This window comes from Balaenoptera physalus (genome assembly GCF_965194825.1).
Source record: "Balaenoptera physalus genome assembly, chromosome: 3".
Classification (NCBI taxonomy): domain Eukaryota; kingdom Metazoa; phylum Chordata; class Mammalia; order Artiodactyla; family Balaenopteridae; genus Balaenoptera; species Balaenoptera physalus.
Genome location: NC_138890.1, coordinates 74,427,802 through 75,558,185, shown reverse-complemented (window position 1 = coordinate 75,558,185; position 1,130,384 = coordinate 74,427,802). Strand labels below are relative to the sequence as shown.

Genomic DNA, 1,130,384 nt, shown 5'->3' with positions numbered 1-1,130,384 from the left:
GTCAAGGTGACTTCCAATCTAGGGTCTGATCTCATTAAACTTGGTCATTAATTTCTGTGCCTTTAATGCCTTAAAGAAGGACCACTAACATCTATGGCAGTGGAGACAACGGAGCCCCATAGTAAAGAGTCATACATACCTGCATTCCAAGTTTCTCAACCTATCAGCCTTGTGGATTAAGCAAAATTACTTTGCCCTGAACCTGTTTTCCCATCAGTTAAACAGGGTTAGTCGTCCTCACCTCACATGGTTTTTGTGAGCATTAAATGGCATTGCCTCTTTTAAGGGCCTAGGATGTGACGAAATCTCTGAATATGGTAGCTATTTTTATTGTGAATGTGGAGGGATAATTTATTCTGCTATTATTTTGTGATTTGTTCCTTTTCTGGTTCTTCAGAAATAACCAGATCCTCTATATCCCCCCACCTATGCCTATATTTATGTTCTAGGGGTAATATCCCCCCATACAGCCCCTCTCCTTGCCTTTTGTGAAAGACCACAGCACAACCTTCCAAAGTCAGATACTCCTCACGTCAGGCAGGTGCTGTTAACTAGTGCAGTGGGCTGGGCCTGGCCTGAGCAGAAGCAAGGACAGCCCTTCTCTGCCCCAGCTGGCTATTGTCACGCAGTAAAAGTCAGGTTTTCCAAATTTCCATAAGAAGCTAGCATTATAGATATTTACGTGAACCGATTCAATTTTTAAATGCTGGTGACTAATTTCAGTTTAAAGAAAAAAAAAAAGACCAACCCACTGCAGGAGCCAAACCAAAACTTCTGCCAGCCACAGGTTAGTTACCAACACCACACTTCATCCCCCACTCCCAACCTAAATTCATGAAGGTGGTTCTAATAGCTGTCCCTGACCGGCAGCGGAAAGAGAGTGGTAAGGAAAGGAGAAGAGGTTGCCTTCGGCTGGGAAGGAGAGGAGTGAAGGGGAACGTGGTGGGGACCCACATTCCGCTTCTTGGCAAACCCCTCAGGAGGGGACGGAAATGGGGAGGGAAGTGAGGAGTTAGGCCCCAATTTATCATCCTTGGCACAGGTTCTTATGCCCCTAATTTCACATAGAATCAGCAAATTCACTAGACTTCAAGGGCTTGGATGAGAGACAGCTGAGCAGTGACCAGCAAGGGCAAAAATTTTCAAGGCCTCCTCAATATTTACTCGGTGTAAGAACCTTAGCACCTTTGCACAACATTTTGTGCGTGGATGAGGGGAGCTCCAATGATGACTGAAATGGAATTTCTGCTGTTGGAAGGAGCTTCGGATTGAAGTTAAGAGTCTAAAGAAAAGCAACATTTCTGGCACTCTCTCCTATGTGGAGTAAGCTTCATGGGGTTACTTTAGGCTGAGATGAGCTTTGAGCCACCCTGTCATGGTATGTTGTCACAGTGGCTCTCTCTAAGGCAAGGTATAGAGCAGAGGGTGGGAGAATGCCCCCTACTCGAGACAGAAGAGCTGGAGACACTCCTGGAACTGTGGAAAGGGCTGCAGGCCAATAGAAAATGCTGCTGTTTTGCTTTGCAAAGACTATGCCAGCAGTAGAGTGCCCACATACTAGGGGCAGCAGACTTTCAGGGGTCCGTTTAAGTGGTAGAGGATAGAACACATGGTAAGCGCTGGGATGAAAGACCCGCCACAGTAACATTGACATTGAGAAACATTATGTGACATTGTGGGACTTTGCTTCACCTATTATGTAATGTCTGATGTGCTTTTTTGGTTTGTTATTGTTTGTTTGTTTTTCTCTAAAAAGCTCTCTTTTGAAAAACTGAAACCAATACTGGTGGAAGAGCTGGTGCCAGCCTACTCAGCTGTCTGGTGGAGAAATTCCCCAGGCTTCTGGGTGAGTGTTCGGCCCATAGAAGTCTGACCCCACTAAATGGTAACAGAGTCTTCTGTGCTAAAAGATATCCCTGACACAAGAGTTCTATTTAATGCTGATGTTACAAGTACACCTGAAGCATATAACACTATTCCCTACCTCACTGTGTTAGCGTGAACCAACCACAGCAAGTTGCATAAAAATAATTACGGCCCCCCCCCTTAAATTAAGAGAAAGGCTCTAAACATGTGGCCTGGATTCAGAGAAGACAGAAGCCTCCCTTAACTTCTCACCCACATCCCTAAGCCGTAGCACAAACAGCTCCCCTAGTCAGCAGCTAGCAAGCTGCATCACACCATTTCATGAGTGGTACAACAAAACTGTTATCCCATGCGATTTTGCATAAATCACAATACTATACTTCCGGAATTTTTGCATGTGTTCCTACTGCCAACATAATACTTTTTATTTGCATAAATGTGTACTTTTCCAAGCAGGTTCTAGTGAGCATAACAAGAACTCACACATGTGTCCCAGGAGAAACTCAGCATTGAGCCGGGAGCCACTCAGAGGGCATCAGGGATGGATGGATCTTGAACCAAGAAAGAGCAACAGACAAGGGAGGACCACACCTGTATCTGCTGAGTTAGGGATACTTGCAGTCTTTCTGCATCTTTGATCCCAATTCTTTGGAGAAAGAAAAGAGAGGAAGAAAGAGAGGAAAGGGAATAGAACAGTTGATCCCATTCCTTTCCCAAACTAAATTACTTAAATGGAAACTTCACTGAAACAGGAAGGGCGGGAGGAGATGAGATTTCAAACAGATGTGAGGTAAAATTTTCAATTGGAAATAAATTGGACTGAACTGATATTTTAATAGCTGAAAGTGATCAGAAAGCTGTGGGGTCTGACTAAGCTGTCATAAAGGGATGGGAGAAGGAAACTCTATGCTGCATAGTTGAAAGCAGTAACTGGAGAAGAATGGAACCATTTCATATTTGTACCCTGACCTAAGTTCTGATTGTTGAACAAACCAGTCATTTGATGATGATGATGATAATAATAATAATAATAATAATATTCTACTGACTCTTCTGATCTTTCCAGCAACATTATGGAGAATAAAGCAGGGTTTTTACCACTTTTCAACAGATAGGAAAATCTGAAGTTGGATAACTTGAACAATTTGATAACAATCAGAGGTCAGGTCCTCTGAGTGCTTCTGTTAAGCTACCCTAGTGATTCTCTGAGAACATGGAACTGTGCCAGAACTCTGGAGTAGAAATTTCTATATCACATTGTGGGGCAACAATGTTAATCAGTGGTGAGAAATGAAAACATGTTTTTTATATTAAAACAAGCATGAAAGTATATGGATACAATAAACATTTTGCATGATTTTTAAAGATAGAACAAAACATTTCAAAGAAGTTTGTTTTGGACTACACGGTCGGCCTTCACCCCACCCAGACTCTGTCCATGTTAACCCTCCTCTCCAGTTAGTGGGTAATTTAGTGGACCCTTTGAAAAGCCCCTCACTTACATTCTTGAGCTAGATTCACCTTTAAAGCTGTTTGCAATAGTGAAAGGAGGAAATACAATGTCCAAGGGGAAGTAATATCCTACTTCCACATGACACTCCATGGGGTTAGAGAAGATTAAAGTCATCCTAATTATATGTTGAAATCGTTGTTATTTCAATGCAGTGAATGAAGTTCTTAGGAAGGTTGACTTTGATATTCTAGTTACGCCAGATTTAAATGGTTGGACATTTTCAGCTGAGAGGTACTCTTAGGATAGTTGAGTGTGATAATGGAATATTAGTGCACTTTGTTAATTTTCACAATTGTGAATTGTTTTTTTATCGTAAAAATAATTAATGTCCCAGATGAGAGCTGACTACAAAGTAAAAAGCAGTGATTTAAAAAAAAATTTTTTTGGCTAAAAACTGCAACATTAACGTTGAGTGGCTTATCCTAATGGTAACCAGAAATATACCATCTTCCAAATATCAGTTAATGTAAATTCCAGTAAGTTAGAAAACATGTCTATTTTGTTCATTGTCCTATTGCTAGTGCCTGGAAGAGTGCTGAGTAAATTTGTAGTAGAGGCTCAATAGACTCTTATTAAGTAAACAAGCCAAATTTACAACAATCATAGAATTATATCTGCATCAGTGATAGAGAGTAATAGAGATGTAATTCGTACATGTGCAGAGGACAGAGGTGAATACATGTAGCTGTGAATGTAGCTGTGAAATTTTCTTGATCAGATTGTACCAACCATTCTGATACATTAAAAACACTGTGTAATCCATTTAGTTTCAGCAACTTTTTAACAATATGAAAAGAAATGATTTACTGGACTACAGGAGAGAAGAAAAACCTACAGTGGTGCTTTGGGAAAGGCTCAAAGGCTAAGATGACAATAAAGAGATGATTTTGCCAGGACGTCAGGGATGAGAGTCAGTGAGTTACCCTTGAAAAAGTGATTATTCTACACGTGTTAAGAGGAGAAAGAGGAAAAATAGAAGAAAAGGGAAAAAAGATATAATATTAAATTCTATGTTTCATTAGTGTTCTCAAGAAGCCTGACAAGGGGGCTTCCCGGGGCTTCCCTGGGGGCGCAGTGGTTGAGAATCTGCCTGCCAATGCAGGGGACACGGGTTCGAGCCGTGGTCTGGGAAGATCCCACATGCCGCAGAGCAACTAGGCCCGTGAGCCACAACTACTGAGCCTGCGCCTCTGGAGCCTGTGCTCCGCAACAGGAGAGGCCGCGATGGTGAGAGGCCCGCGCATCGCGATGAAGAGTGGCGCCCGCTTGCCACAACTAGAGAAAGCCCTCGCACAGAAACGAAGACTCAACACAGCCAAAAATAAATATAAAAATAAATAAATAAATAAAATATTAAATATCCTGTGTCAGTAAGTTTACCATTTAAAAAAAAAAAAAAAAGGTCAGTATTTCTATAGTGATTCATTTAAAAAAAAAAAAAAAAAAAGAAGCCTGACAAGGAAAGAGGATTACTCCATTAAGGAGTGAGAAGGATACTTAAAATAAGAAAAAAGAACTATTTTAAAATCTAGACTTCTGCAGAATTTAAACCAATAGTTATACACACAATGAGACGTATTTTCGAAATACATTTTAAAAAGTATGTGTTTATCAACCAGTTCTAATAATTCTTAGTTAAACAACATTTGCATTGTATCAAGATATGGAATATTATAGTTTTGGCCACCATCCAGCAGTGTTTATTAACAAACTGGTTTCTGTCATCTCTATCAAGGAATATGTACATGCCAAAATGATGTCTATTCAGCAGGGAGAAGTTAAAAAGATATTTTACTACTTGTTTGCTATTATTTTCTTGTCGGGAATGTTAACACTGTTTTGATACAGCACATCCCAAATCCTTGTTTAAATTAACAAGTCATTATATTAGTAGAACACATGCCAATGAAGTACAATCTATTAATTAAGTTCCATGAGACAGGATCTCGTTTGTTCCACTTTCTATCCCCAGGGTCTAGAATAGCGCTTGGCACACAGTAGGCATTTAATAAATATTTGTTGAATGAATGGACAAAACTACAACGGATTTTAGCCAGTAGATGGACTCTAAACCTAACGTGACATGACCTATTTGACTAATATCCTCTATTATAAAGTAAATTTATCGAAATGTTAAACATTTTCTTGGAATATTCATTTCTTCCAAATAAAATGCTATAATATTATTTTGTTATATTTAGCTAGTAGCTTACTTTTGTCAAACTTTTATACTTCAATTTTTTTAATGTAGCAATCAGAAGTTTTCAAGGACTTTCTCCTGTTTCTTACCTTGACCAAAATAGAACCCTAAGATTCCCAGGAGTTTCTTCAAATTTCAAATACCCAAATTCACATTGCCGTCTATCTTGGAAAATTTACCTCTGAACTTAATCAGAGGAATTGAATAAATTTATCATATATCTATGTTCAGTCAAGTTCACTGGTGATTTTTTTTTTTTTTTTTGAATTAAAGTAAGCTTCTAAGTTTTAGGAAAACGGAGCAGAGATTCCAGGGCTTGAATTTGCTTCCATTTAAAAAGTATTAAATGGTATAACAAATGCATTGCAATGGACCCAATTATCAGCCCATCCAAATAGTTAACTTACCACTTCTCAGAGTAGAGCTCAGGGAGTGCCCATCTTACACAGGTGGCCAGGTTTCTTTTCTTCTTGTCCTTTCCCCTGAAGGGTTTCTGCCTAGATCAGTTAGCTTTCTCCCTACCCAGCCTGGTTCTCATGAGTACGGGTGCCTAATGTTACCATTTTGATAAGAAAAGGTAGAACTTCATAGCAGTTCCTTGTATTCATTACCTTCACATCCATTTAAATCAAACAATTTAATCTGATACCCGGTAATGAGGCAATTATTCCATACATTTTTTTCTCTCCCTCCCCTCAAATCAACCATGGTTATATTCGAAGATAATAACATCCAGATATGTTATTTACTTTGGTCAAAATTTCACTCATTGGGACATTTTGTTTACAAGTCCTCCCCCCAAAACAAAATCTCATTGGATTAAAATGTTACAGGTTTTTGGAAACAGAACCTACGAACCTGCTTATATTAGTTGTTTGTACCTTATCAGATACTGCTTTCCATTCTAAAATCTCATACATGAAACACCAAACACAAAAAAAGAAGAGAGTTAATTTAATACATTTCCCTTAATTTGAGAACTTTCTCTTTTGATGAAGCTCTATCTTTTTTCTACTTTCTTATATCAGCAAAATGGAAATCAATTTAAATCTAGATGATCAGTATTTAGCTAGCTTGAATACTTTATTTCCTCTGTGGCCACATGCTAATATGTAGGAATTATGAATCCAACAGATTAAGTATAGGTAAATAATGGAGGATGGATGCCAAAGAGCCTATGGATGTGTAGTCTGCAGAATAAATACTGCTGAGTTTAATGGAGAGAACATAGAAACCCCCAAATAAGCATCTCTGAAGGGCAGAAGATTTTCTATCAAAATATAACACAAGTTTTCCACAATTATTTTGGCACCTAAGTAATCTTCAAAAGCATATACTTTCAATGCAGTTACCTTTCTGCTAGAAAACAATCATGTGGATTACCTTGCATCTGTTTTTATCACCTCCCCCTCTCCTCATACCCTTAAAGTTACTGATTTCCTAGACATCCGAGCTATGGAACAAAACATGAAATTTCACCAAAGAAGGAAAAAGTTAAGTTCATTTCTAAAGGTTACTTGCTTCTATTTTTGTATTTTTGATGTTATTTTTAAATATTTCAATAAAGTTAAAGGAATGAATGAATGATCTGAAAAGGGACCACTTTTTAAAAACATAAGGATTACTTTTGCAATACTATAAATAGTTATTGAACTCCCTCTTCAATGTAATTCTTCAATTTGATGATGTGGTACATACATTATTCAGGAAGAGATGTATCTTAATCACTTCTTATCAGCATTGATGTTTTAAGATTAGATCTCAAGGACATTACAGGTAAAACATAGTTTAAGCACAAATCCTATTACTGAGATTTGCTTTAAGATCTTTGGCATTTTGTGATTGCTAAAAGCCCTCGTCTCTTATAACCAGCCATATTATTATGCTGTATTTAATGGAAACTTTTAGAATTAATATTTCAGATGCTATTTAAAGTGATTAACTTAAATCGATAATTACAGAGACTCAAGCAGCTTCTCTTTCCCTGTTATTCCAGCCTATGAAGTGAAACAGTTCACACTAAAATTATGGAACAATATGTTGAGGAATTCTTCAATATTCCATATGTTGTATAAGTATCAGTATGCTTTCAGCTTCAAGAAGTGGAAAACGTGACCCCAACTGGTTTATAGCATAAGGAAATGTTTGTACTTGGTACTTTAGAAGTAGGGAGAGCTTCAGGGTTCGTGCAATCCCTACAATTCCATCACTTGTGCTCTTCATTTTGAGTTATTTCATCCTCAGGTCAGTATCCCTCACTGGGGAGAGACTGTAACAACACAGAATGATTTCCAGAGAGACAGCATCTTTTTGGGGGGCCTTTCTCCTAACAGTAAGGACATTCCTTTTTAAGCAGCTGGAATCTCACAGGCTCACACTGTCCCTCGGGCTCATTTCTGAACAATCCTATGGCCAGGGGAATGCCACAGCTGACTTGTCTATACCCTATTCCTAAACCAGACCCTGCTGCAAGAGTTTGAGATTAGCTTTAAACAAGCCAGGCCTAGCCCGGAGGCTGGAGATGAAGTCACCTTTCGCTGAAGCACATGGTTCGCAGAGACAGGACAGCAAGATAGGATGCAGTTAGGAAGGGAGAATGGAGACTGGAGTAGCACTAACAATGTTTAGCAGAATAAAGCTTTTTGTTTAATAGGTAATTGCCTGTGATGTTGAACTAAATATTCAGTTAAAGGCAACAAAACAATATAAAGCAGTCATCATCCAAGTAGGGGGATATTAGAAGCATCTAAAACAATTTTTATTGAAGTTAAATTCCCCTCCCTATTCTGATTTGCACCTGTATGAGGCTCTCTTCCTTGTCCCATTGAAAATTAGTTACTGTTGGGAGCCTTGTTGGATCTGATGGATGAAGACATTAAAATTATTGAGAACCATGGCTGTAGAAAAATCTTTTTAATGTGAGGGGCCAAAATAAATGGTTGTAAAGGAATAAAATAATGTAGCTGGTTATTCGTATTTCATCCTGATGTCAGCCTCTTTTCACTTGCTGTTTTGGTTTCACAAATCCTGTGATAAAGGCTATTACTGGGTTTTTAAAAAAAAATCTCTTCAAAAAAAAAAAAAAAGGCAAAAAACCAGATTTCACCTAACCTAGTGATAAGGAAAGCAGCCTAACTTGTTTTGTTTTGTTGACCCTGTATCTCACCTAAGACTGTGTCTCTTTGGTAGAGGATGGTTCAGGAGTAACTGTAGCATTGCCATCCCTTTCTCAAAAAAAGGGCAAAAATAATTTCTCAAAAAGCCCTGACCAGCAGTGGTCACCTTTTTACATTATATAGACTTCATCTTGGAAACATTTGAATAGGGGAATTTTTTTTACGTGAGCTAATTTAAAATTTAATGATTTCTTTTTCAAATTTTAAACAAAATAAAAATTCAATACAGAAAATTGAGAACATATAAACTTCAAAGACTGTTGGTAGGGATGGAAATTGGTGCAGCCACTGTGGAAAACAGTATGGAGGTTTCTCAAAAAACTAAAAATAGAACTACCATATGACCCAGCAATCCCACTCCTGGGTATATATCTGAAAAAATTGAAAACACAAATTTGAAAAGATACGTGTACCCCAATGTTTATAGCAGCATTATTTACAGTTGCCAACTGTCCATCAACAGATGAATCGATAAAGAATATGAGATATATACCTACATCTCTATATAAATATATAGATATAGGTATAGATATACACACACACACACACACACACACACACACACACACACACACACACTATGGAATACTACTCAGCCATAAAAAAGAATGAAATTTTGCTATTTGCTACAACAAGGATGGACTTGGAGGGTATTAAGCTAAGTGAAATAAGTCAGACAGAGAAAGACAAATACTGTATGATGTTACTTAGATGTGGAATCCAAAAAATAAAACCAGTGAATATAAAAAAAAAGAAACAGACTCACAGATTCAGAGAACAAACTAGCGGTTACTAGTGGGGAGAGGGAAGAAGGGAGGGGCAAGAGAGGGGTAGGGTATTAAGAGGTACAAACTACTAAGTATAAAATAAATAAGCTACAGGGATATATTGTATAACATGGGGAACATAGCTGATATTTTATAATAACTATAAATGGAGTATAACCTTTAAAAATTGTGAATCACTATGTTATACACCTAAAACTTGCATAATATTGTACATCAACTATTCCTCAATTTTAAAAATTGCAAAAAAAAAGTATAGTCCAAAAAAAAAAAACTAAGAACATACAGAAACATAAAGAACATAATTTTAAATCTTCATAATCCCTCTAGCTAAAGAACCATTGATAACATTATGGCATAGTCTTCCAATTATAGATGAATAAATTGTAATATGTACATATAATGCTTTTAAAAAGTAGTACTTTACCAGAAATGTTGTTTTTGTAACCTGCTTTCTTTGTTTATCATACCATGAACACTTCCCCCATGTATTAATAATTCTTCTAAAGCCATCATATAGTTACACGATAGATCATTTGGGCAGTCTCTAGTGGGCAGATAGTTTACTCTTGCAAATAAAACATTTTACAAATGTTTACAAAGCTAGAATGTCCAACACAAACATAAGCCTAGCCTCCTCTATGAACTACCTGAGTCTTAAAGTTAGTATTAAACCAGAAATCCAGATGGAAAGCTAGGAATGAAACTCCAAATTGTAAAACAAAAGTGTGACGGAGGAAACAAGCATGGGAAAGAATTATGAATCAGATATGTACTGGAATTTCCTGGAAGTTTTCAGATCCAAGTCAAAAATACTTTGTCTACATGTGTCTGCACTAAACTTCTGTTATTAGCTGCTTGTTAATTGAGATGATGGCTTTACATCAAGTTTGGAACTAAAGTGAAAGGGAAAGGATCCAGAGAGTGAACCTCGGTCCTGTGGGTAGAGATTGATTAGATGCTAGATATGGAGGAGTTTCTAGGAGACAAAAAGAGGTAGGTAGCTCTGTCCCACCCTGTCTCCTCTTGGGTTCTGGTGGAGAAGTCATGTCACTTTGGAAAGTGGACCAGTCCCCTGGCAGCAAGAGTTGACCATAATACTGGCAGTGGAGGCTCAGGGTGGAGCTAGAAGTACCATTTTTCTAAGGAGTGTCCCTTAGTGAACAACTCAAGAGTCGGTGAGACCAGTATCTCTGCTTATCTTACATGTTAGAGTCGCATTTCTAAGACTTCAGTTCTCTTGTAGACCACCTTCATGGTTTTTTCATATCTGCCTACCACCTGTGCTATCATTAATGTTTTTCTTTGAACTGACTCACTTTTTTTTAACTTAAATACTTTATGTTAAATAAAACACATATCACGATGTTAAATGGAAAACAGAATCACTTGCCACAAATGCAATGGTGGGTGACCTCATGAATTCACTGAAAACAAATACCCAACAAAAACAGTATTTAGTTAGGGCTAGAATGCTGGTGCTTGCCAAAGGCTCTTGAGCCTGAGGCCTGATTTCTGTTTGTGGACGGAAAAGAAGGCGGGGAGTGGGTAGGGAGGAATCAACAAGTGTTAAAAACATGACCAACAAACCCAGACTGCCCATGGACTTCTTCAGAAGAACTGCAAGGGAATGAAATCACTTTCACAAAGTGATTCAATGTTATTTATACCACCTAGCTTCCTGTCCAGCAGTGTACACACCTCTCTAGCAAGCACTGCGCTAGGGGAAGCTGCCCTCTGTAGAGGGGTAGGGAGAGGATCCCAGTGTCGCTCTTAGGCCATATTTAGGAGCTATTAGGAGTTGAGGAGTTACCGTAAACCCCTGTACTCAGTAAGTGAATGGTAGACTGGACTGGGTTCACTCTCATTTCTTGTAAACTCTCCTGTTATGGGCTCTCTTGTGCCCCCCTCTCCCTCCAGGTTCACATGTTGAAGTCCTAACTCCCAGTACCTCAGAATGTGACTATATTTGGAGACAGGGCCTTTAAAGAGGTAATTAAGTCAACATGAGGTCACTAGGGGTGGGCCCTAATCCAACATAACTGCTGTCTTTATAAGAAGAGAAAATTGGGACACATACACACGCACACACAGAAAACCAGGTGAAGACACAGAGGCATGACAGCCAGCAACAAGCCAGGAAAGAGGCCTCAGAAGAAACGAACTGTACTGACACCTTGATCTCGGATTTCTAGCCACCAGAACTGTAAGGAAACAAACTTCTGTCATACCCAGTCTGTGCTACTTTGCTAGGACTGCCTTAGCAAATTAATACACCTTCCTAGTGGTACAAAATTCAAGAGATGAATTGTGTACAACTGCTTTGACTTGTTTCCTGAAATATCACAAAGGTACTAAGGTCTAGAGCCCATGTGGAAACCATTTGGATTTGCTTCCTTGGGTGGTAATGGGTATTTTTAAGGCTACTAATGAAACTTATGTATAAGGAGACTTCCAGTAATACATATATAAGGGACCCGTTCAAGTCAAGTGATTAAAAGCAATCCTGTGTATTGGTATGTCATGAGGTGTGTACTGCAAGTGAGGAAAGAGTCTCAGGTAAAAACGGAGACATGAGTCTGACTGACAGTGTTCTTAGAAGTGCCACAAGATGCAACTGGAACTGATTCCAAAATGAGGCCTCCATAAAATCATAAAATAAGCCACAAATGGGATAGTAATTGGGTTGTCTCCATCGAGTGATAGCCATCTGTCCTGGTGTACAACTTAAAAAGTCTGACCCAGTCTACCAGGTGGATCTGAGACCCACTCTGGCCACTTTGAGGGGTGGCGTGACTCCTGAGGCTGGCAGCAAACTTCTGATATAAAATGTGGGTCATCCATCCAGACATATAGTCCTCTAATTTCCCTTATGATTGGAGAGATAGTGCCACTGATAGACTTGTGCGTAATACACATTAAAGACTCTTCTGTACTCTGTTACTTCAACCTCCTTGAGAATGGAGACAGTGCAGGACAGCAGAATATCAAAGAGTTGCTACTGCATAAACTAGATGTCCCAGTTATGTTAGGGAGAACCATCTAACTCAGCAATGCCTCATTCCCAGGAGATATATGCCTGTGCAACAGCACTTCACACAAATGTAATTATTTTAGTCATTCGTCTTTTAAATTTTTTGTTGTTTGTCTCTCCTGCTAAACCCCATTGAGATCAGGAATTTTCTAGTTGACTACTTTATCCTCAGTATATGGTAGAGTGCCTGACACATAGTATATGCCCAAGAAGTATTTTCTGAAGTAATAAATAAGAGCTAAGGGCAGAGGCTATGAAGCTAGAGCAGCTAGATTTGAATCTCAGGTGTCCCATTCACCAGCTCTGTGACCTTGGGCAAGTTATTTAACCTTCCTAAGCTTCGGTTTCTTCACCTGTAAGGTAGTTATAGTAATACCTACTTTGTAGTGTTATTCTAAGGATTCAATGAGCTAGCATAGCACCTGGCACATAAGTGCCTAGTAAAAACTAATATCATTATAATTATTCTAAGATAACAGAAACACGGAATCTGTTTGTTTAATTGACAGAGAATGGACTGTTTGGGCAAAAGCAGATCATACAAATCATTGATTATTACTACCTCTTTTTTTTTCTGTGTGTCTTGTAGATTCCCATTAAAAAAAAAATCCTGACCACCAAAACTTATGTTTGGAAATGCTCATATTATACTGTACTAGTTATAAGAATCATAGTCTATTATTTTTATTTTAGAATGTTGGTGTTCAAATCTAGTTGACATATTTTATGCAAAATTGACTCATAATTCATTATGTAGGCTAATGAAGACATTTATTGAAAATAGTTATTACAGCATAAAAATGTATTAAAATATTTTAAAAATTATTATGTATTTAACAGAGCATTCCACATCTTTACCCATTATTAATTGTCCATATAGGATCCTGACATTAATGCAAATAATTATGAAAACTTCAGATTATGACTGATTTATATAAGCATCTAAATGAAACAATTCTGTTTGAAAAACGCATGCAGTAAAATGTCATTTAATCACCTGTTATCTAGAAGCGAGTGTAGGTGTGTGGGTGTGTATTTCAGGAACATAAATGCTCTTGGGTCCTCTGAATATAAAGGGTTGTAGTTAAAGAGAGAGGCTAATGAAACTTGAAATTCCAGTTTGGCTTTAGAGATATATCTAATGGCAGCCTTTTATAGAAGAACAAATAGCTGATGGTCAGTTTTCTATTTGATTGCTATTTTTGCAGGAAAAATAAAGGTTTTCAATAATGTATTTTTACCTAGGAATCAAACTTATATAATGCTGTGTTTCTATCCTTAATTATTTATCATGTCTGGGATTAAAATTGATTTTACACCATGGTAGGGAATGCATGCAGACACACACATACACAAAGAATGTATAACGGCCTCTTTTCAGTGGAGATTCACTATAGTCTGCGAAAACTATTAAATATGTCTTTCTAAATTATTTTGAGATACACCCTGTCTTGCAGAATTCTTTAATAGAGTTTATAATATCTTCTTCAAGATACTATTTTATTATGAATAAATTCTGTCACATAACTGTAGACATGTTTAGCTCATTTCCCCAAAGCCTTGTAAAGCAATCTATAAGCAAATACTCATTGTATATGCTGTGAGAGAATACAAGAAAATGATGAGATAAAGTCGCTGCCCAAGAGGAGTTTGCAATCTAACTGGGAAATAAGATATTCTCATAAAACCAATAGTGAACATATGAATAAGACAGGCTTTTACACAAACACAAAAATCACTTCTTTTTTCTGATTTTATTCAAACGTTTGACACCTCCTCCACACATCCTTTCTCTAAAAGACAATTAAAGAAAGAAGAAATTCACAGTTTCATTTTTCATTTTGTATTACTTGTGGCTTGACCAGGATGAATGATCCTATGCTTTTCAAGAGCAGGATGATCCTATGCATACGCACTGAGTAAAGAGCTCAGCTTTTCTACTGGAAAGGGATGAAAAACAGAGCCGGATTAAATAAGATGCTTCCTGTCTCCATGAGGTGTGTTCCTTTACAGTTAATGAAGGCTAAGAAATTTTGTTGTAGATCTGTTTCTTGATAACGGAGAATATAAGCCTAAATCTCTACTCAATATTTCTATACAGACAGGAAATCTGCATATATTGTAGTACATCCTTGATAGGTTGAAAAACTAACCAAAAAATCCATCCAGTGGCAACAAACCCACATATGATATACTTCTGCTCTCTATTTTTTGACTCTTCTCTAGAGACCTCAGAGGATGGCACCTACTTATTTTCTAGGCTCAGAGAGAATAAGAAAAGCTTTCATCTGCCTGTACATCACATTTTTTAGGGCCTCTGGAATAATGTGGAACCTGGAGACTTAGTTGAGTAGATGTCTGCATTTACCATGTTCCTCAGGAAACAACGTAGAAGCATTAATTTAGGGTGGATTGCTCTCCCAGGGGGTGATGTGGAGTACCTAATTAAGCATGACTGGGGACACAGGTGGCTCTATGATTTTCACAAAGGGAGCATGCTCTCGTGCTAATTTACTTCTTGAGTTCCAGTTCTTTTCTGTAAGTGATACAGAGAGTAGCCATTACATGCTATCATTTTAGAGTGCAAAAAAGAATTCAGAGGGACCATACACTGAAAGTGGTGTATATACATACATAAATTAGTTTTGTGTTCTTTGGTTTGCCTTGATTTTCACCGCTAGTGAATAACTGAATTTGTCAGAAAGTGACTATTAGAAATTATTTTTTTTACAACTGTCATCTGAACTCTCTTTTGAGAGTAGAAAAGAAAGCCTTTTGAATCATTTTGTCCTAGCAATATGCATTTTTTAAAGCAGAATTTTAGTAATTTGCCTGTACAGTTAGGGATAAAATATAAAATTTGAGGCTTCCAAACTGAAATGTAAGAAAAGCAGCTCCTTTAAAAATTCAATAAACTCATTTTGCTTAGTTTAATATAGAGTGAGATCTTCATTCAATTAGAAAAACATTATCTAATAGAAATATGGGCAAAGGAGAAAATTAAAACAAATGGTCAACAGGCAAATGAAAATATGCTTCACTTCAAATTTAAATAAATGTAAGTAGGCATATCGTTGAAATATAATTTTTCACCTATAAGTACTTTTTTAACCTATCAAATGCCCACGGTTGGTGAGTTGTTGAGAAAATGCCAACTCTTTCATGTTGGTAAGAGTTAGGCTGGTACAAATCTTTTGGAGGGCAGTATGGCAAAATATGGCAACCTCAATACACTATACAAGTTTAACTTGATAATTACACTGCTAGTAATTTATCTGAAGAAGATAATAAAATAAATCCTAAAAAAATATTTTATAGGTATATAACATTTGCATACAAAACTAAGAAATTAGAATAAGCTAATTGTTAATCAATAAGAGATTTATAAAATAAATATAATATAAACATTCGATGGAATACTATGCAACCATAAAAAATGATGATGATTAATTACATCTGTATTTACCATGGAAAGAAGTATAGAACATAACACAGATTTTAAAAAACAGATTACTGAACAACTTATATAATATTATCCTTACTTTATAAGCCTATATGTTGAAAGACACCTGGAAGTATGTTACCCAAAATATTAATAGTGATTATTTCTAGGTGTTGAAATCTGGGGTGGTTTTTCTCACATTCTTAATATTTTTCCACATTCTTCAAATTATTAGACTCAACATGCTTTACTTTTATAGTTTGAAGAAAAAGCAGTTGCTCTCTCCTCAGTTTTGAAGTAAAATCTTCTTTTATTGATGACAATGGTACTTTAAAATAAAACTAGAAAACACCTCAGTTCCTTTACACTTTGTAGAGGAACATGCATATTATAATTATGCAGTATTTTTAGTAAATCGGCGTGAGTCTTTTGTGTTGGAAGCTTTGTCTAAGAGTAACCAGTAAAACAGATGTGCTGGGTGGGGTAGACCATCTGTTTCTCTTTTTTTTTTTTCAATAGATCTTTATTGGAGTATAATCGCTTCACAATACTGTGTTAGTTTCTGTTGCACATCAAGCAGAATCAGCCATATGCATACATACGTCCCCACATCCCCTCCCTCTTGAGCCTCCCTCCCAGCCTCCCTATCCCACCGCTCTAGGTCATCGCAAAGCACCGAGCATCTCCCTGTGCTATGCTGCTGCTTCCCACCAGCCAACTGTTTTACATTCGGTAGTGTATATATGTTGATGCTACTCTCACTTCGCCCCAGCTTCCCCCTCCTACCCCGTGTCCTCAAGTCCATTCTCTATGTCTACATCTTTAGTCCTGCTCTGCAACTAGGTTCATCAGTACCATTTTTTTTTTTTTTTAGATTCCGTAGATATGTGTTAGCATACGGTATTTGTTTTTCTCTTTCTGACTTCCTTCACTCTGTGTGACAGACTCTAGATCCATCCACCTCACTACAAATAACTCAATTTCGTTTCCTTTTATGGCCAACTAATATTCCATTGTATATGTGTGCCACATCTTCTTTATACATTCATCTGTCAATGGACATTTAGGTTGCTTCCATGTCCTGGCTATTGTAAATAGTGCTGCAATGAACATTGTGGTACATGTCTCTTTTTGAATTATGGTTTTCTCAGGGTATATGCCCAGTAGTGGGATTGCTGGGTCACATGGTAGTTCTATTTTTAGTTTTTTAAGGAACCTCCATACTGTTCTCCATAGTGGCTGTATCAATTTACATTTCCACCAACAGTACAGGAGGGTTCCCTTTTCACCACACCCTTTCCAGCATTTATTGTTTCTAGATTTTTTGATAATGGCCAATCTGACTGGCGTGAGGTGATACCTCACTGTAGTTTTGATTTTTATTTTTCTAATAATTCGTGATGTTGAGCATCTTTTCATGTGCCTTTTGGCCAACTGTATGTCTTCCTTGACATACAGTGAAATGTCTATTTAGGTCTTCTGCCCGTTTTTTAACTGGATTGTTTGTTTTTTTGATATTGAGCTCCATGAGCTGTTTGTATATTTTGGAGATTAATCCTTTGTCTATTGTTTCATTTACAAATATTTTCTCCCATTCTGAGGGTTGAGTTTTTGTCTTGTTTATGGTTTCCTTTGCTGTGCAAAAGCTTTTAAGTTTAATTAAGTCCCATGTGTTTATTTTTTTTTAAATTTCCATTACTCTAGGAAGTGGGTCAAAAAAGATCTTGCTGTGGTTTATGTCAAAGAGTGTTTTTCCTATGTTTTCCTCTAAGAGATTTATAGTGTCTGGTCTTATATTTAGGTCTTTAATCCATTTGGAGTTTATTTTTGTGTATGGTGTTAGGGAGTGTTCTAATTTCATTCTTTTACATATAGCTGACCAGTTTTCCCAGCACCACTTATTGAAGAGGCTGTCTTTTCGGCATTGTACGTTCTTGCCTCCTTTGTCATAATTTAGGTGCCCATATGTGCATGGGTTTATCTCTGGGTATTCTACCTTGTACCATTGATCTACATTTCTGTTTTTGTACCATACTGTCTTGATTACGGTAGCTTTGTACTATAGTTTGAAGTCGGAGAGCCTGATTCCTCCAACTCCGTTTTTCTTTCTCAAGATTGCTTTGTTTATTCAGGGTCTTTTGTGTTTCATACGAATTGAAAAATTTTTTGTTCTAATTCTGTGAAGAATGCCATTGGTAGTTTGATAGAGATTGCACTGAATCTGTAGATTGTTTTGTATAGTATCGTCATTTTCACAATACTCATTCTTCCAATCCAAGAACATGGTATATTTCTCCATCTGCTTATGTCATCTTTGATTTCTTTCATCAGTGTTTTATAGTTTTCTGAGTCTTTTGCCTCCTTAGGCAGGTTTATTCCTAGGTATTTTATTCTTTTTGTTGCCATTGTAAATGGGAGTGTTTCCTTAATTTCTCTTTTTGATTTTTCGTTGTTGGTGTATAGGAATGCCAGAGATTTCTGTGCATTAATTTTGTATCCTGCAACCTTACCAAATTCATTGATTAGTTCTAGTAGTTTTCTGGTGGCATCTTTAGGATTCTCTATGTATAGTATCATGTCATCGGCAAACAGTGACAGTTTTACTTCTTCCTTTCCAATCTGTACTCCATTTATTTTTTTTTTCTTCTCTGATTGCTGTGGCTAGGACTTCCAAAACTATGTTGAATAAGAGTGGTGAGAGTGGACATCCTTGTCTTGTTCCTGATCTTAGTGGATATGCTTTCAGTTTTTCACCATTGAGTATGATGCTTGCTGTGGGTTTGTCATATATGACCTTTATTATGTTGAAGTAGGTTCTCTCTATGCCCATTTTCTGGAGAGTTTTTATCATAAATGGGTGTTGAATTTGGTTAAAAACGTGTCCTGCATCTATTGAGATGATCATATGGTTTTTATTCCTTAATTTGTTAATGTGGTGTATCACATTGATTGATTTGCGTATATTGAAGAATTCTTTCATCCCTGGGATAAATCCCACTTGATCATGGTGTATGATCCTTTTCACATGCTGTTGGATTCTGTTTGCTAGTATTTTGTTGAGGATTTTTGCATCTATGTTCATCAGTGATATTGGTCTATAATTTTCTTTTTTTGTGATATCTTTTTCTGGTTTTTGTATCAGGGTTATGGTGCCTTCATAGAATGAATTTGAGAGTTTTTCTCCCTCTGCAATTTTTTGGAAGAGTTTGACAAGCATCGGGGTTAGCTCTTCTCTAAATGTTTGATAGAATTCGCCTGTGAAGCCATCTGGTCCTGGACTTTTGTTTGTTGGAAGACTTTTAATTATGGTTTCAATTTCCTTACTTGTGATAGGTCTGTTTATATTTTCTAATTCTTCCTGGTTCAGTCTTGGAAAATTGTACCTTTCCAAGAATTTGTCCATTTCTTCATGGTTGTCCATTTTATTGGCATATAGTTGCTTGTAGTAGTCTCTTATAATCCTTTGTATTTCTGCACTGTCAGTTGTGATTTCCCCTTTTTCATTTCTAATTTTATAGAGTTGAGTCTTCTCACTTTTTCTTGATGAGTCTGGCTAAGGGTTTATCCATTTTGTTTATCTTCTCAAAGAAGCAGCTTTTAGTTTTATTCATCTTTGCTACTGTTTTCTTTGTTTTATTTCATTTATTTCTGCTCATTTATTTATTTATGATTTCTTTCCTTCTACAGACTTTGGGTTTTCTTTGTTCTTCTTTCTCTAGTTGTTTTAAGTATACAGTTAGATTGTTTATTTGAGATTTTTCTTGTTTCTTGAGGTAGGATTGTATTGCTATAAACTTCACTCTCAGAACTGCTTTTGCTGCATCCCATAGGTTTTGGGTCATCATGTTTTCATTGTCATTTGTTTCTATGTACTTTTTGATTTCTTCTTTGATTTCGTCAGTGATCTCTTGGTTATTTAGTAGCGCACTGTTTAGCCTCCATGTATTTGTGTTTCTTACAGTTTTTTCCTGTAATTGATTTCCAATCTTACAGCTTTGTTTTCGGAAAAGACGCTTGATACAATTTCAATTTTCTTAAATTTTCCGAGGCTTGATTTGTGACCCAAGATGTGATCTATCCTGGAGGATGTTCCATGTGCACTTGAGAAGAAAGTGTAGTCTGCCACTTTTGGGTGGAATGTTCTATAAATATCAATTAGGTCTATCTGGTCTATGGTGTCATTTAAAGCTTGTGTTTCCTTATTTATTTTCTGTTTGGATGATCCGTCCATTGGTGTAAGTGGAATGTCAAAGTCCCCTACTATTATTGTGTTGCTGTCAATTTCTCCTTTCACAGTTGTTAGCATTTGCCTTATGTATTGAGTTGCTCCTATGTTGGGTGCATAAACATTTATAATTGTTATATCTTCTTCTTGGATTGATCTTTTGATCATTATGTAGTGTCCCTCCTTATCTCTTGTAACAGTCTTTATTTTAAAGTCTATTTTATCTGATATGAGTATTGTTACTCCAGCTTTCTTTTGATTTCCATTTGCATGGAATATCTTTTTCCATCCCTTCACTTTCAGTCTGTATGTGTCCCTAGGTCTGAAGTGGGTCTCTTGTAGACAGCATATATATGAGTCTTGTTTTTGTATCCATTCAGTCAGTCTGTGTCTTTCAGTTGGGGCATTTAACCCATTTACATTCAAGGTTATTATCGATATGTATGTTCCTATTACCATTTTCTTAATTGTTTTGGGTTTGTTTTTGTGGGTCTTTTTCTTCTCTTGTGTTTCCCACTTAGAGAAGTTTCTTTAGCATTTGTTGTAAAGCTGGTTTGGTGGTGCTGAATTCTGTTAGCTTTTGCTTGCCTGAAAAGCTTTTGACTTCATTGAATCTGAATGAGATCCTTGCTGGGTAGAGTAATCTTGGTTGTAGGTTTTTCTCTTTCGTCAGTTTAAGTATATCCTGCCACTCCCTTCTGACCTGCAGAGTTTCTGTTGAAAAATCAGCTGATAACCTTATGGGGATTCCTTTGTATGTTACTTTTTGTTTTTCCCTTGCTGCTTTTAATATGTTTTCTTTAAATTTAATTTTTGTTAGTTTGATTAATATGTGTCTTGGTGTGTTTTTCCTAGGGTTTACCCCGTATGGGACTCTCTGTGCTTCCTGGACTTGGGTGAATATTTCCTTTCCCATGTTAGGGAAGTTTTCAACCATAGTCTCTTCAAATATTTTCTCAGACCCTTTCTTTTTCTCTTCTTCTGGAACCCCTATGATTCGAATGTTGGTGCGTTCAGTGTTGTCCCAGAGGTCTCTGAGATTGTCTTCAATTCTTTTCATTCTTTTTTCGTTATTCCGCTCCTTGGCAGTTATTTCCACCATTCTGTCTTCTAGCTCACTTATTCGTTCTTCTGCCTCAGTTATTCTGTTATTGATTCCTTGTAGTGTATTTTCCATTTCAGTTATTGTGTTGTTCATCTCTGTTTGTTTGTTCTTTAGTTCTTCTAGATCTTTGTTAAATATTTCTTGTATTTTCCCAGTCCGTGCCTCCATTCTATTTCTGAGATTCTGGATCATCTTTACTATCATTACTCTGAATTCTTGTTCAGGTAGATTGCCTACTTCCTCTTCATTTATTTGGTCTTGTAAGTTTTTACCTTGTTCCTTCATCTGTGACATATTTTTTTGCCGTCTCATTTTTTTTTTTAATGAGTGGGATTGTGTTCCTGTCTTACTGGTTGTTTGGCCTGAGGCTTCCAACACTGGGGTTTGTAGGCTATTGGTAGAGCTGCGTCTTGGTGCTGAGATGAGGAACTCCGTGAGACCTCACTCTTATGGATATTCCCTGGGGTCTGAGGTTCTCTGTTAGTCCAGTGGTTTGGACTCAGAGCTCCCACCGCAGGAGCTTCAGCCCAACCCCAGGCTTGTGAACCAAGATCCCGCAAGCTGCCAGTTCACTTTGGGGTTCCTCCCATCTCCTTGGGTGTCAGAGTCCCCCACCAGTGGCCAGCAAGCGCCTAGTTGTGGGGAGACGCTAACTCCGTGTCTTCACACACCGCCATCTTGACTCCACCTCCATCTGTTTCTCTTTGTAGAGATTATTTTTAAGAGGATGGAAAAGGATTTAAAATCCATCCTCACTGACTGAAAAGCTAGGAGAAGAAAATTAATACCTTTCCTACAATGCAGCATTACCATCTGCTGTTCTTTTCTGTGAATATATATTTAGAAACTACCAACAATACTGTTCACACAGTTTTGGAAATACAAGATTTGCCTCAGGTCAGAGTCTCAAAGTTTACTTGCCAGTAGGGTGTTAATTAATAGCTGAGGTTAAGACGAAAACAGACATAAACACTAAGTTCTTTTCAGAAATTCCCACTTATGATTAAATCTTTGTTTTGTGCTAGAAAGGTTTGGGGGTGTCTTGAGCAGAGAACACCTCTACCTGTCCTCCCTGCTGTATTATTTCCTTCTACTACCTGAAGAGAAAATCAGATCTGCATCCCTAATAGGGAAGTTGGTAAGATTTCACAAAGGTATTATTTTGCTTTTTAAAGAGGCCACACAATAATCTCTCCTATAAAGAAGTCATTAATGTGGTACAGCCACTTTGAAAGACAGTTTGGTAGTTTCATACAAAACTAAACATACTCTTACTGTATGACTCAGCAACCACACTCCTTGGTATTTATCCAAATGAGTTAAAAACTTAAACTGAATGGTATTTGCCCAAATGAGTTAAAAAGTGTCACATGAATATTTATAGTAGCTTTTTTCATAATCACCAAAACTTGGAAGCAACCAGATGTCCTTCAATTCTTCAATCATAAAAGGATTACATTGGGTGCATACATACAAGCTATTATATTAATTATCACATGATACATTAGAACATTCTGGTCTCAAACCATATTTTCAAAAATCTTAGTACTAAATTCCTTTAAAAATGTCTTAGCTGCCATTTATTGTATTCATTTCAACAATTTCCAAGTATGAGAAAGATGATTTGGAAGATCTGAAGTATGACACCACTATGTCTTGATAACTGTGTAGTTTGAACAGAGTATATAGTATTTTCATAATTATGCCTTTATGTTTTTGAAATCACTTGAAAACCCCAATAGCTATGAAAATGCACCACTCAGATCTCCTGCTACAGGGTACATAGTTGATGGACAGCCCAGCCCTCTGGATTCACCTCAGGGTTTGGGCTGAGGACACACTTCCCCTGGGCTGCTCCCAGCCAGTGACTAAGCACAGAGAACTTGCTAGTGCAGGCCTACTGCTGCCAGCAGAAGGGCACATCTACAAGGCAAATTTTGCTCAAGGACTCCCTTTGGAATGCAAAGCTTGCTTAGGTCCCTACAGTCTGAGACTTCTTTCCAAACCTCTCTGCTTTCCCCTCACCTTTCACAGGTGTTAGACCTACACTATGGTCTGATGGCTCTCCCAGCCTACTCCTACTTCCTCTCCTTTATCTTTCATAAGCATTTCCCCTGTACATTTCTTGCATGTCTAATCCTACTGTGGCATCTGCTTCTGAGAGGATCTGAACTAATACAAAGACCGATCCCTAACGCATGGTCATTCTTATCCTTAGAAGCATGATCATGTCAATGAAAATCTATGAAGCTCACACATCTACTTTTATGAATTAAACTCTAATAGCCACAAAACTCTTTTTGTTAATATAATCACGTATCCTATGTAATTTTCAATTTTGAAGAATATCAATTTAATTGTTTATGGTTTGTCATGTAGTTCCCAAGTAGACATTGTATCTTTGGAACTCATGTGTTTCTCTCTCTCTCGCTGGTATGAAGAACAAAAGTAAGAGAGATTTCAATATAACACAGGCTGCTTAGTAAGCATGATTGTTTCCTCATATAAGTGCCACCAGAACATCTTATCTTTTCCATGTAAACACAACTCACAAAACTAGTCCTTTTTTTATCTGTAAATGTGTGACAGAGAAGATGTGGAAACCATGAAGTCTGGCCAAGGTACAAAGGTCATACCTTCAATGAGATTAAATTACTAAAAAGTGATTGTGACACAGAGGTGAAATCTAATTGGTTGAATTGTAATCTGTAGAAAGAAAAAAGCTATTCACAGAGAAGGAGTAGTCTATATAGACTCTGGAAAGGGAAATCTTTCAAGGTAAAATTTGTAGTTATTTGGCACTATCCAGAAGAGAGAACAATGTGACTAACTGGTATGAATATTCAACAACCTAAAGTGGCCATGCATGTATCAGACTTGATGACACTAACCATTGAGAACACTTAATTAACCCTTAGATTATTACAACTGACTTGCTTATGGGAGAGAGATGCATTTACCTTTCTTTTCTGACAAACTTCTGATCTGCTTTGAAATTTTTTTTTTTAATATAAATAAACAAACCACCACTATGGACTATATCTCAGTCTCATATAAGTTTTGTTAGTCCTCTGAGCTGTATCAACTCTAAGGACCCAGACAATATAGAATTTCTGGATCAGCAAGTACTGGTACCCTTAAGGGCTTATGAATTGGTCAGTCAGATTCTATACACACATCCATATCTCTATAGTACACATCCTGAAAAATAATTTTAAATACATGAAGTTTTTTCACTACTTACCAAAACTCCAGAGAAGAGACCACTATGTTTCCAAAGTAATTACCAATGTAAGTATTGTCAAGAACTGTGAAGGTTCTGAGATTTTTTTACCCTACCTGCTAGCTCACAAGTTAGCCTGCCAGCAGTATCATGGATGTTGGCAGAAAACACAAGATCCCCAGATGAGAGATGAAGTACAACAATAGCAGTAGCTAAAGTGCCAGCATTTTTGTGCTGGTTCCCTGACCCCTATCTCCACAGGACAACACGAAGAGGGCCAGAGGACGGCAGTAACCCACAGTTGGTGTGTTAAAGTAAAGGAACCCTGAGCCTAGAGAGCCAGAATCTTTTATAACGGGCAGTGATTATGCCTGTGCTTTGCTCTGGAGGGCGATGTTATCTTTGCTATACAAAATATTAAGCATGCCTGTCCATTGCTCTGGAGGCTGATACTGTCCCTATCTTTCAAGGCTGTAAGTAAACCTGCCCTTTGCTCCAAAGGGCAACACTTTCTCCATTTTGCAAGTGTGTTCATTTTATAAACATCCTTGAGATTGTCCAGAACAAAGGGCAATCGGTGCCTCACTTACAATATGTGCAGAAATATGAAAGACTCCAAAGAATTGTCTCCCAACTAGTATATATTGCAAAACTTCTCAGTTCTGAAAACATTAATGAATAGGCTAATGGTTTACTTCTAGAAATCTTGTCCTTCCATAATCTTCTTCATATAAATTAGAGATAAAATTTATTAGCCAGCCTAGTCTACTTTGAGATAAAGGCAAATTTGTTATAATAAAGAATAAAAATGGCATATATATATATATATATATATATATATATATATATATATATATATATATATACATAAAATGCCATGTCCTTTCAAATACTGACTCTTTTCCCCCTTGATATTTCCAATTATTTCCATCACTGTAAGTTTTCATAATGATTATATGGTTTCTGTTCTTTTCACCTTTAGAATTGTTAGAAAATGTTCAGATTCTGATTTTATCCTGCAAAACAACTCACTAGTTTAGAGTCACTCCCCAATCCTGGGTATTTTGAAAGGTTACCAAACTGTTACGTTGTTTCATTATTACTATGGTGGTTACAGTTTTCTTCTCCCTTCTGCTTTCAGAGCTTTTGTTTATGTCATGCTACAAAATACTTCTAACCCTTCCTTGATAATTTGTGCCAGACATAATGTCTCCTATCAGAGATCTGAGACTGCAGTAGAAAAGAAAATCTCTATTGTCTGTTTATGCTAATTGGAACATACTGTCTTGTTCTCTTTTTCTCAATGAGATTTAGAAAATGATCATTTTATCTCGTTTGATTTTTTAAAAAAGCATTTAGCATTTTACACAGAATAAGAGAGTGGTTGTCTTTATAATACAGTGGGTAACCTTGAAGATGTTCCCTGTCATAAATGGTTAAACTCTAAGGGACAATCATTTCTAATTTTGCAATGATAATTGTCTATGGCAGATTCATTTGATGTAGATATTAGATTTGTAGGCAGTGGAACACTCTTAACTTGGAGTCTGCTTTCCCTTTATTATAAGCAGGCTGCTCACTGAAAGAACAAAAACAGTTTTGGCCTCTTCAAAAGCTCATTATTTGGAGGGGCAGGCTTTGGCTTGATAACAGAACCAACTCTGGCTCTTGGCCAGCTTTGTCTCCTTCCACACACTCATCCAGCAACTGACTAGAATCACAGACCTGTGGTTTGGAAGATGCATCAGGAATTATCTGGTTCCATTGGTCCTCCACACTCTATGTGGGATAAATCTACAAGCTCTATGGTCCCACCGTAACAGGAAAAACAAAAGCAAAAACCAAAGCCCAAAATACAAAACTTTCTCTGAAAAGTTTTGTACTTTCTACCATTATGATAACATCTTAGAATATGTTCAGAAGATTCAGGTGTGCCATCTATGCTACCTGTATGCTTTTCTTAGTTGAGAGCCACTGATCATTTCAAGATGAAGGAACAGGCCTTGATCTGCCAAGCTCACACAGCCAGCTGGTGGCAGAGTCAGGATTGGGGCCCACATCTCTTCCCTCTGGGACGTGTTTTTCAATATCCTGCCTCCTGGGGCACTGGGCAGGTGCTCACTTGCCCCTGCAGCCGCCTAACCCTGTTTCTCTTTATGCTCTGTTCTCTGGGCAGGGCTTCACTTGATGAGTGAGTTACCCTCAGGCATAAATCAGGCAGTTTTCATTAATGCTTAAAGGTCATTAGGGTACCATTAGCAAATGAGAGTTTTAGTTTAACTAAAAGGCACCCTGGTAGCCTGAAAGAATTTTTGTATCCCTAAATACATTAAGCCAGAGTTGAGGACATTTAATTTAGTAATTTAACAAATAATCCAAAACTTCGTCTTCTCAAAACTTATTTAAGAATCTACACTTTTCACTTGATGAAAATTCTATCATATTTCCTTCACATGTTCACCTTGGTGACTATTAATGAATCACTGATTGGTTGCATCTTCATTCATCTGCATCACATATTTTATTGAGTGACATGAACTTCAGAATAAAGACAAATCCAATACTCCCTGAACTCAAGTCACTGAAAAAAAAAGAATAGGAAAGAATAAAAAGTATATAAAGCAAACGTCATTTGGCTTGAATAAGAGTACAGAGTGTTGTGTTGTAAGACCTTTACTTTCTACAATACATTGTAAAATCCCTGATTTTGCTACTAATATAGAACCCTATTATATTAAGATAATCAAGACTATTAATGAAAAATGATGGCAAGTAAATATAAAATCATACATTTCAATAACTGCTTACTAAAAACAAGATCTTCACAGTTTTCTAAGAATTCACATACACATCATCTTATTTAATTATCAAAAATCTCTGTAAGTAGAATATATAATAATAATACAATATAGTAAGTAGCATATATAATGCTATTGTCATTTTATAGGTGAGACAACAAGACTCAGAAGTTTGGCACCTCACATATGGTAACCGATCAATACACTCGAGTCATTGGGATTTATCCCCCTTCTGATCTCCACCCTTGTCTAAGGTCCTGTGAGCTGGCGCTCAAGCTTAAGGCAGCTTTTAGACCTGGGCAATGTTATGGGGCCCTGAATCCCTTCCTTTTTGTCTATCATGGGAAGCCAGAAAGAAAAGTAAATTCACTTTTGCGTCTGTTTCTTAAGCCTAGAATAAAATTTAAACAGAATGCAGCCCATTGTGTGTTCTTGGAACCCTTGTCAAGGATCGGTTGACCATATATATGTAGGTTTATTTCTGGGCTCTCTCGTGTGTTCTGTTGGTCTATATGTCTGTTTTTAAGCCGGTAGCATACGTTTTCCTGACAGATAAATGGATAAAGAAAATGTGATATATACATACAATGGAATATGATTTCGCCTTTAGAAAAAAGGAGGGAATCCTGCCATTTGTGACAATGTGGACGAACCTGGAGGACATTAAGTGAAATATAAGGCAGTCACAGAAGGACAAATACTGCCTGATTCCACTTACATGAGTTACCTAAAGGAGTCAAACTCATGGGAGCAGAAACTATAATAGTGGTTGCTAGAGGCTGGAGGGTTGGGGAAATGAGGAGCCATTATTCAACGGGTATAAAGTTTCATTTATACTAGATAAATAAATTCTAGAGATCGGCTGTACAACATAGTCCTTACGGTTTACAATATGGTATTGTGCACCTCAAAATTTGTTAAGAGAATGGATCTCATGTTAAGTGTTCTTACCACACACATACACACAGAAGTGGCCCAGATAAGACTGAATAAAAAAAGTCTTAACCCCTAGTCTAAATTCTCAAAATGAGAACTTAAAGAAAATAAAATACGACATCCAAAAAACATCTCTAGCACTTTTAATGATCAGGCAGAAATTTCTCTCATCAGATGCAGATACCATCGTCAAGTTGTAACGCATCTACTTTCCGAAGGTAGAATAACTAAATGAGAGGAAGGCTGCCCTTCCTATTTCCCAGAGTTTGGTATTATTCTACTTTCTCACCATCATTCCTTAACTAGCTTACTACTATGAAATAGTGTTTGCATGTTTCTGATTTTCGTTTTTTTTAAAATTTTTATGAGTATAGTTGATTTACAATATTGTGTTAGTTTCAGGTGTACAGCAAAGTGAATCAGTTATACATATACATATATCCACTCTTTTTTAGATTCTTTTCTCATATAGGCCATTACAGAGTACTGAGTTCCTGTGCTATAAATTGACATTTCTGGAGGTTTTTGAAGCTCTTTCCTTTCTTGTCGTCTACCAGAACCTCTCACATAGGAAATTCAAATGATTAAGGTAAAAAGTGTGGCCAAAGGTACCAACATGGAACTTGTTTTTTCTCCCTTCTTGTCCATTCCATACATCAAGTTACCTCAACTGACCTCTCTATATTTTTAATTTTGCTTCACTTATTTGATAGTTATTCATGAGTATTTAGCTAGAGGGCTCAAATTAAGAAATAAACAATTCCAGCTTTTTATGTACTGATTAGCCACCCCTAAGTTAAAGAGCCATTTATCTTTCAAATCAAACTATACTTAGAAATCTTTCAATATTAACTCATTTATAGTAATATAAGCAGTCTCTAATTTTTACTTAGATTTACAAGGGCTAGATGATGTTCCTAAAATAAAATAGAACATCACATATGTAAGCTGATTGTTGTTAGACCCGTGGGATGACCTATGACAAGACAGTGTAATACAGGGGTAAAGAGTGGGCTCTGGAGTCAGACTGCCTAGGTGGGTCTGATTTGGGGCTCTACCATTAATTAACCATGTGATCTTAGGCAAATTACTTAATTTCTTTGTGCCTCAGTTTTCTCATGTTAAAAAAAATGGGGGTAGTAATAGATTGATGATTTTGGACATGTAGGCTGCTGAAAAGAAATCTTATTTATGGTCATTATTACACACGAGCTAATATTCATGGGAGAACACTGGTTCATTCCTCTGCCTATTATTGCAGGAATTCAGCCTCTATTTAAAGTTTCACCAATTTAATTCTAGAATTTTCCAATTATGGTTCTCGTGAGTTCACAAAAAACTCATATTCTTCTGTCTTGGCCTAAGCCACCCAAGGGCATCTTTTGACTCCCCTGCTTCTGGCCTGTAACAAGGCTAATGTCCTACCATACCAAAGATGCCATCTCTAGTTGCTTTCAGATTCCCACTGCACCAAAGCCAAAGTCTGTTCCACCTGGAAGGGAAAGGAATATATCTCCTCCTATCTCCTGATGTCTGGTTTTACCCTTTGTGTGCCTCAGGAAATTGACTTCTGTCCCTCATGCCCTTCTGCCTTCCATTTTCCCATAAGCTCCACACTTGAAGCCCTGGGTGGGGTAACAGTGATATCTGAGGACAAAAACCCCTTGTCCTTGCTACTCCCTTTCTACTCTTCCATGAGTAATTCTCCTGAAAATTGGCTCAGGAAAGTCCTGCCCAGCAGCTCCTCAGACATGCTTGGGTGGGCTCGAATCTTACCCCAGCTTCAACCCAGGACTCTGATTCTCCGTACTTGGTTAAGCAAAGATGCTAGTGAAATCCTGACACCTTCTTTGAGCAACCAGTGGAGAGAGACTCTTTTCAGTGCTCCCTTTTGGGCAATTGTACATTCCTGTACTATTTCCAGTAAATATATTTTCTAAGCAAAGTAAAGCTTTCCATATGCTTTTGTGATTTTCAGCATGCCCCTATGTGAGTACCATAAGAGCCTGAACTATTTGCTGCTGGTAAGATAGTGCCACATCTGTCTACTTCCTTAAACAACTTTCCATCAGGAGTACGAAATTTCTCCATAATATCAACTATTAACAATGTTCTCAGTTCAATGTTATATCAGTTGAGGTAATCAACTGATTTAATGTTACCTACAAGGCATTTTCTTTGAGGTTCAGAATGGCAGATAGAGAAGGAAATTAATGTGCATTAAGCTCTGGGGAAAACATGAAGTTTTTCATGGTAATGGAGAGTGGCAAACTATATCTTTCTGCAGGGTTTTCCTGATGGATAATGTTTATATGCACAAGTATATATACCCACTGTTTCTATAAGCTTAGCAGAAGTACAGTTGGTTACAGGTTGTACACAAGAATCTAAAGGCTACCTGTAAGCCCCACTCCTCATTTCCCACTAATCTGCCACACACTCGTGATTAGGAATCCCTGGTTCCACCATTAATCCTTTCTACTATGAACATACTGCCATACAATTTGTGATTGCAGTTGCTAATGTATCTTGAAGTATATCTAACCTCCAGGTGATTTCCCATCTGGCGGTGTTTCCAGTTTTGTGAGTTTTATTTCTGAAGCAACTTTAATAGAAAATGCCAGTGTCTGGAAGCATTTCTAATAACTTGGTTCTGGAACCCTATTTACCTCTGTATTTCAAGAATGTACAGTTTTATTTGACTCCAGTGACCTTGGAATATTGAAAGAATGCCTTACATAGAGATTGTCTAAAATATGCATTATAGCAGCCTTTTGGTGCCATTCAACTGTACTATAAGACAAGAGGTTGGATTAGTCTGCTATGGAGCAATTGAAGACTAGGCAGCTTCCATGAAGCAAAGGCTAAGGAAAGATATTAAGAGTAGACACTGCTGCGTACCATGAAGACCAGGCTCTACAGGTAGCAGTGGAAGCCTGAAATATTGATATGTACAACTGCAAAGGACCACTGTTCATGTACAAACTTTTCAAAACCACTATGACTGCGCTATCATCATTGTCACTAATATCACCTTACAAACATTTATGTTTAAAAAGTAATCTGCATAGAAAAATCAGGATGCTTGTTTTAATGTAAAACTAGATTTTATAATGTAGTAAAGTATATATTATTTATAAATTTTAAAAGAAAGGATAAAGCCCATAAAGGAACTACCTCAGTCATTCAGAGAATGCAAATGTTTCTGTTTTGGTCATCTATCCTTTCTAATCCAGCTCACAGGGAGTACTGAAAGATTCAAGTAGCCTTTCTATTGCTACAGACTAGAGCACATAAACCAACATTCGCTTAGCCTCTTCAGAACGACAGAGCTAACAAACAGCTGGAAGTTTCATAGTTTTAGAAGAGACAGTCATCACTCTAGAATACCATACTGCATCGGAATATAGGCAAAGGATGCAGATTATAATCATTTTTCAGTCTTGTGCAGTTAGAAGAGAGATGCTGGACCAGACCTGCAAACTTCGTTAAGGTGCCACTAGGCTGTCCACCACTGTTAAATTCCTATTGGCATTTCCATTAAAGAGAGAGAAGTGGGAGGGGAGGGAAAGGGAAATTAAAGGAGGACACAAACTTAGCCCTTAAAAGTAGGCTCACTTACTTGCTCTTAATATTATCAATGCTTTGATGATTTGGCAGGTGCAGTGGAAGAGACAAATGCCCAACTTTGTTCGGCATTTCTCTCAGCTTATCATTTGTCCCCAGACACAAACTCAACTGGAAGCACCGTGCAAATCACGCCATGATGTAAGCACCTTAAATCAAAGACTATTTTGTATATGAAGATGTCCCACCAAATGAATAATTTATTATTTATTGAGGGGTTTTTTTCCCTCTAAAGGAATAATAGACTTTCACCTAACCATTTATATACACTCATTCAGTTCCTGCTGGTGACAAAGTCCAATCTTTTACCAGGTGATTACCTGGAGCATGGAGTACAATGTATGATCACATGGACACAGATTATTCCCCATGGAGTGGGAGGAGACCCACATAGAGACTGAACCCTTGACCTAGGACTCATAAATACAATGCACTGCCAACTGAACTCACTGGCCAAAGAAAAAGAAAGCATTTCCAATTAGGAAACAAACCTGGTTGCCCAGTACTTTCTTTTGAATATTAAGTCATCCTCAGCACTTTTGTTCCAGGTTAAATAATTCTATCACTTTTATTCTTCACTGAAAAAGCTCTCATTTTCAGAGACCTAACAATCAATGACATCTGTGAAACCTGATTGGATCCTGATTTGAAAAAATATATATAAAAGACATTTTTGGATAATTGGAGAAATTTGAAAATGACTATATTAGAGAATTAATATTAATTTTCTTAGGGGCAATAATGCTATCATAGTTTTACATGAAACTATCCTTATTCTTAGAAGTTGCAGCTGAAATACTTCAGGGTGAGGTGTGATGTCTGTAACTTTAAAATGACATACACATGTATAAATACAGGAAATAGTGCAAATAATTAACAAGGTGGTGGGTATTTGGTTATTTATTGCAATATTCTTTCAACTTTTCTATATTTTTGCAAATTGTCATAATAAAAATTTGAGAAAATAACTTCTCTTTCACAGTTAGGACAGTTTGATGAAAACAAACACTCCAGGCAGCACCAACGTTAAAAATGGTGGGAAAAGCCTGTTTTCCAGACCTGAAGGAGCCAAATAAAACGTAATAAGCAGAGACAAATATGTGGGAGAAAAAAATTCGATATAAGAAACAGAGGTGAAAACTCCTCTCCCAAGTTAGGTTGAAAAGGAAAATAAATTTGGTTGAATTTGTTTCATTCATTCATTTATTCTGCAGATATTTATTGAGTATTTACTCTGTGCTACCTAATGTGGGATCAAACAATAATCAGAAATTCCTCTAGGAATTTGTAATTTGAGAAAAATCAGCGCTAAATATTGTCAATTCTGCCTCCACCAACTTTCCATCCCCTTCAACAACTCCATTTACCCATCATCTGATACAACTACAACTACTTCTCAAGCTCGTCGTCATCCTGTGCTGGATCACTGCAATTGCTCCAGACTTGATCATGCCATTCCCCTGCTTAACTTCTCCTGCCTGTCCATTGGCCTTAGACCTCTATGATTAATTAGATCTCTGCTTATCTCTCCAGGCTTACCTATCACCACTTCATACCTCAAAAATACCTCAAAATCTACACTCAGTATAGAAGAAATTGCTTTCCGTTTTCCAGATTGCCATGCTCCCTCTCTTTTCAGATTTGCACGTGATAATCCCTCTGTTTGAATCACGTTCTCCATCTCACTCCTCCTCTATCTTTGCCTGTCTGAGTTCTTTAGGTCTCATAATATAGGTCACTTTCTTCGGGAAACTTTCCCTGTCTTCCAAAGTCACCACCTTGAAAATACCACCGTCTACTTTCCCTATCATTCCACTTAACACACCATATTGTAATTGCACTTTAATCACCTAGTCAGTGCTTAAAGATTATGATGGTGCACTTTTCACAATGAACTCTGGCACCACTGGTAAGACAATAACATTGACTGGAAACATCAAATGGATATTAGAAGAGTTTTCAGTTCTTCATATATAGGTGACCTGAAAGTCATGGTTATTATCACACATCACCATAGGGAAATTGTCTAGCTAAGAATTTCCAGCAGAGACTAGATAGCAATATATTAGCTCTTTTTTCGTGTGGAATTATTATATCCTTCAGACCAGGTAGGAAGTTGAAACTCAATACCACTACGCCTACCTGGTATAGTGCCATGTGCCCTTAAAAGGCACACACACACATACACACAGAGTTAAAATGAAATGAAATAAGTGAAAAACTCATATTCTGACAAAATGGTTATCAACCCCCCTAATTATTTGTTGAACTATTTACTAGAAAGACTTTCCTGGGTCCTGCAGCAATATAAATTATTCTAATTATAGGACAGTATGCTTTACTTGTTACTGAGCCCTCTCTCCTACCTTTCTCTCCTCCTTTCTTTCTCTTTTCCCTTCTGTCATGGATTACTAATGATGATTGGCTGTGATTTATTAGCCTTCTTGCACAGTGTTTCTTAAGTGCGTCATTGACATTATCTAATTGCCAATGCCATCACCCTGCCATAGTCCCTGTCACACTGTTTTCCACTTAAACACTTGCCGTTTTGCCCAGCCTTCACTGATCACTGATATCCTTCTAAAGATCAAATAAATACAATTCTATTATGCTCTATTTATAGTAGTGCCTTAATTCAGCATATTTAAAGTTTGAAGTTTGGCTTAAAGGAAGCTCAAAATGTAACATCATATATGCATGTATCTTTAAATATTCCCTTTTTAGTTTTTAAAACCAACTAGTTCACATAAAATAACAGTTACCAAGCTAAAGTGATAATTTACTCTTATTTGAAAAATGAGGAGTCACCCTGATTTATAGTTTGTACCATACATTTATAGTGTAAGTATCACAAAAGCATGTCTACCCAGCATTCTATCCTCTGGCACTTCCAAATATCTACAGTAAATGATGTCTATAATGATGAACTCAAAGAGCTTACAAGATCCCAAATATTATATTATAGCCAGTGTATTTTTAGCATTGAGTGCATGTAATTGCTAATCCCTTTTGAAAGGTAATGCATGTGTTTATAGATGTTCTAACCTAGTCTGTATTTTTAACTGTTAATTGTCATTAGTCTCTTCTTAGAGTGCCTGCCCTGCATGCACAAAGTTGTCATTACCCACTCTAGGTATCTGCTCTGTTCTCATTTCAATTTTATTTTTTTTGTCTGAGAACGTTAGGTAAGTTATTTCGGAATCCAGATAAAAACGTTATAGTACATAGTTGTGAAAGTTATTTCTCTCCAATTATCACCAGAGACCATTTGATACTGAATTTTCTACCAACTACCCTTTAGTTGTGTCGTTTGATGGCAAGAAATGTGATCATAGATTGCAGAGCCTTTAAATAAGATTCCCAACCTACTCACACGCTCTGGTGGTCAGTCTCAGTCTCTGCTTTCTTCCTTTGGAAGAACTGAGGCACAAACTATTCATGATTCTATGTAAGCAGAGCATGAAACTTGGCCTTGCATCTTTGGGTTTCTTAATTAGTGCTTATTTTGCTAGATTTACCACAAATCTATTCTTTAATCCAAATGCTATTAGGATTGGATAAAAGTCAACTCTAGCTGAGTAATCCAGGAAAAGAACATGTAATGTGTCTTAGTTTACATTTTAGTGTGTTTTAAAATAAGCTTTAAATTTCTGAAGTTGTTGATTACAATTGCAAGAGAAGATGCAGAGCCAAAATTGCCTTGCTTGATGTTTTCACCCAATGAACATTATGTCTTTTCTAGTAATAAATGTTTTATTCTAAACAGAAAGAATGGAAAATAAAAAAGAACAAGGGAAAAAACATAAAATCCCTTGCAATCTTTTTGATTTTCAGAAATAACATCTACTAACATTTTGGGCTCATTTTGGGCTGTCTTTCCAGTCCCATATTACACATGCCCATAGCACCAGGTATTTTTCCCTTTATATTAGTCCTCATAATTATAATATTAGTTTAATGTTTGCTTTTTTCTAAAGACTGCAATCTTCTGGAAGCAGCACTGTCTCTGCCTTCCTTAGGCAATGTCATAACCAGAGATCCTAGTGCAGTATGTGACTCATAGCAGGCATTCAACAAATATTGGCAATGGAAAGATAACTGTTTTCTATGCATTTTATAGATATAGTTTTTGCTTCCAAAAAATAGTACTATACAGTGCATATAGCATGTGTTTTCAAATAAAAATCCTTATTACACACAATTTGAAATATTATCTCAGGTAATAAATGATTGACACCTTGCTCCGCTTCTAGTTTGAAAAAATGCATGTATTTCATAAATCTTCAAGTAAATATTTCACAACATAGTACATATTCCAAGCCAGATCACACTCACACAGCAAAAAAAATCAATAGAGTGAAGTGTAGATATCCAGCAAAAGACATCTGTCTAAATATTGATAATGCTGTAGTGGATTTTCCAAATTTATAGTACCCTATCTTTTAAATTTGAGACTATTTCTCAATGGGAAAGCAGTTGAATTGCAATGCTCCCATAAGAATAACCTAAGCTTTAAAAAAGGGGGAACAGAGACTAGGACAGAACAAATCAGTAGCCTATACAGAGGAGATGGAGTCTTCTAAGAAATTTTAAAACCAATGCATAATTATAAGGATGACAGGTGCTTTAATGTGAAAAAAAAGACCTCTCTTCCAATGCCAAATAACTGAGTATTTCTCAGAAGATCTGAAAGAAGGGTAAAATTTAAATATTGGATTTGATGCCTTATATTTACACTACAACTACCAATAAGCAGGAAGGACGTGTTGATCCCCAATTATAATCATCTCTTTTAAACCCTCTTATTCACTGACCTCCTTTTTATTCAGTTTCAATATATGCAAGGCTCTGTTCTAGGCACACTCCAATTGCTGTCACTTTCTTTATTTTCAATACGTTACAGTGGTTTCCCTCTTCCCTATCTGGTCATGATTTCCCATCCTTTTAATGTACCTGGTGTTCTTTCCTTGCTCTGTAAATATTGGTGACCTTTCATTTTCTTGTGCTCTGAGCTCTCCTTTGGGCAATCCTACATACTTTCATAGTTTCAACTACTGCAACTTCCAAAACCATATTTCCTACATCCTGGTTATTTCCCCTCCCATTCTCTGAAATGTTTGGCACCTTGCTCACTCATCCTCTCCACCCCAAGCTAGGCTTTCATTCTGGGTGATTCAATATCCTGGTGGTTCAACACTTGCCTCACACATCTTCCAAGACCTCTGCCATCCCATTTCGGACACACACCCCCATGGCCGCTCCATGGAACTTATAATCAACTGAAAATACTCCACTGTCAGAATGACTAATTCAAGTATTCTATGCTCTGACAAAGCTTCTCTTTTTCCAGTTTCTTCTTGAACTATTTTCTCACTACAGTTTTTCAAAAGCCACGGTAGATCTCCAGTTCTTTGACCCTTTATCTTTCTCTTCAATCTCTTCAATCAACACTTCAACTTTCTTTCTTACACACTTTAGCTACTATAATCCAACACTTCAATATTTTCTTCCCAATATCCTAAACTCCTTGGCCCAGTTGTTCTTCCATCCTACCTCATCACCAAGCTCACTCAGGTTCCAACACGCTGCTGGAGAAAATTCTACACTAGGCAGGTTAATATGGCCATATATTCATGACTATTAGCCTTAATCCTCACAGTGCCAAAACATATATTTGTTTTACTTAGCCAAGTCTCCAATTCTTCACCATAATTATTAAAAAACGTTTCTAATTATCCTCAAAACTCTGATACTCTCTCTTCCACCTTCAAATTCTTAGTCATGCCCAGATTTTCTCATCTCCTACTTTACTGAGAAGAGGATAACCACAAGTGAGAATTTCCGCAATTTGTCATTTTAAGACCTACAAGCTTACCTACACCCTCATCCACTCTTTCCTTCTTCCATCTTAACAAATATTTACTGAGTATCTGCTGTGTGCCAGGCACTGTGCTGGGTGCTGGGAATACAAAGAAGCATATGACAGATACAGTCTCTTACCTCGTGGAGCTCATAGTTTGGTGGAGAAGAGATCCATTAAAGAACTATACTAAAAATTAATTATATTTGTGATAAGCGCTATCATGAAAACAGGATGCTACAAGATCATAGGACAGGGGTACCTGACCTATATTTAAAGTAAGACTTAAAGCCAAGTAGGAGTTGTTCAGGCAAAGGTGTATATATATAGAAGGAGTTTCAGCCAAGAACATGGATAAGAGCACATCATGTCCAAGGAAGTGAGAAATGGTGGATGAGTCAGGAGCTCAGAGAAACAAGTATGCGATGAGATTGAAGGCTAAGGATTTCAGCATTTTTCTAACAACAGAGGGACATTTAAGCAGGGGAGTATGATTGATTTGTTTCTGCTTTGTTTTATTTTTTTTAAAAAAAACCCTAAATCTGACATTGAAAAAAGATTGTTCAAAATTGGGTGGGGGGCAGTTGAAGTAGGTAGAGCAGAAGCCGGATTGAATTGTACTGAGGAGTGAGTGTGAGAACAAGGAAATGGATTAGCAAGAGCATATTTATCTTTCTAATTTGGTTACAAAGGAAGAGGTGGTTACTGCAGAAGGATGTGAAATCCTAGGGGGGTTTGCTTTCATTTGTGACACATTTGAGTACAGATATTACAGAGAGGGCAAGAGTGAAGGTGTTGCATTTGCAAAGATTCAGAGGAACCTAAAAAACTGGACTTCTGCGGGGAGTTTATACTATAATTAGGTATATGCACGTTTGAAAAGATCCCTCCTTATACTGGGAAGAACACTTCACAATATGGCACAATATAATAAGTTATCTAGTTTAGTGTGAGAGAGATTGGGTGGGGGAATTAGGGAGGATGTGGTATATACACTGAGCCTTGAAAAATGGGTAGAATAAAGATGTCCTGAACTATAGTGATGGCGAGTTAGATGCAAGAGGCATTTGAAGAAAAGAGTCTGTTTCACTTTGTGATTAGGCCAATACTGTATAGACAATTAAAACTAAAGGAAACCTAGATGTGTGTGAGTTGGTGGTATTAATTTTGAAAATGAAAGAGCTCGTGCTCTGCTTCAGTCTCATCATCAGTCTCTGCTTCAGTCTCATCAGAGATGATCTTCTTCCTCCCTCTAATGAAGCAGGGAATGAGAATCAGGAAATGTAGAGCAAGGGGTGAAAGGGAGAAATTGGCCAACATCCAGAAGCTACCAAACTCAGTCTCCATTTTGTGGCTTATTTTCTCTTAAAATTTCCCCAAATGGCAAATCTACACACGTTCAAACATAGGTTCAAATTATTATCCGTTTTTGTCTGCGAGTTGGCAGAAAGAAAGGAGAATAACAAGGCCTCATAACGAGGAGGGTGTGGGAAAATCAGCCCTCTCGTATTTTTGTAGTCAGAGAGTGAATCAGAACAAACTTTGTACAGTCTGGCAATAAGTAATTAAATTATTTCCTTGGGATAAATTCCATTTCTAGAAATTTATTCCAAGGAAAGAACTGCAAAAAGTATAGGTATGAGGATGTTCATGACAGAGTTATTTATAAAGGTGAACAATTTGGAAACAAGCCGTGTGTCAATTTTTTGAGTAAGAATTAAAATATGATATATCTGTACAAGGAAATACCATGGAGATTTTTTTTAAAAAAACAAACCCAGAGATACCAATCTATATGCATCAACATGGAAAGATGTTCACAATATGGCAAAATATAACGAGTTATTGAATATATTTGGTATATATGATCACGTTTATGAAAAACTATTTACTTATACATAATAGAAGACTTAAAAGAGACACAACCACAGGCAAACAAATTATTTTGGAAAACTTTGGGATTATGGTTGTTGTCAAGTTTACTTTTGCTTGCTTATATTCTCTGGTGTTTTTTAATTATTTGATAATTGATAAAGATTGTTATAAAGAAAATGGGTTTTAGCTTAAAAATCTAAATACACATAATTTGGGATAATACATACTTATCAACATTCCAATCCATCAGCGTGTTTAATGGCCTATCCACAATAAAAGGGAAAATAAATAGAAAATTTGGAGCTGGAATAAGTAAATGAAAAGCCATTTCATGCTTATGACACCACAGACTTTTTTTTTCTTAATGTGATACTATGCTAAAAGGTTCTCTAGAGACTTTAAAGCATTAACGCACCTCTCTAATTACCCAACAAAAAGTAAGATGCAGCAAATAAAAATGGTCTTTCAAAACTGGTTGGATGCCCTAGTAAAATCCAATTAGTGACAGCCTTCTCCAGAGTTGAGACTAAGAACCCATTTCCATTAGGTCCTTGGTCCAGATTAGGGATCATTCTTTTAGAAATTTCAGTATCTCCATGATGAACACAGCTTAGTTTAGGATTCTTGAGATCTTAATGCATAATGCACCTATGAAAATGCCTTTCACTTAGAAGCTTCTCTGAAATGAATGAATTAATGAAAGAATAATTAAATATATAGTTACATGGCCAACAGGACAGTCTGTGCATCAGAAATTTTGAGAAGCTGAATGTGACAAAATAATAATATAAATAATAACAATAATAGTAGTAAAAAAATAATAGTTGCTATAAGGGAAGGCAAATTCATCACTGCTAAAAGGGACACCAATGAGTTATATCAGAAAATGCTGTCTCCGTCAGTTTCGGCTGTTATAACAAATACCATAGACGTGTGGCTTAAATGACAAACGCTTATTTCTCACAGTTCTGGAGGCCAGAAATCTGAAATCAGGGTGCTAGTATGGTCAGGTTCTTGGTGAGGGCCCTCTTTTTGGTTATGTCCTCCCATGGCCTTTCCTTGGTACATGCATGCAGAAAGAGGGAGATCTTGTGTCTCCCTCTTTATGTTAAGGGCATTAATCACATCATGGGAGCTCCACCCTCATGATCTCATCTAGACCTAATTACCTCCCAAAGGCCCCACCTCCAAACACCATTACAATGGAGACTAGAACTACAACATATAAATTTGGGGGCGGGGGCGGGGGGGGGGACACACAAACATTCAGTCCATGGCAAATGCCAACACATCTTATGGAGGCAGAATGTCTCCTTAATCATATTATTATTGGTTACATATTAATCATTGCCATTATTTTTATAAAGAAAAAACAATGAAAGTTGGGTAGTCAGTATGACTGCTTAGAAAAAAGGAGACGCCAGAGAGAAAACTTCACAATACCAACTCAGTGTCTCCAGTGGAGGGTGGATGCTCTAGTCTACAACCCCTCTACCTTGTCCCTGGGGTAGGTGACCCTAGTTTAGAGGCCGATAAATCAGGTCATTACAGGGTCATGCCACTAGGCATTTAAATATTACAATTGTCCTTGCTCCCCTCTCAACCACCGCCACTCTCTCTGATTCCATGTTCACTAAATAGCTTCTGACTGTAATGTGCTTTCCCACACAGATTTCCTACAGGGAGGGAATGTGCTGCTCTTGCAGACTCCAAAAGTCCATGGGATAGCTACATTTCTCTTCTCAGCTGGCTGTCATTCTCATTTACACAAGCCATCTTCTATGAGCGTATCCGGTCTACGCTGGAGAGTTCGAGATGAAATACAGTCTAGGGATGCTGATCAAACACGATGAAATCTCCTAACTCTTTTACTCATTCATAGAATTTGACCCCTTGCTCACAGTTCTCCTCTTTATCCCAGACTCTGCCATCCCCTCGGGTGATGTCAACATCCGTACGGAGGTCCCACCTAACATTCTGGCCTCCTCGCCCTTTCACATGCACATTTTCTACTAACTTTTCCTTTGCTCCACCTCAGCCCACTGCTCCCATGGCCATATCCTAGATCTTGTCACCACCACCTGAAATTGTTTTATGTTCCAAATCATTAACTCATATTTCTTGTTCTCTGACTACAACCTTTCCCTTCCTAGCTCACCAGTGCCCTCCTCTCATGTCAATTGCTTCTTTTTTAAAAATTAATTAATTAATTAATTAATTAGGCTGCGCCGGGTTTTAGTTGCAGCATGTGGGATCTTTTTTAGTTGTGGCATGTGGGATCTAGTTTTGACCAGGGATCTAACCCGACCCCCTGAATTGGGAGCGTGGAGTCTTAACCACTGGATCACCAGGGAAGTACCTCAACTGCTCCTTAAGTGCCTTAAAGGAATCAGAGCAATTCAGAATTTTCTCACAGACTTTTGTAGTCATTTCCTAAAGATTTTTAGTTATTTGTCTTCCTTTTTTATGCTGTATAACATAAAACTGACCGTCTTCATCACTTTGACGTGTACAATTCAGTGGCATTACGTATACTACATTACTGTGCAACCATGCATCTCCAGAACTCTTTTCATCTTGCAAAACTGAAACTCTGTACTCATTAAACACTAACTCCCTGTTCCCTCCACCTCCCCCACCTCCAGCCCCTGGCAACCACCATTCTACTTTCTGTCTCTGTGAATTTGATTATTCCAGATACTTCATATAAGTGGAATCATACAGTAGTCGTCTTTTTGTGACTGACATTTCACTTAGCATAATGTCCTCAAGGTTCATCCATGTTGTGGGATGTGTCAGAATTTCCTTCCTTTATAAGGCTGAATAATATCCCATTGTATGTATAGACCACATCTTGTTTGTCCATTCACCTGCTGATAGCACTTGGGTTGCTTCCACCTTTTAGCTACTGTGAATGATGCTGCTATAAACATGGGTGTACTTACTCACATTTCTTGTTGCTGCCAGCCTCTGAAAGGCTTTATAACTTACTCCTTTACAAACCAAACTAGCACTAAAATAATTCCTCAAATATTTGCCATTTATCTTCTGTCTTTGCTTTTTCTAAAAATGGTAATGATAACTCAGATCCACCTTTGTGATGGTGCTTCTTGACTAAGCTGTTTTATGCTTGTAAAATGCTATTCATCGACTCTGCTGTCCGTGGATATGAGTACTCTATAAATTCTAGCTAGCTAACATATGCTTATTAAATATGCAAAAGTATGTGGAGGACTTCCCTAAGGGGGTTCAGACTAATAATATGGCTTTCAAATAAGGTTTTTTGAAGGATTTCTAATTAATTACAAGGCCAGCTCTCCTATCCTTCAGGCACGTGGGACAATTTTTACTTCCCTACTATCCTTGCAGTTAGGAGAGGCCACAGGACTAGTTCTGATGAATGGTTGCAAGTTGAATGTGTGTCTCTTTCAGGCTGAAGCAATGTAGGTTTACTTCTGGGCAAAAGCTCTCTCTTCTTCTGCTGCATCAACTAAGGAGGCCACTTGTTCCAGATGGTACAGCTTTAGGATGGTGGAACTGTTAACTAATGATCACTGAGTAGCCATATGGAAGGCATTTGCCCTGGACAGCTGCCCAGACATTTTGTAAGTAAGAAATAAACCACTGAGATTTGTGGGTTTATTTGTTTCTGTAACATAACCTGGTCTATCCTGACTAATACAGTAGGGAACTATTTAATCAAATTCTGAGTGGTGATACATCCATTAATCACGCAGCTATTTTAAAAAATGAGGCTAATATGTGTTGATATAGAAAGATCCTCCAAATATATTAATGTTAAAAAGCAAGATACCGAATGCAGTGTATAGTATGTTATCATTTGTATAAAATACTAATAAACACTTACATAGGCATTGAATATCTGTCCAGATACAAAAAATTGGTGAGAGTGGTTGCCTCTGAGAAAAGGAAGGGAGGACAAACAGGTGTGGGAGAGAGACATTTTTCACTGTTTGAATATTTTTAAGTATTTAGTATTTAATTATATTTAAAAATAATAAATGTGCATGGATTAACTGGTTACAAGTAAATAAGCATTAAAAGCAGTAATGAAAGTCTAAATTAGCACAGTGGTTAAGGGATCTGAAAGAAAACAATAAATTTGAGAAATCATGAAGAAATTAGATTGACAAGATTTGATAGCTTGTAAATATTAAGCATATGGGGAAGGAAGATGTCAGAGATGTCCATAATATAAGTTCCATAATATAAGAGGGCAAGAATTTTTGCATCTTTATTTTCATTGATAGAAGGTATGGACTGACTGACTATATAAGATATCAGTTATGGTTATGTTGAAAAAAATATTTTTGTCCTTTGCAATTTATATTACGTTTGGAAGTAGGTGATGTCTTTCATTTTGTATGTAATGAAATTTCAGTAAATGATTCCTTTATTTTTATTTTGGCCTACTTGTTACCTTCAACTCCACGTAACTATGTAACAAGAATATGTCAGCAAAAGATAAAAATCAGACCATGGAAATATGGAATCAAACATAATATTTTCAAATTTATCAAATATTAAATGGTTGAGACTCAAAGGTCTAGAAGAATACAAGCTGTTTGAGAATTCAGCAATCACTTTATAGAAAATAACTTGGCTTTAAGGTATGATAGCATTTATATAAATCTATTTCTGCATTTTGTTTAAATTCTTTTGTTTAGAAGCTTCCAAACAATAACACTCAATTGTTTCAAGTTATTATATATTTGCTTAACAGATCTAAGGTTTGGTTCCTTTTTCTTCTCTTCTGATTTGTTGGAATTTTGCACTGATACACTGTAAACAGCATTGCTCACAAGAACTATTACCCTTCTTTTTCTTGAGATTTTTGAAGATATTGCAACCATGTAAAGCCGATGGTAGTCTATCATGGGTCATAGAGCAATTTCTAATCTCTCAAACATGGAAGAGGACGACAAATTGCTTGGTTTTTGAGGAACCCCTTTGCATGTAAGCAGCCCAGTTCTTGCTCCAAATAAAAGTGGAAGAGGTGCAGAGAATCCTCTCGTAACTCGATGAGGCAGAGGGGATCACCTTTCTTTTTCACAGGCAAAGGTAGCCCAGTGACCCAGAAAGAGAAATGGGAGGCATCCCCCAGTTGCAGAGCTCTGCCTGCCAGCAACTATGCTATGAGCATAGGTGCAGGCGAAAGCCTGCCTGATTATACGGATGACTAGGTTTGATAATCAGTGACTCCTGGGCAGAAATCAAGAGGTTTTCACATGCTAAGCAGCTACCTGTGACTCAGCCTCCTTCCTCTGACCCAGACGATTTCTGACTGGTGCCTGGTCCTGCATGGCCTCAACATTTTCTGGGCTGTTCACATACCACACAGCTGGTACTTTGGCATCTTGTGGGAACTCTACACAGAAAGCTTTTCCCCTCACCCTTCCACTTTCAGATTTATTCCTGCTTTCTCAACGTCTGACCTCATTCATAACTTTTTCTTTGTTGTTGGCATCCCTCCTCCATCATGATTTATACTCACCTCCTTGATGCTGCTGCTTCCGGCTGCTTAGGGAAACACTTCACCTTGACCTGCTTGGCCTTTACCTCCTTTCAGGCTTCTGCAGGCAACACCTTGCAGTGTACCCTTCCTGATCCTTCCAATGGAGCCTAGACAAGTAAACAGGAGATTTCAGGAGGCTGCATCCAAGAAATTATATCATTAGTCACTTCCAGTATCTCAAGGAAATGTGACAAACTGTCACTGTCATTTGTCAGCATCATAGGATATTCTGTCCCCAAAAGTTAAATACCATTTCACTAAATTGTAAGGGGTTGTCAAAATTCTTTTGCAATATTGGAATTGTGTTGTCTTGAAACAAGGCTTTCAAAGAATTGTTTCAAACAATTGCATTCGTAGAATCATAGATTTTTTAAAAAGATCTTCCTGTTTATTTTACTTGTAGATTGACTTATTTTTATAAATATACCACATAGTAATTGCAGTGATATAAGATAGTTGACTTTTTTATTGCCTTTTTGTGGCAGTCGGGGAGGCGTTCTAGCATCTCAGTCTCCTTTTTATTTGTGCAGAATCCCCAGTTTGCAATATCACCTGTTACAGAAGCCATGGTAGTCAAATATTACATCTTCATGCTCCTGGAGGCTTACACTCAGGCATGTGGCCAAGACTCTGTTCATCAGAAATTTTTCTTGAGAAATGTGGGGACATCTGAAAATCATTTATGGCGATTTATCTGAGGGGTTTATCTTAAAGGAGGAAGGCAATTTTCCTCCTGTGCCATCCTCTTTAAACTTATTTCTCCAGACTTGTGAAGAGATTCAAGTTTTAGAATGCTTTGGAGAGATTATAAGGGTGTACACAGAAGGAAAAGTCCAATAAAACAAAAGATTTGCATGACTAGAAAGCATCCCAGCTATCTCCTGTGTGCATCTAAACATCTCTTTACCCTCCTGCATGGTAGCAACTACATTTGTTTTTGATAGATTCAATTTGCCTACACATCACTGTAACCTGGGACTTCTATAGGCTATGTGGTGCCTTTGTGGAAATTAGGAAAAGACACTCCTTCTTCAAGACACTTCACTGACATCTATCAGAAAACTGTTACAATTTACTGATTTTATTAGAACAAGACACTTTAATACCTTAAGCCCCCCAAATTGACATAATTTATATACAAGATCCCGTAATGTAAACAGCATATCTTTTATGTCACAGACATGACTGTACTCCTCTCTTAGCTTGTTTCCCAGTGGCATGAGGACCCCCAAATGACTAGATCAAGGTTGTTGCTTCCAGTTCACTGAAACCATAATTGTTAATCTGGTGAAAGAAATCTTTGCGTACTAAGAATGCTAAATCAGCAGAGCCCCAACAAGGAAGGACAAGTAGGTCATTAGGTTTAATAGTGAGAGGTGCCACTCCCAATGCCACCCACTGGTTCTTGGACCCATATATTATTGTTGTAGTGGAAAAGCACCAAATATTTGTCTTTGGTTCAGAGTACATACTGCATCTACAGAATAGCACCCCAGACAGGTTCCCTAAGCTACAAAACTGAATATTTAATCGACAAATTCAATAGGCTACTCTATAAGGCAAACTACTTTCAAGTGATGGCACATATGAGACCTGCGATCCCAAGGGCATCAGGCTATTGCCTTATTTCACTAAAAAGTAGACTTATTAAAAGTAACATTTGAAAGAGAAGTTGCTAATGAATAAAGCGTTCATTAAATCCATAGATTGTGCTGCTTGCAGATGTATATTTGTCAGGAAAGGCAAATTCAAATCCAAAATAAATATCCATTCCAATGAAGACAAAAGCTGCCCCTTCATGAAGAAATGTACTCTGCCTGACACCAACTGCCTGTCTGGTCTGCCTGGAGTTGGGGACCGCATTGGAGGCTCATGTCTAGTTACTACAAATGTCAAGTTGGACTTTCAGTGGTGGCAATAGTCAGGCCAGCTTTGGTGAGGGCAAGTCCATGCATAGGTTCTATTTGTCTCAGTGTGACCACTTTGTTTACGTGCTCATCAAGAAAGAACAGAGTGTCTCAGGGAATGTCCAGTTTTATTGCAAATATCTTATTTATGAGGGTAAGTTTGTGAATGGAGTCCTAAAGACAGGTGTTCAATCTCTACTAGGACCCAATAGCTAGTCAAAGCTAGCTAGAAGAATTATTACTTGGCCAAGAGAATGTGCTCATGCTCAAACACCCTACAGGCCTATGCTGTGATTGTACATTAAAGTTTTCATAGAGTTTAGAGAGAATTCTAATCCGCTACAGAAATTTTGAGCCCTGTGGGATTCACTAGGTCATAAATGCCAAGTAGCAGAGCTGCCTGCAGTGAAGCTTGAACTCTCTAGCCTTCACAGGTCCCAAGTCCCACTCAAAGCTTGGAGCTTTGAATCAAAGAAGCACACCTCTTCTCTACGTTGCTTCCAAAATCCAGTGAGGCCTATCAAGTGTTATGCCTCTCTCTGTAGAGGTATCAGATGCAAAGTGTATTAACTTGTCCTTCATATTGACAAGGATATTCCTATGTGCTTCAAACAAGTGGGAGGCCCATCTAAAGTCACCACTACCATCTATTCTGGGTATTTTCAGCATGAAGCAATCCTGTATTAGACTAGCATGAGGCCCTACAAAATGGTGAGACAATCAGGTACGCTATGGTCCAAACTGTGACACAGAGTTCAAGAGCTGTTGCAATCCTGAGACAAGATAAGTATACTACTGCTCCTGCCAAGTGAAAATAAATTTCTGAGATTCTCTGTTTATTGAAAAAACATTTGCCACATCAATAGATGCAAACCAAAACCTGCTTTTATTTGCTCCAGTAAAGAAACTAAGTCTGGACTGGCCACTGTGATTTGAAAAACAGATTAGCTTTATGATAATCAACTGGATGAGAATGTTTATGAAATATTTTGGTGTCCTAGGTGATTTCTGCATAGGCCAAACAAGCTACTCCTGAATCTTTTAAGTCTTTGAAGGTAGCATTTAACTTTGTATCTCCGCTCCCACCTCTCCCAGCCTCCTCCCAAGGATATGGTATGGCTTTTGATTTACATTCTGACAGGGATGGGGAGTTCTAAGAGTTTTCTCTGATCCTCCCTACTATGATAGCTAGAGTGACCATATAATTGATCATCTTTTGATAGCGAAAAGGAGTATTACTAATAATTATTCCAGAAAAACAGATACAAACTGATACTTCAGGGACCAGGAATCCAGTGTGGGGATTTGGCCATTTGCTGAGGTTATCTATACTGATACTGCATTTAAAAACCAGAAAAATGACCACCACATAGATTCAGGAATGCACTGGGCCTCCACGATCTAGATTTTTTCACAACTATATTCATTACCTGAACTCTTTTGGTCTTCATTCCAAATAGTGAACCACATTGAGAGTCAACGCCATTTCTTGGAATTAGTGTTAGCTCAGAGCCAATGTCCAAATATCCCTGAAAGGTCTGGGTAGTTCCCTTTTCCCAGGGCAGAGTTACACTGGTAAGTGAATAATTTCCTTTGTGGAAAGCCAGGAAGGAAAATCACAGAATATATTTACGAAGTATTACAAGGTCCTTTCTTAAATGCATCCTGCATCATCTCAAAGATCTAGGGATGTCTGTGTAGGGACTCAGGTCTGAGAATTAGGTGAAAAGCTGTGACTCTGTTGTGATAGCTGAGGGCAGGCCTCTCCAAGTCTAGAGAGGTCTTGTTGTTGTTCTAAAAATCAAACAGGACCTCTGGTGGCTCTTCTCTAGGGACTCTAATTATAGGCCTGGAGGCAGTTGGGGTCAGTGGAGGTCAGACACATGGACTCGGATTTCCTTTGTTTGATAACTTCCTCAGGTAAGATTATTACAGGGTCTTCAAGCAAGGCAGTTATAGCCCTATCCCCAAAGGGAGAAGAGACTACCCTTTGAGACATTCTATTCCTTCCAAATATCCCTATTCCTATTCTTACAGATCAACTCTTTTTCAATAACTGCTCTAATTTTCATACACGAGACTGGGAAATGCTGTGGATTTTATTGACAGTATTCAACAACAATTTGGGTCAAATTGTGAGGTTTCTTTTTTTTTTTTTTTTTTTTTGCCATTTTAGCTCAGTAACTTCAAGGATAACAGGTTTTGTATGTTTATTTGCTTGTTTTTTTTAAAGCACTGCTATAGAAGTCTGTTATCATTTATAAACTTCAACTGTCTGGAACCAACCAAAGCAACTACTCCATCCAGCTTTCCTTGATCTTTTCATTTTAGGGTGAACATAGGGTTTATCATCCACACCAGGACAGTTTGGAGAGTGAAAGGGGATGGTATGCTAATGAAAATTATTCTAGGACTAATAGCCAAGACATGGAAACAACCTAAATGTCCATGATGAATGGATGAATGGATAAAGAAGATGTGGTACATATATACAATGGAATATAACTCAGCCATAAAAAAGAACAAAATAATGCCATTGCAGCAACATGGATGGACCGAGAGATTATCATACTAAGTGAAATAAGTCAGAAAGAGAAAGACAAATACCATGTGACATCACTTATATGTGGAATCTAAAATATGACACAAATGAACTTATCTACAAAACAGACTCACAGACATAGAGAACAGACTTGTGGTTGCCAAGGGGGATGGGTGGTGAAGGAGGGATGGATAGGGAGTTTGGGATTAGCAGATGCAAACAATTATATATAGAGTGTATAAACAGCAAGGTCCTACTGTATAGCACAGTGAACTATATTTAATATCCTGAGATAAATCATAATGGAAAAGAATGTGTATGTATGTACAACTGAATCACTTTGCTGTACAGCAGAAATTAATACAATGTTGTAAATTAACTGTACTTCAACAAAATAAATTTTAAAAAAAGAAAAGAAAACTGTGCTGGGACAATAGACATCAAATATCCAGGAGAAACTGGACATATAATCACTCTAGTCATGCTCTTTAGATTGTCTTATGGCATTAGCCGTGAGGTTGCTCAAAGTCCCTTCTTCAATAGATATTTCATTCTAGATGATAATTTGATTAAATCTGAATGAATAGGCTGACAGAGTAGCGTGCCTTAATATTAACTTAATTTTATTGTCTTTAAGTCCAAGCATACCAGATAACCAATCCCAGATTCTTTGCATTTCCATCAGGGGCTGTTCTCAAAGTTTCCCTATACTCACTCATCTTACCAATTTCTCATCAGTCAGGGTTCTTAGTATCAATCGATACCTAACAGAGAGTGTTGGGCCATCTGGATGCCCACTAGGTAACTGTTTGCTTCCTAGGATGGCATGTTCTGGAGCATCTGGAAGATCTGATGTATGCTCAGTAGAATCTGATACCAACATCAGATCACCACAAAGACAGCATAACAGCTCTCCTCCAGTTATATTTTGGACATCTAATTAATCATGTGTTCTAATGGGCTATATAGCCTATTCAAAAAAATTTACACTAAGCATTTGCTTTCTACATTAATGAGCACATACTACTCAGTCCTTTAAATGGGTGTTTTAGTCAAGGCAGCGTATTTGTGTATTTTGCAGAGCTAATACACGTCTTTCATCACCCAGAATAAATGAGTGATTCCAGTGTGTGAAACAAGAGAATAAAGAACAATCCCAATGGAATGGCAACTGTGGCAAAAAGTGATCATTTTCATGATTTGGAGAGGGGAATTAGGACGAATCCTCTGGCACTAGGACAGAATTTTGTCTCATCAATAAATCGAGAGTTGGATTGGGTGAACCATATAGGAGTTCCCAGTTCCATTCTATAAGTTTATAGAATGCCAGCTTGGAAAAACACCTGAATAATTATATATCACTCAGTGATAGAAAAGGATAGGTATAGGAATTCATGAAAATGTGTATGCTTACAAAGTTTAGGATTTTTTTTTCTGTTTTTTTTCTTCCTGCTCGCAAGAGTGGTGAGCTGAAGGGAGAAGAGCTGCTCCATGCTTATTCCAAGCTTCAGCAGAAGGAAATCAGTGTAGGCGTAGTTCAGGAAATCACTCGGCCACCAGTCTGGAAGATCCTGAGAAGAGGCGCTTGACAAGAGTGTGAGCATGCTGGGATAAAGAGAACCACCCACACGGACACTGCAGATTTCAGTTTGGCTGTGGTGCTGTTGACTCTCTCCTTTTAGACACAGATTACACCCCTTACATGCCAAGTTGGATTTCACGCCTTTCCCACTGTGGGACTCTCTACAATTTGCAACGAGGTATACATTTCCTATGTGGCTACAAGAAGTTTTGCTTTGTGAAAATAAACGTGACTCATGTCCCAAATATTGCAATCCTGAAAATTAAATGATCCTTCATATTACTATTTTGAAAAGTCTTTTGACAGTTATTCATATGACCTGTCTTTCTACCTTTGATGCCAAATAATTGTTACCTTCTTTTGGATGTAAGTTTTGTTAGATAGTAAATATTCCCCAAAAATATAATTTAGAAAAGAAGCTGAAGAAAAAAAATATTTAGAAGAAGGTGTCTTACAACTACTCTTGTGATTTAGAGGCAGGCACAGTTCATCTTGTACCATGTTTGTTTGTTTTGTGTGTGTGACTCTTAGATTTGATTAGTGATGATGAAAAAACAATACTGTAAGATCAGGAAAGCATAGATTTGTTCTTTGAGAGTCATTTTTATCGAATCCTCAAAACTACTGGAATTATACTTATCAAGTAAAACTCTGTGATTTGATGTTCCTTTATTTTGGATCCAGTTTTCCCAGTTAAAACTTTGGGCTTTGATCTTTATCTGTAGATTACTCAACATCGGCCTCAACATGTTCAATTTTGTAAGAAATTATTGTGCTCCACTTCTGGAATGAATTTCCCCAGGGCTTCGTTAATGGTTTGTGCTTTAATGCACGATAATTTAAAATTTTCTCCAATTTGATCAATTCCTTTTAAATTTAAATGAGATTCTGCTTCTCCTCGTGTACTCAGATAATGCTATTGACCGGCAGTCAGTAGGGCATACACTTTGAATAGATTTTGTAGCTGTGGGGATGTGAATCCATCCAGACTTGGAGACTCTCAGCCACTTCTCCTCTGACTGAAGATTCTGACTGGCTATGATACTGGTGTAGCCTCTAGCTGTGGAACAGAGTGAAATCTGAAAGTCCACACCGGGCCCACTCTCAGCCTGGGGCACCTTGGCACCATCTTCTAACCAGTAGAATTAACTGTCAGCCAACAGTTACTTTCATCTCTGACGTGTATCTAGGCTTTTGCTGTCTTGTTTTCTCTTTCCATTTCCTTAGGTTGGAACTGCTTTATTTGCTACTACTTCCTAGCTTAGGTTGAGCTTCAAGCCAAGGACATTACTGCAAGAGTTGCAAGAATAGAAAATCAATACCATATTGATTGCCAGTGAAAATGATTATGAATAACTTCAATTACCTCTTCGTATTTAAGCCTCATTGTTCTATCTTCCCCATTTATGGCTTTATGAGTTTTTATAATGAAAATGTTGGGATTGAAACAAAGACTTAGAAAAGAAAGTATCATATCTATACAAGTTTGTAAATTCTTAAATGGTGTGCTTTCCTTTTTTAATCTTTCCTCATGGACATAAAAAAGAGGATTTTTTTTCTTCTTAGGGTTTTTAATTAGAAAAGTGTCATTTTCTTGGTCACATTTATAATAAAATGGTCATGTTTAGCCTGATATAGTTTAAGGTAAAGACATTGACCTGTCCAAAATAATTTTGACTCAGTTTCAGTACACTGAAAAATATTATCATTTGTATGATGATGTATTTATTTTAGATCAAACATTTCTTTCAAACTTTGAGCATGACAGAAAAAATTTAGCAAACCTATTAACTTAGAAATGTTTTACATTTTAGGGAAATCACAGAGAACTAGGTCAAGGTTTAAGCATTTGGGGGCTTAGGAAAATGTATTCACTAGCTGACAGAAAATGGGGTGGGAGGAAGTTAAGATGGAGGAGTCTGCGTGGCTTGGTAGGCTCCTGGAGAAACCTGACTCTGCAGATAGAGGGCAGCTCTTTGGGGCTCTCCAAACTGCAGACTCAGGGACATTGATCCTGACTTTACCTTTGGGAAGGTTGATTCAGAAAAGAGCCCGGAATCTTGCTGTCACCTTCCACACTGAATCACTTAATGATACTTTGGTTGTAGGCAACAGAAATGACCTTAGTTATTGAAATGAAAAAAATAATTCACTAGAGGGATACTGGTATTTCCAAGATGCAGGAAATACTGAAGACACAGACTTCAGAAAGGATCGGAACCAGAACAGCTTTGGTGATCTAAGTGTCCATTGAAGTCCAGACTGACAAATGAAATAGCATCAGTTATTTTCAATCTCTTCATTTCTTGTTTTGAGATTCAAATTCTGGGTTAGAGAGAGGACAATTTACCTAGCCTGGGTCCTGAGCCTAGGGTGGGCAAGACTCTTTGATGGACATACTGCTATGCCTTTATTCTTGGAGGATGGGGAGGGATCTCAAAAGCAAACTAGGAAGCTATTACCAGAAGAAAGGCAGGAAAAACCAACAGATAAAACTTACAGGCAGTATTTTTCTCACCCTAACATTTTTGGACTTGTCATAATCATTGTCCCAATACCCTCTTCTTCATAGCCCTACACTCTTGACACTATCTTCACCCTTTCCATTATGGGCTTATCTCTGAGAAAGAATTGTAAAACTCCAGTTCAGCTTTGAGAGGTCTGTGCATTGAGGAGCTCTTAGTTTGGCTCTAGAATAGGCTCTGCCTTGTTCCTGAGGTCCATTCTCCTTGTTTCTGAGATTCCAGTTCTAGGGACTAGGACCTTGTCTTATTTCCCGGATCTGAGTTGGTCTAGGACTGTGCTTTGCTTCTTGCTAGTCTCTCATTCCCACCATAGGGTTGGGTGCTTTCCTTCACTTCCATTGGGTGCCGGTGCCCTACTATCAAACTCCCCTGAGGCTCTCTGTCTGATTGCTTCTGGATTTCCCAGCACCATGCTTCTTCCATCAGAACACTTCTGATATTCCTGGTGGGATCCTAAGGATGCCAGCTGACTGTCTGCCAAAATTTCTCTCTTCTCTTCAATTTAGAAACACCTCTTTATGCAGTTCTGGCTCATTCAGTATTCCCTTTTAATTCTACCTTTTAAGTTTATTTTAGTAAATATTGAATAGATCCCAAATCCTAATGATAATATATGTAAGGTTTAAAGAAATACCAAATAGTTTCCAATGTACCCACCACCCAGTTTAAGAAACAGGATGCAATGTCGTTCTCTCTTAAGGGAACTCTGCTCAACTGGTTAGAATGGGTCCATTTCACTCTGAAGTCAGGGAAACTGTGTTAGAACTTCAGCTCTAATATTGCCTGTGTGATCTTAGGTTCTGAGCCTTAATTTAAACCTTATAGGTTTAAATTAGATGAAAACATAGTTAGCACTCCATAGATAGAAATGTACGTCCTTTATCCAAATGCTCTCAGTGATTATCTAGCACTCTGGCCCCCCTCTTATGCCTGCTCCCCATAGCTGTAACCAAGCTGCTTAAGTCCACTTTGTCCCGAGGTAGGATGCTCACCGACAGTTGAATCAGAGATTCTTAAATCCTTTTCAATTGAATACAAGATGGGCCTTAGAGCAGAGCCCAACAGAGACCTAGGGCTCTATGATCATGGGAAAGAAGGCTACACAGAGGTCCACACTTTTTGAAGATTTATTACCAACACCCCTAAGTTACAAGGTTACATAAGGAACTAAAGGTATCAAAACAGGAAATTATTCATCCCTAACCTGACCACTTAAACATCCAGCCCATTTAAATATCTCTCCTGTCTTAACACCAGTGTTTATTCCAGCCTACTAAGTCATCTTCTTTGTGGGTCAGCCTTTCCTGAAATACATGTCTCAGCTATAGAATTTTTTATGTTAGATGGTTATTATGTGTTTAAATGTCTCCCTTCGCACTAGACAGAGCTCCTTAAACGTAGCAATCTTCCTTACTTTTCTTATGTTTTGTCTCCCTGTACTCAGTACCATGACTGACTCTTAGTAGGTGCTCAATAAATGTTTGTTTCGTGAAAGGTGTAAAGGCAGAGTTCAGCCTTGCCAACATTTCTTAACATAACTTTGATGTAAAAATAGCATTTAAGATTTACACCTGCAAAGAAACTAGATCTAAGATTGCTGCTTTGATTGCTGCTTTGATACTTAAAAAGAACCAATAAATCGAATTTGCACACACAATACATGGAAACATACAATGGTGCCCAATTGTCTTTTTGTATAAACTTTAAAGCCCTTAGCCTGTATTCCAAACTTCTATTTTATTATTCTAACATTAACTACTCCCCAATTCAGAGTCTCTGTTTCAGGCTGGCCTTGTCTGTTTTTGAGTGGGCAGGGAGAACACTTTATATTCAGTCTGAAGCAGGGAGCAGGAGCTCTTAATGGGAACACTGAATCTTCACCACAACTCATACCCCACATTCCCCACCCCCAGGGTGCTAAGTATCACATTATGAGTGTAGGGAATACTCTATAAATGTTGGCAGACAGAATCACACCCATAACTTAGTTAATTTCAGCTTATATGGATGTCCAAGTGAATTGCCACCCACATCTGAAATTCCCTGGTTTTTACAGTACAAGTTCTTTCTTTTTTCCTTAAAAGAAACCCCATTCTGCTAGCAATAGAAATTATTCAAAATTTCAACAATTGTGACATTGTCTTGCAAAGATCATCAAGAATCTTTTAAAATTCAACTTAGGAAAAAGTCTATAAATATGTAAAATGTAGCATTTGATTAGGAAAAACAACAGAATTTAACATATCAGATTCTCAGGAGGACATAATAAGTACTTTAACAGTTACTGTGTGTGGGTTGATTCTGCAGTGGCTGAACAGCTCAGAATATTGAAAGAGCAGTATTTCTATGCGTGGGTAGTGGGAGGGAAGGGATGTCCTATATGCAGGCAGCTAAGCAGCAAATGTTTGTGATTGCAACTCAGGGGAAAACATTGGTAAAGCTTATGACCGTAAAACAATTACACAGAGACTTCCTTGTCAGCCCACATGCATTAAAGCAAGGGGTCAGTAACCTAGAACACATGGTCTAATTCAGGCTCACTATGAGTTTTAAAAATCCTTGGTCGAGCTCTCACCAGCTCAAACCAGATCTGACCAGACATATGTTGGCAGTTTGAGGTGATGTAACTTTCCTTTTTCCTAACCAACACTGTACCACTCAACTCCATTCCAGTTTCCTGAATTTAGAATTCAACTGGGGTTGGCTTTATATGACTATGAAGTAGCTAACTGACATTTTGATGAATAAATTCCAAAATCCATCATTCTTAAAAATATGAACTTCTAGGTTTTTTTAAGGCATAATGTGTTTTTTTCTATTATCAGTTCTTGGGAGTTTAAAGGCCTTAAGAAAGTGAAACTTACTTGTTTTGGGGGGTGGGAAAGATAAAATTGCCTTCAAAAGCAACTTGAAACCTGGAAGTCATTTTTAAATGAGGATAATAATTAGTAAGTTAAGTGCAGTAGACAAAAGAACAGTCTGAAAATGAAACAGCCACCACATAAGAAACATCAGTCAAATAACAACTTTTAAATATAAAAAGGGCCTGAAAATGTATGGGGGCGGGGGTGGGAAAGAAGAGCATTTGCCAGTTGGAATACTCTGGGCAAAAGACGATACAGTTGACCCTTGAACGAAGCAGACGGGGTGGTTCAGGGCACTGACCCTGAGTGCAGTTACATGCAGTAGAAAATCCTCATGTAATTTATATTCAGCCCTCCACATATTTGATTTCTCCATGTCCAAGTTTCCATATCCGTGGATTCAACCAACTTTGGTTCCTGTAGTACTATAGTATTTACTGTTGAAAAAAATCCACGTATAAGTGGACCTGAGCAGTTCAAATTTGTGTTGTTCAAGGGTCAACTGTACTCTTAGGAAAAAGACAATTTGGCATGCCAGTAAACTCATTCATGAAAGCGACGGGAACCAACACTTTCAGTGTTTGAACTCAGGAGTTCTGGAAAGGTTTGTCTGCAACAAGATTCTCGCCCACGTTTTGGTATCTCCTTCCCTTAAAATTCCTTTTGGAGAGATCCTGGGGGCAAGAGTGTGGGGTTTTGTCCAAAAGTATCATGATATAAATTGCAAATATTCCTGAAGTGGTAAAGCAATACGTTATTATTAATGCTGAGTTGTTTTATCGAAAACCTAAAGGAATGGAAATTCAGTGAGAATAAAGAGGAGGATAATTTTGGATTAGGTACCACTGACCTGGGACTCAGAGCACAAGGTTGGGGTTGAAATGATGGGAAGGATTCTGAACGTGGAATGTGGAATGTGGAAGTAAGGATGGTGGGAGTTGGAGGAAGAGTAGGAGAAGACATTTTATTTAAATAACATTTTTTCCTAGGATAAGACTATTTTAGTTTTAGTTTTCTAAAGTTAGGACAAGGATGATGTTTTACAGTATCTGGCAGTTTCTTTGAACACCTGATAAAATTTAAAGTGGAAAGAACACAAGCTTTAGAGTTATAATCTAGTTTTAAACCGCCCTCTACTTCAGGCGTGTTACTTAAACTCTCTGAAGCTAACTGGGGCTAATGATATGTCCAGTGGACATATGTTGATTGCCTATCTGGCATTCAGTTCTCTTGTCCCCTCTCCTAAGAAAAGCCCCTATTTCCCAGCCAGTGGCATTTTGGGAAGCATTGAATCCAACCCTAACTCTAATAGTTGACTTTGATGCGTACAGGCTAATCATTTCATCCAATTTAGGCTAGAGCTGCATGGAGAGACTTTTGGGAGGCAGTGGTGGGCGGGGGCTTCTGGGATACATGCTAACTCTTCTAAGACGTCTGCTATAAGAGACACCCTCTATTCCTATGTATGGTGTGATGTGCTGACGTGAGTTGTGGAATGACTGCAGCTATTTTGCTACCATGAAGGAAGCCAGCTGAAATTGAATTTGATACACAAGAGAGGGCAAAGCTGAGAGAACTACAGAGAAATTCAGCCAGAGCAATGTTGAAATTGTACCTGAAGACTCACTTACTGTTGAACTTTTTAGTTATACAAGCCAATAAATTCCCTTTATTCCTTAAACTAGGTTTTGATGTACATTTTCTATTATTTGCCACCAGAAGATTGCTAACCAATACATGGATCTGATAGGGTTTTTGTGAGGATTATGGCCTAGCATAGTGCTTGGTGTATAAATATTAGTTCAACTAACACTTCTCTATTAGTTTCTTTTTAAAATTAATTTAACAAATATATGGTGAACATCCAGAATGCCATTATGTATTACGCATGGCTCCCAGTTCTAGGACCATGAAGATAAATGACTGAATCCCTGCTCTCAAGGAGTTCATGAACTACTAAGTGGTATATACTAGTCTTTCAATAATATTTTGGATATCACTAGAAAAGTATAAGCAAGCAGAGACTGGGTCCTTTCATCTAGAATAGAAAGTTAGGTTACCTAGAACTGAAAGTTAATTTGTGAATATAGAAATATTGACTATAATGTTAGGTTATCTGAATATATTAATATTGACTATAATAAATAAGGCAATCTAATCCTCTCTTTAGAAACTGATAGATAGCATATAATCAATGTTAAATAGGTTTTAGTTGTGTTTTCACTTCTTTACAAACATCAGTAACTGTTAGGGTTCGTTTTGATACCATTTAAAAATATAAACATTCTTCTGTGATTCAAAAAGTAATCTAGTAAGTACATTACAATTTCAAATATGTCCTATTTAAGTAAATTTATTATAGCTCAGAACTTGCAGATCTTCATAACACAGAAGTATTTTTTCCAGGACTTCCAGCTGGACTTCTGGTGCTGCTTCTGCTACTGCTGCTAGTATTTTCTGAGTGGAAGAGTGCTATTTTTAGAGTCAGAATACACTTGCTATTAAAAGCTTTCTTTTTTTTTTTTAATAACAAGTTTATTTGTTTAATCTTAGTTACTTTTTTTTTTTAAACTCATCTTTTTATTTATTTATTTATTTTTGGCTGTGTTGGGTCTTCGTTTCTGTGCGAGGGCTTTCTCTAGTTGTGGTGAGCGGGGGCCACTCTTCATTGCGGCGCGCAGGCCTCTCACTACCGCGGCCTCTCTTGTTGCGGAGCACAGGCTCCAGAAGCGCAGGCTCAGTGGTTGTGGCTCACGGGCCTAGTTGCTCCGCGGCATGTGGGATCTTCCCAGACCAGGGCTCGAACCCGTGTCCCCTGCATTGGCAGGCAGATTCTCATCCACTGCGCCACCAGGGAAGCCCCTATAAGCTTTCTTAAGAGTAGTATAATACTCACCAGTGACTATTACTTAAAATTCGGTTGGCTTTTGAAATGATTTAGATTTGCTTCTTGATAGTCTTGGGAGTAATACCTGGTATATGGTTATGATTCTACCTTGAGCACTTCTTACACTAGCATCACATTGAATTGGGTATTATAACAATTATCTGTGCAGTATAACTTTGCAAAGTTTATCATAGTCATTTCCCTCTGTTATGTCATTCTTTGCAAAGGGGAGCACCTACCCTGAAGTGGGTGGATCATTCTCAAAAGTGAGTTAAAATATACTGATAAAAAGTTTAAAAATTATTAATGATATAGTAATTGGACTGGTTTCAAAAATAATAACCACTGGACACAAGCTATGTCTAAAATCATTTTCCCTATTATTTCAAAGCAATCCACTTCAGCCAAAGGATGTACTGCTCTCTTTAACAACATCAAATGTTGGCCTATTTAATGAAATTTCAATAAGGAGTTTCAAAGAACAGTATCTGATTTCACTTTCACAGGCAGAAGTTGATCAATAATGAGTGTATGGAATCAAAATAGTTTCTCTTCAAGGTAGGAGATAAATTCATGTAATGATTCCTAAGGAAGCAACATGTATTTTCTACAAATGATTAAAAAGAAAAGAAGGAAGATAAGGTAGCAAGATAAGAAACAAATATGGTATTGCTAATTACCACCTTGATGTCTCATTCAATCTGTGACTGATGAATGATAAACTGTTCTTTGCTTGTCCAATAGTTTGAGCTAAACTTCCTTTTGACTCTGTTTGATTGACTGACAGTACAGTTGCTCTCCAAGTTTCACAAAATGTTCACAATCCATATAATTAAATGTTAGATATAAAAAACTTTGCTTTACATTAAAAATATGAAGCAGAGAGATAAATACCAAAAAAAGACAAGCTGGCCAGCACCTATTACAAAGGAAAGACCTTTGTTCCCTGTTTCATTGTTGGTTTTTGTCTCTTTGCTCATTTGTGCTGTATCAGCTTGAGGTCAATTCCAATGATGAATGGTTCTGTCTCCTCTTCTTCCTCATCTTCATATTAAATCCTTGTCTGCTTATGTAGAATTCAAGTAATTCAAGACCTTCTGGGACTGAGTCAGTCCTTGTGCATCTATGATTAAAAGTGAAGGTTACTTCCAAACAGGGAAGGATGGTGCAGACCTGTTTTTCTCGCTCCTCCCTGCTAAGTACAAATATAAACCCTGGGAATGGTGCAAGAGACAACCAAAGGAGAAACGTGAAATGTGTTTAGAAGAATGCAAGGTGGTTTGTGACCCTAAGATTGTCGGAACAATATAATTGTAGGAATAATAGAATCCCCCTACCCAACAAAGGAAGGCCACCCAGACCCAGAGTTCCTTGACTTTCAACCTAGCAATAGAAGACAGCCCAGGTAGGCTCATTCCTTCCCCAGACTCCCTCTGACAATACCACATGAACCTGACATCACCAGCAAGTGAGACGTATTGGGAACATTGACAGAAATAAATGACCAGAGGAGTTACTCTCCTTCTCTGCCGGGCCTGAGACTCCCATTTTCCATTGAGAGATACCAAGGTAGGCAGGCAGAGCTAGCAAGAGAGACCTAGCACAGTAGCATGCATGGTCTGGGAAGCCTCTTTGTTCTCACAGGCCTGAGACTCTCCTCCCTCACCCAGAAACACCAAGGCAGCAGGTGGAGGTGGGGGTGGGAAAGGGCAGTAGTGGTACTTCTTTTAAAGATGAATTAACACCAATTTTACACACTCTCTTCCAGATAATGGAAGAGATAAGGACACTTCCCAACATATTTTATGAGGCCAGTATTACCCAGATGCTAAAACCAGACAAAGGCAGCACCAAAAAACAAACAACAAATGTTTAGACCCATATTTCTCATGAACATAGATTCTCAACAAAAATCCTCAACAAAGTATTAGCAAACCAACTTCAACAATGTGTTAAAAAATAATACCATGACCAGTGGCATTTATTCCAGGTATGCAAGCTTAGTTAAATACTCACAAATCAATCAATGCAATCTACTGTATCAACAACAAAATTCATAATGTGATTTCAAATGATGAAGAAATGCTTTTGGCAGCAAAATTCAATACCTGTTTATGATTAAAACTCTCAGCAAATTAGGAGTAGAAGATAAATAACACAACTTGGTAAAGAGCACCTATAAAAAGCCTGCAACTAATATCATACTTAATGGTAGAAGACAGAGATTAAGGTAAGGAGGTCTACTCTCACCATTTTAATCAACAGATTACTGGAAAAGGGGAAATCGACAGTAACACCATCATAGTAGGGGACTTTAACACCCCGCTTTCACCAATGGACAGATCATCCAAAATGAAAATAAATAAGGAAACACAAGCTTTAAATGATACATTAAACAAGATGGACTTAATTGATATTTATAGGACATTCCACCCACAAACAACAGAATACACATTTTTCTCAAGTGCTCGTGGAACATTCTCCAGAATAGATCATATCTTGGGTCACAAATCAAGCCTTGGTAAATTTAAGAAAATTGAAATCGTATCAAGTATCTTTTCCGACCACAACACTATGAGACTAGATATCAATTACAGGAAAAGATCTGTAAAAAATACAAACACATGGAGGCTACACAATACACTACTTAATAACGAAGTGATCACTGAAGAAATCAAAGGGGAATCAAAAAATACCTAGAAACAAATGACAATGGAGACACAACGACCCAAAACCTATGGGATGCAGCAAAAGCAGTGCTAAGAGGGAAGTTTATAGCAATACAAGCCTACATCAAGAAACAGGAAACATCTCGAATAAACAACCTAACCTTGCACCTAAAGCAATTAGAGAAAGAAGAGCAAAAAAACCCCAAAGCTAGCAGAAGGAAAGAAATCATAAAGATCAGATCAGAAATAAATGAAAAAGAAATGAAGGAAACAATAGCAAAAATCAATGAAACTAAAAGCTGGTTCTTCGAGAAGATAAACAAAATTGATAAACCATTAGCCAGACTCATCAAGAGAAAAAGGGAGAAGACTCAAATCAATAGAATTAGAAATGAAAAAGGAGAAGTAACCACTGACACTGCAGAAATACAAAAGATCATGAGAGATTACTACAAGCAACTCTATGCCAATAAAATGGACAACCTGGAAGAAATGGACAGATTCTTAGAAATGCACAACCTACCGAGACTGAACCAGGAAGAAATAGAAAATATGAACAGACCAATCACAAGCACTGAAATTGAAACTGTGATTAAAAATCTTCCAACAAACAAAAGCCCAGGACCAGATGGCTTCACAGGCGAATTCTATCAAACATTTAGAGAAGAGCTAACACCTATCTTTCTCAAACTCTTCCAAAATATTGCAGAGGGAGGAACACTCCCCAACTCATGCTACAAGGCCACCATCACCCTAATACCAAAACCAGACAAAGATGTCACAAAGAAAGAAAACTACAGGCCAATATCACTGATGAACATAGATGCAAAAATCCTCAACAAAATACTAGCAAACAAAATCCAACAGCACATTAAAAGGATCATGCACCATGATCAAGTGGGGTTTATCCCAGGAATGCAAGGATTCTTCAATATACGCAAATCAATCAACGTGATACATCATATTAACAAATTGAAGGAGAAAAACCATATGATCATCTCAATAGATGCAGAGAAAGCTTTCGACAAAATTCAACACCAATTTATGATAAAAGCCCTGCAGAAAGTAGGCATAGAGGGAACTTTCCTCAACATGATAAAGGCCATATATGACAAACCCACAGACAACATCATCCTCAATGGTGAAAAACTGTAACCATTTCCACTTAGATCAGGAACAAGACAAGGTTGCCCACTCTCACCACTATTATTCAACATAGTTTTGGAAGTGTTAGCCACAGCAATCGGAGAAAAAAAGAAATAAAAGGAATCCAAATCGGAAAAGAAGAAGTAAAGCTGTCACTGTTTGCAGATGACATGATACTATACATAGAGATTCCTAAAACTGCTACCAGAAAACTACTAGAGCTAATCAATGAATTTGGTAAAGTAGCAGGATACAAAATTAATGCACAGAAATCTCTTGCATTCCTATACACTAATGACGAAAAATCTGAAAGTGAAATTAAGAAAACACTCCCATTTACCAACGCAACAAAAAGAATAAAATATCTAGGAATAAACCTACCTAAGGAGACAAAAGACCTGTATGCAGAAAATTATAGGACACTTATGAAAGAAATTAAAGATGATACAAATAGATGGAGAGATATACCATGTTCCTGGATTGGAAGAATCAACATTGTGAAAATGACTCTACTACCCAAAGCAATCTACAGATTCAATGCAATCCCTATCAAACTACCACTGGCATTTTTCACAGAACTAGAACAAAAAATTTCACAATTTGTATGGAGACACAAAAGACCCCGAATAGCCAAAGCAATCTTGACAATGAAAAATGGAGCTGGAGGAATCAGGCTCCCTGACTTCAGACTATATTACAAAGCTACAGTAATCAAGACAGTTTGGTACTGGCACAAAAACAGAAATATAGATCAATGGAACAGGATAGAAAGCCCAGAGATAAACCCATGCACATATGGTCACCTTATCTCTGATAAAGGAGGCAAGCATATACAGTGGAGAAAAGACAGCCTCTTCAATAAGTGGTGCTGGGAAAATTGGACAGGTACATGTAAAAGTATGAAATTAGAACACTCCCTGACACCATACACAAAAATAAACTCAAAATGGATTAAAGACCTAAGTGTAAAGCCAGACACTATCAAACTCTTAGAGGAAAACATAGGCAGAACACTCTATGACATACATCACAGCAAGATCCTTTTTGACCCACCTCCTAGAGAAATGGAAATAAAAACACAAATAAACAAATGGGACCTAATGAAACTTAAAAGCTTTTGAACAACAAAGGAAACCATAAACAAGACCAAAAGACAACCCTCAGAATGGGAGAAAATATTTGCAAATGAAGCAACTGACAAAGGATTAATCTCCAAGATTTACAAGCAGCTCATGCAGCTCAATAACAAAAAAACAAACAACCCAATCCAAAAATGGGCAGAAGACCTAAATAGACATTTCTCCAAAGAATATATACAGATGGCAAACAGACACATGCTCAACATCATTAATCATTAGAGAAATGCAAATCAAAACTACAATGAGGTATCATCTCACACCGGTCAGAATGGCCATCATCAAAAAATCTACAAACAATAAATGCTGGAGAGGGTGTGGAGAAAAGGGAACACTCTTGCACTGTTGGTGGGAATGTAAATTGATACAGCCACTATGGAGAACAGTATGGAGGTTCCTTAAAAAACTAAAAATAGAACTACCATACCACCCAGCAATCCCACTACTGGGCATATACCCTGAGAAAACCATAATTCAAAAAGAGTCATGTACCAAAACGTTCATTGCAGCTCTATTTACAATAGAGCTCTATTTACTATTTACAATAGTCAGGACATGGAAGCAACCTAAGTGTCCATCATCGGATGAATGGAAAAAGAAGATGTGGTACATATATACAGTGGAATATTACTCAGCCATAAAAAGAAATGAAATGGAGGTATTTGTAATGAGGTGGATGGAGTTAGAGTCTGTCATACAGAGTGAAGTAAGTCAGAAAGAGAAAAACAAATACAGTATGCTAACACATACATATGGAATCTAAGGGGAAAAAAAAAGGGTTATGAATAACCTAGTGGCAAGATGGGAATAAAGACACAGACCTACTAAAGAATGGACTTGAGGATATGGGGAGGGGGAGAGGTGAGATGTGACAGGGTGAGAGAGTGTCATGGACATATATACACTACCAAATTAAAATAGATAGCTAGTGGGAAGCAGCCACATAGCACAGGGAGATCAGCTCGGTGTTTTGTGACTGCCTGGGGGGGGTGGGATGGGGAGGGTGGGAGGGAGGGAGATGCAGGAGGGAGGAGATATGGGAACGTGTGTATATGTGTAGCTGATTCACTTTGTTATAAAGCAGAAACTAACACACCATTGTGAAGCAATTATACTTCAATAAAGATGTTTAAAAAAAAAAAAGAAAGAAAAAAGGGAGAAGACTCAAATCAATAGAATTAGAAATGAAAAAGGAGAAGTAACCATTGACACTGCAGAAATCCAAATGATCATGAGAGATTACTACAAGCAACTCTATGCCAATAAAATGGACAACCTGGAAGAAATGGACACATTCTTAGAAAAGCACAACGTTCCGAGACAGAACCAGGAAGAAATAGAAAATATGAACAGACCAATCACAAGCACTGAAATTGAAACTGTGATTCAAAATCTTCCAACAAACAAAAGCCCAGGACCAGATGGCTTCACAGGCGAATTCTATCAAACATTTAGAGAAGAGCTAACACCTATCTTTCTCAAACTCTTCCAAAATATTGCAGAGGGAGGAACACTCCCCAACTCATTCTACGAGGTCACCATCACCCTGATACCAAAACCAGACAAAGATGTCACAAAGAAAGAAAACTACAGGCCAATATCACTGATGAACATAGATGCAAAAATCCTCAACAAAATACTAGCAAACAGAATCGAACAGCACATTAAAAGGATCATACACCATGATCAAGTGGGGTTTATTCCAGGAATTCAAGGATTCTTCAATATATGCAAATCAATCAACGTGATACACCATATTAACAAATTGAAGGAGAAACACCATATGATCATCTCAATAGATGCAGAGAAAGCTTTCAACAAAATTCAACACCCATTTATGATAAAAGCCCTGCAGAAAGTAGGCATAGACGGAACTTTCCTCAACATAATAAAGGCCATATATGACAAACCCACAGCCAACATCATCCTCAATGGTGAAAAACTGAAACCATTTCCACTTAGATCAGGAACAAGACAAGGTTGCCCACTCTCACCACTATTATTCAACATAGTTTTGGAAGTTTTAGCCACAGCAATCAAAGAAGAAAAAGAAATAAAAGGAATCCAAATCGGAAAAGAAGAAGTAAAGCTGTCACTGTTTGCAGATGACATGATACTATACATAGAGAATCCTAAAGATGCTACCAGAAAAGTACTAGAGCTAATCAGTGAATTTGGTAAAGTAGCAGGATACAAAATTAATGCACAGAAATCTCTTGCATTCCTATACACTAATGATGAATAATCTGAAAGTGAAATTAAGAAAACACTTCCATTTACCATTGCAACAAAAAGAATAAAATATCTAGGAATAAACTTACCTAAGGAGACAAAAGACCTGTATGCAGAAAATTTTAAGACACTGATGAAAGAAATTAAAGATGATACAAATAGATGGAGAGATATACCATGTTCTTGGATTGGAAGAATCAACATTGTGAAAATGACTCTACTACCCCAAACAATCTACAGATTCAATGCAATCCCTATCAAACTACCACTGGCATTTTTCACAGAACTAGAACAAAAACTTCACAATTTGTATGGAAACATAAAAGACCCCGAATAGCCAAAGCAATCTTGACAATGAAAAATGGAGCTAGAGGAATCAGGCTCCCTGACTTCAGACTGTACTACAAAGCTACGGTAATCAAGACAGTTTGGTACTGGCACAAAAACAGAAATACAGATCAATGGAACAGGATAGAAAGCCCAGAGATAAACCCACGCACATATGGTCACCTTATCTTTGATAAAGGAGGCAAGCATATACAGTGGAGAAAAGACAGCCTCTTCAATAAGTGGTGCTGGGAAAACTGGACAGGTACAAGTAAAAGTATGAAATTAGAACACTCCCTGACACCATACACAAAAATAAACTCAAAATGGATGAAAGACCTAAATGTAAGACCAGACACTATCATACTCTTAGAGGAAAACATAGGCAGAACACTCTATGACATACATCACAGCAAGATCCTTTTTGACCCAGGTCCTAGAGAAATGGAAATAAAAACAAAAATATACAAATGGGACCTAATGAAACTTAAAAGCTTTTGCACAGCAAAGGAAACCATAAACAAGACCAAAAGACAACACACAGAATGGGAGAAAATATTTGCAAATGAAGCAACTGACAAAGGATTAATCTCCAGAATTTACAAGCAGCTCATGCAGCTCAGTAACAAAAAAGCAAACAACCCAATCCAAAAATGGGCAGAAGACCTAAATAGACATTTCTCCAAAGAAGATATACAGATGGCAAACAGACACATGAAAGAATGCTCAACATCATTAATCATTAGAGAAATGCAAATCAAAACTACAATGAGATATCATCTCACACCAGTCAGAATGGCCATCATCAAAAAATCTAGAAACAATAAATGCTGGAGAGGGTGTGGAGAAAAGGGAACCCTCTTGCACTGTTGGTGGGAATGTAAATTGATACAGCCACTATGGAGAACAGTATGGAGGTTCCTTAAAAAACTAAAAATAGAACTACCATACCACCCAGCAATCCCACTACTGGGCATATACCCTGAGAAAACCATAATTCAAAAAGAGTCATGTACCAAAACGTTCATTGCAGCTCTATTTACAATAGAGCTCTATTTACTATTTACAATAGTCAGGACATGGAAGCAACCTAAGTGTCCATCATCGGATGAATGGATAAAGAAGATGTGGCACATATATACAATGGAATATTACTCAGCCATAAAAAGAAACGAAATTGAGTTATTTGCAGTGAGGTGGATGGAGTTAGAGTCTGTCATACAGAGTGAAGTAAGTCAGAAAGAGAAAAACAAATACAGTATGCTAACACATATATATGGAATCTAAGGGAAAAAAAAAAAAGGTCATGAAGAACCTAGTTGCAAGACGGGAATAAAGACACAGACCTACTAGAGAATGGACTTGAGGATATGGGGAGGGGGAAGGGTAAGATGTGACAAAGTAAGAGAGTGGCATGGACATATATACACTACCGAACGTAAAATAGATAGCTAGTGGGAAGCAACCGCATAGCACAGGGAGATCAGCTCTGTGTTTTGTGACCACCTAGAGGGGTGGGATAGGGAGGGTGGGAGGGAGGGAAATGCAAGGGGGAAGAGATATGGGAACATATGTATATGTATAACTGATTCATTTTGTTATAAAGCAGAAACTAACACATCATTGTAAAGCAATTATACTCCAATAAAGATGTAAAAAAAAAAAAAACTGTATTACTAGAAGTTCTAACCACTGTGATAAGGCAAAAAAATAAAAAATGAAAATAAATAAATAGAAGTCATATGGTTTGGAAAGGAAGAAATAAAACAATCTCTAATGTCAGATGACATGACTGTCTACACTGAAAATACCAAGAAATCTACAAAATAAAAACCACAAATTCCTAGCACTAGTAAAGGAGTTCAACAACATGGTTCAAGAGCAATACACAAAAACCAATCACATTTCTATATACAAAAATGAACATGCTGAAATCACAATTTAAAACACAATACGATTTCTAATTTGTCTGAAGAAAATTAAATACTTAGATTTACACTTAAAAAGTATGTACAGAATCTGTATGCTGAAAATTATAAAACACCGATGAAGGAAATCAAAGAAAACCTAACTGAATGGAGGGAAATACCATATTCATAGATCAGAAGGCTCATTTGAGTATACGTGTCAATTTTCCTCAAATTCATCTGTAGGCTAAATACAATTTGTACCAAAATTCCAGCAAGAATTTTTGTAGTCATAGACGAGCTTATTTAAAAATTTATATGGAAAATCATAGACCCTAGAATAGCTTTAAAAATCATTACAAAAAATAACAAAGTGGGAAGAATTACTCTACCTGGTATTAAGACTTATTATATAGCTGCAGTAATCAAGAACGTGGTATTGGCAGAGGGATACACAATAAGTCAATGGAACAGAAGAAAAAACCCAGAAATACACCTGCACAAATATGCTCAACTGGTTTTTGACAAAGGGGCAAAAATAATTCAAAGGAGGAACGGTAGACTTTGACAGATAGTGCTGGAACAGTTGAATAAGCAATTGAATAAGTAAAACAAAACAAAACAAAAACACTCAAACTTAATACCTATACAAAAATTAACTCAAAATGAATCATGGCTTAAATGTAAAATGTGAAACTGTAAATCTTTTTTTAAAAATAAGTTATTTATTTATTTATTTTTGGCCATGCCTCACAGTTTGTGGGATCTTAGTTCCCTGACCAGGGGTTGAACCCGGGCCACAGCAGTGAAAGCACTGAGTCCTAACCACTGGACTGCCAGGGAACCCCCCAAAACTTTTAGAAGAAAATAACAAAAAATCTTTAGGATCTCAAGCTAGGCAAAGAGTTCTTAGACATGACACCAAAGCATTTTCCATACAAGGAAAATTTGATAAATTGGACTTCACATCAAAATCTAAAAATTTGTTCAGAGAAAGACCTGGTTAAGAAAATGAGAAGACAGTGTGGAGACTGGGAGGAAATGTTTGCAAACCACTTATCTGACGAATGACTGATATCTACAATATATAAAGAACCCTCAAAACTCAATAGTAAAAAACCAAACAGTCCAGTTAGAAAGTAGACAAAAGACATGAACAGATATTTCACCAAAGAAAGTATACGGATGGCAAGTAATCACATGAAAAGATGTTTAACATCATTAGTTTTTAGGGAAATGCACTTAAAAACAATAATGAGATATCACTACACACCTCTCAGAAGCGCTAAAATAAAAAATAGTAACAACACCAAATGTGGGTGAGGATGTGAAGAAACTGAATCACTCATACATTGCTGATGGAAATGTAAAATATTTCAGCCACTCTGGAAAATAGTTTGGCAGTTTCTTTAAAAATTAAACATCTAACTACCATACGACCTAGCAATTGCATTCCTGAGTGTTTCTACCAGAAAAATGAAAACTCAATCGCACAAAAACCTGTACTTAATGTTCACAGCAGCTTTATTCGTAATAGCTACAAACTGGAATCAGCTCAGATATCTTTCAATAGATGAGTGGTTAAATAAACTCTGGTAAATATATAGCATGCAATACTACTTAGCAATAAAAAGAAATGGACTATTAGGTTAAAATTAAAGTTGAAGAAGAAGAAGTAGGAGAAGAAGAAGGAGTACAAGTGGTGGAAAACCAGGAGATACCTGTGAGGAAGGAGAAGGAGGTGGAGGAAGAGGAGGGGGAGGGGGAGGAGGAGGAGAAGGAGGAGGAGAAGAAGAAACACATTAAGGAAGAACCGCTTTCTGAGGAAGAACATGCACCAGCACAGCCATTGCTAGTCCAGAGAAAAAGTAGAAAAAGAAAAAAAGAGTTAATGAGTACTAATGGAAGGAACTATTCTTTCAAAGATTTCATAATTGAATTACCTGGATACATCATGCTTAAGATTCAGTCAGAAATATACCAGAGATGCTCTCTAAAATAATCAATGGGAGGTTGGATGAAACAAAATGATTAATCATCAATAGCATTTCATACCTTGTTGTGTCTTGACATCACTTCAACTCTGTTCATTTTATTATGTCATCATTTCTTAGAATATTTGTTACACAAATAAAAATATTTTCTTTGTATTTAAAAAAAAGAAGAAATGGACTACTGATAGATGCAACAACTTAGATGAAGCACCAAGAAATTATGCTGAGCAAAAAAAAAAGCCCATCCCAGTGGACCGTGAGTAGAGAACACAGCCGCTCCCTTTCCTGAGATCTCAAAAGTGACCAGTGATGGGGAAGTCCAGTAATGGTCGGCCTATGGGCCTGTAAAGAGAAGAGAACGGACCCGGAACCAACTGTCCTGACCAAACAATAGCAGACAGCAGCAAGATGGACTGGACCGGCCTGCTGAAAATAAACTTCAAAAATGCAGAGGTTGTGCTGCTCAGATTCGTTTTTTCCTAGTATGACATGTATCAGAAGGGCCAGCAAGTTACCTTAGAAGTTACTCAAGTATCTCCTTGGAAACCACACATCTTTAATCCTGCTGTGGAGCAAGAGGCAGCTCAGGAATCCAGGCTTTTCCTTGCTGGGAGCGACGTTCTGCTCTGATCAACCCAGACTCCTTACGTGGAGGCTGAAGTGGCTCAGCACACGCACCTGTGAGGACTTGCCAGGACGTGAACCCAGTGCAGGCCAGAGGGTGCCTGTTAACTGGCAATGCTAGAAAGGTCTCCACTCTTTCCTTTTCTATATAAATCACTTCTTTTTGTGTGGTGATTAACGTATCAAAATTCAGGTGAAGGCATTTGATAATTTGAAAGAGGAGGAGAAGAGTGTTAAAGAGAAATATGCACTATTCTAAAATGTTCTCAAAGAGACTTCTAATCTTTAGTCTCAATAGATAACTCTGGTTCCTCTACTTTTCTAATGGGACACTTTTCAATCAGAAGCTGGCATCACAGAACCTGAAGTTTACCCACCCAAGTTCAAATGACACTTTTTTAAAAAAATTAGAAACTATAGCGCCTAGCCTTTTCCCAAGCACACTGACATTCCATACTCTTTGGGTTTATCCCTGCAATGGGTTAAATTACTTTAAATCCTCGGAAGATGGGGGTCATTGTTAATTTCTCATCCAGTGAAAAACTGAAACCTATAATATTTAGAAACAGTTTTATCCTAACCCATGTTCCTTTACCAAGGGACGAGATGGTGACCAAGCCTGGCTCATTTACTAATCAAAACGGCTGTGAACCTTAAGGATAACTGTGGTACCTCCGCCCCCTTCCACACACGTGCTCCCGCTACCCATGACAGTGGTCTTGAGTCTCCTTATTGGAGGGGGCTGTGGGGAAGGCCTCAGCGAATTATTTAATGGGTAATTGTGCTGAGTATTGGTATTTTAGGAAGCAGTCACAAGGTAGAGCATTCCAAAAGGGTGTTTTTCTAGTTAGGACCCTTGAGCAAAGAGAAGGGGACACTATTCAGTGTATCAGATGGTTCCTGACGCCTTGGTGCTTTCCCAGGTGTTCATTCCTAGGCCTGTCAATTAACCTCCTGAAGCATCTATTCGATGAATGTTTTATCTCTAGTGGGAATGGTAATGTGCTGTAAATTCTTGGTGTGAAGTTTTCCATATCAAACTCATGTTTGCCTTAAAAAAAAAAAGCCCATCCTGAAATTTACATACTGTATGATTCCATTTATATAACACTTTTGAAATAACAAACTTTTAGAAGTGGGGGAAAGATTACTGGTTGCCAGGGATTAGAGTGAGGAGGGTAGTTTTGAGGAGAAGGTGGGAGAGAGATGAATGTTTTAAAACGGTTATTAGTTATTGGTCTAATTTCAGATGCTGAAAAACATGGACAGAATAAAATAATTTGAGATAATATTACATAGATGATCTATCCATAAGGGATTCCTCTAGGTAATTAGGATATTCATCACTACCCCTAAGCTTTAGGGGAATTCATGCTCTTCTGAAAATGTCCTTTGATGCCTCTGAAATTTAATATAGTATTTGGAAATTGGTTGATATCATTTCTAATGTCAGTGACTGCCAGTTTTTTGAGGTGTTTTTGAAGGGAAAATTCCTATATAAATTAAGTTCCTCCAAATATTTTTAATTTACAAGGAGTAATCTCTCATTATATTCAAGTTTTGTGTTCTTTTCCAGAAAATATAATTTTTAATTAAAGTATAAATTATAAGGAGAACATAGCCTATACTTCAGCTATATTCCATTTTTGTCCTGAACCAAGTCATGATGTAATCCCCTGGGACATTAAGTTCTCTACACTGCCAATTTTATCCTTTTATAATAATTAAGGTCATTGTAAGGAATGCATAATATAAATCATTCCAAGATATACAAAATATCACCTGTCCAAAGCTCTTTTTAGCACATTTTCAAGAGTCTTCCTATAAGCGACTTTCAAACATGAATTTTTAGTGTGATGCTTTATAAGATACTTTATCTTCTGTTGTCCCCTTTAGTTTGGGTTGGAAGAGAGCTGAAAGGGAATAGATTAAAATATCAATTTGTGCTAACATTCTTTTTTTTCTCCAGAAGATGAATATACAGAACTGCTCAGACCACAAATAGATAAGCTTATGCTTGACAGTATGCCAAATAAATGGCTTTGTATGTCAGTATGGTTTTCACCACGATGTGGTAACAATTTTCACTTGGGCTTAGTCCTGAGGTGCTGGTCTCATTCATCTCTAGCCTATAGAAACTTACTTAAGGGTTTAAGTCTAATCTGGGGTAGGTCTATGGTGGCAATAAGGATCCTAAAACCACCGTTAACAACAAGATTAAATTAATGTGTAAGAATGCAGTGGAGTTAATTCAAACCCATAAGCAGGCCAGAAATTACACGCCTAAAAGCCTTTCAATTTGGACATGGTCTGAGTCAGCAAGAATTCCCTGGGCACTCCCACCTCCAAGAGTCAGTGGAAACCAGATCAATTCTCTGAAGCATGTACGTAACTGGAGTGGTGGGCATGTTGCCAATACAATCTCTCCATGGTGATCATCTTGTTATGACATCAACCATAGAGAATTGTCAGCCCGTGAAAGACAAAGCAAATGCTAAGGGATGTTTTAATACACAAAATGCAGAGACCTTGGTTAATATTTTAAAAATATATATTAATATTAGATATTTTGTAGTTGTATTAATTTTATAGGTTTTATAAATTCTATTACTATTTGGACTTTTAACAGTCATTGTGTTACCTCTTAATCTTTCCTAAATATACTCCATAGTCTTTAAACTCTTGAGAGTTAATTAAATTACAATTAAATGGTATCCTCAGCAGCAGAGAACAATTTCACTGATTAGAAAAGTAAAAGTAGGGCTTTATTTTCAGGATTTTTGTCATAAAAGGATATTATTAAAGGAAGGATGGGGCTTCCCTGGTGGCGCAGTGGTTGGGAGTCTGCCTGCCAATGCGGGGGATACGGGTTCGAGCCCTGGTCTGGGAGGATCCCGCGTGCCGCGGAGCAGCTAGGCCCGTGAACCACAATTACTGAGCCTGCGCGTCTGGAGCCTGTGCTCCGCAACGAGAGGCCGTGATGGTGAGAGGCCCGCGCACCGCGATGAAGAATGGCCCCCACTTGCCACAAGTAGAGAAAGCCCTCGCACAGAAACGAAGACCCAACACAGCCATAAATAAATAAATAAATAAATTAAAACAAAACAAAACAAAACAAAACAAAAAACTTCTCACCCTCTGGAAGGGTGGGGGGCACAGTTTAAAAAAAAAAAAAAAAAGAAGGATGATTTTGTGATCCCTAACTGATAAAGAGTAAAGGAAAAAAACTAACCTTGGCCAACATCAATATCCAGAATTTTTTTCTATAACCTATATTAACACCAAGAAATACTCTTATTATGGTAATGAGGCAAACTGAAACAGTGGTGTTGTGGACAGCCAATTGTTAAATAATGAGGAATTTTTGTAAGATGGCTGATGTCGCATTGGTAGCTTGAAATTGGCCATGGTGGAAATATTTACTTTATGGAAATTAGCAAATTCTACAAACGATAACTCTCCTCCCCAGAGAGCCAGTTGTTAAACATTTACTAGCATACCACTGGAGTTAACTCATACTGGTGGAGAAAGTGGCTTCTTCATTTGTGATTTTGAGGAGGAACTGAGGAAAGTCCTAGCCATCTTATAGTAACTTCTTAACTAGTTTACCACAGTAATCATTAGGCCACTGTTAGATGGAGAATTATATCCAGAAAGTCTGTCTGATAGTGAGTTATGACCTAGAAAAGTATAATAAAATTCTTGCATATAGTCTTGTACAGTCTACAGAGCTCTCAACACAGTTGGTGTCATTTGAACTTTACAACAATCCTAGAAAGTGGGTTTCATTATTATTCTCATTTTATAGGTGTGGTAACTGAGGTGCAAATGGATTTAGTATCTTTTTTCAAGGTTACACACCAGTTATGGAACTGATAAACTTATACCCTCTATCTCTAACTTTAGAACACCTTCCACTACATCATGTTTCAGAAGGAAAAGTGCACTAAGTTTGGCACACAGGCTGGTTGGTCTGGAAGGGGAAATCTAGGTTTAAGAAGGGTGGAGAGCATGAACTGCTGCACCAATAATGGGTGAAGTTGTCCCAAGCACCCGGGGAACAATAAGATGGTACCAGGTACCTAAGTAGTGAATTTCCCATAGGGAGAAACTACAGTAACAAAAGGAGGACTAGGAACTGTGACAAAGACAAAGCCTCCAATTAATAAGACGGAGGAAGGGAGACAGAGAGAGGGAGGGAGAGAGAGAGAGAGAGACAGAGAGAGAGAGAGCCAATTTTGAATGTCAGTTTAGCCCCAGGGGTTTGCTTTCATCTCAAGTGCTGCTTTAGAACTCTGTCAGTACACAGTCAGGGAATGAGAAACCACTCTGGGTATTTCAAACATAGGTGATTTAATTAAGGCATCCTTTTAAAAACTGAAAATATTATAAGATCTGGAAGATAAAATAAGGAAGGTGATATCTAGGAATCAATAATTGCAGGAAGTTGCTCTCACTCCTGACCTTGAAGATATTTGGAGAGCTAGCTTTATTCAAGAGTCACCTTAGCAATTCATATTTTTCTAGTTAATTGGGGGGTTTGTGTGTATGTTGAGGTGGGTCTGGTTGGAGAATAGGAAAGGTACTAAAAGAGGCCAGGGAGAAATTATCCTAGAAACTTTGTTCTAATGTAGGTAAAAAGACCCACAATGAAGATTATTAGAACCAAAGAATGATTTTGGAATTAGCTCAGTGTCTAGAAGTGGGATTAAAATGGAATTAGCTTCAGCACACTTAGATCTGTTTTAGCTTTCAACGACAGAGGTACCCTTTGCTTCCTGTGCTTTACTCCCAGTAACTTTACCAAGCCAGTCTTCATAATCCAGTCTGAGAGCACATGAGACTCTTCAGGATCTGCTTCAAAGTGATCTGGGAGTCTACGGTTTCAAAAAAGAGATAGAATTCAAGGTGAAAAAGAGCCATTTATTTCACCAGAGATCAACAAAACTTTACTCTGAAAAGGATGTGGGTCCAGAAGTTTTTTGGAGTTCAATGTGGTTGAAATTGTTTGCTCATATGAGGTGATACAGAGCCAATGTCACTAAAAGTGTCTGTGAGCTATAATAGTAGGGGTGGATGGATAACATACAAAACAACTACTTATCTTTCTGTTGTATATCATGTACATAAACATATTTACATATTATATACACTACTTAACACATGTTATGTCGATTATATATTATCCAAAGGCATATTATCAATATATTATACACATATGCACACATTTATAATGTAGATAGCTACAAACTCACAGTGACACCCTTTATGACTGCCCATCCCACCCTGGATCTTGTCCAGGCTTGCCCAATGGTGTGGCGGCAGTCTCATGCCACATTAGAGAATCCATAAAACATACAATCTACTTGCAGACAGTAGAGAGACATATGGGAAACTCACATTAGTGAGACCACAATGAAGATATCATAAAAGGAGAAAATATGTTTGAGGCAAAAAGAGGGTAAGAATTAGCTCTTTGGTGGAACTGGAATGTCTACATTATCATGCTAGGTTATTTGAAACACATTTGGTTTTTCAGGAGCTGAAAATTTGGTAACTCACAATAGATTCATTTTAGTCACGTTTCCTAGGCTTGAGACCTGACAAAGATTTAAGCTGTTCTCACATTTTTACTTGAGACTTTCCAGGTTATTAGAATCCCTGCTGCTTTATTTACTTTACATGTGGAAAATCTGTACTAAGTAGGGGAAGGCATATAGAAGGGGAAAGTCAAGAAATCACTAAGATGTTTTGAGGTCTTAATTTACTTCTAAGTTTTTGGCTCCCTAACACCTGTTCCCTCTTGTTTCTCAACACAGAGGGTTTGACATCTGCTCAAAGGAGAACTGACTGTGGCATTCACTAAAAGGGAACACAAAGAAAAAGGTGGCAGTTTTCTCCAGCTCTCCTCACAATGAGATCACACCCCTTTGTTGGAAGGCAGCCTCCCAGCATCAAATCACCAAACAAAAGTCTCTGGCCATGGACTGGAAAGACAGGGTAACGTTAAATTCTGATCATTTGCCATTTGATAACCTTCATTTAGCCTACTGAAAGCTACTGTCTTTGAAAAAGAAGAGTTGTGTACCATAACACACACACACCTGTATTAATTAACCTATATGCTGAATCTCACACCTCTCTGCACCTCCATTACTACTTCTCTGCTCCTAGTCATCATGTTGTGTGTGCACTGTTAAAATTGCTTCCTTAATGGTTGCCCTTTCAGCCTAACCTCTTCATAGCAGGCAGAGAGACCTTCCTCAGATGTAAATCAAATAATGCCAAGCTCCTTGTTAAATCCCCCAGTGGCTTTCCTTTACATTTCTCATTTGTAAAATGGACTTAATGAAAATGCCTATTTCCTGGGGTTCTGAAAATTAAATGAGATAAGTATATGGTATATAGTAAGCATTCAATAAATGTTCAGTAGTATCATTGCTAATATTATTATATTTGTTCAATGTGTAATGAGTTGACAGCTATTTGTTACTTAAAACATTTTTTGAATTACTAGTGATGGTTCAGTTGACAATTAATTGGGAGAATCATTAACTGTCACTAAATAAATAAGTCCCTGTTACTACACATTTTGGAATAATATATATATAGAATACACATGTGGAAAGCAGCTTCATATGCAAATGATTGCCTGCTCTTGCTTCTTTGTTTGGGCTTATATTTTAAGATACCATTTTTTCTTTGAGTAAAATACCTTAATTTAATAACACTTTACTCCTAATTTACAGTCATTTCAGTCTTGTTGTACCTCAGTTTTTTTTTTTGTTTTGTTTTTTTAAAAATTTATTTATTTTATTTATTTATTTTTGGCTGTGTTGGGTCTTCTTTGCTGCGTGCGGGCTTTCCCTAGTTGTGGTAAGCGGGGGCTACTCTTCGTTGCGGTGCACGGGCTTCTCATTGCAGTGGCTTCTCTTGTTGCAGAGCACGGGCTCTAGGCACGGGGGCTTCAGTAGTTGTGGCGCACGGGCTTAGTTGCTCCGTGGCATGTGGGATCTTCCCGGACCAGGGCTCAAACCCATGTCCCCTGCACTGGCAGGCGGATTCTTAACCACTGCGCCACCAGGGAAGCCCATATCTCAGTTTTGTCTGCTCCAGAAGAGGAATACATTTCTCTTCAAGTTGCCCCTCAGGAACCCCTGGTATGAAATTCAGGAGTGCCACATTTAGGTCACAATAACCCAAATATACTCTCCAAATTTGGAAAAAAACTAACAATGTTCATGCAATATGCTAAATAAATAGACAAGCAGAATCTTAATTTTTTCACATATTTTCTGTATTCTGTTTCATTATTAAAGGAACCAAGGCAGTTTACAAAAATACTTACAGTATAACAATATAAAAGTAAAAGGGGGAAAATAATGTATGAAATAAGATTATGCCAGAGTTGGTTCCCAACATGCATGTCAAAAGGTATGTGGACTACCTAGAAATAGGCTAAAAAGTTGGCTCTAGGCTTCCTAGAAATCAGCGCTGGAAGTAAATAGGAGTTAATTGATTGATGACATCTGTAAGGTGAAAACAAACCAGCTGTTTAAAAGAACCATATCTCTTCCTGGTATTGTAACATAAAAGGAATTTGTTTCTTGAATCCTCATGTAAAAGATATGATATGATATAGTAAATATCATCATTAAAGTATTCCTACAGTAATTACTATAATGAGTTTCATAGGGCTGTTTCTTATAATGTCCCTCAATGAAAGCAGTATCACAACAGAAAGGAAGAGTTTGGTAAAGCAAGTCTATGAAGGTGTGTTTTGGGGGGGCAGTAGAAGAGACACAAAAGAATGCGGGCCAGATACACCTGACTAAATCCAGTGATAAATTTGAGAGTATCTGTTGAAATTGGACTGCATATTTTTTAGCAAATCCTCCAAAAATATTTTTTAAGATGAATTTTCAGTATCACACAACAAGCAGCTTAAAGTTATACTCTCAAACACATGTCTCTCTTGCTAATTATTGGCAGACCTATTAATTAGATGGACATCCTCTTATCAAAGCTAAGCCTAATCTGGACATGTTAGAACAGACACTACCTAATTTCAAAAAATGTAACTTCCTATAGAGTCCTCAAGGATAAACTAGTTGAAAAGAATGCCTGGGATATAGAGTTGTTAGCAGTTAACAGTTGGAGAATGTTTACTAAAAATAATTATTAATAACTATTTGTGTACTTACATGGCTGAAAAGACCTATATATATAACGAAGCCAGTTGTATGAAGGTAAATGTTGGCTCTTTGGTTTAATGATCCTCTCACTCATTGGGACTTGACATTTGGAATAAGAGTTGATTAAGATGTATTTGACTACAGACCATAGTAATTCTCTGACTGGTGCTGTTTTCTGTGAGTGCTAAAATCCTTGAAGCTGTGCTTAGAAAGAGGTCTTGGTTTTCCTTCAGCCTGTCCTTTTTCAGCCCTCTTTCATATGCATACTTGGAGTTGCTCTAGTTCAGCTGGGTATAAATCACTAATTTCGGATCCTCCTTTCCCCCCCTTTCTTTCTCCCTTCCTCTTTCCCTTCTTCCTTCCCTCCTCCTTCTTTCTTTCTTTGCCTAAACGGGTTCAATCTAGAGGAGAAGCAGTGTAGCAAGTAACCCCTCCGTCTGACAGTATGTGCCAGGGTCTCCTTATTTACCTCTCCTGTTACATCATGAAAAGCAGCATAAATACATGGACTTTGGAGTCAGACATATCTGTATTGAAATTTTAGCTCTGCCATTCACTAGCTGAGTGATCAGAACGTTGCTTAAACCCTCTCTTGAGTCTTAATTTCTCAACTATGAAAAGGAGAAAAGGATACTTACCTACAACAAAAGGATGGTTTTTAGAAAGTGCCTGACACTCTTTATTCAGGCACTCAGTAGTTGTTAGTTTCACTCTATCCTATTTATTATTATGTAAGGCTTGTAGGCAATACTGATAAAATTATACTAACAGTGGCATTTGTAAGTGGGTCCTTATCTTGGCAACTGGGGTTAGGCTCTACCTCCTTAAAAAGAACTCAGATCCTTCTCTTTGACTTGGTGCCTGTGGTAGGCAGAATAATTGTCCTCCCAAAGATGTCCACACCCTAATTCCCCAAACCTATGAGTATATTATCTCACATAGCAAAAGGGGCTTTGCATTAAGATTAAGTTAAGGATTTTGAGACGGGGAGATTATCCTGGTTTATGCCGGAGAACTCAATGCAATCACTGGAATTCTTATAAGTGAGAGAGGAAGGCAGGAGAGAATCAGAGGAGATGTGATGATGGAAGCAGAATTTAGTGTCATGTGATGATGGATTTGAAGGTGGAAAGTGGCCATGAGACAGGGAATGCAGGAAGTTTCTGGAATCTGGAAAACACGAGGAAATGAATTCGCCCCTAAAGCTTCCAGAAGGAGCACAGCCCTGCCAACAACAAGATTTCAGCTTAGTGAGAACCCTTTTGGACTTCTGATGCCCAGACCTGTAAGATAATAAATTTGTTTGTTTTAAACCACTAAGTTTGTGGTAATTTGTTACACAGCAATAGGAAGCTAATATTGTGCCCTTTTCTGCTTGTCTCTCTCCCAAAGGTTCTGTTATTTGTAAAGTGTGGGGACTAAAGGTACTCATTGCAACTGTATTGGGCTTGTTTCTGCAACTTTTCAATGGACGGAGCTAAGAAACATCTATATAAAATTCCTGTGAGTTCATGAGGATATTTCCCATCCAAATTCAGGATTATTGGCTGTTTAGTTGGTCTCTTCTTTCACCTGTATCAACATCAGGGATGGTAGAATAAGATACCATAATTATTTATTTTGCTTTATCCCACATTACACATATAACACTCTCAGAAAAACAACAAGACTACCACCAACAATATGATGACTGAAAGGTTAAAAAAAAAAAGAAAACTTTTTGTGTTTTTTTTTTGTGTCCTTAGGATATAACTTATGAGGGATATATAGTCAATTTACTGTATTTTAAAGTCACTTGGAATTACAATCTTTTAAAAAATCATTTTAGGGGGCTTCCCTGGTGGCGCAGTGGTTGAGAATCTGCCTGCCAATGCAGGGGACACAGGTTCGAGCCCTGATCTGGGAAGATCCCACATGCCGCGGAGCAACTAGGCCCGTGAGCCACAACTACTGAGCCTGCGCATCTAGAGCTTGTGCTCCGCAACAAGAGAGGCCGCGATAGTGAGAGGCCCGCGCACCATGATGAAGAGTGGCCCCCGCTCGCCTCAACTAGAGAAAGCCCTCGCACAGAAACGAAGACCCAACACAGCCAAAAATAAATAAATAAATAAATAAATAAATAAAAATTAAAAAAAAATCATTTTACATGTACAGGATAAAATCATCATTCTTTTCCTCTATTTACCAGTCATCATTCCAATATCTGCCAGATAATTATTTCTGTTTCTTTGGACAATGTTTTAGCCTATTGAGTTCAGTAATAATTAACATTTATTATAACAATCACATACAATTGGGTTTTTCTGATATCTGGAAATGAATCCTAAAGCCAGATTCTATTTTCTTTTTTGAAACCTTGATCATGACTCTGTTTCTTTTCGACACCACTTATAAATTTCAAGTGAGATATCAATGTCTGGTTTAAAGGCATGCAGGAGGAAGCTGAAGACTGTAGCTTTGGTTTGGAGTCCAAACACTCCACAACTAGATTCTCTTTAGTATTCCAAAACCAGGATTAAGTTGATTAGATAGCTTGTAAAAACAAGGGGTACCCCATCACTAAGTACTCAAGTAGCTATAGTAATTTTAGACTACAGAATTTATTCCACTGTAAAGAGACCAGGTTGATATCTCCTTGCTGATACGAGTCCAGATCAGAAGAGCAGACGTAATATATGGAAAGGCAATGAGATACAGGATGACATTGGCTTTGTCATGAATATAAATTGACAAATACATACTACTATGTAACAGAGTAACAGTTCTAGAGAGCAGCAAGTACTGGCATTTGGTTGAAGTTTGTTCTTAGTTACTATCAAGTCACCCAAGCTGGGAGAAAACAAAGCATTAAGTCACAGTCCAGAGGGTTAGGTCTGCAATTGGCAGGGTTTCAGCCAGAAGCTTAGGTAGAGGTGCCTGGTGACTGGAGGCAGCTGCACTGAAATACAAAGCTTCGGCAGGGTGTGGCCAGCTTTGTCAATTAGGAGAATACAAACCTGAAGCCAGGCAGCCTCACAACAACAGTAAGATAGTCAGAGATTATACTAGGGCGAAGCCAAAGACGTGAAGCAGGACTGAACTACAGTTTGGAATTCAAGTGTTCACGTGGACACAGAGCCAGGCCACAAAAGAAAGAATACATATAGGAGAGACAGTGGTGAGCTGAACCAAAAGCCAGGAATGAAAGCTTAGTGGTCCGGATTCTTCAGTTGCAAATGATAGAAACTTGCTCTGGTAATACAAGCAAAACAGAATTGAGTGAAAGGCATTGTGTGTGTGTGTGTGTGTGTGTTGGGGGGGCTGGTGATAAGGGTGGTCTAACAGAGTTAACAGGAAGCTGGAGGTCCAGGTTTGGGCAGAATCCAAAATGCTCCAAAGGCTAGGAAGTAAGATCATAGCCACTGTCCTAGAGCAGAAACTGTATGGTCAGAATGCTGCTCTTGGATGGAATGCAATTCCAACTGTTTTCAGATTCCATGTCCCTCTACTCAAGATTCAAATTTAGGGGCAGGGCATCCATTCGGCATTGTTTGGGCAATGTGTCCCCTATTACTCTTCCCCACCTCATACCACACCTACAGGAAGCCAGAGCCCCAGGTCAAGGAATACAGTGAGATGGAGAAAATTTATCAAAAGGAAATCTGGGTGCCCTTAAGAAAGGGTAGACAGATGCTGGACAGCCAGGCTACCATGAGTGTCCAAGTATACATGGTAAAATCAAGAAAAATAGGGCCTGGAGCAAATTAAAATACTGATTTGCTCTGAACCACTAATCCAGTTCCATAATTCCTGGGCTTTTAAAGCTATGGAACAGCTTGGGACCTGATATTTTCAACTATTGATTGTCATTCATGTTGAATTAGAAAATGAAGGTTCTTAGGGGTCACATGGTAGCTAACAATGAACATACATTTAGTGCTTTCTATATGTTAGACACTGTGGTAAGTGGATAGATCATTGCATTTAATCTTCCTGATATCTATATGATGTAGGTATTACCAGTTCATTTTACATATGAGCCAACTGAGGTTCTGACTACTTAAATTGTCCAAGGAAGGAAAATAGAAGGAAACTGAAAAATGGTATAATTCTAATTATAGAAGAAGTAGAAGGAGAACTAAACGGAAGTGAGATTCTAACTAAGGTATCCTCTCACATCAGTTTTAACTTTTGTTGACCTTGTGATCTTGTCCAGTCAGATATGGCATCGGTAGCACAATAGGAACAGGTGGGAGGATGACAATATGTCAGGAATTGAGCAGTACTGCTTGGTGAGGAGAGTGATGAAGTTAAGACCAAGAATGATCAAACATGACAGAGACTAAAGAAACGTAATTAAACACAGATTCTGACCCCAATCAAGGTAGTCCTTTGTTCACTGCCCAAAGGGCACAGGAAGTTCAGGCATGGCTGAGATGAGCTTTGGCAACAATGTGGTACTATCTGGAAGAAGGATATAGTAATCCAGTAAGCCTAGTCAGTGGGTGATATCTGAAGAAGTTTAGTAGTTTGAGCCTCAGAGCAGGACCTTAGCCAGTGACCTAGGATCTAGTCAGAACTTGGAGTAGTGAATAATTTTCCAAACCAAATTTATACCTTCTCTATATTGGATGGGGTTCTGGGAAAGGCTACAGTTTCAATTAGAAAAGGAAACCAAAGGAGAAGTCCAGTGCTATAGACTGGGAAACCATTATAAGGAATAACAGATAGGGGAGTGGCACAGTTGGAAGGCTACACTCTAATCCAGAGCTCCTACTTGGCACTCTGCTTCTTCAGCCAGAGGACTGTATGATTCCTGTGGGTGGGGCTGATGAGACACTCAGTCTTGGTCAGATGTAGCACATGAGCTAGGATGGGCTCTTGAGGAAGATATTGGGAAATATAATTATGGAAAGCAAAAGGAGACCAGGGGAAGGAAAATGGAACAGGGACCAATGATTATGGCCATCTCTAAACCTTAGATTCATATACGATCCAGAATTCAAACTGTTCTTGAAAACATTACCAAAAAAAAAAATCACAGCTTTAGCTAACTCTTCCATTTATCACAAAACAGCATCTTTCAAACAGCCAAACTTGCATAAAAGCAGCCAAACTTCAGGTCTGTTAATGGAAAAAAACCAAAAATTAAATTGCCTACTTAGAGATTTAACCACTTTTTTTGGCAAGACACTTTTACACTTTTTCATGGTGTTTGTAGCTTTTCTCTAGACAGTTTTCTTTATTGAAGTTCTTTCTCTTAAGGATGTATTCTTTTCCTCTACGAGGTTTTAATGTTATGTTATTTACAATTGTCTTTCCTTATTTTTATCCTGTCTAACCTTTAGCTTCTCTTTCATTTATAGATGACATACTCTCTACATAGAAAGTATTCCTTTGAGGAATGCTATGGACTGAATTGTGTCCCCCCAAAATTCATATGTTATCACCCTAGCCCCTAATGTGATAGCATTTTGAGATGAGGCCTTTTGGAGATAATTAGGTTGAGATGAGCTCATGAGGGTGGGGCTCTCGTGATGGGATTGCTGCCCTTTTAGAAAGAGGAAGAGAGAGAGAGATCATATACATTGAGGAAAGGTCAAATGAGTACACAATGAGAAGGCAGCTGGCCATCAGAAAGCCAGGAAGAGAGCTCACACCAGAATCTGACCATGCTAGCACCCTGATCTCAGACTTCTAGCCTCCAAAACTGTGAGTAAATAAATTTCTGTTGTTTGAGCCACCCAGTCTATGATATTTTATGTCAGCCTGAGCTAAGACAAGGAGTCTTAAAGATGCGATTATAAAATACAGTACTGGAGATTATGATAATAAAATACGATAAATCCTCTCAGAAAAGTTCTGTGATTCTTCTACTTTCATTTTTGCCAACTACAGAATACTTAAAATCATCCTTCCTGGGATGTATAAAACAGTGTCTTGACCCTTTCTGGCTTTACTCATGTAACAATCTGAAGGAAAGCTTGCTAAGTGACAGCTTTCCCCAAACCTGACCTAGCTGCTGTCTGTGACTGGCTTTCTCCCAGAATCCTTCCTTTGCCTCTCTTGACTGCAGGCTTGACTGGGGAAGAGGTTATTTTCCTAGTCTGAGTAAAATATGCTGCTTTGCTCCCAGGCTCTGGCTACTGTTACAGTGTCTCATTTTGCATTCTTCCTGTTTCTACTTGACTATCTACTTCTTCTTTTCCTCTTATTATTATTATTTTTTTAATGTTTAAAAAAATAAAATTTTTTGAGGGCACATACCTTAAAATTTTTTTCTCTTCCAGTTTTATTGACATATAATTGACACAGGGCACTGTATAACATTGTGTACAGCATAATAATCTGACTTACATATACATCATGAAATGATTACCACAATAAGATTAGTGAATATCCATCATCTCATATAGACACAAAATAAAAAGAAAAAAATTTTTTTCCATGAGATGAGAACTCTTAGGGTTTACTCTCTTAACTTTCATATATAACATACAGCAGTGTTAATTGTATTAATCATGTTGTACATTACCTCCCTAGCAGTTATTTATCCTATAACTTCCAGTTGTAAGACCATTTACTTTTTCCTAATTACATCTGTCCTCCAGGTGAATGAACGTTTCCTCTGTTTTTATTTTGAAAAGTTTTGGTAAAGATTTTAATCACATAATTTTGTATTTTACATTTAACAGGTTATCACTTATATCATCTTGGGCAAGTCAATTCATCACTTTGAGACCATCCTTCCTCTTTCCTAACAGGGAAAAAATAATAATGGCTGCTATATTACTTCATAGGTTGTTGTCAGAATCAGACAGAATCATATAAATCAGAGTTTGTGCAAATGTTGGTTGTTACACTGTTAGTTGGGAAATATCTGCCTGTATTTAACTCAGCCAGATTGGCCACATAGTTGAGTGTAGATTAGTCTTTGGTGCTTATTTGTATTTTTAGGGTATTTCTTGACCAATCTGTGCAAAGCAAGTTTGGCTTAGGAGAGTATTTTAATGGTATGAATGAGGGGTGGAGGGGAAAATGATTATAACACAAATCTATGTGTTAGTGCTCATAATCTTTAATGGTACCCTGGAAACTTATATTTATCAAATTTCTCTTTTGACAAATGCTTTCTTTTCATGTCCTACAGGTGCTTTGCTTGAGAGAGAGATTGGTAGGTATATTTTGCGGAAAGTAAAGCTGGTCTTTTTTTCTTTTTTGGTAAGCAGTAAGATTTCAAGGGCTTCCCTGGTGGCGCAGTGGTTAAGAATCCATCTGCCAATGCAGGGGACACGGGTTTGAGCCCTGGTTCGGGAAGAGCCCACATGCCGCGGAGCAACTAAACCTGCGCACCACAACTACTGAGCCTGCGCTCTAGAGCCCGTGAGCCACAACTACTGAAGCCTGTACACCTAAAGCCTGTGCTCTGCAACAAGAGAAGCCACCACAATGAGAAGCCCGCGCACTGCAACTAGAGAAAGCCCGCACGAAGCAACGAAGACCCAGTGCAGCCAAAAATAAATAAATAAAATAAATAAATTTATTTAAAAAAAAAGATTTCAACTGGGAGAAAGAAAGAAATGGAATAGTTTTCCTGCTCTAATTGAAGGTCTTATTCCTACAGTCTCTCCACTCTGTTTGTATGGGTGTGTCTATGTGTGTACGTTGGCATGGCTGGGCAACCACAGTGAGTGTGCAGAAGGGTGAGAAGAAGAGAAATAGTAACGGAAGTAAAGAATCAAAAGATGTAAGGCAGATATTGGAACACTTACACTATCTCAGATATGAAATTAAAGGCATCCAGAAATTTTACTTTCTTTTTCTTCCCTTTTCAAATTCCCACTTGATAAATTGTTTTTTCCTAAGGAATTCATGATAGTTTTAGACTGAAGTTATTTTGAAGTAACTCTCCCACCCCCGCTTGTTTTAATAGAAATATATTAGTAAAGCTTCTTTTGCTTTTATCCTGTTTTTCATAGTAATCATAACAGTTGTTGCATGCCCAAATGTTGGGACAAATATTTACTTATATCTACAGAGATATAAATTCAACAGAATAAAGTTCTGGGTAATAAAAAATATGACACTGCTTTGGGAAACATGAAAACATATTAATAGTACATAAACACTTGAAGAGTAGCAAATGCTAGGAAACATGGGGTGACAAAAAATTAACTATATCTGATGTACAATATAGCAGATGGAAATTATGATCTGTCTGCTTATGTTGAGACATCACGCTACAGAACAAAGAGTTTTGATTGAGATGCAAGTAATTTGGTCTTTCCCTCTTTAACACAGGCTGTTTTCATATTGCCAGTTTTTTCCTTACAAGTTAATAGAATGACATGAAAATTTTTTGGCTTCCTACCTAGGCTACCTGCGAATTTTAATCTATAGGAGCTTCTAGGTCAAATTTTAACAAAAAGCAGTCTTTACTGAGGTGTTTAAAAACATAAATATTTATTCCTATCCATATATAATTTAAAAATGTGATTTGATGATCTATTTATATGCTTGTATTTCTTAAACATTTATCAGAACTTTGAGGGGTCAGTAGAGGTGTTCTTCATCTAAACTGAGGTTTTTGAGGTGTAGAGTATAAAATGGTTTGTTGGTCATTGAAGACAATATTTAGAGTTCCCAGTATTGCAGACATTTCTTCTCCATTTAGTGAGATAGGGTTAACTTTGTTTCTTGTCTAGTATCGGGTCCTGGGATATATCAGAAAAGTGGAGATGTTTTATTTATTAGGCAAATTATTCTCAAGCCTGAGCATGCACAAATCTTAGTTGCTTTTGAGTCTCTAACAGAAAGATGGTAGTGTGGTAAACACAGAAGCAGTCCTTACTATCACTTTCCTCTAAGATGGGTGATACCAGTCACTTCATAACCTCCAGTTTGAGAAAGCATGAGAGTAGAGAGTTAAAAAAAGGCACTGTTGTACTACAAAAACAAAAACGGCATCTTTCCATACTAACTACCCCCTGCAGATTACACATCGACCCTATCATCAGTCTGCTAAAGTAGAAATGGAGAATGAGATAAATCCTCAATTATTTTAAAGTGCATTTGTTTCACTGGAGCCTTTCAAATTTTTCGTGTGTGTGTGTGTGTGTGAGAGAGAGAGAGAGAGAGAGAGGGAAAGAGAAAGAGGGAGAGAGAAGAGACTGAAGACTTCCTTGATGCAGCAAGTGTATTGAAAATATAAAAATATGTTTGATAAATATTTAAACATAGCACCAGACTATGATTTTTCTTCATGCCCACCTTTATGTCTGACTTTTGAAAAGTCTTTAGACACAATTTTTAAAAAATGATAGTTTCAGAGTCTTCTACAATGCCTTCATGGTGGATCGATTTCCATACAGGTCTTCCATAGTAACATATCTTCATCCCAGTTAACCAACCATAAGAGAAGAATGTAATCTTCTGCCTCCCCTCTGTGGGCAGACTGGACTGGAGAGTAGTCAGAAAACATCGGTTCCAATTTGTGTCTACAATTTGATGACTTGAGTGATGTTTGGCCTCTAGGAACTTTAGGAGGTTCACTAGAAAAACCGAGATAATAGCTACCACATTATATAGTCGAGAGGGTTACCTGAACTCACAAACGAAGTTCTCTATAGACAGCAAACGGAATGCAAACGTGAGCCACAGTTTACATTTCTAAGCAGCTGAATCGCTGATACAGCCCTGGATTTACAAGAAAGTGGGGGAAAACGTCAACCCAGTGAGGTCACTCCCTCTGGCCGGGCCCTAAAATTCTTTGGCACCTGAAGGGCTGTGCTCCGCACACCCGGAAAAGCCTCGGCACCCTGACTTGGCACAATGGCGCCCTTAGGCTCTCTGCTCATTCAAGCAGCGGGGAACTTTTCGTAGCTCCTCTAAACCATGGGAGCGTTTTCTCCCAGCTGTCTCCACAGACCTCGCCAAACGTCTCCTCCCAAGGCCTCACCCAGGGAGACATCGCGCATCCACAATTACTCCACGCTCCCTACGCTCACCGCCGGTGCGGAGGTGGGGAGGGAGGCGTGGCTTCGCCTTTATAAGCCTCGCCAGCCAATGAGCGTGCTGCCTTTCTTCCGGTCGGCGAGCCAACCAATCCGAGCAAGTCGGTGTAACCTTCGGCTCTACTCGGCTCTTTTCGCTGATGCGGGCAGCTCGAGTGGCCGCCGCCGCTAGAAAGACGCTTTCCTTTTTAATTTTTTTTCCAAGCGTTCACTTCCGGGTCCGGCGCCGATCCGGATGCCCGAGGCAGAAGGATGTTTGACCTCCGGATAAGCGAGGCGCCGCTGTGCATTCATTCCCGGCTGCATTGGTGGCGACAGCCGCGGCCCGGGCGGCGACTCTCCGGCCAGAGGCGGCGGTAGGACGCACCGGCAGTAGTGCGGGGACCGAGTCCGAGCTGCGTTATCTCCCTCGCTCGTTCCTTCCCCCCTACCTCGCTCGCTCCCTCCCTGCGTGCCTCGCTTTCCTCCTCCGGCCGCCGGCGGGTGCGATGTGCCGCCGCCGCTGCCCCAGCCGCCGCTGACTGACGGACCGGGGGGCGCCGCCCGCGCCCGGGACCGACCCGCCACTTGCGGCCGCGCCTTTGAGGTAAAGCCCCGTTCGCGTTGGCGCCTGGCCGGGAGGCCCCGGCCCGCCGGCTGCCTCGGCGCGGCCGCGGCGCCCTCCTGCCCGGGTGGGGCTGGGCGGGCTGGGGTCCCGGGCTGGGTGGGGTGGGGTGCGGCGGGGGCGGCGCCGCCGGCGCGGGCCCCGGAGGGGGGTGGGCGAGGACCCGGGCGGGCGGCGCGGAGGCGCGGGCTGGAGACGGCCGCGGCCGGGGGGCGAGGGCGCCTCGGGCTCGCTGGGCAGGGAGGGGTCCGCGGGCGGCGGGCCGGGCTGGCAGTAGAAGTTGCCCGAGTGGTGCGGAGCGAGTGGGGACGGCGGGGAGGTGGGCGAGCTGGGAAAAGGCAGAGGGTTTTGGGGGGAGGGTTGAGAGGTCGGGAGTGCAGCCCCCAGCGCCCCGCGATTGTGTCCAGACAATTCCCTTCGGAGCGGGGATTTTAGGCAGGCCCTTCAGAGTGGGGATTTTAGGCAGGAGGGAGGGAGCCGTCGGTCGGCTGGAGGAGGTGTCAGGGGCCAGCATTCATTTCTGGGAGAAACTTCCCGATGGGGTGTTTGTTTTAAGGGGGGGGGGTAGGGATTTACCTGTTCGATAGAGCTTTTGACTTAGCTCAGAACTTATCCAAGGCATTAGTCGGGGGCTCAAAATTACTCTGATGGTTACTGTTAGGGTGTTGCTTTGTTTCTCCCACTTGCAGAGGGGAAGTGACCCACAGGAGCGTCGGCTCTCTTGGTCCACAGCCCCCGCGTTTCTTTTCTGCGGGGTGGTGATGGAGATGTGTGTTTGCTCCTGGGGTGGGTAGTTAGGCCTGTGTTAACGATCATTCCAGTTCTCCCAGGGAAGGAGGAAAAGTTAATGGGTGGGAGTGTGTGTGGGAGATGGCTACTGTTGCTACACTGTGCGAATTAGTTTTAACTCTGTTGTAATGAGTACCAAGGCTGGTCAGCAAGTGACCCTTTTTTAACCTTTGGTTTTAGAACATCGACTTTAATTGGACAATTAAAAACCTACTGATTTTTAATAAGTTAAGGAAAGAAGTTAGTACTTATTTCTTTTACGTTTGCAATTACTTCTTGTGATAGGAATGACATTTGCCCACAGATAGTAAAAGAGGTTAGACTATATCTGAGTTGGAATACTTTTTAAAATTAAAAATATCTAATTAGTAAAGCCATGTATATATTTTTGAAGAATATTTGCTTTTCCTGTAAATAAGCAGATTGTGAAAGAAAAATATCACAAAAGTTATAAGATGTGAGGCCAATTTAAGAAAACATTTCCCACCAAAAATCAGATCTGGTTTGTGACATTCTTAATAACTTTTTTGGCAGAGGAGAGTGGAGAGTTGTGTTTAGTGTATTTTGTAATTATTCCCAAACTTTGCTCCAACTGTATTCTGAGCTAAGATCAATTATTTTCTTATTTTATATACATTAGCCTTTATAGTTGCACAAAAGATGAAAATCATATTTATGGGAATTGGAAGAAAGGTGTAATAAAATAAATTGCATGGCTTTGGTATAGATTTGTAGCAGAGTGTATAGACACTTTTGCATTCAGGGTGCTTGCATTTCTGGATATGCCTCAGGTATAAGGAGTAAGTAGTTCTTATTAGAATGGGGGACAGAAAGTTTAATTTTAATGTTGATATGTATGAGACTTTTGGGGGAATCTTGGAAAATGATTATCTTTTCTGATGGTTTATTGTGCTCACTGACCTCTTCTAACATTCATCAACTTAAAAACTAATGCATTATATAATTATTGACATTTTCATTGTTAGATTTGCAAGCATTAACTATTAACAAAATCTTCAGCACACAGAAATCACTTATTCCTTCAAATAAAAGAACTAGGATTAGAACAAAGGAATAGTTTAGATCAACCTGAACCTTTACTTTGTGCAGGCGACTTTTACTGTGTGGTGAGGATGGAGGAGTGGTAGAAACATGAGGAGGACTAAGACCCAGTAGCTACCTTTAAGGGAGAAGCAGACACGCACAGAAGTAATTGCAACACAGGACTCCTGTGGGGTTTATTAGAAATGTATCGAAGCATGCGTGTGTGTGTGTGTGTGTGTGTGTGTGTGTGTGTGTGTGTCTGTGAGATACCAATTTTGACTGGGGAATTATAAACGAGTTTAGAGCTAGTAATACCCCATTTGGGGCTTAAGATATTTTAATGGTCAAAATGGGTCTGTGTGTGTGTGGGGTGGTGTGGGTAGTTTTGTAGGTGAAGGGAGCAGTTGAGAATCGGCATGCTGGTTTGGTATCATGGGGCCTGTTGAGCTGGACCTAAGGCTGCTGTGCCAGGAGGTCTCTGTGGGAATTGAAGCTGTAAAATTAGGTGGAGATCAGTCCATGGACATCTAGAATGCTTTGTATTTAAAAGTGAGTCAGTTTAAAGTATGAAGGTCCAAGTGTATAGATTCTATGCTGATAGCAAGTAGGTAGGCAAATAAGGCTAGTAAGTTTAAAGGAAACAAATTAGAATAGTCAGTTTGTTATCATTCATGCTAATGGAGGAAAGCAGAAGAGTATATAATCTAAAACAGTTCCTGCATGGCTTTGTCATATTTCTTTGCTTGCATTTGGATATGAGCGTGTGGTAACCTGGTAATTGGTTTTATATGAAATAAATCTAGATTTTAAACATATGACTTGGGAAGAAATGGGAATCTTTCCATTTTCTTCTCTGGGTCCCCTCTGTAATCCCCTTCATGCTGGGAATAGACCATCATTCTGGTGTGGTTTATTGGTTCAGATTTTTTCAGAATGGAACAAGTAGTTGTTTAGTTTCAAAGGGCTTCCCAAAAGGATGTATCAAACTAAATAGTGGGAATGCTGAAACAATAAATAACAAAATACAGGTCATTGGATAGTTATATTATTGTTAATACACTTTAAGGTGAGATTTGCTCTGGATAAAGTGAAATGTGAAGAATCTACATAGGAAGAGAATTGACTATACCAGTAAGATGACAACATGAGAAACTTCCACAGTTATGGATAAATATATACAGGGATTTTAGTCATCTTAAATATTGACGACTCTAAAAAATTTAATCCCAAACTTAATCATTATCAAAGGAGTGCATAGAAAAATATCACCCTTATGACACCATTGTTTAATCATCCAGTCATGTAACAGGGGAGATTGTTTGATAGTTTTTTACTGACTATTCCCCTCTTAGTGTTCAATAAGGATTTACATTATAACTGAATTTGTATCTTGAACCTCCCGATAATAACAATACCTATTACAATTTATTAAGTGCCCACTTTGTCTAAGGACCATAAATGATAAGTGTTAAGACGAGTCTGTGAGTTAGGTGGTGTACGCCTTGCTTTTGACAGTAGGAGGCAGAGTTTTCTAGAATTTAAGCAACCTGTTTAAGATATATCTTGGAAGTAGCAGAGTGCATATTTAAATCTTTTTCTTTTTTTTTCTGACTTCACAGTCTTAGACCAATGATGTCCTCTCTAATCTTCCATCTTCTTCCTTTTTGTCTTTTCTCATGCAGTTGGCACTTAGTGGTATTGATTGGTGTTGTTAGTATGTGTTTGGGTGCTTGTTCTTTAAGATATAATTTCTTTGGAAATGGCGGTTTTGGGATATCTGTAGTTCTCTACTAGTAGTGAGTCTCTAGGAGCAGAAGATATGGTTCTAGTAATGTAAGCTACCTCAGAGTATCATTTTTGTGCTGATCTGTAGGAAAGAACCATACATGAGATTGTTAATGTATGGAAATCAAGTGTGTATTGTCTATTAATGTGAAGTGACTTTGGAGAGCCTCTGAACTAGTCAGAAAACATGGAATGGGACAGATAAGCGGGGATGGGTAAGTTTTAGAGACACAGTGGAGACTGCTGTTAGCCATGTTTTTTCTAGCTCCCTTCTCAAAGCTGAGATTTAGGAACTATAAATGTTTGGGTTTCCTTCTATAATGGGACCTATGGAAGGTGCATAGTGATTTGTTCTTAAACTCTATTATATTATGTTCTCTCCTTCTACTCCCTGCCAATCATCCTAGTTCTGAGGAAGAATTCTTAACAGTGAACTTGAAGTGCTTGTGTATTTGGTAGATAAGACACACGTTTTGATCATTTTCTTTACTAATGATATATCATATAGTTATAATTTAATTAAATGAAAATCTATAGCTAAAATCTATGTCCACATGACTATATCACGTCCACATTTTTTATAGCTTTTACTGTAATTAGTAAAATCTCATGATGTATATAATCTTTTTCTTAAACACAAATTTCTAATGCTTTCTTCTTCAGTGAGGTAATGCAGATTTTAACTGTATTCAAATTTATTACATATATTTAGTTGATTTTGTGTTGAACTACTTTCCTTAGCTGATAGCTACGTTAGAAGAACAAGGGGGCGGGGGAGAGGGTTTCTCTGCCATTATATTCTTCATCATGATTGAGAAAATTTATATAAAGTGCCGTGATGTGATGCCTGGCACATAGCAGGCACTATGCAAATCTTCTCTTAAATTTAGGAGTTGCTGATCTATATGAGTTGTCAGAGTGTTGATTGGTGCGTAGAATGAGCAAAGACTTTTGGGGATAGCCTATTACAGGAGAATCTCTGAGCTCACCTCTCTTTAACCCACTCAAAAGATTAAGTTATTACTCTTCATTCATTTACTACTTGATGTCCATGCTACATTAAATGGCAGTAGACTATCCTCTAGTTTGTTCTTGAACTTTTATTCCCACCGGTTATTGTATACCGTGTATACCTACCAAGAATCATTTGTTTGTGTACCCAACAAATTGTTAATGGCAGTTGTACTTGTTGTAATTACATAGTTTAATGAGATGTTATTCAGTGAACTATGAAGGCGAAAAGGTGTTTGTATGAGAGCCAGTGGCTGCTTTGGAAACAGGTGAGTAGCTGAAGTCACTTACAGTTAAAATCGGTGTAGGTGAAATTAAAAGACTAGGGAAAAAACCCTAAAAGTTGTAGATTTTGCAATAAGATTCTGCAATAAAATTGCTTATAAGTGTTTGTGAGATGTCTTTCCATGTTTAAGAAACAAACTGGAAATCACAGGTGATGTACTATGGGTGTGGTTTTTGCAAGAAAGATAAAGTAGAACTATAATCCGTGGACTCATGCTTGAAGGAAAGGCCTTGGCCCTGCATTAAAAGACTGTTTTGTGATTGTATATTTTTGTGTTTTAGTTGCATTAAAATGTTTAAGGTAGATTCTTTTATGATTCCCCTTTTTAACTAAGTTATGGACTTTTGGTTAATAATAATATATTAAAGGGGTATCTACTTCTAAAGTAACACCTAGTTTATACTCTCTCATAGAGATTTGTTTAACAGCATCCTCTTTTAAAAAAGAGAAATACTGGTATTCCTGAACATATAGTCATTCATACGTTAGGGTGAATTGTTTAATTATCAGGTCACATGGTTCCCACATGTTTCCTGATAGGATCCCTCGTCTGATTTTGTATGTTACCTTTCAGCTTTTATTACAGCATCAGGGTTGGAGAGAGCCTTCTTGTAATTCCACCATCTCCTCAACCTGAGTAGGAACTGCAGGAGTGAATTGGTAGAGGAAATTGTCCTTTGGAAGAGGAAATGCCATACCCAGGAGCAGTTGAGCTTGGTGCAAAGGGTGCTGGTCTAACAGCTTACAGTAACTACTTGCCTTTCTTGTCTAGCTCAGCCCAAAGGCAAAGGAAAGCTTATAGGTGTTGAAAAAGGAGGTCGAAGTTGGAGAAGGAAAGGTAGATGGGGTATACTATTTATCTTGGTGTCACCACATTACAACGCCTGAAATGCAGTAGCTCCTGAAATGGAATGCTTAAGTATGAAGGCAGGGTTCGTTTTTCAGAGCTTTGGTTAGCCTCTGTGAAATTTACTTGGCTCTGCTTTCCCATGTGTGTTGGATTCATCCTCAGACTGGTAGCAAGATCCTGGTGCACTGGCCAGGACATCTTTTGCGCAAGCCTACCAGCATATTTTCCCCTTCATGTTTTATTGACCAGAATTAGGTCACGTACACTTCCAAACCAGTTATGACAAGGGGGACAGGGTTATCATAGTGAGTTTCTACCAATCAGGATATATACCCTTGCAATTGGCGATGGGGTCACATTTCCCTGAGTTACATGGTGGAGGGAGGATATTTTTAAAAATTGTGGGAAGGAGGAATATGGGGGAAACGGATGTTAGAGAGGCAATCAATAGTGACCACCACATCTACACAGCTACTTGTTTTAAGGATGAAAATAAATAATGCATCTAAATGCACTTTGAACTTTAAAGTGTTGTACAATGTAATGGATGAAAGATTAGAAAGCTGCTTCTATGTGACTCTCTTAAATATGCTCAGGTATGAATATTTTAGGAACTGAAATCACTGCTGGTTTTCTTATTGACTAACTTTGAGTCAGTAAAATCAGTTAAAGATTATACTTTTTTTCATGGAACTCATAAAGCTATTTTACCTTTAAATTAAACATTTGTACTTGTAAACTTATTTAATTTTTTTCTGTGTTGCTACCCTCCTTCTTGGACAAAACTTGTCCACATCTTTGATCTCATCAGATTTCTTTGTCATACCTGGAGGAGAATAGATGCCTTGAGGAAATGGGAATTTATCAGTCAGAGAAATGGTTTATTTTGCATCAAGGAATCTGATTGAGGTAGGAGGGAAAGATAGGTGTTACATATCTTGAATACAGCAAAAAAATAAAAAAATAAATAAAAATTGTGGGGGAATAGGGGCAGGGGAGAATCACAGACTTTTAGAATTGAAATGAATTGTGGGACGGTTGAGTGAAATGCTTAAGTCACACACCTGGTTGGTAGAACTCTCCTATCCTCATTGATAGTGTAGTGCTCTTTCTGACCAAAAGGTGGGAGGCCATGAAAAGTTTTGTCTACTTTGCAGTTTTGCTCAGGACCATGGGCTAGTTACGTAAAGCAGTCAGCCAAGTACCTTTAATACAGATATCTGGGTTCTCAGGGTTTGGAAAATTGTAGCCAGTGTTGGTGTGTGTGTGTGTGTCTGTGTGTGTGCGTGTTTAAGTAAAACAAGCAAAAGGACAAATCTTTTAATCTTCTCTCAAGCAGTCGACAAAAACAGTGTGCGTACACACACACACACACACACACACACAGACACACACACACAAAGTAACCTCAAACCTGGACTGCTGAAACGAAAATGCAGAAGCAGAATGAGTGCTTGGAACAATTCATATATTTTTATTTTCAAGAAAGTTGTTATCTTAAAGATTTCTTTGTTTTCAGTATATGTAAAAGAAAATTGTGTGTGTGTGTGTGTGTGTGTATGGGGACATACATGGAGATACATGTATGTATAAATACATAATTAATATACAGAATTAATTGTTGTAATTCTAATTGTTGCAGTGTTGCTATAAATATACAGAGTAAATCCATCCATGCCCTGGAAGGATATTTACGTTAATGACAGATATTTATAGATTTGGAATGATTTTTATTTTTATACTTTTTATACTTCTCTGTAGTGTTTGGATTTTCAGGTATGATTGTGCATTATTTTTACCATTGGAAAAAAGTATTACTTTTTTTTTTTGAGGGAAGAAAATAAAATTCTGGGGTGGGATGTTTTCTACCAACCTAGAATTTAACATATAATTCTGCTTTCATTGTATATTACCTTGAATAGAGTGTGCCTTGAATGCACTGATACTTTGTAATAGTATTTATTTTAAAAATTGGACTTACTACAAATTATATATCTTAAAATTTTAAGTTGAAATTGGTCGTATGATACCATTTGATACAAGTATATTTTATAAAAGTAGTGGACTTCTGAATTTTTCTAATTATTAATTGTGTTATCTATTTTTTTAACTTGTTTGGTTTTGACTTCAAGTGGTACACTTGGCAAGGTATCAGTATGATATATTGGAGTCAAAGTTATAGTCAGAGTTTCCTATAGTAAAAAGGGAAGTGAAAATGTTATTTTTCCCTTACACCCAGTCTGTGTTATGTTTATTTTCTATTTCTGTGAAATACTTATTATATATTCTAGCAATGAATACTTTAAAATGGCAGGCAAATATAGTAGGTAATGTTATAGGGAGAGAAAATTCCCGTAAGACTATTCCACTAGTCTTACAGTGTGTGTACACATGGCTATAAGGCCTTTTCATAAAATCCTAATTTGGTGTGCAAAAATAACCTAGCATTGTTTTGGAGGTGAAACTAGTAGGTATCAGTTGTTGGTGACATTTGAAAAAGAAACTGGTATTTGTAGATGCATATTTTTGTAAAACATTATTTTATTTTCTCCTTTTGTTCCAAGGATCTGAAAACAACATGAACACTGCCCCCCCCCCCCAAAAAAGTGTAAATCTTAAAGATGTGGAATCTTGTAATGCCAGTTTTTATTTTAAAAAGTGGTAGATCATTTACTGAGTTCTTTTTCTATCATATGAGAGTCAGGGCATATTATGGCTAATATTTCTTTATATATTTGAGATTCTGAAAATATTTGTAGTTAAAATATCAAAATGTAATCAGCTCTTTAAACTCATTCCCTTGAGTATTTTCTGATAGTCTGTTGAAAGTTGATAACTGGAATGTGTATTGTGTGTTTATTGTATACTGTTAATCTAAATACTCTACTAATGAAGGTTGTTTTTTGAAGGCTGATTGAAAAATAAAATCCTGACCACTGGGAATGAGAATTTCAAATAAGTTAAAATACATTTTACCGTACCCACTTTAAAAAAAATCTTCCAACTGAAAATTAGTAAATTTTTTTCTGTGACAGAGTAAACGAGAGAACAAAATAGGGCAATTTTAAAGACAGTGCTTTCAGTCCTTGCTGTAGGGCTGGGAGTGCTAACTTACTAGTGGATGAGAGAAAAGGATTTGTGGAGAAGGCAGCTTGGACCAGTGGTTCTCAGCCCTGACTTCACATTAACATTTTCTGGGGAGCTTGAAAAAATTACAGATATTGGGATTCTACCCATGCTACTTTATATTTGAATCTGGGGATGGGGCCAAGGCATTGATCTATTTTAGGATTTCTACAGGTGATTCCAGTGTGCTTCAGGGTTGAAAATGACTGATTTCTCCTTCTTTTTATACACATCTATTAGCTTTTTTTGAAAAAATGTCTTCCTTATACTTTCAAATTCTCTTTTTAATCGGAGATGGAGGTGTGAAGATGAGATAGAAATGCATAGAAAATATATGCAAGAGGACCAGGTTAATGAAATGACTTCTCTTCAGGGTTTCATACTCAGAATGCTTAGTGAAGCTACTATATTCCTTGTTCATTAGCAGCTTTTGAATAGTATAGCACCAAAATTAGAGGAGTTTTGAAGTTTTGAAAATTTGTTAAAGGGAAATTTATCTAGAATAAATTAAGGTACCAATTCAGATGCTCCTAGGAATCTTAAGAAACCTAAGTGATGAAAGCAATCCTATCTTTAAAGTTAGTATAAGAATGTTGCTCATCAAAATTTGATTAGTTTTAGTTATCATATTTTATTAGTTATATTTATCATATTTGCAGTATCATTGAGTTGTATTTTTCATGGAACGTAAGGATGGAAGGGGCCTTAATGGTTATTTAGTATAACTGTACTTCTACCGCTTTACTCTCTTTTATACCGTTGTTGATGAGGTACTGTCTCTGTTTTTCCCCTCGGTAGAAATAGTTTAGTACTTCAGTTATAGTATATTGTGTGTGTAGTATATTGTTTATATTGTATGTAGTCAGTAAATGTATACATATAAATGCACTATGATGATAGGGTTTTATGATTATTGTGTCTTGTCATTTATGGCAAATCAGGGTCCATGGTAACTCATTTGCTACTGCTTCCTAGGTCGGGAACACTCTTACCAGTTTTAGCATTTTTCTTGTGACAACATAAGAGCAAGCCATTTTATGAGTTCAATACATTAAATTCCATTCAATGAACATTTTTTGCATGGTGGCAAAATTGGATTTGCATTTCTTCTATAAATTTCAAGGGTTAGATTTCTGTAAACTGCCCTGATAGGAGAATTTGTGTTAGAGAAATTTAAGGGTAGATAGAGTGTAGAGGGCATATTATGTGTGAACCATTGGGAGACTTTTAGAATTATTTTGCGTTCATCAAAATACTACAGTGAAAGCACATGATAAAGAGGTTACCAGTTACATTTTGCACATATAATTAGTCATAGAGTAATGGGTACTGTTCTGTAGGACCACAATTCCTTATCAACAATTCTGACATCTAAAATGCTCTGAAAACCAAAATTCTTTTTTTGTATGTTTGGCACAAATTGGTTTTCTTCACAAAACCTGTTGTGAACTGTTTGTCTTTATTTCATGTATTTGTAGGTTTCACTGCAAAAATAGTAAATGTTTAATCATAGTGTGCTGTCCCAGACTTCTCTGTGCCATTACAGCTTTCTCTATGGGTGTTCAAAAGTATATGGTGTTTACACACTGTATCACCTGTCAAAAATGCCCTGAAATTCTGAATTCCAAAATGTTTAACTGTAGGAACTTTGGAAAAGGAACTGTGGAACTGCATTAATTTGCTTCTACCATTTATTTCTTGATAGAAACTACTCAGCATCTTAGTCCTGTGAGATGGAGTTTGAGTAAGATCCTGGTAAATTTCTTTTGCTTTTTACTCTTGTAAATATGTATATACCAAGAGGCACTTTATTTTAATCTGTGTTTATTTCTTTAGCAGTTGAAAGTTTTTCTGGTTTTTTGACACTATGTCTTGTGTGGCCCACTGTGGTCCCAGAAGCATTGTGTAATTAGGATTCTTGAGATGGAAGATGTTTCGGGTAACTTTGGAATAGCTGAGTATTCATCACACTCTCTTTAGTCCTTGGGGTTATGTAATTTTACCTCTGTACATGGTAACTTCATGCCACAACACCTGCAGGCAGCCCTCTTTTTACGTATCTTGGCTTCCTTTTTCATAACAGAAAGAAGGGGTGTGGTTGCAGTGCCTCTATTTTAGTTTCCTTAAACTTCCTTAATTTGTTTTTAAGAGTTCACTGCAAAAATCTTTATACCTACTCTGGCTTCTTTTTTTTTTCCCCATCCTGTCTGTTTCTTTTTCTCTTTTTCTTTTCTTTATTACTTCCCTGCCCCCACCCCCTTTAAAATAATATTCCTCAGCCAGAGAAGTTCATACTTATGGTATTCTGTATCAGAAAAATACAGAAAAATGTTTGCTGGAAAGGTGACAGAAGTAAATCTGCATATTCTGGTATTTCCGTAAAGAGGACCTTTTGTAGGGGAGTGATTATTGTACTGCTTGTGATAGTGTTCTGTGTATATGGTTTTCGCCTTCTTTCCATCTTTAAATACTGAAGGGTAATGGGTCGTGAGCACTGTGGTACATGTATTTTTGTGTTTACCAAGATTCCAGGCACTTTAAGGTATAGATCCTGATGGGAAATTTAGACTTTATATGGTTAGGTTATGTGCACTTGCTATGTGCTCTGAAAGCACTATAATTCTCTTGTAGGACAAATTATACCTTGTATTATTGTTTGTTTAAGCTATGTGATGTCAGGGATTACAATGGTCTTATTTGCCATTTGTATTTCCTGTGTTTGGTACATAATAGGCCTCTAATGATTACTAATTTGTTGAATGAATAGATTAATCATTTCATCTCTATTAGGGAGAATTTTAACATGGAAGAACCTTGATTAAATGCCTCCTGAGGCACCATGCTCATCCCAAACCAATTTAGTTGGCATCATCACAGCTGTATGAGACAAATTTCAAACAAATAAATTGGGCCTAATTTAAATAAAAGGATAAACACAAGCCTGTGACTTATTTACTCAGGCTTAAAAGTAGAGAAACACATTATAGAAAGATTTCTGAAATGAAATGAATTCATGGGCTATCCAGAAAATTTAGTTAGAGGAAATATTCTGTTTTTTTGAGCGTTTCAGTTAACTGTGATTGTGTTGTAAGATATTTTTTATATTAAAGTTTTTCTCTTTTTTCTGTTTTTCACACAGGAAAATTCATTCCCCCTCACAATCAAATTAGAAAACAATTTCATCACCTTAAAATATTCCCTCATGCTGCTCCTTTGTAGCCAACCCCTTTTCCCACTCTAGCCCCTAACAACCACTACTCTATTCTTATAATTTTGCCAGATATCATATAACTTATAGGAATAATGAATCATGAATATAATATAAAATTATAGGAATCATGTGGTATGTAGCCTTTTGAATCTGTCTTCTTCCACCGTGCAGGATGCATTTGAGATTCATCCATGCTGTAGTGTGTGTCAGTACTTTCTTTTTGCTGCTGAGCAGTATTCCATTATATGGATGTACTTCAGCATGTTTATCCATTCACCAGTTGAAGTATTTGTTTCTAGTTTTTGTGATAATGAATAAAGCTGCCACAAACCTTTGTGTGCAGTTTTTGTTTTGTGTGTGAATCTAAGTTTTCATTTCTCTTGGGTAAGTTTCTAGGGGAATTGTTAGGTCATATGGCAAGTGTATGTTTAACTTTATAACAAACTGTCAAACTGTTTTCTAAAGCAGGTATACCATTTTGCATTCCCACCACTAATGTGGGAGAGTTCTAGTAATAAGCAGTTCGTAAAATTTAAATTGGCTATATTGAATTACTTTTTAGTAATTCGTTGGTTTGATTGCACACCAGAATATCTTGACAATAATATTAGTTCTGAACATGATATTTTTATAGCTGTAGATCTGTCAGACAGAGATGTAATTTAGGGGAGCCTCACTTTTCAGTGAATACAGTCTTCCATATGCTTTGGAACTGTTCTTTCTTGCTGAGATCATGCAGCCCTGATCTTTGTAAGAAAAACTAGGCCTTAACTAACCCTGGTTCATATTGGGGATTAAGGTGCCTTTGGATCAATTCTGTGTTATCTGTCTTCAGCTTTACAGCACTTACTTTGGATTCTTGTCATTTGGACTGGGCAGAAGGAAATCCTTCCTGTGGAGAAGTGGTTGTACTTTCAGCTTATTTTTGTCACCTGTTGCATGTTTCATTCCACAGTTTTGTAGAAGTCAACTTGCTTATTCATGGTTTACTGTCAGTCATACTATTCAGTCCTTTCTGTGTTGCGAGTTGACAATATTAGCTTCATAACTGAAATTTCCAAATGCTAATACCCTTGAATGACTGTTTTAAGTCTGTGGCCTTTGCCTATACTAGACTGTTGTTTGTAATTATATATTTTTATAAATTAAGAAATAAGCATTGTAGTTAAGAAGAAAGGATATAACTTTGTTATGAGAACCATGCATGAAACAGCTACTGAGGTTCCTGAAGTATTTTCTCATTTATCTGGCATTATTAGGGAACAACCTGTTAGATAAATTAGGAGCTTGGATTTATACTTAAATATTTTCTTATTTAAATTTTTTTAAATGGTAAACTTTACACGGTAGTACTGTTTTCTCAGTATTTTCTAAACATATCAGATCTTGCTGATGCAGGGCTCTCACGCTGAACATCACTTATAAAGTATGCTATTATGCATAGATGTCTATGAATTTATTGAGGTCTATAAGGTTGTTTTCTTCCTGTTCTCTCATGTTTTTACTATTCACCTCATATTTTCTCTTTTAAGTTTGATTTCCAATGTAAACTTGTTAGAATTATATTAAAATTAAAATGGAGTTTAGGGGCTCTTATTTAATGAACAGAATATGCCTTTTGTGACCTCCTGTAGTGAATTTTTTTTCTTCTGATTCATAGCTCTTGGAGAGTTGAAATTACAGTATAAATGACCTTTGATTTGTGAGGTGGTATTCCACTTGCTTGTAGTATCTCTCAGACCTATATAAATTGCTGCCTGCCTGCCCATACCTTTTTCTTTCCTTCTTTATTTGGAAAAGAGATGATCATATAAATTAACATTCTTAAACTTCTAAGACAGTTCATTTGTTCATTCATTCATTTACTTGTTTCTTCAACAAAGTTTTAACCAATGTCTGCTGTGTGTTATGTATTATAACAGATAATGGGGAGACAGAGTCGAATAAATTATGATCCCTGTCCTTGAGGACATCAGATTAAAAAATGGGCTATCTTAAAATTAAAGAGTAAAAACATTGTCCCCTGTCTTCCCTGTAAATTGGTTGTGAGATGTAGAGATTTGATCAGATTCAGTTTCAATTTTTTTCTTCCATCAGGAAGATCAAAGGTTGTTTTTTCTTTTTGTGATGTTAGTGGCAATTGATGATCCTTGCCTAGTTCCATTAATTCATTAGGAGTTGCATAATGATGAGATTTGAATTCTATCATTTCTTACTTTATTAGACTGGAATACATTTAAAGAAAAAAATTCCCTTCATCAATTAGCATTGATTGGTATTATTCCCAGATTCCATATTTGCACATTTGTCTACTTGCTAAAATTTATTTGTAACCCCCAAATCAGTATCCCTTGTGCTTTGCCATTCATTAATGGACATGAGCTTGGGTAGAGTGGCAAAAACTTTGAGTCACTGGAGGGGCATGTTCCCAGCTGAAGTCAAACTAGGTGCTCTGCTGTCTTGTTTTGTTTTTTAAGGCCTATTTAGTGCTTTTTGGGTGATTTTACTGTTTAAATTGGCCCCCAAGTGTAGTGCTGCACTGCTGTCTAGTGTTCCTAAACCCAAAAAGGCTGTGATATGCCTTATGGAGAAAATACATTAGATGAGCTTAGTTCAGGCATGAGTTACAGTGCCGTTGGCTGTGAGTTCAGTGTTAATGACTCAACAATATGCAGTTGACCCTTGAACAACAGGGATATGAACCATGTGGGTCCACTTATATACTGGGATTATTTTCAGTATTAGTACTACAGTACTATACGATGTCCAGTTGGTTGAATCTGCAGGTGCGGAACCACGGATCGGGTGAGGGAGGGACTGTGTATATGGAGGGCCACCCACGAGTTATATGTGAATTTTCAACTGCGTGAAGGGTAGATGCCCCAACTCCTGTGTTGTTCAAGGGTCAGCTGTATATTAAATAAGGTGTCTTTAAACAGAATCACACATAAAACAAGGATATGTATTGATCAGTTGATGAAAATGTTGTGACCAGAGGATTGTAGGAACCTAACCCTGTATTTTTCGTAGGAGCAATGGTTCAGTGTTTGCAACCTTTATAAAACGTTAACAACTATGAATCAACTGTTTTTGGTTTTGCTGAGGTACAGAAGAATATCTTTTTTTAACTGATGTAAAAAATATACTACAGAAAGTTGGAAGTCATGGAAGTAGAGAGTCATTAAGAGGCTTGGTGAGACCTTTTCTGGGGAAGTTCATTGCTTCTTGGGTCATTTCTGTGCCTGGTACAGGGTAAATACTCAATAAATATTTGTTGGATGTAAGTAAGTGCGGCCAAATAGAACATGATTTTCTTTGACAGCTTGGAGTTTAAAGTTAATATCATTCCTGTGATTGGGATTTGCAGTCAAGTTTGTGCTTAGAGGTAGTGAGATACCTACTCTTAGAGATTGATATTGGGAGTATTTCAGTAATGTAAATTTAGTATGATGTCTACTTGATATTTGATTTCCATCACGTAGGAGATGAGGGTGATCTGTGCTTCTCTCGTATTTATAATAAGTGCTTAAGGGGCTGGACATTTTCAAATTAAACATTCCCTTCTCTTCCAAATATTGAGACTCATTAGCTATGATAAGGGATATTACCAGTGGGAGTATAAATTCACCTGGAAATTGAAAAGAGGAGGCACAAAAAGACATTTTGAGGACCAATGGAACAGTCATATCCTAGTTACTAGAGAATAGTCAGACCTGGATAATTAGAAAATTTACTTAATTAGACTTTCAGTAATATTTATGTATGTTAAGAAAGTTTAGCTTTTAATACAATTTCCTATTTAAAATTGACTTAGTTATAACTGATTATAATATAGTATGTTTTGCTATTCCTTTGCTATTATGTATTATACAGTAGCTTTCAAACTTAGAAATATTTTTGACGACAACTCATCAAAATATATTTACCACAACTTACAGAAATATATTTTACATTGTGACCTAGTGATACTTACGTATTCATATAAAGAACCAAAACACAATCTCACTAAACAAAACTATTCTTACTACATTTATGCACTCCATTTTCTTTTTTTGATACTATTTTATTTAAAAAACTGTTGCTTAAGACCCATTAAGTTGGTTTAAAGACCCAATAATGGATCATAGTCCACAGTTTGGAGAACACTGCTCTCTTAGTAGGAATATACAAGGGACATCACTGAAATCAGGTTTCAAAAATGTAAAGTGTTGTAGATGATAGTTACTAAACATTTCCGAGACAAAATAAGTTTCCCTAGTATGTAATTAGAAAAATTGATCTCCATTTTTGACATTACAGTTAATGATTTAGCTTTTAAAAATAAGTGTTTAGTCTTTTCTTAGACAACCACAGTTGAGCTCATGCCAGAAACCAGTAACTGGGACACTTGCTGCTAATAGAAGCATGTGATGTAACGGCTAGCCGTCACATCACAAATATCCTTACTCATTTAAATTTTGGAGAAGCCTGTAGACATGTATTGTAGTGTCATTTTTATAGAGACTGCATAAGGCATTTGAAACACTGAGTGGCTCCTTTCGTGTATTAAAAATGGATTTTTTTAATTTAAGATAACAAAGCAGTGAGAAATCAATGCTGTGACAAGTAACTTGTGAAAAAAATTAATTTAAAAATTTCCATTCCTTGTGATTTTCTATTTACAAAGGACACTGAATAGCATGCTGAACATGAAAAGATACCTATAGAAACTTTTAATATTTAATATCACAGGTACATGAAACAATGCTATACTGATTGCAATAATATTTTGGAAGATAGGTAGAGTACTAATAATTATTTTTAAAAATTTAGAACTGCTCATTAATGTTTACTTGAAAGCTTTAGCTAGCTGTGGTGGAAGTAGAACATACATACTAATATGTTCTCAGACTACTTTGATTTATCTAGTTGCAACTTCAAGGAGGTCAGTTGGCTCTGTAATGTCCTAAATTATTGGGCCATGCAGATTAAAGAATCTGATTTTCTGTTTTCTGTTTTGAAGATTCATCAGTGATCATCAAATTAGAAGTATGCCTGTGGCCTACATTTCTACTCATATAATCAGATTATATCTAATGTTTTCTGTATTTAGCAGCTCATTTTTATCTTTATTAGTGGATGATACTTCATCAAAATTGTAATTGTTTATGAAAGCAAAGTAATTGATTATTCATCTATTCTCGAGGATAATTTGAAAATTCATCCTTTTGATCAATTCCATCTTTTTAATATAGATATTTAAGTAAGTCAGTGTGCTGAGAATTATGATAGAATCAAACATAATTTTAAATATTTTGTTACCATTTGTGTGCATTCATGTCAATTTAATCACATTAAATACATGTTTATTCTTTTTGGTTGTATAATGTTTAAGGTTTCAGTTAAAGAGGTAATATCTCTTATAAAAATTAAAATATCCTTAAGCCCTGTAAATCACTACTTTATGTCATCAGAAATTGTAAGCCAGGCATATTTCTATGAAACTGTCTTTTCTCAATAGTTTTTATTTCTATGGTTGTCTAATTTTTAAGTTTTCAAGCTGTATTTTTCTATTCTCTTCCTTGTAATTTTTGAATTTAAAGCTTCTGAGAGAAATTTTCAGTTATTACTATTGACTGAATCTATAGATATAATACAATACTAAGATTAATTGTGGGCTTTTTATCAACTGGTATAATTTTAATGGACACTCTGAATCTTACCTACTCATATTTCTGTTTTTGCTTGTCTACTAGAAAGTGGAAAAATTAAGTATGGGTGCTGAACTGCATGTTATCCATTTCCTGTTAGTATTACATAGTTTTATTTCTAATATTATTTTACTTCCCTCCTGATTTCTTTACTTAAAACTGTTCTCAGTCTTTTGGTAGTGTGTGTGTATTGTGAACTGCCCTATATACTTTTCTATAACAAGGTTGGCTTTTAAATTAAGTACAAGTGTTATTTAATTTTAGGATAAATTGTTTCTAAGAATATATTTATAAAGTAATACAGTGAGAAAATAACAGTGTACTTTTCAGTGGTTCTTAACTTTTTTAGTGTCATACAATCTGTTGAAAGCTATGGATTCTCTATTGAGAAAATGCTTAGGGAGGTCCATGGATTTCAGGTTAAGAACTCTGCACCTGTCTTTAGTATTGGTGGACTCTATTATCATGCAAAGCAAAAGCAGGGCAAACCAAATCAAAACAAAAACTATAATTTATAGAAGGGTTTAATACTTTACTATTCAGTTATTTGAAATATTCTTATCAAGTTCTGACAGTATGTTTTAGTTATTTATTTTAGGATGAAAGTTACTTGTTCATAGTAGAGTTAATCTTTTTATTAAGTTAATGCCTATATATGGTAGAATATTAAAATAATACAGAAAGATGTATAATTAATAGTCTCTTGCCTCATGTCTTTGAATTTTTCAGTAGATGAAACCACTTTTTTTTTTCTTGAGGAAATATTAAAAGCCTGTCATTAGATGATAAAAGAAGAAAAGAACACTACTTTGAATAGGACCATTTAATCAGGATCCTAGACAGAAGAAAATTTGATGTTTAAAGGATGGGTCATTTTGATATTTTTCAGAGTACTCTAAAGTGAAAAGGAATTTATTGTTTTCACAAACTTTAATATTTAAGTATATAGATTGTAAACTCTCCCGTGTCTTGTTCTAGATTCCTTCCTGTCTCCCAAACTCCATATCTAAACTGTCTCTAAGACTGAGCATGTTTGAAACCACTTTTTTTTTTTTTTTTTTAAAGATTTTTTTGATGTGGACCATTTTAAAATTTATTTATTTATTTATTTATGGCTGTGTTGGGTCTTCGTTTCCGTGCGAGGGCTTTCTCTAGTTGTGGCAAGCGGGGGCCACTCTTCATCGCGGTGCACGGGCCTCTCACTGTCGCGGCCTCTCTTGTTGTGGAGCACAGGCTCCAGACACGCAGGCTCAGTAATTGTGGCTCACGGGCGCAGTTGCTCCGCGGCATGTGGGATCTTCCCAGACCAGGGCTCGAACCCGTGTCCCCTGCATTGGCAGGCAGATTCTCAACCACTGCGCCACCAGGGAAGCCCTGAAACCACTTTTAATTACTTCACTTTTAAATGCTTCAGGTGGTTACTGACATAACTTAAAATAATGTGCATACAGTTTTCTCTTTGATTCTGTGTCAAGTTTTGCATTCTTTTTTTTAAACTAATTTTAACTTTATTTTTCCAGCTTTTTTGAGGCAAATAAAATTGCATCTATTTAAAGTGTACACTGTGATGTTTTGGTGTATGTATGCATTGTGAAATCATTATCAATATCAAGTTAATTAACACATCCATTATGTCACATGGTTACCTTTTTTTTTCCCCCCATGGTTAGAACAGTTAAGATCTACTCTGTTAGCAAGTTTAAAGTATACAATACAGTATTATTTACTATAGTCATCAGGCCGAACATTAGATCCTCAGAACTTATTGTTTTTATAACTGAATGTTTGTATCCTTTGATCAGCATCTTCCATTTCTCCAAGCCCCTGGCAACCACCCTTCTACTCTCTGTTACTATGAGTTTGACTTTTTTTTTTTTTTTTAAGATTCCACAAACAAGTGATACCATACAGTATCTGTCTTTCTCTGGCTTATTTCACTTAGCATAATGCCTTCCAGGTTCATCCATGTTGTTACAGTGGCAGGACTTCCTTCTTTTTTATGACTGAATAATATTCTGTTGAATAGACCATATTGTCTTTATTCATTCATCCTTTTTCATCATTGCTTTGGCTATTTGGGGTCTTTTGTGTTTCTATCTGAATTTTTTTGATTTTTTTCTATTTCTGTGAAAAAAAGCCATTGGAGTTTTAAGGATTTCATTGAATCTGTTGATCACTTCTTGTAGTATAGACATTTTAACAATATTAGTTCGTTGAGTCCAAGAACATGGGATATCTTTTGATGTAGTTGTGCCTTTTTCAGTTTCTTTCATTAATGTCTTACAGTTTTCAATGTAAAGGTCTTTCACCCGTTGATTAAATTTATTCCTAAGCATTTTATTCTTTTTGATATGATTGTAAATGGGATTGCTTTCATAATTTCTCTTTCAGAGAATTCATTGTTAGTGTATGGAAATGCGACTGAGTTTTGTATGTTGATTGTGTATCCTATAACCTTTACTGAATTTGTGTATTATATCTAATAGTTTTTTGGTAGAGTCTTTGGAAACATATTGTACCAAAACTTATGGGATGAAGCAAAAGCAGTTCCAAGAGGGACATTTATAGCGATATATGCCTACATTAAGAAAAAAACAAAGGCCTCAAATAAAACAAACCTAACTTTACACCTCAAGGAACAAGAAAAAGAAGAACAAACTAAGCCAAAAGTTAGAAGGAAGGAAGGAAATAACAAAGATCAGAGCAAAAATAAATGAAATAGAGCCTAGAAAAACAATAGAAAAGTTGAATGAAACTGAGTTTTTTTTAAAAGATAAAATTGTCAAACTCTTAGCTAGACTAAGGAAAAAGAGAGAAGACTCAAATAAAATCAGAAATAAAAGAGGAGATATTACACCTGATGCCGCAGAAATACAAAGAATCCTAAGAGACTACTGTGAGTAATTAGATGCCAACAAATTGGATAATCTGGAAGAAATAGATAAAGTCCTAGAAACTTACAACCTACCAAGACTGAATCAGGAAGAAACAAAATCTGAATAGACCTGTAATTGCTAAGGAGATTGAAACAGTAATCAAAAATCTTCTAGCTAACAAAAGCCCAGGACCAGGTGGTTTTACTGGTGAATTCTACCAAACATTTAAAGAAGAAGTAACATCAGTTTTACTCAGACTCTTCCAAAAAATTTAAGAGGAGGGAACACTTTCAGACTTACTTCTGGAGGCCAGTATTACCCTGATACCATAGCCAGATAAGGGCATTACAAGAAGAGAATATTACAGGCCAATATCCCTGATGAATATATATGCAGAAATTCTCAATAAAGTATAAACAAAGTGAATTTAGCAGAACATCTGAAAGATGATACACCATGATCAAGTGGGATTTATCCCTGGGATGCAAGGATGATTCAACATACACAAATCAATAAATGTTATACATGACATTAACATAATAAAGGATAAAAATTGTGTGATCATCTTAATAGGTGCATAAAAAGCATTTGACAAAATTCAGCATCCCTTTATGATAGAACTCTTAACAAATTAGGTATAGAAGGAATGTATCTCAACATAATAAAGGCCACATGTGACAAGTCTACAGCTAACATCTTACTTAATGGTGACAGGTTGAAAGCTTTTCCTCTAAGATCAGGAACATACAAGGATTTCCACTCTCACCACTTCTGTTGAACATAATACGGGGGGTCCTAGCTAGTGCAATTTGGCAAGAAAAAGAAAGGTACCCAAATCGGAAAGGAAAAAGTAAAATTGTCTGTGTTTGCAGATGCATTATCTTTTGTCTACTGAGTGATGAGATTTTAGCTCACATACTACCTCTTCCCCTTCTGTGTTTAAATGTTTGGATAGTTATTATGTTTATTTCATCTTTTGCTCACCTTTTTTTGTTGTTGTTGTTCTAGCAAATTTTACATTATCTCTTTAATCTGAATTTAGTAAGGTGCAGATGTTCATATCCCTGTCTTTCCCTCTACCTCTTCTACTCCCCCTTAACAGCTGAGCATCTGGCAGTTGTAGTGTTATTTTAACACTGTTAAGGTTGGAAAAATTTATATTTTCTTCAATAACATTTATCTTGCTTTTTGGGGGGATAAGATTGATTCTAAAAGCTGAAAATCAATTAAGCTTGCTTACACTTTTAGGACTTACAGTAGAATGCCAGGGTTAGTTTTCTTTCTTGATTAGCCCTCTGGGCCGTTTTTGCTATAGCTCAGGAAAAATTTCTTTTTCTTAACTTCCTCTGTCCTTCATATTAATTTCTCTTATTATTTGGAAGTTGGAGGTATTGGATTGCTTCTTTCTGTCTCTTTTCCTTCATTTCTTGTTTCTTTATATTTTTGTTTCACATAATAGGATCGTTCTCCCACCTTGTCTTTGATTATTCCATATAATATAGCATGATTTTCTTATTCTGTGTATATATTGTTGTCCTTCTCAAAAGTGTCTGAGGATTTTTTTTTTTTTTAGTTTTCATATTTTTTAAAATTTGCTTTTTTGGGGGTATTTTTCTTTTTCATATTGTTACCTTTCTTCATAAATCTAGTGATTCTTGATTGTCAGTTCATATTTGTGAAGGAGTGATAGGTTAATATTTCTGTGTAAATGGCTTGGGTTTTCTTTGTCGTTCTGTTTGCTGCTTTTTTCTTTATCAGTCTCTTGGATCTTGTTTACACAGATGGGGCTTACTGATTGGCACATTCCACATCAGGTATGCACTCAGGGAATTAGTCTTTAGACAAAGAGTTCTTTAAAATGCCAGATGGGGGTGGAGAAGAAGATGGCAGAAGAGTAAGACGCAGAGATCACCTTCCTTCCCACAGATACATTAAAATGCCAGATGGGGACAGGTTTTATTCTGTGATGCCAGCAAATACTCCCCCCTCCCCACTTCTTTGGAACTTCCTTTGATTTCTTTAGAGATTTATTTTTCTTTTTGTTTTGTGTTGTTCTTTTACATAGGAGACAGTAACAATAGTTAGTAGCAATTATCCACCTCCCCCCATTTTGTCCCTGCCTCCCTTCCCTTTTTCACTCCTGCTTATTACCTTTTCACCTAACTTCCTTTAGGAAGCCTTTTGGAAGTCTGTCTGGCAGATCACCTCCTTACTCTGCTGTGGTCTTCTCCAGTACTTAGTTTGGGCATTAGCTTCCTTCATTGCTTCATCTGCCAGTATATGCTTCTGGGCTTCCCTGGTGGTCCAGTGGTTAAGAATCCGCCTGCTAATGCAGGGGACACAGGTTCGAGCCCTGGTCCGGGAAGATCCCACATGCTGCGGAGCAACTAAGCCCGTGCCCCACAACTACCGAGCCTGTGCTCTAGAGCCCGCGAGCCACAACTACTGAGCCTGCGTGCCACAACTACTGAAGCCCGCGCTCCTAGAGCCCATGCTCAGCAACAAGAGAAGCCACTGCAGTGAGAAGCCCGTGCACCGCAGCAAAGAGTAGCTCCCGCTCCCCGCAACTAGAGAAAGCCTGTGTGCAGCAACGAAGACCCAGTGCGACCAAAAAAATAAATAAATTAATTAATATATTAAAAAAAATATATATATATGCTTCTTTTCTTCCCATCTTCCAAAAGTTTTTTAATATTTCTTGTCTCCCTTTAAGCCTTCTTATTGATAGGGAAATACAAAGTTGCAGTTGTTAACTCAAAAAAATCTAATATCACCACAGGAGGGTGTATCGTAGTAAGGAAACACATTGCAGTTTTGTGGGTTAACGTTTCATTTGCTGTTGTGTATATATATTGTCTTTTTGTTCATAAATGTCTCAGAGCCCTGTGCACATGCACGGGGCTTATTGACTGGTGAGTACCCCCTCCCATCTCCTATGTTGGCTCAAATTAGGATCTGGCGACGTTGAGGTATTGTAGGGAGAGACAATATAGGCTGGCAAGAAGGGACAGAGCGGCGGTGCTGATCCAGAGAGAAAGGCACAGTTCAGACTTCGGGAGGTCAGAGAATTAGCAAAAACATCACCAGAGGTAAAGTGGGTAAGAATATGAACTCAGGAGTCTGACTCTTTGTAGTCATATTCTCACTATACCATTTACTGACTTTATGATGCTGGTCAAGTTGTGTAACTTCTCTAAATTTTAGTTTCCTTATTGGTAAAAATAGGGATTGAAATAGTATCTTATAACTGTGAGAACTGATGAGTTAATCTATTTAAAATACTTAGCACAGTAAGTGCTCAGCAAATAGCAACTAGAGAGATTTTATGTAAAATCCAGGTTTCTGGATTTTCTTCAAAAATTTGAACATCTGATGTTCCTGAATGGCAGCAATTGTTTACAGCTGAGTAGTAGGTGCCTTTTTTAATCGGGGTATTTGCTTTCCAGTTTGCCATACCCTTAGTACTCCTTATTGTCTCATACTCAGTTTGATTCACTCTCTTTATGTTACCTTCCTCGTCTCTGGGCATTTGGATTTGTGACTTCTGATGTACTGGTATTAGCTGTAGCTGAAAGAATATCTGCAGTTTTCAGAGCTGATTTTTCTTTGGTGTTGGGATGAATCAGTACCGAAGGCACAAACATAGACCGTATTAGAAGAGTAATTCAGGCAAGGGAATGCTGTCACATACAGGAAATTCTTGGGAGTACTTGGGAGTATTACACTGGTTGGTGAAGTTCAGCGATGTGCTTCAGGTGAATGAAGAGACTGATGTTAGGGGGTGTGGTGATATGTAACTGAGAGAGCTCTAGGTGGGAATCACACAACTAAAACCTAGAAATGTTTAGAGATAGAAAAAACTCATTTCTTAATGTATAATATCTATTGACTGTCCTAGGTGCCTGGCAGTGTGCTAGGTTCAGAGATCACCAAGTTACATATAACAAGAGTCCTTGTCATCAAATGCAACAGGCAGTTATAATATTGTGTATAATACAAAAATATCCTCAGAAATCTCCTAGTCTAATCCTTGTATTTTATAATTATTAAAATAAGCTTAGACAGATTAAGCCTTGCCTAAGGCTTCACAAGTAGTTGGGACTCTTAAGACTTCTTTTTTCTAATCCAGTGCTCTTTCTAGTACATAGACAGGCAGGCAGCATCAAAGAGGTTTGGAGGCAGATGGCAGGGATTCCAAGACCTGGGAGAACTGGTGTATTGGAGCAGGGTACAAAGATTGGGATTTAGCTGTGAGAGAAGGTTATGTTGCCTTATTTAAGACTTACTCTTAAAAGATTGGAGCTAGAGATTTTTCTTAGGGGCATGAAGAAGTAAGTGGCCATGTTGGAGAAGTCCATGTGGCAAGGAACTGTAGGCAGCTTCTAGGAACTGTAGATACCATGTAGGACTTGAGGGTGGCCTGTGAGAGCCAGCAAAAAGCTGACGCCCTCAGTTATACACTGCAAGGATATGAATTCTGCCCGCAATCTGAAGGAGCTTGGAAGAAGATTCTTTCCCACTTTCGCCTCCAGATAAGAATGTAGTCTAGCTGATACTTTGAATGAAGCCTGTGAAACCCTGAGCAAATGACTCAGCTGAGCCGTGCCCAGACTTCTGATCCGCGGAAACTGTGAACTAATAAATGTACTGCTATAAGCTGCTAAGTTTTGGGTAATTTGTTACACAGCAATAGAAAACTAATACTTTTGGTCATGTCCAAGTATATTATATTCTTTAGTGTAGTTTCATTACATAATAAACACAGTGTTTTGCCATCTATTATAATTGGAAATACATAATCCAGACTTCACTGTGCCTTAAAAGCATGAACATCACTGCAGTTTGTGATGCTCTGGGCAGCACTGTGAAATGATAAGAGTGCCACATATGGTCTCAAAACTACTTTTCTCTGGTAGTATGAAGCAGCTGTAACAATGCATAAATGAGTTAGCATGGATTCATTCTTATGAAAGTTTATTTATGAACACCAAAATTTGAATTTCATATAATTTTTATGAGTCACAAAATATTATTTTAATTTTTTCCCCAAATATGTAAAAATATAAAGACGATTCTTAGTTTGCAGACTGTACATAATAGACAATAGGCTGAATTTAGCCTGCAGGCTGGAGTTTGCTGACCATGGCTATAGACAAACTTGTCGATACTAATACTGTTTGATAGGTGCAACAACAGGGAAAGTACTAGCACTCTTTGAGATCCTTAATAAAAAATATTTTAATAAAAAATCCAATTTGTTAAATATATTTTAAAAACTAAAAAAATCTAGTATGACAAGTTTTTGAACAGTTTCTTGAATGTGGTAAAAAGGATGGAGTAAAATACGAAACAGCCTCATTTCTCACTAACCACTACTTCTATACTTCGATTATTCTTTTTTCCCCACTCATAAATGATATCCTGGTCAGTTTCCATTGATTCTTGCCACATATTTATAGGAATAAGTTCAGTTTTGGCAAGACTTATTTTGGGGTGTTAAAAATACTTGGGCCATGTTTTTTTTTTTGGCATTAAAAAAAATTTTTTTTAACATCTTTATTGGAGTATAATTGCTTTACAATGGTGTGTTAGTTTCTGCTGTATAACAAAGTGAATCAGCTATACATATACATACATTCCCATATCTCCTCCCTCTTGCATCTCCCTCCCACCCTCCCTATCCCACCCCTCTAGGTGGTCACAAAGCACCAAGCTGATCTCCCTGTGCTATGCGGCTGCTTCCCACTAGCTATCTAGTTTACATTTGGTAGTGTATATATGTCAATGTCACTCTCTCACTTCGTCACAGCTTACCCTTCCCCCTCCCCGTGTCCTCAAGTGCATATTCTACGTCTGCACCTTTATTCCTGTCCTGCCCCAAGTTTCTTCAGAACCTTTTGTTTTTTTTTAAAGATTCCATATATATGTGTTAGCGTACGGTATTTGTTTTTCTCTGTCTGACTTACTTCACTCTGTATGACAGACTCTAGGTCCATCCACCTCACTACAGATAACTCAATTTCTTTTCTTTTTAGGGCTGAGTAATAGTCCATTGTATATATGTGCCACGTCTTTTTTATCCATTCATCTGTCAATGGACAATTAGGTTGCTTCCATGTCCACAATGAACATTGTGGTACATGACTCTTTTTGAATTATGGTTTTCTCAGGGTATATGCCCAGTAGTGGGATTGCTGGGTCATATGGTAGTTCTATTTTTAGTTTTTTAAGGAACCTCCATACTGTTCTCCATAGTGCCTGTATCAATTAACATTCCCACCAACAGTGCAAGAGTGTTCCCTTTTCTCCACACCCTCTCCAGCATTAACTGTTTGTAGATTTTTTGATAATGGCCATTCTGACCGGTGTGAGGTGATACCTCATTGTAGTCTTGATTTGCATTTCTCTAATGATTAGTGATGTTGAGCATCCTTTCATGTGTTTGTTGGCAATCTGTATATCTTCTTTGGAGAAATGTCTATTTAGGTCTTCTGCCCATTTTTGGATTGGGTTGTTTTTTTGATACTGAGCTGCATGAGCTGCTTGTATATTTTGGAGATTAATCCTTTGTCAGTTGCTTCATTTGCAAATATTTTCTCCCATTCTGAGGGTTGTCTCTTCGTCTTGTCTGATATGAGAATTGCTACTCCAGCTCTCTTTTGATTTCCATTTGCATGGAATATCTTTTTCCATTCCTTCACTTTCAGTCTGTATGTGTCCCTGGGTCTGAAGTGGGTCTCTTGTAGACAGCATATGTATGGGTCTTGTTTTGGTATCCCTTCAGCCAGTCTTTGTCTTTTGGTTAGAGCATCTAATCCACTTACATTTAAGGTAGTTATTGATATGTATGTTCCTGTTACCATTTTCTTAATTGTTTTGGGTTTGTTATTGTAAGTCTTTTCCTTCTCTTGTGTTTCTTGCCTAGAGAAGTTCCTTTAGCATTTGTTGTAGAGCTGGTTTGGTGGTGCTGAATTCTCTTAGCTTTTGTTTGTCTGTAAAGGTTTTAATTTCTCTGTCAAATCTGAATGAGATCCTTGCTGGGTAGAGTAATCTTGGTTGTAGGTTTTTCCCTTTCATTACTTTAAATATGTCCTGCCACGTGCTGCTGTCTTGCAGATTTCTGCTGAAAGATCAGCTATTAACCTTATAGGGTTTCCCTTGTATGTTAATTGTTGCTTTTCCCTTGCTGCTTTTAATATTTTTTCTTTGTATTTAATTTTTGATAGTTTCATTAATGTGTGTCTTGGCGTGTTTCTCCTTGGATTTATTTGGATGGGACTCTCTGCGCTTCCTGCACTTGATTGACTATTTCCTTACCCATATTGAGGAAGTTTTCAACTATAATCTCTTCAAATATTTTTCTCAGTCCCTTTCTTTTTCTCTTCTTCTTTTGGGACCCCTATAATTCGAATGTTGGTGTGTTTAATGTTGTACCAGAGGTCTCTGAGATTGTCCTCAATTCTTTCCATTCTTTTTTCTTTATTCTGCTCTGTGGTAGTTATTTCCACTATTTTATCTTCCAGGTCACTTATCTGTTCTTCTGCCTCAGTTATTCTGCTATTGATTCCTTCTAGAGAATTTTTAATTTCATTTATTGTGTTGTTCATCATTGTTTGCTCTTCAGTTCTTCTAGGTCCTTGTTAAATGTTTCTTGTATTTTCTTCATTCTATTTCCACGATTTTGGATCATCTTTACTATCATTACTCTGCCTCTTTTTCATGTAGACTACCTATTTCCTCTTCATTTGTTTGGTCTGGTGGGTTTTTACCTTGCTCCTTCATCTGCTCTCTGTTTCTCTGTCTTCTCATTTTGTTTAACTTACTGTGTTTGGGGTGTCCGTTTCGCAGGCCGCAGGTTCGTAGTTCCCATTGTTTTTGGTGTCTGCTCCCAGTGGGTAAGGTTGGTTCACTGGGTTGTGTAGGCTTCCTGGTGGAGGGGACTGGTGCCTGTGTTCTGGTGGATGAGGCTGGAGCTTGTCGTTCTGGTGGGCAGGACCACGTCCGGTGGTGTGTATTGGGGTGTCAGTGAACTTATTAAAATTTTAGGTAGCCTCTCTGCTAATGGGTGGGTTTGTGTTCCTGTCTTGCTAGTTGTCTGGCATAGAGTGTCCAGCACTGTAGCTTGCTGGTCGTTGAGTGAAGCTGGGTCTTAGCGTTGAGATGGAGATCTCTGGAAGAGCTTTTGCCATTTGATATTACTTGGGGTTGGGAGGTCTCTGGTGGACCAATGTCCTGAACTTGGCTCTCCCACCTCAGAGGCTCAGGCCTGACACCTGGCCAGAGCACCAAGAGCCTGTTATCCACACGGCTCAGAAGAAAAGGGAGAAAAAGGAAGGAAGGAAAGAAGGAAGGAAGGATGGAAGGAAGGAAGAAAATAAAGTTATTAAAATAGAAAAAATTATTAAGAACCTGAGGCGCAGTGTGTTCTCCAGGGGAAATTGTCCCTGGATCACGGGACCCTGGCAGTGGCGGGCTGCACAGGCTTCCGGGAGGGGAGGTGTGGATGGTGACCTGTGCTTGCACACAGGCTTCTTGGTGGCTGCAGCAGCAGCCTTAGTGTTTCATGCCCGTCTCTGGTGTCCGCGCTGATAGCCGTCACTCGCGTCTGTCTCTGGAGCTCGTTTAGACGATGCTCTTAATCACCGCTCCTCGCGCACCCCGGAACAATGGTCTCTTAACTCTTAGGCAGTTTCGGAGTTTTTCCCGGATTCCCTCCCGGCTAGCTGTGGTGCACTAGCCCCTTCAGGCTGTGTTCACGCAGCCAACCCCAGTCCTCTCCCTGGGGTCTGACCTCCGAAGCCCAAGCCTCAGCTCCCAGCCCGTGCCCGCCCCGGTGGGTGAGCAGACAAGCCTCCCGGGCTGGTGAGTGCTGGTCAGCACCTATCCTCTGTGCGGGAATCTCTCCGCTTTGCCCTCCGCACCCCTGTTGCTGTGCTCTTCTCCAAGGCTCTGAAGCTCCCCGCCTCCGCCACCCTCAGTCTCTGCCCACGAAGTGGCTTCCTAGTGTGTGGAAACCTTTCCTCCTTCACAGCTCCCTCCCAGAGGTGCAGGTCCCATCTCTATTCTTTTGTCTCTGTTTTTTCTTTTTTCTTTTGCCCTACCCAGGTACATGGGGAGTTTCTTGCCTTTTGGGAGGTCTGAGGTCTTCTGCCAGCATTCAGTAGGTGTTCTGTAGGAGTTGTTCCACCTGTAGATGTATTTCTGATGCATTTGTGTGGAGGAAGGTGATCTCCACGTCTTACTCCTCCACCATCTTGAAGGCATGCCCCACTTGTGCCATATTTGAAGTTCAATTTTAAGCTAATTGATCACTTCTTCCTGCTTCTGTTTTCCCACCTCCTAGTTTCAGGCTTGGCCACTGGTTCTGGATTTCTCTTGGGGAAGGAATTTGGCATTGTCTCTTGACTTTTCTTCCTGCCTCCTCAGCCATTCATTATGCTGGCCCTTGCCCCTCCAGGGTTCATGTGGAGTGGTGGGTTATGAAAGGGAAAAGGCAAAAGTTTTTCAATGATGTGCTTTCAAATGCTGTTTCTTTTGTGAGGAAGTTTTGGTTCTTCAGAGGCTTTACACTGACCTCTTCTGTAAAACAAACAAGCAGACTTACAAATACTGCTGTACATAAATATATTACAAAAAAGGTCTGGACCATACAAAACAAATGGAAAATAATGTTTACCTCTGCGTAGAGCAAGCGGAATGAGGGACAAGGGGTATGGGCATCTCAAGGGTGTTTTTACTTTGTATTATTTGAATTCTTATAACATGTAGAATGTATTTTGGATATTTGGTAAACAAAAAGCTATGTATTGAAAATAACATGAAACATTGCAAATGGGAAATTACTTCTAAATAGAAAAAGTGTAGAAGGGCCATTTTAAAGAAAACAGTCTAAAATAAAATATGTGTATGTTCATTAACTTTAAAAAACTGTAGTGTTTTCAGGTGAGTTTTATGATAAAGTTATAATAGGGAAAAAACATGAACTTAGAGATATAGCTTTGATTTATTTTTGGTGTGGGTTATTTCTAAAAATCATGTTTTAAAGCATCATCTACATATAATATAACACATAGATTTTTAGTGTAGTTTGAAGAGTTTAGACAAATGTATACACCTGTGTAATCCCCTCCCAATCAAGATATAGAACATTCCTTTCCCACCATAAAGTTCCCTTATACCACTTTCCAAACTTCCCACCACCCTAGGCAACACCTGATCTGATTTCTGTCACCACAGCTTATTTTTGCTGATTCTGGAACTTCATATAACAAGAGTCATATAATATGTACTCATTTGTGCCTGACTTACCTCAATCTCATATCTGAGAGATTCATCCATGTTGTTACATGTATCAGCAGTTCTTTCCTTTTTATTTACTGAGTAGTATTCCATTGAATGAATATATCAGTTTATATATCTATTCTCCTGTTAATAGACATTAGGATTGTTTCAAGTTTTTGGCTGTTACGAATAAGCTGCTATAAATACTGGTGTACAAGTCTTTCTCTAAACATATGTTTTCAGTTCTCTTGAGTAAATACCTAAGAGTGGTATTGTTAGGTATAGGATAGGTATATATTTTAATTACAATAAACTATCAAACTTTTCCCCAAAGTTGTACTATTTTATGTTTCCATCAGGAATTGTGAATTCTATTTATTCCTCAGTCTTGCCTGGAGTTTTCTTTGTTGGGAGGTTTTTGACTACTGATTCAATATCCTTACTTGCTATTGTTCTGTTGAGATTTTTCTTTTTTTTTTTCTTTAATGATTCCCACAGATTCCCTCAGTAATCCTGATGAGGCGAGATCTGAGTGGGCCTCCCAGGAAGCATCCAGCCATACCTGGGGAGCTGGATGTCCGTCTTGGACTCTTGTTTTCCTGCTGGAGAAACCATAGGCTTGGGGGGCCCTGTAGGTGTGGTGCTGTGCCAGACTTGGGGGAGGGACAGTGTGGTCAGAGTGTAGCCACTCCTCTTACCCTTCTCTGTCTCTCTGGTCCAGGAGGGTGCTTTAGCCTTACCCCCAGGTTCTGGGATTTTTTTTTTAGTGTTGTCGGTGGATAGTTGCTAGTTGGTCTTCTTGTGAGGGGGACTGAAGTTTGGAATGACCTGTGTTGCTTTCTTGATGACGTCACCCTTTAAGGTTTTCTGCACACACAATCATGATGTCTTTGAATAACAACAGTTTTGCCTTTTCCTCTCCAGTTTTCATGCCTTTTGCATCTTTTCTTGCCTTATTGTACAGGCTAGTTCTTCTGTACAATGTTGAATAGAAGATCTGAGAGCAAACATTCTTGTGTTTTCTCCTAGTCTTGGTGAAGAGTTCAGTGTTTCACCATTTAAGTGTGATATTGGCTGTAGTTTTTTTGGTAGGAAAAACCCTTTTATTAGGTTGAAGTTTGATTCTCTTTCTGGATTACTGAGAGGTTTTAATCATTAACGGGTTGAATTTTGTCAAATGTATTTTCTTGTCGAGATATTTTCTTTTCCTACTAATTTGGTGAATATTTCAAATATTAAGTCTTACATTTCTAGTATTAAACCCTGTTTGATTATTATTTATTAAACTTTTTATATATTTGCTTATATTTTGTGAAGAACTTTTTGTATCTATTCTTATGAGAAACACTGGTCTAATTTTCTTTGCTTCGAGTGTTAGCCAGGCTTTTTATCAGAGTTCTGCTGATCTCACAAAGTAAATTGACAGGTATTCCTTATTCTTGTTTTTTCTGAAAGTTTTTGTAAGAATAGTCTTATTTTTTTCCTTAAATATTTGATAGATTCACCGGTGATACTGTCTTTATGGGAAGATTTTTTTTTAAAGAAATTCAATTTAGATTCAGAACTATTGATATTTTCTGTTTCATCTTGTATCCCTATGTTGGATTTTTCAAAGAATTTTTTCATTTCATCTAAGTTATCAAATTTATTGTCATAAAGTTGCTCATAATAGTTCTTTATTCTTATAATATTTATAAGATCTTTAGTAATATCCCTCCTTTCATTCTTGTTATTGGTTATTTGTATATTTTCTCTTTTTATTCTTGATCATTTTTACTAGGCAGTACCAATTTTATTGACTGTGTTCAGAGAGTAAACTTTGGCTTTATTTTCTCTGTTGTATTGATTTTGCTCCCTGGATAATTTCTTTAGATCTCCTTTCAGGTCTGTTGATACCTTCTGCTTTATCCAGTCTACTTTTGAGTGTATCCAATGATGTTTTTCATTTCAGATATGATCCTTTTTATTCTAGCGTTTCTGTTATTTGTTTGTTTTGTTTTGTTTCTTTGATATTCTCCTATTTATCTGCCGAGAATTCCAATGTTTTCACTTGTTAAGACTATGTTTTCATGTAAGCCTATGGAATATTAACAATAGCGCTATTAAAGTACTTCCTCAAGTTATGTCTAATTTTTCTGACTTTGTAAGGAGAAAATCTAGATCATTGATTAAAAACTTCTTTTCTAATGTAGGCATTTAAAGCTTCTAATTTTGTTCTGAGCATTGCTTTAGTTGCAACCTACAAAATTTAATGTGTTATATTTCCTTATTATTCTGTGAAAAATTTTTTCTAGTTTCCCATCTGACTTATTTTTCAACTCATGAGTTACTTAAAAGTGTGTTTAAATTTCAAATATTTGGGGATTTTCTAGATATCATATAATTATTGTTTCCTCATCTAATTCTGTTTTGATCAGAGAGTATACTCTAATGTTTGAGTTATTTGAGACTTAAATAATGACAGCATATGATCTTTCTTGATGAACATTGAAAGGGAATATTATTCTTCAGTTTTGGATATTGTATTTTATAAATGTCAGTTAGTTCAGGGTAATCAATGGTATTATTTAGATCTCCTGTGTCAGTATACATACTGATATTTTTGTCTTCTACTTTATCAGTTATTGAAACAACAGTGTTAACATTTCAACTATGATTGTCTTTTTCAAACAATCATTTCAAACAAATCATTGTTTTTTAAAGTCTTTGCTTCATTTTGCTCATTTTTATGTCATTTTAATGATTTTTATGTCTTTCTGTTGAATTGATATTTTTGTTATTATGAAGTGGACCTCTGTATCTTTGGAGATACTCCCTTGTTTTGGTGTTTACTTTGCATGATAATATAGGCTCTCAAGCTTATTATACTTGCTGTTTGCATAGTATCTCTTTTTCTATTCTTTCTTTTTTTAAAAAATAAATTTATTTTATTTATTTTATTTTTGGCTGCCTTGGGTCTTCATTGCTGTGTGCGGGTTTTCTTTAGTTGTGGTGAGCGGGGGCTATTCTTTGTTGCATTGCGCGGACTTCTCATTGTGGTGGCTTCTCGTTGCAGAGCACAGGCTCTAGGTATGTGGGCTTCATTTGTTGTGGTGCACAGGCTCAGTAGTTGTGGCTCGCAGGCTCCAGAGCACAGGCTCAGTAGTTGTGGCGCAGGGGCTTAGTTGCTCTGTGGCATGTGGGATCTTCCCAGACCAGGCCTCGAACCCATGTCCTCTGCATTGGCAGGAGGATTCCTAACTGCTGCGCCACCAAGAAAGCCCTCTTTTTCTATTCTTTCACTTTCAGTCTATCTGTGTCTTTGTATTTAAAGTTGTTTCTTAGAGACAGCATATAGTTGGATCTTGATTTTTTAATATAGCCTTTTGCCTTTTATTAGGAAAATATGGTCCATTTTCATTATATGTGTGTGTTTTTTTGTTTGTTTGTTTTTTAAAATTAATTAATTAATTTATTTTTGGCTGTGTTGGGTATTGGTTTCTATGCGAGGGCTTTCTCCAGTTGCGGCGAGCGGGGGCCACTCCTCATCGCGGTGCGCGGGCCTCTCACTGTCGCGGCCTCTCCCGTTGCAGAGCACAGGCTCCAGACGCGCAGGCTCAGTTGGTGTGGCTCATGGGCTTAGTTGCTCCGTGGCATGTGGGATCTTCCCAGACCAGGGCACGAACCTGTGTCCCCTGCATTGGCAGGCAGATTCTTAACCACTGCGCCACCAGGGAAGCCCTATATGTGTGTTTTAAAGTCTATTCTCTTGCTGTTTTCCTTTTTGTCTCATATCTCTTATTTCTCTTCTTTTGTTTTAATCAAATGTTTGTCATTCCACTTTATTTCTTGTGTTAACTTTTTAGATATTTCTGTTGTAATTAATTTTTAGTATTTGGTCTAGGTATCACAATATGCATTTTTAACTTGTCATGGGCTACTTAAAATTAATACTGAACCACTTCATTCTTAACAAATATAAGACTCTTAAAATAATATAATTCCATTTACTACCTGTCCCTGCCATTTCTGTTGTTATACATATATTTTATTTCCACATATGTTATAAGTGACACTAAGAAATTATTTGTGCTTTAAAGAGTAATATATCTTTTAAGGAAATGAATACACATGCATTTCCCATTTCTAGTGTTCCTCATTTCTTCTTAAAGTTTCAGATTTCTATCTGTTATCATGTGATTTAATTAAGCCTAATGCACTATTTAAAAAGTATTTCTTGTTGTGCAAGTGTGCTGGTGACTAATTCTTAGCTTCCTTCATCTGAAAATGGCTTTCTTTCACTTTCAGTTTTAAAGACTAATTTTTATTGGATGTCATGTTCTGGGTTGAGAGTTCTTTTCCTCCTTTCATTGCTTTGAACGTATTCTCCCATTTTCTTTTGGGTCTCCATTGTTTCTGATAAGAAGTTAGAAGTTCACCTGTATGTCGTGTAGTCTTTCTCTGTCTGCTTTCAAGATTTTCCCTTTATTTTGGGGTTTTTGCACTTTGATGTACCTATGTTTAATTTTCTTTGTACCTATCTTTTATGGGATTGCTGAGTTTCCTCATTTTGTAGGTTAATGTTTTTCAGTAAATTTGGGAAATTTTCAACCACTATTTCTTCAAATATTTTTTTCTGCTTCAGTCTCTTTCTTTAATGTAATAGGACTTTAATAGCTATTTAGTAATTTTTAAGTCCTGTCTTCTAATTTCAATATCAGGGTAATTTTGGAGTCTATTTCCTTTGATGGCTTTGTTTCCTGGCTGCATGTCACATTTACTGCTCATTTTCATGTCTGGACATTATGAATTCAACATTGTTGGAAGTCTGATTTTGGGGTTTTTTTTCCTCTGTTTTTTTAAGCATGTCAAGTTTCATTCTGGAATGTAGTTAGTGTAATTGGAGGTATTCTTAATCCTATCTAGGCTTGGTTTTAGGCTTTAGTTGGGCCAGTGTATAGTAGTCCTTACTCTAGGGTATGGTCCTTATTCTAAAGACTTGGTCTTTCTGGTATTTCAGCTGAATTCTGGGATATTAATGAGGTTCCTCCACCATGACTAGATAGGAACTTTAAGATATTCTAGCACTGCACAGCCTTTAGTATCTCCATTCTTTATTTAACCCCATAGTAGCCTTTGTCTGCTAGCCTAGCTTCTGCCCTGTCACCTCCTATCCCTAAAACTGTACAACTGCCTCACCTTCAGTACTGTGAGTTCCTGCAAATTCCACTAGCTTCAACAGTCCCAAACTCTGATCTATGATCACTGTGCACTGCCTGAGCCTCCATTTCCCTGTGCTGTAGTCAGAAAATTGTCCCTAGCTGGAGATCTTGGGTGATGGTGGAAATCACCTTCTGTGTTTCTGTTTTCTCTTATACTGCCTATTATCCAGTCCCTGAAAACAGGTGCTTCATATGTTTTGTCCAGTTTCATAATTATTTATAGCAAGAGGGGAAGTTCAGTATTAGTTACTCTATTATAGCTGGAAAGAGAACAAACAGTATATGTAAAAATGATTCGATTTTACTTATACCAAACAGATGCTTATAGTTTCATCTGCAATACTGAGTATAGCAAATATAATAAGAAACTTTATAAATAGATTAGGTGTTAGGAATAATTGCATATTTGGTGGGTTGCTAAAAGCTGATCAGAAAATGCTATTTATTTCAACCCTTGTTATGATTGCTCCATTCCCATATATAGTTATGGATAATATATACTTAATGTGTAATAAATATTTGAATAAATGAAAACCAAATTAGAATGTATGTTTGAAAAGCCTTTGAAAATTATTAAGTGTATGAATATGTGGAAGATATTTTTATTAAGATCTTTTACTAATTTGTGAAATGTATTCTCTTTTTTTGCTTTAATTTAAATTGAAAATCTTATATTGACTTACTGGAATTCTTTGAGTATTTTTTTTTTAATTGAAATGATTTTAAGTTGGAAGGACTTGGTTAGTGAATGTATATTGGCTTATGAAACACTCAATACATTTTTTTTTAAACAGTGATTTTATTTATTTTTCTTTTTTCTTTTTTTTTGACCATGTTGGGTCTTAGTTGTGGCATGCGAGATCTTTCGTTGTGACACGGGCTCTTCGTTGTGGTGCGCAGGCTTCTCTCTAGTTGCGGCGTGTGGGTTTTCTCTCTCTAGTTGTGGTGCACCGGCTCCAGAGCGCATGGGCTCTGTAGTTTGCGGCATGCGGGCTCTCTTGTTGAGGCGTGTGAGCTGAGTAGTTGTGGCACGCGGGCTTAGTTGCCCCATGGCATGCAGGATCTTAGTTCCCCAACCAGGGATTGAACCTGCGTCCCCTGCGTTGGAGGGTGGATTCTTTACCACTGGACCGCCAGGGAAGTCCCTCTCAATACATTTTTGTTACTTTTATTTATTTTTAAGAAGTAACCAAATCCCTGATTTCTTTGTTTGGTTTTAAAACGTTTTTGTGATCCCTTTGGTATTAAAGTATAGGAATAAAGGGTAATGATTAAGAGTCTACTGAGGTTTGATTTCAGTGGGCATCAACAAATAGTAATAGTCCATTGCCTAAACTTTGGTTATGTTATTAATTTCCCGAACATATGTTTTTTAATTCTCTAAGTTGACTGATTTTCTTTTCTTACTATTCTAGGTCACTATCAATATTAGCTCACATCATCGAAAAGATAATTTTGAAGACATGTTTTGCTGAAAAGAAAACTGAGAAAAATTTTACGAATGGGATGAACACGCACCAGTTAATTGACTACCTACTGCAATTTGAATGTTAACATTACCCACCTGGTACAGTTACTTAGTGATGTACCTATTCTCACGATACCCTATTTCAGTGTGCTCGTCTTGATTAAAGAATTCAAAGTGGAGTACCGCAAACTTGATATGGATAATAAAAAGAAAGACAAGGACAAATCAGATGATAGAATGGCACGACCCAGTGGTCGGTCAGGACACAACACTCGAGGAACTGGTTCTTCATCCTCTGGAGTTTTAATGGTTGGACCTAACTTTAGAGTCGGAAAAAAAATTGGATGTGGGAATTTTGGAGAATTACGATTAGGTAAGACTATTTTGTTTATTCCATAAAGTTGGGAGCATTTTTTAAAATGAAAGATACTTTTTAATGAAATGATTTAGTTACTTAATTGTTTAGTTGTTTGATTGTGGTAATTTTAAAGAATATAGATATTAGGAATTTCTAATATACTTCTGTTTTCATTTGTCAGTAATTCCCTAGTATAACAATGTCTGTTTACTTGAGATAAACCATCCAGAATATGAGAAAAAAGAAAGTAAGTTTAAAAGCCCCAGCAGGCTGAAATAGATACCAGGAAAGCCTTTGCAATGTATTTTTTAGGAATGATATTTAGGCTACCTTTTCTGATTTGAAAACATTTAGTAACTGGTTACTTTAGGAGGATATGTATGGCTTAAAGTCAAGGTAATATGCTGAAACTGCATCAAAAATCAGTGAAATTTACAGTGTTGTAATCTATTCTCCCATTCCCCCAAGTATATCCAGGGTAGTTTAGGAATCTATATTCTTAATAAGGGACACAAAGTACTGACTCAGTTTATTCTTATAATCAGGTAAGTTTGGGAAACACTGGTCTAATTTAAACCTCCTAACTCTACATTTAAGGCATTTGAAACTCAGTGAGGGAAGGTTTCTTGCCAAATGTCACACAGTAATTTAAGATGGACTCGTGATCCAAATCTACATTTTTAACTCCTAGTGCAATAAAGATGTGGCTATCTTCACTGAAGAGAAACAAGAAGGAGGGTAGCACAGTTTTATGGGAGTCAGTATTGAGGTACCCTGAGGGCTTTTTGGTCAATGCAAGAGTGTAAACTTCGGAAATAAAAAGAAAAAACTTGGCTTCACAATTTTCATTAGATTCAACCCTGGTGTTAGAAATATACACAATTGTATGTTCATCTACTCGACTTCTTCTCCTTTTTCATCTCGTAAAACACTAATTTGTAGTTATTCCTTCATTTTATTACTGTTTTATGTAGCTAATGTACATTAAATCTTTGAATGAAGCAAGGCAATAAAAGGCAATGACATATTTTGTACATTGCTGTTAAATGATGTGTCTGACAGACTCTTCTGCATTTTAGAAGGGACGCAAATATTTGTAAGGGTGAATGTTTTACATTTTATTCTTGAAGGATATTGAATTAGATATTTTGAAATTCTTAAATTGTTTCTCATTTTGGCATTAGAAAAATAACCGGGTTTACTTATCCAACCTTGAACTATTATACATCCATCTATCCACTCAAAATTTATTGCATGTCTACAGTATTATGTATGAGGCATGATTAGGCACTGATGATACACTAGAAAAATATAAAATTTGTCTCTGCCATTATGGAATACATAAGTCACTTAACTATGTGGGGCTTCAGATTTCTCAACTTTAAAATGGGATTATTTCCACTTCCTAAATTATTGTGAAGATTAAATTTAGATAATAGTGTAAAAGGACCAGCACTGTACTTGCCTGTTTTAGGAAAACAATGATTGTTCTGCTCCATTAAAAGATATCAAGATATTTGTTTTTAATTAAAATTATAGCATGTTATATGTATATTTATTTAAATTTATTTATATAAATTTGTTTTATAGCTATATATTTTGTCTTATATAAATATTTGTACTTCACCTGTCACTCTCTCTCTCTTTGTGTATATGACTATAGTACCGTAGTACTTCGGCCTTTTTTTATTCAAAATTGGTTTCATGTAATTTATTTCAAAATAACTATGTATATATACATCTGTGTGTGTGCATGTATGTATATATGTGTGTGTGTATGTGTGTGTGTATACACACAAAACAATCTACTGGAGCATTTTAACTAGGGCAATATGAGAAACTATGTGTACCCATATATAATGAAACTATATATGCTATGTACTGAAAAAACAGCAAAATAACCCTTTCTTTTGCAGTCTGTGAATGAGCAGGAATAGGCATAAGATGACTTACTAGTCCATCCATCCATCCATCCATCCATCATCTATTTATCTATCTCTCTGTACCTAATCTATCTATGGGTTTTTATTATATATTTGTGTACATCTATTTATTTAAATGTATTATATATACATGTAACTGTGTTTTATATGTACTTATGATACATGTAACATATACACTTGCAGAACTAATTTAATCATATTTTTCTTTCTTGATAGACTACTAAATAAAGGGACGTTTTATTCCCTTTTCTAAAGGTCCCAAGTGATTTCTCTGTACAGAAAAAGTTGTGATAAGTATCATTCTTTCTGTACCTGGATAAGCATGCTAATGTTAAAAGCTGGTTTGAATTCTTAAGGTGCTTTCTTTAAAACCATGTTAATAGACATTTGATTTTTGGCACTGAAATTTTTGTGCTTAGTATTGGGTAAGAAAGAATATAAGGTATATATGTTACAGGTAAGTGATTTTCAACAAAGATGCTATTAGCACCTTGGGCTGGACAGTTTTTTGTTGTTGTTGTTTTTTGTAGAGGACTGTCCAATGCACTGCATGGTGTTTAGAACTTCAGACTTCTTGGGCACTAAATAGGAGTTGCATCTCCACATACAACCCCAAATGCCCTTCCCCCAACCTCCACTGCCATTTCTAAATGCCCCAAGGAGAGACACTATTACCCTCTGTTGAAAGTACAGGAAAAAAAAAGAAAGTTGGACATAAAAATTGGCCTTGAGATTAAAAAAAAATTGTTGAACTTTTGAAGTAATCTAAAATTAAATTTAAGTAAATGTATTTACTATCATTTTTATCTGTATTTTTAATTGTTAAATGATGAATTGATATATTTTTGGTTTTATTTTATCTTTGTATTGTGGTAAGGCTTGCATCCTGCTGCATGTTAGATGTATTTCTAGCTTAGACAGTCAACCAAAACCCCTAGAAATGCTTTTAACAGGCACTGAATGAGACAAAACAAAGCTAGCTAAAATGTGGGGTTATACTGTATATATTTTTTATCTTCCCATGATGCTTTAACATCTTAAAAAAACCTTTCTGGTCAACCATATTTCAATTTAAAAAAAAAAAAAAAATCCTGAGGTGAGACCTCTTACTGCAGATGTATTCCAGAATATATGGAATACCTTTCTGCTTTACAATTCAGCCAACATAACATTGCTTTAATAATAAAAACAAAAAAACCTCAAAACCTTTTTAGCTGTGGAGAGACTGCTCCTCTACAGGCTAGCCAGTTCTTAAAGATAGCAAAGGACTCAACTGGGAGCATGCCTTGATCTGCAAACTAACCAATCCGGAGCCATACGTCCTCTCTGGCCCATACACTCCAGGAGGCAATTTTCCTCTTCCTTAACTCATCCCATGACCAAGTACAAGACAACTAGAGCCTGCCCACCAAAGGCTAACAGAATTATTCAAATTACCCAGTCCTAAGCTGTTTACCCTGCCCTGCCTTGCCTTTCCTGCAGAAACACCAATAAAGGCCTTGGCCTAAGCTCTTCCCTTGCTCTTGTCTTCTACCACCTGACCAAAACATGATGCTTCTTCTGTGACCCCCTTTCTAGGAACTGGAGTATAGTAAACTTTGTTTTCCTGAACTTCTTCTGTGTCCCCTCTTGTGGCTACACCTGACTGACCATGACGCAAAGGAACACAGAACAAGGGTGTTATATATTTGTCTATGAATTCCCATTATCTGAAATAAGATATTGTAAATTTTGATATAATTAAGTAGACCACAGGAGTTTTTATAACTTCTTTTATTTTTGTTTTTTCTCCTCTTGTTCCTGTATAGCTTATAACTCTTCATAATTTATTGTTTATATTTAAGAATTGTTTTGTTGAAAATTCTGCAGGCCTTACAGTATATGTCACGTAAATATACAGATTTGAGTGGATTCATCATTTTTATGAATGTTTATTGATTTTCTACTTTTACTAACTGAAGCTTAAAACTTATCCGAAAAATGTAATAATAAGGAATAGACTATGATGCTATGACAAAGAGAACCTAGAATATAGTGGTGTTAGGCAAAATCGTTTCTTTCTTTTTCACATAACACAGACCAGAAGGACAGCACCCAGAGCTGTCAGGGTATCTCTGCATCCTCAGTATGTGGCTTCAGTCTCTCTTCCAGCCAGCCAGGCAGCAAGAAGAAGAAAAAGGGCCAGAAGAGCACATGTTCATTCTTGGAAGTGGGGAGCGACATACCTTAACATCGACTCATATCCAGAACTTGATCACATGGCCGCACCAAGCTGAGAAAGAGGCTAGAAATTTAGTCTAGCTGGACAACCATTTTAAAACTTGGGCATTCTATTATTAGGGAAGGGGCACAGGTATATTTTGGTTAATTAGTAATCCCTGATATAAACGTATATGTAGTTTCTGTAGAACATAGTTTTATAATAATGACCACCCAAATGCCACAGAATTGGTAAAACCATCTTTTCAAGTTCAGTGTGGCACAAAGCTCTATTGGAAATGTCTTTTGAAATTGGATTTAAAACATCAGTTAACTGGAACCAGTCTACTTGGAGCCTTCTCTTAACTGCATTCCCTCTATACATACACTCCCTCTCCTTCGCTCGTATTTTACCCACAAACACATATTCTGTGCAGTGTTAGTTCATATATATAACAAATATCGATTGAAAGCCAATTATTTAAGGTTGTGCCTATGCAAGGTGACAAAAATGCATTGGTAATGTTGTTCAGTCTATGTTCATCTTTATAAATATAACCCTCAAAGTTCAGCAAAATCTCTTATGTTCAAAAAAGGTGATGCTTTTAGGATTTTGTACTTTCTGCTGCAACTTAAAAGTAGACATTTGACCATGTAAATGCCAACAAAAACAGTACTTTTAGAAGTATATGGTTTATTTTGATTCTGTGGAATTTGTGTTTAACCTAACTTCTTGTCCTATGAATATTTTTCCCTGTGCGCTTGCAAATAAATATCATATACAGGATAATTATGAAAAGATGATAATGTCTTGAGGAAATATAAATTCCATATTTAGACTCAAAACACAATTGTTCCTTTGTTAGACACCAGTTCCTCAAGATTAAGTTTTTCATTGTACCATTAAATTATTCACCTCAAGCTTACTAGAGGAAGACTACAATTTTATATATAACGCATTCTTGAAATTATATATGAAGGCACATCTAAATGCTGAACTTACTGGCTAAAAATATGGTATGTTTTCTAAAATTTTTTTATATTTATGGGCTCAGTGAGTACCTCACTATAGCTTAGCATTCACCACTTTGGGTACTCCTATTGAGCTCCATCTTTATGATAAGGGTGACGGATTTATGAGACTCATGCTGTTTAGCATTAGAATGAATGCTTTTTTTTTCACTAATTTTTATAAAATAAGGACAAAACTCAGAAAAGCATTATAATATTTATACGAACAAACACTGCTGTACAGTGGTGGCAACGGTTCTAGGTATTTTCGCCATAAGTCTTTGCTGCAAGCAGTTTTACTGTTTGGCCATACAACTCATTGGCCATAAGGCAGTTTTGCTGTAAAGGGTGAAATAAATGATTGACAATTTGGTTTCAGTGCTGTAAAAGATAAAATAACTGGTTGACATTTTGGTTTGACAGTTTGGTTTCGACTGGTTGACAGTTTGGTTTCACTTCTCCACTGATGCAGTGCTTTCATTTTTTTAAAAAAATTTTTATATTGGAGTATACTTGATTTACAGTGTTATGTTTCAGGTGTACAGCAATGTGATTTAGTTATATGTATATCTATTCTTTTTCAGATTCTTTTCCCATATAGGTTATTACAGAGTATTGAGTAGAGTTCCCTGTGCTATATAGTAGGTCCTTGTTGATTATCTATTTTATATATAGTAGTGTGTCTATCCCAACCTCCTAACCTCCTTATATTTTTATTTTATATAAATCTTAGGCCTCATAATGGTCTAAATAGCAACGAGTAGCGTGGTGGTCTTAAAATAGTGAATAAAACAACTACATATATTGACTTGATAGAAAATAAAATGATAAGAAAACTTACTAGAGGTATGACATAAGAGAGTGAAAAGCCAGATTGCATACAATACTAGAAAATGAGAACATCACTTTGCAGATCCTTCAGGGAATGCAGTCATCCCTGCCACACCTCAAACCAAAAGCTTACCAAGCTATAGCAAATATAAAGAAGCAGCTAGTAACTCACAACAGTCATCCAGAGCATTGTCAATTCTTTGGCTAATTTAGATACAACAGCTTGCGCTCTAATGCTGTCTTTATCAGATTTATCATGCAATATTAGAAGTTGGAGGCAAAAGAAGAATCAAGCTCTTCCTATCCCCCGTAAAGAAATGGTTACGTGATTCCTGATGAGTGTAAGTTTCTTGAAAATGGTGAAAATTTTTGCTCTTTGATAGTGGAGAACATTATGGAGACAGAATTTTTGTATTTGGTACAGAATCTGGCTTAGATGATTTGATAAAACATAAAGACTGGTCATGTGATGGAACATTTAAAATTTAAATGTAGTCTAGAGATTTACTACCAGTTATATAGGTTACATATATTGATAATAAATAGGAGCATCCCTCGATTGTTCATTTTATTTCCAGGGATATCTGTGGAGACTTAGAGTTAGTTTTTTTTTTTTTTTTAATTTATTTTTATATTTATTTTTGGCTGTGTTGGGTCTTTGTTTCTGTGCGAGGGCTTTCTCTAGTTGCGGCAAGCGGGGGCCACTGTTCATCGCGGTGCGCAGGCCTCTCTCTTTCGCGGCCTTTCTTGTTGCGGAGCACAGGCTCCAGACGCGCAGGCTGAGTAGTTGTGGCTCACGGGCCCAGTTGCTCCGTGGCATGTGGAATCTTCCCAGACCAGGGCTCGAACCCGTGTCCCCTGCATTGGCAGGCAGATTCTCAACCACTGCGCCACCAGGGAAGCCTGAGTTAGTTTTTTTATGTTGTAGGGAACTTAGGTCCAACATGAGATTCTGAATCCTTAATGATTGACTTTGACAAAGGAAGTGTCACCTTTTCTCAGATATACCATAATACAACTATAATCATGAATCTATACACGTTTTAAATGTATTCAGATATTTTTTGTATTTTCATTTTGCACAGTAGAATATTTAAAATATTTTGTTACTAGTCTTTCATGTGTCATTGTGTCCTTTTTAATGTTCATTTTTAATTTTATTTTCATTGTTTTATCTTTTCCAGCAAAATTGCCTCATGGGCAATTAGCTGTGCTGCGATACTGCTTGTGGCAAAGATTCTTATGGTGAAAATACTGCTCACTGTGGCAGCATATCCAAGACTGAAATTTTGTCTAGAAGTTTTACTGCCATTTATTAGCTGTTGTATAAAATGAAGTTAGGAGTATTATGTTGGAAAAATCACATGTGTGAAAGTTGATGATTACCTATTTTGTGTTAAGTAGCCAGTGTGACCAGGGCCAGTTACTATCACAGTTAAAGACAATGATCAGTGTTCTGTTTTTCTTACTATAAAAATAGTACATGCTTATTGAAAGAATACTGGAAATCCAGAAATCAAATATTGTTCTGTTTTTTATTCTTTGAACTGTACTTGTAAAGAAGCACATTAATTTCTGTATCAGATTTTCTTCGTATACTTAATTCTCCATAGTATTTTACTTGAACTACAGATGTTGACCCCTTGGAATTTTCTAGATTATTTTCAACTTGCTGGTGCCAATGATTACTGTAATTCATTTGAATTCTTTACGTATTAATTACATTAAATCTTTATTCTGATTTGTCTTTCACCTGTTCTTTGTATATAATAGTTCTTTTCAACTTACAAAAGTTTAAAATATTTTAAGCTATCAAATCTGTATAAAATCTTCTGATCTTTTAATCTTTTCCCATTTATTTTTAATGCTCAAAAAGGCTTCTATATACTGGCCTGATAAATATTTTTTCTTGTTTTATGGCTTATATTTAACTCTTAAAATATCTGGAATTTAATTTGGTTATAAGGCAAGTTATTAATAACCCTTCTTCCCCTCAGAGTAATTAACTAGTTTGTCAAAGCCAATTATTGACTAATACTTTTAAAATTTTATTTTATTTTAATGATATTCCAGATTTTTTTCTATATATTTGATCTATTTACTAGATTGCATATGAGCCCTATTAAGATCACATCCCATAATAATGAAGGATTTAAAATGAGGTGGTGATCGAGAAAGGAATTTTGTACTCCTGTTTCTATATAGGGTTCTAGTTTTGAAATTTAGTTTAGCATGTGTTTGCCTACTGATTACTTTGTAAATTGTATGCAGTATTCCAACAAAACAAGAATTTTTCTTTTTTTTTTAATAAATGGACTAAAGTATTTATTAGTATTACTTTCTACTCTGAATCCAGGTGAAATACTAAATATGTTATGGAGTTGATCATAAATTTAAATATTTCCTTGTTATTGAGACTTCTGCTAAACAGTTGGAAGCAAAAACCTATGTTTCATTTAAATGTGTTATGTGCTTCCCCCGACCCCCCCAGAGTACAGTTTTACATAAGGTATCTTTAAAAATTCATTGCTGGTAGAATCTGACATTTTTCTTTTTTTTTTCAAGGGAAAAATTTATACACAAATGAATATGTGGCAATTAAACTGGTAAGTTCATGTTTCTTATTTTTCTTTAATTATTTTCTTGTTATTTCTTTAATGATTAAGTTGCATTTTCACTACTTTTTTTTCATATCATTTTAACTTGAGTGTTTATTGGGAAAGTGGTAGGTGTAACTGATCTTTTGTTATTAAGCTCCTAGCATCATCATGCCCCTCAAGTGTATGATAATGTATATATAAGATATCTGTGTCTTTGTGTGTTACAAAAACTTAATCCCTTTACTTTGGCAGCATTATAGAACTGAATTTTAAAAATTTTGAATTTAAGGAAGCTGGCGTATTGGCATTTTTAATTAGATAAAAGTTAGAATGCAAGATTTTTCTTCCTGATTCAAGCATTTGGACAAAGGTGTCCTTAGTATTAAGGATTACATTATTTGAAAATGTATTTGAGGTACCTTCCAAAATCTCATTTTCTGTTGATGTTTTTATATTTGGTAAAACTTGGCTATTGCTTGACCTTCTAGATTCAGAAATTCTTGATGTGGGTGGATACCCAGGCAAGCAAACTCCCCTGGGACTGTTTTGAAGTCCCAAATGTGCCTGGTATGACAGCAATAAGGCAGCTTTTTTTTTGAGTAGTTGGGATCTGGGAATTTTCATAAGATATAACTTTGTCCTGGCACATCTGTTCTATCTGGTTTGCCAGCCATGTTTCCCTGAGGTTGAGCATGTCTTGGTTTTCCCAGCCTGCTTGCTAGTCTCAATCTTGTCTCTGCCAATATAACCACTGTTATTAGGGTAATGTGCTTTAATATAGAAGGAGAGACTACTTGAGGAAGAGGCAAGTGGGAGAAATTTAAAAAATTAAAAAAAAAACTTTTGGGATGAGATAGAAAACTGTGCTACTTAATTTCAAGTGTCCTGTGAGTGTAAACCAAGTTTCACTGCAACAAATGCTGTTTACTTTTACTGGGAAATAAAAATGTACAGAAGGGTTGTGGTGCCACCAGGAGAGACTAGCTGGCTGACATGTGAGTTGGGACTGGCATTTACCTGGCATGAGTTCACCTAGGTTTAAGTTCTGGTCCTTGACTTTATGACAGAAAATCTGGTTAGGTTGTCTCATTAAGATTGTCACTGTTAATCAGAAGTGGATTCACAGTATTAATTCATGCAATCAGTCAAGCTCTCAGAGGTGTAAATATTTAGGAAGAGTTAATTTCTAACTTACAGTGAGGTATTTTACTATTATGGGTCCAGAATGCCGACATCAGTATAAATAATATGCTTTCTTTCTGTAGGCTGATATACATAGAATGCTAAGTTAAAATTACAAGGTTCCCTCATGAGTGTGAAATCAGGACGAGGGGAGTTAGTTTGTGTGAATCACAGTAGGGAGGCCCAGGATGCAGGGAATGGGCACTGCTGACTTTTTCTTTGGATTTCTTTCTTTTCCCATGTTCTAGGCCAGTGGTCTGGGATCTAGATGTTGTACGGTGTTGGGAGTTGGGGGGGCACACCAGAATGGAAGTGTGGCAACACCCATATTCTGTGTTACTGATGGCCCGTAGTGAGTAGCTTCAGATATTTAACCGATATGTTAGGGCAAATAAACCGTTGTGTCAAAATAGGAGTCCCTCTAGGCTGACCTTTACTTGTCCATTTCAGTCATTAACTGGTGACCCTTAGGTCCTGTTATTTTCAGATTTGGAACTTGTTTACCCTGTTGACATCTTTGATGCCTTAGTAAACATGTATTATGTCATCTTTTAGCCTTCTTATGTATACACACATAAGTCACTTTTTTTAGTTTACCTTCATGCCATATCACTATCCCCTTATTTTTCTTCTTTTTTTTGGCGGGCGGACATTCTTTTTCTGCTCTGATTTATCCCTTTTTAAAGCACAGTGATCAGGACTACATATAATAATTGTGGTTATTCGGTATTCTTTGGGAGAACTGGGAATATTTTTGGATCTCTTTGTGGTACTTTGAGGTTGAAGTATGGTATAGAGTCATGCTTGCCTCAGACTCATCCAAAAAATATATTGGCAGGGCAGAAAATTTTTCACATAAACTGTTGGACCAGGGTTTGGTACTTAGTTTACTAAATATTTGTGTGTGTGTGTGCGTGTGTGTATGGGTATGTATTATATATATATAAAGTGTCCTTATATATTTTTTTGTATCTTATGTTATCTGTTTGTATCTATTGTCTCTGTTTATTGAAGATAATATAATTTTGTTCAGAACCTCCCTAAAAAGTAACCACTTGAAAATGTTATGTCTGTATACCTTCAGTGCTATCTTATTTTTGTACGTTGGTACAAATAAAGGCATTATTTGTTGACAGTGGTGTTCAGAGAGCAGACTTCAGTGACTACTTTTAACTCTGTTATCTCCTATAAAGGTTTTCACATTTATTTAATGTTACCCTAGTTCGTATTGATAGTATGTTTCAAGGTAATTTGTTAAATTTGACCTCAGCCACCACCCTCATATCTTGTTGTTTGTAGTTATATAGTAACCCGTCGTTCATGAATAATGAAAAATTCATCCTGTGGTGAGGTGACTTTTGTTATATGGTGGCACAATAAAATTTTACTGCTAGTAAAGTATTGGAATCAAGTTGAACTGACTCAACTAAGTTAGATCTGAGTTTCTGTTTTTACCTACGGAATATTAGTGATTGAATAAGTTATGTATTTTTTTTTTATTATTTTATTTATTTATTTATTTTTGGTTGTGTTGGGTCTTCGTTTCTGCGCGTGGGCTTTCTCTAGTTGCGGCAAGCGGGGGCCACTCTTCATCGCGGTGCGCGGGCCTCTCACTATCGCGGCCTCTCTTGTTGTGGAGCACAGGCTCCAGACGCGCAGGCTCAGTAGTTGTGGCTCACGGGCCTAGTTGCTCCGCAGCATGTGGGATCCTCCCAGACCAGGGCTCGAACCCGCGCCCCCCCACACTAGCAGGCAGACTCTCAACCACTGCGCCACCAGGGAAGCCCAGTTATGTATTTAATTTTACTTGTGATTTCCTGAGTGGGCATCTTTTATTATATCTTATGGTTATATACTTTTATATAGTTAACTGAAGAATTCCACTATGTGGAAGGTGCTATTTTAAGTCATATATATGTGTATATAAACAAAATGAGAAAGAATATTCTATCCCTCTTTCGTAGATGAGGGAACTGAAAAGTACAAAAAGATTAAGTAACTTGCCAGAGTCTCTACAACAGCTAGTAAGTAGTGAATTTAGAATTCAAACCCAATACAATTTAGTTTCAGTGCCTGTGCTTTTAACTAGAGTTGTACCCTACCATTCTGCCTCTCAAGAACTAAGTTGATTGTTTTCTCTTATAATAATCTTTATGATTATAATTGTTCCACTGGGATTTTACAGGTTCTTTATCTGAAGTCTTTGTCGTTGGTTCTTTCACTACGATATATCTTAGTATAAATGTTTTAGGTATTCTGTTTGGGATTCACATTCCTCTTGAATCTCTGGTTTATCTTTCATCAGTTCTTGCATTTATTTCTTCAGTTATTCCCTCTGCTCACTTTTCTCTCGAGACACTTATCAAATGCATATTAGACCTTCTCATTATATTGTCCAGAACTCTAATCTTTTTCCTATATTTTCTATTTTTCTTCCTTCATAATGTATTTTGTATACTTTATATAGATGCAGTCTACAAAATTTTCTCATTCTTTAGACATTTTTCTATCTCCCAGTTTCCAAATTCTCTTTTCTGTTGTGTTAATGTGCTGGTAGATTAGTTTTAAATTTTGTTATTGTAGTTTTTTTGTACTTCTTGAAGTTTTGTTGGTTTTGTTTAAATTTTGTTAGCTTGCTGTACTTTCCTGTTGAATCTTGTTCAATTTTCCTGTGTTATTACTTGATTATAGTTTTGTTACCTGCAAATATTTTCACACATTTATTATTTCTTACATGTTAAATCTATTTTGCTTCTGTTTATGTTCTGTGTGTGTGTGTGTGTGTGTGTGTGTGTGTGTGTAAAAATCTCAAAAACATTATGTTGAATGAAAAAAGCCAGACACATACATATAAAACATATATTGTATAATGTCATTTGTATGAAATCCAACAACGGACAAAACAAACCCAAAGGTGATAGAAGTCCAAAAGTGATCATCTCTGAGAGAAGGGTGATTGAAATGCTCTAAACTTTAGAGGCTAAAGGTTTTTTGAGATGGTGGTTTCAGGGATATATACAATTTACAAAGCTCATGGGCCTAATACTTAGGAACTGTGTGTTTTATTGTAAGCTGTACTCCAGCTAAAAATTAAAAAAATATATATTGTTGCTACTATCAGAATTTTCCTATCTCCGTCTTTGTTCTTTCTTACTTTTTTGTAATTTCTTACTTCTCTTTACATTAGAAATATATAGTTTAGAGGTGAATTCCTGGGAACAGGAGAAGTAGAATCAGGGCCACCATTCTAGTCATGAATGTTCACAGTATACTCTTCTTCAGGGTCAAAGAGTCAAACACAGATTTCCCTAATGCTTGATCTAATAGCCACTTAACCTTGTGTACATTTATGGCATTAATTTATTTTACACTGCGCTTAAAGTTGACTATCTGGATTTAACCTTAGGGAGACAAAGATGACTGATAGAGTATTACATTACATAAGAGTTGAGAGTCCCTCCCATCATGAAAACCGCACAAGCCTCTTAGATAGCCTCATCCACCAGAGGACAGAGAGCAGAAGCAAGAAAAACTACAATCCTGCAGCCTGTGGAACAAAAACCATATTCACAGAAAGATAGACAAGATGAAAAGGCAGAGGGCTATGTACCAGATGAAGGAACAAGATAAAACCCCAGAAAAACAACTCAATGAAGTGGAGGTAGGCAACCTTCCAGAAAAAGAATTCAGAATAATGATAGTGAAGATGATCCAGGACCTCGGAAAAAGAAGGGAGGCAAAGATTGAGAAGATGCAAGAAATGTTTAACAAAGACCTAGAAGAATTAAAGAACAAACAAACAGAGATGAACAATACAATAACGGAAATGAAAACTACACTAGAAGGAATCAATAGCAGAATAACTGAGGCAGAAGAACGGATAAGTGACCTGGAAGACAGAATGGTGGAATTCACTGCTGTGGAACAGACTAAAGAAAAAAGAATGAAAAGAAATGAAGACAGCCTAAGAGACCTCTGGGACAACGTTAAACGCAACAACATTAGCATTATAGGGGTCCCAGAAGGAGAAGAGAGAGAGAGAGGACCCGAGAAAATATTTGAGGAGATTATAGTCGAAAACTTCCCTAACATGGGAAAGGAAATAGCCACCCAAGTCCAGGAAGCACAGCGAGTCCCATACAGGATAAACCCAAGGAGAAACATGCCGAGGCACATAGTATTCAAATTGCAAAAATTAAAGACAAAGAAAAATTATTGAAAGCAGCAAGGGAAAAACGACAAATAACATAGAAGGGAACTCCCATAAGGTTAACAGCTGATTTCTCAGCAGAAACTCTACAAGCCAGAAGGGAGTGGCATGATATACTTAAAGTGATGAAAGGGAAGAACCTACAACCAAGACTACTCTACCCGGCAAGGACCTCATTCAGATTCGATGGAGAAATCAAAAGCTTTACAGACAAACAAAAGCTAAAAGAATTCAGCACCACCAAACCAGCTCTACAACAAATGGTAAAGAAACTTCTATAAGTGGGAAACACAAGGGAAGAAAAGGACCTACAAAAACAAACCCAAAACAATTAAGAAAATGGTCATAGGAACATACATATCGATAATTACCTTAAACGTGAATGGATTAAATGCTCCAACCAAAAGACACAGGCTTGCTGAATGGATACATAAACAAGACCCATATATATGCTGCCTTCAAGAGACCCACTTCAGACCTAGGGACACATACAGACTGAAAGTGAGGGGATGGAAAAAGATATTCCATGCAAATGGAAATCAAAAGAAAGCTGGAGTGGCAATACTCATATCAGATAAAATAGACTTTAAAATAAAGAATGTCACAAGAGACAAGGAAGGACACTACATAATGATCTAGGGATCAATCCAAGAAGAAGATATAACAATTATAAATATATATGCACCCAACATAGGAGCACCTCAATACATAAGGCAACTGCTAACAGCTGTAAAAGAGGAAATCGACAGTAACACAATAATAGTGGGGGACTTTAACACCTCACTTACACCAATGGACAGATCATCCAAAATGAAAGTAAATAAGGAAACAGAAGCTTTAAATGACACAATACACCAGATAGATCTAATTGATATTCATAGGACATTCCATCCGAAAACAGCAGATTACACTTTCTTCTCAAGTGCGCACGGAACATTCTCCAGGATAGATCGCATCTTGGGTCACAAATCAAGCCTCAGTAAATTTAAGAAAATTGAAATCATATCAAGCATCTTTTCTGACCACAATGCTATGAGATTAGAAATGAATTACAGGGGAAAAAACGTAAAAAACACAAATACATGGAGGCTAAACACTACGATACTAAATAACCAAGAGATCACTGAAGAAATCAAAGAGGAAATCAAAAAATACCTAGAGACAAATGACAATGAAAACATGACAATCCAAAACCTATGGGATGAGCAAAAGCAGTTCTAAGAGGGAAGTTTATAGCTATACAAGCCTACCTGAAGAAACAAGAAAAATCTCAAATAAATAATCTAACCTTACACCTAAAGGAACTAGAGAAAGAAGAACAAACAAAACCCAAAGTTAGCAGAAGGAAAGAAATCATAAAGATCAGAGCAGAAATAAATGAAATAGAAACAAAGAAAAAAATAGCAAAGATCAATAAAATTAAAAGCTGGGTCTTTGAGAAGATAAACAAAATTGATAAACCACTAGCCAGACTCATCAAGAAAAAGAAGGAGAGGACTCAAATCAATAAAATTAGAAACGAAAAAGGAGAAGTGACAACAAACACCACAGAAATACAAAACATCCTAAGAGACTACTGCAAGCAACTCTATGCCAATAAAATGGACAACATGGAAGAAATGGACAAACTCTTAGAAAGGTATAACCTTCCAAGACTGAACCAGGAAGAAATAGAGAATATGAACAGACCAATCACAAGTAATGAAATTGAAACTGTGATTAAAAATCTTTAAACAAACAAAAGTCCAGGACCAGATGGCTTCACAGGTGAATTCTATAGAACATTTAGAGAAGAGCTAACACCCATCCTTCTCAAACTCTTCCAAAAAATTGCAGAGGAAGGAACACTCCCAAACTCATTCTATGAGGCCACCACCACCCTGATACCAAAATCAGACAAAGATACTACAAAAAAGAAAATTACAGACCAATATCACTGATGAATATAGACGCACAAATCCTCAGCAAAATACTAGCAAACAGAATCCAACAGCACGTGAAAAGGATCATACACAATGATCAAGTGGGATTTATCCCAGGGATGCAAGGATTCTTCAATATACGCAAATCAATCAATGTGATACACCATCTTAACAAATTGAAGAAGAAAAACCATATGATCATCTCAATAGAAGCAGAAAAGGCTTTTGACAAAATTCAACACCCATTTATGATAAAAACTCTCCAGAAAATGGGCATAGAGGGAACCTACCTCAACATAATAAAGACCATATACGACAGACCCACAACAAACCTCATTCTCGATGGTGAAGAACTGAAAGCATTTCCTCTAAGATCAGGAACAAGACAAGGATGTCCACTCTCACCGCTATTATTCAACATAGTTTTGGAAGTCCTAGCCTCGGCAGTCAGAGAAGAAAAAGGAATAAAAGGAGTCCAAATTGGAAAAGAAGTAAAACTGTCACTGTTTGCAGATGACATGATACTATACATCAAGAATCCTAAAGATGCCACCAGAAAACTACTAGAGCTAATCAATGAATTTGGTAAAGTTGCAGGATACAAAATTAATGCACAGAAATCTCTTGCATTCCTATACACTAATGATGAAAAATCTGAAAGTGAAATTAAGAAAACACTCCCATTTAGCATTGCAACAAAAAGAATAAAATACCTAGGAATAAACCTACCTAGGGAGACAAAAGACCTGTATGCAGAAAACTATAAGACACTGATGAAAGAAATTAAAGATGATACCAACAGGTGGAGAGATATACCATGTTCTTGGACTGGAAGAATCAATATTGTGAAAATGACTATACTACCCAAAGCAATCTACAGATTCAATGCAATCCCTATCAGATTATGGATGGCATGTTTTACGGAGCTAGAACAAAAAATCTTAAAATTTGTATGGAGACACAGAAGACCCCGAATAGCCAAAGCAGTCTTGAGGGGGAAAAACGGAGCTGGAGGAATCAGACTCCCTGTCTTCAGACTATACTACAAAGCTACAGTAATCAAGACAATATGGTACTGGCACAAAAACAGAAACATAGATCAATGGAACAAGATAGAAAGCCCAGAGGTAAACCCACGCACCTATGGTCAACTAATCTATGACAAAGGAGGCAAGGATATACAATGGAGAGAAAATAGTGTCTTGAATAAGTGGTGCTGGGAAAACTGAACAGCTACATGTAAAAGAAAGAAATTAGAACACTCCCTAACACCATACACCAAAATCAACTCAAAATGGATTTGAGAACTGAATGTAAGACCGGACACTATAAAAGTCTTAGAGGAAAACATAGGAAAAACACTCTTTGACATAGATCACAGCAAGATCTTTTTTGATCTACCTCCTAGAGTAATGGAAATAAAAACAAAAATAAACAAATTGGACCTAATGAAACTTAAAAGCTTTTGCACAACAAAGGAAACCATAAACAAGACGAAAAGACAACCCTCAGAATTTGAGAAAATATTTGCAAACGAATCAACGGACAAAGGATTAATCTCCAAAATATATAAACAGCTCATGCAGCTTGATATTAAAAAAGCAAACAACCCAATCCAAAAATGGCAGAAGACCTAAATAGACATTTCTCCAAAGAAGACATACAGATGGCCAAGAAGCACATATATGCAAAGCTGCTCAACATCACTAATTGTTAGAAAAATGCAAATTAAAACTACAATGAGGTATCACCTCACACCAGTTAGAATGGGCTTCATCAGAATATCTACAAACAACAAATGCTGGAGAGGGTGTGGAGAAAAGGGAACCCTCTTGCACTGTTGGTGGGAATGTAAATTGATACAGCCACTATGGAGAACAGTATGGAGGTTCCTTAAAAACTAAAAATAGAGCTACTATACTACCCAGCAATCCCACTACTGGGCATATACCCTGAGAAAACCATAATTCAAAAAGAGTCATGTACCACAATGTTCATTGCAGCTCTATTTACCAGGACATGTAAGCAACCCAAGTGTCCATCAACAGATGAATGGATAAAGAAGATGTGGCACATATATATGATGGAATATTACTTAGCCATAAAAGGGAACGAAACTGAGTTATTTGTAGTGAGATGGATGGACCTAGAGACTGTCATATAGAGTGAAGTAAGTCAGACAGAGAAAAACAAATACCGTATGCTAACACATATGTATGGAATCTAAAAGAAAAAAGAAAAAAAAAATGGTCAGAAGAACCTAGGGGCAAGACGGGAATAAAGATGCAGACCTACTAGAGAATGGACTTGAGGATACGGGGAGGGGGAAGGGTAAGCTGGGACAAAGTGAGAGCGTGGCATGGACATATATACACTACCAAACGTAAAATAGATAGCTAGTGGGAAGCAGCCGCATAGCACAGGGAGATCAGCTTGGTGCTTTGTGGCCACCTAGAGGGGTGGGATAGGGAGGGTGGGAGGGCGGGAGATGCAAGAGGGAAGAGATATGGGGACATATGTATATGTATAACTGATTCACTTTGTTATAAAGCAGAAACTGACACACCATTGTAAAGCAGTTATACCCTAATAAAGATGTTAAAAAAAAAAGTGAAAAAAAAAAAAAGGCACATGCACCCCAATGTTCATTGCAGCACTATTTACAATAGCCAGGTCATGGAAGCAACATAAATGCCCATCAACAGATGAATGGATAAAGAGGATGTGGTACATATATACAATGGAATATTACTCAGCCATAAAAAGGAACGAAATTGGGTCATTTGTTGAGACGTGGATGGATGTAGAGACTGTCATACAGAGTGAAGTAAGTCAGAAAGAGAAAAACAAATATCGTATATTAACGCGTATATGTGGAACCTAGAAAAATGGTACAGATGAACCGGTTTTCAGGGCAGAAATTGAGACACAGATATAGAGAACAAACATATGGGCACCAAGGGGGGAAAGCAGCGGGGGGGTGGTGGTGGTGGTGTGATGAATTGGGTGATTGGGATTGACATGTATACACTGATGTGTACAAAATGGTTGACTAATGAGAACCTGCTGTATAAAAAAAATATGATCAAATGTATTCTATTGGAAAGAAGCAAAAACAGACCATATGTACTGTCTAAAAAAAATATATATATATATATATAGTTGATCTTTAAAAAAAAATCAACAGAAATTAAAACTTCACCTTTGACCTTACTCAAACCTAGATCCCTCTCCTGAGTTAACTACTGGTTTATTATGTAGCTTTTAAAGACCTTTTCTAATGCATTCATATGCTTCTGAATGTTTGAAATATTAAATATTATTTTGCTTTATTGAGGTGGGTCTTTTCATATGTATGGATAGTATATGTATTTCTGGAAATTGTTGAACACCATTTTACTCTGTCTCAGATTGTATTTTAATCAAGGCAAGAAGTTGAAATATTATAAGGAACAATGCTTGGAATACCAAAAAAAAAAAAAAAGAAAGAGTTGACACCAAGATTTATAAATTCGGAATTAGGGCCTAGTGATATTTTAATAACTTAAATATTTTTTGTTGTTGCTTTTTTTTTTTTAAATTAGGAGCCCATGAAATCCAGAGCACCACAGCTACATTTGGAATACAGATTCTACAAGCAGTTAGGATCTGGAGGTAAAGTCTTATATTAATTTTTAAATTTGTAATAAAATGGATTGTCATGATAATAACTCAATAGTTTCAAAGAATAGTATGTTAAATTTAGGTAATATTAATCACTTCTTAAGGCAATGCTTAGTAGATATTTTCTTACTAGAGTCTTCCCTTTTTATTCTAAATATGACATTTTTGGAGCTTTTTGTGTTGGTACTAATACAAGTAGAGAACATTGTAAAAAAATTTAATTTGAGAATATAAGGTGCATATTGTTTCCAGATGCTTAGCCTTTTTGGTGGTATTATAGTTATTGAAATGACTTACGACATGGTGGTAGGCTGAAAAATGGCTGCATAAAAAATATCCATATCATAATCCCTGGAATCTGTAAATGTTACCTTATAGAAAGACTTCACAGGTATGATTAAGTTAAGGATATTGAAATCAGGAGGTTATTCTGGGTTATCTGGGTGGCCCCTAAATGCAGTCACAAATGTCTTTGTAAAAGAGAGTCAGAGGAACCATTTACATACACAGAAGAGGAGAAGGCAAAGTGCCTACAGAGGCCAAGATTGGAGTGATATAGCCATAAGCCAAGGAATGCTGGCAGCCATGGAAACCTGGTATAGGATTGTCCTATAGAACCTCCTTGATTCAGCCTGTTGAAACTGATTTCAAATGTTTGGCCTCCAGAACTGTGAGAAAATAAATTTTTGTTATTTTAAGCCACAGGTGTGTAGTAATTACAGTGGCTGTAGGAAATTAATACAGATATATTTTTACATAAACTCTAAATGAGAATGGATATTTTGTGCCATTGGAAAAAACTAATGAGAAAATTTCCCAGTTTACATTGCATTTACTTTATGTTAACGTTTCTCTCAGCTCCACTTTTTCTGTTCACTACTATTCTAACTGTAATGATTTTATACACACAGTTTCTTATTAAGTAGGGATATTTTGTTTCCCCAGATTTAATAAAATGGAATTTTTTCATGTGTTTTTTTTGTAAGCACATGTTTACATTCTACTTGTTAGAGTTGTACATTTTTTAATACATTATCAGTTTTGCATTCTTTTTTTTTCTAAGAGCATACTTTCCGAATGAGTAGTCATTGTGGAGACAATAAGTTGACATTTTGTAATAATGTTTTTATCATTATAAACGTTCTATAGTGCATGTTTAAGTCTGATACAGACAGGCCTCCAGGACTTATCAAAATTATCACTGACAACTGAGATGTAAATGATAAGGGGACACAACTAATTATATGTGAAACCATACATATTAGTTAGGACTGGCAAGTGACAGAAAGCCCTGAGAAGCTAAGTGGAAAAAAAAAAAAAAAGGAGTTTATTGACTCATGTACTGTAAATTCAGGGAAAGGACTTATCTATAAGACATTGCAATACTGTCATCAGGGACATTCTTGAGTTTGTCTTTATGCTCTGCCTTTTTGTGTGTGTGTAAGCTTTGTTCTCTGATTGGCCCTTCTTATGAGACGGCAGAGGTGCTTACCAACAGCCCAGCTTAGCAGTTCTAAAAGTATCTGTTAACTAAAAATTTCAGCAAAAAGTTCTAGGACTGAATCTTACTGTCTTATTTTGTGTCTAATGATTTAATCACTGAATCTGATTGCCCAGACTTACTCATCTCAGGCACTACCTGTGAAGTTCAGGGACTGAGAATGGGGAGAGGTGTTGTCTAATGGGAAATTGGGGTGTTACCAGAAGAGGGAAGATTGGATGCTGGGGAGATGAAAATAAGAGGTCTATCTACTTAAGTAGTAAAACTATCATTTGGAAAAATAGGATTGAATACTTTAATTGGATAAGAATGAATAAGTTAATTTAGAGTTTAGGGAGTCATTGAATTGAATACCAGGGTGCACTTTTATTATTATATTCTTTACTTTTTTTAACTTTAAAATTTATGTCAGGGATAGCAATAATAAAGTGGAACATACATCTCTTAGCACTCGAATGCCAAAGGGCTGTTGTGCCCCACGACTGCAGGGACCGCCATTTATACGTAAGGGTGCTCCCCTGTGCCCCAGGGCATAGCACTTACATAAATGGAAATATGAGTGCTATTGCTTGAAGGTGTGTGTTATGGTGGCTCTGAAGCTCTGACAGGTGTGTGTAGTTTTGAGTGTTTCATGTGAATCATGTGAATTTTAGTTACTTGTTAGTGTTTTTATCAGTCATGAATTTTAAAAACATTTTTGAGTACTCGTATGAGCTTTATAGAAAAACAAGAGTGTTTGATTGTTATTGAGGAGAGACTGATGACTTAAAAATGATTTGCTTTTGGAGTTGCTACTTGAAAGGATTGTATTTTCAGACTGCTCTTAATCATAAGTGGGGCATTCATAGTAACTTAATCTATAATTCTTTTATGATATTGTAAGTTTCATTTAAGTCGCAACTTGCCTGTTAGTGTTCTCTCTAAAAATAGATATACTGGGCTTCCCTGGTGGCACAGTGGTTAAGAATCCACCTGCCAGTGCAGGAGACATGGGTTTGAGCCCTGGTCCGGGAAGATGCCACATGCTGCGGAGCAACTAAGCCCGTGCGCCACAACTAAGGAGCCTGCGCTCTAGAGCCCGTGCTCCGCAACAAGAGAAGCGACCGCAATGAGAAGCCCGCGCAGCACAACAAAGACTAGCCCCCGCTCTCCGCAACTAAAGAGAGCCTGCGCACAGCAATGAAGACCCAGTGCAACCAAAAATAAATAAATTTTTAAAAATAGATATATTTTATCAATATTCAGAATATATAAAGAAGTCCTAAAACTCAACAACAAAAATACAAACAATCCAGCTTTAAAGTGGGCACAGAACTTGAATAGACATTTTTCTAAAGAAGATAGATATACAGATGGCCAATAAGCACATGAAAGGATGCTGAATATCACTAATCATTAGGAAAATGTAAGTCAAAACCACAAAGACATACCACTTCACACCCATTAGGGTGGCTGTTATTAACTGAATAAAGGAAAAGCAAACCAAAAACCAGTAAACAACTAGTGTTGGTGTGAATGTGGAGAAATTGGAATCTTTGTGCATTACTGGTGGGGATGTGGATTGCTGCAGCTGCTGTGGAAAACAGTACGACTGTTCCTCAAAAATTAAACATAGAATTACCATTTGATCCAGCAATTCCACTTCTAATTATACGCATAAAAGAACTGAAAGCAGGGACTTAAACAGATAGTTGTACACCCATGTTCATAGTGTGATTTGCAATAGCCAAAAGGTGGAAACAACTTTGAATGGATATACAAAGTGTGGTTATATACATAGAAGGGAATATTATTCAGCCCTAAAAAGGAAGGAAATTCTGACACGTGCTACAATATAGATGAACCTTGAGAACATTATGCTAAATGAAGTAAGCTAGTCACAAAGGGACAAATGCTGTGCGATTTCCACTTTTTGAGGTACCCAGAGTAGTCAGATTCATAGAGACGGAATGCAGAATGGTGGTTGCCAGGGGCTGAGAGGAGAGGGGAGTGGGAAAATATTGTTTAATGGTTATAGAGTTTCAGTCTGGGATGATGAAAAAGTTCTGGAGGTGGATAGTGGTGGTGGTTGCACAACAATGTGACTATACCTGATGCCACTGAACTGTACATTTAAAAATGGTTAAAATGATAAATTTTCTATTTATATTTTGCCACAGCAAAAACAAATTAAAACAGATTTATTTAGAATTATTTACTGAGATATCTGTGGCAATAATATACAGTTTATCTAATTCTACTCTCTAGGTTTTGATTCTCCTGTAAGTCTTTCTCCTTATCTAACCTCCCTGGCAGTATCTCACTTTTCTCTCTTATTTGTTCACTGAATCTGTTACATATATACAGTAGGACTGTACAGCTTTACTGCAGTGTGCATATGAGGGTTGACTCTTTATATTATTTATAGCTTTCCATAGGATTAGAATATTGTTTTATACCATTATCACTTTCCCTGATAGCAAAAATTTAATGTTTCAGATGGTCTTGTTTTGTAATATCCACTCAGCATTTATTGAGTAAAATGAAGATCTAGATTTGGGAGTCATCAACACATAGGTGGTTTTTAAAGGTAAGGGAATGGATGAGGTCTCCCATAGGAGAGTGTAGAGAGTGTCAAGAGAAGAGGAACACAGGCAAAACCATGATGACCACTGGATTGGGTAGGAATAAATTTGACTGTCAGTATCAAAAATCATGCCAGTAGTAACTTAAACAAGTAAAGCAATGTTATGTGAGGAAAAATAAACAAGGAGTCCTGAAGTAGACAATTGTAGGATTGATATGGCTACACAGAAGTAAGCAATCAGGCTCACTCTAAGCTTCTTCCTTCTGTTTTTAGTATGTGGCTTTCATTTTTATGATCCTGGATTTTTTTGTAACAGGAGGGAGGAAGGAAAGGATGTAATTACTATCTATATAAGGATAATTTCCCATTCTTTATGCTAGCCTTCATTCTTAAAATCTAGTCATACATGTATGTCCCTACTAGAATCAGCAATTCTATATACCCAGAATTTCTCTCCCTATCTTCTTTCCCCTTACTTTTCCAATGATTTCTCTCTCTTCCAAAAGACCTGTTTGTTTTTCTGGATTATCTTGTTCCATTAGTGGCTCACCCATTCAAGCTGAAAGTGTTAGTTGCCTTTAATTTTGACTTTTTGGGATAATCATCAAAAAGGTCCGTCAGTTATGTCTCTTAAGAGATCTCTTGACTTCATTCTCTTCTCCCAGTCTTCATTGTCACCTTTTTTTTGAATTGGGCTTCTTTTTGTGCATCTCACTTCCTTCTTCCCTCCATTCCTCTTAGAGACTTGTCATTTAGTATAAAGTCCACATTTCTTTCTCTTTCTACTTGACCCACTTTTTAGTTGCACTAAACTTAGTGTTCTCTGAATAGATCTTATTATTTTCATATATCTGTATTCTTCTTTCTGGACTGTCTTTCTTTCTCAATGATTTCTTCTTTCTTCAGTCCCCAGCTAAAGTGTCTCCTCTTTTGCAATGCATTTTCTGGTATCTGTTTCATTCCAGAAAAAGCTTCTTCTTTGACCTGAAATTATTTTGAATATATCTTCATTTTTCTTTCATCATACCATATTATATTTCTATTTGCTTGTGTCTCTCTCCTCCATTAAAATTTGAACTCTTTGAGGGCAGTGAGAATCATATTTTTATCCTTGAAACTGAGCAGAATGATTGACAATTGTAGGCCCTTGGTAAATGGTTGAAATGGTAAATTCTTTAATGAGAATAGTAGACTGTTTTCTATCATCAGATGTGAAGTTGCAGTACATAATCTCCAATATTTCTTATAGCTTGTTAACTTTTGTGATCGTATGTTTAAAGTTTGATATATTAATATTATGTAAAATCATATTATTACATTTTGAGTTTATTCCACTTTTGACAAATAGACATAACCATGTAATTTCAAAAACTTATTTATTTTAATTAATATCATTTGTATCACCCTATGATTAGGTAAATTTAATTTTAGAGGTCCAGAAATAGAAGGAAAAAAAGTCAGTGATGAGTAATTTTTAAATGATCAGAAACGATAAACCAAGGACATATGCAGGTAGTTATTTAATTAACTGACTGTACAATTCAGCTGCCTAAAGATAATCACTTTCTAGAGAAGCATAGGTTTTAATTATTAGAATTAATTCAGTTTTTTTTTTATTTATTTGAAAAAAAGTTTAGTTGAATTGTTGATATGACACTTCATGAAAATGCATGGGACAGATTTTGCAATTTATGGGGAAAATTTTTTTGAAGATCTGTGATTCTGAATAATGCTTCTGTGTCTTAAATTATTTCCTTGACATCAGATGGTTTATGTAGGCCATATTGACCTAATTTGCAATCATTTATTCCTTGGAATTTCTTTATCAGCTGATACTTCATCACAGAAAGTCAAATAACCTTTTTTTTTTTCCTGTCATAAATTACTATTCTTGGAAGGTCTCTAACTATGGAAATGATATTAAATATACTATTTGAGACCATGCATATGTTAAATTGTTAAATAATTGTTTCTCAAGTGAGTGGCTTGACTTTTTTTTTTAATTTATTTTTAACATCTTTATTGAAGTATAATAGCTTTACAATGGTGTGTTAGTTTCTGCTTTATAACAAAGTGAATCAGTTATACATATACATATGTCCCCATATCTCTTCCCTCTTGCATCTCCCGCCCTCCCACCCTCCCTATCCCACCCCTCTAGGTGGCCACAAAGCACCAAGCTGATCTCCCTGTGCTATGCGGCTGCTTCCCACTAGCTATCTGTTTTACGTTTGGTAGTGTATATATGTCCATGCCACGCTCTCACTTTGTCCCAGCTTACCCTTCCCCCTCCCCGTATCCTCAAGTCCATTCTCTCATAGGTCTGCATCTTTATTCCCGTCTTGCCCCTAGGTTCTTCTGACCATTTTTTTTTCTTTTTTGTTTTAGATTCCATATATATGTGTTAGCATACGGTATTTGTTTTTCTCTTTCTGACTTAACTTCACTCTGTATGACAGTCTCTAGGTCCATCCACCTCACTACAAATAACTCAGTTTCGTTCCTTTTTATGGCTGAGTAATATTCCATCATATATATGTGCCACATCTTCTTTATCCATTCATCTGTTGATGGACACTTAGGTTGCTTCCATGTCCTGGCTATTGTAAATAGAGCTGCAATGAACATTGTGGTACATGACTCTTTTTGAATTATGGTTTTCTCAGGGTATATGCCCAGTAGTGGGATTGCTGGGTCGTATGGTAGCTCTATTTTTCGTTTTTTAAGGAACCTCCATACTGTTCTCCATAGTGGCTGTATCAATTTACATTCCCACCAGCAGTTCAAGAGGGTTCCCTTTTCTCCACACCCTCTCCAGCATTTATTGTCTGTAGATTTTTTGATGATGGACATTCTGACCGGTGTGAGGCGATACCTCATTGTAGTTTTGATTTGCATTTCTCTAACGATTAATGATGTTGAGCATTCTTTCATGTGTTTGTTGGCAATCTGTATATCTTCTTTGGAGAAATGTCTGTTTAGGTCTTCTGCCCATTTTTGGATTGGTTTGTTTGTTTTTTTGATAGCGAGCTGCATGAGTTGCTTGTATGTTTTGGAGATTAATCCTTTGTCAGTTGCTTCATTTGCAAATATTTTTTCAAATTCTGAGGGTTGTCTTTTGGTCTTGTTTATGGTTTCCTTTGCTGTGCAAAACCTTTTAAATTTCATTAGGTCTCATTTGTTTATTTTTGTTTTTATTTCCATTTCTCTAGGAGCTGGGTCAAAAAGGATCTTGCTGTGATTTATGTCATAGAGTGTTCTGCCTGTGTTTTCCTCTAAGAGTTTGATAGTGTCTGGCCTTACATTTAGGTCTTTAATCCATTTTGAGTTTATTTTTGTGTATAAAAATATGGAACGCTTCATGAATTTGCGTGTCATCCTTGCACAGGGGCCATGCTAATCTTCTCTGTATCGTTCCAATTTTAGTATATGTGCTGTCGAAGTGAGCACGGCTTGACTTTTTGATGTTGCCTGAACTATGTAGTTCTAAAGAATAATTTTGTACTTTTAAAGAATAATTTGATAATAGCAGCAGTGGCTGTTTCTAAAATTAACACTCGTCATAGTAATGTCTTCGAAGAATTAGAAAAACTTCTCTTCATTCTTTATACTGACCCTTCTGGCTTCTTGGTTTATGTCTTGTTTATTGGTTTATTTAGCCCTGTCTCCTAGCTAAGTGGGCTTTGTTGATTCCATATTGTATGAACACTTTATCATACTGTTTGGAGAAAGGTTGTAGGTAATAGTATAAGCCTTTTAAACGTGGGTATATGCATTAAATAATTTCTAAAATTTCTTTTATTCATTAAGTTGCCAGATTAGAGTTTCTCTGACCATGTTTTAAGAATTTAAGAAATTCTACTCTTTCTGTATATCTTATAAGTGTCTTTTTGAGAAAAAAGAAAGAAAATATTGTCAAAACCATGAAAGTTAAGTGAATAAAATAATTAGAACATTACCTATTATATTTTGGTATTAACAAAAATAATGAAGAATACTATACAGGTGAGGTGGTGGTTAGTGTAGACTTATTTCAGCCTAAATAACCAACAGTTTATGTAGCAGCTTCTTAGACTTCCTTTTTCTGTATTAGCTTAATTGCATTTAGAAGACATCTTAAGTATATGTAATATTTCTGTCTCTTTATAGAGGCCTTTCTGTATGGGAATTTCTATAAGTTATGCATTGCTAAACTTTTACTAATTTATATGTGAATATGTATATTGGTACTGTTGGATAGAAGTGTACAAAGTTTTTCTGTTAAATTTGTAGTTTATGGAGAATGTGTGTGTTTAAAGAATGCTATGCATTATCAATATAAGAAGGAAAGGTTAACAGATAGTGGTTTCAATTTGGTTTATATGGTCCAGGTATTAGGATAGTTTATGTTGTGTGGTAATTATACTATTAATATTTTCAGTGATTAATTAATCACACAATAATCTTACATAAAAAACAGACCTTATTTTTGAATAGGGTATAACTAAATGGTGATGAAGGACTTAATTTTCTGAAATACAGCATCATTTTTGTAATTCCTTATGTAATCATAAGAAGTATAAAGCCTTGAAAAATAATATGATTTCATGTTTTATTTTTATTTTTGATTTAAATATAAAGAAGCATATTGTGAGAAGAACAGATTTGTAAGCTTGCAGATTGAGGGTAAAAGTGGTAAGAGAGAATCCATTTTTTCTTAACTGTTTATGCCTAAAGAGGATAGTAACTGAATAGTATATAATATATAATATTTATTCAATATTCCATATATTGTAATAAACATTACTTGTTTGTAGGTGATATTATTTTTAATGTTCTTTGAAATTAAGACTAATTTTTAAATGTGTACATATAGAATTATCACTGAAAGGACTCTTTTCTTCTGTTTTACAGTGGGGTGGCTTTTCCTTTTATTTGGGGTTAATTGCTAGAATATTACTACTAAATGTGGGTGATATGGTGTTTTAATGGAATGACTGTTACCAAGTCTGGAACTCATTGCACCTATTTGTTCATATTAGGGCTTCCTAATCAGACAGAACAGTAATTCTCAAACTTTTGGGTCTCATGATCCTTTTAGACTCCTAAAACTTTTTGAGGATCCCAGAGGGCTTTTGTTATTGTGGGTTATAGCTATTGATATTTACCATATGAGAAATTAAAACAAATATAAAAATATTGCTATATTAATTCATTTTAAAATAACAACAATAGTATTTTAAAATCACAACTGATGCTATTTTCCAAATTTAAAAAAATGTGAGAAAAGTGGCCTTGTTTTACATGTTTTGCACATCTCTTTAATATATGGCTTAATAAAAAACAATGGATTCTGCCTTCAATCCATTGCCATGTCACATTCACATAGCCTCTGGAAAACTTGACTTTCACTTGTGAGAGAATGAGAGTGAAAAAGGTAAATAACATCTTGGTGTTATTATAAAAATAATTTTGATGTCACTGCCCTCCTGAGAGAGTCTCATGGACCACCTACCCCTGTCCCTAAGTGTCTCCAGACCATGTGTTGAGAACTGCTGAGCTAGAAGTATAAACATTTGTTCTAAAGGTTAAGAATGCCTGAAAGCAAAACTTCCTTGGAAAAGAACATAGCCTATGTGATAATTCTGTACTTAGTTATTTCTAATCAGATTTTAGTTTTTCTTTCTTTCTTTTTTTAATGGTCTTAGTTGCTGCAGCACATGGGGTCTTTCGTTGCGGTGTGCAGGCTTCTCTCTAGTTGTGGCACATGGGCTCCGGAGCACATGGGCTCTGTAGTGTGGAACTTGGGCTCTCTATTTGTGGCGTACAGGCTTAGTTGCCCCGCAGCATGTGGGATCTTCGTTCCCCGACCAGGGATCGAACCAGCGTCCCCTACATTGCAAGATGGATTCTTAACCACTGGACCACCAGGGAAGTCCCAGATTTTAGTTTTTCTTGACCAAATCTGTAGAGTTTAAATTTCCTGTTAAGAATGTTAATACTGTTGTTCTAATCCTTCCTACATGAACAATACTGGACCTGAAAATGGAAAGAAACATCATGATAATATTTCTTTTAATAACATGCTTAACTGTTGCCCACCTATAAGGAACTGAAGTACCAAGCAGTATTGAGAGTATTAGACCTCCAAGTGTTATTTTGTGACTTTAATTAATTAATGTTGTTTTGCTACTTAAGTGGAATGCTGAAATATAAAATGAAGTGTTCAATTAAATTAATTTTGGGAGAGTGATGGTGAGATTGTATTTTCATACAATATGTGAATTTTGTATTCTTGCCAATTCTTGAGCTTTTCTTGGGAAAAAATATACTTGACTTGAATATTGGGGATGCTGATAAGCATCACTGAAAATTAGTGGTGTAGCCATCTTGGGTAAGGTAGAGATAAATATTTTTGAGACACTTTGAAACCATTAAAGAAAGGAAGTTTTGGAGAAAATTGAAGCAGTTCTCATTTGTCCCTTTATTGATCTTTTTCTTGGTGTTATTTTAGAAACCCAAAGTTATATTATGTGTATAGCTTGATTGAATATACATGTTAGGTACACAGTAATTCTCTCAACAATGAGTTGGCTTATATGAAATACAGCAGAGCAGATTTACTTATGCTTATATCTCTTCAACTCTGAGAAATTCTGTGTGAATAATTATGAATTTTGAGTCATGCTTAATCGACAAGTTTGAGAAGAGGAGACTTGAAGGTTGGGTAAAAGGAAAAGTTGGCAATTTGGATAGCAGAACTGTGGTAGAAAAATTTGAAATGCAGCCTTAGAAAAGCTCAAACAGTAAGGCAGAGTAAATCTGAGCCCTAGGATTGATCCATTTCTTCTGTTAAGGAGGTATGGTAGGAAGGGAGAGGAAACCAAAATTATTTTATAGGGCGACAGGGTCTGAATAGTACACAGTTGACCTTTGAACAATGTGGGTTTGAACAGTGTGGGTCCACTTATACATGGATTTTTTTCAATAGTAAATACTACAGTACTATACAATATAAGGTTGGTTGAATCTGAGGATCTGGAACCACAGACACAGATGAACTGAAATATGTATATGGAGGGCCGACTATAGGTTATACATGGATTTTTGACTGCATGGAGGGTCAGTGCCCCTAACTCCTGTGTTTTTCAAGGGTCAACTCTACTTTGCTTAATTCTGAGTAGCTCCAAAATGAAGTTAATAGTTAAGAGTAGAAGTAAGGCTCTGTAACTTTAAATATTAGGGAGAGTGTTTGAGAAATACTTGCTCAGTTATAGTTAATACTTGGATTAAATAAATGTGGTCTAAATCTTTTTCCAATTCAAGTTTTTCTTTGTAGTCCCAGAATAATATTTTTAAGTTATGTAAGTTTCAGGTGTGCAGCATTATAATTTGACATCTCTACAGGCATACCTTGTTTCATTGTGCTTTGCTTTATTGTGCTTCACACATGTTTTTTTTTTTTTTTTTTTTTACAAATTGAAAGTTTGTGGCAACCCTACAATGAGCAAGTCTTCGATGTTATTTTTCCAACAGAATCTGCTCACACCTTGTCTCTGTGTCACATTTTGGTAATCTTCACAGTATTTCAAACTTTTCCATCATTATTATATTTGTTATGGTGATCTGTGATCAGTGATCTTTGATGTTACTACTATGACTCACTGAAGGGTCAGATGATGGTTAGCATTTTTATCCATAAAGTGTTTTTAAGGTATTAAGGTATGTACATGGTATTTTTAGACAATGCTACTGTACACTTAATAGACTACAGTATAGTGTAAACATAACTTTTGTATGCACCAGGAAACCAAAAAATTTGTGTGACTTTATTTCGGTATTCTCTTTATTGTGGTGGTCTGGAACTGAACCCAAAATATCCCCTAAATATGCCTGTACACACTACAACGTGATCATCAGCACATTTCTAATTACCATCCATCACCATACAGCTGACGCCCTTTACCCATTTCACCCATTCCCCCCAACTCCCTTTCCCTTTGGTAAACACTAATCTGATCTCTGTATCTATGAGTTTGTTTTTGTTTTATTTTGTTTGTTCATTTGTTTTTTTACGTTCCACACATGAGTGAAATTTTACGGTATTTGTCTTTCTTTGCTTAACTTAGGTCACTTAACAGAAAACTTTCAGGGTCCATCCATATTGTCGCAAACGGCAGGATTGGATTTAATTCTTTTTTGTGGCGGGGTAATTTTCCTTTGTGTATATGTACCTCATTTTCTTTATCCATTCATGCACCCATGGACACTTAGGTTATTTCCATATCTTGGCCATTGTAAATAATGCTGCAATAAACGTAGGGGTTCATATATCTTTTCAAATTGTTTTTGTGTTCTTCAGATAATACCTAGAAGTAGAATAGCTGGGTCACATGGTAGTTCTATTCTTAATTTTTTGAGGAATCTCTATACTGTTTTCCATGGTGGCTGCACCAATTTTCAGTCCCACCAACAGTGTACAAGGGTTTCCTTTTCTCCACATCTTCTCCAATATTTATAATTTTTTTCTTTTTGCTAATAGCCATTCTGACAGGTGTGAGGTGATCTCTCATTGTGGTTTTGATTTGCATTTCCCTCATAATTAGTGATGTTGAACATCTTTTCATGTACCTTTTGGCCATCTGATGCCATCTGTAGCATCAGTTGTGATTTTAAAATACTATTGTTGTTATTTTAAAATGAATTAATATAGCAATTCTAGGCTTTAGAAAAATGTCTATTCATTAAAAAATGTCCATTTTTTAATCACCTTGTTTGTTTTTGAGTTGTATGGGTTCTTTATATATTTTGGATAATAATCTCTTATTGGATTTACAAATATCTTCTCCCATTCAGTAGGTTGCCTTTTCGTTTTGATGATGGTTTCCTTCACTGTGCAGAAACTTTTTAGTTTGATGTAGTCCCATTTGTTCATTTTTGCTTTTGTTTCCCTTGCTTTTGGAATTAGATCCACAAAAATATCTCTAAGACTCATATAAATGAAGTTACCTCCTACGTTTTCTTCTGGGTGTTTTATGGTTTCAGGTCTTACATTCAGGTCTTTAATCCATTTTGAGTTAATTTTTGTGTGTGGTGTGAGATAGTGGTCTAGTTTGATTCTTTTGGCTGTAGCTGTCCAGTCTTCCCAGCACCATTTATTGAAGAGACTATTCTTTCTCCACGTATGTTCTTTGCTCCTATGTTGTCAATTAATTGCCCATATATTTGTGGTTTTATTTCTGGACTCTCAGTTCTGTTCCATTGATCTGTGTGTCTGTTTTTGTGTGAGTTCCATACTGTTTAGATTACTGTATCTTTGTAGTGTACAGTTGACCCTTGAACATTATGGAGGTTAGGGTTGCCACTCTCTATGCAGTTGCAAATTCATGTATAACTTATAGTTGGCCCTTGTATACACAGTTCCTCCATATCCATGGTTCTGCATCCTTGGATTAAACCAACCTCAGATTGTGTAGTACTCTATCTAGTATTTATTATTGAAAAAAATCCGTGGGTAAGTGCAGTTCAAACATGTGCTTTTTAAAGGTTTGCTGTAGTTTGAAATCAGGGAGCATGATAACCTCCAGTTTTGTTCTTCTTTCTCAAGATTGTTTTGGCTATTTGGTGTCTTTTGTGGTTCCATACAAATTTTAAGATTGTTTGTTTTAGTCATGTGAAATATGCCATTGGAATTTTGATAGGGATTGCATTGAATCTATAGATTGCTTTGGGTAGTATAGACATTCTAACAGTATAAATTCTTTCAGTCCATAAGCATGAAATATCTTTCCATTCATTTGTGTCTTCTTCGATTTCTTTCGTCAGTGTCTTGAAGTTTTCAGTGTGTAGGTCTTTCACCTCCTTGGTTAAATTTATTGCTAGGTATTTTATTCTTTTTTATGTAGTGGTAAATGGGATTTTCTTAATTTCTCTTTCTGATAGTTCATTCTTAGTGTATAGAAAAACCACAGACTTAAGTATATTGATTTTGTATCCTGTGACTTTACTGAATTCATTTATTGGTTTGAACAGGTTTTATTTGTGGCATCATTAGAACTTTGTATGTATAGTATCATGTCATCTGCATATAGTGACAGTTTTACTTCATTCTTTCTGATTTGGATCACTTTTATTAATTTTTCTTGCCTAATTGCTACGGCTAGGATTTCCAGTAGTGTGTTGAATAGAAGTGGTGAGAGTGGGTATCCTCTTATTCCTGATCATCATTGAGTATGATGTTAGCTGTGGCTTTGTCATATATGGCCTTTATTAGGTTGAGGTATGTTCACTCCATACCCACTTGGTTGAGAATTTTTATGATAAATGGATGTTGAATTTTGTCAAATGCTTTTTCTGCATCTATTGAGATGATCATGTGATTTTTATCCTTCATTTTGTTAATATATGGTATCATGTTGATTGATTTGCAGATGTTGAACATTCTTGCATCCTTGGAATAAATCCCACTTGATCATGGTGTATGATTCTTTTAATGTATTGCTTGATTTGGTTTGCTCATATTTTGTTGAGGGTTTTTACATCTTTGTTCATCAAGGATGTTGGCCTGTAATTTCCTTTTATGGTGTCCTTGTCTGGTTTTGGTATCAGGGTAATGCTGGCTTCATAAGATGTGTTTGGAAGGTTTTCTTCCTCTTTAATTTTTTGGAAGAGTTTGAGAAGGAGTTTGACAAGGATTGGTATTCTTTGAATGTTTTATATAATTTGCCAGTGAAGCCATCTGATCCTAGACTTCTGTTTGTTGGGAGCTTTTGATTACAGTTTCAGTCTCCTTACTAGTAATTGTTCTACTCAAATTTTCTATTTCTTCATGATTCAGTCTTGGAAGCTTGGATGTTTCTAGGAATTTTCCATTTTTTCTAGGTTGTCTAATTTGTTGGCGTATAATTGTTCATAGTAATCCCTTATGATATTTTGTATTTCTGTGGTATCAGTTGTAATTTCTCCTCTTTCATTCTGATTTTATTTGTTTGAGTCCCCTCTTTTTCTTTTTTTTGGGGGGTTAGTCTAGCTAAAGATTTGTCAATTTTGGTTATCTTTTCAAAGAACTAGCTCTTAGTTTCATTGATCTTTTCTGTTGTTTTTTAAATGTCCATTTCATTTATTTCTGCTCAGATCTTTATTATATCCTTTCTTCGAATGTGGAGCTTCATTTATTCTTTTTATGTTTCCTTTATGTGTAAATTTAGATTATTTATTTTGGATTTGTCTCGTTTCTTGAGGTAGGCCTATATTGCTATGGTCTTTCTTCTTTGAACCGCTTTTGCTGCATCTCATGGATTTTGGTACGTTGTATCTCTGCTTTCATTTGTGTCTAGGTATTTTTTTGATTTCTTTAGTGACCTATTGGTTGTTTGGTAGCATGTTGTTTGATTTCCACGTTTCTGTGGTTTTTACTGTTTTCTTTTTGTGATTGATATTTAGTTTCATAGTATTGTGGCCAGAGAATATGCTTGATATGATTTCAGCCTTTCTGAATTTATATTGAGACTTTTTTTGTGACCTAATATATGATCTATCCTGGAGAATGTTTCATGTGCACTTGAGAAGAATGTATATTTTGGTGCTTTTGGATGGAATGTTCTATATGTTAAGTCCACGTGATCTAATATGTGATTTAAGTTTGATGTTTTCTTTTTAATTTTTTTTCTGGATGATCTATCCATTGATGTAAGTAGGGTGTTAAAGTCCTCTGTTATTATTGTTTTGCTTTCAATTTCTCCCTTTAAGTCTGTTAATATTTATGTTGTATCTTAGTGCTCCTCTACTGGATGCATATACATTTATAAATGTTATATCTTCTTGCTGGATTGACACCTTCATCATTATGTTTGCCCTTCTTTGTCTTTTAATATAGTCTTTGTTTTAAAGTCTGTTCTGTCTGATATGAGTATAGCTACTCCAGCTTTCTTTTTATTTACATTTGCATTGAAATTTTTTCCATTCCTTCACTTTCAGTCTGTGTGAGTCCTTTCTCCTGAAGTAAGTCTTGTGTAGGCAGCATACAGATGGATCTGGTTTTTTTTTTTTTTTTTTTTTTAATTCAAACAGTCCCTCACTGTCTTTTTCTTGGCTATTTTAGTCCATTTGAAGTAGTTATTGATAAGTATGTACTTGTCATTTTGTTAATTGTTTTCTGGTTGTTTTTGTAGTTCCTCTCTGTTCCTTTCTTCTCTTTCCCTCTTCCTTTGTGTTTTGGTGGTTTTCTTCAGTGTTATATTTAAAATTCTTTCCATTTTCTTTTGTGTATTTACTGTAAGTTTTTTTCCCTGTGGTTACTGTGAGGTTCATATATAACATCCTATGTAAGTAGTAGCCTGTTTTAAGCTGGTAGCAAATTAAATTTGAACACATTCCAAAGCTTTATCTTTTTACTACTCCAGCCCCCTGCCCCAATGTTTTATACTTTAGATGACACATTTTACTTCTTTATTTTATGCATCCCTTAACTAACAATTGGAATTTAATTTAAATTTACTACTTCTTGTCTTTAAACCATCATGTTTGCTTTATAAGTGATTGATCCACTACCTTTATTATATATTTACCTTTTCCAGAAAGATGTTTTACTTGCATATGTTTTCTTATTATTAATTAGTACTTTTTCTTTTCAGCTTGAGAAATCTCTTAAATATTTCTTGTAGGGCCAGTTTTGTGGTGATGAACTCTTAAAAGCTTTTGTTTATCTGGGAAATTCTTGATCCCTTCTTCAATTCTGAATGATAAATTTGCTAGGTGGAGAATTCTTTGTTGGGAGTTTTTTTCCTTTTAGCACTTTGAATAGGTTATGCCACTCACTCCCGGCCTGTAAAGTTTCTGCTGAAAAATCTGTTGAGAGTCTTACGGAGTTTACTTTGTATGTAACAAGTTGGTTTTCTCTCACTGCTTTTAGGATCCCCTCTTTATCCTTAACTTATACCATTTTAATTATAATGTGTCTTGGTGTATGTCTATTTGGGTTAATCTTTTTTGGAACTCTCTGGGATTCCTGGACCTGGATATTTGTTTCCTTCCCCAGATTAGAGAAATTTTTGGCCATATTTCTTCAGATAGTTTTTCTGGCCCCTTTTCTCTCTCTTCTTCTTCTGAGATCCATATAATGCAAATGTTATTTTGCTTGATGCTGTCTCAATGGTTTCTTAAATTAATTTCACTTTTTAAAATTCTCCTTTTCATTTTGCTTCTCTGTCTGGATGAGTTCAGTTGTTTTGTCTTGCAGCTCACTGATTCATTACTTCACCCAGTCTACTGTTGAACTCCTCTAGTATATTTTTCAATTGAAATATTTCAATTGAAATATTTACCAACCTCTTTGGTACTTTCCTATATTTCAATCCCTGTTGAAGCTCTCACTGTGTTCATCCATTCTCCTCCTGAGTTCGGTGAACATCTTTATGACCAAGAAGCAACAAACTAAAGAGTGGAAATGGGTTATTAAGAGATTGCTAAATTAAGAGCATAAAAGTTAGCACTTTCAGTGGAATAGAGGGGGGAAAGAGCATTGTAGAAATATTTTTTAAAACTTAGTAGCTGAGAGCTGTTGGTAAGTCTTAATTGCATCTCTAGGCTCTTGATGTATATAGCATACTAAAATCAGTATTTCAGAGTTGAATAAATGTTAAGAGTCTCTCATCCACTATTTCTAAGCCTTTTATCTGTTTTTACTCATAATGGGGGTAGATATGACTCAAATATGATATGAGTGGCTCTAGTAAGAGTGGCTTATGCTAAGATAATGATTCTCAGTGGCAGGGGGAAGTGTGTGTGTGTGTGTGTGTGTGTGTGTGTGTGTGTGTGTGGTGTGGTACTGGGTGGTGATGTGTACACATGGGGGTGTATGAGAATCTATATTTTGGGGGAGGGGACCATGTACACAATTTGAACTTGTCTCCTTCCCCTACCCCTATCATGATTATATTATCTTACCTTCCTATCTTCAGCTGTTCTGCTGCCTTTCTCATACTCACATTTTAGAAAAACTGGTCTTATCTAAACTACTAATATAGGTAAACTGAAGTCTGTTTGAGAGGTTGAATAGTTAGTATTAAGCCAAACTAAGAACCTAGTTATCCTGGCTTCTAGTTCAATGTTTTGTTTTGCCCATGCAATAATTATTATGCAAAATGATAAAATAAACAACAGAGTGAAATTATGTTTTCCATACTCTTTATTTTAAAAAGGATGGGAAGGTTTTAGTATATTTTAGAAAGTTTTTTTCCTTTCTAAAATCATTACACAAAACAAAACAAAAAATACTTGTAAGTAAAACTGAGACATTTAAGATGGAAGTTGTTCATTTCCTCATAACAAATAAATAGATACAATGTTAAGATAAAATGACCCCCTATTATATGTTAGTTTATTGGGAGTCTGTTAGTTTTAAAAATGAAATACAGGTGATTTCTGTGTATTTAGACTTTATATTTGGAGTTTGTATTATTTTGTGTTGTTGCATAATGACTTATTTAGTAATTAGTGACATAGAATAAGAGAATTTATTATCTCCCAATTTCTATTGGTCGTGAGTCCAGGCATAGCTTAGCTTTGTCCTTTGTTGAGGGTCTTTCCAGGCTTAAATCAAGGTGTAAGCTTGGACTGCAATCTTTTCTGAGCCTCTGAGTCCTTTTCCAAGCTCACTGGTTATTTCTAGAATTCAGTTCCTCATGGCTGTGTGATGAGGCTCTCAGTTCCTAGGGCCTGCCCACCATTCCCTGGCATGTGGCCCTCTTCCACAACATAGTAGTTTGTGTCTTTAAGGTCAACAGGAGAACTACTCTGCTGCTTTGATTATCTCTGACTTCTAGACTTGCTTTTTAAACATCTTACCTGATAAAGTCATGCCCAACAGAATAATCTCCCTTTTGATTAATTTAACCTCCACTAACAGGGATCTTAATTTTGTTACCTTTACCGTATAACATAATCTAATGACAAGAGTGAAGTCTGGGAATCTTGCCCACACTTGGGGGAAAGGATTATACGGGTTGTGTACACCAGAGGATGGCAGTCTTGGGGGTTGAACTTAGCATTATGTCTACCACAGGGTTAAGAAAGAGTGCAGTAACTCCTTTGTTCAATAAAAATAAGATCTTTCCTATGTGCCAAGCATTTCTGTAGGCCATGGAAATACAAGGCTCAAGGGCACAGTTCCTTTCTATAGTGAGGTTGGTGGAGACCAACAATGAAGCACTGTTTATAATGTACTTCAGTAATGCAGGTTCAGTAGAAGTGTAACCAGGCTACTCTGTGAACATGAAGGAGAAGGTATAGGGAGGGAGGAGGCTGGGTCAGGAGAAGTTTATTGTTTGTATGGAAAAAATAAAAATACTGCTGCAGTTCTTGAAGCTACAAAATTATTAAAATATTGTTTATTGTTACTCTTTTCCTCCAGATGGTATACCTCAAGTTTACTATTTTGGCCCTTGTGGGAAATACAACGCTATGGTGCTGGAACTGCTGGGACCTAGTTTGGAAGATTTGTTTGATTTGTGTGACAGAACATTTTCTCTTAAAACGGTTCTCATGATAGCTATCCAACTGGTAAGTAAAGCAGGATGTTTTGAAGCTGTTTGAACAATTGTGTGGTTCGTTTGGTCACTAATTTACACTGAAAGTTTAAAGTTTTGTGACATTATCTTCCACAGCATTTGACCTAATAAAAATGTCTGCTTTTCATATCATTGTCCTTTTAGGATGACTGTAACTTAAAGTAACTGAATCAGGTGTATTTTATTTGTATGAAAAAATTAATATCTTACTACTTTAAGGTCAGAATGCTCAGTTTGAGAATTAAGTTGTTTCCAGCACTCTTTTCATGTCGAAAATGAATACTTAGAGAAGAGAACCCTCAGAAACATGGGTTTTTAATCTTGGTAATAAATTAAAATGGCCTAGAAAAAGAAGAAACAAACTAATGAGAAAGTCGTATAAATCATTTAAATTTCAGGGAGCCTATGGGGAAATAACTTAGAGGATAATTTTAAGACAGTTTTGAAATAAATGCCAATAAGTGTATGCTGCAGAAGTCTTAAAATTGTTTTTATCTATTGACTCATTACTTCTACTTCTATAGATTTATCCAATGGAAGTATTCAGATGTACTTAAAGCTTTTTGTGCAAAGACGTCTATAATAAAGTGGGAAACAACCCGAATGCACAGAAATAACAGTGTTAGTTGGATAAATTATTAATAGCCGTAAAATAATATGCAGCCACTAAAAAGTATACATTAAAAGAATGTTTCATGACCTGGAAAATGCGCATAATATATTGTTAATGAGAAGTATAGGTCATAGAATAGTATATGTTATATGATCCAAAATTTGTTAACAAACTAAAATGGCTTGAGTGACTGTGTTCACTTACATTGCATTGTCAACCATGAATATCATTAAATGAAGCACTTTTATTTTTTGTAATGTTCTATTTTCTGACAGTTTATACAATGGACATTATTTGAGAATGTGTAAAGCAATGAATAAAAATGTATTATATTATTATTAGAGTTGTATTCCAAAGTTTTCTAGTCTCAATATCTTTTTAAATGTTTAATACCTAAGGAAAAAAGTAAACAAGTTATAAAAAAGATAACAAAGCGCTCTGTTAATTCTTTTTATTTAACAGTTTAGATTCTTTAAGTTTCTTTAGTGTAATTGTAAAACTTTCTCCATTATTGAACTGATAAGGAAGAATAAATTGCAACTTTGTGAATATATCTGTTTATATTTTTGAGTTCAAGATTTTGTACTAGTAAAGCTTTTTAATTCTATAAGGTAGCATCATCTGAAAGTGTTGATTGAATCAGGCTTCCTGATAAGAAAGGAATTCATAAAATTCAAGCACTTTCCTTTATAAGTGACCAAAATAGTAAAAAGCAAAGATATTTAATCATAATTGGACATATATTTAAGAAACTATAGAGTGATATCATGTTGCTTTTAAAGGGTTGAAACAATTTCTGATTTTTTCTTCTTAATGTTGTTTTCATTGTAAAAATTGTCTTGCCTCTATCATACTATTTTATGCTAGTCAAAGCCTAAAATAAAATGTATCTTTTTTTTTTTTGAATCAAGATTTCTCGCATGGAGTATGTCCATTCAAAGAACTTGATATACAGAGATGTAAAGCCTGAGAACTTCTTAATAGGACGACCAGGAAACAAAACCCAGCAAGTTATTCATATTATAGATTTTGGTTTGGCAAAGGAATATATTGATCCAGAGACAAAGAAACACATACCATACAGAGAACATAAGAGCCTTACAGGAACAGCTAGATACATGAGCATAAACACACATTTAGGAAAAGGTATGTGTACCTTTTGTAAGTATGGAAGTTTGAACTCAGTACGCTAATAGTGTGGGTTTTTATTCGTTATTATGGTTCAGTTTTTGCAGGTTACAATCGCTTGTATTGTAATTCTTATTTTACACATCTAACTAGAGTTTACTTTCATTTACATTTAATAAGTCTTTTAAAGTAAGTGGCTTTAAAATAAATGAATGACAGATATCCTTATATTCACTATATCTTTTTTATTTTACTTGAAATGTTCAACTTTGATACACTTAAGGTGATCCATTTGATTATTTCTATTAAAGAATGTGATAGAGTACTTAATTTTAACTGAATTTAATGTATGTAAAGATTTTTGATTGAGACTATAACTCTTTGATACAGCTGGCCAGGGTGGTAGCCACCTGCCTAATACATTGAATACTGAGAATACGTATCTTACAGGTACTGTTTACTTTGTACTAGCTATTATTCAACCTTTTTAAGAGGGTTCCTTATTTGTAAAAAGGGTAAAATATCAACTGCACAGGGTTTCTTATAGATTTTTTTTTTTCCTGGTCCAGGATCCCATCCAGGATCACATATTTCACCTAATCATCCTATCTCTTTAGTTTCCTTTCATCTGGGACAGTTCCTTGCCTTCTTTATGGTTAATGAACTTAATATTTTTGTAGAGTACGGGTTGTTTTGTAGCATGTCCTGTGTTTGAAGCTGTCTGATATTTCATAATGATTATATTTGGGTATCCAGTTTTAGCACAAGTATCATAGAAGTGATGTGTTCTCAGTGCATCATGTCAGAAGGCACATGTCACTTGGTTCCAAGTAGCTTTGATCACTTGCTTAGGGTAGTGACTGCTAAGTTTCTCCACTTAAAAATTTCTTATTTTCCCTTTGTAGTTAGAAAATATTTTCTAAGTCAGTTTTTGAGATTATGTAAATATGTTGTTTCTCATCAAATTTTTACCAACTAGATTTAATATCAATTGATGATTTTCTGACTCCATCGTTCCTTATGAATTTACTAGTTTCATTCTAGTGTAGGCAAAAGCTTTCCCTTATTTATTAACTTACACCAGTATGGACTCATGGACTCATGGATTCTTAATTGGGTGTATTATAGTCCATTACTATCATTATTTATTTTGATGCTCAGATTGTCCCAGATTTGGCTACTGGTTGCTCCGTCAAGCTGGTTCGGCTGTTCCTTTGGCATGTTCTCATGATTCTTTGAAAACTTCTCTCTTTTCTTGTGCAACAAGTTGTTCCAGGCTCATCTTATAGTTTCTTGGCTCTAGCCCAGATACAACATTTTTCTAAGAAGCCCTGGTTCCTTTTATTGGATAATGGTATGTAGAAACCAAGATTTTGGAACACTAGGTGTATTTATTGCTCCTAGTATGTTATTGTTTCTAAGGCCTTTCTGTAGCAGAACTAGGAAATGTGTATATGTCTGTGTGTGTGAATATACACATATATACTCATTTGTGTGTATATACAACACACATTTATGTACACGTACAAATATGCCTACACATGTGTATGCACTTCTATGCATATGTTAATATCTATCTATTAAAAACTATGAGTTTATACGGACACTTCTAATTTCAGTCTAACAGCACAAAGTAGGGTCCCCTCCTTTTCATACTTGTAATTCCCTTCCCTTTTCTATATTTATATCTTCCTTTGCCAACATTGAGAAATCTGGCTACCACTACTCTAGTATATTTACTCATTTTTAGAAGCCTAGGATACTCAGAATGTAGTTTCAGAATTGGTAGCTGATAACACTGTGTTAATGCAAGCTTACTAGAATTACGATGTTTGTAATTCTTATTTTATTGAAGAGTCCTTTTTAAAATTGACTCAGGTAGGACTTCCATGGTGTTACAGTGGTTAGGGATCCGCCTGCCAGTGCAGGGGACAGAGGTTCGAGCCCTGGTCTGGGAAGATCCCACGTGCCGCGGAGCAACTAAGCCCGTGCGCCACAGCTACTGAGCCTGCTCTCTAGAGCCCACAAGCCACAACTACTGAGCCTGCGTGCCACAACTACTGAAGCCCACGCACCTAGAGCCCGTGCTCCACAACAAGAGAAGCCACTGCAATGAGAAGCCCGTGCACCTCAATGAAGAGTAGCCCTCGCTTGCCGCAACTAGAGAAAGCCTGCGTACAGCAATGAAGACCCAATACAGCCAAAAATATAAATAAAGAAATAAAATTGACTCAAGTAAAATATACATTGAGTAAAGTACACAACGTTTGAGTGTATAACTTATGAGTATTAATAAATGTATACACCTATATAACCCACAAGTCTACCAAGATTTAGAACACTATTCATCACTCCTTAGACTTCCCTCTTGCTGTTCCTCGGTCAGTCTACAAAAGCAACTGTTGATCTGATTTCTATCACCATAGGTTAGTTTTGCTGACTCTAATTCTCATAAATGAAATCATATGACTTCTTTTGTTCAGTCTAATATGTATGAGATTCATCTAAGTTGATTAGGGTTTGTTCCTATGCAACGGAGTAGTATTCCATTACATAAATATGAATATACCACAAATTGTTTATCCATCCTAACGTTGATGAGCATTTTGATTATTAACAGTATTTTGCTATTATGAATAAAACTGCTGTGGCATCCTTGCAAATCTTCCAGCACACATATGTTTTCAGTTCTTTTGGGTAAATACCTAAGATTGGAATTGTTGGGTCATATTGTAGGTATTAACTTTATAGGAACCTGTCAATCAGTTCCCCAAAACATTCATACCATTTTCTGTTTCTACCAGCAGTGAATGAGAGTTCTGTTTGTTTCACATTCTTGACAACATTTGGTGTTGTCAGTCTTTTTCATTCTAGCCATTCTGGTGAATTTGTGTAGTGGTATTGTATTTTACTGTGACTAATGATTGTGAGCGCTTTTCGTGTGCTTATTGACCACTTGTATGTCTTCTTTTGTGTTGTGCACATTGTTTTATTGTTGATTTGTAGGAATTCTTTATATATTCTGGGTATAAGTCCTTTGGCAAATACATGCTCTGTGGACATTGTCTTCTAGTCTGTGGCTTGTCTAGTCATTTTCCTAGTGTTGACAATTGATGAGCAGAAGTTGTAAATATTTACGAAGTCTAATTTATCAAATTTTTCTTTTATGATTACTACTTTTTAAATCCTAAGAAATCTTTACCCCTTGTAATGAGAACATTTTGTGTTTTCTTCTGCCATCTAGAATTCATTTTTTTGTATGGTGTGAGATAGGGATTGAGATATTCTTTTTATGATATCATATTCTTTCCCATCAAATTACTTTTGTGTGTTCCTAAAAAAATCAGTTCTAGGTTGTGTTTACAATAGGTTATTCCTAAGTCTTAAGCCATGGTCGGTTTTTATATCACAGGAAGTCTAATAACTTAATTTTCTGCTTTTAGATTCTATATCTAACATCTCACTTACAAGGGAGAATAGACAGGAATGTAAACTGATCAGTACTTATCCACTGTCACTGCTCAGATGTACCTTACAGTACAATCACAATTTGTCCAGAACCTTAGAAGTCATCTAATCCAACCTCTAACTCCTAGTCTTAGCTTCTTCTCTAACCATTCTCCCCAGACCTATCTGCTGCCCACTGTGTTTCCCTGCTTCTGCATCTCAATCAGAACTGAACAGCACTTGGCATCTTCCCCTGATGGCTTACCTGATAGTAGGCTCATGGTATTTTTTCAGGTGTTTGAAATACCTGAAAATGTAGGTTTGCCTTTCTTTAAGAAAAGTCAGTAGTATTTACATTTCAGGTGGCATTTGGGCAAGTGCGTTTCAATAGCAAACTTTCCTGATAGATTTAAAATATGATTGGGTAGATATACAACTTTCAGGATTGTCTCTTCTATTAAAAGCAGGCATATCTGTGTTTATATGAACAGTGTCTGTGAGAAATTTTCATTTCATGGTAGTTGTCAAGACTGTTTTATAACAACTAACAAAGGTTCACCACCATTTTATTGTGAGCCATGAAGTCACGACTTCCTTCTGGCCTGGTGTTCTTTATCTGAACAATGGTAAATGTAACAGCATTCTATTTGTAGAAAGGGCAAAATAAGTCTGATATGTTTGTCCTTGTTAGGAAAAGCCTTCAGAGCTTGGGAAATGGCATTTAACTATTTTAATAATCTCTTTTTACTCTTCTTTCAGGAAGAAAACAAAAAATTATTTCTTTGGCAAGTACTGCAAAGAACAAAAGCTTTAATCCTTACTTTCTCTCATTTGTAAAAGCCCTGCTTCTCAGTTTTGATGTAGAACTTGGGAGTAGATGGGTAAAAATAGAAAATTTGACAGATTACATGATTTCCCTTTTTCTAAAATTAAGAGTAAACTAATGTACAGTGAGTTTGAGTGCTAAAGAGTTAAAGTATTCTGTAAGTTTGAGATGGCTGTGAACATGAAATATTTAGTGGTGTTTTGAGCTTAGAGCACTTGGCTTTGTGAGGAATCAGGAAGAGATTAAGAAAAAAGAACAGTGAAAACGTGACCTTTTAGTGCTGATTTTAATTTGTGTATATATAATTTCTTCCTTTCCTGCTTCACCTGAACTTTGGTTGTTACTTTTAAAGCCTTCTTATTCATTCATTCACTCTTTGTGCATTCAAGGACTTCTGACTCACATGAACTTTTCAAAATAGAGAATTTGGTCAGAGGAACATTTGTGCAGGTTTATATGTATTTTTCCTTTGTGGAGATGGACACTGTATCAGATTCGAAAAGGAAAGAGTTGTCCCTTAACATAATAATAAGGAGGAATAGTGTAAAATCACATTGTAGAATTTAGCATCTTTATTCCTGTGGTGTGTGTCTATTGATCTTAATTAGGTGATTTCTGTTCAGAAGGCAGATGTAGTGATTCATTTGTACACCTTTCATATATACCTCCTGAAGTCACTGATCAAGATGAAATCTCAATAAAGCTGCGTGTGACAGATGTGGATTTCCTTGGTCTGCTTTAATGGAAGCATTCTTTAGTACTGTCAGGTTGAATTGTTATTTTTAAGTGTGTCTCATCAAGTATCTTCTTTTTAATATCTTTTTAAAGGCTTTTTTTTTTTGTCAAGTGCTTTCAACCTCATTTTATAATCTTCCTTTGGATTACTTTTTTTTCTTTTATGTCTTAATTGAAGTGATTTGAAATTAAGTAAATAAGAGAAATGTATTTCTCTTTAGTGTCTTGAAGTAAAATGGTCTTTTATTTTTAAATATTATTGAGTATTCATGAATAAAAAGACTAGGATTTGAGGAATAAGTTGCCAGTTGCTTTGTAAGTGTCAAGAAAAATCTGTGTTCCATAGAAGAATGACATTTCAAGCCCCTAAGTGGTAAGCTTTCAGAGTGGGAGAGAAGTAGTCACAGAATTAATGGTGTTACAAAAATGCCTTCTTTCTGTGCTATCATTCTGTGATGTGTTTCATATAATTTCCAGCTAATTGCTCCAATCCTGAGGCCTACTCTTTAAGCCTCCCAAACAGCTTTTTAACAGTTTAAAACCATGTATTTACATTTTATGATTACATTTTAACAGTTTAAAAATGTATTACACAATTCCTTGCTTTTTGAAATAAAGTATGATAATCCTAATTGATGTTTTCTTGGTATTTCAGTGTTATAGTTTTTGTATGATTACTATTATATAGTGATACCTTCAAGGTCATTTGGAGAGTGTTAGTATGTATATTTTAAAAAGTTTAGAGAAAAATGCATTTGAATAGTAGTGTATTTTTAAAAATAACATTATTTTTAGAGCTGTTTTAAATTCACAGCAAAATTAAGCAGAAGGTACAGAGGTTTCTCTTTTACCCCTGTCCCCACACGTGCTCACTATCATACTGTCACGCCAGAGTGGTACATTTGTTATAATTGATGAACCTACACTTGACACATCATTATTGCCTAGAGTCCATAGTTTAAGGTTCACTCTTGGTGTTGTATATTATCTGGGTTTGGACAAATTTATAATGACATGTATTTACCATTATAGTGTTCTACAGAGTAGTTTCACTTTCTAAGCGTCCTCTATGCTTTACCTAATCCCTCCCTCTCTCCAGCCCCTGACAACCACTGGTCTTTTTCCTGTCTCCATAGTTCTGCCTTTTCCAGATGCCATATAGTTGGAATCATACAGTATGTAGCCTTTTCAGATTGGCTTCTTTCACTTAGTAATATGCAGTTAAGTTTCCTCCATGTTTTTTAATTGCTTGATAGCTCATTTCTTTTAGTGCTGAGTAATATTCCATTGTCTGGAGATAACACAGATTGTTTATCCATTCACCTACTGAAGGACCTCTTCATTGCTTCCAAGTTTTGGCAATTATGACTAAAGCTACTATAAACAACCTTGTGTAGTTTTTGTATAAACATAAGTTTTCAACTCTGTGTAAATACCAAGGAGCTCTGTTGCTGGATCATGTGGTATGAGTGTGTTTAGTTTTGTAAGAAGCCCCCAAATTGTCTTCCAAAATGCTATACCATTTTGCATTCCCACTACCAATGAATGAGAATTCTTGTTGCTCAACATTCTCACCAACATTTGGTATTGTTAGTGTTCTGGATTTATACCATTCTAATAGGTGTGTAGTGTTACCTCGTTTTAATTTGAATTTCCTGATGACATATGATAATGGAGCATCTTTTCATATGCTTATTTGTCATCTGCATATCTTCTTTGGTGAGGTGTCTACTAAGGTCTTTGGCCCATTTTAATCAATTTGTTTGTTTTCTTATTGTTGTATTTTAAGAGTTCTTTGTCTATTTTGGATAACAGTTTTTTATGAGATGTGTCTTTTGCAAATATATTCTCCCAGCCTGTGGCTTATCTTTTTATTCTCTCGATGGTGTCTTTTGCAGAGTGGAAGTTTTAATGAAGTCCAACTCATCAATTATTTCTTTCACGTATTGTGCTTATGATATTATATCTAAAAAGTCATTGCCAAACCCAGGATCATCTAGATTTTCTCCTATGTTATCTTCTAGGAACTTTGTAATTTTGTGTTTTACGTTCAGGTGTCTTATCCATTTTGGTTAATTTTTGAACAGTGAATGGTGTAAGTTCTGTGTCTAGATTAACTTTTTTACATGTGGATGTTCAGTTGTTTTAGCACCATTTGTTAAAAAGACTTATCTTTGCTCCCTTGTATTGCCTTTGCTTCTTTGTCAGAGATCAGCTGACTATATTTATGTGGGTCTATTTCTGGGCTCTCTATTCTTCTGTTCATTGATCTATTTGTCTGTTCCTTAGCCAGTACCATACTATCTTGAGTGCTGTAGCTTTTCAGTAAGTCTTGAGTAGTGTATTTTTTAACAGATTTTTTTCCATTCAACTGTATTTTTGCTTACTTTTTGTTATTACTGCTGGCAGCACTTTCTCATCTTTTGATTTGCTTCTTCTGACCTGATAGACAAACTTACCAGAATTATATCTAAATTAAGAGAACTAGATTTCAAGAGAACTTCTTGAGGAATCAGATGAATGCATGTTCTGAGTTCCATTGCTCAGAAATGTATTTTTTCTTTCTGAGTTCTTGATATTGCTAGATTAGGTATCTGGATTATTGGGTTATTGCTGTGAATTGTCTTCCATAATAGTGCTTTTTTCTTTTGGGTTTGTGTTCTCACTTCTAAAAACTCAAATTATGTCATTTTGAAAAATGTAAATGAGCTTGGTGAATCTTGTGGAAAAATTTTTTTTTTTCTTTTGTGAGGTGCCAAGGAAATGTACCTTTTAACATTTTAGAAGGAAATATAAAGTGAAACTTCTATTTGCTTATAGTAATTTTTGTTTTTATTGTTTTGGTTACATATAAGTAATGATTTAAACCTTCTTCAGTGAGAATTTTTGTTGTTCAACTCTCTTGTCATGCCTGTATTTAGTTAACTAACATGTCTTTTGGCCTCATTTTTTATTTTTGCAGGGAAATGCAGTAGTAAATTTATTTTTGCTAGTATACACTTGTATATTAGAAAGTTTCCCACTTTTAAGTGAGGCTTTTGATCTTTTGGGGGGCGGAGAGGTAAATTTTAGCTCATTTAAAACAATATTTTTCTGTTGTTGAAAATTGAATAGAAATTCAGTTGAAATGGAAACAGTGCTAGGTAAATGAGGTATAAAATCAGTTTTAAAAAGAGAAAAATAGGGCTTCCCTGGTGGTGCAGTGGTTGAGAGTCTGCCTGCCGATGCAGGGGACACGGGTTCGAGCCCTGGTCCGGGAGGATCCCACATGCCGCGGAGCAACTAAGCCCATGCGCCACAACTACTGAGCCTGCGCATCTGGAGTCTGTGCTCCGCAACGAGAGGCTGCCACAGTGAGAGGCCCGCGCACCGCGATGAAGAGTGGCCCCCGCTCGCCGCAACTGGAGAAAGCCCTCGCACAGAAGCGAAGAACCAACACAGCCAAAAATAAATTAATAAATAAATAAATAAATTTATTTTTAAAAAAAAGAGAAAAATAATGTTGAGAAGCAAGAGTAGAATTTCTAAATAGAAAAGGATTGCAGAGGTTTGTAATAAACATTTGATTAATTGATTGGTTCTACCTTGTTTTCCGAAATGGAAAAAATTCCAGATACGTGGTCTGAAATCCTGCATAGTTTTGAGCTAGTCACAGCCATTCTGAGCCTTAGTTTCTTTATTGGGTTATTACTGACACTTTGAGTATAGCTACAGTGGTTTTTTTTTTTTTTTTTTTTTTTGATCCTCAGCCCCAGTCAAGCCTTCAGATGACTGGAGCTCCATCTTTTTTTAAAAAAATTTTTTATTATTATTATTTTTTTTACAATGGTGTGTTAGTTTCTACTTTATAACAAAATGAATCAGCTATACATATACATATATCCTCATATCCCCTCCCTCTTGCATCTCACTCCCACCGTCCCTATCCCACCCCTCTAGGTGGTCACAAAGCACCGAGCTGATCGCCCTGTGCTATGCGGCTGCTTCCCACTAGCTAGCAGTTTTACATTTGGTAGTATACACATGTCCATGCCACTCTCTCACTTTGTCCCAGCTTACCCTTCCCCCTCCCTGTGTCCTCAAGTCCATTCTCTAGTAGGTCTGCGTCTTTATTCCCGTCCTGCCCCTAGGTTCTTTATGACCATTTTTTTTTTTTTTTTTAGATTCCATATATATTTGTTAGCATACGGAATTTGTTTTTCTCTTTCGACTTACTTCACTCTGTATGACAAAGTCTAGGTGCATCCACCTCACTACAAATAACTCAATTTCATTTCTTTTTATGGCTCAGTAATATTCCATTGTATATATGTGCCACATCTTCTTTATCCATTCATCTGTCCATGGACACTTAGGTTGCTTCCATGTTCTGGCTATTGTAAATAGAGCTGCAGTGAACATTGTGGTACATGACTTTTTGAATTATGGTTTTCTCAGGGTATATGTTCAGTAGTGGGATTGCTGGGTCGTATGGTAGTTCTATTTTTAGTTTTTTAAGGAACCTCCATACTGTTCTCCATAGTGGCTGTATCCATTCACATTCCCACTAACAGTGCAAGAGGGTTCCCTTTTCTCCACACCCGCTCCAGCATTTATTGTTTGTAGATTTTTTGATGATGGCCATTCTGACTGGTGTGAGGTGACATCTCATTGTAGTTTTGATTTGCATTTCTCTAACGATTAATGATGTTGAGCATTCTTTCATGTGTTTGTTGGCAATCTGTATATCTTCTTTGGAGAAATGTCTATTTAGGTCTTCTGCCTATTTTTGGATTGGGTTGTTTGTTTTTTGATATTGCGCTCCATGAGCTGCTTGTAAATTTTGAAGATTAATTCTTTGTCAGTTGCTTCATTTGCAAATATTTTCTCCCATTCTGAGGGTTGTCTTTTGGTCTTCTTTATGGTTTCCTTTGCTGTGCAAAAGCTTTTAAGTTTCATTAGGTCCCATTTTTTAATTTTTGTTTTTATTTCCATTTCTCTAGGAGGTGGGTCAAAAAGGATCTTACTGTGATTTATGTCATAGGGTGTTCTGCCTATGTTTTCCTCTAAGAGTTTGATAGTGTCTGGCCTTACATTTAGGTCTTTAATCCATTTTGAGTTTATTTTTGTGTATGGTGTTAGGGAGTGTTATAATTTCATTGTTTTACATGTAGCTGTCCAGTTTTCCCAGCACCACTTATTGAAGAGGCTGTCTTTTCTCCATTGTACATCCTTGCCTCCTTTATCAAAAATAAGGTGACCATATGTGTGTGGGTTTATCGCTGGGCTTTCTATCCTGTTCCATTGATCTATATTTCTGTTTTTGTGCCAGTACCATACTTTCTTGATTACTGTAGCTTTGTAGTATAGTCTGAAGTCATGGAATAGCTACAGTTTTAAAAGATCATCTGTATGAAGCACTGACACATACTAGGCTAATAATATGTGTTGGTTGTATATTTTATGTGATACATATATTCCTGAGGAGCAAAATTTTAATTGACTCTTTACATAACTTTAAAATTTATTGGAGAACCTATTTAAAATAGTCTTTAATGGTACCTGTTGTAAAGAAAATTGTCACTTTTTAATGTTTTAGTTGCTTAAAGCAAGGGTTCCTATGATAAGGATTTTTGCCTTTGGGAAAAACATCCATTTTCAAACAGGCCTTTGTAGTTAAGTGCTTTAAAAATGTGAACAGGGTTTACTAAGGGCCAAATTACCTTTGGGAGAATGTTTTTCATCTAACACAACTGTTAAAAACCAGAAGGATGTATTCTTTAGTTACTGTGTTTCAAAGAGAAAGCCTTCCTCGTGACTTCTATTTCTTGGCAAAATTTACTTCCAAATTTGTCAGTTGGTGATAGAACACAAAGAAGGGAATTATGAGGGTAAGGAGCATTAGCAGACTGAGTTTCAGTAGTACATTTATTTCACTAGCTCATAGTTGTGGCTTGAATTTTTATGTTCTGTGTAGGTTATGAGACTAATACTGTTCTCTGAGACGAGCATGTAGGCAAGATCACCTTATGATCATGGCTTATTGTCACTGTGGTAACTAAAGCCCCCCCTTGGATTGAATTCAAAGAATTGCCTTTATGGTGAATTCTTTTCCTTAATAAAGAATCCTACTGTAGGGCTCAGTACACTTGTCCCTCGGTATCCAGGAATTGGTTCCAGGACCCCCTGAGGATACCAAAATCCGGGGGTGCTCGAGCCCTTAATATAAAATCGCATAGTATTTGCATATAACCTACACACATTCTCCCGTATACTTTAAATCATCTCTCGATTATTTATAATAACTAATACAATGTAAACGCTTTGTAAATAGCTGCCAGCCCATGGCAAGTTCAAGTTTTGCTTTTTGGAGCTTTCTGGAATTATTTTTTCATGGATATTTTCAGTCTGTGGTTGGTTGAATCCACAGATGTAAAACCCATAGATATGGTGGGCTCACTATATTTATATATCACTTAGCATTTAGCTTTAAAACCATATGCTATAATATACAGATCTTCCTTGTGATTGATAAATCTGTCCCCACATGTTTCATGTTTTTTGATGCTGTTGTAAATTTTATTGCTGTTCAAATTCATTTTCCAATTGTTCATTGCTAGTATAGAAATACAATTAATTTTTATATGTTGACCTTGTATCCTATATTCTTGCTAAAACTCATTTACTAGCTCTAATAGTTTTTTTTTTTTAGGATTTTTTTACATAAAAGATCATGTTGTCTGCAAAGAAGGATAGGTTCATTTCTTCATTTACAATCTGAATATCTTTTAATTTTTTTTCTTGTTTTTTTTGTACTGACAAGAACTTCCAGTACAACATTGAATAGAAAATGTGAGAGTGAACACCCTTGCTTTGTTTCTGATCTTAGGGGTGCCTTTCCTCATGTAAGAATTATATCGGTTGAAGGGTTTTCATAGAAGGCCTTTGTCAGAATGAAGAAGTTTACTTCTTTTCCTCATTTGATGAGAGTTTTTATCATAAATGCATGTTAGATTTTCTCAAGTACTTTTTCTATGTTTTTTGAGATGATCTTATGATTTATATATTTTCTTCTTTAATTATGGAGAATTACGTTGATTGCTTTTTGAACGTTAAACCAACCTTAAAGTCATAGGATGAACCCCACTTAGTCATGGTGTACTATCTTTTTAAGTATTTTGCATCTGTGTTGATGAGAGATATTTCCTGTAGTTTTCTTTGCTTATAATGCCTTTGTCTGGCTTTGGTAACGGTGTAATGAATTAACTTGGGAAGGGTTTCCTTCTCTTCTATTTCCTGAAAGAGTTTGTGTAGAAATAGTATTGTTCCTTAAATGTTTAATAGAATTCACCAGTGATGGCATCTGGGCTTAGGGTTATATTATGGGGAGATCAGAAATTAGAAATTAAATTTTGTTTAATTGGTATAGAGCTATTCACATTTTCTTCTTGAGGCAGTTTTGGTAATTTGTAGCTTTCAAGATATTTGTCCATTTCATCTAAGTTGTTGAATGTATTGGCATAATGTTAGTTTGTAATACTCCTTTATTATCCTTTTAATGTCTGTAGGCTCTGTCCTGATGTCCCCTTGTTGCCCCTGATATTAGTAATTTGTGTTTTCTTTCCTGTATCCTAATGAGAGGATTAATTTTATTGAACTTTTCAAATAACCAGCATTTGATTTCAAAATTTTTTCTGCTGGTTGTCCATTTTCTCATTATTGGTTTTCTGATTTGTCATTATTTTCTCCTTCTACTTATTTTGGATGGTCTTAGCATCAACATAGATAAGTGAATCATAATACAGTCTTGAAATAGACCCACACATAGATGCTCAATTGATTTTTGAGGATGGTGCGAAAGTTATTCAAGGGGAAAAGATAGCCTTGTCAAGAAACTGTGTGAGAAAACTAGGCATCAATATGGAAAAAAAGGAATCTAAACCCTTACCCCACAACAAAAGCAAACAAAAAAAAAAATACTTCAAATGATTCATAGATTTAAATGTTAGAACCAAAACTATAGGATTTCTTGAAGGAAAAATAGGAGAAAATATTTGTGACCTTAGGGTAGTCAAAGATTTTCTGGTTAAGACATAAAAAAGCATAAACAATAAAACAACAACGGAAAAACCCAAAAAATGGGTTTCATCTAAGTGTAAACTTCTGTTCTTTGAAAGATACTGTTAAGAAAATGAAAAAAGCAAGCTACAGTGTGAGAGAAAGTATTTGCAAAACTTATATCTTAAAATGACTTATATCCAAAATATACAAACAGCTCTTACAGATTTATTATAAGACAAATAGTACAATTTTTAAAAAAATGGGTAAAATGTTTGGATATGTGACAAAAAGAAATATGAATGACCAGTAACGCACATGAAACAACATTCAAAAAAGGTCACCAGTGAAATTCAAATTAAATCACACTGAGCTAACACTTCATGGCCATTAGCATGGCTAAATTTGAAAGAGTGACCATACTAAATGTTTGACAGGCTCTAGAGCAACTGGAAGTCTCATGTATTGCTGGTGGAAATATAAAATGGCACAACCCCTTTGGAAAACAGTATAGAAGTTTCTTTTCTTTCTATTTTTTAAAAATAAATTTATTTATTTATTTTTGGCTGCATTGGGTCTTTGTTGCTGTGCATGGGTTTTCTATAGTTGTGGCGAGCGGGGGCTACTCTTCATTGTGGTGCGCGGGCTTCTTATTGCTTGGCTTCTCTTGTCGCAGAGCATGGGCTCTAGGCGCATGGGCTTCAGTAGTTGTGGCATGTGGACTCAGTAGTTGTGGCTCGCGGGCTCTAGAGTGCAGGCTCAGTAGGTGTGGTGCAGGGGCTTAGCTGCTGCTCTGCAGCATGTGGGATCTTCCTGTACCAGGGCTCGAACCCGTGTCCCCTGCATTGGCAGGCAGATTCCTAACCACTGTGCCACCAGAGAAGTCCCTAGAAGTTTCTTATAAAGTTAAACCTACACTTTCCATATGACGCAGTAATCCCACTCCTGGATATTTACCCAGAGAAATGAAAACATATGTCCACACAAAGACTTGTACAAGAACGTTCCTAACAGCCTTATTCACATTAAGTCAAAACTGGAAGTTACTCAAAGGTCCATCAATAAGCGAATGGATAAATAATTGTGGCAGTTAAAAGTAATGAGGTACTAATGCATACAACAACAGGAATGAAGCAAAAGAATCCGGACACTAGGGTCCATACTGTATGATCCTATTCATGTGAAACTCTGTAAAAAATCAAATTTGCTATAGAGTGACAGAAAACAGGTGAGTGGTTGAGACCAGAGGAGGGGGAGAATAACAGGCAAGGGGTAAAAGGGAATCTTTTGGAGTGTTGGAAATAATTCTTGATTGTGGCAGTACTTAGTTGTGTGTATTGTCAAAATTTATCAAACTGTACCCTTTAATAAGTGTATTTTATTATATGTAAAATTATACTAAAGTAAAAGAAGTTTCTTGTTTAGTGATTATCAAATCTGGTTGTATTTCAGAATCATCTGCTAAGCTTTTTAAAGTGTACATTTTTCTACCCTATGTCATACCCAAAGAATCAATGTTCAGCATTAGGCCTGCTCATTTGAGGTTCTTAAGAGTTTCAGAGGTGATTCTGATTCTCAGCGGGACTTCAAAAATAATTTTTTTTCTTTCCATGACTTTTCATTCTTAAGACTCCTAGGACCTAATAAAGTGAAATTTTAGTTATAAAAGGCATTACTGATTTTTTTCATGTTTTTCACATCCTGCTTTCAGTAATGGCTTTTAGAAGAACTTTATATTACTTATTTTGAAAGTTTGCTATTTTTAATAGCATATGCTTACATTGTTAAAATATGAAATATAAGAAAAATTCCCATTATATCACATTTTTGAGTATATGAAATGAGCTATTGAAATGTCCTGTCTAATCCTCCAGTCTCATACCCCTAATTACTAATGATTTGATGCATATTTTTCTAGATATTTCCCTATGCTTATAGAAAAGAGATATATTCTAATCTAGTTTTATATGTTTTTAAATAGTCATTTATATATTTAAGTAGTATGCGTTGAGTGCCTGCTCTGTGGGAGCCGTTACACTAGGCCCTGAGGCTATTGAGCCAAAGAGATACCTGCTCTCCTGTGATGTTGTCAGATGGGAGGATAGATGTTGATTAAATAAAAACACAAACATATATATTAAAACTGTAGCAAGTGTTACAGAAGACAATTATAGAATGTTGTAAGATTACATAGTAAAAATTAAAACCTTTTTTGACCCTTTTATCCTAGTTCGGTTCCATCCTTTGAAAAGTGTGCTTTTTCTAAAGTATTTAGTACTGCTTGTGTAGTATGAGTATTCATTTGGATGAAACAACTTGCACATGAACATCCCCATATTAAAGTATTATTTTCTCCTCTTATTGTTAGCATTTTTGTATTATTTTAAAATACTAAGAAAACTTAAATATTTAACTTAAGTGACAAAAAATTGAAAAAAGATTCACTCAGCAAATATTTATAAGTACCTCCCTGAGTCTTGGTCTGTGATTATCATTCAGTTATATGCTATACAACATTTTGTTACTAGAACAACAATAGCAACTAGAAAATGGCAGTTTGTTCTGGCAGCGTATTTTTGGTGCTGTCAGAGGAGTTATTAACTGTTGGAGTGTGTCAAACACAGCGCTTTTAAAAATATGTTACACAATATACTAATTGTATTTGATATTAATAGAGAGTATGTGGGGTGGAATTTTTGTGCTCATACAAGTTTAGGAAATGGAGAGCTAAAGTTAAACATTTTTAGCTCTAGGTATTTTCAAAACTTTTAATATGTTACATTCTGAATCTTTTTAAGATGGAGCTGTAGTACACAGTGACTCTCTTTTTGATCATGGAACCCTTTCCTCCTTGCCTTATAGTTCTATGAGTAGATATTTAAAGAAAGAAAGAAATCTCCAGTAGTATCTAAAAAAATCATAGTGGCATGTTTTAAAGATGCATGATAAATTTAATGTAAAACATTATTGTTTAAACATGATTTTTCTCTCTCGTAAGCACCAGATCTGTATTTTATATTTATATGCTGAGCTTTGGGGAATTAATTTACATATAAGGAAAGAATCATTTCTCCATTCTTGCATCCTAAACTGGGAAAGGAAAATGAAATTTATGTTTCTCTTATATTTCAGAACAAAGTAGAAGAGATGACTTAGAAGCTTTAGGTCATATGTTCATGTATTTTCTGAGAGGCAGTCTTCCTTGGCAAGGTTTAAAGGTAATTGTTTTTGTGTTTCCTTATTGAATTTCATAAATTGTTAATATATTAAGATACTCGCTTCCACATATTTAATTTTAAAATTATGTCTCAAGATTCTTTTTCTTTCTGTTTTAGGCTGACACATTAAAAGAGAGGTATCAGAAAATTGGAGATACAAAACGAGCCACACCAATAGAAGTGTTATGTGAAAATTTTCCAGGTAATGAATAATGCTGCTTGATACATGTGCTTATTATACACAGAAAACCAGAACTGTTCATTTTCATTGCTTAAGTTGATAAGTACCTTTTTCATGCTTAAAAAATATGATTCAAAAGATGTCAGCAGGACTTCCCTGGTGGCACAGTGGTTGGGAGTCCGCCTGCCAATGCAGGGGACATGGGTTTGATCCCTGGTCCAGGAAGATCCCACATACCGTGGAGCAGCTAGGCCCATGCACCACAACTACTGAGCCTGAGCTCTGGAGCCTGTGAGCCACAACTGCTGAGCCTATGTGCCACAACTGCTTAAGCCTGTGTGCCTAGAGCCCATGCTCCACAGCAAGAGGCCGCTGCAATGAGAAGCCCGTGCACCACAACAAGTGGCCCCTGCTCGCCACGGAGAGGGCCTGCGTGAAGCAACGAAGACCCAACGCAGCCAAAAATAAATAAATTAATTAATTAATTAAAAAAAGAAAAAAAAAAGATGTCAGCATTTGATACACAGACCACAGGGCAATGTGTATATTTGCTTTTGTAAAATGGTATTAATGGAAGAAAATTCATCTTTTAATAGTGTTGACCAGTACCAGCTAAATTAATATTTTCTTCAATAGAATACTTTTAATAAGTTGAAATATTTGCTTAGAAATACTAACTAAAGTTTTGGTATCCAATATTAGTCATTTGAGTCTCAATGTCAAGCTCAAAGGAGGTATGTGATGTATGATTTAGTCTAGTTTTCCAAGTACAGTAAAATCTTACTAACCTTACTACTTTTAGGCTAATTTTGTATTGGGGAGCTTTATGAAGATAGCTTTGCTCTCATGTAGATTTTTGGCAACTCACGTGAAATCAACAAAAATTTACTTAAGATTCCTAAATCAATTAAGGGATAAGAATAATGTGTCCCTAATGTGTTAAAATACCTGTTGTGATTTATGCAATAACATTAAATGAGAACCAAACTTGAAGATAGAAGATGGAGCTTATATCTCACTTCAGTATTTACAGGTTCTCCTGTACAGTGCTGGCATTATTATTGTATTGTATTGTATTGTAGTATCAGCAGCATAATCTCAGGTAGCCCTTTTTTAAGTTTGCTTTTATTATTCATTGACAGTAAACTTTAATTATGTATTTTGCTTTCTTGCTATAACATCTAGAACTGGAAGATTAAAAGAAAAAATCGGTTGATAGTACTAACAGTTTAGGTGTAGGCAGATTGGCTATACCTTATTAAGAAGCTTATACAAATTTCTACAGGAAAAATAAGGGTGCCGAAGTAAATTAGCCAGGTGATTAGCTAGAAGGTGGAATAGTGGGAGAGTCACCATGTGACTGGGTCACTGGATGCTACTTTCACGCCTGTTAGGCCATGGGTGATCCTTTTCTTATTAGCTGCCATGAGTAAATGGGATCAAAAAAGCAGCTAGGTGTAACCTACCATCTCTTATGATAGTGCTTTTATGCTCTCTGACGGTTAAACACTGTTTTACTAATTGCTGACCATTTTGCTTATTGATTTTTATGGCTTTTTCTTTCTTTTACTTCTGGAAAATATGACCTTTAAAAAAATAAATATCTCTAATATATTTGGGAATTATAATAGCATGCAAAGGTTTACGTATTACGAAATAATTGTTACATTTATGACCAGAAATTAAGAGAAAAATTAAACCGTCCTCCTGAATCTGTTTTAGCTTTATGTTGCTAGGTCAGTTGATTAGAATACCATAGCCAAGGTTAAGAATTTGAATCTTCTATTGGTCAGTTAGTGTTACTGATTCTAAAGGAAATCCAGCAAGGTAGTGCAAATGCTTTCATGTATAAATCAATTCCTATGAGTATTTAAAATAATTTTTTAAAAATATGAGCTTAGTATGGTGTTTTGTGATTAAATAATTATGCATTATTAAGTTTCTATTTCAACCTTGAATACTGTTCAAGGTTTCTATTAAAAATAATGTAAAATAAAAATTTTAGCCTTTCCTAATGAATTGAAGCAAAAATAATGTTTGTTAAATCTCTGATTTATCTTTTGTCCCTATTTCCTTTCTTCCCTTCTTTCCCGCTTTTAATTTCATTGTTATTAAGTTCATAATATTTTAAATTTTAGTAGAATTTTGTTACTTTTTCATGTTTTTATAATATCCTGTGCTTTTAGATATTTATAATTTTATTATTAATGAGTATTAGAAAAGTTTAATGAGAGAAAATTTTTATTTCCTTTCTAGAAGAAATGGCAACATATCTTCGTTATGTAAGAAGGCTAGATTTTTTTGAAAAACCAGACTATGACTACCTAAGAAAACTTTTTACTGACTTGTTTGATCGAAAAGGGTATATGTTTGATTATGAATATGACTGGATTGGTAAGCAGTTGGTGAGTACTCTAGGCTTATATATAATAAAAATAAAAGATTATTTGTAGTACTTAACCTTCTTTTTCATAGTACAGATCCTTTATTTGAAAAGAGTTGAGAACAAATAATTTTTTATTTTGAAGTATAGTTGATTTACAATATTATATTAGTTTTAGGTGTACAACATAGTGATTCAATATTTTTATAGATTATACTCCATTTAAAGTTATTACAAAATAAGAGCTATATTTTTCTGCGCTGTACAGTATATCCTTATTGCTGATTTATTTCATACATAGTAGTTTGTCTCTTAATCCCATACTCCTGTCTTGCCCCTCCCCCCTTCTTTCTCTTCACTGGTAACCACTAGTTTGTTCTCTATATGTGTAAGTCTGTTCCTATTTTGTTATGTACATTTGGTGGTTTTATTTTTTAGATTCTACATATCAGTGATAACAGAGTATTTGTCTTTCTCTGTCTGACTTATTTCACTAAGCATAGTACTCTAGGTCCATCGACATTGTTGCAGATAGCAGAATTTCATTCTTTTTTTTATGGCTGAGTAATATTCATATATGTGTGTTGGGGGTGTGTGTGTGTATATCTATATCTATACCTATATCTGTATCATCTCCATATCTTCTTTATCCATTCATCTGTTGGGCACTTAGGTTGCTTCCATATCTTCAATATTTTGGCTATTGTGAATAATGCTGTTATGAACATTGGGATGCATTACTGTTTTCATTTTCTTTGGATATATACCCAGCAGTGGAATTGCTGGATCATATGGTAGTTCTGCTTTTAGTTTTTTGAGGAATCTCCATACTGTTTACCATAGTGGCTGCACCAATTTAAATTCCAACCAATAATGCACAAGGGTTCCATTTTTTCCATATCCTCACCAACACTTGTTATGTCTTGTCTTTTTTATAATGGCCATTCTGACAAGTGTGAGGTGATATCTCATTATGGTTTTGATTTGCATTTCCCTGATGATTCGCAGTGTTGAGCATTTTTTAATGTACCTGTTAGCCATCTGTATGTTTTCTTTGGAAAAATATTTATCCAGGTCATCTGCCCATTTTTTAAGTGGGTCCTTTGTTTTTCTTGGTATTGTATGAGCTGTTTATAAATTTTGGATATTAACCTCTTGTAGGTTATATCATTTGCAAATATTTTTTCCCATTCAGTAGGTTGTCTTTTCATTTTGTTGATGGTTTTCTTTGCTGTGCAAAAGCTTTTAAGTTTAATTAGGTCCCATTTGTTTATTTTTGCTTTTGTTTCTCTGCCTTAAGAGACAGATCTAAAAAATATTGCTACAATTTATGTCAAAGAGTGTTCTGCTTATGTTCTCTTCTAGGAATTTTATGGTTTCATAGATAAAGGTCTTTAATCCATTTTGAGTTTATTTTTGTATATAGTGTTAGGAAATGTTCTAATCTCATTCATTTACATGTAGCTGTCCAGTTTTCCTATCACCACTTATTGAAGAGACTGTCTTTTCTTCACTGTATATTCTTGCTTCCTCTTTCATAGATTAATTGACCATAAGTGTGTGGGTTTATTTCTGGGCTGTCTGTTCTACTCCATTGATGTATGTGTCTGTTGTTGTGCCAGTACCATGCTGATTTGATTACTGTAGCTTTGTAGTATAGTCTGAAATCAGGGAGTGTGATACCTCCAGCTTTGTTCTTTTTTCTCAAGATTGCCTTGGCATTTCAGGGTCTTTTGTGGTTCCATATACATTTTAGGATTGAGAATAAATAATTTTTAAAGGGTTCATTTTATTTCTTTTTTATGGATGTTTCAAGTAGCATAATATAAAAATTATTCTTTGAATTTTGTAAAAACCTTACATTTGGAGTCTATTCTTTAGAGTGATGAGTTATTTTGAACTTTTTACTTCTGATTTAGTTCTTAATGTCAAATATACTTTTTAAAAATATAATATTCTAGTGATTACTTTTAAAAGATCAGCTAGTTTTTTTCCTTTAGTCATCTTTCAAAACATTTGTAATTTTAAGATATGTTTTAATTATTCTAGCAGTTTTAGGTTATCTTGGAATAGACTGATACTTATATACTGGAGCATGTTTAGGTTTTTAAAACTGTACCAAGTTTTCATAGTTAAAAAAAAAATTGTCTTGATCATAACTGTGGGATGGGTGTCATTACTTAAATGAAATTATCATTAAATTCTTTCTTTGAAGAGACGACTTCCAGAAAATCAAATATGTATTCTCACTAGTCTTTTTTTTTTAAATAAGTAAGAATGCCTTACAAAATTTTCTATAATTATGGCTCACTGTTAGCAAATTTTTTTCCAAATTTGGAACTGCGGAACTCTCAGATTCAAGTATTTTTGAACAACTGACTTACTTAAGCGTTTAATCTGTATTTTTCTTAACTCCAAAGTGATTTGAATATATGTGGTATCTAAAATGCAAATCTGAATATACTTTGATTAAAGTATTTATATGAAGTTTTGAATTATACTTGAAAATTTAAATTTTATATAAGCCTCTTCTGAGTTAAAATATTGACAGTAAACAATTTTATTAGCTTATTTAAAAAATTATTCCCTTAATTTTCTTAAAATAATTTTTTCTGTTTATATATTGGCTTTGGAAATGAGAAACATAAACAAATACACTTTCGTTTTTTGATATGAAAAAGTAACCTAAAAGTAATGACAGTATTAGAGGGTCGTTTGTTGATATAAAAATAAATACTTGATAAAGTATTTAAATATTTTGAAAATACTTTAAAAAGTAGCTATAATCTCTTTGTTGTATTTAACAACATATTTTAGGAAAGATATCTTTTCTTAAGGCCTCACTTTATTTAACAGTGTCTTTTATTTTTTTTCCTTGATTATGTTAAGTAGCTAAATAATTTTAAATAAGAGTTCTGAAATAGAATGCATTGATTTTAATTGTTATTGTATTGTAGCCTACTCCAGTGGGTGCAGTTCAGCAAGATCCTGCTCTGGCATCAAACAGAGAAGCACATCAACACAGAGATAAGATACAACAATCCAAAAATCAGGTTTGCTGCCCTTTTAGATATGAAATGTCTTAATTTGCTTCTGTATTACCTTCTCACAGTTTATAAATATATTTGGTGTTTTATCATGCACAGGTGACAGCTTTATATGTGTATGTATTTGTGTGTGCATGTGTGTCTATACATACTTGTATATACGTATTGAAGGATTGAAACACATGTTTTTTATTTTATAAAGCAGACTATATACACACATATTAAGGATAGAAAATGCATATATTTTCAATAGCTAGACTGTTTCCCCTAATGTTCACATTAAAAATGTTTAATCATAAATCCAAATTAGTGGTGTAAGTTAGTATAATAAACTTTGAGCAATGTTTGATATTCTGTTAGAATGGAAGTATGTGGATACCCTGTTGGAATGAATTGTAATAGCGGTTGGTCTTTCTAACTATAGTGTAGTTTAGTGTACTAAATTATTTACTGAGTTCCTGTTATTTGAAAGCTACTATTCTCCACATTGCAGAAATTCAGAAGTAAGGAAAACATATAACCTGTAAGAAATGATTTTGTAATCAGTGGCTAAGACCTCTCTCAGCCTCTGGAATCAGTCATACCTGGATATGGCTTGACCCTGGGTGGTTTACTCATTCACTCAAAGCCTCAGTTCTCATCTATAAAATAGAAATAATGCATTTAATTCCTAGCATATAGTAAGCTTTCATTAAGTCTCAACTCTTGTGGCTGGTATTACTGTTATCATTATTACAATAAATTCACAAATAACTACATTACAATGCAGAATAAACTCTACCATAGGAAATACATTAATAAAGTGCCAAGGAGGATCATTGGAATATGTAGGATCTATAAAGATTTTATGGCAAAGGTGGCTTTTGAGATGAGCCTGAAGAATGAATGGAATTTTTAAAGGCAGGTGAAGGAATAAGAGCATTTTGGGGAGAGTGAACAGTAAAAAATATAAAGCAGAAGTTTAAAAATGTAGAATATGTTTGAGGAGAAATAAGCAGTTGGCTTGGAGCAGAGAGTAGGTTCAAGACAAGGCATAGAAGATTCATTGAAGAGTTTGTATTTCCTGGGTAAGGTATATTGGAAGCTGTTGAAACTTTTGAGCAACGTTTTCACTCTTCTCATTTTTGTATAAAGAAGCTTTATTGAATCCTTTTGACATAAAAAGTTTTGCTGTCACCCTGAGTTAAACAGGGCCTTTAGAATTTTTGGTTATAACCCTTTTTGGAGAAGGATAGTGTGTTATCCTTTTTGTATCCCATCAGGGTTCAGGTGAGGGTTAAATAAGAAATGAAATCAAAGAAAAAGCACAACTTATTAAAAATAATAGCCAAATAAAATGCTGCATTTAAGAAATATTTAACAACATTATGCTTTAAAGTATAGAGAATTTAAAAAGATTAGTTTTATAATTTCACCTTAGAAAAATTGGGACAGTAAAGGGTCTTATATATAAATTACTTCCAATATAAATTACAACTTGTTGATAGCTTGAGTACTCTGATAAGATGCTGTATATAGAAAGAAATGGGAGAAATCAAAACTTGGGAGTTTGTGTTTTATAAATAAGTTAATTTCTCAAATGTATGTGGAAGAAGATCAGTAATTCATGTTCTGTGAAGATCTCCACTTGAGCTGTTAGGTATTGTAATAAGTGAAACTCTTCTTTTATTGTTGAATTAAATTTTTGTTGAAATAGATTTAAATGTTTTAAAGTTTAACTTTCTACATGTTTCAGATATATCTTGCTAGCTCGATTGCCAGCTCACTGAGGGTGGGAACCATATTTTGTTGATGTAGTCCTTGTTGCACTAAATGTAGGGAGTCAGTTTTTTTCTCAGGAAATCCTTTAGGATAGCTTATATATTGAATTTGAAACCAGGACATGCAGATTCTTACCATGATAGAAATATTGTATATCTAGAAAAAATTTCTTAACTATCTGTGATGCAGTAAACAGCTTAAGTTGTGTGATAAACCCATAGTTCACAATCCCAAAAGAAGAAAGGTTAATTCTTTAAATGTCTGAAACCTTCATAATGTCCCTAGATAAACAATTGTAACTTAGAGTCAATGGTTGAAGTACAATGGTTTATCCCCAGATAAACAATTGTAACTTAGAGTCAGTGGTTGAAGTTCAGGGAATCTGGAAATTTTACAGAAAATGTTGGGTGCGTGCAAATGTTTATCCTGAGGCGAGGTTGCAAAGCTCTTACTGTCTTCTTAAAAGGTCCATGGTTCCCAAATGTTGCCTGCTGTCCTAGGCAACATTTAGATCTTTGTCTCTCTTTTAGTATGATTTTCATTCTTTCATCTTGTTAAGATTTGGCCTTGTCTAATTTATTTCACTTTAACCTACAAATCTGCTCAATTCTGGTGATAAATTTGGAGGATTTAATGAAAAGATATTATAGAACTGTCATAATTGTTTTGATGACGTATTTCATGCCACAGAATGTAGTTTTTCGTTGTACAGTTTAATTTAGGAAGTTTAGTGCTAGAACATTTATTCTTTGTGTCTACTTGATTTCAACATCTCTTCCCCTAAAGGGTTACTCTGGCTCCTGATATGCTTAGGCTCCGAATAGCCCAGTGTACTTGGCACTTTGTGGCAACATTTTCCTTACTTTGGTTGAAAAAGAAAGAAAAGAGCCCTGAAGTCTTTAGAACATAATGTAATTGTGATAAGGAGCTAGGTAGTAATATTGGAAGAGCAGTAGGCTCTCAGTTTGAATCCTTTGTGTACTCTTTGCTACCTCTATGACCTTAGAGAAGTATTTAATGTTTCAGTGTCTTCATCACTAAAATGAGGGTGATACTATCTATCTCAAAAATGAGATAACACATATAAAGCAGCTAATGCAGAACCAAACATGTAATAGAAACTTAAATATTGTATACCTTCCCCCTCTTCTTATTAGTGCTGTCCACATTTTCCTGAAACATAGAAATTGACCCCTATTAAGCAGTTAACTCCTAATTCTGTTAGTAGATTATTATTAGTTCGTGGTTATTGCCATACAAGTTTGCCAAGTCATCTAAAAGCTTCAAGAATTATCAGCCTATTTCATGGAAATGGGTTTCTTAATTTGAACCAGATAAAAAGATCAAGGAGGCAAAGAGATTCGTATATGTAAGATTGTCACTTAAAAAAATTGTTTACCATATCCTCTTGGTATTCTATATAGCACTTCTCGCTTTCTGAAGAATTTTTCTGTTTTCTTGTATTATCCTCACAATCAGAAACAGGGTACTAAGCAAGAAGAGAAAAGTTTTCTGGGACCTAAGTATGGCTATTTGAGTACTATCTTTTTTTTCACCTTGCTAGAAGTAGTTCCTCATCAGAAAACTAATGGGGACCTCTACTGTAAGAAAATATAGTGGATGGCTTTTTAAAACATTTCATGGTTTATTTGGAGTACTTTCTTGACCACGTCATTTTTACCTCTCTAGTTTTTGTTAACTTTATAAAGTTAGCGAGTGGAGTCTATGATATCTAAAGTCCTTTCTCTTCTAAAATTCTGTGATTCTATTTTATTTTTGTGGTTGATCATTACATTATTGTAGCATTTTAACTGAAATCTCTCCATGTTCAGTATGCAAAGATAACTGCATCTGTGACTCAGAATAGTAAGGGTATTTTAAATTTCCTTTTATACGTTTGTTTTCTATATTATAAGGATGAGATGTTTAACATTTTGGGTTTCTCTTCTTCCATGCATGCCACATGCATTAAATAAATGGCAGTCGGCAGACCACAGGGCAGCTTGGGACTCCCAGCAGGCAAATCCCCATCATTTGAGAGCTCACCTTGCAGCAGACAGACATGGTGGCTCGGTACAGGTATTTTCTGATTTTTGCATGAGTGATTATTTCCCAAATTTATACAACTAACCCTTTTTGGAACTCATGGCATGATTTCATATCCTAATGAAAAACTTGTTGCTGAACCTCCATAATTCTATTCCTTTGTATTTAACCAAAAAACAGAATTAACATGGTCTAGCAAGACCACCAGGGATACTAAGATTTTGCCTTTGTTCATTTTTGCAAGCATATGCAACAGTATTTAAGTTAAGTTATACTCACAATAGGTTAGAAAAACAAAATGTATTACTTGAAATATGTGTTAAACTTGATTTTCCAATAATAAGCTCAGTCTTTTTTCATGCTTTAAGTAATAGAACATTTTTTATATCTTTTCCCTTTCATTGATTTTGCCTCCTTCAAACTTAGTTAAGTAGATATCTAACTTTTTCATCCTCAGTCCTTAGAATGTACTTTCTGATTAATTGGTCAAATAAACATGACCCTAATTTTATCATGATATATTTTGTTTGTACTTGGAGAAAATAGCACATGGAGAAAATAATTTCAAGGACAAGTATTTATTAAATATTTCCCTGGGCTTCCCTGGTGGCGCAGTGGTTGAGAATCTGCCTGCCAGTGCAGGGGACACAGGTTCGAGCCCTGGTCTGGGAAGATCCCACGTGCTGCGGAGCGGCTGGGCCCATGGGCCACAGTTACTGAGCCTGCGCGTCTGGAGCCTGTGCTCCGCAACAAGAGAGGCCGCAATGGTGAGAGGCCCGCGCACCGCAATGAAGAGTGGCCCCCGCTTGCCACAACTAGAGAAAGCCCTCACACAGAAATGAAGACCCAACACAGCCATAAATAAACAAATAAAAACAAATACTTTAAAAAAAAAAAAGATCCACACATAATCCTCAAGGTGAAATAAGAATTTCCATTAAAAAAAAAAATATTTCCCTCAATTTTCTGGATATTTACAAAAATTTAATGCTGTCCCTTATTCTTTTTGATGTGTTCCTTTTTTCCCCCTTTTCTATATATTTAGAGATAGCTACTATATTCTGCCCTCACATGCCCCCCTAAATCTTAACCTTTTGTATGTATTATAAAAATAGAAAAAGATTACTGAGTTTCTTATTTCTTTTAAAAATGTCAGTTTAAGGTAATCTGAATGCTGGTTTAAAGTAATTGAGATGATAAATGTTATCTCAATCCATTTCAATCTAGAACCTAGATTTGATTTTTTTTCCTCCACATATTTCCACTTGAACAATTTTCTGTTATGTTTTACCAAATCTGCATTTTTCTTAGTATGTATATATACATATACATACATATATATATATACACACACACATACACACACACACACATATACATAATCTGAATCTATGCTTGGGTTTTATTCTTTCTTGATTTGAATTCTAAAAGATCAGTTCTTACTAGTTATCATGTTTTTCCCATCTTTAACTTTTAGAGGTAATTTAAATTGGGAAACCAAATATTTTTAAAGAACTTCATAGTCTATGGAACTTTCAGTCGTGTGTAACAGAAATATTTGAATAGCACTGTCAAAGTCTAGAGTGAGGGATTCAGAGGCAAGGGTGCCTAAATTGTAAAATTTTTTGTGACCCAAATTCATATCACTGGAAAGTTAATTGAGAAAATTATGTTTAATTCCCATAAACACAAACTGGATTGTGTATGTATCTGTATACGTTTACATGTTTCTAAGTGTTGTATGTTTTTATATCAGATGTCTTGCTCAGTGTTCCGGGAAATCTGTAACAATTAAGGCACTATTAGAAAGCTTTCCTACCACTTCTGTACCATTACCACAAATTTACCTTTAGTTTTTTCTTAAGTTTTGGAATTCCCAAAGATGGCTCATGGGATCTCTTTGGACTATCAAAGGGTGAATGAGTTTGATTATTGGCTCATCACTCAAAAACTTTGTTCTATTTTTTCACATGTTCTCAAAGATATATTTCAACTCTGCTTATCTCTCATCATCTCTTTAAAACTTTTCTGCTTTGTAGAGATTACATCTGGCTTCATTATAATATTCTGTAAGTGATCAGTTTACTTACTAGAATTCTGGTAATACATAAGTAAGACAAAAAATTTTACACTATTTTTCATTTACTTCCTGAATTAACTAACTTGATGTGATGAACATTAAGGTAGTTTTACTGTCATGAAGAATTTGCTAGCAGCCTAAGTAAGATCATGCCTGAATCTTGCCCCACTCCAAAATGTTGAATTTATTTATAATTTTTATCCTACCCACTTTCAAAATTTGAAAAGTTATAATATGACACTGGTATAATTGGACTAATGAAATTGTAATTTAAAAATTAATAATAGAGGAAATAAAAGTGCCTTAAATCTGAGCTAATATTATTACGATAATTGAATACTATATTTGACTTTGAATGAAGGAAGAAAGGAAAACAATGTGTTCTTTCTTTCTCATTATCTGATAAAGAGAAAAATCTTATTCCTAATACAAAAGTATGAGTAGAATTTGCCTTGAGGTTCTTTGTTCTATGGTTCTTAATCCACCTGTTGGACGAAGTTTCAAGTATTAGCTTTGCAAGAAATATAAAGACTTTAAATGGCAATTGAAAAAAATTATCCTCAACAAATACTAAGGGCATATCATCAAATAGTTTCTCAGGAAAGACATTTCCAAAATAAGTAGGTTGGTATCTGTTAATAAAATGTATACCAGCACCTCTTGCCTTTTTGACTGGACCTACAGAAAAATCCTCAGATACTCATTATTTCACATGTTCTTTTAATAGGAACTGCACGTTAGAGTCTACGTTTGAACTCCTTATCTTTTCACAATTATTATGTGTATTATTACAGATCAGACATATAGGTTACCAAGTTGATTTAATTGTGGAGCAGCATAAATTCAAATTCTGTACCTTAGATTATTCATCAGTGACATGGAGATAATAATAGCTCTACCTCATGGTTTTGTTGTGAGAATTTTTTAAAGTATTTAGCATAGAGGCTGAGGCTTAGGAAGTACTAAATAGTAGAATCTATTGCTTTTGCGAATTAAGAAACTTGACTAGTATTTTTATCCATCTCTGAGAAGTGAAGTATAGAGATACAGCCAAACGAATGCATTGTGAAATGGGATTTATCTAATTTTATTCTGTCTCTTTAGTGAAATCATGTTAATTTACTAACCAGAAGGATAATGCTATACATTTGATAAACTTTTCCCACTTAAGAGACTACGAATAATATTCAAATACCTTAAAGAGTTTATTTTGAATCTGTTCTTGGCTTTTATGTGTTTTGGAAAAGCTCTTCAGGGAACAAGTATGCCCCCTCCTGCTCCCCTTAGAATCACTGGTAATAAATATGGCTGAGAAGCTTAGACCTACCACTTTCAGTTTCTTGGCTATTCATTGTTCAGCAAATATATATAAATGTCTACTAGGTGCTCAGCAGTGTGCTAGGTTCTTTGAATAAAAGGGAGAATAACAAATATGGTGCCTGTCCCCGTGGAGCTTTCAGTTAATGGGAAAGGCTAATAAACAGACAGTGTGATAAGTGGAGAAAGTACAAGGTGCTGTGAGAATGTATAGTAGAAGCACCTAACTTGGGTTTAGTAGGTTAAGTTTTCCTGGAAAAAATGGTATTATTTATATTCTATTTTTTCATACATTTTCAATGAAGAATCAGTAGGGCTTAGCAGTCGAAGAAGGTAGAAGGGGTTAAGAAAGGAGTGTACCAGGCAGAGAAAACAACATACCTAAGACTGTGGAGGAGAGATTGACAGATTGAGAAATTAAATGCAATTTGGTCAAGCTGGTACGTATTGAGAAATGAGACTGACAGGTAGGCAGGAGGCAAATCGTGAAGGACCTAAAAGGTCTTGTTATTAAATTTGGACTTTGGTCTGAGGGTGTTGGGTAGCCATAAAGAAAATTAGATAGAGAACTAACTTGATTAGGTTAGTATTTACAAAGCTTACTTTTGCTGGAGACTAGATTGAAGGGAGACAAGTCTGAGGCAAGGACACAACTCTCAAAAGTCCACAGCTGAGGAGAGATGATGGGTAGTGGAGATGAAGAGAAATAAAAGGACTTGAAAGATAATTAGAAGATAGAATTTAGGTGGGTATGGGGGTTGAGGGAAAGGGAGGGGTCAGTACCTGGCAAATCAGGATTTCCAAAATTAGGTTTTAAAATGTACCGCTGGCAGCAGATAGTACTAGTCTCTAATTCCACTGTGTTGAGCCTTTCACTGTAACACAGTCCATGGAGCTCGATGCTAACTAAAAATCTGATCCAAAAAAAGCTGAGAGGGCATGGCAAGCAGAGGGAAGAAGACAGCTGTTAAGGGCAATACTATTTTACATGGTATGGGATACCTTCTGATTGTTTGGAAAACTCCTCTGCTTTGCATTTAAGGAACAATGTGACACTGGGGGAAAAAAGGACAGAATCACAAGTGGTGCAGATGTGTTATGCAGCCAGAATAACATTATGAAATGTAAGAATAACATTAATTGTTGTAATAAGCAGTCTGATATTTTAGTCGGTGTCACTTCAGAAATACAGATACAGGTGATGATAACAGAAAAAGAATTAGACAAATGTATCCTGAAACGGTAAGAAAACATATGTGATTAAAAGTCAGAGGAGTAATAGATGTCATATCTGAGTCAGTTCTCCATCATGCTAATTGTTAATGCAGACCTTTCTAAAATGTTTCAGATAACCAGTTTCAGTTTTCTTTATCAAATCTTTGAAAATACTGAGGTACTAACAAGAAAAAGAATTGAGTGACTAGAACAGTCATATCTTTCTATTCATTGTTTTCAGGGGTACTGAAGTCTGAATAAGAGAGGGAGGTTGTGGAAGGGGAGTAGTTACTGCCTTTATTACATAAATAATTTCCAGTTCATCTTTTTTATTTAGTTTAGGGAATTCCTTGTCTAGTTATAATTGGGATAAATCAGCATTACGCATTTGTTTCGATGTTTTTTTTTTTCTGGCAGTAAAGAAAGATTTTAATAACTACTATAGTAGGGAAGAGAATATAGTGTAAACTGAGCTTGCTTTTCCCAAAACAAAAGGCAGGAGACTTTAAATGCTGGGGTTTTGTCGACTAAAAATATATATTCACAACCTAAAAGTTGAGAGTTATGTTTAATTCGGCAGGAAGTTTTAGGATGTTAGGCCCAGAAGGCAGCATGTCAAGTAACCCTTAGAGAACTGCTCCAAGGAGGTGATGGGGGGAGCTAGGATAAATAGGAGTTTTGCAACAAAGGGCAGGTAGTGTTAACATCAAAAGATTATTGTTAATTAAAGAAAACCAGATATCTCAAGTTAAGGAATTTAGCACTTTGCCTGTAACATTTACAGTAACATCTCTAAAGACTGAAATACTCAAAGAATAGAGTGCTCTGCTTAATACTTCTGTAAGTGAACATTAGATTGAGAATCCGTTTTGGTTTCTGTTTGTTGAAAGTCAGTGAGTGTGTCACTGGGCCTTTGGATTATCAGTTGGAATATCAAGAATATTAATTGTAACTCTATAGCTTTTAGAATATGTTGGAAAGTTGGTTTCATATAGTTATGTGAAGCCTAGCACAGGTCCAATAAACTCTTTGGAAGTTACTCTCTTAACTATATCTTATTTACTAGTGTGCTTTCTTATAGATGACTTTTAGAAAAAGCTGAGTGGGTAAGTAAAATAGATAATCTTTTAATGTTTCTAATATATTTATTGGATAGATGAAGATCTGGTTAATTAATATATTGTGCCTCTACTGAGCGCTTGGTAACATGCTTACAAGACTCCAAATTAGGAAGATAGTAGTATAACTAATTTGAATTCATTATATTTGGAAACTGTATTAATTGGCCGTTTGACATGGTTGATCACAAAGATACCATGTGTTATCTTTGTACTCAAGTCCTTGAGAATGACTTCTTTTGGAATTAGATTGGGCAGGCAGCCATTAAATGGACCACTGTTTTTCTCCCACGCTTAGCTGCACGCTGTTTCCCCACCGCCTCCCCTTCAACTCTGATACAGTGATAGTAAAACTGGCCTAGTTGCCTTTTTTATAAACCTCTTAAAACAAGAATTGCACTAAGTTTCTTATCAAGTGGGAATAACAGAAATTTTCTTTAAGAACAAGAACAGCAGCAACAAAACCCCTGAATTTTCTTTTGAAATGTCAAACCTCAAGGCATCTGTGATTTTTAGATATACTTTCGTTAAGGAGCCTGATAAACACTAATATTTCAGAGACTCTTATGTTCTAGTGTGAGTTATAATTCTAGAAATGTCACCTAAATGGAATCATTCTTCAAAATTTGGCTTACAAAAATAAGCCAAATTTTGGTTTCCAGGAAGATATTGACACATTATTTATAATATTATGTCTTTGTTTCTTCCTCTAAAATCTGTTTGCAAAAAGACCACTAGTTTTAAGTGGAAACAATTTTAATGCTGTGATACATTCTCACATCACTACTTTTAAGTGGGTCAGCTTCACAGAACTCCGTCACCACATTGCTTCTCTTCTGACCCTGGGATATTGGCCTTTACTCAGAGGGTTAGGGAATCTGGGAAGCCCAGGGAAAATTACATTAAAAAAATTCATAAAGTCAGATGTTACTTCCTTTTGATCTGGTTCTGATCAGCCAGGAAGAATGAAACTTGAAACATTTCACTAAAATAAAGACTATTAAAGTCACTTATTACTGTGTGTGAAGTGACATAAATCAGATTTTATAATTATAATGCATATATAGTTACTGTTGCTGGAAATTTAGAGTACTTGAGTTTCAAATTTTCATTTGTGCTGCTTAAGTAGGGGAAGACACTTTTGGGGAGCTGCCTGTAAGTCTCCCTCCACCTGTTTAGGGCCATTGAACAAAAGTGGGAAAAGAAACCCATTGAATAATTATGTTAAGGAAAGAACAATGGAAATTGTTCAGTGAACTGTTTCGATTATCCACTACATGCGAGGCACTCTGCTAGTTAAAGGTGGTGGAGAATACAAAAGTATAGGATAAGAATTCTGCTTTCTAATTCCTTTCCAGTTCATTGCAGAGGCTCTGACATTTTAAAAATTAGGAATAAAGAGCCCAATTATATTCAGTAATTAGAACAAATAAGTATTTTTTAATGTGTTCAGAAAGAGGGAGAATTTTAAGAGAAAAAATTGACACAGAGCCACAGAGATCAATAGAATGACAGAAAGGAGGAAGCAGGTGCCACAGAAGTAGAGAGGGCGACTTAGACATAGGAGTATTCCTCCCATTGGATTGCCTCTAAAGATGATCAAGGCAGTTTTATGTTTTCAGCTGTAGGCACAAATGCATTTCTAAGTACTTGTTCCATATAGGATATATATAAATCATGACTTAATCTAGATACATTGATTAATTTCTGGTTATTTTTCTTGAGTTGGTGGGGAGAGAGCATATTTCTCCAAACTAGACTATTAAGTCCACAAGGGCAGGGATGTTTGTCTCTCTTGTTTACTATGGTATTCCAAGTTCCTAGAGCAGTGCCTGACGTGTTGTAGCCTCTTAGAACTTAAGTTTTAGAAATATGGGCTTCTGTAAATGGAACTCTTAAGTCTAGTAGTCACCTGTCAACTCTGATGCTTAGGCCCTTGTTACATTATAAAGAGATCAGGTAGAGAAAGCATCAAAAATGATTCTTAGATTTTGAACTTGGAGGTCTGGAAAGAGGCTAGGGCTTTAATAGAAATAGGAACTATAGGGAAAGTAACAGATTTAAAAGGGAGTATGATAAATTTGGTTTTAGAAATACTGAGTGAGGTGCCAAACTTGGTCTAGCTAACTGGCCATGTGGGTGAGTGGTTAGGCTCAGGGAATCCTTTACATAGAGATGACAGTTGAAGCCACACTTTAGGTCAGACTGACAGTAATAATGATGGCCACCATTTGTTGAACTCTTACTATATGCCAGTCACTGCACTTTATATACTCATTTCATCCTGATATCAACCTTATTAAATGGATACTTCTGTTTCCAATTTCATAGTTGAGAACACTGAGATTTAGCAAGGTAAGATGTCTTTCCAGGGTCACATAGCTGGTAAGTGGTAGAACTAGGTTTTGAATCTAGATTCGTCTTACTCCAAAGTTATTAGCTGGTGCCAAGTCATAGGGAGATGTACAGGCAAATGAAGACTGAACAAAGACTATTAACATATTTTCTAGGAATCATTGGCAACCTTCAAATAAACTCTTATTTGAGTTCTGATATAGGGACAGAGTGTAGATTGGGAGGAGTTAAGGAATAAATGGAGAATTTTATAAAAATGGAAGTGGTAAATTAAGACAATAGTTTTTAAGAAGTTTGGAGGAAAACAAGAGATAAGACAGTAAGGTGACTTTGTAGGACCAAGAGAATTTGGGAGTTTTGTTATGGTTTTTATCTTGCTTTAAGATTTCATACATGCATGCATGTAATTCATTTATCTCAACAAATATTTATTGAGTGCCTATTCTATGCCAGATAGAGTGGGGAGATCTCTTGGGGAACAACACAAGGCTCTTGCTGTTACGGAGCTTAATTTTAATGGAGATGGGGGTGGGTATCAAGAAACACATCAATCAGTCAATCAGAAAAACATCAACATGGATAAATGCTATACAAAGAGTTAAAAGTGAAGTATAACATGTAAGAGTGTGTCTGCATGGAAGTTCTAGATTGTATGTTGGAAACGTCCTGTTTTAGAGATGTTCTCTGAGAATCTGAAAGGTAAGAAGACAGACAATAATCAAGAAGAGAATTCCAGGGAGTGAGAATAGATAGTGCCAAGTTCTTAAGGTGGAAATAACCTTGACATTGGAAGGAGGCTAGTGAGTAAATGGAAAGTGCTATGAGATCAGAGAGGTAGGCAGGATTCAGATCTTGTGGGGCTTTGTAAATTGGAGTAAAGACTATGGATGTTTATTTTAAATGAAACCAGGAAGTTGACATTAGAAGAACTTTAAGCAGAGAATTACGTGTTATCTAATTTACATCTTAAAAGGAGCACCTTGGTTGTTGTGTAGACAATCCATTAATGGGAGGTGGACACGGGTAAAAGCAGACCAGTTAATAGGTTTTTGCTCTTCTTCACTCAAGAGATAATGGTGGTCTGGACTGCAGATCTGGTAGTCATAGAGTGGGGAGGACCAATTAGGTTTGGGGTGTGTGTCAGGGGAGGATTTAACAGGATCTGCTGATGGTTTAAGTCAGAGTGGAATCACAGTAACTTCTGGATTTGGAGCTTGAACAACTGGGTGAATGAATGGGCAACATGAGAGTGAGACCTGAGCATGATTACAGATTGAAATGAAGGATCCATTGGAAGGAACAATATTGAAGTTTCCAAAGGAAGTAATTCATGATGTAGCAAGGTACCAAAAGATATTGGCACACAAGAGGGAACTGATTGCATTAGCCTTAAAAACCAAAGGACAGATTTCAAGATGAAAAAGAAGCAAGTTGCAAAGCAAATAATGAGTGACCTTATCATTAATAAAATGTAGACCTATTAGTATATTCAGTTATGAACAACTGCATACTAATTGTTTTGTGTTCCTCATATTAACTTTCTAATTTAAATACTTTATCATTGTATAACCTGTTACTTCGTGTGTGTGTATGTGTATTTTTTCTTTTTTGCAGGTTGTAAGTTCTACAAATGGAGAATTAAACACAGATGACCCTACTGCAGGACGTTCAAATGCACCTATCACAGCCCCTACGGAAGTAGAAGTGATGGATGAAACCAAGTATGTATTGGTTTTGCCTGGTTTAGTAACTTTTTTTTCTTAAACTGTGCATGTTTGAGATTTATAGTCATTACAGTTATTTAAGGAAATTTTTTTCAAGGAATAGATGCATGCAAAACAAGTGGTATGTTTAATTATTTTAATCACTAAGTTTAAAATAGCGCTATTTCAGTAGATGTTTTAATAATACAAAAATAAGAACTATGCTCAAATTCTTATTTAGAGTTAACAGCATATTTTTAGCTTTTTATTTTTAGGAATGTTGATGCATGAAAGTTATTGCTACACTATAGATGCTCATTTTTTTCTGTAAACATAAGAATAAATAACTATTAATTTTGTAGTATGCTGTATGTATTAGTATTAGTTTTAAGTTACTTTTTTTGTTGTTAAAGTAAATTATAATAATTCTGCTTGGAAAAAAATTAAGCGTGAAAAACAATGTGATAATTTCAATGTGGGCAGTTTCTGATGATCTCTCTCTCTCTCTCTTTTTCCTTGTATTTTTTTTGTGTTTAGCTGCCAGAAAGTGTTGAACATGTGGTGAGTTCTCAAGTGTAGGCAGGCAGAAATAGCTCCGTTGACTGTTATTTCAAAGATTTAGCACCATTTTGTGTTTTTTAAAAACAAACTTTTCAACATAGAAATTATAATTGGTAAAAGTTGTCCAAAAGTATTTGATGTCATTTACATTAGCTCTGAAAAGCAAGAAATAATTGAGGAGCTCTTTTGCCTGCTGCAACTTTTTTGCTTCAAGTGACATAGATTTGGGGGCACTTTTTTATTGAGTAGATGATACACCAACCTTGCTTGCGCTTATGCATTTGTTTTGTAACACAAGGCTTTATTTGCTATTTTAAATAGAAAGGCAAGTTTTTGAGTTAAGCTTTCTTTTTTTCCTGTTTGTAATTGTTAAATACACATAGCAATAGTATCACTAAACCAGTATTTCACTTACTAATTATATTGCCATTGAATACACATGGTATACATTGATAAATTTCATGATAAACTATAGTGAGAGAGTGTTATGAAAAATCCTCATCTAAATAGTTCCTGCTAAGATATTATGAAAAATAATATTCTTATCTGTTGCAATAATGTTGAATTTAAACTATTTTCCTGCCCTTGCCTTTAGTTATAATGCTGTGTTTAAAATGCTTCTCTTAATTTCAGGACAAATTTTGAGTCAGCCTTGGAGTGAATAAAGAAAGTTGTTTAAATTAGTAAATTTTGGAACATTTACTCATCTACTCATATCCAAAGGGAACCTTACATAAATGCTCATTTGCTGGCTGCAAGATGAGGAAACTTTTGTGGATATTTCTTTTTAAAGAGTAATGATCAAATGTCCATTTTAACCAGTTTGACTGTGGAATTAATTCATAGTCAGTATGACTTAGTTTGGTGGATTTCAGGATATAATTAGTCAGCTACATACTTTTGTATTTTTACGTCAAAAATATAAGCAACAGTATATATGTGCTTGTGCAATCCTAAGCACGGTTATAAAGGTGGGTGGCATGTGGCAGATAAGAATGCACATGGCCTTTGCAATTAAACATAGGTTGTAGAATCCTACTTCTGCCACTGTTTGTTTCCTTCAAGCTTGTTCCTTTTCCTGTAAAATGAGGCTAATAATATCTGCCTCATAGGTTGTTGAGAATATTAAATGTGATAAAGCACAGGTATTTTGTCTGGCACATGGCAGGTGCTCAGTTGCCATTATCACCCCTATCTGTTTCTCCGCTTCCGGCTGCCAGTGACCTCTCATCTGTGCTCTTCCCAGGCTTGTGCCTCTTCCGTCAGTATTCTGTGTTTTTACCTCCACACCACTCTTCACAGAAACTGGCTCTTCTGTGTTCGCATCCTCCGAGAGACCTGCTTTCCACCAAATCTGTTACATTTTTCCATGTATTCATTCAACAGTTACACTGCTTGGATTTCAGAAATATCTGATAGTATCCTTGCCCTTAAGTAGATCATACTCCAGTGGGGGTGATTGCAGTTGTATTAGCATTTATCAATGTATGATAAATACTATGAAAAAGGTATGAAAAATCCGTTAGAGCTTGTAAAGAAAAAGAGTGTTTACTGACAAGATGATCAGAGAATGCTTTTTGGAGGGGGCTTTGAAGAATGAGTAGTAATTTATTTAGCTGAGATGGGCGTGAGTGTGTATATTTATGGTTTGGGTTTTTATCTGTAGGTGTTGGAAGATGAGAAAAAGGAAAATGGTGGGAAGACTCTTCCTGAAGTGAGGTTCTCTTTTGCATAGAGTGTCAAGTCTAGATCACTTGGCAAGGCACCCTTCATGCCTTTCATGGTCTGGCTCCTGCCTGTCTTTCCCAGCCTCATTTTCCATTCTGAAGTCTATGTTCCGTCAGTTCCTTAAGTCTGCCATTGATATATGTTATTCTCTTTATCTATCTCCCACTTCTTGAAACTTCTTGGATTTCTTACAAGGTCTTTTTTATCTTAAGATCCCCAAGACCTCAACAAATTATTACTAAATAATTGACTACATAATGTAGTCTATCCATACAATGGACTATCAGTTAACAATATAAAAAATGAAATTGAAAACACGATGCTAAGTGACACAAGCCAGACATAAAAGGCCATTTACATTTACATTACATTATATGATCCATTTACATTAAATATCCAGAATAAGCAAATATATAGCGACAGAAAATAGACAGTGATTGCCTAGGGCAGCTTTGAGGAAGATGGGAGTGACTGCTGATAGGTTATATGGTTTCTTTATGGAGTGAAGAAAATGTTTTGAAGTTAAGTAGCGGTGAGGGCTGCAAAACTCTTTGAATACATTAAAAACCACTGAATTATACACTTTAAAGAGGTGAATTTAATGATGTGTGAATTATATCTGAAAAAAGCAGTTATTTGGAAAAATGGATAGCAGTCCATGATTTCAGGGAAGCTTTATTCCAGATGCGCTACAGAGATCCTCACATCTTCCCCAACTCTTTGCTAGTTAAAAACTCCTTTAAAACACACAGCATTTTGTCTTGTCTTTAATCAGGGTTATTCTGACATTCCTACAGGCTTATTATTGCATTCCTTGTATCCTCTTCGTCTGTGATTAAGAAATGTGAGCGTGATTTCTTTTTCTAAATTGCGTCTAATGCTTCTCTTCTCTCTTCCACCATTTTATGGGTAGCTAGAGACCTGCTTAGAATTCTTTTTCAGAATTTGTTTCCTACTTCCTTCTTTTCTTCTTACCTCTGATTGGCCGAGATCCCTCTCACCCCATCTCATTACTAGAATGTATTCTACAACGGATATTTTAGAGTCTCTTGTTTCCTAGAATAGTACCTCATGGGGTAAATGTATGATTTCCAAGTGATGGAAAATAGTCTCTTCCCCCAAGATAAAGTGGCTCCTTCATTAGTAATGAGATTTTGCCTTACCTTTTTTTACTGTAGCGGAGAATTTTTTTTTTTTAAGGCAGGTGATACAAATGATAGCACCCTCATCATTTCTTCCAGGAATTTAGGAGAACAAGGCTTCTTTTAAGTTTAGTTATTGAGTTTTTAAGTACTGTGAAGTCATCTTTTTTCCTGTTTCTCTGTTTCTCTTTTTTTCCCGCTTTCCATCATTTACTGAACAGTTATTGTGTGTTTGGTAATATGATGATTATGAAGATAAGTCAGGGCCCTTTTGTTCCATTAGAGGAGATAGTACGTACACCAGTGAATTTTACATAGTGGTTCTCATCCTGGCTTCATATCACAATCATCTGGGGAGTTTTAAAAATATGCCAGTACTTAAGCTGTACTTTCTGAGTTGTAGGGTCTGGTTACCAGTATTTTTTAAATGCCTTTAAGCCGATTCTAAGGAGCAACCAGGATTGAGAATCACTGGTCCAAAGCAAGGTATTATAGGATTAGCAGTATGGAGTTCAGAGACTGGAGTATGCACTGCTAGCTGAAGATCAGGAAGTCTTTGTGGGTAAGGATACATTTGCACTAGTTCTCAAAGATGAGTATGATTTGGCAAGGGAATGGGGGTCAGAGAGAAGAAGAGGTTGAGCAACAATGTGGAGCAAGGAAAGAATGGGTTAGTTTGAGTAGTAACCTGTGCACATAGAGAGTGTGAATATATTGGGAACTGAGATAGGCTAAGTGCCCAATCTTCAAGGGCCTTTAGTAGCAAGGTAAAATATAAATAAATTGGACATTATCTTTCTTAGCACAAGAAAGCATGCTGTGGGTTTTAAGCCAAGAAATGGTATAATCAGATTGAATCTTAAGAAAATTAATTCAGCAGCAGTTTGAGACTTATGTTGCTTCCTGGGGTTCCTCAGATTGCAGAAAATCTCCATTCCCTCTTTCCCTCCCTCCCTTCCTCCCTCCTTTCCTTCCTTCCTCCTAAAGTACAGGCTGCCTGGTAAGGAAGGCTGATGGAGGATGAGACTGAGAGGAGAATAGAAATAGGTTGGAACCAAATTTTAAAAGCTGTGTGGACTTAATGCCTCAGACAGTGAAGAACCATTGCTGAGATTTAAGAGGAAAAGGGCATGGCCATATTATGATGGGGGAAGTTTGGATGGCAGATTGGAGAGAGGAGGGTCTTAGGCTAGAAGTTAGTTAAAAGGCTCTTAGTGGTGGAGGCAAGAAGTTATGAACTAAGCCAGCATGAGAGGGTGGGGAGATTTTAAAAGTCATTTCAGACTTGAGGAACTAATTGCACGTGGATGGAGAGGAAGAAATTGAAGGTGAGGATGGGTCTGCAGGTTCTTAGTTAGAGTAGTTATGTGGTCTTGCTCTCTGATCTAAACTTACTTGCCTAACCAGACAGTTTCTCATTTTTATAATCGAGAGACCTAGAGAAATGAAATTACATTTCAAGTATAAGTTTTCAGGGGAAAAGTCCTTTGTCAATGAACTAAAGTTTAGATGTCATGAAAGATATTTTCTGTATACTCATCAACCAGACGAGGAGAGGCTAGGTTCTGGAGTCCTAAGTGGGTGGGGTCTGGCAGGTACCAACAGTCCCTCAACCGGCAGATGAGCCAGTGAGTCATTGTAGGGACAGATAACAACTTCAGATCCAATAAACCCACACACATATGGTCACCTTATTTTTGATAAAGGAGGCAAGGATGTACAATGGAGAAAAAGACAGCCTCTTCAATAAGTGGTGCTGGGAAAACTGGACAGCTACATGTAAAACAATGAAATTAGAACATTCCCTAACACCATACACAAAAATAAACTCAAAATGGATTAAAAGACCTAAATGTAAGGCCAGACACTATCAAACTCTTAGAGGAAAACATAGGCAGAAAACCCTATGACATAAATCACAGCAAGATCCTTTTTGACCCACCTCCTAGAGAAATGGAAATAAAAACAAAAATTAAAAAATGGGACCTAATGAAACTTAAAAGCTTTTGCACAGCAAAGGAAACCATAAACAAGACGAAAAGACAACCCTCAGAATGGGAGAAAATATTTGCAAATGAAGCAACTGACAAAGGATTAATCTCCAAAATTTACAAGCAGCTCATGCAGCTCAACATCAAAATAACAAACAACCCAATCCAAAAACGGGCAGAAAATCTAAATAGACATTTCTCCGAAGAAGATATATCAATTGCCAACAAACACATGAAACGATGCTCAACATCACTAATCATTAGAGAAATGCAAATTAAAACTACAATGAGGTATCGCCTCACACCGGTAAGAATGGCCATCATCAAAAAATCTACAAACAATAAATGCTGGAGAGGGTGTGGAGAAAAGGGAACCCTCTTGCACTGTTAGTGGGAATGTGAATGGATACAGCCACTATGGAGAACAGTATGGAGGTTCCTTAAAAAACTAAAAATAGAACTACCATACAACCCAGCAATCCCACTACTGGGCATATACCCTGAGAAAACCATAATTCAAAAACAGTCATGTACCACAATGTTCATTGCAGCTCTATTTACAATAGCCAGGACATGGAAGCAACCTAAGTGTCCATCGACAGATGCATGGATAAAGAAGATGTGGCACATATATACAATGGAATATTACTCAGCCATAAAAAGGAACGAAACTGAGTTATTTGTAGTGAGGTGGAGGGACCTAGAGACTGTCATACAGAGTGAAGTAAGTCAGAAAGAGAAAAACGAATACCATATGCTAACACATATATATGGAATCTTAAAAAAAGAAAATGGTTCTGAAGAATCTAGGGGCAGGGCAGGAATAAAGACGCAGACGTAGAGAATGGGAGAATGAACTTGAGGACACGGGGAGGGGGAAGGGTAAGCTGGGACAAAGTGAGAGAGTGGCATGGACTTATATATACTACCAAATGTAAAATAGATAGCTAGTGGGAAGCAGGGAGATCAGCTTGGTGCTTTGTGACCACCTAGAGGAGTGGGATAGGGAGGGTGGGAGGGAGACGTAAGAGGAAGGAGATATGGGGATATATGTATATGTATAGTTGATTCACTTTGTTATAAAGCAGAAACTAACACATCATTGGAAAGCAATTATACTGCAGTAAAAATGTTAAAAAAAAAATGTAAAATCAAGAAAAAACTTTATTTTAAATTAAAAAAAAAAAAAAGAACTTCAGATCCAGACAGAGGAACATGCTTCAGTTTCTGGGCAGACTTTTGAGAAGAAAGTATATGACATAAATCCAGGAAGACAAGCCATATTCTCCAAGAAGAAAAGGGCAATCAATAACGGGAAATGGTGGTGTGATGTCAATAGGAAAACCTTGGCTATTATCATCTATGTTTTCTACAGAATTTAGGACATTGACCCATTATGATTTCTTGTTTCCTACCTAAACAGTATTTCAAGCAACAGCCTTAATGTTCATCAGAAGCAGAACTTAACATTTATTCCCAAAGGATTTAAGACTAGAGATGTGGCTTCAAAGCTTCTAGGCTAGCCACCAAATGATCAGGTCAGAAGCATGAACCTGGCTTGTGAGGGCCTACTGGCTCACTGGAACCACACAAGGAATAATCAAGAAAGAACCAAGAAAAGGAGAATCAATGACAAGAACATGATTTAAATGTCTGGTCAGCTTATTCTTTCCCCAAGGTAGTTGTCAATAGCCTAGATCTGAGGAGACCCCACATGAGGTATGAACTAGTGGATAAGAAAATGTAGCCACTGAGCAGCAAGGAGAGAAAATATCCTTGAAAATTGTAAAGGTGTGAGTTATTTTCTAAGACCAGATAATTGAATTTATTGATAAAATAACCTGCTCACGTCATCTGTGAAAACTTCTGTATGTGCTGATTCCCGGAATCTGTGCTGTTATTTGCAGTTATTGTTTCCAATACCACCCGCCCCCCAACTGTACCAAGTTAAAATTACATGGTTTCTTTTTATGCATTTGCCTGCTCTCGTGTGAACTGATGACATGGTGTCCACTCAGTATCTCCAGGGGTCAGCTTATTGCATCCAGGACGAGGCCTCATTGAAATAGAGACGCAGAAGGGTGACCTGGCAGTTGGATATAGAAAGCAGTGCTCCTTGCAATTCAGAGTCCTTTAATAATTTGGTGCAAATCATCTCTCTCCAGAAAAGCTTCCACGGGCGCTAAAATCTGTATTTTGTAAGGTTTCACTAGGGTCTGTGGCCCAAGGGTAAGAACTTTAGCTTTAGAACATGCTTTAGAGTTTTGACCAGGTTCTTACTCTAGAAGTTAGTTGCATTTATGAGGCAAATCATTCATTAATTCAATAGGTATTAAATGAGTACCAACTTTGTGCCCATTTGTGGGATGTATCTGTGAGCAAGACCTTAGGAAACTTACATTCTATGTGGAGATAGATCGTAAGTAAATAAATAAAATAAATTCAGATTAGTACTATGTACTGAGGAAAATAACACAGTCGTGTGTCAGAGTGGCCATATGTGAGAAACAGTGTTTTAGACTCAGTGCTCAGGGCAATTGAGATGAGACCTAATTCATTAATCACTAAGACTATAAATCAGCTGTTTTGATAATGACTTTTAAGAAGTCAGCCGCAAGGTTAATGTCAATTTCCTTCTTAACTGCTGTGAGTATATCATATTTTGAGAGCATCTCTGTTCTCTGTACTTGGATGCATTCATATCGCATAAAGTAATGCTGTCCTCTAGTGGTAGTCAGTTTAATAGCATGCCAGCTCTACTTAGGCAAATGGCAAATCTATTTCAAGGGTGTACTCTATTCAGTGGGATTTATTTCTAAAAAATAGATGTCTTTTTTAGATTGCTTTTGATTTTAAAAGGTCTCTACAATTATAATGCATTTGAAGATCTTATTTAATCTTAAATAAATGCTTGGAGTAGTTTTCTGTGTTCAACAATACTTACACAATAGAAGGAAGGATTACCTAGGAAATAGGAAACACTCAACTCTCAGAACTGAAAGCAGATTAATGGTAAAAAATAAATCAGACAAGGTGAAGTACTAATTCAAGTGTGGTAAAGCTGAGACTTGAACTTGTTCATCAAAACATCTATTATATTCAATTCCCCATTCCAAAAGGCTTATGTATACCTTACAACACTTTTTTAGTAGAAAACTTTTTAAAAGAATATACTGAGGAATTTGAAAAGACAAATGACATTATTTAGGAACAGTGAATATTGTTAATAAAACTTTATATTAAACAATAAATTTCCATTGATATATGACCATATTCTTAAATTTAATATTCTAATTATTTGGTCTTTCTTTTAAATACCAATTTTTTAATTTTTTTTTTTACAATATGGACATTTTCTAACTCTTTTCTAAGTTTTTAATTGAAAGGTTCTTTTTAGAATAATGATTTTTATCTCCTAGTAGTTTTTTGTTTTGCTTTTTTATTTTAGAAAATATATATAACAGATTTGAGAAAGTATTAGGTACCTAACAGTTAGAAAAATTTGACTTACTTCTCTAAGTCTAGGAAAAATGTATTGTGCCTAGAGTCTTCTTTTACAGTGGTGTCTCTTTTTAAGGCCCTTGATTGGGTAATTTATTTCCATTCTTTCTGGTAGTTACCTCAGTAAGAGTAAAACCCATCAGGATTGATAATGGCACATATTTCTAGTTGAATCTTTATCAGCTGATATATACAATTTTGAATTATTCACATTCTAGTCATTATGTACTACTTGAATGCAATTTAAAAATGCAATTGTGTAATTTGGTTTTGAATGCCCCATAGTGATTTCATAATTATGGCATAAATCACAATAAATGGTCTGAAATTATTTTTGACTAAAGATAATGTGAGTGGAGAGAGTATGTAATTTAACTGGACAGTGTGGATTTTTGTTTACATTTATTTCACAGAAATAACGATATCTAGCCTTTATTTCATCTTCCATGATCTTTTGCTGGATAGGACACCTGAAGCTACATGGTCTCTTTTATTTTACGCTTAGCTTGAAAATGTTGAGTTAATATTGTTTTATGAAGGTGGGCTGGTAAGAATTAAAGGAACATCTTTGTAAGGACTTCAGTGGGAAAAAAAAAGGAGCCTCTCTATATGTGGTACCTGTCATCTTGATATTCTGATAGATTGACTTTCTTTTAGGTATGGAAGGGGAAAATGGCCAGACCTTTATTTGAAGGAATGCTGGACTTTTAGAATATATATACATGTGTGTGTATTTGTTTTGTTAGTTGCTGATCAGTGATTCTCATTTAACTTTCAGTTCCTACCAACCTCAGCATTGCTCTACATGTGTTGCATTTTCTCATGACTAGGAGAATTTACTGTGAGAAAAACTAGTTCTCTCAGGGATCATGTCTACGTTTTTTTGGCCTAGGAGTAAAAACCAGATATTTCTTAAATAGACTACAAAAACTGAATCAGTTTTCAATTGCAAAACTGAATCATCTTGATTATGCTATTTTAAATGTTAAGCATATTTTTACCTTAATTAAAATAACTTATGATCAGCTTGACCTTCTTTAACCTCTAAAGAATTAAAAGTGCCAATCTTAGCATTCTTATTCTCTTTAATGTATTTTCTCTCTTCCACTTCGTAAATATGATGGAAAATGTTTGTTGAAGAGTGTTTTGGGGATTTATCTTTTTAGTTTTGGAATCTAAACGAATTCTTAGTGAAAATAAAATCCCCAGATTAGGCTCATTATTGCTTTTCTAACAATGGCTTCAACAATCATATATGAATACCAGGAAAAAAGGGAAAGAATACATAAGATGTACTTTATATAACAGCATGCCATTGCCAGAAATTAGTATCTAAAATAGAATGTGATGGGTCAGTTGGGGTTCAGAACTTTATGGCTTTTTAGTTAGTCTTCGTGCAGAGCCTTTTCAGTTTAGTGGCTCCTTTTAATGTTGCATAGAATGTCTTGCTATTCTAAAAAGGCACACTGATGAAATGATAGTAACAACTCTGCCATCATTTCACTAATATATATGCTTCATTAGTATGTTCACTGTTTATGTTGCACTAGCCCGTGGCTTTCTATGACATTTAAGTTAATATGATAGATTCAACCTTACTTTGAAACATTTTAGTATTTTTATAATAAAAGGAGTATTTCCCTCCATCTGCAGGTGCTGCTGTTTTTTCAAACGAAGGAAAAGGAAAACCATACAGCGCCACAAATGACTCTGGACACAGACAGATCATGGGGAGTTACTTACGTGTTCATCTGCTGTCTTGTGATTAAAATCATCTCTGTAGTGACCACATATATTTTCAAGGACTCACTGTTAGAAACAAAAATGTCATACTTTCATACTTCATTTTGTGGTTGTCTTACATTCGTATTTTTTTCTAATTTAACTTTTATGGAAGCTTTAAAGTTTTGTCAAAACATGAGTGCTTTGCCCATCATTGAATGGAATGGACCAATGAGGTGGTATTGATGAATTACAGTTCTGTAGAACATTTTTCAGAAGCTCTCCTCCTGTTGTAGAAAGCAGTACAGTATCTTAAATGTCAACCAGTTATATACCTAATCTGGTTTTTATAACTTCTGTAAGAGAATAATCAAAGAGGAATTTTCTCCCCAGTGGATAATGCAACAGAGAAAACAGAGTTGCCCAAATATTTAAAAGAAGTTATCCCTTGAGAAGATCATTATCTGTGTGACATCTGCATTGATTTCACTGTTACTGACGGTACTGCTATTCATGAGTCATATTAACATTCTCTCTGTGAAATCATGGTACAGTTACTGCCCAGAGGTACTGAGGAAAAAGCTCTATGGGTTTGGTAGATGGTAGTGGTAAAATGAATCACAAGTAGTGTGGTAAATATGAGCTCTGCTTTTGTTGCACCACTATGTGAAGTACAGTGTTGCCGAAGTGGCAAAAGCGCTTATTTTTTAAAAATGCAAAATATTTGTATAATGTAACTTTATGCTTCCAGTTAATAATGTATGTTAGACAGCAAGAAATGAATACTTTGAGAAATGAGATATGTTGGAGTTTTTTGAAAAATACACTAAGGAGAAGGAATAAATGTGAATCTCACCGCATCATATGAGGCTGAAGTCTAAGGAGATCCCACTGAAACCTGCTGCTGAACGATTACATTCTCCTTAAGCAGAAAACTTTGGATGTGCCACACAATGGTGTCTGTTTATTAATTATTTGCCCTTTGATTTTAAAAAAAGACCCTCAGCAATAAAAATGGGTCACTCTATTGCCCTCTGCGCACATTAGTCTCTTGTATTCAACTTTGCTGGTTCTCTGGAATTTTCCTACTTTTTAGCATAATTTTGATGATTGAAAACTATTTTGGAGAGGATGGGTCAGGTGCTTTGTCCCCATAGTCTTTTGAAGTGCCTGCATATGAACAAAGTAATGGTTCTGTAAAAAAAGGAAACCCATTCCACTTTTCAAGTATGCTTTGTTTTAAGCCATGGAGACACAGGTATACTTTTGTCACATTCTACTAGCCAGAATTTGCAAGGAGAGTTAAGACAAAAACACTGGCTAGAAAGATAATTATGTTGTTCAAATCTCACATTCACCTTTCATTTATGAACTTGTTGCTTACTCCTTCCACTCAGCCCCTTCTTTTTGTCTTTAAGTGTGTGCCTCCGGGCATGCTTATTTATTTTTATTGTCTCAAGGTAACATTTAAAATATGTAATTAAAGTAAATAAATCTACATTTTTGACTTCATTATTGCATTTACAGGAATTTAACTGTACTTTGTAATTTATTTTTCTTGTTAGCCAAAAGTTCAGTGCATTGTTTTTGATGAATTAGGCACCCATATGAATACCGCAAATCAGGACATTATCATTGTTGCTCTGAAGCCTATGAATGATCTTTATAAGTTCTTGATTTTAAAGACCTACACTCAGCCTAGAAAACACTTGTTGTATAATTTGGTCAACAGTTTCCATTTTATCTATTTGTATACTGTCATGATGTCTTAAAACTACAGGAGTTACATACTGAGTTTTTATTTTTGTTTGCTTTGAGCAAGGTAGATGGATGTTTTGGCCATTATAATGTGAAACCACTTCTTTCTTTACAGTATTTGACCAAATTTGTGTGTCGATGATATTTGTAAATACATGCGATATCTGTATTTCTTATCATAAGCCTGTTTAGTTTTATTCTCAGTAGGGTTTTTGGACTGTACAGTGTTTATATGATCTGAACTCCTTATACATAAGAAGGTGTGTATATTAATCCAATTATGGACTTAAAATATTTTAAAACTATAAATACCCTTATTTGCTGCAAAGACCAGTGTGTAGACATTTGCTTTTTAGCAATATTTTTAAGTGCTCCATTTTAATGCCAAGGAATAAGTCTTTTGGCAACACAAACTGGTCAATAATAGGTAATGCAGGTATGTTCAGGTTAAGCCAACAATGTTTTGCATTTTTATGCTTCTTTTCTGTCAACACTAATGAAGTCAACATTGCCTGAATGTCTGAATAATGAAACACATCCCTGTTTAAAAGTATGTAACTGAAAAAGAAATAAAAAATAAAGGTAGTTTTTTTAAACTTGCTCTTTCCCCTTTCCTCTAATATGGGTAAAATAATGCCACTCACTAATTGAAGATAGGAATTTTAAAAATTCAGTTTATTTAATTTACTAAATGTGAAAAGCAGAGCTAAAGGAATATTCTTTTGTGTTTTTGATTTTGTTTTGCTTTGTTGGAACCCTACTGTAAAGAGTACATACCTGGAAGTATCTAAGCTTTCTTTAATGAAAGTTAAAAAAATTTTTTTTATACTTCTCTGAACTCCTTAATAGAGCAATTAATTAGAACTAATGCCACTAATAAACCGAGGGAAACAAGCTGAATCATTTCATCCCTTTTCAAAAATGAAGTCATATTATGATGTTCACAGAAATGAAATATTATTAAATCCAATTTTAAGTGAATGACTTTAATATCATTCCAGATGAAGAGCGTATATCTGTGAGAGTATCTCACAGTTCATCATTGTGCTAGGTGCTTTAACGGGTTTTACAAAATGGTGCTCTGTTTACTGAAAGATGCCAAAGGTAAGATAAGTCAAAGCAGCACACACTAAGCCCATGTGTGTCCATTAAGCACCACCATTCCGAAACAATAAGATCTAGAGATGAAACATAACAGGTTAAGCATGGGTTAAAAGGCCCTGTCTAGAAATATCTGACATAAGATTAGAGTTCAATCTGAATGACTATAGTTGCATTAGCACCCTTTGCTTTTGCAAGTGACAGAAACTTAACATGGCTTCAGCAATAGGCATGCACATTATTACATTTAACTGAAAAGTCCAGTGATAGGAGTAGCTTCAGGCATGCTTGATCCTGGTGCAAAGTTCAGGAGTCTGTTTTTCTCTTTATCTCTGTTTTGCTTCCTACCCTGCTGTTTTCATTGTCAGGGAGATTCTTCATGTGTGATGGTAAAGTGACCACCCAGCAGCTTCAGACTTCTGCCATAATCTCAGCCAAAACAAAGGACAGTTTTCTCTCAACAGTTGCAACAAAATCCTAAGACTGACATTTACTCCTTCATTGGTTCACATGCCCACCCTCGAGCCAACTACTGTGACCCAGGGAATGTTGTTCTCCCATCTTCAGAGGACACACTGAACTGAGAAATAAGGTAGAAGGGGTGTTCCCCAAAAGGAAATGAGGATATTGTTATCAGAAGGAGAGTGAATGGATTCTGCGCAGGCAATCTAGATATCGGCAGTCATGGTGAGAAAAACAAAATAGAGTATAAAGGCAAACTTAATTGTTTTAAATTAGAAAACATTGTTATTACTGAGACTTTTATTAATGTGAATATATTATTGGAAATCACTAATATAGTGAATGAATACATTTGAAAAATATTTTGGACTCAGGTAAAAACAGAGGTCGTAAGTACCCTATTTGATGTGCTTTTGTTTAAAGGTTTTTGTGATAGAATTGGATTAGTAGAGTTAAAAGCTAACCTTTCTTCTAGAAGAGAAATAAATGGAATTATAAAGCTTTGCTGATGTTTGGGATAACTGGTTTCTTCTCTGACCATCTCTAATACAGACCCACATATTATTTTCTTAGGAAATGTACTTCATAAGAATGCATGGATCGTAACCAAGGAAAGAACTACATATAGAAGTATTCTCAGGTAATACTGCTGGGATATGAAAATGGTTTTAGAAGGAACAGTTGTTCACAGCAGTGTTTACCATACTGTGATTTTATTCAAATTGAAGAACACTCCTGCACTGCTCTAGACTACGGGTTGGCAAACTTTTTTGTAAAGTTTAGGATTTATGGGCCAAAAGGCAAAATTGAGGCTTTTATATACTTGTGTAATGAGAAAGAAAACAAATTTCCACTACTTTTTTATTGATGAAATTAAAAATATATATGAACACTTGAGTACAAATTTTTTGTAATACAGGTCTAATGGTAAAAATTAAGTTATTTTGAGAGGATACTATTTCACTTAATTGGGGTTTGAAATCGATTGCAAATGTTCATCTGTTATGCTGATCTGTAATGTGATTTTACGTATTTCATCTTTGAAAATGTCTTCATACAGGTAGATACTACCAAATACTGTTGTCAGTCCACAAGTGTGTGGATGTTAATTGAGCATACTCACCATTTGGAAGGTGCTTATAGAATTCCATTAGATTCTGCTCTTGATATTTGCCTTTGACATATCATTACGCCGCAGATTAATTACTTCCTTTTAAAGGTTAGATGGATGCTCCTTATTTATACAGTTAAGTGGATTTTGAAATATGGAAATTTCCTGTGCACTTGGATTGAGATCCAAAAATGTAGCTGGAACTGCAGTTGAGTTTGGAAAACACATCCATTGCAAATTTGTGTGGGAATGGATATCTTGCTGCTCGTTTTAACTAGACAGCATGGGAAGTATATAAAGCAGCTTGACATAACTTGCGATTTAAACAGCATTAGTTGTCATCATAATGACTTTGTTGCAGTATAAATTTCACATATAAGTGCTGTTTTGCCTTGTAATTTTTAAGTTGAAGTTATTAAGAAACATTATCAAATCTGCAGCAAAAGCTAATTTTCAAATCCATTCAGTGTTCGTTAATAATAGGTGAGGGTGATACTCATTCAGAAAAAATTCACTTTTGGTCCTGAGCTCAAAAAATTGCAATAGAACTTTATTACTGCTATCAAACTGCTGTGTAGTTGGGCAAGTCAGGATATTCAGTTTCTGTTTCTAATAAAAATGGAAGTAATGATAGTTAAGACTGCGAGAGTGAATGAAATTCACCATTGACTTTACTAGTTCATTAACATGACATTCAAATAGTTCCCACAAAATACCTGCTGATGAATAATATAAAGCATAAACATTGACTTTAAACATTTTACATTTTCACAAGCTTTGTAAATTTGCCCAGTAAACCTTTTTCTGCTCCACATGTCTTTACCACCATTAAGTTACTTCACATCTTAGCAGATTCTACTTTAATTAGCACTGATGTTTTCTCAAGTTGTTTAAAAATATTCTTTCTTGTAGTTGTTCCATGGAGACTGTTCACAGAGGGTACTTCTTGAGGCACTTCAAACTCAGTATTGACTTCCCTAGTAATCAATAGCTGGCAGTATTGGTAACATCTATTGACTCATCAAAAGCCAAATCATTTTGCCTTGTCTTTTAGCTGGCAATTGAAGTCTTCAAGCAACTGTCCTTGCTAAAAAGCTAGTGGTCTTCAACATGTTTTTCTCCTCTGGACACACTTTTTAGCTGCTGCAGTCAAACACAATTAACTTGAACTCACCATCAATAAAGAACATTCTTTGCTTGGCTAACAAATGAGCCACTTGGAAAGTAAGTGGCTTGCACTCTCATTCTCATTTTTTTGTGTGTTTGAATAAATTCTATTGTGATGAGATATTCTGTTTTAAAGTTTTCTAATTGTTCTTACTGTTGCTTTTCTGTGAGTTGGGGATATTGTGATGAGTGCTTAGTCTGGTAATGTGAAAATAAATTGTATTCTTTTAACACAGCTGAAGTGTCATTGCATAATAAACATGATGCTTTGCCATGTAATTGTATAACAAAATAATCCACATTCAACTGTGCCTTAAAAGCGTAACACTCAAAGCTCACTTTACTTTTTTTTTACATGATTAATATTCATTAGTAATAAAAATAATAAAATGTCTGTATGACAGTATGTGTGGCACTTGAGATGCTGTCAAATTATAACTGCATCACTGAGATTTGTAGTGTGTTGAACAGCAGTGTAAAGCAGTGAGAGCACCACATATGGTCTCTGTCACAACTATTCAACTCTGCCTTTGTAGCATGAAAGCAGCCATAGACAATATGTAAATGAATGAGTATGGCTGTGTTCCAATAAAATTTTATTTATGGACACTGAAATTTGAATTTCATATAGTTTTTATGTGTCACAAAGTATTCTTTTGATTTTTTTTTAACCCATTTAAAAATGTAAGTACCATTCTTAGCTCGTGGGCCAAATAATAACAGGAAGGAGGTGGGCTGGATTTGACTTGTAGACTGTATTTTGCCAACCTCTGTTCTAGACCACGTTGGAAATATTTGGATGTTGGAGGTTAATTTTTTTTAACCTAATTGAGTGACACAACTTATCAAAAGATAACTTTTCTTCACTTTATAAAAGGAAGGGTCATTTTGAAGTAACATCAAGAATTATGATAATGTTAAAGAAAATGCGTCATAGCACATTTGGGAGTTAGAAATAAATGAGATAATTCCAGCTCCCGTATGAACTTAGATGTTGAAGCAGTGCATGGTCTTGGAAAGAGCACGAATTTGGGGACCAAACAAATTTAATTTGATTCTCAGCTTCTTCACTTTCCTTGTGAGAACGGTGGCAAGTTATTTGACCTCTTAGCATCAGTTTCCTCACCTCGGATTGGAGTAATGCCTTCTTTGCAGCATGTCTCTGAAGTTTAGCAATGATATTTATAATAGCTCTCCATGCAAGCTGCCATTTACCGTTACTTTCGTGATAAACTATCATTGAAAACTGAGCAGCACCTTTATTTCTCACACAGAGTGTATGCTTCTGCTCCTTGAGACAAGAATAAGGTCTGGTATTTATTAAACTGTGTCTTAGATTGAAGCTGTCATTCCTATCTGTTTAAAAATATTTGCACCCTAATTCTGTCGTGTTGCACAATTGACTATTTTGACTCAATTAATGGCATTGATAAATTCAAAATCATTAATTCTATACCTTTTTTGATAAAAATAACAAACAGCAGAGGGCAAGGGCAAAACCCTATATCAAGTCATTCTAATCCTGCCCTAAGGTGAATATCAATCCACTGAACGCATAACACGATACCTAAGTGGTCTCTCTAATCCTTCTCCACCACTTGACTACCATTAACTATTTATGTTTTTCTGAAATCTAGGTGAACCATTTAGTCCATTTCTTTGCCCTCCCATTCTCATTATCCCATCTGAAAAAGGAACTGGATTTAGTCTGCAATGTCTTTTCCTAGTGAATCCATGTTTACTTCTAAAGATCACCATTTCTAATATTACAAATTGCCTTTTAACTAATTCAGTCTAATCTTACTTGGAATCAACATTATTTACCAACCTGTAGCTGTATAATCTACCCTTTTCTTTTTTTAAAATAGGAATTTCATTTCCAGTCTAGTCTTTTTGCCTTGCTGCATTTACCACCTGCCAAGTCTCTCAGGATGGCTTTTGTCCAGGTCTGGAGACTTAGTTGTTCTTTGAAAATATTTGTACCTGTGATGGGCTTCATTTCCTTCTTGCTTTTCCCCCTCATCCCCCACTTAACTTTCTAGACTGAAGATTATTCTTGATTAAAAAAAAGATGGTAAAAGAAAATTTTTAAAGAAGCTAAGTCTTACATTCTTTTTGTCATTCCTCAACCCTTTCCTTACATTTGGCTCTACACGTAGTTTATAAAACCCTTTTTTATTGACTTTAGCTTTTTTTTTTTTCCTTTTAAGAAATCATCAGCTAATTGGGGGGGGGGGTGCTTAAAGATTTTACCATTTCTTATATTCATTTGCTATGCACACTCTATTTATTTCCAGTCTTTTAAGAGTCAAACTTGTCAGAAGAGACATTTTTTGCAGGCTTGCTCCTTTTTTCCCCCCTTATCAGAGCCGTTTTTAATTGCAGAACTGGAATCACAGTCTTGAGTTCCCTTCACTAGGTATCACCAGTCTTAAGATGAGATGATCACATTCTCTCAAGATTCCTGACCCTACCACTTTATCAATCACTTCCTTCTTGCTGGTCATTTTGGTGGTCCAGAGTAGTAACTTCAATTTTTGCTACCTCTGTTTTCTGGAAGACTAGTTTTTTGGGCATATAAAGAATTGTCAGATGCTCTGGTTATGTTAAAATAAGAGTTAGAGCTGTTGTTTGGACAATTGGAGCTCTCTATAATGACTAAATTTTGTTTCCCAATTCTGGGCTTTTTAAATTAAGGTTTATGTATTCAACTACTTTTTTTTTTAACACCTTGTTTTAGGCAATGGGCTGTGTGCTTAAATCTGATTTTCTTTTTCTGGCCTGGCATTCTGTAATGTATTTTCATAATTGTATCCTGATGTTTTCCTCTCTTCTTTTCCCACATATTTTCCACAGTGCATTTTACCTTGGGTGTCCAAGTTTCAGTGTTATAAGTCCAGGATACTTCCCTATACCTCTCTTCTCATTTGTGTGTATTCCAATCAGGAATCTCGCCATACCCAGTATCAGTAACTCCTGTGTCATATCTACCATGCCCTGTTTTTATCTAAGTCTTGTTGTTTATAGCTCTTGTCTGTACATTAGTGTGAAGACTGCTGGGTGTTGTTTTCAAACTTCCCACTTAAGTTCTCTTCTTGAGTGAATCACTTGGCCATCTCTAACCTGATGGTGTATATAACAGCCATTTTCTTGTTTTTTATCTATCTTTTCACCCGCCTCCTCATTCAGTTAAAAAAATCTCTTTAACAAGTCAAATATACTCATACCAATATCTCATGAGATGACATTCTACCCATTTTAAATTGTGCCTTGGAAATTAAAGTCTCATTTAAAAATATCATATGGGCAAGAAAATCACTTACTTCCTTCTTGTACTTTGTATTTTGTCCTGAATCCCATACTGACTTTGTCAGGATGCCCTAAATATTCTATAGTCAGCTTTTTTTGGAATTTAATATTATAAATTGTGTATAAATATGTATATATATAAAATGAATTATAAAAATTTGGCAATTAGAGCTATTTTTCCTCCACAGTAATTGGTGCTTAAGTTACTTAAATGGCAACAATAGCTGAAAATAGTACGTTGACAAATTAACATCCAGACAATACCGTATGGTCTCTTCTACAGGTTTGGCTGGTAGAAGACCAAAAGAGAGGACTAAGAATTGAAAGTACTTATTTTTCATATTCAAGAAAGGTTTAAGACTATTCTTTAGTCAAAGTCCCAAGTTGCGAACAAGCAACCACTGTTAATCAAGATAACTTCCAATCAATTCACAAGCGCTGACAGTGAATCAGTGACAGTATCACTGCAGTGGCCCTGCTTCTGAAAATGAGCAAGTCGACAGCAACCTGACTCCAGCCTTCTGAAGCGGAGCAAATCAGTGACAGCCCCACGTTTGCGGACAACAGCTGAGCAGAAGTGCCTCACTCCAGGGGCCACACTGCTGAAAGGCAGCTGGCCAGCAGCAGCCTTCCTCCCGTGACACACCCCAGGGGTTTTAGCAGCCTTTTTGGTTTCCCTAAACCCTGCTGCACCATTGTAAATAGTTCATTTTTTACATTTTTCTCTATTACTCTGTGTTCTCTCTCTCCTTCTGTGAAGCTGACTGATACATTGAGGTACTAGGAAAAAAATTTTTTTGAGTAATGGATTTTAATGTAAAAAAATATTTGAAAAGTACTGCCCTAAATCATCGGGGAATATTATATTCATTCCTTATGTGGTACTTAAGAAAACAGAAAACTATATATTCTATATATTAATAGTATATAGGAAGATTTCTATCCTAATGTATTAAATAAGATCTGACACCTGGATCAACAAAGCTTTCATGGTCAAGACTATCTACTTGTGCCGACTCATTTCTCAAGAAGGCCTGCTTGGCAAAGTAGATTAAGCCTCCTTTGTGTACATCTTAAGAGAAACAGCTCTGAGTTTTAGGTCTCTCACAGAAGGATCAACTATTATTAGTGGTGTTGGGCAGCTAGAGTCTCAGCTACTGGGGGGATATGGGGCCCTGAAGGAAAGGTAGCAGTGAGAAACTGGGCACCGTTAGGGCATAGGGTGCTGTGGTTGAAGGTTTGGACTTTATAGTTGGATAAACCTGTGTTTAAGTCATGGTTCTGACACTTGATGGCTCTATGACCTTGGGTAAACTGCTTAACCTCTCTATGCCTCAGTTGCCTCATTTCAAGAAGGAAATTAATAACACTGATTTTACTAAGTTTTGGTGAGGAAGATGTGATATGTTAATTGTAGCCAAGTTTGACTCATAGTGGGTGCTCAATGAATAGTAGCTGTTATTGGCTATTATTTAAGCAGTACAAGGCAGAAAATTACCAAGGAAAAGATGATGTGATGGAAACCTCGATTGTACACTTAGCATGAAACTGAGGCATATGTTTGTAGGAATTCAAATATTTGTGAATGATGCATTTGTGGCAAGGAACAAATCAATGGGGAAATTAAATTTGGTTTGGAGATAACAGAAACAAAGACTTCTGAGAGAGATGGTAGTGATTCCAGTGACTGAGTGTCATATGTTCCCTCGCTCTCTTCTCTTCCACCTCAGCAGGGACACATTGGCTTCAGAGAAAGAGGACTGGAATAGGAAATTAGAAATGTGTTCTGTTCAGGAATTAACCCCTAACTAGCTTTGTCAATCTTTCTGGGTATCCATTTCATCTCTAAGGGTACTGTTAGGGACTGAAAGTTTGTATCCCCTCAAAATTCATATGTTGAAACCGTAACACCCAGTGTGATGGTTTTAGGAGGTGAGGCCTTTGAGAGGTAATTAGATGAAGTCAGGAGGGTAGGGCCCCCACTATGGGGTTAGTGTCCTTATAAGAAGAGGAAGAGAGACCTGAGTTCTCTTTCTCTCTCTCTCTCTCTGCCACGTGAGGGCACAGCGAGAAGGTAGCCCTCTGCAAGCAAGGAAGAGGACTCTCACCAGGTACCAAATCTGCCATTCCAGCACCTTGATCCTGGACTTCCCAGCCTCCAGAACTGTTGTTTAAGAAACCCAGTCTATGGTATTTTGTTTTGCCAGCTTAAGCAGACTAACACAGATTTTGATACCAAAAAGTGGAATGCTCTTGTAACAAATACCTAAAACCGTAAAAGTGGCTTTGGAATTGGGCAAGGGGTAGAAGTTGGAAAAACGTTGAGGTACGTGCTAGATAAAACTGCGATTGCCGTGATGGGACTATTAAAGGTGAATCTAGTGAGGACTCAGGAAAGAGGAGAGCCGTAGAGAAAGCCTCCATCTCCTTGGAGAGTAAGAATTCATAAATTATGCCAGCAAAAAATGTTGGTAGAAAAATTGATAGTAAAGGCTGTTCTAGTGAGGTCTCAGACAGATATGAGGAAAAGGCTATTGGACAGTGGAAAATAGGTGATTCGTGTTACAAAGTGGCAGTGAACTTGGCTGAACTGTCTTATAGTGTTTTGTGGAAGGTAGGACTTGTAAGTGATGAAATTGGATATTTAGTTGAGCAGATTTCTAAGCAAAGTGTTGAAGGAGGAGCTTGGTTCCTCCTGACTGCTTAGAGTAAAATGTGAGAGGTCAGAGATGAATTGAAGAAGGAATTGCTAAGCAAAATGGAACCAGAACTTAAAGATTTGGAAAATTCTCAGCCTATCCATATTGCAAAAACTGGAACAGCTTGTTCTGAGAAGAACATTAAGAGTGTGGCTGAACAACCATTTGATAAGGAGATTAATATGGGTGTGAACCACAGACTAAATCAACTACCCCAGGAGAAACACTGCCACTTTGAACTGAAGGGAACAGAGTTGGGATGAAGTGAAAGAAGGCTGTCAGATTTCTTAGATCCTACAGGACTGGATCATACAGCTATCCAGCTGTGAACATGTGCTATTCTTTTTTTTTTTTAATTTATTTTATGGAAGTATAGTTGATTTACAATGTTGTGTTAATTTCTACTGTACAGCAAAGTGATTCAGTTATACAGATATATACATTCTTTTTCATATTCTTTTCCATTACGGTTTATCACAGGATACTGAATATAGTTCCCTGTGCTATACAGGGACCTTGTTTTTTTATCCACTCTATATATAATTGTTTGCATCTGCTAATCCCAAACGCCCTATCCATCACTCCTTCACCCCCCAACCCCCTTGGCAATCACAAGTCTGTTCTCTATGTCTGTGAGTCTGTTTCGTGGATAAGTTCATTTGTGTCATATTTTAGACTCCACATATAAGTCATAATCATATGGTATTTGTCTCTCTCTTTCTGACTTTCTTCACTTAGTATGATAATCTCTAGGTCCATTCATGTTGCTGCAAATGGAATTATTTCATTCTTTTTTAGAACATATGCTATTCTTCAAGACAAGGAAAGAATGATCCAGAAGGCAATTCAGAGATCATAAGAGCTGCCTGCATATTTTCTAAGGTTGGGGCCATCACCTCAGTTTCAACAGGTCAGACAGTGGCTGCCTGGAGCCTTGCGGGTGGGGCTGCCCAGAGCCTAAGGATTGTGACCCATCAGGCAGAGCTACAGGTGAGATTGCAGTGCCAGTGGCCTTAAGGCAGAGCATTGAACCAAAGGGGATTATTCCTGAGCTTTAAGATCTAATCATATTTGCCTTGCTAGGTTTTGGACTTGCTTGGGACCCGTCACCCCTTTTTTCTTTCCAGTTTGCCTTTTGTAATGGGCATGTCTATCCTATGCCTGGCCCACCATTGTGTTTTGAAAGCACATAACTTATCTGGTTTCACAGGTTCATAGCTGGAGAGGAATTTTGCCTCAGGATGAATCATACCTCAAGTCTCTTATCTGATTTATATGATATTTTGATGAGACTCTGGATTTTGGACTTTAGAATTCATGCTGGAACAAGTTAAGACTTGTGGGGCTGTTAGGATGGAATGAATATATTTTGCCTATAAGAGTGACATGAGTTCTGGGGATGAAATGTTATGGACTGAATGTTTGTGTCCCCCTAGAATTCGTATGTCGAAGCCTCTAACCCCCAATGTGATGGTATTTGGAAGTGGGGCCTTTGGGAGGTATTTAGATTTAGATGAAGTCATGGCTGGGGGAGGGGGGGGCGCTATGATGAGATTAGTGTCCTTATAAGAAGAGGAAGAGAAACTGGAGCTCTCTCTCTGCCCCCCACCACTGAGGACGCAGTGAGAAGGCAGCTATTTGCAAGCCAGAAAGAGAGCTCTTACCAGGAACTGAATTTGCTGGTACCTTGATCTTGAACTTCCCAGCTTCTAAAACTGTGAGAAATAAATGTCTATTGTTTAAGCCACCCAATCCACGGTATTTTGTTATAGCAGCCTGAGATGACTAATACAGAAACTGGTTGAGAAAACTAACAAAGTTTCCATGAAGATGATTCTATTAGCCTTTGACATCTTCACAAGAATGTGATAATCAAATGAAATAATACATTTGGAAGACACTGTGATCTCTAAAGTGGGGATTTCCACACCTAGCTGGAAGTCAGAGTCACTTATAGATAGTACTTTTTTCTTGTTTTTTTTTTTCAAAGAAGATTCTTGGGCCCTACTCCTAGGCATTGTGATGGAGGAAAAGAGAAACTATTCTTAAAGAACTCCTCTAAAAATTCTCAGGTAGCACCAGTTTTGGGATGCATTACTCTGAAACAGCCTTCCTAAATTGTCCTTGAAGGTGGTGACTTAAATAAGGTAAACTTCTGAGAGTTGGCTACTGAGATGTCTCTTTAAAATACCCTCTTCCCTGTTATGGTGCTCTTAGTGCTGTTCGGCAAGTATTTCTGGTTCTCCCCTTGTCCAGTCACATGATAGTGCTATACTTCCTGCTCGCTTGTGGTTGGGTAAGGCCCTGTGACTGACAGCCTAGACCATTGTTTTCTGACTCCACTCAGTGTTTTAGCTCCTGACTGGCCTTCCTCCACAGACCTGGGCCAACACTTGCCCAGTCTCCTGTTAGATTCTTCCCTCAGTAAACACAGTCAAGCCCCTCCAACCCCAAAGACACAAACAAAACACTCTCCGTTGATCATGCTCCCCCATCCAGTTATTCTTCTATTTTTCTTCTTTTCGCTCAGCCAAGCGTCTTGAAAGAAGAGTTACAATAGTGTCCTATAATATTCCAGTGCCTGAATCAATGTGTAACATTACCACTGTGTGACCCTCCCAGGCCCAGCCTCTATGTGGTCTGCTTTGAGGTCCAGGACTGTAATGGTAAAAGCTATAGTATTTACTTCATTTGAAATACTTTTTTTTTTTTTTTGGTTTTGTGAGCATCCATAGCTTAGTATGTACAGATGTAAGGAAAAATTTAAAAACTGTTAGAAGTCAGGTGGTGTGACATTTAGGGGGATTTTTGGCTAAAACCCTTCTCCTGACCAGGTCCCAGGTTAATTAATAGGTTCTTTTCGTAAGACAGTGAGTGAAAGGTCCAGAACACCAAGGGACAGATTCTGTCTCTTCAGCAAAGACCCTTTTATTTTCCACTTAATATAAAGTGGTTATTAGATATTGTCCTCACCAGTTTCTCAGTTCTCTCCTGATGTAGCTTCTTTCCTTGAATTATTCAAAAAGCCTAAAGAATGAAAACAGCCAAATGAGAGGTGTGTCTGTGGTTAAGCTCCATGATGTAATCTGGTCATTCCTCCCTTTTTAACACACCAAAGAACATCAACAATAATGATATTCAAGCCCAATTTAACCTTTCACAAGACAATGAGAAGTAGATTTCCTCTCTTCTCAAATAGAAATATTCAAAAATGAAAATATTCAAAAGTTCTCGTGCCACAGAGAAAGATAAAATGATTAAAAATGATTGCTTGGGGTTGTTTCCTCCCCTGGTTAAAAGCTATATAAATTACTCCTGGGGAACAAAAGAGCATGTTTTGTGTTACACTGATATCCAGGAGATGGCTCATTTTTATCCCAGAGGAAGGAAGAATGGCCATTTGGCCAGAGGCCAAGAAACCTTGGCCGAGTTTTCTAGAAGCCCCCTGACAAAGATAAGCCTAGATGAAGAGGGGAAACTTTCATTTATTAACTTAAATAATTTTTCTTTAAAAGTGGTGAGATTGTGAGTGAATTTAATGTTTTAGATTTTTTTTCCAGTGTTTTGCAAATGAAAATTTAAAACCAATGAAATGAGTGGAAAGATGAGGAAACAGAAACTTTGGATACAGGCTCTTCTTTCAGGAAGCTTGGCTGAGAGAAAAGGAGAGGGGAATAACTGGATGTTTTGCTTGTGTTTTTATGATTGGAGCAGCTTGAATGTGTTTGTTTACTGGGGGAAGAATCTATCAGTGAAGATGAGGTAAAAGCTGCTGGAGAGAATGATGTGGAGGAAAGGAAATCCCTGGGGGAATGAGCTAGGATTCCAAAGAAAGGGGAAAGTGGAAAAGAGAAAGGGCTAGTTGGGCTTTGTAGAGATGATATGTGTGAGGGAAGTGAGAAAGTCATTCAAGTGATTGGCTATAGCATCTTTGTTGACTTGAGATATACGTGAGCCTGAGAGGAGGCTGCCTGCCCGTGGGTTGCTGTTTATCTGGAAGAAAATGGAACCATTAAGACACTGGGGGTGGTTCTGAAAAAAGTCAGAGAGCAAGCACAATTATTTCAAACTTAATTTTGTTATAATATTTGCTACCCATGACCTTCAGTTTTTCTTTAGGCAATGTATAGTTAATGACATAAAAATTATTGAATAATAATATAGTAGTTAAAAATGAAAGAAAGCCTTCACCTGCTGCTATGATAATAATCTACTTTTAAAAAGACCTTTTCATATAAGAAGTGTTTCATAAGCAAGTTGCTCTTTTAAGGAGTCCTTGGTAATATCAGTTGTATTATGCATTTAGTTGACATTTCATGAATGTTTCATATTAATCAGACTACATTGTTCTTGGTATAGATATAGAAATCTAGTTAGCTCAAGATCTAAAAATTCAGTATTAATGCAACTCAACGTTTTACTTTCAGATATGTATAGACCATAAATTATAATCTTTATATATTTACATGGGGTATGATATACAAAGGATAAAGTTTTCCCAAGTCAGATTGGTTAAAAATATACATTTAAATTCTATTTCAGAACAAAATAAAGTTTTAACCAGCTAAGGTCTGAGTCTTTATGATGATTTAGACATAAATATGTAAGTTCTATTTGCAGTTATGTCTATATATCAATTCACCTAAGACATTTCTTCCTCTAACAGGAAAAATTAGATTTTACTTATCTCTTTCCATCCTTTGTGCTTTCACAATATAGGTACAGTGAATAAATTGTGTGTGTTGCTAAATAAAGATTAGGGGCCAAAAAGAATATGAATGCAGATCAGCAACATTCTCAACTGCTAGTCTAAAAGTGTTCTTTCCTAGTAGGCATGTTATCATTGAAAAGATATTATTCTCTAATTAAAAAAAATAAAAACCCTCAAAATAAGCAAACTCTTGTGTGTTTTCACTACATGTAAGCACAGATGGAGAATTCTTTCTATCTAACTTCTATCTAACATTGAGATCAAGTTCCCATAAAAATTCACTATTTTAACTATGTACAATTCAGTGGCATTAAGTACATCATGCAACCAATACCACTATCTAATTCTAGAACATTTTCATCACTCTCAAAAGAAACCCTGTACCCATTAAGCAGGCACTTCCCATTCCCCCTCAACACCCCAGCCTCTGGCAGCCTCTAATCTACTTTCAGTCTCTATTGATTTGCCTATACTGAACATTTCATCTAAATCCAATTACACAGTATATGGCCTTTTGAAACTGGCTTCTCTCATTTAACCTAAAGTTTTCAAGGTTTATCCAACTATATCATGTAAGAGTACTTCCTTCCTTTTTTTGGCTGAATAATATTCTGTTGTATGTATGTACCATTTTTGTTTATCCATGTGTGTACCATTTTTGTTTATCCATTCATCAGTTAAGGGACATTTGGATTGTTTCTGCCTTTTGTCTATTATGAATAGTGATGCTATTAATATTGGTGTACAAGTTTTTGTGTAGACTTAGGCTCTCAAATTTCTAAGATAGAATTTCGGGGCCACGTGGTAACTCTATGTTTAACATTTTGTGGAACTGTCAAACTTTTCCACAGCGATCGTACTTTTCTCATTCCCACCAGCAGCAATATATGAAGATTCCAGTTTCTCCACATCCTTGTCAACACTTGTTACTTTTCATTTTTCAGAATAATTTTTTAAAGTAGAGCCATCCTAGTGGGTATGAAGTGGTATCTCATTGTGGTTTTGGTTTGAATTTCTCTAATGACTAATGGTCTTGAGCGTCTTTTCATGTGTTTATTGACCATTTGTATGTATATTGGAGAAATGTATGTTTGAGTCCTTTGCTCATTTTTTATTGAGTCATTTCTCTTTTTGTTGTTGAGTTGTAAGAGTTTTTTATATATTCTGGATACTAGACCCTTATCAGTTATATATTTTTGAATATTTTCTCTCATTCTAGGTTCTATTTTATTTTATTTATAATGTTTTTGATGCACAAAAGTTTTAAATTTTGATGTTCAATTTATCTATTTTTTCTTTTGTTCCTTGTGCTTTTGCTAAACCATTGTCTAACTCAAGGTGAAGAAGATTTTCACCTGTGTATCTGTCTGAAAGTTTTACAGTAGTACCTCTTACATTTAGGTCTTTGATCCATTTTGATTTAATTTTTGTATGTGGTGTGAGGGTCCAAATTAATTTTACATGTGGATCTCTAATTGTCGAAACCTATTTTTGTCTTGTGGCTGCCTAGCCTTCTTTTTAGGGTGGCCAGGCAGGAGGCCATTTTTTCTCTAGGTGTTGACCTAGAACAAATAGACTACCAGTTATTTCTCCAGCAAAAATGGATTTATTTAGGATCAGCAGAGAATTGCAGTTCTGGGTCTGCTGTCATGGTGAACCACATGGAAATTCCCACTCAGCAAGGGAAAGAGAGCACTTTTATAGAAGGGAGAAGGAAGTTGTGTGACTATAATAAACAAAGAGTCCATGGCTTTTCATTGGTTGAGTTCTTGCCAGGAAAGAAGAGGAGTCTTTCTTTTTCCTGTTGGGCTCTGCTATTGTTGCAGGGCATGAGAGCTTCCCCTGCTGGTCTCCTAACTCTATTTGAATTAGGTTTCTGTTTATTAATTTCTTTACATTTCCCCCTTTTGATCAAGATCTTTCCCTAAAAGCATCATGAGTAAGAGTCAGGTTTTCCAGTGTTAGAGGCTTCTGAGTATTGAGGGACACCTCAACACCAGGAAGGACCTTTCCTGGGTGTAGTGTCTCATATGGATGGGTAAGTGGTCAGATTGGAAACCTAATGAGGTCACATTCAAGTAACAAGGAGGGTTAAGAGGGAAAACTCTCAGACACTTTTATCTAAAGTCCACATGTTGTCAAGATTGTAGACATTGGAGGTCATCTGAAGTGTTATGTCATCATCAGAGTTTTGGCAATAATCTTCCAGCGGCCCTGGTCTGGATATTTTGAGAAAGCCATTTCATCAATTATTGTCTGCTTTGATTCCAGGAAATCTCTATTTTCAGGTCACCAGATGATGTGCAGTTCCAGTCTAGTTTGGTGCTTACTTTAGGTGTGTTACATGAATCCAAGAGTCTGTTCCCTGGAGTTTGGTAGTACCAGGGTTGGTTAGCAATACCTGATAAGGGCCGTTCTGATAAGGTTGAAAGGAGTCTCTCTGGAGGTGTCTTTTCCAATAAAGGAAATCTCCAGGTTGCAAGGTGTGATGCTTAAGTCTCCCAAGAGTGCACTGTGAAAAGATTGCTCTACCAAAACTTGGTGTGTTTTTTTTTTGGCCACACTACACACCATACAGGATCTTAGTTCCCTAACCAGGGATCAAGTCTCTACCCCCTGCAGTGGAAGCACAGAGTCTTAACCACTGGAGTGCCAGGGAAGTCCCAAAACATGGTTATTTTTAATAGAAGCAGTTAGGCCTTTGCTATATTGGATTATCTCTTTTTTTGTCAATTGTGGGTCAAAAGAGGCAAGAGTCAAGTGCATTGGGCATCCTGTGACTATTAGAAAGGGTTGAGAGTTTATTGTTTCAAAAGGGGTGGATCTAAGATTTAGAAGCAATGCTTTTGGTCAAAGTATTTAGAGGGCCTCTACAAATTTTACCAAATGAGTCTTAATAATGCCATTAGTGTGTTCTACTAAACCAGAAGATTGAGGGTGGTAAATGAAGTGAAAGTGTTGTAAAACCAGCCAAACAGCACAGACTTGTACCTAGCCAGTAAAATGGGTTCCTCAATCACTAGGAAGTTTGAGAGGAGTTACCCAGGTAGTGATAATATTTTTTCAAAAGGACGTTAGCCACAGAAGAGGCAGTAACCTGTCTGCAAGGGAAGGCTTCAGTCCAATGTGGAAATATACAGACCATGACTAAAATATATTTATATCCATTAGGGGAGGAGTTTGTATGACATCTATGTGCCAGGCCCTAAATTGTCCATTAGGCAGTTTAAAATGTCCAGGAACTGTACGAACAGGCTTCCCTGGGTTGTAATTCAAACAAGTGGGACAAGTGAGGTAGGGACTTTTTGTTAATGTTTTCCCAACCAATACTGATTCATGACTGCAATCATTTTTTCAGTAGACCAATGGTTTAATGCATGTACAGTGGTGAGGAGTGGTAAGAGTCTCTGGTAGGACTGAGTTGTTGTTTGGCCTAAACCAGAGCTTTTTCTTTTTATCAAACCAGCAATTGTTGAATTTTCAGTCTTATTTTTCCTTTTCTAGGGCCAATTATTGGGTTCTCTAACCAGTTTTTCTAAGTTATCATTTGGGGAAATATCCCTTTGGACCATGACAGAGACATGGTGCCTGTTGGTTCCTTTAAAGGCATCATTCCTTGCAGAAATGGTAGCAAGGTGAATTCCTGTAACTTCCAGAGAGTCAAATTTAGAATGCCCCAGAATCTTAGCAATAGCTAAAGTTAAAGGTAAACGTATTGTATCCAGTAATTCCTGAACATAAGGGCCATTTAAAATTTTATTTCTGCTAGAAATAAGAAAGCCACATTGCCTCCGCAACATTCCAAAATCATGAGCTAGTCCAAAAGCATATATGTTTTCAGTATAAATATTGGCAGTTTTGCCCTTGGCTAAAGTGCAAGCGCAAGTAAGAGCATATATTTCAGCCTGTTGGACCAAAGTAATCATAGGTCCTCAACAACATCAAAAGGAGTTACAATAGCATACTTAGCACGGTATTTGCCATTGTCACCTTTTAAATAAGAACCATCAGTGAACCATGAGAAGTCAGTGTTACTCAAAGGATTTCCTGCAGATCATCCCGAGGAGTCAGAAGGTTATCCATCAGTGTTAAGCAGTCGTGAGGGACTTCGTTAATGATGGGGGAGAAGAATAGCAGGGTTAAGGTTATTACACTGTAAAAGAGTTATGTGAGGAGCATTTAACAGAAGGACTTCATAGGAGGTGAGGTGGCTGACTGAGAAATGTTGAGTATGATGAGAGTTCAGGAGGGCTTCTACTTGCATGAGGTACAAAAATGGTTAAAGGGGATCCCACAATGATTTTCCTGATGGCCTTAACCAAAAGGGCAGTGTCAGTAATGGCTCTAATGCTAGGGGAATATCCCCATGCCACGGGGTCCAGTTGCTGGCTATACTACCCTATGGGTTGATGGTGATCCCGCTGTGTTTCAGTGAGCACAACAGGAGCATTCCTTTCCTTTTCATAAAGGAAAAGGTAAAACAGAGTCTGATAATTGGGATGTCCAAGGGAAGTTGTATACATCAAACTCTCCTTCAAGGCCTGAAAGTCTATGTCATCCAGTTCGTACCATAAGATTGAGTTGAGGTTGTTTTTCTTTAGTAAAACATACAGAGCTTTGGCCATAAGAGAGAAATGTGGAATCCATTTTTCAATATTAACCAGCTAGCTCAAGAAAACCTTGCAGTTGGCGCTTAGTTTTGGATTTGGGGAAACCTAGGGCACCTGAAGCCTATCTGGATCTAGGTGTTGCCCTTGTTCTGATATCAGAGGCCATAAATATCAAACCTGAGTTTGGTCAAACTGCAATTTTTCTTTGGTGACTTTATGTCCCTTTAAGGCTAAAAGTTACAGCAAGTGGATACTCTCTTCCTATGAAGAGGTTTGAAATGGAAAGCAAAGAAGGAATCATCCACATCCTGCAACAAGTAGAACCCCTAGGGGATTTTATATCACCCATATCAGCCTTCAGGTTTTGTGAGAAATACGAAGGACTCTCAGTAAAACCCTGAGACATTACTGTGGAGGTGAATTGTTTTTCCTCCCAAGTGAAGGCAAAAGGGTGTTTGCTAGATTCATCAACTGGAACACTAAAAAATGCATGTAATAAATCAATTACAGTAGAGAATTTGCTTCTGGGTGAATGGATGTTAGTAAAGTATGAGGGTTAGAAATGATAGGGTGTTGAAGGATAACAGTGTTGTTTATTGCTTGGAAGTCCTGGACCAACCTCCAGGCTTGGCTCTTAGGTTTTCTCACTGGTAAAATAGGATTATTACAGGGACTAGTACAAGGGATAATAAGGCCTTGAGCCTTGTAATATACTTTGAGCTTTATGTCTTGAAGGGCTTCTTTACTTATAGAATATTGGTTAATTCTGGGAAGAGTTTTTAAAGGATCTGTTTGAATCTTGATCTGAAAAATCTTGCTTTGAATTTTGCCAAAAATAGTTGGAGATTTTGCCTATAAGGAGGATGGTGGCTGATGCAATAGGGACAAATGACCAGTGTTTGCAGCTTCAGCTCTAGTACCATCAGGGATGGAACAAATAAAAGATGTTAAATTGTCACATGATTCACCTGGTTGGTTACTTGATGACTACTGTCAAATTCTAGAGTTATTTCTCCCTTTTGGGAGAAAGAATTTTGACATGATACTTTTAACAAGTCTTAGCCTAATAAATGGATGGGGTGGAGGAAGAAAGGAGGAAAGGGTGGGTATCTACAAAGGACCTAAACAAAAGGGAATAGGTTCAGAGACAGGAACCTCGAGGCTCATCAGAGATCTCCACTATTTGAAATGTTTTAGTATTCCGAGGCAGGGGCTGTTTTATAGTAGTGGGGCTGAGCACCAAGACTGCGGCTCTGGTGTCGAGACTGGAAGATATTCGTCCCCAGTTTGCAGAGATACTTCTTCAAGCTGACTAAGAGGGAGGATTGGGAAAAACCCCTGTTGTTCCTTGGAGACCTGTCATTAAGAATTGGGAGGACGTTGGAAAGGCTGGTTAGAGGGGTGAAGGCACCTGAAGTGCTTGAATTTGTAACACTCTTTTCCAGTGTCCTGGCTCTTTGTAATAGTAGCAGAAACTAGGAGGGTTTTGGTTTTTGTTTAGGAGCCTTCATTTGCTGGAGTTAAAGATTAAGAATTTTCACGGCCTTCCTTGGAGGTGGCTCATCTAGAGTATGAGAGAGCTGGTTTGCCAGATGAACTAAATCTGGAGTGGACATAGTTTCCCATTCCATCCTGGCCCTTTTTACTAGAAGAGAAAGGTTTCGTTCAGCCCAGTGATAAACAGAGTTAAAAGCTACCCGGGTGGAATCAACATCTGAAGGGAGACCAGACTTTCTTTTTTTTTAATTAATTAATTAATTTATTTATTTATTTATTTATGGTTGTGTTGGGTCTTCGTTGCTGTGAGTGGGCTTTCTCTAGTTGTGGCGAGCGTGGGCTACTCTTCGTTGCGGTGCGTGGGCTTCTCATTGTGGTGGCTTCTCTTGTTGTGGACCACGGGCTCTAGGCACATGGGCTTCAGTAGTTGTGGCCCAGCGGGCTCTAGAGCTCAGGCTCAGTAGTTGTGACTCGCGGGCTTTGTTGCTCCACAGCATGTGGGATCTTCCCAGACCAGGGCTCGAACCCATGTCCCCTGCTTTGGCAGGCAGATTCTTAACCAATGTGCCGCCAGGGAAGTGCCCGGAATTTTCTTTAAAAGCAATCTGAAGTCAATTGTGATAATAGTCATGAACAAGCTCATCAGAGTTTTGTATGCAAGCCTGATTTTGGTTCCAATCAACAGGCTTTGGAAAAGCCATAGGGATTGCCCTGTGAAGTGGCCTAGTGATTGCCCAAGCCTGATCATGTAATAAGTTAGCAGGCTGTTCTCCCTGTTGTAATTTTAGAGACCTTTCCCAGTTAGTGGTTTTCACCCAATTCTGGACCAGGCCTTCACCAACAAGCATATGAACTAGTTGATGTAAGTCAGAGAAACCACGTTGATACATTTGAATGGCTGGATTAAATTCCTCAGCACATCTGTGAGGGTCTTCCGTTACTTTGGGAAAAATCTTTGACTATGGCTGGCAGTTCATCTCTAGTCCAGAGAATATTAGAATTTAATAAGAGTTTAGCCTCTGGACCCTCAGAAGGCTTAATTTTGAAGGGACAGTTCTGCTAAGTTCAGAGGAAAAGGGAGTGGGGAGAGTTTCACAGAGAAGGGGAGGCTGGGTGGGAGAATTAGTATGGGGCCACTGAGGGCACAGAGGAGGTGCAGGTGGCATAGAAGGGAAGCAGGAAGATGGTGCCAGAGGTGGACGGAGCCTGAACCTGAGAAGCTGAGGGAGGCAGACAAGAAGGTGCTGGAAGCAGAGCCTGAGACAGAGGCCAGGGAAGAAGAGCCTGAGGCTTTGGGAGCCATTTTATCTTTCTTTATTTGCCTCAGTTAACCTTAAAATCTTATTTTGCAGAGAGGCAATTTTAGGCTCCTGATAACATGTGGAAGTCTCAAAATACCAGTCAAGATGGGCATTCCATTCCGTTTTAGAAAGTTTGGAGCTATCATAGTTCAATTTGATTTTAAGAAAATTGTTTGGGGATTTCAAAAGTTCCCCGTAATGGCCATTGATATTCTAAATTGCCTTTGGTCAGGCCAATCCATTTGGTTAGACATGCGCATGAGGAAGGACCACAGTTTTTAAATATGACATCAGCTGCAGTCCCTGTAGGGCAGGCGGGGCACCCTCAAAATATTTAGATAACTGGGATCTCCTTTCTCAGAGATTTTTCTCTAGAGTAAAAGAATACTTTTTAAACAGCTCAAACAGCTTGAAATTCAAACAGCTTAAACAGCTCCAACAGCTCAACTTGCAAACTTTTCTAAGGGAACAGCTTGGTCCCGGAGGAGCCAGGCTGAAGGCTTCTCTTTCAGTTCCCATAGAACAGCCCCTATTCCAAAGGAATGGGCTGAAGGCTGAAAACCAGTGCAGTTATATCAAAACACCCCCTGTTCCTGAAGGAATGGCCTGAAGGTTTCTTGGCCAGTTTCAGCTGAAACAGTCTGATCCCAAATCAGACTGAAGTGCCCAATGAATACTCGTATACAGAACTAGACCTTAATGAGAAAGGACAAAACCTTAAAATAGATCCTGAATATAGCCTGGAGAGCTTCAAATGCAAAGAGGGCAGAAGCTCGGATCCCAGAGAAAGATGTACCTTCAAACTCCAGGGTTGGCAAGAAAAGCCTTTTAAGTGAGTGACAAGTGGGCTCAATTGTGGACATCTCACCTGTTTGCTCACTAGCCCCAGAGCCATCAGGAGTCTTCCCTGGTCCCCCTAAAGGCCACCAAAATATTGACCTAAAACAAATAGACTGCCAGTTCTTTGAGATTAGCAGAGAATTGCAAGTTGGGGTTGGTTACCATAGTGAGCCACCTGCAAGTCCCAACAGAGCAAAGGGAAGGAGAGTGCCCTTATTGAGAGGAAAAGGAAGTTGGGAGGACTAGAGTAAACAAAGAGTCCATGGCTTTTCATTGACTGAGCTCTTGCTGGGAAAGAAGAGGAGTCTTTCTTCCTTTGGGCTCTGCTATTGTTGCTGGGCATGAGAGCTCCCTCTTCTGGTCTCCTGACTCTATTTAATTGAGGTTTCTGTTTATTAGTTTTTTGTTTGTTTTGTTTTGTTTGTTTTTACATAGGGAATTCTTTCTTATTGGCATGTGAATGTCTTCTATCTGAGATTGTTTAATATCTATTGAGAAGATTTCATCTCTCCCACTGAAGTGTACTTGCCTAGCTCCTAGTGTTGTATGTTTGGTGGTGAGAGAGGTGACATCTCTTCCTTACATTAACTTATAAACCATTTCCCTGTTTTTAGTTCATGTCTCACCCATAAGTCCTCTTTTCCTGGTGTCTCCAAGACACCAGCCTCTTAAGGGTTTTGCAGGATAAAACGGTTCTCATATTGTCTATATCTCTTTATTTGGTTACTTGAGGCTAAGGACCACTCTGATAAATTTAATTTTAAGTAACATTATATAGTAGACTTAGTACTATTTAGTGAAATGCTTTTTAATTTCTGTTAATTTTATAGCATCTAACCCCTAGAATCTCTATACTAAATGCATTTCTGAAGCTATTGACCTCTCTCTCCATTTTGTAAGGATAGTAAATGAAACCTGTAGTTCAGTTAGGAAATGACAGGTTGTTAACTTGTGACAGGTTTTCAGGAGCCTTCTTGATGGATTAACTACATCTAAATTGCAATGATACCCTGAAGTCCTCTTTACTTACCTTTCACAGAGTTGAATGTACCATCATCACATACCTTAAAAATGTACTCTTCAACTGTAAAATGTTTTCAGAACAAAATGGCATGAGTAAATGAGTATGTCATTCTCATGTGAGCTACTCTGTGGGCTTTTCTTTCTTTCTGGCTCAAATAAATTTCATGTGAAATTATGGGCATAAGTCCACTTTTGGAATGCTGAAACTGAAGGAGTTATTACCAAGAATTTGACAAAGCTCTGCCTTTTAACTTAGATCTTTTTCCATGCAGCATCTGTAAACTGATTAGAAAAATATAGATAAAATTTCCATATTAAACTGGCTCACAAAAGAATTATTTTGACTGTGACCCTCAGATCTGTGGTCCTCAAACATCACCAGATATTTTTTATAGTTTTTTCTAGTGATGCCTTGAAATCCAAGTATCTGCCCTCAAGTAAAGGAGACCAGATTTGATATTAATTTCCATAATTTCTTAAACCATATTTAGTTTTTCTAGAATATATGTAATGAATATAACTTTTCTATCTTCACAACCGAGTATTAAGATATTAGGCCAGTGATTCTAGAATTAACTCTTTGAATAAATGATATACTACAGCTGTATAATATTGATTCTGACTCCATTCATCTTTTATAATTAATCAAGTATTTTATAACTTGCAGCAGTATTGCCTGTAACTTGTGCAGTAAGTCCATTGTTACTGGGATACCTGGGTCCTGGGAAGTACAGTTCCGTGCAGAGCTTCTCTGACTACTTCTGCTACCTGGAGCTTTAAAATATCTTTTTATTCATCCAAAGAGCAATATATGCCAATGATAGAAATCCAAATGATATAGATGGTTATGCAAGGAAAGGAAAGTCTCCTCCTGATGCCAGATATGCAATTCACCAATCCCTCCTCCCCAAAGGCAACTGTTAAGTTTCTTGAATATATTGTCTAGAAATGTTCTGTGCATGTGTAAACTTCACATATATAAAATATATATATTTATATATAAATGTTAAATTTTAAAATATACATGTATACACATGTACACAATGTTAAATGTTAAATATACACATATATATATCATACAGTGTAATGCTGTGTAAGTACAAACATACTGGACATGCTGTTTTATAACTTGCTTCTTTGTTTAAAAATAGATCTTAGAAATTATTCCATATTAACACTAGTATTACTTATTAGCAAATATAAAAATTGGATATATCCCTAGAATTGGAATTGCTTGTTCAAAGAACATGTGTATTTACAACTTTTAAAAACTTTTGGTCTGCTTGGAATTTATTTTGATAGGAGTAAGGTAGGGATCTAGCTTGATCCATTTCCAGATGGCTGCTAGCTTTCCCCAACATTCTTTGCTGACCAATCAATCTCTCTCTACTACTCCAACATACATAGTTTTTATCATATACTAAATTCCATATATATGGAATTCCATATATATATATATATTCCATATGTATATATATATTTAGACTTTATTCTCTATTCTGTCAGTCAACTAATCTATTCATCTTTTTAATTACCATAGCTTTTATATTAATATCAGAATAGGCTGGTCACCTACATTTGTATGTTTGCTTTTTGATCTAATCCTTAAAATTCGTTTTTTTTTAAGTTTAAAAAGAAATCCTCAAACAGTTTGGATTGATTTATGGAGATTTAAAATCATTAAGTGTCTCCTTATGTAATAAAAGGGCATGCATATTATTTTAGTTTACATAGTTTTACTATTATTTGTATATCTTTAAGTGTTTCCATTTATATTCTAAAATAAGATTATCTCCATTGCTTGATTTATCAGCTCTAAACAATATCTAGTGATAATCTGCCTTGCAAAATTAGAAAAATCAGTGTGCTTATATTCTTTATACCATATTCTTTCCTTTGTTCTTCCTCTCAATATTTATTAATTAGATTGTTTTTCAACATATTTATTATTTACAGCATTTATATTCTATTCTTTCACCAAATTCTACTCTTAAATAATTTCCATGGCTTTTTTATTCAAGTAGAATCAATTTACTCCATTAGTCCTTTATTATTTTTGCAATTATTCTTGAGTTCCCTCATGTTTGAGATGTTATTTTCCTTTATTTGTGAAGAATATCTGGCTGGGAATGAAATTTCTACATCACCCTTTTACCACCTGGATCCTCTAGACCTGCTTTACTGTTACCTGCAATGAAAGTTCTCATGGAAAGTGAACTCAGGTTCTTATGCACCACACACCAATGGTGACTTGATTGATTTTTTGGCTTGGGTGCTCATAATATCTTTTAAGTCCATCTTTGAAATTTTGGGGTTGATTGTTTTATATCAATTTTGGAGGGGAAAATTTATCTTTCAATCTTTTATTTCAGGAAAGTTTTCTTCTATTATATCTTTTAGCAAACTTCTGTCTCATTTGTTTTGTTTCCTTTTTCAGCAATGTCAGTTATGCCTATTTTGGAACTCTTTTGTCTGTCATATTCTTTCATTTTCTGTCTACTATTTGTGAAGTATTTTCTCTTTTTCATTTTATTTTGCTCAGTTTTATCAGTGTTGTTCTCCATATTCATGGCCTTGCTTTCAGTAGTATCAGTGCCCCTTTTTTGATGCTTCTAATGTTTCATTCATTTAAATCATGATTTTATTTTTCTGTTTATTTTATTTCATTAGTTTTATGTAAAAGCTCCTTATGACCTTCATCTGCTTTCTTTATATGTTTTGTGATATAGTTTTCCTTGTGTAATTTTTGGCTGTCTTCATTTTTTTCTTCAAGTATTTCTTTATATATTTTGGTGGGTTTTTTCCTTTGGTGTATCTTTTTACATATTTCATGATGGTTCATTTATAGTTATTACTCATTTTAGAATTAAGGCTTTTAAAAAAGGGGGAGGGAAAGCTGAGTCATTTGTCGAAATAACAGAAGATATGATCCTTTGAAATAAGAGCACTGAGAAGAGATGAAAAAGCACAAAAGACAAAGGACAAAGGATAAGACAGCAGAAAGAAATGAATAGTGAACTGTGGAGCTCAAAAAGAAATGGGAGGGAAAAACAAAATTGTAACAGAAATGATGACAACATTAGATGCTGCAAAAGATAAAATAGACAGCATGAAAACATAGTCAATGATGAGTAGCATAGGCTTGGAAAGCCATTTTTTAGTGGACCAGCTTTTTTTTTTTTTTTTTGAAGATAAAGTATAGCGGAAGAGCTTCAAGAGTGAACTGGATTAATTAATTGTCTTTGTAGGCTTTATAAATTAAGAGAAAACCTCATCTGTGGGTTGGATTCTGCTGTTACCTAGTAGAACTTCTTATTGGGTCATGTTGAAAATTCCTGTGTTTCAGGATTTCTTGTGTACTGATTTAGTGTTTAGCTCTTACCTTGCCAAGAACTGGTGACTGTCCTCCATCTCTCTTCTCACCTCTCACCCAACAGGTGAATTTTTCTTTCAGTATGTCAGTTTTCCCTTTCTTGGCTTCATTGCTCTCAAGTGCTCTGCCATGCACCCAGATCTTACCTTTGCAAGTAAGGAGTTGTGGATTTCACTCCTTATCTGGTGCCCTCTAGTAATCCAGAGATATGCATAATCCACTCTCAGCTTTCTTTCTTAATGAGGTCTAATACTCACCATGCTTGGCAAACTTCTTTTTTTTAAATACATATTTTTTAATTGAGGTAGAGTTGATTTACAATGCTGTGCCAATCTCTGCTGTACAGCAAAGTGACTCAGTTATCCACATGCAGACATTCTTTGACAAACTTCTTAAAGTATGGTTCCTCATTGTGGCTGCATACACATACACATTTATATTTCATATTTCTAGTTCTATTTCATATTTCCCATTTTTCTTCACATTGTAGTTTTGTCTGTTTCAAAGAAGAGAGCCTAGGCTTTGCCATATTAACTAGACTTCTTGAAATGGTCATATGAGAAAGCCATTCCTCTGGACTAAGCATTGCTCTCTCACTGTCAATCACCTTCTAGAATGAAGACACTGAGTTAATGACATGGTGACACTTTAAGTCAGAAACACTGGAGTCTAAATTTATTTTTATCATGTTTTGAAGGGCATGGGAAAGTGCTGGAGAAGCATGAGTGGCAGCTGCCTAAAGGGTGAAGAAATTGATGAGGGAAGAAGTGTTGCCTTGTTGCTCCAGGCACTGACTTTCACAGTGACAGCCACTGGCATTCTCCTAATGACTCTGTACTTCCTTGGTTCCTGAGACAGTTGTGAACAAGGCAAGATGTTAACAGTCCCAGATTCATTGGTTGGTAAGACCTGGAATAAGCAGTGCTGTCCACAGATCAAGGGTAAGCCCAAGGTGTTCAATATTTCCAAATTGCTCCCAGCTTATATTTTATGATTGGACTATACCCATCAAATTCTGGCCCTCCATAAAATAACTGCTGAATGAATGAATGCTTTGATTCCCTTCTAGGACTGGAGTCAGGCTTCAAATCTGGCTATTCATCTGGGGCCCTGTTGCAGTTCCTCTGTATTCACATGGCCTTCTACTCTATGCCTTTGTCTTCTCCTTTTCTATCTGAAACAAAGACTCTGTCATTGGATTTAGAGCCCATCTGGTTAATCAGGATGATCTCATCTTGAGATCCTTAATTACATCTGCAAAGACCCCCCCCCTTTTTTTTTTTCAATAAAGTCATATTCACAGGTTCTGGGTGGATATATATTTTGGGAGCAGTCATTCAACCCTCTACACTTACAAAACATGTATTGGAGAACATTCTCATGTATGACAGACATAGTCCATCAGTAATAAATTGATATATAGGAAAATTGTAAGCTGTGATTTATGTGAGATTCTCAAGGAGGTAGCTACAACCCCACCTCCTTCCTGCCTGCTCACCTCTAACATAACAGTGAACTATTGCAGTGGTAGTTGAAAATCAGTGGATGATTATAAGGCCACTTAAATGCCTGTCTTTGTGTATAGCCAGGATTTTACTTTTTGCTATGCCTCACGCACAAGGTTGAACTCCCCTGACATTGACACGTGTCCCAACCTCATCTACACTTGCTCTGTTCTTTTTGCGTTTTATTTTGCTGACCCTATGTGGGCCCACACTTTGACACACTGCCTGGTTCTGTAGAACTTCCCCTCCCACCCTCAGCCATATTGTGAGGGTCCTGGCATGATTTCAGTGCATACTGCATTTTCAAAGAAGAAAGTGCTTGCAAATACTGCCATTGTACTTAAGCTCATTTTGCTGTAGTTCTGTAAGCAAGGAGTAGTAATAATAGAACAGTGGGCACCCAATTTGTTGAATGCAAAACAAAGGAAGTTAGGCAACCTACCTAGGTTCACACAGCAGGTAGTATACTGGTAGAACTAAGTTTCACATCCAGGTCTTTCTAACTCCAGAGTCCAAGCTTGTAGCCACTATGCTGTAAGGTTCCATTGGAAAGCAGCCACTTGAACCAGGGATGGGCTTATGTCACCACTGTGGGCAAGTTTAACAGAACCCCACAACAGGCAATCTCTATGAGATCATCTGACTCCTCAAAATACTGTAGAGAATGAAATACATTACTTTATCCAGAGGATTAATTACTTGATTAAAGAATATAATATAAGCATATATAAGAATATAAGCAAGAATATAATTCTTCTTGCTCTCTGGTAACAAAGGCTGCTTTTAAGTTAAATTTTCAATGCTGTGCATGATACACAATTCCTATAGGTGGTAGAATGTTAGAAATAACCTTGCTCATTTAAAACGGCATGAGAGAGAGGGCAGGGTATAACAATGGTGATCACAGTAAAATGAGGAACAGTCGAAGGCTCTACCATAAACAGCAAGAAAAGCATTGAAATTATACAGCCTAAAGACACAAAACATTTCATTTCCCTTTGCATGAAACTGGTCTGACCTTCACCGTCCTGAAATAACAGGAAATATTATTTCTCTGGTAACCGTACTGCATTTTAGGCAAGTAGTTAAGCAGAATGCTCAGCATGAATAAATACAATTAGAAATTGTTAGGGCAGATCTCTATGAAGAGTGCATGTTAAGCAGTAATAGAAATGTAAGAGCTTACAACAAAATGAAATTCGTATTGTAAAGGTCAGACTTGCCTAAGAGAGACTTTTAGGTAAACTATTGGGTTGAAAACCCGATTCCTATTTTGTTTTAATAGTTAGTAACATATGGTGGCTGAGGTGATGTGTTTCAGTTGAGTGAATCTTGTTGCTTTATCCTGTGCTTGATTCAGCAGAGCTGTGGATGATTTTTGCAGGACTATGAAAAATGGCTGAATTCTCTCTTCCTCCAATCTGAAATTAATGACTAGAAACATTACCAACACGGTAGGTTTTCAAAAAAATAGTGTAAGTACTTTATCTAGAAATGGTGTGTTTTCCCTTAGATAAACATGCAAGATATTATGGGATAGTTTAGGAAGACAAATTTATGTAATTTTGAACTCAGCAACATTAGCTAAAAACAACTAATTTTAACAATATTAGCTAAAAACAACTGGAGGTAAGAATCAGAGATATATATATATCTATATTAATCTCTGCCTGATTCCTGGATTTGAGGTATACTGCCTAGGCTCATTCCCTAGTGAGAAGACTGGAGGGGGCCGTAAGAACTTGTAGGAGGACCAGAAGATCCCTAATATCACACCTGAACTGATGGATGAGCCATCAACGTTGCCTCAGCCCTTGGGGAATTTCATACTTACTTAATCTTTAAATTTATCAGACATTAATTGAACCCCAACTATATACCAGCTGCTCTCCTAGAGATGTCAATGAAGCATAGTTACTGCCTTCAACACTGTTTCGAGAGGCTGGGCATGGTGATCAAGCATGTACGCTAGTTACGGTTCAGAGTGCTAAAGAAATGCTGAAGTTGAGAGAGAGCCCAGCTGATACCACTCCGTCTGATTAGAGGACGGGCAGGAATTCAGGAAAAACTTCTTGAAAGAGGTGTGGTTTGACGGGAATGCAGAAGTTATTTCATCTCTGGGCCTGTTTCTTCTTCTGTAAAATATTGAGAAATGATAGGACCACCTATCTTTCTGGGTTGTCGTGAGGATTACATGAGAGAGTGTGTGAGAAGCCTGGCACTTGTAGGTACTGTAAGTAAGTATTCATTATGATCACTTTTGGCCACTTTCCTTAGGATTTAAAAACAAAAGCTTCTTAACTCTTTCCTGAGGTCAGGGAAGTCCTGAAACCTATGAACGTGAAATCCAGCTAGCCTTCTCATTTTTGTGTGATGAGCTGCATGAAATTAAGGTATAGGTAATTTCTCAAACAGGTGATTCTACTAAGAGAGTTAATGGCTTAAGAGTGAATGGTTGGTGGGACTTCCCTAGTCGTCCAGTGGTAAAGAATCTGCCTTGCATTGCAGGGGACGAGGGTTCGATCCCTGGTCAGGGAACTAAGATCCCACATGCCATGGGGCAACTAAGTCTGCATGCCACAACTACTGAGCTCACATGCCTCAACAGAGTCTGCATGCTGCAAACTACAGAGCCCAAATGCTCTGGAAACCGCACGCTACAACTACAGAGGCCATGTGCCCTGGAGCCTGCGTGCCACGACTAGAGAAGAGAAAACCCGCACGCCACAACTAGAGAAAAACCCGCGCACCACCACAAAGAGCCTGCACGCTGCAATGAAAGATCCCACATGCCTCAGTAAAGATCCTACATGCCGCAACTAAGACCCGCCGCAGCTGAAAAAAAAAAAAGTGAATTGTTGGCCCCATGCACATCTAGACTATAAGGAAAAGTAAAGTGTTAATCCAGTGTTGAGCTTTTTGTTCTTTCCTGTCTCTGCCTTACTCGCTCTGCAGCCACCTTCCTCCGTAAGTACACTGCTTATGTCAGTTGTTCCAGAGACAAGGGCCGCCAGGTTTCCAGCTAATCTCATACATGATAACACCCAAGATGTGCATTTTAAAAGTTTGTTTAGATATGATTGATCACCTCAGGAAAGTCGTGTGATTACTAGGTAATAATCTTATTAGAAGAACCTAAGAAAGCAGCTTTCTTGGTGATTTACCCTTGTTTCATTGGCTCAAGCACTGATCTCAAACCTGGTTGATCCATTTTAGTGAAAAGGTTAAAGTGAATCCACTTTCAAATGTTATAGCTTAACTAGAAATAATTTTAAGAGCTCACAATCAGGTATCTGTAAACTTTAATATTTATTTACCTATTGATTTAAATCAACTGAGGTTATGTACTCCTCTCTTTGGGCACGTATGGTGCATATTGGTATTTGGTATTCTCTGCTAAGGATTCCTTTCTTCACTAGTATGTCCAGCCCTGTGATAGTTACAGTGTCTTTTAAACTTGCCACCTCCCTGTGAAAATTTCCTTGCTCATATCTTAGTGGCTTCCTCTTTTGGCTCTAAGTTATGACCTAGATTGTCATCTCTATTTCTCACCTCCTCTGTTGGTGGAGAATGAGATCGCTGTCTCTGATTGTCCTGTGATTCTCTTAGTGTCAGGAACAGCTAATAGTTTCCATGAGTGTTACAGTTCTTCTAAGCTGCTTGGAATAAAATGGGGGTATCATTTCCTAGAGGACGACGACACAGCTTTCTGGGGCTGTCAAACCACTTTAATTCATTGAGAAGAAGCATTTGACGCATATTGTGAGAGTTATGCATACATGAAGAGAAGACTATCGAACTCAATGGGTTAACATCATCTTTCAGATAAACTTCATTTTTCTCTCCTCTCTTTTGGCCCTTGTGCCAGTGAAATGAAAGATATTTTTTAAAAAAACACAACATGAAAAGAGGGAAGTATTGTTTTTGTAAAAGCAACCCTAAAACACAGCTATTGAAAGAAGCAATGTTTAAAAAATTTAGAATAGACCCATCTAAATTCTCAGTTTAAAATGACTTACTAATACAAATACCTAAAAGCCTTTTAAAAATTGTTAATGCTGTTGAATAAATATTGAATGAGATAAGTGAGGTGTCTTGAAATGGGGCTATGATTTATTATAATTATTTGTGGAATTTTGGTTTCCCATTTTAAATGGTATACCTCCTGCAGGCAGGAATGGGCTTCATTGTCCTCGTCATGGATGAGGGAAGAGTAAAATCCCCTGTCTTTACAAGGAAACTTGTTGGATTTCCGGCTCCTCCTTGACCAGCAGTTTCAGGTCTGTTTGTTTATTGGTTTATCTTTGCCTTTTCTTTTTCTTCAGGCCTTTCGGAATCACCCTTTTATATAGCAGACGGTTTTTTTTTTTTAATATAATCTGAAGGTTTTAGATATAGAACTATAGGGGATTTTTTTGCTCATTTGTATTTAGTTTGTTGGCAACCATTTTTGTTTTAAACCTGTCACTCTTTATGATATACTTTTAGTTTTTAATCATTTTTATTTACTATATGATCTGAGATATTCATATTTTTCCAAGTGTTTATATAATTAAGTCATGATTTAATGAGTTATCCCTTTAAGATTCAATATCTATTTGACTCCTCTTCTAGGAGATACAGATATGAGTATGCTTTCTCTTTAACCTACTTCCCCTTCTCTTCTATCACCAGAGGCAGATTATATTATTATTTCTAAATTACTGTGGTCTATAACATTTACATTCTGTTCTACTTATAACTCTCACAGTTGAGTAGTGTCTTTACAGTGATTTCTCCACTTAACCTCTAAGTTTATAGGATACCGTACTATAATAGTTGTTTTAAAGAAGAGCTCAAAGGTGGTGTGTTCCTGATTTCTTGCATGTTTCGTATGATCTGTCAATTACTTTTATACTTGAAATGATAACTGGTTTAGATTTAACATTTTTGGTTTATATTTCCCTTTCCCAAAGATGTGGTAGATATTGCTCTATTGCCTTCTACAGTAATTTCTTTTTTTTTTAAATTAATTAATTAATTTATTTATTTTTGGCTGTGTTGGGTCCTCGTTTCTGTGAGAGGGCTTTCTCCAGCTGCGGCGAGTGGGGGCCACTCTTCATCATGGTGCGTGGGCCTCTCACTGTCGTGGCCTCTCTTGTTGCGGAGCACAGGCTCCAGACGCGCAGGCTCAGTAGTTGTGGCTCACGGGCTCAGCCGCTCCGCGGCATGTGGGATCCTCCCAGACCAGGGCTCGAACCCGTGTCCCCTGCATCGGCAGGCAGATTCCCAACCACTGCGCCACCAAGGAAGCCCTCTACAGTAATTTTTAAGTCTGAGGTCAACCAAATTTTTTTCTTTCTTATGGGAGAATAGATTCTTTCTTGCCCCCCCACAGAATGCTCTATCATTAAACTCCAGAAAGTTTCTCAGGTTATGTGCTGATCATTCTATAGCAACTTTTCCTGGTATACAATGTACTCATTTTACCTATATGCTTGATTTTTCCTTTATTTCAAAGAAATGTTCTTTTATTATATCTTTGGATATTTTTTATATTTCTTCTTTAGAAATGTCAACTATATACACATTGGATCTCCTTTGGCTCTATAACAGTAATGTTCTTTCAAATACTTAAGTCTTTGTTCTTCTATATTTATGTGTTTTTAGAAATGGCTTGTTTTTTCCTTCTGATACCTTTAATGTGACCTTTAATAATGTAATAGTTTCATTTTCTCTTCTATTTTTTGACTCTGACACAGCGTTTTTCATTACATTTATTTTCTGTTCTTTTTCCTTGAGTCCTACTATGTCTTATCTGGATTCTTGTTTCAGAGGGGTTGTGATTTTTAAAATAATTTTTAATTTAAGGAATACTATATTTTTCATAATTTTTGGCCTGATTTCTGTTATAGTCTTATGAATTTTTTATCTGCCTTCTGCTTGCTATATTCTTTTCCTTAGACTTTTAGTACTATTTTTACATACGTCCCAGCTGATTTTTTCTATTTTTCATCTATAATACATACCTGAATCAGCTATTCAGTGATGGATAATATAGAGGAGAGTTAGGTAGAATGCAGCAGGAAGTTTGAATTTTAGACCATGGCTTTTGAACACATTCCCATGAATATTCTACCCGAGGTATATAGTAAACCAATTCTGTGTTACCTAGAAGTCTTTCTGGCACCTAGTGAAGCCACAGTTTCTTTCTTTCTTTCTCTTTCTTTCTTTCTTTCTTTCTTTCTTTCTTTCTTTCTTTCTTTCTTCCTTCCTTCCTTCCTTCCTTCCTCTTTCTCTTTCTCTCTTTTTCTCTTTCTTTCTTTTCTTTCTTTCTTTCTTTCCCTCTCCTCTCTCTTCCCCTCCCCTCCCCTCCCCTTTCCTTTCTCTCTCCCTCTCTCTCTCCCCCCCTCCCTCCCTCCCTCCCTTTTTCCCTCCTCCCCACTTCCTTTCTTCCTTTTATTCCTGGTTGTCTGCAGGACCATTTCCACTGATAATTTCTCTACCACCATGTTTCACCCACAGCAACTCTTTTGGGAAGATGACATGTCTGTATGCTTTCATATTCAGCTTGGCAATATCTGCCACTCTGTGGTACAAAGTAAGATTTACTGAGGTTTCCACAGCTCCTGCATGAAACCCAGTTGGCCATTCAAGTGAAGAGAGATTCTTTTTTGTCTTGGTATATCCCACCTACTGTGGTGAATGCCTCACTGTGCTCAGGGCCTGTAGTGGCTTCTGTCTCTTGTGGAGCCCTCCTCTGTCTTTGTATTATTTTCACTGTACCTGGCAGCCATTGTGCTTTAGCATTGTGGTTGTTTCTTCATATGTTACGGTTTGTGGTTATGGTTGTTTCTTAGTGTATTAGTTATCTATTATTATGTAACAAAGCACCTCAAAACTTAGTGACTTCAGTCAACTGCAATGTATTACTTCTCCCAATTCTGTTGGTGATTGGGCAGTTCTGCCAATCTTATCTGGGTTCATTTACCTGGCTTCAGTCAGCTGGTGGCTCATCTGCAATGGCTGAGACAGCTGGGATGTCTGGGCCTTTCTCTCCACATGGTTTCATCCTGGCTACCTTCATGGCATGATGATTTCAGGGTTCCAGGAGGGTAGGAAGCTTCAAAACCTCTCATGGCAGAGACTAGAAAGTCTCAAAGCAACACTTCTGCTGCATTCCATTAATCGAAGTAAGTCAGAAGACCAATCCAATTTCAAGAGGTGGCAAAGTCACATTGTAATTGTCATCCAGTTATAGAAGGAATTTAGCTCTTTGAACAAACAATCTAAAACATTGTGGTTCGTTTTTTGATTTATGTTTCTTGACCATGTTTTCATTTGGTTTAATGGTAAAGGAAGGAACAGAGACAGTTTTACACTGTTGCCTTTATAGGAAGTCAGCTATTATTAGTTTTAATGGTAATTAATAATAATATACCTTCTTTATAATAATATAGCACCTTTTATTTTGTACTTATTAAAGACCATAGGCTGTAACTTAAGAAGTGACTCTCCTGTATGTAGTTAATAGCTCCCAATCATAGTGCAAGGATTTTGAGACCTGAAATGGGAAAGCTTTTTCCAGTTTATATAGTAAAGGATAATGAATTTTAGACTGGAGGGCAGGAAAACAGTCTTCTATTTCTGCTTCTAATCCTAGTTTTGTGATCTTAAGAAGATGAGTTTACTTTTGTCTCTCATTTACTAAAATGAAGAGGTTCTTAAACTTTAAGGTCATAGAAGTTACCTATGAGATGTGAAACATTCAAATCCTGTCTCTTTCTCCCTTGAAATTCTGACTCAGTAGGTCCAAGATCTAAGAACCTGATTTTTTAATAAGTATCTTATATGATTCTGTTGCGGGTGGTCTCTTGACCATGCTTTGAGAAATACTTAACACCATAGGTTTTGTATTAGAACTTTGAAAACCTCAGAACCAGCTCCCATTTGCAAAATTCTATTGATTATGAAATGTATATTTAAAATGTGTTTGTTATTTGAGCAATGATAAACTATTTAATTACCTGCATCACTTAGAATGTCTTTGAGAATAAACATCCTAACTTGGGCTCAGTGCTTTCACATCTGCCATTATGGAAATGAAAGAAAAAATCAGCTTCTCATGTGCATCATTAAAATCTGTTGATTAAAAAAATTGTATGTTTAAAAAGTTCTCATCTTTATATCATACTTTTCTTCCCTGCCATGGAAAATGGAAATAAGTTAACATTGTAATTATTCATACAGATGTGGGGGCCAATCTTTGATAAGTTAAAAACCTGTACCTCCCACTGCCCAATATGTGAAAGTATCATGCTGTGTTCTAGGGAAGCCATTTCTCATTTCTCAGACATACCCTATGTACTTCAAAGTTAATTCTAAGCAATGAACAGTAGAAATTATTAAAATAAAGTTTGCATGTATTAAGGTCCTAAGATTATTAGATAAAATATATTTTTTTAAATGTGAGAAAATAGAGTTCAATGACTTTTAACATTAAATAGTTCAAGTTCAATGTCACTAACATATAAATCATCATAGATAGGCTTTGGGGTAAGGAAATATGATTTAGTAACAAGCTACCCAAACTAAAGAATATTCACTTGCAGAGCATTGTAATTTTTTTTCAGACTTTGTGGGCCACAGTTTTATCTTGAGGGCTGTACAGAAATATACCATGGGCACATCTGGCCCACGGTAGTAGTTTTAAAACCCCTCTTTATGATAAAAATGCTTGTCAAACTCTAAGTAAGATTGATTCCAGGTTTTAAACCTTGTGTTAGTAATTTAGTTGACAGCTTTATTTTTTGTTAGAGCAACTCTTTATTGAGCCACTTGATGGCAGCATTTACTATGTGTTAACATTGAACTTTTTTTTTTCTCTCTAGGTTGTTCAGCCTCGTTTAACATTGGTAGTGGAAAAGATTGATAGCAATGCAAATGTATTTATAACCAAGAGAGATAGTCACCTTCCACCCCAATTAGCCTTTGCATTGATTTACTGAGGAAAAACATCTATTACTGAAAAAAGTCTTACAGATTAGTGTTGCATTATTTTGTTACAGTTGAAATATGTAGGGAAAGTGATCTCAGAGAAGATATACTTTAATCTAACCAAAAATATACTTTCCCAATAATTTTTTTTAAAAAAGATACATCATTGAGAATGCAGCTCTGGTTCAGAATACTGTACCACAATTTTTCCCCCTTATATCTATATACTTAGTTATTTGGATATTTTCTAATAATGAGCTTGTGTCACATCTTAGATCTTTAAAAAGAGATTTATTCATGAGCTGTTGCTTGGATAAAGCCATTGATCTACCAAAAAAGAAAATCCCATTTCTCAATTTCTTTGTGAGAATATAATTATGGTTGGAACTAAAGTCTTTTTTTTTTTTTAATGAAAAGGCTTACTGCCTCCTGAAATATGTTTTTGTACCCCCTAAAGATTGGAACTGCAGCCGTGACTTTTTTCCTGCAGAGAAAAACCTACCAGTAATGATTGTATAAACATCCCGGCAGGTACTTTCTAGGGGAGGGTTCACTAAGAGAACTCCCATTTGAGATTTACATGGAACACAAATTGGTAGAGATTTACAAGGCAGTTACGATTTAGTGCTTTTGGCTTGAAAGAAAGGAATAGTATTTTTGTTTTTTGTTTTTGTTTTTTTTAACCATCCCCTGTTTTCCCCTGGTCCCTTATTTCTCTTAAAAAAAAAACCATGGCATGTGGAAAAGTTTGGTGGGCTTTTGTTTTTTGAGCTTTTACCAGAGAAGATTCCCCATATTATAATTCCCTGCCAGTTGAATTTATATGTCAGAGTAAGGTTAAGGTACTCAATATAGGGTTGTAAAGAGGCTCTGCTGGACCATCAGGGCTGCATAAATGGCAAGAAAGTAACGTGGGAAGTCTTGGACTGATGGCGAGTTTATATAAATATCTTTGTGGGTGTATATAAATATTCTGGGGAGGCGATTCCAGCTTTGCTGTTTTCACAAGCTCAACTCTATTTTCCTGAGCTCTATGTATGTTTACTTACATACAATTGTACATTTCCTTTTGTTTATATATGCTTGGGTATTCTGAGTCTATAAAAGGAGACTTATGTTCCGTATACATTCTTCTTGTAACTAATCTTATGCTAGTTTAAAATTTAAAAAAAGATTCTATAATAAAAGTAATGCAAGATTACTGTAATGCAAGATTACTTATAAAATATAGGTACGTGAAAAGTAAATAAAAACATATAATATCTTACCATGCCATTATTTGAGTGTTATAGTCATATATATATGTATATATATATATATATATATATATATATATATATATTGCAAATAAATACGAAAATATTATAGGAATTGGGTCACACATTAGTCTTGTACAGGTTTTCACAACCGAGCCAGACACAATTTCTATTGCTACACAATTCACTTCTTTCCTTTTCTTTTTAACATAAGCACATAATCCTCATTTTTATATTTATCATTATGAGACATGCTACCTGGTTTGGACCCCTGGAAAAAGAACATTTAAGTGATACCACTCTAGTCAGACCCACCAGGTCTGATTGCATACATATGGAAATTCATAAAGAAGACCCAACTCCAGATGGCCTGATGTCAACAGGGACACTTTCAAAATTGTATAGGAAGTTACGGTCTAGATCTGACAGGCATAATTGCTGTGATCTTCAGTCTCAGATGAAATCAATGCAGAAAAGAAAAAGAAAATAATAACCCTGACAGCTTTCCCAATCTGCAGGCTTTGCTGTATGTAAAGTGCTGTTCAGTTCTAGCCAGCGGTTTAGAAAGGAAGGAAGCGCTTAAGTGGCTGCACTAGAAAGGGGCTGGTTGTCTTTCAGGAGAGCCTTGTTTTCACTTTGCCAGTGCTCTGAACTGCTGAGTGCCCCAGCACAGTGCTGTCTCCCTCATTGGTGATGGAAGGTGCTCTGAACTGCCTGCCCAGAAATACCAACCGGAAGTCAGAGCAGTCTCAACTGCAGCCCTCTCACCAATTACTATGTGTGTGTGTGTGTGTGTGTGTATGTTCTTGCACGCATGAATGTGTGTTCAAACTTGCATGCTGAGTTTTCTAGTTAGCATAGTTCAGTCAAAGCCTGGCCACAGGAACCTGGGTCAGTGTTTGAGGGGTAACCCATCTCAAACAGTGTGAGGTCTCTGAATACAGGTACCCAGCTTGACTACAGTGAGGGCAGCTCCATTATGCTCAGCTGTGTCTCAGTTAAAGCAGAACAAAAGGGTTTCAGAAAAGAGAAGGAAGCGGACTGTGCTGGTTTAGTCTGAGGGTAAGAGTGGAGAAATGGCTGAAGTGATTGAGGGGCTCCTACCTGCCATAACCTTGTAGGAATCTCCCTGAACTATGAAGCAAACTTAGATCTTGCAAGTTTGCTTAAAGGGCTTGGTAAGCCCTGTAGCCAAATACCATTTCTGGGTTTAGAACAATTGAGTTCTGTGTCAAATTTGTTTATTTGTTGTCTTGCTGTTTGCAAATGTTTGGCCCCTGTGAAATTTTTGTATGTTCAGTAAAAAATTACCCAGAAGTTGAAATTGGCATTGATTTTTAATTTATACAGAAGTTATTACAAATATATTTGTATTACAAATATATTTGTCAGTGTCAAAACAGTTTCATTGCTTACAACATATAGGAAATCAAATTTCATAATTGCATTTACCATGTGGGCAGTGACACTGGTTTCAGAGTTTAAAGGTCATTGATGACTAGGCTCTGAGTTTAAATTAAATTGCAATATGTTTTTTCCTCTTCCTCCTAGATTACAAATGTGACAGGAAATACTGGCACAGCTTAGCATTTTCTACTAAAAGAAACACTGATGTCTGCTTTCTGTTTGCCGTCTTTCTTGTTGCCCCATCCTTCATAACTGCAAAGATAACTTACAGGTAAATATTCAGTCATTGTTTGAACAGTGAGAACACTAATACCAATTTGAGTAACAAAACACAAATGGGACCTTTGGCTTTGATTTACAGAAGTGACATGAATAAAAAGGTCAATTCTCATTTATTAACAAATGGTAACTTAATTAGTGTTCTCAAATTCATCTGTCCTCATTAAAGTTGCTTTGTAGGACTCTTCCCTAAGTTCTTTTTCCCCTCTTGCACTTCCCATTCTCCATCCTCCCTTCATCATGATCAAGTTTGTAGTTCCTGGGAATTTCGCTCCTTTTCTAGCATATTGCAGTAAGGGGAAAAAATTCATTTCATTATCAGGTTGTAGTCATTGATCTGACTGAGTTCTGGTTTTCACATGTCATCTAGTATATGTCAATTCTCCAGGCCAAGACTTCTTCACCTGCAAAATGAGGATGATAAACGGTTTGACTGCTATGGTCACGTTTAATTTTAAAATCCTGTGGTTCTTAGTTTCGGTTCCCCTATGGAAAAACTCAGAAAGAGTTCACTTTGCTTTCTACCTTTTTTAAAAAAGTAATCGCAGGGCCTTCTCCCACAGCATGCATTTTTATCAATGTAAGTGGAGATGACTTTTTTGTTTTCTTAGGAAGCAGGATTTATATTATGGAAGATGCAATTTGTCATGATGTGGTAACTGCTGGAGTAAAGCTGTTGCCTGAGCAACTCAGGTGCTTTGAGTGTTCTAGTGATTTGTTCATCATGACAGTGGGTGTTACGGATGATAAGATTCAGGTGATAAGTGCAGGAGGGCTAGACAAGTGAAAATACTGGTCATAATAGGAAAAAAAACATTGATTTTGAGCAGTATCTAGATGTAAATAAATTCTTGATTTGCTGTATGATATTTTGAATTTATAGCTGTAGAAAACATCTTTATAGCCAAAATGCCTGGAGGATATTAATTTTATTATTTTGTGTCTAAAGTTCTTCAGTACAGAACAAAATCAAGAGCTGGTTTGAAAGCTTTATGACAGACAAACCTCTACCAAGACTGATCTAGACTAGACAAGAAGAGAGAACACAAAAATAAAGAAAAAACTTCCTATCATTACTGGTAGCAAAGGATTTAAAATAATAAAAATATTATGAAGCAGTATATGCATACAGTTGAAAGCATAGATGAAATGGGTGAATTCTGAAAATGCCAAAATTCATATGAGGAAAAGGGAGAACATGAGTGGACCAATAATCACTAAAAATAACCCAGCAATGGCGATCAAAGACCTCTTGCCAGTAAAGTCTCAGACCCAGAATATTTTATAGGAGAATTTTACCAAACTTTTAAGTAATAGAATCTCTCTATATTATACAGATTGTTCTAGAAATTAGAAAAATATTAAAGCCACCCAACTCATTTAGAAGCTGCTATAACCTTGGTTACAAAGCCAAATAAAAAGTGTAAGAAATAAAATTATAAACCCATTTCACTTATAAGCCTATGTGATAAATTCTAAGTAAAATATTAATGAAAATAATTTACCTGACATTATGTCTGTCTAAATAGAATTAAAACCTTCATACTACAAAATATCCTGAAATGTTGGAAAAAGTATAACGAATCACCTTAAATGTATAACTGAACTCTAAGAAAGTAAAGGAAATCAGTAGTGATCCAAAATGGGGGGGTGGGGGGGTGGGGTAGGAATGTTGAACACCAAAAAAATAAAGATGAGTTGATATTGTGGTTGTCTTAGAGATTGGATACTAGTTTCACTAACCAACGGACTTGGTCTTGGTGGTCAAACAAAACAGGCTATAGGAGGTAGGAAATTTGAACTCAGAGATGCTGAAATTAAACCCTCAAAGAACTATACACTGTGTGCAAAATCAACCAGAAAAATTCTGGCATTTTCCCAGTCTTTTTAAATCTCATCAGCGTAGAAGGAAAAAAATTCTTTTTTCATAGTAGAAAAAATTCTTCTCAAATAACTTTTAATTGTGGGTATGCCCTAATGCATCTATACGTTTTTAGTTGACATAAAAATCAGTCCTAAGATAATACTATCCCTTGAGTGCTTGAGAAGAAAATGTAAAATCACACAAACAGCATAAATCAGGTTATGTTGAGTTCCTGCTAATAATGTATCACTAAAGAGATCATAACCTCCAAAATATAAAACACACATGGAAATAATCAAGCATGTGTAAGAATCAGTGGCCAGTAAAATTTGACCCTCAAGAAGTTCAGATATAATTCATGTGAAATTTATACTATAAAAGTAGCATATTTTAGATTCTTAAGGACTTAAATGTCAAGAAAATGAGAAAAAGAATGAGATTAAACAAATATAACGTGAGAATACCTAATAACTAAGTTCAACAATGTTGCAGGATACAAGATAAACATATAAAAATCAATTCTATGTATATATACTAGTAATGAACACATGGACACTGAAATTAAAATATCATTTACAATCGCTCAAAAAATGAAATACTTCAGTGTAGATCTAGCAAAACTTGTACAGGACTTGTATGCTGAAAAGTATACAATACTGATGAAAGAAATTAAATATCTATGTAAATAGAAATATCTGATTATATATTGGAAGACTCAACATCTCAATTCTCCCAAATTGATGAACAGGCTTAATACATATCCAAGCAATATTTTTTATGGATACAGACAAGATTATTCTAAAATTTACATGGAAAGAAAAAGGAACTAGAGTAGCTAGAACTATTTTGAAAAAGATGAATAAAGTGGGAGGGAATCCATCTTTCCAACTTCAAGAGTTATTATAGCTAAAATAATCATAACTACGTGGTAATGGTGGTGGGATAGACATATAGACATTGGAACAGAATAGAGAACCCAGAAATACACACAAACATGCCTGATTTTTGACAGATGTGAAAAAGCAATTTAATAGAGTTAAGATAGAATTTTAAACAAATGGTGCTGGAACAATTGGACATCCATATGTTAAAAAAATATACCTTAAACCTAATCCTCACACTTTATACAAAAGTTAAAACGAATCACAGGCTTAAATGTAAAACATAAGACCATAAACTTTTAGAAGAAAACAGAAGAGAAAAATGTCAGGATCTAGGACTTGGCAAATGTTCCTAGATTTGACACCAAAGAACAACATACAAAAGGAAAAATTGCTAAATTGGACTTTATTAAAATTTTAAAAATTGCTCTGTGAAAGACCCTGTTAATAAGATAAAAAGACAAGCTCCAGAATGGGAAGGAACACATGTTTCTGACAAAGGAGTAGCAAGCCACACATTAAACAAAAGACTAGTATCTAGGATATATAAAGAACTCTGGAAATTCAACAGTAAAAAGCAAACAATCCAATTAGCACATGGGCAAAAGGCATAGACATTTCACTGAAGATATACAGATGGCAAATTAAACACTTGAGAAGATGTTCAACATCAGTAGACAACAGGGGAATTCAAACTAACACCACCATGATAATATCACTATACACCTATCAGAATGGATAAAATAAAAAATAGTGACAACACCAAATCCTGGAGAGAATACAGAGAAACTGGATCAATCATACATTGCTGACAGGAATGAAAGATGGTACAGCCAGTCTGGAAAATAGTTTGGCAGTTTCTTTAAAAAACTAAACATGCAACTACCATATGACATAACAATTATACTCCTGGAGACTTAAACCACATAAATGAAGACTTATGTTCACATGAAAACCTGTACACAAATGTTTATAGTAGTTTTATTCATAATAGCCCTAAACTAGAAATAACAGGTGAATGGCTAAACAAACTGTGGAATATCAATACCAAGGAATGCTACTCTACAGTAAAAAGGAAAAACTACTAATACACTATAACCTGGATGCATCTCTAGAGAATTGTCCCGATCTGAAAAAGCCAATCCCAATAGGTTACATACTGTATGATTCCACTTATATATAACATTCTTAAAATGAAAAAATTATGAAAATGAAGAACAGATTAGTGGTTGCCAGGCATTGGGACAGGAGGGAAGTAGACATGTTTATTAAAAGTCAGCATAAGGAATCCTTGTGATGGAAATGTTCTGTACCTTGACTGTATCAATGTCAATATCCTGGTTGTGATATTGCTATAGTTTTACAAAGCGTTACCAATGGGGGAAACTGGGTAAAGAGTACATGGGATATTGCTGTATTATTTCTTACAGTTGCATGTTAATCCAAAATTACATCAAAACAAAAAGCTTAATTAAAAAACATAAACAACAAATCACAGAGTGGGTCAAATAAAAAGAAAAATGTGGTTACCCTGGGTTGGATTGTAGATATGGGTGCCCAGTGGATAAGAGTCAGTAGTGGCAGGGATACCTTTTAGTATGTGCCTTTTTCTTGACATAGGAAAATTCACAAATCATAAATTTATATCTTGATGACTTATCACAAAATGTACCCACCCACATAACTACCACTCAGATTAAGAAGTAGGATATGACCCGACCCCAGAAACTCCCTTTGTGCCCCTTCCTTTCACTACTCCCTGTCACTCTTCCAAAGATAACCTTGAGTTTAAGTACCATAGATTAGTTTTGCCTGTTTTCAAATTTTATAAAAATGGAATCATACAGAAATCATTCTTTTGTGTCTGGCTATTGTAAATCAACATTACATTAATGAGGTTCATCCATGATGGTGCATGTAGCAATAATTTGTTTAGTTTTGTTGCTGTGTAATATCCTATCATATAAACTGTAATTTATCCATTCTATTCTTTATGGACATTTGATTTTTTTCCCCAAATTTTATGAATAATGTTGCCATGAAAATTCTTTTTTTCCTGTGTGATTTTTTTTTTTTTTTTTTTTGGTGCACGTAGGTACAAATTTTCCTTGGATGACTAAATGAAAATGAAATTGCATTTCTTGTAAGGCAAGTCTGGTGATGATGAATTCTCTCAGCTTTGTTTCTCCTCCATTTTTGAAGCACAATTTTGCTGGATGTAGTATTCTTGGTTGACAGTTTTCTTTCAGCACTCAGTCAGAATTTTGGAAACATGTTCCACTCCTCTCCTTCCCCTGAGGGAGAGGTGTGGAGCTATATCAGCCTCCCTCTGTATGCTGTTCCGCAGGCCCTCTGGGGCAGCAGCGAGCTGCCAAGCTCTTTTCTGTTGTTCAGCAACCCCCCGACATCTAGAGTGTACCACGTCCCATCAGTGCTCTGAGACAGAAGACAGATACCCATCCTCAGGCAGCCCACAGAAAAGACGGAATGCTGGATATATGTTCCAACTCTTTTCCTCCCCAGGGAGAAGTAGAGAATTGGGGGTTTTCTCCTACTTGATCCACTGAGCTGGGGAAGGGTCTATGGCGAGTGAGTGCTCCAAAATGTTGCTTTTGTTCTCAGTGGCTTCCAATCTGGTGCTCTTTCTTGTCAGTGCTTAGATTAAGGCAAGACAGAGACCAGTCCTTCAGGCAGCCACCCCTGCCCCCCTGCCACCCAAAGTCTAAATGTTAGACATATGTTTCAATCTTCTCTTTCTCTCACTAGGGAGAAGCTAAGATCTGGGAATTTTCTCCTGATTGTGCCACGTTGAGTAGGGGGAGGAATTATGGTGAGTGCTGTGAGTTTTCCTACCCACTATGATATGGCTGATTTTGTGCTCGTCTGGGGTACAGGGGTTTCTAGGTTTCTCACAAAGGGAATTGGTTCCTGTATTGTTGTGTCAGTATGTCATGGGGGGAAAGATGGTATGGGGCTTCCTGTTCTGCCACCTTGCTCTCTATTCTCTATTGTTATCTTGGCTTTGTCTGTTTTTGTACCAATGCATCACTGTCTTAATTAAAGTAGTTTTATATCCAGTAGTGGAAGTTTTCCAATTTGTTTTTTTTCAAGAGGTCACAGCTATTGACCTTTTAAATTTCCATATAGCTTTTAAGTTAACCAGTTTTCCTGCAAACACACACACACACACACACACACACACAACCCTGCTGGAATTTTGTTTGGAATTTCATTGGATCTATAAGATGAACCATGAAAACTAACATCTTTACAATTTTAACTCACAGTATGTGAACATTACTACATCTCACTGTTTATTTAGTTCTTATTTAATTTCTCTTAGTAATATTTTATAGAGTTTTTACATAGTTTTTATTAGATTTATTCTAAGCTATTAGGTGTTTTTAAAATCTTATTATAAATGTTCCTTAAATTTAAATTTTTAAAATTTAAATTCTATTTGTTAGTTACTAGTATTTAGACATAAAAGAGATTTTAAATATTGTGATTGTTCTGAATTCATGTATTAATTCTAATAGTTAATCTGTAGAATTTTTTGGATTTTTTAAATACTTATTATACTATCGGGAAAAATGACAGTTTTGTTTTTTTCTTCCAGTCTTTTTCTTATGTTTTTCTTGCCTTGCCTTATTGCAATAGCTAGGACAGTGGTGATTAGAATTGGTAACAGCAGACATTCACATCTTGTCCTTATTCTTGGGGTTAAAGCTTTCATTATTCTACCATTCAGTATGATTTTTTTCAGTGGGATTCACAGATACGTTTTTCTGCAGTAAGCTGGTCCCATGTGTTTCTACTATAGTAGCAATTTTTATCATGAATAGATGCTTAATTTAATAAAATCATTTTCCTGCATCTACTGAGATGATCATGTGATTTTTCTAATTTAATCTTTTGATGTAGTGAATTACATTGATTTTCAGATCTTAAATCAGCCTTGTATTACTAGAATAAACCAAATTTGATCTTGATATATTGTCCTTTTCAAATATCTTTGTACTTTGCTAATATTTTATATAGTATTTTTACATCTTGAATCCTTATCTTACTGTTTGCTTCTGGGAAAACCTAGTATCAGACAGAGAATGTATAATACAGGATAAATATAGCATCAAGTCATAAAAAATCTTGGCTGTGCTTAAACAAATAGTGATTTACTTTTCTCACACAACAAAAATTATAGTGCTTAAATTTGATAGAATTAATTCACTTGCTTAGTGATGCCAGCAGAAACCTAGCTTTTTTCTAACTTCTCTTCCATCTTTAGTATTGCCTTTTTATCTTCATGGTTGTTACCTCATGCTATAACTTAGAGCGTCACAATCTCAAGATTTGCAAGGAAAGGAAGAGGATTGGGCAAGGCTTTCCCTAAGTGAGTCTATTTATATATGGGGAAGGAGAGCTCCCAAGCATGTGTCCTATGATGTTTCTTTGGCCAGAAGTGTGTCACACACAGATACAGAGAGAAATCACTGGTAGAGGAGAGCAAAATTCCTATGTCTGGATTAAATCAATCATGATTCATCTTCTAGGTCAGAGAGAGACCTGTTTTTCCTTGAAATCAGAGATCTATGTGTGCTACAGTATCTATGTTCTTTTAGCCAGGAAAAAATAGGGAAATCATATCTGCTACAAATAGTTCAAGAAAGAATAATTTTATGTGACTCTTAGAATTATAGGTACCAAAATTCTTACCCAAATGTAAGTTGAATCCAGCAAGTAAAAAAACGTCATGAAGTAGTTGAGTTATTTCAGAAAAATGTAAGTAAATCCTGAAACAGAAGATTACTACAAAGCCATAGAAATGAGACAATATGGTGCAGAAACATAAATAGATCAGTGGAACAGAATCGAGTTCTCAAAAACAAGTCCATGTTTACGTGGGAACCTGATAGATGTAGAAATGGACCTAATAGAAAAGGATGGTTTCTTCATTAGATGGCAGTGGAAAAACAAGCCGCTATATAGGGAAAAATAAAGTTAGTTCTCAAAAACACAATTTAGATTAATCACAGGCTTAAGAATGAAAAGTAAAACTACAAAGTGAATAAAAATACATCAGAAAAATATCTCTGTGTTTCTGAGTTGCAGAAAAATTATTAAATAAGACCCCAAAAGTACAAGGCATAAGATAAAAAGTGATGAATTTGACTACATAAAAAACTGTGAATTTCTATTCAATGAAGGGAACCATCAGTAAAGTCAACTGACAGGGAATAGGCTGAGAGAAGTTATCTGAGAGCTCAAAAACTGACAAGGGGGGGCTTCCCTGGTGGCGCAGTGGTTGAGAATCTGCCTGCCAATGCAGGGGACATGGGTTCGAGCCCTGGTCTGGGAAGATCCCACATGCCGCAGAGCAACTGGGCCCGTGAGCCACAACTACTGAGCCTGCGCGTCTGGAGCCTGTGCTCCACAACAAGAGAGGCCGCGACAGTGAGAGGCCCACGCACCGCGATGAAGAGTGGCCCCTGCTCGCCGCAACTAGAGAAAGCCCTCGCACAGAAACGAAGACCCAACACAGCCAAAAAATAAATTAATTAATTAATTATTAAAAAAAAAAACTGACAAGGGATAATATCTAGAATATTTAAGAAACACTTATTAAAAAAAGAGGAAACAGATCAATGGGTAAAGCAGAATCTATAGACTCCAACAGCTAATCTGGAAAACAGTCTGGAGATACTTAGTTTAATTTCATATACATAGGTCCCAGGACCCATCCAGTCCACTCCAGGGGAACTTGTGGTTTCTAAGGGGGCATGTGTAAGAACGCTTGATTACACATCATTTGTAGAGCAGGACATTGTAGACAACATAGGTATCTAACTCTAGGGGAGCAGATGGGTGAAATGTTGTGGATATTCACAGAGGTAACAAATTAAAGATAGAGTTATGTGGAGAAGTCTTTCAAACATAGTGTTGAGAGGAAAAAGTAAGATAACAAAAGACCTGTAACATGATTTACCTGGCAAATTTAAAACATAAACACACAACAAAACAATACCTCTTTTCAAATATACCTGCATGTTCGGGAAAGGTGCTAAACATATTAGAGTAATTTCCTACAGGTGGAGGAGTGGATTGGGAGTGGAGATTGAGGATAAGAAGAAAAATAAAGCAATGAAGCCTTGCATGGACAGTCGATGACTGTGTCATGAACTTGGAGTACAACCAACTCAGTTCTCTGCATTCTAGATTATATGTTTACTTTCTAAGTCCTATGAAGATTCTAGCTTGCATGCTAGCTCCTAGTTAAGCATACCCACTATTTTAAATATTGGTTGTTAAGAAATAAATTTTACATAGAGACTTTGCAGTAATTATTTAATTTGTAGAAGCCACTGTATACCAATATAAGTCCTCACTGTAAACAAATGAGTATCTTTTTCCAAAATCACACTTTTAAATTATTGATGAGGATATGTTGTCTTTTCCATTCTGTCTCAAAGGCTTTAGTTTCTAAAAAACCACAGACAACTTCATCTGTAATTTTACTCAATGTAAGTTCCATTTTGCTCTCTACTTCCTTACTCCTTTTTTTTTTTAACATCTTTATTGGAGTATAATTGCTTTACAATGGCGTGTTAGTTTAAAAATATGGAACGCGTCACGAATTTGCATGTCATCCTTGTGCAGGGGCCATGCTAATCTTCTCTGTATCGTTCCAATTTTAGTATATGTGCTGCCGAAGTGAGTACTTACTCCTTTTTAAAATCAACAACAATGTTAAAATTTTAAAACTCCTCTGTAATAGTGATCAGGTTTTCACTGTTTTTCCATTTCTCATGAGAATGAAGTTCATGAAGAAATTTGGAAAAATTATACCTTGATCTGAAGACATTTTATAACTGAAGATTTGGCTGGTGAATTTAAGCCATGGTTCAAAGCTGACCACACTATATTCACTTGGTAGAAAGTTCTGAAATTCATTCTGAGATATGGGAATGAGAAGATTTTTCATGTAACTCTTTTCTTTAGTTACTAGGTAAATTTAGGTAAATTACCTAAAATTTACTAGGTAAATTTTCTTTCTGATGAAATTATGATTTGATTTTTTTAAATTGATTGCTTATTGTGTGCCAAGACATATATGTTATTTTATCAACCATGGATAAGTTTGCCTGACCCATGAAGTTTACTGAGATTCTAATGACGGTAAGACCAATTAGTTGATGCTGATTAGGAAACTGCTACTCAAAATGTGGTCTAAGCCAAAGGAATTACCTGGGAGATTTTCAGACATGTGGAAACTCAGGCTCAATCACATACCTAGTGAATCAAAACTTGTATTATAACAAGATCCCCAGGTGATTCTTAAGTTCTTAAAGTTGAGACATACTGGGAATCATCCCTTGGCATCTAGACAATGATGTCAGGTTGAAGAATAGCTGTTTTAAAATTTAACCTATTTTTACATGGTTATCCTTGCTTTTCTGATTATTTCTATCATTCATTCATTCATTCAATAAGCATTTAGTGAGTACTTTACTGTATTTCAGGCTCTATATTGAGAGTATACAAAAGCAAATAAGACATCCTAAAGAATTCCTGTGGGTTTTTTTGAATGCAGAAATAAATGTAGGAGCTTCCGTGGTGGCACAGTGGTTAAAAATCCGCCTGCCAATGCGGGGAACACGGGTTCGAGCCCTGGTCTGGGAAGATCCCACATGCCTCAGAGCAACTAAGCCCATGCACCACAACTACTGAGCCTGTGCTCCAGAGCCCACGAACCACAACTACTGAGCCCACGTGCCACAAATACTGAAGCCCACGTGCCTAGAGCCCCTACTCCACAGCAAGAGAAGCCACTGCAGTGAGAAGCCGGCACACGGCAACAAAGAGTAGCCCCCACTCGTCACAACTAGAGAAAACCCATGTGCAGCAACAAAGACCCAACACAACCAAAAATAAACAAAATAAATAAATTTTAAAAAAAGAAGAAGAAGAAGAAAGAAATGTAGAAGTAGCTGGAATGAAATCTGCTTTTGGCTGTCTGGGAAAAAGTTCCCAGCTCATCCGTCTGACAATGGCTATACAAGTTATGGAGACAACCATGCAGAATTTGTTCAGTGGTACTGTCTGTGCCCTGGAAACTCTCAGCAAAGCAATCAGCCTGAAATTAGGCACTGCTTGGCTGGGGGGACCTTGGTTTCTGGGCTCCCAGTTGAGCCTGGGCCAACTCTAGCTCTCCAACTCACAGCTGATGGCTGGCACCCAGACCTGCCTCCTCAGCTTCAGGGATGGCTTGTTGGTCAAAGAACCAGAGAATGAAATTTCCATGACAGGGTGGGGCAGGGTTTGTCCAGCATAGGGTATCTTCTGTAATCCTGTGTGGTCTGATTCAGGTGCTATGAGCAAAAGTTTTTCAGAACTGTGAAGGAGTAGAAATGATTGAGTGGATTCTAAAGGAGAACATTGAAAATCAATGAATCTAGGCCTAGTCCCAAGGGATGGCAGGCAAATGAAGTTCTTTTATATTAAGTTTTATGGCACACCCAAATCACATTGCATTAGAATTTTTAAAGTAATGTGTATATTGATTTCATAATTCTTGCTTCAGAACTAAGAGTTGAAGAATATCTGATAGCCACTCCTTTTTATGTGAATTAGGCACATAGTGAATTAGTCTGGGAAGGAGACATGAGAAATGTCTAATTTATAGAAACTACCATCTAGTCCAGGTTCGCACACATAGATTTTTTCTTTTTCTTCCTTCCTTTTTTTTTTTTCCTATTCAGTGTCTCTTGCCACAAAGTTGGAAATTTTGTTAAGAAAAAGGCAAGGAAAGCAAACGCTAGTTATGGGAAGAAAATCTCAGCTTTGGTGAGATGAATTTTCTTCTTTCCTTCCCACCCATAGTGCAAAGAGCAACCCTTAGTATCTCTCTATGTGGTATCTGACTGCCAAATGGGTGAGGAAGGAAGAAAACACTTGAAGTAACTGATTATTCATTGGTGATAATTTGTGAACTGCTACTTGGCTCTAGATATGGCTTTATCATATTTGTGAGATTCAGTTGCCTTACCTGTAAAATGAAGATAATTAGACTACACCAAGATTAAATGAAATAATGTTTATTTTGCTTAATTAGGGCAGGTTTTTAAAAATTGAAGTATAGTTGATTTACAATGTTGTGTTAATTCCTGCTGTGCAGCAAAGTGATTCAGTTATACATATATATAATTCTTTTTTTTAATATTCTTTTCCATTATGGTTTATCATAGGATATTGAATATGTTCTCTGTGCTATATGGTAGGACCTTGTTGTTTATCCATTCTATATATAAAAGCTTACATTTGCTAAACCCAACCTCCCACTCCATCCTTCCCCCAACCCCGTCACCCTTGGCAACCACCAGTCTGTTCTCTATGTCCGTGATTCTGTTTCTCTTTTATAGGTAGGTTCATTTGTGTCATATTTTAGATTCCACATATAAGTGATATCATATGATATTTGTCTTTCTCCTTCTGACTTACTTCACTTTGTATGATAATCTCTAGTTGTATGCATGTTGCTGCAAATGGCATTATTTCATTCTTTTTATGGCTGAGTAGTATTCCATTGTATATATGTACGTCTTCTTTATCCATTCATCTGTTGATGGACATTTAGGTTGTTTCCATGTCTTGGCTATTGTGAATAGCGCTGCTATGAACATTGGGGTACATGTATCTTTTTGAATTATAGTGTTGTTAATCAGGGCAGTTTTTGATACATGGCAAGCATTCAATAAATTCTAGCTATTACAGTAGGGTCAAAATTTACACCTAGGTACTAAAGTGAGATAATGGCATGGGAAAACCCTGAACTCACCTCTTCCCATAAACATAACAGATATACAACTACATATGAAACAGTTCCCTCTGAAAGGAACCTGAATACTAGCTGAATACCTGCCCTACAATAAAAGATAAAAGGGTCGCATTGAAATGGATAGAAGGAGCAGGGACAGGCTATTACCAGAAAAAACCTCACCCCCAGCATGGTGACTGACAATTGATATGGATCTCAGAATAATAATAATAGTAATAATAATAAAAAGACATTCTCCCTGAAGAACAAGGGGTTTGCACTCCAGTTTGTGTCTAGTTACCAGGTCACAATACAAAGTTAATACCATATTGTTATATACAGCTCTCCTCTGTCAGGGAAGAGTCAGCCAGGTTCTTTTGGGCTATTCACATAAGAATAAGCCGCCTTGTTTTCTAGCATTTAGGAAAAGCATCTTTTTTTCCTTGAAAGCCTGATCTTGTAATGCATTTACCCCACAGCACAGACTCTCTTTGAGGAGGAAAGACCTTATTTGGTTCGCTGAATGAAGTGTCTTGGCTGCTCTTTGCATCTTGGTGTGCAGAGGCAAATATTCTAGTATTGAATTATCCAACCTCCTGAAATGCAGCCATTGTGCTTTCTTGGACCTATTTGATCCCGCTCATGTCTGTTCCCATATGATTTTCTTACATTTAGTGTATTCATCATTGCAATGTGGGAAGAGGAGCTGGGTAATGGTGCTGTTCAGTGAAAGAAGAACCAAAGACTATGCAGAAAAGAGTTGCAAGTACATTTGTTCTAAAAAAATGTGGGAACACCTTTTTAGAAATACAATACATGTTTTTCAATGGGCAGTTCTTCCATCCTATGGTTGAGGCCCCCTCTCTATGTAAATGGATACCCTTCAGAGTCTGCTTTCCTACAACAAAGAGGTGCTTTATCTACTCCAGAAGCTAGGGTTCCAAAATTGTTAAATACAAGACTTTTTTTTTAGAAACATAGTACAATACTAAAGAGATGAAAATAACAAAATACATTTGTCAAACTTCAGATTTATCAGGCCTAAGAACTTGCACAACTTAATGACATAGATGATGCCTGATGCTTTCTTGCCTGTTACAGGATTTAGCAATCTGGTTCTATCCTCTTGATTTGTCATGTGGGTTATTTTGATGTGTGGAAATCACCTAGAGAAAAAAGTTCTACCATATAGAGGGGATTCTCTGGTTTAATTCATGTCCTACAAATCCTGGGAATGGATAACAAGGGTTTTTTGGTTTTGTTTCATTTTGTTTGCTCCTTTTTGCTTGTTACTTGTGATGCTGCTTTTCTGATGCTTGAATTTCATGTTAGGTCTCTTTACTGTGTTTGACATCAATACCATGCAATCTGAGACCAAATCTGACAAAGTAAAAACAAGTGAAGAACTGGAGTTATGATCTTGGCCACTCAGGCAAAGGAAAAATTGCTTTAACCTTTGAAAGTAAAGACTCAGTTTCAAGGATACATGATTATTTCTGGCTAGTTGTATGCATTACTTTTTGTCCCTTTTGCTTAAATCTCCATTTTAAGGTTGACCTGCACTCATTCTGGCTTTCTGACATTGTACTCATGTCTGAGGAACTCTTGATGGAATAAAATTCCAAGGCATAGAGTGAAATGAGAGATTGTGGGTTAGACTAGCGGACTAAGTAATATGTAATCAGAATTTAGAGTATCTATTAACCTCCAAATCAAAACAGATCTGTTTAGCATACAATGAAATTTAGTTTTCAGTACCTTAATGGACTTAATGTCATCTGGATAAAACATTTCTGCTTGGAGCCTTGGTTTTTCTACTCAAATACTGATAGACTCTGGGCTGTTACACAGATATTTGAGGATTAGTCCTTAAGTGATATTTTACCTACCCAGCACTTATGTATTGGCATTACACCTGAAAGCTAGATATAACCAAGTGTTTGATAAATAACCAAATTAAGGAATAACACCTTGCACTTTTTCCTTTATTATATATAGGTGTACAATGTAGTGATTCACAATTCTTTCTTTTTTTTTTTAACATCTTTATTGGAGTATAATTGCTTTAAAATGGTGTGTTAGTTTCTGCTTTATAACAAAGTGAACCAGCTATACATATATCCCCATATCTCCTCCTTCTTGCCTCCCCCTCCCACCCTCCCTATTCCACCCCTCTAGGTGGTCACAAAGCACCGAGCTGATCTCCCTGTGCTGTGCAGCTGCTTCCCACTAGCTATCTATTTTACATTTGGTAGTGTATATATGTCCATGCCACTCTCTCACTTCGTCCCAACTTACCCTTCCCCTCCCCATGTCCTCAAGTCCATTCTCTATGTCTGCATCTTTATTCCTGTCCTGCCCCTAGGTTCTTCAGAACCTTTTTATTTTTATTTTTTTTAGATTCCATATATATGTGTTAGCATATGGTATTTGTTTTTCTCTTTCTGACTTACTTCACTCTGTATGACAGACCCTAGGTCCATCCACCTCACTACAAATAACTCAATTTCATTAATTTTTATGGCTGAGTAATATTCCATTTTATATATGTGCCACATCTGCTTTATCCATTCATCTGTGAATGGGCACTTAGGTTACTTCCATTTCCTGGCTATTGTAAATAGAGCTGCAATGAACATTATGGTACATGACTCTTTCTGAATTATGGTTTTCTCAGGGTATATGCTCAGTAGTGGGATTGCTGGGTCGTATGGTAGTTCTATTTTTAGTTTTTTAAGGAACCTCCATACTGTTCTCCATAGTGGCTGTATCAATTTACATTCCCACCAACAGTGCAAGAGGGTTCCCTTTTCTCCACACCCTCTCCAGCATTGATTGTGTGTAGATTTTTTGATGATGGCCATTGTGACTGGTGTGAGGTGATATCTCATTGTAGTTTTGATTTGCATTTCTCTAATGATTAGTTGAGGATTCTTTCATGTGTGTGTTGGCAATTGGTATATCATCTTTGGAGAAATGTCTATTTAGGTCTTCTGCCCATTTGTGGACTGGGTTTTTGTTTCTTTGATATTGAGCTGCATGAGCTGCTTGTATTTTTTGGAGATTAATCCTTTGTCACTTGCTTCGTTTGCAAATATTTTCTCCCGTTCTGAGAGTTGTCTTTTCATCTTGTTTATGTTTTCCTTTGCTGTGCAAAAGCTTTTAAATTTCATTAGGTCCCATTTGTTTATTTTTGTTTTTATTTCCATTTCTCTAGGAGGTGGGTCAAAAAGGATCTTGCTGTGATTTATGTCATAGAGTGTTCTGCCTATGTTTTCCTCTAAGAGTTTGATAGTGTCTGGCCTTACATTTAGGTCTTTAATCCATTTTGAGTTTATTTTTGTGTATGGTGTTAGGGAGTGTTCTAATTTCATTCTTTTATGTGTAGCTGTCCAGTTTTCCCAGCACCACTTATTGAAGAGGCTGTCTTTTTTCCATTGAATATTCTTGCCTCTTTTATCAAAGATAAGGTGACCATACATACATGGATTTTTCTCTGGGCTTTCTATCCTGTTCCATTGATCTATATTTCTGTTTTAGTGCCAGTACCATACTGTCTTGATTATTGTAGGTTTGTAGTCTAGTCTTAAGTCCAGGAGCCTGATTCCTCCAGCTCTGTTTTTTTACTCAAGCTTGCTTTGGGTCTTTGGGTTTCCATAAAAATTGTGAAATTTTATGTTCTATTTCTGTGAAAAATGCCATTGTTACTTTGATAGGGATTGCACTGAATCTGTAGATTGCTTTGGATAATATAGTCATTTTCAAAATGTTGATTCTTTCACTCCAAGAACATGGTATATCTCTCCATCTGCTTGTATCATCTTTAATTTCTTTCATCAGTGTCTTATAGTTTTCTGCATACAGAACTTTTGTCTCCTTAGGTAGGTTTATTCCTAGGTATTTTATTCTTTTTGTTGCAGTGGTAAATGGGAGTGTTTCCTTAATTTCTCATTCAGATTTTTTGTCGTTAGTGTATAGGAATGCAAGAGATTTCTGTGCATTAATTTTGTATCCTGCTACTTTACCAGATTCATTGATTAGCTCTAGTAGTTTTCTGGTAACATCTTTAGGATTCTCTATGTATAATATCATGTCATCTGCAAACAGTGACAGTTTTACCTCTTCTTTTCCGATTTGGATTACTTTTATTTCTTTTTCTTCTTTGATTGCTGTGACTAAAACTTTCAAAACTATGTGGAATAATAGTGGTGAGAGTGGGCAACCTTTTCTTGTTCCTGATCTTAGTGGAAATGGTTTCAGTTTTTCACCATTGAGAATGATATTTGCTGTCGGTTTGTCATATATGGCCTTTATTATGTTGAGGTAAGTTCCCTCTATGCCTACTTTCTGGAGGGTTTTTATCATAAATGGGTGTTGAATTTTGTCGAAAGCTTTTTCTGCCTCGATTGAGATGATCGTATGGTTTTTCTCCTTCAATTTGCTAATACGGTTTATCACATTGATTGATTTGTGTATATTGAAGAATCCTTGCATTCCTGGGATAAACTCCACTTGATCATGATGTATGATCCTTTTAATGTGCTGTTGGATTCTGTTTGCTAGTATTTTGTTGAGGATTTTTGCATCTATGTTCATCAGTGATATTGGCCTGTAGTTTTCTTTCTTTGTGACCTCTTTGTCTGGTTTTGGTATCAGGGTGATGGTGGACTTGTAGAATGAGTTTGGGAGTGCTCCTCCCTCTGCTATATTTTGGAAGTGTTTGAGAAGGGTAGGTGTTAACTCTTCTCTAAATGTTTGATAGAATTCGGCTGGGAAGCCATCTGGTCCTGGGCTTTTGTTTGTTGGAAGATTTTTTATCACTGGCTCAATTTCAGTGCTTGTGATTGGTCTGTTTATATTTTCTATTTATTCCTGGTTCAGTCTCGGAAGGTTGTGCTTTTCTAAGAATTTATCCATTTCTTCCAGGTTGTCCATTTTATTGGCATATAGTTGCTTGTAGTAATCTCTCATGATCCTTTGTATTTCTATAGTGTCAGTTGTTACTTCTCCTTTTTCATTTCTAATTGTATTGATTTGAGTCTTCTTCCTTTTTTCCTTGTTGAGTCTGGCTAATGGTTTATCAAATTTGTTTATCTTCTCAAAGAACAAGCTTTTAGTTTTATTGATCTATGCTATTGTTTCCTTCATGTCTTTTTCATTTATTTCTGATCTGATCTTTATGATTTCTTTCCTTCTGCTAACTTTGGGGTTTTTTTTTGTTCTTCTTTCTCTAATTGCTTTAGGTGTAAGGTTAGCTTGTTTATTTGAGATGTTTCTTGTTTCTTGAAGTAGGATTGTATTGCTATAAACTTCCCTCTTAGAACTTCTTTTGCTGCGTCCCATAGGTTTTGGGTCGTCGTATTTTCATTGTCTTTTGTTTCTAGGTATTTTTTGATTTCCTCTTTGATTTCTTCAGTGATCTCTTGGTTATTTAGTAGCATATTGTTTAGCCTCCGTGTGTTTGTATTTTTTAGTTTTTTCCCTGTAATTGATATCTAGTCTTATAGTGTTGGGTTTGGAAAAGATACTTGATATGATTTCAATTTTCTTAAATTTACCAAGGCTTGATTTGTAACCCAAGATATGATCTATCCTTAAGAATGTTCCTTGAGCAGTTGAGAAGAAAGTGTATTCTGTTGTTTTTGGAAAGGAATGTCCTATAAATATCAATTAAGTCCATCCTGTTTAATGTGTCATTTAAAGCTTGTGTTTCCTTATTTATTTTCATTTTGGATGATCTGTCCATTGGTGAAAGTGGGGTGTTAAAGTCTCCTACTATGATTGTGTTACTGTCAATTTCCCCTTTTATGGCTGTTAGCATTTGCCTTATGTATTCAGGTGCTCCTATGCTGGGTGCATAAATATTTATAATTATTATATCTTCTTCTTAGATTGATCCCTTGATCATTATGTTGTGTCCTTTGTCTCTTGCAGTAGTCTTTATTTTAAAGTCTATTTCGTCTGATATGAGAATTGCTACTCCAGCTTTCTTTTGATTTCCATTTGCACTGGATATCTTTTTCCATCCCCTCACTTTCATTCTGTATGTGTCGGTAGGTCTGAAGTAGGTCTCTTGTAGACAGCATATATACGGGTCTTGTTTTTGTATCCATTCAACCAGTCTATGTCTTTTAGTTGGAGTATTTAATCCATTTACATTTAAGGTACTTATGGATATGTATGTTCCTATTACCATTTTCTTAATTGTTTTGGGTTTGTTTTTGTAGGTCTTTTCCTTCTCTTGTGCTTCCTGCCTAGGGAAGTTCCTTTAACATTTGTTTTAAAGCTGGTTTGGTGGTGCTGAATTCTCTTAACTTTTGCTTGTCTGTAAAGGTTTTAATTTCTCCATTGAATCTGAATCCTTGCTGGGTAGAGTAATCTTGGTTGTAGTTTTTCCCTTTCATAACTTTAAACATGTCCTGCCACTCCATTCTGGCCTTCAGAGTTTCTGCTGAAAGATCAGCTGTTAACCTTATGGGTATTCCCTTGTATGTTATTTGTTGCTTTTCCCTTGCTGCTTTTAATATTTTTTCTTTGTATTTAATTTTTGATAGGTTTATTAATATGTATCTTGGCGTGTTTCTCCTTTGATTTATCCTGTATGGGACTCTCTGCGCCTCCTGGACTTGATTGACTATTTCCTTCCCCATATTAGGGAAGTTTTCAACTATAATCTCTTCAAATATTTTCTCAGTCCCTTTCTTTTTCTCTTCTTCTTCTGAGACCCCTATAATGCGAATGTTGGTGTGTTTAATGTTGTCCCAGTGGTCTCTGAGACTGTCCTCAATTCTTTTCATCTTCTTCCTTTATTCTGCTCTGTGGTAGTTATTTTCAGTATTTTATCTTCCAGGTCACTTATCCATTCTTCTGCCTCAGTTATTCTGCTATTGATTCCTTCTAGAGAATTTTTAATTTCATATTGCATTTTTCATCATTGTCTGTTTGCTCTTTAGTTGTTCTAGGTCCTTGTTAAATTTTTCTTGTATTTTCTCCATTCTATTTCCAAGATTTTGGATCATCTTTACTGTCATTACTCTGAACTCTTTTTCAGGTAGACTGCCTATTTCCTCTTCATTTGTTTGGTCTGGTGGGTTTTCACCTTGCTCCTTCATCTGCTGTGTGTTTCTCTGTCTTCTCATTTTGCTTAACTTACTGTGTTTGGGATCTCCTTTTCACAGGCTACAGGTTCGTAGTTCCCCTTGTTTTTGGTGTCTGCCCCAAGTGGCTAAGGTTTATTCAGTGGGTTCTGTAGGCTTCCTGGTGGAGGGGATTGGTGCCTGTGTTCTGGTGGATGAGGCTGCATCTTGTCTTTCTGGTGGGCAGAACCGCTTCCAGTGGTGTGGTTTGGGGTGTCTGTGACCTTATTATGATTTTAAGCAGCCTCTCTGCTATGGGTGTGGTTGTTTTCCTGTTTTGCTAGTTGTTTGGCATAGGGTGTCCAGCACTGTAGTTTGCTGGTCGTTGAGTGGAGCTGGGTCTTAGTGTTGAGATGGAGATCTCTGGGAGAGCTTTCGCCGTTTGATATTACGTGGAGCCAAGAAGTCTCTGGTGGACCCATGTCTTGAACTCGGCTCTCCCACCTCAGAGGCACAGGCCTGACACCTGGCTGGAGCACCAATAAATACCCTGTCATCCACACGGCCAGGTACATGGGGAGGTTCTTGCCTTTTGAGAAGTCTAAGGTCTTCTGCCAGCGTTCAGTAGGTGTTCTGTGGGAGTTTTTCCACATGTAGATGTATTTCTGATGTATTCGTGGGAAGGAAGGTGATCTCCATGTCTTACTCCTCCACCATCTTGAAGGTCTCTCCCACATTTCTTAAAGGTTATACTTCATCTACAGTTATTATAGAATATTGGCTGTATTCCCTGTGTCATATAATACATCCTAGTAACTTATTTTATACCCCGTAGTTTGTAGGTCTTAATCCCCTACCTGTATATTGTTATTCCCCCTTCCCTCTCACCACTGGTAACCACTAGTTTGTTCTCTACATCTGTGAGTCTGCTTCTTTTTTGTTATATTCACTAATTTCTTGTATTTTTTAGATTCCATATATAAGTGATATCATGTGGTATTTGTCTTTCTGTGTCTAACTTATTTCACTTAGCATAATGCCCTCCACTTCCATCCCTTCTCCTGCAAATGGCAAAATTTCTTTCTTTTTTTATGGCTGAGTAGTGTTCCATTGTACCTTGCACTTTTCATATGAACATCTTTAAGCTTCTCCTGTGAGACCTCTACATTACCACTTAGAATAAGATGGCTTCTGTTTTCTAAGCTCTGGTCAATTAGGAAGGTGCAGATTTCTGGTTGATAGAAGAGCTCCTGCAGTCAGATACATTGGCTACAGGGAGTTTCATAACAAGAGAAGCCTTCAGTGTGAGAGCTGTAGGGGAGGAAAGAGACAAGAACAATATAGAAAGTAAATATGAACTCAAAAAGAACATGTGTCTGGGGTGAGTACATAAATTGATATTCATCCTGATTGTCCTGAATTTACCAAGAAGATGTCCAACTTTGATTGCTATCTTTTGATTAAGAACATGAAATCAATTTTGGAAAGTTTGTCAACCAAATAAGTAAATAAAATTTAAAACCTTTTGATATACGAAGCTTTATATTCTCCTTTATCTGCAAAACTTAGCTTCCTGAGCAGCTTTTTCTTCTTAAGGAGGAGATTGGAAACTGTAACTCATGGGCCATATTTGATCTACAGATGTGTGGATTCATTGGAATGGAAGCTTTGAGTTTGTCACTCTCTCCAACTCCAGCCCAGACCTGTGCCAGTGGGGCAAGAAGACAGCTTTAGGATCACACATGAAAAGAGGAATGGAAGTTTTCTATATATTCACAAACAAATAGCTAGATAAAAACCCAAACCACCCCAGTTTCTTTCCTCATTCAGTTAGCTAGAATTTCATTTTCTGTAAAAGCTAAGAAAAATTATTGGGTTTTACTTTCAGTTTTATTTAAGACATTTACTCAACACTAAAGTAGCTATACCTTCAAGAGAAAATGGGTGGCAGGTAACTAAAACAGTTGCAAGAGTATAGATTTGAAATGATCCAAAGATTTTTTTAAAAAAAGGATTGCTTCTAATAATTAGGATTAGAAGCATGGAAAATTCCAGAATTAAAAAAATTCCAGGTCCTCAATTCAACTAGAATGAAAGAAGCATCATACTCAGAAGTTCTTTACCAAAAAACCTCTTCCTTCATCTGGGGCCTGCTCTCTTTGACCAGGCGTGCAGTGTGAGGAGAATGTGAGTGGTGAGGGTGGGAGATGGCTGGTCACGCCAGCCAGCTGCACAGATCCTGCCACGCAGATTGATGGGGTGGAAGACAGTGTGGCTTGTTGCTTATCTGTCTGGAATAAGAAAGTGGGCTGTTTGTTAAACATTTCATTTAAATACAAAATTTGTAAGAACTGAAGAATATTCCAGTTTTATTAAGTATGTGCAGTGAATTCTTTCTGAGTAAATGGCTTCATGTCACTTAGAGGGACGTTTGCTATCTGAGCCTCTGTGACTTCTGGCCCTCCCCTCTGCCTTCCATATTGATCAGTTTCCCCCTGAGTTAGCTGCTGCCTTCATGCTCTCTCTCCACTTTCTGTAATTAAATGTGTCCTCAGGAAGGGACCTGGAAGCTATTTATGCTAAAGGCTAAAACTAAAGAAATGAGTAAACATTCAGTCATCCGCCAGGAGGTAGAGGAAGGATGTGGGACTTTCTAACCACCTCGTCCTCACTTTATATGATATAGACTCATACAGACCATTTGTTTCCAAAGTGAGGGAGGTGGGTGAGCATTTCAGGAGGTACTCAAGGTAATCTATATTAGAACATGCATACACATGCACACACACACACTCAAACTCATATTTTAAATTCACATTTCTGTGTATGGTTTTATAATACACATAATATGCTAGCACTTATTACATGTATATAATATACAAATAAACATATAGGGATTTTTGATGGATGTATGTGTCAACTAGACTGGGCTAAGGGATGCCCAGATAACTGGCAAAGTATTATTTTGGGGTGTGTCTGTGAGAGTGTTTCCAGAAGAGGTTAACATTTGTGTTGTTAGATTGAGTAAAGAAGATGCTGTCACCAGTGTGGGTGGGCATCTTCAAGCCTCTGAGGGCCTGAATAGAATACAGAGGCAGAAAAAGGATCAATTTGCTCTCTGCTGGAGCTGGAACATCCGTGCTATCCTGCCATTGGACATTGGTGCTCCTAGTTCTTGGGACTTCAGACTTGGACCAGGACTGGGAGACCATTGGCCCCCCAGTTCTCAGGCCTTAGGGTTTGGGCTGGAGTTACACTCCTGGTTTTCCTGGGCCTCCAGCTTGTAGATGGCAGGTTGTATCATTTCTCAGCCTCCATAGTTGCATAAGCCAATCCCTCATAATAAATCTCTTTCTATATATCTGTATATATCCTATTTGTTCTGTTTCCTTGGAGAACCCTGACAAACACAGATATCATGATCAACAGTTGTTTTTTTTCCTGATCAAACTATAATGGCAAATATTTTGGAGATTACTTATTTAGATGATCATCTGTACACTTGCCCATAAAGCTGTCCTTGTTTTTCAAATGTTTGGTATAGTACTTACGTAATGAAATTATTTGTCTTTATAATTCCTCTTTTTGCTGTCTCTTTTCTCAAACTTTATCATAGTCAAGTGTGTTCTGCTATGTCAGACGGGGGGTAGTTGGCAAATGATTCTTAGTTCAAGTGGGGTTTTGACCTCTGGAGACTTCCCTTACTTTTTTCACATCTCAACTATCCCTGCAAAAGAATGTTAGTTATATTTAATCCAGTATTTCCAGGAGGTTTTGAAAAAATGTATCATATATACTATAATTCCAGAAATGGAGTTATTACATTTCAATCAGGGAAAATGCTTTCTTATTACCTTCCTATTTTGGTTTACTATGCAGCTGAATAAATTCCTCCTTATTACTCATTTTTTCTTAATTCTTAACTGTTACTGTCTGTTCATTCTTTCAAGGAAATTTACTATTAATTTTGTCAAGTTCAAAAGAAAGTGCCACTGAGAATTTCATTATGTGTGGATTAGTACTATGATTGCTACACACTTTAAGGAGATGTCTTCCAGCCATTTCCCCTACAGAGCTACTCTTTCTAACATAAATAAAAATTTCAAAGCCATCATTTCCTCCAGGTCTGGCATATATATTTATAAGATGGGACTACTATAAACATTTTCTATTTTACAGAAAATTTACAGAAAAGTTGAAAAATATTTGAGGATGACCGCCATGTGTCACCCTCCTCACCTCAAACATTCTATTATACTTGCTTTATCATGTATCTATTAATCCTTCTGCAATCCATATCTTATATTTTGCATTTCAAAGTAAATTTCAGATATCAGCATTCTTCCTTAAGAAAACTTAAGCATGCATATCAATCATTAACTAGAGTTCAATATTTGTTCTTTTATTCTTTTAGTTAAAATTTAGATATAATTAAATGCACAAACAAATGTGTACATTTACTGAGTTTTGAAGAATGCTTGCTTGAACCTCTACCAAGATACTGAACATTACCACTCCTATCAAGATATTAAATATTACCACCACCCTATAAATTTTCCCTATATGAGAGGGGGCTCTTTTTGTATGTCTGATTTACAAAGTCATAGTGCACAAAGCAACTCTATAGGTAAGTACTGCTTTCGGCTGCAAATAACAGAAAACCTGACACACAGTAAATATCAAGTAGAGTTAAATTTTGTCACATAATGTGTCTGGAGGGAGGAAGCTGTTGGTATTAATTCAGTGACACAATGATATCAAGGATGATGTCTCTGGAATTCTCCTGATTTTACCTTTAAGTTTCAAGTGGCTGTTGTAACTCCTGGCATCATTCAACAATATTTATTTATTCAATAAATATTTATGTATATTGCAGGTACTGTTCTTTTTTTGTTTTTTAATTTTTTACTTATTTATTTTTACTTTATTTTTTTATTGAAATATAGTTGATTTAAAATGTCATGTTAATTTTTGCTCTACAGCAGAGTGACTCAGTTATACATACATGTATACATACACATACATATATATATATATTCTTTTTATATTCTTTTCCATTATGGTTTATCCCAGGACATTGAATATAGCTCCCTGTGCTATAGAGTAGGACCTTGTTGTCCATCCATTCTATGTGTAATAGTTTGCATCTACTAACCCCAAACTCAACAGTCCATTCCTCACCAGCCCCCCACCCCCACCCTCTGGCAACCACCAGTTTGTTCTCTATGTCTGTGAGTCTGTTTCTGTTTTGTAGATAGGTTCATTTGTGTCATATTTTAGATTCCACATATAGGTGATATCGTATGGTATTTGTCTGTGTCTGACTTACTTCACTCAGTATGACAATCTCCAAGTCCATCCACGTTGCTGCAAATGGCATTATTTCATTCTTTTGTATGGCTGAGTAATATACCATTGTATATAGGTACCACATCTTCTTTTTCCATTCATCTGTTGATGGACATTTAGGTTGTTTCCATGTCTTGGCTATTGTGAGTAGTGCTGCTGTGAACATAGGGGTGCATGTATCTTTTTGAATTATAATTTTGTCCAGATATATGCCCAGGAGTGGGATTGCTGGATCTTATGGTAACTCTATTTTTAGTTTTCTGAGGAAACTCCATACTGTTTTCCATAGTGCCTGAAACAAATTACATTCCCACCAACAGTATAGGAGGGTTCCCTTTTCTCCACACCCCCTCCAGCATTTGTTATTTGTAGACTTTTTAATTATAGCCATTCTGACCAGTGTGTGGTGGTAACTCATGGTAGTTTTGATTTGCATTTCTCTAATAATTAGCGATTTTGAGCATCTTTTCATGTGCCTACTGGCCATCTGTACATCTTCTTTGAAGAAATGTCTATTTAGGTCTTCTGCCCATTTTTCGATTGGGTTGTTTGTTTTTTTGTTGTTGCGTTGTATTAGCTGTTTGTATATTTTGGAAATTAAGCCCTTGTCAGTCACATCATTTGCAAGTATTTTTTCCCTTCTGTAAGTTGTCTTTTCATTTTGTTTAAGGTTTCCTTTGCTGTGCAAAAGCTTGTAAGTTTGATGTCCCATTTGTTTATTTTTGTTTTTATTTCTGTTGCCTTGGGAAACTGACCTAAAAGACATTGGTATGACTTATGTCAGAGAATGTTTGGCCTCTGCTCTCTTCTAGGAGTTTTATGGTGTCTTGTCTTATATTTAAGTCTTTAAGCCATTTTGAGTTTATTCTTGTATATGGTGTGAGGGAGTGTTCTAACTTCATTGATTTACATGTGGCTGTCCACCTTTCCCAGCACCACTTGCTGAAGAGACTGTCTTTTTCCCATATTATATTCTTGTCTCCTTTGCTGAAGATTAATTGACCATAGGTGTGTGGGTTTATTTCTGGGCTTTCTATTCTGTTCCATTGATTTATATGTCTGTTTTTGTGCCAATACCATGCTGTTTTGATTACTGTAGCTTTGTAATATAGTCTGAAGTCAGGGAGGGTTCTGCCTCCTGCTTTGTTCTTTTTCCTCAGGATTGCTTTGGCAATTCTGGGTCTTTTATGGTTCCATATAAATTTTAGATTATTTGTTCTAGTTCTGTGAAAACAGGCACTGTTCTTATTGAGATAGAGCAGCAAACAAAAAAGTTCTTGTTCCCCAGGTAGGAATAAAAAGGAAGATACAACCTAGGTCTTACTGTCCACTTATCATGAAGGCAAAATCTTTCTCAGAAAACCTTTTGTCTCTTTGGCAGAGTTCTTGTTTCTCATTGGATGCTAGGGGGGAAAAATGAATATTTATATGTTTTAATCTCACTCTTGTGAGAAGATTTGAAATAACTGTGGAGTCAGCCAATCACTGTTGCCTGCCAGAGGAACATTGGGAGCTAAGTTATGGTCCACTTGGTCTCCTTGCAGCAATAAATTGTATCTGCACTTACACTAGCATTCAGATGGTAGTGTGATGGGTTTTCATCACCAGAGAGATTGGGTTCATTTTCATTTCCTAGAGTGATGAGTTCTACAATTAACTTCTCCCTAATGCTGACAATAAGAAAGTTATCAAGGACCTTCAGTCACTGGTATGTAGCCTGTGTAGGAAAAGAGTCGTGAATTGGGAGTCAAGTGACCTGGTTTCTAAGTCTGTCTTTGGTTTGCCTACTGTGAAAATGTAGGTGAATTATATCACCTCTTTGGACCTCAGTTTTTAAACTGTGAAATGAGTGGCTTTCATGCTTCAACTTTGGGCTTCAACCACACATACACAGGATAGAGGGATTGATCATTATAAATTATGTATTTTAGTTTTAGAATGACAATGTGCCAGTGCTTTTTTTGAGAACAAGTGGACTTGTAAAAATGTTTTGCATACTCTTTGACCTTTCTCTGTTACTCCCTCCTCTTCTGCAGTAGGCAGAATAATGGCTCTCCCAAAATGTGCATGTCTTAATCCCTGATATTTGGGAATATGTTATGTCACATAGCAAGGGGGGATTAAGGTGCAGATAGAATTAAGGCTGCTGACCAAATGACTCTGAGATGGGGAGATTATCTTGGTTTATCCTGATGGGGCCAGTGTAATCACAGGGGTCCTTATATGTGAGACAGGGAGCCAAGGGAATCATTGTTAGAGAGATATGAGGTGAGAAAGACTTGACTGGTCTTTGATGGCTTTGAAGAGGGAGGATCCAAATAATGCAGACACCCTCTAGAAGCTGGAAAAATAAGGAACAATTCTCCCTTAGAGCATCCAGAAAGAATTCAGCCATGCTGACACCTCAGTCTTAGCCCAGTGAGACCAATTCAGACTTCTGATGTCCAGAACTGTAAGACAATGAACTTGTATTGTTTAAGTCACTAAATTTGTGGTAGTTTGTTACAGCAACAGTAGGAAACTAATATACCTTCCCACATTACTAGGTCAGATAAACTAAGCTTAACAAAGCTAAGCAGAAGGGGGCACAAGTGGGATCAAATAAGCCAAGGCAAGCATAATACTGCATTTCAGCAGGATAGATAATGCAATATTAGAATGTATGTTTTTATATATCAAGATGCAAAGGAAAGTCAAACCATCACCTCTAGAGAATCAAATATGTTTTTTCCTCCTCAAAGAGATACTATGTTGTGGAGTAAATTCATTAACAGACTAGGGTTTTAGGAAGAAAAAGAATGCTTTTCCTAAGTGCTAGAAAACAGGTGATTTAGACATATGTGAACAGCCCAGAAGAACTTGGCTGACTCTTGACAGAGAAGGAGAGCCACAAAAAAGGTGATAAGATCCCAAATTTATGGAGTCAGAATGGAAATGTGTGCCTTTCCATCATGGGTTATTGTGGGGATGACTTCAAACTGAGTTCCCACACCACTAAAAGGACACGTAATGGAGACTTGGAATCATAGTATTTTCATTTTCTAATCTTTCAATCTCATGTGTGCTGTTATATTCCTGCTCTTTGCTTTGGGTATTTCCCTCCCCACCCCACTTCAATCTTGAGAAATACTCCCTTACAATAAGTTTTCTTTTAGGCTGTTGAATATTTGTTTTGATAAGAATAATTGAAGGCAGGAGAAACCCTTCATTACATTGCAGAGTGCCTTAAATAGAGTACACACTCCATAAATATTTGTTGAATCGAACAATGTTTAATCAACATCTGTTTAAGGCATATCAATGGGAAAATTATTCATTGGTGTCCAAGCCACTTCTTTTGTTTGTCTTTGAATGAGAGAGACTCATGCTGTAGCCCAAAAGAGAAATTATGTTCAGGAATAATATCGTCTTATAAGTCTTACCTTAACAGAAAAGAAAATCTCTAAAAACAGGTAATTATTCAAATAAATTCAACATTTTCAAATACTAAAACAAATGCTAAATTATGACATGTATTGGAGTTTTTAAAGTCATTCTTTCCTTTCTGTTGAGTTTGAAGGTGTAAAGGGTAGGGTTTGGGCTGCATGATTCCTGGAGTGTGCTGGGGCTGGCTTACACCAGCTGGTGAGAGTCAATCGAGCACATCTCTTTACGGATCTGTGTTCAGTGATATCACACTGGTAGCTTGAAATTGGCCATGGTGGGAGTAAGTTCACAATGTAAACAAGCAAATGCTATAAATCAGGACTTGGAGAGCCAGCTGTGAAACATTTACCTGCACACAATTGTTAATAGACCATGGGCTAAAAAATGGACCAAAGAGGGTTAATATTCTTGGCAGAGAGATGAGTATAGCAAATCATTTTGATCTTAGAAATGGCTATTTGTTAGGGCTCAAGTTTTTTCCCTTAATCCTAAGGTTAGTCCTTAGACCTTGAGTGCAGTTCTCCAAATACGCAGAAATTCCAGCCCTTCTCACTTGGCTAGGACCTTGAACTCCAACCCCTGTCTCCCTAGCACCAGCAGGCTGCTCACTTCTATGCTTAGCTTTCTAGCCTCCTAGCTGCTGTCTTTGTTTGTGGGTTTGTTTTTGTGTGTGTACTACAATCCTGTGCACATAGAGCCTTGCTGTCAGCTGACTACCAAAAAGGAATTTGTTGGCAAATCTTTTAGAAGAACTGTGGTTCCTTGCTCTCTGAGACTTTGCCCCTTACATTTTAGCCTCTTTGGCTGCCCAGACTTGGACCTCTGCCTTGCCAGCCCAGCAGGACCACTGTTTTTGTTTAGGTTTGCTTCATTCCTGAGCTCTGTAAATTGGGAAATATTCTTAGGGAAAAAAAGCCAAGGTGATTGTAAAGTTCATTTCCTCTGTTTCCCTTTTCTGAAGAAACACAAAGCCTCTTATATACTGCTTGCATTGGCTTCTCTATATGCCTTCAACTATTTGTAAAGTATGTTGTCCAGCTTTCATAACAATGTTAAGCAGGAGGTTTAGTCCGGTACCATCTACATTGTCATGGCCAGAGCTAGAAATCTGAAGGAAAGCTTTTAAGTCTAGAAACATTATTGAGTCTTCAGCAAAACTAATTTCAAAAGCCATTCAGTGTTGGATAATCATAGTTGAAGGCAATTCTTCTCATTCAGAAAAATTTCAATCTTGGCCTTGAGCTCAAAAAATAGCAATAAAACTTTATCTTGCTAAGCCATGGAACTGCTGTATGATATGACAAGTGAGTATATTCAGCTTCTATTCTGACAAAATGCAAAGAACTGAAAATAATTTCATATAGTTCATGTGTTATGAAATATTCTTCTTCAAATTTTTATAAGATTTAAAAATTTAAGAATCATTCTCAACTCATAGGTCATACAAAAACAGGCCATGGGCTGATATTTCCCAAGTCCTGGTATATACCATGAAGTTTAAATATTCATTTTGAAACTCAGTAGCCAAGAATTGAGTCCTTTCTCTGACTTCAGCCTATCTCTGGATGCCAGACTTTAAAGTTTCATTCCCATCTCTCAGTTATAAGTTCTGCGACCTTGGGCAAATTACCTAACTTCCCTGTGATTTAGTTCCGTAACTCATTAATTGGAACTAATAATAGTACTTATAGCTTAGGGTTGTTGTGATAATGAAATGATTTCATAAGGATAAGGTGATGAATTCAGAATGGCCTGGTTACCTTGAGGAATGGGTGGTGGGAAACCCAAGGAGAAAGTAAAAACTAAGAACAATCCAAGGATTAATATTTCATAAATATTAACGTAGTTATTTTTCTTCAACATAGGAATTTACAGTTATAAATTTACCTCTAAGAACTGTTTTGCCTATATCCTATAAGTTTTTGTATATTATAGTTTTGTTTTAAGTCATCTCAAAATATTTTCTAATTTCTATTGTGATTTCTTCTTTAATACATTGGTTATTTAGGAGTATGTTGTTTCAATATATTTGTGAATTCTCCCAATTTTCTTCTGCTGTTGATTTATATTTAATTCCATTTTGATCAGGGAATCTACTTTGTATAATTTCAATCCTTTTAAATTTATTTAAACTTGTTTTATGACCTAGCACATGATCTATGTTAGAGAATGTTCCACAGGTACTTGAGAAGAATGTGTATTCTGCTGTTTTTGGGTGAAGTGGTCTAGAGATGTCTGTTAGGTCTAATTGGCTTATAGTGTTTTTCAACTATTTAATAGCCTTATTGATATTCTGATCAGTTGTTCTATCTATTATTGAAAGTGGGGTATGAAGTCTTCAACTATTATTCTTGAACTCTGTTTGTCCTTTCAATTCTGTCGGTTTTGCTTCATATAGTTTGAGTTTCTTTTGTAAGGTGCATGTGTATTTATTATTGTTACATTTTACCATTGGATGGTAAATGGATTGACCATTTTATCATTATAAATGTTGTTCTTTGTTAACAATTTTTGTCTTAAAGTATATTTTGTCTGATATTAGTATAGCCACTCTAGTTCTCTTTTGGTTCCTGTTTGCATGGTATTATTTCCCACCACTTTACTTTCAACTTTTTGTGTCTTTTAAGTCTAAAGTGTGTTGCATATAGAGACTATTTTTAAAATCCATTCTACAATTTCTGACCTTGCTATTTCTTTTAATATATTTTTTGCATTTTTAAGTGGTTGTCCTAGGATTAAAATTAATATCCTAACTGAAAACAATCTAGTTTACCTTAGTACCAACTTAATTTTAGTAGAACACAAAACTTTGCTCTAGCATAATTTCATTCTCTCCCCACTCCTTTGTGTGATTACTGGTAAACAAACTACATCTTCAGCATATTGTAAGTGCTTCAACATGGTTTCATAATTATTACTTTATGAGGTTTTCTTATAAATCAGATAAGCGAAGTGTTACAAAAAAATACAGTTGTACTTCTTGTATTTATCTATATAATTATCTTTATCAGTGTTTCTTTATTTCTTCACCTGGATTCAAGTACTCTCCTGTGTTTTTTCATTTAACTTGAATGAATCCCTTTACTATTTCTTATAGGGCAGGTCTGTTAGTGATGAATTCTTTCAGTTTTTTGTTTATTTGGGAATGTCTTATTTCTCCTTCATTTTTGAAGGATAGTTTTTCAGGATATAGAATTCTTGGTTAAAATCTTTTTATTAGCATGTTATTTATGTCAACCCAGTGTCTTGAGGTCTCCCTGATTTCTGGTAGAAATCAGCTGTTGATCGCAATTGGAATGTTCATTTTCTCATTGTTGAGTTTTAAATGTTCTTTGTATATTTTGGATATATTCTTTTATCAGATATATATTTCCTTTATCAGATATGTCTTTTGTAAATATTTTCTCCTAGTCTTTGGTTTGTATTCTCTTGATCATTCTTTATACAGGGATTAAAATTTTTTGAACTACTTATAATAATTAATAATAATAATAATAAAAGGTTTCATAAAATAAGTCCAACATTTGGTGCCCTTCAGATAAATTTCTGATGACTGCTATTTTTCTTGTGTACAGGCCATACTTTTCTGCTTCGCTGCAAGCCTTACTATTTTTGCTGTTGTCCTTGTTGTTAAAAACTGGATATTTTAGATAATATAATGTGGTAACTCTGGAAATCAGATCCCCATTCCCACCCACTGCCACCCCAAGGGTTTTTCTTGCTGTTTGTTTGGGGTTTTTTGAATTTTATTTTATTTATTTTTTTATACAGCAGGTTCTTAATAGTTATCCATTTTATACATATTACTGTATATATGTCAATCCCAATCTCCCAATTCATCACAGCACCACCACCACCCCCTGTCGATTTCCCCCCTTGGTGTCCATACGTTTGTTCTCTACATCTGTGTCTCAATTTCTGCCCTGCAAACCAGTTCATCTGTACCATTTTTCTAGGTTCCACATATATGTGTTAATGTACGATACTTGTTTTTCTCTTTCTGACTTACTTCACTCTGTATGACAGTCTCTAGATTCATCCACATCTCTACAAATGACCCAATTTTGTTCCTTTTTATGGCTGAGTAATATTCCATTGTATACATGTACCACATCTTCTTTATCCATTCATCTGTCGATGGCAATTTAGGTTGCTTCCATGACCTGGCTATTCTAAATGATTCTGCAGTGAACATTGGGGTGCATGTGTCTTTTTGAATTATGGTTTTCTCTGGGTATATGTCGAGTAGTGGGATTGCTGGGTCATATGGTAACTCTATTTTTAGTTTTTTAAGGAACCGCCATACTGTTCTCCATAGTGACTATCAATTTACATTCCCACCAATAGTGCAAGAGGGTTCCTTTTCTCCACACCCTCTCCAGCATTTGTTGTTTGTAGATTTTCTGATGAGGCACATTCTAACTGGTGTGAGGTGATACCTCATTGTAGTATTGGTTTGCATTTCTCTAATAATTAGTGATGCTGAGCAGCTTTTCATGTGCTTCTTGGCCATCTGTATGTCTTCTTTGGAGAAATGTCTATTTAGGTCTTCTGCCCATTTTTGGATTGGGTTCTTTGTTTTTTTAATATTGAGCTGCATGAGCTGTTTATATATTTTGGAGATTAATCCTTTCTATGTTGATTTGTTTGCAAATATTTTCTCCCATTCTGAGGGTTGTCTTTTCGTCTTGTTTGTAGTTTCCTTTGCTTTGCAAAAGCTTTTAAGTTTCATTAGGTCCCATTTGTTTATTTTTGTTTTTATTTCCATTACTCTAGGAGGTGGATCAAAAAAGATCTTGCTGGGCTTTATGTCAAAGAGTATTCTTCCTAAGTTTTCCTCTAAGAGTTTTATACTGTCCGGTCTCACATTGAGGTCTCTAATCCATTTTGACTTTATTTTTGTGTATGGTGTTAGGAAGTGTTCTAATTTCATTCTTTTAAATGTACTTGTCCAATTTTCCCAGCACCACTTATTGAAGAGATTGTCTTTTATCCACTGTATATCCTTGCTTCCTTTGTCATAGATTAGTTGACCATAGGTGCATGGGTTTATTTCTGGGATTTCTATCCTGTTCCATTAATCTATATCTCTCTTTTTGTGCCAGTACCATATTGTCTTGATTACTGTAGCTTTGTAGTATAGTCTGAAGTCAGGGAGTCTGATTCCTCCAGCTCCGTTTTATTCCCTAAGACTGCTTTGGCTATTCAGGGTCTTTTGTGTCTCCATAAAAATTTTAAGATTTTTTTGTTCTAGTTCTGTAAAAAATGCCATTGGTAATTTGATAGGGATTGCATTCAATCTGTAGATTGCTTTGGGTAGTATAGTCATTTTCACAATATTGATTCTTCCAATCCAAGAACATGGTATATCTTTCCATCTGTTGGTATCACCTTTAATTTCTTTCATCAGTGTCTTATAGTTTTCTGCATACAGGTCTTTTGTCTCCCTAGATAGGTTTATTCCTAGGTATTTTATTCTTTGTGTTTCAATGGTAAATGGGAGTGTTTCCTTAAATTCTCTTTCTGATTTTTCATCATTAGTGTATAGGAATGCAAGAGATTTCTGTGCATTAATTTTTTATCCTGCAACTTTACCAAATTCATTGATTAGCTCTAGTAGTTTTCTGGTGGCATCTTTAGGATTCTCTATGTATAGTATCATGTCATTTGCAAACAGTGACAGTTTTACTTCTTCTTTTCCGATTTGGATTCCTTTTATTTCTTTGTCTTCTCTGATTGACGTAGCTAGGACTTCCAAAACTATGTTGAATAATAGTGGTGAGAGTGGACATCCTTGTCTCGTTCCTGATCTTAGAGGAAATGCTTTCAGTTTTTCACCATTGAGAATGATGTTTGCTGTGAGTTTGTTGTATATGGCCTTTATTATGTTGCGGTAGGTTCCCTCTATGCCCACTTTCTGGAGAGATTTTTTTATCATAAATGGGTGTTGAATTTTGCCAAAAGCTTTTTCTGCATCTATTGAGATGATCATATGGTTTTTATTCTTCAGTTTGTTAATATGGTGTATCACATTGATTGATTTGCATATATTGAAGAATCCTTGCATCCCTGGGATAAATCCCACTTGATCATGGTGTATGATCCTTTTAATATGTTGCTGGATTCTGTTTGCTAGTATTTTGTTGAGGATTTTTGCATCTATATTCATCAGTGATATTGGTCTGTAATTTTCTTTTTTTGTAGTATCTTTGTCTGGTTTTGGTATCAGGGTGATGGTGGCCTCATAGAATGAGTTTGGGAGTGTTCCTTCTTCTGCAATTTTTTGGACGAGTTTAAGAAGGATGAGTGTTAGCTCGTCTCTAAATGTTTGATAGAATTCACCTGTGAAGCCATCTGGTCCTGGACTTCTGTTTGTTGGAAGATTTTTAATCACAGTTTCAATTTCATTACTTGTGATTGGTCTGTTCATATATTCTATTTCTTCCTGGTTCAGTCTTGGAACGTTATACCTTTCTAAGAATTTGTCCATTTCTTCCAGGTTGTCCATTTTATTGGCATAGAGTTGCTTGTAGTAGTCTCTTATGATGCTTTGTATTTCTGCAGTGTCTGTTGTAATTTTTCCTTTTTCATTTCTAATTTTATTGATTTGAGTCTTCTGCCTCTTTTTCTTGATGAGTCTGGTTAAGGTTTATCAAGTTTGTTTACCTTCTCAAGGAACCAGCCTTTAGTTTTATTGATCTTTGCTATTGTTTTCTTTGTTTCTATTTCATTTATTTATGCTCTGATCTTTATGATTTCTTTCCTTCTACTAACTCTGGGTTTTGTTTGTTCTTCTTTCTCTAGTTCCTTTAGGTTTGCAGTTATATTGTTTATTTGAGATTTTTCTTGTTTCTTGGGGTAGGCTTGTATTGCTGTAAATTTCCCTCTTAGAACTGCTTTTACTGCATCCCATTGGTACTGGATTGTCGTGTTTTCATTGTAATTTTTCTCTAGGTATTTTTTGATTTCCTTTTTGATTTCTTCAGTGATCTCTTGGTTATTTAGTAACATATTGTTTAGCCTCCATGTGTTTGTGTTTTTTACGGTTTTTTCCCTGTAATTGATTTCTAATCTCATAACATTGTGGTCAGAAAAGATGCTTGATATGATTTCAATTTTCTTAAATTTACTGAGGCTTGATTTGTGACCCAAGATGTGATCTATCCTGGAGAATGTTCCGTGCGCACTTGAGAAGAAAGTGTAATCTGCTGTTTTTGGATGGAATGTCCTATAAATATCAATTAAATCTGTCTGGTCTGTTGTGTCATTTAAAGCTTGTGTTTCCTTGGTAATTTTCTGTTTGGATGATCTGTCCATTGGTGTAAGTGAGGTGTTAAAGTCCCCCACTATTATGTGTTACTGTCGATTTCCTCTTTTACAGCTCTTAACAGTTGCCTTATGTATTGAGGTGCTCGTATGTTGGGAGCATATATATTTATAATTGTTATATCTTCTTCTCAGATTGATCCTTTGATCATTATGTAGTGTCCTTCTTTGTCTCTTGTAACATTCTTTATTTAAAGTCTATTTTATCTGATATGAGTATTGCTACTCCAGCTTTCTTTTGATTTCCATTTGCATGGAATATCTTTTTCCATCCCCTCACTTTCAGTCTGTATGTGTTCCTAGGTCTGAAGTAGGTCTCTTGTAGACAGCATATATATGGGTCTTGTTTTTGTATCCATTCAGCGAACCTGTGTCTTTTGGTTGGAGCGTTTAATCCATTCACGTTTAAGGTAATTATCAATATGTATGTTCCTATTACTCTTTTCTTATTTGTTTTGGGTTTGTTTTTGTAGGTCCTTTTCTTCTCTTGTGTTTCCCACTTAGAGAAGTTCCTTTAGCATTTGTTGTAGAGCTGGTTTGGTGGTGCTGAATTCTCTTAGCTTTTGCTTGTCTGTAAAGCTTGTAATTTCTCCATCGAATCTGAATGAGATACTTGAGGGGTAGAGTAATCTTGGTTGTAGGTTCTTCCCTTTCATCACTTTAAATATGTCATGCCACTCCCTTCTAACTTGTAGAGTTTCTGCTGAGAAATCAGCTGTTATCCTTATGGGAGTTCCCGTGTATGTTATTTGTTGTTTTTCCCTTGCTGTTTTTAATAATTTTTCTTTGTCTAATTTTTGCCAATTTGATTACTATGTGTCTCGGAGTGTTTCTCCTTGGGTTTATCCTGTATGGGACTCTGGGCTTCCTGCACTTGGGTGGCTATTTCCTTTCCCATGTTAGGGAAGTTTTCAACTATAATCTCTTCAAATGTTTTCTCGGGTCCTTTCTCTCTCTCTTCTCCTTCTGGGACCCCTATAATGTGAATGTTGTTATGTTTAATGTTGTCTCAGAGGTCTCTTAGGCTGTCTTCATTTCTTTTCATTCTTTTTTCTTTATTCTGTTCCTCAGCAGTGAATTCCACCATTCTGTCTTCCAGGTCACTTATGCGTTCTTCTGCCTCAGTTATTCTGCTATTGATTCCTTCTAGTGTAGTTTTCATTTCAGTTATTGTATTGTTCATCTCTGTTTGTTTGTTCTTTGATTCTTCTAGGTCTTTGTTAAACATTTCTTGCATCTTCTCGATCTTTGCCTCCATTCTTTTTCCGAGGTCCTGGATCATCTTCACTATCATTATTCTGAATTCTTTTTCTGGAAGGTTGCCTATCTCCACTTCATTTAGTTGTTTTTCTGGGGTTTTATCTTGTTCCTTCATCTGGTACATAGCCCTCTGCCTTTTCATCTTGTCTGTCTTTCTGTGAATTTGTTTTTTGTTCCACAGGCTGCAGGATTGTAGTTCTTCTTGCTTCTGCTGTCTGCCCTCTGGTCCTTGCTGTTTGTTTTTTGTTGTTGCTTATATATTTGTTCAGTGACTTTCTTAGACTAATTCTGTAAAGTATGTACTCCCTATTTTATTCAAGTGCTGAAGTCTTTGCTTGGTTAACTTAGTAATCAGGTAATGATTGGTTAGAGATTTCCTTAAATGGCTTAGAGCAGTAAGTCTTCCACCCTTTGCTGAGGTGTTCTATGTGTGTTGGACCACACCATCAGCCTTATTCAACTTACAACTCTCAGCCTAGCCTTCATTTTCTGCTTACAGAGGCCTCAAGGTCAACCAGAGGCAAGAGATAGGTGCATGAACAGGTCTTTCCTGGGCTTGTGCATAGTCCTGCACATGACTTGGTTCTTCTAAATCCTCAGAAATATATCAGAGCCTTTTTGTGCCTCCCCTCTGGACATCTCATTCCCAAGATCTTCTTTTTAAAATTTTGGCCAGGCTCTTGGTTGCCCAAAGTGGTATCAGAGCCTCAGGAAGCTGTGATAGTAAACAGTCGTCACTGATTGTTCTTGACAGACACTATCAGGATAGACCTTTTTCTTTGGAATGAACTCCTAATTAGGTCAAATAATTTAAAAATACTGCAACTTGGCACTTTTTCAACTTGCTGTGCAATAGGTCAAATAGTGTCAATGCTCTGGGGCTGTAGCTTTTTGAGGTTCTTCAAACCTAGTGTTCCTTCTCTTGTTTTTGTAAGGCTATTGTTGGCTCTTGGTGGTTGAAAGACTGCTGGTCTTCAAGGCTCCTATGGAGCTGGGGAAGGGGGTTGGGAGTAGGTCAAGTTAAAATGCCAAAAGTTCTTACTGAGATTCTGCATTATTTCTTTAATGAAGATTCCCAAGATTGTTGAGAACCTTTGGTTAAATTTTAGAGTTCTGAATTTATTATTATTATTTTCTAATTCTTGAATTAATTCAACTAAATTTTGCTAGGTGGTTACTGCATTTATGTAGGAACAGATTTATAGAGGTCCTCACTCCATCATTCCCTCCACCTGTTTCTGAGCCTCAGTAGGAGCTGGTTCTGTGATTGGAATTTTAAATATTTGATTATGATTATGATAATAATGAAATAAAAACAATAGATCTATTATCTATTTTAAGAAGTAGAACATTCAAGAACTTTAAATGTATGTGTATTCATTTCCCCAAGAAGTAGAAGTAAACTGAATTTTGTTTTATTCCTCTTTTGTTTGTTTCTCATGAGCTATCTATATCCATACCTATCTATATATATAGATAGATATATATGTATAGATATATGTATATATATACACATATCCCTCAAACAACATATTATTTACTTTTGCTTGTTTTTACAGAAATAGTATTATAGTGAAGGTATTATTTTATAAAATGCCTTCCTCTCCCTCAATCTTGTTTCTAAGATTCATTGATATGGACAAATTTAGCCATAGTTCTTTCATTTTCATTGTTGTAAAGTATTCCATTGTATAAATGTCAGTTACATCAAGTTGGTTGATAGTGTTCAAGTCATTGTATCCTTACTATTTTTCTATCTAGTTCTACCAGTTATTGAAAGTGGGGTATTAAAATCTCCAACTATAACTGATGAAATAAGTAGGTATTGAGAATAAAGGAGATGATCCAATTTAAGGAAAATAAAAATTCTTGATAAATAAATATAAGAATATAGGGCAATGATGAAGAAAATTTTTTTTCACAAGCTTGGAAAACTTCTTAATTTCCAATTAAAAGTGCTTACTTTTTTTTTTTTAACCAAATTAAATATAAATACAAATACATCTAGACTTTTTCTTGGCAAAAGTTTGAACTTATGTGATATTGAAAATCTCTTGCAAACTTCCTGGCATGAAAAAAATTGTTGCTGTATTTCAAGGGGCTGAAATAAGGTGAAACTCAATATTCCCTGAAATGAGAAGTGTTGGAAGATAGTAGAGCATCTAGCAAAGAGATTTGTGAGAAATGTCTGTGTTTCAAGTATTCTCTTCCTAGTGAAGATGTTATTCACATGTATAGACAATAGAAAAACATTCTCAAATATGCTAAGACACAGAAAAAGTACTACTCATACAACATTGAAAAATTTTCTTGAGCTCTTTGCTAATCAAAGGTAGTGCATCAGCATCACCTGGGAGCTTGTTAGTAATGCAGAGTCTCAAGCCCCTCCCCAGAACTACAGAAGTTAGAACCTGCATTTTAACAAGATCCCTAGGTGATTGATATGCACATTAAAGTTTGGAAAGCACAGCTCTTACTGATCAAAATTCAAAAACAAGAAGTAAAAAAATGAGGAAGTCTGACTATAAAAAGACTATATTATCCATTTATACAATTTAAACATATAGAGCTGTCTAGATAATCCTTAAGCATTAAAAATCATCTTTGAAATATATGATCTATAATGTAAAAGTGTAATAAAACAATTTATGTTTAAACCCTTAGGTTATATTGGCTAAGATCAGTATAATGTGGGAAATAAGGTTGTGCTAAATTCTTTGCCTCTGTGAGGATGGGGTCATTTCACAAAGGAAGCAGTGTGAAGTGCCTAAAACAAGATGACAGATGAATTTATTAGCTATGGAAATTACAAGTGAATAAATTAAACCATTGTTTTAAGAAAACCTTTAAGATAGGGTTTTAAAACATCCCTGAGAGGAAGAAGTTGGGGGAATAATAATTTAATATTATTACTTTGTGTTTCTATTCTATGGCCTGCCAAAATTAGTGATGTCTATTCTCTCTGGAAAAAATCACACTTTGATTCTTTTTTTTTTTTAATTGCAAAAAGGTGGAAATTAAAAAAGATACCAAAAGGTGGAAATTGATCAATGAATTTTGTCAGTTTATTCCCTATTGATTGCAAGGCTGAGTATTTCCTGTCCTGCTTCCAGACTCTTCCTGGAGGTGGGCTTCTCCACAGCTTCAAATAATCCTAGGGTGTGACTTACGGGGGCAATGGCAAAGGGATTTTGCATACAATTGGCAGCCAGCAGCCAACCACTGCAGGGACAGCTAGGTCCCTTTGTCACTTTGGAGGGGGGGAAGGGGGAAGCGGAAGATGGCAGGAGCATGGCCCCATTCTTTAAATTCTTTTTTTTTCAGAGAAGATAGTGTGAGCCCATGGTCTCAAATCCTTTTTGCCTGAATTAGGTACAAAGGAACAAATTTCATCTAATTTTATTTTATTTTTTTCTCTTATTTAAAAATCAACAGTTATTATGAAATATTTTACATTTGTAGATAATTGTAGAGGTTAATGTTGTGAACACTTACATGTCTATCCATCACATTTATTTATTTTATTTTTTTTAACATCTTTATTGAAGTATAATTGCCTTACAATGGTGTGTTAGCTTCTGCTTTATAACAAAGTGAATCAGTTATATATATACAATATGTTCCCATTTCTCTTCCCTCTTGCATCTCCCTCCCTCCCACCCTCCCCATCCCATCCCTCTAGGTGGTCACAAAGCACCGAGCTGATCTCCCTGTGCTATGCGGCTGCTTCCCACTAGTTATCTATTTTACATTTGGTAGTGTATATATGTCCATGACACTCTCTTACCCTGTCACATCTCACCCCACCCCCTCCCCATATCCTCAAGTCCATTCTCTAGTAGGTCTGTGTCTTTATTCCCGTCTTGCCACTAGGTTCTTCATGGCCTTTTTTTTTTTTTTTTCCCCTAGATTCCGTATATATGTGTTAGCATACTGTATTTATTTTTCTCTTTCTGACTTACTTCACTCTGTATGACAGACTCTAACTCCATCCACCTCATTACAAATACCTCCATTTCATTTCTTTTTATGGCTGAGTAATATTCCATTGTATATATGTGCCACATCTTCTTTATCCATTCATCTGTCGAAGGACGTTTAGATTGCTTCCATGTCCTGGCTATTGTAAATAGAGCTGCAATGAACATTTTGGTACATGACTCTTTTTGACCTATGGTTTTCTCAGGGTATATGCCCAGTAGTGGGATTGCTGGGTCGTATGGTAGTTCTATTTGTAGTTTTTTAAGGAACCTCCATACTGTTCTCCATAGTGGCTGTATCAATTTACATTCCCACCAACAGTGCAAGAGTGTTCCCTTTCCTCCACACCCTCTCCAGCATTTATTGTTTCTAGATTTTTTGATGATGGCCATTCTGACCGGTGTGAGATGATATCTCATTGTAGTTTTGATTTGCATTTCTCTAATGATTAATGATGTTGAGCATTCTTTCATGTGTCTGTAGGCCATCTGTATATCTTCTTTGGAGAAATGTCTATTTAGGTCTTTGGCCCATTTTTGGATTGGGTTGTTCGTTTTTTTGTTATTGAGCTGCATGAGCTGCTTGTAAATCTTGGAGATTAATCCTTTGTCAGTTGCTTCATTTGCAAATATTTTCTCCCATTCTGATGGTTGTCTTTTGGTCTTGTTTATGGTTTCCTTTGCTGTGCAAAAGCTTTTAAGTTTCATTAGGTCCCATTTGTTTATTTGTGTTCTTATTTCCATTTCTCTGGGAGCTGGGTCAAAAAGTATCTTGCTGTGCTGTATGTCATAGAGTGTTCTGCCTATGTTTTCCTCTAAGAGTTTGATAGTGTCTGCCCTTACACTTAGGTCTTTAATCCATTTTGAGTTTATTTTTGTGCATGGTGTCAGGGAGTGTTCTAATTTCATACTTTTACATGTACCTGTCCAATTTTCCCAGCACCACTTATTGAAGAGGCTGTCTTTTCTCCACTGTATATGCTTGCCTCCTTTATCAAAAATAAGGTGCCCATATGCGTGTGGGTTTATCTCTGGGCTTTCTATCTTGTTCCATTGATCTATATTTCTGTTTTTGTGCCAGTACCAAACTGTCTTGATTACTGAAGCTTTGTAATATAGTCTGAAGTCAGGGAGCCTGATTCCCCCAGCTCTGTTTTTCTTTCTCAAGGTTGCTTTGGCTCTTCGGGGTCTTTTGTGTTTCCATACAAATTGTGAAATTTTTTGTTCTAGTTCTGTGAAAAATGCCAGTGGTAGTTTGATAGGGATTGCATTGAATCTGTAGATTGCTTTGGGTAGTAGAGTCATTTTCACAATGTTGATTCTTCCAATCCAGGAACATGGTATATCTCTCCATCTATTTGTATCATCTTTAATTTCTTTCATCAGTGTCTTATAATTTTCTGCATACAGGTCTTTTGTCTCCTTAGGTAGGTTTATTCCTAGATATTTTATTCTTTTTGTTGCAATGGTAAATGGGAGTGTTTTCTTAATTTCACTTTCAGATTTTTCGTCATTAGTGTATAGAAATGCAAGAGATTTCTGTGCATTAATTTTGTATCCTGCTACTTTACCAAATTCATTGATTAGCTCTAGGAGTTTTCTGGTAGCATCTTTAGGATTCTCTATGTATAGTATCATGTCATCTGCAAATAGTGACAGCTTTACTTCTTCTTTTCCGATTTGGATTCCTTTTATTTCTTTGTCTTCTCTGATTGCTGTGGCTAACACTTCCAAAACTATGTTGAATAATAGTGGTGAGAGTGGGCAACCTTGTCTTGTTCCTGATCTTAGTGGAAATGGTTTCAGTTTTTCACCATTGAGGACAATGTTGGCTGTGGGTTTGTCATATATGGCCTTTATTATGTTGAGGAAAGTTCCCTCTATGCCTACTTTCTGCAGGGCTTTTATCATAAATGGGTGTTGAATTTTGTCGAAAGCTTTCTCTGCATCTATTGAGATGATCATATGGTTTTTCTCCTTCAGTTTGTTAATATGATGTATCACATTGATTGATTTGCGTATATTGAAGAATCCTTGCATTCCTGGGATAAACCCCACTTGATCATGGTGTATGATCCTTTTAATGTGCTGTTGGATTCTGTTTGCTAGTATTTTGTTGAGGATTTTTGCATCTATGTTCATCAGTGATATTGGCCTGTAGTTTTCTTTCTTCGTGACATCTTTGTCTGGTTTTGGTATCAGGGTGATGGTGGCCTCGTAGAATGAGTTTGGGAGTGTTCCTCCCTCTGCAATATTTTGGAAGAGTTTGAGAAGGATAGGTGTTAGCTCTTCTCTAAATGTTTGATAGAATTCACCTGTGAAGCCATCTGGTCCTGGGCTTTTGTTTGTTGGAAGGTTTTTAATCACAGTTTCAATTTCAGTGCTTGTGATTGGTCTGTTCATATTTTCTATTTCTTCCTGGTTCAGTCTCGGCAGTTTGTGCATTTCTAAGAATCTGTCCATTTCTTCCAGGTTGTCCATTTTATTGGCATAGAGTTGCTTGTAGTAATCTCTCATGATCGTTTGTATTTCTGCAGTGTCAGTGGTTACTTCTCCTTTTTCATTTCTAATTCTATTGATCTGAGTCTTCTCCCTTTTTCTCTTGATGAGTCTGGCTAATGGTTTATCAATTTTGTTTATCTTCTCAAAGAACCAGCTTTTAGTTTCATTGATTTTTGCTATTGTTTCCTTCATTTCTTTTTCATTTATTTCTGACCTGATCTTTATAATTTCTTTCCTTCTGCTGGCTTTGGGGTTTTTTTGTTCTTCTTTCTCTAATTGCTTTAGGTGCAAGGTTAGGTTGTTTATTCGAGATGTTTCCTGTTTCTTGAGGTAGGCTTGTATTGCTATAAACTTCCCTCTTAGCACTGCTTTTGCTGCATCCCATAGGTTTTGGGTCGTTGTATCTCCATTGTCATTTGTTTTAGGTATTTTTTGATTTACCCTTTGATTTCTTCAGTGATCACTTCGTTATTAAGTAATGTATTGTGTAGCCTCCATGTGTTTGTATTTTTTACAGATCTTTTCCTGTAATTGATATCTAGTCTCATAGCGTTGTGGTCGGAAAAGATACTTGATACAATTTCAATTTTCTTAAATTTACCAAGGCTTGATTTGTGACCCAAGATATGATCTATCCTGGAGAATGTTCCATGAGCACTTGAGAAAAATGTGTATTTTGTTGTTTTTGGGTGGAATGTCCTATAAATATCAATTAAGTCCATCTTGTTTAATGTATCATTTAAAGCTTGTGTTTCCTTATTTATTTTCATTTTGGATGATCTGTCCATTGGTGAGAGTGGGGTGTTAAAGTCCCCTACTATGATTGTGTTGCTGTCGATTTCCCCTTTTATGGCTGTTAGTATTTGCCTTATGTATTGAGGTTCTCCTATGTTGGGTGCATAAATATTTACAATTGTTATACCTTCCTCTTGGATCGATCCCTTGATCATTATATAGTGTCCTTCTTTGTCTCTTGTAGTAGTCTTTATTTTAAAGTCTATTTTGTCTGATATGAGAATTGCTACTCCAGCTTTCTTTTGATTTCCATTTGCATGGAATATCTTTTTCCATCCCCTCACTTTCAGTCTATATGTGTCTCTAGGTCTGAAGTGGGTCTCTTGTAGACAGCATATATATGGGTCTTGTTTTTGTATCCATTCAGCCAGCCTATGTCTTTTGGTGGGAGCATTTAATCCATTTACATTCAAGGTAATTATCGATATGTATGTTCCTATTCCCATTTTCTTAAATGTTTTGGGTTTGTTATTGTAGGTCTTTTCCTTCTCTTGTGTTTCTTGCCCAGAGAAGTTCCTTTAGCATTTGTTGTAAAGCTGGTTTGGTGGTGCTGAACTCTCTCAGCTTTTGCTTGTTTGTAAATGTTTTAATTTCTCCATCAAATCTGAATGAGATCCTTGCTGGGTAGTGTAATCTTGGTTGTAGGTTTTTCTCCTTCATCACTTTAAGTATATCCTGCCACTCCCTTCTGGCTTGCAGAGTTTCTGCTGAAAGATCAGATGTTAACCTTATGGGGATTCCCTTGTGTGTTATTTGTTTTTTTTCCCTTGCTGCCTTTAATATGTTTTCCTTATATTTAATTTTTGACAGTTTGATTAATATGTGTCTTGGTGTGTTTCTCCTTGGGTTTATCCTGTATGGGACTCTCTGTGCTTCCAGGACTTGATTAACTATTTCCTTTCCCATATTAGGGAAGTTTTCAACTATAATCTCTTCAAATATCTTCTCAGTCCCTTTCTTTTTCTCTTCTTCTTCTGGGACCCCTATAATTCGAATGTTGGTGCGTTTAATGTTGTCCCAGAGGTCTCTGAGACTGTCCTCAGTTCTTTTCATTCTTTTTTCTTTATCCTGCTCTGCAGTAGTTATTTCCACCATTTTATCTTCCAGGTCACTTATCCTTTCTTCTGCCTCAGTTATTCTGCTATTGATCCCATCTAGAGTATTTTTAATTTCATTTATTGTGGTTTTCATCATTGCTTGGTTCCTCTTTAGTTCTTCTACGTCCTTGTTAAATGTTTCTTGCATTTTGTCTATTCTATTTCCAAGATTTTGGATCATCCTTACTATCATTATTTTGAATTCTTTTTCAGGTAGACTACCTATTTCCTCTTCATTTGTTAAGTCTGGTATGTTCTGACCCTGCTCCTTCATCTGCTGTGTGTTTTTCTGTCGTCTCATTTTGCTTATCTTACTGTGTTTGGGGTCCCCTTTTTCACAGGCTTCAGGTTCGTAGTTCCTGTTGTTTTTGGTATCTGTCCCCAGTGGCTAAGGTTGGTTCAGTGGGTTGTGTAGGCTTCCTGGTGGAGGGAACTAGTGCCTGAGCTCTGGTGGATGAGGTTGGATCTTGTCTTTCTGGTGGGCACGTCCACGTCTGGTGGTGTATTTTGGGGTGTCTGTGGCCTTATTATGATTTTAGGCAGCCTCTCTGCTAATGGATGGGGCTGTGTTCCTGTCTTGCTAGTTGTTTGGCATAGGGTGTCCAGCACTGTAGCTTGCTGGTCGTTGAGTGAAGCTGGGTCTTGATGTTGAGATGGAGATCTCTGAGAGATTTTTGCCGTTTGGTATTACGTGGAGCTGGGAGGTCTCTTGTGGACCAGTGTCCTGAAGTTGGCTCTCCCACCTCAGAGGAACGGCCCTGATGCCTGGCTGGAGCACCAAGAGCCTTTCATCCACACGGCTCAGAGTAAAAGGGAGAAAAAATAGAAAGAAAGAAAGAAAGAAAGAGGCTATAATATAGTGAAGTAAAATAAAGCTATTGTAAAGCAAAGCTATACAGACAAAATCGCACCCAGAAGCATATACATATACACTCACAAATAAAAGGAAAAGGGGAAAAATTAATATATCCTGCTCCCAAAGTCCACCTCCTGAATTTGGGATGATTCGTTGTCTATTCAGGTGTTCAACAGATGCAGGCACATCAAGTTGTTTGTGGAGTTTTAATCCGCTGCTTCTAAGGCTGCTGGGAGAGATTTCCCCTTATCTTCCCTGTTCGCACAGCTCCTGGGGTTCAGCTTTGGATTTGGACCCGCCTCTGCATGTAGGTCGCCTGAGGGTGTCTATTCCCCGCCCAGACAGGACGGGGTTAAAGGAGCAGCTGCTTCGGGGGCTCTGGCTCACTCAGGCCGCGGGGAGGGAGGTGTACAGAGGAGGCGGGGCGAGCCTGCGGCGGCCGAGGCCGGCGTGACGTTGCACCAGCCTGAGGCGGGCAGTGCGTTCTCCCGGGGAACTTGTCCCCGGATCACGGGACCCTGGCAGTGGCGGGCTGCACAGGCTCCCGGGAGGGGCGATGTGGAGAGTGACCTGTGCTCACACACAGGCTTTTTGGAGGCGGCAGCAGCAGCCCCAGCGTCTCACGCCCGTCTCTGGGGTCCGTGCTGATCGCCGCGGCTCGCGCCTTTCTCTGGAGTTCGTTTAGGCAGCACTCCGAATCCCCTCTCCTTGCGCTCAGCGAAACAAAGAGGCAAGAAAAAGTCTCTTGCCTCTTCGGCAGCTGCAGACCTTTTTCTCGGTCTCCCTCCCAGCCAGCTGTGGTGCACTAACCCCTTCAGGCTGTGTTCATGCCGCCAGCCTCAGTCCTCTCCCTGCGATCCGACCGAAGCCCGAGCCTCAGCTCCCAGCCCCGCCCGCCCCGGCGGGGGAGCAGACAAGCCTCTCGGGTTGCTGAGTGCTGCTCGGCGCCGATCCTCTGTGCGGGAATTTCTCCGTTTTTCCCTCTGCGCCCCTGTTGCTGTGGGATCCGCGCTGGTAGCTGCGGATCGCGCCCATCTCTGAAGTTCGTTTAGGCGGCACTCTGAATCCCCTCTCCTCGCGCACCAGGAAACAAAGAGGGAAGAAAAAGTCTCTTGCCTCTTCGGCAGCTGCAGACTTTTTCCCGGACTCCCTCTCGGCTAGCTGTGGTGCACTAACCCCTTCAGGCTGTTTTCACACCGCCAACCCCAGTCCTCTCCCTGCGATCCAACTGAAGCCCGAGCCTCAGCTCCCAGCCCCGCCCGCCCCGGCGGGTGAGCAGACAAGCCTCTCGGGCTGGAGAGTGCTGGTCGGCACTGCTCCTCCGTGCGGGAACCTCTCCGCTTTGCCCTCCGCACCCCTGTGGCTGCGCTCTCCTCCGTGGCTCCGAAGCTTCCCCCCTCTGCCACCCGCAGTCTCTGCCCGCGAAGGGGCTTCCTAGTACGTGGAAATCTTTCCTCCTTCACGGCTCCCTCCCACTGGTGCAGGTGCCGTCCCTATTCTTTTGTCTCTGTTATTTCTCTTTTCTTTTACCCTACCCAAGTACGGGGGGAGTTTCTTGCCTTTTTGGAGGTCGGACGTTTTCTGCCAGCGTTCAGTGGGTGTTCTGTAGGAGCAGTTCCACGTGTAGATGTATTTCTACTGTATCTGTGGGAAGGAAGGTGATCTCCGCGTCTTACTCTTCCGCCATCTTCCCGAGGCCCCCCCATCACATTTATTAAATCATAAGATTTTTGCCATCTTCACTGGACATATTAAAAAAATTAGAGTTGAGGGTACAGTATCCACCTCCCTAACTCTATTCCCCTGCCCCTGCTCCAAAAATAACTACCATCATGAATTTAATGTCTTTCATGTTGATGGTTTTTAAAATACTTTCTGTACAAATCTAAACCTCCATAAACGTTTAACAAATACTTGTGGATTTTGAAACTATGTATTATTATACTGTGTGTTTCCTTCTGCAACTCATTTTTTTCTTTCAACGTTCTTTCTGAAGACTCTCTATGTTAATTATATGTGGCCCCAGTGCATTCATTTTAATAGCTGCAGTTTTCCATTGTTGAATATGCTGCAATCTATCTAGTCCCCTGTAATGGGCCATGGAATTTGTTTCTGAACTTTTGCTCTTGCACATGGTAGTATGAGGAACATTCTCATGCAGGTCTCCTTGTGCAAGCATGCAGGCTAAGTTTCCTAGGTATTACCAAGTTGCTCTATAATGCATGAGTACCAAACTCCTCTCTCCTCAGCAGTGAATGAGAAGTCCTAGTGCTACACTACTTCATCAACACCTGGTATTGTTTGACTTTAAAATATTTGCTACTTTAATGGGCATAAAATTGTATCTCATTGATATTTTAATTTGCATTTTCCTTGTAACTTTAGGGGTTGAACACCTTTCATTAGTTTATTGGCTATCCAGATTTTCCCTTCTATGAATTGCTGGTCATATTCTTCACCCATTTTTAAAACTAGGCTTTCAATCTTTGTTTCCCATCAATTTGTTGGAATGCTCTGTGAATCCTGGGTACAAATTCTTTCCTGGTTGTGTGCCTTCTCCCAAACTGTGGCTTCATTTTTGTTGTTTGCAGAAGCTTTTACTTATTATATAACCAAATATAACAAAATGGATTTTACTTTGTGTCCTGTTTATGAAATTGTTTTCTGCTTTAAGTTCCTACTGATGTTTTTTTGTATTTTATTCTAAATATTTCTATTATTGATTTTCATGTCCAGTGTGAGCTAGAGATCTAGTTTTATTTTATTCCAAATGGATGCACAATGGTCCCAACACTACTGACAGGTTTATCCATTCTTCTCTTTGTAATGCCACTTTTATCCTAAACCCAGTATCACTCTGCTAGAATGTAAGATCTATGATGGCAAAGATCTTGGTCATTTTTGTTCACTGATGTATCCTAAACATCTAGGACAGTGCCTGGCACATAGTAGCTATTTAAATTTATTGGTAAATGAATGAATATTCAAATGGCATTTCTGGTGTAGAACATAAGCAAGCATGATTTCTCAACAAAGGGACTTTAATTAGGGGATTTAAGAGTGTTTTAGTGTTTTCCTCTCTTCTTTCTGAGAGGCAGCCCAGCCCATGTCTCTGAACGGTCTCAGATACTTTATAATACCTCATTTGAAAACAATAACCTTATGAATCTTTTCTAGTCAAAAGAAAAAATTGTTCCACTTCAGTAATAGATACCAGAGGAACTATTACATAGACCATTAAATATAAGTATTATGTGATAACATTCAAGTGTGAATGGGAGAGGAGAAAGAAAGGATGAAATTTGATTGGTTGAGTATGTCATGTGACTTTTACTCCCACCTCCTGTTTCATTTTTTTAAGGAATGTAATTGATCATAATACTACAGGGGTTGTCTTGGAAGGGAGTGATTGGCAGGTGGGGAGGGAAGTGTAGGGTGATGAGTGTGCTCCATGGCAGCGGTCACAATCCTATAGGTCACGGACATTGTCCTTCGGGATTTCATTCAGGTCTAGAACTGAAGGTTTTTTTGAGTTACACTCTGCTGCTCATGATTTGATAAGGGCTTCTTTGACTGGTGTAAAATCATAGGGAGGAACGGAAAGTAATGATGGGTTCAGATAATGCCATTCATCGAGGAGAGTCAAAAAGAAAGTTTTGGCATAAATAACTTAAACAATAACTTCAGTTGGAAGGAGTTGCTTTCATTGAACATCTCTACCCTGTGAGATTACTGCTGTGATGTCTGAGAAATCAGCATCTCATGAGGAGTCTAATGCCTGCAGCATCATAGTCTCAGTGGCATTTTGGGTTGGCCAATAGAACCCTCCATTTCCCTGAGTTCACATAGACGTACATCCTCCATGTACACTGTGGCATAAAAGGAGGCACCTTATTACAAGGTGACCACACATGGTGATGCACCTGTTTGAGGGGCCACCTAGTAGGAAGAGCACAGATTAGGATGGATTATCCTGTTCCCAGGCAATCTGATCATGTTATAGTGTTAAAGTGTTCACAAGTTTTAAGTCAACAATGAGCGATTTATCTATCTGTTGTAACAAATGACATCATTTGATCCCCTTATCAATTTTCTGAGGCCAGAACCTTCACTTATCACATGACTGAGAAGTGTAAGTTCCTCTGTGCTTGAGACTTCTTTAAATCTTCATAACATTCCAGGGTCATCTGGAGGAAGAGTCAGGTTTCTTGCCTCTCTCCATCCCTATCTACTCAGATGCTTCTTTCTTAGTATCCTTATTATGAATTATGTAAAGGTTTGTGTTTTATCTCCTCTGTTAGTAAATGGAGAGGTCTTTGAGAATAAGGAGTTTGTGTTATTCACTCTTGTAGCTGTGGGCCTAGGACAATGTCTGGAGCTTCAAGAGAGCAGAGAGTGTGGGGTGAAATGAGATAGAATAGAAGCTTGCCTCGATCTACTGAATCAGCTGGGCTACACCAACTTTCTCATGATCCAGACTAGTGTTCTATGATTCATCAACTTCCTTTCACTTCAATTTGTATGTGTAGGGTTTTTTTATTTTTTTAAAAAATTAGGATATAGTTGATTTACAATGTTATGTTAGTTTCAGGTGTACAGCAAAGTGATTCAGTTGTATATATATTATATATATATATATAATATATATTCTTTTTCAGATTCTTTTCCATTATAGGTTATTACAAGAAAATGAAGTTAGTTCCCTGTGCTATACAATAGTCCTTGTTCTTTATCTATTTTATATATAGTAGTGTGTTTCTGTTAATCCCAAATTCCTAATTTATCACCCCCCCCCCACCTTTTCCCCTTTGGTAACCATAAGTTTGTTTTTTATATCTGTGGGTTTATTTCTGGTTTGTAAATAATTTAATTTGTATCCTTTTTTCAGACTCCACATATAAGTGATATCATATGATATTTGTCTTTGGTTTACCTCACTTTGTGTGTGTAATTTTTCATTTTTGTTTATCTGCTTCAGAATTTTGAACTTTTATAGAAATTGGTAGATTTAGGTATATATGTCAGTTTTAAAGAGTGACAATTTATTTAAGGCTCTTTCTAGCTCTGGCCTGGTCTGAGTCATTGGCTAAGAGTAACAGGACAATTTATAACATTAAAACAAGTGTTAAATTATTAGTGATAATATCAAATGACATGGTGAAAACTGTAAATTTACCAATATATCAGAATTTGTGACCAGAGCTAAAACCCACCTTAACAACTTGAATTTTTATGTCCATCTCTCTTAGTGCATTTTTCTTTGATCAGTTTTCTAAAAGCAAAATGTCCAGGGATGAACTCTGTTGTGAAGCTGGTCATCAGAATTGGTAGAATTTGAGACCCTGACTCAGCAACATTTTACTGAGTCATTCACTGGGATGAGCACGAATAGTTTGGCTGAGTAATAATTTTTCTGACAGGCTGCTGGATATTAGACATATATTTGTGTATAGGATGCTGTAAAAGAAACAGTAAATAAGAAGACATCTAATTCTTTTTTTTTTTTTGCTTATGTCATATTTTTGTTGATGGATAATATTTCTGGGAGAAAGGAGGTTTCTAGACAAGTAGTACCATTCTTTCAAACTGAAAAATATGAAATGTGTTAAGAGTTCCTAGGGACTTGACTGAATAATCAGTTCTAGGAGCTTTGTCTGTCTCTAAGATCCAAATTTGCTTCCTTGCAAGAGTGTATCAGTCCTTGGGGCCTACGGGAAGCACATGTTGACAGCAGCTCTTAAATCAGTGTGCTGTTCTTTACTGCAGGCATTTTCACCTTGTAGAGACATCATAGTCATGCTGTTGTATACTTTTTCCCCTCATTGTAGATTACCTTTTCCAGGTGAATACAACCTGAAGCCCTCAGATGATATAGCATCCCTGTGAGAAATTATGTAGCTAGTATAGAGACCTATTCCCAAACAATTACCAAATAAAGCAGCCTTCAGAGGCTGCCATTATACTACTGTTACAGTCAGTCAGGTACTGCCATCCATATCATTTCCTAGGCAGGAAGCACATCATTTTAAGTGGCATACTGTCGCCCCTCATGTCAGATAGACTTTGGGTGTTGAGCCGAAAAGGTCTTATTTGCTATTTTAGCAGCAACTCATCTTTTCTATGCCAAACTGCTTTTAATGAGGGGACTGTGGTTAATATGCGCTTTCCCTCCTTTCTTTAGTATTTATAAAGCCAAGAACCCTGTAAAAGTTTGCTTTTGTGAGCACACATTGGGATACATATTTTGGTAAGTGCTGACACCTTTTTTTCTTCCAGAGGAATCAGCTGTCTCTTTTTTGCTTACCATGCTACACTTTCATTTTTACTAGTCTGGTCACTCTTTCAAATGCCTCAGGGAAGTAAGTTGATGGTTCGGTGTGAATGGGAAGAGGAAGAAATATACAGAAATGTTTTCTGGGTTGTATTATTTATACATTTGTTGGTGGTATTTATTATCTTCCTAATATATGAAGAGTTTCAATATTTTAACTGTCATTCTGATATTTCATTCTAAGCACCAGGTTTAAGTCAGTCAGAGTTTTGTGAAGAAGGAACACTTGAAAAAAACTCCCCAAAATAGAACGTTAAGGAGCCTAGCACTAATTCACTGACATGTATATTTCTGTATAAATCATAAAGTAAAAATCATAAAAGCTTAGCTCATTTGATCCAAATTATATTTGTTTAATAGCAATTTCTTTTCTTTCAACGTTCCCAGACAATTTACCCAATTAGTTACTTAAAAGACATAAATATTAATTTGGTCTCAAAGACTTCAGTCCTCACTAAATGAATGATTTTGTTCATCTCTTTGGTAATTCAGAGTTATAATTCATTAATGTAGTAATCTGAGATGCTGCTTAGTACCTGTGAAACTTTCCCAGTATGGCAGACACTGCTGGTGCCCTTGTTTTGAAGAAAGTATGCCACATTGTGGAAAGACACAATCATACAAAAGGAAAACAATAGGAAGAAGTAGGCCTTCTGAGCAACCTCATGTACAGGGTCAATGTGTTATGTGCTTTACTGTGTAGACATCTCATTTGAGCCTCAAATGTCCTAAGCAAAGTGTTATTGTCCCCATTTTACAGATGAGGAAATTGAGGCTCAAGAAAGGTAAATCATTGGCTGAAGAATAGGAAGATAAAAAGAAAAGAATTATGTTTTTCTGATGCCATCATGCTTCCAGAACAAATTCCATAAGTGGAGGGGGAGAACTGCTGTTCAAGAAACACACTATTTTGCATTTAGAATTCATTTCTGGTGATGTGATGGATGTCGCTCCTTACTCCTCTGGATTTAAGTTGAGGGTTCCGTAGGAAAGGAGGGAGGAAGAAGTTTTCACAAATATTTTCTAGGCTGTATTATTTATAAATCTGTTTATTGGCTTCATTATCTTCCCAATGTGTGGAGAGCTTCAATATCTCAGTTGTTAGTTTAAATTTTCTAGGGAAAAAGACACTTGAAATGATCCTCAATCTTAAACTAGGACTCTAGCCTTAATTAAATAATTTAATATTCTCCTATAAAACAGAATTCATCCAAAACATGTCCTTTCAGCCTTTGTGTTTGATGATATGAGTTTCTTCAGTTTGTTAATTAATATGGCACTTATTTTTGGTATGATTCCTCTGTCTTTCCAGCCTGATTATGCACTGAATCTTATTAAAATGAATCAGCATTTCTCTGAGCTGACATTAGGTCTGAAGGGTCCCAAGTAGAACTGGGCCTGGGTGATTAAATAGTACGTTAGATGCTATCTGGTCTCTTTATGCTTTTAATGCGTGTATTGACTTATCATCTGTACTGTCAATGACCTTCAGGAAAAGAATGTAAAATGCACCAAGAAATTATGGTTATTTGAGAAATAGTAAGTGAAGTAGTGACAGATGGATAATGAATAAATGGTAAGTGCCAAGGGATCACTTTTCTTTTTTAAAAGAAGACTTTGAAGCATCCTTATTTTGTTGTAAACCAGAAAACTGTGACTGTGTCTTTTGTCTCCTAGGTATCTGTTAATCTTAACATGTTTGCAGTTACATCACATTTATTTTTAATAGGAACACTAAATAAAGATGATTAGTTTTAGCTGGAAGTTAAGAAGAGCTTTTAAAATTTATAACTATCAGATGTCAGATTCCCAAACCTCCTTCACATCCATTTACTTTTTCTAAATATGCTCCTCCTCCTCCCCCTCCTCCAATCCAAATTTTAGAATCCAAATAGTTTTGAAATCTGTAGATAAGAAAACTAGGCTCTAAGTCTGCATGCAAGCATGAGAACAGTGAAATTTTAAATGCAAGTGATCTCTAAATTCAGTGCAGTGTCAGCAGGTAATATTATAGTAAGACTGACATATTGAATCTCTCTGCATTCAGAGATTTAAACTCATGTCAGGACCTACTCTATTCATTTCAGGCTGTACACAAACTTAAGTCAACTTTGAATATGTTGTAATGTAATCCAATATAGGTAGAAGCTGCAGGAAATTTACAAAGAGAAAAGTAATGGTGAACCTCCATGGACTTGGTTCTTTGCAGGTCATTTGGTAATTTTGTCTTCTCCAAATCTTCACAGTCATGCTTATTGGTGTCAACTTACCCACTCCCCGTGGGAATTCCAGGATCCCAAGGAACATGTCAAATGATCTCCAGAGTCAGGAATTAGAAGAAGAAAGATTAAATCTTTGTATAAGACCCCTCACTAAAAATCTGTCATTGGTTATTGTTGTCTCTTTAATCTGACTCAGTACATTTTGGAACATTTTATAAGTAATAGAGATTGTTTGACAACCTGTTTGATTGAATGTTGTGTCAGAGGCATTTCTCTTAAAGCTTGGCATTAAGTTGGTATCCTATGATAGTGTATTAGTTTTAGCATAAGTATAATAGTATTGGTGCATAGAAACTTCTGTAGGAAGGTAACCTTCAGAATGTCTAAGTATGGCTTGTTAACTGTTTTTTATAACTTTGGTTCACCTGTGTATTCATTGTAGTTTCTTGAATGTATATAAAAGGAAATCCCATAGTAGTAGATTTGTATGCCATATACAAATACAATGAGTAAGACCCACATGGCCTCACATTTTTGAGGTAGTCAGATACAACTCTGGATAGAATACTATTGAGCTGTATTATTGGAAAGGCATCAGAAACAGAAGTATCAGCTCATCCTCAAAGGAGTTTTCAATCTGGTGGGTGAGGTAGAATATAAGTAGATGTGAGTTACTGGAACTTTATGGTTCACCCTGCAAACAAGTGGAGACCCAGTGCGCCAGGCTAAGGAAGCTCACTGAAAAGTGGTATTCAATAGTATACTACTCCATTAAGGAAGGTTTCCTAGAGGTGGTAAACCTTTTTGAAAACATTTTTAAAAAGCTTAAAAAACTAATACATGATTGCAAGTGCTCTGAAAGTTTAAATAATTCAGAATTACATACAGTGCTGGATATAAATTTTCCTTCATAGCCTTCCTCCAACACACAAGTCCACTAACTTATCTAAAGATAACTTCTGTTAGCATTTACTATGTAATGCCCTATTTATCTCTTCAGATATCTCTTTATCTATCATCTATGTTTGTATGATATACCATATACGTTATTTTGAATCTTGCTTTTAACTTGTCAATATGTATTAGAGATCTTTTCATGTTAGCATATATATATGTGTGTCTTATCCTTTTGAAAATTTTTACATAGCAAGGATATATCATAATTTAAACTTTCATTTACTGATACATTTTTTTCCTGTCACAAACAGAACTGCAATGAAAATCCTTATAGATAATTCATTCATTTATTTACCCGATATTTATTATGATTACTACATGTCAGATATTGCCTTAGGTGTGGCAAAAATGAACACAAAACACAAAATAAACAATAATAAAAATATATAGTTCCTGCCAGATTTGGAACCAGGATGAGGTGAGTGAGCCACTTACTTTAGGCACAAAATTTAAGACAATACCAAAAAGCTCAGTAATCAGGATAAACAATATTTTAATATAATTTTTAAAAAATAAAAATTAATTTTAAAATTCCATGATGAATAAAATATGAACATTTTAAGCAAAAGCAGACATAACTAAGACTGTGCTTAGCTTACAGTCTAGTTATGGAGATAGTAATAATCACAAAATTATTATTATTACTGTTATTTACAAATTGTGATAAAAAATAGAGTATTACAAGAGATGATTTTGTGCTAATTTATATTTAGGTTTCAGAGACTGTCACAGATTGGGTTGCTTGAGAAGCCATTTCAAAGATTAGCATTTAGGGGATTTATTAAGGCATGTTCTTGGGATGAACACCCAAGAAGGAAGGAAAAGAAGTGGGGTTTGGCAGAGTGAGAGGTTGCAATGCTGTCTCAGTGGAAACCTCAGGTTATCCTTTGGGGAATTCTGAAGATGGGATGACTCCTCAAAGCTCCACTAAGTTTGGTTGCGGGGTCTGGGCTTTTAAGTCCCCACGTCAACAAGTCACTTGATGTAGACTGCTCTGGGAGGGGGGTGTGTTCTTGGACCAGGTGGCTCTCTTCATTTAAGGCAGTTTCCAAGGGGGTTGACAGTGGAGTGCTGGCTGCTGGCAGCACTCCCAATGCTGGAGTAATAAGTCCTTCATTCTTGAAGGGGGGCCTGAGAGACACATCACAGAGATGACAGGGTCCATCACAGACATTTCCCAGAGGAAATGAGGCCTGCTGGCGAAATCATAATGTGAAATTCATTCAACAAGTATTTTATGAAGCTCCTATGATATAATGGGCACTGTCTTAAGTTCTGGGAAATACAGCAGAGAATGAAGAAAAGTTTTTTAATTGGAAGCTTATATGGTGCCATGCCATGTGTTAAGCCCTTCACATGAATTATTTGATTCTTTCTTTCCAAGGAACTTGTAAACTAGATCCTATTATTATTTCTATTTTGTAGATGAGAAAATAGAGGTTCAGAGATTTTGCATCTTGCTCAGAGTCCCACAGCTAACAAGAGTTGGAAGTAGGATTTGAACCTAAAATTTTCATACTGCAGGTCCTTGGGTATAATTGACCTCAATTTAATAATCCCTCCTTATTGTGTACATGTTAAACTGTCAATATTTCTGTATTATTGATTCCTGGAAGTATAATAGTTGGCTCAAAGTGCATTTTAAAATGTTTGTAGACACTACCAAACTAATCTTTTTTTTTAATATATTTTTAAAATTTTATTTTATGTTATTTAATTTATTTTTTTGGCTGAGTTGGGTCTTAGGTGCGGTATGTGGGATCTTTCGTTGCAGCACTTGGGATCTTTTGTTGCAGCATGCAGCCTCCAGAGAGTGTGGGCTCTGTAGTTGCAGCATGTGGGCTCTCTAGTTGTGGTGTGCGAGCTCAACAGTTGTGGTGCATGGGCTTAGTTGCCCTGCGGCATGTGGGATCTTAATTCCCTGACCAGGGATCAAACTCACGTCCCCTGCATTGGAAGGAGGCTTCTTTACCACTGGACCACCAGAGAAGTCCCCCAGATTAATCTTTAAACAGTACCAATTTATGTCTTCACTCAGGGTCTATGGAAATGCCCATTTGCTCACACCCTTATTAGATAAATTTTTAAAAAGTTAAGTAGTCAAAGCTCTCTCTTTCCTTTAAATTTTCTAGATTTTATGTGTTGCTTACAAAAACTTTTACTACCACAAGAATATTAAAACACTTTGTATTTTCATATATTAAATTACTTATAAATAATATATTCATTATAATTATAATATATAAAATATCACATATTTTATAAATAATATATATTTAGATAATATTTATATATAATTCAATATATAATATATGTGAATTCATTATATTATTTTCATATGTATGTATATAATTCATTGTTAAGTGATCTATTTGTAATTTATTTTTGTGAATAATGTGAGATAGAAATTTAATGTAATTCTTTTTCAAGTGGATAACTCAAACTCTATTGAGTTTTTCTGACATTTTAAATGTTTTTATGTACCATTAATACTAGCTCTGTTTCTACACTCTAGTTTTATTATTTTATTTTTCCATTCCTGAGCCAATTTCATGCTGTTTTCATTACTACAATATTGTCATAATTACAGTATCTGGTAGGGCAAGTTTCTTTTCATTCCTCCTCTTGATGAACTTTAGGATCGATGTATCAAGTCCTATAAAATATTCTTGTGGGATTATGATTGGGCTTGCACTGAGCTGTAGAAATTTGGATGAAAACTAGCAGTTTTGGAAGGCTGAGATTTGAAGTCTAAAATATAGTTACCAATTTAATCAGTTTTTACTTCATGAACTTCCATAAATTGTTACAGTTTTCCTTATATATTTTATAATTTTCTTCACATATTTCTAGCATTTAGGGTTAAATCATGATACAGTATTTGTTGGCATTGTAGAGTGTAGCTTTCTTCATAATATCTTTGAATTGTTGATTCCTTGGGCTAACACTCAGAAGAAAATAGCTAACACTCAGATAGACTTCACCATATGCCAGGCATAGTTCTTAACACATATTAAAACATTTAATCCTCAAACCAACTCTGAGGTGGGTGCCATTATTAATCCCATTTTATAGATGAAGATACTGAGGCATAGAGAAGGTAAATAACTATACCACAGCTATAATAGATCCAGGAAGAAGTGGAACCAGTTTAAACCAAGGCCAAGACTTTCTCCACGGTCTGTGCTCTTGAACCACTATACTATTAAGCTGTGCAATGGTCATGTCCCTGGGCATCTTCCTAAATCCTTTTAGAACTTCTAATCATTTTTTTAAAGTTGTTTGTCTTGGGTTAACCAGGTAGAAACCACATAATATGCTAATCACAGCAATATTTATTCTTCCGTTGAAAATCTTTATTCTGCTGTGTCTTTGGTTTTCATATTGCTTCAGGGCATTGTGCTTGCTGTTCCGTCCTAGAACACTTTCCGCCAGCCTCTTCCAGAAGTCTCGTCTCATCCTTTAGATCTCACTTCAGGTTTCACTTTCTCAGAGACTGTCTTCTGGGTTACTCAGGCAGTAGCACTGCCCTTCTTCCTCACTCTCATCCTGTTCATCTCTTACACTCCATTCTACTTCCTTCAGGGTGCTATCACTTAACATGATTATTCCGTATTTCATTCATGCGATTATTGGGAGATTACTTAGAATTTTCTATATAGATAACATATTATTTGCTAAGAAAGATAATTTTACTTGTTTCCTTTCCTATCCATGCATATTATTTCTTTTTTCTGGCCTTATTATCTTGTTGAGACCTCTAATAAAATATGGACACCTTTCCTTTTAGGGGCAAATAGTTCAATATTTCACCATCATGTGTGATGTTCACTCTAGATTTTCAGTAGTTACTCTTTATCAGGTTGAAAAAGTTCCCATCTATTCCTAATTTTTGGAGGGTTTTTATCCTGAATGAATTTTGAATTTTGTCAAATGCTTTTCATGCATTTAGATTATCACATAATTTTTGTTTTGATTTGTTAATATGGTGAGCCACATTGATTAATTTTATTTCGTTAAACCAACTCTACATTCCCATGATAAATCTCATTTGGTTATGATTTATTATTTTTATATACTGTTGAATTCAACTTACAAAGTTTTTGTTAAGAATAATTGTTTCTATGTTCATGAGGGTTATTGCTCAGTAACTGTCCTTTCTTTTAATATTGTTGTCTGGTTTTAGTAATAAAGTATTGCTGGACTCACACAATGAGTTGGAAAGTGTTACCTCCTCTTATTTTTCTAAGAGTTTACAAAGAATTGGATTATTTCTTCCTTAAAAGTTTGGTAGACTGCATCAGTGAAGCCACCTAAGCCTGGGATTTTCTTTGTAAGATGTTCTTAACTACAAATTGATTTTAAAAAATACATATAGGACTATTTGACTTATCTATTCTTTTTTAAATGAGCTTTCATAGTTTTTGTTTTCAATGAATTTGTACGTTTTATGTAGATTGTCAAATTTAGTGACATAAAGTTCTTTATAGTATTCCTTTATTACCTTTTTAATGTCAGTAGGTATGTCCCCTCTCTCTTCCTGCTATAGATAGTTTTTGCTTTCTCTCTTTTTTTTTTTCCTGATCAGCCTGGCTAAAGGTTTATTAATTCTATTGATTTTCTCAAAGAAACAGCTCTTTGTTTCATTCATTTTTCTCTATTATGTTTTTCTGTTTTCTAATTCATTCATTTTTGCTTTTATCTTTGTAATTTCCATTTTCCTGCTTACATTGTATTGGATTTATTCCTCTTTATTTTCTTAAAGTAGTTTATTTCTTATAAAAGAATTTATGTCTATAAGTTACTTTTTAAAAAAATATTTATTTATTTGGTTGTGCTGGGTCTTAGTTGCGGCAGGAGGGCTCCTTAGTTGTGGCTCACAGTCTCCTTAGTTGCGGCTCACCTGCTCCTTAATTGCGGCACATGTGCTCCTTAGTTGCTGCTGGCAGGCTCCTTAGTTGTGGCTCATGGGCTCCTTAGTTGTGGCTCACAGGCTCCTTAGTTGTGGCTCGTGGGCTCCTTAGTTGCAGCTCACTGGCTACTTAGTTGTGGCAGGCGGGCTCCTTAGTTGTGGCTCACAGGCTCCTTAGTTGCAGCTCACCAGCTCCTTAGCTATGGCATGCAAACTCTTAGTTGCAGCACGCATGTGGGATCTAGTTTCCTGACCAGGGGTGGAACCTGGGCCCCCTGCATTGGGAGCATGGAGTCTGTGCCACCCAAGAAGTCCCTATAAACTACTTTTTAAGCACTGCTGTAGTTGCAGTATACAAATTTTGATATGTTGTGTTTTCATTTTCATTCAGTTAAAGATACTTTTCAATTTCCCTTGTGATTTCTTTTTTGACACATGGATTATTTAGCAATGTGTCATTACATTTCCAAATATTTTGGAATTTCTTCTTATCAATTTCTAATATAATTCCATGTTGCCAGAAAACATACTTTGTATGACTTGAATCCTTTTAAATTTTTGAGACTCATTTTGTGGTCTAGAATATGGTCTATCTTAATAAATATCCTGTGTGCAATTGGTTACTATGTATATTCTGCTGCTATTAGGTGAAAGGTTCCTTAAATATCAGTTAGTTTGAGTTTATTGATAGTCGTATTCAGGTCTCCTATATCCTTCCTGATTTTCTGTCTACTTATTCTAGCAGTCATTGAGAAAAAGGTGTTGAGATCTCTGTCTATAGTTTTGAATTTTTCTATTTCTCCTTTCATTTCTATGTATGTTTGCTCATATATTTTGAGTCTCTGTTATCAGGGACATGAAAATTTAGGATTGTTATTCCTCTTGATTTTTGTCTACTTTATCTTTTGAAATGATGTTTTTTATCCCTGGTAATACCCTTTGCTCTGAAATTTATTTTGTCTAATATTACTACTCTAGCTTTTTTTTTAGTAAAGTTTGATGTATTTATTTCCATTGTTTTATTTTTAATCATTCTATAACTTTATTTAATGTCATCTTTTCAAATAGACTGTATATAATTGGCTATGACTTCTCATCTGTGCTTCAGTTTGGATAATTAGCAATGCCATGTTTTCAAGTTTCCTGATCTTTTCTTTTGTAGTGTCTAAATTGCTGCTAATTTTATCTACTAAAGTTTTTATTTCAGGTATCATCCTTTTTACTTGTACTAGCTTCATTTAGTCATTTTATTTTATAGTTTCTATTTTCTCTTCATATATTCTTATATTCCTTTAAATCCTTGAACATATTTATTCTAGCTGTTTTAAAGTCCTTGTCTGATAATTCTGTAATGTCTGCCACTTTGGTCCTATTTTTATTGAACATCTTTTCCCCTGGTTATTTGTCACATGTTTCTTCTTCATATGTACAGTAATTTTTTGTTGGATATTAGAAATTTTGTTGAGGTTGTTGGTTTTCTTGTTTTCCTTTAAAAAGTATGGAATTTTGTTTTCATCCTGATCTTTTCCAGGCTTATTTTATGCTTTGTTATTATGGGCCTGCAGTAGTCTTTATTTAGCTGATTTGGCTCTGCTATTCAAGCACAACCCTTCTGAGATCTTTCTTCAATATCTTGGGCTCTCAATGAGGTCTCTTTACTATAACTTTTCAGAACATGTGTATCTTTCAGCTCTGTGTGAACTTGGGGACTGTTTAAATTAGAATTCACCTACAGTACTTTGCCGCCTGGCTTTGTAGAGGTTCCAGTTACTCATTAACTGTGATTTGCTTGGATTCCCACTCTCTGAACTATGACTCAAAAAAAATACCTTCAGGTAGAAAGACAGTATGACCATAGGGCTTGCTTCAGTTGTTTCCCTCTCTTCAGCGATCACATGCTGCCTGGTACCCAATGTCTGAAAACAGTTGCTTCTTGTAATATATCCAGTTTTCTATTTATTTATGGTGGTGAGAACAGGTCTGGTACCATTTATTCCTTCATTGCAGAAGTGGAAATTCTCTTCGTAGTTTTTAATTCTGTTGATGTATTGAATTTCATTACTCATAGTTACATTGATATTATTTTTTTGAATTTTTGAATTTTATTTTATTTATTTATTTTATACAGCAGGTTCTTATTAGTTATTCATTTTATACATATTAGTGTATATACGTCAGTCCCAATCTCCCATTTCATCAAACATTGATATTTAAAACCCTATATTATATTACTCATTTAATACATTTTTGGATAATTTTTACTAATATTTTAATTAGGAATTTTGTATTTGTACTCAAGTGAGGTTGGCTTATAATGTTTTAATCTTTTTTTTTTTACCTTTATCAACATCTTGTCTTTTTTTTTTAATAGGTCTTTATTGGAGTATGATTGCTTCACAATACCATGTTAGTTTCAGTTGCACAACAAAGTGAATCAGCCATATGCATACATGTGTCCCCTATCTATTCCCTCTTGAGCCTCCCTCCCATCCTCCTTATCCCACCCCTCTAGGTCATCGCAAAGCACCGAGCCAATCTCCCTGTGCTATGCTGCTGCTTCCCACCAGCCAACTATTTTAAATTTGGTAGTGTATATATGTCGATGCTACTCTCACTTTGCCCCAGCTTCACCCTCCCACCCCATGTCATCAAGTCCATTCTCTATGTCTACCTCTTTATTCCTGCCCTGCAACTACATTCATCAGTACCTTTTTTTTTTTTTTAGATTCCATATATATGCGTTAGCATACGGTATTTGTTTTTCTCTTTCTGACTTACTTCACTCATGTATGACAGACTCTAGGTCCATCACCTCACAAAATAACTCACTTTCATTTCTTTTTATGGCTGAGTAATATTCCATTGTATATATGTGCCACATCTTCTTTATCCATTCATCTGTCAATGGACATTTAGATTGGTTCCATGTCCTGGCTATTCTAAATAGTGCTGCAATGAACATTGTGGTGCATGTCTCTTTTTGAATTATGGTTTTCTCAGGGCATATGCCCAGTAGTGGGATTGCTGGGTCATATGGTAATTCTATTTTTAGTTTTTTAAGGAACCTCCATACTGTTTTCCATAGTGGTTGTGTCAATTTACATTCCCACCAACGGTGCAGGAGGGTTCCCTTTTCAAAACACCCTTTCCAGCATTTATTGTTTCTAGCTTTTTTGATAATGGCCATTCTGACTGGCATGAGGTGATACCTCATTGTAGTTTTGATTTGCATTTCTCTAATAATTAGTGATGTTGAGCATGTTTGCATGTGCCTCTTGGCCATCTGTATGTCTTCTTTGGTGAAATGTCTATTTAGGTCTTCTGCCCAATTTTAACAGGATTGTTTGTTTGTTTGATATTGAGCTCTATGAGCTGTTTGTATATTTTGGAGATTAATCCTTTGTCAGTTGCTTTGTTTGCAAATATTTTCTCCCATTCTGAGGGTTGTCTTTTCATCTTGTTAATGGTTTCCTTTGCTGTGCAAAAGCTTTTAAGTTTAATTAAGTCCATTTGTTTAGTTTTGCTTTTATTTCTGTTACTCTAGGAGGTGGGTCAAAAAAGATCTTGCTGTGGTTAATGTCAAAGAGTGTTTTTCCTATGTTTTTCTCTAAGAATTTTGTAGTATCTGGTCTTACATTTAAGTCTTTAATCCATTTTGAGTTTATTTTTGTGTATGGTGTTAGGTAGTGTTCTAATTTCATTTTTTTTACATGTAGCTGTCCAGTTTTCCCAGCACCACTTATTGAAGAGGCTGTCTTTTCTCCATTGTATGTTCTTGCCTCCTTCATCATAAATTAGGTGCACATATGTGCATGGGTTTATCTCTGGGCATTCTATCCTGTGCCATTGATCTATATTTCTGTTTTTGTGCCAGTACCATACTATCTTTTTTTTTTTCCTCTAGATTTTACTTTTTTCCAGTGGAGGGAAGTTTATGAAAAAGACCTTGATTGGCGAAGCCTGTATCTGGCTAGACAAAGTGGATCTCAAAAAAGAATAGTCAACTGGCACAAACTTTCGGTCAGTCCTACTCAAACCCACTGAAGAAATGTGTCTGCTCAGGGTATAGAAAGTGCTTTAAACAGTCTTAAATCAAGACTATAGTCGAATACTACGGTTCTAAGCTATGTTTTCAGGGGTAACCATGATAAGAGGAACAAAAGGCAAAAACATACTCAAAGGCTTGCAAATGTATTGTTGTGGAACATAGAAAAAAAAACTCAAATGAAAAAGTTCATAGGCCAAGGGGCAAGATGGCGGAAGAGTAAGACGCAGAGATCACCTTCCTTCCCACAGATACAGTAGAAATACATCTACACGTGGAACTGCTCCTACAGAACACCCACTGAACGCTGGCAGAAGACGTCAGACCTCCCAAAAGGCAAGAAACTCCCCACGTACTTGGGTAGGGCAAAAGAAAAAAGAAATAACAGAGACAAAAGAATAGGGACGGGACCTGCACCAGTGGGAGAGAGCTGTGAAGGAGGAAAGGTTTCCACACACTAGGAAGCCCCTTCGTGGGCAGACACTGTGGGTGGCAGAGGGGGGAGCTTCGGAGCCACGGAGGAGAGCGCAGCCACAGGGGTGCGGAGGGCAAAGCGGAAAGATTCCCGCACAGAGGCTCGGCGCCGAGCAGCACTCACCAGCCCAAGAGGCTTGTCTGCTCCCCCGCCGGGGCGGGCGGGGCTGGGAGCTGAGGCTCAGGATTCCGTGTTAGCCGGGAGGGAGTCCGGGAAAAAGTCTGCAGCTGCCGAAGAGGCAGGAGACTTTTTCTTGCCTCTTTGTTTCGCGGCGCGCAAGGAGAGGGGATTCAGAGCGCTGCCTAAACGAACTCCAGAGATGGGCACGAGCCGCGGCTATCAGCGCGGATCCCACAGCAACAGGGGCGCAGAGGGAAAAACGGAGAGATTCCCGCACGGAGGCTCGGCACTGAGCCCACTCACCAACCCGAGAGACTTGTCTGCTCAGCCTCCGGGGCGGGCGGGGGCTGGGAGCTGAGGCTCCGGCTTCGGTGCTAGCCAGGAGGGAGTCCGGGAAAAAGTCTGCAGCTGCCGAAGAGGCAAGAGACTTTTTCTTGCCTCTTTGTTTCGCGGCGCGCAAGGAGAGGGGATTCAGAGCGCCGCCTAAAAGAACTCCAGAGACGGGCACGAGCCGTGGCTATCAGCGCGGACCCCAGAGGCGGGTGCGAGCCGCAGCTAACAGCGCGGACCCCAGAGACGGGCGCGAGCCGCGGCGATCAGCGCGGACCCCAGAGACGGGCAGGAGACACTAAGGCTGCTGCTGCCGCCACCAAGAAGCCTGTGTGTGAGCACAGGTCACTTTCCACACCGCCCCTCCCGGGAGCCTGTGCAGTTCGCCACTGCCAGAGTCCCGTGATCCAGGGACAACTTCCCCGGGAGAACGCACGGCGCACCTCAGGCTGGTGCAACGTCACGACGCCTCTGCCGCCGCAGGCTCGCCCCGCCTCCTCTGTACCGCTCCCTTCCCCCGGCCTGAGTGAGCCAGAGCCCCTGAAGCAGCTGCTTCTTTAACCCCGTTCTGTCTGGGCGGGGAACAGACGCCCTCAGGCGACCTACACGCAGAGGCGGGTCCAAATCCAAACCTGAACCCTGGGAGCTGTATGAACAAAGAAGAGAAAGGGAAATCTCTCCCAACAGCCTCAGAAGCAGTGGATTAAAGCCCCACAAACAACTTGATGTGCCTGCATCTGTTGAATACCTGAATAGACAACGAATCATCCCAAATTCAAGAGGTGGACTTTGGGAGCAGGATATATTAATTTTTCCCCTTTTCCTTTTTTTGTGAGTGTATATGTGTATGCTTCTGGGTGAGATTTTGTCTGTATAGCTTTGCTTTCACCATTAGTCCTAGGGTTAGGTACGTCAGTGTTTTTTGTTTTTTTTTTTTTACTTAAAAAAAATTTTTTTTCCTAATAAATGTTTTCTTAATAATTTTTCCTTATTTTCTATTTTTAGAAATTAAAAAAATTTTTAATAAGTTTTTTCATATTTTTTATTTTAAAAAATTAAAATTTTTTTTCTTAAATTTTTTCTTAACAATTTTTTTATTTTTTACTATAAAAAATTAATAAATCTATTTTTAAAAATTAAAAAAATAATTTTTTTCTGAATACATTTACTCTTAAAAATTTTTTTCTTATTTTTTATTATAATAGCTTTATTTTATTTTATTTTATCCTCTTTTTTTCTTTCTTTCTATTTTTTTCTCCCTTTTATTCTGAGCCGTGTGGATGAAAGGCTCTTGGTGCTCCAGCCAGACATCAGGGCTGTGCCTCTGAGGTGGGAGAGCCAACTTCAGGACACTGGTCCACAAGAGACCTCTCAGCTCCACGTAATACCAAACGGCGAAAATCTCTCAGAGATCTCCATCTCAACATAAAGACCCAGCTTCACTCAACGACCAGCAAGCTACAGTGCTGGACACCCTATGCCAAACAACTAGCAAGACAGGAACACAGCCCCATCCATTAGCAGAGAGGCTGCCTAAAAACATAATAAGGCCACAGACACCCCAAAACACACCACCAGACGTGAACGTGCCCACCAGAAAGAAAAGATCCAACCTCATCCACCAGAACACAGGCACTAGTCCCCTCCACCAGGAAGCCTACACAACCCACTGAACCAACCTTAGCCACTGGGTACAGATACCAAAAACAACGGGAACTACGAACCTGCAGCCTGTGAAAAGGAGACCCCAAGCACAGTAAGATAAGCAAAATGAGAAGACAAAAAACCACACAGCAGGTGAAAGAGCAGGGTCAAAACACACCAGACCTAACAAATGAAGAGGAAATAGGCAGTCTACCTGAAAAAGAATTCAGACTAATGATAGTAAAGATGATCCAAAATCTTGGAAATAGAATAGACAAAATGCAAGAAACATTTAACAAGGATGTAGAAGAACTAAAGAGGAACCAAGCAATGATGAAAAACACAATAAATGAAATTAAAAATACTCTAGATGGGATCAATAGCAGAATAACGGAGGCAGAAGAACGGATAAGTGACCTGGAAGACAGAATGGTGGAATTCACTGCTGCGGAACAGAATAAAGAAAAAAGAATGAAAAGAACTGAGGACAGTCTCAGAGACCTCTGGGACAACATTAAACGCACCAACATTCGAATTATAGGGGTCCCAGAAGAAGAAGAGAAAAAGAAAGGGACTGAGAAAATATTTGAAGAGATTATAGTTGAAAACTTCCCTAATACGGGAAAGGAAATAGTTAATCAAGTCCTGGAAGCACAGAGAGTCCCATACAGGATAAATCCAAGGAGAAACATGCCAAGACACATATTAATCAAACTATCAAAAATTAAATATAAAGAAAACATATTAAAAGCAGCAAGGGAAAAACAACAAATAACACACAAGGGAATCCCCATAAGGTTAACAGCTGATCTTTCAGCAGAAACTCTGCAAGCCAGAAGGGAGTGGCAGGATATACTTAAAGTCATGAAGGAGAAAAACCTACAACCAAGGTTACTCTACCCAGCAAGGATCTCATTCAGATTTGATGGAGAAATTAAAACCTTTACAGACAAGCAAAAGCTGAGAGAGTTCAGCACCACCAAACCAGCTTTACAACAAATGCTAAAGGAACTTCTCTAGGCAAGAAACACAAGAGAAGGAAAAGACCTACAATAACAAACCCAAAATATTTAAGAAAATGGGAATAGGAACATACATATCGATAATTACCTTAAATGTAAATGGATTAAATGCTCCCACCAAAAGACAGACTGGCTGAATGGATACAAAAACAAGACCCATATATATGCTGTCTACAAGAGACCCACTTCAGACCTAGAGACACTTACAGACTGAAAGTGAGGGGATGGAAAAAGATATTCCATGCAAATGGAAATCAAAAGAAAGCTGCAGTAGAAATTCTCATATCAGACAAAATAGACTTTAAAATAAAGACTATTACAAGAGACAAAGAAGGACACTATATAATGATCAAGGGATCGATCCAAGAGGAAGATATAACAATTGTAAATATTTATGCACCCAACATAGGAGCACCTCAGTACATAAGGCAAATACTAACAGCCATAAAAGGGGAAATTGACAGTAACACAATCATAGTAGGGGACTTTAACACCCCACTTTCACCAATGGACAGATCATCCAAAATGAAAATAAATAAAGAAACACAAGCTTTAAATGATACATTAAACAAGATGGACTTAATTGATATTTATAGGACATTCCACCCAAAAACAACAGAATACACATTTTTCTCAAGTGCTCATGGAACATTCTCCAGGATAGATCATATCTTGGGTCACAAATCAAGCCTTGGTAAATTTAAGAAAATTGAAATCGTATCGAGTATCTTTTCCGACCACAATGCTATGAGACTAGATATCAATTACAGGAAAAGATCTGTAAAAAATACAAACACATGGAGGATACACAATACACTACTTAATAATGAAGTGATCACTGAAGAAATCAAAGGGGAAATCAAAAAATACCTAGAAACAAATGACAATGGAGACACGACGTCCCAAAACCTATGGGATGCAGCAAAAGCAGTGCTAAGAGGGAAGTTTATAGCAATACAAGCCTACCTCAAGAAACAGGAAACATCTCGAATAAACAACCTAACCTTGCACCTAAAGCAATTAGAGAAAGAAGAGCAAAAAAACCCCAAAGCTAGCAGAAGGAAAGAAATCATAAAGATCAGATCAGAAATAAATGAAAAAGAAATGAAGGAAACAATAGCAAAAATCAATGAAACTAAAAGCTGGTTCTTCGAGAAGATAAACAAAATTGATAAACCATTATCCAGACTCATCAAGAGAAAAAGGGAGAAGACTCAAATCAATAGAATTAGAAATGAAAAAGGAGAAGTAACCACTGACACTGCAGAAATACAAATGATCATGAGAGATTACTACAAGCAACTCTATGCCAATAAAATGGACAACGTGGAAGAAATGGACAGATTCTTAGAAATGCACAACCTACCGAGACTGAACCAGGAAGAAATAGAAAATATGAACAGACCAATCACAATTAATGAAATTGAAACTGTGATTAAAAATCTTCCAACAAACAAAAGCCCAGGACCAGATGGCTTCACAGGCGAAATCTATCAAACATTTAGAGAAGAGCTAACACCTATCCTTCTCAAACTCTTCCAAAATATTGCAGAGGGAGGAACACTCCCAAACTCATTCTACGAGGCCACCATCACCCTGATACCAAAACCAGACAAAGATGTCACAAAGAAAGAAAACTACAGGCCAATATCACTGATGAACATAGATGCAAAAATCCTCAACAAAATACTAGCAAACAGAATCCAACAGCACATTAAAAGGATCATACACCATGATCAAGTGGGGTTTATCCCAGGAATGCAAGGATTCTTCAATATACGCAAATCAATCAACGTGATACATCATATTAACAAATTGAAGGAGAAAAACCATATGATCATCTCAATAGATGCAGAGAAAGCTTTCGACAAAATTCAACACCCATTTATGATAAAAGCCCTGCAGAAAGTAGGCATAGAGGGATCTTTCCTCAACATAATAAAGGCCATATATGACAAACCCACAGCCAACATTGTCCTCAATGGTGAAAAACTGAAACCATTTCCACTAAGATCAGGAACAAGACAAGGTTGCCCACTCTCACCACTATTATTCAACATAGTTTTGGAAGTGTTAGCCACAGCAATCAGAGAAGAAAAAGAAATAAAAGGAATCCAAATCGGAAAAGAAGAAGTAAAGCTGTCATTGTTTGCAGATGACATTATACTATACATAGAGAACCCTAAAGATGCTACCAGAAAACTCCTAGAGCTAATCAATGAATTTGGTAAAGTAGCAGGATACAAAATTAATGCACAGAAATCTCTTGCATTCCTATATACTAATGATGAAAAATCTGAAAGTGAAATTAAGAAAACACTCCCATTTACCATTGCAACAAAAAGAATAAAATATCTAGGAATAAACCTACCTAAGGAGACAAAAGACCTGTATGCAGAAAATTATAGGACACTGATGAAAGAAATTAAAGATGATACAAATAGATGGAGAGATATACCATGTTCTTGGATTGGAAGAATCAACATTGTGAAAATGACTCTACTACCCAAAGCAATCTACAGATTCAATGCAATCCCTATCAAACTACCACTGGCATTTTTCACAGAACTAGAACAAAAAATTTCACAGTTTGTATGGAGACACAAAAGACCCCGAATAGCCAAAGCAATCTTGAGAACGAAAAATGGAGCTGGAGGAATCAGGCTCCCTGACTTCAGACTATATTACAAAGCTACAGTAATCAAGACAGTTTGGTACTGGCACAAAAACAGAAATATAGATCAATGGAACAGGATAGAAAGCCCAGAGATAAACCCACATACATATGGTCACCTTATCTTTGATAAAGGAGGCAAGCATATACAGTGGAGAAAAGACAGCCTCTTCGATAAGTGGTGCTGGGAAAACTGGACAGCTACATGTAAAAGTATGAAATTAGAACACTCCCTGACACCATACACAAAAATAAACTCAAAATGGATTAAAGACCTAAGTGTGAAGCCAGACACTATCAAACTCTTAGAGGAAAACATAGGCAGAACACTCTATGACATACATCACAGCAAGATCCTTTTTGACCCACCTCCTAGAGAAATGGAAATAAAAACACAAATAAACAAATGGGACCTAATGAAACTTAAAAGCTTTTGCACAGCAAAGGAAACCATAAACAAGACAAAAAGACAACCCTCAGAATGGGAGAAAATATTTGCAAATGAAGCAACTGACAAAGGATTAATCTCCAAGATTTACAAGCAGCTCATGCAGCTCAATAACAAAAAAACAACCCAATCCAAAAATGGGCAGAAACCTAAACAGACATTTCTCCAAAGAAGATATACAGATGGCCAACAGACACATTAAAGAATGCTCAACATCATTAATCATTAGAGAAATGCAAATCAAAACTACAATGAGGTATCATCTCACACCGGTCAGAATGGCCATCATCAAAAAATCTACAAACAATAAATGCTGGAGAGGGTGTGGAGAAAAGGGAACACTCTTGCACTGTTGGTGGGAATGTAAATTGATACAGCCACTATGGAGAACAGTATGGAGGTTCCTTAAAAAACTAAAAATAGAACTACCATACGACCCAGCAATCCCACTACTGGGCATACACCCTGAGAAAACCATAGTTCAAAAAGAGTCATGTATCAAAATGTTCATTGCAGCTCTATTTACAATAGCCAGGACATGGAAGCAACCTAAGTGTCCATCATCGGATGAATGGATAAAGAAGATGTGGCACATATATACAATGGAATATTACTCAGCCATAAAAAGAAATGAAATGGAGGTATTTGTAATGAGGTGGATGGAGTTAGAGTCTGTCATACAGAGTGAAGTAAGTCAGAAAGAGAAAAACAAATACAGTATGCTAACACATATATATGGAATCTAAGGAAAAAAAAAAAAAAGGTCATGAAGAACCTAGTGGCAAGATGGGAATAAAAACACAGACCTACTAAAGAATGGACTTGAGGATATGGGGAGGGGGAGAGTTGAGATGTGACAGGGTGAGAGAGTGGCATGGACATATATACACTACCAAATGTAAAACAGATAGCTAGTGGGAAGCAGCCACATAGCACAGGGAGATCAGCTCGGTGCTTTGTGACCGCCTGGGGGGGTGGGATGGGGAGGGTGGGAGGGAGGGAGATGCGGGAGGGAGGAGATATGGGGATATATGTATATTTATAGCTGATTCACTTTGTTATGGAGCAGAAACTGACACACCATTGTGAAGCAATTATACTTCAATAAAGATGTTTAAAAAAAAAAAAAAAAAAGTTCATATATTGAAGACAAGAAAAAAAGTCCTGAAACCTTGGATTTCTTGTGGCTGTCAAGAAAAACAGTACCATACTATCTTGATTACTGTAGCTTTGTAGTATATTTTGAAGTCAGGGAACCTGATTCCTCCAACTCTGTTTTTCTTTCTCAAGATTGCTTTGGCTATTTGTGGCCTTTTGTGTTTCCATACAAATTGTAAGATTTTTTGTTCTAATTCTGTAAAGAATGCCATTGGTAGTTTGATAGGCATTGAATTGAATCTGTAGATTGCTTTGGGTAGTATAGTCATTTTCACAATATTGATTCTTCCAATCCAAGAACATGGTCTATTTCTCCATCTGTTTATGTCATCTTTGATTTCTTTCATCAGTGTTTTATATTTTTCTGAGTACAAGTTTTTCTCCTCCTTAGGCAGGTTTATTCCTAGGTATTTTATTCTTTTTTTTGCAATGGTAAATGGGAGTTTTTCCTTAATTTCTCTTTCTGAATTTTTGTTGTTGGTGTATAGGAATGCCAGATATTTCTGTGCATTAATTTGTATCCTGCAACCTTACCAAATTCATTGATTAGTTCTAGTAGTTTTCTGGTGGCATCTTTAGGATTTTCTATGTATAGTATCATGTCATCGGCAAATAGTGACAGCTTTACTTCTTCCTTTCCAATTCCTTTTCCTTTTCTTTCTTTTTCTTCTCTGATTGCTGTGGCTAGGACTTCCAAAACTATGTTGAATAAGAGTGGCAAGAGTGGACATCCTTGTCTTGTTCCTGATCCTGGTGGAAATGCTTTCATTCTTTCACCATTGAATATGATGCTCGCTGTGGATTTGTCATATATGGCCTTTATTATGTTGAGTTAGGGTCCCTCTATGCTCAATTTCTGGAGACTTTTTATCATAAATGGGTGTTGAGTTTTGTCAAAGGCTTTTTCTGCATCTATTGAGATGATCATATGGTTTTTATCTTCAGTTTGTTAATATGGTGTGTCACATTGATTGATTTGTGTATATTAAAGAATCCTTGCATCCCTGGGATAAATCCCACTTGGTCATGGTATCTGATCCTTTTAATGTGCTGTTGGATTCTGTTTGCTAGTATTTTGTTCAGGATTTTTGCATCTATGTTTATCAGTGATATTGGTCTATAATTTTCTTTTTTTGTTATATCTTTGTCTGGTTTTGGTATCAGGGTGATGGTGGCTTTGTAGAATGAATTTGGGAATGTTTCTCCCTCTGCAATATTTTGGAAGAGTTTGAGAAGGATTGGTGTTAGCTCTTCTCTAAATGTTTCATAGAATTTGCCTGTGAAGCCATCTGGTCCTGGACTTTTGTTTTTTGGAAGATTTTAAATAATGGTTTCAATTTCATTTCTTGTGATAGGTCTGTTTATATTTTCTAATTCTTCCTGGTTCAGTCTTGGAAAATTCTACCTTTCCAAGAATTTGTCCATTTCTTCATGGTTGTCCATTTTATTGGCATATAGTTGTTTGTACTAGTCTCTTATTTATTTATTTATTTTTGGTTGTGTTGGGTCTTCATTTCTGTGCAAGGGCTTTCTCTAGTTGCGGCAAGTGGGGGCCACTCTTCATTGCAGTGCGTGGGCCTCTCACTATCGCGGCCTCACTTCTTGTGGAGCACAGGCTCCAGACACGCAGGCTCAGTAATTGTGGCTCATGGGCCCAGTTGCTCCGCGCCATGTGGGATCTTCCCAGACCAGGGCTTGAACCCGTGTCCCCTGCATTGGCAGGCAGATTCTCAACCACGGTGCCACCAGGGAAGCCCTGTACTAGTCTCTTATAATCCTTTGTATTTCTGCAGTGTCAGTTGTGAGCTCTCCTTGTTCATTTCTAATTTTATTGATTTGCGTCCTCTCCCTTTTTTTCTTGATGAGTCTGGCCAAGGGTTGATCAGTTTTGTTTATCTTCTCAAAAAACCAGCTTTTAGTTTTATTGATCTTTGCTATTGTTTTCTTTGTTTCTATATCATTTATTTCTGTACTGATCTTTATGATTTCTTTCCTTCTACTGACTTTGGGTTTTCTTTGTTCTTTCTTCTCTTGTTCTTTTAAGTGTAGGGTTAAATTGTTTATTTGAGATTTTTCCTGTTTCTTGAGGTGAGATTTAATTGCTGTAAACTTTCCTCTTAGAACTGCTTTTGTGAGTCCCATAGGTTTTGGGTCGTTGTGTTTTCATTGTCATTTGTTTCTATGTATTTTTTTACTTGTTCTTTGATTTCTTCAGTGATCTCTTGGTTATTTAGTAGCACACTGTTTAGCCTCCATGTATTTGTGTTTTTTACAGTTTTTTTTCTGTAATTGATTTCCAATCTCATAGTGCTGTGGTCAGAAAAGATGCTTGATATGATTTCAATTTTTAAAAATTTTCCGAGGCTTGATTTGTGACCCGAGATGTGATCTATCCTGGAGAATGTTCCATGTGCACTTGAGAAGAAAGTGTATTCTGCCACTTTCAGGTGGAATGTTCTATAAATATCAATTAGATCTATCTGGCCTATGGTGTCATTTAAAGCTTGTGTTTCCTTATTTATTTTCTTTTTGGATGATCTGTCCATTGGTGTAAGTGGGGTGTTAGCCTTATGTATTGAGGTGCTCCTCTGTTTGGTGCATAAACATTTATAATTGTTTTATCTTCTTCTTGGATTGATTCTTTGATCATTATGCAGTGTCCCTCCTTATTTCTTGTAACAGTCTTTATTATAAAGTTTATTTTATCTGATATGAGTATTGCTACTCCACCTTTCTTTTGATTTCCATTTGCATGGAATATCTTTTTCCATCCCCTCACTTTCAGTCTGTATGTGTCCCTAGGTCTGAAGTGGGTCTCCTGTAGACAGCATATATATTGGTCTTGTTTTTGTATCCATTCCGCCAGTCTGTGTCTTTTGGTGGGGGCGTTTAATCCGTTTATATTCAAGGTTCTTATCAATATGTATGTTCCTATTAACCATTTTCTTAATTTCTTTGGGTTTGTCTTTGTGGGTCTTTTTCTTCTCTTGTGTTTCCCGCTTAGAGAAGTTTCTTTAGCATTTGTTGTAAAGCTCGTTTGGTGGTGCTGAATTCTCTTAGCTTTTACTTGCCTGAAAATCTTTTGACCTCTCCATCAAATCTGAATGAGATCCTTGCTGGGTAGAGTGATCTTGGTTGTAGGTTTTTCTCTTTCATTACTTTAAGTATATTGTCACTCCCTTCTGGTCTCCCGAGTTTCCACTGAGAAATCAGCTGATAACCTTATGGGGAGTTCTTTGTATGTTATTTTTTGTTTTTCCCTTGCTGCTTTAATATTTTTTCTTTGAATTTAGTTTTTGTTAGTTTGATTAATATGTGTCTTTGTGTGTTTTTCCTACAGTTTATCCTGTATAGGACTCTGTGTGCTTCATGGACTAGGCTGACTATTTCCTTTCCCATGTTAGGGAAGTTTTCCACTATAAGCTCATCAAATATTTTCTCAGACCCTTTCTTTTTCTCTTCTTCTTTTGGGACCCCTATAATTCGAATGTTGGTGCGTTTAGTGTTGTCCCAGAAGTCTCTGAGATTGTCTTCAATCTTTTCATTCTTTTTTCTTTATTCTGCTCCTCGGCAGTTATTGCCACCATTTTGTCTTCCTGCTTATTTATTCGTTCTTCTGCCTCAGTTATTCTGTTATTGATTCCTTCTATTTTTCAATTCAGTTATTGTGTTGTTCATCTCTGTTTGTTTGTTCTTTATTTCTTCTAGATCTTTGTGAAATATTTCTTGTATTTTCTCAATCTGTGCTTCCATTCTATTTCTTAGATTCTGGATCACCTTTACTATCATTTCTCTGAATTCTTTTACAGGAAGATTGCCTATTTCCTCTTCATTTATTTGGTTTTGTAGGTTTTTACCTTGCTCCTTCATCTGTGACATATTTTTTTGATGTCTCATTTTTTTTTTGTTATGAGTGGGATTGTGTTCCTGTTTTACTGGTTCTTTGTCCTGAGGGTTCCAACACTGGAGTTTGTAGGCTATTGGGTAGAGCTGGGTCTTGGTGCTGAGATGAGAAACTCTGTGAGTCCTCACTGTGATGAATATTCCTGGGGGTCTGAGGTTCTCTGTTAGTCCAGTGGTTCGGACTTGGAGCTCCCACCACAGGAGCTTCCATCCGACCCTGGGCTTGCGAATCAAGATCCTGCAAGCTGTTCACGCTGGGGTTCCTCCTGTCTCCTTGGGGGTCAGAGTCCCCCAACAGTGGCCGGGAGGCGCCCTAGTTGTGGGGAGATGCTAACTCCACGTGTTCCCACACTGCCATCTTGAATCCTCCTTTAATCCTTTTTTACTTTGACTTTAGTATCAGTTCTGGTAATTTGCAAATGTATTTAGGACGTATAATTTTTTTTTCCATGCTCTTGAGTAGTTTTAAAAACATTGAATTTATAATTATATCTTAAGTTCCCAAGAAAATATCTGTACCAGATGCTGTTTGTAGGAGGTAGAGAGAGGGGGTTTGATATTTTGGATTGACTTAAAAAAATTTTTTTTTAATTTGAAGTATAGTTAATTTACAATGTTTTGTTAGTTTCTGGTATACAGCAAAGTGATTCTATTATATATATATTCTTTTTCATATTGAACTACTTTTTAAATATATTATTTTATTATTATGATATTTGGATTTTCTAGCTTCTTTTTAAGTTTTATTTTACTAAATATTTTCCATTTCATCTATATTTTAAAGCATACTCATTATGTATTTATATCTATAATTCCCTCTCATTTGGAAAATTTCCCCACTTCTCGTTTATGATCCTTTCTCATTTCTAATGTTTTAAAATTTAACTTTTTTTGTTACATTTGCTGAATTTTTGCCTATTTTGTCTTTATATAATACATTTTGATATTTTCAAAGTAGGTGAGTATTTTTAGTGAAAGTTAGGAAAATGAGAGGGCTGAGGGAAGAAGATGGCATTATATGCAGAGAGGGACAACACATGCAAAAACATGCTGGCAAGAATAGGAAGTTGTGTGGGATAATGAGATAGAAAGGGGTGAGGTGAAGAATTTTGAGAAACATCCTAAAGATTAGGCAAGAAACTTCTGAGTTGAAACAGTATATGATGAGAAACAGTGCAATGATTATAAGCTTCAGAGCGTATAGAATAACTAGACTCTGAAGAAAAATTTTTTTATCAACTTTGTGTATATTGACATGTGCAGATATTGGAGACAGAGACGTCTTCTTGGAGTGTTGCTGCAGAACGTCTGGTGAGACATTGTCTGCTGCGTTGTTTTGAAAATGGAATAACAGACCCAAAATGATTATTGAGAGGCATATGGTGCATATATGTGTGAATATATGTGTGTGGTTTTAGTGGTGGGGAAGAGAAATTTTAAAAAAGAGAATATTACAAAGTGGTAAGACTTTGAGAACTGGAAAGTGGTATAATTAATAGTGATAATGAAATTGGGTAGAGGTGCCTAATGGATGTTGTGAGGGGCTGGATGGAACCAGCTCAGGATGCATAGTCAGTGTGACATATTTAAGTGTAGAAGTTCTACAGATGTTCTAGAGACATGGATAAAATATTGGACCATGATCAGGGTCACCAATGACCTCAGGAGTCTGACTACCCTAGGCTTCAGAAAGCACTTTCAGGTGATAGCTTTCTCGGCTTCTTTCAACCCTGAAATTAGAGTGAGTCCTGTTGTTTACAGGAGATTCTTACCATGTGAGTGGGAGAAAGGTCAGGTAAATAAAAATTTTTTAATATGCTGGGAGATTAATATGCTTTACTTAGGGGTATCTGAGAATAAAGGACATCTTTATGAGGGAAAACTCTGGGGCAAGAGAATAATGATATAGCTCTTGAATTCCTTTTGTTTTTTGATAATCAACAGTAACATTCAATTTTGAAGGGAGGGCACCATGCTATGATGGTCCTTTCTTGTATTCCCTGCCCTTGGTCTACGAAGGCCAGAGACTATCACTGTGTAGCAGCTGTAAATGTAAACATTAAGGTCCAGTCCGAGGCTGTGCCATTATAACACTCTGACCTCCCTGTTTTAAGCCTAGTAAGAGCTTTTGTTTTAAAACAGCATTTAACAGCAGTTGTTTTCCAAATAATGTAACATGTTTTCCCTTACTCTAATAGCTTATTTAAAGAGCTATTTTCCCAAGTTACCCAGGGATGTTGGAAATAATTTCTGCATTTCCCCTGGCTTATATTCTAGTTGTCAAAAAGTCAAAACACAAACACTAACTGAACAGACTCAGTTACATCTCAACATGGTAATTGTTAAATCACTCAGTAGGAAGAAAAAAAAAAAAAGTCACACAAGGAGTTATTGTTATGCATATGCATTTTTAATGTCTGTTTCTCTGTATAACCTTAAATTACAATGCAGGTTAAATTTCCCTGGCTGATTTATAAGCATAATGTAAACTCTAGACACAGTTAATGATATTGCCATGTAAAACTGTTCTGTTGCAAACTAAAGACCTTGCTTAGCACTGCAAAGCTCTGGGCTCATTTCAATGTGATCATTGAGGCACTATGCAGAGATTATGCATTTATTGTATTTTTTTCATGAATTCATGAATGAATAATAAGTTCAACAAACAAGAGTTTCCTACTGGGAATGTCAAACAAATCATTCTGCAAAGTGCTCTGAATTTCAATCAGTCACTCTCCATAACACTTATCCCGCTGAGGTCTTCAGTTTCAGCAGAGTCAGCACTTGGAAACACTACAAACAGTCATGGTAGGAGACACAGGGTCCAAGAGTGCAAAAGACAGCACACCATCAGGCTGTCCTGTTGTTTTTACCCCGGCTGGGCCTCCTTGCTGAGGTCCCTACTGGTTACCTCTGTATTGGTAGAGACCTAGAACATTGGTGAATCATATTCCTATAATCTTGCTTCCACCATACCCCCGCTGTTACCCAGAAGCTGGAATCTAGAAGCTTTAATGGATAGCTTAGTGGAGGAGAAGTGTCCACTTGAGGTGAATGGACAAGACAGAGCAACATTACTTACATGTGGAATCTAAAATATGATACAAATTAACTTATTTACAAAACAGAAACAGACTTACAGACATAGAAAACAAACTTATGATTACCAAAGGGGAAAGGGGAGGGGCAGGGATAAATTAGCATTTTGGGATTAGCAGACACAAACTGCTATACATAAAATAGATGAACAACAAGGACCTATAGCACAGGGAACTATATTCAATATCTTATAATGGAAAAGAATATAAAAAATAATATATATATATATATATATGAATCACTTTGCTATACACCAGAAACTAATGCAACATTGTAAATCAAGTATACTTCATTTTTTTTTTAAAGTGAAAAAAAAAAAAGAGAGAAATGGTATTGCAACATTGTGACACTTTTAAGACCCAGATGAAGATGAGTGGTGAGATTGGGTTATTGAGTGTGAAGACACCACAAAAGATTTGTTCAGAGAGCATGGCGTCTTTATTTTAGGACGTATCACTTGAAGTTCTGAAGTTGGATTTTGGTGCCTCTGTCTTGTGGAATCCTTATTTTTATTTTAAAGGGTTCACCACTACTCTTCTGGGGTCTTGATTTATATTGACGTGGGGGAAGGAGAGGCTTAAAGAAGAGGACAATCCTTTATTTGGAATTGTTTGTCCAAGGGTAGTTTTAGGACAGATAACTCTTTATATGGAGCTGTTTCCTCTTTCTGTCCTTTTGCCTACATTGAGACCTGAGGCAAATTCTCCTGCTGAAGTTGAGAACCTCCTGGGTGGGGCATGCCAGTCTGAGGTAGGGTTCCTATAGCTTGAGGTAGGATGCTCAGTCTGAAGAAACTTGCCCATATACCAAGGAAGCTTGCTCTTCATCACTACCAGATCAATTAATACCAACAAATTCTGAGTGAATTCCAAAGGCTGTGGTAGTCAGAGTTCTACTTCAACATCAAGGTTCATCTTAGCTCCCTCTTGCCCATTGAATGTTGCTAAACAGTACAATTGCTTATGTTTTATTTATAGCTTCTAAAATAAGAATCTTATTCTTACTAACTATTATTATTCTGGCCATAGGGCCCATCCTGTATCTGTGTGGATCAGATGTTGCTTGTCAATTTTCATAGTGTGTGGAGTGCCAAGCATAGTGATTACTTAATAAAAGTTGGTTCTGTTCTTCTCTTCCCTATTCTTTTACATTCATCGTACAAACAAATACCACCAGTTGCAAATTTATCAAGTTTTGTTACAAAGATGCCTTCCCCACTAGGAATCTGATATGAATAAATAACATGATTCATTGCATTTTCTGTAGAGGAAGGTGACTGGATGAAATATGATCAGCATTTCAACCTTCAGAGAAGGCTCTGGATTATTCATTTGGGGTTGGAGAGTGTTGCCCATTGAAACAGGCTCTCAGATTCCTATAATGGGCTGATTGCCTGACTGGCTGTATAGTATAAAATAGGTGACATCACCTTTGTAAGCCTCAGTTTTCTCATCTGTAAAATGCAAAGGTTGAACAGATTTGTTCCAAGGACACTTTGATAATATAGCATAGTTTTTAGAGCAAAGATTCTGCTTGATGTTCAAATTCTTGGAACCGTTACTTACCCACTCTGTGGCTCAGAGTTCTCATCTGTGATAAGGTCATTCTAAGGATCAAAAGCGCTGGTCTGTGCAGTATACAGTACTCTGCCAGGATGAATTCTGTAAATGTAAACTATTATTATTCTGATTCTGCCTTCTGTGGCTTGAATAATAATTAACAATATTTAACAATAATATCTATTGATGTTTGAGTAGTTAAAATGGGCTGAATATTATTTACATTATCTTGTGAAAATAACACAATAAATCTACAACGAACATACCATAATCATGTCCATTTTACAAGTGAGGAAATGAGGCTGAGGGCTGAGCTAGTTCCCTATGGTCTGGCAGTTAGTTAGGAGCTGGACAGGACCCCAGGCCAGCTCTGCATGCCCACCGTCCTTCCACTGTTGATTCTCACCCCACCCTCTCTCTCAGGGCTCTGCTGGAAGCAGACCAGCCTGCAAGGTTTGCTGGAAAACAAAGGCAGACGAAGTGAGGAGGGAGGCTCCTTTGCTTAGCTTGATGTCAGACTCTGAGAAATACTCTGTTGAATTGATTTCCACCAGTTTCATTGCTGACTTTGGCATTTGTTTCACGTTTAGTCAGTGTTTATCTAAACGGGTTCCAGTTCCTTTCTTCTTCTACATTAACACATGTTGACCTTGCTTCTGAATTAATTACAGTTCAGGTTGCCAGTATTGCTGCATTCCTTCTTTTCTCACACGCGTTCACGGCACTGTTTGTTACCTTCTCAACCTGCTTTTCTTCTCTTATCTCTCTTCACTGTCTCTGCTCCTTCTCAGGAATAAAAGGTGAAAGCAGCTAACTCTGGCTTACGTTGTACCCTCAGAATTTCCCGTGGTTCCCCTCTTTATTTTGTGTGTGTGTGTGTAAGAGAGAGAGAGACTGGGGGGAGGGGGAGAGATAGAGATATAGAGAGAGAAAGAGAGAGAGAGAGAGAGACTGGGGGGAGGGGGAGAGATATAGAGAGAGAAAGAGAGAGAGAGAGAGAGACTGGGGGGAGGGGGAGAGATAGAGAGAGAGAAAGAGAGAGACAGAGAGAGAGGAACTGCACTGTCCTTTCTTTAGATTACCCACCAGAAATATACTCAGTGCTTCTGTGGTGAGTGACAACATATCCATTTCTTACTTGGGAATCCAAGCAGGCCCTGAATGATGGTAAGCAAGAGATAAAATCATGGCATAGTTCTCAAAGTCCACTTAAGCCATTTATTTCTAACAAGTCTTTGAAGTCAGGATTTGATGTCTAAGGAGAGTGCATTACACTCTCTGAGGAGCGGGGAGTCCAGTGCTGCTTCAACCAGAGGCAAGCATATTTAGATAGTTGATTTATAAAGGCAAACACACTCTCGATTACTGATTACAGTGCTAGTTTTAAATTAAAATGTACATTTAATGCTTTATCAGCTCTAGTCCTCTGCCATACTTTTAATTATTCACCATAAGATTGTGACTAAAGAGGCAATTAGCAGCTAGAAAGAACATCAGGTTTATCTAAAGTGGGTTTACCTTTGAATCTCCAAATCCAATAGGTAAATTATTCTAATATTCTGCTCTCCTATCATAGCTACATAGTGAGGGAGAAGTTCATGTCTGGACCAGAGATGGAAGGGATTCCTATCTCACTTCACTTTGCAGTTCTCTCCCATTTCTCCTTCAGTAATTGATATGCACTGAGGTCCATGTGTGTTTAATATTCATAGGGACATATGGCCATCAATATAGTGAGAGCTAACGAACAGGGCACTTTATTGGGGAACAAGAGTTTGAGGTGTTCTGAACATGTTTTATCACTTATAAAAACATGTAAGGGTAAGACACATTGCAATTATTACCACTTAAGTCTAGAAATTACAAAACCACAGATCTCTATCAAACTGATTATAGATATATGAAAACCTCTCTATAAACCCCTCTTTATATCCAATGAAACATTTTTTTGTTCTATTACGGTTTGTTGAGTAGTTACTTGCTGCCGCTGCAATTGTCCCTATACTTCCGATTTTGTCTCCTCTGTCTCCCCTGTTTTAATGATCCATAGTTTTTTGTTTTTAGAATTAAAATAATCCATGCTGATTGCACCTCTAAATGTTCTTTCTGAAGTGTCTGCGCACATACGCTATCATCAGAAGTCTCTCCTTGGATGTGTATGTCCTTCAAAATGTCAGCACATTCCATTTTGATACTAGGGGTTTACTAGTTTGCCCTTAATCTGTCATCTTGTCCAAAGAACAGATTCTCATTCCTTCCTGTCAGTTGGTGTCACCACTTAGATATCCTCAGACCTCTCAAGCCCAATAAACTCAAAGTAAACCTCATGATCTCTTTCCTTTCCTTGTTCCAAACTCACTCCTCCCACTATGTTGCCTCTCTCAGTTAAAAGCCTCATCGCTTTTAACAACTGTCCTACTAGACACTTTGGGTTTGGTCACACTTCTGTCTATTTCTCCCCCGCCCCCACCCCCAGGCACACTCACGCTTCCCTTAGTTTTGAAGTCGTACCAGTTCTGTCTGTGCTCTCTTCTACCATTTCAGGTTCTTATCATCTCTTCACTGGATAACCTCAGTATTCTCCTAACAGGAGCCTCTGTGTTCAGCCCCTTCTCTCTTAAATCCATCCTTCCAATCGATGGCAGGGAAGTAGTTCTGAAATTCATTGCTCATGTCATTCCCATTCCCAACCCTTGCGATGGCTCCCCTTTGCTTCAGTCCAAACTCTAAAACAAAGCATATAGCTCTTCTCATGTCATGTTCTATTCCCAGCATATCCACATGTCCGCCCCTACACTGAACAAACTGCTCACTCTCACTGTTCTTTAAAATTAGCTTGAAATTTTATATGTCTGTGTTACTTTTTGACTAAAATGCTCTTCCACTTATCCATAGGAAACTGAAGTAAAGAGACCATGTCTGTTTTGTCCAGTGTTGACTCCCAAGAACCCACCACAGTGTTGAGTGTAGAATGAATACAGAGATGTAAACTCATTTACCGAAGGACACACAAACACAGGCAAGAAAGACCTAGTGTTTGGATCTGTTGACTCCCATCCTTCTATTTTTTTGTTCCAAAATATTTGATGATTGAAAGATTTGAGAACTCATGTTTCCCAAGTGGGGTCAAGGAGATTCATTGGCCTTTACTTGTTTAGCCCTGGGACTTTATACAGTATATATCAAATGCAAGTTGACATTTTCCGTGGGCTACAGGGAAGACATATAGGGAATACATTGGGTTTGATTCTTCTCTATGGTTCTAATATCATAAACATAACTATATTAGTGCTTCTCAGAATTTAATGTCCATCTAAATCCCCTGAGGATCTTGTTAAAATATGGATTCTGCTCTAAGAGGTCCAGTGACATCTGAGGGTCTGCATTTCTAACATATTCCCAGTGATGGCCACAGTGCTGATCCCTGGACACACACTTCAAGTAGCAAGGAGCTAGATAATTATATACAGCCCACCCGGGTTAACTAGTATTTTTCTCTTTTGCTAAGAAATTTGTTGAATTAAAAAAAATTCTCTTCTCTATATCCCATGATAGTCTACAGAAATAAAAGTTTGATTATTATAACGATATGCAGGATGAATTATCTCGAGGCAATATGATGTCAATCAAACCATAGTAGAGATTGATGATAAACATGATGGGTGGGAATCAATGTTCATCTACAACAGCTCTCTTCTTGGATCTTATTTCAGAGGAGTTTTCTAAACTGCCAATTCTCCACGCCGAGGCAGTAATCATTGGTCAATACTTCTTCAAGGAAATCCTTAGTATCGTTAATCTGAAGGAGCATCAAAACTAATCTGGAGAATGCACTGTGAAGATATCTGTAACCACATTTTAATGAAAGCATGGTTCTTTCCCATTCCTCAGGTGTCTGACTCCAAGAAGTAACTCCATCAGGGATGATGTCATCTACACTGCTTGACCTGCTCTACTCAGAGTGGCTAAATGCAGACCTTTAATTGCACTGTTACCTTATGGACTTTGATTCTAAAGAATCCAGAGTGTGACTAACCATATACAAAATCAAAAATAGATGTAACAGCTATCAGTAGTCAGTGAAACCTTTGGACCTAGACTGCAGTGCCTTTTGGCAGTGCCACTGTCGTGTAAGCTGATCTCTCATTACTGATGAGTAATGTTAAATTTGTTTTGTGTAGCTATTACACTGTATTAGTGAGTAAGGTGGGTACATATTTTAGTCATATAATCGCTACACCTCCAGGTTTTTGTTTTTTTTTAAGGAAACTGATGATAAAAGACAACATGTATAGTAAATAGTTTGGTTCATAAAGGTATTTCCATGTACTGCATTTACTCTATTTAAAAATAAGTTTTATGGAAAGTTAAAATAACACACAGTAATTTCTACTATAATTGGATTGATGCAAGGGTGAGGGTTTATTGAGCCTGGGAAGGAAGTAGTGTGATTAATTTGGGAGGAGAGTTCTATCATGTCTGGTTAATGACAGTGCTCAGAACCTTATGAACAATGTTGGATATTGAATTATTAAATTTGATGGTTGGGGAAAGATTTTAAAACTTAACAAGTCTTCTTAAGTCTTATAAGGGATCCCCAATTTCTGCAACCCATAAAAGACCAAGTACTTCCGTGACTGACATAAAAATGGTCTGTTTTGGTAATGTCTTAAAAATTAACTCCCCCCCCCCCCATATATACACTGGAGGTTTTCTGGCATGATTGTTCAAGTGTGTTGTGTTGGAACTCACTGAATTCCTGTTATAATCCTGGTTTTGAGGGAATGGTCTAGGCTGGAGCTGTGTTTGCCTGGAAGTGAAAAAGATGATGTTCAGGAAGAAACAGTTATTGCACTGTTTTTTGTTTGTTTGTTTGTTTTTTGTTTTTTTGCACTGTTTTAATTTACTAAGAATCTGTCTGGATGTTTGATATTTTGGTGTTAAGACATTTCCCAAGGTTCTGTTGGGGAAAATAGTGGATGCTGAGTGATTGACCACATCTCCTTACAGCTGGTATTTTATATCTAGATATACTTCTGGAAGTTCACTTGAGTGATTTGGTTGAACACTTTTCCTGGGTGGTGAGGTCTGGGGGAGGCTATTCTCTGCTGTGCCTGAAGGAGATAGGCTGTAGAGGGAGGTGGGGTGGAAAGCTATGTAATGCTGAAGTGTGCAGTTGGGGGCCACATATTCTGCTTTAATTTTCAGGCTTTTTCTCTGCCTTCCAGTTCTGGCTGATGGCAGTGGGGGAGGAAGTTTGACACACGTTTGGTGTGCTTCCTAAAGCATTCTGGAGGAAGAGTAAAACATCCCCTTGAAGGCATTCTCTGCAGAGCGCATTTCAGAATTAAACAATTTGAGGCTCTGTTATGACTTTCATGGAGCTATGTCTGTTTTTCTACTGAGGTCAGCATCTCCTTCTGTTCCCCAGCGAATCCAAGGGAAGTATGAGTCATCGTCAATGAAATCACTCTGGGAATAGAACAGTGTTGCCCTGTCAGACCCCAGAGTTGGGTGTTCCTGCAGATGATGTGCTGGACAACCAGATGAGCCTATGCAGATTTACAAATATATATGTGTTTTGAGTAAATATGAACGAATTAGGGTAGCTTTCATTTGGGGCCAGGCGTGAGAGCCAGGAGACCTGGAACTCTGCCATTAGTGGACTTTGTAATCTTGGGTGAGCAACTTAACGTTTTGAGGTTTCAAGTTTTCCATTTAAAAATAAGATTACGTGATCTCTAAGGTCGCTTTTGGCAAACTGGTTCTATAATTCTCCTTTAATTTACCACAAAGAGTGCTCGGCCGGAATATTCTGTGAAAACTTGTTTTTAACTTAAGATCAATCTGATGAATATCACCAATGTGCAAAATAAATCATTAACAGGTGCATATGGTATTTGTAGTGTTATTTGTTTCTTAAAGGCTAATCTTCAGTAAATTGCTTGATCATTTGGTATGCAGCATGCTCTCAGTGTATTACATACTGTATTTGTATTTTATATTTGGAAGTGCCATTGAGCATTGCATATGGTTGTTCTGAATTTGTCAATAATGTTCTGTGTGCATTCCATATGCGAACAGCCATGCGATCCTTATATGGTACAATCAATGCACACATATTTCCTAGTCTTGCACCTTCCCAAATTATACTTTTAAGATGGAAATGATGATTAGAAGAGTTCTGTATAGTAAAAAGGCTAACTTTATTTATTTATTTACTTATGTAGTTAATTGACTCTAAGGAGTATTTTTCAGCAGAAAATCTGTAATAATGTTATTAACTTTTAAGAATGTTTTTGGCTAGCAAAATGTTTAGCAAAATCATATGTATTTAACTTGTATATTATTAAATCTTATTTAAATATGACTCTTCAAATCTTATTTCAATTCTTCAAATCTCATATTTTCACAAGGGCAAATTGTTCTAATTGTGAACACAGTTATTTACACATTTTGCATATTAATACCATTTTCATTATGAAGGCTCAAAAAAGATTAAAGATAAATAATAATTCATATTCTTTTGACTTAAATGTATATGTTTTAATTTTTGTGGCATATACTAGGAAGAGCTCTATGTTGTGTGAGAAAGCATCAAGTTTTATTGTTATGAATTAGCTATGAAGTGGCCTCATTTTCAAAGAGATATTTGGGACATATGCTGGCACATTCTGTTACCAGCTAGTGATCCAAATGGAGAAAAAATTTCCATGAGAAAGGCAAGTTGTATAATGAAAAGGACCCTAATAATCCAGAGGAGACCACTAAAAACATCCCAGATCATCCAGGTTGATGATATGCATTTTGAAATGTTTTAAATCAGAAGTCTTCTCTTTGCTGTTGATCGCTGTGTTCAGTTAATGACCTCACGATTTCATTTTCTTTAGTAAAATCCTCCCTGTTCTGAAAAGCATGTTTATTTAACACAGAGAGGTCCTTCTCCCTTGCTGTCGGTTAAAGCGCATATCCTGTGTGTTCTGCTGTTAACACTCGTTTTCCTGACTCATCTTCAGGTTCAAAAAATTACGTATTTGTTTGGTAGTTTGAAAAAACGTTCCAGTATTTTTTTTCTCGTGTCTGAAATGGTTCATATTAAAGCTTTCATAATACCCTTCAGTTTCTGTGTTAAATTGATGTTTAAATTGGAAAGAAAGTGGGAGCTTTGGCAGTTGAGATAATTCACTTCATCTGGTGGCCAGCTCTGTTAACAATCACATCATATGCCAGCACTTAGACCAGATGAAAGGAGCCCTCGGGGCACTAAAACTACGTGTTAGGAGCGGAGGGAAAATACAGTTAGAGTTCTTTGTTTCATCATTTTATTCTCTAAAATGGGAAATTATTTTGACCGGAAATTTAAAGTGTTCAAAGAACAATTTAAAGGTTATGTGGTGGCTTCGCCTTGGAAGCTGAATGCAGATTTTTTGATCAGTATGCTGGACAGAAAGTGTTGCACCCCATGTCAGCAAATGACGTCTTTTATTCCCTGTGTATTGAGTGCCGTGAGGAAATGGTGATATTGTTAGCATATGAATAGTATCAAAGCCCTCCACTGGAAGATAAACCTCCATCTTCTGAAATAGATGCACGGCCTCCCCTCCTGCATTGAAGTGCCTCTCTTTCCAACAGTGTGCTCCCTGTAACCCCAGAGCGGTTTCTTCCAGAACAGGCACGTTGATATTCAGCACCCAGTTGAGCTGCTGGTGCATGACTGTACATTCCATCACTTAGGAGAAAACATTTTCACACCATATTGCCTTTCTACAGAAAGGGGAAGAAGGCTATTAGTTAAAAAAATTTTTGCTTCAGTTTATGGCGGGGTGGAATTGACATTTTCTTTACGATTTTTCTTATTATTTGTCCTAAAAATGAGAGACTGATCTAAGCCGTTGACAAGAAATAAGAGTGGATAACTGGCTCTTCGTGTCTGAAGGCAGACATGACTCTTTTCACTGTTGCTGGATTCTTCAATCAGTCCTGACATGCTGGCCAGACACAATTTAAAGATAATGCATCCATCCCGTCGTTCTCTTGCGTGCATATTATTAGAGGGTGATAAGTCCTCCTCATCAAGCCCCTTCTCTTTCCACCTGTCCTGTTGATCAACAAATCCTGCGACTACTCAAAATGGAATTTTAGTTCTGCAGCAGAATTACTGGGGCTTTTAAGAACACCAGCCAGTCAAATAGGCCCTGAGATGATAAACTGTATGACAGCCCATAACAGGGCAAGTAATTCCAGATGCCTTGGATGTTTAGTCTGTTAGCTTATGGGGACATGTAAGGAATAGTCAGTTTCCATTAATGTTCAATTTATTATTGGCCAAGATGCTTAGGGTATGATGCTGCTAGTCATTTTCTATAACAACTTTATTTATAGAGGAAGTCTTTTCTGAAACGTACATGGCTGGAACTTCATTTCTGAGCTCATATGTTATGCTGACCAAAAACGTCTGTCAAAACTTAGATCAATGTCATGGGCTATATTTTCATTTTCATTACTCTTGGAGTCCTTTTTTAAGAAAGCATGTTGCCAGCTGTTATATTAACATTCAGTGAAGTTTAGGTTAGCTCAATTCCAGCCTATGGTTTAGAAATAAGCAGAGCATAATGTTGACAAGATTGATTTCCAGTTCCTCATTCTGTGTGGTTTCTCTTGCGTGTTTAAAGACATAACTGTGTACAAAAGCAAAGAAACAACACATTTGTTTTATAAAGAGCTAAATGTACTCTTGATGGAGAGCTGTTTTGTATGTCATTGTAATAGAAGACCTTTTCTTACTTTTTGTCTCTCACTCATACACCAAGTAATTGTTCCCATAGTCTCCCTGACTGATATACATTGAGAAAGTGAATCTTGGTGAGTCAAGCTTGTCTTATTGTTAGATTCTGGATTGCTTCCAAATGGGTGGTTGGAATCGAAAGAATGAACACAAAGCCTTCTGGGACATGTTAGGAATACCAAGTACTATCTCCAGATTTTCTAATTAGTTTTCAAGACAAATGCTCAGGAAATTACAACAATGTACCTGATTCAGCTCAAATTTTAAACATAGTGGATTTTAATACGAATTAGTATTCCTACTTTTAGGTGATTCCATTTCAGGCTTCAGCTTATTTAGTTATATTTGAAGGTTCAGGTGCTTTCTTTCTTTTTTTTTTTTTAAGCCACATATTGATGAGCAAATGTCATTGTCTAAAATAGATTTTCCTCTCTGAAGAAGAGGCTGCTTCATATAAAGCTAATCCAAGAAGGTGACAAGACTCAATACTTAATTCAAAAATGGGGGGCTTCCCTGGTGGCGCAGTGGTTGAGAATCTGCCTGCTAATGCAGGGAACACGGGTTCGAGCCCTGGTCTGGGAGGATCCCACATGCCGCGGAGCGGCTGGGCCCGTGAGCCACAATTACTGAGCCTGCGTGTCTGGAGCCTGTGCTCCGCAACAAGAGAGGCCGCGATAGTGAGAGGCCCGCGCACAGCGATGAAGAGTGACCCCCACTTGCCACAACTAGTGAAAGCCCTCGCACAGAAACGAAGACCCAACATAGCCATAAATTAAAAATAAATAAATAAATAAAAATTTAAAAAAAAAAAAAAAAAAAAAAAAAATGGGTAAGTCATGGCATGGCAGAGCATAAGAGTCTGCTTGTTCTTCTAATTATTTGTTCGTAATATTCCATGGTAATAATTTATACATTTTAAATAATACTTTATGCAGAACTTGGGAGGGCAGAGATTGGAAAGAACCAAGTGATTTCACTGATAAAAAGAATAATCTTAATGATGTCAGAGTTGGATGAACTGATGGTTTTACAAGTCAGAGATTTCAAGGCATCTAAATTACCCTGAAGTTATTGTCAGCTATCCTGATTGTTTGGGATAATTGTTTGGGATTAATCCCCAGGCTGGCAAAAAAGATGATTAGAGTGGCCTGTAAAAATAAGAACTATCACACTAGCAGATTTTAAAAGATCAGTTGGCCAAGTATTGTTTTGAGACTAAATAGAGTACAGGAAAACTTCCCACCAGTGCAATTTAGAGCATCTGCCCCTCCCTTTTCTGTGAATAATGATTGAATAAGGTCATATTTGTGTACTGGAATCAGGACTTTAGTGATTTCATAATTTGCCAGCAAGTCTAGTGACTAACTTTGCAGCCTGATTAAGATCTGAAAGCATCTCTATATGTTTCATCCTGTAATATTATTAATGATCTCAACTCCCCAAATCCACCCTTCTCCTTGGTTAGGCAAGAATTCTTTTTCAAGGTCACAGAGAAATTTCAGTTTTCAAATTATGAACCTTAAAAAGTTACAGAGAGAGCGAGAGTGAGAGAGAGAGAGAGATTTTCTATGTGATGTATGTGCCTGTGGGGAGGAGCAGGATATAGTTTAATAATTTTGAAGCCACCTTCAAAGTAAATTTTTATTCAGAAGTCTACTGAGTTATTTCTAGTTCTATTATAAAGTATTTCCTTTCTATTCTTGTAAAGCATTACTATTTAACAAAGACTTAAGGATAATTTTATTTCAAAACAAGATAGCAGCCTATATATACTACCTACAATTCTTCAGGAGCAGCTGTTTTATTTATCACAACATTTAAAAAATCAGATCAATATATTTTTTGCTTTATTAAAATTGTATATTCATTGGTCAAATGAATTATTTGGGGAAATTAATGATTAGGAAAAGGGTGCAGAAACATCTATGTACTTAAGTAAATATTTTAATGTAACATATATGGCTCAAAAATATGCTATCATGATTTAAAATATACATCTTATCAATTAAGTAGAAGTTTCCCTTTGTAAAAGGGAACATTTCAAGTACTGAAGAAATGCTTTATAACAAAAATTATTTTTCTTTATTAAATAACTAGGAGGGTAGCGAGCATGGAGGATGCCAACTAGATTTCAGTGACTCAAAATCAGGCATTCATCCATTTATTCATTCACTGTAATAAACATTCATCGAGGGTAGCAGGTAAAGAGCTGAGGACAAGGTATGAAATGGCAAAAGCCCATTGATTAAGGTGAGAAATGATAAAGGATTGGATGATGATAAGGGCAAAGGAGAGGAGAAGTAAGGGGCTTCAAGAGTTGTCTAGGAGGAAGAGTGTAAGTGTAAGTCAAACTACAGAAGCCCCAACTCGGATCAGCTTGAATGTTAGAAACACTTATCTGAGATTTGTCCCATAGCTATTTATGAGGCTAGGATATTACATTATATGTGCTCAAGCAGAGGCTCCGTGGGGCTTAGCTTGGGCCTGCTCATCACGCTATTTCATTGCCCCCTGCGACTGACATTCCACTAAACACAGAGGTTGTTTGCCAGTCTCTACTGCTATCACCGTCTTTCTGTTATGAGCGAGGTGACACTGTTGGGCAAAGAGATATTCCTTCCCAAAGTACGGGCAAAAGTATTTTCGTAATTCCCCATGGTACAAAAGTCTTAATTAAAATCCTAAAATAATGCATATTATGAGACACAGGAAAAATTCCAACTGTCTAGCTCCCCATTCCTTCCTACTCCCACAGCCATGCTCCCAGAGGTAGCCATTAAAGCTCAAGAAAGTATGTTAGATTCTCAAGAGAGTAGGTTAATGCAGGAGAGTATATTAAAAGATATTAATATTCCCTCTTCTTTTGCTGTTCTGTGTACATGGACTTTTCTCTGGTTAACTTGAAGCATCACTTTGCTTTAAGGAGTAGGGTTAGAATTTTTACAGTAGCAATGCAAAGAGTCTATATTCAGCTTCTGATACTTACAAGGGATGCTTGAGTTCAAAGCAAAGTGATGGACTTGGAATCTAGCGATCTCTGAGAGAGACAGAAACTTCCCAAATTCTTTTACTTACCTCTCTAACATATCAAAAGGCAGGCTTAGTGGATAAGACCATAGAAAATTATATACCTAAAGTAGTGCAAAGGACGACCAGAGCAGAGAGAGCAAATGTTCCAAACATGCTCCTCTTCTTCCTGTGGGGTGGTTGCTGGATACAGGAGACCAAAGTGGCAGATGTGACTTGATCTGTACTCTCTGGGCTTTTCACTGCAGTGCGGAGATCATGCTGAATAGGTTAAGGGGAGTGCTTGTTCCTTGACTGGGGCAGTAGAAGAAGGTGTTTGTAAGCCTCATGAACCAATTTGGGTTATGGTGACACCAAGATAAATTCAGTGGCCCAGCCTGTTTAGGAAGAAGAAGTCAAAGTTTATTTTCCAAGCACTCCTGAGTTCCCAGAAGAGATACGGAAGCTGGTTGAGCTGAAAGGCAGTGGGCTCTGGCCTATTGTGGCAAGTGGTCAGGTGCCCCAGCAGCAGAAGCCATGGTGTTCAGAAGCTATGATGGCCAGGACCCAAGTGGGGCACAAAGAAGAGGATCGGAGAGTTCCTCATGCCATTTAACAACTGGGGTAAGGCCACACTAGTCAGGAGCACCAGCAGGGCTGGCCCTCATCCAGCCAAAAGATACCAGGCACAGACAATGGGAGCAGATTCTAGAGCACCTGGAGACAGAAAGAGGTGATCTACTGCAACTAGCAGTCCCAGGCTCTCCCAACCCTGGTACTCAGTAGTTGAGATGAACAAGAGGAGAATGCTGGTGGATCCAAGGACTCTATTTTGCCCTCCATCACATTGCCTTGAAGTACAGATGACACACTTTTCTTTTCCCTAACTGCCTGCCATCTTGGAGAAGCAGAGGAAAGGAGAGGAAATCAAAAGGGTGAAGTTTTACTAAAGGAGCTTTAAAATTATTGCACTGGGTTGAATTTACTGTTTTGGACTAATATACAGGTTCTGCCGCTGACCAGGTGGGGATGCAGGAGGATCATGGGATTACCTATCTATAAGAAATAAAGAAGCTGCTTTGAGCATCTGAATGCACTTTGAGTAAACTAACTGGATGTTGGATTGAATCCTGAATTGATTCTGTGTCTTCTAAATGCTTTTTCTCATATATCCCATTTTTGCCTTTTTATTCTACACCCTGGGACATTTACTTAAATTTTTCTTCTATAATTTCTGTCAATTTTTTATTTTGAAGCTAATATTTTTGATTTTGAGGACTATTTTCTTGTTCTCTGATATTTCCTATCATAGCAGCTTCTGCTTTTATTTTATTTCATTTGTAATGGATATAATGTTCTCTCAAATCCCTGCTGTTCCCAATGAGAGTTTTTAAACAATTCTCTTTTGTACTGTGAACTGTCTTTGGTTCTTCTGAGGTCACTTGTTCTCTTTGTTCATCCTGGCCCTTCTCTCTTCTAATGTTTACAGATCCAGGTAGAAGACATCAAAAAACCTAGATTTAGCTTCTGAACCTCCAGTTGGGCCCCTTTAATTAATTTCTCATCAAGTGTTAGAGCTCTCAGCCCAGCTGTTTGATCAGTCCATGGCTATGTTCTTACAGTTTGATGTGAAGGAGGTAAATACAGGAGAGGACGGGCTCAATGATCAAACTCATGTCTCCAATTGTTTTCTATACTCTCATGATTTCCAAAATTATATTTCAGTCCAAATCTCTCTGCTGAGATTCTGATGTATATATCAATTGTGTACTGGACATTTCCACTTGGGTGGAGAGACCTTAAATTTAACCTGCCCAGACTTAATTAATCATCAGCCCACCTCTCCCAGTCTCCTTCTCTTCTTCCTCCCATATATGTTATCTCAGTGCATGGCCTGACCATCCACTTGGTGTTCCAAGCTAAAAACCTGGGTGTCATTCTCAACTCTTTTCTCTTCATTCAATCAGCCATCCAGTTCTATCAATTCAGCTTCCTGAATACCTCTTGAATCTGTCCACTTCTTTTATCTCCATTTCCCATAAGACATGTGTACATCCTGACCACTATAATTACCCATTTGAATGATCACAGCATCTCTTTACCTGGTCTTCCTCCTCCCAGTCTTTATATACTCAGTTCTTTCTCCAGAGTGACCTTCTAAGATGAAAAATCTCATTTATCATTCCAAACTTATCATCACCCATTTCAATGACTGTCTATTGATCTGAGGGTAAAACTTGAGCATCTTACTCTGGCTTGTAAAACCCTTGATGATCTGACCCCTCGTCACCTAGCCGGTTGATCTTTCACTATACCCTACCTCACCTTCTGTAATCTAGTCATACTGAGCCTCTTGCAGGACTCAGAATGCATTTTGCTCTCTCTTACTCTGATACCATTATTCAAGAGCTGTACAGTGGAAGTGGGGCTTATGAAATTGAAAAGAAAAGCCTAAAGTTACAAGAGGAAGTTGAAGAGAGAGTTTCAAAATAGGGTAGAGGGATCATGAGCGCCAAATGAAGCAGAGAGGGCAAGTAAGGTAAGGATGAAAAAGTGCCAGTTAGTTTTTACAAGAAGAAACCCACTGTGAAATAAGAAATTGTCTTTACTTGTTAAACTGGAACCACTGATCAGTAACTCTTTCATTTTCAAATTAATTGTTAGAGTCTCTGTTTGAAATAGAAAATTACTAAATGGTATTCACTAACTGTAGTGAATATCATTTAGTAATTGTCTTTATTTGAAAATAGACAATTACTAAATGGTATTCACTAACTGTAAAATTAAAAGATGGTCATTTTGTGAACTTATTGAAATCAATTTTGTGAAAGCAATGATAATGGAAGCAGATTGGTATGGATTAAAAAGAGGATGTAAGGTGAGGAGGTGGAGATAGCTTTTGTAGACAACTCTTCTAATGTATAGGACTCTGGTGAGAAGGAATGAAACAAGATGGTGATTAAAGTCCAGATAGAGTGTTTATTGTGTATGTGTATCTGTGTGTGTGTGTTAAGGCGGTATAGATGTGTTTATATGCTGGCAAGAAGTCAAAGGCATGCTAGATCCTCAGATTGACTCCTTTATGCCTGTATTCCCAGTTTTCCAGACACACCCAGAGACTTCTCAACTCCAGGGAGAGGCATAGTGTAGGTTTTTGTTGGGACCTTCTTCTCCCCTAACATCGCTTACATTTCTGCTGACTTAATGGACCTCAGCTCTGGATGGCAGGATGTAGCCTCCTCCTCCTCTTCATGCACTCCCTGCAGGAGTCAAATTCCTGTTGTCCATGTGGGAAGTGAGGGACTGTCTTCCATCTGGTCATCACTTGCTTTACTCCGTTACCTTTCCCACTCTCCTGGATTCATCACTTGGGTCTCAGCTTGCTTTGCCAGTGTCCCTACTTAAAATAGATTTTAGCTAAAGGTTTGGGGATAGTAGAGAGTCCATACCACATGGATAGCAAACATCTATTAACAGTATTCTTGGAAATGTATCTACAGTTCCTGCAAGACCATGCCCTGCTGTGTAATCTGGCTCTGCCATGTTGTTGGGTTCCCTCTTTTTTGACACTTCTTCCAGTTTCCCTTTCAGGGTCCCAGTTCCTTTCCTAAAGCACTGGTGGATACCTCCAAATGCTCTACTACATCACACAGAGTAACTTAAGTCTTCCTTTTCTAAACTTCTTCCATCTGCATAGCAGGCCCATACTTCAGATGCTAATAGTCTATTAAGGTAGTTTCCTAAAGAAAAGTACTTGTCTCTCTTAGAGGAATACCGTAGTCTTTCTCAGCCAATTGATTCAGAAAAGTAGTTGTCTCTCTTAGAGGAATACCATAGTCTTTCTCAGCCAATTGATTCAAATGACAGCCATAGTTAATAATAACATTTTTGTATCTATACATATATTTCTTTCTATCTATCTATCCATCCATCTATCGATCTTGGAAATATTAGGTAAGGATACCAAAGAAGAAAGTCATCCTTGTTGTGTACTTACTATTAAAATTTACTTTAATTAATACAGATCAGCTGGGACAACATTATAATTAGAATCTTTAAAAGCACGTGCATATAATTTCACTATTTAGTTTTAGAATTATTACATAATTACCTGACTTCCTCAAATCAAAAAAAATTCCAGATGTGGCTATTCATTATTTTCTCATATATATTTTCAAAATAAAATGGTAAGTTAACCCTTCTCCCATCCCTAATAACGCCACATTAAACTTAAAGAAATAAGAGACTTTATACAATCAAAGTCTGAAATTTCATTTCAGAGGAAAGGCATGTTGAAAGTTCTCTAAACTAGAAAACTCCCTATTGTCACAAAGTGTCCAAAAACAATTTGGAAACTGGAGGATTATTTTAGGAAATTTGAATATAGGAATTACCTGTAGAAGAAAGGGGTGTTAAAGTGGGAAAAGTTGTTATAACTCAAGTCAGGACACAGTGAATGTTGTTATATGGCAAAGTGATACTGGCCCTCTGGCAGAGTTTTCCAATAACAGAAGAGGGTTAGAATTCCAGCTTCTCTGACCTTTAGTCTTCTCACTGCTCCATACCTTCTGCTTGACAAAGCAGATGAGAAATAAGTGCAGGGTAATTTGTTCAAATACCTGACCATTTTTATGGGAGGAAAGTTCCATTTGATTATACTCTTGTTTGAATGATGTTTTTAAACAAAACAAAGACACAATCTTATAAACAACGAAAATAACTGTGTATAAGTTAACAATCTTTATGTTTTACAGATTCGACCAAGAAGAAACTTAAACTGTTCTGTGCATCTCTTATTTATTCAAAAATGAAGGCTTCCATTTCAATCCAATTGCTTGGTATTTGGAATTGAATGAGCCATGAGAAATTTCAGTGAAGCAGACTGATTTTGACTAAATAATAAAAACGATTTTGTTGAAAGAATATCAGAGTATGCTCTGGCATTGGACCCATCATTTTAAAACAACTTCATATTGATATCTATTTTTATTTTTTTAATTAAATAAATTAATTGAAGTATAGTTGATTTACAATGTTGTGTTAGTTTCAGGTGTATAGCAAAGTGATTCAGTTATACACATATATGTATCTATTCTTTTTCAGATTCTTTTCCCTTATAGGTTAATTTAAAATATTGAGTATAGTTCCCTGTGCTATACAGTAGGTTCTTGTTGGTTATCTATTTTATATACAGTAGTGTGTATATGCTAATGCCAAACTCCTAATTTATCTCTCCCCTATATCTATTTTTAAAGGGACATGTTTTTGGTATGTTCTTGGATTATAACAAAATTGTTCACATGAGTAGAAGTTACATAGATATGTTGATTAAACCAGGTGGGTTCTAAGGTTCCCTGAACTGTTACTGGCTAAGTTTTAAATTTTTTGATAATGTGTTGCCATTTTCTTCTTGACATAGTTCTAACACTGTTTTATTTCTTAGCTTTGACTCATTTTGTTATCAGAGCCTGGGAACGTAGAGAGGAAAGCAAAGGAGTTAATGCATTATAAGCTGTGAGTTTATTCATACACTGCCTGACTCACCCTCCAACTATTCCTCTCCCAAGAGGGATTTATTGCTATTACAGTCAGTACTAAAACAAGCTGGGGTTTCAGATGCTTTGGTATCCACATATCTAAATAATAGTAATTATTTTGCTTCTAGCTTTCTCTAATGTTATTTGGTTTTGAGAGCTAATGGTATTTCTATTTTATTCCACAGTAAACATCAGTTTCACCAAATCGTTAGGGTTGTGTCCTAGAGTTATAAAAGTATTGATTTTTATGTAAACCAGCAGAAAATGCTAACAAATCATATAAAATGTTTGATAGTTTATTGGGGCTTTTCTGATAGCCACTTTACTTTCTGGCAGGCAGCATAAAGATTGGAGATATCGGGTTAGGGGTGGGTTGAAAGAGCAACTGGGAGGGAAGGAGTGATGATAAATGCCTTGACATTCTTTCACACTAAATAAGAAGTTATGTCATATTCACAATGCTAAAGGGTGACAGAAATATTGTGCAGCTTAAATGATTAGTCAGGGGCTTGTGTTCCTAGATTATATGATTTAGTAGCCATGCATTGGGTTTTACTACAGACAATGTACTTTGAAAAGTCAACCAATAAAAAGAAAACGTAGAATAACTGACACTTTTGGCTATAGCTTCTATTTCATTATGCCTAGTAACTTTAAAAATACAGAAGCACAAGTGTTAAAGTGAAGAAGTTAATATATATGGGGAACCCTGAAATAGTCCTACTATTTTAGAAAATTAAGTTCGGAGTATCTACTGTGGGAATTCAATAAAACTTTTGGCCTTCAATATAAGAAAGACCATAAATCAATGAAGTTTAAATAGTTCTGCTCTCTTGAACACCTGCTTATCTGTCTTGAGAAAATTCTGTAGTGTTTTAACCATCATTTTATGACATTAAAAAGTAATGCTCACTATTGCAGTACTTGGAAAGGCTATTAAAGTTAAGGGTATGTCAGCCATTCCATTATAAACCCTGATTTCCAGGAGTTTAATATAACCCAGACATCGCATGTAATAAACCTTAATGCAGGAATCTGAAACTTGGATCATTATTTTCTCTGTTTAAAGGCCAATTGCCCCACAAAGACTGTCTCTAGCCATGGCAAATATCTTTAAGATAAGTTATAATTTTAAAAATTCACCAAATGCTATTTTTTTCCTTCCTGTGATAGTTTACCTCTAATTTAAGATAAGCACTCAGAAAGGAAGGCTGTGTGTAAAATAGCTTTTGAATGAAGTTAATGTACGTGCTTGCAGAGGAGCCCCGCCCCCTACCCCCAACAGAATTTTGTGCTTCTTCCCACAGAGAAGAACATTTTGGTCCATAAATATGGTACATTTTCTACAGTTGCTGTAACAAATTACCACAAACTTAGTTGCTTACAACACGATAAATTTGTTCTCTTGAGGTTCTGGAAGTCGGAAGTCTGAAATCAGTTTCACTGGGCTAATGTCAAAAGTGTCAGCAGGGCTGGTTCCTTCTGGAGGCTCTGAGGGGAGAATAGGTTTCCTTGCCTTTTTCAGCTCCTAGTAGCTGCCTCTGTTCCTTGGCTTAAGGTCCCTTCCTCCATCTCCAAAGCACATCAATCCAATCTCTGCTTCCATTAGAGGATAATGGAGTAATAAGCATTTCATAGGGAGATAGTATGAAAAATATCTTTAATTGACGAGGGTATGAACTCTTACGGATCCTGAGTGATAATGCTGGAGGAGAATGAAAGGGAAACTTCAGAAGTTGGCATGCCTCAAAAGCTGGACATGGACTTCAGTTTTCTTCAGCATTGTGAATTAGTTGCAAGAAAAACCCTCAGAGGGAATGTATATGTACTATATAAATATTTAAATTGGAGTATAGTTGATTTACAATGTTGTGTTAGTTTCAGGTGTACAGCAAAGTGATTCAGTTATACATATACATATATTCATTGTTTTTCAGATTCTTTTCCCATATAGGTTATTACAGAATATTGAGGAGAATTCCCTGTGCTATACAGTAGGTCCTTGTTGGTTATCTATTTTATATATAGTAATGTGTGTATGTTAATCCCAAGCTCCTAATTTATCTCTCCCCCCCATGTTTCCCCTTTGGTAACCGTAAGTTTGTTTTTGAAGTCTGTGAATCTGTTTTATAAATAAGTACATTTGTATCATTTTTAAAAATTAGATTCCACATATGAGTGATATCATATGATATTTATCTTTCTCTGTTTGACTTACTTCACTTAGTATGATAATCTCTAGGTCTATCTATGTTGCTGCCAATGGCATTATTTCGTTCTTTTTTATGGCTGAATAATATTCCATTGTATATATATTTTTAAAATTTTTTTATTAATTTTTATTGGAGTATGGTTGCTTTGTAATGCTGTGTTAGCCTCCACTGCACAACAAAATAAATCAGCCATACACATACAGATATCCCCTCCCTTTTGGACTTCCCTCCCATTTAGGTTACCACAGTGCATCAGGTAGAGTTCCCTGTGCTATACAGTATGTTCCCATCAGTTGTCTATTTTATACATAGTATCAATTATGTATATGTGTCAATCCCAGTCTCCCAATTCCTCCCTCCCCCTCCCCTTTCCCCCTTGGTATCCATGCATTTGTTCTCTATGTCTATGTCTCTATTTCTGCTTTGCAAATAAGATCATCTATATCATTTTTCTAGATTCCACATATATGTGTTATTATACGATATTTGCTTTTCTCTTTCTGACTTCCTTCACTCTCTATGACACTCTCTAGGTCCATCCATGTCTCTACAAATGACCCAATTTTGTTCCTTTTTATGGCTGAGTAATATTCCATTGTATATATGTACTACATCTTCTTTATCCATTCCTCTGTTGCTGGACATTTAGGTTGCTTCCATGTCCTGGCTATTGTAAATAGTGCTGCTATGAACACTGGGGTGCATGTGTTTTTTTGAATATGGTTTTCTCTGGGTGTATGCCCAGTAGTGGGATTGTTGGGTCATATGGTAATTCTATTTTTAGTTTTTTAAGGAACCTCCATACTGTTTTCCATAGTGGCTGTATCAATTTACATTCCCACCAACAGCATATGAGGGTTCCCTTTTCTCCACACCCTCTCCAGCATTTAGTGCTTGTAGATTTTTTGATGATGGCCATTCTGACCAGTGTGAGGTGATACCTCGTTGTAGTTTTGATTTGCATTTCTCTAATAATTAGTGATGTTGAGCATCTTTTCATGTGTTTGTTGGCCATCTGTATGTCTTCTTTGGAGAAATGTCTATTTAGGTCTTCTGCCCATTATTTGATTATGTTGTTTGTTTTTTTGATATTGAGCTGTATGAGCTGCTTGTATATTTTGAAGATTAATCCTTTGTCCGTCGCCTCATTTGCAAATATTTTCTCCCATTCTGAGGATTGTCTTTTTGTCTTGTTTATGGTTTCCTTTGCTGTGCATTGTATATATATTTTGAAATTAAGTTTAGCTTGACATGCATTTCAAAGTAAATCTGAGTTTCACATATCTGACCTACACATAGAAATGACTGACCTAGGCCCACCTGGAACTGGGAAGCAAGGAGTATGTTTTGGAGGCATGAAGAAGAAGAAGGATGTAGAGAAACAGTTCTGTTTCTTGCTGGCTGATCATCTGTGATGTTGGGCAGGCTAATATGTGGTGGTCAGCAGCCTTAATGGGTGGCATCAGAGTCCTCCTCCAAAAGTGAGAGAGTTATTTTTTGATGGATGCTGGGTGGCTAATAGTTACTAGATTTGTAATGGGAGGAGGTGCGTGGAGATAAGTGTTCTTTGACCTGTTGTATTCCTTTCTCCCTCTCTGTTACAGGATGTATTTTCCCAAAGAAATCATGTTGTAAAGAAGATTAAAAAAAGGAGCTTAGGACCCCAGACCAGCTTGCCAACATTGCATTGTTAATCCCTGGGGTAGCCAAAACATATTTTTTTTTAGGAAACAAAGTGTAAGAAGTGTAAGAACATAAGTGGTAAAAGGCAAGTGGATCAGTTCAAAAAATAAGTGTGTACTAAATTAATTTCTACTTCATGATGATTTAAATGTTTTTCTTTTTCTACTGAAAAATCAACCACTCTGTATTGTTGTTTCTTTGAGTAAAGTATTTTCTAAAGAATGAGTAACCAATTAAAGAACAAACTTTTGGAGGGCTATAGACCTCCAAAAGTTTGTAGTCTCAGGACCAGCCTCATGCTCGATAACTCACTAGGACTCACAGGACTCAGAAAGGCTGTTATACTCATAGTTGTGATGTATTACAGAGAAAAGATACAGATCAAAATCAGCAAAGGGGAAAAGCACATGGATGATGTCCAGGAGAAACCAGGCACAAGCTTCCAGGTGTCTGCTCCTAGTGGAGTTGCATAGGGACATGATTGATTCTCCCAGCAATGATGTGTGACAACATGTGTGAAGTGTTGCTAATTGGGGAAGCTCACCTAAGCCTTGGTGTCCAGGTATTTTATTGGGGGTCAGTCACATAGGCATGTAGCACCTGTGTGACTTACCTTAGCTACTTAGTCCTCCTGCCCCCATTCCTCCCTCCCACACCCCCAGGTCAAACTGATATAGCATGGCCTAGGGCCTCAAGCCCAGAGAAAGAGGCATTCACATTTTAGTATAAACTATCTGGTTAACTGATACAGTGGGGTCCAAGACCTCAGGCACACTTCTTTTAGATAAGCTATGTTTGGTGTCATTTTTCTTTTGGAAGCATCTGTATACCAGTCAAGTAAGGCATTCCATTGTGTCCGAGGGGTTTAAGATCTTCTCTTTTCATGGGTGCTCCTTAAGGTAGGTTTATCTAAGTCAAAGTTTCCCCAAAGTGGCTGCTGCAATTCCAAATGATCCAAAAGCTTACCCATTTTCCAAGAAAACACAACATCCTGGTCCTTAGTGGCTATACCTATAGGAAGCAGGAGCTTTTGAGGGAGGTGGAGAAAGAGTTTTTGACCAGGTGGAACCCATTTTGCCTTTAGAATTCCCTAAGACGTCTTAACTATAAGGGGCCCTGTTTTCCAACAGCTGTTCCCAACCACAGGGAATCACATGTTTTCTCCTCTTTTGAACAGAATAGGATGACTTACCAAGAAGTATCACCAAACAAAATATGGGAATTTACAATAAAGTCAGAGAGCTCAAAACACAAAGACAGAGAGGACCTTCGAGATGGCAGAGGAGTAAGATGTGGAGATCACTTCCTCCCCACAAGTACATCAAATATACATCTACATGTGGAACAACTCCCACACAACACCTACTGAATGCTGGCAGAAGACCTCAGACTTCTGAAAAGGAAAGAAACTCCCCACGTACCTGGGTAGGGCAAAAGAAAAAAGAAAAAACAGAGACAAAAGAATAGGAATGGGACCTGCATCTCTGGGAGGGAGCTGTGAAGGAGGAAAAGTTTCCACACACTAGGAAGCCCCTTCACTGGTGGAGATGGGGGATGGGCGGTGGGGGGGAAGCTTCAGAGCCATGGAGGAGAGCGTAGCAACAGGGGTGTAGAGGGCAAAGCGGAGAGATTCCCACACAGAGGATCGGTGCCAACCAGCACTCACCAGCCCAAGAGGCTTGTCTGATCACCTGCCGGGACGGATGGAGGCTGGGAGTTGAGGCTTCAGCTTCAGAGGTAGGATCCCAGGGAGAGGACTGGGGTTGGCTGTGTGAACACAGCTTGAAGGGGGCTAGTGTGCCACAGCTAGCCAGGAGGGAGTCTGGGAAAAAGCCTGGAACTGCCTAAGAGTCAAGAGACCATTGTTTTGGGGTGTGTGAGGAGAGGGGATTCAGAGCACCGCATAACGAGCTACAGAGACAGTCGTGAGCCATGGCTATCAGCGCAGACACCAGAGACGGTCATGAAATGCTAACGCTGCTGCTGTAGCCACCAAGAATCTTGTGTGCAAGCACAGGTCACAGTCCACACCACCCCTCCCGGGGGTCTGTGCAGCCTGCCACGGCCAGCGTCCCATGATCCAGGGACAACTTCCCTGGGAGAACACACGGCATGCCTCAGGCTATTGCAACATCATGCTGACCTCTGCCGCCTCAGGCTCGCCCCGCATTCTGTACCCCTTCCTCCCACCTTGCATGAGTGAACCAGAGCCCCCAAATCAGCCACTCCTTTAACCCCCTCCTGTTTGGGTGAAGAACAGACGCCAGAGGTGACCTACATGCAGAGACGGGGCCAAATCCAAAGCTGAACCCCAGGAGCTGTGTGAACAAAGAAGAGAAAGGAAAATTTCTCTGTGAGCCTCAGGAGCAGCGGATTAAATCTCCACAATCAACTTGATGTACCCTGCATCTGTGGAATACCTGAATAGACAATGAATCATCCCAAAATTGAGGCGGTGGACTTTGGGGGCAACTGTAGACTAGGGGTTTGCTTTCTGCATCTAATTTGTTTCTAGTTTTATGTTTATCTCAGTTTAGTATTTAGAGCTTATTATCATTGGTAGATTTGTTTATTGATTTGGATGCTTTCTTCCTTTATATATATATATATTTATATATATTTTTTCCTTTTGCCTTTTTGTGAGTGTGTATGTGTATGCTTCTTTGTGTGAGTTTGTCTGTATTGGTTTGTTTTTTACCATTTGTCGTAAGGTTCTTTCTCTCTGTATTTTTAGTACAGTTTTTAGTGCTTGTTATCATTGGTGGATTTCTTTATTGGTTTTGTTGCTCCCTCTCTTTTTTTTTAAGTTACTGTTTAATTTTTTTATTTTAATAATATTTTTTTATTTTTTATTTTAATAACATTATTTTATTATTTTTTTCATTCTTTCATTTTCTTTCTTTTTACCCTTTTCTTCTGAGCCATGTGGCTGACAGGGTCTTGGTGCTCTGGCCAGGTGTCAGGCCTAAGTCTCTGAAGTGGGAGAGCCGAGTTCAGGACATTGGTCCACCAGAGAGCTCTGATCCCCTTGTAATATCAGTCGGTGAGAGCTCTCCCAGAGATCTCCCTCTCAACACTAAGACACAGCTCCACTCAACAACCAGGAAGCTACAGTGCTGGATACCCCATGCCAAACAACTAGCAAGACAGGAACATAACCCCACCCATTAGCAGAGAGGCTGCCTAAAATCATAATAAGGTCACAGACACGCCAAAACACACCACTGGACGTGGTCCTATCCACCAAAAAGAAAAGATCCAACCCAATCCACCAGAACACAGGCACCAGAACCCTCCACCAGGAAGCCTAAACAAGACACTGAACCAACCTTACCCACTGGGGGCAGACACCAAAAGCAGCGGGAACTACGAACCTGCAGCCGGAGAAGAGGAGATCCCAAACACAGTAAGTAAAGCAAAATAAGACAGGGAAATATGCAGCAGATGAAGGAGCAAGGTAAAAACCCACCAGACCAAACAAATGAAGAGGAAATAGGCAGTCTACCTGAAAAATAATTCAGAGTAATGACAGTAAAGATGATCCAAAATCTTGGAAAGAGAATGGAGAAAATAAAAGAAACATTTAACAAGGACCTAGAAGAACTAAAGAGCAACAAACAATGATGAACAACACAATAAATGAAATTCAAAATTCTCTAGAAGGAATTAATAGAATAACTGAGGCAGAAGAACGGATAAGTGACCCGGAAGATAAAATAGTGGAAATAACTGCCGCAGAGCAAAATAAAGAAAAAAGAATGAAAAGAATTGAGAACAGTCTCAGAGACCTCTGGGACAACATTAAACGCACCAACATTCGAATTATAGGGGTCCCAGAAGAAGAAGAGAAAAAGAAAGGGACTGAGAAAATATTTGAAGAGATTATAGTTGAAAACTTCTCTAATATGGAAACGAAATAGTCAGTCACGTCCAGGAATTACAGGGAGTCCCATACAGGATAAATCCAAAGAGAAATACACCAAGACACATATTAATCAAACTATCAAAAATTAAATACAAAGGAAAAATATTAAAAGCAGCAAGGGAAAAGCAACAAATAACATACAAGGGAATCCCCATAAGGTTAACAGCTGATTTTTCAGCAGAAACTCTGCAAGCCAGAAGGGAGCGGCAGGACATATTTAAAGTGATGAAAGAGAAAAACCTACAACCAAGATTACTCTACCCAGCAAGGATCTCATTCATATTCGATGGAGAAATTACAAACTTTACAGACAAGCAAAAGCTAACAGAATTCAGCACCACCAAACCACCGTTACAACAAATGCTAAAGGAACTTCTCTAGGCAGGAAACACAAGAGAAAGAAAAGACCTACAAAAACAAACCCAAAACAATTAAGAAAATGGTAATAGGAACATACATATCGATAATTACCTTAAATGTAAATGGATTAAATGCTCCAACCAAAAGACATAGACTGGCTGAATGGATACAGAAACAAGACCCATATATATGCTGTCTACAAGAGACCCACTTCAGACTTAGGGAGACATTCAGACGGAAAGTGAGAGGATGGAAAAAGATATTGCATGCAAATGGAAATCAAAAGAAAGCTGCAGTAGAAATTCTCAGACAAAATAGACTTTAAAAGAAAGACTATTACAGGAGACAAAGAAGGACACTACATAATGATCAAGGGATCAATCCAAGAAGAAGACATAACAATTTTAAATATTTATGCACCCAACATAGGAGCACCTCAATACATACGGCAAATGCTAACAGCCATAAAAGGGGAAATCAACAGTAGCACAATCATAGTAGGGGACTTTAACACCCCACTTTCACCAATGGACAGATCATCCAAAATGAAAATATATAAGGAAACACAAGCTTTAAATGACACATTAAACAAGATGGACTTAATTGATATTATAGGACATTCCATCCAAAACCAACAGAATACACTTTCTTCTCAAGTGCTCATGGAACATTCTCCAGGATAGATCGCATCTTGGGTCACAAATCAAGCCTTGGTAAATTTAAGAAAGTTGAAATCTTATCAAGTATCTTTTCCAACCACAGCGCTATAAGACTAGATATCCATTACAGGAAAAAAAACTGTAAAAAATACAAACACATGGAGGCTAAACAATACAATACTACATAACCAAGAGATCACTGAAGAAATCCAAGAGGAAATCAAAAAATACATAGAAACAAATGACAATGAAAACATGATGACCCAAAACCTATGGGGATGCAGCAAAAGCAGTTCTAAGAGGGCAGTTTATAGCAAAAAAAAAATCCTACCTGAAGAAACAAGAAAAATCTCAAATAAACAACCTAACCTTACACCTAAAGCAATTAGAGAAAGAAGAACAAAAACCCCCCAAAGTTAGCAGAAGGAAAGAAATCATAAAGATCGGATCAGAAATAAATGAAAAAGAAATGAAGGAAACAATAGCAAAGATCAATAAAAGTAAAAGCTGGTTCTTTGAGAAGATAAACAAGATTGATAAACCATTAGCCAGACTCATCAAGAAAAAAAGCGAGAAGACTCAAATCAACAGAATTAGAAATGAAAAAGGAGAAGTAACAACTGACACTGCAGAAATACAAAGGATCATGAGAGATTACTACAGGCAACTGTATGCCAATAAAATGGAAAACCTGGAAGAAATGGACAAATTCTTAGAAAAGCACAACCTTCTGAGACTGAACCAGAAAGAAATGGAAAGTATAAACAGACCAATCACAAGCACTGAAATTGAAACTGATTAAAAATCTTCCAACAAACAAAAGCCCAGGACCAGATGGCTTCCCAGGCGAATTCTATCAAACATTTAGAGAAGAGCTAACACCTCTCCTTCTCAAACTCTTCCAAAATATAGCAGAGGGAGGATCACTCCCAAACACAATCTACGAAGCCACCATCACCCTGATACCAAAACCAGACACAGATGTCACAGAAAAAGAAAGTTACAGGTCAATATCACTGATGAACATAGATGCAAAAATACTCAACAAAATACTAGCAAACAGAATCCAACAACATATTAAGAGGATGATACACCATGATCAAGTGGGGTTTATCCCAGGAATGCAAGGATTCTTCAATAGATGCAAATCAATCAATGTGATACACCATATTAACAAATTGAAGGAGAAAAACCATATGATGATCTCAATAGATGCAGAAAAAGCTCTTGACAAAATTCAACACCCATTTAAAAAAAACTCTCCAGAAAGTAGGCATAGAGGGATCTCACTTCAACATAATAAAGGCCATGTATGACAAACCCACAGCCAACATCATTGTCAAAGGTGAAAAACTGAAACCATTTCCTCTAAGATCAGGAACAAGACAAGGTTGCCCACTCTCACCAATATTATTCAACATAGTTTTGGAAGTTTTAGCCACAGCAATCAGAGAAGAGAAATAAATAAAAGGAGTTCAAATTGGAAAAGAAGAGGTAAAACTGTCAATGTTTGCAGATAACATGGTACAATACACAGAGAATCCTAACGATGCTACCAGAAAACTACTAGAGCTAATCAATGAATTTGGTAAAGTAGCAGGATACAAAATTAATGCACAGAAATCCCTTGCATTCCTATACACTAATGATGAAAAATCTGAAAGAGAAATTAAGGAAACACTCCCATTTACCATTGCAACAAAAAGAATAAAATACCTAGGAATAAACCTACATAAGGAGACAAAAGACCTGTATGCAGAAAACTATAAGATGCTGATGAAAGAAATTAAAGATGATACAAACAGATGGAGAGATACACCATATTCTTGGATTGGCGGAATCAACATTGTGAAAAAGGGTATACTTCCCAAAGCAATCTACAGATTCAATGCAATCCCTATGAAACTACCAATGTTATTTTTCACAGAACTAGAACATAAAATTTCACAATTTGTATGGAAACACAAAAGACCCTGAATAACCAAAGCACTCTTGAGAAAAAAAACAGAGCTGGAGGAATCAGGCCCCAGACTTCAGACTATACTACAAAGCTACAATAATCAAGACAGTATGGTACTGGCACAAAAACAGAAATATAGATCAATGGAACAGGATAGAAAGCCTAGAGATAAACCCACTCACGTATGGCCACCTTATCTTTCATAAAAGAGGCAAGAATATTCAATGGAGAAAAGATAGCCTCTTCAATAAGTGGTGCTGGGAAATGGACAGCTACATGTAAAAGAATGAAATTAGAACACTCCCTAACACCATACACAAAAATAAACTCAAAATGGATTAAAGACCTAAATGTAAGGCCAGACACTATAAATCTCTCAGAGGAAAACATAGGCAGGACACTCTATGATATAAATTATAGCAAGATCCTTTTTGACCCACCTCCTAGAGAAATGGAAATAAAAACAAAAATAAGCAAATGGGACCTAATGAAACTTAAAAGCTTTTGCACAGCAAAGGAAACCATAAACAAGACCAAAAGACAACCCTCAGAATGGGAGAAAATATTTGCAAATGAAGCAACTGACAAAGGATTAATCTCCAAGATTTACAAGCAGCTCATGAAGCTCAATATCAAGAATACAAACAACCCAATCCAAAAATGGGCAGAAGATCTAAATAGACATTTCTCCAAAGAAGATATACCAATTGCCAACAAATACATGAAAGGATGGTCAATATCACTAATCATTAGATAAATGCAAATCAAAACTACAATGAGGTATCACCTCACACCAGTCAGAATGGCCATCATCAAAAAATCTACAAACAATAAATGCTGGAGAGGGTGTGGAGAGAAAAGGGAACCCTCTTGCACTGTTGGTGGGAATGTAAATTGATACAGCCACTAGGGAGAACAGTATGGAGGTTCCTTAAAAAACTAAAATAGAACTACCATACAACCCAGCTATCCCACTACTTGGCATATACCCTGAGAAAACCATAATTCAAAAAGAGTCATGTACCACAATGTTCATTGCAGCTCTATTTACAATAGCCAGGACATGGAAGCAACCTAAGTGTCCATTGACAGATGAATGGATAAAGAAGATGTGGCACATGTATAAAATGGAATATTACTCAGCCATAAAAAGAAATGAAATTGAGTTATTTGTAGTGAAGGTGGGTGGACCTAGAGTCTGTCATACAGAGTGAAATAAGTCAGAAAGAGAAAAACAAATACCATATGCTAACACATATATATGGAATCTATATTAAAAAATTGGTTTTGAAGAACCTAGGGGCAGGATACAATAAAGACACAGACATAGAGAATGGACTTGAGGATACGGGGATGGGGAAGGGTAAGCTGGGATGAAGTGAGAGAGTGGCATTGACATATATACAGTACGAAATGTAAAATAGATACCTAGTGGGAAGCAGCTGCATAGCACAGGAAGATCAGCTCAGTGTTTTGTGACCGCCTAGAGGGGTGGGATAGGGAGGGTGGGAGGGAGACTCAAAAGGGAGGGGAAATGGGGATATATGTATATGTATAGCTGACTCATTTTGTTATAAAGCAGAAACTAACACACCATTGTAAAGCAATTATACTCCAACAAAGATGTTAAATAAATAAATAAATAAAAATGCAGTACAATACCCCTCCACCCCCCCAAAAAAAAACCCACAAAGACAGTGGAGCTCAGATCCAAGAGAGCCTCTAACTCCTGGGTCTGTGAGAAAGCAGTGAGTCAATGGGCTCTTTGGGTACTGACACCTGGTTGCTGACTGGCCTCAGAATCGTTGGGAGTTTCCTTCAGGTCCTCCTTCTGATGCCAGAAACTGTAAAAATACAGGAATAGCAAAATTAAACCCACCAAATCAATAAATAGTATTTAGTAAGAATTTATTGTCCATATAAGAAAATTTTGTAAACTGGGAGCCTTCAAATTCAAAGACTGATATGAAGCTCAGGGGCTTGAAGTAACAGGATGGTTTATAAAGTGAAAATGAGGAAGCTGTTTACCCTTTCCAATGATTGGTTATTATGACGAGGGTTTCCAGACAGCAGGGGATAGGTTAAAAGTGATTACCTCGAATCATTTTTAGGAAGATGACTTAAATTTCTTTGATGATTGTCAGAGACATTTATAAAAATAACCTAAGTTTCACTTATGTTCATGCAATAAGATAGGTTTAGTTTTGTTTACATGGGTTAAATGGTTTTGTCTGCTCCGGGAATTTTCAAGTCCGATCTCCATTTTGTATTTAATTGTAACATAGGGTATCTGGTCCCTGTTATTCCACGTTGGCCCAGAGCAGAAATGTCTGATAATGTTTTAAAGCATGTAAATGCTTCCATTTAAAAGAGTATTACATACAATTCAATGGCTTATTTAGCAATTATCCCAATTTATTTCTTTTTAAAATTTACATTCTCTTAACTAATCTAATAATTCCATCTGAGAAAACATTATGTAGAAAGATTTTCTTTCCCTTTACATCAGGAAAAGAAAGAATGCCCCCAAAGATTCAAGGCAGACATAGAATAACTAAACATTCTACCGTGGTTTAAAAAAAAAAAAAAAAAAAGATTAAGGAAGACAATTTAGGTGATACAAAAATGTTTTATTTAACACTTCATGAAGTGGACAATCTTTTTTCAGAGAACTGCAAAATGGAGAGGAAAGCAGGAAACTTTTACAGGATAAGGAATTTAAAACAAGGAAGAGACAGATAGAAAATATCTGATTGGCTGGGACCACGTAGTCAACCTTGTTTGAGGTGAGAACGCCCAGAGTTGGCTTGGTGTTTGGGGATTGGCTGAAGGCATACACTGCGTTTCCGGTCGCGTGAAGCGTTTACAAGCACAGGGAAGTGTTTGCTGACGCGGCACCACGGGCAGAAGCCGCTCCATCTTGGGCCTAGAAAGTTATTTCAACAACAGAAAAAGATTTGCTTGTGCTGCCCTTCATGCTTCCTCCCTTCTCCTTTCTCCTCATCTCACCTGGTGCTTTATTGACTTGGAAAACAATGCTAGAAAGAGCCAGTTGAGCCCTTTCTGTGTGAAAGGTGGAAGGACCAGCCTCCGCTCTCTCATGGAAAAAAGTAGGTGAAATGATAAGAATATATTTATCAGGCATGTGAATTGTAATGTCTCGGTTTGGTAAGGAAGTAAGTGGATTAAACTTTGTTGCTCCTAAGGTAGGCTCTCGGATGGAAGACCCTCTGCTCTTAACTTGAAATTGGCTTGGTTTGGCGGGTAATTCAACCCCTCTGGCTTATGCTATTATTACAGGATTGGGTTAGTGTGTTACAGTGTAAGCCTAAGGGGTTATGTCTGTGATTGTACCCTAATGTCATGAATTTAGAGTTGTTTGAAGTTCACGGCTTATTTTATTAGAAAAATACCTGGGCTTTGGGAGAGAGCCAGCATTTCTCAAGTTTCATGTATTGTTGTAATGGACGCATTTTCTCCCTTGTAAATATCAGCGGCATAGATTTTATTGGTATTCACCAACTTTTCAATCCAGAGAGCCCTGGATTCAGCACAGATGTCTGGTTCTTATGACTGTCACGGGAGTGTACCAAGTGACACGGCATCATCCAGTTACCATGAGCCTTTAATACCTCACCCCAAAAGGAAACTTAGTACTGCAGTCTAAAAGTCTCCCAACTACTGCATCTGGCACTCCTTAAGTCCTGTGGGCTTTTCCTTCTCGTCTCGAGGGAATTTGGCACTGAAATAGCTTCCATTCCATGCCAGACAGGAAAACACATCATTTTGGATCAGAATAACTTGCTTTCTTTTGTCAAGGATTATTATATATTTTTTAAATCACAAACATCTGTCAGCAATATGAAACCCGCAGAATTTATAAAAGGCATTTCCTTAAGGGCTGTTGTGTGTGATGACTCCTTATTGGTCTGACATACTTTAACCGAGGCATCTTTCTGCGTTTATTTACTTTTAAGTTTCAATATATTGTGCATAGGCTATTTTTGGAGCCACTGTGAGGAAACTACTCATATGGAATGCATTTCTCAGGAAGACCATGTGTTTTCAGTGTTGAATTAAACAAAGCCTTGCCCCTTATGCTAATGGGGAAGGAGCCATCTCCCTCTGTCTCTCCAGACTCTCTCTCCACTCCTTGTATCCTGAGCCAGGGAGACAGCTGTTTTCTCCCGAACATGGGAGGAGAGGATGAATACTAAACTGTGGTATCTGGCTGCCTGTCAGAACAATAGGAAACTGCACACCTGTCAGCTCTTGGCAAGCAGGGCTGGTAAAATGACTAACGTTGTTTTCCTAGCTCTCTCTTCTTGACAAGCACACCACTGGCTACATTTCTCTCTCCTTCAGTTCACAAAGGCTTAGATTTCTCCCTTGAGGCACTGGGAGGAATTAAGCAGTTTTACTACTGCTTCTAATAAACAGCTTCCTTTAGACAAGGTGGATTTTCTTGCAGGATGTGGTTTATGGCCACCTCTCCACCCCCTTTCCCACACTGGTCCCCTCACCCTCCCAGGAGCACTGATAACAAGGGTTCTTTCTCCCTTTGTAATTACTGCTTTGCATCTGTAAGCTTTTTTCTTCTGCAGCCTCACTTGGCTTCCTAGAGGCAATCCGAAAGCCCCTTCAGCTAATGGCTCATTTAGCAATCAATTTGTCAAATAATGTTCCCAGATGTTTTTCTGATGGAGCAGCATGCAGTGCAGGTAATGACTGAGTGAGTGATCATTTATGATAGGTGACGGGATCAAGGCATTGCCTTGCCAGGCTGCTCAGGAGTTGGGGGGTTACTGGTCACCCAGAGAGAGAACATGCTCCTTTTTGTTTTTAAAACATTAAACCAGCCCTGTGATTCCATTGCCTCTGAGTCATGGGCTTGCAGCTTAAGTAGTTCCTTATATCCACAGCTGGAAGAGTCACACAGGTATGAGACCTAGAGGAATGTAAAAATAGTGTTTCCCTTAACTCGGTGCTTCTTGATTTTTGAGCTTTGACCATAACTCTGGAGCTGGGAACATAAAAAGAGCAGAAAAACGTAACACATGTAATAATATCATAGTGGTTTGCAACTGTCTTCATACCTGTGGACATTTTCCAGAGTCAAACACAATTCAGAATCAGTCAAAAGAAACACTTATTTTATCAGAAATGTGGAAAACTTTGTAGCTATTAATGCGGAATGATCTGTCAAAGATCCAGAAGAATGGAATCCAACTGAACTTTAACTACCAAAGCCAAGACAGGACTGCTGAGCTGAGCAGTCTGAGATTCCCGCAGCTGCACTAGCTATGCTTTCTTTCATGGTCCTGAATTGTTTCCATTACCCTGAAAAGGGTTATAAAACCTACAATCAATTTAGTTTCTGGGGCATTGTGTTTTGAATACCATTTAATAGGGTGTGACAAAAACACATAATTTCTCCACATGTTCTTACATTGCAAGCAGATCTTAGGTGGTGCTCGGCAGTGCACCAGATCATACAAGCAGTACCGGGAGCTTTGGAATTGGAAATAAAGGAAGAGCAACAGACAGCCAGAACGTTCAGCGCATGAGAATTTTAAATTTACTAGTTGACCACAATCACCAAAATCTTTATTCTCTGCTTTCAGCTCAGTTTGGCGTTAGCCAGAGGTAAACAAATTTAATTATTTCATACCTGAAAAGGAAAATCATGTTTCAGAATGGAAAAGATGAGCTTGAACACAGGGGGACAAGAATACATTTAATAAGAACGTTAAGGAGAGATGGGTTGAATCTGATCTGCAGCTGTGGATGTTGGAGGATAAGGATTTCTGTTCCTTTTGATGAGCAGGAATTGAACTGCTCTTCCAACTCGATGCCCCAAACCTTTTCTTTTTCCTTCTCAAGTGAGCAGGCTCATTTATTTTAATGAGAGTTTTTGACTAAAGAGAGAGACCAGTGTGGCTCTGCCACTGCTCCTAATCCATTTAGGCACTGCCTGAATGTCTCTCTTTTATGGTTGTGTTGTCTTCTCCCACTGCATCAGGTTACTGAGGAATAGGATCTGCTGGTGCTTGTTAAAATTGCTAAATTTGCATACTCTGGAAATTTCATTATTTGGCATACTCGTGATGTGGGTATTTTAGGTGACTTACAGCATACAGGAACGCTCATTGCTCAGCTGTAATAGACAACCTATGGGAGCAGGTGAGCCAAATACTTGTCAGAGTTGTTCCTCAGTGGCAGCAGCTCTGTTTCAGAGCAGGTGTAATGTACCCTTCCTTTTGTATATTTTGATCTGCATGTGGAGATCTTACTCCTACTGGGCAAGAAATAGCTGAGCCAGTATCTCCTTTACTTGACCTTTGTGTCTGTGATTCTAGGATGCTGGAAGTTTTTATAAACCTAGCTAGCTGTTCAAGTTTTATTTGGAAATTTGACTAGGATGTGTGAAAAGCTTTTCCAGGCAAATTGGTTTACTATTTACTAAACACTGTATTAGCACTTTATATAGATAGCTAATTTATTCCTCAAAAGAGGAATATGTGTTAGGTGTTACTATCTCTATTTTATAAATGAAGAATCTGAAGGTTAGAGAGATTTTTAAAAATTGGCAACACAAGCTGTGATGTGAACTTTTCCAAATTTCATGCTGTTACAGGCTTTCATTAAAAATATGTTGTAGGCCTTCCCTGGTGGCGCAGTGGTTGAGAATCTGCCTGCCAATGCAGGGGACACGGGTTCGAGCCCTGGTCTGGGAAGATCCCACATGCCGCGGAGCGACTGGGCCCGTGAGCCACAATTACTGAGCCTGCGCGTCTGGAGCCTGTGCTCCGCAACAAGAGAGGCCACGGTAATGAGAGGCCCGCGCACCGTGATGAAGAGTGGCCCCCACTTGCTGCAACTAGAGAAAGCCCTCGCACAGAAACGAAGACCCAACACAGCCAAAAATAAATAAATAAATAAATAATCCCAAAAGTTAAAAAAAAAAAAAAAATGTTGTAAAAATTTCAAACAATTCAAAAATGTCAAAGAGAGTTAATCTCCTATATTTATGCTAATGAAATTTTAGTGACTATGTTTTCAATTACCTAACCATGCATATATACACCTTATACTATTGGTCTGAAATTTCATATAAATGAGATCATAATAAACTTTGTAACTTGTTTTTTTAAGAAATAATATGTTATGGATATATTTTTCAGTAAATATCTATGCCATCATTTAAAAAGCTGTGTAGGGACTTCCCTGGTGGCACAGTGGTTAAGAATCCACCTGCCAAGGCGGGTTCGAGCCGTGGTCCCGGAAGATCCCACGTGCCGCGGAGCAACTAAGCCCATGCGCCACAACTACTGAGCCTGCGCTCTAGAGCCTGCGAGCCACAACTACTGAGCCCACGTGCCACAACTACTGAAGCCCGTGGGCCTAAAGCCCATGCTCCGCAACAAGAGAAGCCACTGCAGTGAGAAGCCTGCACACTGCAACGAAGAGTAGCTCCTGCTCGCCACAACTAGAGAAAGCCCACACGCAGCAACGAAGACCCAACGTAGCCAAAAATAAATAAATTTAAAAAAAGAAAAAAAAAGCTGTGTAATATTACAATGTATATATCAACCGAATTTATGTAACCAATTCTAGGCTGATGGACATATAAGTTGTTTTCAAAGTTTCACTATTATATATAATGTTTAAATCAATATCTTTGTGCATACCTCTTCCCTTTTTCAGTTATGTTTTAACATCTCTCTCTCTCCTTTTTTTTTTTAGAATTTCTGTCACTGGGTTGAAGACTGCATGCATTCAAATGTTGAGGTAGGTTATAAATATATAATTAATGAAGATCATAGGCTCTGGAATCAGTCTGCCTGGGTTTGAACGTCAATTCTTTCACTTAATCGGCGTTAATTTAGTAAAATCCTTAATTCTCCATCTCAGTTTTGTCATTTTTAAAATAGGGAGGATAATAAACCAGTATTTTAAGTTTGTTGTGAGAATGAAATGACATGGATGCAGAGCAGGTAATGTAGTGCCCAGTGTCTGATGCATCATATAGAGTAAGTGGTTCATTACTGATCACTCTTTTGTTGTTGTTGTTGGATATATTTTGTAAAACTATTTCCTAGAAAAGATTTACCAATTTATATTCCCACCAACAGTCTGAGACTGCCCATTTTCACATACTGTGTCTGTCACTGGGCTTATTTAACCTTTCAGATCTTTACTATGGTAATATCACCTCTTTCCTCCTCCCCACAAAAAAACAAAAAAAACAAAAACAAAACCCGGCAAATTGCATTCCTGGGATAAACTTGACTAGTTCATGGTTTATTATCCTTTTTATATGGTGCTGAATCGAATTTGCTAATATTAAGGATTTTTGTCTTTGTTCGTGAGGTAGTTTGGTCTGTAGTTTCCTTTCCCTACAAAATCAAATGCCTTTGATTTTGGTATCAAACTAGTACTGGCATATTCTTGCTGTGATTTTTTGAAAGATTGTGTGTATTATTGGTATTGTTTCTTCTTTAAAATGTTTGATAGAACTCACCAGTGAAACCATCTTAGTGAATTTTCTTTGTGGGAAGATACAAATTTAATAGATATAGAAATACTCGTATTTTCAGTTCCTTCTGGATTAGTTTTGGTAAGTTGCTTTTACAAGGAACTAGTCCATCTCATAAATTAGCACTTACTATAATTTTTTCCTTTTAATATATGCTGGATCTTATGAGGTATCTTTATCAATCTAAACATTGGTATTCTGTGTTTTCCCTTTTTTTTAATCAGTCTTTCTAGAGGACTATCATTTTATTAGTCATTTCAAAGAACCAATTTTGGCTTTGTTAATTTTTTTCTGTTTATTTCATTGATTTCTGCTCCACTTTATTTTTGTTCTTCTGCTTACATTAGCTTTAATTTGCTATTCTTTTTCTTTCTTAAGGTAGGTCATTATTTCAAATTTTTCTTCTTTTTAAAACTATAAATTTTATTCAAAGCTCTATTTCAGCTGCATACCACAAATTGATATATAATATTTTCATTATCCACTTCAAAATATATTCTAATTTTTCTTGTGATTTCTTCATTGACCCATTGGTTATTTAGAAATGTGTATCTTAATTTCCAAATATTTGGGACTTTTCTAGAAATCATATTGCTACTGTTATTTTCTAATATACTTCCACGTTGTTGATCATATGCTACAAGATTTCAAATGATGTTTATTGGACTTTTTATGCCCAGCATGTGGTTTAACCTAGTGAATCTATCATGTGCACTTGAAAAGATGTTGTTGGGTGTCGTGTTATATCAATGTCAATTAAGTTAAATTAGTTGATAGTGTTGTTCATATCTTTTATATCTTCTACACACTTTCTGATTATTTTTCTCATCATTACTTGATAGAATGGTTTTAAATCTCCAGCTATAGTTGTGAAATTTTTGTGTTTCTTTTTAGTTCTTTCATTCTTTGCTTCATGTAGTTTGAATCTCTCTTATTAGGTGCATATGTCTTTGGATTTATTATGTTTTTTTGATATATTGATATTCCTATATCGGTGAAATATTATTACTCACATATTAATATGTGAAATGCTCCTCTTTATCTCTAATAATACTCTGTTTTGAAGTCTACTTAATCAATGCTAAAATAGTCACACTAGCTTTCTTATGTTTCCTATTTGCATGGAATATGTTTTTCATAATTTTATTTAATAACTGTCTCTGTCTTTATATTTAAAGAATATTTCTTATGAATAGAATATAGGGGGTCTTGTTGACTTTTTATCCATTTTGATAACCTCTGTATTTAAATAGAATGTTTAGTTCAGTTACATTTAATGTAATTAATGTTTGGTTTTTTTCAATTTAGTTTTAATTTTATATTATAGTTGATTTACAGTGTTGTGTTTCAGGTATACATAAAAGTGATTCAGTTATACATGTACATATATCCATTCTTTTTTGGATTCTTTTCCCATATAGGTTATTACAGAATATTGAGTAGAGTTCCCTGTGCTATATAGTAGGTCCTTGTTGATTACCTATTTTATATATAGTAGTGTGTATATGTTAATCCCAAATTCCTAATTTATCCCTACCCCACCTTTTCTCTTTGGTAACCGTAAGTTTGTTTTCAGAGTCTGTGAGTCTGTTTCTGTTTTGTAAATAAGTTCACTTGTATCTCATTTTTTTTAGATTCCACACATAAGTGATATCATATGATATTTGTCTTTGACTTACTTCACTTAGTATGATAATCTGTAGGTCCATCCATGTTGTTGTAGATGGCATTATTTCCTTCTTTTTTATGGCTGAGTAATATTCCATTGTATATATGTACCACATCTTCTTGATACATTTGATTTTAAATCTGTCATCTTGCTATTTGGTTATTTGTTACATCTGTATTTTCTTTTTTAAAATTCTTCTGTCTCTCCTTTTCTGTTGTCTTATTAGTTAATTGACCACATTTCATTTCCTCTATTAACTTTTTAGCCATACTTCTAAGTTTTTATTGGTTGCTTTCAGGATTAACATATGCATAATTATTATAATCTACTTACAATTAATATTATACTCTTTTACTTAAAAAAGTAAGAAGCTTACAATTGCATAATGGTGTTTACATCCATCCATTGTGCAAACGATGACATATATTTTAATTCTAAATCAGTTATGACCTCTCACAGTACAACATTATTATTTGTTTCAAACAGTTGCCTTTAATACAATTCGAAGAGGAAAAAAGAGACTATCTTTTATATTTTCCTATATAGTTACCATTTCCAGTGCTCTTCATTCCTTCCCTTGGATCTGAATATCAACCTGGCATCATTTCTCTTCAGCCTGAAGAGGTTCCTTTAACTTTTCTTATAGTTTAGGTCTACCCATGAGAAACTCCCTCAGCTTTCATTTTAAAGTTGCCTTTGTTTTACCTTTATTTTTGAAGGTTATTTTTGCTATATGTACATTTCTGAGTTGACATATTTTCTTTTTTTCAGCACTTCAGTGTAACTACACTGTCTTCTGACCTCTGTTTTGATGACAAATAGCATTCATTTGTGTATTATATTGCAAGTAATGTGTCTTATCTTTTTGGATTTTAATATTTTATCTTAAAAGTTAAAAAATTATGATGTGCCTATGTCTCATTTTGTTTTTTATTCTTTTTATAGCTTGATGAGATTCTTAAATTTGAAGGTTGATGTTTTTCATCACACTTTGCATATTCTCAATCATAGTTTTCTCAGAGTCAAAGTTTATTGACTCTTCAATATGTGGTCTCTAATCTTCGGTTAAACCCATTTAGTTAATTTCACATCCATTTATTTCTTTTTTTATAGTTTCCATTTTCTGCTGATATTTCCCATCTATTCACTTAATATGTCTATCTTTTACTTTTAACTCTTTGACAATAATAGCTGTTAAGCCCCTTTCTACTAATTCCAACCTCTAGGCCTTCTTGGCATCTGTTTCTATTGACTTTTCCCTCCTTTAATATAGAATTCATTTTTTAGAGAGGTTTTAGAAACAGCAAAAGTGAGCGGAAAGTACAAAGATTTTCCATGAAGCCCATGCCCCACACATTAACAGCCTCCCCAACTATGAATATTTCACATAAAAGTAGGACATTTGTTGCAGCTGATAAACCTACATTGGCACATCACTATCACCCAAAGTTCATAGTTTACATCAGGGTTAGTTTCTGGTGTCATACATTCTTTGGGTTTGGATAAATGTATAATGACATGTATCCACCATTATAGTATTATGCAGAATAGTTTCACTGCCTTAAAAACCCTCTGTGCTCTACCTATTCAGCTTTCCCCCAGCAACCACTGAACATTTTACTGTCCCCACAGTTTTGCCTTTTCCAGAATGTCACATAGTTGGAATCCTGCTGTATGTAGCCTTTTCGAATTGGCTTTTTTTACTTAGTAATATTCATTTAAGATTCTTCCATGTGTTTTCATGGCTTGTTAGTTCATTTCTTTTTAGAGATGAATAATATTCCATTGTCTGGATGTACCACAGTTTATTTATCCATTCACCTACTGAAGAGCATCTTGATTGCTTCCAAGTTTAGGAAATGATAAATAAAGCTGCTATAAACATTCATGGGTAGGCTTTGGTATGGACATAAGTTTTTATCTCATTTGCATAAATATCAAGGAGCACAGTTGCTGGATCATATGGTAAGAGTATATTTAACTTTGTAAGAAACCACCAAACTGCCTTCCAAAGTATCTGTACCATTTTGCATTTATACCGGCAATGAATGAAAGTTCTGTTGCTCCACATACTTGCCAGCATTTGGTGGTATCAGTGTTCTGGATTTTGGCCATTCTAATAGGCAGGAAGTGATATCTCATTTTAATATCTGTTTCCCTCATGGCATATGATGTGGAACATCGTTTCATATGCTTGTTTGCCACCTGTATATCTTCAGATGTCTGTTAAGGTTTTGGTCAATTTAAAAAAAGTTTTTTTTTTCTTAGTGTTGAGTTTTAAGGATTTTTTTGTATATTTTGGATGACAGCCCTGTATCAGTTGTGTCCTTTACAAATACTTTCTTCTAGTATGTGGTTTCTTTTCTCATTCTCTTGACATTGTCTTTTTTCTTAATTTTTTTTTTTTTTTTTTTTTTTTTTGCTGTGCTGCACAGATTGTGGGATTTTAGTTCCCTGATCAGGAATTGAACCCGGGCCCTTGCAGAGAGTGCAGAATCCTCTCCACTGGCCCGCCAGGGAATTTCCTTGACATTGTCTTTTGCAAAGCTTATTAACTGTCTCTTTCATGGATCATGTTTTTGGTGTTGTATATAAAATGTCATAGCCATACCCAAGGTAATCTAGATTTTCTCCCATGTTTTCTTCCAGAAATTTTGTAGATTTGCTTTTTACATTTAGGTCTCTCATCCATTTTCAGTTCATTTTTGTGGTATGTTTAAGGTCTGTGTCTACATTGATTTTTTTTTTTTGGCACGTGTATGTTCAGTTGGTCCAGCATCATTTGTTGAGAAGACTATCTTTGCTCCATTATAGTGCCTTTGCTCCTTGGGTCTATTTCTGGGCTCTCTATTCTGTTCCATTGGTCTATTTGTCTTTTCTTTTGCCAGTACTACATTACAAAGTTACAGTCTTGAATACTGTAACTTTATAGTAAGTGTTGGATATTGCAGATCTTTTGCCTCTCCATGTAAACATTAGAAATAATTTGTTGATATCCACAAAATAACTTGATAGAATTTTGATTTAGATTGCATTGAATCTATAGATCATGTTATGAAGAACTGACATCTTGACAATTTTCCTACCCTTGGAATCCATGGTATTCCATTTCATAAAATGGAATATCTCACCATTTATTCAGTTCTTTGATTTCTCTCATGAGGGTTTTGTAGTTTTCTTCATATAGATTTTGTACATATATTGTTAGATTTATACCTGAAGATTTCATTTTTGGCAGTGCTAATATAAACAGTATTGCATTTTTAATTTTAAATTTTACGTGGTCATTGCTTGTATAGGAAAATGAATGACTTTTGTATATTAACTTTTTATCCCAAAACTTTACTATAATCACTTATTAGCTCCAAAAGGGTTTTTTGTTGTTGTTTTGTTTTTTGGTCAATTATTTGAGATTTTCTACATTTATGATTATGTCATCTGTAAATAGAAACGGTTTTATTTCTTCCTTCTTTATATATATATATGCTTTTTATTTCCTTCTCTTGTCTTATTTCATTAGATAGGACTTCTAGTACAATGTTGAAGTCGAGTAATAAGATGGATATCCTTGCCTTGGTCCTGATATAAGTAGGAACTTCTAGTTTCTTAACATTAAGTATGATATTAGCTGTAGGTTTTTCGTAGATGCTCTTGATCAAGTTGAGGAAGTCCTCTCCTATTCCTAGCTTGCTGAGGGTTTTTATAATGAATGAGTATTGGATTTTTGAAATGCTTTTTCTGCATCTATTGATTTTGAACCAGGCTTGCATACATGGGATAAAACTCACTTGGTTGTGGTATGTAGTTCTTTTTGTACATTGTTGGATTCAATTTGGTAATTTTTTTTGAGGATTTTTACATGTATGTTCACGAGCAATACTGGTCTGTAGTTTTCTTTTTTTTTAATATCTTTGTCTGGTCTGGTATGAGGGTAATTTTGGCCTCATAGACTAAGTTAGGAAGTATTCTCTCTGCCAATCTTCTGAAAGAGATTGTAGAGAATTGATATAATTTCTTCCTTAAATATTTGGTAGAATTCATCTAGGCCTCATGCTTTCTCTTTCGGGAATAATAACCTTTTGGAAGGTTATTAATTATCTATTCAATATCTTTAACAGATATAGGCCTATTCGTATTATCTGTTTATTCTTGTGTCCATTTGGGAAGGTCGTATCTTTCAAGGAATAAGTCCGTTTCATCTAGCTTATAAAATTTGTGGACATAGAGTTGTTCATAGTATTCCTTTATTGTCTTTTTTATGTCATTGAGATCTGTAGTGATGTCCCATCTTTGATTTCTGATATTAGAATTTGTGTCATCTCTCTTTCTTCTTAGTGAACCTAGGTGAAGGCTTATCAATTTCATTGATCTTTTCAAAGAAACAGATTTTATTTCTTCTGCTTACTTTGAATTTAATTTGCTCTTCTTTTGCTAGTTGCCTAAGATGAGAGCTTAGATTATTGATTTTAGATCTTTCTTCTTTTCAAATATATGCACTCAATGTTATAAAATTTCTGCTAAGCACTACTTTCACTGAATTCCACAAATTTTGATAAATTTTATTTTTATTTTCATGTTTAGTGTTTTTAAATTTGAGATTTCATCTTCAACCCATTGTGTTATTTAGAGGTGTGTTGTTTAATCTCCAAGTATTTGGGGATTTTCCTGCTATCTTTCTATTATTGATTTATAGTTTAATTCCATTGTGCTCTGAGAACAGAGATAGTATAATTTTTTTTTTAAAGCTGTTATGATGTGTTTTATGGCCCACAATGTGGTCTCTCTTGGTGAACATTCCATGTGAGCTTGAGAAAAAGGTGTATTATGCTGATTCAGGAAGGAGTGGTGTACAAATGTCAGTTATATCCAGTTGATTGATCATCCTCTTAAGTTCAACTATGTCCTTAGTGATTTTCTGCCTACTATATCCATTTCTGATAGAGTGGTGTTGAAGTCCCCAACTGTCATAGTGAACTAATTTATTTCTCCTTGCAGGTCTGTCAGTTTTTGCCTCATGTATTTTGACACTCAATTGCTAGACACATACACGTTAAGCATTATATCTTCTTGGAGAATTGACCATTTTATCATTATGTAGTGCCCTCTTTACCCTGATAACTTTCTTTACTCTGAAATCTGCTATGTCTGAAATTAATATAGCTACTCCCACTTTCTCCCACATATATATATATATATGTTCATTTCATCCCTTTACTTTTAATCTATATATGTACTTTTAAGTGGGTTCTTGTAGACAGCATGTGATTGGGTCTTATTTTTTAATCCACTCTGATAATCCCAATACAATTCTAATACCAATACAATTAATTGGTTTTTGTATCATTGATATTTTAAGTGATTATGAATACTGTTCCATGATGTGCAAACTGAAGGCTTTTAGTAATGTGGTGGTAAGGTGTGGAGGTAGGGAAGCATTCGTTTGTCCTAAGATTATATCTCAGGTTTTTAGTGAGCCAGTAGCCTTGGGCTGTGAACTTCGTAAGTGCCTATCAGTTTTTTCCCAGCCTTAGGTGGCAGCAAATGACTGAGGGTACTGAAATCTGGTATTTCCCTTCCCCCGTGTGAAAAGCAAGAGCTGGCTGGAGTTGAGTATTTCCTTCCCCCAGGTTAGTTAGGCTCTGATAAAACCCCAGTGGGTTAGGCTCTGGTAAGATAGTTTATCTTGAGGAGGACAGGGGTGGTTAAAAATTACAGAATGCTCTGGCATATTATTTCAAAATGGCTACTTGCTCCCTCCCCATGCCAGAAGCCCAAGAGGATTTTTCTTCGATATTTACTGTAAAAACCTGGTAGGTCTACAGGAAGTAAAACTCAAAAAAGTGTGGGAGTCCCCACCCTAGAGTTTTTAGTCCTCAGACGTGTTTACACTGAGCCTCTGGCAATTCATCAATTACAGTTCAGTTTTTCCTATCCCAGCACTGGTTCTCATGGAGGTTTCTCTTCGTGAGTTTATGCTCTAGTAAGTTATGATTCTCTGTAACCACCTGTTTGTCTCTCCAATTTTGGGGACAGCAGTTTGCCCCGTGACTTGACTTCCAAGATGGATCTAAGAAGAATTGTTTTTTCAGTTTGTTCAGTTTTTAACTTGTTAGGATGCAGTAGAGACTTGTAAGTTACTTACATGCTAGCCTAGAAACTGGAAGTCCTCTATTGACTATTTTATTTCTCAATTTTTGGTCATATTTTCTTTTCTCTTCATGTCTAGTTGTTTTTTTATTATATGGTGGAAATTATAATCATACAATGTAGGGGGAATGTTGAATTTTGTTCATGAAGGCAATGAAATCCTAGCATATCCTCTTGATCTTGTCAGGGTTTGTTTTTTGATTTGCTTGTATGGGTATGTTTTGGTTTCTCTCTTAATCCTAAATCATGGTCCTACTCTAGACTGTGGTCATTATTACTAATGTATGATCTTTTGTGGTCTCTTATGAATGCCTGAAGTGGTCAAGAAGATCATTCTCTTCTGGCATGGCCAGAATTTAAACATGTTCTAACTTTGCAGAATCTCAGACTACTTTGCTTGGGTTCCACTTCTTGTTCCGTGGTCCAGAGAAGGATCCAAAACAGAAAAGCAAGGTAACAAAGGGCTCACCTCACATATTTTTCTTTTGTCCATAGTCACAATTTAGTGTTGCCTGTTGTTGAGTACCGAAAAACAGTGACCTCATGAATTTTGTCTGATTCTACAGTGTGCGAGCATGGCTAATACCTTTCATTCTGTCTTAACTGGATGAAGTCCAACACCTTCTTTTATTTATGTTAGCTTTACTGTGTTTTAATATGTGTAATGAAGACACCTCTATCTCTTCTCCCAAAACATTATCATTGCTTTAATTGTTTGTAGATATTCTCTCATAAGTATTACTCTAGGTAACATTGCCAAGTTTGGAAACATTCTATTGGGATTTTGATTGGGATTGTATTAAATTTTGGCTTAATTTAGGGAGAATTCACATTTTTTTCAATATACTTTTTCTTAAATAGCAAGAGTTTATATCCTTACATTAAATCAAGTTTCCTTTAATATTCCTCAATCACTTTTAATAATTGTGCAAACATAGCTTCTACACATTTAAGTTTATTATAAGAAAAATATATTGTTTTTGTTGCTATTGTGGATATTCTTTATTCTGTTTTATATTCTAAATCTCCATCATTTATATGAAATAAGTAGTTTTTTAAAAATTTTAACTTTAACCAATCTTTGAACTCTCATTCTTTTCTAGTTTTCTAGCAGATCATTCTGTGTTTTCTACATATGCCATCTAGGTACAAACAATATTTTTTGCTCTACCTTATTTATATCTTATTTATATTGTCTAATTATAGAAGATAGTACTTCCAGAATATTGTAATCTAAAAGCATTCTTATTATCACCAAAAATTTAATGGTATTTCAAAATTTAGCATCATGTCCCAGAAATAAACCCATTCACCTATGGTCAATTAACCTATGACAAAGGAGGCAAGAATATACAATGGAGAAAAGACAGTCTCTTCAACAAGTGGTGCTGGAAAAACTGGACAGCTACATGTAAAAGAATGAGATTAGAATATTTCCTCATACCATATACAAAAAGTCAAAATGGATTAAAGACCTAAATGTAAGACCTAAAACCACAAAACTTCTAGAAGAGTACATAAAGAGCCCACTCTTTGACATAAATTGTAGCAATAGTTTTTTGAATCTTTCTCCTAAGGCAAAAGAAATAAAAGCAAAAATAAACAAATGGTACCTAATTAAACTTAAAAGCTTTTGCACAGCAAAGGAAACCACTGACGAAATGAACTGAATGGGAGAAAATATTTGCAAATGATATAAGGTAATGGGTTAATATCCAAAATATATAAAGAGTCATATAACTCAATATCAAAAAACCTACAAACAGTCTTTTCAAAAAATGGGCACAAGACATGAATAGACATTTTTCCAGAGAAGACATTCAGATGGCCAACAGGTACATGAAAAGATGCTCAACATCACTAAGCATCAGAGAAACGCAAATCAAAACCACAATGAGATATCACCTCACACCTCTCAGAATGGCTATCATCATAAAGTTCACTAATAACAAGTGTTGGTGAGGGTGTGGAGGAATGGGAACCCTTGTACATTGTTTGTGGGAATGTAAATTGGTGCATACCGTGGAAAACAGTATGGAGAGTTCTCAGAAAGCTAAAAATAGGATTACCATATGATCCAGCAGTTCCACTCCTTGGGTATATATCTGAAGAAAACAAAAACACTAATTCAAAAACATACATGCACCCCAACGTTCCTAGTAGCATTATTTACAATAGGCAAGATATAGAAGCAACCCAAGTGTCCATCAACAGATGAAGGGATATAGAAGATATGGTATATGGTATGTATATATATGTATATATATATATATATATATATATATATATATACACACACACACACACACACACACACACACACACACAATGGAATATTATTCAGCCATTAAGAAGAACAAAATCCTGCCATTTGCAACAGTGCGGATGGACCTAGGGAGTATTATGTTTTGTGAAATAAGTCAGACACAGAAAGACAAAGTTAGCACTTTTATGTAAGTTATCACTTACATGTGGAATCTAAAAAACAAAACGAAAACTGACTCACAGATAAAGAAAACAAACTAGTGGTTACCAGTGGTGAGAGGGAAGGGAGAGGGACAAGATACAGGTATGGGATTAAGAGATACAAACTACTATGTATAAAATAGATAAGTAACAGGGATATATTACAAAGCACAGGGAAATATAGTCATTATCTTGTAATAACTGTAAATGGAGTATCATCTGTAAAAATATTGAATCACTGTGCTGTACACCTGAAACTAAAAAAATATTATAGATCAACTATACTCCAGTAAATAAAACAACTTGAATTTAAGAAAAAAAATTTAAGCATCATGATGTCTTAACTTAGGAACCTAATTATACCCTTTTTATTAATTTTTAAAATTAAATTTTGACAAATATTTAATATCTAATACCTCTTCGGCCTCCATAAATATTGCCCTATAGTTTTGCTTCATTGGATTACTAATTTGGTGATTAATATGATTAGACATTTCAAATATTTAATCTCCTTGCATTTTCAGTGAACCTCACTAGATTATGCTGGCTTATAAAAAGTATTTTGCTGGCCCTATTTGCTAAGTATTTTTTCCTAAGTAAATTTTTGGCCAACAATATACAAGTAAGTTTAATTTATTTTATTTTTGTTTGCTAACATTTTCAGATCTGTGTTATGCTGATTTATTGTCTGAAAAAGTTAAAATGGAATGGGCAGTTTTTCTGTTTTTGATATATTGACAGAAATCAACTCCAAAGTCATTTGCGCCTGATATTTATTGTTGATCGTGGTGATAGTAAGGAGTGGGGTAAATAACTCTTAGACAACTCACAATTTCTTCCTTGTTAATACTTTCAGCTTTCTAACCCTTTGTAAATCAGTTTCATAAAATATAGTTTCCTAAAAGTCATCCATTTCATCCAAGTTTTGAATACATTAGCATATGATTGTGCAATATATTATCTTGTGCTATGTTTAATAACTTTTTTTTAAAAAGAAATGATGCTCATTGTAGGAAAAGAAGCAGCAAATACAGAGTATACAGAGTCATGTAGATACAACTTCTTAATTTCATGACCCAGGAGTAACCTCTGTTACTATTTTAGGCATATTTCCTTCCAACATTTGTTCTTTAAAACCTGTACTATTTACCTCCATAGTTTGTGCCACCTCTAGGAAAGGGGTGATGACTTGGTTGGACAGAGAACATTAGATTTCCTCCCTTGTGGGGTTTTGAGAGCTGGAGGTGGATGTGAGAGTGTGCTGATCTAGCCCACACTGGGACAAACACAGGAAAAAGGAGAACATGCTCTGTACAAAGACTAGAGAAATGGATGGACAGTGGGAAGTTTGACATCTAATGCAGTGAGCTTAGAAATAAGTTCTTGTGCAGAGTAAAGGCTCTGTAGTACAGTGTAGGAAAAAATATGGCAAATGAATTTGAGTGGCAGAACCACTGTGTTACACAGAGGGAGAGGCACTTTTGAATGATTTATGAATTCTGATAAAGAGGTGGTAAGTGTTCAGAGTTGATTCACATGGAAAAGTCAGATTCTTTGGCTTCCTCTAATGGTTTTTAGGGTTTCATACATTTAGATGCTCTTCCAAGCAATGAGAGAAGCTGTTCTTAGTCAGGTATTCCAAGTAAATACATTTAAGTGAACTTGGAGATTGAGGCAGATTTGGGACATTGAGTCAGTTGTCTGTTTTTAGCTCTGTGATTTATAGTGTCTTTATATCTCTAAGTGTAGAGTCAAGTGCCTTCATATAATGCCATTTGCTGGTTTAATGACTTCAGTTGGATTTCCACTTCCTGAGTTGATATATTTTCTTTCTTTAACATACTGAGAGATAGTGAGATGGAATACTGAGGGCAGACAAGCAAATGCATGTTCCTTTCCAATAAGTAACTATACTAGCCAAAGCTAAGAGAAAATAAGATTGGAAAAAATGTTTTTCAGAGTATGTGAAAAAGGAGAAGTAGAGAGTTAGCTGTACTGAAATGAATGAAGCACAGGCTTTTGGAGTATAGAGAACTTCACAAATAGAAAACTTAGGTTGGTGTTTCTATTCTGATATGAACTAGCTGTGTGCTCTTACAATCCCTTAATTTCTGAGCCCTGATTCTTCCTCAGTAATTGAAGATAATAGTCAATCATTTGCCAGAGAACTTGAGTTTCAACTTAGATAAAGAATATGAACTAAATTTATATACTGTAACTATTATTTATTGAGTGAGTACCTTCTGTATTCGGGCCACACCTCTGCTAGCAGTTGGTGCTAGAACAATAAATGAGACAGAAATCCCTGTGCTTAAGGGGAAGTATAAGAGTCCCTTGGGGGAGCTTATGGTTCACAAGTTACTAATACTTCAGGACAGGGAAAGACAGTCTTCCATTTCAGCAAATATCAAAACAATATATGTTCTTTAGAAGAAAAGGAAGTATAGAAAAGTATAAAGGAGAAAGGGGGAAAAAAACTAAAAATCTACCACTGAAATTAGTATTTTTATCATGATGTAATCATCATTCCATGAATCTCTGTGAATACACAAAATTGAAAGTTGGATAGACAGATACAGGCAAAAAGATAATAGATCCCACTAATTATGTGAAAATACAATCTTATATATTTAAAAATGAAATTATTCAATTTTATTTGAATCTAAATGAAAAATGCAAAACTAAAATGATAGCAAACAAATTGATGAAACTCCAAACATTTTTTTTTTCCATTGCAAATGACAAAGAATTCTCCAAGATCTTGCTAGGGTTAAGGTGCAAGATTATGTACATTCAGAAATTCAAGTCATTTTTTTCAAACTTTATGTTTCAAATTTAGTAATAGATTTTTTAATTATGAAGGTTGAGAAAGTAAGCACCTTCTCAACTTTGTTATGCCTTTTCTCCCCCTGTTCCCAAATTTTGCTTTATTTTATAGTTATACTGCTAATACTCTTGTCTACAATCATAATTTCTACAATTGTTTAGTCATAGTTCTATATTGAATGCTCATTGAATTCTATATTGATGCTCATCTATATAGGGTGCTATATTGATGCTCGTTATCAGTCCTTTAATAATTTCCAATTTCTTTGTTTTGATTGATCTCTTGGCTGAATGGATACCACAGAAAATCCAGTTGAAGGCATCAGAGAGCTACTTAGGAATCACAGAGCTCCTAGGCAGCCAAGACGTGCAGGGCCAAGAGCCTGGAGAGAATGAGGGGCAGGAAAAGGAGACCTACACTCAGCAGTTTTTCTAATGAGGTATTTGCTAAGTTTTTAAGCTGCAAAGGTGCAAGGCTAAGATGAATGGAATTTTTGGCATTCTCAGTGTGCCAAGGGAAACAAGAAACTGGAGATTATGACCTGACAGGAGGAGGGACCCTAGTAAACACTCCAGATCATCTGTTGAGATCCCCGAAGAGCCAAATGCTAGAAATGAAGGCAGACCAGAGGCCAAAACCTTGTGAAGACTGTGATGCAGCCTGGGGTAGGTCAGTCCATGATTATATTAAAATAAAATTCTCCATTTCACCTGCTCACTAGAGGTTAGGGTGAGCTCAGTCTGGAGGAAGATAGTATTTTCCAGAGCTTCTATTACTTTTCATTTTAATTTCATGTATCTTTCATATATAATGTTACTCTCTTAAAAAAAAAACTGCCACATGCACCAAAAAACAAGACCTAGAAAACAAATGATAAAAATAGACTCAGAGAAGTCCCAGCACATTATCAAGCACAGACATTATCATAACTGTGATTAATATGTTCAGAAAAATATATGGCAAGATGGAGAATTTCACCGGAGAAGAGAATCTATTTAAAAAATCAAATGGAAAAACTTGAACACTAGAAATGTCTCAAAGGAATAATCTATAATCTCCATTAGAGTTTGAGATCTGAATCAATTCTTCCCTGTCTTTAATGGAAATCCCCTTTGTTCCCTTTTAACCTATTTTCTATTTATTTTTTCAGAGTGGTCATTCCTGTCATTCTCTATGAAAAAGAGTATAAATATCCTTCAGTATGTTTCAAGACAGTCACAGTTCAGTACCAAGCATATTAGACTTGTGATACTTCATTCTGTTATGGAAGAAAATTTAAAATCTCACATTGTATGACTGAACATATGGTAGAGAGATATTTTCTTGAAGAATCATTTTTAACTTTCCGGAAGCACATGCTAACATTTGGAAGTCCTTGCTTCTCAAAAGCCATTTTTCAATTATGGAATTATATATTTTATTTTTTAAAGCCTAATTTTTAATATAAACATTACTAAGGTGACATAGTAGATAATTTAGAAATCTTGCAAAGAAGTAGTAATTACAAATTCTAAATTTATTCATAATCGTATATACTTTCTTCTGGTGCCTGATAGATTTCTGTGTAAAGCCTAGAAAAAAAAAAATAATAGCAGGGGTAACACTGTAGCATCTGACTGTTGATAATGTTGATATCTATAGTCATCATCCAAAAGTATCTTTGACTAATTATTTGTAATTCATTCATCCAGCCAACATCTGCTGAGTATCTGTTATTAGACTGTCTTTGCTTTTGAGAAATTTGAAACCTAGTGGTAGAGGCAGACATTTTTAATTTTAAAAAGTACCACAAAGGTGGTAAGTGTGAGTTTGAGCAGGAATGCTTCATCTTATTGAGGCTGAGTGTGGATGCGGGGAAGGAATTTTCAGAGAAGTCTTCACAGTAGAGGGAGTGTTGAAGGTGTCTAGGTTAATAGGAGTCCAGCAAGCAGAAAAGGGGAAAGAGCATGTGCAAAGAACAGAGTGGGGTTCTTTGTACTTGGTGGGGTTTTGTTTGTTTGTTTTAGTGTTTGTAAAGAATACTAGACACAGTCACTCTTGCCTTCCAGGAAATGATAATTTAATGGCCTCACAGAGTCTCCAGAAAAACACCCCCCCTTAGCTTGGCCAGCGCTTGTTTTATAAAGACGGAGCTCAGGTTTCCATCTATGGACCAGCTGTGTTCTGTTCTTTCCAGCTCCTCCTTCCATCATCTGGTCCCAGGATCTGTGCAAAGATCTCATTATTCCCAGAAGCCGCTTCCTCATAAAGCTCAATTCAGGGATGAAGAAGTCTGGAGGGCAGACTCTTTCCTCCCAACCCCAAGGCTTCCAGCGCTGAATCAGGCATTCCTAGTACAAGTTAGGAAGACACAGTGAAAAACTGCCAGAGGAAAAAAGAGTGGGTAGAACAAACATGTGAATGGACATCTTACAAGCTCAGTGTACATCAAAACACCTGAAAGGCCTATTAAAACGCAGATTTCTAGGCCTCAGAGTTTCCTGTATGGTAGGTGTGGAGTGAGACCAGGGATGAGTTCCCAGATGCTGCTCATTGCTGCTGGTCCAGTAAGCACACTCTGAGAACTGCTGCCTTACAGAAGGTAAACTTTCCTTGTCTGTGGGGGGTGGGTGGGAAAGGACTGAATTAAACAACAATAACACAACAGTACTTTGATATTTCACCTAGGCTAATGTTCACAGATTTGGTAATTCTTCAAAATTATGTGATATCATTATAGTTTACTTTGGAAAAGTAAGGTGTTAGAGAATGGTAAGGCTTGAGCAGTCTTGACAGATGCGATATAGAATGGCTCCAAATTTAGAAGCTTGAAAATTATGAACCTGAAAATAAGAGGGAAGGATAATACAGATTACCTTATGAAGGAAAAAAACCCAAATAGTCTTTAAAACTTAACATTTTCCTGTTTAGTTTTCCTCGTTGGATCAGTCTGTTCTTAATAAACAGAAATTTAGAAACAGAAACTCTAATAATGTGAGCAGTAGCTATCATCATTTTTGGATGTCTAACCTCCCTAAGTTCATATTAAACAAAAAATTGTGCATTTCTGTATTGGATAGGGCTGTGGTTCTCAGCTCTGTCTGAACACTAGAAATACCTGAGAGAATCTGGGTTTAATGAATCTGTGGTCCAGGTGTTGACATTCTGTTTAAAACTCAGCAGGTACTTCTAATTTGTGTCAGGGGTTGAGGGTCACTGGTGTACTTATTGAGCTGGGGTAACCTATATTTCATGGGTTGAGATTTTACTAATTACTTTCCTGCTAAAGCCCACATCAACTAATACCTGTATGAGGGTTTTTTATTTTACGTATGCCTTAATGAACCCAAATTCCCCAACTTTGGTAAATAACACTTTGAAATAACGCTATGTTCCATTCATTGCCAGTTGGTAGGAAATTATATTTTTTCTTTCTAATGAGTTTCATTATACATGCAGATTAGGAATAAATTTTTAAAACTGTAAGTCATGGCAATGGAGAAACCAGGCAGAGTATGTTCCAGCAACATGACAAAAGTGATGGAAGTTTTCAGAAACTAGCTGGCAGCAATTTCACTGCCAAAGAGCCACAGATCATGTTAACGCCTTGTTGGTTGTCATCCTGTTAGTTAAATTGAAGGGAGTTTTTGATTAAGGGCACAGTCCAACCTAGATCAAAGTGGAAATGACTATTGACACTTGGGTTCTTTTTAAGAAAGGAGAGTTTGATTAGTCACTCATAAACTTGACTGACCACATAGAAGCATATAAATTACTTGGTGAAACAGCTTCTCATTTAGAATCAGAGGGATTACAAGAGAAACCTCACCAATTAATGGTTTGTGCTAGTTGCTAAATTCAGGATTTATTTTCCTCAGGTCCCCAGATTTAATAAACACAAGTAAAGGATGTCCAATTAAATATGAGCTTCATATAAACAACATGTAATTTTAATATAATTAAATCTTAAATATTGCATGGGGCATACATATTCTAAAAATTACTCATTTTTTTATTTGAAATTCACATTTACCTGGGCATCTTGTATTTTACCTAGCAAGTGTAAATCTTACTCTGTCTTCCAAAGGGGTTTTGGCAGGATTGTGTAACAAAAAAGGTCTGTCTTGAGACTACTGTCTTAGAAAAATTAGATCTGACCCTCACTTCCCTCTTCTTCCCCTTGTAAATTATCATAACAGCAAAGTACACTCCTCTGTTTTATTATTGTGAAGCTAGGAAAGCAAAGTGTAGGAAAGATACACCCAATACACCCAATGAACAGAGGTAAGTAAAACTCTCTTCCTATTTTTCCATTGTTTGTCCTTCATGTTTATCAAAATCTCCCCAAACTTGACCTTCCCCTTGTCTCTGAGTTTATCACCCTTTATGATTTCATTGTCTCCTTTCTTTCTCAGCCTGGATTCCATGATTCTTCTTTGATACCTCATTCTTAACAACAATCTCAAATTGTTCTTTCTTGTGGTCCATCTACTCATAGACCCTCACTGCTGGAGGGAACGAGTTATAATATCAGAATGACCTGGGGAACTTTTTCTAGCTAGACAACCCTGCTCTCCTGATAGAAAAGCCTCCCTGATAGAAAAGCCTGGTCTAGTGCCAATGGGTGGGAGAAAACCAGGCTATTCCTCTCAAGTCTTCATAGGGTGAAAAACCTGATGGTCTATGTCTAGTTTGCCTTTTTGGAAAGTGTTTCCAAGAAGAAGGCACAAACAGCCCTCCCAGCAAATATGTAGTTCTTTAGTTGTTCCTCTTTAGCTCTATTCTATTAAAAGGAATCAAAAGGTAGTGTAGACCTGAAATGAATATACTCTTATATGTCGATGATATCCCAATTTAAAAAGGGGGAGTTAATTTTTTCTTCTGTTATCTCAGTGGCCACACTTGCCTGCATTCAGAGCACTTGCCACAAATCACGTGATGCTTCCAGTCACCATGGCGCGGCTGAGTGCATTCCCTAGCTAGGGGTTGCCGGTGCCCATGCACGTGATCACTGCAGACCAAGAAGTGATAGGAAACAGCTTTAAAGTATCTTTAGTGCCTGCTAACCAGTTCAAAATCATGGTCACAAAATAAAAGTTGGAGACTCTCCAACCTCACACCCGCACTCTAGAACAAACCCAAATTATTATGGGTTTAGATTTGGACACATATTTACAATGAAAAAATACATTGCAAATTGCTTATTTTTAATATTAGGATTTCTTTATTTACCCTTTGAACAGTGGGAATTTTTTGTAAATACTGAAATGGTAAAACGTTGTTTAAGAAAAGTTAACCTTTAAAATCATGTATTTTCTTGGATACTTTATTTACTTGTGTGTATTGCATGTAACTGTTCCTGTCTTCATGACGTGTGAAAACTCATTTACTCTCAGTTGAGCTAAAGCAATTTGAAGCTCAAGAGAATGACATTTGGCTGTGCTTGTCAGACAAGCTAGTTGACTATGTAAAAACACTTAGTTTGAATGCAGAGTTTTCTCCGGGGAGGAGCAAAAACAATGATTGAAATCACTGTCATGTTTCAGTCATGGAGTTGGTCATTTGGAGGCAGATAAACTTATCAGGGATTCCTGAGCGGCAGTTAGCAAAGGCCCAGCTGACTCGTCCTTGGAAATGGGAAAGGTGAGAGGAGTGGTTCAGCAAGTGCCCCTAGCACCTGGGACTTTCCCTCTTTGGAAAGTGGGCTTCCGTCTTGTGGTGGAGTTGACACCACACCAAAAACACCTCATTACTGTGGTGTGATTAAGGTCATGCCCTCGAGTCACTTCATTCCAGTCTCCAGTTTTCACTGAAAAGTAAAACACCCTCAGTGAGTCTTCGTGAGGAGGAAAAACCTGGCTTCAGCTTTCCTTCCCACAGAGCCCGTGACTGCCAGGCCTGAGCGCCAAGGTAATTGTCTGTCTGTCTGAGGCTGCTTGCAGCTGCCTGGGTGGTGATAAATGCTGACACCTCGAGGTCAGAACTTCCCCTCGAGGTGTGTTGCAGAATCCCTGACAGAAAGAAACAGCAGCTCAGTACAAGAGGGAGGGGTCCTTGCAGGTGGGTCTGGCTGAGGGGCCTCCGGGCATTTCTCAGCCTGTACAGGAGGTTGAGTGGTAAGCTTGCTGGAAGAGACGTGGAGAAAGTTACATGAAATCTGGGCTTTGCGGCTCCCAGAGCAGCTTTGCAGCGCTGTAGGAAGGAAAGAAAGTGCTGTGCTAGCTGAGGGGTCCTTGTGCCCAACAGGATACAAATGAGCGCTCCTAAATGGCCCAAGAGTATTTGTCATTGGTGCTAGGGGTTGTGAGGATGGCAAAGGACACACGGGGCTGCTGGGACCACAAACAAAGGCTAAGCTAGAGAGTTGCATGTGTGTGTGTATCTGTGTTTCAAAAATGAGGGATAAATTAGGTGTTTGGGATTAACAGATACACACTATATATAAAATAGACAAACAACAAGGACCTACTGTATAGCACAGGGAATTATAGTCAATATCCTGTAATAACCAGTAATGGAACAGAATCTGAAAAAGAATAGATATTTATTATATATTAAATATATAACTGAATCACTTTGCTGACCACCTGAAACTAACACAACATTGTAAATCAACTATACCTCAAGGAAAGATAAATTTAAAAAATGAATCTTTGAAAACCAATCTTAATCTTAAAAAAAATTCTAACGTGGGAAGGCATTTGAGTCTAGTTTGCTTTAGTTGTTTGAGGTTGGTAAGGTCAGTAATAATACAGGGAAAGTTAATGGAAGGAAGTGTCACTTAAATACCTATTAATTAGGGAGTGGTTCCAAAATCTGAAATCTAGTGATTTTTGGGGGGTATGAGTATAAATTGGGACCACAAGATTCTTTATCTCCTGGGAGAGAGTTCTCTCTTTATTTCTAATGTATATATATTGATATGTGTATTTATCTATACACACACACACATATGATAAATGTATATATTTACCATTATCCATATAAACAACATTGGAAACTAAGGGATTGAGAAGGAATTCGTGTTGCTGATGTAAAATAAGTCTTGTAAGAAAATGATTTGATGAGAGCCAAGTGTGTCAGTTTGCCATAAGAAGCCAAGAGGTCAAACTATGTAATTTATGGTTTAGCACAGCATTCTTTAATATGTATTATATGGTCTTCTGTCTGTCAGTGAAGTTTTACAATGTACAATCACAAATTTGTGTCCTAAAATATATAGACGAGTGTATATATGCACACACACACACACACACACACACACACAAAAGGCAATGTTTATGGTGGAGTCGTGGCTTATGTTGGGATCATGTTCTGAGGTCAACAAGTAAAACAGAAATCATGAATTATAAACTTAGCCCTGGAAAGCTTTGAAGTTGCTCATAAAAACAGTAGGTACAATTTTGTTTTTACAGTAACACTTGTACATGCTGAAGTGTAAGTGTGCATAGAATAAGCTGACTGAAGAAAGGAAAAATATGAAATTTTCATGCTGATATTTGGGTATTCAAACTATTCCACTTGGCATAGACAGCAGGCAGCAAAAACAGCTTTCAAGTCCCTCCTGGGATGAGGGGGTACATGATTTTAAGGGATTTTTGCTTTCTGGCCTTTTATCTTAATAGTAGTCTTCTGTACTCCTAATAAATACGTTTTCCTGTAATGATGAGGATTAGAAAAGATACAGGGATCTCAACTCATGGGGGTTGAGTTCCAGAGTCTGTGCAGAAGGTAGAGTATATGATGCAATTCCACTTTATTTTGAGAAAATAAACTTCAAGTTGAGTTGATTTCATGTTATAAGTCGTTTTCATTACATTGTGTCTACCTGCACTTATTCTTTTTGTCTTGGTAAGTGGAAAGAAGATGGGTTTCATCTCCTTAAGTCAATACCAGTTAATTGGTTTACTGTATCTGGTAAATTCTATTTACCGTAAAACTGATTTTTATAGAAAGTGATATCAGTCTCTTTTACAATTCAGTTTGCTTATGTGGTATGTGTTGGGATGTTTGTGTGCGTGTGTGCGTGTGTGTGTGGTGAGAGTCTGAGTGTATCAAGACATCTTGTACAAACCTCTGTCAATGCTTGAGTGTGAGGGAGATACAGACACGTCTGGAATTTCTTACACCCTGTGGGAGTGGGTCCAGCAGAAACCTCATAATAGGAAGACAAAGGAACTTTGTGTGAAAATTCAACCTGCAGGAGGAAGGCGTGTGGCACGGGGCACTTGGCCCAGTAAGAAAGGCTTAGTTGTGGTAGTAGTGGGGACAGATCTGAGGACAGCATGGCATTTTTCACTCAGGTTTGTCTCAGCCCAACCCTTCATGGACTTTTTTCTGACTCCCAGGAAGTGGACTGTTTTACTAGAAACTCTGTAAGAGATGTGGCTCAAACAGCACTGCCTTGGTAGCCCTTTAAGAGGGGCAACTCAAAAGGCAGAATGGGGCAGAAGCTGTGACCATTTGTGCCATGACGCCCGACACAACCAGCGGGATCAGAATTGTTAATGAGCACATGTCTGTATCTGGGGACTTCCAGAAATTGGTGAGTGTACAAAGCAGAGAAATTTGAATTATTACTGTTAATGTGACCACATCTGTACGCACAGACAAGTTGAGGCTGAGAGAAGATTTCTTTTTACCTCTATTATTAAACATCCCACTGTTAATTATTTATTTACATAACCACTCCCCTACTAAGGCTCTGCAGGCCAGGCCTATGTTTTATTCATCTTTGTTTTTCTAGAGTCTAGCCTTTGCCCCTGGTACACAGTAGGGGCTCACCAAGTGGTGGTGCTATTTTGTTTTAAGATGAAGGAGTGATTTCTTTGTTTGTATTTGTTGATTATGAAAATAACTATCTGAGATATAAAATTATTGGGTGAGGAGGAAGAGGAAGAGGAGAAGGATGGGTTCTGACTTTGTTTCCACCTTTGAGCATCTTCCTTTACAGGCTCTTGCCCTGGGCACGAATAAAGTAGCAGATAGAGATTCCTGCCTGAGAGGAGAATGCCAAATTAGAAATTGGGGAGGAACCTCAAAATATCCCATTAGATCAGAGCAGTCGTGTTTTCATACAGAGGTTGGATAAAGGAGAAAAGAGTATTTCAGCTAGAGGCTTTGAAGGGCTGACAATGAGTGCAGCACAATATAAAGCTCAGTTTATTGTGTCTGAATGAATGCACTGGCATTTCTAGACTGTAACCTATACATCTGTTTTACGGGGGGAGGGGATGAGTGAGGGAGAGAGAGAGGAGAGAGGAGAGAAGAGAGAGGAGAGAGGAGAGAGGAGGGATTAGGGTTGTAAAAATAGAACCAGTGTGAGGGGCTGAAGAAAGGGATGTTAGCAATGACCTGGCTCAGCCACTTAGGCAGCTCTGCCACATTCCTCAGAACAAACAGCTATTAAAATCCAAGTGCACAAAGCCTGTAGCAGGCTTGGTAATGACAAGCTCTGTCAGCACACTGTAATTAACACGGGGTGGTATAATTTATAAGGAATGCACTGTACAGTTTAACGCCAACATAGAGGGGGGAATATCTCTTGTTAGCCTGCAGAATCAAAAGTAGCCTCATCCCTTGATGCCAGCGTCTTTCTTTCCAAATGGGCTTTAATTTATTTATTTTTTTAACTCACAAAAGCCTTTGTCACACCAAGTTAGTTTTGCGCAAGGCACAAGCGAGCCTTGGAGGTGACCCTTCACCTCCCCTCCCCCTCCCATATTAATCAAGAAGGACAGTCTCAGCAGACTGTCTTTACTGTACATAATTAAGCAGTTCTGAATGCTCAGGGAAACTCAAATGGGATGGCACGGAGCCTGGTAATATGACAGTTAATGGGATGAGACTAGCACTTATTCTGCCTCTATAATAAGCAAAGGCTTTTTGCTTTCCAACTGAGGATGGGAAGAGAAGGAAGCAGTCACAAAAGATAATAACAGTGACAACGTGGGGCTGTTAGGCTCCTCTCTGTACCTTTTATGATTGTCGCCAAAAAGGAAAGTGCACCCGAACTGGAAGGGATTACCTCTTAATTATCCTTGCTCGGTGGCTGCAATAAGCAAAGGCTTTTACTTCTGTATAGCTGTGGTGTGAGAAGCATTCCCAGAAAATAACTCTAATGGGAAGGTTTATACCTCTTTACTCTTCTTCCTGCCTCCTGCAAGCCTTTAAGCTAGTTGAAATATTGCCTTAATCCTACTTCTTTGGTGATGCAGATGTTTAAGAAAATGATGTGTTATTTTCCTTTTGGAGGATGGTCAACATAAGTGTGTGTCATAAAGGACCATTTGCTAGGTCTGTGGCTTTCCTCTGCTGACCTGCACACACACACAAATAGCATCTTTCCTTCCCCTAAAGAAAGAAACTGGGTAAAATTACCTTCAAGCAAGAAAAAATATGGTGACTGAAACCACCCAAAATGGTTATTTTTAGCTGTGTAAGCTTGGTACCACAAATTAAAAAGGCTCGTTGGCTTTGTCCATTGAACAACTTGGTAAAAAAAAAAAAATCTCTTTGTGCTGTATGAGCTGTGGGAATAACTGGCATAATGCAGTCATTAAATGATCCCGCCAAAGAGAAAACATATCAAACATTCATCTGAGAGGCAGCCGTGCAGCGCCAGGATTCTGTACTCTTGTGTTAGGAGACATCCCTGGGATGCAGAAATCTAAAGGAACAAAAACCGGCCCTGTATTCAGGAATGAGTCCAAGTGACTACTCGGAATCACTTAGGATGTAATTGTCTATAGAAAGATACTGAAAAGGGATCGCTTAGTATTACGGTTTCCAGGGAGGAAGGGGGTGGGGTGGCCCGACAGTCTAGGATTTGTAAAAAGCTGAGATTTGGAGTTTGGGCTTGTATTTTAGGCTCTGCTGCTGACCTTCTGCGTTTCCTTTAGAAAGTGCCTTGATTTCCTGAAGGATAAAGGAGAAAAACCTCATTCAGTGATTTGAGGCTTTCAAATGAGAGGGAGTCATCAGTAGCCTGCCTAATCAGCATTCCAAATTCTCTTTCTTTAGGGATTGTGTTATGAGATTAGAGATGGCATTTGGCTCCTGAGAGTGTTTTCTCTGGGTTTAGCGGAGAATGCAGGTGTTTTGCTCTAGAAGCTGCGTCTGGAAACAGTGAGAAACACTCTGTTTTGGAAAGGTAACAATTTGGAGAACTGAAAACCTTCACTTCCTTTCCATAAGGATGAACAGAAGTCCTTTCATTCACATCCATCAGATTTTATTTCAGACTCAGAAACCTTTTCAGTTCAGCAGAAATCTCAGCATATGTTATCCTGCTCCAAAACAGCAAACGGTGGCTTAAAATACATTCATGCATTTCAAATGCTTGCTCTCAAAACAATATATATATATATATGTACACACACACACACACACACACACACACACATTTCTACTCACATGGCTCCCATTTCAGCAATTTTGTAGGGTTTTTTTTTTTCCCTTCTTCTTCTTCCCTTTGCTCTAAACTGTGCAAACATGAAGCACATGTAAAGAGAATTCAAGAGCATTTTGTAATTCTTGAAAGGTTAATTGCACTATTTATAGACCAAACTGTAAAGCAACAACCCTCCGCATGACCCTTCGGGGTCACCGTAGTAATAGCAACCTCAGTGGAGCCCTGACCAGTCATGAATTACTGTCTGTGATACTGAGAATGCTGACAGTTCAATCACAGCACTGTTTCAATAGAGAACTCCGTATATTTAAAGCGCTGATACTGTTTTCCCTCTAAATGACAGCCTTGACAGATGGGCCAAAAGCACCGCAGACGTTTGAACAAGGAAATAGAGAGGGAGCCCGCTGGAAGCTTGGCTTCACGCAGCCAGCCGAGAATGATGAATAAAGTGTGATTGTGTCTGACAGGTAGTAATATAACTATTCATTCACCATAGCACACCTGGAGCACACTGTATTAAATGGTACAAGTTGGAGAGATTCTGGGACCAGAAGAGGAAGTGTGAATCCCAGGCTGAGTTTAGGTACAGCAAGACAAGAGGTCAGGGGTCAAGCAATATCAACCACCTCAGAGAAGGCTGGAATTAAATTATTTGCTTACTAAAGCGTTTTCGCTGACACGTTGCCAGGATCATTACTTCAGCACGTCTGAACACTTCAAATAAAAGCAGCCTTTCCTCTCTCTCCCTCCCTCCCTGACAACTCCAGTTATTTCTTCTCTCATCTGAAGTCTCTTTCTCTGTTGCTGCTGGTGTTGCCGCTGCTGCAAACCCTCGTCGGAGAACAGTCGAGAGAAAGGTTGACCGGTCAAAGGGTCATCGCCCCTGGTACAAGCAGCCCCTCCTGACCCCAGCGCGGTTCTGCTTGGACCAGGGCGTGGAGGCCAGTCATTGAGAGTCACATAACCGGTGGACGTTCGCCCAGGTGCGAAGCAGGAGCTGAGGACCTGACAGGGGGAGAGGGTTGTGTCTGCAGACATTTGCCTTTTGCCCGGAAAGTCAGCAAAAACCCTGAGAGGCTGCTGACTATTCAAAGAATTATTTGCAAAGCAAAGCGCGGGACGGGGGCGCAGGGTTCCCAGAGAGTAGGGCTTTTTTCCAGAACTTGCGACCTCTTCTCCAACCTTCCACTGCACACATGGCTAAATATTTCTCCACTTGCCTTAGCCTTCATTTCTAATTACCATGTCTGACTGTCATGTTCTGAAAGCTTTATTCCCAGGAAGTATTGTCTCATCGTAAAACAAGATTGAGCACGCTCTCAAATCTGCCATGACTTTACTTACGTGCGTCTTATATAATAACACCTACAGGAGGAACGTAAAACGTCAGAGCTTAGGTAGTGCTCTATTTTATAATGTGTGTGTGTGTGAGAAAGAGAGAGAGAGAGAGAGAATATACACACAAATTGTGTGATTAGAGGCTCCCTAATAAACAAGGAGCCTGTATTGGACCCTAGCTTGTTTCTAAGATCCTTGGGAAAGGAAACACTTGGTGGTGGCTTTTACATGAGCGAATGTTCATCAACTGCCACCTCAGATTAGTTGTGCTTGTCACTTTCTTTATTCACAGGACCCCGTGAAGGCCAGGAAGGTTACACTGCTGCCATGGCTGTGCTATTTGGAGGGTCCCTCTGGGAGCCGAGATGCTGGTCACTTTTGTCTCCCCGCATTCCATTTTCTCTTCTTGTCTTTGTGGCTGATTTGGCTGGTCTGAAGCTGATTCCCTGACAGCAGGGTCACTGCCTAGGCAGAAAGCTCTGTGTACCCGACTTCACCATTTAAGCTTTTCCTTTCTCATGAAAATCCCATTTTTAATAGGTGGAGTTTTCTTTTCCCAGCCTACTGCAGGGTGAAACTGTGGGCTTGACACTTGGAAAGGATTTTGCATGTGACCTCTCTGATTAGCTATGAAAAACAACGTCCAGTTAGAAGTGCCCCCGCCCCCAGCCCTGACAAGCCAGGTTTTTTGTTTCCTTCACACCCTTCTTCTTCTCCAACTGGTATTCCTCAGCTCTTTTGAAATCCTGTTGGTTACTGGGTTATGGACATACCTTTTTCTGTGTCTTCATCTGTATCTACAAATCCATATATATTTTATCTGTGTCATCTCAAGAAAGAATATTTAACAGCTGTTGGCTCTAATCTGGCCTCAAAAGAATGCATTTTTGGGAACTGGGCAAAGTGCAGAATCCTATCTGGCAGGTCTCTTAAGAGAACTCAATTGAAAACTTACAATAAAACTTCACTTTTTTTTTTTTTTTAACCTCTCAGTAAGATTTCTCCTCCCCATTAGTCTTCCTTGTGGGCATTTAGTATATATACTTTTAAAAGCATAAACCAAATGTTTCTCTAAATGCCTCTCTGCCTTCTTTTTAAATGGACTCTAGTGTATGTAGTGAATTGAGCACAGTCATTGTGTGGCCTTGTATCTAATGCATATCCTTTTAAACTCTAGTTGAGAGGCTGCACAATGCTTAGTGCTGCCAATAAGGGGAAAGGGACTGTTTTGCAAAATAAGCAAATTGGATTATCCAGTGTATAAATAGGCACTCAGTCTTTTTTTCCCATGTAAATCAGGAAAAGCAATTTGCTTGTGTGGAAAAAGCCAGCACCACTACTCACACCTCCCCCATCCTGGCTGGCATTGGGAGTTCATTATAGGTGAGGAAAAGGAATTTGTTAGCACCCATATGGGCTGGAGACAGTAATTAACTAATTTGTTTCCATTTTTCTGCAGTTTAAACATAGGTATTATGAAAAAATATTCTTTTGAATAACCCAAAATCTTTTGTGTTACATTCATATGAAGACAATATAATGAACAACTGGGTTTCTAGATTCTTCAGACTCCATTAAAGAAAAAAAACTACATGCAAATTTGCCCAATAACTTATAACTTGTGATTAGTGAGAGTCAGACTTGGGCATCACGAAGATGAATTAAACTTGGTTTCTTTTAGGAAACAGTGGGTCAGGGTTGCCATGGTGTAAATTGGGCATTATTTGAAATGAGATGCCCTATCACTTCATCTGTGCATTGAAGAAAATTGCTGATTTTTTTTTTTGCATTTTTTTTTTTTAATATTTATTTATGGCTGTGTTGGGTCTTCGTTTCTGCGCGAGGGCTTTCTCTAGTTGCGACAAGTGGGGGCCACTCTTCATCGCGGTGCGCGGGCCTCTCACTATCGCGGCCTCTCTTGTTGCGGAGCACAGGCTCCAGACGCGCAGGCTCAGCAATTGTGGCTCACGGGCCTAGCTGCTCCGAGGCATGTGGGATCTTCCCAGACCAGGGCTCGAACCCGTGTCCCCTGCATTGGCAGGCAGATTCTCAACCATTGCGCCACCAGGGAAGCCCGAAAATTGCTGATTTTTAAGAACTGTTTTCATCTTTTTAGAGTAAACCTGAAATGTAGTCAAAATTAGTATTAGCAACTGAATGGTCTTGGACACCATGCTGGTTAGGGCTCCTTTAATTATGGCTAAAAAGGTGAAATTACAGCATAGTAGAGCTAAGAGAAACTTAGCAGTCATTTTGTCCTCTTCTTGTTCTAAGCGTGAAGTGGCAAAGCTCAAAGTTATAATGCTGCATGGTGGTTGGAACAAGCCAGCAGCCACGTCTGCGACGTCTCTGTGGACCGTAGCGATGAAGAGATGAGCCACAAATTACCAACCTATCCAGAGAAATGTTACACACAATGGCTGTAGAAAACAGTTTAAAATGTTTAGTTAGGAGTTTGCTTAAAATGTATAATGAGCCTACGTTGTGATCCACACTTATTCTCACCTGCTTTCTCTCTTAACCATGTCACAGTTAGGCATTTGATTTTTAATTCTTTCTTTTTTTAAAAAAATTTTCATTGAAATATAGTTGATTTACAATGTCATATTAGTTTCAGGTGTACAGAAAAGTGATTGAGCTATACGTGTGTGTGTGTGTGTGTGTATATATATATATATATATATATATATATAAAATATATAAATTCTTTTTTTTACATTCTTTTCCATCATAGGTTATTACAAGATATTGAGTATAGTTCCCTGTGCTATACAGTAGGCCCTTGTTGGTTATCTATTTTATATAGAGTAGTGTGTGTATGTTTATCCCAACCTCCTAATTTATCCCTCCCCCCACCCCCATTTTTTATTCTTTCTATTCTTCCATCCCATTAGTCTGGTTGTCAGTCCTGGGTAGCTAAGCACAAAAAAATGAGGAAAGAAAACCACTGAAGTTTCTAAACAGGTGATCTTCAAAAAAAAAAAAAAGAGAGAGAAGAAGAAAAGAAGGTGAGTATGGGGTGTAGGGCAGATGTATAAATTATTAATCTTTGTATTCTTATTTACGGTACGTGGCTAGCTTGGGTAGGTTTTCTAATTTCCATTGCAGAATTTTACATAGGTGCAGCCCATGGCCGCTGCATCTAAGCATTCTGTATGTGAACGCCAATTAGGGATGCTTCCTGGCCGCCTCTCTCAGTGTGCTGCTCCTCATGTTTGATGTCTTGAGCAGTATTTGTAATCAAAGATTATGATTGGTGCACACAGTTCTGAGGAAGTGGTGTTTATAGCACTCCCCACATCAAGGGCAGCGGCCTCTGAAGCAAACCACGGTGTCCCCAGGCAGAATGAAGTCAGGACTGTAAAAACAAACTGAGCAGACAGCCAATAAAAAGGCAAAATCACATCTCTCCATAGTTTTAATTTACGGGGGCAAATTATAGGGGATAAACTGGAAAAAAAACCAAACAGATTTAATGAGGCATTTTGCTTAATATTGTATTTTAAAGTGCAAATGGCATGCTTGTAATGGGGGAGAGAGAAGGGGGGAAAAACTGGTAAAAGAGCATTGTGCTAAAGCCTGCAGGTAAATATTAGGCTTCAAGATGAAAAGCTGCGTTTTGGAAAAGTGTTATTGATTGGAATTTTCTCTGCAAGTACCATTTTAGGACACATCTATAGGATTTATTCCATACAATAGAGGCTTGCAGTCACCGTGTCAGGATCCGCCTTGCTTGGGCATCAGACTTCAATTAGATAATGACCATGGCAGGGAGTGAATAGCCAGAGAGTCATTCATCTTCCTCTGTACATGACACAGTGTAACGGGTGTTTCTGACAATCAGTGCACATTGAATTAGGTCATTGCTGAGTTTGTCGGGCTTTGAAAGAGTCTGTGCATTTACATGTGATGATTTCACCAGCCCTTTTCTCTTCCCTCTCCCTCTTTGCAAACAGCATCTATTGTTCGGGAGCCCGTATTGTAGTGGGGATCTGAATTTATGTCCACGGATTATAAGCAAGCGTTGCCACCACAGTCCATAATCAGCTCATGAGCATTCTGCTCATGTGAGCCTGTGTGAATACAATTTTCAATGGCCTAATGTGACAGGTAATCATAAATTAGTATTTGCTTTAAAACAACAGCAGAGTACACAGCCTGCATGCTTAAGGAGAATGACTCAGTAAGTAGTCCAGCTCTGTAATGAAGTGGGAGCTCATTAAACAGATGCTATCTATTTCACTGAGCTGTACAAGCAACAAACAAACCAAATGGAAATGTTTCAACAGAACACTGCAGTCAACCAGGACAAGTTCAGGTTCATTAGCTGTGGCACCATCTATAGGAATTAGTCACAGTAATAATTAAATAGTTGCTTGCTAATTTATCATTTTACATTTGCTACTACATTTGCATAATGTGTTGTGTCCCCTCCCTCATCTCTGGTTACATTAAAATGCCCTCATCTGCATGTAAAAACTGAAAACTGTGTGATTAAAAGAAAAAAAAAAAGGCATCAGAAGCACCCATATTTGGCAGTTGGCTGGTGATGACCTTGTTGTTTGCTTCAAATATTTAAGCTGTGTCTCTAATATTGGAATCGTGTCGCTTTAACAGGCTGCACTTAGGAGGCCATCCTGGGAGGAGAGAAAGACCCAGACCTGTCTTTAAGCAACTAGGTGGTGAGTTGGGTGAAGTAGGAACTCAGCAGCCAGTATTGCTAAATTAACCTGCTGTTAGAAAGAGCTTGGCATGCAACTCTGTAATTTCAATGTCCAAAAATAACAAAGCCATGGAGTGAGACTTAATGCCCTACAGAGATCAGGAATGGTTGCTCTGTGGGTTCCCTGGGGCCGTGTTGAGATGATCTGTCCTAATTGAGAAACAAAGTCATATGGTCTCTTTCATGTGAAGCACAGTCACTTAAAGCTGATGGAAAGTACCAAATTTCACTAGTTACAGAAGGATTTAGGTTTTTAGAGGGAGCTACTCAAAACCGTAGTGATCAGCACTAAAATGTCCATGAAGCCACAGGATTCAGGGGGCGAGGGACGGGGAGATTGTCAGGGGTGGGGGGGGGTGGCGGGTCGGGATGGGGCAGGGAGAGCCAAATTAGAACTAGAGAGAGATGCTGCTTCTTATATATTGTGTCTGGGTTTGGGTTGGTTGATGAGGTGGTGATAAATTATTCAGTGGAACAACACAGAACAAAGACAATTTTTCAGGGTTTTCATTAATTATCCCTCATTGTTATTGATATGAGGTCCCTTTATAATGTAAAATAAATTACTGAATACTTTCTTTGTGTTCTTAATTCTCTTTCTCAGGGAACTCGGGTTTCACTAGAAGCCTAGAAATTGTGTTTTGGATTGGAATAGGGATCTGCAAAGCTAGGGATTCCTGAGAGATAGAAACCAAGAGTGAGGCAGACCCCAAAAGCAAATTTTACTTCTTGTTTCTGTTTGATCAAAGTTGGAGCACAGACAGAGAACATAGTCTTTTTCTCCCCTCTTCATCTTTGTTGTGACCATTTGGAAACCCCATCTTTTTAGCAGTGTAAACTGATTAGGTATTCTGAGATTTTAAAATCCTTGTGAGTGTGTGTGTGTCTAAAATCTACCTTCTTGGTGTGCTGTGAGAGAAGGTGAAGACATTTGGAGAACATTAGTGGCCAATTAAAAATGAAGATGTGTAAACTGAGGAGAGACGAGAAGCGCATTATGTTTATGATAGAACAAACAGGCAGTGGAAACTGCCATTCAGTTTGTTGGCAAGGGCCATTAGAGCTTTCTCAGGAAATCAAAACATACGCCTCGTTGTAAAGAGTCTCAGAATATGCATATTGCCTCTGTTTTGTCAGTAAATTTAGGGTAGTAGAACATGAATTTTTTAAAAATGGTAAAAAATTCATAGAGCGGTCATTCAAACATTTTATCTGTTCATCAGCATCTTTTCCTTTCAGGAATCATCACTCCTTTGCACAGAGAGGCTAAAAAGCGCATGGTCTCATATCCCAATCCCCAGGGGTAGGCACACTACCTGGGCTGGTCACCAGAGTACTCCATTCCCTGGCCCCAGTGATTGGCTCAGGGATGGTCACGTGACCCAACAGGCCAATTAGAACCTTTCCTGAGAGTTTTGCTGGAGCTTTTGGAAAGTCCATTTCCTTGGGGACCGCTACCTATAAAGTTTTGAGCTGCCATGAGCTATTCTTAACCCTGTGTGGAAAGGCCTTTTCTGAAAATGCATCCAATGTGGAGAAAAACCAAAAGGAGAGACAGAGAAATATTTTTTTCTTCTTTCTTAAGCCATTTTGTGACTGTTTGCTAGGACTTGTAACTGGAAGAGTCCTGAATAACATAACATACTTACCCAAACCTTCATTTTATGATGGAAACTGAGGCACAGTTGGTATAAAGGCATCATCTATTAACTTGTAGCCCAGTCCCTTTTTCTCTTGTGCTGAAATCAGCATATTTTAGATTAGTTCTGTGGTCTGAATGAGTCCTTGTAAGTAATTTAGTGACTACTTATAATATGAAATAGTATTATCTCATATTATAGTAATCAGTAAAAATATCTATAATACTACTAAACAAAGATGTAGTATTTGAAGCAACATATTCTTGGGGTCATTTTCAGAAAACCAAATCTTCCCTGTCCTTAGCTCAGACTCATCTTCAACATCTCCAAACTGGCTTCTGCCCTTTTCATGCCATCTTTATCTCCTTAACTTCTCAGCCTGACTCAGAGCTGTCTTCCTCCAGAAGACTTCTCCATTTCCACAGCCTTGGGGAGCCAATCCACCTATTGTGTGGTTCATCATTTCCTTCTAAGTCTTTTCACGCTTGTTGCTTTACATTTTCCCCCCTGTGTTTATTTGACTACTATCAGTTCCCTCTACCACTAGACTTAAGCTCTTTGAGGGCAGTAATTGTATTTGCTTTTCTCCACCACAGTGTATCCCCAGACTTACATAGTACTTAGAACAAGCAGGAGATATATCTATATAGATATATCCACATCTATCTAGCTAGCTAGCTAGCTAGCTATCTGTCTGTCTGTCTATAATGAATAACTGTGTTATAATAAGAGATATATTTGGTCTTTGTCCTTGGTTCCTGGGACAGTGATCCTAAAACCCATGGAATTTCCTTAGTGATAAGAGTGTCTTTTGTTATTTTTAAGGAGCCTCTTTTGATCATATCTGAGTTTATGTTAATGAGATGACTTAGGATGGGGCCCCTATATACTCTCAAGATGGAAGTCCTGTGATTAGAAAGTCCTAGTGATTAGAACGTTGTAATTTTCAGCCCCACTCACCCAGCTCGAGGAAGGGGAGAGGGTCCTGAAAATTAAGGTCTGTAAGAACTCTTGAACAATGAGATTTTATGAACTTCCAAATTGACAAACATATCGATGTGCTGGGAGGGTGGTGCACCCCAACTCCACAGAGACAGAAGCTCCTGTGCTCAGGGCCTTTCCAAACCTCACCCTATGTACCTCTTCGTCTGGCTGTTTATTTGTAGCCTTTTATTAAACTGTTACACATAAATAATATGTCTTCCTGAGCTCTGTGAGCTGTTCTAGTAAATTACTGAACCTGAGGAGGGGGTCCTGGGAACCTCCAATTTATAGCCAGTTAGTCAGAAGGGGACTTGGGACTGGTGACTAGTATCTGAAGTGGGTACAGTTTTGTGGGACTTAATCTTTAACCCGTAGGGTCTGTGCTAACTCGGGGTAGTATCAGAATTGAACTGAATTCTTGGATAAAAAATTGGTGTCAGAGAATTGGAATATTGGTTGGTGTCAGAGAAAACACCCCCAACAGACTGATCACATAAAATTTCTAGATGAAAATCAATAAGCTACAATTGATGTTTTATTAAACAATTTTTACATTTTTCAAATATGGTTAATAACCGCACTGTGATTCAAATAACCGCACTGTGATTCAAATAACCGCACTGTGATAATGGTGATCTTTTGAATGCCAAAGTTTAGTTAATATGCAACTTGGGAGATATTGATGGGCAATGTCAGTGATATTTTATAATAGTTGCTGTAAGATAGATCAAGTATCTCAAAGTAAGAAGGCTTGAAGGATGCTATTAACTCAACCTCCGGCTGGGTGAATATTCTAGGAAATAGAATTGGCATTGATCTGAGTGTTTTATTACTGAATTTTTAAAAGGTCACTTCAAATAACTAACCTTTACTTCCTAAGAAAATATATAAGGTTACTTGATTAGAGCTAAAGAGTAACTTATTTTGACTGTTTGGTAGAAAGAACAGGCAAGGAGTTTGGAAGGCCTGAAGTGTGTTTAAGCTTAGGCTTAGTTCTGACAGTGCTATAATTCTGAGTTTCCCATTCATAAAATTTGGATTAATATTGCCTTACTATCACTTCCTATATCTTCACGGACATTAGGAAAATAAGTTGGCCTTCAGCAATAATTTTAACTTCAAATTAAAGATAACCAGTGAATACAGAATGTTTCATTCTCCTTGTGTCTGTCTCTGCCACCACATGACAACTATGCACTAGAAGAATAGAAGTTCTGTTTAGATTCTAAAAATGTGATAGAGGGGCATAAAATTCCTTCTCTACCTTACTTGGAATGTTGCTTCTGAGGACACTCCAGTGACTGTCATACTGAATCAACACCTTGGTTAAGTCCCTTGTCTTTCCCTATTTCAGGACTCTAATCATAAGATGGGATAGGACCATATTAAGGGGAATTTCCCTGCAGTATGTGTTGTGCTGGGAGTGGTGAGTTAGCATTTGAAAAATAAATTAATAAGTAAATAAATTGATAAATAAATTAAATAAAAATAAATAAATTGAATGATGATTGACTACAAAACACAGCACCACTTGTACTGGATAGAATCAAATATTATTTTATCTTAAGGGCCAGGGTCTTGCAGTCCCTGCCAGGTTTCCTTAGTACTAATTTAGGGCCCATTTGAGAGAATAAGAGAAAGCACTAGAGCAGGGGTCATGATTAATACCTTGAACAGCTGTATATGACTGGAAGGATGGAAATACCTTCATCATTCTTGGTCTGGTTATATGTTTTCATTTTTAATCATCTCCAAATGCTTCTTTTTTTTTTTTTTTAAAGAAACTACATTTATTGGTCTCATAAGAGGTATATAATATGGTGATAATCACCACTTTTGACAGATCTAAATTCTCTAAATAGCTGACATTTAATCTATAGGCTGTGAATTCAGTCATCATTGCCAAAGAGAAATCAGCAACTTGAAGGAAGGTAGAGTATCTTTAACTGGTCAGTTAGTTTAATTGAACTAGGGACACCATTTAATTTTCTTTTGTTGGAGGAAAAATATTTCCATTGAAGAATTTGCATGAGTACTTTATAAACATTTCTAGACCAGGAATTTTGGAAGAAGACAAGTAGACTTGATATCATTAAATACATTTAGTAACTGGTCAAGTATTTTACAGGTCTGAAAGTACTTCCTACTTAGAAACCTGGTTCTACTTTTATGGAATAAATTCATGCAAGAAAGAGTCTGCACACATAGTGGGTGGGTTCATGTCTAGTAGTGCATTTCAAAACATGAACAAACCATGTGCAAGATAAGCCACTATTGACTACACTTTCTTATCTGCAATCTGTATTATTTTCTTGATGCTTCCACACAGCAAATATCTTTACCTGCAATTTGCCTAACGGCTAATATATTTTCTTGTAAGTGCAAAATTTGCATAGTAACCCTGTGATTTAGTTCTCTATTTTTCCATATATTGAACTTGTTTAAGTGCTTTGAAAAGTTTGCAGTGATGATTATTTGGATGTGATCAGTTTTGTATTAATCAGGTATGATGCCTATGCAAGCAGTTTGAATTCCTAATTCTCTTAATTATATTTGTTATAGATTATGAAATTGCCTCATTTGATAATTTTACTTTGAGACCATGTTGAAAAATAACTAGGATGATCAATTCTGTTTAATACTTTCCCTTTAGTAAATTATTAGAATAAAATGATAACCAATAATAACTCAAGATATCTAAGATGATTCTTTTTATTGAAGTCATGTGTTTGTCCTTACTTAGAAAAAAACATCTCACTTGTTCAGGATTGATATCTCACTCCATTTGATTGATTGATTGATAGATATAGATGGATGGATGGATAGATATTGGCGACTGAATTTTTGAGTTACCCAGCAACATAGAACTTCTTTGCTTTGATAGCATATTACTGCTCTCTCTGTTTACCTTTAGAGGGTGACTTATATGTGAATATATTCCAGAGGAAAATCAGTGTCTCCATTTCTTTGGCCAAGTTTTGTAATGTCATTTCTTGTTCCTTAAAAAAAGCCACAAATTACCTTATGTCCTAAGAAAGAAGATGGAGCTTTTGGTCTTATGATGTCATCTGAAAGACCCTAGCCAATCAATTTTGTGCTACCCAAGTTATCTGCCTTCAAAGGGTGAAGGACTGAGTTGAAGCTTTTGAGATTGCAATCTCTGGTTCCAGGGAAACTTGAGTATTTTGACCCTGAGGTCTCTACTGCTAAGCCAGTCCTCTAGCATCTGACAGTTCATATTTGTTGAATTCCATAACCTTGATCCTTGTCCTGTTCCCCTGTGAAATGTGTCATCATTTTTGTTTGCTCCTAAAATGAATAGCACATGAGGCAAAATATATCTGTTTCTCAGTAGCAGTCAAGCCACAGGAATTCTGAAACTTGGGTGACTGAAATGGCATTTTCAAGGTGCCGGATGTGTCTACCTTAATAGCTTTCACATGGCAAGTCTGCCTAACCTCACAGTATAAGCCTTTTGTAGCAGTTACTGGCAATTTTTATATACATGTAGATGACTTTTCCAAATACACTGGATTTCAGTTCCTTAACTTCCTTTCTTCCAATTATCTTGACCACTACCCTAATTCACTTCAAGGGGGGATACTGAAGAACTTCTCATTATCAATATCTACCACTTTTCCATATTCACAGTTTGAAGTCTCTCCCTCTTCAACTATAGCCTACTATCTTTCAACTTCACTCCTTCTGGTATCATGACTGCAAAAAATATTTTCTCTCCAGGACCTATTGCCCACTGTTCCTTCCATTTCATAATCCTTCACTTGCCCTCTTATGTCCTTATTTGCATCCTCAATTAGATTAGGTTGTGTGGTCCACCATTAGAATCATCCTTTGCATACATGCTCAACTCCCTTCAACTTCTTACTTTGCATAATCACCTAGCAAAGCCCCATCCCTCGTTACATCCAACTCTGACTAATCCAAGCCGGCACCTGTTCATCTAAACGTGCCTTGGAGAAAAAACAAGCAAACTACTATGCTTCCTATTGTCACTTTAAATTCATGCCATCTCAAGTTGGTTCTGAGTGTTACTTGGCAATCCTACTGCATTTCATTCTCCCACTTCATGGATGGCTGTTTTATACCTTTTTTCCTCACAGTTACAACTCTCACTTCCCTATTATCACTATCATCTGTCAACTATGTTTTCTATTTATCTGAGAAAACAGAAGCAGAGTATTTCTTTGAGCCCCTACCACTATGTCATTCCATCTACCAGCATCTGTGCCCATATACTCTGCTTTCCAGGCTATTATTATGGATGAAATGTCCTTCCTCTCCCATTCTTCCATTTGTGGACCAGATTCCATTCCTTGTCATTCATCATTTCAGAATTCTTCTACTATTTCTCTTGCATCACCATTCTTTACCCTCTATATTCAGTCACTTACCTCAGCACATACTATTCTTTTAAATTTAATTTTTGTTTTACACTATAGTTGATTTACAATGTTGTGTTAGTTTCAGGTGTACAGCAAAGTGATTCAGTTATACATACACATATATCCATTCGTTTTAAGATTCTTTTTCCATATTACATATAGATTCTTTTTCCATATTAAAGAAAATTGGGTAGAATTCCCTGTGCTGTACAGTACGTCCTTGTTGATTATCTATTTTATTTTATTTTTTAAACATCTTTATTGGAGTATAATTGCTTTACAATGTTGGGTTAGTTTCTGCTGTATAACAAAGTGAATCAGCTATGTGTACACATGTATCCCCATATGCCCTCCCTCTTGCGTCTCCCTCCCACCCTCCCTATCCCACCCCTCTAGCTGGTCAAAAAGCACCGAGCTGATCTCCCTGTGCTATGCAGCTGCTTCCCACTAGCTATCTAGTTTACATTTGGTAGTGTATATATGTCAATGCCACTCTCTCACGTCGTCCCAGCTTACCCTCCCCCCTCCCCATGTCCTCAAGTCCATTCTCTATGTCTGCGTCTTTATTCCTGTCCCACCCATAGGTTCTTCAGAACCTTTTTTTTTTTTTTTTTTTTTAGATTCCATATATATGTGTTAGCATATAGTACTAGTTTTTCTCTTTCTGACTTCCTTCACTCTGTATGACAGACTCTAGGTCCATCCACCTCATTACAAATAACTCAGTTTTGTTTCTTTTTATGGCTGAGTAATAATCCATTTTATATATGTGCCACATCTTCTTTATCCATTCATCTGTTAAGGGACACTTAGGTTGCTTCCGTGTCCTGGATATTGTAAATAGTGCTGCAGTGAACATTGTGCTACATGACTCTTTTTGAATTATGGTTTTCTCAGGGTATATGCCCAGTAGTGGGATTGCTGGGTCATATGGTAGTTCTACTTTTAGTTTTTTAAGGAACCTCCATACTGTTCTCCATAGTGGCTGTATCAATTTACATTCCCACCAACAGTGCAAGAGGGTTCCTTTTCTCCACACACTCTCCAGCATTTATTTTTTGTAGATTTTTAATTTTGCCTTATCATTTAATATCTATATTTTAATGTATTGAATAGTTCTATACTTCTGACTATTATTTTTTTAAAAACTACATCATTTTTTTTTAATATCTTTATTGGAGTATAATTGCTTTACAATGGTGTGCTAGTTTCTGCTTTATAACAAAGTGAATCAGTTATACATATACATAAGTTCCCATATCTCTTCCCTCTTGCGTCTCCCTCCCTCCCACCCTCCCTATCCCACCCCTCTAGGTGGTCACAAAGCACGGAGCTGATCTCCCTGTGCTATGCGGCTGCTTCCCACTAGCTATCTATTTTACGTTTGGTAGTGTATATATGTCCATGCCACTCTCTCACTTTGTCACAGCTTACCCTTCCCCCTCCCCATATCCTCAAGTCCATTCTCTAGTAGGTCTGTGTCTTTATTGCCGTCTTACCCCTAGGTTCTTCATGACCTTTTTTTTTTCTTTCTTAGATTCCATATATATGTGTTAGCATACTGTATTTGTTTTTCTCTTTCTGACTTACTTCACTCTGTATGACAGACTCTAGGTCCATCCAACTCACTACAAATAACTCAATTTCGTTTCTTTTTATGGCTGAATAATATTCCATTGTATATATGTGCTACATCTTCTTTATCCATTCATCTGTTGATGGACATTTAGGTTGCTTCCATGTCCTGGCTATTGTAAATAGAGCTGCAATGAACATTTTGGTACATGACTCTTTTTGAATTATGGTTTTCTCAGGGTATATGCCAAGTAGTGGGATTGCTGGGTGGTATGGTAATTCTATTTTTGGTTTTTTAACAAACCTCCATACTGTTCTCCATAGTGGCTGTATCAATTTACATTCCCACCAACAGTGCAAGAGGGTTCCCTTTTCTCCACACCCTCTCCAGCATTTATTGTTTGTAGATTTTTTGATGAGGGCCATTCTGACTGGTGTGAGATATCTCATTGTAGTTTTGATTTGCATTTCTCTAATGATTAATGATGTTGAGCATTCTTTCATGTGTTTGTTGGCAATCTGTATATCTTCTTTGGGGAAATGTCTATTTAGGTCTTCTGCCCATTTTTGGATTGGGTTGTTTGTTTTTTTGTTATTGAGCTGCATGAGCTGCTTTTAAATTTTGGAGATTAAGCCTTTGTCAGTTGCTTCATTTGCAAATATTTTCTCCCATTCTGTGTGTTGTCTTTTTGTCTTGTTTATGGTTTCCTTTGCTGTGCAAAAGCTTTTAAGTTTCATTAGGTCCCATTTGTTTATTTTTGTTTTTATTTCCATTTCTCTAGGAGGTGGGTCAAAAAGGATCTTGCTGTGATTTATGTCATAGAGTGTTCTGCCTATGTTTTCCTCTAAGAGTTTGATAGTGTCTGGCCTTACATTTAGGTCTTTAATCCATTTTGAGTTTATTTTTGTGTATGGTGTTAGGGAGTGTTCTAATTTCATTCTTTTACATGTAGCTGTCCAGTTTTCCGAACACCACTTATTGAAGAGACTGTCTTTTCTCCATTGTATATCCTTGCCTCCTTTGTCATAGATTAGTTGACCATAGGTGTGTGGGTTTATCTCTGGGCTTTCTATCCTGTTCCATTGATCTATATTTCTGTTTTTGTGCCAGTACTGTATTGTCTTGATTACTGTAGCTTTGTAGTATAGTCTGAAGTCTGGGAGCCTGATTCCTCCAGCTCTATTTTTCTTTCTGAAAATTGATTTGGCTATTTGGGGTCTTTTGTGTTTCCATACAAATTGTGAATTTTTTTGTTCTAGTACTGTGAAAAGTGCCATTGGTAGTTTGATAGGGATTGCATTGAATCTGCAGATTGCTTTGGGTAGTATACTCATTTTCACAATGTTGATTCTGCCAATCCAAGAACATGGTGTATCTCTCCATCTGTTTGTATCATCTTTAATTTCTTTTATCAGTGTCTTATAGTTTTCTGCATACAGGTCTTTTCTGTCCTTAGGTAGGTTTATTCCTAGGTATTTTATTCTTTTTGTTGCAATGGTAAATGGAAGTGTTTCCTTAATTTCTCTTTCAGATTTTTCATCATTAGTGTATAGGAATGCAAGAGATTTCTGTGCATTAATTTTGTATCCTGCTACTTTACCAAATTCTTTGATTAGCTCTAGTAGGTTTCTGGTAGCATCTTTAGGATTCTCTATGTATATTATCATGTCCTCTGCAAACACTGACAGTTTTACTTCCTTTCCGATTTGAATTCCTTTTATTTATTTTTCTTCTCTGATTGCTGTGGCTAACACTTCCAAAACTATGTTGAATAATAGTAGTGAGAGTGGGCAACCTTGTCTTGTTCCTGATCTTAGTGGAAATGGTTTCAGTTTTTCACCTTTGAGAATGATGTTGGCTGTGGTTTTGTCATATATGGCCTTTATTATGCTGAGGTAAGTTACCTCTATACCTACTCTCTGGAGAGTATTTATCATAAATGGGTGTTGGATTTTGTCAAAAGCTTTTTCTCCATCTATTGAGATGATCATATGGTTTTTCTCCTTCAATTTGTTAATATGGTGTATCACATTGATTGATTTGCGTATATTGAAGAATCCTTGCATTCCTGGGATAAACCCCACTTGATCATGGTGTATGATCCTTTTAATGTGGTGTTGGATTCTGTTTGCTAGTATTTTGTAGAGGATTTTTGCACCTATGTTCATCAGTAATATTGGCCTGTAGTTTTCTTTTTTTGTGACCTCTGTCTGGTTTTGGTATCAGGGTGATGGTGGCCTCATAGAATGAGTTTGGGAGTGTTCCTCCCTCTGCTATATTTTGGGAAAGTTTGAGAAGGATAGGTGTTAGCGCGTCTCTAAATGTTTGGTAGATTTCACCTGTGAAACCATCTGGTCCTGGGCTTTTGTTTGTTGGAAGATTTTTAATCACAGTATCAATTTCAGTGCTTGTGATTGGTCTGTTTATATTATCTATCTCTTCCTGGTTTAGTCTCAGAAGGTTGTGCTTTTCTAAGAATTGTCCATTTCTTCCAGGTTGTCCATTCCATTGGTATATCATTGCTTGTAATAAATCTCTCATGATCCTTTGTATTTCTGCAGTGTCAGTTATTACTTATCCGTTTTCATTTCTCATTCTGTTGATTTGAGCCTTCTCCCATTTTTTCTTGATGAGTCTGGCTAATGGTTTATCAATTTTGTTTATCTTCTCAAAGAACCAGCTTTTACTTTTATTGATCTTCACTATTGTTTCCTTCATTTCTTTTTCTTTTATTTCTGATCTCATCTTTATGATTTCTTTCCTTCTGCTAACTTTGGGGTTTTTTGTTCTTCTTTCTCTAATTGCTTTAGGTGTAAGGTTAGGTTTGTTTATTTGAGGTGTTTCTTGTTTCTTGAGGTAGGATTGTATTGCTATAAACTTCCCTCTTAGAACTGCTTTTGCTGCATCCCATAGGTTTCGGGTCGTCGTGTGTTCATTGTCATTTGTTTCTTGGTATTTTTTAATTTCCTCTTTGATTTCTTCAGTGATCTCTGGTTATTTAGTAGCATATTGTTTAGCCTCCATATGTTTCTATTTTTTACAGTTTTGTCCCTGTAATTGATATCTAGTCTTACAGTGTTGTTGTTGGAAAAGATACTTGATACAATTTCAATTTTCTTAAATTTACCAAGGTCTGATTTGTGACCCAAGATATGATCTATCCTGGAGAATGTTCCATGAGCACTTGAGAAGAAAGTGTATTCTGTTGTTTTTGGAAAGGAATGTCCTATAAATATCAATTAAGTCCATCCTGTTTAATGTGTCATTTAAAGCTTGTGTTTCCTTATTTATTTTCATTTTGGATGATCTGTCCATTGGTGAAAGTGGGATGTTAAAGTCCCCTACTATTATTGTGTTACTGACAATTTTTCCTTTTATGGCTCTTAGCATTTGCCTTATGTATTCAGGTGCTCCTATGTTGGGTGCATAAATATTTACAATTTTCATATCTTCTTCTTGTATTGATCCCTTGATCATTATGTAGTACCCTTCTTTGTCTCTTGTAATAGTCTTTCTTTTAAAGTCTACTTTTTCTGATATGAGAATTGCTACTCCAACTTTCTTTTGATTTCCATTTGCATGGAATATCTTTTTCCACCCTTTCATTTTCAGTCTGTATGTGTCTCTAGATCTGAAGTGGGTCTCTTGTAGACAGCATATATATGGGTCTTGTTTTTGTATACATTCAGCCAGTCTATGTCTTTTGGTTGGAGCATTTAATCCATTTACATTTAAGGTAATTATCAATAAGTATGTTCCTATTACCATTTTCTTAATTGTTTTGGGTTTGTTATTGTAGCTCTTTTCTTTCTCTTGAGTTTCCTACCTAGAGAAGTTCCCTTAGCATTTATTGTAAAGCTTGTTTGGTGGTCCTGAATTCTCTTAGCTTTTGCTTATCTATAAAAGCTTTCATTTCTCTGTCAAATCTGAATGAGATCCTTGCTGGGTAGAGTAATCTTGGTTGTAGGTATTTCTCTTTCATCACTTTAAATATGTACTGCCACTGGCCTGCAGAGTTTCTGCTGGAAGATGAGCTGTTAACCTTATGGGGATTCCCTTGTATGTTATTTGTTGCTTTTCCCTTGCTGCTTTTAATATTTTTTCTTTGTATTTAATTTTTGATAGTTTTATTAATATGTGTCTTGGTGTGTTTCTCCTTGGATTTATTTGGATGGGACTCTCTGCGCTTCCTGGACTTGATTGACTATTTCCTTTCCCATATTAGGGAAGTTTTCAACTATAATCTCTTCAAATATTTTCTCAGTCCCTTTCTTTTTCTCTTCTTCTTCTGGGACCTCTAAAATTCGAATGTTGGTGCATTTAATGTTGTCCCAGAGGTCTCTAAAACTGTCCTCAATTCTTTTCATTCTTTTTCTCTTTACTCTGCTCTGTGGTAGATATTTCCACTCTTTTATCTTCTAGGTCAGTTATCCGTTCTTCTTCCTCAGTTATTCTGCTATTGATTCCTTCTAGAGAATTTTAAATTTCATTTATTGTGTTGTTCATCATTGTTTGTTTGCTCTTTAGTTCTTCTAGGTTCTTGTCAAACATTTCTTGTGTTTTCTCCATTCTATTTCCAAGATTTTGGATCATCTTTACTATCATTACTCTGAATGCTTTTTCAGGTAGACTACCTATTTCCTCTTCATTTGTTTGGTCGGGTGGGTTTTTACCTTGCTCCTTCATCTGCTGTGTATTTCTCTATCTTCTCCTTTTACTTAACTTACTGTGTTTGGGGTCTCCTTTTCACAGGCAGCACGTTCATAGTTCCCATTGTTTTTGGTGTCTGCTCCCAGTGGGTAAGGTTGGTTCAGTAGGTTGTGTAGGCTTCCTGGTGGAGGGGACTGGTGCCTGTGTTCTGGTGGATGAGGCTAGATCTTGTTTCTCTGATGGGCAGGACTGCATTCGGTGGTGTGTTTTGGGGTGTCTGTGAGCTTATTATGATTTTAGGCAGCCTCTCTGCTAGTGGGTGGGGTTGTCTTCCTAGTTGTTTGTGATGGGGTGTCCAGCACTGGAGCTTGTTGGTTGTTGAGTGGAGCTGGGTCTTAGCGTGAGATGGAGATCTCTGAGAGAGCTCTTGCCAATTGATATTACGTGGGGCTGGGAGGCCTCTGGTGGTCCAATGTCTGGAACTTGGCTCTCCCACCTCAGAGGCTCAGGCATGACACCCAGCCAGAGCACCAAGACCTTGTCAGCCACACGGCTTTTGGGAAGTCTGAGGTCTTCTGCCAGCCTTCAGTAGGTGTTCTGTAGGAGTTATTCTACATATAGATGTACTTTTGATATACTTGTGGGGAGGAAGGTGATCTCCACGTCTTACTCCTCCACAGTCTTGAAAGTCCTCTCTTGTACCATACAGAAAAGTAACTCCAGGTGAATCAAGCTCAACTAATAAATCACCCACTAACAACACAGAATATCTTCATTATCTCGGAGTAGGGAAAGATGTGAGCTATGTTCATTTTCTGCTGCTCCTGGGTGAATTCTGAGAACTGTGAAGAATAAGCTTGGAGTGAATCACAACCTGCTCCTTTCTGAGATTTTCTGCATCTGTTCTGAAGCTCTGATGAGGGTGGTCCTTCTTAGATGGACTGTTCTTCCAAGTGTGACTCCTGTCCCCACCTTCCTGCCACAAAAGAGCTGCTTTTTTCCAGAGATGCTGGGACTTAAGCCTCAGGCGCGAACCCTCCGAGCCTGCAAGTCGGAAAGGGCGGAAGTTGATATCGATTTTACATATAGTAGTGTGTATATGTTAATCCTAAACTCCTAATTTATCCCTCCCCCGACTTTTTCCCATTGGTAACCATAAGTTTGTTATTGAAGGCTGTGAATCAGTTTCTGTTTTGTAAATAAGTTCATTTATATAATTTTTTTCAGATTCCACATATAAGTGATATCATATGATATTTGTCTTTGTCTGACTTACTTCACTTAGTATGATCATCTCTAGGTCTATCCATGTTGCTGCAAATGGCAATATTTCATTTTTTTATGGCTGAGTAATATTCCATTGTATCTATGTACCACAACTTCTTTATCCTTTGCTCTGTCAAAGGACATTTAGGTTGCTTCCATGTGTTGGCTATTTTAAATAGTGCTGCAGTGAATATTGGCGTGCATGTATCCTTTGGAACAATGGTTTTCTCTGGATATATGCCGAGGAGTGGGATTGCTGGATCATATGGTAGTTCTATATTTCCTTTTCAAGGGAACCTCCATACTGTTCTCCATAATGGTTGTACCAATTTACATTGCCATCAACAGTGTAGGAGGATTCCCTTTTCTCTGCACCGTGTCCAACATATATTGTTTGTGGACTTTTTGATGATGGCCATTCTGACCAGTGTGAGGTGATACCTCATTGTAGTTTTGATTTGGATTTCTCTAATAATTACAGGTGTTGAGCATCTTTTCATGTGCTTTTTGACCATCTGTATGTCTTCTTTGGAGAAATGTTTATTTAGTTCTTCTGCCCATTTTTTTTTATTGGGTTGTTTGTTTTTTTTCATATAGAGCTACATGAGCTGTTTGTATATTTTGGAGATTAATTCCTTGTCAGTCACTTCATTTGTGAATATTTTCTCCCATTCTGTGGGTTGTCTTTTCATTTTGTTTATGGTTTCCTTTACTGTGCAAAAGCTTTTAAGTTTCATTAGGTCCCATTTGTTTATTTTTGTTTTTATTTTCATTTCTCTAGGAGGTGGATCAAAAAAGGTCTTGCTGCGATTTACGTCAAAGAGTGTTCTGCCTATGTTTTCCTCTAAGAGTTTTAAAATATCTGGTCTTACATTTAGGTCTTTAATCCATTTTAAGTTTATTTTTGTGTATGGTGTTAGAGCATGTTCCAATTTCATTCTTTTACATATAGCTGTCCAGTTTTCTCAGCACTACTTACTGAAGAGACTGTCTTTTCTCCATTGTATATTCTTGCCTCCTTTCTCGTAGATGGACTGTAGGTGAGTGGGTTTATTTCTGGGCTTTCTTTCCTGTTCCATTAATCTATATATCTGTACCAATACCATACTGTTTTGATGACTGTAGCCTTGTTGTATAGTCTGAAGTCAGGGAGCCTGATTCCTCCAGCTCCGTTTTTCTTTCTCAGTATTGCTTTGGCTATTCGGGTTTTTTTATGTCTCCATACAGATTAAAAATTTTTTTGTTCTAGTTCTGTGAAAAATGCCATTGGTCATTTCATAGGGATTACATTGAATCTGTAGGTTACCTTCAGTAGTATACTAATTTTGACAATATTGATTCTTCCAATCCAAGATCATGGTATATCTTTCCATCTGTTTGTGTCATCTTCAGTTTCTTTCATCATGGTCTTATAGTTTTCAGAGTACAGGTCTTTTGCTTCCTTAGATGGGTTTATTCCTAGGTATATATTCTTTTTGATGCAGTGTTAAATGGGAACATTTCCTTATTTTCTCTTTCTGATCTTTCGTTGTTAGTGTATAGGAATGCAAAAAATTTCTGTATATTTTGTATCCTACAACTTTACTGAATTCATTGTTGAGCTCTAGTAGTTTTCTGGTAGCATCTTTAGGATTTTCTATGTATAGTATCATGTCATTTGTAAAGTGACAGTATTACTTCTTCTTTTCCAAACTGGATCCCTTTTATTTCTTTTTCTTCCCTGATTGCCATGACTAGGACTTCCAAAACTATGTTGAATAAGAGTGGTGAGAGTGGACATCCTTGTCTTGTTCCTGATATTAGAAGAAATGCTTTCAGTTTTTCAGCATTGAGTATGATGTTGGCTGTGGGTTTGTCATATATGGCCTCTATTATGTTGAGGTAAGTTCCCTCTATGTCCATTTTCTGAAGAGTTTTTATGATAAATTGGTGTCGAATTTTGTCAAAAACTTTTTCTGCATCTATTGAGATGATCATGTGGTTTTTATTCTTCAGTTTGTTAATGTGGTGTATCACAGTGATTGATTTGTGGCTATTGACAAATCCTTGCATCCCTGGAATAAATCCCACTTGATCATGGTGTATGATACTTTTGATGTATTGTTGGATTTGGTTTGCTAGTATTTTGTTGAAGAGTTTTGCATCTATGTTCATCAGTGATATTGGCCTGCAATTTTCTTTGTCTGTGGTATCTTTGGTTTTCGTATCAGGGTGATGGTGATTTCATAGAAAGAGTTTGGGAATGTTCCTTCCTCTGCAATTTTTTGGACGAGTTTGAGAAGGATAGGTATTAACTCTTCTCTAAATGTTTGATAGAATTCACCTATGAAGCCGTCTGGTCCTCGACTTCGGTTTGTTAGAAATTTTTAAATCACAGTTTCAATTTCAGTATGAGTGATTGGTCTGTTCATATTTTCTGTTTCTTCCTGGTTCAGTCTTGGAAGATTGTACCTTTCTAAGAATTTGTCCATTTCTTCCAGGTTGTCCATTTTATTGGCATATAGTTGCTTGTAGTAATTTCATGATCCTTTGTATTTCTGCAGTGTCAGTTGTTACTTTTCCTTTTTCATTTCTAATTCTGTTGATTTGAGGCTTCTCCCTTTTTTTCTTGACGAGTCTGGCTAATGGTTTATCAGTTTTGTTTATCTTCTCAAAGAACCAGCTTTTAGTTTTATTGATCTTTGCTACTGTTTTCTTTATTTCTATTTCATTTATTTCTGCTCTGATCTTTATGATTTCTTTCCTTCTACTAACTTTGGGTTTTGTTTGTTCTTCTTTCTCTAGTTCCTTTAGGTGTAAGGTTAGATTGTTTATGTGAGATTTTTCTTGTTTCTTGAGGTAGGATTGAATTGCTATAAAATTCCCTCTTAGAACTGCTCTTGCTGCATCCCATACGTTTTGGATTGTCTTGTTTTCGTTGTCATTTGTCTCTAGGTATTTTTTGATTTCCTCTTTGATTTCTTCAGTGATCTCTTGGTTATTTAGTAACATATTGTTTAGCCTCCATGTGTTTTTTTTTTTTACATTTTTTTCCCTGTAATTTATTTCTAGTCTCATAGTGTTTTGTTCAGAAAAGATGCTTGATATGATTTCAGTTTTCTTAAATTTACTGAGGCTTGATTTGTGACCCATGATGTGATCTATCCTGGAGAATATTCTATGTGCACTTGAGAAGAAATTGTAATCTGCTGTTTTCCGATGGAATGTCCTATAAATATCAATTAAATCTATCTGGTCTATTTTGTCATTTAAAGCTTGTATTTCCATATTAATTTTCTGTGTGGATGATCTGTCCATTGGTGTAAGTGAGGTGTTAAATTCCCCCACTATTTTTCTGTTACTGTTGATTTCCTCTTTATAGCTGTTAGCATTTGCCTTATGTATTGAGGTGCTCCTATGTTGGGTGCATATATATTTATAATTGTTATATCTTCTTCTTAGATTGATCCCTTGATCATTATGTAGTGTCCTTCCTTGCCTCTTGTAACATTCTTTATTTTAAAGTCTATTTTATCTGATATGAGTATTGCTACTCCAGCTTTCTTTTGATTTCCATTTGCATGGAATATCTTTTTCCATCCCCTCACTTTCAGTCTGTATGTGTCCCTAGGTCTGAAATGGGTCTCTTGTAGACAGCATATATATGGGTCTTGTTTTTGTATCCATTCAGCAAGCCTGTGTCTTTTGGTTGGAGCATTTAATCCATTCACATTTTAGGTAATTATCAATATCTATGTTCATGTTACCATTTTCTTCTTTGTTTTGGGTTTGTGTTTTGTAGGTCCTTCTCTTCTCTTGTGTTTCCCACTTAGAGAAGTTCCTTTAGCATTTGTCGTAGAGCTGATTTGGTGGTGCTGAATTCTCTTAGGTTTTGCTTACCTGTAATGCTTTTGATTTCTCCGTCGAATCTGATGAGATCCTTGCTGGGTAGAGTAATCTTGGTTGTAGGTTCTTCCCTTTCATCACTTTAAATATATCTTGCCACTCCCTTCTGGCTTGTAGAGTTTCTGCTGAGAAATCAGCTGTTAACCTCATGGGAGTTTCCTTGTTTATTATTTGTTTTTTTTTCCTTGTTTTAATAATTTTTTTTGTCTTTAATTTTTGTCAGTTTGATTACTGTGTGTCTTGGCGTGTTTCTCCTTGGGTGTATCCTGCCTGTGACTCTATGTGCTTCCTGGACTTGGGTGGCTATTTCATTTGCCATGTTAGGGAAGTTTTCGTTTATAACCTCTTGAAATATTTTCTTGGGTCCTTTCTCTCTCTCTTCTCCTTCTGGGACCCCTATAATTCGAATGTTGGTGCATTTAATGTTGTCCCAGAGGTCTCTTAGACTGTCTTCATTTCTTTTCATTCTTTTCTCTTTATTCTGTTCCGTGGCAGTGGATTCCACCATTCTGTCTTCCAGGTCACTTATCCATTCTTCTGCCTCAGTTATTCTGCTATTGATTCCTTCTAGTGTATTTTTCATTTCAGTTATTGTATTGTTCATCTCTGTTTGTTTGTTCTTTAATTCTTCTAGGTGTTTGTTCTTTAATTCTTCTAGGTCTTTGTTAAACATTTCTTGCATCTTCTGAGTCTTTGCCTCCCTTCTTTTTCCGAGGTCCTGGATCATCTTCACTATCATTATTCTGAATTCTTTTTCTGGAAGGTTTCCTATCTCCCTTTCATTTAGTTGTTTTTCTGGGGTTTTATCTTGTTCCTTCATCTGGTATATAGTCCTCTGCCTTTTCATTTTGTCTGTCTTTCTGTGAATGTGGTTTTTCTTCCACAGGCTGCAGGATTGTAGTTCTTCTTGCTTCTACTGTCTACCCTATGGTGGATGAGGCTCTCTAAGAGGCTTGTGCAAGTGTCCTGATGGGAGGGACTTGTGGTGGGCAAAGCTCAGTAAAACTTTAATCTGCTTGTCTGCTGATGGGTGGGGCTGAGTTCCTTCCCTGTTGGTTGTTTGCCGTGAGCTGACCCAGCACTGGATGCTACAGGCTCTCTGGTGGGGCTAATGGCAGACTCTGCGAAGGCTCACACCAAGGAGTACTTCCCAGAACTTCTGCTGCCAGTGTCCGTGTCTCCTCAGTGAGCCACAGCCACCCCCCACCTCTGCAGGAGACCCTCCAACACTAGCAGGTAGGTCTGGTTCAGTGTCCTATGGGGGTCACTGCTCCTTCCCCCTGGGTCCTGATGTACACACTACTGTGTGTGTGTCCTCCAAGAGTGGAGTCTCTGTTTCCACCCGTCCTGTCGAAGTTCTGCAATCAAATCCCGCTAGCCTTCAAAGTGTGATTCTCTGGGAATTCCTCCTCCCATTGCTAGACCTCCAGGTTGGGAAGCCTGATGTGGGGCTCAGAACCTTCACTCCAGTGGGTGGACTTCTGTGGTGTAATTGTTCTCCAGTTTGTGAGTCACCAGCCCAGTGGTTATGGGATTTGATTTTATTGTGATTGTGCCCCCCTACCGTCTCCTTGCAGGTTCTTTGTCTTTGGATGTGGGGTATCTTTTTTGGTGAGTTCCAGTGTCTTCCTGTTGATGATTATTCAGCAGTTAGCTGTGATTCCAGTGCTCTCACAAGAGGGAGTGAGTGTGCGTCCTTCTACTCTGCCATCTTGAACCAATCCCCAGCATTTTGTATTATTAGTTTTATGGATTTTAGCCATACTGATATGTATGTAATGGTATCACTGTGTTGTTTTAATTTGCAATTTATCTAATGACATTAGATGGTGACCATCTTTTTTAAAATAATTATTTGCCATCTCTGTATCTTTTTTTTGGTGAGATATCCGTACAGATCTTTTACTCATTTTAAGATTGGGTCGGTTGTTTTCTCTTCGTTGAGTGTTAAGAGCTCTTCATATATTTTGTATACCAGCCCTTTATCAGAAATATGGTTTACAAAAATTTTCTCCTAGTCTGTGCCTCGTCTCTTGATTCTCTTTAAAGATGTCTTTCACAGAAGTTTTAAATCTTAACAAAGTCCACCAAACCCAAGCTTACCTAGATTTTCTCCTATGTTGTCCTATAGAACCTTTACAGTTTTACATTTAGGTCTATGACTTATTTTGAGTAAAATTTTATGAAGGATGTAAGGACTGTTTCAAGATTCACTTTAATTGGTATATGGATGTCTAATTGTTCTGGCATCATTTGTTGAAAGGGCTATCCTTCTAATGAATTGCGTTTACTCCTTTTTCAAAGATCAGTTGACTATACTTGTATGTGTGTATTTCTGGGATATGTTGTTCTATTGATCAATTTATTATTTCACCAATATTCTGTCTTTATAGCTTTATAGTAAGTCTTTTTTAATTTAATTTTTTATTGAAGTATAGTTGATTTATAATGTGCAAATTTCTGCTGTACAGCAAAGAGACTCAGTTATACACATTTATATACATTCTTTTTTAATATTCTTTTCCATTATGGTTTATCCAAGGAGATTAGATATACTTCCCTGTGCTATAGAGTAGGACGTTGTTGTTTATCCATTCTAAATGTAATAGTTTGCATCTACTAACCCCCAACTCCCAGTCCATCCCTCTCCCTCCCATCTCCCCCAGCAACCACAAGTCTGTTCTCTATGTCTGTGAGTCTGTTTCTGTTTCATAGATAGGTTCATTTGTGCCATATTTTAGATTCCACATATAAGCGATATCATATGGTATTTGTCTTTCTCTTTCTGACTTACTTCACTTAGTATGATAATCTCTAGATCCATCCATTTTGGTGCAAATGGCATTATTTCATTCTTTTTTATGGCTGAGTAATATTCCATTGTATATATGTACCACATCTTCTTTATCCATTCATCTGTCGATGGACATTTGGTTGTTTTCATATCTTGGCTATTGTGAATTGTGCTGCTATGACATAGGGTGCGTGTATCTTTGAATTATAGTTTTTCCAAGTGTATGCCCAGGAGTGGGATGGCTGGATCATATGGTAACTCTGTTTTTAGTTTTCTGAGGACCCTCCATACTCTTTTCCATAGTGGCTGCACCAACTTACATTCCCATGAACAGTGTAGGAAGATTCCCTTTTCTCCATACCCTCTCTAGCATTTGTTATTTGTAGACTTTTAAATGATGGTCATTCTGACTGGTGTGAGGTGCTACCTCAATATAGTTTCGATTTGCATTTCTCTAATAATTAGTGATGTTGAGCTCTTTTCATGTGCCTACTGGCCATTTGTATGTCTTCTCTAGAGAAATGTCTAGGAAGGTCTCCTGTCCATTTTTTGATCGGGTTGTTTGTTTTTTTGTTGTTGAGTTGTATGAGCTGTTTGTGTATTTTGGAGATTAAGCCCTTATTTGTTTAATCATTTGCAAATATTTTTTTCCCTTCTGTAAGTTGTCTTTTCATTTTGTTTATGGTTTCTTTTGCTATGCAAAAGCTTTTAAGTTTGATTAAGTCCAATTTGTTTGTTTTTATTTTTATTTCTATAGCCTTGGGAGGCTGACCTAAGAAAACATTGGCACGATTTATGTCAGAGAATGTTTTGCCTATGCTCTCTCCTAGGAGTTTTATGGTGTCATGTCTTATGTTTAAGTCTTTAAGCTATTTTGAGTTTACTTTTGTACATGGTGTGTGTTCTAACATCATTGATTTACATACAGCTGTCCAACTTTCCCAGCACCACTTGCAGAAGAGACTATCTTTTCCCCATTTTATTTTCTTGCCTACTTTGTCAAAGATTAATTGACCATAGATGTGTGGGTTTATTTCTGGGCTCTGTATTCTGTTCCATTGATCCATATGTTGGTTTTTGTACCAGTACCACACTGTTTTAATTATTGTAGCTTTATAGTATTGTCTGAAGATGGGAGAGTTATGCCTCCTGCTTTTTTTCCCCCTCAGGATTGCTCTGGCAATTCTGGGTCTTTTTGGTTCCATATAAATTTTTAGATTATGTGTTGTAATTCTGTGAAAAATATCATGGGTAATTTAATAAGGATCGCATTAAATCTGTAGAGTGCTTTGGGTATTATTGCCATTTTAACAATATTAATTATTCCAATCCAAGAGCATGGGATATCTTTCCATTTTTTTGAATCCTCTTTAATTTCCTTTATTAATGTTTTATAGTTCTCAGAATATTAGTCTTTCACCTCCTTGGTCAGGTTTATTCATAGGTATTTTAGAAAAGTATTGTTTTTTTTTTACATTCCCTTTCTGATATTTCATTGTTAGTGTAAAGAAATGCAAGCGGGCTTCACTGGTGGCGCAGTGGTTGAGAATCTGCCTGCCAATGCAGGGGACACAGGTTCGAGCCCTGGTCTGGGAAGATCCCACATGCCGTGGAGCAACTAGGCCCATGAGCCACAACTACTGAGCCTGTGCGACTGGAGCCTGTGCTCTGCAACAAGAGAGGCCGCAATAGTGAGAGGCCCGCGCACCGCGATGAAGAGTGGCCCCCGCTCGCCACAGCTAGAGAAAGCCCACGCACAGAAACGAAGACCCGACCCAGCCAAAAATAAATAAATAAATAAAATGCAGGAATATTTAAAAAAAAAAAGAAATGCAAGCAATTTCTGAATGTTAATCTTGTATTCTACTTTGATGAATTCATTTATTAGATCTAGTAGTTTTTGTGTGGAGTCCTTAGGGTGTTATATATATATAGTATAATGTTATCTACATATCATGAGAATTTTACCTCTTCCCTTCCAATTTGGATACCTTTTATTTCTTTTTCTTGTCTGATTGCTGTGGCTAGGACTTCCAATACTATGTTGAATAGAAGTGGTGAAAGTGGGCATCCTTGTCTTGTTCCAGATTTTATCAGGAAGGGTTTCAGCTTCTCACCGTTGAATGTTATATAGGCTGTGGTTTGTCAAAAATGGCTTTTGTTATGTTGAGATATGTTCCCTCAATACCCACTTCAGTAAGAGTTTTTATCATGAATGGATGTTGAATTTTGTCAAATACTTTTTTGCATCTATTGAGATGATCACGTGGTTTTTGACTTTTCTTTTGTTTATGTGGGGTATTACCTTGATTTGTGTATGTTGCACCATCCTTATGAACTTAGGATGAATCCCACTTGTTTGCAGTGTATAACGTTTTTTAATGTGCTGTTGGATTCGGTTTGCTAATATTTTGTTGAGAATTTTTGCATATATATTCATCAATGATGTTGGCCTATAATTTTCTTTTCTGGTGGTATCTTTGTCTGGTTTTGGTATCAGGGTGATGGTGGCTTCATAGAATGTCTTTGGGAGTGTTCCCTCCTCTTCAACCTTTTGGAAGAGTTTGAGGAACATTGGTGTAAGTTCTTCTTTGTATGGTTGGTAGAATTCACCTGTGAAGCAATCTCCTTCTGAACTTTTGTTTTTAGGGAGTTTTGTTTTTTTTTTTAAACAGATTCTATTTCACTTCTAGTGATCAGTCTGTTCAAATTACCTATTTCTTCTTTTTTTTTTTTTTTTAAAGTACTTGAACTGTGTTTTTTCATTTTTTTAATTTATTTTTTATTTATTTATTTATGGCTGTGTTGGGTCTTCGTTTCTGTGCGAGGGCTTTCTCTAGTTGCGGCAAGCGGGGGCCACTCTTCATCGTGGTGCGCGGGCCTCTCACTATCGCGACCTCTCTTCTTGCGGAGCACAGGCTCCAGACGCGCAGGCTCAGTAGTTGTGACTCATGGCTTAGTTGCTCCATGGCATGTGGGATCTTCCCAGACCAGGGCTCGAACCCGTGTCCCCTGCATTGGCAGGCAGATTCTCAACCACTGCGCCACCAGGGAAACCCATACCTATTTCTTCTTGATTCAGTTTTGGTGGGCTGTATGTTTCTAGAAAGTTGTCCATTTCTTCTAGGTTGTCAAATTTGTTGGCATGAATTGTCCATCGTATTCTCTTATTATTTTTTTTTTTTTTGCATTTCTGTGGTATTGGTTGAGATTTCTCCATTTTCATTTCTTATTGTGTTTATTTGGGTTCTCTCTATTTTCTTCTTGGGGAGCCTGGCCAGAGGTTTGTCAATTTTGTTTACCCTTTCAAAGAACCAGCTCTTGGTTTTATTTTTTTCTATTTTTTAAAAATCTTTATTTTACTTATTTCCTCCCTGAACTTTATTATTTTCTTCTTTCTGCTGACTTCAGGTTTTGTTTTCTAATTCTTTTAGGTGGTATGTTAGGTCGTTTGAGATTTTAATTGTTTGTTTTTTTTTTTTTTTGAGGAGGGTGTGTATCACTATAAGCTTCCCTCTAAGAACTGCCTTTGCTGCATCCTGTAGATTTTGTATGTTTGTGTTTTCATTGTCATTTGTCTGAAGGTATTTTTTAATTTTCTTTTCGATTTCCTTATTGACCCATTGGTTTTTTAGTAACATGATGTTTATTCTCCATGTAATGTTTTTTTCTCATTTCTTTTCCTGTGGTTGATTTCTAGTTTCATGCTGTTGTGGTCAGAGAAGATGCTTGAAATAATTTCTATACTCTTAAATTTGTTGAGGTTAGTTTTGTGACCTAATATGTGGTCAGTCCTAGAGAATGTTGTATATGCACTTGAAATGAATGTGTATTCTGGTTTTTTTGGATGTAATGTCCTGAAAATATCAATTAAGTCTAACTGTTCTATTGTATCATTTAAGATCTCCGTTGCCTTATTGATTTTCTGTCAAGAGGATTGGTCCATTGATGCGAGTGGGGTGTTAAAGTCTCCTACTAATATTGTATTCCAATCAATCCCTCCCTTTATGTCTTTTATTATTTGTTTTATACATTTGGGTGCTCCTATATTAGGTACATATATGTTGATGAGTGTAAAATCCTCTTCTTGTATTGATCCTTTTACCATTATATAGTGTCCTTCTTTATCTTTCTTTATTGCCTTTGTTTTAAAGTCTATTTTGTCTGATGTGAGTATTGAAACTCCTGCTTTCTTGATATTTCTGTTTGCATGAAATATCTTTTTCCATCCCCTCACTTTCAATCTATGTGTGTCCTTTGCCCTAAGGTGGATCTCTTGTAGGCAGTGTATTGTAGGCTCTTATTTTTTTATCCAGTCTCCCACTGTATATCTTTTGATTGGAGCACTCAGTCCATTGATACTTAAGGTAATTATTGATACATACATATTTATTGCCATTTGAAACATTGTTTTCCATTCTGTGTTTCTTCTTTGTTCCTTTCTTTTTTTGTTTTTCTTTTTGTGGTTTGATGATTTCTTTTTATTTTATGCTTGTGTTCTCTTCTTTTTGGTTTTTGTGAATCTATTGTATGTTTTTGATTTGTGGTTGCCCTGTTTTTCAAGTATGTTAACCCCTTCTTATATCTGCTTGCTTTAGACAGTCATACAGGCTCAAACACATTCTAAAAAAAAAAAAAAAAAAAAGGAATCTGCATTTTCTTACTCTCCCTCCCCCCCACATTTTATGATTTTGATGTCCTTTTTTTTTGGCTACACCATGCAGCTTGCAGAATCTTAGTTCCCTGACCAGGGATTGAATCCATGCCCCCTGCAGTGGAAGCATGGAGTCTTAACCACTGTGCCAGGGAAGTCCCTGGATGTCCTTTCTTACATCTTCATGTTTATCTTTTTACTGTTCCTTGTTTTTATCATCACTTTCACAAATAGATTTTTTTTTTTTGGATCTGTATACTGGCTAATTTAAATGATTTACTTTCTAATTGTGATTTCCTCCTTCCTATATCTTCTTGCTTCTTTTCTATTTAGAGAAGACTTTTCAATATTCCTTTTAAGATAGATTTAGTATTGCTGTATTCTTTTAGTTTTTGCTCATCTGAGAAATTCTTTATTTCTTCTTCTATTCTAAATGATAATCTTGCTGGGTAGAGTATTCCAGATTACTGATTTTTCCCTTTCAAGACTTTGAATATATTTTGCCACCCCCTTCTGGCCTGCAGCATTTCTGTAGAGAAATCAAATGATAGCCTTATGGGGCTTCCCTTGTAATTAAATCTTGGTTTTTCTTTTGCTGCCTTTAGAATCCTCTCTTTATCTTTAACTTTTGCCATTTTTATTGTAATATATCTTGGTGTAGGTCTGTTTGGGTTCATCTTGTTTTGGACCCTCTGTGCTTCCTGTATCTGGATGTCTGTTTCCTTCTTTAAGTTTGGGAAGTTTTCAGCCATAATTTCTTCAAATACATTTTCAATCCCCTTTTCTCTTTCTTCTCCTTCTGGAATCCCTATTATGCATAGATTGCCATGCTTTATACTATCCCATAGGTCTCTTATATTGCTTTCATTTTTTTTTAATTCAGTTTTCTGTCTGCTCTTTTGATTGGGTGATTTCCATTATTCTATCTTCGAGACCACTTATTCTTTCTTCTGCATCATTCATTCTGCCATTCATTGCTTTTAGCTCAGCTTTCATCTCGGTAAATGAATTTTCTAATTTTTCTTGGCTTCTCCTTATAATTTCTAGTTCCTTTTTATAGTAATCTGCATTTCTGTTGATAGCCTTCCTTAATTCCTTGAGTATTTACATTACCTTCTTTTTGAACTCGGTGTCTATTAGACTGAAGAGGTCTGTTTCATTGTTTATTCCTTCAGGGGAATTCTCTTGGTCTTTTAACTGGGAGTGGTTCCTCTGCTTTTTCATTTTGCTTGTATTTCTCTTGCTCTGTGAGTTTCAGAGAAACAATTATCTACTGTAGCTTTGGAGGGTTATTTATATGCGGGAATGTGCCTGCATAGCTTGTGTTGGTTTAATAATTTTTTGGCATGAGCGCTGTTTTTGGTTTGGATGCTTGCCGTCTCTTTCCTTAGCATGTGCTGGCTGTTATCCCCTTGGTAGGGGGTTTACAGGTACGTGGCCTGCACACGCTCCCAGGAAGGTGGGGGCAGCAGTTTGTGGCCAGTGGCAGGACCCTCAGCGGGGCAGTGGTCCATGCCCAACTCTGGAGCCTGAGATCGCAGTGGCGGCTTGAGCCCGGCCCCAGAGCTCATGTAGGTGGTGCCCTGATACCTGAGAGTGCATGCGTGGACAAAGAAGCTCCTATGGCAGTCCCGCCCCTCTCCTTGTGGGCCCCCCAACAAAGGTGCCCTTCCTCTCTAGTGGGCCCAGGCCTCCTCCCATACTCCTTAGGTTGTGGTGCAGCACACCCTAGCCCCCTCAGGCTGTCTCCATGAAGCCAATCCAGTCCTCTCCCAGGTTCTGACCAAACCTCAGCACCCAGCCCCAGCCTGCTCCAATGGAGGAGCTCCTTAGGCTGGAGAGTGCCAGGCAGTGGCACCTACCTTCTGTGCAGGTCTCTCTCCACTTTTCCCTCCACAAACTGGTTGCTGTACTCTCCTCTGAGGCTCTGAAGCTCCCCCTCTGTCCCGGCTGATCTTCCCGCCAGTGAGGGGACTTCCCTGTGTGTGGAGATCTTTCCTCTTTCACAGCTCCCTCCCAGGGGTGCAGGTCCCATCCCAATTCCTTTCTCTCTTGTTTTTTTCTTTTGTCCTACCCAGTTATGTGGAGATTTTCTAGCCCCTTTGGAAGTCTGCAGTCTTCTGCCAGCGTTCAGTAGATGTCCTGTGAGAATTATTCCACACGTAGATGTATTTGTGGGAGAAGGTGAGCTCCATGTCCTACTCCTCCACCATCTTGATCTGATCCCCAGCTTTATAGTAAGTCTTGAGTTGGGTAGCATCAGTCCACTGAATTTTGTTCTTTTTCTTTAATATTATGTTGGGTATACTGGGCCTTTTTTCATTTCCATATAAACTTTAAAATCAGTTTGTTGACATCCACAAAATAACTTGCTGGGATTTTGATTAGGATTACGTTGACTCTATAGATTAATTTGGAGAGGATTGACATCTTAACAATATTGAGTCTTTCTGTATGTGAACATGGACTATCTCTTCATTTAATTAGTTCTTCTTTGATATCTTTCATCAGAGTTTTATGCTTTTCTTTACGTAGATCCTGTATATATTTTGTTAGATTTATACCTATTTCATTTTTTGGTGCTAATATAAGTGGTATTGTTCTTAATTTCAAATTCTAGTTGTTCATTCTTGATACATAGGAAAGCCATATATATATATATATACACACACACACACACACACACACACACATACATACACACGCCTATAATGTACTTTGGTGGGTTAGCCTTGTATCCTGCAATTTTGCTGTAATTATTTATTAGTTTCACTTGGTGCTTTTGCGCTGTTGTTGATTCTTTGGGATTTCCTCACAGCCAGTCATGTCATCTGTGAATAAAGACAGTTTTATTTCTTCCTTCCCAATCTGTATATCTTTTATTCCTTTTTCTTGTCTTATTGCAATAGCTGTGACTTACAGTACAATAAATAGGAGTGGTGAGACGGGGCATCTTTGCTTTGTTTCCAAACTTAGGGGAAAAGTATATAGTTTGTCACATCATTAAGTATGATGTTAGCTGTGGGTTTTGTTTTTTTGTTTTTGTTTCTTTTTGGTAGATGTTCTTTATCAAGTTGAGGAATTTCCCCTCTATTACTAGTTTACTGAGAGTTTTTATCATAAGTGTTGGATTTTGTCAAACGCTTTTTCTGCATCTATTTACATGATCATATTATTCTTTAGCTGTTGTTGTGATGAATTACATTGATTTTTTTCATGTTGAACAAGCCTTGCATACTGTCCTATATTTTTATGACTTTAAAAATCTTCTATATGTAGGTGACTCCCAAACTTACATCTCTAAGCCTAGACTTATCCTTACATCAGTCATCTCCTAACATTTCTTAAACTAAACTCCAGGTCTTTGTTAACAAAAATGCTCCTCCTATAGTCTTTCTCATCTCAGTAATTATAAACTCTGTTCTTCCACTGCCTCTTCTAAAAAGGACTACAGTTCCTGACTCTTCTACAGTGGAACCCAGACTATAGTTACTGATGTTTCTGTGCTGTGGCAGCATATTTCCAGGATGCAATTGGCACTCTGGGGGAGGACAGAGACATAGAAAAGGGAGAGGCAGATGGCATGCCTGGAATCCAAGGCTCTTCTACCCAGTCATGAACAGTCAACAAAAGAGGAATTGTGTGGAGACAGAAGGATTGTAGTATTAGAGTCCCTGAGGAAGCATAAAGTTCAAAAATAGAAGTTTCAGTCACAAAGCCAGGATTCTCCTTTACTGTGTGAATCCATTAAGCTGATTCCAGCAGGAATTTTCTGCACAAGATCTTAAGTGAAGGTAGCCTATGGCAAGAAAATTATAATTAGGGAGACCATGTGTATCCTAGGATGGTCTCAATTTATACCTGTTTTAAGTCAGTTATTTATTTCCAGGGTTGTATTTCATTTAAAAAAGTGTCCCAATTTGGGTGATGCATTATTTGGTTACTTGCCTATAACCCAAGGGACATTAGAAATTTGGATAACTTCTGGAGATGGAAACTGCATATGGAAGATTTGTAGGGAGGATCCAAACCATCTTCCTGCTCACTTCAGATCCTTGTGTTGATAGCTTGGAGAAAGCATTGGGACCAGGTTGTAGTTAAAGTTTCTGGATATGAAACCTCAGCGTTATTTCAGGAGGTTATAGAGAAGCCTCTGCTAGGGAAAGAAAAGAAAAAAAGACCTGTAGTAGAATCAACTAGGGACATGTACAGAATGGGAATGTTTCTGAATCTGAGAATTCAGCATATTACAGAGAGCTGAATCTGAGGGAGGGCAGCCAGGAAGAGCCCCTGGAAGGAAGTCTAGTCTTCAAGGGAAAGAAAAAAAAATGACCTGTAGTAGAATCAACTAGGGACATGTACAGAATGGGAATGTTTCTGAATCTGAGAATTCAACATATTACAGAGAGCTGAATCTGAGGGAGGGCAGCCAGGAAGAGCCCCTGGAAGGAAGTCTAGTCTTCAAGTTAAGAATCTGATGAGAAATTAAAGGGAAGGGACAATGAGAAAGAATTGCTGATGCTACTGGACCAACTAGTTAATGCATCTCTACTGACTTTTGTGGCCTCTGACAAGGTCCTCAAAGTACACACACAAATATCAGCTTAGAAGGCATGAGGACCTCAGGAATTTGAGAGAAAGAAATCTGTGGCCTTTGTTCATTAAGTCATTTTTGAAATGGTACCATATACCCCATTTTCAAACTTGAGTTTTTAGTGCTGGTGTGGTTTTAGGAGTATGTATATTGTATACACATACATTATATACATATAATATATACACAGTATACATATAGTGTACATACAATATACAAATAAATACATATACATACAATACAAATTACAAATACAATATATACAAATACAATACAGAATACAAAAGCAAATACACAAATACATACAGTATACACACATACACTGATGGAGTATCCTCTTAAAATTGTCTGATAAAATCTCTTCTGAAATATCTTTACCTGTATTAGTAAATGCAACGAGACAGCACCGAGTGGCTATTAGGGGAACAAAATATTATAATTTATTATTGATTGAGGTCAAGAAAAAGAGCTAAATTGAGAAATTTGTAGAGTAGGAAAAAATGGTAGTAGCTCAGGAAAGGCATGATCCTTGCTCCTCCCTGAACGCCCATCCATTAAAAAGGGGAATGGGTTAGATAAAGAAGGAGAGATAAGGATTGACAACACCTGGAGAATGGGACTCAGTGGCTTCCCACCTTCTCATGGGGGTGATGTGCCTCTACCCACCACTCTGGATGATAGGGATATCCTCCCCGCCCCCATCCTGCCTCCAGAGGCATAAGGGTTAGTGCCTATGGGATCCAGGAATTGTGTCTAGGATACAGAACTATCTAATAATATCCCAAAAGTAGGGGAGAGTCTTGACAAGCAGAGGATGACCTCAGAATTCACTGTGGACCAGCAGAAGCACCCTTGTAGAGGGTAAACATTTGATTGATTATCTGAGGCAGGAAGAAGTAGGTGGAGAAAGACAGCTTATAGTCTGCATACAAGAAAAGGTAAAAAGAGATGGTCTGCTAAGCAAAATGAACACAAGTTCTCTGTTCTCACATGTTTAACCAGCAGTGGTGGCTGGAGCTGGCACTGGCTGGTGAGAGCTGATTGTGCAATCTCTTCCCAACTCCTCATTCAGTGAGATCAATAGGTAGCTTGAAATAAATCATGGTAGAAGTATTTATACCACAGAAATAGGCAAGTGATGTACACCAGAGCTTGCTTTTAAAAAAATCTTCCAGAGAACCAGATGTTAGCTATTTATCAGCACACCCCTGGGTCCTAGACTCTTTGGAAATAGAAGTCAGAAATTCACATGTCAAATTGTGTCTCATTTTATACTGAACTCTTACAGATCTGTCAACTTGCTTTGTTGACAGCAAGACTGGTTATGACCTTATTCCAGAGTGACTGAAGGAGGTCTGTCTCATTAGACTACTATGGCCCAGTATTTGATTCTGAGTCAGAGTCAAACATTTCTGCCCAGAATATGTCCTCAGACTCCAGAATAACCCTGTCATGAACTTAGTGCCCTAGGCAATTTGTTGCTTCAGAACTGTGAGATTGTTTATCCAGGGACGAGAAGGTTGGAAAAAAACAATGGTGTTGCCCTTCCTGAACTTCATTGCATGCCAGGAAGTCTGTGGTTAGTAGTCAGCCTTCTACCAGTCTCTCAGGGGATTATTTCTGAATTTCTGAAGTATTTAAAGAAACTCAAAGGCCTAAAAATTCCATATGAGTTTGATAAAATGCAATTTGATACTGATCAGATTTTGCTAGGACATCAAACCCAAGTATGTACTGATTCTGCATACATCTGTTAACGATGCTTTTGATAATATTGTTTAAAAATTGAAAAAAAGTCATTGCTACTTGTAAATGGAAGACTCACATGGACAATAAAAGAAGTGTTTAACTGTCTTAGAGTGAGTCTGTAGGACCCAGATTAATTCTATTATTTTCACACAATGAGAAATCATATGCGTTTGATATAAAGAAGAAAATACCATCCTTTATGTATGAGAGGCTAAATCAGTTGTTGAAAATATATGTATCTAGATTGACGCTTGCAGGAGACAGATGGCCTGTGGTATCTGGTATGGCAACATCTAGCTGGCTTGCGAAGTGGAGGTCATATTTTGGAAGAAGAAAAAAAAGGTGGCTAGTTTATTTATGGACCCCAAATAATTTGACAGTGAATCATTAAGGAGTTATCTGATGTAATTTGCTTTTTATTTTTTATAATTAATTGAATCTTTATTGCCACTTATAATCTTTATAACTTTTCCTTTCAAATTATAGCTACTCTAAGAATATAAGTTGAGTGAGCCAAGTAATTTCAAAAGGAATTTTTTAATTATTTATTTACTTATTCGCTTACTGGCTGGATTGATTGATTTTTTTCTTTTTAGGATTTCTTTTTTTTTTCAGTTATACATACGTATATATCTATTTTTTTCAGATTCTTATCCCTTATAGGTTATTACAAAATATCGAGTATAGTTCCCTGTGCTACACAGTAGGTCTTTTTTGGTTATCTATTTTATATATAGTAATGTGTATATGTTAATCCCAAACTCCTAATTTATCCCTCCCCACCTGTTTCCCCTTTGGTAACCATAAGTTTGTTTTCTATGTCTGTGAGTCTATTTCTGTTGTTCATTTGTATCATTTTTTTAGATTCCATGTATAAGTGATACCATGATATTTGTCTTTGTCTGACTTACTTCATTTCATATGACTATCTCTAGGTCCATCTATGTTGCTGCAAATGGCATTATTTCATTCATTATATCTTTTTTATTGCTGAGTAATATTCCATTGTGTATGTATACATATATATCTATATCTGTGTGTGTGTGTATATATATATATATATATATATATATATATATATACACACATATATATATATATATTTATATGTCTCACATCTTCTGTATCCATTCATCTGTTGATGGACATTTAGGTTGTTTCCACGTTTTAGCTATAGTAAATAGTGCTGCTATGAACACTGGGGTGCATGTATCTTTTAGAATTATGATTTTCTCTGGATATATGCCCAGGAGAGGGATTGCAGGATCATATGGTAGCCCTATAAATTTAGTCATCAGAACACACAATAATTGTTACTGGAAGCTCCTGGAACTCTGGGATTTGTCCTTGATTTTACCAACATACAGGTACTTGGAATCGCCTGAAAGTAATCAAGGGTCTCTGAGATTTCTTACTCTAAGAAGTCTGCTGGAAAGGGGGTGATGTCAAAGTTGGCAACTGTTGGTGATTCCTGCCTGCCATTAAGCCGGGTGCAATTCTTCCAAACTCAGATGGGTATGAGGGAACATGTATAGAAGCAAAGCACTGTTTTAGGTACCTGCATGCATTTTATATATCCAGTCATTTATCTTTCTCATCTTCCTTTAAAAAATGTTTTAAGAACACTTAAAAAAATTAAGATACAATACATTTAAAATAGGAAAGATTTAATGAGGTAATGAATATTAGTGAGCTGTAGTTCATGTATGTGTTCTTCACGTTCACGAGAAATGGAACACACATTCACTCTAAGCTTTCCGGTAGCCAGCGCTAAAGGCAAAATTTGATTGGCTCCATGTCTTACAATGTCTGTAAAAGTAAAACAAACCAATTGCTCAGAAAAAGCAAAGCTCTTCCTGCCACTAAGAAAGATTTCTCCTCTGGGTCCCCTTAAAGAGGACACTTCGCAAAATACCAAGCAGAATTCTCAGTAGCATCCTTGAAGAAAACTTGCTGTGAGGTTTCTGTAGGGCTCTCACAGTGTTTCCTAATGTGAGCTGATGGGGCTGTATCAAAGTGTAATTCAGGAAACAAATATACCTGGGCAAGGCCACTATGATGCAAGCAGGCCCAGAGCTATCTGATAATCTAGCTTAATGTGGGAACAGATTTTAGATTTTTAGGAGATTGGACAGAGAATGGATTGACTGAATAACCTTTAGATGATTTTCCATAAATAATAGATCACTCACATGAAATTTTGATCAATATGTAGCACAGTAAATTCAACTTTAGCTTCTTTGACAGGTATCTGGATTATAGAGATTTTAAATGCAGTATTGTGCTTCATTTTATCTTACTAACAGCCCTTGGAGTTTTATTTTGGTATGCTCATTTTAATAGAAGTCTAAACTGAGATGCAAATAAGTTTGATAGTTTGCTCAAGGTCACTTAACTAATAAGAACAGCAAATGACATTGACTTTAGGTCTTTTTACTCCAGTGTCCATTTCTTGGCATGTGAACCTTCTGCTCCTGACTCCCAAGTATTTGGTAATTGAGGAAAAGGACCCTGAAAGCAGCATCACTGGGGCCGTGAGAGCCTGCTCACTCTTGTCTTCTCCAGTCCTAGTACTGGGCCAGCTATGTCTCTAAAAGGCACATATGGCAAAGTCTAGGCTTTCCAGCTCCCCCCAGAGATATAGTATGTCTTACATAGTTCTGTTAGATAACCATTATTATAAGATCATATACACCCAGGTATATGAAAATTGCATTATCTCAAAAGTTACTCAGGATGACCTCTGAGGAAATAGAGGGTGGAGGAAACTGGTAAGTAAACAATAACAGTTGGAAAACCTAGGCTCAAGGGAGCTTTTCCAAGGTGATGTTGCTAGGGATGACCATCACACACCAACAAAGGGAAGGTGATGTATTTTCTTCAGGATGTCTCAGAGCATTTTGAAGGCTCGTGTGCTTTGTGAGTTCATGAGCCATGAGGGGCTTCCTGAATGTATTGGACACGAGACATTTCTTTACAGAGGATCCTATAGAACCGTTAGTGTGCATGGTCCATTTGGAAAATGTTAGCATACAAGTGTTTCCCCTTTGGAGCCACCTGGGGAACCTTTAAACCTACTGATTCCTGAGCCCCAAATGGATCAATTACATTGCAATCTTGGTGGTGGAAAGAGCATTGGTATTTAAAAAAAAAAAAAAACAACTCTCTGTGAGATTCTAATGCATAGCCAGGATTGAGAACAGTCTAGGGGAACTAGGTCTTCAGTAGCTGGAGACCTATTTAGCCCTGGTTCTTAAAGAATTTTTGCCTTTCTAACAAGAGAGACCATTTAGAAAGTTAATGTCAGTGTCTTTATCAACCTATTCCTCTCAAACTCAACTTAACTTTGTTTCTTTTTAGTAACCATGACCAAGTCTCCAAAGCTTAGTCTATACAACCTGTCTTGCACAGCTCCCAGTCACTCCAAGGTCAAGAGAACTCTGTCTTTTGTCCATTACTTTTCTAAACTCACTCTTGATTAGATTAGCAACTAATAACCACCTTGTTCAGGTGTTTATAGTTCTGGGATGTTATAAATCTGAGAATTATATTGCAACATTTTAACTTTCATTGGTACTGTATACAACAATTCCCTCCTTTCCTTATAACCTCCTTTATCTCTTGCCCCGGCTTTGGACATAATTGCAATAAAATTTTACACAATTTAAAAATATTTGCAGATGTGCATTATATATATCTATCACCAATTCAGGTTCTAGTATTTTATTTCAGGCTCCTTTTTACTACCATATGGTTATCTACTCACAAGATGTTGTTTTCACTGAGACCCTCACTAAGTTGACTGAGTAATAAAATATATTCTTACAAGAAAGTTTTGTTTTCAAATGCTGCTCATGGTTATCTTTCATCAAAGTCTGGAGCATAAAGGCAGGACACAGTGGAAAACATGGATTTTTAATACACCATGCTATGCCAGAACATATGGATTGGTCTGGAATAACAGTTTCAACAGATGACCTAATTTGAATCTGAATACTATGGAAGAAAAGAAAAAGGTTATAAAGATATCTGTAAATCCCTTCTCCGTATATTATGATGTGCATTCTGAATTTCAGGCTCTGAAACATTCCCGTGAACAATAGCTTATGAAATCAGCACAAGGCTAAGACATCTAACACAAAAATGCATGTCAACTGCATTGGGGGAGGACTTGGGCATAATGACAGCCTAATTGGGAAATATCAGCAAGTGGATCATCTGAGATCTTTTTAGGAAGGTTGAGACTTTCCTATAAAATGACTGAAGAGAGGGAGAATAGAGTAAATCGTTGTGTTTGTTAGATTTCGTTTGTTATGAGAGCCTTGGAAGACCTAAACTGAGTTCTTGGGGTGTGTAATTACGTCAACCACAGAGGTTGAAGTGATTTTGGCTTATAAACTCTCAAAGAACTGTAGCATCAGAATAGTGGAGAGAAATAAGAAAGCAGAAGGAACATGACAGGAAAGGGGCAATGAGTAACCTGTGCTGAGAATAGAAACCCAGTGTGAGGGAGCTGGTAAGGGTAAATCTGAATCATGATCTGGCTGAGAAACCTTTTACCGTCCGAAGCTTTGAAAAGGAACTTAAACTGTAAAGGCCAATTAAAAGGGGAAGGAGGGGGAAGGATAAATAAGGAGTTTGGGATTAAAATATACACACTACTATATATAAAATAGATAACCAACAAGGACCTACTGTATAGCACAGGGAACTATACTCAATATCTTGTAATAACCTATAATGGAAGAGAATTTTTAAAAAGAATATACATATGTATGTGTGTGCATAACTGAATCACTTTGCTGTACACCTGAAACTAACACAACATTGTAAATCAACCATATTTCAATAACATTTTTTAAAAAATATTTAAAAAAATTTTTAAGAAAAGACAGTGTGTTGTTGAATAGTCAGTTGAAAGTAAATTGAATTTAACTGAAATAAGCTCAAATTGCACACAGTTCTTCTTGAAAAGAATCAATAAACAGGCAGACATGCAGAAATGGAGGGTATAAAATGACAGTCACGGGTTTGCTTATGGACAGGGAAGCTCTGTTACCTTTTGCTAGAGAATCTGGTTAGAAGGATTTCATACTTCCTGCTATTATGGAGAGAATCTTGGGATTTCCTTGTAAAATTAAATCTTTGCATATAAAACATGCTCTTTTATTATCATTTCATGGATACCTTAGCACATATGCTAAGATGCCAGAGAAATAGTGTAAAGAAAAAATACTAAATGATCATGAAATAAAGTCAGAATATGCTACTTCTTGGGGGATGATACAGTGCCACATTTCAGCATGGCTGCAGAAATTTTAGGTTAACTGCAAAAGATAAGAAGCAAAGAAATGGGTGACTGGACAGTTAACTCTAGTATGAAATATGCGAGTCTGGTTTAGGAGTCTTGACAGATTGGAATGTTACACGTATTGAAGATCAGGATAAAAGAAAGAGAGAGAAAAAAAGATTAAATGGAACTCCTTCCCCAGAGATGGAAAAATCAGTCAATAGGTTGAAGATTAAAGAAGTAAGAAAAAGATCTATTGAAACTAAACAAGAAAAAAAGACCACATAGCATAAATCAAACTTGATATTGAATTTTTTTAACATAGTTGTCAGTCATGCTTTTTCTTTCACGTGTATTTTCCCTAAATTTGAAGAGATTATCAGAAAAAAGATGCATTTCTAGGATGAACTTCAATAGCAGATTTTTAATCCCCACATGACAAGGCAAAGCCTTAAGCATCGTGACTTTGTTTCTGCTAGGGTGTAGGTTAAAGGGAGGAGGTTAAAAGACTTCCTGATTGCTTATGAGTCATTAGGAGGCCCAGTGGTGCAAGAGTCAGAACTTGTCTTTTCCTGCCAACTCATTTCTCTTCCTCCCATTTGATAGCCACAAGGTGTGCCTTTTGTTGAGAAAACAGGTCTATTGAACCCTACAAACCACACAAAGACAGAAAGGCTGTGTTTCAGTGTATTATAGTGTTTCAGACCAAAGAAGGTTTAAGGCTCAGCTTTCCTTCTTACCCAGCAGCATGTCCTTGAGAAGATAATTAGCCTCTATTATCCCCAGCTAACAAAATGGAGGTAACAATATGTATTTCACAAGATTGTTGTAAAGATTAAATGATATCACATATATAAATCACTTGGTACAGAGAACCATAAGTGATAGCTATTATTGTTAACCTTTTAGGCTTAATGTTAAGAGGTTAATGAAGCCCAATTATAAAATTCAAAGGAATGAAAATTCTAAATTTTTACATCTGCAACTTTACCGGCTACATTAATGAGTTCTAGTATCGCGATTGCTCCTTTCCTACCATCTCATTGTGGCTTCATCTTTGTCTTTGGATGTAGGATATCTTTTTTGGTAGGTTCCAACATTTCTTTGTAAATGGTTGTTCAGCAGTTATTTGTGATTTTGGTGTTTTCGTAAGAAGAGGTGAGCTAACGTCTTTCTACTCGGCCATCTTGCCTCCTTTTTTTCTTCCATTTAATAGGTTGCCTTTTCATTTTGTTGATGGTTTCCTTTACTGTGCAAGAAGCTTTTTAGTTTGATGTTGTCACACTTGTTTGTTTTTGCTATCATTGCCTTTGCTTTTGGAGTCAGATCCAAAAAATCATTGCTAAGACCAGTGTCAAGGAGCTTATAGCCTGTGTCTTTTCTTATAGGAGTTTCATGGTTTCAGCTCTTCTGTTCAAGTCTATTATCCATTTTGAGTTATTTTATGTGTATGGTATAAGACAGTGATCCAGTGTTATTCTCTTCATATGGCCGTCCAGTTTTCCCAACACCATTTATTGAAGAAACTGTCCTTTCCCCATTGTATATTCTTGGGGAATATAATATTGTATATTATTATATTACAATATAATATTGTATATTAAAATATAGTCTATATTTTAATTAACTTGGTGGTGGATTTCTCTGAAATTCAAAATTAGTTACAGTTAATTAATAAATGAGCAGTGTTCTCAGAGTTTAACAAAAATTGTTGCAGGTGATAGTGATCTGGGACTATTTTCATTGACTCTCCAATTTGGGTAGAAAATTTTCAGGAAAATTTTTATGAATTAAAAAATGACTTAGACAGGGGTAGTTAAATATGTGGCAATCACTCTTTATTTAACATTAGTTTTAATTACTGTTTTAGTCAGCTCTGGCTGCCATAACTAAATATATATTACACTAGGTAGTTTAAACTGTGGAAATTGATTTTCTCATAGTTCTGAAAGCCCTAAGTCCAATATCAAGGTGCAGCATGGCTGGTTTCTGGTGAGGGCCTTCTTCCTACCTTGTAGATGGCTGCCTTCTTGCTGTGTCCTTGCATGGCAGGGATTGAGAAAGAAAGAGAGAAGTGGTGGGTTGGAGGGTAGGGAGTCTCTTTGGTGCCTCTTCTCATACGGGCTCTAATCCCATCATGAGGGGCCCATGCTCATAACCTGATCTAAACTTAATTATCTCCCAAAGACCCCATCTCCAAATACTACCACATTGGGGGTTAGGGCTTCAACATATGAATTTAGGTGGCAATTCAGTCCATAGCAATTACCAAGAATTTTGCATTTCTCTATAAGCATAGAACTAAGTACGGTAGGCAAAATAATGTTTGCCCCAAAGATATAACAGCCTAATCCCCAGATACTGTGAATGTGTTATCTTTCATGGCAAAAGGGACTTTGCAGATATGATCATTATGGATCTTGATATGGGAAAATTATCAGGATGGTTCCAGGGTAATCACAAGGGTCCTTAAAAATGGGAGAGGGAAGCAGAAAAAAGAGTCAGTCACTAGTGTGTGTGTGTGTGTGTGTGTGTTTGTGTGTGTGTGTAGTAATGACCTCAATTTTTACAATCATATTTTAACTTCCTATATATTGCACTTAAAATCAGATCAGGTGTCATTTATCACATTCTTGTATTTTTATGTATTATCAAATCATAACATCTTATTCACAAATATCCTTTACTATTCTTTCTTAAAGCATTATAAAACTTCCCTTCATTAGTTTTTGAGTTCAGTACTTGTCCTCTCAAGTAGAAATATATCTTGTCCTTGGACCTTCACAGAGTTTAGGCCAACTACAAAGTTAGAGGGACCACAGTAGTCAGTACAAGTCAGAACTATAGTACAGCAGCAAAAACAAGTACCCTGGGACTAAAAGGTGATACAGGCCATGCCAGGTACCTTGAGACACTCACTCCTGGAACCCAGGCATCATGACATGAGGAAGCCAAGCAACCATAGAGAGGCCACTGTCCCAGCCCTAGTCCCAGCCAAAGTCCAGCCAATGGCTAGCACCAAGTACCAGACATGTGAGTGAACAAACTTTCGGATGATTCCAGTTCCCAGTCTTTGATGTATCCCTGTTGACATCACTGGAGCTGAAATGACTTGTTCAAAAAGTCCTGACCAAACTGTAGATTAGTGAGCAAAATAAATGTCACTGCTTTAAGCAACTCATTCCATTTTGGTGTGGTTTGTCACATATACATAGAAAACTGCAATAACCTCCACATTTCTACCAAACCAAATATACATTCCTCTGTCCCTCAGTACTCATTGATACCTGGCTTTAACCTACCTTCCTGGTCTGATCTATGATGCCTCATCATTCATGCATGCACTGCTTAACTCAATCTTAGCATTGGAACCTTATACCCTTTTCCATATAGAGCCTAGTATTGTTGTTTTGTTCCATCTTTGCTCATCTCAATCCTGCCTGTTCTTCATGGTCCATAATTTAGGTCCTGCAATGCACATCTGTTGCCTTGTTTTCTTCCATATCCAAGACTACTGGTCTGGTGCCAGCAGCCTAATTTTCTTTTGAAGAAGCCACCTCTTCTTTACACCCTATCTAGAGGCTTCAGGTAAGTTAAACTTCAGCTTCTAGTCTAAGGTGGGCAAAGAGCCCAGACTTAGCCAGTTGGCATATTCCATCGTCCTACCCAGTGTGATTCATTCAAGAATGGGCACACACCCTGGGTTTGTCCAGTGAGATGAAATCCTGAGCTTTTCCCAGAAGAATCTTTCTGTAGTGCCTACTGAACCATGAGGCTGTCAGCAGCCAACATAGAGTGAAAGCCTACCTGAGAATGAAACCAACCCAGAAGAAAGCAGAGCCAAGTGTCAGATTTCTCACAGCATCACTGAAGCATCTGGACTTAGCCATGCCTGGAGCGCCATCCCTCCTTCCACCCACAGCTTCTTAGTTGTGTGAGCCAAGCAATTCTTTTTTGGCTGAAAGCCAAATAGAGTTAGATTTCTATCACTTGGTAACTATACAGTCCTGGATAGTTTAAGACCACATCTTCCTACTCAATATGGCAATTCCCGAGTGCCCATTTCACATGCGATTCTGTAGTTGGAGTTGAGGCAAAAACATTGAGTAAGACAGGGTCCATGAGGCTTAACCTTATTGTCTTTTCCTTCCAACCCTTCAGTGGAGTGCTTCATCATGCTATGCGTTTACAGCACTTCCCACAGCCATTTTGCAGTATAATTAGCTGTATGCATGCCATGATAAGCTTTGTGAAGACAAGAAACATTCACTTTATTTGAGGACATAAGAATCCATGTATGAACGTGCAGGCATATAGTGTGTACTCGGGTAGATATTATTTCCTTTCTTTCACATTGCACCTACATGCGTCTTGTTCATAGTTGAATGATATGTATATTAATCATTGTATCTAAGTAATACTAGATAGCATTTATGAAACAATTATTAGATGCCAAGCATAAGTACCATCTCAATTCTCACAGTAACATGAGGTGATACATACTATTCTTCTTCCTTTTATAGAGGTGGGAAAAATCCCAACAAATTAAAGCTTGGAAAGTTAAAAATCTTGTCCCTAGTCTCACAGCTGGTAAATGGCAGAGTGAGACTCCAACTCACGTCTCTCTCGTACCACACTGAGCTCATAGCCAGCACACCATATAAAATGCATGGGGCTTCTTGCTTGAAAAACATTCTAAATATCTGTTCTGAACAGAGGTAAATTGGTTGGGTTAAAAAGCCTTGAAAGCATGGGAAAGCAGTCCTCATTTTTGTGCCGTGGTCTTAGCCCTCAAATTAGCTGCCCAGGTTACAGAAGTGACTTAGCAACGTTTTGGGAGGTGGATAGGGTAAGTGGAAATTTGGAAGGTATTGCCATAAGGCAGATAGTAGGAGCAAACTGTCTGAGCTTTGTTCTTCCCACATCAGCCATAGATATGAAGAAAATGACAAGAGTAAAAACTGCAAAAGCCTTTTCTAAAAAGTGTTGCAAAATCGATGGCTGCCAGCCAGGAAAATGTAGTGTCCCTTGTTGTCACAAGTGCATAACAGAACGAAGAACCTCAGGCTGCAGGGAAAGATGATAGGGTTGGAAATGAAGAGCTTATGAGGAAGCAAAATGTAAAAATCTAACCAAGGGTGAATGGGAATAAAAGGTCCTTGAAAGTTTCAGGAAGACCTGTACAGAGTTCCAATGAGTTACGTGCAGGGAAATATGCTATTGGTAAAGCTGCAAGTAAGTTTCCCATCCCACCCACTCAAGGAATAAAACAGCCTCACTATTAAAATTCCGGTGGTTCTTTGGGAGAAGAAAATGCATTTGTAGGCAAACTGGAAAGGATGACCAGCCCATGTTTGTTTCTTACAGTGCAATGAAAAATTAAATATTTATTACAGATTTAAAAATACTCATGAAAAAGGCAGATTTTTTTTCATCTCAGTTTCCTCTGGGTGCTATGCAGAGCCGTTGAGAACTGCTCTCCTGAGTCATGGTCCCTTCCCCAGTCAGTCTAGTGGCCGGAGTGAGAATTGGGGACAGAAGGAGAATACTTGAGGCACTTCATGCACCCTGAGCTGTGGGAGCACCGGGGTGGGGCAAGGGTGGGAACGGAAAGGATGAACTTCTCTTAGATTGCATTTTAAATCCTTAGTTTTGACATCTGTAAAACAGGTCATGGAAACACGTTTCTCACTTGATCATTTTCAGGATTAAATGGATAACACATATAAAGTCTCTGCCGTTCCATCCCATTCACTTGTGCACTTTCCAACTAGTCTGAAAGCCCCATGAGGGCAGAGGCCAGGTCCTGCTTGCTCACTGCTGTGCCTGCAGTGCCTGGCACAGAGTCTGTGCTGAACAAATATGTGCTGGCTTGAATTGATGCCTGTTGGCTGTGTATTTAGGAAGATGCAAAACCAATTTTCTGTCTATTATGTTTATTCTAAAGCAATTTGTGTCAAGCAGATGCTTTTTCAAGAATATGAACTTTGCCCCTAAGTGATCTGAGAGATCCTGATGAGGCATGAAAATGGCCAGTTGCGTTTAATGACAGAAATGGGATCGGAGGGCCAAGAACTTCCTCCCACAAATGACAATCCTCTCTAATTAACATACTTTATCTAAAGACCATTGTCTTAATCAACAAGCATCTTAAGTGACAGTTTACATGTGGTCTTTTAAGGAGGCCATGTAGCAAGAACAAATCCTTTAAAACAAACATTGTTCTTTTTTGCATCTGTCCCCAAAAGGAAAGAGAATGAAATAGTGACTGAAATTTGCTAGGCTCTGCTTAAAATTGTTGGAATTTTGCTAACTGCCATTCTAGTTCCAGCTTCCAAAAAGTCTTCTTTGGCATGAGTGATACATATATTTGAGAAGTACATCTAAGAGATATTAATAGTATTAACAGATAAGAAAAGATAGATTTATTGAGGGCTGTGGCAGCACATATGGGTGGTGGGGGAAGGGAATGTCAGGGAACTAGTGTGTCCAAGTTGAATCTTGAGGATAAGAGAGCTAATTCATTTAATTCTTTTACAAGTTCTGTAATGAAACTCTTGTTCTTATTTCACAGATAATATAACACATCAGCTTTACGAGAGTAAGTTACTCTCTAAAATTCATACACTTTCTGCTATACCAGCATTTTACAATTTTTGTTTTGTTTTGTTTTTGGTCTGCTTATCCCTTTCATCAGATTAAATACTTGTGAAACTATTAAGGATTATTTTAATCATTTCCTAATTTTTTTTTGCATAATAAATTATTTTAAAAATTCTAAAATATTTTGTTAGATAAGTGTATGATTAATGGCCATATTATAGTGTTTACTTTCAATGTAATTTTTATCATCTTTGATATTTGTAATGTATAATAATTAACTTTGGTCCATTTAATAAATATGGCAGTATTTATTTTACTATCAAAAAGTATAAGAAAAATCATGATTTGGCTACAAATTTATAAGTTTTAGATTATCTTTAAGAGATCAAAACCATGATAAAATATAGTTATTTTAAGGATTATGACATAAACAATAGAAAAAACTGCCTTCACTTAATGTTCAGAAGTTTTGAATTTTCCATTTACAAATCAGTTAATTTTGATAATTTTCATGTTTCGTTTATAAATGACAGGATAAGCTGGAAGGTGTTAGGCTGCTATTTGCAATGATTTATCCATAAGTAAGACATTCCAGATGCTGGTAGCCTTAATTCCCAATTAAAAAAAATCTAAATCAGTTATAACTGTCACAGGGCTTTCTATTTTTAGCATTTTCTTTGTTAGCAGAGACTTCTTGCTGGTCTATATTATAAGCATACACATCTGAATTACAGATCTGGTGGGGAGCATCTTAAGGTACATGTCTCAGCTCAAGCTGCCGTGACAAAAATACCGCAAACTGGGTGGCTTAAACATAGGCACTAGCAGTCCAAGATCAAGGTGCCAGCAGCTTTGGTTCCCAGGTAAGGGCCCTCTTCCTAGCTTCCAGACGGCTGCCTTCTCACTGTGTCCTTGCAAAGTGGAGCGAAAAAGAGCTCTGGTCTTTCTCATTATTATTATAAGGGCACTAATTCTGTCATGGGGGCCCTACCCTCATGACCTCATCTGAACCTAAATATGGACCAAGGGCCACCAAATATCACTACATTGGGGGTCAGGACTTCAACATATGAATTTGGGGGGACACAAGCCTCATTCAGTTCATAACAGCATATTTGTAGAAATGTTTTGGCCCAGAGAAGGGGGGGCCCCACCTCACTCTTTGGGGTCTGTTCTGGCCTTCCTCCTAATAGGGTGAGGGTTCTGCAGGGCCAAGAGAACATGAATATTCAGAGCCCACACACTCTCTTCCAGGTTATACTGACTGCCTGGGACCCCAGAATTTCCTAACTGAACCACCTGCACGTGCTTCCAGGGCCTGCAAAGCTCTCTCCCTAGGTTGCCCCTTCTGCCTGTGAACTGCAAGGCCACTGTGAAACACCTCCTCCCAGGAGATGGCCAAGGGGTGACAGTTTTGACTTAGGGGAAGAATGGTTGGAACTTGTTAAGTGCTGGCTTGGAGTCCACAGGAACGTATACAAGATGGAATTGAGGACAGAAAGAGAAGGGAGAGAGGAGAACTGGCTCTCCCCACGCCAGTGTGTTGCAGCATCAAACTTTGAAAAGTGCAAGAAATCTGCATGCAAACCTCACCTTCCAGGTTATTAAAAAGGTGCAGAAGTTACTACGATAGAACATATTTTATTTCAGATAGGTTACATTAAATATTGCTGGATTTTTTTTCCAGAACTGCTGTACCTATTTTGACTTCTATGAGCAGTTTACATGTGTTTCCATCTCTCCACATATTCACCAACACTTGATATTATGTACTTTTCAAAATGTCTTAAATATTAAGACATTTATTTGCTGTGTGGTCTCCATTTGTACTCTTGATCTACTTTTCATGAATGTTAGGTGTGGGTCTGATGATGACTAATGCTACTCATTAACTGGTAACTAATATTACTAACAATACTAACTTTAATAATTTTTATGCATATTTAATATTATAGATATAAATTAAGCAGCATATGGCTGAGAATAAGAACTGTTATAAACTGAGTACTGGTTGAAACCATCTTGGTGGTTGGCAGTGTTGAACTGAGTGATAAACCAGCTAATTGAGTCATTTGCTCATCAGAGCTCTACTAAGTGGCCATGGGGATGAATCTGATATACCCTACGAATATCCCAAATTGCTCCATTTTGAAAGGAAGATATGTACAGAATAGTAATTTGATTCATTAGCGAAAAAGTGTTTTTTTCATTCTTAATTGCCACAGCCATTCCCTGCCTCTATTCACCTCATAGGCTGCCCCTCTAATGCACTTGTTATATGACCTGAAATTAGCACTTTTATAAGGGATGTACTATTGTTTTGTGTGTTTTAAAAACTTTACACCAAGGTCATTGAGATTTACATCACATTCTTTTTCTTTTTTTTTCTACTTAATATTCTATCCACATTGCTGTGTGGGTTGATTTACTGCTTCTAATTGCTGCATAGTGTCCATAGGATATATATCATCTTTTATTTATCCACTCCCCTAGTTATAGGCATCTAGGTAGCTTTCAGCTCTCTCTTATCACAAATAAAATATGACTATAATGAACATATCATATGTGATCCTTACTAACACATGTGAGAATTTCTTCGATGTATTTACCCCAGGAGTGGTATTGCTGATAGGGTGTAAGCATACTTATTACATTAAATATTGGTGGATTGTTTTCTAGAGCTGCTGTACCTATTTTGACTTCTATGAGCAGTTTACATGTGTTTCCATCTCTCTGTATCTTCACCAACACCTATTATCTACTTTTCAAAATTTTGCCATTGTCATGCATTCACGTGGTATCTTATCCTTTCAATCTGGTGATATTACTATTGTTTTAATTTGTATTGCTTTGCACCATCATTAACATTAAAAAAGAATAAGTGTTGGGACTTCCCTGGTGGCGCAGTGGTTAAGAATCCGCCTGCCAATGCAGGGAACACGGGTTCAATCCCTGGTCCAGGAAGATCCCACATGCCATGGAGCAACTAAGCCCATGGGCCACAACTACTGAGCCCACATGCCACAACTACTGAAGCCTGTGCACCTAGAGCCCATGCTCTGCAACAAAGAGAAGCCACCACAATGAGAAGCCCGTGCACCGCAACGAAGACCCAACGCAGCCAAAAAAAATAAGTGTTGTTACAAATTTACACATTCTTTTTCCATTCTCCTGTTTTGTACTTTGATTCAGGCTGGTTTTTGTATGTTCTTGTTCTTAATGGATAATGTAAAGTCATTTGTTCATCTAAATTTTTTGTACATGTGTCTATGTGCCAGGAATATAAAAAATAATTTGCTGATCTTGTAAAATAGGTGGTGGTGGTGGTGTGTGTGTTTAATTAACAAAAAGGACACTGAGCTCTAAATATCATTGTCTCTTGTTGTTCTTCTTCCTTAACGTTTCTCCTTCTCTCCTTCCCCCCTCCTCTTCCTTTACCTCCTCCTCTTCCATCTTCTTCCTATTCTTCTTTTCTTTTACATAACAGTATTTTAAAAATACCCATGCTGCTATATGTACAAATTATTGAATTAATTTTTCAATTTTTACTTGAGTTGTTAAGCATCTCTCTAGTTTTGCCAGTGGAATATTCTGCAGCTTAATTCCTTAGGAAAAAGTGGAGTTATTGAATAAGAGGAAGCAGAATAAAAATGAGTGGTGACAAAATTCTAGGACAATTTTCTTTTAAAGAGAGAGTATTTCTTTGGCATTGGGGGAAAAAAAAAAGTGTCTAGAACCTGGTCCTCCCTCCCTCCCTCCCTCCTTCCCTTCCTCCTTCCCTTCCATTTTTATTTACATTGGAGTAGAGTTGATTTACAATGTTGTGTTAGTTTCAAGTGTATAGCTAAGGGATTCAGTTATACATATGGATATGTCCATTCTTTATTTTTCAGATACTCTTCCCATATATGTTATTAGAGAGTATTGAGTAGAGTCCCCTGTGTTATACAGTCCTTGTTGATTATCTGTTTTATATACAGTCGTGTGTATATGTTAATCCCAAACTCCTAATTTATCCCCCCTCCACCCCCCACGTTTTCCCTTTGGTAACCATAAGTTTGTTTTTGAAGTCTGTGAGTCTGTTCCTGTTTTGTAAATAAGTTCATTTGTATCATTCTTTTTAGATTTCTCATATAAGTGATATCATATGATATTTGTCTTTCTCTAACTTACTTCACTTAGTGTGATAATCTCTAGGTCCATCCATGTTGCTCCAAATGGCATTATTTCATTCTTTTTTAGTCTGAGTAATATTCCATTGTATATATGTACTACATCTTCTTTATCCATTCATCTGTTGATGGACATTTAGTTTGCTTCCAGGTCTTGGCTATTGTAAACAGCTCTGCAATGAACATTGGGGTGCATGTATCATTTCAAACCATGTTTTTCTCTGAATATATGCCCAGGAGTGGGATTGCTGGATCACATGGTAGCTCTATTTTTAGTTTTTTAAGGAACTTCCATACTGTTCTCCATAGTGGCTGTACCAATTTACATTTCCTTTTCTGCACACCCTCTCCAGGATTTATTGCTTGTAGATTTTTTTGATGGTGGCCATTCTGACTGGTGTGAGGTGATATCTCAATTGTAGTTTTGATTTGCATTTCTCTAATAATTACTGATGTTGAGCATCTTTTCACGTGACTCTTGGCCATCTGTTGGTCTTCTTTGGAGAAATGTCTATTTAGGTCTTTTGCCCATTTTTTTATTTTTTAATTTTTTGATACTGAGTTGCATGGGCTGTTTGTAAATTAGAGACTAATCCCTGGTCGTTCATATTGTTTCCAAATATTTTCTCCCATTCTGTGGGTTGTCTTTTCATTTTGTTTATGGTTTCATTTGCTGTGCAAAAGCTATTGAGTTTAATTAGGTCCAATTTGTCTATTTTTGATTTTATTTCCATTACTCTAGGAGACAGCATGGAAAAGATATTGATTTATGTCAAAGAGTGTTCTGCCTATGTTTTCCTCTAAGAGTTTTATAATATCAGGTCTTACATTTAGGTCTTTAATCCATTTTGAGTTTATTTTTGTGTATGGTGTCAAAGAACGTTCTAATTTCATTCTTTTACATGTAGCTATCTAGTTTTCCCAGCACCATTTATTGAAGAGTCTGTCTTTCCTCCATTGTATAGTCTTGCCTCCTTTGTCATAGACTAAGTGACCATAGGTGAGTGGGTTTATTTTTGGGCTTTCTATCCTGTCCATTGATCTATGTTTTTTTTAAACTTTTGTTTTATATTGGAGTATAGTTGATTAACAATGTTGTGTCAGTTTCAGATGTACAGCAAAGCGATTCAGTTATACATATACATGTAACTATTCTTTTTCAAATTCTCTTTCCATTTAGGTTCTTGCAGAATATTGAGCAGAGTTCCCTGTGCTATACAGTAGGTCCTTGATAGTTATCCATTTAAGTATAGCAGTGTGTACAATGTTTCTGTTTCTGTGCTGGTACCATACTGTGTTGATGACTGTAGCTTTGCAGTATGTTCTGAAGTCAAGGAGCTAGATTCCTTCAGCTCCGTTTTTCTTTCTCAAGTTTGTTTTGGCTCTTCAGGGTCTTTTGTGTCTCCTTACAAATTAAAAAATTTTTTTGTTCTAGTTCTGTGAAAAATTCCCTTGGTAATTTGATCCAGATTGCATTGAGTCTGTAGATTGCCTTGGGTAGTATAGTTATTTTGACAATACTGATTTTTCCAATCCAAGAACATGGTATGTCTTTTCATCTGTATGTGTCATCTTCGATGTCTTAAATCAGCGTCTTTGACTTTTCAGAGTACAGGACTTTTGTCTCCTTAGGTAGGGTTATTCCTAGATTTTTATTCTTTTTGATGCTATGGTAAATAGGATTGTTTCTTTAATTTCCCTTTCTTATCTTTTGTTGTTAGTGTATAGAAATGCAACAGATTTCTTTGTATTAATTTTGTATCCTGCAATTTTACCAAATTCATTGATGAGCTCTAGTAATTTTCTGGTAGCATCTTTAGGATTTTCTATGTATAGTATCATGTCATCTGCAAACAGTGACAGTTTTACGTCTTTTCCAATTTGGAGTCCTTTTTGCTTTTTCTTCTCTGAATGCCATGGCTTGGACTTCTAATACTATGTTGAATACAAGTGGCGAGAGTGGACACGCTTTGTCTTGTTCCTGATCTTAGATGGAATGCTTTCAGCTTTTCACTGTTGAGTATGATGTTAGCTGTGGGTTTGTCATATATGGTCTTTATTATGTTGAGGTATGTCTCCTCTATTCCCACTTTCTGGAGAGTTTTTTTTATCATAAATGGGTGTTGGATTTTGTCAAAAGATTTTTCTGCATCTACTGAGATGATCATATGGTTTTTATTCTTCTGTTTGTTAATGTGGTATATCACACTGATTGATTTGTGGATATTGAAGAATCCTTGTATCCCTGGGTTAAATCCCACTTGATCATGGTGTATGATCCTTTTAATGTACTGTTGGATTTGGTTTGCTAGTATTTTGTTGAGTATTTTGGCATCTATGTTCATCAGTGATATTGGCCTGTAATTTTCTCTTTTTCTGTGGTATCTTTGGTTTTGGTATCAGGGTGATGGTGGCGTCATAGAATGAGTTTGGGAGTGTTCATTTCTCTAAAGTTTTTTGGAATAGTTTCAGAAGGATAGGTGTTAGCTCTCCTCTAAATGTTTGATAGAATTTGCCTGTGAAGCCATCTGGTCCTGGACTTTCGTTTGTTGGGAGTTTTTAATCAGAGTTTCAATTTCAGTACTTGTGATTGGTCTGTTTATATTTTCTATTTCTTCTTGGTTCAGTCTTGGGACATTGTACCTTTCTAAGAATTTGTCCATTTCTTCCAGGTTGTCCATTTTATTGGCATATCGTTGCTTGTAGCAGTCTCTTTGATCCTTTGTATTTCTGTGGTGTCTGTTGTAACTACTCCTTTTTCATTTCTAATTTTATTGATTAGAGCCCTGTCCCTTTTTATTTCTTGATGAGTCAGGCTGAAGGTTTATCAATTTTGTTTATCCTTTCAAAGAACCAGCTTTTAGAGTCACTGATCTTTTCTGTTGTTTTCTTCATTGTCTATTTCATTTATTTCTGCTTTGATCTTTATGATTTCTTTCCTTCTACTAGCTTTGGGTTTTGTTTGTTCTACTTTCTCTAGTTGGTCTAGATGTAGGTTTAGGTTGTTTATTTGTGATTTTTCTTGTTTCCTGAGGTAAGATTTTATTGCTATAAACGTCCCTCTTAGAATTGCTTTTGCTGCATCTCATAGGTTTTGGGTCATCATTCTTTTGTTTTCCTTGTCTCTAGCTATTTTTTGATTTTCTATTTGATTTCTTCAGTGATTCATTGGTTGTTTAGTAGCATATTGTTTAGCTTCCACATGTTTGTGTTTTCTACAGGTTTTTTTTCTTGTTATTTGTTTCTAATCTCATAGCATTGTAATGGGAAAAGATACTTGATATGTTTTCAGTTTTCTAAAATTTACTGAGGCTTGCTTTGTGGTCCAGCATGTGATCTATCCTGGAGAACATTCCTTGTGCACTTGAGAAGAATGTGTATTCTACTGCTTTTGGATGGAATGTTCTATAAATATCAATTAAGTCCATCTGGTGTAATTTGTCATTTAATGCCTGTGTTTCCTTATTAATTTTCTGTCTGAATGATCTGTCCATTGATGTAAGTGGGGTGTTAAAGTCCCCCACTTATTACTGTGTTACTGTCAATTTCTTTTTATGGCTGTTAGCATTTGACTTATATATTGAGGTGCTCCTATGTTGGGTGCATATATATTTACAACTGTTATATCTTTTTCTTGGATTGATCCCTTGATCATTATGTAGTGTCCTTCCTTGTCTCTTGTAACAGTCTTTATTTTAAAGTCTATTTTGTCTGATAAGAGTGTTACTACTCCAGCTTTCTTTTGATTTTCATTTGCATAGAATACCTTTTCCATTCCCTCACATACAGTCCGTGTGTGTCCCTAGATCTGAAGCGGGTCTCTTGTAGACAGCATACATACGGGTTTTGTTTTTGTTTGCATTCAGCCAGTCTGTGTCTTTTGGTTGGAGCATTTAATCTGTTTACATTTCAGGTAATTATCGATCTGTATGTTCTTATTGCCATTTTGTTAATTGTTTTGCATTTGTTTTTACAGGTTTTTTTCTCCCCTTCCTCTTTTGTTCTTTTGTGATTTGATGACTAACTTTAGTGTTGTGTTTGGATTACTTTTTTTTTTTTTTGTATGTATATCTCTTGTAGATTTTTGGGTTGCAGTTCCCATGAGGTTTTGATATAGCAGTCTACATATATACAAGATTGTTTTAAATTGCTGGCCTCTTAATTTCAAATGCATTTCCAGTATCCTGAATTTGTACCTCCTCTTCTCCACAATTGCCGGTTTTGATATATTTGTATGTGGATGATTTCCTTCCTTTACTATATGTTTGCCTTTACTGGTGAGCTTTCCCATTCATAATTTTCTTGTTTTTGTCGGTGGCCTTTTCTTTTCCATCTAGAGACGCTCCTTGAGTATTTGTTGTAAAGCTGGTTTGGTGGTGCTGAATTCTCTTAGCTTTTGCTTGTCTGAAAAGCTTTTGATTTCTCTATTGGATATGAAGGAGCACCTTGCTGGGTAGAATATGCTTGGTTGTAGATTTTTCCCTTTCATCACTTGAAATATATCATGCCACTCCCTTCTGGCATGCAGAGTTTCTGTGAAAAATCAGCTGATAACCTTATGGGGATTTCCTTGTATGTTATTTGTTGCTTTTTCCTTGTTGCTTTTAATATTTTCTCTTTGTCTTTAATTGTTGTCAGTTTGATTAATATGTGTCTTGGCGTTTTCCTCCTTGGGTTTATCCTATATGGGACTTTCTGGACTTGAGTGTTTCCTTTCCTTTGTTAGGGACGTTTTCAGCTAAAATCTCTTCAAATATTTTCTCAGGCCCTTTCTCTGTCTCTTTTCCTTCTGTGACCCCTATAATGCGACTGTTGGTGCATTTAATGTTGCCCCAGGGGTGTCTTAGGCTGTCTGCATTTCTTTTCCTTCTTTATTCTTTTCCACGGCAGTGATTTCCACCACTCTGTCTTCCAGCTCATGTATTCGTTCTTATGCCTCATTTATTTTGCTATTGTTTCCTTCTAGTGTATCTTGCTTTTCAGTTATTATATTGTTCACCTCTGTTTGTTTGTTCTTTTAATCTTTTAGGTCTTTGTTAAACATCTCTTGTACCGTCTCAATCTGTGCCTCCATTCTTTTTAGGAGATCTTGGGTCATCTTTACTATCATTACTCCAAATTCTTTTTCAGGTAGATTGCCTATCTCCACTTGACTTAATTGTTCTTCTGGGTTTTTATTTTGTTCCCTCATCTGGAACATATTTCTCTGCTGTCTTTTGTCTAACTTTCTCTCTTTGTGGTCTCCTTTCCACAGGCTGCAGGATTGTAGTTCCTCTTGCTTCCGGTGTCTGCCCCCTGGTTGGTGAGGTTGGTCCTGGGGCTTGTGCAGGCTTCCTGGTGGGAGGGACTGGTGCCTGCCCCCTGTGGGTGGAGCTGGGTCTATTCCCTCTGGTGGGCAGGACCATGTAAAGGGGTGTGTTTATAGGTGGCTGTGAGCTCAGTACAACTTTAGGCAGCCTGTCTGCTGATGGGTGGTGCTCTGTTCCTATCCTGCTGTTTGTTTGGCACAGGTGTCCCTGTGCTAGAGCCTGCATGCTCTTGGGTGGGGCCAGGTCTGGGAGAGCTCATGCCAATCAGTATTCTCTGGGGCCTCCACCACCAGTGTCCTTGCCCCTGCAGTGAGCTACAGCTAACCTCCGTCTCCCCTCCCCTCCCCTTGGAAACCCTGTGAGACCCACAGTTAGGTCTAGCCCAGGCTCCTATAGAGTCACTGCTTTGTGCTGGGTCCCAGTGCACATGAAATCTTTTGTGCACCCTCCAAGAGTAGAGTCTTTGTTTCCCCCAGCCCTGTGGAGCTCCTGCACTCAAGCCCCGTTGGCCTTCAAAGCCAAGTGCTCTGGGGGCTCTCCCTCCTGATGCCAGACTCTCAGGCTGTGAAGCCTGACTGGGGCTCAGAACTCTCACTCGTGTGGGAGAACCTCAGTGATATAATTATTTTGAAGTTTGTGTGTTGCCCACGCAGCAGGTATGGGATTTGATTATATCATGAAAGTGCTCCGCCTACCATCTTGTTGTGGCTTCGTCTTTGTCTTTGGATGTAGACTGTCTTCTTTGGTAGGTTTGAGTCTTTTTTTGATCGTCACTCAACAGTTAGTTGTGATTTGGGTGTTTTCATTAGAGGAGATAAGCTCAAGTTCTCGTACTCTGCCATCTTGTCTGGAATCGAGAGGCTGCTTTTAGTTTGGATGCTTGCTGCCTCTTTCCTCAGGGTGTCCCCTTGATATGGGGTGTGTAGGTGTGGTGGCCCATGCACAGTTCCAGTACTGCGGGGGCAGCTATTGGCGCCCACCTGCGGGTCTCCCAGCCATAGTGGTAGCCTGTGAATACCCAGGAGAGCAGGGACAGCGATTGGCGCCTGCTCACATCTCATGTGTGCTCCCTGGATGGGGTGTGCAGCAACTGGTGCCCACTCATGGGTCTCCCAGAGGCAGCAGCCGCCCCTTACTCCTGGGACAATGGGGGGCAGCACTTGGTTCTTGCTCATGGGTCCCGTCAGCCCACGTGCCCCTGGGACAGTAGGGACAACACTTGCTTGCGTGTCCTACAGCAGTGGTGATGGCCCACACACTCCTGGGACAGCTGAGGCAGCAACTGGGGCCTGCTTTCAGGTCTCTTGGCAATGGCGGTGTCCTGTGCCCACCTGTGGAACCTATGATGGTGGCGGCAGCTCATTCCTACACCTGGAGTTCAGCTTCTGTAGGTGGTGTCCTGTTGCCTAAGAGCGTGAGCATAGGGAAAGAAGCTCCTTATGGCAGTCCCGTCCCTCTCCTCGTGCACCCCCCAACAATGGCACCTTGCCTTTCTGGCAGGCTCAGGCTTATTCCAAGTGCACCCTCAGTTGCCACACTCCAGCCTCTTCAGGCTGTCTCTGCACAGCCAATCCCAGTTCTCTCCCTGGGTCTGACCTCTGAAGCCTGTGCTTTAGCTCCCAGCCCCCTCCTGCACCAGTGGATGAGCATCTCAGGCTGGAGAGCACAGTGTAGCAGTATCATCTGTGCAGGTCACTCATTGTTTTGCCTTCCACAAACTGGTTGCTGTGATCTCCTCTGAGGCTCCGAAGCTCCCCCTCCATCCAGGCTGGTCTCCCCGCTGGTGAGGGGATTTCCCAGAGTGCGGGAGCATTTCTTCCTTCACAGCTCCCTCCCTGGTGCACAAGTCCCATCCCAATTCCTTTCTTTTTTTTTTTTTTTGTCCTACCTGCTGGTTATGTGGAAGTTTTCTTGCCCTTTTGGAAGGCTGAGGTCTTCTGCCAGTGTTCAGTAGATGTTCTGTGTGAATTGTTCCACTTGTAGATATATTTTTGATGTATATGTGGGAGGAGGTGAGCTCCATGTCCTACTCCTATACCATATTGATTCCTCCCCCTGGTCATTCACTTCTTATAGCTAGGTAAGCTCTCTGATAGGAAAACAAGATCAACATGATAGCTACCACAACTAAGAGCTTCAAGTTTGTATTAACATCTCTCTACCTCATTTGAGAGAAGAATGCCCCAGCATGTTCCCCAGGAAAAGGTTTGATGTTGAGTCAGAACTTGATGATGCAGTCAAATTACACATTTATGTTCATTTATAGTCAACTCTGCTTTTTCTGTTTTCATGTCCTTGCCATAGGCCTTTAATTTGGGTGATAAATATATAGGGATTTTTTTTTAATGCTATCTGCCTTTTATACTACTGCTTATTCAGTTGACTTTCAAGCTGTATTTTTCACCAGTAACCAGGAAGAGTTTTGAGGGTGGACAGGGGAAGGGTATTTCCAGATCTGCTAGGTAGTTATCAATTTGTGGGTGGCACAATTTTGAAACCTAAAACTATTCTGCAAGGTAAGAACCCCACCAGGGGATAATCAGGAACTTGAGGAGGTATTTTTTGGAAAAGTAGAAATTATACCGCTAGAATGGAGTTTCTTTTCTGAATGTTGCCAGAACAACTTGACCTTGAGGACAAGGTTCATTAACTTAAAGTATTGTCTCCATTAAAACTCGATCTTTTTGCAACTGATGCAAACATCTATTTCACTTGTGACGTCTCTTCTGTGCCTTCCAGGGGCTCCACTGAATCGAGTTTCACTTTAGGACAGAGACAGAATCATGTTCCACATAAATGCAAACCAAAGAGCCACACTGACACTGCTTAAGAAGATGTGCGTGCCATGATTTGGAATCTCATCTGTGTTTAAGTAAGTTTGTCACACTGACTCATGTGATAGGTGATCTCTTGTCATATGCTTCTTTCTTATTGCTAAATTATACTGCTCCAGTAATAAAGAGAAATTCCTTTTTGACCAGTGTGACAACACTGAAGGGACCAGCAAAAGCCAGACACAGAAAAGCAGGTCTTTTAAGTACATAAGAATCTTAATCAATTACAGATGAAATCTTCCTGGGTTCAGCATATTGTTTTGATGGTCTCAGGAAAAACCATTTCAATTAACGTTCCTTTATTTATAACTAGTTTGAAGAACGTAGTACTTGGATGAAAATCTGCATGGTCCACTAATTTTCTATGGTAACATCCACTTGCTTTTTCTGCCTCCTAGCAGTCCTCATCTACAATTTATCATCTTACCTATCATGAGCTGAGGAAAAAAAAGGCATCAACCTTCACTAAACATGTGTTTTCTCTAAGCTCTGCTCATTAATAAATACTAATATGAAACAAACAGAAAAAATACCCAAAGAAGCAAAATGGATAGTCAGTGTAGGCTCATCTCAAATCCATGTTTAGATCATCTGTCTGTGAGTTTATTTTCATGACTACTGTAAAAAAATTTGTTTCTTTATGTTGGTAAATCATGGTAGAAGTTCTTGGGTGTCTGAATGAATCAGGCAGGGCTTGCCTTACATTGCCTCAGGGGACATGATTCCAGGGTGATGTTCAGGATCCCTCCTCTGCTGATTTCCTTGCCCCCATCCTGTTAGCTGCTACGTAAGATTTAGCAATAACATTCCTTGTTTAGCATGAATGTGTTTATCAGATATTTCCTTGAGGGGAGTGTTTTTGAAGGTTAAAAGAGGAAGAGGTAGTTCAAAGATATTGGTAAAGCTTAGAGGCTGCCAGACAACCCTCCTGCCTAGAGCTGGCACTAGACCTTAACTGAGGTGGCCTCATGCTCCAACTTGTTTCTTTTGCTTTTTGCCAAAGGTTCACGTGGTGGTGATGGAAATGGAATGGAACTTAGAATTTTCAAGCCCTGGATTCAAGTTTTGGCTCCCATCTAATATGTTGTCTCCTCATCTACAAAATGAGAATATTCCTTACTTTACAGGGTGAGTCAATCCAACACAGTGTGATGAAAGGTAAGACTAGTATTATTAACAAGTCCACAAAAATATTCCCTATTATTAAAGTTTCCTCTTGGAAATGGTTGTGTCTTCAGCACTACACTACAGAGAATTCCTCTTTCCTCAGGGTGCATCACAAGTTCCCCTTTACCTCCTTAGCGTCTTGACATACCTGGTTTGGTGTTTGACAGCTCAGGGAACTTTATTGTTATCGCTCCAGCTGTGGCTGCTGCTTGACATGTTTTACAACATAGTTCTTGGTCCACAGTAACTTGTGGGTGTTATTACCTAGAAATGGATAGGACTAGAGATGCTTTTCATTAAAAATACATATGGAGATATAGAAATATTTAAATGGCGTTCTGGGCATATAGGAGAAAGATAGTCTTATTTTCTGTCCATCTCTAATTTCTAAAGTGCATCCATAATACCAGAATTTGGGGCCACCTTAAGTCCTGCTGACTTCCTATAATGTCCCCTGAGGGACAGCTGGGGTTGTTAAAATACTGTGTGTGTTTTTAGAAAAGGACTAGCATAATTCTGTATCACCTTAATAGAAAGGTTTGCTTATTACTTTTGCAAGTGTTTTATTAATAGTGTGGTAACTCATATTGTAGATCTGGGGAAATCACATTCTTATGACTAACTGATGTAACCAGAGGTGGTTCGCAGCAATTAGACTTCCTAATATACTGACTTTCCTTAGGTTAATGAAATATTTATATGCCAGTGCCTGCATCAAATGAAAGCCTGGCTGGCTTCAGTCACTCTCTACTCAGTGTGGTCCTGGGCCAGCAGCAGCACCACCTGGGAACTTGTTAGAAATGCAGACTCACAGGCCTGCCCCAGACCTAGTAATCAGAATCTGTCTGCTGGTGATTTATATGTACATTAAAGTTCAAGAACACTCCCCCAGTAGACCTTACTCTTAGTTTTCAAAAGGGATGAAGAAGGCAAGAATTATTGCTGCTCTTGAAGAATAATCAGAATCATTAAAGTAGCTTGCTCATCTGTGTAGACCAGCACTACCAAAAGAAATATAATGTGAGCTCCATGTGTAGTTTTAAATTTACGGTCACCATAATTTAAAAAAAAAGTAAAAAGAAACAGAAAATTAATTTTAATCATATATTTTATTTAAACCAATACATCTAAAGTATTATTTCAGTGGGGAAGCAATGTGAAAAAATATTAATGAGATAGTCTACATTTTTTCTTAATAATGTTTCATAATAAATATGCACATATATACTTACAGCACATCTCAGTTTGGACTAGCCACATTTCAAGTGCTCAACAGCTACATGTAGTGAGTAGATGTCATATTGACAGAGCAATTGTAGATGATGATGTATCTACCATCCACTCCAGGGTGCACTTCAGTGCACTTCCTGGAGTGGTGTGCACATATTCCTTCCTTGATTTGTTTATTATTGGATGCCTACCATGCTTCAGACTTTGTGTTAGGTTGAAGGTAAGCAAAAGTAAGATGCACATATTTAAAAACATAATGACAGTATCACAAGATAAATACAATAGAAGAGGTCTGTGTAAACTGCTATGGAAGCATAGAAGAAAGAGCATCAAACATTGTCCAGGGCAGGAAGACAGCATCAGGCTTAAAAACTTGCACTGTGGAGACAAATACACCCATGCTTCAGAACTTACCTCAGTCCTCTGGGCTTTCACTAGGACCTAATGACAAAAGTTTTTCATAGAGTTGTTATAAGGATAAAATGATAATTGGATATAAAGTATCTGAAACATAGTATGCTCTATTGATACCATTATTAAAAGAAAGGTAAGGCTAAATTTGAGTGTTTATGGATAAGTGGAGTTCCACAGGTGTATCCTTCAGGATCCACCAATTATGAACATTTGATTTCTCTACTTTCTCTCTCTCTCTCTGTAAATGTATATATACATACACATGTATAGATCAATACTTTTATATACATATTCCGAAAATCATTGGAAAATAATTTGTAGACATTAAGACCATTTATCCCTAAATATGTCAGTATGTAGTTCCTGAGAATGAGAACATTTTCTTACATAATTAGGGGTGTAATTATCAAATTTCAGAAACTTTAAAAAACAACACTATTTTCTAATCTATAGTTCACGGTCCTTCATGGTCCAGGATTCAATCATGTGTCATATCTCTGTGGTCTCCTGGAATCAAGAATAGTTGCTCAGACTTTACTTTGGAGTGGAGAAGATGTCAGTGTATATAAAAGAACTCGACATTTTTAGAGAGAACAGGCTAGTTATTTTGTAGAATATCCCTCAATTTGGGTTTATATGATGTTTCCTCATGATTAGATTCAGGTTACATATTTTGGCAGTTCAACTAGGATTTAAAAAAATTTTTTTATTGAGGTATAACTGATTTAAAATATTATATAAATTTCAGGTATACAATTGAGTCACAATTTTTAAACCTTATACTCTATTTATAGTTATTATAAAATATTGGCTATATTCCTTCTGCTATACAATATATCCTTGTAGCTTATTTATTTTAATAGATCTTTATTGGAGTATAACTTCACAATACTGTGTTAGTTTCTGTTGTACACCAAAGTGAATCTGCATGTCCCCATATCCCCTCCCTCTTGAGCCTCCCTCCCATCCTCCCTATCCCACCCCTCTAGGTCATTGCAAAGCACCGAGCTGATCTCCTTGTGCTATGCGGCTGCTTCCCACTAGTTAACTATTTTAGATATGGCAGTGTGTATATGTCGATACTACTCTCACTTCGCCCCAGCTTCCCCCTCCCACCCTATGTCCTCAAGTCCATTCTCTATGTCTACCTCTTTATTCCTGCCCTGCAACTAGGTTCATCAGTACCATTTTTTTTTTTTTTTTTTTAGATTCCATATATATGCATTAGCGTAAGGTATTTTTCTCTTTCTGACTTCACTCTGTATGACAGACTCTAGGTCCATCCAACTCACTACAAATAACTCAATTTTGTTTCTTTTTATGGCGGAGTAATATTCCATTGTATATATGTGCCACATCTTCTTTATCCATTCATCTGTTGATGGACATTTAGGTTGGTTCCATGTCCTGGCTATTCTAATTAGTGCTGCAGTGAACATTGTGGTGCATGTCTCTTTTTGAATTATGGTTTTCTCAGGGTATATGCCCAGTATTGGGATCGCTGGGTCATATGGTAATTGTATTTTTAGTTTTTTTAAGGCACCTCCATACTGTTTTCCATAGTGATTGTATCAATTTACATTCCCACCAACAGTGCAGTAGGGTTCCCTTTTCACCACATCCTTTCCAGCATTTATTGTTTCTAGATTTTTTGAAAATGGCCATTCTGCCTGGTGTGAAGGGGATACCTCATTGTAGTTTTGATTTGCATTTCCCTACTAATTAGTGATGTTGAGCATCTTTTCATGTGCCTCTTGGTCATCTGTATGTCTTCCTTGGTGAAATGTCTATTTAGGTCTTCTGCCCATTGTTTAATTGGATTGTTTGTTGTTTTGATATTGAGTTCCATGAGCTTTTTGTATATTTTGGAGATTAATCCTGTGTCTGTTGTTTCATTTGCAAATATCTTCTCCCATTCTGAGGGTTGTCTTTTCATCTTGTTTATGGTTTCCTTTGCTGTGCAAAAGCTTTGAAGTTTCATTAGGTCCCATTGTTTATTTTTGTTTTTATTTCTCTTACTCTAGGAGGTGGGTCAAAAAAGATCTTGCTGTGGTTTATGTTAAAGAGTGTTTTCCCTATGTTTTCCTCTAAGAGTTTTACAGTGTCCAGTCTTACATTTAACTCTTTAATCCATTTTGAGTTTATTTTTGTGTATGGTGTTAGGTAGCGTTCTAATTTCATTCTTTTCCATGTAGATGTCCAGTTTTCCCAGCACCACTTATTGAAGAGGCTGTCTTTTCTCCATTGTGTGTTCTTGCCTCCTTTGTTGTATATTAGGTGGCCATATGTGCGTGGGCTAATCTCTGGGCATTCTATCCTGTACCACTGATCTATACTTCTGTTTTTGTGCCAGTACTATACTGTCTCAATTACTGTAGCTTTGTGGTATAGTTTGAACTCAGGGAGCCTGATTCTTCCAAGTCTGTTGTTCTTCTCAAGATTGCTTGGGCTATTCAGGGTCTTTTGTGTTTCCAAAAATTTTTTGTTCTAATTCTGTGAAGAATGCCATTGGTAGTTTGATAAGGATTGCACTGAATCTGTTGATTGCTTTGGGTAGTATAGTCATTTTCACAATATTGATTCTTCCAATCCAAGAACATGGTATATTTCTCCATCTGTTTATGTCATCTTTGATTTCTTTCATCAGTGTTTTATAGTCTTCTGAGTACAAGTCTTTTGCCTCCTTACCGAGGTTTATTCCTAGGTATCTTATTCTTTTTGTTGTGATGGTAAATGGGATTGTTTCCTTAATTTCTCTTTCTGATTTTTTTGTTGTTGGTGTATAGGAATGCCAGAGGTTTCTGTGCATTAACTTTGTATCCTGCAACCTTACCAAATTCATTGATTAGTTCTAGTAGTTTTCTGGTGGCATCTTTAGGGTTTTCTATGTTTAATATCATGTCATCTGCAAACAGTGACAGTTTTACTTCTTTTCCAATTTGTATTCCTTTTCTTCTCTGAATGTGGTGGAAAGGACTGCCAAAACTATGTTGAATGAGAGTGGCAAGAGTGGACATCTTTGTCTTGTTCCTGATCTTAGAGGAAATGGTTTCAGCTTGTCACCTTTGAAAATGATGTTGGCTGTGGGTTTGTTGTATATAGCCTTTATTATGTTGAGATAGGTTCCTTCTATGCCCATTTTCTGAAGAGTTTTTAATGATAAACTGGTGTCGAATTTTGTCAAAAGGTTTTTCTGTATCTGTTGAGAGGATCATATGGTGTTTATTCCTTAATTTGTTAATGTGGTGTATCACACTGATTGATTTGCGTATAATGAAGAATCCTTGCATTCTGGGATAAATCCCACTTGATCATGGTGTATGATCCTTTTAATGTGTTGCTGGGTTCTGCTTGCTAGTATTTTGTTCAGGATTTTTGCATCTATGTTCATCAGTGATATTGGTCTATAATTTTCTTTCTTTTTTTTTTAAATTTTAATTTTTATTTATTTATTTATTTATTTATGGCTGCGTTGGGTCTTCCTTTCTGTGCGAGGGCTTTCTCTAGTTGTGGCAAGCGGGGGCCACTCTTCATCGCGGTGCGCAGGCCTTTCACTGTCGCGGCCTCTCATGTTGCGGGGCACAGGCTCCAGACGCGCAGGCTCAGTAATTGTGGCTCACCGGCCCAGCCACTCCACGGCATGTGGGATCTTCCCAGACCAGGGCTTGAACCCATGTCCCCTGCACTGGCAGGCAGGCTCTCAACCACTGCGCCACCAGGGAAGCCCTATAATTTTCTTTTTTTGTGATATCTTTTCTGGTTTTGGTATCGGTGATGGTGGCTTTGTAGAATGAATTTGGGAGTGTTTCTCCCTCTGCAGTTGTTTGGAAGAGTTTGAGAAGGATGGGTGTTAGCTCTTCTCTAAATGTTTGATAGAATTCACCAGTGAAGCCATTTGGTCTTTGGCTTTTGTTTGTTGGAAGATTTTTAATTACAGTTTCAATTTCATTACTTGTGATAAGTCTGTTTATATTTTCTATTTCTTCCTGGTTCAGTCTTGGAAAAGTGTACCTTTCCAGGAATTTGTCCATTTCTTCATGGTTGTCCATTTTATTGGCATATAGTTGTTTGTACTAGTCTCTTATAATCCCTTGTATTTCTGTGGTGTCAGTTGTGATTTCTCCTTGTTCATTTCTAACTTTATTGAGTTGCGTCCTCTCCCTTTTTTTCTTGATGAGTCTGGCTAAGGGTTTATCAATCAAGTTTGTTTATCTTCTCAAAGAACCAGCTTTTAGTTTTATTGATCTTTGCTATTGTTTTGTTTCTATTTCATTTATTTCTGCTCTGATCTTTATGATTTCTTTCCTTCTACTGACTTTGGGTTTTCTCTGTTCTTTCTCTAGTTGTTTAAGTGTAGGGTTAGATTTTTTATTTGAGATTTTTCTTGTTTCTTGAGGAGAGACTGAATTGCTATAAATTTCTGTCTTAGTACTGCTTCTGCGGTGTCCCACAGGTTTTGGGTCATTGTGTTTTCATTGTCATTTGTTTCTAAGTATTTTTTTATTTCTTCAGTGATCTCTTGGTTATTTAGTAGCACACTGTTTAGCCTCCATGTATGTGTGTTTTTTACAGTTTTTTTCCTGTAATGATTTCCAATCTCATAGTGTTGTGGTCAGAAAAGATGCTTGATATGATTTCAATTTTCTTAAATTTTCCAAGGCTTGATTTGTGACTCAAGATGTGATGTATCCTGGAGAATGTTCTGTGTGCACTTGAGAAGAAGGTGGTGTATTCTGCCACTTTCGGGTGGAATGTTCTATAAATATCAATTAATTCTAGGTGGTCTATGGTGTCATTTAAAGCTTGTGTTTTCTTTTTTATTTTCTGTTCAGATGATCTCTCCATTGGTGTAAGTGGGGTGTTAAAGTCCCCTGCTATTATTGTGTTACTGTCGATTTCTCCTTTCATGGTTGTTAGCATTTGCCTTAGGTATTGAGGTGCTCCTATGTTGGGTGCAAAAACATTTATAATTGTTGTATCTTCTTCTTGGATTGATCCTTTGATCATGTAGTGTCCCTCCTTATCTCTTGTAACAGTCCTTATTTTAGAGTCTATTTTATCTGATACAAGTATTGGTACTCCAGCTTTCTTTTGATTTCCATTTGCATGGAATATCTTTTTCCATCCCCTCACTTTCAGTCTGTATGTGTCCCTAGGTCTGAAGGGGGGGGGTCTCTTGTAGACAACATATATATGGGTCTTGTTTTTGTATCCATTCAGCCAGTCTGTGTCTTTTGGTTGGGGCATTTAATCCATTTATATTTAAGGTTCTTATTGATATGTATGTTCCTATTACCATTTTCTTGTTTTGGGTTTGTTTTTGTGGGTCTTTTCTTCTCTTGTGTTTCCTGCCTAGAGAGGTTTCTTTAGCATTTGTTGTAAAGCTGGTTTTGTGGTGCTGAATTCGCTTAGCTTTTGCTTGTCTGAAAAGCTTTTGATTTCTCCATCAAATCTGAATGAGATCCTTGCTGGGTAGAGGAATCTTGGTTTTTCTCTTTCATCACTTAAAGTATATATCTTGCCATTCTCTTCTGGCCTGAAGGGTTTCTGCTGAAAAATCAGCTGATAACCTTATGCGGATTCCTTTGTATGTTATTTTTTGTATTTCCCTTGCTGCTTTTAATATTTTTTTCTTTGAATTTAATTTACATGTCTGTCTTGGTGTGTTTTTCCTAGGGTTTATCCTGTATAGGACTCTCTGTGCTTCCTGGACTTGGGTGACTATTCCCACGTTAGGGAAGTTTTCCACTATAATCTCTTCAAATATTTTCTCAGACGCTTTCTTTTTCTCTTCTTCTTCTGGGACCCCTATAATTCGAATGTTGGTGCATTTAGTGTTGTCCCAGAGGTCTCTGAGATTGTCTTCAATTCTTTTCATTCTTTATTCTGCTCCTTGTCAGTTATTTCCACCATTTTGTCTTGCAACTCACTTATTCATTCTTCTGCCTCAGTTATTGTTATTGATTGCTTCTGGTGTATTTTTCATTTCAGTTATTGTGTTGTTCACCTCTGTTTGTTTGTTAACAAACATTTCTTGTATTTTTCTCAATCCGTGCCTGCATTTTATTTCTGAGATTCTGGATCATCTCTACTGTTATTACTCTGAATTCTTTTTCAGGTAGATTGCCTGTTTCCTCTTCATTTATTTGGTCTTGTAGGTTTTTTTTACCTTGTTCCTTCATCTGTGACATATTTTTTTGCTGTCTCATTTTTTGTTTTCTTTTATGAGTGGGATTGTGTTCCTGTCTTACTGGTTGTTTGGCCTGAGGCTTCCAACACTGGAGTTTGTAGGCTGTTGGGTAGAGCTGGGTCTTGGTGCTGAGATGAGGACCTCCATGAGACCTCACTCCAATGAATATTCCCTGGTGTCTGAGGTTCTCTGTTAGTCAGTGGCTCAGACTCGGAGCTCCCACTGCAGGAGCTTCGGCCTGACCCCTGGCTCATGAACCAAGATCCTGCAAGCTGTGTGGGGAGGCAAAAAAAAAAGAAAGAACAATAACGAAGTAAAATTAGACTAGGAAACTAACAGATAGATAGATATGTTAGAAAGAATATAAAAATAAAAATATAGATGAATCGATAACCAGAAGGGACAACAGTACCACAATAGTAAAAAAGAGGAGGATGGAAAAGGCCTTGGCTGTGGAAGGCAGGGCCTATGCTTAGGACTGACAGGGCTGGAAAAGGCCCTGGGGACTGTGGGGGGTCGTGGGATTCAGGCTCAACAGAACAGAAGGGGCCCAGGTGTGCCCTCCACACCTGGTCTCTATCAGAGGGCAGGGGACCTCACCTGGGAGCCCAGCAGACTTCCTGGGCTCGAGTGGGCAGGGGCAAACACCCTCCTCTCCTGCTCCTCTGGTCCCAGAGGGCCCCTCCTGCCTGCCTCTCCTGATCTCCCTGGCCTCCCTCCTATGCCCCCAATGACCCAAATGGCCTGGAGGGGTCTTTAGAGGGCAGGGGACTGGCCTGCAAGCTCAGCAGGCTCCCTGGGCCCAAGTGGGTGGGGCAATTGCCCTCTGCTCCTCTCCTGCTCTCCCCAGCCTCCCTCCTGTGCCCCCAGGACCACAATGAGATATCAACTCATACCTGTGAGAATGGCTATTATTATTCTAAACCAGGAAATAACAAGTGTTGGCGAGGATGTGGAGAAAAGGGAACAAACCTTTGTGCACTGTTAGTGGTAATATAAATTGGTGCAGCCACTATGGGAAACAGTATGGAGGTTCCTTAAAAAAAGTAAAAATAGAACTAATTATATGACCCAGCAATTCCACTTCTGGGTATTTATCCAAAAATTGAAAACACTAACTTGAAAAGATATATGCACTTCCATGTTCATTGTAACATTATTTACAATTGCCAAGACATGGAAACAACCTAAGTGTCCATCAATAGATGAAGGGAGAAAGAAGATGTGATGTGCATATATATATATATATATATATATATATATATATATATATATGTAATGCAATACTATTAATCCATAAAAGAAGGAAATGTGCCATTTGTGACAATATGGATGGTCCTTGAAGGCATTATGCTAAAGTAAATCAGACAGAGAAAGACAAATACTGTATGATCTCATTTATATGTGGGATCTAAAAACAGTAACAGCAGGACAGGATCAAGATGGCAGAGGACTAGGACGTGGAGCTCACCTTCTCCCACAAAAACATTAAAAATACATCTACAAGTGGAACAATTCACATAACACCTAGTGAACACCAGCAGAAGACCTCAGACTTCTGAAAGGGCAAGAAATCCTCCATGTAACGGGGTAGGACAAAGGGAAAAAGAAAAAGCAGTTAGGATGCAGCCTGCACCCCAGGGAGGGAGCTGTGTAACTATATGCCAATAAAATGGACAACCTGTAAGAAATGGACAAATCCTTAGAAAGGTACAACCTTCCAAGACTGAACTAGGAAGAAATAGAAAATATGAACAGATGAATCACAAGTACTGAAATTGAAACTGAGTTAAAAACTCCCAACAAACAAAAGTCCAGGACCAGATGGCTTCACAGGTGAATTCTGTCAAACATTTAGAGAAGAGTTAATATCTATCCTTCTCAAAATATTCCAGAAAACTGCAGAATAAGGAACACTCAAAGCTCATTCTATGAGGCCACCATCACCCTGATACAAACACCAGACAAAGATACCACACACACAAAAATTATAGGCCAATATCCCTGATGACAAAGACACCAAAATAGTCAACAAAACACTAGCGAACCGAATCCAACAATACATTAAAAGGATCATACACCATGATCAAGTGGATTTATCCCAAGGATGCAAGGATTTTTCAATACCCGCAAATCAGTCAGTGTGATACAACATATTAATAAACTGAATAAAAACCATATGATCGTCTCAATAGATGCAAAAAAACTTTTGACAAAATCCAACACCCATTTATGATAAAAACTGCAGAAATTGGGCATAGAGGGAACATACCTCAACATAATAAAGACCATATATGACAAACCCACAGCTAACAATATACTCAATGGTGAAATGCTGAAAGCATTCCCTCTAAGATCAGGAACACAACAAGCATGTCCACTATTGTCACTTTTATTCAACATAGTTCTGGAAGTCCTAGCCACAGCATTCAGAGAAGAAAAAGAAATAAAAGGAATCCAAATTGGAAAAAAGGAAAACTGTCATTGTTTGTTTGTAGATGACATGATAATACACATATAAAATCCTAAATATGCTACCAGAAAACTAGTAGAGCTCAATTTGGTAAAGTTGTAGAATACAAAATTAATACACAGAAATCTGTTGCATTTCTATACACTAACAACAAAAGAAGATAAAGAGAAATGAAAGAAACAATCCCATTTACCATCACATCAAAAAGACTAAAATACCTAGGAATAAACCTAAGGAGACAAAAGACCTGTACTCCAAAAAGTATAAGATGCTGATGAAAGAAATTGAAGATGACACAAACAGATGGAGAGATATACCACGTTCTTGGATTGGAAGAGTCAATATTGTCAAAATAACTATACTACCCAAGGCAATCTACAGATTCAATGCAATCCCTATCAAATTACCAATGGCATTTTTCACAGAACTAGAACAAAACATTTTTACAATTTGTATGAGACACAAAAGACCCCGAATAACCAAAGCAATCTTGAGAAAGAAAAACAGAGCTGGAGGAATCAGGCTCCCTGACTTCAGACTATACTACGAAGCTACAGTAATCAATACAGTATGGTACTGGCACAAAAAAGGAAATATAGATCAATGGAACAGGATAGAAAGCCCAGAGATAAACCCACGCACATATGGTCACCTTTTCTTTGACAAAGGAGACAGGAATATACAATGGAGAAAAGAGAGCCTCTTCAGTAAGTGTGCTGGGAAAACTGGACAGTTACATGTAAAAGAATGAAATTAGAAATTCTCTAACACCATATCCCAAAATAAACTAAAAGTGGATCCCAGAGCTAAATGTGAGACCAAAAACTATAAAACTCTTAGAGGAAAACACAGGCAGAACACTCTTTGATATAAATCACAGCAATATTTGTTTTTTGATCCACCTCCTACAGTAATGACTATAAAAGCAAAAATAAACAAATGGGACGTAATTAAGCTCAAAATCTTCTACTCAGCAAGGAAAACCATAAACAAAATGAAAAGACAACCCACAGAATGTGAGAAAATATTTCCAAACAAAGTGACCGATAAGGGATTAATCTCCTAAATATACAAACAGCTCGTATAGCTCTATGTCAAAAAAACAAACAACCCAATCAAAAAATGAGCAGAAGATCCAAACTGACATTTCTGCAAAGAAGACATACAGATGGCCAAAAAGCACATGAAAAGATGCTCAACATCACTAATAGAGAAATGCAAATCAAAACTACAATGAGGTATCAACTCACACCAGTAAGAATTGCCATCATCAAAATGTCTACAGGGCTTCCCTGGTGGCGCAGTGCTTGAGAATCTGCCTGTCAATGCAGGGGACACAGGTTCGAGCCCCGGTCTGGGAAGATCCCATATGCCGCGGAGCAACTAGGCCCGTGAGCCACAATTACTGAGCCTGCGCGTCTGGAGCCTGTGCTCCGCAACAAGAGAGGCCACGATAATGAGAGGCCCATGCACCGTGATGAAGAGTGGCCCCCGCTTGCCGCAACTAGAGAAAGCCCTCGCACAGAAACGAAGACCCAACACACCCATAAAAAAAAAAAAAAAAAAAAATGTCTACAAACACTAAATGAAGGAGAGGGTGTGGAGAAACATGAACCCTCCTACACTGTTGGTGGCAATGTAAATTGGTATAATCACTATGGAGAACAGCATGGTGGTTCCTTAAAAAACTAAAAATAGAGTTACCATATGATCCAGCAATCCCACTCCTGGGCATATATCTGGAGAAAACCATGGTTTGAAAGGATACATGTGCCCCAGTGTTCACTGCAGGCCTATTTACAAGAGCCAAGACATGAAAGCACCTTAATGTCCATCAACAGAGGAATGGATAAAGAAGATGTGGTATATATGGAATATTACTGAGCCATAAAAAAGAGTGAAACAGTGCCATTTGCAGCAATGTGGATGGACCTAGAGATTATCATACCAAGTGAAGTAAGTCAGACAGAGAAAGACAAATATCATATGATATCACTTATATGCAGAATCTAAAAAAAAAATGATACAAATGAACTTATGTACAAAACAGAAACAGACTCACAGACTTCAAAAACAAATTTATGGTTACCAAAGGGGAAACATGGGGAGGGGGTAGGAATAAGTCAAGAATTTGGGATTAACACACATACTACTATATATAAGATAGATAACCAACAAGGACCTATTGTATAGCACATGGAACTCTACTCAATATTCTGTTGATATATGAGAAAAGAATCTGAAAAAGAATGGATATATGTATAACTGAATCACTTTGTTGTTCACCTGAAACTAACAACATTGTAAATCAACTATACTCCAATAAAATTTTTTAAAAAATTTAAAAAAAGAAAAACAGTAACAATAACAAAAACCAAGCTCTTAGATATAGAGACTGGTAGTTGCCAGAGGTGGGGGGAATGAGTGAAGGGGGTCAAAACATAGAGACTTCCTGTAGTAACATAAATAAGTCATGCAGATATAATGTCATACGGATATAATGTATAGCATGGTGACTATAGATAATAATACTGTATTGTGTATTTGAAAGTTGCTATGAGAATCTTAGAAGTTCTCATCACAGGAAAAAAAGTGACAGATGTTAACTAGACTTATTTTTGGGGCTCATTTCCCAATATATACAAATATGGAATCACTATGGTGTATATCTGAAACTAATATAATGTAGTGTCAATTATACCTAAAAAAAAAATAGGAGAAAACAGCTGCTGTGACAAATAAGATATTATTCTCTAAGAAGATGACAATCACTCTAGCTCATTACTGAAGGTACAGCTTGCCTTGAATGAAGTATATACCTGGTTTGTTCTAGACTACACCACTATTTTGTTATGTGTCCTTTCATATGCCATTTAAGTTCTACCTTGGAATTAGTGCTTTTTGAGCTCCTAAACAGAAATGGTATTTTCCCATTTGAAAAGCTATTTTAGCAAACTATTTCAAAGTCCTTGAATAATAAGGAATAGATTTTTTAAATGTTAGTTTTATACAGGATTGTGGTTAGATCTTGCTCACAATGCAAAAGTCCCCTACATTAGATAGATCCTAATTAGTGTTTCTTAATTGCCTGATGTAGATATATTTTTATTTGAGGAAACATGTTGAAAATATTTTTCATGTGGAAAATGTGTCATTTAAGGAACTATAGAAACCACTAATCTAGCTTGATGCTTTTTATTATTTTGGAAACATTTATTTCATCCCTTAGTTACTGGCAGTTCTATTATGGTCTAGAGACAACAATAAAGATCTTATTGTTTATGCTTCATTAGAAAAAATAATAGTTCAGATATTTGACCTCAGATAATTGTAAGTCCCATTGTGGAAGCATTACATATTTTTGAAGATTATGTGTTTTTAAACCACAAGAAAGAATAAACACAATTTATCCTGGGAGCTTTTCTTTAGGATCTATAATATTTTCTGTGGATTATTTATATATACAATATATGGTTGTATTGTTATATCTCTTATTAATGCTAGTGCCATCACTAATGTTTTAATATATAACCACATGTTCATCAAGGGAGCAGTTTGTGTGTTTTACTGGCAAGGAGCACACAAAAAATTCTCCCTGCTGTTCCCCTCTATTATAAATTAATATCCACTACCAAGGGACCTCTTATGATATAAAATTGTCATCCTGTGAGTGGTATGGATGAAATTACCATGGAGGAAAGCTGAGCAGTAACCAGAGTATGAATAAGACAGCACCTATTCTGCTGTGTACTTAGGCCCCCTGGTGTCTTATATTAATTTATGAAAAATAATTTACATTGCTAACTTCTTCAAAGTTTAATACTCTGAATTATCTTTTTAGTCACAGTTTTCTCTCAATGTAAGTGCATTTTCTATACTGAGAAGCACTATTCTAAAAGCATGGAATCATTTTTGCCAGCTCCAGAGTATTCTGCAGTTTCCTCAACAGAAGATTTTATCCAGTAGTGCCTGGAGGATGGATCCTTTTAAGCGACATTGTTGTCTGCATTGCTTTTCATTTTGGCAGTAAAGGAATTACAGGAGAAGATGGATCCATAATGACAGTCCTGTGTGTTATAATGTGATGGTTGCCTGGCAACTCTACCTGTAGAAATAAATATAGGACTTGTATCTGTATTAATCGCCTCCTGTTGTCAAGGTTTATAGGTTTTTAATATATTAAGGTCAGAAAATACTTAAAAGCAAAAAGGCTTGATCATTTGATGATCCTTTGGAATTGTACGAAATTGTTGACTATCAACAAATAAGAGGTCTTGGGGAGTAAGTGTTACGCAGTGCTGTGAATAAGCCTTGACTGTATTTGAACATCTCTTAAATGAGTCTGAGCCTTACCTTGGTATCTCACATAACCAACTTCTATCTCTTCCAAGGACGTATTTTTTCACTTAAGAACATTTATTGACTATCTATCTTTAATGTGTTATGTCTGCACTAGAAATGGGCTACAGTATAAATGTAAAAAAGACAGAGAGCCCCTGGTCTTTTAGTCTAGAGTGGTGACTTTATCATCTAGTGTAGAGCATATCTGGAGAGGAATGTTCTTACCTGTAACACTCAAGGCACACGCCCATCAATACCAGCTATTCTTTTTATAACTGTTACAGAGATTAAAGTAAGCTATGGAGGAGACCTTCAAGATGGCGGAGGAGTAAGACGTGGAGATCACCTTCCTCCCCACAAATAAATCAGAAACACATCTATATGTGGAACAACTCCTACAGAACACCTACTGAACACTGGCAGAAGACCTCCGACCTCCCAAAAGGCAAGAAACTCCCCACGTACCTGAGTTAGGGCAAAAGAAAAAACAGAGACAATAGAATAGGGATGGGACTTGTACCTCTGGGAGGGAGCTGTGAAGGAAGAAAAGTTTCCACACACTAGGAAACCCCTTCGTGGGCGGAGATGGCGGGTGGCAGGGTGGAAGCTTTGGAGGCACACAGGAGAGCACAGCAACAGGGGTGCAGAGGGCAAAGCAGAAAGATTCCTGCACAGAGGATCAGTGCCGACGAGCACTCACCAGCCGGAAAGGCTTGTCTGCTCACCCGCTGGGGCGGGCGGGGGCTGGGAGCTGAAGCTCGGGCTTCGGAAGTCAGATCCCAGGGAGAGGACTGGGGTTGGCTGCGTGAACACAGCCTGAAGGGGGCTAGTGCACCACAGCTAGCTGGGAGGGAGTCCGGGAAAAACTCTGGACCTGCCCAGGAGGCAAGACACTATTGTTTTGGGGTGCGCGAGGAGAGGGGATTCAGAGCACCACCTAAGCAAGCTCCAGAGACGGGCGCGAGCCGCGGCTATCAGCACTGACACCAGAGACGGGCAGGAGATGCTAAGGCTGCTGCTGCGCCACCAAGAAGCCTGTGTGCAAGCCCAGGTCACTATCCACACCTCCCCTCCTGGGAGCCTGTGCATCCTGCCACTGCCAGGGTCCCGTGATCCAGGGACAACTTCCCGGGAGAACACAGCATGCCTCAGGCTCTTGAAATGTCATGCTGGCCTCTGCCACTGCAGGCTCGCCCTGCATTCCATACCCTGCCCTCCCCCAAGGCCTGAGTGATCCAGAGCCCCTGAATCAGCTGCTCCTTTAACCCCATCCTGTCTGAGCGAAGAACAGATGCCCTCAGGTGACCTACATGCAGAGATGGGTCCAATCCAAAGTTGAACCCCAGGAGCTGTGCGAACAAAGAAGAGAAAGGAAAATCTCTCCCAGCAGCCTCGGGAGCAGCAGATTAAATCTCCACAATCAACTTGATGTACCCTGCATCTGTGGAATACCTGAAGAGACAACGAATCATCCCAAAATTGAAGTGGTGGGCTTTGGGAGCAATGATATATATATATTTATTTTTTTCCTTTTTCTCTTTTTGTGATTGTGTATGTGTATGCTTCTTTGTGTGATTTTGTCTGTATAGCTTTGCTTTTACCATTTGTCCTAGGGTTCTGTCTGTCCTTTTTAGTATAGTTTTTAACACTTGTTATCATTGGTGGATTTGTTCTTTGGTTTGGTTGCTCTCTTCTTTCTTTTGCTTTTTCTTTTTTTATTACTTTTTACTTTTAATTTTTAATAATTATTTTTTATTTTAATAATTTTATTTTAATAACATTTTTTTCTGAGCCATGTGGCTGACTGACAGGGTCTTGGTGCTCTGACTGGGAGTCAGGCCTGTGCCTCTGAGGTGGGAGAGCTGAGTTCAGGACATTGGACCACCAGAGACCTCCCAGCTCCACGTACAATCAAATGGCGAAAGCTCTCCCACAGATCTCCATCTCAACACTAAGAAGCAGCTCCACTCAACAACCAGCAAGCCACAGTGCTGGACACCCTATGCCAAAAAACTAGCAAGACAGGAACACAACCCCACCCATTAGCAGAGAGGCTGCCTAAAATCATAAGTTCACAGACACTCCAAAACACACTACCAGAAGTGGTCCTACCCACCAGAAAGACAGGATCCAGCCTCATCCAGCAGAACACAGGCACCAGTCCCCTCTACCAGGAAGCCTACACAACCCACTGAATCAACCCTAGCCACTGGGGGCAGACACCAAAAACAACGGGAACTACAAACCTGCAGCCTGCGAAAAAGAAAGGAGACCCCCCCCCCCAAACACAGTAAGTTAAGCAAAATGAGGAGACAGAGAAACACACAGCAGATGAAGGAACAAGGTAAAAACCCACCAGACCAAATAAATGAAGAGGAAATAGGCAGTCTACCTGAAAAAGAATTCAGAGGAATGATAGGAAACATGATCCAAAATCTTGGAAATAGAATGGAGAAAATACAAGAAACGTTTAACAAGGACCTAGAAGAACTAAAGAGAAAAAAGACAATGATGAACAACACAATAAATGAAATTAAAAATTCTCTAGAAGGAATCAATAGCAGAATAAGTGAGGCAGAAGAATGGATAAGTGACCTGGAAGATAAAATAGTGGAAATAACTACTGCAGAACAGAATAAAGAAAAAAGAATTGAGGACAGTCTCAGAGACCTCTGGGACAATATTAAACACACCAACATTCAAATTATAGGGGTCCCAGAAGAAGAAGAGAAAAAGAAAGGGACTGAGAAAATAGTTGAAGAGATTATAGTTGAAAACTTCCCTAATATGGGAAAGGAAATAGTTAATCAAGTCCAGGAAGGGCAGAGAGAACCATACAGGATAAATCCAAGGAGAAAAACACCAAGCCACATACATATCAAACTATCAAAAATTAAAAACAAAGAAAAAATATTAAAAGCAGCAAGGGAAAAACAAAAAATAACACACAAGGGAATCCCCATAAGGTTAACAGCTGATCTTTCAGCAGAAACTCTGCAAGCCAGAAGAGTGGCAGGACATAGTTAAAGTGATGAAAGGGAAAAACCTACAACCAAGATTACTCTACCCAGCAAGGATCTCATTCAGATTCAACAGAGAAATTAAAACCCTTACAGACAAGCAAAAGCTAAGAGAATTCAGCAGCACCAAACCAGCTTTACAACAAATGCTAAAGGAACTTCTCTAGGCAAGAAACACAAGAGAAGGAAAACACCTACAATAACAAACCCAAAACAAATAAGAAAATGGTAATAGGAACATACATATCTATAATTGCCTTAAATGTAAATGGTTAAATGCTCCAACCAAAAGATATAGACTGGCTGAATGGATACAAAAACAAGACCCATATATATGCTGTCTACAAGAGTCCAACTTCAGACCTAGGGACACATACAGACTGAAAGTGAGAGGATGGAAAAAGATATTCCATGAAAATGGAAATCAAAAGAATGCTGGAGTAGCAATTCTCCTATCAGACAAAATAGACTTTAAAAGAAAGACTATTACAAGAGACAAAGAAGGGTACTACATAATGATCAAGGGATCAATCCAAGAAGAAGATATAACAATTGTAGATATTTATGCACCCAACATAGGAGCACCTCGATACATAAGGCAAATGCTAACAGCCATAAAAGGGGAATTCGACAGTAACACAATCACAGTAGGGGACTTTAACATCCCACTTTCACCAATGGACAGATCATCCAAAATGAAAATAAATAAGGAAATACAAGCTTTAAATGATACACTAAACAAGATGGACTTAATTGGTATTTATAGGACAATCCATCCAAAACCAACAGAATACATTTTCTTCTCAAGTGCTCATGGAACATTCTCCAGGATAGGTCATACCTTGGGTCACAAATCAAGCCTTGATAAATTTAAGAAAATTGAAATCGTATCAAGTATCTTTTCTGACTACAACACTGTGAGACGAGATATCAATTACAGGAAAAAAATCTCTAAAAAATACAAACACATGGAGGCTAAACAATACACTACTTAATAACCAAGAGATCCCTGAAGAAATCAAAGAGGAAATCAAAAAATACCTAGAAACAAATGACAATGAAGACACAACGACCCAAAACCTATGGGATGCCACAAAAGCAGTTCTAAGAGGGAAGTTTATAGCAATACAATCCTACCTCAAGAAACAAGAAACATCTCATATAAACAACCTAACCTTGCACCTAAAGCAATTAGAGAAAGAAGAACAGAAAACCCCCAAAGTTGGCAGAAAGAAAGAAATCATAAAGATCAGATCAGAAATAAATGAAAAAGAAATGAAGGCAACAAAAGCAAAGATCAATAAAACTAAAAGCTGGTTCTTTGAGAAGATAAACAAAACTGATAAACCATTAGCCAGACTCGTCAAGAAAAAAAGGGAGAAGCCTCAAATCAACAGAATTAGAAATGAATAAGGAAAAGTAACAACTGACACTGCAGAAATACAAAGGATCATGAAATTACTACAAGCAACTATATGCCAATTAAATGGACAACCTGGAAGAAATGGACAAATTCTTAGAAAAGCACAACCTTCCAAGACTGAACCTGGAAGAAACAGAAAATATAAACAGACCAATCACAAGCACTGAAATTGAGACTGTGATTAAAAACCTTCCAACAAACAAAAGCCCAGGACCAGATGGCTTCACAGGCGAATTCTATCAAACATTTAGAGAAGAGCTAACACCTATCCTTCTCAAACTCTTCCAAAATATAGCAGAGGGAGGAACACTCCCAAACTCATTCTACGAGGCCACCATCACCCTGATACCAAAACCAGACAAAGATGTCACAAAGTAAAGAAACTACAGGCCAATATCACTGATGAACATAGATGCAAAAATCCTCAACAAAATACTAGCAAACAGAATCCAACAGCACATTAAAAGGATCATACACCATGATCAAGTGGGGTTTATCCCAGGAATGCAAGGATTCTTCAATATATGCAAATCAATCAATGTGATACACCATATTAACAAACTGAAGGAGAAAAACTATATGATCATCTCAACAGATGCAGAAAGAGCTTTCAACAAAATTCAACACCATATATGATAAAAACCCTCCAGAAAGTAGGCATAGAGGGAACTTACCTCAACATAATAAAGGCCATATATGACAAACCCACAGCCAACATCATCCTCAATGGTGAAAAACTGAAACCATTTCCACTAAGATCAGGAACAAGACAAGGTTGCCCACTCTCACCACTATTATTCAACATAGTTTTGGAAGTGTTAGCGACAGCAATCAGAGAAGAAAAAGAAATAAAAGGAATCCAAATTGGAAAAGAAGAAGTAAAGCTGTCACTGCTTGCAGGTGACATGAGAGTACACATAGAGAATCCTAAAGACTCTACCAGAAACCTATTAGAGCTAATCAATGAATTTGGTAATGTATCGGGATACAAAATTAATGTACAGAAATCTCTTGCATTCCTATACACTAATGGTGAAAAATCTGAAAGAGAAATTAAGGAAACACTCCCATTTACCATTGCAACAAAAAGAATAAAATACCTAGGAATAAACCTACATAAGGAGACAAAAGACCTGTATGCATAAAATTATAAGACCCTGATGAAAGAAATTAAAGATGATACAGTTGGAGAGATACACCATGTTTCTGGATTGGAAGAATCAACATTGTGAAAATGACTATACTGCCCAAAGCAATCTACAGATTCAGTGCAATCCCTATCAAGTTACCAATGGCATTTTTCACAGAACTAGAACAAAAAGTTTCACAATATGTATGGAAACACAAAAGACCCCAAATAGCCAAAGCAATCTTGAGAAAGAAAAATGGAGCTGGAGGAATCTGGCTCCCAGACTTCAGACTATACTACAAAGCTACAGTAATCGAGACAGTATGGTACTGGCACAAAAACAGAAATATAGACCCATGGAACAGGATAGAAAGCCCAGGGGTAAATCCACGCACATATGGTCACCTCATTTTTGGCAATAATGTACAATGGAATAAAGACAGCCTCTTCAATAAGTGGTGCTGAGAAAACTGGACAGGTACATGTAAAAGAATGAAATTACAACACTCCCTAACATCATACACAAAAATAAACTCAAAATGGATTAAAGGCCTAAATGTAAGGCCAGACACTATCAAACTCTTAGAGGAAAACATAGGCAGAACACTCTATGACATAAATCACAGCAAGATCCTTTTTGACCCACTTCCTAGAGAAATGGAAATAAAAACAAAAATAAACAAATGGGACCTAATGAAACTTAAAAGCTTTTGCACAGCAAAGGAAACCATAAACAAGATGAAAACAGAACCCTCAGAATGGGAAAATTTATTTGCAAATGAAGCAACTGTCAAAGGATTAATCTCCAAAAAATACAAGCAGCTCATGCAGCTCAATATCAAACAACCAGTCCAAAAATGGGCAGAAGACCTAAATAGACATTTCTCCCAAGAAGATATACAGATTGTCAACAAGCACATGAAAAGATGCTCAACATCACTAATTATTAGAGAAATGCAAATCAAAACTACAATAAGAGACATCACCTCACACCAGTCAGAATGGCCATCATCAGAAAATCTACAAACAATAAATGCTGGAGAGGGTGTGGAGAAAAGGGAACCCTCTTGCACTGTTGGTGGGAATGTAAATTGATACAGCCACTATGGAGAACAGCATGGAGGTTCCTTAAAAAACTAAAACTAGAACTACCATACGATCCAGCAATCCCACTACTGGGCATATACCCTGAGAAAACCATAATTCAAAAAGAGTCATGTATCACAATGTTCATCGCAGCACTATTTACAATAGCCAGAACATGGAAGCAATCTAAGTGTCCATCGACAGATGAATGGATAAAGAAGATGTGGCACATATATACAATGGAATATTACTCAGCAATAAACAAAATTGAGTTATTTGTAGTGAGGTGGAAGGACCTAGAGACTGTCACACAGAATGAAGTAAGTTAGAAAGAGAAAAACAAATACTGTATGCTAACACATATACATGGAGTCTAAAAAAACAAACAAACATGGTTCTGAAGAACTTAGGGGCAGGACAGGAATAAAGACACAGTCATAGAGAATGGACTTGAGGCCACAGGGAGGGGGAAGGGTAAGCTGGGATGAAGTGAGAGAGGGTCATGGACATATATACACTACCAAATGTAAAATAGATAGCTAGTGGGAAGCAGCAGCATAGCACAGGGAGATCAGCTTAGTGCTTTGTGACCACCTAGAGGGGTGGGATAGGGAGGGTGGGAGGGAGACACAATAGGGAGGACATATGGGGATATATGTACATGTGTAGCTGATTCACCTTGTTATAGAGCAGAAATTAACACACCCTTGTAAAGCAATTATACTGCAACAAAGATGTTAAAAAATAAAGTAAGCTATGGATTGTGCCCAATGCCCAGCTCACTGCTTGTGGCTCCAGTACAAGCTTCCTTCTTCCACGCTTTCTCAAGAGTGTGACATAACATAGGTTATCAACACTGTTCTTGTCATCCCTAAATCTTCTCTCTTCTTTTCCTATGCCCCAGATTATACTTTCAAAGTCTTTACTGTTTTTGACTTCAGTATAACTTTATTTTGATCCCGTCAATGATACCCCCTCTATTTAAATCAGGATCTCACAGAAAAGCTGTAAGGGAAAACTGGCTAAAAGATGGCATATTTTACTGATGAGAAAACTCTTAGGGATAGGGGAGTGCCTCAAATTCTAGAAATAGACAGTCTCAAGATGAAATATATTAAGTTGTGTTTTCGAGGCATAGGCTGAGAACCTATATTGCTAATGATATGAAACATCACCTTTTATCATTCCAAACTGTTCCAAATAGTGACATTTTGTCAATAACCTTCAATACAGTCATTATTTTAGTTGGCTGAGGAAGTCAAAAAGTAGTCACTGCTTTGATCTTGTTATAATCATATAAATGGTAAGCCTTTTTAGTGGTCACCAGAAGACTCATGACTTCCATCAGTTGATTTTATCCCAAATCAGTACATCTGATCATAAGGAATAAAGGGATGAGAGAACAGAGCTGAATAAAAATTATCTGTCTCCCCCACCTCTGTCATTTGCTGAGACAGCACAACATTTTCTGCCATAGCTCATTAAGAAAGCACACATTTATGAGGTATGTGACTGAATCCACTGGCATTCAGTTGGGGAAACCAAAGCAATGTAGTATGGGATAAAGCTTCATTACAGGAATGAAATCTTGTGCAACTGTCAGAGAAGCTAGGGAAGTAAGGATCCAGAAGAGAGAAATGAAGAAGATCAGAGAAAAGTCAGCAACCCGCTCTCCTGAATCACTAAGTCAGAGCTTGCAGGGGTATCTGGGAAGCAGGTGTTGCCAGTTGCCACTGTAGGGCAGCAAATGGGAGCTGGGGAAGAGCCTATGAAAAGCTATCACCTGTGGTGGCAACTGCTTCTGGAGGTGTTCAGGCAAATGTCTTGTGATAAGCGTGGAACCTCTGCTGATCAGCAGTGCTACCATTAAAAAGTAAAAGCTGGACAGGGACTCTGTGTCTTATTCCTCTTTTTATCACTATGCTCAGCTCAGAACCTACAGTGGGAGGACAAGAGGACATGGGAAGAGAAAGTAGGGCTGGCTATAGCTACAACTTTGTACTTCTTTTGGTCATGCCATAAAATGACTGATGAGTGATTAGTCTTGAAAGTGGATCTTCCAGGACATGATTGTCTGCTCCTTCTCATCTCCCAGCTATAGCACACACCCCTTGTAGCACAGATGGCTAACCAGTTAGCCTTTTCATGCCTACTCTATTACTGTGTTGTTATACTCACAAGTTCCACTGTGCTAGTCATGAGGAACACAGAGATGGACATAAATTGCTCACTATTTAAGCTTTTAAGAGAGTAGCAATCTGGTGGGAGAAGGATGACATAAAGTCATGGAAGGTTAAATATTATTAGTGATAGAAAATAAAAATGAGATTTTAACACATTCCACATTTACAGGAGGAAAATTCACTGTGGGTCAGCACTGTGAAGAAGAGTTCTTGGAGGAGGTGGCAAATGAGAAAGCCTTGAAGACCAGGAGAGAGAGACAGGATGAGTTCAGCACCTATGATCATTGCCAGTCAGCCTTGGGAACAAAGAAAGCATGTGTGATCTCAGATGTTACCATTGGCAGAGGTTAAACTAGTCAAAATATTTAATTCTGCACAAGAAGAAAAAAATTTTAAGGACTAAAATCAGAGTAAATCAGGAAAGAAAAGTAGGACAAAGGTTATACAATTAGAAAATGAAAGAGAAATAGTAGATACCTATTTTGAATCTTTATAAAAAAAATCAATAAAAATGACAACATATATACCTGAAAATGACTGTGTATTATGGTGGGAACCATGTTTTTCCTGTGTTTGAGACATTCTGTCTTTGAATGATTAATGTTTCAAGTGTGGGTTCCCTTTCAGAATGAAACTGTAATATTGGATCAGCATACAATTTTTTGGATCAGAATTACAGTTGTTAAAAGTCCTGTACCTTAATTGTCAATTCAGGAAAATAAACTCCAGAAACAACCCTGCAGAATAAAGTAGGTCACAGGTTATAAATGAGATCAAAGGCCACAAAATGGGTCATTGTTGAGGATAATAGTTCCTTTCCTTCAATAGTATTTCCTTAAGAACCATCCTAATGCATAATTTGTCTTTAATTTCTCCTTAATTCTATCTTTTCTCTCTTTGTAATAAGGCCTAGATCATCTTCACAAGAGATCAGCAAATTGACTACTATTCTCTCTCTATCAAAAAGCAGACATATCAAATGCTATGTTTTTCTCTGGCATAATTCAATTTGGATTGTAGTTTAAACCCACATAGAGATTACTATTATGGAATAAATTGTATCCTCCTAAAATTCACATGTTTAAGTCCTAACCCCCATTACCTCAGAATATGACTCACAGTATTTGGTGATAAGGTCTTTAAAGAGACAAATTAAAATGAGGTCATAAGGGTGGCTCTAATCCAATATGACTGATGTCCTTATAAGAAGAGATTAGGGTAAAGACAAGGAAAAGTGCTACAGTAATTACACAAAAGAACATGATAAAGAAGTCAAAGCATACTGATACCAAAGACATCAATCAAAACACACAAAAGAGACAGCAGAATAAGAAATAAGAAACAACAGATCTATAAAATAACCAGAAAAACAACTCAGTGGCAATAGTAAGTCCTTACCTATCAATAATTACTTTAAATGCAAATGATAAAATTCTCCAATTAACAGACATAGAATGGCTGAATGGATTTAAAAAAGACACAAGAGCCAACAATATGCTGCCTATAAGAGACCCACCTTGGCCTTAAAGACACACATAGACTAAAAGTGAAAGGATAGAAAAAGACATTTCAAGCAAATGGTAGCAACAACAACAAAAAAAGGCAGGGATAGGCTATACTTAGACAAAATAGACTATAAGCTAAAGGAGACAAATAAGGTAATTATATAATGATACAGGAGTTAATACATTAATAAGATATAAAAGTTGTAAATATCTACATGCCTAACACTGGCACACCTCAACATATAAAGCAAAATCTACCAGAGCTAAAAGGATAAATAAACAGTAATACTGTAATAGTTGGGGACTTTAATACCCCACTCTCAACAATGGATAGATCATCCAGACAGAGAATCAATAAGAAAATAATGGATTTGAACATACTGTAGATCAAGGCCCTAACAGACATATAAAGAACAGCAGAATACATACTTTTCTCAACTGCACATGGAACATCTTCTGGGACATACCATATGTTAGGCCACAAAACAAGTATTAGCAAATTCAGGAAGACTGAAATCATACCAAGTATCTTCTCTGACTACAATGGCATGAAGCTAGCAATCAATAACAAGAGGAAACCGGAAATTCATGAACAAATGGAAATTAAACAACACTCTCCTGAATAACCAATGGATCAAAGAAGAAATTAAAGAGAAAAAAAGTGTCTTGAGACAAAGGCAAATGGAAATACAACATATCAAAACTTGTGGGGGCTTCCCTGGTGGAACAGTGGTTGAGAGTCTGCCTGCCAATGCAGGGGACACGGGTTCGAGCCCTGGTCTGGGAAGATCCCACGTGCCACGGAGCAACTATGCCCGTGAGCCACAATTACTGAGCCTGCGCATCTGGAGCCTGTGCTCCGCAACGAGAGAGGCCACGATAGTGAGAGGCCCACGAACCGCAATGAAGAGTGGCCCCCACTTGCTGCCAACTAGAGAAAGCCCTCGCACAGAAATGAAGACCCAACACAGCCATAAATAAATAAATAAACCCAAAGTTAAAAAAACAAAACAAAACAAAAAAAACAAACTTGTGGGATGCAGCAAAAGCAGTTCTAAGATAGAAGTTCATAGTAATAAATACCTACATTGAGAAGCAAGAAAGATGATAAATAAATAAACAAACAACCTAACTCTATACCTTAAGGAACTAGAGAAAGAAGAACAAACTACGCCCAAAGTTAGAAGAAAGGAAATAATGAAAGATCAGAAGAGTAATAAATGAAATTAGAGAACAAACAATAGAAAAGATTAACCAAACTAAAAGTTATTTCTTTGAAAAAATACATAAAATCGACAAATCCTTAATTAGACTATCCAAGGAAAAAAGAGAAAGGACTCAAATCAACAAATTTATAAATGAAAAAGGAGACATTACAACTGATACCAAAGAAACATAAAGGATAAGAAGTAACTGTGAACAAATATACAACAAACTGGACAAACTTGATGACCGGGAAAAATTCTTAGAAACATATGACTTACCCAGACTGAATCAGGAAGAAATAGAAAATCTGAATAGACCAATACTGCTAAGGAGACTGAATCACTAATCAAAAATCTCCCAATGAAGAAAAGCCCCAGACTAGAAGCCTTCAGTGGTAATTTTTACCAAACAATTAAAGAAGAATTAACACCAATCCTTCTCAAACTCAAGAAATAAAAGAGGAAGAAACACTCCCAAACTCCTTTTATCCTGATACCAAAACTAGAAAAGAAAACTATAGGCCAATATCCCTAATAAATATGCATGAAAAAATTCTCAAAAAAATACTAGCTAACCAAATTCAGCAACACACAAGGAAGGATCATAGACTATGATCAAATGGGATTTATCCCTGGAATGCAAGGATTGTTCAACATTTGCAAATTAATCAATATACATCATATTAATAGAATTAAAGAAAAGAACCATATGATCATCTCAAAAGGTGCAGAAAAAACATTTGACAAAATTCAACATTCACTCCTGATAAAAAACTCTCAACTAATTAGGCACAGAAGGAACATATCTCAACATAATAAAGGCCATATATGACAAACCCTCAGCTAACGTCATACTTAATGGTGAAAGTCTGAAAGCTTTTTCTCTAAGGTCAGGAAAAAGACAAGGGTGCCCATTTTTACCACTCCTATTCGACACAGTACTAGAAGTCACAGATAGAGCAATTAGGCAAGATAAAGAAAGAAAAGGTATCAGAATTGGAAAGGAAAAGGTAAAATTGTCTCTATTTGCAGATGACATGATTTTATATATAGACCTGAATAGACGTTTTCCAAAGAAGACATGCAGATGGCCGTTACATGAAAAGATGCTCAATATCACTAATCATCAGAGAAATGCAAATCAAAACCACAATGATAAATTGCCTCATACCTGTTAGAATGGCTATCCTGAAAAAGACAATTATGACAAGTGTTGGTGAGGATGTGGAAAAAAAGGGAACCCCCATGCACTGTTGGTAGGAATGTAAATTAGTGCAACTACTATGAAAATCAGTATGAAGATTCCTCAGAAAATTAAAAATAGAATTACCATATGATCCAACAATTCCACTTCTGGGTATTTATCTGAAGAAAACAAAATCACTAACTCAAAAAGATATATGCACCCCAAAGTTCGATGCAGCATTACTTACAATAGCCAAATAAGGAAGCAATCTAAGTGTCCATCAATGGATGAACGGATAAAGAAAATGTGATGTGCACACACACACACACACACACACACACACTAGAATACTAAGCCATAAAAAGGAATGAAATCTTGCCATTTGTGACAACATGGATGAACCTTGAAGATATACTGCTAAGTGAAATAAGTCAGACAGAGAAAGACAAATACCATATGACCTCACTTATGTGAATATAGGAAGAAAAAAAAAAACCCAAACTGAGCTCATAGATAAAGAACAGACTGGTGGTTGCCAGCCATGGGGGTTTGCAGAAGTAGGCGAAGGGGTCAAAAGGTACAAACTTCCAGTTATAAAATAAAGAAGTCATGCATATGTAATGTACAATATGGTGATTATAGTTAATAATACTGTATTGTGTATTTGAAAGTTGCTAAGAGTAAATCTTAAAAGTTCTCATTTCACACACACACAAAAGTGTAACTGTGGGATTATGGGTGTTCACTATAATTACTGAGGTGATCATTTCACAATATATGCAAATTCTGAATCATTATGTATATCTGAAACTAATATAATGTTATGTTGTCAATTATATTTCAATTAAATATTATTAAAAAAGAGTCATCTGATAGAATAACAAACAAGTGAGGTGATGTTGATGAAAGCACTTTGTAAACTGTAAAGCACCAAACAAATAGTTATTGAGTGACAACAAAAAATAATGCATGCTGGTATCACAGATAAAGACTAAATTGATAACTGCATACAGTTACATATTTATTTATATCAATAAATATATATTGATATATATTGATAACTGCAGTTATATTTTTATATCAATAAATATTTGTCACAATTTTGTAACAATTAGATGGTCACAGAGGAATCACAAAACCCACTGACAATATTGTAGAATGTTATAGTTTCAAAAATGCAAAAATTTGTGCAAAAAATGGTTGCCTGAATTGCTACCCAGTATCAGAACCTCCATGATTATTAGCCAATTTTCTTTTTTCCTGCTATGTGTATCAGGGAATTTCTTTCCCCGGCACTTCATTTCTTCAGCTCAAAAGCATGACCTCTGACTTTCTGAGCAGCTGTGCAAAAATTTCTAAGATCAATAAGGGAAAACATCACAAGTAATGGCAGGTGGATGGGACAGTGTAGTCGAAGGTTGACAGAAATACAGCCCCTAGTCAGTTCATTGCTCTGTAACAGAGGGCTCAGTTACTAACAGAACTAATCTCCTCTAAAGGGTATTCTGGCAGAAATACTTCTCTTTAAAAAAATTTCTGATGTGTGATGGTGATATGAAAGTGAGGGGGGGCGGCAGAGTGAAGACCCTAAATATTTGCTACTATCTGTCAGAAATGGTGGTCTGAGAGAACCGTGTTATTGGGGAAAGTAAATCTCTAACCATTGCTTTGACCACAGAGGCCAGAGGTGTTTGTTTCAAGACACTGAGTACAGAGTTGAGGTCTGGTATTTTGCTGGTGACTGCTGAAGAGGAGGGATTTGGCTTCTGGCAGAACATAAAGCCAAGCTGACAACAAAGCTTTCCTTTCAAGCTATCCAAATGAACACATTTCTAATCTGAAATTCAAATACTTGACAACAGAGAGCCTGTGAGCTGGGCTTTGAACAGGAAATTGCTTCATGGTTTTAGCATAATGAATTAGGCAGTTAGACTAAATCCATTTAGTAGGAAAAGAATGCTTTCACATGCTGTCTGAAAGAAATGAGGGGGGAACCTTCTTAATTTCCCAAATTTCTCAGGACTTAGAGACACAAATGCTCCATGTAAATTGTATCTGTTCTGTTCTATGATTGGTATGTAAAAAAGCCATGCTCGCCCCAGTATTCAGAAATCATCTTTGTTAGAAAATGCTGGGCTTTTGAATGTTGGGGAAACCGAAGGTGATGAATAAAGTTTAGGATGTTCTCATCCTTATTGTGTCCTGTACTTCCCAGGATGATGGGGAGTGCATTAATTCTGAAACCCTGTCTTAGTCACTGGCAGTGTTAATTCGAACAGACACAGTATTGCAGTCTTTTAGGGAACAGGGGAGAGATGTGCAGGCAAAGAACAAGCTTGGACAGAAGAGGCAGAGGAGGACCAACACGCTCCATGGGGCAGACTCTCTCGCATTCCTCGTCATTGTGTCCAGAAACGAACCTCTAGCTCTCAGTCCTAACACAGAAGCAGGCCGGTCCTGACAACAGAGGCCGCACTGAGACTTTTAGCACAGGCATGGGAAGGACCACTATTAGGGGAAGGGGAAAGATGTTTGTCTGTGTCAGGTCCATGGAACAAGGCTGACCTTAAGAGAGCCTGATGACAGACATCCTTTGGGAAGGAGAGGACTAGAGAAAATGAAAAAACAACTACCCCCCCCCCAATAAAAAAAGAAAGCAAGAGTAATAATATATCAGTAGCATAAACAAGAAGACAGACCCTGGGAGAGTGGGTTAAGTCTTGTCCCAGGCAGGTTTGCCAGAGGAGAGCTGATCTGTAACCAAGGCCCAGCAGCATTTCCTAGCAGCACTGAATATAGACACAGTTGAGTGTGGCACTGCCTCTGAGCCTGGGCCCAACACAGCCAAGGGAAAATCGTTCTGTGTAACCAGGCTTCCACCAGAGCAGACGAATATATAACAAGGCCTGACATCTTTGCATTCACAACTTGCTAGGTAATATACCCAAACTATCTCCTGATCCCGACCGCTATGGAAACATGATGTAAATAGGTATGGTTTCTTTTTAGTCATTGTTTTCAACTTTCCTACCAGAGGCAACAGTAAAGGCCTTCCAGTTGGCCTGGTGATGAAGACACTATGACAGATTACTTTACAAAGAGATGTTTTAAAACCATTCATGTGTGCCAAGCATCTAATTCATGTTTACAGTTAAAAATAAAAAGGACTGGGGCCCAGTTTCCTCATTGCTAAGCAATCATCCTTCTTGGCAGAGGATGGGAGACCTTGGCATGTATACAGATTGGCTATATGATCACCTACTTGAAAGGACGCATGACAAATTAAGCTGAGAAATGTTGACTTTAAATGTATGAGAACGGTTCTGATCTAGAATAGTGATGACCACCCCAGAAGCAGAAAATGAATACTTAATGGACCTTATGAGTTGTACCGAAGCACCAGTTAGAACTAGTCCAGTTCATTCATGATAGTACTTCAACCCAAGGAGTGAGAGATGGGCAGAGAGGAGAGCTGGATAGTCAAGAAGCTTGCATACCTGGGTAAAGCAGGACAGAATTCCACATTTGAGCCTGCTGCTGATGAGCTTTCCTTCAGAATCCTGTTCTGGAGCCTTGGGGTAGGAGGTGCCGGCAAAGGGGCCATGTGGGCAAGCAGGCATGCACAGCAGTGGGCCCTTTCTCTTGCCTATGGAAGCCAAAATCCCTTGGAGGCAGTCTTTAATTCTGTGGCAAGAGATAAAAGTGTAAAGGCTAAGTGAGCCTGGGAGAACAGAAGGAAATTCGTGTTGAAGTAGAAAGGGTTAATAGCTGAGCTTTATTATGAGGTGGAGGGAAAGCTCCAAGAAGGGCTTATTAAATACAGGTACTTATAGATACTGAAGATATCTTTGTGGACCCCCCCCAAATTTAAGGCCAAGTGTATAAGGCTGCAAGGAGCCAGAAGCACCAGCGAAGGAAGCACATAGATGAGGATGGCTGGAAGCATCAGAGACAGTGAAGGGCTCCTTATAGTTTTCCACCCAAGGCCTTGTTAGGTAGAGGAGACTGAAGGGGGGGTGTGTCCCCCTGGGGAAGTGGGAGGGGTTTAGCCTAAAGAGGACTGATGAAAGTTCAGTATTTCTTTCAGATGTGGTGGTTTACTCTTAAAAATTCTTGAGTATTTTCAATTCCAGTGTATATTCACGTTTGCTTTGATATAAAAATGATCTAAAATGAATTACGAACAAGCTAATGTGGCCTTCAGGAAGAGGTGCCGTGCCTCTTGTGTGGTGATCCCTGGATCCCTGCCCGTGGGCTGCATCCAAGTGAGGAACGTGGACCCGGGGCCAGCACTTGACGGAATCGTTCCAAAGCAAGTTGCTCAAAGCCCAGATCTGACTGTTGTTTTCTTACCCAGTCCTAACTCAAAATAACTCAGAACAGGCAAAGTAATCTAAGGAGAGTGTCCCCTGTCTTCTAGCTCTTCAAATGCTGCCTTTAAAGAATTACCTGAAAGGAAAACTTGATAAAATGACTTCAATTTTGTCCCTACCCCAACTATGAGAGATTTAGCATCTTCTTTGGGATGACCTCTCCCCTTTCTAGTGTGTAGAATATAGTTAGAATTAAGTTGCTAACAAGAATACAAACTGACTGCAAATGCAAATTTACGCCTCCACCAGGGTTATCTTTCTCTCCTCACTCTTCTGGAGAAAACAAATTTTAACTGAGTGTTTGCAATAGGCACAGGGCAAGCCTTGCAAGTAAACTATTGAGGGAGACCCTCCAGGGTTTGCTTGTCTGTTCAGCAGGCCATTTTCCCCCTGGGCTCTGCCATGTGGCCCCTTAGCATGGGGTGTCTTGGGACCGTGTGACAGAACCCCAGCTTGGCGGGCTGTTGGAGTTTTTCCAACATCGCAACAAATCGTTCCCTCTTAAAAGAGAAAACAAAACTTAACAAGCCAGGCGAAACATTCGCCATGTATTTGTATCATTTCATTAGTGTTCATTAACGTTTTTAGTGAAACAGCTAATATTTAATGTTCACATTGGGCGCTATTAGAAGTCACTTCCTCTCCTTGATTATTTTCTTCACTTACAGAAAAGGCAGAGCCACCCTCTTATTCTTAGCCATAACCCTGAGTCAACCATATAGTCAGGGTACGACAACAGCCTCAAATGTTGCTCCTTTGTGTGCTGTCTTCATATATCACCTGTACATATTTTTCACTGTATAACTTTAACTTAATTCTTGTTTTCCTAGGCTTATTTGAAGCAAAAATACTTCTCAAATAGTCGTTTTGATGTGCTGATGTGTTTCTCAATATATTAAATCAAATAAGTATACAACTCAAACTATAAGATAGAAAAAAGTTTCCATCTGCCCCCTAAATCATCCTGTGAAACCCCAGTAACACACATAAAACAGGTAAGACCAGATTACATCATGTCCTACAGTGCCCATAAGGGATTAAACACAGAGGCGGGAGGTAGGTTGGATGGCCTATATTCTGTCAGTGGTAGCAACTCCCAGAAATGAAGTTGGGCACTGAGTTCCAAGGAGGAGGATTTGCGGCCACAGGCAGGCCTGGAAGAGAGGGAACCGGGCCTTTCTCCTGTCATTCCCAAGGGAGGCTGGGGGCTGAAGGAAGAACACGGCTGAATCCATAGGTATGTGGCGCTGGTGTGGAAGCACCGCCGTCCGACTTTTCTCCTGTTCATCCTGACTGGTGGCTGGTGCAAGGATGGAGAGAGAGAATGAATTGCTTTTGGGGGATGAAGCAGAAAGTGCCTACTGAGGGGTAGCAGGATGTGCCATAAAGATTATTTTAAACTGAAGGCAATTGAGAAGAAGCAGATAGAAGACAAGCTTTCTGCCCTCCCACTAGCTGCCTAAGAGCGCAACAAAAATTTGTAAAGGTGTCCCCCTCCTCTCTCTACCAGGAAGTAAGGGAGTTAGTCACCAGAGACAACGCTAGACCCTTATCAGCCCGGAGACAGCACCAGAGGAACCCATGTAACACGAACCTTGTTAAAACCAGCTCTCATCGGCCATTAGTTTCCCCGTAGATTCGCGTCCCACAACTTGCTGACCCCAGAAGCTCAGAGTCCTTTCCTTTGTGTTGTCACTTGTCTAAACATTTATTATAATTACTAGTATCGTTCAGATGCTATATAAGCTTAAGTTCTAACCACCCTTTTGAGTTACTCATCACGGGGTACTCCCGTAAGTACAATGCACATGCTAATAAACTTCCGTTGGTTTTTCTCTTGTTAATCTGTCTTTTGTCAATCTAATTTACAGGGCTGCAGTCAGAGAACCTACCATGAGTGGAGGAAAAAATATTTTCCCTCCCCTATACTACCTGTCTGTTAGTTTCCTCTTCATTTGAGAGTAACTGGAGAGTATTTTCTTCTTGCCCCTACTGTTGCAATAGAATGAGATATATTCGTTTTAAAAATGGATGTCTTTTTTCTTTTTGGGCAAATGAGCATTTAGGGCTGGGTAAATGATCCCTGTGTTTGTGCCTGCCGGACACGAGCACAGTAAAAGAGATGGGTGTTTTCCTGGGAGAATGTGTAGATCCTGCAAAAGTTTCTAGCTGAAGCCTAATGGTACCTTGAAAGGTCCTGAGCAGCTGGCCCAGGTGTGGCCCACAAGATTGGCCGCAGCCATGGTGCTGACCGGGCAGGGGAGCACATGAACATCACATTCAGAGTGACCCTGGAGGGCCCTGGGAAATAGGCTGCTCGTTTTGCCCAGGACCATTCCTGTTCTCCTTCCCCTTGGGATATAAGTATTGTTGGGAAAACTAAAGAAAGAGTGTGACAGTGTGAGAGCAAGGACCATGTCTTAGTATTCTCATCATTAGTTTTTCAGCAAATGATGAAGTAGATCAAAGTTATACATTTGGATGGAATGTTATTGAAGGGCCTAGCGTAGTGCCCCATGACACTGTTTTACTAATAGTTTGCTTACTTTATATGGGCCACTTTTCTGAGTTCTTTACCTATAATAATTCCCTTAATCCTCACCATAAGTTGTCTTCAATATACATTATCCCCAGTTTACAGATGGAGAAACTAAGCCCAGAGTCATATAGCTAGCTGAGGCAGAGCCTTTAAGAATGAGGGAAGCCTGGCTTCAGAACCTGTGCTCTAATGTCCTATGCTATCCCGCTTTGCTTACTAAACATAATATGGATGGATGGATGGGGCAGAGGGTGGAATAGCAGCTTATATGACTTACTGAGATTGATGCATCTGCTCTTATGTGCGACCAGAACCTTAGTGGCGCTAATTTCTCTACTTATGCTAGAAAGATTACGGGGTTTTCTTTCCCTCACGTTCAGAAATGAAATGAATGACACACATAGAAAACAAACTTATGGACACCAAAGGGGAAAGGCGGGAGGGATAAATTAGGTTGGGATTGACATATATACACTACTATATATAAAATAGATAACCAACAAGGATGTACTGTATAGCATAGGGAACTATACTCAGTATTTTGTAATAATCTATAAGGGAAAAGAATCTGAAAAAGAATATATATATATATATATATATCTGAATCACTTTGCTGTACACCTGAAACTAATAAAACATGGTAAATCAACTGTATTTCAATAAAAATTTAAAAAAGAAATGAAATGAATGGAATTTGAACTCGGGATTGCCTTTGGAGTGTTTAGGGAAAATGTTGCCAGGTTCCTTTTAACAACAACAAAAATTGTGTGAACAAGCACTATACGTTCATGAACGTTCATCGTTAAGGCATTAGTGATAAATCAGCAAATTCAGGATCTTTTTTTTTTTTTTTTAATTTTAGAAGAGCAGGCAGGATGTTAAGTAATCTGATTCTTCTTCTGTTTTCCTTGTTATATCTCCTGGTAGAAACCCATTCATAATGGTCAACTTCTTGAAATAGCATATGTGTACATCAACTTTAATATTATACATAATTGGGTTGGAGTTATTTTGATTTTTAGAAACAGTTGTCACAATTGGGTTTTCAAATTAAACCTCTGGGCTGGTATTTGGGTATTAAAATGTTAAAAGCATAATATGGCCTGATCATTCTTCTTTTAGTGACATTCAGGAACCACTATTGAAATATATCCCACTGGGTAACACCCAGTGGTTAGGCTACAGAGCTCTGGAATCAGACACCCTAAGTTGGAAAACCATTTGCAGGCTGTGTGATCTCAGGCAAAGTACTGAACCTCTCTGTGCCTTTGTTTCTTTTTGTCTAAAATGGGCTAATATGACCATGATCATGAGATGACCCATGTAATGGGATCTTAGTACAGCACCTGATACACTGTAAGCACTCAGTGGGTGTTAGGTAAAGTGCATAAGCACACATTAGATAAGTTTCATTTATGTTATACTAAGATTTCATTCAGTATTAGAAGAAGGCCTAGCCTCAGGCCTTTCACAGAATGCAAGCTCACCAGGTATTAAATTTGTATGTTAATTATCCATTGATAGCCACCTGGTGTATGCTTTTTCTGACCTACTATCTACAAAATAATCCCCCCTTAGGCCTTCCACTGAATAAAGCAGGAAAATAATCTGAGGTTGTCTCCTCTACAGTAAGTACAACTGTGGTTTGAAAATAGCCTTTCCATAATGGTACATTATTTTTTTTCTTAGCAGTTTCACTCCTGCAGTCATCTAATACCTTTGAAGCAGATTAAGCCATTAAAAGGTGTTCTAGTGTCTCATAATTGCCAGCAAAGTCTAATCAGATAGCGGTGGCTACACGAGAGCCTTCAAGAAATACTATAAGATAATTAAAACATAAAGGTTATGCAAAAGTAGCAAATCAATAGAGACAGTAAACATGGTTTATCAACAATCCTGAGAACATTTTTTCAATTCTAAAATGTAAATGGACCTGGGTTGGAGCACACAGCTAGGATGACAGATAGGATCCCGGTAACGGTTTAATTAACTCCAGTTTCCTGCATGTTAAAGGTTGCCTCAGCCCACTGGCTCATGTAACAAACCCTCTGAGGATTTCGTTAGCCAGTGTCTGATACAAGACCAGGCAGCCTTCCTTTCCTTACAGGGTTACGTTTTGCCCTACTCCTTTGGAGGCCGTATCAAAACACAGCCCTCTGTTTTCTCTATAAATACACAGATATTTTTAATTTCAGCTCAAATGGTTTGACTTTGTAATCAAGGTAAAAGAAATACACACATACGCTGCCTAAGTAATGAGAACAGTGCGTTGGGAAGAATTGCGTAATTAAAATTATATATTAAAATTCACACGTAGGTGTAGAATGTTAGAAAAACCATGGCAGCTCTCCAGATGATTCACTTGCTTTTTTAATTCTTCTATAATGTAGGCTATTTTATAATTAGCAACAGAACTCTGCCACTTGGTTAGTTCAACTGGATGAAAGGGATAATAAGGAATATTTACTATTAATGGATATTGAAACTACTACTCTGAGCAGCCCCAGTAAAGAATAGTTATTTACTGTTCTTAGCTGGCCATTTAAAATGGAATATAGCCAGTGTTTTGCTTGCAATCATGAATTTAACTAACTCTTACAGGCGAGATAAGGGTAAGCTTTATTTGAAGAATTACTCTCTGTTTTTTAAAAAATTGCTCTGAGGGCCAAGTGTTAGCTAAAAGAAAAATTCTTTTTCCAACCTGGTAGAATTAGGTTTCGCACAATTACCTTTATCATTAGTAAATAAAGGAGTTACTTAACCTCTGCCCTTGCAGAAGTTCTTGATATTTTGCTTAGGAAAGGGCAAGAGGCCCATTATGGATTATTTACTCATTTTCTTAAAAGGTTATTCTTGAAGACTGTGATTCAGAAACACATAATACATAATCTGTGTTAATAAAGATCTATTTACTCCACCATTTAAAGAAGCTGGTTATTATATGATGCTCATTAATACCATGGACAGATTTTTTTTTTTTCCAGTGTTCCCAAAGGAAGGATTATCAAGCTGTCAGTAAAGGACTCATTTTCTTTAAATTAGAAATCACCGAGGTATCCTGTGTAGAGGATATTAAAAGCAAGTGTAGTCATGCCATCTTATTGCAAGATGAGCTAGAGCTAAGTACATCGCTTATCTTTTGAAATGAAATGTCGAAAATGCCAACTACCTGCGATTTAAAAAATTTCTCTCTCTTCCAACACTTAGGCTTTTCATCCTGAAGCAGGAATCTAAGCTTGTCCTTTTAAACAATGATTTCAAGGAAGAAATTTAACACCCCCTGCTTGCAACATCCATTTTTCAATAAATCTATACTTTCTCTGCCCTCCGCCATGTTATCAGTCATCCACATCCCAGAGGAAATGCTTCAGGCTTGGGGTTAAATCAAGGTCCTATCTCCAGTGATTGTCTAGAAAGCTGTCTACATTCTCAAACAAACTTATCTGCATTATATACAGCCATAAGTGCTTCTTGCCAAGTGAAGACACTGTTGTTTTTCTCCATTGATGTCAATGGTAAGATTACTACTTGTCAGTTGAGAATTAAAAGCCACAATTACATTTCATTATAAATTGTAAATAGGTTGAACTTCACAATCAGTTTAGTTCTGTGATGCTGAAATCAACATGGGATATGGATGTCTTATATTCTTACTAAAAAAATAGGTCTAATGAGATGCGTTGTCTTCTTATTTCTCAAAATAATATTTCAAGTTATACTACTTCATACTATCTTTCTTTGATAGTTTGTTAGTTTGCTCATTTGGAAGAAGTACAGTATCTGAAAAGACCACTGTTTTACAACTTCTTGCTTAACAAACAAAAAATAGAAAAAGCACATCTGACATACATTAGTTTTATTAAATAGAAGAATTGTCTCAGACATCAAGGAAGGTTAGTCAAGGTCAAAGATAACTAAACTTTGTGATAAAAACATGCAACACATAACACGTGAACAATACACACATGTGTTCTTTTCCCCCACTTTAAACAAACCCATTTAAATGCTCTTTATAGGTAAATACTTTAAAATACATTGGGCGTTATCTCCTTTAGTGGGATAGAAATACCAACCAGCATGATTAGAAACTAAACAAAGCCCAGTTTACAAAATACGAAGGGTCCCACAATAATTTGCTATAAAATCCCTGAACTGAGAGGTAGAAGAAGGCATCACAGAGAAATACCTGAGCAGGGTGAGGGTAGCTTATCCTACCTCACCAGCTAACCACTGCATAGTTGGAGGGAGAGGAGGGATAGTTTGTATTGTATGTTTAGCCACAAAATTCACAAACTCACTCATTCAATAAATATACATCGAGTACATACTATATGCCAGGTATAGTTCTAGGCCCTGGGGATGTATGAGTTAACACAACAGACAAAGTCCGTGTCCTCATGGAGCTTATATTCTAGTGGGAGAAGTCAGATAAAGAAACACACAACTAATGAGGCACTCTGTGCTCTGGGAAAAACTGGCAGAACAGGTCTTCAGATAGTTGGATATTTTCAGGAGATTTTATGAGCCCAATTCTTGCATCTCCTCATATCTAGAAAAGCACTAAAATCATTAACAGTGACATCTGCTCCTCGTGACTAGCAGCAAATCTCTGCCAAAATGTGTGCTTGACTGCACATACCCTCCTTCACTAAACTCACATTAATATATAGACTGACCTCTCCCCCGACCTCTTCAGAGCAGTTTCTCAGAGCTGCTGGAAATTCTGTCTCCTAGGCTATATAGTCCTCATTTTGCACCAAATCATACTTAACCCACACACAAAAAAAGAGAAACACATAACTATATATATGCCTTATAAGAGTTAGTGCTATGGAGAAATCTGGGGTGGGGGCGGGCACTGTTTTGTACAAGGGGCTCAGGAAAGGTCTCGTTAGGTAAGCTGACCTTTGAGTAGAGAGCTGAAGGGAGTGAAGGGGTGGGCCCTGGGGACATGTGGGGGAAGAGAACTGCAAACAGAGACAACAGCAAGCACAAAGGCCCGGGGGTGAGTGCTCAGAAGAGTATGGAGGGGGCTTCCCTGGTGGCACAGTGGTTAAGAATCCGCCTGCCAATGCAGGGGACATGGGTTTGAGCCCTGGTCTGGGAAGATCCCACATGCCGCGGAGCAACTAAGCCCGTGCGCCACAACTACTGAACCTGCACTCTAGAGCCCGTGAGCCACAACTACGGAGCTCGTGTGCTGCAACTACTGAAGCCCGCGCATCTAGAGCCGGGCTCTGCAACAAGAGAAGACACCGCAATAAGCCCACGCACGGCAACAAAGAGTAGCTCCTGCTCGCGGCAACTAGAGAAAGCCGGCATGTAGCAACGAAGACCCAACGCAGCCAAAAATAAATAAATAAAATTAAAAAAAAAAAAAGAGCAGGGAGTCAATGTGGCATGGTTAGGGGGAAAGTGGTAGGCGATGAGGATAGAAAGGTAGTGGTGCGCCATGAGATGACCTGTGGGTATGCTGCGGGCAGGTCATGTAGCACCTTGAAGGACAATGTGAGTATCTGAGCATTGTGGAAAGAGGAGTAGTGTGATCTGATAAAGGTTTTTAGAGCATGACTATATCTGCTGTGTGGAGAAGAGACACAGGGGACAGGAGTGGAAGCAGAAAGCAGAGTCAGGGGACTATTATAATCATCTAGAGAAGAGATGATTGTGGCTTGGATTATGGCATTGACAACAGAGGAGATGAAAAATTTTAGACACATTTTGAAGGAGCCTAAAGAATTGCCTGTCAGACTGGATACAGTGTTGAGAGAAGGATGGTTGGCTCTAAGGTTTTTGGTTGGCAAACTTGGAAAAATACAATTGCCATTTACAGAGATTGGGATGACTTCCACGGGAGCAAGATTATAGGGGTGGAAGTGGCTGGTACAAGAGCTTGATGGTGGACTTAAGTTTGAGATGCCCATTAGACATCCAGGTGGAGATGTCAAGTAGAGAATTGGATATATGAGCCTAGAATTCAGGGAAGAGGTCCAGGCTGGAGATATTACTATTTTTTTCTTTTATTTTTTGGCTGAGCCGCGCAGCATGTGGAATCTTAGTTCCCTGACCAGGGATGGAATCCGTGCCCCCTGCAGTGGAAGCACGGAGTCTTAACCACTGGACTGCCAGGGAAGTCCTGGAGATGTAAATTTAAAGTCATCCAAATATAGGTAACACTTAAATCCAAGACACTAGATGAGCTCACCCAAGAAGCTGACACAGACAGAGGAGAATTCGGAATGCTGAGCTTGGAATACTCTGTGGCTAGAGTGCTGAGAGGTGGGGAAGAACCAGCAAAGAAAACAGAGGAAGATGACTGGTGAAGGCGGAGGATAACCGAGAAAGAGAATTATTCCAGAAGCCAAATGGAAATGCTTCAAGAAAGGGGTAATGCATTATGTCAATGCTGCTGATACAGAAAGTAAGAATAGAACAGAGAAGGACCACTGGGTTTGGCTCTTTGAAGGTCACTAGTGATCTCGACAAGAATGATGTCAACGCAGGGACAAGAACTAAAGCCTTATGGGAGTAGATTCAAGACAGAATGGGAAGAAAGGAGCTAGCAAGGTCCTATGTCTTGTAGGAGTTTTACTCTCAAGATGAGAAGAAAAAACAGGGAAGTACCTGGAGAGGAGCCTGGGTAGGGTTATTTTTAAGATGGGAGATATTACAGTACTTTTGTATATTGATGGAAATGATCTAGAAGGAAGGGAACACTGATGATGCATGAGAAAGGAGATAATGGCCCACATGTGCATTAGGTAAGCGCCAAACTCTATTAGTAAATTCCACTGTACAGACTGCAAATCCCTTGTGGCCTTATGAGCTCATACAATTTAATATATAGAGAAATGGGTTAGGGGTAGGACTAGATGACTCCAAAGGTCCCTAACTAGCTGACACTATGATGGTCTATGTTCACAAGTCTAAATACACACTCAAAATCAGAGGTAATAGTAACTTTATAAAGAAGAAACACAAATACATCAGAAGTAGCAAGAGTTCAGCACTCCCCTCTGCTGATAAAAGTCATTTTCAAGTAAAAAAAAAAAAAAAAAGATGATAGGATTGGTCTTACATTAAAAATGTATGTGAATATTTCAGGTCATTTACCATCCTGTAGTGTTGGTTCAGATTGAATTCAGAACCCTGAAGACATGAAGAAAGTAGTTTTTTCATGGCATTCCTGCAGCGTAAGTGTTGTTTCATGGTATCTTTGTGAGATTATTGACACAGTCCGAAGTTGTAAGTGGAATATTTTAATGAACAGAATTTTAGGGACCAATGTTGTACTGTCCTATCATGAGAGCCACAAGCTAAGTCTCTCTCTGTGTGCCTCCCCCTCCCACCTCTGAATTATTTAACCCATACTTGAAGTTATGGCCCATTTTTGTAACCATCTATTGTGGCCATCTGGTATAATCCATTACCCCTAGAGTTTGTTCCACTTTAAGATTATATACTCTTAAAGGTTCTTTCACAGTTTTTGTAATTGTCTTTTTTTAAATCAAGGAGACCACAGACTTAAGAGCACGAACAATTTCCTGCAGTTCTGTACCATGATGAGCTAGCACTTGAGTCTATTAATCCTATACTTTCTAGATGTGTTCGTTGGGCCCTTTCATTCATGTTGCTAGAAATATGTGTGTGTGTGTATGTCTATATATATGTATGCTTGAGTGCCTCAATTGAAAGGCATTTATTGTAAGAATACACAGGAAAGTAAGAAAGACAGGAAATAATTTAAACCTTTTTGTATCCAGGTATCATGAGACTACAATGCTGCTCAAGAAACTGGACAATGTTTAAAATATCCCCTGTGAATGTATAATGCCATTGACCCTCAGCAGCAAACTTCTGTTGCCCTGATCTTTGGGTCACTCTATCTCTGTCTTTGTTCTATTCGTTTCCAACAAAAGCATCTCTGTACTCCTCACCACTGGGTAGCTTGTGCATGGTTTTCCAGCCTGGGAGATTGTTTACTTCTGTATCTCTGTATTTTGGCCTACAACTCTTCTAACCACTATCCATTCTACCCAAGATAAAGGCTACGATTAATTTAATCATTTTCCTGGGTTTTCATCTACATCATTGGCTGGTTCTTCGTGGACTCATTTTCAAATCCCAGATCTTCCTGGTCATTAAATGTTGTGGTTTCATGAATATCAATCCTGGTCTCCTTTCTAACACTTTGTCCCCCAGGTGATTTCATTCAGCCATGATGTTGGCTTTGACTAATATCTATATCCCTGTGATTTCATCTGCATAACTGCTTCTCCTCCTTCAGATATCAGCTGAAATGTCACTTTCTCTAAGAAGCCACGTTCGACCAGTCCTCCCTTTCACTATGACTATGTCTTCCCTATAATCTTCTGTGACAAGGACACATTTTGACATATTTGTAGGATACACTGACCACTATCTATTTCTCCCACTACTGTAAGATTCAGGAGGGTAGAGCCTATCTCTGATTGGGTTAAGCACTGTGTTAGTTACCAGCTCCTTGCAGAGCATGGGGCATTTAGTATGATCTCAGAAATTAATGAAATACTGAATGAATCAATCTCTAACTTAGAGTTTTTTCCCTAATGAACAGAGTTCACATGCTAAACAATGTCATAAGCAGGCCCCCATGTCTGATCTATCAGTAGTGATCAGGGAAATGGAGTCACATAAACAAAGAATCTTCTCCATCCATTTTCTTTGGAAGAGGGTTTGGTGAGTGGTAGACCTGCAGACTCTTTCCCAGCACATTCTATCATCTCTATTCAGAGTTAACTATGTCCAGTTTTTCTATATAGGATTGAGTCAGCAGCTAAGAGTATAATACATATTCATCATTGTGACTCCCACTGATATACCTCCGGGAGATTAATGTATGTCAATGACTCACTATACCTTATAAATGTTAATTGACAAGATATATCAGGATAAATGTCATGGAAAAAACACACAAGATAGAATACTGTTTTATGTGTGCTTTGATTTCAGAATTTGGAGCTGCTTCGACAAAGAAGTGTTTATTTTGTTTAAAGATGTTAGACTGGAGTAGGTATGTCAATAGTCTAAGATTAAATAACCTTTTTTTCTGAGAGTTGCAAATACTCTTTTCCCAGATTACTGGGTTTAACACTATTTCTTTTTACTAAGATAATCATTAAAAATTTTTATTAGCTTTGTTTTGAACTCTATCAGCATTTGTGAACTGATTAGAATAAAAACTGTTTAATAACAAGTTAATAGTTATAACTGACTCATAGTTGATAATTAGGAAAAACACTTTCTCTTGCATTGGTATGCTGTGTTATTAACTTTCATTTTCAAGGTCATTTTTTCCCCATAAACTCCCTGGAGTAGCTTAAATATACTGCATTACATAAAAACATAAATAGTTCAAATCTAAATGCAACTAACCAATTTTATAGAATTGAATAATGTTGCTCACGTTATTAAAAAAAAAAAAGATTGTTGACAAATCCAAAGCAATATATACTATACTTGGCAGGGTGATATAAAGGGCTAAAGCTAATTACTATTTTTGGTTTTTATACAAAAAGAATAATGACTTTATTAATGACATTATTAAAAACTAAACAGTAGAGAAAGTTATATAAAATAAAAATTTTAAATCAACCACAAAACAACCATCCAGATATTACAGTGAAGTAATTTGATGAGCATAGATATATATAGATAAAAGGATATATAAATAGATCAAATTTTCTAAAAACTATATTAATGAAATTTTTTTAACTTAATGGGAAAAAGGAAAGATATATGTGAATTAATTGCTGAAACACAATTACAGGCTCTACTTCAAGGAAAAAAATTATAAAAGAACTAAAGAGACCAGAGTTCATTTCAAAAGTCAAATTCTTAAACTTTAGACAGTATTCATCCCTGACCTGCTATGAAAGATGCTGACATTTGGACATTAGCACATTACAGTTTCCCTCTCCTTCTTTCTTCCTTACCCCCTGGTTTTGGTAGTTCTGAATATTATAATGGCAAGGTTTATAACATAGTATATTCTGTAATCATATTACTCTACTTTAAAAAATCTGAATTCTGTATTTCTCTTCTACATATCTAATTCTCTATTCTTAAGTTCTGTGTTTTATTTTTTAAATTTTATTTTGTAGTTAAGTACTTGTTAAAAGAAAGTCTTGTGGGTTGTTATTTCCCATCTCCCTACTTTTGTGGGTTGTTTCTTCCCATCTCCCTACTTTCTTCTCTTTTTAAACCTAGATACCAAAAGACTTTTTTGGGTTTTTTTGAACTTCAATTCAATAATATCATTCAGTATTGCAATTTGTGTCAAACTCTGTTATTATTTTCAAGTGTCTACTAATTTTCCTGTAAGAAGAGTGTATTTTCCCAATTCTTTATCATGGTTGGCCATATGACTTGTATAGACAAATGGAATGTGAGGAGAAATGACATGGCAATATGGAGAATAAGCATGTCTAATATTTTTAAGGTATTACCTATCTGAATTTATAGTCGATGTTTCATTCTTGCAGTATTTCTATTTCTAAATATCTATTCTAAGGCAGTGCTCAACTTTATATAAGCACAGAGGTGTACAGAGGTGTTCAGTACAGCACTGTTCATTTGTAATGGTGGAGCCCTGGGAATAAGTAAATTTAAAAATATATATATAACAAACACCGTTGTATCCACTACCTAGATTCAACGATGGTTTACATGTTTTCCATATTTGCTTTATCTTTAGCTCTATGTGTATGTGTATACATTCTCATTCCCCCCACACCACACACACACACATTTTTGCTGAATCATTTGAAAGTAAGTTACAGACATCATGACACTTCACTCCTCTAAAGACCTCTAAATACTCCAGCATGCATTTCCTAATAAGGACATTCTCCAACATAACCACAGTATAATCATTATACCTAAGAAAATCAAAAATAATTTCCTAACAACATTTAACATTCAGTCTATATTTTTCATTTGTAACAGTGGAACACTGGGAATAAGTATTTATTAATACAAAGGGTAATGTTAAATGAATTGTGGGAACATCCAGAATCCAGACTACTGGGCACTAAGTTGGCACAGGTCTATATTCATTAACTTTTAAAGATTTTCAAGAAATATTGGTAAATTAGAAAAGTAAGTTGCAGAGAAAATTATACAGTAAAATTCCACATATGTGAAACACCAAATTTAAGTATTTTATGTGTTTATACATGCCTAGGAAAAGGCAGAAGAATAAATCTTAAAATGCTAAATATGGTTACTTTTGGAGTGGTGAATGTTATGGAGGCTGAGGAGTGGAGTGGAGTGGGAAGATTTTACTCTAGATACCTAGATTGTACTCTAGGTATTTATACCTATTATTACAATAGGTATACTACAATGGTAATGTATTCATGTGTTATAATGTAATAAACTAAAAGTTTTTAAAAGGAAATCTTATTGTTTAATGGATAACCCTTCACCACTGTTTTGATAGGTGAGGTGGAGAGAATTGGAATCAAAGAGGCAAAGGGAAACCATCATTTACTGAGTAGACATATGCCTGTTACCTGGCCAAGCATTCTTCTTATAGATGTTCATGGCAGTCTCTGAGATAAGATGTACAACCCCCATGTTAGAGATGAGGAAACTGAGATTCAACAATCCTTATTGACTAATACAATAATCACACTATTAGCAAATGGTAGAGTCAAGATCAAGACCCAAGATCTTTCTAACTCCCATATTGTTACACTTCATAAGACAATTGTATCTTTAGTCAACACTGGTTATGTATGTTTATTTTGTAACAACTGTGGTAAGCTATGTGTTTGGGAAGGAGTGATAAGTGGAGTGGGCAGCAGAGCTAGGATTTCCAAATTATCCTCACTTTGTCTTTTTTCTGTAGTACCCTCATATGCTTCTCCTATCTCTTTGTACTTTTGTAAGCTTTTGTACTTTTTTCCCTCCTCCTGGATTTCCATACTTGTTTATTCTTCTTTACCAGATTCCTGCAATTAAATATTCTTTGACTTTACTAGTTAATCCAGATAGCATCCCAAGAGAATTTTATGAAGTTTCTCTATCTAATTTTAACTGCTTTATTAACTTGGGTCATATAACCAAATAATTCTTCCTCTATGTACTCAGCAAGTTAATATTGAGCTGGGGTTTCCAGAAAGAGATTACAAGAGTTCATAAATTTCTTGTTATCTACTCTAAATAACCTCATAAAATCATACCAAGAATACTAACTAATGATGCTAATTTATATTAATATAAATGGAAGCATCCCAGTCTATTTTATAATTATTGGGAAATGGCTTTTGGTAATTTACATGAAGGCTTTACTGGTTCTATTTACTTACCAGAATACATTGACCAATATAATCATTTTTTAATCTCAGAAACTTAAATAGGAACAAAGGCCTTACAATTGTTGTGTGAACAGAAAAGACAATAAATAAATGGCAACGTTTGGGATGGAATGTCTAAACTCCCATCCCTTTCTTTAAGGAGTAACACTGTCTAAGTTCTGGAATTCTTCCCTTTAGGATAGAAGTATTAGAGCAGATATGGGACTAATGTTTCCCCTGAGAACTAAGCAATGACTAAGCATGCCAACCATGACTGCCTCAGTCTGACTAGAACTCAAACCTCTTATTATGCTTCTCCCCACTGAACCCCCTAAAGCTTCTCACTGACCTCAGCTTCTGTCTGTTGCATAATGGCCATGTCTTGCAATTCACTCATCCAAAGCTGCTGTATCACATTAGAGGTTGACCTCTCTTTGGCTTTTAGCCTCCAAAGTCCCAGTCATAGATAAGGGGATATAACTAAGTTTGCCTGAATTGTTTCATGTTACTTAGACAATATTAATAATCAAAATTAGTCTTTGGATGCAACATGCCCATCAATAAAAGCTATCCTGGAGTACTCTGAGTACACTAACAAATAAAACATTCTCACTCTCTGAACACTGGAATTGTTTGTGTTTTTACTGAGAAAAAAGAGAACTGTAGTAACATGTTGGAGGAAAATCACTGATACATAGGCTATCACTTGTTTTACCCTTTTCAACTCAATCCCCTAGGTTAGGTAATAAGTGACAGAACTTCAAAGAAAACCACATTCACAATATCTAGGAAATAGTCTCAAGTGGTCAAGTTGAACAGAAAGTCAACTGTGTTACTGTGAAGGATTTTAGAGATTATGTAATTCAACCCCCTTATTTTACAGATGAGGAAGCAGTGTCTCAGAAGATGAAGTAAATTGTGCAAGGCCAAAATGGATTATTAGAAGCAAAATGAAATGTGATTTAATTATCTGGCTTCTAATCTAATCCTATTCCTAAACTGCATAATGAATCATCAGTAGAGTTTGATGACTGTGAGTGGGCATTTTAAACTTGGAAAAGTATGATTTTTTGGAGTAATAACGTTGTACTGAATGGGTGCAATAATTGAGCTATATCACATAATGTGCATTTTTTCAAATATAAAATATCATAGGTGTCGTTGTACATTTATTTTGTAAATTTGTACAGGTTTAGACAATCATCCCTCAGTATCCACAGGGGATTAGTTCCAGGACCCACAAGGATATCAAAATCTGAGATGCTCAAGACCCTTATATACAATAGTGTAGCATTTACATATAACCTATGCACATCTTCTTGTATACTTTAAATAATCTCTAGATTATTTATAATACTTAATACAGTGGAACAGGATAGAAAGCCCAGAAATAAATCCACACACCTATAGTCAATTAATCTATGACAAAGATGGCAAGAATATACAATGGAGAAAAGACAGTCTCTTCAATAAGTGGTGCTGGGAAAACTGGACAGCTACATGTAAAAGAATGAAATTAGAACACTCCCTAACACCATACACAAAAATAAACTCAAGATGGATTAAAGACCTAAATGCAAGACCAGACACTATCAAACTCTTAGAGGAAAACACAGGCAGAACACTCTTCGACATAAATCACAATAACATCTTTTTTGACTCACCTCCTAGAGTAATGAAAATTAAAACAAAAATAAACAAATGGGACCTAATTAAACTTAAAAGCTTTTTCACAGTAAAGGAAACCATAAAGAAAACGAAAAGACAACCCACAGAATGGGAGAAAATATTTGCAAACAATGCGACTGACAAGGGATTAATCCCCAAAATATACAAACAGCTCACGCAGCTCAATATCAAAAAAGAAAACAACCTAATCAAAAAAATGGGCAGAAGATCTAAACAGACAATTCTCCAAAGAAGACATATAGATGGCCAAAAAGTACATGAAAAGATGCTCAACATCACTAATTATTAGAGAAATGCAAATCAAAACTGCAATGAGGTATCACCTCATACCAGTCAGAATGGACATCATCAAAAAGTCTACAAACAGTAAATGCTGGAGAGGGTGTGGATAAAAGGTAACCCTCCTACACTGTTCGTGAGAATGTAAATTGGTACAGCCACTATGGAAAATAGTATTGAGGTTCCTTAAAAAACTAAAAATAGAACTACCATATGATCCAGCAATCCCACATCTGGGCATATACCAGGAGAAAACCATACTTGAAAAAGACACATGCACCCCAATGTTCACTGCAGCACTATTTACAATAGCCAAGACGTGGAAGCGACCTAAATGTCCATCAACAAATAAATGGACAAAGACGATGTGGTACATATGTACAATGGAATATTACTCAGCCATAAAAAAGAATGGAATAATACCATTTGCAGCAACATGGATGGACCTAGAGATTATCATACTAAGCGAAGTAAGACAGAGAAAGAAAAATATCATATGATATCATTTATATGTGGACTCTAAAAAAATAATACAAATGAACTTATTTACAAAATAGAAACAGACTGACAGACTTCAAAAACAAACTTATGGTTACCAAAGGGGAAAGGTAGCGGGGAGGGATAAATTAGGAGGTTGGGATTAACAAATACACTACTACTATATAAAATAGATAATCAACAAGGATCTAGTGTATAGCACAGGGAACTCTACTCAATACTCTGTAATAACGTATATAGGAAAAGCATCTGAAAAACAATACATTTGTGTATATGTATAAGTAAATCACTTTGCTGTACATCTGAAACACAACATCGTAAATCAAGTATACTCTAAAATAAAAATTTAAAAAATCCTAATACAATGTAAATGCCATATAAATAGTTGCCCAAGCAAGGTAAATTCAAGTTTTGCCTTTTGGAACTTTCTGGAATTATTTTCCGAATATTTTTGATCCACGGTTGGTTAAATCCATGGATGTGGAATCTCCAGATTCGAAGGGCTGACTGTAATTTCATGTCTTGTATAAGACTTTGGCACCATCTATTATTCCATATATGGGCAGTTCTTAATATGAAAATCATAATCTCATTTTGCTACATTTGAACTTAAAATTTTACATTAACATATGAGTATATTTTTTCCATTTTGCAAAAACTGAAATTGAGTACCACAAAGGTTAAGAAATCGGATCTAGGATCCATATTTCACACTTTTCCTTCTGGCTTGATAATCAGGTGTAAGTTATATTAGTACTATAAAGGGGCATAAAGAATAATAAAAAAAAAACTTTGGCAGGCCAAAATATCTTTTCAGCTCTTCTTCATTTTTTCTGTATGTCCACTTTTCCCTCTCAGATTATTGAGAAATGGGAACAGTCATGGGAGAGAGACCTCAGGTTGTTTCAGCAACCACTGATGTTTCTTGGTTGTCTCACTAAGAAATCAGTTTTTCAAGGACGATTTACTGTTAATTGAAAATATTCTTTGCTGTTATAACATATGACAATTCCTTTTTTTTGATTTTTGTTTTTTTAACCAGGAAGGATATACTTTGGTTATCTGGAGAACATTAAATGGGTAACTCTAACCTAATGGATGACATCAACAGTTTAGACATTTGTCAAGACTCTTTCACTAAAATTATAGGCTCTTCTTTTTGAATAATACTATGTTACATGAAATTTCTTTATAATTTTGAGAAACTCTGGTCTTTTCAAACAAAAAAACTGATGAAGATTAGAAATACTGTAGGCTAAATCTTGAATGCAAGATAAGTAAACATCATGTGTAACTTCTGAGGCTACTTGACCACCTAATAGCTATTTATGAGCAATGACTGAATGTAACGTCCGATCAAAAGTGATTGTATCATGATTTAATTTTGAAGCTATACATGATAACCAAATAAAAAAAGGGAAATATTACAGAACATAAAATTTTGTGTATATCATTGGATTAAAAGCTAAGAATTTAATGTATGACAAAGATGTGACCTTTATATTCTATGTGAAACGCTTACTGCTTTGAAGAATCAAAGGTCTATTTTTTTACTATTAAACTTTTAAAATAACTAATATTAAAATAATTACTAATATTTATTTTTATGTTAATAAGTGGTCAAATTAGATGAGAGGAAATATTCTATTCTTGATATAATAATATTCCACATTATACTTTTATTCTAATTTTCATATATTTGACATGATATAGGTATGATATCTATCCCCATTACTTCATCTCTTCATGAGACAGCAGTATAATTTGTTTCTAGACTTGATGCAAATTGATATGCTCACTGATAGCTTACATGATTAAAGGTAGAACATAACTTTCTCATAAAACCAAATTGTGTATGATGGCTGCAGTCTTGTAAAGCATAAAGATTTGGGAATAATGCTGACAATAGGAGAAATAAGGAAATAGTCAAAATTATATCTGGTAGAAATGTGGTAATTATTTATCCATTAAAGAGCCACCTCGAGGAGGAGTCAAGATGGCGGAATAGGATGCAGGATTTGTCGCTCCTCACAAGTTCATCAAAAACACATCTACAAATGGAACAATACCCACAGAGCACCTACTGAACATTAGTGGTAGACTTCGGACAGCTAAAAGAATTAAAGAAAGAAGAAAAAGGAAAAAAAGAAAAGAGCAATCAAAAAAGAGACCAGCAACCCTGGTGGGAAGCTGAAGGTGAGGAGAGATCCCCCCATTAAGAAAGATTCCCTCATGGAGGGGAAATCAGCTGGGACAGAAATCAGCTGGACTTCGGGGGATCAAAGGAGAATGCAGAAGACGGTCTGTGGAAGGCAGTAGAAGGTAAGAACTGCACGCATGATCTACACCACAGCTCTGCGCATTCTAGCCTGAATCATGTGTCACCTGCTGGGAAGGGGAGCTGGGTGCTAGAAAGAGGGATCTGGAGTGAAGACCCAGGGAGACAGCAGCTCTTGGCTGTGAAAAGACAGCCTGAAGGGACAGGAGCAAGGGGTGCCACAACTGGGAAACTCTGTGGAAAAAGCCTGAGACAACATAGCAAGGTGTCATTGCCGAGCAGTGTGCAAGGGGCAGAGCCGCCATTATAATCCCCTTCCCCACCCACTGACTTCTGCAGGCACTGGGAGGGGCTCCCACCTGAGTGGGCCCACCTGCCACTTGGGCCAGAGTCTCCTCCGCCTGCATAGGCTCCGGAGGCCTGAGTGCCACCCATGCCAAAACCCTCCTTGGGAATCAGCCCTGGGCACCTCTTCCTGGGACGAGAGTCCGCCAAAGCTGGCAGGGTTCGAGGGCTAAAGCGTGGGGTTGGCAGAACAGACCAGGCCAGGGAGAGAAACACAGTTGGCTATGTGGATACAATAGAAGGGATGGGAGTGAGGGGACGTGTGGCCAGGAATGCCCCTAGAGGAAGCATGGTCTGCCTGGAAAGTGAGGTGCCATTGTTGAGAGGAGTGCGAAGAGGCAGGGCTGACAATGCTCCCGTATGCCAGCTCCTGATGCTGCAGGTACTAGGAGTACCCAAGTGAGCTCCAAGCAGCTGCTGCTTTCGCTCCCTCTCACCTGGGAAAGGAACAGACGCTTAAGGGTGGCACATACGCAGAAGTGGGGTCAAAACCAAAACTGAGCCTGAGGGGTGGCACAACTAAGGAAGAGAAATGCAAATCTTTCCATGCAGCAGCACAAGCTGTGAATCAAATCCCCAAGATCGGCTTGGTAAATCCTGTGTTTGTGGAATACCTGAATAGACAATGAGTGTTTCAACATCTGAGACCAGTCTAGCCTTCGCAGCACTGGACTTTGTGGGCAAATACACACGGTAATCAGGACAGATCAGAGTCTGAGCTGGTCCCACAGTGTCCACAGCAGGTCCAGAGACCTACCTAGAGGTATTGGAAGGCCTCCTAGGGAGGCGGTCTCAGGAAAATATTATTATTATTATTCTTTGTTGGTTTGTTTTGTGTACTTCGGTTGTTGGTATTGTTGCTTTTATCTTTTGTTTTCTTTTTAAAAATTTTTTTAATTTTATGTAATTTTCTTAATATACATAAAGCTTTTTAAACAATATTTTTCCCTTACTTTTTTGTTGCTTAGTGGTTTATCTTTTGTTTTTCATATTATATGTGTGTATATATATATATACACATATATATATATATATATATTCAATTGTTTTTGGTGTATATTCCATGTTTTATTCGCTTTTTTGTTGTTGTTGTGAATGTTGTTTGCTTGCCCCTGTTTCTGTTTTATTTTTCATTCTTTATTTTCATTAGTATAGTCCTTATCGACTGTTCTCATACCAGAATTCTCTTGTTTGGTTGTCTGTTCCCTTGTTTTTTTATTTTTTCTTTTCTCTGTGTGTGTGTGTTTATGTGTGTGTGCGTGTGTGTTGTGTTGCTGTTGCTACTGTTTGTTTGCTGCTATTCTTGCTATTTGCCCTGAGCTTTGTCTGTTTTTTGTTGTTGTTGTTGGGTTTTTTTTGTTTTGTTTTTCTTTTCTCTATTTTTTATCAGACTGCACTGTGCAGCTTGTGGGCTCTTGGTTCCCGGACCAGGGGTCGGGCCTGGGCCTCTGGGGTAGGAACAGAGAGTCCAGGATACTGGAACATCAGAGAATTCCTGGACTCAGAAAATATTAATCGACGTGTGCATTCCTGAAGATATCCATATCAACACCAAGACCTATCACACAACTGCCTGCAGGCTCCAGTGCTAAACACCTCACGCCAAATGACCAGCAAGACAGGAACACAGCCCCACCCATCAGCAGACAGACTGCCTAAAGTCATACTAAGCTCACAGACACCCCAAAACACACCACCTGATGCAGCCCTGCCCATGAGAGGGAAAAGACTCAACTCCACCCAACAGAGCACAGGCACCAAGCCCTCCCACCAGGAAGCCTGCACAAGCCCCTGGACCAAACTCACAGAAGGGGGCAGACAACACAAACAAGAGGAACTATGACCCTGCAGCCTGCAGAAAGGAGACCATAAACACAGCAGGTTAGACAAAATGAAACAACAGAGAAATATACTACAGACAAAGGAGCAAGGTAAAATCCCACAAAACCAAATAAATGAAGAGGAAATGGGCAAGCTATCTGAAAAAGAATTCAGAGTAATGATAATAAAGATGAACCAAGATCTAGGAAATAAAATGGAGAAAATACAAGAAACGTTTAACAAGGACCTAGAAGAACTAAAGAACAAACAATCAGTGATGAACAACACAATAACAAACGAAAAATACACAAGAAGGAATCAACAGCAGAATAACTGAGGCAGAAGAACAAGTGAGTGAGCTGGAAGACAGAATGGTGGAAATAACTGCTGAGGAACACAATAAAGAAAAAAGAATGAAAAGAATTGAGGACAGTCCCAGAGACCTCTGGGACAACATCAAACACACCAATATTCGAATGGTAGTGGCCCTAGAAGAAGAGAAAGGTAAAGGGCCTGAGAAAATATTTGAAGAGATTAGAGTTGAAAACTTCCCTAACATGGGGAAAGAAATAGTTGATCACATCCAGGAAGTACAGAGAGTTCCATACAGGATAAACCCAAGGAGAAACACGCTGAGACACATAGTAATCAAACTAATAAAAAATAAATACAAAGAAAAAAAATCAAAAGCATCAAGGGAAAAGCAACAAATAACCTAGAAGGGAATCCCCATAAGGTTAACAGCTTACTTTTCAGCAGAAACTCTGCAGGCCAGAAGGGAGGGGCAGGACATATTTATAGTGATGGAAGGGAAAAACCTACAACCAAGATTACTCTACCCAGTGAGGATCTCGTTCAGAATTGACAGAGAAATCAAAAGCTTTTCAGACAAGCAAAAGCTAAGAGAATTCAGCACCACCAAACCAGCTTTACAGCAAATGCTAAAGAAACTTCTCTAGGCGGGAAACACAAGAGAAGAAAAAGACCCACAAAAACAAACCCAAAACAATTAGGAAAATGGTAATAGGAACATACATATTGATAAGAACCTTGAATGTAAATGGATTAAATGCCCCAACCAAAAGACACAGACTAGCTGAATGGATACAAAAACAAGACCCATGTACATGCTGTCTACAAGAGGCCCACTTCAGACCTATTGATCATTTCAGTAGACACAGAAAAAGCTTTCCATAAAATCTGACACCCATTTATGATAAAAACTCTCCAGAAAGTGGGCATAGAGGGAACCTACCTCAACATAATAAAGGCTGTATATGACAAACTCACAGCAAACATTACTCTCAATGGTGAAAAACTTAAGGATTTCTTCTAAGATTAGGAACAAGACAAGGGTGCCCACTCTCACCACTATTATTCAACATAGTTTTGGAAGTCCTAGCCACAGCAATGAGAGAAGAAGAAGAAATAAAACGAATCCAAATTGGAAAAGAAGAAGTAAAACTGTCATTGTTTGCAGATGACATGATACTATATATAGAAAATCCTAAAGATGCTACCAGAAAACAACTAGAGCTAATCAATGAATTTTGTAAAGTTGCAGGATACAAAATTAATACATACAAATTTCTTGCATTCCTATATACTAACAATGAAAGGTCAGAAAGAGAAATTAAGGGAATAATCCCATTTACCACTGCAACAAAAAGAATAAAATACCTAGGAATAAACCTACCTAAGGAGGCAAGAGACCTGTATGCAGACAACTATAAGACACTCTTGAAAGCAATCAAAGACAACACACACAGATGGAGAAATATACCATGTTCTTGGATTGGAAGAATCAACATTGTGAAAATGACTCTACTACCCAAAGCAATCTACAGATTCAATGCAATCCCTAACAAATTACTAATGGCATTTTGTACAGAACTAGAACAAAATTGTTTACAATTTGTATGGAGACACAAAAGACCCCGCATAGCCAAAACAATCTTGAGAAAGAAAAATGGAGCTGGAGGAATCAGGCTCCCTGACTTCAGACTACACTACAAAGCTACAGTAATCAAGGCAGTATGGTACTGGCAGAAACACAGAAATACATATCATTGGAACAGGATAGAAAGCCCAGAGATAAACCCATGCACCTATGGTCACCTAATCTATGACAAAGAAGGCAAAAATACACAATGGAGAAAAGAAAGCCTCTTCAATAAGTGGTGCTGGGAAAACTGGAAAGCTACATGTAAAAGAATGAAATTAGAGCACTCCCTAACACCATACACAAAAATAAACTCAAAATGGATGAAAGACCTAAATGTAAAGCCAGACACTATCAAACTCTTAGAGGAAAACCTAGGCAGAACACCCTTTGACATAAATCACAATAACATCTTTTTTGCCTCACCTCCTAGAGTAATGAAAATTAAAACAAAAATAAACAAATGGGACCTAATGAAACTTAAAAGCTTTTGCACAGCAAAGGAAACCATAAACAAGATGAAAAGACAACCCTCAGAATGGGAGAAAATATTTGCAAACGAAGCAACTGACAAAGGATTAATCTCCAAGATTTACAAGCAGCTCATGGAGCTCAATATCAAAAAAACAAACAACCCAATCCAAAAATGGGCAGAAGACCTAAATAGACATTTCTCCAAAGAAGACATACAGATAGCCAACAAACACATGAAAAAATGCTCAACATCACTAATTATTAGAGAAATGCAAATCAAAACTACAATGAGGTATCACCTCACACCAGTCAGAATGGCCATCATCAAAAAATCTACAAACAATAAATGCTGGAGAGGGTGTGGAGAAAAGGGAACCCTCATACACTGTTGGTGGGAATGTAAACTGATACAGCCACTATGGAAAACAGTACAGAGTTTTCTCAAAAAACTAAAAATAGAACTACCATATGACCCAACAATCCCACTACTGGGCATATACCCAGAGAAAACCATATTCAAAAAAACACATGAACCCCAATGTTCATAGCAGCACTATTTACAATACCCAGGACATGGAAGCAATCTACATGTCCATCAACAGAGGAATGGATAAAGAAGATGTGGTATATATATACAATGGAATATTACTCAGCCATAAAAAGGAACGAAATTGTTTCATTTGTAGAGACGTGGATGGACCTAGAGAGTGTCATACAGAGTGAAGTAAGTCAGAAAGAGAAAAGCAAATATCATATAATAATGCATATATGTGGAATCTAGAAAAATGGTATAGATGATCTTACTTGCAAAGCAGAAATAGAGATACAGACTTGGAGAACAAACGTATGGTTACCAAGGGGGAAAGGGGTGGGGTAGGAGTAATTGGGAGACTGGAAATGACAAATATACATTATTGATACTATGTATAAAGTAGACAACTGATGGGAACATACTGTATAGCACAGGGTACTCTACCTAATGCACTGTGGTAACCTAAATGGGAGGGAAGTCCAAAAGGGAGGGGATATCTGTATGTGTGTGGCTGATACATTTTATTGGGCAGTGGAGGCTAACACAACATTGTAAAGCAACCATACTCCAATAAAAGTTAATGTTAAGAAAAAAAAGAGCCACCTGAGTTAATGCTAACAATTTTGCATTAATTTTTTGCTGTATAGTTTTGATGAGTTGGAAAACTCCAGTAGCCATTTCCAGTTCCTTAAAAAGTTTAAAGAATTGTCTTTTATAATCTGCTCAACTAATTACTGAGAAAATTTACAGACATATTACAATCAGTTTCACTTAAAAATTTCAGTTTTCAAATGAAAGTCTGATTGAAATAATTGACATTAAGTGCTGTGTTGAGTAGCAAACCAGTGACTTCTTAATTGACATTGAACAGGAAAAGTTTGTGAAGTGATATTAAATTAACATTTACATTAGATTAATAAAAATAGTTTGGAGGATGAGAAAAGAACTTTCCCATTAGTGGGAATTTCCATTAATAGAGTTGATATTAAATGAACTTGATAATAGTAGGCAGGGGGAAGAGATGTCTGGCTGCCTAGAAATGAGAGAAAAATCAATGAGCAGAGAAGAAACTGCTGGGAACAGCATCAACTCCAAGACAAGTGAAATGATTTTCTTTAGGAAGGTGGTTAAAGAACTAGCATGCACCGTTTAGCAAAGAAATAAAAACCAAAGATCTATTCAATAGTCCACAGACAATATTTTATAAACCACAACTTTCAAATGCTGATTATCATCATATTTTTCAAAAAACTAGTTTATAGAACAGTTTTTTTTTTAAGAGGAAATGGAAATAGGCTAGAACCATCTTAATGACTAGTCAGTCTTGTGATATTTGTTCCTCAGGTTTTCTTTATGAGTAGCAGGCTAAACTATAAAGTCTCAGATGTTTACTAACTATGGTATTTAATTACTGAACCATGTATTCTATCAGTATACTTAGGTGGTATTACCTCAGTGAAGAGAAAAAAGTAGGGAGAACTATGTTTAACCAGTGATCATCCAAATGCTTGCTCTTGCCTTGCTATGAAGAGCATGTCCAGATGTTTTGCAGATCTAATACAATTATGCTTTAAATTGCTATTAACAGCATTAGGACTATCATATGATAGAAATGATAAATAGATCATCCCAATGAGTGATAGTTTTAGCACACTGCTCATTTCCAAAAACAGAACCTTCAAAATACCAGATATTCATTTTGATAGGACTCAGCTAATCAGATATATCACCCTTAATTTTACTTCTGGAGCTAACGACACAAACAATCCTGGACAGGAGAAAACTTTTTTTGTGGTGTTGGTGAAGTCATCAACACCCATTTCCTGGGATGGTGGTATGGGTGGAGTAAGCTGGGGCGTGCAGCATCTAGTCACTCGTGTTGGTGGCCCAAGTTCTAGAGAAGGGTGGCCGGTGGTGGTGGTCACGGTGTTCTTGTTGCACTGGGCCAATGGCATGTTAGGGCTGTAGCTCTGGCTCTATGGCTTCCCTCTGTTCTGGGCCAGGTTGTCTAGTACTCCCAGCAAGCCTATGACCTATCTATTAAAGTTGCAATTGTTTCCTTTTCTCTTGAATGAGCCTGAATTAGTCTCTGTTGGTTGCAAATAAGAACCTTACTGATACAAGTAACTTGCATTTAATTATATGGGACTACAATACGTGGTGGGAATTTAATAAATATTTGTTGGGTGAATCAAAAACGTGAATAAGACTCTTGATTCTCAAATATAAATTCACCTTATCTTGACACCAGTGTCACTGCTAATAAATGTCTTTTAATGTCTTGAAATACCTTGACCAATGACAGGCAGCTTTTTGAGTGTTCTCAGTGAGAATGGCATGGAAAGCTGTAGTAACTCTCCTATGAGGAGTGGTCCCTTTGGAACTCCTCTGATCTGCATGCAGGGTCACGTGTGCAAAAGCAAATTTGGGGGTGATAAGAATGTTACCCCTCATGGAGTAATACATTTTTAAAAGTGATTTTAGTACCTCTACTTTAAAAAAATGCCTAACCTACTAGACTTAATGTTTACTTTATCAAAAACATATACAACAAAGTGGAAATTATCTATTAGAAATGAGATGCATATAAAAGAGTATCGTTTGTCCTTTTTCTCATGGTTTGCATTGCCACAAGAAACCTGCCACTAAAATTACCATCTCATATTATGTACTATTATATTTTCTGCCTCAAGTACAATTTTTCCCAGCCTGGCCATTTCATCCTCTTTATCTACTTTCTATTGTTAAAACAAAAATGAAACACTCTAATTTTTATAGCTGTTCCTGTTACTTTTAGTTACTAAACGGAAAGGACCTTGTGTTCTGAGTTTTGTGCAATTTTTCCTCACAGTGCATGCAATGACTCTATCACATATGCTAATAACCTCTTTTAGAACACGTTTGCTCATTACTGATGAATCTCTTTTCTTTTGAAGAAATACCATTTCATTATGCCATCATAAACAATCTGAAAACTGGATGGGACAGACTGTCATCAAAGAATTCAGAATAAACTTTCGAAGCTAGTAGCTGAGGATACAATAATTAGAATAAGTCCAATTACTGCTGTAGATTGTAACTATAGGTTTCAAAAAGGAGAAGTCAAGGAATATTAGAGCAATCAGGAGTCAACCACAACAGAGTGGGAACTACAGTATATGAAGTCCCTTAACAGGTGGAGGCTGGGTGATGGAGGTGGGACAGTGGGCTGTGGGGCTGGAGGAGGCGGGAGGATGCTGGGAAGTAAGAAAGTCTGGTTCCTCAAAATTTCAATGTAAGTAATATTTCTCTTGTACTTCTCCCCATATTGGGTAAAAGGAACGTTTTGACTGGGCTGGTTTCTCCAACTATAAAATTAGGACAAAAAGTCATTGGGATTTCAGATTTCGTCTAGCTCTAATTCATCTGCTATACAGAGGGTCATGGAAACTGGACATTTTTTTAAAATGTTCTCTCAGTTCAGCATAGTATTACTTATCCCTAGCCTAATCTTATAGAAGAAAAGGGAACTGAAGAAAGTATCTGAAATCCCAGTAGGCAATGCAGATCCTCCAGGTGTCCATGATTAGAATGAACTCAATACAGGGCTCTGGGATGGTAAATGTCAAATAAATAGAGCTGCACTTGTGAGTTGGTTTGATTAGACACCTAGGGGGTTCTTTTCCAGCCACTTCCCACTGGAAAGGTCAGCTAATCACAGTAATTAGGAATTCTTTTGTATTAGCCTTGTTCAGCTTGGAAAGACCAGTAATTAGTTACAACTTCAAAGGTATAGTTTCTTCACAGAGACTATCAATCTTAACCAGGGATTATTACAAAAATTTTCAAGTTTTAAGTCCTAAGCATGTTTATCTTCACTTGATCTATGGAGAGTGATTTTACAATAATGTTTTCGATACTCACTGTTAACAAAAAGAAAGACCCTGAAAACTGGACAATCTATGATGGATTAATCATGTTAAATACATGAACATTCAGATTACAATACCTGGGAAAGCTCAAGCATTTCAGATGCTGTTCTGCAAAATGTACAGTGAATCCTACATCAACATGAGTCTAAATGATAGTAATTCTTTGATGAAAGCAATTTTCTGCTGAGTTTATATGTATATGTGTGTCTGTTTAGTAAAAACACAAATTGCAAGATTTTTTTTGCAGAAAAAAATGGCGTTGGGAAATGTGAATCATTAAATATTGAGGATGGATAAACAAGGCAATGGAGTCTTGAGGAACTCCTGACAGGAAAACTCAGGGCCTCTTCTTCTGCTCTCCCCTTATTGGGAATATTCATGTTATCCTCTCTCTACTTCTGTTTACCTGCTTTGTTTTATCACCATGTGACATACTATTATGTTTTCTTTAGTTAATATGTCTCCCAAATAGAACTCAGAGGTGTTTGTTTTGTTCACTGTTTAATGCCCAAACCTGGAAGGGGCTTGGCACACAGTAGGAGCTCAAGAAATATTTATTGAATGAGAGAGGAGGAAGCAGCTGTTAATTTCCCCTTTCAAGAGCTGACTTAAAAAATACTCAAGTCTCTATTTTATCTACATATATAGGAAGTGGAAGTATGAATGTATAGACAGAGTTTTTGACAGTATTCACCTATAGCCGCTGGAACCAGGGGAAGTTGATGGGCTTGCCAAGGTAGCAGAAGGTGTTTGAATTATGAACTGAGAGCAGAAATAGCAGGCCATATGATCCAGCAATCCCATTCCTGGGCATATATCTGGAAAAAACTATAATTCAAAAAGACACATTCACCCCTATGTTCATAGCAGCACTATTCACAATAGCCAAGATATGGAAACAGCTTAAATGTCCACTGACAGATGAATGGATAAAGAAGATGTGGTAAATATATACAATGGAATAATACTCAGCCATAAAAAGAATGAAATAATGCCATCTGCAGCAACATGGATGCAACTAGAGATTATCATACTAAGTGAAGTAAGTCAGAAATAGAAAGACATATACCATATGATATCACTTATATGTGGAATCTAAAATATGGCACCAAAGAACTTATCTACAAAACAGAAACAGACTCACAGACAGAGAGAACAGACTTGTGGTTGCCAAAGGGGAAGGTCGGGCAGATGGACTCTGGGGTTAGCAGATGCAAACTATTACACATAGAATGGATGGACACCAAGGTCCTACTGTACAGCACAGGGAACTATATTCAATGTTCTGGGATAAACCATAATGGAAAAGAATATAAAAAAGAATGTGTATGTGTGTATAACTGAATCACTTTGCTGTACAGCTGAAATTAACAGAACATTGTAAATCAACTATACTTAAAAAAAAAAAATTAAAAAAAACAGAAATAGCTGGTCACTGTCTAGGAGTACTGAGGACTACCAAAGGCTGACAGGGGGGAGCAGAAATCCACCTCCACCCCCTCCATCTTCTCCTGGCCTCCATGGGTGTTAATCTAGGAAAGAGCTCTTTTCTGCTTAGGTTTTTGCCTCACTCTCTTTAGACTTGATTCCTTTGCTTCTCCAATCCATATGACAGGTACTATGCCAATAATATATTCTAGTCTTGCCACCTAAAAATAGATTTGACTGTTTTGTTTTTTATTCCAATTCCAATATTATTCTGGAAGCACTCTGATTGGCTCAGATTGGACCAGTTGGCTACCTTGGAAGAGTAATCTCATTTGATGGATAGAGTCACACTGTATTAACATCAGGATGATCAAATAATTTATCATCGAAATTGAGTTAAAATAATTATCTAGTTTTTGAAATATTATATACTGACCCACAAATTTGTTTTATTGTAATGGCATGCCCTTAAAAATAATCTTATTCCAAACTATCCAAAAAATAAATATTCTTTCCAAAAGAATGAAATGACTTATATGTCTACAGTAAAGCAAAAAGGAAAATTAAATTTTATATCAATTATTTGAACACTAAAAAATGACCATGTGGCTTTAGGATCCAGTAATTGTAGGCACTTAGTAAATAATTGCTGGATAAAGGGATGAAGAGGACTTGAATTTCAGTGAGCTTTTATTGCTTTGAGCTGCTAACTGGAGAAATTCAACAATTGTTATCAAATCCTCCATTTGAGTAAGTCTGGATTCCAGGACCTACTCAGTTGTAAAGTCTACCCTGAGAATTTGTCAACATTTCAGAAATCCTTGGAAGAGAGATAACACTTTTTCGAAACATTCCCTATAACCAACTATGTGAGGCAGGGTTTCTTGATACCACAGCTAAATGTTTCTCTTGTCTTAAAGTGCTTTCCCCTAGAACTTCCATCCTGCAAACCACTGGATAACTAACCTTCCTAAAAAGTCCATCACTACCACATTCCCCACTTATGAATTTTGTTTTGCTCTAAAGTGTCTCCCATTGGAATCAATCATCTTCTTTACTGATGATCTCAAATTATGCAAATATAGAGGGCCACCTGTACTATGCCATTTAATAAAGAAATGTGACCACTGACAACAAAATCCAATATATGACCCTAGACAGTGAATCCTGTACTGAGTTAGGAAAATGCTCTAAAAACCATTATTAGATCAACTGACAAAGCTACAACATGACAGTAGATTCAAGTATTGTACCAATATAAATTTATAAAATTAATAAATACTGAGGTTATGCAAGATAATATCCTTAATCTTAGGAAATATTACACTGTAATATTTAGGGTAAAGGGCCACGATATGGGTAGCTTACCCACAAATCAAAAAATAAAAATAAAAAGAGAGAGAGACAGAGAAAGGGGAGTGAAAGAGAATAATAAAGCCAGTTGGGCAAAATATTAACAATAAATTAATTTGGGGAAAGGGTATATGGGTGGTCCTTGTAACAATTTTATTTTAATAGCTTTTTGTACGTTTGAAATTATTTCTGAATTAGAAGTTTAAAAAATATTTTACTACAATAAAGCTACTCTGAAACATAATTATAGCATTTAAAATTTAGATCTTCTATACTGCTTGAGCTATCATCATTAGTTTTCAGTTTCTCTTTTGCTTTCCTCGAGATAATTTTCAATTTTGATCATCTTTCTGATTTAGTCATGTGCTAAATATTGAGAAATCTATTCACTGCCTGTGTCTCTCACATGCTGTTGGATGTGGCCACAGCAGAAGTTAAAGTGGAGGTCACCAAACCCATCTTGGATTATTTCAATGCAGCTCTTCATAATGATACCTCATTAACCAGTGGGAAATCCTGGACAAACACTAAACCTAATGACACGACTATTATAAACAAGGACTGTCTCAAATAAACTGAATGTAGGGATACTATAACAGGAAGGCTCCTGTGAAAGCCATGTGGATAGAACTAGAGGGAAATGATTCCCAGAACAGGGATGATGGTAAAACAATCCCAAATATTTCACTACAGATGATGAAGGTAGGGAAGGCATTAAAGGTCAAAACATCAATGTTAAGTACTCCCACTCCAGAAAATAGTTTCAAAATAGAGTTATGCTGTTTAGACAGTTGAGGGTCAGTAGAGACTAATATTTGAAACATCTGCTGGCAGTTCATATGCATTCTTTTCAGAAGTAGTAGAAATATTATGTTACACTGTCAGAAACAGATGAAAGATGACAAGTTATAGTTTGTTGTTACCGCTGGTGTAATTCCTTCATATTTCTATCTCAGTGACATTCAGTTTCATTTCTTTTTTTCTTGTGAAGTTGTAGAAGCTAAATAAGCTGTCAGGTGTCAAATGTAGAAAAGTATTTCTTCTTCTGGAGAGATGAAAGATTACTTAGAATACACCCTCAATTATACACTGTAAAATTGTAGGGATTTGCCCTCAATTATGCAATGGTTAAAGCAGAGCCTTACATAAATTTCATTCCCCGTCAAGGAAAAGAATTTTAGGATAGCTGTATCCCAGTAGGAACAGTCTTTTTGTCTAGAATGATGTCACCTGCCTAACTAATAGATAATTGTGAAACATCAGAAAGGTTGTCTATTTGTATTTTGTAGTCCCAGGATGAATAGTATCAGTGCCTTCCCCACTCCACCGCCTGGCCCTTTCATCTTTTGTTAATTTCAATCACTTTTAGTGCTTTCTCTGTGCCAGACACTGCAGTAAGTGTTTTACATATGTTTCTCATTTTATTATCCTTTTCCAAAACTGAGAGGTAGGTATCACTCTCATTTAATAGATGAGAAAAATGACACTGAATTGTGCAACATTTACTTACTTCAAAGTCAATGAGAACAAAGTATTGGCAGAACCAAGAATTGATTTACAGGTCTGACTCCGTAAGTCCTAGGCTCAAAAACCACAGTAATATTCTGCCTTCCAATAGCTCATGACCTTTATTCCTAGATCAGTAATTTCCCTTTTAAAAATGCATTTAAGGGGCTGCATTTTCCCTTTGCCAATGTCAGGAATACATTTTGACTCCCCTACAGGTGTCTTTCAGGAGTGTGTAACTGTACGGATTTCAGCAAGTCAGCCTGTTCTCCCAATGTGAATAATAATTAGGAGCCGTACTTCACTAAAAATGGGTTTATTTCTAATGCATTCTACTCTTGAAGAATTCTAAATTTACGAATGGTTTTATAACATATTAAGTTCAAAACTGTCTCTGTAACTAATTTCTAAACATCTGTCCATATCTATCTTTGGGAAATTAACAGAAAAAGTCTAATTCTTCTTCCATTTGATAAACTATCAAACATCTTAAAGAAATTTACATTTTGTGCTAATTTTTTTCTTTTCTACAAAAAAATTCTCAGACCATTGGTTGCCTATCTGGCTCTATTGACAAAATCTCATTTTTTTCCCCCCCAGAAAGGTAGAGATTAAGAAAACAATTTTAAATTCCCATTTTCTGAGATCAACTTGGGTTTTTCTTTTAATTTTAACTCCAGGAATTTCTTTCAGGGATTTCACCTCAGATTGACCCCAGATCCTTAAACAATTTTACTGGCTCTTCTCTCCCTTCTCATGAGTTAGAACATTACTGGCAGACCAAGTGTACATTTAGATATTAGTTTGCTACCTTGGTCCTTTGTCCACAGTGGGTATTACATCACCTTTGTTGAGTGGATAATGCCTGAGCTGCTGGGCTTCCATCAGTCTTCTAGCTTGAGCGGTATCACTTTACAGGGTTCTTTCTACATGTATTTCTCCTTTATTTCTTGTAATAATCCTCTGAAAGGGATGTTACTGCTCCCATTAAATAAATGTGCTTCCCATTCTTTCTTTCATTCTAAACTGAAGTTTAAAGCAATTAAGTAATTGCCCAACACCATGTAAGCCAATATTCAATATCAGCTCTTTGGATTCTGAAACTTCTTCCCTTTCCACTAGTTGTGCTTTTAAACCCCTTGAATCATTTTCTTAAATGAAGTTATAAGTGCAACTCAATGTCTAAAAGAGATAAAGGTCACACTGAACAGTAGTTTGAGTTAAATTTATCACATTTACTTACTCAAAAATCAATTAATAACAACAATGAAGCTACGCTGATGCTGAACACAACTTTTGAATTGGTAGTTATAAACATCATTTATGATCGTATCATTTCAACATATCAAATTCATTTTATTACGATTTTCATATGACCTGTAGATAAAATTTCTAATAGCTCACCTGCTACTCTGAGGATACTCTTCATTTAAACTGATTCAATAGCTTCAAAGTAGAATAATGGACTATTTTGTTTCAAAGTTCAGTCATTAAGCCTAAGAAGTGCTCACATTCCTTATTCTTGAGAGATGTGACAGGTTAAAGTGTTCTGTAATCAGACTGCTTGTCTTCAAATATTAACTCTTAGTTCTAAGAGTCTGACCTTGGCAAACTACTTAAACTTTTTGAAACTCAGTTTTCTTACCAGTAAAATGGACACATTGTTAGGGCTCTACAGACACTACCTATTACTCTTATTTATTTACTTCTTCAACATCTTTATTGGAGTATAATTGCTTTACAATGTTGTGTTAGTTTCTGCTGTATAACAAAGTGAATCAGCTATGCATATAACACATATCCCCATATCTCCTCCCTCTTGCGTCTCCCTCCCACCCTCCCTATCCCACCCGCCTAGGTGGTCACAAAGCACTGAGCTAATCTCCCTGGGCGATGCAGCTGCATCCCACTAGCTATCTATTTTACATTTGGTAGTGTATATATGTCAGTGCTACTTTCTCACTTCGTCCCAGTTTACACTTCCCCCTCCCCGTGTCCTCAAGTACATTCTCTACATCTGCGTCTTTATTCCTGTCCTGCCCCTAGGTTCATCAGAACCATTTCCTTTTCTGGATTCTATATATATATGTTAGCATATGGTATTTGTTTTTCTCTTTCTGACTTACTTCATTCTGTATGACAGGCTCTATGTCCATCCACCTCACTACAAATAACTCAATTACGTTTCTTTCTATGGCTGAGTAATAGTCCATTGTATATATGTGCCACAACTTCTTTATCCATTCATCTGTCAATGGACATTTAGGTTGCTTCCATGTCCTGGCTATTGTAAATAGTGCTGCAGTGAACATTGTGGTACATGACTCTTTTTGAATTATGGCTTTCTCAGGGTATATGCTCAGTAGTGGGATTGCTGGGTCATATGGTAGTTCTATTTTTAGTTTTTTAAGGACCTCCATACTGTTCTCCATAGTGGCTGTATCAATTTACATTCCCACAAACAGTGCAAGAGGGTTCCCTTTTCTCCACACCCTCTCTAGCATTTACTGTTTGTAGAATTTTTGATGATGGTGATTCTGACCAGTGTGAGGTGATACCTCATTGTAGTTTTGATTTGCGTTTCTCTAATGATTAGTGCTGTTGAGCATCCTTTCATGTGTTTGTTGGCAATCTGTATATCTTCTTTGGAAAAATGTTTATTTAGATCTTCTGCCCATTTTTGGATTGGGTTGTTTGTTTTTTTGATATTGAGCTGCATGAGCTGCTTGTAAATTTTGGAGATTAATCCTTTGTCATTTGCTACGATTGCAAATATTTTCTCCCATTCTGAGGGTTGTCTTTTCGTCTTGTTTATGGTTTCCTTTGCTGTGCAAAAGCTTTGAAGTTTCATTAGGTCCCAGTTGTTTATTTTTGTTTTTATTTCCATTTTTCTAGGAGGTGGATCAAAAAGGATTTTGCTGTGATTTATGTCACAGAGTGTTCTGCCTATGTTTTCCTCTAAGAGTTTTAGTGTCTGGCCTTACATTTAGGTCTTTAATCCATTTTGAGTTTATTTTTGTGTATGGTGTTAGGGAGTGTTCTAATTTCATTCTTTTACATGTAGCTGTCCAGTTTTGCCAGCACCACTTACTGAAGAGGCTGTCTTTTCTCCATTGTATATCCTTGCCTCCTTTATCAAAGATAAGGTGACCATATGTGCAAGGGTTTATCTCTGAGATTTCTATCTTGTTCCAGTGATCTATATTTCCGTTTTATGCCAGTACCATACTGTCTTGATTATTGTAGCTTTGTAGTATAGTCTGAAATCATGGAGACCAATTCCTCCAGCTCAATTTTTCTTTCTCAAGATTGCTTTGGCTATTCGGGGTCTTTTGTGTTTCCTTACAAATTGTGGTATTTTTTGTTCTAGTTCTGTGAAAAATGCCATTGGTAGTTTGATAGGGATTGCATTGAATCTGTAGATTGCTTTGGGTAGTATAGTCATTTTCACTATGTTCATTCTTCCAATCCAAGAACATGGTATATCTCTCCATCTGTTTGTATCACCTTTAATTTCTTTCATCAGTGTCTTATAGTTTTCTGCATACAGGTCTTTTGTCTCCTTAGGTAGGTTTATTCCTAGGTATTTTATTCTTTTTGTTGCAATGGTAAATGGGAGTGTTTCCTTAATTTCTCTTTCAGATTTTTCGTTAGTGTATAAGAATGCAAGAGATCTCTGTGAATTAATTTTGTATCCTGCTACTTTACCAAATGCATTGATTAGCTCTAGTAATTTTCTGGTAGCATCTTTAGGATTCTCTCTATATAGTATCATGTCATTTGCAAACAGTGATAGCTTTACTTCTTCTTTACCGATTAGGAATCCTTTTATTTCTTTTTCTCTTCTAACTGCTGTGACTAAAACTTCCAATACTATGTAAAATAATAGTGGTGAGAGTGGGCATCCTTGTCTTGTTCCTGATCTGAGAGGAAATGTTTCAGTTTTTCACATTTGAGAATGATGTTGGCTGTGGGTTTGTCATATATGGCCTTTATTATGTTGAGGTAAGTTCCCTCTATGCCTCCTCTCTGGAGAGTTTTTAATCATAAATGGGTGTTGAATTTTGTCAGAAGCTTTTTCTGCATCTATTCAGATTATCATATAGCTTTTATCTTTCAGTTTGTTAATATGGTGTATCACATTGATTGATTTGCATATACTGAAGAATCCTTGCATTCCTGGGATAAACCCCACTTGATCATGGTGTATGATCTTTTTAATGTGCTGTTGGGTTCTGTTTGCTAGTATTTTGTTGAGGATTTTTGCATCTATGTTCATCAATGATATTGGTCTGTAGTTCTCTCTTTTTGTGACATCTTTGTCTGGTTTTGGTATCGGGGTGATGGTGGCCTAGTACAATGACTTTGGGAGTGTTCCTTCCTCTGCTATATTTTGGAAGAGTTTGAGAAGGATAGGTGTTAGCTCCTCTCTAAATGTTTGATAGAATTCACCTGTGAAGCCATCTGGTCCTGGGCTTCTGTTTGTTGGAAGATTTTTAATCACAGTTTCAATTTCAGTGCTTGTGACTGGTTTGTTTATATTATCTATTTCTTCCTGCTTCAGTCTTGGGAGGTTGTGCTTTTCTAATAATTTGTCCATTTCTTCCAGGTTTTCCATTTTATTGGCATATAGTTGCTTGTAGTAATTCCTCATGATTCTTTGCATTTCTGCAGTGTCAGCTGTCATATCTCTGTTTTCATTTCTACTTCTATTGATTTGAGACTTCTCCCTTTTTTTCTTGATGACTCTGGCTAGTGTTTTATCAATTTTGTTTATCTTCTCAAAGAACCAGCTTTCAGTTTTATTGATGTTTGCTATTGTTTCCTTCATTTCTTTTTCATTTTTTTTTCATCTGATCTTTATGACTTCTTTCTTCCTGCTAACCTCAGGATTTTTTGGTTCTTCTTTCTCTAATTGCTTTAGGTGTAAGGTTAGGTTATTTATTTGACATTTTTCTTCTTTCTTGAGGTAGGATTGTATTGCTATAAACTTCCCTCTTAGAACTGCTTTTGCTGCATCTCATAGGTTTTGGGTTGTCCTGTTTTCATTGTCATTTGTTTCTAGGTATTTTTTGATTTCCTCTTTGATTTCTTCAGTGATCCCTTGGTTATTTAGTAGTGTATTGTTTAGCCTCCATGTGTCTGTATTTTTTACAGTTTTTTTCCTGTAATTGATATCTAGTCTCATAGCGTTTGGGTCAGAAAAGATACTTGATATGATTTCATTTTTCTTAAATTTACCTAGGCTTGATTTGTGACCCAAGATGTGATCTATCCTGGAGAATGCTCCATGAGCACTTGAAAAGAAAGGGTATACTGTTGTTTTTGGATGGCATGTCCTATAAATATCAATTAAGTCCATCTTGTTTAATGTGTCATTTAAAGCTTGTGTTTCCTTATTTATTTTCATTTTGGATGATCTGTCCATTGGTGAAAGTGGGGAGTTAAAGTCCCCTACTATAATTGTGTTACTGTCAATTTCCCCTTTTATGACTGTTAGCATTTGCCTTATGTATTGTGGTGCTCTTATGTTGGGTGCATAAAGATTTCCAATTGTTATATCTTCTTCTTGGATTGATCCCTTGATCATTATGTAGTGTCCTTTTTTGTCTCTTGTAATAGTCTTTATTTTAAAGTCTATTTTGTCTGATATGAGAATTCCTACTCCAGTTTTCTTTTGATTTCCATTTGCCTGGAATATCTTTTTCCATCCCCTCAGTTTCAGTCTGAATGTGTCCCTAGGTCTGAAGTGGGTCTCTTGTAGGCAGCATATATATGGGTCTTGTTTTGTATCCATTCCGCCAGTCTATGTCTTTTGGTTGGAGCAGTTATTCCATTTACATTTAAGGTAATTATCAATATGTATGTTCCTATTACCATCTTCTTAATTGTTCTGGGTTTGTTTGTGTATGTCTTTTCCTTCTCTTGTGTTTCCTGCCTAGAGAAGTTCCTTTAGCATTTGTTGTAAAGCTCTTTGGGGTGGTGCTGAATTCTGTTAGCTTTTGCTTGTCTGTAAAGGTTTTAATTTCTCTGTCAAATCTGAATGAGATCCTTGCTGGGTAGAGTAATCTTGGTTGTAGGTTTTTCCCTTTTATCACTTTAAATATGTCCTGCCACTCTCTTCTGGCTTGCAGAGTTTCTGCTGAAAGATCAGCTGTTAACCTTATGGGGATTCCCTTGTATGTTATTTGTTGCTTTTCCCAGGCTGCTTTTAATATTTTTTCTTCACATTTAATATTTGATAGTTTGAATAATATGTGTCTTGGTGTGTTTCTCCTTGGATTTATCCTGTATGGGACTCTCTGTGCTTCCTGGACTTGACTGACTATTTCCTTTTCCATGTTAGGGAAGTTTTCAACTACAGTCTCTTCAAATATTTTCTCAGACCCTTTCTTTTCCATGTTAGGGAAGTTTTCAACTACAGTCTCTTCAAATATTTTCTCAGACCCTTTCTTTTTCTCTTCTTCTTCTGGGACCCCTATAATTCAAATGTTGGTGCATTTAATGTTGTCCCAGAGGTCTGTGAGACTGTCTTCTTTGCATTCTTTTTTCTTTATTCTGCTCTGTGGTAGCTATTTCCACTATTTTATTTTCCAGGTCACTTATCCGTTCTTCTGCCTCAGTTATTCCGCTATTGGTTCCATCTACAGAATTTTTATTTTACCGATTAGGAGTTTTTCATTTCATTATGTTGTTCACCATTGTCTGTTTGCTCTTTAGTTCTTCTAGTTCCTTGTTAAAAGTTTCTTGTATTTTCTCCATTCTATGTCCAAGATTTTGGATCATCTTTACTATCATTACTCTAAATTCTTTTTCAGGTAGACTACCTATTTCCTCTTCATTTGGTTGGTCTGGTGGGTTTTTACCTTGCTCCTTCATCTGCTGCATACTTCTCTGTCTTCCTATTTTCCTTAACATACATACATTCATAACATACATAACACTCGCAGGCTGCAGGTTCGTAGTTCCCGCTGTTTTTGGTGTCTGCCCCCAGTGGGTGAGGTTGATTCATTGGCTTGCATAGGCTTCCTGGTGGAGGGGACTGCCTATGTTCTGGTGGGTGGGGCTGGACCTTGTCTTTCTGGTGGGCAGGGCAGCGTCTAATGGTGTGTTTTGGGGTGTCTGTGACCTTATGATTTTAGGCAGCCTCTCTGCTAATGGGTGGGGTTGTGTTCCTGTCTTGCTAGTTGTTTGGCATGGGGCATCCAACACCGGAGCTTGCTGGCCATTGGGTGGAGCTGGGTCTTAGTGTTGAGACGGAGATCTCTGGGAGAGCTGTTGCCAATTGATATTACTTGGGGCTGGGATGTCTCTGGTGGTCCAATGTCCTGAACTCAGCTCTCCCACCTCAGAGGCTCAGGCCTGACACCAGGCCAGAGCACCAGGACCCTGTCAGCCACACAGCTCAGAAGAAAAGGGAGAAAATTGTAGCTGTGGCACACTAGCCCCCTTCAGGCTGTGTTCACGCAGCCAACCTCAGTCCTCTCCCTGGGATCTGACCTCCGAAGCCCGAGCCTCATCTCCCAGCCCCCGCCTGCCCCGTCGGGTGAGCAGACAAGCCTCTCAGGCTGGTGAGTGCTCGTCGGCACAGATCCTCTGTGTGGGAATCTTTCTGCTTTGCCCTCTGCACCCCTATTGCTGTGTTCTCCTCTGTGGCTCCGAAGCTTTCCCTCCCACCCACCCCTTCCCTGCCAGTGAAGGGGCTTCCTAGTGTGTGGAAACTTTTCCTCCTTCACAGCTCCCTCCCAGAGGTGCAGGTCCTATTCTTTTGTGTCTGTTTTTTCTTTTTTCTTTTGCCCTATGCAGGTACGTGGGGATTTTCTTCCCTTTTGTGAAGTCTGAGGTCTTCTGCCAGCATTCAGTAGTTGTTCTGTAGGAGTTGTTCCACATGTAGATATATTTTTGATGTATTTGTGGGGAGGAAGGTGATCCCCATGTCTTACTCCTCTGCCATCTTGAAGGTCCACCTACTTTTAGATATAAATACAATGTAATATATGATAAAATACAATCTCTCCAATTTGTAAGTAATATATAAAAGTGTCTATAGTATCATCCTGACTAAATATTGATACATTCTTGTGATTGCCAGGGAACTGTTATGTTAGAATGAAACTGTTCCCTAAGCAGATCTACGTAAACCTTCTTGGGCATTATTTGAGCAGCATTAGGAACTAAAGTAGGGTATTTGATATCCAATTTTATAAGCATAAACATTCACTGAACTGCAATTTTAAAAGAGACAGTCCTGAGCTATTAACCACTCAATAAATAACACATTTACAAGTCCAGACACGTTCTCAGTACAGGAGATGAGGTTTTTATTTCAAAAGTGAGTTAAAATCAAAGTGCAAGTCAACTCATATGTTAATATATATTATGTGATAAACTGTGCTTTTTTACAGTTTTAATATGGATTAATATATAAATATGTTAATAGAAAAGTTTAAATCAAGTGATTTCTGGAACATCTTAAATACATATAGAATACAGTTTGAAAATTTCTGATCATAATATATCTTGAGGCTAGGGAGCTTCCTTATTAGTTTATTAATATTTCTTTCAAAATTGACATGTGCTTTTTTTCCCCTCTTTTTGTCACCAACAGGCTACATCTACTTTGTTTAATTGGATACATGATCAAACCTCTCTAAGCCTATTTCCTTACAGCAAAAACAGGGATATTAATACCTTATCTGAATAATAAATTAAATTATATTTATAATGTACTTAGCATTTCTCTATAACATGGTAGGTATTAATTAAATGATACCTGTTATCATTATTACCATTGTTTATTTTTTCTTATATTAGATATGTTTATGTGTTTTGAAGTGGACAAGTTAGAAACATTATTCTAAGAAGAAAATTAGAAAGGTCTCCACCATTCTGTTGCCTGTCCATAAGCAAATATAATCAATTTTACTAGCTTAGAACTGAACTTACACAAATTAAGAGAGCTAACTGTGGGAAACTGGCTTTAATTATATGTATGCAGATGGTTTTATAATTCAGAATATTGCCCATGTGGGAGAATTTGGTAGGTGAATAAAATAAGAACTTTAATGACATGATTGCTTTTTATGTGACCACAGATTTAACTAATTTAAAATGTTTGGCTCTTGGAGGATTGAACAGAGTAGAAATGCCTGGTCTGAGTCTAAATCAATTTTGCTGCAATGGAAAAGGATGGGGGAAACAGCCTCCAAACAGAAGTATAAAATCCTCCAAAAAGTTTATTTTTACCTGCTATACAAGTAACTTTTATAGGTGATGGGATCTTTTTTCTCTTATATTATTTTAAATATTTCAATAGCACCAGAGGAATGCTAAATACCAGAGCTCAAAAAAACAAGCACTCCTAAATAATAATCTAAAAAATAACTCAATTACAACATATTTTCATAAAATCAGTTTGTACAAAAACACATATTAAAATAAATGATCTGTCTCATTCTCATTCAGGAGGCATCTCACTCAGCTGGAATAAAAGTTATTTCAGACTCACACATACAGAAATCTCAGATAAATTACAAATATATGGGCACAAACAAATTAAACAGAATACACTTTATAAGTGTTTAAGGTGCTAAAATTATTTTGGAGGGTACATCTGTATATTTTTATGACATACTGTGTCACTGCCTTTTCAAATTTGAGTAAATTATAGTTTGGATACCATAATTACATTGGCTCATGTTTGATGGTTATGCTTTATAATACTCAGCCAATATTAATCGAGATTTCCTAAATTTATATCTCTGTATGAGATATACAGAGATATAAATTTATATCTCATTCCCTGTATGAGCCTGTATGAGCTTATGTGCTTTGGATAATTATACTCATCTACTGCTTTTATTATGTGGATGGATACCACTCCCTTAGTCCCATAGCTTTCATTCATCTTTCAGTATTCAGACCATGGTTTAAAATTCCCTTTTTTCCCCTTTTGGCCAATACTTGTTTTTTAACTAAGTGATACTTTCACCTTTCTGTCCACCATCCTTCCCACTCATCAAAACCAGATTGAATTTTGCTGCAGAAGAAAGATGTGTTCAATAAAACTTTGCCAAGAAGATGGTTATTGATATGTCTTTGAAAGGCAGCTGTATTGCTTATGTACCACTGGGGACTGGAGTAGTGAGACTTAAATTGCTTGTGGTACCAAGTAAAAGCAAACTGTTTTCTCTGCAACTTAAACATTTGAAATAAAGTAGTCTCCATGTCTCTCTCACATTTAAGAAAAGAGTTGTGAGTAAAGAAATGGTCCTTGGAGATAGTGTAAAGAATTAGGCTATCATTATGGAAAATGCTATCCATAGGTTCACTGAAATATTTTATGGTGATAGTCTTAAGAATGTAATTAGATTTAGAGCAAACATAGTAAAATAATTTGTAGTCAGTTTTTAAGTCTTTTAAAAATTCCTGTAAAGACATCTTTGAAAATACCAACACATATTTTAAAATCCTTAGAAAGACCATAGTTGCTCTCTATAAAATGTTTCATTTTAGGAATATTTCATTCGATGGCTTTGACGAATTTGGATATGGATTGAGATCCAAGGAAGCCATGTATAAGTCTTGGATTTTTGTAAAGGAAACTCAGTGACTTGTAAACACAGTAGGAACTCACTAAAAGTTCATTGAAAATATACAGACATATATCAGTTATATACAAAGGAGGCTTTGGGGGGAGGGGGACAAGTGAAATGCAAGGATGTGCCCCTTTAAATAGTCTAGTGGGAAATAAGAATTTCAAAATATGCTTTTGCAAATAGCAGTTATAGAAATTCTCTTTTGGTAGCCTAGTCTGAGACACAAAAATGACTTTGCTAAGGTTTTCCTGAACAGCTTTCTTGTTACGACTGAAAAACATTCTTGGCATTGTACATTTCTTCATAATCCCTAACTAAAGAATTGTCACCTCAAATGAGAGTATGTTTAGTGTAAACCAATCCAAACTGTTTATTTTCAACATTACAAATTTGTTTTCCTTTTCTACTCTCAAACAAAGTTCTTAACATGATGCATTTGTGATTTTTCACATTATTTTCATCATTACTGTCATCAATAAGAAAAAATTTTATGGAGACCCTATCTATCTTCACATTTTCATCCCATGTGCTACATACATGGGAAGATACAAAGCAGATATGGTCATGCACTGAAAGAATTTACTCTCCATTTGGGGGGAACTATGTTCTTAAATGCTACTCTTGCCTCCAGATTCTTCCCCTCTCATACCACCTTCTAAAATATCACCAGACATACAAATGAAAATTTCCTGGTAACCTGGTAAAGTGATATGCATTTATAAATATATCTTCAATCCCCTTTCCATATCTCAATGCATGTGAGAAGAAATGCAAAAAGACCCAAAAGTGAGTAAAGCCAGGGCAGTCTTTAAAACTGAACTTTGAACTGAAGACTTACTGGCTTACAGTGCTTGAGAACAATCTCCATCCAGTCACTGGATGACAACCAAGCTATGAAAACACAGGGGCAACCCCTAGGAAGCCAAACTTAAAAATAATAGTAGTTATTATTATTATTTTAAAACTTGAATAGAGATGTCACCAGCCACACAGTGTATGTGAGACAGATCTCACTGGTTTAAACCAAGCAAGTTACTAGACAAAAAAATAAAAAACGCAAACAACCAGCAACTTATTAATAAGAGCTTTGGGGGAGAATTCAGAATCCACAGTTGGAACCAATGTAGTATTTAAAATGTATAGCTTTCAACAAAATTATAACTTAAGCAAAGAATGAATAAAGTATCTACTGGGAATACAACAACAACAACAAAAAAAAACTTGGGAAAAACACTGAAAAAAAGAAGAAAAAGATCACTCTGACTATCCAAAGATGTTGGATTTAGCAGACAAAAACTTCAAAGTGGCTAATATAAATATGTGCACTAAGAAAACTAAAACACTAAGAAATCATGTTTAAAGAATTAAAAGAAAGCATGAAAATAATGAATCAAGTGAAGGAGATAAACATTTTTTTTAAAGTGGAAACTGACATTGACAAGTGCAATTAATAAAATTAAAAATGAAGTAGAGGGGCTCAACAGGAGATAGGTGATGGATGACAAGAGAATCTATAAACTAGAAGATAAATAGAAATGATCCAATTTGAAGAACAGAGGGAGAAAAGATTGAAGAAAAATGGTCAGAGCCTCCAAGACATGTGGGACCACATTGAGTGTACCAACGTATGTGTAACTGGAGACCAGAAGGAGAGGAGAGAGAAAAAGAGATGGAAAATAAAATTTGTAGAAACAATGGCTAACCTCCCAAATTTGATGAAAAAAATTAATCTACACAGCCAGTAAGTTCAACTAACCTGAAGTAGGAGAAATCAAAGAAATCTATGCCTAGGCACATTATACTGTTGAAAGTAAAAGACAAAGCAATAAATCTTAAAACCAGTAAGAGAAAAACAACTTATCACATACAGTGGTGCATCAATAAAATTAATGGCTGACTACTCAACTGAAAAGGCAGAAGCCAGGAAAAAGTGGAATTGCATATTTAAAGTGCTGAAAGAACAAAAGCTCTCAATCGAGAATTCTATAAAGCAAAACTATCTTTCAAAAATGAAGGCAAAATAGAGACAATCTTATATAAAGAAACACAGAGAGAAATAACATCCCACAGTGCCACAATAAGTAATATCTGAGGGAAGTTCTGAAGGAAGTGAGCTTCATGTACATCTGGCAGATCAGAATCCCAGGCAGTGGGAATTCCAAGTTCAAAGTCCCCAAGGAAGGGCTGTGTTCACTTTATTTGAGGAATGTAAAGGGACTAGTATGTTTGGAACAGAGTGAATGATTGGAAGAATAGAAGGGGATGGAATCAGAGAGATATGGTGGCCAGATCATATAGGGTATTTTTTGGTTACAAAAACATGACTTTTACTAGGAGAAATATTTGAAGGTTTTGAGGTGGCAGGGGGGAGATCTGACCTGAATTGACTTAGGTTTCAACAGGATTTCTGAACACTATGTTATAAATAGTTTGAGGAAGAACAGGGTTAAAGGATGAAGACCAATTAGGAACATAGTACTTTAATCCCGGCAACACTTAATGATTCCTTAAACTATGTGGTAAGGAGCAGAGATAAGAAATGACTGGATTCTTGATATGATCTGAAGGTAGAACCAGACAGGATGTGTTGATATCATGGCTGTGGGTTATGAGAGAAAAAAGTAGGTTAAGGAAGACTGAAGATTTTTGCTGGAGTATTTAGAAATATTAAGATGTGAGATAATGGGAGGAACCACTATGGGGAGGAATATAAAGAGCTACATTTTGGACAAATTAAGCTTGAGATGATTATTACATGTTTAATTGGAGACATCAAGTAGGCTACAGAATATACACACCTGTATTTCAGGAGGGAGTGAATCTAGGCTAGAAATATAAATTAGGGGGTCAGCAGAATTTGGATGGTATTTAGAGCCATGAGACTGGATGAGATAGTCACAGAGAAGAGGCTTAAGGAACACTTCAGTATGAAAAGAACAAAACTACAAGTAGGAGCCAGGAAGAAGAATTAAGGAGGAGTTGCCAAAGAATTACTTGGAAAATCAGGTGAGTGTATCCTTGAACCCAAGGAAGGAGAATGTTTAAAGAGGAGGGTACAATTAGTTGTGTGATGGGTCAAAAGGGATGAGAACTGAGAACTGCTGTAAGATTTAGCAATGTGGGCATCTTTGGCAAAATAAGAGCAGTTATATAGCTTGATGGGGGCAAAATGCTTATGGTGTAGGGTTCAGAAAGACTAAAAGAAACTAGAGCTATCCAGTACAAAGAAATATTTAAAGTTTTATTGTAATGGTAAAGAAAAATGGAGTAAAAATGTAGAGGTATAGAATGTGTTTAAACTTAAGGTGTTATCAACTTAAAATAGACGGTAATAAATGTAGGCTGTTATATGTAAACTTCATGGTAACCAAAAAGTAAAAACCTATGGTAGATACACAAAAGATAATGAGAAAGGAATCTAAGCATACCACTAAAGAAAGTCATCAAACCACAAAGGAAGAGAGCAAGAGAAGAAGAAAGGAAAAGAGAAGAACTGCACAACAGCCAGAACATAATTAATGAAATGGCAATAACTACATAATGATCACTAAATACTTTAAATGGACTAAACTCCCCTATCAAAAGACATTGAAGGGTGCAATGGATCAGAAAACAAGATATAGACCCATCTATATGTTGCCTACAAGAGATTCATTTCCTATGTAAGACACACAAAAACTGAAAGTGAAGAGATGGAAAAAAGTTGTTCCATGCAAATGGAAAAGAAAAGAAATGTGAGTAGCTATTCTTATATCAGTCAAAATAGACTTTGAACAAAGACTGCAATAAAAGAAAAAGAAGGGCATTATATAATGATAAAGGGGTCAATCCAATGAGAGGACATATTTATAATTATGCACCCAAAGAACAAGCACCTAAGTAAATAAAGCAAATATTAACAGACCCAAAGTGAGAAATAGATAGCAATACCATAATAGTGGGGGACTTTAATACACTACTTACAGCAATGGATAGATCGTCAAGACAGAAGATTAATAAGGAAATACTGGCCTTAAATGACAGTTAGACCAGATGGACTTAACAGACATATATGGAAGATTCCGTCTGAAAGCAGCAGAATACACAGTCTTCTCAAGTGCACATGGAACATGTTCCAGGACGGACCAGATGTTAGGCCACAAAACAAGTCTTAAAACATTTATAAACACTGACATCATAGCAAGCATCTTTTCAGACCACAGTGGTATGAATGAAAAATCAATTACAAAAAGAAAGCTGTAAAATTCACAATCATACGGAAATTAAACAATATGCTACTGAACAACCAATGAATTAATGAAGAAATCAAAAGAGAAATCAAAAAAATACACTGCCACAAATGAAAATGGAAATAGAACATATAAAACATATGCATGCAGCAAAAGCAGATCTAAGAGGGAAGTTCATAGCAATAATTACCTTCCTAAAGAAACAAGAAAAATCTCAAAAAAGCCCCTAAATTTTACACATCAAGGAAATAGAAAAAAAAAGAACAAATGAAGCCCAAAGTTAACAGAAGGAAGAAAATAAAGATCAGAGTGGAAATAAATGAAACAGAGAATAAAATAACAATAGAAAAGATGAATAAAACCAAGAACTGGTTCTTTGAAAAGATAAACAAAATTGACAACCCTCTATCTAGACTCACCAAGAAAAAAAAGAGAGAGGACTCAAAATAAGAAATGAAAGAGGAGAGGTTACAACTGATATCACAGAAATAAAAAGGATCATAAGAGACTTCTATAAACAATTACAGGTCAATAAACTTGACAACTTAGAAGAAGTGGATAAATTCCTAGAAACATGCAATCTTCCAGACTGATCATAAAGAAATAGACCAATTACGAGTACCAAGATTGAATTAGGGGACTTCCCTGGTGGCACAGTGGTTAAGAATCCACCTGCCAATGCAGGGGACATAGGTTCAATCCCTGGTCCGGGAAGATCTCACATGCCATGGAGCAACTAAGCCCATGCACCACAACTACTGAGCCTATGCTCTAGACCCCACAAACCACAACTACTGAGCCCACGTGCTGCAACTACTGAAGCCCACAGGCCTAGAGCCTGTGCTCTGCAACAAGAGAAGCCACTGCCATGAGAAGCCTGCACACTGCAACAAAAAGTAGCCCCTGCTCGCTGCAACTAGAGAAAGCTTGCGCACAGCAATGAAGACACAATGCAGTCAAAAAAAAAAAGAAAGATTGAATTAGTTATCAAAAACCTCCCAACAAACAAAAGTCCAAAACCAGATGGCTTCATGGTGAATTGTACCAAACATTTAAAGAATTAATACCAATCCTTCTCTAACTCTTCCAAAAAATAGAAGACGAGGGAACACTTTCAAACTCATTTTACAAGGCCAGCATTACTTTGATATGACAATCAGGCAAGGACACTACAAGAAAAGAAAATTATAGGCCAATATCAGATGAATGTAAATGTAAAAATCATCAACAAAATATTAGGAAGCCAAATTCAACAATACATTAAAAGGGTCATACACCATGATCAAATAGTATTTATTCCAGGGATGCAAGGATGTTTGAACATCTGCAAATCAACATGATATACCACATTAGCAGATAAAACACATCTGATCATCTCAATAGATGCAGAAAAAGCATTTGACAAAATTCAACATCCATTTATGATAAAAAAAAATAACTCTCAAAACAGTGGGTATAGTGAAAAAGTACCTCATCATAATGAAGTGTGTATATGACAAGCTCACAACTAATAACATACCCAAATGGTGAAAAATTGAAAGCCTTTTCTCTAAGATCAGGAACAAGACAAGGATGCCCACTCTCACCACTTTTATTCAACATAGTACTGTAAGTCCTAGTCAAAGCAATTACACAAGAAAAAGGAATGAAAGGCATCCAAATTAGAAAGGAAGAAGTAAAACCATCACTTTTGGCAGATGACATGACATTATATATAGACACCCTAAAGACTTCACACCAAAACTGTTAAAACCAATTAAAAAATTGACTGAAGTTGCAGGATATAAAATCAATATACATAAATCTGTTGTATTTCTATACAATAAAAACAAATTAACAGGGGCTTCCCTGGTGGTGCAGTGGATGGGAATCTGCCTGCCAATGCAGGGGACACGGGTTCAATCCCTGCTCTGGGAGGAGCCCACATGCCTCAGAACAGCTGGGCCTGTGTGCCACAGCTGCTGGGCCTGCATTCTAGAGCCTGTGAGCCACAAATACTGAAGCCTGCGTGCCTAGAGCCTGTGCTCTGCGATGGGCGAGGCCACCGCAATGAGAAGCCCACGCACCACAACGAGGAGTGGCCCCCACTCACCTCAGCTAGACAAAGCCTGCATGCAGTAACAAAGACCCAACACAGCCAATAAAAAAAAAAATTTAACAGAAAGAGAAATTAAGAAAATAATCCCATTTACAACTGCATCAAAAAGAATAAAATACCTAGGAATAAATTTAATGTAGGATGTGAAAGGCCTGTACATTGAAAACTATACTACATTGATGAAAGAAATTGAGGAAAGACACAAATGGTAAGATATTCTATGCTCATGGAATTGGAAGAATTAATATTCTTAAAATGTCTATACTGCCCAGAACAATCTACAGAATCAATGCAATCCCTATCAAAATTCCAACTGCACTTTTCACAGAAAGAGAATAAAGGATCCTAAAATTTGTATGGAACCAGAAAAGACTGACTAGCCAAAGTCATCTTGAGAAAGAAGAACAAAGCTGGATGCATCATGTTTCCTGTTTTCAAACTATATTACAAAGCTGTAGTAATCAAAACTATATGGTACTGGCCTAAAAACAGACACATAGATCAATGGAACAGAACAGAGAACCCCAAAATAAACCCATGCATATATGGTCAATTAATTTATAACAAAGGAGCCAAGAATATACAATGGGGAAAGAATAGTTTCTCCAATAAGTGGTGGTGGGAAAACTGGACAGCCATATGCAATAGAATGAAACTGGACCACTATCTTATACACAAAAACTAACTCAAAATGGATTAAAGACTTGAATTTAAGACCTGAAACCATAAAACTCCTGGAAGAAAACATTAGTGCTAAGCTCTTTGAAATCAGGCTTGGTGATTATTTTTTTGGATCTGACTCCAAAAGCAAAGGCAACAAAAGCAAAAATAAACAAGAGGTACGACAACAAACTAAGAGGCTTCTGTACAGCAAAGGAAACCATCAACAAAATGAAAAGGCAACCTATGGAATGGGAAAAAAATATTTGCAAATCTTATCTGATAAGGGGTTAATATCCAAAACATAAAAAGAACTCATACAACTAAATATAAAAAATCCGATTGAAAACTGAGCAGAGGATCTGAATAGACATTTTTTCCGAAAAAGACATACAGATAGCCAATAGGTACATAAAAAGATGTTCAAAATCAGTAACCATTAGGGAAATGCAAATCAATCACAATGAGACATCACCTCACACCTGGTAGAACAGCTACCATAGAAAAGACAAGAAATAACAAGTGTTGGCCAGGATGTGGAGAAAAGGAAACACTCGTGTACTGTTGGTGGGAATGTGAAGTGGTGCAGCCGCTGTGGAAAACGGTATGGAGGTTACTCAAAAATTTAAAAACAGAATTACTATATGATCCAGCAATTCCACTCCTGGATATTTATTTGAAGAAAGTGAAAAAACTATTTCCAAAAGATTTATGCATCCCCATGTTCATGCGTCATTATTTACAATAGCCAAGATATGGAAACAACTTAAGTGTCCATGGATGGATAAATGGATAAAAGAGATATGGTATATATGGAGAATGAAATACTATTAAGTCACAAAAAAGAATGAAATCTTACCATTTAGGACAATATGGATGGATTTTAAAGGCATTATACTAAGTGAAATAAGTCAGAGAAAGACCAATACCGTATGACCTCACTTACATGTAGAATCTAAAAAACAAACAAAGACAAGCTCATGAAGGGGGTCAAAAGGTACAAACTTTCAGGTATAAAGAAGTCATGGGGATGAAATGTACAGCATGGTGACTATAGTTAATGCTGTATTGCGTATTTGAAAGTTGTTAAGAGAAAAGATCGTAAAAATCCGCATCAGAAGAAAAATAATTTTTTGTAACTCTGTATGGTAACAGATGTTAATGAGGCTTATTGTGATTATTTCACAATGTATACAAATATTGAATCATTATGTTGTACACCTGAAACTAATATATGTCAATTATACTGCCAAAAAAGGGAAAAAAGAAATTGGAGCTATCTAGTACAAAAAATATTTGTTTTATTGTAAAGGGAAGGAAAGAAATGGAGTGATAGCTGGCAGGAGGTGGGGAGTGAGGTTTATAGAGAGATTTTTTTTTTTACTGGGAAAAATAACACATGTGATTGCAATTGGTAGTAATTCAGCAGAGGAGCAAAAACCTACTGATTGCTGCAGCCATCCTCTTAAACTGATGAGAGGAGATGGGAGGTCCACAAGTTTTGGACTGGTCTGATCAAGGAGTGGGGACACTTTAGCCACATTTGCAGGAATGACCATAGAGTATGTGGGTGCAGATGACAGTAGGTTGAAGAGTTCTTTTGTCACCATCCTCTGCGATAATCACTTTTTCTGATCATGAAAATCCTTGGGTCTATGTATTCTTTTGATCAATACTACCAATATTATCCTTAGAAACCAGATTAATTTATTATACAAGTCATCCTGTTTCATCAGTAGGCTCTAGGTGTACCCATACTTTCTCTACAGGAAAAATGCACACTATCTTTGATGGTTATTTTCCTTGATACACACAGGCCCCCTATGTCCGTATTTATAGGTTTATGACAATTTTCTAGATGGTTTAGTCATCCAAAATATGACCATCTAGTAAGTAGAATGTTACAATGCCAACATATTAATAACTGCTATTATTTGTATAGTGCTGTGTGGTTCAAGCATTTTCATATATGTTACCTTATTTCATCTTCAAAAAATATGAATAGTAGATGAAATAGTTATTTTTTTACTATTGCTATTTTATAGATTAGGCAACCAAAAATTGTGGCATGTCCAAGATATAAAACAAAACAAAAACAAAAAGACATTAGTAATTGGTGAATCCAGGATTCAAATCAGATATTCTGATTCCAGGAATATCAGGATATATTATGCTAGGGACCAAAATCCCATAATTCTCATTTACTTGTAAAAGCATTATAATTTTAATGTAAGTTTTCTAATTAAGGGAGGAAAAGCACCATTTATTTAGAAGAGTAAGTTTTAGCCTTTAAGTTTACCAAAATTTTGTGAAATAAAAACAACGCTTAACACATATAAAAATGGTTCTGAAGAACCTAGGAGCAGGACAGGAATAAAGACGCAGACGTAGACAATGGACTTGAGGACACAGGGAGGGGGAAGGGTAAGCTGGGACGAAGTGAGAGAGTGGCATGGACTTATATACACTACCAAATGTAAAATAGATAGCTAGTGGGAAGCAACCGCATAGCACAGGGAGATCAGCTCAGTGCTTTGTGACCACCTAGAGGGGTGGGATAGGGAGGGTGGGAGGGAGGAGATATGGGGATATATGTATATGTATAGCTGACTCACTTTGTTATAAAGCAGAAACTAGCACGCCACTGTAAAGCAATGATACTCAAATAAAGATGTTAAAAAAACCCACAAAACACTGACAGAGAAGGGTATGTGGGGTGTGAGAATGGCAATGGGAACTATGGTAAATTTTGGTAGATTTTCGGCCCAAATGCATTGCAACGTGTTTAGGAGGCTTTTGCTGTTTTCGCTGTGTCACAATCATTATAGGATGATTATTATTACAGTAGTCTTCAGGAACATTTTACCAGTGAATCCTAACAGTATTCTGATGACAAAGATGATATTTACAAAGTCAAGTAAAAACACAGAACAGTGCCCTGATTCCAATCATGAAAAAGGAAGCATGTTCTCTTGAAGCTGCAGCTGAAATTGTGAATTCCTCACAACAGTGTGTGTTCACTGCAGAACCAGAGTAAAGAGACCAGAATCCAATGTTACAGGGCTCAATGGTAAACTCTGCAGGCTACAGATTTTGTGTCACAGTCTTTTTCTAACTTCCTTCAGTCCTGAGTTGCGGGAATGATGGTCAAATTACTTACACCGGCTTATTTGACTCTTTAAGGCCAAAGGAAAAAAGATGAAATTTGTAGTAATTTTTCTTCCAGTAAGATTAAGCACCTGATTTATTACATAAGAGGTAATTTAATATGAATATTTAAACAACAGATCATTAGCACTTCATTTTTTAAGTTCTTTCACTACAGGGTGTGGCTGACAGATGATTTTTGCTCCTTGTTTTTAAATGACTGTATGGTCATTCTTTATTTCTCTTTAAGTCATATGGAAGCCAGGCACTTCTGACCCCTATGTCTTTTTCCTTCACCACAGAAACCTGGTTTGACGCATCACAAGTATTGTACAGCTTATCTGTGCTGCAGAGAGGAACCAAGGAACCGGTGAATTGTAGCTGCTTTTAAAAAAGAGTTGAAAAAAATCAATAATAAATTATCTTCCTATACAGCAGTTTAGGTTCTTTGCACGTCCCCTCTGACATGCAGATGTAGTTATAAATTGATTTAGCTGGGGACCGTAAAGAATCTCACTTGCTCTGGACTGCCTGGTGAATGTGCATTAGTGAAATAAAAATAACCCACCTTGTCAGAGGGCCTTCCTAGGGGCTGGCGAACCCAGCAAGTTATTTTTATAGTTTAATGAGCTAGGCCCTGGCTTCCACGGGGAGACACAGCAAGTGGAGTGCTTCATAATTTACTGCTGTAAAATGATCAGGATTCATGTTGTCTATAAAACATGAAAAACATTCTTCATTCCTTACCAATTAGATCATAGTTACGACTCACAGTTCCTTTGAGCTTAAAAGAAAAAATTTAACTGCTAGACATAAATGAATGCTGTGGTTAAATTAAACCCTTCAACAGCCCAAACAGGCTTGAAAGAAATGCCTTCTGGATGTTATTAACACGCATATTTAAGTGCTATTTTTAAATTTTAACTGCAAGCCATAGCAAGCACAAATATTTAGAATAGCTATTCTGGCATCATAGCATTACTTTCACATTTTTTCATCTTTACTAATTCTTTCCAATAATTATTTCACCTTTTATTATATTAAAATCTTTTTGCAGAGATAGGAAACTTGTTTTATGAGAGTAACTGTATTTGAGGAAGCAACAAACAATTAATGGCTATGTAGCTTTGTAGTAGAAAGTTCTGTACATTTATTATGTCAACAGGATCATGTGTCATTTTCCATGAGTATTCTAAAATTTCCAAGAATTGAGAATTTGAACTCAACTTTTTAAAAGGTTTGTTTATAATTATTTTAAAATATATGCTTTGTAGAAAAGTTGAAATATAACTACAAAGAAAACCATAAAAGCCATCCTTACCAAAGGAAAATTTGGATATAAAGCTCTCATGTACGTATGTGTGTGTGTGTATGTATATACAGTTGACCCTTGAACAATGCAGTTGTTAGGGATGCTTACCCCCTGCGTAGTCAAAAATCCAAGTGTAAGTCCACATTCAGCCCTCCACATCTGTGGTTCTGCATCTGCAGTGGATTCAACCAACCTCAGACATGTAGCACTGTTGTATTTATAGAAAAAAAAAATCCACATATAACGGACCTGCACAGTTCAAACCCATGTTGTCCAAGGCTCCACTATATATTTATATGGGTATATGTGTGTGAGACAGAATTTTGGTTTTCCATATTGGCTATATCACAACAACGTACTTTTTCTTACGACATTACACAACACAAGATGTGTTTGTTTGCTAGGGCTGCCATAACAAAATACCACAGACTGAACTGTTTAAAAAACAGGTATTTAATTCTGACAGTGCTGGAAACTGGAAGTCTGAGATCAAGGTGCTGGCAGGTTTGGTTTTTCCTAAGGCCTCTCTCCTTGGCTGGGAGATGGCCACCTTCTCTGTGTATCCTAACATGGCCTTTTCTCTGTATGTGCATATTCTGGTGTCTTTCTCTTCTCATAAGGACACCAGTTTTATTTGATTAGGACTCCACCCTTACAATCACATTTAACCTTAAACTACCTCTTTAAAGGCCCTATCTCCAGATATAGTCACCTTGGAGATTAGGGCTTCACTATATTCAGTTTTGTGAGTGACATAATTCAGTCCATAAAACATGACTTTAAAAGTTCACATGATATTTTACCTTACAGATGCCCTATATTTTAATAATTCTCCTGGTTTGAGACAATTAGAATTTTTGACAGATTCTGCTATTAATCATAGTACTGTTTTCTGCATTTTATATGTGTAGAAGATACATCTGCATATTTATCTACATCTTTGATAATTTCTTTAGTATATGTGCTGCTAATACTTTCATACTTGAATATAAATTACTAGAAGTGAAATTATTATGTGGGGAAATCAACATTTTAAGCCTCTTCTTCCTGCATTTATATAGTGCTTTTTGTCTTCCATGAAATCCTTGCCTATTCCAATGTCCTATAGGTATTATTCTGTTTTCTTCTAGAAACTTTATGGTTCTTGCATTTATGAACAGGCCTATCATTCATCAGGAGTTACATTTTGATATGAAGTGAGGTAGGTCTAGTGTTTCATTTATTTTTCACCATAAATATTTCCAACTGTTACAGCAGGGGTCCCCAACCCCCAGGCCATGGCCTGGTACCGGTCTGCGGCCTGTTAGGAACTGGGCTGCACAGCAGGAGATGAGTGGCCTGCGGGCGAGCGAAGCTTCATCTGCCGCTCCCTGTGGCTCCCCATCGCTCGCGTTACGGCCTGAACCATCCCGCCCACCCCCCCGCCACCCCTGCCGTCTGTGGAAAAATTGTCTTCCAAGAAACCGGTCCCTGGTAGCGAAAAGGTTGGGGACTGCTGTGTTACAGTACCTTTTGTTTAAAAGAGTTTAATTGTATTAACTTGGTGACTTGGTTGAAAGAAATCACTTGATTGTACACTTATGAGTCTATTTCTTAACTCAGTTCTGTCCCATTCATCTACATCTCTATCCTTATGTCAGTGTTTTCACTGTCTTGATTACTTATAATTTAATATTCAATCTTGAAATCAATTAATATAAATCCTACAACTTTGTTCTACTCTTCAAGATTTTGACTATTCAACTCCTTTATATCTCCCTATAATTTTTAGAACCAGCTAATTGATTTCTTTAAAAATTCTGCATTTTGATTGGTGTTAGACTTACAAATCAATTCTGAAATAATACCATGTTAACAAATCAATTCTGAAATAATACCGTGTTAATAGTGAGTCTCCTACTGCGTTGGTATAATATATCCCTCAACTTCCTTTACTCTCTCTCAGTAATGTGTTAGTCTTCAGTGTATAGAAACTGCATGTATATTGATGATTTTATTTCTAGATGATTAATGTTATGATGCTATTATAAATGATATTTTTTAAATTTCATTTTACAGTTGTTTGTTGCTAATATTATAAATAAAACAGAATTTTGTATATTAACTTGTATACTGTGACCTTGATAAGTTCACTCATTATATCTATTGGCTTTTTGGTGTGTGTTGATTTTATAGGGTTCTCTTTATATACAATCATACAATCTGTGATGGAGACAGTTTTACCTGTTTATTATCTTTATGTCTTTTCTTTTTCTTGGCTTATTGCATTGTTAGAACTGCCACTGTGATGACATTGTGAGAGTGAATATTTGTTTTGTTAGCAATTTTAGTTAAAAAATACTCAATATTTCACTATTAAGTATAATTTTAGTTACAGGTTTATCAATTATTTTTTATCCAATAGATATTAAGCTTGATTCTATTCTTAGTTTACTGAGAGTATTCCTTAAAATCATGACTGGGTATCCAAATTTCTCAAATCTTTTCTCTGTATTTATTGTGATGATGTGATCATATATTTTTTTCTCTTTTATGTTGTTAATGTGGTGAACTGCATTGTTTGATTTTCAAATGTTAAACCAAATTGCTTTTTTGGGATAAATGCCTTAGTTATGACATATCCTTTTCCAATATTGCTAGATCTGATCTGTTCATATTTAAGGATTTTTAAAATCTATGTTTATGAGGGATATTGGTTTATAGTTCTCTTTTGTAATGTCTTCATTAGGTTTTAAAATTAAAGTTGTGCTGTCCTCATAAAGTGAGTTGGGAAATGCTTCCTGTTCCTCTAAATTCTTAAAATTAGTTGCAGTTTAGTATTTTTTTCTTAAAACTTTAACAGAATTTATTTTTCAATTATGGAGTTTTCTTTGTGGGAAGGTGATTAATTTTCTTAATAGACATAGGACTATTTAGACTGTCTGTTTCTTTTTACGTTTTGATGAACTGTATTTTTCAAAGAAATTGTCCATTTCATCTAAGCTATTGAATTTATTGGCATGGTTTTGTTTAAAATGTCACCTTATTATACTTTTAATGCCTATAGGATCTGTAAAGGTGTGCTTTTTGCGGCAGATATTAATACTTCATGCAAGTTTTCTTTTTCTTAAGTCTTGCTAGAGTTTACACATCTTAAGAAGCAACTTTTAAACTTTGTTGATTTTTCTCTGTCAGTTATCAAGTTTATCACCTTTCAGTGCTATTTTTAATTTTTCTTTTCATATATTTACTTCAGGTTTAACTTTCTCTCATTTTTCTACATTCTTACCACAGAAAATTAGATCTTTGTTTTTATATGTCTTTTTTTCAAATACAGTTATTTAGAACCACAAGTTTTGTTCTAAACAGTATTTTATCTGTATCTGAGATCTTTTGTGTGTTTTCATTATCACTCAGAAATATTTTCTAATTTCTATTCTGAGTTCACCTAATGAGCTACTTAGAAGTATATTAATTTTCAAACATTTGAGAATATTCTATGTATTTTTATTAATTTCAAGTGTAGTAACATTGAGGCTTAGAACACACTTTATGATTTTATTCCTTTGAAATGCATTGTGGTCTATCTTGGTGAAAGTCCCATATGCTCATGAGAAGAATGAGTATTTTGCAGTTGGTGGCTGCGGTGTTCTACAAATGGCAGTAAGATCAGGTTGGTTGATAATGTTTCAAGTATTCTGTATCTATATTAATTTTTATCTCTTTGTTCTATCAATTACTCAGAAGGGGATGACAAAATCTACAGCTATAATTGGACATTTAACTTTCCCTTTTTTCTATCTTGTATTTGTTTCAAGTACTTTGAAGATCAAAATTAGATAAGATTGTTATATTTTATTGATGACCTTTTACCATTATGGAATGTTCCTCATTATCTCTGATAATCCTTTTGTCTGGAAGCCTATGTTATCTGATTTTAAGTAATCAATACTACCTTTTTTTATGCTTTGAGTTTGCATGGTTTATCTTTTTCCTATTGTTTTACTTCCAAACTTTTTATCTTTAAATATTGTTTGTGATACTTGTAAATAACATTGTGTTGATATTTGATTTATCCAGTTTATGGTATATTTTGATCATATGCTGGTTAGTAAATATTATCACCCTCCAGAAACGGTATACCTCTTCTTTTGTTATGCTGGTAGTATGAATGGATAAATCAATCTAATTTGTAGTTGAGTTTGCTTGGGGTTGTGTTACAGCTTTAGATAAATTTAGTGTATCACTGACCTCAAATGGATGAGGGTGAAACAGAACTTTTACTTTACCAGCACTTGGGATCTGAGCACTTGCTAGATTTCAGATATCTCTTATGTTTTACATCCTAAATGCCAGATCTTTCTCTGTTTTACAACCTGGCTGACAGCTTTGCGGCTCACTAGGGAGTTTCCTTTTCCTTTCCAGTCTGTCCTGGCTTTTGGGGCTTTGAAAGACTTCTCCCAACCCTGCTCCTCTGTCCCCAGCATTCAGAATCTGCTGTCTCCCCATTATTGAAGATTCAGTGTACCTTTGAGGGGTTTTATTCTTTCTTCTGCCCTGTTCTCAACCTTTAGCAGGTCATTGCTGGGCACTCTGTGAATGTCTGGGCACTTGGTCAGTGGGGTTCCTCTCCGTTCTCCTGCCCTACATCCTGCCTTGATTAGAGAATAGCAGCGAATTTCCAGAGTGATCTGGAAGAATTTCTCTCAACTCTCCTTTTGTATTAACAAGCTTCAACATACTACTCTCACATACTCATTTAGGTCTTTAAGAAAGAGTTATTGGTGGGTGCACATTTGTTCTATGGCTGGGGATCCTTGGTATTATAATCCATCTTGTCTGCCCACAAGACTATTAAAAGTTACTTAAAAATTTGGTGGGTTTATCCCTTTGTTTGTGGTAGATTTCTTCTCTTCCCACTACCCCAACAAAGCTGAAAACATGCATAGGTATTTTTCCACTAGGATGGGCCTATCATGTTTAAAATTTAGTTCGTTTAGATATCTTTGTGCCTTCAGCTTGGATTTTTTAAAAACTAGAATCTTGTCACTTATCCAGCTTGTTCTCATTGTTGGGATAGAAGCAACAGTCTTTTGTGGCCTTCCCTATCTTAATTGGCAGTGAAGGGTCCTGACTGGAATTTTCCTTGGAAAATTTAGTTCAGCTAATTAAGCATTATGGCAAAAATTGATACCTCAAAATACCCAAATTTACCATCTTGAAACATACCGTATCTCTCCATTTAAATGTTTACAAACTTTACCCAGTTCCCATTTTTTGTAAGAAGAAATTTTAAATGTGGTTAAAGAATATTTGAATATATGACAAACACTTGGCTACCCTAAGAAAAAAAGAAAAGACTCCAGTAAAAATCAGAAAGGAAAGAAGGGACATTACAATGAATGCCTCAGAAATAAAAAGAATCATAAAATATATGAATAATATAAAAACTATGAATAATTATATGCCAGCGAACTGGATAACTTAAAGGAAATGGACAGATCTCTAGAAACATACAATCTACCACGCTAAATTATGAAGGAATAAAAAGTCTGAAAATACCTGTAACTAGTATAAAGATTCAATCAGTAACCAAAAACCTCCCAACTAAGAAAAACTCAGGACCAGATGGTTTCACTGGTGAATTCTATTAAACATTTAAAGAAGAATTAACACCAACCCTTCTCAAACAATTCCAAAAAACTGAAGAGAAGGGAACATTTCCAAACTCATTTATGAGGCCAGCATTACCCTGACATCAAAGCCAGACAAAGATACCACAAGAACAGAAAACTATAGGGTAATATCCCTGATAAATATAGATGCAAAAATACTCAACAAAATACCAGCAAAGCAAATCCTACATCACACTATAAGGATCACACAAAACCACAACAAGATGGCCAAGTGGGATTTAACCCTAGGATATAAGGATGGCTCAACATACAAAAATCCATTAATGTGATACACCACATTAATAGAATGAATGACCAAAGTCATATTATCATCTCAACAGATGCAGAAAAAGCATTTGACAAAATTCAGCACCTTTCATGATAAAAACTCCCAAACTCAGAATAGAAGGAAAATACCCCAGCATAATAAAAGCCATGTAGGACAAGCCCACAGCTAACATCATACTCCTGATGAAAAACTGAAAGCTTTCCTATAAGGATGTCCAATATCACCGTTTCTATTCAACATAGTACTGCAAGTCTTAGCCAGAGCAATGAGGCAAGAAAAAGAAATAAAAAGCATCCAAATTGGAAAGAAAGAAGTAAAACTGTCCCTTATTGCAGATGACATGATCCTTATGTGGAAAACTCTAAAGAATCCATCAAAAAACTATTCAAACTACTGAACAAATTTAGTAAAGTTACAGGATACAAAATTAACATAAAAGAGTAATTGTGTTTCTAAACACTAACAATGAATTATCTAAAAATGAAGTTAGGAAGACAATTCCATTTACAAGAGTGCCCAAAAGAACAAAATACTTAGGAATAAACTTAACTAAGGAGGTGAAAAACTTGTATATGAGAACTACAAAACACTGATGAAAGAAATTAAGACACAAAAAAACAGAAACATATTTATGAATTGAACAAATTAATATTGTTAAAATGTCCATACTACTCAAAGTAATCTACAGATTCCATGCAATCCCTATCAGAAAAACAATTCAACAATTCATACAGAACCACAAAAGACCATCAACAGCCAGATCAATCCTGAGAAGAAAGAACAAACCTGGATACATCACACTTCCTGATTTCAAAATATATTACAAAGCTATAGGAATCAAAACAGTATGGTACTGGCATTAAAAACAGACATAAAAACCAATGGAATCAGAGTCCAGAAATACATCCAAGCACGTATGGTCAACTGATCTTTGACAAGCTTGTCAAGAATTCACAATGAGGAAAGAACAGTCTCTTCAACAAATGGTGCTAGGAAAATTCAAAATCCATATGCAAGAGAAAATTGAACCCTTAACTTACACCATGCACAAAAATCAACTCAAAATGTATTAAAGACTTAATCATATGACCTGAAATTGTAAAATTCCAAGAAGAAAACATGGGGGAAAGCTTCATGACATTGGTCTTGTCAATAATTTCATGACTATAACACAGAAACAACAGACAACAAAAGCAAAATTAGACAAGTGGAACTACATCTAACTAAAAAGCTCTGCACAACAAAGGAAGCAATCAGAAGAGTGAAAAGGCAACTTAAAGAATGGGAGAATATATCTGCAAACAATATATTTGATAAGAGGTTAATCTCCAAAATATATAAGGAACTCCTACAACTCAATAGCAAATAATGAATACCCAATTTAAAAATGGGATAATGACTTGATTCATTTCTCAAAAGAAGAAATAAATATAAATATATATAAGTAACCAACAGGTATATAAAAATGCTCAACATCACTAATCATCAGGGAAAATAAACCAAAACCATGAGATATCAACTCACACATGTCAATATGGGCATTAGCAAAAAAAGAAGTTATGTATTGGTGAAGATGTGGAGAAATCGCAACCCTTCCCCCCTTTATTGGTATGCAATATTGGTGTAATCACTACAGAAAACAGTGTGGAGTTTTGTCAAAAAATTAAAAATAGAACCACTATATTGTCCAGCAATCCCACTTCTGGATACTTATCCAAAGGAATTTAAATCAGGAACTTAACATTATTAGCACAATGTTAACTGTGGAACTATTCACAATAGCCAAGATGTGAAAACAACCTACATGTCCATGAACAAATGAATGAGGAAAATGTGTTCTATACATACAGTGGGCAGAAATTATGCAACAATATGCGAAAGCTTAAGGATATTATGCTAAGATAAATATGCCAGACACAGAAGGACAAATACTGCATGCTTCTTCTTATCTTAGGTATCTAAAATAGACTCATACAAGTGGTTGCCAGGTGCAGGGGAAAGGGATAAATGGACAGTTACTAATCAATGGGCATAAACTTTCAGCAAAGTAAGATGAACAAGCTCTAGAGATCTGAAGTACAACATTGTAACTATGGTCAACAATATCTATTGTACACTTAAAACTTGTTGAGCAGGTAGATTTCATGTTAAATGCTCTTACCACAATCAAATTAAATTTTAAAAGTTAAAAAATGTTTGAATACAATAGCATTTTTATGTGAAGAACTGCAAAAAAACAATTATTTAATAATCAATGATTAGATGAATTATTATTCATGTCAACATTGAAATATTTTGCAGCTAAGAAAGAAAATCACATTTTGAAGCTTCTATAATATAGAAAAATGTTCAGATATTTTCAACATGTGTTTATTGAGCACCCATTAAATTCCAAACACTGTAGCAGGGGCTAACTATGCACAGACTTGAAAAATACATGGCTTCTGCCTGAATGGAGCTTATAATATTGTAGAAAAGACAAAGCAGTAAACAAATATGTAATCAACAACTTTGGTGTAACAGGAAGTAAACGAAAAGGGTGCAGATCTCCATTATCAGGTGAGCTAAAAGCCGCTCTTAGCAAAGATAAAATGTAATTACAGAGATGAAGTCATGTGATTGGCAGGAACAACAGTTCAAGCAGTGGGAACAGTGTGAATGAAGAGCCTAAGAGGAGCTAGAACTTAAGACAGCTTGCTAACTAATACAATGTTCCATGATTGAAGCATATTTGGCACGTAGGGAATCATGATTTACAAGGTTGACTTGGTAGTCAGAGATTGTTCATTCATGGATTTAAAGACTTTACAAGGTTTTAAAAGTAAGGGGTTTAGATTTATTTCTTTGTTCAAGTGTTTCTTATTTAAGTGTTTAAACTTACTTTAAACATGATCTGGTTTGTCATTGCAAAAATAAAACAAAAATTTTTAGTGGAGAAGCAAGAAGAACTACAATCCTGCAGCCAGTGGAACAAAAACCACATTCACAGAAAGATAGAAAAGGTAGAGGACTATGTACCACATGAAGGAACAAGATAAGTCCCCAGAAAAACAACTAAATGAAGTGGAGATAGGCAACCTTCCAGAAAAAGAATTCAGAAAAATGATAGTGAAGATGATCCAGGACCTCGGAAAAACAGTGGAGGCAAAGACTGAGAAGATGCAAGAAATGCTTAACAAGACCTAGAAGAATTAAAGAACAAACAAACAGAGATGAACAATACAATAACTGAAATGAAAACTACACTAGAAGGAATCAATAGCAGAATAACTGAGGCAGAAGAACGGATAAGTGACCTGGAAGACAGAATGGTGCAATTCACTGCTGCGGAACAGACTAAAGAAAAAAGAATGAAAAGAAATGAAGACAGCCTAAGAGACCTCTGGGACAACATTAAACGCAACAACATTCGCATTATAGGGTTCCCAAAAGGAAAAGAGAGAGAGAAAGGACCGGAGAAAATATCTGAAGAGATAATAGTCGAAAACTTCCCTAACATGGGAAAGGAAATAGCCACCCAAGTCCAGGAAGCACAGATAGTCCCATAGAGGATAAAACCAAGGAGAAACACGCCAAGACACATAGTAATCAAATTGGCAAAAATTAAAGACAAAGAAAAATTATTGAAAGCAGCAAGGGAAAAATGACAAAATCATACAAGGGAACTCCAATAAGGCTAACAGCTGATTTCTCAGCAGAAACTCTAGAAGCCAGAAGGGAGTGGCATGATATACTTAAAGTGATGAAAGAGGAGAACCTACAACCAAGATTACTCTACCCAGTAAGGATCTCATTCAGATTTGATGGAGAAATCAAAAGCTTTACAGACAAGCAAAAGCTAAGGGAATTCATCACCACCAAACCAGCTCTACAACAAATGCTAAAGGAACTTCTCTAAGTGGGAAACACAAGAGAAGAAAAGGACCTACAAAAACAAACCCAAAACAATTAAGAAAATGGTCATAGGAACATACATATCGATAATTACCTTAAACATGAATGGATTAAATGCTCCAACCAAAAGACACAGGCTTGCTGAATGGATACAAAAACAAGACCCATATATATATGCTGTCTTACAAGAGACCCACTTCAGACCTAGGGACACATACAGACTGAAACTGAGGGGATGGAAAAAGATATTCCATGCAAATGGAAATCAAAAGAAAGCTGGAGTGGGAATACTCATATCAGATAAAATAGACTTTAAAATAAAGAATGTTACAAGAGGCAAGGAAGGACACTACATAAAGATCAAGGGATGAATCCAAGAAGAAGATATAACAATTATAAATATATATGCACCCAACAAAGGAGGACCTCAATACAAAGGCAACTGCTAACAGTAATAAAAGAGGAAGTTGACAGTAAGACAATAATAGTGGGGGACTTTAACACTCACTTACACCAATGAACAGATCATCCAAAATGAAAATAAATAAGGAAACAGAAGCTTTAAATGACACAACAGACCAGATAGATTTAACTGATATTTATAGGACATTCCATCCAAAAACAACAGGATACACTTTCTTCTCAAGTGTGCACGGAACATTCTCCAGGATAGATCATATCTTGGGTCACAAATCAAGCCTCAGTAAATTTAAGAAAATTGAAATCATATCAAGCATCTTTTCTGACCACAACGCTATGAGATTAGAAATGAATTACAGGGAAAAAAAACGTAAAAAACACAAACACATGGAGGCAAAACAATACATTACTAAATAACCAAGGGATCACTGAAGAAATCAAAGAGGAAATCAAAAAATACCTAGAGAAAAATGACAATGAAAACACGAAGATCCAAAACCTATGGGTTGCAGCAAAAGCAGCTCTAAGAGGGCAGTTTATAGCTATACAAGCCTACCTCAAGAAACAAGAAAAATCTCAAACAAACAATCTAACCTTACACCTAAAGGAACTAGAGAAAGAAGAACAAACAAAACTCAAAGTTAGCAGGAGGAAAGAAATCATAAAGATAAGAGCAGAAATAAATGAAATAAAAACAAAGAAAACAATAACAAAGATCAATAAAAGTAAAAGCTAGTTCTTTGAGAAGATAAACAAAATTGATAAACCATTAGCCAGACTCATCAAGAAAAAGAGGGAGAAGGCTCAAATCAATAAAATTAGAAATTAAAAAGGAGAAGTTACAACAGACACTACAGAAATACAAAGCATCCTAAGAGACTACTACAAGCAACTCTATGCCAATAAAATGCACAACCTGGAAGAAATGGACAAATTCTTAGAAAGGTATAACCTTCCAAGACTGAACCAGGAAGAAATAGAGAATATGAACAGACCAATCACAAGTAATGAAATTGAAACTGTGATTAAAAATCTTCCAACAAACAAAAGTCCACGACCAGATGGCTTCACAGGTGAATTCTACCAAACATTTAGAGAAGAGCTAACACCCATCCTTCTCAAACTCTTCTAAAAAACTGCAGAGGAAGAAACACTCCCAAACTCATTCTATGAGGCCACCATCACCCTGATACCAAAACCAGATAAAGATACTACAAAAAAAGAAAATTACAGACCAATATCAGTGATGAATATAGATGCAAAAATCCTCAACCAAATAGTAGCAAACAGAACTCAACAACACATTAAAAGGATCATACACCATGATCAAGTGGGATTTATCCCAGGGATGCAAGGATTCTTCAATATACGCAAATCAATCAATGTGATACACCATGTTAACAAACTGAAGAATAAAAACCATATGATCATCTTAATAGATGCAGTAAAAGCTTTTGACAAAATTCAACAACCATTTATAATAAAAACTCTCCAGAAAGTGGGCATAGAGGGAACCTACCTCAACATAATAAAGGCCATATATGACAAACCCACAGCAAACACCATTCTCAGTGGTGAAAAACTGAAAGCATTTCCTCTAAGATCAGGAACGAGACAAGGATGTCCACTCTCACCACTATTATTCAACATAGCTTTGGAAGTCCTAGACACAGCAAACAGAGAAGAAAAAGAAATAAAAGGAATACAAATTGGAAAAGAAGAAGTAAAACTGTCACTGTTTGCAGATGACATGATACTATACATAGAGAATCCTAAAGATGCCACCAGAAAACTACTAGAGCTAATCAATGAATTTGGTAAAGTCACAGGATACAAAATTAATGCACAGAAATATCTTGCATTCTTATACACTAATGATGAAAAATCTGAAAGAGGAATTAAGGCAACACTCCCATTTACCACTGCAACAAAAAGAATAAAATACCTAGGAATAAACCTACCTAGGGAGACAAAAGACCTGTATGCAGAAAACTATAAGACACCGATGAAAGAAATTAAAGATGATACCAACAGATGGAGAGTTGTACCATGTTCTTGGATTGGAAGAAGCAATATCGTGAAAATGACTATAGTACCCAAAGCAATCTGCAGATTCAATGCAATCCCTATCAAATTACCAATGGCACTTTTTACAGAACTAGAACAAAAAATCTTAAAATCTGTATGGAGACACAAAAGACCCCCAATAGCCAAAGCAGTCTTGAGGGGAAAAAACGGAGCTGGAGGAATCAGACTCCCTGACTTCAGACTATACTACAAAGCTACAGTAATCAAGACAATATGGTACTAGCACAAAAACAGACACATAGAGCAATGGAACAAGATAGAAAGCCCAGAGGTAAACCCACGCACCTATGGTCAACTAATCTATGACAAAGCAGACAAGGATACACAATGGAGAAAAGACAGTCTCTTCAATAAGTGGTGCTGGGAAATCTGGACAGCTACATGTAAAAGTATGAAATTAGAACACTCCCTAACACCATACACAAAAATAAACTCAAAATGGATTCGAGACTTAAATGTAAGACCGGACACTGTAATACTCTTAGAGGAAAACATAGGAAGAACACTCTTTGACATAAATCACAGCAAGATCTTTTTTGATCCACCTCCTAGAGTAATGGAAATAAAAACAAAATTAAACAAATTGGACCTAATGAAACTTGAAAGCTTTTGCACAGCAAAGGAAACCATAAACAAGACGAAAAGACAACCCTGAGAATGGGAGAAAATATTTGCAAACGAATCAATGGACAAAGGATTAATCTCCAAAATATATAAACAGCTCATGCAGCTCAATATTAAAAAAATAAGCAACCCAATCCAAAAATGGGCAGAAGACCTAAATAGACATTTCTTCAAAGAAGACATACAGATGGCCAAGAAGCACATGAAAAGCTGCTCAACATCCCAAATTATTAGAGAAATGCAAATCAAAACTACAATGAGGTATCACCTCACACCAGTTAGAATGGGCATCATCAGAAAATCTACAATCAACAAATGCTGGAGAGGGTGTGGAGAAAAGGGAACCTTCTTGCACTGTTGGTGGGAATGTAAATTGATACTGCCACTATGGAGGTTCCTTAAAAAACTAAAAATATGATCCAGCAATCCCACTACTGGGCATATACCCAGAGAAAACTATAATTCAACAAGACACATGCAGCCCAGTGTTCACTGCAGCACTATTTACAATAGCCAGGTCATGGAAGCAACCTAAATTGCCATCGACAGATGAATGGATAAAGAAGATGTGGTACATGTATACAATGGAATATTACTCAGCCATAAAAAGGAACGAAATTGGGTCATTTGTTGAGACGTGGATGGATCTAGAGACTGTCATACAGAGTGAGGTAAGTCAGAAAGAGAAAAACAAATATTGCATATTAACACATATGTGGAACCTAGAAAAATGGTACAGATGAACTGGTTTCCAGGGCAGAAATTGAGATACAGATGTAGAGAACGTATGGACACCACGGGGTGAAAGCGGAGGGGGAATGGGGGTGGGGGTGTGATGAATTGCGCGATTGGGATTGACATGTATACACTGATGTGTATAAAATGGATGACTAATAAGAACCTGCTGCATAAAAAAATAAATAAAATAAAACTCAAAAATTAAAAAAAAAAAGAGGTGAAATATACTCCTCTTTATCATCAGGTGACAAGCACTCAGATATATAATACATTGATATCTGCATTTCCTTTTATCCTTTACGGTCACACTCTGCCATCTGTTCCATTATATTTAATGGCAAATTCCAAGGAAACCCAAGCTGTCCAGTCTCCTTTTATTCATTCTCACATTTCATATTAACAGACATCTCTGTCTACCACTGAAACCAACCAACCCTCTTTTCTACCCAGCTCTTTGGTCCTCAGAGTCTACTACTTTCTCATAAACAACTCTCTCTCAAAAGAAAAATTTTTTTTAGTGGAGAACTGACTGAAGAGAAGCATGGGAAGTAAGGAGAGCAGAAAGGAGGCTACCTAGCAGTCCAGGTGAGGAAAAAAGTGGCACATGTAGACTGCAATCTGTTTTATAAACAGTGGCCAGATCTGACATGTGTTTTAGAAGTGCAGTGGCTAGGAGTTTATGTTAATTTGAATGAAGGCATGAAGGAGAGGGAGAAGTAGTAAGGACTGATTTCCAGCTTTGTGGCTTAAGGAGAAAAACTGATTGCAGGGTGATACTAATTTCCAATGTGGGAAAGATAGAAAGAGGAAAATTATGTTAAGAAGAAAACTACATATCAAGTCCTTTATTCTAGTTATGCTAACCTTCACATTCAAATGAGGATGCTGAGCAGGAAGTTGGATTTGAAGCTGATGGGGGGTTTGCGCTGAGGCTAACTTGGCAAGTTGTCAGTACATACATTTAAGTATGAATTCTCTGATCTCAGTGAGAGTGAAGAAGTATGCAACTACCTCCCAAAATTAGTATTATTGGCAGTGTCCCACAGGTGGTGGGATTATGATCAGATTTATTTCCTTCCTTGTAACCTTATATATTTATTGAGCACTTACACAAATATAATGGTTTAAAGGAAGATTATTAAAAATATTCAGAAAGACAATATAATCTCTAAGACTCTAGGGATAGCTGTTGTCCCTCTTTTCCCATGGTTTTCTTGACCCCCACACCTCCCTGCATATTGACTCTTCTTCTCTCACTCCACGCATTATGTTTTAATTAGAAAAAAAATGCCATTTTAAATACTGTAATCATCTGTTATCTACTGGTGTTTAGTGTTGAAGAGAATTCTGAAGCTTTTGTACTTTTTTTTTGGGGGGGGGTACTTTACACTTTTATTTGAGCTTCCTGAAATAAGTATGTATATAGCTTTTCTTTTTTTTAACATCTTTATTGGAGTATAATTGCTTTACAATGGTGTGTTAGTTTCTGCTGTGTCACAAAGTGAATCAGCTATACATATACATATATCCCCATATCCCCTCCCTCTTGCATCTCCCTCCCACCCTCCCTATCCCCACCCATCTATGGAAACACAAAAGACCCCGAATAGCCAAAGCAATCTTGAGAAAGAAAAACGGAGCTGGAGGAATCAGGGTCCCTGACTTCAGACTATAATACAAAGCTACAGTAATCAAGACAGTATGGTACTGGCACAAAAACAGAAATATACATCAATGGAACAGGATAGAAAGCCCAGAGGTAAACCCACGCACATATGGTCACCTTATCTTTGATAAAGGAGGCAAGAATATACAATGCGGAAAAGACAGCCTCTTCAATGGTGGTGCTGGGAAAACTGGACAGCTACATGTAAAAGAATGAAATTCGAACACTCCCTAACACCATACACAAAAATAAACTCAAAATGTACTTTCATTTGGATATAATTTCCCCTTCTCAGATGTTCATAGAATTATTTTTAATCTACAAACATATGTGTAATATTTCTTGGCACTTGTTCATTATTTTTTCTAGTTATTTTATTCTAGTTATTATTGAACCCATGTAAAATGGTCTGACAGCACCATGTCCCAGAGTCTGGGAAAACAATGTGAACTTGTAGGTGAACCCTGACCAGACCCTCTTCACATGATCAGCCTAATGATGGGATTACTGTTTTAGCTTTTGTCTGTGATCACCTTATATTGTGACACCTTGTGGAAAAATTTTAGGTTGAAAATGACAAACAACAAGGAAGAATTACAAAGCCAGAGCTGGGCAGGGCTTTGGTCTCACATCTAGCCTCGCCTATTCTATAGCTGGGAAAACTGGATAGAGAATTGCCCCTGTTCCCACCATGACCAGTCCAGGGCAGCTGAACACAGGCTCTGCTCCATTTTTTTGTTCATATTTTTCATGATTTTCCAGATAGAGAACTGGATTTCTGAAAATACTTAAGACTGTGCTCTGAATGCTTCATTTTAAAATTAAGGACTTTCCTGGTGGTGCAGTGGTTAAGAATCTGCCTGCCAATGCAGGGGACATGGGTTCGATCCCTGGTCCGGGAAGACCCCACATGCCATGGAGCAACTAAGCCCATGTGCCACCACTACTGAGCCTGCGCTCCAGAGCCTGAGAGCCACAACTACTGAGCCCACGTACCACAACTACTGAAACCCATACGCCTAGAGCTCGTGCTCCACAACAAGAGAAGTTAGCACGATAAGAAGCCCGTGCACCACAATGAAGAGTAGCCTCTGCTCACCGCAACTAGAGAAAGTCCGCATGCAGCAACAAAGACCCAATGCAGCCAAAAAAAAAAAAAAAAAAATTAAATGCATTCAATTCTTGATCTTCATGGCAGGTTTGCATTAGAGATCACTTCCAATACCAAGAAAAATTAGGAAGTTATGAAAAAAATTGTTTTCTCATCTACTCTTTATTTAGTACTTCATGCTATTTTATACCTATATATCTCTATATACCTATACCTACCTACACACACACACACACACACACACACACACACACACACACACAAGGCAAAGACACACCACACGCCCACACACCTTCTTGATCTTTCTTTGATGTCTTTCATCTTTTCTTTTCTTTTATTGCCTTTTCTTCTCAGTCTTCTAGAACAGGTTTGCCTTTTCACTGCATGAATTAATTTATTTGCCTTCTCTCCTGAAAGCTTGAATTTCTCTGCTTTTTTTTCTTAGTTCCTTATTCTACTTTTAAGGACTCATGTGATTAGGCTGGGTCCATAGATAATCCAGCATAATCTCCATATCTTCAAATCAACTGATTGATAACCTTAACTGCATCTGCAAAGTCCCCATTTTTTATCTAACATAACATAACCAACAAGAGGTAGAGCTCATATAGGCAAAATTTTGCCTGTCACCACACCCTTCCAAGAATACATGGAGGGGATGAGAGAAGAGAACTGTAAGAGAGAAAGATACATGTTTTAGAGAGGACTGAGTCATTCATTCTTCAACAGAAAGCAGGCATAAATTGCCTACTGTTATTTAAATTAAACTCACTATTAATAATAAGGCAACTAAGATAGTTCAGGATTATGCATATACACATGTCCTAAAAGACAAAATGTTATACAAAGGATCAGTAGTCTTAAGATCCCAACAATTTCATATGGTAGCCATCTCCTGTGGCTTTCAATCAAAAACAAGGGTGAGTAAATTATGTGGGAGAAGTGATATTCTGGATTGTCTATTCAAAATTAGAGAAGGAAGGGGAAGGTATTTGTTCAATTTTACTGAATAGTCATTAAATGAAGTGTTTAAGTAAATTAGATTTGGGGAAAGAAAGAGAAAAGCAAAAAAAAAAAAAAAAAAAAGAATTTACTAGGTGAGTACATTTCCGTGGTGCAAAGAAGCAAGTTAATTAAAACACATGCATTGTGAAGGTTCAATGTACTGGGTGTCAAGGTATACGTCTGAATTCACCTTGTTTATATAATATTGGGGCAGACAGTAAATAAGCATCTTCCTAAACTGTAGTTATATATACTAACAGTGTCTGTATTCTATTGTAGTTATCAAAAGAGGACAAAAAGCACCCCCACCACAAGGATTGTGCATACAGCATCTCTTAGAAGCTACTCATTTTTAGATTTTTTCCAATTAATCTTCATTCTAATGCTCTTTTACATTTCATCTATCTTCCATTTTTCAGTGTGATAAAAATGAAATGGTGCCAATGAAAATGGGCTAAGGTTTTCACTGCAACTTTTTTTAATAGAATAAATTGATAACTTCTGGAAAAGCTGGCAATGTAAAAGTTTGTTTATAGACTCTATTTCCACTGAAGTTGAACAAAATTACAAACAAAAAGTGAATTTTTAAAAAGGCAGAGGAAAAAAACACATGATTACTCTTGAAACTAAGGAACAACCAAAAGTATAAGGAATTTTAGTCACATAGAAAACAAATTAGATAAAATGAAATGGACACACCAAAAGCCAATACTCAACTCATTTCAAGGAAGAAATTAAGTGTTGTTGCTGAGACTACACCTTGGCTTTTCTGATCCTGCTGCATGAAAGTTTTTATCAATAAATGAAAAACAAGATGACAAGACACTATGGAAAACAGCATGGAGTCTCCTCAAAAAGTTAAAAATATAGCTACCATATGATCCAGCAGTTCCACTTTTGAGTATTTATCCCAAGAATATGAAAACACTAACTCAAAAAGATATGTACCCCCATGTTCACTGCAGCACTAATTACAATAGCAAAGACACAGAAGAAACTTAAGTGTCCACGGATGAATGTATGGATAAGGAAATTGTGGTATACACATACAATGGAATATTTTTCAGATTAAAAAAGAATGGAATCTTGCTATTTGCAACAACATGGATGGACCTCAAGAGCATTATGCTAAGTGAAATAAGTCAGACAGAGAAACATATATACTGTATGATCTCTCATATCTGGAATCTAAAAAACAAACACCAAATTCACAGAAAAAGAGATCTGGCAGGTGGTTGCCAGAGCTGGGGATGGGGTGGTGGGAGAAATTGGATAAAAAGGTAAAAAAAAGGCAAATACTGTAAATATTTGTTAAATGTTAGTTTAGCTGAAGTAAGTCTGTATATGTTTTATATAAGTGTTAAAAAGAAAAGATGATCTCATCTACTATGTAATACACTGAGCAAAGTATATACAGGTAATTTATAAACTTCTGATTGTGATGATGCCTTGAGAAAGGGAAAAAAATTAAAATAACTTTAGCTATGACATGAATCATATATTTCCATCTTTGATTACTAAATTATGACATACATCTTTAAATACTTTATAAGAAAAAAAGGTGGCTATTTTACATTGAAGTCTTTATATGATAGCTGATGTCATCTGTTATCTAAAGTACTTAATTTAAAAAAGGATTTTTAATACCTTAATGAATAATCTCAACTTAAATAAAAGATGAGACAACAAAAACAAAATGAACTGTAAAAGAATTTTGCAGGGCTAAAGAAAATACGGCCGACCCTCTATATCCACAGATGTGGAACCCACGGATACAGAGGGTTGACTGTAAGGGACTTCAGCATCTGTGGATTTTAGTACCTGCAGAGGATCATGGAACCACTGTCTGGTATGGCAGATATGTTGGAATTATTAGACAAATAATTAAAAAAGAAAACTATGATTAATATTTTAAGGCTTTGATGGAAGAAGCAGATAAAAATTCAAGAACAGATGGATAATGTAAGCAGAGAAATGTAGACTATAAGAGTAAGAAAATGCTAGCAATAAAAAATACTGAAACAGAAGAATGCTTCTTCTGGGCTCATCAGTACAATGGACACAGCTGAGTAAAGAGTCTCTGAGCTTGAGGATATAATAACAAACTTCCAAAACTGAAAAGACAAGAGAAGAAAGGCTGGAAAAAACAAAGAACAGAATATCCAAATATCCAAGAACTGTGAGAATACTTGTAGAAGAAAGAAAAAGGAAGAGAAAAAAATATTTGAGGCCATAATAACTAAAAATTTTCTCCATTTTAATATCAGACACCAAACCACAGACCCAATAAGCTTGGAGAACAACAAGCAAGATAAATGCCCTCCCAAACTACACCTAGGCATACTGTATTCAAACTTCAGAAAGTCAAACGTAAAGAAAAAAAATCTTGAAAGAAGCTAGAAGTGAAAAAATCCACCTTACCTACAGAGGAAAAAGATAAAAATTACATGAAACTTCTCCTCAAACAATAAGCCAGTAAAATATGAAGTTGAAAACACATTACATTTACTTTTACTTTAGCACCCCACAAAATGAAATACTTAGGCATAAATCTAACAAAATTCATATAAGACATATGAGAAAAACTACCCTCTGATGAAAGATACCAAAGAAGAGCTAAATAAGTGCAGAGATATTCCATGTTCATGGATAGGAAGACTCGATATTATCAAGATAGCAGTTCTTCCCAACTTGACCCATAGATTCACTCAATCTCAATCAAAATAACAACAAGTTGTGGATATTGACAAAATGACTCTAAAGTTTATATGGAGAGGCAAAAGACCCAGAAGAGCCAACATAATATTGAAGGAGAAGAACAAAATTGAAAGACTGACACTATCCAAATTCAAGACTTACTATAAAGGTATAAAGGTACAACAATCAAGACAGTGTGGTGCTGGTGAAAGAGTCAGATAAACAGATCAATGGAACAGAAATAGAAAGCCTAGAAACAGGTGTGATGAATTGGGCGATTGGGATTGACATGTATACACTGATATGTATAAAATTGATGACTAATAAGAACATGCTGTATAAAAAAATAAATAAAATAAAATTAAAAAAAAAAAAAGGAAAGCCTGGAAACAGACCCACATAAATACAGTCAACTGATATTTGACAAAGGAGCAAAGGCAATACAGTGGAGAAAAGATAGTCTTTTCAACAAGTGATACTTGGATAACTGGACTTCTACATAAAAGAAAACTAAACTATAGTCACAGAACTCACACCCTAAACAAAAATTTACTCAAAATGGATCAGAGACCTAAATGTAAAACACAAAAATATAAAACATATATATAGGTATATAAAAATATGTATTAAAATCAAATATAATATAGAACACTAATATATATAGTATAGGATAGTATAGTATATATATAGTATAGTATATTCATTTAAACAGGTGGGGATACAAAATGGTACAACCCCTTTGGAAGACAGTTTGACAGTTTCTTACAAAATTAAGCATGCTTTTTCCATATGATCCACCAATTGTGTTCATTGGAATTTACCTAAATGAACTGAAATCTCATGTCCACACAAAAACCTGCACACAGATGTTTATAAAAGTAGTACTCATAACTGCAAAAACTTAGAAGCAACTAGGATGTCCTTCAGTAGGTGAACAGATAAAGAAACTGAATCATTCAGACAATTGTATATTATTCAGTGATAAAAATAAATGAGTTATCAAGCTATGAAATGACATGGAACAATCTTAAATGCATATTACTAAGTGAGAGCAGCCAAGCTGAAAAGGCTTTAAGCTATGTGATTACAACTACATGACACTCTGGAAAACAAAGAATCAAGGAGACAGTAAGAAGTTCAGTGGTTACCAGGAGTCAGGGTGGAAGGAGAGAGGAACAGGCAGAACACAGAGGATTAGTAGACAGAACACATAGGAACAGTACAACTATTCTATATGATACTACAATGGTGGATATATTTGTGAAAGCCCATACAGTGTACAACACCAAGAATGAACTCCTATATAAACTATGACTTTGGGTGATTATGATGATGAAATAAAATTTATACTTTAAGGCAGAACAAGAAAAGTTAAACATAAAATTCTCTCTCTGTGTTTGTTTGAGACTTCTCCCTCCCTAATGTGCAGTGTGGATCTGCATTACACATTAATCAGAGCTCCTCAAAGAGGGGAGTGCGGGCTCAACTGTAAAGATCAATTTTTTTTCTTTCTTTTGACACTAGCAACGTTACTTCTTAAAAGAATAGCGTTCCTTCCCAGCTCTGTAGGGGGTCATCGTGACTTGCTATTGGCTTTGAATGTGTTTACCTGGACTATGTATCCTTGGTGAGCTTTATGTAAAATATCAGTATCCCATTTTGATGTATGATCCTTTGTCTCAAAAATGTATATGACTATGCATTTGACTTCTAACAGGTGGAACAGTTCTCAGAGCTTTCTGAGAATCAGCTTCCCGGGTTATAATCCTCAGTCTGGCTCCAATAAAATTCCCTTTTTTTCTTCTTAATAGTTAATTGAATTTTCGTCCACAATGTGTCAATGTAGGTTCATCAATTTTAACAAATGTACCACTCTCTTGGGGGATGTGATAATCAGGAAGGTTGTGTGAATGGGGGTGGGGGTGCAGGGATTATATACGAACTGTGAATCTAATACTGCTCTAAAAATAGTTTTCTAATTAAAAAAATAAGAGTCAATTGCCATTATTTCACTGCTGAGAGTGTTAGTTGTAGAAGAATTGTTTAAGTTTTCTGAAGACATATAAATAACCAGTAATAGAATTAAGGGAGGAGAGGATGGGGGGTGGAAGGATAAAAATATCAAAAATATCACAGAAAAATTAATTAAGAGAGAAAAGAAATTGTAATAGGCAACAGCAAATCTGACCCCATGTTGGATATGTTTCTTTTACTTTAACCTTTGGGCTCTGTTGCCTGTGCTTAGTCATGCTGGCTCTGCACCTTTGTAAAAGAATGTTGCCTATAGCGTGAAATATACAGCATAGCCTATCCTCAGGGCTCTGACCTTCAAGAGTCCCATTCATAGAGATAAAAAGTTGCAGAACAGAGAATAACATTTGTCTTGTTAGAGGTTTATAGGAACATCTGACCTGACATACACGGATAGCTGTAAGAACAAAGGATTCCTGCACCAAGAAGTTTGTAATAACCAACCACCCTCCTCCCCTTTTTAGTATAAAAGAAGCCTCAACTCTGACTGGGGTAAGATGGTTCTTTGGGACACTAGTCTGACATCTTCTCAGTCTGCTGGCTTTCCAAATAAAGTCGTTATTCCTTGCCTCAACACTCATTTCCTGATTTACTGGCCTGTAGTGCAGCGAGCAGAACAAGTTTGGACTCGGCAACAAAAGGAGTAAAAAGTATTCCAAAAAAGAAAATAAATTAAGAATTTAAAAGACCTAACATAACATACTGTATGGTGTAGTAAATATGTATGAATTAATGGTCACCTAATCTATGACAAAGGAGGCAAGGATATACAATGGAGAAAAGACACTCTCTTCAATAAGTGGTGCTGGGAAAACTGGACAGCTACATGTAAAAGAATGAAATTCGAATACTCCCTAACACCATACACAAAAATAAACTCAAAATGGATTAAAGACCTAAATGTAAGGCCAGACATTATAAAATGAAAACAGGTGGAACACTCTTTGACATAAATCGCAGCAGGATCTTTTTTGACCCATCTCCTAGAGGAATGCAAATGAAAACAAAAATAAACAAATGGGGCCTAATTAAACTTAAAAGCTTTTGCACAGCAAAGGAAACCATAAACAAGACAAAAAGACAAGCCTCAGAATGGGAGAAAATATCTGCAAACGCAGCAACTGACAAAGGATTAATCTCCAAGATATACAAACAGCTCATGCAGTTCAATATCCAAAAAACAAACAACCCGATCAAAAAATGGGCAGAAGACCTAAATAGACATTTCTCCAAAGAAGACATACAGATGGCCAACAAACACATAACAAGATGCTCAACATCACTAATTATTAGAGAAATGCAAATCAAAGCTACAATTACCTCCCACCCATCAGAATGGCCATCATTAAAAAATCTACAAACAATAAATGCTGGAGAGGGTGTGGAGAAAAGCAAACCCTCTTGCACTGTTGGAATGTAAACTGATATAGCCACTATGGAGAACAGTATGGAGGTTTATTAAAAACCTAAAAACAGAACTATCATATGACCCAGCAATCCCACTACTGGGCATATACCCAGAGAAAACCATAATTCAAAAAGACACATGCACCCCAATGTTCATTGCAGCACTATTTGCAATAGCCAGGACATGGAAGCAACCTAAATGTCCATCAACAGAGGAATGGATAAAGAAGATGTGGTACATATATACAATGGAATATTACTCAGCCATAAAAAGGAATGAAATTGGATCATTTGTAGAGACGTGGATGGACCTAGAGACTCTCATACAGAATGAAGTCAGAAAGAGAAAAACAAATATCGTATATTAACACATATATGTGGAATCTAGAAAAATGGTATAGATGATCTTATTTGCAAAACTGAAATAGAGACACAGACGTAGAGAACAAAGGTACGGACACCAAGGGGGGAAAGCGGGGGTGGGATGAATTGGAAGATTGGGATTGACGTATATACACTATTGATACTATGTTTAAAATAGATAACTAATGAGAACCTACTGTATAGCTCAGGAAACTCTACTCAGGGCTCTGTGGTGACCTAAATGGGAAGGAAATCCAAAAAAGAGGGGATATTTGTTAACTTATAGCTGATTTACTTTGCTGTACAGTAAAAACTAACACAACATTGGAAGCAACTATACTCCAATAAAAATTAATTATAAAAGATAAAATAAAAAACAGCAACAACAAAATACCCTATCTATTTGAAAGAAAAACATAAGAAACGACTCTTAGTTTGAGTCAAAAGAATCCAACCACTGCCAAGGCCATCGGCTATAGACACACATAAAAGAAAGTGACTCAGAAGATGGGTAAAATGCACCAGGAAAATGCAAAGAAATAAAAAGCTAAAGTCACAATATTAAAAACAGATCTGGTGGAATTCAAAGCAAAATGTCTTAAAGAGGATAACTTTTTGATGAAGGATATTGTCTAAAAGTAAGGCATATCAAAACCTTATGCACAAAATTGAATATAGTTAAAATCTAAAGAGGAAAAAAGTTGAAACCTAAGAAAAGCTTACAAAAAATAGAAGATCGGTGAAAAATACAGTCTCTGAATATATAGAACAAGTAAGGTCATTTTACTTATTGTTACATATTGAGGTCTACTCTCTGAAAACAGAATTCATCTTATTTTCAAGCAGCATCCATGGAATATTTACTAGAATTAAGCATATATTAGGCAGTGGTAACAATCAGTTTTCACAGTACATATAATATGTTGCATTTCTGTAAGTTAAAATATTATATATCTCTAAAAGTACAGGGAGCAAAATATTAACATTTATATTTGTATCTTGGGATTATGACTTATTTTTCTTCTTTACTTCTTCCAGCAAAATTTAAGTGTTTTACAATGAACTTGCATGAAATTTTTAACTTAAATGGTCAATGTTACTATAAAAAATAAACTTAGTTATTAAATAAAGTGACCCAAATAGTTTTTAAAATAAAAGTTTTCTTAAAACAAGAGTGGAAGCACACTTTTCCTAGGAAAGTTTATGAAATATTAGGAACAGAATCTCAAAGCTTTGCTATTCTGTCTAGTCAAGAGTGCCTTTAGATGTTATCATTTTGGCATGTATATTTCCTGTCTCTTTCTTTTCACATTTAGGCATATTCCAAACTCACACATGCTACTCAATCCTTTGAAGCAATGTTGATCACTGGTCCCAAGTGACTTCAGCTTTGGCTACAAACTGACTTTGTAAATACGCTTCCCAGATATGCCTAGTAAAAGAAAAATGTCAACATTCAAGTAAGATCACTTTCCTACTAATTCCTAAGCAATGCCCCTAACCAAATGCTGAAATACAAGATTCTGAGAACAGCTCATTGGTTTTTAAAGAGTAAGTATTAAAGAAAGGGAAGGTAAAAAGTAAACATTTGTTTAAAAAATATGTTTTAAAAGTTTTTACAGTTTTAAAAGTTGAAAAATAATACTGTACCCTAAATACATAATCAATTTGGTTCTTGGCTTAAAAATCACAAAAAGATTTATCTCCAAACCAAATGTACTTGTTCAGTTTTTCTTTTAGGAGGCTCCAAAGGAGTCCTAATACATAGACCATTCTTTTCCACCCAATCCTGAACACTTTTAGAAAAAGAACAAAAGTGGCACTTGAGATCAGACTCAAAAGACATGGCTTCATCCAAGTATATCAGCCCAGCAGTATCGTGAATAGCACACACCAGAATTAGGCAGAATTATCCACACAGACCCAGGCAAGTATGGATCCATAAGGTATCCCTCAGAGGATGAGCAATGGAACCTGTACTCAAATATCTTTTACCACACTCAGCCCGTTTCCTCTCACCTCTCTTAGTTGCCTTTGCTGTACCTTCCTCTTGCTTACAGTTCTAAATGTCGGCGTGCCGATCTGTTAGTCCTTGGACCACATCTATTTTTCTGACTACACTCTCTAGAGTCTAGATGATCTCATCCTGTCCCATGATTTCAACTTTGATCTCTGAGCTGATGCCAAGCTTGGGCCTTTCCTGGTGAACTCCCGGGTTATGTATCCACTCTCGTGTTCAATATCTCCACTTGGAAGTCTAACTGGCATCTTAAACTCAATGTGTCTAAAACTGAAGTCTTGATCTTTACCTTCCAACTTTACCAAAAACAGCTCCTTTCCCAATCTTGCCCACCTCAATTAACTGCAAATTCATTCTTCAGTTACTCAGATCAATATCTTTGATGTTTATCTTTGTTCTTGATGCTTACCGTTCTTAATACTGCATCTCATTTATCAGCAAATTTTGTCACCCATTCTTCAAATATGCCTAGACTCCAACTCTTTTTTTTTCTTTTGGCTGTGTTGGGTCTTCATTGCTGTGCACAGGCTTTCTCTAGTTGCGGTGAGCGGGGGCTACTCTTCGTTGCGGTAAGCGGGGGCTACTCTTCATTGCGGTGGGCAGGCTTCTCATTGCGGTGGCTTCTCTTGTTGCAGAGCACGGGCTCTAAGCACGCGGGCTTCAGTAGTTGCAGAACGTGGGGTCAGTAGTTGTGGCTTGCGGGCCCTAAAGTGCGCAGCCTCAGTAGTTGTGGTGCATGGGCTTAGTTGCTCCGCGGCATGTGGGATCTTCCCAGACCAGGTATTGAACCCGTGTCCCCTGCATTGGCAGGTGGATTCTTAACCACTGCGCCACCAGGGAAGTCCCCAGAATCCAACTCTCTCTAGCCACCTTCACTGTTAGCACCATCATCTCGGTTCTGGATTGTATCAATAACCTCTTAACTCTACTTTTGTTTCAATCTTCCCCATCCCCAAAATGAGCCTTATCACAGGAGTCAAGTGATTTTGTTAAAACACAAGTCAAATTAGGTTATTTCCCACCTACTTCCCAGCTACTCTGTTTCCTTGCTCTTCCTCAAACTCTGGAGGCCATCTCTGCTTCAGGCCCTTGGCATGTTTGCAGAAGGTTCTGCTTGGAATGCTCTAATTCCAGACATCTACATGCCTCCCTCCCGTACTTCCTTCTGGTATTAATTACAATCACCTTCTCAGTAAGGCCTTCCCTGTACTTCCTATCTAAAATTTCAGCTCCCTCCCATCTAGATAGTTCTTCTCTGCTTTTTTAACACTTGTCACTTTAAAAACACTTATTATGTTTATTTTCTGTGTCTCTTATCTGAATGTAAGGGATTTTTGTCTGTTTTCTTCACAGCTGTAACTCCAGTGCCCAGAACAATGTCTGATATACATAAGCACTCAATACTATTTATTAAATGAATGAATGGGTTAGCTCACATCTACAAGGAAGAAGGGCTGAACTGAGCCAAGCAAGCCTAGTTTTTTTTCCCCCCAAATTTACCATCTTATCAGAACTGCCCTTCCCTAAAGCACAGTGAGTGAAGGAGCAAAAGGGGGGCCATGGGTGTTATAGAGCAAGGAGCTCCAAGAACAAAGAAGGAACACAAGGAGTGAGGAACAGGTGTTCTGTAACACTTTCTTTGTTTCCATATTCTGAATTAAAAACTAAAGTAATGTTGCAGTTATAATCCCAGAAACTCTAAAACAGGTCTTCTTACTACGGTCTGAGCGCCAAATCTGGCCTGCAACCTGTTTTCTGTATGGCTCTTGACTTGAGAATTTTTTTTCACATTTTGAAAGGATCAGAAATATAAGGAAAAGAAGGAGAGCATCCTCCTACTCAAATCTCAAAACTTCTCCAAGGGGGGCTTCCCTGGTGGCGCAGTGGTTGAGAATCTGCCTGCCAATGCGGGGGACGCGGGTTTGAGCCCTGGTCTGGGAAGATCCCACATGCCGCAGAGCAACTGGGCCCGTGAGCCACAACTGCTGAGCCTGCGCGTCTGGAGCCTGTGCTCCGCAACAAGAGAGGCCGCGATAGTGAGAGGCCTGCGCACCGCGATGAAGAGTGGCCCCCACTTGCCGCAACTAGAGAAAGCCCTCGCACAGAAACGAAGACCCAACACAGCCATAAATAAATAAAGTTAAAAAATAAAAAAAATAAAAAAAAAAAAAACTTCTCCAAGCAAGAGAGCTTAACTTTTGAGTTTAATTTTGTTTCGTTTCTTATATAAGAGATGTCATTTGTGCAATCAGTGCCATGCCAAGAAACAAACAATACACACAAACTACTGTCTTCGGGAAGCATCGAAGGATTCTGAAATGGAAAGACATTCTGCATTTATCCCCAGTCTCGGTGAGAAAAACAGGGCCTCCTCCTGACATATTCCCAGGCCCTGAGTGCAGAGCAGTAGGGTCGAATCTGTTCTCTGCATTTTCTTCCAGCTGGATATGTCAGGTGCTCTCGGCAAGGGCACTGTAAAGAACAGGCTACCACTGCAGTGCGTTTGGGAAATGGTGTTCGAGAGACAGTAAAAGGGGCCCTGGCTTAAAGTATATTAAGGGATCACAGGACTACATCTTGACTGCATTTTCAGACCTTTTGATTCAAAGACACACTTCTTATCTCCCAAGGGGTGAGGCCAACCTACCAGAGAACACAGGCAGTGCCTCACAAATAAGGTTGCCGACTGCACGTCAGGCACGATGAGTAAGAACACCGTGAGGGGCTCCTTCACTGCCTGCAATGCAGAGTCAAATGGGTCAGGGAGGAAACTCAGGGCGTCTGTGCTGAGCCACAGCCTAAATGTCAAGGCCAACCTGCATCACGGTGGCACTGAAGTGCTTCATGGTCCACCTGGGGCTACACTGGGAACGGGACGTACATTATGCTCACTCTGCCTGGCAGCTTTGCTTGCCTACTCCCTTTGGATATTTCATTTACATCCTTTTCCATAGAGTAATAGGAGGCCAGAGGGTGTGAGCAGCTGTGAGCAAAGGGAATACCAAGCTGATACACATACATACATCACTGAAGTAACAGGTTTTACCTACATGTATAGTGAAGACTCACAGCAACCTCGTCCCATTTTATACCCATTATGTTTGTACGTGTCACTTTCCTAATAGGATTTGAGATGATTAAAGGGCATGCGTACCATACAAGTTACTATAAATTCTCAAAATTGTGAAAAGGACAAGAAAGCAAATATGGCAAATCTGAAGCCTGTAAACAGCTGTTGTGATCAACTTTCCAATTACCTTCAGTTTGCTGTTAGCCAACTCACCTTTCCTGGTAGAGCCACATGGGCCTAGCACCTAGTCAACTGCCATTAAGCCATGAATGAATTGCCGTACAACAGTCTTCTCATTCTTTTCTGTACCCAATTGCCCAGGAAACTCATGGAACAGATTCCCTCCAGAAACGTCCCAGCTTTCTAATTAAATGCTTCTCTAAATTTAATCAATGTTTATTTTGCCAGTGAAAATTTTACTAGGAAATGGTGTAAATGGAAGCACATTTTATCACAGATTGCCAACTAATAAATAGACCAATGGTCAGAGAGGAAAATTCTAAATATCTGTGGGCTGCCTTTTTGCTTATTGTATTTTTCCAATTCTTTTTAAACTTACTTGGTAACCAAAGATCCTTTGAGTTGTGTGTGTATGTGATTCACTTCCATCAGCCCCCTGCGGTTTAATTGGACTGCTTTCTCACCTTACATATCCTATTCACTCACTCCCCATGCTCTTGCCTTCTCTCCTGCAGAAACAAAGGAAGATGGGTGAAGATTTCTTTGAAGTCGTTTCAGCTCCCATGAGAGTGTATATGCTATCTCGTTATCAAAAACAAACAAACAAAATCACTGTAGTCCAACTGCAGACATAGCCAAGCAAGTGAACCAGCACAGATACCGTTCCATAAACCAAATATATAATAGACAAGACCTACTTATTGCTCAATGAACTGGACTCCAAGGGCTTTGGGCCTTACCTCTGTTCTTTAAAATCATGTTTGATTTAATCAACAGATGACAGCAGCAGGGTAGATGTCAATAATCCTGATATTTAACATTACCCACACTCAAATTGTGAGAGCTGTTACCTATGCATTATTTCTATGGGTCTTTTTTCTTTACAGGACACTTTGTGATGGTATGGAACCATGCTGTCTTGCCTGTTTTCAGACCTCCAGACTCACATATACCACAGCTTATTCAACAAGTCCATTCTGGTATCTAAAACGCACCTCATATCTCAACGTATTCCAGAATGAATCATCACGTCCCCACCACATTTTGTCCTCGTTCAGTGGTCCTACGCCAATGAATCACACTTCCCTCCATTCAGCCGCACAAGCCCCACACCCAGGAATTGTTTGAGAACACCCTAACCCTCACACCAAGTCAAATCCATCAAAATATCCTGTTTAACCTCCTAAATAGTTCCCAAATATACTGTTTTCCCCTTAATTCCACATCATCCTTGTCTTTGATACCACAATTTCTAATATTTGTTCTGTTACACTGCCAGTCTGTTTTTGACAAAGTAGCCGGGATTATCATTTAAAAATGAAACTCTGATCAGGGCACTTAACAGCTGCATTCCACTCAAAATGCTAAAAATCCAGCAGTGGTTTTCTCCATTGCTCTTAGGATCAAGACCAACATCCTTAACACATTATTCATGGCTCCTACATGGGTCAGCCCTGCCTATATCTCAAGTTTCACCCCATTTCTCACTCTCTCTCACGATCCAGCCATACTTCCATTTTCTCTTCCTTTAGTCCTTCCAACTCCCTATTCTCATTTTTGCCATAGGACCTTTATACATGGCAGTAGTTCTACCCGGAATGCCCTCTCTCCACCCTAAGGCTTTCTGAATAACTAAGTCTCACCATTCAAGTCTTAGCCAAATGTCCCTTCCTCAATGAAGCTTTCTCTAAGCCCTCAGGCTAAGACACATTCCTTTCTTATACTCTCCTCTATTCTTCCCTTTAGATCACTTGTCTGAGTTTGTCATGATATTCTTCGTATCAAGGGTATGATTTCTAAATTAATATTTGTCTCTCCCATGAGACTAAACTCCATAAGACAAGGAGATGTGGTGTTTAAAAGTTACCTCTCTATGCCAGTATCCAATGGTGTATCTACCAGTGCATCTTTTAGGCATCAATTGGCTGACTGACCAAGTAACAATTTTAAGACAAATTTGTGAATTTTGACTATAATTATAGAAGTAGAGTCTATGGATTATGTTTTCAGACTCTATATATTTAAGAAGTATCTCGATGTAATTTTGATCTAGCCATGCTTGGAAACCACTGTTAAAGGAAAACTATTTCTTTACTTACAACACTTGATACCAGATGTGCAGTATTTTTTTCTCCCCACACCAACTAATTTTCCAACTCTTCCAACACCAACTGGGGGTCCTATAATTTATTCAATTCTGACACTAATTACCTGGAGTTAGTGCCAGTCTCTACAGCTTTAAAGGCTCAGTCCCAAAAGACAGCCCTCACTTCTGATGCCACTCACAAGTAATGGGTCCCAGGGGACCCACATTTCTGTCTAACGTGGCTACAAAGTCAGGAGTTCCCACAATCACCCCCACTCAGAATGGCTCACAAAATTCAGGGAAACATTTATTTACTATTATTTATTATAAAGGAAAAAGATGAACAGGCAGATGAAGGAATACATAGTGCAAGGTCTAGCAGGCTTCCAATCACAGAAGCTTCTGTCCCTACAGGGACAGAGTATACAAGCTTCCTGGCATATGGATATGTTCACCAGCTCAGAAGTTTTCCAAACCCCATAGTTGAGGGATTTTTATAGAGATGTCATCACATAGGCATGATCAATTATTAACTCGATCCCCAGCCCCTCTCCCTTCTCTGGGGACTAGGCTGTGGGGTTGAAAGTTCCAAGCTTCTAAGCATGGCTTGGTCTTTCTGGTGACCAGCCCCCATCCTAAAGCTATCCAGGAGCTCACCAAGAGTCACCTCATTAGAACAAAAGATTCTCTTAACACCCAAGAAATTCCAAGGGATTTAGGAGCTCTTTATAAAACCCTATCAACCCCATCACTCAGGAAAGTACAAGGGTTTTAGGAACTCTGTGTCAGGAACTGGGGTCAAAGACTAAATATTAGAACACATGATGCCCCTAGCCTTCCTATCATTCAGGAAATTACAAGGGTGTTTGAAGCTCTGTGTCAGCAACTGAGGTCAGAGACCAAATACATATTTCTTATGTCACAACTGTCTTAGAAAATGTCTAGCTCACATAATGCGAGAAGGTTTCAAATAACTTCCCAGGAGGTAATTATCTGAACTCTGCCAGGCATTCTAAGGTTGAGGCGGGGAAATGGTACCATAGGGGAGTCACTACTTAAAAAGCTATATATTTCATTTGGGAAGCATTCATTGTTAGAAAACTTCATTAAATGGTGCCAGCACCATAAATCTCATTTTGCTGATCCCAGATTTTCTAGGGAGTTTCACAGAAGAAGTCTAATCTGCCTTCTGGAGGTCAGTCCGTCAAATATTGGAAGTGTTTGTACTATACTACAAATATTTTTTAACTACACCGAACATAAGCAGGTCCTTTAATAGTTCCTTAAATGACATGGTTTCCAGGTGCTAACCCTTTCCAGATGCACTCCAGTTTTCCACTGTCTCTCCTAAAATCATCACTCAGAATAGATCATACTTCAGAATGTTCTGATCAATGCAGACTTTAGCAAACCTACTCTCTTCATAGTTCCAAACTATGAAGCCATCTTGTACCTGTGGGGTACAAAGAAATCAAGTTATTTACTCAAATGAATGTAGTTAGTAATAGAGATGGGAATAGGACTTAAGTAGCCTAATTCCACAATTTTATTTATTTTTATGTCTTCTTCCTAACAGTATGAACATTTAGCATCAAATATATCTGGTAAATGTCAACACAATTTCCTTCATTAAACACAAAATTCAGGGGTCAAGTATCTTTCAACTTTCTTCTCTTTGCCATATTCTCTGATTGTTTCTGCACATCACTCATCAGTGATTCTTGATGATAAGCTATGGTATTTATCATCATCTCTACAACTACTCCCTGTAATGTCATGAGTTTAAGTGGGATTGAAAGTGATCACTGAGGTGAGATTACACTGACCTCTTAATACTGTCTTTCACAGTTTAACCTCACTGTATTGTTCAATCTCATTGAATTGTAGCTATAGTTGTTAGATGTGGCAATATCCACACCATTTGCATTAGGAAAAGAGTTTTAATATTTTACTGTTTCCAGTACTTTCCTTGGAGTCATTACTTTATTTTGAAGGATACTTGGAGAGTGTTTTAGAAAGTATTTCTTTTACTTCTTTCCAGGAAGAACTTCAGTAAATTTTTACACTATTAAAATGACAGAATGGTGGTATGAAAAGAAAACTGAATTTGAATTTAGGAAACCCCAATTTCAATTTGAATTCTTCTATTATATGTAGTTGTATGACATTGAAGAATTCACTTAACCTTTCTGAGCCTCAGTTTTCATTAAACAAATAAAGGATTTTATGTCAAAATACTATGAGAAAAATATATGATATGAATTTAAGACATTAATACTATTAAGAAAAAAATGTTAACATGTTAGGGATATGTAAGAAACTTCTGAGTTCCCAGAGGACATAGTTGCTTACGTACTCTTATCTCTCCACTTCCTCCATAAAACAAACATTCAGACCAACAAGTATGGCAAACAAAGCTGTTCAGAACCCACACTTAGAGCCTGAATCGGGATCAGAAACTACAACAGACTTTCACATGTGTAAGTAGGGAAATCAATACCTGCACACAGCAGAGCAAGCTCTAGAGCTCACCCCAGAGACAACAGGTGGCAACATGGGGGTGCTGTGCGGGAGAGAAGAAGCATCAGACGCCTTGTATGACAGACAACAGATCAAAATTATCTCCCAGGAAGAGAGACTCACACCCTAAATGCCATCTTAGAACATTGAGAACATGAGACCTGGTGGATTGGGACACTGGCTGCTGAAGAATGTGCCAGAGCAGAGATGGAAACCTTGCAAGGGCCCCACTGCAGGGAATGGCAGATGACTAAGAAGGGGAAGAGCACCATTGGAGGACTGGGAGTGAAAGGAAAGAAGGAAACAAGCCCTGAAAATTAGGAGATCTTCAGAAATTAAAAAAAAAAAAAAATCACAAAATCAGAAGACATAAAATATCCCTCACCTACCCAAACCAAGCACTACTAATTTTAAAATGACAACACAGTATACAAAGAGAAGGGTATCCACACAGTAACAGACATTGTGGGCCAAACATACTGCTCAGCCCTGCCTACATACCCCATTATTGCTGATACAGAAGAAGACAAGACATTTCAAAATTAGCATAAATTGGCAGACGGCATCCATTCAAAGGTATTGTAAATAGAAAAGTTTTTACCTATTAGCAGGTAAAAACTACAACATAACAGCACAACCTGACTAAATGTTCTTTTTTTTTTTTTAAAGATTTTTTTTTGATGTGGACCATTTTTAAAGTCTTTACTGAATTTGTTACAATATTGCTTCTGTTTTATGTTTTCTGGTTTTTTGGCCATGACGCATGTGGGATCTTAGCTCCCCGACCAGGGATCGAACCTGCACCACCTGCATTGGAAGGCAAAGTCTTAACCACTGGACCACCAGGGAAGTACCCTGACTAAATATCCTTAAGCAAATATTTGTACGTGTAAATAAAATACGTCAAATCAGAAACTCAAAAATGAAGAACCAAAATGGGCATACACACACACATACTCCACACACAGAAGATATGAGTGACTAAACTCAAGAAAGAAAAATATAAAATCAAATTGAAAATAAAGACTAAATTATAAGATGTCCAAGGGAGACTAGATTCAACTGAAAATATAACATTGGATGTTGAAAAAAAGATAATATAGCAAAAAGATGGAAAATTAAAAAATGAAGAAGAATCAAAGACAGTGAAAGATATAAGATAGATGATCCAACATATATATATATAACTACAATTTAAGAAGAAAAGCAAAAAAAAAAAAAATTAAGCTAGTCAGTTTTAAGATATATCCTAAGTAAAACTATTAAACATTAAAAATAAAGAAAAAATCTTCTACCTTTCCAGGTAAAAAGACTAATTTACTTAAAAAAAATCAGGTTGGCATCACACTTTTTAACAGTAACATATAAAAGCAAGACACTGGGAGAGCAATAGCTTAAAGAAACTCAAAAGAGAAAGTATGAGCCAAAAATCTTATATCCAGCCAAGCTCTTCTTCAAGTAACAAGGGAACAGACAATGTAGCCTGCAAACACCTGAGGAATACTGTCCTCATGAACAATTCCTGAGACCCTATGAGAGGACAAGCTCTATCTGACCAAAACACACAGGGGGAACATCAGCCATAGGACTAATAGTGAGCATTGAATATGCTTAATTATAGATCCAAGGTTCAAGCAAATGTGGGGGGCAAAGGTAGAAGATAGTGTGTAAAAGTTATGAATTCTGACCTAGTAGGAATAATTCAACAAAAAATCAGAGGAGAAAGAGACAGAAAAAGAAATTAGATAAGCTCATTGACTGTCATGTAATAAGTAGGAGTTGAAGATATCACTTAAAGTTGTCAAAACAAAGAGAAAGTATCTAAATAAGGGAAAAGAGGACTAAGAATATCATACAAATTATGAACATAAAAGTAACCAGTAGCACAAAAATACAGATCTTCCTAATGAAGAGAGCACTGTAGAAAAAGGGGCAAAGAAAACAGGGCATAGAGAGAAAGAAAAACAGTAAATATAGCCTATAATTTGTAAATATATGCAATATAAAACATAAAAAGAATGATCAAGCTGAGACCAAACATATTTGTGATATAAGTAACACAAAATTGGCTTACCTCACCTGTTTTTAAAAATTGAGATTGATTTACAAAGCAAAACCCTAATATATGTCAAATACAAAAAAAAAACATATTTAAAAATAAATAATTCTAAAATGTTAACAGTAAAAGGATGGGTAAATGTATGCAATGAAAATACAAACAGTAAGAAAGCAGGGATGGCAACCCTGACAGTAAACAAGGGAGAATTCAGACCAAAAATCAGCAATTGTGATTAAGGCTTTTATAATGCTAAGAATATCAATTCGCAATAAATATATAACAATTACAAATATATATGAACTAAACAGAAACTCGTCAGTAATAATAAGGACTTTTTATTTCTTTCACTTCATATCAAGCCTGCAAAGGATCCTTCTCACTCCCAAGTCAATCAGCAATTCTCAACTTTTGTTTTACACTGGAATTATCTGAGGACCTTTAGAAACACTGATGGCTATGGCCTCACACCCAGAAATTCTGATTTAATTGGATTGTAATATACCTAGGCCGTAAGAACATTAACTTTCCCAGATGGTTCTAATGTGCTTAGAAGATGGAAAACCACTGAAATAGAGGAACAAGGATTGGAAAAATAGTAAAATGACCTCTCTACAATGAGAAAATAATATTCACAACAGCAAGCAAGTAGATACTTAGAAATAAACTTAACAACAAATGTGCAAAAATGATGAGAACAGTTGAAGAAAAAGGCATTTCTTCATCTTGAAAAGGATGTAGAGCCATTGCGTATACTGTGATTGTCACTAAGAGAATATATCAATTTAATGCAGTCCCTATAAACACACCAAGTCTTCTGAGAGCTAGACCAGTTAAATCTAACATCCATATAAAACCAGACATGTGTATAGCTAGGAAACTCCAAAAAAAAAAACAAAGCATACATGGGTGTTGAATTTTGTTGAAAGCTTTCTCTGCATCTATTGAGATGATCATATGGCTTTTCTCCTTCAATTTGTTAATATGGTGTATCACATTGATTGATTTGCGTATATTGAAGAATCCTTGCATTCCTGGGATAAACCCCACTTGATCATGGTGTATGATCCTTTTAATGTGCTGTTGGATTCTGTTTGCTAGTATTCTGCTGAGGATTTTTGCATCTATGTTCATCAGTTATATTGGTCTGCAGTTTTCTTTTTTTGTGACATCTTTGTCTGGTTTTGGTATCAGGGTGATGGTGGCCTCGTAGAATGAGTTTGGGAGTGTTCCTCCCTCTGCTATATTTTGGAAGAGTTTGAGAAGGATAGGTGTTAGCTCTTCTCTAAATGTTTGATAGAATTCGCCTGTGGAGCCATCTGGTCCTGGACTTTTGTTTGTTGGAAGATTTTTAATCACAGTTTCAATTTCAGTACTTGTGATAGGTCTGTTCATATTTTCTATTTCTTCCTGGTTCACACTCAGAAGGTTGTGCATTTCTAGGAATTTGTCCATTTCTTCCAGGTTGTCCATTTTATTGGCATATAGTTGCTAGTAGTAATCTCTCAGGATCCTTTGTATTTCTGCAGTGTCAGTTGTTACTTCTCCTTTTTCATTTCTAATTCTGTTGAGGCTTCTCCCTTTTTTTCGTGATGAGTCTGGTTAATGGTTTATCAATTTTGTTTATCTTCTCAAAGAATCAGCTTTTAGTTTTACTGATCTTTGCTATCGTTTCCTTCATTTCTTTTTCATTTATTTCTGATCTGATCTTTATGATTTCTTTCCTTCTGCTAACTTTTGGGATTTTTTGTTCTTCTTTCTCTAATTGCTTTAGGTGTAAGGTTAGCTTGTTTATTTGAGATGTTTCTTGTTTCTTAAGGTAGGAATGTATTGCTATAAACTGCCCTCTTAGAACTGCTTTTGCTGCATCCCATAGGTTTTGGGTCATAGTTTTTTCATTGTCATTTGTTTCTAGGTATTTTTTGATTTCCTCTTTCATTTCTTCAGTGATCTCTTGGTTATTAAGTAGTGAATTGTTCAGCCTCCATGTGTTTGTATTTTTTACAGATTTTTTCCTGTAATTGATATCTGGCCTCACAGCACTGTGGTCAGAAAAGATACCTGATACGATTTCAGTTTTCTTAAATTTACCAAGGCTTGACTTGTGACCCAAGATATGATCTATCCTGGAGAATGTTCCATGAGCACTTGAGAAGAAAGTGTATCCTGTTGTTTTTGGATGGAATGTCCAATAAATATCAATTAAGTCCATCTTGTTTAATGTATCATTTAAAGCTTGTGTTTCCTTATTTATTTTCATTTTAGATGATCTGTCCATTGGTGAAAGTGGGGTGTTAAAGTCCCCTACTATGATTGTGTTACTGTCGATTTCCCCTTTTATGGCTGTTAGCATTTGCCTTATGTATTGAGGTGCTATGTTGGGTTCATAAAAATTTACAATTGTTATATCTTCTTCTTAGATTGATCCCTTGATCATTGTGTAGCGCCCTTCTTTGTCTCTTGTAATAATCTTTGTTTTAAAGTCTATTTTGTGTGAGATGAGAATTGCTACTCCAGCTTTCTTTTGATTTCCATTTGCATGGAATATCTTATTCTGTCCCTTCACTTTCAGTCTGTATGTGTCCCTAGGTCTGAAGTGGGTCTCTTGTAGACAGCATATATACGGGTCTTGTTTTTGTATCCATTCAGCAAGTCTATGTCTTTTAGTAGGAGTATTTAATCCATTTACATTTAAGGTAATTATCAATATGTATGTTCCTATTACCATTTTCTTAACTGTTTTGGGTTTGTTATTTTAGGTATTTTCCTTCTCTTGTGTTTCCTGCCTAGAGAAGTTCCTTTAGCATTTGTTGTAGACCTGGTTTGGTTGTGCTGAACTCTCTTAGCTTTTGCTTGTCTGCAAAGGTTTTAATTTCTCCATCAAGTCTGAAATTCAACACCCATTTATGATAAAAACCCTCCAGAAAGTAGGCATAGAGGGAACTTTCCTCAACAAAATAAAGGCCATATATGACAAACCCACAGCCAACATCGTCCTCAATGGTGAAAAACTGAAACCATTTCCCCTAAGATCAGGAACAAGACAAGGTTGCCCACTCTCACCAATATTATTCAACATAGTTTTGGAAGCTTCAGCCACAGCAATCAGAGAAGACAAAGAAATAAAAGGAATCCCAATTAGAAAAGAAGAAGTAAAGCTGTCACTGTTTGCAGGTGACATGATACTATATACAGAGAATCCTAAAGATGCTACCAGAAAACTACTAGAGCTAATCAATGCATTTGGTAAAGTAGCAGGATACCAAATTAATGCACAGAAATCTCTTGCATTACTTTACACTAATGATGAAAAATCTGAAAGTGAAATTAAGAAAATACTCCCATTTACCATTGCAACAAAAAGAATAAAATACCTAGGAATAAACCTACCTAAGGAGACAAAAGACCTGTATGCAAAAATTATAAGGCACTGATGAAAGAAATTAAAGATGATACAAATAGATGGAGAGATATACCATGTCCTTGGATTGGAAGAAACAACATTGTGAAAATGGCTATACTACCCAAAGCAATCTACAGATTCAATGCAATCCCTATCAAACTACCACTGGCATTTTTCACAGAACTAGAACAAAAAATTTCACAATTTGTATGGAAACACAAAAGACCCCGTATAGCCAAAGCAATCTTGAGAAAGAAAAACGGAGATGGAGGAATCAGGCTCCCAGACTTCAGACTATACTACAAAGCTACAGTAATCAAGACAGTATGGTACCAGCACAAAAACAGAAATATAGTTCAATGGAACAGGATAGAAAGCCCAGAGATAAACCCACACACATATGGTCACCTTATCTTTGATAAAGGAGGCAAGAATATACATTGGAGAAAAGACAGCCTCTTTGATAAGTGGTGCTGGGAAAACTGGACAGCTACATGTAAAAGAATGAAATTAGAACACTTGCTAACACCATACACAAAAGTAAACTCAAAATGGATTAAAGACCTAAATGTAAGGCCAGACACTATCAAACTCTTAGAGGAAAACATAGGCAGAACACTCTATGGCATAAATCACAGCAAGATCCTTTTTGGCCCACCTCCTAGAGAAATGGAAATAAAAACAAAAATAAACAAATGGGACCTAATGAAACTTAAAAGCTTTTGCACAGCAAAGGAACCCATAAACAAGACGACAAGACAACCCTCAGAATGGGAGAAAATATTTGCAAATGAAGCAACTGACAAAGGATTAATCTCCAAAATTTACAAGCAGCTCATGCAGCTCAATATCAAAAAAACAAACAACCCAATCCAAAAATGGGCAGAAGACCTAAATAGACATTTCCCCAAAGAAGATAAATGGACTGCCAACACACATGAAAGAATGCTCAACATCATTAATCATTAGAGAAATGCAAATCAAAACTACAATGCAGTATCATCTCACAACGGTCAGAATGGCCATCATCAAAAAATCTACAAAAAATAAATGCTGGAGAGAGTGTGGAGAAAAGGGAACCCTCTTGCAGTGTTGGTGGGGATGTAAATTGATACAGCCACTATGGAGAACTGTATGGAGGTTCCTTAAAAAACTAAAAATAGAACTACCATACGACCCAGCAATCTCACTACTGGGCATATACCCTGAGAAAACCATAATTCAAAAAGAGTCATGTACCACATTGTTCATTGCAGCTCCATTTACAATAGCCAGGATACGGAAGCAACCTAAGTGTCCATTGACAGATGAATGGATAAAGAAGATGTGGCACATATATACAGTGGAATATTACTCAGCCATAAAAAGAAACGAGATTGAGTTATTTGTAGTGAGGTGGATGGACCTAGACTCTGTCATACAGAGTGAAGTAAGTCTGAAAGAGAAAAACAAATACCGTATGCTAACACATACACATGGAATCTTAAAAAAAAAAAAAAATGGTCATGAAGAACCTAGGGGTAAGACGGGAATAAAGACGCAGACCTACTTGGAATGGACTTGAGGACACTGGGAGGGGGAAGGGTAAGCTGGGATGAAGTGAGAGAGTGGCATGGACATATATACACTACCAAATGTAAAAGAGATAGCTAGTGGGAAGCAGTCGCATAGCACAGGGAGATCAGCTCAGTGCTTTGTGACCCGCTAGAAGGGTGGGATAGGGAGGGTGGGAGGGAGGGAGACGCAAGAGGGAAGAGATATGGGGATATATGTATATGTATAACTGATTCACTTTGTTATAAAGCAGAAACTAACACACCATTGTAAAGCAATTATACTCCAATAAAAATGTCAAAAAAGAAAAAAGTAGCAAGGGTTGACTAGCCCTAATATGTAAAACATATTATCAAAACACTAATTAAAACTGTGTGGTACTGGTGCATGAATTGACAGACTGACCAGTAGAACAGAACAGGAAGTTCAAAAACAGACTCCAAAATATGTAGCAATTTAGTGAGTGATAAGGAAGGCATATCAAATGGCTGGGAGGAAAGATGGACTTTACAATACATGTTCTTGAGACATCTGAAAAATGGTAATTTTGGACTCATACTTTATACTAAATGGACAAGAGATCCAAATGTAAAAACTGATGTTTAAGTACTAGCATAACACATGGCTGAATTTCTTTATAACCTGGATGTGAGCAAAGTTTTCCTAACTCAAAATTCAGTTGCAGTTTTAAAAAAGATGAATAAACTCTACTACATTAAAAAAAAAGTTTGAATTGCAAAATTATGTCAAAGAAAAAATGAAAATTTGGGAGAAAACAACTGCAGTATGTTCAACAAATAAAAGGCTAGTTTCCTTATTATACAAAGAACTCAAAGTGAGGGAAAAAAAGCCAAGCTGACAGAAGAAGGGCAAAATACATGAATAGTTCACAGAAAAAGCTAGAACATATGTCTCTTAAATTTTGAAAAGATGTTCACCTGCCTACTAAAACTGAAAATACATTGAAATACCAATGTATCAATAAAAATTAGTTCTCTTATCATACAAGTTTCTTTGTTTTTTTTGGCTGCACTGCACGGCTTGCAGGATGCTAGTTCCCTGACCAGGGACTGAACCTGGGCCACAGTAGTAAAAGCCCGGAGTCCTAACCACTGGACTGCCAGGGAACTCCCATCACACAGGTTGCCATTCTTCGTTAAATGAAACCAGGGCTCTTTGGTTAAAATGGTGGATTTCAGATTTGGGATAAAAAATGCATAAGGTTTATGATAAATATTGTGTTCCAGAAATCAAGAAAGTGCTCTAAGACTAATGAGGCTATGCTAGATGGGCATAGGAATCTGCTTGAAGTGCCTATCATTGGTCAAATTTGGGACAATTAAAGCATCAAAAAATAATAAAAGTAATGGGTTACATAAAACTGAATTTAAAAAAAGGATCATGAGTCCATAATGATACTCAAGAGAGAAAGAGGGAAAGAAAGGACTAAAAAGAGAAGAGAGGGAGCTAATAAATAAGGAAGGATTGACAGAGTTAGTAAATAATACCATTTACAACTCCCAGTGTAAGAATTTTTTAGGACAAGAATCGTCAATGCATGCTAAAAGGATTGGATGAAATTTTAGGGGTTGTATTCATTTTCTATTACAGTTGCAACAAATTATCAAAAGTTTAAGGGTTTAAAACAACACAAATTTGTTAACTTACAGTTTTGTAGGTTAGAAGTCAGACATGGGACCCACTAGGTTCAAATCAAGCAGGTCAGAATTCCTTCCTGGAAGCCTTAGGGGTGAATCTATTTCCTTGCCTTTTCCACTTCTAGAAAATGCCTGCATTCTTTAGCTTGTGACTCCCTTTCTCCATTTTTAAAGAAAATAGTGTTACATGTCACTAACGAGTCTTCCTTAGTCACATATCCCTCTCAATCTTCCACCTCCATCTTTGACTTGTAAGGACCCTTGTGATTACATTGGGCCCATATGGATAATCCAGGGTAATTTCCATATATTCAGGTCAACTGGTCAGCAACCTTAATTCCATCCACTACCTTCATTCCCCTTATCCATCCCTTAACTGAACATATTCACAGGTCCCACGGATAAGGACATAGACATCTGTAGGGGTAATAAGGTGAGGGTGGTATTATTCTGTTTACCATGGGGAGAGAGGATTGCATGCTGTCGAAGTCTTATGCCCCAGATTACTATTGATTATATGTATATAAAAGAAAAAGAAGGTACCTTTACAAGTGAGAGATCCAGCTTAATTAAGGGCTCAAATGTAGTCTCACCAATAATGGGACAAAAGGCCACTCCAGGCCTCTGGATGTAAAGCAACAGCAAGAACATTAACTCACTGGACTTGCCTGGAGGTTGAGAATCCGCCTGCCAGCGCAGGGTACACGGGTTCAATCCCTAGTCTGGGAAGATCCCACATGTCACAGAGCAACTAAGCCCATGCACCACAATTACTGAGCCTGTGCTCTAGAGCCCACGAACCACAACTACTGAGCCCTCATGCCACCACTACTGAAGTCTGTGTGCCTAGAGCCTGTGCTCCACAACCAGAGAAACCACCGCAATGAGAAGCCCACACACCACAAGGAAGAGTAGCCCCCGCTCGCCACAACTAGAGAAAGCCCGCGCGCAGCAACGAAGACTGAACGCAGCCAAAAATAAATAAATAAATAAATTTATTTTTTAAAAAAGTAACATTAACTCACCTATGCAGCACTACTGTCAAAAATATTTAATCTTAATTTAAACCTGAGGAAAGAAATCAACAAGTCCGGATAACAACATATTCTATAAACTAGTGGCCTGGATTCTTAAAAAATTTCAGTGGCATGAAAGAAAAAAATAGCAAGTGAATTGTTACAGACTAAAGGAGTCCAAAGAGATGCGACCATGAGATACAATGTGTCTTTCTTGATTGGATCCTGGTTAAAGGTGAAAATCAGCAAAAACGATATGCTTAAGAGAATTCAGAGAATTTTAAATATGATCTGTTTAATATGCAAAATTAAGGTGTTCTGAGAATTACAGAATTTTAAATATGGTTTGTTGAATATGCAAAATTAACTACTCATATTAAACACTTCCATATGATCATGATATTGTGGTTATTTGACAGAATGCCCTTGCTCTGAAGAGACAGTATTTACGGTTGTAATATCACGATGTCTTCGGCTGGCTTTCAAATAGCCCAGAAGAAAAAGAGGGTGGGCAAGATGTGTATGGGACGTATGTAGAGAAAAAGTGAATATGAAAATAATATTAACAGTTGGTGAAACTAAACAAAAGATGAACTCCATGGCTGAAGTTTCTTGCTTGCACAAGTTGGTAGATGGTGGATGTGGACGGCTGGTTTCATCTCAGAGCATCTATCACCATCCGGCATTTATCTAGCTATCACCTAATTTATTTTGGACATTTGACCAAATAAGCCAAATAATGAACCCTCAATCTTCTGAAAAGCTAAAACTTTTCCTTCTCTGTATTTATTTTATTTTGTAATTTAATTTTTATTTTATATTACAGTTGATTTATAATGTTGTGTTAGTTTCAGGTGTACAGCAAAGTGATTCAGTGATACATATACAGATATCCATTCTTTTTCAGATTCTTTTTTGGGATTAACATATACACACTACTATATATAAAACAGGTAACAAGGACCTACTGTGTAGCATAGGGAACTCTACTCAATATTCTATAATAACCTAAATGGAAGAAGAATCCTTCTATGTATTTTTAATTTTATATCCATTGCTGAATTTTTAAAGTTGGTTTAAATGCTTCACAGCTTAGACTTTATTTGGCTACCATGAACTTCTCTAGCTAGAAAACATTTCCTCTTTCTTTCTTCTAAGACTTGATCGAAGCTTTGCTCCCCTACAAACAGATCATTAAGATGAATACAGTAAATATCCTCCTACTTTCGTACCTAAGGAAATTTCTTCTTCTCTCTACCCAGGTAAAGAAATAACCTGCAATTTCTCTCATAGTTCCAAATGTATGGGTTTGATGACTTGTTTGTAAACTATGTTTCATAGCAGAAGAGACCCTTTCCTGACATTCTACCACACTGAGCTTCTACCATGTTGTGGACATTTCATACATGTTAGAGAAACATAAAGGAAAATTTTCTAAACCACATTTTCACATATTCTTCAGGATGGAAACTTTCAAACCAACTCTTCTTTATCCTCCTCTGAGGGTGTAAATTTCCAAACAGCAGAAGTGAGGACAAGCAGAAAGGACAAAATATAGGAACATGTACCCTTACAAAGCCAGTATAAATGTTTAAAAAGCGATTCTCTAACATTTACGGCTGTTTTTTCTTAGAGAAGTTTCCTTATGATTCCAGCATTGTGTCACCTGATAAGCTACATTGCTCCTTACTATTCCAGATAATACGCAACTGGGTTTTGGAGAACTCTTTATTAAAATGCCCTTAAGTCATAAAAGCGTACTTTGAAGTAGAACAGTAGGCAGCTGCTTCAGTAAGTTGAAGATCAAAGATGTTGCTCTCCCCATGGCCAATAAGAATGAAAACTTGATTTTAGTGCAAAAGTGTTTGGGGAGAAGAAATGATTTCTTACTGATAAAAGAAAGCTAGAAATGGGGCAAGGAGGCTGTGGACCTGTCTCCTTCACTCCACGGGTCATGTTATTTCTCCAATAGCCTAGCAGACCTTCTTTGAATCAGTCTTTTAAAATTTAAAACCTTTTCTTCAACTCCCCATTCTTTTTCTTCTCAACAGCTGGCCCCTTATCTTTGCCCTTGAAAGAGAACATGCTGGCCTGGCCCCCAGAGACAAGCCCTCTGAGGCGAGTGTGTGCCGTTTCCTATTCTCACTGCTCTTGTTCTGATACAAACCACCACACATTACATTATTTTTTCGTCCTCATTATTTTCCCATTCATGCTTTGTGAATGCCAGCAACAGGACTTCAGAATAAAAACGCTCACGGCAGCCACCTCGAGAAGCTGCGTGGTATCAACTTTTGAGACGGACTGTTGACTGGCCATTTGCTTTGTACTTTCGAGGTGACTGGCTAGTAAGTGAAATTGAGCCGGTTCGACATCTCTTGATCATACAACTCCTGGGGTTTTCCTGAATTCTGAAGCAAAATGGTCAGTTAATCGCAGCATAGAGTGTTAAGGAAGAGAAGAGAGGGATGGGGGAGCCAGATTGGTTTTTCCACAGTGCTGTACCAATGGGATCAGCATCCTGTCCCAGGAGACCTTGTGGACTGACCTCAAGAGAGAAAATCTGCACAGAGCAACGGCTGAGCCTTGAGGTTTCTAGAGAAGACCCAGTTTATGTTAAATAATGTACCCACCACACTATTTGATATTTAATTCACATTCAAGTACGGTTATCAAACCGTGAGAGGTAGAGTTTAGATCTGAGGATTATCCGCTTCGTATTCTCTTTTAGAACTAATGGAGATTATAGCTTAAGGAGCCATTCCTTTTGAAATTTTCAAGAATTCCCAAAACTACCCAAAGATCACATGGGGATGCCCCGAAGAGTTCAGCAAAGTCCAAAGCTGATATCGCATACCCCATGCCAAATGGATGGGTGAATATACATGTATGTATCAGAACAGAAAACCCAGTAAGCATGGGGCTGAAGGCAGTTCTGCCCTCAAAACTCCCTATAAAATTTTGCTGTCCAGATGACAGAAAGTCTAAGAATTTGATTATTTCCTAGGATAGGACTTAATTCTGCATGTAAGCACTCCCAGTAAACAGAGTATAGATTTCAACACATAGAATGAATCTCTACAGGAAATAGACTTTTCCCCTCTTTATGTAATTTTTCTCAAATGCTAAAGGAATGGCATAGGAACAACGAAGCCATTAAGATACATCTGGCCATACAAATATTTCCAACTGCATATTAACTATACATATGGATATATTTCTACATGCTCATATAGATAATCTCCCGTATTTCAAAACTCATTTTCTCCTGGCATTCTCTGCCACCTCCAGCCCAAGTAAACAAATGTGTTTGAGGACGAAGAGTTCTACCTGGAATAGTCTTTCATAAAACCATTTCAAACTCCTAGTTTGGAAGCAAATGGTGCCATCGTAACTGAAGGCTACGTGATTCTCAGCTCATTCTGAAGTGAATGGAGTGGATCAAATTAGCAATCTGTCGGCCACCCCAGTAGTTCATGGGTCTATCTTTACTCTTCCCCGTCTCTCCACCATGGGCACTTCCATCTAAGTAGAAGAGCAGCTAGAATACAGGGCTCCATATTAAAGGACTTTATCAGGGAGTGTGCTTTGAATACCTAGTTTAGAGAAAGAGTAATGTGAGCCTCTTGAAACAGCTGAAAACATTTAGACTGTACTTTTGGGGGAAAAGAAATGAAAATACCTTGTGTTCATGAAATGACGCTCTTCTTTTGTTTTCATGTGACACTGATCATGATAGTTACACATCTTGCTTCTGAGAAGTCAGTCACAGGAATGAAACAAGGCATTGAGAAGTGGTGTCAGGGTTGCTGCTGCTGCTTCTTTTTAATATATAGACTGTTTTTTAGTTTTAGGTTCACAGCAAAATTGAGTAGAAAGTAGAGATTTCTCACCCACTCCCCCCCGCCAACAACCACAGCTTCCCCCATTATCAAATGATGTCACGGGGTGGGGCCCTGACCCTATAGGATGATTATTCTTATAAAAGAGACACCAGAAAGCTCACTATCTCTCTCTCCATGACACACACTGAGGAAAGGCCATGTGAGGACACAGCAAGATGATGGCCATCTGTAAGCCAGGAAGGGAGCCCTTATGTTGAACCAAATTGGCCAGAAACTTGATCTTGGACTTTTAGCCTCCCAGACTGTGAGAAAATAAATTTCTGTTATTTAAGCCTTCCAGTCTGTGCTATTTTGTTATGGCAGCCTTAGCTGACTAATATAGGCATTGTTCTAGTTAGCTATTGCCAAATAATGAAACATTCCAAAAGTTAGTGTCTTAAAGTGATAACAATCATTTCCTTACGTCTCACAGATTCTGTGGGTCAGAAACTCTGGAAGGATTCAGCTGGGCAGTTCTGGCATGGCTGCTATTCTTGTGGTTACAGTTAAATTTTGACTGGAACTGGAAGAGCTGAGGGCTGGCACTTCTCATGTATGCTCTGGGAATACATGGGGTCTTTCTGCACAGGCTGTGGGACTTCCTAAGAGCATGAGAGCCTCAGGGTTGACAAACGGCTTACATGGCGCATGAAAATGTTAAGAATTAGTATACCAGGAAACAAGGCAGAAGTGTCACTTTCTTTTTTTTAACATTTTTATTGGAGTATAATTGCTTTACAATGGTGTGTTAGTTTCTGCTTTGTAACAAAGTGAATCAATTATACATATACATATATCCCCTTATCTCTTCCCTCTTGCGTCTCCCTCCCTCCCACCCTCCCTATCCCACCCCTCTAGCTGGTCACAGAGCACCGAGCTGATCTCCCTGTGCTACGCGGCTGCTTCCCACTAGCTATCTGTTTTACATTTGGTAGTGTATATATGTCCATGCCACTCTCTCACTTTGTCCCAGCTTACCCTTCCCCCTCCCCGTGTCCTCAAGTCCATTCTCTAGTAGGTCTGAGTCTTTATTCCTGTCTTGCCCTTAGGTTCTTCATGACCATTTTTTTTTTTTTTTTTTAGATTCCATATATATGTGTTAGCATACGGTATTTGTTTTTCTCTTTCAGACTTACTTCACTCTGTATGACAGAGTCTAGGTCCATCCACCTCACTACAAATAACTCAATTTCGTTTCTTTTTATGGCTGAGTAATATTCCATTGTATATATGTGCCACATCTTCTTTATCCATTCATCTGTCGATGGACACTTAGGTTGCTTCCATGTCCTGGCTATTGTAAACAGTGTTCCAATGAACATTGTGGTACATGACTCTTTTTTTTTTTTTTTTTAAAGTATTTGTTTATTTATTTATTTATAGCTGTGTTGGGTCTTCGTTTCTGTGCGAGGGCTTTCTCTAATTGCGGCAAGTGGGGGCCACTCTTCATCGCGGTGCGCGGGCCTCTCACCACCGTGGCCTCTCTCGTTGCAGAGCACAGGCTCCAGACGCGCAGGCTCAGTAGTCGTGGCTCACGGGCCCAGCTGCTCCACGGCATGTGGGGTCTTCCCAGACCAGGGCTCGAACCTGTGTCCCCTGCATTGGCAGGCAGACTCTCAACCACTGCGCCACCAGGGAAGCCCATGACTCTTTTTTAATTATGGTTTTCTCAGGGTATATGCCCAGCAGTGGGATTGTTGGGTCATATGGTAGTTCTATTTTTAGTTTTTTAAGGAACCTCCATACTGTTCTCCATAGTGGCTGTATCAATTTACATTCCCACCAACAGTGCAAGAGGGTTCCCTTTTCTCCACACCCTCTCCAGCATTTATTGTTTGTAGATTTTTTGATGATGGCCATTCTGACGGTTGTGAGATGATACCGCATTGTAGTTTTGATTTGCATTTCTCTAATGATTAACGATGTTGAGCATTCTTTCATGTGTTTGTTGGCCATCTGTATGTCTTCTTTGGAGAAATGTCTATTTATGTCTTCTGCCCATTTTTGGATTGGGTTGTTTGTTTTTTTGATATTGAGCTGCATGAGCTGCTTGTAAATTTTGGAGATTAATCCTCTGTCAGTTGCTTCATTTGCAAATATTTTCTCCCATTCTGAGGGTTGTGTGTCACTGACTTTTATGACCTAACCTCAGATATCACTCTGTGTCACTCCCATCCATTCTATTATGAGCAAGTAATGGCCTGATAACTTTGAAGGATAGGATAGCTATCCTCCACCTCTTTATACAGAAGTGGTTAAGATTTTAGAAGTATGTGTGGGATGGGAGCTCTTTTTGTGGCTATCGTTTAAAAATACAATCTGCCACAGATATATTTTGTTCCAAGAATGATGATTTTTCCATAATAATTTGATGATGCTAAAACAGAAACCCTTCCTCATTTGGAGGCATTAAAATATGGAGTTTAGAAAAAAAGAGATGAGTCATAAGTTATTTAGGATGAGATGAGCAGTGTTCACTCCACTTTAAGAGACCTAGGGTCACAGAAGGCACGTCCAAACAGATATCTTTAAACTAGCTCTCTTAGCTAAGTCCTCTGGAGAGGGCTGGGGTCAACTTGGTTGTGTGAAAGGATGATTCATCTTATAAAGCCAGAGAACCAAAGAGCCCTAAGCATCAGCTGGGACACTAGTATGAGGGGATCTGACCCAATACTGATCAATGAGCATCTTTGGTTGGACCTCAGAGTCCCTCCCAGAGCAGAGCCTGGACCCGTGGGGGTTAGGGAGGAGAGGAATGGCAGGGGTAGAGGGAGTGATGGTGGTGCAAGAGGGAGGGTGGATACCAGGCAGTCCACAGACTTGGCAGCACTGCATGAGATGGGAACAGCTGGATGAAAGTGCCCTGCAAAGATACTGAGACACCAAATCCACCAGCAGCACACCAGCAAAGACAGCAAGGAGAGAATTTGGTAATAATGGTAAAAGAGGCTTGGTTGTCCAGACTGGAGGAGAAATCACAAAATCATTTGAGATGACCCAAAGGCTACATTCATATTTTCTGTCTGGTAGGGGACTGTCTCTTAGAATAGAGTTTCTGGGTACACAATTTCTCTTCTCTTCTCTTATGCCTAGAAGAGGATTGCTGGAAAACAGATCATGTATGTTTCATATTCAGAACACCTTGCCCCAGACTTGATAGTATCAAAAAGTGATAAGAATGAATAAATCACTCTCAAAAGATCTGGACTTAGTTCACAAAGAAAGATCAAATACTGCTGAGGCTACTGATAACAGTGTTAATAAAGAACTCAAAATGTTAACTGGAGGGCTTGATGCTCCCTCTGTCAATTGTTTCCCCAATACAGGTCATAGGATAAGAGTACCAGGGCCAGCGAAGAAGTCAAGGTAAATCAAGATGATATTAATTCAGATTTTTTTGAAGGGCAGAGAGGTTCTTTAGAAGTGAATATTTTAAGACTCGGCCTGATGGAAACAACCAAAATGTCCATTGACAGATGAATGGATAAAGAAGATGTGGTACATATATACAATGGAATATTACTCAGCCATAAAAAGAATGAAATAATGTCATTTCTAGCAACATGGATGGATCTAGAGATTATCATACTAAGTTAAGCCAGACAGTTAAAGACAGATATCATATGGCATCACTTACCTGTATATGTGGAATCTAAAATATGACACAAATGAACTTACCTATGAAACTGACTCACAGACATAGAGAATAGACTTGTGGTTGCCAAGAGGTAGTGGGGCTGGAGGAGGGTTGGATTGGGAGTTTGGGACTAGTAGATGCAAACTATTACAGATAGAATGGATAAACAACAAAGTCCTACTGTATAGCACAGGGAACTATATTCAATATACTGTGATAAACCATAATGGAAAAGAATATGAAAAAGAATAGTTTATATGTGTGTGTGTGTGTATGTATAATTGAATCACTTTGCTATATAGCAGAAACTAACACAACATTATAAATCAACTATACTTGAATTTAAAAAACTAAAATTAAAAAATATTAAAACTGGGTCTGACAGGACTATGGAAAAAAACACTGTTAGGATCCATTAGAGTAAAATGGGATGAAATAAGTTAACTTTCCAATGCCCCTTACCTCTTTTGTGCAACCAGTGATAATGTCCTTTTTTAAAAAAAAAAAAAACAACAACAATGAATCTCCCTGAGCCATAATATACTGTTCAGGGGACTAACCTCAGCTCAGAGGAGACTGAAAATAGTTCAGGGAACTAGAGAACATGTTTTATAGCTTTGTTATTTCCTTTCCACTTTCCTTCCCAATTTCAAGAAAATATTCTACTCTTGGCAATGGGTTAGTGTGAAATCTTTTGAACTTAATATTCTCCCATGCATAAACTGGTAACTGAAACTAAGGGGCATATTAATTCAGAGGAACAGAGTATAGAGACTTAAGCCTTGGGGGAATAAATTCTAATTTTTATTAAATATTTGGAAGAGCATAAGAGGAAATTTTATCTATTGATGTATTTTCCTTCCAAACTTAGTGTATTCTGTCTTGATAATCGTTCATCATAGAAATTCATGTCAAGTCTCTCATTCTTCTCCTTAACCGCCTCCATAATACAAAGTGGTCTGAAGAAACATTGTCAACCTAAGTGCACATGGCCTGAGAAATATTTTCCTGCCACTTGGGAAGACTGTCCTACTGACCTAGGGGAAAGCTTTGGGAGAAAGAAAGAGAACACCACAGAATCAATGGATTCAATCTCAGTGATCAGTGGAGGGGGAGCCAACCCGTCCTAATTACTGTGGTTACCATAAAAGTCACGGCCTCTCTAACGCCTTCCTGCCAATTAACCAGCAGTACTTTTCGATAATCCAGTGGCAGGAATTTCCTATGAAGTACTGTCTTTGGAACTGCTTTCCCTAGGAGAGTTACATATGTGGAGTATTTTCTCATCCTGTTTCAACAACCCACAGATTTTGGAGTAGAATTCAGAGCAGAATTAATGGGAAGACAAGCTGGGTATTCATCTAGGAGGCAGATCTAAAAGGAGAACTGAAACATCACTGGACTAAATTGGCAAAATATAAATTGGTTTTACTCTTCACTGGTGTCAACCTGTCTGTGTCGAGTACTTCTGTGAATCGCACATGAACCTGAGTTCAAAAATCAGTAATGCATGCTGCTTTGCTTACCGGGAATGAGTGATTTAGTTTAATTACCTAAATGTTAAACCCCTTAATTTGCCACCCAAGATACTGTCTCATCTAGAAAATTTCAAAGGGAAATTGAGAAAACTACAAAAACGTGGGAAATATTTTGGTTTTGTTTTTAGTCCACCCTTCTGTAGCTAGTGAAGGTAGTAAGTGACTGTTTTCACATACAGTTTTTGTTAATTAAAAAATCAGCTTCGTCTAGTTTCCATAAAAAAGGAGGTACAAATACTTAAATATGGCTTAAGAGGTGCCAATTTATCAGTCTTCCCAGAGCAACATGTCTCAAGTCAACTCTGAGTGACACAAGATCCATCTAACCAGCTTTTCGGCAACTTTGTTGTCAGAGACAATCCATAAATGGGATGCATCTAAAAGTAGCTCTGACCTTTGCAGGCCCAATTACTAGATATGTTATTAAATAAACAAGTTCTTTAGTGAACCATGCTTTTGACTGTTGTTTTTTTCCCCCAATTCTCCACTATTAACTTCTCTAAGCATATAGAATCATTTCCTCACTTTTACTCCAGAACTTTTTTTTGATGTTTGGCTAACCTCCAATTCATCATCAATTATGAATTCTCTCTATGTCATTTATAATTCATTAAGAAACATCATGAAAATCCTACATCAAGTTAATTTGGTTTCACTCAGTTATTTGAAGGCTAACCACAGCTTTTTAGGGACTTAACATGTGTCAGGCACTGGGTTAAAGGCTATCTACACTTATACAATATTCATTTTAGCCTCATAATAACCTTCTAAAATAGATATTATCTCCATTTAAGACAAGACAACTGAAACTAAAACACATCGCATTTCTTTTTCCTAATATTTCACAGACAGTAAGCAGGAAAACTAGAATTTGACTCTCAGTATGTCTACTTAGCAGACATCAAAACCTGTAACAGAGAAGAACAAACCTGACTCCATATTGGATCTGGTCCTTTAGCCCTAACCTTCGTGCTCTATTGCCTGCACTTAGTCATGCTGGCTCTGCACCTCTTGTAAAGGAGTGTTGCCTATAGCCTGACATAATAGCCCTTTCTCAAGGCTCTGCCTCCCAGGCTTGACCTTTAAAGGTATAACGCTTTTCATTCATCTAGAGATGAAAAGTTGCAGAACACAGAGTAACATTTGTCTGGTAGAGGGGTACAGGAACATCGTGACCAGACCTACATGGACAGCTGCAAAAACAAAGGATCATCACATCCCTTCTCAGGTCTGGCCAGCACCAAGAAGTCTGCAACTACCAGTCACATCCTCTCCCCTTTCAGTATAAAAGAAGCCTGAGTTCTAATTTGGGTAAGATGGTTCTTTGGGACACTAGTCCGCCATCTTCTTGGTCTGCTGGTTTTCTGAATAAAGTTACTATTCCTTGCTCCAACACCTTGTCTCTCAACTTATTGGCCTGTCATTCAGAGAGCACTATGAGCTTGGACTGAGTAACAAACCCATGCTCTAAAATCCTGCACTAGGGGGATTCCCTGGCGGCCCAGTGGTTAGGACTCTGCACTTTCACTGCCGAGGGCCCGGGTTTGATCCCTGGTCGGGCAATTAAGATCCCACAAGCCAGGCGGCCGTAAAACAAATAAGTATAAAATAAAATCCTGCACTAATTTATCAGTCATTTATTGACCAAGTGATATGTACCATGCTTTCCACTGTGCCTTTTGCGTTCATTCCAGATGGACTCACCAAAATTCATAGAGGCTAAATAACTTTCCAAGTGGTCTCACAGCCTGTGAGTGGCAAAGCTAGAGATCAAAGTCAGACCTGTCTCTCCAGGTGTACAATGCCCACAATCTGACTCTATCTTCAGGAAGAGTGTGAGGGTTTGCATGGAATGACTAGAAGACTGACTTCTCCCTCAGTGCCCAGAATCTCCACTGACTGCATAAAAGTTTTCACAGTACTGAATTTTCAATCTTTGGGAGGTAGTTTTCTATTATTTGCTTGTTCTTTTTTATTTTTTATTTCTATTTTTGGTGTAGCTGTGAGACCCTTGTCAATATCTTGGTTAATCCATCCTTAATTTCTTCTAGGAACCTCTGGGTACCATCCGGCCAAAATTTCTCCCATACAAAAATTAGCTTTATCTATTACTTTTCTGAGTCTTTAATATGGGCTAGGATTGCCCTCTACACTTTCACCTCTAATGCTCTTTTTTAGTAGGTAAATGGACAGATTACAAAGCACTTATCCTAAGTTATTTTTCAATTTAGCTTTTCATTTTATGTTGGCAAAATCAGAGGGATAAAAATCGATATTAACCTAAATACTTAGCTTGTCAACACTGCAGAATTTAACAAACCAGTCCTTTGTCTTATCAGTTGAGATAGCTGCTGTGGTTGACCACTAACTAGGGTTCTTGAGGTAGATAGCTTCAGACATGGCTTTTAATGACCCCCTCTCTCCCTCAAATATGCACACCTCTTGGTATTTGTGCCCTCATATATACCCTTTCCTTGAGTGTGGTCTGGATATAGTGATTTGCTTCTAATGAGCAGAATATAGCAAAAGTCATGGGTGCCATTTCCATGATCAGATTACAAAAATACTGGTTTTCATCTTGCTAAAACTTTTTCTTGCTAATACACTCTCACCTTCTCACTTTCTCACTCTGATGAAGCAAGCTGCCATGTTGTGAAATGCTCACTGAAGATGCCCGTATGGCAAAGATCCAAGGGAAATCTCTGGCTAATAGCTTATGAGGGACTAAGATTTTGTCCAATAACTCGCAATGAAATGAATCATGCCAACAACCATGAGATGAGCTAGGAGCATATCTTTCCCAATCACGCCTTGAGATGACTATAGCCTTGTTAGAAAACCCAGCTAAGCATACTCTAATTCCTGACCCAGAGACACTGTGAGATAATAAATGTGTATTGTTTTAGTCTGCTAAGTCTTAGAGTAATTTGTTACACAGCAATAGATAACAAACGGCTCATTACTTCTAGCCTTCCACAGAGCTAGGCTGAGACATGCTTTGCTTAGATTGGCCTGCCCAGGGACACCTGCTCTTTGCATCCCCAGTGAGCACCAACTCCCTGTATTTTGAAGACCATGTTTCTGAACTTGGGAGCTCATTTGCTTTAACTGTTTGCTCCTTAGAGAGAAGGCGAAACTCCATTTTCTTCAGAAATATAATCTCCCTGACACTGGGATATAGCTGTGCAGTTGTCTACCTGCCTTGCCTTCTTAGGACTTAATTTCAGTGCTAAATAACGACTGGCAAATGGACTTTCTCCCCTGACTTGCAGCTCACACATTTTAATCATCAGTTTCATTTAATTTTTCTAATTATAACAAATAAAAAATATTTATAACTCGGTAAGAGTAGTTGTATATTTAATAATAACTTAAACCATAGCTTTCATTGAATAAGTGCTTAGGCTGTGCTATGCTAAGATCTTTATATGAGTTATATTACATAAAAGTTAAAAGTTATTATTTTCACCCACTATTCTGTTTCTCAATTTACAGATGAGTAAATGTGAGTTTTAGGGAGGTTATATAATTTGCCTACAGTTGCACAGAAAGAAATAGAACTGGGACATGAACTTGAATCCAGACAATCTGTGTCCAGAGGCCGCACTCACATACTGAAAAGTACAAAAAAAATTTTTTTAAGACAATTGTTTAGAGCACTTTTAGGATTACAGAAAAATTGAGAGGAAGGTACAGAGATTTCCCATATATCTCCTGCTCCCACACATGCATAGCCTCCCTGTTATAAACATTCTCCACCTAGTTGTACATTTGTTGCAATTAATGAACGTACACCGACACGTCGTAATCACTCCAACATCCACAGTTTATGTTAGGGTTCACTCTTGTTGTTGTACATTCTATGGGTTTTGATAAATGTATAATGACATATATCCTCCACTACAGGATCATATAGAGTATTTTTACTGCCCCCAAATCCTCTATGCTCTGTCAGTTCATCAATCTCCCATTCCTAAACCCTGTAAAACAAATTTAAAATATAAAAAAATAACTTAAGCCATCACAAATCCTACTATCAGAAATAATTTCTGTTAATATATTGACTTATTTGGTTTATTTGGCTTGTTTCCTAGGTTTTTTATGTGTAAATGTAAATTATTTTACGGGGTAAAAACTTCTGCTTTTTCTATTTAAACCTTTATTATGAATATTTTATTATGCTGTATTTTTAAAAAAACATGATGTCTAATAAGTATAAAATTTTCCAAAATACTACATATCAATTTTTAAATCACTACTCTAATGTTGGACAGGACTCTAAGTTTTCCTAATGAATAATATTGCAATGTTCTTGAATGTGAAGATTTATATTCTTAGAAGTGGAAATATTAGGTTAAATGTACATTTTATGGCTCTTGTTATATATTAACAAAATGATTTTTAGAAAGAGAAAAAACCAAGTTACATTCCCTTAAACAATTTAAGTGTTTGCATGTCTTGCCAAACCTACCCCAGTCTTTTTATTATTTCAGATTTTCCAATTATTAAAAAATTCATCTTGAAATTATTTTAATTTTTATTCCTTATTGAGCGTGGAAAAGTTACCCAAATATTCATTCACTTATACCTAAGTTTATTAATTTGGTGCTGTTTTATTGGGAGAAGAAGAAGAGGAAGGGAGACTAGGCAGGGTGTGTGAAGCAGAGGGAAGAGGCTGAACAGAGGCACAGAGATGTGAGAAGACAAGATGTGAGGGTAAATGAGAAGCATTATAGAATTTTAAGTCTGGAAATGACAGGATAAGAATTACATTTTTCCAAAGATTATTCTGGAAACAAGGTAGAGAGTAAATTCACAAAATAGGAATAGAGTGAATGGCTAACAACTAAGTCAGAGAAGTCAGTTGGAAGCTTGTTTAGTAACTGACACAAGAAAATGGGGGTCAAGATAAGCCAAAACTAAGGTGGGGGCCATGAAGAAGGAGTTAAGGAGAAAGATTCAAGGGATGTTTAGGAGGTGGAAACGATAGGGCTTGGAGGCTCTTGGACATGGGGAAAAAGGAAAAATCTGGGGTGACTACCAGATTTCTGGTTGGTAAGACTTGGATGGAAGTATTTCACTGGTCAAGTATTAGAGAGGAATGTTGGGAAACCACAGGAAGACATCCAGGAGCCGATCAGTGGTCTAGATTTGTCACTTGGAAGAAAAGTGGGAGTTGGAGACAGAGGTTAGAAAGTGCTAGGTGGTACTTGAGGTGGCTTTTCTAAGCCTTTATCATTTATAATGTGTGGAAAATAATGTTTAATTCATAGGATTATTGAAAGGCACCAATGAAATAATGTTTATAAAGTGTTTAGCTTAGTGCCTGGAGCATAGCAAACACTAAATAATGAGAGCTGCCTTTTTACTATAATAAGAAGGCAAGAATGGTCTTCAATATATCACACTTAACAGATCCTGAGAAAGATAAGCCCTAAAGTGTATCAGGTTAATATCGCAATGGGGAGAATCTAGGTGACCTTGCAAAGAGCAGTTTCCATAAAGAAGTAATTGTGATTGGGAGAGTTTTTGTAATTGTGATTGGGAGGACTGTTTTGAAGTGTTCGAAAAGCAAACTGCAGTGAAAGCAAGAGATGGATGAGGCTGAATATCAAACAGGAAATGCAACAGTAAATCATGGTATTCAGTCCCGTAGTAGGCAGAATAATGGCCCTCTAAAAATCTCTATATCCTAATCCCTGGAACTTATAACTATGTTACTGTATATGACAAAAGATATTTTGCAGATATGATTAAGTTAAGGAAGTTAAAATGGGGAAATTACCTTGTATTATTTGGGTGAGTGCAGTGCAATTATAAACATCCATGTAAGAAGGAGGCAGGAGGGTCAGGGTCAGAGAAGGAGATGAGATGACAGAGGCAGAGGCCAGAGTGATGCAGCCACAATCCAAGGAATGTGAGCAGCCTTTAGAAGTTGGAAAAGATAAAGAACAGATTCTCCCTTGGACTCTCCAGAAGGGACATTTACTTTAGTCCTGTAAAACCCATTTCAGGCCTCTGACCTCCAGAATTGTGAGAAAAACTTTTACTGTTTTAAGCCACTGAGTTGTGTAATGAGTTTCAGCAGTCATGGGAAATGGATACGGTTCATAAAGAGTATGAAGGGGGGTAAGATCCAGAGCCTATGCTGGGGGATCACACCTGGCTTACATGGGGACCTCAGCAGCCCATGCAGGGTAAACAACTGCCCAGGTAATCTCCAAGTGGCCAATCAGCATAGCCTTGATTAGAGTCTAGAACCATGCCTGATACAGAGCAAGTGTTCAATTAATATATACGGAATAAGTTAATAATTCTGAACATTTTATTTTTTCTTATTACACTTTGATCTCACTTCTATCTTTCCAACCTCCTCAGATGCTTATATAAGAGTTCTAAATTTTAAAGGTTGTTTCATTTCCTCTGAAAATGTTGTCATCTTATGTGATTTGCTGAGTATAAAACAAAAGTTGACATGTAAAGTAAAAGTATACGTGTAAACTAAAGTTGACGAATTTCAGTTCATTTCCACAGAAGAACTAATTCAAACCAACCTTCTCTCATTTCTATCTCCCTTGAATGAAAAGTTGATCCAAACAATTCAATCTCAGCTGAGATGAATTAGAAATTAGAAGCTTTCTATGCAGGTTTAAGCAGCTCCGGGATTACACTTTTACAAATTTCTTTAGAGGGAGCTAACAATAAAGATTAAAAGCAATAGCCCTGCAAAGTACATACTGTAGCTAGATGTGAAAGGACACAACAAGCTCCCGCTCAAAAAAACTCCCTGCAGCTGAGGTTCTGGTCTCCCGTGGATTCAATTCTTGCTCCCACTGACGTTCTTTGAAAACAGCAGCCACGTTGTTTAATGCGACATTCAAAGAAGCCACTGTTAACCACGTGGTCCACTGTGGTAAAGTCAAAATGTGAGAGTCCCTCCAGGCATGGAAGAAGGGCCCGGAATTCTTGCATTCTTCAGCCTCTACCTTTCCTTCCTAGAGACTTGACTATCTGAACTTAGTCACATGATTTGCTTCCTTTTCACTACCATCCAAAGTGCTGTTTGAGGCTGCTTGGATCTTTAAAGAACAGTGTTTCCATACTGTCTTTTCTCCCCCAAGCATTTTATCCTGTATTTTAGAAGATTACATTTTAAAAACAATTCACATCTCCTGCCTCCTTCCTGCCTTCCTGACATTCTCTTCCTTACTCTTTGTATCTGCCTCCAGTCAATGAGACTAAGGATTTGACATTAATCTTGACTAGAAAGGTAAGCAAATATTTTGAGGAAAGTGTAGGGAGTATTTTGGGGAAGGGATATGAAGAGTAGACTTAATAAACAAATAAAAAGATGGAAAATTATTTTAAATATTATAATCAGATGATCATAAACCACACTTTTTCATGACTCCTTAACTGGTCCATTCTATCCACCATTTAGGACTGCACTGTAGATTTCCATAGCAACTCTCCTTAATTGTTATTATGCCAATGCAGTAATTATCACATTCACAAACGAAGACTGGTCATTTTCTCAGTAGGGAAAGAAAATAACTGTGGTCTATGGAAGATCCAGAGAAGATGAATCATTTATTCCCTTCTCACTTAACTACATCCTGAAGCATTCCCTACCAGTTTTGCAAAAACTGTTACTTATGAGTTTGTTAATTCTGGAAGCAGAATGAACTCTTTCAGGGCACTAAGGCACCCAGCAAAGATATATAATCACCCATGAGCCTAGGTAAATGTGGCTTACAATGCTGGCTTTTATTGGGTTGTTTGCAAATGGACAGAAGCAATACATAATGTCATTTTAGAGGCCTTCTTATGGTAATTAGAGAGGGGCTTGAAGATGCAGGTGGGCTTTCATGTACACCCACATACACACACACACACACACACACACACACACACCCCACCCTCCAACCTTAGAAGACTCTTCAGTTATTATGATTATCTGGCTCAAGTATATAGATAAAAGCTCTATTCATAACAGCTTTAGGCCTTCCTGGCATCTAACATGAATGATATTTTTAAATAAACCTTGGTTACTTTCTATATGTTTGAAAATGATGGTCGGCATAGCAAGAGAATCCATAAAACAAAAGAGACTGGAGCTTTCCAATGGCATATTTTTCAAATGCTTTAGTTGATAAGGTTGGGCTAGAAATAAGCAGTAATTTGTGGGTAATATTCTTTCCTCTGATTTCATTATATGCTTGTAACAGAGAAATGCCTACCGGTTATTAGTGGGATGTGGAGTCCATGTGTCTCTATAGCATCATCTTGTCTGTATGTTCTAGATTGGAAGATTCTCTGTTACTCAACAAATACAAACCTTTGTGAGCCCCTGCTATGAGCCAGGCACTGTCCTAGCCCCAGCGGAGACCGCAGAGAACAAACCAACTCCATTTCTGTAGTCACAGGACCTGCGTTCTAGTGGCAGGAAATAGCCAACCAATGAATAAATATATCATGTGACAGCTGATTATAAGTGTTACGAGGAAAAATAAAGCAGGATAAAGACGATAGATACTAATAGGAGTGAGGCTTATTTTATGTGGGGTGGTCAAAAGAAGACCTCTCCGAGGAGGTGACATTTGACATTTGAGCAGAGTCTTAAAAGAAATGGCTTTTCAGTCTTGCTAAATGCTCTCAGATCCCTGCACCACTGTCAGTAAATCTGAAGATGAAACAAACATCTGCCAGATGAAAGAAGCAAGAAGGTAAAGACAGGAAACTCGAGTGATACATCCACACAGATCCAATTCGGGGACTAATTTATGCTTCCAAAGCATGCTCAGAAAAAAGCGAAGAAGAAATCCCCACACTGAGGTCCTTTGATGAATCACCAGTAGCTAATTGTTACCAAGCATCCCACAGGCATGACATATCATTGGAAATCTGGGTGGATTTCAGAAGAGAAATGTTATTGCATTTAAACAATACCATTAGCCAATCTGATTTCACTTACTGGTATGCACTTTGTTCCAGCTATCTAGTCTAAAGATGAATTGCCCAATGGTTGTATTGTCAAAATGACAGCGTGAAAAGAGAAGCATGTGGGTTGTAATAATAATGTGGTACATGTGTAGAAGGTCAGAGAAGCAACAGATTAACATTCCAGTGAAAGATTTCCCCTGGGACATCTCTTGAAAGTATCAAAGGCCAAAGGATCAGGACACTGATAATGTGTCTGGCATTGGTGGTGAAATTGTTGTATGTATTTAGCTCTGCTGAGGACAGAGCTGTGTTCTTTTCAATTAGCTGATGAAATCTCTCCTGAACAATGAAGAAGCCAACCACGGAAACCGGCTTCAATACAGCTGAATGAATGGAAATGAGGTTGTGTGAAAATATGAGTTGCTTACTTCAGATTAATGAAATACATTTGAACATGTTCCCTTGAGAAGGCAACTAAATAATTCCCTACCCTGGAGATTTAAGCTTACCATGTATAGCATGACATTTCTTCATTGAATTTTAAACCAAATTCTCAAGTTTGCAACCCTTCTGCAAGGTGAACCTGGGGATTATGGGATGGGGGAGCCCAGTGGTCCTTTCTAACTGCTGGCTCTGCAGGGCAAAGGGTGAGGGGCAGGGAGCACACAGGCTCTGCAGGCAGAGGAACCTGGGTTTGAAACTGGATTTCATAATTTACTGATGTGTAAAAATAAACTCCATTTTCTTTATTTTTAGAATGGGGAAAATACACACAGCCCAAATATTTGTAGGGCAGATTTAAAAAGGCAATGCGTACGGAATATTTTGTAATCGTGCAAGGAATGGGAGCTATCGCTAAATTTTATAGCTTCTCTGTGGCTTCTATGATATTCCTACTGCTTCACCTTCCCTGGTGCTGGGAGAAAAATCCTGGGTGGCTTGATACACATTAAGAGGGAATGGTAAGTTTTGTTTATATTTCTAAATATAAGTACCCCTTAACTTCAGGAATGAAGATTGTCTGCTTTGTTTAAAATTTCATTTATGTGTTTACTATCAAAAATGAAGATCTGAAAAATAGAGGGATATTTTTCAGGAAATTTCAGGAAATAAGTAAAATACAACAAGTGATTTGCAAAGTACATAGGAAATATCACAATAAAAATTGGGGAGGCAGTGTATATCATGGTTGGAATGTAGTTCCTAGATTCACTGCATGTGTTTAAATTCCAGCTCCACTACTTCTTGATGCATAACCTCCAGCAAGTTGCTTACCCTCTCTGGGCCTTTCCTTCTTACCTGTAAAATGGGCAAATAATAGGACCCACATCATAGGGTTGATGGAGGATTAATTAAATTGGTAAAAAGCTTCAAACAATGCATGGTACTATTTGTAATTCTTGATTACTCAAACAATCATGAATGTAATTCTAACCAAAAAGTGTTTTAGGGAAACTTAATAATGTTTTCAGATAGAACTTTAATTGTGATTTATAATTTTATTACTAATATGGGTTGTTGTGTTATTACCTCTTTGCTATAAGGTCTTATTTCTTTGTTTTATTTAAAGCCTATTTTATAAGTTTATTTATTTATTTATTTATTTTTGGCTGTGTTGGGCCTTCGTTTCTGTGCGAGGGCTTTCTCTAGTTGCGGCAAGCGGGGGCCACTCTTCATCGCGGTGCGTGGGCCTTTCACTGTCGCGGCCCCTCCCGTTGCGGGGCACAGGCTCCAGACGCGCAGGCTCAGTAATTGTGGCTCACGGGCCTAGTTGCTCCGCAGCATGTGGGATCTTCCCAGACCAGGGCTCGAACCCGTGTCCCCTGCATTGGCAGGCAGACTCTCAACCACTGCACCACCAGGGAAGCCCCAGGTCTTATTTCTTTAGATAGCAAGAGTGCTGTAAATAGCAACAAGAGAGCCTTACGCAAAGCTGACTTGACTTTGAACTGTTCTGAGAAAGCATGCTGTCCTCTTCACAGTGAGATCCCTGGAGACCATCAGAGCAGCCCCTGAAACAGAGCCCCTACCTCCCGCCGTGGGAGCCACAATTCACAGCAACATCCTCAATTCTCCCCTTCAACACAAACCCCGAGGACCTGGGAAGACAGCCCTGTCAAAACAGCTTATGACTTGAGGACTCCAAAGGCAAGTTCCATGAAGATATAATATCTCAGTGTGGGATACACAAGTCTCTCTTTAAAAAAATCTGGTCTCTTTTATGACTTGGATAGCTAGTGTTTGGGCAAGATGTTCGAAACCGATGAAGTAGAAAAGCTGGGCAGAACTCCTAATCTTTTTAAGGGTCCCGGACAATGGTGTCAACTCCTCTCCTGCTCTTCACAATTATCGCTTGATAGTCTTTGAATCAACAATAAAACGGCAATGGAAGAGGCAGTCTGACCTGGACCTTAAGAGGATGCTATAGAGGGCGTACAATGATTACCTGAGGAAGATGCAGCCTGATGGTCACTAAAGCAGGGATTAATAGTTTCAACCGCTGCTTGATGAATTTCTCTGAAAAGAGAGGCCTGAAGGACATTGGCAGAAAGAAATGGGAGAGAACATAAATGGCTTGCGAGAAAGAGCCAAATGGCCTTTTCCTGTTTCCTAAGAGACTGAATCTCCTGGGCTGGAGAATGTGCTGTTTCTTATAAAAGGTTCTGGAAATGCACTTTCTTACCAAAATTCAAAGCAGGGCCACAGATCATTTATAGGAGACAAAAAACAGTAAGTAGTGTCAGCACAGAGGAATATATTTTACTTTGCTCTGCCATGAGGAATTACGGTGGGTTGTGACGAGCGGAATATAAAGTAACATAAGTTGCCTGTTGACAACAGGGTTTGAAATTATAAAATGTAAAACCAATATATTTCCTGCACACTATGAAACAGCTGGGGTATCTTTATGGCTTCTAGCGGGATGCCATCTCTCAAAACCCTATAATTCTGTAAGCACCATAAGTGCATCCTGTTATTTAGTTTGTTTGTTTGGCTTCAAGGATTTCACAGGCAGCACTGACTGCATAGAATCAAATGTAAAGAAAGTGATCAACACTGAACTGTGCTGTCTTTAAGAATGTCCACTCCTGCCTCTACTGAAGGGTGGGTTGGACATTATGTTCAACGTGGCAGCATACCTAGGCAGAACAGAATCTTTTCCTTGCAAGAAGGGAAAAAAAATGATTCAATCAAAAATGCCACAGGAATGTTTCCCTCCATGGTCTGTCTGGAGTCTACGTATAAAAATTAAGTCTTTGTCGATCTAGATGTATATGGAAGAGAAACAGCAAACAATAAAGCAAACAGAGTAAAACGCAAAAAAAAAAAAAATTAAGTCTTTTGTGAGGTTGACAACAGCAGAGTTCATATAAGGTCCCTTTAAATGACAGATGGTGATAAGCAAGTCAACATTTTATGTGCTAGACTTTAGAAGTGTCGCAGCCACTGACCCACATTAATGAAGAGCACAGACAAAAGGAAGGAAGCAAAACTCTGTGCCGAGCATCCTACCGTAAACAGTGATTGATTGCATTGTCTTCATTCTGGTTGCTTACTCTAAACCCATGCATGTCAATCAATCAGTACAAAAGACTTTGATTGCTTAAAATGCTTTGGCTGTTACATTAGCTGTGGTTTTATGTTTTAATCAAATATCACATTTTCAATTATTATACGCTGAACTCCTGGGATACAGGATTGACTGGAGATTTGTTAGGACTTTGGCAGTGTTGGTGGTTAATGATTTGATGCGCGTATGCGGCTGCAGATGAGCAGAGGGCTGGGAAGGGTGTGGGGTGAGTACCAGAGGATGCCCTGCTTGGGGATGGAGAGAACCACCTTACCCAGAAATAGATTCTTGCTGCCTGAAGAGAGCAGAGAATCCAGTCAAATATCTTCCCCCTGCTTGAGACAGAGGCCTTCTCTTTCCTGATTGCAGGCTCAGGAATTTTGTGAGGGTAAACATTGCCCTTCACACAGAAGTTTGTCAGCTGTCAGCAGCTCCTGACATGACAAAATCCCAAAGCAGGGGTGCTGGGGCTGTGTAATACAGAAGTGCCCAGTTGTCTGAGTTGAAAAGAGAGGAAACATCAGATGTTGCTTTTCTAACAAAGACCCGGTTTCATGCTTAACATCACAAAGATAACTTGGTTTTCTGTTCTTAGGATTAAAAAAAACCTTTGTTCCTTTGAAGTAAGAGCAAGCTATGTGAAATGAATTTTAACCAGGTTCTGCCAATATCTATCAGCACACAGCATTTCATATGGCAGATAATAAGAGTCTGGAGAAAATGACAGGCAGGAGGAAGGGAAATCCGGAGGCGAGGGTCAGAGTTTGCAGCATCCAGGTCAGACAAGGGTTTTGGGAAGGCTTTTGGGATGAGGGTTTGATTGAACCTGAGAACATGCTGAGTGCCCATGTTCAGAGGTGTGGATTTTTTTTTAAATAAAAAATAGATTAAACTAGGAATTTGGGGGGTTATTTTTCCTTTCTGCTACGCCCACCCATAAGGGAAATAAATGTGTTGATGTAGAGAAGACTTAATCATAAATGGAGTATGTAGCTCATGATTCATGACAATAATTAAATATCATTTATTAATACGGCTTATGAAGACCTTCTCCTCTAGGTAAGACAGAGAAGTTATGAATCCTTTCCATTTAGATAAAGAAAGAAGCCAAGATTATACCAAAAAAAAAGATGACACGTCTTCCCAAAGACAGGACGTTATAAGACGTGTGTGATGTCCGCAGATGGAAGGACAGACGATGTTCGAAAAACAAAGAGTAACTATGAGAGTTTGGTGAAAGGTTTAGGTTAGGTATCCTTCTTCGAATAATGTTTTAAGATTGCTTGATAACACCAGAGAATTTTAAAAGAATGTGAAAGAAAATGCCTTGACCACAGCTGGTGGAAATAAAAAAATGAAAGCACGAGATCCAGTTATTAATCCTGGTAGCTGTTTCTTGGATACTGAAAAGAGAAGTCAAAAAGCCAGAAGCAAGTTCAACGAACATCTCTAATATGAGCCTATTTCTGGGAAATTCTCCACTAAGGGAAACAAGAAATCATATTGCATTGAGATTTATAGTCGGCACATACATCAACCATGTCTGCAAGTCTGTATTTCCCTATGGTTTATCTTTTTTTATTCTGTATCTTTTTTTTTTCCCCTAAGACTCTGTGTGTGTGTGTGTGTGTGTGTGTGTGTGTGTGTGTGTGTGTACAGTTAGCTGTGCAGAGATAAAAACAAGTCAATTTAGTTAAAGGTATGAAAGGTGATGTGGTGATATGGGCAGTGGAGTGACTGGGGAGATCAAAGGGCAAACTAAATACATCTCACCAGGTGACCTGAGCCATGGGATTAACTTCCCTGGGCCTCTCTTCCTCATCTACAGAAGGAGGCTTTTTACATCAGGCTTCTCTGAGACCCTTTCTAGGCCTGATATTCTACAATGTAAATGTTCCCCACATTTTCCCAAGGATTGAATCATCAATGGTGCACGCGTAACACAGGGTGGGTTTTCAATTAGTATACACACAGAGTGATAATAATTTTAATTGCATTTTGTTATATTTCCTATTAATCTTGGAACAGAACTGCTATGTGTTAAGAAAACTGCAGAGGACACAACAGCTTAGAAAATAATTACTGTGCAAAAAAAATTCAATTTATTCCAAAATTTTGCATTAATCTCAGGCTAAGTAAAAGTATACTAAACTGAGGTTTAGATTTCTAGGTCTAGATTTTGCTCTGTTAAGACTCTGGGCAAAGCTTTCATTTTCCTTTACTTCAAAGTGAAGGGAGGATTCACGTGAAACAATTTCTTAGACGACTTCACAATTCCCTTTTCATGATGTCCTGAGAGTGAGTGTGTTGTAATGGAAAAATCTGTTTTTTTCAGACAGCGAGCCCCGGACTTGACGTCCAGCTCTACAACTCACTGCTGTGTGATGGGGACGGGCTGGCTCTGGGAACCTCTCTTAGCTTTCGGGATTATTCCAGGCATAAGGATGCATATAAAGTGTGTGTGTGTGTGTGTGTGTGTGTGTGTGTGTGTGTGTTGGGGGCGGGGGGATATACGCAACTGGATTTAGGGAATCTTAGTGAGTATTATGGAGCCTGCTCTGATTTCCCTTTGATTCTGAGCTTTCGAACCTATAGTAATTTCCATGGTTTATATACAATAATCTGTCTCAAAAAGAATCATCTTAATGTTCATCATACAGCAAAAAGCCCTCTGATTTGTACGTGAACAACTGAGTTTAAGTTGAAACCCTCCCAGGACTTCAGAGGAGACTGTCCCTGCAATCTCATTCACAGCAAAGCGCAGAACCTGAGGTACTGTAACTCGTACAGAGTAAACCCAAGGGACAGAGCTCCACCTTAGCAGGGAATCCATATAAGCCAAGACTGACTCCTGAATAAACCAAGAAAGTGAAACGCCTCCAGTGAAAGGGCTCCCAAGCTGCCCCCCGGAGGTAAGTAAGGTGGGTACACATCCACCCATCTGTCTATCATGTCCACTTCATCCAAATTACGCAACAGATACACCCTAGAGCCAGAGCCTTTCCCACATCAACTCTACACTGTTAACTGGAGAAAAGAAAAAGGGGTTCTAGAGGAAAAGAATAATATGGCAAAGAACTGCCTTTCTTAACATCGAAGCGTATTCACATGCACACACTGCTTTTAATGTTTATTTCCGGGGGGGGGGAAGCATAAAAAATACCAATCTACACTTTGCAGAAATAAAGAATATATGAAATAGTTGAATTTTAATTCTATATTTTCAGAAAGCGTGCTAACCTATGCAGCAATGATGTAGAAATGTAGACACAGAAGCCAACATAGAGATCATTTGGTCTAACATCATCATTTTAGAGGAGAAAACTGCTTTTAAAAATGGTTGCCATCATTTCACCTCTCTGAAGTTTCCCATGGCCCTTGATTTAACTCACACTTAATATTTTATATACTACCTGGTCACTGGAGTAAATGTTCCACAAGCAATTAAATGATATACACACTGATGTCACTATTCTTCTAATGCCATTTCCTAGTGGCTGCATGTTGACCACACATTTTATGTGGCTAAGAACCTCAAAGAAATATCAAATGATGAAACTCAAAGGGTTCCTGATGTAAATTAAGCTTTTACAGACAATGTTTGACCACCAAGTACTTAATTCTCAACCACACTGAAAGAGTAACTCTGTATCTTAGATAACGCAACTTGTACCTGAAGTCAAATTCTCCCATACTCATTTTCTTCCAGTGTCCAGGTCACATCCTAGTAGAGGAATTAGTCTCTTAAAAGAATATTTTGCTTCATTATACAACATTGCTTCCTGTAGCAAGTAGAGCAACTGGTACATTTATTTACCCAAACCAGGAAATACTGATATCTTGTAAATCATACCACAGATTTCCTAGCATCACAGTCAGATACGGATCCTACTATAATCAAATGGCATAAGATAAAACACTGAAATATGGACTAATCCCATTGCTAAATCATGCATTTAGCAATTTTAGGAGTACTTCCACTAAGTTTGAAGTCCATAGATGACCATCTTAGCTTCTAGAGTTTCTGAAAATCAAACATGCCTTTCAGGACCAAGCATGTACACTGAGGCACTGGGAAAACAGAATCTACTCTCTGTTGGCTTATTCTGCCCTAAACAGAGGAAATTCCCATATTCTGCTGGGGCATCTGAACACCAATAGAAAAGAAGTTTGGATTGAATTATGCCTGTATTTCAGCATGGTATAATTTCTACCCTGTATTTTCAGATTTCTTGTAGGAAGTCAGCCAGGTTGATAAATTGGTAAAATTAATTTTCTTGAGTATATTTATTAATATATTAAATGATTCATTATCTTATTACTAACATCCACTGAGCCTAATTTCTTCATAAATACTTTATTATCGTCTCTGAATTTCCTCATAATTAAACATAATGCATAAAAAAGGTGAAACCTTGATTTGCCTAAATACTTACAACCAAAACTCTTGAAAAAGTGTTGGGGCTCAATATTATACAAGGTTTCTTGAAACGTATGGGAAACCCTAACCAGATCATCAACCAGATATTAAAGTATCAGAGCAAGGATTATTTTTCAAAATTTAACTAATTCTAAAGTATGTGCATAAGGGCGTTAAGAATCTTTGCTTCCTCAAGGAGAAAAATGTACCAGTGTATTTATAATTTTTTTTCCCATCTATTTATAATGTTTGCATAGGAGAAAGATACTCAGGTTAACCAAAAGTGTGGCAAGCATACTTCTTGTTCTGCCCAGGAGAGTCTCACTCTTTGCCTGTTATCTGAGAATAATTATTAATAGTGTCTAATTTCACCTTCAAAGACGACCTGGTTTGAGAAAATAAATTATGTGATCAATTAAAAAAAAAAAAAAAAGACAGGATTCTTTCTCAGGCTATATGAGAAAGTTAAGAAAGCACAAGCAACTGTATCAGCTGTCAGATGGCCAGGCAAGATGGAAAGCTGGAATTCTGCTCAGAATACCATAGTACTCGAGAGACCCAATGGTAACTCTCTGTAGTCAGATTGAAAACTGTGAGCAGAGGCAGAAATAACAGTAAGGAAATTGTTAGTGAAGTCTACACAAGTGGCAAGAAAGGTGCTAGCAAAGACTGAAAAAAATGTTGAGAAAATTTTTATTGAAAGTTGGGATAATGGTACCCCATGTTATACAATAGTGAAACAGCTGTAAAGCATGTGCCTGAAGAAATGTGGAAGAAAGAAAGTATACTTTATATACTCTGGGACCTTGGTAAGGTGATTTTCAGGTAGAATGTTCAATGTGGCAACTGGCTTCTTTTAAAGCAGTGGCAGGGCTCAGTTAAAGAAAAGAGTGTTAAAATTTCAAGAAAAATTTAAAAGGACTATGAAGTGACTAGGAATTTCTGAGTTGGAAAATTAAACTATTTCTAATTTTTACTCCCTCCATCCTGAAAAGATTCTCAGTGTGAAATACTGCCTGGGGCATAGATCAAATCACGTGTGTGGCAATAAGACTGTGCTAAGATCACTAAAAGATTTAACGCAGCATTGAGTAGAGCCCCCTCAGCTACAAAAAAAAAAAGAAGAGTTAATTCCATCCAGTTTATTTAATTTTATTTGTTGTATTTAATCTCTATTTGGGTCTTGGGTCTGTTTTTGGAATTGGATATACAGTTGACCCTTGAACAACATAGGTGTTGGAGGTGCTAACCCTCCACACACTGGAAAATCCACGTATAAATATTTTTGACTTCCCAAAAACTTAACTACTAATAGCCTTCTGTTGAACAGAAGCCTTACTGACAGCATAAACTGGTCAATTAACACATATTTTGTATGTCATATGTATTACATGCTATAATCGTACAATAAGGTAAGCTAGAGGAAAGAAAGTGTTGTTAAGAACATCATAAGAAAGAGAATATATACATTTATAGAACTCTACTGTAGTTATCGATACCGTTAACTTTACATCGTCAGTTTCCAAGATGAACCGTCTGTCAGTACCTACATCAATATTGTCTCATATGATACAAAATACTGTAGATGTTATATACAGTACTAACACTAGTTATCAAAAATGAAAAGATAATGTGAAAAAGAAATTCATATTTATTTACAGGTATAACGATTCATGCAATGATAATGAACAAGCAGCCATATGATTGCTTTATGGTAGCCCAGTGTAACCAACAGGATTGTTTCACGGTAGGCTAGCCTATTGACTAATGAATGAATTGTTACACAACTGTTACAGCATACGGTACTACAGTCATACTCATAATACAGTCTTGGTAATATTGTTAAAGTTTTAAAAACCACTAACCTGTGATGATGGGCTGATACGCAGTTTCTCCAATTCCAAGAGAGAAGCATACTGTAATTCTTTGAAAGTGACACTATAAAACAATAAGAAATTAAGTTTTATATTAGATATCACTCACCTTATGCCTGTGTAAGGATAAACTAGTATCTACATCTATTTTATGCATTCATGACACCTTTTTCTTAATTTTTTTGATATTTCCATGCCTACATGGTACATCTGCAACTTTTTTCAAAATGCCAATATCAAAAAAAGTCCCAATATATTTATTAACAAAAAAATGCACGTATAAGTGGACTCTCACACAGTTCAAACCCATGTTGTTCAAGGGTCAAATCATTTTACAGTGTTTGCAGTGTTCCTCACAGCACCCTTTTTAACACAGGACACTTATCTCCAGAACTAGTAATGCATTTTGGAAAATGCTACTCTACATTAAAAAAAATTCTTTTTTGACCTTTCCCAATCTGGGAAAACAGTTCATTAGGTGTTATATTTGCTGTTTTTGGTTTAATACCACATACAAATAAATTCAAAGAAATACCATTATTGATTACAGAGAAGACACAGAGTAAAGCATGTGGTGAAAATATAAAATATAAAACGTTCCATCTAGTCAATGGCAAAGAAAATGGTGGATGTGGTTATGTTCCACAATGATTTGATCCTGTCTTTCATCTTGTTTAAACAGAAAGCCACCTTATTTCTCTATAATGACCATTTCCAGGCTTTATGTTCACATTCTTAGGTCAGGAATTTCTATTTGTTTGTATGATTAATAATCATGTGTGCTAAGCTAGGATTGTGATATTAATCATTTGGGATAGACTAAAATTGTGAAATAAAAAAAGTTGTGATAGGTAATACGGATGACAATTGTATCACATCTTTTTTTAAAAATAAGCATATTACATGATTATACTGTTTCTTGAATAAATAACATAAATAAAAAGCCAAACATCTTGATGTAGATGATTATATTACCTAGTTAACATATGTTTCACATTTTAATTATCACAAGTTAAATATTTAGGGTTATGCTTTTGATTTTTCCTTTCTTCATAAAGTCATTATTTAAAATTTAAAACTCTATGCTTTAACTAGATTGGAGAAAGTCAACTCATTTTTGTAACTGTTTAAGGTTTACCATCAATGAAGGACTATATTTAACAAATGCCCAGCTGTGTTTGTTGATCTTATTTCCTTCATATCTTTAACTTGTTAGAAGATAAAAGATGTAATCATGTTTCAACAGTAAAAATTAAATATGTGAATAACTTAGCTCTTCATGAATGGATCTTTCACTAATCATTCTATATCCTTACAAAACATGCTACATTGATACACTGTAGTCAATGTCCAGATCTATGGTTGAAGGCTCATCATACACGTTAAACACAGTTAGTTTATCTTAATTTAAATGTTAGATGTGGCATGTGATTTCCAAAGAAAATAGAAATTCCTAATGATGTTGGATTGAGTTGTACCAGTGAAGTTGCCTTTATTATTTGGAACAAATGATTAGTCTTTCTTTACCAAAGTTGCTGTTGTGCTTTCTCAACTAGGTATTTTAATTTTCACGTTGACAACCAGTCAGAAAGAATCCATTACAAACGATCAAAGCATATGCTTGATAGGCTAGTTTCTTAAAATGACAAGTAGGACAGTTCTGTGAGAGAGAAAAGTTGATGTGTGCTTTAATCTCCATATTTTGATGTGCTGCACACCACATTGCCTTAGTTGAAATGCATTTTGTTCTTAAAGCTTTCACTAAGTGTTTCCTCTTTAAACACTTTGTCAGGTGGAGAGATGCTCTGGATGGAAGTTGTTACTAATGGTATAATAACTATTTTACTACTTAACAGTGCAGAGAATTGGTTTGCCTTTCTAATATCTGACCTAAAATTTAGTTCATAAGTTGAAAGAGAAATGAAAATAGGAAAAAGGAAAGAAAAATCAGCATTTTCCTTTTGACTATTTTAATACACAGGGGTTAATTAAAACAAGTGAAGTCAATTTAAAAACAAAACAAAACAAAACTATTTGACAATAGTATTTAGAGTTGTCCAGGAATGGAAAGGCCTTGCCTGTGCGCATCAGAGCATAAAACACCAGATAGTTATAGGTGATCAGGCAAACCATCCACCTTAGGAGTCTGAAACAGGTAGGAATTTTCCTATGCCATTTTTAGGTATATAAAATGTCACGTTTCTTTATATTTCTAAAATAAATCATATCTATTTCCAAGCTTCAATAGCCAAGGTTCATGGAAAGGTTAATATTTTATGACTCCAGGGAGAGGGCTCAAGACTGCAGAATAGGAGGATGTAGGGGCTCACCTCCTCCCAGAAACACATCAAAAATACATCTATTGGGCTTCCCTGGTGGCGCAGTGGTTGAGAGTCTGCCTGCCAATGCAGGGGACACAGGTTCGAGCCCTGGTCTGGGAAGATCCCACATGCCGTGGAGCAACTAGGCCCGTGAGCCACAATTACTGAGCCTGCGCATCTGGAGCCTGTGCTCCGCAACAAGGGAGGCCGCGATAGTGAGAGGCCCGCGCACCGCGATGAAGAGTGGCCCCGCTTGCCACAACTAGAGAAAGCCCTCGCACGGAAACGAAGACCCAACACAGCCATAAATAAATAAAATAAATTAAAAAAAAATACATCTATTTGTGGAACAATTCTCCCAGAAAATCAAGCGGAAGCTGGCAGAAGATCTCCTATACAACCAAAGCTGCAGGAAAGATCTCCACATAACCGCATAGGACAGGGGAAAAAAGGCATCCTGTTGGGACCTGTGTCCCTGGAAGGAGACTGAAAGGAAAAGAAGGTCTGCATGGGCAGACCCTCACTCTGGGGAGCAAGTATGTAGAGCCACAATCTGGGCATCCTAGTCCTGGGGTCTTGCATGGAGGAGACAAGCCTGCTTGCCTACTGGGAAGTCCACTGGGACAGACAGAAAGGCTGGAGAAGCCCAGGCTCTATACATGAGTATGCACAGGCTGGCTTGCCAACCATCAGGGCAGAGGGAGCCTTGCACTGGTGGCTGCTGCCTCCCCGTACTCCCCAATCTGAAGGGGAGAACACCTTGGTCCCTCTCCCTCCACCCCACAGGCCGGCACAATATCTGGGCAAAGGCTCAGTCTAACTACGCAGAGACAGACCAGGGCATCTGGTGTGTGCTCAGGGTGGGGCGCTGGTGGCCACTGTCAGTGCACACACAGGAGGCCTGGGGTGTGATCCATGTGGGGCAGCAGTGGCCACTGTCAGTGAACGCAGCGTACACAGCGGTGCGTCTCACAGCAAGAGCACTCCGGGTCCACCCACTCTGCACTGCAGCTTAGCACTAGATGTGGGGCAGACAGGTCCTGGGACAGGTCTGCCACGGAGGCAGCCCAGATCGTAGGTGGCAGCACAGCCATTTCAATTCCTGCAGCCACAATGCCCCGACCCCCAGCCCCAGCCTACTCCACACCACAGCCCTGCACTAAATCTGGGAGGGATACAACAGAGAAAGGGATGTGACCTTGGGCTGCTTCTGAGCTGAACTGCAGGTGCCTACACAGGTGGCATGGGTTCTCTGTGGCTATTCAGTCCTCACTTACTTCAGCAATCACCTCCTTTGGGGCAGGGCATGCACTCAAGGGCAATGGAGGCTGATCAAACCTAAACATAAGATTTTTACTCCAACAAGTGGAGAGCAGACCCCATCCCTGACAGGGCAGCGATAGCCACAGAGCAGAGAGGAGGCCCTGCCTCACACTGTACACAGGTTCTAGATACTAAGACACCGACCACACCCCCTTATCAAGGGGCTAATAGCCAGCACACTCTGAGGAAAGACATGGCTGCTGTCCATAAGGAAACAAGTCCTCTCACCAAAAACACTGGACACACACAGTCTATACACGAATGCTCCCACATAAAAACATCCCTTCAAGGCCAGAGTAGATAACTGTTTCTCCTAAATTCGTAGAGACAGAGAAAATTAAATTAAATGAGAAGGCAGAGGAACTGCTCTCAATTAAAAGAACAAGAGAGATCCCCTAAAATAACAAATAATGAAGCATAGCTCAACAGTCTACCAGACTATGAGTTCAAAAAGGTGGTAGTAAAAATACTAACTGAATTAAGGAAGACTGTCGATAGAAACACAGATCACCGTAACAAGGAACTAGAAATTATAAAGATGAACCAATCAAACAGACAATTCGGAGGGAGACCTGCAAGATGGCGGAGGAGTATGATGTGGAGATCACCTTCCTCCCCACAAATAAATCAGAAACACATCTACATGTGGAACAACTCCTACAGAACACCTACTGAACACTGGCAGAAGACCTCCAACCTCCTAAAAGGCAAGAAACTCCCCACGTACTTGGGTAGGGCAAAAGAAAGAAGAAAATACAGAGACAGAAGAATAGGGACAGGACCTGTACCACTGGGAGGGAGCTGTGAAGGAGGAAAGGTTTCCACACACTAGGAAGCCCCTTCACTGGCGGAGATGAAGGGTGGCGGCGGGGGAAACTTCAGAACCATGGAGGAGAGCGCAGCAACAGGGGTGCAGAGGGCAAAGTGGAGAGATTCCCGCACAGAAGATCGGTGCCAACCAGCACTCACCAGCCCGAGAGGCTCGTCTGCTCACCTGCCGGGGTGGGCGCAGGCTGGGAGCTGAGGCTCGGGCTTCAGAGGTCAGACCCCAGGGAGAGGACTGGGGTTGGCTGCGTGAACACAGCCTGAGCCTGAAGGGGGCTAGTGTGCCACAGGTAGCTGGGAGGGAGTCTGGGAAAAAGTCTGGACCTGCCTAAGAGGCAAGAGACCATTGTTTCGGGGTGCACGAGGAGAGGGGATTCAGAGCACCACCTAAACGAGTTTCAGAGACGGGCATGAGCCACAGCTATCAGCGCGGACCCCAGAGACGGGCATGAGACACTAAGGCTGCTGCTGCAGCCAGCAAGAAGCCTGTGTGCAAGCACAGGTCACTACCCACACCTGTGCAGCCCACCACTGCGTGGGTCCTGTGAACCAGGGACAACTTCCCCGGGAGAACACACGGTGAACCTCAGGCAGGTGCAATGTCATGCCAGCCTCTGCTGCTGCAGGCTCGGCCCGCATTCTGCACCCTGCCCTCCCCCCGGCCTGAGTGAGCCAGAGCCCCCGAATCAGCTGCTCCTTTAACCTTGTCCTGTATGAGCAAAGAACAGACGCCCTCAGGCGACCTACATGCAGAGGTGGGGCCAACTCCAAAGCTGAACCCCAGGAGCTGTGCGAACAAAGAGGAGAAAGGGAAATCTCTCCCAGCAGCCTCAGGAGCAGCGGATTAAATCTCCACAATCAACTTGATGTACCCTGCATCTGGGGAATAACTGAATAGACAACGAATCATCCCAAATTGAGGCAGTGGACTTTGGGAGCAACGATATATATATTATTTTCCTTTTTCTCTTTTTGTGAGTGTGTATGTGTATGCTTCTTTGTGTGATTTTGTCTTTAGAGCTTTGCTTTTAACATTTGTCCTAGGGTTCTCTCTGCCTATTTTTTTTTTTTTAGTAAGCTTTTTAGCACTTGTTATCATTGGTGCATTTGTTTTTTGGTTTGGTTGCTCTCTTCTTTCTTTCTTTCTTTTTCTTTTTTTCCTTTTTTATTACATTTTAATTTTTTATTTCTAATAATTATTTTTTATTTTAATAACTCTTTCTTTTCTTTCTTTCTTTCTTTCTTTCTTTCTTTCTTTCTTTCTTTCTTTCTTTCTTTCTTCCTTCCTTCCTTCCTTCCTTCCTTCCTTTCTTTCTCTTTCTTTCTTTGTTTCTTTCTTTCTTTCTTTCTTTCTTTCTTTCTTTCTTTCTTTCTTTCTTTCTTTCTTTCTCTTTCTTTCTTTCTTTCTCCCTTTCCTTCTTTCCGTCTTTCTTTCTTTCCTTCTCCCTCTTCTTCTGAGCTGTGTGGCTGACAGGGTCTTGGTGCTCCAGCCGGGTGTCAGGCCTCTGCCTCTGAGGTGGGAGAGCCGAGTGCAGGACATTGGTCCACCAGAGACCTCCCAGCTCCATGTAATATCAAACGGCAAAAGCTACCCCAGACATCTCCATCTCAACGCTAAGACCCAGCTCCACTCAACAACCAGCAAGCTACACTGCTAGACACCCTATGCCAAACAACTAGCAGGACAGGAACACAACCTCACCCATTAGCAGACAGCCTGCCTAAAATCATGATAAGGTTACAGACACCCCAAAACACACCAACAGATGTGGTCCTGCCCACCAAAAAGACAAGATCCAGCCTCACCCACCAAAACACAGACACCATTCCCCTCCACCAGGAAGCCTACACAACCCACTGAACCAACCTTAGCCACTGGGGGCAGACACCAAAAGCAACGGGAACTATGAACCTGCAGGCTGTGAAAAGGAGACCCCAAACACAGTAAGTTAAGCAAAATGAGAAGACAGAGAAACACACACCAGATGAAGGAGCAAGGTAAAAACCCACCAGACCTAACGAATGAAGAGAAAATAGGCAGTCTACCTGAAAAAGAATTCAGAATAATGATAGTAAAGATGATCCAAAATCTTGGAAATAGAATGGAGAAAATACAAGAAACGTTTAACAAGGACCTAGAAGAAATAAAGAGCAAACAAACAATGATGATCAACATAATAAGTGAAATGAAAAATTCTATAGAAAGAATCAATAGCAGAATAAATGAAGCAGAAGAACGGATAAGTGACCTGGAAGATAAAATAGTGGAAATAACTACTACAGAAGAGAATAAAGAAAAAAGAATGAAAAGAATTGAGGACAGTCTCAGAGACCTCTGCGACAACATTCAAATTATAGGGGTCCCAGAAGAAGAAGAAAAAAAGAAGGGGACTGAGAAAATATTTGAAGTGATTATAGTTGAAAACTTCCCTAATATGGGAAAGGAAATAGTCAATCAAGTCCAGGAAGCACAGAGACTCCCATACAGGAAAAATCCAAGGAGAAACACACCAAGACACATACTAATCATTCTATCAAAAATTAAATACAAAGAAAAAATATTAGAAGCACCATGGGAAAAAAAAAACAACATAGAAAGGAATCCCCATAAGGTTAATAGCTGATCATTCAGCATAAACTCTGCAAGCCAGAAGGGAGTGGCAGGACATATTTAAAGTGAAGAAAGGGAAAAACCTACAACCAAGCTTACTCTACCCAGCAAGGATATCATTCAGATTCGATGGAGAAATTAAAACCTTTACAGACAAGCAAAAGCTAAGAGAATTCAGCAGCACCAAACCAGCTTTACAACAAATGCTTAAGGAACTCCTCTAGGCAGGAAACACAAGAGAAGGAAAAGACCTACAATAACAAACCTAAAACAATTAAGAAAACAATTAAGAAAATGGTAGTAGGAACATACATATTGATAATTACCTTAAATGTAAATGGATTAAATGCTCCAACCAAAAGACACAGACTGGCTGAGTGGACACAAAAACAAGACCCATATATATGCTGTCTACAAGAGACCCACTTCAGACCTAGGGACACATACAGACTGAAAGTGAAGGGACAGAAGAAGATATTCCATGCAAATGGAAATCAAAAGAAAGTTGGAGTAGCAATTCTCATATCAGACAAAATAGATTTAAAAAAAAGACTATTACAAGAGACAAAGAAGGACACTACATAATGATCAATGGATCAATCCAAGAAGAAGATATAACAACTGTAAATATTTATGCACCCAACATAGGAGCACCTCAATACATAAGGTAAATGCTAACAGCCATAAAAGGGGAAATCGACAGTAACACAATCATAGTAGGGGACTTTAACATCCCACTTTCACCAATGGACAGATCATCCAAAATGAAAATAAATAAGGAAACACAAGCTTTAAATGAAACATTAAACAAGATGGACTTAACTGATAGTTATAGGACATTCCATCCAAAAACAGAATACACTTTCTTAAGTGCTCATGGAACATTCTCAGAGATAGATCATATCTTGGGTCACAGATCAAGTCTTGGTAAATTTAAGAAAATTGAAATCATATCAAGTATCTTTTCCAACCACAATGCTACTAGATATAAATTACAGGAAAAAATTTGGAAAAAATACAAACACATGGAGGCTAAACAATATACTATTTAATACCCAAGAGATCACTGAAGAAATCAAAGAGGAAATCAAAAAATACCTGGAAACAAATGACAGTGAAAACACGATGACCCAAAACCTATGGGATGCAGCAAAAGCAGTTCTAAGAGGGCAGTTTATAGCAATACATTCCTCCCTCAAGAAACCAGAAACATCTCAAACAAACAATCTAACTTACACCCAAAGCAATTAGAGAAAGAAGAACAAAAAAACCTCAAAGTCAGCAGAAGGAAAGAAATCATAAAGATCAGATCAGAAATAAATGAAGAAGAAATGAAGGAAACAAAAGCAAAGATAAATAAAACTAAAAGCTGGTTCTTTGAGAAGATAAACAAAATTGATAAACCATTAGCCAGACTCATCAAGAAAGAAAGGGAGAAGACTCAAATCAATTGAATCAGAAATGAAAAAGGAGAAGTAACAACTTACACTGCAGAAATACAAAGGATCCTGAGAGATTACTACAGGCAACTCTATGCCAATAAAATGGACAACCTGGAAGAAACGGACAAATTCTTAGAAAAGCACAACCTTCCGAGACTGAACCAGGAAGAAATAGAAAATAAGAACAGACCAATCACAAGCACTGAAATTGAGACTGTGATTAAAAATCTTCCAACAAAGAAAAGCCCAGGACCCAATGGCTTCACAGGTGAATTCCATCAAACATTTAGAGAAGAGCTAACACTTATCCTTCTCACACTCTTCCAAAATATAGCAGAGGGAAGAACACTCCCAAACTCTTTCTACGAGACCACCATCACCCTGATACCAAAACCAGACAAAGATGTCACAAAGAAAGAAAACTACAGGCCAATATCACTGATGAATATAGATGCAAAAATACTAGCAAACGGAATCCAACAGCACATTAAAAGGATCATACACCATGATCAAGTGGGGCTTACTCCAGGGAAGCAAGCATTCTTCAATATACGCAAATCAATCTATGTGATACACCATATTAGCAAATTGAAGGATAAAAACCACACAATTATCTCAATAGATGCAGAAAAAGCTTTCGACAAAATCCAACACCCATTTATGATAAAAACCCTCCAGAAAGTAGGCAGAAAGGGAACTTATCTCAACATAATAAAGGCCATATATGACAAACCCAAAGCCAACATCGTTCTCAATGGTGAAAAACTGAAACCATTTTCACTAAATCAGGAACAAGACAAGGTTGTCCAGTCTCACCACTATTATTCAACATAGTTTTGGAAGTTTTAGCCACAGCAATCAGAGAAGAGAAAGAAATAAAAGGAATCCAAATCAGAAAAGAAGAAGTAAAGTGGTCACTGTTTGCAGATGACATGATACTATACATAGAGAATCCTAAACATGCTACCAGAAAACTACTAGAGCTAATCAATGAATTTGGTAAAGTAGCAGGATACAGAATTAATGCACAGAAATCTCTTGCATTTCTATACACTATTTGAAAGAGAAATTAAGGAAACACTCCCATTTACCACTGCAACAAAAAGAATAAAATACCTAGGAATAAACCTACCTAAGGAGACAAAAGACCTGTATGCAGAAAACTATAATACACTGATGAAAGAAATTAAAGATGATACAAAAAGATCCATGTTCTTGGATTGAAAGAATCAACATTTTGAAAATGACTCTACTACCAAAGCAATCTACAGATTCAATGCAATCCCTATCAAACTACCAATGGCATTTTTCACAGAACCAGAACAAAAAAATTCACAATTTGTATGGAAACACAAAAGACCCCGAATAGCCAAAGCAATCTTGAGAAAGAAAAATGGAGCTGAAGGAATCAGGCTCCCAGACTTCAGACTAGACTACAAAGTTACAATAATCAAGACAGTATGGTACTGGCACAAAAACAGAAGTATAGATCAATGGAATAGGACAGAAAGCTCAAAGATAAACCTACGCACATATGGTTACCTTATTTTTCATAAAGGAGGCAAGAATATACAATGGAGAAAAGACAGCCTCTTCAAGAAGTGGTGCTGAGAAAACTGGACAGCTACATGTAAAAGAATGAAATTAGAACACACCCTAACACCATACACAAAAATAAACTGAAAATGGATTAAAGACCTAAATGTAAGACCAGACACTATCAAACCCTTAGAGGAAAACATAGGCAGGACACTCTATGACATAAATCACAGCAAGATCCTTTTTGACCCACCTCCTAGAGAAATGGAAATAAAAACAAAAATAAACAAATGGGACCTAATGAAACTTAAAAGCTTTTGCACAGCAAAAGAAACCATAAACAAGACTTAAAGACAACCCTCAGAATGGGAGAAAATATTTGCAAACGAAGCAACTGACAAAGGATTAATCTCCAAAACTTACAAGCAGCTCATGCAGCTCAATATCTAAGAAACAAACAACCCAATCCAAAAATGGGCAGAAAACCTAAATAGACATTTCTCCAGAGAAGATATACAGCATGCCAACAAACACATGAAAGAATGCTCAACATCCCTAATCATTAGAGAAATGCAAATCAAATCTACAATGAGGTATTACCTCACACCAGTCAGAATGGCTATCATCAAAAAATCTACAAACAGTAAATGCTGGAGAGGGTGTGGAGAAAAGGGAACCCTCTTGCACAGATGGTGGGAATGAAAATTGATACAGCCACTATGGAGAACAGTATGGAGGTTCCTTAAAAAACTAAAAATAGAACTACCATACAACCCAGCAATCCCACTACTGGGCATATACCCTGAGAAAACCATAATTCAAAAAGAGTCACATACCACAATGTTAATTGCAGTACTATTTACAATAGCCAGGACACAGAAGCAACCTAAGTGTCCATCAACAGATGAATGGATAAAGAAGATGTGGCACATACGTACAATGGAATATTACTCAGCTATAAAAAGAAACGAAATTGAGCTATTTGTAGTGAGGTGGATGTACCTAGGGTCTGTCACACAGAGTGAAGTAAGTCAGAAAGAGAAAAACAAATACTGTATGCTAGCACATATATATATGGAATCTGAAAAAAAAAAAAGGTTATCAAGAACCTAGGGGCAGGACAGGAATAAAGACGCAGACATAGAGAATGGACTTGAGGACATGGGGAGGGGGAAGGGTAAGCTGGGAAGAAGTGAGAGAGTGGCATGGACTTATATATACTATCAAATGTAAAATAGATAGCTAGTGGGAAGCAGCCGCATTACACAGGGAGATCAGCTCAGTGCTTTGTGACCACCTAGAGAAGTGGGATAGGGAGACACAAGAGGGAGGCAATATGGGAATATATGTATAGCTGATTCACTTTGTTATAAACAGAAACTAACACACCATTGTAAAGCAATTATACTCCAATAAAGATGTTAAAAAAAATAGACAATTCAATTGCCGAAATAAAAACCAATCTAGAAGCAATAAATAGCCAACTAAGTGACAAAGAAGAATGAGTAAGTCATCTGGAAGATAGAATAATGGAAATCACCCAATCAGAACAGCAGACAGTAAGACAAATAAAAAAAAAATTAAAGCGACGCAGGTGACCTATGGGATAATAGAAAACATGCCAACCTATACATAACAAGGATTCCAGAAGTAGAGGAGAGAGAGAGGAGATCAAAAATGTATTTGAAGAAATTATGGCTGAAAACTTCCCAAACGTAAAGAAGGAAACAGTTATACAGGTATAGGAAGCACAGAGGATCCCAAACAAGATGAACCCATACAGACCCACACCAAGACATATCATAATTAAAATGGCAAAAGTGAAAGATAAAGAGAGCATTCTAAAAACAGCAAGAGAAAAACAGAGTCAGTTATAGGGGAACCTGCATAGGCTATCAACTGATTTCTCTGCAGAAACTTTGCAGGGAGTGGCATGATATATTCAAATTCCTGAAAGGGAAAAACCGGCAACTTAGGATACTCTCTACCCAGCCAGATTATCATTTAGAATAGAAGGAGAGATAAAGAATTTCTCAGAAAAGCAAAAACTAAAAGAGTTCAGTAATACTAAACCTACCCTTAAAGAAATATTGAAGGGTCTTCCCTAAAAAGAAAAGAAACAAAATCTATAGGAAAGGGAAAATTACAATAACAAAGACAAATATAAAAAAAGGACGAAATTTTTGTCTTTTCTGGATACATGCTCAAGAGTGGGATTGCTGGATCACACAGTAACTCTATTTTTTGTTTTCTGATGAACCTCCATACTGTTTTCCACAGTGGCTGCACCAACGTGCATTCTAACCAACAGTGTAGGAGCCTTCCCTTTTCTCCACATCCTCTCCAGAATTTATTATTTCTAGGCTTTTTGTTGATGGACATTCTGACTGGTGTATGGTGATACCATGCTGCTGTAGTTTTGCTTTGCATTTCTCTAATAAGTAGCAATGTGGAGTATCTTTTAATGTACCTGCTGGCCATCTGCTGGCTTCTTTGGAGAAATGTCTATTTAAATCTTCTGCCCATTTTTTGATTGGGTTGTTTGTTTTTTTGATATTGAGTTATATGTGTTGTTTGTATATTTGGAAATTAAGCCCTTGTCAGTTGCATCATTTGTGAACATTTTCTTTCAGTCTGTAGGTGGTCTTTTCATTTCGTTTATGCTCTCCTTTGCTGTCCAAAAGTCTATAAATTTCATTATGTCAAAACTCTAATTTAAAAAGATGCATGCACCCCAGTATTCATAGCAGCACTATTCACAATAGCCAAGAAATGGAAGAATCCTAAGTGTCCATCAACAGAGGAACAGATAAAGAAGATGTGGTGTGTGTCTGTGTGTGTTTATAAAATGGAATTGTACTCAGCCATAAAAAGAATGAAATAATGCTATTTGCAGCAACAAGGATGGACCTAGAGATTATCATACTAAGTGAAGTATGTCAGAAAAAAACAAATATTATAAGATATCACTTATATGTGGAATCTAAAAAACAGTAAAAATGAACTTATTTACAAAACTGAAACAGACTCACAGAGAAAATAAACTTACAGTTATCAAAGAGGAAGGGGGGAGGGATAAATTAGGAATATGGGATTAACAGATACACACTACCATATACAAAATAAATAACAAGGATTTACTGTATAGCACAGGGAACTACATTCAATATCCTGTAATAAACTCTAATGGAAAAGAATTTTAAAAAGAATATTAATACTTAAATAAGCCGATACATAGATTAAAAAACAATAAAAAAAATTATGAAAGCAATTATAACTACAATAAACAGTAAAAGGATAAACATAAAGATGTAAAATAGGACATCAAAATGTTGGAGAGGGGAATATAAAAATGTAGATCTTTTAGAATGTGTTTAAACTTGGATGACTATCAGTTTCAAGTAAGTAGATATAGTTATGCGTCAATGTACTTGAACTCCGTGGTAACCACAAACGAAAAACATGCAATGGATTCACAAAAACCAAAAAAAAAAAGGAACTCAAGCATAACACAAAATAAAATCATCAAACCACAAAAAGAAGAAGAAATGAACAAAGAACTATAAAAATAACTAGAAAATAAGGATTAAAAATAGCAGTAAGTATATACCTATCAATAATTACTTTAAATGTCAGTGAACTAAGTGTTCCAATTAAAAGACTCAGAGTGGCAGATTGGATTTAAAAAAAGAAAACAAAACAAGAACCTACAATATGCTGCCTACAAGAGATTCATTTCAGGATGAAAGACACACACTGACTGAAAGCAAGGGAACAGAAAAATATGTATCATGCAAATGGAGATGACAAGATAGTGGGAGTGGCAATACTCATATAAGACAAAATAGACTTTAAAACAAAGGTTATAAAGAAAGACAAGAAGGGCATTATATAATGACAAAGGGATCAAAGCAAGAAGAGAACATTTACTCGGTAACATATATGCACCCAATATAGAAGCACCTAAATATATAAAACGAATACTAACAGACATAATGGGAGAAACTGACAATAATACGATAACAGTAGGCAACTTTAACACCCAAATGACATCAATGGACAGATCATCCAGACAGAAAATCAACAAGGCAACAGAGGTCCTAAATGACACAACAGACCAGTGGGACTTACTTGGTATCTACAGAACACTTCATTGGAAAAACCCACAATACCCATTCTTTTCAAGCACGCATATAATGTTCTCTAGGCTGGACCACATACTGGGTCACAGAACAAGCCTCAACCAATTTCAAGCATCTTTTCTGACCACAGTATGAAACTAAAAATAAAGGAAAAGAATGAACACATGGAGACCAAACAATATGCTACTAAAAAAAGGAAAAAAAACCCACTGGGTCAACCATGAAATCAAAGAAGAAATCAGAAAATGCCTTCAGAGAAATGAGAATGAAAACACAATCTTACAAAGTCGATGGGATGCAGAAAAACCAGTTCTAAGAGGGAAGCACACAGCAATACAGGCCTTGCTCAAGAAACAAGAAAATTCTCACGTAAACAACATAACCTACAACTAAAAAGAATTAGAAAAACAAGAATAAACAAAACCCAAAGTTAGAAGAAGAAAGGAAATAATAAAAATCAGAGAGGAAATAAATAAAATAGAGATCAAAAGATAATAGAAATGATCAATAAAACCAAGAGCTGGTTCTTTGAAAAGATAAACAAAATCAACAAACTCTATCCAGACTCACCAAGAAGAAAACAGAGAGGAACCAAATAAACAAAATAAGAAATGAAAGAGGAGAAATAGCAACCAGTACTACATAAATACAAAAAATCATAAAAGAATACCATGAAGAGTTACATGCCAACAAACTAGACAACCTGGAAGAAATGAACAAGTTACTACAAACCTGTAGCTTGCCAAAACTGAGTCAAGAAGAAACAGACAATTTGAACAAACAGATCACTAGAAGTGAAATAGAATCTCATTAAAAAAACTCCCTATAAACAAAGGTCCAGGACTGAATGTCTTCAATGGGAATTTCTACCAAATACACAAAGAAGAATTTATACCTACCCTTCTCAAACTATTCCAAAAATTTTAGAGGAGGGAACAGTCCCAAATTCATTCTATGATGCCACCATGACCCTGATACCAAAACCAGACAAAGACACTACAAAAAAAGAAAATTGCAGGCCAATTATCTTTGATGAATAAAGATGCAAAAATCCTCAACAAAATATTAGCAAACCGAATACACTGGTACATAAAAAGGATCAAACACCATGATCAAATTGGATTCATTCCAGGGTTGCAAGGATGGTTCAACTTACACGATCAATCAATCAATGTGATAGACCACATTAACAAAAGGGAAGACAAAAACCACATGATCATCTCAATAGATGCAGAAAAAGCACTTGACAAAATTCAACATCGATTTAATATAAAAACTCAATAAAGTGAGTATAGAGGGAACATATCTCAATAAGGGCAGTTTACAACAAAATCACAGTCAACATAACATTCAATGGTGAAAAGCTGCAAACCTTTCCACTAAATTCAGGAACAAGATGAGGATGCCCACCCTCACCATTTCTATTCAACATATTATTGGAAGTCCTAGCCACAGCAATCAGAAGAAAATAAATAAATAAAAGGTATCCAAATTGGAAGGGAAGATGTAAAATTGTCACAGTTTGCAGGTGACATGATACTCTACATAGAGAACCCTAAAGTCTCCACACAAAAACTATTAGAATAAATGAATTCAGTGAATTTGCAGGATATACGATTTTTTTTGAATTTATTTATTTATTTTTGGCTGCATTGGGTCTTCATTGCTGCATGCGGGCTTTCTCTAGTTGCGACGAGTGGGGGTTACTCTTTGTTGTGGTGCGTGGGCTTCTCATTGCAGTGGCTTCTCTCATTGTGGAGCATGGGCTCTAGGCATGCAGGCTTCAGTAGCTATGGCTCGCAGGCTCTAGAGCACAGGCTCAGTAGAGTGCGGGCTTAGTTTCTCCATGGCATATGGGATCTTCCTGGACCAGGGCTTAAACCCGTGCCCCCTGCATTGGCAGGAGGATTCTTAACCACTGCACCACCAGGGAAGCCCCAGGATATAAGATTAATATACAGAAATCTGTTGCATTTCATTACACTAACAATGAAATATCAGAAAGAGAAAATAAAAACAATATTTCATTTAAATTCATGTCAGAAAATAAAATACTTAGGAATAAACTTAACCAAGGAGATGAAAAGACCTATATGCTGAAAACTATAAAACATTTATAAAGGAAACGGAAGATGATTCAAAGAAATGGAAAGATATCCCATACTCTTGGATTGGAAGAATTAATTTTAAAATGGCCATACTACCCAAAGCAATCTATGGATTTAATGTAATACCTATCAAAATACCCATGACATTTTTCTCAGAACTAGAACAAATAATCCTAAAATCTCTATAGAACATCAAAAAGGCCCAGAATTGCTAAAGCAATCCTAAAGAAAAGAACAAAGCTGGAGGCATAAACCTAGACTTCAGACTGTACTAAAAAGCTATAGTAATCAAAACATCATTGTATTGCTACAAAAAAAGATGTATAGATCAATGGAACAGAATAGAGAGCTGAGAAATAAACCCACACACCTACCATCAATTAATCCACATCAAAGGAGGCAAGAATATACAATGGAGAAAAGAGAGTCTCTTCAGCAAGTGGTGTTGGAAAACGTTGATAGCTACACGTAAATCAATGAAATTAGAACAGTCCCTCACACTATATACAAAAATAAGCTCAAAATGGTTTAAAGACCTAAACAGAAGACATGACGTCATAAAACTCCTAGAAAATAACATAGGCCAAACATTCTCTGACATAAATTGTAGCAATATTTTCTTAGATTGTCTCCCAGGGCAAAAGAAATAAAAATAAATAAATAAACAAATGGGACCTAATCAAACTTAAAAGCTTTTACACAGCAAAGAAAACCATCAACTAAATGAATAGACAACCTACAGAATGGGAGAAAATATTTGCAAAAGATGCAACTGACAAGGGGTTAATATCCAAAGTATAAAAACAACTCAGAAAACTCAATAGTGAAAAAATAAACAATCCAATAAAAAAATTGTCAGAAGACCTAGATAGACATTTTTCCAAAGAAGACATAGGAAAAGCGACCAGGCACATGAAAAGATGCTCAACATTGTTGATTATTAGAGAAATACAAATCAAAACCACAATGAGGTGTCACCTGACACTGGTCAGAATGGCTATCATTTATCATTACAAATAATAAATTCTGGAGAGGGTGTGGAGAAAAGGGAACCCTCTTACACTGTTGGCTGGAATGTTAAATTGGGGCAGCCACTATGGAAAACAGTATGCAGGTTCTCTAAAAAACTAAAAATAGAGGTACCAGCAATCTCACTCCTGGGTATATATCCAGATAAAACAGAAACTCTAATTTGAAAAGATACATGTACCCCAAGGTTAACAGCAGCACTATTTACAATAGCCAAGACAAGAAAACAACCCAAGTGTTCATCAACAACAAACAACTGGCTTAAGAAGAAGTGGTATATATATATACAATAAAATATTACTCAGCCATAAAAAAGAATGAAATATTGCCATCTGCAGCAACATGAATGGCCCTAGAGAATATTATGCTTAGTGAAGTAAGTCAAACAGAGAAAGACAAATACTATATGATATCACGTACACGTGGAATCTAAAAAATACTACTAATGAATCTATATACAAAATGGAAACAGACTCACCGACACAGAAAACAAACTTATGTTTACCAAAGGGGAGAGGGGGGGATGCACATACAGGAGTATGGAATTAACAGACACAAACTACTATACATAAAACAGTTAAGCAACAAGTATTTGCTGTAGAGCACATGGAATTATATTCAATATCTTATAATAACCTATCATGCAATATAATCTGAAAAAATTAACTGAATCACTGCTGTACAGTTGAAACTAACACAATATTGTAAATCAACTATAATTCTTTTTTAAAATTAATTAATTAATTTATTTTTGGCTGCCTTGAGTCTTCATTGCTGTGCGCAGGCTTTCTCTCTAGTTGCAACGAGCGGGGGCTACTCTTCATTGCAGAGCTCGGGCTTCTCATTGCGGTGGCTTCTCTTTGTTGCAGAGCATGGGCTCTAGGCGCATGGGCTTCAGTAGTTGTGGCACGCGGGCTCAGTAGTTGTGGCTCATGGGCTCTAGAGCACAGGCTCAGTAGTTGTGGCACATGTGCTTAATTGCTCCACGACATGTGGGATCTTCCCGGACCAGGGCTCGAACCCGTGTCCCCTGCATTGGCAGGTGGATTCTTAACCACTGCGCCACCAGGGAAGTCCCTCAACTATAATTCAGTAAAAAAATATTTTATGATTCCATGTCTTTCCTAGTGGAACACCAGGACTTCCAGGGCTTGTGTGGTTTAGGAAAATGATGTAGGGCTATTATTATTTCCTCTATTACTGAGCTTTTGGCCGTAAGTAAAAAAAGCTGCAACTTAAACTGACCATGTGATAAGCAGAAGTCTAGAGGTAGAGCAAACTTTAGGTTATCAGTTCATCAAGAGCATCATCAAGGCGCTTTCCATCTCTCCATCCTCCTTGGACATGTTGGCTTCATCACAAGGCCAATTACCCTCATGAGCATGAGGTATCTGCCACCAGCAATGGAATGTAATCCCTTATTCACATTCAACAGAAATAGCCACTCTTTTGTATCTTGTTGACCCCAAGTAGTTCAGGCCTGTCCATCCATGAAATAATTATTGGCAATGAGCCTGGACGTCAACGATTATCTTAGATGAACTCTCGAAAGTGGAATGCTGTTGGAAAGCCAACAACAATGACCACTGAATGCCCCATTTTACACATGAGGGAAATGAAGAGCTATGAAGTTAAGTGTTTTGTCTATGATCACATAGTTACATGAGGTAGATGTAGGTCTACCTAGCAACGAAGTGCATGTTCTTAACCTTGGTGCTATAGCACTCGGGCACATTCTGGAGGTGGGAGATGGGTTCTCAGAACCCAAATTTAGATGCTTATTTATAAGACAAATAAGAGGGATCTACCAAAAATCACCTTGTTTTTTCAAATATGAGAACTAAATGGGTAAAATTACTTATGTAGGGGGACATTGTAATACTGTATTTGTGGGACTTGGGACCCTTTTGAGGTTTTTGGTTGTTTTGTTGTTGTTGTTTTACATAATGCAATGCAAAGTAAGGGAATCATAGAAGAGTGAAAATTATGACTCAAGGAAAGTACAATAGATGATCACCCAGCTTCATTTGAAGCAAAGAAGAGTGCTTGTTAAATACTCACCTGTTTCTTTTCTGTGACTGTTTTAACTACTACTTAATTCACTCTTTCATGTGAATTGCATTCTAAGTTTCAAAAATAAATGAACAAAATATTTATTTCAGCAAAATATTTTCCTTACCTACTTCCAAAAACTTCAAAGTGGCCAAATAAATTCATCATTCAACTACAAATCATTTTTAACAGGTTATATAAATGACTGATTCTATTAAGTATTGAATCAATAAAGTAGAAACTCCTTTAGTGCCCTGGGAATTGTATGATGTATCTTTCCTTTTCATCAATCACTCTGAATAGCTCTGTGTTAATAAGTACTTCATATTTCTCATCACAGATTATTTTTCAGTAAGTAGGAAGACTGGAGGAACCTCCCAGATCCCTGATTTGATTCACTGTCTATGTGAATTTAGGATTAAAGACTCTAAGGAATCCTTCCTGCAAATGATGAGAATGGTACCCATTAGGAGAAATATAATTATGCTGAATAAATGAAAATCACAGTCTTGCATTTTTTTCCTTGTCTTCTTTCATTCCTTCTTTATCTTATTTATAAAACACTATGTTCTTAATGATTTTCAATTTTTCCTAATTTTCACCTTTAAAAGCACAAGGGAATTGCATACTATTTTCCTTCTCTTTCCCTGTTTTATTCATCCATTCATCTTCCCTATATGTTGTGGGCAGATTATCAAAGTTCAAGGATATTTACTCTATAGATATATAAGTCATACAAACAAAATAATTCTAAATAACTTCTAATGAAATCATTCTGTGATGTTGTAAAACAATTCTTATATTTGACAAAGTATATTTATTTGACCCACCAGATAAAATGATAGAATTTTAGTGTTGCGATGGTTTCCTTTCGTGGGTGTGTATGATCTATACAATTAAAACTCATGATGAAATTAATATCTTCCAGGGATCTTAACTTGGCTTGTTCATCAGTGACAGTAAAGTCTGAGGTTGATGAAAAGGAGGGGAACGATAAAAAATCCAGCTAAGCACACAGGTAAGCAATTTATTTCCTAATGAACATAAAGGAAAAAGAGGATCTAATTTAGTTTTAAAAACTAACATTTAGAGATGTCAATCTCTTTTCTTATTTTGGCTATTCCTGTGACTCTGAATGATAACTCATTGTGGTTTTAATTTACATTTCCCTGATGACTGATGATGCTGGGCAACTTTTTCATGAGCATTGTGACCATTCACGTATTCTTTCGTGATGTTACAAAGTGTTTTTTGGCTTTTTTGGTGAGGGGGATTCTTACTCTTTTTATTATTGATGTGTAGGAGCCTATTAGATATTCTGGATATTATTTAATATTCTGAGAATATTGCTGAAATTAATTTTTTGCCCTGTATTTGGCTTGTCTATTCATTTTTAATGGTGTATTTTGATGAGCAGATATTCTTAATTTTGATGAGGTCCAATTTATTAACTCCATATTTATGATTAATACTTTTTGTATTCTGACTAAAATAGCTTTGCTTATCCCAAGGTAATGAAGATACTCTCTTACTGTTTTCTTCAAGGAACTTTATGGTTCTTAGTTTCACATTCACACCTATGTCCATTTAAATTAATGATTATGTATGGAATGAGAAATGGACTGCAATTTATTTCTAATTGGCCCAGCAAGATCTGTTAAAAAGACTTTACTATCCCTTTTGGATTGACTTAGTACCTTGATCAAAACTCAATTTCCATGTGTGTGTCTATTTCTGGAATTCCAGGTTTTTCCCACCGATCTACTGTCTAACATTGTACCAAAGTACATGATTTTAATTATCATAGCTTTATATGTCTTGATATCAGGTAGTATAAGTTTTTAGAATTATTTCTTTAGTGTTCTTTTGGCTATTCTGTTTTAGATTCTTTGAATTCCACATGAATTTTAGAATCAGCTTATTTCTTCCCAATAGTCGGCTGGAATTTTGAAAGACATGGCTTTGAATTTGTATCAATTTAAGGAAAATGAAAAATATCAGTTCTACTCATCCAAAAACATTTGTTTATTTATTTCTTTATACAGCAGGTTCTTATTAGTCATCAATTTTATACACATCAGTGAATACATGTCAATCCCAATCTCCCAATTAAGCATACCACCATCACCACCCCCCCGCGGCTTTTCCCCCCTTGGTGTCCATACGTTTGTTCTCTACATCTGTGTCTCAACTTCTGCCCTGCAAACCGGTTCATCTGTACCATTTTTCTAGGTTCCACATACATGTGTTAATATAGGATATTTGTTTTTCTCTTTCTGACTTACTTCACTCTGTATGACAGTCTCTAGATCCATCCACGTCTCTACAAATTACCCAATTCGTTCCTTTTTATGGCTGAGTAATATTCCACTGTATATATGTACCACATTTTCTTTATTCATTTGTCTGTCGATGGGCATTTAGGTTGCTTCCATGACCTGGCTATTGTAAATAGGGCTGCAATGAACGTTGGGGTGCATGTGTCTTGTTGAATTATGGTTTTCTCTGGGTATATGCCCAGTAGTGGGATTGCTGGATCATATGGTAATTCTATTTTTAGTTTTTTAAGGAACCTCCATACTGTTCTCCATAGTGGCTGTATCAACTTACATTCCCACCAACAGGGCAAGAGGGTTCCCTTTTCTCCATACCCTCTCCAGCATTTGTTGTTTGTAGATTTTCTGATGATGCCCATTCTAACTGGTGTAAGGTGATACCTCATTGTAGTTTTGATTTGCATTTCTCTAATAATTAGTGATGTTGAGCAGCTTTTCATGTGCTTCTTGGCCATCTGTATGTCTTCTTTGGAGAAATGCCTATTTAGGTCTTCTGCCCATTTTTGGATTGGGTTGTTTGTTTCTTTAATATTGAGATGCATGAGTTGTTTATATATTTTGGACATTAATCCTTTGTCCATTGATTCGTTTGCAAATATTTTCTCCCATTCTCAGGGTTGTCTTTCCATCTTGTTTATGGTTTCCTTTGCTGTGCAAAAGCTTTTACGTTTCATTAGGTCCCATTTGTTTATTTTTGTTTTTATTTCCATTACTCTAGGAGGTGGATCAAAAAAGATCTTGCTGTGATTTATGTCAAAGAGTGTTCTTCCTATGTTTTCCTCTAAGAGTTTTATACTGTCCGGTCTTACATTGAGGTCTCAAATCCATTTTGAGTTTATTTTTGTGTACGGTGTTAGCAAGTGTTCTAATTTCATTCCTTTACATGTAGCTGCCCAGTTTTCCCAGCACCACTTATTGAAGAGACTGTCTTTTCTCCATTGTATATCCTTGCCTCCTTTGTCATAGATTAGGTGACCATAGGTGCGTGGGTTTATCTCTGGGCTTTCTAATTTGTTCCATTGATCTATGTTTCTGTTTTTGTGCCAGTACCATATTGTCTTCATTACTGTAGCTTTCTCGTATAGTCTGAAGTCAGGGAGTCTGATTCCTCCAGCTCCGTTTTTTTCCCTCAAGACTGCTTTGGCTATTCGGGGTCTTTTGTGTCTCCATACAAATTTTAAGAGTTTTTGTTCTAGTTCCATAAAAAATGCCATTGGTAATTTGATAGGGATTGCACTGAATCTGTAGATTGCTTTGGGTAGTATAGTCATTTTCACAATATTGATTCTTCCAATCCAAGAACATGGTATATCTCTCCATCTGTTGGTATCATCTTTAATTTCTTTCATCAGTGTCTTATAGTTTTCTGCATACAGGCCTTTTGTCTCCTTAGGTAGGTTTATTCCTAGGTATTTTATTCTTTTTGTTGCAGTGGTAAATGGGAGTGTTTCCTTAATTTCTCTTTCAGATTTTTCATCATTAGTGTATAGGAATGCAAGAGATTTCTGTGCATTAATTTTGTATCCTGCAACTTTACCAAATTCATTGATTAGCTCTAGCAGTTTTCTGGTGGCATTTTTAGAATTTTCTATGTATAGTATCATGTCATCTGCAAACAATGACAGTTTTCCTTCCTCTTTTCCAATTTGTATTCCTTTTATTTCTTTTTCTTCTCTGATTGACGTGGCTAGGACTTCCAAAATTATGTTGAATAATAGTGGTGAGAGTGGACATCCTTGTCTTGCTCCTGATCTTAGAGGAAATGCTTTCAGTTTTTCACCATGGAGAATGATGTTTGCTGTGGGTTTGTCGTATATGGCCTTTATTATGTTGATGTAGGTTCCCTCTATGCTCACTTTCTGGAGAGTTTTTTATCATAAATTCATGTTGAATTTTGTCAAAAGCTTTTTCTGCATCTATTGAGATGATCATATGGTTTTCCTCCTTCAATTTGTTAATATAGTGTATCACATTGATTCATTTGCATACATTGAAGAATCCTTGCATCCTTGGGATAAATCCCACTTAATCATGGTGCATGATCCTTTTAATGTGTTGTTGGATTCTGTTTCCTAGTGTTTTGTTGAGGATTTTTGCATCTATATTCATCAGTGATATTGGTCTGTCATTTTCTTTTTTTGTAGTATCTTTGTCTGGTTTTGGTATCAGGGTGATGGTGGCCTCATAGAATGAGTTTGGGAGTGTTCCTTCCTCTGCAATTTTTTGGAAGAGTTTGCAAAGGATGGGTGTTAGCTCTTCTCTAAATGTTTGGTAGAATTCACCTGTGAAGCCATCTGGTCCTGGACTTTTGTTTGTTGGAAGATTTTTAATCATAGTTTCAATTTCATTACTTGTGATTGGTCTGTTCATATTCTCTATTTCTTCCTGGTTCAGTCTTAGAAGGTTATACCTTTCTAAGAATTTGTCCATTTCTTCCAGGTTGTCCATTTTATTGGCACAGAGTTGCTTGTAGTAGTCTCTTAGGATACTTTGTATTTCTGCGGTGTCTGTTGTAACTTCTCCTTTTTCATTTCTATTTTTATTGATTTGAGTCCTCTCTCTCTTTTTCTTGATGAGTCTGGCTAATGGTTCATCAATTTATTTTATCTTCTCAAAGAACCAGCTTTTAGTTTTATTGATCTTTGCTATTGTCTTCTTTGTTTCTATTTCATTTATTTCTGCTCTGATCTTTATGATTTCTTTCCTTCAGCTAACTTTGGGTTTTGTTTGTTCTTTCTCTAGTTCCTTTAGGTGTAAGGTTAGATTTTTTATTTGAGATTTTTCTTGTTTCTTGAGGTAGGCTTATATAGCTATAAACTTCCCTCTTAGAACTGCTTTGGCTGCATACCATAGGTTTTGGATCGTCGTGTTTTCATTGTCATTTGTTTCTAGGTCTTCGTGAATGTTGTGCACAATTTCTACTATATCTTTTATTATCTTTTATCATACAGATCTTAAAGCCACTATCTGACGATTCAAACGTTTGGTTCATGTCTGGATCTACTTCTACTGGCTATTTCCTCTCTTGACCATGGATGACATTTTCTTGCCTTGCGTGTCTTGTAATCTTTAAGTATATGCCAGACATTCTATAAGAGAACAACAGAATCTAAAGCAAATAATGTTTACCTCCAGAAAGGTGCAGGTTCTTGTTTCTGTCAGTCTACTAGAGGTGAAATGAGTGGGTTAGGTGGGTCTGAACTTTGTTGCTGATTTAGTTTGACTCAGCTCACCACTGGCTTAAAATATGTTGAGGGTGGAATTACAACCTTCTTATCAGCAAGGACTGGACCTGAGCACTGACAATATTCCAGAGATATGTCTGCGCTTCACAGCCAAGCCACCAGCTTTCAGAATTGCTGGGGTATCACTATATTTTACTGCCCAGTTACACGATTTTGAGATTACTCTCTAGAGTCTCTTTGGTCTCCAGTCTTACCACCAACTGCTTTCCATACCTCAGGAGGTATTTTGCAACCTTCCCCCTTTTTCTCTATTCTTTAGAAAGCAGAGTGCCATATACTCAAGAAGGGCCTCAGTGCCTTAGAGTGGTTATCTTAGCTCTTTTATCCACTCTCATTCTTTGATAATTAAAGCCTGGAGTTCCTGGGCAGAGAGAATGTTCTTTGAGCTCTTCTGCCAGGCCCATAATCTTTTGTATGTAAAAGTCTAGATTGCCTCAAGCAGTTTATCTTAGCTATTTAACTAAATTTTATTCTAACAGGAGCATCTCAGAATCTTTATTACTTCAGAAGAAATCTGTTCTTTAAAATTATGCAATCCACACAAAGACAATTTGATAGTACATAGTCTAGTTGATACTAGTTTTATTAGGTGGAATATAATGTTAAGAGATTATTTTAAACACTCTAACTTTATTGCCTAGATAGCTTCTTGGTCTAATGGAACTCTGTCACAAGGTGATTCCTGATTCTATTCTTTGCTTCTTCATTGCTTACTAATGAAGCTTGGGAGCACCATGTGACTTCATTGCTTCTATTCTCTCAGTCTGTTCATTATCCACTCCAGAGAGAAATGTGAATTAATAAGGTTGTAAACTAGTTTGAAAACTTTTAAACAGGTACTATGTAAATCTAAGCAGTCATTACCATAGACACTTTCTATTTTAAAAATTATTTTTACAATTAAAAAATAGTAGTATTTTCAATTGTATAGTATACATCATTTTATATATAGAGAGAGAGAGAGAAAGAGAAAGAGAGAGAGAGAAAGAGAGAGAGAGAGAGGGAGTAAAGTATTAGAACTCATACAACTCAACAGCAAAAAACAATCCAATTAAAAAATGGGCAAAAGATCTGAATAGACGCTTTTCCAAACAAGACCCACAGATGGTCAACAGGTACATGAAAAGATTCTCAACATCACTAACCATCAGGGAAATGCAAATGAAAACCACAGTGAGGTACCACTCATATCTGTTTGAATGGCTATTCAAAAAGACAAGTTATAACAAGTATTGGCAAAGATGTAGAGAAAACAGAACCCTTGTGCACTGTTGGTGGGAATGTAGACTGGTGCAGCCACTATGGAAAACAGTATGGAGGTTCCTCAAAAAATTAAAAATACAACTACCATATGATCTGGCAGTTCCACTTCAGAGTATTTACCCGAAGAAAACAAAAACACTAACTCAAAGAGATATATGCACTCCCATGTTCACTGCAGTATTATTTACAATAGCCAAGATATGGAAACACCCTAACTGTCCATTGATTGATTGATGAAAATGTGGTGTATATGTGTGTGTGCATGTGTATATCTATATCTATATAGAGGATGAAACCTTGCCATTTGTGCAACATGGATGGACCTCAAGGGCATTACACTAAGTGGAAGTAAGTCAGAGAAAGACAAATACCATATTATCTCACTTATATGTGGAATCTAAAAAAGAAAAATAGATAAAGAGAACAGACTGGTGGTTGCTAGAGGTGGGGGGGTGGGGAGTGGGCGAAATGAATGAAGGGGGTCAAAAGGTACAAACTTCCAGTTATAAAATAAATAAGTCATGGAGATGCAGTGTACAGCATGGTGACTATAGTTAATGATATTGTATCGCATATTTGAAAAATTGCTAAGAGAGTAGATCTGAAAAGTTCTCATCACAAGAAATTTTTCTTAGTATGTATGGTAATGGATGTTAACTAGGCTTACTGTGGTAATCATTTCTCAATGTATATACAAACATTAAATCATTATGTTGTACACCTGAAATAATGTTATATGTTCATTATACCTCAATAAAAAAAGAAATAGAAAAAGAAGTATTCATCACCATGTAGATGAGGAATAGCTAGTGATTCATAGATCTAGATCTATGATCTTTTCTGATCTAGCTCTAGATCATAGATCTTTTCAAAATCTTCTCAATTTTGAAAAAAAATTAATAAAATGAAAAACTGGCTCACTTTAATTTTAGAACGTAATGTTATCTACCCATGGGAGCCTGTATAAAGCTTTTAAAATCTTGGAAGGAAAATAGTTTATAGAATTCCTGGTGGATATAACAGTCCACTTGAATCAATGACAGTCCATGGGATTATATCTGCAATTGTGCCCCACACTAACTCATGGAAAAGAATAAATCTCCCACATCATCATGGAAAATGGAGTGTGGCTGGTGGTCACAATGCATGATAATTTTGAGGACAAAATTATTAGAGTATTTATCTCCCAGCACAGCAAGACCATTGAGAAGCCTCCTTTCCATAAGCCCTTGTGAGTGTTCCAAGGAGAAATTTTAAGCTCTAAATGGGCATGTCCAATATTGAAGCACCTAAAAAAGAGACTTTAGAATTAGAACGTTTAAGACTATGGTATAAGTTAAATTTCCAAAGAATATTCATTTTTCCTTCCATCAAGGCCCATAGTCTGCAATGTGAACTTGAACACACTATGATATGTAAATACAATAGTGACTCAATTAAAAAAATTAGTGCCTCTGTTATGTGGCAGTTCACCAGAGTGTCTGTCTTCACCCTTGGGGCATTTTACCAATTTTTGTCAATAAAGAGGCTTCTTTTGAATTCTGCTTATAGTGGCTTAAGAAGAAGTATATTTTTAAAAGCCATGCAATCTCAAACCTACATTTTACAGTTATAGGGAGCTTAATGTTTTGTTATTTCACGAAAAAATTATTCATATTCTCCAGTAAAAAATATACTAGATCGGAGGTCTCCGAACTATTATGGTACACTCCTATTAGTAAAATGATGTTGAGCAAAATCCCCCAATACATGCATATTTATTTATTTATAAATTATATGCATGTACTATCATTATAAACTAGTATCTAAAGGCAGAATATACGCTTCGATTGTAGCCATCTCAACTAATGATATGTATAAACCTATATTTGAAACAGTCTTCTTAATAATTTCACTTTTGCTGGCTAACTACTTGTTTACATTTTGCTTGCTCATTTTTTGTGTGTGAATATTGGCTGATGTTGCACTTAATTGAGAAGTGATAGCGACAGCTCTGCCAATGTTAAGTTGTTTGTTTGTGCTTGCATTATGAGTATAAACTTTAACCTGTGGTTTTTCTGCCAGAATCTTTTAAAGTCACTTGTACTTTTTAATTAAGAATTGTCTTTCATTAAAGTGGGTAATATAATGCACAGATTTCCTAAACCAGGCACACATAAATTGCAATATGCCAAAATAGACTGGATATTTGTATAGCATATATGACATATGACACTGTGACATATGAACTGGGTAAGAGGGCCTTGTTCATTTTGCATGCTAAATATTAGAAAAAATTAGTTTATTTCATATTTTTAGATTAAAAAAGAGGTAAATTCTGATTTTTTTTTCCTGTATTCCATCTTGCTCACCCACTGTTGTTGTCTGCCTCCCCCTTTGAAACCCACTGGCTTAAATGGCTCGTATTTGAAAATGGAAAAACAGAACATAATTAAAGGAAAGGAAAGTGCTATTATTGATCTTCAAATACATCATGCTTCAAGTAAAAATCAAATTGAAAATCAAGAAAGGATGACAACACAGGCAAGGATCAAATTACGTTAATTTCTGATGATCTTTATTTAAAGAGAGAGAACGATTTCTTTCCTAGATGAGAAGGAACCAGAGTAACATATGATAGGGAGAGGTGATTCTAGGGGTACAGAGCAGCATGCAGGAGACTGATGTGGCTGGCAGAGCGAGTACATAAAAATGAAAGAATAAGAGCGCTTAAGAGAAGAAATTTTGGTTAAAATCACAGTTAATATTCAATGGAAATCAAACCGGGAAAGGAGAGAGATGTTTTCATTATAAGTGGGCTTAAGAACATGCTTTTGTTGTCATGATAAGGTAAAAGAGAAGGAAGTCATTATCCTTCTCAGATACTGCCTTTAGCATTTACATCACTGGTAAAACCAAGTCATCATCTGTAAGTACATTTAGCTACAACGACTCAGTGACACCAATTTCTTACTTCTTACCCTCGTCTCTGTCTCAAGAAACAAGTCCCTTTCCTCCTGTAAAGCTCAGGGCTCCTTTTGTGCCACCCAGCTCCTCTCTTCCCAGTACCATCAAGACTCTAATTCTCAATTGATTCCCGCCCTCTCAGGCATCTTCAAATCCTCCTTACAGCTTTCACCTTATGCCTTCAAACATGTATAGTTCTCTGCTCTCCTAGAAAATGTTCTCTTGACCCAGCTGCCCTCTCTAGCTACTGCTATAATTTTTTTTCCCTTTTACTGTCAAACTTTTCAAATAAGCAGCCTATATCTGCTGCCTCCATTTTTTTCCTGACATATCCTAGAATCAGGCTTCTGTTCTCATTACTTTGCAAAAAAGAATTTCCCATCGTTCTCATTCAATCATTATTATGGTCTATTTATGTTAGATAGTTGTCTCATCTCATCTCTGTCTCCTACTCCTTCCCTGCTATATCCCTAGCCTGGCCTTTTCTACTTCCTGCCCCTAATCCAGAGTCCTTCCTTCCTGTCTAGAATCTTCACTGCACCATGATGACACCTCTCTGTTCATAGTATTAATGTTTCCTCCTTTAAGACACAGAACGTTTAATTCCTCATCCTTACTTTGGACTTTCTCAGGTTTTTCCCATCTGCACTTATTAAATCATTTTTTGTTGCAGCAGAAGGGACTGAATAAATGTTTGTTGAGTGAATGAATAAATGAATGGCCACGTATTCTATGTCCTGGTCAAGAAGTGACCTCATTGTTCTATCATACCCACAGTTACCTTCTATCTTTATTATGTTGATAAACTATAACCATATGGCTTTGGTATGTCCCTGAGTCACTGTATATAACTAAATGTGCCAAGCTACTTAAATGCATGTTAAGTAGCCAGGAAACCTTAAACTGCAGTATGTGACTGCCAGCAATACTCAGTAGGGTTGAGTCACACAGCTTTTCATGGTAGCCTTCTCATGAAGACTACATAGACAACTACTCTTTAGGCATGTTTTCCTTCTCTAAATTATTCTATTTTTAAAGCACAGTAAGAGAAATGTTAATAAATATATACACTAGATGAGAGTTATAAGAAATAGGACGTAATACTTAAAACAGAACTTAAAAATTATGAAACACAGGCATTTAGGGATGATCTGACTCTGTTCTATTTCCACTTACCATAAATTTCAACTTGATTTATTCTTGGGTTGCCTGAAGCCTGGTATGTGTCGAAGCCTTTCAATTAACTAGCTAATATATTTAAGCTCTTCTCTAAGAGTGACATTCACTACTTTCTCTTTGCAAGTGCTTGCCAATCGATACCAGCGGAGATGAACTCAAAGTCATGAATAAGGTGATTATGTGGCTTTTGTGCTTGCCTGACTATGCAGCTTCCCTCCAGGGAAAACTTGACATGCCTGAGGTTCCTACTTGCCTTTCCACATCATATCCCTGAGTTTTGATTTGGCTGATTTACTACAGAATGAAAATCATATAGAGCCCTCTACTTCCTCCCAATACCTTGTTCTTGAAGTAAATTCAGCAGAATGTGAAATCTGTTGACAAGCCTTCCTTTCTGTTTAGAGGCCCTCATCAGCAGTTTGTAAGTAGTATCAGTAACTCCTACTATGGAAAACCAAAACTCCACATAACAACAATGTAAGTGGATATAAACACGACATGGCCTTATAAAAACAATGATATAATATACTATATTATATATTCTTCAATTTTAAGATCTTCTTCTGTTCCAGGAAGCCTTCTATAATTATTCTAACCTTTACTGATGGCTCTGGCCTCTGAACCCTCACGGAAATGAAAATTTTGCACTGAATTACACTGTGCATACACTATCATTTTATGTTTGTTGTCAACCACTTGTCCCTCTGAGGGTGGGAACCATATCTTTTAGTTTAGATCTGTACCATATTACATATTGTAAAATGCAATGTAGTAGTGAATACGCATTCATGTGTCTATGAACAATTAATGTTGGCCAGGGGATGGGGAGGAATGTGGAAGATAGTGACCAAAATAGTATCAGAATATATGTCAGGAATTTCCAAATTTCAAGTAACACAGATGCAACCCAAACCTGTTTTATTCCTTCTTTCATTCAACAAATATTTATTGAGCACCTATGATGTACAGACACTTCCCTAGACCCTTGGAATATATCAGTGCATAAAATAGAGCAAGATTCTTCCTCCCGGGGAGCTTCCACTGAAGTAGACTGAGATAGATATTACACAGTAAACATAATAAGTAATTAGAAAATATAATGGAAGATTATGCGGCAGAAAAGAAAAAAAGAATAGTGTAAGTGGTACTGGAGAGCTGGTGGGAGGAGACTTCAGGTCAGGGGAGGCCTCGTTGTGAAGCTGATAGTTTGGTAAAGACCTGAAATAGATGAGAGAGAGCCATGCTGATATGGGTGTGTTGCAGGCAGACATGGCAGTCAATGCAAAGGCCCTGGAGTGTAATCATGCTTAATATCAAAGCAGGAAGATCAATTAAGAGGATATTGTAATAATCTAGGTGAGAGATGGGAGTGGCTTGAAGCATGGTAGCAACAGTGGAATGCTATTTATATTCTAGATATGTAATTTACATTCTAGTTAGATTTGGAAATTAGAATCAAGAAAATTTTCTGATAGATTCAACTTGAGGGAGGGGAGAAAAGGGAGAAGACAAGGATAATTGAAAAGGTTTTGGCTTGAGCAACTAGAAGGCTACAGTTGCCATTTGACTAAGACGGGGGGGAAGACCATAAGTAGAACAAATATTGGGGGAAAGATCAGTTTGGGGCATGTTACATTGGAAATTTCTATTAGACACCTAAAGAGATATTAAGCAAACAATTGGTTAAACAGGTGTGAAATTTAGATGTGAGATCTGAGCTGGAGCATAATTATGGCTTTAAATCATAGTGGTCAACAGTAACCCACTCTCCAACCGCAAAGTGGTTAAGTGGTATTACGTCTGCACTAATTGTGTAAAATCATCAAGGTTGTGATGATAAGGGAAGAAAACTTATGGAACTGCTTTCATCACTTTCTACTTATATTCTGACTATCTATTAAATAGAAAAATCTACTTCTTACACGGACCCCCATACCCCAATTTGGGTTTTTCTCCAAAGCAATGAGCATCAAAATTTAAAGGTGATAGAAAGAAATTTCCCTGAAAATAAAAGTGCTAGGTACTATGACACTAATATGGATGAAAATCAGCCATCTATCTCCCCTTTACAGGTGTGTCTGAGCAATGGTCAGAAGTTTGCTTTCATAATGGTGTACCAGTATCTTACATCTACAGATAACTGATTTTCCTGTAAGCCTGTGTATATAATTCTATAACTACATCTCTCTCTCTCCCTCTCCCTCTCCCTCTATATATATGTGTGTGTCTGTGTGTGTGTGTATACACACACAGACACACACATATATGTGTATATATGTATATACACAGCATATGTATGTTCTTCGAGGCAATGCCTTAGATGTTAGTTTATTACAATTGAATCAGATTGACAAAAGTAAAACACTGCTGTCATTCACAGCCATGGGAATGAAAGTTAGGGTGCCTTTTTCCAACAGTGATTTTCTAAAATGTACAGCTCAAAGATCTCAAAGATGGTACTAGCATTAAATTTAAGCCAATGTACAGTTGTGCTAATTTTGAAGTACCTTTAGTCTCACAGAGATGCACAAACCACCAGACACCAGTATAAAGTTCTCATTGCCAAAAATTTTGATTCTACTGCTACAGCACAGGAAATTTAGAATCAAATGGGTTTTTAAATAATTAGGAGATGTAGAAAATAGTCCTAAATAACACACAACAGAGCAACAAATCTTGACCTTGACTGGATGGCAAAATACAAAACAAGAAACTCCAGTTGCTTATTCATAACATTAACACCAGGAATCAAATGCTGGATTTGGTGACAGGCAAAGGTTGTTTGCCCTGAAACCAATCTAATATTTTAAGAGGAGCACCATGATAATCTCATATGCATGCTCAGTCTAAGAGCTATGAAATTTCTCTGCATTTTAGTTTCCCACTCTGGGAAATAAGAATAATAATATTTTCCCTGAAAGGTGGTGCTGAACACAGATATGATGCTAAAGAACCTTGTGAAAAGTATTTACCCAAAATGCCATGCAATTCCAAGGTCAGAGTTATTTTATTAATTATAATAAAAATCTTATTTCCAAATGTTAATTCTAATATTCAACAGAAGTAATGTTCGATTGGATTCCTATATCAGGAAATCCTGATCAATGCCCCATCAATAATTCTATTATATGTATGTAACCCTCAGCTCTGCAAAACTTGATACACAGGTACACATTGAAGTCATTCTTTCCAACAATATAAAAGCTGCAGTATGACCGACTCCTTGGCCTTCAACCACTTGATTTTGCAGAGCATATATTTTAAGAGGACTAGGTGCAAGAAGTTCAAAATATCTAACCTTGCTGAGCTAACTTGGGTGTTGAGAGGAAAATCCTAGACTATAATTATTCTAACAATAGAATCAGGTTACAAACTCCCTCATCACGTGGGGTCGAAAGCGTCCTCTGGAAAGGCAAAGATGTCTCAGCGAACACTAGGCAATACGGATCATAAAAAATTCATTACACTGCCCTTCTCTTCCTGTGGTAAGACAGATGTAAAATCAGGAATTTTCCCAGTAGATCCTTCTCATAGCATTTAGAAAATGAGGTTGGAAACACACACACACACACACACACACACACACACACACATATATATATGCTAACGGAGTGTACTGAGCTTGACAAGAGAGTCACAAGTAAAGCATGTCACACACCTCAAATCAAAGGTGTCACACATTCAACAGCAGCCTCTTTTAATGCAAAAGACCACCGCATGCATGTGCTGCCACTGCTGACAGAATTATGGGAGATGCGGGTGGAATGTCGAACATGTATAGAATAGGCCTGTAATTATTCACAAAACTTCAGGAAATAAACATTCACTTTCAAAAAATTGTTTTCAGCTGCTCTAAAGCCAAGTGACAGCTAAATTACAGTTCAGGGAAGGAAAAGTTTCCATTTTCTAATTTGATGCATTCTGTTGCATCGTACTACATTATCCAGAGTCAGGGCTGCCATATCCTGTCATGCTTCAAACCACAGGCTGAAATCTCCAGGCAGCTGAAAGCGATGTTTGTCCGGTCACACAGTACGCTAAGTGTACTATGAGAACAGCGTCTGGGGACTTGGGACAAGTCTCTTGGTTAACATTCCTAGGATTTCCACAAGTGCTTTTGGCTGTACATGCTGTGGCTGCTCCTTCAGCATCTTCTTTGTGCCAAGCTGTGATATGTTTATGGAAATTCTGTTGGCCCTGCCCAGGAACAGCCCCAGACTCACATTCTCCCAGGACTTTGCCAGGAAAGGGGGATGGGAAGAGGGGAAGAAGAAATGGTGGGAATCCAAACAGCAACTCTTGGGTGCTTACAGGCTGACCGGTAGCTGTCAGGAAAATAAATAAGGTACGATATATCTGACAGTATAAGAGGGAAGAAAGGAAATTAAGTTTTTATTAAAAGAGATAACAGAAATGCTTTCAGGCAGGCAGTTTCCTATTGCCTGCTGAGTCTTGTGATGAGGACTCCAGTTCTTTAAATGATAGACTGTCAGAAATGGCCTACGCATACACAGTAAGAGATTCATAGAAGCTTTGTTTTACTACAGATTGTACTCTCATAAAACATTTAAGATACTAGAACCAAGAAGATAGGAAAAAAAATAAAATCCTATATACTTTGATAATTTTGGACTCTGAGATTTTTCAACTTTAAACCCTAGACCCTGATCCATTAGAAATACATATTCAAAAGGAAAAATGTTTAATACAGCAATTTTACACTCAAAAGAAAGAAGCTAAAATTCCTGGCTAAGGTTATTGTTTACTAGAAGAAATTCAAAGTAGCATTCCTGACTCCTTCTCATTAAGATCTTATGTTGCCATTTATTTTGACTTTGAGCAACTTAAAAAGACAAATCAGAAAGTTAAACATTAACCTCAAGTATTAAAAAAAAGAAATGACAATCTCTCCCTTTAGATTAGTCCACTTGCCTGACAGAATTTGCTACACAACCAACAGTTGAAGTAGGCAATTTCTTTTCACTCCAAATGATACCCATGCCTCAGAAACATTTTATCTTTTAAAAATTATGGATGGTCCAAATAATTTAGTATAGAAAAACCTAGGGGCTAAAAAAGAGGACTTGCTTCAAATGAGATAGACATCTTTCTTAGCACAAATTAAAGTTGTTCACGTGTACCTGCTTCCATCAGGACACTGAACCAAGAGCTCCCAAATAATGTCTCTTCACACTTCACAATTTTAGCATGAAGAGTTCCTGGGTTGCAATGAAAACAGATTTTTTTTTCTAAATAAGTTTTCAAATTCATATATTATAAGCAGTGTTGGGCTGATTACATGATGCACAGTGGCAAATGCTTTAGTACTGGTGAAGTGGGAAGACTGGTGGATTTCAGTGCAGTCGGGTTACCAGTACAGACACTTCAATTTTCAATTTAATGGGTTATTTTGGTGTGGAAAGAGCTGAAGCTTGAGTAAGGAATGAGAAAACAATTGTCTGAGGCATGAGAGATGTGTAGAGTTGCTATGGATTTTAAATAAAGTTATTTTTGCAGAACCAAAATACATGAACTATACTACATGTCCTATCAAAAATTCTGATTTCTAAATTTATTTTAAAAATTCTAAGAAAGGAGTGCAACTTAAATCACATACAATTGTATTTAAAATCTTTGGGGAAACAAATAATGATAATAAACAAATTTAGCTACTGCATGTACATTCTTTATTGAAATAAAGTGCTTGAAATCAAGACTATCCCAGAGTATCTGTAGTTCATGCATATACTCAGCAGGAAACTTATGGCTATGAATTATTAAAATGTCTGAAGAAAGATGATTTATGAAAACATAAGACGTTTAATTAAGTCTCAAAAGGCATCTGGCTAAGATGGCTCTGTAAGTTCACACTTAAACACATACCTCTTTCCCCAAAACAGAGCAACGGTAGGTAAAATCAACTAGAAATAACTCAGCTCAAAAAACCACTCAAACGCCTTCATGTACTAGAAGTGGAGCAGAAATACAGAGCAGTAGTAGAACTGAAATTCAGTGTTTGCTCGGTTCTGGAACAGGCTGGACAGAATCTTGGCTCTTGAAAGGTTAACGGGGTCTAGAAATGCTTCATGTGAGATAGCAGGCAGAAGCCAGTGTTACTACCTGAAGCCAAGACTTGAAGCTAGTACTCTCTTCAAACGCATCATATAAAGAGACCAAAAAAGGGTGCTGTTTACAACCAAGAAAATCAACAATTAAGACAACAATTTATTCCATATAAAATTAATTTTAGGGAGCACTTTGACTATCTTTAAAGCAAGGATACTTTTCCATAGTGAGAAAAAAATTACAAAGTAAAGCATGGAGAAATGAAGAACGAAAAAGTGGCTATGTGAAAAGCTTATTAGAAACCATGGGAATAAAAAAAAATGAACTTAGAAGTCTCAATAAATTGTCTAAATGCTGAAATAGTCACAAAGATAGAACTACTGAATTTTAAGAACTGATGAATTCACTCAAAGTGCATTACATAGAGATAAATAAAGAACGATTGAGGGCCAGAGGATAATCTGAGAGGCTCTAACCTAAGTCCAAATTGATTTCTAAATGAAGGGAAGGGAGGAAATGACAGACAATATTTCAAGAAATAGGTGAGACGTTCAATAACTGAGGAAACCATGTATCTTCACATTATAAATTTATTTTGAATGCCAAAAAAGAAACATAAAAACAAATTCCATATCTAGACACATACCACAAAATTGCAGAATATTAAAGAAAAGGGAAAAATCCTAAACTATCAAAAAGAAAACACCATTCATCTACCAAGAATAATTTTTAAACTGGTAAAATTTTCATGCGGCAACAACCAAGTCTAGAAGACAATTTAACAATACTCAGTAATATCTGCAAAGTGCTGAGAGAAAAATAGCTGGTAACCTACAATTTTATACCCAGCAAAGCTATCCCTTAAGAATAAGAATACTAACAACAACAGAAACTAGACACAAAAAGTAGACAACAGAGTTTCACTATAAGACTAAAAAATGTATTTTAGCCAGAGGAAAAATAAAGTGGAAAATTATTGGATGAAAAAGAAAATGTTAGGCAGATATTGATAAAAATGTGTCAGTAAATTTAATTATTGACAGTTAAAATACTTCAAAAATGTAAAACCAAACTCTACCAAATAATAAAAGATGAATTAGAAAAATTTATACCAACTTATGCATTATCTACAGAGAGTATAAATACCTTTGGTAAAATTCCTAAGTGTTTTCTATTTATGGGTGCTATGCCTCAAGCATTCCAAGTTCATACTTAGCTTGCAATCTTTGCACTTGTTCTTCTCCTTGTATGGAAATGTATCACCTTAAAACTTCTCACGGCTTTTGTTTCTCACTTTCATTCAAGTGTCTGTTCAAATATTGCCTTTTCATAAGTTAGAGATAAGAGAAGAGGTGACAAGTCTATTAGAAATAGCTCCTCTTTTGTTACCACATGATAGTATATATTTGTTTACTGGATGGTAAACTCTACTTTTTGATTTAAGCCTCACAACAGACATTCAACTAATGCTTTAAAAAAAAATGGTAGTACTGACTTTTGCAACCAAACATTTTCTTAAGTATTTATTAAAATAGTATTGCAGACTAACAGAGTATTTGAACACCCTTCGTAAATGTAACTTTAAGTACTGTGATACTGCCAAATATCTGGAAGAGCAATGGACCATGTTTATACAGCAAAGTCAAGCTGCATTTCATACATTATCTCACTTAGTCCTCATAAAAGGATAACTGGAGAAGAATCTGAAACCTAGAAAGATAATGCTAGCTGTTCAAAGCCACTGAGCTAGTGAGTAGCAAAATCACTATAGGAACAGAGGCCTGACTCTAAATGTTCAATGTTTTTTCTTTCCTCTTTTTTTTAAATTTTATATTATTTTATACAACAGGTTCTTATTAGTTATATATTTTATACATATTGGTATATATATGTCAATCCAAATCTCTCAATTCATCCCATCACCACCAGCCACCACTCCCTCCACTTGCCCCCCTTGCTGTCCATACGTTTGTTCTCTACATCTGTGTCTCTATTTCTGCCCTGCAGACCCGTTCAACTGTACCAGTTTTCTAGATTCCACATATATGTGTTAATATACGATATTTGTTTTTCTCTTTCTGACTTACTTCACTCTGTATGACAGTCTCTAGGTCCATCCACGTGTCTACAAATGACCCAATTTTGTTCCTTTTTATGGCTGAGTAATATTCCATTGTATATATGTACCACAACTTCTTTATCCATTCGTCTGTCGATGGGCATTTAGGTTGCTTCCATAACCGGGCTATTGTAAATAGTGTTGCAATGAACATTGGAGTGCATGTGACTTTTTGAATTATGGTTTTCTCTGGGTATATGCCCAGTAGTGGGATTGCTAGGTCATATGGTAATTCTATTTTTAGTTTTCTAAGGAACCACCATAGTGGCTGTATCAATTTACATTCCCACCAACAGGGCAAGAGGGTTCCCTTTTCTCCACACCCTCTCCAGCATTTATTATTTGTAGATTTTCTGATGATGCCCATTCCAACCGTTGTGAGGTGATACCTCATTGTTTCTGATTTGCATTTCTCTAATAATTAGTGATGTTGAGCAGCTTTTCATGTGCCTCTTGGTCATCTGTATGTCTTCTTTGGAGAAAGGTCTATTTAGGTCTTCTGCCCATTTTTTGATTGGGTTGTTTGTTTGGTTAATATTGAGCTTCATGAGCTGTTTATATATTTTGGAGATTAATCCTTTGTCTGTTAATCCATTTGCAAATATTTTCTCCCATTCTGAGGGTTGTCTTTTTGTCCTATTTAGAGTTTGCTTTGCTATGCAAAAGCTTTTAAGTTTCATTAGGTCTCATTTTTTATTTTTGTTTTTATTTCCATTACTCTAGGAGGTGGGTCAAAAAAGATCTTACTGTGATTTATGTCAGACTGTTCTTCCTATGTTTTCCTCTAAGAGTTTTACAGTGTCCAGTCTTACAGTTAGGTCTTTAATCCATTTTGAGTTTATTTTCGTGTATGTTGTTAAGGAGTGTTCTAATGTCATTCTTTTACATGTAGCTGTCCAGTTTTCCCAGCACCACTTATGGAAGAGGCTGTCTCTTCTCCACCATAGATCCTTGCCTCCTTTGTCATAGATTAGTTGACCACAGGTGCATGGGTTTACCTCTGGGCATTCTATCCTCTTCCATTGGTCAATATGACTGTTTTTGTGCCAGTACCACATTGTCTTGATTACTGTAGCTTTGGAATATAGTCTGAAGTCAGGGAGTCTGATTCCTCCAGGTCTGTTTGTTTCCTTCAAGATGGCTTTGGCTATTTGGGGTCTTTTGTGTTTCCATACAAATTTTAAGATTTTCTGTTCTAGTTCTGTAAAAAATGTCATTGGTAATTTGATAGTGATTGCACTGAATCTGTAGATTGCTCTGGGTAGTATAGTCATTTTCACAATATTGACTCTTCCAATCCAAGAACATGGTATATCTCTCCATCTGTTTGTGTCATCTTTGATTTCTTTCATCAGTGTCTTATAGTTTTCTAAATACAGGTATTTTACCTCCTTAGGTAGGTTTATTCCTAGGTATTTTATTCTTTTCGTTGCAGTGGTGAATGGGAGTGTTTCCTTAATTTCTCTTTCTGGTCTTTTGTTGTTAGTGTATAGGAATGCAAGAGATTTCTGTGTATTAATTCTATATCCTGCAACTTTACCCAATTCATTGATTAACTCTAGTAGTTTTCTGGTGGCATCTTTAGGATTCTCTATGTATAGTATCATGTCAGCTGCAAACAGTGACAGTTTTACTTCTTCTTTTCCAATTTGTATTCCTTTTATTTCTTTTTCTTCTCTGATTGCCATGGCTAGGACTTCCAAAACTATGTTGAATAACAGTGGCAAGATTGGACATCCTTGTCTTGTTCCTGATCTTAGAGGAAATGCTTTCAGTTTTTCACCATTGAGAATGACGTTTGCTCAGGTTTGTTGTACATGGCCTTTATTATGTTGAGGTAGGTTCTCTCTATGCCCACTTTCTGGAGAGTTTTTATCATAAATAGGTGTTGAATTTTGTCAGAAGCTTTTTCTGCATCTATTGAGATGATCATATGGTTTTTATTATGCAATTTGTTAACATGGTGTATCACACTGATTGATTTGCGTGTACTGAATAATCCTTGCCTCCCTGGGATAACTCCCACTTCATCATGGTGTATGATCCTTTTAATGTGTTGTTGGATTCTGTTTGATAGTATTTTGCTGACGATTTTTGCATCTATATTCATCAGTGATATTGGTCTGTAATTTTTTTTTTGTAGTATCTTTTCCTGGTTTTGGTATCAGGGTGATGGTGGCCTCATAGAATGTGTTTGGGGGGGGTTCACTCTGCAATTTTTTGGAAGAGTTTGAGAAGGATGGGTGTTAGCTCTTCTCTAAATTTTTCATAGAATTCACCTGTGAAGCAATCTGGTCCTGGGCTTTTGTTTGTTGGAAGATTTTTAATCACAGTTTCAATTTCAGTGCTTGGGATTGGTCTGTTCATATTTTCTATTTCGTCCTGGTTCAGTCTTGGAAGGTTGTGCTTTTCTAAGAATTTGTCCATTTCTTCCAGGTTGTCCATTTTATTGGCATATAGTTGGTTGTAGTAATCCCTCATGATCCCTTGTATTTCTGCAGTGTCAGCTGTTACTTCTCCGTTTTCATTTCTAATTCTGTTGATTTGAGTCTTCTCCCTTTTTTTCTTGATGAGTCTGGTTAATGGTTTATCAATTTTGTTTATCTTCTCAAGGAACCAGCTTTTAGTTTTATTTATCTTTGCTATTGTTTCCATTATTTTTTTCCCTTTATTTCTGATCTGATCTTTATGATTTCTTTCCTTCTGCTAACTTTGGGGGGGGTTGTTGTTCTTCTTCTTTCTCTAATTGCTTTAGGTGTAAGGTTAGGTTGTTTATTTGAGATTTTTCTTGTTTCTTGAGGTAGTATTGTATTGCTATAAACTTCCCTCTTAGAACCGCTTTTGCTGCATCCCATAGGTTTTGGATTGTCATGTTTTCGTTGTCATTTGTCTCTAGGTATTTTTTGATTTCCTCTTTGATTTCTTCAGTGATCTCTCGGTTATTTAGTAATGTATTGTTTAGCCTCCGTGTGTTTGTGTTTTTTACATTTTTTCCCTGTAATTTATTTCTATTCTCACGGCATTGTGGTTGGAAAAGATGCTTGATATGATTTCAATTTTCTTAAATTTACTGAGGCTTGATTTTGTGACCTAAGATGTGATCTATCCTGGAGAATGTTCCATGTGCACTTGAGAAGAAAGTGTAACCTGTTGTTTTTGGATGGAATGTCCTATAAATATCAATTAAATCTATCTGGTCTATTGTGTCATTTAAAGCCTGTGTTTCCTTATTAATTTTCTGTCTGGATGATCTGTCCATTGGTGTAAGTGAGGTGTTACAGTCCCCCACTATTATTGTGTTATTGTTGATTTCTTCTTTTACAGCTTTTAGCATTGCCTTATGTATTGAGGTGCTCCTATGCTGGGTGCATATATAATTGTTATGTCTTCTTCTTGGATTGATCCCTTGATCATTATGCAGCGTCCTTCTTTGTCTCTTGTAACATTCTTTATTTTAAAGTCTATTTTATCTGTTATGAGTTTTGCTACTCTAGCTTTCTTTTGATTTCCATTTGCATGGAATATCTTTTTCTATCCCCTCACTTTCAGTCTGTATGTGTTCCTAGGTCTGAAGTGGGTCTCTTGTATACAGCATATACATGGGTCTTGTTTTTGTATCCATTCAGCGAGCCTGTGTCTTTTGGTTGGAGCATTTAATCCACTCACGTTTAAGGTAATTATCGATATGTGTGTTCCTATGACCATTTTCTTGATTGTTTTGGGTTTGTTTTTGTAGGTCCTTTTCTTCTCTTGTGTTTCCCACTTAGAGAAGTTCCTTTAGCATTTGTTGTAGAGCTGGTTTGGTGGTGCTGAATTCTCTTAGCTTTTGCTTGACTGTAAAGCTTTTGATTTCTCTGTTGAATCTGAATGAGATCCTTGCCGGGTAGAGTAATCTTGGTTGTAGGTTCTCCCCTTTCATCACTTTAAATATATTGTGCCACTTCCTTCTGCCTTGTAGAGTTTCTGCTGAGAAATTAGCTGCTAACCTTATGGGAATTCCTGTGTATGTTATTTGTCATTTTTCCCTTGCTGCTTTTAATAATTTTTCTTTGACTTTAATTCTTCTCAATTTGATTTCTATGTGTCTCAGCATGTTTCTCCTTGCATTTATCCTGCCTGGGACCCTCTGCATTTTCTGGACTTGGCTGGCTATCTTCTTTCCCATGTTAGGGAATTTTTTGACTGCAATCTCTTCAAATATTTTCTTGGGTCTTTCTCTTCTCCTTCTGGGTCCCCCTATAATGAGAATGTTGGTGCATTTAATGTTGTCCCAGAGGTCTCTTAAGCTGTCTTCATTTCTTTTCATTCTTTTTTCTTCATTCTGTTCTGCGGCAGTGAATTCCACCATTCTGTCTTCCAGGTCACTTATCCATTCTTCTGCCTCAGTTATTCTGCTATTGATTCTTTCTAGTGTATTTTTCATTTCAGTTATTGTATTGTTCATCTCTGTTTGTTTGTTCTTTAATTCTTGTAGGTCTTTGTTAAACATTTCTTGCATCTTCTCGATCTTTGCCTCCACTCTTTTTCCGAGGTCCTGGATCATCTTCACTATCATTATTCTGAATTCATTTTCTGGAAGGTTGCCTATCCCCACTTCATTTAATTGTTTTTCTGGGGTTTTATCTTGTTCCTTCATCTGGTACACAGTCCTCTGCCTTTTCATTTTATCTGTCTTTCTGTGAATGTGATTTTTGTTCCTCAGGCTGCAGGATTGTAGTTATTCTTGCTTCTTTCAATGTTTTTTCTACCCGAATTATCTTCTCACAGAAATGCCTCCAAAGTACCTGTTTTGTGGGAGGTTTGTTCTTAACTATTAGCTGTGCTTAATTCAACATCTTTACCACCTCCTTACAAGTTCACCTCACAGAGGATAAATTGGAAACTACATTTCCTAACATCCCTTTCCCTTCATGATTCAAATTTAAATTTTCAGTGAGTGGCTTTTACATGCAAATGGGGGGTAGGAGGGGAGGATGAGCATTATTCTCCTGAGACACTTGCAGCCAGACATATGGACAGACAGGAGAGTCACAGCAACCTTTTCAGGGAGCTCTTAAGGACCACCTGCTTCATAACTTCAGGCTGAGATCATCAGAGGGGGCTCTTCTGATCTTTCCTTCCCCAATTCTTCCAGTGTAAGCCTCTAATTGTTATATTAAAACCCTTATACCTAGGGAGTATAGAGTGGGTGCAGTTTTCCTTAAAAATTACTGAATAATGTATTTTGCTTGTGATATTTTATCGCAAACTCTCTTAGCCTTTTAACAGATGAGAAAACTGAGGTATAAAGAAGTAGTTGCTCTAGATCACAATAAATAACCAGGGATCAACCCTTCAAGCCTATGCTGACTCTGAATAAATTGCAGGAGTGTTTTGGGAAGAATGCTGAGGTTGTTTGGTTCACTGAAAAATAAGGTCATAATCTCCTAGCAATATCATTGACAATGCATGGGTACAGAAGCAGGAAGTGGTGGTAAATGTATTTATCGATCATGCACTAAAATATCAAGGGAATAATGCAATGAGAACTCTGGTTTGGCCCTTGGTGACCCAAGTGGGTACTCTAGAGAGCTACACTTTCACTGTGCAACTGTTTAGCACTCTGCACAAATCCAGATTAAAGATGTAGTCTCATCTGTTAGACACTGTAAATTAGGTATATCATTATGTTTTATATTCATATTTTTAAAGGCCTCCCAATCACGTTTTATTGCCCATTCAATTACTATAAACACTTAGTGGATAAATAACCCTTCTTCTAAAAGATTCTTATATTAACATATTCTTTTCTGGACTTACTCAGACAAAACAGAGGCTTTTACTAAAAGCCCTTGGTCATTCAGTCAAATGTATCATTCTTCCTATGGTTCTGCATAACCTTGCACAGAAGTCTGCTTCATACATAAGATCAATAATAACTGTAATGTACTCTGTACAGGCAAGATTTGGTACTTCCTTCAAGAAAAACTCAAAGACACTAAAAAGAATAGTGTTACTGTTACCTGGAACCCTTATTCTTGTTTTACAAGCAATATGCAATTTAATTTGGATTAGCCTTCCTGTTTCTATAATCTGTGCTACTTTCAGAAAGCCAATATGAAGGAAATGGCAAATCAGAAGAGTCCAGCAAACATGCATTTTAAACACAAGGTAGGCATTATTACATCTACCATGTGTCTGATCTTTTTTCTTGGTTCATCAGGCCACAATTCATGTCAAATCATTTACCTCATGTATCTTATTTCAAGACTATAATTGATACACTATGTAGTTGAGCAGTTAGAAAAAATGATTAATAGGTCTCCTTAGCTTCTGATAAATGGCTGGAAATATAAAAGTGGAACCAACAACAACAATCATGGACTGTAAAACTAGTGATCCAAAATTAGAACTGCAGTCATTTGCCTATTTCTGGGAAAGAAGGCAACAATCTGATGAGAATATTTCTGTATTTTCTCACTTAGGGCTTCTTATTTACAACTCAATTTATATTCTTAATTTATTTTCTGATAATTTAGTAGATTCGTACTGTATTTTAAACAGACTGTGTCTTAGGGATTTTTAAAACTGCTTTCTTTACGTGTCTAATCTGAGGTTAATGAGTGCTTTGGTTCAGCTAGGGTGTGAGCACTAATGTCAGTTATTCCCATTTCATAAGCAGAACATTTGGACCACAGTTTGTCAGGTGATTATGATCTGCTTACGTCCATTCATGTGGCCACTGAATTGCCTGCAATCTGCACCATTAATCAATTTGCCTACTTGGTTGTCAAGAGAACTGAAAACATCAGCTCAACTATTTTTTCCAATCTGGTGTTTTTCATGTATTCCCCACTGTATCATGTTAGTTACTTAATTTCTCTGTTTTACATTCATTTTCCACTCACAGTAGAAAAGTACATCAGTGTATCAGTGTGTTTTAGTCTGCATAAAAATCTGGCAATGCCTTTTAACCTGACCTTGATAAGCAGATTACTAAAATTTTCTCAGTGAGAGATGTAGCTGGTCTCCAAAAACTAGGTTAGTTCAGTAGCATGGGAAATAATGAAAACAGAACCATTTTTCTATTTATTAACCACTATTATGCCAGTGTATATCAACTATCATTATGTACTTCATACTTACAGGAAATACTTAAGAAAATGTTAATAATCAATATAATATTCCTGAGGACTTTGGCTCTGTCTTCAGAGATAAAACTAAGGAGAGAGCTGAGCAATTAACAAGTGGGTTTCATGCACAAAGAAAAATCCCTAGAAAAATCCGGCTAAAGTGGAACAACTTTGTCCTCAATTTTAAGAATCCTTTTTTCAATTCTTTCAACTTGTTTTTTAAAAATAGTAATGAATTCGATAAATATTTAATGGGTACTTAATTTTTTACAGGTCTTTAGATATTCAAAGAATAAGAACATCCTCAAAAAGTTCTAGAAATGGGGATTCATGGTGAATTCAATCCCACTCCCCCTCCCCAACCCGCCTATTCACCAAATCTCAACTTGGTGCCCCCAAATAGAAGAAAAACAAATTGTAACATTGTAAGGGTGATACCACCCTGAAAAATAGATGAAACAAGCTACATAAATTATGAAACACACTCTTGATGTCTTCAGCTAAGTGCAAAACTGTGTATACTTTTCAAGACAGAAAAAAAAGATTCAAACTTTATGACTATAACCTTGAAGATGGGTCACTACACCATCCAAGTTATATGTACTGTACCCCATATCCCAAGCTCTTTTTCTCTGTATATTCTAGTAAAGACAGAGGAGCTAAAAAGCTTTGATAAAGACAAGAACAAGGTATCACAGGTGCAAAGAGAAGGAGCAACTAAACAGAAACACACCCATGAGAGACTCCTGACTTCAGCAGGAATGTCCTCTATGGTGACATCTAGGTTGTGGGGTTTTTTTTGTCCTGATTAAGAGACTGGAGATGTGGAAGGAGACACTGGCAAGAGATAAACCATAGGAATTCATTTAATAAATGTTTGCTCATTATATATTCATTCATTGGATACATGTTCAATAAATATTTCTTGAGTATCTATCGTGTACTAGGCATATGGCATTTACCAAGAATTCCTTATGTGCCAGGTATTACCTCAGCATCAGTGATGTCTCCATGCCCCTGAGAAGGAAAATAATCCTGGAGAGAACCTCAGATACATTATTGTCCCCCACTCACTGATGATCCACATGTTCTAACTTCTGTTTAGGAAAGCCATACAAATCTTCCTGAGGTAAGCTTCCCAAATCTTCTGCAGGGAAAAAACTTTCCATTATGAAAATTACACATTAAAGAAATTAAATTAGTTCTTTCTGGATTGTAGAACACTATTAAAGAAATAGAGCACCCCAAGCCTAAGGCAAACTAGGTGATACCTCAAAGTAGGGATATTTCTGGCAAAGAATATTTAGAAGAAATGACAGAGAAGATAATTTTTTGATCACCTTTTTTTTTTGGTTTTCAGTGTTGGAAACTTGTAGAAGCAAAGACTGCATTTGAAAGAATGAAAAACTGAGTTACTTCACTTAAATGAAATGCAATTTTACCTGAAAGAACTCTTTTTTCTTTAAGTGTGAGGCAACAGTAATTAAATTTAGGAGGCTATTAACCCCTGAAGTAACAGATATATAAATCATACTAAAACCACCTTGGAATTTGTAGTGAGCAACGAAATAGATCCCAAGACCAATAAAAGAGCTCAGCTAAGTGACTTATCTAAAATGTACACCAGGTAGCCAAGGAGAGGATCCAGGCTTAATTAAAAGCAAATACCCACTTTCCTCTTCCTACATTTCTATATTTGTCTCTTCACTCAGCTATGGTTTCAAAGCAATTTTCTGATTCTTTCCATTAAGATTCCTTTTCTTTTCTTTTTTTTCCTTCTTCCTCTTTTTCAGACAGTTTTTCATGAGCTTGGAAGTTACTAAAATGAGTTTAGTTCCATTTAAAAATCAAGCCAACTCCCTGCTTCCCAAATATCTGCTAAGAAATTTTGCCTATGTTAGGTCTAGAAAATACTCTATTTGTATAATCATATTACACTAATTATATTGTTCCAAATTAAAATTTTAAAATGCATTAGGGTAACTATTTTCACAATTCATATAAAAGGAAACAGGTTTAAGATTCAGAAGCTTAACAGGTGCTTGGAACAACATATATAAGAAGGAATCATTCCTTGCAATTCAAGGTCATATCCTGTTTTTTAAATTCATTTGAAGATATATAAATAGCATGCATTTCATGTTTATAGAGCAATGAAATATTACATAACCCTAGTATCATCTGTCTACATCAAATTTTTGCTATTTATCACTAGCAATGATGTTTTTGCCAATGGAGTAAAGCAGTTTTTAGGAATGGACACTAAATTAACATAGATATTGGACATGTGCTTTTCATACTCTTCATGTCCTACGTTATTATCAATCCCTGAAACACATGTTAGCCAATACTGCTGTCTGTTGTGAATAAGAAGAGCGTGGTGCCAGGGCAGGGAGCACTAAACTGGCCCAGTTATCCACAATTCAATAGCCAGAGGGTGCTTCCTGAATTTGCTTCTTTCAGAGCTGACATTCTTCAGAATGGCACGCACTGACCCAGGAGTATCCTCCCAGTATTGGCAGCTCTCCTTTCTGCAAAATCTAAAACCGTAGGAAAATAGTAGACTCATTTGGGTGGGCAGCCATTGCATCTACATCTGTATCTTTATGAGACTTCTTTATCCAGTCATGGTGCCTCCACAGCGGAGAGCCCACAGCTAGTTCCTGATCTCAGTCATGCAAAAAAGAAAATGTGTTTATTTACCAAAAACACTTTTACTACTTGTAAAGGACCCCCTCTGAGAAACAGGTTCTGGGTAGATTGTTGAAAGTGAAATGGAAGGGACAGAGTTCAAGGTTTACTGTCCCTTTTCTGAGTTTACTCAGGGACAGAATACAAAGAATAAGATAGAGAGAGATATTTTAGTCTTGGTACAATCCCAGAGGAAAGTGAGAACAGGAGAGGGGGGAATGAGGCAAGAAAGAAGGGAAAGCATATGAGGGGTGGGTGGGCCCATTATCTGGGCACCCCTGATAACAGGTGCAGCCGATTGCTCCAAAATGATAGAGGTTCTCAAAGAGACCTTACAAACTCAAGACAGTCTGTCCGTGGGAAAGGAGGACACAGAATCTATCTGTCCATGCCTTTTCATTCACTGTTTCCGGCTGGTCTGAGTTTGCTCCATGGAGCATTAACATCCACATACTGTTTGTCACTATTCCACACTGGGCTGTTCTGGGTAACAGGTGGACTGGCCTGAGCCCCCAGAGCTCTAGTTTGGCCAATGTGCAGGTCCCATGACCAACACTGCCTGTGGAGTTTCTAAACCTGCATCCACAGCTGTAAAATAGTGCAAGTCATGTGAGGGCTGCACCAGCAAGTCAAATGAAGATGTGCATATAGGGTAGTGCAGAAATTGACCCTGTACATGAAGTCCAGCTTAAGAAAGCTGATTACCCCCGGGAGGATGAGTTACTTCCTCCTTTGCGTTTCCTTAGCACCCAGTAGATGCCAGTATTATTAATTTTAACTCATTGTATCATTATTACTTATTTGTATGTCTGTCTCTCCCCAAAAGACACTGAACTTTAAGCAGGGTGACCTTACTTCCGGATTTGATTGGGAGTATTGGATTTGCCAGTTTAGAGCAGTTAACACTGGATAATTATTTTAATTCCCTCTTTCACTCTCAATGGGTCCTACTTTAGATGATACATTATAGGATCACCATATTCTTATGACACTGGGGCACATCTTATTCAATATTCAAAGTAAGTTAAGTTAGTATCTAGTGTAATGTTTGGGTCATAATACATGTTTAACAAGGGTCCGATAATTTTTTTTAAAAAGGAAATAGTGACAAGATTGAAGAACTTGAATAATTTGGATACTAAAAAGAGGAAACAAAGATATTTTCAGGGGCTTCCCTGGTGGCGCAGTGGTTGAGAGTCTGCCTGCCAATGCAGGGGACGCGGGTTTGAGCCCTGGTCTGGGAAGATCCCACATGCCGCGGAGCGGCTGGGCCCGTGAGCCACAACTACTGAGCCTGCGCGTCTGGAGCCTGTGCTCCGCAACAAGAGAGGCCGCGATAGTGAGAGGCCCGCGCACCGCGATGAAGAGTGGCCTCCGCTCGCCGCAACTGGAGAAAGCCCTCGCACAGAAACGAAGACCCAACACAGCCATAAATAAATAAATAAATACATTTAGAAAAAAAAAAAAAAAAAAGATATTTTCAACATTTGCTAAATTAAAAAATGTAATTGCTTTTATACAATTTCATGGACAGAAGGCAAAGATATTAAAACTTAAACACATCTTGGTAGGTAGGCTTCCATTTTTGGTTGGGTTACTGAGAGAGTTGCAAGAGGGAAATAATATTAGTTGATAAATAAGCAAAACAGCTACAGTTTACTTAGTGGTTATTCTGTGTCTGACATTTTGAGCATTTTACATGGATTATCTCATTGCTGGCGGACATCACTAGCCGTACCCAATAAATATTCTGTTCTCCTTTACTAATAGGCCACTGATTTTGTTTGGAGGGGAAATGTGTCCAATCAAAAATTCCCTAATTTTCTAGCCTCTATTGCAGCCAGGAGTTGCCATGAGATTCAGTAATGAGACATAGTGGAAACCTACTGAAATGATTTCTGAAAAAGAATATGCTACCTCCTTCTCCTTCTCCTTAGACTTGCCGGAAGAACAGCAACCTTGAAACCATAAATATGAAAACCACACGTTATTAGATGCCCCAACCCTGGGCTGCCAAGTTCCAGGATTCTTATCATATGTGAGAAATAAATCCCTAACTATTCAAGCCACTGTTAATTGTATTTCTGTTGTGTATACAATTTCCACCTGATACATTATTTAATTCCTACAATATCCCTATGGAGCAAGTATTAGGTTGAATCAAATGAAATTCTGACCCACAAAAATGGCAATTTTTATTCATTCACTTTTCATAATTCATTTAAATACTGAACACTTACTATGTGCCGAGCACTAACACATGACAGCAAACTTGAAAAACAGTGCTTCTTATTTTCAATACTACCAAAATATTACTGTTTCACCCTCAGACTCAAAACTAAATTATAGAACTAGTTAACCAAACTAAAAGGATAACTACTTGAATATGAGTCAGACATGACAGGATGAAAATTACACAGGTACACTATTTAAAGCCAAACAGATAATTTCCTTTTAACATCAATACAGGAACAATGTGAAATTCAGTATCCTGTACAGTGGCTGTTACAAAGTTCAGAAAATCAGAACTCTACAAAAATGGGAGAAATAGAATAAGGCAACTCTTCTATCAGTCTGCAGTTTAAAAAGAAGAGGAGGCCAAGATTCAGGATCTATTGGTGAGATGCTTTAGTTCTTTTACAATTTCTCTTTAAAATGTAGGCCACAGACTTTGGACATCAGCTTCAATCTGAGTTCACATCAAAGTGATATTTTCTTTCTTTCTTTCTTTTTTTTTTTTTTGCCAAGAACAACCAGACTTGGCAGGAAGCTCTGATACACAAGTGTTAGCTCCCAAGCAGTACCAAATGTGTCTTCCTAAGAACTGTGGTCAGACACACTAATGAGGTTCTTATGGGGAAAAATAACAATTCTTGACTTGAAATCTGAGAAACAAAACAAACTAAAACCAAAAAAAAAAAAGAGTTACTTTAGTTGATTTTCAAAGTTGGAAGAATTTCCCTCTATTTTTTAATTTTTTATTTTTCTTAAGAAATATTTTTCCTCTATGAAATCTTGATTTGGGAAACAAAGTACACTTTCCAAACATCAGAAAGATGTTTCTGATGAAACACAGAAAGAATACTCAGGGGATCAAGCAATAATTTTGAGATTTTAAGATCATAAGATTTAACTTGAAAGTTGGGGAGAAAATTCAGTTTAGCTTTGCAAGATTTTTATGAGGATTATCTAAAGATTATGCAATAAAACCACATATTGGAAGCAACTGACAAAGGATTAATCTCCAAGATTTACAAGCAGCTCATGCAGCTCAATAACAAAAAAACGAACAACCCAATCCAAAAATGGGCCGAAGACCTAAATAGACATTTCTCCAAAGAAGATATACAGATGGCCTACAGACACATGAAAGAATGCTCAACATCATTAATCATTAGAGAAATGCAAATCAAAACTACAATGAGATATCATCTCACACCGGTCAGAATGGCCATCATCAAAAAATCTAGAAACAATAAATGCTGGAGAGGGTGTGGAGGAAAGGGAACACTCTTGCACTGTTGGTGGGAATGTAAATTGATACAGCCACTATGGAGAACAGTATGGAGGTTCCTTAAAAAACTACAAATAGAACTACCATACGACCCAGCAATCCCACTACTGGGCATATACCCTGAGAAAACCATAGGTCAAAAAGAGTCATGTACCAAAATGTTCATTGCAGCTCTATTTACAATAGCCAGGACATGGAAGCAATCTAAATGTCCATCGACAGATGAATGGATAAAGAAGATGTGGCACATATATACAATGGAATATTACTCAGCCATAAAAAGAAATGAAATGGAGGTATTTGTAATGAGGTGGATGGAGTTAGAGTCTGTCATACAGAGTGAAGTAAGTCAGAAAGAGAAAAACAAATACAGTATGCTAACACATATATACGGAATCTAAGGGGAAAAAAAAAAAAAAAAAGGCCATGAAGAACCTAGTGGCAAGACGGGAATAAAGACACAGACCTACTAGAGAATGGACTTGAGGATATGGGGAGGGGGTGGGGTGAGATGTGACAGGGTAAGAGAGTGTCATGGACATATATACACTACCAAATGTAAAATAGATAACTAGTGGGAAGCAGCCGCATAGCACAGGGAGATCAGCTCGGTGCTTTGTGACCATCTAGAGGGATGGGATGGGGAGGGTGGGAGGGAGGGAGATGCAAGAGGGAAGAGAAATGGGAACATATTGTATATGTATAACTGATTCACTTTGTTATAAAGCAGAAGCTAACACACCATTGTAAGGCAATTATACTTCAATAAAGATGTTAAAAAAAAACAAAAAAAAAACCACATATTGTTTTGTCTTCACAACTAGGACTGGAAAAAATAAAAGGGGTCAATAAGAACACCGAAGGCTTTTATTTAGTAACATTTGAATACAAATTTCATATTATATATTTATGGCTTAAATCTACCAGTTTGCTAATCCCAAGCACTAGCACATGATAAGAGTCCATTGTAGACAGAATGGGTGGTGAAATACCTCCTTCCCCAGGAGAGTATGCTTGTTTAGCTGCTTTCTGGTTTTGTTAAGGTTATTAGCTCATCTGAAAAGTGCTAATCTTTTCTGAGAGGAGCTAAAGGTGGTTTGGGGTCCTGGTCTACCTGCCACCATCTTCTCCAAAGCAAAATATGTGTCCTGAACCCGACACGAGTCCATGAACCTGAGGAACTGTCCATGTCAGGCAGCACTGTTGTTATAAGGATGGAACCACCATAGGAATAAGAAATAACAGTAACCACAAGTAATCGTGTGTTAAAGAAAGTAATTTCTTTTAAAAAAAGTTAATTCATAAAATTAAAACACACATTTTTGGTTAAAAAGTGATAAATTTTGTGCACATTTTTTAAAAAAGTATACATTGGATCCTGATATGTTTGCTCGGACACAAATTTCCTGGTTCTGATGGGTATCCTCTAGGACTTCTAAGCTGACAAAAATATATCAATAAGCACAATGTACTGAATAAGGTATTACCAACTTGGAGAGCATCTAGGCATGCCAGATGAAAGTTTGCTGAATGAAATGGGACTATCTGAAATTATTTATGCTCATTAGACTCTCTAGCAATTTATTATCCAAAGCAAACAGATGTATTTTGTAAAGCATTCCACATGAAATACACTTAAGATTCAGTTTAACAGGGAACAGGGATTTTTTTTCTATAGGCCCATAGGCTTAATTTGACACAATTGATCATTATATTTCTCATCCTAGGCTTATACTTTTTTCTTTAAAGATCTGGAAAAATTATAAAACTTCTCTGGGCACCACATCCTATAAAATTAATTTCTAATTCTATATAACAGATATATAAAACATGGCTCTTAATACCACATGCTTATGAATATTTGTAATACAAATCACTAATAGTAATGTTTTTTAAACTTTTGATCAGAGAACTGTACGTATTAACTATTATTACTGACAGAAATGAATATCCAGATCAGCACCATCTTATTTGAAAAGCCTGGGCTATTTAAAAGACCATGATTTAATTGTGGGGATTTCCATCCAAGCCTCTTCAAGTATTCAAAATCAGGACCAGCTTATTCAAAGCCTGCAGGGGACAGACGGGCAGTTAATGACAGGGGAGGCCCGGCTGAGGGTTGGTAAGGGTCACCAGAAGAATCCTGGCTTCATCCGGAGCAGGCAGCTACCATTCAGCATACGTGGGGGTGGGCTAAGTAGTGGCAGATCTTTTTTGGATTTTCCATGACAAATCTGGGAGATTCAGATTTTTCAGTGAATTCTTATTTTTAAATGTGTTACAAGTCAAATCCAGCATGTCTACATGCTGGATTCAGTCAACAGGTTGCCAGTTTGAGACCTTTAGTTTTACTATTTACTTCCTAAATATGACAATTGTATGCCTATTTAGCAACTGGAGAAAAAAAGGCAAAAGTAAATGAAACTGGGAATTTATAAAACAAACTTGCAAAAAAGGACGGCTAATCAGGCATAAAATCAATAAATCAATACATGTGCTTTCTATAGGCCTCATGTACTTTCCACAGGCGATCAGAACATCACCAAAGGACTTTGCCCTGAAGTTCACCATCAATTGAAATTTTAGGACATGTCTTATGAAGACTTCTATCAACAGTTTTTGGTGGAATAAATGTGATCGGTAAATATGTAGAGAATTAATTATTCAAATAGAAAAAATGAAAGCAACAAATCATATCAAAAAAAGGTTCTGTTGATGCTGTATCTGGTTGTCATGAATGTAGGCAAACAATTAGCAGACTTCCAGTTCCACTCTCCAAATACAGTGTTTGATCAATGAACTAGATAGTGCTCTATTTGGCAAAGCTCACTCTGCATCTTGAATTTCAAAAGCACTGAAGTAACCTTATGAGCCAGCTTTCTTGAAAGAGTTCCCCCCATGGTGGACATAAGAAATGCAAAGTGTTCTATGAAAATATGCTCTCACAGCTACATGACATTACATCCAGCCAAACTAAAACTCTTCTGATGTAATAAGCTGGTTGGGTTGCAATGTTCTTTTAATTTTAGCAGAGACCTTGCTTTTTATAACTTCATATATAAGCATCCTTGTAAATTCACAACTTAATTTTAACTATTCTGGGAAATTAGATAATTGCTTACACAGTTAGAAATATAGGACAGAACATTCAGAGGAGACTCAGTTTTCCTAAGTCACATTTCACCCAGATAGGTCACTCTCCATCTTACTGATGATTTCCTCCACTTACAGAAAAGTATAGAGAGTTTTTGCAAGGATCTTGAAATTCACATAGAATAGGAAAAAGAAAACACACACAAGGACTTGAAGCTGGAAAACATACGGCTTTCCAAAGTATAGTAGGTAATAGGGGAGTCTGGAGGAATGGGTAAGTGCGCTTGATGCATGGGTCAGAGCTAAGTAGTTGGGAGAAGCAGAGAACAAGGCATGAAATCAAACTGGCTTATAGAGGGCCCAGTAAGAGGCAACAGACAAGACACTACAGGAGCCTTCTGAAATGCAGACATGAACAGTTATATAATGAATTTAATGGGACGTAGTCAAACAGGTTTGATAATTGTGCCCCACATGTCCCACTGTGTCCTAGATCTCTTAATAGCAAAACTTTTCTTTCTTTTGATTTGAAATGTCTGAGTAATTGCCTCAACTCTCATATCACTCATTCCAATTACCCCTGAATCCACTACCAGTCAACCAATCAAGAGTTATCAATCTTACGAAGATAGAATTGTTAGCATTTTGGCAGCTCTAAGGAGAGAATTTTGTAACAAGGACCCTGTGGCTTCTGAGGTTACCTGGTCTCATCCTGGAATGTCCTGCCTTCTTGCCAACATTTTATATGTCAAAGGATAGGAGTTAAATGGAAAGTGAACTGTATACAAAGTCATCTCTGAATTTAGATTTTCAGGACAAACTAAGCTCCAAAACACATTCTGGGGAACCATATACAGTTTTTCTAAGTTTCTAAGTCACGGCTCCAGTGACAAATAAATATGGACATTTTAAAATTGCCCATTACCCATAATCTCATTAGATAACTATGTTTTTGGACATGTCTTTTACAGATATAATTTTTTAACTTACATCACTGAACGTCCTATTTCTGAACATGTAATTTCAGAGGAACTCACAGGTAGTTAATGAGTTTGATTACATCTCTCAAGACTTTCATTTTAATGATCAGAGTGCATTTACTTTTAAAGGGAGAGAATCAAAACCTACATTAAACCTGGAATCCAAGGGATACTATTACCCACAAAGCAAAAATATTGAGACAGATAGTGCTACATATTGTGTGTCCAGGGAAAAGTCAACCCACCAACACCTTCTTCTCTGGGAAGAAATGCTCACTGACAGACCCTCCGAAAGAGCCTAATCAATGCATCTCAGAGGGTAGAGACACAGAGAAGAGGCAGGGTGAGTGCAGTCAGGGCTCTGGGTTACTTAAATATCTCAGTTATTTTTGGTTGTGCAAATTACTCTGAAAGTTCTCCACAAAGAATAAAACTTTTCTAAATCAGACCCCAAATTAAGATTTTTGCAAATTGTAGGTTAACTAAAGTAAGAGTTTTAAAGAAATCTGAATGTTCTTATCTTTGAGTAATTCAACTTTGAGAAATAGTCAAAGAAGAGTACAAAAATCTTAGCAAAAGATGCTCATAATAGTAGCTTTTTAAATAATAAAAGTGAAAACTATCTGATTTTCCCCAAACAGCGTGGGTTTATAATCCAATTAAATTCTACTGCATATTTTAAAACATGCAAATTATATTATTCAATAAGGCAGGAGGCAGAAATTTTAGAAAGAATTTTTCTTTTATGTGTGAGAGAAAACTGTATATTGCTATATTTCTAGATTTCCTATATGATATATAGAAATAATATGCTTTTTTCTAACAACACGCAACAATAAACAAATAAGATTAAGATTAAAAGATATTAAAAAAAATACTCCCTAGGAGTTAAGAAAGTTGCCTGCCCAAAAAAAAGCTTGCCCTCCTCCTCCCTCTCCTCCTCCTCCTTCTTTTGTTCAAAGGTTAATGCACTTTATATGTTTCCAGTTGAAACTGTGGAGATTCTGGCTCACTGCTGTCCATCACTTGACAATAATCTCTTTGTGTTCTTAAGTTACAGATTTATTTTCTACAAATGTACTATATTATTATTCTTGGAATCAAAATTGGAATCATCAGACAAAAATAGCCCTGGATTCCCAAAAACAAGTGTCTGATACATTTGTAGACTTCTTTGAACTCTTGTCCAAGCCTCCCCAGACAATTTGAGTTGCTGTCTTGTTTCTTTAGCTTTCAACAGCAACATCTTTTTTGTTCCCTGATTTCTGATTTTCTGTGAATTAAAACAAAACAAAACAAAACCTATTACTTGGCAGGATGTTTTCTGACTGCTTATTTACTTTGTAGTAACAAATTTATAAATTTTCAAATTTCCAAATATTTTAGCTGTATTTTTAATAGCATGTAAGTCCAATAATCTCCTTTCCCCTATTTTAATTTTTCTACCAAAATCAACTTTATCTAATGCCCCTATTTTTTTCAGTCTGTGTGAAACTTTACTCCAATTTAAATAAAAATTAATAGTTCTCTTGTAATATGTAATGTAATAGCTTTCATTTGATGTTTCTTCTCTATTCTTTTTAGTTTCCTTTGCTGTCTTTTGACCAGTTTATTTTATCTCTTTCCCACTAGCCTTTAAAAACTCTGATTAGTTGTTTTGTACCCCATTATTTTTTATTGATCATTGTTTAAAAATATCAACAACAGGACAAAAATGCCATGCAGGTACACATGTTCATCTTTCTTTACAAAGAATTACAGTGACTCCTGTGGATCAAAGACTTTTTCCAAAAAATATTCTGTACTTTCTCTTCCATCTGAACTTCATTAACCTGGTGAAAGAAGTAGATTCTATTAACCATGTAGAGACAGTGGTAACATATGACCTGTATCTTAATGGAAAGCAAGAGTCTGAATAAACACAGAGTAGAGGAAAACATATGTATGGCCTATAGTGAAACAACGCAGTTTAAAACAGTGGGTTTGATTAATGAAGATAATATTTGAAAGGTATGGTAGAAACCACCCTTGAAGTCTCATAAACTTCAAGATATATAGCTTTTTATGGATACTATAGAATATCAAAGGAGAAAGTCATTGGGAGCATAGGGCTATAATCTTTAGCATGTATTCTTGGGTCATCAGCAACTTAGGTTGGAGTTGAGCATAATAAAGAACAAGTACAGGTGCACCTTTAACTGTGCCTAAAGACTATCTGTATATCCTCTGAAAATAGCATTAGTGGATATGGCTAAAATCTGTTTGAGTCAGAAATGCGCTTCAAGGTCTTCTGGGTAAAGAAGAATAATGTAAAGAGATGTCTCCGTGGCACCTTTCTGTTTAGTGTCACTCTTATTAGATTGCCTATTATCACAGAATAAACTAAAACACAGTCAAATTTCGCCTCATGGCTCACTACCTCCCTAAAAGGTTATCTCCTTAAAGAATGACAGGCTCCTAAAATTGTACTATAGTAAGCAAATATCTAGTAAGCATTTCCTGACTGACACAACCAGGCTGTGGCGTAGAGAGCAATTTACTGGGAAATCTTCTAAACTCTCAGAGACTGAGGTACACAATGAAGAATGTATCCACATGTAACAAGATGGCAAACTGGATTTTCTTCTATTATCTTTTAATTGGGAATAAGGTAGGGGAAAAGATGCTAGTTATCCCACAGGCTCAGTTAGCGGGACACCAGTGAGCCCCCAGCAGTTATGACCAGCTATGTATCCACAGGGCTTACGGAGACAGACACCGGTGTGTTCTCATTACAACGTGATCACCTTCATCTGCAGCCCAGTTTATGTAGGAAGGGGAGGAGTGTGGCTGGATTTTGAGTTGAATGTTTGTGGAGCAATCGCTTTCCTCTGTGAAACCAGGTATGGGGGGAGGGGCAGTCGCAAACAAAGAGTCACTCATAGAGGAGGGGCGCTGAAAGAAGGGGAGACTGCCCCCCCACCCAGGATGAGTAATTCCTAAGCTGCAGAACCCACAGGCCTACCCTGGGGCAGCCACCAGAGAGGAGCGTGACGCCAACATTCTGGACAAAGATGTTTGGAAACTTCCATTTCTAGCGTGTTGTCATTTTAAGTAATCACCATCCCCTCTGTCCCATGAAGGGAAAGAGAGGCACGAAATGTGTACTGAACACAGAATCGGGTCCAGGGATTTCTACCAGTGTGAGGCCTGCTGGAGTAGCTCCGTGCACTGGAGTTTGAAAGAACCATAATGTCAGATGCCTGGAAAAAGAGGGTGTCTTTCCAGTCTTCAGTGCCTCAGAAGAACAGAGAAAGGAATCCAAGCACTTCCTATGGCTCCATGTGTTAGAGAATTTCAGGTGACAAAGGGCAGGAACTGTGTAGTATCTATGCAGCTACTGGACCAAGCAAAGGGACACAGAACCCAGGAAATGGACTGCAGGACATACTGGCTGGTTTTGACAGAGACAAAGGAGGCAGCTCACTGCCCTTTGAGGGAAGGATGGTTCTTGAGCAACAGAGGAGGCAGGGAGAAGGATGTTGTTCCATGAAACCGGAGGCACTACAAATCAGCTATGGGCTCCAGGATCAAACAGAACCAGACTGAACTAGAACAAGCCAGAGGCACTCTCCATAACTGACATGCTGCAGCCTCACAAGCAGTCTTCTCCTCCTCACTGATGGAGGACGAGAAGGTGGCCTCAGAAAGATAAGGGTCCAAAGGGAGGAGGGAAGGGGGATCTACTAGAGTAAGTATGGAGGAACTGTATAAGCAGCAGATCATGTCTCCCCACCCCCATCCCCAATTCAAGCCACTATATCCACAACCAAGGCTGGCCCTGGTGGGGTATGAGTGGGGGTGGGAGAAGTAGGGAAAGAAGTTAAGCTTGACACTGAGTTTGAGATTGGTCTGAAAAAGTGAACTAGACTGTTTTAAATAGCAACTGAGAATGTCTTAAACCAAAACTGAACGGAAAGTTAAGAAATCTGTCCAAGATTTCATTACAGAAAAGTGGAATTGTCGAGGGTGGGAGGGAGGGAGACGCAAGAGGGAAGAGATATGGGAACATATGTATATGTATAACTGACTCACTTTGCTATAAAGCAGAAACTAACACACCATTGTAAAGCAATTATACTCCAATAAAGATGTTATAACCCCCCCCCAAAAAAAAGTGGAATTATCACTATAGCACAATTACGGGAAGCTGCAACTAAAACACGCAATAAAATGACTGATAATGCATTAAAGTGAATTAGAAAAGGCACTTTCATTTTCCCTCCACAGATGAAGAAGACAGTGATGACCGTGAAGCGGCTACTTATTTGTCCCATCTCCAAATCAGTCCATAACTATGTTGATTTGCTTAAAAAGCAAAGCAGTAGCCAAGGTCTACCCTTGAGTACAGTGTGAGTGGTTAAAATATGAGCTTTGGAGTCAGAAGGACTTGGGCTGGAATTTTGTTAGTAGCCAGGTCACTTTCATCTACTGGAGCCTCAGTTCCTTCATTCAAAAAAGTGGGGATAATTATACTTACTTCAGATGGCTGATATAAATATTGATTGGAATAATTTATGAAGAACACTTAGTCCCTAGTAAGCACTCCATAAATATTATCATTGCTGATATAAATAAAACATTGCTCTGCTTTTCTGTCTAGATGGCAGTTGTGATCATGGTAAAATTCAATTACTGTCAGTACACTAACCTCTCTGCTTTGTTCCAATTAAAGGTGCCAAGGCCAAGTTGGTTCATGTTCATAATGGTGCCCTGTAACAGTACTGATGGACAAAAAAACCTTGCTGAGATACTTAGAAAAAAATAAAATATTGGAAGTGCTTGCTAGCAGACTAACACTTTAAGAAGAGATCATTATTTAAATGAATCATGATGTGCTTTTGATTCAAGATGCATTTGAGAAAGTAAATACTACTCTTCTAGTACTCCTACAGTTCTTTCCTCGAAGAGTTTTTCTTCCTTTTCCCCTCATTTGATTTGTTCTCAATTTTAATTTAGTTTCATGTACGGGAAAGTCTGCCAAGGTTGGAAGAACTGAAATTTGATTTACTTCTAAATATTTGTTCATAAAGCTCTAGTGTTTTTCCAAGTCAGTATTTCAGGGCACTTGCCTCCCCTCCCCACTGAAGGCTGACGCCAGCAGCCCAGGAAGCAGGAGTAATCCTTGACTTTTGAACCAGTCTATTGGCACAGCAGACGAAAACATTTGACTATGCAAATGTCCTCAACTTTCGAAAATCTGGAAAAATATAGAAGAGAATGATTTGAAAAAGTATTCAAAAATATTTTTGCAAAGAATTTCTGTGGCTATCAGAAAACCCTTCCAAGGAATTAACTGTCTTTTGTCACCTCACCTTCCTCCCAATCTCCTAAAGATGATTTCCTCATTCTTTTCCTCTAGATGCAGTTGTTGAAAAAAATGGATGATCTTTCTGTTTCACATTAACAGTAACACTTAACTCTCTTGGTCTCAATCAAAGTTAAGGTCTAAGGTTTTGCTGGGTTTTAGGTGCTTTGATTGCCACAGTTGATTTTTAGAAGTATTCTTACCTACAGTCTCTTCCCACTCAAAATAATCCTACTATTTGAGTAATTTCTATCTTCACAATCTCTAATTCCAACATCTCTAGCATCACCCTACCAACATCACCAACACACAGACACACACACATTTTCTCCGGAAGCAAACTGGGATGCCATTGATAAGCCCAAGAGTGTTATTGAAAATGCAGCAGTTGGCCCTCCGTATCCGTGGATACAAAGCCCATGCATACGGAGCTCTGACTATATTCCTTGCACTCTGCCATTTTATATAAGAGACGTGAGCATCCACGGATTTTGGCAGGCGTAGGGGTTACTGGACTCAGTCTCCCACGGATACCGAGGGACAGCTGTACAAAGAAAAATGCTGAAAAGGAAGTTGAAAAGGAGAAGGAGGGAGAAAGTTTGGGGATAGAACTAAAAGAATGAAATAAAGAGCTTGGAGTGGAGGGAGTTGTATTTAAGTTTACCCCAGGAGCCAATATGTTCCATTAATTGCGTTTAATTCTTTTGCTCAAGATAAGCTGACTATAGAACCTTTCAGAATTCCCATTATGGTTTACCTTTTCCCTGCTTTGAACTCCCTTCATTTCAGTTTCAACTAAAAATTATCCTGTACTATCATTTCAATTTGCCAAAATTTCACTTCCTATCACTTCCATTCATTCTCTTTAGGACAGGTTGATTACACACAAATACTATAACAAGATGATGTTGGCCATCTTTAGATAAGACTATCTAAGACAAATCCCTTAATAGCTCATCATTTAAAAAAAATATATCTGGAATATTTTTTCTAACATATATAGCATGTCCATTCCTGACCTGTGCTCCAATGCCTAAGAATACTTAGTTAGGAACTTACACCAATCACAGCTGATCTGACTGAAGGGACACTGAACTTCAATGGCCAGTTAGTCTAAGGTCAGTCCTCTCAAAAAGACAGTGAATAAGGAAGGGAAGGACCTGGGAGAGTCAGAGCTGAGATGGAAGCACTGTTTTCACACTGCTGCAAAAGTATGTACAATTCAGAGTTCTCCCAAGCTTGTACCAATAGAAGCATTTCAAAAACAGCCACAGCCATTCAAGGAGTTCCTGCTATGCTTCACGGGTTTATAAAAACACAGTGGATCCTGACAACCACCCTGTGGGTTAAGTATAACGCCATCATGCAGTGGACATTTGTTTTTGCCCCCCTAGCATCTATTTCCCTTTTTTGGAGAGCTCCAAATTTTGACTGGGGATCCATCCACTGCCTACTCTCAGTCCATCTCTTTGGATGGGGCTCTATCCTCAGCTGCAGGAGATACAGCATGTGACCTAGCCTGGCTTTGCTAAGCACCTCCTGACCTGGCCACAGAAAGTGGTTGAGAATGTCCTGGGAGAACAGAAACGTGCCCTCTAACTGATCCTTAACCTAAAAGGCCGTAGACTGAAGCTGCTAGAAATGGCTTGCCACCGCCAGGGGAGAGCCTTACGAGCATGGAACTAAGGGCAAAGGGAGCTGAGATAGGAGAAGAAACAAGAACCTGAGTCTCCCTGACATTGTTTGGGCTCTGGATCAATCTGAATCCTGAATTCATGCCAACACCTCAAAATTTTAGTCACTTGAGCCAATTCATTCCGCCTCTCTTTTTTGAGTCTGACTGGATTGAGTTTTCTGTACCTTGCAAGAGAAAGAATCTTAACTGATATGCCTGATTTTATAAATAAGAAAACTCAGAAAATTTTATACTTACTCAAGGACATACAGTAAGTGGCAGACCTGCATTTTAAATCTAGTCTCTTTCACTCAAAACACCATATTCTTCCAATACAACATGAGGCATGAAGGCAAAATAATTTCATTTTGAGAGGTATGATGTTTAATTTTATATGTCAATTTGGCTAGGCTATAGTGCCCAGTGCTTAACCAAACACTAGTCTAGATGTTGCTGTGAAGGTATCTTGTAGATATGATTAATATTTACAATGAGTTGAATTTAAGTAAAGCAGATTATCTTCCATAATGTGCGTGGATGGGCCTCATCCGATCAGTGGAAGGTCTTTAAAGCAAAAACCAGAGAAGAAAAAATTCGGCCTCAAGACTGATATAGAAATCCTGCCTGAGGTTCCAGCTGACCTATAAAGATTCTGAACTTGCCAATTTCCTAAAATCTCTCAGTCAATAAATCAATCTCTCTGGAACCCTGACAGACACAAAGATTAACTGAAAGATACAAAGATTAACTGAAGGATACCCAGGAGAATGTGGGATAGGGCCAAAAGAAACATGCTTTTCTCCTTCAACAGGTCATTTCCTAGATGACTTTCCAAAATAAGACAAGGACAAAGCTCCATGATCAAGGTCACAAAGACACTTTTGCTGTCAAGTGCCTGATGAGACATTTTGTTTGCTTTGTTTTTTTCCAAAGTGAAAAAAATTTGCAGATATTTAAAAATAAGTCGTGTCAAATTGTTACTGTCAATACTTTCTTAAATGCAGGCTGATTTTGAAAATAAAAGGCAATGAAGAAGCAGTGGTGTGCACAGGTTTGAGAGGATTTTCGTATTCTTTCAAAGAGTTCGATTATAGTTCAGGGCAGGGACAGAGTCTCAAAGGAGCACTCACCAGTCCTACCATGATTCACACTTGATTTCTCATATCACTCTTTCCTACAGTCACAGCATCCACTCAAAAGATGCAGCATTTTCAACATAATATAGAGGGTAACTGAACCATCAGTGTGGCTTCACACCGCAACTCTGCTGACGTTTGCTAAGATGCCCAAACCCAATGGGATAAATAATTCAGTTCCCCTGAAAGATATGAGGGAAGGGCTCCGACGGGTTGATAAAGAAGAATGCTGCTGTCCTCATCTGCTTTCAAAGGATGCAAGACTTGTCAACTCTATCCTAGTTTTCAAATAAACCTTGAAATTCACAACCCCAAATTGAGATTCTCATTTTCAGCCACAGCTATTCTTGATTTCTGTTCCACCGATACTACAGGCATAGAGAGATAAGTCAGATGATTTGCAGCTCAAACTATAAAAGAAGTTTCACAGACACAATAGGAAAAAAGAAGGTTTGGTAGGTTTGGAAAATTCTTTTTCTTTTAATACACTATAAAATGTGAAGCAGAAGCACAATGACTTAATGAGTTTCTGTCTCTGTACTGTGACAAATCTACAATTTGGCCATTGTAAAAGTAATGATATGTTTCATTAATTTCATATGTTCCTTTAATAGAGTATTTCGAGGGAAGGCATTTTTGCTTTAGAAATTAGAGCAAAGAAAAGCTGATAAAAGCTTCAAGTTGGTGTTCGGTACTTCCTGGAATACATTAATAACATTCAACCGCCTTTTCAAACACACAGACAAATCTCAAAGCGATGCTTTGTCTTCCCAGTCATAATCCTAATAATGAAAGACTAGAAGTCCTTACCTAATTTCTCCCCACAATCCACCTCCCCCCAATGCTTGCATATGCGTGCGCAAGCACACACACACGCATACACGTCACCCTTGTTACAGGTACATCTGGATCTGGAAGTTAATATTCTATAACCCCCATGTATCTACTCAATCACTCCTGGGCCACATCCTCTATGCAGTTTCCAAATCTCCTTTGGGGACCATTCTTCAGAAACAAGTCGCATAACTGCCATGGTCTCACCCTGCCTTTTCATAAATATCCTCGCATTGGGCTTTCTTAGGTTGGATCCTCTAGAAGCTGACCCCAGACAAGGGCCTGAATACAAGAACCTTATTTGTGAGAGGATCTAGGAAGCACGTGAAGTGGGGAGGGGAAATGAGGCGGGAAGGCAAGAAGCCATTCAAGAATGCACTATTGAGGGAGCTGCCGTTGTGGGCAATGGGGATGCAATCTCGCAGGGAATTGGTGGGAGCTTGTGTAAGACACATCTGGGTTATCCCCACTGAGGCACTCATCCTCCAATTCCCACGTGTCAGTGGCCGAGGGCTGCTCCCAGGGGAATGAAATCCCCGCTCTCCTGGCCTGCAGTGTTTGTGGATGAAGGGAAGCTGTTGGGGGAGACACAAAGAACTTGCAGTAGGATCCTAGCAGCACGTGCAGGATGGGTGAGAGCTTAGAGGACGGGGGTAGAACAAATGTGGCTGCTAATGGTGCCACAGGACAGGTCTGTCCCCTAAGACAGCGGTCCCCATTTTTGGCACCAGGGACCGGTTTTGTGGAAGACAATTTTTCCATGGACGGGGCGGGGAGTGGTTCCGCGGTAATGTGAACGATGGGGAGCGATGGGGAGCGGTAGATGAAGCTTCGTTCGCTGGCCCACCGCTGGTCACCTCCTGCTGTGCAGCCCGGTTCCTAACAGGTCGTGGACTGGTCCATGGCCCTGCCCTAAGACATTCACTCAACAAGCTCCTTTTACCCCAACTGTCCAAGTGCTACTATCCATGAACCATACAGCAAGTTTGTGACAATGGTCACTGAACACATTCATCTGCCACACTTCCTCTTTGCATTCAGAGGCTGGAGGACGGTGGGTTTTATTTGACTTGATCTTTAGAAAAAACTTTGGGCTTGTTCTATTTTGCTAACAGAGGTAGCTGGCATCTACAAACCCACTGTGAAATGTGGATGTGATCAATGTGTTTATTCTCTAAAAATGTCTTACCTCCCTCTGTGAGATTTCTAGCCCAATCCCATGAATAGAAAAATTAGGCTGGGGTAGGTAGAAAGGGAGAATGGGAGGAGGAGAAATTTACATCACAGTAAAAGTTTATACCTAAAAAAAACAACAGCAGTAGAATAAATCTCAAGGTTGGTTGTAGCTTTCTGAAGTGGGAAGGTAGACTTTTGTTGCCTATTTTTTTTTTTTTTTAAGAAACACCTTTTACCCAGTCCTGGGGAATTAAGTGCTGTCCTAGGGTCAGGGTGGACACCTTGGCCATAGACTGCTGGCATCCTGAGGCTTCTGTAGAGCCATTTTCAATTGGTGGTGCTCTTGGCCAGTGAGAGCTATTTTGAGAGACCCACTCCTTTCCAGGCCTCCATTTATTTACTTTTATAAAAGCATTAGCCCTGTTAAGAGAAAGCACTGATTCAGGCTATACTGTGAATTATATCATCATATTTCTCATTTATCTTATCACCTGACTGCTTCCCAAGAACAGGGTTGGAAGAAGCTGGGAGATGGTGAGAGACTCAGGGCAGACACAGGTGAGTCAAAATGGTGGGCTGGAAATACAGATACATTTAGAAACAAAAGCAAACAAAGAAACTAATTTGCAAGCCAGGCATTCACTGAAGATGTGAACTGCCTCCAGCAGGCTGTTGTTTTGCAATCCTAAACCTCTGCATGAACGAACTGCTTGCCCTTCGCCCTCATGGATACAATATATCACTAGTTATGCAGGTACCTGGAGGGAGTCTTCTGACTTGAAGTCCTAGTATTCCTGGGCCTGGCAGGACATAGGGTGGCATTCCTGGCCACCACAGCATTCCTCCAGATGAGCACTTTTCTCCATGTACTAGTTAAGTCTTCCATTAACTCAGGTCCTTGAAGACACAAGAACAAATGCCTAAATGGGGACTGTGCAAACGTGTGTGTGTGTGCATGTGTGTGCACCTTATGTATAAGCACATGCATGCATATGCACACGAGCTGAAAGGGAGCATAATAGCTCCCCAGTATGCCACAAATAAGAGAACAGCTGCTTGTTTCAGATATTAAAAGAATGTAAATTAGGCTGAGTTTTCTTTTGGCACAAGAACAAGGAATGCTTAAGTTTCCCACTTGCACTTAATTTATTTTTAGGTTTATTCACCACCATTTGTCAGGTTTCTTGAGCATGACCTGAAACTAACCTTTCGATAAACGTGAAGGCAAACAGAGCCCTGAAACTCTATCTGTATGTTCTTTTGTCTTGGGAACTGTAAATCGGGGCATTAGGTGAATAACACAGCTTGGCTTTGTGTCATGGAAAGTAATTCGGGGCCGCGGTAAGGGCAGGATTTATGAAGCTGTCTGGCCAGGCTTGGGCAGAACGCCAGCTTCCACCTGCTCTGCAGACACGGCTGTGTGCAGCTGGTCACACTGCTGAAGTCGCCAAATTCCTTTCACTGGATACAGGCACGGCTGTGCTGGCCAAAGCAAAAAAGTACGTAGGGGAGGAACCTGGGGTGGGGAGGTCTGTGAGGTAGCCGGAGGCAACGCTTCTTTAGGAAACAAATCAATTACAAGCTTCCCTTTTCTCATTCCTCAGCAAAAGTCCCTCAAAAAATTTCATCTCTGCTTCCAAAACCCTGTAACTAAGTAATCTGGAGGGGCTGGCAAGAAAAGGAAAGTAAATCAATCTGCAAAGTTTTAGAGACTTTTTTTTAAAAAATGAGGGACTGTGTCATAACTGAGGCTGCTATATCGTTTATCATCCAAACAGGGGCACTTTTCAAAGTGCAAGGGGGAGGGCTATAATTAATTAGGCTGGGACAACACCCGTAAACTGGGACTGTCCGAGGCAAACTGGGATGGGTGGTGACCCTAGCTGAGAACATTCACGCTGCTATCCAATGAACCCACTAAAGGACTGTGGTGCTACAAGGATGCTTTTCGAAGAAGTGACAGAAATTATATCGTCTCTCTGATGGAGCTGGACTACCTCTATGAAGCAGATGGCCAACTTGTCAGGGTGCCAGAGCACACTGCAGAGTATCTGTAGGAAAATCGTCATGTTCCCTATTTTTCAATCCCTTCCCCTTCTGAGAAAAGTGCAAAAAGCTCAGCAAATCTCTGCTTTTCCTGACAAGCAATGGCCAGCAGATAACACACAAGGCTTGTCAGCACCTGATTAATTAGGATTAAAGGCACAAGGTGGAACTTACATGGGGAATAGCACTGTTCTTTGTGATCTCAATGCTAATGAAGTTTGACGTGCACTCCCCACTTTCAATGTCATCGCTTAGAGTTTTCAACCTTCTTCCCACTTTCCCATATTTACAGGTTCTCTAGTGTACTACTTTCCTATGGGTGCTATAATAAACTACCTAAAATTTGCTGTCTAAAAACAATAAGAATTTATTTTCTACAGTATGGAGGTCCTTAAAGAACTAAAAATAGAGTTATCGTATGATTCAGCAATCCCACTCCTGGGCATATATTCGGAAAAGACAAAAGCTCTAAATCGAAAAGTTACATGCACCTCAATGTTCATAGCAGTACTATTTACAATAGGCAAGACATGGAAGCAACCTAAATGTCCATCGACAGAAGAATGGATAAAGAAGATGTGATATATATAGATAGATAGATACACACACACACACACACACACACAATGGAATATTACTCAGCCATAAAAAAGAATGAACTAATGCCATTTATGGACCTAGTGATCATCATACTAAGTAAAGTAAGTCAGAGACAGAAAGACAAATATATGATATCACTTATATGTAGAATCTAACAAAGAATACAAATGAACTTATTTATAAAACAGAAACAGACTCACAGACATAGAAAACAAACTTATGGTTATCAAAAGGGAAGAGGGGGCAATAAATTGGGAGTATGGGATTAACAGATGCATACCACCAAATATAAGAGTTAAACAACAAGGATTTACTGCATAGCACAAGGAATTATATTCAATACCTTGTAATAAACTATAATGAAAAAGAATTTTAAAAAGGAGAGCTATGTATGCATATACATATATATGTATGTATGTATCTCCAGTCACTGTGCTGTATACCTGAAACACAATATTGTAAATCAACTATACTTCACTTTAATGTTTTTTTTAAATTTATTTTTACTTATTTATTTTTGGCTGCGTTGGGTCTTCGCTGCGGTGCACGGGCTTCTCATTGTGGTGGCTTCTCTTGTTGCGGAACACGGACTCTAGGCATGCGGGCTTCAGTAGCTGTGGCACACGGGCTCAGTAGTTGTGGCTCACAGGCTCTAGAGCGCAGGCTCAGTAGTTGCAGCGCACGGGCTTAGTTGCTCTGCGGCATGTGGGATCTTCCCGGACCAGGGCTCGAACCCGTGTTCCCTGCATTAGCAGGCAGATTCTTAACCACTGCGCCACCGGGGAAGCGCTACACTTTACTTTAAAAAAAAAAAAAAAAAAAAAAAAGAATTCATTTTCTCACAGTGCTGGAGGCCAGAAGTCTAAAATCAAGGTGTGGGCAGGGCCACGCTCCCTCCACAGGCTGTAGGAGGGAATCCTTCCCTGCCTTTACTAACTCCTGATGGCTCCTGGTGTTCTTGGCTAGTGGCCAAGCATAACCCCAATCTCTGCCTCTCTCTTCACATGACCTTCCTCCCTAGGTTGTTTCTGTGTCCTCTCCTCTCTCACAGGACACCAATCATTGGATTTAGAGCCCACCTAAATCCAGAATGATTTCATCCTCAGATCCTTAACTAATTACACCTAAAAGATATTATTTCCAAATAAGATCACATTCCAAGTTCCAGATGGACATGAATTTGGAGTCGGGGACACTATTCAACCCACTACAATTAGGAAAGCAGAAACAAATCTATTCCTCAAAAGTAGCCCTTTAATTCCTGCTGTCCCCTACCCAATATCCAGGTAATTGACTGTAATTGACTACCTGTGCTCCACCACCACCTCCCCTGTTATTTCCTGCAGAGCTTGCAGATATCGGCTACAATGTCTTTGTTTCCACTGCTGTGTAGCTCATGCAGGCCCTGAGGATACCCTCTTCCATCCAGTGACAGCATTCTCTTTCCATTTCCTCAACCAACCTGCCCAATAAACGGCAGAGAACAGTCTTGCTGGTAATTTTCCAGGCTACTTATCTTCCAATACTCTAGGTTGTGGGTTTCAAAACTTGCACACACACAAAATAACAGGGCGAGGTTAGCATATGCTGGGCACCTAAGAATTGTACCAGGAGGCGAGAGACAAGAGGAGGAGGCTGTCCACAGAGAATATGGAATCTCAGCTCAGGATAACAGAAGCTTAAGAGAAGTTTGGATGAGTTGGGAGAAGGGTGAGGGTGTTTGAATCAGAGTTTTAAATCTCTTTTTTAATCTTCAGCCACAATGATAGCCAAAATGTCTCTTCTGGCTGCAAGAGCTGGAAAGCCAATTTCAACAGGCTTATGCAAAAAATGAACTGATTTATTGGTTCTAGAAATGGGAAAGTCCAAGTTTGGGCCCAGGGATGGCTCAAAGTTGCTTGGCTAAGATTGCTAGGCTTACATACTATCGTCTTAGTAAATTTGGCAGAAAGAACAGGTCTCTTCCCCAGGAGTTCCAGTAAGAGCATGTGGGCTGATGCTGAATGGCTGTGACTGTCACACATCCACTCCTGCACAATCTTTCTGGAAAGGGGCTACTGTACTCTCATCCAGGGCTGAGTCACCTGCCCCACTTGGAGCCACGGGGTGGGGTCATTCCTCAGAGGAAAGCGATGGTAATGTTAGAGGGGAAGAGAAAACAATGTGGGCAGGCAGCAACAGATGTCCACTCCACTTACTCTGACAACCTTATGGCCACTTCTGACACCATCAGAAAAATTTCCAGCCTGCCGCTGGAGTTGCGTCTGCCCCCAGAAAACCCGTACAAATACCAGATAACTGTTTCTGGCACCACAGATACTTCAGTATATTTGATTGAAGGATCAATAGTGCCTTAGACCCTACTTTCAGGCAACTAGACAAAAGGTATATTAGTTGGCTAAGGCTGTCATAACAAAATACAGCAGACTGGGTGGCTTAAATGACAGAAATTTGTTTTCTCATAGTTCAGGAGGCTGGGTGTCTAAGATCCAAGGTGTTGGTAGGGTGGGGTTCTCCCAAGGCCTCCCTTCTCAGCTTGTACTTGGCTGCCTTCTCGCTGTGTCCATACATGGCCTTTCCTCTGAGCGTGCATCCCTAGCACCTCTTCCTTTTCTTATAAATAAGGAAGCACTGGGTTAGGGCCCCACCCTTACGACCTCATTTAACCTTAATTACCTCCTTAAAAGCCCTATCTTCAAATACAGTCACACTGGGGGTTAGGGCTTCAACATATGAATTGCAGGGGGTGGGGACACAATTCAGTCCATAACAAAAGGACAAACTTATTTTCATTCCTTTACTTCTTACTTACAAGAGTAAGACGTGAAGTAATACATTTTGACACTGATTAACTCTGGCATATGGTGCTGCTTCAAATATTTTTTCAAATGCAAGTTCTAATTCAGTTTTCAGTGTTTTCCAGTTTCCAATTCATGATATCTCAGAGGTCACATTCTGATCCCAAGCACAGCCAGAATCCTATTAGTCTTCCCATATCAATTAACCCTACAATTTTTTCCATTTAATTGCCAGATGTTTTTCCTTAGGTCAGCAGGCCACAACTAGACGGCTGCCCAAAAAGAGCTTTTTCAGACATGAATCACACACACATACCACACATACACACACACATATTTTATGGCATGCTACATAATTATATCCCAAACATACACTGATGTTATAGCTAAGTATGATTTATGGATACAATCTCTAAACATCGCAGTGCTTTATTATTTGAGTTCCTTCTTCCCCATAAGCCAAAGTCAATATACAGAAAAGACCAACTAAAAACATGTGATATCTGTTAAGTGTAACGTGAAATATGACACTTAAAAGCAAATTGGTTACTAATTCCTGGAGCTGAGTTTGTTCAGTCCCATTTCAACCAAGGTACCTGCTCTAAGGAAACATACAGAAATCAAAATCGAGAAAACAAAAGCAAAATTCACTCTCTGGGTTGCCTCATAAAATCATTGACTCATTTCTTCAGCTTCCAAGGCCATGCTGAGCTCTCCCAGCACTTGTAATACAATCCTTGCTTGAGTTTCTCAGGCGCTCATTACCCCTCATCAGTAATGCAACAAGTCACCACACCCCTCTTCTTGCCAGTTTGACTTCCAAGTCATGTGTTAGAATTCATTTGCCAAATACTGACCTATCCCTCAGTTCCTAGTGTGCAATTAAAAGAGAACTTACAAGTAAAAAACAATAGCACAGAAGTCACCTCTAACACGTTTCCATTTGGGAAAAAAAATAGTGTCTACTTAACACATCAGTTCCTTTCAACAAGCCCTAGTTTCAGATGACTTGGGTAGAACCTGGTATGCCATTCTTGGCATCACTTTCTCCCTGGAACCCTGACAACATCAACACCTCCATCTTGGTAAAGACTAAAACTAGAATTACCACAAATCTTAGATTAGATATATCTTATTATTTAGGCTCAAAAATTATCCTTGTCTCACAGCCTCTTTTTGAGAAAAGGCACAAAGAGCGGGGTGAGGGTACACCAAAGTTCAATATTTGAAGACTGTGTGTACACACTTATACAACACAGAGAAATATGTGTTGATACGGTGGTCCAGCTTGAAGTGCTATTTTGCATTAATCAGGTCAGTTTGTAATAAGCCTGGGTATATATTTATATTTAGTTCTTGTAGAATCAACAAAAATGTAAAATAACTATTGGCTCCGGGCTTGGACTTATATGTTCTGATATTAGTTTATTAACAAAAGAAAAATAGCACTGAGGGGTAATTATTATATACTAGCTTCATGAGGTCTTTTTCGGAAAAATTTTTTTTAAACTGAAAATGAAGAAGATAACATCTTGAATGTAATACCTGACAGATTCTATTATGGTTTCTGTCACCTTTTAGTATATTTCCTAACTGTGCCTACTACAGGAAAGGGCAAGGAATTAATCAGGTTGCCAACAGAGTTTGGTTACACAGCATGCAGAAAGCACTTCGGCTACATTATTTGCACAATTTCTATAGGGAGTTGTGCAATAGAGGCCTTAAATTTAATATGTCTGGCTGCCTTCCACTTGGACTCAGTTCAAACCCAGTGCCTACAGCTCACTGTATCCAGAGTGGGAAATCAGTCATTATATTAGGAACGGATGGCAAATGATTCCAATTCACATTCTTCAGCTGGTACATTTTTTAACCTGGAGCAACACCAAATTGGAAAATTCTACAAGCTGGACATTCGATCTATATTGCAGTTTAAATACATTTCTAGTTTGAGGAAGCTGACAGGATGATTTTTCTTTCGAATTTCTTTAGTTGCTGAGCCACGGACAGAAATTTCGAGGTTCACATCATCCCCCTCCTGCAGGTCCTTTTGTTTCTCATTGGGGGTGGGAGGATAGTGTCAGTGCAATTAAACTGCAATGACCTATGTAAACAGTGACCTGACTCCGCACATGTGGACACATTACATAGATTGAAAGGCCATGTTCAGCAAAGATGAAAGATGCTTAGAGATGGTTTTTTAAAAAAGGAAAGTAATGCCATAAAAAAATGGGCACAAGAAATGAAGAAGTGATAGAAAAAGAAATGTCAACCAGGTCTCAACCACATGAAAATATGGTTGATCATTTCAGTAGCAAGGAAATTAAAAATATAATATAAATGGGTCTCATTTTTTATTCACAACATCAAAAACTAATATACAGTGGTGGTAAGGATAGGGGGCTACACACTTTGCTGGAAGAACAATGAATTACCTTTATAAAAGTAATCTATAAATATACATTAAAATTTAGAGTGTGCATACCCTTGAGCCTAGAAATCTGAACTTTGAAACTATACAAAAATAAAAACAAGTGTTTGTAAACTTGAAAGTACAAGTTTAACGCAGCATTATGTGAAGGGGCAAAAATCACTAAAACAATCCAAAAGGCCATCAACAGAGAAATGCTTGATTAGGTTATGGTAAATTTAGTGACAAGTATGTAAGAATTTTAAAATTGGCTCTATGAGCATTTACCTAGAGGTAGTTATATAATGTACTACTTAGTTAAAAAAAAAAAAAAAGTTAGAGAGTATTATGTAGAAGGTAACCACCTTTAAAAAATAAAATATATTCTAGACATGTGAATATGAGTGTGCATTTGTGTACATGTGTGTATTTAGTGCACAGAGATATGGAAGGATGCACAACAAAGGAGGAGGTGTGAAGAGAATTAACATTTTACTTCTACAATTCAGTAACTGCTGGACTGGTTAAAATAAGCATGCATTCCTTTGTAATTAAAATGGAATAAAATAAAAGGGGAAAGGGCAATTAATTCTGGATTTGTAACTTACAGGTATATCAGAGTCCTCCAAAGAAAAAGTACCAATCGAATGCGCAGTGTGCATGAGTATGTGTGTGTAGAGAGGTAGATTTATATATAAATATAAATATTTATATACAATATATAAAATATATAAATATAATACAAAGGTAGACACAAAGATGATACATAGATACATAGACAGATACACAGATACACACATTTATTTTAGGTCACATGGTACTGGGGTTGACAAGTCCAAAATCTGTAGGGCAGGCTGCTTGAATTGAGTTGTAGTTTTCCTTTGACTTTAATCACAGGGGATGGTAGTAATAAGATATGCCCTAAGGGATTTCCTGTATTCCAGACATATTCTTCTTTACCTCCACTGTGGAACAGCATCCCAATTTCCCCTTAGTAATCAGGATCAATCCCTCAGCTAGTACATTAACAGATGTACTTCTTTGCCTGTTGACTCAGAGGCATAAGGAACCCAAAGAGGACAGTGGCAGTCTTAACTTTGACTTAAGTGGAATCACTGTTCTGTTTCCTGGTGGAAGCATTCCTCCCTTTGGAACTACGACCTCTAGGCCAACAGAGCATACGGTCACAATGACAGGAAGCAGAATTTTTGCTAGTGGGGCACTAGGAATAATAGTCAGTGGTGCCATTCCCGTTTCTACCCCTTAGTTCCTGGGACTCATGCATCCTGGCTGTGGGATGAACAGCACCATACACTGGATTCTGATTTAGAACAAATGAAGCCGGAGAACACTGGCCCAGCCTGGCAAGGTATTATCAAGTAGCTAGTATTGTAGTTGAGTCTTTAAAAGGCCATTCCACCATTCTATCAAGCCAGCTGCCTCAGGATGATGGGGAACATGGTAAGATCTGTGAATTTCATGAAGATGGGCCCATTGCTGCATCTTATTTGCTGTGAAGTGATTTCTTTGATTCGAAGCAATGATACATAGAGTGCCAAAACGGTGGATAAGGCATTCTCTAAGTCCATGGATGGTAGTTTTGGCAGAAGCATTGCATGCAGGGAAGGCAAATCTGTATCCAGAATAAGTGTTTATTCCAGTAAGAACAAAGTGCTGTCCCTTCCATGATGGAAACAGTCCATGATAACAACATGCCTCCAGGTAGCTGGCCAATAACCTTGGGGAGCAGTGCCATATTGAGATCTCAGTGTTGGTCTCTGATGCTGGCAGATGGGGCACTCAGCAGCGGCAGTAGCCAGGTCGGCCTTGGTAGAGTGGAAGCTTATCTTCCTAAGCCCATGCAAAACCTTCATCCCTGCCACCATGACCACTTTGTTCGTGAGCCCAGTGGGCGATGACAGGGGTGGCTGGGAAAAGAGGCTGACGGGTATCCACAAAACAGGGTATCTTATCCACTTGATTATTAAAATCCTCCTCTGCTGAGGTCACCCCTTGGTGAGCATTCACATGGGACACAAATATCTTCACATTCTTCACCCATTCAGAGAGGTCTACATACGTATCTTCTCCCCAGACCCTCCTTGTCACCAATTTTCCAATCATGTTCCTTCCAAGTCCCTGAACATCCAGCCAAATGATTAGCCACAGTCCATGAACTGATATATACTCACACCTTTACCATTTCTCCCCCAAGCAAAATAAACAAGCAGCTGTACTTCTTGAAGTTCCACCCACTAGGGAGATTTGCCTTTACCGCTATCCTTCAGGGATGTCCCAGAGAGGGGCTGCAGTGCTGCAGCTATCCACTTTGGGGTGGTACTTGTATATTGTACAGAACTATCTGTAAATTAGACCCGAGTTTTCTCTTCCTCAGTCACTGATCATAGGGAACTTGACATAAGACCATAGGTATAGGATGGGGATGAGAAGATACTGTAACAGGAATGGGGACCACAGACATTTGGGCCACATCCTCGTGTAACTTACTTGTGACGTCAGGGCCTGCTCAAGCCCCATCTTATATTTACCACTCCCATTTGATGCATGACTAACTTCATGGCTTGGTGGGTCAGATGTCACCCAGTTCATCATGGGCAGCTCAAGTCACATGGTAACTTGGTGGCCCATGGATTAGCATCCAGCCTCTACTAAGGCCCAGTTGTATGCCAAAAGTTGTTTCTTAAAATGACAGTAGTTATCCACAGAGGATGACAGGCTTTGCTCCAAAATCCTAAGGGCCTATGCTGTGATTCACCAACAGGGGTCTGCAAAGGCTCCAAACAGCATCCCTATCTGGCCCTGCCACTTCAAGCGCCATTGATTGGATCTGCTGGTCCAAGAGGCAGAGAACCTTGCATGACAGCCTGGACCTGTTGCAGAGCCTTCTCTTATTCTGGGCCCAACTCAAAACTAGCAGTTTTTCAGGCCACTTGGTTAATGGGTCAGAGTAGCACTTCCAAATGAGGAATATGCTGCCTCTCACATCCAAAAAGGCCTACTAGGCATTGTGCGACTTTCCGGGTTGGAGGAGGGATAAGATGTAACAATTATCTCACCCTAGAAGAGATATCTCAACAAGGCCCACACCACTGGACCACTAGAAATTTCACTAAGGTAGAAGACCCCTGAATTTTTATCAAATTTACTTCTCAACCTCTGACACACAAATATGTTATCAATTTCTAGAATAGTTGCTACTTCTTGCTCACTAAGTCCAATCAGCATAATGTCAAAATATGTTATCAATTTCTAGAATAGTTGCTACTTCTTGCTCACTAAGTCCAATCAGCATAATGTCATCAATGCAATTGACCAATGTGGTATCTTATGGAAGAGAAAGGTGATTAAGATCTCTGTGAACTGAATGATGACATAAGGCTAGAGAGCTCACATACTCCTGAGGTAGGACAGTGAAAGTGTACTGCTGGCCTTGCCAGCTGAAAGCATACTGCTTCTGGTGGTCTTTACTAACCTGTATGGAGCAAAAAGCATTTGCCAGATCAACAGCTGCATACCAGGTGCCAGGGGATATGTTAATTTGTTCAAGCAATGAAACCATATCTAGAACTGTAGCTACAAATGGAGTCACCACTTGGCTAAGCTTATAATAATTCACTGTCATTCTCTAAGATTCATCTGCCTTCTGCACAGGACAATAAGCAAACTGAATGGAGATATGGTGGGAATTACCACCCTGCATCCTTCAAGTCCATGATGATGGTACTAACCTCTGCACTCCCTCCAGGAATGTGCTATTGCTTTTGGTTTACTATTTTCCTAAAATGAAGCAGTTCTAATGGCTTATACTTGGCCTTTCCTACAATAATAGACCTCATCCCACAGGTCAAGGAGCCAGTGGAGATTCTTCCAATTGCTGAGTATGTCTATTCCACTTATGCATTCCAGCACTGGGGAAATAACTACAGGATGGACTCTGACACCCACTGGATCTATTGAGAGATGGACCTGACCTTAAACTCCATTGGGCATCTGACTTCCATAAGCCCCAACTCTGACTGGTGACAGAATAACATTTTGCATCTCCGGGAGTTAGTATCAGTTCAGAGCTAGTGTCCAGTAACACCTAAAAGGTCTGATTATATCCTTTTCCCCAGTGCACAGTCACTCTGGTAAAAACGTGTAGGTCCCTTTGGGTAAGGTTGGAAGAAAGATTAAAAGTATAAATTTGGGCAATATACTGAGGTCCTTCCTAAAGGAGACCTGGCCTTCTGCACTTCATTCAGAGGGTTCTGGGTCTGTAACCTGGCTCAAGCCTGGGAATTAATTGAGGGGCCCTGCTCTCTGTTTTTATGATTCAAGCTAGACTTTTGTTCACTTGACCGAGCACTCTTTCCACTTATACAGATCAAGTAAATATTTAGTGGGCTTGCCATCTATTTCGCTTCTAGGCACCCCATGATCAATGAGCCAATGCCATAGGTCTCTCTGAGTCAGACATTCTGATGGCTGCTTTGACTCTGCTGTCCATTGTGAAAACCACACCCCCTTTGCCTTTGGCGATTGAGTGTTGCTACTTGGCCCCTGCCACCCAGGAATCCCATTATATCCACTGCATTTAGGTTCCCCAATTCAGGTGCAGCAGTTTTCACTATAATTTCTGACCTACAGAAAAGAGTGATCACACAGCACTTTCAAGGACGCTTGGGGCTCCCCTCACAAATTTATTTCTGTCATGGTGAAAGGGAGTCCTTCTAGACCCTCCCAGGATGAGTGAGCAGGCTTAAACGATAAGTCCATTCTAACATTCCAATCTCCCAAAGCCTTTGCATCTCTTCCTCTACAGTAAACCAAGGCAGCTCAGCATTTCAACTTCACTTGCCATGGGCCACCTTTTGGTGCATGTTTTGGCCGACCAACCAACCAAACTGTTAGAGCCCTTTCTAACTCCTCAAGTTGCAACATTAAATCCAGAATCTCTGCCTAGTGAGCCCACATCAACTAATTACATCCTTTCACCAACAACTTTATGTTCCTTTCACCACCATCCCACACCTTTAATATTCATTCCCACACATAGTTCCCAGATTTCTGTCTGTATAAATTGGAAACCCACGCAATTCTTTTGGCGTGTGGAACACCTCCTCATGGGCCACACTTTGCACCTCACCCTTTGGGGCCTGCTGGGACATGAATCAAATTATAGGTCTAAAAGCAGAGAGGGGTGGTGGGGATGGATGCTGAGGAGAATCAGCAGGCATGCAGAACCCTGCCTTTTATGAGTTTTTGACTAGGAGTATCTCATGGCGATATTTTGTGTATCTCTATTGCCATATTACACCTTGGACCATTGGTGCCCTGTTTACCACTGGAAATAGAGTCAATACTGTCTTTGAATCTCATTAAATTAAGGAAGCAATTCCATAAACTGCATAACCATTTCAGAAAACTCATCCTTAATACTCTGTTCCTCTAGAACCACTTTCAGTAGGAAAATCTTTATCAGTCAATGTTTCCAGAGAAACAGAACCAACAGGATGGATGGCTGGATAGATATACAGGTAGATAGGTGTTAATCAAATTTACAAAATACCTTCACAGAAATACCTAGATTAGTGTTTGATTACATAACTGGCTAGCAGAGCCCAGCCAAGTTGACACATAAAAACTAACCATCACAACAGGTAACAACCAGTAGCCCTCCTTAGAATATTACGCTTGACTCTGAATCTACAGAGTCAATGCAATCCCTATCAAATTACCAATGGCATTTTTCACAGAACTAGAACAAAAAATTATAAAACTTGATGGAAACACAAAAGACCCCGAATAGCCAAAACAATCTTGAGAAAGAATAGAGCTGGAGGAATCATGCTCCCTGACTTCAGACTATACTACAAGGCTACACTAATCAAAACAATATGGTACTGGCACAAAAACATATGTGCACATCAATGAAACAGGATAGAAAACTCAGAAATAAACCCATGCACTTATGGTCAATTAATCTATGACAAAGGAGGTAAGAATATGCAATGGAGAAAAGACAGCCTCTTCAATAAGTGGTGCTGGGAAAACTGGACAGCTACATGTAAAAGAATGAAATTAGAACATTCTCTAACACCATATACAAAAATAAACTCAAAATGGACTAAAGACCTAAATGTAAAACCGGATACTATAAAACTCCTATAGGAAAACATAGGGAGAACACACTTTGACATAAATCACAGCAATATCTTTTTGGATCCACCTCCTAGAGTAATGGAAATAAAAACAAAAATAAACAAATGGGACCTAATGAAACTTAAAAGTTTTTGCACAGCAAAGGAAACCAAAAACAAAATGAAAAGACAACCTATGGACTGGGAGAAAATATTTGCAAATGATGCTAAGACATGGGATTTCCAAAATACACAAACAGCTCATACAGCTTAATATCAAAAAAAAACCCCAAAGAACCCAACCAAAAAATGGGCAGAAGACCTAAACAGACATTTCTCCAAAAAAGACATAGAGATGGCCAAAAGGCACATGAAAAGATGTTCAATATTGCTAATTATTAGAGAAATGCAAATCAAAACTACAAAGAGGTATCAACTCATACCAGTCAGAATAGCCATCATTAAAAAGTCTACAAATAACAAATGCTGGAGAGGGAGTAGAGAAAAAGGAACCCTCCTACACTGTTGGTGGGAGTGTTAATTGGTGCAGCCACTATGGAGAACAGCATGGAAGTTCCTTAGAAAACTAAAAGTAGAGCTACCATAGGATCCTGCAATCCCACTCCTGGGCATGTACCCAGAGAAAACTCTAATTTGAAAAGATATACACACACACCAATGTTCATAGCAGCACTATTCACAATAGCCAAGACATGGAAGCAACCTAAATGTCCACTGACAGATGAATGGATAAAAAAGATGTGGTACATATATACCATGGAATATTACTCAGCCATAAAAAAGAATGAGATAATGCCATTGGCAGCAACATGGATGGACCTAGAGATTATCATATTACATGAAATAAGTCAGACAAAGACAAATATCATATGATATCATTTATACGTGGAATGTAAAAAAATGATACAAATGTACTTATTTACAAAACAGAAATAGACTCACAGACACAGAAAACAAACTTATGGTTACCAAAGGGGATAACGGGGGTGAGGAGGGGGAGAGATAAATTAGGAGTTTGAGATTAACATATACACACTACTATATATAAAATAGACAAGGACCTACTGTATAGCACAGGGAACTATACACAAAAGCTTGTAATAACCTATAATGGAAAAGAATCTGAAAAAGAATAGATATATAACTGAATCACTTTGCCATACCCTTGAAACTAACACAACATGGTAAATTAACTATACTTCAATTAAAAAAAAAAAAAAAGAATATTACGCTGGACTCTGGCCCAGGGTGAACTTTCCTAAAACAGTCTTGACTGATCTAAAAACACCTCATCTCAATCCAACTTGGACACTTCAAAGGGAATCCAAACTGGATTATACATAAAATCTTAAGAAGTAAGACGTGAAAGTAAGAGATCACCCAGGCTTCCCCATTTATTTGGTAGTTGAGCAGCGAATGCATGTTTTGCCTCCATTTACATATAGCCATCACTGCTGTAGACTGTAACCCTTCCTGGCCACTGAAGTGGAGCTCAGAATGCCTGGACTCAAGTTCTAGCTCAGCCATCTTCCCCAGGCAGATTACTTCATCTCTAAGAGCCTCATCTATTAACATCTCAGAGTTTGGCTCTCATGTATGCATTTCTATATTGCTCAAAATGTAACATTAAAATAATTTTTTAAAAAACATTGAAATAATAACATAAATGTATGGAGCTACTAAAAATGTTGCTTTATTTCCAAAAACTTTACTTGTTTTCATGCAACATGCTTTTGAAAACATGAATATGAGAAAGAATTTATATTCCCATTGGAAGAGGGTCGATGGGATTTTTCTGGAGCAATGCTCTGCATTCTAAATCAGAGGTCATCATAATGGGTTGTGTGCTCCCTTGAGTTGACATGGGTGGCCATGACATTTGGTATAGAAAATATTGCCTTCGCTAAGTAAAAATGAAACTGTTTGACCTACTGGCTGCAGAGCTTGTACTCAGAATTTTGTTCCCAGGAGTACACAGCCTATACTCTTTTCCTGTTTCTTGTAGTAACTTAAGAAACAAATTTATAACTTGCCTGAGGAGTCAAGACTGCTGCTCCTCAAACAGAGGTTTTCTTGGTGCAAAGAAAACTAACCCTTCTAGGCATTAAGTGTTTGGCTCTAATGCTCTGAATGCCTGGTTTTAGAACCATTAGAGCACTTGCTATAAATACTTCTGGAGACCATGATACAAAACAACTTTATACCCAAAAAGAATATAGCAAAAATATCTCAAAATATAACCTCTTTACCTCTTACAGTAAATAAGTTTCTGTATCAAAATGAAAAATACAAAATGGGATATGGCCATGAATATGAGAGCTGCGGCATCATCTTCTAGCCAGAGAACACTGCACAGTTACCTTAGTCCCTAAGGCTCAACTGTCTTGTATAACAATGGTAATAATAATGCCTGCCTCTACGTATTATTGAGATAATCAATAGCTAACAGTGTACATGAGAGAGATTTGTGAACCTCACAATTTTGGAAATACTGTCTTCTTGTAAAATCAGAGTAAGTTATAAAAGAAGTAAATGCTATTTGAGAGGACTTAATCAAAATAATATCTCCTTAAAATGAAATTAGAATTTCTCAGACATAGCAACATAAATCCACAATGTTTATGACCAGAACCAGGGAAACGGGAAAAGATTATCAGTCCTTTGTACAAAGAATGTATTCCGAACAAGTTCAGAATAGGGCTAAAATATGGGTTTTACATATGTGTTCCTCCTAGGCAAAGAGAGACTACCCAGGAGATAAAAGACTGAGTGCTCGAGAGGACAGAACTAATGTTTGCGGGGCAAGCCTGAAGACAGATTTTTCTGGAGGGAACCTGAAGATGGGAGCACTGCAGACCATTCTAACGCGTGGGCTGTCAGTAAATGTCAAGACTCACAACAGAAACCTCTCAGTACAGACAACATCTGTTTCTCCAGCTGGTTCTCAGCCTGAAATTGTAAGGAAAACAATATGGAGGCAGGAAAGGGAAGTTTGGGAAAGATAATATTCTACTCTGGAAGCCATAGAATCAACAGGAAATACTTGCATGTGATCTTTATTCAAAACTAGAAGGGGAATCCAGTAGAGAACATCTGTTGTGAAATTTCCTTAGCCTGGATCAGACTACCCACCCTACCTCTTAAGGGATCTGACTAAATGATGATTTCTAGGTATGGTATCTCAAGAACTTTCTGGTAACTAAAGATGAGAACATAGACGTCATTCTTTTTATAAATTTATTTATTTTATTTATTTATTTTTGGCTGTGTTGGGCCTTTGTTGCTGTGCACGGGCTTTCTCTAGTTGTGGTGAACTGGGTCTACTCTTCATTGCGGTGCACGGGCTTCTCATTAAGGTGGCTTCTCTTGTTGTGGAGCATGGGCTCTAGGTGTGTAGGCTTCAGTAGTTGCGGCATGCAGGCTCAGTAGTTGTGGCTCGCGGGCTCTAGAGCGCAGGCTCAGTAGTTGTGGCGCACGGGCTTAGTTGCTCCGCGGCACGTGGGATCTTCCCGGAACAGGGCTCGAACCCGTGTCCCCTGCATTGGCAGGCAGATTCTTAACTGCTGCACCACCGTGGAAGCCCTAGGCGTCATTCTTGATATTACCTCTCAAACAGTTGTCAATGTGTCCACCTCTCCTCATTTCCACCTCTGCCCCCCAACCTAGCCCCCCACTGGACAACCCCTTCGTGACTGGCAGGCTTGCAACCTCTCTCATGACGCACAGAATCATCTTGGTAAAACCTGAATATGTATCCCGACTTCAAACTGCCAATCGTTTCCCACTGTCTTTAAAATCCATGGTTCTTCCCAATGCCACAGGCCCTATATTTCAAACTCTTCTTCCCCTCTAGCCTCATGTGCCACTCACCTGACATGGACCCTTTCTACAGATCCTGACTTTTCTGTGGATGCACCAAGTTCTTTACTGTATCAGCAACCTTCTCCATATGTCCCTTTGTGTGGAATGCTGTACCCCCAGCTCCTTTTTTTAGGTCACAGATTGAAAAGCAATTCCTAGAGAACTGATGCCTCCCACATATTTACGGCCCCTCTGATATTCTCTATCACTGCCCTTGGCTCTCCTCCTTAACAGTATAATTCTCACAGCATGTTCAGTTATAAATTCAGCTGTGTTTTTATGTAATGTCCTCTTCCTCTAAGATAAGTGCCATGAAGGCAATGAATGACCATGTCTACTTTGTTCACCATTTTATACCCAATGCATAGCAGAGTGCCTGAAGTAAATAGCTGTTAAGTGGAAAAATGACTAAATGTTAAAGGTATTACTATAATAATTATCCATTCATCTACAATAGTGAAGGCATTTTTCAATCTTGGCTGTTGTTGGAACCACCTCCCCCCAGGCAAAAAAAGTTAAAATCAACTACTTTCTTCAAATTCTAAGACTGACACTAAACGATTTGTTTGCAATTTGTTTGCAATTATATCTCCTTAACTAGACAACAAGCAACTTAAGGCTGCGGACTGTACTTTGTTTTCCTTTAGATATCTAACATTTGGCAGAGAATGAGCATTCAACACATGTTTATACAATGTTTTTTACCTTTAAAGTGAAATTAGTGAAATGGTGAAGTTTTAAAACATTGACTGTGTCTTAATTTTTCAAAGTCTATGTGTAGCTCTAATCTGCAAGATTGTCACATTTTACAAACTGTAGCCAAGATAGGAACAAATTATCAATGAAAAATATCACCTCCTTGTAAAGAAAATCAGGGTAAACAAAATCCCAAATATAACACATTTCCCTCTACTATATACACAGTTTCGCATCTCTGATGTTGATGTGGGATACAGTTTCGTGAAGGTGTCCATCTTACTTTCCACTGGTGAGAGAGTACAGTTTAAGGGGGCTCTGGATCCAGAATGCCTGACGAGAACCTGAACTCAGGCAAGTTCCTTACCCTCTTTGCATTTCCACATCCTCTTCTATGAAATGAAGATAACAATAATTCTGACTTCACTGGCTTGTTGCAGGGTAGTGTGTGAGCTGGACTCTCAATAAGCTAAAGAATATCAATAAGATGGATGGGAGACAGGGAATCAAAAGTCAAAAGAGAATGGAGACACTCTGAAAATAAATTGTAGCCAGGAATGCAAGAGGAGGCATGGTAAGAAATAAATGAGGATGGCCAAAAGCCTTGAATGCCACAAACAGACGCTGGATTTTATGCAACTGGCAGAAAGGGTCATTTGGGGCTCTGAGGATGGATTTGGCCGCATCAGAGCTACAGGATGGGTAGAGTGAGCCAGTGTTGTGTCTGCTGCCCACTCACCTCTGTGCTGATGATGACACACTAATTATTCCTCTCTGTAAATCTTCCTTACCCCTCTCCTAGGGTTTATGCTTCAAGTGGAATTCATTTCACTCCCAGCAGGGGCAACTCTGAGACTCAGACTCAGCACCCAAAGGACTGCTTTCTCTGACCACCAAGACTGGTTCAGAGTGGACATGTGGTCCAAGCCACCAAGGAGCGACGATGGCACTTTTGCTGATACTTTTGAGAGAGGGGGACACCACCTTTGCTATTAGAGTCAAGTCTGGGAGGCTGTAGGCCTAGATTTACTGGCAGCTATTTTTGCCACCACGTGAAGCCTGAGAATGAAACTCACATGGAGGAGAAGAGAGTCGACAGAAGCAGAGAGCCCAGGTCCTGGTGATGTTATTCGAGCGGCATTCAAACCACCCAACCCTTGGCCTTCACATGTACCTAAGTCAGCAAATTCTCTTTCCCTGAGTTGGTATTTCTGTCCCTTGCAACAGAAAGAATCCTCACTGGTACTGCAGTGACAAAGATACTCACAAGGCCAAAGATATAAGACTAGAGATAATGACGGGACAAAAGTAAGATATATGGACTGGGGGGAATGTAAGTGAGGATGATTTGCATGACTCCTGTTTCTTTAACTACAAAGTTAGCATTATTATTGAACAATATAAGGGGGATTGTTTCTCCCCTCATATGACTCTAAGAATCTTTAAAACTATTTAAGAACATGAAATACTAAGACGAGTTTTCATTTGGCTATAAGATTCCATCTTTACATCTCTCTCCCTCCCAATTTATTATCGGATATAGTGTTAATACGAAGATAGGCTGATTCATATATTCATACATAGTATGAAAATTTACCTAAAATATTAAGAAGCTTAAATGAAAGAAGGTATGGCGATCATGACTAAAAGTAGATCCACTGTGACTCAGAGAGGTTATATTTTCTCTGTGACTCACAAGGAACATATTAATTGGTACACAACAAATATATGTTGATGAATAGTAGCAGCTGACACAGCTAACACTATGCTTGAAGAGCCTTACATATGTTCACTAGTTTAACGATAACTCTTTCAGGGATATATTTTTTATTTCTATTTTACAGTTGAGAAAACTGAGACACGGATAGAATAAATAATTTTCCCTGATTCCTAAAGGTGCCCTGATACAAAACTAGATAGCTTAGCTGTAGAGCCATATGCTTAAGCACTATACTTAGTGTAAGTGAAGAAATGAATGACTAGGTGGTCCCTTCTTGTTCCCCGTTGGTGGGGAAACTGGACTGAGTCTTTGTGACAACTTGGTTCTGTTGCCCTTCAACAGGCTCACATTCTTCTAATGTCTTGGCTACCACCCGATTATCAACTAGATGCTTTCAGGAAGTTGTGTTCACTATTTCCAATCCCCCAGGCACAACTCAGTACGCTGAAAAGGCAATTTACTCAAATGAGAACCTTTCTAAATGCTAGCATGGTAAACAAAGACTAAGTGCTGTTTCTCTACATTGTCTGCTGGTAGCAAGGGAGTAGTTGAGTCACAGAGAGAATGAGGCTTATTACCAGTGTGATATCTAGCACTCTAGCATTTCTTGTTCATGTGGAAATGGATGCCAGGCATCACCTGTGTGTTTCAGATGCACGTCTTGCCCAAAACCTGGTGACAATTCGCCCACTGCGTATTTATGTATTAGGTGGGACGGGTGGCACTGTAATCACTAATCTGATATGAATCAACACTTACCCTAATGGCACAGCATTTTCCATTTGAATTTGCACCTGAGTTTGTGCCTCTCAGCTTGCACAGAAGTGCTAATCATATCTCATAAAGATAGCAATTTAAAAATCAATGTCTGTGTTCATGGAAATATGACATTTAATTCTTGGCTGATGTCACTATCATGGGAGGGGTAAGACCAATTTCAATTAAAAAATCAGGTAGTTCATGAATTTAATCATGAAATATCTCACTGTCACAAAATGCCTACCCTCCCTTTGTAGGATGTATCTTTTTGAGTTCATAATGACGCTTCTTGCAGCCTTTGATATGGACAGCCAACCATCTCTTTACCTTAAGACATACTATCTTGAAGGTTTTCCTTAGAAGCATCAGAAGAGATGTTGAAAAAAATGAAAATAATTCAGTGTTGGCGATGGAAATAAGAGTTCATTCCGTCAACTTTAAACTCATGTTTCTGTTGTTCCTAGAATTTTGATAGCATCAACAACTTCAGCGCTTAAAGTGAGGCTGTATAAACCAGAGAAGCACTTGGGCATTTGTCTTGCCACCCTGCCCAAGGTCTGAAAACATGATGATTGTCTCCTATGGGTATGATTTCCAAATTCTCAAATTAACTTCTGTTGACTCCTTTGCCAGAGGATATAGAGCTATGTTGAATGCCTCTTCCCCAATGCTGTTTATGCCTAATGACCTTTGAAAACAGGATTTTTCCTCTTTTTTTCTTTTCATTTCCCCAGGTGCAGATGAGTGAAAGATAAAATTTACCAAGACGTGTACTGAGCATCTATTGCTGAGTTCTTCAAACCTTTACTCCCAGAAGCCATGTATTACTCTGAAAAGTAATAACCTCCTAATATTTTAGCATTTCTTAACTTTCTAATAATGTTCTCATTTGTATGAGTATGAACTTAAATGTCTATTTATACATAAACGGGGTCATCTACTTCTGACATTCTCATGTTTGTTGATTTGGTCAAGAGGTACTTGAATTTTCTTCTCATTGGATCCATTCATCAAATCTTATTCTATGTCACAGTAGCTCAGACTGTTCTGTCCGGGGCTTGTCTTTTGAAAGAAGGCTAATGGAACTGAATCCTTACACCCTGACACATCCTTTCTTGGAAAAGCATGTAGAGCGGGTGTCCACCATGTATATTTCTGGTCTGTTACTTTGATGAATTCTTCTACTCAGACTTTCATATATGTAGTCATTTAGACAAAGTGCCTTTGTGCTTTTTTCCCTGCATCATTGTACTCAGTCAACTACTGACTATCTCACTGACTCTCTTTTTAAGATCCTGAACCAGATTTCAAGTTTCTTGAATAATCTGGCCTAATGTTTTCCTTTTTCTCAATACCCAGTTGAAAGGGCTTCTTTATTTTCTGGCAGTGCCATCCACTTTTTTGTTCTATTTAAAACTTTTTTCTGTTGTATTGATATATTATTTATTTTTTGTTATTACTTTTATCAGCAAGCTGAGCCCAGAAATTTCCAGTGGTTTGGACAACCTCTACTGCAACTCCTTTTGAAATGAGATAAATCAGAAGTTGATTGCTGTTTCAAGGCAAGAAGTCAAGAGGGAAAGCAAAGAAAAATGTGCAGGTGAGGGGAAGGGGTAGATTAGATCTAAATTATAGGTTTCATCCTCCGCAAGCCTCAGCCAGTCCCCTCCCTCCTTCTTCCGAATCCTATTTAGCAGACCATCAAAGCCCCATCTCCCTCTGAGTCTCCCCCAGTGACATCCTACCTTCCTTTTAAACTTACCAACTTGAGTCCTGGCAGTACTATCCATCCCACCTTCCAGATTCACACCATTCATACTGTTAAGGCTTGTCTCCTTCTCCCACTCCACTAGCTAACATGCACATAAATAGACAGTTTATTCATTTAGTATATGTGTTGGTTCAGTTCTGTATGCTTGTGTCCAAATGCACAGCTCATTGGTCTATCAAAATCATTGAGCAAAAGGGAAAAAAGGGTAATCAAAAATCCAGTTTCCTTAGTTTAGGTTGATGTTTTTAATAAAGAGTTGACAGATGAATGGATAAAGAAGATGTGGAACATATATACAATGGAATACTACTCAGCCATAGAAAGAAATGAAATTGAGTTGTTTGTAGTGAGGTGGATGGACCTAGACTCTGTCATGCAGAGTGAAGTAAGTCAGAAAGAGAAAAACAAATACCATATGCTAATGCATATATATGGAATCTATTTTAAAAAATGGTACTGATGACGCTAGTGGCAGGGCAGGAATAAAGACGTAGACATAGAGAATGGACCTGAGGACACAGGGTGGGAGGGGGGAAGCTGGGGTGAAGTGAGAGTAGCATCGACATACATACACTACCGAATGTAAAACAGTTAGCTAGTGGGAAGCAGCAGCATAGCACAGGGAGATCAGCTCGGTGCTTTGTGACCACCTAGAGGGGTAGGATAGGGAGGGTGGGAGGGAGGCTCAAGAGGGAGGGGATATGGGACATATGTATGCATATGACTGATTCATTTTGTTGTACAATAGAAACTAACACAGTATTGTGAAGCAATTATACTCCAATAAAGATCTATTTTAAAAAAAAAGAAATAAAATAAAGAGTTGAGTCAAGCTGCAGGCAAAGGAGAAAGGTCTCTGTCCTTCATACTGTCCACATTGGAAGAAGTTAGAGATGCCTGTTTTAGACTGTAAGCCTTTGAGGGAATGGAGAGTAACTGTTTAAACCATGTTGCGTAGCTTTTAGAATGATAATTGGAAAAATGTTTCCCTTAATAGCACCAATTTTATCCAAACATAGAGGTCTTACTAAGGCATTGCTCTCTAAACCTTTTTCATTATGTATCATTATTAGTAAAAAGCTTTGAACACAAAAATCCCATAAACATGTTTATACGTATTCACATGTATTGCTCTTACTATATTACATGCATTATAAACCACAAAGACCAAAATTTAAAAGGAACGAAATTAAAACAAATTTTAATGAAACTTTTTCCCACAACCTGTTGCACACGTGCCCAACACGGAAAGCCACTATCTTTGATTCTGTTTTCCTTCAAATATCATAGCTAAAAAATAAGTCCTATCCATTTCCTCTCTGAATGTATCTCAATGACCACTTCTTCTCCATGCCCACCACAGGCTGACCTTACACTCCTGTGAACTCTCTCTCACCTGTACTCTCCAGCTCATCTCCTTGTTTTCTTTAGCTCTTTCTCTCCGGCATGAGCTTTACCAGTGGCCTAGGTGCTCTTACCCAAACTCCACACTGATCGTTTCTCCTCTGCTCAAGTCCTCTAGTGGCTTAGCCTTGCCTACAGGACAGAGTTGAAACCCCCGATCATAACACCATCTGTCCTTGCTCACCTTTCCAGGTGGACCCTCCTCCTTTCCCACCTGACTCTCCAGCTACATCAAAGCAACTGCAGTTTTTTTGAAGGCACCAATACTTTTATTTTCACCTTTGCATGATATTTTCTTCTACCAGAAATGGCCTCTTTCTTCATGCCTACCTGACAAACCTTAACAATTCAGCGTAAATATCACTTCCCTAGGAAGGTTCTCTTTACTTCCTTTTGCAGAATTAAGCACTTGCCTTTCTGTGTTCCCTTAACACTTTGTATTGAATTAGAGCATTTATCATATTACTTGAGTAATTTATTTCCGTGACTCTGAATTCCTAAATGATAGAAAGTCTGCTCTGCTCTTTTCTTGGATTATCACTGTCTATCACAGGTGAGGCATGGAGTAAATGCTTGATCTTTCTTAATAAATAGAGAGGATGGATAAATAGTAATTGAACAAATGCATAAGTTTGGTGGCAGTGAAGAAAACTTTCAACTCGGCAGTGTGCAATAAACAATCAAACAAAAACATTTCAACAGTACAAGAGAAAAAAATACCTCTTGCCTAGAGATTTAATATTTTCTCACAGCTCAACAGCTTTTAGATCATTTTCAAAGCCTTATCTCTTATATTGCCTAGTCAACATAGTTAATGATGTTAATAAAAAATAAGATCTATAAGTGTTTGCTATGTGTGTAGCACTGTGATAGCACCTTATTGCAATACCTAATTTAACCATCACACAGCCTGTGAAGTAAGTGCTAGTATTCACTCCACCCGGCATGTAAGAAAGTCAGTGAGGTTCTGGAGGCTACAGAGTGACTCTTTCCATAACTGAAAAAAAGCAAGATTAAAAGCAGATCTCCAAATGCAAGCTCTTAACCCAAATGTTCGGCTGCCTTCAGGCCATGTATCTCCAAATCTTTTTCAGAATGTCTACCCTGAAATTTAGTTCCTTCCACTGCTAGACTGGGAACAATTTCCAGTATTCTTACGATAGTTACTAGTAAAATGTGACATAAATGTGATAGTTTTACATACTGTATGTCCCATAAAGTGTCTAAGACCCAGGAACTCTTTGGAAGTCTCTAGACCAGACTGTTTACTTATAAATCAAATGATCTGTTTCACAGAGCCGTTTGGCTTCACTGACTTTTACTTGTGCCACCACCATCTCCTGTGTGGCATTATGATCTGCCATGGCTGAAATACACGCAGATGAAGTTTGTTCATCTTTTATTTGTTTATATTTGCTTTAGCTAATTCTTACTCCATCAACAATCTCAGCTGAAATTTGTCCTAAATTCTTTACTGCCTCAACATTCTTCACAGATACCATATTAGATTAGCCTTGCAAGTAAGTAAGTGGGCAGGGAGACCCCTTAAAAATGGTGTGTGCTTTGCGTTATGTTGAAATGCTGTTTGCTCATTTTTTAACTGCAAAATTCCAATCCATATGATGTTCATTAGAAATATCCAGCAAAGATGAAACAGGGTGGTAGACAGGGAGAACTGAATAATATATAATTAATTTAAAATATGGACAAAATCTATCAGTTTGTTACAGGACATTTTTTTCCTGTTAATTCGGAATAAGTCGTTACTTGATAAAGTAGGTAAGTGACTGTTTTAGTAACTAAACTAAAAACAATTCTGTTCCTCTAAATGTGGGAATGAAAGACTTCTTATTTTACAAAATTTTAATAGACACAATGAACTCAAAGGAAAAGCATACTGAAAACAAATTGGATTTCACATTTGATAAAGGAAATATTTTGAAGGCCCTTTTGAAAATGTAAGCTGTTTATTCATTTATCATTGTCTCTGTTGAATATTATTTATTACATTTTCTCACACACATAAAAGAGTACTAGTCTCCACAAAGCAAATTAAACAGGTCTCTGCCTACAAGGATCATACACATTTTGCAAAAGACACCATTGAAAATATGCCCAGAGTGGGATATAAACACCCAATTGAAGTATCTTAAGACATGGTACATGAGTAATTACTGGTTATCCTGTATTTAGACTTCACTGTCTTGGTATTTAAGGAATGCCTAGTGACTATACTGCCATCAAGACTTCAAAGTGAGTTATCACTTGTACTTTGTTCCCATTCAACTTGGAAAAGCTTTATGGGTAAAAGGGATTTTCAAGAGGATCCTGAGATAAAATGTATCTTTTTCAAAGAAAACTGTGCTTGGAAACCAAAATACAAAACGAAGGAAGATAGACACAGAGTGAAAAAAAGAGAGATGGAATTAATAAAGAGAAAACGTTTAAAAGGATCTCATCTTCATGTTGTATCTTATTGCGCCAGTAACTCTACGTTGACCTATCTCCCAAACTCCAGATTTGTGTACATGCTTGTTTACTTGGCATCTCCACTTAGATACCTAAGAGTGCTCTCAAACGTACATGTTCAAAATAATACTCCTGCTCCCACCTCCCACCTCCCCCATCCCCTAACCTGTTACTTCCCCAGGGTTCCTCATCTCAGTAAATGGCACCACCATCCACCCAATGATAAGTCCTCTGGAATCTGACTCCAAAACGCGTCTGGAGCCATTCACTTTCTCTCCCTCTATGCTACCACCATTCGTTGTTCAAGCCACCGTCATCTCCTGCCCAGCCTACTTCCATAGCCTGCCATCAGCCTACGACCGTAGTCCTCATTATATTTTCCAACTTAACTCAGATCACAGCACCTCTCTACTTAAAATTCTCCAATGGCTTCCAACTTAAGGAGAATTCTCAACAAGACTTCAAGGACTGACATGATCTGCGTCCTGACTATTCCTTCCACCTCATTTTCTACCACTCTCCAATTCAAATCCTGCCTCAAAAGCTTCATTTTTTTTTTTAAACTCCGAAGTTTCTTTGCACACAGCTGTTTCCTACCCCTCAGTTCTTCTTCCTGATCTTCACTTGGCTTCCTTCTTCTAGTCGTTCAGGTGTTACTGCTTCAAAGAGAGGTATTACTTCTTCAGCACAACCTTCTCTGACCAACCAACCTAAAATAACCCCCTCCCCAGTGACAGAAAGTCACTTTCTATGACATCAACTTGTTTTATTCTCTCCCCAGCACTTAACACCATCTGAAATCACTGTGTTTATTTATCACTTTATTAGTCCATTGCACAACCTAATTTGTAAGCCACTTCAAAGGAGGGTTCTTGAGCCACTTGTTTACTTCTGTATCACCTATATTGAGAATAGTCCCTGGCCCCGATTGAGCCTCAATAAATGGCTGTCCAATAAATAAAGAGCAACTCATAGAGTCACTGACTTTCTAGGAGTTAGAATACAAAAAGGAGTTTGGTAAACTTGATGTCCAAGAGTATACAGTCTTAAAACATGGAAAGAAATATCTGAGACCTAGGGGTAAGTGTCCACACCCACTAATTGACGAGATTCAATTGATGACTGACAAAGGAACTCACATAATCGTCTTATCTGAATAATATTAATAAAGGGTTAGACAGTCTATTTTTTTTGAAGTGTAATCTTTTTTTTTTTTTTTATTGGAGTATAATTGCTTTTGCAAAGCAAAAATGAAGCTACAGAATTACTGCCCGGATTTTTCTGCTTTCTTGTACAATTTATAAAAACCAAGTGAAGCTGTTGGGTGGCTTGCTACTTAGTCAAGGGACAAACTTATCATTATTACTCACTTAAGCTGTGTCCCAAGTTCCCTTGTCTTTGCAATTACTTCAGAGATGAGAGATGAGGGCATAAAACAAAACTGTTAAAGTAAGCCAACTACAGCTGGAGACCATCAACAGCAAAACTGGGTATGCAGAAAAGAGCAGTGGGATGGATGCTGAAGTTATCTCAACTGGAGAAGCCACATGGAAGTTAAAAAATTGTGCTGAATCCTGAACCACAAAGAATACCAACAATGCTTTCTGATGTTATTCTTTCGGCACCAAGCTTCACAAAGCACTCTATTTATTATTTCATTTATTCTAAGAGGTTTTGTGTGTGTCTGTAAATTGGAAAATATAAGTCAAGATAGTGGGTCCCCTTGGAGTGGAGGACAAGATTTTAAAACATTTCTAAAATTGAAGGCAATGGACAAAAACGTACAATGGCAAAGATGAGCCTTACACAGATTTATAAATGTTTTGCTTCTAGGTCTGAGGTGTCTCCTAAATTTTATCAACACTAGAGGGTTTTGTAATTCCCTTCTGGGAAATGTTAAGCTCAAATAAGATAAGATGTAACAAAAGCCATGTAACGTATACAAGAGAATATTTTCAGGACAGAAGAAGTCCCTGCATGGGGTGGCATAGCGGGAGGTGGGGGGTTAGTGAAGATGGGTGACTGCGTCAGCTTTCCTCAAAAGTGAACACTGATCAGGTTACCAGCAGCCAGTCTCTCCATCACGTTCCCCCACCTGCAAAATCTCATGTGAGATCATATGGTACTTGCTTTCTCTGTCTGACTTATTTCACTTAGCATGATGTGCTCAAGGTCCATCCACGTTGTCACAAATGGCAGGATGTCCTTCTTTCTCACGGCAGCAATCATATTACAATATATAAATGTATCAAATTAATACGTTGTACACCTTAAATTTACACAATGTTATATATCATGTATATTTCCAAAAAAAAAAAAAAGTATTTTAAAAAATCCCTTGTGAGACAGGCAAGTACACCTTATTCTGCCAAGTTAGGAGCCAAAATCTTATTCCTTAAAAACATAGACACTATTCCAGTCACTACTACACAAGATCCTCTTTATGACATTTCCTTGATAAAACAGTAACAAGAACAATGACAGTAAGAAAAGGTACTTAGGCTTCTCTTGGGATTTTATTGATTTATATTTCTTCATGTGTTCTTTTAATTGAACACTAAAACCTTGGAGTAAACAACCCACCCCTTCCCTGCTCCCAGAAGATGCACTGACCTACCTCGTCCCTGGGTGACTGCAATCTCAAAACAGAGCTTACAAATGCTGAGGAATGTCAGATGTTTAGGTTTTTCGTCCCTTGTAAAGCTCTGCTTTCCCATAACCAGCTGTCACTGGCAACTAAAACCTTTGATATCTGGTTGAAATATATCTTATCCAAAAAGAACTTTGGGTTTGGTGCTTGGGAACGAAAATACAACTGACCTTTTATAATGTATTATGGGGTAATACTTTACTTATTTATATAAGTAAATAAATAAGATTTTCTGTCAGCAATAACTTTAGCCAAGGAGCTTTTTATTGCTTGTAATTTTAGAGGGGGTCTTCAGGAAAGCAATTACCAGTGGTAGCCACTTCTGTCCAACCACTCCACTCTCCTATGATTATCATTTTCTGTAAATTGGATTCATTTAACCTCTGTAGAAAGACCCATCCTTATAATAAAATCATTAGGCCATAATGACAGATGAAATGAGAAAGTGGCAGAAGGAAACAGGTGTTTGAAAGACATTTATGTAGCTCTATGGAAAGGTTGGTGGCAGTTGCTATGTTACTATTGGCTAGAGGGTCTTATTATGCCTCCAATTTAATACCTAGTAATATGTTTCTCTCAGTCATGCACTCAGGCAAAAAAGTGGGGCAATGGAACCTGGGAAGATTTGCAATTGGGTCCATCTTAAAGGCTGTGTATATATATTTGACTGTGTGTATTCTTGTCGAGTACTTCCAATTTGGACAAATCTGACACTGAGATCTATTACCTAAATATACATTAGGGTATACATTTTCCTAGCTTCAGCATCAGGGAAGACAGGCGTGTCTTTTATTTCCTGTCCAGTGATATTATTTAGGCTTTAAATCATTTCCTTTACATTTTTTATTTGAAAGAAGAGGAGCCGAAGAATAATGCATCAATGACTTCACCATCAGACTTTAGGGATCTGACTGCTATAATGCCATGTGGCTTTTTCAAATAATGAAGTTTTTTTTCTTTTCTTTTTACTTTGGTAGTTCCATCAAACCAGGGCTGCTTTATTGAAAGGGATCCATCTTTTTTTTTTTTTTAAGAAACATTACTTAGGGACATAAGAATAACACAATGTGAGGCTGATTTCCCCTAAAGATAGAATGGCAATGAAATGAAAAAGAAACAGTGGTGATGTAGAGTCTAATCCTTCCCTAGAATAAAAAGCTCAAGTCAAAAGGGCAAAACTAGCCCATGCTTCTTAAGATGAAAGTGATGGTTAGGAGGATTGCTATTTTGACCTAATGGGAACTGCAAAGGGAATAATGAGGTTACATGACCCCACGCTAGTTTGTAAATGACTACTTTCTTAGAGAACAATTCCATTTTCAGCAGCTGTCTACCAATGACATTCTCCACTAACACACACAAACACACACACACAAACACACATACACACGATGGTGGCTGTACCTCTCTTCCTTTATAAATCCCAAAATACTTCATTTCCACCTCAAGTGTTGTTACAATGGGTTTAGAACAAATTAATTCAAAATAATCCTACATTATGCAGCCAGGATTTTGCCTTTCTCTTTAATTATCTTTGTGCAAGCTCCTTTTAAAAAGCACGTTTAATGTAGGCATTTGTCTTTCCTTTGCTGTTCTATGCAAATTTGAAAAAGATATTTGGGTACAGAAACTTGAGCCACTATTGTGTCTCTTTAGGGACCCTCCCAGGGAGAGATAAGAATTGTTCATGCATTACAAATGCCAGTGAGGCAGATTTTAACCATGCAGCCCTGCCGGAGAGCCCTCCTACTTTTGCAAAGTAAACAGCTTTCTGTCTTGCCTGTGGCCATTTGATCAATGTCTTTATGATAACACAATAGCATTATAAAAACAGGAACAGGAAATATGATTAACACAAACAAGAACTCTGCAACCCTGAATGGGACTGAAAGTGGGGGGAAAGCAAGATGATGGGGGGGAAGTAAGAAAGGAAACCAAACAGATGTAACTCCATATGTACTTCGATTGGCTTTATTGATTCCACACCCTCTCATCACTTCTACCTCCAAAACAGTCAGCCAGCTCAAGACTTAATTATTTTCTTTCTAAGAAAAAGAGAGAGTGAGAGAGTGAGAGCAAGAGCAAGGGAGAAAAGAGCTAGAATCTGTTTATAAGGAAGGCAGTCATTGCCGCTCCATTTTTTTTTTTTTTAAAGCACTTAAGGGTCATTAGTCTAACACTGCAGCAAATGTATTATTCATTTTCCTTAGCCCAATTTCTCGCCTAAGAATTCTGCAAGAAAACGATACACAGTTCAGTAGAGAGGTGATTGATCAAGCCAGAAGGAACAGAATTTGGGCATCCTGATAAAAATTTTTCTCCGTCTTCTCCGTTAGCATAAATCAATTTTATTTATGTAGTAACACTTGAATACTAACTACCCAATGCCATCCGTCAGGACAAAATTGATGACTATACCTTTAGGTTAATATTACTTGAACATTTCATTCTGAATAATTTATACACATTTCTGGATGTCAATTCCAGATTGTTTATTTGGTTTCACCAAGTGTAGCAGAGCCACAGCTTTTATTAGCAAAAGGTTTTCCATCTCTGCTTATTTTGTGCATTAAAGGGGCTCATCCTATTTGGGGCCCTTGATATTAGCCCACAGAAATTGAAACATGGAATAATGTTGTACCTAATCTAGGGTTGCTCATAGCTTCCTTTTTTAAGGGCTTTTTTAGCAGTGCTTTTTCATTTTCAGTGGTAAAAACAACTGGGATTATATATAACCAGATGAAAAGCTGGCAAAATAGAGGTGAGCAGACATTTAATAATAACATTTACATGTTGTTTGTGAAGAGGGTGTGAGTACATTGCATTAACAGCCTCAACTGCTACTTTCACTCTTCAGCAAATAATCTAATCTGTCCACCAAGACTTGCACTTTATACCACCCTCTCCTTTTGGGTGACTTTCAATGTGTGTATTACTATTCACCTTGTGAAGAACATGATACATTTTATAATCGCTCTATTTGCTCCTTCTCCGGTTTTATGGTAATCACCTTCCTACTGGGCAGAAAACACAAAAACATGTGCACATTCAGGCTCTGGAACTGAAATGAATGGTCAATTATGAAATGCTGGTAATATTTACACAATAAGAAAAGAGAAAGCCTTTTTCAACTCAACTTAATTACTGAGGATCTTGACCTAAGTCAACCCATGTCAGATTGTGTTTCTTCTCATCAGAAACGCACCCATAATATCAGTCAAGTGCGTATGCAGCTCAGAGGCGATACCTAATTGTGCATTTTTACATTAATAAAGAGCCTTCCATTTAATGTAAAGATTCAATCTACTAGATAAGTTCTATCTTCCTCTCCACCCTCTCCCCACTCTCTTGTACATACACATTCCTCTACTTTTGAGAAACTTTCTCACAAGCAGTTGTCACAGAGTTTGGTCTCATGAGAATATCTCACAACCATTGGGAGGAAGCAGCATCTTATACAGGGTAATGCCTTAGACATTAGAGGAATAGCATCAAAACAAGGCGTGAATTCCAAATAAATCACTCTTCAGTTTGATTTATAGAAACAACACTTCTGCTGTGTTCGCAGTCCTCATTAGCAGGAACTTGCAAAGCTGCTGGATTTTATATATGTCCAGAGATAGAGTACCGCATGTGTGTGTGTGTGCGTGCACGTACACACACTCGCACACACACGCACACACACAGAGTTGGAAATGAATGAGGGCTGCCATTTGAAAGCCCACCTTCTGATTGGCCTCAGATGTAATTATGATGTTAAAGGAATAAAAATAAAATCTACCTAAAATGTAGGCAGATTAAAAAGTAGCCTGTGCTTAGTTCTGCTTAGACCATCACCTGTGCGGCTTCATCTTATAAATACTTTGAATAATTTATTCAACTCCACAGATATTTACTGAACTCCAATTATTTGTAAGTCACTGTTCTAGAAACCGCACAGTTGCCAAGCTGAGCAAGTCTGAATTCCCAAATGACCTCCTAGTTAAAAGAGGTTGAGAACAAGGTATACAGCAAATATATTACTATGTATGCACACATACATATGTATAAAGAAAACAAAACAAAGCCAAGTTTCATAAGAGCAGCATAAAAATACTTTTGAGTTACTAGAGCACGATCTATTTTATTGAAGGTATTTCTTTTGGTTGTGCTATGTCCATTATGCATAATGCTATGTGTTGATTAAAGTTTACATGCCAAGATTTTAATTAGGAATTTTTAAAGTACTTTGTATATTCTGTATTGCTATGCAAGGATTAGCAGTTAAGAGTTACATGGGCTTATGAGCCAAGGAAAGAAGGGTACTGTGCATTTTTAAGGGCTCAATTGTGAGGACAGACTCTTAAAAGCATTATGCTAAAACTACACCAGCTGCAGGCAACATCCAGTAAGTTTTAATACTCTTGGTGTTGTCATTCATTGTTAAAAAGGTGAGTATCACTATTTTGTAGCAAATCCCAAATTATGTAATTGTTACATATGTAATCCAGATCTCATTAATATTATAATAATATATCAGTGAATATTTATGGTCAATATTAGAAAAATTGCTTCATGACATTAATTTGCCTCTGTCTTGTTAAATGAAACATGCCTAAAAAATGATACAATTGTTATAAATTGATAGAAATATAATTATATATTTATCACTTGTATAATTTTACTTAATTAAGGAATAGCCCTCTATGTAATGCTTATTCAAGTTCAATAAATATTCTTAATAATCAATGCTATTGAAGCAATAACTGGCCATTGGCCATTTCAATTATTATTAAGGCTCGATTAAATACTCATTTTAAATATTCAATTTTCTGTGCTATTCATCTACATGACTTTTAAAATAACTTTAATTCAAGATGAGTTCTTTCTTTATCTTAAGGCTTAGCTTGCGACATATTTTAAAAATCTATCCAGATGGACCAAAACAACTTGATGGATAATTCTTAGGGATGACTTTTAAAAAGACAAGGAAATGCTAGAACAGTTAGACCAAGTAAAAGCCTGGGGTCCTGGTCCTTGCTAAAACCTCTCTAAGCTTCCTAGACTTTTTAGTTGGCCTACAGTAATAGGTGTTTATAGAATTTCTCAGAACTAAAATCTGTTGCTGACATACCCTTGATGTTTTCAGATGAATCTCAATACTGCAGAGATAAATGGGTTTGTTTATGGGCTGGGGGGGTGCCAAGATAAACTAACGACACAAGTAGTTCAGGCTGATCCCTTCCGTGACTCTGTTGGTGGGGTGGGCTTGCTGTGGGTATACTGTAGGGTTGTTCGGCCAGTGTGTGTTCCTGCAGCCCAAGCAGTGCTGAGAACAGGAGCACAAATCTTAAAATTCACACGGTCCAAGGATCTTCAAAGCCTCTTGAGGTTATGTAAATGCTCACAGTAACCCTGTGAGACTTGTGTTACTATCATCACTTTATAAGACAGGAAACTGAACCTCAGAAGTCATGACCTAATAAGAAGTAAACCCTGAATTAGAATCCAGAGTCCCCTAAATGACAGAGCTCTGATCTATCCACTATGGAGAGCTGCATCCTCACTGAGAAAACAACCCAGGGGCTTCAGGTTGGAGCCTAGTTAGATGACTATTCCTCTACTGGCCCATCACTAGAATGAACACCTAAGAATGGTTCCTTGGGGGTAAAAATACCTGATAAAAAGGAAGCACCTTACATAGATTTTAATCTAATAAGCAATGTTCGCCTAGATGATTGCACTATCAATCAGTTGAAGTAGTCACATGGTCATAAAATGTTAAGACCAGAAGGGATTAAGAGTATAATCAAACCCATCCCTTCTTCAAAGTGGTTCCACAGCCATCTTAAATTAAAATTGTGAGAAGTCATAGTTGTTTGCTTTTCCCATGTTTCCTTTTGCCAGACTGATTTAGGAAAGGAAAACACCGTGTCATTAAAAATTTTCAAAAGAGTAAGGGAAAACAGGAAAATACTTGGCATATTACATTCATCTGCGAGACATTCATATTGTTAAAATGTGAAATCTACCAAGCATACAGTAACTAATCTGAGATGAGGTGTAAGGTATAATAATTCCTGGCAGTGAGGAGTACTGCTCATACGGTCTACTCACTCTGGGTATGAGAAATCGCTTTACACTTCTCACTTTGACACACCTGAGTCAGAAAGCTATCTTTAACAATACCTGAAGGAGTTCCGCTAACACATTTTTAAAAAACAATAAATATACAGGAATAAACTGTATACAGTTCACCTAACATAGTAAACTAACATGTCCATAGTTATATATGAACTAGTATGTATGTTTATTTAATTGCATTCCACAAATAAACTTTTTAAGGTTCTGTTTTCTATCTCTCCTCATATATTGTTTTTTATTAACATGTATTCAGCAAATATTTGTTGCTCGCCTACCAGACAATGGAGATACAAAGTTGAATAAGACATTTGATCTGCATTTATTAAAAATCTACTATGCCAGAGATTTTTGGAACAATCAGCACCACCAGGTAAAAGTGAGATAGTTGGAAGTAGACCAGACAGTAGAATGTGATCACTATTCTTGAGTAAAATATACCTAAGTAACCTGCCCTTGCTAAAAGATAACCTGTATTCTTTGCACTGAGGAAAACCTTGAAACACCTGAAAAATCCCTGCATGAAGCACCTTTGTTTAGGATCTTTTGGTATGCATGTCTCTATAACTAAATTGGGCAGAAATTGTTTACTTTGTAGCTAATAAGGCAAATGAAAGTTACGGATGGATGGTCACACAAATCCAGAATTTCTGCACAGAGGGAGCAGTCAGGAGATACATACACCCTCCTTCTTCCCTCCCTCCACCACCTTGCTGGAATAGTCTTAGTTTTGACTAGAGGCTATGGAGAAAATGTCCTTTATGCTAGTTTAGGAGTAAAGGGCTCTGTGGAGAACATTTAGCAGTTACGTAAGTCATAAATTACAGAAATATCCTCTCACCATGAGCGTTTTGAACGTGATGGTCCCCTTCACACCTCTCCCCATCGACCTACTTTCAATTGACACTTCTTTTGAGCAGTCTCTTTTGTACAAAAGCACTGGGATTTTTTTTTTTTAACTGAAATGGAACCATATTGTAGACATTTTGTCAATTAGATTCTAATGTCTTAGATATCTTTTCATATCAGCACATAAAGATCAATCTCATTTTAATGATGAAATATTTCAAATACAGAAATATTAGAATATGCTTAATACCTACTGATATATTTCTTACCATTTTTATAATTCTTGGCCAACACTGTGATCTTTCTGAACATACAAGTGATGTCATCTGACTAGCTTTGTGAATATGTTCATAGTGCGTGGTTTTCCACAGAAGAGGTTGTTAGGAGAATTTCTGAGTTACAATCTCTAACCATTGATAGATACTGCTGACTTTCTTCTAAAACGGCTCTGTTTATTGGCTCAATGGTGATGTGGACCTGTCTGTTGTCTCACATTATCATCTGATCATGAGACTATGCATCAATATGATGGGAGTCATTGACCCATTATTTTTTTAATTTTGCATTTCAGTGATTACTAATGTTGCTGAGGAACTGTTTCATAGGTTTGCCATTCCTTTGTATTTCTTCTCCAAATTGCACTTTGAATCTTTTGACCATTTAAAAAAAACTTTTGTCTTTTTCTAATTGATATTTTTGGAGTTCTGTACATATTCCATAAATTAATCCATTGTCTGTTAAATATATTTAAATTATTTCTCTTCAATCTCTCATTTGCCTTTTAAGTTTATAACATTTCTTGTAAAAAAAGTTTTACATTTTTGGGGACTTCCCTGGCAGTCCAGTGGTTGGGACTTAGCCTTCCAATGCAGGGGGTGCAGGTTCGATCCCTGGTCAGGGAGCTGAGATCCCACATGCCTCGCGGCCAAAAAACCAAAACATGGAACGGAGGCAGTATTGTAACAAATTCAATGGAGAATTTAAAGAAATGGTCCACATCAAAAAAAACCCCAACAAACTTTAAAAAGAAAGAAGGGGAAAAAGAAAAGAAAAAAATGTTTTAATTTTTATCATGTCAAATACATCATATTTTCTGGTTTTCTGTCTTATTTAGGAAGTCTTCTATCATCTCATGATCTTTTTTAAATATCCTAGATATTCTTATATTTTTATATTTTCTCATGCTTTGCTCTTCTATTCATCAGATATTTGTTTGTGTAAGGTGTTAACTAAAGGTCTAAATTTACTATCCATCTGTCACAAATTACTTATTACTTATTACTTATTACTTATTACTTATTACTTTATCTTGCCCCCATTTATTTGAAATGCTACATTTATCATAAATTACTCCCATATACACAATCTACTTCCAGGCTGTTTATTCTGTTCATGATCTATGTATTTATTCACGTACCAAGATAATACTGCTGTAATTACTCTAGTATGTTTTGATAGTTAGGAGGACAATTGCTCCTCTTTTTTATTTCTTTTTCAAAATATCATTGACTACGGAGGTGGGGGGTGGTTGAAATGGGCAAATGTGGTCAAAACGTCTAAATTTCTAGTTATAAAATAAGTCGTGGGCTGTAACGTACAGCACAATGACTATAGTTAATAATACTGTATTGTATATTTGAAAATTGTCAAGGGAGTAGATCTTAAAAATTCTCATGACAAGAAAAGAAAATTTGTACTATGTATAGTGACAGATGTTAAACTAGGCTTATTGTGGTGATCATTTCGCAGTATATACAATATCGAATCATTATGTTATACACCTGAAACTAATATAACGTTAAATGTCAATTATATCTCAATTTAAAAATATATCATTAATTGTGTATATTTTCTCCAATATATATACATAAATATGTCAATATCCATTTAAATAATTGTTGGAACTTGGATTAGGAATGCCTTAAGTATACAGAATTTTACAGGAATGAATATTTTTAAAAATCAATGTTTAAATTTGTTCAGGTTTTCTTTTAGGTCCTTTAGTTAAGTATTATAATTTTCCTTACATATGTTACACCTTTCTTGTTAGGTTTATTTTTAGATATTTTGTGGGATTTTTTTATTGTTATTTTTTTTTACTATGAATGGGCTCTTTTTTCATATTTTTTAATTGATTATTTTTGATATGTAGGAAAACTCTTGTTTTTGTATATTCATCTCATATCCAGCAACCTACTCATCTACTCATGTCTCCTCCTATTTCTAATATACTTTTTTCAACCTTTTGGATTTTCTAGATCCAAAATTAATGTCTGCAAATACTGAGAGCTTATTCTCTTTCAATATCACTATCTCTACACTGTTTTCTTATTACATAGGTTAGGACCTTGAGTACAGTGTTGAAGACAAGTGATGATAGTATTTTTGTGTATATCTTGACTTGAGTGGGAAAGCTTTTAATAATTTACCATAAAATATTTTGCTTACTATAGGTTTCTGGTAGACAGCCATTGTCAGTTTTAGGAAATGTGTTTTTCTCCTTAGTATTTTTTAATTAAAAAATTAAAGCTAAATTTTATCAAATGGAGTTTTTTAGGCATCTATTTAGTTGATCATATGGATTTTTGCAGTTAATCTATTTAATTTACTAATTAATGAATTGCATCTATAGATATCCTGATATGAAACCATCCTTACACTCCTGAGATACACTTTATTTGGTTATGATGTGATTCTTATTTCCATTTGCTAATAATTTATTTAGATATTTGCATCTTTGTTCATAAGTAAGATTGGCCTACAATGTGTGCATATGTAACATTAGCCTCATAGAAAGGGTTGAGAAGCTTTCCTGCAGTTTTCATGCCATGGAAGATTTTATGTAACAGAGAAACATCCAGTGACTTGACTGTTAACCATAACTTGCCTAAATAACCATTAGAGTTTCATATCTTTCCTAGTGTTAACATCCATATGACCATGGTATATTTGTTAAAAACGATGAGATTAATGTTGGCATAATACTATTAACACAACTTTATTTTTAAAATATATGATTAAACAAATTTTACAAATAACAGCTAGCATCACTCAGTTTTTATATTATTTTCCTCCCACCTCTTATATTTCACCACAGTTCTTTAGCCCCAGACAGCTTTATATCTAACACATCATTGCAAAAATCTGTACAAAAGCTGCAGCATAGAGACACTCCAAAACACTTGTTCTAACTGTCTGTTTCTTTGGAAGGGCCTCTTCAATCTTACTCTATTGCTCTATCTCTCTGCATGAGGTGCTCTCTGTTCTGAAAAGTCAAGAAGTGGTTTGGAGAAGGAAAGAAAAGATAGGAGAAAAAGACTGATTCAAAATCAACCATACTAAATGCAATGTGAATCCAGGACCAAAAAAAGAACATTAGTGGAAAAACTGGTGAAATCCAAATGATATCTGTAGTTTAGCTAATAGTGTTGTACCAAGGTTAACTTCTTAGTTTTAACAAATATACCATGACTATGTAGATGTTACCACTAGATGAAGGGTGTAAGGAAAATCTTTGTACTCTCTTTGCTACTTTTCCATATATCTAAAATGATTCCAAAAATAGTTTCAGTCATAGATTTTGAAAAGAAAAGAGCAACTTTTAAGCTTACAGAACTGAAAAAGGTTCTGGTGCATAGTAGTCATTAATGCTTTGTCAGCTCCTCTGTCATCCACCATCCCACATCCTCCCCAACTAGGAACCCAAGGTTGTACTGTTTAATCACTTTGTGCCTATGATATGAATTTTCCATCTAACAGAAGAAGTTATTAGTGTGTTTATGTGTGTGCATGTACACGCAAACAGGCATGTGTGAGTGGTTCTGCAGATAGCTGTTTAGACATGAAGTTGCAGAAATAATAGTGATGATAATGAAGACTATTAGCTACCATGTACTCTGCATTACTTATATGTAAAGTTCCACGCTGAGAACTTTCCATACATTATCTCATTCCATGCTCACAACAGCCCTATAAATTAGGCTTAGTAGCCTTATTTAGAAGGGAGGAAACAGAAAAATAGGCCACTTGCCCAAATTCACCCTGCCAGTAAGCTCCATGGTTCAAACACAGATCTCCTTTTCTGACTTCAGAGATTATGTTTTAAAATGCCACTCAATTATGTTATTTACTTAATGATAATAACAATGTGACTGAAACTTAATTTCAAAAAACATAAAGACTGACATTTGACTTAATATACTGGTTATCTAGGGTCATAAAATTCCACTACCACCATTAAGTAACTATGTGACCCTAGGGAAGTCACGATATCTATTGTTTTCATTTGTTTCATCTTTAAGATGGGTATAATACCTGTTATTTTACTGATGGTGATGAGGATTAAATAAAACAATGTCAATGACCTAACACAATTCCTGATATATGGTAGGAGCTCAATGAACATGAGTGTCTTTCCTGTAGCCCCATGTCATCATGGCTTTATTGGTATGTCTAGAAATAGCACCACTTCCTCACCCTCTATTTCTGTTTTTAGTTATACTTTAGAAGCTAACAGAAACTATATATTTAATAATAATAATAAACATTTATATAATATTTATAGAGCAGTAATCACTATTCTAATATATATAAATTTAGACCTATGTAAACATATAATATACACATATTACAGAGTATTACATATGTAAAAACATATATTACATATGTCCTATAGTATATATTATGTAATATGTAATATATACATATATGTAAACATATACAATAACATATATATATTCACATAATCCTCACAATTTGATGAAGTAGGTATTATGCAATTTTACAGATGAGGAACCTAGGTCGAGACAGTTAAATAACAGGCTCAAAATTAAAAGCTAATAAGCAGTAGATCTAGGATTTGAACTCTATCACGTGGGCCGTAGAGTTCATGCTTACAACCGCTGTTCGCTGTTTTTAAATAAACTGTCTTGATGATGATATTTGCTATCGATTTTAAAAGCTATAACATTAGTACATGTAAGATACTGTAGTCCTGTGTGGTAGAAAGGGAAGCCAGAAACTTAAAGATCAGAAACTTCCAAACTGCATTTCCATTCAGATGCATACAGCCTTCTGTTGAACTCAAGCTGAGAACATTTGGAATATCTCATTACTTTTAAAAGGTGGGCTGCTTTCTTTAATTAATGAAAGAAAGATTATCTGTGTCCTTATTGATAGAATGCCACTGTAAGTCGTTGTTGGCTAAAGCAGTGACATTGTTCAGTGATGGTTACAAAACTACACGGTGTCACTTAGCCTTGCACATGACTGAAACGACAGATGTTAAAAATGACATTATTCTGACTGCTCTGGGATATGCATCTGAAAGAGGTCAGGAGTGAAGACAATTTTACCTTAGGTCATCATTAACTCAAGTTCACAGAGATACTTTCAGATATAATCAAAAGAATTAACATGGTTTTGCCTGAATTCCCTCAACTTTAGATTATATTACCCTTTTTTTTTTTTGGTCTTTTGCCAGAAGTTGGATAGTAGGGGTGAGAGTGGGGGGCGGATACAATTCCAAATGTAGGTAACAAAATATTTTGGATAAATCTTTAGCTTGGAAAGTGGCAAGGTGCTTTCTATGGAGTCCAAGTTAGCACATTAACCAGATTACATTCTAGCCATTTTACAGTTTCTTTTTTAAGTCAAGTGCACAGAATGGATAATTATCATTCTTAACTCACAATATATACTTACTGTCCAAGATGGCCATGACTGGCTTTACGGATTTAACTGGTTATTTATTTATTTTAAATAATAAAATAAGCACCTTTTAACTCCACTATTCAAAACAAAAGCTAGGGTCTTAATAATAATCAAAAAATAGCTACGTGCTCTCCCATCCCATCCCCCTAGCCCCCTGAAACGAAACTTCACCTTTAATTCCTTGATCATCAGCCTCTCACTTTCCCTTTATGTGGTTTTTATTCCACCCTTATTCCTAAAAAAATAACATTTTTATATTATTATTTTTCACTTTATGAAAAGGTATCATGGTGTATGTAATTTCTACTTAATAGATTAGAAGACATGAATATATTTTTTGCATGGCACTGCACTGCATGTCTTTTGAGTTGCTATATAGTTCTATATCCAGAGTTTGTTCATCTACTCCTCCCCTGATAGGAGGTAGGTGGTTTCCAAGTTGTTTTAACCCCTATTATGAACAGCAATGCTGCAAATATTATCCCGTTCTACATATGTAAGTGTTTCTCTGGAATATATTTCTAGGTGTGGAACCACCAGGTTATAAGTGATGAATGCTCAACTTGAGGAGGAATATATTTTCCAAAGTGGTTGTGTCAATTTTCATATCTACTCATACTTCTGCCAACTGATTGGGTAAAAATTCTCTTGTATTAAACTTAAGTGTTTTCCCCAATCATTAGCGATGATGAATATTTGTTCACAAAGGAAGAAGTCACTTCCATGTGATAGGAGTAGCAAGTCTAGGAATTTTCATTTTTTTTTTTAACAGATACATGTCAGTTTATTACGACTTAACTATAAATGGAGATTTGGTACCCTGAGACAAGGGTGAGGAGAGGGCAGGATGATTTATACCTTATTGACAGGTCAATCACAGAAAATAAATGAAGGTTCATAGAAACTTCTCTGCTAGATAAAACCTCTTCCGAGTTCTCTAACTTGCAGCATTAAAAGGTCAGTAGTTTTTCAGTTGTTTCCTGTTTTTTTCTGTGAGTACCTTGACTTCTTCATGTATGTAAGGAATTCTGAGACAGGTTGAAAATCAGGGTCTCTACAGTTGTCTCAAGTCCCCAGATAGAGTTCCAAAGCTCTTACATCGCGAGATCTCCTAAAGCGGTATCACTGCTCTGGGAATTTTATTCTCAACATGTTTCTAACCCATCAATTTACTGTGCTACAGAACTACTTCTATGTATTTTATTAATTTTGATCAAGAGCCAGCAAAATTTTCTGTAAAATAGTGAACATTTTAGACTGTGCATGCCAGATGGTCTCTGTTACAACTACTCAGCTCTTCCTTTTCACAAGAAAGTAGCCACAGGAACCTCATAAACATAAATGTGTGTGGTGATGTGCCAATAAAACTTTATTGGTTACCGGGGTAAGGGGAGGAGGGGTAAACTGGAAGATTGCGATTCACATATACACACTACTATATTTTAAAATAGATAACTAATAAGGACCTACTGTATAGCATAGGGAAGTCCTCAATACTCTGTAATGGCCTATATGGGAAAAGAACCTAAAAAAGAGTGGATATATATATAACTGATTCACTCTGCTGTACACCTGAAACTAACGCAACATTGTAAATCAACTATACTCCAATAAAAACTTTTATAAATAAAAAACTAAACATTAAAAATTAAAAAACAAGCAGTGAGCCAGATTCAGCCTATGGGTCACGGTTTGCTGACTCCACGTTTAAATTACCAGAGACCTCCATTGCCCTGTAGATGACACATATGTTACTAGTGTATCTACTAGCAGAGTGGCCAGTCATTTGGAATCATCACAATGTACTGAACACATACTTGCTGCTACTGTATGTTACAGTATATTATGGCATCATATTATCAATATAATATGCATTTATTTTTTAGGCTGTTTCTTTGTAAGTAGCCAGAAACCTACATCTAAACTTTTCCAATGATAACTTCAATTCAACAAATAAATCAAACCTGTATAACGCCACCTGTTTTTTTCCCAACAACTCAGCAAGGAGATACTATTTTGCCCAACTTACAGGTGAAGAAACTGAGGCTCAGAGAATTTAAGTAACTTGTTCACAGTCACACAGTGAATAAACAGCAAAAAAAATGAGTATCTGAGCTTGGATTTTCTAGGCCCAATGCTCATACTTCTTCAATTGAAGCGTGTCTCCCATGTGTTCACATGCAATGAAAAATCAGTATGGTCTTTATTTCTGAAACCTAACAGCTACCGCTACTAACATTTATTGAAAGTTTATTTTTTTATAAATTTATTTATTTATTTATCTATCTAACTATTTATTTATGGCTGCATTGGGTCCTCGTTGCTGCGCACGAGCTTTCTCTAGGTGCAGCGAGTGGGGGCTATTCTTCATTGCGGTGCGCGGGCTTCTCATTGCAGTGGCTTCTCTTGTTGCGGAGCACGGGCTCTAGGCACGCAGGCTCAGCAGTTGTGGCGCATGGGCTTAGCTGTTCCGCGGCATGTGGGATCTTCCCAGACCAGGGCTCGAACCTGTGTCCCCTGCATTGGCTGGCGGATTCTTAACCACTGTGCCAAAGGGAAAGTCCTGAAAGTTTTCTTTTTTTAATATACCCAACACCGTGCCAAGTCCTTTGCACACAGTATCTCATGTGATCCTTACTAAATTCTTTAATATTAAATTTTTCATATTCCTACTGTATACATGAAGAAACTATAGCTTGTCAAGGTAAAGTAAATTGCTCAAAGTCACAAAGCTATTGATAGTAATTTACTGAATCAAAAATCACAAAGGAGCACCAAAGCTAGTGCCCTGGGCACCCTGCCTCCCTGCCTCCCATCTGACACATACACATACAGCGGGTGAGAAACTCTTCCAGGGAAAATGAAGACATTGCCTTAAAAATACTGGCCATGTAGCTGTCTGGCTGTGAGTTATCATCATATATCTTACCACCGTTCATGTTTTTCTGCAATGTGTACTTTTCCTCCAGAGCCATAAAATATCTTGTGTTCTAATGTCCTTGATTTCCATAATCCAGGGTATATCTTTCTCAGAAATATTGCAACTATTTCCTTTGAAGGGCAAAAAGAAGCTGCTTTCTGAGAGACTATCATTTCTGGCATGATTGTCAAAATACTGCTGAAACAGATTCTGCAAACATTTCTTTTAGAGAAGGTATACTTGTTTGCCTGAATTGAGACATTCATAACTGCCTTTCTTCATTCCTCTCTTGCTTTTTCCTTTCTTCCTTCCCTCCTTCCTTTCTCCTTCCTTCCTTCTTTCCTTCCTTCCTTCCTTCCATCCCTAGCTAACTCAATCATTCATCATGTATTTTTTTTTCATTCATGCCACACTTAGTGGGTGACTGCTAGGTGTCAGGCATTGAGCGTAGATAAAAAGATGACTAAATGTGATAACTGTCCTCAGGAAGTATACAATAAAGCAAAGAGAGCAGGTATAAAAACAAGCAAATGCAACAAAGCCTTGGTACTCAACATGTGGTTCACCTAGGAGTTTGTTACAAATGCGGAATGGCAGACCCCATGCCAGACCAACTTAATCACAATCTGCACATTACAAACGTGTCTGTGTGCACATTAAAGCTTGAGAAACCCTGCAATATAGTAATGTCATAGATATGTACTCAACCGGGATCATCATGGGACACAAAGGTAGCAAAGATGGCTTCTCTGGAGTGGGAGCATGTATTTTTGGAAATGCTTCACGAGGAGTGATGCCTGAGCCTGGTCTATGACATGTAGTGATGTTTGCCAGGGAGATTAGAAGTAAAGATAACCTAGGGAGAAGGGAAGCATGAGCTGTAATGTCACTAAAGGCCTGAAAAAACTCAGTGCTCTTGGGAACCACAGGGAAGTCAGGGTGGGTGAGGAATATCCCAGACAATATTGGAACACATATGCATATAAGAGTCTGGCTAACCACTAGGCCAGGTGAGGAACTGGGAGTCTATCCTATGCGCCAGTGGTTTAGTACTGGCTGCAAATTAGAATCACTTGGGGAACTTTAAAAATACAGATACCTAGCCTTTACCCCCAGAGATTATGATTTAATTGGTCTGGGGTCAGATTTAAGTTCTCCAGATAATTCAGATGGGCAGAGTGGATTGAGACCACTGTTTACGGCACCGGGAAGCCTCTGACAGGCTTTAAGAGGGACAGCAGGGTGATCGGATCACTTCCTTGGTGCCTAGAAGTCAACTTAAGAGCCTGTTCGGCCACAAAGAAGACACAGCGTGGGTGTAAGCCAGGGGAAACCTAAAGGGACCAGGTAGGTGACTTAACTGCAAGGAGTAGGCTGAGGTCACTCAACAAGGAGCAAGGGGGACAGCAGCAAGCTGGAGAGCATATGCCACCTGAACACATTTACACCCAAATTTTAAACTAAACTTGTCTATGAGCCAGATCTAGCCAGAGGATCACCAGTCTACAACCCCTGGCATAATAAGGCTGTAAGGAAATTAAAATGTTAAGGACACAGAATCAATGGGCTTTGAAATTAATTTGGTGTAGCGAACGAGAGAAAGGAAATACATTAAATGAATGCTGCTCCCGTTCACAAAAATAGGCACCAAAATAAGGAGGGAAAAGTTTGGGGGAGAGATGAAAGTTCAGTTTAGGGTATGTTGAGTTTGAGGTGTTTATGGGACATACAATTAAAGACCTGAAATAAATACCCATCTTGTGCCCTGTTGGGTATTTGGGGCTGGGATTTGGCTAAGGAGTTGCCAGTGTGTGTGAGCTGAAGCCAGAAGAATGGCCGATAATCTCTTGAAGGAGCAGGAATATTGAACAGAGGGGAAGAGCAGCATTTCGGGCACTGAAAGAGCCTACCAAAGGCTGAAAGAGGAAGGTCAGTGAGTTGAAGAGCAGTGGAGGGCTGTGATGGAAGTTGGGCCAGGGAGGAACAGGGAGAGAGGGTCCACTTTACTTTTCCAAGTGCTTTATTTGTTATATGCTTTCTTAATATTGTTCTTAACATGAAAGATACAGACTAATTAGTTGACAATAATATCCTTCAATTTGGAATACTCCAAGGCCTACAGAATTTCAGAATAGGAAAGACCAGAGATTAATTAACCTTAAACTTCTCCAATCTATACCCACACTATACTTAACAAGTAGATGTCAGAGTCTAATTTAACATTACTGATGAGGAGATATTGCTACCTTATAAAGAGAGCTCTTTCTTATATTATGTAAAGATCTACAAACCTAAAAATTTTAATAGTTACTGAACATTAATTCACATACTATACTAGACTCTGTGAATGACAAGCCTGATTCATCTCAACATTTATTTAGTAACTCCATGTACTAGGTACTGGGGATACAGAGAGGAATAAAAATAGGTTCCAGGTCCTTGAAGAATGTATAATCTGATGGTGAAGACAGATGTATCACCACATGCCTTCTATATAATGTGGCAAGTGCAGCCAATGGCATGCGTCTTTGTGATGAGAGTTGCCCGGCCTGACCTCAAGTGACCTGGCCTGGGGTTCTGAGAGTGGTAAACTGCAAAAGTCTTCTGGAAGACATTATACCTGAGCTGAGGGACGAAGGGGAGTAGGAATTAGGCAAAGAAAAGAGGGTAAGGGTCTTCCAGGCAGTGGGAATGAAAATGAACAAATGGCCTGTCTTGGAGACTGTGTGTAGAATGACAGACAGTCTGGAATAACTGGGAGGTTCACTTGGCCGACTAAGAGACTGGAGGAATGGTCCACTACATCATTTGGTTCGCTGGCCCAAGAAGCTGGGATTATAAAGTGCCTTGATCTCAGCAACCTTTGTTCACACAAAAGCTAATGCAGAAACCCTCTAAGTAAAACAAGTACAGAACTTTCAAATAATTGCAATCCAGAGGCATATTTTATCATCTGCATTATAGATCAGTTTCTGGGGTATCTGTGGAAGATGAACTTGAAGGTACAAGACCAGAGGCAGGAAAACCAGTTATTGCAATTTTCTTGGAGACAAGTGATGAGTTCTTAACTAGAATGGTAGCTGTAAGAAGGAAAGGGTGGGGAGAGGGGTAGGTGGCCAACTTTAAAAATAATGGGCAGGACTTTGTGACTGACTGGATATAGGAACTGAGAAGCAAAGAGGAGTACAAAAGGACTAATGGGTTTGATTCAAGCAAATAGGTATAATATGAAACACTGCCATGGTTCCTGCCCTAGAGAGACTTCTAAGTTAGTCAGCAAGATACCTGTTTATAGAAATAACACAAAGTGCACCACAGGGCAAGGGTGACAAAAGAGAGGAAGAGAATCATTCTCCTCCATGGACAAAATAAAAATACTTTTTTGTTTGCTCAGAAGGTCTGAATAAAAGCAAAAAAAAAATTAACCTCTGGAAAAAAGCTCTCTAGTGTTATTTCATAACCATGCACTTATCAAATGCTACACTCTAATGAAGAGGGTGAAATAGGTTCAAATACCGAGACTGCTGGCTTGAAACTGTCATGTGAAAACTTTCGTTTTGATTAATATAATTGAAGCGTTCAATGTGTATCTGCTAAATTGCAATCAAATCAGTAAAATGTTATTCATTTTTTAAATGAATCTGTCAGAAGTTCTATGGGTACTCTGCCAACAGTGACTTGGATTTGCACAGCTTAACTGCAGATATTATTAGTTTATAAAGGGGTAAACTGAGACGCTGAAAATTCAATCCCTTGAAGAGGTAGAGTCAATAGTTGACTTGCAAATAGACCACCAAGGTCCCCAATAGACCAAACTAATACAGTCCCTGGTACAAAGTGGAACAGATTTAATTAAGATTCTAAATCAACGTATTGAGAGGTACCAAGTTAGGTACTGAAAAATTCACCAACTTCATTCTATCCTGATTTACCACAAACGTAGATTCCAACTCAAAAAATCTTGAGACTCTCTGTGGGGTTTTCTGCAGCGTATAAAACATAGTTTCTGGTACCATAAATGAATAAATTATTCATGCCCGGTTCTCTATTTTTCTAGGTCAGACATGTCAGTATTACTCACCCTCACCCCCTTCTCCCACTGTTGCTGCTGTTCCTCCCCCACCCCATTCCGTCTCCATCTTCACCTCATCTTCACTCTCCTTGCCATCCAGTCGTTGAAAGTCCTTACACTAAAATATCTGAAGACATGGGGGAGTACTTTCACCTCTTTGAGAAACAGCATTTACAGAATTATATTACAATAAACATCAACAAGTAGTAATTGAATTTCTCCAAAGAAGACATACAGATGGCCAACAGGCACATGAAAAGATGCTCATCATCGCTAATTATTAGAGGAATACAAATCAAAACTACAATGAGGTATCACCTCACACCAGTTAGAATGGGCATCATCAGAAAATCTACAAACAACAAATGCTGGAGAGGGTGTGGAGAAAAGCGAACCCTCCTACACTGTTGGTGGGAATGTAAACTGGTGCAGTCATTATGGAAAACATTATGGAGGTTCCGCAAAAAACTAAAAATAGAGTTGTCATATGATCTAGCAATCCCACTCCTGGGCATATATCCAGACAAAACTATAATCCGAAAAGATACATGCACCCCTATGTTCATAGCAGCACTATTTACAATAGCCAAGACATGGAAACAACCTAAATGTCCATCGACAGATGAATGGATAAAGAAGGTGTGGTACATACATACAATGGAATACTACTCAGCCATAAAAAAGAATGAAATAATGCCATTGGCAGCAACATGGATGGACCCAGAGATTATCATACTAAGCAAAGTAAGTCATAAAGAGAAAGACAAAAACCATATGATATCACTTATATGTGGAATCTAAAATATGATACAAATGAACATATCTACAAAACAGAAGCAAACTCATAGACACAGAGAACAGACTTGTGGTTGCCCATGGGGAGGGGGGAGGGGGGAGGGGGGAGGGAAAGACTGGGAGTTTGGGATTAGCAGATGTAAACTATTATATATAAGATGGATACAAGGTCCTACTGTATAGCACAGGGAACTATATTCAATATCCTGTGATAAACCATAATGGAAAAGAATATGAAAAAGAATATATATATATATACCTGAATCACTTTGCTGTACAGCTGAAATTAACACAACATTGTAAATCAACTATACTTCAATGAAAGTTTTTAAAAAATAGTCACTGAGTTTCTCTTACACACCAGGAAGATAATGGTGAAAATACAGCCAGGTTCCTGCCTTCATGAAGCTCAGAGACTAGTGTGGTGAAAAAACAACCACAGTTAACGCAGGAAGTACAGGGTCCCAGGAAAGCAAATACCACAGGCACCTAACCCAGCCATACTGGGAGGGGAGGTTTCTGAAAGGGACAACTTCCTTCAATTACCCGGGGAGCAAGAAACATAAAGGAGAATAATCAACTACAAAAACATACATGGCAGTGGGTTCCAAGCCTGGCTTCACACTAGAAACCTCCTGAAGAACTTTCACATTTTCAAATGCCCAGGTCCCATATCATTTATATCAGAATCCCTGGAGGTAGCGCCCAGGCATCAGTATTCTTTAAAAGGTCCTTGGGTGACTGTAATGTGTGGCCAACGATGAGATCTACTGCTCTACAGATTGAGGCAAATCAGAATTTCTAAATGAAGGATTGTCATTCAGTCAGTCTCAGTATTAATTTTCCTCTTCAGAATGCTGCTAGATTTCTCTAAAATTTTAAAATTCTTCAGACATTTAAAATATATACACAACAGCAACAAAACAAAGGGAGAGAGAACACAAGCCAAGGACTCTGCCTTATGTTGAGCAACATATTTAAAGTTCACAAAGAATAGGATAAAATAACATTGTTTTAATGCTACAATGCATCTTTTCTTCATTACTCACAGAAGTTTTTTACTCCATTGTCATAACCAGTTTATATTTCTAATGGAAGAGATTAAGTATACTATCAAACCTGAACATTTTCTACACAGATTTGATGCCGCTACCCACAAGAGGGGTTTTGAGTTTTGCTTGTTTTGGAACAACAATAATAACAACTATTATTTAAAATTAGAGCCTTTTCACAGTAGAACCACAGTGTTAGGCGTAAGTAAAGTTATTGGGGAGTTAGTTTGTTCCACTGGGTGATAGAAAAAAGAAACATTCAAAAAGCACCTCCTATGTTCCAGAAACTGTAGTGGGTAATTTTAAAAATATGTTATTTAATTCCGGCTTTACAACTCTCTGAGGTATATATTAACATCCCCACTTATAGATAAAGAAACCAAAGCGCAGAGATTAAAGTGATGTGCCCCGTGCCACACAGGAACTTGTCCTCAGGGCTGCTCGTAAGCAAAGCCCACACCGCTTGCCCCGGATCTAATGGGCACTTCTAGTAAGGGGTGTTATAACCACTTCCATAATGAGTCAGGTGGACTTCAAACTAAATTACAACCTTCTCAGAAAACAACTCCTGTTCTTGGTAGTCAAGTGACTCTTTCATAAATTAATATAACTTTTACTGGACAGCTCCTTAACCACAAGGCAACAAATGCCTACAACTTGATGACAACCATCATCTTTATTTAAGTTGTGGGGTTCTGAGGGGGAAAAGGTTATGTTAACCTATTAGACTCCCCAAAAACCCTGAAGAAATCTAACAAAACAGAACTGAATGTGTGAGTCACATGAAAAGATATCAGAACGACAAATTTTAATTCATGATTTTTAAAGCTGTCTCTAGGCACTACCATTAAATGATAAAAACAGTTTAGACAGCTAAAGATTTTAGGGCTGGAAAATGCTCAATGTTGAGGGCTGACAGTTATTAGATATCTAGTTGTTGGGGAAAAGAAAACAAATTGCCCAGTCTATTTAAGGAAATATCTATTACCTAAATCTTTAAAGTGATTTTGTTAAGTTAATATGCCTATCACGCTATGCTTTGTTCCCTAAGAGTGATTTGCAAAACTCAAGGCTCACTTCTGGTAAATACAGGATTTCTTGGCCTATGATTTGTGTGCCAATTTCATGCCCGTGGACATTCTTCCTTAACCCCATTTTCCTTTATTGCAAATTAATTTTATTTTTATGGAGTGTATGCATCCTTTCTGTCACAAAGGGAGTATACAGAAATAAAATAATTTTTATAGAGAATATCTACTTGGGTGCCATAGTAAATAAGATACTAGAGCCAAATTTGGAGTAAATATTAATATCTCCTAACCAATCAACCCTCAAAAGCAAAATTATTTGCTATTACTGACATACTGCAATGTCTGTGAGGACATGACGTAAAATCTCCATACTACATCTCCCTCAGACAAGGTGTGGCTTTCGGTGGGAAAAACACAGAAGTTTCCTGCTCATGTTCTTAAGAGAGAAGAGGGAAGAGAGGCAGGGAGGACAACTTTCTTTAATGGAAATCCTTGGCACTGGCCCAGAAAGACAGCCTTCTCTCTCCTCCTAACCAAAGGCTTGCAAGGACAGGGCTGGGCCCACGAGAAAGAAGGAATAAAGCAGGCAATGTAGGCCTGTCTTCACTTCATTATAGGCCAGAATCCCTGATAGCAAGATCACAAACTTACAAGATCTGGTTATCCTAAAAGCAAAGGCATTAATTGAGAAAGTGTCAGGAGTTTACAGAGTAGATGCGAAGAAAGAAGCAGGCTTGGAAAATGGCAGAAACTAAGGCAGCTGTGGAGAACCAAGAGGCAGGAAGCACTGAAATGATGTTTTCGATAATAATTCGGCCAGGACAAAAAGACATTGAGCATGGGAGGGTGGCTGCAGGAGTACTGCCCACCACAGGACACTGTCCCCTAAAGGACAGGGATGCTATTGCTTGCATCAATTTGAAATAGCCCTCTCCTTTTTATTTTCAATCAAAACAGAAATTCCTAGGCAGGAGGATCCAGTTGGCTGAACAAAGTCACCTACCCACGTTCCAGTTGGCTTAGGTGGGAGAAGTGGGGAGACCCTGCCCCAACGCTGGACTCCTGCCAGTAAACACTGGTGCAAGATTCAGGCAGGGTTGATTCTATTTGGCTGGTGCCTGTGCTAGATGAGTTGGTTAGCATTTTGAATATTACCCCAGAATTCCAGCTCCCTTTTGCTGAAGGCAGAGTTGTGAATTCTATTAAGACTCACACATTATGACATTCTCTCAAATAGGAAGATGTTGGGCAGCCAAAAAGTTGACAAATATCACTACCAGACTTGAATGAGATCAGCCGAAGAGTCCTCTTAGCTCATATGTAATGCAGCCTCACTTAGCAGGACAGACAATTATATACATTACTGGGGGAACATGATGTAACTTGGGGAATAAACACGCACCTCCCCCAGACAGGAATCAGAGGGCCCTTGGCTAAAGATTTAATCAAATACTTATTAACAGTAATCTCAAAGCTTTGACTGGGTCTTTGTGTATTTGAAGAAGAGGTCATTAATGGGTAGATGGCTTAGCGGTGGGTCCTTTCTCATGCCTGGCCAGCCCTTCGTGCAAAAATTTGTAAGGAAGGAAAGGAAAGAAAAGAAATAAGATTGCTCTCCATAATTATGTGAAGTACCGACTCCAATGTATGGAGAATCACCTTATTCACTGAAGGAGTTCAGGCTGCAGTGTCTCTGAGAATTAATGTTTGTCCTTGGAAGCTCCATGTATATGTAAGTGTGTTTAATTCAACTGCCCTAACGGCTCCTGGTATGACAATGACAGAGGTACCTAAGCAAAAGTATCCTTAAAAGTTCTGTCTCTAGCAGAGATCTCTCCAGAAGACCTGTCATTTACCAAGGTGTCTTCAACAAATGTGCTCTTAACGAAAGGTTCCCATGCAGGGGCGCCACTGGGAGAAGTTTTCAGGACACAGGATTATCTCCAGTAAAAATTTTTCTAGTAGTTGCCCTAGCAGTGCTATTGCAGTGCACACACTGGATTAGTTCACCAAAAGTCATTCATGACTCCCCTTGCCTTTGCCTTTCTCTACGGAGCAGGCTCAAAGACGGACATAAATGCCTTCCCAGACCCCACTGCAGCTAGGGGCAGTCATGAGTCACAGTCTTGGCCAATAAGTATCTGCAGAAGCCCAGAGTGGGTGTTCCTTCTCAAATAAAAAGGAAAACCCATGCTAGATGACACAACTTTTTCTTTTTCTCACCCTTTCTCTTTCTTCCTGCCTGGAACAATGATTCAATGCCTGTAAGTGCAGCAGCCATCTTGCATCTATGAGGACAGAAGTCACAAGTTGAGGATGATAGAGTAGAAGTTAGAAGCCTAGTGCCCTGATTGCACCAGTGGGCCAGTGACCCACTCCTGGGCTACTGGCCCTCAGATATCATGTTACATGAAACATGTCAACCCTGCCCAGTTTAAGCCTCTGAGCAGGTGATTTTGTTACTTGAAGCTAAATGCAATCCCATTAGTGTAGTGCCTCTAGCAGGTGTTTTTCTAACATGGGTGACCCCTATGACAATAACATCCCTGGCAATGTTCCACATTGTCTTTATAGTTTGTTTATCTTGTCTTACCAAGATAACAGACTCTCACTGACGCATTTAACAAATGCTATGGCATGGACGATAGGAATCTTTCTGCTGTGATGCTTATTCGTGATGTGATTCGTATTTCTATGCTTTTTCATTTTGATTCCTAACATTTGAACCAGTGTTGTTAATAAAATCTCAGATTCATTACCATTCACTGTTTACTGCTGTTATTTTGTTGTTATCACTGTTGTATTATTTTGTTTTATTTGCCTTGTTTTGAGCTGTCCCCAATTGGGAACTTGAAAACAAGGATTAAGAAAGTAAGAGAGGACATTTTATTTTTCATTTATTTGTATTTATACAAAATTATATAAATAATATTTGATTACATAAATTACACAAAATATACAATTATACAAAATATACTGAGAATAAATTTAGTTCCATTGATGGTGAAAAATTTTCAAATTGTTATCCTTCTTAATTTAATCATACTTTTAGATTCTAACACATAACCATTAATCAATAATATCCTTCTTTTCATATTTTACCCTCTTAAAACGTCATTTTCTCCCTTAATTTGGAAGAAACTATGGTCGAAAATAATGTAAATATCAGTTTTAACTTTAAAAAAGGATTATTGGGGCAACAGCTGACATTAAGGAAATATGAATTAATAAGCCTTATTATTTTGAAAAAACAAACACATTTTTTAAAATTTTAACTTGTTCAATTCCTGTACTTCTAGTTTTATTTGATTAAAATGTTTTCCCTTAAAAACTTTATAAAGGAGAATTTATGCCTTTACTTATTATGAAATATGTTTATAGTTTCTTTTAAATGGGCAAATTCTGTGGTCTTCTCTTGGCACCGCAAAGGGCTTGTGAGTGTCAGTCTGAGCACATAAGGTTGGAGTGGCTTCTATATTTGAAGGCTGCTGTCCATCACTGAGTAATGGCTCAGGACATAAGAGCAGAATAGTTTCTATGTCAGAAGGTTGCTGCCCAATACTGAGTAATAGTCTATTACTAGAAAGAATTAAAGAAAATAACTGTCCTTGGGGTTTGGAGGCTTTTTTAAAATGATGTTTTTATTATTTTAGAACAACTTGATTTCACTAAACAGAGCAGCAGAAATTCAGTTTGAAGTATGTATACGTTCATTACAACTCACAAACAATAAAGGCCAGACTCAACATGGATGTATCAGGAGACAGATATAATTTGCACAGATGTTGAAGTCTCTTTGACACTGACTGCAAAGAAGACCAGAGCTTCTATTTGGAACTGGAAGTTGAATTTGGCATAAGTCCAATGACATTTGCAAGAAACAAAGGCCCACTAATAAATACTAAATTTAGAAGGGTCATCTTGGATTTTTATCTCCAACTGTGTACTCTTTTTGTCGACATATAAGTTATTCATTTAATAGTCCTTTATTTGTTTTATTTTGGAAAACAGGAAACATGAAATCAATCCTACTTTAAATATTTCAGAGTTTAGGATTCAGGGAGAATTTCCAAATTTTGTAAAAATAGCTCCACATTATTCATGTCTCCTTAAACTCATAGAAATAGAACCTTTCCATGCTTAGGACACATAGAAGAAATAAAAGGAAAGAAACACACCTAGGCTGAAGACATCTTATGAATAGGACAGATGCTACTGGCAGACCAGGTACAACAAATATAGCTAAAAATCCTGGTTAGGAATTTGTTGCCAGTTATGATTCTTGCTTTCAACTTGTAAAAACAAAATTTTTTAAATCTTCCAAAGTAGTTCACCTATAAGGACTCCACGAGGAAAGAAATCCATTTTCCAATTCTGAAACAGTAATAAGAAACGCCCAACTGTAACTGGCATTGACTTTCCAGGTTCTCTATATGTTTACAATCTATAATCAAAAATAAATTAAGAGGGACTTCCCTGGTGGGCCACTGGGTAAGACTCCGCACTCCCAATGCAGGAGGCCCAGGTTCGATCCCTGGTTGGGGAACTAGATCCCGCATGCAAGCCACAACTAAGAGTCTGCATGCTGCAACTAAGAGTCCACAAGCTGCAACTAAAAGATCCAGCATGCCACAACGAAGATCCTGCATGCCACAACTAAGACCTGGCATAGCCAAAACAAACAAACGAATGAATATTGAAATTAATTAATTAATTAAGAAAGGAACATCAGATTAAAAAATGAGCATGTTCATAATGACAAGATGGTAGTAAAACAGAGGAAAATATTAAGAACAGCATCCCTGGAGTCAAAATTCCTGGATCCAAATGTAGCTCTAGTATAACAGTTCTCAACCACGGTCCAGATCAAGAGCATTGGCAACACCTGGGAACTTGCTTAAAATGCAAATTCTCAGGCCTGGTCCCAAACCTACTGAATTAGAAACTCTGGAGATGGTGCCCAGAAATCTGTCTTTTAACAAACCTTCCAGGTGATTCTGGTGCTTGGTAAAGTTTAAGAACCACTGATCTAGCGCTTAGGAGCTATATGATCTTGACCATAATAATAATTTTGAGCCTTGGTTTTCTCATCTGTAAAATAGGGGGAAATAACAGTCTCCTTTCTCTCTCTCTCTCTCTCTCTCTCTCTCTCTCTCACGCACACACACACACACACATACAAAGAGTTCTGGGAAGATTAAAAAGCACCCGAAATTCATGGAAAGCCTTCAGAAGAGCACCCAGCATACAGTAAGTGGTCAGTGAGTTTTAGCTCTATGTAGGCCATTATGGGCTTAAAGGTAACAATGTTGTTAAATGAATAGTTACTGTGTGGTTTGGTATGTTGTTATGTATATTCCTTTTCTGCACACAAAGGGATGTCACATCCATTATGTGATTTTATCCTCATAGAACACCCCTGAGGTGGGAGGGACAGGAACTACAGTCCTCTTTCCATGTATATTCAATGATTATGTATTAATTACCTAGAAACCATGTGCCTAGCCCTGTGCTAGATGCTGCAATACAACACGAACAAGATAAAGAAGGCCCCTGCCCTCCAGAAGGTGACATTCTCATTTAATTCCAATCAGCCAGTAAGGCACAATGGTTCCTCATGAAATTTATAAAAGCAGTGAGAGGGCTTGTTGAAAATATAGATTCTTTGGCCAGCCTTTCTAAGAATTTGATTAATTAGTATTGGGTTGGAGCCCTGGAATCTGAATTTTTGATAACCTTCGGGGATGATATAGATACAGATGGTCCAGGAAAACCACAGAGAAAAGCCAACCAAGAACACGTATCTGTGTATGTAAGAACATATCCTTACAATACAGTGTGAGTCTCATGATAGGACGAGCTCAGGATGATATGGGAGAAGGGGACCATCCTTGACTAAGGGATCCCTATCAGAATATCTCCAAGTATTCAATTTCAGTGGTTTTAAAAAACAAAAATTTATTTCTTGCTCCTGCTGTTTGTGCATTGTGGGTCACAGAAACTAGTTTTTATCTTAGTTACTCAGGGTCCTAGACTTATGAAGCAGCCGCTGTCTTGAATGCTGCCAGTTGCTGTGAGAGAAGGAAGAGAAAGCTGTAAGGGCTTTGCATGAAAAATTAGATGTGTGGGTGGAAAACAATGCATATCCCTTCCTTTCATAAATCATTGTCCAGAATGAGTCACATGACTCCACTTACCTACACAAGTGCTAATAAATGCAATCATACCCACAGAATTAGAGAAGAAACAGGAAATCAGTGAATAACAACAACCATTATTTTGAGATCATTTCATAGATGATGAAACTGAGTTTTAGCAACAAATAACTTCCCCCAAAATAGCAGAGTCAGTAAATACCCCAAGAAAGATTCATTCTCCAGTGTTTTTTATGGCATCCGGTACCAATGAGACTCAAACTCCAGCCCTATCTCCAACTGCTCTTTTGGGAGCCAGAACTAAATCAATACATTTGCTTTTAGTGATCCCTGTTTTAGGTGTTGATGGTTCCAGATGAATGAGACATCAATCCTGTCTCCAAAGAGCTCGTTTTCCACCAGAAGACACAGTCACAGCACAATGAATATAAGACACCTCAGAATGTGATAAGCAATGGACCAGAGGGATGAATGTATGAACTAACTGACATCCAATTGCAGAAGGGGAAAATAATTCTGCAGGGTGAGTAAGGAAAGGTTCGCAGAAGAGACGATTGTGGTGAACCTGCAAGAATAAGCAGAGTTTTGCTAGTAGGAAATGAGTGGAAGAACACTGGGCAGAGCTGACAAATGGACATACAGCTAAGGGTCTTATTTTGGGAACTTAAGACGCCCAGGATAGTTTGTCCACAAGGGTTCCTAAGGTCAAGAGTGTCAGAAACTTTCAAAGTAGTTTGATTTGAGAATGAAGGGCCTAGAGTGGCATGCCAAGGAGCTTTTCCTTTTCTTTTCCCAAGTGGAGATGTTGATTAAAGTTTTTGAGTAAAGCAGTAGTATTTGGGTTAGGAAAAAAAAAAGGAGGCCAATTATGGAAAAGATGGGGCTAGAAAGAAGAACAAAAAAGATGCTTCTGGGCTAGGTCAAGTAATCAGAACAACGAATGGTGACTATGACTATCTTCACCAGTCATTCTAAAACCACAATTGATCTTCTAAGATGGAAATTAATATCAACCAAAAATACTGCGAATACGGTTAGTTAGGAATATAAGAGGCCAATTCAGCTAGCAGCTGTATAAATGTTTGAGGACGAAGACAATTAGACATGAGGGTGAAGGAGGACAGGTAGGTTGGTCTACAGTAACCATTAGCCCATTAGAATGTTCCAAGAATCCTCTGCATTTGAATATTTGAAGGGGAGAACACCCAGACTGAAAGGGTATTTTGAGGTCCTTTGAACAAACCCATTATTTGACAGATGAAAATACAAGTGCAGAAATGGCATATAAGTTTTTATCAAACCCAGTTCTAAAATCCAGTTCCAATAACAAATGTATCATAGACTTGGTATGCTTTATGCAGAGGTGATCACTAAAGTACTCTTCACAGCAGTGGTTCTTTTGATGCCTTTAGCCTTCACTCATAAAGAACCAGCTCCCTGTGACCAATGAGGCTTTCTCTATTTGCTTCTACAAAAAGTAGTTTACAGAATCCTCATGGGAGCCTTCCTGTGAGTATGTGTACAGAAGAGAGCGCATGTATTGAAAAGCTCAAAGAATAAGAGTTTTGATGGGTAATGATGTATAAAATCCTTAATATTTGCTTATACAGTCACCTCTTGATTATCCCGTAATGGATTATCTAATTTTCAGATTATCCATGCTCTGTGTTTCTGTTTTAAAAGGAGGGTTTCAACAGAGAGGAAAAGGGATATATTTTGTGCAGTCAATTCTTCAATTTGTTAGCAGTTGTCATATTGTATACAACAAGATCTTTGCATACACTAGTGTCTAAACACCTCATTTAAAAAGATCTAATGGCAGCTATGTCATCTATATGCCTCCTCTTTCATTGAAATGGGAGACCAAAGTATAAGAAAATGTATTTTGATAAAATATATAAGCAGTCTGACACTCTCTATAAAATACAGATAAGGCCATTAAACTAGCATCATGTGATGCTAGTTATTGTGACCAATAACTAGAAGAAATGGTAAAATTCAACATGAAAATATTATGTCTAACCAAAGCAATAACTAGTAATTTAAATGGTAGAGGTTAAAAGTTATTGAGTAGGGGATTGGTTCAAGATGGTGGAGTAGAAGGACGTGCTCTCACTCCCTCTTGCGAGAGCACCAGAATCACAACTAACTGCTAAACAATCATCGACAGGAAGACACTGGAACTCACCGAAAAAGATACCCCACATCCAAAGACAAAGGAGAAGCTACAATGAGACGGTAGGAGGGGTGCAATCACAATAAAATCAAATCCCATAACTGCTGGGTGGGTGACTCACAAACTGGAGAACACTTATACAACAGAAGTCCACCCACTGGAGTGAAGGTTATGAGGCCCCCGTCAGGCTTCCCAACCTGGGGGTCCGACAAAGGGAGGAGGAATTCTTAGAGAATCAGACTTTGAAAGCTAGAAGGATTTGATTGCAGGACTTTGACATGACCGGGGGAAACAGAGACTCCACTCTTGGAGGGCACACACAAAGTAGTGTGCACATTGGGACCCAGGGGAAGGAGCAGTGACCCCAAAGGAGACTGAACCAGACCTACCTGCTAGTGTTGGAGGGTCTCCTGCAGAGGTGGGGAGTGGCTGTGTCTCACCGTGAGGACAAAGACACTGGCAGCAGAAGTTCTGGGAAGTACTCCTTGGCATGAGCCCTCCCAGAGTCCGCCATTAGCCCCACCAAAAAGCCCAGGAGCCTCCAGTGTTGGGTCGCCTCAGGCCAAACAACCAACAGGGAGGGAACCCAGCCCCACCCATCAGCAGACAAGTGGATTAAAGTTTTACTGAGCTCTGCCCACCAGAGCAACACCCAGCTCTACCCACCACCAGTCCCCCCCATCAGGACACTTGCACAAGCCTCTTAGATAGCCTCATCCACCAGAGGGCAGACAGCAGAAGCAAGAAGAACTATAATCCCACAGTCTGTGGAACAAAAACCACATTCACAGAAAGACAGACAAGATGAAAAGGCAGAGGGCTATGTACCAGATGAAAGAACAAGATAAAACCCCAGAAAAACAACTAAATGACGTGGAGGTAGGCAACCTTCCAGAAAAAGAATTCAGAATAATGATAGTGAAGATGATCCAGGACCTCAGAAAAAGAATGGAGGCAAAGATCGAGAAGATGCAAGAAAAGAAAGCTAGAGTAGCAATCCTCATATCAGATAAAATAGACTTTAAAATAAAGAATGCTACAAGAGACAAGGAAGGACACTACATAATGATCAAAGGATCAATCCAAGAAGAAGATATAACAATTATAAATATATATACACCCAACATAGGAGCACCTCAATAAATAAGGCGACTGCTAACAGCTATAAAAGAGGAAATCGACAGTAACACAGTAATAGTGGGGGACTTTAACACCTCACTTACACCAATGGACAGATCATCCAAACAGAAAGTTAATAAGGAAACACAAGCTTTAAATGACACAATACAACAGATAGATCTAATTGATATTTATAGGACATTCCATCCAAAACCAACAGATTACACTTTCTTCTCAAGTGCACATGGAACATTTTCCAGGATAGATCACATCTTGGGTCACAAATGAAGCCTCAGTAAGTTTAAGAAAATTGACATCATATCAAGCATCTTTTCTGACCACAATGCTATGAGATTAGAAATCAATTTCAGAGAAAAAAACGTAAAAAACACAAACACATAGAGGATAAACAAGGATAAACAATATGTTACTAAATAACCAAGAGATCATAGAAGAAATCAAAGAGGAAGTCAAAAAATACCTAGAGACAAATGACAATGAAAACACGACGATCCAAAACCAATGGGATGCAGCAAAAACAGCTGAAGTTTATAGCAATACAATCCTACCTCAAGAAACAAGAAAAATCTCAAATAAACAACCTAACCTTACACCTAAAGGAACTAGAGAAAGAAGAAAAAACAAAACCCAAAGTTAGTCCAAGGAAAGAAATCATAAAGATCAGAGCAGAAATAGATGAAATAGAAACCAAGAAGACAATAGCAAAGATCAATAAAACTAAAAGCTGGTTCTTTGAGAAGATAAACAAAATTGATAAACCATTAGCCAGAAAAATCAAGAAAAAGAGGAAGAGGACTCAAATCAATAAAATTAGAAATGAAAACGGAGAAGTAACAACTGTCACTGCAGAAATACAAAGCATCCTAAGAGACTACTACAAGCAACTCTATGCCAATAAAATGGACAATCTGGAAAAAACGGACAAATTCTTAGAAACGGATAACCTTCCAAGACTGAACCAGGAAGAAACAGAAAATATGAACAGACAAATCACAAGTAATGAAATTGAAACTGTGATTAAAAATCTTCCAACACGGGCTTCCCTGGTGGCGCAGTGGTTGAGAATCTGCCTGCCAATGCAGAGGATATGGGTTCGAGCCCTGGTCTGGGAAGATCCCACATGCCGCAGAGCAACTGGGCCCGTGAGCCACAATTACTGAGCCTGCGTGTCTGGAGCCTGTGCTCCGCAACAAGAGAGGCCACGATAATGAGAGGCCCGCGCACTGCGATGAAGAATGGCCCCCACTTGCCACAACTAGAGAAAGCCCTAGCACAGAAACGAAGACCCAACACAGCCATAAAAATAAATAAATAAATAAACCCAAAGTTTAAAAAAAAAAAAAATTAAAAAAAAAAAAAAAAATCTTCCAACAAACAAAAGTTCAGGACCAGATGGCTTCACAGGTGAATTCTATCAAACATTTAGAGAAGAGCTAACACCCATCCTTCTCAAACTATTCCAAAAAATTGCGGAGGGGGCTTCCCTGGTGGCACAGTGGTTGGGAATCCGCCTGCCAATGCAGGGCACAAAGGTTCGAGCCCTGGTCCAGGAAGATCCCAAATGCCATGGAGCAACTAAGCCCGTGCGCCGCAACTACTGAACCTGTGCTCTAGAACCCATGAGCCACAACTACTGAGCTCACGTGCCACAACTACTGAAGCCCGTGCGCCTAGAGCCCGTGCTCCACAGCAAAGAGAAGCCACCGCAATGAGAAGCCTGCGCACCGCAACGAAGAGTAGCCCCCACTCACTACAACTAGAGAAAGCCCGCGTGCAGCAAGGAAGACTCAACGCAGCCAAAAATAAAATAAATAACTTAAAAAAAAAAAAAAAAGGATGGAAAGGAAACTTTCACTGGGATTTAAAAAAAAAAAAATTGCGGAGGAAGGAACACTCCCAAACTCATTCTATGAGGCCACCATCACCCTGATACCAAAACCAGACAAAGATACTACAAAAAAAGAAAATGACAGACCAATATCACTCATGAATATAGATGCAAAAATCCTCAACAAAATACTAGCAAACAGAACCCAACAACACATTAAAAGGATCATACATCATGATCAAGTGGGATTTATCCCAGGGATGCAAGGATTCTTCAATATACGCAAATCAATCAATGTGATATACCATATTAACAAATTGAAGAAGAAAAACCATATGATCATCTCAATAGATGCAGAAAAAGATTCTGACAAAATTCAACACCGATTTATGATAAAAACTCTCCAGAAAGTGGGCATAGAGGAAACCTACCTCAACATAATAAAGGCCATATATGACAAATGCGCAGCAAACACCATTCTCAATGGTGAAAAACTGAAAGCATTTCCTCTAAGACCAGGAACAAGACAAGGATGTCCACTCTCACCACTATTACTCAACATAGTTTTGGAAGTCCTAGCCATGGCAATCAGAGAAGAAAAAGAAATAAAAGGAATACAAATTGGAAAAGAAGAAGTAAAACTGTCACTGTTTGCAGATGACATGATACTATACATAGAGAATCCTAAAGATGCCACCAGAAAACTACTAGAGCTAATCAGTGAATTTGGTAAAGTTGCAGGATACAAAATTAATGCACAGAAATCTCTTGCATTCCTATACACTAATGATGAAAAATCTGAAAGAGAAATTAAGGAAACACTCCCATTTACCACTGCAACAAAAAGAATAAAATACCTAGGAATAAACCTACCTAGGAAGACAAAAGACCTGTATGCAGAAAACTCTAAGACACTACTGAAAGAAATTAAAGATGATACCAACAGATGGAGAGATATACCATGTTCTTGGATTGGCAGAAGCAATATTGTGAAAATGACTATACTACCCAAAGCAATCTACAGATTCAATGCAATCCCTATCAAATTACCAATGGCATTTTTTATGGAACTAGAACAAAAAAATCTTAAAATTTGTATGGAGACACAAAAGACCCCGAAGAGCCAAAGCGGTCTTGAGGGAAAAAAATGGAGCTGGAGGAATCAGACTCCCTGACTTCAGACTATACTACAAAGCTACAGTAATCAAGACAATATGGTACTGGCACAAAAACAGAAATATAGATCAATGCAACAGGATAGAAAGCCCAGAGATAAACTCATACACCTACGGTCAACTAATCTATGACAAAGGAGGCAAGGATATACAATGGAGAAAAGACAGTGTCTTCAGTAAGTGGTGCTGGGAAAACCGGACAGCCACATGTAAAAGAATGAAATTAGAACACTCCCTAACACCATACACAGAAGTAAACTCAAATTGGATTAGAGACCTAAATGCAAGACTGGATACTATAAAACTCTTAGAGGAAAACACAGGAAGAACACTCTTTGACATAAATCACAGCAAGATCTTTTTTGATCCACCTCCTAGAGTAATGGAAATAAAAACAAAAATAAACAAATGGGACCTAATGAAACTTAAAAGCTGTTGCAAAGCAAAGGAAACTACAAACAAGACAAAAAGACAACCCTCAGAATGGGAGAAAATATTTGCAAACGCATCAACGGACAAAGGATTAGTCTCCAAAATACATAAACAGCTCATGCAGCTCAGTATCAAAAAACAAACAACCCAATCCAAAAATGGGCAGAAGACCTAAATAGACATTTCTCTAAAGAAGACATACAGATGGCCAAGAAGCACATGAAAAGCTGCTCAACATCACTAATTATTAGAGAAATGCAAATCAAAACTACAATGAGGTATCACCTTACACCAGCCAGAATGGGCATCATCAGAAAATCTACAAACAACAAATGCTGGAGAGGGTGTGGAGAAAAGGGAACCCTCTTGCACTGTTGGTGGGAATGTAAATTCTATAGCCACTCACTATGGAGAACAGTATGGAGGTTCCTTATAAAACTAAAAATAGGATTACCATATGACCCAGCAATCCCACTACTGGGCATATACCCAGAGAAAACCATAATTCAAAAAGACACATGCACCCCAATGTTCACTGCAGCACTATTTACAATAGCCAGGTCATGGAAGCAACCTAAATGCCCATTGACAGATGAATGGATAAAGAAGATGTGGTACACATATACAATGGAATATTACTCAGCCAAAAAAAGGGAATGAAATTGGGTCATTTGTAGAGACGTGGATGGATCTAGAGACTGTCATACAGAGTGAAGTAAGTCAGAAAGAGAAAAACAAATATCGTATATTAATGCATATATGTGGAACCTAGAAAAATGGTACAGATGAACCAGTGTGCAGGGCAGAAACTGAGACACAGATGTAGAGAACAAATATATGGACAACAAGGGGGGAACGTGGCCAGGGGTGGGGGTGGTGGTGTGATGAATTGGGAGATTGGGATTGACATGTATACACTTATGTGTATAAAATTGATGACTAATAAGAACCTGCTGTATAAAAATTTAATATAAAATTCAAAAAAAAATTGTTGAGTGAACTCTAAGAGGAGTATTTTTCTTACCATTCTAGTCTATTTTCTTAGGCAATTTCATTCATGGCCATATTTATACATAGGCTATTTAAATTTACATCTCTTTTGAGCTCCAGACCTGATTTGTTTATTGTGGGAAAATAGGGCCAGATTTAGAACTTAAATCTAAGTTTAACAAAGGGAGACGTCACTAGCCAAAAGTCCTACAACTGTAACACCTCAGTTTCTTCAAAATAACAGGCTCTCTTTTTATCAGTTAAAATCAATACTCTCTGAAAAATGCTTAAGGTAAGCAAAGGAAGAAAGAGGGTTTTGAAACTCAGGTTGAGAAGTATGATAAAATTCATTATGGAGGGAAAGGATAGACCTATATATTAACAAACTTCAAAAGAACTATTTGAAAGGGAAGCTGGCTGATATGCACTTGAAAGCATCCAAACTATTGGTCAAATATTACGGTTTTTGTCTTTTGGAGAATTTTTTTCATCTGCCTAGCAGGTTATATGATACATAGCTCTGTGTATTATGGGGATTGACATGCTTTATTATTTTCAAACTGCCCCATGGCATCTCTACTTGGATACTCCAAAGCTATCCATCACATCCAAAACCAAAGTCAGGAGCTTTCTTTGAAAGCCTACTTCCAGTTTTCTATTGTATCACATCAAGACACCATACATATAGCTAATCAAACAGAAACCTGAGCATTTTCCCCTGAGATCTCTCTCTCCTTCATCCTCATATTCAATCCACGATGAAGTTCTATTGATATAAGTGCCTTCTTCCCAGCCTAAGCTTGAAATCCTTTCAATACTTTCCCACTACTATTAAGTCTGGTCTGGATTTTGCAAGGTTTCAACACTGCCTATTGCTCAAGTTTCATCTTTCCTCACTCTGTTTAAGACCATCTATTCCACATGGCTTCCTTTCAGCCCTTCCAATATACCACGCTACTTCCCTCCACAGTCTTTCCACACATGCTTTTCACTCTTTTCGAATACTTCTATATTAGGGATGGATCTTGCAATGTCTAGCCATACCTACCAGGGGCCTCCAACTAAGAACTTTATAAAGACAGCATCATTAATTGAGAAAGATTAAATTATTTCTTGAAAAGAGAGCTAACTGTATCAGTTTAATAGGTAGTTAATACAAGCATGAGTATAGTATACAGCTGTATATGCCACAACTACAAAGAGTATATAGTAATCTTCCATGCACTAAACTGTTGCCAGTTGTGGTTTTGAGATAATGTAGCTGTATATTTTATACCAAAACTTTTTAATGTGCAATTTGCCGTCGTATCTGCAAACACATTAAGAAATGGCTTAGCCTGCATAAAATATCAATAGAAAACGTGTGGGACTGCTCATAGAACAACAGTGCCACATCCACAGTTCCTGAGCAGCTGAAGAAGAATGTAAAAGTAAAGACCCTTCACAACGCTCTAAAGCTGTTTCCTTTTGGAATTGGATGCCTTCCAGGACCTTTATGTGTTTTTGTTTTTCTCTTAATCTGCTAATTCTCTAAGAGACCTTATCTTGTCAAAGTGATTTTGCCAACCAGAATACTTTTCAAGGACCTAACTCCTTGGATAGTATAGTTGGAGGGGTTGGGACCCCTTTTCCAAGTGTAACAGCATTTTTTTCAAAAGCAAACAAAAACAAAACACAAACATATAGTGTGATGTTAAGACTATGATAAAGAAAATATTACTCGAAGCAGCATGAAACACATCACTGAAAGCCCAAATCTAAAGGCAGTAAAAATGATGGTGTCTTTTTTATCTGCTGGCTCCTCCCTAAGTGTCAAGCGAATGATACTGGCCCCTGGCCCTGACAGCCCTGTCACCCCATCTCCCCACTGCCCAGTCTTTCTTCCCCTGACATTAAGACCAAGCCAAGCTTCTGCTCTGGTTGGCAAGAGATTCTTGGTAAGAACATCTCACTATGGGAAAGACTCTTCCCTGCTATTACTAAGGGAAATATCTCTGCCCATCCTGGTGCTGTCCCTCACTCCATTCAACCATTCATCAGATTCTGGCCCATGCCATCTGCCTTCCATGAGAACATTCTGCACTGGGAAAACTTGATCTCAAAGAATACTCGGTCTCTCCGTGGGCAGTTGCTCTAAACTGACTCAATGCCAAGGTCTCAGGGACTATGCTTTTAAGTCATGATTTCGGCAGAGATTTCTGCAATGACAGCAGTTAAAAAGTTGAGTTTTCATTTAATATGCCCCTTCAAATTCTGGCTGAGATTCCATAACCTGGGAAACGTCCCTCTTTCTACCGATCTCTGGGCTCAGTAGCTCTGAGCGACACAGAATCTATGCGAGAATTCTACATTAAATCCTGCCTTTTGGATAGGATTATAGCTTCCTGGTTGTTTAACCTGAATAAACAATTTTCCAGAATCATAAACTTTATGATATTTTTTTCTAACATATTTTAACCACAATTCCTTTTCTATTTTTTATTCCCAACTCTAATAACCTAGTTTTGATTTTTTGTGTGTGTTTTAACCATTCATGCCCAGATATGAATACTACCATATATAAGTCACTGAAATAAATGGATTTATGATATTCAAGAGTCCACCGCTTACCCTGAAGCTGTGCTCCCACTTACGGCTGTGGGAATTCATAACACAGCAGTGGTGAATGTCCCTGTCGCCTCAGTTGCACAGATGGCTTATTAATCGGGAATATCTGGGTGAAAAGATTGTTTTGTGCTGTCTGTGAATGTTGTTTACACTATCCCAGCTCCTCTTCTTAGCATGAATTTCTAAAACCCAGTATCCTCTTCTTGCGTGAGACAGGAAATCTGATATGGTGGTGATAAAGAATGCAGTGGAAAAAACATTCTTCATGTTAGCTCTCCCCCTAAAGCCATTTATTCACATTAAAGTTTAAGATGTGTAACGCCATGTTAAAAGGAACAAAGCCTTTTTCCGTCATAGGATTATGAGGATAGCATAAAAAATTTATTGCTGTTTATCTGTAATTAGCATGAGCAAATGATCCCCCTTCTTTTTTTCCAAGCTTCTCAAAAGAAAACTGTTTGTGATTGGGCTCTGTGCCAATATGAAGGGATAATTTCCTTAAAAAAGAAATGAAGTCTTTTTAACAGAAAGTCAGGAAGATTCTTAATAATAGCCCAAGGAGTATCTCTGATAAATCTTGTCCCAGAAACTAACAGCCCATTTTGCCTTTGTAGTCATGACGGAGACTTGCAACCGAGAACTATTAGCCCAAGTCTCCGAATATCTGTAAGAGGATCTTAAGAGGATGGCCAAGCTGGAAGCTTGGATCATTCTGCACGAGGCGCTCTGTGAGTTTTCTTGGAATCGCTAATACAGGTCAGGGGAAAAATAGACACCAGCACTTCAAGCCTTGTTTAGCTTGAACAGTCACAAAGAACTTTTTGTGCTTTGTGTCTAACAGGCTTTGCTCTGAAAATCTTCAACCATTGCTGTGTCAAATCCTGGCTCATGCCATATGCCATGTGCAGCAATTACGTTAGGTAATGAACTCCATGTTCCCTTCCCGTCCCCTCCCTCAGCCCCCGTCGATGACATTGCCCTTAGAGAATGTCTAGGCTCTCCTATTTGCAGAAAGACTCTCTGTTCGGAAAGCAGATGATTCACTTAATTCCTGGAACTCGATATTGCAGCTATATAAACACATCCCTCTGGGCTTCCCAAATAAGCACGGCCCACATTTACCACTTCCTAGTTTTCGCCAAGACAGAGAGGCTAACTGTAAAAAAAAAAAAGAAAAGACTAATGACTTTGTATGAGCAAATAACTAGAAATAATACAATACATATGTGCATACACACATATATATATATGCAGAAATTTATAATAACAGAAGTATTAGCCCTCCCCCTTAAGATGGTAGGAATATAAAATAAAGAAAGAAACTGGGAAAGCCGGTGGGCATGGAGAACTCGTACATGAAGCTGCTGGTCCCAGATGCTGATGCATTCCCAGGGCTAGAGGTCCCACCCGCCCTCATTAGGTGTCCTGGGATCCCGCACCGCCCTCTCTGGGCTGAACACCGCCCACCAGGCAACTCTCCCTGTGACCACTGCCCGCCTTGCCACAAACTGCAGTGTGAAGTGCCTTGTGGGTTTTGTGTTCCCTTGAGTTTATTCAGGTGTAAGTATAAAACTGATGGCAGTTGGAGAAGGTCAGCATTACATATTCATTTTATTTTAAATAATTAATGATGTTTCCTGTCTCCGCTTACATTAATTGCTCTCAGGTGTTAGAAAATGGCTCAGTGAGTTGCCTTTTAATGTGTTTCTTTAGAAAGACAGTGTGGCTGCTCTCTGCAATACTAAGAGCAGCATGTACTGTGCAGGACTTTCTAACTGGAGGTTAATAAAGGGGCAGTAAACATATGCACTGATGCTCTCTGCCATGGGGCGGAGAAGGCTGCATCTCACCATACAGCCAAGAATGTGAGCCATGACTTTATCCACCCTCAGAACAAGACGCAGGTTTACCCAGATTCTCCTGGTCGGATGTGGCAGTAGAAACCACTTTGATATTTTCTGAGGTAGTGACACTAATAACGGAGGGAGCGTGAAATACAAAGTCATTTTCACGATCAGTCCACAGGGAGATATTTTCTTTCAAGTACAACCCAAGTATGTTTTCAAAGAATGCAAAGCCTTCCAAAGGAATGGGACGTTACTTTATAAAAATCTGATCATACATATGGAGGAACCAGGTTCTCAGAACAATGTTGATTCTGCCTCTTTTCAAAATGAACTGCCGCACTTACAGTCATATATAAAAAGGTCTGTTCTTTTTTTAAGCATTATTTTTAAGGAGAAGTTGGGCAAACAACACAGCTGATTCTAAGGCACTGTTCCATTTGTACACTCTGCATTGATGCTTCTAGGAAGGATATTTAGAACATATATTTATTTACTTAAAGAAGATCAAGACACTCACTTTGTAATACTTTTCTGTGATGTGTGCCCCCAGAGTTGGACACTAATCAAATCCAAATGGAATCAACTGAGAGTCAAGCTGAATCTCAGAAGCAGAATAAGTGGCTTTAGAGAAGGGCTTTGGGGAAAGTCTTTAGGGAGAAGCAGGCTGTACCTGGGGTGTCATCATCCAATCATTCTATGTACCACTGGCTCTGTCTGTCCTCACAGTCTGAGATCCCACTGTGAAGGAAGGACTTTGGGGACATCCATCTTCCTCTTGTCTCTCTTTTCAATTTGTAGGTTACATACCAGCAAGACCAAAAGAGTTCAAAATAACATTCAAATTTAGGGGTTAGACTTCTTAAGTTTTTAGTAAGACAGCAAGAGTAGCCAAAAGAGCTTTGTTCCCAATTTAAATTTTGATTGATTGGAAGACAAGATATTTTCTAACCATTGGAAACCACAACCTAATCATTAACCTAATCATCCTGTTAACTTTACCAAGTAAACATAAAGCACTTTATGTCATATTGACCTACACATGTGCACGAAATATGTGTGCGACATTCAGAGATACAGCGAGGTGCGTGTCTGTGTGCAGACACACACACACACACACACACACACACAGAGCGAGTCACTACAACAGCTGTTCAGCATTATTTACAATATATCAGCATCACTGCGGACCTAAGGAGCTGAAGAAAATAACAGGCCATATTTTCAGCTTAATAAAACCCTGTAGTAGGGAGCCCTTTATGAACAATTACAAGCATTTGCCGGAAATACACTTGCTGATTTAACAAACTGGGGAGGACAAATGTTCAACATGCTGTTGTAATGATGTTCAGATGCTTTTCTTAGTATTCGTTGATCTGAGATAATGCACTCTTGCCCAATCATTCTACAGAGCAGCAGCAGAAATAAATAAATAAATAGATGTAATGTGATGCGCTCCCACAATAGCAGAGCTGCTGACTGCCCCTGACAGATGGAAAAAAAAAAAAAAAAAAAGTCAATATGATGCCTGAGACAGCCCAGGCTCGGCACTGCAGAATAAATTACATGATTCGCTGAATGCCTGGGCTTCGCTCATACATACAAAAAAATTGGAAAGATAAAAGCTTGCACTGGCTTCAGATGATATTTACTGCTTGATGGATTTACTAGCAGCCCCAGTACAGTCATACTGTATTGAATTATTGGCCTCTATTTAGCTGTGTGTCTGTCGGAGTTTGAGTGTCCATTTAAGCATAAGTGAGCTGGAGGCTCGCCAAGCCTCTCAGAGGCTCTGGGTACAGAGGGAGATGTGAGCTAATGGCCACCAGCTCCAAGAACAGAGAGCTGGAGGACACTGGGGGGAGGCAACAAAGCCCAGCTACAAAGTACTTTCTTATCAATATTAATGCCAAAATAAATATTAATGGAGGCTGCCAGGCACATCATTTTTGAATGTGCCTTGTTTTCTTTGTATTTTAACACAAATGGCTGGAAATGACTGTGTGATTTTTCTCCCTCTCTCTTTCACACTTTCTTTCTTGCTCTGAATCTAAGAAGGAATTTGGAAAAGACCATAGCTTTGCTCCTACCCGTTGTCACAGCAGCAGGGTTTCTATAAGGCAAAGGAGGCAAATGAAATGCCAGCTTTAAGAGGTATACAGCTTCCAATAAAATATATGATTAGAATAGTAATGTACAGTACCACAGCTATTGTTCTGGGTGCTTTATTGCATTGTGCTAGGGCAGTTCAACTGAGAAGCAGCATTTCATGTACAAACAGCCCGATGGGAAAGTCACAGTGTTATCTCAGCTTCAAAAAAGAAGGTGGTGTGTGGGGACAAAGGGTATATGGGGACTCTCTGTACTTCCTGCTCAGTTTTGCTGTGGACCTAAAACTGCTCTAAAAATAAAGTTTATTAATTAAATGAACACACACACACACAAAGAAGGCACAGGTGTGGTGGGCCAGTGGGGGAAACAAAGAGAGCTAAGTGCCTAAGGCATTGCGTGGAGCTACCCAGAGTCTAAAATGTGAGTGAACTGAAATTGTGCACCACGTGTGCACAAGGGGGAAGAGAGGGTAACCGGGGGAGATGGAACAGTTCTGAGAAGGTCTGGGTCTGGTGCTTATTCCCAGGTTACTCGCTATTTATGGGAATGAGCAGGGGAGGGTGACGGTGCAGGTCTCCTGACTGAGATCCACGGCGAGAGTCATCTGTGCAAGGGAACTGCTTCCACGAGCAGCAACCAAACACTCCGGGAAGATGCACGTGGAGCATGCCAGACCACTAAGTGTCCAAGGCCAGCTTCAAGAGGATCTCCCTGCTCTAGCAGGAGCGCACACAGCGTCCAGGGGCAGGAAGCAGGCTGCAGGTGAACCATCCCTGCGTTCACTCACCATGGAACCAAGCCTGAGAAAATCGCTTAATTTCTTTTAGCCTCTACTTCCTAGCCTGTGAAACAGCTGAAGACATCGTACTAATAACAATTTACTACTTCACAAGGTATTTAGTGGCCTAGGTGGGGGCAAGAACGATGAAAAGGGGGGCACTGTTACAGCCATGCACACTCGGTGCTTTCACACCCACTCGTTAACTCTCTTCATGACACAGTGATGTGGGGCCCCCTAGACCCATTTTAGAGAGAAGAAAAGTGAGGCACAGTGGCTTAGACCCTGTCACACAGCTACGGCACAGAAATGCTGACCCTGGACCCCACGCTTCCCCTCTGGTACGCTTTCTGGGCTATAAAACGTGAATGACAGACCTCATCCCCCTCTTTGGGCATCAGGATTAGGCTGCGACTCTGTGGATCTGATGTGCATCACAGGCCTGAACTGGATGGCTGCGGAGACTCCCATCAGGTCCCCAGAGTCGCCTGCCCCTCACTCCAGTGAGACACCCACTTCTGTGAGGGAGTCCCGGGCCCAGCAGTGTTTAGATATACCAGCTGGGGGAGCCCGAGCTAGCCTGGGGGTCCCAGTGTCTGGGAGGAGATGCCTCGGCTGGCTCCGGGGCAAAGCAGGCTACACAGGCTGAAGGGGTGGGGAATGCCAGGAAGGGTCCTGCCCATTTTCCGCTGGTGCTGCCCCAACTCTGCACACGGCTCACAGCAAACATCATCACCGTCTATTTCAATCCGACCAGTTCTGCCACTTAACTCCATTCTGCGCATTGCTTTCTAAGAACAAAAGGATTCAGAAGGCAAATGGAACTAATCACTGTCGCTCAGACTTATAACCATGCAAAGTCATTGTTAGTTTCACCTGGCTGCTTGACACACACCAGCTCGCTACTTCACCAGAACAGGGCCACAACTTGGCTGGTATTGTTTCCAGTTGCCACAGATACGTAAATTGAGGCTCCAAGAGTCCTTGCCTGGGTCACACAACTGGGAAGTCAGGAACTCAGCCCCAAAGACCAGGTTTCCCCGGTGGGTGGGATGCCCTTCCCAGGGGCACCCCTGGGAAGTCTCTGTTCAGTGATGGTGTGTGATATATTTTGATCAATTTCTGTGAAATATTATTTATTATTCTAATAATACTTCCAAAGAGGAAGAAAAGAGATGCTATTACTTGTTGTAACTCATCTATTCTCACAGGGATTTTTCCTAAAGGCCCCACATGTTGCATACCCAGTCTTGGAATCAAACTAGCTAGAGTTCCAGGCCCAGCCCCACTGAAGGCTACCCTTCAGACTTTGAACGAGTTATTAAGCTTTCCTGTGCCTCACTCTACCCAAGTTCAAGTGACGGGAATAGCAATACGTTAAGTTATTGTTAGAAATACTGAAATAATGTATGAAAGCACTTAGCTCACAGGCCCCAGTACCTGATGATGATGATAATGATGATGATGATGATTATTATTAACATAACAACAAGCACTATTTACTTTATAGTAACTGTAACTATAAGGCCCTGGCCACTTAATGTCATAATATGAGCAGATCAGGACAAGAAAGAGTGTTTTATTACTCCTAATAACTACCAAAAATGATATTGTTAGTAGCTAGTATAATCTGCAAACTATTAATAGGTCAGAGCTGCAAACACACATGGGGCAGCAGTCTCCCTTCAAAGGGATGCTATGTTTCAGAAAGAAGAGCAAGAGGGACTTGGGATTTGGCAATCTCTGGCATATGCTTGGGGAGGTGATGTTAAGACACCCTTTGTTTTTTGACTGGGGCAACGTGGTTTGTGATTTGTGCCCTTTATCACACGAGGGCGCAACAAGCGGGAGCCTCTCTGCAGGGGAAACACATGGCATTGCCATGATAGGAACCCAACTGTACTATCTGGTGACAGCATAATTTCACGTGATGGCAGAAATGGAACTGATGAGGAAAAAGTGGTTTTAAATTTATATACATACATAGTTTTTTGACCAGTCTATAGATTTGTGTTTCTAATAACAGCATACTAGGGTATATGGCTTCCTAAAAAATAATAAGTTGAACTACTTTAATAAACACTACTAAAGGCAAATGCTTTCAGGTTCTTGCACTGCAATCATGCCCTACATATTTTTAATCCATTAGCTTGGAACCTGCAGTTTTTATCAGTAGTTGTGTGAAAGGTGACTAAGGCTTAGTCCTCAGTATATATGATGGATATCAAATCACCTACACTATCACTTACCAGCAGTCACTTATAGACAGCAGAGCTCAGTTGAAATCTACCAGTAATTAGAGTTAACAGTGGCTGTGTTAACAGGACTCAAGTTAATGGATGTGCTAATTATTCTTCTCTGTGACAGACCCTGGCACCTGTTTGGTTTTTAGTTGGGAGGGACAAAGACAGATCACGGAATGTTAGAGCTAGGAGCACATCCAGTGCAATCTCCTCATTACACACAGGCACAGTTTCAGACTCTAAGATGCGTGAAAAGTGTGGACGTGCAGGACAACTGCTCATGAGAAATACTAAGAATACAGTAAAAGAATAAATAAATAAACTACTATGGTGTGAATATTTAAAATCTGCACACAGAATGAAGAGGAGTTAATAGGGAGAACACATAGAGTAAGATAAAATGGCTAACCTTAAGATTCAAGTGATTAGGAAAGCTTAGGAAAGCTCCCTTGGGATCAATCAATACTAGGACCACTATTCTTCAGTATATTTATTAACAACTGAGAAGATGGATGAGGTGAGAAGTCGCTGAATTTGTCGATGACAAAACTGAAAGATTAAGGAAGATAGTGAACTACTGTAGAAAAAAAATCTAGGGAAACCACACACTAAACTAAAATGAACAAGCCAAAGAAAAAGGAAGGGTGGATGCACTAGACTCTCAGAAAAAAAGAAAAGGGTGAGAGAAACTATGCATTATTCAGGAAGAATCTTTTCTGAATATTCAAGAGCGGACTAAATTTGATTAAGGCCTCAGATAATTGCTGCGAATAATTTTGTTAATAAATAAGCACACACCATAAGAGTAGACATTCATTCTGTATAAGATGAAAGGAAGCCAACTTCAGCCATGTTGTAACTCTTGTTTTTGGTGCCCTGTTGCCTCCAGTCTTTGAGAACTCTTCCTTAAATTGTCTGTCATGTCAGACTTCCTTGCATCCATTATTTACCACCCTCACCCCCCAGGCTGCTAATCTGTGCTGAAATGTGACATCCAGAAACAAACACAGCTAAAAAAAATCTCCAGAGAGGTGCCCCCAGATATGCAACATATTTCGAAGAAATTTGGGACCAGGAGAATGGACCCCCTGCTCTCTGAATGATCAAGATAGGAAATAAAGCATAAAGGGCTTGGTGCATGGAATGTACAACTGCCTTATATTTAGAAAATTTGCTTAGAAACTTACATTGTGAGCGAATGTGGAGCCTCCTTAAATTGCTCGTAGCCCCAGCAGTAGGATTTGTTCACAGGGTGGAGCTCTTCCTTCTTTTCTTAACCCTGGTGACCACTGGGTCTGGAAGCCATCTTTCCCCCCTTCTCCCACTGCTATCACTGGTGACCGAAACTCCAGGAATGGCTTTTAATTCAGCACTGTGGGCTCTGACAGCTCTCTTATATTTTAAGAGAAAGGTGAAAGCATGGGAAGAGAGACATCAGAATAGGGCTCATTCAGGAGGGAGTGAGAATCTCCCCACGTAACTTCTCCTGCTTTGCAGGGGACCTTTGTACCTTGTGGGAGACTCATGTGATTTCATCTCAACCTCCACTGCTTCTTCAGGTTCTCTGCTGACGTGTTGATGCCCCAAACAGCTGTGAAGGCAGGGCTTCTACACTCTCTGGAGAATACCCATCATTTCTTTGGATGGAAACCCAAAAGGTTAAAGTCCATTAAGAAGGAGTCAAAAGATAATAGAGTTTTAATACCCTCATCTTCTAATCTTCTGGCTATTTTACTTATATATACATATACATATAAATTTTATTTTTATACACATACACGTGTGTGTGTGTATATATATATATATATATATATATATATATATGTACACATTTCTACTGGATGTGAGACCACTCTGATGTGAAACATGTTAAGAAAGAAGCTTCTATATATGCAGAAAGATCACATAAACTTGATTCCTCATAAAATAAGATCTATAAAATTTAGTTCTACTAAATGCCATCATAGTAAGTACCTGAGTTAGAGTCTAAATTATTATAACAATAATTGTGCTTATCGGAATAGTAATGAACCCTAAGTGACAATCTATATTCTCATAGCCAAGTTTCAACACTTAAAGCCATGTGGATAAACCCTGCTATGCATGATGTTCAGTCATGGCACTCAGGTGTCAACCCTTCCATAAACTATGTGATATTAGTCATGGACGCCCACCGGGTGTTATGAAAAACAAAATGGACCACAGCCATGAAAATTTACACACATATTAGGAGACCCTCCAACTTCACCATATCATGGTACCGATACCAGTAATATGCATACACATGTCAGTTTTGTTTTTTTTTTTTAAATGAAGTGTCTTCACGCCTCAGGTGGTTGTTTCCTGATATTATGGTTCTAACTGGATGCCACCAGATACAGTTAGACACTGACCACTGTTGAAAATTACCTGCAGTGTCTTCACCAACTAACAGCTCCTTTAACCTAATGAGTCATCAAACATAACTGACCTTTAAATTTCCATCTCTATTAAATGAGAATCATTACTTCAAAAGGTTATTATTAGAATAAAATGAGAACAGACATACACACACAAATATAAACACTTTAAAAATTATAATATTCCACACATACATATAAATAGTACTTCTACATCCCTGTTAAAATTCCATGTACAACAGTGGAAATTCAATATAAATAAGTATTGCACCCTACTGAGTAAATTTTATCTGAAAAACTAAAGGTGGGGGGCACCTTCAAGATGGCGGAGGAGTAAGATGTGGGGATCACCTTCCTCCCCACAAATAAATCAAAAATATATCTACATGTGGAACACCTCCTACAAAACACCTACTGAATGCTGGCAGAAGACCTCAGACCTCCCAAAAGGCAAGAAACACCCCACGTACCTGGGTAGGGTAAAAAAAAAAGAAAAAACAGAGACAAAAGAATAGGGATGGGACCCGCACCTCTGGGAGGGAGCTGTGAAGGAGGAAAGGTTTCCACACACTAGGAAGTCTCTTCACTGGTGGGGGCGGGGCAGGGGGGGAAGCTTCGGAGCCTCGGAGGAGAGCGCAGCCACAGGGGTGCGGAGGGCAAAGCAGAAAAGATTCCCGCATGGAGGATCGGTGCCGACTAGCACTCACCAGCTGGAGAGGCTTGTCTGCTCACCTGCCGGGGTGGGCAGGGGCTGGGAGCTGAGGCTCGGGCTTCGGAGGTCAGATCCCAGGGAGAGGACTGGGGTCGACTGCGTGAACACAGCCTGAAGGGGGCTAGTGCACCACAGCTAGCTGGGAGGGAGTCCGGGAAAAAGTCTGGAACTGCCTAAGAGGCAAGAGACCATTGTTTCGGGGTGCGCGAGGAGAGGGGATTCAGAGCACCGCCTAAATGAGCTCCAGAGACGGGCGTGAGCCACAGCTATCAAGGCAGACACCAGAGACAGACATAAAATGCTAAGGCTGCTGCTGCAGCCACCAAGAATCCTGTGTGCAAGCACAGGTCACTACCCACACCTCCCGTCCCAGGAGCCTGTGCAGCCCACCACTGCCAGGGTCCCGAGATCCAGGGACAACTTCCCTGGGAGAACACACGGCGTGCCTCGGGCTGTTGCAATGTCACACCGGTCTGTGCCACCACAGGCTCGCCCAACATTCCAATTATGACTACCATACCCCTCCCTCTCACCAGTCTGAGAGAGCAAGGCAGCCCTAACCAGCCACTGCTTTAACCCCCTCCAGTCTGGGCGGGGAACGGACGCCTGAGGGTGACACACACACAGAGGCGGGGCCAAAACCAAAGCTGAACCCCAGTAGCTGTGCGAACAAAGAATAGAAAGGGAAATTTCTCCTTGCAGCCTCAAGAGCAGCAGATTAAATCCCCACAGTCAACTTGATGAACCCTGCATCTGTGGAATACCTGAATAGAAAACGAATGTTCCTAAAATTGAGGTGGTGGACTTCAGGAGCAACCGCAGACGTGGGGTTTGCTGTCTGCAACGGATTTGATTCTAATTTTTATGTTTAGCTTAGTATAGTTTTTAGTGTTTGTTATCATTAGTGGATTTGTTCATTGGTTTGGTTGCTCTCTTCTTTTTTTTTTATTATTATTTTTTGTTATTTTTTAATTTTTAAATTATTTTTAATTATCTTTTATTTTTTTTAATTTCCTTTTTTTCTCCTTTTTCTTCTGAGCCATGTGGCTGACAGGGTCTTGGTGCTCTGGATGGGTGTCAGGCCTGAGCCTCTGAGGTGGGAGAGCCGAGTCCAGGACACTGGACCACCAGAGACCTCCCGGCCCCATGTAATATCAATTGGCTAGAGCTCTCCCAGAGACTTCTGTCTCAACACAAAGACCCAGCTTCACCCAATGGCCAGCAAGCTAGAGTGCTGGATGCTCCATGCCAAACAACTACCAAGACAGGAACACAACCCCACCCATTAGCAGACAGGCTGCCTAAAATCATACTAAGTTCAGAGACACCCCAAAACCCACGACCAGACGTGGTACTGCCCACGAGAAAGACAAGATCCAGCCTCATCCACCAGAACACAGGCACCAGTCCCCTCCACCAGGATGCCTACACAACCCACTGAACCAACCTAACCCACTGGAGGCAGACCCCAAAAACAAGGGGAACTACAAACCTGCAGCCTGTGAAAAGGTGATGCCAAACACAGTAAGTTAAGCAAAATGAGAAGACAGAGAAATATGCAGCAGATGAAGGAGCAAAGTAAAAAACGCACCAGACCAAACAAATGAAGAGGATATAGACTGTCTACCTGAAAAAGAATTCAGAGTAATGATAGGAAAGATGATCCAAAATCTTGGAAATAGAATGGAAAAAATACAAGAAACGTTTAACAAGGACCTAGAAGAACTAAAGAGCAAACAAACGATGATGAACAACACAATAAATGAAATTAAAAATTCTCTAGAAAGAATCAATAGCAGGATAACTGAGGCAGAAGAACGGATAAGTGACCTGGAAGATAAAATAGTGGAAATAACTGCCGCAGAGCAGAATAAAGACAAAAGAATGAAAAGAATGAAAAGAATTGAGGACAGACTCAGAGACCTCTGGGACAACATTAAATGCACCAACATTTGAATTATAGGGGTCCCAGAAGAAGAAGAGAAAAAGAAAGGGTCTGAGAAAGTATCTGAAGAGATTATAGTTGAAAACTGCCTAACATGGGAAAGGAAATAGTCAATCAAGTCCAGGAAGCACAAAGAATCCCATACAACATAAATCCAAGGAGAAACATGCCAAGACACGTATTAATGAAATTATTAAAAAGTACATGCAAAGAAAAAATATTAAAAGCAGCAAGGGAAAAGCAACAAATAACATCCAAGGGAATCCCCATAAGGTTAACAGCTGATCTTTCAGCAGAAACTCTGCAAGCCAGAAGGGAGTGGCAGGACATATTTAAAGTGATGAAGGGGAAAAACCTACAACCAAGATTACTCTACTCAGCACAGATCTCATTCAGATTCAACAGAGAAATTAAAACCATTACAGACAAGCAAAAGTTAAGTGAATTCAGCACCACCAAACCAGCTTTACAACAAATGCTAAAGGAACTTCCCTATGCAGGAAACACAAGAGAAGGAAAAGATCTACGAAAACCCATTAAGAAAACGGTAATAGGAACATACATATCAATAATTACCTTAAATGTAAATGGATTAAATGCTCCTACCAAAAGACACAGACTGGCTGAATGGATACAAAAACAAGACCCGTATATATGCTGTCTACAAGAAACCCACTTCAGACCCAGGGACACATACAGACTGAAAGTGAGGAGATGGAAACAGATATTCCATGCAAAGGGAAATCAAAAGAAAGCTGGAGTAGAAATTCTCAAATCAGACAAAATAGACTTTAAAATAAAGACTATTACAAGAGACAAAGAAGGACACTACGTAATGATCAAGGGATCAATCCAAGAAGAAGATATAACAATTGTAAATACTTAGGCACCCAACGTAGGAGCACCTCTATACATAAGGCAAATGCTAACAGCCATAAAAGGGGAAATCGAAAGTAACAATAATACTAGAGGATTTAACACCCTACTTTCACCAATGGACAGATCATCCAAAATGAAAACAAATAAGGAAACACAAGTTTTAAATGAAACATTAGATGAGATGGAAGTAACTGATATTTATAGGACATTCCATCCAAAAACAACAGAATACACTTTCTTCTCAAGTGCACACAGAACATCCTCCAGGATAAATCATGTCTTAGGTCACAAGGCAAGCCTCAGTGGATTTAAGAAAACTGAAATTGTATCAAGTATCTTTTCCCACCACAACAATATGAGGCTAGATATCAATTACAGGAAAAAAACTGTAAAAAATGCAAACACATGGAGGCTAAACAATACGCTACTAAATAACCAAGAGATCACTGAAGAAATCAAAGAGGAAATCAAAACTACATAGAAACAAATGACAATGGAAACACAATGACCCAAAACCTTTTGGATGCAGCAAAAGCAGTTCTAACAGGGAAGTTTACAGCAATACAATCTTACCTTGAGAAACAAGAAAAATCTCAAATAAACAATCTAACCTTACACCTAAAGCATTTAGCAAAAGAAGAACAACAACAACAAAAAAAACCCAACGTTAGAAGGAAAGAAATCATAAAGATCAGATCAGAAATAAATGAAAAAGAAATGAAGGAAACAATAGCAAAGATCAATAAAACTAAAAGCTGGTTCTTTGAGAAGATAAACAAAATGGATAAACCATTAGCCAGACTCATCAAGCAAAAAAAGGAGAAGACTCAAATCAACAGAATTAGAAATGAAAAAGGAGAAGTAACAACTGACACTGCAGAAATACAAAGGATCATGAGAGATTACTACAAGCAACTATATGCCAATAAAATGGACAACCTGGAAGAAATGGACAAATTCTTAGAAAAGCACAACCTTCTGAGACTGAACCAGGAAGAAACAGAAAATATAAACAGACCAATCACAAGCACTGAAATTGAGACTGTGATGAAAAATCTAACAAACAAAAGCCCAGGACCAGATGGCTTCACAGGCGAATTCTATCAAACATTTAGAGAAGAGCTAACACCTATCCTTCTCAAACTCTTGCAAAATATAGCAGAGGGAGGAACACTCCCAAACTCATTCTACAAGGCCACCGTCACCCTGATACCAAAACCAGACAAAGATATTACAAAAAAAGAAAACTATAGGCCACCATCACTGATGAAAATAGATGCAAAAATCCTCAACAGAAAACTAGCAGACAGAATCCAACAGCACGTTAAAAGGATCATACACCATGATCAAGTAGGGTTTATCCCAGGAATGCAAGGAATCCTATATATGCAAATCAATCAATGTGATAAACCATATTAACAAATTGAACCATAAAAACCATATGATCATCTTAATAGATGCAAAAAAAGCTTTTGACAAAATACCCATTTATGATAAAAAAACTCTCCAGAAAATAGTAGAGGGAACCTACCTCAACATAATAAAGGCCATATATGACAAACCCACAGCCAACATCATTCTCAATGGTGAAAGACTGAAACCATTTCCTCTAATATCAGGAACAAGACAAGGATGTCCACTCTTACCACTATTATTCAACATAGTTTTGGAAGTCCTAGCCACATCAATCAGAGAAGAAAAAGAAATAAAAAGAATCCAAACCAGAAAAGAAGTAAAACTGTCACTGTTTGCAGATGACATGGTACTATACACAGAGAATCCTAAAGATGCTACCAGAGGGCTTCCCTGGTGGCGCAGTGGTTAAGAATCCACCTGCCAATGCAGGGGACATGGGTTCGATCTCAGGTCCGGGAAGATCCCACATGCCACGGAGCAACTAAGCCCATGCACCACAGCTACTGAGCCTGCACTCTAGAGCCCGCAAGCCTAAAACTACTGAGCCAGCATGCTGCAACTACTGAAGCCTGCGCGCCTAGAGCCCATGCTCCGCAACAAGAGAAGCCACTGCAATGAGAAGCCCACGCATTGCAACGAAGAGTAGCCCCCGCTCGCCACAACTAGAGAAAGCCCATGCGAAGCAACGAAGACCCAACACAGCCAAAAATAAATATATTAAATTAAAAAAAAATGCTACCTGAAAACTACTAAAGCTAATCAATGAATTTGGTAAAGTAGCAGGATACAAAATTAATGCACAGAAATCTCTTGCATTCCTATACGCTAATGATGAAAAGTCTGAAAGAGAAATTAAGGAAACACTCCCATTTACCACTGCAACAAAAAGAATAAAATACCTAGGAATAAACCTACTTAAAGAGACAAAAGACCTGTGTAAGAAAACTATAAGACACTGATGAAAGAAATTAAAGATGATACAAACACAGATGGAGAAATATACCATGTTCTTGGATTGGAAGAATCAACATTGTGAAAGTGACTCTACTACCCAAAGCAATCTACAGATTCAGTGCAATCCCTATCAAACTACCACTGGCATTTTTCACAGAACCAGAACAAAAAATACCACAATTTGTTTGGAAACACAAAAGACCCTGAATAGCCAAAGCAATCTTAAGAAAGAAAAACAGAGCTGGAGGAATCAGACTCCCTGACTTCAGACTATGCTACAAAGCTGAGTAATCAAGACAGTATGGTAGTGGCACAAAAACAGAAATATAGATCAATGAAACAGGATAGAAAGCCCAGAGATAAACCCACACACACACATGGTCACCTTATCTTTGATACAGGCAGCAAGAATATACAATGGAGAAAAGACAGTCTCTTCAATAAGTGGTGCTGGGAAAACTGGAGAGCTACATGTAAAAGAATGAAATTAGAACACTTCCTAACGCCATACACAAAAATAAACTCAAAATGGATTAAAGACCTAAATGTAGGGCCAGACACTATAAATCTCTTAGAGGAAAACACAGGCAGAACACTCTTTGACATAAATCACAGCAAGATCCTTTTTGACCCACCTCCTAGAGCAATGGAAATAAAAACAAAAATAAACAAATGACACATAAGGAAACTTAAAAGCTTTTGCACAGCAACGGAAACCATAAACAAGACGAAAAGACAATCCTCAGAATGGGAGAAAATATTTGCAAGTGAAGCAACTGACAAAGGATTAATCTCCAAAATTTACAAGCAGCTCATGCAGCTCAATATCAAAAATCAAACAACCGAGTTTGAAAATGGGCGGAAGATCTAAGTAGACATTTCTCCAAAGAAGATATACAGATTGACAACAAACATGAAAGGATGCTCAACAGCACTAATCATTAGAGAAATGCAAATCAAAACTACAATGAGGTATCACCTCACACCAGTCAGAATGGCCATCATCAAAAAACTTACAAACAAATGCTGGAGAGGGTGTGGAGAAAAGGGAACCCTCTTGCACTGTTGGTGGGAATGTAAATTAATACAGCCACTATGGAGAACAGTATGGAGGTTCCCTAAAAAACTAAAAAATAGAACTACCATATGACCCAGCAATCCCACTACTGGGCATATACCCTGAGAAAACCATAATTCAAAAAGTGACATGTACCACAATGTTCATTGTAGCACTATTTACAATAGCCATGACATGGAAGCAACCTAAGAGTCCATCGACAGATGAATGGATAAGAAGATATGACACATATATACAATGGAATATTACTCAGCCATAAAAAGAAACGAAACTGAGTTATTTGTACTGAGGAGGATGGACCTAGAGTCTGTCATACAGAATGAAGTAAGTCAGAATGAGAAAAACAAATACCATATGCTAATACATATGTATGGAATCTAAAAAAAAATGGTTCTGCTGAACCTAGGGGCAGGACAGAAATAATGATGCAGACATAGCAAATGGACTTGAGGACACGGGGAGGGGGAAGGGTAAGCTGGGACAAAGTGAGAGAGTAGCATTGACATATATACACTACCAAATGTAAAATAGATAGCTAGTGGGAAGCAGCTGCATAGCACAGGGAGATCAGCTTGGTGCTTTGTGACCACCTAGAGGGGTGAGATAGGGAGGGTGGGAGGGAGACGCAAGAGGGAGGGGATGTGGGGACATATGTATATGTATAGCTGATTCACTTTGTTATACAGCAGAAACTAACACAACATTGTAAAGCAATTATACTCGAATAAAGATGTTAAAAAGAAAAAAAAAAAAACAACTAAAGGGATTTTACTAGGCAGGCAAACCTTGAGTGGGAGATCATTCCCTTATAAAAATTTCAAGAGTAACGCTCTAATCGTGAGGCTCCAATGTGAAAGGGAAATCTATGATCACGTGTCAGGCATACATGTATTTTAAATGGGATATTGTAAAGGGAGGTATCTTCCCAGTAGAATCATTCATACTTAAGGAACTAATGAGATCATCTGCCAAAGATAATGAATCCATTAGTTGAAAAAGAAATCATATTGTAACTCTATATCCTATATTTATGCTGTTATATATAAGGATTGAATGAAATATGAATAAAAAATACCTCATCTTATCACCCATGTGTCCAACTGAACCATTTCCAAAGTAAATCAGAAATCTCACTGAAATTGTTTCTAGTTTTCATGTTCTCACTGGGAAGAGAAAGGATTTTCTTCAATAGTCTGTTGTAACTCTGTCATTATGCTGTAGTGAGGTATTTGCTAAAACGGCTGCATCTCATGAGTAAACCTTTCCATCTGGAACAGCCATTATAGACACAAACAACCGCATCAGTTTAAAAAAAAAAAAGTAAACTCTATTTCACAAAGAAGAATTCTATTTTAAGAAATATGTCTTAGAACTATACAAAAGCTAGAAAGCACGTGGAGGGGATGACCATCTCTGTCTCTCTTGGTGGAGTTGTTCTATCCATTCCCAGGCTAAGTACATACACACGTGGCCTAAACATTTGCCATGTTGATGTGTTGCCTCTGGATGGATTACAAAAAATTCAGTACATGTTCATAACAGAAACATCTGACCACCGCCCCCCACAAAAAAAAAACTGCATAAAAGGAATGCTGTTATAACATGTTAACTCTGCCAACTAGAATGAGTAGATAAAAAATATAGATATAAAAACATGTTTATCTTTCTTTTTATTCTGAGAAATTGTTAGTAGGCCCTTAGTGTAAAGTGTCATGGTCCATTCAGAAATCCTTGGCACCTCACACTGCACTTTTACTAACAGATATTCAAGGAAAGCTTTGTTATTTGAATAATTGGTGAAAAGTTGCATAATGCTAAAATCTTCTTAACTGCTAATTATTTGGGGTGAGTTCTTGTAAAATATTAACTATTTTCCCTTTACCATGTACCTGTTACTATCTTTCAGCAAATATCCGGGCTGTGATTTGAGTGTCCAAACTGCCTATTTTACTTCCTTTTTAACTATAGACATTTTTCTTTCTGAATAATCAATGAAGCATAGGCTACTTAATTTTTCTTTTTCATGAAGTTGGTTTACTTAGTCTTAATCTTAGAAATCCAGTCATTGTGATTTCTCGATTTCCCAACACTGTATGCTTCCTAGGTGAAAATTAAATCTAGACATGTGTACAATTGTATAAAAAAAAAATCATAGAGTTTAGGTTAGGATTGGATTTCACAGCTCTCATCTTGCTGAAATGTTTTCTAATCAAAGGCTAAATAAATGCTCATTAAAATGGAATCCAGAGAGTTGAATATGTTAAGGATTTTCAGTGCACATGTTGGCATTCTGGTTAAGAGATCATGGATGAGATAGGGGTGCAGTCTTAGCATGACTGAGCCTCCTGCCAGAAGGCTATCAGTCTTCTGGGGGAGACAATAGCAGGAGCTTTAATTTTTCTCCCTGATTCCTGGGTACAATGTAAAATTAACGTGCATCATGTCAAGGTTATGGCAGGGCACTGTTGTCTGAAAGAGAAAACAGTTTTTGCTCCCCGCCTTCCAAACAAAGCAAATTTCTTTGTTATTGTCAATAATGGCAAGCTGGTAAAGGTGTCAATAATGGTGCTGGTAAAGCACCAATTATGCAGGAGGAAGTTGACAGACCTCTAAAATTCAGTCTGAAAGCAAAGAAAATTGTTTATTCATAAAACAAATATAGCTTCACCTTATCTAACCTTAATGTCATAAAAGGAAATTCAGTCAAAAACATTCGTTAAGCAACTTCACTGTGCACAGCATTGTGTCTTAGTATTAACGGGCTATAAAGAACAGAAAAGAAATGGGACCTGCCCTCCCAGTGTTTGAGTTTTAAATCAGTGATTCTTGGACTCTGATCTGATCCAGCAGGCCTCTGACCAACCCAGAAATCCATATTTTTTTCAAGAAACTCCCACATAACTTTAAAATAAATGGTTGACAGAGAATGATAGTTTTACCCAAAAAAGATGGGAAAAACTTAACACCGACAACATATCCCATTTGCTGTCATCATCCAACTCTTCTGAGAGGTCTAACCTCATATACAAACCCACAGGTAGACACATCCTAGCATTCGCATGATAAGGTGATGTGTTCTTTGGGGGATAGAATACAGGGTTAACATTTTCTTAGTGGAAAAGATTTTAAAAGTCTTTTCCCTCTAAGAATGATAGAAAGGAAGAACCAAAAACAAATAAATGTCTGTTGAACAACTTTTAAAAGAATTAAATGAAAGAAAGTGGGTTATAAAGATAAAATTAAGACAAAACACGGGACTTCCCTGGTGGCTCAGTGGTTAAGAATCCTCCTGCCAATGCAAGGGACACAGGTTTGAGCCCTGGTCTGGGAAGATCCCACATGCTGTGGAGCAACTAAGCCCATGTGCCTAACTATTGAGCCTGCGCTCTAGAGCCCATGAGCAACAACTACTGAGCCCATGCACCACAACTACTGAAGCCCACACGCCTAGAGCCCATGCTCCGCAACAAGAGAAGCCACTGCAATGAGAAGCCCGCTCACCGCAACGAAGAGTAGCCCCCACTCTCCGCAACTAGAGAAAGCCTGTGCACAGCAATGAAGACCCAACACAGCCAAAAAATAAAATAAAATAAAACCTGAAGAGTCATGCAATATAAATAAATTTTAAAAATTAAGGCACAACAGTTGATATATAACCAGTGTCCAAACTAACTTTTCTTAGCAGAGGTGAAGGCAAAAGGACAATATGCTCTGTTACCTGATTTAAAATGTCGAAAAATGAATATAGATCCCTTTTCCACAACATATTAAATGCAAATCCAAGTAGTCCTCCAAAGGTAAATTGATTTTAACTGTGTCTACATTTTCTCTACTTCTCTCTTCAGTAACCAATAACGTGTAGTATTACATGTGGATTAGGCATAATACTAGAGCTTTGTGCAGAAGACAGACCTCTAGGAATATGACATGGAAGAGCCTGCTTGATGTTTATCTAACTTTTTGAGAAAACTAGAATAAAAGAAGGAGGCATAAAATTGAGCTTAAATAATTAGCACAACGTATTAATAGGGAAAAGTCAGGATAATTTTGAGAGCTCCCTCACCTTGCCACATTACATGTGCTAGGTGCCCAGGCTACAGATATTGGGGGAATCCCTTTTAGGGTCATTCTATCTTGCCTCCATATGGCAGCAGGATGGACGGATCTCCTTGGGCTGCCATTACAAAATACCACAGACTGTTGTTTCAACAGACTTACTTTCATAGAGTACTGGGTGCTAGAAGTCCATGTTTAAGGTGCCAGCAAACTAGGTTTCTGGTGAAGACTCTCTTCCTGGCTTGTAAATGGCTATCTTCTCACTGTGTCTCCAAATGCCTTTCTTCTGTGAGTGCTCGGAGAGAGAGTGAGCTCTGATGTCTCTTCCTCTTCTTATAAGGACACCAGTTCCATCATACCTAAGGGCCCCACCCTTATGACCTCTTTTAATCTTAATTACCTCCACGAAGGCCCTGTCTCCAAATGCAGTCACAAAATATGCATTTTGAGGGGGACATAATTCAGTCCATAACAGGGTTGGGGAACCCTTGGACAAGACCACATGTAGCCCATGGGCCACCTGTGCATGAGCTAGACCAAGGTGCCCCTTCCTCTCAGCAGATGAGGTCCTAGTGTGGTTTATTAATGTGGGTAGCCACAGTATCTGTGGAGTAGGTCACAGACTCAATTCCAGCCCTTGATTACCCTCTTGCTCACAAGTTCTCTACAGGGCACTGAAACGGAGCAGAACCCTGTGAGGCCCTTCCAGGTACAAATCCTTTCCGTGTTCCCTCTTCTTGTTTGTAGGAAATAGGCTTCATTCAGCCTCCTTGACCTTCCCTGAGTTCCAAAGGGCATATTCAAATAGTTGCCCGTCAGGGAAGGGAAGGAATGCAGAAACAAAGGAGGAGTAGTCAAGAAACAATACTGCAGCAAGGGGCATGGTCCTAGTTCCTCCTCAAGAAATATACATAACAATAACTTTGCGTTCTTCTGTAAGAACTAAGGCCCCCACCCAGGTGGAGGATGGTAACTTCAGGCTGAGCACAAGATTCCTGGAACACCGCCCTGTTGCCTCACCACCAACCAATAAGAAGAAAGTCTGCACACAGTGGAAGATAATGAAGACTCTCACCCCCTCCCCAAATGATTCTCCTTTAAAAACTTTCATGGTCAATCTGAATCTTCAGAGTTGCTTTTTGGACATGAGTCTGCCTTCTCCCCAGGTTACTGGGCTCCTGAATAAAGAAACCTTTCCTTGCCAATCAACACTTGTCTCTTGAGTGTTGGCTTTCAAGCAGCAAGCAGCTGAACCTGAGTTCGGTAACAGTACAACTTATACAACCAAATGCAGATTTGAAGAATCTAAAGAGGAACCTGAGACACCTTGGGACATCAGGAATAACAAATAGGGCCTTCAGCAAAAGAGAGTAAGAGGCCAACATTCAAATATGGATACAATGTAAACCCATCCTAAAATGTCTTACTTCCATGTTAGACAACTACTAGGTAATCTGGTATTGTAGACCTGGAACTCAGATGCCAGCCTTCTTAGGTTCAGATCAAGCACCCTGATGTAGACCTGCAGGAACTGCAGGCATTTCCATGACACAGACAAGAGTCTATCTGGGATCCAAGCCAAGTACAAATATATTCTTAGATCATGAAAGCACAGAGAGTGCCTCCTAGTGAAGATTAAACTAGCCCCCAAGAAGCCCTTGGCCATGAAAAGTACTGGGGGTCAGGCTTGACTTCCTGGACTGCCCTGGCTGCAGTCTCCTTGAGGAAGGGCAGTAATGTACAATGGATAAGACCCCAGATTCCAAGGCCAAGATACCTGGATTTGAATCCTGGATCTGCCCCTTGTGGGCTGTATGACCTTGGGCTAGTTACTTAACTCCCTATGCTTCATTTCTTTCATGTGTAAAATGGTCACAAGTATACTACTTCAAAGGTTGATTGTGGGGATTAAGTAAATTAGTACCTGTATATAATCCCTCATCCAAAATTCTCAAACCAAACAGCTGAAAACCTAAAGAACTGACAAACTTACCTGGCAGCAAAACATGATCTAAACTGAAATTAGGCTATGTATAATCCTTATTTATTCTACGGAGTGCTAATATTCCTTTTTCTGCTATAAAAATATGAAAATATTAGATTACAGAGAGCTACCTCAGACTTAGTTTGGGGTATAAAGTTATATTTGGTATACAGACCTTTCTAAAATAGAAAAATACAAAACTGAACCCAAGGATTACAGATAAGGCTTATGGACGTAGAATAGTAATTAGCACTTAGCAATCTATTTAAGTGTCAGTTTTGAAAAGTCTGTCCTGTGACTAAGTGTTCTGCAAATAAAAAGGGAGAGCAGTGACTCTATCTATTGCACAGACTTAAACTTCAAACTATAGAATCATAGGATAATAGAGCTAGAAGCAGTCTCAGTGATGATTTATTCCAGTCACACATTTGTAGATCTGAAAAAACAGAAATTGCACTTCCAGCCACAAAGGAGTAACAGGGACCAGATTCACCCTCCCACCTGAAATAACCAAAAAATACATAAAACAATAGTTTTCACAGGACATTAGTCAATGAAAAACAGTGATCCCTCAGAGATGGGAAACAAACAAGAGGACCCCTATGATTGCCACAGCTTATTGCCTTGGGAGAGTTTCCAGGCTGTGGCGCAAGGAGGGGAAACCCAAGCAAAGCCCAGCAGAATTGCTGAGTTGTGGATATGAAGCTGCAAGACCAGACAGACCAAGGCAGCTAAAGTCTGCAAACCAGAGTACCAGACAATAGAGAGGTCCATAGAGTCTGAACTTTGGAGATCAACAGAGGGTCCCCTGGAGTATTCAACTAGTATTAGCCATACATGCATATGAAGAAACTGTCCAAGGCCTGGGAAAGGAACACCCAAAAAGAATAAGAGGGAACAGTACTCAGCACTCACAAAGGACTGGGAATGGTGCCTGTTCCCATGAGCCAGAGTGGAAAAAAGAATCAAGATTTATGGGGCACTGGGTAGAGTATACAGCAGGGTCTCTTTTCAATACTGGGGAATAATTAATCCTAGACTAAGCATTGCTCTGGTCCTGCCTAAAATACCTTAAAAGCAAGACCCAAAAGGCTGAAGCTGTTTCCAAGCAGCTTAAATGAGTCCCAGAACAATGTTCAAGAATATCAACTGGAATATGAAATATCCAGCCACCAACAAAATAAAAATCACAAAGTCTGGCATCCAATACAAAATTATCATGTATATATATAAAGAAGCAGGAAAATATGACCCATAATAATAAGAAAAAGAAATCAATCAAAAGTGACACATACTTTTCCCTATTCCTCCCACTATGTATAACTAAAACTCTGACATGTATAACTAAAAATAGACATTATGTATAAAACAAACATACGAAGACTCTGAAAGGCAGAGAGAAGAAAGTAGATCAGCTAGGGAACTAAGAACCCAAGGAACAATATGGTGGTGAGTTCCTTGGGTTTTCTTTTTGCCTCACATATTCCAGATTTGGTGCTGAACAAGCACACAAGCCAAATATACCACCATCTGCAGATAGAAAAATCCTCAGCAAAAGACTCTTCTTTCTAGCCAAAGAACCATGAGAAGGGCAGCATAACAAGACAGAAAACTTGAGACAACAACCTCTCCACTCCAGCCAGACATTAAAAAATAAGAACCGCAGCCCCACACCATCCACAACAGCTAAGGGCCAGTGCGGAGCCCGAGTTTCCACCCTATGAGTCCCTAATGGGGCACCACAACACCCCTACTGGGGTCATGTCAGAGAAGACCAAGGAGGGAGCCAGGTCTTTTCATCCCCACTAACCAGTAACAAGTCTCCCCTCCCCATGATGTCACCAGAGACCAGGTGGGAAGATAAAACTCCTACCCCTACCCTAACAAAGCTCTGTTGCCCCTCACCCTGCCCTAGTGATGTGAAAGAAAGCTATATAAAATGGAAAGTTTAAATAAGATCCAGAGTCTAAGAACATAATACAAAAATATCCAGGTTTCAATCGAAAATCACTCATCACACCAAGACCCAGGAAAATCCAAACACAATGAAAAATGTCCGTCAACAGATGCCAACATTGAGGTAACAGAGATGTTAAAATTTTCTGGCAAAAATTTTAAACCAGCCCTGATAAAATGCTTTGTCTAAGAGCAATTAAGAACATGTTTAAAACAAAGGAAAAAAACAGAAAGCCTCAGCAAAAATAAAATAGAAAGTTCCAGCAAGTAGAAAATATAAAGAAGAACCAAATAGAAATTTAGAGCTGAAATATACAACAATGTAAATAAAAGCTCAGTAAATGGGCTCAACAGCAAAATGGAGTGGACTTAGAAAAGAACCTTGTGAACTGGAAGACAGAACAACTGAAATTATCCACTCTGAGCCACAGAGAGAAAATAGACTGAAAAGTAAAAATGAAGAGAGCCTCAGTGACTTGTGTCACTGAGTCCCAGAAGGAGAGGAGAAAGAGGGCAAGACTGAAAAAGTGCTCAAAAAAAAATAAAATAATGGCTGAAAACTTATGAAATCTGGCAAAACACATGAACACACAGATTCAAGAAGCAGAGTGAACTCCAAACAAGATAAAACCAAACATCATAATTAAACTTCTGAAAAAGAGAGACAAAAATTCTTAAAAGAAACCAGAGAAAAATAACATATATAGTGACAACTATTCGATGACAGCAGGTTTCTCACCATAAACCACTGAAGCCAGAAGGAAGTGGCATGGTATTTTTCAAGTGCTGAAAGAAAATACCTGTCAACCTAGAATCCTATACCCAGTAAAATATTCCACAAGAAAGAAAATAAAATAAAAGCATTCAGGTGAAGAAAAACTAGGATAATTTGTCACCAACAGACGTACCCTAAAAGAATGACTTAAAGAAATTCACTAAACAAAAAGAAACAATAAAAGACAGAAGCTTGGAACATCAGAAAGGAAGAAAGAACACAGCAAGCAAAAATATGGATAAATACAAGAGATTTTGCTTCTCCTCCTGAGTTTTCTAAAGTGTGTTTCATGGCTAAAGCAAAAATCATAACATTGTTTGATGTGGTTCTAAATATAGAAAGAGGAAATATTTAAGACAATTACATTCTAAATGGGGGAAAGTAGAGTGGCATAAAGGGAGGTAAGATTTCTATACTTCACCCCAAATGATAAAATAACAGTACCGGTAGACTGCAATAAGATATAGATAGATAGATAGATATAGATATAGATAGATATAGATATAGATATAGATATAGATATAGATATAGATATAGATGGATATCTATCTATGAGACCACCAAAATAGCCAAAGAGATGCACTCAAAAACATAAATAACTCCAAAAAAAAATTCTTAGAAATGTTCCTATAACCCACAAGAAGGCAGGAAAAAGAAAGAAGAGAAATGAAACATAGAAAACAAATAAAAAACAAAATATAAATGGCAGACTGAAGCCCTAACATATCAATAATTACATTAAATTTAAATACGTTAATTAAAAGAGATTGGCAAAGTAGATTGTTTTTAAAAATCACCCAACTATATGCTGTCTATAAGAAAATCACTACAAATGTAGTGACATAGGCTGTACGTAAAAAAAAAAGAAAAAAATACAACATTAGTAAAAACAAAGCAAGAACGTATATATTAAGATTAAATAAAGTATACTTCAGAGCAAAAAACAGCAAAAATCACCAGCCCCAATTAGGAGCATTATATAATGATGAAAGGGTCAATAGACCAAGATGACATAGCAATCTTAAATGTGTATGCACCAAGCAACAGAGCTACAAAATATATAAAGCAAAACTGATAAAACCGAAAGGGGAAATAGACAAATCCACATTGACTATTTCAACACTACTCTCCCAACAATTGACAGAGCAGCTACACAGAAAACCAGCAAGAATACAAATTCAACAACACCAACCAAAAGGATCAAATCAACATCTTTATAGAGCAGTACACCTCACAAGAGCAGATTACATATGCTTTCCAAATATCCATGGAATATATATACCAAGATAGACCATATCCTGGTCCACAAATGTAAAAGAACTGAAATTGTGCAGCGAGTATTCTCTAACCACCAAAGAATAAAACTAGAAATCAATAACACAAAAATAATTTTTAAATCATCAAACATTTAGAAAATAAACAACACACTTCTAAATAATTCATGGGTCAAATAGGAGAACTAAAGGGAAATTTTAAAAATCTGAAAAATGGGTAAAGTATACTTTTTTCTTATCATTTAAATCTTTGTAGCAGATAATTGTTTAAACAAAAATGAAAATAATGTGGTGGGGTTTATAACATATATAAAAGTAAATTAGACATAAACCACAGCAAGACCTTTTTTGATCCATCTCCTAGAGTAGTGAAAATAAAAACAAAAATAAACAAATTAAAATTAAAACCTTTTGCACAGCAAAGAAAACCATAAACAAAACAAAAAGACAACCCTCCGAATGGGAGAAAATACTTGTAAACAAAGCAACCAAGGGATTAATATACAAAATATACAAACAGCTTATGCAGCTCAGTATCAAAAAAACAAACAACCCAATCAAAAAATGGGCACACCTAAACTGACATTTCTCCAAAGAAGAGAAATACATACAGATGGCCAAAAAGTACATGAAAAGATGGCCAAAAAGCACATGAAAAGATGCTCAACATCACTAATCATTAGAGAAATGCAAATCAAAACTACAGCGAGGTATCACCTCACACCAGCCAGAATGGACACCATCAAAAAGTCTACAAACAATAAATGCTGGAGAGGGTGTGGAGAAAAGGGAACCCTTCTACACTGTTGGTGGGAATGTAAATTGGTAGAGCCACTATGGAGAACAGTATGGAGGTTCCCTAAAAAACTAAAATAGAACTACCATATGACCCAGCAATCCCACTCCTGGGCATATACCCAGAGGAAACCGTAATTCAAAAAGATACATGCACCCCAATGTTCATTGCAACACTATATACAATAGCCAGGACATGGAAGCAACCTAAATGTCCATCAACAGAGGAGTGAATAAAGAAGATGTGGTACATATATACAATGGAGTATTACTCAGCCATAAAAAAGAACAAAATAATGACATTTGCAGCAACATGGATAGACCTAGAGATTGTCATACTAAGTGAGGTAAGTCAGACACAGAAAGACAAATATCATATGACATCACTTATATGTGGAATCTAAAAAAAATTGGTACTAATGAACTAATTTACAAAACAGAAGTAGAGTCACAGATGTAGAAAACAAACCTATGGTTACCAGGGAATGGGGAGGGAAGGAATAAATTGGGACACTGGGACTGACACATACACTCTACTATATATGAAATAGATAACTAATAAGAACCTGCTGTATACCACAGGGAACTCTACTCAATGAGAAAAGAAACTGAAAATGAGTCTATGTATATATATATATATGTATAACTGATTCACTTTGTTGTACAACTGAAAGTAACACAACACTGTAAATCGACTATACTCCAATAAAAATTTTTTTTAAAAAGAAAACCTAAAAAAACAAAAAAATAAAAATAAAAAATAAGGAACAAGGAATGTAAAAAAAAAAAAAAAGACATGTCCAAAATAGGCAAGTCTGTAGAGACAGAAAATAGTAGATTAGTGGTTGCCTAGGGCCAGAGGGCATGAGGGGACTGGGAGGTAATAACTAAAGGGTACAGGGTTTCTTTTTAGCAGAATGAAAATGTTCCAAAATTGACTGTGGCAATAGTTGTACAACTTTGTGAATATACAAAAACCTATTGGATTGTACACTTAAAGTGGTTGAATTTAATGTTATGTGAACTATAGCTCACTAAAGCTGTTTCAAATCAACCACCCAAAAAAAAAAAAAGTAAACTATATGACAAAAATAGCACAAAGGTTGGGACAAGAGCAATCAAAGTGTGCTATTGCGTACAAGTGATATATACACCAATATGGATGAATCTCAAAATAATTGTGCTGAATAAAAGAAGTCAGACCAAAATAAGAGTACATATTATATGATTCCATTTATATAAAACTTTAGAAAATATAAACTAATGTGTAGAGTCAGAAAGCAGATTAGTGGTTGCTTGAGGATGAAGAGAGGACAAGGAGGAAGTGGGGGAGATTACAAAAGGGCACAAAGAAACTTATGGAAATGATGGATATGCTTATTACTTTAATTGTGGCAGCAGTGTCACAGGTGTACACATATGTCAAAACTTACAAACTTAAATACTTTAAATTTGTGCAGTTTTTGTATGTCAATTCTGCAATAAAAAATGTCTTAAGACTATAAAAATGAAATACAGAAATCACCTGAGGTCACATAATTTTATACTTTTATATGTATTTGCTTACTCACTTGCTGTTTTTTTGAGCAATTACAGCTTTTGTTGACTTTAAAATATTTCTGTATTTGCTTGCAGAGATATTTGTTTTTATACTTCCCTATAATTAGATTATAATCTCTGTGGCTCCTCTAAGTATGTGCAAAGGCTGTAGACATGGAAAATGGGCAAAGCCAAGACAGAGCGTAAACAAACTAAATGCCGCCAGGGATCAACTTCAGCTGCACATTCTTTGGCTGTTATTTTTAGTAAGTGAAATTAATGTGAATATTGAAATGTCTCTGTCTGTGAATGAGGATCTCCAATGTGGATGTGAAACTTTCATCCAGTGCCAAATACCAAAGTGGGAACTGGCTTCCCAAAGTTGTTTTTACTTGTAAGATTTCAAGTAGATATATTTCCATGGTTGTTAAATATCAGCTTCTGGGCATCCTGCCATAATTTTAAGACAGCTGAGAAAAGTGATTCTTAAAGTGTGTGGTCCACAGCCTATTGGAAATTTTCAAAGGGCTTCCAGTTGATTCATAAATGCATCGAAAGGACAAATCATAGGACACTGTCGGCACTTGAGTGTTTTTCTCAATTGCAGGTTTAGATCTATGTTACAAGTGACAAAAGTCAACATTCTCTTCTCCTATAGCATTAATTTAACAAAAACTCTAACTGGATATTAAGAGGCTGATTAATTATGAGTAGGCACTTTCCCATTTTTTCCTCAAAGTGTTCTGCAAACCAACTGTACCAGAACCATCTGGGAAAGTTGTAAAAAATTCAAGTGCAGACTCCTGCCTCCCACCCACATCTACTGGACTGGATACATTAGAGATGAGAGCAGGAATCTTCATGCTTGACAAACAACCTAATGATTCTTATGTATACCAAGATTTGAATGCTACAGTTTTCCCCATTTGGATCTAGCCCCACTTGAGTAGCAAAATATATTTCATGACATTTAGAACACACTACCACCTTGTTTTACTGCAGACTGCTTTGTTGGCAACAACTTATCTTATTCTTCTGTTTATCTCTGTGTTGAACTGAGCTACAAGCAGAACTATAAGGTCAAATTCAAAGATAACCTTATAAGGTCAAATTCAAAGATGACCGAGAAAACCCAGAGACTTCCGAGAAGTGGTATGAAGGATAAATGAGGAAGCTTCTGGGTGTGTGTGTTGTCTGTTTTGAGGAACAAAAATATTACTTTTAGATGGCAATAACAAAATTCACTTCTAGTGAACAAAATAATTATTGAAGGCATCACAGTGGAAAAAAATGTAGTGATCATGAGCCTGGAACCCCCTAATTTGTCACTGGAAACAATTGTTCTTATAATGTAATGTTTGTTTATGTGAGAAATTTAATAACACAATTCTAACAGAACAAATTTTCTGTCAAAAAAGTTGCACAGAAAAGTTTTCAAAGATTACTGAGCTTTCATGGACCTAAAACTGTGAGGACTAAAGGGCCAGGGAGGTGGAAATGACCAAGATCAAGGAATGTGGCTGCACCTGGCCAACCTTCTAGAAATAATTTCAATTTTCATACTCAGAGTTTCTCATTCATGAGAAATTAAATTAGCACTGTAATAACCTAATAGGTATTTACAGCTGTAGGTTAATAACTGTAGGTTAAATACAAATGTTGGGCTCCCTGGTCTATTAAAGCAAGAGATGGTGTAGACACTACAAATAGACAAAGGCCATGTTTAAGAAACAGCTGAATCAAAATACACTGTTGTAATGGAGCACATCTTCAGCACAAGGAGAAAGTGGATAGGGTCACAGCGTGTCCTTTCAGTGTCAGAGTGGATTACACCTCCAACACCCCTTTATCTGCTGACTCACTAACATACCACAGCCAGTTAGGGGAGAAGAACTGGTGAGTTTGAAGGGAATAATCCTGGTTTTGGGAGCTTGGACTGTATCCAGCTTGGGTCTCAATCTGTGAGACTCCAATACTAGCTACTTCTATGGTGCTAACAAGTAAGCCATAAGTGGCCCCTGCCTTACTGAGTTAATGTCTGCCAGGAAAGACAAGCCAAGCCTTGGTAGGAGAGTAAAGCCTAGGCTGTGAGTTAATAACGGCAGGCTGTTTCTGTGTGATATTGACCAAGTGCTTCACATCCATTTTGTAAATCAGAAGAGGAAGCTTAGAGACACTGGGAAGCCAAGTAAAACAAAGTGTATTTACTATGATTTAAAGAAGTCATAGAAAGAAGCCACATAGTAGATATGGGAAGGTCACACAAACAGAAATTGCTGGTATATGAGCCTCCTACAATAGTCCAGACTCTTATTATTCTGTACACTACATGCCCCTTCCTCATCTCTGGAAGATTTGGGGAGTTCACATGAAAAGATGTCACATTCACGGAAAGTCTTCACCACCATCTCTTTCCATATCAAAATTTATATCTACCCCAAATTCAGCTACTTTCCTGAAGCCATACTTCCTCCACACAATCAGGAGAATTACTCTCTGCCTCTGCTTTATTCGTAATAGACTTTTGACCTCTTTTATAGCACATACACATTTCATGGTTAAGGTTTTGCCTGTCTGTCCCCTTTGATTAAGCCCCTCAAGATAAGGTTCATGTCTGATGATCATTCTACCATCCACAGCACAAAGCACATTATCTTGCACAGAACTGCCATTTTATAATGTCTAGTCAATTGAGTTTGAAAGAGTTATAAAAACGATCATAGAATTTTCAGAGTAAATACAGTTAGATAAAATAATGCATATTTTGCCTGATTTTTAAAATTCACAGAAATATCCCCGGAAGTAGATATTAGATTTACCCAATTTCAGCATGGATCTACCTGGATTGGAAGTTCAGCTAATGCCGACTACACAGTGCTGTTGCTATGTTTAAATGTATCTGAAATTCATGATTCAAGAGCATCATCCTCTTCACCCTGAGTGTTCGGAATATACATTACTTTATATACAGAGACCATAATGCCTTTCTACAATCACTGTCTTCTTTTTGCAATTCTTCCATTTTGACTCATAGCTAGGAAGTGTTTGATGGAATACTTTGAGTTTAGATAAACAGTCTTAATTGATGCTTAATCTCCAAATGATCAGAGATCTATTCAAAGGCCTACCGTTCTACCACATTTTAGTGATAGGAATGCATAATTAAACATCTGTCCCTAAATAGATACATTAAGAAAATAGAAATAGATACAAATATTTTGAAAACTTGATAAAAATCAATTTATATAGGGAAACACTTACATAATACCATTAATACCATTATTGTAATCAGCTTTAAGATAGTGAAATCTTTCGATCCCTTCCTTCAAAATCAGCTAAATACATAAACTTAGTTAAATTCAAATTGGTTTTCATTCTACAGCAACCTATGTCTTAAATATATACATAAGTGTATAAAGTATACCTGCCCTGTAAATAATTTACCTCCGGAGAAGTTCTACTTATTATTTTCCTCTAATGTAAAGATCAGCTAGACAATTTAGAGGTCAATAGTGAGCATTTGGTAATTCAGGAATGATTAAGAGTATCTTCAGCTATAATTTCAAAAACTGCAAACTGCTAGGATCTAGGGAGCAATTTTATCGGCCATTAAAATGTTCTTAAGCTGTAGAATAACATATAATGCCTTTACTGATGAGCAGAGCTATTAGTGGTCAGCTTAATTTTAAACAAATTTAAATATATTAATTTTCCTAATAAATATTTAATTGTGTATGCTGACGACAGTAAAGTAATTCTGCAGACTGGAGTTATCTTATGGTAATCAAAGCCTCAGGAGGACTGAGGAATTGTGACTGTGGCTACTTCTTATAACCTGGAGTTGCAATTTATTTTTCATAACACAAAAAGCCTGTTTTCCTCCTAGGCAAGGCACATGGTAAATTCAACAATTCCAGTTCAATTCCACAAACATTTATTAAGCACGTTCTACAAGAGGAGTCAGCATCACACAAAGGTTAACAGTGTGACCTCGGGAGCTACCTGCCGGGTTGAATCCTTGCTTTACCACTTCACACCTGGGTGCCTGTTAAAGTTACTGAACAGCTCTGTGCCTCAGTTTCCTCATCTGCAAAATGGGGATGATAATAACAGTACTCGCTCAAAGGATAAAATAAGTTTAAACAAAATGACGTGCATGAAGTTCTTTAAAAAGTCCTGATGTAGGAAGTGCCTAATAAATTGTATTAGTCTAGATTCTCAAGAGAAAAAAAACCTATAGATATAGATATCCATTTAGATATATATAGGGAGGGAGGGAGAGAGAGGGCAATGGAGATTTATTATGAAGGCTCGTGATTACAGAAGCTGAGAAGTTCCATGATCTGTCATCTGCAAGCTGGGAGCTTAAGAAAGCAATGGTGTGATTCAGTACAAGGCTGAGGCCTGAGAACCAGGCGAGCCGATGGTATAAACCACAGTCCAAGGGCAGGATAAGATGAGATATCTAGTTCAAGCAGTGAGGCAGGAAAAAAGGGGTAGATTCCTCCTTCCTCCACCTTTTGATCTATTCAGGCCCTCAACGGATTGGATGATACCCACACACTTTGGGAAGGGCCATCTACTTTACTAAATCCACCAATTCAAATGCTAATCTCATCCAGAAACACCTTCCCAGACACACGCAGAAATAATGTTTAATCTGGGCACCCCATGCCTTATTCAAGTTGACACAGAAAATTAATCACCACATCAGTGTTAGCTGTTGAGGTGTACAAGGCACTATGTTTGGTGCTGGGATAAGGCATGAATACAACACAGTCTCCTCTCATAAAACAAGGCAGTTCTGCAAAGCTCCGGCTCACAGTCATCACTCTGGCCTTCTCCGTAATTCCAAGTGGGAGCATTCTGAGGTGGAATACTGAGAGGAAACCATGAGAGACCTTCATTTCATACTTCCAACATACCTCATTTGCATACTGATAGAGTTACTAAAAAATAGGGAGAGTTTGGTCTTGAGGAAAGAGCTAATTTGAATGAAAGCCCAAGGAGAAATCACTTTCCTTCTGTTGATGTCCACCAGCCCTCCAGAGAAAGATGTTCCCTGGGAATTGCTTTGTCTGACCTGTTGTTGTTTTAATTGGTTTTCACGTATTGTTGGTCTCTCTTACCAGAAAACATTAATTCTTTTCTGGTCCCTTTCCACTTGAGGTAAAATTTAAATTTATAAGGTCAAATTAAAAGATCAATACACATTTCCAGACCAGCATATCCTCTTATTTTAAAAAGCCTCTTTTTAAGAATTGAGTGGCTTAGCTGAGTGGACCCCTACTGTTTTTAAGAGTCTATCTGGATTTGAAATGACCCTGGGGGGCCACAGCAGGTAGACGGGGAACATCCAGCATTACTTGGGAATTTTTGGAAATTCTGCTTTTTCTCTCTATATCTCAATAAGCTTTGTTCTCTTGGCGAGAGAAATCCAAATGTAGTTGGCTTGCACAAACAAAAGGAATTTCTTGGCTCCCATTAAAGCCAAGAACAAAAACATCCTGAGGTTAATTGAATTCAGGGGCAGCTGGACCAGAATTCAATAAGTATCATTAGAGTTCCATCTTGGCATGTGTGATGTCTCCTATCAGCCCAAGAGGCCCATCCTGCCAGCTGTGTAACGGCTGCAGGAAGACAGCATGTGCACCTCTCTATCTGCACCATCTCCCTTCTCTTGGGCTGTACACCCAGCCCTGAACTAATCTCTGTGTCCAGGGGGCTGGAGTACAAGTCATCTGCCCACCCTGAGAGCTGCACTAGAGTGTAGTAGATAAAAGCCAAAGTCTGGCAACACATTACCCAGGTTTGGATCTCAGTTCCACCACTTAACAGGTGAGTGACATTAGACAAATTGTTTAGCCAACCTGTGCCTCGGTTTCCTCATCCAGAGAATGGAGCCGATTAAGTGTCCCTATCATCATTTTGTTGTGCAAATAGCTAAATTAATACATGTAACACATGCATAAGAATAGAAGGCATTTAGAACAGTGCCTGATGTCTAGTAACCACTCAGCAAGCATCAGCAGCTCTGCCAAGTGGCAGGAAGAGGAGGAGGAAGAGAAGAAGGAGCAGGAATCAGCTACTGATGTCGCTACCAGAAGCATATGGAGTAGAGGAAGAAGTCTTAAAAGGATAGGGAGGGTGGGAGGGAGACGCAAGAGGGAGGAGATATGGGGATATATGTACATGTATAGCTGATTCACTTTGTTATACAGCAGAAACTAACACACCACTGTAAAGCAATTATACTCCAATAAAGATGTTAAAAAAAAAAAAAAAGGAACTGGTTCAAGACAAAACAAACAAATAATCCCCCCAGACTGGAAGGTATTTGTCTCTAGTCCCTCCATCAAGCCGTTAGCCTCTGCTCTGTTCCCCAATGGACTCCCACATAGTTCGGGTGCTGGAAGATAAATCCTCGTGCATGTCCTGCCTTGGTGTTATAAACACAAATATGTTGCTTCTGTGCTTTTTAAAAACATAGAACTTTTACATGGTAAAGGTATGGTTTAAGTCTCCTCCAAGTAATTTTCAATTTGTAAATTTCATCGATATGTATACGACTCAAGAAATAATGCTAACCATGATGGTGCAGCAGGGTGGGGAAAAAAACTACGTTAGATACAGCTTTTAAAAAATAATGTTACTCACTAAAAACTTTTTTCCGACAGAAAATGGACTGCACATTAGTTGTGCATGCAGAGAGAAAGGAGGTGGAAGACACAAGGAAGCAAGAAAGGAAAGAGAGAACCAAAATAAACCCTCTCCTGTGTCGAGCGTTGGAAATGTGGCACTAACAAAGACTTCCCATTTCACATAGAATAAGCGCTGGCAGAGGCAGCATGCAGGGCTGTGGGTGTACTCAGCTGTGCAGTGCTGATTATAGAAGATGAAAGGGCTTGGCAATTTATTTCATCTCACACTGAAGCACTGCTGACAACTGAAAGTGAGGACAGAAGGATTCATTTGTTCAACTTCTGTTTTAAAAAGCAGACTTCAAATGATACCACAGAGAAAAAAAAGGAAATGCTGTGGTGTAATAAAATGTCTACTTTTTAAAAATACACTAACTGCAGCATTTGTATTTTGTAGATGGGTTTGGAAGGCAAAGGGGTTGGCTTTGTGTGTGTGTGTGTGTGTGTGTGTGGTTCTTATCAATTCCAGGAAACAAAATGTACATACACAGAATCAACTACTAATCAGACAGGGCAAGTTAACCTAATTTGACCAAAACACTCATGTCTATTCATCCCTGAATCCAAAGATCAATCAGAATAAAAAAAAAAAAAATTTAACCCTGTAGCATTTAGAAAATTGAAAATGAAACGATTTTATGCAGGATCTCTATGCTAAAAGTGAATAAACATATACTACATGATAGAGAATATATTTTAAATTTCATAATGTTGTTCTTTTAAAATTGTTTGCAGATCCAGATTTTCTTCATTTACCTATATTATTTTGTTTGCTTGAAACTTTGGAAGAAAAGGTTCAACTTCCTTTTAAATAAAATGTGGTATTAATTTTCATCAACATATTAGTGTTTGACAATGAGAAATATTTTTCAGTTCAAAGACTCATATAAATTATTATGAAATCTAATCCACCTAGCAAAGTGGTCTTATCCCAAAAGATTTATAAAGATGGGTAATATCCCATACTGGTAGCACATTAGTTATTTATGATTAATACATAAGAACAGATCCAAATGTTAATGGCAAAAATAAAGAAATACATTCTGACTGTAATCATTAGTATTAAACTAAAACACCAGTAACAAGAGCACATCATTCTTAAGCAAGTTCTTTCTTAAGCAATTTAGTTAAATGATTGATTTTTTTCTTTGTAACTTATATTAGAAATTTCCACTGTGTTTTCAATGTAGGGTTGTGTTCTAATTCCAAGAAATCAGCAAAGCAATAGAAATGGAAAGGATTATGGCTAAAATAAAATTCACTAGCTTCCTTAGCCTCTTAAAACAATTATATTAAAGAGTTATTTTTTTCAACAAATATTTTTGGAGCACTCGCTGTATGCCAGGCACCGTTTTGGGGACTAGGAATAATAGTGTTTACCAAAAGCTCTATCTGTAATGGAGGGCAAATGTGTGAGGCTATGCAGGCTTACACTGCCCTTCTCCAGAGGCACCATTCACAGAGACCACAATGCAACAAGGCCACCTGAACTGTGCAATGCACAGCCTGCTTCTACTCTAGTACATAGAGGGAGACAGAAAATGTACAAGTAAGCTAACACATAATTTAGATCAGAACTACGAGTTAGATAAGAAAAACACAGGCTGACTGTGTATAGGACGAAGAGCCATATATGGGGATTTCAGGGAAGGTCTCACCAAAACCAGACAAAGACATTACAGAAAAAGAAAATTTCAGGCCAATATCTCTGATGAATATAGATGCAAAAATCCTCGACAAGATATTAGCAAACCAAATTCAATAATACATAAAAAGGATCACACACCATGATCAAGTTGGATTTATCCCAGGGATGCAAGGATGGTTCAATATTCACTAATCTATCAATGTGATACACCACATTAACAAAATGAAGGACTAAAATCACATGATCATCTCAACAGACACAGAGGTCATTTGACAAAATTCAACTTCCATTCATGATAAAAACTCTCAACAAAGTTGGTATGAACGGAACATATCTCAACACAATAAAGGCTATTTATGAAAAACCAACAGCTAACATCATACTCAATGGTGAAAAGCTAAAAGCTTTTTCTCTAAGATCAGGAACAAAGCAAGAATGCCCATTCTCACCATTTCTATTTAACATAGTACTGGAAGTCCTAGCTGTGACAGTCAGGCAAGAAAAAAAAAAAGGCATCTAATTTGGAAGAGAAGAAGTAAAATTGTCACTATTTGCAGATGACATGATACTATATGTAGAAAACCCTAAACACACCACAAAAAAACTGTTAGTACTAATAAAGTAATAGTACTTTATTGAATAAATAAATTTATTATTAAATATAAATTTATAAATTTATTATTAAATAAATAATTTTAAATTTTTATATTTAATTTTTTATTTATTAAATTTTATAAACTTATTATCAAATAAATTAATAAGTTAAATAAAGTACTCGTACTGGATTCAGTAAAGTTGAAAGATACAAGATTAATATACAGAAATATGATGCATTTCCATACACTAATAATGAACTATCAGAAAGAGAAATCACAAAAAAGATCTCATTTATAATCACACCAAAAAGGAATAAATTTAGCCAAAGAAGTGAAAGACATATACTCTGACAACTCTAAGACACTGACTGATGAAGGAAACTGAAGACAATACAAACATATGGAAAAACATCCTATGTTCACAGATTGGAAGAATTAATATTGTTAAAATGTTCATAGTGCCCAAAGCAATCTACAGATTTAATGCAATTTCTATCAAAATACCCATGACATTTTTCACAGAACTAGAACAAATGATCCTAAAATTTGTATGGAACCACAGAAACCCTAAATAGCCAGAGAAATTTTGAGAAAAAAAAGAACAAAGCCAGAGGTATTATGCTTCCCAACTTCAGATTATACTATGAAGCTACGGTAAGCAAAATAGTATGGTCCTGGCACAAAAACAGACACATAGATCAATGGAACAGAATAGAGAGCCCAGAAATAAACCCATGTACACATAGTAAATAATCTATGACAAAGGAAGCAAGAAAATACAATGGGGAAAAGACAGTCTCTTTATTAAGTGGTATTGGGAAAACTGGACAGTTACATGTAAAAGAATGAACTTAGGAATTTTCTCCCACCATATACAAAAAACAAATTCGAAATGGATTAAAGACCTAAATGTAAGAGCTGAAACCATAAAAATCCTAGAAGAAAACATAGGCAGTATGCTCTTTGACAAAGGTCTTAGAAATATATTTTTGGATCTGTCCCCTCAGGCAAGGGAAACAAAAGCAAAAATAAATTTTGTTGCATACCTATTATGTTCTAGTCCATGGACCAAACTTTGCATTCCCAGGAAACCCTGTAAGGACTAGCAGTAACTTTTCACCAAGATCTTGACTGCAGGCATCCCCTAGCCAAAATTCATATATATATATATATCCTGGCTCCTCCCCTACCTCTTCAGAGCAGTTCCTCAGAGCTATCTGAGAGGCTGTCTCCTGGGCCACAGTCCTCAGTAACACCCTGAAAAAACTCAACTCAAAGCTCACATGTTGTGCTTTTTTTTTTTCAGTCAACATGAAGGACATCTAAGACAAGAATGTAAACTGGTGGGAAGGTAAACTGGTGCAGCCACTACAGAAAATGGTATGAATGTTCCTCAAAAAACTAAAAATAGAGTTGCCATGTGATCATCGCTAATTATTAGAGAAGTGCAAATCAAAACTATAATGAGGGGCTTCCCTGGTGGCGCAGTGGTTGGGAGTCTGCCTGCCAATGCAGGGGACACGGGTTCGAGCCCTGGTCTGGGAGGATCCCACATGCCGCGGAGCAACTGGGCCCGTGAGCCACAATTGCTGAGCCTGCGCGTCTGGAGCCTGTGCTCCACAACAAGAGAGGCCGCGATAGTGAGAGGCCCACGCACCGCAATAAGGAGGGGGCCCCGCTTGCCACAACTGGAGAGAGCCCTCGCACAGAAACGAAGACCCAACACAGCCATAAATAAATAAAAATAAATAAATAAAATTTTTAAAAAAAGGTATTAGGTGAATATTAAAAATCATGAAACTTATTAAAAAAAAAAAAAACTATAATGAGGTACTACCTCACACTGGTCAGAATGGCCATAATTAAAAAGTCTACAAATAACCAATGCTGGAGAGGGTATGAAAGAATTTGAAAAACAATAGATACATGTATATGTATAACTGAATCATTTGCTGTACACCTGAAACTAACAACATTGTTAATCAACTATGCCCCAATATAAAATAAATTTTTTTTTAAATGCTGGAGAGGTGTGGAAAAAAGGGAATCGTCCCATATCTCCTTGCCCTGGGTACCCCTCTCATTTCTCCATATGACTTACCTCTATTAAATGATTGTTTCAACTCTTCACTTTACCTACGTGTTCAGAGTTCTCTCAGACTCCAGTTTCAGTGCCCTAGCTGCCTAGGCTAGAAGCTCAGGAAGGGAAGCAGTGTGCCTATGGTCACGCAGTGAGTTAAGGGCAGAGTCAGGATTTGAACTCTGGTCTCTCATGCTCCATGCCTATATTCTTTCACTGGCTCCAGTGGCCCCCTCCAGCTCCAAGACACTACTATGTTATCCACTCTCCTTACATTTTATTCTAGGTCACTAAACTCCACAAAGGCAGTCAGCTACAAGACAGACATATTTTGCTCCAGGCTTGTCACCAACTTAACCTAAATTAAGGAGGGTGGAAGCATGGCTGAGCTGGTGGCTTGTGGCTCTGAGCTCCCTCCCATGGCACATCCTTGAATCAGAAGTCACTGACATGGTCAGAGTGGCCATCATTAAAAAGTCTACAAATAACAAATGCTGGAGAGGGTGTGGATAAAAGGGAACCCTCCTACACTGTTGGTGGGAATGTAAGTCAGAGCAGCCGCTATAGAAAATAGCATGGAGGTTCCTCAAAAAACTAAAAATAGAGTTGCCATATGATCCAGCAATCCCACTCCTGGGTATATACCCAGACAATACTATAATTAAAAAAGCCACATGCACCCCAATGTTCACAGCAGCACTATTTACAATAGCCAGGTCATGGAAACAAGCTAAATGTCCACTGACAGATGAATGGATAAAGATGTGGTACATATATACAATGGAGTACTACACAGCCATAGAAAAGAATGAAATAATGCCATCTGCAGCAACATGGACAGACCTAGGGATTATCATACTGAGTGAAGGAAGTCAGAAAGAGAAAGACAAATACCATATGATATCACTTATACGTGGAATCTAAAATATGACACAAACAAACTTCTCTACAAAACGGAAACAGACTCACAGACATAGAGAACAAACATGATTGCCAAGAGGGAGGAAAGTGGGAGAGGGTTGGATTGGGAGTTTGGGATTAGCAGATGCAAACTGGTATATATAGAATGGATAAACAACAAGGTCCTACTGTATAGCACAGGGAACTATATTCAATATCCTCTGATAAACCACAATGGAAAAGAATGTATCTATATGTATAACTGAATCACTTTGCTATACAGCAGAAATTAACACAACATTGTAAATCAACTATACTTCAGTAAAGTTTTTTAAAAAGTAATCACTGAGTTTCTCTTACACACCAGGATGATAATGGTGAAAATACATCCAGGTTCCTGCTTCTATTCCCAACTCCCAGAAGCCTTCCCTTTTTTGTCAGTCTCGTCTCTAACCTGCAAGGAGAAGCAACCAGGTAATTCCTCACTGCTTTCCCCTAGGTCTTCGGCTCTGTAAGGCAGGAACTCAGGAGATGGTGCTGGCTGAGTTTCCATGATCTCTGTACTTAGTTTGGGCTCCATGTTGGTCACCATCAAGGCACTATTCTCTTTCAATCTGGACCCCAGTGTGGTAAAGCAAGTGTTTCTAGACAAGACTCTGAATGTCCATCCTACTGGCTGGGTGCCACTGACTAGACGGTGGACGTGCATGTTACAAGCATGACATGGGGTGAAGACAAGGTTCACGGCCAAAAAAGATTGGTCTACAAAGAAGGATGGGGATTCTGGGTAGCAGTGTAATGGACAAAGGCTCTGGAGGAAAAAAAAAGGGTGCTTTCTGGAAGCCCATGTTGATGACCCATGGTAGTGTGTTATCCAACAGAAAGCAGGAAGAGAAAATGCAGTTTCGGTGCCCTAGCTGCCTAGGCTAGAAGCTCAGAAAGGGAAGCAGTGTGCCTGTGGTCACACAGTGAGCAGTAATTTCGTTCGTGGGAGTGGTTCATTTTACCTGGCAATTTTTTCCAACCCAAAATGTGAAGGAATCTGGGTTTACGTCTTAGGCCCCTAGTTATGAGTCATCCACTGATTGATTCACTCATTCAAGAAATACTTCATGAAAGTAAATAGGCACTAATGATATACTGTGATAACTGCTACATAAGAGAATTTCAAGAGCCTGTGGGAACCCCACCGAGGGGTACACAGCCCTGGTCTGGAAAGTTTTCCGGAGGAAATGATGAAGAAACTGAGCTCTGAAGGAGAACAGGACCTTAACTAGAGGAAGAGATGGGGAGTTGTGCTGCATGTGTCTCTAATCGAAAAGATAGAAAAAACAAGGCATATTTGGGGAAGCTGTAAGAAGTCTGGTGTGGCTGGAGCATACACTTTGACATAGGAGAGGTGACAGTTGTGGCTAAAGATGTGAGCAGGGACTTTCTCGGGCACTGAAATGGTTTGTGGAGGAACACGACACACTCAGAGTACTGCTTTAGAAAGCTCATCGTTCGGGGGCTACGTGGAGAAGGGATGGGGAGGGGGAAGGCGACCCGGGGAAGGAAGACACATTAGGAACCTAAGTCAGCAGAGGTGTGTGGCAGATACCCACTGGGACGGTCAGAGCCTGCACTTGTCAACCATGCCCCAGAAAGGTGCAGTCTCCTGCTCCTCACATCCTAGTGAACTCTCTTAATGCTTGCTGAAGAGCTAGACAGACAGACGTGAAAGAATTCAAGGTGTACAGGCAGATGGAGGGTCTTCTGTAGCCCACTTAAAAAACCCAGCCCAGGCCACATTGCCAGGGGTAAGTAGACTGGCTGAAATGACTTGTTAAAATCTTCCCCTGACAGGGATTTTGATACTTTTGTACTCTAGAAGTAGAGACATCAGACAAAGGAATAAGCAGTCCCAGCCCCCCTGCACATCCAGCTGAAATTCGCTGTTGCCAACTTACTCTATTCCCAGGACACAGCCCAACCAAGCACCACCAAACACCAGCGGAACAAGGGAAGCATTGAGGATTCAGTAAGAATGGAGTTGTGTGTTCACTCTGTTCCCATGTAGTGACTGACCTATGGACACTGGGTAGTCAGAGAGTGACTTTTTGTAACAATTCATGAAGACAGGTTCTTATTCCCATTTTACAAAATAAAAGGCACAGAGAGGTTCAGTACCTAGCCCAGGGCCACACAGCTAAGCCATACCCTGGAACAGGGCATCCTCTGCTATACATACCTAGGCTAGGGCTCGGTGAAACAAGAAAAAGTATCAATAGATGAGGAAGTGTGCTCAGTGGCTAAAAATTCTTTGATGTCACTGGACTAGGGATTCTCACCAAGGAAACAACCTGTCTTTCAACTCAACTAGCCCTTCTGAAACAGCAATATCAAGAGTCATTTTTCTTACTGTCAAGTTTTAGCATTCAGATAAGTTCCAATGCAGGGTCTAATCGCTCTGGAGACGTCCGTTGTCTGTTAAGTGTCCACATGCCATAGTCTCTCAGTTCCTAGCTATTATGGAAGAGAGCCCTAGGAATATACAGCTGTTTCCTAAAAACCAGCTTGTTCCTAAACCAGTGAGCCCAACTGGCTTAGATACTGAAGAGAGCCTGTGTAAACCTCAGCAGACGTGGAGGTGCCTGGTGCTGGGAGCCATGGAATATAGAGTGTAGCATTCATATCCAAAGACATCAGCTACTGAAGGTAGGATCCATGGGAGACGGGGAGTTACAACCAGCTGACTCAGAACCCAGCAGTCTAACCGTGCTGTCCAACAGTGTAGCCACTAACCACACAAGGCAATTTAAATATTGTACATACCTATTGGGATATGATTCACATACTGTACAATGTACCTTTTGACGTGTGTAATTCAGTGGCATATTCATAGAGTGGTGCCACCATCCCACTGACTAATGGTGGAACACTTCCATGACTCCAAACAGAAACCTCGTACCCATGAGCAGTCACTCATTCTTCCCTCACCCCCAGTCCCTGGCAAACAATAATGACTGTGACTCTCTGTGAATTTGCCTATTCTGGATATTTTCGTATAAATGGAATCATACACTACGTGATCTTTTGGGACTGACTTCTATCACTTAGCACAATGTTTTCAAGATTCATCCACGTGGTAGCGTGTATCAGTACTTCATTCCTTTTTATGACTGAATAATGTTCCATTGTACAGTTATCCCACTTTTTGTTTATCTGCCCATCCATCGATAGACACTGGGTTGTCTCCCCTTTTTAGCTATTATTAATAATGCTGTTATAATCATTACTGTACAAGTTTTTATGTAAGCTTATGTTTTCAATTCTCTTGGGCATATACGTAAGAGTATTGTAGGGTCATAGAGTAACTCCATGTTTAAGTTTTGAGGAACTACTGAGCTGTTTTCCATATGTGCTCCATCACTTTACCTCCCCACCAGCAGCAATGTATGAAGGTTGGAATTCTCCACAGCTTCCCCCTCTAGCAAGGTCCAGGCAGGCCCATGATGCCTCCTGGCCTGGCTACTTGAGCACTGCCTTCACAGAGCTCCACCCAAGAGATTGTTGAGGAGCTGGTCAATGGGTTTACCTTCTCCATTTCACTGGCAGGGGCCAGAGGCATCAGACCACCAACAATGACCAGGGCAGGTCTGAGGTCAGACTCAGCACAGAGGGGTCCCAACACCCAAGAGCCCGAAAAGACCGGGTATCGCAGAATCTCATCTCAGAACCCCTCTCCCCCAAGGGCCCTCCCAGAGTCTTCCCACTAGAGTGGCCCACAGTCCCACTCCCAAAGGAAATGTGGACCTCCACTCACCCCAGCAGCTGCATCAGAGGGTAGAGAGTCACTCTTCACATAGCCACAGGATATTACAGAAAAAATGTGTCTCCCCTATACACCAGGCAATTAAAGAAACAATTTGTTCCCACTTTACACTAGTCAATGAGTATCTTTGTATTTTGTCCTTTTGCTAAATCTGGGATCTCCAAAATAGTTTCCCAAAACTCCGTTTAATGCAAAAAAAAAGAAAGAAGAAAGAAAGAAAACTCAGTGTCTTCGTTTTGAAGTAAGCAGGGCTCTCATAGTCTGTCTGCCCTGCACACTGTTTCCAAACTTGGGAGGAATAAGCTTCCCCCAGACCCATTCCCTCTGGGTGAGGGGCAGATCAAGCCACTGTAGCTTAGATAAAATTTCATGCAGCCCTAGACTTGGAAGGTTCTGGGTTCTGACCTGCATGACCTTGAGCAGCCATCTGACATGCCTAAGCCTCTGTGTTCTCATCCCTATAATGGGGATGCTTGTTGAGAACTCACTGGGATAATGCTCTTAATAAAGACTATTAATACAGGGAGGTCAGGTGTTCCACAGCTAAAAACATGCCCAGATAGCAACAAGTGTCTAAGCACACACCCTCTTCCCCACCACCAAACTCAAATTGTACTTTTAAAGGCCAGAACTTTCTTCAGCGAGGGCACTCCTGTCCCTCCTATTGCACATGGCCCTGAGGGGCTGGGAGTTCCTGGATGAGCTCCAGACCTCAGTCCTCCCTAGGAGTTCAAGGTGGTGCTACGGACTCATCCAGTATGAAGATGAGTTCACTTGTAACCTAAATAATGCCTACAGGATGTAAGCACCCCCCAGGAAGGTGCAATGGAGAAGCTGCTGGGGTCCATGGCACCAGCCTTTGCAGGCAGAAGTATCTCCATCACCACCTCCCTTTTCACATAGCCGGCCTTCGCCACAGGCCAACAGGTCCTAGGGCAGCTGCTCACGAGGTGAACACCCCGAGCCTCTTTGGCACAGTAGTGGTTCAGCCCACTGTCGACTGCATGTTTTGGGAACGTCAGCATATGTATCTGAGCCTTAGTCTGCTCCTCTAAAAAGTGGATGGTAAAGGACAGACTTCAAAGGGTTCTTGTGGGGATGAATGGATCACCCGTGGCAGGTGCTTACCTGGTACCCAGCTCTCAGAAAGGGCTTCCAGTCACACTATGGTTATTCATCTTTTTTTTTTTCCAGTTTTATTGGGATATAATTGCCATACAGGACCGTTTAAATTTAAGGTCCACACCACAATGATCTGACTTACATACATCATGAAAAGACTACCAAAGTTTAGTGAACATCTATCACCTGATACAGATACAAAATATACAGATCCTCGTCCTTGTTTATCTTATAACTAGAAGTTCCTACTTTTTGACTGCCTCCATCCAATTTCCCTTCCCCAACCCTCAACTCTGGTAACCACAAACCTGATCTCTTCTTCTATAAGTCTGTTCATTTGTTTTTGAAGTATAAATGACCTACAATACTATGTTAGTTCCTGTTACACAATGTAGTGATTTGGTATTTTTATACATTTCAAAATTATCACCACAGGTCTATTAAGATCTGTCACCATATAAAGATATTACATAGTTATTGACTTTATTCCCCATGCTGTACATTTCATACCCGTGACTCATTTATTTTGCAACTGGAAGTCTGTACCTCTTAATTGCCCTCACCTATTTCTCCCTCCACTTTTCTCCCCTCTGGCAACTGCATATTTGTTCTCTGTATCTATGACTCTGCTTCTGTTTTGTATGTTTTCTTATTTGTTTTGTTTTTTAGATTCCACATATAAGTGAAACCCCCTAGGTCCATCCATGTTCATGGTTGTCCATCTTTATTTTTTCTCCCTCCCCCATTAAAACACATCCGTCTCACCCCTCAACAACCTCTGGGCTTTCTCAGTGTGGAAAAGCACGTGGAAAGCAACCCGTTTTTCCATTTGTCAAGCAGACTGAGATTTCTTCTAGCTGATCTGATCCTTGTCCATGGTGTTGCCAGATGAGGAAGCAGCAGAGGGGCCCCAGGACCACCCAGATATCTGGGATGCTTGTGCTTGCAGATCATTCATTCAAAAATGCATTATCAAGCACCTACTACATGCAGCCAGTTTTTGAGATACTTCACATAACTCAGTGAATGAAGCAGACACAACCCCTGGGCCTCAATACTAGACAGAGAGTTGGACATGCACACTAGATACCATACACCGCTCCTGTCCCCGTACATCACATGTGATGCCATCGTAGGCTTCCACACATCTGGAGGCGTCTTCCTATTTTCTGATGAGGACGATGAACCACAGGACTTACTGACACAGTGAGTGGCCTCTGGGTGTGGAAGGAGGGCCTCTTGCCTCTACAGAACAGGGTGGGACAGCACAGGAGGGTTGGGACGGGCAAAACGCTGGATCTCACACATCTTTTGATTCCCATGGAAATGCGAGGCCTTGTGGCTTCCATTCCAGGAGGAAAGTAGTGAAAAAGAACTGTGGGTAAGGTCCCAGGACCCTGGGAACAAGAGCGGAGGCTGGGCTGTACCATCCCCTGGAAACTCATCTCCATTGTAGGTCCACCTCAATCTGTGGATGGGTGGACCTACTTCTCCCTACCTCCTCCAGCCCTCATCCTGGTGCCAGAGAACCTGAACTGACTGCTCTGGAAGTGACCAGAAGGAGGGTCTGGAAGAGCTAGGCACAGGATGGTTTTGGGGTGGGCAGGAGTCAGGAACCATATAACCTGGAATGTGCCAACAGCCAGCCCTGAGAGGTGACTAGAGGAAGTTTGGTGTTCTGGCAGGGGACGGGAGGGAGATTTGGAGGAGGCTACTAAGGGTCCCAGCTGCTCCATGTGGGGGCCTAGGTTGGGCCAGGAGACTGAGGGTGAGGGGTATCAGTGGAGGGTCCATTGCAGCACCTGAGAGTAGGCGCTCATTACCAACCCCACCCTGATGGCAGAGGAGTGCATCCCCTTCCTCAACACATTCCTGTTACCTGCTGCAGCTGAACAGTGTGATGAAGGATAATCTGGAGGTGAGTGAGCCTGGGCATGGGGCGGGGGTGGGGGGATCCTGTGGTTAGAAAGGAGGGAGTCCCTTCCTACCTAAGGTCTGAGTCTCCCCGTTTGTCATCAGAGAACATTGAGTTAGAAGGTCTCTGGCCTCAGTTCCCCTATCCCCCCATCTCTGGAGCCCAGAGCCAAGCCCAGGTCCAACTCCTGCTTCTGGGCATACCTGCCCCCTGCTGGGCCCTGGCAGTAGTGCAGTATGAGAAGGGGTGGGGATGGGGGCTAGTTATGGGCTCAGAGGTCTGTTTCTGACAGACTTTGGCTGTCTGCCTTCCAAAACAAGGTGATCAACTTTCTGAAAAGGAGAGAGGTGAGCAGCTGTGGTCTCACTGCAGGGAGGTGTAGAAATCAGGGACCCCAATGGGCAGGACCCTCTCTGGCTCTAACCCTTGGGTCTTACACTCGTTGGGAGAGTTTGATACACAAAACAGGAAAGAGCCATCCCATTAATGGGTGGGGGTAGGGGATGACATCAAGGACAACTTCCTGGAGGAGGAGCTATTTAAACCCAGTTGGGACATCAGGCAGGGCCTGGATGGAAGTGGAGGCAAGGATGGTCTCCATGTGAGCAAAGACAGGGGACCAGCCCTCTGTCCCATGCCTCACCCCCAGGAGGTCCCTGCAGTTCCCCCACCCAGGCCTTATCTGTGAGTCCTCAGATGGTAGTTTTGACCTAAAAAGCACTGCATGCAGGAAAGGCAAATCTACATCTAGAGTAAGTGCCTGTCCCAGAAAGAACAAAACATTGCTCCTTCAATGGCCAAATTTATCCAATGTAATCACCTGCCACCCAGGGCTGATCATCCCAGGGAGTGGTGATACCTCAACCCTTGCTGAGAACCATCTGAAGACCACCAGAACAGCTCTTCTACAACTAAGGCTGTAAAGAAAGAGCCACAGGGAGTCTGGTAGGAGGGGCAGAGAAGCAATTTAGTCAAGACCCACAGCCACTGCCAGCACATGTGCCTGTGCACGCTTAGGAAAGAGTTGAACCAGCTTGGCCAGGGCCTGCCATGGGCCAGGGCACAGACTGCCACTGCCAGCATGTGCCCACTTATGAGCACTTGGCAAGGAGAAGAGCAAGTTCAGTAGTGTGGGTCAAATGCCTGCAGCCCCAACCCAGCCTCTAACCAAGGCAAGCAAACCAGGGAAAAATTGGAACCAGCTCACAAGTGCAGCCCCAAGCCCTTGGGCACTGGACATGCCACCAACCAAGGTAGAGGTTGCCATCACCTCCCTCAGAGCTCCTGTTCCAGCACCTTGGGCACTGGCCTCAACCCCAATAGGGCAGTGACTACCATTCAGCCTAGGAGAAGTCTCAGCTTGCAAATGGCTCCTGCTGTAGCCCCTCCAGCTCAAACTCTACCGAATTCCCACCAAGGCAGTGGCTGCCATTGCACCCCAGGGAAGTCGTGGCCCAGGATGACTTCAGATCCAGCTCTCCCACCAAAGCCACTAGGCACATGCAGAACACATAGGGACACCCTCACAAAAGGACATACCATCAAGACCGCGATAAGTAACTGTTTCATCTAATTTCTTAGAAACAAAGAGGGAAAGTTAAACAAAATAAGAAAACAGAAGAACATGTTGCAAATGAAAGAACAAGATAAAACCCCTGAAAAAAATTCCTAATGAAACAGAGATAAATAATTCACCTGATAAAGAATTCAAAGCAATAGTAATAAAAATGTTAACCTAACTTGGGAAAACAATAGATGAATACAATCAGCACTTCAACAAAGAACTAGAAAATATAAAAAAGAACCAGTCAGAAATGAAGAATTCAATAACTGAAATGAAAAATACACTCGAAGGAATTAACAATAGATTAGGCAATACAGAAGAATGTGTAAGCGATTGGGAGATAGAAAAGTGAAAATCACCTAATCAAAACAGCAAAAAGAAAAACAAATTGTTAAAAATGAGGATAGGTTAAGGAACCTTTGGGACAACATGAAGCGTACTAACATTCTCATTACAGGGGTCCCAGAAGAAAAAGAGAGAGAGAAGGGGACCAAAAATGTATTTGATGAAATTATGGCTGAAAACTTCACTAACCTGAAGGAGGATACAGATATCCAGGTTCAAGAAGCACAGACAGACCCAAACAAGATGAACCCAGAGACTCACACCAAGACACGTCACAATTAAAATAGCAAAAGTTAGAAATGAAGAACTTTAAAGGCAGCAAGAGAAAAATAATCACATACAAGGGCATGCCCATAAGGCTATCAGCTGATTTTTTTAGCAGAAATTTTGCAGCCCAAAAGGAAGTGGCATGATATATTTAAATTACTGAAAGGAAAAAACCTACGACCTAGGATACTCTTCCCAGCAAGGTAATCATTCAGAATTGAAGGACAGATAAAGAGTTCCCCAGTCAAGCAAAAACTGAATTAATGACTACTAACCCAACCTTACAAGAAATGTTCAAAGTTCTCCATTAAGAGAAAAAGAAAAGGCTACAACAAGAAATAAGAAAATGGAGGTAGGGAAAAAGTCATTGGTAAAGGCAAATATATAGAAAAGCAGTGCATCAACAATTTAAATAAGCTAGTACAAAGGTTAAAAGAGAAAACTTTTTAAGTCAACTATAACTACAATAGACAGTAAAGACATAGGCATGAATATATAAAATAAGACATCAAAACATAAAACGTGGGGGAGGAGTAAAAATGCCGATCTTTTAGAATGGATTTGAACTTAAATAACTATCAGTTTAAAACAAGTAGTACAGTTATAGGTCAATACACAGGAACTCTGTGGTAGCCACAAATCAAAAACCTACAACAGATGCACAAAAATTAGAGAGAAAGGGATACAAACATTAACACTGAAGAAAATCATCAAACCACAAGGGAAGAGACTAAACAAAGAAAAAAACATAGAACTACAAAATAAATAAAAAACAAGTTACAAAATGGCAACCATTACATACCAATCAATAATCACTTTAAATGTCAATGAACTAAATGCTCCAACCAAAACATGTAAGGCAGCTAACTGGATAAAAAGGCAAGACCTATCTACATACTGCCTACACGAGACCAACTTCAGAGCTAAAGACACACACAAACTTAAAGTAAGAGGATGGAAAAAGATATCCATGCAAATGGAAGCGAAAAGAAACCCAGGAGAGCAGTACTCATATAACACAAAGTAGACTTTAAAAGAAAGTCTATATGAAAAAATGAGGAAGGGCATTATATAATGATAAATGGGTCAATACAAGAAGAGAATATAACATGTTAAATACACATGCACCTAATATAAGAGCACCTAAATATATAAAGCAAATATTAAAGACATAAAGAGAGAAACTGACAGGAATACAGTAATAGTAGGGGACATAACACTCCACTTATATCAATGAATAGACCATCCAGACAGAAAATCAATAGGAGACAGAGACCTTAAATGACACTTTAGACCAGATGGACTTAATAGATATTTATAGGACTTTCCATCCAAAAAGAACAGAATACACATTCTTTTCCAGTGCACATGGAATGTTCTCCAGGATAGATCACATGCTAGGCCACAAAACATTACTCAATAAATTTAAGAGGACATAATTTATATCAAGCATCTTTTCTGACCACAACAGTATGAAGTTAGAAATCAATTACAGGAAGAAAAATAGAAAAAACACAAATGCATGGAGACTAAACAACATGCTATTTTTTTTAAATGTATCAACAGATAAATCAAAGAGGAAATCAGAAAATCCCTAAGACAAATGAAAGTAAAAACACAACTTTCCAAAATCTATGGAACACTACAAAAGCAATTCTAAGGGGGACGTGTATAGCAATATAGGTCTACCTAAAGAAACAAGAAAAATATCAAATAAACAACCATCAACAGGAATTAGAAAAAGAAAAACAAACAAAGCCCAAAGTCAGCAGAAGAAAGAAAATAATAAAGATCAGAGTGAAAATAAACAAAAGAGACCAAAAAAACAAAAACAAAAAAACCCCCAGAAATATCAATGAAAACAAGAGCTACTGTTTGAAAAGATAAACTAGACTGATAAGTCTTTAGCCCGGTTCATTAAGAAAAAAAGAGAGAGGACTCAAATAAACAAAATTAGAAATGAAAGAGGGAAAGTTAAAACTGGTATCACAGAAATGCAAACAATCATAACAGAATACTACAGTTATATGCTAACAAATTAGACAACCTAGAAGAAACTGAAACATACAATCTTCCAAGATTGAATCAGCAAGAAATAGATAACCTGAACAGACTGATTATTAGTACTGAAATTAAATCAGTAATCAAAAAATTCCCAAAAAACAGAAGTTCAGGACCACATGTCTTCACAGAGGAATTCTACTGCATATAAAGAAGAATTAATACCTATCCTTCTCAAACTATTTCAAAAATCTGAAGAGAAGGCAACACTCCTAAATCATTCTATGAGGCCAATATTACCCTGACGCCAAAACCAGACAATGACACTGCAAAAAAGAAAATCCCAGGCCAATATCTCTGATGAATACAGATAAAATACTCAACAAAATATTAGCAAACCAAATTCAATACATAAAAAGCATCATACACCGTAATCAAATAGGACGTATCCCAGGATGCAAAGATGGTTCAATATCTGCAAATCAATCAATGTGATACAGCACATTAACAAAACAAAGAATAAAAATCACATGATTGTCTCAAAAGATGCAGAAAAAGCATTTGACAAAATTCAACATCCATTCATGATAAAAAAACTCTCAACAAAGTTGGTACAGACAGAACATATCTCAACATAATAAAGGCCACTTACGACATACCCATAGCTAACGTCACAATGAACCATGAAAAGCTGAAAGATCTGGAACAAGACAAGGATATCCACTCTCACCATTTATATTTAACATTGAATTGGATGTCCTAGCCACAGCAATCAGACAAGAAAAAGAAATAAAAGGCATCCCAATTGGAAGGGCAGAGCAAAACTGTCACTATTTGCAGATGACATGATACTATTATACATATAGAAAACTCTAAAGTCTCCATTAAAAAACTATTAGAAGTAAAAAATGAATCAGTAAAGTTGTAGAACACAAGATTAGTATACAGATATCTGTTGTTTTTCTATATGCTAATAATAAAGTATCAGAAAGAAAAAGTAAGAGAACAATCCCATTTATAATTGAATCAAAAGAATGAGATACCTTGGGACTTCCCTGGTGGTACAGTGGTAAAGAATCCACCTTCCAATGCAGCAGATGTGGGTTTGATCCCTGGTCAAGGAACTAAGATCCCACATGCTGCGGGGCAACTAAGCCCATGTGCCACAACTACGTTGAGCTTGCATGCCTCAATGAGAGAGCCCACACGCCACAAAACTACAGAGCCTACACGCCCTGGAGCTCACGCGCCACAACGAGAGAGAGAAAACCCGCATGCCACAACTAGAGAGAAGCCCGAGCGCTGCAACTAGAGGGAAGCTCGAGTGCTGCAATGAAGAGACTGTGTACTGTAACGAAAGATCCTGCATGCCTCAATGAAGATCCCGTGTGCCACAACTAAGACCCAACGCAGTCAAAATAATAATAATAATAAGATACCTAAGAGTAAATTTAACCAAAGTGGTGAAAGACACATACTCTTAAAACTATAACACACTGATGAAGAAAACTGAAGATGATTCACATAAATGTAAAGATATCCCATGTTCATCAATTGGAAGTATTAATATTGTTAAAATGTCCACACTACCCAAAGCAATCTACACATTTAATGCAATCTCCATCAAAATACTCATGATATTTTCCACAGAACTAGAACAAATAATCCTAAAATTTGTATGGAACTACAAAAACCCCAAATAGCCAAAGCAATCTTGAGTTAAAAGAACAAAGCTTGAGGTATTATGCTCCCTGACTTCAGACTATACTACAAAGCTACAGTAATCAAAAGAGCATAGTACTGGCACATAAAAAGAGACATAGACCAATGGAAAAACATAAAGAGACCAGAAATAAACCCATGCACATATGGTCAATTAATCTATGATGAAGGAGGCAAGAATATACAATGGGGAAAAGACAGTCTCTTTAATAAGTGGTGTTCGGAAAACTGGACAACTACATGTAAAATAATAAAATTAAAACATTTTTTCAAACCATATACAAAAGTAAACTCAAAATGGACTAAAGACCTAAATGTATAAAACTCCTAGAAGAAAACATAGGCAGTACACTCTTTGGCATAGGTCTTAGCTATATACTTTTGGATCTATCTCCTCAGGCAAGGGAAATAAAAGCAAAAATAAATAAATGGGACCTAATCAAACTTAAAAGCTTTTGCACAGTGAAGAAAAACATCAACAAAAGGAAAATACAACCTACTGAATGGGAGAAAATATTTGTAAATGATATATGTAATAAGGGACTAATAATCAAAATAGAGAAAGAACTCATACAACTCAATATCAAAAAAAATCCAATTAAAAATGGGCAGGAGACCTGAACATTTTTCCAAAGAAGACATACAGATAATATATAAAAATATCAAATCACTATGCTGTATACCTGAAGCTAAAATAATAAGTCAACTATACTTTGATTTAAAAACAAAAAGAAAAGGAAAGAAAGAACCAGTCTTGTGAAGATCTGAGGAAGAATGTTCTAAGTACCCAAGCACAGGAATGAGTTTGTCAGTCACTGGGGTCAGAGGGAAGGCCTGAGCAACTGGAGTGATGAGCAAAGGGGGAGAGAGGCAGAAGCAAGGTCAGGGTACCAAAAGAGGTCACTCTTCAGAAGACCTGATAAACCAAGTAGTTTGAATCTTTTTTAGGGACAAACAGAAACCTCTGGAGAGCTCCTTCCATTCAGGAGAGTAATGTTAGAGTTCTCATAGCACAAGAATAGCTCAGCACTGAGGCTCCTGGTCCCATTCTGTCTGCCATCAGAGCATCAGATGATGGGATATTGAGGTAAGAAGAGTAAGTACTGAGATAAATTGTAAATAAATGGTAATTATTGTACTGAGGTTCTAACTGGAAAGTCATAATAATCCAAACTCTATAGAAGCAAAACTCAAGCTGGGGCACTATAGATTTATCTGGATGAGGAATTATTTTTCAAAGACACTTGGACACTAAAGTATACATTTTTGCTCTGCCATAATGAATGGCATTTAAACAAAACTGAAGATGGAACAGAAAAGACTCTGTTTACAAGAGGTGGTCCAGGCACCAGGAGGCTCTGATAAACAGAACACCCTTTACTTAGGTTACATACAGCTTAATATAGAGTATAATATTGAGTGCAATATTGGGTATTCTATACTCAATATTGTGTATACTCAATAATACTCTCATACTGAATATAGCTTAATTATATACAGTTTAATATTGAGCTATATATACCAGACCATATAAAAAATGTGATCACTTTTCTATAGAAGCTAATATTTAATATTGAGAAGACCAAAGATATCCCATGGTAGGTAAAGCACATAAAACTGTACATCTACTCTTACAGTAAGTAGTTAATAAATGTTTAAATGAATAAATGAATGCTTAGATTTCAATCATTTGCCATTCAATAAAAATATGCTATTTAATTGAGATTATCTGATTTACAAGTTAGTTTGAATAACATCTCAATTTTTTTTAATTTACTTATTTATATTTATTTTTGACTGCACTGGGTCTTTGTTGCTGCGTGCGGGGGCTACTCTTTGTTGCTGTGTGTGGGCTTCTCATCGCGGTGCCTTCTCATTGCAGAGCACGGGCTCTAGGCGCATGGGCTTCAGTAGTTATGGCGTGCGGGCTTCAGTAGTTGTGGCTCAGGGGCTCTAGAGTGCACGCTCAGTAGTTGTGGCACATGGGCTTAGTTGCTCCATGGCATGTTGGATCTTCCCGGAACAGGGCTTGAACCTGTGTCCCCTGCACTGGCAGGCAGATTCTTAACCACTGCACCCCCAGGGAAGCCCCTACATCTCAATTTTTATGACAGAATTTAAGTCTATCTGATATAAGGGATGCATAGTATTTTATTATATTTTATTGATAAAGAAAAAGTTATAAAAATGAGGCTTTAACATTAGCAATTCCATTCTAATATATTGGGAATTATCATAGGTATAGCCAATTTGGGGCATAAATTTTATTTCCATAAAGACAACTTGGGGGGGAGTAAAAGTGTTTTGATAAAAGCTATCATAAAGTACACTTTTTTTAAATTAGCATTCACAAAAGAGTTAAATCACAGGAAAATGCTTTAAAAAAATATCTAAAAATAGTCCTTGTGGATAACCAAAAACATTAAAAATAGATAACTGACCTAAGCACATGATAATATCAATCAACTAGGATGGCAATTGGGCAGTATACCTGGTTATTTTTCATACGCTGCCTTCTCTTTTCTTTTCATGAGGTATAAATTACAATCAGTGAAATGCACATATCTTAAGAATATAGTCCAATGGGTTTTAACATATGTGTACACCCTATAAACAGCACCCATACTACAGAAACTTCCCTCTAGGCCTTTCCGAATCAATCTCTTCTCCTTCTGCTTGAGGCAGTCATCACCATAGCTTAGTATTACCAGTTTTAAAAATTCATTGCATAGAATTATATTACTACTTAGCAATAAAAAAGAATTAACTAATTATAGATACAACATGGATGAACCTCCAAATCACTAAGCTGAGTGAAAGAAAAACCATACACAAAAGTAGTATATAATGCATTATTCCATTTATATAAAATTCCAAAAAAATCCAACTAACCCTTGCTGAAAGAACTCAGGGCACTGGTTGTCTGGGGACCAGGGAGAGGATAAGCAAGAGGAATTACAAATGAGCATAAGTAAATGTGGGAGGTATATTCATATGTCAAAACTTATCAAATTGTACACTTTAAATATGTGTAGTTGACTTTTTTCAACTATATCTCAGTAAAGCTTAAAATCATAACTCAAATGGCATATCAGTTTGCTGGATAAGAAAAATTTACTTTGCAAGTCACACAGAGCTTAACATATTCAATAGGTAATTAAGCTTTCATAATGTGTTTTAACTTAGAAAAGGTTTCACCATTTTCCCTCCAAATATTTTTCTCTAATGCAATTTTTCTTCCATCCCATGATTCCAATTCCATGTGTGTTCAATACCAATGTTGTCCTACAATAAAGAGGTCAATACTGCTCTTTTTATTTTTTTCACTCTGGGCTTTTGTTTGGTTTATTTCTATTGATTTGCAAGGTCACTGATCTTTTCTCATTGTCCAGTCTGTTGTTATGACCTCATTTCATCTCACTTCTCAAATTTCCATTTGACCCCTTTTTAGTTTCCATTTTTCTACTATGAACTTCTATCTGTTCATACATTATATCCATCTTTACCTTAGATCTTTGAAAATATTTATAATATTGTCTTAAATTCTTTTTGACTAGAAGGCTATAGTGAAATCTTCTTTCGGTTCAAATTATAAAACAATTGTATGTGTCATTTAAATAAGGGAGTAGACTTCCTTATTTAATGTTTTATTTACTTTCAACGTACAGCTCAAAGCACAAACACTATACACTTTAAACCCAAACCCTTTCCTTCTCCTGTTTATTCAATATTTTGGACACATATTATGACATATGCACTGGACCTAAATTCAAGAGTTCTGTGAGAACCATATCATTGGAAGAAGGAATTCATTGATCTACTGTATTTTTCAAGGTCTTCAGCCTCATATTTGGTTATATGTTACTAACTGAGCCACTAAAATAAGATGGCAAAAAACCCAGCTCTATTTTTGGAAACAAAATTTTCCTTATTATTTTTTTACAAGTTGTATGTACCTATTGTCTTCTGTTATTAAGAAACGAACAAAATAATGTCTTAGTCCAGATTTGTTTTTAAGTGATGCTTCACTTTATACTTTTTGTTGAGGTATAAATCACAAAAAATAAAATGCATATATCTTAATAGTACAGTTCAATGATTTTGACAATGACTGGGTAACAACCACTGAAATTAATATATAGAACATTTCCATCACTCCCAAAATTTCCCTCATTCCCCCTTTCCAGTTAGTCTGCTTTCCCTTAGAGGTAACCAGTTTCTCACTTCTATTAACATGGTATAGATTTGCCTGTTCTTGGAACTTATATTAAATGAGTACTTATATACTCATATAAGTACTCTTTTGCATCTAGATTCATTCACTCAGATAATATTTTTAAGATTTATCCATGTTGTTTCATCAATCAAAAGTTCATTCTTTTTAACTGTTAAGTATTCCATTGTATAAATATACTACAATTTCTTTACCCATCTTCGTATTGATGGGCCTCTTGGATTGTTTTCAAATTTTGGCTATTACTTTGTATAAAGCCTGCTATGAATATTCTCTTATACACATTTTCATAGACATATGTTTTCATTCCTCTTGGCTTAATACCTAGAAATGGAATTTCTGTGTCATAGATTTAATTCACTTTATATATCTTTTTCCACTCCTCAAACTGAACTTATTTGTGTTTTTAGATATTATAAAATACATCCTGTAAACAACATGTAGATAGGTCTTGCTTTTTATCCAGTCTTGTAATTTACTTCTCTCTAATGGAGCATTTAGTCCATTTACATTTAATAGAATTATGGTTTTGTTCAGATCAGTTTAATTCTACTACCTTGGTATTTGTTTTCTACTTGTCCCATCTGTTATGTGTTCTATTGTTCATTTATTTCTATTGTCTTTTGTGCTTACAGAATAATTTTTATCCAATTTTATCTATTTTATTGATTTTTTTAGCAATACTTCTTTGTGTGTGTCCACTGGTATGTGTTGTAATGGTTACCCTATAGATAGTAATACCCTTAACTTACCACAGTCTCAATTCATAAGATATTAAAGAACAATACAATAACTATATAATGGTATAATTTCACTTAATCCCCACTCAATTCCTTGTATATTAGCCATATGTTTTAATTCAACATATTCTATAAACCCCATACCCACTATTACTGTTTGTGCTTTAAACAGTCAAGAGTCTTTTAAAGAACTTCAGCAATATCATGAGCCTAAAACGACTAAAATTAGAGTTCAAGGGCATCAAGACAGCCAGAACCTAAGAGGCCAAGATTACAGAGAGAAGAGTTCAAAGAACTGAGGCCAACAGTCTGAGCCTTTTTTCCTCTTGAGGCACTTGCCAGTTGGTAAGTAGTATAGGCTGAGAAGCACAGAAGCGGCGCAGAAAGTAGCTGCTATGAGTTTGAGAAACTATGCAGGATTTTTGTCAGTTTCATGGTTCTGGGAAGATTTTTAAAATGGGATTAAAGAACCACCAAAAGGATGGGGTTCTGATAAAAATCCCAACTATTCAATTGGACACCAGAAGGGCTACAGTCTATGCTGAGGTTAAGCCAGAAATAGACCAGCCTTACAGACTTGAACCCAGCTGTTAATCAGCTCAGCCCGTTTGAATTAAAGTAATCCATGCCGACTCTAATTGACTGCCAGAAGCTAAAGAAATCCCCTTTAGAGAAAGATAACATTTCAAGAATCCCTATAATTTTTACACATAATTTTAGTAATTCAATAAAAACTTTACCAGGTATACAAAATAAAAAATAAGGTGGGGGGAGCGGGGGGGGGGGGGGGGAGGCAATAGAAACTGATGCACAGGTGATCCAGATACTGGTTTTCAGAAAAAGATTTTAAATGACTGTGAAATGGATGACAAGATAGAGAAATCAACTAGAAGACTAGAATTTATATCAAAAGAATAAAATGGAACTCCTAAAACAAAAAATATCAGAAATCAAGGATGCAATGGAGACCACCTCACATCCGACAGAAGAGGTAAAATTAAAGCAACGTACTTACAACAGGCCGTGGCGACGGCGGTTCCTGCAGTCGCTGTGAGCTGCCGGTGGCTCCGAGGGCAGCAAGCGCAGCTCTGGGCGCGTGGCTCGCGCGGTGGCGGCCCTTTGGATACTGCCCTGCGGCGCAGCGGCCTAGACCTCAGCGTGGCTGAGGGCTCTGTGCGGCGCAAACGCAGTAGCGTGAGCTTGGAGGCGTTTCCGCCCAGCCCGCACATGCGCACCGTCCTAGATGCGCAGAAAGCCACTTCCCAGGCTTCCACACGCAGGGCTCGGAGTTCGAATGCACGGAGTTCGCGTTTCCCCAGCCAGACACAGACGCGCCTCCCAAGGTGGCAGCACTAGAGGCCGGGTCCGTGTGGAAGCTGCAGCCGGACCGGTGAACTCGCAGGTGGGCTGACCCGTGCGCATCCTGCAGAACCAGGCGAGAATGAGAACGTGGGCAAGACCAAACAATTGGCCAAGTTGAACTTCAAAGAAGATGAAGACGATACTTGTTACAGGAAGGCTGTCTCATACGTGCCTGCAGCTACTGGGGAATACCCGATCCCGATTGCATGGTTTACTGTGATACCAGCAAGAGTGGTTCAGTAGACATGGAAATGCTTCTGGCAGCCACATTCTAAGTCACCTCTGAGGGCAAAATGCAAAGAGATGACTCTGCACAAGGATGGGCCCCGGGGGAGACGGTTCTGGAGTGTTATGACTATGTCAGCAGCAAGGCCTTCTCCTTGGCTTCATTCTTACCAAAGCCACCTGGGTCATGGGGCAACTGTGCAGCCAGCCCTAAGCCACTCAGAGCAGCCTCAAGAAAATCAGCTGAGAGAGTTCACAGTGGAAACCCCGGATCCAGGACCACTACTTCTGTCCTGGCTGATCACAATCCCTTCTGAGCAGGAACAGCTGTGGGCTCACAGATCCCCATGGAGTAGATGAGCCAGCTGGAGTAGCTTGGCAAGGAAAATCCTTCCACCGCCTTGGAGGACCTGGAGAAGCCAGGGGTGGAGGCGGGGCCCCAGCATATCATCCCCAGGTAGGAGGACTCTTACCAGTACCAGAACATATTTTGCCCTCTGGTCCAGCTGGAGACCAACCACTCTAAGAAACTGAAAGAGTCCCAGAGTCAAGGTAACATCACTGTCAGGTGGGACCTGGGCCTTAACAAGAAGAGTATTGCCTACTTCACTTTGCCCAAGACTGACTTTGATAATCAGGCTTTAGTAATAATTTGGTTAGGAGACGTGCAGCTCATGCAGGGGAACAAAATTTGCCTGTAGTACAAAGGGGACCTGGTGCCCCTGTGGAAAGGGATCCGCCACGTCATCAAGGCTCCTGATAATTACGGCAATGAGATCGCCATTGAGCTGCAGAGTAGTCGTGGGCGCACCTTGGAGGTAACTCATAACTTCCAGGTGGATTTCATGTGGAAGTCAGCCTCATTAGACAGAATGCAGAGTGTTGAAAACATCTGCTGTGGAGGAGAGCTCCATGTTGGGCTACATCTACCATAAACAGCTAGGCGTGATCAGAAAGTGCCAGCTGCCCGAGTACTTCACAGCACAAGAGTTCCAAGACCTCCACCACTCTCAGGTTGACTTTCTGAGGATGGTGCTGCAGAGACCACTGAGCCGGATCCAGGGACCACTAGGCACAGGGAAGATGTGACCTCAGCCACCATCATCTACCATCTGGCTCAGTGGGCCTGTGCTAGTCTGTGCCCCAACTAACATAGCCAGGGATTAGCTGACCAAGAAGATCCACTGACCAGGCTGAAAGTCATGCAGCTCTGCGCCAGGGTCCTCGGCTCCCCATTGCGCATCCTGGCCCTACACAAGCAGATCAGGAACACAGGTAGCATGCCAGAGCTCCAGAAGCTGCAGTTGCTGAAGGACAAGACCTGGGAGCTGTCGTCTGCAGACCAGAAGTGGTACTTGGCCCTGAAGCAGACTCCTGAGAGGGAGCTGCTCGTGAACACAGATGTCATCTGCTGTACATGCGGGTGACCGAAGCTTGCCAAGATGCAGTTTCACAGGGATCCAGGCCACTGGGCCCTGGAGTGCACGGTCCCTGTGTCCTCAGAGCCAAGCAGCTGATCCTTGTGGATGGCCACTGCCAGCTGGGCGTCATGGTGATATGCAAGACGGCAGCCGAGGCTGGGCTGTCCCAGTCACTCCTTGAGTACCTGGTGGTGCTGGGCACCTTTCCCATCGGCGTCATCCGCCTCCAGGTCCAGGATCAGAGGTACCCTGCACTCAGCGCCTTCCTGTCCAACATCTTCTGCAAGGACCCTTGTCAGAACAGCAGGAGGTCATGTGAAGATGCTCTGTGTGACCCAGGGCCAGGAGGAGATCATCAGGTCAGGTACCTCCTACCTAACAGGCGAGAAGCTGCAAACATAGAAAAGATCACCACAAAGCTAATGAAGACAGCTGCCAAGCTGGACCAGATTGCCATCATCATGTCCATCATCATGCCCTATGAGGGCCAACGCTCCTACCAGCGCAGTACATGCAGCTCAGTAACTCCCTGCACACCAAGCCCTACCAAGAGGTGGAGAATGGCAGCGTGGATGTATTTCAGGGGCTCAAGAACAATTTTATCATCTTCTGCATGTGGGCAAGTAAGCACCAAAGCATTGGATTTTTAAACAACCCCAGGCACTTAATGTGGCCCTGACCAAAGCACATTATGGGCAACCCAAGGGCCCTGTCCAAGCAGCTGCTCTGGAACCACCTGCTGAACTACAACCACCTGCTGGGGGCAGGGGCACTGAACAATCTGCAGGAGAGCCTCATGCAGTTCAGCAAGCCCAGGAAGCTAGTCATCACCATCAACCTTGGAGCCCGCTTCATGACAACATCCATGTATGACCCCGGAAAGCCATTATCCCAGGATCAGTCTATGATCAGAGCAGCCAGGGCCAGCCTTTGAACATGTGCTTCCAGACCCATGACCAGATCAGCATGATCATTGCCTACCCCAGCCTCATGACCTCCATGAACAGTCCCCATTGCCTCCAACCTGGTCATGCCACCCATGCTGCCACCGGGGTATTTTGGACAAGCTAACAGGCCATCCACAGGTGGGGCACCCCAAAAGGCAAGACTGGTCATGGGGGATTCTAGAAGAACAGCTTTGGGCCTCCGGGGCCAGCCAGAGGAATCTCCTCAACAGCCAGGCCAGCCGGACATGTGCCGTCGAATCTGTCTCACAGGGTGCCCTGAAGACAGGCTGCATCCCCATCAGCCAGCCCTTCCAGGTGAGCCAGGCCCACCTCTCCCAGCCCAGGCTGTCTCAGGACAGTTATCTTGGCAGCATGGCTCTGTCACAAGACTCCATATACTCCATGTACCAGGGGCAGCCAGCATGCCAGCCCAGCAGGGTGATGGGGCTGCCCCAGTACTAGAAGGGGGCCTCCTCCACTAGCAACTTGTTCTGGGTTAAAAAAGTAAAAATAAATGGATACCTGTTTTCCACTGCTAAAACTGAAGCATCATTTTGAGCAGCACTAGAGGGAGAGGAACACCCAAGGGAGAGAGGAGCCTAAGTCAGAGCAAGTGCCCAATGCCGGTGCGTGGTGAGGAGGAGAAGGAGGAGGGGGAGTGAGAGGTGGGGTCCACCACGGAAGACCATCCACCGTCAAGCCTCGCCATCCCTGCTGTCAACAAGGGCCAGCGCCCACCATGTCCACACCTGGGTCTGCCACCAGGGCAGTGCGAGGAAGACCCTCATCTCAGAGGAGCCCTTTTCCCTGTTCTGTTCTTTTTCTCTTTTATTTAAAGGGGAACTGCGTTTTAGCAGGAAAAAAAACTTCGCACTCTGTGCCCAGTCAGGGCTCCGTGCAGTTGACCGCTGTGCTAGGCTGAGCCCCATCGAGGTGTGCTGTCCACACCAGCTCTGAAACTGCGGAAGGCATGCTGCCTGTGTTCTCAGAGGGTTTTCCTGTAAGGAAATACATGTTTGGAAGGTTTCTGGTTGCTTTTTAAAGATTCTTTCAAAGAAGTACTGAAATAAAGACTTTCCTGAGTTTGTCTCCCAAATCTGAGTGGTGGACCTGGGTGATGTGAGTAGCTTCCAGAAACAAAGTTTAAACAAACCCATATAACTAGAGACTAGGATCAACACCTGTGATGCAATTGCAAGAAGGGTTTTTGTTTGAAAGTTTAGCTTCCAGCAGCTTCTCCCTGCAGGTGAGGGAGCAGCGTTCAGGAACAGGAGGCTCCTTTCTCCACTGGACTCTGAGAAGCAAAGCATTTCCCTCTAGGGCTGGATTTGCCCCTCACTCCCTGTGGAAATTTGGACACAGAGACAGACACATAGAGGGAAGATGATATGAAGATACACAGAAAAACAACAGCCATGTGACTGTAGTGATGAAGCTGCAAGCCAAGGAATGCCAAAGGTGGCTGGCAAACGTCAAAAGCCAGAAGCAAAGAAGGATTCTCCCCCAGAGCCATCAGAGAAAGCATGGCTCTGCCAGTGCCTTGATTTCAGACTTCTGGTCTCCAGAACTGTGACACAATAAATTGCTGTTGTCTTAAGCCACTCAACTTTTGATACATTTTTACAGTCACCCTAGGAAATCAATACAACTACTAGTATAGTTAACAACATGGATGAATCTCAAAAGCATTATATTATGTAAAAAAATCTTACATAAAAGATACTTATTGTATGATTCACTTTATATGAAGTTCTAGAACAGGCAAAACTAACCTATGGTGGAAAAAAATCAGAACAGTGATTGCTTATGGGTGAGGAAGTTGGGACTGGCTGGGAAGAGGCATGAAGAAACTTTCTAGGGGGATGACTACATTCTATATCTTGGCAGAGGATTAGGTACAGCAGTGTTTGCATTTATCAAAACTCAGCAAATGAATATCTAAGATTTGTGTATTTCATTGTATATAAATTCTACCTCAAAATAAAAACTACTATAGACAAATACTGAACTCTAGCTAATGGTATGCATGCTGAGGTGTTTAGAAGGAAGTGTAGTAGTGAGGTGTGTGTTTTAATTTGAAATGCATTAAAGAGTAAGGTGGATTGATGACTGCATAGTTAATTGGTTAGGTAGATATGTGATAATGCAAGTATAATATAATATTAATGGCAGAATCTAGTTGGTGGACATATGGCTGTTCAATGTAAAATTCTTTCAACTTTTCTGTGTGCTTGGATATTTTTATAATAAAATGTTACAGAAAAAAGAATGTAATAAAGGAGTTAAACAGAAAATTAGACAAAGTTTAGTCAGGCTGCAGCACAGAATTTTAAAAAAAATGGAAAATACAGAAAGGAGCATAAGTGATACCAGTCTCAGGGATAAAGACTAACATAGGTATAATTGGAGTTGTAGAAGCAAAGAAGAAAAAGAATTGGCTAGATGCTGTTTTTTAAAAGATTGTTTTTGAGAATTTTTCAAAGTAGATGAAAGACTTCAAGCCACATATTTGGTTAATAAAATGAATTGCAAGCATTTCTTTTGAATACAAAGGAAAACAAAATGAGGTATATCTAGTTAAACTGTTGAAAAACAAAGACAAAAACCCCTTAAAAGCATTCAGAAGTGCAACAATAAGACAGAGAACTGACTTCTCAATGGAATGGCATCTTTAAAGTGAGGCACGTGAATAGAGCTGGCATTTATTAGGCTTCTATTATATGTCAGGCTCTGGGCTAAAACCTTTACAAACATTGTACCATTTAATCCTCACACCCTCCCAATGAGGTAGAATTAAGAACCCCATTTTAATAAAAAGACATTGAGGGTTGGAAAAGTTAATTATTTGTGTAAAGTCAGATGGCTAACCAGTGGTAAAGATTCCAATTTAATTGCGACAGACTGTAAACATATTCATCTTAAGCATTGTGCTTCCTCCCGTATTGTAAGTGTTCTGCTTTTTTCCTCCACTTCTGTGCATCTGCCAAGGCTCTTGATCTCAGCATTCCCTGATTTGGTAATCCCCCTGCCAAGTCTTGTAATGGTTATGAAAATATGCTTGGGGTTAATATTGAAAAATGGAGAGAGAGAGAGAAACTGAATGTGGTGGAACACTAGTATCTAGTATCGGATAACAAGGATACAGATCACATTATTGTATGATACTGGAGCACTGACTGTAGAGAGAATACATTTAATTGGCACCTTTTCTTTGAATGCAGTATATCTAGTCTCCATTTTGACACTCTAGTAGATGACTGAAATGCTACCTTGTGTCTTGTTAGCACCGTATTGTAAAGTGTATATTATTATAGAAAATTGACAAGGTGATGAGCTGTCACTTTAGCTAAGAGAATATCCTATTTTTAATGAATATTATTTCATAAGGAAATGCGCTGATGACAGCTTATTTCAGTGGAAACTGTTGATGCATAACCTTTTTGCTAGACAACATTATATCAGTAGTGACTATACCTAAAAAATTATGCTAGATGCTAGAAATGTGTTTGCAAGAATAATTTTTAAGAAATGAGTACATAAGAGTAAGCAAAAGTATTTTTGAAATATTGTGTTAGCATATATTTATTATAGGAGATTTTGTGGGGGTATATTTCTTATGACAAAATAGTAATTTATACCCCAATAATATTTTGTTTTTGTATATTTTTTCTTTACATCTGTGATAAGATGTAAGAACACGTCTTCAGAATAAATTTACATGTGTAGATGAATGCACAAATATATGTATGTATGTATATGCTGATATGCATACAGATAAAAAATTCCGAAGTTTGTATTATATGTCATACAAATTACATCCAATCTGGCATGGAAGCACAGATCCTCCACTGATTACTAGAATTAGGAGAGCTAAGTTCAAGTCCTGGTTCTATCACTTTTATTTTGTAATCTTGGGAAAGTCCTTTAATCTCTTATTTAAGATGAGTTTACTTCTCAGTTAAAAATGGAGACAATACTATTTGACCTACATACTTCACAGGGTGGTCAGGAGGCTTTTAAAAGGGATAATGTGTATGAAAGAAACATGATATTGCAAAAAGATATTATATTTAATAATATATATAATTATATAACATATTAAATATAATTGTGTATATAAATACAAGTATCATTATATGACCTGAATTATTCTAGGAGTTACCAACTTATGGCTTCAAATAAGGTCATGTTAACAATAATAATTAAATTTCTCTACTCCATTGCTCACAACCTAATGAAGCCACCTCAAAATATGAGCCAGCTTGTTCTAGGAGAGCGGAGGGGGGTGGAGTTTTAGGAGCTCATAGGGCATCTGCTCAGGTTCCACGCTCTCTCACTCACTGACACTTTCAAGAAACCAGCAGAAGTGCTCTTGCTGACGCTTCACAGCCCACCCGCTCACGGCAAGAACATCTGCATCTGGGCACCATCCTCTAGGACCCACAAAGTGGTCAGTGTCCAAAGAGCCAGAGTGGGGCTGTGTTCCTGCTCTGCACACAAAGAGAGAGAATGCCTGTCACACTGGCACAATTTCCAAGTCCCTCTTTGTTACACGGGCAGCAAGCTGTATTTCTAAGTGCCCTCTGTCTCTTCCTGCAGGACCCTGTCAGGAGTCCAGGCTTACAGCCCAAAGTCTGAAGCAGGCAATGCTGTTTTTCCCATTCTTTCCAGCCTGCCCCTTTGCTTTCCCCCTATATATGCAAACACTTGTCTCATTTTCCTCTAACCAAAAAGTATTTTTAAAATGGCATCCTGTCTGGCATATTTCACGTTTCCCACACTTACCTAGAAATGTCTGAAATCCAGTTGGGAGCACTTAATGTTCTAACTACTTATTGCTGTGTAACACACTGCTCCAAAATTTAGTGACCTAGAACAATATCGATGTTTTGAATTTCACTGTTCTGTAGGTCGTCTGGGTGGAAGTTTTGCTGGTCTTCTGGAACTACTCAACTGAAGTCAGCTGAGCTGACTGGGGACTAGACTCAGCAGTGGCACTGGGATGATTGGGCCCCTCTTCCCTCATAGTCTCTTGTCATTAGGCTAGAATTCCTTTAATAGCAGCAAGAGTATACCAAATGAACAAAGACAGAAGCTGCCAGGCCTCTTAAAATCCAGCTTCTCAAATACACCACACCATTTCCATAGCATTCTGTTGATCAAAGTATGTCACCAGGCCAGCCCAGATTCAAGGGAAAATGGTCTGCACTTCTTCATGGAAGAGGCATGCAAATAGTGAGATGATAAGAATTGTTGGAGAGTCATCTTTGAAGACAAACAACTACCATTCAGACTCTGGCTACAACAGTGCAAATCCCTTGCACATGCAAAATACACCATCCCCCTCCCAATACCCCAAAAGTCTTATTCAATTACAATATTAGCTCTAAGTCCAGGATTTCCTCATTAAACATGGTCCAGGTGGGGACAAGTTTCCACAGGTTCAGAGACTCAGCTGCAGTTGCTCAACTGTGGCTCTTCTTGATTTGTGAACTAAAATGACAAGTTATCTGCCCTTCCCACCTCACCTTCACACATACATGCAAAATGCAATAGTGAGAGGGGGATACGATAACTATAATAGACACTCCTGTTCAAGAAAGAGGAAATGGAAGGTGTGTAGAGCCACTGATCCAAAGCAATTCTGAAATCTGGTCAGGTACATATTTTCAGGGCTGCTACTCTGGACACAGAGAATGCTCTTTGATTAGGGACCAGCTCTGCCCCTTGGGAATAATTTCCTGATTCACCGTTCTCTTAGCTCTTGTCTTGTGTACTGGAGTCTTGGCTCTGCCCTCTGAGTCATTACTTGCTCTCAACACAAATAGAGAAATAGCCACCATTTCACAATTAGTGTACCATTTTGTTTCCTAACAATGCACTCTTTGTGCCAACAGCTGACCAGGACTTATTAAAAGTTCAAAATGAAGTGTGTGACCTTTCCATTTGTGTAACTATGTTCAACTATGTATGTGGAAATGCTTAAGTCATTTGTATAAATTCATCAGTATAATTATATAATGAATACATGAATAATCTTTACAGTTTTTGTACTAAATTAAGCTGTCTTCCAATGTAATAAGCTGTGAAGGAATATTTCTTGTGACCTAAGAAATGCTATATTATTTTATGTCTCTTAAATCTGTTCTTTTACTTAGTTCTAGAAAGGGAAGTAGTATATGGCTTTATCCAGAGGCAAAAGAGGAGCTAGGTAGTGTCACTGACTTCCAGAATGGTGTCGAAAGAAAGAAAGAGAGAGGGCTTCCCTGGTGGCGCAGTGGTTGAGAATCTGCCTGCTAATGCAGGGGACACGGGTTCGAGCCCTGGTCTGGGAGGATCCCACATGCCGCGGAGCAACTAGGCCCGTGAACCACAATTACTGAGCCTGCGCGTCTGGAGCCTGTGCTCCACAAGAAGAGAGGCCGCGATAGTGAGAGGCCCGCGCACCGCGATGAAGAGTGGCCCCCGCTTGCCGCAACTAGAGAAAGCCCTCGCACAGAAACGAAGACCCAACACAGCCCAAAATAAATAAATAAATAAATAATTCCCATTAAAAAAAAAAAAAAGATCCTGTGTGCTGCAACTAAGACCTTAAATAAATAAATAATTAAAAAAAAAAAAAAAGAAAGAAAGAGAGGAAGGAAGAAAGAAAGAAACAAAGAAACAAAGAAAGAAAGAAAGAAACAAAGAAAGACTTTCCCAAATTCTCTCTCTCTTGGATATTTGCAATAGGGAGAAGTGAAATGTTCCAATTGGACATGGCCTTGGACTCTTTGGGAATAATACAATACTAACAATACTTCAGTTCCTGGGCTCTCTACCTAATACTTCTTGGAAGCTCTCTCATGAAAGTTTTCAGTGGGAAATTCGGAATCTGAGAAATTCTCAGAGTTTAGATACCTAAGATATTGCTATGTATCCTTGTAGTGGACCTGCATTAACTGCTTGTTAAGGCTAAATATGGTTCCAGTATTTTCCCGCCAGTTATTTTTTAGACATTTTTTTCTTAAGTAAATTGAGGTCATTATCAGATGCAACACTTTAATATAAGTATGACAAAGATTGAGTTATTTTATTATAGGTCTTCTTTTATATTTTTGAAACCCCTCCCCACCCCACAGTTTCCTCAGGAATTCCAGTTGTGCATTTATTGGCTTTTCTTTATCTGTCTTCTGTGTATTATTTTTCTAATTATTAATCTTTATTCTTTGACATTTTATTTTGCTATGCTTTTCGATCCCTTCCTATATGTCTATGATTGTGTTTGTAATATATCCATTTCACATTTTGTTACTTCCTTGTTATTGTTTTTTCCTTGTGATTGTGTTATATGTTCCTTTCATTTTTTTTCCAGCTCCCCTTCCACCTCTTCCTTCTGAATAGGATACTCTGAATCTATTTTTTAATGATTGTTTCAAAAAGTTTATCTTTTAATGCCTGATATAACAATAAAGAAATCTTTGACTTTCTGCCATAATTTTTCTTCTGATGTATAGTTTCATTTGTCATTTTTTGTTGTATTTCTTGCCTCCTCTTTTTCTGCTAATATTGCTGACTGTTTCCTTTTTATTATTACTCATCATTTAATGGGGGCCTTTTCCTCTGGGTGAGCCACTTGTTGTGGAACAGAACAGTAAGGTGCTGGGAAAGTGGGCTGGGCTATGTGGAATGCCAATTTAAATATGTTGCCCCAATGTTGCTGGTCAGCAAGTCTGCCACACACTCTATCATGAGGGTACATTTCATTTGGTTATCCTGGTTTTTCCCTGTGGGCTGACAGGCAAATCCTCAGTTGTGACATATACAAGTGTTTTGTGTGATCATTTGGTATTTATTTCTTTCTCTTTAGCCATTATTATCAGCAGCTGCAAAGCTGATGTACACACACTACTCCACCCTTCCTGAGAAGAGAAATGGGTGAGAGAATGAACAACTTCTCATCCAAGACAGATACCCCCACTCCATACTGCTGGGTCAAATGTGACTGGGAATGTTCCTGCTAACAAACTTGGTCTGCAGCTGCAATCCCAAATAAGGGATTGTTGCTTGAGTGTCTCAGGGCCATGCCACCTACTTCTGGATTATTCTATATACTGCCCCAAATCTGTAATGCTATGAGACCTCCCTTAATATCCTCTCTTGATTTGATAGAAATAGCACATTCAGCAGCTGTTCTGCATAGTTTGAGGTAGGAATTGAGGCAATATTTTAATTTTTGTTGAAGTTAAATTACAGAGTTTCCTCTGTGTTTTTCATCCTTCTTTTTTTTTTTAATTGTTTTCATGCAGGAAAATGAAGCTGAAAATTTTTTACATTCTTTTTTTCTGAATTTCCACTCTGAATGCCATAGAGTTGACCCTTGAACAACATGGGGGTTAGGGTGCCAACCCCATGTGGTCAAGAATCCGTGTATAACTTTACACTTGGCCCTTCTATCCATGGTTCTGCATCCACAAATCCATCAACCACAGATCTTGTAGTACTGTAGTACTAGAAATCCACATGTAAGTGGACCATGTAGTTCAAACCCATGTAGTTCAAGGGTCAGCTGTAGTTTAGAAATAATGTGATTTGCAGCAAGGTCTTTTTTCACCCACTTCCTAGAGTAATGGACATAAAAACAAAAATAAACAAATGGGACCTAATGCAACTTAAAAGCTTTTGCACAGCAAAGGAAACTATAAATAAGACGAAAAGACAACCCTCAGAATGGGAGAAAATATTTACAAATGAATCAACGAACAAAGGATTAATCTCCAAAATATATAAACAGCTCATGCAGCTCAATATTAAAAAAACAAACAATCCAATCCGAAAATGGGCAGAAGACCTAAATAGACATTTCTCCAAAGAAGACATACAGATGGCCAAGAGGCACATGAAAAGCTACTCAACATCACTAATTATTAGAGAAATGCAAATCAAAACTGCAATGAGGTATCACCTCACACCAGTTAGAATGGGCATCATCAGAAAATCTACAAACAACAAATGCTGGAGACGGTATGGAGAAAAGGGAACCCTCTTGCACTGTTGGTGGGAATGTAAATTGATACAGCCACTATGGAGAACAGTATGGAGGTTCCTTAAAAATCTAAAAATAGAATTACCATATGATCCAGCAATCCCACTACTGGGCATATATCCAGAGAAAACCATAATTCAAAAAGACACATGCACCCCAGTTCACTGCAGCACTATTTACAATAGCCAGGTCATGGAAGCAACCTAAATGCCCATCAACAAATGAATGGATAAAGAAGATGTGGTACATATATACAATGGAATATTACTCAGCCATAAAAAGGAAGGAAAATGGGTCATTTGTAGAGACATGGATGGACCTAGAGACTGTCATACAGAGTGAAGTAAGTCAGAAAGAGAAAAACAAATATCATATATTAACGAATATATGTGGAATCTAGAAAAATGGTACAGATGAACTGGTCTGCAAGGCAGAAATAGAGACACAAGATGTAGAGAACAAACGTATGGACACCAAGGGGGGAAAGCGGGGGTTGGGGGGGTGGTGGTGGGATGAATTGGGAGATTGGGATTGACATATATACACCAATATGCATAAAATAGATAACTAATAAGAATCTGCTGTATAAAAAAATAAAATAAAATAAAATTCAAAAAAAAAAAAGAATGTGATTTGTAAAGACCAACAAAATTACAAAGTCTCACTCAGACCATATATTTAAAAATAAAAGAGATGGCTTGCCCTTCATTCATGGTAACTGATATCCTTCAAGTTGGAATAAATTTTAAAAACACTACACAACTTGCGTTTCCTTAAATTAAGGGTGACTTCTTTGGCCAGTATCTTGAGGCAAGTAACAGGAATAATACGTGAAAATGCTGTATTCCACAATTCAGTGCAAAAAAATGTGAAACTTCTTTAAAAGTTACTGCAGGCAACTATAATTTTTCTTCCATCACTCTCCCTCTCTCTTTTTTCACTCCTTTCTTCCTTTCTTCTTCCTTTTTTCTTCCAAAGTATTGATTTGATTTAATTCAATGATTCATATCAGCCTCCTAAAAAATTACTCAAACCTCTGCTTGAGCTTTCTACCCTCCCCACCTTGGTTCAAACTCTTACTCTCTTTGCAGAATGTCTATTTCTTCTTCTCTGCTCTGCCAAACTTTCCACGTCTTTCAAAAGCATTTTAAGGGACTTCCCTGGTGGTCCAGTGTTTAAGACTTCATCTTCCAATGCAGGGACTGTGGGTTCGATCCCTGGTTGGGGAGCTAAGATCCCATGTGCCTTTTGGCCAAAATACCAACACATAAAACAGAAACAATACTGTAACAAATTCAATAAAGACTTTAAAAATGGTCCACATCCAAAAAAAAAAAAAAACTTTAAAAAATAAAAAGCAGTTTAAGTTCTACTGTTTAGTGAAACTTTTCCAAATCATGCTGGGTTCTCATGTGAAAGTATAAAAAATACTTTCTTACAACTCCTATGCCAGTCAATAGATTGTCTTGTGACCTCAACTCTGTGTGGTTATTTGCTCCTGTATGGTTATTTAACCCCACGCCTAGATTTTTAAGCTCCTTGAGGTCAGGGACCAGGAATACTTTTCAGTTTCCTGGACTCTGGTACAGTGATTTACACAAATATGCTTAACAAATTTTGGCTGATTGTGTGTAATAGGAACCAAAATGAGATATGCAGAAGGTGAAAAGCTTTTCAAACTTTATATAAAAATGATGAAAAAATGTGATTTACTTATATTAAACATGAAAAATATGGACTCAGAGGAAAATTTGAGAACCTTTAAATATTTGTCAGCCCTGACATGTTTTAATCACAGTAGACACAAAACTTCTCCGGCACACAGTTATCCATTATGAAGTTATTGGATGAAAGTGAAAAACCAGAAGATTTTCCAAAACATGTAAAAAAACCAGCAAACAAAAAAAACTGGTGTCTCTGAGGACACCAGTTTCACTAGCCAAAATTTCTCTATTCAATTTCTCCAAAACAGGAGTAACTTTATTTTCTTCCTAATTAAAGCAGAAGTAAATCTCATTTAAGTTTTTGGTTTCAATCATCACCAATAAAAAGACATAATTAGCTTTTCGCTGTCTTGGCCTTGACTGAGAGATGAAAACTAACTGGAAAAGAATTATCTCAGAAAGAGTAATATAGAAATTATTTATTTTGGGGTGAGGGCAAGGGGACGTACATAACTATAACATGTGGAAATGTATGAAAGATAAAATAACAGTTCAATGTTTCTACCTTCTGAGACAAATATCTAAATAAAAATATATTTTCCATTCAAAAGAGAGAGAGAGATCTGAAAATAATGAATAGGTATATCTATACTTATAATACATTATGCATCTGTTATAGAAATGTATTTGTTAACATGGAAAGATATTCATCATATATTGTTAATGCTTTAAAAAGCAATTAAAAATAATGCATACTATGTAGTACTATGTAGGTAAAATAATACATATTCATTTAAGTCTAGAAGGAGAGGATAGTGGATGCTGTAGGTGCCTCTTCTATATCCGTCACTTTTACTGGGTCAGTGCATCCACACCGAGCTGCTTTGAGCACAGCCTGCTGACAGCTCACCACTGCCTCCTTCCTCTGAAGAGCCGTCCTTCACCAAATAAGAACTGCCTTGCTTGAGCCTCTGGGGGCATCCCACTATCAATGACTGAATTACACAGAATACAACTGCCTGGGCCCGTTGTCTCAAGTGGTAACCAACACTGGGGTGCTGTCCATGACTTCCTCAGCTCCTCCCCCCACCTTATCCCACTCCTTCCCTTGCCCTGAGAGCCCTCTCTCTATTAAATCTGTGCACATGATTCCCTTGTGCACATGATTGCAGGCTTGGCTTCTAGGGAAACTCGCAAGGACGTGAAATGTTAAAAATAATTCTACAGGTGCTGAGATTAAATATCATTTTTAGTTTATTTGTCCTGCTTTTCTCTAATTAAAATATATTGTTTGTATATATAGTTAAAAAAAGTATAGAGAGTTTCAAAATACTAAGGTTTCTAAATTGTTATTTATATGCTCTTGTTTGGTAGAACCAGGGAAATTAATCTTAAAAATATAGACAAAAGAAAGTTTAAAGGAAACATTTAACATTTTTTGTTTTAATAAAATGTGTTTATTTAAATAACACTAAAATTATTTTGAATCTTTCAGGAAAAGAACTTTGAATACTTGTGAATTTCTAAATTATTAATAATTAATTATTTTCTGACACTAATTCAGGTCTTTTATTAGAACCAACTTTAGGATTTTATAGTAGATAAAATATAAATATTAACTGGACTATCATTGACCCTTTTCACCTTCCTTTCTATAACTTCTTAAATAAGTATATATTAATGTCTAGATAGACTTGAAAGGTGTACTATAACATAAAGCAGGAAGGATTTCATTTTCTTTGGCATTTTTCTGTTTAGTCATATCTAAATCACACAAGTTTCAGCAAAGACAGGTTTGAAAATTTGTGGAAGGTTTTAGCATTATCTATGTCCTACTTGAAATCATTCATATTTAATATGATATGTTTTCAATTATACATCTATCTCTGTATAGATCTAGACATAGATCTTAGATGTATAGTATTTATCCCAGACACTGTGCTAGGCATGTTACACTAGTTTTTCACTTAATCATTGCAGTACCCCTTCAGCATTATTATTATTATTCATAATTGAGCTCAGAGATATTATCTACCTTATGGAAGGTCTCATACTACAGAGTTCTAACTTCGTACCATCACTTTCTTACTTTACAGTGTTTAGGAATCAGATTTGCTACTTTCTCCTACGGTATATTTTATACCTTTCTCCACTATGGCTAATAACTGACCACAAAGTTTTCCCTAAATAAAATGGCAAGTTCTTATCTAAAATAACCAGAATTCAAATAATTTGTAGGGGAAAGCTTAATAAAGGATAACTTATTATTTTAAGGGCATCCCTCAGAGCTATAATGATAAATGAAATTATATTACATTTCTCAATAAAGAGGAAACTATGTTCTCCAAAGCACATAAAATTAGTTCCAAAATTAAAAATTCAGAAGTTAGACTTAAATGAATGCCATCAATTATTTTTTATGAAAGAACTAGAACCATTTTGAAAAAGTTCAATTGTCTTCTAAATGAAAATTAGATAAATAACTTCATTTTATTGAGAAAAATTATTATGATCTGAGAGATAGAACTAGCAGGCTTTTTCACCTTCAATTAAAAATATCAGTCCTCCAGTGGAGTCCCCTGAATCATTCATCTACAGTTGAGCAGAACTCAAAGAGGATTTCACCTAGAGAGCAAAGGAGCAGTAGTTGACAGAAATGCTTCTTTTTATTTGTGATTCCATTGTCTTCAGTGAAAATGAGATTTTTTTTAAAAATGAGATTTTTAAAAAATACCCTAACAATGATTGAATAAATATTTAAGTTCTTAAAAGTTCCAGGTACTGTCTTGTAAGCTTGTACCCTACAATATGAGGGAACCCTAAAACAATGAACCTATTCTCCATGTACTTTAGGTTTTCCTAATTTCAGTGCAATCTTATAGCTGCTTGAAAAGTCGCTGCTTGAAAAGTCACTACCTGCTCAGTTCTTCATAAAGCAAATAAAGAATAAATAGAACTCTCCCTTTATTACTGTGTTGTTGGAAAGAAATCTATATAGATACCATGCAGGTTCTTAATTACTCAGTATGTGAGAATCTGACCAGTAATATGGAAAGACACAAAATGGTGACCTATTTACAGTGTTCCACTTTTTTTTTTAAAACATCTTTATTGGAGCATAATTGCTTTACAGTGGTGGGTTAGTTTTTGCTTTATAACTGCTCCACATTTTTATTGTTACTATTTTTCTTTGAAGTAACTGTAAGGAAGGAAACAATATGGTATTTCTGTGTCCCTGGTCATCCTTTTCATTGACCCTGTTTTTTCACTACTAGAGAAGCATTTGTCCTTGTGTGTTGAACTAATTTAAGGAACTAGAAACATCTATGAATTCTATAGAAAATTTTATGATAGAGCGAAAAGTGACTAACCCATTTGTTACCATCTTCTCAATGGCACAAATGGCCCAAATCATAAGTATCATAATCTAACTGAGACAAGATGAAATGGACCATTTTCTGTGCAGTATCACTTTTCCTTTTTTTTTTTTTTAAAGCATGGAAGCATTTGCTGAAATGTGATATCTGTAATGACAAGCCACAGGGGAAAAAAAAGCAAAACATCTTTGCACACTGATGGTAGTCTATTACATTTAGCCTACCCACACAAATTGGTCCCAGCAGTTTTCTCTTTAATTCAGGATTTATGGAAACATCTGAGATTATAAAATTAACCAAACAAAAACAGATGCTATAATTGTGAGGGGCCCAATTCTTGGATGAATACCAGATCTAAACATTAGTATATGGAGTGGAAACATTTTAACTTAAATTCTCATATATCCGTTTACAAGCCGATGTGAATATTCCACATGAAATAACTATTTTAAACAGCTTGGAGAAATGAAATTATGTTCACATAAGTGGCCCATTTTTCTCCCTTTCAAAAGGAAGACAAGAGCTATTAAAATGATCATTTCCTCAAGTTTCTTAATTAATAATATAAAATCTCCCACCTATTAACAATTCCTAGGAATGATAGGGGGAGAGGAATATCTTAGATATAGTTCCCAAATTGTGCTTTTATAGTACCCTGGGGTGATACATAATAATGCCACCGTCATTTAGTTTGCATATTTATTGTGGAAGATCAACTTTGAGCAGTACTTAGCATTTTGGTCAGTGGTAGCATCAACTAAAAGGAAAAAAGAACACCTTTATATTTAAATAAGAGTAACTATTTAAAGGTAGTAGAAAATACTCTTCTAGTCTAGGCTACACTTAGATATTGTAAAAAACGTGGAAATTACTCTTTGGAAAAGAGATATAAAAATGAAGTTTGATAGTCTTATTTCCACTAAGGGCTGGGTGTAGTTGTAGCAACTGACTCCTTGTGGCTATGCCTTTGCTGAGACTGGTTTGAAGGTAAAAATACAAAGGAAGTTAGAGACTTGAAATCAATCAAAAATGTGTTCTTTTTAGGAATGAAGGAACTGTAAGTGATCTAAGATGCTTTTTCTGTAAAGTAGTAGGTTTCTCTGAATTAAAGAACACATGGCAGAGGCTATGGTTCTAAGACTGGGTAAAAAAAGCTTTGTAAACACACTCAGATAAATGTCAGGATAATACCTCCAAGGGACCCCGGCCAAGATTTGTTTATTGAATTTACACAATTGAACCAATCATGATTAAACTGCCTCAGGGCCAAAGTTCAAAGGGATAACAATCAGAATGCATAAAAAGTAGAGCAACGACTGGCATATATTAAAATAAATAAGATGTCAATATAAAGAGATGTGTCTTTCAGTTCTTTACAGTTCTGCTTGTAGAAGGTCATTAGACAAGGATTGGACCAAACCATGATGAACAAAGAATCCCACACACAAGGTCCTTCCACAGAAATCTAATTTCTTCTTGAGTTCTTTATGGATGAAATGTGATGACTGTTAGCTGGAGCCCTCCAGCTGATTTATATTTCTAAGAAGTTGATTAAGCAGTGTTTTCCACAGTGCATTCCAGAGAACACAAAACCCATGGAATGTTACTAAACATTAGCCAACCGCTCTCCTTTCCTACCAAGGTGAATCATTGAGTAAACATAGATTTAAATCTGGTTTAACAAATTGTCTGTTTTTCTACAATCCAGGTTTCCCAAACTTATTTCCCTTCATAGTCCCTTTTTCTGAGGCAAATCTTGCAGGAACAATATTCTTTTGGAATACACTTTGGGAAACCCAAATCTGAGTGAATTAATGTACAAGATCTGTGCATAGTCCTAGGCCCGAAGGTGAAAAAATTGGTTGGTTGGTCCATACTAACTTCTTAGTTCCAGTCAGCCCCATTTTTCTTCCATAATAGGCAGTCTTCCTTCCCACTTAAGAGCTTAGTCCCTTCACGCTCCTCTCTATCAAATGTTAATCTGACTCTCCTTAAAATAAGGTAAAAATGCTTGATAATTGCTGGATAACGTGTTTTCTCACAAACACATTTGCATGCAACAGAATAGACCTTTGATGCGAAAGAATGTAATTCTTACTCAGATATTTTAGGCAAGCAAGTAAGAACAATATTTGAAGGAATAATAAAGCTATTTATAGGCATCTTGTGCCCATATGCCATAAATTGATAATCATACCTGAAAGTAACCCAGACCAAGATACTGAGGGCTCAGGAACTCAAAATTAGCACTTTGAACTGGACCTGGAGGTCTCTGAAGCACTTGTTTCTCAATTTCCCTGTATCTGAGCGATTCCACGAGTCGTCTGATAACAGAGTCACCATGAGGTAATGGCATCAATGTCATTTAATTGCTAACCCTGGATTAGATGTTCCCTACTAGAAAGGCACCCAGAACAAGAGCTGCTCAGTTAGCTGAGGCTAAGCTGACAGTGGATGTTTTGAGGTTTGTCTTGGCATTTATGGGTACTAAACTCTCCAGGCAATGTTCACACAAGTTGTTAGCACCACAAGTCCATGAAGTCCAGTTCCCCAAGGTACCCAGAAAGTCAAAACTCAAAAGTCCAGGCAGAAGGACATGGAGCATCTTGACTATTTTCCTATTACATGGTTTATTCAGTCACTAAACAGTTCCTGAGCCATGTTGTTCTAGGAACTGGTGACAGGAGAAAAAGCAAGACAAATAAGGCCCAAAGATTCATGATACTTACACGTTAGTTGGGGGGAAGACAGGCAAGAAACAAATAAACAAGGAATTATCAAGAAACGCATGAGTACAAGAAAGAAACTATAAACAAGTGACATAAAATATAGTAATGGGGCTCTGGGGCCAAGGTACAAAGAGAGGACTCCAGTATCCAGAGATAAGAATGACAAATACTAGGCCAGGTCCTAGAAGGAAGCTAAGACATCTGGTAAGAGATTGGGACAAAGATAAGAATATGGTTAGGATCTTAGATATATGACACCAACTGGGTGAGTAACTCAGGAAGCCAGGTACAAGAAGAACGTTTAACAGAATGAGGGTGAGGAGGGGTACACATGGCTGCTACTCTTTGATCACCACTGAGCATGTTATGAGTCTAATTGCGGTTGAAAAACATAGAAGGCAACACTGGGGCAGCAAATGCTACTTAGAGAGCAGGCCAAGGAAGCCAACGAAAGTTCCTACTCCAAAGAGTTGCCATTTGATTTTCTGCTCCAGTTAACATAGATCTGGGATCTGGGGTAAACATATCTCTACCACTTAAGGAGATGAGTAAAGAGCAGGGGCCTGGCATTTTACAACGATTGGATCAAGAGATTATATCCTGAGGATTCAGATATGAAAGAGGCATGCCTCATTTGCTTATGGTGATGGCAGCTAGCACTCGGTGGGAATTTCTAACTGCAAGTTCAACCCTGGCTCCACACATTTGATTCATTTCTTGGGCTGGTGTGATAGCTAGTTTTGTGTGTCAACTCAACTGAGCTAAGGGAGCTCAGATAGCTTAGAAAACAATATTTCTGGGTGTGTTTGTGAGGGTGTTTCTGAAAGATTAACATTTGAATAAGTAGACTGAGCAAAGATCCATTCTCACCAACTTGGGTTGGCATCATCCAATCCATTTAGGGCCCAAATAGAACAAAAAGGTGGAGGGAGGGTGAAGTTGCTCTCTCTGCTTAAGCTGGGACTGCCACTTTCTACCCTCAGATATCATCACTCCTGGTTTCCAGGCCTTTGAACTCAGACTGGGACTTACACCATTGGCTCCCCTGGTTCTCAGACTTTTGGCCTTGAACTGGAACCACACCACCAGCTTTCCTGGGCCTCCAGCCTGCAGACGGCAGATTGTGGGACTTCTCCACCCCCCCAGTCATGTGAGCCAATCCCTCATTACAAGTCTCTTTTTATGTATCTCTATATGTCTTACTGGTTCTGTTTCTCTGGAGAATCTTAATATAGCTGGTGTAATAAGTGGCAATTCCCTGCATCAGCAGCAGAGAGAATACCATGTATGACAAATAGACTGGGCAGGTATTTGATAGGATATGCATTTTCTTTTCATGTAAAAACCCATATCTTCTAACCTGGTTAAGTCAGCAGTTATTAGTAATATTTGTATATGGGCTCCAGACTTTATATCTCCTATGCAAACAGATGGTCAAAGATAAATTTTCTACATATAAAGGTTTCAGAAAATTGTAAGTTTCCTAACTGGTGAGAGTTCATCTTTATAGACATTATATTTTAATGATAGTTAAATGAAAATATATAATATTAAATATTGACTTGAGGGTATTATTGGAATCCCAAAACTCAGACTAGAGATTGAGGCAGAAAGATAAATTAACTTCGGAGGGATTCAACATTACAACTGCTTGGGCTCATCTGTAAACAGCTCAAGAAAACAATAGCAAAATTAAATGAAATGATCGATTAAACATGATTTAAAATATGTTTATATGTCTCTGCCCATCTTTAATTTGGCATGAATTACAATAGAAAAAAAAATTTTACAATCCATTTGTTTCTTTCTCTGGCCATGTAATCAAATATGGCCCTAAAAATTTCGGGAGTTATGCTTAAGAAATTGTTTTAGGGGTCAGTTTTTATCAAAGTGCTAAAATGAAAGAGAGGAGGGGGGAAGCTATTTTGGGTTAAATTACAGGATAAAATAGAAAACAGATCTAAAATTCACTTGACCAACAACTTAATTGAACTTAATGCTTTACACTCAGCGTTAATATTTCAGAACATTAGTGCTTTCAGTATTTGCTCAAAATTTATTTTCTATTTTCAACAAACACTTCCTAAAATAAAAGATATTACATACATTCTGTTACATGCTCTGAAGGCTAAAAAGATAAAACTCATCCCAATTCTGAAAAGGCCCTTTATATATGTTTTATAGGTACAAACCCTAGAGTATAAAAACGTAATTGGTACTGTCAAATGGTGCCATGGGGCAGCTTTTAACCTCTACATAATCTCTACCAATCCCAAAACCGGCCCTGAAAACTCACAATGTCACTAAAAGAAAAATGCTTGCCATGCCAATACAGTCTTAATACATTCCCTTGCCCTCTCTTCCCGTTTCCTACCTTTAAGCCCCTTCCTGTAGAAAGGCTAGACCCTCCAATGGATCCTTTGCTGTGTAACAGAGGAAGGAAGATCAGTCCAATTTTAGAAGACAGGGCATGGATAGGATGTGAGAAAACCTCAGAGAGGAGATATGACTTGAGTGAAACTTTGTGGCTCCGTTAGATTTTCATGAGCAGGAATGAGGGCAGGCTGAAGAGCCTGCAAGAGCAAAGATCTAGATGAACTTTGAAAAGTACCAAGAATAATCAAGAAGGATTAGGAAAACCAGCCTGACTCCAAGTTTAGCATAACCCCAGGGGCACCACTCACATCCTACCTGGTACGGAGCTATGCTCCAGGGGACCCCCCTGAAGGTTAGGGCACCTGCTTGGATAATAATATTGACTGCTCCCTTTTTGGTTTACACTTGAGAAAAATAAAAAGCTCTTTCTGAGTAGAAAGTACTCCGTAAAGGCTAAATAATGATAATGTCCTCTCCAGTGTGTATAGATTGGTGAATGCGTTTTGACTTTGCTATCTTTCTTGGGGGACTGTGCACAGAGACTTGGATATATGTGCCCTTTTCTGTGGCTTCATTTGTCTTTCTCTTTCTACTGTAATAGCCCTGTCTCCAGTTCTCACTTTCCACTGAGATCAGAAAATTGTCTCCCTGTCACTGGGGCTGCGGCTTCCTTTCGGCAGATCTTTCCATCTCCGTTAGTCCATCTTATCGAATTTCATGCTCTCCACAGACCTTCCCTTATTCTGTCATAGATCTTACTTTGAAAAATCTATTGTGCTTTTTAGGTTCTCTCCGCAGCCCTGACTTGTCCACCTCTCTGACATCTCATTTTCTTTCACGGCTCTCCCAGGTACCTCACTAGGCCTTTATTGAACACTCCAGAAAGGGTAAAATGGGAAAGGGTGAGCTTATAAATTATAGAGAGAACCAATCTCTCGACTACTAAAATGGCGTTCTACTGATCTAATTTGTCAATATGTTGTTTAGTACCTCACAAAATCAGACACGCACGGTTGGTAGTAAAAATTGACCAAATCGGGAGACGTAAATTCCCTCTGATTGCAGGTCCGAGAAGCGGAAATCCATACGCAGGAGTAGAGAAATATTGATGGAGCTGCATTGGCTTAAGGGCTTAAAATCACATTCCTGACCTTCCATGAAAGTGTTGGGTCCTAACACCCAAGGTACGTTTTGGAGGACCTAGCAGTGTGACTGTAATAAGAAATGAAACCTTTAAATACACCTCCATATGTGCTTGGCCTGCTGAGTGTCTCCTCTCTATTAGATGAGTGTGGGAGAGGCACACAGATATTCACAAGGACAATATAACCCAAATTTATCACAATTTAACATGTTACAGCACTTCCTACTGAAAATGCATATTTCTCAAAAAGACACGTGTTTACCACAAGAGTTACTGAGAATCGCATTGCTATGGGTATGCTGGGTTTCCCTTATTTATGCCACGTTCTCCTCAAGATGCAAATATGGGTCATTCACAAGAAACATATTTTAGCTAGCTTTTTGAGATAGTGGAAGCCTTTACCATAAAAAAGATATCAAGGAGTTCTGAAATGTTATGATCACGAAAATTACCACAGCTGTAACTTTAAAATAGCTTGAATGTTCTATTTTTAGGCTTTGATCCCTCACATAAAGCAGTTTCTCCTTTTAAATGACTTTGTCAGCTACAGATTATTCCAAACATACACAATGAGAACAAGTAAACTATTTTACAATGGCTTCTGAGTACAGACCAAACCTGTATCTTTTTTCCAGTGTTTACTTTTTTCTTTATGGCTTCTTTCTTCTTTCCTTTCCTCTTTCCACTATTTTACACCGAGTTTCTTGATAAACTTTAACTACATTGTCTCAATTTATTTGTGATCTAACTTTATAATTCTTAAAAACCTTTCCTGGAAGATATTTCAGGGAATTGTGTAAAACAATTGCTTGTTTCTCCTATAAAACATGTTAATAGTGTCTTCTGACTCTGGTTTCCCTTCCATCCATTACAACTAATCAATGACTTAGATGCAGCATGCTTGTAGCGTGAGCTTGCCTATTTCCACTCAATACTAAAATATGCTCTTTAGAATGATGTCATTTGGTCAGTCTGGAGACAATCAAATTGCTGAAAACCAGAGAAGAACTCACTGTTTAAAAAAAAAAACGTAGATAAGGAAAATAAAGGAGCACTTCTTGGGAAAATGAAGAGAGGCAAAAATATCATATAACACATTATTCCAAGTGCTTGTCTTATTTTGTGTAACTTCCCTGAGCTTCTAGGTTCTTGAAGACTGAGAATTTAATAGAAGAAAAAACCAGACTGCGGTATATAATAAAAGCATTTTCTGGGCAAAATGAGGACCATTATCAGATAGAGATGCACATGTACAGATGGGAGATATATATATATATATAAATATATATATTTCTCACGGGGTGATTTTTAGGCACCCTGACTGTTATACTACTTGATTAAAAGACTAGACGTTTCCCCTTGAGATTTGTCCCTCTGCCTAATGTGCTGTAATTGCAACAGAGTGCTTGGTACAGCAGCAATGAGCAATCTTCTGTAATAAATTTGGGTCACTGCAAGAGTTCATCGTGCAGTCCTCGGCAACGGGAGATAAAGCGCTGGTTACTTCATCTCTAGCTTTCAGCTGCAGTGTCACTGGTTCTCCTGCCTAATGATATTAATAGAGCTAAATGTACGCAAATTATCCATGTCCTGGATCTTTCCCCTCCCCGTTTCTACGTATATTTCATCTCTAGAAAACATTTCTCACAACGGAAATGCGAATCAGAAATGCGGAAGTGTCAGGTGCCGACAAAAAGACGATTCCCCTTTCCTTTGGTTCATTCTTCTTCTTATCCTATATTTCTTCAGATCAACATTTTAAAAATCTTTTAGCTCGTATAAATTCTCTCATCTATTTCTCTGGTGGAGAAACAAACAGAGCTTGGTGTAGGGCTCTCCAAAGTGCTGACTGCAATGGCTAAGTGGTCGAATGAGCTTAGTGAGTGCTTTCCTTTAGAGAAATGATTTTTCACTTGCTTCATTACCCTTACTCTTCAGAGTTTCTTATTTACAGATTTCCTGGTCACAGGAATTCATTTCTGCCACCTGTAAACACATTTTACAGGGCTACCGGCGAGATTTAACCCTCTACTTGAAAGTCTGGACAACTTTCCAGCCATCCCTTTCCAGATTCTTCTATGACCGCACCCACATCACACACTCTTCTTCTGACCCACCCCTCGCCGTGCACCGAAAAATCCAACAGCCGTTCATTCTCAAATTGTGCTCTGTAAAACTTTTAAAAATCTTTTTTAACAGAACTGGGGGGATTCAATAAAAGGACTTAACAGCAATAGAGCAGAAATCAGAACTAGAAAAATTAGAGAGAGCGAATGGTTTCCTTTTAACTCCAGCACACGTATTTAAATCAGTGAACTCTGTGCATCCGGCTTCAGACAGAGGGCTGAGACATGCGTTTTGCTTTTGAAGATCTTTGCCTGAAAACGCTTTTGAAGCATTTAATAAGTGAGTTAGGACTGTGTAAATCTTGTTAAAGCAAGTGAACATGAAGTGCACCGCCGAAAAGGCAGCCTGTTAACGCTCGGAGGGAAATCACTGTCCTTAGTCTGCTCTTACATCAATATCAGGGGCGAAGCTAGAATGTGCACTTGACCTCACTTCATATTGATGAACATTCTCAACCTTTTAAAAAGAGAAAAGATCTCATCATAAATAGACACCCCTGCTTGCTATTTATTTATTTTTTATTTTTACAAGAATTTTTTTTTCTTCTTCTAGGGCATTACAAGACTTCTTCTGTCCTACGTAAATGTAGAGTACTAGAACCTGCGTCAGCTGTATCAGTTACTCAGACTCCTTCCGTAACAGTAAACCCCTCAAAATGAAGGCAGAGGCTCAAAACAGCAAAGGTCCACCCCCAGTGCTTTGTCACCAGGAGTAAGCACAGGAATATCCCAACGATGCGGGTGGCCCAGGAAACTAAGGGCTAAATGCCTGAGGCAAATGGAAGTCTTTCATGGTACCAGAGAACCAAGTTCCCCAAATCACATGTCATATCTGTCACACGTGTCATATATGTCACATATATGTCATATGTGTCTCCAGATCTAAAATAGTCACTGGGTCTTAATTCCAGTTGGCACCAAATATTCTGAAAGGAGCACAAATAAGTAAAATTTTCTATAAGCGTACAACCACAACTTTTGCTAACTAACCACAGCTTTTTGCATACAACAACCTTCTTACTTCCCCGTGACCTTGAACAGGTCATGAAACCTCTGGATCACACTTTCTTCCTCTGGATTATGGGACAATATTTATTCTTGCATGTTGCTAAGAGAATTGAATGAGCTGATATAACCACAGCACACAGCACACGGTACCCACTTAACAAATTTCAAGTCCCTGCTATCCACACTCTGAAATGCAACAACCGTGTCTCATGATACAGGGAAAATGTATTTTAATAATATCAGCGATGGATTTAGAATTTTATCAAAATATAGTCCGCATTCAACCCATTGTAGACTCTTAGCTTACTGCAAGTGAGTGTTTTCTTTCTTTTTTTTCACCAAAAAGGATGCTGGAGTCATTTATTTCCTTGCAAGAACACTGTGGAGGTCTCTGTAAGTCTGATAGCATTATCTGACAAATAATCAATGTTTGGCTGTAACCTGAGGGCCTCCAAAGCTGGAGGACATTACTCAGCATGGTATCATGGGGAAGGAGGCAAAGCCAGCATCAATTGTTTTCTACATAGAAATTATCATGTGATTTTTGCCCAGGACTCTCCATCATAACACTTCCTATAGGATTAGATTTGAAGCTCAGAATTATTTTGATTATTCATCATGTCATCCTTTGCATCGAGACAGATTTTCTTTCACAAACTACCAAGAGCACAAGCCCAGCTGCATGTTTACTGACGTGTATCGGTAAAGTGACAGAAAAGCTATACATCTTTAGGCTCTTCATTTCTCAGAGAGGTTAAAGTGACCTTTTAACAGACCCACAATAAAATTGGAATCTGAAAAGAGTGTAGGGCCCAGGTATAAAACACTTTCCAACCTAGCTGACATAAATACTAATAGGATGGAATAATTTGAGTGGACACAGGAAAAATAAATCAAATTCACTCACACTTAAAGATATAAAACTATTGTAGAGACACAGACCATGACTAAAGGTGTGATTTATTTCTGACAAAGCGCAGTAAAATTGAAATACCTAATACCACATTCCAAACCACCTTCAGAAAAGCACACATGTTTATAAATTTTTTCTTGCTTCCAAAATATGTTCTTTCTCTGTTACCTGCTAATGGGGAAGCACAAAGCCTGTGGACTGATATGAAAAATTCCCTAGTATATTCTTTTGAACTATAGAAACAGTGAGCATATAATTTACGTATAATATAAGGTCTTATGTTATAAATACATGATCCTCTCTTGCCTTAACTATCTGACTCTACCTAATATACTGCAAATAGAGATCTGGAGTTAGGCAGAAAAATCTAAACTTGAGTGGGAAGTGGGTATCAAGAAGCTCTGCATTATGAATTTTTTTTTTTTACCTTATATACATAAACAGATAATTGTGAAAACCTGGGGTATTTTGGTGACTGCAGCTAGTTTTGTTATTATTTTGAGGTATCTGTAAAATCAGAGCCATTGTCGAAGTAGAATTGAAAAATGCAATAGGACATCCTTGCTGAGGTACAATAGCTAGGGAACAGCAGAAGAGTGGGGCAAGAAAAGTTCACGGCAGTACTGAGGTAACTAGAGACCCCTGAGAGGTTGGTAATCATTAAGAATAACCACATCAGGGGCTTTCCTGGTGGTGCAGCGGTTAAGAATCCGCCTGCCAATGCAGGGGACACGGGTTCAAGCCCTGGTCCGGGAAGATCCCACATGCCATGGAGCAACTAAGCCCGTGCGCCACAACTACTGAGCCTGTGCTCTAGAGTCCGTGAACCACAGCTACTGAGACCGTGTGCCACAACTACTGAAGCCCGCGTGCCTAGAGCCCGTGCTCCGCAACAAGAGAAGCCACTGCAATGAGAAGCCCGCGCACTGCAACGAAGAGTAACCCCCGCTCACCGCAACTAGAGAAAGCCCGTGCGCAGCAACAAAAGACCCAACGCAGCCAAAATAAATAAATAAATAAATAATAAAATAAATAAATCTATTAAAAAAAAAAAGAATAACCACATCAGGAATGATGGTTGCACTTACAAGGGTCTCTTAGACAACAAACTTAAGAATTTAAGACCTTGACCTAGGAGACAGAGGTCTTTAAAGTGAGCTACTCTTGGAATATTAACTTGATAAATTAGGTTCTGAATTCTTACTCTCTTCGGACTAAGTCCAAAGGATCCTGGATGCAAACTCCAAACTACAGACTCTCATGATGGGGCCTACATTCACAATTCAAAACAGAGAGTGTTCTCAGGGCAGTCGGCTTTCAGCAAATAATCTTGGCATTTTTTACATGATGTTGAAAATGTTTCATACCATTAAAACTCTTTTACTGTTTGAACCTAAACGAGCATTCTGAAGAGTATGGCGAGGGTGAACCCAGGCTGTACAGCAAATTCAAGGTACTAAAAGAGGTTCTTTGAAATGCCTTAAATTCAAAAATTCTAACATGGGGTATCTGGAAGAAACTGCAGAAGGGGAAAACTTTAATTTTTCATTTACATTTTGAAAATGATGAATGTGAAATTTATAAAAGAAGTTTTATAATCTCTCTTAACTTTGGGAGCAAATTAAAAAAGGTAATTATTTAACAAAGAAGATGTAACTGTAGATGACTTACCTCAAGGGGCCCATCTACCATGATTCAAGCAAAAAGTATTTATTAAGCACCTACTATAAACGTTTATTGAGCATCTAACGTTACACCTGAAACAAAGCTGTAAAACATTGCTCTTTTGAGAAACGGCTCAATCACAAATCAATGACTGCATTAAAGAGTTTCTCCCACCTGGCTTTTGATTTCAGGCTCGTCTGTGAATTCAGTTTTGATCTTCTCTGTCCACAGCATCTTAATATGTATTCCATGTCCTACCTAAGGCAGTCACACAGATCTCTCATTATGCACCTCGGTTCAGCCCCTCTGAAAATGTGCTGATCTATTTGAGGTGCTCCCAGAGGCTCCCGAAATTGTGCCCATGCCACATAGCCACCACATAGCCTATACTTTCATCAACCATCCCAAATATAGCTTTTAAATTCAGTAAAAATCCACGCCATGGCCCCAAGTGTTACATAATATGCAGCAAAGAGACAGAAGATATTTTACTATATGGATATCTCCCATAAGGGTGATCATATCTGACATCTATTCAATACAATGTTTTTCATCCAAATGCAGAACAAAGAAAGGTCAGGAATGCTATAAAAGTGATTCCTGCATCAGTTGACCAGTTGGAAGAGTGTGTAGGTTATCAATCCAAATATTATTAGCATTACCTGGGTGAGGTTACAGTGTGTGCTATGGTTGCCACAAACTGAATCAGCTCTGAGGAAATATGATTCTGATTTGAACTTTTCGAACACTTTAGGTTCTTATGGAAAAGACTGAGGGCTCTGGAAGCTTCTCTGAGATGAACATCCTCTTTATTTAGTTGTTAGTTGCAGCCTGGGCCATGTGTCTTTGGTATCATATAACACATATGCTCAGAGCAAATGAGTCCATCTTCCTGTGACAAAACTGAGGTCCAGAAGCGTTTGTTCCCCACCAGCACACATCAACGTGATGGCAGGGTTGGCAACGGGCCACTGACATCCCGTCTACATGCACCATGACCCAGGGCCAACCTCTCCACTAAGCACAGGGGGCACAGTTCTGGGCCCACAGAAGTTTTAGGACCCATGGAAATGTTTTCATTTCTTTCAAAATCAGAAAAGAAAAAGAAATTTTAGGTCAAAGGAAATGCTAATAATTCATCTTTATAGCAATGCAGTTGTGAAATATGATTTTTATGGGGGAAGGGACCCATAAAGGCAAAAGAGCCTAGGACCTGTGAAGTCACAGGCGGACTTGGTTATCCTGGACTGTGGGTGGCCAGCTATATAATTCCCAGGGCCCTTAAGAAAATGAAAAATGCAGGGTCTCTTGTACAAAATATTATGGATTTCAAGGTGGTACCATCAGCACATTAAACCAAGCATAGGGCCCTCAGAGCATGGGGTCCCTTGCCATGGCCCTCGTTAGCTGATGGAGGGCACCATTATACTGTTAGGAACTAGTATGGCGTGAGTGAAGACTGGGGTCTTCATCTCTGTTTTTACCTTGTCCAATCCTTTTTCTTCCTCCACGCATCTCCTTCAACCAGAGCTAGCCAATGAGAGGACAAGAGTGCTGAGGAAGGATGTGGCTCTTCTGGGCATTGGGTTGAGAAATTTCATTCCCTTCATGACTATCATTACTTTGACAACACTTTAAGTTCCACCCTGTCATTGGGCAGAGGATCTTTTATTTCCTATTCACCGCCCACAAATACAATGTTAAGTGACCTTGAAATCTGAGCGTTGAAAACACATACCTTATCTTAGCACATGTCACTGTCACCAGGTAAGGCCCCCAACCCCCCTTACTATTGCTTTGAAACATACTGTGGTTGGTAAAGAAACTTCTGCTGTTAAACCTACCTCAACACAAAGTCGGTGTTATTTATTTATGATGTTACATGAATCATCTGTACTTTCCCTGATAAGCCCTGGGCTGTGTGTCTTTCATTGCAGCTGACATTTTGCTGCCATTTGCCAAGCTAAGTAACTACTGTGCAATCACTCCAAGCTGATGCATGGTCATTGTTTTGCACAAAATGGATTTTTAAGTCCGCTGAAGGGCTTTCTGAAGAATATAATTTGACAAAGTAAATTTTTGCCCATGTAACAGAAATCAGCCAGGGCTGAACCAAATGTATTTTTTAAGATAGCTGAAAGGATTTCTGCAGAGAGTTTGACAAAGTATTTTACTTTTGTGCACAAAGCAAAAATTGATTAGTTTTGAACAAAAAGGATTTCTCAGGGCGCTGAAAGGCTTTTCTCTGGAATTATATTCTTCAGCTTGCGGGATAAGATATTTGAAAGGAGTGTCTTTGAGAAGACAAATAGTTGTCAGTGACATTTTTTTTTTTTCAGGAACAAGTTAAAAGAATCTACTTACATGACATTTTCAACCACCTAAACCTGGTTTGGTTCCAGATGTCTTACTACTCACAGAAAGATGACCCATTTTCCAGTGAATGAGACTTACTGCATGAATCAGTCACTTGTTTGATCCTGCTTCTAAATTGATAGAATCACTGAGTAGACATTTCACTGAACACTTTTCCCCTTCAGTTTAACTACAGAAGACAAGAAATCTGAACAAATTGGAAGGCACAGAGTTTTAGCTTAAATTGTTTAGCTTTGGGGAAATTTTGCTAACAATTTGCCTGGTATCCACAATGCTTCTATTTGAGGAGGGGAGGTGATATGGAAACATGCAACTTATACAAAAACTGCTTCAGTTTTTTCCAGAAGTGTCAGTCTGCTGCCTGGAAAGTTTTGAAGTTGGAAGATAAATGCTATGACCTACTTATTCGGTGTGCTGTAAGAGCTTTGTGCTCAGGTGCGTGTGTGTGTGTGTGTGTGTGTGTGTGTGTGTATGTGTGTTAGTGCAGGTGGCATGTAAGCAAGTATGTGTGGCTATAACACCAATCAAATTTTTGAGTAGTGATCATTTCTTAAATACAAAGAACGTGTTTTAGAGTATATATAAAGGTAATAATTTACAACATCCATATTTTTCTGTATATATCTTCGGGGTTTTTTGTGCTTTTATAATTCACCAGTATAAATTTGGAATTTCTTTTCCCAGCTCAGTTTGTATTCTCTGCATAAAATCATGACAGGACAGAGGAAAACCATCCCTGTCCCTCATTCTTTGGTTATACCATTAAATTAAATACAAACCCAAATCTAAATTTTCTTCATAAGTTGCTGAAGCTTTAGAAGTTATGTATATTTTTTACCTATTGTATATCTAGAAATTAAGGGTAGCTTGTTTTTAACAGTTTCATTATTTAACAAGGCTCTGTTCATATTTATGAAACAAATCTTTGATTTGTTTACATTAATTGTCACAGAAGATTGTAATATGTAATCTTATTTTTGTCCTCTTGTCTGAAATCAAATAAAATCCTCTTCTCTACAAGATGTTCCTTATCATTCTTGTTTTTTAAGCAACGATATTTAAATAAAGGAAATGAGAATCAGTGGGTCAGCTTCTCTTCATCTTATTATTCACCAGCAGGAGGAACACACACCCACATGTTCTCATACACATCATTACTATAGCACTACCTCCCTCAAGCTTGACAATGGACAGCAAAAACAGTTTATTGACCAAATTCTCTGGCTTATTATCAAAACAAAACAAGCAAAATAAGTATTACAGACCTACAGGACTTTGATTACTAACCTATTTTTAGGAAGGGACTAACACAACACACCATTTCACCTCATGTCTTGACTAAGACCATGCCGGGTCTTAACCGTGTTGTAGCACAAGCAAGTTTAGAAGTTCATGGCTTACAAAGTAAGGCCATTCACTGTGGACGTCAAATCCAGGGGGGCCATAGGTGGATGAATCACCCTGGAGGTTAACTCTTGGCATGTGGTTTCTTTGGACACTTTACCCTGGAGACAATAATAAAATGATGATGGTACATAGCAGGCATAACCGGTTCATATGAATATTTGATGCTGTACTAATTGCGAGAGTAAGTCAATAAGACCAACCCTTCAAATTGAAAAGGCAGAAAAATACACATATATCTTTAAATGCTTCAGAAACAGAACAACGTAATAGCAACAGGAAAGCAAGATGAACTCCTAAGAGCCCAGAAGGAGCCAAACACTGACAGAAAGATAGGAAAATGTAACTGCCCATTAGGGACTACTTCATGATGACAAATGATGACATTTTCTTGGGAAATGGGAGAATATAAAGCCTCTCAAGTTGCTGAGGAATAAATAGTCATGGAAATGCTAGATCATAACCATTGCTCACTCAAAAGCTACAACTGATGTTAAGAAAATCACAGTGTGGAAGTCAGGACTTTTTCCCTCAAATTCACAACTGTAAACTCCTTTAAATGCTGCAACTACTTTTAGAGGCGCTATAGTGAGTTGGTTTCTTTATACATTGGTTGTGTAATTTTTTCAGTGACGGTATACTCCATCTTTCTACAGGTGACATTAACTCATGTTTGCTCAAATAGAATAGCCTTAATACTTCTATAAACCTGGGGCAAAAGAGAAGGAAATCCCACCCATGACCAGTAGTGAATTTTCTGCCCAGTCATCAAAATATGGGCTAGCAACAGAGTTAGCTTGATTTTAGGGAAAAATAAATAATTGGATATTTCCTGCACCTGAGCATGGGATTTGCAAATTTATACCCATTATACTCCCATCATGATGTGCTGGGCACTTACTAGGCCCCGTGAAGAAAAAACTGAGCCTCAGAGAAGGTAACTCAGCAGAGCCAGGTTCCAAACCCAGTCCTATCTGAAGACAAAGCCTCTGCTTCTAATTTCGACACTATAATATGACAGTCCCATTGCTGGCACACGTGAGCCGTGTGCCCTTAGATGAGTTGTTTATTCCTTCTCTATTATATGTACACCCCTATTTACTCACCTAGAAGGTGGTAATGGTATTGCCTGCTCCATGAGATTTTTATTCTGAGGATTAAATGAGAAAATACATGTAAAATATGTTGCATGGTGCCTGGCACATCAGAACAGTGCCCACCTCCCATTTGCTTAATTATGGATTCATGCCAGGCCAGGGGGTCCTGACCTGAATTCATGGATGAGCTTCAGGGTGACAGAAAAATCACTGAGGTTGAAAGGGTTAAATAGCGGAGATGCACAAATACACATGTGTACAGCATGGTATAGATTAAATAGCTGGGGGCATGGGGACTGAGAAAATAAGAATCCTCTGCCTGGGAAGTATGTATCAAGATTTCATTCATTGAGAGGAGAAGGCATCTACCCTATAGGGGGCCCGCAACAGTTGAAGAGACAATTAGATCACTTTAAAACTCTTGTAACACCAAGAACTATCTTAACAAAGCAACCATTAGTCAGTCTTGCCAACTGAGAACCAGACTGCATCTGTTAAAATCTGAAGAATAATTACCTTCAGAACTGCTTCTTCAAATTTCTGGATATGATATTGAGGCTCAACTAACAAAATTCTGATTTCCCATTAAGCTTCATTTTCTCACTCCTTTTCAAAGGGCCATCTATAAAATTTCAATTTTGAAAAAGGGAAAAGGTCTTTCAGGAAAAGCTGCAAGTCAGGTTTGAAAACCCTCCCATGCTTTTTCAAAGTTCTAAGCACTACTAAATAAGATCAAGGGAAGTTATTGGTAGCTTAACACATTGATTTTTATTTGGAAGTTGCAAAATAGCCGTCTATTTTTATCTTCCTTCCACTTTGTGTTTTGAAAATCTGGAAATGGCACAGAAAAATCCAGATTTTTATCTTCCCTTGAAACACTTGCACATCTGCCAACGTGCCAATACTAGGCCCTCGTTCTCAAGCGGCAACAACCAGCTGGAGCTGCAGGGAAGCCACCCCTATTGGTGCATTTGCTCCCCAATATACCACAGTCCCCACCATTCTCTTATGTCTCATACCAGCCCACTTGTCTCATTTATGCTACCTGCCTTTGAATTTGTGATCCCTGATACAGAAACTGAGAAGGGTTACAAAAGCAGCCACGCTCTCCAAGTGTTAGACTTTGGTTCATCCGTCTACCTAACACCGCCTTATGAACTGGACTGTCATCAACTGCGGTTTAGGTGGTGCTCTGTGGAGGTGTTTTAGCATTGTCCCCTCCAAATCTTGCTAGACTGACAGCCCAGGAAATAAGGAGCAGTATCTCTACAGCAGTAGCAAGAGAAATCAGGGAGATATTGACAAGTGAATTGGTTTTTCCTAGAGTCTCACACATGTTTGCCTAATGCCAGTGTGGATGATCATTAGATGAAACATTTCACCATTGACGGTAGAAGATAAATCTTGGACTAAGGTTTTATGTGCTTCCTTCCATAAAACCAGACTCTGATAGGGATGAACACTGAATGAGCATTTTCTTCCCAGTTCGTTTATTTACCGAGTACCCTTGGGTAACAGACATTGGAGAGAGAGTAGAATAGAAAGATAAGTAACACATGAATTTTACCCTTGTGGAGTTTTCATACTAGTGGTGAAAACTGACATGAAGACAAATGTAATTTGGGGCAGATGGACGTAATCTGACTGACCTGGAGGAAAGATGATGAGGTAGAGAGATAGACTGGGTACTGGAGGCTGAAGGCAGGAAGTGGGGGCAAATGGGGTAAACCTATAAGAATACTCCAGAGAAGAAATGAAAAGAGGCTGAACTAGACTAGAACAAAGCATTAGGCAGGGAAGTCAACATATTTAGCGGAAGGCACTTAAGAGCTCACTGTTCAAAAGAAAGTCCAGTTCACCCAAGTTCCCAGAGGGGAACTCTGGTCAAATTTAAATGGAGGGGGTGAAACTGTGGTCCTTTGGGTCCCTTTAGACCTGATCATATCCCTGGTCACTACACTTTCTCTCCAGTTCTCCACAGTCCCCACCATTCTCTAATATCCAACACCAAACCACTTTGCTCACCACCAACATTTAAAATAACTATATTTATTTTCAAATACGGTTGGTTAACCTTTTTTTTTAAAATGTCTTTCATCAAGGCCCAGAACGAATCATTCTATTTCAGCCTGAAATGCCATTCTCTACGAGGCTTCCTGGGCATCCACATCCCCTCATCCCAATTTTCCACTCCTCTGTGTTCAAAAAGCATTTTACAGGCCTGTTTCCTAGCATTTACTATACTGTGTTATAGTTTCTCACCTGAGTATCTCTCATACCAGCTCATGTTCAAAGTATCTGGAATACAGGAGTGTAGTGGATCGATACTTCCCCCACCCCTGCTCCAAAAAAAAAGGTATGTCCACCCAGAAGCTGTGAATGCAATCCTCCTTGGAGAAGGGGTCTTTGAAGAAGTACTTAAGTTAAGGGTCTCTAGATGAGATCATCCTGGATTATTCGAGTGGGCCCTAAATCCAATGATGTGTCCCTCTAAGAGACAGAAGAAGAGAAGCACACAGAGGAGAAGGTCGTGTGAAGACAAAGGCAGATATTGGAGTGCCCATAGCCACTAGAAGCTGGAAGAGGCAACGAAGGATTCTCCCGCACAGCCTTCAGAGGGACTGCGGCTCTGCCAGCATCTACTTTCTGAACTCTGGCCTCCAGAGCTGTGAGAGAATAAATTTCTGTTGCCGTAAACCACCCAGCTTGTGGTCATTTGTTATGGCAGCCCTAGGAAAATAATACAAGCTGTATTATCAATGTATATCATTTAAATAGTTATTCATTTGATTAATTAAGTAATTCAGGGCTAGGTTGCAAGCCTAGTGATTAGTGATTGTAAGCCAAGAAGAAATTGTAAGCACCTCCAAGTAAGGGTGGTAAAATCTAATGTCATAGTCAGATAAATATGAGCCCTCTCTGTAGTAATTAAAGATTGAAGTATCCCTACCTGCTTCCAAGACCTTACAGAGGTAGGAAGTGGAGAACTGAGCATCAGTGAAGGAGAAATTCCTGAACTGGCTCTTCCAGTTCCTAAGGTCACGGTGCAATGGCTGGTACCCCAGGGTTGCTGTCAGCTACCGCCAGCCCCTACCGGGGCCAGGGAAGCCTCTCTCCATCTGATTGGCCTAAGAAAAGCCACACCTGCAGAAACCTCAATTATATATTTTGTAGCATCTTTTTTTCCTCTGGGAAGGACCCTCATTCGTCCACCCCCCCACTCTGATAATATGAGTTTGCTATTGGACTTAACATCTGGTGTTCAAATGCATTTTTCAGAACACTTAGAAAAGTATGGAACTGCTTGTATATTGTAAGTGAAAGGGAAAAAAATAAGCTAAAAATAGTGTATTCAATTCAGTACCACTTTTAAAAAAAGTTTAAAATAAAGAATAGTTAGACAGTAGTGAGGATTGGAGGATAAAGGAACTAAAATAGTAACAGTAAATATTTCTGGGTAGTGAGATTGCTGGTTATATATTTTATGAACTGTTCTGTTCTTCATGTTTCTTAACTAACTGTATTTTCTCTATTAGATAAAATAACAACGAATATTTTAAAATCAGTAAAAATATAATGAAAACGCAAAATAAAGGATGTAACACCTTGAATATTCAGAAGCTGGGTTGAGCATTGACCCAAGAGATTTAACAGTTGCATACAGGTTGCCCAGATTATGAATAAACAGATATATTATAGTATATAATACAGCATCAAGCCCATGACGGAACGAAGAAAAAAAGCAAGGCTGTGGTTAGAAATTCAAGTTGTGAAATAAAGCAGACCTGGGTTGGAATCCCAGTCCTTTAATAGCCATGTAACCTTGAGCAAATTCCCTAAGCATTTAAATTAAATAAGATAGTATACAAAAGTCACTTGGTGTAATAGCTGATAGATAATACGATTCAGATAAATATCAATAATCTATCAATCATCACCACATAGGGTACCAATAATTTAGATTGTCATAAGAGTTAATTTCCAATTGATATCCTTTCTTAGAATTATTAATTCATTTTACATTAAGTTAAGCAGAAAAAAACTGGGAATGTAAACAATCTAAAGTTAAATAATACCCTATCATTTTAGGGTAATCATACTGTGACTAATTTATATCCTTACTCTGGTCCATGAGAGTAGGCATTTTCCAGCTGACCACTAAATTACATACTATTATAATCAAATAATCAACTTTCTTATTTATGAGAAAAGGGTCTCTGGTTAGGCCTTTTATAATATTTGGCGAGAATTGGATTCTTTTAAGATGTGATAGCTATAGAATTGTTCAGTAGGGAGGAAGTTTTGAGGCTTTTTAATGTAATCCATTAACTAATTTTACAAAGGAGGAAATGAGGCATGGTGTGGTTAACTAATGTCCCTACAGCCACCCAGCTAGAGTGGTAAGGATGTCAGGTCTTGCATTTCCTCGACCAGGAAAGGTCTTTCCACTGGGCTATTTTTGTTCATTTCTGGCATAGAGGCAAGCACTCCATCCATTCTGCTGCCATAATACTGATGGGGGTGGGGAGCAGTCAAAGCAGCCTCCAGGGGACATTTCATGCTCAGACAAGGAAGTTAGTTACATGAAGAAAACAGAGACTCAGATGATTAATTTGTGAGCAAGTGAATGGTGAATCCATGAGAGGATTAGTTGAGTGTTTGATGCTTGGTTTAGTATTACTTGAGAGAAGTAAGAGAGATTAAATTATTAAAAACTTTATGATACCGCTTGTTTTATTTTCATAGCATTGATAGATATCTCTTCCTTAATCACTCATGATGTCTTTCTTAAGCCTATTCAGGATATGTTTGCCTGTGGGATTTTAAAGACATGTGAAACATGAATTACCAGGCAGCAATGGTGGGAAGGATAGTAACACTATGACAATATACTCATCCTCCCTCTTCCTATCAAAATTATTTTTCACATAATCAAGTACCAAATGTGGAAAAAAATGGGACTTCATCAAAAGAATCATGCCTTTCTAGCTCTAAATATAGGTAAGAGGATACTGGGAGGAACTTTTCCTGTTGCCTCAGCATCAATGACCTGAGACCAGAACTGAGGACAAAAAAAAAAGCATTCAGAACCCCACATTTTAAAGAGAGGACCCCAAAATTTCAGCAGGACCATTTGTCTGAGGCTTATAAAGAAGGCAATAAAACTAGTGTTCGTCCTAACAGCTATTACCCCACTCTTTCACCTCACTCTTCCTCATAGGCTGAGGTGTGGGATAAGAAGAGAATGACTGGAGTCTTCAGAGCCAGGGGTTGACGTTAAGATCTTACTTTCCTCTTTCCTGACAACATGAAGGTGTGTGTGTGTTGGGGGTGGGGGCGGTGGGGGGGGGAGCTTCAAGAAACTCACTCAAAGAGATCATGCATGCCAGTGAGAAAGGGAAACCAGCATCTTACTCCCAGGTGGACCCTTGAAAAAATAAAAAGTATGCAGATTCATCTATGCCCTGAGCAACATGTAGTGAAATGGCAATATCTAAAGACATAGAGACAGGTGCCTGCTTCTCACCTGAAATTTTCTCAAAGACAGGAGGCTTTCCAGAGCAGTCTGAGCCAGGCTTGAGTAGAGACCACACTACCATGTGCCTAGGAAGAAACTGATGGAAGATACCAACACTTTAGGGTCTCACAACTCTTGCAGGGTTCCGTAAATGACCTCAGAGATTCTTGAAAGCCCATGGATGTTCCAGGTAAAGTAAGCTGCCATAAAGTTGCCAGGTGGTTTTCAAGTGAAGAGAAAGTCCTGCTTGGAGAAGAGGTTTGGGGTATTGACTACTTAGCAGGGCTAAAGCGATATAGGGCTGCCTCTCTCTTGGTGAGTCCTTGATAATGGAGGAGATTGGATATAAAGCTGCCCCTCCAAAGTAAACAAACACATCATGTATGCTAAGTCAATCTGAACAGCAGAGGACAGCTGCAGATTTGACAGTGAACCGAACCAAAACATGACCAGTCAAACAGGATGTTAGAGGGACTTCTGCTGCTGCCCTGGAATTGACTCTCTTCAGATTAGATTAGGCTAATGTGTTTTCCAAACAGGCACATTCTAAAGGTAACACTTTCTCAAGAGAGACACCTACATAGGACGTTAGATACTTCCCTTAATGCGTATTAATACGTGAACCTTGGGCCTGGCTCTCCCAGCCTCTACTCCAATTTCCCACCTGCACTCCCTCCCCAGTTCAAATAAAACCGAAGAGAAGAGAGAAAGAGAATCAGTCAAGAATCCTAGACCATATGGGGAGTATTGTGTTCATTGTGATATGCCAATTTTGCCACACTTTGAAGACAAGAAAGTAAGAAGGAGACTCCAAAAGAATTACTCATAGAGATTAGAGTGATGATAGGATTTGGGAAAATGGCATTCTACTCTTGGTTGGACATCTGCTTTTAGTCAATGGACTTGCTAATCTAGCCCTGGGTTGGTGTGATCAGAGAAGATAAGCACTGGAAAGAAATGGCAAAGAATTGTCCTACACACATGCCTTTTGCTAAAATGGCAAGATTCGTGTGTTTCTGGAGCTTAAACCGGACTCTGCAGAAGGTGCCTCCTGATTTGCCTTCCTGCCACTACCCCGTAGGAGACCTGCCCACTGAGCGAGGGGATCCCAACAGCAATAGACTCCGGGGTGGAGCCGAGAGACTAAGGAAGAGGCTGCCTGAAGCTGGATTTCTAAGGTCAGGCAACAGTGCGATGGGAAGACGCTACAGGGCCCTCCATAGAGTTCATACATGCTCCCTATGAGAGAGCCCACACTTGAAAGTCTAACGTGATGAGAAGCAGACCTGGCAAGCGGAGAGCTGCAATGTCAGTTGTTGAGTGCAGAGACAACTGTCTCTTATCTCTCCCTTCTCTTTGTCCCAATCCAAGGAGGAACTAGGCCTTGAAGAGGCAGAAAGATGTCTCCAGGCAAGATCATCTCCCATCCCCACCCCATCCCACCTACTCAAGCTGTCAGGGTCCCAGGCTATACCTGTTCTAAAGGGAAGAGAGAAGAGATTTAAGTCAAGTTTCAGGCTGATCCAGACTTATTAATGTTAATATATGGGTTTGACAAGGGAGATTTGACAAAGTGGTTGAAAACAGGGTATGAAGAAAAAAATTTTCATATCGTATGGCTCAGAGAGTTAGCCCCTTTAATAGGTCTTTTAAAAAATACATAAACTTTATTTTTTTAGAGTAATTTTAGATTTACAGCACAACTGAGTGGACAGTACAGAGAGTTCCTATGTACCCCTCCCCTTACACAGGCACAACCTCCCTCCCCATCAACATCCCACACCAGAGTATGTTTGTTACAGTCGATGAACTTACACTGATACATCATTATCATCAAAGTTCATTATAATCCAAAGTTCATTATCAATCCTACTTTACCTTAGGATTCAAACTTGTTGTTATATGTTTCATGGGTTTTAATAAATGTATAATGACATGTACATACCCTTATAGTATCATACAGAATAGTTTCACTACCCTTAAAGCTCCCTGATCTCCACCTAGAATGTACCTTTTATATATATATTTTCTCTGGAATAGTAATGGGCTCATTCAAGTTCTTCCATACTCTAACCTCTCCACACTGGTAAATAATAACCCTCTGTAATAATATCTTGCCATTTGATAGTTGATGAATAAGTGGTGTTTTTTTATTATTTTCATGACTGTTTATTCCATTTTCTTGCTATAATGTTCCTCCTCCCAGGGTATTTCAATCTGCATGAATGAAGTCTACTAGTAAAACACATCCAATGAAATCCTTGCAGAACATTTGGTTGTTCCTGTCCAAAATGTTCATATGACATTTGGTCCATGCCAAAAGATTCTTGAAATTTAGTCCTGTCCAAACATCCAGAAGCATATTTGGTCTGAGCCAAATGGTTTTGGACAGGACCAAATATCAAGGACCTCTTGGCATGGACCAAATGACTTATGGACGTTTTGCATAGGACCAAATGTCTGCTAACCGATGAAGTAAAACCAGAAGGCGTCTCTACACCTTTTTATTAAGGCATTTATTTATAATTCTGATGTGCTCTATCCTTTGAAGAGGTTGATATTATCATCATTTTGCAAATGAAATAAAGAAAATAAGCATGCCCTGAATGTTAAATGCCATACTTTCACCTGGTAGAAAACCAACATTAAGTGAATATGAGCATCTCTTGCTTAACACAAGTAGTTCTAGAAAAACAAAGACATTTTTCCTAAAAATGCTGATCAGGATCGTATTTCCTTTTATTTTTAAATGGAAAAACATTATAATCCATCATACCTTGATACAAAGCCTCCGACTAATGACCTAAAAGGTAATTAAAATACAGCAAATTGCCTGTATACATAAGCAACAAATTATCATGTTAGGATATAACATTCTAAAAAAACTGCTTTCTGATCACCAAAAAATTAATGTTGTCAACCAGAAGTTGTTGGTGTGCAGTAATTTAGCACACTTTCTAAATACTCTACACAAGATTGTGATGTCCTAACAATTGAATTTGGAATAGAATTTGAGACCATTCCAGCACATCATTTAATTTAATATGTTTTGCTAAGTTTTAGATTTATAAATATAACTTTTTTAAACAAACATGGGTTAAGAAGTATTTTATTAAGAAATACGTAAGTTCTGTGAAGTTTGGGTATTGAAAACAATGAGGCATTGTACCAGGCAACAAGCCAGAGACATTCTGCAAAGTATGCCTGAATATTCATATAATATATTGAATATATGAATATTCAATAAGTCAAACCCAAAACAGCTATGGGAAAGTGCAAACTAAAAGATGAACTATTAGGAGCCATTACTAATGGAAGTGCAATATAAAAATCACATTCATGCTAGATTTCTAAGTAAAATGGAATTCCAAGGGAACATATCATTCTGTGTACGTACAGTTTTATAGTAACACATCTACCAAGTATAGAATAAAGATTTATTTTGAAGGCCTTAAGGAAAGTAAAATTATCAGCTTCCCTGTCTCCAGATACTGTTACCACAGAGAAATAAAGGATTAGAAACTGTTGAAACTGTTGTTTCTGAACTGGGATGAGGAGTTTCAGGGACTTTCTTGGGTCTGGGACTTTTTTCTTAAAAGTACTTGAATACTTAATTACTAGTAAATTTTGTCACATAGCTTCTCACAAAGTTTGTACTTTAATTAATAACAATTACCAACAAAGTGTAGGGGTTCAGTTTTTCCATTCTTTTTTCATCTTTGCAATGGAAAGGTATAAAATGTAAACATTTTTGACTTTGCATTCCTTAATTATCAGGGAGGCTGATCATTTTTTTCATAAGCCAGCTAAGTATCTTTTCTAGAAATCTGCCTTAAAATTTTTTTTAGCTCATTTTTCCTTTAGGGCGTTCATCTTTTTCTTATTAATTTGTAGAAACTTGTTATATGTTAAGAACATCAACACTTTTTCTATGATATATGTTGCAAATATTCTCCCAAGGTTTTTTTTTTTTAATGAGTTGATAGTTTTCAGTACTTCTGAAGACAAAATTTTTAAATTCATACTTGGTTAACTCCAATAGCATTTTCCCTTTGTGGCTTTTGTCCTTGGGTTCAGATTAAACAGCCCTTTCCTCTCAAGATTACATAAATATTTACCTGTATTTTTCTACAATTCCTTTTTTTTTAACATTTAAAATTTTAATGTAATAGGAAATTATTTTGGTGTAAGTTATGAAGTAAGGATATTGATTGATTGATTTCCAAATGATGACAATTATCCAGCAAACTTCATTGAATAATCCTCTTTTCCCTCAACTTATTTGAGCTACCTCCCTGCTCCCCCCTCCCCCCTTATTATTTGTTATAGTTAATTATATATTTTGGTCTATTTCTGATTTAAAATTTTTTTTTCCATTGATCTATCTTACTATTTCCTATGCTACTGCCATTCTCTTCTAATTACTATGTCCTCATAATTTATCTGTTCAGGTTTTCAACTTCCCTTAGGTCAATTTTGGTCTTTCATATTTTCTCAGGAAATCATTTAATTCAAGAATTTTAAGCTTATCAAAGCACAATCATGATGTTTCCACTATGTCTATGGTTTTCTTATATTACATATTTCTCTCTTCCTCTCCTTTTAATTAGCCTGGACAACAGTTTTGTTCCATTATTAGGCTTTTCAAAGTTCTTAGATTTACTCTTCAAATCTGTATTTTTCCTCTTTTCTAATTAATTATTTTAATCTTTTTAAAAAGTATTTCTGTTTACTATTCACTATCACCCTTTCCTTTATTTCTCTCTCTTATTGCTCTTGGCTTCAACTTGGTGCTGTTGTTTTTCTTATTCCTTGAATCAATGCCTAGTTTATTTATTTTCATCTTGTTTAATAAAAAAAGCCCTTAATGCTATGAGTTTTTGCTAAGTAGAGATTTGGTTATACCCCAGAATTTTATAAGTACTGTTTCATATTTGTTTGTCTGGAAATAGTCTTCAGTTTCAATTCTGATCAGCTCTTTCACCCAAAAGTTGCTTAAGAAAGTTAATTGTATTATCATGAAGGAGGAAGGTTAACCTCTTGGAGAATATAATGGGAGTTTCCTTGTGGCCAACTGTATGGTCAGTTTTTATAACTATCAATACTTCATGAGGACTGGAAGAAAAAAATTATATTCCTTATTTTTTGGACATAAAGTTTTAAGTATTGCTGAAAAATCAATAATGTCATTACTGACACCATTTAAAGCCTCTGTATCTTTATTCTTTTGTGATCTCTCAAAGACTAAGAGTAGTACACTGAAGTTTCCTCATACTATTATGCTTCTGTCACTTTAATAAGAGGGACTAAAGATCTAGAAGTAAAAATAACAACAAAGGGAAATATAAAGTACTGAAAACATTACTGGAAGATATTTTTGTAATTTTGGTGAAGGAAATATTTTATAATCAAGACACAAAGTCCAGAGACCATTAAAAAGAGATTTAAATACAGAATTTAAAAAATTTTTATGGTGAAAGATGCCATAAGCAAAATTTTTTAAAATAGCAAACATTTGCAACAAATGAAGCAATATTCCCAAGCTGATATATTCTCTCTTCTTTTCTGAAAAAAATTCAGAAAAAATGGCATATAAAGAACCTAAAATGTTTATAGAAATAAATATCAGGACCCTAAGTTTTATTCCTCACTTCTTTCATTATCATTTGTGAGTAGACAGTCTATGTAGCATTGAGACCGCCATGCCCTCAAGTCCCTTCTGAGCTGGGGGGTCAAAGCCTATTTCTTTCCACTGGCTTCCATTCCTTATGTAATGTTCCCTGCAACTCTGTTCACAACTCACTGTAATAACAATTAGTGTCTAATGCAAAAAGAACTCCCCCTCCTCAAAATAATGAGCATGAGTAGGCAGCCTAGCACGAGAACTATCCCCAGTAGATACTTCTTATACCCATTAGTGACTAATCAGTCTGACTAGACTGCTTGTACCCTCCCTCTCAGGGTGTTAAAACCCAGGATAAGAGAGAGGGCCACCGACGAAAGAGAAAAGCAAAAGACAAGAGCCACATAGAGAAAGTCAGTAAACACAAATTATAAGGCTGTAGAAGCCATAAATCCAAAGAAACCATGAAGTAAAAAGGTGAGTAAAAAGAGACAGAAATGATAAAAGGAATAAAAACGTTAATACTGTTACTGTTACATTTGAAGGAGAGAGAGAGATACTCAGTAATGCACAGAGCAGAACAGATAAAGTAGAAGGATACAGCTGTCCTCCCAGATGTCAAGAGCTCTTTTTTTCCCTGGCAGGATGAGTGAGGTTCTACTTTTTTGGGGTCTGACTTTTCAGCTGTAGAATATCATCTCATGTTCCCTGTTCTTCAGGTATCCTTTACAATAAATCACTAATCTGGAGATACCCTAAGCTATTTTCCCAATCTTGTAACCTGAAAGATCCTAACTAAAACCACTTCTTGGTATCACTGCAATTGATGCCATTCTAATTTCATAGTACATTTTCAAAGAATTCTATAAGCCTGACAAGAATCTCTGTTCCATAGCCATACTTTCCCTCCCACTGAATGTGCCAAATAATTGATGACTTCTTTACTCCAGAACTGTTAACACTCCCTGCAATCATCAGTATAAATACTTTATGAATAATTCGTATTTATAGAACATCTGCCTCCCAAAGAGCTCAAAGCTGTTTACAAATATCATCTCATTAATCCTGATAGCACCCTTTTTTTAATAAGCAGAAATGTGTAACGGCTAATGGGTACTGTCATCTCCATTTGACGCATGGGAAAGCTGAAACCCAGGGAAGAGTTATTTTTTTCAGGGTCAGGCAATATTATCTGAGAAATAGCACAGAAATACAATCCAGAACTTCTGCCTTCTGGTACTTTATGTTCTTCCCTAGAAACCTCTCTCATATCAGATCACACACATACTCATTGGAATGCTCCAGCATAAATTTTTTAATACAGCTTACTCTACTGAGGATAAAAGGAGAATCCCATAAACTCAAGTATGAAAACTTACTGGACTTTGACTTAACTTTTCAAGAGGTTATCACTATAGTCAGAGCCATGAAGAATGATTAAATTTGAGAATTAGAGAGCATTTTTCCTGCCATTTTTAAGCCAGTAAAGGAGTTTCTGCTTAGCATCTGAACGTGTTCCTTCTCCATATTGGAAATAGAAGAATCAACTTCAAGATGACAAAGGTCAAAGTAATAAGCATTTTCAAGAAGGATGCAAGCAATGGCACCTCAATAATATTATATATTAAATAATTGCTCTATGCTAGGTATATACATGCATTATGCCATTGCAACCCTATGAAGCTGACATTGTTATCTTTATTTTACTAGTGAGGAAATTGAGACTCAATGCAGTTAAACAAATGGAGGAAGCATAGTTTTTAATGCCTTTGTCTCTGCTTCTTTTACCTGTGCTTTTAGCTAACACCACACAACTACTATAAATAATAGTAACAGTTGCTGCTGCTGCTTTTGCTGTTTTGAATGGTGTAATCCTATAATCAGAGAGCCAGGTGACTGTAGCGTGGTGCAGCCACCATGGTTTATGCTTTATGTCAGTTACAGAAACATCTAAGGAATGTTATTAAACATTAGTCTTTGATGCTGAAAATCTTTCAACACAATTTGTAAACCTAGACCCTGAAATATAATTTAGCTGCCTGCAAGCCCATCATCATTCAACCCTACACCAAGATGGCAGCGTTAGCAACATCAGGAAAAATGGAAACTTTTCAAACTGATTACTTGTCACTAATGAAATAAGATGGGGTCCAGAGTTTACTGTGACCACACTGATCCCTATGAAAATTCCACAAGATACCTGGAACATATTAAGGGAGTGCATGTGTAAATATCTATAAAAAATCTCCCAACTCAACAAGCTACACACGTAATGAAAACCGTCAGGAAAGACTTCAAAAAATTTCTTAAAGCAGGAGACCATTTGAATGATAGTTTGCTATGGGCAGAGTAAGCCATTTACCAAGTACTTAACAATTTGGCAGTCATGGTGTTTTACATACATATTCATTTAATCTTCACTGTGAAATAGGTGCAAGTATTATTCCCATTTTACAGATAAAGAAACTGAGGATTAAAGAGGTTAAGTATCCTCTCAATCCTGGGATACTAAACCCAGCAATTTCACTTAAGAGTCTGACACTTGTGTATTAGCTTTCACTTGTCTTTGGGAAGCCCACAGCATGTTTATGAAAATGCTTTTTACTTAATAGACATTCATACTATATGAATGAATGCATGAATAGTGAATAAAGCTTAATATTATTATTGAAAATGCAGAAATAACTGTTGATATTGTCTAGTCCTTTAGAGGAAGCACAATATTCAATGATACACTAATCAACATGAATTAACCAAGTCAAATGGCCCTTGAGAGGCACGGACCTATGGTGAATGTGAGAAAAACTGTCTATAACCATCCCCTTTCATATGACCTCTGTAGCACCAACTACTTACTCGTTGAAATCAAAGAAACAGGTTGCATTTCCCAGCACCAAAGATAGGAGAAAACCAGCTCTTTTGAATTTCCTGGGGTTCTTGATCCATCTAAAACCCACCTGGTGGCCTGTATCCATCTGACCTAAAGGAGGTCCCGTTTTCTCACTCACATGTGAGATGATGGGATAGCCAAGGATGAAACACCGTTGTTGACTTTATGTATTTTCTTTTTGCTTTAAATAATGAAATATTTCAAATATATAGTATAGTATAATAAATTAAAGAACTACATCCAGGCCATGTCACCACCATTCTGATTTATCAAGTGTATTCCTTTCACCACTATTCTTTTTAATGAATTTTTGAATTTTATTTATTTTTTATACAGCAGGTTCTTATTAGTTATCCATTTTATACATATTAGTGTGTACATGTCGATTGTTATTACTTTACCTTTTCTCTTAGAAAGAGAATGTCACTAATAAGGTGGAAGTTTTGTCCTCCCATCATCCCTATTCCCTCCCCTCTTTGCCAAATGAACCACTCTCCTGAAAGTGGCATGTGTTCTTCACAGTGATGCTTTTATATTTTTGCTACACCTGTAGGTATCCAATATGTAGTGCTGTTTTGTGTATTCATAAAGTTTATACAAATTGTCTCCAATTTATCCTCCTTCGATAACCTGAAGTTTTTATTCAGCTTTTCTTTTATTGCAGCAAAATAAACCTAAGAAAAAATTTACCATTTTAACTACTTCTAAGTGTACAGTTCAGAGGCATGAAGTACATTCACATCATTATACACATATCACCACCATCCAACTCCAAAACTTTTTCATCTTTCCAGACTGATTCTCTGTACCCATTAAACAATAACTCTCTATTCCAATCTTCCTCACAAACCCTGGCAACCATATTCTACTCTCTGTCTCTATGAATTTGATTACCCTAGGAACAGCATATAAGTGAAATCATACAGTATTTGTCCTTTTGTGACTAGCTTATTTCATTTAGGATAATATCTTCAAGGTTCATCCACACAAGGGATTCTGCATGTGTAAGAATCCCTTCCTTTTTAAGACTGAACAATACTCCATCATATGTATCTACCACATTTCGTTTATCTATTAATCTGTGGATGGACACTTGGGTTGCTTCCACCTTTTGACTATTGTGAATAATGCTGCTAAGATGTGTACAAATATCTGTTCAAGTCTCTGCTTTCACTTCTTTTGGGTATATAACCAGAAGCAGAATTACTGGATCTGGATCATAAGGTAATTCTATGTATAATGTATCAGTCAGAGTTCTCCAGATAAACAGAACCAAAAGGATATATCTATAGGCAAATATATAAGAGGAGCTTTATTATAGGAACTGGCTCACATGACTGTAGAGGCCAAGAAGTCCCATGGTCTTCCATCTGCAACCTGGAGAACCAGGAAAGCCAATGGTGTAATTTACTCTGAGACTCAAAACCCCAAAATCAGGGGCCAATGATGTGAGTCCCAGTCTGAGTCCAAAGGTCCGAGAACTAGGAGCGCTAATGTTTGAGGAAAAGAAAAGAATAATGTGCCAGCTCAAATAAAGCAAATTCTCCCTTCCTCCAACTATTTCTTCTATTCAGCCTTCAACAGATTGGGTGATGCCCACCCATGTTGGTGAGAGGCATCTTCTTTCCTCAGTCTACCAATGCAAATGCTAATCTCTTCCAGAAATAACCTTACAAACACACCCAGAAATAATGTTTTACAGCTATCTGGGCATCTTTTGGCTTAGTCAAGTTGATACATCGGATTAACCATCACATTTAATTTTTGGAGGAATCACCATACTGTCTTCCACAGCAGCTGTACCATTTTACATTCCTGCCAGCATTGCACAATGGTTCCAATTTCTGCACATCTTCACCAATATTTTCAGCTTTGTTCTTGAGATTTATCCTTATCCATACAGTTATATTTAATTCATTCATTGTTACCTACTGTACATTTTCCTTCTATGACTATACCATAATTTATTATCTATCCCCCAAGGGTAGCATTTGGGTTCTTTCTTATCTTGTTGCTATTATAATAAATGCTATATTGAACATTTCTATATATCTCTCTGTTCACAAGTGCAAGAATTACTTTGGGCTACGTACATAGGAGTGGAATTTCTGAATCACAGGTCATGTGTAATTCAAACCTTAATATATGTTGCCAAAATTCTCATCAAAGAGGTGTTTCCCTATTTATACTCCCACCTGCAGAATATGAGGGTTCCTGTTACTCCACACCCTTGACAACAATTGCTATTCCCGTAATTTACATAGCATTTCTCAACATTTAGAACAGGAAGGAATTCTGTGTCTGCTTAGTTCTCAAGTTTACAGTGATTTTCTCTGTTAGTGCTTTTTCATTTTCATTTTACCTCTTCCCTGCCCCACCCACCCCCTATCCCTGGAGAGTCTCCTTTTCCCTTTTGATGCCAACTTTATCATAACGCTAATCTTGGATTTTTCCCACTTACGAAACTGTCAAAAGTTCAGCCAATAAGCTCCTTCTTTACAGGAACTACAAATGAAATGACTTAAAGATCTCTTGGAACATTGTAGGTGGTGAACTAACACCCACATGTTTCCTAGCTCTTAGAATTAATCTTTAAACCATGCTTTGGCTAAATTCTGGGGGAAAGTCCAGGGACATGAACGCATGGGCTGTGGAAACAGAAAAGAAGTGGCTGGATATCACTGGAAACATCCTTGTGTCTACACATTCAGGAGAAGGGCTGGGGTAAGGCAAGTGAGGCACTCAGGAGCAAAATTTAAGAGACACAAAAAACTCAGTAATCAAAAAAAAAATAAAGTTAATGAAATATTCTTAAGAGCAGAATTAATGCAAAAAATCCATGATAAACAAAATATCAAGATTATAAATTAAAACAGGATCAGTATTATTATTACAACTCTAGTGATTATAGCCTTTTCAGTTTAATGGAGTAAATTCCATCTGTATATTGAGTGTTTTTGACATTTTTTTTCACATCTTTATTGGAGTATAATTGCTTTACAGTGTTGTATTAGTTTCTGCTGTACAACAAACAAAGTGAATCAGCTATATGTATACATATATCCCCATATCCCCTCCCTCTTGGGCCTCCCTCCCACCCTCCCTATCCCACCGCTCTAGGTGGTCACAAAGCACCGAGCTGATCTCCCCATGCTATGCAGCTGCTTCCCACTAGCTATCTATTTTACATTTGGTAGTGTATATATGTCAATGCTACTCTCTCACTTCACCCCAGCTTCCCCTTCTCCCCTCATGTCCTCAAGTCCATTCTCTATGTCTGCATCTTTATTCCTGCCCTGCCACTAGGTTCATCAGCACCACTTTTTTAGATTCCATATATATGCATTAGCATATGGTATTTGTTTTTCTCTTTCTGACTTACTTCACTCTGTATGACAGACTCTAGGTCCATCCACCTCACTACGAATAACTCAATTTCGTTCCTTTTTATGGCTGAGTAATATTCCATTGCATATATGTGTCACATCTTCCTTATCCATTTGTCTGTTGATGGACATTTAGGTTGCTTCCATGTCCTGGCTATTGTAAATAGTGCTGCAATTAATATTGTGGTACATGTCTCTTTTTGAGTTATGGTTTTCTCAGGGTATATGCCCAGTAGTGGGATTGCTGGGTCATATGGTAGTTCTATTTTTAGTTTTTTAAGGAATCTCCACACTGTTCTCCACAGTGGCTATACCAATTTACATTCCCACCAACAGTGTAGGAGGGTTCCCTTTTCTCTACACCCTCTTCAGCATTTATTGTTTGTAGATTTTTTGATGATGGCCATTCTGACTGGTGTGAGATTATACCTCACTGTGGTTTTGATTTGCATTTCTCTAATGATTAGTGATGTTGAGCATCTTTTCATGTATTTGTTGGCCATCTGTATGTCTTCTTTGGAGAAATATCTATTTAGGTCTTCTGCCCATTTTTGGATTGGGTTGTTTGTTTTTTTTGATATTGAGCTGCATGAGCTGCTTGTATATTAATCCTTTGTCAGTTGCTTTGTTTGCAAATATTTTCTCCCATTCTGAGGGTTGTCTTTCCATCTTGATTAAGGTTTCCTTTGCGTTGCAAAAGTTTTTAAGTTTCATTAGGTCCCACTTGTTTATTTTTGTTTTTATTTCCATTACTCTAGGAGGTGGGTCAAAAAGGATCTTGCTGTGATTTAGGTCATAGAGTGTTCTGCCTATGTTTTCCTCTAAGAGTTTTATAGTGTCTGGCCTTACATTTAGGTCTTTAATCCATTTTGAGTTTATTTTTGTATATGGTATTACGGAGTGTTCTAATTTCATTCTTTTACATGTAGCTGTCTAGATTTCCCAGCACCGCTTATTGAAGAGGTTGTCTTTTCTCCATCGTATATTCTTGCCTCCTTTGTCAAAGATAAAGTGACCATATTTGCGTGGGTTTATCAAGAGTCAATTAAGGAAAAATAAAATTTATACACATGCCTCATTTTTAAAATTCAAAATAAAATAGCTTTATAAATCCTGTTGAATATAAGACTGCCAAGAAGAAAATTAGAAGGGATTTGTAGCCAATAAAATAAAGGTACATTTGAAGATTAGCATCACAGAAGCAGTTTTCTCATTTATCAAACTAAAATTAACATTGATGGCCATTTGTGAGGTGTATGGATTATTCATCAGTATCCAATTAAGATTTTAATGTTAACGGAGATTTTGTACAATCAAACAAAATGTAGCCCATACCATCCAAGAAAGATGTATGAATTTGCTAGCGCTGCCATCATAAAATACCACAGACTGGGTGGCTTAAACAATGGCAATTTATTTTCTTATAGTGCAAGAGGTTGGAAGCCCAAGATCAAGGTGCTGGCAGGGTTGGTTTCCTCTGAGGCCATTCTCCTTGGCTTACAGATGGCCAAACTCTTGCTGCGTCTTCACATGGCCTTTCCTCTGCGTGGACAGATCTTTAGTGTATCTCTGTGTGTCCATATTTTCTCTTTTTATAAGGACACCAATCTTATTAGATTAAGGTCCATCCTAACAGCCTTATTTTAACTGAATCACCTCTTTAAAGAAAGGCTCTATCTCCATACAGTCACATTTTGATGCAACAGGGGGTTAGGACTTCAATATATGAATTATTGGGGCGGGGGGGTAGCATGCTTCAGCCCATAACAAAGGGAAATAAGACATTCGCTAGAATGAAGATTTTATCCCTCAGCAACTAATCAAGAGCTGAGAGAAGAAACAAGCACTTGCTTTAAAATAGAGATTTCCTCAATTGTTCAACCTATCAGGATGTTATTAACACAGCAGCATACTCTGGTTCCAAATAAATAGATAAAAGCTCTGAAACCTCCAAAGCCCTTTGGAGCTATAACTACGATCTTATCCAGTTCCTTGTGTAACCCATGTATCCTACTGAGTAACATCAAGGAGTAGGACAAAATCGCTAAAAACAAATTCATGCAATCCAGCCAGTCTACCAAACATACCGTACCACAACTCTGTTGTAAAAAGTAGGGGTCAGCCGGACACCCCAGCAGCTGGAATGAAGTCATCCCAGCAGGGACATAGGACCATAGCCTCAAGTAATGCAGCCCATTTGTAAATGGCTGGGGAATTCCAATGCCTAACAGTTCAGCTTTATCTTTCTACATAAAAATACTCTTTTTGAGTCAAAGTTGGGTACTTTTTGTGAGTCTAGATGGTAACCTCATAACTACCAGTGGATCTTTCATCCAGCAAACTGAATTACCATCCAAAAGATCTTGTATATTTTATTTAAGCAGCCTTGCCTGAAAAAGATACAATATTGAAATTGCTTCCCAAGTCCCCCAAATCTAATGGAACAAGTAGTTATTTGAGGATTCTTATTCCTCTGTTCTTCTTGAAGAAGCCGTGTAACCTTTATAATCTTGAGCCACCACACTTGGAAAATAAGAATCCTAACATCAGGGACAGTGATGAAGTGTGTGGGTGGACTGATCATTTATAAGCTTCTTAGATGCCTTAGAAGAAAAGTATTATATAAATCTGAAATAATAGTCATAACAACTTCCTTTAAATGGTGATATGTTTCAGAAAGGCAACTACAGAAGGGTAGTGTTTGTTAACAAAAGCCATTGTCCATTATGCTATGTTTCCTTCCTGTAAGGTACTGGAATCCTGAAGTCCAATTTTATGGGGTTTGAATTTAGATTTTGTTTGGGGGAGGGAGTGTTGAATGATTTGTTGCTTCTAAAATAATGATATTTCTCCTTTATGTAGTGGCTGGCATCTTAATAAATGTGAACATGACTTAACAATCTGGCAACAAATTCTTTCCAATGTCAGCATTTGGGTATCTGGGTTACAGAAAACTGCTTTTCTTATTACCTTTCCTTCTTAATGCTTAAAAAAAGAAAATGAAAAAAACCCTGGAATAATACTCCTTACTCATCTCACCTACTTGTTAATCTGGAGCCTGTTAAAGGAAGCATATCATAGAAAGCATATTGTAATGGGTGAATAGCTGTTTAAAAAAAAAGGGGGTGGGAAGGCATGACATTAAACAGTACAAATGATCCAGGCTTTTGCTCTACCAAACCTTGGGGCAATGTCTTTTCAATGTCATTCTTTAGAAAAAGTCTTTGAGACCATGCATGTCTTTTTAAACAAGCGGTGGGGGGAGAAAAGAAACAAAAGAGAAAAGGAAAGAAAAAAAAAGAAAGGAAAGGAAAAATGGGGTGGAAAAAAAAGCTTTTATTTTAAAAGCAAACAGCTAAGTGATTTGCTGCGCACTTGCCATGAATAATAACGAGCAGATTTGTGGTGTGTTCTTCTTTTTAATTAGCACGTTGCCTTCTGCAGCAGTGCCCTGTCTTATTCCACAGCACCTAGAGAGCCCCACTGGAAGCACTGCACAAAACAAGATGGGCAAAGAAGCCCCCGTGAGGAGTCCAGCAGTCGATTTAGAAAACTTCCATTTTGTTGCCTCCCCGCCCCCACCCTCCTTTTTCTTTTTTTCAGAGAGTTATGACTAGTTTTTTTTTTTGTTTTATTTGGCACAGAACATAACAGATATCTCTGAAGCTGTATCTGAATCATTTCCTTGCTGTTCAAACTATAGAACTAAGAGCTCGAAAACAGTTTAAAAGGCAAGGAGAGTGCAGGACCAGAGATGGAGCTCCCACTCTCAAGATGGGAGGTGGGACAGAAACTGCCACAGAATTTGCACTCAATAAAAGTGTTAAAATGCTCACCCAAGCTCTCCAGACACCAGAACAACAAAGGAGCTCGTTAAACACCTCTGTTCTGGAGTCCTTACATCTGGAAGAGTTGGAGTGGTCTAAAGTAAGTGTCAAGGTGGCAGAGGCTAATTCTGGGCAACTTGCAAGGGGAACTTCAAGTGCAATGTGTCAGAAAAAAAATAAATAAACAAAAGGCAGCAGTTGGAAAAAACAAAAACCAATCTCACGAATCCCATTCCTATCTGTAATTAGAAAGCATTAGCAACATCCGTGTCAGCCAACCCTGAAATGCAAGTTAAATACCAAATGGCTCCTGTATTGCACTAGGATTCTGTTTGCTCTCACACGTATCTCGTGCAGAATGTGAATTCGTTTTCCATCACCAGGAACGGTGAGCATGCTGACACAGCTAGCTGAGGCAATCTCAAATTGTTCCAGGATTCGATTTTCATATGCGGGCAGCCTACAGCTGCATTTGATAGTGCACCACATTGACATGACACCTTTTCTAGAAGGTCTTTGATGGAATACATCTGCTGAACAGAACAGAAACAAAATATGTGCCTTGACTCAAACTTGTGGCAGAGAGCTATCAAAGTGGAAACGTGCTCCAAGCCATTTGCATAATATGCAGATGAAAATCTAACGAGAAAGAAAGGTATATTGACAGACTTTGCCTTGTTATCTGGCAGTGCTGTGCATAACAGTATGTGGTACCCAGACATAATCTCCTGTAATGTTATTTTGCAATTTAAATGTCTTTTCCTCCTCCAAAAGAAGACACGTCAATAAGTGCCAGGCATCAATAACTGACATTTGAGATAAGATAAACCACACCAGCCTATTCAGACAGAACTAGCCCAGTTTGTTTCAGGACACGGGTCTCCAAGTTGTGTGCTATTTATTGGCTGAAGGAGAGGGAAGGGTGGTGGCCCCAAACGCTCACTGATGCCTCATTTTTACCGTGTTCCGACGGCTGCTCTTTCAGCCCTGGTGCCGGTCCTGAGTATATTTCAAGAAACATTACTGAGAACAAAATCGAAGGCCATCAATATTAATGATCTGAACCAGGAAGATAGCTTTTAGTGTGCAAATTAATTACCCTAATCACAGGGTTTTTTGTATCCATTTTAATGAAATAACTATTTATTTCATTGAATCCTGTGCTTTTCTTTTGCAAATAAGGCACATTTACATGATAAATACATGAAATTTAAAAGGATGACTAAATTAAATTGAGAAAAAAAGACCTTTTTAAATACAATTTTCTCAGGAAAAACAGCTAGATTAATGGGTTAGTTAGCTGAGTGGCATCTGTGATTAAATCTTTTTTAATGTACGTCAAATAGAATTTAATGGACCTCGAGAAATGTCTACACAGTTAGTAATATTCAGGGCCTAGGGAAGATTCCAGTTGTCTCCTGTCATTTGTTGGTGAACTCCTGAAGCCTTGGCCTTGTGACTCAGCTTGACACATGGGATTGACACGTCTGATCCCTGCGTTATCACCCGTTTTCTCTTCCTTGCCCTCTTATTCTCTTCTTAGACCAGGGGGCCTTCTTTAACAATGTAACCGACACATTCACTTTTTAGCAGTGTGGGCCAAAAAATAACTATACTATTAATGAAAGCATTAAAGTAGTTTAAATATGCCTCGTATTTCATCATCTCATTCACGTTTGTTTCAAACTGTGCTGGCCTTGGTAAAGAGAGAGGGAGAGAGACAGGGAGGGAAGAAAGGAGAGAGAGAGGCTGCTTAATTCAGAGGAATTTTCAATGAATCTTTTAGAGTCTGTGGGTGTTGAAAACTTTATTTATTGTGGATGAGCTTTGAAGGGCTGCAAATTCAACAGAAGAGAGATTTGAAACGCATTCGGGCTCATTTTTTTGATAACAGACCCGAAGAACAGAGCTCTTTCTCTGTTAGCTTCCCGCCCCGGGTTGTGCCACCAGAGATGTCTCCCTCTCCCTTTGATTCGGAATGATCAATTGCAGCTGTGGCAGCCGGGCAGGCGGCCCCAGGCACCAGGAACACGAGCCCTCTCCCCAGCGTTAGGATTTACATTTCAATGGCTGCCACCATTTTAAAGATAATTATAACCTTTTTAGATTAAGAATATTCTGTGGCTTCTCTAATATTTTAACAACATAAATATTAGTTTAGCTGGTTTCAGAGGAAACCTCTCTCTTTCTCTCCCCTTACTGTCACTCCCACCCCTACGGAACCTTGGAAAATGCAGAACAAAGGCTTCACTCCAAACCTGTTTGGGGCAGGATGGAGTGGGAAGGTAGGATGTTGAACCAACAGGTATGATTAAAATAACTTGACCCTAACCTGGCCCAGATCTTATCATTTGAATGTAAACGAAATATGGCAGATGGCGGGGGGTGGGGCGGGGGGGCGGTGTGTGTGTGGCAGTTTTCAGGGGCAAAAGACCAGGAAGCTACTTTCTGCGTGGGTAATGTTTCCAAAGGCAAAATCTTTTAAAAGTAAATTGTATGTAGTTTTATCTAACTCAGCAAGTCGACTTGCAAAAAGCTGGCAGATGAGATTCACGTTTCTTCGATCACATTCCAAGTGTGGTGGGAGATGGGAAAAAGATGAAGCTGTCTTGATGAACTCAGTAGTCTTGAAAAGAGAAAAAGGAAAATTGCCCACAAAAGATACTGAGACTATAAAGAGGCTTATATTTCACTGTTACTGCAAACTTCCTTTCTGCTTATTATCATTCCAACCCTTTATTTCCCACCAGCTGATGCAGCTGGGGAAAACATCACATTGTACAAACAGATGTAGACCCACTCAGATTGCCTGACCACGCTCCGTGGACCGTGATCTATTTTTTGCTGCTCCGCAAGTATTGAGCACGTTGTAGGCATGAGGACAAGGCTATTTTTTTCTATTCACATTCATTAGCTTGCTACAAGTATTCTCTTTAGGGCCAGTCGCCTTATATCACTCAGTATCATGCAAACAATTTACATTGCACAAATGGAATCAGAAGAACACATTTTCCAGATCCACTGATAAATAAGAGGAATCATGTATATTAAGAAGAAAATTGATAATGTGCTGGTCAGATGTTGCAGGCAGGTCATTCGGATGCACTCCTTGATAGAGTGCAGAGCTACAATAATTGCTCTGAGATCTCTTTACGCACAAGACCTTTATTTCCTAGGCACCAAAGCCATGGGATTGAGCATGGCTTGAAAGTGACTTGGGGAATAAAACCGCTCATGAAATATGCATGACTAACACATAGGCTGCCAGGGGAACTTAGTGTATTATGTATGACCCTGTGGTAATTGTAAGGAAATGATATTCATTTAAGTGGATGTTTATCACAGTTAAAGGTGCATCTAATGAAACAAAGGTCATAAGCCTAGAAACATAAGGTTAGAGCCCTTTTATTGCACCATTTCTCTCTCTGTTTGAAAAAACCTGGCCTTTCTTCACAGCTGTTTTTCTAACACCTGTGTGCACTGTTTACACAGCCTTAAAGAGTTCCTGTCACCCCTACTTGAATGCCAAAAGGATTATTACATTAAATGCTCTTCTAATATTATACCCACACATCTGGGAAATATCAGACAGCGTGCTGCAATATATCAATTCGGGCTAGAGTTCTTAGCTACTGACATTTGGTTAACTAAAGAGTATTTTTTTCTCCCTGAGTATTTCTCTATGGGAAATGCCTACTTATACATTCGGATTGAGAGTATGGCTTTTACTGTGAGATCAGTGGTGATGTGATCCTCTGCAATAGACCCATCTCTCAGGCAAATTATGGGGAAACATTGCAGAGTGGATGCACACAGGTATTCGGGAATCAAATTCCCCAGATTAGAATCCCAGCCCCAGTGCTCATGAGTCCTGTGACCTTGGGCAAGTAACTTAACTGCTCTGGGCTTTTGAATAAATTTCCATCTATAAAATAACACCCATAAATAGCTGTGACTTCACAAGGCTGTCATGATGATAATTAAGTCAATATTTGAAAAGCATTTAAAATAGTTCCTGGCACACAGTAAGTGCTATGTATTTGTTAAATAAAATACACAGTTTGCATGGTTGGTTTGTTCTGCCAGTTCCCCCCTGAAACTGTGATTTTCTTTTGTACCTAATTAACTCCCTCACGCCCATGTTCATCTTTAGGTTTCGGGTGGTTCTACCACACCTCATCAGCCATCGCAACTTCCAGCCACAGCCAATTGTGTACAATAACACGCCTTGGTGAGGGAGGCTGTGAGCCCTTTGATGGGGGCTCACTCACTTATAAACATTAAGTACCTTCGGGCTTCCTTGGTCTCACTGACATTTACCTGGTAAGTTCATAGGACCCTGGGAAGCAGGTGAAAAAAAAAAATTACTCTAGAAAAACATGCAGTAGAGAAAACCCCAGGAGTCTTCATGAGCTGAATCCAAATTAATAGTGACTCTCCAAATTACCCTAATGTCATTCTGTTTTGGTTCAGGTTGCGAGGCAGAAACATAGAAAAGAAAATAAAGATGCCATCTTATACGGTTAGCATATATTAACTCTAGAGAGTGTTACAGATTTCATACATCTTTCATTCATTATTTCCTTATGATCACAAAACTATCATTTGCGATGGACAGGGCAGTCTTCCCCATTCCCAAAAGGTTTGGGAAAACTTGCAAACTCTAGATGATTCCTTTCAAAATGTAATTTCTTACTATGCCCAAAGTTGTCTGACATAAAATAAAATAGAAGCTGTATGGAGGATAGAATTTTTATAAATACCACTAGACTAATAGCCATAAAATAATCTAATAAAATAAAATCACAAACCTTGTTTTCTTAGATTTTAAAGAAAAGTCACTGTAAGGTGATCACATGTAGCAAAGGGGTTCTGAAGCTGGCTTGTGTGTGCTTGAATCCCAGCTCTAGCCCTTACTGTGTGGCCTAAGGGAAATTACTTAACCTCTCTGTGGCCTCAGTTTCATCAGCAAACAGAGATAATCAGAGTACCAGCTCATGAGTTTGCTGTGCATTTTAAACAGGAGAATGCAGGTGAGGTGTTTACAGCAATGTCTGGAATATAAGTCCTCCATTATTGTTAAATATTGTATTATTATTACTTTTCAACTGGAAGCCAGCATTTCAGGAAGTTTTTTGGCATCCTCATACCACCACCAGTGTTTTATGCTCAAGGTAATTTGTTCACTGCAAATTACCGGTGGTGTTAAAATTTGTCCATAAATTTGACACTTCTCCCTTCATAAAGTAGAGCTCACTTCTCCCCTTAAATGTGGGCTGCACCTAGTGACTCGCTTCTAATGATTAGAATGCAGTGAAAGTGATGGCGTGTGGATTCCAAAGCTAAGTCATAAAATGCACTTTCTTTTGTACCATGTTTGCTCAGGTCACTAGCTATAGGGGGAAGCAAGCTGCCATGTTGTGAGGACACTCAGGTAGCCCTATGGAGAGGCCACAGGACTGAGCCAGCTTAGAAGGAGATCTTTCAGCCTCTGCCAAGCTTTCATATGACTTCAGTCCTCCGGGCCTTGAGTCTTCCCAATGAGGTCCCAGACATGTGAAACAGATATAAGCCATCCCTGCTGTGCACTGTCTGAATTCCCAGACCAACTGAAACCATGGGGTAATCAATAATGATTACTCTTTTAAGCCACTAAATTTTGGAGTAATCTGTTATGCAACAATAGATAGCTAACACAACACCCTTCAACACAGAAGTGGAAGTTTTACTTGCTAAGCTGAGGACTTGTTTGTATAGGGATGGGAAGTGGAGCAAGGTTTTAGAGGGGATCTGAATGAACATAGGCTACAGTGGAAATTAGCAAACATTTTATATAACCTAGAGTACATTTCACCTTTATGTATCTATTAACATGGGGATCTTTTTTTTTTTTTTTTTTAATAGCTAAGTGAAATAATTCTCTCCAGTATGTAGTTCTTATTTCTAGGATAACCAACAACCCCAAGGGGCCCAGGACTGTCTCTGTTTTAGCAATGAACTTCACATGTCCCAGGAAATCTCTCAGTCCCGGACCAACCAAAATGGTTGGTCCCCTACTTGTGTCTTAGATTAGATGATTACCAATATCTCACCTGAGCTAGTCCTATAGCCAAAGAAGGGGATTCCTAATAAAGGTTTTTGTGAGAATATACAAGTTTTTGCAGGAAGGGATAGGCACCCCAAACAGTCCCCATCTCACCGTATAACTCCAAATTTCTCCCTATTTTACCATGTGCCTGGTGAGTCCTTCACTTGGGGAAGAATGGGGTGGGAGAGGAGGAAGATATCACTGCTCCTGGGCCCTCAGCACCTTAAGGTTTCATGGAATCCAGAGGGGCAGGGTGCAGTGATGATGGTTGTTGGGAGGTGAGGAGGTGCTATGAGAGTGGAGAGCAGGGTTCTAGGAGAATCTCTGTAGCTCTTAGTGAAAACTCACTGAACTGAATAGGGAAGGAGAATGCCCACAATCAACTCTCCTCCCCTCTGCCCTTTGGTTACTCTTTCCTTTTTGTGGTTAGGGAGTTTATAACAGGTGTTATTTTTTCATGTAACAAAGTACTATTAAGTCTGGAAAAGGTGATGGGATGTATTCTTACCTAAACATAGACCAAAGAACCAATGATTCAGTTGCAACCCCACCTATCTTTTTCCTGCTTGTCAATAGCCAAAATAGCACAAAACCACGTGTATTTCTTGCAGCACTGTCCTGCAGACAGGAGAGAACTAGACAGAGCATTTATTGTTCAGGATTATATGGTGCACAGACTAGTCACACGCAGATTAACAAATTTCAGCTGCTTCATTTCATGGTGGACACATGAGAATAGCTATACTCTAAAAAACTGTTCAAATGGAAACTCATCTGGGTTATGAACACAAGACTTTATAAGCAAATTAGTAGTGTTAGCAAGGGAAAGGTTGGCTTACACGATAGAATAGCAATGGCATCCAACAGGTGTGTAAATTATAAATTGTGCTCATCTGTTTGTGAATGCAATCTTTTTCCTTCCTATCAGGAGGGTTACTCTCAAACCTTACAAGGAGCACTAATACTCATATCTAACATTAAATGAGCACTTACTGTGTGCCAAGTACAGGAGAATGAAACACACATTAACTTGATCGATACAACAAGCCTCATGAGGCAGATGCTACCAGATCCCTGTTTTACTGATGGGGAAACTGAGGCACAGAGTGGTTGAACAATGTCTCCAAGGCCACATCACAAGTAGGTGGCCAGCCCCCATGTACAGTCCATACATGGCCTCTTTCTGTGATTAAATCAGAGTTTAATTCATTCAAATCTGCCCTCCTTTCCCAATTAGAGTAAATTAGCAAGTTAAACTGCCTGCTTGAAGCCTCACTGAGAACAGCATCTTGGACCAAGAAATGTAGACGAAGGTAAGGTGGGAAGATGATAGTAGCAAAACAGATGAGGAAAGAAATCTACAGAAGGGTATAAAAGCAGACAGGTGACCTAAGAGAGAGGACAGAACAATGGAGAAGAGAAGGATGAGAGGAAGAAAGAGATGTGAAAGAAGAGACTACAGGGAAACGGAGAAAGAGGAAAGGAGAAAGGGCTGGCAGGGCAGGAGCAGAGGAAATATGGACACAGCAAGGGTTCTGAGTGCAGATGTTATCAGTATTTGATATTTAGTAACTGACTAAAATGCTAAAATAAGGTCATAATTGAAGCTTTCTATGAGAATTTTTCCTTTGAATTTATAAAAATTTTATAAAATTTTTCCTTTAAAAATTGTTGTGAGAGGTAAAAGGGGAGAATGTGGACTCCACATCATAAGAAAAAATTTTCCTGCTCCAAGATTTTGTCTGAGGCAGGCCAGGCATCTCACTGCAGAGTGATGGCCGCAGGAAATAAGGAAAATCTAGAAACTGCATAGCAATGCAGATATAGACAGAAGGCACCCCTCCTGAGAACATTCTACCAAAGCCATGCCTTTCCAAACAAATTTTAGGAAATGTATTGGCATTACAGTTGTTAAAATAATGATGAAAACAAGTGCAATGGTTTTCAATCCTGGTGATATATTAGAATCCCTATGGTAATCTTTAAACAGTACTGGTGAGCCCACCCATCCCAGCCTAATTACAACAGAATCCTTTAGGGGGAGAGCTGGACATTAGAATTCATTAAAAAAAATTCTCTAAGGTATGTCATTGTGAGACATTCCAGGTTAAAGAAGTAGCAAGAATATTCCTAACAAGTTATTTTGTGAATATCGACAAACTGATTCCAAAGTTGATATGGAAGGTAAAAGACCCTGAAAAGCCAACACAATATTGAAGAAGAACAAAGTTGGAAGTCTGACACTATCCGATGACAAGACTTACTACAAAGCTACAATAATCAAGACAGTGTGGTATTGGCAAAAGAATATATCAGTAGATCAGTGGAACAGAATACAGCACCCAGAAATAGACCCACATAAGTACAGTCTACTGATCTTTAACAAAGGCAATACAATGGAGAAAAGATAGTCTTTTTAACAAACGATGCTGGGATAACTGGACATCTACATTAAAAACAAATGGATCTAGATACAGACCTTACAGCTATCACAAAAATTAACTCAAAATGGATGTAAATGTAAAATGCAAAATTATAAAACTCCTAGAAGATACCACAGAAAACCTAGATGACTTTGGGTGTGGTGATGGCTTTTTAGATACAACATCAAGGGCACTCTCCATGGAAGAAATAATTGATAAGCTGGATTTGTCAAAATTTAAAAAACTTCTGCTCTGTGAAAGACAGTGTCAAGAGAATAAGAAGACAAACCACAGAATGGAAGAAAATATCTCAAAAGAAGTAACAGGAATGTAAGATCATGAGAAGGATGGGAATATTTTATAGTGAATTTCATTACAAACAAAATGTACCTTGCCTACTCCTGCCCACAAAGTTGCCTCCCTGGTCGCGGAATCTGGGTGGAACGGGATGGAGATGGCGATGCGGATGAGGATGGGGACGTATCGGGTGACTTCTGTTCTTGTTCAGACAGTTATCACTATCGATTTTGGATTTCTTTTCTAACACTGAGTCCACAAAGCCTATGGATTCCTAACAAAACAAAACGTTGCACCCAGCAAATGTGGGCATTTGAGTTGTGGTTGCCGACATGGTTTTCCCTTCCTTGCCCTTCATGTCTGCTTGGGTACTTCAGAGCTTGCTTGCATTTTTCTCCAGGAAAGCTGGTTGTGTAGGATTACTAAAACTCCAGCACATTCTCCTCCACACAGGCTCCCTCAAAAACTCTTTGGGGGAAGCTCAGTTCCTATAAAAAGAAACCCAACCACCCTTGTCATTTCCATTTTTCATACATCTGCTTTTGGTGTGTGCAGCATGCATGCTATGTCTCCGTGCAGTTTCATCTCATTTGCTCGCTGCCATACGCTACAGGGTGGAACAAAGTTCACTTTCAAATTCAATCTCAAACAAAATGAAAAAGCAAGAAAATCATGAAAGGGAAAGCTGCCCACTGCCATTAATATGGATCTCACTGCCAGATTCTTCTGGTTTATCCATCAAATGGGAGACAGAGGACTCTGCTCCCAGGCACAGCTGCTGAAGCACTGACCCGGGGTACAGGGTACTGTCAATCAGAAGAATGGGTCCTGTGAACTGCCCGGAGTGAGTGCTGGCTGCCAGCTGCAGACAGCCTGACACACTATTGAATAACACCCTGAATGGCACTGGACCCCTTTCTCTGACAACAGTAGCAGTCCCAGGGGCCTTTCAACAACATAGTGGAAACTACCCTAAATTTATTTCAGACACCAAATTTAGGATTAAGGGAACTAGCAGAAATGACAGGGTTTGAGAGAAAGTGTGCATTTTCCTTAAAAGCAAAAAAAGTCTTAAAACCCACACAGTGGTTTATATCTCTGCTTGAAAGAAAATGGCCAGTTCAGTATTCTTTCAATATATCAGTGGGTCCTGCTGAATTATACATGTGGTTGGAATTACAGAGGCCTGTGTCTTACATCTGGTTTACTCTGACTTGCTGGGTTAGCTTGGAATAGTCAGTAATTCCCCAGCTGAAACAAAATTGGGGTCGGTCACATACACATACACATACACACACACACCCCATGTGCAAGGTTTAAACTTCCCTGTAGGGATCCAGGGTACAGGAACATAGGAACTGTCCTACACTTTTATCCAGGATGTTCCTAGAATAAAGATGGCAGAAGTCCTTCATGATGGACCCAGAAATGACGTAGTGCCACTTCTATAAAGTCAGGCAACATTGTACCTTATTAGATCAAAAAATTCTGTGCTTTCTACTTTTTTCCTCCTCAGTTTGAAATGATATGTGTTGGATATACTCAGAGACTGAGTGCTCTAGATGAGGGGTTCCCAACCACCCCTGGCCTCAGACTGGTACTGGTCCGCAGCCTGTTAGGAACTGGACAGCACAGCAGGAGGTGAGCGGCCGGCGGGCGAGTGAAGCTTCATCTGCAGCTCCCCATCGCTCCCCATCACTGGCATTACTGCCTGAACCATCCCGCCCCCCAACCCACCGTCCGTGGAAGAACTGCCTTCCACGAAACTGGTCCCTGGTACCAAAAAGTTTGGGGACCACTGCCCTAGACTCTTAAGTTCTAGCCTCCTCTGAGTTTCCTACAGAAATGTTCTTTCCTACCTGGCTTGGTAAGAATTTTAATTGCAAGAGAGCAGGAGAGGAAACACCGAGTGGCTGCAGTCCAAGCTCTGAGTTTGTTGGGATGCACAATGGATGCCAATGGCTGCCTCTCTTCCAGGAATTATATGCGATTGATCCTCTTTAAATAAATCTGGCTAGCTAACAAATAGCTTTCTCTTGCCAGCATTTTCTCAATATGGTCTCCAGACTCTTTATGGTTTGAAAAAATTACCAAATAAAATTCATGAAAAGGCAACAAGAAACATATCTTACAAAATTTCTGTACAGAATTCAAACATTATTCTTGTGCCAGAAACACACAGCTGTGGGCCTGACGTGGCAGGGCCATCTGCCAGAAGCTCCACAATGTAGCTGCTTGAGAGACACAGAGTTGGGTAGGTGCGTCCTTTGTTGGAAACACACAAACACCAGAGCTCTGGAGCTTTCCTATTTTTTCCCCCTCATTGCCGTCTGTCCATTTGGACGGAATAGTTACAAGAGCGTTGCATGTACAAGATGGTGCAGACGATGTGGGAAAATACAACTGCTTTAAGCAAACGGATGTTTGCATCTTCATGCTTAAGCTTTCCTGATTCCAACCGGGTTTGGGACCAATACATCTACTGAAAAGATGGGCACACTGAGCATTGAAATGAATGTTTGTCAACTCGGTGAACAGTTTAAGTCACCCCTGACCCAGGGCAGGTGTCCTAAGTGTCATTTCTAAGTGTCATTTCTATACCTCTGTTTCCTTTATGAACATAACTATAAACATAATAATATTTTATTTGAATATGTTTTAATTTTTCAGAGGAATCTCATCAATTTGTGTTACCTCTAAAATTTATTAATAAAACTAGGGAAGCAAGCCCCTTTGACAGGAAGAGTGGAATCCCTCCTTTCCTGCACACCTGTATTGCTTGCAGGATTTGGGCCTGGGTTGCCTGTAGGATGCTTACCTTAGTCACATCAAAGAAGAAATACAAGAAGCTTTAAGCATTTCCTTGGACAGGGGTGGGCTCACATGCCCTCGGAGCAAGTGGGCTGTCTTAGATAGAATGCCCTTTCTGTGTCTAAGGGGGGAATCTCAGCTGCTGAAGTCTGTGGACCACTTCTCAGATCATGTGTTTACGTGCATAAAATAAAATACGGAACACCACAAAGGAAATCAGTTACATTGAAATATACTTATCAAAATGTTTAAACAAATGCATTTGTAATATAGTCATGTATGTGCTTGTTTATTAACCCACTAAATAACAGAATTGGGCAGAGGGTCAAATACCTATCATAATTTTGAGGTAAGTGACGAGCAAAAACAACATTTCTGCAGAAACTCTAATGTGATACAAAAGTATCTGTTTCATTGATGACAAAGTCACAGGTGCTCCTAACACTATGCTGAGGTTTTTGTCAACATTCATAATTGAAGGAAACATCAACTTGAGCTAGAGAATAGTAAAAATGAAGGGTTTCTCCCCATCCAAGTTCATGGACATCTGAATTCTATCCATAGACCCTTTAGGAGTCCCAGGTTAAGGTCCTTATTTTTGTTCTGTTTTTCCTTTCAGACAATTACATCTCTGGACAAGATGGAAAAGATCTTTCTGACCAAGTAGTAAGTGAACATGTTATATGAATATGGAAGATAATGTGCTTCTGGATCTGTAACTCCTGAACTTTCTCTGTCAAAGAAAATCAGTGTGTTGCTGTTTAAGCATCACAGTGTTGGCCTTTTAAAAGTCAGTGAGTTTCCCTTCTCTATCTAATGCTACCTTTACTCCATCTTCTCCTCTTTCCCGTCATTCCAACTTCTAGATGCAATGCTTACCTCTGTGTGTTCTTCTTTGTTCCATAAATATTTCTGTTCCTCTCCTGTCTGGCTTTCCCTTTTTCCCTAATTCTAACATCATTTATGCATAATCAATCACTGGAAAATGCACTGAATCCCATAGTCACATCATCCTTCTCACTCCAATGATGCTCTAAGAAATTTTGAAGACCTCCTTCTCCCTGCTTCCCACCATCCCTCCACCGTTCCTGACGGTACAGCTGTGAGAATTCACCCGAGAACAACTGGCAATGCCATTGACTGCTTTCCAAACATATTCTCAGGGAGATTAAGAAGCCTGTTCTTTTCTCTTGAGAGCTCTGGCAGACTATAAATGATCAGAAACTTGCTAGCTTCTCATTCGATATGAGAGCTACATGCAGGAAAGGAATCATATACTAGGGGGACGGCTGAATTAAATGACCTTACAGATCTTGCCTACCTTTGGAATTCCCAAATCCCTGTGGCAACTGTATCTGAGCAACTCAAAATTTCATACCCAGATCCTGTACATGTAAATTGGTTCTGACTGGTGTCTTCATAGACTTGAAAATGAAACAGGCAATAGAGATTAGGGAAACACTGACTATTCACCTCTGTTGAACACACGAGTTTATTTTTACTTGGTTGTCAGTACATCTTTTACGTTCCTGCTTGATTTTGCTATGGAAGGGCAGGATTAAGGTTCATCTAAATGACTCTTTTCCTAGTGTCAAAAAATGCCTCAGTCACAAGTAAACACTTTGTAAATGTTTTCTGATACTGCTCAAGAGGATGAAATTGCAAAGCGGCTCAAAAAAACCCAGAGGATATCTTTTATCAAAATGAAGTTAGCTTTATTTTCTCCTGCTACAAAAAATAGGACTTTCTCACTCCAAAAAATTTTAAAATTACAGCCCCCACCCCACACTCACACACAACTATTAGGAAAAAGAATATTTTTCTGGCATTTTTGAGGTATAATTGACAGATAACATTGTGTAAGTTTAAGGCATACAACGTAATGATTTGGTATATGTATATATTGCAAAATGAATACCATGATGAAGTAAGCCAACACATCCAACACCTCACATAGTTACGATAGGAAAAAAAAATTTTGTAAGTTATACCAAAATCTACCACCCAGAGATGACCAGAGTTAAATTATAAACAACCCTCTAGACACCTGTCTACACATATAAATGTATAGAAATATAAATATCTGCAATTTTACATAAGGGGAATAATTTTGCACCTGTTATTGTGTCATGAGAATCTTTCCAGGTCAATAAACTTAGCGCTACACCATCCTTTCTAATGGGCTCTTGATTCCATCAGATAGAAGTACCATAATTCATTCATCCAGTCCATCTGTTAATATTAAAAATACACCTTCAGAAAAACCCAAGCTCATAGATACAGAAAACAGACTGGTGGTTGCCAGAGGAGGGGGGTGGGAGTGGGCAAAATGAGTGAAGGGGGTCAAAAGGTACAAACTTCCAGTTAAAGAATAAATAAGTCATGGGGATGTAATGTACAGCATGGTGACTATAGTTAATAATATTGCACTGTAAATTTGAAAGTTATTAAGGGAATAGATCTTAAAAATCCTCATCACAAGGAAACAAATTGTAACTATGTATGGTGAGAGATACTAAAGACTTATGGTGGTGGTCATTTTTCAATATATACAAATATTGAATCATGTTGTACACTTGAAATTAATATAATGTTATATGTCAATTATACCTCAATTAAAAACATACGAACTTTCAGAAGCTGAATAAATCTGGTGGAATAGTGCATCACTGCCTCAGCAGTCTCTGAGGGAAGCCTGGCATGCTTCACATCAGACAATGTCAACATTAGCCCTGGAGTCACTTAATAAAAGGCCAGACTCTGAGACACCAGAGTCCACATACTAAAGACCAAACCAAATCAGCAGAGAGTTTAAAAGAATCACAAAGGTATTCATCAAGGAATAAGCTCCCCCTGTAGACTTACTGCCATCAGGATTCCTGTCCCCTTCTGCTCCCCCTGGTGGGAACAGGACCTCTGGCTGAACAACCAGGCGGTGGCCTGGACACTCTGCTTGGTGCCACAAAAGAGAGAGGAGCTTGTCCTCAGGCACACATGGTCAGCGGCTCCCTGGCAAGTCTGGCCCATGGAGAAGGGCACTTACTCTTCCCAGATGGCACTTTCTATCCCTACTCAGAGCCAAAGTAGGACACGACTATGCCAGCACTGGCTAGAACGTCATGTGGTTGGCATGGAGAGTTAGAACTGTCTCAAAGTTGGAAGGTTTATCATATCTATGTAATCAGTATCCCTTATGTGGCAAAAAGAAACTGGGACCAGGGTCCCAGTTATACAGATGAAGAACTAGGACACATAGCTACACAGAATATGCCTTAGAAGTAAGATTAGATAAGAGCACTAAATCTCCATGAAGAAAAGATCTAAAACTTGGGTAGAGTCTGACTGGGTATACAGGTAGACTGATACAAAAGAGTAAAAATTGAAATGATGACAACTATCATCACACTTTCTGGATAATTTTGATGAGACACATGGCTGTGGCACCCCCAGTCACATGCAGTTTTACTTATTGTCTCCCTATGAAATTTTATTTCTGCTGAAAATTTGTTAGTGCTAGGCTGAAGGGAAAGCCCAGCTTAACGGGGAGGCTTCTGGTACCATGGACTAGTGTGTGTCTTTTGAGCCATTAGTACTTTCATATATAGAATTGTAACTGAGTAGGACCCTATGGAGCCTTCCAGGGACAGACCCCCTCCCTCCATGTCCTTGGTTTGCCTCTTATTTGTAGAAAAGCTGCAGTCTCTCAGGCCTCCTCTGAGTCACAGAAGCCTGGCTCAAGAATTAATGATTGAAAGAATATGAAAATGTAGTGACAAAAATAGCAGTTGGACCAGGGGAACCAGTAAGAATTGAAACAGTAAATCAGCCATACAGCAGTCACAGAATCTTTAGTTCCTCCCTGAAGTACGTAAGATAACAGTACCTGATGCACATTTCCTGAGCTGCTTTACAGATGCTAAAACCCCCACCAAATGGAAGAAGTTAACTACTTGATGACCTTGAGCACATAGCCTCCAGATGTACTGGAGCCTGAAGATTGATAAAGTTAACCCCTGTGACACTGCCCTTTTCCCTCACCATCAACCAATCAGAGACTTGTACACAAGCGGATCATGCACCCTGTGACTCCCCTCCTTCACCTTGCCTTTCAAAATGCTTCCCTGAAACCCATCAGGGAGTTTGGGTCTTTTGACCATGAGCCACCCCTTTCTCCTTGCACAGCCCTTGCAATAAACCTTTCTCTGCTCCAAACTCTGACATTTTGGTTTGTTTGGCCTCGGGCATACAAACTTGGGTTCAACAACAGACTGACATAGAATAACTGTTCCATGTCATAAGACTATTGTAAAAATTATTCAAACATTGAAAGGGTTAAACAGATATAAAACATGCACATTTTTCCTATTCCTATATAACAAATATCAAGATGTATGTTCATATTACCCAGGTGAGACATGGACCAAACATTGAGGCCATTACTGACTATAAGAAGTAACGTGCTCAACATCACACAGGTATGCACTTCAGAAAAGGCCCAAGAGTCAGATACTCTCTTGAACATGCCTGCCTGACCATGGGTAAACATGGAATCTTCTCTGAATTGTTTTACATGTCCCGGGAAATGAAAGGTGTTGATTTAAGTGGTCAAGAAATCCTGAATCCTAAGGGCCAGAGATACCATCTTTCCCTGACTATGAGCTCAACCGGACAGCAAAATAATGTTGAGTGTATGTATATGTATGTGTTAGGATTGCGGGGGGGGAATCAGGTCAGTCCTGTATGCAGGTAACGTTAGTTTAAAAAAATGGGCTTCCCTGGTGGTGCAGTGGTTGAGAATCTGCCTGCCAATGCAGGGGACACGGGTTCGAGCCCTGGTCTGGGAAGATCCCACATGCCACGGAGTGACTAGGCCCGTGAGCCACAATTGCTGAGCCTGCGCGTCTGGAGCCTGTGCTCCGCAACAAGAGAGGCCGTGATAGTGAGAGGCCCGCGCACCGGGATGAAGAGTGGCCCCCACTTGCCGCAACTAGAGAAAGCCCTCGCACAGAAACGAAGACCCAACACAGCCATAAATAAATAAATAAATAAATAAATGTTTAAAAAAAAATGCACATGCTTGGGCAGAAGTGTCTCTTTAAATATCCCCACTGAGTAGAGAGAAGTCTGATTTGTTTATTCCACTCTAAGCAGACCCTGGCATCCTGTTGCCAAAAATATCCCGGCCTCCCCCTCCTCCCTTCCCAGCATTGTCTGCAGGTGCCTTTGCCCTGAAAATGAAGTCCTCTGCATGAGGCTGTGGGCTCTGCCGACTGTTTGGCAGCAGAAGCTGCTTGGCCCATTTCACTTGTGCCTTTGGGAGATTTCCAAACAGATGCATACGCATCTTCACTTTGTTGGCAGGAGGGCTGAGAATTTAAGGATTCTTGGGGGGAATTTATGCTGCTCTGAAAACTTAACCCGTCATGGAAGCAATATAAAAGAGTTCGTATAAAAGACATGACCTTTTGCCTCTGTTTGGAATCTGTTGCTTGGCCTCCAGGGTCTTTGCTGCCTTTCATTAAAGCTTTGGTGACTTTCTTTGTGAAAGGGTGATTTTCACTGTCCTGGGCTCTCTCGGGTCTATTTTATTTTCAACAATGATTTCCATTTCATCTGAATTTATTACCATGGCCAAAGATGTGTTTCTTTATTCAGAAAGTACCATCAGTAGGGATTAAAAAAATATATATTGTTCGAAAGCCATTTGGGGGCATTTTGACAAAACGGGAGTAGATAAATGAGAGTAACCTATAATTTTATTACCTAGAGCTACATGCTAACGAAGACAAAACAGGAAGTCCGAACAATAACTTGGGTAAGCCAGAGATGGATCAGTGGCCTGATTGGCAAATTCTAAACAATACCTCTTATTCTTCTGAGTCATTTAATCCCCAAATGATTAGAGAGGACAAAGAAAGCCATGCAAATCAGGAAGATTTTATAATTTTGTATCTGCCTGTATTTGTCTGGGCTAAATACAATCAAGAGCTTTTTTAATATTCTCCCCAAAGGATACTTTGAAAACTCACCAAACAGGAATTACCCTGTAAAAAGGCAGAAATACAATGCTCTGCAAACAATGTTTTCTTAGACTAGGCAAACTGAGAATGAAACAAACACACAAAACAAAACTGTATTTGAAAAGAATAAGAAAGTATCCCAGCCTCCTTTATTTGACATTGTGAATGATTTAAATAATGTTTCTCCAGATCCTTCTTTGATAAATACACTGAGGGAATAAATTTTTGTTTTTTTGTGTCTGGCTAGATGTTCCAGGTCTTGTTTTAAATTAGTTTCCTCGGTTGTGCTTTTACCCACCCTGCAATTCCTTCCCCTCTTTCCTCCCTCTTACCTGTGTTAACCTGATTATACCCTGACACGGATTCCACCCAGCACAGCTTCCCCACTGCTCAGAGACTTGGAGTACAGGCATTTATACATCTGCACTGACTCACTGAATCTATTCTTCTGCTCAGTAGGATGCCCTGAAGAAAGGTTCTCAAGCAGGGTCTAACAGGATCTTTATGAGTTGGGAGTTTATATTTCCCTCTTTAGGGGAACCACTTTGCTAGGAGATGACAGAGATGCTGCGATTCCCTGCATCAGCTTTCCTCCTGGTACCCAGCACCAGGGATTTATCCTCAGCCGCGACCAGGGAGAATCCCCCATAGAGGATGGCTCACAAGACCTTGTAAAACAAAGAAGTTTCTTCAAGCAGCTTATCTGCATTAGCAGCACTTGATCCTAGATAGGGTAGTGCACCAACAATTCCTCCGAAAAGAATAACAGGGGCTGAAGAGAACATATTTCCAACTGTGAAGCAATTAGAGTGCTGTTGAATGGCTGACTGCTTGCGTGTGGTCCCCTTAGTTCTCTGGTAGATGCTTCTGCAATTGGATAAAATGGATTGGGATGAGCGCCGTCATAGAGAAATGCCAGCTGTTCTACTGTTAATAAAGACGCTATTTAGCTATTAATACATCCCATTCTTCCATGTTGTGCCCATTCAAACAAAATATCTTTGTCTGTGGAGCGGGTGTGCCTGCACCTGTTCTTGATTCTGGAATCTGTGGCCTATGGAGGACCCCTGGTTACGACCCTGCAGCAATTGTAGCTTCCAGGCGGTGTCTGCTTGTAAAAGAAACAGGGCCACCAGACAGTGGGATGAAAACAAGAAAAAGCCAAGCTCTGGTTTCAATTGAGCTGCGGTTTCTTCAAATGGTTTTTAGGTAATAAACAACCTGGTTTATTGGGCAATTTACTTGTAAACAAATTCCATGTGACTAATGAGTCCTTCCCTTTTGCCTAGAGTTACTGTGTTTTAAATATTCCTGGGTGTGAAGGCAGGATTCTCCATGGTGATCTCAGCAGGTGACAAAGGCAGCCTAAGGCTGAGGAACTAACAGGAGATACCACTCCCCAAATAAGCAAAACAGCAGAGCATTTTCTTTCTTCCCACCAGCAAGCACAATACCAAAGTCTTCAGAGTGATATCTTCAGGGAATTTACAATAAGAGTAGAAAGGTAAGACATACATACACAGGGAAAAATAACCCACGTGAAGTAAGCTATGTTACTTTTCCATTTCTATGTGGACAACTAGGAAATACAACAGAGTGTTGAGTGGGATCTATCCTAAAATTGCAATTAAGGCACAAGTTAGAGTCACGAGTTAACCACTATCAGTTGAAGCAAATTTGCCTAGAGTTTATGAAGACGCTGCCCTAGCACTGATATGATGACACCACCACTACCACCGTGATCACCTGAGTCCATTATGAGCAGAGGATACAAGAGAATGCAGAAGAGGGATTTAAAATAGGCACCATCAACCTGTGGGAATTAGGTGTTCCTAGGCGTATTAGTCTGCTTGAGCTGCCATAGCAAAATACCGCAGACCGGGTGGCTTAAATAACAGCAATTTGTTTCTCACAGTCTGGAGGCTGGGAAGTCCCCAATCAAGGTGCCATCAAGGTAGGTTTCATTCTGAAGGGCAACCACCGTCTCATTGTTCCCTCACACAGCTTTTCTCTATGAAATAGAGCAGGACCCTGTGGGGCCGACCCGAGTAAAAATCCTTTCTGAGTCCTCTGTTTCTTATTTGTAGGAAATAGACTTCATTCAGCCTCCTTGACCTTCCCTGAGTTCCAAAGGGTAGATTCAAAGAGTTGCTTATCAGGGAAGGGAGGGGGATGAAGAAACAAAGGAGGAGCAGTCAAGAAGCAATAGTGCAGCCTTGGGGCAGGGTCCTGGTTCCTCCTCAAGGAATATACATAACAATACCTTTGAGTTCTTCTGCAGGAACTAAGGTCCCCACCCAGGAGGAGGATGGTAGCTTCAGGCTGAGCACAAGATTCCTGGAACACCACCCTGTTGCCTCACCACCAACCAATCAGAAGACAGTCTGCACACAGTGGAAGATAATGAACGGGGCTTCCCTGGTGGTGCAGTGGTTGAGAGTCTGCCTGCCAATGCAGGGGACACGGGTTCGAGCCCTGGTCTGGGAAGATCCCACATGCCACGGAGTGACTAAGCCCATGTGCCACAACTACTGAGCCTGCGCGTCTGGAGCCTGTGCTCCGCAACAAGAGAGGCCGCGATAGTGAGAGGCCCGCGCACCGCGATGAAGAGTGGCCCCCTCTTGCTGCAACTAGAGAAAGCCCTCGCACAGAAACGAAGACCCAACACAGCCAAAAATAAGTAAAATAAATTAATTAAAAAAAAAAAAGATAATGAACACTCTGAGCCCCTCTCCAAATGATTCTCCTTTAAAAACTTTAATGGTCAAGCAGAATCTTCAGAGTTGGTTTTTGGACACGAGTCCACCTTCTCCCCAGGTTGCCCGAATAAAGCAATCTTTCCGTTCCTACCAGCACCTATCTCTCAAGTCTTGGCTTTCCAGGGGTGAGCGGCCAAACCTGATTCTGGTAACATCTATGCACAGTGGAAAAGGAAGGAAGGAGAGAGAGCTCTCTGGTGTCTCTTCCTACAAGAGTACTAGTTATATCATACCTGGGCCCCACCATTATGGCCTCACTTAACCTTAATTACCGCTTCATAGGCCCTATCTCCAAAAACAGTCACATTAGAGGTGGGGGCTTTAGCATAGGAATTTGGGATGGGGGTGGGGGACACAATTTAGTCCATAGCCATAGGTGATGATTTTCCCTTCATTCCTCCTGGAGTCCACCTGGGACACAGAACCTACAAGCCACCCACTCCCCTCAGTGTTACTTCCTGAGAGGAGAGAGTGAGGGACTCTGGGAAAAACGGGACACGCTCTTCTGAAGTGCTGGAGATGCACTTGGATATAGAGACAGTGTCCTTTCTGGTCTAGAGATTTGGAAGGGCTGGCTGGAAAGGTATATAAGGACCATAGGATGAATGAGTATTCATCCTGTTTTTTATTTTCTGTATTTTATAAAGTTTGGACATCTTAAAAATCTTGCTGGCCAGGGAGACTGCCCCTCCCAGCACTAGCCAATTCTTAGAGAGAGCAAAGGACTGAAAGCACACCTTTCATACGCAAACCAACCAATCCCAAACCCAAACTCCCCAAGCATCTGCTCTATCTAACTCTCACATACAAACCAATATTTCCCCTGCTCTAAATCAATGCAAGGCCAAGTACCAGAGGACAAAGACTATCCCTAGAGCCCAGAGTTCACTAACATGATTCAAACTAGCCAATCCTAAACCATTTATTCTGCTCTGCCTTGTCTTTCCCACAGAAACCCCAATAAAAGTTCCAGCCTAGGCTGTCCCCTCACTTCTGTTTCTGCCTCCTGATCAAAACCTGGTACTTCTCCATGTGACCCTGTGTGGCATGGTGTATCCCCTTCTCTCAGGAAATGTAAGAAATAAATTCTTCTTTCAATGGCATTGACCTCTCTGTGTCATTCTTCAGTCACCAATATAAATTAAACTCCTGCTGTTCCTTTTGAAACAGGGTGCCTCAGAAGCACCCTCGGCAAGGATAGAAGAAGACCTCAAAGATTCTGTGGCTCTACCTGAGGGGCGTAGGGTTGGAAAAGGGCAGGAGATTGTCAAGCCAGTAGGCCACAAATGAAGCTGGAGGCTTAGCTATGCCTCCCTGAGGTGTCTTTGGTGACAGAGGGGCTGACTGGAACTGATCATTCCCTCAAAGCAACTACATTCATTTACTCAAGACCACTATGTCAGCAGAGGCCACCAGCAGCAACTGGAACTAGATAAAATCAGAGTTTTGGAAACCTGGGGCACTTCTTGACATGGACATTTTAGGTGACCAGCAACAGAAGGCCGTCTTTGCCTCCCTGACACATGAGGAGATAGGAACAGAAATTAGAAGGGGAAAGGGATGTATCAAGGCCATTTCACTCTGAATTCTTATAACTTGGTATCTAAACTGTCCAAGAGAACTTCAAATTGGTGATGGGAGAATTAAACCTGGAAATTTGAGTTGGAGTTTATAGATTGGAGTTACAACTAAGCTGGCTTAAATTTTCATAACCAAAATGACGGGGAAATTGCAGGGTCCATCCAATAGAAAAAGCAGAATTTGACAGTGTTAAAAGCAGTAGCAGGAAAGAATTTCTTTTAACTACACCATCTTATACTTTACTTATCTTTGTTAGTAGTCTTATTTCTTTCTGAAGGAGAAGGTGTATAAATAAATAACTTGGGAAGATTGAAAAACAGTATCTCGTGTAGCACTTACCACAAAGTAGGCCTTCAGTTTAAGTTTGTTGGGTGGTCACTAAAATCCCTCCTTTTCCCTTTAGGAAATTTCTATAAAGGATAAGTAGAATATGTGTTCTTATGGACTGCTCACACAGAAACCCAAACCACCACAGATACAGAAAAGGTGGCCACCAGCAGAATGTGATAGCATGTCTTTAGAGCAGCTCTCTAATTCGTCCACTCCTACTTTTGCAGTCTGCTGCCCTGGCTGTGTAGAAGTTATCTTGCACAATTTCATTTTGAAGGACAACTGAGCATGTGATTTTTTTGACAGCTGATGCTCCTTTCAGGTTTAATTCAGTTTCTTGCTTCTTCATGCTTCCCAGTGAATATCTCTGGTCTTGATGTCTAGATTCCTCTTTTCTCAAAATTATTTGTCATTCCCAAATCCATTCTTCTGGATATTTCTTTCATACCGATTCAATTAGCCTCTTCACAACAGGGTAACGTGATGCATCTTTCAAGACACATGTTAGTTTAGACCAGAACTCAGGAGACCAAATTTGGTTCCAGTTCTTCCAGGAGCATGAGCATGACCACTTTTGGGGCCCTTAGTCTTTGCATTGTCCCCTACACCAAACCTTTCCTGACCCCTGGATAGAGGAATTACTCCCCTTACCTCTATCACTCTGCATTTACACCTACTCATTTATGTTTCTATTCCCTCTACTAAAGTGTGAAATTCTTCTAAGTCCCCAGTGTGTGCTATATAGTAGGAGTTTAACGAATGTGTTGAAAGAATGAACGGATAAACAGTACAGGATGCATGCATGACTCTTTGACCTAGTCCTTAAGCTCCTGGTTTCTACTGTTGCAGCACCAGCACTGTGGTAGTTAGAATAGAGGGGACTCTGCTCTCCAGGGTCTACAACTTATCATCATCATTGGATGAACTTGGCCTCTAGCTCCAACTCTTCCCACAACAAGTTTTTTATTCCATCCTTTTCCCCACTTTGCACTGAGCCAGTTAGGACTCACCTGATACAAAGAGACAGCACTAACAGAAGAAGGATGATCCAAATCAGATCTCTGTTCTCTGACAAGATAAAACACTGTTACTCTCTTAGAGATCAGTGAACAAAAACAGGCCTCAGGAGTACACTTGTACTTGGTCCTAGAGATCTTTTAATTCAAATAGTAAGTAATTCCTCTTCTCAAATACATGGGGTTTAACACAGAAGATTAGGTCAGGCTGATGGTCCAGCACCCAGGACGGGGCCAAAAGTGGAACAAATTGTCCACAGTAAAAGAGGTATAGAAGTGGCATAAACAGAATTTGTAGACTAAAAAAAATGGAGGTATAGCCTCTTTCTGAAAGAGATTTTACTTCTTTGTACTCCCTGATAGTCAGAATACAGAACTTTGAAACACGATAGGTACTTAATAAGTTCCTATTGAGAGGAGGGAGAATGTAATCATTGAGAATATTTTCCATAGCAAGTAACTGAAAATCCACATTAAGTTGGCTTAGATATTAAGGTAATTTATTGAACCATATAAAGAAAACTGGACAGTTACATGTAAAAGAATGAAATTAGAACACTCCCTAACACCATACACAAAAATAAACTCAAAATGGATCAAAGACCTCAATGTAAGGCCAGACAGTATAAAACTCTTAGAGGAAAACATAGGCAGAACACACTTTGACAGAAATCACAGCAGTATCTTTTTGGATCCACCTCCTAGAGTAATAAAAATAAAAACAAAAATAAACAAATGGGACCTAACGAAACTTAAAAGCTTTTGCACAGCAAAGGAAACCATAAACAAAATGAAAAGACAGCCCTCAGAATGGGAGAAAATATTTGCAAATGAAGCAACCGACAAGGGATTAATCTCCAAAACATATAAACACCTCATGCAGCTCAACATCAAAAAAACAACCAACCCAATAAAAAAATGGGTGGAAGATCTAAATAGACATTTCTCCAAAGAAGACATGCAGATGGCTAAAAAGCACATGAAAAGATGCTCAACATCACTAATTATTAGAGAAATGCAAATCAAAACTACAGTGAGGTATCACCTCACACCGGTCAGAATGGCCATCATTAAAAATCTACAAACAATAAATGCTGGAGAGGGTGTGGAGAAAAGGGAACTCTCCTACACTGTTGGTGGGCATGTAAATTGGTACAGTCACTATGGAGAACAGTATGGAGGGTCCTTAAAAATCTAAAAATAGAATTATCATATGATCCAGCAATGCCACTCCTGGGCATATATCCAGGGAAAACCATAATTTGAAAAGATACACGAACCCCAATGTTCATTGCAGCACTATTTACAATAGCCAAGACATGGAAGCAATCTAGATGTCCATCAACAGAGGAATGGGTAAAGAAAATGTGTTACTTATATACAGTGGAATGTTACCCAGCCAGAAAAAAGAACAAAATAATGCCATCTGCAACAATATGGATGGACCTAGAGACTGTCATACTGAATGAAGTAAGTCAGACAGAGAAAGGCAGCTATCAAATGATATCACTTATATGTGGAATCTAAAAAAAAGGGCACAAATGAACTTACCTATAAAACAGAAACAGAGTTACAGATATAGAAAATAAACTTACGGTTACCAGGGGGTAAGGGGTAGGGGAAGGGTAAATTGGAAGATTGGGATTGACATATACACACTACTATATATAAAATAGATAACTAATAAGGACCTACTGTATATATAGCGTAGGGAACTCTACTCAATACTCTGTAATGGCCCATATGGGAAAAGAATCTAAAAAAGAGTGGATATATGTATATGTATAACTGATTCACTTGTGCTGTACACCTGAAACTAACACAACACTGTAAATCACCTGTACTCTAATAAAAACTTTTTTAAAAACCCAGAAGGTATAAAGTTCAGAGGGTCGGTCAGTTCTGCCTCCACGTCTCTGGGATTCTTTGGCTCTGTTCTCTTCTATAGTTTTATCTTTGTGTTGGCTTTCCCGTTGGTAGCAAAATGGCCTCCTCAGTGTCAGGCACTGTATTTGCGTAACCTCACCATCCAGATGAAAATAAAAGGCCACTTAAGCTTGGAGGATTATCCCCTATTTTTGAACCAATGGCTGGGAAAAGGGCAATGAGGTTATATTGAGTGGCCTAAGCCAATCAAGATTCATATCTGGATCAACAGGTGGCATCAACCCCAAGATAATAGCCATTAGGGAAATATCTAAAAGTTGAAAATAGAAAAGGGATACTGAGGAGGCATCCAGAGAATTCTACAAAAAGTAGGAAGTAGTGAGGGAAGGAAGAGAGGAAGGGGAAGGAAAGAGAGAGTCATGGAGAGGGAAAGGGAAGAAAAGAGGGAAGGAAAATTTTTTTAAAACCCTGCTCTTATACCCAGGATACAAGTCTATATTGAGGATGGGGAGGGAATGCAAAGAATGAAGCATTAATACAACTATCCTGGGTTAGACTCTGATGTTCTATATCATTGTACTCCTCCAGCTTATTCTATATTCAATTAAAATAAAACTAGCTTGAGATCTCCACAAGCAACCTGATTGCTGTTGATCTACATAGAGATGTAAGAGACAGATCTTTCCCCCAGTCTAGGTCTCTATCCCTATGTCTTGATCACACACCAATATGACTCCAGTGATATGAAAGACAAGAGGAGAGGGAAGCATGGTGTTAGAATGGAATGATTATCGAGAAATATCAAGGGCATGTCTAAAGATTCAAGTTCAAATCTGCTCTTCCAAGTACTATATAAATTTAATCAAGTTACATAATTACTCTGCATTTTAGTATCCTTATCAACAAAATGGAGATAATGTCTACCTCACAGTGTTATTGTGAGGATTATACAAAATCACTTACATATAAAGCTACTACAGTAGGTATTTAATAAGCATTAGTTTGATCCCTCTTAAGAATTTCTTCTGAGAATGGATTTTTTTTTTTTTTACCAGCTTTATGACATTCAGCCTGAATTCTTAGTTTCAAATATAATGTTGTCTGATCAGATCCTAAAGTCTCTTGATCCTTTATTTGGAACTTTCACAGTAGCAGAAAAATGTCTACTAATTCTCAGGACAAACTGTCAGATATGTTCTCCTTCTCTGTACCTTAGTTTCTTGCAACAGATATTTATTCAATATTTCTAAATAGCTATTGCCTGGAATTAACCAGATGGAAGAGAAAGGAGGGAGGAAGAGTGTGGGAGTTGAATTATTTATAATTCAGTAGGTTCATTATCACTGTTAAACGTGAATATCATTTAACTCTTGTATATGAATCTCTGTTGGTGAAATATACAAAAAATAGTCCTGCCCTTGCTTTTTTCTCTCTCCCCAAATTTCAGGTTTTCATTGTTTAAATGCCAACAAAATGCCCCAACCTGAATGAAGAATGAAGCTGCCAGGCCTAGGAGTCACTGTCTCAACACTTGCTCCGAGAATATTCTACAGCTCCTATATTCTATGGCTCCTTTACGGAAGAGCAGCAGTTCCCAATTTGAAATTCTTTTGATTCTATGAGCACAGTCTTAATTTTGCTACATATTACTGCCTAGTATCCTAACTGGATAATCTAAATATGTACTTAATATTTAATTATTTAACAGCTCTTCACACACCTGAACAAAAATACAGCTACTGATTTTAACTCTTTACTCCTTCTCAGGTCTTTGATTTTTGTGATTTCACTTATCAAGGCTGAATTCAGTTATTTTTAAAATGTGACATCAGTAATTACACAATTAACTATACACACACCTTCCTAAATTTCCAACACGTATGCTAATTGTTTAATTCATTACTCATTAATTCATTTACAAGAATATGATAGAGGACTTCCCTGGTGGCACAGTGGTTAAGAATCTGCCTGCCAATGCAGGGGACACGGGTTCGAGCCCTGGTCTGGGAAGATCTCACATGCCACAGAGCAACTAAGACTGTGCACCACAACTACTGAGCCTGCGCTCTAGAGCCTGCAAGCCACAACTACTGAAGCCTGCGTGCCTAGAGCCCGTGCTCCACAACAAGAGAAGCCATTGCAATGAGAACCCCACGCACCGCAAAGAAGAGTAACCCTGCTCACCGCAACTGGAGAAAGCCGGTGCGCAGCAACGGAGACCCAACACAGCCAAAACTAAATAAATGTATAAGAAAAAAAAGAATATGATAGAAGGTAATGACTAAAGATGCTTCTTGATCTAAATTCAAGGAGAAGAAAATGCAGTAGTCAGCCAAAAAAACTCAATGTTCAGTTGTAATTTACTGAGGAAAAGAAAAACTGTAACTTGTCCATCTAACATAGTGTTAATGAATAGGATAGTATAGAGCTTAAGTCTTAAATTATTTATAAACTTGTTAACTAAATGAAGGTTATTCCAAGAAAAATACTACTCAAAAGAGATAAACTGATTTTAAAGCAACAGCAAAAAAAAAGAAAAAAAGTTTTCTTCTAATTCTTAGCAAAGTAATATAAATCAAAAATACTTAAAATGTTTTCCTTGGATCACCTCATTGAGAAGGTAAAGGAGAAAAAAAATCTGTTGTCAAATAAATATGCAAAATGCTACAATTTCTCATCTTTGGGATTCAAGATGACTTAGCAAATTAAGGCTATGAGAAATCCTGCACTTAAAACAAATAAATAAAACTGGCTGATATTGTTTTGATTTCCTATACTTGAATACTTTTTCTGGTAACAGTAACATTCAACATTTAGGAAACACTTCATTAAGAACATTACTCTCTTGCATAAGATGTCCTTGGATTTTAGCAAGAAAATGACATGTCATATAAGGACATGAGAAAAAAAGAACATCATTTTGACCTCAAACAAATAAAAATAAATATTTGTAAAACTTACCCATTAAGAAAGGTTATATAATCTTCCAGTGGTACTTGTTTATGATATCAACCATATCACTACTACTATCTCTACAACACTACCTTGCACTAAGTAAACTTTCAGTAAATACTTATTTAGTAGAAAATACTTCTGAAACCCAATCTTTATATCTCACAGATAAAAAAAAATACTAATTTTTCCAGCTTTTTCCAATTCAGGTCAGTGGACATATTGGAAAAAAGTATCTGGAATGAAGCAAAATCGATTAAAAGTTTGGAAAAAGTGTAGTAAATATTGAGAGATATATTATTTATCTTGGTGACAACTTAATAGTATTTTTCAATACATGAGAAGTGATTATGTGATAAATATTATAATCACATATTAACTAAAACCTTTTCAAATCTCTAGTAAATTTGATTGCTCTCCTTTGCAAATTTGTTCTGTCCTATTCACCTAAGACTTACTACCTATATCACAGTTATCACAACTGGATAAAATGATACCCTCTAATTCCACGAACACTTTATTCATGCTGCTCTAGGTGGGGTGCTAAGGTAGGAAGTTGAAAGCACAGTAATCTCTGATAAAGGAGAGAAAGACAATGTGCCAGAGTGGCTGAAAGAGCAGACTGTGGAATCAGATGGGCTGAATTTGAATTCTGGCTTTGATGCTTCCTAGATTCATGATCTTGCACCATTTACTTAACTCTTCTCCCATTAAGTTTCCACATCTGTAGTCAGAACTACCAATAAAACCTGCTTCACCCAGGGTTTATGTGAAAGATAGAGTATACACATGCTTAGCACTGTGCTATGCACCTTACATGCCCAACAAATATTTGCAATGTTCATTAGGTGTTGAATGACTAAAAACAATAGCACATGATAGTACTAGAGTAGAGGGGCCAACAAATGTCTATGTGAGCTTGGATGAAGGACCACATTACATATCCTGATAATGGCATGAACAAAATCAGATGATGTAAAATGGCATGACACAGTCAAGAAAAAAAGTCAGGCAGTGCATTAATTTCCTAAGGCAGCTAGAACAAAGTACCACAACCTGGGTGGCTTAGAACGACAGAAATGTATTGTCATCTTGCTCTGGAGGCTGGAGGTCCAAGATCAGGGTGCCAGCATGGTTGGTTTCTATTCTGAAGCCTCTTCTCTTGGTGTATAGGAGGCCACCATCTTGCTGTGTGCTCACATGACCTTTTCATTTTTTTAAAAAATATTTATTTATTTGGCTTTGTCGGGTCTTTGCTGTGGCATGCGGGATCTTCACTGTGGCATGCGGGATCATCGTTGTGGCATGTGGGATCTTTCATTGTGGCGTGTGGGATCTTTCATTGTGGCATGCGGGATCTTCACTGTGGCATGTGGGATCTTTCATTGTGGCATGTGGGATCTTTCATTGTGGCATGTGGGATCTTTCATTGTGGCATGTGGGATCTTTCGTTGCAGTGCTCATTGCAGTGCTTGTTGTGGTGTGCGGGCTTCTCTCTAGTTGTGGCGTGCGAGTTTTCTCTTCTCTAGTTGTGGCGCGGGCTCCAGAGCATGTGGACTCCATAGTTTGCAGCACACAGGCTTTCACGTTGAGGCGCACGAGCTCAGTAGTTGTGGCACGTGGGCTTATGTGCCCTGCGGCACATGGAATCTTAGTTCCCCGACCAGGGATCGAATCCGCATCCCCTGCATTGGAAGGTGGATTCTTTACCACTGGACCACCAAGGAAGCCCCTCACATGACCTTTTCTTTGTGGGAGCCTGAGCTCTAGCATGGAGGGGAGGGGGAGGGGGAGAGGGGAAAAGAGAGAGAGGGAGAGAGAGAGAGAGAGAGCTCTCTGGTGTCTCTTCTTAAAAGGGCATTAATCCCATGGTAGAACCTTACTCTCATGACCTTACCTAACCCTAATTACCTCCTAAAGGCCTAGACTCCAAACACCAGCACACTGGGTGTTAGGGCTTCAACATATGAATTTTGGGGGGACACAGACATTCAGTCCATAACACCTTGTACATAATAATTCATAGAGGATTCAAAAAATTTAACAAGATGAAAAGATGCAAGAATCTATTCTTAGCATTGGGATTTAGGTTGCCAGATTAAATACAGGACACCCCATTAAATATGAATTTCAGATAAACAACAAATATATTTTAGTATAAGAATGCCTAATAGCTAGTTATTTGTTATTTATCTGAAACTCAAATTTAACCAGGAATCCTGTATATTTATCTTCTGAATATGATAACCCATAGGAACATTTCGGGGGAAAAAAAGCATATATTTCCTAACGTAATAAGACCGATATACATTTGAGACATGCAACATTTGGGACACACTGATACTAAAAAAAAAAGTATTCATTGTTTACCTGAAATTGCAATGTAAGTGGCCCTGTATTTTTATTTGCTAAATCTGGCAACTCTAATTGGGATGAGTTGCTGATCTGCAGGGTTGGAAGTAATAAAAAGTAATAAAGAAAAATTCCATAGGATATAAGCAAAAAAGAGAATTTACTCTCCCAAGCAAATAAAAATGACAGGTTCTCTGTTGGACCCCCTGTCGGAAGGGATTTTATCTTACCCTCTTTCCCTAATACCTATAAAAGCATTGGAAAATCATCATCAAATAAGCATTTATTGGAGTTCCGAAAGACTCTGAATTATGAGATGTTCCAACAGATATGAAGAGATTCACATGAATACCCCAACTCCAACTTCCCAGATTCTAGAAGGCGCCAGATTTGCAATCTGAATTTGATCCAGAGGGTCCTGGAGTTTAGGTACTAACAATGGAAGACTCAAAGGTCGTACCATACTGAAGGCCAGGCAGTGTTGCTGGCACACGGTCTGCTGTGGAGGACACGGTCAGCCTTTGACTCCCTAACTCTCCACCCACAGAGCCAGCTGCCCCATTTTTTTCTCACCTTTGCCCTGGCCCTGGTCTTCTGCCACTTGCAGTGATGTGTTTCTTCCTTTTTCTGCCTCTCTTGTACAAAGGAAAGAAACTCTTTATGGGAAGCAGCACCAAGAGATTCCTGCAGCTGGAGGGCCTGCTCTGCTGGGGGGTCAGGTCTGCCAGAATCTGACATTCACACAATTTCTTTTACTAACTTGCCCAAGCTCAGTCTCCTCCTCTCCCCGCGCTGCCACATTTTCACTTGACACATTTTCTACTTACTTTTAAGCCTCTGAGATCCAGTCAGATCCTAATCCTAGAGCTTAATGCATTTGATGAAATGTTTATTTTGGACATTCTGGTTGAAATCCTGAAAAAGCCAAGAGAAACCCTTTCTTGTCCATTATCTACTTAAGTGATTCTGCTTTGCATGGAGATTGCCAACATTAAGATAAGCATGGATGAGGCTTTTATGACTTCACTGGGAGCACTCAGGCCCATGAAAATCTCATAGGTGACCTGGATTTCCCCTCTACCTACACGTTTAAACAGATGATGGTGAGCAGGGGTCGACAGGGAGTAGCTCTAATGAGTATCAGTGCCCAATCCATCATTTGGTTTCTTGCATATTAAATTTTCTCACTTCCCTATTCTAATATCTTTTAGTCCAGCACTTTCTAAGTGTCTGCCACACAGCAAGTTTTCAATATCCATTTCCTCCACTGTGAGCAGGTAACTGATTGAGATATAGCCAGCTTTCAAGTGAGTGTAAGCCCCAAAATACCGCAAAATGGGGAGTCCCCAAAGAGGGGCTGATAGTAGCACTTTTTGTCTATGTTTCCAATAAGTCCTAGGGATTTTTTTTTTAATTACAATGATATGACCAAAGAAAAATCAGATCATTGCCTCATCAAGCACATGAGATCACTGCCCAGTGAAGACGATGAACTTCATACAATGATGACAGCCCAGTGGTCAGTACAGTCCTAGTGTTAGGTAGCTAGTTAGACATAAGAGGGTCCTGCCCCATCCCGGACAGGGTCATCTTTCCCTTGCCCAACTGAACTCTGGTCATCAGAACATGCCCAGAGAGCCTCCCTCTTCTAGTGAAGGACCACCACTAAGTTTCCAGGATCAGGATCAGGGCCTTGGTGCAGGCCCACCAAGACCTAAAAGGTGACTAAATGTAACCTGGGATTCAGTATGCCATATTTGTAATAAGTTAACATTGCAGTTTTTGCCCCACGCCCCCCATGGGTTTCATTTGGGTGCTTATGGGTAAGCGCCTGCGCGGTAGAAGAGAAGTTATATAACCTAAAGCTGTCAATCAACTTGACAGTCAAATGACAACAGGACACAGGGAGGGACCACCACTCTAAGAAACCCAAAACTACCCCCTGGTGGGGTGGCTTCTGGTTTCCAGACAGACTGCTCTCATCCTTTCTCGGGGGCATACTTTCGCTCTGCTTAATAAAACACTTGCTGCTTAAACCTGCTCTATGTTTCTAGACTGAATTCTTTCCCTTGAGAGGGCAAGAACCATGGAAATCACTGTTCCATAGGTGACTCTAGGATATATATGAATAATGTCAGTATCCTGTCTAACTCTACTGAAGTAAAGTCTTTAAAACAGAATTATGAAAATATAAGTAAAATCCTTCTAATAGGTGGGTGTTTTTAAAAAGATAACAGACTAAATCACTATGGGAACATTATGGATTTCCTTCCTTGAATTTGTGTCTTTTTAAATGGGCTGTTCCTCTAAATAGAAACCTTTAGGCGAGTCCTCTTTAAAGCCAAAAAAATACATCTACTGTACTGACCCTTTGAGGACTAGTTCCAGAATCCTATGAAACTTTTCTATTCTTATATTCAGCTCTTTCAAGCTTGCTCCTTATCACTGAGCTATTTTTTTTTTTTAATCTCGTCAGAATGTTCCCAAATTGCCTCTGTTGGTAAATTATTCATATAAGGCAAAAGCTTTTAAATAGATTTGACAAGACAACTTCTTTAGCAAAGTCATTAAGATAAGAGACCTCAGCAGGGTTGGACGTTATTCAGATTAGACACAAAGCCTGCTGTGTGAACCAAGGCTTTTCTCTTCTCCTCTCCCTTTCTACCTCATTTTTTTTTTTTTTTTTTTTTTGTATCTTTAACTAAATGTCACTCAGCATAACAAATCACCACTTTGCCACAAGTAATGTAGGACTCCGGCAGTGTGCAAAACCGTTTCACGTGCAGTATGATAAAACATTGAACATGAAAATGTAGCCTGAGGAAAAATATTCATTCAAAGTTCAAAGGTGATTGTAGAGATGAAGACTATTAGAGACAACCTCTTTCCAGAGATTCTGATGACAGCAGTAATGGAAGAATTGGGTTAAGAATGGGTGTGGTACGTGTGTTTGCTCAAGATAAAGACATGAATGACATGCTCTAAAAGCACATATGTGCTTATTTAGACAATATTTAGTGGTTGCAGAATTTTCATGCTAACAAAAGACATATGTTCAAACTTCAGTGTTACCAGTTGATGACCTCAAGATCTGCTGTCAACCTGAATTCAAAAGAATCAACAGAGTTTATCCTGTGGGGATTTTAGGCAATAAAGTTTAAGGGGTAATCTGAGTAGGGAGAAAACTGTAGCAGCCAAATTATGATATTATTTAGGAAGCAGAATCCAAAAGGGAACTGAGAACTTCAAAGTTTCTGCCCAGCTGTTCAGAACTTCTTCTCCATATATAATTAATTCATTCAACTCCACACATCATTACAGGCAATTTGCATGAAACCTAGTGTTAATGATTAAACAGTGCTGACTGGACAACTTCACAGTCTCAATTCTGCTTATTAAACTAGAAAAATAACCTAGGTTTGAGAAAAGACTTTATTTGTTCATAACTCATCCATTATACTGCTACAGTCGTTTCAGTATTCCAACTTGTTGAAAACTGTCTTAGTTCCCTTATGAAAAGATGATTCAGTAAATTGAAAGCTAAATCAATTCTTCCTGGATCATGTGATTCTCCTGTCCCAGTATGACCACCTTCTGAGCGGACCCTGAACTGAGGATGAGCATTACAGATCCAGGCAGGAGACAAAACACAGTGAGAAGGATGAAACAAAGGGCCAACCAATGCAAACAGTCAAGTTTTCCCTGAGAGACCACTCACTGCTCTTTTTGGTTTCCATATTACATCATCTACAATGAGAGTAGACATCACAACACTTGAATGATGGCACGACCTCTTTTTCATTCATGACATTTGACACCTTGAAAGAATTTTAAATGTTCTTTATCCAAAGGTCATATAAAGTCAGTCCATAGGCGAAACATAACCTCAGATATGTTTTCCTGACTTCATACAATTATTTTTTTAGTGTATATTAATTGTAAACTTTAAAAATGATGAGATTCCATATATAAACATCTATGTCTGGCTCCTTTTGAGTACTCAGATGAAGGAGTAACATTTGAAACAGAGACATTGTATCCCCTTTAGATCTAGTACATCAGTTTGCTAAAGTTTCAATCCAGCCTGCAAGCTTCTGTTACATACTTAACCAACCTGAATTCGGTGGAGATATTTGACTTTCTGACTCTCTGTTGCTCAGCCCACTAATTTTTCAGATGAGAGATCCAAGGCTCAGAGAAGGTGACTTGTCCAAAATCAAGAGCTAATAATCAAGAGTTAGGCCTAGAACGTACGTAGTTCTTTCCATTGTAACTCTCTACTTCTCCTTTTCGATATCCTACCTGATCATGATTCTGGAATACTGATTATGACAGCACATTTTAATTACAATAACCATAACTATAAAAAAACAACTTTTTCAATGAATGAATTCAAGGGGTTATAATAAGATATAAAATGTAAGAAAGAAACTAAACCTCAAGATTGATGAACACATCAACTGATGATTTTCAGGGTGTGCACAGTATTTTTAAGCAATACAGTATATATATGTGTATGTGTGTGTGTGTGTGTGTATGTGCGTGTGTGTGAGTGTATATATGTATGTGTGTGTGTGTGTGTGTGTGTATTTGGCTGCGCTGCAGGGCATGTGGGATCTTTGTTCCCCAACCAGGGATCGAACCCACACCCCCTGCAGTGGAAACGCGGAGTCTTAACCACTGGACCACCAGGGAAGTCCCTAAGCAATGCAATATATTAATTAAAACCATACTTAGGGCCAACTAAATGATAGGTAGGAAAATATAGCAGCCAAATTATGATATTACCTAGTAAGCAGGACTCAAAAGAAAATCAAGAACTTCAATGTTTCTACCCAGCTGTGTAGAGCTTCCTCTCTCTATATAATTATCGGTGTGTTGATTAGAATTTGAAAAATATGGAAACTAATTTTTGGTTTGAATTCAGTTTAGTTTTGGCCAGTAGGATAGATTATGCCTTTGTCACGCTTTTGGATTGCTTCCTGCTAACATGAGGTATTAACTTGATGACCATGAAGATCTTTGATTCTTTGACATTTGGAATCTGATTAAACTTTTATTAAGAACACTGTAGACATTAGATGTAGATTACTATTTACAGTGGACTGTTAAGAGATTCTTTCTAAAGCTGTCAGTCCCTGGTTCAACACCCCCAGTTGCACCTGTACACCTCTACCCTTTCAGTCTGATGTAACCACGGATGGAAACTTTGAGTCCCACCAGGTCTTTAAGTCTAAGCAAATCAACAATCACTGAATTTGTCTAACGTTGAGAAGCCCCATTCTGCCGTTATTCCCACACTGGGGTTGCCATTTGCACTGGGTGACCAACAGACAGTACCAACACTCTTGAGGCTCTCAGAATTCAAAATCAACAATCCACATTACATGGGTGTCTCTGGCTCTCTTATGTGACACAGTCCCAATCTGTCAAGCACTAACAGTCCAAACACTAAGACGTTGCCCTCAAATTCATGTTTTACTGCTTGCTTTCTCTTGCCAAGTCTAAGATCACATAGCCTCCTCTCTGTGTTTTCCGTAGGGAATAGTCGAATGCAGGGGGATGATGGGGCTACAGGGGACCCAGATTCAGAGGGAATTGAGAAGTTGGCATTTAGGCAGGCTCCACAAGAGGAACTGGCCCTCACCTGATTTCTACCTCCTTGCTCTATCACAACCTCATGCACACAACTCCGTCTGGCTGTTAACTTAGAATCCACACTCCTGCTTTGAAAATCATGATGTTGCTATGGCTCAGGATTCTGTGATTGCAATACCACAGTTTTCTTATTTATAAAATGAAGAGCCTGGACTGATGTCTAAGATCAAAAGATAAAAGTTCTAAGATCTTGTGAGTTATTAGCAAAATTCGACTAATTCAAAAATAGAACACCTTGACATTGCAGAGAAGTGCTGCCGTGTAGGACGATATTCACCGGAAGGAAAGCTAGAGTCTCTTCTGACAGTGAGTTTCAGAGATTATGGCATCTTTTCAGGTCAGCTCAACAAACATTTCTTTAGCCTTATTACATATTGGGAGCAGTGGATTTGCAATCAAGTGTTTCACAAATATTTGAGGAGATAACATTTGAATTGATACATAAATAGTGTGACTAGGCAGAGAAAACAGCAAATGCAAAGACCCTAAGACCTAAGTTTGGCATGTTGGAAGAGTTTGAAGAACATAAAGGAGGCCAATATTTGTAGGGAAGTTTAGTGGGAGACGAGGCACAGCAGGAGGCCAGGATCAGAGCATGCTGTCCAGGAAAAGACTTCACACTTCATTCTGAGAGCAACTTAGATTTTATCCTCTGTGCTGCTGGAGAATAGGAGATGGAGCAGCCTCAAATTCAACAAGATTGATGGGGTGAGGCGACCTGAATGAACTGCAAAAGTTGATGGCTAAGCTGAATCTCAAAGGATTAACATGTTTCAGCAGGAGAATGGAGAGTAGGAGGAAAAGTTAAAAAAAAAAAAGGAAAATAGGAGAAAGAGAAGTCAATTGAGGTGGAGGCAACACCAAGAATAAAGATACGGGATTTTCCTGGTGTTTGGGGGAAGCCATAAGGGGACTAGAGTTGCTAGAGCATAAAATAGGAGATAGCACAGGCAGTATCTGAGACTGGGCAGGTGGGCAGGTGCTAGAAATGATCACATTACAACCATAGCCGCTCAGATATAAAGCACATTTGCTTATACATGCTAAGATTCTATACTGTATTAAACTACACTTGTGGCCAGAGGGCTTACAATCTTAGGCAATTAGCTTCTCCTTTCAGCATCTAGCATAGGGCTAGTAGGTATTCAATAAATACTTGTGGCTTGAGGACCCTTATGTAAACCTCACTGATAGTTTCTACTCATTTCTGCCAAATGTGTCACCAGTGTCTTCACCAAGTCAGATAGATCAAGACAACTTGTAGGCATTGATAACTGCTGCTTAGAATTCATGGTGAAACAATGTTCAAAGGGCCCCATCACCTCCCTTATTTCTGGCCTGTAAAGTTAACAAGGCATCCAATTTGTTCAGATGACTTGTCTTGCCTGAGTAATGCTTCATTACTTTATCTGAAGTGCAAAGCAACTTCCTTAGGGAAGACAATTTCACAGGAAATAATAATAATTTACACAGAAAAGCTTTACAGTCTTCAAAATGCTTTTACATATATAATGTTTTATCCTCGTAGAAATTCCTTGAGTTAGGCAAGATAGATATTATCATTTTCATTTTACTTTTATGAAAACCAAGGGTCAGAGAGGTCACACAACATCTAATCCTGGATTAGAAGTGAGGCCTTTGACTCATATTTTGTCACCATGGACTTTCCATGGAAAACAATCTTAAGACAGACAAATGCATAATAATTTTATTATTTTGGTAGAAAAAGGGCATGAATTTGCTATAAGCCAATCTTTCACGTAAAAGATCTTCGTCTGTGCTTCCATTTCTTTACTGAACAAATATTAATCCGGTGCCTAGTACATATCAGATATTTTTCTAGTCACTGGGGATAGAACAAAACTCCCTGACCTTGCGCTGTTTATACTCTAGTGGGAGATGGACAGTCAACAAGTAAATCACATAGAATGTCAGGTGACAAGTGTTATGGAGGCCAATGAAGCAGGGAAGGGAGATGGAAACTGTAGGGTGAGTGGGTGTAGGTTAAATAGGATGATCAGGAAAGGCATGGCTGAGATGATGGACGGTCTTGGTGCAAAGGTCTGTGGAAGGTAACACAGAGCCTAGAAGAGCTGGGGGAAAAGACTCTAGGCAGATAAAATATCATTTGCCAGAGCACTGACATGGTAGAATGCCTTGCTTATTGGAGGAACAGCAAGGGGTTCCATATGGCTGGGGCAGAGGGCGAGACTGCAGGAGATGCAGGTAGAGTTAATGATGTGTGTGTTGGGAATGAGGACGCCATTGGAGGGTTTTGAGCCCAAGACGGACAACATCTGTTTCACCTTTTTAAAGGATGCTTCTGGCTGCTGTGGGAAGAGTAGATTATACAGAGGAGGTGGTGGTAAATGACGGACGTAGCAAGACTCATATAGAGATGATCACAATAACCCAGATGAGGGACGCCATCGGCTGAGTCACAGGTGGCAACAGTGGAGGAGGTGAGAAGCGGTTGGGTTGAGAATATATTTTGAGAGTAGGGCCATAAGGACTTGCTAAAGGATTAAATGTAGGTTGCGAGAGACGAATATTTTTGTTGAGTCCCTATCATGTGCCAAGAACGTGATTAAGAGATAGGGATGCAATGATGCTTCAGACAGACATGGCTCTTGCCTTTGTTGAGTAACCGCCTCCCAGTCAGACAAGTGGCCACACTGATCAAAAGAGCCTCATTTGCTTCAGTGTTTCCTGGAACCACAACTCCGACTGATGACCCATCACCCCAGGCCTGAGCGAATCAACTATTTTTACTGAGCCTCAGTTTTGTTCATAGGGAACTGATAAAACAAACAACCAAACTTAAATCTCTTTTAGCTTAAGAGTTGGTGCACCTAAAATGAAAGAGGGAGGGTTCTCTTTTTCATTATCTTCTATGAAAAGGGACTACATTTTTCAGGGAACATAGGATCTCTCCAAAAACTGGAAATGTTGGAATCAGGGAATATGAGGAGCCTCCCCTGTATCTGTGTTCTCACCTTGAAAGCATGTGATTGCCGACACATCTGTCACAGACCTTGAATTGCAGTCAATAACCTGCTAAAGCGCTAACTCCAACACACAGAAAAAAATGAGACCCAAGAGAGTTCTACCCTTGAGGAAATCCCTGGCTGCTTTCTTAGGATGCCAAGGAGGGCAGTGAAGCAGGAGGCTTGGCTCTGCTTTACCCCAACAGAGAGGTAGAGAGCCAGGTTTACAGCCCCATCTTGAACTTGGTCTCTCTGTGTCCTTGCTTGATCTCTCCAAGCCACTGAAAGGCTTTGTCTTTATATCTCATTGTCTCACTATTTACCATTGCTCCTTTGTTTCCTCAGTGCAGAAAGCTACATAGACTGTGGGTGATACATAAGGTGCATTCTAACCATCACATTCACTCTCGCCACTGTAGCTGAAGTCCAGCTGGGGAAACAGGGGCAGAGCAATCGCCCAGGTGGAGCCCAGGAAGACAGTGACTCAGTAACTTCTTCCCACAGGTTGGAGCTCTGCCCAAGGAGATGCATGGGAACCAATTTCTTCCCTTGCCTCCTGCTTCGCTCCCCAATGTTCATGCCTCTCCACTGCCTCACCTCTCACAAAATGACCCTGCCTGTCACTCAGGCCCGCACCTTCCCATCCAGGTTAATGGATGATTCCACCTCTCTGCATCTCCAAGCTCAGCTAACCCTCATAGCGAGTGTAGCTTTTCTCTGCTCATCCCTCTGTTCAACTGGCCTCATATACAGAACCTAGAAAAGAGGCAAAGCTTAAAAAAAAAAAGCCTCATTAAATTTCTGTGTATAGAATCCTGTGATGCCACCCATTTTGCTTTCATGAAGATTTTTTTCTAGGGGAAAAATTTGTCCCAGGGCACAACCAATCATCGGGCCCACAGCAGGCTTGGTGCTACTGCCGCCCGGGCCACTGTGCCTCCAGAAACTGGTTTTCTTCACTCCATTCCCTTGGCCTTTGTCTTATCCGGTTTCCATCCTTATTTTCAGGTGTCCAGGGAGTATTTCTTCTTTCTCCCCTCTCCCCTATAAATTTGTCATTGTTTTGAACTTCTCCCACCTGTGTCCCCTTCCTAGGTTCTGTGCTTAAGATGTGTGGACCTGTTAGATGCAGATCCATGGTTAATTTCTTTTATTTATTTATTTATTTTTGGTGGTAATTTGTCTTTTTTACTTCTGTTGAAGTATAGTTGATTTACAATGTTGTGTTAGTTTCTGGTGTACAGCAAGGTGATCCAGAGTCTTTCTCATTATAGGTTATTACAAGATATTGAATATAGTTCTCGATACCATGGTTAATTTCTATACAATCCTGTGTTTATTCTGGTGTCTGGGAGGTTTTTTTGCTGCCTATGCTTATAAATGTGTGTTTGTGTGTGGGAGGGGTGGTTATTATTTTTAAATCAAAAATCTTCTATAGTATTGTGTATCCCTTGCCAGAGACAGTCACAGTCTGGCTGCCTCTCTACCCAGAAAACACTACCCACCATTCCCGGAGCCTTGGCCAGAGTCAGCATGAGGCACTGGCCTGGGGCCAAGAGACCTCTGCTACCGTCAGGGAGGTGGTGACAGGCTGAGGGGGGCTGAGAATCCTCTCATCACACTTTCTTGGGTAAGCTAGTCCAAATTCATGTCCCTGTTTCATACATTCCATTATAGTCAAAGCCAGCAAGGATCTCATAAAATGGAGATTTTTAAATGCACTTAAAACTACAGGATTGTTTTCTCATGATCAGGTTTGTAAATTACGGAGGAGAGGAAAGGTGCTGGGAGCTTTTCCTACACGCAGGAATGTGTGGTCGTGCCTTCGGAATTAGGAAATAACGTGAACACTGGCAACCTGTCCTCCAGGTGGAGGTGAGGAAGAGAGAGAAGATTTCGGGGTTTCTTTGCCAAATAGTGGTTTTGACTTGCCAAGATCTTCCGGGAGTAATTCCTGCTTTCCCGAGAAGGTCCAGGATCCAAATGGCAGCAGCCAGATGCGAGAAACCCCTCCAACCCGCCCACGGCCCCTCCCACCGGCTGAGAACTGGAAAGGTGATCCACCTGGCGGCGGGAAGACAGAGGTCCTTCTCTCTGCTTGTAGCTTTATGAGTTGGCAGCTCTGGAAAAGCCTCCCTTTGATCTTGAGCTTTGAAGGGATCAAACAAGCTGCTTTAATGGGTGGGAATGCTGCTCTGAAAATCCTACCTTTTGTCATTAAAGCATTTCTCCTTCTCCTCCTGGGGCAGGTGCAACGGGAGGATAGAGTCTGCTTTCCAGGCCCTGTGCCAGATGTTCGGTCTTGCAACCAGTAGAACAAAGGAGTGAAAGTGAGATCAGGGCAGCAACTGACAAGGCCTTATCCACAAATGAGCTCTGCTGGGTTTGGGAGTTAGTTCTTGATGTGTTCCTTCCTGAAACCTGCTTTAAGTACGCTGCATTTTACAAAGGCCAGAAATCAGCTGCTTTGGTGTTAACCGTGCTGATCGTGACTTCTTCGAAGCTTTTCGATTTTGTTTGGAAGAGGGCTCACCTTTAAGCAATGGGATTTGGGCTAACATCCTTTGATTTATGAGATATGTTTCCAATCCTGTTCAGCCTAGGATCCCAGACATTTCCGAATGCCAAAACAGCCTTTAAATAACCACTTTTATTCCTTCGGCCTGTGTTGCTACTATGACAGCAGAAAGAGAGAAAGAAAAACTGGATCATGGTTTTCCTGAGGACCCTTCCAACATGCTTCTAAGAACATGCTGTTAAAATCTCACATCAGAGAGCTATTTAATACACTTCCAAAGCTCACCTGAAATAAACAAATCCTACACACTGTCTAATTCCTGGATAAGTTTAACACTGTTTCTTTATAAATGTTTTCCGGAAATTGCCTTCAATACCTTTAAGGAAGAGATACCGGTGATTATGCCTCCAAATGATTCCATAACTGTTCAAGCTAGCAGGTGAGGTTTTCTTGGTGATGCTTATATTTCATTACGCATCCCGTGGAACTAGATCTCCCAGGGTATATTGTGCAAATCCCCATTCCCAGGAGATGCTCCTTGAAGAGACCGCTCCATAGCCAAAGGACTTAGGAAAACATTTGAGAACCACAATTACCTCCTGATAATCTCACTGGGCATTAAATTTAAAGTCTTTTAGAAGAAACTTGTTAAATATCATTTAACCCATATATCCCTAAATTATCTGACCAGGGGAAATGTTCTCCATGTTATAATTAATGTCCCATGGAACTAACTCTTGGGGAAACGCACTAGGAGATATTCTGCCTTAGAGCACGAACACCGGCTATACCAGGAGCAATTTCTTAGCAGATTCCCAGGCCCTTCCCTGAGGATCTGATGGGATAGACCTGGAGTGAGGGCTGGGAACCTGAGTTTTAACACGGAATCCTGGTGATCCTTACCAATGAGGTAAGTTTGAGAAATTCTGGCTTTCTGTACACCCATCCTCTCTACCCTTTCTCTCTCTCTCTCTCTCTCTCTGACACACAACACACACACACAAATATATGCTAATTATAAAAGAACACCTTAAACTACACAAACCCCTGAATGTAACAGAGCTGATTTCTTCTTGCAATAAGAAGGCAGAGATAATATAGGCAGTAGCATTCTAGCGTAAGTCAAAGTAGATAAAGTAAGTCTGTCTTTTTATTGCCGCTAAGAATAAGGAAGAGCAGCCTGAGAGTGGGCGCTGGTACAGGACAGTGGGTCAGCTCGCAGACCAGGAATGTAGCCACCTGGACTTGGGATCCTCGCCTCTCCTGCCCTTTGTTTTCCAAGTCTCAATTTCCTCATCTGTAAATTCAGGGATGAAAAACATAATAGTTTTCTAACCCAAGGTATTAGAGAGGATTAAATTCGACAACGTAGGTAAATTGCTAAGTATAACACCCAGCATGTTCCAAGTGCTTGATAAATATCAGCTATTATTTTGAAGCAAAGATTTTCAGAGGCACAAAAATACCCGAAAGAAGCAAAAACAGAGTGGAGAGAAGGCCTGTCCTTGGATATCTGGAAAATCACCCCTGCAGAAGACTCTTCCGAGTAAAACACAAAATGAGCCGTAGTAAGTGTGCTTTGTGCCTTATCTGTTCTGCTATCAGCTGCTCCCAGACTCCTGCAGCTGGAGTAGGTGAGCATTTCTGGAAACGTCCCCTGTTCCCTGTGCGTTTAGACCTTCCAAGTTCCAGGCCACCAGCACCCAGGGCTAACCTCAGCTTCCTCCGCAAACAAACTCAAGGCAGCACAAAAAGGGTTACAGCCATGTTTCTAAACAAATAAGAACTGCCAAGGCTTGGTGCTGATATGAAATTATAATCAACGCATTCACGGATTGGTAGTATTTATCATGTTGTTAGCATTGTAAATTTGTACCATTGTAGATAGGAGTCACACAGCTTGGGGCCCTGTAACTTCACCTATTGTTTTCCCTGTGTTATGATAAATTTCCAGCAACACTTGATTAAAACTGCCAATTTGTTGGGAATAAAGAGAATCTCTCGACACCACCAGGACTAATTACGTCGTCCTTGCCAAAGGGGTAGTTGAATAATTGCACGCGATTATTGCTCAGGCCTGGCGCTTTTCACATCAGTAGCAAAGCAATGAAGATTGATTCCCTTTAATTAATCATTTAAAAATAGCCCCCTCGTATCATTCCCTAAATAGGAGGGAGCATGTTCCTACATTTTTCTTCCAAAAGGCGCCCGGATGCAATTGGTTCCCTGATGAGATATCAAAATGTGTGTGCCTGTCTGAGATAGGAGGACCTTCTCTGTAATTGATTGTGGATCCTATTCTCCTGATTCTTTATCCCCAGCCCTGAACTCTCTTTGTAATCTTAACAGCCTGGAGCACATTTACATAACTTTCATTAATTGTACTCGGGCTTCTCATTAGAAAGAGAGGCAACAACACTTACCTGATCCAATCTAGGCTTCATTCTGCATTCCTACTAACCTGATAGATTGGGCTCAAGTATTCCCAGCATTTGCTTGGAGGACCAAAGGCTCCACAGGACAGTATACTATAAGAAGGCCTTGATATACACTATTATTTATTATTTGCATTGTTTGTTTCTCTCTTTTTCCAACAGTATCCAAATTCAGCCTTGTTTATGTTTTTTAAAACACCAGTGTCTACTTTCTCAACGCAACCCTTTAAATTTAAGATACCGTAAGTCATCTTAAAACGTTTCTTGTTTTTTGTATACTCTTTCATTAACTTGACTGTTATCCGTCTTTGCTGTGGAAAAAGATTCAATCAGCAAAGTTTGTGCATGGTCTTCTGAACAAGAATTCTACTTGATGCTTTGAAGTGCTGCAAAAGGAGGGTGATGGCACTGTTTTTCTAATTGGAAAGAAAATTATCAAGTAGGAAATGTCCAATTTGGGCACATCTCCGCTTCCCACACCCTGCTCTTACCAACTGTTCCTCTCCCATTTGCAGAAAATATCATTTAATAAGTTTTTATATAATCTGGTTTTCAACTTTTTAAGATGCTAGAGGAATAGGACAGTTGACCATCTTAGTACGTCATCTGCCTATTTTTATTTTGAACCTTCCTCTCCAAAGCTCCTTCTCCTTTCCACCGACCCTCTGCCCACTCCTGTCCCGGGAATCGAAGTCCTTTCCCTGTCGTCTTTCAAGGCTTGGTCCATCCAGCAGAGACAAAGGATGAAAAGAAAAGGGAGATTCAGCACGTGGCGATCACAGGAGGCTTTGTTCTGTGTATACCTGAATGCCCATCACTGCCAGTTTTTGTTTCTTTACATTTCAAGATGCCTTATTTGAACAAACTTGAAGAGTTAGGTGGTTATCTGCCTGTGTGGGGCTGGCTTTTTAGTAAATTATAGAAACAGGGAGCTTGATTGTATCTCAAAGAGCATCTGTTCCAACGTGTTGAGATGAGAAAGCTGAGGTCCCAAAAGAAGAAGTGGTCCTTTTTGTGAATGTTCAGTGGATGTTATAGAAGGAGGGAAGGCAGAGGAGGGAGGAAGAATGGTGGATGAGCAGAGACACAGCTTAGGATGTGCACTCCAGGCTTTGGAGTCAGACCTCTATTGGAACCTCAACTCTGGCATGAATGTTTAGTGCTTGAACCTCACTTTTCACTTTAGCCATCCAAAAGTGACAACACCTTCCTATAGGATTGTTGTAAGAATGAAAAATCACACTGAAACAGGCTGGGACCTGGGACCTAGGACCCTTTGCTGCAGTGCTTGCACCTGAACAAAAGTCTCCTTAAGCAATAAAATACAAAGAAACTATGACAGACTAAAAATAACTGTGTGCATGCATAATTGTGGCAAATTATGGACAAAAAGATACAAAAAGACCAACTGCTACTTCTGAAGAGCCAGGAACAAAAATAGGGTGTCGGGAGCAAAAGCAGGGTACTGTGCATGCCCTGTGCACTCAACACCATCAGGCAACCCACCTAAGCCACCCCTCTGACCCGACCCCTGGACCCACCCCTACCCTCACCCCATATGAGGAACCAGCCCTCCCCGCCTTGGGGAGCGAGCAAGGGGACCTGTTACTTGTTTCACTCCCCCCTGCTACAGCAGGGGCCCCAGTAAAGCCTTGCCTGAATTTCTTGTCTGGTCTCTCATCTATTTCTATTGATCGGGGAAGGCCAAGAACCCTGGTTGGTATCAATATAGGCTGGGCAATGGACACCAAAGAGATTCTTATTTAAAGATAATGAAAATGACCATAATGATAACAAGGTATGGTGCCTGCCACCATGTGTTCCCGGCCTCCGTGTTTTGAGTTTTGAAAAGAACCTTGGTTCATTCATCAAGTGGTCTTCATTGTCCTCCTAGGACTTTATCTTTACTCCAGAGTCAGTTGGGAATGGAATAAGGTAAGAAAAAGTACCACCAGTGGCTCTCTAAGCTTCTCCCTTGTCACTCTTCTTCCTCTCTCCTCCCACTACTGGGTACAGAGAGCAGAGCTGGACGGAGTGAGGAGACATGTATGTAATGGGTAGTTGGCAACTGGCAGATTTAAGTCCTTGTGGCTCTGAGCTCACAGGAAGGTGGATGGATAACTGTGACACCTCTCAAGGAACTCCTAGAAGAAAGCATCTGTTGGTTGCTCCATCTTGGAGAACCCTGGTAGTGATAGTCAGAAGCTTCAACTCGGGGTCCCAGCTCTAGAACCCTCTACCTTAGGTAGAACTTATCTTCCCGACTGCCCTGCGAGACCATCCTTTTCATCTTCTCCATAAGTCGGGATCCGTCCCTTGACAGATGTTTCTTAGTTGACACTATACGTTACATTTGAGTAATTCTCAAATTTTGATCGGCGTGACTTGGAGATCTTGTTAAAATACAAATTCTGATTCGGTAACTCTGAGGTAGGGCCCCAAACTCTTCATTTCAAATGAACTTCAAAGGGATGCCAGTGCCGCTGACCTGTGGCTCATACTATGATCGTCACTGTCCTCTGGACGATGCTTCAACAACCAACCTTAATCTCAGTCTCGGAACAGTTTTACTCAATATGATCTCTCCATCCTCTTAATAGATTTACAAGAGAGAACATATAGTCTCATTTCAAATATGTATCACGATATACTATGATATGCTTATAATACCAATAGTCCTCTATCTTAACGTCTCACAAAATCCATACTCATAACCACCAGGCAATGGTGGGAGGGGTGGAGAAGATGTGACTCACAAGAGAGTGAGAGTTTTCTCCCAAACCCTCCTCTACCTTCCTTAGCAATCATCTCTATCACATGGCTGGTGAGGCCCGTACCCATCCCTGGACTAGTGCTTTCTCATTATTGCTCAGTTGTATTCCAGGCAAAAAAATGAAGATGGTCTTTAAAAGTGTAATGGCAAGAGAGACATAAAGAAGGGGCTGGGTATGAGATTCATAGTAGAAGGTCAAACACCATATCAAACAAATAATTTAAAATTAAGCTAATATATTCCTGAAACTCATAGTATAAGTCTGCTAGGGCTACCATCACAGAGTACCACAGTCTGGGTGGATGAAACAACAGAAATTTATTTTCCCACAGTTCTGGAGGCTAGAAGTTGGAGATCAAGGAGTGAGCAAGGTTGGTTTCTTCTGAGACCTCTCTCTTTGGCTTGTCAACGGCTGTCTTCTTCCAGTGGTTCTTTCTCTATGTCTCTCTGTGTCCAGATTTCCTCTTCTTATGAAGATACCAGTCATACTGGATTAGGGCTCACCCATATGACCTCATTTTATCTTAATTCCTTCTTTCAAGGCCCCATCTCCAAATGTACTGACATTTTGAGGTATGGGCATTAGGACTTCAACATATGACTGTTGAAGAGACACAATTCAGCCCATAAAACTACCCGGTCCTCACTGGTTCTGCACCCAATGCACTGTGCTTATCGAGTCACCTCCATAACCTGGCAGTGAGAATGTGCTTTCAAATGCACATGCTGGGTTAGAGCAGCTGGGTTAGAACCCCCAGAGCAGTTCACATGTTTCCATCAGGTCCTCTCAAATCAAAAAGGTACCAAATAAAGATGTAAACAAAAGCTTTTATACTCATGCATTTCTGAAATAGTAGCTCTTGTTTCTGGAAGAGAGGTTCAGGTCAGGTAGCTCTGATGCAGACAGATTGGATCTAATAACATCAAGAGCATCCCTGCAGCCTGAGAAGTACTCCTGGTTGCCCATATAGACAGGTCAGAGCAAACTGAGCCGGCTGAATACCTCCTTCCTTTTGTTTTAGCTGAAGTTTTATAGATTCAACCTCAAAGAAAACCATTTTTACATATGCAAGCATTTTTATACTAAAGAAATGCAAAAATCTCTCTCTCCCTCACACACACACACACACATACACACACACACACACACACACACACACCGTACACAATTTCAGGAACTAGCCCCTTGCCTCTAACTAAACATACCAGCAGGTGCCTGACTGCATTACCATGTTTTTAAGTCCTGAGGTAGCAACAACCAATAAGCAATATTCTAGGTGTAATCTCAAATTCTGTGCTATTTTCCAAAAGAGCATTAGCCTTTAAGGTTCTCATTAGGCGGTGTAAACTTTCTTTTGATTTGTCAGTCACTGTCACCCCTAGGTCTCCTTCTGCCTTCCTGCTTCCGATGTTTCCCCACCTGCAAGTCCTGGACAATGCTATGTCATACTATAAAGAAAAATGAAGTACTTTCCAGCTTCCCAAATTGTCTCTTCTGGGAACCTATTTATCAGCAGGCACAATACAAAAGAGAGGAAGTGCTGTAGGTAGATATTATAAATTCCATTGGGGTTTCAGAAGTTGAACCATCTATTTTATTCTAGCAGGAGATGTTTTCTATATATCTGCTGATTGCACATTCATTCTTTAATCTTTATACATGAAAAGCTACAAGCAGAAAGCCATGGACTAAAATTTGCACTGTAAATTGTTGAACACTTGCAACAGATATAGAAAATCACAGTGTGAAAGCTGTTAAAGCTGGGAAAAAATAAATTGGAGGCACCACAGGAAATGAAGGTTTTACATAAGAACAAGGAGCCAGCCAGAGTTTTCACGTCCGTTTTGTAATAAAGGAAATCGTGATCCACATAAAGCCCACTTTGGGAAATTTACATTTTGATGGATAATACGCTTATAACAATTAGTATGAAGTGTTCCTTGTTTCCTGTGACATGTTTCTAATAGACAGTCCACATGCAACTTTAGCAGAATTTAACTGCTAATATTTGAAGTGCAGGTAATTCCTTGGTTCTCATTTAAAATACCATAATGCTCTCCTTGCTCCAGGCAGGCAAAAATAAAATCTCAATTAAAATAAAATCAGGCATGGTTCCAGTTAAGCAACGATCATTTCGAGAATTAATGCCATAAAGCTTTTTTCCATAAAGTGCGTAGTCAGTGTGGTATAGGAACAATAGCACCAGATTGCAATTCTGGTTCCCTGGATCCAAAATTGGCTTTTCCTTTACCAGGCTGTTTAACCTCGCACACGTCACTTAACCCCTCTGGGCAACAGCTTCATCGTTGATAAAACGTGAAATGGTTGTACTTACCATCTCTTAGGCCTCATTCGGCTCTAAAATGCTGGACTCTACAATCTAAGCAACCTGTGGAAATCCTTGTCACCTTGAGAAATAAGTCTCAGAGGGCCTTGGCTTCACCACAATCTTAAACTCAAGGAAATGACAGACATGCTGCAGTGACTAGGAACAGAGCTCACAAACTGGCAGCTCTGTGCCAGATGTGGTCTTCAGAGCTTTGCCTGATGAACAAAGCATTTTAATTTAAAAAGAGAAACAAATAAAGAACCCTTTAGTCGTCCGGTCTGCCCCGTACCCTGCTTCCCTATCGTCCTCCTGCCAGCTAAAAACTGGCACTTGCCATCTGCCTCTTGAAGGATTAAGTCACTAGCCACGGCAGCCGCTGACCTTCAACACACCCTGAAAGGAGTTCACAGGGTGGAGATCAGGAATGAGGCACTCTGTATTCTGGGAAAAACCGGCAGAACAGACCTTCAGATAATCAGGTATTTTCAGGAGAAGATTTTATTAGCCCAATTCTTGCATCTCCTCATATCTAGAAAAGCACTAAAATCATTAACAGTGACATCTGTTCCTCGTGACTAGCAGCAAGTCTCTGCCAAAATGTGTGCTTGACTACACGAACCCCCTTCACTAAAATCATATATAATACTGACCTCTCCCCTGACCTCTTTGGAGCAGTTTCTCAGAACTATCTGAAATGCTGTCTCCCAGCCTCTAGTCCTCATTTTGTCCCAAACAACTTAACTCACAATTCTCACGTTGTACATTTTTTTTTCAGTCGACACTCCATCCAAACTGATGCATTCACTTAAGTCGTCTGCCTGACCCCCTGGGGAATTTGCACTGATGACTTGGACCTGATACTCGTTCATTCTTTACGCAAATAATTGCTGAGCTCCAACTCTAGGTGTCAAACACTGTTCTAAGTGTTGAGATTGTAACAGTAAATAAAAGAGACAAGACTCCTCTAGCACCAACAACTAGTTGGGTTATTTTACTCTGAAGTGAATTTTCATCTTATTTGGAAATGGGAATAGTCAGATCAAACTTTTTCACGGCTACCTTTGTTTCTAAAGTAGAGGCCTTAGATGACTCAGGACCCTGTGCTGGTTGTCACAGTGCCTGAGAAGATGCAGAGCTGTCATCGTAAACTTGATCGGGCACCTGAGCTTCAGAAATTATTTCTACGGCTCTCCCCTCTGCTTGTGGCAAAATTTCCCTCCTCCCACATCTCCGGGGTTTGAGAGTGTCTTACTGCATTGGCGATGAACAAGAATGCTAAGGCAGAAGGAATTAGATTCTTCTGTTTAATGTTCCAGCTCTTCTGCTGCCTTGTGCTCATGTCTTGTGTCTTTTCTCCCTCACTCATCCTTCTGTTTCCATCCCAGGTCCCTCTCAATCCACTGCCAATCTCTGAGTGTGGAAAGTAAGGCAGGGCATCAGGTAACAATGAAAATGCCCAATAAATAATTGGCTCCTTAAGTCCATCTGCTTATCTTTTGGGGTTGGGAGGAGGAGTGAGGAGGGAAATATTAAATCAAAACACTGATCCAACAGTGATCATAGCAGGAAAACAAACTAGGAAAAGAATACATGAAATTGTGAAACCAACTGCCCACCAATGTGAGGGGGAAAAAAGCTGGTGAAAATTATTCACAGGTTTTTCTGTCCCATGGCCTCACAACTGAAAGAAAAACTGAAGTGTAGTGGAAAGAATGCTGGAAGAACCATCAGGACACCTGAGCATTTCTCTAAACTCTAATATGCCAAGTCCTCACCAAGTCTTAGCTTCTTTTTCTAAAAATGAAGAAAACTGTCTGTGCTGGTTCTCAGCCATGGTTGTACGTTAGAAGGACCTAAGGAGATTTTTTTATTTTTATTTTTTTATTTTTTTAATGCCGATGCCTCTGTCTCATCCAGACCAACGAAATCAGAATCCTTGGAGGGGGCTTCCCTGGTGGCGCAGTGGTTGAGAATCTGCCTGCCAATGCAGGGCACACGGGTTCGAGCCCTGGTCTGGGAAGATCCCACATGCCGCGGAGCAACTGGGCCCGTGAGCCACAACTACTGAGCCTGCGCGTCTGGAGCCTGTGCTCCGCAACAAGAGAGGCCGCGACAGTGAGAGGCCCACGCACCGCGATGAAGAGTGGCCCCCGCTCGCCGCAACTGGAGAAAGTCCTCGCACAGAAACGAAGACCCAACACAGCCAAATAAATAAATTAATTAAATAAATTTATAAAAAAAAAAAAGAATCCTTGGAGGGAGAGCCCAGAAACAGAATAAATGACTGCTCCCCAAGGGATTCTAATGTCCAGTCAAGGCTGAGAGCCACTGGCTTAAAATATCCATCAAAACAACTTTTGTGTAGCTGGCACTAAATTAATGTGAGTTAAATTGAACTAAATGAGTTCAACATTTCTAACTCCAAAATTTTATAACTTTCATCCTCTGTAATAATTATATTTTGCTATACAAATCATTTTTGTCAAAAATATCTTTCTAATTTGTACTGGAACTTTAGCGTTTCAATAGAACTAAAACCAAACCAAAAGAAAAGAAAACAAAATGTAGATGACCCTCTAATCTGAGGATATGGAAGTCACTCCAAACAAATAAATAAATAAAGCATAAAAGGAGCCCAGAATACATGTTTGTAGATCTGAAAAAAATCTAAAAATTCTTTATATCACAAAATATAAAATACCAATAATAAACTGGTGAAAATATTTGTACATACACGAAATATAAAGGGATGTTATCTTACTACATAAAGTCCTTTTACAAATGAATAAGTAAAACATAAATATCCTAATAGAAAAATGGGAAAATATGCGAACAAACTACACATTGTAGAAGAAATATAAAGAGTTAATAAACATTAACTAGTTTAAACTTCGTAGTAATTCTATTTTGTTAGGGAATCTTTTTTGAAGAAATACAATTTAAATTAATACGGTGGTATTTTCATCTAACAAATCTGAAGGATTTTTTTCTTTCAAGGAATGATCAGACAACACATGAAGAGGCAAGGGCTGCTCTTTGTCTACGATCAGAGCAATGTTCTTGCTAAAATAATCAGCCCCAAATTTGCAAGCATACAATATGTGCCTGTTCGCTACCTAAACGTTTTAACAGCCTCAAAAGTTTGTTCCACATGAATGTTAACCGTGGAATCATTTTTTCAAATATTTAGGAAGCTAAGGAATCAAAGGGTGAAGTTTTTACCCCAAGACAAGAGAGAGCACGTCGAGGTAACTGAACCCAGATCTCAGAATTACATGCCTGCTGGGAGGGAGGTAAAACACATGAACTTGGGGGGAAGGAACAGTGAGGACAGGGGAATGGCTGACCTGAGAAATACCTACTCGGTATAAGGAAAGATAAATAACAGTAACCAAAAACCTTTTCCATTTTCAAATCTTTCTGGATTAGGATGACTCATGGCACCCAGAAGGCAAGAATCAAGAATTATAGATGATAAAATGAGAACGGTATTGACAGTGTTTATGAAGAACCAAACACAGGATGAAAAAGTCTTCGTATGGTATTAATACATTGCCTTAAAAAAAGAAAATGTATTTGCAAACATCTCATTGAAGCTATAAGGGAAAGAATGCATCCATTGAATTACGGGTAAAGTAAAATTATTAACTTTGGTGGGTTTTTGTTGTTGTTTGTTTAACTATTGCTCTGTGGGATATGTAAGCAATTACTTAATTTTTTTTTTTCCCTTGAAACATTTTAGATGTGGCTGCCATGGATTTTTCTACTCACAGGGCTTTCTTTCACAACCTTCAAAACAGGCAAGCCTTCTTCAGGAAGTGTACCAATTTCATACTGCTTCTGCGTCATTCCAGGGCTTCAGTTTCTTTCACCTTGAGGAGAAGCCCTTTCTCAGTCTTCCAGAGCTAAGTCCCATTTACTCACACCCCTTACTTTTCTCTTAACCACAAAGTGAGAACATGAGCCAAACTAAAGCCATGTTTTACCTCAAGATTATACTGATTTAGAGGTTGAAGCCTTTCCTGAGTAGCACTGCTACCGGACCCTCTCTAACAACCATCTCTCTTTTAACAGTTTAAAAATATTGGGAGTTTTCAGGTTTTTTTAAATGGCTTAAATTATAGATAGGTAGATAGATAGACAGACAGACATAAAGAATGTCATATGTCTCCCCAGTTATCACCCACAAACCCTGTTGATAAGACAGAGCTGAGTTTACTGCTTACCAGAGTGAGGGAGAATACCACCTCAAGAGAGCTTTGGTGGTGTCTCAGAGGTGGACGCAAGATCAGAATTTACTTAGAATTGGAAGTTTGTGTTAAATTAGGTCTTTCAGTGTGGGGACTCCATTAGGACTGAGTAAGAATCACGATATAACAGTTTAGGATTGGTGTGTAGGGAAGGAAAAACTTTTCATCTATTCTCTCAAGTTTAGTGATTGAGACCTGCAAATTAAACTGACAAAAGACAGATTAGCAGGAGAAAAGATTTATTTGTACAGGACGCCAAGGAAAGAAGTACCTGGCTCACTACATGGTTAAAGTAAAGGCTTATGTACCTAACTTAGTAGAGGAGGGGGAGAGGGGAGAAAAGGCTTCTTGGGGGAAGAATAAATAGGTTTCTTTAGGAAAGACACAGAGCTTTTAGGATAACAATCAGGAGATAAGAAAGTTTATGATAATGTTCATCTATACAGTATGAGGGGGTCTTTCTTTCTCCTTCAGGGCCATAAAATATCCCCAGACAAGGGATTTGGGGTAGGTTTTATTCCCATTCCCATTCTCCCCTCTGGGAGTAAATCTGCCCAAAGGAAGGCATTTATGGCAGCCTTATTTTCCAAAAGTTGTTGCTTTTAGTCAGATAAGGGAAAATCTGAGACAGCTTCTCTCTGCCTCTGTTGATTCTCAATTATCTTCAGCTCAAAATAATCCTTATGCCAAAGTGGCATATTTGGGGTGACATATTCTGATCTCCTTCAAGTGGAAACAGCAAGGCAAGGATCTTTGAGGCGAAGAATTCAAAGTATCTGGGGACTTTGTAAACTGTTGATACTTTCCATTGAAGAATTGATGTCTTTTTGGAAAATTCTTATAATGAACAATCAAGTTATCTGCCTGTGCAAAATTCTCCTAGAAGGGTAAAGTTACCTTATTTAAGACAATAGAAAAGTCAAGTCCTATTAATATAGAGAGTAAGCTCTGTGGGTTAGGTAGTTTAAGTCTTTGGTGTGCGTGTGTGTGTATGTGTGCAGCTGAGATGTAGGAGATATTGAACTACTCAACAAATGTTATTTCTTCTCAAATCTGTAAACAGTAATATGTGCAGAAAATATCATAATTGCCTATTGATTTGAATAAAGCCCAAAGTATTGAGCCTGTATTCAAGACTCTTAACCTTGTGTATCTCTATTACTTATAACATTTTTTCTGGCAACCTGGAGTACTCAAGTCCCCACCACTTTTCTGTCTTTCATTTTAAATTATCTTTTCCCCATGTGCCTAAACAATTTTTTTTTTAAACTGGTTGATTATCACACATGAAAAAATTATCATTAAACAAGTATAGGAAAAGCTGAGTGAAATAAAGTTTAACAAATTTCTTTACTCAAGGACTTCTCAGGGCCTTTTGGGATTTTTTTAAGGCAAGCAATTGGTATAATATATTTTACCAAATTTATTAGACTACAGAACACTTTTTTGAAGTCCATTTCACATGACTAGTTCTCCAAGAAATATACTTGAAGAAACAATGGTCTAAGTCCTACCTACTCCTCAAGCCCCAGTTCAAATACCTCATTAATGGAGTCTTCTTCCAAATCCCTATGAGATACTGAACATGAGACAGACTACTCATTCATAGGGATTTTATTATAATAATAACTGTAGTTTTTATTTCAAATTTAAGTATTGTTCTCATGAGTAATATGGCTCATATTAAGAAATGTTAGAAAATATTAGGAAAACAAAATTAACCTTTTTACTATCTAATGAATATTAATATTCTAGACTAGACATGATGAGAACAATCAGAAAAGTCTAGGTGCTCCATAAGCTCCTGAATGAATGTGTGATAGCTACTATGAGAATATGTGAGGAGAATTATTCAAGTAGAGTTAAGCTACTGCTTTGTCAACCAATACTGAACTTGTATGAACAATGAGGACAGCTATCAAATCAAAATCAATTGTATTTAAAATGAAAGCATGTTTACACACCAAGCAATCGTCAACCACAAATGCCCACCATTCCTCTTCCCATCCCTTCCCTTCTTTAAAAAATAGTTCCTCCCTCCCTCCCTCCTTCCGTCCCTTTCTTCCTTCATCAAAAAGGCACAGGCAGGCCTGAATAAAAAGGACACCAGAGTAAGCAAGCCTGAGCCAGGATCAGGGCCAGCAGGGGGTCTAGGGGAGGGGAAGGGCAGAAAATGGCACCACACAAGGGCAGATGGACAGGCTAAATGTAGGGATATTAAAATAATGGGAGCCAGAATTCTCCCGTTGGAAAAGTGATGGAAGCATGGAAAGGAAGAGGCTAGAATGAACCTGTGGAGTTGGTTTGGAATTGGAGAAGTCAATGTAAATTCAAAGTTGTCAATATAGATAAATAGATATAAAATAAATACACTTGTAAATGTACATATATATGGTTTCCAAAGATCACCCTGAACGTGCCAGAGCTCTTTGAAAACATGGATGATTCTTGTAGCACAGATGATTTCGGCACAGGAGGAGCCTGAAATATAACGTGGTACCAGGAAATGGTCATAGAATAATGGGGTCATATCAAAAAGACATAGAAGCAAACTTGAAGGAGCTCTCACTGGCCAAACCTGGGGAAAACTGAGCATCAAAATAAATAATTATAGGGATGGATTATAACCCATTGAATAATAAAAGAGTTCTCAGGAAATCTGACACACAGAATCTGTGTGTCAACACTGATATAAATAAATAAATTAAAAGCCACATAAATAAGAAGAGACAGCTATTCCTTATAACAGAAAGTCACCTAATAAAAATATATACTAAATATAAAGGGAATAATGGCATTAGAAAACCATCTTTTGGCAACCATTATAATGAAACATCAGAGGATGTTAAAACTAATGAATGAACATGTGGTGAGGAACAGAATTTTACATGGTCTTAAAGTCACTGCCCACAAAATATTTGTTAATCCATATTTTTTAAAAAAGTAACTTACAGTGGAAAAACCTGGCAGACGTTATGTAAACCAAATGATAAATGTAAACACCACCACCAGTGGGAAAAATAAACATCACATATCACTCAATAGGATATAACAAAAAGAGCACATCATCTGTAATATTCCAGCCAAAAACGTATTACCAGGATCTAATCATAAGGAAACATCAGCCAATCCCAAAGCAAGAGATGTTCTGTAAAATGACTGGCTGATAATCTTTAAAATTGGTAAAGTCATGAAAATCAATGACATACTAGAGAATTATTCCAGATTAAAGAGAACAGAGAGAGGTGACAACCAGGAGCAACTCATGATGCTGGACTGGATCCTTTGCTACTAGAAGGACACTGCTGGAAAAATTGGCAAAATTTGAATCCAGTCTCTGGGCACAGGGGGAGTGCTGTGTATTATTCTTGCAACTTTTCTGTAGTTTTGAAACGCGTTACTTTTCTCCCCCAGTTAGAGTTATTTACCTGTTGTCTCCTTTTCTAGTTCATCAGCTGTTTGACTTCCAGATCCACAACTGGCTCAGTTTGCTACCCCTCCACAGTGCCTGCAGCATAGCAAACCCTCATAAATGTTTGCAGAAGACAGGGAGGGAGGGAGGGAGCAGGGAGAGAGGGAAAGAGGAGGGAGAGAGGGAAGGAGGAGGGAGAGAGGGAGGGAGGAGGGAGAGAGGGAGGGAGGAAGGATGGAGGGAGGGAGGAAGGAGGGAGGGGGGAGGGAGGGAGGGAGGAGGGAGAGAGGGAGGGAGGAGGGAGAGAGGGAGGGAGGAGGGAGAGAGGGAGGGAGGAGGGAGAGAAACTAGCCAAAGGTAGACATGTTACCTCCTCTGCCACACAATTCAGTTGGGCTAGGTTCCTAGATGACGCTGGGCTACATAATGATTGCAGAAAATTCTATCCTTGCTTTACTTAAATGTCTCTGGAGGAAAGGAAAATCACTGAAGTGTGTTTTTGGACCAGCTTGTCATTAAGCTGGAAAAAGCCATTTTGTTGCCTTAATTAGTTTTATTGTTTTGACATTTTAGCTTTTTAAAGGCTTTGTGCTGGAATTCAAGTACAGTATTTTATTGCCATGGAGTCTATTTTAATGAATGATTATTATACAAATGAACCTGCTAATAGGATCCTTTTTTTCCAGAAAACAAACAAAATCCACACAGAAATGCTGAAGGGCCCTACTTCATACTAAACCTGCAAGTTGCTGCTATCTTCCTTAAAAACAAAACAGGACCAAAAAAAAAAAAAATTGGTTCTGCTACAAAAATCTAAATGGAAGTTTTTGTAGATTGACCTATTAGTAATGCCAAGTATTTAATGATGAGACCTTCTCCACTTCATTTTTTTTCTCAGATTATAAAACTAATGAAATAAAATAATGCTAGCAAAATAATGCATTAGCCTAGGATCCTCAGTTTGTTCTGAGCAATCTTTTAGGTACACTGATTCTTGGCCTTTTCTGTATGAATATCCTGTTATGCCTCGAATAGGCTGCCAACCACACAAATCAGAAGATCTCGCTCCTGGAAGAAATGCCCCACCCATTTCTCATAAACAAGGATAGCATTTGTAGGAGCTAAACCTCCCTGGACTTCAATGAACGTGGTATCACCACTTCCTAGGGGATGCTGTGGCATATTACCCAGCAGGATTCCAGTTACAAGAGCATGGTAAACAATTAGCCCTCATTTACATTTTACAATTAGGTTTCACTTACATTTTACTGTGATTTTTACACGCATCAAAGGCTTTATTTCACATCTTTACTAAATCCACAAACCGTGAATTGAAGCATCCCATATTTTTGACATGTTATTCCACGTGCTAAATGTCGGTCATCTACATTTGGTCGAACAAAGGCTAAGAATTATACAAGAGTGCTCCCAAATTGAAATGAAATGACTCTGAAATCTAAAAGCTGAGCTAAATCATTTACAGCAGCTTCGTAAAAGCCTGAGAGATGAAATGCAAATTTCCTCGGGTGTTAAATAAAATATGTTTAACTCATGTCATGGATTCTAAAGGTCTCCCTGGATAGATTTCTGAAGGTCTGTCAGTTTATTAGGGCACAGATGATATCCATCAATTGGAAATCAATACTTACTGCTGGGTTCTAATTGTAAATTATTGGGAAAATGCAGGTAGTAAACAGGCAGGGCATTTCTTGCTCATAATTTGAAATAAAATTCTTTTGATTTCCAGCATGTGAATTGAGAGGTTTTTTGTTGTTGTTCATATGTATTTGCTTTTAATCTTAAACTTTTTTTTTCAAGGTTTGGTTGCCAGAGGAACAGTTTCTCTCTATGGACTGTTGCATTTTAAATTCTGGAAAACAGTGCTCTCCAAATCCAATATGATGATACTCACAGCGAAATAACAAGCGTTTACATTTTATTGGTACAAATCGGAAGAAGTTTCTCTGCCTCTTTTCTTTCCTTTTCATGGTCACTTTACTCTGGAATATACAGCAGTACGCCTGCATTAGCCTCTTAAAACACTTTCCATACAGAATTTCAATTGCTTTTCTTTTTCAAAGTGCCTTATCCTGCATTTATGCCTATATAATAAAGCATGCCTCCTTCCTTCTTGTAAAAGTATATAAAAGAATTTTGCACTCAGCAAAATAAACGGAAACTTCACACAGAGAAAAGAGGTTCTTTTTCACATGGGATGTCTCACTGCTCCAGTAAAATCTGCCACTAATGTTATTTACAATGTAGTTATTCAAAAAATTGGCTTTGTTTGCCTCGTCAGCAGAGGAGAAAGATTCCACGTCCAGGACTAATTCTTTACACTCACCATTTGCATTAGATTCTGGGAGCTTTCCCCAGTTACTTGTTATTGATTCATGTGTGCCGTCAGGGCAGTATTTAGTTGGTGGTCACGTACCAGGAACCAGGCACAAATATGACAGCTTCTGCCCTTACGGTACCCAGAGTCCAGTAGTGAAACATGACAACAAAGAGTGACATGCATTGTGGCAAGAAGTAGAAAAGGTGTACTTGGGAATATCTTCAAAATGTCACACACAAAGTACTATATTGGAGGGTAATCTGGCAGTCTTTCCACTATACAAACTGAAAATCAGGGAAGGTACAGAAATCTACAGTGTACTCTCCAATCTCCCTGCTAGTCTATTAAGAAGAGGTGAAGACAAAACAAACAACAAAACCCCAGAGACTCCAGTTAGAGGGCTGGCCATGCACCACCTCAGGAGAACTGAGGACACAGGACTACAGCCTTCACCCAAGCTCTGCAGAAGTGCAATCAGCAAGTCAGCGACTAAGTCAGACCTAGAATATCCTCACATGCAAGTAAGTTACCTCTCTCTGATTTTTTGGCTTCAAAGAAGACCAAAAGTCTCAGGAAGTTATGAAAAATTATTTTTAGTGCAGGTGCAAATATTAATTTTACTTACATAGTCAAATATTAATAGAGAGATTTCAGGTGCAAAATATAAAAAGCAGGAGAACAGTTCAGCCCATCAGTTCATAGCTCTAACTGATTGCCCCAACATTTTACTGTACATTGTAAAAAATCCACACACACACCCACGCATATACTATACACACATGCACATGTATACCTATCAAACACACACAAAGACACATACACAGGCATTATACCATATACAGAGACACAAATACACTTACACAGACTATCACTTAAAAATAGCATCCTAGTGATAATAAAAAAGTATGCACTCTCTAATTTCACTACCCTTTCACATACATTATTCCATTAATCTTTACCAGCTTTCCTCTTGGTTGATTCATCCCAAATTACTGAAAACCCAAATACAGTGCCTACATGCCCAAAGTCCATGTTGTTTTCCTACTCCTATGTCTGCTCTGATACTGGGTGACATTTTCACTCACTATGACTGTAATGGAAAAGCAAATAAACTAGAAGATAAAAGTTAAAGGTCTAATGAAAGGAATGCTAGAACAGGAAATACTACAATGGTTAAAGAACCCAAACCACAAAGTTCCTCTTGGGACCATTTTAGAATTGTTTATTCTCCTGATGATGCATCATGGCAAGGCTCATTTAAGCCATCTATGGTTGAATGGAACATTTCTGCTACCCACCTCTTTAAGCCATAGGCAAGGAAGCTCCACCCTCATGACCCTTGTATGAGAGTCCAAATCAAGTTCCTTAATGCTAAGTTTAAGATTTTGTCTTGTATACAAAAGTATGGGAGAAAGACAGAAAACTTTGGTATCAGTCCCAGACCCATCTCTTAGTGGTTGTGAAATACTGCATATGAATTTTATCTGAGTCTCAGTTTCCTCATATATAAGTATCATGTCTATCCACCTTTGAGTTTTGTAATTTGTATCAGCATGTGTATATCAAAATAAAATAATGGACATGAGCACTTTGTAAAGGCGGGAAAAAAAAAAAAACCCTTTTTCTTCTACCCATTTTAGGTTCTCTGGCTGGGGCCCTGTAAATCAGAATGACAAAAGGCAGATTAATGAGAGAAAAACAAACATAAGTTTATTAACATGTGCATCACGCATGCTCTTGGGAGTACCCAGCGATGAGCAACTCAAAGGGGTGGTTAAAACTTGGACTTATATAGTATCTTAACAAAAGGACAATAAATTTTTAGAGAAGGGACAAGACAAAGGAAAAGGACTTTGAGCTTCAAGAGACAGTAAACTGTGGGAAGACAAATATATGGGGAAACTAATGGTAGATGAGAGTTAGTCTTAGCGAGGTTTGTTATGTAGGTTCCTCTGGTATTGTCTCTGGGCTGATAAGGGTCTAAAGTTGTCTCTGGTGATTAACTTCTCTTCCTGGTAGAAGGGAGTGGGGGGCACCTTTGCAAATTTATATCCTGCTTTAAGGCAAATAGAGGGAGGACAGAAAAAAACCCTTTTTCTTATATCTCCTTCTTCTCAATTTCCTTCAGTTCAAAATAATCCTAATGCCAAAGTGGCATATTTTGGGGTGGCATATTCTGCTACCTATGGGCTCTAAGGTACTTAAAAATTTTAAGTGCATTATTGTGACCTCAATCATATCATCATCGCTCAGTAAAAACAGTGCCTAAATATGTATAAATCTGTGCCACATCTAAACTGAGAGACAGAAATGAGCATAGTCTTACCCCATGCAGATTTACATTCTGATTAGGTTAAATCCTTCATCTATAGTATATTTCACTTTTCTCTGACCCACTATTTCAGCATATCCTAGAAATGCTCATTTATCAAACGGTTTTAGGGCTACAGCAATTTTGCAGCCTTGAAAAGAAGTACTTTCTAGAGCACACTCAGTTTGGTTAAAATGTAGCTTTTATATGTTTACATGAACAAGCATTAACCTTATCGAGCAATAGGTGGATTGTGTTGTCAGTTGACACATTCCTCTTTTTTTCTTCCTCCATGAGTTCATCCTTCGTGGATCATGATATGGTTCTTTCCATTCTTCGTCACAAGTATAGTGATTTTTTTTCCATCTGATCAGATACTCGAGCTTACAAATTAGACATGGTGGCAGTTTTCCTCCATCTGGCATGTAAGCGAGAGATTTGGCAAATGCAGGTTTTATATTATTCAGTGGTGAGCTTGACAGTCTTGCAGAGTCAGAAATGGCTACAGTAGATTCAGCTGCCCTGTCACATCAGATGGAAAGTCTATCATTGTTTGTGATCTGCTGAGGACGGAGGAGTCGGCATTGTGGTATTACATTCTCCAGTTGAAATCAAGCGATAGAAATTTATAACCTTCCCCAGGTATCATTTATCTAGCTGTAGTAGTGTCTATGGAAAGAGTTACTCAGCCTTGAAGGGTTGCATTTCTACCATGCCTAAATGCAACGAATCTCCAGTCACAGTAACCACAACTGCACAACGCTTCACATGGCCCATCAGATTGGCTCTGTGCTGCATATATGTGGTGGATGAAGTTGGAGCAAGAATGATTTTTGTGAATTACACAATCTGGTGAACTACATTCAATGGTAAATCATACAGTGACAGTGAGAAATAAGTCAAGAATTTTCCTGTGGAGGGCTCCATCTTTGGAATATATTGCACATACGTATTTGAGGCCCTATTTCCCCACAAATGGGAGTTTAAGTTTAGAAAAATCCTTAGGATCAATCATTTAAAAATAGCCAGAACTGTGAACAATGATCCTAGCTCAAAGATCTCCACCACAGATTAGTAATAATAACAGAAAATGGAAAGGGAAATGTCCAACAACATGGGAATGGATAAATGCATTATACTCTGCATATATGGTGAGATATAATGGTGCCCTTAAAAACATTTATAATAATTTTAATGGTAAAAATGCATATCGTTAAGTTAAATAAGTCAGGATATAAAACTGTATGGATGTTATAGATTTAACTATGGAAAAAATCTGTAAAACACTGGAAATAAGATACACTGAAATATGAGTAATGGTTATTACTGATAGCAGAAATATTAGTGGTTGTTTCTTTTCCTCCATATGTTTTTCTATATTTTTCATTTTCTTTTCCTACAGTAGACATGCATGACTTTTATATTCAGGGAAAAAAAAATGAACAGACTAAAATAAAGTCCTTTAAACTGACTTTTATGGGGATTGGCTGGTGGGACTTTTTGTACAGACTTGCAAGTCTTTATCCTTCTTTTTAAAAATACCCTTCCATAAATTTTTAAAAGGTAACATGCTCTTTGAGGTCTTTCTTAAATTAAAAAAAAAAGGAAAGGACATGAACAAATGAGCCCTACATTGCTACTTTTTCCAATTTCAAGGGGTAAAAAAGAACCATTTCCTTTCCAGTGACCCATATTTTCCCCCTTCACCATGCATCTCTGGTCAGTGGGTTCTGGCCCCCAGGCAGCAGGCAATCCTGCTACGCACTGATTGACCCATCACTCTGACCTGAGGAAGCCTGGGAATTCCTGACCTGTTCTATTCATTGTATTAATCTTCAAAACTTTGGCTCTGAGACATGTTGCTATTGAAATAATTTCACCTATGGGGTTCACTTTGCTTTCATCATTAACTTCAGCTTTCAATCTTTCCCCCTTTATCCCCATCAGAAAACTTCTCAAGCCTTCAGTCTGGCTTGGAGATTAGCACGGAGGCCTGTTGGTTCAATCAGCCTCTGTGCTTCATTATGATCCATGACATAATGACACAATGTGATTTGCCCCGGTGCACTCTGAAGTGACTTGCTGGTGTGGTGCAGCAAGGCAGCAAGAATTTTTGAGAAGCCAAATTCTTGTTGATATTATACTTTTAAAAGTACCATATTTCTCACTGATTTTGCAGAAAATTCAGTTTCTATATGGCTAGCTCCACCACCAGACAATCATATGCATTTGTGAGACCTTCAAGATGGTGGAGGAGTAAGATGTGGAGATCATCTTCCTCCTCACAAACACATCAGAAATACATCTACATGTGGAACAACTCCTACAGAACACCTACTGAACACTGGCAGAAGACCTCAGACTTCCCAAAAGTCAAGAAACTCCCCAGGTACCTGGGTAGGGTAAAAGAAAACAGAAAAAAAACAGACACAAAAGAATAGAGACAGGATCTGCACCTCGGGGAGGGAGCTGTGAGGGAGGAAAAGTTTCCACACACTAGGAAGATGGGAGATGGGGGGTGGGCAGGGGGGAAGCTTTGGAGCCACAGAGGAGAGCACAGCAACAGGGGTGCAGAGGGCAAAGCAGAGAGATTCCCGCACAGAGGATCAGGGCTGACCAGCACTCACCAGCCCGAGAGGCTTGTCTGCTCACCCGCCTGGGCGGGTGGGGGCTGGGAGCTGAGGCTCGGGCTTTGGAGATCAGATCCCAGGGAGAGGACTGGGGTTGGCTGTGTGATCACAGCCTGAAGGGGGCTAGTGCGCCACAGCTAGCCAGGAGGGAGTCCGGGAAAAGGTGTGGACCTGCCTAAGAGACAGGAGACCACTGTTTCAGGGTGCATGAGGAGAGGGGATTCAGAGCTCTGCCTAAACGAGCTCCAGAGATGAGCGCGAGCCACGGCTATCAGCGTGGACACCAGAGACGGGCAAGAGATGCTAAGGCTGCTGCTGCAGTCACGAGGAAGCCTGGGTACAAGCACAGGTCACTATCCACACCTCCCCTCCCGGGAGCCTGTGCAGCCCGCCACTGCCAGGGTCCTGTGATCCAGGGACAACTTCCCTGGGAAAACACACAGCACGCCTCAGGCTGTTGCAACGTCACACTGTCCTCTGCTGCCGCAGGCTCGCCCCACATTCCGTACCCCTCCCTCTGACCACCCCCCCCAGTGAGCCAGAGCCCCCTAATCAGCTGCAAATTTAACCCCGTCCTGTCTGGGTGGGGAACAGACACCGTCAGGTGACCTACACGCAGAGGCAGGGCCAAATCCAAAGCTGAACCCCAGGAGCTGTGTGAACAAAGAAGAGAAAGGGAAATCTCTCCCAGCAGCCTCATGAGCAGTGGATTAAATCTCCACAATCAACTTGATGTACCCTGCATCTGTGGAATACCTGAATAGACAACGAATCATCCCAAAATTGAGGCAGTGGACTTGGGGAGCAACTTTAGACTTGGGGTTTGCTTTCTGCATCTAATTTGTTTCTGGTTTTATGTTTATCTTAGTTTAGTAGTTAGCGTTTATTATCATTGGTAGATTTGTTTATTGATTTGGTTGCTCTCTCCTTTTTTTCTTTATATACAGATATATATATATTTTTCCTTTTTCTCTTTTTGTGAGTGTGTATGTGTATGCTGCTTTGCGTGATTTTGTCTGTATAGCTTTGCTTTTACCATTTGCCCTAGGGTTCTGTCTCTCTTTTTTTTTTTTTTTACTACTTTTTAATTTTTTTATTTTTAATAATTTTCTTTATTTTAATAACTTTATTTTATTTTACTTTTTTCTTCCTTTCTTTCTTATTTTCTCCCTTTTTTTCTGAGCCATGTAGCTGACAGGGTCTTGGTGCTCGGGTCGGATGTCAGACCGGTGCCTCTGAGGTAGGAGAGCCAAGTTCAGAACATTGGTCTACCAGAGACCCCCCCCCAGCTCCAGGTAATATCAAACGGCAGAAGTTTTCCCAGAGATCTCCATCTCAACGATAAGACCCAGCTCCACTCAACCACCAGCAAGCTACAGTGCTGGACACCCTAAGCCAAACAACTAGCAAGACAGGAACACAACACCACCCATTAGCAGAGAGGCTGCCAAAAATCATAATAAGGTCACAGACACCCCAAAACACACCTCCGACACAGTCCTGCCCACCAGAAAGAAAAGATCCAGCCTCATCCACCAGAACACAGGCACAAATCCCCTCCACCAGGAAGCCTACAAAAATCACTGAACAAATCTTAGCCACTAGGGGCAGACACCAAAAACAATGGAAACTACGAACCTGCAGCCTCTGAAAAGGTGACCCCAAACACAGTAAGTTAAGCAAAATGAGAAGACAGAGAAAAACACAGCAGATGAAGGAGCAAGGTAAAAACCGAACAGACCAAACAAATTAAGAGGAAATAGGCAGTCTACCTGAAAAAGAATTCAGAGTAATGATAGCAAAGATGATCAAAAACTTGGAAATAGAATGGAGAAAATACAAGAAACGTTTAACAAGGACCTAGAAGAACTAAAGGGCAAACAAACAATAATGAACAACACAATAAATGAAATTAAAATTTCTCTAGAAGGAATCAATAGCAGAATAACTGAAGCAGAAGAACGGATAAGTGACCTGGAAGATAAAATAGTGGAAATAATTACTGCAGAGCAGAATAAAGAAAAAAGTATGAAAATAATTGAGGACCAACTTAGAGATCTTTGGGACATTAAACGAACCAACATTCGAATTACAGGGGTCCCAGAAGAAGAAGAGAAAAAAAAAAAGGGACTGAGAAAATATCTGAAGAGATTATAGTTGAAAACTTCCCTAATATGGGAAAGGAAATAAGTGGGATGTTAAAGTCCCCTACTATGATTGTGTTACTGTTGATTTCCCGTTTTATGGCTGTTAGCATTTGCCTTATGTATTGAGTTGCTCCTATGTTCGGTGCATAAATATTTACAATTATTATATCTTCTTCTTGGATTGATCCCTTAATCAACATGTACTATCCTTGTTTGTCTCTTGTAATTAGAGAAAGAAGAACAAAAGCAATTAGAGAAAGAAGAACAAAAACCCCTCAAAGTTAGCAGAAGGAAAGAAATCATAAAGATCAGATGAGAAATAAATGAAAAAAAAATGAAGGAAACGATAGCAAAGATCAATAAAACTAAAAGTTGGTTGTTTGAGAAGATAAACAAAATTGATAAACCATTAGCCAGACTCATCAAGAAAAAAAGGGAGAAGACTCCAGTCAATAGAATTAGAAATGAAAAAGGAGAAATAACAATTGACACTGCAGAAATACAAAGGATCATGAGAGATTACTACAAGCAACTCTATGCCAATAAAATGCACAACCTGAAAGAAATGGACAAATTCTTAGAAAAGCACAACCTTCTGAGACTGAACCAGGAAGAAATAGAAAATATAAACAGACCAATCAGAAGCACTGAAATTGAGACTGTGATTAAAAATCTTCCAACAAACAAAAGCCCAGGACCAGATGGCTTCACAGGTGAATTCCATCATACATTTAGAGAAGAGCTAACACCTATCCTTCTCAAACTCTTCCAAAATATAGCAGAGGGAGGAACACTCCCAAACTCATTCTACGAGGCCACCATCACCCTGATACCAAAACCAGACAAAGATGTCACAAAGAAAGAAAACTACAGGCCAATATCACTGATGAACAGAGATGCAAAAATCCTCAACAAAATACTAGCAAACAGAATCCAACAGCACATTAAAAGGATCATACGCCATGATCAAGTGGGGTTTATCCTAGGAATGAAAGGATCCTTCAATATACATAAATCAATCAATGTGATACACCACATTAACAAACTGAAGGAGAAAAACCATATGATCATCTCAATAGATGCAGAAAAAGCTTTTGACAAAATTCAACACACGTTTATGATAAAAATCTTCCAGAAAGTAGGCATAGAGGGAACTTACCTCAACATAATAAAGGCCATATATGACAAACCCACAGCCAACATCGTTCTCAATGGTGAAAAACTGAAACCATTTCCACTAAGATCAGGAACAAGACAAGGTCGCCCAGTCTCACCACTCTTATTCAACATAGTTTTGGAAGTTTTAGCCTCAGCAATCAGAGAAGAAAAAGAAATAAAAGGAATCCAAATCAGAAAAGAAGACATAAAACTGTCACTGTTTGCAGATGACATGATACTATACATAGAGGATCTTAAAGATGCTACCAGAAAACTACTAGAGCTAATCAATGAATTTGGTAAAGTAGCAGGATACAAAATTAATGCACAGAAATCTCTTGTATTCCTATACACTAATGATGAAAAGTCTGAAAGAGAAATTAAGGAAACACTCCCATTTACCACTGCAACAAAAAGAATAAAATACCTAGGAATAAACCTACCTAAGGAGACAAAAGACCTGTATGCAGAAAACTATAAGACACTGATGAAAGAAATCAAAGATGATACAAACAGATGGAGAGATATACCATGTTCTTGGATTGGAAGAATCAACATTGTGAAAATGACTATACTACCCAAAGCAATCTACAGATTCAATGCAATCCTTATCAAACTACCAATGGCATTTTTCAAAGAACTAAAACAAAAAATTTCACAATTTGTATGGAAACACAAAAGACCCCAAATAGCCAAAGCAATCTTGAGAAAGAAAAACGGATCTGGAGGAATCAGGCTCCCAGACTTCAGACTATACTACAAAGCTACAGTAATCAAGACAGTATGGTAATAGCACAAGAAAAGAAATATAGATCAATGGATAGTAAGCCCAGAGGATAGTAAGCCCAGAGATAAACCCACGCACCTATGGTCAACTAATCTATGACAATGCAGGCAAGGATATACAATGGAGAAAAGACAGCCTCTTCAATAAGTGGTGCTGGGAAAACTGGACAGCTACATGTAAAGGAATGAAATTAGAACACTCCCTAGCACCATACACAAAAATAAACTCAAAATGGACTAAAAACCTAAATGTAAAGCCAGACAGTATAAAACTCTTACAGGAAAACATAGGCAGAACACTCTATGACGTAAACTACAGTAAGATCCTTTTTGACCCACCTCCTAGAGAAATGGAAATAAAAACAAAAATAAACAAATGGGACCTAATGAAACTTCAAAGCTTTTGCACAGCAAAGGAAACCATAAACAAGACGAAAAGACAACCCTCAGAATGGGAGAAAATATTTGCAAATGAAGCAACTGACAAAGGATTAATCTCCAAAATTTACAAGAAGCTCATGCAGTTCAATATCAAAAAAACAAACAACCCAATCCAAAAATGGGCAGAAAACCTACATATACATTTCACCAAAGAAGATATACAGATTGCGAACAAATACATGAAAGATGCTCAGTATCACTAATCATTAGAGAAATGCAAATCAAAACTACAATGAGGTATCACCTCTCACCAGTCCAAATGGCCATCATCAAAAAATGCACAAACAATAAATGCTGGAGAGGGTGTGGAGAAAAGAGAACCCTCTTGTACTGTTGGAGGGAATGTAAATTGGTACAGCGACTACAGAGAACAGTATGGAGGTTCCTTAAAAAACTAAAAATAGAACTACCATACGACACAGCAATCCCACTACTGGGCATATACCCTGAGAAAACCATAATTCAAAAAGAGTCATGTACCACAATGTTCACTGTAGCAGTATTTACAATAACCAGGACCTGGAAGCAACCTAAGTGTCTATCAACAGATGAATGGATAAAGAAGATGTGGCACATATATACAGTGGAATATTACTCAGCCATAAAAAGAAACGAAATTGAGTTATTTGTAGTGAGGAGGATGGACCTAGAGACTGTCATACAGGATGAAGTAAGTCAGAAAGAGAAAAACAAATACTGTATGCTAACACATATATATGGAAACTAAAAAAAAAAAAAAAAAGGTTCTCAAGAACCTAGGGGCAGGACAGGAATAAAGACGTAGACGTAGAGAATGGACTTGAGGACATGGGGAGGGGGAAGGGTAAGCTGGGATGAAGTGAGAGAGTGGCATGGACATATATACACTACCAAATGTAAAATAGATAGCTAGTGGGAAGCAGCCACATAGCACAGGGAGATCAGCTCGGTGGTTTTTGACCACCTAGAGGGGTGGGATAGGGAGGGTGGGAGGGAGATGCAAGAGGGAGGATATATGGGGATATATGTATCTGTATAGGTGATACACTTTGTTATAAAGCAGAAACTAACACACCATTGTAAAGCAATTATACTCTAATAAAGATGTTAAAAAAAAAAACATATGCACTTGTGCTCACATACAGCCATGCTACCTTACATGGCTTATTTTGAGGGAATTGCTTAATATATTTTTGGTCATGTTTTTGACTCAGTAGTGTGTATGTATGTGTATAGGTGTTAAAAGATAAAGGAGGGCAGATGGAAAAATCATTTTTTAAAATATTTCTGAAATAAGTGCTGAACTACATTTGTTGCTTTGTAGTCATTATTATACACATGTGGCTATTCAGCACTGTGAATCCCTTTGCAAGATTTAGATATACACATTCAATATTTAGGGTAAAATCATAGAAATTGACTTAAAGTTTTTATTTCTTTTGACCAGCTACAGGCAATGAAAGCAGAATATGCTTTTGGCCCATTCACCTTGACTTCTCAATGGTCCAGTCATGACCTCCAGACAGAGTTTACCTGGTCTCCAAGGATACGCCACCATTTATGTATGACTCTGCTTTGGATCTAATGACATTGAATTCTCTTTATTCCCAGCTCCAGACAGTACAATGGAAAAGCAGAGTGGTTGTTTTGCAAGACACCAGATCACTGTTCTTTAGTTAAATGCCTTTTTCCCCCTGTACCACCACTTCAAATCCAGGGAGTTTTTCCTTAGTTATTTTCCTAATTGTGTATTTTTGGTAAGGAGTCACTAGTCAAACATAGCCGTAAAATCATACAGATTCATTCTTCTTCTTTTTTTAGTTACTTGTCTTTTATTTCTCATCTTAATATTATAACTTCAAGCTGGGTCCCCTTTTAACTTGAATCATTGGAAGAGCAGACCCTGCCCCCCCCATATGCCTAAGCCTTTCTGCATTGATAACATAATGTTTTTAGCATGAAAAATGCTGAAAACAGTTCAAAGTTTTATGCAATAAAACCTTTTTGTTGATACATTTAGCACCATAGCCTTGTTGGGATTTAATATCTTGCTTGTGTAGAATTTGTTCTGGCAATGGGTGGGTTTCTTGTGTTCTGTCACATCTCTTTTAGTCATCAAGAATACTGGTGCACCTTTGTTTATTATCGGATTTAATGATGAGAGTGAAGACGAATAAAATGTGTGGATCAACCATTCACAGCTGTTTATCCATAGAGCCAACTTTTGGGTCAAAACAAATAATTTATATTAAATGGAATTGGGGTCCAACTCTATTGCTAAAACTTAAACCAAATGCTGAGAAACATGCTCAAATAAAGTTCATTGTCTAAACTTTTCTGAGAGATGAACTACTTAATTCTAAATCAATTCAATTGAAAAGTTTCATGGAGCTAGATGTAATGTATTTGAAATCAATGCTAAGCAAAGTGTGCCTTCAGAAAGTAACTAAGCTTAGACAAGGAAAAAAATCTGATGCAATGAGTAAGAATCAATCCACAGCTGTTGAGAGCAGTCACACGGTTCAGTGTTACGGCAGAGCTTAAAGCAATGGCTTGGAGCTATACTGACAGGGTTCGAATCCTATCTCTCTTGCCTACTCCAAGAACTTGGATAACTGATTTAACCTCTATTAGCCTCAGGTCATTAGCCTCAGGGCTAATATTCTCTCCTACCTCCTAGGGCTGTACAAAGTAAACACAAGTTAAAACACCTAGACAAACACCTAATACATGGTAAATACCTAGGAAATGCCAATGACTATTCCAAATTGGATAAAATTCCATAACTCAAACAGATAATTGATTTTAATATTAGTGGGGGAAAATCAATTATATGATTATTTTGACTAATAGCAGTGTTGTTCTCTGCTTGACAAAGTGGGGAAACCAGTAGACTTTTATTAGATGTATTTTCTGTTGTAAGAGACACCGTCATTTTGATTCCTGCAGTTGAAGACTTTTCCAAAGCAGGCGAGTTATAAGATACTGCTGTGAGAAACCAAATGTACAAGTGCTACTAAGTCTACACTTAAAACATTGTGTGCAGGCTATATCAATACCACTGATGAAACAAACTTTGGAAATTCTCATCAGTGGACAAATATCTCCCTATGATTGGCAGACAATAGAAATAAGCTTTTATTTTTGGCTACCAGAACTAATAAGCTGAAGGACTAAGCTTTGCATCTCAAAAGGAAAGATTTTGTGGGGCAGCAGAGTGAGAGTATGACCAAAGAAATCACCGGAAGCAACTTAGAAAGGAAAATTGGGTGACTGGAGTGGTTCAGCCCTGAGGCAAAGAAACATAATTATTGTGAATAAATTCATGCAGTAATAAAAGGACTTTCTTTCACCAGAGAGGTTCCTAAGGAGGAAGATGATGAGAAACTGCTCAGAGTGTAATTTGCCTCTAATAAAAACTCAAGGTAAAATTTAGAGCACCCAGGTTAGAGGTACTCTTTGACCTGTGTAAGGGAAATCCTTGTGTAAAATTGTGTAACCAAAAACATGTACTTTAAAGACAAATTACCCATGAGAAATAATGATGAAGGAGCAGTGCCATTGGGTTTTTTTTTAAATAGGTCTTTATTGGAGTATAATTGCTTCACAATACTGTGCTAGTTTCTGTTGTATACCAAAGCGAATCAGCCATATGCATACACATGTCCCCATATCCCCTCCCTCTTGAGCCTCCCTCCCATACTCCCTAACCCACCCCTCTAGGTCATCGCAGAGCACCGAGCTGATCTCCCTGTGCTATGCTGCTGCTTCCGACTAGCTAACTATTTTACATTCGGTAATGTATATATGTCGATGCTACTCTCACTTCGCCCCAGCTTCCCCCTCTCACCCCGTGTCCTCAAGTCCATTCTCTATGTCTACGTCTTTATTCCTGCCCTGCAACTAGGTTCATCAGTACCACTTTTTTTTTTTTTTAAGATTCCATATATATGCGTTAGCATACGGTATTCGTTTTTCTCTTTCTGACTTCACTCTGTATGACAGACTCTAGGTCCATGGTACTGGCACAAAAACAGAAATATAGATCAATGGTACAGGATAGAATGCCCAGAGATAAACCCACGCACATATGAGCACCTAATTTATGACAAAGGAGGCAAGAACATACACTGGAGACAAGACAGCCTCTTTAATAAGTGGTGCTGGGAAAACTGGACAGCTACATGTAAAACAATGAAATTAGAACACTACCTAATACCATCCACAAAAATAAACTCCAAATGGATTACAGACTTAAATGTAAGACCAGACATTGGGGGTTTAAACCAACCCAGGAGACAAGACAGGAGATTATAGCCTATATTCATGAAGTGCTGGGTACGTTTGAATATGTAGCAGGAGTGGAGGAACTGTTGGAAGGCAAAGTGCAGAAGCAGCAGAACAGAAGGGTTACAAGATGACTGTGGCAGACACAGAAGGTCCACCTCTGCCAAGACCCTGATAAGCTGATGGCTCTCAGGCTTTACTTTCTTGGTAGAGAAGTGGAAGTTGATTGCTTTAGATGACGGATTGTCTTCTATGGCAAATCTCACCTAGGATTAGGAAGGTAATCTAACAAAGTAAACTTTGCAGTTCAATGACCACAAACCAGGCACAGATGAGATGCTCAGGGAAAATGAAGTTGCTGAAGAATATTCAGTTCGTTACAAATGTAGCAGGAACAGATTTCCTCACCATAAACTCTGACGGGTAGAAGTGTAAATTTATGGATTGCCTATAACTCAACTTCTCTTGCTGTTTATCTTCCACTCTGCCACATGGCAGAAGACATATTACCAATTCAAGGTAATCTTGGTCACTCCCAGCTTTTTTCTTTTTTGGGTATATAGATAAATTTGGTAATTTCTCCCACTCACTCCTTTTTCTTTCCTCTCCAAGAGGAGCTTACAGAAAAACTTCCAGGAGTAGCTCACCAGAAGCGATGTACCCCTTCTGTGGTCACTGGCCACTGTCCACACTGGCTTTAACCAAAAAGTACAATCTCCAGTGGCCTTTGGTGGTTGCCATCTATTCTCACTGGGATGTGTTGAGATGGCCCCAAGGCCAACGCTGATAAATACACACACTCTTATTCTTCCTCACTCCAAATCTGAAACCCCCTGGGTGCACCTGCCTCCTCAGAGACACATTCATACCCTCCCCAGGGAATAAGGATTTTTAGCTCCTCTTCCTGCAGCATTCCTTGGTGATGATCGATCTTGTCACGCTTCCATCAACGCTGATGTTGGTATAGCAAAGTGCTTGTTTCCTCTTTTAGACCTTACTATATTGAACAGTTACATGGCCATATGTTAATTTAAAAAAATAACTTGAAAGGGTGCACTAATCTAATACATTACTCTAAGCAATGTATTATATTTGACAAATATTTGACAATGTATTTGACCATACGTATGTATATCTTTACCCATCAATGAACAACATGTATATATTCCTACTCACTAGTGTATAATATATTAGACATATAGATATGTAAATTGTGCCGTTAATGTTATTATGTTACCATCTACAAATTGCCATTTAACTTAAGTTTAAATATTAAATATTTTAATATTATGGTTTAATTCCACAAGCACATTTGTGTATCCAGCTGATTTTTAGAAATGGTTGTAAGTGGTGGCATAGTGCAATGGTTTATAGACATGCTATAGAGCTGAATTCCTGGATTCGAAATCCATCCCCATCACCTACCAACAATATAACTCAAGACATATTACTTAATTTCTCTGTGCTTCAGTTTCCTAAACTAGAAAATAACAACAATAATAGTACCAACCTTATAAGATTGTTGTAGAAATTAAAAGGAATAACACAAAGTGGTTGGAACAGTGTCTGATACAAAGTAACTGTGCAGTAAAAGTGTACTCTTACTATTCTTCTGGAAGCACAGGAGACACCGTGACTCAGGAAAAGTGTACATTCCATACCACTAAATCCACTCTTGTCTAGGTAACATCACCTGAGGCGTAAACTTCAGGGACTGTCTTAAAGGTGAATTAGTCATTTTTTTTGGTGTGACGGGTTCAGAAGTGATGATTTTGTGTCACAGGGTCAAAACAAAAATGAGGTCATCTTCTAGGCTACTCACGATCTTCGATCTTCGATGCTTTCCCAGCAATTATACATGCAAGACACCAAAAAGCTTCAGAAAGAACTGACATTTTCCTATGTCTTATCTCATGTTTAATGGCAAAGTTAGAAAGATGTAACAATGGCTTATATTTGAATACATCTTTGTATTTTTTTAAACATCTTTATTAGAGTATAATTGCTTTACAATGGTGTGTTAGTTTCTGCTGTATAACAAAGTGAATCAGCTATATGTATACATATATCCCCATATTTCCTCCCTCTTGCGTCTCCCTCCCACCCTCCCTATCCTGCCCCTCTAGGTGGTCACAAAGCACCGATCTGATCTCCCTGTGCTATGCGGCTGCTTCCCACCACCTATCTATTTTACATTTGGCAGTGTATATATGTCTTTGCCACTCACTCACTTCATCCCAGCTTACCCTTCACCCTCCCCATGTCCTCAAGTCCATTCTCTACGTCTGCGTCTTTATTCCTATCCTGCCCCTAGGTTCTTCAGAACCATTTTTTTCCCCCTCAGATTCCATATATATGTGTTAGCATACGGTATTTGTTTTTCTCTTTCTGACTTAATTCACTCTGCATGACAGTCTCTAGGTCCGTCCTCCTCACTACAAATAACTCAATTTCGTTTCTTTTTACGGCTGAGTAGTATTCCATTGTATATATGTGTCACATCTTCTTTATCCATTCATCTATCGATGGACACTTAGGTTGCTTCCAAGTCCTGGCTATTGTACATAGAGCTGCAGTGAACATTGTGGTACATGACTCTTTTGGAATTATGGTTTTCTCAGGCTTTATGCCCAGTAGTGGGATTGCTGGGTTGTATGGTAGTTCTATTTTTAGTTTTTTAAGGAACCTCCATAATGTTCTCCATATGTCTGTATCAATTTACATTCCGACCAACAGTGCATGAGGGTTCCCTTTTCTCCACACCGTCTCCAGCATTTATTGTTTGTAGATTTTTTGCTGATGGCCATTCTGACTGGTGTGAAGTGATACCTCATTGCAGTTTTGATTTGCATTTCTCAAAAGATTAGTGATGTTGAGCATCCTTTCATGTGTTTGTTGGCAATCTGTATATCGTTTTTGGAGAAATGTCTATTTAGGTCTTCTGCCCATTTTTGGATTGGGTTGTTTGTTTTTTTGATATTGAGCTGCATGAGCTGCTTGTATATTTTGGAGATTAATCCTTTGTCAGTTGCTTCATTTGCAAGTATTTTCTCCCATTCTGAGGGTTGTCTTTTCGTCTTGTTTATGGTTTCCTTTGCTGTGCAAAAGCTTTGAAGTTTCATTAGGTCCCATTTGTTTATTTTTGTTTTTATTTCCATTTCTCTAGGAGCTGGGTCAAAAAGGATCTTGCTGTGATTTATGTCATAGAGTGTTCTTCTTATTTTTCCTCTAAGAGTTTTTTAGTGTCTGGCCTTACATGTAGGTCTTTAATCCATTTTGAGTTTATTTTTGTGAATGGTGTTAGGGAGTGTTCTAATTTCATTCTTTTACATGTAGCTGTCCAGTTTTCCCAGCACCACTTATTGCAGAGCCTGTCTTTTCTCCACTGTATAACCTTGCCTGCATCGTCATACATTAGTTGATCATAGGTGCGTTGACCATCATCATTGCGACAATTAACAAAACTTTAATGTCATTTGAAGATAGGAAGAAAGTTACGAATGAATGTTAATATACTAATTTTGATAGTTCTATTTTGGTTATGCAGGAGAATACTCTGTACAAAATAAATTCTAAAGTATTTGTTTGACATCATGTTAGCAATTTACAAATGGTTGAGGAATAAAAAGTTTTCTGTACTGTATTTGGTGAAAACAAAAGTTAGGGTTTGGTTTGGTGGCTCAGTGATGTCATTAGAATTCAGTTCTCTCTGGGGACTCTGCCTTCCACTGTGTCAGCTTCATTCTAAGCCAGATTCCCTTGCATGGCCACCAAATGGCTGCACAGACAGAGGAGGGCAGAGGGGGTGTAGGTGGGGGAATTGCTTCCAGAAGCTCTCTAGGAAGAATCAGAAAGTTAGGAAGCCTGTTTCCTGGAAACTGCAAGAAGATATCTTCTCCAGTATCACTGGCCTAAATTAAGTCATGTGCTGACCCTAAGCTGTTCATCATGTGCAGGGGATGGGATTATGTGTATTAGTTTAGGCTTGACCCGCTTGCTGCTTTTACCAAAGCACACGGACTTCACACGAGAGAGGTTTAAAGAGCTGAATAAAAATTTGGTTAGTTATCAAAAGATAGGAGAATGGGAAATTGATCAGGCAATTAAAATATCTGCATTAAGGGCCAATGTATCATTGCGGTTAAGAGGTTAGGTTCTAGAGGCAGACTACCTAGGAAAAAATTTGGCTCTGTTCGTTTCTAGCTTTGTGATTTTGCACAATGTCTTTCATCTCTCTTTGCCCCACTTTTGCCCATCTATGAAATGAAGACGATTATCTTTCCTCCCTCACAAGATTTCCTGAGAATGCAATGAATTAGCAAATGTAAAGCACTCACAATATCATACTCACAATGTACAGTGAGCATTCAAAAAACATTAACTATTACTATTTGCTCGTTTAATTTTTACAAGGTACCATTTTACAGTTATATTGATTCAACAGATAATTATTGCATGCTTGCTATATACCACACTCTCTTCTAGACATTTAGAATGGAATAATGATCCAGACAGGCCTGTTCTTTCTAAGATGCAGTTAAATGAGCAGCTTGTTTAGGATCAAACAGCTAGTAACTGTCAGAGCTTGGATTTGAGGTCAGATTTCTATGCTCTTACACACCTCCTTCCTTCCTTTGCTTTCTCCTGATCTTTCTGTACCTTTAAATTATTCTCTGCCTTAGCCTTAAGCCTGGTAGTGGCCCTGGGGGGCATTGTCTCTCCTGCTGCTGACAGCTAGGTTGAATGACATTTAGGGTTTGCTAAACCTGTGTTCTGAGTGATGGGGCATCAAATGGAATCCCTGACTAGCTGTGATGGTTAAGGATGCCACGGAACTTCTCGCTGTGGTGTTAACCACCTGGCCCCTTGTCTTCTGAGCTATTGCTTTGGCCTCCTGCAGACCCTTGTCTGTGGTTTCAGTTGTTCTCCTTCACATCTCTTCCAGTGATTTGCCACAGTCAAGGCCATCTCTAGGCAAAGCTTTCCCACCAGTTGCTGGACTTTGGAGTCTGTCTCCCTAACCACAGCCATTTCCCCCAATTCCCCAGTGATCTCAGGCCATTCCCTGGTCACCCAAGCCCCCCAACTTGAGAACTGCACCCAAGTCTGTCTCCTGGGTGGCATCACATGCTCTGAAACTGATCTTTTATCCTTTCTCATTTTCTGACCCAAACAGGTTCGTCCTACATCCTATTCTCCTGGGACCTGTCTGTCTGTTAGGGGACAGTTATCCAGGCTGAGAAACTAATCCATGTGAAAGGGACAACACGTGCAAATGACCAATATTTTTCCTCCTGCCTCCCCTCCCCCACCCAAATCCTCAGTTCTCTCCCCAGAATTTTATTTCTAAATCACCAATAGTGATACCTCTATTAAACAGTTAGCCTGTCAAGCACTTGCACAGGTGTTTCCATTGACTTATTTAATCTTCATAACAAACCTATAAATGCTATTAATGCTATTAACATCAGCCCCATTTTACAAATGAAGGAATTGAGGCACTAAAAGTTTCAAGAATTCACCCAAAGCCACATGGAGAATAAGTGACGGAGCCAGGATTTGCTTCCAGGCATCATGGCCCCTGAGCGTCTGCTCTTCCTTCCAACCCAGCATCCCTGCCTCTCCCCTCTGGTGGGATCACACAGCTCTGTTACTTAAATACCCTCAAAGACTATGCGATGAAGCTGGAACCACCTAGATAGCAAAGAGACCCTTCATCATCCAGCCTCCACACTACCTTTCAAGAATTGTCCTCCATCTGTCCACCCCACATGCCATGTTTGGAATGCCCGTTTCCTTGATATAGTGCGTACTCCTGTAAATCTATGTTCCATCATGCTGTTACCTCTGCATGAATGTTTTTCATTCTTTCTCTCGGACTAGAAAACCCCTGCTCATCCTTCAAAACCCATCTCAAAAGTCTTGTCTTTTTTGCAGCTGTCCCCCCGGGAGATAATTAAGTATCGATACTTCTTTGCTCCCTAGTACTTTGTAATGTGTGTGACAGTATGCGAACTAGCTTAGGAAACAAAGATGACTTCAGCCATTCCCAGGGTTCAAAATTTTTAAGCAGGGTTTCAGCCTTCTCATTCACTCTCTTTCTCTCCAGTCCCCAAAAAGGCTCTCTCCACGTGGCATGCCTGTGCTTGTGGGCAGCTGAAGACTCACATCCTATTGGTTTAGCAATTCTAGTAAAAAGAAATCATTTTCTTCAATAGTGCTAACAGAACCATCACAGAGGGGGCTCTCGTGAGCATGGCTTAGATCACATTTCCAACCCTAAATCAGTTACTGTGACCAGGGGAAAGGAGACATTTAGTATTGAACGGCCTGGGTTACATGCCCAGCCCATTCGTGGAGAAGGTACTGGGAGAGGATGCGATGGTTAGTCTACTCTAAACCAATGAAATGGTTGCCCCACAGAAAACCAGGTTCTTTCTTTCTTTCAAGAGGGAGTAAGTGATGCTGGAAAGAGCACAGATTTCCACTGTTTTCTACCCCTAGTCTGGCTAACATCTGTACCACTCTTTTCCTCACAAAGAGAAAAACACTTTCCAAACCAATTTCACTCTGAACTCTTCTACTAACAACCAGAAGCACACTATTCAAAAGAGACAATCCAAATGTCTGTCCAATTGCCATGTCCAGCTCCACGTTCAGTACCTCTGGTCTCAGTCAAAGCAAGTCAGGTTCTTAATGCTGTAGCCACCTGTGAAATGAACCACCCAACACAATCCAGACATAGGGATGAAGGTAAAACAAGATAAATATACCAAGAACTACCACTTAGAAACCACCTAAAGTGGCTACTGCTCCCAAACGTATATCATATCCTGCCAGACACGGATTGCAAAGATTCCCTATAAGGTGGCTTCCTAGCTCATTTACAATAACTGCCCTGATCTGTCCTCTGGGGAGATCATCCAAGTTCATTGCTCCTCATAATCACGAGAATATGAGAGAACTATCAAAGAATATTCCTTTCCTGGGGCCTTAATTGCCATAGCAGCCCAATTCTTCTTTATTAAATTTGGGGGATAGAAAATTGCAGACCTAGACCTTGCAAAATAAGCACCTTAAAACTTCACTTTGCCACTGCACAATTAACTTTCTAGAAAAATCCACAGACTAGCAATTGAAGTCAGACAATTTATCCAGGTGTGGTCTCTGAATCTGGGTTGGGGTTACTCTTTCTACTCCTATCTCTTAGTGAGGGGGCCCCATGAAAGTCCATCCTCATAGCCCTCAACTGAAAGTGTTCTCCCAGCAGAGTTCTCTCCTCTCCTCTCTGCTTTCAAATGGTCTAGCTTAGGCCATAGCTGGTACCTTTCTTATAAAACTTTATTGAAAATCTTAAAAGTAATCAACAGGGGGAAGTTGTATGTTTGCAGGAACAGGGGGAACTCTGTGTACTTTCTGTTCAATAGTGCTGCGGACCTAAAACTGCTCTAAAAATTAAATTAAGTTTATTCACTTTAAAAAGTAATCAACAAATTCCAAAAGTCTCACATTTTTCCACAAAACCTTTTAAAATTACAGTTTTAGTAGGTATATTTCTGTACCAAGAAACAACAAGCAATGACATTGTAAGAAGCTATTTTGCTGCCACTTAATAAGCATTGCCAGCTTCTCAGTCAGAACTGGGAGAATCCTCACTGCCCACCCTCCATCCACCCTCACACCCTCCCCCTCCCCCACTCCTCCCTCTCCCCCACCCTCCCCCTCCCCACCCCCACCCCTCCCCCACCCTCCTCCTCACACCCCCCACCCTCACATCCCCCCACCCCCACCACCGCCCACCACTGCCCCCTACGATTCTGCCAGTTTCCTCTTGTAGCTTTTGTTATCTGCTACACCCCACTCCTGATAAAAATTTCTCTATCAGTCAGGGTCTTCTGGTTACAAGCAACAAGAGCAGCTCTAGTTAACAAACAAAAAATCAAAAATAACGATAACGACCAAAAAAGGAGAAAAGAGAGATAAAATTACATAAGAGAAATTAAGTGACAAACTTGAAGTCTCTCACAGGCTTGCAGGAGGAATTGGACCATCAGGCCTCCAGAAGGACTGAAACAGGGTAGTGATATGAATCTTGATGGTAGAGAGTAATGGGTCCTCTCTCCAGGGTGTTGCCGCCGGAAAGAAACAATTCCCCCACCCTGTGCCATTTCACTCGAGACTCAGATTCACGAGACTGAGAATGGGATTGGCTTGGTTTGAGTCACATGCCCATTCCTGAATGAACCCAGGATGAGGTGAGAGATGAGAGAGTGGAGTACTTTCTCTCTGATTGGCTAAGTCTCAGTCTTGGACTCATACTTGAGGTTGATAAACTCAGGGTCATGAACAAAATGGATTCCCTACAAGAAAGAGAAACTGTGTCACCAGAGAATGGGGAAGGGATGATAGAAGGGCCAGCTTAATCAACCCCCACTACAATATCCAGCATGGTACTTATTTCTTTGTATTTTATTTTGTCGTTTATATGTCTAACATATGTTTATATGTCTTGCCAGAATTGATGTTGCTTTAAACAATGCCTCAATGTCTATTTGCATATGAGAAACACAGAGCTCTCTCAATAAGCATTTTTTAATTGCTAGTTTAAAGTATTATCCATTCAAGATGTACTGGCAGGGATCTTCTAGTAATATTGCCCAATTTTTTGGAGTGATGATATAAATTGCAGATAACATGTTAGGACAAGTGGTTTATCAAAGCACATCAAATCACTCCAAGTGGGGACTCACAAACTTAGGGTGGGAAGGAAAGAGAGTTCACTTTCAGTCTCTTTCCTCATCCTCACATTCACCCCATCACCCCCACCCTACATGTGACACGTTGAGAAAAGGACTTTTCCACAATCTAGAGGGTTTTATTTCAGTGAGACTTGAATCCTATGGTTTGAAATATGCTCTGAGATCCTTAGTATGAGAATTAAATGTACATCAATTAGGAGAATGGCTGGATAGCACAGCCCTGTGGAAGACAGGCTGTGGAGTCATAATTCCCACCTGACATACTGACTAGTCAGTATGTGAAATGGGAATAATAATATCTACTTCAAGGTTGACATGAAGACTAAACCCAATAACGTTTATAAGGTCTTAGCATAGTTTACGACATATGATAGAACTCAATAAACAGGATAGTTTTTATTAAATCTGATCTACCATTAGATTTGATATGTGAATATTTCCTGGGGATTTTTTACAATAGCCACACATTATAAATAACCTAGCAGAATAATCATGTTGGAATCTTTGCTACTTTGCTAGCTCTGATCCCATTAACAATGTACTATCGGTCTAATTAATGATCACCATGCTATCCCTTACACAAATATTAAGTTTTGCCTTTTAGCCCTGGGCCCTTTATTCCTGTGTGCATTAACTTTGTACTGTTATAAAGTTATTTTCTGTCATTCCTTATTTTTGCTCCTTTACGTGATTTTATACTAATAAGACCTCCTTGCACTTAGCAACCTTGCCATGAATGTTGATTTATCTTGTATCACAGTTTGGACATGCTACTGCCCACTAGGCTTTGAAATTAAGCTGTAAAGATTAAAAACATACAGTTTGCAAAACTTCTACAATCACTGCCTATCTGCGCTCCTTTTCTACTTTTCTCTTTTTCCTTTTGCATTCTTTCTGTCCCCCATACACCTGAGGGAGGGGCTAGGCATGGAAATCATCCCCACATAAGTGTTCCCTGAGTCTCTAGCTCCTGGGACTAAGAGAACAAGAATGACATCACCTGCCATGGCTCTCCCTGGACTATGTCAATATGGGGCTAATTTAGGGTGCTCTGTAGACATTTATAAATGTGCCAGGTCAACAAATTATCTCATCTTACCCTTCCCTTAGGCCAGGTCTTTCTGAGAATGTTCTAAAGACCTCCAGAATGAAAGGATAAAATTTAAACATAGCTTTTCTTAACTCCTTGAGAAGACTGTCATCTTATTATTATCAGTTGAATGGTGCTACTGCTAGCAATATTATGCACATTCTGTCTCCAAACTTTTAAAATATTCACTTATCTATTCATTCCATAAATATTTACTAAGCCTCTCCTTTGTTCTAGATAATAGAGACACAATAGTGAACAATGCAGATAACAGTCTGTGCCCTTGTCCCCATACAATTAGTGGGGAAGACTGCTTAGAAATTAAACAAGCAATTATAAAGAAAGCAGTAAGCACTGCCATAGAAGACAATTAAGCTGCCATGGAAGCATAGAGCAGGAACCCTTAACATGAAGGGTCTCAGGGAAGACTTCCCAGGCAAAGTCCAAGGAGTGAGTTAGCTACATTAAAAGTAGGGTGAGGGAAAGAAAGAGTGAAGGCAGGGAAAACAGCAAAGGTGCTTAGCACATAGTAAATGCTCAGTAAACACTTGTTGACTGAAAGAGATAGAAAAAGCAAGGCATATTGGAGGAAATAAAATAAGTTTACTAGATTAAAAAGTATATGTAGAGAAAACAGGCAAGATGAAGTAGAATTGATACGTAGAGTTTAGGTCATATAACTCACATAAAAGGAGTCAAAGTATTGCCTTTTTCTGGGCAATGGAGAGCAAGTCAAAAAAGACAATGACCTGAATAGATTTTTGTTTTAGTAATACCACTTTCGCTGCAGTATAGGAAGTGAATTGGAAACAATACAGAAGATAAAGAGAACAATTAGAAGTCTATGGAGTAATCCAAGCAAGAGAGACAGTGGCGGGGATTAAGGTATGAGGGAAATTGGATGGAACTGAGAAACATTTAGGGTTGTGTGAAAATGGCTTAGAGACATTGGATGAGAAGCAGTGCTAGGGAAAGGGGTCAAGCAGGAATCTCAAGATACTGGCCTGAACAACTGGGTGAACTATGTTACCATTCACTGAGATAAGTAACATGGGAGAAAGAGCAGGTTCAGAACAAAGAATGTTTTGTTCTGTATTGAGTTGAAGATGCCTGTAGAACACCCAAATAGAGATGTCTTGTAGGCATTTGGATAACAGGGTCTGAAATTCAGAAAAGACATATGTGTTGGAAATGAAGATTTGGAAGTTGCCAGGATATGGGTGGAAAATTAAACACAGTGAAATGGATAGGATTATACATTTAGGAGAAAATCTAACCAATGCCAATACTAAGGACCTGGGCAGATGAAAATGAGGATGAAAAGAAATCTGAAACGAAATGGCCAGAGAGTTATGGGGAAAACCATGAGTATATGATGCCATGTATTCAATAAGGAGATTGTTTTACGATAAACAAAGTTATCTCTGGTGTCAAATGCTGCCCATGGGTTAAATATGATTATGCCTAGGAAGTGTATATCCAATGAATTTTGCCACAAGCTCGTCTCTTGGGACCTGTAAGAGTAGATTTAGAAGGGTAACAGAGGTAAAACCCAGATACTTTAGGTTGCAGAATAAGTGGGCAGTGAAAAATGGAAGCAGTAATACAGACTTCTTATTTCAGGAAGATTTGCTGTGAAAGAAAAGAGAAAGGTAAATCAGGAGCCAAAGGAGATACAGGGTCAATGGAAGTGGCTTAAGCATAAATTGGAAAGAATCACCAAACAGAATAAAGTTAAAGATCCAAGAAAGAAAGATTAGACTGAGCACTCTGAAACAAGCACAAAGAACAAGAACAAGAACAAAGAATCCAGCAGAGAGGGAACATTTTTTTGCGAGAAATGACACATATTTCACAGAAATATGAAGGGGAACAAGATGGCTAGAGGTGTTAAGTGTCGGGGTGTGGAGACAGGAGTTTGAAGGAGACCTTTGTGAATAGCTTCCATTCTCTCTGTAAAATACAGAGCGGGGTCATCGACTGACAATCATCAGGAAATTGGGGGGATGGATAACACGTTGAAGGAGAATGAAGGCTTGCGAACAAAAGAGCACGTTAGGCAAGCAGAGAAGGATAATCAGGAAACACTGAGAGCCCAGAAGAAGTTGGAGATCTTAAAGTCGTGGTTGTACCATTCTCCTGGTCCTGTGATTTTAGTAGTTTTCACCACCCCAGACAAAGGCAAAAAGAGGCAGGTAATAATAGCACAGACCCACTTAGTTTACTCTTTCAGCTTCAGATGGCAAATAGTTAGCCCTCTCCTGGGATTACAGGGAGGGGTCAAATCTATGGATTTAGAGAGATTCATGTGAAATCGACATACTACCTAAAATTACTTCCATCGCCAAAGCCGCAAGAACGGAAGAAATAGTGGAAGCAGCTGTAGGCTAACAGTTGAGACCTGAGTTCTAACCATAAGTCTGCCCTAAACAGCTAAGCCTCCTTCATCAAGTCACTGGGTCTCAGTTTCCTAATCTATAGGATAAAAGGACTGTTTGAGGCATTCTCCTCCAAGTCAGTGATCTCAGTTTCCGTGAAAACATTGCTGCTGCCCTATACCAGGTGTGAGGGTATCTCCACAACATCACCATAAATGCAGGAAAGGTGATCTTAGTCCGCATTTCATAAACAACAAAACTGAGGGGGAAACTTCTAGAAACCCGCTTATGCTCAAGAACAGAGATCCCTGACTATCTCCAAACCTATGTCTTATCCACATTCTGAAACACCCTCAGATTAGGTTTGCCCATGAGAGGTCTGTAGACTCTGTGGTATTATCTAGAAAACGAGTTCAACTGTTAGCACATCACAGAGGGAAAACAGTGTCGCCTGAACTGGGTGAAGTGACTGATCTGGGAAGTAGCCACAAAAATAATCCTCCTCAGAGAGGAAAAGACATATTAGCAGACATGATTTCACAAACCTTTGTGTAACTTGACAATTAACCGACACACAGTATAAAACCAAATCAAAAACCATTTTTTTAGAAGGTAACTTTCCTAGAGACTCGGGCTAGAGAGTAGTGGAGGGATTTTTCTTCCATTCTCTTTCTCTGCCAGATGAGTAATTTCAGAACAACTGCTGAGTGCTGAACAATAAGATATTCAAGGACCAAAACTCGAGAGTCATTTTTTTCACCACAACACCCTCGGGTAGCTGTTCCCTGTCTCTGGCAGACAAAATTATTTTCCAGCTGGCTCCTGGAGGACCATCTATAAACAAATTAGAAATTTCAAAGGGTTTGTTTTCTGCCTTCTGGCTGCCAGTAGGGGCCGTTCCCTTTGTGTCCTTCATACGAAAAAGTAATTTAACAAAGAAAAAAGAGAGAGCACGCCTCTGTTCAAAACAGAAAAGCGTGTCCCCTCTCTCCCCCTCCCTTTCATCATCCCCTCTCTGTCCATTGTCATGTTTGGTCAGTTTTCTGTCAAAACAACTTTTACTGTATGCAGCTTTCCTCCTGCAGGTCTCCAAGAGCTTGAGAGACAAGCTGTTTTCCTCCAGCAATTCCATCAATAAGGAGAAGATGGAAAATGAGCCCTGATTTGTGGCTGATTCTCCATAACAAACAGGGGCAGTAAATGCCCACCCGGCTCTGTAGGGAGAAGTTAAAAGTGGGTCCACTGGCCTGCCACCCAGCTCAGATTCAGACCAAAGGAAGTACGGCCTCAAAACAAAAGAGAGCTCTTGAAACATTTTACAACAGCTTGTCCTAGGCAAGGTACAGGACATATATCAACGGGAAGGAAAAAATCAAGCCTGCCTTACACCAACTCAGAACAGAAATTAAGCTTAATATCTGGCACTTCTGAAAAACCTTCCCCCTCAAAATATCCCAGCAGATGGGAAGCACCAGGTATTTAGACATAAGAACGCATTATATTCCAAAGGAGAAAGTTAGCAAAATTGGTCCCCAGTTTACGAATAAGGAAACCAAGACCTAAAGAGAAGGGAGGGTGTGTGTGTAGTGACACAGCAAATTGTTTAAAGACAGGACAGAGTCACCATTTCTTGTTTTATGTGGCCCAAAGTCAGCTTACGGAGACTAAGATGCTTTCTTGGGTTTTGGCTTGAAAAGTCCATTTTCTCATTATTATCTTATTTTTCATTCTTTGGGATTGATTTGGGGCTTGGCTGGCAGTCAAGAGCTAGAGAACATGAGGTTCACAAATGCAGCTATTTCTAGCCTGCTGATATGCTCCACTAATCATGTTTTAAGTGGCATGCCAAATCGAGACTTTGCTTTCTAGGTTTGCACTTTAAGGTGAAGAGGTCTTAAAAGCCTTCCTAGCACAGAGCATTTCATTTAAGGAAATTCTTGACTCAAGGCAAACTAATTTGAAACTATTGGGAGTATGCCAATAGAGAGAAAAATACTGTGGGGTTTAATTTGGTTTTGTGCACTTTTCTTAAACATGTATTTTGCATACCTTTACTTCTAATTCTTTGCCGGCAGACTGTGTGGATTCTGCAGGTAGATTTCCAGCAGTGATTTCAGCCTTGGAGGTCAAGGAAAGAATGAAAATGGCTTGGAGGAGTAAAAGCTTCTGGAGCGGTCAGAGCCTAAGTCTGGAGTACATGTGGGTGCACGCACACGTGTACGTATGTGTTTTTGCTGGAGGAGGTGCACGTGGGTGTGTGGGGTGCTAGTGAATGAAGTGGAGATGCAGGACAGAGATGTGATGCCTCAACTTGGCTAAGCCTCAAATACCACCGCGTAGCCCTGATTAAGCAAAATGCTCAGGACAACATTCAGGTCAAGGGCAGCACCACCCGCTGGCTCACTGCCCACTCACAGCACGTTCACTCACCCTCCGTATATATGTACCTTCCACACATACCCCCGAATGCATGCTTGGGAGCCAGTTAAGAAACAAACACTATTTTAAATTCATTTCCTTTTTAAAACAATGCTCACAAGAAACGTTATTTCAAGTCTGTTTCCCATGAGTGAGATGAAGCCATTCCTTTCTGGCCACGTTACAGAAAAGCATGATCTTGGAAGTACAGAAAAGGAGTCAGATTTCAACAAGAGTATTTATAGCACTTGGGCCGAGTTGACCGACCTAGGTTCAAATGACTAATAGAGAACAGAAGACAAATATTCCTTCCCTTCCCCCAATAGCATAAAAGCATACAGTATTATGCTGAGGCCAAGATTTAATAAGCCTAAACACGTGTAGTATAAGGAAGATGAAATGTAAACCACAGAAGGGGTCTTGGTAGTGTATTCGATACCATACAGCAGTTTTACAAATTGTTTATTTCCTTTACCAGATGGGCCTTTTATAATTTCCTCTCTGCGTACCTTAGTACCTAATGGCAAACCCACCTGAATCACTTCCATCCTGCACAGCCCTTGCCGGGATCTTGGCCAGACACAGTGCATGCAGGGTTAATGCCAGCCTTGAGCAGCCCTCTGCCCTGAGTAGGGTCATTAAACAGGAACAGTTGACTCATAATTTGTTCTCCTCATGTTAAGTAGATTGCAATAACTCAGCTGTCCAGGATGTGTTTATCAATGCTCTGTGGCTTTCAGCAGCAAATATTTTATAACCACTAAGTTTGATGTTCAGACCACTCATCAAATGAAAATCTCCTGTACTCAGAGCTGGTTTTATCATCACAACCCACCAACTGGAGAACCCTGGAGAGGCAGTAACCCTGCCCCAGAGCCTATCCGGCTTAGCCAGATCCTCATCCTGGGAAATTCTCTTCCACTAAATGACTTTAAGAGAAACTGGCCCACGCTCAGAAGAGGCTATAACATTTCAGAGATTCTTCATCAGCCTAAACTGTCCTAGTAAATTGCCATTTTATTGAGTTTTATTGTCTCCTTTATATGCATTCTAATAAAAGTGAAATGGGGTATATGTAATAAAGAGGAATGGAAATGAGGGAAGATGTGGATGAGAAGAAAGCAAAGGAAAGAGAGAGAAATAAGGGAGAGAAAACAGAGGGGAGCTCAAGAAGGGAGAAGGGAGAAAAAGAGAAAGGCATGTAGATGGCTCCCACTACAGGTTGCATTCTGTTGATGCTGAATCCCTAAAACTAGATCATTTGAAATTAATAAAAGAAATTATTGTTGTCACAGATATGCTTTCTCCGTAATAATCTGATTTTCTTAATCAGCTGCAGAGGTTCTGGTATTTCGCATTTAGCATATAATGTACTATCCCCCAAAAGAAGGTATACAGCAGTTTATTGTATAACTGCAGAATATTGAGCAGTCATTAAAGAATTAGTAATGAGGGCTTCCCTGGTGGCACAGTGGTTGAGAATCTGCCTGCCAATGTAGGGCACGCAGGTTCGAGCCCTGGTCCGGGAAGATCCCACATGCTGTGGAGCAACTAGGCCCGTGAGCCACAACTACTGAGCCTGCGCGTCTGGAGCTTGTGCTCCGCAACAAGAGAGGCCGCGACAGTGAGAGGTCTGCGCACCACGATGAAGAGTGGCCCCCACTCACCGCAACTGGAGAAAGCCCTCGCACAGAAACGAAGACCCAACACAGCCATAAATAAATAAATAAATAAAGAAGCTTTCATAAAAAAAAAAAAAGAATTAGTAATGAAACCAGATCCACTGAACTATCATGCCTATAAGAACCTATTATATAATGTAACATCTAAAATAATACAAGAATAGAAAGTTAACAGTCATCATTTTCATTACTATATGAAGCCCACATGTTGAAAAAATGCTTGTGATTCAATTTTTGAAACAAACTTCTTGTACTTTTCAGTGATGTAAACAAATGAACTGCCTCTATTGACTAAGCTTAAGTTGGGAGACTGTGTCTTGCACCCAAGGAGTATTGAATAATACTGATGTTGGTACTAGGAGTAGGATTCTCAGGTTGGCTCGGCCTCCATCACTTGCCCACCTAGAATAGAAGAGAAGTGTGACTGGGAGGCACTGTACAATAACAGTCCCTCAAGTCTCAGATGCGAGAAGCATCTGTCCAAAGGCATGGGGGTCACTGATAGTTAAAGACATCAAATAGAATGCAAAGCAGACAAAAACACAGGTACTATCCAGAAAATCCCCTCTCCCCCTATCTGTTCCTATTTTCTTCTCTTTTCTTTCTTTCTTTTTTTTTTTTTACGAGAGAAGAGGGTTGGGTTTTTTTATATAAATTTATTTATTTCTTTTTGGCTGTGTTGGGTCTTCGTTGCTGCATGCGGGCTTTCTCTAGTTGAGGCGAGTGGGGGTTACCCTTCGTTGTGGTGCACGGGCTCTCATTGCGGTGGCTTCTCTTGTTGCAGAGCATGGGCTCTAGGCACGCAGTCTTCAGTAGTTGTGGCATGCGGGCTCAGTAGTTGCGGCTCGAGGGCTCTAGAGCACAGGCTCAGTAGTTGTGGTGCACGGGCTTAGTTGCGCCACTGCATGTGGGATCTTTCCGGACCAGGGATCGAACCCGTGTCCTCTGCATTGGCAGGTGGATTCTTAACCACTGAGCCACCAGGGAAGTCCTGTTCCTATTTTCTGATACAACATCCACATTAATCACTGAGTATTAGCCCCATCACTATGACAACTACTGAGAATCTCACAAAGATAATGATTTACAATTAGAAGAGAAATAAAAGGATTATTAGAGGAAGTCTCTCACAAGGAAAGGACATTGAAGTTGAAACTTGAGTGATAAACGTGAATTAGACAAATATAAGAGTAAGAGTAAAAAAGCCTTTGAGCTTGAAGGAAACCTAAATGTGAATTCTCTTAATTCTAAGGAATTTGGAAAATTCTGCTTTAATTCATATGTAGAAAGGAACAAAACCCTAACAACAACAGAAGGCTGGAAAAGCTACAAAATCATAGTTTTTTAAAACCTGTCAGAAGCAGACACAAAGAAACCCAAATAAACTATACTCCAGAGAGTGAGGAACACTTTCCAGGAGAAAAAAAAAAACAGGACTGAGCACTGGTCTCATACCTCGCACAACTGCAGCAGGAGGAGGGATCCATCATAGACTTACTAGTCAAGATTCTAATGACCTTTTAATAGCCTCATGTGGGAAGCACAATGGATTGCAATTCAAAGAACCCTCAGCCAGCCACAAAGCAAGTCTCCACTCACTCACCATGTCTTTTCCATGGGTCTTCACTCAGCGCTTGGGAGTAGACCTAAAGACAAGGAGTAGAGGAGATCTGAGAGAGATGCACCTTGAGATGGTGTCTATATCTATCCATCCATCTCTCTGTCACAGATTTGTGTGTATTCACGCACATACATATTTGTTTTATACAATATGTATTATACACACATATATGATTTCTTTATATGATATTATAGATTGTATTTACATATAAACACATTATTCTTTAAAAAATTTTTGACTAAAGCAAAAATACAAACATTGGTTACGGTGTTTATAATATACATAGTGGTAAAGTATAAAGTGACAAGAAGACAACACGTGGAAGGAGATTGACTGAATTATTCTATTTTAAGGTACTAATGCTGTTCATTAAAGGAGATGACAGGGACTTCCCTGGCGGTCCAGTGGTTAAGACTCCATGCTTCCAATGCAGGGGGCACAGGTTAGTTGGGAGGAACTAAGATCCCACATGCCACGTGGTGTGGCCAAAAAAATAAATAAATAAAATATAAAAAATAAAGGAGATGACAATTTAATAATCCATATTGTACACTCCAAAGCAATTACTAAAAACAAATTTAACACAAAGACTTATGAAGATAATACATAAAAGAAAACAGGATACTAAAACAAGTGCAATTTGCTCAAGAGAAAACAGGAAAGGAGAAAAAGTAGAACACAGAACAAATGGATTAAATATAAAACAAAAAATAACATGGGAGACTTAAATGCAACTATACCTATAATTATATGTAAATGAAATAAACATATATATTAAGTGGCAGAAATTATTAGTTTGGATTAAAAAAAATCAAGACCCAACTTCATGCTGTTCCTAAGAAACATATTTTAATTATGAAGCATAGACAGGTTGAAAGTAAAAGGATGGGAAAACTTATAACGTGTATAGCAGATAATCTCCAGAGAAGGCCACCATCAATCCTACCTTGCACGGACAAGCCTACTGTTTCACACATCAAAAGGTACAAACTAACTCCCCTCCCCTGGAAACCAAGCTGGCTTTAGTGACTTGTTTAATGAACAGAATATAACAGACATGACATTCTGGGACCACTGAGGCTACTTTATCATAAGCCTTACCGCTTCTGCCTGAGGTGCTTAGAATGCTTACTTTTTGGATGTTGCTTTTGAAAAACCAAGCACCCTACAGTGAGAAGCCTGGGTCTTCCCCTGTGGAATCAGCAAAAGGGGAGAAAGGGGGCAAGAATTATACTATATGAGGTCTCCCCATATGGAGAAAAACATCTGGAATAGGAGAGAAGTATTTCTCCAAAAAATTCCCTAACTTTGGGTTTTTTCCCTTAACACATTGGGCTTAACCATGAAGTATATGGTCAGTTGGGGTTGGGAGCCGGGGGTGGTTATCAACTGGGGTGAAAATAGGTATCTATCAGAAGAGTCCTTCATGAAGTCATTCCCACAAGATTCTCTTTTAGGTATCCTCCTGAGACCACTGGGGATCAATATTGATTTTCCCCTCAGAATGCTCGAAAAATGCGTTTGAATGATACAGTAAGTAAATTAACTTCAAATTTCTTCTGCACCCAAAGCTGAAAACCCAGTCACTATTTTATTTTTGGCCCTAAATAATGTCCAGGCACATTGTCTGACATAACATATGAGAGAGTCAGCAATGAGATTAAGTGACAACATGAAAATATAGATACTCCAATAATAAAATGTCAACAATGTAGAGATGACAGATTTTAATATACACACCCTCCCATTATCATATTAAAATTCAGAAGTATTGCATTTTATATTAAAGTCCAAATAAAATTATCTTGCCCTTGTGAGTAAAAGTTTTTGCGAGTTAAAGTCCAAAGGCATTAAAGTTAAAAATCAGTTTTTCTTGATCGAGTGAGTTAATGGTCCTAAGTCTGAAATTCTTAAAGTTCAAAATACATCCTCCCTAATTTAGTATCCTTTCATCTGTCAGGTAAAGGAGTTCTTGATGCCTCAGTAAAATTATTGTTCCTTCAGCAGCTCCATCCTGGGTTGTCTCTCCTTGGAATGGATGTAGTTCCTTCTTGACATCAAAAGTGGCATTTACTTCAGTGCCAGTTCTCTGTATGCATCCCTCAGATGCTGAACCTTATTCTGATGTAAGTTTTTCCACACCACCAAGCAATTCTCTGACACCAGCTGGGTGTCCTATAATTCAACTCAATTGTCTGACACTTACCAGGAGATAGTATCGGACTACACAGGTAAAGGACACAGTCCCACAAGACCGTCCTACATTTCAGATGCCAATTATAAGTCCAGGTTGTTACCCGTGACTCTGACGGACTGGCTATAAATCAGAGGTTCCCATGACCCCGTTCTTGGGTTCGATTAATTTGCTAGAGCAGCTCACAAAACTCAGTAAACCTGTTTACTCGGTAGATTACCAGTTTATCACAAAGCATATTAAAGAATTTAATTCAGGAACAGCCAGATAGGAGAGATGCATAAGACAAGCTAGAGGAAAGGATTAGGAATTTCCATGCCCTACTGGGGTACCATTCTCCCCAAATCTCTATATGCTCACCAACCAGGAAGCTCTCTGAACCCCATCCTTTTGGGTTTTTATGGAGGCTGCATTACAGAGACATGATGGATTAAATCATCAGCCACTGGTAGTTGAATTCAATCTCCAGATTTTTCAGAGGGGGGTAGTGGAATTGAAGGTTCTACTTCTCTAATCACTTGGTTAGCTCCACTGGCAATCAACCCCTATCCCTAGGTACTTTTCATATCATTAACATAACAAAAGACACCTTTCTCCTTCTCATCTCTTAGGACAGTCCAAGAGTTTTAAGCGCTCTGTGCCAGAACCAGGACAAAGACCAAATATGTATTTCTCATTGTCGATCACAATATCACAATCCCCTTTCTAAGATCCTGAAAACTTCATGTGACACACAAGATTATTACAGCCCTGGCTCCAAAACCACCAAATTGAGGAAACAAGATGATCCCTAGCCTCTATCAACAGTTCCTACAGGCAATAGTGTACTCTGAGAATCCATTCTAAGAGTTGCTAAAGGCCATATAACAAAAATTCAACATCTGAGGGAAGTAAAGTAGATGGAAAAACTCTTGGTTCAGCATCTTCACATACAGTCAGTTAATGTCTGTTATCCAGAATCCACAAACCGTGAATTCAAAATAAATTGGGTGAAATCTCCCAGCAAAATGTTAATGAGGGCACTACTCATTCGCTATTTCTGTGATCTCTCTAAACTCACTATTACATTTATCAGAGTGCATTTCAGATATTGCTGCCTACTTACAAAGATTAGAAATTTGAAATGATGGGAACCCAATCACGAAGAATTATTTGCTGTGCCTATCTTTTCCATCCAAGTTATTAAACTACTTTAGTTTCACTTGCCCTTTTGTCTTCGGCATTCCTGGAACTTTGTTGCTGCCTGAGGGTGAGGTCTGTCTGGTAATACAGACTTCACATTATGTTACGAGAAAGTACTTCTGAGCTTGTGCTGCCACTTCTGCCTCTTGTATTAGAATTGCTTAGGGAAGAATTTCACTCCCACACTGAATACATTCAACTAGAAGAGTACTCACAACTGGACACCCACTTACAAAGGAGAAATTAGACTCCCTACCTCACACTGTATACAGAACTCAAGATGGATCAAAGATCTAAACATAAGAGCTAAAATTATATACTAATTGAAAGAAACCAAACAAAAGGCCACATGTTGTATGATTCCATTTATATGAAGTGTCCCGAATAGGCAAGTCCATAGAGACAGAAGTAGATTAGTGGTTGCTAGGAGTTGAGGGAGAGGGGAATGGAGACTGACTGCTAATGGGTGTGGGACTTATTTTAGGGGTGATAAAACTGCTCTGGATTAGATAGTGGTGATAGTTGCATAAACTTGTGAATATACTAAAATCCATTAGATTGTATACTTTAAAAGTGTGAATTTTATAGTATGTGAATTATCTCTAAAGTTTTTTTTTTTAAAGTACATTCAACATATTCTGGAACCAAAGCTGCTGCTGATACATCAAATTCCCAGCTCCTAGGGCCTAGGAGATGCCGTCTTTACTCCTCCCATAAATTCATCTGGCACATTTCCTTGGAGCCAGTTGTATTAGAATTTGTATAAGTACTCTAAAACTTAGTGGTTTTAAATAGCAACTATTTATTTAGCTTGAGATTCTGCAGGTTGACCAGTTGAGCTAGGCTGAGCTGAGTAGTTCTTCTGATCTTAGATGGTTTCATGTGTCTGCAATCAAATTCTGGATCAGCTAGGGTCTACCTAATCTAGGACAGCCTCAGTGGGGTCGTCATCTTGGTTCCACATGGTTGCTCATCCTCCAGCTAGACTGGGATTGTTGTCACATGGGCAGCAGGGTTCCAAGCGTGAAAGAGGAAGTGAGCCTAGAGGAAGAGGCACATCCTCACTTCCGGTGCATTCTATTGGCTAAAGTAAGTCACAATGCCAGTCAAGATTCAAGGGCAGGGAAATAAATTCCACTGCCTGTTGGGAGGAGCTACGATGACACATTGTAAGGAGTGGGGATTCAGGTAAGGGTAAAGGATACTGAGAACTTTTGTAATCTACCATTTCCTAGAGCAGATGTTGCAAGACAAGAGTTGTGCAGTGGGTCTAGAGAACAACCAGTACACATCAGAGAGAGAGGCTAGAGGATTCCAAGAGGGAATTTCTAAGAGAAACAAAAAAAGGAACTAAACAGATGACCTGATGTATTAGACTAGATTGAAAGGAGTTTTAGAGTTCTTTCAGAAAGTACTAGTATGGATTATAGGATCACAGAAAACAATTCCTTCAGGGTTAGGTGGGTAATGTGTGCAAAATGGCCAAATGGAAGTCAGCAAAGAATGAGGTGCAGAGTGCATGCCCATCTTAAAACACTGAAATCATTAGTTTCAGGGAAAATAAAAAAGATTTCATATATACTAAATATAGTATAGTATAGAGTTCATTGTATATATGGTCATATTTACATATTTACCTACTTATTTATTTACATGGTCATAATAATCCAAACACTGAATATTAATTTAGCAAGAAAATATGTAATGCAAGTACAGTGAGAAAATAAAGTACAGAAAGATGCATGTTTTTGGATCAGGGAATGGGGTGAAATTTGGGGAATTGCAATCCCAGGATCAAGAGAAAACTCAAAACATCTCCAGTACTGCTGATAGGAACTGAGACAAGTCTTTGATTTACTGAGAAAGTCCCAGGATGCATGCTAAAAGCAAGGATGTAAAACTAAACAGTTAATGTTACAGACTTAGATTGTCCTACGTATTATATTAGCATACTGTATTTGTCTGTCTAAGGATAAGTTTATTTGAAGAAATCTGGGCAAAGTAGTACAAAGTTTAATTCAAAACATGTGGTAATTACACTTAAATAAACATAAGGAAAGAGTTTTAAGATTTCCAGTTGCACATGGTCAATCGTTGTGGTTGCCCTTAAAAATAGTAGTTAATGTAGCCACAGAATGTTAATAAATGATTTCAAAACCTCAAAGTTTATTGGGAAGATTTCCAAAATGTATCAGTATTTGCTTGAAATGACTCCACCCATGAGCATGGGTTTAAAATCATTACAGGACAATTATCCTTCTCCTCCTTTAAGATAAATTTGGAAACTTTGCCTTAAGTAGAGCCTTCTATATTAAGAACAACCTTGAACTTCATACCGAGAAAATTAGTATGTGTAAATTTATACGAAGTCTACAATAGTAGAACATGAAGGCAAACAACATTCCTGAATGACGCAATAATCTCTTCATCCTCTAGTTTGGGTCAGGCACTTATTTTTAGCTCAGAGGCTTTATAATTTTTATAAGATTACCCATAAATCTTCCTTGCCAGAAAACCAACAGTAAGCAACAGTTTTTTGGATCTCTGTTTCCTTGAAGCAATTCTCTTTCATTTTCTGAAAACCACATACCAGGGTTTCTGCTTGAGGCCAATCAGATTGATGTATTGGCTAGTGAGGATGGGTAACCTATAGAATGAAGAACTGGCCAGAGCCACTGTTCCCACTGGCATTCTCATGAGACACACCTAAGTTTCATTCAAGGCTTCACTGTGTAATACCCTCATTTAAGCAGAGCTTGTGGATAATAAAATGCATCTCAAGGGTGAAACCACTCTGTCCTGTTCAGCAGGCCACATCTTCAGGACCACTGTGAAACCAAGCATCTGTTTTGTGATGTTTGAAGCCAAAAAAAGGAATCAGACCAATCTGTAAGTTTTGGCCTTGGTGTCTCATCTCTTACCTCAAAATTCTAGATGGGTGATTGAGAGCGGTTAGATTTTAACTAAACCATTTTAATAGTTTCAAATTACCTTGGTATAAATAGATTCTATAGAAACAAAATGACTATGAATTTGAAGATTAAAGGCAAGTTTTTCATTTTTTCAATTAATTGAGTGGACATCTTTTGGGTATCTACTTTGGGAAGAGGCCTGGACAAGACACTGAGGGTTTGCTAAAATGAGGAGTTTTCAGGCCCAGCCCTGAAGATTTTACTTTAGTCGTGGAATCAGGTGTTTAACCAGGGTTTGCAAACTCGTGGCCTGTAGGCAAATCTGGTCTACAGCCTTGTTTTGTTGGCTTGCTTTGTTGAGTGTCTAATTTGAATGTTTTAAGCTAGGCATGCATTCTCTAGCCCATTCTCTGCTAATTTACATTTGACCACTCCTCACAATTATATTACCCACCTGACCCGTGAGGGAATTGACTTTGCAACCTTGAAGACTAGATATATTACATAAGAAATGAAATAAATTGGGAAACTGTGCTATAGAGAGAAACATAGACTTTTAATGTGAGAGAGACTACTATGAATTCTGGTTCTGCTACTTAATATCTATGTGATCTTAAGCAAGTTGTAATAACTTCTTTGAGCCTTAGTTTTCTTGCCTGTAAAGGGAGCTACAAATACAATCTCACAGTGTGGTTGTGAAGATTAAACAAGATAATATTTCTTATTTGTACAAGAGCCATCACATTGTGAAGGCTCTATAGTTTGGTAGCCATTCTTTGCCTCCCCTTACAGTAGATGCCTATGGAAGCTCAGAGGAAGGATCCATTAGTTCTGGCTGGGTGGGCGGGAACACTTGGCAAATCAAGTGATGATTTGAACTGGGCCGTGACGGATGGAAAGGATTACCATGGACAAGGAAGGGGTGTGGGGATTTCTATGTTTTAGGATCTTCTGTTTTGGAAAAGTGTGTTTTGAGTCAGGCCATGGGATGAGAGTTCTTTGGGGCTGAGGATAGTAGAGATAGTAGAGAACATCTCCATAGCGTAAGCAGAGAGCTAGTCTGGATCAGGCATTGCTGTTCATCACTTGCTTTCACATTTTCCCATGATGGGGTATGAAGCACTGCTGCTATATTTATGGGGCAGAAAGTAATTACCAGGTTCCTGGAGCAGAGATGGAGGGCTTAAAAGGCCATTCACGGAAGATAGCCATGAAAGGGAACATTAGGCTCCAGGGACCAATCCTATAGTTGTAAGCATGCACAGCTATTCCTTGAGAACATACCAGATGCCATATCTTAGTCAAATGACCTTTCCTAGGGTTTAGTGATGGGCAAATTGTGTTATACATGGTTCTTAGGATTACTAGAGTATATCCTGTAGGTCCTTCTGAGTGGTCTGTAACTTCTACAGGCAGTAGTTAACTACCTGCAATGAGGGAAGAGTTAGTTGCTAGAGTGGTGGTACTGTGGGTGGATGAGTAGGTGGGTAGTTCTGTACAGATTCTGCAGTGTCTGAAGAAGTCATGATTGTGTAGGGTAAGTAGGAATAGGGCATTCTTGAAGGAGCAGTTGAATTGTTCCATCAGGCCATCAGTCTGTAGCAAGCAATGATGAACATGTTGGTGGACATGAAGGAATTTGAACAGTGCTCCCAAAATATAAGATAAGAACTTGGACCAAGTATCTGAGATCCAGAAGATTGGTATTTCAAGGAGATGAACATTTTTTTTCATCATAAGAGTTGCAGAAACTATCATGAATGTGGGGAGAACAGAGGAATGGTGACATTCAGGGGATAAAGTGTGCCATCTAAGAAAGTGTGTCCATCCTCATGACTACAGGAGGAGAGAAGACATAAGATATGAAATAAAGTCCATCATGAGACTATCCAAAGGAGTATAGGGGTTAGAAGTAGGAAGATTCCCCCAACAGAGGTCTTGGTTATTTTTGTAGTGGTCTGCTTGCCGTCTCTCAGACTGGTGACCCAAGCACTAGGCACCTGGCCCTACCACACCGATGGCACTGTTGACCCTACCTAGTGACATGTTGTTTTCAAGTACCCACGAGAGAACCAGCAAGCCACTACTTGTATAGGCGCATCGGACATCCCCACTCCAGTATGAGGGTTAAGTACTATGGTAGGAATTTTGGCAAAACTCTAGCCTTGTAGAAGTCTATAATTTCCAAGAAATCAGAGGATTCTAATGCTCTGTACTCATCATGCACTTTTCTGAGACCTCTTCTAATTCCCTAGTCAAGGGATTAACCCATTCTACCCAGGTGACCAGGTGAGAACGCAGAATCTGTGTATGAAAATCTACAAAACCTACCTTCTAAAGAGTTCATTCATAGCATTTGCCACATCCTAGGAGATAAAGCTGTCAAACATGATCATCCTGAGGTCAGGAATCTGGGGTTAGCCCTGCATCCAGGGTCACCCTGTTAGAAGATGTAAATTACCCATCTCCACCACTTCAGAAAAACAACACTTTATCGCATTCTCCCTTGATCACTGAATCTGGGTCACCACAGGTAGCTAGCTGCTTTTGCCATCATATGTTGGGAAAATTGAGGGACTCCCCCCCAGATCTCTCAGGAGGCAGGAATGTGAGCAGGTTTCAGCTTCCAACATTTGAGAATCATCAGATGGCTGCCTTGCTCCATATTTTTTTACCACAGTGCTATATTTCTTACATGTAGTACATAGAATATGGCCATTGACCCCCACTGGATAATGAACAGAGGGATCTGGAACCTTGTGTAGCACATGGAACGTCCAAAGTGCTCTCTTCAGGGGATGTCTGATGTGCCTCTCTAGGGTTCTATTACACTGCAACTGTCAGAGATGCTCTTACACAGGTAGATCCTGGACATATGATAAACTCACATGATTGTTGGTTCTTGCAGATACACCTATGGGAGCTTCACATAAAAATTCAAATTTTCGGGTTCTCTTGAAAAATAAACATGCCAAGACAAAGGATCTACATTCCCACATGGCAACAATCCACAGGACTGGAAAAAAAAACTTCTTCTTTACACTAGCACGTGCTCTCCAATGGCCACAATCTTCTTCACTCCTTGTCATGTTAAATGGATGACCTCCCTCATTTACTTTTGTGATTGCATATCTTAATTTAAAGGAAGAGAGAAGACAGAGGGAGGAGCATGATAAAAGGAAGGGAGGTATGAAGTATGAATTACTTAAAAGGACATATACTAGGCTATGAGAAGAGAAAGATAGGTGGGGACTACAATGAAATAGTCTATGAAAACTCTCCTAAGCTACTGAGCTTATTTTTTACATAACGTTAAGACAATGAAGGCTTTCACTTAAGAGTTTAGCAAAATGTGAACTGCTTTAGAAAGATAACTTCAGAAGCAGTGTGGATGACACAATGTAAAAATTAAAGACTAGAAGCAAGAACGTTTTTATTAAAAAAAGTACATGGGAGAAAAAAATGAGAGTATGACCTAGTCTTGCCCAGAGTGATAGAAAGGAGGGAAGGAATATTGTAGAGAATTTGGAGATGGAATTCATAGAACTTAGGAGACCACTGGCTAGATAAGAGTGAGGAAATAAAGATGAGTGTGATGATGCTAGCCTAAGTCTCTGGGAGAAGAACATGAACTCTGGATAGAGTTCAGGGAGAACACAATGGAGAGAAAGATGAGTTCCATTTGAATGTGTTAAAATAGAGGGAGTGGCGAGTCATTTCCTACGGACACATCTAACAAATGGAGCTTGGGAGAAAAAAACTAGAGATAGGGACTTGGAAATCAACAACAAATGCTATTTGAAGCCAGAAACTAGGTGAGGTTGTTTAGGGCATGGAGAAGAGGTGTATACAGAGCCCTCAGGAGCACTATACTTACAGAAATGGTGATGGAAGAAGTGCCAACAAGTGAGACTAAAAAGAAAATAGGAGACATGGGGATGCAGTGGATATTTTCCATTGGTCCTTCCAAACCCACTTTCTACCCAGCTCTGTGCCTGGGGGAGGCTGACCTGTGTGGGCTGCTTCCATTGGCTCCCTTGTCCTCTGGCAGTGGGTCTGATTTGGCCAATAGGAAGCACAGGCAGAGATCAGAGGCTGGGAAGAGCAGGATGCTGGGGGTATTTATTCCCCTCACTCGCTCCCTACTGGGTGTTCCCAGGTTAGCTACATTTCTCTCTGATGTTCACAGCTCTGTTGGGTAGGTTCTCTCCATGTAGCCGGTTGGCTAACTGGTCCCGTCTCTCGTCCCTAAGGATAGTCACAGCTCCCCTTCTGTAGTCCCAGTGTACTGCCCCTACCCTGATCTTCATACAGAGTCCCTCGGTTACACTCCTTTCAATCACCCAGCGTGAATATGCCATCTGTTTCCTGCTGGGATCCTGACTGATTCAAAGGTAAATCCAGGAGGGTGCACTATCCTGGAAGCCATGGTAGAAGGACCTGCATAAATGCTCCAAACCACATCATGGGATAAGGACTAAAAAGAAGCAGAGTTTGACATTTGTTTTTAGAAGACTGGTGTGGGCGGGAGTCAAGATGCAAGGTTTGGTGGAGGAAATGAACGGTGAAAGAAAATAGAAGCAGTGAGTAAGAAATATTACTTCAAACAGGCTGGTGGTCTAGGGAGAAAAAAGAGAGAGTACATCAGTCTGAAGCAGAACTAATGTATTCCTTTAAAGTTAAGGAGAGATGGAAATAGCCCCATAAAACTGCTTTTTTTGGTCAATTGCCTCATTGTCACATGATTCAAATAGCCTCCTTAAATTAGCATATCACCTTCTCCCTAGGATTTTAATTTGACAGAAAGGTTTCAAATATGACCAAGAGACAGCTAAAGATGAAATATCTAGTTCAGGCTTACCTCTCTGAGTCATTCCAGCTATTAATCATTTATAGGACACTATAAGCCACCTCTAGGAAAATGATGATTCTTTATTGCTTGTTAAAAATATTTACATTTTCCTCTACCAGCTGTATACAAGGAATTGATATTTTCCGATTTGCTAAGTCAATAACATCTTCCCCGAGCCATCAAAGGATTTGATAAACCAGCAAAACATGAGAGCCTCTGCCACAGATAAGTGGGAGGCACGCGGGCTGTCAGGCAATTAAGTGGACCTGAATAAGCTGATGTAATTAAGCCTCTTACTGCATAATTATCTTTATTTTAAATGTCTTTTGATGAAACATCTGTTCCCTGCTCCAGATATGAAAAGAGGGACCCATGCTCATGAAGAAAACAGGCTTGTGAGGCTCTCACACATGCTGCCTGGGCTGCTCAGATCCAAGGCAACAAATGTTGTCATTTGTTCCATCTTTGCATGCGAGAGGCAGGTGTCCTCACGTCCTGAGCCTGAATTCATCTGACCTCCAACTCACAGCAGCTGCCTGAAGCACTGTCACACAAAGCAGTGCCTGGGTGCCAAAGGGGACCCTGAGAAGCAAGCGGGGCATCTAGCTGTAAGGGCTCGTGCTCTGACCATCTCAAAGGAGGACAATCAGAGGTGTTCAGCAAGGTGGGGAATTGGTCAGCAGGATCTACTCGGGTCCCTATCTCCTGACCACATCCCCTTCATCAAAGGTAAATATGATTAGTCAAACCTGACTAATGGGGGCTTCCCTGGTGGCGCAGTGGTTGAGAGTCTGCCTGTCAATGCAGGGTACACGGGTTCGAGCCCTGGTCTGGGAGGATCCCACATGCCGCGGAGCGGCTGGGCCCGTGAGCCACAATTACTGAGCCTGCGCGTCTGGAGCCTGTGCTCCGCAACAAGAGAGGCCGCGATAGTGAGAGGCCCGCGCACCGCGATGAAGAGTGGCCCCCGCTCGCCGCAACTAGAGAAAGCCCTCGCACAGAAACGAAGACCCAACACAGCCATAAATAAATAAATAAATATTAAAAAAAAAAAACAAAAAAAACCTGCCTAATGCTGGGCGGCATCATTTCGGTGAATTTCTCTATGGCGATTTTGTTGGTCCTCAGTTCTGTAGACCTCAGGCTCTAATTTGTCAATTTCCTATGTTTTTCCAAATCGGGAATTTTGAATCATGCTAATGGACATTTAAGTGAGAAAGTCACAGCTCTGGAAAAGAAATAGACCTGGTTTTATGCAGGCATACCTCGTTTTATTGCACTCCATTTTATTGCACTTCGCAGACATTGAGGTTTTGACAAATTGAAGGTTTGTGGCAACTCTTCATTGTCAGATGATAAATAGCACTTCTCAGAAATGGAGTATTTTTAAATTAAGGAATATAACTCTTTTTAGATATAATGCTATTGCACACTTGATAGATTATAGTATAGTCTTTTCTATACACTGGGAAACCCCAAAATTCGTGTGCCTTGCGTTATTGTGATCTTCACTTCATCGTGGTGATCGGGAGCCGAACCAACAGGATCTCTGAGGTCTGCCTATATTCTGGTGCTGCCACCTGTGGCCTTGGTAACCAACCACCTGTTGCTCCCTTTCAGCCTCAACTTACTCAACTCTGAATTGAAAATAAGAATACCTATCTTACAGACTAATTGTGAGAATTCAAAAGCAGGCAGACAGCCTAATAGTGTACATTAAGTACAGCAGCTGATCTGAATAAACGTTAACTCCCTCCCCTTCCTCTGACCAACCCCTTCCCACTGCCCATGAAGGAGCCTGAATGCCCGTTTCTTAATTAATGGTGAGATATCTCTTGTCAAGAACACTGACCAGGGTTCTGGTTCAGGATGGAAGGGGATCCTGAACTCACATCCTCCTGCAAACACACGGCATCTACAGCTACACATGGAACAATTTCCTCTGCAAAAAAACTGGCTGAGCAACTCCTATGCATCGGGCAGACAAGGAAAGACCCAAATCAAAGAGCGTAAGGGAGACTGGGACAGCATTTCACCATAAACCCCACCCAGGGCACAGCAACCCACAGTAGGGACAGAACTCAAAATCTGGATCTTCTCCCTGAGGAGTGAAGGATTTGAACTCCACATCGGGCACCCCCAACTTTTGAAACCTCCCCCTGAGAGATGAGCCCCCAAAACATCTAGCTTTGAAAACCAACGAGGCTTGTGTCCACGAGACCCACAAAGTCATAGCAATCTAAGGAACGGCTCTTAAGTGGCTGATGCATGGACTCTCCCCCCCCCAGGGCTCAGCAAAGAGCAGCTGATCAAGCGGCGCCTGGATTTTGTGTGGGAGAGGCTAACTTGCCGTCTTGGAATGTTGGCCTGCTGGGCAGTCATCTGATTTGACACACATTTGGGGGCTACTCGGTGCTCCTTGGTGATGGAGACTGATGGGCACCATCTTTGCACCCTCCCTCTGCCATGCTCTAGCCAGCAGGTACCATCTTTTCTTCTTTTCTTTTTTCTTTTCTTTTTGGCTTTTAAAACTCTAGGCTTTTTCCTTTTCTCTTTCTTCTTTATTCTTTCCTGGCAGGCGCCATCTCTACCCTATCCCTTGGCCTCACTCCCATCAGTGGGCTCCATCTTTGCACTTTCCCTGTGCTGCGCTCCAGGGCACCACTGTCTCCCAGAGGAGAGTTTATACACTCTTCTGGTGCCCTGGTCTTTGTGGCTGCCACCAGGGACCCCTCTAGATTCCCTGGCACGGGTGGTCTGTGGGGCTTACGCTTGCAGCCCTATGGGACTGTCTATATTTTCATAATTTCAAAGCTGCTGCCTGGGGGTCTGGCTTCCAATCAGCATGAATCCAGGTGCGGACTGAGATCCTCCCCTTTGGAACACTGACAGGTCTTGGCATACCTTCAACTCATGGGAGCCACGAAATGTGAAATAGGCTGCTTGGACGATCACAAAGATTTGAGGGACAACCAAGAGCTAGGGCAGGGTTGAACGATAAGATTCATCCTCCTACACAAGGCCATTCCTTCAAGACTGGGAGAGATGGCTCTTTTTTTCTAATGCGTAGAAACCAACACAGAGTCAAGCAAAATGAAAAAACAGAGGAGTAAATTCCAAAGGAGAGAATAAGATAAAACCTCAGAAGACCAGTGACCAGCACACACCTCTCTCTGCAGCATCCGGCAAATTGGGGAACAAGGAGTCAGATCATGGGATGGGTGTTTAACAGAATCAACATCCTGGTGCATCCTTAGTAAATAAGACCATCCTCAGTGACCAGAGGCCATTTCTCTAAGCCTGGGTCACAGATTTCCTGGTTAATAATGGAGACAGACTTCCAGTGCTTTTACCTCCAATGTCTATATTCTGTATTTTGGGAAGATCACTCCCTTTATGACTATATCTCTCCTTTCACATCTTAATATCATTCATACTAGATCAGCTTTTGGCATGCTAATATCTTGAGCCAATGCCTTAGCCTCTCCTTTTTTTCTTTAACAAGTCTAGTGAAATATAATTCATATATCACAAAATTCATCCATTTAAATTGTACAGTTAAATGGCTTTTAGCATATTCAGACTTGTGCATCTTCACCACAGTCAATTTAGAACACTTTCACCACCCAGAAAGAAATCCTACGCCCTTAGTCATCACCTCCCAACCTATTTCCCCCACAGCTCGAGGACCACTAATCTACTCTCTATCAATTTGCCTATTTTGGATATTTCATATAAATAGACTCATACAGTATATGCCATTATGTCTGTCTTCTTTCATGTAGCATAATGTCTTCAAGATTCATCCATGTGGTAGCATATATTAGTACCTCATTCCTTTTTATTGCCAAATAATGTTCCATTATATGGATAGACCACATTTATCCTTTTACCAATTGATATACTTTTGGGTCATTTTGGGGGTATTATGACAAATGCTGCTATGAACATTCCTGTACAAGACTTTGCATGAATACATTTCAATTCTCTTGAGTGTATGTCTAAATGTGAAATTGCTGGGTTATATACTAACTCGATTTTGAGATTTTTGAGAAACTGTCAAGCTGTTTTTCAAAGTGGCTACACTATTTTAAGTTCCCACCAGTAGTACATGATGGTTATAATTTTCCCAAATCTCCCCAACACTTGTTATTTTCTATCCTTTTGACTACAGCCATAATAATGGGTGTGAAGTGTTATCACCTTGAGGGTTTCTTTTTTCATAATTTTTTTTTTCTTTTTGGTGTGGTGAGAACACTTAAGATCTAATCTCTTAGTAAATTTCAAGAATACAATAGAGTATAATTAACTATAGTCACCATGCAGCACATTACACCCCCAGAAGTTATTCATCTTATAACTGAAAGTTTGTACACTTTGACCAACATCTCCCCATTTTCCCCACCCTCCAGACCCTGGTAATCATGGTTCTAGTCTCTGGTTCCACAAGTTCAACTTTTTTAGATTTTACATATAAATGAAATCATATAGTATTTGTCTTTCTCTATCTGGCTAATTTCACTTAGCATCGTGTTCTCCAGTTTCATCCATGTTGTTGCAAATGGTAGGATTTTCTTTCAGAAGACTGAATATCCCATTATATATTTCTTCATCCATTCATCAGTCAATGGACACTTCGATCGTTTCCACATCTTGGCTATTGTGAGTAATGTTATACTGAACATAGGAGTACAGATATCTCTTCAAGACAGGAATTTTTTTCCTTTGGATATACACCCAGAAGTAGGATTCCTGGATCATATGATAGTTCTACTTTTAATTTTGGGGGGAACCTCGTTTTGTTTTCCCTGGTGGCTGCACCAATTTACATTCTCACCAACATTGCACAAGTGTTTTCTTTTTTCCACATCCTCAACAGCATTTGTTGTCTTTTGTCTTTTTCACAATAGATACCCTAACAGGAGTAGGGTGACATCTTGTTGTGATCTTGATTTGCCTTTCCCTGATGCTTAGTGATGCTGAGCAGCTTTGCATGTACCTGTTAACCACCTGCATGTTTTCTTTGGAAAAATTTCTATTCAGTTTCTCTTCCCATTTTTCATATGCTTATTTTTTTTTTTTTACTATTGAATTCTATGAGTTCCTTGTATATTTCAGATGTTAACCCCTTACTGAATATGAGGTCTCCAAATATTTTTTACAATTTCATAGGTTGCCTTTTCCTTTTGTTAATGGTTTACTGTGCTCTGCAGAAGCTTTTTAGTTTAATATAGTTCCACTTATTTTTGCTTTTGTTGCCTTTCCTTTTGGTATCAAATCCAAAAATACTATTGCCAAGAACGATGTAAAAGAGCTTACCTCTTATGTTTTCTTCTGGAGTTTTATTGTTTCGTGTCTTACATTAAAGTCTTCAATCCACTTTGAATTACTTTTTCATATGGTGTAAAATAGGGGTCTAGTTTCATTCTTTTGCATGTGGCTGTCCAGTTTTCGTAACACCACTTGTTGAAGAGACCATGTTCTTCCCATTGTATATTCTTGGCTCCTTTGTTGGAAATCAGTTGACCATATACACATAGGTTTATTTCTGGACTCTCTATTCTGTACCATTGATCTCTGTGTCTGTTTTTATACCGATACCATATGGTTTTGATTACTATAGCTTTGTAATATAGTTTGCAATCAGGAAGTAAAATGTCTCCAGCTTTCGTCTTCCTTCTCAAATTTACTTTAGCTATTCAAGTTCTTTTGTAATTCTACACAAATTTTAGAGTTGTTTTATCTATTTCTGTGAAAAAAACAATGTCATTGGAATTTTGATAAGGATTACAAGGCATCTGTAAAGCCCTTTGGGTACTAGGAACATTTTTCCAATATTAATTTTACCAGTCCATGAACATAGAATATCTTTCTATTTATTTCTGTCTTCTTCAATTGCATTAATTAATGTTTTATAGTTTTCAGTGTACAGACCTTTCACCTCCTTGGTTAAATATATTCCTACACATTTTATTTTTTTTTTGATGCTATTGGAATGAGATTGTTTTCTTAAGTCATCTTTCCAATAGTTTGTTGTTAGTGTATAGAAACATAACTGGTATTCAACACCCATTTATGATAAAAAACTCTCCAGAAAGTGGGCAGAGAGGGAACCTACCTCAACATAATAAAGGCCATATATGACAAACCCACAGCCAACATCATTCTCAATGGTGAAAAACTGAAAGCATTTCCTCTAAGATCAGGAAAAAGACAAGGATGTCCACTCTTACCACTATTATTCAACCTAATTTTGGAAGTCCTAGCCACGGCAATCAGAGAAGAAAAAGAAATAAAAAGAATCCAAATTGGAAAAGAAGAAGTAAAACTGTCACTGCTTGCAGATGACATGAAACTATACATAGAGAATCCTAAAAATGCTACCAGAAAACTACTAGAGCTCATTAATGAATTTGGTAAAGTTGCAGGATACAAAATTAATGCACAGAAATCTCTTGCATTCCTATACACTAATGATGAAAAATCTGAAAGGGAAATTAAGGAAACACTCCCATTTACCACTGCAACAAAAAGAATAAAATACCTAGGAATAAACCTACCTAAGGTGACAAAAGACCTGTATGAAGAAAACTATAAGACACTGATGAAAGAAATCAAAGACAAACAGATGGAGAGATATGCCATGTTCTCGGATTGGCAGAATCAATATTGTGAAAATGACTATACTACCCAAAGCAATCTACAGATTCAATGCAATCCCTATCAAATTATCCATGGCATTTTTTACAGAACTAGAACAAAAAAATCTTAAAATTTGTATGGAGACACAAAAGACCCTGAATAGCCAAAGCAATCTTGAGGGAAAAAAACAGAGCTGGAGGAATCAGATTCTGATTTCAGACTATACTACAAGCTATGGTAATCAAGACAGTAAGGTACTGGCACAAAAACAGAAATATAGAACAATGGAACAGGAGAGAAAGACCAGAGATAAACCCACGCACAAAGGGTCAACTAATCTATGACAAAGGAGGCAAGGATATACAATGGAGAAAAGACAGTCTCTTCAGTAAGTGGTGCTGGGAAAACTGGACAGCTGCATGTAAAAGAATGAAGTTAGAACACTCCCTAACACCATTCACAAAAATATACTCAAAATGGAATAAAGACCTAAATGTAAGACCGGACACTATAAAACTCTTAGAGGAAACCATAGGAAGAACACCCTTTGACATAAATCACAGCAAGATCTTTTTTGACCCACCTCCTAGAGTAATGGAAGTAAAAACAAAAACAAACAAATGGGACCTAATGAAACTTAAAAGCTTTTGCACAGCAAAGGAAACTAAAAACAAAATGAAAAGACAACCCTCAGAATGGGAGAAAATATTTACAAATGAATCAAGAGACAAAGGATTAATCTCCAAAATATATAAACAGCTCATGCAGCTCAATATTAAAAAAAACAAACAACCCAATCAAAAAATGGGCAGAGGGTCTAAATAGACATTTCTCCAAAGAATACATACAGATAGCCAAGAGGCACATGAAAAGCTGCTCAACATCACTAATTATTAGAGAAATGCAAATCAAAACTAAAACGAGGTATCACCTCACACCAGTTAGAATGGGCATCATCAGAAAATCTACAAACAATAAATGCTGGAGAGGGTGAGGAGAAAAGAGAACCCTCTTGCACTGTTGGTGGGAATGTAAATTGATACAGACACTATGGAGAACAGTATGGAGATTCCTTAAAAAACTAAAAATAGAACTACCATATGACCCAGCAGTCCCACTACTGGGCATGTACCCTGAGAAAACCATAATTCAAAAACAGACATGCACCCCAATGTTCATTGCAGCTCTATTTACAATAGCCAGGTCATGGAAGCAACCAAAATGCCCATCGACAAATGAATGGATAAAGAAGATGTGGTACATATATACAATGGAATATTACTCAGCCATAAAAAGAAACAAAATTGGGTCATTTGTAGAGACATAGATGGACCTAAAGACTGTCATACAGAGTGAAGTCAGAAAGAGACAAACAAATATCGTATATTAATGCATATATGTGGAATCTAGAAAAATGGTACAGGTCAACCAGTTTGCAAAGCAGAAATAGAGACACAGATATAGAGAACAAATGTATGGACACCAAGGGGAGAAAGAGGGGAGATGAACTGGGAGATTGGGATTGACATATATACACTAATATGTATAAAATAGATAACTAATAAGAGCCTGCTGTATAAAAAAAATAAAATAAAGTTCAAAAAAAAAAGAAACATATTTGACTTTGGCCATGACCTTACTGCAACACCATGGGGTCAATAATTATTTTAACCATTTTTCAGGTAAGGAAATTGAGAGCCAGGCTTAAGAACATGGCTTGTGTGACAGATACAGGTTTAGACCCAGGTCTGTCTGCCACCGACTAATGACCCTAAAACTTTGAGAAATGTAATCTTGCTTGCTATGACCAAACTCATATGGAAGTTTCTCTCTGCCCCACCCCTCAGTATATCAGGACTCAAACAAATGGTTTCCTTTAAGTATTTTTATCCAAGAGATTCAACTTCCCCTTCAGAAGGTTTTAATGCCCTCTCCCTGATCTACAATTTTGCTCTTCCCTTAAAATCTCGTTCACAAATAAGACTGTAAAAAATACAAACACATGGAGACTAAACAATACATTACTCAATAGCCAAGAGATCACTGAAGAAATCAAAAAATATCTAGAAACAAATGACAATGAAAACACAACAACCCAAACCTATGAGATGCAGCAAAAGCAGTTCTAAGAGGGAAGTTTATAGCAATACAACCCTACCTCAAGAAACAAGAAAAAACTCAGATAAACACCTAACGTTATACCAAAAGCAATTAGAGAAAGAAGAACAAAAAAACCTGAAGTTAGCAGAATGTAAGAAATCATAAAGATCAGATCAGAAATAAATGAGAAAGAAATGAAGAAAACGATAGCAAAGATCAATAAAACTAAAAGCTGGTTCTCTAAGAAGATAAACAAAATTGATAAACCATTAGCCAGATGCATCAAGAAAAAAAGGGAGAAGACTCCAATCAACAGAATTAGAAACGAAAAAGGAGAAGTAACAACTGACACTGCAGAAATACAAAGGACCATGAGAGATTTATTACAAGCAACTATATGCAATAAAATGGACAACCTGAAAGAAATGGACAAATTCTTAGAAAAGCACAATCTTCCGAGACTGAACCAGGAAGAAATAGAAAATATAAACAGACCAATCACAAACACTGAAATTGAAACTATGATTAAAGATCTTCCAACAAACAAAAGCCCAAGACCAGATGGCTTCACAGACGAATTCTATCAAACATTTAGAGAAGAGCTAACACCTATCCTTCTCAAACTCTTCCAAAATATAGCAGAGGGAGGAACACTCCCAAACTCATTCTACGAGGCCACCGTCACCATGATACCAAAACCAGACAACGATGTCACAAAAAAAGAAAACTATAGGCCAATATCACTGATGAATATAGATACAAAAATCCTCAACAAAAAACTAGCAAACAGAATCCAACAGCACATTAAAAGGATCATACACCATGATTAAGCGGGGTTTATCCCAGGAATGCAAGGATTCTTCAATATATGCAAATCAATCAAGGTGATGCACCATATTAACAAACTGAAGGAGAAAAACCATATGATCATCTCACTAGATGCAAAAAAAGCTTTAGACAAAATTCAACACCCATTTATGATTAAAAAAACCCTCCAGAAAGTAGGCATAGAGGGAACTTACCTCAACATAATAAAGGCCATATATGACAAACCCACAGCCAACATCGTTCTCAATGGTAAAAAACTGAAACCATTTCCACTAAGATCAGGAACAAGACAAGGTTGCCCACTCTCACCACTATTATTCAACATAGTTTTGGAAGTTTTAGCCACAGCAATCAGAGAAGAAAAAGAAATAAAAGGAATCCAAATCGGAAAAGAAGATGTAAAACTGTCACTGTTTGCAGATGACATGATACTATACATAGAGGATCTTAAAGATGCTACCAGAAAACTACTAGAGCTAATCAATGAATTTGGTAAAGTAGCAGGATACAAAAGTAGTGCACAGAAATCTCTGGCATTCCTATACACTTGTGATGAAAAATCTGAAAGAGAAATTAAGGAAACACTCCCATTTACCACTGCAACAAAAAGAATAAAATACCTAGGAATAAACCTACCTAAGGAGACAAAATATCTATATGCAGAAAACTATAAGACACTGATGAAAAAAAAAAAAAAAAAGACACTGATGAAAGAAATTACAGACGATACAAACAGATGGAGAGATATACCACGTTCTTGGATTGGAAAAATCAACATTGTGAAAATGACTATACTACCCAAAGCAATCTACAGATTCAGTGCAATCCCTATCAAATTACCAATGGCATTTTTCACAGAACCAGAACAAAAAATTTCACAATTTGTATGGAAACACAAAAGACCCCGAACAGCCAAAGCAATCTTGAGAAAGAAAAATGGAGCTGGAGGAATCAGGCTCCCAGACTTCAGACTATATTACAAAGCTACAGTAATCAAGACAATAAGGTACTGGCACAAAAATTGAAATATATATCAATTGAACAGGATAGAAAGCCCAGAGATAAACCCACGCACCTATGGTCAACTAATCTATGACGATGCAGGCAAGGATATACAATGGAGAAAAGACAGCCTCTTCAAAAAGTGGTGGTGGGAAAACTGTACAGCTACATGTAAAAGCATGAAATGAGAACACTCCCTAACACCATTCACAAAAATAAACTCAAAATGGATTAAATGTAAGGCCAGACACTATAAAACTCTTAGAGGAAAACATAGGCAGAACACTCCATGACATAAATCACAGCAAGATCCTTTTTGACCCACCTCCTAGAGAAATGGAAATAAAAACAAAAATAAACAAATGGGACCTAATGAAACTTAAAAGCTTTTGCACAGCAAAGGAAACCATAAATAAGACGAAAAGACAACCCTCAAAATGGGAGAAAATATTTGCAAATGAAGTAACTGACAAAGGATTAATCTCCAAAATATACAAGCAGCTCATGCAGCTCAATATCAAAAAAAAAACAACCGAATCCAAAAATGGGCAGAAGACCTAAATAGACATTTCTCCAAAGAAGATATACAGATTGCCAACAAACACATGAAAGGATGCTCAACATCACTAATCATTAGAGAAATGAAAATCAAAACTACAATGAGGTATCACCTCACAATGGTCAGAATGGCCATCATCAAAAAATCTACAAACAATAAATGCTGGAGTGGGTGTGGAGAAAAGGGAACCCTCTTGCACTGTTGGTGGGAATGTAAATTGATATAGCCACTATGGAGAACAGTATGGAGATTCCTTAAAAAACTAAAAATAGAACTACCATATGACCCAGCCATCCCACTACTGGGCATATACCCTGAGAAAACCATAATTCAAAAACAGTCATGTATCACAATGTTCATTGCAGCTCTATTTACAATAGCCAGGACATGGAAGCAACCTAAGTGCCCACTGACAGATGAATGGATAAAGAAGATGTGGCACATATATACAATGGAATACTACTCAGCCGTAAAAAGAAACGAAATTGAGCTATTTGTAGTGAGGTGGATGGACATAGAGTCTGTCATACAGAGTGAAGTAAGTCAGAAAGAGAAAAACAAATACCGTATGCTAACACATATATATGGAATCTAAAAATTAAAAAAAAAAATGGTTCTCAAGAACCTAGGGGCAGGACAGGAATAAAGACACAGATGTAGAGAGAATGGACTTGAGGACACAGGCAGGAGGAAGGGTAAGCTGGGACGAAGTGAGACAGTGGCATGGACATATATACACTACCAAATGTAAAATAGATAGCTAGTGGGAAGCAGTTGAATAGCACCGGGAGATCAGCTCGGTGCTTTGTGACCACCTAGAGGGGTGGGATAGGGAGGGTGGGAGGGAGATACAAAAGGGAGGGGTTATTGGAATATATGTATACATATAGCTGATTCACTTTGTTATACAGCAGAAACTAACACAACATTGTAAAGCAATTATACTCCAATAAAGATGTTTAAAAAAAAAAGAAGATAGGAGAGAAATATGTAAGTTTAAATACTTCATTTATAGTAAAAAATTAATGTCAATGAACTAAACATCCAAATTAAGAAATAAAAAATTTAAAAGGGGGAAAAAAGAAAAGAAAAAAAAATCTAGTTCGCTGTTATAGAAATGGGTTTTAAATCAGGCCAAATTCAGTCAAGAATCATTATGTAAACTTCATAGAAAACATAAATTTTTCCTACTTACTTGAAGAGTTGTTTCTATTTTTTAGGCTAATGGAAGAGATGCAGAGGTTCTATTGACTGGGTAATGATTTAGCCTTGGTTTTAATTTTCAGTCTTTCATTGGATATTCTGATACACTTTGATTGACTCAATAGAAGTATTATCCAAAGTGGTCTTTTAAATGTGAGGAGAAGGTCCATAGAGAGAACATATCACCATCTTTATGGAAAGGTAGAAAGAACAGTAGACAAAGAGTCTAAGGTCAGATTCACTTGGACTCTGCAAATTACTGGTTATTTGATCTTGGGCAAGTCATTTCACAAGTTTGGACCCCAATTTTCTCAACATTTAAGTGAGCAGTATGCTGGATACCCTCTCAGCTCTTCCAGCTCTGACATTATTTGATTCTAGTGCCAGAGCATAACTTCATGATATACTCTACACGGTTTTTTTTTCTCCCAAACACATTGACATCATGTTAAATTAGATTGACTCATGTTCCCCCATGTAAACAACTGTGGCTATTGCCAAAATTTGCTAACAAACAGAAGACAGGCGTGGCATGTTTCAAATTCTTTTTCCTTTAATGCTCTGAGCACATTTTTGATGTGTTGAAAAACTGCAGGGTATTTCTGTATGCTGCTCTTTATGTGACTGATTAGATCACCCCAAAAATATTTCACAGAGCCTCTTTCATACCTTTGCCAGAACAACATCCAAAGTTGAGCAAAAATATTTGAACTAGATGTCTAGATTTCTTTTTAAATACATCTGTGTTAGAGAAAAAAGCAAATGCACAAACTAGATGTTAATCTTTCTGTTTGATAAACCAAAGCATATTGATAAGCACCTGTCAAATAGCTGAGATGTATTATAAATGAACATGACTTTTGTTGGACAGCATGCTGACTGAGCTGTAGAATACAGCCTAGAGGCATTTGTAACTAGAAAGAGATACCATAGGACATAGTGTTCTCTGGGGAAAAAACACATGGAAATTGTGAAATGTTTTGGAAAGCAGGAATTCCAAACTATCATCTTCCTAGCAGATCTGATTACTCTCATGTGTTCTGATTTCGCAGCAAACTCTGATCCAGTTGACATTTAGGGAGGAAGTTTCCCAAAGAAACCATGTGTGGCCTCCTTGGAAATATTTCTGGATGGTTATGCATTATGGGAAGGCTTGGTATCATCCTAAACTGAAATTTGAGTTTTTTGATTAAAGGAAATCTTGTGTAAGGACATAAGCTCAGACCTTAACATATACTGCTAGTTGACATCCAGACTGGTAACTACTTGACTTTTACAAGAAGTCCTGACACAGGGCAGCTTAACCTAATGCTTAGTGAGATTCGGTAGCTCTGATCGTTTCCCTTCTTCCTGAATGTCTCATAGGGCTCATCTGAACACATGGCTCTCATCATTTTTTGCAAGCGACTTGATATTTAAGATCAGCTCAGAAGGCCAAAAAACACGAGAATAAGCCAAGTCTTCCATTCCCTAACCTTGTTTCCTCACAAAAGCCACTATACCTTGTCCTGGGATGGGAAGAGGAGAACGGCATAGGTATATTTCTTCACTAGAATTTTCTATTGGCCTCACCTCAGCAGCTTGAGAGGCCAGCCTCTACACATGCTTCCTTAATGTCTACCACAGTCATTTACGTCAAATTCACCTGTCTTTCCCCAACTACTGTCCTTCCACTATCAACACAGGTGCTATCGCTTTTCTTCTTTATTTGGTTATACGAACCTGGTACCTAGAAGGACCCATGGAAAGATAAGCTTTCCATCTTCATATGAGCAAAGTGGGCCAACCCTGTGAAAGAATGGGAAGAACTCAGATAGGGGCAGGAGAAGAAGAGCAAGAAGACATACAGCACTTGCCTCAACAAGATGACCACTCCCACTTCCCTAGCTGCATCTCTGCCCTTATTTTAAGTGCTCTAATTTTCTCTGATTCAATTTGCATTCAAAACCAAGTTGTTCTTTCTTCTGAAGGAGTGGTTAGACACACTAATTGAAGCACAACATTCTTGTATTTCCCTTTCAGTCTTTAAGAAAGATCATAGGCAGTAATAATACCCTTAAAAGATTGTATTTTTCCATGAAAAAAAGAATTTACTAGGTAGTACATGGGACTGGGCCTTGGCAAAGAAAAAGGGAGGGACTTCTTCTACCCCTAGGACAATTGGTCAGAGATCAGGAAAAAGGAGAAGTCTAGACACAGCATAGGACTGAGACAAGAAATCCTCTGGATCCAGCCATCAGCATCATGGCCAAGCCGTGAGGGATTGAGGGGACAGGGAGATGCCCTCTTTAACCTCTGCACACAAAGAAGGACGGCAACTTCACAGCAGCTTTGGATAATGAACAGTACATTTCTTTGGTAGACAGGCCCCCTGATTTATAGTGGGTACCCAGCTAACCCCCAAATTTAAGCAGTGGACCAGGAGGCCAGGTCCAGAGAAGTTGGACCATCTGGATTTCAACAGGGTCACATGGGCAACAACATCAACAAGGGCCCCAGATGAGCCCTCTTCAGAAGGCTGAGCCAGATCTCATCTTTTTTTCCTCTGCTTGAGACCTTGGTAGTCAGGACTGACAATTGGTCTGAGCAATCATTACTGTTCTTGGGAGTGGTCAAGTGAAACCCATGGAAGAAAAAATGGCATCCTGTCAGTTGGAAGAGGAACTCAGAATCATTGAATTTGAATGTGTAAATTTTATATCCAAAATTGGGAAGTAAGGAATATAGATTTCACATTTGTAAATATTTGGATTGCCCAATAGCCATTCATTTTCTAACAGCACTCTGATTCCTTTTGAGAAATGACTTTTTCCTCATTGGACAAAGTCTAGTGGGATAATCATTAGGGGTTATGACCTTTCCTACCCAAGGAACTAGCTCAAGATACAGACTGAACCAACTAGATACCCCTTCCTCAATATTTACATCTGAGCAGAGGGTCAAAGGGTCTGGAAGTGACTAGAATCTACCCTAGCTCCATGGACGGTTCCTGCTGGGGCCCTAGAGCGTCTGGATTCTTTGCCTCTGGAACTCTCTTATTTCTTGCCACATCCCCAACATGGTCTCCTAGGATCCTGGCAATTCTGTGAGCCTCTGTAACGTTCCAGTAGATTCCTTCTAGCTTTAGTTAGCCAAGATCCATCTCTATAGCTTGTCATTAAAGGCATTTAACTAATATACACCAACATTCATACAGCGGGCTAAAGTTTATAAGGCTTTTGTTCATCTAGTACCCCATTTCACTCCCACAGCACTATGGCATTAGTAGAGCAGATATTATGCATGCTCATTGATTCATGAAAAAAAACCTAGACACGAAGGGCTTAGACAACTGGCCCAAGCTCTCCCAGCAAGAAAGTGCCCCCAAGCCCAAGACCTCGGGCTTCGCACCCAGCACCCTGTACCGTACTGTGGTGAGGTGTGAGCTCCTCATCTGTTCTACATAAAGCAGCAAAAGGAAGACAAGTTAATTGGAAACATACATGCTCTCTTAGCAGCATTCATGTGACTAATATCACAGGCCTCTTTTTAAATTTCCCTTTTAGTGCACAGAGATCAAGATGTAAAAACATTCTTTAATATACTGCAGCAATGTTAATGGAGCCAGACTGCAACAGGGTGACCTATTTACATTCGGAAAGATTGTAAGTAATGGCAAATTGGCTCTGATGTCACCTATATTTGTTGTATTTTAGAGGAGAGATACCTAAGTCCATCATCTCTGTGTAGAAGGAATTGGCTTCTTGGAAACAAAAATAAACATGCCTATTTTCCAAAAGGGAACTGACACTAATCAAGAAGCATCTGAAAATGGGCCACACGGGTGACAATTATTCCTTGACTAACAGCAGAGACTACCAGACTTTTTTCTTTACATATAGAAGGACTAAATTTAAAGTATCAATGAAACTTAACTGATCAGTACAAGATTTGTCTGAAGCCAGCAATGTTCTTTGAGAATTCAAAATCACTAAATAATTTGCCTGAAATCACATTTCAGATCCTTGGTAATGTTTAGTGAAGAAAGCAAATGATTCAGGCTAGAATTACAGCAGTGAGACATCACCCAAAGCAAAGACCTGAGGTCCCCCACCCAACAACATAACTAACTGTAAACCTATTGCTTCAAGGCTCACCATCACCATTAGGCTCTTCTCTTGGAACAAGTCTTTCTCACAGAGAAGTAAGAAAAAGCGTAGTTCCTGATATCACCTGTTTTATAATCCTACAATATTTCTCAGTTTAGATGAGAGAACCTTTCATGAAAATGCTTGAAATATAAGTACTAAAAAAATAAACATGACAGGAACCAGTTCATGGACATGTTGAATTCATGCAGGCATTAACATTTTTTATCTACATAAAAAATTTCTTTTCGTCAACATCTGCTCCCTGTCAACATCTATTCTAGACCCTTTTATTATAAAAGACAACATCATCTAGATAAAATATATTTTATACATAATAGACATTTCATGACCTTATATGAAAAACCTGGTGACAAAATTTTTCTTCAGAGTCCCTTAGTGTGAAAATCAGATGTCCTTTTACACCAGGGAAAATGTGAAAGAATATTCCCCTTAATATGTACACATACACAAATTAGAGCACATTCCCCATTGGTATCACCCCCACGTGGGTACACAGTTTGTTCTGTTGGTTTGATTGGATATGCTTCTTAATTTCTACAAAATTGATTTACTGAACCAAAACTAAAATCTCAAGGCCTCTAAAATGTAAGTAAAAGACTAAAATTGATCAGTAAGAGAAAGAAATACAGGAAGTAAAGCAGAAAAGAAGAAAAGAATTTCTGTAAATGTCAATAATCACAGCATTATATGATATACAAATAGGAGTGTCTCCAAACATCTATGAAAAGAGATCCATGAAACTGTTCTTTATATTCCCAGATGAACGGCAGACCTGAAATAGTAAATAATTCTGAGAGTGATGGTTGTACAGCATCAAGTTCAATGCTAGGACTGCAGGTCAAATTTGATTAACGTACCTCTCTTATCACTGCCTTCCTTTACTAGTTGTCTTCTTCTAGCTTGGTGATTTGTTAATACTTTTATTTTACTTTATTTTATTTTTAAATATATTGCTCCCTGTTGCAGGACAAGCACATGATTAATCTTTCTATGGATAACAACTATTCTTGACATGTAAATCAAGTATTGCCGAAAGCAAATAAAGCGTTTTGGAAAACAAATAAAAGCGTTTTAGCGTTTCTAAAGAGACTAATTTGTAGGGTGTGATTGGGGATGGCAGTGGGGGATGGGAGGAATGTCGATATAGTTTTTTTTTCCCCTTGAGAGTTCTCTTCTGAAAGAAGAATGTTAGATTACTGCAAAGAATACATTCTTTGGCAGCACTCTGTCTTTACTCCATTAAAAAGAAAGTTTAACACATAATGACTTACAGAGTACATAAATGTCCTTGGAGTATAAGTGAATCCTACTTTATTTGGGGTGGAAGGGAGGGAAATAGTTAGTGTCCACAATTTGCTTGCTTTCTTTGACTTTTTCCATAGCTCTATTGTCTTCCCATCTGACAGGCTCTATCTAAGATGCTGAAGTAGATCAAATTTCCTTTCTCCTTTCCCCAGGTTAATGACATTTGCTGTGAAGGCCAGGAGATTACTAGAGAATTGGGAACTGGAGTCAGGGAGCTGGAAGGCTGTATCTCAGGAATAATTTCCTCCATTTATCTGATGAGAGTATTGTGAAAGTTCCCAAGTTATTTGTCTATATATAAATAACACTGCCACCCACCCGGCATTTCCTCTCAGAGAGGCAGGCTTCGAGAGCCTCTCTCTAGTTTCTAAAGTGAGGCCCTGTTTCGAGTCACCTTGGGGTGTAATATATTCTACTTATTCCTAAATGTACATTGCTAAAAAGAAAAAAAAAGTTTTCAGATTATTTGTTTTTCATCACTTCTCTAAATATTCTATTTCCCGGCTTCATCACCCACCCACTTATTCATCAGGCTTGGCTCCAAATACATTTTGACAGTCTTCCAAATCCAAACATACCCTCAAGGGATGAAAAATCACTGATAATTCTTTTGAATGTTCAGAGACTGAGGAAAACGCCTGATAAAGCCGCCCTAACAATAAGGCCAGGATGCTAGAGCCAGCTCTTGCCAGAATGGTATTGATTATGTAAGAAGGATGTTTCAGAGCTAATCAAGACACCCTTTCCCCTACACACACACAAACACACACACACACACACACACACCCCAAGGCCTTTCAAACAAGGCAAATCAATAGTGTCCTAAAGTAGAAACAAGAAGAAAAAGAAAAAAAAATTCTTAAAGTCGGTTCTTTGGCGAGAGATTATTCAGGACTCCTATTTACTTCCCATTCCATAGTGGCTGCAACTCTGAGCCTCACTAAAATATTACAAAGTGTATATTTTCTGTTTGTATTACATCCCTGAATCTTTACATCTACCAAACATCCAGATGATGAGAAATCTCCCATTCATAGCCCTTTCTAATTTTCTCTGTGTGTATGGTGTTATTTTAGGAACCAAAGTGTGAGGAATTTTCATGCTTCTTAAAAATAAGCATGTTTCATGCAATCTTTCTTATGGATTCTGCAACAGATAGATGAATTGGTTCCAAATGGTTGGGTTTTCACTCTCATTAACACACACATTAACTAAGGCAACGTGCAGTGGATTCTTCAGCATTCAGAATCACAGAAGTCCAGAGGGAAAATAAAGGGCAGGATATATGAACCTTGACTCTTGAATGAGCTTAGGTGCCTGGAGTCACTGACATTCTGGAACGCAGAGTTGAAAAATGGTATTTCTTAGGTAATTATGATCTCAGCCGGTTCTAATGGAGCAATAATAGTTTGGCAGATCCTATGGGTGGTGTGCATTTCAGAGCCCTCACAAATTCCAGGGAAAGAAAGTTATTCTTTTATCTCAGGAAAAAAAGAATAATTGACCTATTGGGACAAAGGCGAAAATTGACTACAGTTCCTTTGGCACTAGGGTCCCTTGTCATTTAGAAAATAGTGATTGGATTACAGAGTGGATTAGCATAATTTAGTGGTAAAAGCACTTGTAACCATTTATCTTCTGGATAAATGGCTACTGAACCATATTTCTTCAATTCCTTCCCTTCTACCTATCTCAGTTTGGTGGAGAAAAAAAGGGATGGGAAACCGAAGGAGTATAACATAACTCTAAATACAAAACCACATGGCATGGTAAATGTCCCACTGTGAGTCAGGATGACAAGTACTGCATAGTATTACCAGAAACAAAAGGTGGAAATGAAAGTACTCATTGGATCTGCAGATTTCATACAGCTAAGAAGGTCATTTTGAATAATTATGAATTTCTGCTTTGAACTAATTTAATAAACAATTTATCTTAGGGTTTTAATGAGTCCTTAAAAAACACACACACACAGTAATACATACTCATTGTTTAAAAAAAAAAAAAGTCAAATACTACGGAAGTGATTTTAAATTTTAAGATTCTGTCCTCATCTCCATTCTGCTCCATCCCAGGGACCTGCTTCCCAGAGACAACCACCTTAATCTTATTGTTTTTAGTTATTTAGTTAACCCTAAATAATATGTTATACTGAAATTATTGATTTTCTTTGGACATTCTTTTTCAACTTGAAGTTGATGATTTAGCTAAGTGAAGACTGAAAACCAACCAGAGTGTTTGGATTAAAATGACATGTAAAATAGTGTTCACTCCAGAGAGCTAAGCAGGGTGCCAGGATTGTATTTCTCTTTTCACAGGTCCAAAGTAATGACCTTTCTGTCATTCAAAGGAGGAGGAACACGTGAACTAAGCACTCAGTCAAATGAATGAACTTTTCTTAAAGTCATTAAACATAAGAAATCATTTCATGTTTGAGTTTGCTCCTTATTTGTATCATTACTCTCTTGTAACATTTTTGTTATATTTGTTTTGCTTTATTCTTTCCTGGGTTTTATATTTGCCTTTTTTTTTAAAGGGAAAATAGAAAACTCATATACTTCTTTATCTGTGAAACATGACCTTCTCTGTTAAGTCTCCCCTGGCTCCCCAGTGTAAGGTCACTGATTCCCACCTTTAAGCTCCTATAGCACACATTTTGTCTGTAGTTCTAGTTTAGTAAAAGACTGGTTGGAAACGGAGTGCTTATTTTATTGAATTATAATTATACATTTAGGTCTATGTCTACTGGAGTAGACTATGAATTCTTTAAAAAGAAAAAAATTGTATTACCTTTTCACGCTTTACCTCCTGCATGCTGCCCAGCACTTAGTCAGTGTTTATTACCTTTGCTGGATGAATAAACTATCATAGCCTATAAACATGTACCTCTCAAGGGACTGATGCTCACTCACCTCATCCTCCCATCTCCATCCTCCTTATTTCTAGATTCAGAACATTTACAATTAGAGAGCATTGTAAGTTTTAAGCTGTTTTCTTAAGAATTCCGGGAGAATTTAGCCATGTTATCCTCTGACCTTGAAAATAAAATAAGAATCCATCACAAAGATGTTGGCATTCTCCTTCTTTTCACCCTCCATTTATAAATCTCTTTAAAATATATATATTTTATTAGGAATTTGAAACACAAACATCAGAAAGGCTTGAATTCATCTAAATTATTTCCTACTGCCTTTAAATCCCATCTATAAAGATAGAATTAAACACAATGATATAAAATATATACATTTAAAGATACAGAATATGAAAATATGAAGACACAGACCAACTCCGATGCTAGACAAATGGGACTGATTGCCTCTTTGCCATGATGATCAGATTTCTCTCAAAGTAACCTGTGATTACAAGTTTCTGAGGGGCTTTCCGAAGTCTGTCTCATTTTATGTTATCACAATATTTCCTATTATGGCAGAACATTTGGGGATAATATTCACAAAACTTGTGTTATATAGACTTTGCAAATGTCTTCACAGTTATTGGAAGTGTTTAGTTTCAGTTCCAGGCTAAGAATCAGTTAGGGGGTTAGATCTTTTTTGAGCTACTATCAATCATCATAGCTGAAGTTTGTTTGACAACAGCAAAGTCACTTTAACTTCGGCCACCCACATCTTAAATAAAGGGATTCTTTCAGCTGAAGCATCACCTTGACAGTGAGGGTGTTTCCTGACCCCCTGTGATAGAACTCACCACACTCTCCTCTGTGGCCCCTGCATATCCTCTCCAGACCATCAGAGTATGTGAGTAAATGCTGTGCTTGGTTGCTTACACACATTTTTTTAACTTCTTTATCATCCCCTTGAAGATAAGGCTGTGTGTTTATATCTGAGCACCACTATATAGTAGGCATCAAATACATGTTTGCAGAATAAATGAAGAAATCTTTCATGTGGAAATCTTCTTTTAAAACAGTTACCCAAAAATTCCTTATGCAAATACTCCAAAACTACTGCTTTGGGCCCTAATCTTTTGCCTCTAATTAAACAATTCGTTTTATTAAGAAACATATTTTCTAACAACTCAAAGCATGAGATTTCAGGCAGGTGGGGAGAGGTAAGACTGTAGAGCACACCACTGCCTAGTGTTGGCATTCAGGCATGTCTGGAATTGTTTGATGACTCAGTAAAACAGAGCTGATGAATGTTTATTTGCATGGACCTGGGGTTACTCTGAGGGTGAAAAAATGATCTCAGAAGAAAAATAAACTAGACATTTAATTTTGTCTCTTGGAAATTTGTTTCTTTCAAAAGAGAGAGAGATTGTAGGTAAACACTGAAAAAAACTGTTTTCCTAAACTTTCAAAGCAGCAGGAGGCAGGAAATGCTGCTTTCAGAGTCTTGACAAAATGAAACATGACGAAGAGTGAGCCATTCCTCCTCTCCTGATGCCTCAGACCATCATACAGTCCTGGCTCCACAGTCACGGTGAAACTGAGCGGGATCCTGTGGGGCCCTCCCAGGTACAAAAGCCTCTCCAGGGACTGAGTGAACTGATGAGGATGATCATAATTTTCATGACTTTCTTTTTGAATTAAAAAAAAAAAAAAAAAAAGCCTCTCCAGGTCCCCTGTTTCTTGTTTGTATGAAAAAAAAAAAAAAAAAGGCTTTAGTCTCCTAGGTTTTCCCTGAGTTCCGAAGAGCAGACTCAAGCAGTTAATGATTAGGACAATAGAGTCACAGGACTCCTAATTCCTCCTGAAGGGACACACGTTACAATCTGATACATATTCTTGAGCTGTTCTATAGAAATCAAGACCTCTACCCAGGTGGAAGATGGTGACTACATGCTGACATCAAGCACACAGACCCCAGACTGGTTGGAACCAAAAGGCTGAGAATCCAGTCAATCAGAAAAAGGGCCATGAGCTGATGACGCATCTTACGACCCTTTCCCCTAACACTGTCTTTAGAAACCTTGTCTGAAAGCCACTGGGGAGTTCGGGTCTTTTAAGTATGAGTCACCTGTTCTCCTCGCTTGGCCCTTGCAATAAACGTTTCTCTGCTCCAAACTCTGACATTTCGTTTGTTTGGCCTCACTGTGCATAGGGCACATGAACTTGGGTTCAACAACAAGGGCATCCGATGTGGTGGCCCCCATGATCAGCAATGCCACCGGTAGGGAATCGTATGCTTGAGGAGCAGGATACACTATGGTGCCTGGAGTTGGAGAGTGGCACAAAATGACAATGTGACCACAAGAAGTGACGATGCCCAAAAGAGCTCTGGCACTGTCAGCTAAACAAGCATGTCTGTGACCATGTGTGAAACGGATCACGAGGACCCCCAGATAGATTTGGGAGAGTTCATTTTTAAGAAGGGAAACGTCTTACAGAAGTAGGTAGAAGTCAGTGACATTTGGATTATCTATTCAATCATTATTTATTGAGTACTGATTATGTTCTAGGCATTGTGCTGGGCATGGGTTATTGCTGTTAAAGTGACTTTAACAGCACCCCTAGATGGGACAGCCTGGGAAAATCCTGGTTGCAATACAATTTAGAGTGGTTGCCCACAACAGCAAAATATAAAATTGAAGTGGGGAAAATATGACCAATACATATGAAGGAATGCAGATTTAAAACAATGGAATATCAAGTTTTCCCTCCTGTAGGTGGCAAAAATTTTAAACATAAATAACATCATGTTGACAAGACGAAAGGGAAAGATGCACTCTCACACACTATAGGTTTGCAATGGAAATGAGTGCAACTTTTGAAGGAAACTTAGCAATATATATTATATCAGTGTAGAAATTCCCACTTCTCTCCTTTCATTGAGAAATACCTGCATATATGTTCATGAAAATACAAATACAAGCCTTGGCTTTGTAGCAAATACCCACAGTAAAAAAAAAACAGTTGAGCAATGGGGAATGGCTAAATAAAATATGGTCCATCTATAAAATGGAGAACTATACAACAATTTTGAAGAATAAAGTAATCTAGAATGCATCCATATAGAAAAAGCTCCTTGACACATTTTTGCTTCTACAGAATACAATTTCTACATAAGAACATTATTTATGTCAGAGAAAAACAGAGCAAAGAGGTTAGAAGTAACAACTTGGATATGAATCCTGGCCCAGCTGAAACAGAGAAAGACCCTTTGGGGCCCTCCCAGGTACAAATCCTTTCCATGTCTCCCATTCCTTGTTTGTAGGAAATAGGCTTCATTCAGCCTCCTTGACCTTCCCTGAGTTCCAAAGGGCAGATTCAATCAGTTACTTATCAGAGAAGGAAGGGAATGTAGAAACTAAGGAGGAGCAGTCAAGAAACAATAGTGCAGCCTTGGGGCAGGGTCCTGGTTCCCCTTCAAGGAATATATATAACAACACCTTTGAGTTCTTCTGTAGGAACTAAGAAAACATATTACCCAGATGGAGAATGGTAACTTCAGGCTGAGCACAAGATTCCTGGAAAATCACTCTGTTACCTCACTGCCAACCAGTCAGAAGAAAGTCTGCACACAGTGTAAGATAACAAAGATTCTGAACCCCACCCCAAATGATTCTCCCTTTAAAAACTTTCATGGTCAAGCAGAAGCTTCACAGTTGGTTTTTGGACATGAGTCCACCTTCTCCCCAGGTTGCTGACCCCCTGAATAAAGCAACCTTGCCATTCTTAACAGCACTTGCCTCTCGACTATTGGCTTTTGAGTGGCAAGCAGCCAAACCTGAGTTGGGTAACACTGCTACTTGCTGAGTGTGCAACCCTAGGCAAGTTACTTACCCTCTCTCAGTTCCTAGATTTCTTATAAGTAAAATAGGGTTACAAATAATTCTTCCCTTCATAGCATTGTTGTGGGAATTAAATTGAACATGCCTAGCACATAGTAAGTACTCAAGAAATGTTAGCTATTATTATCCTTTTAAAAATTCACAAAATAAATATATTCTCTTTGTACACACACTATCACACATGTACACACACATATATATGCCAAAAAAGTGATCCTGGAGGAGAAACACCAGTCTGGAAATAGCAGTTTTGAGTGCAGAGGGAATTTGGCTTGGAGATGAGTCAGGGGAATTTTTGCCTTTATCAGTGTTCTTACCATAAGATGATATTTTTGTATTATTATGAATTTAAATATTAAAATACCTTGAATGAAAAGAAATAAACTACACAAGAAGGAGGAGGATAAAGAAAATGAGAAAGAGACAAAGTTCTGAGCAAAAGGCAGCCTGTTGAATATGAAGGGTAGCAGAATATGCCACCCCAAAATATGCCTCTTTGGCTTAATGATTCTTTTTGAGGTGATTTTCCTGAGAAACAGGAGAGTCTCTGAAAACAAAGTAGAAGTCACCCTTTTGTAAGAGACACGTTTATAAAGGAAATCTCCATTTATTTTTCTGTCTTTTTTTAAATTGAAGTATAGTTGATTTTCAATGTTGTGTTAGTTTCTGGTGTACAGCAAATGATTTCGATATATATACATATTCCTTTTCATATTCTTTTCCAGTATGGTTTATTACAGGATATTGAATATCATTCCCTGTGCTGTACAGTAGGACCTTGTTGTTTATCTGTTTTACATATAGTAGTTTGCATGAAATCTCCATTTTAAAGGAGAAGGATGACTCTAAACCACAAGAGAATCTTATAATTGGAGAAAGACAATGACTTAAATCTGCATGACCTTACTCTCCTTACCCTTGTTTACCCATGCTTCTTCTGGTAATCTCCCATAAGTTCCCCTACACACACACACCCACACCCATACACCACACACACACCCCCCACACACACACCACACAACCCCCACACACACACCACACCCCCACACACAAACCCACACCCACACACCCCACACACACACCCCACACACACACACCACACACCCCCCCACACACACCACACCCACCCCCACACCACACACACACCCCACATACACACACACACCCCACATACACACACACACACACACACACACACACACACACCCCACACACACCCCACACACACACCACACACACCACACACACACACCCCACACACACCCCACACACACCCCACACACACACCCCACACACACACCCCACACACACCCCACACACACACCCCACACACACCCCCCACACACACCCCACACACACCCCACACACACACCACACACACACCCCACACACACCCCACACACACACCACACACACCACACACCCCACACACACCCCACACACACCCCACACACACACCACACACACACACCACACACCCCCCCCACACACACACCCCCCCCACACACCACACACACCACACACCCCACACACACCCCACACACACCCCACACACACACACCCCACACACACACACCCAAACGCACACACACACCCAAACGCACACACCACACACACCCCCCACACACACCACACACACACACCACACACACACACACCCCACACACATCCCCCCCACACACCCCCACATACACACACACACACCCCCCACACACACCACACACCCCCCCACACACACCACACACCCCCACACACACACACCACACACACACCCCACACACACCCCACATACACACACACACCACACACACACACACCCCCCACACACACCCCCCCACACACACACACCACACCCACACACACACACCCCACATACACACACACACACCACACACACACACCACACACACACACACACCACACACACACATCCCCCCCACACACACCCCACATACACACACACAAACCCACACCCACACACCACACACACACACCCCACACACACACCACACACCCCACACACACACACCACACACACCTCCCACACACACCACACACACACCCCACATACACACACACACCACACACACACACACCACCCACACACACACACACACCCACACACACACACCCCACATACACACACACACACACACACCACACACACACACACACACCACCCCTTTGTCTTTAGGTAAAGACAGTATTTAAGCTGGTGGCTTAGGCCACCTAAGAAAGTTACTCATTTTTCCCTGGGTACCTCCTGTGTATATGTGATGTTCACATTTTAAGAAACTTCTGTTTGTTTCTCTCTTGTCAATCTTTTATCACAGGAGGTCACAGCCAAGAATTCAGAAGGAAAATTATTTTTCCTCCCCTAGAAACATACTAGAATCTATGACCAAAACCCTTACGTGTCATTACCTGGACTCAATAAAGCATTCAATAGTGTTCCTTCTCGAGTAATAGAATTAATGATTTCTAATAACAAACATTAAGAATATACCCCAGAAATATTTCAGCAATCGCCTAAAAACTTCCATAAATTATTCAAAAGGAAGAGTGCCCTTATTCGTACACACACACACACACACAAACACACATAAATACATACATATATATACATACATATGTATAGCATTTAGACTTTACATGACTTCCTATCATTTCATGCCCCCATTCTACTGTTTTGTTATTGTTGTTGTTTTCTTTTGCTTAATTTTCCTTTCCTTTTCATAGAATGTTGTGAGCTTTGTAAATATCTGTGTAAATATTAAACATTAATTACAAACTTATAAATTTAGTTTCTATTGAAAGTGATAGAAACTCCATGCTGTCAACTCGGGGCCTGACAACAAAATGGCTCCATGAAATAAGCTGAGGCCTCTGTAAAAGAAAAGCAGTTTTTAGTGCCAAGAAGTTAGCACCAACTGCCATGTTAACCTCCATGAGTCTCAGACAAGCTGTGTAACAAGAACAGATAAATGGAATTTGAAAAACCAAACTTAGGAAAATGTTCTCTTGAAAGAGCTGGAAGCAGCATGAGCGATGGAGCCCTCTAACTTAATCCCCTTCAGAGATGAGCAGAGATGAGATAAAGTTGACTTCGTAGCCCCGCCCCCTCACACTCCAGCCCCCGGACTGCCCTGGGTTACCCACTCGGTCCACGCCTTGACTCCTGCCTGGCTCCGCCTTTCTCAATGGACTTCTCACCCTCTTGACCACCATCAGGGAAATGAAACAATCCTGCCAACAAAAGACTTCCCCATACCAACACAGACGAGAGAGAACACAATGTATTACAGATTTGCACGCATAAAAATGTGGACAAAGTCTAGGCAGACTTTCATACAAGTTTATACAGAAAAGTGGATGAGAGAAAAATTAAAATGCTTTTTTTCCTGAGATTACCTCCTGTATGACTATGAATAACTTCCAAATTAATCTTAAAGGCATGTGTTTACAGTTCTAAGCAGCGTCAGAAGACCCACGAACTTGCATTGTAAAATCAAAAGCCTGATAAACACAGGGCCTCTTGTGTATTGAAGGAGACTCCCTACGGAGGAGAGGGTGGCAGAGACAGCTGCTTCCCTCCTCTTTATGAAACTGAGAGAGCTTGATCATCTCACCTTACAATTTGAAAGCTTACCTTACAATACAAAGGGGAAAATCCTGATTCATGTGTCAAAACCTTAGATGATTCACTATTTGGGGGCCTCTCTTGTCAAATGCAATTTTAGGGCTTTGTATGTAATATCAAACAAAATCTTGCCTTTGGGGCTGATAACTGTCTTCATTCTTTCTCCGGATTTGACTGAAGTGGGCAAAGAAATGAAGTTTCTATCAGGCTGCCTTGGAGAAGGGGTCACCTGCCTTCAAGGTCAAACCCTGCGCTCCAGAGAGGCTCACAAAAGCCCTCTCTGCTTGAGTCATCCTGGGGTTTGGGGGCGGGCGGACAGACAGGTTGGGGCTCAGGAGCTGTGAGCATGTGGGGGGACATTTCCGCTCCCCACTGGGCTGCCACCACCACCAAGCCCACCTCCACTCCTGTCACTGCTTCAATCACCCACCCCTATTAAAGCAAAGCAGAGGGATCAGTTTTAAATGAAACAATCTTAAGAACAACCCCCAATAAAGCAGCTGATTCTTAGAGAAAGCGCTAATATCACAGGCAATTTAACCCTGGCATTTGGAATCATTTTTTTCAAATCCCCATTTAGGAGGCAACAAAGTTTTGCTACCAAGCTCCGAGGCTGTCAGAGAAAGCAGCTCCCAAATATTTAAGGTTTATAACGAGGCTTCAAAGCCGCAGCCCCCAGGCTTGGTCCACCACATCCTCGCTGCCAATAAATGAACTATCCCTTTGCCCTGTTCTGTTGACAGCCGCATTTTTACAATCTGACTTTCCCCATTCCAGACAGCATTATCCTTTCTGATTCAGGGCAGACCCCTGACGACTGGACTTGTGACAAGCAGATTACAAAGCTGGCTTATCCAGGCATTGTGTTTCTGAGGCTCTTTCTGCAGCCAAAGCGTCAGCGGCAGCAGGGAACAATAATTGCTCATTTGCGGCAGTGACCTTTTCAACTGGACGGCACCTCATCTCTGGTGCCACTGTGATGTCTCTCTTCTTTAATTACCATGTGCTGGCAGGGAAAGGAGCGCCCAGTGGCACTGAGTACAGTAGTGTCTAGTGTCTGGACCCGTCTCACTCTACTTCTCAAAGCCACAACTGAGGAGCAGAGCCATCTGTTTTATTCACTTTGTTTTTACACTTGGATTCTAACAGGAATTTAAGTCACTGGGATCAGAGGTGCATTAGGAAATAATGTCAAGACATTTATCTGGGGGTCATTCATTTTCAAACGAAAACTGGACAAATTGCCATCAGGCAGCAGGTAGAAGAGATTCAGAGAAATCTATTTTGCTATTTAATCCCCAAACCTTGTAGTTTCAGTGGAGGGTAGTATCTGCAGCTACATCCTATTGGATGGCATCCCAGCTAACCATCTCTGTTCATTTGCTCACTGCCTCTTGGCTATGCAAATTCACTACAATACTAATCTGATGTAAGCACGATGGTACTGATAACGTCAACAAAATTTTCCAGGAAGGTTAGTGGATTTTTGGCACTTTTATAAGGAATTTGTAGGACCAGAATGAGCTGGACAAAAAGAAAGAGAAAAATATGAGTGAAACATTAGCTGAACTGGTCAAAATCCTATGATACTATCTGCAGGTTGGGATGAAGGGACGAAGAGAGATAGCAGCTCTGCAATGCAGTGAAGGGGCAGCAAAGTGAGAACTGTCACATATACTTTATGCTCTGGTTCCCGTATGTCAGTTCATCTATCTGGTACCAAGACCTAGCATCCAAAAATGTACTGTCTGAGAGGACGGTAGAGTGGAGAGGAGAGGAGACACTTACATAGGGCCATCAGCCAACCAAACGCAAATGGAAAATTGACCAAACACTTACTGATGAAAAAAGAAAATACACCCAGGAAAGAAACAGAATTCTAAGGAAGGAATAAAACAATTCCAGTAATGATCAAAGTTCTACAACAGGACAGTTGCCTCATAGACACGATCATGGACAGTAATTTTATTTTTCTTTTTGTATTTCATCAACAACCTGATGTTCAAACCTGAAGCATCTAGTGAACAGTCCCTGCCCTTCCCCCATAGCCCATGCAAATTTCCCATCAATCCTTTACCAATCCCACAGTCTCAAAAAATATAAAAAGCACATACATTCTAAAGTATAAATGTGTTAGTCATTGTGGGGTTTAAAATTACATATATTTTACATGTATAAAATACATATATATTTGATAATATACGTATGGTAAGAGTCTCAGGAAATTATTAAAATTGTTAAGGGGGTTGCAATCAATCCTCTACCCTCATCTTAAAAAGCTCCCACAAGAAAAAGATGGAAATTGAAGGAGAAATTCAACTTTAAAAAGAATAACTATATTGTGAGGATGACAAGCAACAGTGTTACGTAAGATTGTGATTCTACCTACACAGCTGGCACCAACATCATCTGAAGGATGCTGTGATGCTTGTGTGTCAGGGGAAGTAAGAATCAAGAAGGCCTCTTCCCGTGTTAAGACTACAAATCAGAACCTAGGTCTGGCTCTAGGGCTCTCCAGTGACTCTTCCTGTGATTGTTCTAGTTCTCTCTTTCCTCCATAGGAGTAACATTTGAGTTCTAGCGATGACGATCATTGCAATATTAACTCGATGCAAAAATCCCCAGAGAATTAAGTAAAGGGTATTATTTTTAAATCCCTATCAGTCACTTTGTGCTGATATCAACTAGCTAGAACTTGGAGATGGAATGAGATTCTTAATAGACTTTTGGGGAAGAAAAGAAAAGCAATTTTCCCTGCGGAATTCTACGAATAAGCCAGTTAAATGCATCCTCAGAGACAAATCGGTGGCTACCATGATACCTAGTAATGTGATGATGCCCTTGTAAGAGAAACTGTGAAACATCCAGGATTTCTCATACATGTCACTGAAATGTGTTCTGAATTGCTCAGCTAAACATTAATTCCATTGCATTTACTTAAAGGGGCATATTCTATGGCTGATTCTCAGTCTAAAACCCCCCACTGACTTCAGAGGGAGATTTTCCTGAGTAAAGATGACAGGATACAATTCCATGTAGGCTGAGTGACTGTCTGTCATTTCTATTACGTGAGGCTGAAAATGTCTTCTAGCCGTACAGACCCCAAGGGACCACATGGTGCTGAAATCATCCATCTGCTTTGCTGTTTGGATCCGTGTCCATCCGACTCCACAAGGGACCAGAGTTGCTCACCTGCTATTGACCACAAAAGCATAATTTCTGTGCCCTATATTACTGACCAAGGAATGCATTTTCCATCTGTGAAAAGTGAAAACACATATAAGTACAAGGTTATATTCAGAAGCAGGAGCAATGGCATCCAGGTAGAGTCAACTGATCTTTATCAAAGCAAAGAGTTTACCTGTACAACCAAAGCGAAACCAAGAAATAATCCATCTTGTAGTGAACTCAAAGCTCTTTTCAATGTCAATCTCATTTATTGTTTGGGGGCTGGTGAGAGGTATCAAAAGGGAGATGGAAAGGAGGGGTGGAGTGGCGAGCTTCATTTTGTTAATATTCCAGCTTTTTCCAAATAACAAAGTATTTCACATTTAGATTTTTATTAAGCCAAGTGCTTATCATATTCAATATTCCACTCATAATAATTTTGGAGATGTTATTTTGATCCATATTCTGGCTACAGGACTTCATAGAATCAGAAGGATGAAAAAAGACAACAATTTTCAATAAGTATGATTTTGGCTTCGTTCCCCAGGCTCTCTTCAACGAGGAATCTAAAAGTTATAAGAGTAGAAATTTTTTCATCCCCAGTGAAATAGACAGGGAAAATGTAAAAGCTCATTTTAAGGGAGAATGGCTACCAAAAAGCTAATGAGGATATAACCATAACATATTCTTTTTTTCTTCTTTCCTAACATTGATTTGGTTCTTCATCTTTATGTATTAAAAGAAACATGACAGAGAAACAAATGTCCTTCTATTGTTTACATTTGAGGTTTACAGAGAGAGCAATCAGCAGATTTTCTGTAAGATCCATCTATCTGTCACTGTGTTTTATTGGATATGGCTGCAGCTGAATCAAAAAGAGGAGAAAAGAAAGATGTGAAAGTGACAAAGATGGTTATAAAAACAGAATAAAGGAGTGAAATCTCTGGAGTGTCAGAGTGGTCCAAATACAGCTGTGAGCAATATTCCCTCTGTTTTTATAAAGTGTGAGCATGCACCCTCAACACATGAAAAACAAATTATAAAGACCAAGCATGAAAGAGCAGATTTGGGTATTGTATTCAGATGGGATTCACAATGGAAGTGTATCAGACACATTTCACATTATGCCCAGTTGGAACTGTGCTACGTAGCAATGAGTTAAGCCCCACCCTCCCCCAACACACACAGACACACACACACACACACACACACAGACACACACACAATTAAGTGTCAATGAGTTCTCCTGGTCCACAGATGAAAGTCAAAACTCAACTTTCCATTTAATAACCCCAACAACCTGGCCCCAGCTTTTTTCTGTAACCTAGTTCTCCTTGCTTGCTCTCTGGCCCAAGAAAAGTAATTCCTGCACGAGTGACTCTCATTTTCTCTTTTGTCATTGTGCTCAAGCTCCTCCCTTACTCTGATGGCATTCCAACATCCCATTTGCACCATCTTCATTTTTCTGTCTTGTCCTTCTTTCAAGATCTTCCTTACCAGGTAGACAATACCACCCCATGGCAACAACAGTAATCGTATCTCAGATGTAGATATCATCACAGAAAATTGGCATGAAAACCCAAAATGTCATTGGCCAGGAAGCAATAAAATATTTGTAGCCAGTGACTTAGTTCAAAGAAGTACAATTACTTTATCTTTTCCCGTGGTTTCTGACTGTCAAGAATTTGACGGGGGCGGGTTCTCACTCAAGGTCTCTCATGTGGTGGGTTTGGAACAGTGGGGAGCTGGACTGTCCAGACCCTCTATCTCTCTCTGTGTAGTCTCGGGGCCCTTCCATGAACTCTATCTGGGCTGATTTGGAATTCCTCAAAGTAGGACTGCTTACCTAGAGGCTGAAAGCTCAAAGAGCAAGCAAGGCAGAATTTAAATCATCTGGTATGACCTAGCCTCAGAATTCATCTAGGACCACTTCCACCATCTTCATTGGTCAAAACAGTCACCCAATCCTGCCCGATTTCAAGAGGAGGCGACACAGAACTCAACTTTTGTTCGCAAGAACGTCAGAGTCACATGGTAGGAAAAGCACTTGAGATATGAAATATTTGGGGGCCATCTTTAAAAAACACAATGGGCCACAAGAGTAAATTATTATTTCATCTTGAGGGGAAAAGAAGGAGTTTCTGGATCCTATCATTTCTCTACTAAATAACACAGAGTTCCAGGTAAATATTCAACTACTACACTTTTATATAGCTTTTAAACTAAGCATGCTTTTAAAAAGTTGTGGGCTTCCCTGGTGGGGCAGTGGTTGAGAATCTGCCTGCCAATGCAGGGTACATGGGTTCGAGCCCTGGTCCAGGAAGATCCCACATGCCGCGGAGCAACCAGGCCCATGAGCCACAACTACTGAGCCTGCGCTCTAGAGCCCGCAAGCCACAACTACTGAGCCTGCGCGTCTGGAGCCTGTGTCCTGCAACAAGAGAGGCTGCGATAGTGAAAGGCCCGCGCACCGCGATGAAGAGTGGCCCCTGCTTGCCACAACTAGAGAAAGCCCTCGCACAGAAACGAAGACCCAACACAGCCAAAAATAAATAAATAAATAAATAAATTTATAAAAAAAATAAAATAAAATAAAAAGTTGTATTTTAGGGCTTCCCTGGTGGCACAGTGGTTGAGAATCTGCCTGCCAATGCAGGGGACACGGGTTTGAGCCCTGGTCTGGGAAGATCCCACATGCCTCAGAGCAACTAGGCCCGTGAGCCACAATTACTGAGCCTGCATGTCTGGAGCCTGTGCTCCGCAACAAGAGAGGCCTGCGCACCGCGATGAAGAGTGGCCCCCACTTGCCGCAACTAGAGAAAGCCCTCGCACAGAAACGAAGACCCAACACAGCCATAAATAAATAAATAAATAAATTTTTTAAAAGTTGTATTTTAAATAATTTATGTTTGAATGTTGTAAATTATTCTTTCCAAAAATACTAAAATATGCTTAGTGATGAACAGAGTGGGGTGAGTCCAGTTCTCCACTTCAGTATTATATATCTTATAAAACACAAGAAATATTTGTCCTGGAGATGCTGGGATAATATAACACAACTAGCAAATGATCAAAGCACAAGTGCATCCTTCTTTAGATTCTAGCCAATACTAGGCCAAGGGTGATACAGTCAGTGAAAGCATGGTCCTAGACCAGACCATCTTCATCACTGTCTAGTTTGCTGTCTGCAGATAAGCATGACCTAAAACACAATGTTCCCTGTTGGTATATTCCATAGTTTAAACAGTAACATAGTCTTGAATCTGATAATGGTGCTCCCGAAGTATAATCCTTCATAACCCTATCGAAGCTATTATTTATGTAGTCAGATCCAGGCTCAGTGCCGCCATCAAAAAACATGGTTTACACATCAAAAGGTACTTTTGAAATAGCTCACATTAGTACATTGGATTTCTCTAACACCACGAAGAAGATACATAGTCTATAGCTGGATTTCTAAACAATTCTTTCCTTTTTCACTTACTTTGTTTATACCCTATGACACTCCCAGAGTCCCTTCCTCCAAACTCTGAAAATCCTTCTGGCTTGAAATGAATCTCTCATATCGTCATATCCCACCATCTTTCCTACAAATCTGGAACCATAATACTCTGGTAATGCCATACCCCTTCCCCATCCGAACTCTCTTCATTATCAACACTCATTGTTCATATTTCCTTCCCAAATCGTTCTTTTAAAGTTAAGCGTGAAAAGTGGTCTCCAGGTCTTCACAGCATTTTCCATTATCAGGGAAGAGTCCATGATTCAAATCCTTAACAGGTAAGTTCAGGGCCAGAGCAGTACTTCTCAGACTTCATTATGTATACGAGTCTCCTGGGAATCCCCCTACATTCTGGTCCAATGGGCGTGGCCTGGGCCCAAGGCTCTGCATTCCCAACCAGCTGCCAGGTAGATGTCAATGCTGCTGCTCTGGAGCCACAGTTAAAGTAGCAAGGCCCTATTTTTAAATTAATTATTATTGTCAGTTACTTAGATCTGTAATTGCTTGGTCTGAACTCTTTCCAGTTTGCTGGAGATTTTGGAATGTATGAGGTAAACAAAGACAAGAGGAAAATCCAGTGACCTGAGTCAGCAAAAGCAATGTCCGTGGCAGCAATGGGAGTGACAAGGTGATAGACCAGCACCAGGCAGATGATTTGCAGGCAGGTGTGAGCAGGCAGCAGGTGGAGCGCCCTTCCCTGAAGTTCCAAACCCACCACTGACCTGCCCGCCCCACCGTACTCTCCTCCTCCCTCTGAGTCTTGAACATCACCCCTCAGAGGAGTCCCTCCCTGTGTCCTTGTCTGTTCAAAGGTGAATTATTACTTAATGGCTGATCAGAGTTGGCAGCAGCAAGTTGAGAAGAACTGACAGAAGCTAAGAAGCTGGATGAAGCATTGCATCTTCACCTGGGAGGCAGGGAGCCAGGAGAGAGGAGGGTGACAACAGGACTGTCAAGAAGGAAGGGGGGGCTTCCCCGGTGGCGCAGTGGTTGAGAATCTGCCTGCCAATGCAGGGGACACGGGTTCGAGCCCTGGTCTGGGAAGATCCCACATGCCGCAGAGCAACTGGGCCCGTGAGCCACAACTACTGAGCCTGCGCCTCTGGAGCCTGTGCTCTGCAACAAGAGAGGCCGCGATAATGAGAGGCCCGCGCACCGCGATGAAGAGTGGCCCCCACTTGCCACAACTAGAGAAGGTCCTCGCACAGAAACAAAGACCCAACACAGCCATAAATAAATAAATTAAATAAATAAATAAACCCCAAAAAAACGTTTAAAAAAAAAAAAAAAGAAGGAAGGGAAAAACACCCACAGAGAAATCTGAAAGACGCACAAAGCAAACTTCCTTGATTTCCTAATTTGGCTCAGGACTGGGGCCCTGCTACATTTCTTTCTTTTATAATTAACTAGAGCTGGGTGAACATAAGACACGGGTTGAAATCTCAGTGAGCTGTTTAGGTATGTTTATTTAGGTTTTGTTTGTAATCCCAGATTAGGTCATTTCCTTCGTAAAATTGTACACGAATTCTGGGGTAGAAGGGTGTATCTGATTGGTATTAAGGACACAGGTGTAAGGAGAATTTTGTTTTTATAAACTTACAAGGACGACTGAGTTTTCAGATTAGACAGTGTGAACCTTCTAATGTGACTGAAGAGAAACCCACATATTCATAGTCAACCTCTAAAGCTATTGAGCTTTCTCAGTTTCTTTGTTCGAGCCTCAGAAAACCTACATGTTCCTGAGTCACTCGAGACACAAACTAAATAGAGCTGCTGATCACATTTCTTCCATCCCACACCTAGCCCATCATTGCCTCCACTCACCCTTCTGTGGAGGGGGTTAATGGATTTCAACAGAACCTTCTGTGGGCCTTGGAGAAGGTGGCTGCCTGCTCGATTTGCCCTGTGTGTCATTGTAAAAGCACTTTGACCAGATGACCCAGCACTGCCAGTAACACACCCTAGGGTGAGTCTTGAGCCAAGAACACTGCTGCTTCTTCCTGATCTCTTAAGATTAGTGGAACAAGAATATTTTCTTTTTTGTTTAAGGTTATGCTCCATTTACAGTTATTATAAAATATTGACTCTATTCCCCATGTTGTAAAATATATCCTTGTAGCTTATTTTATACATAATAGCTTCTACCTCTTAATCCCCTACCCCTATCTTGCCCCTCCCCCTTCTCTCCCCCCTTTCCTCCCCCCAACGGTAACCACTAGTTTGTTCTCTATACCTATGAATATTGTCTAGCGAAACTCCTGGCTCAGAGCCCACAAGAAAATCATGGTAATCATTCATAAATGTTAAAACATTAATCCTTTCCAAACAGGGCCTGATGAGGACAAGCATAATTGCAGTAATGACCTGAAGTGTGGACAATGCCCTGCATTAACCTCTCCCGCCCTGGTGGGACGCACCACATGGAACTCTGGGAAGGTGCCGTGCACATGTCTGACTATAAGAAGGCTGAACTTAGGCATTCCTGCCAGAGGAGCTGACCCATTCCCACCAAGGAGTTAAAAGGTAAAAAAATAATTCTTATTTCAGGTAGCTACTGTAATTTAACCACTTTTCAGAGACTAAGTCTTTTGAAAAATCCTTTTCAATGATTCCCATTCCCTCATGTATTTTCATGTTATTTTTAACTATAGAAAAAACTCCAGTTAGGTGAAATATTTTAATATTTATTCATCAAGGCAAGTATATTTATGTAATACCCATGTTTGCTACCACAGGTACTTGGGCCATAAGAGTTATAACATGAAAATGTGTATAACATATTTTTTTTAAAAGTTCATTTGCAACAGGAAGGAAAAATCACCACAGTGGGACGATTCACCATATTTCCCTCTCCTACCCCCTTTTCCACCCCCAACACCACATTTGGACCCAAGATTTTAAAGAGAATGAAATTTTGCACCCTGGATCTTTCTTTGCTTGGGAAAGCAAAGATGATGAATAAAATGGGAAGAAAATGGAAAATACCCCTTCCCTATTCCCTACCCCCATCTCTAAGCGTGGGCCCTGATTTGTTTATCCAACACACACACACACACACACACACACACCCCCTTCCATCATGTCCCAGTCCCCATGATAAGAGCCATTGTTTTCCTCATAGCAATGATTACCATCATTGATTCTTTTTTATTTACTAGAAAGATGAACTATCTGAAATGAAGAACGTTGGTGTCTTATTCACCCCAGCACCCATCACCTAGAACAGTGGCAGGACCCATAGTAAATAATCCACATTTCCACTGCAGTGGGTTCCTTACTGGTCAAACTAGCTCAGATGCTGTCCCATCCCTGCAGGCCCTTCTCAGCCAGCAGCTTTCTTGGACAGCCCAGAATCCAGTGCCAAGAGCCCAGCAGTGGGTGATTCGCAGAGAAACTGAGCATTGCTCCCCCTGACGGACCAGAAAGTGAGAAGAAGTTTGGCAAAATTTTTATATATGTGCTTCTCTAAAAATTTGGAGTCAAGGGCTATGATGACTTACTATAGAGGCAAACGAATACATGAGCTTGTGAAACATTTTATCCGCATTTCATAAAACATTTCATAAAACACATGAAAAGCAATTGTATAAAACTATGAAAGCATATCTGAAAATTATTTTTACTTAAAGTAAAATTTAAGGGTTTTTTACTGAGGATTTTTTTTCTGATGATTATATGTCTAAAGAAAAATCAATTTCAATGATACTTATTCTATTTTTTCTTTCTTTCAATATCATTTATTATGAAAGCTGTCTAGCGTGAACTAAAATATTTCCTGCCATATCAGTGAACAAAGGATGTTGCAGCCATCAAGCCATCACATTACAGCTGCCTGGACGGTGCACCTTGAAGAGACTCAGATGAGAACACACAGGATGCCAGCGCCAGATAGCTGAGGTGCACATCAAAGGAGTGATTTCAATGATTCCAGACTCTTGCATCTTCCCATACATAGAAAAGCTCTAAATTCCTTAAGATATCTGGTTTTCTTTATTAACAGTAATCTTTCGATGTTCTGACTACCTGGTCTTTGTTGGAAAAACGTCTATATATACTGGCTCCCCGCCTTGCCTTTTCAGAGCAGTCTCTCAGAATTATCAGAGATGCTGTGTCCTGGGTTTAAGTCCTCAGTTTTGTCCACTGAATAAAATATAACTCTCAAAAGGGAACCCTCTTGCACTGTTGGTGGGAATGTAAATTGATACAGCCACTATGGAGAACAGTATGGAGGTTCCTTAAAAAACTAAAAATGGAACTACCATATGAGCCAGCAATCCCACTACTGGGCATATACCCTGAGAAAACCATAATTCAAAAATAGTCATGTACCACAATGTTCATTGCAGCTCTATTTACAATAGCCAGGACATGGAAGCAACCTAAGTGTCCATCGACAGATGAATGGATAAAGAAGTTGTGGCACATATATACAATGGAATATTACTCAGCCATAAAAAGAAACGAAATTGAGTTATTTGTAGTGAGGTGGATGGACCTAGAGTCTGTCATACAGAGTGAAGTAAGTCAGAAAGAGAAAAACAAATACCGTATGCTAACGCATATATACAGAATCTAAAAAAGAAAAAAAGGTTCTGAAGAACCTAGGGGCAGGACAGGCATAAAGACGCAGAGGTAGAGAATGGACTTGAGGACACGGGGATGGGGGAGGGTAAGCTGGGATGAAGGGAGAGAGTAACACTGACATATATACACTCCCAAATGTAAAATAGATAGCTAGTGGGAAGCAGCTGCATAGCACAGGGAGATCAGCTTGGTGCTTTGTGACCACCTAGAGAGGTGGGATAGGGAGGGTGGGAGAGAGGTGCAAAACAGAGGGGATATGGGGATATATGTATACGTATAACTGATTCACTTTGTTATACAGCAGAAACTAACACAACATTGTAAAGCAATTATACTCCAATAAAGCTGTTAAAAATATATATATATAACTCTCAACTTTTATGTTGTGCATTTTTTTCAGTCAACACTAACATACTTAAGTTCAGAGAATAACAAAAGCTTACCTAGCTGCAGTCTAGATTTAACAAATATTATTATTTTCTAAACTTTTTTATTTAAAAGTAAAATAAAGTATGATGTCTTCACAACTGAAATTAATAAAAAGTTTGGGGGCACCAAAAATAACAGTTTGAATATTACTGTAACACAGAGGTTGGAAGGATTTCTGTTTATCAGTTTCAAATGTTACTGAATCAAATTGATGCAGGTTCATTAGAAATAAAATAAATACAGGCATTTTAATTTAAAATGCCTGAGTTTTAAAAATTTTTTTGTTACCAACATTAAAATGTTATTGAGGTTAATACGTAGTTAGAAGTCGTGTATCCAGGTGGTAGATCTGAGGTTCACCTGTCTCCCTATAGTAGATTTTTAAATAAAAGAAAACTATGTCTTCTTTTCCCTAAATAGTATTTCTCCCCTAAAACACCATTCCTCCTATTTATGTGTTTTAGTATGTGGGTACCTATGCCCTGCAGGAGGTAAAACTGAGCTTTCCCAGTTGGGAGAGATATTTAAAATGAGGGAAGAGGTAAATTTCCAAAAAGGAAAGAGAAAACTGAAGACCATTTCTTTCTTAATTGAAGAACTAAAGTGGTAAAAACTTTTGATCACTTTCCTTCTCTACGCTTGCAAATATATATGTAATCAAGTAATGGCTTCTTGGTACTGGCAACAGGAAACACCTGATGTACAAGAGTCTCATTTCTATAAAAGAGCTTTGTCAGAAACAGAGCTGAATTAAGGGCAGACCAGGCAGGTTGTTGCCTAGAGCACGGCTCTGTAAGAGGTACTCAGAGGGTCGTGGAAATGTCACAAGATGGAGAAACTTGTATTAACCACATCGCTTCTTATGGAGAGAGAAGCAATGTGTTTGGACGAAACACCTGGAGTGGGGCTGAGACCTCCCAAGAGGCATTATCTGAGTTTGACTTCCAAGAAGAGTGGGCCGGGTGGCTGCAAGCACAGTTATGCTTGAGTGGAGTATTCAAGCCTGGTAGAGCTGACTAGCGTGAGACATGACAGCAGACACTGAGGGACCCGTCCATTCCCCTTCCACCTTTCTCCTACGCAGAGTTCAATGTCTCTTCAAAATAAATGTGCATATTTAAAGAATATGATTTTAAGAGGACCAAATTATTAACCTGTCAGGATGCCCAAAGACTCTTAGTCCATTCAGGCTGATGCAACAGAATATCACAGACTGGTGGGGAGTGGGGAGGGAGGGGAGTGGGGGGGGTGCTAATTAACCACAGAAATTAATTTCTCACTGTCCTGGAAGCTAGCAAGTCCAAGATCAAAGGACCAGTGTGGTCCCGCTTGGTGAAGGCTCTCTTTCTGGTTCATAACTGACTCCTTCTTGCTGTGTCCTCGCATGGCGGGAGGGGCTAGGGATCTCTACGTAGCCTCTCTTATTACAAGGCACTAATCCTATTCATGAAAGCTCTATGCTCATGACCCAAGAACCTCCCAAATACTCCACCTTCTAATTCTATCACACAGAGCATTAAAATTTCAAAATGAATCTTGTGGGGACACATTCAGACCATGGCAGGCTTCATCTGGGCCTGCTCACACATTACTAGGACAGCCAAGCTGCTCCTCTGCCATCCGTCTGTGGAAATGACTGAGACCTTTAGAGAGCTTTGTTCTCACGGTACTCACTGTAGTGGGATGTTAGGTGAATGTCCCATTCTTTATAGATAAAAGTTGTAATTAATCATTTTTTTCAATATGTGAAGTGATTGTTAGCAAAGAAAACAACACTTTTAATTCAGCTGTTTCCTTCCCCACATCTCCATCTTATTTATTCTCAGTGTGTCTCTCATGGCATGGTAGGTCTCAACTGCCCTGGACATGAACGATGGTACCCAAGTCCCTGGATCTGGAGGGACTTGCTTCTACCCTAATATACTTTTCCCACGAGGGAAAAAAGTAGTACACACAATTAGCTTTGAGGAGACTTACTGAGAATTTTTTTCATTATCTCCTGGTCAAAAAAAAAAATTATCAAAACATCAGCTCCAGATGAAGAAGAGTTACTAAATGAGATTATCATCTGAGGAACCATCATGGAGGAAGATTGCTTTCTGTCTTGCTGCAGCTCAATGACTACATCAAAGCATTTTTCTTTCATTATTTGCATATGGTAATTCCAGGAATGAACCCAACCTAAGTACAGTGGAAAACGCAAGGAATTTCAAATCAGCTGTTTCTGAAGTTTTCCTCATTTGTGAGTTGGAAGAATGAAAAGTAGAAATATGTTGAAGGTTGGATGAGATAACATGATATCTTACTTTTGTAAGCTATAAATTGTTCTTGTAAGGAACCATTCAGGGTTGGGCATGGATTAACCCACTGGTGGGAAGAGCTGCAAGCTTTTTTCCTATTTCAAGCAAGATTACTAATTCTGAAAGAAGGTGCTTTGTTAAGTCCTGTTTCACTGTAAGGACCTGATTAGGTTGTTTGTTTTGGGTTTCAGTTGTTTGGTTTTGTTTTGTCTGTTGCTAACCCTGGGTTGTTTCACTGCAGGAATCTGATTTTGTTGCTGTAAACCCTAGGTGGTTGTTTTTGATTAGAACCTTATAAAAGGAAATAGGTGTGGATGGTTGTAATCCAGAGTATGGTGTATGATGGGGGCTCAAGCCTAGAGTCTAGCCCTTGACATTATCACTATCCCAGTAGCAGGTGGAATTCAGCTACAGGACATCTTTGCTGTCATGATTGGTGGTCCAGAAGAGCATCATTTCAGCCAGTTTTACCAAATTAAATCAAGTAAGATGGAGTTAGAAGCTACGACACAAGACAGGGTTAAAGTCTTTTGGACTGCCTTCTTGGTTTTAAGGAAAACACATGAGGTTCCATGATAAAATCATGCCATTAAAAAGGTTGTTCTGACATGATCAAATAGATTAAAATCACATATTTCATAATGTCTTTATGTTTGGTCTTTAATCTATCATGATGAGCTCATTGGATCTAAAGGTTCAGCTCGTTGAGATTTGTGTATTAGAGCTAGGCTTTTACTGACCATAATTTCTTAGGTTAATAGTAGTTTTTATGAGAGCTGGTAATCCAAGTCAAACTCAGATACATTGTGGGGATAAATGAATCCACTCACTTGGGATTCTACCACTCGACGCCAGTAACTTTTTACAAAGAATAATTTTCAGTGTTTCTCCAAATTGTATATGAGCTGTAGCTCTAACTCTGTGTGTATCTAATATGCATGTATATGTAGTTTTAATATATACATTTAATATAAAAATATATTTTCTTTCTGCCTTAGAAGTACTGTCTTCTTTGTAATAGCTACCTAAATGTTTATTATCCCAGCAGATTTCTTCTGATTTGGCTGAGTATATGCATCAACTACCCTCACACAGATTATTGTATTAAAAAAACCAAAAACACAAAATACTAAAGCACATTTCATTCCAACATCTTTAATGTTGAATGTCCGTCTTGTGACTTTCATAAAACATCTTCAGAGTGAATAGAAGAGATGAAGATGACCATTAGCCTAAATTCCTGAGTCTGAGTATACCCTAAATTCTTCAAGATTCCATAGGCAGAATGTTTGTACATCAAATAAATGTTATCATTTATTCTCTTGTAATGAGCTCAACATTACATTCTACAGAATAGTAAATATTTATTTAAATACTAGTATAGACTTATAAAGTATTTTCTACAATGATCAACCTCCCAATATTACATATTAATTTGACCCAGCTTTACTTCATATCAACCCTCTTCTAGTTATTTTTGCCTCTAGGATCATGATTTGATAGCCCAAACATAAATATCAAACAACAAACTATTCAGAATTTATTTTAATCAACTGGTAAGAATTCATTGAGCCCCTACTATGCACAAGGCACTTAAGGACTATTATGAAATATAAAGCAATTTTTTCATAAGAGCATTCAGAATTCTTTGTAATTTCTTGCCAGGCAAAAAATAATTAACATCCATGAAGCTTAACAAATGGTGAACTCAAAGAGAAATGAAGATTTAGGGCCTTTCCAAAGTCCCCTTGAGCTCTAGGTAATTTGGTTTACTTCTATGGCTCTATCACAACGCTGGGTACCAAGTCCACCTGTAGACACAAGTTCTTGGATAGGAGACCCAGTGCCAAATTCAGCCTGCCGTGCAAAGCACCAGGATTCGGCAAAAGAGTAAACATGTTCTAATATCAAGGGAAGTAAACCTGGGCATGAGCTCAGATGACAGCATGTGGATAGGGCTGGCATAATTTAGTACAGAAATAGACGCCTAAAAAATATAAGATGTCACTCTTTCACTACAAATCTGGCCATAGGTTTTTTCAATTACTTATTTCACATCGGTTCATCTAAAATGTATCCCTAGTAGTCATAACAACAAGTGGCCTGGCATTACCTATCAAGATGATGTCCCTAAATCAATAATGATAGTGGTGAGAAGGGGAGGAGCTAACATCCTCCCTAGAGGACCAGTCCTGCTTCTGTCTCTCCTGTGCTATGAGGTGTAGGAGGGCAGGGTGAAGGATCCTGAGCGGAGCAGTGGATTTACTTATTAAGGCCTTTGGAGAAGCAGAATAAGAGAGCTATGAAGGTTGGGCTATAATGACCTACTTTTAACACCAGCCACCAAGGTTCCCCAGTAGACTGTGAGCACTGCACAGTAGAATGCTTTAGAACAAAGGGTGTACAATGTGAATCCTGCACAGAGAGAGGCGTTTGAAGCTTAAAAAATACCCAAATATACAATGCCCTCTTTTTAAATTATAGTAATTATTCATTAGGCTCCAGATGTTAAGAAAGGAAAAAACTTTATTTTTTTATGATTAGAAGCATGAATCCTTTCAAACGTGTGTGTCACCGGACTGGAATGTATCTAATCATCAACTTGCAGCTGAGAGGGTGCCGAGTAAATAAGCAAAGCCAATCCAGATCCTTATGAAAAGAATTTGTTTCCAAAGGGAGACAGAAATACCTTCCATTCAGAAGAAATCAACCCTCAATTTCAGACCTACAAAAACAAGTCAGAAGTACCTTGGGCATTCTGGCAGCATCAGGACTTATTTTATAATGATCAGTCAAACTCTTGTCCAAATACCACTGATGGCTGTGGACTTCCTATGAGGTTGCTGCATTCTTTTAAAGGTGGTTGCGAGGCCCAGGAATCAAGGCCCGCCCTGGCTATGCATGCTTGGAGTTGGGGGAGAGGGCGAGGTGGCCTCCCAGAAGCCAAGCCTACAATTCCAGAGCTGAAGATGAATCCCTTGGGCCTTACCCAACCCTATGAAATTAAAGAAAAGGCAACCACCTTCTCTTTCTGCTGGGGTGCTAAAGACCTAAGCAGACAGTAATTACTGGAGTGTGGTAGCCAGCCTCCAAGATGGCCCCGGTGACTCCCACTTCCTGATATTCATGGCCTTGCACTGTAAATAAGGCCTACTGTGTATCCAATAGGATACTGTGGAAATGACAGCGTCTGCCTTGCCAGGCCAAGACATAAAAGGCATTGCCACTGTCTTCCTGTTCTCTCTAGTATCACTCACTCTGGGGAAACCAGCCACAGAGTCAGGAAACACTCAAGGGGCCCAATGGAGAAGACCTTGTCATGAGGAGCTCAGGACCCCTGCCCACAACCGACACTAATCTGCTTGTGACTGAGTGTCCCAACCCTCCAGCCTCACTGCAATCACAGCTGACATCTGGACCACGATCTCAGGAGAGACCCCGGGCCAGAACCACCCAGCTAAGCCACTCCTGAACTGCAGTAACTGGGGGAGATGTTTATCGATTTAAGCCACTAAATTGTAGGCTAACTTGTTACATAGCAATAATAACTATTGCATAGGGTGATCTTAAGCTGCTTGACTGGATCCTTTTACCTTGAAGCTTCTCCATACATAAAGCCATGAATCTCATTTCAAGCCCAAATATTGGGTTGGCCAAAAAAGTTGGCCGTAAAGTTCCATAACATCTTACGGAAGAACCCGAACAAACTTTTTGGCCAACCCAATAATTACATGGGGGTGGGGAGAGAATCCATTCAGCTACAAGTCTCCTGTACCCCACAATGCAGAATTCAACTCAAGGATCCCACGATACACTATATTTATCCATTTTTATGGACTGTCACGTTAAAATTTATACTTCATACTTAAGGTACTTTTTAAACTGCATTTTAAAAAAAGAAAATGGTAGCTTCATAAATGATGCAACAATTTTTAAGATATTTTTAGAGCATCACCATGTTCAAGGTAATGTGCCAAATTATAGGAGATATTCACAGACGTGGAACACTTACAGTCCCTATCTTCAAAGAGCTTATAGTCAGGGGAAAATGCAAGTACACATGTGTCTGTGAAATAAAAATTCCATTAAAGACCTGTAATAAATATGTTTGGAGGTAACCAGGGACAAGCCAAGAGATGCTATTTACAATTTGGTTAAATAATAGGTAGGACCTCAAACAGGCAAAAGAGGAAGTGAGAAAGCCATTTCAGAAGGAGGAAGCAGCCCCAGGATCGGTAGAAAGGGAAGCCTCAGAACCTGCACCAGGAATGGACAGCAGTCGTTGGATGTTGGGACACGGGATTGATATTTAATTGAGCAGCCAGCGAGAGGCACTGAAGTGTTGTACAAACTGGAGTGACCACATCTCAAACTGCACTTCACGAAAATAATTGCATATACAGAACATATTAGAAAAGGGAGAGGCTGAGGGCAGCACAGCCAGGGGACTGTGGTCGTAGCCTAAACATGAGAGACGAGGCATGAATCAGGGAGGGGGCAGTGCGAACAGAAAAGGTGAGCCTGTGTGAGACGTGGAAATGATGGGAATTCCGCTACTAATGAGATAAAGCTGAAGCAGAGAAATGTAAGAGAGGTTAGAGGGACAAAGACAACATGGGTGTTTTAGCTTGAGATAGGAACAGGGCTTTTTTTTTTTTAACAGAATTAGGGACAAACAGAAAGGTTGCCAGGAGTGGAGATCAGGGAAATAGGGTTGGAGATGGTCATTCAAATATAGATTCACATTTGAACTTTGGACTTCTACCAAGTCACCCCCAGACTGCAGGTGATTGCCTTTTGCAAGTACAAATACTTTGATTTGCATTGGAAACCATCAGCTGGACTTGCAAAAAAGTATAAAGCCATTTTATATATGGATGCAAATATCCTTTGAATCCATAGATAGAAATATTGAAAAGCTCCAAATTAGACATTGCAAAAAACCATTGCCTTTGTTTTTTTGTTTTTCTTTTTTTAAGACAAGTGAGCTTTCTAAAGATACCCAATCTGATCTCCACACCTACCTTGCAATATGTTTCTAAACAAACTCTTTGCCTTGCTATACTTACATGAACAGGCTCGAGACCACCATTACCTAACCTGGCATTCTAACCCCACCCTCCCAGCAACTCAAATAGGAAAAATCAAAACCTGTCTTGCTCACTGGCAATCAGCTAATTGTGTGAAGTACTGGGCTCCCTCTCATTTAAATGCGCAGCTCCCCCTGTGTATTCTCAAAGCTATGTACTTAGCTTGAACATTTTTCCACATCTCAAAGATAGAGTTCTTCTAATGTACCAATGCCATGGCTTTTATGCAAAGCTAGGGTTTGAATCCAGATCTTCCAAGTTAAGCTACTGAGGTTTAAACTTTTCTAAGTATACATGAGGCCGATGTTTACTAAATACAAGGGATTTCTTTGCACATTAGAACTGGTCCTGGCTAGAGTGCAATATAAAAATTATATAAAAATAATAATCACAGCAACAACATACCAGGGGCTTAGCGGCACCATTTTCAGCACTTTAGATATATGCAAACTCACTTTATTCTTATATTAACACCAGGAGGGCCTTAAATCAACATCTCAGGAGCCAAGATTTGACCCAAGGCAGCCTCGGAGCCTGGGCTACTGACCACTAAACCTAAATAGAGGAATTTTCTATTCATAGTTGGCACTAGAATCCAATAGATGAGACGGCCAGACATTTTTGTAGTCATCATTGTATTCATTCTCTACTGGTGCTATAACAAATTACCAGGAACTGAGCTGCTTAAATGACACAACGTTGCAGCTCTCTGATTCTTCTTCCCTACTCACACCTCCCTCTTACTCTGACCTCCTCTGCCTCCCTCTTCCACTTCTAAGGATGCTTGTGATTACATTAGGCCCATCAGGAAAATCCAGGACAATCTCGTTATTTGAAGGTCAGCTGATTAGCTGCCTTAATTCTCATCTGTCACGTAACCTAACATATTCACAGGTTCCAGGGATAAGGACAGAGAAATCTTTGGGGTAGGGGTGGAGGCACTGTCCTGTCTACCACACCCACTAAGGCCATAAGTAAAGAATCTAAAAATCCAAGCAGATTTCAAACACTAGGAATCAGAAAGATAAAGAAGAGAAGGAGAGGTAAGTGGGTAGAAGAAAAAAATTGTTAACAGAATTTATCACGTGTTGGGGAGTGAAGTAAGAAGCTGAGCTCCACCTCCCGATTCCTCACTTCTACCTATTCCCCCTACAACTACATCATTCACTCACAGAGAGAATACACCCAAACTCCATCTTTCTAATAACACCTTCGTGGCAGTTCAACTAGGAAAAATCGAAACCCATCTCACTCTCACCACACTTCCGCATCATCATGTTGCTGGCTTACATGCAGCGCACTTAGCCCTTCACAGCATGCTCTCTATGGCCATCCTATCCACAGAGGACCGCAGTGGCTCTCAGCACCCTGAGGTGACCCTAGGACAGATGTGTGCACAGAACACGGTGGCAGCACTGGATGTGCTCCATACTTAGGGAGATGATGATGGCATGTGAAGGTACAGCAGTTGGGGTCACTCAGGCCAAGAGGGAGGGAGAGGGTAGGCTGGGAAGAGGAGATGACGGCTCTAGGACCCAGAGGTAGAAATGAGAATGAGCTGGTTTCTCTAAACACTAGTGTCCAGTAGGCCTGAGCAAGGAAGGGTGAGAAGTCAGGCCTCAGGGACCAGCAGGGTCAGATCCCACAGAGTCTGGGGGGTGGGGGGAGCCAGGTAAGAAGTCAGGAATTGAACATTTAAGTCTTGGGGAACCACTGGGGCCTGTCAAGCAGGGGCCAGAATCAATACACTGTTGACCAGCTGGGAATTTGTGTGGCAGGTTCCTCTGCTGCAAGATGGAGATAAGAGTACCCACACCATAGGGTGATGGGGAAGAAGAAATAAGGAGCAAGTCACTTAGCATATTGAACACAGAGCCAGCACTTAGGACATGTCGAGATAGAAGATACGTGGGTAACCAAAATATTACCCATCTTGAAAATCTAAAGTACGATTATCTCAGCATCCCCAAGCCCACTGTCTGGAATCCAAAGTCCTCTCTAAGGCTTCTGCAAAGTGCCACAGCAGATGGGTCCCAAGGCCTCTGCTGCCTCCAGAGCGCCTGCTTCCAGCACTGCTCTGTGTCTAACCAGCTGAGAAGTTCAAAGCAGCAGTGAGCTTCTAAAAGAGGGGAGGGGGCCCCTGGAGGAGGCATAGATCAGGACAGCTGAAGACTCCCAGGGGACCAGGGTGTCAGTTCTTACAGCACCCCCTAGGCCACCCACCAGTCAGGATTTCCACTAACTGTCATTCTCATTCACCCTGGCCTTGCCTCCTCTTTCAAAGGGCTTCTCTCCCTCCCCTTCCCCCTCTTTCCTCATCAATCCCTCTCTCTCTAAGAAGTGAAAATAATCAGTTATTCCTCTTGTCTTATGCAGATCATCTTTCTCCCTCCTGCTAATTTCTCAGTATAGGCTTATCAAGGTGTTTCATAAAGGCTGTAAAGAGGGATTTTAGTGCCAGCTGTAAAAGTGGTTCAGGGACTTCCCTGGCTGTCTAGTGGTTAAGATTCTGCACTTCCAATGCAGGGGTTATGGGTTCAATCCCTGGTCAGAGAACTAAGATCCCACATACCACAAGGCGCAGCCAAAAGAAAATAAATTAAACTTTACTCAATACTCTGTGATGGCCTATATGGGAAGAGAATCTAAAGAGGAGTGGATATATGTAGGTGTATAACAGATTCACTTGCTGTACACCTGAAACTAACACAACATTGTAGATCAACTATACTCCAATAAAAACTTTTTAAAAGAGTGGTTCAGTGTTTTCACTATGTAGGCACAGAAGTCAAGGACCTGTATGGCTGGACGTGAGAAATGAGACTCAGACCTTGTTGGCCGAGGCGTGAGGCATCACGTTGATACTGGAGGAGTTAGCACCCCTCCACTGACAACTCTGCCCAGGCAAGGAGCCAGAGCCTCCTGAGAAAAGAGGGCCTGGAGTTTGTCCCCTGTCCCGTGGAAATGCAAAGACATTATAGTGGACTCTACCTGGAGTTAGCCAAAGTGCAAAAGTTAGAGGGCACAGTTTCTACCCAATATCATCCTCACTTCTGACACCACCTGCAAGTTCAGAAGATTTCAAAACCATCTCCATGTTCCATAATTCACTAGAAGGATTAACGGAACTCACTGAGGGCCATTATATGCACGGTTACAGTTTATTACAGGGAAAGAATACCAGTTAGAATCAGCCAAGGGAAGATGCACATGGACAGAGTCAAGGGAAAGAGAGAGGGGTCTCAAACATGAAGCTTCTGATGCCTCTTCCCTGTGGAGTCAGGATGTGTTACCCTCCTGACATCAACATGTGGCAATAAGCATGGAGCATTGCCAACCAGGAAAAGCCAGGAAAGCACACCAAGCTTTGGTGTCCAGTGTTTTTAGTGGGGCTCTATTAGGCAGGCCTGATGGATTGATCAAGTGTCCACATGGTTGATCTCAGTCACCAGACTGATGGCTAATACCACAGGACCCAGCGCCCTCACCCTAAACACTAGGGGGCCTTGCTGGTGTGGGCAACCACCACCCTGTGTCTACTTGGTGAGGCTGACCCCAGTCTAAGATCTGATGTGCTCAGCCCCTGCCCCTGATACAGATTACCTCCCAGAAACTGAGGGTAAAGGCCAGGCCTCTCTTTGGGCAAGGCCAAGTTCTTTACCATGCCGACTCCATGAGACTAACAGAGACCTACTTTATAAGAACGCATAAGGTCCCTCCACCTACTGTCTTCATTCAAGGAGGACATGGAATGGACGGAATGTTGAGATCCAATGAGGACAGCACCTAAGTTATCAGAGGGGACACCTGGTTCTCATTCCTGACGCAGAGCTGAGCAGCTCTCAGCACAAGGACTGTAGCAGCATGTATGTCAGGAAAGCTGCCGGCTCAGGAACCTGAGATACATCCTCTAGAGGCTGAGAGTGTAGGAGAGTTGTTTTATAGTGGCATGAGTGCAGAGGGCAGAGGAAAGAATGGGCAAGGAGAAAAAGGGGGCTAATATATAAATTGGGAAGAGTCATGGTATAAGAAATGCCAACAAGAAAAGGGATAAAACACATAAATGCTAGAGGATGCACGATCGGGGAGGGTGAGTGTGGTCGTGCCCCTTGGAGGGGACGGTACTTCTGCGAGTGAATGGAGGTCCTATTTATAATTGTGCCAGGACACCAAGTGTAAATCAGATTATCCCCAACAACCCCACAAGAGTGTTCACCAAACTTTAGGTGGTAACTGGGGGTGACAAGAATCAGAGGCTGGTGAGCAATATCTCACATTTGGCATAGTTCATTCGGGTTCCCGAGCTGGCCCAGCATCCTGGGCCATGTTTGGCCTGATCTCAGTGAGAGCTGCCATCGAGATTGGGTTGGAGAGCCCTGGTTCCAAACATGGCCTATCCAATGGGTGAATGTCAGTGAGGGCTGGGGTCTCAGTAGGAGCTGTTCAGAATATGCAGAGCAGTATGGAGGGCATTGGTCCAGTGCAGTGAGCCCTGACCTGTGTGGAAGCCTGCCCAGAACCTGTGGGCCTATGCTGAGGGCTGGTTCTCAGCCATCTTCCTGTATATAATCTTTAAGAATCACAAATTTAAGTTTACCTTTTTCAAATGAGGTCTTCCAGGCAATCAGGGTGGCTGATTGCACCCTGCAAATGTTTGACTGGCCTCAGGCCTCCTATAGTGCTTCAACTCGAGTTGAAGGGAATAACAGATGAGACAGCCAGATAAACATAGATAGAAAAATGCATATGGCACTGTATACATAGCCCTGATGTAGAAGTCATGGGATTAAAGCAAGGGAAAGTTGTGAACCATGCCTAGGGAATTTTGTAGTAAATGCAGGAAAACTGGGTATATTTGGAAAATCAGAGAGTTGTGGAAAGAACCTTGGATAGGAGTTGGATTTTAGTCTTCTTTATGGCACTAGATTTTACCCAGGCACTAACCTGGGTTTTGGTCTTGGTTAATTTGCCATGAGATATAGAAAAACAGCAAGAATAATAATAGCAAACATTATTGAACACTTATTATTAACCTATTTAATCCTCCACACAACCCTAAGAGGTAGACACTCTTTATCCCCATTTTACCAGAGAGGAAGCTGACAGGTTGAATAATCTGCCCAAGGTCACATAGCAATTTTGTGCCAGATGACAAATCCAGCTCTTGAGTTTATCCTCTTAACTTTAGCATGTTTGTTATTAGTCTCCAATGGCAGCTGCTCTGGAGTCAAGTGTGGACAAGGAGAGCAACACCCTAATGGTACGGAGTCTTAAAAAAATTCAAGCTAATATAAGCCTCTAGTTCAGCCAAGAAAACTATTTTTTCCAACCAAAAGTGAACTGACAGTAGTGTCTTGGTTTCCATTCTGTCTCCTTTCTTCAAAGGGAAGGGAGAGAAAGGGATAGATACCGCAACCCCTGTACGGTACAGGTCAAGTGGGTCTCCCATAGGCCCCACTTTTTCCTGGGGCCTTTCTCATGTACTCTCTCCTTACTTCTCTTTCCGACACTGCCCTTTGCTCTTGCAGGTAAAACATCACCTGGAAACCTCAAAGCACTGTCTCTCCAGGCAGCATCCCCTCCAGGACCATAGCCCTAAACGAAGCTCTGGGTGGAATTTCATCTACTCAGACCATGATGGAGAAATGCACAGAAAATCATGAAAAACAAAACAGGGGTATGGGTGCCTCTCTGGGAAAGTGAAGGACCAGAGAAAGCTTCAAGGATAGGGTGATCCCTACGCTGGGCATCTGTGGAAGAGCAGGAACAAGCGTGGCAGGAGTGGAGGAGGGCATGCCAGGCAGAAGGCAAATCATGGACTAAAGCCCAGGAGCTAAACTCACCCTGCTGAGGGTCCTTAATGTGCACTTCAGGGTGGTGCTAACAGGAGGTGCAGCTGATGAGGAGGGGGGGAGCCCAGACACAGGGCTTCTCTGCCTTTATCCCGTGGGATGTGGAGTTATGGAGGGATGTTATAGGGAACTGGCAACATCCGACTTGTGTTTACAGAGGTCATCTGGCTGACACAATGGATCTGAGGGTTCCCAGACCAGGAGATAGTTGACAGACTGTGCTTAAGAGCTCACAGATTCTAAACATCCTAAATATTTAGGAAACAAAACAAGGAGAATTTGCGATGTGGAAGATGCAAATGGCTCCTAGATTTCCCTCTTGGGTGAAAAAGACCATCAGATGCTCACACAGATATCCAGCCTCCTGCAACATCCTGGTGCATGACTGCCAAGTCCCCAGAGGCTCACATGTACACAGGAAGGTCTAACCCTGTGGTATCTAGATCTGGATCTACATCTAGACCTCTATCTCATATATCTCTATTTTTTGTTGTTTTACAGTGAAGGTGTATTACTTTATAATTTAAAAAACATACAAATACCTTGAAAATATACTCAGCAAAACTGTCTGAGGAGAACCCCAGCCTCCCACAGTTAGAGCCATAACCATCTCTGGATTACAGAAAGTCATTACAAAAGCAAGAATATGCATGGCAGATAACAGGACACTTTAAAATAAGTAGAGTCGACATATTACACTAAATTTTGAGGGAACTGTTCTTACAGTTCAGGGTGTCTTGAATAGAAAAGCCGGTTAGGGGAAGTTTGAATTATCCAACACATGTTTTGGCCCCATTAGAAAAGCAGGCAAATCTTTAGCAGTAGGACCAAGCATCCGTCTTACGGCCACTGGGAGATAAATGGCTTACAATAAAACTAGCTGTATTTGGTAATTAAGATGATGTGCATTGATTCCTACCACTTATCTCTTTTGAAACATCCCTGTAAGAAAGATCAGACAATCACGCCGCCGAGCTGTCAAAAGGGTGTGTGTGGGCTGGGAGGGAGGATGGCAGGGAGCAAGGTGAGAGGTGTTTTTTTTTTAAGCGCTGCTAAAATTAATGGTGCTATTTTCACAGTTGTAAAGTAGGCAGCGTGATTATAGTGCGAGCAAGGCTGCTTCCTCTCTCCAGAGACCAGGGCTTTGATAGCAACTGGACAAAGGCGAAGGTATAAATAATCACAGTTTACTCTTGTGGAAGAAGTCAACAGCCTTCTCCAGGACTGTGGCCTGATGAATCAAGGCAGGCGTGCTATGTTTGTGAGAAACTTCAGGTCCTGATGGAGCTTTTCCACGCAGAGAAACCTTACCACCATCCCTATCCACTGCTGGGCCTCTGGGTGACAAGGCTCGAGCTGGGTCCAGCGTGCGGCCCAAGGATCATGCTGAGTCAGTGAGGCGCCTGGTGATGCTGGAGGTGAGGGGCTGGTTTTTCGGTCCTCTCTTTAATCCCTAACATCTATTTGGTTGCAATGTTCAACACACTAGAAGAAGAATTTGCAGTCCTGTTTAAATCAGGGTCCTAGAGGATATTTAAAATAAAAAAGCCAAAGTTCCCATCATGGAAATATTACTTTTTACTGCAAGCACAGGTCCCACATTTGGGGAGGAGGAGTTAGATCTGATTCCGGAGTGTTATATCCACTTATATTTTGGGGTCCCAAAATGTAAGAACATTTACACTTGCATCTAAAATCTGGACACAGAATGAATAAAGAAGATGTGGTACATATATATAATGGAATATTACTCAGCCATAAAAAGAAATGAAACTGGGTCATTTGTAGAGATGTGGATGGACCTAGAGTCTGTCATACAGAGTGAAGTAAGTCAGAAAGAGAAAAACAAATATCGTATATTAACGCATATATGTGGAATCTAGAAAAATGGTGCAGATGAACCTATTTGCAGGGCAGGAATAGAAGCGCAGACATAGAGAACGGACGTGTGGACACAGTGGGGGGTAAGGGGAGGGTGGGATGAATTGGAAGATTAGGTTTGACATAAATACTCTACCATGTGTAAAATAGATAGCTAGTGGGAACCTGCTGTATAGCACAGGGAGCTCAGCTCCGTGCTGTGATGACCTAGATGGGTGGGATGGGGGGGGCGGGAGGGAGGTCCTAGAGGGAGGGGTTATATGTATACATATAGCTGATTCACTTCATTGTACAGCAGAAACTAACACAACATTGTAAAGCAATTATACTCCAAAAAAAAAAAAAAAATCTGGACACAAAAACAACATCCAGAAAACGAGCATATTTAAAAATCTAAGTTGGAGATAAGATGGAATTTATTCAAGGACAGTAGCAGTGACCAAAAAAAAAAAAATCAAGGGTCCAGTACCTCATACCGGAAGTGATCAAAAATAACACACAAATCCAATGATCTGAATGCTGACAAAATGCCACAGCTATTCTGCCTTATTCATTCTTTAATTACTCATCTGCTCTGGAGGAGATGGTCTTAACAGAAAAAGAATGCACGGCGAATCAAAGGCAACATAATGACACGGTCTAAGAGTAGACAACTCCAGTGGAGAAGGAAGAGTCAGTTTCCTAACTGGATTAAAATAAACTAAATTTAGAATCGAATGGAAATCCAGAGGAGTATTTATTTTCCCCACCTTTTTAATTTATTTATTTATTTTTGGCTGTGTTGGGTGTTCGTTTCTGTGCAAGGGCTTTCTCTAGTTGCGGCAAGCGGGGGCCACTCTTCATCACAGTGCGCGGGCCTCTCACTATCGCGGCCTCTCTTGTTGCGGAGCACAGGCTCCAGACGCGCAGGCTCAGTAGTTGTGGCTCACGGGCCTAGGTGCTCTACGGCATGTGGGATCTTCCCGGACCAGAGCTCGAACCCGTGTCCCCCTGCATTGGCAGGCAGATTCTCAACCACTGCACCACCAGGGAAGCCCTCCCCACCTTTTTAAGGCCCTCCTGTAAGCAGGTGTCGCTCTCATTCATTTCACTGATCTCTGACTAATCAATTCTTTATTTCAGCAGCCTATGAAGAGCAAATCCATCTTTTTCATCTTCCTTCTTAAACCAAAGAATTGCGTTTTCCATGTGGGTTGGCAACTGGGGTAGGGAGAGGGACCAGGTGGAGTTTGCTGGGAGAAATGGGGGGGTCGGGGGGCGGTATGGAGTTTCAGAGACCGCAAAGCCTGCTCTCTCCACAATACCTCCTTGCCCTGTAGCATCTCCACCCTTACGGTTATTACCCTGTGTGGCTAATCAGATTAAAAGTCTTCAAGACAACTCTTTGATCCCCTGTCAAACAAAGGTGTGCAAGAAAACAATGAAAAAATGGGAAGACTCTAGTGTCGCACCTGGGTTAGTAAGAGAAGCAAATACAACTGTACGACGCGTCCAGGTACCTCAGAGACCCCCCTCTACCTGTCAGAGATCTGAAAGATTTCTTGTGGCCCTGGCAATCAGATTTAATGAAGGCTCGGGGCAATTAGTAAGCAAAACAGAGCCGAGGGTCTCTGGCCATAGACTGCATCCAAGGAAACAAAAGTATGGCAATGGCAAAGTTCTCTGAGTGGTGTACTGATAAATGACTACCACAGGGCCGTCCAGCTGTGGAAGGCCTGATAGCACTGATGACATCACAAAATACAATCTGAGCTGTCCTTGTGTGTAGCGCTGCATGTACAGAGAAAAGGGTCTGTCTATCACGTGAACACAGAAGGCATTGAGCCCAAAGCCTCATATACATTAAAAATATAATGGGAGAGATTTTTATCTGCCATGAATATTTAATTCTCCTGAAAGCTCACCATCTGCATATCACAAGGCCCCAATGCATGTGTGTGATTTTCTCTGTTGTCTTTCAAAAGAAAGCAGACCATTTCCTGTGATGTCTTGAAAGTTGCTTCAATGTGCATTGATCCCTTTGATCTAATGAGTGTGTGTATTTTAAAACCAAGTTGGCTCTGCAGCTCTCATCTATTTGTGGGGAGGAACCAGAACAATGGGGGGAAAACCAGGTTGGTTTCCATTGTTCTCCTGGTGGCCTATATCCCTAGTCACTGATGTTTTGGATGCTGTTTAATTTTTGCTGATGTCTTTTTATCTTAGGCTTCATGTGAATTTAAAAAGAGTTCCATTGATATGCAACCTACTGTGTATTCTGATACCCTGCCCGCCTTGTTGCACTGCAGAAGCCTACAGCTGCCTGAAGCTTAATTATGCATGCATGCATGCAAAGCCCAGATGCTCGGCCAAGAGTGCCTCAACGACTGCAGTTTCTCACTTGTTTTTGCTTGAATTATAATTGGGCAGATCTCTATTTCTCAGCCCATTTTGTAGCTTTAGCATGCTCCCCTTTGCCTCCGTCGCTGCCTCTGCTTGACTTGGCTTCTTCCAGAAGGAGCCCTTTGCCAATCTGCTGTGCCTCTGAAATCCGAGAAGGGTCATTCATGGTTTTGACAAATCCTTTTACCTACATGGCAATTTTAAAAGGTACAAAAATGACCCTAGCCCCAATCAGTTTTCCTCCAGATGGTTGGTAGCTTAGGAAAAAAAAAAAAAGTTAACTAGAAGCTGGCATCTGGGTGGAAACAAAGGAGGCTTAGAGCCAGGCAACTACAATGGAAAGTAATATCAGTATAAAGCTTCACACCTGCTGAAAGAAGGTAATGGAGACCAGCAAAAGCAGATTTGTTAAGCGAGCACATCCTCCATTCAGAGCCTTTTGTGAACAGTTTTCCAGCCTGCCTAAGGGATCTCAGTCTTCAAAAAGAACAAAGCTTCATCTCAGAGTGTGAAACTGGGTATTGCATTGCACGATATATAACCGTATTAGTGTCACCCCGACTTCCTCAGGAGATGGGCAGGTAGAGTAACTCATGGAGGATGGCAGCTGCTGGTTACACCTATTTCTGAAGAACAGTCAGAGACCCTGGTATTGGTTTCTTAAGTGAAACATCAAATTAAGCGCCCAGATTTATCTCGTTGAAAGTCATGGGATATTTTTGCTCCTAAAGCTTAAAAGAAAAATGTTATGGAAATGCATTGAAGTTTCAAAAGTAAGAAAGAATGTATGATAGGATAATTAACCATGATGATTTTAAGACATTAAAGTCATTGGGTGAGCATTTGTCGTTCAGTCAGATGATTCCTATGTGAAGAGCAACTCAACATTTTCATCTAAGACACCTTACTAGCATGTGCCATCACAATTACTTGAGGCAGATACTATTACTATTCCCATTTTACAGATAAGGACCCTGAGAGGTAAGGAGACTTCCCCAAGACCAGTGGCTTCCATGTGGCAGAGTTGGGATTCGAATTGTTTCAGTCCAAACCCATGCATCTAACAGCTACTATATTTGGCCTACGTAAGAATATTTATCAAGTGTATATTAAGTGCCAAACACTGTTATAAGCTCTTTACAGCTACCCAACGAGGTAGGTGTATTTATTTACCCCATTTTCTAGAAGAGATCTCCACAATTAACCACGCTGCCCGGTAGTTTTCAAACTTCAGCAGGCTTCAGAATCACCTGGAGGGCTTGTTAAAACATAGGTTGCTGAGCCCTATCTCCAGTGTTTCTGACTCAGTAGGTTTGGGTTGGGATCCAAGAATTTGCCTTTTCACATGGGATCCTGATGCTGCTGGTCTGGGGACCAGACTTTGAGAATTACTGCACTAGCCTCTACGATATTACTTACAAATAATAGGTAGAATTTATTATCCCAGATCCTTCACATCCATGTTACACATTTCTAATCCTCAGAAGACAGATATTATCCCTGTTTTATACCTGAGGAAAATTAGGTTGTGAAAAATTAGGTAAGTTGCACAGCATCACACTGATAGCAGCAGAGTCAGGACCCAAATCGACAGCTGACCCTCAATGCCCAAGCTTTTCTCAATAGCCCACCCAGCCCTCCAGCCAAGTGGTCTACCAAACTGACTAGGTATTGAGTAGCCCTATAGTATAAGGGCTGTAGTATAAAGGATGTGCCTTATACAAACATCATTGTCTTATTAATACAAATAAATAATTATGATTCCCTGGGATGTGCAGAATAGTACCACTGTCTTGATACATTGTTTAGAAAATGAAATTGTTTTGTGCATGTCAGCAACGTGTAAAATGACTAGATACATCATACAGGTAAAAAGAGGATTTTCATGACCAGAGATGCTTTCATCATTAAGAAAATGGTTTAAGTCAAGTCATTAAAAACATCTTTTCGTCTAGAAATGGACGGTGACATGGAGGAGGGATGAATGGGGGACTCCCAGGGAATGGATACTTATGGGTGTATAGATTTGTAAGTTTAATTTTCTAAATTGAATAGCTCTAAGATTAAGAAGAGATTAAAAGATCACAAGCTTTTTCACCTCTCAATACCAAGTTAGCAACAATATCTAAATGATTAGCATTACTCCACCCAAAGATGAGTCTGTGCCCTAAAGCCCAAAGAGCACCAGAAAATGGATTTGCACAGTTCATTTGCTTGTGTTCTATACTGAAGAGGAAGAAAACTCAAACTACCGGAGAGAGATTTTTATCTACCACATCAGCTAACCTCCTTTCTTTTCTCCCAATCGGAAATTAAATTTGTAAGCATCACTTTTTATTTGCCTAAGTGTGTCAATGTAACATGAATGCTAACCTATGATCCCCTAATATTTGAAGCAATTATATTAAATTCCATTTTTGAAGTCACAATTTTATGCAGCTTTACAGAAAGGAATAACCAAATGAACGTTAAAGTCTTTGTTGTAATGGAGAGAGTTTGGTTTGGTTTTGGCTTCAAACAAATCTGCATTGGAATATCCACTTTGTCTCTTCTTCCTAGCTTTTCCTTGGGTGTATGTGATTTAACCTCTCTGAAGGTCAGTATCTCTCTGTGTAAGCTGGTGATGCTAATACCTACTGCATAAACTTGTCATGAGAACATTTGTGAAGGTCTTGGGGGATAACATTTGTTTGGTTTTCCCCAGATTTTCCTAAAGGAAAATTGAAGAATGTCCAAAGCATATGAGGAATGTCCTTTGACTATTTTGGTAGCGTTCATTTTTCTGATGTCTTTCTCACTTTCTTGTCTGGGAAGCAGTGGAAACAGAATACCAGATCAAAGGATAGACATGGAAGGGAGGGATGAATTTTCAAAGCCAAGCATAGAACATTTTAGAGTAGCAGAGCTTCTGGATAAGTTACGGCATTAAGGATGATGTCTCGTTTTGTAATTGCATGGGCCACTGATCCACATCTACCTTTCCATTCTTCTCCAAGGAGGGTTTTTCCAAGCTGGTCTCATGCTCGGCTCATATCAGGTGCTGTTCTTTTTCAGGGCACATGGTATTCCAGATCAATGGGAAGGAGGTCACTCAGAGTTAACCAGGTCAGAAACCAACCCAACTAAGAGATCCTGCTCAAAAAGATCCAGTTATCATCTATTCATTCTAATATACTTTGACTCCAGTTTATCCTAGGCTGCCAACAACTATCTATTAATAGAGATGTGGATCAGAACCTACACTAAATATAAAGTGCTGGGCTCCCCAGTGGTAGGATGCCTAACACCACTGTGATGAGATAAGCCAAGAGTAAAGAATATCTGTGGTCTTAATTTTGGTAATAACGTGTAAAGAGTTGCTCTTTTCTGAGAAGTCAAAGCAAATTAAAGTATTATAAACTAGTCATTCATTCATTCAACAAATATTTGTTGGGTGCTTACTAGGCACTCATACTGTGCTAGAAGCTGGAGATATAGCAATGAACAAAACACCAAGATACATACCTTCATGAAGCTTATGTTCTGGTGACATTTGGGTGAGTTGTGAAGAACAAAAGAAAAACATTTTTAATTCCCAAGAAAAAATATCAAACATTTGATCCATAATTTAGCTAACTGGTTTACTTTTCTAAATGTCAGGCCTTGAAGGCAGTTCAAGATGGCAGAATAAGAAGATCCAGAACTCACCGCCTCCCTCTGAGGCAATGAATCTACAGCTACATATGGATCAATTACCTCTGAAAAAGACCTGCAAACTAGCTGAATAGCTCCTCCACAACAAAGGGTAACTGCACCGAAAAACACACTATAGGGGTTCAACAGCAGACTATATGAAGCAAAGAAAGAATCAGTGATGGGGAGGACGAGGTAATGGAACTCACCCAAAAAGAGCAGGAAAAAGAAAAAAAGAATTTTAAAAAGTGAAAATAGCTTAAGGGGTCTGTGGGACAATATCAAGTAGACTAACATTCGCATTATATGGGTGCCAGAGAAGACAGAGAGAATGGGGCAGAAAATTTATTCCCCTAACCTGGGGAAGGAAACAGACATCCAGATCGACGAGGCCCAGAGAGATCCAAACTATGAATCTAAAGAGACCCATACCAAGTCACATTATGTTTAACTTTTGACATTTTAATTATAAAGAGAGAATTTTAAAAGCAGTGGGAGAAAAACAACTTGCTCCATACAAGGGAACTCTCAGAATACTATTAGCATATTTCTCAGCAGAAACTTTGCAAGCCAGAAAGGCACAGCATGATATATTTGAAGTGCTAAAGGGAAAAAACTTCCAACCAAGAATACTCTACCCTTCAAGGTTACCATTATAAATTGAAGGAGAGATAAAGAGCTCTCCAGACAAATGAAAGCTAAAGGAGTTCATCACCACTAAACTGGCCTTAAAAGAAATGCTTCAAGAATTTTTTTTAGGTTGAAAAGGGCACTAATTAGTAACAAGAAAACATATGAAGATAAAAATCTCATTGGCAAAGGTAAATATATAGTAAAGATAGTAGATTAATCACTTATAAAGCTAGTATGAAGGTTAGAAGACAAAAACTATAAAAATCTAGAACTACAATAGCTAGTTAAGGGATACATAAAATAAAAAGATGTAAAATGTGACATCAAAAACATAAAAACGTGGGAGGAAGTGTAAAAATATAGAGTTTTAGAGTGTATTCAAACTTAACTTGCTATCAACTTAAAATAGACTATTATAAATACAGGCTATTATATGTGAGCCTCATGGTAACTACAAAGCAAGAACCTATTGCAGATACACAAAAAAACAATGAAAAAGGAATATAAGTATAACATTACAGAAAGTCATCACAACATAAGGGAAGAAAGCAAGATAAGATTAAAGGGACAGAAAAGAACAGCCAGAAAACAATGAACAAAATGGCAATAAGTATTATACATAACTATCAATAATTACCTTAAATTTAAATGAACTTAATGCTCCAATAAAAAGACAGAGTGGCTGAAATAAAAAACAAGACCCATCTACATGTTGCCTAAGAGACTCACTTCCAATGTAAGGACACACAGACTGAAAGTGAAGGGAGAGAAAAAGATGTTTTATGCAAATGGAAGCCAAAAGAATGCTGGGGTGGCTATACTTTTATCGAACAAAACAGACTTTAAAACGAAGTCTGTAAGAAAAGAAATAGATGGGCACTGCATAATGATAAAGGGGTCAATCCAGAAAAAAAATGTAACATTTGTAATATCTATGCACCCAACATGGGAGCACCTCAGGATATAAAGCAAATATTAACAGACTTAAAAAGAGAAAATGACAGTAATACAAAATAGTGGGGGACTTAATACCCACTTCCATCAATAGATATATCATTCAGATAGAAAATCAATAAGGAAACATTGGCCTACAACCACACATTAGACCAGATAAACTTAATAGATATCTACATGACATTCCATCCAAAAACAGCAGAATGCACATTCTCTCAAAGTGCACATAGAACTTTCTCCAGGGTAGATCACATGCGAGGCCACAAAACAAGTCTCAATAAATTTAAGAAAACTGAAATTATATCAAGCATCTTTTCTGACCACAATGGTATGAAACTAGCAGTTACAAGGAAAAACTTAGAAAAATTACAAATATTTGGAGATTAAACAACATGCTACTTAACAGTCAATGGTCAATGAAGAAATCAAAGCAGAAATTTTAAAAATACCTTGAGACAAATGAAAAAGGAAATACAACATACCAAAATGTATGGGATGCAGCAAAAGCAGTTCTAAGACAGACGTTTATAGCATTACAGGCCTTCCTCAAGAAACAAGAAAAATCTGAAATAAACAATCTAACTTTACACCTAAAGGAACTAGAAAAACAAGAACAAACAAAGCATAAAGTTAGTAGAAGGAAGGAAATAAGATCAGGGTGGAAATAGGGACTAGAAAGAAATAGAAAAGATCAATGCGACTAAGAGCTCTTTCTTTGAAAAGATAAATAAAATTGACATATCTTTATCTAGATTTTCTGAGAAAAAAGAGAGAAGACAAATAAGATCAGAAATTAAAGAGAAGTTACAAATGATATCAATGAAATACAAAGGATTATAAGAGACTACTATTAACACTTATATGCCAACAAATTGGACAACTGAGTAGAAATGGATAAATTCCTAGAAATATACAATCTTCTGAGTCAGGAAGAAATAGAAAATCTGAATAGATCAATTACTAGTAAACAGATTGAATCAATAATCAAACCCAAAATCAAATCCCAAAAAACAAAGTCCAGGACCAGATGGCTTCACTGGTGAATTCTACAAAACATTCAAAGATTTAATACCTATCCTTCTCAAACTCTTCTAAAGAAGTGAAGAGGAGGAAATGCTCCCAAACTCATTTTGTGATGTTAACATTACCCTGATACCAAAACCAGACAAGGACCCCAACCCCCCCAAAAAAATTGCAGATCAATATCCCGATCAACATAGATGCAAAAATCCTCAACAAATATGAGCAAACAGAATTCAACAATACATTAAAAGGATCATACACCACAATCAAGTGGGATTTATTTCAGGGATGCAAGGATGGTTCAACATTCAAAAAATCAACATGATACCTTGAATTAGCAAAATGGAGAATAAAAAAAACCATATGATCATTTCAATAGATATAGAAAAGCATTTGACAAAATTCAACACCTATTCATGATAAAAATGGCATTTTTTACAGCAGTAGAACAAATATTTCTAAAATTTGTACAGAACCACAAAAGACCTTGTATAGCCAAAACAATCTTGAGAAAGAAGAATAAAGCTGGAGGTATCATGTACCCTGATTTTACACTATACTACAAACTATAGTAATCAAGACAGTATGGTATTGGCATAACAACAGACACATAGATCAGTGGAACAGAATAGATGGCTCAGATATAAACCCATGCATATACAGTCAATTAATCTACAGCAAAGGAGGCAAGAGTATACAATGGGGGAAGAACAGTCTCTTCAATAAATGGTGTCAGGAAAACTGAACAGTCACATGCAAAAGAATGAAACTGGATCACTGTCTTACACCATACACAAAAATTTACTCAAATGGATTAAAAACTTGAATATAAGGCCAGAAACCATGAAACTCCTAGAAGAAAACATAACTGGAAAGCTCCTTGACGTGAGTCTAGCGATATATTTTTTGGATCCGACTCCAAAGGCAATGGCAGCAAAAGGAAAAATAAACAAATGTGACTACATCAAACTACAAACCTCTCCACAGCAAAGGAAACCATCAACAAGATGGAAAGGCAGTCTACTGAATGGGAGATGATGTTTGTAAATCATATATCCAATAAAGGGTTAATATCCAAAATATATGGTTGACATTTGAACAACATGGGTTTGAACTTCACGGTTCCACTTATACATGGAGTTTCTTCAATCAATACATAGTACAGGACTACACAATCTGCAGTTGGTGGAATCTACAGATGAGGAACCGTGGATATGGAGGGCCAACTCTAAAGGTATATGCCAATTTACAACTGCATGAAGGATTGGTACCCCAGCCTGAGTTTTTAAGGGTCAACTGTATAAAGAATTCATACAATTCATTCACAAAAAACAAACAATTCAATGAAAAAATGGGCAGAGGATCTGAATAAACATTTTCCAAAGAAGACATTCAAATGGTCAATGGGCACGTGAAGAGATGTTCAACATCATTAATTTTCAGGGAAATGCAAATCAAAACCACAACAAAATACTACCTCACACCTGTAAGAATGGCTATTACCAAAAGGACAAGAAATAACAAGTGTTGGCAAAAATGTAGAGAAAAAGGAACCCTCGTGCACTGTTCGTAGGAATGTAAATTACTGCAGCCACTGTGGAAAACAGGATGGATGTTCCTGAAAAAATTAAAAATAGAACTACCATATGATTCAGCGATTCTACTTCTGGGTATTTAACTGAAGAAAACAAAAAAAACTTCTTCAAAAAAACATATATGCCCCCCTGTGTTCACTGTAGCATTATTTACAATAGCCAAGATATGAAAACAACCTAAGTGTCCATCAATGGATGAATGGAGATATATACATATATACACACACACAATGGAACAGTAATCAGCCGTAAAAAAAGTGAAATCCTGCCATTTGCGACAACATGGATGGGCTTTGAAAGTACTACGCTGAGTGAAATAAGACAGGGAAAGACAAATTCCATGTGATTTCACTTATATGTGGAATCTAAAAAACAAAACAAACAAACAAAACAAAATAAAACTCATAGGTCCAGAGAACAGATTGGTGGTTACCAGAGGGGAGGTGGGTCAGTGGGTAAAAGGGGTGAAGAGGATCAAGAGGTACAAACTTCCAGTTATAAATAAGTTATGGTGATATAAGTACAGCACGGTGACTATATTCAATGATATCGTATTGTAAATTTGAAAGTTGCTAAGAGAAAATTTTGTAACTCTGTATGGTGACAGATGGTAACTAGACTTACTGTGATGATCGTTTCACAGTGTATACAAATGCCAGATCATTATGTTGTACACCTGAAACTAATGTCATGTTGTGTGTCAATTATACTTCAATTAAAAAAAATTCAGGTCTTGTCAGCCTCATAAATCACGTCCTCCTAACTCTCTCCTGATATTCATCACCCAGCCTATTTCAATACTTGAGTGACTCAGAGCTCTCTACTTCACAGTGCAGGCCATTACATTTCTGTACATCCCAAATTAATTCGAAAATCCTTTTTAAAAAATGATCAACAATTTCCTTCACCCTAGATTTCCCTCTGAAGCTACATAGCGTTAACCACGTAATGAAAGATGGGGGTGCCATGAGTTCACAGTCAGTGGTAAGATGGCATCCTTAAAAGGAGAGCTTGGCTTCATTCCTGGGGTAGTGGAAGAGAAAAGCCTGTCTTTGTATGGTTAAGTGGGCAGCATAGGGGCCCCCAGCGCTCCTACATTCCGTAGGTGATACTCTTTCATTTTTAAGTTTACTTTCTAAGAATCTTGCCAACAAAGGCACTTTTTGTCTTCTACCAGTTTCAGAGACTTAACACTGTGAAGAGAAGCAGTAGGATCGGTACCCGCTTTCTGCAGGTAGTTTTCACAGTGTCTTTTTATGGCATCTAAGAGAATCCTTTTTTATTGTATAATGCAGTTCATGACAGTTTTGAAATGTAACCATTCAACACTTGTATTTTAGGAGAGTGTATGGTAACAATAAAGAAACACAGACTCGCGCACATACACCATACAGACGGGGTCGATCAAGATTGAATTTCCCCCTAGGATGAAAGTGAGATATTTGTGTGGAAACAGGCAGGTCCCTGCCCTAACAACTCCACAGTTAGAAGACGGAGCTTTATCTTTGCTTCAAAAGGCTGCTGTTCATTACAGCATCCATGTCAGAGACCAATAAAAAAAGCACCAGGGAGAGTGATTACTGTGTTCTTCCAACACAAACAAATTTGTTTTCCACTAAGGATGAACACAAAGCTTTGTATCCACTGAAGTAAGCACGTTAACTATGACCCTTTCTCTGGGCCACGCTGAAGAAGAAAAGGAAGGACAAGAGATGATATACACAACCTACATATAATATATATACAATTAATATTAGCCACCCCACAGTAAGGTTAATTGTGGCTTCTCTGAACACTTAATCTGCAAGCCGTTGATAAATCCCACCCTGAATAGAAGTGGCTGGTATTTAGGTCACACAAAGTCATTGCCGTTTTCTAATTTAAACCTCGCACTAGATTAAAACACAAGAGTATTTCAGGAGGACAATTCCGAAGCCGCGGCAATAGGCTGTCATTTGGCGTAAAAAGTTTCCACAGCACACCCCAGGGACATGTTAATCAAAGCTTTTTAATGGATTCAGTCTGATCTGTGACAGGCTTTGTTCCAGAGATGGCTTTTGCTGGATAGAGCTGCAAGTTATCAATAAGACACAGTAATTGCGGGGAGTGATGGAGCTGAGTTTCTGGGGCTTTCTACCATCCAGCTCTTTTTTTTCATTCTCAGTCGAGGCACAAATGGTCCTGCCGTAGAAGTCAAGACATGACTTGTTTTTTCCTTTAATCTCCCAACATAGAATCAAGGGAAATTAAGCAACAAAAAAAAAACACCTGACATTAATGTATTAAAAAAAAAAAAAAAAGAAAACCCTCACACCACCTTCTCCCGTTTCTCCTCCTTGTTAAATCTTTGTCTTAGACTTTTAAGCCAGGGCTGGGCAGCAAGCCTTTTAACCTGATCAAATAAAGCTATTTTAACCAGAGGCAGACCTGGGAAGCTCCTCTGTGGGCTGAAGCAGCAACTTCTCCACCAAGTTCTCTGTTATCACTCTGAAATCAAAGCAGCCAGTGGCTAAACTAATGACTTAGGATCACGCTGATCACCTATCAGAGATAGTTAGCTTTTCAGCCACTTAAGAAGGTTAATGCTCCCCATAGGATGGAAAATGTCTCGGTGCCTGTTCAAAACAGTCATGTCATAGGAACCGAACAGTTGTTTTCTTTAGTCAGTCACAGTCCTCGCTCTGGAAGATCAAAATCATTCCCTGAGTAAGAGATGTGAAGGTGGAGAAGCAGGGGCGGCGGGGAGATAGTGTTCAAGAAGGAACCAGCCTCATTTAAGGCACTTTTCCACAACCACCTGGCTGCCGTGGCTCCCAGCTCCCTGAGCTCATATGTCACCGCTGAAGACTCCCACACCTGGATAGCCAGTGTCAACACCTCAGCAAACAAGGAAAGAACAGTCAGACATCTGCAGGTCAGTCGAAGCGGATCTCTTACTGTTTCCCGTTGTGTTAATGTCTATGCAGCTGTTACCTCGGTTCCCCAGGCAGGAGGTCGGGCAGATTTATCAGCCTATTCAGCTCAGCTCTGAATCAACCTAGACACACACTGCATGCCTTTCCCTGTCTTTGGCCAGGAAATAAAACGGCCTAGAGATACAAACATGGGATAAAACACTTCTGACACTGTGCCTTTTATTTATCCACTCCACATCTCCCGAATAAAGTCCAAACTCCTGAGCGGTCTTTTTAGGACTGATGACAAACGACTTTTTCAGTCTCGTTTCTCCTTCTCAGCCCTACCGTTTGACTTTCATTGGTCACGTAACATGTCTTGTAATTTCATCCCTCTTGTCTTTGTTTATAACATTCCGTCAGCCTGAAATATCCTTCCCCTCATTCTCCACTTACCAAATTCTTAAGCCTCAGGCCCCACGCCAATGTCATCACCCAGTGAGGTCAGAATGAACTGAGACAAGGGACAGAGCCACAGAAGGCTGAGGTACAAGGGTCATGGTACCAGGGACCTATGCTGTCATAAAGCTTTAGGGAGATGACTCAGCCCCCAGGCAACAGGTCATTTGTTCTCAGAACTCCGCAGCCGGTTTCTTCCAAGCAAAAGCAAACCTCTAAAACTCAGTGAAGAAAACTAAGAAAGAAAAGAAACTAACCTGGGTTCTGCCGCTGTGACAGCCAAGCACGGAGCACATTCAGGAAGTCACTCAAGAGACCATAAGCCTGGTTGTGGGCTAGCATCTAGGGGTGCAACACTGAAAACAAGGTCCTTGCGGAGCCTGCGGGAGATATGGCTTTGCCTTCCAGCGTCTGTTTCCCATCTTTGGTTAATAACTCCTTGATTAGACTTGAAGACAGTGGTATTCAAACTTTAGATCATCAGAATCATCTGGAGGGCTTGTCAAGCTCATTGATAAGCCCACCCCCCAGTTCTTCTATCCAGCAGGCCTGGGGTGGGGCTAGATAATTTGCATTTCCAACAAGTCCCAGGTGATCCTGAGGCTGCTGGTCCCACCAGAGCACAGGCTGAGAACCGCTGCTTTAGGAAACCACCTGAGCCCCCTTCTCTCTTTCTGTTGTGTGGAGTACGGATTTAAGGGCGGTGAGGCGCAAGAAAGAAGACTGGTTAAGAGATGAGTACTATGGTCTTCAATAGAGATGGTGAGGGTCCAAATTAAGGAAGCGCCTGGAGGAATGGAGAGAGGAAAAGAGAGAGTGAGCATTGAATGATTAACCAAATTTGGGAATGAGAGAGAGAAAAGACTCTACAATGTTCCTACATCTTGAGCTTAAAAAACGAAGAGACTCATATCCAAGAAAGGGTCTGTTTTATAAGCAGAAGAGACTTGTGCTGGATAATTGGTAAGAGAAAGGAGCAATGAAGCTGAAAAGTTGATACAGGAACCATGGGCATAAATGATAAGCAAGTTCTGTAAGGACAAGTGAACGCGTGAGGGTACAGGCCTGGCTCACACCCCGCGGCAGGGAGGGGGCCAAGGAAGAGAGCTAATGTAGAGGATTTTGTGGGCAGGAAGTTAGGAAGTTGGGGGAGTTCATACTCGATATTTTTTTTTATGAGATAGAAGTTTCCGGGATTAGACATTTAAGGAGAGAAGTTGGTAAGGGAAGCGGAAGATCAAACCGACTAGAGACAGGTAATGTTTCTGAGAAGCACTGATAGACTCAAATGACAACCCAAAATTTTATATCCCAAGCTGCTAGCCTCCTTTAAGCTTTATAACAACCCTCCAAGCTTCCAGTGGAATTTGAGCTCAAGGTCTCATAGCTATTAAATTGTAGACCCAGGTACTGAATCCAGGTCTATTGATTTTCACAACAGTTAAATAGTTTCCTGTGTAAGACAGCTAGTCGTTACCTAAAACAAAAGGACATGTTTTTCTGGGAGCAAGGGAGAGGATTTGGATTCTCTCTTGCCCTCTCTTCCTACAGGTGCTCAGAGCCTGCTATGGTCTGAATGTTTGCATTGCCCCCTCCCCATCCCCCCATCCCCCCCACTGCCATCACCAAATTCATATGTTGAAATCCTAATCCCCAAAGGTAATGGTATTAGTAGGTGGGGCATCTGGGCAGTATTAGTAGAGTGGAGCCCTGGGGAATGGGATAAATGATTTTATAGAAGAGACCCCATGGGACTTCCCTGGTGGTGCAGTGGTTAAGAATCCACCTGCCAGTGCAGGGGACACAGGTATGAGCCCTGGTCCGGGAAGATCCCACATGTAGCGGAGCAACCAAGCCCGTGCAACGCAACTACTGAGCCTGTGCTCTTGAGCCCACGAGTCACAACTACCGAGCCCGTGTGCCACACCTACTGAAGCCTGCGAGCCTAGAGCCCATGTTCCGCAACAAGAGAAGCCACCACAATGAGAAGCCCGCGTACCGCAACAAAGAGTAGCCCCCCGCTCGCCGCAACTAGAGAAAGCCCACGCGCAGCAACGAAGACCCAATGCAGCCAATAAATAAATAAACAAAATAAATTTTAAAAAAAAGCAGTACTGGCTATAAAATTAATAGGCAAAAAAAAAAGAGACCCTGCAGAGCTTCCTGGTCCACTCTTCCACGTGGCAACACAAGGAGAGGTCTGTGACAGGGCAAAGGGCCCTCGCCTGACCATGTTGGCACCCTGATCTCGGACTTCTCACCTCCAGAGCTGTGATAATTAAATCTCTGTCGTTTATAAACCGCTATGTTATTTTCCTGAAGCAGCCGAAACTACGACAGAGCCCCAGTGAAGAAGCTTCTCCACAAATGTTTCTTGTAGCCCTTTGCACGCACAACATGGTGTTTCAGGAGAAGAGTGAGCCCTGGCCTCACGGTCTACATAATTAATCAGCCACCACCAGGGCGTTTCCAGTATTGTCAATGCCTCTCATAAAAGTCTCCAAAACACAATTCATTTTAGCTAATATTTTAAAGTTTAAGCCCCAGAGCCTCTCTGTGAAACGCTTTCCTTCCACAAAGATGTTACATTTCCCCAGAGGTAGAAATCATCACTCTAGTCCATTTTAGATGCTGAGGGATCCCATTTCAAAGTGCTTCTCATAATGGCTGTTGGATCAAACAAAGGCCCCTCACAGCCCACATGTTCTCGGCAGCCTGGATATGCCTGCCATCCTGGAGCGTACGAGAACGTATTCAGAATAGAGTTACACGGCCCTGGTGTAGAAAAACTTCCTGAATGGGTAACCAGAGAAGATAACATATATAGAAACACTCACCTGTTCTCAGAACCAACCGGATCTGGTTTTGTGCATAGGTGGAAAGAACTGAGGCTGGGAACAGAGGCTTTCGTTTTCCCACAGTGAAAACAAGCACCTGCCCACACACAGCCACTCACACACACTCTCACACAGATACGGGCACATTTAGCATACCTCCACACACACATTCTCACAAAACTAGGAGTGGTTAGGAAATGTCAAGAAAATTAAAAGCAACGTCAGTCAGTTTGCCACAGCTAACTGTGATTTTTCTGTCTGTAAAAAAAAAAAAAAAAAAACTAGTATGGAAATAACCGATTTGGGGTATTTCTCCTTGCCCTCTTCAATATATATAGCATCATGTTGGCCTCCTTTGGAACAGTGGGACCATTTCTATGACAGTTGCTGGAAGCACAGTGCCTCCTCAGCACGCTACCTTATTTCACAAAGAGCTGTGGGTCCAGTCTTCTACTTGCTGAGAGAAGTCACAAATAGATACTTTGTCTCCAATCCCTGCTTGGTGTCTATTTCATTTTGCAACTGGCTAGTACAGCATTCTAATAGGACCAAAGGATAGTCAGTTCTTCCTTAAATTTTAAGAACAGCTTCCATTAATGCAATGACCACCATGAGACTAACAGAGTCTTACTTCTAATTCAGTCCCTAAGCTTAAAGTCTACAAAAATATCCTTATACTTAATAGTTTAAGAAGATTTCCAGCAACCGAATACAGCAAGAGAAGATCGTGCAATTAAATACAGAGGTCAGATTTTCAATTCAGGATTTCAAACCTCAAATGGGGACCCCATACCTCTCCTTGCCTCAAGCCTCGCACACGTCCTTGGCCCTCACTCTCAGCTGACAGCTTTGCCACGTACTTCATTAAGAAAACAGAAATGAAACACAAATGCTTCATTTTACCACCCCAAGCCCACAATCCCACTTTGCTGTTCTTTCTTGCTGAGCATTAAAGAACTCCTCTCACTAAAAGCCAACTTCCTTGTTCTCCAACCTTATCACTTTCTCTTCTGCAGTCACCTTCTACCTCTCCTGCATCATCAATCTCCCACTTTCTAACAGAAAATCCCCACTCGAGTTGTTCCCTCAATGAAATAAAACAAATGACACCAAACATCTCCTCCCCACATGCCTGCCCAGCCCCTCTACAGCCTTTCCAAGTAAATCCTCTCAAGAGTTGTCTACAAGTGCTGCCTCTACTTCCTCATCCCCGGTACATTCTCAACATACCACTTTGCCCTCCTCTCCTCACCCCCACCAAGACTGTCCTCGTCAAGGTGGCCAAGGAATTCTGAGTCACCAAACCCAATGGATGCCTTTCTAGACCTTTCAGCATCGCTCCAACTACTGATATTTTCTCCCTCATGCTTACCTTCTTTGGCCTTATATTCTCTCAAGGTTTCCCTCTTACCACACCAGATGCTTCTTCTCAGTCTCTTTTCCTGGTTTCTCCTCCTCTGTCTGACCTCGAGGATCAGCCTTGGATCTTGCCTCTCTCCCCAGATGATATCTATCTACACGTTTCAAAATCATCTTTTGCTGATGACTTGCGATTTGATATCTTTAGTCAAGACCTCTCCTCTGGTCTCCAGACTTGTGATTCCACCGGTCTAACTTATGTCTCCACTTGTATTTCCAATGGACAATTTAAACTATGTCAATAACAGAACTCTTGACAGTTTCCTGCCCAAACCATACCCAACTCCTCTAACAGGTCTTCCTATTTCAGTAAGAACAATAGCTGGCATGTATTCATTGCATGTTATGTGCCAGTAAGCAAGTCAGCTACTGCATAACCTCCTTTAATGCTCACAGCATTCCTATGGAATAGATATTCTTATTATTCCTATTTTATAGAGGAGAAAACCAAGGCACAGAGAGGTTAACTTTGCCACGGTCAAACAGCTAAAAAGAATCTCAGATGGGATTAGGAGCCAGGCATTCTAGCTCAAAGGCCAATTTCTTAAGCAATACATTATAGTGTCTTCTCCCCAGAAACTCTTAAGAGTTTTATTAATTACTCTTTTTCCCCACACCCCCTTCACCTCAGTCATCAGCAGGTCTGGTTAACTCCAGCTCTAAAGTATATCGTGGACCTGTCCACTTCTCTTCATATCCTCTACCACCCTTTTGGTCTTGTGTGGTTCACAGTTACAGCCTCCTAACTGATTTACCCTCGGTCACTTTTTCTACCTCTGAGCTGCTCACCATGTTACCCAACTCAGGTTCAGCTGCTTGCCACTCAAAAGCCAATAATCGAGAGGCAAGTGTCAGTAGAAAGGAAAGGTGCTTTAATCAGAAAAGCCGGCAATCTGGGGAGAAGGTGGATTCATGTCCCAAGAGTAACTCTGAAGGTTCTTGCTCGGCCATGACAGTTTTTAAAGGGAAAGGGGGGTAAGAATCTCAGTGAGTCATCAAGGCAGGAGGTTGGATTCTGCATAATTCTCCATTGTGTGCAGACTGGCTGACTCCTTCTTCAGATGTTATCTTGCCTGCATGATCTGCCTGCAGGATTACTAAGGGGGCTGTTGTGGGTAGAGAGCTAGTCATTCTTTAACTACTTAATCTTCATTCTTACTTCCTTTAATCTAGAAAAAGAATCAACAGGTTAGACAAGGCATGGTGTGCATTCAAGAGAGCGTAAGTCAGGAGTCAGGTGAAATTGCCTAGTGATCTCATTCTTATAATTAGGTTCTTTTAAGGTTAGAGCAGAACAGAAATGGGCAAACAGCAAAGGGGCAAAAGAGATGTTTTCAACCACGAATGGACAAACACATCTTAAAAAGGGAAAGATCATATCATTCTCCAATTTAAAAACCATCAAACCATCCCACTGCTGTTAGATGGAAATCTAACATCCTCACCACGCCCTCTAGGGCCCTGCCTTTCTCTTCAACTTCATCACAAGCCATGCTTCCCCACCTCACAGCTCCTCACCTCTGCTGGCCTCCTTTCACCGCCATAAATGCACCAGGGTTCCCCCCCGTCCTTGTCCTTCCTATCTGGAGTGCCCCACCCACCTGGCTACCTCCTGCCCACCCTTCACATCACTCCTGAGAAAGGGTCCCCTTCAGCACTACCTAAAGTAAGGTTCCTATGGATGCACCACCTTATACAACTTATAGCTGTTTAATTCTTTTCCATTTTCTTGTTTTTTTAAAAAAAATCCCTCCTTCCCCAAGAAGCTCCATGAGGCCTGACCCAGGTCTTTCTTGTTCCTTATGAAAATGCCAGTGTCCAGTACAGCACCCAGCAGAGCCAAGCCCCTCAGTAAATCTTAATTAATATATTCTCTCTAGTTTTTTAAAGTATCTTAAAGGGGGCAGGAATCCCAAATTTTAAGGTTCAATTGTTTCTGAAAAGGAAACTGATTATTGTGAATCATAAGAAATTTAGAAGTACTCATTCCTGAAAGAACTAAAAGGGGAAAAAAAGAATTTCCCTGGATATACAGGAATGTAAGTTTTCGAGGGAAGCTTAGATCAGCAGAAAAATAGAATTTGTGGTCATTGCCTTATGAGCTAATGGGGCATATGGGATCCTCTCGACCTGCAAAGTGAATGAGAAATTTAATTTAATAAAAATATCTAAAATCCTAGTCAAAAGAACCGAGATTATAAATTCTCTGATATAGAAACCGTATGGAGAGTTAAATAGTGTAGCATGAAGAAAACATAAATGCACCACCTAAACTGTTAGACTTTCCTAAAAAAGCATGAAATTGACTTTGTCCCTGACGTTTCCGAGATTCTCACTAAAAACAAGAGCATTTGTCGCCATTATCAAGACCTCCAGTTTAGACTTTCCAACAGGCAACGAGGACAGCACTGTTGAAATGCTGGGTTCAGCGATGACTTTGTTCCGTGTCATCCTGGGGCCAGTAAATTCGGCCGAGGCAGCATAACGACATAATGTGATGCTCTGTTATGGAATGCTGTGTATCTCGGCCAGCGCCCTGGGCTGCTTTGTCTATTTGCTACATTCCAGCCTCTGGTTGTGAGGTTGTGCCTTATACCCCATGCCCAAAACACTCCACTCACTCATTCATTCATTCGCTCATTGATTCAGAAAATATGTCTCGAGAGTCTAAACTATGCTGAGCACTGTTCCAGGGGCTGGGGTTCGAGCAGGGAATAAAACAGACAAGGCCTTTTGCTCTTGCAGAGCTTTTACCTCATAGAGGATGATAAGCGTGAGTACGGTAACAACCTAAGAAACCCTGAGGAACAAGAAGAAAGTAAAACAAGGTAACAAAAGAAACAAGTGAGTGAGGCCCCGTGGAGGTGAGAACTGTGAACAGATGTAGAACAGAAGCTGGGGTGCACAGAGGCGGCCTCTCTGAACAGGCTACATTTGATCTGAGGGAGAACAATACCAGGCAGAGCGCAGCACCACTGAAGATTCAAAATTGAGTCAGGCTCACCTGTGCACGTCCTTGTAAAATCTGGGTTTAGCAAGAACCCCAAGTCAGTTTAACCAGAACCCCTACCCTTGATATCTGATCACCCTCAGTATCTGATCACTTATCTGTCACCATCCCCCAGGTGATGTCTGATCGCCCTGGCCTGTCTGCAGCGAAGAATCCTGTTAGGTCTGTTTAGCCAGAATTCCCCTTACCCCTGATGTTTCCTCTGAGTAATTTTCCACCCCCCCGCCCCCCGCCAAGACCCACTCTCTGCTCCTTGGCTCTACATTCCTACTTGCCCAATCTCTCGTCCCTACTGTAAAATCCCATTATCATCAGCCCTATACTTAATGATCTGGTCCTGAATAAAGTTAGCCCTACCAACTTTAACAAGTGTCGTTGAATATTTTTTTTCTTTCCTAGCACAAATGGCCAATGGCCCGAGCTCACTGCAGCTGAGCGCAGTGAGTGGTGTGCAGAGATGTCAGGAAAATAGGTACAGGCCGGACCAGGGGGTACTGGGAGGCCACAATGAGGAAACTTCTGCACCGTTGTGTGTGTGCACGCTGGCAGGCAGGCCTATAGGTACTCCCTCGCCCTTCAGCTTCTGTTTGGGTTAAGCCACTGCTCCCACCTCCCCCACTTTGCAGAGCACAGAAGGTGGGAGTAGGATGCAGGTCACCGTGGACAGCTTGTGCCACCCTACTGAAGGTCAAAGCTCCCATCAGGGGGCCATCCCACATAATTCTCTCTCTCTGGGTTCCTGTATCTGCTCCCTGCATTTTCCCATTCAGACCTGGGGTAGTCATAGCTCTGCACTCTTACTATTCCTTGGGGCTGCTGCCCCATCCTTAGCTGCTTTTTCTAAACCCCATCTAGGACCTCCTAGAAATTTTCATCAAACACCCAGCCTGAGAGTGATGTTCTTGCCAGGACCTTGACTGAGAGATTGTAATCTAAAAACACTGCCCAAGCCACTTTCTCCCTTCCAGCAGTTACCTTTGCTTCCTCCTTATCCTTGGTAAGCCACCTGCTAGAAGCTGTTTCCTCTAAGCGGCACATAACTCCATAAAACATCACTTTGGGAATTTTCAGAAGTTTCTGGGTCGATTAAATGTCATTCAGCTCCTGTGGTTCCCTTTCTCTGCACGAGGCTTCCCTGAGATCAGAGCTCTCTTTAGGGTGATGCAAATCATTCCAATAAAATGATGCAGGATGGAATTTTGACAATGAAAGGCAGTGTGGTACAGAAAGAGCACTGGATCTGTAGTTCAAGTTTAACTGCATGACTCCTGGCAAGTTGATTTCCTCATCTTTAAGACAGTAATGATAACAATGTGCAGTGATAAACTTATTCATCAACACTCAGAGTAAAAAGCGTGAATGGACCAATCAAGCTGCAGTGAGTAACTCCACTCCATTCTGAGGAAGAACGGCGGATCAATCCAGCATTAAATTCTTCACTTCATCGACGCTGAGACACAGACTATAAACAAAACCCAGTAAGACTCTTGTTTTGGTCGCTTCTTAAAATGACAATGCCCCCACAAATGTTAAAATACAAAGGTTATTATATCAGCCAGTTCGGGCTGCTATAACCAAATACAACGGACTGGTTGGCTTAAATAGCAGACATTTATTTCTCACAGTTCTGGAGGCTGGATATCCAAGATCAAGGTGCTGGCAGATTCAGTTCCTAGTGAGAGCTCTCTTCCGGGCTTGCAGATGGCTGCCTTCTCACTGCCTTCTCCTCAGGTGGTGGAGAGAGAGCTCTAGTGCACTTCCTCTTCTTCTAAGGGCACCAGCCCTATCAGCTGTGACCTCATTTAACCTTTATCATCCCCACACCAGCCCTGTCTCTAAATACAGCCACACTGGGGGGTTAGAGCTTCAACATATGAGTTGGGGGGCTGGGAGGAAGACACAAACATTCAGTCCATAACAGTTATCTAGACCAACTGCATGATAATCATTACCCAAATACTATCTATTTCTCTCGGGAACAGGCACACAGAGATGATTTAGAATTCCATCATATTCAAAATTCTCTTCCTCTACTGTACATAATGATGTATACTGAAGATTATAATTAAAAGCACTAAGTTAGGTTTAGTTATCATTTATATAAACTAATTGCTTACTTAGAATATATGCACAAAACTAAACCAAAAAGCCAGCCTTTAATTTATGCAACTACATGATATCTAAAAATCTAAGTATCAAAGGTTGCCGTGGCTTTGCTACAACTTTAACCAAAAATCTTGACCAGTATGAGAAATATTTTTGCCATGCTTTTCTGTCATGCACATTCATGCCTTAGTAAGGTATTGAAATATTTTAACTATTAAAAAAATTCAAGAAACTTGAGAATTTACCTACATAACAGAATACTTTACAGCAGTTTTAAAGTTAACCAGATCTACATGTTTCAACATGGATAAATTTCAAAAACAAATAGGGAATGAAAAAAAAAAAAGATTTCAGAATGATATATTATATCTGTACTCCCTTTCCCTGACTTTCTTTTCCACCTTGAAGAGTATGATCTAAGACAAATGTTACAACTTAACACTCTGGGAAACCCGAATGGCATGTTGGTGGAGGTTACTATTATTTTCTGAACTTTTCTGAATTTTTAAAACATTCAAAATTAGGGCTTCCCTGGTGGCGCAGTGGTTGAGAATCTGCCTGCCAATGCAGGGGACACGGGTTCGAGCCCTGGTCTGGGAGGATCCCACATGCCGCGGAGCAAGTAGGCCCGTGAGCCACAATTACTGAGCCTGCGCATCTGGAGCCTGTGCTCCGCAACAAGAGAGGCCGCGATAGTGAGAAGGCCCGTGCACTGCGATGAAGAGTGGCCCCCACTTGCCGCAACTAGAGAAAGCCCTCACACAGAAACGAAGACCCAACACAGCCATAAATAAATAAATAAATAAATAAAATTTTTTTAAAAAAACAAAAGAATTTTCTAAAAAAAAAAAAATTAAAAATTAAAAATAAAACATTTTAAGAGTAACAAAAGTAATACACATCAAGACAACAATGCAAATCACTACAATAAGATACAGAACTAAAAATTACTTTGGGGGAAAACCCAAAATACTTCCTTAGTACATCATTGCTCAAGGATCAATCAAAATACCAGTCTCTCACCTAATAAGTCTGGGAAAAGAAGGGTGAGCAGAGCTTCACAGATTTCTTTCTTACAGTCTGCAGGATGGTAATGTGCTTTTGTAACTTCAAGGTTGGTGAGGAACTGAGGATGAATATTGGATAAGATAGAGTATGACATTTCCCAGTTCACACGCATTCTAGGAGTGAATGCCTTTGCCCACAATGGATCAGACCATGCAGTGGAAACGACACTTGCCAAATACAAATACTTTTGTTGACTTTTTCAACTCTTTGCTATATTATCTGGCATAGTAGTTTTCAATCTGTTTGGTCTCAGAATCTTTTAAACTCTGAGAGAATTATTAAGGACCCCAGAGAGCTTTGGCTTATATGTGTTATACCTGTCAATATTTACCCTACTGGAAATGAAATCCACCCATTACATGTCAACATTTTTTAAGTGAAAATAACTATATTTTCAAAAACAATGAGAAGAGTGGCACTGTTTTACATTTTTGCAAATCTCTTTCATGTCTGGTTTAACAGAAGACAGCTGTAACTTCATGTCTGTTTCTGCTTCTGTTGCAATATGATTTTTTGGTTGAAGTACATGAAGAAAATCTGGCTTCACACAGATATTTACTTGGAAAAGATGGGAGTATTTTAATGGCTCTTTCAGATAATTGTAAACATTCTTTAATACTACACCAAAACTCAACAAATAGCAGTTCTTACAAATCAGTTGCAATAAGCAATCTGAAACAATGTCAGTGAACTTTTTACACCTCTTCTTTAAAATCCATTGGTCTACCTTATACTTTGAATGGATCTTTAACCCATTCATAATTTTGTAATATGCATTGGTCATTTGGAAATGTTTTGCTCCCGGAGGTATGTGGATCTTCCCAAGGTTGAGTTATTTCATTATACAATGTCAAGTAATCACATTTGTTAACATCACTATTGATCTCATCAAAAGCCCCTTAAGTATATGGAAGCTGTCAAGCTCACAGTGGCAAATACACATTTTTCCAAATTCTGATTTTTCTTGAAAGCTCAAATTTTATCATTGGCAGCAAATACTGGCAGATGTTTTTCCTGAAGTAACAAGCTCACTTGGTTCATTTTTGAGAAAATGTCTGCCAAAAGCCCATGCCTGAATAACCATGGTTTGTCTGTCACTCATTCTCTCAGGTAAAAATGATGTTCCAGGGAAAAAGCAGATAGTTCAGCTTACAACTCAAACAATCACACAAGTGCTTTTCCTCAAGACAACCATTGTACTTCCCTCAGCTGCAGAAGTGCTTTATGCATATGTTTGTCACACAGAACATTAAAAGATGTACATTCAGAGTCAAAATTTAATAAAAATTAATAATTTTACTGCTTTATCAAAGACATTCTCAAGAGAAACTGGAGCTTTTTTTTTTTTTTCTTTTTTTCAAATTACAAGTAGGTGACAGTGAAGAATAACTATTAGTACAGTTTGGTGCCATCATCAGGATTGACACTAAGGCACTTTTACCCACCATTGTTTTTCTAGCATCAGGTCAAATATCAACACAGTGAAAAGGGCAAGTATTAGTATTATTATAAAAATAGTTTTGACCTCACAACCTCCTAAAAGGGTCTTAGGAACTCCCACTTACCTGAAGACCCCACTTTGAGAACCACTGATGTAGAACATTACAAAGATAAATAACTTAGTCTTAAATTATTTGAAAAATTAAACAAAGGTCAATGCCTTTGGCTACTGCAATTCCTTAAAAGACTAACTCACTTGCTTCTGCCTTTCTGAATCGAAAGGAATTCAAAACAAAATAAATATGCCTCCTCAACTGCCTTTTCTGTCTATGACCACATAGCCTGCCTCATTTAGACTTTTACATTTTTTTCCTGTTTTTCTTTCATCTCAAAGGTAAAGATAGTAACATCCAATATTGAGAATTTTAATCACAGAGATCTGCCAGAGGCGTAAAAAAGAATATCATGCAACTTTTACAACATAAAATTCTCCATTTAAGTGGCTTTGTGTATACGATTTTGTAGTTCACTATCAGCTAACGTTCATCTAATACCAACTGTGTATCAGACATTATAATATGCACTTTAGTTTTCAATTTATATTTACCTTTTACAACAACTCATCAGATATTGGCACATTTTACAGCTAAGAAGGTTGAAGGACACATACACATGCAATTACTTTTTAGGAGGTCCACAGTTCTGGAACCATCACATAAGTCTTCAAATTGAAAGGGCCTTATTTTTGCCATTGTCCTCAAAGATGGGGCAATGGCAATAAGTAATCCAGGTCCTCAGGAGAGCCTCATAAAACAGCCTCTCTCCTCTGCCTAACTTTCCTACCTTCCCCAGCTGCTTGCCACTCCCCATAAGGTGAAGCAGCCAATGAAGTCAGAGCCTCAGGGTGACATAACCACAGAGCCAACAGACACTCAACAATTACTCTTCTGTATCTAGAAACAGTAACTTGTCCAAGAGTAGGGATTTCACATGAACACTATAATCTTTAGTTAGGAAAAAAAATATACAAAGCCAACTTTGAATGTTTGCTGGGGAATAACATGAACATTTAAAAACCGCTAAAGAGAAGAATGTTCCACTACACCATCAGAAGGAGAGAGGGGTGCAAACTTACCAAACCAACATCCTAAAATCACTCCTCAGCTTAACACTCATTATTTGCCTCATTAGAGGTCTTTGCCATCATAAAAATGTGTTTCTTAAGACTCAAACCCCATCATCTTCCAAGACAGAAGATCAAAGACATTCCTGGTACATTCGGTATTGGGAAATTCTTTCTTCCATTTGTAGGTTCTGCATCAAAACAGATGCAGCGAGAAAAGCCACATCTCAATGCATTTGGGACCTGATGAAGCTGGACATCTGTGGTTGTGTGGAGGTATTGCACATGTCTCTCCTGTCGTGGAGAATAACCTGCCTGCCCAGGGAGATGGAGTCCAATCATGGCAGAGGATGATATATGGAAAGCATTTTCCTGTAGGAGGGAGAACTAATTCACCCTGTTACCTTTCTTCCGTTGAGGAATGCTGGCAATTTGAGAACCTATGTCTAGATCCATTTTCTATGAGAAAAGGAAGCCTTTTGCAATAAAACAGGCATTTTGTCATCTTCTAACAAGATGTCCATTTTATTTTAGAAATTCACATAAGAGAAGTGAAGACAGGGCAACTTCTAACAGGTCCTCTTCTGTTCAGTGAGTCCAGGAAACAAGACAAAATTATATCAGTACACATCTGTCCCCTGTAGCTAAAAATATACATGGTTTTTCTTGAGGCTTTTGAAAAGCAGCATCAAGCAGCCCTATTGTGAATATTATTTAGTGTAAGACTTAGATATAGGGAGTTTTAGATTTTTTTTTTTTAATCCTACACTATTTGGAGAAGCATTTATGGTGATGGCTATAGGAAACAGCTTGTTTTAAATCATTCTTTCCATTTTAAAAGCCACAGGAATATATCAGAAATGGCCAAATCATGAATAAGTTATTTACTTTATTCTAAATGTAACTAGACCTAGGGAGACTTCACTAATTACTGGTATCGCAGCGAAGCAGAAATCTGTTCATGTCTCATTCAGGCAGTGGATTAGATAAAACATTTAGTTCGGTGGAGCTGATCACTCTGGAGATTTACTCATTTGCCTCAACGCAATAAATGTCAGCATTTTAGGTCTCCTGGAATATCCTGAAGCTGGCCTAATAACACATCTGCTGTATTTATTTTTGAACGTAAATGGCACTCAGAAGTATGCTTTGAAAATTCATTTCAACTGGAATACAATAAACATTAATAAATCCAGATTCTGTTTCTGCTAACAATTACTTCATGGAATTGTCAGATATGGTGGAAAGCCCTAGTTTACAAATACAGTTTGTAGCAATTAAATCCCTTCCAAACGGAACCACTCCAAACTTGATGGGCTCCTCTCGGGTGCTGTGAGGGATATCAATATGGACTTGCAGGATTTTTATGACTTCGTGATGGGCACATAAAGAGCAAAGGCACGCTTAGGTCAAGGCTGCTGCGGCCGTGAAAACAGAGGAAACTCATCTCTAAGAATTGGCTCAAGACAAAAGAACAGTTACACAATTCTTTGATGAAAATGAATTCTCCGTTGATGTGGACAGTGAAAGCAACCAAGTGGACACTTTCGTACTCCCATGTTCTAGATATCTTTTACGCATAGCAACAAAAGCACAAGGGTGCTTTCTCTGTCAGTCCCCAAATCTGAAATGATGGAGCTGCCATGATGGTGTTCCGACCTGCAGTACACATTAGGGTTGGGCTGCTCGTCCTGATGGCTGAAGTGGACAGATTGAAGCATTCAGCCGGTTCTCCGAACCACGGCCCATCTGTTTACATCCTGTGCCAAAATCACAATGCTGGGAATTGCATGGGTACCCTTAGCATCGTCTGCAAATAATCACCCCTGGAATGTTTGGTTCTGTCTAACTCTTGAGCAGAAGGAAAATAACCCCATTCTGAGCATCCAGAGACCTCAGTTCACTTGTATCCATAGAGCTCGGACCTTTCATCCAGGGCTTTTGTACTCAACTTCGCCACTAGGAACTGGGGGAGCAAACCGTCACCTTATCTCCTTCAGAGGTGCTCACTGTACCTCTTTAAGCTTTTACTCCTTCAAACAGGTGACTGCAAAACTGAAATAGCAATAGATGCAGAAACAGGCAAAAGTTTCAAACAGACAAGATCAAAAGGTGGTTCTCCTCTAACACAAATCAAACCAAACAACTTTATGAGAATAGAATGGAATTTTAAAAAAAAAAGGACACTGACCTAGAGAAAACTAGGTAACTATGTTTAGTTATATAACTGAGACTCCTGGATTACAAGCAACGTGAAGGACTGGGGTGGGTGTCAGGCATCTCTGAGCAGTGAGAACGCTGGTAACCAGAGCAGGTAACAAACACAATGCATATCTGTTGGCTGAAAAGTGGCTAAATTAAATTTTTAAAGGTAAAGCCAAAAGTAAATGCATTCATGAACATGGCATGACAGCTGTGAGTTTACAAAGTTGTAAAGGGTTCAGGGAACATCAGCTGAAGAATTGCAAGTTAAACCATGTGTCCCTGCCCGCGTCCAAGTTGAAGACACTCCTTGTGGACGGAACATGCAGTGTTGGGCAGAGACACAGGGAACAGCGCCGGGGGATCCTCTCTGGGAATAAGTGGCAGGACCCAGGGACAAAGAAGACCCAGCTCATCTGCTCCACTTGAATTTGCTACTTTTATGTGTATTTTATTCATATTTCAGTTACACAAATATAAAACTGTGTGGTGAGTTTTCTTTTCCTAAGAAAAAATGAAATATATTCGGGAAGGGAGGTGCTATGAAAAAAGGAGTTAAAGCAAGTAAACCAGAAAAAGCCCCATTGCCTTATCTAATTTCATTTGTATCACATGCCTACAAAGTTTAAAGAAAAAATAAGGGCCCCTCTTGCATCGGTTGTTTATAGTTCCTCAGCGGTCTTGTGTTGGTTCCTGATCACATTGCTGGGTCAAGCCCCAGATCAGAATGGTGTCAGCTTCTATTTTAGAAATTGGTTTGCTACTGACATTCTAATGTCGATCATCATATAGCAGGAACTATATTAATATTTTTTTCTCTCCGGCACTGTTACACAGATGTCAGCTCTAATCCCTGTAGAAGGCTGCTACAAGTCAATCTTCATGGAAATATATTAGCGATGCCTGTGAAGTTTCTAGAAATATAAGAGGTGTGAAAATTATAATTGGAAGAAAGAAACCTTTAAAAAACTTAAGCTGAGCTTGGGATATGTAAAACGATTCAGCTTTGATGAAAACAACCGGCCTGCAAAATTTTCCAAGACTATATTAGCCTAATGTAAACTAATAATACATATACTAAAATCTGTCAAATTATCTAAATACATCTTTAATACAAATCAAGCATGGGAAAGCTCTCTGTTTTGGCCGAAAGTGATGCCCAAGACTAATATTTCACCATTATGAATTAAATGAATAAAAAATCAGTTTGTAAAATGTTATTGATGTTTCTCTTTCAACGTAACCTTTATGCTGTGTTCAGAGAGCAGGAAGACAGATGTTTCCCAACCTGCAGGGCTGGGGCAAGCCTGCCTCTTAAGAGCTCGATTGTAAACCATGAAAGGTGTATAAACAGATGACAGGGGCAATTACAATGTGGAATTGATTACGCTCTCAATTACTAAAAGCACATCACCCGCATTATTCTTTTTATGCTGCTCTTTGATGACAAAAAGCATGAATAGCTCGTCAGGACTACAATATGTTTGCATTTCGAATTTCTCTTATTAAGGGAATATCTGCAGCTGCAGGTGAGGCTAGAGAAAGAGAATGAGCTGGTACGGATCCTCATAGGAAAAGGAACGATGATTCCATCTCTTATAGGTAGCAGTCACTTTTTAAGTTTTCTAAATGCCCAAGAAGAGTAAACATGCCCCCCCCACAGACAAAGAGGCTGCCATCGTGTTAGAGGGGAGAAGTTGGGAAGGGTCAGAGGGAAAGCACAGTGGAGACTGAGACATATTAAGTTAGGAAAGAAGTGTGAACTGGAGCAGAATCTGTAAATCAATGATTATGCCTCATCGAAGACTGATTAATCACATCTGCCTCAATACACACGTGTAACACCTAGATCTCAGGACAATTCTTGTCCCAATTCATTCTCTGCCTTTTCAGCTTGTCTTGTAGATGCTGAAGAATCTCCCAAAGTAATAATAGTTGGGATTGTAGTCATAAAGATCTCGTGCAGGGCTCAGTTCAATTTAGGAGCCTACCCTAGAATGGAACAGAACTTTTGGGGCTTACTCCAAAATGATCCAGCCTCCCCACTGGGCCTCACAACTCACAGTACTCTCCATTGCTTTGCCATTCCTAAACCTCATGCCTTGGCCTAGGAATCCCAAGGCTCAAACTGGAAAGCAGCCCATCTTTGAGGTCACAAGGGAAGGCTGCCATTCCTCAAGTGGACTGCTCACCTTAAAAATACCTCTTCTCTGTGGGTTGCTTTTTTGTTTTGTGTTTTTATGGGTTTTTGTTTTTGTTTTGAACAGCAACAAAAACAGCTAGCCTGTAACCGATACCAGAGCTGTTAAACAGAAGGATTAATTCTATACTTGGCCTCAAGTGTTGGCAGATGTTTTGGAGAATGGAGTTGGGGGCATGTTTAAGAACACTAAGTACTCAAGCCTGTCATGTGCAGATGTGGTAAAACTGCAGTAAGTTCAGAGAAGTGACAAAGATGATTAAAGGAATAAAGAATGGTTTCTGAGGGAAAGCTAAAGGGATTCTTTTCACCTTTATCCCAAGAAATGAGAAAATAATGATTATTAACTTAAATGTCTGTTTGTTCTTCATGTCTGCAACAAACCCCATGAATGAAAATGGGCTTGAACTAAAAGCAGGAGAGAATCTGGTAACAGAAAGAGAAAAATTTCTTGTCCTTCAGAGGGAAAAGCATGGCAATCTCATCAAAGAGTCTACATTTGTACGCAGTTTGTTTTTGTTTTTTTTTTTTATAAATTTATTTATTTAGTTTTGGCTGTGTTGGGTCTTCGTTTCTGTGCGAGGGCTTTCTCTAGTTGAGGCGAGCGGGGGCCACTCTTCATCGCCGTGCGCAGGCCTCTCACTGTCGCAGCCTCACTTGTTGCGGAGCACAGGCTCCAGACGCGCAGGCTCAGTAATTGTGGCTCACGGGCCCAGTTGCTCCGCGGCATGTGGGATCTTCCCAGACCAGGGCTCGAACCCATGTCCCCTGCATTGGCAGGCAGACTCTCAACCACTGCGCCACCAGAGAAGCCCCTGTATGCAGTTTTTAACAAAGGGTTATACCACGCACTTCTCTAAAAATCTAAATTCATTAACGACTTTTTTTTTTTTAATGTTTTTTTTTTCTCGGAGCCTAGACTTTGAGGAGCAAAAACTGGAAATATGTAAATGTTTCATTTCCCCACCCCATGCCAGTTCTGCAAGCCCTCACAGCCCAGTCTTACGAATGTTCCATAAAAGGAAATTCATGGCTCAATCTCAGTTCGCAGTGGACAATATTTTTCTTGATTTTTTACTATTTTCAGCACTTCACAGAGCACGTATGGGGAAAAGGAAATGGAGGGTTATGGCTAGTCGGGGAGGCTTAAAGTAAAGAGAAATAGGCATAGCTCTGGAAGAGAGCCTATGTCATTGATCTTGTCCACAACCTAATTGAGAACATTCCCCGGCTTCGCGAGGCAATACTCTGTCTAGACTCGCAGGATTTAAGCAGCACTCAGTAGTTCGACATAAGGCAGTGTGCCTGCTGAGTATGCAGTCTGGCTAAGCAATAACTCAATCTGTCTTCTGAGAACCCGGTGCAGAAGAACCTAAGGAAGTTGTTCTTCTGTGTAGAGGTACCTCCATGACTGCTATTTAAAAATAATAATAGTTAATATTATTTAGGTAATTGATTATTTACGTTGTTTATTATTTAGCCCCAAATCATAAATAGTTTGGGGCTTTGTTCTGAACAACCTGGTGCAAGCTGACCTCTTTGTTTTCCTATTCAACCCAAATATTCTCTTTCCCAATACCCCTCCTTTAGTGACCAGTCTATCCCTGTGGGCCAAATGAGGCTCCAACTACATGTAAAAAGAGCAAAAGCCTCCGTTGGTGACCTTCAAGCTGGCTAAAGACCCAGCCAAGACATGTCACCATATGGAGTTTCCATTCCCCTGTGAGAAGCCACAGGGGCACATGCATGGGTGACGTGAATGGAGGTATTCGGTTGTAAAATGTTATTCACATGCAAGAGATCATTGTTATTGTTTCCTGTAATTATTCTGCCTAATAACAAAAGGAAAATAACTGATTTTGACACCCAAGTTTTGCTGTAAATAGGCAGAATGTTGTCATGAATATGCAAAATATTATGATCATTGCCATACCTAACTAATTGCATTTGAAACATGCTGGCCATAAAATAATTAATTAGCAGTGCAGAAAGGCATCATGATACTAGCTATAAATACTAAACATAACTAATTATTTCCATCATAAAATGGTCCTGCCAAGTAATTTATAACAAACCCCGGCATAGATGGCAGAGCCCGAGCTCTCCGACAGCGTGGCGTTCAAGGGCTGTGTCACCCAAGGCTTTCTATTTTGTGATATTGTTGGGATGAGTGGATACCAATCTGAACATAAACTAAAATGAAACTAATCTAGGATTTTCAATGTTCTTTGAGCTTCGGGGTGATTGTTGTGGAAAATTCAGGCAGATCCTTTTGTTGCTGACATCAAAAGTGGTAGGTCACTCTGGACCTGCGGAGTACATTCTGAGCTCAAGCAAAAATTGATTTCCTTTTTTAAAAAGCAGCTGGCATTACAATGAATAGCCTTCTTTCGATTTTTCTTCTCCAGTGAAGCATTCAGTGAATGCAGCAGGCATAATAGGCTGAAGTAAACAGTGTCAGGTTCTGTTATATCAGGAGCTCTTTTAAACCAAGCAGACAAGCTATCATCAGTGCCTGAAACACTGCAAATCATGGCAGAGTCAGAAAATGAGTTTGTTTCTTGACCAGTGTGTTGATGACATTTTGAAGAATGGAAGGAGGCGCTTTGCTAATCACTCTGGCTGCCCCAAGCTCCATTATGATGCCATCTCGCTAATGAGCAAAAATAATGTGCCTGGATGAGGCGGTAATAGAATTAGAGCCTCTGCGCCACGCTGGACTCAGGACCATCGTGAACATTCTCTGATTTTTCGTGAAACGTGCAAGAATCTTGGGATTCATCTCTGAGCATCATTTGTCAGAAGCCTTTGGCCTCATTTTTTTTCTGGTGGTTTGAAAATCGGAAATTGGCCTACATCATAACAAAGTAACTTGCCCTAGTTTTCAGTCCTTAGGGTGAGGACCTCATGACCAACTGAAAGACAGCAAATCTGAGCTGTGAATTATTTGTTTCTGCTTTCGTTCCCCCCACACCCACCCCCCTCCCCCCAGTGACTGTAAAAAGAGAGGGTTGTAAACAAGCATTTGGGTGATGGAAATGTTAAAGTACATTCATCCCTGCGGAATTAGGTTTGCAATGATTCAATCGCATACTAAAGAGCCCTGGGAGACCAGCATTAATCTTGTTGTTAAAAATATTTTATATGTATAACTGAATCACTTTGCTGTACACCTGAAACTAACACAACATTGTAAATCAACTATACTCCAGTATAAAATAAAAATTAAATTAAAAAAAGAATCAATAACAAATGAATCTTAAATATATATAAAAGTTTTTTTCTCTTCTAAGTACACAGTCTTCTCACCTACAGAACCATAATGGTGAGGCTAGAGCCCATTGAACCCTCCTTCCTTCCATCCTGGGGACAGGAGGAGAGGTAAGTGCCTTCAGAGAGCCCGTAGAATTCAACGTGAGTGCCATTCACACCCAGGCAATGAAGCTTTCTCCTGAATTCTCCTGCACACGGCTCTCAGGATGAGAGGCAGTCACTGGGATGGGAGGGACTCCCAAGGCACCCCGATGGGCAAGTGCCCAAGGGGGTGCAGGGCAAATAACTACTTGCTGCGTGGTGCTGGGGACCCCTTCTTCCTCATCTCTGCTACAATCCAAAAGCTTTTTGCGCCAGGAGGGTATTTCTAAGCAATCGCACCTCTAAATAGAAAGTAATTACGGAGGAAATTAACTTCACAGCTGAAGATTGTGTTGTCATGATAATTTAGAAGAGTGGGAAGGATGTTTTCTGAGCAATCCCTAATCTTTTTTTCTTCTCTCTTTTTGGTTATCACTTAATGGTATTCATTAAAACCGATAACAGAAATTGCTTCTCTTTAAATTTCCTACTGAGGCTAGATTTAGTTGAGTTAGACTTTTCTTGAAACAATATATTAGTGTCATGCCCAATTGACTTCTGCTGCAAAAGAAATAAATCTCCCATGTGACTTTGTTGCTTGCATCTGGAAATGGTTAAAAATATGTACTCTGTCAGCCCATTGTTTAAAGAACAACGTGGGTTTCCTTGTCCCCTAATCTCTGTGCACCTGTCACCACTCTGTCCCCTGCTGTACATGAACTTATGACAGGCCTTCTTTCAGCTCAAAGCAATATTTACCTTCAGAGATAATTCATGCTTAGAACGTAGTAAAGATCTACCTTCCATCATTAGCCCACAGGTCACTGCTCTTTTACTCTCACTCGCCCTGTGTCCCTGCAAATCAACACAGAAGCTTCCCAGAGAGGCCAAAGCCATTTGTCCCCTCAAGATGTTCAAACTAAAGATTGGGGAGGTGCTAACAAAATTATAGCAAACACTGATGTCATTGGAAATTGTGTTTCATCTTCAAGCCACTAATACAGAAAACAGTATCTTATACCTTCACTCTTAGAATACTAAGTATAATTTTTAGGTTCATTAAGTAGAGCCACCCAGACACATGACATGGTCTTCATCATATATCCTCAAGGAGGGAGGTTGCTTGCAAACAAAAGCGGCATAAACTTGGTAAAAAATGGTAACTAATGCTACTGTTGGTCTTGGCCACATCTTTATCAGCATAGTGATTGTGTGATTGAATGGCTGGGTCTCAGTCTGTGATCCTCAAGGCTACAATCCTACAGAGAGAGGATCCTGGCCTAAAAGGAAACTTCTAGGTACACTCTGTAGAGAGTGTGGTTGAGCCCCTACTATGTCCAAAACATTCTAATCACCTGATACCCACATTACCTCATTTAGTCTTTACCACTCTTATGGGTGTTGTTACTAGAATTTCTCTTATTATAATCTCTATTTTATGGTTGAGGAAATTAAGACTTGGAGAGCTTAAGGTCAACAAGTTAGTTTCTGGGAGGATGAGAATCTGAGTTCTGGTGCTTTAGTCTCCGGGAGCCAACATTCTTCAAGATACCTTGTGTCTGTTTGATCTGACCACTGGGTGGTCCGGCATTAGTTTTGAGAAAGATACTATCATTACTTTTCTACTAGCTAATATTTTCAACAGATATCATTACAACTAACTGTACTTTAGAGATGTGAATGAACATGAGAAAAGTAAGTTACTTTATGCTCTCTAAGAGCAAAGGAGAGCGGGGAGGGAACCAACATTTAATGAATCTGTTATATACATACAGACAGCAACCTTTAAAGGTAGGCATTTTTTATCGGCCTTTTATAGATGAGGAAACTAATGCTCAGAGAGGATAATGATTTGCTAATTTCATACAACTCAGGAGTAGGAGAGCCTGGCTCAAACCAAGATCTGGTGTGTCACAAATTTCATTCTGAAACTTGGGTTAGGATGAGAACTTCAAATCTAAGGAGTTTGATTATGTGAACGAATAAGCAGAACTGTCCCAAATGCAGTCCTAGAATTGTTGAATTTAGAGACATCGCCATTTAAGGCTTCGATTTCAAAGTCTTCCAAAGAAAAGAGAAGGAAGTAACCCTTAAAACCATTGTTCTCAATTCTTCATGGCAGAAAGCAGAAAAAATATGTTGGATTTCCCCATAAGGTTGTTTGGGGTTTCATGTAAACCATGACGTCTCTCTGCTGGATAATAAGGAACTTAAACAAGCAAACCAGGAAGTACAGTGATAAGGTTTGGGAATGAACTATGGTGTAACACCTTTCACTGTGGGATTTCTCATTATTCAAGATCAGTGTGTCCTCTAAAATCTCCCTGCCTTTTTAGCAAGTTAAGCAAATGTGCAAGGGTTGGATAGCTCCTCATTGGAGCGTCTTCTTTTACCCTTTGTTATCAGAAAACTTCTCTAGAGCAAAGTCAGTGTCAGATGTAAAAATGATATAATGTGCAGTTTTGCAGAAACAGAAGGTGTGCTGTGGAATACATATCAAGCAGACACCACAGTAAGCCAACAAGCAACACATGAATACATGAGATGAATAAATAGTGAATAGCATTTTGCATTTATAAGTTGCTTTTTACTGAAGCAGTAAACAGTCACATGACCTTGAATATAGCCCTTAGGATTGCAGTGGAGCCAGCTTTGACAGCTATCCAAAGATACTGCTGTTCTAGAGAGACAGAAAAGTGCTAAAATTGATCAATGCCTTGGGTAAATTTGATGAAAGTTTTACTTAAGAGGAAATACCTATTTCAATCTGAATATCATATGTGAAAGTTCACGCCAACTATCCAAACTAGCCATGTTATCAAAATGGAGAGTTGACTTAGTCATGAATTATATGCCTTTATCTTGTAATTGGTTGCAAGATGTAACATCGAGTATTATTCCCCATATAAAGCTGATAGTCACTGAGGAAACTATAAAATGCTACCAAACTCCAAAATCTAGAATGCTTAGCAGCAAGGAACGAGATTTTGACATGCACACTGTGCTATTCATAGCAAATGGTTTCACAAATGCACTATCTGTGAAAAAAGTAATAATAAAGTTTAAACATAGTTCCCTCCAGTTTGGAAAGTGTGCAACATTTTAAATACATTATGCTGTTGTGGTCACAAGTGTACCTGTCATGGAGCCAACACAGCTGGAAGTTGAATTCTTGAACTAATGTGACAAAAGTCTTCTAGCATGAGCAATTTTACATCTTGTTCAAATGAACTTTATTAGCATATATGCCCTCTAAAATGGCAGAAAAACTGTTATGGTGGCTGTACATTCTGTCTTGAATTAGTAAGACTGGATGGCTGATGTCTTACCATTTTGAGAATAAACTCTCTCATTTTCTTTCCTATGCAATCTGCTTTTTTACTCATTTGCACTAACATAAGACGGAGCATGCGAGAAAACACAGTCACAAAAGACTTACATTAGCTCTTATTCAGAGAGCCGAGTGAAGCCAGTTTTCTAGGGCAGAGATGCTTCCTCTTATAGAAACCTCAATCTTATTTTAATTTTTAAAGAGTAGTCCTACTGGGCAGTAGCCTATTGAATCACCATTGTGTGTGTGTGAATTTCATGCCTTCAAAGTTACACACTAGAGAGTCTTCAGGGCTGAAGTTTATTTATTTTGAGCACAAGTACTGCCAAGACGGCAGTAAGAGCATCCCTACTGGGTCCTCCAAATACTTGCTCCTCATCTCCCTTGTGCACAACCTCTATAGAGAAGAAAGAGGGTTAAAGCCTTGGGCATTATCCTGATTCTCTAAACTTAACATCCCATTTGTAATGAAAAGCTACAAATTCCAATCCCTTGGACGCCCACTCCAAAAAGCTTTTGAAATGCAACTTTGTTTTTCTGGATTGAGGCTTCCTTGCCTTTTATGATGGAGGTGATGGATAATGCTGACCTACAGAAATTAATTAGTATAATTCACTTGAAGGCTTATTGCTAATATCATTATAATTCATTCCCACAGGAGTCATTTGATTATTGCCTTTCTTGCCAATAAGAATTAAAACAGCTAGTTACTAGTTGCAGATCATTAACCCGTTCAATCTTTGCCATCATACAGGAATTCTGTATGGAAGACATCAGGACCCTGACATTTCCCTATGGCCCATCTTCTCTTCCTGCCTAGAAATGCATTCTAGAGTATCCGTGAGCCCAGCACCAAAGATATACAGGTCACAGAGGGAGGGCGAGCTAGATTTCCTACAACAGCTCAGTGCTGTGGAATATTCAGGAGATACTTCCTTTTCTATCCCTCTGTGTACCTTAGGAGAAATGCACACAATTGGATAGGAAGAATGAGGTAGCTGCCATATTTGAAATATTCTCAGCACCACTGCAGGTGGGTTATACGTAGCATAGCACACCCATAGCAGGTAGTTTATAAACAAACAACTACATTAATTAACTCATTAATTAATCTAACTTCTAAACACACCCAGTGTCCAATGGGAACAGCTTCTGACCCACCCTTGAACCTATCCTTTATACAGACTATTTCACATTCTATTGCAAATATCATTGCAATTTTTCCAAAGTATGTCATAATCACAACTTATGAAACTATGTGTTTATAGGCTCCATATTATTTGTACATGTGACAATGATCTTTGTGCCTACTGTAAATAAGAGTCAGAAGTGTGTTTTACTAGACTGAATAGTGAATATGTTCACTAGTGAATAGTGAATATTCCTGGCTCTAATAGGCCCATTTAGGTCATTGGTATTCACGTTACTTCCTTTAGCCCAGTATTTCTGCAGAGCTAGTCAGGGTATAATTTATCCTCAGGGTAAGTTTTGCCAAACTCCTTTACTTTGCTCTTCTTTAAAAGAATTCTCTAAGTTGATGTACATTCCCTCTGGACTTTCATGAAGAAATTTTTTACCTGTGCATGAGCCTTTCTTCCACAAAAAATCTAGTACAGTCACCCCTAAGGTGACTCTTGAGTTTGTGTGCAATCACTGGGGTCAGTAATAGTAAATTCAAATGAGATGATAAAAGATGACTTGGGAAAAATGACATAAAAGTCTGTTTCTAGAAAAACTAAACTATTCTTCACTTCCATAAATATTTTATGTTTATTACCCCAGCAACCAATAGCTATAGCTTCAGAGAGAATTACTTTACAGAAGAAAGAAAAAAAAAAAATCAAGAGCTGTCCTAGCAGAACTTGCAACAGACTGAGACTTACATGAGTGTACTTCTAAAATTGCCATTAGTTTCCAAGTTAAAAAAAGGTGAACATTGACCCAAAATCATTTTGCACTAAATCTAAAATACTTTAAAAGGAAGGCATAAATGTGTTGCTAAAATCACTAGCCTTGACACATGAAAACTAGCATTCCAGTCCTGACTCTACCATTAAGCAGATCAACGGTTACAAGTACCTCATCCGACTGAAAATTAGTTTTTCACAAATAAAAAACAGGTGAATAAAAGCCTGAGCTACATTTGTGACTAGAGAAAGCTACATATCACAACGCTCTTTCACTATTTAAAATAAAGTATCATGTCAACTATACTTTAATAAAAAAATAAAATAAATAAAATAAAACATAATGGATCACATGTGAAGCAATAATAATAATAATAATAATGAAGTAGAAGTGTGCCCTAAAACTCTTCACATAAAAGAACTGGTTTCATGTCACAGCCAAACACTTTTACACTCTAACATAGAAATCCATCAGCTCAACAAGTACATTTGAATCCCAAAGTTGTTCGTAACAGGTTTCTACTCTATTTGACCATTTGGTTCTTACATGTTCAATATTTTGTCAGTCTTTTCAGAGTGAGGCTGGAGCGGTAGCGGGAAAAATCATAGCCCTGGGCTTAGGCAGATATGTGTTCAAATCCCAAGTCTGTTGCTTATGAGCTGGGTGTCCTTGGACAAGGACATCACTTCTTTGACCCTCATTTTCCTCATCTGTAAAATGAGGATAGCATTAGTATTTACTTTATAGAGGTATTTATGAGGAATTTTTAAAAATTATATACTCAAGGCACATTCATACAAGCCAGCCATGTGGTGCTTAACAGAGATAGCTTTTGTTAATAAAATAAGACAAAGATTAACGGAGGGATCTAGTAACAAAAGAAAAAAATCAATTGTTGCATTGGCTTAAGACGGAAAATACTTCTTGCTGAGCATGATGAATTCTACTTTCTAGGATCAAACTAAGGCTTTTTGACTGGTAAAGTTTCTGTGAACATATTGAAACAATAATTTCTAGAAAACTGATCTTTTTTATTTAGTATAAACAAAGCTATTTTAGGCAACTTAACTAAAAAAACAGAAGAAGAAAAGGAACATGTTTCCTCCTCACCCTGTTTATTAGCAAAACGGTTACATGCATCATAGATGCAAAGTTCTAAGATCCAAGACTTCACAGAAACCTAGTTTATTGTGTTGCTCAGGTTTCAGACAAGCGGGACGAGTGAAATAGCTCTCTGCCTGTAATTCACTTTGCATCTCATTCAGAGAAAAATGAAAACAAATTAACATCTCACAGAAAGTAGAATATGAAGTAACTAGAATGAGAATAGAGTTAGACAGTGAGACTGTGTAACATTAGAGGGTAACATTGTGGGCACTGATGCCAATCAACCCTACTTAAGTGACCCTGAAATTTTCTGGACTCCAATTTCCTCATCTGTGAAATGGGGTTACAAAGAATATCCACCTCACAGAGCTGTTACATGGATTAGTGAGACAGTCCACAAACCATGCCTGAAGCTTTGCCTAAAGTTTTTGGAATCACCGTGGTAACCACTGGGTACTCAAACTGGATGCTTTATGGAAAATGGAGTTAGTCTCCAGAGTCCCTGAGGGCCTTCAGGACTCTAATGGAATTCGTTATCCATTGTTACATAACAGAGTGCCTCAAAGCTCAGTGCTAATCCCTTGTTACCTCACAGTTCCTGTGGGTCATGAGTTTGGGAATGATGTGGATAGACCCTTCTAAGGGAGGTAGTGGTCATCCTGACCCCCTACTGATGCTGGAGGGCCTGCTCCCAAGATGACCCCCTCACATGGGCTGGCAAGTGGGTGCTGGTGGGTGGCATGAAGCCTCAGTTTCTTGACATGTAAAATGTCTCTAGGGACACTTGGGTGTCAGCTTCCCTCAGAGCAACTGACTCTAGAAAAAGCAAGCCAAAGTGGCAATGTCCTTCACGACCAAGTTTCATGAGTCACAGACCATCATTTCCACTAATTCTGTTTGTCATGTGGAGCCGCCCTGCTGCACTGCGGAGGGGACTACCCAAAAGCATGGGTACCAGGATGCGGGATCATTGGGGCCATATCGGGGCTACCACATTAGTACCATCTTGAAATGGAACCCAAATCCCTCTTTCTGAGGACTTTGCAGCTCCTTCTAATAAGAAGAAAGAATATATCCCTTTAAACTTCCTAGCATAGGAACATACTGTTTCTTCAGTGATGCACTGCATAAGCAACTGGCTTGTCTTTAGGGGATATGTTGTATGAAAAGCACATATCTTTAAAATACTAAATCACACTTCGTGTGGCGAGACGTTCACACTGCAGGACGCCCTGGGTACCTGAGCTTTCATCTTCCCATCTCTAGCTCTTGCTAGCATAGTCACTCGTAGAATGGAATAGCAGGAGGGATGATTCACTCGATTTAAAATGTTTTCCTCTCATCGTCCATTCACACTCCCCACCCCGGTCTGTTTAGATCTATATATGATGCTGAAGAGTCAGAGAGAGGAGAAGTGAGGATACATGCTTAAAACGGAAGTCGTTCTTAAAGGCCAATCCGTCAACAGAATACAGACCTTTGCCCACAGCTTTCCATCACTCCTCTGCTAATAAAATACAGGAAGAGAGCAACTAAACATCAACTTGATCATAACCATTCGTGAGCTTCAGATACAAAAAGAGGAGCCAATGAATTATTGGACAAACCTTCGGCACTCTGGTCAGATTTCCTGCGGGGACATTTCCCACCAGGAAGAGGAGAACAGGGGGACTCAGTCATTTAGGGCAACTCATGGAAAGAGTTTAACATAACTTTTTAAAAAATCACTTTATTGAAATGTAAAATTAGATGTAATAAAATTTATATTTTTAATTGCAGTTTAAAGAGTTTTGTCAAACACATATGTATGAATATATATGTATATTCATGTCTACCACCACCACAATCAAGATCCAGAACATCTGTCTTACCCCCAAAATGTCTTCTCAGACCCAACGCCGTCAATCTCCACTCCATGCCCACACCCAGATAACCACTAGATGACCTGCTCTATCACTATACATTAGTTTGCGTTTTCCACAATTTCACATAAATGCAATCATTCAGTATGTATCCTTTTGTGTTCAGCTCCTTTCACTCGACATAATGCATTTGAGTTTCAACCATGTTGTTGTATATATCAGTGGCTCATTCCTTCTTATTGCCAAGTAGCTTTCTATTGTATGGGTATAATACATATTTTAAAAATCTATTTACCTGTAGTTCCCAGTTTGGGGCTATTATGAGTAAAGCTTTTATGAACATTCATGTTGTGAGGAACATATGTTTCCATTTCTCTTGATGAAATACCCATGAATGGAATTGTGGGTGGTACCTTATGTGTATGTTTAACATTTTAAAACACTGGCAAACTGATTTCAAAGTGATTCTATTATCTTACACCCCCACTGGCAGTATATGAGGATTTCACATCCAACATAGCTTCTTGAATACACTTTTTGAAAACTACAGTATGAGTTCTGTCAGTATTCAGCAGAGAAAGGCCACTGTGAGGTAAGAATAAAGCCACTATTAGAAATCCTAAAAGTTACGAGATACATGAGCGTCATTTCTTGGACTTTGATGACTGCTCAACTATCTCAAGGTGTCTGTGCAGCTGTATTGGCTGCATTTAGTTCACTGGCAGCAAAGACAGGGTCATAGATGAAATTCACTGCATAGACAAGGTTCCCCCTCTCAAGAACTTCCAGAATATGAAATGCTATTAGGAATGGAGTGTCAGGCTGATACAAACAGTTAAACTGAACCAAACCAAGTCCTCTCCCTCCTTCTCTAAATGATCGTGGGTTTTGTTTCTCATTGAGCTAACATGTTCCATGGCTCCTTAGGACAAACTTCGATCAGGAACTAATTAAACAGCGTAGTTTAAAATGCTTTGCCATCCTGCTCTATACCTGACATATGCTGAAGGAACACTCAGCGTCCATCCCTTCCAGCTCTTTCTCATCTACAGCTTATAACAATGGCATTGGTTTTAACAAAGGAAATGATAATGGCATCAGAGAACTGAAAGCAACATAAAATATGCTCTTGCCCTATTTCCATCACAAGAGTTTGAAAACACATCCAAACAGGTCTGTTTGAGCCTGATAACTTTCCTAGGGGCAGCTGTCAGTGGAAAGAGCACTAGCCAGAAGAGGTTGAGAAACTCCTTTCATTTTTTGAGCATCTGTTGTTTGATTTATTAAATGTGAGCAATAATCATGCAAACCTGGTGATGAAGAAAGAAGGGCTCCAAGTTTGGACAGATACAAACTTGTGCCAGAGTCCCCGCTCAAAGCCACTGATGCCATCACTTAACCTCTCATAGCCTCAGCTTCCTCACATCCAAATGGCACTATTAAGATGTTCTTTGCAAAACGGTTGTGACAATCAAAAATGAGCGAAAACCAGCCAGCAAATTGCAAGGCCATAGCAGTGACTCAATCAAATGTGGCTAGGATTGCTCACAGGGTTTTTTTAAAGATAAAATGAGAGTTTTCACAAAAGCCATTGTACCACGTCTGCAAAGAATGATATTTTTGTGAATAACTGGGAGTTGAAGCCTGAACATGTTACCAATGATTATTAATAGATAAGTTTGCCAGAGGACATGTCTTGGGAGAGTCCTCTACAGAAATTACACTTGCTTGTAGTTTTTTTCAAGTACGTCTGATTGTCTTACTTTCCTGCCCAAAGCTCTCCAATGGCTTCCAGCTACATTTAGAGTAAGATTGCACGTCTTGAACTCAGGCTCCCAGGGCCACCTGATCCAGCCCCCTGCCACCTCTCCGCCTGTTGTGCACTTGCTCTTTGTGCTGTAGCCACAATGCCTCCTTTTGTTCCTAAAATACTCTAAGCTACATGACCTCAGAGCCTTTGTACTTACTGTGTCCTTTTCCAGAGCACATCCCACCCCCAGATGTCCAGATGGTTCTTTTCCCTTCAGTCTCTGCTCAATGCGTCCCTCAAAGTTGCCCTTTCCTGACCCACTATCTAAAGAGCAACCTCACCCATCCCTTTGTATCCCCTCAACTTACTTTATTTTTCTTCATAGCATTTCTCCCTCTCTAATTGTAAATCATCTGTCAATTAATTAACATATGAACGTACATTACATGAGAGCAGCAACTTTGTTCATGAATCCCCAGAACGATGCCTAGCACATGATAAACCTGTATTACCTTTATTGATTTATTCTGAAATATTTGAGTGTGAATAGCATGATGTGACACATGTGTTCATAAGTTAAAGCCTCAATAGCATCCTTATGAGGGCGGTTTTATCATCATAGGAATGTTAGAAATATATTGGGATTGGTGGAAATTGCGATGTTTAAGACACGGGATTGGTTGGGAGTGATGTGAGAGGATCCAGAATTCCTAAATGAAGAGAGGATGAATCAGCTCACCATTGCTGGTGCAGAGGTTCGAGCCTACCTCTTCCCACACTTCTCTATCGAGGAGCCAGCGGCTTGTCAGAAGAAAAGACTGCCAATGCTGGTGGAAGAAGATTCTGTCCACTTCACAGTGAGCCTCTTTCATGCAAGATGCTGACCAGGGTATCAAAGAACAGGGAGACAGAGAGCACTCCTCAGGACTGCACACCAGGCCTGTGGGCTAATAAATGTCTGTGTGACTGGCAGACCCTGCTCAGAGACGTACCTTCATTGCAACACACCATGGGGAGGCCAGTCAGCAGGATGTAAATGTGGTGGCCTTGCCGGCCTCCAGCCATGGAGGTTGCGGACATTCCTCAGGAGAACCTGATATTTACACATCAGCCAAGTCAAAGTAAGTTCAGCTCCGATACTAAGAGCCCTCATTAGAAATATGTGGGAAAAGAATAAGTGAATGACTATCCTCTTTCAATCTTCCAGGATAAATTACAGTGTGGATTTGACACTAAAATCTTTATGTTGTCTACTCGAAACCAGGCGTGTTTTGTTGTTGTTGTTGTTGTTTTGTTTGTTTTTTTAAGGGAAAGCACAGTGGCCTCATTTTCCTTCTGTGTCTTCATTGCTGCTCTGTTCTTTCTTCTGTGAAATAAAACTCGGTCACATTTGTTTAGCAGTTCTCCTAATCAAACCTCAGCTGGAATGAGGCCTCTGCTTTGGTTGTGCTGTGAATTTACTATCAGCTCTTCCTTTCACAGTCTCCTCAAGTCTTGGGGAAAAAATGTATTTCAGATCATCATGTCAAGAGGCAATAACTTTATGCTTTTCTGTAATCCATCACAAAAGCCATAGCAAGTGACTTCCACGAGTTGTGTCAAATGTACCTATGTCATCGATCCATCAACAATGGAGAATATTTCTTGAAAAAAACTCTTTTACTAGTAGGGATTGTGCAGAATGGTCTTCCTCCTTTGGATTTCTTTTCCATGTATCAAATAAGAAATTGTGCTTTATTCACAGTACCACCTGGTTTTAATAAAATCTATATTTTTCTTAAGTCTTTTTACCTTGTTATAAAGTTATTCATTGTCAAAGCAATGTGTGCACCCCAAAGAGGCCACATGAGCAGTTTCACAGTCAGGGATACCCCTGGCCGTCACAGGTGACACCCACTTCTCAAGAGCCTCTGGGAAGCGCTAACAGGGTGGAGTAGCCTGGCTCCTTCAGCAGCAACAGACCAGTTTCCAAACGTCTTCATCATTTGAACCTTGTCACTCAGCCCTATTGGCGAAGATTACTCCTCACTCCCAGCTTGGTAACATGAGAGATACCTACAGAGAACACTGGCTATCAACACTCTAGCTTTGCATAGTGGTGATATCACAAGCCATAAACCCATTACTTGATTGAACAAAGTCCGGGACCTGCCTTTGAATCTCATCCGGGTAACAAAACCGTATCCCCAGATTTCCACGAGAAAGGAGGTCATTTCTAGGAAAAAATCAACAGAGAGACAATAGCCAAGAGTTCCCTCCAGAATTTGTATGTAGCAGATGATATTCACTAAATTCATCTTTTCAGCTGATCACCATTCAGATCCTATCCACGATTTGATAATGAGGGTTGGGGACCACTATCTACATTTACACAATAAGGATTATAATGACAACAAAGAAAAATCTGTTGTATGCAAACAATCTGTACTGTATATTGAATTGTTTCTTAGAACCAGGTTTGACCATCTGCACAAACTTCGTTAACAGAACTACTACCAATAGACTGAGCCAAAAAGGTGTGTTATGTGGCCAAGCATCTAACTTGCACCTGAGTATAAGTAACATATAAAGAGGGACTAAGAATTTGTATTTGCCTCAGAAAGTTATGTTTTAAATAATCTTCCATGATTTCTTCATTCAACCAGGCAAATTGTTTTAAGTTTCTTTTAATATCATTTCCTTCTAAAACCTTCTAAATTAACATCTAAAATAGTTTTAGTCATTTTCCCCCATCTGCTACTATTTCTCATTACTAAAAAAGATTAGAACATTTGCTTATGATTATCTCTGTTCAACCTGGAGAAAATTTCTTAAAAATCATAATTAAAGTTCTAGATTAATTGGAAATAGATGTAAAATCTTGACATTGAACTCTCCTTCTCATTAAGAGTTTTGTTTTTTTTTAAAGTTCCTGAAACTTGTTATTTTAAGATGGGTATAAAAATGATTTGTCTATGGATCTTTTGATTATCAGAGATAGCCCCAGTTTGGAAAGGGTATATTTTATGACAGACTCTTTGCTAAATACCAGATTCTTTTGCAGCCTTAACAAATGTCCAAATAATTAATTATTTCTTTTTCTCCCTTCTCACCAGTAATTGTTTATTACACAAAACAATTTTGACCAGTAACTAAGCTCAATGAACTCGATTGGGCACATAGCTCAACATATTTTAGCACTTATAATACGTTCAGCACTATTATGAGCACTTTAAATGTACTGACTTACTTAATCCTTTCAACAACCCTATAAGTGGTACTATTATCTCCTTATCTCCATTTTACTGTCTAGGAACTTGAGGCACAGAGAGGTTAAGTGACTTGCTGCCAAAGTCCTATGACTAGTATGACATAAAGCCCAGGGTTGAATCTAGGTAGTCTGGCATCCAAACCTGACCTGTTAATCACTTTTTCATACTGACTTTCTTCAACCAAACTGGATACAAATATCTACCAATGAAATAAGTATTCTAAGTAGGTTACTAAAAAATGACATTGGGTGGTGGGGAGAGGGGTTGGTGGAGGGATAAAATAAGGGAAGGATATTAAGAGGTACAAATTGCTGGGTATAAAATGCATAAGATACAAGGGTGTAATGTACAGCACAGGGAAGAGACCCAATATTTTATAATAACTTTAAATGGACTATAATCTATAAAAATACTGAATCACTATGTTGTACATCCGAAGCTAATATAACATTGTAAATCAACTATATTTCAATTTTTTAAAATGATATTGGGTTATCCATCAACAGTAGAATGAGTAAATAAATACTGTATCTATAGAGTAGAATGCTACACTGCAGTAAATGAGAACTAACTATTGATATATACAGCAATGTGGACAAGTTTCAAAGACATAACGCTGAGTAAAAGAAGTCAGGCACAAAGAGTATATACTTTATGCTTTTTTTTTTTTTATATCAGGGCTTCTCAACCTCAGCACTATTGACATTTTGAGCCAAATAACCCTCTGGTGTGAAGCGTTGCCCTGTGCACTGCAGGATATTTAGAAGCATCCCTAGTCTCCACCTATCAGATGCCAATAGCACCAGTACAAGCTCCCATCCCCACCGCTTGCCCATTGTGACAACCAAAAATGGTTCCAGATATTGCTGGATGTCCTCTGGGAGACAAAATCACCCTCAGGTGAGACCACTGACTTATATGAAGATCAAAAAAGGCAAAGCTAGTCTATGGTGTTAGAGGTTAGAATAGTGCTTACACTTGGGGGGGGGGGCGGAGGGTAGAGACTTGAGGGCATGAGGGAGCCTTCCGGAGATATTCTAGATCTTGACTTGAACGGTGGCTATATTTAAAATTCATCAAACTGCACACTTAAGATATGTGAATTTTAGCGTATGTAAGCCATACAACACGTTTTAAAAATTGTTGGCTTGAAGGTGGGAGCAAATAAGGTACTGGCAGAACTGAGAGGAAAAAACAATGCTTATGGGAGACGAAGGGTCCTTGAAGGCTGCCGGGAGGGCAGGGTTCTGAGTGGGAAGGATTAGAGGAGCAGAAATGGCAGAAGAGGGGAGGGCATTCCAGTCACAGGAAACAACAAGGACAAAAGGCAGAGAAGCACGAGAATTCTTTATTACAAACATTTCATCAGGTACTGCTTTCCTAAGAATATAACCAAGGGAAATTCAAAATGCACGCTGGCATAATACGCTTCTAGGTGGTAGTATTTAGGCCAATGCTGTGTTCGCAAGGGGAAGTAACAATCACCATTTGGTAATAGTGAAAATTAAACCTTTGAAATTAAATAGAATAAAAAAAGATTGGGTCTTTCAGCTCATTAGCTCACTATTGCAGAATTCCCCACTATCATCTATTCTTGCTATTTGTCCGGCCTTGTTCTATCCCAGGTGTATGATGCTTTCGCTACATTTTTCATCTGGCTAGTCGAATTAGGAATAAAATTCTCTGGGGAAGTTCCCTACTGTTTTTTCAGCCATCATTTTCTTTCAGGCTACTAATAACTGTTAGTTGCATTATTTGTCATCATCCTTAATTGAGCATGAACAATGGCTCAACACTGTAAAGAAAATGTCAGAAGAGAGTCATTTTATTGAAGCCAGAGGACTTGGAGCTGAATTAAAGAGGGAGAGTCATGAGAAAGAGAAATTCTACCAAGGATATGGTAGCCACCATTATAGCTCTATGGAAAGCAGACCTTCCCTGGGCAGATGAGGAAAGCTCATTCAGTCCTGAATGTAGAAGGGCTATGAGGTCAACCCCTGGCCAGGCACCACCAATGCCAACGGAGCATACTCTTTGGCATTATGTGTGAGGGGGCAGCAGGGTGGGGCTGAATGTAACTAGAATGTGGAGGAGGGTGCAACACTATATGCTGCTCCATCATATTTTATATTCTATGCAGAGATCTAAAATCGGTGATGACTATGGAGAACAAGAGAATCACTCTTCACACTTGGAGATTTTAAATGATCCCAGGCTTCCTTCTCAAGAAGAGCTATGTGTTCATTTTCCCTGAAGAAATGGTTACAACTGAGGCTTATTTGAATCATGGCCATGTCTTCATTTTTTCAAGTCCTCTGAATCAGTGGCGATAATTTTAGCCAATGAAGAGTGGCTTAAGCAATACAAACATTTATCATCTCACTTATCGGGAAGTCTACAGGCAGGTTGTTCTGAGGTTGGCAAGTGCCAGCTCTGTCAGCAAGGACGTCAACCATTCCTGTGTTTCTGCTCAGGCGCCCTCAGAAGTTGGGGATGCTTCCTTCACGGTTATAAGGTGGCACTTCGAGCTTCAGGCAACACATCACCAATAAGCAATATTCAAAATGAGAAGCAAGGAGGAGGGCAAATAAAGAGCTTTTCCCTGTACCACCCACTATTTTATAAGGGTAGAAAATTTTTCCCAGAAGCCTTCTTACATCACTGACTAGAACTGCCCTAGTTTAGTCACTGGGAAAAGAGGAATGAGATTTCTATGATTGCCTTAAATGAATCACTATCCATTTGGGGGCTGGATGGGATTCATTAGAACAGTCATAAAATCAGAAGTCTTTCACCAAGAAATACGGGGAAATAGCTGTTGGGTGAGCAATCAATTGCCCTTGGCCAGACCCTGACTTTGTATTTATTTTCCTTGAACAGTCTCTGTTCCACCCACATTTATGGTATGTTCCACTATAAAAACCTTGATCCCAATTCTAGATTATAAATTCAGCTAATCACAAAGAACAGACCTTACAATAGAATGTACATATAGGTTAGATTTTTTTAAATATTCAAAGTGGCCCTGGTGCCATTTTTACACATTCCGCCAATACCAATTAAACCCTTCCTACATGCTAAGCACTTCTTTGGGTGCTGAGGGTACAGCAGTGAACAAAAAAGACAATAATTTTTTTCCTCTGGGGAATGTCTATTAGAGCAGGAAGAGACAGGCATTAAATGAAAGAAAAAGGACACCATATTGCATATCAGATTGTGGTACGTGCTACGGAGAATGGCAAGGAAAAGACAATGAGCGCAGGGGTGGGAATTGCATTTTAGATTGGGTGCTTGAAGAAAGTCTTATGGAGAAGATGACATTTCAATAATGATGGGAAATAGCCAGGTGGGTATCTGGGGAAAGCATGGTCAAGGCCAGGGAAGCAAAGGCTCCAAGGTGGGAGTGAGGCTGGCCCATCTGAATGACAGCAAAGGGGCTGTGGCTGGAGAAGAGTCCGAGAGAAGGATGAGAGTAATAAGGGATGAAGCCCGGGAGATAATGCGGTCAGCTCACGCAGGGCCTTGAAGGTCAACGTAAGGACTTTGTTTTCTGCTTTGAGTGACACGGTGAATGACTGGAGGGTTAGGGAGAGAGGAATGACCTGATCTTCCTTTAAAAAGAATCACTCTGATTGCTTTAAGGGGAATACATTGTAGGTGGGTAAGAGAGGAAGCAGGGAGATAGGTCAGGAGGCCGTTGAATAATACAGGCAAGTTCATGGTTTAGATCAGGTTGATGGAAGTGGGGGTGGGGTTTTTCTAGTGGATTAGATGTGGTACGAGAATAAGAAAGGATTATTATCAGGGTCTGGAGCTTAAGCAAAGGAAAGGATGTAGTTTTTAGTTACTGAAATAGAAAGGTCTCCAGGAGCAAGCATGAGGGAAAGCAGGCATTCGGTTTGCACGTATTAAGCTTGAAAGGCTCCTTAGCACCCAAATGGAGATGTTGAGTATGTAGTTGCATGTATGAGTCTGGAGCTCAGGGGTGAAGCCAGCGTAATTCACATATACATTGTATTTAAAGTTATGAGGTTCAATGAGTATAAAAGATCATTAGCGCATGAGGTCAAATAGAGGATAAGTGGTCCGGGGACTAAGCCCTACACACTCCAACACTGAGATGTAACCAGAAAAGGAGATGGAAAGGGAGCAGTCAATGAGACCTGAGGAATTCTAGGAGAGAGTGGTGTCTTAAGAATATTTCAAGCAGGAAGAAGTGATAACTGTAAAAAATGCTACAGATCAGTCAAAATATGAACTGGGCATCTAGAAAGCTTGGCCTGAGGAAGAGAGGAAAGTTAAGTGGTTGCTAGTTGTTGCAAAGATGAAACACTCATAAAATCTTGTTTAGATTTTATTGACTATGATGTGAATCATTCATGATTTCCTACAGTTACCTTTTCTCTTAGTCATTCTAGTATTTTTACAGACATTTAAGTTGCTTTCAACAATATTTTTAAGGCTTTACTCGAATAAAATCTGATTTCGAAAATCTAATCAGATATTTTAGGCCTAATCATTGACATTACAAATGGACTCCTGATTTTACAAAATGATGAACCACAGATGACAAGCAGACTGATTTAATTTACAAAAATTTTACTTATCTGTTGCCTTTCAAAACCCATCTGCTGCATAAATCGAGGCACAGAGGCCTTCCTAATAGATGACATTGAATTTCTAATGGGAACTTCTGCAAGAACAAATTCATCACGTCCAAAGCCTGCCCCTGCAATATTTCACTTTGTCATCAGTTACACTTTGCTAAGCTCGGTGAGGCTCACAAAAGCCAAAGGTACCATTTTGCCTGAATCAAGAGCTATAGCTTCCAAAGAAGAATGTCAAATGCCTGTTTAAATTTAATAATCTATATCCATCACATTTTTTGTTCTAATAGGTACTTTTTTAATATATAGTTAGAGTTTTTTTTTTTTAATTTTTATTGGAGTATAGCTGATTTACAATGTTGTGTTAGTTTCAGGTATACAGCAAAGTGAATCAGTTATACATATATATATATCTACTCTTTTTTTTTTTTTTAGGTTCTTTTCCCATATAGGTCATTACAGAGTATTGAGTGGAGTTCCCTGTGCTATACAGCAGGTTCTTATTAGTTATCTATTTTATATATAGTAGTGTGTATATAACAGTCCCAATCTCCCAATAATAGGTACTTTTTAATATTATTTATTGTTATATTTTTCCTAAAACATTCAACTTATTTTGAGTAACTCTATGCATCACTTAACAAAATTAAACTGATATCATGATCAAAACACTTATGTATATGGCATGCTCTGGGAACTATGTGAGATAATCTCCTATTTTATGTTATCCTCTTTCTCAAGTCTGGTCTCTGTGATGTAGCTATTTTTCTTCAGCTGCTGATATAACATTTATGTGGGGGGAGATTTCTAATTTTACTTTGCTGGTGTATAAATGTGTCATTTCATACAACTAGCTGTTTTTCTTTGTTGTAACTTCTTTCTTTCTGTTTTAGCCTGAGGCTCTCCTCTTTATTTGATCAGTATAGTTTATATCATATTCTAGGCAGCACTTCTTCCCAAGAGAAAAACAGGGTTTCAAATTGCTACTCATGATTCCTAAGGCAAACTGAAAGGGCACTGCCTGAATTAATGTTTTCTTTACTGTTTTTGGTGCTTACTGGTTTTATTTCCATTAGCTGATAGATACATTTATTTTCTCCTTTTTACTATCATTCTCTCCCTACAACTTCCAGGTTTTGGTTTTTGTTTTTATTTGGGGGGGGGTTTATTTGTTTGTTTTGGCTTGCTTATTTATCATCAGTGGTTAGATGGAAAAATAATCAATGTGACGACTTGGTAGCAAAAATCTGAATTAACTTCTCAATAAATAACTAAATGTTAGTTAGGGTGTGATGAGTACAATTTTCTTTAGGTTGGCTTCTAGATGAATGCTTCATTTAAGGAAAGAGAGTTGGATTGTATGTTTTCTATCACTGCTCACAGCTGAGAGGGATTGCATTTACCATTAAAATACAGGATCTATTTTTAAGAGTATTTCTGTGCATGGGTGTCTGACAGAACAATGTATCAGCTAGACGTGAATATTCCTTATGCACCTTCATCCCCAAATTTGAAAGAAAACATGTGCCATTGCAGAACATGGTGAGGACATTCAACTACCTCTGAAAGGACGTTAGATTCCCTTACTAGCCAAAAATAAAACAAGTACTTCAAAATGCACTCTCACAATAATAATCCCTCCAACAGAAATAACTTAAAAAATAAAAAGTTAAGTTCTCATCAAATGTGAATGGGATCTGAGACAAAGAAAAGCAATATGGACATCCTTAGAGTCTGATGTGGTCAAGAGCGGAGCCAAGAATAGGGGCCAAGTTTCGGGACTCTCTTCACACGATGTAGACAAAGTTCATGGCAGCCACAAACTCTGGGAGATGGTGAATCCAAGTGGAATCATTACCAAATGAGTATAAAGTTCTAGGTCCTCTTTCACACCAACCTTTGGTCATCTATATTATTAATTGCACTAATTTTTAAAAATGTTTTCATGTTAGCTCATTATTTCACCTTGTTGTCACAAATCTGCCATTGGATTAAAAAAAATTATCCAAAGTTCCCAATATTTCCATTATGCCTGAGTAATTATTCCTAGAGTATTAACTAAACCATCAAAGTTCAACCAAGGCCTATTTTCATAGCCACAGATTGCCAACAAAATGCAAGGATACCTCAATCTTGTATGAAACGCTAAGCTCCAGCAACTAGGGTAGTATCATCTCATTATAACGCATTTTGCAGTATGGATTTAGAGGTAACTTGTCTCAGCACCAAACACCACTCATCCATAGGTTAAAAGGTCAGATAGATACCTGTTTCAAGAGAATCCACTTAACCCTACCACCCATATCAATTTAAGGCTTAATTTGGAGGATGGATGAATTGGTCCTAACCTTTTCTCTTTAATATACCATAATTCATAACTACTTTGAAAATGTGAGTACATCTTCCTCGGTTACCTGAAAATGAAATACATTGTTAGGGATGTGCTATTGTGTTTCTGTGATTGTAAATGAAAATAATAAAATTAATGTCAAATGTCATTTCAGCATATGCTTTATTACCATGGTAACTCACAGGTAACTGACTTGGTAATATTGCAAATTACATATTCAGCTCTTTAAAGACATCAATGAACTAAAGTCATTTAATCAAGCTTCTCATTGCTTGTGCTGTGTAATCAAGACAAGCCGATTAAAGTCAAAGTCAGAAAGCCACAAGTTTCCCTCTGCTGCCTGGCACGCTGCTCTCAAGTTCAGCCTGGCTCACGGCTATAGGTTATATTTTGTAAGCATGTTAATAGAGATTTGTTTCCTCTAGAGGATGGTATGAAACTAATTTTACTCACAAAATACAAAACAGGGAAGGCTGAATGAAGACATTTATGCCTCAAATGCAAACACTGCAAGAGCCAGAGCAAATCTGCTTCCCACAGAGAGAGACTGCTAGCGCCTTTCAACTATCTACCTCCAATCTACCGAACCTTCCATCTTAAGTCACAGGCCTCCATTACACTCTACTCCATGGTTAGCTGGACTCAAGACAGAATTGGACTACTGTGGTTTGTTCCCTTCCAGGTTGGGTACAGAGCACAGGGCCATCTTCAGTCTCCTCCATCGCCCAGTTCCCCAGCCCAACCCAGGGGCAACTTCCTGATGTCAACCCAGGGTCTCCTTGGTGCCTGTCAAACAATACCCCTTTTCATGACCCCAACTAACAATCCACATACAACCAGAGGCACAGTTTGCACTCCCCCACTGGATTCCTAAGGGGCTCACACTTCTCCAGGTTGTCTTCAACAGCCACTTAAACCAAACTGTACTGTGCTTTCAGAGGACAGGGAGCAAGTGAAGTGAATTAACCTATTTGTCTTTTGAGAGCTGAGCTGGTGTACTGCATGAGCGTAGAGATGGAGAATTCTGTGTTTGGAAACATGGAAGCACAGCCCGAGAATTACTGTTTGCCTGTGAGATTTACATGAGTAATGCTTATTAATGTGATCTTAATAAGAAACAAATTGACATAAGGCCTCTCTCTTATCCCCAAGTAGCTTCACCGGCAGATGGAGAGAGCTCTTCAGCCACTCCTGAAATACCTCAAAAAGCCACAGGCATTGTTGCCCTGGCAACATTTGATAAGAACAAACCTTGACCCAGATGAGAGGGTAAGGCAGGTAAGGTGAAATTTACAAAGCAGAATGAAGCCTATCCAGAAAAAGACAGTTTAACTGTGTTCAATGATTAGACCCCTCGTTTCTCGCTCTGGGCAATACTCAAGGCAGTTCTAAATCCCAGCCCGAGCCGCTGTGCTATTGATGTGTGGCTGCGCTTCCCCCACTCACTCTCAATGGGCATAGAGATACAGCCCTGCTTAGCAAGATGTCCACTGTGGGAGGGGAGCAGAGTCCTGGCTCCCCAAGGTCCAGGCATAAAGTGCAAGGGAGCCAGCATTAGTGACGATGGGACACGAGGGATGAGAGCTCGCTGGAGGACAGGAGGGCTGCAGCCCAGATGAAGAACCCTCCTTCCACAGTGAGCCAAGGGGCACGGAGGGGATCGCTGTACATGACCTGGAAATGCCACCCGGGGCCTCTAGCACCTCAGAGATCACGAACACAGGGGGCAGGACCTGTCAGCAGGGATCCAGAGGCCCCCTCCTTCCAAATGCCATGAGGTCATGTATATCATCCAGATGGCCTCTCGGAGAGAAGTGAGGGAAGGGCATTCAACTCTGAAAGCCTGAATCGTACCCTAATCAAAGAGAAAGAGACTGAGTTATCCAAAGAGACTTTTTAAATGTCTGCATCAGTTCAGACTAAGTTTATCTGACTCGACTAAAATGTGGGTTTTGTTTCCGCAGGCAGTGTGTGGGGTCTTGAGGGGATGATCAGATCAGTTAGAGAAAAATCAAGATACATTTTCTCTGAATAATCTGTGTGTATGTAATTTTGTGACTTTGCTCTGCATGTGTTTGTATGCACATTACACATATATGCACACACTCATAGTAACATAAAGAAAGAGAAAAGGAGAGTCTGATTAAAGGAAGACCAAAATTGGAAGTGATTCTTTCTGGATAATAGGTTTATGGAAAAGTTTTATTTTGTTCTTTCTCCTGACTCATAATTTCTAAATTTGGTATAATAAACCTATTTTTACTATTATATAATTTCCTCTATAGAGAGAATTATTTTTAAAAATAAATTAATGAGAATACACTGCTTCTCAAAGCATATCTCTTTTTATACTTTAGACAGCCACCCAACCTTCTGCCTGATGCATTCTGCAAAGCACTAGGACAGAAGGTACTTCCTCTGGTTTACCTGGACCCTTGACCTGAAATTGACCACATATAACCTTGGACATGAAAATGAAGCTTTAAAGCCACATTAGCTCAGCTCACGCAAGTGTGGCAATAGCCTACATCTCCATTTATCTTGCCAAAGTTTATTGTCCCCCAAATTATCAAGCTTTGTCTAAGTGCAATCTCCCACTAGACACTACCCGGCCATGCATCTTCAAGAAATTCTCTTTGCTAAAAGAAATATCTGGAAGAAATGACTGTACTCTGAGCATTCTCAAAAGATTCTACCAGACACAACAGACCCAAAGGCTAATAGTCCTAAACATGCACACAGTTAGTACCATTTCAGAGTCAAGAGTAAAAGCAATGAAGATAATTTGGCACTGTTTCTGCAGTCCACATCCCAGACGCAGCCTTAAAATCTGACCAACCAAGAGGCTGAAGGCGCCATGTTTCTAACATCCACAGCTACACATTTATGACTTAATCAAGACTGTCATCGCATGTGTAGAGATTTCATCCCAACAGAATGGGCGAGGCAGAGCATTCAGAAACAAATCAGATTGTTTTTCTTGTGTTATAGTCTTACTTTTATCTTCTCTGTCAGTAGTGCCACAGCCCAACAGATTCCAGAAAATATAGATCTAAGGTGAAATTTAATCCAAGTGCCATCAATCCCTAAACATACAAACACTGTGAAAGATAACATGCAACACCTCCTTCCAAGCAATTAAAGCTTATTGGGACCTGCCTTGATTCTAGCAGTGGAGAATCCAAAGCTCTTATCTGACAGGTTAATGAGGATTTGAAATGAATAGTCTTACTAATGAGGGTCTTTAGAAATTAATCATATCATATTATTATTAACAACTGCAAAAGCTAAACTTCCAGAGATTAGATTACATAGGATAATTTTAAAATGTGAGCAAGCCAATATTAAAGTGACAGAAGGCTATTTCCAACTGGGAATAATAAGACATAATGCAGAGAATAAAAATTAAGAATGGGTAAGGCAATTAAGATGTTCCTTCATTTGAATGTCTCTCTGTATTTGAAAATGTAATATTTTATTTAATAAAATTTGTGCTGTTGTTTTTATCTTCTTTAAGAACTGCACGAAAGAAGAAATAAATGAATGCTAGGAGAATATTCTGATGTTACGAAAAAAGAAGTATAAAATGAAACAATTCTATTTACTCGGGAAATTTTACTGTAACATAAGGCATCACATATCTTTCACAGTTCTTCAATTGGCTTATTTTTCTTGGATTCATATTCTGTGTCAAGACTGAGAATGCCATTCTAGAACAAGGCTTGGCAAATTTTCAAAGGCAGAGCACCGACGTGGCCATCACCCCCGTCCTTCAAATATGTGGTGGGTAAATCCAGTGATGCAGGACCAGAAGCCAAACATATACCATTAATCCCTACACGGTTCTGAGATAGGCTTTTTCCCAGCAGGGAACAAGGGGTAGATTTTACTAAATAGGCATTGTCATTCATTTGGGAACAGTGAATGAGCCCCTAGTTCTATCTGGATATTGGAGATGCAGTGGTGAACAAAATAGACTCAGACCCTAGGGTCATGGAACTCAACTTCTAGTGATGGAAATGACGTGAAACAGGCAAAAAAAAAAAAAAAAGAGTTTCAAAGAGCTGAAAGAAGGCAAAGAGCTGTGAAAGACAATATTGAAGTGGTGGGCAGCAGCCAGATTGTGTTTTATCATTATCCTAAGATCTGTGTGAAGCTATTTAAGGACTGTGCATGCTGCGTGTAGAAGGCAGGAAGGTGGTATGTGTAACGTGACCAGTTATGCATTTTGAAAAGACCTCCGCATGCGCTGTGAACAGCATGAGCACTGTGGAAGGAGTCAAGGGTAGATACGGGGAGACCATGTCAGAGCCTATCTAGTAGTTCAGGGAGGGGGGCTTGGTACTTGGTATCTTGGACTATGGGAGAAGTGACGACATTGGGGAAAAGTAACTGGATTCAAGAGATCTCAAGAAGGTAAATACACAGGACATGGTGATGAACTGAACAGGCAGAACTGAGATCTTTTATATCCGCTCTCTAAGACAATTTCCAGGACAGCCTTGAGAGGTTGACCAGCTGATTGTCTTTACAGATACAAAAGCAAAGGCTCAAAAAGGCATAAAGTCAGTAAAAGATGAAACTCAGATTTCCAACCCAGCTCTGAGTTAGGAGCCCCTATTTTCTTCCATAGAACATGCTTCATCGGAAGCAGAACATGACCTCATACACTGTCACCCACATACATGTGAACTTCCTCTTGCTTTATCGTCTTCTTATTTCTCTGTTCCTAGTTTTTGCTCACATAACCAACCCTTATTATTATCTTCCTCCTCCAATGGGCGATAAAGCCTATGACATCTCATACTGCTACTTTATAAACAAAACAAAACAAAAAAGCACCACCAACAAGATCCCTCTGTTGGCTTTACAAAGGATAATCAGGATTCTTTTTCCCGCTGTGCTTTGTACAGTTACCTTATTCTTCTTCCTTCCAAGTTGGCTAGACAAAATTTCTTTTCTGTAGCAACTGTCCGCTGGTGTGCTTTTTTTTGTTTGTTTTTTGTTTCCCACCAGTGAAAACAAATATCGCCTTTACTCGCTGGCCTTAGCCTCTTATGCTTTCTCCCCCGTTCTACTAAAACTATCTCAACAATCTCTTTCAGTTCTTTGGGGTATTTCAAAACCATACACCAAATTAAGACAGCAAGTTATGTCACGCAACTTTTCTCACACACTCTGCTTCTCTCCCTTCTTCTATTACCTGTTCCCACAGCTCAAAGATTTACTGATCTCATGCCTTGATCACTAATGTCATATGTAATACTTTTGCATCTCTTTTAAATGTATGACCTAGCCAAATTTAGGATTAAATTAAGGATTAAATGAATAAATACATATAAAGTGCTTATCATAGTGCCTGGCACATAATAAATGCTCAATAAACACTGGTTGTTCTTATCATCATCATTTCTCTCCAACTAGATTCTAAATTTATTATGGCTAGAGGTTATGTTTTATATAGCACTGAATCCTCAGAACTTGTCGTGTAATATCTCTTTATAGTGCTGAGGGGATATGGAGGGGTTGATGCTAATTTTGTTGGGTGGTTTTTGCATTTCTTCTAAGCGGAACAGTATTTTTCTATAAGGACCTTCAATAGGTAATGTCCTATTTATAAGAACCCTCCCATCCTACTTTGCCCGCTTGAGGAAATGTGATATATTGTGATGAGTACATATTATCATATGTAAAAATATAAACAATGAATTTCTTTATATTATTTTAAAAATACATTTATAGCCTAAGTTCACTTCTCCTAACTGTGTATAGTAAGTGTTAGCTAAACAGAGTAAGGATGAATAGGAGTCAGAGACAGCACCCAGAGAGGGACCATTTGTAATACTAAGTAATAAATACCTATGGAGGCAAGAGCCCAGACTTACAGGGAAGACAGGTAGGGTGATCCCAGGGCAGGGGAAAGGATCCTCACCCTGGTTAAAGGGTCCAACAGATGAAACAGACAGCTCCGTCCTCAGCGCATCACTCCATCTTCACAGTCATAACCAACTGAGCAGATTAAAAAATGATCCCAAGTCACCTCCACCTTCGTGGACCACTTCAGCCCCCATGGAACCAGCCACTCATCTGCTTATAAGCCCTGTTGCAGCTCTTTACTACTACACAACAGACCATCCCCAAACTCAGTGGCTTTAAACAACAGTTTATTATTATCTCTTGTAGTTCTTGAGTTGACTGTACTCAGCCAAGCAGTTTCCCACTTGGATTCTCTTGTGCATTTGCAGTCAGATGGCAGATGGGGCTGGAGTCATCTAAATTTGAGACTGAAGCTGGCCAACTAAGATGGCTTCATCACTCACACGCCTGGTGCCTCAGATGGCGGGAATAACTACAGGGTTCTCAGGGACCTCTCTCCCCCTGCAGCCTGTCCACACGGCTAGCTCGGATTTCCTCACAAGATGTGGTCTCAGGCTAGTCTGACTTCTTACATGGCGGCAGGCTTCCACCCACAGCAAGCGTTCAAGAGACCCAGGCAAAATCTACAAGTCTTCTCAATGCACTTCAAAAGTCAAGCAGTGGCACTTTTGCCTTGTTCCTGTAGCCAGGCCAGATTCAAGGGGCAGGGACAAAACAGGGGCTCAAATTCTAGAGGGTTATGCTTCACTGGGGAGGGAAACCCAAAAGCATCTCAGGCAAGTCCTATGCACATGTGCACGGGGAAGCAGGGACAAGACAGCCCATCTTTTGCCAACACTGTCTCCTGCCAAGATCAGGTGAGAAAGCAAGGAATCAAAAAACACATTTTGTAAAAGCCTCTGTGTTAATTCAGCCTTCAAAATCTTTTGGACAAAACTGTCTATTAAGAAGGAAGAAAGTGGAAATTCACAACCAGAACGAAAGATGTTCTAAGGCCAGGGAAGATATGAAACAATAATGACAGGTAAGAAATTAAAAGGAGCCATCACCTCACCTGCTTCCCCTGGTCTTAGGTAAACAGAATTTGGACAACAGAATGTTCATTTGTTCCTAAATGTTTTCACTGAAAGAAATGTTTAGATGGCAAAGACTGTGCCGAAGTGTGTATCTGTTTCCTGAATAATGAAGTAAAACCAAGAAATAAGCCCAATGATTACTGATGCCCTCCTTTTAAAGAAAGCTTTAGGGCTTCCCTGGTGGCGCAGTGGTTGGGAGTCCGCCTGCCAATGCAGGGGACGCGGGTTCGAGCCCTGGTCCGGGAGGATCCCGCATGCCGCGGAGCAACTAGGCCCGTGAGGCAAAACTACTGAAGCCCACGCGCCTAGAGCCCGTGCTCCGCAACGGGAGAAGCCACGACAGTGATAGGCCCGCACACCGCGATGAGGAGTGGCCCCCGCTTGCCACAACTGGAGAAAGCCCGCACACAGAAACGAAAACCCAACACAGCCAAAAATAAATAAATTTATAAAAAAAAAATAAAGAAAGAAAGCTTTATTAAACTATTTGTAAAAGAAGTCTCAAAGAAAAGGAAAAAACAGGACCCCTCCTCCTTTCATTCTTCTAGACTCCTCCCCATTTCCCAGAGAAACAAACCAAGAGCCACAGATTTTTATGAGTGTGCCCAAGGGCTCACACTTAAAGCCTGGACTGGATTCAGACTCGAGTCACAATGCCAAGCCAGGTGTTTTCTTTTTCAGCAATAATTTTGCATCCCTTATCTTTCTCTCCCGTTTATAAGTGGGGTCATTAAAATTGATTAAGCATCTACTGGACATAAAGTAATGGCTTCAGTGCTCTTTCCAAAAATCTCTTCACTTCTTTTTGCCATAAAGCAGAGACTAGAAATACACAGTTGTCTCCTCTGGTATTTATTTATGGACCACAAGTAGGTGATAAAAGGCAGTTAGGAAGGTCACAAGTGTGTTTAATGTACACTGCTCATATGTTTCTTCAGTCTTATCCACACGTGGTCCTTCTGTATCATTTCTGCACAGTGACAGAATATTTCTGAGAACGGTTTAGAACATATAAAGTGTGCATCTATTACTTCACACTACCTCTTTCTGTAGAGTTGCATCTTTTTTTTTTTTTTGCTGTGCTGCGTGGCTTGTGAGATCTTAATTCCCCAACTAGGGATTGAGCCTGGGCCACGGCAGTGAAAGCACCAAGTCCTAACCACTGGACCTCCAGGGATTTCCCTGTCCAGATGCATCTTCTCCTTTGAGAAATGGCCCCTTTTGGATTTAGTGGAACTGTTCCTGCATTCTCGAACTCAGGCATATGACCCAGGGAAATTGAAGAGAATATTCTATGCCCTAGCCATAGAGAAGCTAGCCTCAGAATCAGGCTGGGAGAATGAGATTTCTTTTCCAGAATCTCTATGGATTCTTGGGGAAAGAAGATCTCTCTCATCAGGGCAGTGTAAGCTAGGAGCTCCCAGGGGCATCTCTGCCACATGTGGAACAATCCAGCCAAAGAAAGAAGCCAACACAGAGAAAAGTAGTGTTGAGACCCAGACGGAAAGAGGTAGAGTTCTGTGACATCATTTGAACCTCTGGTTCTAGCCATGTCTAAAGCCACTACACCACCAGACTTTTCAATTACATGACCCAATAAATTCCCCTCCCCCCTACTTTTTTAGCAATTTTAATTTGGGTTTCCGTCATTTGCAGCTATAAAGTCCTGACTAATACACAAGTGCATTAGGTCAAACCAAACCAAAGCATCCCACTTACATAACAGGACAATCAGCAAAGACCTAGAAGGATCCATCATTTTGGCACTACCACAGGAAAGAGTTTGCCAAAACCCGACAGTCAGCAGAGCTATTAGGAGCATTTCAGCTACCACGTGGGTCAACTGGTTTGCGCATTTAGGAGTCTCTTTCTCCTGTTTATGCACCCACTCGATCAGTCAGAGTCCCAGGGTCCTGGGTCCCAAGACCCAACCCATACGGTTTCAATAAATATATTTTAATAATGTGATTACTTACGGAGGGGGAAGCAGGATTAACAAGGGACGGGGTGCCCAGAGACTAGTAACAATTGAGAAGGCTTTACCACCCCTGTGTTACCAGTGCTCAGAGAGAACTGGAGTCCTCTTGGGGCTGTGACCATGGAGGGGTGCATGCGAGAGACACAGCCCCATGGCAAAGAGGAAATAAGGAAGAACCCACCCAACCCCACTCTCTTTTTGCCCTCTGATTTCCTACCAGCGCCTCTTACTGACCAAACCCAGTTGAAAGCCAGCCGGCCACGGAGCCCAAAGATACAGACAGAAAACAGAGAGCAGTGCAGACAAAGATTCTGGATTAGGACAAAATGCAATAACCGGGAAAGCTACCCACCTCCTAGTTTGATAATATTATATAATGCCCGTAAAGCAGCAGTCCCCAACCGTTTTGGCACCAGGGACCGGAAGACAATTTTTCCACCGACCAGGGTGGGGGGGGTTGTGGTCGGGAATGGTTCAGGCGGTGATGTGGGCGATGGGGAGAGGCAGATGAAGCTTCGCTCGCTCACCTGCCGCTCACCTCCTGCTGTGCGGCCCGGTTCCTAACAGGCCTCGGACCGCTACCTGTCTGTGGCCTGGGGGTTGGGGACCCCTGCCTTAAAGAATCATTAGGAAAAAGGGTGAAAACACTTTGTTTGTGACCCTTCGTGCCTCTGGACTATAATATTCACTTTCCAAAATTTCCTTCTTTTGTTCATAGGAATCTGCACCCTCTCTTCTGAAATGATCTTAACATTTAGAGTATATCACTCTCTCTTACCATTTCCGCATAAACCTTTTTGCTCTGTATTTTCTCGCTTGTTCCCTAGATAGCCTTATATACTGAAGATACAGAAAGAAATAGAAAAGGACCGCAGAAGCTCTGAAGGCAGGGTTGGGAATGACAAAGATCTCTAAATGTTTGACGTTCCTCACACTCTTTGAAGAACAAATGCACCCAAGTGTATGGTCTTTAACGAGATGAATGCACACGCGAGGATGTTTTGCTTTGTTTTTGTACCTTCTCAACATAAATCTTCAGGCAGACATTTCTCCTTAATACATCCAGTATACGGGAAATTGTTTTTGGGCCATAAAAATGCATTAACAGCTCCAAAGGAGCAATTACACCATGTACTGTAAATGCCCATTAAGACTAATACACCACACTTATCTAAACCTCAGTGAATTCAGGGCTGTGGTCTCGCTAGTACAAAGGTGACTCAGATTTGTTCAAGAAATAAGACCCCAGGGGAGAGGGCTTCCCTCTGTTGTGTCAATTACAATGATACAGGTATAAAGCAAGACCCTGATCCCATTTTGTTGCTTTTTAAAGAAGCCCCAGCATCTAGAATGAGGCTGTATGCATAAAGGTGTGTTTATGCCAGTACATTCCCATGGTGAATTTCTGCAAGCCCTCAGACGCGGTCCCCTCGCATTTGGAAATCATAGTGTCTCATGCAGACAGAGAGTCAATTACTGAGGCTATATGCCTGGTTTTAGAGTAGATTTTATTTATTACCCTTGTTACGGCCGGGATATGGAGGACCCTAACTATAATGTGTGAAATCAGATTCTCCTACTGTTGCATCACAAATCTCATTGGATGCAGTGAATTTGCTTTATTCGGGTCCATTCTGGATTAACAGGAAGGGAAATATGGATTTTTTTCATCCATATAAACAATAAGGTCTTGTTAGAGACTTGTTTCTGACGTTTATGGATTTCTCTTTAGTGTATACAGCCTATGGAAAATTGTTTTTAAGCAATAAACAATAATTGTATTTGGGGACATAGAGGTACTAGTGCTGTATTGCATTCCGCCTGCTGATAAATTTCTCTGGCCTATTTTTTTTTTTCTTATGCAGACATAAAAATACAAACAATAAATTTTCCTCCCTCCACTGCAACCTTTTCCTCTTCCACTTTATTTTCCACTACATTTCTCGATTGATATTAGCTTTTTAAATTGCTAAATATAAATATTCCACAATGAATGTCTGTAATTAGGTTGTCTGCTCTCCTTCAAGGACTTGTTAGAAAGAGAAAGGGCCTTAATCTAAGGCAAACTAACAGAGCTAGAAGTTAATTAGAAATTAGCCATATATCCTGGGTAAATTATTTATGCTAAGCCATGTGTTACTGTAAAAATAATATACATTTACACTGACTATTGTAAACATAAAATAATTAACAATAAAAGGGAAGATATTATCCCTTAATAGAATCCTTTTGCCAAGACCAATTTAATTTTCTCTCTCATAATACTGAATGATAAGCCGGGGTCTCTGCTTTGTATATAAAGCACAAAGGTTTTCTTACAATCTTTCTTCAGTTCTTTTTTTTCTCTCTCTCCTCTCTCTCCCTCCCTCCCTCCTTTTCTTCCTCCTCTGCATTCAGACTTGTTATCTGATTTATATATTCTTTTAATATGTCTTTTCTTCTCTTTCCATTTTTCTCCCTTTTTGTCTTTTCCTCTCTTTTTCCACTTTTTTCCTCTTTTAATTAAAAACTGGGTAAACACCTAAAATCTCACTAAACACGCTTCTCTTCCTTCCCACCCTGCTCTCTGTTCCTTTTTTTCTTTTACTTTCCTCCTTTTTTCTTTTACACTCTTTGGTATGCAGTCTTTTTACAAAAAGCCCTAGGATGCAGACATCTTAGTGTCTTAGATGCAGTGTATTTTAGTTCTCACGTTCCTTCCTATTCTATTAGCAAGGACATAAAGGTCAAAATGGACCAACCCTGGAATATCCTCTCAACCCAATTAGGGACCTTTGAATTCAACTCAGATGGTTACATATATGTTTGCTTCCTGCGGTGAACACGTATGTATTGTTGGATTTCACAGCATCCCTTTTGGGAATAGGCCATTTGTATTCATATACTTCTGCATGCATAATCGCTATTAAATATGATCTAATGAAGTGTCTTTGTGTCTCAAATGCAGTTACCTGAGGACTCTCTTACAAAACATGCATTGAATTTTTTTCCCATTCATGTCTGGCAGCAACAAATATTGTGCAGCTTTTACATGGTTGATGTAGGTGTTGTTAATGTACTCTCCACATCCATTTAAATGCAAATCTTCATGCAAATAATCACTTGGAGGAAGAAAAGAGAATGTGTTTAGCTGAAGACAAAGTAGAGGGATAATAGGAAGCATGAATAGGGTGTCAGTGGAGGGCTACACAATAAAAGCCTCCTCTGCACATAATGAAAACACATTAAGGACAGCTCAGAGGATTTCTCAATAGGTTCTTACAGTATTGTTGTAGGTAAACATGATTCCCAGCAGGTGAAACAAAATGAATGAATTTGGAAGAAATTTATACACGTCTCTAGGGAAAGCAAAAGGTCAAACTGGTTGTACAGACCAGGCCCTTGATCAATGCCCAAAATATCAACCATGGACAAATATTTACACTTCCTTCAGAAATCCAAAATTTGGAACCAAACAGTTCATTGTCCAAATGACTCCATTGTTAAATAATGCTGTGGGGCTAATGTTTCAACAGAAAAGTAGGAAATGAGCTGGGACTGAATAAATATCATTATACTTGAGAACAGCAACTTTGAGGCTGAATTTGGCTCTGGGGAGGGCTGGATTGTGATCTTAGGGAAATTTCCAATTTGCACTATTTGCAAAGAAAACGTTACATCAACAAAGGTTAAGTGCTGGCATTAAGAAAAGCAGAATGGCCTAGAGTTTCCCAGTTATTTCTATTTTAAGTACTTCTCCAAGTTTCCCTTGGATGCAATCAAAGGAGTTGACAAGAAACCAAGGAAGTTACAAAATAACAAGGCCAAAGGGCTGGTAATGGTGTATGGAGGGAAAAAAATGGTCTGTTCATGTCATGTATTTCCAAACGAATGAACCTCTTTGTGACACATGTTGTTATTTTTGAAAAAAAATTACACTTCAGTTTTCTTGTAGGTTTCATGATTTGCAGTTGCTCTGTTTGATGGCACCAATAGAGCAATGAAACTTGGAAGACTTAATTTGGGCATATTTTGGAAGGGTTTCAGTAGACTTCAGGCAGTATTATGTGCTTTTTAACTTGGAGTGATTTCGCATTTCTTGGAGAGTACAACTGGCTGGAATCATCACTTCTGATTTCCTTGGCTGCATACAGTCCAGCCATCTCCGCAACCCCCATCACCACATTGCCAAAAGGAAAAAAAAAGAGTAACAGAAAAATTTTTTTTTAACTTTTCAAAAACTAACTCTATGAGTTTTATTTTTTCCCACAACAAAATGTTTTTTATCATTTGCATGAACATTCCTTTTTGACAGCAGTTCTCTCGTTCTTATTCTTTTGTTTAGTTAGGTTAGTTAGTTTTGTTCTTTGAAGCATTAGGAATCCTGAGACTATTCCCTACTTCTGTACTCACTCAGCCTGAACTGTCTATATCTGCATGCTTTGTGCCCATCAATTTCACACTTTTAGACGATAATCAGAGTTGAATGATTCTGTAAAAGACTGGGCTCTACGCAAGAATAGCAAGTGGCTAATAGTGAAGGGGGGAAAAATATAAAATTTTTTTCTAAATATATACAAACAGTTAAGGTGAGGGGAAGGAGAGAAATAGAGACAACCTAGAGTTGAGAAGACTCCTAATTGTTCAAGCATTAAATTGTTCACTGTAATAAATAACACATGCTGCAATATATAGACAGAGAGAGAAAGAGAGGTTTAAATTAACTTATATTTAAGCTATTAAATAGATTTAATAATTATTTAATTTATTTATTAAAATATTGTTTAAATTATTAAATGTGTTTGTTATTAAATATATATTTGCATATATATACATATGTTTTTAATTTACATAGTATGTTTTCCATAAAGAACAGGCCAGGATGAAGATATACTAGTCAGGGTAAACTGGGTAATGCCGTAACAAAAAAGTCCAAAATTCTCCGTGATATAACCCAACAAAAGTTTATTCTTAGTCACAAAATATCCACTGTGGGTCCAGGAGACTTTCCAGGGCAACTGATCTCCATGCAGTGACTCAGTCATTCAGTCTCATGGACAATTTGCTTTGTTATAGCTGCACTATCTGAGGCTATGGCTTCTCTGTTACCTCAGTGGGAGAAAAGAGCTACAACTGCAATGAAACCCTTGGGCTTGGTAGTGGCACACACCATTTCTACTTGTAGCCCATTGGCCAGAGGTAGTCACATGGCAACAAGAGCAGGATATGACCCCCCCCCCCACATGCTCAGAGGGCCTAGAGAACCAGATATGAGTAAGCAGTGGAAGTCTTCAACATGGAAGAATATAGTGGTATTAGATGTAATTGTTCTCCTTCTTAGAAAATCCATAGCTTATAATTAGTACCTTGCCTATCACATTCAAAATTCATTTTATATTATATTTGTAGGCTTGCCTATTTTACTTTCAGTGGCTTATGAGATCTTTGAGGTTAGGAAACCCATTTTGCTCATTTTTATACCCAATTGACTTTGCATATAGTGATTGTGCTATAAATATTGATCTAATTAAATTAAGCTACTCTTTCTAAAATAATCACGAAAGTTTCCATGAAATTTCTTGGTCCAGATATCAGACCATAACCCTTAAAAAACTGTCCAATGCCTGGACACAGAAGTCATGGGTAAGTACAAAATTCAGTGGCCCAGCTGGACTGCACCAGTAAATAGCACTGAGTATATTTTTTAGTTAAGATATTTGACATTTCTTCCTTTTTTGACAGAAAAAAGAATGACACTTTTTGGAAAGAGATACCATGTAGTGCTATGAAAATAACACTGGACTTGAGTCTAGAAAATTGTGTTTTGTCCTGACTCTGCCCTTAACTTGTATATTCATATCAACTCACTCAGCCCGAGTTTCTTCACATATGGAGTGGTGAATTTGAAGCTCTTAAGTCCTTTCCAGTTCAGACATGCTGTACCCTAAGAATTGCACAACTTAAAGGAGTTTTTAGATAATTTTTTCAGAAATTTTCCAGACAGTGTTTGTGAAATAAAGTAATTTTTAGCATCCCCTTACCACTCCTTCCTAAGTCCCTTTTTCATTTTAGTACACTGTCTATTGTGATCCTTGATTACTCAGCATCCCTTCTTCCCCCATTCATGTTTAGCTAAAATTTACTGTCCTGAATTCACTCCAAAACTTATTGTTCCTACTTTCCTTTGATGCAGAATGAGCTAAGTTCTAAATAAATAAATTTGACGAAAAACTTGTGATCCTCCAGTACACGGAGCCTTAATGATAGCTATTCACTGCATCCTTCAATGGAAGCTAAAGGCACCAGATCTCCTCTCTTACTAAACGGTGGTAGCCAGCCTATTGGATACGCGACCCAGAGTCAGCCAATCAGATGCTCCTGTTCAGGGCTTTGAATCTTTGTCTTGTAACACTAAAGCACAAGAATTGTTTGGATTCATTTACATCAGCAGAAATGATAGGAACATCTTCATTAATTGGGAATAGGGGGAGACACTTGTCCTTTCAGTAGCAGAGGTCCTATCCTACAGTACTGGTGGTAGTAACATTCTGGTCAGGCTGCTTCTGCTAAAACATGACTGCAGTGTTTCCTGATTCTTGACCCTCTTGGCTTTTGTCCATTTTCCTAAGCCTGATCCTTCAAAACCCTCCATGAGCTTTGCAAGAAATTCTTCTGTTTGCTTAAGACCAGTGGATACCATTTTTGTTTCTCACAACTAAAAGATTCTTAACTGATTCAGAGTGACCAAGAACAGGGCAAGGACATTCCCTCCCTCCATTTCCTTCCAACATTCTACTAGAAGTCCTTGCTAATGCAATTAGGCAAGAAAAGGAAATAAAAGGTATACAGACAGATTTGAAAGGAAAAAATAAAACTGTCCTTGTTCACAGATGATATGTCTATGCAGAAAATCCAAAAGAATCAACAACAACAACAACAAAAATTTCTGGAATTAATAAGCAATTATAGTATTATAGCTAGTTTGCAGGATATAAGATTAATCCACAAAAGTCAATTGCTTTCCTTTATACCAGCAATGAACAAGTATAATTTGAAATTAAAAACACAATACCATTTACATTAGCACCCCCCAAATTAAATACTTATGTATAAATCTGACAAAATATCTACAAGATCAATATGAGGAAAATTATAAAACCCTGATAAAAAAATAAAATAACGAAATAAATAGAGAGAAATTCCATGTTTGTGGATAGGAATAATCAATATTGTCAAGATGTCAGTTCTTCCCATCTTAATCTATAGAGTCAATGCAATCGTGATCAAAACCCCAGCAAGTTATTTTGTGGATAATAACAAACTGATTCTAAAAATTTATATGGAGAGGAAAAAGACCCAGAATAGCCAACACAATATTGAAGGGAAGCAAAGTTGGAGGACTAAGACTACCCAACTTCAAGACTTACTTACAAGGCTAACTGATTCAGAGGCTATGGCTGATAATGAGTTAGTTTGCTACTCTAATTGTTATTTAACAGAGATAGCCTGGTTTGACCACTAATATGTTAAAGCAATGTGGTGTTTACATAGTGTCAACAAATATATTATCTCATTTGATCCTCCAATTAACCTCAGAAGGGCACAAGATATAAAAATATAAATATTTCCAACTGAAGGGTGTTGAATTAAGGTTCTATGAAAGTAATTGATTTGACCAAGGTCACCAAAAAATTAAATAACATATAAGGATTCATAACAAGAACTAATCATTCCAAATCCAGGCCTCTTTTACTGTTCCACCCTGCCCTCCGTCAAAGGAGTTACGTTATCTGCATCAGCTCAACATGGAAGAGACTTTTTCATCAGGAGGCAGAAAGGAACACCCCTGAAATCTCCCCCAAAGCATAGTCCCTTGCTTGTATGGACATAAATAACCACAGCCTTATTCAATTCTAGTTCTGTCACATTGCCATGACTCAGCGTCACTGGCTCTCTGGCAGTGTATAAATAAACCCTCCGAAGAAAAGTAAGTTCATGATAATTAACAGAATCTGTGAGACATAACCACAGAAACCAAATGGATATACTGATTTCGCCTGCTTAAAGAGATGTGAAACTTCTTGTGTAAAACTCTTTTGTATTTCAGCTCATAACTTTTTTGACATTGTACCTCTTCCTTGTCCCACTGTTTTGACTTCTCTTATCTCTGTATGGAGTATGAATTCTAGGAGTATAAATTATTTTTTAACCATTTTTAAAAATTGAAGTGTAGTTAATTTACAATGTTGTGTTAGTTTCAGGTGTAGAGCAAAGTGATTCTATCTATTTATCTATGTGTCTATCTAAATATATATATATTCTTTTTCATATTCTTTTCCATTATAGGTTACTATAAGACATTGAATATAGTTCCTTGTGCTATACAGTAGGTCCTTATTGTTTATCTATTTTATATATAGTAGTGTGTATATGTTAATCCCAAACTCCTAATTTATCTCCCCCCACCATTTCTTTGGTAACCATAAGGTTTTCTTTTCTTTTTTGTATGTTGTGAGTCTATTTCTGTTTTGTAAATAAGTTCATTTGTATCATTTTTTAAAATTCCACCTGTAAGTGATATCATATGATATTGATCTTTCTCTGACTTATTTCACTTAATATGATAATCTCTAGGTCCATCAATTTTGCTGCAAAAGGGATTATTTCACTCTTTTCTATGGCTGAGTAATATTCCATTGTATGTATGTGTATATAAATATATATCTCACATCTTCTTTATCCATTCATCTGTTGATGGACATTTAGGTTGTTTCTATGTCTTGGCTATTGTAAATAGTGCTGCTGTGAACATTGGGAATCTTTTCAAATTAGAGTTTTCTCCAGATATACGCACAGGAGTGGAATTGCTGGATCATATAGTAGCTCTATTTTTAAGGAACCTCCATACTGTTCTGCATAGTGGCTGCACCAATTTACATTCCCACCAACAGTGCAGGAGGGTTCCTTTTTCTAGGAGTAAAATTTTTCAAAATGCAATCAAAGAGTCTTATCTGTTTTCTAAATTCCCACCTGTCTGAATCTGCTCTGCAACATTTCTATTCTAAACACCTGTTTGGAACCTTGTTTCCTAAAAGAATGAACAGACCTGAAAACTCTGATGTCTTGGCAAAGAGAAAATAGAGAAAAATAGTTATATGAACTATGCAACTTTGAGGAACCAGTTCAAAAGCCAGTGTCCCAACTGTAAGCAGTTTGTGAGTGACTGGGAGGGTTGACTGAGCTAGTAAAGGAGTATCAGGATGGCTTAAGGTGACTGTGGTTATCAGGTGAGATGAAGGGGGCAGGAGTGGCAACATGACTCCTGGATTACAGGTATATTTCTGTTTCTCTTGAAACATAATTGAGCCACTAGACTCTGAAAGCATAGATGCAATTACTAGGGTGCTTCACTCATTAGAAGGAGTAATCTTAAGGAATACCATCCCTGGGGATTAAAGAGGGCATGACAGTGTGAGGCTTACCTAAGAAGTATGTGTAAGAAGGGACTAGCAGTGTGCAACTCTAGTCCTTATTAAAGTTCCCTGTGGGCAGGGAACAGCTCCCATGAAACTTCATGAAGGAAACCTAAATGCCTGCCATCCACTGGGTTTTGGGAGTAGTCCCACTTTGCTTTCTATCATGGCTAGTGACAAGTAACTTAAAATGGATATGGATTTAGTGGGTCAAGGAGGTGTAAACATTCACATTCTTTTCTTACAGATAATGTTATAAGAATTAGATTACAAAAAATAAAGGGAAGATAATGACAGCTAGAAAAAGAAAAGGTGTGCAGGCCACATCCCTGGGGCCAGCAGTAAGAATGGAAGAGAGACAGAGAAAGTGTGACCTTTAAGAAGCCTGTAGGGATTCTGTTATCAAGACTTTCCAAAAAGATTCACTCTATCAGTCAATGTTTTGTGTTGCAGATAACAGAATCCATTACTGATAATATAAAGAGAACGGAAATTTTTACAGGATAGAAGAGAACTCACAAAATCATTGTGTGATTTGAAAGAACATATTATAAACTGAAGTTTCAAGGAACAGCTTCCAGAACTACTCTTGAGAACTGGTATGTTAAAGAATTTATAGTATGGGTCTCTGTTGCAATTAGGAAATGCTGAACCGAGAAGCTGCCCGTGCAGCTGCCAGCCCCAGAATCACACTGCCTCTGTCCTACTTGGTTAGATCTCATGCACATAGCCCCCACCTCTTGCTCTTTTTCTCCTTCTAAATTTCATGTGAGTGTGTCTACTTGGAGAAGAGACGTCAGAGGCACACCCAGCTGAAAAGGAATCTGTCAGATGCCATTTCCAGCTTTCCAGGCTAGCATGTCTGGGAGAACATGCTAGAAGGACTAGGTCTCAGTGAGACAATGAGCAGGATCTGCCACACTGACCTCTGTTATTCATGCTCATTGGTCTCTAAACCAAAGGCAAGGCTACGTGAGTATTTGCTTGTCCTAAAGTAATATGCTTGTTCTTAGGAAATTACAACACAGATTTCACCTTAAACACATAAATCAAGCTCCCACTAGAACTCCTTTCCTCTTCAGGCAAAGATCATCAGGAAAATTGGCAAGAAAAATTGTCTCTGGAAGAAAACAGGAAGCCTTGCCCAGGAACTGCCCTTCTGAATTTTCTGGAGATGTGGATTGGCACAAAGAGAAGAACAGAAAAATCCTCAAGTTCATAAAACAGAAGTTCTGTTACATTTTCAAGGCACAGCCAAAGCCTTGATCCCAGAGGCAAGACTTTAACTAGGTGTTCTAGGAGTTCAGTAACAAAACTACCTGATTGTCAAGATTCCTTCAAAATCCCTTAAAATGTATGTGGAATATCAAGGATTGCCAATGGAGAAAAGCTTGGTGTCGGGGAGAAATACAACTAGAAAGGCAAGAAGCTGAGCTTGTGTGTTTCATTCCTAATCTAGACTCAGGTATTTGGCTTCTACTCTGTCTGAGGTAGTTTTCAAGATACACAGCCAGCAGACCACTGTATATACACACAGCTAACTGGTTATTACATTTTGTTCCCCCATCTTGCTTGCTCCAGTTTTCCTGTGATTAACAAGACACAAGTAATAAATTAAGGGCTTTCCCACATGAAGCTTGAAGAGCTATTTGTTTGCTTGCTTATTTTAGTTTCATCATCAAAGACCTTCAGCAAAGACACAAATCCCAGTATTAATTCTCATGAAAATTCATAACAACACTGGGTATTGTTATCTCTAAGGGAAGTGGAACATGTGACTCTGAGCATTGCCCTGCCCTTTCAGATACAGTTGACCCTCTGCTAATCATGGCTGTTAGTCATTAAACCAGAGTTATCATCAAGTAATACGTTTGTTAATTGGAAATTAGAATCCTAAACGAAAGCTGCCTTCATCTTGAAAATCATGAGAATCCAGATATAAATTAAGCCTCCACTGGAAGCTGCTGTGGGGAACCATGAAATTCAAAATGACATTGCCATCCTAGAAAAATCTTCAGCCTACTATTTGTTAAGAATGATCAGAAGAGAGCTTATTTCCTATTTGAAAGGGTGAGTTCTCTTGTTCACAGTAAGATTCCAGGAATACAACTGCAGTTTGGAAGTGAGAATCATCTATTGCACATTGTAATCATCTCTTCCTGGAGGTTGATTCATCTAAAAATTCAAGGAACTTGAGCAAAAGAGTTGGTATAGGTGGGTCCCTCAAGGGCTGTCAAGGTCCACTTGCATTGTTTCTCCTCATTTAACTTCAGTGTGACTACTCTATTTAGAAAAGTCACCAGGACTTTGCCATGGGCTGGGACTGAAGCACGTCAGGTCCTGAAAGCTGTATGCCATCACTATTGTACCTTCTGAGGGAGTGCACACCCCTTCCCCACTGCAGCAATGCTGGGATGATCCCCTTCTCCCCACCAGGAACTCTTCGAGTTTCACTCCTGCCATGACTCCTTCCACAAAGATAAAACAGCAGCTGACTCCCTCTGCAGGGCTGGCACTGTCCTCTCTGGAACTGAGAATGTCTCTGGCTGGGACCAGCATGGCCGCCCTCTCAGAACCTCTCCCGAGGGTTTTGGCTATGCATCAGTTTTGGCTTCCTTGTCTTAGTTCTTCAGTTTCTGTGGCTTTCCATGTTGTGGACCACCGGCTCAGACTGTGCAACCCCCTGCATTGCTTTCCCTTTGACATCTACTTCCTCCCAATGCCAACCTGCTGGATTCTTTCCAGAGACCTTTGTTCTAAGCCCTGCTGTCAGGGCTGTCAGTTTATACTCTTACCTTCTCACCTGGTCCCTGGCCCTCCAGTTCTGTTTTGACTATAAGTTTTCTCCTCTGTTTCCAGCTTAACCCTAAGTATTCTACCTCCACACCAACCCTCCAACCCCTGCCAGGCTGGCACATCCTGGCCTTGGTCTCTCAATGTGAACTAAAATCCCCATCCATGTTCAATATTTCTCTAAGTGGCTTTTCATCTAGCTTTACCTACACATTTTTCACTGACTCAAGGATACGATCATATCTTTAAAAGAGTTCTGCACTGAGTACCTGGTGATGAATATAAGTAAAATGAAATAGAGCTATAGCTAGATGCTCACCACAGCCACACATGCTGTCATTTTTTGATAGATAAGATGCATCTCTAAGAACACTTGTGCTTTAAAGATTTAGTGATTCAAGGAAATGATAAGACTTCAAATTACCTTTCTTTGTTTTGTACTAGTACTAAAATAGAAAAATCCATTCCGAGGTCCAGGCATGAGACTGCATCCTCCTTTACCTCACCTGCCCTCACCTAAGTGCAAGGAGAGCTGGGAAGTGTAATGTACCTGGGTGGCCATTGTTCAGCCTTCCAGTACTGTGAGAGAAATATAAAAGTGATTGTAGTGGACAGCCAGCAGTCTCCTCCACAACTTGTTAACTATTTGGTACCAAATATATCAGTAATTCTGACTTCTGTGGATGCCTTTCACAGGGTCACAAATTATAAATCTTCTTTTCGTGTAATTGATAGGATTAAAAAATTTTTGATACTGGCCCATTTTTTTCTCTCACTGCATTTGCTAATGGAATTTGGAGATGCTACATGGCCTCACATTTTCCATTGAAAAATGGCTGTTGAAACCAGTGTAATTTCAGGGTGGCCCACAGGCAGGAAGATTTTTTAAAGCCTTCCATTTCATTTTTACACATAAGAAGGCAACTTACAAAATGGCAACCCAAACTTAATGCAAACAGTGTTGATTACATTCAACATCTAAAGCTCAACTGAGTCTCAGCAAGCTAGACTTCCAAGTTCATCTTCTGCATATAGATTTTAGTCTGTTTTATCTCTAACTCTAAAAATAAAGTCTTCTGAAAGGAAATCTGGAGAATCAGGAAGGCTTTTTTGTCTTTCTATCTCAGACCAGTCCCAGCATTTTATGGCATCCCATGTGCTAACTCAGCCGTCAAGTATTGGAACAAGTTAAGGATTAAGAAATCAGGTTGCAGGCAATCTGTAGCACCATGCAGTATTTACTGCCAGGCAGCTTATATCAAATGTGCCAGTAAAAAAAGAGCCAGCACATCTATTACAGAAAACAAATCCTGGAAGAGAGATGGGGGCGGGGGGGGGGGGTGTGTGGGGGGAGGAACTGAGACATTGCCAATATTTTAAATAGCTCCATGTGATACACAGTGCTCCTGTACCAATAGAAAAGGAGTAATCTTGATGTTTTAAAAGCAGCAGCAGTCAGAAGTAAACCAGAAATGGAAGAACTGCTGGGGCAAAATGGTCTCATGATCTTTTGGTAAAGACCCAAAGAACCTGTTATAGAAATTCAGGGAAATGCTTGAAACTAAGCAGGACCCTATGGGGCCTTCTCAGGTACAAAAGCCTTTTTGTGTTTCTTGTTTGTAGGTCTTCCCTGAGTTCCAAAGAGTAGATTCAAACAGTTACTAATTAAGGACATGAGGGAATACAGAAACGGAAAAGCAGTCAAGAAATAATAGTGCAGCAATAAAGCAGGGTCCTAGTTTCTCCTAAAGGGACATATATAACAATCTGATGCATATATTTGAGTTCTTCTACAGGAACCGAGGTCCCCACCCAAGTGGAGGATGGTGACTACATGCTGAGCACCAGCACATAGACCCCAGACTGGTTGGAACCAGAAGGTTGATGATTGAGATTCCCAAATCACCACCCTGTTACCTCAGCACTAACCAATCAGAAGAAAGTCATGCACCCTGCAGCCCTCACCCCCAAATGCGGCCTTTAAAAATGCTTCCTTGAAAACCGTCAGGAATTTGGGTCTTTTGAGCATGAGCCACCCATTCTCCTTGCTTGGCACCCGCAATAAACACCATACTTTCCTTCACCACAATCTGGTGTCAGTAAACTGGCTTTGCTGTGTGGCAAGCCAACAAAATGTTAATGCGATCAGTTCATATACGCCCTGAAAAACCATCCTGAGATGAGTCAACTTTGGGAACATGCAGCATTCTTGCCCCCAGAAAGTTTCAGAAGTGACGTTACAAATTTAAGAATATTTTATTTTAAAAGGTAGTTTCCAGAATATTAGCAATTCACCTGTGACCAAGACAACTATATCACATGACCTGCTCATCTCAAAACCCCCAGAAATTTCCCATGACCTTAGGACAGTGCTGGAGTGGAGGCTAAGCAACGACTGGTACTAAATTTGCTGCTGGCCCAATGGGATAAGAGCTCAGAGACAGATTTCATTTAATTTAGGAAAGCAAATTAGCATGAATTCTCTTACACATGCATGTTTAGGAAGAAGATTCATACCTACTAAAGTAGAAACCAAAGAGTAGAATATCATTGGTATCTTTATGAGCTTTGTAGGGGGCAGAATTTGCCACCCTAAAATATGTCTCTTCAGTATATTAATTGTTTTAAGCTTTGTTTTTGTTTTCTGAGAAAAAGCAGATGTGGGGCGGGCTCTGAAAGCCAAGTAAGAGTTGCCCTTTTGTAAGAAACATTTACATTGGTAAGGGAAATCTCCATTTATAAGGGTGTCTCCCCTTCTGTACTTGGAGGAAGAGGAGGACCAAATCTCTAAAAACTCTTATCAGTAGAGAAGGCAATGACTTAAATCTGTCTCACAATCACCTTTCTTTCCTGGGCTTTTCCTGGTAACCTCCCATAACTGACTTTCTCCACCCTCAACATCCTCTTTTATCTTTAGCTGGGGATGGTATTTATGGTGTAGGCTTCTGCCATTTTGGTGAGTTCCTCAGTTTTCCTGGGTCTCTCCCAAGTATACACGTAACTGAACCTTGATTTTTCTCCTGTTAATCTGTCTCATGTCAATTTAATTTTTAGACTAGCCAGAAGAACCTAGAAGGGTAGAAGAAAATCTCTTCCTCCCTAACAGTGCATTTATGTAACACTTTTAGATTTTCAAAATAATCAAAGCAACTTAGCCATGTGGCTATAGGCAAAAGAATTTGCCTCGATACACCAAGTTAGACAACGAAAGAACTGTGGCTGGCCTGAGAGAGCACACTACCTTCTGAGGTGAACAAAGGCAATTTTTGAAACATACACCCAAACAAGTAGTACCAAGAGAATTGCCAATTCCAGATTAAAATGTATATCTTCTAAGCTGTGGTAGATGGTGACCATCTTTGCTCTTCTTCATCAATGGTTTTCAAACTGTTCTCTGAGGAGTCCTAGGCATTCCACTGGTTGCCTTGGAGAGGGTGCTGGGGGCTTGGATGGGGACCCAGAGCTTCACTCTCCCTTTCCATCCAGGCTTCAAGTGTCACAGCCCCGCTTTTCTCAGTTGGATTCTGACTAGAGCATGTGGTTCATGTGGTTTCACTTGGAGAAAAGTTCTGCTGCTCAAGCAGTATTATAAACCACTTTTAGAGACTGGTTTTTTGTTTGTTTGTTTTGTTTTGTTTTTTAAGCTTCTTCCCAGCCCCCTCATCTGTAGTGGCCCAAAGAATGATATAACAAGTCAATAAGTAAGCAGATAAGTCAGGGAGGTCCCCAGAGAACAAGAACCAGGCATGGCTTTCTTGACATAAGAGAAACCATTTTGGCCTAAGCCACTTTGTGATCTAAGCCTGGCCACAGTGGTTGCCCTTGAACAGGTCTCAGTAATTAATGACCTCAAGGGAACAAAGAAATGCAGGAACAGAGACAAGGCAGTCAAACAATAGTGTAGTGATAACGCAGGGTCCTAGTTCCTCCTCAAGGGATATACATAATAATATATCTTTGAGTTCTGCAGGCGGGGGATGGAATGATCATGTTGACCCTCCTGATTTCAATCAACTAAAGCTTGGACTTTGTTGACCTTTGCCCCAATTCTATGTGAATTCTCCTCTGCTCAAGCCCCTTCATAAACATGCATGAACCCTTAGCTTAAAACTTCCCCACTTTTCCTATTCGGGGAGACACTGCTTTGGGAAAGATCCCCAATGTTCTCCTTACTTGCTGCAAGTAATAAATCCTTCCTTCTCCTGATATTTGGCTTGGTTGTGTCTACTGGCTTGACACCCATCAAGAGGTGAACCCAGTTTTCGGATAACAACTAGACAAGCACTTCTGAGTCCACCAAGTAGGTGTGAGACAGGAGGGAAGGGGGCAGGGCACAACCTTTAAAAGAATGACATAGCCGTTGAGGGTATGATATAAACTGGTTAGAACCAACTAGACCCAAGATGACGGAAGATTTGACTTCCAGTGGACCTGGAGTCTCATTATACGCTCATTGTAATCCATTAGCTAAATGACACACCCACAGGTGCCATGACAGTTCCAAGGCCAACCATAAAAGGCCAAAAAGTTGGGGGGTGGCCCAATTCCTGGAAATCCCTGCCCCTTCTGCAAAAGAGTTGGAATAATCCTCCCACTCGTTAGCCTATGAAATTACCCAGCCCATAAAAACCAACCACCCCATGTTTGGGGGCTTCTTGCCTTCTGAGATGGCCCACACACTGTCTGTGGAGTGTGTATCTCCCTAAATAAACCTGCTTTCCCACTTAGTTCTGGGGCAGAGCCCTCTTGCCTGCCCACGTGTATCCTTCACAAGCTTCCTATAGTAATAAAACTACTTCTTGCCTATCACTTTGCCTCTTGCTGAATTCCTTCTGTGCTGAGACATAAAGAACCTGAGCCTCAGTAAGTCCTGACACCAGGCAAGTGATTTTAATTACTAGACAGTGGGTTCCAGCCCATGGGTTCGAGTGCCAATCTGAGGTGTATGGTTTCAGGTGTGTTCACACCAAAAGGCATGAACACTGTCAGCTAAACTCAGTTCATTTTTACTTGCCTGCAGATTTCTGTTCTAGTTTCATACCAAATGTCAAACAGTAATAAGGATTTCATCTAAAATGAAATATTGTTTGTTTGAAAATCTACAAGGTGCTTTGACAGCAGGAGAGTGGATCGTATAACAATTTAGTGAGAATCGAATGTGTTACATACATTTATCTCTCACGGGTACAAAAGCTTGGAAAAGAGGAGAATCCCATCTGCCTGTCGAACAGAGATTAAAGGGGAAAGATTTAAATGCTGGTTTTCATCATTATTTAATAAGCAAGAACAAGCCATTGGAAGCATCTAAGGTACTTTCTATATTACCCAGGGGTTACATACTCCCTGTTTTAGCCACACTGCGCTCTGCTTTCAATATGTCAAGAAACAAATTTGCTAATAAAATACAATCACCTTCATGAAATCTAGTATTTGTTTATTTTTGCCAATACTGTCAGGCTCTTCTGCGAGGTTTCATCCGAGCATAAGGGGAGAAAAGAGGTTGTACAAGTTTGGTTTACAGAAGCCTGAGCTTTCTGATGATCTCGAAATAAAAAAGTACACAGTGAAAAGAGTAAGCTGTTTAGACTCTAGCACCAGCTGAGCCTGAAAGGTGTGCTGGAGAGCGGCAGTCCCTCCCGGACACATCGTCCTGGGTACCATGAGAAGCCGCCGTGGCCAGCCTGCAGAATGCCTCAGAACCCTCTCAGATGGCATGACTCCTTCCTCATCTATCCTGCGACCTGAGAGATGGCTCCATCAACCCACACATTATGTTAGCAGACAGGGTAGGGGGTCCCCGGAGAAAGAGACCCAGGCATGGCTTTTTTGACACAGGAGAAACCATTTTGGCCTAAGCTTTTTTTTTTTTTTTTTTTTTTTTTTTTTGGCTTGGACCATTTTTAAAGTCTTTGTTGAATTTGTTGCAATACTGCTACTGTTTTATATTTTGGTTTTTTGGCCACAAGGATGTGGGATCTTAGCTCCCCGACCAGGGATCAAATCCGCAACCCCTGCATTGGAAAGCAAAGTCTTAACCACTGGACCACCAGGGAAGTCCCCCTAAGCCGTTTTTGATCCAAGCCTGGCCACGATGCCTGCCCTTGAACAGGTCTCAGTCATCAATGATCGTAAGGGAAATAAGGAAAGGCAGGAACAAAGGAAAAGCAGTGAAGAAACAATAGTTCAGTAATAAGAGTCCTAGTTCCTCCTCAAAGGATATAGTAATCTGATACACGCTTGAGTTCTACAGGAACTAACGCCTCCACCCAGGTGGAGGATTGAATGATGACATTGACCCTCGTGACTTCAATCAACTAAAGCTTGGACTCTGTCCGCTGTTGCCCCAATTCTATGCGGAATTCTCCTCTGCTCCAGCCCCTTCATGAATGTGCATGTACCCTTAGCTTAAAACTTCCCAATTTTGCTGTTAAGGGAGATGCTGCTTTGGGAAAGATCCCCAGTGTTCTCCTTACTTGCTACAATAAGTAATAATCCTTCCTTCTCCCGATCTTTGGCTTGGCTGTATCTTTTGGCTCGACATAAGAGGTGAACCTATTTACGGGTAACAATTTCTCAAGCTACAAAACTCAGCATGCCTCGTCCTCCTGTTCTCTCTCAGCATCTCCATCCCACTAGTCACCATGGCCTTTCCATTCTCCTGCCTAAATATCTTTCCAATTATTATACCCCACTCTACCTCACCCCCCCAGGGCCGCCATGCTCATTGAGGCTTTTGTCATGTGTTAAACAGGCCATTTGGGACTCCTCCTAATTAGTCTTCCTACTCCTCATCTCCCATCCTTTCAACTCAGTCCACCTTTACCGCACTATGATCTTTCTAAATCACATATCTGATCAGGCCTCTGCTTACCATCTTTACCTGGCTTCCCATTGCCTCCAGAATAAAGTGCAAAGTCCTTAATACTGCATACAAAGTAGTCTGACCCTTGCCTACCTTCCTAATCTTCTGCCCTATACCTGCCACATGTATGTTCCCTCTCGCCAGCTTGCCTCTCAGCTCTGTGATTATGCCTCACTTTTCATTCCCAAGGGCATGCTCACTCTTCCCTCTTAGGAGAAAAGACCTTCTCTGCTTTGTCCACCTGGCAGAATTTTACTCATTCTCCAAGATTCACTTCAAATGTCACCTCCCCTAAGAAATCCCTTCACATCCTCATATGTGTCTCTTTTTGAAGACTTGTCTCAACACACTTGGATTGTTCATTAGTATGTCTGTCTCCCGACTCCAGGACAGGAACTTTGGTGCCATCGATACAGCCTGCATAGTACAGTGGCTGGCATAAAACAATGACGCCCAAAATGTTGACATATTGATAGCTTAAATGTTGACATATCGATAGCTTAAATGTCTACAGAGACCCCCAAAATGTTGACATATCGATAGCTTAAATGTCTACAGAAATTTTCACTACACCAGGAGCCAAGGGTCCAGGCTCCTAATCTCACTGTTGCAATATTCAACTCAACCTCACTGAGGCTCAAAATCTTTAAGAACAAAATTATGGGAATGAGTGGTCAGATGGGCTCTGAGTTTCTTTCCACCTTCAACATAAAATTCTTCAATGTTATGAACACTTCTTTCTTCAAGAATGACTCCTAAAGTTATAAACACCAGTCTAATACCACCTGTGGCCTCTATTTTCCTTAAATGTCAAGCTACCTAGGCCATTCCGTGCTAATGAATACGGAATCCTTCCAAAAAAGTAATGTATGAATGAATGGAATATTTTTTATATCTTTCACTTTGGTTAATAAATATAAATCTTGGCATTGCTCCCCTATTTCTAAAGCCTTTTTCCCCCCATCAAAGTAGATTAATTTAATGGGGGAGAAGACGTTGTTAATTACACACATTCATACATACTCACAGGAACAGAGCAGAAATCACATAGCAATATTGGAATAAGTCCAGAGAATTCTTATTTTGACAAAAGGAGAGAATTCATTTTAAAAGACTCCAAAGTCAATGACACCTTCTTAGTTTTACAGTTCCCATTTTACTGATATAAGAAAAACGTCATTGACATCACGTTTTTAATGCTTAATCCTGCACAATAGGTGACATGGTGAAGCTAAAAGGGTTGCTAGGTAGTAGCCACCTTCAAAGTCGAACAGTTAAGCGGAGAGCAGTGTCACAGCAGAGAAATTAACATTAATTAGCCAGGTCTGGAGGAAATATCTCGAAGCATAATGGAAAAATACGCATACATACGTCAAACTTCTTTGGATGTGCACCCACACTTTTCCAACTGGTTGTTTTTGCCACAAATAAGGAGAGTTCGACAGTAATGTAGTTGTAGTGGCATTTGACACACTTTTTTTCCCCCAGGCAGACCAATTAGTAATTGCAGCCTTGAAAAGAATCATTTTGTAACTTTCTGTCAAGGGAAATACTGCCAAACATAGCAGAGAGGGAAAAGAACAGATAACATTTATTTGCCTCTGCTGTGACAGCCTTCCTTTTCTCTGAAGAAGATGCTGGCCTTCCTCACACCACGGTCCTGAAATCTTGGTTTGATGTTCCTCTCTTCAGTACATAATTCTGAGTGTGCTGACAGCCAGCACAGTTGCTGCTGAAGACATCTATTCTGGGCGCCAGCAGCCAGTGGAAAGCTGTCTATTACTGATGTGTTAATCGGCACCCTTTTTAGTTGCAAAAGAAATAAATGCCACCTCATGCTGGCTTATAGCAAAAGGGGATTTGGTGGGTCAAAGCCATCAGGGACCTCCTGTTCATCTCTCAAGTCTGCTTCCCTCTGCATCACCCAGTAGGATCTCCCATGTCGTAACACACATGCCCACCTAGAGCTCCAGGGTTACAGGCTCTCAGTTAAACCAACCACCTACCACACAGATCGCTTTCATATTAAGTCCAGGACAAGGTCCCAGACAGATCCATTACTGTTCTACCTTAGATCACTCAGCCTTCACAAACTTGTCACTGGAGCCAGCGAGGTTCAGTGCTCTGGCTGACAGACTGTGGTCACCTGGGGGCTCCTGGAGCCCGGGGGTAATGAGAATGAAGAGGGTAATTCCCCAGCAAAAAATTGGAGTGTATGGCCAGAAGAAGGAAAGGAAAGCTGAGAAAGCAAGAACAACAAGTATTTCCTATAAAATGGAGTCACATTTTCCATCCGTAAGATACTTACCTGTTTTCTACACAATTAAAAAAGAAAAAAGAACGAAAAATAAAAGCAAAGGTAGGGAACATGCTGTTTATCTCAACAAATCCAGTCTCCTGGGCTCATAGCTCAACCACTCTCACCATTTCACCATAGCGCCTTTCCTCCTACGGCCCCCCAAGACCTCCAAGGAAGATGGAAAAAGGCTTACCTTCCACAAGTCATGCCCACCTGTATGGCCCACAGGCACTTCAACCTGAACTTGTCCAAAGCTGACCCCATTGTATTTCCTCTTGAACCTGTTGTTTCCCCCCAGAGTCTATTTCAAGAGGTGCCACCGCCATCACCCTCCTCTTGGTGACCTCAAAGTCACCAACCCCACCTTCTCCTGCTCTCTCACCATCCCCAGCTTCATGCCACCCCACAGTGATCACCAAGCCCTGTCAATTCTCCCTCCTAGATGTGACGCTTGTCAAAGGTGTCCCCTCGGCTCTAACTCTAATCTCACCATCCCCAGCTTCATGCCACCCCACAGTGATCACCAAGCCCTGTCAATTCTCCCTCCTAGATGTGACGCTTGTCATAGGTGTCCCCTCGGCTCTAACTCTAGTCTCACCATCAGGGCCCTCATCACCCGACGTGGGGTCCCGTGGTGATTCTAAGTGGCTTTTCTGGGCCTGGGCTCGCTTCCCTCCTGAGCAGGTGCTGGAAGGATCGCCCCTCACATCTGACCTCTTCACTCCCCACTCTAGAGCCTGCACAAGGTTCTCCCTCACCCTCCCCTGTGGTTGGTCAATGAAACCTTATAGGGAAGCCCAAAGTATCTGTTTCTTAGGGCTGCTGTAACAAATTACCACAAACTTGGTGGCTTGAAACAACAGAAATCCTCACAGCTCTGGAAGCCAGAATCCTAAATCAAGGTGTTGGTAGGGTTGATTCCTTGTGGAGGCTCTGAGGGAAGATCTTTCCCTGCCTCTTGTCCAGCCTCTGGAGGCTCCAGCAAGCCTTGATGTTCCTGCTGTGTAGACGTGTCACCGTGGCAGGTCTCTGTCTTCTCTCCTGTGTTTTCCCTCAGGGTCTGTATGTCTCACACCTCCCCTTCCTTTTTCTTATAAGGGCAGTAGTCATTGGACTTAGGGCCCAGTTAATCCAAGATGATGCCCTCTCCAGATCCTTAACTTAATTACCTCCGCAAGGACCCTCTTTCCAAAGTTCACATTCACAGGTAGCAGGGGTTAGGATTTAGACATATGTTTGGGGGAACACAATTCAACCCACTATATCCAATGTATGCAATAATGCTTACAAGAGAAAAGCCAAGCCTTTGTAAGTCATGATTCCATGATTTGCATGACTTGGGCCCCATCGCCCTTGAGTCAAGCTCCCCACCCCCCATCCCCCAATGCCCTGCCCCCACCACCCAACTCCAAGCACATTGGTGGCCTTTGCTGCCTCCCCTCTCACTGGTGTCCATGCCCTCTCTGTGCTCCAGGCACCAGTTGTGCCCAAGGCTCTGTCTTGCCCCCATGTCATGGTCAGTGCTGGTGCCTCCACCTGCGACGTTCTTCCTCCCCTGCTCCTGTATCCCCTGACTATGAACAGAATAAAACTAAGTCACTAAGGCTGAGGTCCCACTGAGAGTTACAAGCAAAATTTCACACCACCGCTTTCTTTGGCTCTTGCAATGTTTAAGAAAAAAAGTTTAACCAACTGCCAACTTTTAAAAATCAGGTGATGGATATAAAAATCCACATTCCCAGCTTCCCGTTGGCGGCGCAGCCTGCTTTCTGGCATTGCGGCCTGAGACTGGAGGTGAGTGGTAGCAGCGCCTGCCCACCCCAGGCCTGCATGGGTCTCCTATTCACCCCCAGGCTGCCGCACTCACCTCCATTACCGCCCCTGAGGTCACTCCCTGCCTAAAGCCTTAGAGCCCAAACTGAGTTGCACTTTCCAAGGGAAACTTCCCCTCTCATCCTCCCATTAATCCGCCCGGGCCCAGCCACCTGCCCTGAGGAGGGGCCCACCTCACATATATACCCACTGCCTTGTCAGCTCAGGTTATGACAAAATACCTTAGACCGGGTGGCTGAAACACAGATATTTATTTCTCACAGTTCCGGAGACTGAGAAGTCCAAGATCAAGGTGCCGGCTTATTCAGTCCCTGACAAGGGCCCTCTTCCTGGCTTACAGACAGCTGTCTTCTGGTTGTGTCCTTGCATGGCAGAGACAAGTGCGTGGCTGTCTTTTTTTTTCTTATAAGGACATTAAACCCAGGACCCACCCTCATGATCTCATCTAAACCTAATTACCTCCCAAAGGCCCTACCTCCAAACACCATCACATTGGGGGATAGGCCTTCAACATATGAATGGGGGGAACATTCAGTCCATCACACTCACACACACACACACACACACACACACACACACACACACTCCCTCACTAGCCTGACTCTCCGTTGTTTTCTCTCTACCTCTTTCTTTCACAATGTATTATACAGCCTATAAGTATTATACAATTAATCTATAAGCCACAGTATCAAGGCCAAAGCAGGGCACCATTATCCAGGTCCAAATGCCTGCTCACCCTGTAAACCCTAAGCTATATCATCGTTATGCTTACTTTTCCATTTCAAGGCTGTTAGGGTTAGGGTTAGGGTCATTCATTTTAACCTAGTATTACTAGTATTAAAATGGCATTGATGTTGGAAAAAATGGCAGGATTTGTCCAATGCCATACATCCCAAGAAATGATTCTTTATGGATACGATTGATGTTCAGGGACCCGCTGACCCAGGCTTAGGTCATGTGACACATCTGCAGCATTTTATGTCCATATGACTTAAATTGTCAACTAACTGTAGCCTTGAGGGTTTAAAGTAAAAAACTATATCAAAATGAGAACTGATAACGCAGCTGGCCAAGCCCAGATTTCCCTTTAGGATAATTCACGGAAGCTTCCTTACACTGAGATGACTAAAAGTGCAGGCTCTGAATGTGGAAGCTTGGCAATGCTACTTTATTGCCCTTGGCCTTCATTTCTTCATCACTAAAATGGGGGTGGTGGCAGTACCTCCCTATGAGATTGTCGCGAGGGATAAATAAGTCAATATGTGTGATGTAACTGGGACGAAACCTGGCACCAAATAATATTAGCTATTTTTATTTCTAGCAGAGGAAACAGAGTCCTAAAGACAGGACTTCAAAACTCAGGTGTTGGGGCTTCCCTGGTGGTGCAGTGGTTGGGAGTCCGCCTGCCAATGTAGGGGATGCGGGTTCAAGCCCTGGTCTGGGAAGATCCCACATGCCGCGGAGCAACTAGGCCCGTGAGCCACAATTACTGAGCCTGCGCGTCTGGAGCCTGTGCCCCGCAACAAGAGAGGCTGCGACAGTGAGAGGCCCGCGCACCGCGATGAAGAGTGGCCCCCACTTGCCGCTACTAGAGAAAGCCCTCGCACAGAAACGAACACCCAACACAGCCATAAATAAATAAATACATACATGAAATTAAAAAAAAATAGTTAAAAAAAAAAATTCAGATGTTTATAGGGACCATCCAAAGGTTTGGAGATAACGCACACCTCATCTAAGGGGCAGCTGTTACTAAGTTTCAGAGACAATGAGCGTCCCATGTGGTCTTATCTTCCAGTGATTCAAGAGAATCAAAATACAGGTTTTTACATGAAATGTCTGATTTTTCATGTTGCTAATTAATTTAACTTCCAAATCATCGCATGACTCAATCAGAAGACAGCAGTGGAACATCAGTGTATGTGTTCTATCCAGAGCAGAAAGGGACATGGCCTCTTGCTAATGTGTCCCTGCATTAATTTTACCCATCAGCGCATCCCAGGCCCCTCCCCGCAACTCCCCATTTACTGCTTCTGTATTGACTTAATCCATCTCACAAGCCACCCATTCCTCACTTTGTCCCTAAATTACTGAAAAAAGATTGCGACCAGCAGCCAGCCACCCAGGCAAATTTTAATTGAGAGGGTAAATTGCTTCAATTACTCCTCTGCCTTGCAAACCTGCTCTCTGGAAGCACAAGAGGACTCCAGACCCTCTGCAAGATTTTCAGCAAAGCACACTGCTGAACCCCACCCTGAAGGAAGCCCACCACCAACCCCTAGCACTGCCAGATCTGTCCTCTGCTTAAAAACACCCAAGCTAGATTTCACACGACAAAATGCTAAAACGCCACCATGGAACAATTTGGTTTTTTCCCAGCTTCCTCGCTTGCCCTCATGTGCAATATGTCAGGTTTCTAAGAACACCATTTCTTTTTCCAGAATTAAGCCTCACACATTCGCAGAACCACTTAAACTTCCTGTCTCCACCAAAGTGGTCTCCATAGCTAAGCAGACAAGAGGGAATTGGGAGGCCATCTCACGCTCAGATTCCACGTCAACAAAGTGCCTGAAGATCAGGAAGTTAATGTTATTTAACTGGAGACGACAGTTCCTCTTGAAAACAGTGGAGCCCAGAAAATAACTCCAACCTCATCATTTTATTACTTTACTGTTGGGCTTCTCTTTTTTAAATGACTGCATTGTGCTTTTTGCACCTCTGTTGCACATCGCACTTTATTATACCCTGAAGGTGTCATTTAAGTGTATTTTTATTCTCATTCTAGGGCATATGGTTTGCAGTTTTGCAACGATTGAAACAAGTTGGAGTTGTAGTAAAGTAATTTGAGAGAGGCCAGTCTTTGAAGCTTGTACTTTTAAGGGCTTGAATTAGGAAGAAAAAGAATTTGTTTTACTTACTTAACTGTGGTTAAAAGGACCATTACATTTGCTTGTAAATCAGTCATAATTTGAGAAAGGATGGTTTCTTTAGAGCCTCAGAAAATGGCCCACTTGCCACCAGTATATTTTCCATTTTGGCTCAGCAATAAAAAGTATTCAGTAAATGAAAGACATTGGATTTTGTTTGGATTTCTTTTTTGAACTTTTTTATGTAAAACACTTCTGTTCCATTAGGATAATCCTATTTGACTTGCTTCTCTCAGTCAAAGAAAAGGAAAAAGCTATTATAACAGAGCCAGGAACAAAGGATTTCCCACCCCTGGTCGGGCTTTTGATCCTCACATGGTCATAACAGGCTTCTGGCAGTGGCCGATAACTTCCGGCTTCAAAGGAGGGGAAACAGGCCTAAAATGAATGCACCTCCCAATGATGCCATGAGGTCTGTGGCCAGCAGATTGTTCTCCTGACCCCTGTGTACAATCACTTTCTGCCCTCAAGTGATGGATACAATTACCACTGTTTTAACTACAGAGAAACACCCACTATTAATTTATGGCCACTGAATTCACCTGCTTGTGTCGAATACAGTCATCTGTTGAACTCCATCATCTCTCACTACACTTGTGTTAAGATAATCAAAGAATGGGAAGCACTGAATCCCTTTTATTCTTTGTAAAAACACCAGAGCAGAAACCAACAATTTACAAGCAACTCACCATAGCAAGATCTTTATAAATGAATCTTTCTGCTAATGTAGCAATTGCTTTACATAGAAAAAAGAGAATATAAATTTGATGTTGTCCTTGATCTACGTAAATAAGAAAAAAAACACTCATAATTTTGGAAAATATCTAGCTCAGCAACTCCATCAACTTTCAATTAACCTCAGAAGCGCCAGACCATTACTGCTGCCAGACTAGCTCAAGAACTCTCCAAGACCCATTAAATCTTTACACCAGACTTTTTCCATGTTTATTAATCTCTTCATTCCCTCCCTCCCATACCCCTGTTCTCTCCTCTGCTTCCTCCTCTTCCTTTTCATCCTTCTACATCTGCCACAATACAGTAGTGATGGTGGGCAGAAGTCATGACCACCACTGTGGTACCAACAGGAATTGAGAGCTAATCTGGTAGATGCCGTCCCTGATATTTTTGCACAGATTGAAGTCAATGAAATAAAGATTTGACAGAAAGCTCAGATTTGGGCACAGAAAGAACTGCCCATAGATGAAGATGAAGAAATGAAAGACCTTTTAGATTTTGCAGATGTACCATATAAGAAACACAAAAATGGTGATTTGATGAAAGGCCGGTTTGGACAGGCTCGGACGGTGACAACGACTCGCAGCAGAGCCCCAGCACTGTCTGCTTCGTATACCAGACTTCCTGACTCTGAACACCGCTATTTTCTTTGTCATGTTGCCAATGCAACTGACTTATTTCCACAGGGCCCAGAGCCTACATGGCCAAAGATGTCTTTATGCAGTCCTTCTAATAGATAGCTGTATTTTATTATGGTTGTACTCTTCTTGTTCCCAATCCCAGTGTTAGCACTGAAGCTATAAATTGCTTGATCGTTTTGTGGTCACAAGTCTGTGCAAAAAAAAAAAAATCATTGCCCTCGCTTGTTATTGGATTTTTTTCTCAGATTCTTTTAACAAATTAAGGGGAAGGTACTTTCACACAAGAAAGCAGGGACATGGAGAAATCAGTATGGGTAAAGGCAAAGAATTTATCAAAGGAATAAGAGTAGCTTGGTTGTTATATGGTGTTTCTGGAAGTGGCCTGGCTGAATTAGCAGTCCATATAATACTACTCTCAAAAGAACAAAATGTCTGGTTTTAAGTAATATTTCTTCTTAAGAGAAAAAGACTTAGAATTGGATTTTATTAATATTAATTTAACGCTATTAGCGATCTCCAGATACTATTTTATGAAGAGGCTGAAGCACACAGTTCTAAGAAATACAGAAAAAAAATTTTAATAGTGTAGTCATGTTGAAAGTGAATGTTAATAAGTCCTGGTATGGCGGTGTCACCTTCTTTACAGAGTAATTCATGAGTTAGGTGAATAACAGCATCTGTGCATTGGGTTACTATTCAGATAACATAGTAAAATGATGGCAGAAGATTATTTAAAAATTTGAGATATATTTCCAGTGGAAAACATATATCTATGAAGGAATATTCCCTTGATGATGTTGGTTTCAGCATACACATAATTGACTACTTTTACACACCCATTGGTTATTCAATAAATAAGACAATTACAGGTAACTTAATTTTCTATTTCCCTTCTATGGAAAACTGTTATAGACCCAATGACTAACTTCAAAATAAATATATCCTGAACATTGATTTCAGTACCAAAGAAAATGGGGAAGCTAAAATTTGGATATGATTCTTACTTTTTTACATAGAAAGCTTTCTTTGATTTATTTTGCTAAATAAACATCATAATTGTGATTTAAAAAAAAAAAAAAGAGCTAATCTGAGAAGTGAGACAGAGAGAGGCTGGCTTCACCAACCACGGAAAAAGCAGACTCCACTTTCCCACATCATCCACGCTCTTCTTTCTGTCTGCTTTCTATCCACTTTCCCCCCACATGTGTCTCTGAAGCCCTCTTTCCAAACCTTTGCTCCTACCATTCTCTCTTTAGAGAACTCCTTCCGTGAGTCTATTTATACAAATCTACTCTTTACTTAAAAATACAGCTCAATTCCTTCTCTTGTTCCAAGCATTCAGTGACCAAAAGAGCAGGTCATGAACTTTCCTACTTTGAATTTATGTAGCACTCCCCGAGCAGGGCAAGTATTTTATTCATTCAACAGAGTGCACTTGAGCGCCTACTCTATCTGTAACACAATGCTAAACCCTGCACTGCGGGATATTTTTTAAAATGAATAAAATTTACTCTAGCAAGGAAGATAAGATAACACGACACAAATATCTGTATGACAATGTAAAATGTAATGAGTGTCATGAAAGGTATATAAACTAATTTTATAATTCAAAAGAAAGAGACAGATGACTTCTCTCTGGAGAAACTGCTTCAAAGATGTGCTTGTTATGCCAGCCTGGGAAGAATGCCAATCTCTATCTCATTAGTATTTGTGGTCCTGGAGTCTTCCCTCTTGCCTTTTACCACTTGTTGCCTTGCATTGTTTACTTACATTTTCAGATGCTCTGCTTCGTCACTCCAACTAGATTATGAGCTCAAAATGGACTGAAATCTGCCAAATAGTTTATGCAGCTCCCTCTCGGCCTCATGCATAGTAGTTATGCAGTAAATATTTGTTTACTTTCCCAAAAAATTCTTACCACTTTCCAGGTTCAGTGCTGCATGCAGGGTAGTTACAAAAAATGAATATAATCATAAAATCCAGTCCCCACCTAAGCAAAGTGCACAGTCTAACCCTTGAGATATTTCCACAGTATGATGTAGGGCACACCAACCTAGAGGCATCCTGAGAGCCTAAAGGATAGCAGCCAACTCTGTACAGAGGAACCTGACCAGAGACTATTCCACTAAGAAGGTAAAGAATCAGCTGAGCTTCACAGGTGAGTGGAGGTTGACCAGATGGCTGAGGAGACAAGAGGTATTTCTGATGCAAGAAGAAAATGAGCAAAGACTTGAGAACGAAAGAAATAGGAAATAGAAGGTGGGTTGGGAGAAGTCTTTATTTGCCACACTAATATCTTACCCTGATAGACACAAACAACGCAGAATTAATTCAACCACTATTCTTATTTTTTATGCTAAACACTGTATTTGTAAAATTGTGTTGTAAATTATAAAGCAAAACAATTCCTGTTTTCACGTTGTGGTTTTCCCTTGTTTTCAATCTGATAGGATCTCTTGAATCTGCATCCCCCTTAAATAAACAACTCAGGCAATTAGGCCATCCTAGGATCACTACTTCTCCAGATTGTTAAGGAGGAATTAATTTTAACCCACAGGTAATTTCTCATCAGATACAATGTGATCCCTTCCTAAAGAAGCATTCCAAGCAAAATTCCTTCAGAGCAATCAGGTAAGGTAACATTGGTATTTGCCTAGAGCAGGCAGTCCTGGGGATTACACCAGAAATTGTGGGTAAGTCGAGAAGCCTTTTTGGTAAAAGATTTAGCAAATGGCCAATTCCATGTGGTTTTTGAGATTTACCAGGACTTGCAGCAGGAAGCAAGCAACTCCAGCAAATTTGGTCTGAGCAGCCCTCTCCAGAGTTGAGCTTCATTATCACTGGCTGCACCCTCCCTATCTTCTACCCCACTCCTATGCTCCCTTGAAAATGAAAAGTAACTTTCTCATCCCAAATACTTCTGGGGATTCCTGACCTAGGAATTATAAAAATTTATGGTGCTGGATAAGTAGGCCTTTCATTTAAAATCCCCCATCTCTGTTTTGATAAATGCGTTATTCCTGAGATAAATGTTCCATATTCTGAACATGTTTGCATGGATCTGAACTTATTTTTCCCCCACAGGCTATATGATGAGACACATTTAAAATGTCAGTAGGCTAGGTTTCAGAAGATGAAGGGGACTTGGTTCTAAAGGTTACTAAGTCTGCTGATAGGACAATTCCAAAGATACCTCCTCAGCAGAGGTTTCTATGTTTTTATTGGGTGGAAATTGGACATCCGAAAGCATTTAATCGACAAATTGGGAGACTAAAAATAAATGTGAATTTCATGCTCAGCTAAGAAGCATACAAAACAAATTATGTGGAAGTTCAGCTAAAGAGAAGAATGGAAATTAATCCCAAGAGACTCTCCAAGGGACTTGAGGGAATACTGGTGACACTGAAAAGTGGAAAATAACTGCCTTATGGGGCAGGACTGGTTGCTCCAGTGACTATGTGGGGTCAGAGGCTCATATCATAGATTTCTATCCATCATTTTCCCAATAGTCCTGCTCTCCAAGGTCCTACATAGAAAAGGGATGTTTGTCTGGGGTAGTAATGACCATGTTCTCATAATTCTAAAACAATACCATTTGATTCTACCCTTCACGGTAGGGACTACCTATTCCTTAGTTATGGAAACTGCCCTTCTCTCCTTTCTCAGTTTTTGCACCAGGATTGGAACTCTAAGATAGAATCAGTTGACACCCTTCAGGCTATAGTTTCTAGCAAATTCTAACTCCTACCTACGGCATATCTCTTCCAAGGCAATCAGTGTGTTATTGAGACCTACAAAAGTTCTCACTACTCCTCACTTCTGTTCTTCCCTGAGCAGCCCCTCCAGTCCCCCTACTCTACTTCCAAACCCTCTTACACATCACACCAACTTGAGTCTGCTCCTTTCAGGGCTGTACATGACGTAACTTCCTTCCCCGTGCAGCTCTCCTTCCCCATTACACCTTCCTTCCCCCATTACACTTCTCCAAGGCATGAACTCACATCAATGGTCACTGAGCAAATATGTTTTGCCACCAGCTGTGCAGGGAAAGTGCCAAGTAGGAATCAATATAACCCAGGATCTACTTGAAGACAAGTAAGACCAACATTTCCATCCTTTGAGAGAGTAAAGGCACTGGGAAAGGGCGATAAAGGGGCTGATGGAGAGAGGCTGAACCAATCTGGGATTCAGGAGGATGTTTTTGTGGAGTTCCAGCCTTGAACTTGTAGCTCTTTCAAAGTCAGAGAAAAAAATTAAAATAAGACAATCTTTATTTATTCCACCCATGAAAGAGGAAAACGTGGAACCAGCTTTGCCAATATAGCAAGTTCAGCCAGTAGACTGGGTTCTCCATGGCTTTGAGCTCAAAGAAACCGTACAGCTATGGTGTTGGCAGCTGTGTCACACTTAGGGCTGGAGAGCAGCCCCTGGGCTGTCCTCATAGGACTGACCTAGGATCCCACATTGGAGACAACAGGACAGCCCAAAGGTTGTTTTAATTGGGGTTTTCTCCTGGAAACTGCATTACTGAAGCATAATGAAGAAACTCCTCACCTCTCATGACACACCATATTAGGGTGATTTGTTGGAAAAGGAACATCCAATGGCTTCTCTTTAGGGTCCTTTGTCCCTACGTCCTGTGAATCTAGGTGAGAGGCTCCATCCAAGAAAAGGAGCTAAAGACTAAGGTAGTAACTGATCATATCTCTTCAACTCTTCCTCCTCCTGTGCCTCACGACTCAGTCAATGCCAGCACTAACATCTCTGTGTCTAATCCAGAAAACTCAAGTCATCCTTAACCCCTCTGTCTCTGTCATTATCATCTCCCATTCAATCTATCACAAAATCCTATCAAATTCACCTCCTAAATATCTCTTGACTCTGTCCACTTCTCTCTTTACCCATGTCTCCCCCCACCCCAGCTTAGCCCACCATCATCTCCAGTCTGTTCTCTGCAAGCTTAGAGAGATACATTTTGAAATGTCAAACTCCCCCAGATTAAAATCCATCAATGCCTTCTCATTGATTGCCCTTAGGATAAACTCCTAAGTCAGTCCAGCAAGGTCTTCATGGTCTAGCTCTTACCAGCCTTTCCAACCTCACCTCCTTATCTTTTGGACTTCATCCTTGCCCAACTCAGCTTCCCCCACTCCCCTCCCACTCCCCGCACACACACGAAGACACATATATACGTGATTCAGCCTTACTGAATATGCAGGTCTCTCAATAGGCCATACTCTTCCCCTTTATCTCACTGTTCCCTATCCCTAGAATACTCTTGCTCCTACCTATTCTTCAGTACATACTTTACAAGTCAGTGTCTCTGGGAAGCTTTCGCTAAGCAACCTAGTTTTGGGAGTGTCGTTAACACCCAATGTTTCCTTCCTTCAACCTGCTTATTTATTTACCTACGTGCAGACTCACTCCTGATAGATGTGGGGTTGGGACAAGATTACAAATGGAAAGCCCTAGACTATGGTTTCCTTTTTCCTTTCCTCCCATTCCCAGTTCTATCATGACTGAGAGGAGCCATACATGCATTTAGACACTGTAGCTCATACACCCAAGCTCTACTCACGAGCCCTTTCTGAACCTATTGCCCTCAGCCAATCCATGGGCCTGGCAGAGCCTATAGGGTCAATGTTATCTGCTCCAGAGAGGTGAACCTGGAAAGAGGCCAATCCATGCCTAGGAAGCTGCTGGAACTGTTTAGGCAGGAATTCCCGTCTTGGACACCTGGAGAAGGGGTGGAGGCAGTGTGCTTTAGGTGGAAGTTATTCCATTGGCCACAGGACTCCTTGTCCATGACTAGAGCAGGGCGCCATATAACACAAAGCCTGCTGCAGGGTCCAGATCACCTGGATCATGGAGGTGTTGCCTGTCTGCCTCCCTTGACATGAACTTAAGCTCCAAAAGAAGACGCCTCATGCTAGCTTGATCACCGCATGTATTAAACAGTCCTTGCCACAGCATGTAGTAGCTGTTCAATAAATAAAGACTAAATACATTATACATGTTACAGAGTTTTAGGAGACAAGGCAGGGATTGCATGAGGGTTAATAAAGTATGTTAAGTTCAATAAATATTTACTGATCCCTTATGGATGAGGCACTGTGGGCAACTCAAAGATGAAACAGTTGTGGCCCTTATACTTCATCGGTTACAATCTAATAGACGCAATGATATGTATCTATAACAATAGGGCCAGACAGTTGGATGTATAAGCTCAGGGTGAAATATGATTATGGACATTCATTTCTTAAAAGAAAACATTTAAGACAAAATGCTGATCAACAGAAAGTTAATGTATCTTCATAGTTATCCAAGAATGTTGGTTCAAGGTTTCATTGCGATGGTTGATTGAACCACAAATAAGACATTTGTCTTATTTTAGATACACTTCATTTTAGTAACACTTCCTATTTCTTTACATCTTTACCTGGTGAGTAACTGTAGAATGTAAGTGACCTTTCTTCTTTGTCCTTTGTCCTCAGCATAAGAACCTCCTTAAATAATCCTACCTTCCTAGGCTATGTGGTGTCCTGAGCTATTACAGACTGAGTTCTTCCCAGGGAGAGAGTCAGTACTGATGGTGCATTTTGTTCTGACACAATGCTTATTACTATTCCTTGTACAAAACATTTAATTTACTCAAATTGCAGGACAGAAAAGATGTGTATCTGCTAGCGACTACTTACAAAAGCAGCAATACATATACCAGATGATCAAAATTGCCCTTCTCAAAAACTGGAAGATTTTATCATTACCTATTTTTGTTATTTTTCAAAGCCCCTTTGGCAAATATGGCCCCTGGCCTTGAGGTCCTCTCTAGCTCATTCCATTTGATTGCAATTGTTCATCTTCATGCGGAACTTCACCTGTAATTGAATGTATTCAAGAGAAAGCTTGGTGGGTGATTTAACACAACATGCAATTGCTTTCATGTTTCAAATCCGAGATTCTATCCTGTTGATTTTGTTCATTTCCAAGTTTTTGTCTTTGGTTTGGCTCTTGAATAAGTTGTTAGACTTGGATCCCTCCTAAATAGAAGTTCAATAGCCAAGGTATTATTTGATCAATATCTTAGGGCTTTAATGGTCTCCATTTATCTTCCTCCATTTCAGTATTACAGGTTACATCTTAACAAATTTCAAAGGCCTCCCAAGTAACTTAGATATACTATAACTTATCACATTACCTGAAATAGAGGGCCCACTCACTGAGGTTGAAACCGTTTTTGCTCCACAGAAACTCAAAGAAAGGATATTAGGCTCTTTCAGGATGCACAAAAGAGACATGTGCTCAGGTTACTTCCAAAAGGTCATGGGATCCGTTGCACATGTTAATTAACCAGAGTTCTTTTCATCCTTTCTTCATTATGGCCCAGGCTCTCAACCTCACTCCCCTGTTTCATCCTCCATTCAAGCAGCTAGGCCCATGGCATTCACTGCCTCCTGAGAGTGTTGCTGCAGCAAAGTGCAAAGAAAAAGGAGGCTCATGACTGGTTTGGATCTCAAGATTCTAGGATCCTAAAGCTAGAAGACTAGACAGGACTCAAAACACATAAAAGGCAAGAGGAATGAGATCTACCACCCTTCCCCCATGTAGGCACCAAGATATTCTTGGGCTTCCCAAGACTTGGGGAGAGAGGGGTGATGAGGAGAGAACCAAAAGGAGGGGACATGAGCAGGCCTGCAGTGAGGAGGGGCTTGGAGTGACCATCAGGCAGGAGTGACATCATTATCCCTGGGCTGCCTGGCCTCTTCTCCTCGAATATGCCCTCTGTTACCAGCAGGGATTGCATGAGAGTTACTGCGGCCTCTGGGAAGCTGTCAGCCTCTGCAGACTGTCCAGTCCCCACTTTGAGCGATGCACCTCCCTGTTCCAAAGAGCTGTCCTGCTTCTCCTTCCCACTGCTCCGGCAAAGGCCTTGCCAGGACACCAGACAGCACATCCTCGGTGACCCTCTGGGAGAACCAGAGCCCCAGATTTTTCAGTCCCAATAACCTAATCCAAGTATCAATGACGCTGAACACCCATGAACCCTCAAAGAAGGACGGGAACCTGGATTCCCCGTGAAGAGCGGGTGGTATGGAGAAAAAGTCCCTGCACCAGACAAGTGGATGCAACTGGGCTCAAGCTTGCCCAACTCCCACCCCCTTCCCACCCTCAGCCCCGAGCCAGGAAGTGGTAAAACACACCATTAAATAAGGATTCACTAGAAAGTGAGGCAGGCAGGAAATCATCCTAATTCAGCCCGGTCAAGTCTCACAGAGGCCAGAGTACCATTCAAGACGATGCATCAAGCATCTTGCCCACTCAGCAGCTGACTTCTGCTGTTCCCCACTCCGGTGTTCCATGTTGGGCGGGGGGATGATGCAGCTGTTCTCCCTAAAGCTGGGCCTCTGGTTCACCTACTCCTGATGTTACCAACTAATTTTGAGTGTTTGGAGTTCAAGCTACTTAAGTGACAGGACTGATCAGTCACCTCATGTAGAGGGGCTGGGCTGAGCTCTCAGGCCACATCCCTCTGGGGCCACAGGACAGTCTATGAGTTGGTTGTCATTGAGTAGGGTACCAATCACTGGCCAGATCCAGTGATGCCAAACACAGAAGAGAGACAGTGGGTATGGCAGTTATTCCGAGACCTCACGAAAAGGGGCAGGTGCTTTACATGCCAGGCCAAGAAAGGACATGGAGATTGAAAAGCTATCCTCATTTTTAGTTTCTGAGAACCAAAGCCCAGGGGGAAAGCCATCTGGCTGATGTTGCACAACTCATTAGCGGCTAAGTTGGAACAAGGATCTCATTCTCCTCATATTGTAGGCGTCGAGATACAGAATATGAAATATATGTAGAGATGTTCATAATTTTAATGGCTATCCTTTGGTGTGAATAACTGAATATGGAGTTTTTAAAATAATAAATAAATAAATAAATTGAGGGGACACAAATGAACTCATCTACGAAACAGAAACAGACTCACAGACATAGAGAACAGATGGGTGGTTGCCAAGGGGGAGGGGGGATTGGGAGTTTGGGATTAGCAGATGCAAACCATTGTATATAGGATGGATAAACAACAAGGTCCTACTGTACAGCACAGGGAACTATATTCAATATCCTGTGATAAACCATAATGGAAAAGAATATGAAAAAGAATATATATGTATAACTGAATCACTTGGCTATACAGCAGAAATTAACACAACGTTGTAAATCAACTATACTTCAATAAAATTTTTTACAAATAAATAAATTGAGGGACATGAACACCACTTTCCAAACGGCCAAAATTCCCAAATCTTTTTTTCTGAGGTATCCAGATAGAAACAGAGCAGCAATGACTGCAGCAGACACAACACTCAAGAGAGAGATTACTTGTATCTCAGATGCAACAGAGAGCATGTCGAGGAACAAAGGCTAACTCTCCTGGATTGAAAGGTTCCTAAATCATCTAAGACACAATCAGCAGCATCTCTCTCCCACAGGATACGAAAAAGAATATAGAGGCCACCAAAATCACTAACGTAGGTGCCCAGTGCATTTGTGACACCAGGGGCGGAATACTAGAGACCCTTCCTTTGCCAAGCACCTCTCACTACAGCATCTCTTATGCAGAGCTGTCGTGAGTTGCCTTTTCTGTGCTGGTGAAACATTTGGTTACATACAGGCCCAAGGATATGAATTTGAACTATTTAAGATGTTTTACAGGCATTTCTGTGGTAACTTCATGTACGCATACCTCAAAACCTTGCATTCTGTAAAATTGCATGTGAAAAGCAACAGGACTTTGGGGGAAAACAATGTCAGGGAAATTGAGACAAAAGTTATGGAACTTTGTTAGTAAAGCCTTAACAAAAAGCATAACAACTCTCATAAATAAACTGACACAGTTTAACTTAAAGTTAACTGACACAGTTAACTTTCCAATGGCATTGTGACACCACAATCAGTTGGTCATTTGTAGTCTTCAACCTGAGGCCCCAGCTTCACCCTTTCAGATATAAGTCCTTGAAGGCACGTACTGCTAATAAAGACCAGTTTCGTCAAAACTGAAAATCACAACTTTTGTTTTAATACAGGAGGAAATATCTTTTTGGCTTCTTCATCTATACTTTTGGCTTCCTTCAGCTAACTTAACACGTTGAAAAATATAGCCATTCTTGAAGCCACTAAACAGCCATAACTAGCACTAAAGGAGGTCGGTTCTACAGGATATTCAGCTTTTTTTCTTGAAGTCTTCATATACAGCCAAAGCTTTCACTTTAATTGTGAGGGAACTTGTTCCCAATGACTTCGAAACATTAACGTGCCTGGGAAAATCCTATGCAAATCAACATGACTTGTGCATTACACTGACACCATTCCCTATTTACCAACTGTGTTTCAGCCAATTTACATTAAATAAACATGCACTGCAAAAGAAGAGGCTGTAGTGCTTTAATCATTCTATTTTAGGACAGAGGAAGCTATTAGAACAGCACCATTTTCACCAACATGTTGGCATTTCTGTTATCAGTCGGAAAGAGAACCACAAAGCGTAGATAATAAGCAATAGCTGAAAGCACATGTAAGAAAGTCCAAGTTAGCCCTGGCTTTCTCTGAACTGAGCTTGGTATTACTGAGATGAATAGTTCAACTGAAGCACATGTCCAATGAAGGTGTCAAAAATAAAGGAAGAGAGTAGAATGGAATCATCCTTTAGTGCTTTCTGTGAGGGGATGCATTAGGTTTCTCAAATGAAAACCGGAGCTGAAATCCTCCAAAGCTAGCCATCAGAGATGCAAGTAAAATTCAGATAAAGTAATAAACACACCTAGATCTTTCATCTCATTAAAATAAATAAAGCACACAAGGAGGAGAGGGTGGGAGGAGATGGGATCATCTGAGTTCTAACAGGCACGTGAACACTGATGGGAGGGGTGGAGAACAGGACTTTCAGAAGGAATAACGTTCTCACCATGAGTTCAAACTTATTTAATGTTGTGTCCTTTTTCCTTGTAAAACACTTTGCTCCTGCAACCCCATGGTATGCGACCGACTACAGGAATTACTGCCTTAGCACAACCCACCAAACACACTTAGATCGGCACCATGTGGAGAGCACTGCCTCAGGTGCTATCTCAGCACCAAGGAGAGTTCCAAGTCAATTGCAAGATTAGGCCATTCTTCCTAGGCTTTTCCTTTTGTGCAATTGAGGGAAATCTGGTCCAGCGGACTCGTTCATCCAGTTTTTGGTATATGTGTGCTCCAGAGGCGTCCAATTTCACACTCCAATAACTATTTCATTCCTCTCCCAGATGAGACAGGCCCAGTCCCACCTCATTTCATCAGAACCCTGTTCCAGAATTTGCTCCAGATCCAGGCTAAAGGATAAATATGTGAGAATTAAATTTAGGGAACAATGAAAGTGTGAATGTCTATCTGAAAGTGAGAGTGACAATGACCCACTGAGCCCTACACGTGACTATATATGTCTGTGTGTGTAGTCACTCCTCCACTCATGAAAGCCATTCTATGGGGATAAAACCATTTCCCCTTT

General features: G+C 38.3%; 2 protein-coding genes, 1 long non-coding RNA gene and 1 pseudogene across 17 annotated transcripts; 3 read left to right on the top strand and 1 right to left on the bottom strand.

Moving 5' to 3' along the window:
* Positions 1 to 89,942: 89,942 nt before the first annotated feature.
* Positions 89,943 to 217,692, top strand: CSNK1G3 (casein kinase 1 gamma 3). Of its 9 annotated transcripts, none has more exons than XM_082457897.1 (14): positions 89,944 to 90,316; positions 127,900 to 128,325; positions 136,860 to 136,900; positions 147,793 to 147,862; positions 167,327 to 167,475; positions 169,008 to 169,242; positions 185,402 to 185,487; positions 185,605 to 185,689; positions 187,925 to 188,073; positions 191,009 to 191,104; positions 194,843 to 194,932; positions 204,605 to 204,711; positions 205,231 to 205,254; positions 215,270 to 217,692. In XM_082457897.1, the coding sequence occupies exons 2-14, from the start codon at positions 128,148 to 128,150 to the stop codon at positions 215,322 to 215,324; spliced, it is 1,365 nt and encodes a 454-aa protein (XP_082314023.1). In that variant the 5' UTR covers positions 89,944 to 90,316; positions 127,900 to 128,147; the 3' UTR covers positions 215,325 to 217,692. The 9 variants fall into 9 exon arrangements, with proteins under 9 accessions (XP_082314025.1, XP_082314024.1, XP_082314023.1 ...); XM_082457896.1 differs by having other exon boundaries at positions 89,945 to 90,316; positions 187,928 to 188,073; positions 194,843 to 194,938; XM_082457895.1 differs by having other exon boundaries at positions 89,945 to 90,316; positions 194,843 to 194,938.
* A 150,808-nt stretch (positions 217,693 to 368,500) lies between these two features.
* On the top strand, positions 368,501 to 481,199 carry LOC309658878. 2 transcript variants are annotated; one of them, XR_014262430.1, is made up of 4 exons: positions 368,501 to 374,767; positions 462,386 to 462,518; positions 463,484 to 463,638; positions 478,580 to 481,199. It is a non-coding gene; the product is annotated as an uncharacterized lncRNA (long non-coding RNA). The 2 variants fall into 2 exon arrangements; XR_014262431.1 differs by lacking the exon at positions 478,580 to 481,199 and adding an exon at positions 469,016 to 478,571 and having other exon boundaries at positions 463,484 to 468,693.
* Positions 391,261 to 816,068, bottom strand: LOC309658848 (uncharacterized protein; the record flags this gene model as incomplete). Of its 5 annotated transcripts, none has more annotated exons than XM_082457918.1 (4): positions 815,712 to 816,068; positions 621,794 to 621,866; positions 494,530 to 494,716; positions 391,261 to 393,614 (listed from the first exon to the last, which is right to left on the bottom strand). In XM_082457918.1, the coding sequence occupies exons 1-4, from the start codon at positions 815,923 to 815,925 to the stop codon at positions 393,612 to 393,614; spliced, it is 477 nt and encodes a 158-aa protein (XP_082314044.1). In that variant the 5' UTR covers positions 815,926 to 816,068. The 5 variants fall into 5 exon arrangements, 4 of the variants coding, with proteins under 4 accessions (XP_082314044.1, XP_082314046.1, XP_082314045.1 ...); XM_082457917.1 differs by lacking the exon at positions 391,261 to 393,614 and adding an exon at positions 464,944 to 465,255; XR_014262420.1 differs by lacking the exon at positions 391,261 to 393,614 and adding an exon at positions 465,166 to 465,255 and having other exon boundaries at positions 815,708 to 816,068.
* Positions 815,991 to 961,695, top strand: LOC309657705 (regulator of nonsense transcripts 1 pseudogene; annotated as a pseudogene). Its single transcript, XR_014268314.1, has 3 exons — positions 815,991 to 815,999; positions 816,053 to 823,903; positions 959,847 to 961,695. The product of XR_014268314.1 is annotated as a regulator of nonsense transcripts 1 pseudogene (transcript).
* Positions 961,696 to 1,130,384: the final 168,689 nt, after the last annotated feature.

Coding starts and splice junctions, on each gene's coding strand:
- CSNK1G3 (XM_082457895.1), top strand. CDS start 128,148: ATGGATAATAAAAAGAAAGACAAGGACAAATCAGATGATAGAATGGCA. Junction 136,901..147,792: donor AATATGTGGCAATTAAACTG/GTAAGTTCATGT, acceptor TTTTTAAATTAG/GAGCCCATGAAATCCAGAGC. Junction 205,255..215,269: donor CAGAAAGTGTTGAACATGTG/GTGAGTTCTCAA, acceptor CTCCATCTGCAG/GTGCTGCTGTTTTTTCAAAC.